The 1,103,594-nt window shown below is 44.1% G+C and overlaps 10 protein-coding genes and 12 long non-coding RNA genes across 88 annotated transcripts; 12 read left to right on the top strand and 10 right to left on the bottom strand.

Annotated features, from left to right (window-relative positions):
• Positions 1-13,928: 13,928 nt before the first annotated feature.
• On the bottom strand, positions 13,929-18,179 carry LOC106034335 (uncharacterized). The gene is made up of 3 exons (XR_001205935.3): positions 18,042-18,179; positions 17,701-17,777; positions 13,929-14,066 (listed from the first exon to the last, which is right to left on the bottom strand). It is a non-coding gene; the product is annotated as an uncharacterized lncRNA (long non-coding RNA).
• Positions 16,639-83,180, top strand: C14H5orf58 (chromosome 14 C5orf58 homolog). 9 transcript variants are annotated; one of them, XM_066977095.1, is made up of 9 exons: positions 18,328-18,454; positions 19,213-19,429; positions 20,419-20,563; positions 38,514-38,666; positions 67,571-67,617; positions 80,065-80,175; positions 80,623-80,705; positions 81,414-81,507; positions 81,943-83,180. In XM_066977095.1, exons 4-9 carry the CDS (start codon positions 38,635-38,637, stop codon positions 82,047-82,049), a joined length of 474 nt encoding a protein of 157 aa, XP_066833196.1. In that variant the 5' UTR covers positions 18,328-18,454; positions 19,213-19,429; positions 20,419-20,563; positions 38,514-38,634; the 3' UTR covers positions 82,050-83,180. The 9 variants fall into 9 exon arrangements, with proteins under 9 accessions (XP_066833198.1, XP_066833196.1, XP_066833197.1 ...); XM_066977097.1 differs by lacking the exons at positions 18,328-18,454; positions 19,213-19,429 and adding an exon at positions 16,639-17,045; XM_066977096.1 differs by lacking the exon at positions 19,213-19,429 and having other exon boundaries at positions 18,365-18,454.
• LOC125182889 (uncharacterized) lies at positions 43,655-47,031 on the bottom strand. Its single transcript, XR_007163576.2, has 3 exons — positions 46,755-47,031; positions 44,407-44,511; positions 43,655-44,328 (listed from the first exon to the last, which is right to left on the bottom strand). It is a non-coding gene; the product is annotated as an uncharacterized lncRNA (long non-coding RNA).
• LOC106034338 (uncharacterized) lies at positions 55,854-66,548 on the bottom strand. The gene is made up of 3 exons (XR_010824894.1): positions 65,844-66,548; positions 62,814-63,049; positions 55,854-58,651 (listed from the first exon to the last, which is right to left on the bottom strand). It is a non-coding gene; the product is annotated as an uncharacterized lncRNA (long non-coding RNA).
• Positions 83,181-83,981: 801 nt separating the features above from the next.
• Positions 83,982-116,609, bottom strand: LCP2 (lymphocyte cytosolic protein 2). Its single transcript, XM_013178387.3, has 21 exons — positions 115,837-116,609; positions 112,784-112,846; positions 109,808-109,854; positions 100,034-100,099; positions 99,081-99,112; positions 98,189-98,223; positions 96,879-97,077; positions 96,107-96,207; positions 94,749-94,818; positions 94,450-94,533; positions 93,651-93,676; positions 93,545-93,564; positions 93,333-93,437; positions 92,403-92,433; positions 91,804-91,816; positions 90,688-90,808; positions 88,591-88,640; positions 87,697-87,800; positions 86,663-86,740; positions 85,415-85,570; positions 83,982-84,710 (listed from the first exon to the last, which is right to left on the bottom strand). Exons 1-21 carry the CDS (start codon positions 115,912-115,914, stop codon positions 84,588-84,590), a joined length of 1,602 nt encoding a protein of 533 aa, XP_013033841.2. The 5' UTR covers positions 115,915-116,609; the 3' UTR covers positions 83,982-84,587.
• Positions 116,610-155,513: 38,904 nt separating this feature from the next.
• Positions 155,514-531,456, top strand: KCNIP1 (potassium voltage-gated channel interacting protein 1). Of its 10 annotated transcripts, XM_066977093.1 has the most exons (9): positions 290,083-290,734; positions 503,881-503,913; positions 512,551-512,675; positions 519,854-519,923; positions 522,110-522,180; positions 524,345-524,452; positions 525,428-525,532; positions 526,075-526,137; positions 528,006-531,456. In XM_066977093.1, exons 1-9 carry the CDS (start codon positions 290,674-290,676, stop codon positions 528,051-528,053), a joined length of 684 nt encoding a protein of 227 aa, XP_066833194.1. In that variant the 5' UTR covers positions 290,083-290,673; the 3' UTR covers positions 528,054-531,456. The 10 variants fall into 10 exon arrangements, with proteins under 10 accessions (XP_047920722.1, XP_066833194.1, XP_013033853.1 ...); XM_048064765.2 differs by lacking the exons at positions 290,083-290,734; positions 503,881-503,913 and adding an exon at positions 155,514-156,701; XM_013178399.3 differs by lacking the exon at positions 503,881-503,913 and having other exon boundaries at positions 290,085-290,734.
• On the bottom strand, positions 185,642-192,132 carry KCNMB1 (potassium calcium-activated channel subfamily M regulatory beta subunit 1). Its single transcript, XM_013178405.3, has 4 exons — positions 191,975-192,132; positions 186,969-187,140; positions 186,288-186,483; positions 185,642-185,954 (listed from the first exon to the last, which is right to left on the bottom strand). Exons 2-4 carry the CDS (start codon positions 187,103-187,105, stop codon positions 185,685-185,687), a joined length of 603 nt encoding a protein of 200 aa, XP_013033859.1. The 5' UTR covers positions 187,106-187,140; positions 191,975-192,132; the 3' UTR covers positions 185,642-185,684.
• On the top strand, positions 267,617-279,765 carry LOC106034334 (uncharacterized). Of its 2 annotated transcripts, none has more exons than XR_001205933.3 (3): positions 267,617-272,476; positions 272,960-273,149; positions 277,500-279,765. It is a non-coding gene; the product is annotated as an uncharacterized lncRNA (long non-coding RNA). The 2 variants fall into 2 exon arrangements; XR_010824898.1 differs by lacking the exon at positions 277,500-279,765 and adding an exon at positions 274,113-276,947.
• On the bottom strand, positions 343,693-346,859 carry LOC125182896 (uncharacterized). The gene is made up of 3 exons (XR_007163667.2): positions 346,373-346,859; positions 345,051-345,193; positions 343,693-344,365 (listed from the first exon to the last, which is right to left on the bottom strand). It is a non-coding gene; the product is annotated as an uncharacterized lncRNA (long non-coding RNA).
• Positions 354,075-358,339, bottom strand: LOC136786376 (uncharacterized). Of its 2 annotated transcripts, none has more exons than XR_010824896.1 (3): positions 358,214-358,339; positions 357,482-357,639; positions 354,075-354,290 (listed from the first exon to the last, which is right to left on the bottom strand). It is a non-coding gene; the product is annotated as an uncharacterized lncRNA (long non-coding RNA). The 2 variants fall into 2 exon arrangements; XR_010824895.1 differs by lacking the exon at positions 354,075-354,290 and adding an exon at positions 355,217-356,968.
• On the top strand, positions 388,116-390,455 carry LOC136786378 (uncharacterized). The gene is made up of 3 exons (XR_010824899.1): positions 388,116-388,204; positions 388,443-388,505; positions 388,613-390,455. It is a non-coding gene; the product is annotated as an uncharacterized lncRNA (long non-coding RNA).
• On the bottom strand, positions 432,247-435,132 carry LOC136786377 (uncharacterized). Its single transcript, XR_010824897.1, has 4 exons — positions 435,006-435,132; positions 432,917-432,992; positions 432,492-432,619; positions 432,247-432,380 (listed from the first exon to the last, which is right to left on the bottom strand). It is a non-coding gene; the product is annotated as an uncharacterized lncRNA (long non-coding RNA).
• A 672-nt stretch (positions 531,457-532,128) lies between the features above and the next one.
• On the top strand, positions 532,129-570,213 carry GABRP (gamma-aminobutyric acid type A receptor subunit pi). 3 transcript variants are annotated; one of them, XM_066977087.1, is made up of 16 exons: positions 532,129-532,815; positions 533,148-533,261; positions 540,009-540,199; positions 540,751-540,889; positions 541,537-541,735; positions 542,060-544,976; positions 550,392-550,446; positions 556,531-556,620; positions 557,796-557,908; positions 560,158-560,225; positions 561,730-561,947; positions 562,830-562,912; positions 565,157-565,294; positions 566,598-566,750; positions 567,295-567,488; positions 568,132-570,213. In XM_066977087.1, exons 8-16 carry the CDS (start codon positions 556,565-556,567, stop codon positions 568,444-568,446), a joined length of 1,338 nt encoding a protein of 445 aa, XP_066833188.1. In that variant the 5' UTR covers positions 532,129-532,815; positions 533,148-533,261; positions 540,009-540,199; positions 540,751-540,889; positions 541,537-541,735; positions 542,060-544,976; positions 550,392-550,446; positions 556,531-556,564; the 3' UTR covers positions 568,447-570,213. The 3 variants fall into 3 exon arrangements, with proteins under 3 accessions (XP_066833188.1, XP_066833189.1, XP_047920716.2); XM_066977088.1 differs by lacking the exon at positions 550,392-550,446; XM_048064759.2 differs by lacking the exons at positions 532,129-532,815; positions 533,148-533,261; positions 540,009-540,199; ... (4 more) ...; positions 556,531-556,620; positions 557,796-557,908 and having other exon boundaries at positions 558,548-560,225.
• On the bottom strand, positions 551,464-587,468 carry LOC125182895 (uncharacterized). Of its 14 annotated transcripts, XR_010824885.1 has the most exons (8): positions 587,334-587,468; positions 582,759-582,896; positions 578,755-578,908; positions 561,246-561,381; positions 558,453-558,548; positions 558,059-558,127; positions 554,054-554,094; positions 551,973-553,152 (listed from the first exon to the last, which is right to left on the bottom strand). It is a non-coding gene; the product is annotated as an uncharacterized lncRNA (long non-coding RNA). The 14 variants fall into 14 exon arrangements; XR_010824884.1 differs by having other exon boundaries at positions 551,464-553,152; positions 558,059-558,548; XR_010824890.1 differs by lacking the exons at positions 551,973-553,152; positions 554,054-554,094 and adding an exon at positions 551,464-551,870.
• Positions 581,066-592,265, top strand: LOC106034326 (kazal-type serine protease inhibitor domain-containing protein 1-like). Of its 3 annotated transcripts, XM_013178393.3 has the most exons (5): positions 581,066-581,084; positions 581,649-582,137; positions 587,400-587,560; positions 589,163-589,307; positions 590,164-592,262. In XM_013178393.3, exons 2-5 carry the CDS (start codon positions 581,681-581,683, stop codon positions 590,292-590,294), a joined length of 894 nt encoding a protein of 297 aa, XP_013033847.3. In that variant the 5' UTR covers positions 581,066-581,084; positions 581,649-581,680; the 3' UTR covers positions 590,295-592,262. The 3 variants fall into 3 exon arrangements, with proteins under 3 accessions (XP_013033847.3, XP_047920721.2, XP_066833191.1); XM_066977090.1 differs by lacking the exon at positions 581,066-581,084 and having other exon boundaries at positions 581,446-582,137; XM_048064764.2 differs by lacking the exons at positions 581,066-581,084; positions 589,163-589,307 and having other exon boundaries at positions 581,438-582,137; positions 590,164-592,265.
• A 4,155-nt stretch (positions 592,266-596,420) lies between these two features.
• RANBP17 (RAN binding protein 17) lies at positions 596,421-755,670 on the top strand. 7 transcript variants are annotated; one of them, XM_048064754.2, is made up of 28 exons: positions 596,421-596,572; positions 600,135-600,281; positions 602,075-602,165; positions 603,408-603,574; positions 607,588-607,653; positions 608,188-608,292; positions 610,408-610,573; positions 612,683-612,792; positions 613,215-613,334; positions 613,596-613,742; positions 614,887-615,059; positions 618,759-618,952; positions 623,040-623,145; positions 624,634-624,769; positions 679,781-679,854; positions 687,858-687,938; positions 694,051-694,114; positions 694,202-694,310; positions 699,206-699,309; positions 705,478-705,566; positions 711,662-711,769; positions 714,264-714,346; positions 724,234-724,448; positions 725,588-725,726; positions 732,121-732,287; positions 748,301-748,399; positions 752,169-752,296; positions 755,274-755,670. In XM_048064754.2, the coding sequence occupies exons 1-28, from the start codon at positions 596,555-596,557 to the stop codon at positions 755,368-755,370; spliced, it is 3,303 nt and encodes a 1,100-aa protein (XP_047920711.2). In that variant the 5' UTR covers positions 596,421-596,554; the 3' UTR covers positions 755,371-755,670. The 7 variants fall into 7 exon arrangements, with proteins under 7 accessions (XP_047920711.2, XP_047920712.2, XP_066833183.1 ...); XM_048064755.2 differs by having other exon boundaries at positions 596,445-596,572; positions 612,683-612,756; XM_066977080.1 differs by lacking the exon at positions 596,421-596,572 and adding an exon at positions 596,608-596,737.
• Positions 755,671-763,732: 8,062 nt separating this feature from the next.
• Positions 763,733-766,622, top strand: TLX3 (T cell leukemia homeobox 3). Its single transcript, XM_067005593.1, has 3 exons — positions 763,733-764,425; positions 764,659-764,902; positions 765,620-766,622. The coding sequence occupies exons 1-3, from the start codon at positions 764,014-764,016 to the stop codon at positions 765,828-765,830; spliced, it is 867 nt and encodes a 288-aa protein (XP_066861694.1). The 5' UTR covers positions 763,733-764,013; the 3' UTR covers positions 765,831-766,622.
• Positions 766,623-789,352: 22,730 nt separating this feature from the next.
• Positions 789,353-793,662, top strand: LOC106034312 (uncharacterized). Its single transcript, XR_007163634.2, has 4 exons — positions 789,353-789,818; positions 790,197-790,298; positions 790,806-791,446; positions 792,610-793,662. It is a non-coding gene; the product is annotated as an uncharacterized lncRNA (long non-coding RNA).
• A 3,041-nt stretch (positions 793,663-796,703) lies between these two features.
• NPM1 (nucleophosmin 1) lies at positions 796,704-809,283 on the top strand. Its single transcript, XM_048064752.2, has 11 exons — positions 796,704-796,861; positions 797,415-797,494; positions 800,163-800,282; positions 801,097-801,190; positions 802,041-802,144; positions 802,505-802,566; positions 802,953-803,007; positions 804,248-804,337; positions 805,268-805,369; positions 807,895-807,969; positions 808,927-809,283. The coding sequence occupies exons 1-11, from the start codon at positions 796,798-796,800 to the stop codon at positions 808,963-808,965; spliced, it is 885 nt and encodes a 294-aa protein (XP_047920709.1). The 5' UTR covers positions 796,704-796,797; the 3' UTR covers positions 808,966-809,283.
• A 10,133-nt stretch (positions 809,284-819,416) lies between these two features.
• On the top strand, positions 819,417-890,386 carry FGF18 (fibroblast growth factor 18). 2 transcript variants are annotated; one of them, XM_066977023.1, is made up of 6 exons: positions 819,417-819,725; positions 820,038-820,074; positions 838,021-838,158; positions 844,909-845,089; positions 870,798-870,904; positions 889,283-890,386. In XM_066977023.1, exons 1-6 carry the CDS (start codon positions 819,694-819,696, stop codon positions 889,547-889,549), a joined length of 762 nt encoding a protein of 253 aa, XP_066833124.1. In that variant the 5' UTR covers positions 819,417-819,693; the 3' UTR covers positions 889,550-890,386. The 2 variants fall into 2 exon arrangements, with proteins under 2 accessions (XP_066833124.1, XP_066833125.1); XM_066977024.1 differs by lacking the exon at positions 838,021-838,158 and having other exon boundaries at positions 819,420-819,725; positions 889,283-890,385.
• Positions 890,387-921,749: 31,363 nt separating this feature from the next.
• Positions 921,750-932,184, top strand: LOC106034434 (uncharacterized). Of its 8 annotated transcripts, XR_010834983.1 has the most exons (6): positions 921,750-925,047; positions 925,864-926,116; positions 927,515-927,560; positions 927,659-927,781; positions 930,409-930,603; positions 932,047-932,184. It is a non-coding gene; the product is annotated as an uncharacterized lncRNA (long non-coding RNA). The 8 variants fall into 8 exon arrangements; XR_001206069.3 differs by lacking the exon at positions 927,515-927,560; XR_010834982.1 differs by having other exon boundaries at positions 925,864-927,560.
• Positions 932,040-989,743, bottom strand: LOC106034388 (uncharacterized). Of its 17 annotated transcripts, none has more exons than XR_001206000.3 (18): positions 981,474-989,743; positions 978,375-978,540; positions 977,655-977,848; positions 977,143-977,247; positions 970,428-971,497; positions 970,046-970,148; positions 964,238-964,371; positions 963,001-963,130; positions 958,945-959,099; positions 954,982-955,079; positions 954,536-954,657; positions 952,000-952,138; positions 946,913-947,024; positions 945,441-945,576; positions 939,843-940,022; positions 939,206-939,464; positions 938,441-938,577; positions 937,556-937,844 (listed from the first exon to the last, which is right to left on the bottom strand). It is a non-coding gene; the product is annotated as an uncharacterized lncRNA (long non-coding RNA). The 17 variants fall into 17 exon arrangements; XR_001205996.3 differs by lacking the exon at positions 964,238-964,371 and adding an exon at positions 978,584-978,831 and having other exon boundaries at positions 978,375-978,490; positions 981,474-989,741; XR_001206005.3 differs by lacking the exon at positions 964,238-964,371 and having other exon boundaries at positions 970,428-970,546; positions 970,965-971,497; positions 981,474-989,740.
• Between the last annotated feature and the right edge of the window lie 113,851 nt (positions 989,744-1,103,594).

The following is a 1,103,594-nucleotide window of genomic DNA, read 5'->3' as shown; positions in this document are numbered from 1 at the left end:
CCAGTTCTTCATAGGCACAGGTATGTTTCCAGTGGGTGCCCTGACCGCAGGGGTTAGTTAGCTCCCCTGTGACCCTCTAGCTGGCTTGGCACACACAAACTATGCCGATGAACCTGCTGTTCAAGGAGGAGGGTAAAGATGTCTGCATGGGATTCTTGAACAATTGCTCCTACAAAGAGAAATGCTTTGCAACAAGCCAAGATAATTTACAAGTAGTTTCTTTATTTTTATTTTTATTTTTATTTTTATTTTTATTTTTATTTTATTTTTTATTTTCAGAAGGAAATGACTTTGATAACCACCCATGCTGATATGTTCCTGTAGCTACTGCACATCAGTCTAGGACCTGCAAGGGAACTATCTACTATGCTTCTGTGAGTGGCCCCACTGCTCTGTTGTAGGTAATGCTCCTATTCATGTATTTTGCCAATACGGTAAATACATGGGTGTTGGAATGAAAAGTATCTTTTCTGTTGTTGGTGGGTTTGTCTGTTTTTTAAGGTTTGTTTGTTTTTTTTTGGCTTTGTTGTTAACTATGTTATTAAAAAAAATACTAATCTAGGAGCTGTATCTGTTATATATTTTAAACACTGGTGATCTTTACAGAACTATAGTCTATTTTACAAACATTTACCAATTGGTGCTGCTTGAAAAGAGAATCAGAGCTCCAACAATTCTCACTTGTTTCGTCTGTGAAGATTCTTATTGATTGTCACTTTCTTGGTGTGTTTTGTTTTGAGAGGCAGCTTTTTTCAGACACCACTGTGGTTACTGTGCTCCATGACTCTGCAATTATTTGTTCCGGGTTTACATGTAAAGTTAGATGTCAAAAGCTGTTCCCATCTCACCAAAAACATGACCAGCAGTAAAGTGATTAGAATAGGTCACTACTTGCCCTTCCTCTGCCATAATAAAACTTCGGCAAAGATTAGAAGCTTCCAGTGGCAGACAGCATGCTTTGAGTAATGAGAAATGAGTAATGAGTTCCTCAATATGTTTGAGGTATACCAAAGATTAGCTACTCAATCCCTGGGGCAGCTTCACTGTTACTGACCTCAGCAGAAACACCTTCCCTGGTTTCTTATCCCACAGTTTACTGGTTCTGTGTCCTGCAGCTGCAACAAGTGAATCTGTGACTCTTTAGCTCTGGCTCTAGTACTAGTTCTCAACTTCCTATCTTTTCGTTGTAGGTTTGAGACCAAATCAAGTTAAAGATTTGAGATTTCACAGCAGAGGTCTGGGCAGCCAGCTGTCCCCTGTACCACAGACAGGCACAGATTCTTCACCTTGTCATGGGTTCAACCACAAACCCTAAAGTCCTGCAAGACAAGGTGCTTCCATAGCTGAGAATATGGAAAGCTCGAGGTCCTTCATGCCCCAGCACTCCAGGTAGAGCCCCACCTACACAGTGTATGCAGCAGACAAAATGTTTTGTGTGGCAAAATCAAGCCACAGTAATGCAAATGAGAGACTCGCTCATCTGCCAAATCCAAACCAGGTCATTGATCAGATAATCAGGTAATTGTGGATAGCTTAGGGAAGGAGGCTCCTGAGGACAGAAGAGCAACATTAGATGCAAGTTTGCACTAATGACGAGGGTATAGTGGAGAGCCAAATCTGTTGTTTCTGTCAACATGCAGGAAATGTAATTAATCTGCACGGCAATTTATTTTGTACTTCATATTTGTTTTAAGGGCTGAGCTTATTGTGGAGCTTTCAGCTGGATTAGGCAAAATAGTGAAAGATCACTCTATACTGGCATTTATTAATGGTAATGGTTTGCATAGATGATGAATGCGGAGTTTAATATTCAGTTTGAAGCAACTGCTAGCACACAGGCTCTTCTGGCTGCATGTGAACTTTCAGCCACTCATCAGCCCTTCCTGTAGGTGGTTAGTGCCTTTCATCTGCTGGTAACTGTCTACCCAAATACTTAGGTAACTATTCCTTCCTTTCGGTCAGTCAAAATTAACCAGGCTTGAGAAGAATACTACTAATAATTCGTAGAATCATAGGATGGTTTTGGTTGGAAGGAACCCTAAAGATCATCCAGTTCTACACACACACACACACACCATGGGCAGGGACACCTCCCCCAGACCAGGCTGCCCAAGGCCCCATCCAACCTGGCCTTATGCACTGCCAGGGATGGGGCATCCACAGCTTCTCTGGGCAGCCTGGGCCAAGGCCTCACCGCCCTCTGAGTGAATAATTTCTTCCTTAAACCTAATCTAATACTACCCTCTTTCAGTTTAAATTCATTACCCCTTGTCCCATCACTACATGCTCTTGTAAAAAGTCCCTCCCCTGTAGGCCCCCCTTCAGGTACTGGAAGGACGCTGTAAGGTCTCCCTGGAGCCTTTTCTCCTCCAGGCTGAATGACCCCAACTCCCTCAGCCTGTCTTCACAGATGAGGTGCTCCAGCCCTTCACTCATCCTCATGACCCTCCTCTGGACTCACTCCAACAGGTCCATAATTGCTAACATTAACCTAAATAGCTCATGCTGCAATAGGTTTGGGGTGATTATGATGAGAGAATTTAGCAGGTAGATGCATCATATTTGTGACTGACTGCAAGGTTTGTGAACCTTCCTTTATTGAACCTTCCTTGTTTCATCAGTGGCAAGTGAAAGCCAGTTCACACTGCCGTATTCTGTACGAGAGGGGAAAATTTTGGTTTGACAGTTGCTAACCATGGTTGCTTTCTGTAAATAATGGGAGACTTCTAAAGCACACATCAAATAAATAAATAAATAAATAATCTGAAATGCTACAGCCTAGTGAACACTCTTTCAATGCTTGGTAAACAATTATCAAGACAAATGTCTGGTTACTGTTCACCTAGTTTTCCAAATGTAGTATGGCTTCTTAGTTCTTTGATCATGTATCAAAAAAATATTAGAAAAAGAAACTGCAGGACACTGCACAAAATATCACTAAATTTTTTGCAAATACCTTAGGTTTCACTTATGCCTGTCTTATAAAACAAGCATTTAAGACTGTACTATTCTTACAAAGTAGAAGAAAAGTTAAGCTATACCAGCTTAAGAAAATGTCTATCTCCATAAGCCTTACAGATTTGTATATAACTCTAGGGCTCGGGAACGACTCGGGACATTTCAATATTGCTAAACCAATGAGAAATTAAATGCTACTCCTTGTTCCCAGATGACTCCAAGAGGTGTGGTGTGGGTATCTGTAAAAGAAAGTCAAATTCCAGTGCTGCCAGTATTTACTTCTCCGGCAAATAGCAGTGGGGACTTTGCCAGGTATATTCTGAATTACAATGAACAAACCATTTTCTCATGGTGGGATACATTATGAAATTCTTCACTGTTTAGTAGTTTAGTCAATAGCTTCTTTGTTGTTTCATGAGAAAACATTCCCAGGTGAGTAAAATAATGAACCTCTTCCCAGTAGCATTGCCAATTCATGACACTGCCAGCTAATAGCACTTCACAGCAATCCTTACAACTCTTTCCAATGGAACTTGGAGGCAGCTGACCCAGAGCTATGCGTTTTTCTGCCTGTCTCCACATCTCAAGATCTGTAAAGTTTGAACAAGAGCATGCTGTTTGCTGCTAGTAACCTTTAGCTTTCTCAGATTTAAGTGCAGACAACTGCAAGACTCTGTACTGCTCTAGTCCTGGCAGTAAACTGCTAAGTACATCACAGCTGGTACTTGTCCCGTGCTAGAAGCCTGCAGAGCTGTGAGTACCTGGGCAGAAAGACACTTAAGTATTTCTTATCTATGTTGTAGGCCTAGTTGAAAGGTGGTAAGGAATTTCATCTGCCCAAAGAAACTTTCCTGAGTGGACTTGCACAATAAACAGTCACCTGATACCCTGTGTAATTAATTTACAGAATACCTCTCCAAAACCAATTTTTCCATGTCTTGTCCTTGCTGAATTGCAATACCAATTATACTTTACTCTTCAACTTGTTTTTGATCCTTTTTAAATCCTAAAACATTCCTTTCAAAACCTCTTTGCAGTAAACTATGGTTATAGTTCTGTGCAGATTTCCAGCTCGTGGTATCTGTTGTTCTTTAGGAAGAAAGACAGCCAATCATGCAAACTCTGGAAGTAGTCAGTCCTCATTTCTGACCTGCATGTTACTCATTCCCTATTCAAGTCAGTTGTAAAAAGCTATTATTTGTCCCTTTGAAAAAAGCTCCTGAAATGATCTCTCTCATGGAGTAGTCTTGCTAAGTAGCAAGAACCTCTACTTAAACAGAGGCAGAGGCAAGAATCTCTATTGAAATTTAAACTAGAGAACTCAGCTCCTTGTTGGTTTAAACCAATACTTACTGCTACACCTCATCCTGCAAAGTAAGCCAAAATGAGGGCATCAGAACCCCTCTAGATGCTCTTTGGCTTCAGATGACCTCTGCACATATCCAGTAGTTTGCTGGGTTTGGGTCTAAGGCAGTGATTAATTACTGGATTTTTTTTTTCCTGATTTTTCTTTTCCAAGGACGCTTTTATATACCACTCTATAATGCTTCCCCACTCACTGATTTTCCTCTCTATGCAGAGTGAGAAACAGTGGCTTTTGTCAGAAACGGCCTTTTTATGAGCAAAAATTGAACCTGTTGCCTACTAAGTCCTTACCAAAATCAAGTTGGAAATGGTACACAGAAATCAGAAACTTCATTTTCTGTTTGTACTGGTGATACCTAAATGAATGGAGAGATGAAGAATCTTTACAGGTCTCTACAGCACTTGCAGGGTGTGGATATTTATACCAGAGCATGTTCATAATCCTGTTTTCTGTTATTAAGATCTTATTTTCAACATTTTTTGCCCCTCCTTCTGCTCTTCCACCGCAGTTTTACAGCTTTTCAGCTCACTATTTTATGCCTTCGTAACAGCTGATGTTAGGAATTTGATATTTTTAACATGCCAACAAATCAAGCAGGCAATATAACTGCTGTAATTTAAAGTAGTAGCACAAAAATCAAGCCGGAGTGGATCTCATCTTTTGTCCTTTTATTTATTTATTTATTTTTAACAAAATAAAACCCAGTTCTTTAACCTGTTATCATTACTGGCACAATAAACAACACAGCTGAATAGCATGAGACTGAGTCAATTTTTAAGATCGGCACATGAGTAAATATAAACACATCAGGAAATAAAAATATAGTTGACAACATGCTAAATTATATTAGAATCTTTCTGGTTCATGCAGTGATTGTTATGCTTTTTCCAAAATAACTTGTATGTTCCTCTCATGTCCTCCTCTAATTGTTCTCCTTCTCTTACTGTTGATTTTTTGTCTAAGGTTTAACATAGGATGGAAGACAGTTGCTAACCTACTCATCTTAACTGAAAGCAGCAAAGTAGTTGCTGGCTCCTAAGTGGCATATAGGAAATGAGTGCTTTCTGTGCTGCACCACAGTTACAACTTCACTGCTAGAACAGATGTACCCATGTTATTTGCAGTCTCATGGATTCACATCTCTTGGACAGCCATGGTAAAGGAGGTATTATGTGTACTGTGCTTTTCTGAGTCAAAAAGGTTGGTGTGAGGAGGTAGTGGTATAATCCTAAACTACTAGAGTGCCATGTAATTATTATCCTTAACATTTTGGTCTCAGTTAAAACTTCACAATCCATATAATAGCATTCCCTAAACTGTCCTTGCCATATTTTAATTTACCTAATTGCATTCTAGCTCCCTAGCTAGGTTTTCACATTTAAACTGGGGAGATATGCTCATTAATATCATGTCCTGAATATGTAACGTGGCATTGTTTTCACCTGTTGAACAGCCATTTCAGAATGCAGATGCAGCTGCAGTCCAGTGGCAGATAAAATGATGAATGTGAATGATTTACGCGCTGCTGTGGGCACACAGGATTGCCGTAGTAGGCTGAACAGATCAGACCAAAACAGATTAGACCTACATTTAGTTGGGCAGCACATACACATGGCAGCCAGAGCCAGAAGTCACAAAGGAAGGTAGAGGAGCCAATGCAAAATCAGCTACCTCAGCTCATACAGTCATAGAGCTGGGCGGCTAGGAAATTCTACATTCATGTGTTTTGCTCATAGCAAAATAAATAACTGATGCAGTGTAAGCAGGGTGCATTTTTATATGGAAATGGTTACCAAAACAAACGGTGGAGTCTGTCTGCTGCAGTTTCTTAATACTGCAAGCAGGCCTTTGTTCCTGCTAAATATTTCAGAGGCAACTGGAAGGAAGCATTCTAAACCTAGGATGAGAGAAACTTTCTGCACTTAACATCATTTTGTTGTTTGTTTTTTTAATGTGCTTTCACTCTGGAATACATGAGACACAACAAAGCCTTTCAGCAATATCCTTCAAACGTTAGACATGATTAGGTTAGGAATCTGCCCCCAGACTGTTACTACTGCTCCCATTTAATCCTTTCCAGCCCCAAATCTCTCCTGCCACTTCCTAGCTACTAGTTCTCCCCAGTAATTTGTTCCTCTTGCTTCTGGTCCTCTGACAAATTCCAGAAGTAAGGTGAGCAAGCACTATGCAGGTGTTATAATCAAACTCTGCATGTGTAGTTCCAAGAGGTAAACAAAGGCATGCTGGTAGTTTCCATGAAAAGTTGTCAGAAGCTCTGATGTAACTACATGCCATGTCAGGAGAGGTTTTTCTCCATGGTTGATATATTGCCTAGGTAACATATGATATCAGTGTGTCTGGTTGGACTTGTAATACACTTGTACTCCTGCATGCCACCAGATGCAGGAGCAATGTGCTTGGCAATGTACTGCCAAAAGTTTCATGGCAATATTACATGGACAGTAGCTAATTATATCATGTATAATAAGTGAAATGATGTGTGTTTCCAGGCAGCACATTGAAGGGGAGGAATAACATCTGTATCATCAGGGAAGGCTTTTTATCCATTCTGCATACAGTCTGATTTGGATGCAGAATTGTCCTCTTGTCCGGATGTCCCCCAGAACTATGGAGTTATTTGGACTCCAGCTCAATGAGAGGTATAAAGCCACTGGGTTTATTTTTCTTTGTTGCCTTTGGAGGTGTGGATTTGTTATGGCACAGGATCAGTACCACACAGCAGTGGGTAATACTGATGTGCCTTGTATCTCAGTAGTGTGTTCTGATGTGAACAGCCTATTGTTTGCTAGTTCATGCCAAGAGCTTTGTGTATGCAAACTTGCATGCAAATCAGATTAATTTATTATGTTTTCCTCCAATGGCAGAGTGGAGTGAGGGAAAAAAAGAAAACAAAAACACATTTAGCTTCAGCTATACATTTTCCTATGAATACAGCAGCTATTACATGATTTATGGAAAGAATGCTAAGAATGCAAGAAGTTCAAAGAAAATGGCACATTATCTTTTTTTTCCCTGTCAGCTGGGAACCTGGTTATTTAGTGTTAATAGTGCCATCATCTAACTAGACTCAAACCATCATTGGCCCACAAGGTATACGTGCACTTCACTTGTTGCTACAAGTGGGCAGATCACAAATTATAGACTTTACTACAACTCTAAGAAATAATAACAACAAAAGAAAAGTCTAGCACAGTTCTTACAAGGAAGGAGAGGAGAAAGGATGTGGGGTTTGATGTTTACTCATGCTCCCTGTTTATTGCTCTGTTGGTGACAGTGTGGTTTCACCTAAAAACAAGAATGTTGTGAGAACTTTCCCTACCCTAGGCTGGCCACAGCTGTGAATAGCACTGCTTGGCTCAGGTCTGAGGAATTTCCCTGGACCTGATTTTTAATTTTAACACTGTAAACAAACGTTCCTTAGCCAGATAGGGGACGTCTTTGGGATGCTCAAACCTCTATAACCGTTTACTTGTACCATGATTTCTCTTCTTCAGGGAAATAGGTAACATTTCCACAAAGGTAATGTTCTTGGGGCCTTTTTTGTGTTCAGATGATGTTGCATCATGTTATAAAAAATCATATCTTAACTACAAGATTCTATAGGATGAGTTAAAATCAATACTAATAAGCTGGCCTTATCACAGATCTCACTTCTTGTTTAATGGGTAGACCTACTTTAATGGCCAAAAAAACAAAAAAAAAAGGTATTATTAGATCCCCTGCAGGATCCGCAGGATGATAGTATGCCACTCAGATCATTTAAGCTTCTATAACATTTCTGTCAAAGTGCTAGTGTACTTCAGTATACTTAAGTATACAAAGTGCGAGTATACTTCAACTGCCCAGTCTTCACTATCTGACGTTGCTTCAAAAGTAAAGCTTCAAAGCAACTAGGGTGCTTTGTTTTCAACTTTAAAGCCAAATTACTTGTAGTCTCACTCCTCATACAAAGATCAGCAACATTTGGTTGACATCTGACTTATTCATATACATCTATAGTGTTTCATGTACGACACACTGGAGACTTTTTTCATTTAATTTTATTGGGTTCATTCTTATTCAATTCTATCAATTGGCAATATAGTTACAAACATCCATGCTAAAGCAGAAATGTCTCTTTAAATGGACTGAATCACACTTGTAAAAGATGGTGAGCAAACCCCCATCCTGCATTCAAATGCAAATAATGAAAACTACCAGCTTCTGGGATGCTATGTGATCCTTAATATTCTCCATCAATTATTTAATCTGCCTCTCTCTCTTTAACAGGAAAACTTTAGATTAAGATTTATCTGAAACTTTCTTTGTAATCTGTTGATGCTAAAGTGTTCATCTTGTGTGTTCTAAAATCCCAGGATCTTTGAAAGGGCTAGCATGCCTATTTAACTGTTTCTCTGGAAAAGTTTTTCACTTTGCACCACCAGCAGTCTCTGTTCATAGTTCCCTGACAGACAGTGTACAGAGCTAGAGCTCTGTTTAAAAAGCCTGAGCTTTTTTCCAGGACCACAAAAGCATCTTGTTTTGCTTGGAGCTCACAAAAAATGAGCTAACTGGCTAGTTATGGAGCGAGATACTCCTCGCATTTGTATTTATCTAATTCTGTCTCCATGTACCATTCTGAGGTATGTGATAAGATAAGCAAGTATGCAGACCAGGTATTGTTTTCCTGCTATACCATGTCTATCCTGCAGTATTTTTAACATTTTGATATAAAACGGATGCAGTCAAATAGCATGTAACCTAAAAATCTTCACCCCACAAGCAAGGATAGGACAGTGTAGGTCACCAGCAGGTTTGCTGGCAGTATGCAATTTCTATTTTTTAATACTGAATGCTTGTTATTTAAAGCAATTATTGAAAACGTATGCATATTTTTGATTTTATTTATGCAAATAAACATGCAAAGAGGCATGGTCTTTTATCCCCTGGCAAGAGGTAAAGCAGCCCTTAAAGGTTGAAAGCCCACAGAATACTCTAAATCAAGACTTTTTTTCCTCCATCAAAGTGTATTTAACATTCCTAACCCTAAGTAGCAGGGGAAAAAATAAGGTCATAGCTGTGGAAAAACCTGTTGATGGTAACTGATAATATGAAAATGAAGCAGTCAAGCAGGCTGTGAATAACATAGGCCAGATCTACTTAAACAAAAGCAAAGCAAGAAATACAGTGGCAGACACGTGAAAACTGTCTGGAACATAAGTGAAACAGAAGCTGTCAGTTGCAGTCAGATTAATCCTTTAACACAGCTGTTATGTCCTTGTTGCCATGTGGGACAGATGATGGATGGATTGGCCTGTTATTCCAAATAACTGCTATGGGGAGAAATAATAGCAACAAACACAACAGTCAAAGGACCAGCCTAAACCCTAGGATGCGAATTCAGAGCACTGTAAGCAAAAAGTGTGCAATTTGTGAATTTTCCAAGTTTCTGTTTGATGTCAGACACACAAAACAGACACATGAATGACAGCAGAGGTATTAACTACCTCCTGTAGTTACTGAATGTTAATGTTACAGTGCCTTGTAGAGTTTCTCAGATGCATGTGTGTTTGGCTGGGGAGATTCGGGGGGGTGGTGTCATTATTCTTAACTATGTGATCAACGGTAAAGATGTTTATTGCATTACTACATTTTACAGTATATTTATTGAGATTATTCATCTGCTAATTAGTTTAGATTTGCAGACTACATTGGAAAAGAACATTTTTCACCTAAAATTTGTTGAAAGGTTTAATATTAGATTTCAGTGGACAATTGTATATACAAAATACACAGGTCAGTGAACTACATGTAACGAATTCTACACACATATGCAGGCTGGATTTGAATACATCAGGTAAAGCAGTTAAGCAAGGGCTAAGCTATAAGTACTCCTGAAATTATAGGAAAGTTAACTTTTAAGCAACAATATACTGTGTCCAAGTTGTGTACGGCAACTTCAGCATTTTCCTGGTAAGGAGAAGGAAAACAAAACAGAACAAAAAACAAGGCTGGTGTGTACTTTACCCTGACTCCACACAGTACTTCTTAGGTTCCTGTAATGAATTGGGGATTTAATAACAGGAGCAGTACTTTGTGGAGAAAGTGAGGACTGAATAGGCAAGGGCTGGGAAATGAATAGTTTTTCATGAATATCTGACAAAATTTTTTGTATTTTTCCTTCTCTAGAGGTACCTGCCTAGCTGGTATTGAAGGGGACTGAAGCAGGAGATGGACCTAAACTTGGCAGCACAGCTCAGTTAAGGTAAGTGAACCCACACAAGTCCATTTGCCTGGAAAACTTCAATGCAAACAATTTCTCACAGCAATTATGTAATTACTTGTATTGGCTTTCTTGGTGCTTTGTCTCTTTTATTCTTAGATTTGAACTCTTCTGTGAAAGAATAATTATATATGTATTAAGTGCAGTCTGATATTTTCCTGTGCATGTCCAGTGTATGTGTCTATTTCCAAAGGAAAGAAAATGCTTTATAGAATTTTTGTCATTAGGCTTCCCTGTAAAATATCACTTTCCTGTAAGCTGTGCATTTATTTGCATTTTGTTGATTCCAAAACCGAGGTTTGGAATGAATGCACTTATCCGAGGTGAGACAGTAAGTTGGCATGGCCTGCACGGATGAAGTTCTTTGAAACTTAATGTGGGAATTAACGGTTTGTTCTTTTTTCTTGTGCTATGGGCATTTATTTAAAGATCCAGATTGAACTTCTCTTGCCTCTTCAGTGGAGCAACATGGAAAAGTACAGGGGAAAACATTTTTCTGTTACTTTCCTTTTAGAAATATTTAGGGTCATCAACAGCAGAAGGCTAAGGCTGTACAGTCATCAGCCTAGGTTATAACAACCATTGCAATTCATATTAGTGTTCCAGTAGATATATAAAAAATAATAATAGAAATTTAAAGAGGAGTGAAATATGAGATTTTGTTCTGAATATCACATAATTCGAAACAGAACAGTTCTGGGTCAAACTCACTTTCTTTTAGCAGTACATAATAGTGTGGTCTATATTGGTGGTATGTCAGGTTTCCTAAGGCATCATTGGAAGCAGTAGGATCTCAGGAGAATGATTTGCTAATATGCAAGTACTGTTTCTGTTTTGCTCATGATGACTCAAAATACGTGTTGAATAAAAATGAGACTGGAAGCAATTTACAGATGAGACATCTAAATTTGAAACGTAATATTAGCAGTCATCTAAACAGTAAGCGTTCCCTTATAGGAAAGGCAAAGACATGCTGTGATTTTACTAACACCCTTCTGAAGGATTATTTCAATTTCAAAAGATATCACAAAAACAATTCACTAATGCTATGGAATAATAGCATCAACTTCTGAATAATAGAGGCTATGTATTAGCTTACATAATCCTATTCTAAAAATTTTAAATTAATTTATTAAGCCTACTAGCTTTAATAGGAACCCAGTATCCAAACACACTACAGTTTAACAAAGTAGAAGTAAGAAAATTCTCAATGATTTTTCCAATTTCCAAAGCTGTGGCTAGGAATCTTGAAGAGATTTCAACATTCCCATGCCCACGTCTCATTGTGAGATTACATTATCAGAAAATAGCTCCTGCCTGCAAGGCCTACCTGCTTATTTCTCCTGTTTTAGGGATGTTGAAATCCCTTCCTTTATAGTCTGTACAACATTGTTACCATGACAGCTGGCAGTCACAAAGAGGACAAGAAAGACATAGCATATTAACAGTTTGGGTTTACTGGGTTATTACGTGCTCAGTTAAAAACTGTAACACAATGCAGTTCCCTATACTGCAGTCAAAGGTACTAGTAGAAGCATCATCATCCTGCTTTGCCCTAGACCCCTTATCCACGTTATTATATCTTAGGGCATGTAATTATCTTCTTGGTGCAGCCCCCTAGAGAAACAGTAATCCCTCCTTACCTTTTTTGCATAAAGGAGTCAATACACTTCCAGTGAACAGATATACTTAAACTGAATTGTCTCCTTAAAGAATTACAACCTTAGACTTCTAATTATATATATATATATTCACACACATATATATTAACCTCACTAAACAGATTCTTATATTTAACAGGAGCTTTCTCTTCTTTAACCTCCTGTATCTGTCATGATTTTCTTAGAAAACAGTCTTACAATGGAACGGAGTTTAAACAGCACTGATCATTCTGCATTTATTTTTGATTAGCAGCGGTAAACAGGTGCACACTCCATTGCTCATGTTACCCAGAATATTCCACCCTTCCTTTCAAGAATGCACAATTTTACAAGAAATGTAGTCCTTAATTCGGCATGTTTCATGTGATAGCTCTTCTGCTTTTATCTTACAACTATGGAAAAGTTCAACGCTGCTAGGACATTCCTTACATGTTGATGATGCACATTTATAAAGAGGCTTTCCACTGGCTGAGTTTGTGAGACAAAGCGAAATGCATTAGCAGTTTCCTAGTGCCTATGGCATATAGTTGGGGACTGCATTAATTCTGTTATCATGCAATTTTTAGCACTTCTCTAATAGAAGATCTCAAGTAATAACAAGTGAAGACACTGTACATGTAGATAAAATAACCTTTTATACCACTATAAACATAAACAGCACATGAAACCTAAGAAACAAAACACAGAAAGATATGATCATGCATATTAATTACCTTAGAATGTAGAAAACTATTGAAGCATGCAGAAATAAAAACTTTTAGTTATGCAAGATTTTCATCATGAAAATGTCTTTATAAATCTATAAAGCTGTTTTCTGAAAGAATTTATTTCTATTTAGATTATTTCTATCAGCTTAATATTGATTGAACAACCTAAAACCATTATGAAGTCAGTATTTTTAGTGTTCAGATTTACTATTTGTTTCCTTTCTTGAAATGGATTCTTCAGAAGACATATTTGAATTGAAATTATTGTATGCCTTAAAGCCTCTGACCTTCTGTTCATAATAGTACATGAATAAGCACAATATCCCATCCTCCTATGTAGCATTAATGCATTAATACATTTCCATTAAATGTAGCATTATGCATTAATACATTAATACATTTCCATTAAAAGGAAATGTATGAAAAGGGGGTTCTTGGTGTCCAGAGATAAAAACACAAGAGCAAATCCTTGCCCACCACTGCAACTGTAATATTGTTAGATTTTGCAGCTAAACTGGAAACAAAAACTGAAAGCCACTCAGGAAAGAGATGAAACTCATCAGTGCAATAACGGTTCAGATTCTTATGCAGTTTAAGGTTGAAATCAAATCCAAATGTGTCTCATAAGCTTGCTATCCCCATTTGCATATGATTTTTTTTCTTTTTCTCTAGAAAGACCAAAAAGACATTCAAATTCAAGACTTCATTGGTACTTTGGGAGCAATTAATCCAACTTATGTTAAAACAGGTATGCTTTTTTTTCTGGCTAAATAGGTCAAAAATTTCCCCCTAAGACTTTCAGTTTTCATTCCAAAAGAAGAGCTTCTAGTGTATGATTTATTTCATTTTACAATTTAAGAAATTATGTAAATGAATAAAAAATGTGATGAATAAGAAAACACAGTCACATATTTGGGTTATTTAGTTTTCAAGTCTGATGTAACAGTATTGAAATAATCTTGTCAAATCCTGTTTTACATACCAGGAATGTCCAGAGAAATACAGCTGCAGAGGATTATTACAGGACACCTTCAGACAATGTAAAGGATCCATGCAGCAATAGCAGCTCTCTGCAGTGATAAATTATGAATCTGTAAAAGGAAAAATAATGGGGAGAAATATCTATGCTAATAGCCATTTAGATAGAGACTTTTTCAGGAAAAACACAACCCAGTACAGAATAGAGAAACACAGAAATAGTTGTTCCTGTCACATTGTCAAAACAAATATCATGTTCATTATACAGTATGGATAGATAATAAGGCACTAAATGGAACATTGTAGAAATAAATATAGTACGTGAATCATGTATGTTTTCATCTTGCTGAAAAATGATCTGATTTTTAAAATTTGTTTTAAAAAAATGTATAACACACACAAGTAGTATCAATGTTATTGAAAAGCGAACCAGAATTTTATTCTAACTTCATGCGTACGTAAGTCACAAGTTTCTGCTACATCCACCTAAAATTGCAAACAGCAAGATCAGAATCAGGCCCAAAACCCAATTAGAGGGGGAAAAAACATATATCTGTGTTTATATTATTTAGCAATAAAATTTATAGTCCTGTTATCTCCTAGTTATGCAAAAACAAACACACTTGTACAGGTGGAGTGTGCCACCTGTTTATATGTAAACAAATGGCCTAATCATGCCTTAGGGCATTGCAATGTTATAGCACACAAAGCTCCAGTGAGATAGCCCTGGCTTTAGAGAAACCAGCCAGCACAGGGGAAAGTTAATTTGTCTAAACCACCTGGAGGCAATGGAAGGTGAAGTTCCAGTCAAAGCTAAAGTTCACGTACATAACCAAACTGTTGAGTAGGCGTAGATCTGAGCTGAGGGAATAAGTAAAGCAGAAATCTGATCTTGCCCAAATCATCTACATGAGCACTCTGTTTCAGCAGAGCTGCATGATGCTTGCATGACCTGCCACCAGCATGTCAGTGCACAACAATGCTTGCTCCATGTGTCTTCAGGTGTCTTGCTGTTTTTAGTGACTTCTTTGCACCAGTTCCCAGTATTTAGGGAAGAGTGTGCCTCTTCAGGCATGCTACTTTAGTCTAGGAAAAATGCTCTGGGATCTCCTGGATAATACAGAGAAGTGAGGGTGGTAGAAGGTTCAGTGTTTCTCATACTCTTCTGGAAATTGTTTCAGGTCGTTCATTAAACATGGAACATAATTTATACAGCACATAGCATCCTCAGTCTGCATTTTAAATACAATAGGTAATGCTTCCAGTTACCTCTTCCAGTCAGAGCAGATGAGTTTGATAATGAAATGTAAATGTTTACTGGCATTCAGACTGCTTTTCTTGATATGGCTCATCTGATACAGAGGCAACTAAGTCAAAGAAATTGTCAGTTCTGTGAAAGCCAGTTTGTGAAATCTTGTCAAGTAAAAGCATGTCAAGTAAAAGCATGTCAAGTAAAAACAAGCATGTTCAGTTTTGTCTTCACTGGAAAGAAAGTTGTCTTTCTGCCATGAATTTTCAGATTGGTGTTGGTCAGGCGTCAATTTTGCTACACAGCAAGCCGTAAGGAAATGGCTTTCTTTCACTAGGGAACACAACAATAGAGAACTATGAAGTTGCATTCTTTTTGCAGAGTGGACTAGTTCCCTGCAGAAATGAAAGTGGTTTATGACCTTACTCTGCACGCCGGAGGCACCTAGTAAGCCCCAGAAAGTTTATTATAAGAAGTTTTTCCGTGGGCTTATTATAAGAAGTTTTTTACATGGGAGGTAAACTAAAAAAGGGGAGATTTATATTAGAGATTAGAAGGAAATTCTTCACTCAAAGGGTGGTGAGGGACTGGAATAGGTTGTCCAGAGAGGCTGTGGATGCCCCGCCCCTGGAGGTGTTCAAGACCAGGTTAGATGTGACCCTGAACAACCTGATCTAGTGGGTGGCATCCCTGCCTATGGCAGGGGGTTGGAACTAGATGATCTTTGAGGTCCCTTCTAACCCATGCCATTCTATGATTTTATGATTAAAAGCCCATATTTATTGTGAAAATTAGCCCTTTGATAGAAGTTATCTGACAGGCCAAAGTAGTCTATGCCTCTATCAAAATAAAAAAAATTGTTACATGAGGTACCTCAAGCCTCTCTTTGCTGCTGTAAGGAAGGCTCTATGAGTTGTCAAGTATGTAAGATGTGTCAGATGTGTCCCTTTTTTTTTTTTATGTCCAGAATTTTTTTTTCCAATAGTACCACGAGGGACCTCTACCCAAAAGCAGTACTGAAGAGAAGAAACGGGTCACAAATTGGGTTTACAAACAGGTTTGCTGAACTTATTGTTTAAGGCAATGGCTTTACTTAAAATGAAGTCATGATGTCAGTTGCTTAGTATATTGTTAAATTTTATGTGAAAAAAAAGATGTTTTTTTCTTTTAAATTGGGCTTCTGTTTGTAGGATTGATTTCTTCTGATGCTGTTCAGCAGGCATGCTTTTGTATTAGAATTACCATGTAGCTGTAATGCTGACTTCTTCAAGGCAAATCAAAACTAGCCTAATATATATCCAAGTTTCCAGAGTATTGATTGCTCTCTGCTAGTTTTAGCCCAGCTAGTCTTCAGAACTCCCTTTCCATCACCATCATTTACAATAAGGCGCAGAGTCAAACCTATGGTTCTGGAATGGCACTTAAACAAGAACACACCAGGAGTATGCGTCCTGTGGTGGGGTGGGAGAGAAGGGTCAGCATCACCTTTGGCAGCAATTCACTATTATCTAAGCTTACCTGTGTTGTCAAGCCACATCATGAAAGTATTTAATATATTGACCTCTTAATCAGCTTCTGAAATCATGTGTCTGGAAGGATTAATTTAGGGCAAATCACTTTTTATTTTTCAGTATAAATTATACTGTGAAGCTCTGTTTACCTCCTACATGAGTCAAGGCATCACAGGCTGTATGTTTTTCAGGGGCCTGTAGTTTGGTGTTAAGTGGCTTCCTTAGGATGGTGAATCAGCTGACAAGATCAGAGATTCAGCAAATGGCAAGTTATCAGCAAGTCTGCAGATAAACAGACATGCACAGCACTGCAAAGGCCCAGGGCCACACAGGTAAGAACAGGTCCACAACAACAGTATAGTCATACAAGACTAGAAAGACAGGCCCAAATACTTGATGGGGGCTTGACCCAAGAGCTGCTGATTTCAAACATACGACTTCCTACAGTCCTCAGCAGATTTTGGATGAGTCACTATTTAGGTAGAAAATACCAGAATTGTGAACCAATAATAATCAAATCATAAGGCATTAATAAAATCTGGGCTGCAGAAAAGGAAAAACTCAGGCCAAACTGAATAAAGAGTAAGCAAGGTTTTACTAAGATGAATCATTAAATTAATAAAACCTGATGCAGTTCATTCTAGGCTAGAACAGAAAATGGCTGAAGTATTGCAAAGGCTCAAAAGTACACAATTTTTCCTTTTTTTTTTTTTAATATATATTTTTTGAAGAGGGAAGGGAAGGAGAAATCTTTCATATTAGCTAAGCTAAATTCCAGGAAAAATCCCTTGACCATGCTAGCAAACACGTATCTTTCAAGTGCCAAGAATGATAACAGCCAGCCTGAATTTGCCATGAAAAAGCTCATGCCAAATGGTCTAACTGCCTGGTTTTTTTGTTTGTTTGTTTATTTGTTTGTTTGTTTGTTTTTGACAGGCTACCCTGTATCATGGTAAGGGGAATGAAAGCAGAGAGTTAAGACCTCACCTGCAACACTATGACAATCTTTAGCCCCTATTCTGCAGAAAGCAGTGACAGGAAGTGCTGAATCCTCAAAATGGGACCTAGAAGGAGAAAATGAAAATTTATTTATTCAAGGGAAGAAAGAAAGGAAAAATATATATATTTAAAATAGGGAAGAGAAGCCTGCAGGAAGACCTTATATATGAGCGTAAGCTGCAAGGTGGGAGAACTCTGGGTGGAGGAAAAAAAAAAATACCCAGGAAGTGAGATGTAGAAGGGGAAAGAAAACACAACAAACAAACATATACACAAAATAAATAAATCAAATCAAATCAAATCAAATAAATGTAGATTGAAAAAAAGACCTAGAACGGATTATGAATTTCTAGGAAGGTTGTAGTATCTCTGTCACTGTAGTTTCCAGGAAAAGTTAGACCAAGGTATGTCAGCAGTGACCCTGGCGCAGCCCCCTGTCCTCAGAGCTGGAGGCTCACTGAGGTAACTGAGGCCAGGCCAGGGCCCACTCTGGGCACAGCTCCGCAGCCTCTCATCGGGCATTAACAGCTCCCAACACCCCCTCACACCCGCGTCCCCTCACGCCCGCCCCCTCAAGCCAATCGCCTCACGCCAGTTCCCCGTGCCCAGTCCCCTCAGGCGGCCCACACAAAAGCGGCACCTCAGGCAGCACCTCGGCCGTGCCCCCTCCTGCCCCAGAACCCCCTTGTGCCCCACAAACACTCATTTCGGTCCAGAAGCGAAGCCAGCTCTGCGTGGTGAGGTACAGAACCAGCCCTGCCCCTTCAGCGGGGCCTGGCATGAGCCCCTCATGGTGCCCCTGTGGCCTGCACCTCAGAAAGCGTGGCTTGTGTGCAGGGTGTCACGGTGTGGTTGTGTAATGTGGCAGATCTGGCTGGAGGGGGAACCGAGCGAGTTGGGGAAAGGAAAAGAAAATGGGATTTGTGCCCCTGGCTGGGTGACGAGTGGCACAACACTGGGCAGATTGTTCTGAATGTCCCTGAGCTGTATCTTCCTGCTTCTGCGGCTGCGCCTTTGCTGCAGGTGTTTCCTCACAGGTGGAGGGAAGCTTTCTTCAGGCACTGTCGTCCCCATCCCAAAACCGGGCCCTGGCAGCTCCTGTCCTCCCAGGTGTAAGGAGCCAGGCTGGAGAGGTGAAATTCAGCCTCAGCCAAGCCCAGTCAGTATTGCACCTGCATCATGTGCTTTAGGCTATGGGCTCATCCTGTTTCAACTTTACATTGTGCCTCTGGAATTAATGGAATAATCGAATTGTTGCTTGTTCACTTTTACAGTGCAAGTGCGAGCAAAAGCTGGGCTTTAAGGGTGTTTAAGTGGACTTGAGTTGTGCTTTGCAGGTGTGGCTATTGCTGCTGGGCTCTTCTTAAAGCTGCCTATCTATAGTTTTTTAGAGCTCCAGGTTCGAATTTAGATTGAAAATCTTGTGACACAAGATTTACAGGCTGCAGAGACAGCTCTTAGAGCTGAGGAACCAGAAATAATTGAACACTTATTACACAGGAATCTCATCGCTCTCGGTCTGCGCAAGCCAGACATTTTGAAAACCTGGTGTTGGAAATCTGACTGCACCTAAGGCTTTTGAAATATTGTAGATATTAGTAAGGAATGTTTGCTGCCCTGAAAAAAAAGGAACAATTACTCGTATTTTACCACAACGACACCTACAGAACTGTGGAAGCTGTAGCTTGTCCCAAAACTGCAGTCAGTAATGGCAAGGGTAAGATTGGAAAATAGAATCCTGTATTTTATAATATGGTAAAAAATATTAAACAGCATTTTTGTCTCTTGTATAGTTTGTCTGTTTCAATATTAATTGCTAGCATCCCAATAAGAGTCATTATCTCAGCTATGTGATTAGATCTTACTATATCTACTGGAAAAAGTTTAGTACATTACACTTAGCCATTTCTCAGTTTGGTATGAGAAACAACTGACATTTCTTGAAATGCTATCCTATCACAACGTAAAGGGATTTCTTAGATAGGAAAGATCATGTCAGTGCCTGTATAAGGACAGTACTGCAAACCATCTTCTACTGTGACAATAAGCAGCAAGTACCAATGTGTTCCTCTGTGTCTTAAACCAAGCAGAGATATAATATCTAACACGACTGAGGTATTTCAGCTTTCTTATTTGTTGCCAGGGCCAGTTTCTGAGGCTCTGCAAGGATGATCCCCTGATCAAAAAAAAAAAAAAAAAAGCACCTTTTAATTTAATCAAACCTTTCTAAATCTTTTCATTGTAAATTAGGACATGATGTCCAAAACCTGGAAGCCTGCTCTGTTTCATTTCAGATTGGTTTTTAAATGAAGTGCAGTTTCTGAGCTGCAGGTTTAGTTAATTCCCAAAGTTTTTTCCTTCTCTGAAGTCTTAAAGCTAAATGTGCTTGGAGTATCCTTAAGTACTGGAGTAATCCACAGAACTGAAGATCTCATATGTGACTGTACTTATCAATTTGTATTTTCCTTACAGCTCTCCCTTCTATTGAGATAGGCCTAATATTTGTGTATTGCTCCAAAAAGCAGTGATACATGTATCCAAACAATACTACAGGAGACATTTGTGTTTTAGAGATCAATGGACTTTGACATTTTATTTGATTTGGGTGGGGGTAACTGGACTGTGCATGCATATTGGAAGTGAGATGGAAATGCTCTATGTATGTCAAATCACCCCTGCCCCTAAACCCAGTTTCTTTGTTTCCAGGGACCAGGCGTGTAGTGCAGCTGCCAAAATGCCACAACAGACAGCAGGCTATGCGTGTTCACAGGTGCTGTGAGGCAGGCTTTTCCAATTACAAACCCAGTTCCAGCTGATCTGCCGGGCAAGCTTCCTTCCTTTAGGTGTAAAGGTAAGAGTCAGTAAATAATACTTTGAAGAGCTATTATGTAGATAATAAGGCAGTGCTGTTCAAAAGCATGTTCAAAGCAAAACAATACAAGAAAAGCACGTGATCTTAGGGGGTTTCTTTGAATCTTACTGCTTTACAGCTACATTTGTACGTGATGGAAGAGACAGTAGACTATGAGAAGAAAAGCAGCAGCTTCTGAGCATAGTGGACTTCTGAGCTATTTTATTTCCCTGTGTTCAGGGAAATGGGGCTTTATGACACAGAGATTTTCCCCCCAGAGTTAACAATGAAGTAAGGCTTACATTTCTGAAGCTAAGAGACAGGATTCCAGAAATATTTACAGTATAGATGTGATAATCATGCTTTGTTTCTCAGGGAAAATGCAGCAGCATTTTAAGTAGCCAAAAGACTTTTAAAACTTCCTGCCAGTCCTGGGGCTTTAAGCAGAATTCCAGTTCAGAGTCTTGATATGTGACAGCTCATGGGAAAAAAATCTGAGTGGCAGTTTCCCTCTGTTTGTCCAGAAAAATGGCAAACTACAGAAATAGAGAAATAGAAAACTACAGAAATAGAAAATATGTAAACTTCAAGAAGGTGAAGTGTTTGGGGGCTATGTTTTATTTTTTTTCAGTTGTTTTTTCTAATTTTTTCAGACACTTTTGTCTTTCCTTGCCCCAAGCAAAAGTAAATTTGAGCAATTTGTTCCCTCCCTTACACCCTTTACTTCTTTCTTTCCTTTTCTTTTTCTGTCCCCTGTAGTGAAGACAGGTAAAGCCACAGACTAAAAGCAGCCAAGCAAGAAGAGAACAAATTCTTGAGACCAAAACATGAAAACAGGGACTTATAAATTATGAAAGAATAATAATAAACGAGAAGCCAACCTTAAGATTTTGGTGGAGCAATTATTCAACATGGAATGCAAAGGCAAAAGAAAGGCTGATACTAGCTGGAAAAGAGAAAGCTTTAATATTGTGACTTTAAAAGGAGTTTCTGTGTGTAAGACTTGAAATTTGCTATGGAATTCTTTCAGAACAAGTATTTAGTTTTAATTAGCAGGGTGGTATCTTGGTTAATGGCATTCTTTGAATTCTTCAGTGGCCATGAAATGCTGAGGCCTTATTAAAGATGAACATAGGGGAAAAAAAAGGAGCCACAAGAGAAGAATATACTTTCCCCATTTCCTAAATTGAATGTTCTAAGCTACATGTCATAGCTTTCAACTTTAAAATATATTGTTAATTGAAAGAACACTATGAATGTTTATGGAAATGCAGTGGAGCATTCAGGGGTGTAGCCCATCTTCTCAGGTTGTGGATACGCTGCAACCAGCATTGCTCTGAGCTTTGAGCTTTGTTACAGCGGTGCAGCTCCTGCACACAGTACCCAGCTGACCTGAGAGTGCTTTTTACAGAAATATCTTGGCTAGAACTACTTCATGCTTTTGTGAGTTTATCAAATAAATAGCTAGAAAATACTTCTAAGCCAACATAAATAGTGCTGTGCAACACTGTTTCACCTTCTATTTTCAACTAATGTAGCTACATAACAATACTCGTATGACCTCAATCTTATTTTAGAAAAGGAAGAATATTTGGTATGAAGCAGACCTGCTACTACATTGTGTAAATACCTTGCAGGGTCTTTATACATGAAATACATGTACAATGTATAATAGGTACAATGACTTAGACTGATGGTCCAGATAGCTCAGTATACTGACTCTAAGAGCGGCCATAAGCAGTCAAGAGAAGAATAGAAAGTCAGCAGTCTCCTTAGAGATCCTAGAGGAGTCTACATTCAATATGCAAAATACTAAACACTCTCTGGTAGCCCTCCACAAAGCTGAAGCAAACACATGCTTAGGTTACTCCCAATTCCCGCTAATGCAAATATCAATATAATTCAAAGCTTCTGTCTTCTGGAATTAACAGATTAATTTGATTAAATGAATAAGAAAGCATCTCATGTTACCCCTAACTGTAACACATTTAGTATTTGCATATGGTTTGAATGAAGGTTGTCAAAGTCATGCAAACTAGAAGTTGAGAAATCAAGTTTCTGAACAGATAGAGATCTTGAAATATAAAAGGTGATACAGACTTGGTCTCTGCTGAAATTTATATGTTTTTCTGTTTAGAGCTTCCATAATTCCATCAGGAAAACTTTTCTGACAGTTCAAAGAGAACTTCCAGTAACACATTCCCGTAGTCCTCAGAAATTGAAACAAACTTGTATCACCCATGAGATCTAGTTCTTATGTTATGTATACACTCAAAATACACATAGTAAACTGAATAAATAGCTCTATAATAGTCTAAGTGGTTACAGATGGCACTGCAGTCTTAAAAGGGGTTATGTCTACTGTTTTGTGTGTGGTTGGGTTTTTTGTTTGGTTAGTTTTTGTTAGATAAATATCATATTCTATAGTTTATAATTTCAGGACATTTCAAAAGTAGTTATACACAGTGAATTCCAGGGAGAGATGACAGCCCCAGTGCTTAAAAATACCCATTTTACAGTTACATTTTCCCCCTTCAGTGCTGTTTGTCACAACTGTGTTGGAAGTCTCTATAATATACTCCTTTTGGACTCTGGTCCAAGAAACAATCTTTAAAATTAATTTTAATACTTGAAAAACTCCATGACTTTCTATTAGGGAAAGTAGCATAAACACAGAAATAAAAAAGAAAAAATACAGAGAGAAGTTGAACTTGTATGTCTAAAGGCTTCTTTATATCTCCCCACCTAGACAGGTAAGCCTGATAAGCACTCTGTTCTCCTACTGCCCATCTCCCCTCCTCTACTTCCTTAAACATTTGCAGTTACAAAAACAGTGAATTAACAAAATTATTTAAACTTAACAATGGGTTAATTAGCATCCATATAGAATCTTAAAACTGGAGGTAAAAAATAATGAAATATATAAATAATAAAACGACTATTCCTTTATCCTTATAGTCAAATAAATCTTGTTCTTCTATACACCTGAATCAAGCCAATTCTATGCTATGGATGGATTCTTTGTATGAGGACCTAAGGGTAACTAACTTGTAGCTAGCTGGGATTTTAGATGCATCAACTATTTAAAACCCATAGCAGTTTGCGAAAACAATACATTTCAAATCTGATTGTTGTGTTTTAAATGATAAACTAAAAAGATATTTATACCCTATTGAAATAGTCTAAATTCTTGTGGACAGAATTTGAAACATGCTTTTAGATTTAAGATACTCAGAGTTCTGAACAGAACAAATTCATACATTTACTGTTAGTGTGAAAACATGCCAGTTAAAAGATCAGTCTTTTCTTTGATCCCAGAGTCCATTTTCACTAGCAGATATTCTCAGAGTACTCTCCTCAGGAGAAGGGGCCCTCTTATTATCATTTCTTGCTATAACCACTACACAGGAAAAAAGAAAACAAACAAACAAACAAAAAATGCTTTCTTCTTTTAGTCCTTCGAACTGTTAGGCTAGACTTACAAGTGTTGAACGGTTACTGCAGAGCATTAGCTCAGCAAAGCCAAGAAGCTGTTATTTGACTATTGCAGCCCTCTTTCAACACAATATAAAATATTCCCTTACTATTACATGAATATCTCCTGTTTTAGAGCACAGGTTCAGACTTTGAGCAAGTTGCTCCCACAAGACTGCTGGGAAAGGTTCTCTCTGCTGACACTCAGAAGTTTCACTAGCTTCCTTTGTTTCTCTAAGGGATTTTATTTTGTTTTGTTTTGGACAGAGCTCCTGGCTTAGCAGATCTACTTCCTGAAAGACTCTAACCCAGTAACTGTACTTCCTTGTCCTGTCCATCTCTCAGGAAATGACTGCGTTTCAGGAGCTGTTAACCCCCTGTTTCCAGGGTCTTGTGTGTGATCTCTGCTTTCCTATCCAATGGTTCTGCTACTTATTTTCAGGCACCTGTGTTTTAGTTATGCTGTGCTTTCACCAGAAAACTTCTGCAAAAGCATTAACTTTTTTTTTTTGATACAAGTTGAGATAATATCCAGGGAACGCTGAACGATGTGCTGAATACTCCAGCTCAAGAATAGAACATTGTTAGGGGAAAAACCAGCACAGGTTTTTATATTTAGACTAAGTACAAACAACGAAAGGAGCTCTTTTGACACTTGGCTCTCTAGATATGATTTTAGGATGGATAGCTCTGGTACACTGCTTTTCTCGTGAAAACGCCACATTCATGAGTCCCATTGAGGAATTGTTTCAGTTTGTGAGTTCTGCTAGTAATTTTCCAATATCGCGTCAGTAAAAATCTGCAAGAATGACCCTTGGCTTAGTAGGGTTAATGCTTTCCTTTATACCTGTGCCTTCTGTCTTTAAATGTGATTCAACCTCAGAGGTTTTACAGAAGTCTTCTTTTTTACGAGAAAGGCATTAAAAAAAAAATCTATGGGTGTGGTAAGGTGGCCAGGGAGAAAGCATGCACTGAGTAAATCCTGATATAAAACATAGACTTGAGTTCCTTTTGATTTTAGGGGTTTTGCTAGTTTATTGATTCTATTTAAAGCTACAGCAGCTAAATAGAACCTGCTCTGGGCTGGGTTCCTGAGCTACCTCATCTTCCATGAGTAAAGTCTATTCTGGTTGCTTGGTTTATGTTGTCATCTAATTATCTTGTAGATTTTGAGAGCAAGAGTTTCTGATCAGCAAGACTAAAGAGCCATTAAACACTGAGAAAGTAACTTTCATACTAACATAGTTTGCTATTGTCCATTTTTTTGGGTAGCACTTGAACCTGTTTTTCTTCACTGTAATTCAAAATCATGATTAAGCTGCTGAAAATACCCCTCTCACATGTAAATTTTGCTTTTGGACCGGTGCATTAATTCAACAGAATCTGTTGTCTGAAGACCTTAAACTCCTTCCCCCCCCGGCCCCAGGCTGTTAATATCTGAATTTCGGACTGAAACAAGGAGCTTAATAATTGCATCCTACACCCGCTGGAATCAGTAGAACTTTTCATAAAGATCCCGCTGCTTGCAGAGCTGCATAGTAACTCATTCAGCATATCCCTGATATTTAGCAGCAGAGGTCAAAACTTCATCCCAGTCTTAATTCTGCCCACAGGGGGTTTTTCTCCAGTTGTTTCACGGCGCTTGCCTGGTGCACAGGTAGCACAAGATCTAGAAGTTCACGATGAAGCCTTTTATTCAGATTGCTTGGAGTTGAGTCTTTCAAAGTAAAGCCATCTCCCTGTGTTTTTGCAAGCAATTCTTGGTTAATTTTACAGTCCAGTGAGGCTTAGTTTTTCATCTGTATGTTTTGCTTGTTTGTTTGTTGTTAAGGAGGACAAGCTGTAGAATCTCTTTTATTATGGGAGAAATTATGGTCTGATCTTCTAGAAGAGCAACCTTTATTAATATGTCATATTTGATTTGTATTGTCCAAACCTGTGTTTAAAACATGTAGGGGTATTGGTTTTTTTAACTGTTATACATAAATTTTCACTCATTTTTATGATACTTCGAGAGCTTTGACCCACAGCCCACCAGAGGAATCTCACCTAAAAGAGAGATCTCCCTGTGTTCAGTGGGATGTCCAAAACACTTAAGATGGGTCCTATGATTCAGAGCAGTATAATGGAAAAAAATTATATTGAAGTACGTATGCTTTTCTGCAAGTGCTTTATTGCAAGCCAACAAAATATTAACAATACCCATATTTTATTGATACATACGTTCTGTATCTTTTTAATGTCATGTGAGAATGCATGGACCGCGAGGCATACATTACAGCATCTGTATCAATACTGACATGACATATTTTATGTTGCCATGCATAATATTAGAATGAAACTACTGACTGCCAACTCCATGCAAATTATGGATTTTTGGAGAGGAGGGGTCTTGTGTGAATTATGGGCATTATGTTTCTTGTTTTAGAGGTGCTGCTTATTGTTCTATTATTGCCTAAGTGACAATGCTGTTTATGTAGTTTGTACACCATAGCACCTGCAAAGAGTGCCTCTGATGAAGACAAATACAACTGATGTAGGTAGTAAATACAGCCTTGTATAGGGTATTTACTGCAGTGTTAAAATTTGTGAATACAGTGCAGTGTGCTTTTCTCAGAGAGGAGAGCAGAAAGGTGGGAAGGTTTGGAAACTTCTGTGATTTGATGATAGTAAGGGAATAAGGAGAAAATAGAATCTATCTAAAGCGGAAAATGAGGAGGGATGGACTTTCCAAAGACACTGAGTGGGTAGTTGAAACACACCTGCTAGGTGAAGGCATCTGCACTTTTTCCTTCTGTTGGTAGCAAGGCTGCATTAAGTCTTTCTCACTGAGGCAGAAGACAGCTTTGCGAGAAAAGCAGGCTACTGCATTCTTCAGTTTTCACCTGTGTGTAAAACTACTGCGGTGCCCGACATTTTGCTGAGGGCTAATGACTCAAGGAGCAATCTGTCTAAAAAACAGTGTGTCTGGAAGGGCCCGTGTGTTTGTGGTCTCAGCTTTGAGAAGGGTTTGCTGCTGATTACATCACTCTTTTGTCAAATTCCAGAAGGTGTGTTATGGCTCAGATGTCTGGAGCAGGAAAACAGAAATGGACATCAGAAAGTTGCTTTAATTAATAAAGTTCTTGCTAAGTTTCCTATAAGAAATGAAGAAATGCAGGGAAAGAAAGCTTTCCTTATTCAGAGCTCAGTAATTTAGACACAAATTCAAATTCGCTTGTCTAAACTTCAGGGGTACAGCACTAAAACGTTCTAGGAGATAAGGACACATTTGGGAAGATAGAGGGGTTCACAGGCTTGGGCATTAGCAGGAAAGTCAGAAAATTTGCTCTCTGCTTCTTGACTTTGTAGTTGATTTTTTTCTGCAAGTCACTTCATGTCTCTGTTAGGGCTGGGCACTCTTTTCATCACCTGCTTGCTATGTGTCTGTCTCAAGAGGATCCTGGTATTTTTCATAGATGGTGAACACATATGAAATAAATGAATAGAACCAGAATCAGGCCAAACGTTTGGCACCAAAGTATAAAGTCAGGCTGTTTGGACTGCTGTGTGAACATACTTATGAATTAGGTTTCAGGATGAATGAATCTATTCATTTATCTCAGGTTTTTAGATTCTACTTGCCAATGGAACTTTCCAGTATCGTCTGAGACTTGCGGGATGTTGTTGTTAAAAAAGAATATCTTTTTGGAAAATACTTGTGCAGGCAGCATATGTTTTTAGTGTATGTTAAATATTGCAATGGTTAAATTGAAATGAGGAACAGGCATGCAGCACCATATTGTTATTTGCTGTGAAGTGATTTAACAAATGTTTGAACAGCTGTTGCTGAGTAGACCCTGTTGATGTAAGTAGTGTAATCAGGAAAGCTGGTGTTTTGGTTGTTTACAGTAGACAAAGATTAATCAAATAATTCACTGCTTGGATATGGGACTCTATATAAATGCAATATAGAGTTAATGTAATTTATGATAAAGTCTGTCAAGTCCAGCATTGCGTCTGTAGTGATTTTTGTTGAAGATACATGTTTCTCATGTTCCAGAAAAGATGAGAGGGTTTTGGCTAATCCAGCAGTCAAGCAAGTGAAATTGCCTCAGAGAGCATCAGGACAGTTGCTGACCTTTATATTACTTATCAAAATTCTTCAGGTTCCAGAAATGGACTGTCCCTCAACCATAATTCTAGGGACCAACAAAGTGGCTGCCAGACAGATTGATCATTTGTAGCAGAAAAATACAATTTCTGTAGATAGCACCATTTGCTGTGGAAATACTCTGTTCTGCACAAATATTTGTATACCCATAAGTTCTTTGTAGTAATGTTGTAGGGGAAAGAATATGCAGTTTATATACAGTAAGGAATGCAGTGAATCCATCCTCATTCCTTTGGTATGTTCCTATGTACTGCTTTCTCACCGGGAAAGACAAGTGTAGAAGAGTCTTAGGAAATTAATTGCTTTCTAATGGGCTTCACAGTCACTTCTTATGGACTTCATTGAAGGGAGAGCTGAGGTGTGATGCCAGGGAGACACTAGTGTTTATGCTGTACAGCTTTGGATCATAAAGGCATTTAACATCTGCAATGAAACACTTTTGTGGTGTTTTTTTTTTTTGTTGTTGTTGTTGTCTTTACACTACATTGCATTGCCTTAGCCTCTCAGAAGTTCTTCAGGCTTTTTACAAAGAAGAAAATACTTAGTGGAACATAAAAAGGACTTTCTTATATTAAGGAAAAAGGCATAGTGAGGTATGCTTATTGCCAGACTGATTTTAAAAGAAAAAAAAATCCTTTCCAGGAGAGTTAGAAGTGACTAAGATGCCTTTATTGCAAGGAATGCTATGTAACAATAAAATATTCAATAAAATTTATATTGCTGCTACAATAACTAAGGCATGATATTTAAATAAAATATCACTACTTTTATGATTGAACACTGTGATACGAGTTAACAACCAAAAGGAAGGATTTAACTGGATTTCATCTCTTCTGAAGGATAAAAGCTGTCAGGTTGTGTATGGACAGCTGTGAGGGCATTCCAGGTAGCTGATTACTTGAGAGTAAGGTGAAGCAGTGGCTGTAGGTGTGAGGCATTGTGCTGCAGCTCCTCTAATGACATGCAATGTGTCTTCATAGTTACTCTGCTGTGAAGGGCAAGCCATCAGAAATTCATACTTTGAATTAGCTTTGTTTAGCTTGATGGGTGAAAAAGTGCCTAGAAAGAGACTTAGTCAAGGGATCTTGCAAGGCAACGGAGGATGTCAAGGTGGGCTTGAATACAGTCGGGGAGGAAGCCTGTGCTGCAAGTCTCTTGTTGGTATCCACTTGGCTAGTTTAAAAACACCTCTGTGTGTTCTTTTTGTTCCTTTTTTGTAGCGTAAGTAAATTCCAAGTTGGAAACCTAGTGAGATTTGTTCTTTGACTTTGTGACTTTGGTCATTGGCATTTTCAATCTGTGTTAAAGATTTTTGTAATTTTCTTTTAATGTTCCCAGTACAACCTTTTCTATTTCACCTTTTCCCTTGATGACTGCATTTAAGAATATAAGTTGTTTTAATTAACACTTGGTCTTAATAATAAGCCACAAAACTGGTCACCTAGACAATCAGTGGGCAAATAGCAATATTAGGGTAAGTGATGATGTGTTTGTCTTGATGAACTTTAATGGTAGCAATTTCAATAATTCATTCAGTGATAGGTACAAGCTACCCTGAAGATAATGAATCTGCTTTCAGCAAGAAATGGGAATAGACTGAAAAAAAGCAGTTGTCTTAATTATGATAATTATGTGAATTTAGGCTTTAAGTAGTAGCAGACTTGCACTTTATATGTTTAATACTTCAGTTAACTACAGAGATTAAGGAAAATGAGACATCTCAGAGATTCAATCTACCATTTGATGTAAGAAATGCTAAAAAGCTTTCTGGGAAAAAAAGCAATATGAAGAAATCAAATGCTGTGGGAAATGGGTTGTTATAGCCATCTCTCTCACAGACTTACAATATCTTAACCAGGGGAAGAAGGATCATATTTGCAGATAAAGCACTGGAGCCCATTTGTTTAGAGTAGCTGAGGACCTGAGCCATTAGTTCACTGGAGGCTGCATCTTCCACTGATCCAACCTTCTGAACAGTTGTTTTAGCTACTATCTTATGAAGTGGTGAGAGTCTGAGTCTTATTGTGTTGAATCTCCTTTGAAGGATTAGGGCAAGCTCAAGGCTATTTCCTTTCAAATCAAACTATAGACAGACCTTTCTTTGCAGTGAAGTGTCAAGTCTTAATGGATTCAGAAAGAATATCATCATCATCCTTTGTGACTCTATATGTCCAATTGTGCCTAAATACATTGGAAATTGTTTTGCTCCATCGTATGGAGTAATAGTATTTTCTTAGCATTTGTATGATTTCCAAAGCTTTGTTTTCAAAGCAAAAGAATCTTCACATTCACATTTCTTTCCTGCACAAAACAGAATGAATGTTTAACCATGATCTGTGAATTGACGGGACACCTGACTCTTAAACATAATAGATTATACCCAGAAATCTTTATTTCCTTAGTGCAAATACAGCCTTACTCTGTAATTATAAAATAGACTTATAGATAGATAATAATGCCCCAGAGACGTATAGCCATAATCTCCTAGGGAAAAAGAGAAAAAAAAAAAAAAGCAGTTACTTGTTTATGCAGTGTCTAGTTCTATAGAATGAGAACTATGGTATGGTTGCAGATCACTCACGGAAAACCTCACTCATTACTTATAGGCAAAAAATAAACCCGTTCGTTCGTTCGTTTGTTTCATTTTTAACCTAGTCAAGCAGCTGTCTTCCAAGCACCAACCTTACATAAGATGCTTCCTGCATACAATATTAAAAGATGGCAATTCTTAGTATAATACTATCACTTAAACCATAGTAGGTAGTTCCTCAGCTCTTAAAAGTATGAAAGTCAGGGGCTATAGCGAATGTTGTAGCTATCAAAAAGTGAAAACCAATTATCAGTGTCCATCTAAGCGATTTCTGACCTGAATTTCATTTTGGATGCCTTGACTGACCAGTATATTCTATCTGACCCTGAATATGAAAGAAAATTCTTGTTATGGGAATGCCAAAATGAAGCAAAAGAAAGTTGACCCGTCTTTGCCACTCTTTTACTGAGATCAGACCATGTTTGGGGTTATTACTGTACAGGAATTTAAACTCAGAGTGACTCAATTGCTTTCAAAAGCCTTATGCCTGGAGGAAGTGACTATGATGGGACAACATATACAGACTCAAGAAAAGAGTGCCTTGTGTCTCAAGTGTCATATGAAATACAAAGAAAATGAGTTTAAAAACAGTTTGTATTTCAAGTCTTGCAAGGTACACCAACCAATTCACTCAGAAATTTTACAATGCAGGAAAAATATGAGTGCTGGGCAATTTTATCCAGAAAAAAAAAATAATGGAAAAACTATATGCCATTATTCTCTGAAACATTTACAATAACCTTCACAAGAAGGACAACAAAAACACTGAGTCTGTGGCTGAATTAAGCAGGTACTTCATTTTAGATATCTTGATATTTGCTGGTACATGAACCAGAAACATCAGGTAATGAAAGAAAAGAGGAAATATATAAATTGCAACACTAGTTATTTCAGGTTTGAGAGGCTATAACTTTTATGAAGTTCTATAATAACCACAGTAAAAAGTATGAATTGGTATTTGCTGGAATATACCCCAGATTCATACATCTTTTAATCTGTCTAGCTATTTAGAAGGCCCTCTGCACCACTACAGTTGAATTTCTCAGAAACATTAATTGATTTTATCTTCTCAACCCTCCCGTGAGGTAAGAAAATATAATCTCCATTTTGCAAATGATGAACTAAGAAAGTATGTGACCTAAATGACTGAAGTCAGAAAGGAAATCTAGGTTTAAGGCAAAAATTGATCCAGGCAATCTGAGACCATCCTCCAGCAAGAGGACATGCTGTACAGGACATGTCCTACACCTGCAGTGTCACTATCCCCCACGTCTCCATTTAGGCTGGGTCATCTCTTCAGGGCAGCCTTAGAACTGCCCTGCCTTTTCACTGACTTGCCTGGAACTGTATTTCACATTGCTCCTTGGAGTCAAATTGGCTTGGGTCAGGCTGTTTCCATGTGTAGGCAGGAGGTATTACATGCTGCCATTTGTGCAGGCTTCTCCAGCTGTCTTTAACTAGCTCGTTCTAACACCCAGAGCCATGTAGCCACACTACCATGGAATGCCAACGGATGGAGACTGCTTTGAAATACACCCCTAGTAGTGCCTGTATTAATGAACTGCAGTTATGGTAGCATATATGCCCTCAAAAATCATTTTTAGGGAGGGAGATGAAACTGTAGTGATTGAGGCTTAGATGCATTATCAACTGTGCAACAAATCGGTAAGGAAGGTTTGTGCAGTGAATGGGCAGTTCCACAGCTGTGATGGTGGCAGAGGATGTCGTTAATTTAATTCTCTACCCTTACTACACCCCTCAGCTACCACACCATGACCAGTATTGCTTTACATCACTCTGTGTCAACTGCAGCCTGATTCTCTGGCATGTTCTTCCCCAAGTAAACCCTGCAGTTCCCCTCAGAGGGCTTTTCCAACACAGCCAGCTGCTATCTATCTTGGTCTCTAATCTGTGCTATAATGCAGGCCCATTTTCCAGGCAGTGTTTACTGAAAACACAGGAGCGTGCCTGGCTCCCTTAGCCATACCTCCTCCGACCCTCCCACTCCCTGGCAGGCAGCACGGCTATGGAGGTCAGGCTGCAGGACTCTCCTCCTGCCTTTGAGAGAGCAGGGAGTAAAATCAGCAACCCATAAGCCCATTAATCCTGACAGGTTTGTGGTTGCTCCGTGTGAGGTTCAGAGAGTTCATTGTGCTTACAGCTAGTCAAAGTGGCAGATAATAAAGCAAACAGTAACACAAGTGAAATCCTCATTAGAGATTAAAGTGTTACACTGCAGGAAAGATTCAGGATAGGAGAACACAGGGCAAGATCAAGGCTTTCACTGCGATTAGTCATTTTAAAATAACATTTCTAAAAAGAGCAGAAAAGAGATAATGAACAAGGTCAAAAACAATAAGGGATAATTATGAGGTTGATGTTACTAACAAATGATAGTGGAGAGCAGAAAGGAAAAAACTGACTCTTACTGTAGTCCTTTGTACTAGGAAATGTACAAACCTTTAATGAGAATGCACATAAGAAATGTAAACTTCCTTGTGTTTGCTGCTGTAGCTTAATCATAGTTAAGACCCATACATTCTGTGATCACTTACACTCATGATTCTGTAAGGAAGCACTAAAGTTTGGGGAGTGAAAACCATCTGGTGCTGCCTACATCAATAGTTTTATCCCTGTTTCCTAACAACCAAGATCATGGCAAGTTAATTAGGGACTTTGAATAATTTTTTTCTAAATTTCTTTGCAGCTTGTTCTGAACCAATCTACCCCTTCCTATCCTTCTTAGGTGACCTGTCTTATTTTAGGGACATGAAGAGCTACATTATTGTTTTTTCCTTACTGTATGATTAAACCATCATCTGGTATGACAAATCCCAGCTGGCACCCATCATCAGCATATGTCCCACTGACTGTACTTGGCCACCCTTTTCTCTGGGAATTGAAGGGAGCAGAAAGGAAGCAGGTGGAATGATTTTTTTCTCAACCTGTGAAATGTAGGCTGAACATTCACGCTTTAAAAGAGGGCTTTTAGGAGCCTACTCTACTCTTGTTAGAGCCAGTGGGAACTCTTTTGTGTCAGTGGAAGCAAGACAAGATTTCAAGTTGCATCTTGTGTTCTGCATATTTCCTGTCTCCAGAAATTTGTTACCATTTATTAGAGATCATGATAGCTGTTAGACTTTTTAGTCAAATAAGACAAATACACCTCCATTCTCTCAGAATAAGATTACTGAATAAGCTACATACTTATTCAGTAATCAGCACAATTTTAAAGTTCATAAGCTTTGTTTCTTTAAACATTTGGTGTAAAGGTTAGGAGCAGTGGTCTCAAAAGGAGACAAAGAAGTCAGAGTGGACAGGAGCCACTCCACAGTCACACATGAATGCCAAGGCTCTTTTACTGTACAGACCTGTTTAATGTCTGGTGTCAATATGCTGGGGCACTAGCAGGATATTTTTGCATACGGTACTGCGTGTGTTTTTTCTACTAAATCTGTCTGGTAACAACTTAGGAGACAACATATTTTCCTCTTAGCATTTTGTTTTCTTGTCAGCAATTGAGCACAAGGAAAAATATTTGTTCCAGAAACAAACAAACAAAAACACCTTAAAATATACGGAATTATTTTCTGACTGTCACAACTTTACTCCTCTTTGTTGTGTTTCTTGGGTCGCAGTTAGAAAACAGACTAGTTTCTTGTCGGGGTTTCAGCTCTACATTGCTTCAGTGAGGGAGTATCACAGCTTTTAGATGTTTTTCTGGCAACAAAGGAAAAAAAAAGTGCCCTACTGCATGGCTAAAGGAAAAAAATGATACTCTGTTCTCATTTGCTACAGGTGCTAACAGAAGGCTGTGAGGAATCTGAATGACAGCAACAGTGAAACTTGATATGAAACTCAAGAATATGGGCACTTTTACTTAGAGCAAGTGAAATCATTAAATATTGATCAATATTTGTATAAGGAGAACTAAGAAGCTCAGATTAATGTAGTGATCTATTGACTAAGATGCATTTTGAAGTGATACTGAGAAAAGTTATTTTAAAACACAGTTACCTACAAAACCGTATCACTGCTCTGGAAATAAACTGGTTGTTCTCAACTCAAAAGCAGTTGCAAAGAGGTTTATTACATGAGAAATGTGTGCAATATAACTAAATAGTTAGTTCCTTTGTTGACAGGAGTTCTGGTAATAAATGCCAAGAACTTGGACATGTGTTTTTTTCAACCTCCCTAAGGGGATTTTCAGAATTAAGAACTTGTAGCAACTACTTTCTTTTCTGTTTGAAGCATCTTTAGAAGGATGAAATGGTATTCACGTAAGTATTTCACTTAAGGAACAAAATCTCTAGACTTGATTTAAATAGATAAATAGATAAATAAATAGATAGTGATAAGATTATCACTAAAACACTTAGATCTTGAACAAGGTAGTGGGAGAAAATCCTTTTGGCTTTTTTGTCAGCCTTGATAATATTCACTTTTCTTGCTGTTCTCTTCCATTTCTTCTTCCTCCTACAGTGTAATGAACAACATCTATTTTAGAAGAAATTTGCAGCATGATAGGCAGAACAACCTTCAAACTACCCCACACCTCTGAAGATCAATGGACTGAGTAAATGGTCCAGTATTTGTTATTTTGATTTGGCTCAGTTGAACATTGCCCTTAATATCTGTCAATTTCTTGGAAATGAAGAAAACTTGTTATTCAGAACAGGAAATCATAGATACCATCCCAGGAAATGAGGTTATCTTCCACTTAACTCTCAGCATTTCTTATTCAAGTGGAGCATGAATCATTTGCTGTAGGATGATGAAAATACAGGAAAATACTGAGTGAAGTTGAAAGCAATTTGTAAGAGAGGCTTGAAGTTTTATGGCACTGGAAATGTTAAATGTCTGTGCTTGCTCATTTGAGATCACTACATGTAATGAAACTTTTCTGAAACCCTAAAAGCATGTGGAACACAGAAGTCCACAGTGATGGTGCTCACACCCACACCTGGCTGCTCGCTCAGTGTGGGCCCGGTCAAGGCGCAGTAGCAAACTCTACCTGGAGAATCCTGCTAGGCCCTACTTCTGTCCCCCCTCCACTTAGTAACAACTTCCCCTAACTTACAGAGTGTAAGAGTTGGATTTTTTTTTTCTTTTCTGAAATCAGTTCTCAGAGAAATGTTTATTCTTCTGAGTAGTGTACCTGATGCAAAGGCGCGTGATATACTGATACTGATGCATGTACAGCGTTTATTAGCGCAGGTAGGTGAGGAAGAGTTAAAGGTTTTCATTTCATTTTCTTTGTCTGAAAAGAGCATTAAATGAGGATACTCATATCTTTTGTATATATATTTTATGATACAGTTTGTGTTTCCCCCATTATTTCAATTTCAAGCTTCAAGATAAACACCAGGGAGAGAGTGATTTTAGAGGGGTGAAAAAGGCAGATGAATTGGATTTATATCTTTGCTGTAAAATTTGGTACTTAAAAAAAATCAAACTGTGAAAAATGCCAACAATAGACAGTCTGTTCTGTTATTCAGAGGTAAAAGATAAAAGATAAGCCTCTTGGCAACCAGAAATCCATTTCAGCAGCTTCTGAAGTGTCACAGACTAGTCTGTGAAGACATTTCGTAATAACACTGATAAAGATCATGTAGTATTGAACTGATCTGCAAACATGCAAACACAGACTGAACTTATGTGTGTCATTGTGCATGTGTATTCATGAGGATTTGTGAACAAGTGGAAGGACAGCATTTCAAAAATTCTGTAGTAAAGTAAGAGGAGTTTATTGCTCATTAACTTTCTTCCTTTTTTTTTTCTGCATGTGAAGATAAATGAGATCTTAGCAAAAAAATTTCTGATTCATCAATATAGCCATTACAGGGAAAAAAAGCAAATAAGTAACGTTTTGAGCTTTGAGGTCTAAGACTTTATAAAGGGAAGGGTACAAAAGACAGTGCAGCAGTCAAGTCAGGAAAATGGCAATGAATTTTCAATGGTGTGCTTGACTTCCTTTTTCATTGTCAGTGTCTTATTCTGGAATCCATATCTTATTACTGACTGCTGATTAAATTATTCAGTGGTTATTTGAAAGTTAGCAAACAGATTTTCTCTAAATCTAAATACAATTATCACAAACATAGGAGTGGATAGGATGGTGATACGAGATGCTTTCTCATTTAAGCAGTAGCTCCAGTCTACCAGACCTCATACTTTTAAGTTACTGGCTATTCTGCCCTGTTAGAAACATGGTGATTTCACGTGTTAATAGTACCTTGGATGTAAGATGTAAATCTACTACTTAAACTGTGTGGATGTAGGCATTTTTGACAATGCTTCCTATTTGTTAGGGCAGAATAGGCTTTCACAAGAGAGAAAAGTTTGCTCATAAGGAATAAAACAGCCAATAAATGAATGGTTTGCTAATAAAGTCTACATTAATTTGTAATGTCTGAAAATGTCATTTTTTTTCCTGGTAACTTTGTAAGGGCCCTGTCAACTATGCCTTTTAGGCTGTGACTAGCAGTGAAATCTATGTGATCATCAACAAGAATAACAAACTACTTGGGCTAGTTTTAATTGAATATTTGTGGCATGTCATAAAATACAGGATAATTAGGATGCTGTTGGCTGGGCAGAATTGAGTAATTTTGGCAACACTTGATTAAGCTTTGCAGAGGAGACGAAGGGCTATTGCCACTTAGCGCATGTGATGGCAGTGTGATTAATGGAAATAGGAACCCTGGTATGGAAGGAGCGTCTTGGGCACTGTTTCTGTTGTGAGCTCAGAAGCAGGGACTGCTTAATAGTGATGGCAGGGTGATAACTTCTACAGCTTAAGGGAAGGAAATCTTTTCTCTGCTTTTCCAGTGTCTTGCATAGGTCCTCTCTGTTTCTGTGTCTTCAGCCCTGGCATCAAATTCAACTGCTAGGTCTTCTTTCAAAAAAACGGTTAGTGGAACCAATAATAGCTAAGTGACCCTGTTGAAGTCAGGTCTGTGATGTTATATATATCTGTCAGAATTTTCCTGGAAGAATGCAAATTTACAGTAAATGCAGCACTGAAAGCAAAAATATTGTTCTGTAATACATTTCTGCACAGGTCAGCATATTAAGTCAGTACATTATGAAAGCCTGGCAGCAGAGGTAGTCTTTCTCAGTCTCTTAGTCATTTTCCAGGAACATAAATGAAGATGATTTCATGTTGAGTAAAGAATAAAACATTTTTATTCTCATTTCTAGACTCTAAATAATTATTAAGTGCAATACAAAGACTGTAAGGTAATTAGCTTTTCAACCCAGTATTGACCAATAACAGATTCTACTAATGGTGGGAATTGTGTTAATGAGAAGTTTGCAAGAGAAAGATTTATATGCATTCATCATATGCAGATTTCATAACATGAGATTTTGTGTTATGAATAGAAGCTTTGAGCCAGTTACTAAGAAAATAACGAGGCTACAGTATGCAAGAATTTAGCCATGGAGGAATGAAGATTATATTCTAGGTCTCAATTTTGAGTTTCTTCTGAATGGCTTATCATGTTGTTCTTGCATGCAAGCTGTAAATTCAGGTGATCATATCTATTCAACACATTCTAACTCATCTTCATAGTTCCACGGTCCCAAGCTACAAAGCACTTTTTTTTTTTTTTTTGCTGTACATTGTTCTTTTTGTTTGTTTGGTTTGTTGTTTGTTTTTTTTTTCCCTTGCTCTGGGTGTCAGCTTGAAATCGTCTAGTTAGCTTGATCCCTGTTCTGTCATTGTATAGGAAAAGGAGGAAGGGGAATGTAAAGAAGGCATAATGCTCTGCTGCCTCATGGAGCACACCTCCCACAGAATCCTAATCTCCGAAGACAAAAGCTGAGAGCATCAAGCCACGCCAAGCTAACATGCTTGGCAGTCCTCCTCCATCAGCCATCAGGTAACATGTTTGTATATAGCTATCTGTGATTTAACACATGGGTATGCCTACTCTGCTTAACTTTATCATGTGGCCCATCGATAATGGGGTGGGTGTCTTGTTCAGATAAAGAATACTTTTTCTGTTTTACATCAGTGGGGACTACTCATTGTCCTGGCTAGTGGGAGGAATAACAGAGATCATTTGCCATGCAATGCATGCAAAGATAGGCAGGACAGGAACTAGGATCCCATTAAATTCTTCAAAGGCTGCCACAGAGCTCTACAGTTTCCAGTTTGAAGCAGCTGTGCTTCAGATCACTCAAAGACACAGTACTGTATCTAAGAAGCTATAAGGCTTGTGGTTATACTTGGATTCTCCAGAATTCTAGCTAAGAATTTACTAAAATCAGGAAGGATAAGGACTTTATAAATTATTAGCTCGTGCCTTGCTGTTGTCAGACAGTCAAGTTTCTAATAGGTATTGTTAGATGAATCTCTACCTCTCAGGTTCACAGAAGGTTGCTGTACTTCAAACTGAACAATGTTTCTGTCTGGCTTGGCTGTCATTCTGTTTCTTCATAATCTTTAACAAATCCCTGATTACCTATGATATTACCACCTCTCATCAAGAAAGGGCTCCTTTTATAGTTAGAATCTCCCCATAAAACTAATCCCCAGAAGAAACAGTAGTTTCCCTCTATATTCTAGATTCCAGTGGTAAGTTAAGGAGGTAAAAACTGGTCTGCAAAGCAAAACATATTCAGGCAAAGTATCTGCAGTATTATTTCACAGTGTGGCCACTTTTGATGACCTACCTTATACCTGTGTCTCCTTTAAAAGAATATTCCATTGACATTGCCAACACTGGCTCATTAAGGTAAGAGGAGATTAATTTCATTTAAAATGAAATTGTTATGAAACCTCAAGGTGAGCTTTATAAAGACAGTATTGTCAGTACATCCTGGGAAGATGACTGTATCTGCTTTACTTGATGGGAAATAAAAAAATAGAGAAGTCTCTCCTCAGACTTAACACAGTGCGTTTGGCTTCCTGAATTTTAAGCAAAGCCATATTGCAAGAAAAAATGCAGGCAGCAACTGGAACAGAATCAGTGACTTAGCTAAATCACATAGAGCAGTATCTCTTTCATGTTAGAGCAAAACAATATTAGTGCTTGTGTCATAATACATTGCTGCTTAATAAAGGCAGAAATAACTCATCTCTTTTCAGCTAATTCCTGTTCAGCTTCCCCAGGTATAAAACACTTATTAAAGAAAGTTTAGCAGCTGTACTGTTCTCTGAGGCATGAAAAATCTTGATTAAGGTCTCTATACTGGAGTCAATGAAGCTTGAACCTTGATATACTGGGACACATGGAAGGGACAACCTAGCTTTCTGCTCCACAGTGCCCTGCTGGCTAGTCCTCAGAGGAGGACTGTTTGTTTTGGGCTTTGAAAAGCAGTTTGCCAGACCTCCTGCCTATAAGACAGGCATCATTTTATGTCTGCCTATCTATCTGCAAGGATAAGAGCAGCAAACAAAAAGCTGTGGCTATGGAGGAAAAAGACAGGATAGTTTAAGCAGCATTTGAGGCTGGCATTCCTGCTTTGGACAAAGAAGAGGGTGGATGTTTGGGGGAAAAAATCACATTAATTTTTTTATACTAAGATGTTAGATTTGAGGAAGACCTTTTAGCTGTCCATTATAGTTGTCATAACTATGTGCCTCAAACTATAATGTAAGCCACCACCTGAACTATACTTGAGTATGACTGGATTAAAAGTGTTAATGATAGGTAATTAGTGACTGATGCAAGTTGGTTGTGTCAATGATTCAAGTTCTCTGAAAGAAACTGGTGAAAATCTTAATAAATTATCCTACATTGTTAGCTCTTTCATCTGTGTAACAGGGCAAAGTTTAGACTACATAATTTTTGAGATGGTTTCGTCTCAAGATGAAACATGTTGAGAGTGTTTCTTCAGCTGTCATGGTGTTAGTGACTTGAATGACTTTTCCAGGGAGCTGCAAGGAAGTAGTTCAGATACATGAAGTACCTGATGCTGATTGTCTTCAGCAGTGCTCTTGAGATCTCTATTTTCCTGGGGCTGAAGCCTTTTCATTTGTCTGGGTGGAGGAACATAAGGCTGAGGAAGGAAGATCTGACAGATGCTCTTATAATTATTCTTTCCATTTGATTTTTGCTTTTATATGTTTCGGCAAAGAAACATAGATATAATGAGGTTTGAATAGCATTATGTGTCCAAGAGGCATAAAACGTACCATAGAGATGGAGTGTTAGCTGCTACACGTACAAGGGTATTTCAGTCACAGGATTAACTGAGTTTTGATTCCTGCATTCTTTTAATGTTTTCCCTGTATTCCTGGGTATGTTCTACAGGACTTTCATCTAGATCTGAAAAGTGGGAGAAAAGCTTTATGTAGTGTTTGGTTTTTGCATTTGCTCAGTTTTGTTTGTCAGCCCGTGAAGTAAATGAAAGATACTTAATTGCTTTTTCATTTGTTTTCACTGATTATGAAATGTAAGATTAAAAAAATAATAATAATAATCCAGATTTCCCTGGAAGAGATTTCATCTGTGCTGTAAACCTGGAGCCCCTTTTTGTAACTCCTACTCATCGGCTGCTATTGCAAAATACCTTAGCAAGGAAGGAAAGGATAGCAGGTGGAACGAGGCCACCTGAGCAAAACAGTGATTGGGAGATTACGGTTATAGAATCCAGAATCGTGAAAAAAAAACAACATTTTTTATGATTAATGAAGATTAGTTAATGAGTAACTAGCAAAGAACAGTTCACACCTCTGCACCATCGTTATTTAGATGTAATTGGCTTTACTGAGATCACATGGCTATCGCATTTTATTTGTATAACCTTGTCTGATTTACTAAAAATCACTGGGGTGTTTTTACAAGTGTTTTTTTTTTTATTATTATTATTAAAGCAGAGAGGCTGACTCATTGTTCTTAATCCATCTGTATACAGACAGTCTCTGATATGCTTGCCACCATCCATATTTAGGGAAATATCCAGAAACAGTGAGACTACATACTTCTGTGAGTGTAAATGGCAGCAAATTCAGGCCTTTGGTCTGGTCATCATCTTTTCCATTCTGCCTTCTCTCCATGTAGTTTGCTGTTGTTTTTTGCTATACCAGTTGTTTAATGTCTTGCAAAATCATTGGAATTGAAACATTTACACTGAAAAGTACTGCAACACTATTGCTCCCATATAGACAGGTAGTAATATTAAATATACTTGGTAATAGGTAGATACAATTGGAAATACACGCCACTGTGTTGAAGTGCTCTGTTATGAAGTAATTCACATCCTCTCTGGATAAAAGTTTTTTTCTGAAAGACTGTAAAGTTTTAGAAGAACCTCGTACCACCTTTTTTATAGTCACCAATATATGAGGGTGTGTTTTTCCAGGGATGCATCCAGAAAATGTAGATGGAAAACCAAAAGTTAATAGTTTGCACTAAAAAAAGCAGCTGTAAAAAGCAGTAGCTTCTTATTTGACACTTCTTTTTCTTCAGTGTCAACAATTCATATCTATTTAGGTGAGAAAAACAAGTTATTACTTCAGAAAATGTTATTCAAAGATGCAGCGCCTGGAGGTGAGCTGGACTTAGTGTTTAACTATTTATCACATACTTTTCAGCTCCATTCTGAATTTCATGGTCTCTGCAGATATCTGACAAACAGAAATAAAAATTTAAAACTCAAATTACCCAAGGAGCTATGGCAATAGTATAGTAACATTGTGAGAATCAGCAAAATACTGAGGTCACAACTTTGAATATTGAAAAATACAATATAACTATAGAGAAAGATAAATGCCATGATTTTGAACTTCTTGCTTAAGGCACTTGGTGATTGATTTTCCAACTATAAGACTCATAAAGCATGTCAAATTGTGCATCAAAATTCTTTATGTGGGCAGAATAATCAAATACTTTTAAGTTTTACTACTTAGAGGTACACTAATATTTACTAGTACCAGGGAAAATAGATTTACCTGCTTTAGACAAGCAAATTGAAGCTACAGCAGGCATAGTGATATAATTGCATTAGGGCTTTGCAATGTTTTTGTTAGTCTAAGATCTAACTCACTGACCCTTTTCCACAGGCATATTAAAGCTTTTTTAGGTTACAAACTGGGAACAGAATAGTAGAATTTTTGTGACCTCATATGAAGGAATTTCTTTGGTAAAAATCCATCTGGAATAGTTTGCTTTCAGTGGGAAATGCCACAAAATTAGTTTTAAAATTGTTAAGGGATTGCTTTCTAATCACTCAACTATTGTCCTGTGCTAGAGACTGTAAGAACTAAAAAACAAAGACATTCGGTATTCTATCATTTGCATTCATCTGGTATATTTTGTTTGCAACCATACAGATCTTAACTCATTCATTTAGAAAGAAGAAAAAAAAAATAAAAAATATTTACTAGTATTCTAACAGCCGCAGCTGTTACTGTCTTTAATTTAATAAATACTGTTGACAATAAACTTACACCCTTTGGGTGAACCTACAGGATGGAGAAAAAGTGAAAGATATAATGGGAAGGATAATGAATGTAGAGACTGCACACAAATTCATGTTAACACCCATCCAAGCTGGACTAGTCCAGTTCTCCCTAGAAAACTCCTGTTTCAGGCTGGAGAATGCAGTATTCACTGGAGAGATACCAACTTAGTTACCAGGCACAATTACCACGTCCTGAAGAATTTCCCATATATCAGGAAATCTGTTGCCAGGATGTCTAAAATGAGAAACTGAAATATGTCCTCACTCTAAGTGCTGCAGGAACTGCACGGTGCCTGTTAGCACTGTTCTGTTTCGGTGACATCCCACCATGGTTTTCCAGCCCATACCATTCTCTGCTACTGTATTCACCTGTGGGCAAAGGAGGATATGCAAACAAAACTAGATATAGCTAAGCAACCTGTTCCCAAATACAGCGGAGTAAAATGAATTTACCTGGTATATTTATAACTTGTACTGAATTGATTACAGAGACAAACGGAGACATGTACATTTCTCCTTGGGCTGATTTAACCAAAGAATTCAGAAGCTAGGCTTAGAGGAAAAAGTAATGCTTAATTCATTAGAGCATATAAAGTATTCTGTAAAGTATGCTGTATTACAGTGTTTTCCATGGCAATTTGTTCTCTGTAGACGAGTACATGCAGACCACCCCTGGGGACAACTTGTCATCTCTTTTGTTATACTCAGCTCTTAGAATAATTTTCCGTAATTCTGAACCACAAATGATTTGGTCATCAGAGGGGTAAATGCTCCTGTGTAACCATGAGTATAGAATAAGAGTGGCACAAGGATGATCACATTTTTCATTGGTGCCTCCACTGAGTTAAAAAGATCAACCTCAGGGATTATTTTTTTCTCCAATCCAGAAGATAAAGAAGCTATATATGAATAAAGATAGTTTTTATTTATTTATTTATTTATTTTTATCAGTAAAATATTTTGAAGTAGCTTGTACTTTAAGGCTCATTTGGTCTTGGATTGGTACCTCCACAGCTCTATGAACTGCACTTCTCTGATTCACCTTCCTTCCTCAGAATCAGGTTGAAGCTTTATATGGGAGGATGAGAGAATATGGAGGTAATGATTGTCATCTACAGTGGTGCAGCTTTGCTGAAGAGAACAAACCATATTTGTTAATAGCTTAAGACCTGTTAGCCCATCTAAATAGTGCCACTCTTGCCATCCTACCTTCTGGACGGGTCCTCACAGGCAGGGTCCTGTAACTGCTGCATGGCACAAGGTAGCGGAAAGGTAATGAATCCAAGTGTTTGGAGCTGTAGGTGCAGTCTTGAGCTGTAGGGTATTTCTATCAGAGCAGCGTGTGCAGGGTTGCTTATTCTCAAAGAGAAAGTTACCCCCCGATAGCCACTAATAATATAACTCCTAAATGAGTAGTGGGGAAAAGCAAAGGCCTGCTTAAGGGCTGATTAGATCACTGGTAGCTTGTGCATTTACACACACCCCTTGTTACCTTATCATAAGATGAGCAAATATTTGTGCTAGCGGCCACAAATTTATGAAGAGTATATACAGCATATGCACCTGGAATTCCCTAATGCCTTACAGGCATTCAGCGCATACTGTTTACATTAGTGCTATGATACAGCTATGAATGACAGGAATCGGTAGTGTTGCTGTTCTTACTACTGTTCTGTGAAAGCCAGCAACCGGATCAAGGCTGCATTCTTATTTCTTAAAAGCATCCAAGCACCTGTCACATATTTCTTGTACTTATTGCCACAAGTTGAATTTCGAATCAGAAGCCAAATGGATGGTTTCAGATCTTACTTCAATCCACACTTAAGCATCCAATCTCACAGCAGAAATATACTGTAGCAAAAAAATCCCCATGCTCCAGGGGATTCTACATTATGTACAGGGTTAACAGGAAAGAGCAGGCCTGATTACTTGTAGTACAGGAGTTGCAGAGCAGCAGAAATATTGTTTTCTTTCAATGATTAATGTGCTCAATAAAAGTGTAGCATCTGCTGCCAGTTTTCATTAACAAATAAATGAAAAACAAACCCGCGTGGTAGGCAGTGTGTCTGGGGACAGCTTAAACAGGACTGAGCTGCTTTAGATTTCAGCTATTTTCTTTAGGACAACAGTGTGGAGCACTTTCTTGTTTATAGGATAAACACAAGGGATTGAAGCGATCTGTGTTAGCACACAGGAGTGGTTGCCAACCCATAACATTGTGCAGAATGCAAAAATTCCACAGCTTGCTCCCCTGGGAGTCATAGGCTATAATCTTTTTGCAAGTCGGTTTCAGTGTAAATAACAGTTAAATCATCGGAACAGACAAGTTGCCAGTAAAACTTTGAATAAAGTTATTAGTTAGTTCATTTTCCTTCCTTCATAATACAAGTTCGGCAAGCTCTGAGCTCAGTCCCTTTATTGGTTCAGGGGAAATGTGGTATTCCACACCACATTACTACAGGTAATACACAAATGTCAGGCTGAAAACGTCTGCTTTTTTAGCTTCCTCACAACCGAGTAGAGACTCTGGAAAGCAACGCGTCACTTTATTTTTAGCCTTATTTCCTGTGGAAACGGGGTTTATTTGATCATGGTGTCTTTCTCTTCCACCTTTTATCTTTATAACTTTTTAACCATATTGGTCAGTTCCACCTTCAGCAGGACAAGGAACCGTGTCTCAACACAGGGGAAGGTCACAGTGCCTCCAAAGAGACATCACAGAACCCACCCTGCAGAGAACCCTTGTGAGGACATCATTCCCATGGAAGTTTTGATCAACAACTGCTGACTGAGGTCAGTTCGTGAAACTGTAAGAAGCTGATCTGTCTCAGCTCTGATATCACTCAAACTGTCTTCCTTCTTGGAAGTTTGATGTCACTCAAGGGGATATCAGACTGGGCCTGGCTTTGCATCTATGACAAGATCTAAACTGAATCAGTCTCAAGATTTGTAACAATTGGATTATTGCTTCCAGCATTTCCAGATAGTTTCAGGCTCCTTTTTAATGAGGTTGTGTTCTTTTAAACAAATACGCAGAGAATATTTCCTGCAATAATATTCTTCAGACACATGGAAGGCTAACAATCTCCAGAGATAAGTGCTTGCATATTTGTAAACATATGACTTATTAATTCATAGAGAAAATACACCACAGAGTAGCAAAAATATTTTAGTACTACAAACAAAAGATGCATAACTGTCACAAACTGACAGTGATAGTAATAGGTAATAGAGCAATCCCTTGCAGCTTATGTGATGAGGAACAGCAATGGCTTGGGAACTTAATGTATTTGTTCTAAAACCTAGTGAGTACTCTGAGCTTAATGGCAATTCAGAGAAACTAGCTGTACCTTCGACTGTACCTGTGATCTATGCTGAAACCAAGGAAACCTTCCCTATAAATGTTAGATAGGAGACCAATTCATCTGTATTGCTGTTCCCATAAAAACAGCCTCTCCCAATTATTCTCTCTGCAAAGAGCAGTATGTCTCCAGATAGAACAGAATAAGCTAGATTTCACAAGGGCTAAGCTGACATGCATCAAAAAACATACTTACCAAATACTTAGGATTGGTTTTACAGTTTTCCAGCACAGGCCTTTAGTGCTTAGTACAAATTTGTTACTCATGTTACTTGTTTGGTCACATACTGAAGAGGATTTCATGTTACCAACAGGATCTAGTCCTCAGACATGATGTAATGTATCATCAATATGCAAATGTGATTATTTGCTAATGAACAGACATCCCTCTATACTTCAGTTGCATCACAATTTTTGAGCTTGTATTCTTTCTGTGGTGATTATGTTCCCTGTCTAGCATGAGTCATCAGACTCCTCAGGTATGTACAGAGTGTGCTGTGCAGAATGATGCATGGAGCAGGTGTGGCGAAGGACAGGGCAGTTCAACTAAAAGGAAATTGAAATGTATTTTAAAAGAGAATGTACAAATACTTTAGTGTTTGATTTCCAGGGTGGTGATTAATTGTGAACTGTGAGATAAGAACATACAGGGCAAATAAGAGCAACAGCCGTTTGTTATATCATGTAGTAGATTCACCTCTGGTTTAAGCTGGCTTTTGGTGGTATGAACCAGAAAGCATGGACTCTGGCAGTGTAAAGAGAAGTGAAAGCCTGAATGCCCCCTCTCTCGTGAATTCTTGGGGCTGGCAAGCTGGTCATAGAGGCCACTGATCTCAGCAGCCTGTGCTGGCTGAGATTTTCTGGTTCTCTGTGAGTCATTACAAATGCTACCCCTATCGGGTGTGATGGTGAAAAATTAAAATGTGGCCTATCCACATGTAAGCACAAACTGTAACCATGCTAAAGCTGTTCCTACTCATTTACTTGTACTTGCTTGTGGTAGAGAACAAATCTTGGCTTGCATGTGCATTCTGAGTTCAGGCAATATGGAATGACTGGATTTAAACTGTGTACTCTAATGTTGGCAATGTGATTTGCAGGCTCAGGTGGTGCTGTGTCTCATCAGATTTTGTCCAGCTTACACCTGAGCTAGCTTAAAGAGCAAAAGAACTTTGGAGCTTTTACCTCTTTCCCTTGGATTTATAAAATCGTTGTACACATTGGTACAACTTGCAGTCCCAGCTAAAAGCCGTAAAATTTGCTATGTTCCAGGTCATAAATTGGGGTGAGATGGCAGCACTGTGTGATGAGGCTTGCACAATAACCACCCAGCTTATACCTGACTCAAGGCTTTGCTATTAATTCCTCACTTCCACAAACAAAATTCACATCCTGTTCTTTTTCCACTCTCTGCTCTAAAAAGAATACCTCCTATTACCTGCCACAAACAGAAATCTCTTTCTAGACAGTATAAAATTCCTCAAGATGTAATGCAGTGAAGCAAGATCATCTCTGAAATGCGGTTATGCATTTCCCCATTGCCCAGTGCCTCACACCACTGGAAAATGAAATGGGTTCCTGGCATGAGCATTTCTGCTGTTATCTAACTCTCACTGTATTTCATGTCAATTATTAACATCAGAATGATGATAGAAATCTTAACACATGTTAACAAACTGGACTCCTACATCATTTTTCTTACTCTATTATTTTGCCCTGTGATCTTTGTTTTGCAGCCTACCTTTCTCCATCTCCCTTTCCAACGTGTTCTCACAACCTGAGTGCTTGGGGCTAAGATATTATTTTCAGATCTAGGAGGACAGGTTGCAAATGCTGTTTGCTATCTTTTCCAGACGAAGATGTTGTTCATCATATATATCTTCTGTTTATGACTTAATTTTACCCAGTTCTACCACAAGGATTTTAACAGAATTTAGCAGATACCAGAAAATCACTAAGCTGAACCCTCAGATCAGAGCATATTTGGATATATTAAGGAAGAAATGTAATATCTACGTAAGTGCAAAATTTTTTTTCTCGTTGGGTCAATTATGTAATGCTTTTCCAGTGAATTTAAGACCCAGTGATGCTCCTTTTCTTTTTCTGAAGGTAATAAATAATTTCGTGGAAAACCCACTAAATGCTAACGAAGTGAACACTCCAGTTATGTAAAGCTCAGGGTTAGGGCGAGGGATGTACGTTCCAGGCACTTGGAATGAAGCATGAATACAAGGTGCTGATTTTGCTCTGCTCTGCTCCCAGTGTGGGTTAGAAACAGTACAAGTTGACCATACAACACTTAGGGCTCTCCAGCTGAGATGGCTCAATGTGTATCCAGTCCCCAGAAAACTAATTGTGGTGCAGCATATGCATTGGGGATGGAGAAGAATGTAACTAGAGCTGTGTCTTTCTGCTATTTCTTTTCAGAGGATGCAGTTTTAAGCTTTGCCGTCTGGCAAGTGTCAAAGCAGATCTCCATCTTCTTTAGCATTCTGTAGGGTTGGGTCTTAGGGAAGAGATTCAGGGAGCCAAAACCTGCCTCTTGACAACCTCACTAACCCTGCCTCGTCAAACAGAAAGTGGATATGTACCCTGAATCTGACTAAAGAGGAGGTGGGGGAGTCAAAGAATAGCAGGACTAAGCTCATGGTATGCAGACTTCCCAACAGGATAAATACAAACAGTATCCAGTACTGAGTGTCTCACCCCTATGCTTTTTTACTACCATAATGTAATTGCATGTGTGCAAAAGGCATCCTGTCTGTGTCCTTTCTTTTTGTTATTGACTATTGCCAGGTACCTGAGCAGATGAATGTATCGGGTTTATGTGGCAAGGTTTTGGGAGCAGGGGGGCTGCAGGGGTGGCCTCTGTGAGCAGAGCCCAGCAACAGCCCCATGTCAGAGCAGAGCCAGCTCCAGCTGCTCCAAAGGGAATTGCCACTGGCCAGAGCCAAGCTGGTGAGTGATGCTGAGTGGGCCTCTGGGAGAGCACATTTAAGAAAGGAAAAATGCAACAGCAGCTGGGAGAGGGGAGTGAAAGCGTGGTTGTTGTGGAGTTAAACTGTCTATCAGGGTGAAACCACCACAACAAAATACAGAAATCAGCCAAAAAAAAAAAAAGATAGTGGAAACATTCTTTACAGTTGAATCTTCCCCAGCTTCATGTAGTCATACCAGAGGAGCTGTTCTAGCACTGAATGTGTGACCTAGTGATTTATTCCCAAGAGTCACAGTCTGTTACTTTTTCTCTTTTTCTTTCTCAACAAGAAAAAAGTTGCCAGGGCTAATCTTTACATGCAAGTGCACTCATCTTTGAAAGAGAATGGATCTCTGAATCAGAATTCTGTGAGAAGACAGGGTGCTAAATGACAACAAGGCTGTAGGTTGCTTCTGTACAGGCCATCCATTAGAAAAAGCAGTATATTAAACATTATCAGAAAGAATCAGTGATCCAGGCATCTAGACTTCCTACTTTTAAATTCATAGAAAACATGCCATTGCAGAGCCCCCTTGGATTACAGAGCAGCGTAGGTCAGTCATGAAAGTATAGCTCCTATTTTCAATCATTGGTATGTTTTCTCTTTTTGCCTGTAAGGTGATTCAGTCTGGAAGGGTTTTGTTTGTTTGTTTGTTTTTGCTTAATTTCACATCAAACCATCTATTAATTGTAGAAACCTTGTAAAATCAGGAGCATCTAATCAGGTCTGTTACTGTAAATGCTGAAGTCCTGTAACAGATTCCCCCGATAAACCTTAGGAAAGCAGGACAAATTCCTACTTAGAAAGAGAAGAGGTAGTGATAGGTTCTGATAGACAAAATGAGTCTGCAATCCATCCATCTGTTCAGCAAAGTACATCAGAAGAGTCCCTTGCTATTCCATTTTCTTTTGTGTTAACTGTGGCTAGCTGCTATATTACATAGAACGATGGAGATATTATATCTGCCACCACTTTTTTGAACCCTTTTTCATATTCTGTGGTTTGTGGAACTCCCTGTGTTTCACTATGGATGGAATTGGTATCCAGCTTCACTGTGCCAAGGTCAAGGACTAAATGAAACTTACTGTGTTTAGGATGCTGTGCAATCCCAGATAATGCAAACCCTTGATAATGTGTTGTTTCACAATGTATTATTTCATGTTCACAGGCAGTGGGAAAACTGAATGCTAGATCTGAGCGTATGGCCAACAAATGTGGCAGCTCTCCTTCCCCTGGAGCAAAGCTCATCCCCAACCCAGCCACAAAATGGCTCTGAATGAGTAATGTACGTTATTCTGAAATATACACACATGCAGCAATGTGGAAAATCAAAGTTATATCCATAGAATTTACCCAGTTTAGTCAGACTGGTATCTCTCTCCTTTCAGAAACTCAAAGAAAACAATCTGACTTTTTCTTTTTTTCATTTAGATGATTTTAAAGATCATTATTTTATGTACACAAGGATATTTAAAAATATTGACAACCACATCACTTTTAAATGTGGTTTAAAAATGTCTGTGAAGATAGGAATAGTGAAGATTTTCAGCTGATCTCTTTGAGATTGTACCATTTCAAACTGTTTTTCAGCCAGGGTAATATACAAGTATGCATTTGGCTTATGTGCAGAGCAGATGATGAGAGTAAAAGAAAAGAGCAAATAAGAAGTCTGATTAAGCAGAGACTGTTCTAGAACTGGCTACAGAATCCTTTGTATTGTTCCTTAACAAAATAAACACAGAATATAATCTATTATTTGCTTGCTGTGTTGTTCTCCTAGCTGGTAGAATGAAAGACAAATGGCAGAACCCAGATCCATAGACGTGCCTTTGATTTGAAGGGAAATATATTTTCCCAATTAAATTGGCTCAGGAAAAAAAAAAATATATATATATATATAAAAAACGCTAGTAAGTGGCCCATTCACCAGTCGCCCATTCACCACTAGAAAACTGGCATATTTGAAGTGTAAGTAATGGATTAGATGAAAATTAACTGTATTTGCAAGACAAATTGCTCAAGTCTTGGGGAGGGTAACAGGGCACTGCTTTCTTCTATCCCACAAGTCTTCCGTTGTTTTCAGCATTTGTTCATCCATTGAATCATTGACTGATCGGTTTACATGGTGCAGCAGTGGGACAGGGGTAAACATCTTAAATTATTAGGAGTTAGATAAATGCAGAATGTTTTTTGTGTATACTATTTATCATTCTACTTGCTCACTGAAGCCAATCCATGAAAAGAATTTTAAACCTGTTCAATACTTTTCCCCATCTTTGATTCTGGGGAATGTTATTAAATTTTTGCTGGATTACTTGAGTCCATAGTCTCGCTAGAATTCTTATAGATCAAAAAAAAAAAAATCTGTAGTCTATGACTGCCATGTTTAAAGTGCAGGGTATTCATTCACTACTGCTGTTGAGTTCAATAGGAGCCAAATGTTTCTGAATTTCTCTGGCTTGCAGCCTGCAATGGTTGTTTGCACCACCTGCAGAGGGAGGGGTGTTTTAATGCACCCCAAAATCTAACTGCAATCTGCTGCTGCAAAGAAGGTGTCTGCCTTCCTGCTGAGCACTCCAGATGCTTCCCTCACATTGGCAAAGTGCTTGTCTAAGTCCACATATAGCCAGACAGTTGAAGCTGTAGAAAGCCCACCAAGTAACTAGCTGGTTATTTAACCAGCTGGCAAAATTGTTTTTTGCCAGATTAACTCCACAAACTGGCTCACTGTGGTGTTAAATGAGTGCCAGGGCAAGATTCAAAGGAGAAGCAGAAACATAGGATGAGGAATCCACAGTTAACCCACCTGGACCACATTTAAAAACACATCTGAAGTGTGAATCTTGTATTAACAAAAAGGATGTAGGAGCAGATACTGCCTTTACAATGCATTTAATTTCTGCAGAACAGAACTATCCAGCGTGTCTCATGTGGTTTCTTCCTATGTTTCTCCTGTGGATGCTGGTAATACCTAATTGTGAGAGAGCTAATTATGCATTTCGGCCAAATTGACGGTTATGAAAGGCTTGGTTGTTTTTTAAAAAGTGTTTTTGTTTTTTACCTGAGTAGAAATTCAGCTTTTTAGTTGTTCAAAGTTCTGATTTTTGCAGGGTCTAGCAACCTGACAGGTTTAAAGTATCGGATGTTAGCTGGTGCAAAAAAGTGTCCTTTGTTTTGAGAATAACATTGGTGTTAGAAAAGAGTATTTATTTTGCAATATACCGCGATTGTGAAAAAGATGTTGAGAAGCAGAGGTCATAAACATGCTGTTAGAAAAGGTTCTCTTCAGTAAACAGGATTTATGATGAGATTTATTATACTGATTTCAAGAACAATTCCAGAAGGAATTCTTTTGGAGTTGTTGTGGTTTAACCAAAACCAGGACAGGAGTGAGAGAGGATTTATTTTAGGAAATGTAATAGAAATAATAAATTATCATAATACATGAAGCACTGAGTTATACAGTGATATACCAGTATACGGAATCTCCATCCCTAGAGCTATTCAGAAGTTGTCTGGATACAGTTCTTGGCAACCTGCTCTAGGTGGCCCTGCCTGAGCAGGGGAGCTGGACTAGATGACCTCCAGAGGTCCCTTCCAACCTAAACCATTCTGTGATACCAGTAATATATAAAGAAATGGTGAAAACACAATAATAGTATCAGCATTAAAATCCATTAATTGTTGAAAGAATTTTACGCTTCCTAATAGAAGCATGTTCTGAAAGTCACATTCTATGAAAAACGAATTTCATAGGAACTTCATGATTTTTTCCCCCCAGTTTGGTTTTATAATTATTATGAGTATTTAATATACACAGTATTAGTTGGAATGGAAATATCACCAATATCACCAATGAGGCCAAACAGGGAGGTAGAACTTGATGTGGCAACCTAATGTTACCTCATGAAATGAAAATGAAGAAAATGATGCAGTGGTTTCTAGGACAGCCCACTGTTTTTAATATGTAGAATCTGAGTCAAGATCAGAGATGATGGTAGTCTTCATTGCATAAATAAATGATGATCAAGGTTGTTGTACTTTTTTTATTGTTTTTCTAATAATACATTTTCTATTCACAATTGTGATAAGTCAAAATGCAGTATCTGCCTGGCAGCAGGTAATGTATTGTCAGTAATCCCTGTTCAAGTAATTTTGCTTAACCGAACCTCTTAGTTATCCTTGGACGTGTCACTGTGAGACTTACAGCAGATAGACTACTTCAGTGAGCTGAAGAATGTGCTATTATGGCATGTGGTTTCTGTTCTATATCATTTTGTAGCTGTAGTATGGGTTATATAGTTGCATGGGTGAGTATCATAACCCATAATTCTTTTCTAAAATGGGTTACCTGAGACAGAGTCCTTTTTGATTTGGCCATTGATGCACTGCAATGGCAGAATTGGAGATTGTACTTGCACCTAACTGCTCAGTTTTATTCTTTCTCCAAGTCTCCAGAATACACATTAATGTTGCCATCCCTAACCCATCGGTGTATAAAAGGCACATGGTGCCATGATGGATTTCCAGTAGGCATGTAGAAGTTTTAAGGCCAGTGATCTGGGGATTTCTCATTTGGACTGTAATTATTATGTATCATCAGTGTTCAAGGAGGGAGATTAAAAGGTGAACAGGCAGAGAAAAGTGCTACTAAGATGATCAAGGAATTGTAGGCTTTGGTCATAGCATAAAAGACAACAACATGTTTAATTAAGCAAAACAGAGGCAATGTTGCAGCTAGCAGATAGTGTTGGCACAGGAACCGAAACATAAATTGGCTAAGAATAAATCTGCAGTGCAATTTCACGTAAGGTTCATTAGAGCTAAGAAAGTCTGAAATACTCTTCCGAGAGAAGTAGTAAAAGGGAAAAAATTATCTAATTTCAAGTCGGAATATAATACTTTTATGAAAGGATGATATAATGCAGTGCCATAAAAGGCAACTGTATTCAAATAATCATGAGATCACTCTGCACTCAGTGTTGCTATAATCCTAAACTCCTATGTACCATTTGAAAGCCTGAGCAGAATTATTACCAATTGCGGGCAACAAATTCATTATCACAGACCAAGGCTATCCTTTGCACTAAAACCAGTGTTATCACAGTTTTTAACAGGTTGCTTATAGTGGGTATTGGTTAAGCAAGGACAGGCAGGGAAGGCTATGCTGTTGTAACTGGTACAGCACAGAGGACAAACATCTGCAAACTGCAACCCTGCGTCATCTGCTACTGAGAGTCATGCATGGACATACATGGACAGAAGCAACACAGGTGAGCTAGTGTTACTGCCATGGGCTTCTCTCTTTTCATGCCTATTTATTTATTTATAATTACAGTTTACAATAATCTTAATTATTCAATGCTGTCATTACAGCCTGCTATTAAGGCATTACTACCTTTGTGTTAAGGTGATTCTTGAAATACCATGCTGCCCTCTTGAGGTTGCATAATATATGTTTTGATTTTTTTTTTTTTTTTTAGGCTGTTACTGGGGAGAAAAAGACATTTTAATGAAAATCTGTTTCTTATGGAAATAAGTAGATTAGACATGTCCACTTCAAAGCCTTTTCTGTGTTTTGGATGTCCAAAAGGAACTGGGCATGCAAGTCCTTGCAGAAGTCTGTCTTAATTTCTCCACCCTAACTTTGAATATTTAGAGGATCATGAGCAGAAGTGCTAGTGATTGGGAGTAAAGCCTGATAGGGTTGTTCAGTTAGAAATTTTTTTCTATTTAGATTTGAACACAGAAGCGACAAATGCGAGGAATCATGTTTCTAGTACTCTGGCATTGTCCAGCACTCCTGCAAGAATTTGGTCTTGTTACTGTCATACAGTGACTAATGTCCACTACTGCAGAGGTTTTGCACCCTGATTTATTTGTTATTTTTTTTTACAGTTTCTTCCAACTGTGTTGTCTCATTAGAAATGATTGCTTAAGAGAACTAAATGTGCCTAGATCGGCTGAATAAGGGCTGCAAGTGGTTACAAGAAGCGTTGTAATGCATGTGCAAAGTATAAGCACAGAGGAGGAAGACTGTATGACAGAAATCACTTTTGATAGTTGGCTTTTTTTAACACTTTAAAAAAAGGAAAGCTGCTACAGATGTTCTGTGTAATATGTAATAGTCGCTCTTTAATTGCATAACGTGAGACTAGATGGACAATGGTGGGAATGCCATGCAGTGAAGTAGGTTGCCTAATTTCTTGTTTTTCATTTATTGGTCTGGGAATCAATTTATAGTACAGTGTGTTCAGCAGAGACAAACAGAATGGAACAAAAGGTCCCACGTGTTCCTACAGAACTGAAAGGCTTGGATTTGGCAGGGTATGAAGAGATGTTTTAGCCATCTGTCTTCTCTCCTTCTGCTCCACAGTGCCTATGCCATTGCAAGGGGTTCCCAGAGAAGATGAATGATAGCAGCTAGAACAAGCAGAAGCAAGCAGGCAGCAATTTCTAGCAACAGAAAGTTTCACAGAACTCCTACTGCCTTAACTAAAGGCAAAGGTTTCCTTCTGTCCATCTAGTTTTAGAATATTTGCTGCATCTCCCTAAAGGTTCATTTCAAGCCTTGGTTGAGTCAGTATGATTGGGACTTGGTCAGTGCAAGGTGTGGTGAAACTTGTTTCAGACTGGCTGCCATGCTTGCAGACAATAATTTGTTGGCAATGAGGGTGGGAATTACTGGCAGTTGTAAGAGCATGCCAAAATGAATTTGCATTATAAAATTTCCATTCCAGCTCCTCAAAAAGGAATCATAGGTCAATGTACTCCATCTCCATTCTACCTGTGTTGACTAGAAATTAGTAGTTGTACTTCACTGAGCAAATACACTTAGAATGCGTAATGCCAGCGCACCTCAGAACCACCACCATTCCAGACACTAGTGCTACTAAGCATAGGAGAAGTACTTATTTTTAATATCATATAAAGCTCCTTTTGCTGTCTTACATGGGAAAACCAATGTCCTTCTCTGGCCTCTTCTAAAATCCCTGAAAATAGGCAACGGTCAATGTATTTATTTGTTCAAGGGTAGATACAGATGCTTCAAAGCCAGTATTTTTATATGCAAAACTTCCAGGCCCCAAGTACTGTGCTTCCTCATACATATTGTCAAGTATTCTTCTATTCTCTCTGTAATGATTGGCACATTTGATGAATAAACATCACTACAAATTAGAAGAATATGAATAAAAAGTGAGCTGGAAGTGTTTACAGTTGACTATGAAAAAGAAGTTCTTTTTTCACAGTTTGCCTGGTTGAAAACCAAACATTTACATTCACTTTTTCCAATTATTAAGTACATACTTCCAGATCAGGAAATACATGAACACCATGGCTAGCAACCATGGAAGGAAAAAAAAAAAAATTTATTTCATGTATGGAATAATGTAATTAGAAATAATTTGAGAAGCAGGACTGATGACACACACACACACACACACACAAAAAAAAGTAAGTTTCTTTTTGAAAATGAATCCTATTTACTGACACGGTCATTTCTGACAAATGAAACTGTCTTTATGTGGAGAGAGCTTAACTGAGTATAATCTCTTTCCTTTCTGTAAGGAAGAATAGATATGCTTTCTTCCTCAAGGCATTATGCCTCTTCAGCTTCTTTCCTGCCTGATACAGTATTCCTTTTCATTTGTGTTGTACGTAATTTCATAGAGACTTGCAAACTGAAAATACTATCATGTCCTCATGCCCTAGGATATCAACGCACAAGTACAGCCAAAAAATACCGAATAGGGAAAAGACTTTTGTTCAGCTGCCTCACATTCTCTTTTGTGATGTTTTCCTGTGCTCCCTTTTTAAAGGTCTGTTTACTGGAGAGGGGAGTAATAGATAAAAAGGAAAGGAAGTTAAGGGGCATTAGAGCTGTGAGTCCCTTTTTCTTTATAGCACTGACATCACTTTCAAGAGGAGAATACGGGACACAGTGGGCATAAAAATGCACCCTGAACCTTTTATTAGTTCCACTTCTGTTGCATAATTTTAGCAGGACGGTCTACCCTTCCCCATTACATTTGGGCTACATCTGTCCCACTGTAAACTGCAGAAGTTTTGGGGGTAGGATTTGACTTTCTGCCTGATTCTGCAGCATTTAACATAAGACTAGGGCTACATAAATTATGTTCAACACATCTTGCTACACACTATTAAAAATATACTCAACAGGATACGTCAAAACCTGGAACTAAATTCCCACTGCTACGTAAGTAAAAGGCAAAAAGCAAAATGTCACACAGAAACCAAGAAACAAACCCTCCAAGTTTTGTGATGGGCATTCATACTTGTGAGCACAGAGCAGTACTGAGGTACGTAGAGCACCAAGTGGTACCTTAGATAGGTAATGATATTGCTCATAAAATGTGCGTTGGCAAGCTTTATTTAAGACCAAGACTATGAGGAGTTGTAAAACACTGTGCATATCACACAGCTTTCATCTAGCTACACATGGAAAATTCAAATGCATGGTGATGAATGGTGCTGAGTCACCTGGCCAAAGTGCGCCTGTGAGGCTGTGTACCCATATGAGGATGCCAAATTGAGAAGAGGGGTTTCTGAAAAGAAGCCCCGAACTGTTAAATGGGGGTGCAGAGGAGGTGTCCCAGGCCCTAAAAGGCCATCCTACAGTCCTGATGTTCCAGGTGCACAGCTTGCCTACCTCTGAGATTCAAGCAGTGTCAGATCACTTTAATGGGCCCTGTCTAGCCCCACTCTACAGCAGCCAGCCACATCATGCTCAGGCTCCATCTTAAAGCTGGTAAGATCTTCACCCACCCTATATCTGCTAGAGTCCTTAGCCCTTTGTTTGAATTTCACATACCTTCTTCTAATTTCCAGTTTAAATGCATGACCTTATTATGCCCTATTACTTTTAAGCAAACATTCTCCTTAGGTTTATATGGCTCTTCCTCCTACCTGCTGGATATATAAATATACTTCTGTTTGTTTCAACCTTTGCTTGCCAGGTTAAACATGGAAAGATCTTCCAGCTCATCAGAATTTTCCCTAGTGGTGCTTCTCTATTGTTGTCCCAACGTCGACTGTGGTTGTCTGGAATCATCCACAGCTACGTAGTTACCTATTTTTCATGGAAGGTCCTTCCCTGAAACAAAAAATGGTGTTATGTACTATCACAGAAGCTGGACTCCCACTATTAGGGTCTCTTTCAGGACTGGAGACCTCAGTGTCTGTCAGAAGAGAAAAAGCTCAACAGGGACCGTGTACTACCATAGTTTATCCAAACACAGTGACATTTGTGCTGCTAATTATCAAAAGAGAATCTTGTACTTTTCATAGGATAATATCTATCATCTGAAACAATTCCTGTAGAAACTGCCACTTATAACAAAATAAAAAAAAGGGGGGGGGGTGGATGGAGAAAGGGATAGGGCAGGTGAGACACTAAGAGCAGAAGTGGTAGGAATGTTGTGGTAAGGGTCCGTGCCTGACAGGGAGCATTTAAACCAAAGATACAAAATTGGATCCCTTTCTCTTTATACCTTGTTTTAGGGCTTACTCCTTTCTGTCCTGCAGGAGGACATGATGATTTATTTATTTATTTTCATTCTTTTTTATTCTAAATTATATTAGAAACAACTGTGGACAGCATCACTCCTTGTATGCAAATATGGTATCTACAAGAATATAGCTGTCACAACCCAGACTGTACAAACATACCTAACATCTAGGGTAAATACTCAGGAGCCAGAGACCTTTCCAGCTGCAATATTCTGCTTTTCATAATACAGATATATGAGTTATTTTCAAAGGAATAGACTGTGACACATCCACGGTTCTGAGACAAATTTTAATACTATTGCAAACATACATAGCTACATTATGAGCAAAATTTCTGAAAGAACTCTCAGAACTAGGGACATGATAAGAACTGATAACAAATGGGTAGATATTTTTTCAAAAATACCTTATAGTCTGTCTCTTTGGCAGATTGGTTCTTCAGAAATTTGTTTATTTGAGATAATGTATACACAGACAGAACAATGTATAACTTTATAAGCCAAGTATGCTCCTGATTACATTTTCCTTATAACCTCTAGAGAAGAGTTTTTTGGCCTTTCTGTGCATCACAAGATATTCCAAGTGTAAACTTGATAACACATCTCACATGCAAAAAACATCATAGAGCTGATGTTGAGATTTATGTACTTTTCATTCTTTTTTTTTAGCTTCTAGAAGTAAATGGAAAATGCTATCATACATTTCCTAGTTTTCCATTCATTGCCGTGAAATTAACATTAAATGGGGATAATGCTCGTGCATACTTCTTTTTAATTTCTGCTGTTATCCTGGTGAAACATCTGAGTTCTGAAACCTAAGCACCTGCATGCATTTAAGTAGGAGCTTTGTTTCTGTGTGTTACATTTCATCCATTATCTCCTGCTGACCTCTGTCAGTGTCTTATTTCCCTGATATAACATGTTACAGCCTTAACTATTATCAGGAACACTCAAGCTTTTGTATGTGGTACAAATATGCATCAGTAAACAAAAGCAGCAGCTGTAAACTCTGCATCTATGACCTATCCTGTTTTATATACTACTCTTTTTTTTAAAAAAAAATAAAACAAAATAAAAAAAATTATACATAACATGCAGCTCAACAACTAGCTCAAGTTTATTTTGCCTGAAGCCATGTGACCTTGAACTCTGACACTGTCTGATTTCAGGCTAAACAAGGTAGGTCTGGAAAATTGCAAAGAAACGGGAAATAACTTTGGTGATTCAGTAAGGACACTTGCAGGTGGTTCAGAGAGGACACACGATCATTCAGTAAGGACACACTTTCTCCTGAGTTGGTACTGAACATGATGAGAGGCACAGTTTTATTATTAAAGATGATGGCCAAAGTGAAATTTCATCCAAGACTTGCATATTCTCTCGTTACAATTTATAAATAATATCTTTCTATCTTTGCACACTTTATGTCCAAACTAGAGGAATGGATCAGAGTATGAAACAAATCAAATGTAAAGCATTACTTATTATTAACTAGTAGTAAGTTGTTTCTGTCTCAGAATTAGAGAGATGTAAACAAGAAGAAATTTGATCTCAACAGAGCCAAATACAATTTTTGATGAAATCTTATACAGAGGTTCTGTGAGAACAAAATTCACTTTCAGCACCAGTTCTTGTAGAAGTGTACATTTGCGAAGCTGTGTGCACCTGAAATGAAAACATAGTACAACTTAAGCAGATTTAACAAAGATTACTTGGGCTTGTCACAGGTTTTGGAGGTCTTAGTAATAGCAGGTGTCCATAGACATTACGGGCTTTTTAGCAGCCAGTATTACTTTAGTAAAATTTCTTATGCAAATGTTTTTATGGCTTTAAGATAACATATTTTACATTGCTACAGTAATCCTTGGATAACTGTAATTAATAAGAATATTAAGGTACACAATTTGTCATCTCAAATTCTGTTTCTTGGCAGCGGATCATTTTGTTTCGCTTGGTTTCATTCTGCTACTGTATATTGTTTCTTCTGAAGTGGCACAACTCCAGCTCCTTCAGATACCAGATATGGGGTTTAGTTCTGTTGGTTTATACATTGACCTGGACCATCTACTTTTTAGATAGCTGAGACAAAAATGATGAAAGATGACATATATAGTGAATAGAAATTGTTTTATGTTCTCCCTTAATCGTTTATGCACATACTGCTAGTAAAGTAAGGAAGGAAGTACCCCAGGACTTTAATTCCATGCCTTAACCACAAGCAAAAATATTAAGAACCAAAGAAAATATCTGCACAATTCAGAAAAACTGTCTTGGAAAGAATTTTCTATGGAGGTAGTTTGAAAAATAGCTGAGAAGATCTGGCATGGAGTACTTTCCACATGCTTCTTATTTGTTCTTACTGCACTGAGGCATGAGAGGAGTAGTTGTGGATTTCTTTATAATATTCAGTGTGTATATAACACTGATGAATTTGAAGTGTAGCTTTCTCTGAAAATGACTGCAAATTGTACTTGCTTATCAATCAGGTCTTCTTGCTGTGCGTATTCAGTTACAGCTTCTAACTTTAATTGAAGAAAAAGGATTACAGAAACATTTCTTCTAACATTAGTCCTAACATTAGTCCCACTGATCTAACTCAGCTAAAACTTACGGAGCTGGATGCACTTTCCTTTACATCAGCTGTATTTCTTATGAGGTTGTAGATGGTGACATGTAAGCAAAGAACCCCTCGTTGTCAAAGAGGTGCTATAGGAATCACTGTAGCCTGCAAATCTGTTCTGGTGCCAGTAATGTCAGATTAGAAAGAACTAATTTGAACTGGCAGTTCCCAAGATTGGAAATTAGAGGGGAAGCATGCGTGGCATCACAGTAGTGTCTTTTTAAAGACACTGTTTCAAACAGAAAATGCATGAAGTGTTAAAAGAGTACCGGCGAACCTAATGCTTTTTCACAATCTTTAAGAAATATATTGTATGGACTGCGTATTTTTTTCCTCTTTTCTTCTAATTGCCTCTCCATATAATGTTCCCTCTGTGTTTGAGTCAGCCTCGGCTCAGGTGTGCTGGAGTAAGATTTTCCTTAAGTAAACAAGTAAAGATGTCTATCTAATCTTAATTTTAAATAAGCCTTTACAGTCACATAGATAATGCACCATGCAACTTGGCATATTCATTATTTGGACAAAACAGAGCCTGTTCAAATTAAGATCAGATTATCAGTTAAAAGCTTTCTGCAGTGTAAAGTTGTTCAAGCTTCATTGTAAGTAATATTTAAAGTCTTAAATCTAGGAGAATGTTTTTACATTTTAAACACATTTTTCAAATATTAGATTATGATGAAATATCATTTGTAGGTGACCTTCTGAAGGTCATGGTGAAGAAAAGACTTTTGGGTTGTTTTGGTAACAAGCGTATCACCAACAATGGCAAAACAGGACAGATTGAACTTATAAACATTGCATCAGACCTGTTGCTAGAGATAACATGTTTGCTAAACTTCTCAAAATGAGCTGATACCACAAGTCATCTCCTTGTGATCAGCACTAGGACTATTTCCTGCTAAGACTGGATGGTGGCCTGGTAAACTACTGCTTGCCCAAAATATTGAACTTACGAAGTGAGGCTATCTTTATTTTGTGTAAATAAGTACTAGCTTTCTTTGCTGGAAGGACAAAAAAGGTTGCTAGCAAATGCAAATAATGGAAAATACCAGTATGCTAATGATAAAGACATTTAAAATGCATCTATTATTAAGGAAATATTATATTGACAAGTGCAAAATTCATACCTTTCAGTCTTTTCAGACAACATAATGTGTATATTTTGAATTCAGCAAAACTGGGCTTTGATATTTAGATAGGTTCTCTTGTTATGGAACAGGATGCATCTTCTTGAATTTTGGAAGCTAAAAACATAGTAGACTTAGTACTCCAAGAAATAAGGTAGAAGCTTGTTCGGGTTTTGCTGTGTCCCGTTCATCATCTTCTCAGAGATCGATTCATGAAGTTATGGAATCTTGCAAAACTAGAGAAAACAGTGAAAAAATTCACTTAATTAGGAAGGCAGGGATAAAAAGAATGTGGAAAATTAAATACATAAAACTAGGCAAGAGCACTTGCCTGCATTTCCAGAAAGAAGTAACTTGAATTGGTAATGATATTCTCACAAAAGTTCCTATTAAAATTATTCCTTAGATCTTCAGACTAATTTTCAATGGACTGTAAAGCCAGATTGTATTGTCATGACCCTGTCTAGACCAATGATGAGTCTGTGGGAACCAACATAAACAGGCAAAAAAACCCAGCAAGCATGCTACAAAAGTTGTTCTAGTGGCAGAACAAAAAAGGATGAATATTTGGTATGAAGAAAAGTGACCCCCATGCTTTTGATGAAGAAAATAGCACACAACTTAAATGCTCTCACTGTCTGAAACTTACTTGAAAACCCACTAAGGAAGTACGGACTACTTTACTTTGCTGAGAATGCAAGATAAAATTAGCTTTGCTCTCTGTGCTCTGTACCTCAGACACTTCTGCGTTAAAACAAGCGACACTTTCGGTATGCCTTTGACTCAGTTTTGTTTCATAACTTGGAAGTTTTCTTAGCAAAACAAAATGTCATTGAATTTGCACTTAAATGCAAATATGTGGTTCTCTTCAGATTGGAGGAGAGCAGAATTCAGTCGTGACCTGTTACTGTGTATTCTGAATATGCTGAACAATTAAATTTTTGTCTGCAATTGTTATGAGACTGTGACAAAATCTGTGCCGTAGGAATGCATTCACCGCCAGCTCGTCTGCTTCCAATTACCTTAATTTACCTTCAGTGAAGCATGTGGATTAATACAGAAGAAACACGTTGCCTCATGTTCTTACTTCCTAGTTGCTAGAAATGGTTCATTTAAGAGAAGTAACTACTTCACATTGTGCTTCCTGATAAAGATTATATGCAGCATTATGTTACCAAAATCTTCATAAACTAGAAAGTTCTTTGGCATAACTGAAATAGAACACTTATTTCCCTGGCATACATTTTCCATATTTATGAGATGTATGTACAATCCTCTTGTCTGGGTACAAAGCAGTATTTTCTGCCATAAGCCCTCCTCCTATTAAAATAATATGAAAATAGCACCACCATTTTTTTCCCCTACAACTAAAAGTAATCGATGAGCAGATATCTAGTCATACCTATGGTTCACTATTTTTAGAGTCACAAACAACATTTGAGTATTTGTGTTGATATATTTTAAAAAATAAAAACACTACTGGACCTGCAAAAAGGACATATTTCTCATAAGTTTCCTCCAAAATACCCTTTAGCCAAAAGTGAGTTAAAATGATTACAAAGGCACCAGCGTTTGACCTCAATGTTGTGTTCATGGTGCACACGCCCTATTAGTCTCTTGCTTCAGCTACAAATGCTATCTTGAATTTTCCTGTCCTTACAATTATGCATCACCATTATTTAACTAAACTTTATGGTCAGTTTTAACTTTAAGGACGCGGTATTTGCATTCTAAATCCTATGATACTTGATATTCTCATTCTAGATTTGTATTTAATTCAGGTTTTGAGTTACACTCAACCTCATTGTTCCAAGTAATAAGAGTTGATTAGGATGGATATGCACAATACTGCACATAATGAAAAAGTGAGAGACAAAGCTAAATTGCTAAATTGCAAAGCCAAGAGTGGAGGTAAAAGACCAGCAATTTGGGATGATTCCGTTTTGGATGACCAACGTGTATGTTTGTATGTTTGTATGGCCTTGTTTTCAGAAAATTTCACACAGTGCCAAGGACATGTATGATCACTTCTTGCTAAGCAGGCTAAGTCTGAAAAACACATAGCGTTGTACATTTACAAAGGTGGTGTCATCCTCCTTGCCTAGTTGAAAAGAAAGTGAAAATCTTCCATTCTCAGAAATGTGGTGGTTTTCTTTTCATACTGCCTCCACCAAGATAAGACAAAGTGTCCTAGAACTTATGTTTTGCTACCATCACCATTTGGATTGCCCCCCACATTAATACAACTGTAATAAACCTTATGAGACTGCCTTTACAATTGCTTAGATGTGTAAAAGATTTTTCCCTTTTGGTGTTATAAATAGACTTTATAAAGTATGAAGAGCAAGAAAAATATTTTAAAATTATCTAGAAATTGATTCCTTCATTTACAGAAAAATGATAATGAGAAAAATGAAGCAAATGAGCTCGTAAGGTATTCTTAAAGGAATGTACTTTTATCAACAATTCAAATAACTGCGGCAGACATGGTTCAGTATTTCTCCAAATAATAATTAACTTATCAATTAAAGATACAGGGTTTAAGATTAAAGCAAATTTCCAGCTACCTATCTTATGCATCACTAAAATCTAAACATAAGTAAAAACAACTTAATTACATGCATCTCTTCATGCATTAGGAACATTGATTAGCTAGAGCACAAAACGTGCAACAACCTTCCTAAAAATAAATGCTTCCTAATCATTTCTTATTCTGTCCCTCCAATGCCACAGTGGCGTTGCTAAATCCCACAATTACAAGTAGCAACAGAATTATTTTCTTACTACTCCCTTCCCATTGATCCCCTTATCTAGTAGATTTAAAGCACTAATTAGACTGAATATCCTAAGATTACTTTGCATTAGGAATATTCACCCTTGAAAACTATTTGTATGGAATAATCCGATTTTTAAAAGTCACTTAAAATTAACCTTCCTGACTTTTACTCCCAACACATATCCACGAATCTTGTTGAAAATACTTTCCCATAGATTCAGCCAGTATACCATAATGAAATGCTATATGATCACCTGTGTCATTGCATGATGCTATCCCAAGAAAGAGGGCTTTCTCAAAGTGAGCTTAGTGGATCCCTGCTCTGGGATTTATACAATGCAATAAAAAATGACAAAAAATGCAAATGCAAATATATTTTAAAATATAATATTAGCATTGTCAACATGTAAGACGTTATTTACTGCCCAGAAAAAAAAAAATATATTCAGAATAGTGTCATTTGTTTCGGGGAATGCACAAAAAAGTTTCAACAACTAACACACAGTGTTTCTTTGCAAAATAGCCCTTTGCATGATGCTGAAGCTGAAATGGTTTTCACTCAGTGGTATCTACATTCTTGTAAAAGAAGGTCATTCGTCTCTATTGTGACTACTCCTTTTGGATTACCTGTCTTTGTCTTTACACAAGTCAAACAGTAAATAAAGGTTGTCTGTTAATATAGATTAGAGGTTAAACTGTTATTGATTGTCACATTTTATAGAGAGATTCTGTCTGTTACTGACCTTCTCAGAATTCCTTGCCTACAAAGTAAAAGTCACGTATTTGTTCCAGGCAAACCATTTGCAATGAAAAAGAAATTACACTCTTCCTGAAAAGGTACAGACATCCATACAGAAACTGAGGTACAGTGAGAAGTCCTGATGAAGAGCAGTTGCTCAGTTAGTGTGTCACACATTGACATCATGGCATGTCTCTAAGCATATTAGGTAAGGAAATCATTGAGAAACAACAAATTTTCTCCTGCAAGTTTTGAGGTTGTCTTTTGAACATACTCTGGAATTTGGATGTCGCTAAGTATTAAAATATATATATATATGGCGTATTTTCTTTTGAGTCTTTCTAGAAAATAGAGCTATATAAACAAAAAAATAATAATATTCTTTCATTTGTTCATTTAAGTAGACATATCTGAATAAAAATCCTCAGTGTAACAACCACTCACTGTAATGTGCCTTAACTGCATTAACAGCATGCCCTCACGCTGGTTTGTGGCAGTACTTCTGCAACGTACCCTACATTAGAACACACCTCAGAAACAGGTTTGTATGGGTTGCCATAACTTTGAAACCAGGAAAGTACTCTCTGAGTGCATATGTTGTGGAGGCTTCTTGTTAAAGTGGATGAAACTTCTAGTCTGAACATCCTAAATTGTGAGGATGTGAGAAATCCAGGCTGCTTCCCCCATGATGCTAAAAATGTACAGCAGAGAAGAGAAGGAAGGAAGGGAAAGGAAAAAAAAGAGAGAAAGAACCCCTTAAAAATGTAATTCTCTCTTGTGTAAATAGCCACAGTCTTGTTTCCTCACCCAGATCTAGGTCTTTCAGGCCCAGACCAGACCAAATTCTGGCCATTCGAGAAGCTTTAAAAGCCACTTCCTCTTGTAGCCCCTCCAGACTGCTGAGTTGTCACTTCACCTGTGCACACAATACAGAAGTAAATGAACCGTTATGCCTCATGAAGAAGAAATGATACCTATCCAAGACTTGGCCTTCTTTCCTAGCCAATCTTGCTTGTCCAACAGTAGGACAAAGTGGTCATAGGAAGCAGGAAAGGTCTTAAAGGCAGCGGGATAACTATAGCGGTATGGCCCTACGTAAAAACAAAAGCAGATTAGGGAAGAGAGTGCTCTAGAGCACACTATGAGGTAGATTAGAACTGGTTAGCAAAGAAACTATCTAACATTGCTTCTGCATTATGTCTTTGCAAAGGATTACATGATTCCATCATTCTTGTCTTCCAGAACAAAACGGTCTGCAGGATCCTGGTTGACTGCTCAGACTAGCAGAGGTAAGAGGACAATGGCTTTACTTATTGTACCTTTCTTGTTTCAAAAGCAAAAATGCTTAGAAATACTAAAATATTTTGAACCATGAACTAAGGTCAGGGTTCATTTCCCTACTCCTGCCTGGGCAAGTACCTCTGAAGTCTGCTTTACCTACTGGAGAAGCGCTCTGATTAGTTTAACATGTTCATTTATTCTTCTTCAGAGTAAACCCCAAATTCTCAAATTCATTCATTAAAAAAACAAAAAAAATAGAGAAGTAGGCCTTTATACAGTGATATCTTACAAATTTCTTCATAAAAATATATGAAAAACAACCATGAAACATCATAAAGAAAGAAAGAAATTGTAGCATAAAAATAAGACAAACATTTTCCAGAAACTTCTCAAGTCCTCTGGAGGATGTTTATCTGGAAACAAATACTGCTGTAAAGGAGAATAGGCTGGATCTGACTGTACTAGCCACAACACTAGAGACAATATAAGGTAAGAAAAATGTGACATAAGACTTCAGTTCCTCAACAGCATTTTCATTGCTTGCTTCTGATAACAACTTTCTTCTACCTAAAATATTGTTGAATACAATTATGTTGTCCTCCTTGAATCATATGTTCTAATTTGGAAAGAATGTTTACAGGTTTGCAAAGTTTTGGTAGTCATATACTTTTTAGACAAATCATACCAAATCTTGTACTGGTCTATGAGAATGGATTGGTTTGAAATATGCCTTGCTTCTCGTTTTTGTAACTGCTTGCTTTGATAATACGTCACTTTAATGACCAGAGTTTTCCTTTCTCCAGTCTCAGTGCTGGAAAACACCAAAATCCTCAAATCAATCCTTTTTTTTTTTTTTTTTGGCAGCATACTGGTTCAGAAGTGTGCTTACTCTTGTTTTTTGACTGCCCAAAGCAGATGAATACCTCCTAATTTTTGTTCAGCTTACGAGGAGTTTGTTATTTCCTTGCATTTGTTATTTCCTTGCACTTCTACTTTAAATTGAATCTTGTCTCTAAACACCTGCAAATGTTCCCGGCAAATTTCTTGACAGTTAATCCTTTCTACAGTTCCTCCTTTGCATATGCTTCTATTTCTCTCTGAAGCATCCAAGCATTTACATGAAAAGTAAATTACACCTATTTTTTTTAAAAAAAAGTATATCTTAATTTAGTCAAACTACAAGTCCTATACTTGATAAGGTGGTGACTGAGGAATAGAAGACACTTTAATGAAAATAATTGCCTTCATATAGAAGTAACAAAAGGGTCAACCTTTTTGTGATGTATGTGTGATTACGTTTCATATTAAATGAATGAGTTGTACAAAAACATTTTCTATTAGTATAAAATAAATGGTGAGGGATGCTTAGCAAAACAGTGCCCTTTGCTGGGAGTTCTGTGCTGTTTTTCCTGATTATATTGGTTTTGAAAGCTCACATGCAGAAATTTTATTTCAGTTTCCCTTTTTAATGAGTTAATTCCTGGAGGGAATATTTAATATATTACCCCTAAGAATAAGAAGTGTCTTCCTTATGTCCTGAATTACCTTTAGTACTGGCTAAAGAAAGAGATGGATAAGATTGCGAATGAAAGGAAATAACATTTTCCGTGACATTTTGATATTCACAAGTGTGTATGTTAGATCTCTCAAAGTGCACATCTATAAAACTAATACTCAAATAGCAGTATGGGTATCCTCAGCTGTGCACTGGGGATCTGGACTGCTTGCTTCACCAGCTCTCAAACAAGACCGTCATGTGCATGACAGCTTGAGATTTAAGAGCTAGAGTGAGCTCCTCTCAGTTCATAAAACATGAATAATAGAGACACTACAGTACAAATGTTTTCTTAAAGTAATTAATCCTATTAATGATGCACAAGCTGAGACAGAATCCAGTTTACATGCTGGTTTTGCAGAGGAAAAAATAGGAAAAAATTACATTAATGAATAAAGTGGTCTGACAATTCTGAATTTAAGGCAAGGAACAAATTGTTGGGTAGGAAGGGGTGCTATTTATTTATTTCCTTTTCAGATGGTAGCCATGCTTTAAAAGAGCTTTCATTTTGGCTTTGGTAGCTTGGATTCACTGATGTCTTCTTTCTTGAAGACATGGAGGAAATAATCACTGTTGTGAGAATGCTTTGAGAAATACAGGCTACTAGAATAAATGAATTCCCTTTCTTACATAGGAGCAAAATCCCTGAAAATAGTTTAAATCCTAAACCAAATTAAACCTCTTTCTTTCCTGTGTGAGGGTCACAGTGGCAGTATGGCACAGTTAGACTGCCATACTTACTGTTTCTGTCCCATAATTTCATTGCTTGCATTGCTACCCACATTGGAATATTAGAGCAGACAGTTTCAGATGCAGGGAAGTTAACATTCAAACAGTTCAGTCCACAGTGCTTCCACTTGCTGCTTATACCATTAAGGCTTAGACAATAACAATCAAATTGCTAATTGTTGATGAGTCATATATCCTGGCAGATGTGTTAATGTGCATTGAATGATACACAGTTCCAGTATCAGGTGCAGGGAAAGACTAAGGTGAGAGCTTTCTCAGTGTGCCTGGATTTATAGGACAAGTCAGCTGTCAGTAACTCTTGACAGCCTCATTCCATATTCTACTTTGCTCACTTTATATATGGTGCTATTTCTTTTTCATACAATTTTCAAATGTTAGGACTGACTTCCTTTATTTTTAGCTAAAGTCAGCTCCTGCGTTACTTCTGGGAAGTGGAAGCACCTACCATTTCTTTAGACTGCAATGCTGTTGAAGTGTGAGTCTGTAGCATGCATCAATCCAGTACCAAATTACACTAATCCTTTTTATGATTTATATAGCTTCCAACATTCTTGAGAAATTAGCATAATAAAGAAGGTTTGTGAGACGTTTCTGTAGTTAAATGTCAGCACTAATATATCACAACACACAGAAAAGCGTATTACGTGTAACTATAGATACTGTGCTGTGATTAAATGTCTGATTCATCATAAAATACTTTGTCTGTGGTTCTGAATGAATCCAGTAACGTCGTAAGAGATTTCACCCATTTATAGTTTACAAGAAGAATTATCAACTGTCAGACTGGTTCCTGGAATGGTCTTCCAAAATCTTGTTTGTATGTTTTTTTATTGTTGTTGCTGTTTTTTGTTTTGTTTTCTTATGTAGTTTGTTGGTATATTTTAAATTACTTTATTACAGAAAAAAATGAAAGCAACAGTATTTATGTAATAATGATCTGAAAGGAAAAGCCCTGAAGTGAAGCATAACTTTAGCATTAATTTTTACCTAATTATTTCTTAGTTATAAACTAAGTGTCGTGAAGGAATGGAGAGAAAGACCTCATTACCTACTTTTGGTAACATGATCAATAATAATGCGGAGAGGTACTGTAATTGTTGTCTTTACAGTTCAGTTTGCATAGGAATCTCAAGAGAAACCTTAACTTTGACATGTAGAATTATTTGTTAAATAATCTGTTAACTAATTTGTTAACTAATCTGTTGATTAGTGCTCACCAGTGGAGTCTAGCATACTTGGAGGATGGTATTATCATCACTTAGTTGGCCTATGAGCCAGCTAATTCTGAGATGTTAACGAGTCCATTTATCCTTTGCAGACTTGATGTTTGATTAGACATATATTTAAAGGTCTCTTGTGTCTTATTTCATCTTATTTTCACATTGAATTCCTTGTGAACCCAAACAATAATATGGCATCTTTCATTTTTCATGATACGTGCAACAGAGAAGTCAATTTGTTCATCCTTATTCCCATTTGGATTTGCCAAGTCTTTCACATTTTGTGTGAAGCTCACTCGGTTGGTCCCCACCTCACACTCCCTTGCTGTGGCAACTGCAGCTCACTAATATTAATCACAATCTCTCTATTGCTTAATGATCCTAGCTGCCAAATGCAAGAGGGAGGCAGAGGCCATTGTTGTATTTCTTTTCCATGTCCCCTCCTCTGCTAAGTGACCCAACACGCAGGTGCAACCCCTGCAGTATGTGATTCACCTTATAGTTTCAGACCCTTACTGGGTCAGAAGAATGTTGAGAGTTATACCTACTGCATTTGTACACTTTCTTCTCCACTTGTCACATATCCAATTCCTCTGCCTCACTGATAGTATTTTTAACATAAATATTGACTTTTATTTCTGTTAATAAGTTCTATTTTTCATGCTCTGTTTTGCATATTTTTTTTCAAGTTAACATTCACATTTGTACCTGCTCTAAATCATTTAACACAATGTGGCTGTTATCATGCTGTGAGAAATCCAAGACAGGACATGCAGTGTGGTGAGATGAGGTCTTAGCCTTTGATGCTAAGTAGTTGTCACAAAATGACCACAGTTATCAAGTTATTAACTTACGGTCACGGTTATTTCAGACCAGTCTTGTTCATATTTGAAAGACTGTTAAACTCAAGTTCAAGGAGCTGATTTCAAATGTCCTATCTTCTGAAAAAAAAGAACCTGAACAAAATGCTAGTATTTCAGTTTGGTTATTTGTTTCAGAAGATAATACAGCCTCACCCATGTCTGCATGTATGGCATGAACCAGGCAGCTCATCCAAGTAGACACATGATGTATATATACCTCACCAAGGCTCCTACAAATGAATTTAAATCTTCATGAAGCTTAATAACATTGCTGTCTGTCTCCAAGGATAGATTTCTGTGCAGACAGACATAGACAGCATATTTAAATATGAGATTTTCCACAAGATAGAGACAAAAGCCCAAGTCAATTTACAATTTGTTAGAATCCACACCCCTCAATACCACTTCTATTTCTAAACTTGGTATTATTTCCTGGGTTCAATATAGAAAGCAATCTCAATGATTTATTTATTTATTTTACTGTGTAACAGCAGGTAAACCACAGCAAAGCACATTTGCATGTGAGATTAGACCTTGAAGAGTTATTCCCCAGTAGAAGCTAACTTCAGCAGGGGAATGTCCAACCCTCTCAACTGCTACTGTAGTCAATAGAAAAAAGAATTCCTTTCAGGTTATTAGAAGACTGAATTAGCTAATCCAGATGGCACCATGGAGGATAGTCATTTGGATAGTTCAAGGAGAGCCTAGTGTGAGTAGCTTCCTTCAGGGTCTTCCTTCCTCCTGGTATATTCTTCCCCCTAGGATCACAATCACTTGAGTAGGAAGCTAATACAGTAACACTATTAAGACAGTGCTATTAATTATCTGACATCTATTACATACTTGTCATTTCACATTTGGAGTAAGTCACCGAACTATTCAGACAAGCATATTGCTGTTTTCAATTTACTGTTGTTTAATGCATTTTGGCTATGGGAAGAAGGGCCTCTAGTGGCTTCTCTTCAGTTGCTCTGCAGTTCTACCATTCCAATTTTCAGACATTGTACTACTGAGAGTGCATTATGTGGATTTCGTGACATATTATGTTTATACAACATGGACATCATTGAAAAAATTAAGTCCCCAGTGTTTTGTTTTGTTTTCATTATTATTTCAGAAAGACATTTTATGAAAAGCCTGAGTTAAAGGGAGATGCCCTAGTCAAACAGCTGAGGCAAGAATTGTTTCAGAATCTTTTGCTGTACTTCCTACTGGCCATTTCATAAGTTAATAATAATTAAAAAAATAATAATCTGATAAAGGAACTAAAGCAATCAAATCTGTAATTTCAAATTAATCTAGAATCTCCCAGAACAGATTATTATGCTTTTGTTCATCTTAATACTTGTTTTCATACTTTTAATGCTTATAGAGGATTTCAGGTGGTAAATGTATGCAGGTTGGCAAATGAAAAAAAATGAGAATTACAATAGAAATAACTAACAGAAACTGCAATATCCACCTTGTGTCACTAACCCTTACAATTTATAGTATTAAACGCATTTAAGTGAAAAAGGGATCATTTGCAGTGTACCAAATGATAAATCTCTTTTGCTGATACTGGCGCAGTTGCTTACTTTTCTCTGCATTATTTCAGGCATGATGCTGTTATTGTTACAAAAAAACAGGGAAGGTAAAATAGCATTGTGGTAAGATATCTGTAATAACTGAGCTATTAAGCAATGCACTATGCCTTTGTGAAGTCATCTCAGTCAAAAGAGCTCAGCATTTTCCAACAGGAAGCACAGGATCATTGGTTTTTTAGGAGCTGGAGACAATTTCACAGTTCCTTGCTTTATAAACTTACTTCCCCCATGTACATGGGAAAATCTTATTGAATGGCATTTTGTTATGCGAAAGGATATACAGAAATGCATGTTGAGTGTTTTTGAGAACTAGGAGCAGATCTACTTCTATTACTTGATAGCTACATATAATAAGTAAAGACTCACAGTTGCTGGAAAGTCCTGCATCATTTCAATGGTCTCACTATAGGTGAGAGAAATATATGATAACATCAGAAATCACTTCCAAATTGAAAAAAACATGATGAATTTCTTAATGCGTCTTCAGAATGTTTATCATCCAACCAACTCCCAAATGTATCTTGAGTTTCACTTTATAAAGCCCCACAGGACTAGTTTTGCTTTCAGATTCCATTGGCTCAGACTCTGTTTTCAGAAGTCTACTGCTACAGCCTGTCACAGAAAAGGGACAAGACAGGGTTGTAACCTCGTAACTTTAAAAAGTATTGTTATTCTCTGAAGAAGAATTCTGCCAACCAGTGTTACTTTCATTCTAATTTCACAATCAGAACCCTAAGTATGATCAACAGTGAGGCTTACAGCTTTAATTTGTATATGCAAAACTACTTGGTGTTTATAGAAATCATTGTAAACTTGGCAGAGAATTTTGATAAGCCCATCTCCTTGTGCCTGATCCACACACTTCTTGAGTTGATACAACCCATAGCTTCAAAGGCTAGTTTCTTTATATATGGATATATTGTCCACGAAGAAGCAATAGTATTTTTGAATCTCGCAAAGTTCCATTAAGCATAACATTTATGATTAACACTTATGATTAATCCCCAAAGTACTCCTCCAGAACTTAATTTATATTTGCCATTTATATGTTGAAACATTCACCAAATAATTCTCTGACTTTAATAAAAATCTGAATAGGACAATTGTTATATATCAAAGAGTGGCAGGAAATACACCTTTGTTTTTACATTAGTTATTCAAACCAACTAAGAAGTTTCAGCAGACAATTCTGTCTGCATTAGCATCATACATGGACTTGTCTTCAGTCACTGAATATTCACATCTTTAGCATTCCATATCATTAAATTAATATTAAATTTATGAACTACTTAAAAGCTACTGTTTAAAAATTATTACCAGATAATATGCTGCCCAAAACACCAAGTCAGGACTTTCCAGCATATCTTAAAAGCATACCCTTATGCTGTTTATTGTTGTAAATTTTTTTCTTTTAGGAAAAGGAGCAACAGGCAGCACCTCGTAGATTTAATGTTATAGTTTAAACTGTCCATGCAAGCAAACTGAAGATAAGGATTTCTGAGATATTAAAACCTGATATGCTATGAGCTTTAAAAAAATAAATAAATAAAATAGCACTTGCCAAAATAATAATAATAATAATAATATATTGGTCAAGCAATAGAAGGATACAGGGCTCTCTATAGTCATGTCCATCTTTTACCAAGCTGCCACAGTGTATTTTATTAGTGCCTTGCCCACTGTCAAGAAGGTAATAAAGCAGATGCTCAGGTAGGCATCCTCATGTACCACCTCCAATAATCTGTAGCCATTCAGGGTATCCTTAAATGAAAATTAAGATCTAAAATGGAAGGGAATGACATGTGCCTCTGAGTCTGGTAATGATATGCATACAGCAGTCAGCAAACTTAAGTATGCACACAGGCACTTCCAATTCAATGCAGGATTTTGTATGGACTGAACAGAGAGGGTTTTTTTGTTTTGTTTTGTTTTTTGGTTGTTTTAAATGAGGGCATTTAATATAATCAATTTCTTAGAGAAACTTAATTATAGTGCTGTAGAGAAATGGTGTAATGTTTTTCATTCTGTAAGTGGATTTTTAGTATTTTTAATATTTTCTTAACTGAATCTTAAAACATTCTCAGAAAAGTGTATTATGTGTTATATAATCAGTTGAAGTTTTCTGGCCAAAAACTCCACAAGCAAAGAAGTTTCACAACTCAGTATCTTTTGTCACAAATGTATATTTTAACTCAAGCCTTAGTTCCTCCCAGTTCATGAGCATGTATTAAAAGCAAGTCAGTTCACTTTGCATTCTTCTACCTGCCACTCTGCTTCATCTAATTGAATTGTAAACTTTTCAGTACACAGCCTGGCTTTTGCTTCACTGTCTTGTACCATGATCTAGTCAGGCATTTTTTGCCTTCAGCATTTACAAGTTTTCATCAGTGAAAATCACACGTGCTCTAAACGTTATGAAATAACATATTATTTCATCAGAAACAACTGTCACGTGTTCACGTGGCGTGATTTTTTCTCTGTGTGTGTGTTGGTTTGGTTTCTATTTGACTTCCCATGAAATCTTGATTAATATTTCTTATATTCGTGCAGTGGTAAAAAAAAAATGCAGTTCCTCTTTTGTTAGAGCTTTTTGTGTAAACGTTTAATGACATACATTTAAATTTCAGCTTCCCGATTAGATCCACTAGGAAATTTGTATGAGAACTAAGGCTTTAAATGTAACAGGAAATGGTTGTATTCTTAGTAAAAGTTTATCTCCTTGCATCTTATCTCCTATGCGTTGCAGTGTTTGAAAATATGTTTCCTTAAGAGACGGATGCTGTTAATGTTTGCCAAGCCACTCACTAAAATATTGTCGTTGAAGTGAATAGATTTCTTCCACTCCCCATTAGAACAATTTCTTTAAAATATTTCTGTAACCATGAGATAGAACATGAGATCTAGGTTTCTTTCTTTATTTCTCCTTAATCTATGATTATACAGGAAAATAACTGTGCATATCCTTTATTCTGAAATCCTCCTGTTCAGTGGTTGTGTATTTAATTATTTCATTTCTGCCTGAAATGATATTCAAGGTAATTTTACTCCAGAGGTGAGGAAGGCAGTGATTCCGTAAAGTAATCTGTAATATTTTATTTGCCTGCAGTGCTTGCTGATTCACATCATAATCCTAAATTCATTCCCTCAAAGAGATTTCTAGTCTTCCTGATCTTTTTTCTTCCTTAGAGAAGTGGTTTGGCAGTGATTCTGTCTTTACCTGAGATTGGCTGAGTGGTTTCAGCTTTCATAACTGAACGTGTTCTCAGAAAGACTCCAGGGAAACAGCTGTTTCATGTGTTAAAGTAGCATCCACAGCCCAATCAACCCATGATTAAAAAGAGTTTCAGTCAGTTTCAACTGCATGTATCTCTGCCCATAAATCTATATGTTTATTTCAGGCAAAATTGAAACTGTGGCTCATAAACTGGCATGCTGATATTCAATTGTTAGCAACACTTGTGCAAACGCTCCTTTTACAGAGGTGTAACAGAAATTGATAATTCAAATCATTAATTTCAAAATTTCACTTTGAAATATTACCTTAAAAGGAAATCCAGAAAGTATTTCAGTAAAGTTCTAAGTAAATTTAATTGCACAAATTCAATATTTCTTACTCTCTCTTTTTCTTCTTAAAAGAAAATGCCTCAGCTTCCTGCAGTGTTGGTCATCTTGTTTGTTAACATCTCAAATTATTTAAGATTACTTTTAAAAAAGCCTTGACTTTAGGAACCACTCTACATCATTTCTCCAATTAGTTCTGTCAACTTGCTATATTGTTCTTGTTTTGAACCCAAGTTTTCTGGTGGTTACAGTATTTATTTTTCTTTCTTCAGTTAGCACAGAATAATTTAAGTATAATGTGACAGGTTATTTATATGATGTGAAAAAAAGAAAAACTCTTACCAAATTCAGAAAGTAAATTAAAATAAACTCTTTGAACAGAAGTCAACGTGGAACTGCCTACAACATATCTCAAAAAATCCCCCATTACTCAATGATTCGCTTCTCTTGAGGTCAGCTGTCTCTCTCCCTTTCCCTGCTACCACACTAGGATACTACACCTGTTTTTCCTAGCAGTTTCTACAGTGAAGCAGGTAGCTTTTATGTTTATTATAGCTTCATCTGCTAACCCATTCCTGGCAGCAATTTGAGCATTCTCCTTTATTGAAGAAGAAAACTTCTGCTTATATTATCACATATGCTTTCAGCAACTTGCTAAGCAACTGTGGTACGCAACTATGGTACCTTTTTTTTTTTTTTTTGTACATATATTTCTACATACACTTTTATATATTCTTTTATTGTTAGTAGATATCTAAAAACACCATGTTGTTTGTCTTCTCTGTACACAGATACACTCCAGTATTCTGCCAGCAAAATCACCAGCTTCTGCAAACCACAGAAGACCTTTACCTTAGAGGTGTACAGCTAACTTGTTTACACCGGGGTCTTTGCGAGACCTTGTAAGCTGAAAGACTGTAGTACAGGAATTAGTGCAGGTGTAAAGTGTTTCCTGCTCTGCATTTCTCATCTTCAGAAAGCCCCACAATCTAAGCAGCATATCATGTTCTCTCTTTGAATCACAGTTTAATTGCTCCTTAGCAGAATATGCTGTTCTGAATTTCATTTTAGCTTCACCTGCAGTCACAAAACAATAAATTTTGAATGCTTTATTTTAAAGAACATTTTTGTGAAGGCACACCACTGAAAGAGACAGAGAATGGAAGAGAGTAAACGGGAGGCAGCTGCCATCTCTGTCTATCTGTCCTCTACAGCACATCCAAGCAATTCTGCCCTCCCCTGAGGTACCAGCCGCCCTCCTCCAGTGGTGCCACGCAGGAAGTCTGAAATACAGCCTGGGCACTGAGCAGCAGGAGAAGTGGTTGCAATAAATTAAATGAAAGTGCTGACGGCCATTCCCTTGCTTGGTGTCCCTGGCTTTAGGGACTACAGGGCACAGACTGAGGAAGAAATGAACAGTTCCCAACTCCTGGTCATTATTTAGCAGTTTTTGTTGATTTCAACTGAAGTCAGATATTACCTCTAAGGGCAGCGACCATTTGTTGTAGTCTAAATTGATGAACTGGTATAACAAAGTGCCTTTCTTGTCCTCCTTGAGGTTCATTATTTGATCTTCACTCACAATATTTTTAGTCTATCTGAATTACAGTTGATGACAAAAAGAAATGGATTGCTTATAAATGAGTTGCAACACCATGCAGTAAGATTCAGCACTCCACAGGCAAGGCCGCAAAAGCTGACAGGAAATCGCCATTCACCACTCTCCCCATGCCACCCCAGCCTCTCTTCCCCATTTCTTCTTCAGCTCTTGCACCATTTGTGGTTAGCTTTTAACTCATACTCCCAAAATCACAAACCCTGGGAGCTGCAACCTACCAGCATTTCACATGCTGGAAGGAGGGACACTTCATGGGGCTTTCCTTACTGAGCAAAGCAGAAGGCAGCGAAGTACCGATGGCTGCCTGTGCATGGGGCAGTTGAGCTCTGTCCTGCCTGCATGGGCACTGCTGCCTGCACCCAGCAGGGAGCCGCTGGCAATGCCCCTGGTATCACAGCCTCCCATGGCTGCTCAGAGCACCCAGTTTGCCCTGCCGTGCATGGGGAGGAAGGCATGGCCCAGCCAGGCCATGGTAATGGCTGGCTCCTTGCCCTTGGTGGAGAGGGCCGTGTTGTGGCCTGCCTTCAGTGCTGGGGCACAGCCAGGCTATGGGTCCCTCAGGAGCTGCCCTGCTTGCCTTTGTGGCAGCAGGGGAGGAAGAGAAAAATTACCCTGGGGTGTCTGGTAGGTGGGTGTTTTGTGACTAGCACCCACAGCACGCATGCTGAAGGAAGCGGTGTTCAGGAGGCCTGGCTGTGCTGCCAAACAGCCCTTTAAGAGCAGAGGCATAACCCTCCAGGCTCCACCTGGAGGCTGGGCCTTGGGCACCAGCACCCCGGGAGTTGGGAGGTTTCAACCAGGGGCTGGTCTGGAGACCTTCCCACTGTCAGCATGAAAACCTGTTCCTGAGGCACCCCAGGCATAGGAAGGTGCTGGCACCATGGCCATTTCCACAGCCTCTCAGTGAGGGAGATGCCATCACTGTGCTTCTCACTTTTTGCCGTCCTGTGAGGAAGCCAGGCCCTTTCTGTGCTTCTGCTCCTTCAGGGCAGCCTCTGCTGACAGGGAAATCCTTGTGGGGCCCCCTCATCACATATTTCATGGTGGCCCATGCGAACATGAGAGCTGAGGCACCCATGGGTGCCACTTCAGGCTTGCCAGCTCAGGAAAAGGCTTTGCTATCACTAAGGGACGTTTCTGTGGGGGGGATTAAAAGGGGCATGCTTTTTTCTGGCTGCCATTTTAGGTTAGGGTAGGGTTCTTTTCCTTTGATTGCACTCCTTCTGAACACATGCACTACTAGGGTGAAATAAGCTTTTTTTTTTCTTCTTTTTTTTTCTTTCTTTTTTTTTTGCCCCTCAGTGTTGAAACAGCTTTCCAGTGATGTCATACAGAGACATTTTCCTGAGTGTTTCCTAATGTCTAGAGAGAGAAGAGCAGAGAGAATGGGGGAAGAAAAAGTCCAGGGATTTGGTATTTAATCTCATCTCTTTTACTGACAAGCAGATATTTAAGTTTTGCATGTGTGTACTTTAGATTTTCCTTCCTTAATTTCATCATAGAAATTGTTTGCAATGCCTCTCTAGATTTTTGATAAAGTTTCAATCAAAGACACTATTTTAGATTTTTTTGTGGATTTTTTTTGTCACTGTTATAAACATGCTCATTTAACTCAAAATATGAAATGCCTCTAAAATAATATAAATATAAAAAATCCATAATTTAAACAAAAAAGATTATTTCCTCAATAAGAAATAAAACCACTTAACTCATTAAACTCTGTTTTCAAATGATACGACTTTAAAACTGTCTAGTCGTTATTTTTTCTCAAATGTGTAATTTGACACGTAATAGATACGTACACACAGCAATATATAATATGTATATAACTCCATAATAATTTGAGATTTGTCTTTGTAGGATCCTTGGCCCAGACAGATGATCTTCATTCAGAGCCACTATCTGAAGGGAAGAGAGACGAATCTAAAGAATCTATGTCAAATGTATGTTCCATGTTTTGTCATACTTCTCAATGTGTTGAGGTGTTCTACAAAGTGAACATTAATTTTGAATCACTCAGAGTTCTTCCAGATTTTTTTTAGAATTTCTGAGTAATAATTAGAGAGATGATAACTATGCCAAATAAAAGATGTATGCAATTTATTTTGTATTTTTCCTAAAAAAAAAAAATAGTGTAACTATATGCAGAATATAGTATAAATTTCGAAATTGAAATTTTATTTCATTTCTAATAGTTTATAGTCTTAATTGTCTCTAGACTTCTGATTGATGGGGTTTTTTAATTATGTTTTAAAGGAAGATATTATAGTCTCCAAAATAAGCTCTGAGATATTGTTTATAAAACAATTGCGCCTATAGATGTAAACTTTTATATTCAAGTATTAGCACGTTCGTTAACATTCAGTGCTTAACTAAGCCCTAATTTCTTTCATGCATTCTTTCTTCACAATAGCTCCATCTCGTGGTTGGCTAAATATTACCTGAGTATATGAGCTTTCAGTATATGTTTCACAAGAACAGTAGGGTTGAAAACAGAAGTACATATATATATATATGTATATAAAAATACTGATGAGGGGGGAAAATATTATTTATAAAAATAAAAAATCATAAAGATTATGATTAGCTCTATTACCACATTTGTAGTAATATATACACTTAGAGTTATGTTTTGTTTCTATTTCATACAGGTGTTCAGAAATGATGCAGCTGATCAGCAGTTTAACCTTGAAGCTGCAATTAAAAATGTTGACAGAATGTCCAATGAGCTGAAGAAACTAAATGGTAATTCTGAGTTCATCATCTAGCTATACAGAAAGCTGTTGAAGGCATTGTTTTAGAAAGCATGTTTGAGAATGGCTCGTGTTTTCTGTATCATACAATTATTTTTTTAATCTAATGAAAAAAATGTTTTGTTTTGAACAATTAATGAAACACTAGTTACATAGGAATGGAACTATGTTAGCTAAGCATGGACAAAAACTGTTAGTCAAATGCATTCCTTTTTAGGGACAAAAATAGTTTGACAATGACAATATTACAAATATGCTAATATCAAACTTTATTTAACTGCTTTGAGGTAAACAAAACAAGGCAATCCTTTGCATTTTTGAAAGAGTTGACAATTGTACTTCAAAAACATGCTCTATTAAATTGTCTTTCGCTTAGCATTTACTATTCAGTAAGTGCTGTGAAATTACATTTCCCTTTGTCTTTCAGTGGAAAGCCAGCTGTTGCTTTGTGACCTTATTTTGAATTTCAACCATCCCATGAAGGCCAAAGATTTAAGAGAAGCTGAAGAAAAAACTTGGAGTTTGACAGATTAAGTAATACCATCCATTTTCATATATTGTCTTCTATTAATAGTGATTGAGTTTCAACTGTAAAGTGACAATATGGTTTCCTGCACTTGGATTATTTTTATTTTAAATTGGAAATGTAGAATGGAAAACGTTACTGATTCTGAGAGAGATTTTTAACCCAAATTTCTCAAATTAAATATACTAGGTCTGGAAAGAGTAGCAAAATTAACTAGAAAGGTCAGGAAATGGGGCATGAAGTTCTTCACGTGTTTGTCTCCTTTTAAATGAAGACATATTGGAAGAGTAACAAAAGATTAAAAATTACTTCACGTCAAGTTATTGCTCTTGTCTCAGTCGTGTTCCGGGAAATGGGATGAGAAATGTTCAATAAAAGAGGAACTGCGAGTCATCATTTGATATGCCTTCCTTATTCTAAAAATGTTGCTGTGGAAGGAGGCCACAGAGCAAATTACTTCTGGGAAATCAAAAGTACTTTGATCCTAGTTTCTATAGTGACTTTCTAATGCATATAGATTCAAAAGAAAGCAAAAGTTAGTAGTTTAAATACTCCACTATGAAGTCTTGTCAGCCCAAAATTTGTGTAGCCAGTGTATTCATATATTTTAAGTAGAATTCATATTCAGTCATACTTTACTTGTGAAAATGTTTGAATGTTGAGGTAGGTTTTAATCATACAAAACATGTTTATCTGAATAATCAAATCCAGATTTACTTTGTAGAAAAAGAATATGTAGAGCAATAATTTGTTATGTAGGTTTACATTTTATTGCTCTTTCCAGAAGTGGAAAAAAAAATGGTGATTTAAAACCAATGAAATAATTCCATAGGAGGCATTTCAGGGTTGTCAGAATTTTCAAGACAGTGTAATAAAATGACAACCTCCAGCTTACACAGTCAATGGTAATATTGTGGGATTGATCTTAATTTTAGCATTTTTGGAAAGACATAAAAACTGACTTTTCTTTCACAAGACTAGTAGCAGGTATTTTAAAAAAATACAGTAGTAGAGATAGGCTTTGTCAGCTGAAGTGGTTTTATTTATTTATATACTTATTTGCTCATAGTTGCATGGAAATGAAATTCTCTAACTTTGAATTCCAGCTCCTAGACAAATATAATGTAAATAAAAATAACATTTACAACATACATATTTAAAGTTGTAAAACTCTTCATGAAATCTGATTTTCTTAACATAGAAGCTATATAAATGATATGGACGATATCCTCCCTTGAATTATGATTCAACACAGAAATGGCTTTAGAGGAGAAAAGTGACAATGTCCAAGGTAATTCTTTTTATTTATTTAAATTTTTTTTGGTCAGAAAACAGAAGTTCCTAAAAAACAGGGCAAAAAATTGGATAAATCCCACTTAACAAAGGAGAGGGAAAAAACTCATGACATAGTATTCTTCAGTGGTCCTCAGCTGCAGCTTATATTTTAGAACTGAGAATGTTATTGTTTTTTCTTGAAAGAACACAGTAAAAACAGAAAGCATTTGTATAAGAGGAACCAACTTTATCCAAATTATATCTGTATGCTTTCTAAGGGACTTGGGTGTGGTCTTGCAATTAATAATCACATGATGATAATCTTTTTGATGTGTCTCCTATAAAAGAATGGTGGCTTATTTTAGAGTCAGAGATACAGTTAAAGAGATGTGCTAATAGAGAAAACCTTGTTGCTAAGTGAGTTTAGAGGATCCTAGGAGATAATTCCAATTCATGGGCTAAGATGCCATCCATGAATCATCAGTTGTATGGCAGGTAGAAGATATTATCTGTAGATATTTTATTTTTCTAGAAAACTGTGAACAGAGACAGTTGTATAGCTGAATAACACAAACACAGGTATTGACAGGCAGGGGGATTAGAGGGGAAAAATCAAGGGAAAAAATCGAGCAAATCACGAAATTTTTGTGTCTTGCTGAAAGGTAGGTGTCTTTAGGGTCCAGGTTGGCAGGTTGGAGTCCAAGTCTTTTCACAGAAATGCCCATAGTTAGATGATTTATTGATTTATTGGGAGGTGGATTGCAGGGGGGAAAAAAAAGAAAAACAGAAGAAAAAAACTATTGCTTTTGGTTTACTTCTCAACTTTGTTTTGGTTCTTGGTTCTGTGGTATGTACTACTTTAAATAATAGAATTGCTGCTGCAATTCTGATCTGAAAAATAGGTTACATTTTTTTTTCTCCTCTGAAAGCAGAGACTTGTATTGGTGTATCTTTCATGGGTCCTCTTAACGTGGTTTGGAAATCGTTTCAGGAAGATACACGTTTGTTGGAAGATAGTTTTCCTCACCTAATGAATTCTTGTGTACTCTATGGTTACTGGACAGTAATAAATATATTGTAGGAAAATCATATTTATAGAGTACTACATTTAAAGCATGACTTAAAAATAACAACATTGTCCTTTTTTATTAAAATTAAAAGTATTTTTAATGATTTCTTCATGGTTTTAGTTCACTGAAAAAGGAAGTATCCTTAGGTTTACAGACTTTAGTAGACTTTGATCCTTTATGTGATCTTCATTAGGGTCTCATTTAAATATGTCCTGCAGCGTATGTTAACATGCACTGGTTTCTTGAACCCCTGTCTTTTCCATCAATCAGAAGAAGAGGTGTTCTTTGGAAGTAATCAATGATGTCTGCTACAGATGAAAAATCCTGTGGGATGGAAAAATAAGAAGGTAATGGAAAAAGTGTCAGAATTCTTAGCAATTAGTAAACTCAATTTAGAAACCTTTTTTCTTTATAAGAGGTGTCTTATAAGGTCCAGTAAATATAATCAGATCAGCTGTCTTTCTTCCTGCCCTAATGTGTAGCTATGTTGATGTATGTGTATGATCTACTGAAGATGTGTTGTATAATGAATTTATGCAGATTCAACATGTTTAATACACGGTGGTGTTGTTTCCGTTTGACATGATGAAGCTGACTCATAAATTCAGAGAGTTTAGACTCAATCAGTATATGTGCTGACCAGTGTGTCTGACGCCAGCAGATCCCGTGCAGTACTACAGGATGTGAGTAAGCTAACCATCTGAAGCAAAGCAGTAAAGTTGGCAGATATGGATTTGCTCTCAGTGGTGTATTTCCATTATCTGGTGTCTTAGTGGTAAACAAACACTCCCTAACAAATTGTATTGATTTCTAATAGCTGTACGCTAAGGCTATCAATTCACTCCATGAGTACAAACAGGAGAATCTGATTTTCCTTTCAGAAGTAACAATTGTAGGAATATCTGTAAGACAATAAGCAGAATTTCAATGGATTAAAATAGCTGCTAGATTAAGTAGCCTGACACTTAGAGAATGAGACAGGAGGCACTTTAAGATGAAGGGAAGTAGCGTGAAAAAATGCACAGTACCTCTTTTCCTTTTAAGCCAGTTCCTAACAAATATATCTGATTTTGCTCCTGGTAACGAATCTGGATGTTGTATACTTTATCTCTGTACAACACCATCAGTACATATGGATGAGTAGCAGTTTTTCTTGAGCTGTCTCTTACCAAGAAGGTTCCATCCTGAAAGATGAAAAGATGAAAGATGACAAATAAATGCTGCTTCTGGTTTTGATCTGCACAACAGCCTTAAGTAGATCACTCATGCTTTTAAGGAATTTTTCTTTGTGAAATCTGCTATTTTCTCTTTCTCCCTCACAAGAGAAACTGAGCTATTTATAAGGAAAAACATTTAGGTCATTCCTCAAATATTGTGTCTTTCAATCTGCTATTTAAAGTATTCACTCTCTGATACAAAATGCAGATATTTAGGGAAGAGATGGCTGGTGTCGTATGAGGGAGAGATGCCACTAAAGGAGGAGGTAAAATATGAAAGGCCTAACTCCACTTCAGCCAGAAGAGAATTTAATTCCTGGTAAATTTCAATCAAGATTCCTCTGTGATCTGTTTACAGGCAGCCTAAAATAATGATTGTGGCTGTGTCGTTTTGGTAGAGCCAGTGATATTCTCTTTTTCTTTCTCTCCTTCTGCTTTTCTTCATTTCAGATTTTAAAAATCTTCCATTAAAATACCCTGTCTGAAAGGCACTGGATGTGGTCCCATAAGCTAGACCTTAGCACAAGTCATTGAAATGCTGTACATGGCAACTTCAAACCATTGCATGTGCTGTGAGGCATCACAGATTAAACAGTTTTCTCACAATGATTAATGAGATATAATTTGTTTTATCTCTGCACACACAGTTAAGCCTGGGCTTCACGTGCTTGAATCTGTACTTCATTTTCCTGGTAACTATGGCCTAGAAAAGGGTAGGACTCAACTCACCTAATTCAAGCTAAAATTTGGAATTTGTGACAAACTCTGTAATAGTGACAAAGAAATCTTTCCAGAGAACAAGTCATTCCTCTTAAGATAGGTAAGATGAAACTGCTCTCTTGGGCTATGAAAAACAACAACAGCCTTCATGGCTGGTTTAATCTAGCTGCCTAACTTTTATGTGGGTAAAGATATGCAAGATGAACCCCCCAGTGTAAATGTCTATATTGGAGCTTAACCTTACGGTGCAATTTACCTTCACTCTTCCTATATGACTGCAGGGACATCTAGCTAGGCTATTAAGGAGGTGCTGAGAACCCCCAACAGTTTAAAGAGTACCTTGTTTATTTTTCGAAGAGCTGCTTCTGCTTCTGGCCGGCTAATATAAGCAACATACCATTCATCATTTAATGAATCCTATATTTTTTGTGGGAGAGAAGAAAGGAGAAAGTCAACTGTCGATGAATTAATTTATTATGTTAACAACATACTAATAAGTAGAGAGAAAACTGAACGTGAGGGATATTGGAATTTATGTGCAGAAGGTATGAGCTTCAGGGATCATACTAGCATATACGAGTATATGGTAAGTGACACTGAAAGATTTTAGTGATTTAATCACTTTGAAAATTATGGAAGTATTACAGACCTACCTGTTAAATATCTGCAAGTAAGGTAGGAAAACTGGTATTTCCAGATATTTTCAGTAAAAAATAGATTTCAAATCATGGCATCATAGAATGGTTTGGGTTGGAAGGGACTTTAAAGATCATCTACTTACAACCCCTCTGCCTGGGACGCTACCGTGCTAACATCAACGTGCAAACGTGCTAACGTTTGCCTTTCTCTCTCTCTCTGTCTTTCTCTCCCCCCTCCCGCCACCCCCCCCCCCCCCTTTGTTTTTTTAACAATCATCTGAGACAATAGCACAGACTTCCTGTGAACTTAACAGTACTGGGCAACCATACATGGTCTCATCAGGAGTGGTTTGCTCTATACTTGCCATATTTAAAGAAATGTGAAACAAAAATGCACTTAAGTGGTTAAAGTATATGAATTGTCTACTTACCAAGGTCTTGTGGAAAGAGAAATGAATATGTAATGCTATTTGAAGACAATTGTTTAAAACCAAGTAATCCAGCAAACAAGTATTTCTCTTATTTTGTTCTACTGCATTTTGCTATTGTTTTACTTGGCGGAGGCAGAAAAAAAAAGGCACTAAATATTGACACAGAAAAGGAAACTGAAAACACCTACTAACATCCTGACAATGGCTACTAACTAGAAAAACAACGTTGAAAACAGTTCTCTCTTGAAATCAGATTATTTGCTGTATTTAGCAGTTATAGTTAATACTTGTGATGTTTCTGTACCTCATCTTCCTCCGTGTTTGTGAGCTGAGCAGTCTGTCTGCTAGGAATGGGCAATGGAGGTCTTACATCAGCTGTCCCTCTTGAAGGAGATCTGCTGTTGTTGCCTTTGAAGTTGTCATACAAGAACAGAAAAAATATTGAAATGAGGAAATAATTTCATCTGGGAAATGCATACTGGTATATGGTATAGAATCTTGATTTTGTGAGGCATGAAGAATTTGTATCACTCTGGTACCGAGGCATTTTGAATTGATTTGAAATCAGATTTATTGTATGAATGTTGTATGTAGGCTGATGTATGAAATCTAAGTTCCTTATATAAATTCTTCCTTGGTGCAAAGGGACGCTAACTGAACTCTCGTAGTTCATAGTACCTTAAAATCAGATGAGCTTGAAATATAGGTTGCATCTTTTTAGCTTCTGTACCACAGTTACTCAGTTGAAAGCATCTCCAATTTCTTTAGAGACAGATTTAATATTGTCTCTTCAGATTCCTTGCCTTCTTAGCAAGTAGAAACTAAAAAAGGTCACTGTAAGACATTGGTAGGTGTTACCATATGCAAAAATCAATTTTCAAAACAATTGCTTTATAAGCTTCCTTTATTTTTGACTTCCTTTTACAAGATGCAGTATATTTTATATGGAAAGTGTTTTCTCCCTTTTTCGAGACTGTTAGTATACCACAATGATTTCTAGGTAGTGTTATTTGGCTTTCAACAGTGTTAGTTATATTTAAAAAGGTACTTATATGAAGTTTTGGCAATGATTTAACTAGACTGTTAAGCCCAAACTTCATGGGAGAAGATCATCCTAGATTCAGACTAATGCACTCAAACTGCCTTGCAACCTTCAGTCATTGTTTGTACATAAAATCAAGGAGTGAAGGATACAAACCTAGAGGGAAGCGAGGTGGTAGAGAGCCACTTGCAGACAGGCTTCTAGCACTGTTATAGAAACAACAACAACAACAAAAATAGTAAGTACAATATGACATTGCTATACAAGATTTCTGTGTTGTAAAATACTGATCTGAACTGTGAGCCTGTTTTACAGAATGTGACATCCTCTTGAGTCCTATGAAGGATGAGGACAACTTTCTCTTCCTTCGTTGCATTTTTCTTTCCTTCCTTTTTTGTAAGTAGATCCACCATTAAAATTACTTGGAGCTCAGTATCTGGGAATGAGGTAGCCAGAGTCACTAACAGGCTATCAAGATTTCTGTGTCAGGATTAATGAAGAAAACGACTTCATCTTCTTGACTTTTCACAGGGACTGGCAACATTATTCCCCTAAAGCAGGAAGCAGAGGCAACAGCTTGATAGATGTTTGTTTCTTTGGAGTCCCAGTTACAGAGTCATTTTACTTGTAGCTTTTTTAACTTTATTGAGGAAAGAGCAGTTTCTCATCATTAATGTTGCGGCTGTGGATATGGAGCTACAGGAGAGTCCAGTGAAGGGTCACTAACATGATAAGGGACTGGAGCATCTCACGTGTGAGGAAAGGCTGTTAGAACTGGGACTGGTTTGTCTAGAAAAGAGAAGGCTCGGGGGGATCTTCTCCATGCATATAAAAACCTGAAGGGAGGATGCAAAAAGGATGGAGCCGGGCTCTTTTCAGTGGTGCCCAGAGACAGGACAAGAGGCAGTGGGCACAAACTGAAACACAGGAGGTTCCGTCTGAGCATCAGGAAACACATCATTAATCTGAGGGTGACTGGGCACTGGAATAAGTTGTCCAAAGAGCTTGTGAGGTCTTCCTCCTTGGAGATATTCAAAAGCTGTATGGGCATGGTCCTGGGCAACCAACTCTAGGTGGCCATGCTTGACCAGAGGCATTAGACCAGATAGCTCCAGATAGCCATTGCAGCCTCTCTGTGAATGTGTAAGATATTATCTGACAGTGGCACTGAGCTCATACCCACAGCACCATAACACTTCCATGTGCCTATGCTTGGTTTACTTTCCTTCTTCTGCTTCATTTTTCTGCTATTGGTTAGAAAATCTACAATTCCTTTTTATGGCCTTTTTTATGATCCAGAGGTCTTTATTTTTATTTTTAATTGCTTCACCCAACTGGTTATAAATCGCCTGTAGTCTTTTCCTTTACGAACCATATTTCTATTCTGCTTTAGTGAACTGCACAAAAAGCTCTGGGATTAATATATTAATTATACCTGCGGAACAGGGGCACCCTATCACAACTTGTGATTCATGGGAAAGAATCAGCTGAATGTGAGCTTCTGCTATAGAAAACTACACGACACTGTTTGAATATAAGCAGAAGTGTTCATCATGGAAACAGTTCATATGACCTTGCTATTGCTACTGCAATATTATTTCTACTTGGGTGTCAGCAGTTCCAGACGATGTTGGTAAATGGCAGGGATTCATCAAAGAACCATTACAAAAAAACAGAGATTAAACCATGTACTTCACACTTAGACTCAAGGAGCCCACTCTTAGTCATCAAAGGCTGTTGCACACTTCATCAGAAATCAAAATTTAATTAAAGGAACTTCCATTCTGGAAATGAAGACATAATCTAATATGTGGAAGTTGTAGGTAGGAAAAGTTGTATTTGCAGCAAAGTCCACAATTTTAAATAAGAATTAACCATTAAACTAACATTTAATGAATGGGTCCTGCAGGCAGCGGGAGTAATGCCTTACAAATGGAAGTATTCTACTATGTAGGCCCTGAAATATTCCTTGACTTAAAACTGAGAGTGTGCATTACGTCTTGGTTGTCTGGTATACACTGTTCTGCTGAACACAGAACTTAATTCTATTCCTTAATCCTTAATCCTTAATTCTATTAAGGATTCTTCTTGATTGTAGGAACACCACAAATTAGCATGTAGTTGAGGCAAGGGTGCAGCTTCAAAAATGATTTCTTAAAGTAGTTACCTTGTGTTCCCCAGAGCACCCTGTAGCCATATATATATATAAAGAGATTAAAATTCCAGAGGAGTGATACAATGAATGATACAAACCTTTCTGCACCAGGCATGCTGTTGGATCCTGGCTTAGGTGGAGGCTTGATAGATTTTGATGGGAATGTATTGGAGCTGTATGGGGGCAAAGATAGCTGTGGCACTGCTCTTTGGGGTGCGGCTGTGGAGAAGAGGAGAAGAAAACTTAAAACCTATCTGAGACATTCTTAAATGAGTTAAAGAAATCCTGGCACATTACTGCTGTCTAATTAGATAAACGTAATGGAGGAAAATGTTTTCTAAAAAGTCTTTGATATGCTAGTCACGGGTTGTAACGTCATATGGTCAACTGAGAGCTTAAGATTAAATGAAAAATAATTTGGAGTAGACTTGAGCATTTAGTTTTTTTAAGTTCTGTTTTTTAAAGCTACAAGTCAAACAGCTTAACTGTAATAAAGCTGAAGGTGAAGCATGACAGTGTGTCCTCTCTGTTGTGCTGCTTCTGAATAGTGGATTTGAGGTCACCTCTTTAAACTTCTTTCCTTTATGAGATTTCTCCCATATAATCATAACATCATCAAACTGAAACATTTTTTTACACTTCAGATCTTCACAACTGGTAAAAAGAGAACAGGTTAACTGTGCTCTGTGCTCGATTCTTAATGCAATCTTACAGGAAATGGCAGGTTGTAAAGACTTGGCCGAATATTCTGCTTCTGCTATGAATTCACTTTGCAAACTTTATTTTAGGAACCAGGCTTGTTAAGTAATTTATAAATAGTACTATTAAATGAAACAAGTTCTGGTTCTGTTCCTTAGAGTAAGTACCATTACACAGAAGACTAGTACTAGCAGGGTTTTACTGAACATTTTGTTGAAAACTGAAAACACGCCTAGCTGTTTGATGCTGTGTGCAGATTACAAGTCTCTAAAATATAAGGTGTTTCAAAGTAAGAAATTCTGCTGTCTTGTAACTGACTGACTGGGGAAAGCTATTAGCTATTGATTTCCTGTGTTTTGTGGCTTTGCTATATAAATCTGCACAAGATACATTGTAGGCATTCTACAGCCTGTCAAGATACCACCGAACTTTTTTACATGGCTCTAAAGAAAGAACTCTGGAAACTATTTTTGTAGTGCTAAGACAAAGAAAGACTTCACAGCAGAAATACTTACTGTCTTCTTCTTCCTGGGGAACCAAGAGAAAACAAATGTTAGCAACTTATAGCAGAGTTCTTAGTAATATTTATCTTTTACGATACAAAGACCTGGAAGTTTGTGAATTTTGAGCATACTAAGGATCCTAAGAATCTAGTATGTAGACTGTCACTTTCATCTAAAATGCTGAGGTTTCTGTCTTCATGCAACACCAAATAACGCTTACAGTTCTTGTGTTAATGTGCAACTATTATTTACAATTAAGTAAAAATCACAAATTCTTAGGTCAGCATATGCTAAATCAAAAAATAATAATGTATTAAAAAATCCCAAATCAAAAACTCAAACCTGATGTAAACAAAATCACCTTTCCTATGTCATTAAAAAAATGTTGGCCTTATTCTTCCTATTATCTAAGATAAAGTATTTAGGGAATAATCTGAGCTTGAACTAGAGGAAATTATTAAACAGAAACTGTGTGCAATGAAAGATCCATCCTCATTCACTACAAAGCATAAAGAAACAAGTTTACTTTTTCCAGAATTATTAGCTTATACAGGTACTTCATTTTATTGTAGCACATATAATTTACAAATTTGTTTTGATACTATACTTACTTCAGGTCTCTTTTGTTGTGGCCAACCCTGCCTGAAATGAAACAGAGAGAACAAAACATTAATCATAGATGGAATATTATCCATTCATTTGGTGTGCATAAGGCTATATATTCAACTAAGACATGAATTTGTACTAAATTCTACAGTCCTATATGACTGCAGAAGCAACTTTTTCTCCTTGTAACAGTACCTAAAATTCTGATTTTCAGACATAATTTAAGATGGTATACTAGTCCTTAGCCAATCTTGATTATATGAACAAGCAAAATTCTGAATGATTTATCATAAGATTAAAGCTTAAAACGAGTTCCTACACTGATGAAATCTGTTTCAAGTCTGAAACACATTTTATAATACTCAGCAACATTGCTGGAGCACATCATGAGCATTCCAGTCTGTTTCTCTGATGAATTATCTTGGCTGACTACCAGATCTCAATTACTTTCTTATTTTGTTTTAAATTCAGTCACACTATTCAGCCCGTAAGTTATCTAGAAAATGCTGTTTATGCTATAGATAATATTTGCTATGAGTTTTGCAGACTAGTAAAATCAGTAATAGGAAAGTAAGCCTTTCTTTTTCTTATGTCCTACACAAAATAGATATGGGATTCATAAAAGAATGTTTCTTAGAGCGAGAGCTTGATCTGGTGGAAACAAACATGGATCATAGGTTTCTTTGTGCCACTAGGAAGTGAGTCATGCCATATGTAATGGCCATTTGAGATAGGAATTGATAGACAGTTTCTACCACATTCACACTTTTCTGTAGCATGCAGCACATTCCGTACATATTGTTGAAACAAAACTTTGATGTCTGCAGCTACTGTTGGCACTGTTAGCAGTAATTTTCCCATCCCATGTTGCTTATCCATATTTTTGTTAAATTTAATATATGCTTTTATTAAATTTCAGTTAAATGAACTCTTACTTGACAGGAGTTTGCTTCCTTAGAGGATTTGGATTGCCTCTTTCATATCTGTCGCTTGGTGGGACAGGAGGTTTTGGCATCATTGCTAGCTGTTCTCCCAGGGATCTAAGGGAGGAGAAAGATGACGAAATAAAGATAAAAAAATGGCATAATGTGAAGTAACTGATTAATATGGGCATCAAGAGTCCCGTTTCAGGAGACAAAACTCTTACCTTAGCTGTGGGGTCAGAGGCTGTAAAACAACAAGGAATAATTAAGAGTTAAGGGTATCAAAACAGGTGAAAAACATTTATAAGCACCAAAGTAGCAAGGCCTTACCTTCTCAGGATAGCCTGGCTTCCTCCCTGAAAATACATTTAGAAAAAATGTAACTGCAGATAATTAAACTTTCTATGAAACACGCAGTTTTGAATATTATTGAAAGAAAATTTTGCAGATTGAATCACTAGGTCTCCTGAGATAAAAGCCAGAAATAGATTTTGGCTGTATAAGAGGTGGCAAAACTGCAATTTTTTCAAAGTGGCACATTTTACAAAAATATTCTCTATGATTCAGCTTTCAATTACTGAAAAATTCTATGCCAGTATGTGCCAAATAAAAGAGTTTAGTTAGTAAATAAAAATCAGAGTAGTCACATAGTCTCCTTAGCTTTTTTGTAGAATACAGTTTTCAGGTCTAAAATGCCTTTTTTTTTTTCTGTCTTTTTTCAGTTCTCAGCATTCTTTTAAGTCTGGATAATAAATTACATACAGTAGCCTATACAGAGTTTCATTAGCTTAGTATGCAAAAGTTGTTTCCTCTTTTAACCTGCTAAATATTCCTTTGTTCACTCACTTAAATTTTGTAATTTTGTATTAAATCTTTTTTTTTTCTTTTTTTCCATGATGATCTCATAATGTCTTTCTGTTCAGTTAGTCCTGATCTACTTTCTAGATATGATTTCTCTCTCTTTGTAAGTACTGGTCACATTATTTATTCCTAAGCAGATCACCTTATACGTGACTGGATTAAGGTATGTTTGGTTGAGCCTTGCTCTTTTGCATGAATGATATTCAATCTCATAATTTTGAATAATAAAAAAAAGCAGCCATTGGTGTTACCATAAGCAAATACTGACCTGATACTGGGGCTTCTCTTTCAAATGGTGGAGCAAGGCGATCCAGTGGGGGTTTCGTGCTTCTGTCTATAGAAGGAGCTGGGGCTAAACACAAAAACTGTGTAAGACAATGCGCTGGTACAGGTCAATATAATTTTATTTTGCGTAGCCATGAATTGGTTTTACTTCTGAGAATAACAAGTGAGCCTTCTGACTAAATAGTAGAAGGTGGAGCTGGGGAGATAAGAGATACAGGCAAAAGTGAAGTGCTATGTAGCCCATGGTAAAAGCTTTACAAAGAGAAAAACAGCTGTACATACGTTTTGAAGGTTTGATATTTCTGTCTCTAGTCAAGTCATTGTTGCTTGGAAGAGGAGGAAAAGGTGGCAGCTGAAAAATATTTTACATGTGGTTAAAGTCACCATCTTCTTTCTATTTTAATTTTAGTGTATTAAACCCACCACACCACATCTGCCAATCTTTGCATGTGATGCAGCACAAAGAATAGGTCTCCTCACAATATAGGAAGGAGTCATTAATAGTCCTGAAGAGTTACCTACGTGCATGGTGGTGTTTTGTTTTGTGTGTGTGTGTATGTTTTCCAGGTGCAGAATTACCTCTGTTTAGTCTCACAGGCAATATTTTAGTGGGATGCTGACTTTGGGGAGAACATGGGTATGTCAAAGGAAAGAAAAGAGAGCTTCAACGATGCTGTTGTAGCTTTCCCCCTTGGTGCAGCAGGTTTTTAATTTTGAAATCTGGTGTTGAAATTACTGGATGTAAATTTGAAGTTGAGAAGTATGTATGAACCCTGTGATAATGATTGTTGCTGAGTGAAGCAGGGCAAAAAGGACTATGCTTTCTTATTGTGAGATCTGGGTCAAATAGAATTATGTTGCCAGAAGCAGCAAAAACGGTGACGAAGTTTTGATATCTAAACTTAGATTTCTTCAGACAAACACCTGCCTATGTTCTTTCTTATTCTGATGAATAGTGCAGCAATTTAGGACACCAGTCTTGAGAATTCATGACATTTAAACGAGTCCTGTGTGTGCTATATATGTGAACTATAACAGTGGGTCAAACCAAAGATCCCTCTATCGCATCCTAAAATTACCTTTACATGTGTACATCAGTAGGTGTATGTACATCTGTGCTGGCATACATTGGCCCTGCAGTGCAAGTTGTGAACAGCACAATAGCTTCCAATTTCAAGGGTTTAAAAGGAAGAAAAAATGGAAAAATATGTGCATGTCATCAGAGTTCTCAATATACAGTCCCTTATATGTAGTCTTAATTCAATTAGAAAGATTTGGAAAGATTTATCCTTTTTCTTTTTTTTTTTTAACAAATATAATTAAAAAAACAAAGTAGGATCTATTAAGAATCTCTGATTTAAATGGGAGAGGCATTCACAAGTTGATACAAATTTCCAGTGTAAGAAACAGCAAAGTAATGTGGATCAATTTAATATTTAACCCACCAAATTTTATTGTTTCCTGGAAAAAAAAAACAAACTATAAGAGTTCAACTTTTTTGACAGCTAAAAGACTTTCTTCTTCCTCTCCGTACACTCTCTGAATAACAATAGCATTGCACTTGAATTTCTGCTTAGGTACTGGCAAAGAAAATATATTAAATATTTCATTTTCTATGAAATACCAAGAGAGAAACATACAGAAGCACCTCTTCCCCCAAATGAGGCTGGTACTGTGGACGGGCCAGGTCGCTGGGGTGGTACTGGAGGCTGATGTGATGATCTGGCTGTTGAAGGTCTGTCTGAAGAAAAAATCCCAAACTAAACAACTATGCAAACAGTTCTGTTATTTTATTCTTATTAGATCTTTACGAAAAAGAGCCCTTGCAATAAGTTGCATACTTTAAGTTAATATGTCATAAAAGCATTAATTTAGAGCAAAATAGTTGCTTTATGATCAATGTTCTTTTGGGAGTTAGAGGCTCATCTGGCCCTTTGGTGGTGGTGACTGCATCTTCTGGGCTGTTAGCTCACACTATTTATTTGTATTTCCTGCATGCATACAGTGTCTGTGTGAAACACGAGCCCATCTAAATGACAGTGTTTTGTAGTCCTGTATTTTACTCCACAGCTGCGGGCTACTGAATAATCAGTTACAAAAAAAAAAAAAAGACAAGCAAAGAAAGCTGATCTCTTTCTTTTCCCAATTTTCACTCTAGTTTTTTGCTGCTATTATGATAGCTTGCTGTGTTCAAGGAACTGCTACTAAAGCTAAATTGGTATGTATATATTTTTAACTTCAGGCAGCTTCCAAACCATAGGCCAAAGTCACAAAGACACTAACCTGCAGTAAGTCTGTACCACCTTAATGTAAAACCTTCTATATTCCATTACCAGCCACTTAAAATGCGGTTGATAATATGTGAAAACATCACTTATGACTTATTATTAGCACTTAATTTTTAGTAATTACCTATATAATCTGTGTTGTTTGCAAGGGATTTGGCAGGAAATATGACGTTGTGGTGCGCTTCATCATTATTGGATGGAGGTGGCTCATAGCCATCGCTGTCATGTTCTGCTTCCTCAGGCTCTCCTGTTGGTGATTCATAGTCAGCCTCATCTTCCTTTTCCTGGTCATCATCAGGGCTTTCATAGTCATCATCTTCATCCTGACAAATGTATATAAAAGATGTATATTATTACTTCCGTGAAAAGCCACAAGGAAATTGCACTAAGATTCTTTTCACCCAGGAGGATATCAAGTTTTTAAAACCATTTTGAATGTCTTTGTTTTAGATAGCAGACAAGTTAAGGCAGCAGCAAACAATTCAGTGCTTCCTAAAAGAACACTGGAGCAGCAGTTCTTGTCTGTTGATACTCATTCTTACTTAATAGTATGTATTCTGCAACCTGGAACTCAACTTGAAAAACAATTCAGAAAAAAATGAGGTTTATGATACAGATCTTGCTCCTCTCCTCTGACCAGACCTAGCAAGATCACAGTCAAAACGTAGTAGTGGTCACTGCACACATCTTCTGTGCAATCTACCCTGACTTACAAGAAAATTATTATTTAAATTTTCACTGATATCTAGGCTGAAATTTCCAGACTAGCTCACATCAGCCTAGCCCAGATGCATTACAGGTGGTTAGTTTGCTCTCTCGTGTTCCTGAAATAGCAGTAAATCTCCTGTTTTCCAAAAAAACATTGGCACTGGTTTATGAGCAGTCTTCATAGACATGGACTGTAGATCAGTCAGCTTATTAATTTTTCTTGCTGGTTTGTATATGCTTCATCTAAAGACACTTACCAAAACATTTTCTATGCTGAATGGCAAAAAGTATTCTTGCAGTCAGATGGCTGCAAAAAACTGGATTTTTCAAAAAGCAAACTTTGTAGAGAACAAAATGGCAAGATTTTGCCATTGAATAATACAGCAATCTTTCCTTTACTAGCCACCTCTTTTAAGAGCTTGAAATAGGAATATAAACTGCTGCTAAGGTTCTGTGGGGAGCTGGTCATAGGCTGTGAGCCTGAATGACTGGTACAAGTCTGCTGTTCTGAAGCTCTGCCGTATATTACTGGTCAAAGGCCCTTTTCTCAGTCAAGAAATTTGCATGCAGCTACTCCAATCATTCATGTTCCTGCTTCCCTCCTTCCTTAGCATAACACCAGCCTGCCATTATCCACCCCATCCATGCTGCCTGAAGTAGGTAATGCAGGAAGTGATAGAACAGGGAATCTGTTGAGCCAATAGGTTTTGTTAGTCTGATACTCACAAATGAAGACCAGCCACCATCTTCTTGACTATATCCTGCATAAGGAAGTATAACCACAGATTTCTTAGCATGTACAATTTTAAAATATCAAGACATAACTTGACAAAAAGGACGCAACAGATCCCACATCCATTCTGAACATATTATAACATGTCACAGGAACAAGGTAGACATTTTAAAGGCAGGCAGACATACATGTGTAGCTCATATATCATGGAAGATACTACAGATAACATTCTTACTCAAAACTAAGCGTATAGTTTTCCTTGTATGACATATGTGCTTTCATTTCAAGTTTGTAGAACTCTTGTTGTAAACATTCTTTGAAGCAGAATGCTTTCAGAATGAGCATAAACTTCTTATCTCTTTAATACCATTATAGCTTTCATATCAAAAGTTGTGTGTTTGTGTTTTTTTTTAATTTCAGTAGGACTAGGGAGCATGGTATCTTGCAGAAGTATTAAGTGCTTTTGGCCTATGAGAAAATTTAAATGAAAATTCAGAGCATGGCAGACACCTGAAAGCTTGCCTCTTTTCTGTAGGATGCTGCTAGGAGTGGGGGCAGGGGACAGAAGTGTTGGAACAAATGTATATATAAGTACTGATGCTATGTATTGGGTTACAGAAAGACAATTTGTAAGTGTTCATCTAAATTTCTCTGCTCTCCTCTTTCATCACCACCTTTTCTCTTAAAAAATATTTTCTTAGTTGTTCTACAATTACTGTCATTGTTGGTAGAGTGCACCAACAATTTCCTGCTTCTTCATGCTCTCTTTTCCTTTTCTGTTTTGTATTGTTTCATTTCACTTATTCTGCTCTGCAAGGATTAACTTAATATTTCAATATTTTTATACAATATTTGTAGACAGAGACTACCTGTTATCACACTTACCTGGATTTTCAGGACACTTTTGTGTTTGGCCCCTATAACAAAGATGCGAACAAATAAGTTCTTTCCAATTGCAATTCTTAAATGTTTTAAGTATACTGAAATCTATTCTAATAAAGCTAATGGTTAGGTTTAACAGTAAAATGAAATTTAGATATGTGAGTTTAACTCTGCACAAAATGCCTATTTCACACACAGGATCCTAGTGTTGGCTAAACTGTCTTGAAAAAGGTTCAAGTCAGTGAGGTGGAGTGTTTGGAAACAAGTGGACTCAGTAAATAAATTTACTAAGAGCATCAGTCCTTGAAATGGAAACTTAAATAATTCCACTGGAGCTGCTGAAAGTCAAGTTCATAAATGTTTGTAGCACTGATAAATATTTTTATGGTTTTTGATTCAAGTTTTAAACTCTAGCTAATGCAAAGATACAAAATCATGCCATCAGATGATTGAAAACCATGTCACGTAGACCAAACCAGACTTAGATTTTCGTGATATATGAATAGAAATTCTTCTTTTCTCATGACTCCTCCACCCAAAGAATCAACATCATTGCATTTTTTTGCTCTTTTCCTATTGCCAGAATGTCATATTCATTAAGTCATAAAGCATTTTACAGTACAATGATATATGAGTCTTTGAAATGTGTTAATGATGACTCATTGATGTAATGATATGTGCCCAAGCTTTATAGAATTCCTAAAGATTAATTTACTCAGATGTAAAATTATATTAAATTTATGTTATTTGGTTTCAGACATTGCAGAAGTATCTACACTGTTCATTGGCTCAGGCTTTGCTAATTTTAACAAATAACATTAACAAAACTGAGTTTTATTTTGCTACTTCCCAGGTGGTCCCTCCAACACACAGGTATTATTGATCAAACAGAAAACAGTACAGAAAAGATATAGCTGAAAACTTTGAAAAAGAAAGTCCTATGACTTTTCACTTACCATTTTGGAAAGAAAGACATCCTTCCTTCATTTCTGTTTATTTCTTGACTTAATTTACTTACAATTCTGTTGAAAAGAGACACAAAAACAGTGTGTTTTTTTTAAATCCTTGAAACTTGTCAGTCACTTTCTTAGCTGCTTTCCTCCCATTTCCCCTTATTTTTTACAAAGTGAAATCTTTTAATTCCTAAGTATTGTTTAGTATGTGGTAAGAATACTTAATTTCTCTTCTTATTGCAAAATTGTGCTATAGCACATCCACCTAAAAGCTGAACTTTTTTTATAGAGAAAAAAAAAAAAAAAGTTGGGTCAAATTTAAAAATCAACATTAAACTCAGCAAGCCATAGAAACATTGGGTGTGGTAGACATCACACACTAGAACACTGCTTTAAATAGTAGTGATTGCATTTGTATTATTTTGCATGGAAAAAGCAGATAATGTTTGAGGAAACAGCTTTTTCCAAGCCTATGGTTGCAGAAGCAGAAATAAAAAGCAGTTTTGTGACTACTCTATTCTTTTTGTCTCCCTCCCTGCACAGCCAGGATGTACCTAATAAGGAATCCCTCCAGGAAAGGTGGTGAAAAGGCTGATTCAGTTTCATGTTATAACACATTTGCAGGGCAGGGCAGAAATATTTATGAAGCGTATAAAGGGTACAGCTTTATGTCTAGAGAGATTTTTCCAAGTTGATGTGTTTGTGTGAAACTCATGCACAGTTTATGTACAGCAGTAGGGTGAATAACAACCAGTGAAATACAGTCTTCAAAGACGTTTTGGTCAGGAACATGCATTTATGCTCCTCTTATTGCTGGCATCAATCCTTTCACTTGGGAGCGAAGGTTTTTATACTCACTGAGTCCCCAAGAACAACTCTGGGGTTACAGGATTCTGTCATTAATGAGAAACAGAATTAAGGCCACTGAGAGCAACACAACTCTGCTCTGTTAGTAATGAAGTTTGCCTTGCCGATTACTTCGTTTCAAAGAAAGTTTTTATTTCAAAGAAAGCTTACTATGAGTCATAGTCTGATTCTTAATTCTCATTATTTCTTTTTTAGGAAAGTCCCACTCAGAAAGTCCTGTCACAGCCAAAGCAAAAGGGTTACACACATCTGGTTGAAAATACCCCATTTTATTTCTAGCTGATATTATTCAAGTCTCTCAGATTGTGAAAAAATCAGGAAACAAACATATCTGTTTATGTCAGATTCTACATTCTGTAAAACCATAACTTTATTGTTTGCTAGTACAGGTTATTTTTTTCTGTAGATCTTAGATCTTGTCAATCAAACTTTATATTAGTATTATAAAATCGTTGTTTGTTTGCAACTGCCAGGCAGTTACCAGTCTATTTTGTTTTTCTTCTTGTTTCATGTCTTTTTTTTCTGCTGCTTACCAACCTTAACCCCTACATTTTTCCAAATGAGCTTGTTTGTGCATCTCTCATGTCTAACTGCTTTTCTGGGGTGGGACTTCAGTAAGGCAAGCTTTCAAGCACTCTAATGTTTTTTAAAAAAACAACAAAAACATACTATTCTTTTAAACCTCAACCATGCGAAAATTCTTTCTTTTATTTTGAATATCTGCTCTCTTGCCCTTGCTGCTTTCCTGATATGCACCTTACTGAAATTCAGGTTGTGGAAAGTGCTGTGAAGGCAGATCAAGCTGCAACAAGTATCAGGTAACAAGCAATTTCCAATAATTACGACGATCATACTGTCTGAAAACGATAAAAATCAGCTATTTGATGTTAGGGATAGGGACTCAAGGATAAGTACGAAAATAGAAAGGCAGAGGAAGAATATTTTTTGGTTTTCTAAGACAGTACTTTGCAGTTTTCTGATTTTAAACAAATTTTGTCGTACTTGCTCCTTTTGAAACAAATACATGCACAAATGTTAACAATCTAAGAATGATTACAGTATTACAGCTTTTTAAATCTGATACCCAAACAAATTGGTTATTAATCTCATGCCCAAACAAATTGTTTGGTTACCCAAACAAATTGTATAGAGGAATAAAATTGCCAAGTACTATGCCAAGGCTCCTCTCTCTTTTCTTTTCTTTTTTTCTTTTTTTTTTCCAATGCAGTCCACACTCTTCTGCACAAGTAATCTCCTGCTGCTGCAGATGATAAGGAAGTTGCTATGTGAATAATAGATTCCGGGTGAAACATCAGGAAATGTTTTGGTGTGAACTGTGCACTATGTGGACGTCTACTTTTGTAGAGAAGTGGATTACAGAACTTGTGTGTGGCTAATTTGCTATTGTTGGAGAGGTTGAGGAAGGATCTTTCATAATATTGTGCTTAGTTTCTGCTAAAGAAGTAAATACTACAGGTTTTAGAACTGGTAATTCTTTTAGCTCAGACTTCCACACGTATGAATGAGACTTGAGTGTATGAAAGCTTTCTGGACTGAACCCGGGCTGGCTGCTATGAGGATTTAGACCAACCAGTTCCGAGGAAGAACTGAAAGGGAAAGTTGCTTGTTAGAATAATTTGCTACTTAAAGTACAGCATGTAGTCTTCAATTCAAGTTTATTTAAAATAGTTCAAACCAATGTCTCAGCGAGGTTACTAGAAGAAAGCAAAGTTTAGAATGGTAACTTTTTAAAAGCAGCTTTATTACAGAAAATACGTGCACTGAGCAGCTGAGTCTGTAGCCATGTGAGGAAGGAAGTACCAAAACCACACTGCTTTCTGAGTTGTGGGAGTGGATGATAAGACAGGATAAGGCAACAGTACTTGCAGAAAATGTTACTCAGACTTCTCTTTCTCTTTTTACCTCCTCCAACAGGCACTTAGCTTAAAACTGGCAGGAAGTTTAAAAAATAAAATAAAATCTAAATTAAAAAAAAAAAAAACAGTACTCCAAAAAAGGCTTTTGTTTGTATACTGTAGATGTTGTTGCCATGAGCAGAATCCATCCTACCGGTATTAAGACACTGGCTTAAGACAGATGAGACAGAAGGAGGGCAAAGTCCTCTGAGACCAGGAAGTTGCATATACTGAACACTCTCAAGAGCATAGCTTGTGATTAAGTCTTTGTTTTGGCCTTTGAGTGAAGTGTGTTGGGCAGATACAACACTATTATGTTGGCTTCAAAACAGACTGAGTGCCAGTTAACTTGTAAACCGTTCAACAGCCTTTAGCATCCCAGCCAAGAGAGCGTGTGCACAAACATTCACCTCTACTCAAGGTGTACCAGGTGTACCTTTTTAAAAGAGAAGGGCATTGTGTAGATTTCTTAATGTTTAGGATTGCAACTTTTACTCTCCTGAAAGCAGCGTAACCTTCAGACTGTGCCATATTTGTAGGCTCTGAATGTATCCCATTCAGAACTCCACACACTTACCATGTTTGAACTGGCAGATGCAATTACATGTGTTAGTGCAGTGGTGCTCTTTTTTGTTACTGGACATTTCCAGAAGTACTACAGGATATGTCATAAGCTTTCTGACCAAGGCTGAAAATCTCAAATCTCAGGTTTGTCATCAGCCTGCCACTGTGGACAGCCAAACGGACCAATAGCCTGCATTAATACCTTGACTTACTGAAAATTTGTAAGTGTTTTGGCTCAAGGTAGTAAACAATAAGAGTGGCAAAGATTAACTTCAGTGTATAGATCGTGGTTCAGGTATTGAACAACCACCAACATTACTTTGAGTGAGATCTTTGCTTTTCCTTGCTTATTAATTCTGATCACATCAAGTAAGGCATGTTCTGTCTCTAAAATATCAGGCAAGACTCACATTTGTTATCCAAAAGTATAAACTTCATGACCTTCTGTGACTGCCAATAGTGATTATAAGCAATAAGAAAGCTCCTTGTGTTCCTTAAGTTGTATCTTGACCTTTTGTTTCATTAGATTTATTATCAAAATGTTGATTACACCCTCATAATTAGGTCTGAGTTTCACTTAGTGTATGAGTTTCATATATTGCTTAAGACAGCTAGTCAATGTCTGCTCCATGTGAAATATTTCCTGTTTTACTAGTGTACCACTTACTCTTTCAGGATGCAATGTGTTGTTTGTGAAGCTTCACTTATGTATATTAACATAGTGCTATTAAAATTAAGTTAAATGGGTCTTTCGTAAAATGTAGAAAGTACAAGAGTAGTATGAATGAGCTTGAGAAGAAACAACACTACAGTTTTTAGGTTTTTCACATTGTTACAAAAATGCCAAGTGTTAACCATACTGTATATTTGAAGAAAACAGGTTGCAAATGAGCTGAGATGCTAATAACCAAAGTAACTGTTAGGTTAACTGCTGTGCTATTTCTTATTTAGGATGACAGCTACGTTCATGATAACCCAATCTCTAAAGCTAATGCTCATGTCATGATTATTTATTTCAGTTTCTCAGTGGGAAAAGGAAGAGAAAAGTATGTTAGGTGTTCTTACCAGTAAGTTACTTGGCCCAAATTTTGCTGCTGCTTAAAGGTTTGCAGCAGTGTGGCAGCTTTGGGGATAATGGATGGACATATCCTGGGGCATAGATTTCCACTGAATCTGTTCTGTGGAGAACTGAAATAGGGAAAATCCTCTGTGGTCTGGAACCTGCAGACTGGATTCTACCACGTGCAATCATGCACTATCAGGTCTTTAAGGATAGTTCATCAGTGCTATTGCATATCTATGTAGATCACCTGAATAGATATACATAGGTCTTTTGATAGAATAGCAACTACACCTAAACTGTTATGATATGGTCTGTATTCGTAGAATCATAGAATAGAATCATAGAATATCCGGAGTTGGAAGGGACCCACAAGGATCATCGTGTCCAACTCCTGGCTCCACACAGGTCTACCCAAAAATTCAGACCGTGTGACTAAGAGCACAGTCCAAGCGCTTCTTAAACTCCGACAGGCTTGGTGCTGTGACTATGTCCCTGGGGAGCCTGTTCCAGTGTGCGACCACCCTCTCAGTGAAGAACCTCTTCCTAATATCCAACCTGAACCTCCCCTGTCACAGCTTGACACCATTCCCTTGGGTCCTATCGCTGGTCACTAAAGAGAACAGATCAGCACCTGCCCCTCCACTCCCCCTCATGAGGAAGCTGTAGACCTTGATTAGGTCTCCCCTCAGCCTCCTCTTTTCCAGGCTGAACAAACCAAGCGACGTCAGCCGCTCCTCATGCGTCTTCCCCTCTAGGCATTCTTAAAAGGTTTTTGTGTTTTTGTTTTGTTTGTTTGTTTTTGGTTACCAAGCGATTTAAAGCTGATATTCTGCATCTTAAAATAGAAATGTATATATTCAAATAGAAATATTCTGGGGTGGCATTTTCTACTGAGCTAGAGTTCAAGCACTACTTTCTTATTAACTTTTTTTTTCAATGAAAATAATTTGCATACAGAATATGTCTTATGATAGCCTTAAGGATGATGGTATAGTTTTGTACAAAGATTTACAAAATCGTTATTAAATACTAAAAAAAAAAAAAGACAATCTTAAAACTGAGTTACTGTTATAAATAAGCAATTAGCTATAGAAAAGTTACCAGACAGCCTTTAATCTCTCTTGTATCACCTGCTCTGGAAGGGGCATGTGGAACACCATAAGCTTTTCTTAAAATCAGTTCAAACCCTTCTGGTACATCAGACACCTAAAAACTTCTAATCCTAATGTGATACTATCCAATGTGACTTTGAGTTAAATCATTTCAGGTATGATCAAGGTCACTTGGATGCTGTAATTGGCTACTTCCTATCTGAATATGTGGTTTCTGATTTGTTTATATTAATTCTTAAAACTGAACATCAAGTTAATAGAATGGTTAATTATTTAAAACAGAACAACAAAACATTTATCACCCTCTTGTCTGTACACCACTGTTACAAATATTATCAATATACAGTGTCACCATTTATTCTATTTCTTTGCATGATATTTTTCAAATGTTTATGCAATTACAGTATCAAACTGATCATATGAGATCTTCATTATGGCTCCAGCTCACCAAGCTACTTGAAGCAGACACCTGAATTTCAGCATGTGTCGAAGTGCTCCCTTTTGAACTGGAGCCTTAAGCCAGTTCAAGAACCTCCCTTTACTCCCTCTTCCCTCTGTCCACTCAGAGCAATTCAATGACAACATTCAATTGGGAAGAACCGTGTGGCTTTATCCACCTCCCTCTCCTAAGGGAAAGGATAAACATAAAGTGATGAGTGAAACTGAACTCTGCCTGTGGACCTAAGGACCTTGTGCCTGAGCTAGACCTTTGGATCTACTGTGTAAGTGGGAACAAAGGATGGATTTGCACATGAAATCAAAATATAGCATTAAGCAAAGTTAATTTTCTGAACTTCTCCCTAAGATTTTTTTAATAGCAACAAAATTGCAAGAGGTCTCAGGGTTCAAACACTGACAGCATCATCAACGTATATATTCTGAATGGGAGTGAAAATTCAGTATTTATCAGAAAAGCCACAAATGGGATAATAGTTTCAGATTTGTGTGTTCTGTTTTGTTTTGCTTTGTTTTGGTTTTAGGGCCCACATGCTGCAAGGAAAGAAGGGCATTTAGGTTTCCAGTTGCATAAAGCTCTGTTTGGCATAATTGGACGCATCATTCAAATGTGAGGACAACTCTAAGTTTTGATCCTCTCAAATAGTCCCTGACAAAATCAGTCTTCATTCAGTTTTAATTTTCCATCCTCCACAAGATTTAATGCCCCAATACACTTAGACAGACACTTGGGATAGATTTCCTTATCCAGGCCAGTCAAGATCGCTTTGTGTATGAGTCTTCAGTATCTCTGGCAGACATACAAAAAGCTTGGTGGTGACCACAGATGAGAATGGGAATCATTACAACGGTAAATGGACTCTAGAGTTGGTTAAGATCCCTCAAAAAATCCATGTGTGACCTATACTGGAGCAGTGAATCCCGTGCAGACTTACTGTCCACTAAAATCTTCTCCCTGCAAAACAATAGCCAGAATAAAATCTGGCTAAACCACCATAATTGTCTGGATGTATCACATACACATGTATGTGGCCTGTACATGTATATATACATGCATATATATATTTAGCAGAGTTTTCAATAAAGAGTTCAGGCCTTTTAATGGAGAGTTCTAAAGATTTTATGAAGTATTTTAATTTTCAAAATAATATTTACATTCTTTTTGGTATTTAAGAATAAGACACCAGCCCGTAACATGACTGCTGAAGATTAACCTTTTAAATAACAATTCTTTAAATAATAAGAGAAAATAGTGGAGGAGTTTATTAGTTTCTGAAAGTGGCCCATCATACTTTGTAATGGCAATTGTTATCTACCTAGACACTGAAAGATTCCTTTAAAAGTCACAGAATCATCTCCAAGTAATGGCACAGTTACATTCAAAACTTGATCAGTAGATTTGTTCACATGTATCTATTTCGTAAAACCACATACTCAGCTCAGGAGGTCTGCATCGATGTATGCTGTGGTTTGCAAACCTTGTACAGTTGCAAGTGCTGGGTTGTATTCTCAGTACATGTAGGTCAGCATAACACTGGTAAAGTTACCGGAGATCGATCTCTCTTTTATACATGCTGTTTATTTATTCCACAGGCCCATGCTGTAAGTGCAACACTTGCTATTTATATTGAGACATTTTTGCAGAATATGCTCGGATTTCAGCACTGCCATTAAGTAGATCAAGTTCTGGAATTAAAATATGCTCATGTGCATTTCAGATTGTATAAAAACTTTTCCTACTAGATGATTTTTCCATTATGGTATAAAAATAAGGAGTGAATGTTTTCTACAAGTCAATAGGAAGCACTTTCCATTTTGCTGAGAATAAGGAGGTACTGAAGAACTGAAATGAATTAAAAGAATTAACCAGATCCTCTACCCATCAATTTTATTCTGATTTGTTTGTTTCTTTCTTTCAAATGGCAACCATTTCTTTTCCCTGTTGAAGCTCTAAATTCTTGTTTTAAACAGTGGCATACGTGAAGGATTGCATATCAAAGTATCCTTTCTCCATGTATATTCACAATATTCTAGTGAATTGTTTCCGTGTTGGTAAGTGTGGAAAAAGCTGAGAACAAGTGTATTCAGATTTATTAATCTACATATTCATTCAGTTTTTCAGGTTGTGAACTGAGCTTCACTGCCCTTCTAAAGCTCTTGATTTCAGGTTCTCTTCTTGTTGAGAAACCCAAGAGATCTGACTAGAAGGGCTGTTGGCTTTCTGCTAGAGTGTTACATAGTATGAGGACTATGGAAATAGAATTTGCAGAGTACTTTTGATATATCAGTAATTAGAAGAGGAGCTATGAGCAACTCCATATTATTAAAATTTAACTATTCACCCATGACATTAAAATATCTCATGTCTTTGTAAGACATTACATTGACCACTTTAGACTTATGAATTTGAAAGGAAATCACCAAAAGTTGTGTAATTAGAAGTTAGAACAAGGAGAACACAAGGAAATTTTGCCAAAGGACTGTAAAAGAGGGAAAAATTATCAGGGAATTACAAGCAATGCGTTTTACAGTATAGTGATAGGAGTTTTCCCACCGACAATCTGGTTTAACTCTGTTCCCTTAGTCTCACCAGCCATAGTTAAATATTGCTATTAGTTGGCAGTTCAGAAATGCCAAAACATCTGGGCATCTTTTTTATAACATCAGGGCTCACTTACTAGCACATCATAGCCAACCAGTCCCTATTATCAGGAAATTTATTCTGTGAAAACATAGATACGATCTTAAGAAACACATCATGTTGGAGGCTTTCAAGTTCAAGTCCTTGCATATCTGATCTGAACAGAGGTAACTTTTTGCTGTCAGATCTGGCAACCAGCTTAACTGTGAGCACATGAATGTGATAGACCACATTGGTTTTCAAATTTTTTCAGTATTTTTAGCTTCACCAAAACATTTTACACTAGCTGTGATGCTTCAGAAAAAAAGTGAAGTAGACTGTGTCTCCCCTAGCAAGATTAAAATATGCAGAGAGGGGAAGGAGTCTGGGAAATGAGCAAAGCACAAGTAGCCATTTTGGAACAACTGCAGTTTCTTCTCTCTTACTTTGTTTAGAAGACCATGAAGAGCTCCATGTTAGGAAGAGCTCATTGTTAGGAACCTTCTAACTTCCAGATTAAATATGTGCTTGAGAACTCACAGCAAAATAATGTCCTTCATCCATCATGAAATACTAAAAGTTAGCACCTCTGTTACTTGGTATTGACTTAACGGGAATATTGTTCTTTAGTAACTTCTATGAAATTATGAAAGCTATTGAGATGAGTTCAAAACTTTTTGAAGGCCTAACTCACAGGAGCAAAGGAAAACTATATAACACTAAATTAAATGTTCCAGTCTGATTTATTTTTAATGTCTACCGAAAGGGAAAAGCACATGATGAAAAATACTTTAACTCCTCAGATCTTGTGTACATATCTGAATTTTTTATTTTTCTTTGATTAAGAGTCAACAGTTAAGCAGTGAACAGTTAAATCATACTTTCAAGGTAATACTCAAAAAAAAAAAAAAAGCTTCTGTGTAACTGCTATGAAAAAAATCATGGATGAGTTCTTTTGAACATCCCACAGACAATCTTTTTATATTGTTTCATTGTGCTTGAGCTATCACGACAACACTCCTTTATTTTTATGTTGGAACATTCTTCTTTTTCTCCTAGTACAGTATATTTACAAGGCTCTAACTAATCACTTCAGATCATTTTCCTGATGTTTGCTATGAGTTTTCACTGCACATCAGTTAAGATGTTTTTTATGTTAAATGGTATAGTTTTACTTACGGCACTCTGAGTTTGGGAAATTTCTGAATATCATTTTCAGACATGTTCTGCAAAGGAAACATATGGTATATATCACAGACTTGTCCACAGAACACCCTGTGACTTAGAGAAGCTAGCATATTCAAAAATGTGGCATGAATTTTCAACTGATATATAAATAAAGTACATAGAAAAGTAATGCAAGATAACAGTCTGCCAACCCAACAGCTCACTATTAAGTAAAGTTTAAATAAGAGAAGTGAATTCATTTTAATGAAAAATCCCCTCTATATTTTTTCTTAGTTTTTCTGGATGTTGGTTTTTATTTTATGTTGCCATCAATTGTATCGAACTAGATAGGAGTTTAATAAACACCACATGTATCTGTTTGCACACAAATGACTTCAACAAACTAATTCATCACATGTCTAGTAAGAAGTGTTTCTGTATCTAGAATGTTTTAAAGATAGCTGGAAAAAAAGAGATTCCTAATGAGAAGTAATATCTTAAAACAGGGCTTACAAGATGAGCTATTCTTTTAGGGATCAATCTCAAATTAATGGGACTGTGCAAAGTTAAAAATCAAGTAATTTGCTTTTCTGATTTGGGTTCTGATCCAGTCCTTTATGGGTGTTCAATGGTAACACTGACTCACAGGCCAGGTAAAAATCCATCCTTGCTTTGCTTCTCAAAAGAACTGGGACTAAAACATTCCTCGGCATAGCACATTTCAAAGGCTTATTAAAACACTTGTAGTTTGAAAGCAACATGCAAGTAAACTGTCCTTTGGAAAGAACAGTTCCTGGTAGGGAAGGCAGACGCCTAACATAGATCCTGATTTTAGGCTCTTTTGCTTCACATCTTTTTAGTATAGCTAAAATATGTCAAAATAATACAGAAAAATTTAAGTGACTTCATAAGCTAGACATTGAATTTCTTCATGTCTGCATGGTAAAATCAGACAAAATTGTGCATGATTGCAAAATTTGAGGGTAAAACTCTACATCTTAAAACTGAGCATGATTTGCTAGAGTAGATGAGAACTTTGAGCTATGAACCTATCTGTAACATCACAGTGTATGTATAGTCACATGCTATAATGGAGATAAAATCACGTCATAGTGGAGATGTAGCTGGAGGACTGCTTGGACTTAAGAGCAGCCTTAACAGCCTAACAAAGCTCACATACTTTTTACTTTTTAACAAGTCTTTCTAAAAACTGTGGGGTGGCGGAGGGCATTCACCCTTCTGCCATAATGAAGCAATTAGATTGCAGGTTACTCCTGACCTGAACTGAGATGTGCCAAGTGCTGACAGCTTTACCGATGCTCCTGCAGAGAGATTTGGCCCCTATCTTCGTTCATCATGTTTTGCCACTCCAAGTGTAGGACAGATGAGTGCGCTATGAAAATTTTTGAGGAAGTGTTTTGCTTAATTAATGAAAAGCTTTGCAAACCCTCTTTGGAACAGGGATGATAGACTGCTTCTTTCTGTCTGTCTTACTGCCGGCAATAAGTAGTTTCTAATTACACATTGGTTTACAATGCTATCTGCACTTTACAGGACACAACAAATCCTAGCTGTGCTTTCCAGAACTATTTTGCATCTGGGTGTATTCACAGGAGTAAAACACAGCAAAAATGTACTCCCTTTATGGAAATGTCCTGCAGGATTTACTAAAGCATCTTCATTTTTCTAAAGACTTTTTAAGTTTCTCTCTGGAACTCTATTCTGGCAATAAACCTGACAAATGTTGTGGGGTAAAAATCTCATAAAGGGCCATGTTGCCCTTCTAAATCTTAGAGAATTTTATTAAAGTGAGTTATGTGGAATCCCTGTGGTTTTATTCCTACTACATCTCAACTGGAATTTTCTTGTGGTAACCAGTAGATACTTAATAGAAAAGCACCCCTTGAATCTACAAGGAGTTTCTGAAGAAATGCTGCACTCTGAGCTATTTACTTACAGAAGCACCTTGGAAATAATACATAATTACAAAAAGTACTTTAGGAACTGCACAATTATTGTTCTTGTTATTTTCAACTCAAACTTCCAGTATTTCAGAATGTTTCTGGAGCAAGAACTCCCTCTCCAGTGCTTGAGCTAAGGAGAATCTCTTAGGGGTTGGTAGAATAAATCCTTTGCCATACATCTGAATAATTGTGACTCCACCCAGTAGGAGGGAGGTGTAATATCCTGTTCCTAAAAGAGGTGTTTAACATTTTTATGTTGTAGTTCAATGCAGTGTCAGAAAGGTTGGTACATTAGTACAAGAAAATAAAAAATAAGAAGGTTTTAAAAGAAATCTGCATTGATTTCTTCACTATGACTAATAATACAGGTGATCAAAATGCCTACCTTTGGGAAAAATAGAATAAGCAATATTTGGAAATAAAATAGAAATGAAGGAATGATAAAAAGCTGTTACATATCTTCATGGATATGTATTTAAGACCTGAAAAACAACAGCTATGTAAATGGGAGTTGTCAGCTTTTCTAAAGTTAGGCCAAGTCATTGGTACGGCCTGGACCAAAGCTGATATAGACCCAATGGGACTTTGCTTATTAGTTTTGATGCTCTTATAGTTCATTGATCATGCATATTGCTGCAGGAAAAAAAGAAGAAAAAGAAAAAAAAAATCTTAATTATAGAGTCTGCATCTTCTTTAGTAGGAAAGGACAGTTAATAAATGTGAGTTTTCTGTAGTTAGTATTTGAAAACAAGCATTTCCTATAAAGGAAGAGATGAATTCAAGACAAGACTGTGGCTTTATAACTTTCTTGTCTGTTTAAAATATGCTTAAATACTTGCATATTAAACAACATGTTTGGGTTCCCAGCATTCCATATTTAAAGCAAAATGTCTGGCTGATTTTACCAAAGGTGTCTACTTCTCATATTTATACCTAAGTAACCATCTGCAAGCTAACTGTCAGTGCAAAGTAAGGAGGAGTCAAAACAATCATTTTAATCAAGGAATTTTACAACTCTACTTACCAAAAACCTTTGTCCACTTATGCTGTGCTTTCTCACAACTTTCTCACAGTCCTTATACTTTAACTGTCAATAAAAAAGAAGATGATTATTGCACCCTTAATTATAAGAATGGATTAAGGTATTTAGACATACAGCTAGCTTTGAATAGGTGCTTCAAGTTACCCTTTTGTATGCTACAGCCTATTATGTCTTGTCTGCCCTAGGAATCTCAGTAGCTAACAATATGCTTTGTACTCTTTATCAGTATAAAGCCATTAAAAAAATATGCAGCTCACGATCCTGCTTAGATTTTATTAATTTTTTTCAAAACTGTACTGTATAAATGGCTCATTTTCTTCTGTAACTGTTTATTTGTTGTGTTTTGTTTTGTTTTGTTTTGTTTTGACAAAGATCCTTCAGTGGAATTGAGTATTTTCATCCCTTTAGGAACAGTCAGTTCCTCACATTGAAAAGCCACCTTGCAATTTCCTGGTCCAAATAAATATTTGGAAAATGGATAACTGTGGTACTGGCTAGGATGAACAGTTGTGAAAAAAAAAACAGGAAATGAAAAACTGTTGTGAAAAACACCAAAGCCTTAGTATCTAGTATGGAATCATGAAGCTCTGATCCCAGTCCCAGTCCCCATTATTGAAAAGCTGCTTCTTCTGAACTGAAACATTGCTTGTTAATCCTGCAAATTACCCATAATATTTGGAAAGCTTTTCTACAATATTATGTTTTATAGTAGCAGCTGGGGCAAGGACATGCATTTCAGAAGCTTAATTTATTTGTTTTATTTGAACAAAAAGCCTGAATGCAGTAGTGAGCAACTGCTACACTTGGTAGTCACTTCAGTGTGTTTGAAGCCTAATCTCTTTTTCTTAAAATAACTGATGAAAAACATTGTTTAGCTGTTATATATAACCCCCAGGATATTACAAATTTTAAATCTTTGCTTTTGCTCAAAAAAAAAAAGTCTTTAGAAATTATTTGAAGTTTTGTTTCTTTACTGTTCCTTTCCTAATTTGAATGCATTATTTACATTAACATCAGCTCTAAGTTAACACATCTAGAATCATAAATTAGATGTTATTACCATTAAGGATGAAAAATTCTTGTTTGACAGAAACTGAGGTCTTCATACCAGGAATACATTGTAGTATTGATACATAAATCACTGACTTGTGCTGGCTAGCTTTTGCTAATACAAACATGTAAGCTGACAATGAATTGACTAAAATCTTACTATTGCTCTGTGTCATAACCAATCACTTCAGGTGAGAGAAATTTGAATGTGATCGTCACCTTTGAAAACCATCCCTCAATTACCTCAGATTAATTAGAAAAAAATTGCTCATTCCTCTTGGACTTGAACTTGGACTTTAACACAAGGCTGCAAACCAAATATATTTGGATGAAAATAAAGCATTCCGAACATTAGACCCTTCGATTATATGTGTGAGGGAAGTTGTTTGGGTTAATTTCGGGAGAAGGATCTGGTCACTTATAGCAGTAGCCCAGAGCTGGCTGACACCACTGTCTGACACAGACTTGCTAGACAATTTTAAGCAGCTTTTCTTTGCTCTGACTCACCTCTCCAAAAGCAGAATGCCAACATTTATCTGTCCGGGAGAGGAGGGGGAGGGGGGGGGGGGGAGAGGGGCACTACACACAACCAAATCAGTAGAGGGGAGGTACTCAGAAATTATCAGCTCTTTCAGGAAGCTATTTCCCTTGTGAGCCTTGTGAGTCTCTTGGAAATGGTGTCGCAAACCACCATGCACCAGTGTCATAATCTTTTTCTTACTTGTCTGAAGCTGACTATTGATAATGATCGCCTCTGCTCATCTCCGATTCTGTTTCATTTCACTGTGCCACCAAGCCCTGCACCCTAGCAGTAGAGGTTTGCAGGTAGTTGGCAGTTTCACTTCTCTGGAGATTTTGTAGACATGGACTTTGCATTTGATCTGCTTGTCTTTATTAGCTAGATTTTCAGTCTAGTTTCAAACTTGCCTTAACTCCTTAAAAAAAAATCCATGAAAACTTCTGAAACAAAGAATTTTCCATGATTTCAAAACCAAGCCCAAAACTGCTCCAGCTTTTTACAAGACTGGTCTGACAGCACACTTGAAAATGAACCAGATATGCTGGTATGGCTTGCAAATGTTCCCAGTGTTGAACATTTTCAAGCAATGTTTCCCACTGCTTGAAATTTTTGCTTTTGCTTGATCTGAATGTTAGATTATCTCAGGTGAACTGGAAAATGAGGCATTTTCAGAGAACACATAGAAATGAAATTTCAGTAAAAATGACTGTTACACGTTCTTGGGCAATTATAAATGTGTCAGCATTGCTGTGCAGAGGTTATACATCATCAGGGAATTGCTGTATCGCCTTGCAAACTATTTCATCACTGAGGAAAATTCTCCACATTGTAAAATGAAGTTTATAGATGGTCACCAGTGAAAGAGATGTCAAAATAAACAGCAGTTCCTAGCTAGTCACACAAAATAGCTTTGGAAAAAGTAATAGTAACAGGACAAAAGGGATGGCTAATAATCTTGAGCCATGAGCTTTATCCAGGAAGTTTTAGAGCAGGGAACGCAAAAGGTTTTCCAACTGAGCCTAAAAAAAATTAGGAGCACATTTATCTACTACTGTTAAATTCCTGTATGGGTTCTCATGGATGCAAAGACATTCAGAAGATCATTTGCAAACAACAAGCAATTTGAAAAAAATCTCATTTCTGAAAATCAGTGAAGACAACGTAGGAAGCTTGTAGTTTTTACACAATAATGTTTTTCACTGCTCTTAGTAGATGTTATATCAGGAATTGTTGTAGTAAAGTGTACATTATCACTGAAAAGCCACCATTTTCTCTTATACCCAATTTAAAATATACTTTCAAGATTCATCTGCAAGTTTCACCCACCCAGCTTCTTAACTGTCAGTGGTTTTGCTTTTATTTTTGCATCAAGCTTTGCCCAACATAAGCCATGTCAATTTTGAACAAACATTGTCACAGTAGTTTGTTCCCCCATTATACAAAGATGAAGCACAGTTAAACTTACCGTCTTAAAATATTCTGCTAATTCATCTGGGTTCCACGTAGCCACCTCTGAACGGTAGGGAATGCTTCGCGGATCCATGGTAAGTTTGCTCCTCCAGGCAGTTAGAGAATGCTCATGCCAGTGCTGTCGATGAAGCAGCCATATATTCCGTGTGTATGATCACCTCCAGCAAGCCGAGTAAGTCCTTGCCTAATATCCAGCTCTTTCCAAGTTCTGTTTTTAATTAATTTATTTATTTATTTGTTTTATTTCAGAACAACGTTGTTAGCACATCCAAGAGAGATACAGCTTCCTCTAGTACAAAATGGTCTCTTCTTAGAAAAGTTGTCAGCTAGACAGCCTTACCACTTCCTTTGTCTGAATATAAATAAGTAAATAAGGAAGCGCAGCAACACGTTGAAAATGCTCTGCCTCCTACATATAAGTAAGCTCCTACAGACCCTATTTGCTTGTAATTGCATACATAAATATTTGCATATTTACACACTCTATACAGTATAAAAATATTGGCAAAATAGCTGCACAGATCGTCACGGCTTCTGTGCAAGCCTAGCCCTGGCAAGACCCCCAAAACAAGGAAATGTTCACTTCTTCAGTGTATCTCAGTACCTGAAGTGTTGCGTTGGCTTTCTCTGATTTGTACAACCATAAAAGGTTATTGTTGGAGTTGACCATGAATTGGGAGTGGAATTAAAGTCAGCATTTTTCAGTCCCTCAAGTTTGGGATGATTATTTCTCATTGAAACTAAAGATTGGACAAACTTAGATGAAAAATTATTATATTGTCGTCATTTCTCCCTCCAGCTCTGTTTTTCAGCTACCTCTACTGAGGACTTTGTGTCTGAAAAAGAATCCATATAACTGTAATATCACCAGAGGGACATTATATACACCGCATGTGTAGCCAATTCATGTATCATCTATTCAGTAAGTTGGTGAGACTTCACTTAGCAATTCCCAATGTACCTGTTTGTTTGAGGTGGTAGTTTTTTGTTTGTTTGTTTGTTTTTAAAAAAAAAAAAAAAAGGAAAAGAGGCAGCCTGTCCATTCTCTCTTTTCTTGATGTGGAGCTTCCTGCCAATGTTGTGCTGATGTGAATACTTGGGATCACTATTCACAGCTGCTCCAGTAGACTGGACAAAAGATGGTATTTAGTGAACTTTCTGTATTGGAAAGAATATGTTTATAGTTCTGAAGTTCAGAAGCAGCGGAAAAGGAAATTTCTCTCTTTCTAATGAAATTATTACTCCTGCTATTTTTAGTCCTTCTAATATTGCATCTAATATTGCATAAAATTTGCAAGTTCATTACATACAGCTTCAAGTCTCTATAGTATTATACTAAGTGTTTTTTTCTTTTGAAATTCATAGTCTGCTTTAAAGTAGCTTACTTTTTTTCAGGACAATTATTTTGGGAAATTATGGCAGCAAGTTATTTAAAACTCTCCACAGGTAAACCACTGCAACAGCTGTTCTAAATGGTGTAGTATTTATCAAATACATGATATAGCTGTGTTTTGTTGATTCTTACTTTAGTAACTGACCTGTATAAATCATCTGAGGCATATACATACATTATCACGGAAATAACGTCATCGCTTCATTTTAAATCTAGATCTGGGGAAGAAATATGATTAAATTAACATGTGACAAAAGATCTGCAAACAAAAAGTAGTTTTGATGGTGTATCTTCAGCAGTAGTAAAGGAAAGATTAAATAGTGTACATCTCAGACTCCGTATCACACACCATGTCATTTAACAGAGAAACAAGTTTCTTTTACTGCAGTGACAGGAAGAAGACGGTGCTATAATTTCTAAGCATTTGTTCTATTACAGCTTTTTGTTATCTTCCATGTGGTTCTGGAATCCAATTTCCATCCCAAATCCAGCATAATAGCTAATGTCAATTATGTTATTCCTTATTTGTACTATTATAAAACTAATTAGCCCGGTCAAAAATTATTTCATGTTGTTGAAGAAACACAGCATCATTTATTCCGATGCTGAGAGAAGAGAAAATCAGTCGTCTTTAAGGTCAAACTCCTGGCTTTGAGAGCCACATTTATCTCATCATTGTTATTTGCTCAGATCCCTTGTATGTCACTGTAAGTACATTATGCATGCATATTTCATGCATTTTGCAAAACCCAACTGTACATATAACTGACCTTTCTCTTTGTCTAGAACTTCTTTTTTGTAACGTGATAAAAACATAGGATGTGGTGGCCATGTCAGGCTTGCTGAGGAAACATAACTTTGAATTTTCTGCATTTGAATTTTCAGATATATTGCTAGATTAATGTAACAATTTTAAATTGTATTTCCAACTTATGTATGTATTTGAACATTTTGATGGAAAATGTTGCCCAGCTCCCAAATAAGCATGGGTAAGTCATGGCCCCCTATCCCAACCAAGTGCCTGCGAGTTGTTGTTTTAAGGGATGCTTTTAAATGCCTTTCTCTTTGGCCCAGAAATGCAACATGGCAAATCCCACTTTTCACAAAGTGAAATCTTGATCCTGGAAAAAAAATACTTCATTTCCTCACTCTTACAATTCTTCCTGTATTTACTTTTCTAGTATTTCTCCACTTGTTTATTATTTCTCTTTCTCTCTTCAGAGTCACAGCTGTTACCTCTAGAATTGGGACTTCCTAGGAGTGCCCCTGTTGCCTCCATTGTCCTCTGCACAGAGAGAGGCAATTCCAAAACTGGTGACCACTGAGAGAGGAAACTGAAAGAAAACATTGGATGTCCACATTTGTGGAAGTGTACGTGCTAGAATCTGTAGTCAGATCTGGGTAGGAGCGCAAGGAAGGATGTCAGGGAAGCAACCACATCTGATTTTTATGGAGGAAGACAGAATGTCTGCAGGGATAGCATAAGTGTTGTTGAGTATATAACCAACTGGCAAGGCCACAGAGAGCTCCTAGGAAAGTATCCCATGCTTTACAGGCTACATGCAGAAATTTTGATTGATAACTACATTTCAGAGGTGACAATCTTCACTGTCTGCTGGAAGTGATCACATTTGAATCTTAGTCGTTAAATCTTATATTGCAAGAGAAGACAGAAATGAAGACACAATTAAGTGGTAGTAAAAGATACATCTGTTCCATAATTTGTATACTTTGTTGTATGTTTCAGATGGCAATCTTACATGAAATGGATTTTAAGCTCTTAGATTTTCAAATGCTGAGAAATACTGTTGTTACAGCTGTTATCAGGTGCATACCTATTCCATTTTGACCTTTTTTCACTCTTTTTAAAGACTAAGGTCTTTTATAGTTAACGCCTGCGGTGACACAACCTTCACACAAAAAAAAATGTGCCTCTTCAAATAAGAGCTGTCAATGGAACACTTCTTTCAGATGTAGCGATAGTCTGGTAACTTACATTTGAAAATGTGAGAATCTAACCATTGCAAGCAGCGCAGGAGGGAAATTCACACTGCCCACATTCTGCTGCCTTCAAAGAGCTTAAATATTTTCCATTTCTCTCATCTCTGGTGGTGTTCTGTCCCACAGCAGCTTGCTTTAAGTGGAATCAAGGACTTACTTTGAACAGTTTTCAGAATGGTTTGTTTTTCTAGAAAAACTCAGTTTACTTGTCAATCTTCCTACCACCAAGCAAAATAAAGTTCAAATTTCATATGGATTTGGTCCTCATGTTCCCAAAGCAAAGTGGATCTTTATAATGTTTTTCTTTTGTCCTGCCCAATTTTACTTTTAAAAGTATACTTTCTAAAATAAATAAATAAATAAATAAATAAATAAAAGCTTTTCTGTAAGCTACATTCTTTTATCCTAAGAATATTTACCATTGCCAGCCTAAATTTCCTCTTTAACATTGCAAAATCATACTCCCAAGCTGTATACCTGTCTAACACGGAAAAATGCTTTCGGTTTTATACCCTTTAAAAATCACCGCTGTATTGTTATATATTCCCTGCTGTCTTTAATGATCACCGAGTTGCACTTTTTACTCCTCAAATCTCCTCATCCATTATTTCCTTAAATCTTAGAGTCAAGTTTTAACCCTGAGTTCCCTATATCCCTGCATTCATAGGAGACCCAACCCGAGTCTTTCCAAATTAACAAAACCCAGCTCTTTTGTAAGAATGGAACGATGAGCCTTCCTCCCCACCTAGTGGTTAAATCTGAGACCAACACAAAACACGAGTAAGTAGTAACTGCAGTTCTCGAGCACAGGAACGAATGGCACAGTGAACTGCTGACACTGTAAAATGTGATGTTTGGGTTATAAATATGACACCTCAGTGGGGATGGCAGTCGAGGGGGATACTAACCCACCTGCTTGCATCGAAAGTGTAAGGTTTGAATAAAACTATGTCTGAGATTGCCAGTGAATTGTGTTAATTTGAGTAGGTGGAAATTTGCATTCAGGCAATTCAGAAATGCCTGAAATCCTAAAATACAACCACTAGAGTGCAGCTAAACTCTATTCGGAAGACAGAAGATACACACAAATGCATACTAAGGTGGTGGAAGAAAAAAAAAAGAAAAGTAATTTGAGATATTGCAGCAATACTGTGTTTTGTTTCATTTTGTTTTGTTTTGCCAGGTAAATATTGTGTTCCACTATGTTAGGGTCATAAGTGGCATAATGTATCTAATTTTTCAAAAAAAAAAAAAAAAAAAAAGGAAACAAATGCAGAGGAGAACAACTAACAGACCTTAGGAAATATCTATTGAAAAAAAAGAAGGAAAAAAAATAATCTTTTGCTTAGTCTGGGAAAGGAAATTTGGATAAAAGGGGAGGAAAAAGGGGCAAACATAGGGACTTTGGGCGATAGCAATCAGCTGTCCTCATGACCTTTGGATGTGAAAGGTTCTGCTAACAAGAAAACCAGCTGCAAGCTTGAAAAGTAGGTTTTCCAGATGGAAGAGCTCTCCTGCCCTGTATTTGGACTGTACAATATAATTCATAAACTGCCCAAAAACGCCAGCTGTGCTCGGACTCAGAAGAAAACTAAGTGGGTCAAAAGAATAACTGGAAATGAGTTTAGCAATGTGTCTTTTGGGTACAGATCTGTACCAGCAAACAAACAGGTTTTCTAATTGAAAATGCAGCTTTGACACTGACATTGGAGTTATTTGCCCACATGCCCTGGCATCCCCCTGAAGAGCTGAAGCAAAGTGGAAGGTGCTGTGACATGAGCAGCAGTGTACAGAAGATGTTGCAGCGGCCACCAGTGGAGTGGCAAATGAAAAGTGTCCACCTCAGAAGCTACTCAGAATGGTGCAGAAAAAAAAAAAAAAAAAAATGAGTTCAGGACTAAGGTATGCCTTACAGGATGATAGTTTTGCCTACTACTGGGCTTACGCAATTGATTTTTTTTTTTTTTTTTTTTTTAGTTTATGGCTTTGAAAAGAGCTTCCAGCAGTAGTGCAAATGCAATAGAAGAGACCTGTACAAACCATGACAAGGTGCTCACATTGTCTGGGACTGGAAATCAGCATCCAGGGGTTATCCTTAGGTGGCGCCGAAGCCCGAGGTGTTCACATTCAGCACTTGTGTAGGAGACTTCCATCCTTCTTCCTTTCCTTCTTCTTTCTTCCTTCCTTCCTTCCTTCCTTCCTTCCTTCCTTCCTTCCTTCCTTCCTTCCTTCCTTCCTTCCTTCCTTCCTTCCTTTCTTTTTCTTTCTTTTTTCTTTCTTTCTTTCTCCCTCTCTCTCTCTCCTTTCTCTCTCTTTCTTTCTTTCTCTTTCTCTTCTCTCTCTTCTTTTTGTTACATGATTGTTTTTAAAAATTGAAAAAACCTTTTCTGTCAAAGATGACTGAACAGTATAAAAAAGTAATTTTATTTTATCAAAGATTTTTTTTAACATATTTCAATTTATCCAATTATTCTAACAGCTAAATATATGATGATTAACTCAGCCCATTTGGTATTTATATAAGATAAACTATTGGCACCAATGGAGATTATTGGCTCCAGACAAGAAGTTGTTTTCTTGCCCTAAACAAAGCTAACTTTACAGAACATGCAGAGTTTCCACTGCTTTCAGCTCAGCTCAGTTCAATTCAGTATTGAATTCTGGCCATTGTACCCATCACAAGAAAGGCTTGACAACCCAATTAAGAAGCAAAGAATTGCAGTTAAATTCAAAGTCAAAATCTGAAGTGAATGTTGCAATTGCAGAACATCCCATCCATACACAGACTCAAAACTGGATTCCAATCCTGGAATATGTAAAATCCTATAAATATTTAAGCAGCTCACTGAAGTAGTGATTTTGCAATGCTGAAAAAAGAAAAAAGATTCATGTGCTGATATGCTGATATGTGTTTATTTCAGACTGTTATGGGAACATTTTTGTAGATCCTAAAAGTTTCCTGAGAGTTGATTTCATACCAGATAAGAAAATATTGTACTTGTGAGACCATTTTGATGAAAATGATATTTCAGCTTCTTGGTTACATCTGCAGTGCAATGGGGCTATTCAGACATTCCTTCACCCCTGCAGTGTCCCTAGCAGACAGAGCAATAAGCTGGGACTCACAAGAAATGTGCATCATTCTGATCTTTGCTGCACACATTTTGTCCTTACAAGGCTGAGAAGACACCATTTCATGGATGCTAGAACATTTCTTCGTCTACAGATTTCCTGAAGGCTTTTGAACCAGAAGTTTAGATGCATCTAGACCAGCATGGTCTGGAGGCACAGATGCCTAGGAGAAACAAAGAGCTGTTGCTAACCAATATAGTCTTGCGTATAATTTTGATTTTAGTGTTACTTCCGTTTTCAGTATTTATATTCGTTTCTATGAGTGGCTCAGAGTTTCCAAACAGCTGAATTCTTGAACACCCCATGCTTTTCAGCTTTTGAGTGTCACCTTATATTCAAAATAAGGTATGTTCAAAATAAGAGATTTTTTTTTTCTCTGATGAATCATTTTGCACGTATTCTAGTCTGTACTCATGTATATGTTACTACAAATGGACTTAGAAGCTGTTCTAAAAAGAACCCTTTGAGAATCCTCTGGCTCATTATGAAGGAAAATCAGCACAGATCAAAAGTAATTATTTGGGGCAATCCTGATCAGTTGTGTGTCTCATCCCAGATACAGTATAAAGAAACAGCAATGTTTCTTCCAGATCTCACCTTGCTGCTTTTTGGTGCAAGGCAAATACATACTGTCACTGGGGTCAGGACTGTCCATTGCCCAGAGCAGCGTAGGGATGGGATTTGGGCTTCCTTCACTGAAACTGTGGCTACATTGAAGTAAAGCTCTAAACCTCAGAAGGAAGACCCATGACTGCTGAACTTTCACACACACTTCAGGACAGCTTAGCTGGTGCTACAGCTGCAAGACATGGTCCAGTCCCAGGCCTCTGGGTTCCGTATTTGTGCTGCTTCTGTTTTTGCTGGCATAAGCATTGTTGCGACCTCATGTGGAAGCAGGATCAAGGATTCGGTTGTGTCAGCTAATCTAACAAAAATAGTCATTAAATGGTTAGTTTCAGACTGTAGCTCTTCCCTGATATGGCTTTGCTGTACGGCTATGCAACTCATGCCTGCACAGAGTAGGAGGGGTAGCATAGCAGGAAAAATGTTTGGTGTGGGTCTTTGGGTTGTCTGTGCTGAAACTTTAGGCAGCAATGCCAGTTCAAACTGTACATTAAATTACAACATAGGTAAAACGTATCATCCAGAAAAAAAATTGAAAACTTCTTCATTTTAATTGTGTAGTTAATCTCATTTCACTATCTTCATCTGGCTGATGGGGCATGCTCTATTTCTTGTGTAGGGCTTAAAATTACAGAATCAAAATCCTATTTTCAGTAGAAAGTTGAGCACTTATTTAGGTGTTTTTCACTATTTCACTGTTAACCTTTGTTTAACACTGTTAGTTTAACAGGTTGCAGAATTTAGACTTTAGTTTCAGGTAGTTTTATCATAAATGACTTATAAATAATATGATCTGTGAAAGTGAAAGAGAGCTGAAGGCAGACACCAAAGTGTTTGAACTGTCTGCTACTTTAACAGTAAGTGCTGAAAGTTTCATACAACTGTCTATTTTTAACTATTCAACAAGCTCCCGTGTGTTTCTCATCCCATATCACTTTTAAGTTATTCAGGTTCAGTAGAGAATATTCTACTCAGTAGAGAATATTCTGCATGACTGCTGGAACTGGCTCTATGATACTAATCCTATGAAATATTAGAACTGCTCTTTATACATATATACATATACAATATATACATATATTTGTTGTTATTATTATTATTATTATTGTTTGCTATAGAAAGGCAATTTGTCACTGATCTTAGATTATGTGAACAGATTTGCTTTCTTAGTGTCCATATTACCATCCTACTGGGTATTCTGCTCACCAAAATGGACCGTGATTAAGTTCTCATGATTCCAAAAGTCTCATATTTATTTCTGGCCTACGTGCTCTTGGCTTGCAGGAGTTCAGACACAAGAAGCTGTTTTGCCTTCAGTGGTAGCAGCTCTTCATCCTAAGCCCTTCTTACTGGTTATATAATATAGGTTTGACTGTCTTCTGCTTTCACTCCATGCTACTGTATTCAGACTGTCCACTAGCACAAAAGTTAAAGAGAAGGCAAACAAGCCCCTTGTGCTTGCAGTTTTCTGTACAGGGAGCTGCTGTTATGATATAGTATACATGAGCACGTAGATTTTCCAGACCATTATATCACTCACAAATTGACCTTGCTTATGAAGTAGGGTGTCTGGATGAGGAAGTGGAGTATACCAGGAGACTGCAAGCACCTGCTCTGCTAGCAGAAATCTCCCTGGTATACTTTATACAAAAGGCTTAGCTCTACTTTTCAACTGGTTCTCACTTAGAGAAATTCTGTCCTGGTATCACTTAAAAATGTTTGTCTGCATCATACTTCCCTGTGTGTCAGAGTGCTGAGGGCACTGACAGGCAGTAACAAGCACTAATGGCCCTGACCAGCTTCACCTGGGGCCTCCACTCATGCCCTGCCCATGGCTGGGGACTGTATTTAAGTTCAGCTCCGGAGCCCTTTGAGCTATTTGTTACTGAAGCTTCTAAGGGGATGTGAAGAGGTCTGTTTATATAAAGTAACTTTTGCTTTTTAGGAGAATTTTGTTTTTGAGGTTCAATTTGTGCTTTCTGTTCTGTATCGCACCAAGTCAGAGGCTTAATACAGTGCTTAAGTGGGGTTGATGAATGTGGGGATTGCTTTGCTTATTTTCATTTAAAGAGAAAGGGTGCTCTGTGCTCTTATTTAGGTCACCATTTTACTTTAGGATGGTCTTGAATAGTAATGACTCTTCCCAATAACGGTGGCTTCTGGAGGATGAGCTTGAGGGTAAGTTCCCTGATGCTGTTTTAACTGTATGTGGGACTACTGGGTGCTTGGTCTTCCTCAGAATTTGCTCTGATTTCACACAATCACAGAATTGTAGGGGTTGGAAGGGAACTTAAGAGATCATCGGGTCCAACACCCTTGCCAAAGCAGGTTCCCTAGATCAGGTTGCCCAGGTAGGCGTCCAGACAGACCTTGAATACCTCCAGAGAAGGAGACTCCACAACCTCCCTGGGCAGCCTGTTCTAGTGCTCCGTCACCCTCACTGTGAAGTTCTTTCGCATGTTGGTGCAGAACTTCCTGTGTTCCATGTTGTGGCCATTGCCCCTTGTCCTGTCCCCACAAACCACTGAAAAGAGGTTGGACAAATCCCACTGTCTGCCACACTTAAGATATTTGTAAACATTGATAAGATCCCCTCTCACTCTTCTTTTCTTGAGGCTGAACAGACCCAGGTCTCTCAGCCTTTCCTCATAGGGGAGATGCTCCAGGCCACGTATCATCTTTGTGGCCCTCTGCTGGACTATTTCCAGAAGAAAATTTAATGCTGTGGCGATGAATTCCTTTGGAGTTAAGATAGAGTGGGAAGATAGAGGGAAGATAGCTAAGAAACTATATGAATTTGGTTCCTTGCAGTGCAAAATGCATAAAAACCATATAGGAGAGCAACAACAAAGCTGAACTGTGCATCTTACACAGTTAAGTGTGTGCAGGGGCATGATGGCAGTGGGACTCCAAGGGTAAATCTAAAACTGTTCCTAAAACATAAGTAAAACTTCTGAACTGCTGATGTCCTGTTAAGTGTAACTTGGACCACATTTGGGGCCCTCTCTGCCTTTCTATGTAGCTAATATAGAGATTTTTTTCCCCATTGTTGTGTACTTCTACAGCACCAGACTTGCTTTTGTGCTTTAATATATTCTGAGTTATTTGCTGAAAAAAAATAATTGCTGTTGATCACCATCAAGTTCTGTAAGGAGAGGAACATTGTGCTAAGCCTCCTGGAGGTGATCTGGATTGGAATCTTGAATTTACTTGGCTCAGATGTCATTTCTAAAATAAAATTGTTACTATTTATGTGGAGATATGTATCTATAAATAGGAGGAAAGAGGGGATAACTTCCCTGGCATGTATCCCATGTGAACAACTTGTTAAGCTATGTGACTGTACTGCTCAAATAAATAACAGCCACTTGCTGCCTGCTTTTGCATGATGTTGAGAATCTCGTGGACAATGTAGCTCCCGAATGAGCTTTGGCTGCCTGTGTTAGTGGCTGGATGGGTTAACCAGAAAAGCAATTTGTACAAAGGGACCTTAGGTTCCTGTTGGGTGCTCATCACCAATTGTAGCTGTATCAATACTACATCTTTTTTGATGAAGCTTCATGTACAATTGTATTTGCTTTGGAGAAAAGTATGTATTAATTATATATTAATAAAAATCAGTGCTCTCTAGTTATTTAAGCTTTGGGCTTAAATAAAAATGGGGGCATGAAAGGCTCCTCTTGTCTGCCCCTAGGATCTACTGTGGGATGAGATGGTCCAGCCTAAAGTCATGTGCAAAGCAGAAGGTTGGGTGAAGTCCAGAAAAATGCAATTTGTTGGAACCTTGACAACATTGGGAATACTTGATTTAGAAAACACTGTGAAACTTTACATGCAAGCTTCTTAAAGGTAATATAAAAACATAAAAAATTTAAAAGTGTAGTTGGAGTCACAGGTTGCAAGGATAAGAAAATCAAAGCAATTCTGAGACAAATGTCTGCAGAATCATGAGCAGAAAGAAAAATGAGCATTAACTGTTTTCTCAGGTGGTGCGCGTCAGTCCCAGGTGGGAATCTAGAAAGGGAAGGCTGGAGGGGAAGGGGAAAAAAGTTGATTATAGGCATTCATCTTACTGCAGTACTTGTTGGATGAGATGCAAGGCAATTTTGTAATATTTCAAATGGGTTCAGGCTCTGGGAGAAGGTATTGCTTACAATGAGATGATACCTGTGATTTTTCCGGAAAGAAAGCCCAACTGGTAGCTGTTAATCCTGTAATTTCAGCTATGGGAGCAATTTTACCATGGTTACAATGTGTTTTAAGGTAAATATTTTTATTTATGAAATAATAGTAGGCAAGCTAAAACCGTGGGTAGGGCTGGGAAAGAATTCAAATCATGCTTTAGAGCACAGTGCTTTCTGAGGCAGAGTTAGTTATATATGTGTCATGAGCTGTGGTATTTCTATTTCCCAGTGTTTATTGTAACAGAATTATTCATGAATTTAGATCAGGTCTGAACACAGATTTTTTGACAGAATGATTGTTTTCCCTCTCCCAACCAGGCATATCACCATTTTCCAAACCAAACCCTTGGAAAAAAGGCATATGTAGTATAGCATTTCATAACTTAATTATTTCTAAAGATTTTTTTCTGAAAAGCAGTAAGTCTCATTCTCTGGTGTTTGTAACAAGAAAGCTAATTTACTGAATAAGCTACTGGTCAGAGATCAGGTGATGGGGAATCTTGCATGGGGAATGTAAATGTCAGTCTAACTGATGTTCTTCATTATACTTTGCCCCTCCAAACTGTGTGTGTGAGTAGGCCACATGTCTAAACTGCAGCAGCAAAGAAAATTGTGCCTATTTCCACCTAGACCACAGTAAGCATTTGAATCTTCATTACAACTTTTTCTGACAGTGCTGTTTTGCTGCTACTGAGATATGGGTGTTAGTGTAGCAACTACTTCCTAAAGGTATGGTTCTTACCTCCATGTAACTTGTGGAAAGATTGTTCAAGAGTAATAGAAACTTCTCAGGATCCGAAGATCTACAAAAGCCACTACCTAATATATAAGTGTTTCAGCCTGCTTTAGCCATGTTTACATTTTTACTGAAGTACCTTGCATTCATATGAAGCACTGTTGTGCTTGGGCTGGCTGGGATGTCATAAATTTGCATTCCTCACAGAGCTGCCTAGTGCCAAGTGTGGTGACACTAAGCACATAATGCTAAATCCTTTTATAGTCCTTGTAATATGTATGAGTAAGTAGGGTGAGAAGAGAAATAAGGCTTTACACTTCACAAATGAGGGGACAAAACTTCATCAAAATTTAACGTTCAGGAAATGACTGGCTATCATCTGTATGAGGTGTACATGGCTAAGTTTTGGTAGTGGCTGCAGGTGTGGTTTCGTGAGGCGAGTCCAGAAACTGCCCCATGTTAGAGAAGAGCCAATTCCAGCTGGCTGCAAAAGGGACCTGCCACTGCCTGGGGCTGAGCTGGTGAGTAATGCTGGCTGTGCCTCTGGGAGCATATTTAAGAAAGAGAGAACTGCTGTGCAACAGCAGCTGGGAGAGGCGGGGGGAGAACCAGCCCTGCAGCCCTGAAGGTCAGTGCAGAAGGAAGGCAGGAGGTGCTCCATGCACTGGAGCAGAAGTTCCCCTGCAGCCTGTGGGGTACCACAGAGGAGCAGAGCAGATTTCCATGGTGCAGCCTGTGGAGGAGGCCGTGGTGGGGTAAGTGATTTGGTGGGAGCTGTCACCTGTGGGGGGACCCATGTGCTCCTGAAGGATGGACCCTGTGGTATGGACCCATATGGGAGCAGTTCCTGAAGAGCTGCGTCCTGCGGGAAGCCCACATAGGATCAGTGTGGGAGGGACCCCATACTGGAGCAGGGGAAGCAGTGACCGTGAAGGAGCAGCAGGGATGCAGTGTTATGGACTGAGTGCAGCCTCTTCTCCCCTGTGCTGCTTGAGGGGAGGAGGTAGAAAAGGGTGAATTGGAGGAAGGTGTTTTTAGCTTCTGTTTAGTTTCTCACTGCTCTAGTCTGTTTGTAATGGGTAATAGGTTATATTAATCTCCCCATGTTGAGTCCGTTTTGCCCATGACGGTAATTGGTGAGGGATCTCCCTGTCCTTATCTCAGCCCTTTAGCCCTTTTCCATCATATTTTCTCCCCCCTCTTCCTTTGCGTAGGAAGAGTGAGAGAGCGGTTGTGGTGGAGTTTAGCTGCCCAGCAGGGTGAAACCACCACATCATCCTACCTTTCTGTATGAGTGCAAGATCTATTCCTTTGACCTTTCCACTTTGCTGATGGAAACGTGCAGATGTGGATGAGCTGGAAGATACTTGGATGCTAGAGGGATGAGCATGGCATAAGAGCCTGTATAACACAGAGTATCACCAAGGTCACACAGTATATAGCAGGGCAGAACCGTTAATCCATGTAGTCTGAGTACCAGTCCTGTGCATTGACTGCAAAGCATCATTCTCTCAGGGAATAAATAAGTACTATAGTCAAATACATCCATGCTAGGCAGAAATAGATGCCTTATTGTGGCTTTGTGCCCAAATTAATGTGTATCGCTCTATCACAGAGCTAAATAGCTTTAGTACAGAGTCACTACTTCTCCTGTGCTGCAGCAACGCACAGCATAAACTGTTTTTACCTGCAACTAGCAAGAAATTTCATCTGGTAATGTTATTCCTTATGGGAATTTTGATTTTGTTTTGATTTTGTTTTGAAATTGTCGTTCTAATGTATGTTGAACTCTTCTGTGAGAGACTAGGCACATCCCAGTGCTTGTGGAGTCAAAGTTAAAAGAAAGAAAAAAAAAAACACCTGAAGATCAAATGTATACAGGAGTAAAGAAGGGATGAGAACACAGAACAGTGACATCTGATATTTGCTTGATTCTGGCATGTAGTTCTGCACTGCTTCACAGCTTTCTGGGCCTTCCCTCATACTCATTATTAAAGTCAACTAATGTTAGGTACAACAGTAAGAGAAGTGAGGTTACTTTCTCTGTTTTTGTTGAATGTCTTCCAAAATTAGTCATCCCTTGGCATAAATCTGAACAATTTTTATCTTTACATCAGCTCAGAAGTTGTTCTGCGATGCAGAGGTGTTACTTAGTTAAGCCTGTTATTTCCTGCACTGTGATATTGTCCAAAGCATATTAAGTCAGAAAGTCCTTTTGCTTATCCTTTAGTAGGAAGGATTCCTTGTATGGTTGCTGTGCATCCTTTTAGCCCCCCCTGGTGCCTGACTTATGAGGGCACAAGTAACAGCAGTCTGGCTGTTTCGCTTTGTGTGAAGATACTGGTGTGCCCAGAACAACTAGTACAGTTGGAGAATATTAAAATGACTCAAAGCCAGCTTTGCATAGCCATGATTTTCTTTTGCTTAAGAGAACCTTTCTCTTCCTCTAACTCCTATTCTTGTGTTTTACACTTTGCTAGGATCTACAAAGGAGAGCTTGCTTTGAGTGGATATGAATTCAATGTCAACTTAGGTGGTTCTGAGCCAGTAGCCTCCGTTAGGCCAAATGCAGTAGGATAGGCCCACTTCAGATGTATTTTGGACCTGTTTTATAGGTTCAAAATCATCTGATGAGCTGTGTCTAAAAAGCTGCAAATGACAAACAGTTAATCTAAATTTAACTTCACCCCTCACAAAAGAACTATCCTGAAAAGATGCTAAGAAATTGGATTAGGTTTCCCACTGTTGAAAGCTTGTGAACAGCAGCCTAATGCAGTAAGCCTGATAATGAGGATGGAGTGTGGTGTTAGTGAGGCCTTGACGTTAAAGGGGAAAAACAGATGATTCGGAGACAGCTCGTGTTGCAAACAAATGATCTGTATTCAAAAGAAGGCATACAGCAAGCATTAAAATTTAATGGAATAATCTCAGGAGGGAGGTTATTTTCATGCTGCTGAACGTTTTTCTTATTAGCATAACACATGGTCACTTTTGCAACAAGCATAATAATGCTGTTAATCATCCAGTTCTGTGTAAAGGTTAAGTCTCCTTGGAAGTGTAGTCAAATAAGCTAGTTTACTCTCTATTTTGAAAAGCAGCTACCTTTGCAAAGAGGGCTTATTTGAGTTCTAGCCACTACTTTGCTGCTACTGGAACCTATGCTTTAAATATTCAGAAGAAAAAGGTAATGCTAATGTTTTGTCTTCTCTATTTTTGGAGATCACGCTTCTTTATGAATTACCTGTATTTACTCATCTTAATGTGTTCCTTGTGAGACAAGTGGCATTCTTGTTCTGCATGAAATGTGTAGAGGGATTTGGTCCTAAAATCTCAGGGAGGTGCCAGATTCCTTAGTTTCTAGGAATTCTTATGTTCTGGGGTGATCAGTGGTTGCAGGCATGGGATTCTTAAAGATGTCTACAAGTTGGGACTTCTGAATGTTTTTAAGCCTCAGTGGTTGCGGATGTTGCATTGACTGGTTATAACTTCACTGGGAACAGGTCGTGGATTGTGCTGGGTGGTGAGCTAATGGGAGCATCAAGTAATGAGCAGAAAGGACAGTTACCTCTGGGAGCTTTTTCCCTGTCTGTGCTGCCTCAGCTGTGCTGCCATGCTCATTTTTGAGACAGGTTTGGAAGGCTTAGTGTGGACTGCCATATGGATGGTTTGCATCACAGAACTGGAATGCTGCTGTTAGTAAGTTCTGTAAGGAACTGGTGAGCACTGAAGCTGTAATTACCGCAGGCCGAAAATTGCTGAAGATCCGTAATACGTGCTAGCTGTTATCTGGGTCCTAGATGAAACCTCTATACGTTCATTATGTACTGCAGTGAAGAATAGTCTTTGCCCACTCTATGATCCTTCCCTATTTTCTTCTGGGTTTTTAGAAGAATTTGATATGATAGCTAGAGGCAGTGAGTTGCTGCAGTCTATGCTTTGTACTTGGTCCAGCATTTGCTTTTTATCTATTCATATGCTTGCTGTTGCAAACAGCACGTTTGTTTTCATACAGGACTTGTGCCTAGCTCTACTTCCCTCACTCCTGCACTAGTAAATACTTTTTAGTAACTATTAGAACAAAGTACAGTTCTACAAACATGGATGTATACACAATAGTCACAAACTGTATGCAATTATAAGCTTCATTTCCTGCTCATTTTCTTAATGCAAACATTGGGTTGTTTTTAAAGAAACAAGTACTTTAATGGTGATCTCAGGTTTGCAGTGAGATCATTGTTTTCTCATATTAGTGTCTGTTGTTCAAGCCTGCCATAGGCTTATTCCAAAAATGTGTGAAGACTTACTGCAGCAGGAAGCTGGGCACTCTAGTGATAAGAACAGCAGCTTAAACAGTTTCTAGGGGCTGTTGCAGATCTTGGATGAAATCAGACAAATGTGTTGAGCCTCTGATCTGTGAAATGGTTTCGATGTCCTCATCATGGAAGGATGGAATTTCCAGGACTGATCCTGTCAGGTCTTGATTTCTTCAGCTCCTGCTGAGTTTCCTCACTCTGAAACACTTGGTCACTCAAGGAATCACAGAATCATCTAGGTTGGAAGAGACCTCCAAGATCCCCTAGTCTGACCTCTGACCTACCACTACCAAGTCCTCCACTAAACCATATCACTAAGCTCTACATCTAAATGTCTTTTAAAGACCTCCAGGGATGGTGACTCAAGCCCTTGCCTGGGCAGCCTATTCCAATGCCTAACAACCCTTTCGGTAACGAAGTACTTCCTAACATCCAACCTAAACCTCCCCTGGTGCAGCTTTAGCCCATTCCCCCTCGTCCTGTCACCAGGCACGTGGGAGAATAGACCAACCCCCACCTCGCTACAGCCTCCTTTAAGGTACCTGTAGAGTGCGATGAGGTCTCCCCTGAGCCTCCTCTTCTCCAGGCTGAACAAGCCCAGCTCCCTCAGCCGCTCCTCGTAAGACTTGTCCTCCAGACCCGTCGCCAGCTTCGTTGCCCTTCTCTGAACTCTCCCGAGCACCTCCATGTCCTTCTTGTAGCAAGGCGCCCAAAACTGAACACAGTACTTGAGGGAGAAGCCTAGGACCTCAGTGGTCGATAATCAGCAGGAAGTCATGTACAGAACACGCCATTCCTATTGAGTATTTTGCAAACATTAACATACATGTGTTTGCTGTGAATGTAGGCCATGACTATATTTATGGATGAGTTGATTTATGAATTCCCTGAAATATGGCTGGTTGTATTGTATTAGGAGTTCAGGTTTTGCATGTAGAAAAGAACCCGATGATTTTTCAAATATGCATCAGTAGAACCTATGCTCCTAACTTCAGAGTTTTCATAAACTCTATGCAGGAAGTCTATTTTCCATCCTCCCCTCAACACTAAATCAAGGTTAAACTCTCAGTGTACAGGGTTGTATCCTGAAGTGGTAAAAACTGTATGGTCAAAATGTTGCAATTTTCTAATGAACCTTACTATGGTAAGTTTTATCCTTTAAAGCTCTAGTATTTGGACTATTTGGAGTGTTTAAATTATTTATAAGAAATTAATTTCTACTCTTAATTTGCAGTAGAGATGCAAGGTCTTGCATAACAGAACCTGAGTGCACACTTGAAACGAGTTTTTACATTTATAAGTACATTTTTGTAGCTAACACTGTGATGGACTAAAATCTTGCCAGTAATGCAGAGTCACTTTGAGGACTTGGGACTTGAGGCCAAAAATCTGTCATGGTATGTATAATCCACATTGAACATGCAAGTGCAGAGTGCTTAGCGTCTAGAACAGGAAAGTCTTTTGTTTCTGTGTAAAACCTCAGGCTTAAAACACTGAAAATGCTAAGTAATGTCAGTGTTCAGTGTTTTCCTCAGTTATTATAGTATCTCTTTTATTGGTAGGTATGAACTGAAGCTGTTGAAAGCTATGGAACACTTTATATCAATCATTTCAATGGAGCCATTCAGAACAGTGGAAGCAAATTATGAATATAATAGCTAAAGATTTCTGAAATGTGAACCCTGCAGTTTGTCATTCATAGAAGTTAAATTTATATTCACTCCACCCTTAGCTACTCGCAAACTGATTGTGATGAGCTAAATATCTTCTTAGCTTAAGACCAAGCATCTCTAGTTGTAAAGATTAGATGTTTTGTACTGTTAACACTTAAGCTCTTTCTAAGAAAGAGATGATTACTAGACCTTGGTTCCTTGCTCAGTTTACTTCTGTTATTCCTGCTCAGGCCTTGAGCAATTGTTGTTTATTGTGTCATTAAAGACTCAGTAAAAATAGAACGGAGATAAAAATAAATCTCTATAGACTATAGGGAGATGACTAACAATGCTTAGACTTTTGATTTTTAATTGGAGACAATGCCAAACATTACTTGCAGTGTGCAAAGTCTGTTTTGTTACAAATGTCAGCTAGCATAGAAAAAATTTAAAACATTTACAAGCAGTAAGAGTATCATCAAAAATCACCTACTCTATCAAGTATGTAGTCTAAAAAAGTGAATGTATGTCAGCCAATCTTGACTTCAATGGTGTGTATTTTTCTGCCAATCTTTCAATGGCTCTCCTGATGGAAACAGGTGAGTCTTTGCAATTTGTCTTTCCAAATTAAGATAGGCAAAGCATTTATCTAATCCTGTTTTGTTTGTATTCTAGGACTCAGCAGGACTGCATAATTTCACAGGACTTTTTTCTAGTTTTTTGATTTATGTGCTGATCCTCCAGATCACTAATTTGTCTGATGTCAGTAGTGGAGGTAATTACGATGTGTGTTACCTGTGTAGCCTATGGGAAACATGCTGAGCGACTCACAGTTGACTTTCATTTATATGCATATTGACCTTTTTGTAAGAAAGGAAATAACCTGTCTAGGGTTGTACTATGTATTGTAGTGATATCAGCTCAAACAAAACCCAAAGGTTGTTGCCTGAGTACCTGTTTGATTACTGTAGCTACCAATCTATAAACATTAAAATATGGATATGTGAAGGAGGTGTTTGAAATTGGTTTTCATGGTTCAAGATGTCAGATGTAAAAGAATTGGCCTTCCATAGTGGCTTTGCACACTACTCAAATATATACTTTAGCTCAATAATATGTTACCATTGTAATATTTTTGTAGAGTAATTACAGGTAGCAAAAAAAAGTTACCATCTATCCAAGATTCAAGGCTTTTCATTATTGGAACAAGTTTCAGTGCATTTTCCTGGATTAGAATACTGAACCCCCTTGCAGGTAAGCTCTGTATTACTATGCTATGTCATCTTAGCTCTTTATCCTCCCACTAGATAACTTCTGGACATACCTTGTTGTTAACAGGTTCTTGAAGCTATAAACAGGGGATGATTTATCTTGTAATGAATCCAGTACAAGGGCTCTCAGTGTTGAGTGGGGATTACAAAAATCATACCATGTTTGTTCTTTTGTTCACCATTAGTCCACTAATTAGATAGTGAATGTATCACAACTAATGTTAGTGAGATTCTGAATTTATATGTACCAGGCATTTCTTACCACTGTTCAATTAATTTTCAGCTATTTTGAAGATGAAAATGCTGATTAAAATGTCATCTAGTGTATGTCTTTGATTAATGAACATTTCTACCTTTGTCCTGGTTCTTACACATCAGCAAAAAAACTGAGAACTTTTAATTCAGAACTGGACTGAGCCTATATATTTTTCTTTAATAATACTTAATATTTATACTTCACTTAGAACATAAGGTAAAATTATATAAGCTTTTTATTCGCTCAAATATTGCTAACAAAATTAAGTACATTTTGGCACTTGGAAATGGTAGGCAAGTTTGTCCAAATTGCACTTTTATTGGAATAAGCCATTACTTGTGTTAAAAGTATGGTTGAAATATAACAGCTCTTTTTCCAGGAATTATCTAGCATTATCTAAATGTCTGTTATACAATGTTTTCTATTGCATGAAATGATCCCGGTTATCACAGGTGAATATTTTAATTGCTTCTAACTTAGAGGTATGGTTCAGTTTTTAAGTCAGCTGTAAAACTGCAATTAATTTCAAAGGGGTTCTGAAACAAGTAAGTCAAGTCAGCCTATCTGGCTGACTTATGGCTGTCTCTGGTCAGTAATACCACAGTAAAAAAGACAGCTATGTACCACTTATAGCTAAGTTCATTTTCCCTTGACATTATGAATGCAAATGCATGACACGTTGGGGTGTGTAGTGATAATCTTTGCCTATTTATTCTACAGCAACTGCTGAGTAAAGGAAACAGAAGAGGGAGTAGGCAAACATTTATTTCAGACCTCAGTCCTGAACCGATTTCCTTGTTAAATAGTTATTGTTATGACTAAGGAATAGAGTCCTAACATGGAGTGGAGAGAAATCAAGTGTTGTACTCCTGTATGGAAGGCACTAGTTCAAACAGCTAGGGATAAAAGTTACAAAAGAAGTAGAAAGGCCAAGAGAAGGACTTGCTAAGGCAAAAATTGATGAAAAGGTGATAAAGATCTTCAGAATAAATATTTCAAACTACAATCCCTATAGATTTTAGGGAGCCTGTGAGTTAAGGGACAGTAGTACTTGACAGATGCACACTCCCTGTTTAGGAAAGAAACAGGCCACAAGTGATTGAAATGTATAACTCCCCCTGTAGTTATATCTCTTACAATAATGCATGTGAATGTGTAACTTTTCAAGGGAGTTTGGGGGTAATGGGTTCATCAGTAACTCTTTCTGACTAATGGATAAATCTAGAACTGGTTTTGTATTGTGAGGTGAGTCCCTGCACCCTGTTTATAGTGCAAGTTGCCTAATTAGCAGTCAGGAAGAAAGAGTCCTGGCTGGTGCAAGGCAACAGTTCAGTTTTCCAGGTCTGGTGTGTAGGTAACTTGTGGGTTAAGAATGAGCACACATGCTATTACACCACTGTATTGACACATGTTGCTTACTGTTTTCCTGGCTTCCTGTGCTTCTTAGTTGTAGTCTAGATCACCTTGATCTGAATTAAATGTGATAAAAAGTTATTCCAGAGCATGACTGGGTCAGCAAAAGACAGCAGAGAAAGAGTTCAAGTCCATCTCTTGTATTCTCATTACTGCTGAAAAAGGGCTTTGTGTAGCTGTTAGTCATGGGATTCTTACAGTACAGTAGGATTGGCCCTGCAGTGATTGCAGAGGATTGTGCTGATGGGGACCATCCAAGACTTTGGCTAGAATTGTAATAGTTTCCGTCCATTCTCTTGAAGTATTCCCATATTTTCTGTTGTAATTTTCCTTACCAGACATGAAAGTTTAGGCAAGAGTCCTCTCAAGCTTAGTATGTTCTGTAATTCCAAGCAAGCTGATTCTCTCTGGCTCAGTTTATCTGGTAGTTAAAATGGATTTGTTAATGCCTACAAAACATTTGGTGATTATTAGGATTAATTACATTATTATTAGTCTTGCTTTTCTGTCAGGTTAGGGAGTGAGCTTCCCTGAAGCTCCCAATTGCAATGCTGATTTTTTTGCTGATTGGCAAAAACTGTTCTACTTCAGGAGAGTTGGCTTTAGAGCCAATTCCCTGATGCAATCTTAATTATTTTTATGATGCACTTAGTTCCTGGTACACTGCAGGACTCAGACAGCAGCAGAGGATGTCCCTGTGTTCGTTCTCATACTCCCTCTGCACTTTGCTTTGAGATCCTCTGCTTTGGCTCTTCTAAGGATGAGTGACACCATGTGTAATATGTTATCTTCTTGAGGGTCTCTTGCAACTTCTGACAAGCTTCATTCAAACTTCTAAATACAACCAGCATCTTGTGTAGCTTTTGCCTAAGGCAGACATGTTTACCCATGCTTAGGTTTCCTTCTGCTGTTTCTGCTATACCATTTTGTGGGGATGTGTAATTCTTTCCTACAGGTAACAGCCAAAATATAAGACAGCGTTTACGTTGTTTCCTTTTTTCCTTGTTTTTATTAATGCCACTTATAGTTTTACAAATGAAATTGCATAAAGAATGTAAGCTACATCTCACTGGTCTCTTTTTTTATTAATATTACAAAATGTGCTGAGAACTGTTAAATTCTGGAGGAAAAGCAATGCCCTGCTTGCTTGTCGGTCTATCCTCAATTTTGTTAAAATGATACGACTTTCAAGAATTGCAGGAAGAACCTGCATATAGGACTACTACATTTTACAGTGTAAAATAGTTTGGTCTCAGTTGTCCTGGCCACTAATTCTATTGTCTCTGTACATACTACTGAAACCTTCAAAGGCGTTTAGTTTTTTACTATTTACTATTTTTATATAAATTCTAACAATCATACATTTGATTCTTTTTGATTGATATTGCACTTAGTTCTGGGAAATTTCTTTCATGCAGTGATATCTTTTTAACTGAATAAATAGGAAATCGGATCATGTGAGCTGAATGTGGGATTGCCTAAATACTGGTGCATATTATTGTTATGACTTGGGAATGTGCAGCAGAGTATGTAAAGACCAGCTGGTATCACAGCTGCTAGATTTAATTTTCTATTTATTCATGACACCTGCAAATCAAGGTGAGACACATAATGAAGTGACAACATTCCAAAACTGTTTTTGTCTCTGCAGATCAACTCCTAGACAACCCTCTGGGACTTACCATACCAGTACTTTAGCATTGCTTGAAAGCTTCTATGATATCATGGTATTCCCAGAATATGCAGTGGATTCTTGAATATAAATACGCTGTTCATCCTCAAACATCTTCCCCCCTCAGATCTGTTGTGATTGAGCTGTGTTGTCTAAGAGCCAAATGGGAGATGGAACAAAGGAAATAATTGTCTTTTTATAAATCTCTATAGAACTACTAAAAAGCCTTTGTAGCTTTTCTGTTACTCTGTGATCTTATTCATGACACTTGGAAAACAATGATAGATTATAAATTCATACATAGGTTAAAACCGGAAGCGTTTGGACAGACTTGACAAATCCCTTCTATATGTCCTGCATAAGCATATACAGCTGAAAACAAAATGAGAAAATCTGAAGTTTACAACACTTGATATGGGTATGCTTATCTTTACATGGAAAATCACCTTATCTGTAGTGAATTGAAGTTGAATGTGCTCTAGTATCAAAACAAGGGATTGCTTGGTACTGCTTCTTAAAAGGGCAGAAAGTTCTTCATTGAAACAGGAGACTGACAGTGAGTTCAAGGCAGTACTTATCTCCTTTCCTGCATCATCTGAAAACACAACTTATATCTTCAGTGCTGTGGTTGAACTCAAAAGGCTTCTTCAGAAAATAGTCTTCCCTTGGATGTCAGCAGGAAAGCATCAGAGCCTTATCTACCAGAATTCTAGATGCAATGTTTGCCCTGATGTACATGAGCTCTTTGACAGGAAATCACCTGGCAGCATTAAAAATGTTAGGTGTATCCACTTTTCTCTATTGCTCTAATGCAGTTCCTTGCTGTAACAGTATGCATTGTAACATACACAAAGGAGGACACATTTTCTACATTGAGCACAATAATGTACAGGGTCTGGCTGGGATGGAGTGAACTTGCCCTGCAGCAGCCCATACAGTGCTGTGCTCTGCACTTGCAGGTAGAACAGCAGTGGTATCGGTACTGGCAAAGCACCAAGCCCCCCTTCAATCCACTCCAGAGCCAGCAGGCTGGGGGTGGGCAAGAGGTGGGGAGGGGACATCATCAGGGAAGCTGACCTAAATCAACCAAAGGGATATCCCATGCCATGTGGTGTCACACTCAGCAATAAAAGGTGGGGGGGAAAGGGGAATCTCGTTATGAAGAATCTGTCCTTTCAAACTGCTATGCATATTGAGGCCCTGCTTCCTAAGAGGTGGCCAGACATTGCTTGTTGATGGGAAGTAGAGAATTTTTTCCTGTGCTTCTGTATGGCCTTTGCTTGCTTTTTCTCCCTCTTCCTTTTTCCCTTTAATTAAATTATCCTTATCTCAACCTGTGAGCCTTTATTCTTTCCAGAATACTCTTTTCTTCCCCTCTTTGATGGAGGAGGAGGACCTAGAGAGTGGTTGTAGTGTTTAGTGGCCCAGCAAGGTAAAACCACCACGAAGAGGAAGGATTGCATTCGATACAAGTGAATTGCCTACATGACCTCTAATAAAGACATCGGTGTTAGGGTTCTGCTCTAGGTTCTTACAGGATTGTCACAGGATTATCTGCAACCACCAGTTGTATTAAGATGCATATAAACACAGACTAAACACAAGCCGTTCTAAACCACAGCTTAGATGGGAACTGCTGATTTGGGTTGAAAAGCTGAATTCATTTGCAGATTGTCATTTCTGTGCCCACTTCAGACTAAAGAGTGTTTAGAGCTGAGTCTTTCCTTTGAAGTGTTGAGAATAAAAATCAAATGCAGAAACTGCAATATATGATGATGAGATACAGCTCTAATAACATAGTCTAAGAGCTATCATGGTAGAAGAGGTGATACGTTTTAATGAAAGGCTTCAATTTATAGAACAAAAACCAAGAACAGCTCTTCTCTTAGACAACTGAAGTTCAATATTTAAAAAATACAGCATTAGCTAGGGTGATGTACTCAAATGCTGCAGCTCCTGTTTATTTAAATGTATAGGATTAGGGTGATAATTTAGATATGTCTGCTATATTGATAGGCCTTTACAGGTAATGCTTAATGTATCATGTCTGAACCTGTGAAATCTGCCCGCTAGGGTAGGTGCTAAGAACTGCAAAATCTGGTTATGAGTGTTTGAAAAATATTGCCAGGTTTTTAAATTTAAAATAAATGTTTGGAAAGCCTGGTCTAAAGGTGGCTTACTGTTAACTGGAACTACATCTTAATGCCTTGAGTGAAAAAATAATCAGGTTCAATGGGTAAAGCAATAAGCTTAAAGCAGATTTACCAGAAGCCTTAGATAAGGAACTTGCTGTCAGTAAGTGTAAGCAAACATTCATTTCTGAGGGTATGGAAGCACGTAACAGGGGTAGAAGTCACCTCATGTTTTACATTTGTTTCTAAATACTTCGTACTCTGTAGAAGGGCAGCATTTAGTTTCCTCTGAAATTGAGACTATGTTATCTTATTTCTAATATAAACAAGAGTTAGGCCTGGATTTACAGCTTTCAGTCTGTATTAACAGAAGAGGTAACTGAAGAAATGTATATTTTTTAAAGACAGGTAATTGAGATTGATTTTCTTACAATTTTCTCTTATCCTGTTGCAGCCTTGCCTATTTAGATTCCTTGCTCCTTGTGGCAGGGACAGTTTTGTGTTGTTCACAGACCCCCATGCACAGTTGAGTGCCATACTGGAAAGATGCAAGCAAGGCTGAGAAGCACAGATTTACTGACTACTGCTCTAATGACTCAGTCACAAGAACAAGAATTCTTGCATAACATCCCAATGTGATATTGTGCTTTGCAAGCACTGTTTTCTAGTGATCTTTTGAAATTAGAAAGAATGATGTGGTAGACTCTTGGGAAACTTCCAATTATGGAGCTGTAACTCTAAGACTGAACACATGAATCAGACCAACGTATTTGACAGTTCTTGCACTTTTATAAAGGACCCAAGACCTGGAATGGTGACCAAAATATAGTTCTGTAGTCCCAAAGCTGGGAAACTGTGTGCTTATTGGTGTGGTGCACCGGGCACGAACCTAGGGACAAGTTCTCTAACGCTTTCATTGCAGTTTTGTTTGGCAATTTATCTGTTTTTTTTTTCTTTTCTCAGACTTTTGGATTTGATGCCAGCATCTGCCACTGATTGTTCTGTGTGGAGGACAGAGGCTCTGGAATTGTTCAGGCAGTCCCTTATCATGGTACAGAAAGCAGAGGGAGGTCTGTGGGCTTTGGGCTGTCCTGATTCATCCTGAGGAAAACCTGGCACAGAAGAGAGTCCTCTTACAGAAAACTGCCTGCTGCCACAAGTGGGGAGCCTAGCAATAACAGAGGCTTCTAAAACTCAATTCTGATAAGATCACTTGCAGGAAAACATACTTTTCTTGGCTTCAGTGCAAGATTCATGTTAGAACCTTGTAATCTGAAGTTTAGAAATCAATAGGTATTTTAGAAGAAATAATACAGCCTTCCTTAGAGACAACTGTATCTATATATTGGTGTATATATATCTATATCTATATATTGGTCTACTATTTCGTGCTTAAACCAGAATGCTACAGTGTTTTCTACTATACTCTAAGGAGACTTACGCTGTGTTTACTGTATTTATAATTCTTTTTTTCTGGACTGTACTTCTAAAATGTTGTTCCAGATTAGCTGGTTCCTACAGCCTCAATATTATGTGTTGTCAATTGGCAATGAGATGCATTTCCTGGAAAGTAGCAGTTTTAGCTGATAAGTAATATAGGCTGTATTTGCAAGATGTCTTAAACCACTACTGTCCAAACAATATACCCACATCAAAATCTTTATTTTAGACTGTTTAGTTAGTTGCAAACTGTAATACACTAAGTTTATGATGTTACTTTCTTAGGTCCTTGTGCTAGTGCTTGCTCTTCAGTATGGGGTTTCAGTGATGCGGGTCAGTAAACACATCACTGTTTCGTTGGGACTGAGTACTTGTGAGGTGCCATACAAAAAATGTTCAGCTACAGATGCACTGAAATCTAAGGCTGTAGTTAACAGTGTATTGCATGTTCAGGCATGGAGGACACTCATTCCCTGCAATTTTCAGCTAGGAAAAGACAAAGTATTTCAAAGCACGTCCAATGCAGTTAGTATGTCTAAGGCATAATATCAATCCAAGAGGACTGCAGAGGACTTCACAAGCTGATGTACTTACTATACAGAAGATAGTATATCAAAATAGTAACTCTTTATGTAGAAATGAAAATGTCCTTCATGATTAGCACATGGAGAAGATATCTTTCCTTCTGAAGAGATCTGAAGCAGGATAAAAAGTACAGGAGTTTCACTACTACAGCCAATTTAATTTGTAGTGACATTCATATTTAACAAATGATGATAGTTGGAATAATTTGATAGATTTACATTGGTATGAGTAATTCCTGTACTCGGAAAGTTTTCTTGGATACAGTGCTTTAACTTAAGCACACTCGGCCACTGTAATTGTGTTGTAATAATTAAAGTAGCAAAACTGAAGTTAAGTACTTGAGCACTTAAAGCTAATTGGAAATTTCCTTTTGATTCTGTTGGAAACAATTTTACTTTTTTAATCACTTGACCTGAATTTTCCAATTGGAAGTCCTGGCAGCTGCAGTTAATTGCAGCCCTTGGGTTGGTACACACTGGGGGGCTCACACAGGCTTCAGAGGCAGAAACTGGTAAGAATTGCTGGGTTTTGACTTGCATTGGTACAGAGAAGTGGATGGTATTTCTGGGTGTTATTGGTGTACAAATAATAATCCATTCTGAAATTAAATGCATTGCCTGAGTTGTAGAGTTCTTAACACCAGGTTTTGGGCAAAAGGTATACTTACTGATGGAAGAAGAAATGTTGGAGTGACTTGACAGAGGGAGGTTCTGTTTGGTGAAGTTGATTGGTTTAAAAAATAAAAAATAAAAGGCAAAGATAGCCACTGGCAAAGGAAAAAAAAAAAAAAAACAAAACAACTTGAGGCTGGTATGTTTTACTGAGCACAAGCAGGTATGTAAAGAAGTTTGAAAACTACAGTCTTGGTTTAAACAGCTCTCATGGAGAGACCCACAGGGTAAGGAAAATGAAGCAATTAACTGCTGAAAGTACAGGATTAATGAGGTAGGCACACAGACTGAAGTAATATAACTGAGGGTCTCATCTACTCCATGAATGTACAGGAGGGAGTGTTCAGGAATACTTCAAAAGCTGTTCCAGAGCATACAGTTGATTCATAATCCTTTCTTACAAGTATTTGTACCATATCCTGTATCAGGCTTGCTCAGAATCATTCATTTCTGGGACAGAAGTTTGTCCTGTATCAGATTAAAATGGCATATTTTAGCTAGCTTCCTTATTTCAAAATATATCAGGATCACAAAAGAGCAGGAGTTCCTCTGTTTATACTCACTGACTCTTCTCTCTTGCCCTTGCAGAGTGGTATTTTTATGGCTTGATTTCTACCAAAAATGCTCTTCAAATGTGCAGCCATCTCTTTTTCTGCTCAATAGCCAACCGGTTTGCTAGAGCTAACAAACACTAGGCTTCCCACACCAGTCTCACTTTTTCTGCCTTGGTAAACTTGTGATCTTGCATGGAAATTCAGTCAGAAATTCATCTGACCTGAAAGCTTTGTTATTGAATTAAGATGACCACAAATGCAAATGTCTGTGGATCCAAACTAATTTGGTTTTGTAGTGAAATATTGACATCTTAATGTATTTTCCATACCTTTTAATGAAAGGATAGCAGACATCTGTCTGACTCAACACAGATCAGAGTCAGGTTGCTATATAATTTATAGTAAGCATATGCATTGTTCAGGTACGCTCCTGACAGTATGATGCCTCAGGCTCAGTCAGTATAGATACTAGAAGTCATTAATACTAAGGCAAATCCTTTGATTTGTCATTGCACAGTCACCTGTATAAATAATATAATGGGATTTTTGACTAGCTAGTGAGAAAGACCAAAGCAAATCTTTGAGTGGTGAGATTTTTTTATGGTTTCTTTTTGCTTTGGATTTTGAAAGTCACCCAGTGATTCATGAGCATCACCGATTGCTGAATTTCGAAAAGCGCTATTACTTTTTTTGCATGTAATGGCTCCATAAACCATCACACTTTCCTTAATCCTGTTAGGTGTAAGAGCAAGGAGTGATCTGTTGTATATTTGCATACAATGTTATGTATTATATAGAAAACTATGCTGTAGTTGCTTCAACTGGTCTTGTCTGGGAATGCATCTGTGCTATTCTGCAACAGTGACAATACTGAAACAAATGGGGCCTTAAGGGCCTGCTGCAGGCACAGTCTCAGAGGATGTAAGAAGGTGGAAGATGCTCTTTATTGACACTATTAGAATGCCAAACTGGGAAAACAGATGCCTTTGTGAAGCAGCTGTCTGACCAGCTCCAGGATTTAAATGCAGACTCAGAAAGCATGCAAAGGCTTGAAAGGGGATTTGTAAAGGATACAGAAAATCAAATGAGAACAATTAAAAATAATAATAATACACACAACATAACAAGATAATACTAAAGTTGACTGATGATACTAAAATAAGTGGCCTGCAGAGGCTCGTTCATCCATTTTAGAACCAAAAAAATAAAACCATCTTCTTTCTCTTTTCAACCTGTCCTTTTCATCAGCCTCTAAAACTTTCTGAGCTCTTTTCATAATACATGAGAGAAGTTCTGCTGAGCAGGTCTGTTCTCTGGCAGTTCTTTTAGCCTACGTTGAAGCTGATTGCACAGCTGTAATAGCAGTAGGTTTTCTATCAGTCTTCTCCTGCTGCTAGAGAGTGTGTCATTTTATTGCCTCTTTGATGAATCTCAACAACTTTAATTGATTTTTAAAAATAGAAGTGACAAAAATAGGATAAAAACAAACATATTCCCCATGACTGTTCCTGTATAGCATATCATAATTGACTTTCAGAGCAGCCAGCACCAATGATGATAGAAGCAGTTCCAACAGCACATTCTGTGTTGGAGCCCACTTTTGCAGCATGAGCAGTTTAATAAACGGTGAGATGCTCTTTGTTATTCAGCCACAAAGAGCTTGACCTGGTGAGGGAAATGGGTTTGCAGTTGGTAAAATCTGGAAGATCGATTTTCATTTCTTCTTTTAACTGCTGAAACTACTGCGGTCCTTACAAATCAGAGTGTGTTTCAGTCTGAGGGGGCTGTAGGTGGACTTTAAATTTCTGAGTTTCCTAGCCAAAAGTGATGTAGAATCATGGTTGAGGGTTAAGACTGGTCAGCCTTTTTGCTATCAGCAAAAGAAATAGCTGATAAATGGCTTTCTAGCCTTTCTCTAGCATGGGTCACTTGGATGGTACATGCATAGTGAGAAGTGGTACCGCAGGACAGTGGATTTGATGGTATGAGACACAATGGGAGCAGCACATAATACCTATAAACAAATCTGAAAGACTGAGTTTGTCTTAATGGGAGAAGGCCAAAGAAAAACATTGGTCATGTCACTTTTAATTGTCTAGGTAAGTTGCTGTGCTTATCAATAAAACACTTAGGCACAGGAGGATGTGTTTTATTGCTCCAGTAATTGCTGCTTTGGGTGTGTTGAGAAATAACCTTGGACCAACACTTTCTCTTAGGTGATGATTAACTAGGAGAATCAGTAGAGCTTACGTTAAATTTACCAGCCTCAGAAAGCCTTGCAAATAACAAATGTGGGGTTGGAAAAGACACAAGTACTCATGAGATGAGGTGGCCTTCTGCAGAGGATACTGGACTGGGAGGTAAGAGACCCAATTTTTAAAGCAGCCTCAGGTACAAATTTTTGGTTTTGCTGGTCTGCCACTTTTAAGTTTAGGTACGCCCCCCTCTCCTTCTAGTCATTTTTGTTAGCTTCTTATACCTTTGTCTTGCCCCATAGTAAATCTAACCTGATAGACAGTCCTGCTTGAGATGTCAGCAAATAAATACTTCTAGTGTAATCCGTGAGGAATGGAGGATGATTAAAGTGTATCTGTCATGAGTTATTAGATGGAAATAATATTCAGGAAAACATTGCTCACTTTCCATGTATACTTTGGGGGTCTGGTAAAGGCTCGGAATTGTAAAACCGTGCAGAAAACTTTCCCTGTTTTTCCATAAGCTTTTATATAAATAAAATAATGAAGAAATCTGGGACATGCTGGGAGATACAGGTATTATTTCTGGTCCCCAAGTTTTTTTGCTATTTTGGCTAAACTCTCTTTTGCTGGTGTAGTTCAAAACAGTGCTGATAAGCCTGTGCAACACAGTTTATACTTCATTTCAGATGACTTCCCTTGGTTAGCTTTGAGACAGAATAAAACAGCAGCAAAAAAAAAAAAATCCACACAAGGAACAGCAATGTTCAGAATTCTTAACAGCTTTTCCTCAGCATGCTGCTCTGATTCACAATGTCCTTAAGCAAAAAAGCTGTCTTGTTCTGATTCCTGACCCACTGTAATCTAATTTAGTTGTCTTTGGTCAAGTGTGCAAAATTCAAATTATGAGGAGGAGCACAGCTCTTAACTCAGACCACTGTTGCTGAGCATCCTCAGAGAAACCTAGCCAAGCATCCTTCTCCCTCTTTTGCTTTAGCTCCTGCTGGGGGAGAACTATTTTGCAGATTATGCAGGAATTCATGGAAGTAAGTAGTTACTTCTTGTATAGATGACTTTCAAACTCTCACAAAAGCACTTAAATGTGCTGGTGTTCCTTAAAGTGCACATGTAAAAAAAAGTAGCACAAAGAGAAGTGGAGGAAAATTATTCTCCAGCTGACATACCACATTACAGGGCTGTGTGGAAAGGGATGCCGGTTCTCAGCCAGCTGTTTCTACTGCTTGACCAGTTTTCCAGTTTCTAGATCTAGCAGATACAGCAGCAGACTGATACAGGTTCTGTCGCTGCTGCAAGAAACAGCATGTCAGGCAGCCTGTTGGCGCCAGTGCTCTTCATCTGTCAGCTAGCAAAACACACCATCTCTTTTGGCACTAATTGTTTCCAAACTAGTCTGCAATTCAATGATCAGAGTTCATGGGTTTAAAAAATAACATTTAAACTTAAAAAACAGTACTTTTTTTTTTTAGAAAAAAAAAAGGTAGCAAGGCTGATGAACTAAGTCAGATGAGCACAGGGTACCTGTTATGTGGGCTTTATAAATGAAGGCTACTGATGGTTAGATGGTCTTTTGTATCATGTAGGTGGAAAAATGAATTTCAGTGAGTAGAAAACAGCACACTTGCTATTTTACTATTTAAATACCAAAAAGAAAACCTTAAGTTCACTCAAGACAACATATTATCCTTCCATTAGCTGAGTTGGGGTTTCTTGCCTTGATGCTGTATTTTCCTAGAAACTGCAGTTAAGAACATATAGTTCAAAAGTACCATGGGTGAAGCAGATTAATTAATATTTATTATCAATCTACACTTTTAATTTGATTGTATTTTAGAATGTCTCTCAACTTCCAAATGCTGACTATCTGTAAACACTTGTGAATGTGTCTGACGAGATTTCACCTGAGAGTAGTACACAGACTTTGTTTTGATTGTACTGTGGTTGTACACATATGGTTAACCTGCTAATTCCAGAATATTTTGTCTATGCTGTTCTACTGATTGATTTTGAACATGAATATAGGTAATTTTTTAGTGGACTTTTCAAGTCTAATGGAACTTAAAAAAATAAAGAAACCTTACAGGTATGTAAAAATTCAATGTTATAATCAAATTATTTTATCTTATATTGTATTTTATTACACTGTAACATAAATCTCATGAGTCTTTTTCACAGGACATCTATGGCACTTCTTCAAATGGCAGTCTATTAATATGAAGTTTTTGGAAAGCCATTTATAGCTTTCCATTTATTAGAGATTTGTCCTTTAGTCTCTATCAGAATCAGGCAGTTAACAAACATGTTTGTGCACGTGCATACACTTACCTGCTAAAAATAAACTGAGAGGGGTATAAACCTATTCACAAAAACATGGATACTGCAGTTTTCAAATTTAAAAAAAAAAATATGTAGGAGTTCAGATATCTTTCTTTAGCTCAAATGAAATGTTTCAATTTCTTACTCTGAAACTATTTGCTAAATTGCCAAAATAAGTTGTTTCTTAAAGGAAAACAATAATGAAAGCTTAAGAGTTGGAACAAATATTTGGGGTCAATTGTTCTGGGTTGAAGTAAACAGTCTTTCTTCATTTGTGCTTTTTTTTAGCCAACTAATTGGAACATTAATGCTACATATCTATTCCCTGCATTTAACTGAAGAATGATAACTTCAAAATTGTAGGTAACTCTGCTTTGATCGGGAAATGAGTTAACTGTTTGCTCAAAAGTTTCAGCTTCTATTTTGTGCCTAAAGAATAAAAAAAAAAATAGTGAAAGCAAAAGGACATCAGTCAGCAAGTATGTCCTGTACCTCCCTATCTTAATTGACTTCACTTATGTATGTCTTAATGCCTTCACCCAATTTATTTATTTATTTTTTTTTTCTGAACTGGAACAAGTTATTACAGCTTTTCAAAAATGAATAAGTACATAATCTCTCCTGCTGCTATTTGAGAAGTTCAGTCTATGTTCCATAAATTAATTTACCTACACATCAAGAATGGAGAGGATGCAAAGGTAGGACAAGATTGACTTTAGAGAGCAGATGATTGGAGGTGCTTTGCTTCATCATAACGTCTGCACCAAGCTAAAGATAGCTTGTCATAAAATAGCCACTCGCCAAGTCATTAAAACTTATTTTGAGGCAAGTAGATCCTTGGCATGCCAAAAATAAGTATGAGGTACGTACATGTTATTAGATCTATTTCATAACAAGATAAAAGAAATGGAAAGAATCTTTTCAATCAATTGTCTGTGATATTTACTGCAATGTAAGGGAAGAAAATGCTTTGTCTAGTCAAGGTATATACCAAGTCTGGATCAATGAATGCATCAGTGAGCTAAAGGCTGAGTGAATATCTAGAGTGTGAGGAATGAAGAGGGTGGGGTGTAGATATAGTAGTTTTCATTTTCCCTAGAATCGAAATGTTGAGGAATTTTCATTATGGAAATGCCATGACAGTGCCTCTGAAAGGCTCTACGCTCTCCTTAAAGCTGCAGTTGCTCTTACAGTTGATGTTCAGTTTTTTCATTTTTCTGACCTACTCTACTGAGCCATTGAAGCACAGCTAACGTATTAGCCTTCCTCCTTCTTCATTCAGGGACAGCTAAGCTGTCATGCATGTTCTGTTGATATAAATTAAAAATGTGTGCATACTTCCATATCATTGGAGCCGGGAGACTTAACAGCAAACATTGATTCAGCACAAATACTCCCAGTCCCCAAGTCTGGAGACCCCTTTGACAAACTATTGCCACTGAAGTGAAGGGAAGTATAGCTTTGTGGGTTTCTTTGTTGTTTTGTCTATCTTGGTCCTCTGTAGTCATCTCTGCCAAGACTGACTTATCTATGGACCAAAGTTATGTTCAGAATATTGTTTCCTTTCTGAAGAGCTTCGTATTTGCCAAGTAGCATCTCTGTCCTTAACTATATTTAAGCAAAATGTGATTTGTTTGAATGACAGATCAAACGAAGAATCTGTCTAAACCCTTTCCATAGAACAACTATCCTGAAAATATGGGGCTAAGGTGAAAGTTCAGCAGGACCTCAAAAAATACTGGCATCACCTCACCACTAGAAGCATGCTTAACATTTCATATGTTAAACAGCTGAGTTTCTATCTACCGAGGCAGAATTCAGTTCTGTGTGGAATATTTATTTAGTCTGTATGGTTCTGCTTGCCCTACTGTTTTCATTTCCTACTGACAAACATGCATGTGTTTAGGCCAGACATAATGAAAGCTAAGATATTACTAGGTTAATTACTAGAGTATTTCCTGAGCTCCCATAGCCAAAAGCTGTGATGCTGTGAGTAATGTTTGGCTAGTTTTTTGTTTTTTTTTTTTTATAGAAGCTCTGTAATTTTCAGAAGCATGCTGTAGTAACCTTTTTAGTTGCATACAGCATGAATGTGATTAAATCTATTCAAATGTCTGAAAAAGTACCTAGTCTCATCCCAGTCTAAGTTATGTTACCAGCAATATTTTAGTATGATTTGCGAGCTTACCTCAAGGGAAGTCCAGGGCTGGAATATCAAGAGTGTTGGACACTTGAACTTTGGCCAATTTCTTTGCAGGAAGCTTGCATGGCAAGTACTGAACTACCTTCTTGAAGTGCCTTCTGAGGCCAACAAGATACCAGGCTGCTCCTGAAAAAATCAGAATTGTTAGTTCAATTTATGTGCACTTTGTATGTGTATGCCTGTACTGCAGACAAAAGGTTTTGTACCCAAGCCTTGATTCTCTTAATTTCTTATATGAACATTTAAAAGCCCATTTTAATGTACATGCTCTTTCATAAGCACCCTTTCTTTCTTTAGACTTTTGTATGAATTAGTCAGGTCTGACAGATGGGATATTAAATAAACAGATGATCCAATTGAGCGAACAGTGTGTGGAAAATACTGATGTGTAGCTATGTATACACTCCAGTGAAGAATGCTGTCCGAGTCGAGAGATAACTATTGTGCCATAAAAGAAAAGTTCTGTAATGATGAGGAAATCTCCATGCAATGTTCCTGAGGCCCTGATTGATAATACTGAGTGGAATTACAGAGTGAATGAAAATGCAGTGTGGCCATTATCTGCTTGGCAGCAATGCTAGAGACCAGTGGAGAAGATAATATCAGGGCTGGGCTGCTGCTGCTGTAGTGCTAGACTGGTACAAATGAGATGTTGATTCTAATCTTGCCGCTGCTTTGTTCTTGCTAATAATAGGGAAGTGAGTTAATTTGGTTGTATGTCAGCTTACCACATTCTAAAAACAGGTAGTAGTAGTAGTAGTAGTACAAACTTCCTTGGCAGTCCAATGTATTTGGATTTCTGTATGTGAAACTTCACGATTAATGGTGGTATTGTTGCAAATAATGACACTGGAGGTGGCATGATCAGAGCTCTACCCACACAGGCCACACACGTCGGTAGTACAGTGTCAATTCTTCATTTCAAGTAGATCAATTTTCCAAGCTACTCCTTGAAGCTATACATCCTGTTTTAGGAGCCAATAAAACTCAAATTCTTGTATTGCTAATTACCTCTAGATTTGAGGTAATCAAGGATGTAGCTAGCAGAAACAATTGCCTGTAATTGTTAGATTTGCTTCCAAACAGATCAATAAAATCTTATTTATGGTCTATGCTGAGACAGCTGTGCCTTTGGGAGTGTAATGAAGATGATACAGTACATCTTGTGCCGATGTTTCTGGAACTAAGAGCATGCCCAGCCACATGTCTACTTGTATACCTGGGTGAGACCCAGTGCATACAGTCTGTTCTCAAGCCTCTTTTCTGTGGAGGGTGCACAGGTGGTCAGGAGTTTGTGGCATGCTCCAGCCAAGTCTCCAGCTTTTATTTGCACATCAGGACCTACCAGCCTCATGATTCTACTCTTTTATACCTGATTAATGTAATAGTGTATCATATCAATTTGGAGAAACTTGAGGGGAAAAAATATGGGAAGGAGTTAGAGGGGAGGTTGTTTTCAAAATTACATCCTTCCCTAAACCACAGGGAAAATGAATGACTTGGATTTTCATTTTCAGGGTGGGAGCTTTCTATCTTCAGTGCAAAACTCCTTATTCTCTGACAGTACTCAGGATCTATGATGGATCCCAGTCATCATCCCTTTTGTGTTTTTGGCCTTCACAGCATGAGTGTCTGTGGCATAAACTGGGTAATATGAATGCGTTGCACTGACACCCTTGGCAGTAGGTAGCCATGGAATAGCTCTTCGCAAATCTCATGCACAGACAGAAAAATGGGGATACTTCCTCTGTGGGAGAGGCTGTAAGAAATCAGTGCATCCAAGTTCACAGTTTGTTTGTACCTACCCTGGAGATTATTTTCAAGTGTGTGCTGTGTGGTTTCAAGTTAATGGATCAAACCACCTCCTAAAGTAAATAGGTTTAACTGCCTTTGATAGTAGAAACTGTATTGGTTGAACCCCTGGCTGAACTGAGTTCATGGGAGTCTTATATATCCACAGAATACTTTCACCTCTAACCCACCCACACTGTGATCATGAATAGCAAATTAGGAAAGAACAACTTCCTACAATGCACTTGCTTTTGCATCCCTTTGGGATGACAGTTAACTTATATAGTGCTCTTAGAATTTGCATACAGAAAATTAAGCTAGTGCATGAGTTACAGTTAAATTCCTGAATACTCTATACCTACCATCGTTCCTTGCTAAGCATGCTGAAAATCCACATAAAATAATCTAGAGGATATATGCTCTATTATTTGGGGGTTGATTACATGAAAGCCTTCAAGGAAAAATACTCTCCCCTACAATACAATGTTCCTTTTGTGTAACCTTACTTTTTTGTGCTTTTCAAGCTTTGATCTCCTTAGACTCCTAGTCAAATATAGAAATGTGCAGTATCTGTCGATTCCATTTGTAGTCTGAAATAGCACTTATAAAAAAAAGCTTGATCAGGGATGTAACACCTTGTTTCGAATGCAAGTTCTCAGTCAGTCACTAAAGGCCATTATATTTGCCTTGAACCAGAATCAGCTGTCTTTGTGATCTTCCACACAAAATACCAGTGAGGAATTTGAGGCCCTTCATGATCATTCCCTTGCACTCACTGTGCCTTGATTCCTGCTCCAAAACAACTACTATAGCCAGCCTTCATTTTCTAACACATTGAACTTTAAGTAAACTGTGCTTTCTCTTATACTGGCCCTTGCAGTTGAGACATCAAAACCCATCATTATCCTCCTGTCTTCAAGACTCTTCCCTGTTTTGGGCACAGGACACTGCAGGTAGCAAGTGTCACTGCTAACCATGGACATAATGAGAGGTTTGTCTTATTTTCCTGTCCTTCCTCATCCATCTGGCTGCGTCCCAGTTTTCTCTTGCTTTGTCTCTAATATTTTTGAAAAAGAACTATCCTTGTTGCTTTATGTTTGTGCTGCACCTAGCACAATAGGCTGTTAGGACTTCAGGAGTCACTGTATTAAAAATACTAAATTCCTTTAGCAATAAACACTACACTTTGGACAGAGCAGTTTGGTGCCTCTGAATTCCCATTCACCCATTCTGTCTATGGCAGAGAGTAATGTGTCCAGCATATCTTTGAGAGTTTTTTAGGATTGTCAGCTTTGGGGACTACTTTTAGAGGGCCTTTCAACGACTGAAACTTCTGCTGGAAGCGTGGTTAACTCTCCGCTTTCCCTAAGCTCTATAGGGCTGCTAAACTCTACTGAACCTGCAGCAGCTTTTATGCAACCTTGTGGTTAAGTGACCCACTCCTATTAATGTACATTTTGTTTTCTTTTGACCCATTTTCCTGTGTAGTATGGCCAAAAGTGGCAAACAGATCTCTAAGATGAAATCCGTTTCTTTGTGGTAAATTATGATGCCGGATAGGCTGAAAGTGCTGTCTGGGTTATGACACTGTTTCCTTTCTCCCATCTCCCACTATGTAAGAGCTCTCAGTTTCTATAGCTTACATGTGTCCGTTATACTGTACTTCCCCCTCCCAAGTTATTTTGCGTATATATAAATGCAATTAAACATGCTGCAAAACTTTGATAGAGATATAATAATTAACAACCTGCTGATTGCTTGATTTCCCAGTTGACTTTTAATGTCTTTTTTTTTTTTCCTTTTGAACAATCACATGTCCAATTTTGAATTAGATTTCTGGGAATTAAGGGTAGGCTTGGAGATGGTTTCATGAAGGAGTTACTTAGCTCTGTATTTCCTCAAGTCTACCACGCATTTTGTGTGGTCAGCTGAGGTTGTTGAGCCAACAAAGGTCCAGAGAAGTGGCGTTCAGCTTTTCTCACTCAGGCCGTGCTACTGCTGCCTTTTATTTTAATTCTCCTTTCCCATCCTCTATCCTTGTGTTCCTCTGTGCTGCTTACGTTACTGTTTGGGAATCTGCGGTGTAGAGGGCAGAATTATTATTTTACACTAGAAACTTATGCACTATTCTATTTAACCATATGTTTCTGACAGTGTTCAGGAAGGTATTTTATCTCTGCCTCAGCTTCCCCTATGAAACCTGGGGCTGGAGACCCACGTGCATGTAACTATGAAACTGGTAAGCCATATTCTATATAATAAAGACTCGGGATGGTGTGGAGGTGATGGTGGCAGGAACCAGACGAACTGACATGGAGGTGCTGGGGCTATGCAGAAAGCAGGGAGGGGGCTCCTCTTCTCTGCTCATAGCACCTTGAGGAAAGGGCCTGCTCTCCATGCTGTCTCCAAATTGTAGCTCTGGGTGCTCAGCTGCCTTTGACTTTTACCTTGCGGAGCATAATAAAGGAAAGAGCAAAGACCTTTTTTGAAAAGTACATAAAAAATTACCTGAAAGTTTGTGCGTAGGGAAAACCCTCGGAGGCCATAGCTATGGGTGATGTCACCAGCTGGGCAAGGGTCAAATATCTTTGTGAGCTTGTGGCAGCTCTTCACAGAACACCTCTTTTGATGTTTATGTGGAAGATTTTGGCTTGGGTCTGCTAAATCTTAAATAGATAAATAAATAAACGAAGCTGTGCTTTTGTCAATACTAGAGCCAACTGCGTGGAAGTCAGCAGGTGCCAAAACAGCCTGTGCCTGACGGGTCGGCTCAGGGATGCTGGTTAGCGAAGTCACCCGGTCTGTAATCGCATTTTACGCCGCGCAGGCCGTTTTCCTGAGGTAAATCGGGGCGGCACGAAGCCGTTGAGCGCCTGAGGGGTGGCGGGCATGGCCGGGCCGGGCCGGGCGTTGGGCGGGAAGGGGCCGGCTCCTCACAGCGGGTGACCGGGGCGGCACAGCTCTGCCCCGGGGCTGGGAGCGACACCGAACGGCGAAGGAGATCCCGTTCGATCCCTGAAGCGGATAGCTGTACGTTCCCTGAGGAGGAAAGCTGTTTGTTCGCAGTTTTTTTCTCGGGAAAGACGCGGCGCACAGCTGCTGCTGCCCACAGGTGCCGGCTGGCGCCAGGTGGCTTTGTTGAAGTCGTCAGGGGGTGTGAGCACAGCCCTGAGGCGATCTGCCTCGTAACCCGCCCAGGGACACGCAACCGTTGCGTTTTGGGGTTGCTTTTAAGCATCTGAGAGGAATTCAGCACGAATTAAAGTCTAGAGATGCCTGACTCTGAGGGGGACAGGTGTTCTGAGGCCCCTCAGCTGCGTGCTGGCTGCTGTACCCGTCGGGTCCCTGCTCTGAAATTATTTACTCCAAGCAGGCAAAAGGAAGCTGGACTATGGCTGCTGCTCGGGGGTGAGCTCCCTGCACAGGCAGCAGGAGCCCTGCCAGCATCAGACACCCGTACCTGACGTACCTGAGGTGGTGTGCACAAAGTGAGGGTCCTGGGGGCCAAGTGGCCCAGCTCCGGTGCTGGTCAACCAACCACCTGAGCAGCATTCACGCTGGTAAGATGGAAAGAGACTTTTCCTGGGTGCAGCCCTGCTTTCTTATTTGCATCAGGTTTTGCAAAGCCTGCAGCCTTCTGCGTGCAAGGTGTGAGCACGGCATCGGTGGAATGAAGAAAGTACTGTTTGCTGGCTTCCGTCGGCCTGACGAGAGTGAAATTGGCAACATAGCTGTGAAATCGTCTGGGGAAGGAGACCGAGAGAAGAGACTTGAAGCAGCCACCGATGTTTGCAGCAGTCACCCCCCGTGACTCTAGCGTTAGCTGCTGCATTGGCACTGCCCGCCGAGGCAGCCTGCAAAGCCTGGGGAAGCAAGCCGCTGCTGCTCCTCCTCCTCTTCGTCCTCCTCCTCCTCCCCTGCCCGGCTGAGGTGTTCCCTGCGCTGAGCAACTTCCAGCAGGGCATCGCAGCATCCGTGCGGTCTGGGCAGAGCCGTGCCTTTAACGCCAGGGGGATGCGCGGCTCGCCTCTGCAATCCTCCCTCGGAGCCTCCGCGAAGCGAGCCCCAGCTCCGCGCTGAGGCTCGGTGCGTGAGAGCGGAGTTCTGTGCATCGCTCCAACTGCCGCCTGAACTTTGTCAAGGGCTCTCTTTTGTTTGTTTGTTTTGTTCTGTTATTTCTGGACCTTGTGAGAAGGAAGATCTTTCTCCACGCTTCAACCATGAGCGGCTGCTCGAAGAGATGCAAGCATGGGATCGTCAAATTCGCCCAGACGATTTTTAAGCTTATCACAGGCACTCTCAGCAAAGGTAAGAGAAAAGATTTTGATTCATGTTGTTCTACTGTGCTCTCAGCTCTGCGGGAGTTTTGTAGCCTCTAAGGAAGCTTGTGGAAGTTTATTATCGCTGCTTCAGAGGTGCTGTGGTTTAATTCAGGGAATTGGCTGCTCTCGAGAAGTTCCTGAGTGTGGCCAGGCTTGGAGCCGTGCTGTGAAGCCTTATGTAATTGTTTCGAAGTTGTGTAGTTTGTAACCTCTGGTTGCCGACTTGTTATAGCTTGTGTCTGTACCAGGTTATTTCAGTGTGCTGGGAGATGCTTCTGGGGGAGCTGGTGTGCAGCTTCAAAATTGTGAAGAGTTCATAATTGCTGGTGGATCAGTACTTCTCCTGGGTGTCTTTTTTTAAACTTTACTGTTTCTATTAGTTGTTTGAAGCATGTGTGTATGTTGGTTCAAAATCTAGGTCACTGCTTATTACGTGCTCCTGAGTATCTTTGGTTTATCTACAGTTTGCTTTTCACCTACACCTTGTGTACCTTTACCATGTGCAGGTGGAACAATACCAATCCTAATTATGCTGCTCTCTTAATTGAAATCAAAAATAAAGGATAGAAATCTTTTATACTTCTCTGTATTCATATAATTTCAGTGGCGGTGTACTGAGGTAAGTTATCACACTGCTATTTTTGTTGGTCTCTAATCATAGTGATGCTTCTCAGCATCCTGTACTGGATAAATGACTGTTGGTGGTTTGCTAGGGTATTTCGGGTAATAGTGATGTTACGCTCAACTGCTGCTTCACCGTTGAAATGTGGAGAGCATTTAGGTCAGGGGCAGACTTGTACAAGTTCTTTCTGTGTGTTTGACTGGGGGTAATTTTTAGAGTTTATAATAAGATTCAGACTAAGTTATCAGAGGGGAGACTTCTGTAAGGCTGAGGAGTCCTTCTTATGCATTTTTTTTCATATAAATGCCAAGTTTGTTTATTTTCTTAAAATGTTTTTGTAGTCAAAAAGCAAAAAAGAAGCATGTACTTTCCAGGTAATGTTAGTCTTCTGTGGTGTTGTGTGGCTGTCTGGAGTGCACGTGCTCCTGCACAAATTTTAGTGTTTGAGTTGTTTCTTAGGGTAAACTATAACCAGGCAGAGGTGACTTTTAAAATAGATAATGTGTAAGTATCAAGAATGGAAATATAATTATGGAATCATGGAATGGTTTGGGTTGGAAGGGACCTTAAAGATCATCAGGTTCCAACCCACCCCTGGCACCTTCTTTCTGTAGGAACTAGGGAAACTATTCAATCCGTTCTTTACCGATCTGGAAAAAATACAATTATAAGGCAACTTTCTCATATAAATCTGAAAATGTTGTATTTCACATCAAGAATACTGGACAGGCTGGTTGTTCTTAAAATCATGATTGGTTTAAAATTGTATCTTGTATGTATTTGATTTTTCTCTTCCCCCTTTTTCTCCTGTCATCCATAGACTGTCAAACATCAGCAGAAGAAAGATTAAATATTTGTTCAAGTCTGTCAAAGAAAGGGAGGAGCTGTCAGGTGTTGGTTATAATTCATGATTAACACCAAGATATCTCCTTATCATTATAAGCAAAGGAGAAATTCAAGTAAATGTAGGAAAAGAAATAACTTTATTACTATGGCTAGAGAAGAGAAGTAATGGTAGGATACTAACTGCAAGACCTTATCTTCTCCATTGAAATTAGCATGTCAGTAGGGTATACTTGCTGTACTGTGTGTGTATTTTTTTAATGTATGGTGTATCCTGCTATATTTGCTAGTGATGGACAACAAACTGTGCTCTTTGCTTGTGCTCACCTTCAAAAAAAGGGGGAAAATCTGTGTTCGTGTGGTGCTTCTCGAAGTGTTCAGGTAGGGCAATTCACCTAATGGGGCATTATCAAGCAGTCCTTGTGTCCTTACTGCTTGTCTCCCTTTTGCAAAGGGCTACATCAATATTGGAGTTGGACAGTAGAACAGCACTCTGCAGTGAGCTAGAAATCACAGTGGAAAATGTCCAAGGCTTTTTTCATTTCTTCTGAAAGATGCCAGAATTGTGCTATCATTGTCTCCCTCCTTGGCAGCCCATGCAATAGTATCACACAGTTCTACCCCCATTTTCCTATGACAATGTCTCATTTCAGGCTGCTTGGACTAGATAAGAGTGGTGTTCTGGGACTCAAAGTATTTAAAACTCTGATAAACTATTTTTTCCCCCTCTTCATCTGCTTTTGTGTTATACTGGAAGAATCAGATTCAGGAAGGAACAAACCATGGGAATGAGTTTGATTCATAAGTATTAGAGAGCTGCTGCAGTGAAAATCAACATTTTGATAACAATATCTGTGAAACTCCTAACTAGAAAGAAAATAACTGGAAATCTCAGTTAGGAGTTCTGATTGTAAAAATAAAAAAATTTAAAAAAATGTTAGTTTATACTTTTATCCCAGTGCTTATTGTTTTGCATTTCTTCTAGTGAAACTTCTGCAGGTAATCAAAAAATAGAAACAGCTGTGCATTGTCATTTTGTGTTCTTTAACTTAGGCAATCTATATGCTAGTGAATATTCAAGTTGTCTTCTGTGTTCTTTACCCCATTGCTGCCTCATTGCCTTCATATTGTTTAATGCCTTTTTTTTTTATTATTTTTAAACACATTTGACAGGACAAATCCTTTGTGAAGCACACAATTCATTCTCTTCTCCATACTTCCACCATTTTGATTTTTATTGGAGTGGGATATATTCTGCAATTCAATCAGGTGCAATCCTTAGCATCACTCAGTGGTTTCTTCTTGTCTCAACAGCAGAAGTTTTTTCCCCTTGATTATTTTCAGTAATAAAAGGAGGCTGTCTGAGCTGCAGCTATTAAGTCCTTCCTTCTGCAACAGGGTGTGATGAGACAGCAGCCGCCTCCTGGTGTGGGCAGTGAGGGAGAAGGCACACCTGGTCTCACTGTGTGGTCACCAGCCTGTTGGGTATGTCCGGACTTAAATCTACAGCTGCAGCAAATCTACGAGGCTTTAAGCCAAGGATTTCATAGCTGGTACCTTTGCAGAGCTGGATTAGCAATTTTTGCCTGCATCCCAAGTTCATTCTTGCTTGGAAGGGCTTAGTGAGCAGAATGATTGAGCAAGTCTCCTCTGTATGTATATGAAGGTACTGCTGATGCCTCTGAAAACGTAGCCTTGCTCAGTGACCAAAACTGAAGCTGAAATGAAACCGCTTGGTCTCTGTTAATGTATTCTGATTATCAATGCGTGAAAAGCAAGATTATTTTAGGGATCGACTCCTTCAAAATGTTCCTTTGCAGGAGTAGATAAGCTTTTGCAAATTAACTACCCTTTCACCTTCGTTCCTGAGCTGCCCCTCTTTTAGTTAAATGCTTGCCAAAGGCTCTCATTTCTGATTTCTTGCTTTTCCCATTTCTGTTCTGCAAAGCAATTCATCTGGAACTGGTAATTTGTCCACTTTTCATAGTTTTAATTGCCTAATTATCTGTTCCAGTGCAACGATAAAGTCTTCAAACATTTTGCTCTCCCCACAGCCTTCCCCAGCATGAAAGAAAAGTTTCTGAGTGTTTTATTGCACTTGCCCTGTTTTGCTGCTGCTTTATGAATCCAAATTACAGCTCTTCTTCGGAGATGTTATATGAGATGGGAAGGAAAGTGCATGGTCCCCTTTAGTCATACACGGGTTCTGTCTTCTCTCAGTGGAAGCTAATCTTGTTCCTTTGGAATATACGGGCATCACATTAGGTTTGGCTTGGTTTCTCCAGCCTCTGAAAATATAAGGATAAATGTTGCTAGATGCCCTAAAGACATAGGAAGGTTCACTGCAGTCATTCCAATGATGCCAGGAATCCTGCACCTGCATGCCATTTGAAGACATTTCATTCTCCTGTTGCTGTGTAGCCCACTTTCACCCCTGAATTCTGCCTACTGCCCTCAAACTTAGAGAAGCTGTTATTCAGAGGGCTCTTGTAAAGGCTTTTATGCACATTCCTTCTTTATAAAACTTTCTGGGCTTTGTAATCCTTCCTTAGTAAGGAAGGTGGTTACAGAGGCCACGCAAATAACGTACTTTTACACTGAGTTGCGTTAGATCTTGTCCATGTTGTTTTTTTATGACCATCTGGAGTAAATGCAAGCATACATAAAACGCTGCTGTAAACCCTCATTGAGAGAGAGGCTGCTAGTATGACTAGCAGAATAATTGTCTTGACCATGTGTATTGCAGAGAAGAATCTGCAACTAGTGAAGCTTCAAGGTTCAGTACCTGATCCCAGCTCCACCTGATGAAGATCTCCAGCGTAATTGCCTCTTGCCTGAGGCATGTGTGTGGCACCTGTGTTTTGGTTTTAGGAAAACTAGTTCATTTTTTTTTCCATAGTTACAAACCCTTGCAACTGTATGAGTTAATAAGTAAAAGACACTTCTGTTTGACATGTTACACATACTTGCATGTCTATGAAAAAGCACTACAAGCAAATCCATCTTTTCTACAAATGCTACAAACCTTAAGTAGCCTGAATATATGTACATGTATGTGTCGTTTGTCTTTCATTTGGAGCAAGACAGATTTGAGAACTAAGAGAGAGGAGAAGTGGAAATACCATAGCCTTCCTTTTTAAACTTTTGCAAACTTACACTCGTAGAAACTAGCATCTCTGCAAAGACAGGGTTGAATGTGTACTAGAAATTTATTAAGAACTTAATTGTCTGCAATGGTATAGCCCCAAAGAGTGAACATGTAATATCATTTATCTGAATATAATGTGAAAATGTGTTCTTGTCTTCTGGGAAACTATGCGAAAAGTTTTTGTAATGGTATTTTGCAATACGCTTGTGTCTGTGGTTTCTAAGAGCCATGAAGGTTGTTAAATCTTGTCACTAGGTAGGTAACCTATCAGTGGGAAAACCAGCATCTCTTCTGGATTCTGCACTAATGACATTGATTATAACAACTAGGATGCTTTTATGCATAACTAATGAATTGATATATAGATTCTTTAATTAAAAAAGATAGGGCAATAAAGCAATGCTTAAATTCCATAGTGTTGAAAAATGTATGGGAACTTGGTGTCTAAACTTGTGGGGTTTTTTGTTTGGCTGTTTTTGGTGGTGTTTTTTTGTTTTTATAACCAGTGGACTAGATGAGAGATATGCTGTTGGCAAATGGACTAGGGAATTCAGACCATGCTGTAGCTTATTGATATACTAATTTACTGTGTCTGTTTTGTCACTTAAAGTGGAGTAAAATGAATATTCCACAGTATATTTTGACCTATCTGACCCTATTATTGCCCACTTAATGAATGGATATAAGCATAAATGGGTAACTTCTGAAGGTAGCTCGACATAAGTGGATAGTGACATTTTAAATCATCCTAAAATTAGGTTAAATTAGCACATGAAGTGCAATTTCAAGACATACCTTTCTTTTATCTCCAGTAAGTTCTCTCTAACAGCACAATGCTAAAAGGTGAAAATAAGGCAAAACTTGTCAGTTTGTTTGGTGCTCGCAGCCAGCCTTGAACTGCAAGTCAGCTCTCTTTTGGGGCAATATCCTGTATGTATTCTCATGAATTATCGCTGTTTTGTGTGATGTTTTCATATGCTGACTGCTTGACTGCTGGCAACAGAAATTTGCGTGGTGTTTCTGGTCCATGCTGGGTGCCTGGTAAACCTGATGGGAACCAAGCAGGAGTCCCACGATTAGGGATGCAAATAAAATTCTGGCCTGTCTTGACTTTATGGTGGTATTTGTGGGGTTCCTGTTCATGTAACTTTGTTTTTGTTGTTTTAGCATGATTAGTAAAGCTAATGAATGGAAATGTAATTGTAAGCAGACACTGAAAGGTTTTAACTATGGTAGCACTTAAGCTCATGATGTAATGGGATGAATATTCATAGCCAACTTCTTCCAAGCTTGTACAGCTTTACTACAAACCCAATATAATTTGACTTGCACTTCTCAGCTGGTTCTAACTTCTAATGTAATTCTTAGTAATGCCTGTTTCACAATGTTTGGTTTGCAGGGCACGTGGGTGGAGTGTATTAATGCTGATAACTGAAAGTTAAGTAGTCTGGGGTTTAAAATAAGAGTGATTAATGCTGTCCTTTATAAAAGTGAGACCTGGTGAAACAGCCTTACGCTGCAGAATGAAAGGGAGAAATTGCTTCCCCAGACTTGATGAGGTGCTCATCTTGTGAAGGTGAGAGTTTTGAGAATTTAAAAATGCAGTCTTGTTACAGAACCTAAATAACTGCACCTAGCAAAAGTTAATACAGTTTTGCATTTGTTGCAACCTGAAAAATGTCACTAACATTTAAAAGGCTAGTAAAGAGCAACTGTGTAATGTGCTTGCCTTTGAAAATTTTGAGTGACACGTTCACCTGTTAGGGAAGTTTCTTTCAGATGTGCAGTAATGGCAAGATGCTTTCTTAATGCTTTCTTTACGTTATCTGAAATGAGGGTGTTTTGTCACTTGTAAATTTTTTATAGGTAGAAGTTGAGATGTTTGCATTATTTCAGTAAGACTGATGTTTAAACTGAGCCATGGAAGAAGTAAAGAACAAACGTATCCTTTGTGAAAGACGTACAGGGTGTTTGACTTGGTTGATCAGCAGCCATTTTAGGCTGAAACTGCTAACTCAGGCTGTGAACTGCCCCTCTTCCTTATGGGCTTCTGAGAGTCACGTATTGTAAAATATCAACTCATTTGCTTGGTATGGGGTGACTAGCAGAAGTCAAAACTGGACTTCACAGTAAGGATCCAGAAGTGCATTGCCTGTGTCTTTCTGGATCCAGCTTTACTCGCACAGAAACTCACCTGACGCGTTGTAAGTAATGGCCAGGCTGAAATCGTTGTGACATTTTCAGACCTTGTACTAAGGTTCTGGTCTTCATCAATCAAATAAAGTTTTATAAATATATTTGGATTAGCTATGGTTTTGTATGATCTGCTTTTGATATCACTGGGGGTGACATTTTATGGTTTTGTTTAGTTTTTGCCTGCACCCTCCTAGTTTTGGTATAAATGCCTTTTAGTCTTTGTATATTGCCTTATCTGTTGATTTTTATTACCAAAAATTGTATGTCTCTGGATGTGTTCCATAATGTTCTGTGACTAAGGCAAATATTCACCCTAGCGTCACTTACTCTGTCCATTTGAAATTGGAAATGTGTGTTGGCTATAAATGAAATCGATAATAGACATATGGGAAACCACATGACTGGGAATATCATTCTCTCTTCTAAGTGCTTTTTGTACGTTGAGTTGGAAGGGTAGTGATGGAGGAGGAGGAGGATGGTGGTTATCCCAATTAAATGAAGTGCTTTTAATGCATGTGTGTGTTTCACTCTTCCCGCTAGGTCACAAATAGGCAGCGTTTCTCATGGTCTGTAGGCAGCGCTGGTGGAGCATCACTCAGGTGTCCTGGGAAGTGGAGGGGGAACTTCGTAAGCTTTGTGATTGCCTAAGTAACAAATTCCTGCTCTTAACTCCCAGTGTTACCCTGTGGCTTTGGTACCTGTCGGAAAAAATAAGTAGATTCAAGTCTTGAGACCTGGATAGGTTGTGTTGAAATATGCTCACTTTAACATAGCATCTCTTGTTTGTGAAGAGTTATTTAGCAGTTTGGAATGTTCAGTGTCTCCATTAGCGATGATAAACAAAGTAAATGATAAATATAATGGATCATCTGTCTTTCAAGGAGTAATGAAATGATAAATAGCAGTGTTTAGAGGTGCAGTCTAAGTTTTGTGAATGTAAAAGGCAAAACCACTGGCAGCTGCCCATGAAAAAGCACTGTAGTACTGCATGGTAACGAGTTCTTGAAATAAGCTTCCAGTGTTAAAAGAGGATGAGCAATTTTATCAGGTACATTTTGGTACAGACAAACATCTTACTTCAGAGAAATAAGCATTGACATCTTCTACATCAAAATGCTTAGCCTAATATGAATAAATATGGTTCTTGTCACACCATCCTTAAGGAGTAAAAAGGCAGCTGTTGATTGGAAAAATTGAATAAAAACCATCCGGATTCAGTCTAAGAGGAGGCTGACACAAATAAAAACCTCATTTCCAAACATAAAACCGAGGGAAGCTAAGTAAGTTTTAAGGTAATAAAAGACAAAAAGTGAAATAGAGTTCTTGAATTCCTTCTGCTTGCTGTGATGTATTGACTGTTGTCCCCTAGCTGTTGCACCTTATTCAGGGAGCAGCAGTTGGTTGGGTTGTGTGTTTTGGGGAAACTCGTAACTGTCAGGAAGCTTTTGTCTTCGCTCTGAAAATGTTTACAAGCTTTGTGACTGATGAATTGTGTGTTTATGTTGATGCTCTGAAAGGGATATTATCTCTTGCTTCATGAGAAGCAATTTGAGATTCAGTGAATAAAAGCATCGTACGAACGTAATCCATGCTGCAGACACGGGCGGTAACTCAGGATGCTGCCGTGATTGCCATCGGCAGCATGGTGAGTGGTGATAACTCGAGTCCTTTCACTTTTCAAAAGGCCTCACTCCTGCAGCCTTGGGGATGCTAATCACTGCTTCAGAAACTGAAAAGTGCAATTTGCATCAAGGGCTGGTGTTTGAATTTGTGAATTCATACCTTGTCCTGTGTTCATCTTGAAAACAATTCTGCTCATTGTGAGTTTTCTGTCTCCTCATAAATAGAGGAAAACATGAGAAACATTTGCTTGATGAACATTACCCCTACAAAATCATCACTATAAGCCTAACACATTTGCAGTATTTCATGGAGATGTAAAACATCAAGACCACATTAAGGCTGTCTTGTGAAGGCAGCTTGTGGTGAACTGAGTGTGCATTTGTCACTGTGTTTTTAGGAGATGGCACTGCGAGGAAATCTTAACCTACAGTACAAAATATACTTCATCAAGGCAGGAAAAAGGGAGCACATAGCGAAGCTTCTTAGCATCACTATTTTTTTTAGGAAGTTGGTGGAGAGGGGAATTAAGACTTAAATGCTTATTTAAATATTACTGTCTGCCGTGAAGCTCCTAGCACAAACAAGGAAACGTTACTTAAACCAAGAGCTGCTTGAGAGGGAGTGTGACAAATCCAGCAAAACGGTGGTGGGGACGTGCTGCTGTAGCTCTGAGGGATGTCGCCCTGCATAGCGAGGGGATGGGTGTGGAGAGCTGGAGCCTGCTTCTGTGCATCTTGCTCATGTTTGTGGTTCTTTGTTGGTTTCAGAGAACCTCAGTGTGGCACCAGTCTTATAGAGCATAAGTTAGCCTTTTTTTAAGTGCTTTTTTAGTAGCTTAATTATTTTAGTTCATTTTAAGACTTACCTGGCTTTGCTGCACACTAGGGTCATGACAAAGATAGATGTAGGTATAAAAACTCATGCAATATATGCAAAGCAGCGGGGACAGCATGAACTGGATGTCGTCTGACATGGTTTGTTTTCTCCATAGCATGTCATCTGCAGGTCTGGTAAGCTCAAGTAACTGAAGAAACACCATGTGGTTTTGCTTTACTTGCAAGGATGATGCTCTGGATCAGCTTCTGTAGAGCAAAATCTTATGCAAAAGCTCTTCTTGTGGTTTGTTTGTTTGCAGCTGATGCCCTGGAAGTGCCTCGCCACACACAGAACTGTAAAGACAGAGCATGTTCATTTCAGGAGCTGTGTGTTTTGACACAGACTTTTTAATTCCTATTGAATTTTACATGTTGGGGGTAAATCCCTTTACAAGGAATTGAAAACAGAAGAGAGTGAGTTTTATGACAAGGCAATCTTTTCCTGACATGTGGAAATACTTGCTTTGCACTTAATGGCTCAATGCCAGAGGCAGCAGTATGATCTATGGCATGTACGGTAAGCCTTAACCCCACCCCAGTACGTGAATGATAACCAATTTTCAAAATACCTTTTGACCGAGTTGTTGTCTTAAAATCTATAGAGAACTTTAATGAAACTTGCATACAGTTCTGAGCAGTATTTATTTTTAAATGACTGAGGCTTAGCAAACAACTTGTCCCATAAGAGAGCTTATCTTCAGAAGAGTTAGCCCCATAACGGATTTGATGCCCAGTGTCTCTTGCTTGCTCTGTTGATCTGCCTTCCAAGAAAGATCTTCCATGTAAGTGCAATGTTTTACACAAATAGCTGTAACAAGTGGTGCAAAATGCCTGGTCAATAGCTGTAGCAACAACCAGACCTCGCGGCAGAGCCTGCTGTCTCTAGCACGTCTGCATTATTTCCTTGAACAAAGCCAAAGGCTAAAATCAGCCTTTAGCTAGTTAAAGGTTATGTATGTTATTAAAAAAAAAAAACAAAAAACAAACAAACAAAAAAAAAAACAAAAAAACAAAAAAAAACTTTTCTGAGAATAACCTGATCAATGCATTTTTCTGTGTTGAAGAAACTAGCCTAAATACAGACTGCTTGAAAACTTGAGTGCCATAGAAAGCAGTGGTTTGATGGTAATTGTGAACATATTCTTGGGCTATGTGGTTTTTGATGTTGTCCATCGTGACAGCTGCACTCAACGATACTGCTTTCTGTTGAGTCTGTTCCAGCAAGAAATGCTTAATATTAGGGATCCATAGACGCAGAGATGCTTCTTGGAGGCCCATTTTCCTTCTGTTTGGGAGCACCATGAGTATTGAAGCATTCAGCTATTGTGCACGGAGCTCTAAACTTAAACCGCTGTGGTCTGGTCTCCAGCACGTTTGAAGTGGCATTGCTCTGTGCAGCACTTCCAGATCTGTCCATTTGTTCTGGTACGTGATGTCCTGCTGGAGAACAAACGCTGTCATCAGCATTTCTGGGTGGTGAGGCTTTGTAAATGCTATCCCAGAAAAAGCGTAATATTCTTGCTAAGTGTATATATATTTGCCAAGTACAAGACGACTTGGTTTGCATTTGAATAGTACAGTGTAACGTCTTTGTTCCTTGGAGCTATTTCAGTAATTTCTGTCTACTGTGGGTATATTCTAAGGGACAAGTGTCAGACAACATTTGAAAAACTGGTTTCTCTTTAATTTGATGCATATAAACTGCAGGTTGTTCCTGAAATATTTGAGGATTAAAAGGAATAAGGTATTTCGGAGGAATTTCTAGATTATTTTGAGTACAACTTTGATTCCTTCTGACTTCTGTTTGGCTCAAATTTCTGTCCCTCTACATGTGCGAAGATATAAAGCATTAAAAAAAAAGCAACTAAAACAACAACAAAAAAACACATTTGCATGGTAATGTAGCAATCATATGTGCACTTAATGCCAACTGTAGAACCCAATGAGTTCTATCAGTGAAGAAAATAAATTAAAAAACTAGCATTGTGTTTCAAAAAAACTAGTATGTTCTCTATAGTTGTTGAATATTGCTGTTTGAAGTAGTGTTTCTTGAGATGAATTAAGCTAGTCAATAGCACTTTGAAATTATAAAACTCAAGGGAGTTTCTTGTGATAAATTTGTGACCATTTGGATTGGTTGAGATGTTCCAAAAGAGCTAAAAATAGTCCCAGAAGCCTGGTGAGGAGCTGCAGAAGAGGATGCAGGGAACAGTGTTTGTGCTGGGTAAGACATTTGTTAATTTATATGTAGGTTTTTGGTTTTTAATAAAACCTTTGTTTTCTGGTTTGAAGGGGAAGGGAAAAAAAACTTCTGGCACACTTCAAGTAACATCACAAGTACTGAAGTGCAGCTAGAAGGTGTGTAAATGCTTGTTTTAATAAAGAGCAGCTTGATGAAGTGCCGCAAACACCCTTTACCTTTTAAGAAGTAAGCGTGGTGTAGGGTTTGGCATGTGGCTCTCCTAGCAGTAGTATAAAATGAGCTTTAGAAGTGCAGCTCTTATTCCCGCTCATTAGATGAAAGCGGGAGGTACCCAGCTCCTGGATGGAGGGGATCTGCAGGAGAGCGTGCACAAAAATGCTTCTGTTGAGCAGAGCTTAAGTATTAAATTCCTTTGGCCTTGCTCTTGAACTTGACTGATGCTACTTTGTAGGGCCATATCTGACAGATGAAGAGTTGAGTCCAACCTCTGTTCTCTGCCTTCTAGCCAGGGTAACTGAAGTTGTGTGAAGCAGTGAGCTGGCCAGAGGTCTCTGCCTGCCACTTACCGTTAGTTCTGCTGCATGCAGTAAATCCTGTTTTCCTGTAAACTGAAACGCTTCCCTCCAGTACTCCAAAAGTGTGTAACTGTACCTTTTTCATCTCTTAACTCTCTTTCACCTTTTTTCTGCTCCATTTGTTGATTAAGCCTCCTTCTTGCCTTTACAGACTACCTGGCAAAATGAGAATAAATCTAAAGCCTGAGAAACGGCTCATGGAAAAAAATGCATTTGTTTCCCTCCTTGCAGAACACAAAAATGACAACTTCCATTCAACTTGTGTCAAATAGTCCTCTATGCACGAAAACTAAGATGAAAGATAATAGTTCTGAAAGAAAATGGAATAAACTAGGCCATAAATAACTCAACTGTGTGTTTTTCCACTTCAAACACCTCAGCTATTCCAGAGGTTCCAGTGTGCGCTTCAGGTCAAGATAGTCAAGAAAAAAACTGCGAAACATCTGTTTGCAAAATGTTGTATCCCATCTAAACATGATTACTACATGAAGGGTTCACTTCTGACACCCCCTCTAAGGTAGAACATTCCTTGTTCATAGACAGTCTGCTACCTTGTGCTTTTTTTGCACTCTGTAACTTCTCCATCACAAGCCATTTGCTGTGTGAGCAACTTGAGTAAGAGCCGTGTCTGCGTACCGAACTGCTGGGGCTGCCTGGTGCCCTTCTGGCATCAAACAACTGCTGCCCCTGGAAGTCTGACTGCTGGGGGAGTGAGATTGACTGCAAGTGAACTTCAAAATGTGGCATTGTTGAGGTTGTCTTCCTATTAACAATTTTGTTCACTTCTGTACATATCTTTAGTTTTGTTTCTAAACTTTTCTCTATGAGTTGGATGTAACTTCTGTAACTGACAGATTTTTATTGCGGCTGTGCAAATTAAGTTCTTCAAGGGTTTTCTTGCTGTTGCCTCTGTATATTTGTGCAGTCAGTATCTTGCCTGTGCCCACTGTCTTTTTGCACGGCTGCAGTTGTGCTGTGATGTAGTCCACACTTTCATCTCCTGTCAAGATAGGATGTCCAACTGACTGAAGTATTTCCTGCTGAATGAAAAGATTCTTCTAAGAAGGTTAAATATGTATTACGTCGTTGTGCTCTCTATGGCAAACAGTCATAGTAACCTCTTGACAACAAATATATGGATATAGTACTAGTGCATCTATAAAGCACTCGATAGCTGGCAGTCAGATGAATTGAAAACCAATTAAACTAGTAGTGTATGTGCACGAATACTACTTGCAAGCTGAGCCATTCCTCTTTAGGAATTAAACTCTAGGTGGAATTAAACTTGTTCCTGTTGCTATAGGAATGCCTTGCTGTGTAAACCAAGAAGCAAACTCTGAGTTCCCTTGTGATGGTTTTCTGGTCTAAGAGGGCATAAGGCAGTGACTGTCAAGCATCAGATTGTAGGCCCTTATCTTGATGCCACAAGCACAAAGGACTAAGGGAGATGTACAGGCTCACGGCTCATTCAGCTGCTGGTTGAAATCTTTAAAATTAGAAAAATGTATGTGGCTCTAAAACATCCTCTCATAAGTGAACCTAGATTAAAAACACTGTGGAAGAACTTTGTCATTAATAGACAGCTGTAAATTCAGACAATTAGACTAAATTGAATTCCATTACCGCAATGATATATGGAGTCCAGTAACAAATGCTTCCTTCTTTGTAAATACTGGCTTTTGTCAGCAGCCTTAAACCTCTTAGAACAAGTCCTGTAGACTTATCAAAGTAGTTAAACAAGTTTTTGAAAATGGCATTTACACTCTAAACCTATTCTGGCATGTTTTAAAACGGGTAGCTTCAACAAAACTGGTATCAGTGCGTCCTACCGCTGGAGATGTACTGGCCAAGTCCTATGGGCTCCAACTGATGGTGTGCGCTGTGGATGACCCTGTAAGATTGGAAAGTAAACAATGAAGGTGTGTAAGGGACACAGGAGGAGGAAGGATGGTTAGCTTGACAAGGCACAATAAAGCCAGCCAAAGAAATATTCTATGCAAGCAGTTGTCGTGGTTCAACCTTACTGATGTGCGTCTTTGCTGCAATGCTACACTAATATTAAACAATGCATTACAGAGATGGCAGCGCTCCCTAACGTATTTCCTGAAAAAATAAACAAAAAAATCCACCCAAGACAAATAATATGTAGCGGCTTTTAGATAGTTTTTTATCCACTGGAAGAAAGTTTGTTGGTCCATGTTCGTGAGGTAAATGCAGTTTCCATAGGCCAACAATCAACAAGAGTTGTTTCCAGCAGACTCTAGGAGCCCTAGTACAGCTATCAGGGTAAGCTACTTTTAATTTACTCTTCTAAAGTCCTCTGAGCAAAACCTGTTTTTGAGCTTAAATCAACTTTCTTTTCTGTATGGAAGCTATTCTGTTTCCTGTGCAGGAATTCAAGTTGGCATTTTTTGTAACAAGGGCAGCAACAGCCCTTTGAAAACATGGTGTGGAATCTCAAAACAGAGGGTTTGCTATTTTTTTAATAGTTTTGTTGTTCCTGGTTTCAGGGAATTGACGGCAAAGGATGATTTTTTTTCTGCCTTGTTTGCTGCAGTGTGTTATCACACATAAGAAACTGCATTGTATTCTCAGTTTTTCAGCTTGCACAATATTTGTTTTTTGTTTTCAATATTAATGTTACCATTGCACGAGAAGTTCCTGTTGCCAACATCATAAAACTGGTATTTCAGTTTGGAGATGTTGAAGAAGGAGGCAAGGAAATTAAATAATTTAGGTGTCAGTGTCTACATTTTAATGGAGATGACCCTGTCATAACTAAAGAATGTCTTCAATTTACACTCAGTTCCAAGTCCTCTGTGTTCAAAATTGTCTTGGTTGCTATCTCCCCTCCAGGTAAAATGTGAACAAGAACTTCAACTTGTTTGTTGTTCTCTATGCTTGGTCATAAAATGGGCAAGCCTTATCTTTTACCTGTAACTTAAATTTTACATCTACCTACGTGTATGTTTTCTTCCTACGTTGATTAGTTCATTTACTTCTGCCCTTGCTTCTTGTTGAATTTCCAGTAATATAACGTAAGAAAGTGAAGAAAACTGTTTGCTGCAGACATTTGTTTCAACGATTTTATGTTAGTGCTCCCGAGCCCCTGCATAGAATTAATTCAGTAAAAAGCCTTTATAGGCAAACCTGTCTCATGCCACTTGGCAGGGAGGACAGAATGCTTAATTGCGATGAGCATCAGTTGGTTTTAATTTGTTTGCTGAACATTAAGAACCAACTTTCTTATATTGGTGAAGGAAGATATATGCAAGTTGTGACCCCCATTCTCCTACCTGGGACTCTCCTTTTTGGAGCCGTGCAGAACATGAGCGTGCAGGGTGGCTCTTGGGTGGAAGCTCAGGCAGGCAAGAAGAGACCCGTTGGCTCAGGGCATCACACTGCAGCAAACTTATGTGGATCCCCTAACGGGATGCTTCTACACACGAGCTGTGGTTTGAGAGGAGGAGGGAGACTGATTTGGCATTGAAGCAAAACTTGGTGTGCGCTCTCTCCTGGTTCCAGAGTCACAGTCCTTTCTAGAGTTCTGCTTTCACAATTAAGTATCTACAGGTTTGTTTTTTTCTTCCATGTGGCTCCCATTAGTCCATGAACAAGTACTGTATGATCTACTCTTTTTTTTTTTTCACTTTTAGTTATGACTACAAGTGGTTTGCATGGGAATTCTTGCTTCTGTGCTGTTCACCCAACTACCAGATTTTAAATAAGTCTAAGAGAACTTCAGCCATTCTTTCTGATGTTTTCTTCCAGGAAGAGTTAGGTCTAAGGTGTCTTTAAAAAAAAATAAAAATAACCGGGCTGTTTGCAGTCTTGATTTGGTGTTGGCTGCACATCTGAAGCAGCTTAACTGTTGCAGCAATTCCATTACAGGTGCAGAATAAATTATACATGGAGAAATTTTGTAGCACACTTGCTGGATTCACCCAGTTGTACACTGGGCTAGTGCTGGCTGATTGTGTTGTAGCTGGGATCCTCACCTGAGGTCTGTCGTTGCATATGCATAGCAATCAGCTGCAGCCCTGTGCCATTTTCAGATCAAAGTAACATGGTTTATAATGCCTTTGTAATGCTTCTAATGCCGTTTCAAACTGCTACACTGGGGTATTCATGTTTGCAGCACTGCATGTTTCTTTTGGGACTGCCAGAGAGCAGGGTGCTGGTCATGGAGCCCCCTAGCATCCTGTCAGTCTCATCAGTGAGCAGAGACAACTCTGAGCAGGTTGAGGCAAGCAATAAAAGAACTCTAAACACTCATACTAAGCGTGAAAAGCCACTTGCTCAGTGTATTATTTTTTAAAAAATGTTATGCTAATCTTTCCATTGGGGGACTTTTTGGTCTCTGCATGATGTTCCTCTGCTCTGTTGCAGCAGGAAGATTTGAACAGCTAATGAAATCAAGGAACAAAAAGTTAATGACTTCTTATCAAATTCATTAAACTTGGAAATAATCTTTTAGACCATCTTCGCTCATCCAAAATGAAATGTCGTAAATGCAAGTCTTTTGTAAACACCCTAGTATCCTCAGTGGTTTTAATCAAAACATGATGCTTCTGTAATCATGCCTGCTGGGGGTATGGGAAGGCAGCATCACTGCCCAAGCTGCTCTCAGCACTGCGTTGTTACCAAGCCCTGCTTTTCTCACCGCTGGGCAGCTGCAGAGCATGGGACAGATTGTGTTCCTGTGCCTGTGGCCTTCCTGCAGCACGCTAACAGGAGATGGAAGAGCGGAGAAGCATGCTTCTTCCTGACACCCCAACTACTGACTGGGGCCCTTTCCTGCAGCTTAAGGTATTGGGGATCTGCCTTTTTTCAGGAAACTCTTTTTAACCATTAGCTAGTATTTGGTGCATCTCTGGCTATCCCCAAATGATCCAGTGGAAGAACTCTTGTTCTAGACCTGCCTTTTGGGCAGGATGGAGCCGTGTGTGTTGATGGATTCTCACTGCTGGTCCAGCAAGTGCAAAGCAGAGGATGTGATGTGCTTATATGTGTGGTGGTGTTTCCCTGTTATGCAAATGCTGCAAGTTATGCAGGCCAAAGAAATTGAGTCCACCTCAGAATACGCTTTGTTCTTTATTTTGGTGTTGTATGCAGTTAGTTATATTCATAATTTTAACAAGTCCTATTTCCATATGGTTCTGTTTTGAAAATGCTTAAATTGGTGTGAGAATGTGTCCTAAACCTGAGTCTGCAGCAACACATTTTCTACCAAATTTACCTTGTATCACAACAAGACTATGTTGCACTGTACATGTAATGTACATTGTACAGACATAGAGATGAGAGCTGAAGACTTTGAACTCAGTGCAGGATGGAAATACTTGATGGTGAGAAGTTTGGTGTGTAGCAAGCAATTTAACAGCACTCGTGCTGTGACAAGCACCCAATAAATACATGTCAGGACAGCTTGTTACATGCTGCTTTTCAGAATGAATTAAGTAGTAAATTGCACAAGATAGCCGCCAGCAGGAGCTGATTTGAGAAATGAGGGTTAATGGCTGCCTGTTTAGTACGGGGCTTTGTAAAGCACCCGTGTCTATCTGAGGGAGCCTTCTGCTGGAGCGCAGCCTTGGGAAGGCAGCTGACTCATGTCTGAATCAAGCCTTGGCTCCTCCAAAGGGCTAGATTGATTACCTCTCCTAGTCATCTATTTGATTAATAATAAATGATGTCTTCTGCTAATTTAAACTAATTGAGATTTTGGCGATTGGGAAGGAGAGATCAGCAGGTCCTTACTTCCCTAATGAAGCCACCTCTGGGGCAGAGGTGATGGCCTGTCTGAAAGCAGGAGCCCCAGCTATTTGGAACATACCTGGTTGGTACTGGCAGTAGGTGTGTAAAATCCATGCCCAAATCTGCTCATTTACTTCCTTATCACTTGATAAGGAAACACTGCCGATGCCGGCAAGGGCCAGAGGCTGCATCAGAGGGGATTGTTGCTGGCAGAGGGGTGGCGTGGGTATGTCCCCTCAGGACAAGGTGCTGGGTCACATTGCTGCAGCCAGCAGAGCACTCCAGCCATCAGGCCTTCAGGTGCTTGGGGTAGGTAACTGAGCCTGCTGAGATACTTGAGCGTTTTAAGGGTTTTTTCACGACTGGGGGTGACTCGGCAGCCTGACAGAGCACCAATGTGCTTACTGACTCCTCGCTTTGGGTTAGGTAAGAAATGACTCTCAGGCCAAGACCTCTCAATTTCCAAGAGCAGTATATGCTCAAGTGACAGTTGTCTGGCAGTGTTTAAGAAATACAAGTCGCAAAGTGGTCAAGCAGTTGATTGTTCATGGAGTAGCTTTGATTTCTTGAGTGGAGGACCAGTAGGATATCTGTGAGTTCAATGGGATTGAAAAATAGATGGTGAAAATGTTATGTTATGCCTTACATTATGGAGGAAGAGGTTTATCATCACTTTTCTACCCAGACATAAAGTATGTCTAGTATTTGCTTAGAAAAGCCAAGTTTGGGATACTTCGTGTCTATTTTTGCATGTTGTTTAATCCCTCTTTGCCCTGATGGTATTGCATAGGATTTTCATTCTTTGTTTCCATGATCCTTGTCTATAAATACTTGTCAGAAGATGTATTACACTGAAGAATTAAACCCACGCAGCAATACCATGTTTCAAATGACACTACAGCAACAATACAGAGAAGATTAGAGACTGAAGTTGAGATTTAACATGCAAATAGCCATGATTAATGACAGGTATCCAAGCTGGCTTAAATGAGAAGTGAATTTTAATTTGATGGGTTGATTAGTCTCATTATAGATGGAGCAGGTACAGTACCTGTGTTCTTTTGGGGTGGGGGGAGAGAGCAAGGGAAATGGCCAGAGTTGCAGTAGAAAGCCAATCCTACAAGTATGCCCGGGGGCTGCGTTGGTATGCTGACACACAGTTGACTGCTCTTCCTATCGAGTAAGGTCTTAGAGGGTCTTTTTGCTGGGATTCAGTAGTGCTATATTCAAAAGTGAATTGAAGCAAGGTGCTTCTCTTCTTAAAATGGTAGCGTGTGGTGATAGCTATAAAAACAGACTTGTATTTCTCATTCTCTGAATTCAGTACAAAAGGGACTTTAACTTGAATTTGGACTCACGTTTTTCAGGACAGACTTCAGACTGTCATATCAAAACAAAATATTTTTGATGAAGAATGAAAGGTCAGAGAGGCAAAGCTGCAGTAGATTTGGTAAGGAATAAATTTCTACCAAGTTCCACAAAGAATGGTCATACGAAACAAACTTCTGTCATAGTACTTTTTCTTTGCATAGAGCCTTTGTTGAACTATTCTCTCAGCATATAGTTGAATGTCATTGTAGATATCTTCCTTTGGAATTTAAAGGCTGAGCTTCCTTATGAAAGCGGTTGTGCAGGAGGGAAGTCATTGAAGTGAGAAAATAAGTTTCCAGCAAGTGGAGAACAGAAAAAGAAATCACTACAAAAGCAAACCCCACGGAAGGGGAAGATAAATTGGAGCAGAAAGAAGAAAATAAGTGCAGCAGAAAAGATATGCCCAGTGCTGCATCCCTGCTTAGGCAAGGTGAGACGCCCATTTGTTTCTGCCACAGCTGCACACAAACAGCAAAGAGAAATCCCACCATTTCCTGATTAAAAAGAAGTATTGATATGCAGGCTATACTCTCCAATCTGAAATGAAAACTCGGCGTACCTTCTGCTTATCTCTTCAGCCACGTTCATGCTTTTAATGGTACTGGAGATCAAATTAATATTACTTAAATCAAATTTGTTTTATGGCCTGCTTGTAACTTCTGCCAGAAAAGCTGTTTGTTTTTTTTTTCCTTGTTGCTTGTAGCTGCACAGTGAGAAGTGCAGAGACATTTGGGAGGTAAGTGCGTGTGGATTGTACATAATCTGTGTGAACACGCTGGTATGGTGGAGGATTGTTGCTGGAAAAATTCAGTGGCAATATTCAAACGCTCTTTTACCATATTCAAACTCCAGATATTGTATTTATTAATGTGTGTACAGGCAAGGGAGTCAAAAGTTGCTGTCGTAGTTGAACACTAGCTGGATCTTGAGGGCTGGGGATCAGTCTGCAGAGCAGTCCTCTGTTATCAGCTGAATAGGCAGTTCATAGGGATTTCCTCATTAAGAAAAGACTTTCTTTTGCCAGATTGCAGTGTCTGTAGCTCCTTTTGATCTCCCTGAAAGATGTGGTTTGTGGTGTTTTTTTTCCCTGTTTTTATCTTCATCAAATGTCAATGTTTGTGCTGGCCATAAACAGATTAAGGGCAATAAATAGCTTGTTATAATTATATCAGTTATGCAGTGGATTAAATATTATGGTATGCTTGATAATACTATGTACAGGTAAAACAAAGGTAAAGAATTTATTAACGAACTGAATTTTGTTTTTTCTTTATTCAGAGCTGCATAATCTCAGAGTGGACTGAGGAAAGGTGGCAGTTTCAGGTGAAGGCAGTTAAATGACAGGAATCACAGTTGTATGTGAAGAAAGGGGAGAACAGCAGGTTGGGGACAGTGGGCATCAAGAAGAGATTGCAGCAGGTCTGGGAAGCTGGTCTGCAGAGCCTCCCGGGAAGATGATATAAGAAAGCTGCTTGCTGCTGGAAAGGGCAGGCGATGATCCTGATTGTACAAGAAGATAAGTACTATAAGGGACGAATACAGATAGAGCAGTGGAAGCATGTAGGGATAAAATCAGAAAGGCCAAGGAGCAAAATGGGTTATTACAACTAACAAGGGACTTAAGAGATGGCAATAAAAGATTCTAAAAATATGCTGCAAATGAGACAGATGGCAGGCAAGGAAGATAAACACTGAGTGGTTCAGGGCTGAACTGATGGCTGATGCTTCCTTTAGCCTTCACAACCCAGCTAATTGTGACTGGTTGCTTCCCACCGTTAATTGCCATGAGGAAAGAGAAGCAAGATGGGAACAAGGGCTAAAAATATTAGCTAAGTCAGACAACTTAATTTTGATGAAAATCACTATGGAGGACAAAATCTGTGTGATCTTATAGCTGTTAGAAAATACTTCTGACAATGGGTAGAGAACAGGGGAAATTGAGGAAAATCAACTGTATGTATGATGCGGGGCAGAGAAAAGAGCTTTGAAAGTTAAAAACCATTTGTGCTTTCATTAGCAAAACTTCCCTGGTGGGGATGTTGGAAGCAGTCAGTGCGGTGCTTCTTTATTAGTGAGGTTTTGTTTTGAATCTACTGTACCTGACGCTTTATAACCAAAGTTAGGATATACCATACTGTTGACATTGCTGTTAAAAATCCATTTAAAAATTCCATTTTCCATGTGTCACCCAGTACTAATAGAAACTGGATCTGGTGATTTACTGCTCTGGTCAGGTATGTGCAGCTGGAGACACTGCTTTCTTACAGTTGGCAAGGTAAACTGATAGAAATTGGCATTCAGAATATCATAGCTCTGTACACTTTCATAGAATAAGTGCTAATATTTCATGCAGTTGTGTATAAAAATTATCAGCATTACAGGAGAGGGGTTACACTTTGTCTTTCCTTTGGCTGGTGATGTCCGAGCTCTTACCCTTAGCTTCCCAAAGTGCTTTTATCTAATTAGTTGAATAGAGATAAATTTAGTCTTATGATTTTTATCCCTTTCTTAATGTTCTTCCTGCCTTGGCAGTGGTCATGTAGAGCATTTGGTGAGGTGTGTGGTGTATTTTAGTGTTTGTTTTGTTTTGGTAGGGCTTTTGTTTTTTCCTTAAACTGTGCCACTTCCAATGAAGTCAGGAGCCAGTGGCTGATTTTGACGTGGAATTGAGTTGGGTTGGGAAGACGGGCAACAGAACTACACTTGAGCTGTTTTTGATTTCTTCTTTGAATTCTTTTTTGTCCTGTGAGAAATACTTTTTCCTAATCTTTATGTACAGCAATATACTTATGCGTATTAATTTAGGATCATGAAGTGTCATCAGCTTGTCTTTACATTTAATTTTTTTATGCCACCTTTGCATAGTCCTGATATTTTAAAGCTGTAGAAGATGCATGCTCTGAATGCTGTCTGAGGGTCTTTAAATGTCACCTGGTTGGATGATTTGCTGCATTTCCATATAGATAAATTCTGTACAAATGTGAACCTAAGCAGTGCTGATCTTCAGAATATAAAGTAATGGAACAAGCATGTTGTTAATCTTGTTCTAAAACAGCTACTGTAGTTTTTTATTCATAACTTTAAAAAAAAAAAAAAAAGAATAACAACAAATTGTGCTTTTCCATTTAAGAACCAGCTGGGCCTCAGACTTCCTGGAAGGAGCTCCTCAATTATTAGTTTGTGGTTTGTTTTGAAATGTCTGGGTACCACAAGAGCCTCAGTTCTGAGGTGCCCAGTGCTGACAGCCCCACATGCGGCTGTCACAAGCTGGGATTTGGATCCCCTGGTGCGTAAGGCATGGAGCTTGCAGCCGCCGTCGGCAATGCCTCGCTTGCAGTGGTCCACAGGCACCCTGGCAGCCGGCTGCGGCTCCCTCCAGGTGGCCTGCAGATCGCTTTTACCACGCGGGGCTGGGAATGTCTAGGATGTGACAAGAGGTGTGTATTTAGGGTTTACCTTGCCTGGAAGGCTCCCTTTTTTCCCCTTGGGGGGAAAAGGGGGAGAACACCAGCAACTTGCTTTAAGAACCAACTTGCTTTAAACTTTCCAAGCTTATCTATTCCTAAAGCAGTCACCTACAAATAGCTGCAAAGTAGTAGCAGGATTTTTTGGGGTTGTTTTCTTACCTTTTTTTTTAAAGGCTCTTCTATTGTGACAGCTTTATGCAGTACTTCTTTATGTCCATGTGGGTGGATTTCTGAGGTTGGAGTGCAGCGGTGGAAGTGCTGCATTACCTTCACCTCCTACCTTAACCCTCCCTGGTGAGACTACTGGTGTGATATTGTCCCAACAGTTCTTTGACTATAGCTTTAAATCCTGTTCTCAGTATTGGTCTGCCACACGCGTTCAATGTAATCTGTGTGTTTCTGTCATCTCCCTTGTGTTTGCAGGCTTCTCTGTGCCCTGGCCAAGCAACCTCTTTTAGCTACTAAAAAGACAATAGTTTTTGTGGCTTTTTGAATGCAATTTACTATGTGACTTCTGAGAGGCGGTGTGACAGACTGGAGTTTGATCATCTGCATGCAGTGCCTGCTTGGACTAAGGTAAAAATGAGGTGTCGTTCAGCAGCCCTGGCCTGAAGCTGCTGCTGTGTTTAACAGCTGAGTCAATTAAACATCTGACGCTTCTGCTGAAATCAGCACTAACGGCACCATTGGCACTTATTTCTCATCACTGTGTTGGAAATGGGATGGCTTGTCCTGAGCTGGTGCCTCAGGAAGCTGCCTGCAGAGCCCCAGCCTTGAGCAGCTTATGTACGTGCACAGCCAAGTCAATTCACTTCTTTCCTCATCTGCAGAGGCAGAGCCTCTCTGCTAACACATGTGGCTACGCCAAGACCAAGCCAACGGGTCCTGCACTTAACATGCAGACAGTAGGACACACTTAAAGAACTGTCACCTCAGGAAATGCAGAAGTACCTCACCGGATGGCAACTTTAGGGGAGCACACCTTGGATAAATCGATTCTTAAGCCTGTGCTGAGCATTTACCTGAGGGATGGTGGCAGTGTATTCTGCTCTGGAGAAGACTGGAGTGCAGTCCTGCTGGGACTTTCCAGGACAGAAGCTGCCAGGAGTGGTTGCAGCAGGGCGAGCAGTGGTACTTTGTTCTCTGGCCAGCCCTGCAGCACACAGCAAGAACACTGGGGAGCTGGGAACGCTTCTGGGATGCAGGCAAGGGCACAGCAACATAGGCTGACAAACCCATTTCTGCCAGGATGACTTGATTCTTCCAGTCTAAATCATCTGCTTGCCTGGTGTTCTTTGGGCAAGAATCCAAAGGTAGGCAGTGCTTTTACCAGGTCATAAAGAGCCGCCAACTGTTTTCCTGAGGTGTGGGGAAGTACCTGAATGTGCTTTCAGAGTGACGAGGCTCCATGTTAACGTGGCATTTCTGAAGAGGGAATCAAAAGGTATTCCAGTTCAGGTAACTTGTTTGACCGTAACTTATTTAAACACCTTCAAATGTTCTGTACGTTAGTGCCACCTCGTTGCTCTGCTGAAAGCCATCAGGAAAGCAATGAATTATTTCCTGTCCACTAGTGAGGCATGAAGAACTATTTTGGTGGCTATAGAGGGAAAGAAACATCAGTAGCTATAAAAGGAACTATGGAGACTTCTCAAATCAATATCTGCAGAAAGGCAGGCTAAGACTTCTGGTGGCAGTGTAGGACATCTCCCCCTACCCTGCTTCAGTGTAGTGTCCTACCTGTAGGTGGAGCTGGGAAACCCACAGTGTCGTAGCCTGTTGGCAGAGTGGAGCAGCCCCTGGTGTGCCGTTTTGCTTTCTGCAGCAGTCACCTCATGTTTTGGTTTTTACTTAGTAGAAACACTTAGAGAACACCTTTGAAACTTGGAAGCTACGTGAGTGTCTAATTGATTTGCATTTATACTCGTGTATTTGTTCTGCATCTGACAATCTGCCTAGAATAACTGAAAGACCTGCTTTTTGTGGATTATAACATTCCTTATGGAAATAATTGCTGTCTTTGATACAAAGAACATTTGTCACCTTAGGCTATGAGGGATAATGGTGGTCCTTGCCAGAGAACGAGACTTGGGCTAATATTGGTTGTTTAGCATTACTAGTGATTGATTTAGCCTATAATTGCTGAATTAAATACATGCATTCTGTTTTGACTTGGCTGTGGACAGTCTGGAGCCCCCAGGTCTGTTGTATTTTTGAACAGGACTTTGCTGCCTAGTTGCTGTTGCACCTTGTGTACCACAGGTATGGCATACGGTCATCTCCAGAAACCAGCAGGATGAGTATAAAACTTGTAAAGGGCAGTCCAGTTGCATAGACAAAAATAGTGTGCTAACTTAAACTATGGTTCCTCAGGCTGATGCTTCCCTCCTTCTGTGCCCTCTGAGAAATTGCGGATGCCCTGGTGTTCTGTTCAGCTGTTCAGCCGTGTTCATATTTCTTGTTGATGGAGGTCTAAAACTGTACTGCCACAAACTTTGCGTGGGGAAGAGGACAGGCAAGGTTTGAGCTGAGGAGCTCTCTGCAGATAGTCCCACGCATCCTGAGGCACAGCAACAGCCAGCCTAGAGAGGACCTCACTCCGGAAGCATCTCGGAAGCAGGGGGAGACCCTCTGGAAGCAGGCAGGTGTGTTACAGCTCGGCTCCAGGACCTTAGCCCATGCTACGACAGCCACTCCATCACCTGCACGAGCCCTGAGGGATCTAAAAGGCCTTCATAACTTTTGTGTTGTGGCTTTGAACCACCTTGCTGTGTAGAATTGTAATATTTATGTTCCTTTGGAGATAAAATAATCAAAATCTTTTTGACTGATTCTTGTTTCGTAGATTTGAGTAATTATTTTTATTTTATTGATGGATGTTCTGGGCAGTGTTCTGAGCTTCTCTCAAAACCCGTTTCAACAAGCAAAATTAGCGTTAGGTGACCAGTAGTCTGTGTTAATCAGTGTGCTCAGTCCTTCTGGTCCTTCTTTTTTGAGATATACTGACACAGGCATGTAGATACACCAATATAAAATATAACAGTATTAATCCCATTTTATATATGTCTTACTGTTATTTTATTTATATGTTTATAATATTACTGCTTTAAAGCTTCTCCTAATGTATATCTTCAGGCACATAATGCTTCACAGGAGAAGTGTTTCTGCTTTTGTGTGAGGGGTGTACAAATAAAACATGAGATCTTTGGGTTGATTATAGGTAGAGGCATGTGATCAAAGGGAAAAGGGAACATACCTGTGCTGGTTTGGGTATGGCAGCGTGTGAATGTTTTTGCCTGTATGACAGCTTAATTTCTCTGCAAGTGTCATAAGACACCTCTAGGGACTGAAGCGTTGGGTGTAATGAGACTACTTGTATCTGTTTAAGAGGTATATAGATATTTTTAGGAAGCTTTGAAAGAACAGCTTGTCAGTCCTTCAACTTTGACAAGATTTTTTTTCATTGCTACTTGTTCAAGTAGAGCACAATAATAAATTGCCACTTCATTTAATTTGTGTTTCCTTGGCTCCTCTAGAAGGAAGTTGAGTAGTCACCTCTCTTTATCTGTTTTTTCACTAGCTTTTTTTTTTTTTCCTTTTATTAATGCTCTTGAGGGTTTGGAGATCTGGGGACAACAAGGAGAAAAAACATCTAATTTAGCAACTCCCCAGTATAAGTTGTATTTATCAAAGCTGACATTTAAGTCTTACAGAGGTGCTGTAAAAGAAAACTTGCTCCAGGAGAACTAAAAACACCCCCACGAAACCCACAAGTGCTTTCACAGCATTTTTACAGTTCACAATTACTTTAGGGGGGTAAAAAGAAAACTGCTGTTAGCTCAGCAGCTCCTTTCATGTCCCCGTTGTGCTCCTGAGTTTCTGAAGAACGTCAGAGATAATTCCCAATTACCATGGTGGTTCAGGTGCTGTGAGCCTCCATTGGAAACAGTATTTGCACGGTGGACTAAGGGGCAGTAAGCAGGTCTGTGGAGGTTTTGTGGTGCACAGCCATCCCTTGGGACCAGGCCCTGCTCCCACCTTGGATTGAAGCACTTGATAGGAAGTGTTTTGTTGCCTCGCAGAATAGCTTTTTATTTTTTTCCATCAGATCTATTGCAGACTCGGCAGTGTAATCCAATAACATTAAAGCAAAGCAAAACCTAAAGGGTTTAGAGCTTCCTTGCGTGCTGCTGTAGGAGGCTTATAGAGTTCTCTCAAAATTCACTCTAGTGAGTTACAACTCAGCAGATGGATAACGAATAGGAAGATGCTTACAAAAAATCCAGAGTAATTCAGTAACCTGGCACACTGCTAAAATACTTTTCTACTCTGAGACCACGTGAAGGCAAAGGCTCTGTGACTGCTGCTCATCAAGCAGAGCTATGCATGGGTGATGTGTTAAAAATAAGAGGAGGCTTCTGTAGTGCCTGTATGCCTATATATCTTGCTTGCTTTCTGCATTAGAGTTTTTGCCTTCCTGCATCGAAATTCCTCCTTTTCGTATGGATTTGGAGTTTCCAAATTGGTGTGTGTTTTTCCCCTGCACAGCTGTTCTCAGTTAGAGCATCTCCTGCCCAGACAGGAGCTGGCACCTGACTGAAGGAAGAAGTGAGGGTGGTTCTTTGTGTGATATTTTTCATCATGTACTTGCAGTGTGTACACGTAGGAGGGAAATGTTTTCATGTAATAGTTTTATTTTTGGTAGAGGTAGATCTGGAAACATGGGTTGCACTCCGGATTTGCCCCTGGTGCTGTCAGGGGCGGCCATGGGCAGGGAGGGGAGGAGGACAGGGCTCCCAGGTGGGAGCCACAGCAGGAGCTCTGTGCCGTTGTGCTTCCCACTGAGCTCAGCAAGATCAGGAGCACCAACTGCTCAGAGACAAGTCACAACCTCCTGAGCATCATAGAGTCACCCGGACGCTGGGGACAGGGACCACTGCCGGGAACAGCAGCATCCAGCCTTCATTCTGCAGCACCCAGCGGAGAGGGCAACAAGCTGGGGAGGGGCTGTGCTGAGTGAGTGTAGAGGAGACATGAGCACCTTCTAGTTTGCAGATGGAGGAGACTTTTTAGCTGCTGAAAAGGAGTTTTGGAGTAAAGCTGTGGAAGAACCTGTTACATAAATCTCTCCGTCTTTTTACAGTGAGTTTGTTCACCTCCAGATGTACCAGAACAGCACATTAGCTTTAACACCTATCTGCCCTGTTTGCTTGCTAGATTTTAAGCATTTGCCATACTCTTGCCTCAGCTTCAGGTGGACTGACAGGGCAGGATCTCTTCTTCTTCCCACCTCACTGGCGAACACTTTTGGTGACTCAAAACACATGTATGTGTGTAAGTTGCTCTGCCGCTTTCCCAAATGAGGAAGATCAGAGTTGTATACACACAGTGCTTCAGATGCATTTCACCATAGTGTTGTATGAGGATGCAAGTGCTTTCCTCCTTGTTGTGGAGATAATTTTCCTCCTCTATATGATGTTTTTACAATGCATACTCCCCCTTTTACAATTTGATGTTTTTACAATGCACTCTCCCACTCCTTAAGTCTCAGTCTTAAAGAGCAGGTCATTTTTCCCTGTGGAGATTTCTGGTAGATAACCATCCAGATTCCAAGTGTTGAATGAGCATTGCTGATGCTAATTGCTCTTTTGTACCATCCTGGTCTAATTTTGAACTGCTCATCACAATGAAAAGCGAGTTCTGATAATACAGAACCCAGTTCCCATAATAATGTTGTAAAATGCACATAATGGGTTAACATCAGCCCTCATGTGTGTTGTTTCTTTACGATAAGCAATAGAGAAATTGGAGCACATTAATGAGTTACTTTTTTTTTTCCAACCTCAGTTTCATGAATTTAAATTTGTATCTGTGCCTGAAGTGTTCGTGTGTATGATAGCTACTGCCTAGTTCATGAACTGTCTGATCCCAAAGCTTGTGTTAGTGGTGACCCAAGTGCCAGGCAAATACAGCAGGCAGGATGCCGCTTGTGTTCCTCCTGTGTCTGGCAGCAATTCAGAAATTGGCTGGAAGTTATTTTCCGAGAGGAGGAAACATGTCTATATGTGCATCAGAGCATTACTAAGAGTCTGGGTGCTAGAAACAAACACATCTTTAACATAAAATATAATTGTGCTAGGCAGGCATCCACAGTGAGCATCGTTCAGTTTTTGGAGGCTGCCTGCCCTTCTATTGACACCTGCTATATTGAAAAGTCACAAATTGCAAGTAGAGACAGACAGAACAAAGGCACTTTAATATCTAGCAGCAGTCTGAGCTAGATATTTATTTTCTACTGCCAAGCAGAAAGAACAGAAACATACTGGCTTAACTTTACCAGGATTATAATCAGACATCCACCAGTGAACATGAGTGTAGGCCAAAGGAAAGTGAAGAGGAGACCTCTGGGGGGGTAAATTCTGCTCAAAATGACATTGGTCTGTGTTCCTCCGGGGTCATAGTAGCACGGGAAAGTCTGGTATTTTTTGAAATTGTTTGCAATGGTTTCTATTCGTGCTTGAACCTCTTTGGGGTTCTCAGAGTTGCCTGGCACGTAGGAGCACTGGAATAAGAAATCAGAATGCTTTGTTGTAATGGATGCTCTGACACAGGATTTGTAGTAAAGTCACATGGAGTAAAACAAGCATGCTAGTGCTGACAAAATCTTCTGTGGCTTGGCTAGCATCCCCAAAGGTGGTCTTGGCCTGCCCGTGTCCATAACCCGTTTGCCCTGCTTCCCTGTAGTCTGCCAGTGTGCATATATCCCAAACCTGCAGACTTGCAGGTTTGAGTAATGTTAGTGGAAACCAACACTGCATATGTGCTCAAAATTAAACTGCAGCTATGGGAGGTGCTGGATAGTAGCTGGGAGTGATAAGGGAACGTGCTCCAGTACCTTAGTGTTTCTTTCCAGCGTATCTTCAGTCTGATAGAGCATGACCTCCTGTCCCGAGGCTGTCAGATTAACCCACACCTGGAGACAAGGATAGTGACAGACACCCTCGTCCTCTGAGCCCTTGCTGTTTGGGCAGAGGACTTTGTCCTCGATGGTGGCTCTGAGCACCTTGCACACGGTTTCTGTTGTCCAAACACTACAAAGACAAAACAAAAGGTATTGCTTTGAAATGCTATGGCAGCACCTATTGTGGGTCTGGTGCTGGAGGTGTGTCTGGAGGGGCCAGCCGTGAGTTGGTACCGGCAGAGTTTGGGGCTGCTCAGCACCAGTGTGGTGAGTTCTGCCCGCCCTAAACTGATGGCTGCCCTGGAGAAGGGCTGCCACAGGGTGGCTGAGCAGGAGTCCTTACGGTTGTTGGTCGGGCATTCTGTGTTAGAAAGTGAGGTTCTGAGAGTAAGAAAGGTTCTGAAAGTAGGAAAGGGTCATGCCTCGTTTATTGGCTCACTCTGCTCTTCTCTTCTATCTTCCATTTTTGTGAGCTCATCAGGAACATAATGTTTATTCATTGTAGAGTGTTCTAAGAAACTCTTCTGACACTCTTTTAATAATTCTATCTGCAGACAGCAAAAAAAAAAAAAACAAAAAAAACAGCCTTGTACTCACAATCAAGTGACTTACTACCTTTTAGTGTAGAAGGGCACAATGGTGATCCCAATGAAGAAGTACATCATCATGGAGCACGCGACCATTCCCAGCCCCAGGCACAGGGCTCTCGTCTCCCCTCGCTTCTGGGCGGTCACCAACTTTTTTCCCAACATGACTTACTGTTCTGAAACCTGAAATGTCTCCAATCCTGGTTTTTAAGAAAAGAAAAGAAGAAAGGGCAAATCGTTATTAGGATTGGCTACAGGTAATGCAGTTGAATAATAACTTTCTGAAATATCCCTGACATATTCCATTTTTGCACAACCCAGAACTTAAAAAATGCTTCTTTTGTTGTTGTTAGAAGTAGATTTTTTTTATTTTATTTTTTTTACTTTCTGATATTTATCATATGCTGTTTAATAAAGCAGGGGATTAAGGAGCAGGGAGGGAAGGCTAGAAGGTGGGGCTGGAAAACCCCATTACTTTCGGGGAAGAGTTTTAACAGCTCAATTGTCCTCAGCCTTAATTTGGTCTGGTTTATGCTGCTGTTCATCTGAAGTAAGAGGCGCTGTGTTGTGTATTGGTGGAGGCTGCATGAAGGGAAAATCCTCCCACAGTTGAATCCTTTTTATACTCTGTCTTCAGTATTAGTCCGAAACATGGTTTGCATATTCCGAGAGAGCTGAAGTAGTTAAAAACTTCTTTCTCATATCTGTTGTTTGGCCTGCTTAAAACATGCTATCCAACCAAATAGTGGAGAAAAGCTTCGTTTTTCCTGACACAAGTGGTGTGATGGCACTGCGCAGGTGCCCAGGATCAGAGCACACAGCATTACAAGTGCTGCTGTCCACCACAGGCATGGGGGCACGGCTGCTGCCGTTCGTGGACGTGTGTAAACCCTGCAGCGGTGGTGGTGAGCACGGAGCTCCTGGGCTGCTCCCTTGATAAAACATCAAAGCATCAACAAGGTCATTTTTACATTGCTGGAGAGGTCCTGAAAATACTTGCTGTGAATCCGTATCCTATTAAATCACTACAACTGATGTATAGGACTTACAAATAGGTAGGACATAACAATCCTAGAGTTCAGCCCATCTCCAGGACTTATGTCACGCTGACAGCTGTAACTAAAGGTTTGTGGCTTTTGGTTTTTTAATAAAAACACTTTGCAAGCCGTAGGTAGGGAAAATGAAAGAAACTGAAAAGATGAGTGTGTGAGGTTTTTTGTTTTGTTTTGTTTTTTGGGGGGATGAAGAAGTGAAATAGCAGGAGGAGAAAGAGAAAGTGTTACACATATTCCACAACAGGTTTCAGTCCTGTTCTCGTGTGCAGGACCGTGGTGCACAGCTTCATGCAGTAACTGGTGCACTTTCAGGATTTCAGTTCCAGGGGTGGTTTTTATATATCAAGTTGCTAGTACATAATATCAAAATGACAAGGTTGTCCTGAGGTGTCACTGGGAACGAAAAATGTTGTTAGTGGAATAGTGAGTTTGGGCCCAGTCCATATTTAATTCTGCTGTAAGTAAAATCTCAAGGTCGACTGTGAATTTTCAGAGTATTTACTATATTGGACCGTTGTACAACACAGCATCTTCTTGGTGTTGAGCCACAGTGCATGCCCTTGCCTCCTGTGCAGCTTGGGCAGGGGCAGGACGGAGGGGAGGAATGTCACGGGCTATGATACCAGACAATATCCGAGCTCCGGTTCCTCCCGCCACAGCGGGGAGTGGGAGCTGGTGATAGACACCTGACAACCTGCTGTGTTAGCAGGAAATCCTTCCATGCAGTGAGGATGATTAATTGTTAATCAGTCCTGTTGGAAAAGGAACAAGTGAAGAATTGGTACTGCCAGTATGCCTTGAGGAGAACTTGACGTGCTCTGGCGCTGCTAATATCCAAGTTTTAGCTGAGCCACAATGTTTGCATAGGCATAGCTGTCCCACTTATGGTGAGAAATATGGGATCATCAGCCCCCTTGTTACATGGCAAATAAGAACTATGGGACTACCAGCCAAAGAATTAATAAGAGGTGTAATTGCCCCATTGGTCTGCAGACACATATGTAGCTGATGTACCATTAAGCTTGTCCTTCCTAATCATTTTAAACTACCAGACCACCTCTTTAAGATGAGAGAGCCCCCTGGATGTGAAAATGGGTGTGTTTCAGAAGAGGGGAAGGTGTTTGCCCAGCATGAGGCGCAGTGGCGTTCCCTGTCCCAGCGCCGGGTGCTCCTGTGGCCTCTCTTGCCCAGCTCCTGAGATGCCTGCTCTGCCCCAAGAGAATAAGGACACATGAATTATGCAGAGAATGTTAACAAAGATTGCTCTAAAAATATCCGAGTGCTTCTATAAACACCAAAACGAATAGGCTGGGTCTCAAGGCAGTGTAAATCAGAGGTGCTTGCATCGCTGTGGTGCCCTTGGACCAGGTGAACTGCGAACGTGGTCCTGAGAACCGAGGTATGTGCTGCCCGCTGAGCTTTCGGTGCTGTAAAGTGCAGTGAGGAAACCAGCAGAATCTGTAGTGCTACCCTGCCTGTGTGCAGAGCTATTTCAGAGGAAAATCATGGAATAAAACATGGGAAAGTTACTGAAGTAAACCTGGTGTGTGTTTTTACCTCCTTTGGGGTACAGATATTCTTATGTTGTGCTGAAAGCCCGGCTTGTTTTGGTTCTAAAGACACTCGACTCCTGCACGCACATACATGGTGTGTATGTGGAGTTGCCTCAGTGTTCAAAAGGTGATTTTTTTGGACTAAAAATTATTCTCTTCTGCCTCCGAGCCCCATCACTGTATGTTAGGAGGAGTGTTGAAAGAGCTCACTGTTTCCTCAAACAAAATCATCAAGTGTTTGAGAACTGAAGCACTGCAGAAGCCTCAATAGGCCCATGACGTCTGTGAGTGTATTTGAATTAGAAGATGTTGGAGCACGTAACGGGGATTTCAGTCTGTCTTTCAAGAGCAAATATAAATGTATCTTTTGCACTGAAGATTGCAGGGTGCCTCCATAATTATTGGGAAGATAGAAGCTCCAGATCTTTTCAGAACGTGCCTTCTCCCTAGTCTTCTTCCCTCAGTCTCGTTAAATTATACAGTACATTAGCTGTGCAATTCCAGTGTATAATCACGGCATTGACAGCTGCTGGTGCTGATCCGAAGGATGCCATCTGCTCAGGTTTGGAGCCGAGGCCCCTGCTCGGATTAGCAGCTGTGTGGGAGGCTCAGGGGGAAGCCCCTGCCTCCTTCCAGCTCCAGAGGAGTTGCTGGTGCTGTGGCCTCCGGGTGGGACCTCTGGGCTGCCCCAGGCTGCCCTGCACCTGAGTGTAGAGGTGGCCAGGGGATTGTGGCTCTGAATGCCTGCCTCTCGCCTGCCTCTCCCTCAAGCAGAAGGAAGTGCTGAACCCTTCTCTCAAATGTAAGGTGGGAATAAATATTAACAGGGAGACAGTCATTTGTTTGAGCTGCTTTATCCTACACCATCTGGTGAGTTGCCAGTGAGCACTTCTCCGCTTTCAGTTGAGCAGCGAGCGATGCCCCATCACGCTCTGAACAGCAGTGCAAGTCGTCTGCCTCTAAAGCAAGAGGAGGTTTTGAACAGGCTCAAACCCTTTGGCCTCCACTGCCTCCGAACACAAAATTGCCATTTGCCTTCTGGTATCGTGCCCACTCCATGGTCATCTGATTTGTTCTCCAAGCACCTCGTGCAGACAAGACAAGAGCTGCTGGTGTTGCTGGCTGTGTAAGAAGAACAGCGTGTGCTTTGCCAGTGTATTGGCCAAGTACCTCATGTGGAAACCAGAAGGCAACTGCAGTTTTTAGGCCTAAAAGTAAAAGCTCTTTACTGGTTATTCTGCCGTGGCAGAGCTGTACAGTTAATGTTTTTACTAGTGTCTCTTAATAGAATTAGTCTTATCAGCTGCATGTGCTTATTTGTTTCTATGGCTGTTTTTAGCAGTTTGGATTCTTCTTTTTTTCAGTCCTGTCCTTACCCTTTTGTCTTCTGCCCCACTATTTACACCCTAAAAAACACTTCTTACATCCCAGAAATGAAGTCAGAACTGCATTCACACTGGCACTTGGTTCTTCCTTCCCTGCCCCATCTCCTGTTTTTAGCATTTACAACTATTTCTTGCTGCTAACAGGTTCATTTTCCTCAGTGATGCTGGGGCCTGAGAGCACCGATTTTGCTCACTGCGAAGTAAGAGACCCATTACTTAAGGTGTGTTCTGCACCTCTGGGACCACCAATATTGCATGCAGAGTAAGGTGATGCTGAGCCTCAGTGGAAGTGTGCACAGAAAAGCTGATTCTACAGCGCACTCGTGCAGCTGTCTTGGAAACCTGAAGAACCAGTATTATGCCTGCATAACATGATACAATTACATCCATTTTATGAAATATGCAGTATCCGTTTGCTTTATTTAAGAGCTGTTTGCCTGATGTGACACCAGTGTGAATTAAGTTAGCTTTTTGTTTAAAAAAATTTTGCAGTTTAAGATTATATGAATGGTAGCTTTTAAATCCGGTGGTTCTTTTAAAAAAATAAAAAGCTCAGTTTAGTACTTCTGAACTCTTTCTGGGCACCTCTCTGAGTTTCTGTGTAGTACAGGACTGTACAAAATTATTCAGTTTGAGGGGGTTTCAAAGAAGGCAGCACCGAGTTCAGGTGGTTCCTCTCTCACTTGCCCTAGAGGTGAGGTGAGCGCTCCGCAGCACTCCCTTAGGGGCTGTGCTGCGCACCCGAAGCCACGAAACTCCTGGGAGTGGAGATCCCCTGCGGCTGCGGACTCCTAAGACCCTGGGGTATGCGAAAATACCACCATTACCTTTGTTACCTTTGCAAGTAATTGTGGAGAGTTATCAAATCGCATGCAGTTACAGAAGAGAGAACAATGTAGCTTGTGTGCTACAGAAAAGTTGTGTGGGTTTCCTCTGCAGTGCTGGGGGTTTAGGACTGTTGCTTCCAAAACCATTGCTTTTTGAAAACCAAAGCTATTGCATGCTCAGAAGGAAAAAGAGTTGTTTTAAAAGTATACTTACTGTTTCTGATGAAATGCTGCTTTCTGTGATGAAAAAGCCTTCTGTTACATGACAGTGGGTATAAGGCCTTTTCTGGGTGAGATAAAGCCGTGCAGCTTCGGGCTGAAAGGGATTTTGTGGTGGGGTTGCTGGTTTGGTTTTTTTCCTGTACTTCTCTGGGTTTGCATTGCTGTGGCTGAACTCGGCACTCAGTTCCCCTATTGTGAGGCTTGCTGTAACCATACATGGTAAGGTATGAAAGTGCTGTCCTTTTTCAGATTAATTGCTGAAACCAGGAAGCTACAATGCTAAGACCAACCACAGCTGAAGGGACCGAGCTTTCTCGTGCACCAGGACCCTTTACCACACATCCCACGTCCCCGTGGGTTTGTCTTAAGCTGCTCTCCTACTCTTTTTGTTCAGCCTTTTAGTTTAGAAATCCATTGGGTCCTTTGGGTAAGATTGGAATAATTGACTTAAAACTGACTAGAAGTGTTAGGAAATGTTTTAAAGAAGTTCCAAACTGATGCTCTATAGCAATCTTCCCCTCCTTGGGTCCCTGGGGAGGTGGCAGGAGGGCAGGGCAAGGGCTGGGGGGTCCTGCAGGACGAGGGCAGCGGGGAGTTGGGGCAGCAGGAACTGGGAAGTGTGGGGCATGGGAGTGGAAAAGCAGATCGGGGCCTTGTGTGAATGTTCATGTGCTTATGTGCGTGGGTGGGTATGTGTGTGTGCAAGCGTATATCACATTCTTCTCCTGGAGGCTATCTGGCTCCTTGTTCTGAAGCTGTATGAGACCTGCAGCAGGGATGCAATGAGCACAAATCCCCAGCGAGCTTCAGGGCTTGGCTTATTCCTTCCCGTAGGGCCTTGAGAGTTCACCCCTGGGGTTCGGTTGTGTTCCCAAAGGTGCAGGTTGCTTGCTGGAAGTATTGGTGATTAACACAGAGAAAGGTGAGAAGTGCTGGGGCGGGCTGGTGGATGGATGCTGCGAAGCAGTGCACGTGTCACTGTGTCACCCATGCCCAAGGAAGGGCCCCTGCAGGGTGGCTTCCAATGGAGCATTGCTGCAGCAGCCTAAGCTCCTCTCAGCTGCGAAATCCAGCAAGGAAGTTAAAATGCACGATCAGTTTGGGGCTTTTTTAGTTCATCAGGAAGCAACAAATGGACATACTGATATCTCCTGTGTCCAGAATAAATAATGAGCATCAGTGAACCTTTTTGACCTTTCCCCAGTATTCCTTAACTTTCACCTGGGAAGACAGAGAAAACTTGGGCAGCAGCAGGAGATGATTTCCGTGCACCCCAAACCTGAGCAGTTGGTCACTAAAGCTGTTTCAGCGTAAGCTGGTCTTTCAGGCTTGCTTTTGATAAAAAAAAAATTGGAAGCTGGCATGTTCAGAGAGTTCAAGCTGTCTGAAGTTTACAGATGAATCTCCCCCCAAATTACCTTTTTTTATTACTGATGCAGAAGAGAGCACACAGAGCTAACTTGGATTGAGATGACTGAGTTAGACATTTACAGCTAAGTAAGATGAAGCCTGCTCGCATCATTTAGATTGGAAAGATTTATGATTGTAGTCACTTTTTAATATTTGAGAAATGATGTAGCAAAATCTGAAGAATGGCATTTGAAGTTTGGAAAAAAGCCCTGTGAACAAAAGTTATTTCCAGCTAAAACGTGATCTGGTTTGGTGGACTTCTCTGTCCTTGTTTGATACTTGGAAAACCAGCCTGGGTATTTCCAAGATGCTTGCTCTGGCTCAAGCAGAAGCCATGCTTTTAATGAGAAGTTGTAGGAGTGATTTTTGGGCTGCCTGATTCAGGAGTCAAGGCAGAAAGCAGGGTAACCCCTGCTGCCTGCATTCCTGAGTCCAGGTCTGGCTGTCTCCTCCTGCTGTCCTTAATTCAGCTGACAGATCTACGCGGTACAGTAGTGGGCTGCACTAAGGAGTTTCACCACAAAATTAACACGGACCGTTCCACAGGCAAAGCACAGATTCAGTTTGTGAAGTTCGTCGGTGACCGAAGGAGGTGGTGTTAGTGCTCCGGCTTGGTGTGAAGACCTCTGGTGCTCCATTTGAACGGAGCGAAGCAGCGCTCCAGGTGTGGCGCTGCACCTCGCCTCTTGTGCTGCTTTTGCTCTCGGGGATCCCTGCAAACTAACCCCCAAACCCAAAGTGTGTGGGCTAAAGGGAGGTGCTGTGCTGATACCCGCTGCTGGCACTTGGACATCTGGCAGGCTGCTGTCCTGTGCTGGGCGATGTGTGTGTGTGACATCTGTATCAATGCAAGCCAAACGTTTGGTGTAACATGAACTGTAATTCTGTGCTAGTCTAAAATAAGCCTTGTCGAGTTAGAAGCACATCGAATATTTTATTTTTTTTTTGCTACTTGAGGAGGTGAGGAGCAATCCTGGTGACCAAAACCCTTTTGCCCTGGTGCTCCCTGGCCGTGCAGATGCTGCGGGGCACCCCGAACGGGCTCTCCTGTGTGCTGCTGGCAGAGTTTCCCTGGTCTCAAGGAGCAAGGGACGAGTTGCAGCCCTGGGTGAGGATCTGCTGCTGGAGCAGCACCTCTGCTGCTCATTTTCAAGCCGTGTGTCTGGCACTGCCCAGTTCCTCCTGGCCATGCGCTGCCCAGGAGCGGGGATGTGGGGTGCTGCCAGGAGGGCACAGCTCCCGAGCGGGCTCCCAGTGCGGGCGGCAGAAGGAACCGAGGCTGCTTAGGGCCAGCTGGAATGGACCCTGCTGGCCTAAGAGCCTTTTCTAAGTCCTGTTTCCTAACCAAGATGAAAAAAAAAAAAAAAAAAGAAAAAAAAAAAACCACTGAAGAGGCCTTCCCAAGCTTTGCTTGGGGTGCTGTTTTAGTGTTCAGTCCCTGAGTATAACTTGGGAAGAAAAAGGAAGAGAAACACTATCCCAAGTAGGCTTTCTGGAACTGCCAATGCTCAATTTTGAACGCGAACAAGTTTCTTGTCTATGTCTTGCATCCCACTTACTGTATTTTAATGTATTAAACCCTTGGGCTAAAGCAAAAATAAACAAAACTTGAGGGCTGATTTCCTGTGTTTCTTTTTAAAAATAAGCAGTACATCGACTTGAAAAAACTGCGGTGACTGTGAGTTAGTGAAGCATCTGCGTTTAAAATAGAGCTCCAGAACTGCGAGAAGCTGTCAGACCAAGAGGATTAAGATAGATATTCCTGAGGAATTATTTTCTTTGCAAGTGCTAGTGGAAGAAAAAACGTGAGACAAGGCATGAGTTTGCAGCTCTGAAAGAGAAATTGTGCAAACGTTAGCATACAAGGACTGAACTTCTTAATAAAAAATAGAAAAATAAAATATAAAATTTAATATAGAAATAAAAATATAAGGGGTCTTCAGACCTTACAGCAGTGGCAGGGAAAACAGCTTCTGGCTTTTATTTGTTGTACTACTCTGCAATGGGTACTCACATCTTTGTCCTTTGTGCACTCTCTTTATTGCCGAATGATTTATTCCATCTCTTTTTTTGTGTCTGTTAGGGCCCAGCCATCCCGGCTGTGTTTCAGGGCAGAGGGCTGTTAATCCTCCTAAGGGGCTGGACTGACTCTGCTGTGAGCCTGAAGCTTTGAGGAAATTCAAGAGAGCCTAGATCGACTGCACGTGCTGCTGAACAAAACAGTTTGTTGGTGCGGTGTTTCATAAATTGCTTTGTGTCTGCAGGTGACCTGTCACACGGGGCTGTCATACGCAGCAGGTAGACTCGCAGGTAGGTCTGCCTGCAAGTCCTAGGCACAACTTATAAATAGTGCCTATAGGCAGGAACAAGGGACGTGAGTTTGCAACCTGTAAGCTCCCTTTTAGCTCTAACACAGAGCAGCTCAGGAGTTAAATAGAAAACAAATTTCTTTCAGTTGGTCAGATCTGCTCATTTTGAGCTGATCATCCACATGGGTTGTTTTCATGTTGGAGAATAAGGAAAATTTAATGGCTGTAAGGCAGAGCCAGTTTAATCAGTTTTGCCATTTTATTTCCAGGACTTTCTGTTGCTTCTAAAGAATCAGTGAGCTGTGAAATGAGAACAGGTGTTTGGACCTTCAGAAAGCACTGCAAAGTTATTAACTTCCCCCTTCCTAATTGAAACATATTCATAGGGTAGTACGTTGTCATTTTTAATGGACATCATAAAGAGAAGCCGTGGCTCTTGAACAAGGAACAGACACATCTTGAAAACGATGTGAGCGAGAAGGGGCGAGATGTCCCAAGCATTGGCACGTCTCCGTCAGATGCAGGCCAAGTTCCTAAACTTGGCTGCTCCTGTTAAATAACTAAATTAACAGACTGCCGGTCAGACTTGCTGGTAACTCACCACTTTCAGAGCAGTACTCAAACTTGTCTGTAAATATTTAAGCAGGGATTTTGACTCATTTGTTCGACATCCCACTTCTGTGTCGTGGCTGTGTGCTGGGGGTGAATCAGCGAGTGGAAGGCAGCTGTGCCCTGGTGGGTGCCTTGCGCAGTGCTGTGCCTGTTGTAAAGCTGGGGGGGATGGCGTTTCGCTTTCAAGTTCTGAAACTCTACTACTGTCTCAAAACTGAAGCCAGAGAAGATGCTTAACTGGTTCCTGAATGGATGCTGACTGATTTCAGAGAATAAATGCATGGATTTTATTCAGGGAGTAAGTGCATATGCTTTTGTCTCAGTTTGGATCTTGCATGTGTAATCAGTTCTTAATAGCATTACTCCTGATAGAGGAGCTTCAATAGCAAGAAACAAAGAAAAACAATCCAATTCTGCAACCCCACCCCCCCCCCCAAAAAAAAGTTATTGATGAAGGAAAGTCAGGATGGACCCACTGTACTGTACCTGGCTGCAGTGACAGTCATGAGCAAATCTGAATAACATGTTCTCAGCATGGTCTGAGACCTGGCGTTGCTGTTGTTTGAAAGTGTGTCACAGGCACGTAACGCCTGTGGTTAGCATACTAGGTGCTGATGGGAGCTTTCCGTGAAGACAGACCAGAATCTGCCTCCAGGGAAAGAGAAGCAGCTGGGAGCACAGGCTCATGACCAGCTCCTCGTGCTCAAGTTAACTGACGTGGCACAAGTGTGAGACCTTTCCTGAACTTGTGAACTTCTTGCAGCAACTCTCCGGTACCATAAAGCATGGTGCATAGGGTACATGATGTTCCTCTGAGGTGGGATGGAGCGCTGACTGGCAGTTGGTGCTAATGGTCTCTGCTGCCAGCTCTGAAGCTGGTTGCTGCAGTAAAATGGGAAACTTGTGGTTATTTTTTCTGTTCAGTGTTGGTACTGTATCTGAAAGAAGGGCTTTAAACTCCTTATCTATAGAATGGCAACGATATAGCCGTTCTTACTGTCCTAAGGCCAAATAGATTAATGAAATGTAATTCCTTAATGGAATAATGGAAGGTACTCACCATATTAGCTGCATATAATTCAGTATGTAGTGGCCCAATGAAAGGAAAATTGTTTTTTTCCCATGTATTTTATAGTGCTCCAAGTGACAAAAACACAAGTGGAAAAGAGGAAAACTGTAAAGAACCTTTAACAGAAGAAGATACTTAGACACAACAGTTTGTGGTGTTAAGTTAGCCGATGACAATGTCATTTCTGAACAGAATTGCATGGTACTGCATAGCAGAAGAGATCAGAAGGTGGCTGTTATGACTTCTTTCTTTTCACTATTCATACTGAAGCAGAGGTCTGGTACTTCTGTCCAACACAACCCAGAGAACACCACAGCTATGTGCAGTCCAACAGGCTCTGGAAATTGCACATGCAATTTAGAAACAACTGCCCTAAGTTAATCAAATTTAGTGTCATTTGAACAATTTAATTTGCTGCTTAAGTTCTGGACATCAGGCAATCTTGTTATAGCGGGTTGTAAAGAATTTTTTTTTTTCTTCTGGCTTGGGGGATAACCCCTGGGTTTTGGGGAGTCTGGATATCGGTAACTTTTGTACAAGCATATGCCATACTTAAATGGTGTACTGTGTTGTTTGTTGTTGCCTATCAAATAATACTTTGAATCAGCTGGTAGGGTTCACATGAGATGCCTGTTGAAATCCCCCAGTTTGAAGAGCCTCGCGTTGCATGTCCAAACCCCGAAGCTGTTCCCTTGCTGGAAGCTTGGCTCCCCAGTGTGCTGCTGCCGCCTTGGGCTGCCTGGGGCAAGGTGGGTCCTGCCTCCCTGCTGTGCCCACACAGGGACACCACTTGCAAGCTCACCTGCATTGGGAATGGGAGGTTGAGAGGTGAGGCACTCGCTTTTGGCTGCCCGTGCTCTCCAAACCCAGTCCTGTAAGGGTATCAAGCCCTTGCTGCTGTCAGTTACTCTCCCTCCAGAAAGAAGATGCAAAACACAGCATTGGAAAGGGCAGTGTTGCTTCTTTTTTCCAGAATTAAATTGCTTAAAGGCAGGATTATTAAAAAAAAAAAAAAAAAGAAATGTAATATGAAATGCCCTTTGTTTCTACATCACACCTGTTCTATGGGGAAAAGTTCACAATGTTTTCTTTCTTTTGCCAAAGTTCAGACTGATATCAGGAAAGCTTCCTTTCCTTAATATTATTCTTTTGTTGCAGAGGGTTACTGTAAGGAAGATTGTCATCTATAAATAATAGCATTGATCTTGTGTTCCCTAAAGCGGTTAAATTTTCTGTTGGAGCACAGTCCCAATATCTAGGCATTTTATGTGCTTTGCTGTACACTTTTCATGAAAGTAACACAATTACTTTTAGCTTTTCCTATACCTGGGGAATTTTATTCCATTTCCAAGTAGCGCTGCCCCTAGAAGCTAACTGCAGATACATTGCGGGCTTGTGGAACTGCTTCTGCTGTGATTACAAACTCACCGAGTGGCAGAGGCCGTCGGGTTTGCCTGTGCAGGGGAGGAGGCGTGCAGGATGCTGCCGCAGCACCTCGGCTGTGGGCGCCAGCTGAAGGGTGCCTGTGTGGGGTTTGGCAGCTGCGCTGGCTGAAGCTTGCTGGGCCACATGGAAATAAAAGCCTCAGCTGCTGTGTGTGTGGAGTACAGGAGGGGAGAGCTGGAGGGAGAAGTGGCAGGAATTTGGGGAGGAGAATTGATGGGCAATGGTCTTTTTCAGACATCAGAAGCCCTAACTTCCTATCTGGACAGAACAGAGGCAGAAATTGAGGTTATTTCCCACCTTCCCCAACTTTTCCTGCTGGTCACACTACTGGGTTGGAAGCCTTTTTATTCTGTAATCTTGGTCTTTATGATTCTGGTACAATTTTATTACTTTTTTTTTTTTTTTAATTGATAACTAAAGACTAAGGTTATCAGGTCTTAAGGCCCAGACACTGGGCAAGAGGAGCAGTTCTTTGGGGCAGGCAAAGAGGAAAGCTGCTGTGATGCTTGGTCACTTCAGGGCCGTTTCTGCCCCTACTTGGGCCACAGGGCTGTTTCTGTTGGAGCAGCATCTTGGCAGTGTGGCGTCCTGGTGGCATGCAACTGGCAATGCAAGTAGCTCTGGTGCCACGGGGACATGTTTGCGTCTTGGACAAGGGAAAAATGAGCTGATGGAAATACCTAACACTCTCACACTCTGCTAAAGAGAGCCTACTAGCAGAGTTGTGTGTGCATATTTAAGTTTCGCGAAGAGAAAAGAGGAAGAAAACCTAAAAATAAAATGTTCTTGGCCCTTAGGATGTGTACTCTACTGGAAATATATAAATAAGCTATATTTGTACACAAACAGCTGACACCTGGAGTTCTTACCCAGCTTGTTCCTAAAAGGGAGGTTTGAGTATATACCAGCATAGGTTTGATTTAGGTTGCACAGGTTCAGTTAGAATACATTGGCTTCTTTTTCACCAATAAAAAGGTGCTTCAGTGGGAAAATTACTTCTCCTGTCAACGATTACATGTAAATGTAGAGAAAATCAATTGATGTTGGATTTATTTTTTCCAATCATCTTGGTCCGAGTTTGCCACACTTCAAAGATGAGGACAGCAATGTTGCTGCTAGAGGAAATAGCACTGATTAGCTTTGCAGAGAGAAGAAACCAGCAGACCTCACTCTGTAATCGTCAGCTTTCCTTACTTTAACTGTATGTTTCTCCCCTGGCCCACGTGGCTATCACTTCTGGTTTCTAGTTTCTTGGTTTCTGTGTTATTGCTGCTGACCTTGCACTGCTGCAAGAAGGAAAGGATGATGAACCAAGACAGAAACCTGTGATCATCCACAGAAATTGATGTTTGTGCATCCTGCTATCCGCAGGAACTGGCACTAGTACAGGAGAAGGTTCTGCAATACCAGGAGGCTTTGCTAGGAGGGAAAGGAATGAGTGCTCTGTTTAGGAGGTACGATTTGGCTTTCTGCTTGATTTTAAAGTGAGAGAATTACTGAATGGTCACAGCCTAAATGTTCTGGCGTGTCTGTTCCTTCAGGAAGGGATGTTCTGCTCTCCTAAGGGCAGCTGGAGGGCTGGGCATGTTCAACAAGCCTCTCTGAGAAGGATGTCTGACCCAAGGCCCGGTGGGATTTCTTCTCTCTGATTTACCATTCTTAACCATGAATGCAAGTGTGACTACAGTAAGGATATTGCTTCTATTCTGCTAAATCCAGGTAGATTTTTTTTTTCCCTGATCTGAAATGCAGCGTGTGCTGATGCTCACAGTTTGTAGCCTCCTTTTATAGATCCATTTGCTCACTACAGCGGCTTGCAGGAGGGAACCTTTGCAGCTGAGCAGAGACCTGTCCAGAGCAAGACGTTTGTTGCATTAAAAATAAGTACTTGAAGAATTGGATCCCGATAGTCTGTATTTCCTTTTGCTTGCAGGGCAAAGGAGCTGAACACTAAAAATTTACTCTTGGTCTTCTCAGTCTCTTTTGGCACTGTAATTGGGGAAGAGTAAGCAGAAATATATGATGAACAGCTTTAAGCCAAAGCTCTGATTTGCTAGAAAATGTTGGAACCAAAACTTTAGAACACTTTCCTTGCCTTTGTGCTATAGAATCTGCTGGAATATCTTACCCCTTCCAGAGTTCCTAGGGGAGCTTTTTTGTTATATAAAGTAGAGATGCCTTCGAGAAGGGACTAGAGACTGCCCGTCCCCAGCCTCAAATCTGGGCTCAGAATACGGATACTTTCCTCTTTCCTGAGAGCGAATTGTTTTCTCTCATGGGTTTATTTGTGTGTGAAGTAGAAAAGCTCCAGCACGAATGAGAAATTCAGAGGTGCTTGTCTGTCATGTTGTAAAACTGAAGGGAATAGGAGGATGTGTGTGGACTTGGGAGGTGAACCTGCAAGGCCTCTGTCCAAAACTTTGCTTTGAATTAAGAGAAATATTCTTTTTTTGTTTGGGCTTGGGAAATAAATCCAAATCAAATATATTTTTTCAGCCTGCACACTAAATTATCAAGTGCTTGTACATGGCTAATTATCAATGGAGCCTAACAATGACTTAGGAAAACACAAGATTTTATGTCAAGTTTTTACTGGTCTTATTTTGGGTGGAAACTGAGCTTATAAACTCTAGCCCTTCATTAGTGAGCTTCATTAACAGTGCTATGCACTTTACTGGGAACTTCTGAAACATTTTACAGGATTCGAAAGCCTCTTGATGAAATGTTATGGCTCGCTACTTTAGGGCACAAACAGTGGCGAGGTTTAATCTTTGTTATCTCCCTTTGTACTTGCTCAGCAGTTCTGCGTTCCCCTTGGATTTCATTGTTCTAAGCGAAATTATTTTATCTCCCTCAGGTTCTTTCAGTCTGCTGCTTTTCTCATTCGATTTTCAAGTGAAAGAGCTTCTTTTCAAAAAAGGGTAAAAACTGCTGCCTGAACTGTGTGTGCGACCAGTTAAGAAGCACCGCAGTATCCGTGGGGAAAGCGTGTGAATGGGGGCGCTGCTGTGGTAAGCTTTGAACCAACCCTCAAGACGGTGCTCCTGATTTTTATTTTGGTGGGTGGTGGTGTCTCTAATGATAGTTGGATTGTTTTTAAGCATTCATCTATAAGGGTGGATGAATACTACGTGTAGAGCAGGATGTTAGTCTCCCTAGACTCAACCAACTGGAACTTTCACAACTTGGCTTCAGTGGCAGCAGGAGTTGTGCTGACAGCCTGCGCAGACCTTCAGCGGGATTATTTGAAACTCGGTGTGATCAGCTAAAGCGGGATTCTGACAAAAAGAATAATCTGTAGCTGCAATATTTCTTGCAGTGCCTGGTTTGCTGAAAAGTGGCTAAGAGAAACTGGGGGAACCAAGCCAGTGCTCCAGTAGATCAGTGTCTGCAGCGTCTTTTCTCCAGCTGAGTACAGGTAACTTTGTGACTTACAGAGAAGCTCAAAGGGTAGTGAATGGGAGGGGACGGACCAAGTGCATCTGGTGTACCATGAGATAATCCTCATATGTGGTTAGAATTTGGCCCCAGTGCCCAGGTTCCCCCTGACAAGATAAAAGAAGGCTGCTGTCTGTTTCTCTGTGGGAGGCAATGAGGTTCTCGTACTGAAAATCATCATCAAGTATTACTGATACAGTAATTGTTGGAGGCTAATCAGGCTCGTTATGGAAATGAGAGCCAATAATATATTTATGTTACTTCCCCCACCCTGCCTGTGATGCCGATGCTCTCCAAAAAGCTTACGTATGGATTGCTAGCGCTGACGTGGTAGGTGCAAGAAGGAGTGTGAGCTTCCTGTGTATGATTGTCCTTTTTGGCACATACAAAATAGCTGTGTGTATAAGGTGCCCTTTGCATCGAGTGTTTTATGTCTTGCAGTTGGATTCACAAGATCAGTTTCTGCAAAGGTAATTATGCCAGGGTAACAGCTGCATATGGGAACATCTCCATAGTTTCTTCAGTAAAATATTTTGGAAATAACTACGGACATGCTAGCCAAAAACTCTTCAAAGTCTGGGCATACTGGCAGGTGTCTATCCTTGGGAACAGGCGAGAGACTTTTAGCAGAGATTTTGCAGGGTTTGCAAACTTCTTGTAGGATTTTAGAGCCAAGTGCAAGATGGCAAAATGATCCATAAATGAATATAATTGAAACTTGGATAAAAAGACAGTTACAATTTGTGCTCGTAGTTCAGAGCCTGCAGCACCTGTCTGCATGTTGTTCACCTGGTGAGACCTCTTTGATGCCTAGAATAAGAAAATGGCATGAGTTTCTCATATGATGCCCCACAGCTTTCTTTCACAGACCAAAAAGCAAATGTATCTAAACTGTTAAAAAGCTGGACTCTGGCTGTGTTCCTTGGCTTGGTGTTCGGGAGGTGAAATGGCACAAGGACCAGAACCCCGTGCGTGCGAAGGCCTCGTGATGCTGCGGCATCCTGCTGCCCTGACATATTGCCTCGTTGGCCTGCGTTATGTCACCACGGGATGCATCAGAGCCCCTTCCAGTTCCCTCATGTTCTACTGAGAGCGTGGGTGCTGAGAAAATAGCGTGTGCCCTCAGCAGGTGCTCTGAAAGAGGAGTGTTTTCTAATTCCTCCTATTTTTCTCTTTGCGTGTACAAAGTAAGGCTTCTTCAAAGCGTTGGCAAGCAGACAGATGCAGTTAACTGCTTCAGCTTTAAATTCACCAATACTAGGCTTACAAGCTCAAAGAGAGGTCTCTGCCAGACATATCTGTGGGGCAAAACAGGTGGTGTGCTTTGCACTAAAAATCCTGGCTTCCTGTAGTCTTCTCTCATGTTTTTTACATTGCAGCCTTCTGGAGATTCACACTGAGCCTTTTGGACTTGCTTCTAAGACTGAAGTCAGTCTTTTGAGTCCCTCCGGCAGAGCCTTCCCCCACTTACCACCTCAGGAGTCAAGGTTGCTGTTTACTGTCAGCTGGCTGGCTCTTCCTGACGTCCTTTATCATCAGGCCTTGCCCATGTGACACGCGTAATGACTTTGAACTGCTGTCGTTTTGCTGCAGTTCTGAAGAGTGGTCAGTTTTTAAAAAGGGAAGAAGTGGAGGAAAGAGTGATGCTTTTCCTGGCGACAGCAGCCCAAGTGAAAATAGACCAAGGCTTGTGATGCTTCTTGAAATTATCTTGACTGAAAACAGTGTGAGATCTCCAGCACCCACTGCTTCATACAGCATTTTAGGGGGATTCTGAAAACACCAGAAACAGGCTTGTGAGAGACAGCAAGAATTGGTGCTTTTGGCGTAGAGTAATAAGGCCTAGAGAATTTTGAGAAGCAACACCCTTTGTAGACAAAAGATATCAGCATGTGGAAGATGCTCTTACATTTAGCATAGTAGTTCAACAAAAACATACATGTGCTCAAGTTGTAAAAGAGGTGATGGCTCCAGGGCAGGCCTGAGATGTTGCTGGTGCGTGCTATGCCCTCTGAGCCTGCCGGTGGTCTTATGTGAAGGCTTCCAAGTAAATGTGCTGCGATGCCTTTCTCTAATATCAAATGTCTTAAACCCAAAGAGCATTAGTCTGCAGAATCTAAACCCGAGAGGTGAAGGATGGCTTCCATACTGGAATAATGTATGTGTGGGGGCTGCTGCAGCCGCCTCCTCTCTCTGATGAGAACAGGCTTCAGACTAGGGCACATGGTTGCTGTCTTCTGCTGGCAGCCATGTTTAGGGGCTTTTTTTTTTTCTTTCCTTTGTGGATTGTGGTGTCTCTAATGATAGTCGGATTGTTTTTAAGCATTTATCTGTGAGGGTGGATGAACACTTGCTGTGCTGAATTTAACTGCTAGGACTTGTTGCTATAGGGGAGCTGGAATGGCCAAAGCATGTTTCTGATGCAAGTGTTTTTCTGCTATGTCATTACAACCACTATCTATTCTACCAAGAAACAGAAAGAAGACCAATGGAAAAAGAACAACAGGAAAAAAGAAAAATTATGAGAAAAGAGTTTACTTGGAGAGGGAAATAGAGGATGATAAGGAAGATCAGAAGAAATGAACAACAGTATTCGTGCTTCCTTTTTCATGCCTGTGACAGCTGTGGAGCGCAGTAATCAGGACTCTGTGGGGATGATATCTGGCTAGGAAGATTAGTAACAGGAACCAAAATTTGTCATAAGACACTGTTGAAAGCCGATGTTTCCGTAAGTATGTGTTCGGATCACACCCCTCACTGAGCTTTGCTTATCTCTAAGCCTGTGAACGGCTTTTGGAAATGGATGCTTTTTTGATTTTTATTCCCCAGTATACTGCAAAGAGGTAGATAAGGAGCTGAAATACTTAAAAACTTCTTTGTCATCCATCACTCCATCTGGTCCAGGGCTTAGCGCGCGTACCTGATCCTTCTCTGCTTCTGCTGTGCCACAGAGCTAAACCTTCTGGGACATGTTGGGCCTGTCGGGTTTATCTGGAGTCTGGAATGGGGGCAGCAGTGTGAAATCGGGAATTGTCTTGATTTGTTGAACCTTTTGAATTTGGCTTCTCTCATTAATTGCTTCAATTGCAAAGCACACTGCCTGCTAAGTAAGCTGGTGGAAAGTCTGTCTGTTACCCATGTGGCCTCCGTAACGGCAGGATAAGCACAGCTATTGCCAGGTACGCTCAGCTGAACAAGGGAACCCAGTTTCGAGGATAACCTGTGGTTAACTGGAGATAAAATCTTTGTTTACAGTCAATGGGACTGGTCTCTTGTACAGATGTCTGCTAGTAGCAAATCCTAACTGATATTTGGGTTTACACTGTCTGCTTAAAAGATCTGTATTATTTTTGAGGAAATAGTAAAGCTGCATGTTTAAAACCTATTTAGGACAAAAATCTGAGTTTTGTGAGTACTCTGTGTGTTTGTTTCCAAAGTGCAAATAGCAAAACACTACTTTATGAAAATCTTTTTTCTTTTTTTCCACACTTACTGTTTCAAATTCTTTCCTGAGAAACTGTGACCCCAGTTTTGAATTCCTCCTGTTTTGTAGGCATATTCTTGACTTGCAGGTTGAAATTTACTGGGCCAAAATAGCTTCTTTCATGAGGATGAAGCAGGAAGTCAAAATGCTAGGTTTGCTGAGGGATGTTGATGGTATTTTATCAATGATTAAGAAGGGCACATCCTAAGTGGCTTAAAAAGTAAGGTAGGATGAGGAAAACACACAGACACTGGCAACCACTATAGGAAAATTAGGATATCTACTTATATTTGGTATTTTGTATTTAGAGTAGCACAGAACCTTTTGGATTTGGGAAGCACAGTATGTTTCTGTGAACACAGCCAAGACTTCAGGTATCTTATCTGTATTACACTGATATTTGCTGTCCCTTAAAAATGGGTTTAAATATGGGGAAAACAAACAACCAAACAAAAAAAACCAGAAATTGTTCTTTGTCCCTTGCCACCTGGGCTGCTAAATGAATCTGTGCCACTAGGATTATAAATTACTGTCACGGTCACTTGAGTTGGTTATGGGGTCTTTAAAGCTGGTTGGCTCCTATCACTGGGGTGAATGCGTTTGCCTTGATGTCAGGGATTAGCGGCTCTGGTCCTCAGCTGAAAGGGGGGATTTACCAGCGGTGAAGGATTCCAGGTACTTGGTGACAGCTTGTACTGCAGAAGATCAGAGTCCATGGTGCTTGTATTCTTTTTTCTTTTTTTTTTTTAATAAAAGTATTCCTTAATCTTTGAAAACTTATTACATAAAGGATGTTACAGAAGAAAGCGTACAAGAGGATGGATTGGTTTGGCTGGAGCTGTATGAGTTCTAGCATAGTACAGATACCTCCTTACTTTCCTTTTGTAAATACATTGATTGGGAGGAAGGGAAGATGGTGTAAATGTTGTATAAATATGATTTGCAGTGAACAGGATTAGTCGGTAGCTGTGACTTTTTGTGCTGAGGATGCTAAGCTATGAGGTTGTGCTGGCAGGGAAAATTCCCCAGAAACCCTTATATAACAAAAATTGCATTCGTCCCAGGCTCTCAGATGCTCCAGGAATGTCTAATGAGCTGGAGGTGGTGCGATCCCGCTGAAGGCTGCTCAGAGTCTTGGCTTGCCTTGATGACCTGTTGCAGTTTTAGGCAGTGGGGACGTTAGCACTCGTTGGGGTGGTAGGTGGTATTCCTCCTGGCCTCCAGCACAGAAAGGGCTGCCCACGCGGGCTGTGGTCAGCCAAAAGTGTCTCTTCTGGTTTCTTCTGAGATGGTGGTGGTGGTTGGAAAGAGCCTTTAGGATTCAGCAGGATCCGTGAAACAGCTCCACAAAACTGGGAACGTTTTTTCATGATTGAGTTTTTAACCCATTTGTTGTGCTTAAGTTATTAGCCTCAGTGCAGGGCAGCTGTACTTCTGAAACTTGTACTTGTGAAACTCCTTTTTGCTGAAATGCAGCAGATGAGCATGCATACAATTTTTATTCTCTGCCATTGCTCTCTTCAGAAATGAAGGAAAAAAGGGGACTCTGAAGTTCTTTACATTAAACTGGTTTTAAAGATCTTTGGTCCGTCAGTGCGAAATGGAGTCTGCAGAGACTTGGCCCATAATTTGTTTTACTATTTATTTATGGTCACTAATTGATGTTAATTTGAAGAAGCTGCCTTCAAATTTCAGCAGTTTTCAGGAAGTGATATATAGACCTTTTTATTATAAGATGAATTTGCCTGTCAGTTAAGCTCAAGAAGCTTGCTCGTGAAAGTTGCATGTTTAATATTAATCAGAATTATTGTCTGGTATTGCAGCTACCTTTTCCATAAGAATGCCGACAGAGAACTTAGTGTTGTTTCTGTTGGCATTGTTTTCCTTCTTTCCCCCTGCCTCCCCTTCTCTTGCGTTTTTTCTTCCTCTTCTGAAATCAGCAAACGTTTCTTCGCACTGCCTGGAGATTGTTTTCTGGTAACACATCCTCCGCAAAGAGCACCGTGCCTCTTTTTAATGGATACCAATGACACAAAATCAGTCTTAGATGTGTAAACACCTGCTGCACTCTGCAGATCTCACATTAGTTTATTCTGTTTTGTTCTTGGTTTTCTTATTACACTACTCATGTTTCCACGTGGGAGACGTTCTTTGTCATATTGTTTTGAGACTGCGCCTCCCTAAGCAGGCTGCTCCATGTAGCATTTGTGTGAAATTCTTATTTCTTTAATCCCCACAATTTGGACTTTTATGTGACAATTTGCATTCGGTGTAGATATAAGTAAGGAGCCAAGTTATTCTGTGAAAGCACCAGGTCGTTTCAGCACAAAGGAGATGCAAAAATTGTTCACTCTCTCAAATCTTGGGAATCTTGTTACAGCCTCTCTGACAAGGCGTTTCAAACCAAAAACATCTTAAAGAGGAAAAACCTGCACAGTTTCTTGTAGTCAGGATGTTGCTCACTGATCTGGAACTGCAAAATTTACAGCTTTTAAAACCTGAAGCTAGGTTAGCCTCTGAATTGAATAGATAATACTTACCTGTATAACAAAGTTGTTGAATATTTTGGACTTGCATTTTTTAAGCTTGAGCTCTCTAATTTGGTTCACACAAATTTAATTGGTGTTATTTTAACTGCCTGTGTTACTTGAGAAAGATTTTTCAGTAAAGTAGCCCACACTTCCAAAATTAGTCTCATCTAATTACATTGGCACTTTATTTCTAAGAACAATTTACCTACTGAGGATCAGAAGGAGCAAAAATAGATCTTTCTGCGGCGAGGTGTATTTGTCAGTATCTACGTATAGGAAAACATGCTTAGCTTTCTTCTGTCCTTCTTAAGCAAGCAGAGAGAAAAGTCAGCAGATGAGATGGTAGAAAGGAAGCATAATGCTAAGCGATGAGCGGGGCTGAGGGAGTTGAGCAGGACACGGAGGGGTCCCAGCTGCAGAGGGTGGTGAGGGCGACCAGTGTGTGCCTGCGCGCAGCGGCCGAGCTCTCAGCGTGGTGGGGTGTCCATCCTGTTGTCTTTTGTTTTGGAGTTGAACTTGGCTGATTTTGCTTCATACAACCAATGCTATTCTTTATGCCAAGATATGGTTCTCTGTGTTTCAGAAATAGTAGTATTTAATGATTGCAGGCCACCCATCTGTGGTCTTCCATTTTACCCAACAAGCTGTATGGTCTGGGCAGCATTAGATTTTACTTCAGCTGGCCTTCAGTTTTTAAATTTCATTGACTGTTACAAATACTGGAGATCACTGAATGGCAATGGATTGCCCACAAGCAAGGAGCTGTTTCTCCCGACCTGAGATGCCCCCGGTGCAGAGGGGCAGCTGCAAAACCCCTGTGTCAGCTGTAGCTTGCTTTGCCTCACAACTGGAACAGCACAGCGGCATCAGGGAGGTGCTGTGCCCAGTCGCTTAGCTCTGGGGTTGCAGGGCTTTTTAATCAGGAAAGAAGACAATGGCTAACGTGGCAGTGCTGTTGCCTGGTTTCTCAGGAAGCAGACCTCCAAAGGCTGTGCCATGCCGTGCCTGCTGCAGCTGCTGGCAGGGCAGGAAGAGCAGCGAGCAACACGAAATCCAAATATCTGCGGTGGTGGCAGTGTGCTGTGGGACTGAACGTCCTAAGAAAGTGTCATAGTTTCGTTGGGGATTTGGGTTGAGAAACCCAGTCACCAGTTAAAAGAAGTGAAGGAAATAATGATGAGTCTTTATTAAAGGAAAAAAATCTGGATGTCAGAATTGGTAAAGGATGAGTGTCTTTTCCACGTGCACACAGATAATATTGAGAGGATTATGAGCTTACTCAAGAGTTCCCAGGACTCCAAGCAAGGACAATGCTTCACAAAGATGATGATAATAAAGTTTCATTTATTCCCTTTTTTTCTAATATTAGTATTCTAGTAAGCACATGGACATCCAAGTATGTTATGTATGATGTAGAGTTATTTTCTTATTCAGGTACTTTCAACAGGATCAATTTGAGATTCTGTGTATGTTGGGAAAATTTACTGTCCTAAGCAATATTAAAGCATGTGCTGTTAGAAATGAAAGTTATGAAATAAAACATAAATTTAGTATATATCCACCTTCAAAAGTTATAAAATAATGAGAACAAGGCTGTTGTTGTCTCCTGGGGTAGTTGTACAGGAGTTGGTAGGAACAAAGGTAACTTGCGGCAGGCTTGACACAGCGATGTGACCAGCCGAGTGTGTAAGACACAAACATGTCTTTCAGCTGGGTGTCCTGGCAGGTGATGGAACCAGGTAGAACCTCCACTCATGCTTCAAAAGAGGCAAAACAGTGGTTTTTTGTTTTGTTTTGTTTTGTTTTTGTGTGTGTGTTTTGTGTTTGGTTGGTTGTTCCCCCACCCAGTTTTCCAGCAATGAAGGATGTCACAAGGTTATGAGGTCCAGCAGTCTGGCTGGTTAAGTGTTGGAAAAATAAACAGAGAACTGGCAGAATGTATTATCTGCGCCATCAACACGGTGCTGGAGACAGAAAGGATAGTGTAAATGTATTGGGCTGTTCTTACATAGAAGATGTGGCATTAATCTGTCAAAATTGTCCAGATAAATTCATCCTCTGTTGTGTGAGAGTTCCAGTGAGATGTCAGAACCACTCTGCTTGTCTTACATTGCAGAATGTGTGCATACCCCTCACCTGACTGGGTAACAAAAACCTCCGTCTTGCTCAGGCCCCGACAAACAGGAATCCAGGCCTGCTCTGAAGCCAGGCTTCCTGGTAGCAGGATTAACCTCTGTAGAAAGGAAAAGGAATATTATCCTGGCTTTCATCTGCCTTCATGTGCTTGGATCGGAGACTCTTCAGCACCCAGCACTGCTCTGGGAACCAAGCTGTGCATGTGTTTTGTCATCTTTAGGAGATGAAGGACAAACCAGCTCCTGGGTCTGTCTGGTGTTGGCTTTCTCCGTAGCATGTCTAGCAACAGCCCCACAGCCCCTCCTTGTAGGAGGAAATTGCTGTCGGTAAAACGTGTTGAAACACCACTGTGAAGATGTAGAGGCACCAGGAGCGTGTGGCCTGCGGCTCCAGGGCCTCCTCGGCGAGTCGGGCCCAGCGGCACGGCCTGGTATGAATGCCTGCCATTAGGGGCAGAGCTGGGGAGGCCTTTGGGCAAAATCTGTCTTGCTCTTCTGCACCCATTTCAGCTAGTCTGCCTTAATTGGTGAGAAATGCACAGATGTGGGCTCCTACAGGCACAAAACATGAGGCTGGCCTTGCCAGGCCTTTGCATGGGGAGCCTGGTGGGCGCCAAGGTATCATGGTGTCTGGGACAGGGGCGGTGCGAACGGACACCACTTCGGGAGTCAGGCACGGTGACCGAAAATAAAGCCAGGAAGAATACGTACAGCCTCATCTGAAAAATAGACAAGATTTTTGTGTTTATTCTGTCATAAAAATAAAAAATGCCAGCTTTTTTTGATCAAAAATTGTAGAATAATTTTTGTGTCCTAAGTAATAATTTTGAAGCGTTTGCCTTTGAGTCTTTATTCTATTAGAGTTCAAGAAGTGTTTGGACAATGATCTCAGACACACGGTCTGATTTTTTGGGGTGATACTTTGGGGACCCAGGACCTGGACTCAATGACCCTCGTGGGTCCCTTCCCACTCGGAGATTCAGTGGTTCTGTGATGTGTCTGCATCGTGTTCGAACCAACAACTTGGCCGGATTGCCCAGATGTGCTCCTGCTCCTTTGCACATTTCAAAGAATTGAAAAGGAGGCACCATCTACTGCTCTCGTGCTGAGTGACTGAAGTCCAGAATTAATGCTTTCAGGCTTAATACAGTTTTTACAACAATTAGTTTTTGTGTATGAATTTTTTATATTTACAAATTGCATTTTATATTGGTGCAAGGAAACAAGCCAAATGTAAAATAAATAGATTAACTCTGCTTCTAAAACAAGTGTCGAAGGTAAAAATTTATTAAAGCACTGAGCCTGTTTTTTGCTGATCAGCCTCACGCTGAGCGGAAAAATCAGCAACATGAGTTTTTTTTAAGTATTTTCTTGTGGGAATGTACTCATTCCTCAGTGGGCACAAACCTCCATTAAAGTGTGTTGTTCTGAAGCTCTGATGTACATAATTGAGCAGCGAGCCTCATAAATATCCTTTTAAATATTTACTCAATTATAATTTAATTTTAATCTTATTGGTGTGTACCATTATGTTTGAGCGTCTTTTAAATCAGTATCTCAGTTCTGTAAAAAGGAAGTGTTCAGGTTTTAGTATTACATCAGTGGTATAATGCAGGCTAAATTAGTTTACATCTCTGTGTTCAGAGGCTTTAAAACACTGTCTCTGCTGAAATATGCGTGCAGTAATTGAGATGGATAAAAAAATACTTTGAATAAAAATTAGAGAGGTGAATGGAAGCCTAAGTGTGATTGTACTGCCTTGAACTAAATGAATTATTTCCAGCAGTTCAGATGAAATCTTGATATTATGGAATAGTACTGTGCATGGCAACTGGGGAGTAAAGCTAGGTGTCAACGGAAGGAAAAACTGAAGCCACAAGGAAATGTTGCTGCTTGGATGCAAGAAAATGCAAATAACCAGGAAACAAGCTTTAAAATGCAAGCGTTTTTTTGTCTCGGTCTCAGATTGCAGCATTCTTAACCATTTGGAGAGTCTGTTGCCCAGACTCGAAGTTTCTATTGAAATTTTGCATTTGATGCTATAAATTGACTTCTTACTTAATGTTAAACCAAGGAGTTGTTGAACAGCAGCTATAATTGAAGGTGTAATTTTGTAAGCATTAAGAGTTATGTGTAGGAAAGCATGCAAATCTGGAGGATGCTGTAAATGACTTCAGTGGTACTGCTTTATGGAGATGTGTTTACCCATTACAATGTGACTACTTTTTACCTGACAGTGAAAGCATTAAAAAAAAACTTGTGTATGCTCTTGTGCTTTTCAAAAACTTGGCTTTAGTGTGCATTAAAACACTGAGTAGTAACTTAAAACAGTAAATCTCAAATGATATTTGAAAGGGTTGCCTGCTTTTTTAGTTTATTACAGAGAAGCGCCAAGTGAGTGCTCAGCTACAGGTCTGTGTTAGTACCCTGAGACATTGTTTGCAAATTTTATCATTGCTTATTTACACTTCTGTCTGCTCATATCTAAGGCATGTGAAGATAATCTTTCTTTTGCACTTCAAATATTTTTCTTTCGAAATGTCACCAAACCACATGCCTTTGCATGCGGCAGTATATCTGTATTAGTAGCAAACAGATCAATGCCTTCAAGTAAAACATCAAAAGGGCGTTCACTTAATGTATTTAACTTCATTTCTTTTTGAGCTTTCTAGCTATTTTTATTACATTGCTTCGGCTTGTTCTGTATAACTGCATTTGTTTGCAGCAGAAGGCACAAGCACAGCATGCTAGGGGTACCAGCCAGGACGATTAGTGGAGAAGATGCTGTTACGTGGGCTTCAGTGACCCAGGGCTAGGTTCCTTGAGGAAGTGGCACAGTCTTCGTGAGCCCATCTCCAGTTGTCCTTTGTCTCTGTGCTGTTGTTGCAGGGCCAATGTGGAGTGCAGGTTGCTCCGGTAAGCCTGCGTGCACTGTGTTCACTGCTGCCACCTCTGCTGCTGCTGCTCAGGTGCATGTGTGGTCAGCGTGTGGGAGCAAGTGACTCATGCCAGGTCGTTTGCTGGGGCCAGCAGTGAGGTGAGCTCATGTCCGGGTGCTTGGTCCCAGCTCTGTTGGGTAGCACAGCAAAAATCTTCTCCACAGGGTTCTGTGGCCAGGAAGGCCAACAGCATCCTGGCTTGCATAAGAAACAGTGTGGGCAGCAGGGCTAGGGAAGTGATTGTCCCCCTGTACTCTGCTCTGGTGAGGCTGCACCTCGAGTTCTGTGTTCAGTTTTGGGCCCCTCGCTACAAGAAGGACATGGAGGTGCTCGGGAGAGTTCAGAGAAGGGCAACGAAGCTGGCGACGGGTCTGGAGAACAAGTCTTACGAGGAGCGGCTGAGGGAGCTGGGGTTGTTTAGTCTGGAGAAGAGGAGGCTCAGGGGCGACCTTATCGCACTCTACAGGTACCTTAAAGGAGGCTGTAGAGAGGTGGGGGTTGGTCTATTCTCCCACGTGCCTGGTGACAGGACGAGGGGGAATGGGCTAAAGCTGCACCAGGGGAGGTTTAGGTTGGATATTAGGAAGAACTTCGTTACCGAAACGGTTGTTAGGCATTGGAATAGGCTGCCCAGGCAAGGGGTTGAGTCACCATCCCTGGAGGTCTTTAAAAGACATTTAGATGCAGAGCTTAGTGATATGGCTTAGTGGAGGACTTGGTAGTGTTAGGTCAGAGGTCGGACTAGGGGATCTTGGAGGTCTCTTCCAACCTAGATGATTCTGTGATTCTTGCTTCAGTCAGGAAACCAGGGGGACAGTGTGCTCTGCTTAATAACACCCACTGATGGGTAACAGGGTGATCAGTCACAATGCTGCTTGTGGTGGTTTTCTTTCTTTAAACACGCTCTACATGGAAGACGTGGTTGTACCAGGTTGTACATCCTGTGGGTGGCTTGCGGGTGAGGGAGGAGAAGCAGTGCAGCCCTGCCTTCTCCCTGCCCTCCTGGAAGGTGATGCTGGGGTCTGTCCCCTCCAGACCTGCAGCGACTGCTGCTGAACCTGCTACTGGCTCTGCTCAGGCTGAAATCCCCCTGGAATTTGGGGTTCTTGGGAACAGGATCTGTAAGACAGGGGGTGCAGAGAAAAATACATGGAAACGCTCCCTTACCTTCAGTTACGGTGGTCTGCCTAAATGCATCTATAGCTCAGACTGGTGGAAAATGAGTCGCAATCACCACTCATCAGGCTGCTCAGTTGCTTTTTTTGGTGCTTTCCTAAGCCCTTTAGGAAGGAGGTGGCTAGCAACCCTGCTCCTCTTGCTGGCTGACACAAGGAGACCAGGAAGGGAAAGTGGAGAGGAAGCTGAATGTGAGCCCTGCCTCAGGGACTCTGTGCACTAGGTCCTTCTCCACCCTGAGTTTTTTTCCCCACCAAGAGGCAGTGCTCCCTGTTAGGTCGGGGAATCGTCCTGGCACCTTGCACACCAGTTGGGAAATGGGAATTTACTTTGTCTTTCAGGTACTCGGGTAAAGCTTTTTTATGCCAAGTCTGTGTAGGTAGATGTGAGAGAATAGACCTGTGTGTCAGGCAGCAATAACAGGAATCCTTTAATTAATAAATGAGTAGCTTTTATCTGTCTGAATAACAATTATAAGGGAGGAAATGACCAGCTCTAAAACCCACAGCTGCAGCATGCCAGCAGGACTGCTCAGTCTGTAGTTTTGATGCTGCTCACCCAAAGTCATGCGATTTTCTGTTATCCTAGAACAGCTGCAATCCAAGCAGCATGCCCTGTTCGGCTGATCCCATCTTGGGATCTCTTGGCTTCAGCAGGGATCCCCGGCCCAGCCGGGTGCTCGCAGGACAGCCGCAGTAGTGCCGGGCCCTGCGGTCGCCCCGAGCAGAGCCGGGCTCGGGTTCCCTGGGCAGTGGGCGTACTCTGAGTTATGCCTTTCTGAGTCGCTTTGTGCGCCTTCCTGCTGGTAGAAGCAGTCTTTTCCTTCATTTTCCTTGCCCCCCGACCCACTTTATGTGCCATGAGTAGACACCTGAAAAACCTTTATTTCCAGAGCTGGATGGAGGCTGCTGCAGAAGGGAAGGCTGCATCTCCAGCAAACACAGCAAGGCTCAGGCTGTTCCACCAGGGGTGAACGTGTTGAATTTGCAGTGCTGCTTGCAGAAGTATTTGCTGTGAGGAAATATTTCCTGATGGGAGCTATGTTGTTGGAGAGCCCAGCTGCATGCAGACCCCTGGAAAGTGCTTAGGAACCCGCCGGGCATCCAGCTTGGTGTTAGCAGTGCACCTGTTTCTCCTGGCCCTTGCCAAGGGAGGACACCATTGCATCACACACATCTGTATTTTATCTGAACGTTAGCAAGCAAATGCAGGAGTTGTGAGCTTCGGTCTCTCTATTTTTTTTTCCTTTAATGAATTCTACTGTGTGAAAAGTTTATCAGGGGAAAAAATGGTTAGGTGTTCTTGGATCACCATAGGCTAGCTGTAGGATCCTTTCTCACCTGCACAAAGAGGGCAGCAGCTCCCCTGAGCTACGTGTTGCTGTGCTATGTCATTTGCTGGTGAATGATGCGATTTGGCTGAGGCAGGACAGAGGCTGATGCCACCGAGGTGCCGGTTGCCTCGTCCAGATCCACCCTGTGGCTTGCTATGAGAGAGGGAGCTTAAGTCTGCCAAATATTATTCTGTGCTCGCAGCAGCAGTCTGCCTCTTTCAAATGAAGATTTATGTTTTAGCCTGCGTTAGCTGCTGAGGTTTCTAAAGAACTTGTTATTGAAGGCTGTGGAACTCACTAAGATTGTCACTTTTCTTTTTCTGGGTTATATTGGCTTGGGTATTTGAAGCAAGTACTTTTATCATAAGTTTCCAGTTTGGTCCCAGGAGAAAGAATGTGGGCTGTAATGCGTTCATGGGGGAAAAAAACAGCAAACTCTTTTAACCTTTGAGTGGATGCCCTTGACTACTCAGTGCTAATTTTCATTAATATTGATAACTGTAGATGACGCTCTGTCAATGCTACAACTCCAGAGTGAGATATCACATGTTTTATTAAAGCATTTTCTTTCCCGAATATTTAGCTACCATGTCATTCAAGATCCTTTTACTGGTAGAGAGAAATTCTTCTGTGTGTTTGTAGATCTTTAATACCATAGTTTTAAAACATCACCTAGTAAAACAATTGTTTGTAATAGTACAAGTCATCTGAAGTATTTTACAAGTTATGCAAATGTGGATAAACTTTCAGGATTCATGGCTATGCTTTTGGCATGTCATGGTAAAATGCTGTAGCTTTCAAGTACAGGTTTGGGGCTGCTGCGTGAAACTTTCCTGTGACCATGGACCTGGTGCTATGTCAGTGTGCAAATTGGGGCAGCAAGTAAGGTAAATTGGGGCAGTGAGTAAGAAGCTGCTCTGCCTCCCACAAGAGTGCAATTGGATTAGCTACCGAGCCGTTCCTCAGAGCTCCTCGTCTGTGCTGAGCCCAGCAGGACGGGGGAAGCACCGCGCTGTGCTGCCAGCTTGCTCGGGCTGCCCGTGAACACACTGGGTCTTTCGTTGTGCCTACAGCAGTTAGAGCAGCCCTGGGCTTTGCGTTAGGCAATTAACCTGCTTCTCAGCCGCTGTGTACTGCACATGCGCTGCAGACACGGCTCATTCATGCGTATACTGGGGTAGTCCCACTGTTGCAGACAATGGCATGCTGGATGTTTACAGTTTTCAGAACATAAATCTCAGAAGACAGCAGATGGGAAAGTGGAAGCATTATTAGATTTACTACAGGAGCTGAAATGCAGAGAGAATGAATGCCTTCTGTACAGCAGGTTTGTATGCTGAGCTCGTGGCCAACTTCTTTGGCTGCAGAACATCGCTTCTGTCTGTAGTTTTGTACAGGCAAACCTTAGAGGAAAACCACTGGCTTCCTGGTTGGGGGAAAAAACAAACAGGAGAGAGACTATATGCTTAGAGAGAGCTACTATACACTTTTCAATACACATCAGTTTACAGCATCTTGGAAAACCCAGATAAATATATGTTTGAATAATTTATTGGAGTCAAGAATTAGAGGTTTCTGTAGTTATGTAGGAGAAAGTGATTTCCAAGAGAGAAATTACATGTTGCATTGTCAAAATGACAGGTTTTGCTATTGCATCTTACAAAAACTGCTTACCTGTGTGTGCCAGAAATCAGTGGTCGGCACCTCATTAAATATTTCAGTGCTGCCAAAATTGTGCTTTAAATGAGACAGGCTACTATTGAGCGCCCTCGAGAACTCTGCTTGAGGAAGGAACAGCTACCTTCTGCTCAAACTTGAGAAATCTCCAGTTGTTGCAGATGGAGACACCGGGGGCTTGTAAGGAGCGTTTTGGCTTCCAAATGCCAGCCAGTCTTTGTTCTCCAAGGTTAGAAGAGTATATTTTTCCTAGATATTGTCATCTTTCCTCCAGCAGTGGCTGGGTTTTTAGTACTGGGATTCTTCTTTAACCCAGGAAGTTGGAGCATCCTGAGGTATTGCTGCAGTCAGGTGTGAGGAAGACAAGGAAACATGGGAAAAATGAATAAAGCTGTGCTGGTTCAAATAGATGCAGTGAATTCACTGCAAGCATCTTTGATGTCAATTGAATAGCAGGTGCAAAATTTGTAAGTGGTTAATACTAAGTTAGTTCAGTTGGAGTGGCCATTGAAGAAACCAGAGCTACCTGTGAACAAATCGTTTTGGAAAGTATTTGAAAACTGAATTTCACTTTGGGCCTTCAGAGGATGTCAGTAATCCTAGTCGAGCAGTTTTCATGCCTTTTGTTCTCTGGGCAGTATTTATTTCACTGCAAATTTGAAGAAACTGTGTTATTACAAATAAAATGAGTCATGCTTAAATATTTCAAGTGGAACAATTCTATATGTAGTTTAATTTCATGCACTAATACTTTTCCTTAGAGAAAGTCTTGAGTTTTCAAAACCCTTAAACCTGCGGGACTTTTCACTTTACTGACATTATGCTAGAAATGATATATGAAAACCAAGCCATTCTTGCAAGTAGGGTTCTCAGATTAGATACCCTAATTATGTCCTTTTATGCCTATTGTAAGTCAAAAGGAATTTGTAGAACACAGAGAAGAAAACAATGCAAACCACCCTTATTTAAATGTATATGTATGTATGTATTGTGGAACACTGACTATTTTCATTAACGATTTGGGGTGAGAACAAGATTTTGCCCTTCTAATATCACATTTCATGGTGAAAGTTGGAAGTCATCTCCTGTGTTCGGAGCATTTTTTTCAATTAGTTACTTAATGGAAGGATTTAAGTGGAAAAAAATGTATTGGGCTTTTGGTCTCTCCAGGGTTATTGTTCTGTTTTTCAGGTTTTTTTAACAGCTCTATTTCTCAGTGCCAAACACTTGAAAAACATTGAAGGGTCTGTGGAACTAAATGTGGACAACCTGGGCTCTCTATGGATTTAGATTGGACTGAAGTTTGGAGATCTTCATTAACAAAAAGCAGGGGATCTTAAGAGTGCCTGACGAGCTTTTGACACCTGGGAGCTCTGAACCCAAAGCATCTTGGTACCTTCTGTTTCTAATTGCCTTCCAAATTCACTCTTCACCTGGTTCCCCAAGCTGATGTGAGCTCTGCAACCAGGCAAGAACAAGGGACAAGTGTCCCCTTGGGTCCAGTGACAGGGCTGCAGGACATCCTGCCACGGTCCTCAGTGCTGGAGCAAAGGATCCCTTGAGCACATTGCCAGTCCGGTGACTTGTTATATTGCAGATCTAACTTTCAGTCAGGTCAGCAAACTAGGGGATTCGTTGCCTGCTGCCTGTGACCTCTGGGTTGGCAGAAGGCAAGGCGTGGGCTGGTTGAGGGTCCCTTCATGACCACCCCTGAAGAGATCTGCCAAGCCCCAGTTGTTTTGGCTGCTGCTAACTCCCTGCTTCGTGTGCTGCTGAATAGAAAGGGGTACAGAAGGAGATTGCTTCGTTGGTACTGAGGAAACTTAATACTTCATAATGTTCTGCGGTGTTGCTTGTTTTCTGATGCGTGACATTTTTTTGATTCACTGAAGGGTGCCCGTACGGCTGCAGACAGCTTTTTATCTTTGTTAAATCATGATTACATTTTTGTTCCATTTGGGTTCCATTTTTGGAATACATAAGGTCATTTTGGTACAGTAGGAGCTATTAAAAATCTTAATATTGATTGCTTGTTGAAGTTAAATTGACTGTAGTTCTGAAAGTATTCCCCGAGCACACAGTGCCACAAATAACCAAGGTTCAGCACATGAGCGTCAGAGTACTTCTTGCTGGGTAAAATGCTTGGAGAAGGATGTAAATTGCTACTGTGTTTAACTCTGTGCAGTCGTGATCTAGGGTTGAGAGATGCTGAAAAAGCCTCTTTTGTAGCTGTTTGATAGCTTAACTTCTATTGCAAAAATAGGAAATAACACTGGAGAGCGAAATGAGCATTACTGTGAGAATGCATGGGGATGGCTGGAATCGGATTTCTTACCTTTTTGTTTAGGTTTTCTGTACAACTCCATTGCATTGGATTATACCCTGATAACACCTGTCAGGTTATTTCTTTTCCTGTTAGTGTCTCGGCTGCTGCCTTTCCAGATGCAAACAGGCCCAGCTGGGATAGAACGGAGCACAGAGGCCAAAGGAGCCAAGTCAGACCAGTACGCCTGCGTGTTCCCGAGGCATTGCGGGGGTAAGAGTTCAGAGATGATTCGGGTTTTCAAAGGCTTTAACTGTGAGTGAGCTTTAGAAAAGACATCTCAGGATGAAAAACATAGTGGTTTGAAAAGATGCTTTTCTGCTTTTGTATTTTGAGCGACCTAAGTGAGGGAAGGAAAGTGACTACCAGGACAATAAAGGTAAAATTAAATTTTGAAGCAGTCTGTAATGAATTCTTGTATCAGGTAGCTTCAAGCAGGAATAGTTTAGAGGAGGTTAGTGAGGATAGCAAACAGGAGTATACATGCAGAGCATTAACTGGCTGATTCCTTGAAAGTAAAGCAGATCCCGAAATTACTGCCAAAGTAGTACAGGGTGTTGGGCGCAGGAGACTGGCTACATAACAGCCCTGGTTCAGCAAGTGCACCCTGTCCTGTTCCCCCACCCCTCAGAGTTCCCACATCTCTGCTCTGCCTTCCTCTGGAATTTTCCCAAGCCCCTTCCCTGTCCTTGTCCTCCTCCCTCCTGAGCTCGGTCTCTCTTCTTCCACCTTCCGTTACCTTTCCCAGGCTGTTGGACAGTCTTGCCTCTAGGCTTATTTTCAGCTATCTTCTGTATTTTTTTTAATATATAAATGTGTGCATGCACCCACACACATCAAAATGTGTGAGGTGTCTACCAACAGGCAGATGTGTATTAAGTGGAACAGGGAGTGCAAGACATAACAGCTTTCTTCTTCCATCCCTTAAGGTTTAAACATGAGCTCAGAAGAACACGTGCTCTGTGCTCTAGGTAGGAGTCCCAGGAAAATAGAAAGTTCAGTTGTCTGATCACTGCTGGGGATCACCTACATCCTAGCTCCCCACAGGCAGTTTCCCTTTTTATTCCACTTTCTGCAGTGGCAAGGAAAGGAGAGCACTGCCTAAAAACAGGCCTGAACACTAGATACCTGGAAAAGCTAATGTCAGTTTGTTGTTGTTGCAAACACCTGATGTTCTGTGAGGCCCTGTAGGTTTACTAATCCTCACCAGCAGCCTAACGCATTCCCCTCTGCCAGTTCCCTGTTTTTGTGTTTTTTTTAATAGTCTTCAGCAGCTGAGGAATTCCTAATTGTGTTTATAACAGCGGTCCATCTAACCCAGTAACCTTCCATACGCAGCACTGAGTTCAGCACTGAGAAATTGCTGTGTCTTTTAGCATTTTTTGACTTCTCGGTGTCAGAGGATGTCGACGAGGTCTCCTGATTGCCTCCTGCACCTCCTACTGCCGTTTCCAGACATGTTTTGGCTCCTAACAAAGGGCTACTAAGAAATAAAAATGTTTTTTTTTTCCTATTGAGCTCTAGTTAAGAGGTTCATGTCCGATGGGACCCATGGCACACCTCTCTGCATTGTGGTCACAATTTAGTATGGGAGCTGCAGATCTCATCGCTAGCAGTCAGCTGTGTGTTATTCTTGGGCCAGTGGGCATTCAGCTTCTAATTGCGGCATGTTTTGTTGTTCAGCTCAATTATTTCTGCTGCTTTCAATAATGTAAGCCTGCTGAAAGCAAGTTCTGTATTCATTATGCCTAATTAATAGTTGCCTTTTCCAAAGAGTTTTATATGAGGCTTTGCCCAGAGCCTCACATTCAGCATTGTCCAGCTGCAGACCTCGTGGTGAACTCGGCCAAGGGAGCCAGATGTTACCTAGAAGCGGTTCTGCACACCCCAGCACTTTCTGTGCCTTTAATGCTCTTCCAAATGGCCATTGTTACGGCCATTCTCTTTTCAGACCAGCACAACTTGTTAAGTCTGGTGGGTTGGATCCTGCTGCTCTGGAAATCAGGGAAAAGAGCAGCTGAAAATGGTCCTACATCTTAAAAGTGATCCTCACAATGTATTTCCTGAGGAAATTCTGTGCTGGGGTTGCTTTGGCCGAAGGTGATAAATATTAGTAGCTGTGTCAATCTCAGCAGCTTGCTGAAATACTGTCTGTATTACAACTTTTAGGTGCTGAGAGAAGAGACAGAGAGGAGTCAATTAGCTTTGCTCTGCTCTTTCACGTCTCACACAGCTTTATGCCTTTTCATTGCTATAACTTTCTGTAAAGTTCAGTGATAGTGGATTTTTTTATGTATATTTACACTAAAACACTTGTTTATATGTTCCTGTTAAGCATTGACTATGAACTCAGCCCTCCAAAAGTCATGTAGGATGAGGGGGAGCTTGAATTTGTCCTGGTACTTCTCTTTGATCTGACTAATCGTGTCTGAGTAAGAGAAATCACAGCAAGGAGAAGTTCTGCGTGCTGCGTCCTTTCTGCTTGCCACTGCTGCCACTGAGATGCTCCCTGTTGCCCCATTTTTCCCGAGTGATGCCTGCATCTGCACACAGGTCCTTGGAAAGCACCAGGACCGTGGGGCAGGGCATCACTTGCAGCTTTGTGGCGTCACTGCATGTGCTTTGCTTACGTGCTCCACCTCTACCAGGATCAAGAGAGGAGCAGGGCCAGGTCCTGTGCCTTTCAGTGCCTTTGAATTCCCGAAACAAGGGGCTATTTGATTTTCAAGTTTGTAGTCTCCAGCTCAAGAGAGAGCCCATTTTGTAAGATTAATGGCTCTCAGGGAAATGGTACAGGGAGAATGGCAGTTTAAAGGGGGGGGGGGAGAAGCCAATATCAAGCTTTTTTTCTTAATCTGGGATCTTTTCCAACTGAAAAGTCTCTCCTGAGCATTGCTGAAGTGTGCTTCGACCCTATTTCCAACCTCCTTGTATCATATTAACCATTTCTGACAAATGCATGACCCCAAATGAGAGAAGAGGATATTGCATCTAAGCTTGCCGGTTCCCAAAATTACTGAACTATCCCAAAGTAAAGAAAACAATTACTGCCCTTGTTGCTCACTGGGTTGATTCTGGGATGCAGTTCTGGTTTTGGTCCCAACTCCACCATGATTTTGGAAATGCCGTGATCAGGGCTGGGAAGGGCCTTTCAGTTTTGCAGCTGTGTACCCAGTGTTGGCAAATGGGGAATCATTTTAGACTGGAATAAACATATAATTTTTTGGTATTTTACTTGCCAGATATAATGCTGGAGAATTTTCTACATTTAAAGGAGATCTCCCATTCTTTCCAAATGATGAGTTTTACTGTGGACACATGTAGAATAAATGACAGAAATAAAAGGAAGCATTTGGAAAGGGTGGATACCAACTACTGCAGGACTGAACAGCGTTCAGTGAGGGTGCAGAGATCCAAGTGCGGGGGGACGTGTGTTGGAATACACCCAAACCCTCCTCTTCTACCTTCTAGAAAAGCCGAGAGCCAAAGTTTGTTGGACAGGAAGGTGGGAGGCTGTGTTCCTTGTGCATCCTCAGTTACTAAATGCACTTGGGTGGGAAGAAGTCAGCCTCTGTTGGAACGGGCACTGGGACCCAGGGATGCCCCCGGGCGGTTACTGCCATGCAGACGGGGGCGATGCACCGCCAGGTGCTTGGCTGTGTCTCTTGGGGTTGTTCCTGGTGGTCGAGGCGGTGCTTTGGCTGAAACTTGGTGTTCAATTTGACTTCAGTTTGCCAAAGCCGATCACAACGATCACAAATTTCAGTTGCATTTCTGTGGTGAACCTAACAGTTACAGGAAAAAGATTCCTTGGGTGTGACCCAGCTGGCCAGGTTATTACTGCTGTAGTAACACGAAATGAGAGAAGTGTTGTTTCTATGGTCGTCTCTTTACTGGGAAACAAACTTCTTGTCATCTGTAACCGTAAGGAAAAAGCCCGAATCAGCAAATGGGCAAATTTGGAATCTGTGCTTGCCTAAAGTAATTACGTTACAACTTTATAATATGGAAAAATAAGTGGTATCTATTTTTGAGATGGTGAACAAAACCACCACATGGGTCCCTGTTAGCATATTCTCTCTGGTAAATCTTTGAAGACTGCTTCCCGCAGCAGAAGGAGGCTATGCAGAGCCATTATCCAGTCTGCTCCATGCTATAATTGTGTAGTCTGTAGAAGTTTACTTGAATTTGGACTCTTTTATGCCTTGTTTTCAGTACCCCATCAGGAAAACGTGAATAACAGTGCTGTAAACAGGAGGAAAAAAAAAAAGGAAAAAAAAAAACATATACCAGCTGGTGCCTGGATTGTGGCCCTTGACCTAGTATGGCTTTGAAACACTGCCAGGCTTGAGTAGGAACGCCACGTGGCGGTGGCACAGCACTGGCACAGGTGCCCCATGCCACACTGCAGCTTTTCCTTGGGCGTAGCACAGAGCGTGGCTCCCCGGTGCCATCCCCGGCCTTCCCCCAGAGCATTTCAGCCCCGCTCGCTGTGGGCTCTGGGTGCCCTCTGCCTGGAGGCTCGGGCCTCCCGGCCTCCTCCCTGCTGCGGCACAGAGCCAGCAGCCCCAGCTCCTCTGTCACAAAGGCCGGTGCTTCCACGCTGCCTGGTAGCAGGGATCTCCTGCTTTCAGCTGGTGTCGCCTCTCGTGTTGGGGTTGGATAGGGTCTAGCTGGTGAGAGAAGTTGGTGACTGAAGTCTTCGTTCCTTTGCTCAGTTGTGTGGATTTTCTGCTTGATGGTATCGACCAAACCTTGCCCTTCATGGAGGCATTAAGAACGTGGGATCTCACCTCTATCTGTCTCATTTGTTCTCTTGACTTTGGGAGGTGGTTTTTGTTCGGGGGGGGGGTCGCTTCTGCTCTGTCAGAATGAGTTGAAACTTTCAAGCCGGGGTGAGAGAGATGGGATGAGACAGCGAAACGAGCTGTAAGAAACTTGGCCAAATAGCACTGCAAAGGCTTGCTTCTCCTTGCAAGCAGCTGTAAGTGCAGTTCACTACAAATTCAAGTCGGAGGCCTGAGCAGCCACGTTTCTGCCTTCCCCTGGTGCTCTCCGAGGGAAGGCTGTGAACCAGGAGGAAGCAGGACAGCTCTGCGGCTTCTGCTCCCTGCTCAGCTCCGCAAGCCTTCCCTGTGGGGGGCAACATCCGCAGCAGGGTCTTGTCTTGCTTAGCCCTGCTCCAGTGCTGTTGGCTGAAGTGGAGCAGCTAACCTGTGCCAGGAAGCTGCAGGTCCCAGTGGGCTGTAAAGAAGCCGAATGTCTCCTGTAGCAGCATTGCCCGAGCCTCCAAGTCCCGAGCCTGCTTTGGAGGCCGGCAGTAGTGCTTCTGCCCATCCCCTTGGCTACTGAATTTTCCCTGAGCACCAACCTTGATTTCCTCTGACCCTCTGTGTTTTTAGCCAGCTCATCTCACCCACCCAATAGGAATATGTTTAGTAGTAATCAATAGGCTCTAGTAGAGATCAGATCGGGGGGTCAATTCCAAAGGGCTTTTTTCCAGGTTCATTGACCCTGTTCCTTAGGAATCACACCCTATCCTAACACAGATACCTGACAATTCCCTCTCTTTTCTCAGGATAAATCCAGCTCCTAAATAAGCAGCCTGATCATTTCAACCACCAAAGGGCCTCTGTACTGAAACACAAATAGCTTGACAAATGTTTATACTCCAATTATAAATAAGAAGAATAAACAGTCAAGTTGAATATCTCTCTGAAAAGAATATCAGTGTATGTTGTATCATTTTCAGGAATTGGAGCCCTCTGGAGAGGGCTGGAGCTCTGGAGACTGGGACATCCAAGTGTCAGAACATTGTTAGCAACAGCGTGGAAATAATTTTCATGTTCTTAAAATAACTACACCTCCGGACTTCTAATAGGTAGCTCGTAGTAAGTAGTGGTGATTCCCCCACTCCTTACCAAGGATTAGCTTTGGAGTGGTGCCTTTCAACACATCCTCTAAAGAAACTCAGTACTTAGAAGATACCTTAATGTGAACACAACAGCAAGCTGCAGCCTGTAATACAAAGGGTGCTGTGTTACAGTGAATGGATTTTATATTTAATACAGCCGTGGGGAAATTCTCCCCCTTTTGGGTATTTCTAAAGCTTGCAGTAATGTATCAGTGCAGAAAGAAATTGGTGATTATTAATCTGCTAAAATAATGTATTCCTTCGGCTACACTAGGGAATTTGAATGTTTAATTTCAATATTTGTTTGGGGAGAACCAGGAACAGTGCTGAGGCTGCAGCACTTGGTGCTGGCTGAGGATGCTTCCCCAGCTCCCGGCAGTGGCTAAGGCTCTGGCTGCACAGGCTCGGAGTAACTCAACCGTGGCTGTATTTTGTCTGCTGCCACACTTTTTATTTATTTTAATTCATCTGCATGGTGGTTTATCAACAGAGAGGACTAGAACTAAGAAACAGAACCTGAATATCCCTTTTGTGCTTTCTGTCTGGCTCGTCTGTGCTGTTACTTAGATTCGACGTCCGTGTAGGAACCCCAGCTGGGAGAGGTGCAGAACTGCAGTGACTCGAGATTGGGGTGAGAAGATGCTTTGCTTCTCTCTGCTTGCTGTCGTGCACACGCTAAAACAGCTCTTTGAGTATTAGCTTTGTCAGCAGCTGGCTTTACGAGAAGCTGCACTTCTCGTACATCTCGCACATCCAGCTGCTAAACCTGTATGGGAAAATGCAGATTTTCAGAGGCCCAAAGAGTTTTGTGCTTTGTGCCCCAACAGTCAGTGAAGCTGCTAGTTAGTAAGCCTTAGGGTACAGTCACACACCAAATCTCTGTGTGGTGATTGTTGTATTCCCTTTTCATGTTCCCCAGGAGGGCGGCGGCAGATGCTCGCAGCACAGCCAGTGCTCCTTTTCAGGGCGATGCTGGACACTTGGCTCTGGAGCAAGCTGACTTTGCTGGCCTCGGCTGTTGGACAGATGGCAGCAGGGATTATCCAGCACTGCCGTGCCATTAAACGTGTGAAACAGCTATGGCACGAGCCCTGCCATTAGCGTGTGAGCTACGCCTGACTTGAGAATCGCAGGAGAGCTGCTCCCGGCGGTTGGGCTGGCCTGGGCCAGAGGAAGCACCTGGCCTGATGCGTGCAGATCACTTCGTGTTCCTCATGTCCTCCTGTTGTCCAGCGCTTGCCATGGCGGTCTCTGGGCTAAAACTCTCCTTAAAACCTTTGGCATCCTATGGGATGCGAAAGTTGGTTCTGCAGTGAGAGACAGATACATATGGTACGGTGTGCCAAGGATGACGGTCAGCAGAAATGTCCGTGCACCATGTATTGCTGGGCTTGGTTCTGCCTCGAATTGTCTACGTGGTGCCCGGAGCAGGAATGCCCCTTCTCAGTGGACAGGAAGTGCAAATTCAGCCTGACATGGCCAATGCATCCCCTTTTTATTTACTTTTTACATGAATGTCTCCCTCCTTTGTTGGTGTTCTCAGACAGAGCTGTGTGTATGATGGATATTCATGTTGTGGAGGATTACAGAGCATAAATTGCTATCCCCCTCTGTCTCTTCTTTCAGTTCTGCGTTTCAGGAGTGCAGAGATCCTAACGATAGCTCACAGCGGCCGTATTACAGAGCTGCTTCATCTTCCCTGGGTGCACAGCACAGCAGTAGGAAGGCTTCTGCTCCACCTGTTTCTTCAGAGCATGCAGGGACCGCAGGGAGGTGTGCGTGATCCATAGCTGTGCCTGGCGCTACAGCAGCCCCGTGCCGTTTACACTGGCATGAAGATGAAAATGTAGTCCTTGTCCCCACGTGTCAGGGACCTGCTCCTGACCTCATCGACCCAGGCTTTCAGCGGGCAATCTGTGGTGGCCATCCTGATGTACGCAAGAAGCACGTTTTCTTTGTGATGCGCCAGACTCTTAAGCAGGGTCATTGAGACACTTGTGTTCGTAGTCGCAGTAGCTTTTGGCACAGCACAGTATTTAATGCCTTCTTTAATGTTTTATTGGATGGCAGCATTAGTTTGTGGTGAGGCACCTAGATTGTTGGAGGGAATAGAGCCATAAAAACAAGGAAGCGCTATCATTATGACAGCAACAGCCGTTGCTGCCAGCCATTATTAGCAAGCTAACTTCATCTCAGAAACAAATCGTACCCTCCTGTGGGCCGGGGCAGTAGATTGTTTTCATTATGTATGCACTATATACAGTGCAGTAAAAACTGATGGCAGTCACTTTGTTTTATAGCCACATGGCACACTGCTTGGGTAATCTTAAGGAAGAAGCTCAAGTCTTGGCATCGTTATTGAATTTGTTCAAGTAAAACCGACTGTGCTCTCCCGTAGTGTGGCTGCAACATGTCATCACCTGCAGGGTGGTGGTTGTGCCCTGCACAAGGGGTCGGAGCCCCCTTCTCGTCCCATCCCATCCCGTTATCCCCGGCCATGGGGATGCAGCCACCCCCCTGGTGGCTCAGCAGTGCTGCTGTGGTGGGCTCTGGTGCCCAGGGCAGGCGTTTGCCTTCAGACCTGGGTGCTACGCTGCGTGCCGTGCCTGCCCTCGTGCCGGGGAGGGCCAGCAAAGTGGCTGCTGTGTCGGAGGGCAGGTTGGGGCTCTTGGATGGGCAGCGTGGCTTGGTTATTGGCCAGTGTGAGGCTGAGTGGGTACGTGATTGAAGAAGCGTGAGGATGAAGTAGGTAAAAGAAGATGAGCAGAGTTTGAATAAATTCATATCTATATCTTCACTGGATTGCTGCTCCACTTCATAATTTATCATTCAAAAATGCTTTAAGTGTTTTGCTGAAAGCCTTGGGCTTCCTTGACTACTTTTCTCATTTCTCATTGGAAATAAATGAAGAGGAGAGCTCGCACCTGATCTTTCTCTATCCCGCTATGCAAGGTCTTTTTGGTTCTCTCCTTTTACCTTGTAATTTCCAAGTGAAAATCTTCTGAGACTTCACTGAGACTATTCTGGCCTTGCTTTAGCATCCTGGCTACTGCAGCAGCTGTTGAAGCTTGAACCCAAGTGCCTTTTCCTCTGTAAGTCTCTTAAAAGGATGCCCCCAAGTCACAGGAGACGTGGTTTGCAAGTTAATGACTGTGGTTCCTTTTCTTCCTGATGCTTGCCAGATGTATGACGATGTGTTACCAGGAAAAGTTAAAGCACGAGGAAGGTGGTTGTTAATAATTCACATTTAAGCTAGGACAAAATTCTCCTTAAGTGCTCTGCTACTATACAGACCAGTTCGTGTTAACGTGAGATACAAAGAGGGATGAGAAAGCTCAGGTATCCAGCTCAAGCCCTTTCTTCTTTCCTCTGATTGACCCTGTCCTGTGTGAGCAGGCACTGAACTTCGGCTCCCCAGGGTCACGGTGTCAAGTGGGGTAAACCTGGGCTGGCTTCACTGCATCAGGACCAGCTCGCCCCGTTGGAGGTCTGGATCTCAACACTTGCTGTGGAAGGCCAAGTTACTTGAGCACAAAATATCAAAGCACAAAGGATCACAAACTTGTATGCAGAACGTTGGCAATGCTTATGTGTTACCTGGCTTGCCAAAAGGATGCACCAATCATGCAAGGAAATCAGCAAAAAATACACATTTGCAGTCTTGAAAATAATGCAGCCCAGTTAATTTAGTTCCGAGTAATCTGTATAGTTACAGGTTGTAAATGGAACTCACCAAATAATAAAATGCAAGTACAAAAGAGTAAGAGACTCTTCTGGTTGAGAGGAAATCTGGACACAAGCATGGCTGTGAGATGGCATTTTTGCCTGTTCTCTCGCTCCATCTGTGGCTTGGTTTTCAGAAGGCCTGGGTTACCTCTGGGCACAGCACTGGTTCTTCCTCACAAATAATCTTTTTCTGAGACTCTCATACACTTGGCCGTGTCGTGCTGTGCCCTGCTGCATGCGTGCTCGCTTGCCAGGGTGCAGCTTGTGCTTTCAGTGGATCCGAACGAGCCTAAGCTTCCATGGAAAGTGCTGAGTACCAAGCTGCCGGTCTTGATTCCAGAGAGGGGCACAGTGTAGTCTGGCTAAATCACCCTCTCTTTAGTGTGCAGCCGCTTAAATAAATGTTTCATGTTGGCTGCATGACGCTTCGAAAATACAGCAGTTGTCTCTGTAACCACTGCACAGGAAATAAATAATTGATGGCATTTATAGCAATCAAAGTGTAATTTCTGCTTGCATTTTCATGATGGAGCATTTCATAAAAATAATTTATTTCCCACACTTGTGCTCAGAAAAGAGCTCTAGGCTCTGTGGAGTGAGAAATCCTACAATGTTATGAATTGTGTGAAGTTCATTCCCAGAAATGGTCAGGATGCTTGGGAGTACTTAATGAGTAATTGTGAATTATTACGGGCGCCCCATGTGAATGTCGAGTCTTTTGTTTGTTTGTCTGGGGACTCTTTTTGCTTCTGTTTTGCTGCTTGCAGTAGTTCACTTTAATGAAGCAAATCTAGCTAATAGTAAACAAATATTTTATTTATTTATTTATTTATTTTAATACTTAAGGCATTAGGCCAAGTTCCAGCATCTTTGTTTAGTGTTGCCTTAGCGGGCTAAGGACCTAACCAAGTTAAGCAGAGCAATGGCCAGGCGTGACTGCAGATGTGTTTCACAGCCCCCAGTGGCCCAGGTTCGGATCCTGCAGACGATGTGAGCGTGGGGACGTGACAGGAGCAGGAGGCGGCATGGTTGCTGCCCCGGGCTGTGTGCAGTCCAACACCAGGAGCAGGTGATGCTGTGGCACTGGTGCCAGCCTTGCTGGTGGCTCCCTGAGAACTTTTTGGTCCCTTGTGTCTTTTTGCTCCATCTGTAAGCAGAACGTGGGGCTTGCTTTCTTCTGTATGAGTGCAAAGCAGTGCGTAGGATTAGGGGGTTTCCTCTGTGCTGGCAGTCTCACTCCGGTTTACTTGAAGAAGGAAAAAAAGACATGTAGGGAATTCTTTCTTGATTCTCAGTAAGGCTGTCATTATTCCTTCATCAGAAGAGAAATCCACACCTTTCAGTCTGCAGGGCCTTGCTCTGGAGTTCCCAGTCCTTGGCTGTTCCTGCCCCGGGACTGCGTAGGACCGCCACGCTGCATGCGTGCCACCAGGAGCAAACCCCCAGGACTGCTTGTGTGTTGACTTCATCCTGGGTCCCAGACCTGAGACCACAGGGTAAAGGGATCCCAGTACTACGCCCTCCGCTCCTGCAGAGCTGCAGACGAGGGCAGTTGGGCGGTAAGGCCCCAGCTGGGATCAAACGGGCAAACAACTCGGTGCCTACAGCGAGAGGGTGCCAGGGAAAGGAGGGAGCAGGAAGCCTGTGTCTGGGCACCAGCACGCCTGACGCAGAGGCCAGCGCCTGGGGGGTTATGAGCAATAAATACAAATAGGCAGCATCTGGACGTGGCAGGGTTAGGTGTGGAGTCTGAGGGACAGAGCAAAGGAAATGAGCCCATGGCCAGGAAGTGCATCTTGAGCAAAGCCCGGTGTAGATCTCTGCCAAAATCGCCCCAACCCCACAGCCAGGTGAAGTGTTCAATGCCCTCTGCTTGGCCCTTGCTGGGCAGGGCTGGGCAGGAGACCTGCGCACTGCACTGCCGTGTGTTAATTACAATGAGCATTACAGTAATCATTAGAGGAATTGTTTCAATAAATTCAAGGTTTGATTTTTAAGATTTTGAGCTTTGCAATTGAACATATTACTCAGAAAATACCGCCGGTCTCGCCTCTTATCTCATTTGCTTGCAGCAATGTATGAAGCGAACACAAGCAGTTATTTATCTGCGTGGGATTTGTTTATTATCTTTTCCCATTGATTGCTTTTCTTCCCCCTATTCCCTCAATAACAAAAGTCCCATAGGCAGATACAGCAACCACGTCAGGGTGTTAGTGGTTTATGGCTTTGTCGCGAGCAGAAGGGCTGGAGCAGCGTCTGTGGAGTGCCACGTACTGAAGGGGTGCACCGTGTGGCCAGGGGAGTTGTTGGCCTCTTGATGAAGACGAGAGCAGCCAGGCGAGCAGTAGGTGTGCACACGTGTGTCAGAACTGCTGCACTGGGACATCCCTGCCCTCCTGTTGCAAGAGCTGCCTGTCTGCAGATCCCTTGCTTGAGTGTGAACAGTGATTTTCAGAGCCGTTCGGTTAGCCTGTCATTCACCTGGAGGCTGCAAAGTTCCCAAACCCCAGGTAAAGGTTTACCTAAGCTATTTGAGATCTTTGTGGCCACTGTGTTTGAGCCTCTCAGTCTCTAACAGGCTTATTTGTGTGGAAGCTTTGTGATGAAAGGAAATGCTGCCATTTCTGCATTATAAATGGAACATGGAAATGGTCACCCAGGGATTGCGGTACTGAGAAGGTCCCCCAAGGGGCCTCTGTCCTGTCCCCTGAGCCATTCCCCATTCATGTAATTCCTCAGGCTCCAAAGCAGCCCTTTTCCTCATCTTTGCCTTGGTTTCCTATCCGAGGTCACTCTGTTTGTGACATGCTGTGTCACCAACGGGTGCATTTAGTTGGTCTGTTCCTGTGCTTCAAATTCTAGAGCAGATACTCTGCCTCAGAATTGAGGTGCCCTTAACCTTTCTTCTTTTACTTCACTTTCAAACTAAAATAAAATTAATGCAATGACGGGTGCTTTAATTTTGGCTCAGGACTGTCAGCATTAGGAACAACTGGGTATAACATATGGTAACTAATCCACTTCTGAATGCAGTTCAGATGTCGTTTCCTGGCTGTTCCTGTGTAGATAAAACTTTGGAAAATCCCTGCCTCTTTTCACAGAATCCTTGCAGCTACACCATTTTCTTCATTTCCTTTTAACTGTGTGGTCCCCAAAATGTTTTTCTCATCCACAGGTGCTGCCATACTGGGTTAGACCAAAAACCTCTAGAGCTCGGTGGCCCATTTTAGGTGGTGCAGGCACTGGGTTTATTTCCCTAAATAAACTCTCAGGCTCTAGAGGGCAGCAGTCCAGCAGCTCACTGAACTCTAGGGGTGTGAATTAATGAGACTTCATGGATTGCTTTTGTCCATGATTTTTTTTTGTCCCCCCACCCCTTTAAAAAAACAAACAAAAAAAACCAATAATTTAAGTCTTGTAACAGCTGTGGGAAGCATTCCCCAGCCCAGCTGCATATTACCCAGTGAAATACCTTCCCCGTGCTCAGCCTCCACTCTCAGCAGTTTCACCTGATGCCTCTTTCTAGCTGCCAGTGTTTCTCTGGGTAACATCTGTACTCTGGGGCTTGCTCTTCCTCTCAGAGCACGGCAGGCTCGGACCCATGCTCTGGGCTGCAGCAGGGACATGCTGCTGCTCTTTGCAAGCTGCTGGATGGATATGGACAGAAGCTCGCAGCTTCTGCGGGCTTTTGCTGTAGGGCAGAGTGGTGGGAGGATGGCTGCTTCCACATGGAGAGGGCTTTGGGTAAGCAGGATCAGTAGACGCATACATGTGACTTTGTTGAAGGAGTTCCTAGACTGTGTCCACCACCTCTTTCACCCACAAAAAGATTTGGTGCCATCTGGTTTTGCACAGACCTGTGTAAATGTGTGAGATGTTAAATGCCTGCAGTGCAGGAGCTGCTAGAGAACCAGACTACTAAATAACGTGTTTTTACACTGTACGTGTGACTTCAGGTACACTTCAGCCACCTCAGCTCCTGCTCCAGAGCTCGCTCTCACACCCGTAATCTCACCTCCCACGTTTTCATTCCCCACGGGCACGTACCTGCTGCCAGGGCGCTCCCTGCGGGTGTTGTGCTGGCACCCCTACAGCTCGGCAGCATGAATGGTGTTGGTGTGCTGCAGGGAAGCCCTGTGTCCACAGAGCTGTGCCTTGAACGGCTTGAGTTGTTACTGCTCTCATCTGTTCTTAGCAAGACAGAAGCTGAAGTTGTACTGATGCAGTTTGAGCCATGTTTAAGTCTGTCTTCTTGGGCTTGAACCCCTCCCTGCAGCCCAGCTGTGCTGGGGAGCTCAGCTATGGGTGCTGACCCCTGCCACTGCCCTTGTAACACCTCTGACACGTCTAAAACCAAAAGCATCATCCCTCCGTCCATACAGCTGTCCTCAGCGCTTCTGGCTCTTTTCTTTCTCAAAACTGGCAGCGGCAGTACCTGGGGCACGGTAGCTGAATACTCAGAGTTAGTGGGCTGAAAGCCAGCTCCAACCCTTCTCCGTTTTGCCCCTTTTCAGCAAATCCTGCCCGGGACTGAGCTGCGCTCGCCCTGCGGAGGTTCGGGGAGGGAGCAGGTGCTGCTTGCTCAGTCGGGTCTGTAAGGCAGCTAAGAGTGCTCTCTGCTGTCTGCGTGCTGTAAAGGTACGCCATGCGTATGGAAAGAAGAGGGTGGCCGAGGGGCCGGGAGACCCCTGTCTGCACCAGCTGAGGGGCCTTGGGAGCGGAGATGCTTTGGCAGCCCTGGCCCTGCTCCATGGGGTCGAGCCTGAGCTGTGAGCTCGGGGTTCCCCGGGCTGGCGATGGCAACAGAAGGACCGTGCTGCTGTTCTGCCTCCTAGGAACAAAATACTGGGGTCACATCACTCACGATTTGGGGAGGAAATGATGTGGTGTGTGGGGAAAGGTTAACAAGGCTGAATGTAACTCAGAAATTATTTATGTAGAATATAAATTATAGATGGATATAAAGAAGAACAAAAGCCTGAGTATATATTACATTAGAGAGATGTTTGAAAACGTGTAATTCAGTGCACGCACTTCCACTGAATTCCTGATGCTCCTTAGGGAATCCCAGCTTTGTTCCTTAGGGAATCTGAGCCTTGCTCCCACTGCTTTGAGCCCGAGCAGGTGGCAGCGGGGCCGGCTGGGGCATGGCATGCACCAGACACCTGGGACCTCGCAGCTCCCCACTGCCAGCCCAGCCCGGGGCAGCAGCCAGGATGGCCGGGGGCATCTCTCCAGATAAGCAGCCGAGCCCTGGGCCTGGGCAAGGAGGAGACGGGGACCAGAGGCTTCCCCTGGGCCGGTGGCAGTGCTGGCAGCAGCAGTCCAGGCAGGCACTTCGTGGTTTCCTACAGCAGAGGGTAGTGTTAGCTCTGCCTCTGCTGCTGGAAACCCGGATCAGTTCAGAAGGATCAGCGTGCCTCTAGTCTTGGTGTTCCCAACTGCCGGGAGCTGTAAATATTTATAGCAGGTGTACGTATGCATCTTTGCCACTTTACTGGCAATATTTTTTCCGTGAAACAAATGTAATCTATTAGCTCTCTAACTGTACCGCAGTGCAAACATTTAGCCTGCGAGGCTTACCAGGCTCCTGATTGCCTGACAGCTTTCTTGTACCACCTGTAACAGCCTCCTTACTTGCACTTTGTCTTCATTCTGGGTAAAACTGTCACACCTTTTGCAGAAATACATATCCTCTGATGATGCCGCCTCCCAGATGTATGAGATCAGATATGCAAGATCCATAAGGCAAAATCTAATTAATGACAACCACATAATTACTGCTCCCATAGCTCTTGCCACTGGCAGGCACATCTGGGATTTCCCCCGGCATGGAGCAGTGGGCAGGAGCCCCCCACCTGCATGTCCCCCTGTCCTGCAGTGCTGCACCGGGGTGCCACAGGTGGTCAGAAGCGGTGCAAGAGCTGGCAGAGCAGTCTGTGTCAGTTCTCGGCCTTTGGAGACACAGCAATTGCTCCCAGCCAGCCGGAGGTTCAAATCTTTGAGCAGCACCATGTGCTGCATCCCCGGGGCACCCTGTGTGCCTGCCATGCTCAGAGGGGTATTAGCAAAAAAGAAATAGCAAAATTGTAAGCCTTTTTTTTTTTTTCCCCCGGTAGCATAAAAGCAGTGTCCAGCTTGATGTTTCACCTAGAGATGAGGTGTTTGCTCTTACATATTGAGATTTGCTAGAGAGGAGGAATAAAGCCCACTGACACAGCTGAATTTTTACACTTTAAGATGTTTCCTTTTTCCTAGAGAGATGCTTGGGCTCTGGGTGTGTGGCATCACGTCAGCCCCTGTAGGGAGTTCAGGTGCTGCTGGGGTCGGTGTGCGGCTGTATCGCGGGGCTATGCAGCGACTTGCTCCTGGTGAGCGGGGTGCATCCGCTGCGCTGCGTTGCTCTGTTTCCACGTAGCTGTAAGGATGTTTCCCTGCTAAAATACCATTGCTGTTTCTGGCACCTGTTTCTTTCCTGGCTCTTGCCTTAGAACCCAGTGTTTCTCTTCCCCAATCCCTCTATTTTTGTTTTAAATTATTATTATTATATTTTTCAACTCCTGTTTGCTCCTGTCAGGCTCCTCATCTGGTTTGTCTTCTGCTGGCCATTGCTGCTGGCTGCATGGCGAGCTGCAGGCCACGTGCTGGCCCTGGGGTACACAGCTGATCTCCCAGGTAGGCTGTAGAAACGTGGTGTTCAGCGCTGCCAGGAATCACATTTTTCATGCACCTTTGACTTCCACCTACGCTCTGTGCTCCCTTGTCCATTCCTACAGGGACTGGTACCAGCCGTTCTGAAGCTGTAAGCACATTCCTACAGCTGTTCATTTAGGGGAGAAAGGAAGGAAAAAAAAAAAAAGAAGAAAAAAAAATCTGAAAAACCTACTTACTAGAAAACTGATTTGATCACTTCCCTGAAGGTAAGCCTTTCCACACAGAAACAGCCTGGTCTTGAATGCTGGGCGAGGGAATGCTCAGTGCTGAACAAAGAACAGGTTTAGGGCCTGACTGCTTTCCTTCCCCTAAAGGGCTCTGACCCCCTGAGCTGGAGCAGCCGGACTGTACGTCGCTTTCTGCTGCGGCAACGTGTGATCTTCTTTTTGGGGTGAATGCAGAACCTCTGTCACTTTGCATATCTTTTTAATTCTCTTGAGAAAACTTCGAGATCTCTGCATTTATTAGTTTAGCTTCAGTGCTGTCAGCATGTACTGCCTGCTTTCGTAGAATCATTCAGGTTGGAAAAGACCTCCTATATCATCCAGTCCAACCTTAACCTAGTACTGAAGTCCACCACCAAACCATGCCACTGAGCTCTACATCGCCACATTTCTTGAAGACCTGCATGGATGGTGACAACCACTTCCCTGGGTGGCCTCTTCAAATGCCACACAACCCGTCCAGTAAGGAAATTTCTCCTAATATCCAATTTCCTGGTATCTTTTGCTGAACTTCCTTGTAGATACTTCTATACTTAGAAATGCAAAGGTGCCCTGAATATGAAAATCAGGGCTGGAAGTTGCACATGTGGGCCCAGGAGTCAAAGCCTCTCTTCTTAAGAAAGAGTTGTTCTTGTAACGGAGAAGGAAAAAAGATCCTTTCCCAAAATACCGTAGTCTGAAATCACCACAGAATTCCATATGAATTATTGTGAGCAAGAAAGATGAAGTATTTAACAGTATTTGCCACAGAAGATTAAACCTATGGGATTTGATGTGACGAGTGAATTACAATGCTGAAAATAAATCCTGGGCTGAATTCCGTGACTTTGGTATTTCCAACTGACTGTGTTCAAGCTACAGCAAATATGAGTTGTGTTATATAAAAGCTGATGATCTTCTGAGTGGTAAAGACTATACATCACCAGTTGTCATTGAATTTACCACAGTCGATTAGCATATAACAGCTCTGCCAGGTTAAAAACAAACACGTATTTTTGTATGTATTTACTTGTGTGAAAACAAATATTACTTGTTTTCTGTATAAAAATGTTTTCAGTGGGACTGCATTCAGAGGAAAAAAAAAATCCTTCTTAGCAGGAACTATACCCTGCAGTGCCTGTTGCTGCCTTAGAGTTGTTTTCCTAAATGTGACAGCTGTTTTCCTGCAGAAAAGCGGTGTGCCAGGCACGTTGCAGGTGGTGCTGCATGGAGGGGAAGGCAGCAAGGGCTGTGCCGCAGGAGCATCCCTCGGGTGCGCGGGTGGAGGAGATGACCAGGAGCCGTGTCAGGCCGTTGAGACATTCACCACGGGGCTCTGCTGGCAGTTTGCAGGTTGTGTGACGGGGTGGGGAGGCTGAGCAGGGACGATCACGTTTCTGTAGGCTTGCAGGGAATTCAGCGAGGGCGTCTCTCCTTGTAGGTGTCAGAGCCATGATCTCCATGGGCCTGTTCCGTGCAGGGCATGGAGCACTTGTCTGCCGTGACAAGGTCTTGTACGTAAAATGTGCCTTTTTCTTTGGGAGGATACTTTTGTTGTTGGGTTAAAAATGGGGAAACCCATATGGCTGTGCTTTCCTTTGTTTGCCGTCCAAACTCCAGTTTGGTCAGGACTTATAAATATTACCCTGTTAGCTTTAGGGACTGAAGCTGTTGTGCTATGGCTCAGAGTAACACCCCGTCTGAGGTATACATATGTATGCATTTCTGGATTCTATTATGCAGACTCACCAGTCACAGGCTTATGCAAAAGAGTATTTTTTCAGGTTTACACTGAAACCTGCGTGCAGTCACCTCTTTGCAAGACTGGGCAATGGGCCTGGAGCAGGGTGGGAGGCTGGGCTGACCAGGGCGGGCCCATCAAATTGTACAGTTCCTGGGCCACCGCCCTCCCTGAGCATCACTTTTGGGGAAAGAGGAATGTCAGCAAGTGAGAGCCGGGCTGCTTGGCTTCCGGAAACAAACCATTTTGAGTCATCTGAACAGAGAAGCAAAATTCTTCAATTCAAACGTTATCCTGGTCCATACCGTTTGCCAGTGATGGAGCTGTGTTTTTAGAAGTCCTGCTTTCTGTTTTTCTGTTTTCCCTCCTGTTCTTCCAGCTGCCGGTTTCTCTGAGGCTTCATGCAGAGCTGGGTGTTCAGATTCACGACTAGTTCATACGAGGTATTTTGTTTAGTATATGTCTCCATTAAGCTGTGAAGAAGCACCCACATTCAGGACGGATGGAGGTGCAAGTACGCTGTCACCTCGTCTGTTGGCAGCAGTGAGGCCGTGCCGTGTGCTCAGGTGGCACAGCAGATGGGCGGCTGGGCCCCCGCAGCTCTCTGGGGCCCATTAGCTGTGAATGCTGCTGCACACAGCCTTCAGCAGGGGTTGGTTCTGCGGGTTTTTAACTTTATTGGTTGTTTCTGTTCCATTGACAAGTGCCATAAAAATGCCTGCTCCATTGGCAGCAGTATATGTGGCCTGGTTTGCTGGGGTTTCTTTTTCTGTTTTCTAAACAGCAGCTAAGAGTTGGAAATCTCTGGGCGTGCAAATAATACTCGTCTGCACCTGTCGTGCGGTCATCCGTAGATCTGTGTGTGTTTACCTAAAGCAAATCCGACAGCCAGCCCTGCGGGTTTCACGTCACCCTGGGACAGGTGAGGTGGCTCAGGGTCAGCCCCCGGCCCACAGGTACCGAGCTCCTGGTCCCGGCTGGGGGCAGGGGGAGCTGCTGTGCCCTGCAGCCAGCGGGCACCCGGTGCAGCACCACAGCCACGATATCTCCTGGTGTTCCTAGAGCATAAAAACTGGTCTGAACAATGAGTTCTGTGCAAAATCGCTGATGGAAAATCTTCGTGGTCCCCTCCTGCCAGAACAGCAGGGAGAAGATTGCCCTGCTTGCACAAGAAAGTAGCGACGTGCCTACCTGCATTCACGGTGTGCATCTGCTTTGCTCCTCGGGTGATTTCTTGATGACTTCCTGCATTTGTTCTGTGCCTTACTGCCTTCTGCGCAGCTTGGGCATGGTGCAGAAGAGGACTGTTCCACTGCGAAGTAAGAAACCAAACTTCTTATCTTCCAAGGTTTGAGCACGTTGCTAAATATTGCCAGGAGAGGTCAGAAAGCTCACCTGAGAGGCTGAACGACCTGGCTGCCCAGAGGAGGCCCTGGAAAAACCTGCTTCTTGTGAACCATCCCCAGGGATGTCCCTGCCTGCTTCTCCCGGTGACTGCTGTCAGTCTCTGATCGCACCTGTCTGTGCTCAGCTGTCAGGCAGGACATGTTATTTTTCCAGTTCATTTGTCACTTTGCACTTGATGAATACATAATTTCTTCCACTTGGTTCCAGCAATCACCCTCTGCAGTTCTGCTATAAAGAAGAGGGATGCCACATGCCACACGACCCAGGAGCTTCTTTCACAAAGAAGGCATAAACACATGGCAAAAGGTGGTAAGGGAGGTGGTCAGTCCAGTTTGACACGGCGAGAGGCAGTTACCCCACCATCTACATCATTTCAACAACCCCCTCCAGTCTTACACTTCCTGAAATCCAGGGTACTTCTTTCTGAGTGCCGTGCTCTCATTGTGCTTCTGTTTGCCCACAACACTGATGAAGCTCACAACCTGTATTAATACTTGTGCTCACTGAAATTCATTAATGGTTTGTGTGAAGCTCACAGCATTTTCCAACAATTTTTGCTGACTTTTATATCAGCTTCATGAGTCTCTTTTTGTCATATAAAAATCATTATTTCAGTGGAGTTTTGTTTCAAAGTTTGGGGTTCGTTCACACCTGTGATAGAAAGCAGGGTAAAAGCCAACAGCAATTCAAACCACTGAAAGGTGCATTTTTGCCTAACTGCGTGGTGAAGTCCTTTTGCAGGCCATCTACAGGCAGCTACAAGAAGTGTCATTTCTTCCCGTAGTACCATGGCCATGTTTGCAAGGGTTACATCCCAAACTTGCATGTATAAACATCATCTTCAAGTGGTAAATGAGACCATGAATAGGCTTGCTCTTCCTACGAGCCCTGGAGAGGTGTGCGGAGTAGGAATTGCCATCTCTTCCCGGTCAATTTGAAATATCCCTATTTAGGCCAAGGAAATTATAACCTGGTACGTTCAAAACTCCTTGAGGAGTTTTGAGGCTATGTTCCTTTTCAAACAAATGGCATCAAGCCTCTTAGCTGTCAGAAACGCAGTGGCACACGAATGGCACTGACTCGTGGTCCATGAGTTTCACAGCACCTGCAAACACTGACCTGCCTACCTTCATGACTTTCAGCAGGGTTCTTTTTTTTTTTTTCCTGTGACTTTGTCATGTATTCCACATTGTTTTGAGGACTGAGTAATTGTTTTCTGTCTCACAGTGTCTGTTCACTGAATCAAGCCCAAAGCTAGGCATGCTTTTAATCTTAATATTGCCAGTAATTATACCAAACTGCACATCTTTCTTTTTCCTCTGCAGCTTGTATTGAATTCAGTCTTTCAGTGGGAACTGTGCTTTCCTTAAATTTTCAGTTTCACCAGTTCATGGGCATTTTCATTCAGACATCCACAACAGTTTCAAGTTGAACCTTTACAGGAGCATTGACAGGTAATTCCAAGAGTGTTGTCAGAGAGATTTGTGTTGTATCATCCTCTGCTGAGAGCACCCAGGCATCACTTGGGCAGTCCCCCTGCCTGCAGCCTGGGCTGCCCAGCCAGAGCTCTCGGTGCCCTTCATGGCTTTCTCCTCTCCTTCTGCTGCTCCTGGGCTCCATTTTACTTGGAAGTTATTTTTGTAGTTTTGGTACAACGTCTTGGAAATGCTGGAGATTATTCAGAGCTGTGCTTTTCCTGTCTGTTGCACAGTTTCTTTTACATTTCTCTTGTTACTTGATCTGTGAAATCATTTCTGAATTCTTACTCTTATGACCTGCTGTTTTTCAGTTTTCTTCTAAATCCAAGTCTTTAGTCTAGTTGTACCTTGCTTTCATTGTAACACTTTCACACAATGTGATTTTTCTGAAGGCAGACGCAGCCTCGCCTATAGGTCTGTATTTGTCAGCAGCCTCTTCTGTGAGCACAGCCGCTGTCTTATAAGAAAAGCTGCCAAAGTATCTCGGTTCTGTCTGGCTCATTAATTTCAGAGCAGTCCAAAATGCTTCAGCAGGCTCTCTCTGCTTCTGCAGGCATCTTTAATATTTGTCTGTCTCCTAACAGGTGTGTTTCAGATTGGCGATATTCTTCAGACTTGCAAACTGCAGGTTAATAGCTTGCCCTCTCATCCTGGTTTACTTCAAAGATATTTAGGAGATCAATATCTTCAGGGCTTCGGGGCAACATTAAGAAAGAAATCTGTCTTCTGTGTGTCTCCACTGTGCTGGAGTCCAGCTCCTTGGTGTGGACACCAAGGCTGTGTGTAAATGTTCCAGGGTCTTCACGTTTCCCCAGTGAGTGTCACCTAGGTGGGGAGCTTCGGTTGTTCCACCTCTTGTCTCTTTTCTTTCTGCCTGGTGACAACTTCCCCAGCGACAGCTTTGGGAAACTCCCTCAGCCACCCAGAGCAGGTGCCGGGAAGTGTCTTTGGCCAGAAGGATGGAGGTGTTGATGTAAGTTTTAAGCCTGTGAAGTGCTTGAGGGGTTTGGAAGGCGCCGAGGACTGATTGCACCCCGGGGGAGTGCTGCAGTACCCTGCAAGAGCTTGTCCTCTGAGCTCCTCTCCCAGACGTGTCCGTGGCGGTCACTCGGGCTGTTTGTGGGCTTTCTGTTGCTGTGTGGGTTTTCTCACCGGGTCTCTCTCCGGCGCCCAGTCCCAACCAAATCAGCACAGAGCAGGTTCACGTGCTGCCTCACGTGCGCCTTTGTTCCGGGAGGCGATGGATGGCAGAGGGCCTTGTCTTCACGTACCTGGAGCGTATTCCAGCTGAGGAGGTAACTGAGGAGGGAGGCGATGCCTCAGTGCCTGGAGATGTCCATGCTCCTGGGGTCTAGTGGCCTTTTAGCTGGATCCAGCAATCACAAGCATCTCCGTCACGCGTAATTCAGCTATTTATATGCCAAGAGAGCCGTGTATGAGGTGGATGCTACAAAAGGAAATGAACCCAAGGACCCGTTTCAGTGCTGTTTCCTTAGTGGAAGGGTATTAACTCCTTCTAAAAGAAGGGAGTTTTCACCTGCCACAAAGCTCATAAATTATTTTTCAGGTGAAGCCGGAAGGCTGGAGAATAAAAAATGTGATGAAGGACTACAGCCTAGTGGGGTGGTAGTTCCTGGAGGCTGGAAGTGCTGACGGATGTTCACTGTGTGCCAGGGAAGCATTATTTACTTCAGAATGTGCCTTAGAAAAGAAAATCACGTCTGTTTTTTGCCGAGATGCAATGCTTTTCCTGGCTCTTTATGTATGTATGCGTGCATTGGGGGGAACTGAATTCATGGTGTCTGGAGGCGCAGGCTGCCTTCCTCGCTCCTGGAGTTTCTGTTCTGCTCCTCCAGCCCCTGGCACCCCGTTGGATCCCGCTCCTTGCCCTGCTCTGCCCAGGCTGCTGGTCTGGGACGTCCCCGTGGTGCCCAGGCTGGGGCTTGCTGCCCGTGCCCAGCCCGAAGCAGCTCCGAGCTCCTCTCCCAGCTGGCAGAGCGCGGTCCCAGCCGTCCTGACGGGATAATTGCGTTCAGAGCGGCCCGGTAACTTTGCAGCTGCACAGCGGGAGCTGTCTTCTCTGTGCTTGTTTTACTGCTGTTTGGATTCCTTTAACATTAGGGCTCCCTTTGAGGTTTGTTTTCGTTCAGCAAGCTGTGCAGGTGGCAGATGTGACTTGAGAAACGAAGAACTTCCCCTGGCTGCCCACTGTCTGCAGCCCGAGTCAATCGCAGTTAACCCAGCACAACTGGAGAGGGCTCGGGCAGCTCTGCGGCCAGTTAGGCTTTACCTGCCTCTATTTTTGGGGGTACTGGCTGTGTAAGCTGACTTGATTTTACCTGCGAGCTTGTGGTGTGCTTGTAGGGAACGAGGCGAGAAAGCTGCCGGCCCCAGCAGCCCCCCAGGGGTCCTGCTGGTGGGGGCAGCGAGCACAGCACCAAGGTGGCAACGCCGAGGAGGTGAGACCCAGGGTTGGGGGGGTGCTCCTGGGCCACCTGCAGCCACCAGGCAGCCTCCGGCTGCTCTGCAACAGGAAAATGGGACGAGATCTTCTCCTTTGGCAGGCACCGGGCTGTCTGCATCGGTTGGAGGGCGTCTGTGCACTTGAGGTTTCTGAGAGCTGAAGTCAGTCTTCGCTGCCATGTTACGAAACTGTCCCTCTCCTGTAATTGTGCTCTTACCAGCCGTTCTTTAGATGACACCAGAGGATGCTGTTCTTCGTTTTGCATCTGCAGAAGGACACGGATACTTCAGGTTTGCTGTTCTAATTATAAGCAGGGCTATTTGAGTGTCTGGTTTTGAAACAGAGATCTGTTGCAAAGCCTATGAGTTTTTCCATGCTATTTGTTGGAATAACACGTCCAATATCATTCTAATATTGGAATAATCAAGTCCTCCTCATACCATTGTTACAAACCTGGAAGGGAGGTTGTGTTAAATACATTTTTTCTTTGCCACAATTCACTCCATGCCCAGTGGGTAGGCTTCAAACAGTGAGTTACTTTTTGGACTTTAGAAAATCAAGCTGGAACACGTAGCCACTAGTCTGAAACACCTCAGTGTGAAATAAAAGCACATCTTTCTGTTTTTAATATGTCTTAATAATGCAGAAGAATATTTTAGAATCCAAAATTGTTTCTGAATGGACACAGGTGAGGTTTCACTTTATTACAGTAAAGGTGGTATAGAAAACACTCTGGCTTTTTAAAATATTTCCTTCTGTTTATTGTTTCCTTTTCTAACTTAAATGCTTTAGAAGAAACAAAAAGACACTGATCTATTTTAATGTTGTCCAAGTCTGTATTTTTTAGGTAAATAATCCGGCAATTCTTTTCTGTCCGTGGTGGCAACACAGATAAGACATTTCCCATTTCCTGGACCCGCTAGTCTGAGTGTTTCAGCAACGTGCAAGAGCTCAGGTGTCACTCCTCCCTGTAGCGGATGGCTAGCTGGGAGCGCGTCGGGTTTGTGATCGATGCCTTTCTGATTTGGCGATCACAGCTATAGCCTTGAAACAGCTAACGTGAAACACTGGCAATGACTTCAAACACTCTATTTGTGGTTCCTGCTTTGTCTCTTGCTTCTTGAACGTGCTGTGTATGATACCCCCAAACTGAGCTCTGACGAGGCAAGTGTTAGCAGAAAGCTCAGCTAGGGCCCTGAGCAGCAGGGCTGGCTCCAGGGGGCCCCTCCGGCTCCAGCCCCATGCTCTACATGGGGAATGGGCTGGGAGCTGTGCTGCGGGGTGTCCCGTTGTCGGTGCTGAAACCAGGGGTGGCTCCGGGAGTGGTGAAACCAGGGCAGTCCTGTGTGAAGAGCCGGCTCTCAGCACGGAGGTCTCTTTGTGTGTGGAGGTCTCTTTCACAGGTGTTCGGAAACAGCAGGGGCGGCCCTCTGCTTGTGTTCAGCAAGGGCCAGATCCACCTATAGCTAAATTTAACCGAGGGTCCCTCTAACTTCACGGGAAGTTGCATGAAGTAACTGTGACTGTTCCTTTCCCTGCTCCTGATATGCAAAAACATCCAGGGTGATCGCTTAGCAGCTCCCCTGTGGCCTCTGCTGAATGCCAAGCAGCATATATAAATGTGTGGGATAGGATAGAAATAAGTAGATGTTCCCAGCTTAAAGATGAAAGGGAAAATATAAGGCTGCAAGAAACCTCCAAAATGGATGGCTTTGAACCAAATTCCTCGCTTTAATTCTTGACCATTTTCGAGACGTATTTGCATAAATAGCTATTTTTCCCCCTGACATAGACTTTCCTGCAGAGTTTTCTGCAGAAAAATTATGGAGCTCTGACTTTTTGACAGTTCAATCTTCTGCCCTATTTTACCTTTATGTGCTCTCCAAGTTTAGCTGTTATTCACCTCTGCTAGGAGCATTTTAAAGGCTTAATATAAATCTTGGTATGTGCCATTTAATCCGTGAAATGTATGCCTAATTTTCCTGCGGAATATCCAGAAGACACATGCCCAGGTGATTTTTCCCTTCCAGTTGTAGTTTGATCTAAACCCAGAATATTCATTCGCGATGGCAGCCTGCTGGATTTCCATGGAAATGGCTCCTGCTGGGGGGAAGCAGCAGACTCGGAGTTACAGGTAAGCAGCGAGCCAGAGCCCGTTTGTGCCTTTTTGTTACGCTCCCTAAGCTGGTGTATCGAGGCAGAAGCACGTTTCCTGGAGCAGAATAACAGCTGAGCCTGTCAGCCGTATTTAGTCATTGCTCAGAGCAGCACCAAGCCGATGCCAAACTGCCAGCGGTGTCCGGGCCTCGGAAGGGACTTGCCAAAACCCGTTCTGCTTGGGAGCGCTTGGAGAGCTCACCCAGCCATCTGGTGGGGAAGGAGACGCAAACATGGGAATTAATTAACTGTAACTAGTCTCTGCTGAGCTCCAGCAAGATGAGTTGTTTGGTTTTTTTCTGAAGGTTGGTAACATGGGCGAAAACTACCTGGTTGTGGGTTTGTAACTCCCTCTAACAAAGCACAGGGCTGCGAGACCGCCGCAGAGCAGATGTAAAGGTTCGCCCAGTGCTGCCGGAGAGATGCAGCCTTCCCCGTCCCTGTCTCAGGAGTGGCTGGATGGTTTGTCTGAGGGGCTGCCAAGAAAATATTCTGTGGGAAAACAGGTGTCTGGCGTGGTAACTTACACCTCAAATTTTATCATGTTTTGAGTTTTATAATGGCGGTATTGAAAATCCTTCTCCTGCCTGTTACCGCAGACTCGTAAAGGCAGAATGGAGTAACCCAGCCTGCTTGAATGCCCCTTTATTACAGCTTCGCTCCTATAAAATAAAAAGTGATGAGCTTTTTTTTTTTTTTTCAGTGACTAAACTATCAGAGGTAGATATTTATTGTGTTGGGAAGTTCCGTCGGTGTCTAATGGCAGACCCACGCACCTGTTTTGTCCCCCTGACAGAAACGGGACCTCTTTCTCTCCGGGAGGTGTCCGCTGGAACCACCAGCCGCGGGGGACTGCTGCTCTCTGCGGTGATTTCCACTGCTGCGAAATGCGGCCTAAGCTCGCATCATGGCAGGAGCGTGTATGTTTGAGGCTGTGTGGTTACAAAGAACAGGGTTAGCAACAGAAAGGAGTCTAGTCAACACTGAAGACACTTCTGGGGAGTCTTCTGGGTCATCTTTTTTCTCTTTTTGTAGCCCATGATGGGCTATTGCTAGCCCATGACACTGTTCACATGTAAAAGTATTCATTATGGTGGTATATTAGCAACCTCAGCTCCAAAAGATTCCAAAATTCAGAGCTTGATTTTTCCTTCAGGTTTTGTTATATATATCTTTTAAAAAAGGTGATTTGAAGTTTCAAATTAAAATCCAAGTGCATATGTATGTAGGCAAAAATTGAAATTTTCTGATTCAAGACCATTTCTGTGTATCTTATAGCTGTGCTTTTGTGACTGTCATAATATTCGTGTCTTGAGCGACTGATAATTGCTTTGAATCTTTGTTATAAATTATATTGAAATGCTTTGCTGCATCTATACTGGTCCTGGCCGAAGTGTTGTACCAAGGTACTTTTAAATTTGATTTTGTAGCTGGCAAAATGTAGAGGAAGACTGATATTTTCACACACACATGCACACAAAAAAAAAAAAAAAGAGAAAAAAAAATCTGAAAAAAAAATTGAACTTCATTAATTGAAGAGAAACTAATATTTTGTTTTGACTTGGGACAGTCTAGAGGTGGATTTTTCTGTTGAAGTATCTTTTAGGAAATGATGGAAAATCAAGCAAGCATTCAATTCCTATATAACCTACCCTTGCCTTCCTTTCAGGGAAAAAACAAAACATAGAAGCATTGAAATTGAAGTATTTCTGCTTAACAAGTGAAAGTTAGACCCTGGGTTCGCAGCAGTACCTCTGAGACCTGCCCTGTGCCCCTTCCAGATGTTGAGCCTCAGTCCTGCAGGTCCCTGCAGCGGATCCCGTGCTGGTACCCGTGGGGTCGTGGGCAGGTGCCGTGGCCATGTGCCGAAGGCAGAGCCAGGCAGATTTCTTTGTGCTCGTAACTCAAGTCATGAGTCTGGTTCAGCCTACCAGGGCTTTGCCTGGGCTGGGCAGCGTTCGGTCAGCGATGTGTGTACCGCTTGAATTCCCTGTGCGTCATCACACATCGTCACGTAGTGGCTGCTTGGTCCTTCCTGGGCTGAAGGTTTGGAGCTGCTCATGCACAGGCTGCCTGGCAGTGGTCCCTGAACGTGTCCGCTGGGGCTCCTCGGGGAGGGCTCGAGCCTCCCCGCTCAGCAGGGGCTGGCAGAGGTGTCCCAAGGGGGGATGACTGCATCACGGAGGGATGCTGGAGGCTGCAGCACGGACGGGCAGAGCGGTAGGGTCAGAGAAATGGGGGCGGTGGAGGCATGGATGGTGAGGATCCTGTGAGCGAGGAGCCAAACATCCCCTGTACCAGCAGAAGTGTTGCTGAAAGGCGTTATCTGTAGGGCTGAGGGCTCTCCGTGCAGCAACTGGAGGCGCGGTTTGAGAAGCAGAGCATGTTCCAGCAGCAGTTTACAGCGTGCATTTGAATGAGCACAATTAAGGCAGCTGCCCGCAGAGTGTGCGTGGCTCTGACTAGCAGCGCTATTTACTGTGCAGTAATTTATTTTAGCCTCCTGAGTGCAGCACACCAAACCTGGAGACCCACAGGGATTTTTCAAAGAATACAGGATCGTTAAAATACTGGGAGAAGCGGCTTATGCAGACATGGGGGATAAGCCTTCAGAGGGTTTGAAGCAAATCAAATAATATATTTTTGAGAATTGCCAGGATGAAATAATGGGCATGGGCCAGTGAATGTGGTGGGGAAGGCACAGTAACATGGGCTGCTTGTACTTCTGTTCACAAAGCTAAGAAAAGGAGCCATGCAAAAGTAGAAATTGAAGGGATACAGGCTGAGCCTCTGCCTCACGCCAGTAGGCTGCTCCCTAAGTAGACTTCCATTTGGAGAAGGCGTTCTGCCACCTACAGCTGTTTGGTTATTCTTTCCCTTTGTGCACTTTCACAGCCTAAACTTTTCTACACTGGAAGCAAATTTCCCCAGGGTTCCCATTCTACCTTGCAGTGTTCGTTGTGTGGGAGTTAGACCTGTTAGAGCAATTTTAAGTATAATCTGCTATTAGCAGTATTTGGGGCTTAAGTGACAAACGGGTAATTATAAATAATAACTCTTTGAGGCCTGGATGGAATTAGGGAAATCGCAGTGAAATGCCTGGGTTTGGTGACTGCTCCCTTGGGTTGGGGTCCTTGAAGCAGCCGTGCTGGACCTGGAGTGCCACATCTGTACTTGTGCACAGTAAAGCACACGGTGTTGCACTGGAGGAGCTGCTGCTGCAAAAATCCCCATGAATTCAGATTAATATGGAGGCACAGTCCCCAGTGAACCGCCTTTATTTACCCAATGGGGCAAACACAGGTGCGTTCTCACAAATGTAATGCCATGTATAAGAAAACAGCTCTTCTGTCCGTTTATAATCAGCTCAGTTTTGAAAGCTACCCTCTGTATTAAATATTTCCATTGAAGTTTCAGACCAAGAAACCAGGGATTTGTTATATTTTTATACTTTTATCTTGTTACCAGCTATAGAAGTCCTACTGCTTTTTCCTTTTTTTTTTTTTTTTTCCTTATTGTAAGCACACTTTAGGATCAACCTGTCTGCCTGACTGGAAGCTCATGTATGCAAAAAGAGCTGTTTTTGTGTTTGAATCCTCATTTTGGTGTCTTCCTATCAGATTTGGTATTGCATTTGAAACCAGTTTTATACGATTAGACTCTCAAAATGCATTTTTCTACAGCTGGAGGTTTGCTGGCTGTCTAGGAGTGGAGGGTACTGAAATTGTTGCTGACACCTGCGCTGTTCTGAATGCATATCCACTGCTGGGGAGCTGAATCCAGGCTGTCGATGAAGGTGCTGGTGCTCAGCTGATCCTGCTGTAGATGAGGGAAAGGCGAGAGGGTTTGGTGAGAAAGGTGAGGGTGAGGGTTTGGTGAGAAATAAAGAGATATAGATGAGCAGTGACCTAGCCACCTTCTGTCTCCACGAGTCTCATTTATATTTTGATAGCAGACTTCTCTTCCAGTCACGTCTGACTGAGCACCAGCCTGGAGGCAGGGTCTGTGTCAGCATCCCCGGGGAGGACGGAAGGAGAAGGGATCGGTGCGAGATCTGCTTTCAGTCAAGTTCACCCTGGGCAAAACTCTGCCTTTCGGAGCTCCCAGCACAGGAGCAGCCCCCAGGGTGTGCAGCTCACAGGCAAGCCCACGTCCCGTCCCTTCCCTCTGGTCGTGGGCGTCCCTCCATCGCCACCCGCTTGTCCCTACGGTGGATTGCTGGGCGAGTCAGGTTCCTTGGGTCTTGTCCTTCCCGGGAACCTGCTTGCAGCAGGACCTGGAGGTGGGGACCGGAGCTGCTGCCATCGAGCCCAAGGACAGTGAGGCTCCAACCCTTTGAGAAACACCTGTTTTCGGAGAGCTGGAAACAGGAGCAAAGTTCCTGAGGTACACATGAAAGGGCCATTGGCATTTGCTCCGAGGTGCAGTGGCACTTCCATTCATGTTGCCCCAAACGGGTCGATAGTTATCATTGAGATAATGGCAGCCCCCCCGTGGCTTTGGGGTGATGAGCAGTGCTGCGAGGCCTGGGGCTGGCTCCTGCTCTGCCCTGCTGCGAGCGCTCAGCTGCTTTTCCCGGTAGTTGCTGGTTTCTCGTGCAGCACGTCTGGGCCTCCAGGTTCTTGCTGCGCCGCTTTCAGCTCTGCCAACTTCACAGCTGCTGGGAAGCTTCTGCATCACCATCTCTTTTCCATCACCATCCCTTCTGCATCACCACCCCTTCTCCATCACCACCCCTTTTCCTCCCAGGAGCTGGCATATTAAAAAGGCTTAGTCGGAAATCTGCAAATTCACGCAAAAGGCTCCCAAGATTTCGTTTATAATTTTGGGTTTTGGTTCTGTGGGAAGTAGAAGATGGATGTATCAGTAGTCTCGTAGAATGAGGAACTGGAGAGCATTTGTAGTTTCAATACTGGTTTCTGCTAATTTTCCTCTGGTCTGGGGAGTGCAGTCCGACCCCAGGTGTCTGAAAGCCTTGGGAAAAATTAGAGCTAACAGCAAATTGTTATTCATTAATTACTGTTATTCAATTGCACATATAATATCTGAATGCCTGTGCATATATTTAAAAGAACATTGCTGTCTCTTAGGAGAAGAATTAAATTCTCTTGTTCTTGAGTTAAAAACTAATTGCTTCTGCAGAATTAAATCTGGGGTCGTTGCTTTGCAAGTGCAGCATTTCCTTGCCTTCCATGTAAGAAAGCTTTGGACTTGCATAGAGCTTAAGGGATATATATATATACTATATGTATGTGTATATATATATATATATATATATATATATATACATAAGTCTTTCCCACTCCTGGAAAGTAGGGAATACCCAGAAATTTGGGACTGGTGGGATTTTACAGTGTTCTGCTCAGAAAGAAATGGATAATAAAATAAGGATCTCGGAGAGGTCACCCCTCTAGGTGAAAATCTAGACAAGTTCCTTTGATGTCAGTGGATTTCCAAGAGTATCGATAGGATTGGGATATGGCTTCAGCTCCTTAGCCACGTTTTCCAAGTGGCCTTAATGTAGGAAATGAATTTTAGCACCCAGTTCAAGTACGGTGGTCCTAATTCAGGATAGGATGCTTTTTAATGTGATAAACTTGGTAAGATCCCCGTGGTTTTATTTAGTTGTATGATTAAATATTTATTCTTGATTTATCAGGAGTTGCCTGGAGATAAATCATTTTTCTTTGTGTGTCAATTTCTGAGGATGTGAAAATGTAATTTATATGCGCACGCAGCGTTTGTGTGCTCTCATCCCGTGGAAGGAGACCTACTTGCCCAGTTTTTATGTGCAAATTAGTTTGGGGGATATGGACTGGAAGCTTAAAATACAAAGATGGACTGGTTGAAATTGAAGATCATCATGTCGGAGGAATAACAGGTAGAAACCAGGTTGTCTCATTTTATCTTTTTGGAGGGTTTGAGTGAGCGTGTTGCTGGGTGTTTGCAGCACTCCAGAGCCAGCCTTGTGCTCCCCAGACCTGTGGTGGGCTTGGGGTCGTGCTGAGCCCGCTCAGCTCCGTCCCTCTTCCAAACGAGGTCAGGGTCTGGATCGCTGCCTGCTCTTGAGAGTCCCGGGGCTGCCGGATCTATTGGAAATGCTTAAAAAGCATCTCGTGAGGCTTGCAGAAAGCCAGCTGGAGGGGGTGATGGATGCTAGCCTTTTATCTTGGGATCTCATGAGAGCACGGCAGAAAAGGAGGCATGGGACACGCTCTGAACCAAAACGACTCGCGAGCGAGATCAAAGCTGCCAGGCAGGGACGTGTCCTCCTACAGAAAGGCGGTTTCTGAGGTGCAGCGCGGGGGAATTGCGCTGCTGGTCGCATCGCCACGAGACGCAGCCGGAGGGGGAAGCCTCAGCCGGAGGGGGAAACCTGCACAAACGCTGCTCTCCCTGCACAGACGCAGAAATTGGGGGCAGGTCTAAGGCCACGGCATTGGTTCCACTTGCATGTAGTGTTCTGGGAGCCGCGGCCAAGGGTTCAATGGGAGAAAAACAAGTGGTGTAGCTCCGGTCTCACCGCGTGAGCCTTTCATCACAGCACCTTTAGCCTTATTCCGGGGGGAAGGCTGCTTTGAGCAGCGGGTATCGTCACGTGGCAGGCAAAGCATGCAGTGCTCCAGCATTTGTCGTCTCTTCTTCCTCTGAGGGTGCAGAAAGCTTTGATGTTTGAACATCTATTCTAGATTTTTGCAATAACTTTGTTTTTTTTTTACTTTATTTTTCAGAAAGTGTAGGAAACATTATGCTTTCAGTTATTTATCTGTGTAATTTTGTGAAGAAATTGCAAATATAATTGAATTTTTTTGGGAACCCATGAATTCGAATGAGGCAACAATAAAGGGAACAGGGTGATTAAGGAATTGTGATTCATTTGTTGTACATCATTACAGCTAAAGCTTTGTTGCTGGATTCCTTGCAGATGGAGTCACTGAACTATGATTATATTTCAGAAAATGAAAGGGGACAAAAATAAAAAGGCAATAAAACAAATTAGTAGATGTCTTGAGGGACGTGATTATTACTGACTATGTTTTATATCACAAATGTTCCAAAACTCCAGCACTTTAAATTATCCACCCATGAAGGCAAAACTCTTATTGGTATCAAAATCTTCATTTCGCTCTTGTTGCATTCTCTTTGAAGTTCCAAATTGGCAAGAAAAAAGTCAAATTGTCTTTTAGTGGTGTTTTAAAATGAAAGTAGTGTAAAACTGTGGAAATTCCTTCAATAACTTTTTTTAAAAAATAAGTGTCACCTGGGCATGTAAAACTTATTTACCTTAAGATGACTCCGTTCATGCAGTGGCTGATATCCTGGTCTGATATGATCATTATGATACTGTGTTGGATTTTGCTGTCAGGTTTGAAGCCGACTGGATAGATAGCTCGGTGGCTCACTGCACCACCGGCGTGGCACCGGGAGGGCTTCCCCTGCTTCCCACGTGCGCATACGATGGCACCGCTGCTGCTGCACTGGGGCCGCAAACAGGCTGGCGAGGGGGAACCCGTGCGGTAGTGCGGGGGATCCTCACGCAGCGATGGGATCTGGAGGCACCTTGCTGGGAGTGACTTGTGGCAGACTGCTGCCAGCTGGAGCCCGGTCTTGCTTTGTGTGCGTGATTTACCCTTTGATCAGTGATGGAACCAAACGTTCCCGTTGTCCAGTAAGTGCTAAAACCTCGTGTTTCTATCACTAAAATTTGTTACTGTAAAATGTCGTCGCCTGCTGTATTCACATCAGGAGTCTGCCTTGCCCGAGGTGGGCTCGCAGACAGCCCACAGCCCAAGGGTGAGCGCGCAGCCCCTTCTCCTGCAGGCAGGCAGTGACGGTCGCCGGGCACGAGCCCTGCACAGATCCACGGTGCTCAGTAGTAGCGGCACCGCTATGTGCTCGGGGGGCTGATCTTGGAGAGGTTGGATCTTAAGGCTTTTTGTTTGTCTATATAATATTATACAGCCATTAATCTGTCTATATAATATTATATAGATACACACAGTGAGGTTTTAGTGCTTTCTCCTTGTTGTAGTCTCTCTCCTGCATGCATTTTGCTGAAGGGCATCGCTATGTGCTTATGCAGGGTTGGCCTCTCTTCATTTCCTTGTGAGGGATTTGAAGGCAAGGTTGCCTCTTGCGGTGACAAGGCTGGAAGCCCATTTCTGAGGCCTGCTCGTTTCTCTTGGGCAGTTCCCAGAGGAGGAGGACGTGTGACAGGGGCTCGCTGGCCACCAACAGCGCTCAGAGCCCACTGCAGTGGGTGCAGTGCCGCCACCCCGGGACCAGGGCTGCCTTCCTGCAGCACCAGCAGCTGGCTGGGGAGCAGCCACCAACTGGACTGGAAGAGGAGAGGCTCTTGCCCCCATACTGCTGAAGCCCTGGAGCTCATACGGAGATGTTTCGTGATGTGTATCAGCTCCCTGCGAGCCCTGTAGGTGGCCAGGGTGAGCCAGAGCCCTGCTGCAGGAGCAGCGTCCTCCTCCTCGGCCATGGTAGGGCTGGGCTCTGCTGGGTGGCAGGAGCCACCTCCTCTGCTCACTGTGGCCAGAGCAGACCTGTAAAAAGGGAAGGATGCTGGGCTGAGGGAGAGGGGGGAGACACACAAACCAGAGCTGATAGCTTGGCAGTGGCAAGCCTGAGGTTTTGCTGGCAAAACGTAAACGATGTCAGCTGGGATGGGGATGGTGTCTCACATACCTGAGTGACACGCAGCACAGTAGGGCCGGGGCTGGTGCGCAGCGCTGGGCGCCTTCCCCGCCTGGCACTGGGAGGCAGGGCAGGAGCTGGACGAGGCCCAGGGGAGCGAGGACACTGTCTGGCATTCAGAACCAAGGTTAAGCCTCACGTTGACACAGGGCTTTGCACCTTCGTGTGAGCGTGGTGCTGGGAAGGGCTCTGCTTAGCTTATTTGGACATCAGGGGTCCTGTCCCAGGGGAGCAGCAGCGCCGCGAGCTGCGGGGGCTTTTCTGCCTGCAGAATTGCTGCTTGCTGGTAGCGCAGGTCAGAAATGCTGCTGCTGCTCTCCCTCATCTTTCCCCTCAAATGTGTTTCTCAAAGCTAATGGTCTTTCACAAAGAAACTCTGTGTTCTCTGACAAAACTGAGTTTTGACCTTTTTTGTTGTTGGTGGTGCTGTTTTCCTCTTTTCTACCTGCTTTTCCCTTGCTTCCTTGCTTTTTGCCACAGTGGAAGAAAGAAAGAGACAGAACAATAATAATAAAAACGAGACACAAATAATTGAGGGCTACAAAAGGTGCCCAGTTGTTTGGTGCTTTTGCTTTTGAAACACAAAGGCTGTTTTAATGGTCTTCATGGCAAGCCTTTATCATTTCGTCACCTGTTCTGGCACAGCAGGGCAGGGCTCTGCGTGGCTGCTGTGCTGCCTCCCCACATCCCTCGTGTCTGGGCAGCACTTCCCAGCCCCACGGCTGACTTACGGCCCCGCTGCTGGGCAGGCTGCAGCTAAGCAGGTAGTTTGGCTCGCTGTCATCTCTGCCATTTATTATCTGGGGTAAAATTGTTTCTTACATAGCTGCTTGCTCCAAGAAAGACATCTCTGACGAGGTATCAGGTCTGTGGGAAATGTAAAAATGGCACAAAAGCGTTGTGTCCTGACCAAAGCGTTCTCAGGCAAGGACTGTGGAAGGTCATAGCTGTGGTTAGTAAATCACGTGGAAGGGTGTGTGTCCGGGTGTATACATGTGCACAGTGTTCATATCCGCACCCACACAAATCACACCGCCCCAGACACGGCCGCAGCCCCACGGCAGCTCTGGTGGCCAAGGCACGCCTGGCTGCCACCCGCTGCCTTGCCAGGGCCGAGCTGTGACGGTGACAAGTGTCAGCATAGCCACGGAATCGCAAGGAGCAGGAAAGCTCCAAAAAATGTGCGTTAAGGAAGCTAAAAGGAAGCCTGAGGTGATACTTGGCAGCCCCTGGTGGGATGACCTAAAGCAGCTGCCTGGAGAGAAAAAAATAATCTAAAAGAACGCAGTTAAAGAAGAGTTGAACACTTCTGTATTGCAGCTTTTCCTTAACGAAGGAGCTCGCCACTTAGGGATCTGCTGCCCTGCCTGTGCGTTGTGCCTTGCACCCAGCGGGACTTAGTGGTTCCTGGACCCACAAGAGTAATGTGTGGGAGCAGCAAACTCTCATCCTTTCTCCTACAGAAGCCAGCATCTTCTGTCTCAGAGAGAGAAAGAAGTGTAGCCAGGTTTGCAAAGCTGTGCTCAGAGCGTCATTCCTTCCTGACCCCTCTAATGCACGCCGAAGCGCGATACTTCCCTGACCTCGTTACTGCATCTTGCATAACTCGCTGTGCTTGCCGTTATGCAAGTATCCAGTCCCTCTGAAATTCGGCATCTACGGGCCTGGTTTCAACAGCCATAATAATGGATCTGATAATCTTTTGGAGAAGAGCAAGGTTAGGAGATTAATGCAGAGTTTGGTGGTGAACTATTTTAATTCTCGGAAAGTCATATAGACAAGGGCGTAGAAATAAAAACCCCGCTCAGCTGTCTTGATTTTTAGAAGTGTTGGTTATTTCTTGAGTCCCGGTTCAGTTCTGCCCTTCTTGCCCTCTAACCTTTCTACGGTGATAGCACTATGATGTAACTTAATTTGTTATCCTCCAAAATGAAGGGCTGTTTTTGTATGGCATTGTTGCTGAGACCGAGATGGGAAACCCACTGCTCCCCAAAAACACCACCTCCACCTGCAGAGCGCGCACGGTGCTCAGGCAGCACGTGGGGCAGATGGAGACAGCGATGCCGTGGAAATCAGTTTTAGGAAGCAGTGCAAGCTGTGGTCACTCCTCGGGTGGAGAAATAGGTTCAGGACTCTGGGACAACTGTCAGCGGCGATGGATCAAGAAACGGGGAGAAGGCGCTGGCGATGGTTCTGCTCGTTGCAGGTCTGTGGTTGAGGCACAGAGGAAGCCTGGCCAGCCTTGTAACCTCTTGGGCTGGCAGTGGGAAGCAGAAGGGGAGCTCTGAGGGCATTCTGGCCTACCAGTGCCTGGCCAAGTGGAAAACAGTGCTATTTTCAGTATGTTTATAGGTAGAAATATAGAAAATTAGCAGATAGTTGGAGGTCATAACTCTCTGATCATATGGTCATGTTCTTAGCTGGAAAAGATTGGCTCTGAAAAGAGTGGTGGTGCGCCAATTCACAGCAGCCGAGAGAAGTGACTAATACAAAGTTACAGACCGAAAGGAGGTTTTTTGTTGTTTTTTTTTTTCTCCCTAATGTTAACTCCAGAACCTCTGATGCAGCTCTTCAGCTCTCTGCATAAGGTGTGCCTGACAGCGACAGCACAAAACACGGGGGCAGTGCTTTGTAGGCAGATAATCTTCTTCAGCCGAGCTTAAATACACGGTGATGTGTTCCTATAAGGTTGGCTCCTTAACGCACGGCCATTGTGCAAGGAGCCCTGCGATGCCGGTGTGCACCCTGCGTGCCCCAGGCACAGCAGCTCCTAGGGCAGGGCAGCGCCAGCACCAGCACCCCGTCTTATGGTGCCAGGGCACTTGTGGAAGCCTGGGAGGTTGGAAATAGTGAAGAACGCTGTTCTTGTGCAGCTTGCTTTGCAGCCCTGGTGGTCTAAAGCTTTCCTTCCTGCAAAAATATTTTTAGTCAAGGGTGCGCTTTGATTAAAATACAAGGAAGGATGGAAACAGTAGCTGCAGGGAAAGAAGTGTGGATATTTCACTAGAATATATCGAGGCAATCTTAATGTTTCAGAGTTATTTTTCACCCAGAATATCCCAGCAACCTAAGAGGAACTGATAAAATGCTGTTTTCTTGCATTTGCGTTTTGCCCCTGACAGTGTGGTGTTGGTTATCTTCTGCATCGTGGTTCCTGCAGGCTGAGGACAGATTTCAGGGCACATATACGCGGGGTGGTGCCCTTGTCCCCTTGCTGAGGCAGCCGTTCCTGGCTTGTATGCTATTTTCTTGTGCACCTGTGGTGGGTTCAGCTCTGAGCTAACGCACCGTGAGCTCGCACAGAGGGAAGCCACAGCCGTCCCCATCTGCACCATCCCGGGGCATCGTGCGCGCTGCCACTCGTCTTTTTGCCATTTCTGAGTCATCGCGGGGAGATCTGCCCCACTGTGCTGCCCTAAAACAGAAATAAAAGGAAGGAGATGCGCGAATGTGCGAGCAGCACAGGGATGCCAGGGTAGCCTGGTTACAGCAGCTGAGCAGTGAGAGCTGACGTCCATGTGGAGCTGGGAGGCAGCCCCACGGCAGGGACAGATGGGACACGGGGCTGCTGGCGGGGCTGGCACGGCCGCGCTGATGTGCCTGTGCTGGCAGGTGACAGCTGTCAGCAATCTCCTTTTGGTTTTGCTGAGCACGGCGCTAGCAAGAGGCTGCGATAGCCAAATGTCCCCGTGCTGCTCCTCATCGATCTGGGCACCAGCCGGGAAGAGGGAGGAGTGGCATGGGGAGGGCTGGCGGGAGGCAGGGGCTGCCCTTAAACTGCTGCTGCGAGCAAATGGGAGCGGAACGGAGCTCGAGGGCAAGGGGTGGGGGAAGGAAAAGCAGATTTTATCCATACCTGCTGCCAAAATGCTTGAGCTGCACTGTGCTCAGTGATCGAGGCCTCCATGCATGAAGCCAGCGGGGCAGGAGGCTGCTCAGTGGGCATACCTGGTGCTGCGTGATGGGAGGTGCTGGGGCCATGGCAGCTGAGCTGGGTTTTCTGCTCCAGAGATCCACGGAGCAGAATAAAATTTCTCCAGTTTGCTTTAACGGCGTTGGACCTGCTGTCTTCCCACAGCGTGCTAGGGGCTTGTTGAAGCATCCGCTCAGGTCAGCGAACACATGGAGGAGACGTGGGGAAACCCAACGGCTGGTTTATCAGCAGCTGTTGTCGGCTGATTTGTAGCTGCCAGGTTTGCAGGGGTGCTGGGTTTCGGCTGCCACCACGTGTCCGTAGGCATTGCACGATGGTGCTTGCCTAGCTGCAGGCGGAGAGCTGGGCGGTGGTGCAGGTTCCTCGGTTCAGAAGGCAGCTGGTGGCAGCCAGCTGAGGTCAGGCCAGCAGAGATGTTTGCAGCGCAGTGGATGTTGAACGGGCTGCTGATACCGCTGAGAGCGGCAGTAAAGTTCGGAAGGGTTAATCTCGACCTTCCCCAGCCTCAGCCATTGCCCCTGCTTGTCCCGCACCAGCGCAGCCTGGCCTGGCGGATCAGAACTGAGCTGCTTTGTTTTTAATGCTGCAGGACAGCCAAGTACCTCTGTGGCAGGAGCAAACGTTCGGTGGAGCCGTGTTTCTGTACCTAGAGCAGTTTGCACAGCTGCACCAGTATTGTGCTCGGCTGCCCCAGGGCGCACTTAGGCTGGGGCGGCTGTGTTTGCTGTTCACCTACCAGGTTTCCTTAGGAGAGGCTGCATTCCTCTTGTAATCGTGTTTTCTCACGTAGACCTGGCCTGAATAATCTGTCTTTTGGGATAGAAAATGGTATCAGTATAACAACAAGAATTTTTAGAGGCCAAATCCATCTTGTTTCAAAGCTAATATGAAAAGCGAGCTATGATTTCTCAAATGCTATATTCGGTTTTACATCGTACATCTCAGTTTGTTGAGTCTTGCCCCTTCTCTGGTGTTTTAATCTGTCTCCTAGCTTCTTCCCCCATCTTTGCTTTGCACCTGGGCACTGCAGCAATTCCCAGTCCGCCGGGACATTATCTGTCAGGGACACATATTAGAGGAAAAACAATTTTCATGTCCCCGTGTGGTCCCTGTTCTATCAGCTGGTCCCTGCTGCAGTGCTCTGCGTGAAGCGAGTCGTGCTCATGGCCCTAGGGATGCAGTGGGGAGGACAATAATAGGTGTCAGGAGTGGTGAGTATCAAAACATAGCCAAAAACTGGAAAGTAATACAGGTTCCCTTCAACGAGTACAGGGAGAGCCTGGGTCCTGTGCCAAACCAGCAGTTCTCAATGGAAATGGGAACTGCCCTCAAAATAGTAATTTTTCTTTCTGTGGCTTCTTAAGCCATTGGGAGTTGATTTGAGAATCAACCTAAACTTCAAAACAGAGCTTAGATGAAGCAGCTCTACTGAGCTGACTAGTTCCAATGCACATTTCTTATGGCTTAGATTTTTTAAAAAGAAAAGCTCTGGTCTCGCAGGATCTCTTGAAACTTGACAGTTTGTATACTTTGGGAATCTTTTCTGAAGGTTGGCTGAAGTAGCTGGTAAATACAAGTTTCTTCTATAGAAGTTGATGGATCTTCACTTTCATCGGCACAACTGCAAGCAGGTTTGGGAAAGTGCATGGATAACTTCTGGCGGAGCAGAAACAGCACCAGGATATTGGCTGTGCCCTGTCAGTAAGCGTGCTGCGCCCCGTGCAAGGCGTGCAGCAGTAACCAACGTGCAGGTTGGGCTCCCCAGTGCGGGGACTCCTGGCAGGAACGTCTTCTGGAGCAGTGTCACGCACAGAGCATCCCATCATGTCTTAGGGCAAGGAAAGATGTCCTGGCTCAGCGACTGCAGGCTCACATCACTGGCTCACATCTCGTGCAGTTAGGGTCTCATACTATCTCTGCTCAAACTCCTGGGCTACCGTGACCTTCTGGGCATGGTCCTTTCTGCAGAGCAGAGCCAGGCAGGGGAGAACGTTAATGGATGGCCGGGGAGTGACGCTGATGGCTTTCCTTGGCTTTGTACCATGGTCCGGCATGGTGGGAACACCACGATGTGGCTTGTTATGGGGGAAAATTGAAATATGTGTTGTGATACCCAGGCCCTACAGGAGGGCTTTTACCCCTGTATCAGAATCAATCCTGTCCAACTGTGTTTTGCCTGTTAGGCCAGTTTGTGGGGGCTCAGGGTCGTGTGAACAGATGCTGCAGGCTGGTCAGTGGAAAATGAGATTTGGCTGCGGGTGTGCTGTTGGTAGAGCGGTTTTGTCAGGTGGCCAAACCCATCTTCAGTCCCTGTGCCGCGTGTGAAGGCACCTCGCACCTGCACTCTTACAAATGTTCACATGGTTTTCTTTTTGCTCTGTAAATAAAACAAAAAAGGCTGTTCTAAGAGATGGCTGTATTTCAGCAATGGGTTATTATTCTATTTTACTCTTTATTTTAGTGTTCATCCATTAAAAATCGCATAATTGAACAAAAAGTTAAAGTGGATCATGTTTTCTGAGGACCATGCACGTGTTAACATGTTTACTGTGCATCAGAAGTTGTATCCAGTTGCTGATTTTTTGAGATTATTTGCATATGCAATTGCCCCAAACGAATAGCAGGACTGCTTGTGTTGGGACGAGTTGCAGGGATGCTCCAGCCTTTGCACAAACGTTGGGGTATGTTCTGAAATGTTTTTCCTGACTTTGTAAGGTGACTTTGGTTCTCCAGTGGGTTACATAAACCTGAGCTCTTATCATCTCAGCCCTCTGTTCCCAGCTCCAACCAAACTTTGGACTGGTTTCTCAGAAGTAACTTGTGAGAGGGACGTAGTAATTGAGGTCAGAGGAGCTGCACATTTGATGAATTGCATGCTAGGAACGGCGTTAAGTGGCCAACATCCAGCTGGAGATGAGTTTTTATCGCAAGCCTTTGTTGCTGAATAATTAACTGCGCGCTCGCCTCTGATGGCCGTTACTGCAGAGAAGTGGCTCCTGCCTTCACAATGGGCCTCCACAGTTTTTGCCTCTAAAAGCAAGATTGTGATGAGCTGCTTTTATGTCTCCTGAAGCCTTTTTTCCCATTCTATTGGAGCTAGCTAGCTTGGGGGGGGGAGGGCTGCGTTTTGATTAAAACCTCGGAGCCTGCACATTGCAGGAGGAGAGGTGGCCTCCTGCGAGCCGGTGCCGCTAACGAACCGATCGGTGCTGCTGGCGGAGGAGAAGCCCTGGGATTCCTCATCTTCATCTTGTGCTTCTGTGAGGGAGAGAGCCTGATGGTTTGTAGGTAAGGCGAGACTCTTTTGTCCCTTTGGTTGCAGCCGGGACGCTCTGGGGACATGAGAAGACACCCGCGTGTGTCCCAGGAGAAACTTTGTGCAGCCAAAGCCCAAACTTTGCCTTTCAGCTCGTCCTTATGGGCACACTGTGAGACGTGGAGATTTATCCCTCGTACAATTTGGTGTGTGATGTGACTCAAAACCAGAGAAAATCTGTTGCAGGAGCCTGAAGTGCTTTAAATGGTTCATTTGCCAGCGGTCATGGGTGGGTTTGCTGCTCTGATGGAACAAGTTTGTGTTGTTGCTGTGTGCTGTACGAGTTTGTGCGCAGGCCTGCTCGGTGTCCGGTCACCCTGGCCTTTCCTCTATCCGCTCACTGGTTTCTTCTCAGTCTTGCTTCTCAGTTTTAGTAGATTTTCTCAGTGATAAGATGACAAGTGCTCAGGTCACGTAGGGGGTTTCATACTCTGACATTACTTTTCACTGAGGTTTTTAATAGTCGGTAAGCAGGCGGTGTGGCAGGTTTACCTGTAACGAAGTCTTCGTCCAAGAAAAGTGCTCCTAAAAGTTTCCTCTTGAATGAAAGAGCTGGGCAACTGCTAATTGCAAATTATCATTAGAAATAAAGGAAAGAAACAAGCCGGTGAAGTGCATGTAGTGATAATTGAGCCAAGTTATGCCATGCGATGACATGCTGATGAGCTGTTGATAGCTTGGAGAAGTCACAATGAGGATACAAGTACAGAAAGGGAGATTCGGGATAGATCTCTCCTACAGTGACAGATTAAATTGTCCTACAAAATCCCCCAAGGGAATTTTCCTACTCGTTAATTCATGTGGCAGCAACCACAGGTGAATTTAGAAGAGCAGAAGTAAATTCCTTCTTTATTCTCCAGTCCAACCTATTTTTACTACTGCCGGTTCCTGGAACTCCTGCAGGAAGGGCTGGTGAAGGGCAGTCCGTGATCAGCCTGCCCTGGGGTGTCACCCCTGCCCTCTCCTTCCTGAACCAAACCATGCTTCAGGTGAGGGAGGAAGATGGATGCTGCCATAATTGGTGCCAACAGTCATGGCTGGGGCATGCAGGAACCGCAAAATTCCCAAACCGCCCCGTCGGAAGGGGCCGATCAGGGCGTGCAGGCAGGGCCTTGTTCAGCACAGCAGCGGGCCGGGAGCGAGGTGTGCTTCGCGGAGCTCCGGAGCCGTGCACAGCGCTTCGTGGCAACGTCGCTGGTCAAAGGGGACTACGGGCTGGGACCTGCAGGCAGCACTTGGGTAAGGTCACGGATCTGGGTGTTGCACAGCACAGCTACTTTACTTCATGCCTTCCAGCTGCTCGTTCGATACTAACGAGGCACTTGATCTACACAGGCATGGCACTGCTCCCGAGTCATTTAATTCTTTTGATTTAAGGGATGCTTTCTCTTTGCCTACAAATCCAGAATACATTTGCGTTGTTCTATCAGCATCCTCTGGCGTGGTTACCCTAGTTCTACCTGGGTGACAGCCCCAGAAGTGTGATGAGGCATCTCCTGCTGGGAGCTCTCCGCTCAGGTCTCTCCCTAACCCCCCCCAGGTTGTCACCTGCTGGCACTAGCTCAGTCTCCAAGGGCATCTCAAGGATCATCCTAAACTTCTGAAGGCCCAGGCTCCAGGCATCTATGCCCAGAGCTGGTCTCTAAAAGCCAGGCGGGGGACTCTGTCAGTGTTTCGTGTTGCTTCTTAGCCACGGCTGCTGAGCCAGCAGGCAGGGACTGCTACTTGCTCTGCTTGGGAACTCTTTGGGGCTGCTGTGTGATAAAGCGTACTTTGCTTCCTACCAGTAACGCAGGACTACAATATTTGTGTTTGAAATATGGATCCTGCTGCCAGTAATGGCACCACTCTGAATCTCTAAAAGCTGCTGGTGTGGGAAGGCAATAGGATTTTTAACAGTTCCCACTGCGTACAGAAAGATGTTTTGATTTCAGTGACTTGTTTGGGGCTGTACAAAGGAGCTGTTGCCTGTGAACTCTTACCATTTCCTAACGGCACGAATCGGTTGTGTGCTGTTTGCTTCCAGACGCAACTGGCTCTGTGGAGAGGACACTGAGCCATCTGTGGGAGCCAGCCCCGTCTCCCTGCCCAGCACTGCCCAGTCCTGCGGTGGGACGCTGCAGCTTCTGTCCTCCCCTCGCTGGCCCAGGTTTAATAGTACCTGGCTGCTGGTTTCCAGCACTGCTTGGGTTGGAGTGGGGAGGCCAAGGAAGAGGGGAAAAATCAGGCTGAGTGAATTGCAACCAACGTAGGAATGCAGGCGCGTGAAACAAGTGACAGATCTGGCTGCCTCGCTGCGCTGAGCGGACCCAGCCTCATGCAGACACCGTCTGCACGCTTCTTCTTGAGCTGCTGCTTCATTAGTCGCTGTCGGGCACCGGACCAGAAGGGGTTTCTATCCCTTGGCTGTGCTCTGATACAAAAATAACAAAGATCCCTGCTTCTGAGCTCTGGAGGCCTGCAAGCAGGGAATGCAGCTCTCACCTTTTCATAAAACTTAAAAGGAGGCAAGCTCAAAACCGAGGGCTGATAGGAGCATCATCGTGTCTGGGAAGACGGTTTTTATTGTCAAAAACTTGCAGTGAAGACCAGGAGTGTTTTGGTCAAAGCATCACCCACCTGCCTGCCCCAGGCTGGGAGCAGCTCAGGGCCGGAGCTGCCTGTGTCTGGGTGCCGTGCCGTAGCGAAGAACCGCTGGGATGAGGTTTATGGCCGAGCGTTTCTGCTGGTTGAGGAAAGGAATAAATCCACGTTCCCTGCTAGTGCAATGTGATAAAAATAATCCCTGTTGGCAGCAAACGCGGAGGTGGGTGTGAGCCTGTGCTGCTTAGATAGAGGCAGGTGCTCACAGAGGCCGGGCCCAGCGGGGTGAGGCTGATCCCTGGGGCCTCAGCACCCAGAGCAGAGGCGCAGCCCCTCCGCGGGACCGGGAGCAGGAGCCCTGCACAGCCACCCCAACCACCCCGCAGTGCCACGCTCCTGCTGGAGTCCCCCGGGCCTGGAAACGGAGCTGTTCCGTGTGTGAACTGAAGTTGCTCAAATACATTTAACCTGCTCTCAAATCATCTTCAGGGCGGCCGGTCCTCAGATTACAGCTGCCTGCCTCTCACAGCCTCGTCTATCGCCCGTCCGTCAGCCCGAGTGCTGGAGCTGTGCTGCGGGGCTGACGGCTCGGCGTGCAAATCCTCCTCTCATCAAACGCAGTGGGGTGTTTGCCTCTTTTAGGACAAGAGGAAATGATATGCAGCGTTGTGACTGATCACTCACTCCTTTTTTTTTTTTTTTTTTAAGCTGTCAAGTGCTGTGAAGTAAAGCAAGGAGAGAGTTAATAACGTTGGTGCAATTTTATTTTGCTCCCTAATGCGTCTGCCTTATGACAGCCTCAGTTACATGATCGCACCCTATTTTTTCCACAGGGCACCATCCAGTGAATGGCAGCTTGAGCTCGTTCAATATTTCTTTGTGCTCATCTCTCAACCCCTGCCTCCCCCCAGCTGGTTTCTGGGCCTCCTTGGGGGCTCCCTGTGTGCCCAGGAGGCTGCCTCGTGCCGCAGTGCCCGGGAGCTGTGCGAAAGGTGCTGGCACGTCCCAGGAATGGCAGGAGGCTTTCTCCATCAGCGAGCTGTGCTAAATAATCAATGACACTGCGTGTGTATTTGGGAATAGGAAGCGCTCAGCTGACAGTAATGTGCATTTGTGCAGTAGCTTAGTTCCATTGCAAAATCCTTTGTATACGTAGATGGTAATAGAAAATGTTATTTAACGGCTAGCATTGAGTATGTCATTTCCAAGCTTAGGTGCAATTAACTCAGACAACTTACTTTTGGCCTTTTATTTCTCACTCGTGACATACAAAATTCTTTGTCAAGTGCGAAGCCAGCGCTCAACTCTGCCCCGTGGCCTTGCCTGGAGGGGGGGGGCTGAGCTTCCTCCCCCGTTACCTGGGGTCAGGAGCTGGGCTGTTCCCCGCCACCAGCTGAGGATCCAGCTCGGCCCCTGCAGATTCAGCCAGGATGGCAAGGCTGCAGGGGCTCGGCAGCAGGAAGGCGTGAGCTCTTCTGTGCACCAAAGGGAATGTGCTTGTTCTTTTTACTGACCTTAGCTCTATTCCCCATAGCCCCAATGAGGTAAGTTGAATTACCTGTCCCATCCATCACTTGTCACCCTCCTGTATGATTCCCCTCCTGTAGCACTTACCCAAGTGCTGCTGAATTGAAGTTCTTCCTGTTTTCTAGGAGGTGCTGACAGAGGCACCTACCTCTAGGCTTCCATATACGCCCTGTCAGCCCCACTTCTTCCTTAAAATCCCCCCAAAGGGGCAGAATTTGGCAAACTGCATTATAAAGCGAGCATGCCCTACATGGGGAGCAGGGCAGGAGTTGCTCCTTTGCTTTTAGAAGAGGGTTCACTGAGTGCATTGGCAAGCTCTTGGCAGAGGGAGGCCACCAACCTCGCTTGCCCAGCCTGCGTGGGGCTGGCCCATGGCAGGGGTGTCCCAGCGACCAGTCCCTGGCCACGTGCCCTGCATGGCCACAGCTCCGGCACGGGCTGCTCTGCTTTCCAGAGCCAGGGTGCAGAAGAGCAGAGCAGACAGGGAGAATTCTGAGACCTCTAATTTTGGTCTTGCGTTATTTTCCAACTGTAATCCCAAGAAGAAAACCCAAGAAGAATCCCAAAAGAAAGTGGGCAGCCTTGTGGGATTTGTGGAAGAACATTTGTGGAGCTCAGTAGTGTCTGTCCTGGGGGATCCTTTGAGGGCAGAGGGTAGCACTCTGAGCACTCGCTGTCTTCTGTACTGCACAGCAGTGTACACATTCGCCTCTTGTCTTTTTTTGACCCTAACTGGCACCCTCAGCACTCAGGAGAATGGGCAGCCTCCCCGTGTCCTACAGCACACAGAGTCGAGACCACAGCAGCGCATGGTGGCGGTGCGACGCGGTGACTGCGCCTTTGTGCGCCCCCATCGCGGTGCCTCTGCGGCCTGCTGGGGGTGAGTGGCAGCCCGACTGGCAGTTCTGAGGCTGGCGGTGCTGGGGGAGAAGTGGCGAGCCCGGGCCTCCGCAGAGGCTGTGCCATAGCCTCCGGCAGGGAGACTGGGAGCAGCAGCTCCCTGCCAGCACGGATGCGCGCAGCAACCCATCACGTGTGAGCGAGGACAAACGCTGCTGTGGCAGGGCCTGAGGAAGAAGTGGGCAAAGTCAGGCTCAGCTGTCCCCTCAGCTGTCCCTTGTGGAGGCTGGCCGAGCCTCCTGGTGGTGCTGGGGGAGGCAAAGGGCAGGAACCCACAGAGGGGTCCTGAGGTGACCACCGGTGAGTCCCCTCCTGCAGCAAGATTGCTGCTCCGGCTGGGAGCAGCAGGCGTTTGCAACCATGGAGACTACTAGAGATGTGCCCCTGCCTTTAAAAAACTTTAAAAAAAATAAAAATAAAAAATTCCTCAGAGCATCTGGATAGTTTTCAGCTTTCAAATGTGATAGGTAGATCTAAAAAACGTTGCAGAACTATTTTCACATCAGGCACCTGACGTGCCTAATTCCTCTGTGTAGTAATGACTAATGGCTTGAAAACAATTGCTGTATTTTTTTAAGAATCCCTATATTGGTAAATTTGCACTTCTGTGATCGTAACACTTCACCGAACTATACAACTTTTACTTATGATATAAAGGAAGAATAAAATCAGTTTGTTTGGTTTTTTTCCCCCTTAAATTAAGATTATGACCCCTCCATTACTGCAGCCCGTCTCCTACAGCTTTTCAACAGGTGAGGAAACCATCATAAGAAAAACATAAAAACTTCTGGATATTCAACATCCTCTTTAAATGGACCAGAAAGATGGTGGAATGGAGGAAGGCCTTTGGGCTTTTTTTCCCTTCCCAGTTAAATGTGTTGGTATTGGAAACAAAACCCAAACCGCAGAGAAGGGAGCGGTCTGACTGCAGCAGGCGTGGCTCCGTCCTGCCAGCGGGGCTCTGGTCAAGGAGGGCTGGAGGTCGTGTGGGAGAGCAGCTGTGGCTTCTTGCAACAACGGGGTCTTCTGGGTAGGAGCTATTCCCTGTTTCTCTTTTCTTCTCTCTTAATTCCTGTCTCTCCTCCCACTTGCTTTTCCCTGGCCTTTCAAGACCTCCCGCATCTGAGCAGTAGCCACGAGGAGCGAGGTTTCACGGCCAGCGCGCGAGTCCGTCCTGCAGCGGGCAGAGCGCAGCGCAGGCAGGGGAGGGTTTGCATCCCCAGAGCACGCATCCTGTCATCTCCCGGCCGTAGAGCAGAAAGAAAGGAGTAAATCAGCTCTGCGAGGCAGGCAGTGTAAAACCTCAACTGCAGACCTTAAAAAACAAACGAGAGAAAACGTTTATAAGAAACATGTCTTAGGTTGTGGGGTTTTTTTTCCATTAGCTGTTGTTTTAAGTATGATGGCTATGGAAGGAAAGAGAATGAGCTGGCCCCATTGTATAATTAGTCCAAATTAATTAGGAACATAAACGATGGGAGGAAAGAAGCAGCGATGACTGGTTCTGCTCTGCAGAGAAGGGCGACGGCAGCCAAGCGCGGTGCACACCAGCTCCCAAGCAAGTCACATGCATCTCAGGGGGGTGCGTTTCCATGGAAATTTTTTTATTTCTGGGGAGACTGAAAGTCTCTGTAAGAAATGGGAAAAGTCATCCGAAAACTACCATTTGAGAACGCTGCTTTGGAATAATAATGTAAATACCCCAGAGCCACAGAGAGCCTGCTGCGGTGCAGGAGCCCAGCGCCATCTCCGAGCACATCTGAGGAGTTTAATTAGAGGAGAGTGAGACCGGAGAGAAGGGGACGTGCTCGGCTCCCCCCGCTGCCTGCCTGGAACATGAAACAGCTCTTTGAGGTCGATTCACATGCCTTGAGCCTGGCTTAGGGAGAAGAGTTTTCCCATGTTAATATTTTGATTTTCAACCGCGTAATGGTTTGGGGAAAGAAATATTGATAATTTTCTAAGCCTCTGCCTCACGCAGGATTTCAGCAGTGAGGTGTGTGCTTTTGAAAGGCACCTGTGTGCAGCACGCTCCCACTTCCCGATGTTTTCTGAAGCTTTTGTGGTGCACTTCTTCAGTGGCTGTTGGGTTTTATACGAGCTTTGGGTTCAATACTTTTATCCCTGGAGCAGTGTAAAAACAGCGATGTCTTGTAAACAACTTGAGAGCGCCAGCCTCTTTCTGCTTCAGATTAAAAACTGCTAAAACACACAGACACAGAAGACGCTCCATCTGTGCAACTGAAAATCAGCATTTTAATTGACGTTTAAGAAACCCCAGGCTGAGGGAGCAGAGCAGGGAAGCGAAGGGGAAAGGCGCGTTGGAAGGCTGTAGGAGCTGATCTCCGGTGACCCGGCTGCAGGGTCCCTGCAGGCAGTGGTGGTCCTGGGGCTTTGGACACGCTGGGGCTGTAAGAGCTGCGGCGGGGGGCTCAGCCCCCAGCTGCTCAGGGGCCATACGTGGTGCTCTGCTGTGATGGATTCCTTAAAGTCTTCAGTCGATGCTTTTGGTGCACAGATTAATTTTCTCGATAAGATTTCACGTGAGCATTGCTGAGGATAATTTTTATTACTGACTTCGATCCCATGATTTAGTCCAGCAAGGGATTCGTGCAAGGTTAACTGAGTGTGCTGCTGGTACTGGGAAAGGGAAGGAAGCCAGGGAGTCGAGGAGATCCTCGCTTCAGAGACCGGGCAGGGGCTGTGGGGTCGCTCACCCCCTGGTGAAGAACCCAGTCCTCCTCTGGCTGGAGAAGGACCTGGGAAGCCAGGGCTGGCAGCTCCCACTGCCACACCGGGGTCTTCTGTGGGTGCAAGGACTCGTGCCGGGTTCCTGCAGGCCTCTCCCGCAGCCCCGGCTCACCAGCAGCTGCCTGCCGGTGCTGCAAAGCAAAGAGCAGAGACGGAGCGTGTAGGTGAGATGCATGGGGAAAATAAGGTAGCAGATACCGATCAAAGCGAGGAAGAGAATATGTCAAGGTACAAAATGCTTTCTTGCTCCAGAATGAATGAGTTTTGAGGGACAGGATGGTTTTTGTGCAAAGAAAGAAAGAGATAAAAATCTAGCACTGGGACAAGTCCGTGCTGAGATGTCTGCAGGAGGAGGGAAGGCAATGGCAAGAGAGTGGAAGAACACAGCAGGTGAGGTCTGGGGAGAAATTTAGATGGGGAACACCAGAGAGAAAGTTATTTGAGGGTGAATCAGCAATTCAAAAGACTGTAGAAAAAAAGATATGGAAAAAAAAAGAGCAAAATGGACTTCAGTGAGATCCTGCAAGTTGTACTGCAAGGATGTGGATGTCAAATAGTGTGCGTGTGTAAGAGGACCGTGTTTACTGGGTTCTTTTGTTTGTTTGTGTTACGGTGGGTAGTAATTCATTCGAATGAGGTGAGATCGTGAGTCTGTTTGGAGATGGGGAGAAATTTGCTAGAAAATAAAGAAAGGACGAGTTGCTACACAGCTTCCTTGTGGTTTAGATGTCCACACCCAGAGTGGTCGCATCTCACCTGTGTAGGTAGAACTGATTTGCAGGAAGGTAACACGTGTCCTGTGACATCGGCTGAAAGGTCCTGCGTGACTTGGGAGTAAATTAGGTATGAGATGCTTGGAGCCTTACAACAGAAGTTAATGTCCACAGTACAGTAAGAAATGTTTAATTTACTGGGAAAAAAATATAACATTAAGTGGGTTTAGAACCAGACCTGTGAACCGTTTGTATTCTGCAGCCAGTTTAAACATCGTGAAGAACCTCACGGAGCTCTTCTCCTGAAGCTGGATTCAGAAAAATCGCCGCTTGGCCCAGAGGGTGTTTTTCATTCTTGATTTAAAATTAAAATTTCCAACAGGGTTTTGAAATGATTCTTTTGGGACAAAAATTCTCTCCGCTTCACTTCTGTGTTTCTATGGACACACCGAGCTTCTCACGGGCAGCTGAGTGTCCTGCCAGTATCCGAGCTGGTTGTTAGAGGTGGAGAGCTCCTTACTGAGGGATTCCTACCTGAAGTTTGCTTCCTTCCATCCATGAGAGCATCTGGGCTGGCCTGTGGGGGGACACGGCTGCCTACGCGGGAGCAGAGGCGCAGGCGAGGGGCAGCACCAGGGCCGTGCTGTCACGTTACGGGCGCTTGAACTCCGAGTGTCTTTGGTACTGCAGCCTCCTGGTCTTGATGCATATCTGAGCAGCGGAACATGAAGCTTGCCTGGCAGGCATTGCTCGAGCTGTCTCTACCCAAACACCGTACTTCAAAGAGAAGCCTTCTCACGCAGTCATTTCCCCTAATCTTTCCAGTGCTGCAAGGCAATATATGTCAGGAGATTTCCTTGTATTAATCTAAATAGAATTCTTAATTATTGAGACAAGCTAGTCAAGTCAAAATAAATTTAATGGTTCATATTTAATATTCTTGTTAGACTCATTATGAATCAGGCAGAAATGATAAAAAAAAAAAAAAGATTTCAACTAAGCATATGTCAGTAGTAAATAATAGAAGCCTGGATTGCGCCCAAGTCAGGCCCTAGAGTGAGTAATGCAGGCTGAAGTCTTCCCTGCGGTCTGATGCTTGTGCTCACACCACTGCAGGATGCGTGCTGCTGTGTTCCAGCAGCTCAGAGCAGCTCCCGGGGAAGGTGAGGTGAAATCAGAACTCGGTGGTGTATCTCGGCAGCCTGCGTGCTGCTCCCCTTCTGATACCGTCTGGTGATCAGCACTCGCTGCTTCTGGGGTCTTCCCAAAGTGCTGGCTGGGGGTGACAGCAGGCCGGGTTAGAGCAGGATGGGCTTTAAGTGCTGAAGAAAAAGCTGGGAGTTGTAAAATAACTTCTTAAGGGCTTGTTGCACAGCGGGGCAGTGCAGGAGGTGAGGGAGTTGAAGTCAGTGCCCCGAGCCAACCTGTTTGGCACAAGGGGGTTTCCTTCGCAGTGCCTTCAGGCTGGGAGCCTTGCTCGAGGGCTCCTTCGGTGTTTCCACCTCATGGTCTGGGATTCCCCGCATTTTGGGAAAGTCTTGTAAAGGTTTAGCGGTGTTGAAGAAGTATGGATACCCAGTCATGAGGAGCCAGCACGAGCTCCTTAAGGCTCCCCATGCTGCGCTGCTTGGACATCAGGCACAGCATCACAGGAACCCCCCGGGCCAGCTGTGAGCAGAGCTGTGGGGCTGCCCGGACACACGCTCACTTGCCTCCCTCTTACTTCTTCATTTGAAATGATGGTTAGTCTGGCAAGGCTGACTGTCTGATTGCCATCGAAGTGGTGTAGCTGGATTGCACTGCATTTTTTAAAATATTTCTTCTCTTCAGGTATCTGCTTTAACAGCTCCCCCGTGCTCTATTTGGAGTACGTATCTATAAATGGTCCTGACCAATTTACTTTCACTTAATTATTGCTGTAATTGCTTCAGTGGATTAAGAGAACGCAGCTCGTGATATATTTAGATTTTAATAACTCATTTGATACTTTCTCATTGAGTTTTCCATTATAAAAAACAAGCCCCAGTTGTTTGACTAGGACTACCCCCACGAGGACTGATGGCTGGCAGAAGGATCCTGAAGGCATTGCCTGGGGCTGGGGAAGGTTTCTGGCGGGGAGTCACCAGAATCCACTGCAGACATCCTGCAAGTTCACCGCTGATGGGGAAGTTGTGTTAGGCACTAAATTGGAAGCCATTGCAACACCAATGAAGAGAGAAATTCAAAAGGTATCGATGATCGTTACTCAAATGAGCAGAGCATGTGCTAAGAGGTGACTAATTTTAGAAAAAGCAAAGAGCAAGGGAGCGCTTCTGCAGGAAGCCTGCCACACCTGACGCTGACAGGGAGGAGAAAGCCTGGGGGCAGAAATGCTGCTGGTGGGTGTCTCGCTGCAGAGCAAATCCTCTTTATCTGCATTTGTGGCCATGGAAAAACCATTGTCGTGTGGGGCTCTGTGCCTGCAATATCCCTGTCTGCACTGGGCATTACTTCCCCTACGGAGGGCCCCGGCCTGTCCCAGCGCCGGGGTCAGCAGCACGGCGAAGGCAGGCGCTCGCTTGGGTTTGCGGCATTTCCCCTCTCCGAATCCGCACCGATCCGTGGCTCGGCAGAAGGGTGTGGGGTTCTGGCTTTGGGGTTTACGGCAAAGGTCTCCCTCACCTCCACAGCTGAGTGGCAAATTCAGACTAAGCTGATGTTCTCTGGACACATACATGCAGTAGTGCCGTGACACAGCCGACGACTGCAGGCTGGCAGTAGGTACTGCCCACGAGTCGTAGGGGATGTTGCTTACAGGTGCTGTGCTCAGAATGGCCCCGTTCTTTGTCCTTAAACTATTAAGTGGTTTTTCTTATTTCCAGTTCTTCCTTTCCCCATCGTCACGATAACAAACTTCCTTTTGCTCGACCTGGAGTCAATACCAGAGCATGTGTTAGTGCGCGCTGCCAGTAATCGTTACAGGATAGCCGTGCGTATTGAGGCATCGATTCGCTTTATTAACGTGAGGATCAACAGCATTGCGGATACCTAACACTGCCCCACAAGGACCTGGTGGGTATTGTTGTTTGCTGCTGGTGTCCATCAAAATTCAGATTTGTTTCTGGTCTGTTTTAAGGTTACTTTTCCCACAGTTTTTTAACTTGTGTTCAGTGAAGTGCTCGTGAAACTTTTCTGATCTGATACATGCAAGCTTATGTGGGAAACAGCTGATAAACCTTACCATGAACGTGGGACTGTGATCATGCTGTCCTGAAATACTTTAACCAAACCTGCTAATTGCAAAATAGAGGCTTCTGATAAAGGAAAGGAAAAAAAAAAAAAAAAGGCAATTAATCTGGATTTTTAAAATGTGTATAAGCAGCAATTTAAAAGAAAATCTCTTTTAAAAGAATATGGCAATACTGAAATCGTCAATTGTGAAACTTTGTGTTTCACACACAGGTATAAATGTTTAAATTTTGTTGTTGTTTTTATCATTCAGACTTCGTTAGTCACTCATTGTATAAAGCCAACTGAGAACCTGGGTTATCCCGTGTGACTCTCAGGTACTGCAAGGTAGGGCTTACACTCTGGAAGCTCATGCAAAAATCAGGAAAAAATTAAAACCTGTATTTTCATGGCAATCGGATGATTAAATCCGACATGATTCTGACCTTTCTCTGCTTCCTTCATGTGCTACTCATGTAGTTTGTGTTCTGGTTACTGAAGTTTGGAGATTAATTCAGTGGAAATAAGTAAATAGACAGTCGAAGTTAGGTACGTCCCAGTCCTTGTGCCCCGTGGTGTACGTGGGCAGAGGGTGAAATCTCCGTGTGTTCGCAGCAGCACGAGGTAACCTGCCCGCATCCAGACGTGACCGCGTCTGGCACTGGCTGCAGGTGCTGGGCACTGCCGAGCTGCTTTCCTGACTGCACGGAGCGGGTATTTGCCTTTCCCTTCAGTGGCTGCTGGTGATTAAACTTCTAATCAACCACAGCATTCCTGGAAGATTTTAATTACATTTGCTCTTTCTAGGCTGTTTTGATATCAAATGAACTTCTAAAAAGCCACAGTCGCCTTCCACGGAACTAAAACCAAATTGACATTCTGCCGTGCAGTCTCGAGCTGACATTTCCCCCTGCAGAGGAGCAGCTCCATCAGTGCAGTGCTCTGAGCCCCGGGCAGCACCTGAGCCCCAGAGCCGTCTGAGCATGGGGAGCGGTGCTGCGGGAGGCTGGAGGTGCTGCTGCCCTGCTGCTGCCCTCCTGAAGCATTGTGCAAAGCGCTGGGCGGCTCGCCTGAAGATCTCTGTCACGAGGACGGGGATGGTTAAGCAGAGATGAATTTGCACGCACGGTATGGGGGGTGAATAGCGTGGGTTTTCCTGCGGAGCTTTCACACTGGGTTATTGTACCAAACCCAGGTGCCTGCGATGCTGAAGCTGGTGATATTGTGCTGCTGGTTCTTGTGTGTTTTGATCCTCTATTGAATGATATTTGAGAGAAATCTTCCTGATTCTGTATAGTCCTGACCCTTGGCACTGTTCCTGGAGGAAAGTACAAACTGTGCGCAGCACTGCTGCACCTCGCAGCAGCGTGGCCTCAGGTCCCGAAATAAAAGAAGCCAACCGTGCAAGGATGTGTGTTAATAGGATGTTAGCAGCAGCACACCAAAGGAGCTGGGCTGGAGTAGTGTAGTTCCCAAACTGTGTTTATTTGCAAACACACCTGATTCAGAAGAGCCCTGGAGCAGGGGTGTAGCAGCGGTGTGCCTCACCGGAGTGCTGCCCTTCTGGGTTCTCGTCCTCTGCTCAAGCCAGTTGTATTGTCCAAGGGCTGTAACACAAATACATGGTCAGATTTGGATCGTCCACCTTTTCTGGCTACCAGAATTGTGGATTTCAGGGTTCCTCTGCTGAGGCAAAACGTCCTCTGCCCTTTGAGACCAGATAGGTTGTAGAAGGTGGTGGTGTCAGTCAGACCTCGTTGGCTTTGCAGTTTGCTTCCCCCTTCTATTTCACAAGTCCTGAAAACTGCCTGTCAGCAACACAGTTGTTCGGGGAGAAGAAACTTGCTGTAGGTCTGAGTGTTTGCTGAAGGGGTAAGTTCAGCCTCAGCTGGGTGTACGCACAGCCTGCCTTGCTGCTGAGGTGGATAAAATGCCAGAGCTGCACTGCGCCACCAGCAGCTTATTTAATCCTCTGCTTCTGCAAAGTCTTAAATAAATATTATTCTTTTTTTTTGTGAAGGTCTTAATATCTGTTTTTAAAGAGTTTTCAGCTGGATTGTAGTACGAAGCCCCCCGGCAAATGGTGGCTTTGTGGCATGTCGGCTCGAAGTGCAGGACGAGGAGGCTGCCGCGCACGAGGTGTCTGATCCTGCAGGCGCAGGACCAGGTGGCTGGGGAGGTCCTGGCCTCCTGCCCGCCTGCCACCCATGTGCTGGCAGCACCGGGGTTTGTCTGCACTGGCCGCGGGCAGCAGCCTCCTGTTGTCTCCCTTCCATGCCCCCGGGCTGCCAGAGCACAGGGACTGTGCATAAACGGCCCCATAAAAGCGGTGAGATGAAGTGTTTTACTTTGTGACGGGTGACCCAAGATTGTTTAGTTTTTGCAGACGCGGCAGGCTTTGTGCGTGTGCGGTGAGGAATGCGAGGTCCTGTCTGTCAGCTACTTGTTGATGTCAGCTTGGTCTGGGTACGTGCCGGGAGAAGTAACCCCACTGCTGCATTCAAAGCCAAGCTGCAGAAAACACAGGTGGCAGCTTGCAGACCAGGGGAGCAGAGCTCCCAGCCCACCTGCCGGAGCGGTCCTACCCTCCTTGATATGTTCATTCCAGCATCCCCACGCCTACAGCAGTTGTCAGCTCATAATCAACAAGTTTGGATATTTTGCAATTAAATCGCTAATAAGCTTTAATACTACAGGAAATAAAAGTTCTGTTGGTCTGCTTTACTGGTTTGCTCGATAGCTCACCAGTGGTGGAATAAACGTGGGCTGCAGCACTTAACTAAATTGGAGGAAAATGGCATTAGTGGCAAAATAATAAAAGGGAAGTGTTAATTGCAGGGAATAATTGCGCTACATCTGAAGTTGCTTTTTATCTTCCTCAAAGTAGAGATGGAGCCGTGATACAAGATCTAGTTTAAGTCTTTCCACCTCCTGAGGGAAACAATTAGAAAATATTACAACAAAAATAGCTCTTCGAATCGTTTGGCGTCACCACCATTAAATACAAAATGACAGTAAAGATTTGATTATGGGTGCAGTCGGGACTGCAGGGTCAGAACATCTCCTCCCCGGGAGGAGAAGTCCCACTCCTCTACCCAAAAAGGAGGGTTTTGCTCATCTCCTTTCCTGAAGCACGTCCGTGTAAATTGTCCTGTGGGCTATGTTTTCATTGCAGAGTTAACCTGAGCCATCCCCACTTGTATTAATTAGTACGGAATTAATTTAGCTTGTGTGCGAGTTGCTACACCACAAACTAATGTTTGAGTCACGCTGTGTAAATACATTAGCAGCTGGTGAGTTGTGTTAACTTGAGCTCCTGGTTGTAATCCCTGGCAGGCTAATAAAGCTCTGTTTCAGGCATGGAAATTAAAGGGGATTTTAGGTGTCCTTTAGAATTGAATTTGAAGTAGAGGTAATGGTGTTTGACCACGGGAATTCGAAAAGAAGCCCTGGGACACCTCGGTGCTCAGGATGCCCAGGTGAGGCGTGCAGGAGCCCAGGGCTGCGCACAGCCAAGGGGCCCCAGGGGAGCAGAGTCCATCAGGTGCTGGGGAAACCATTCTCAAATACTTGCTCTCTCAAATCAGTTGGCTCCAGATACCCACATCTCACTTCTTCAATAAAGACATCAGTTCAAATAGAATGGAGGGTTCTAAGAGGCATTTTCTTAACATCCATTAGATCTAAAATGAAGTTGCTATCTCTTTTGTATCTATACTAATAGTTGAAAAATGCTTTTATTTATTTTTACCCCAACAGTTCTTTAGTTTGTCTGTTTTAGAGGTGCTTGTCAGTAAATCCTTATTCTCTTGGCTCCAGAAGCACTGGCCAAGAACTCTCTTTGAAAGTACCAGGCTGATGGAATTGCAATTACCATGGCAGGGATAAATGCAGTTCAGTACAGAATCTGTTCAGGTTTCTACCCAGAATTGCTCTGTACCTTTGAGTTATAGGTAACCACACATTTAAAAGGATAGCTCACTAATCTCTGCAGTTTTTTTGAACCATCGTGAAGATTCAGACTCCAGTAACAGCTTCACAGAGGTTCGGGTGAGTGGAGGCATCAGGTGTAATTACAAAAGAAGGATCAGAGGACCAAAGAACAAAGCTGAGCACAATGTAGGAAAACAGTGCAAAGGAAAGCTGGGGTAAGAAAAGATTGCAGATGAAGTTAAATAACTTGCAATTTTTCAGGTACAAAAGGAACAAGAGGTCGCTAAAAAATTCAGCAGGGCTTCAAGAAGCAATTCATTGACACAAGCAGCAGCCGCTTCTAAGGATTTGATGAATTCTCAGCCTTGGTACTCACCTGGCAAGGTGGAGGACAGAAGCCAGCAGGATAGAAATCTTCCAGGAGGAGGGGAGAAAATGCTTGAGGACATGAAGCTCACCCAGGATGAGCCAGAAAGTGATGAGCCTGTGATTCCTGCCAGAACCAGGATAACAGCATCCAGAAGAGACAGCTGCATCCCCAGTACCTCCAAATTCACATCAAGTGATGCTTCATCAACCTCAAGTGGGCCAAAGGATCAAATCATTTCATTAAAAAAAAAAAAAAAAAGTATTTTTAATACTTCTCTGCTGGTTTTTGTTTCAGTCAGTATAAGCACTCTGTCTTATACTCCACAACAAAGAGCATATGAGCTCTTTGTGTAAAATAGTTTTCTCATCTGTAGTTAAAGTCTCTGCCCTCACTGCCCCTGAATTTCAGTAACTTGATCCAAAGGAGAGATTTTCTGCCCATCACTAAGGCAGCACGCCCCTTTTCAGGTGACTGCATAGCGTGGCTCAGCACATCTTACATGTGACGTCCCTGTCTGGAAGCTATTGCTGTTGGCTTGGGTTTACTGATGGCATAATTTCAAACACTTGTGCTGCTGGTGATGCCTCTTGATTCTGTCTGGACAAGCCATTTTCACCTGTAAATACTTATGTTATGCTAATCCACACCTTGTTAATATATTTAGTGTCAATTAGCATAAGCAAGGTTGCCGAATGCCATAATTTAAATGCTAGGCACAGCTATTTTGCCTGTGACAGGAAGGTATGAAAAACAATTTTCACAAATATTTGTAATCAAGAAACACTGGAGAAATTGCTTCTGAATGGCTATATAACAAGCAGAACACGAGTCCCAGCGTTTCAGATGGATGGCACATCGCTCCTCTAACTAGCGCGGGGCTGCAGACGGGAAGGTTTGCGTGTTCGCCAGCATGAAAAGAAATGAAGTTATGAGGAATGCTTTTCATTACTCATTTTTATTTTTTCCTTGCGCTATAAAATGCATCACGTTGTAGCTTTATAAGCTCCACGCTGCGGAGCTGCCGTGCAAAGTGGAGATGAGCAGAAAAGTCCCTTTGGGCTCGGCTCTTATCTCCAGCTGAGGATGCCAGCACCAGCCCCGGGCTCCGGGAGGAATCTGGGGGAGCTCTGGTTTGATAGAAGCACCCAAGTGCCCAAATACCATGCAGGAGGATTTGAAATCAGCACCGTGGGCAGGAGCACAGGCTGGCTCCTGTGGCCCTGGGCAGAGCTGAGCAGGAGGTGGCACAGGAGGGAAAGGGACGCAGGGTGCTGCTGATGGTCTCATAAGAAAGGAAGGGGAAGCAGCTTAGTGCTGAAGAGCTGTGGTTAGGATCTGTACGTCGTCCTGTTCCCGGTGTGGAGAAAGGTTAAACTTTTAACTCACCTTCACAGCACAGACAGCTCCTTCAGGTGTTTGGGGCCAGGAACTGACTGTGCCTACAGCACCGTGGATGTGCAGCCATGGAAATGGATCTGTGTGTTTGGGATCTGGTGACAGGAGCACTTGTGCAAGTACTCTGGTAGCTGGGGTCTGCCTGCAGCTGTGCCTATACATGCATTTTTCTACGTCCAGTTTCTAGAACAACGGTTACCCTTGTATTTGTGTCTGTCGGGTATTTGGCAAAGCGTAATCTAAATTTCAGATTGGAATCCAAGTCTTCAGCTTCATGTGCAGCAAGGAGAACTAAGAGCTTGTTTTGTTGCCCACAAATGCACGTTTTGAGTGTATGTTGAAAATTTGTGGCAAATATACATATATATATTATGCTTGACTTTTGTGTAGCATTTGTTCAAATTTCAGTGGTTTATGAAAACGTCATTGCGAATTCCCCCAAAATTTATTCTGGTAGAAAAGGGCCAGTCCTGGTGCACCAGAAATATTTTTTTTTTCCTCCTTCCCTTCCCATGTCATTAGAAATAATTCCTGGTTATTACATGACATTTCTTTGTTTAGATTGTCAGCCCCGTATTGGAAGGACAGGAAAGGTCAGCGCATCCTGGTAGGTGTTTTATTGTAAGTGGCCGGGTAAGCCTCCGATTTATGTTCCTGGAGCGCTCTGATATCCTGAGCAGGAACAAAGAATGACTTTATTTGAGTGGTTTGGGCTGCTGGATCTTGCAGCGATGAAGCCAGGGACTCCTCTAACATCAGAAGCGGCAGAACTATATTCCTTTTTTTTTTTTTTTCCTAAGTGCTGTTAGGTGAATTTAGATTTTTTTTGATCTTTACATGTGGAAGGCAGGCAAGTGTTAGACTTTGACATCTGGACTTATCAAAGAGAAGACAGTGTCTATTTCAGTTTTTTAAATGGTCCTGTAGTCTGGAAGTCGATGGGAGAATGGTATCCTCATCCACAACACCGTGCCGTGCTCGTCCGGGTTTGCATATTGCACCTGAAGCCAATGGTGCCCACCTCTCTCCCTGGTCATGCATGGTCACTGTCAGGGTGCTGTGCTCTGGGGGCTCCCCGAGGATGAAGTCTGCAAGGGTTAGGAGGCAGTGGTTGGGGCCTTGGCTCCCCTGAGGACCCCGCAGAGCTGGGACCATGCTCAGATTGTCCATGTCTGGGGGCTGCTTTATGCCAGGTGCTTTTTACCCTAGATGATTGAAATCTTGATGACAATCTTCACAGCTGAAAAAGAGGATTGCTGAAGATTTGTTTGCTATCAGATGGATTTTAATTTTTTTGCTGTCACTCCATTGGCAAGAATCTAATCAGAAACAAAGAATAAGTCTTCTGCAGAAGCCATGCTGAGGGGACCTGGAAAGAAAACCAAGGGCTGCCCGAAATTTAGTGTCCTGCTTCTGACAAGAAATCGTTCATCAGCTCCAGCAGCAAGTTGCCAAGGCCATAGTTGGCCAGGTTTGTAATCCACGCTCCCACCCCGCACAGATGGGCAGCAGGCATTTTGCTGAAAAGGGGATCTGGAGGAAAGTTCCTCACTTATCCCTTGTCCAGCACAGAAACCAAACATGGGCTTATTTGCAAGAACACAAATCAGGTCAGACGATAAAAGGCTGATAATGTGTTTGCTGCTCTGGATGCTTGGTTTGTTTAAAGACGAGTACCCGCTCCTGGGGGGTGTGCAGGCTGCGATCCTTTGTGTAGGGAGCCCCCCATAACAAATAGCCTGATTTTGTGCGCGAATTGCACTCCTCCAGTCTGGGTGAACCTCATGGGCTGCTCTGAGCTGCAGAAGCATGCTCCGGACACTGTCAGAGGGAGAAAAACAGCAAAAATAACCTTCCAGTTTCCTTCACATGCGAAACCCACTGGCAAAATAAAAATAAAATCCCCTCTGGCCTGAAGCTGAATTTGGGTCCGTTGGCTTTAGTCAGGGTTATCGCGTGCACCAGTGTGCTGCCAACAGCGGGACTCGGTGCTGTGTCCACCCTGCTACTGGTACCTCTTGAACTGGAATAGTTTTAATTAGTTAATGAGACCAGAGAGTATCTTGATTGCTGTATTGGACAGAATTTGAATGCAGCTATCACTGATGGTGTGATTTGGGAAGCACTTCAGCTTTCAAGACGCAAGTTGTTACAGACTTGTAATAACAATAACTCAGTCCAGCAGCCAGCACTACAGGACCGGCGTGCGTCCCTTTATTGGAAGCATTCTTCATCTGCTGCAACCTTAGTTCTCTTGCTTAAATGAAGTTCAGATGGAGTTATAGATGGCAATACACATCGGTACTGTGTGGAGAAACCCATTACGGGGACACTGCTGTTACTCCCCCAAAGCAGGGGAGAACTGCAAAATGCCGAGACCTCCTAACTTGTCGTGATAGTTGGAGTACCTTAACTGTATATTTTTCACATCATAATTTTGCATTGTAGTTCCACGTGATGATGCACCAGCATGCACATGAAAACTAGCTGCGTTTCTAAAGGCTGTTTCCCAACCAGGCTGCGCTTTCCCTTTGGCAGAGGAAGGTCGGCTGCTCCCTTACTGTGCACTGGCTGTGGGAACATGAAGTAGGGAGCATGAAGTTGCTGTTCCATAGGAGTGGGCCTGAACCCTTCCCTGGGCAGGTGTTGTCCCTGCTCCCGCAGGAGAGCAGTGGCAGTGGGTGGCCTGAGCAGCGTCGGAGGTCAGCCAGCATCCCCGGTCCTCAGGGAGCGCTGCGAACGCTGCTGCTGCTGGAGACCGCAGGGTTTGGCTTCCGTCGTGATTTCAGGATTTCATCAATCCTGGACACATTTACTGTAAGTGAAAAATATCAGTGATTTTAACTATTTGGGAACTATATGAAATAACCATTTTTTCCATCTGAACACCACTGTTTGAACCCTGTTTTGCCCCTGGGTCCCGTGGTAAGGAGGTTTCAGTCTAAAGACCCCCCACTATTAGACTGCATTCTCAGTCACCCCCAATCCTGCTTTATTTACATTTACTTGTAAATTTTACATTTACTTGTATATGTAAGCTGGAGTCTGATCCTTCTGGTGCAATTTAGGCTTCATTTTAATTTGGTAAATGACTTCAGTGTATTAACTGCTGGCAGTAATCACTGTGCATGTCACAGACCTTGAGGTTTCCATAGGGACGATGTGATTCCCCATGATTGCTTGCATAGATGCTGGTAAACCACTGCCCTGCTCGCATCTGAAATTTGTTACTAACCTTGCTTTCGTTGGGGGTTTGCTGGAGCTGTAGCAGGGTGTAGGACACAATCTGCCATTAGCTGCCTATTCGGCAGATGCCAGATCCCAGCTTCAAAACCCGTTTATGCCCAGTGCACATCAGAGCCTGCTCCATCTTGCACCAAACTCGTGCAGTTCAATACGTGTTAGCAGTGAATCAAAATATTCCCAGGCGATCTGCTAGACTGATGCTCGTGTACTGAGGGGCATCTTTATATCAAAGAGAAACTCGTTTTCCTGCAAGCAGCTTGTACAGGTGGAGGGAGCATCAGAAGATGTGTACTTAAGAGGATGGAAAAGGAACCAAGGCGTAAACCTGGCCGTTTGGTGCACAGGATGCTGTGAGTTTGGGAGGTGTTGCTGCTCACCTTATCTTAATGACATTTGCCAAGCTAATCTCCATTTTAATGGGTTGTTTTATCCGGCTTCAAACAGCAAACACTTCATGGGAATAGTCCTATTGTTTTTTTCTAGCAGGGAAGATTGCAACACAGAACATGAAATCCTGAATCTTCATTAAGGAAGCCGTGCTTCTAAAATCATGAAACGATGCGGCGAATGTTTTGTGTCCTCTTGGTTAAAGCGTGTTGTTGTTAATGATGAGAAAATGACAAGTTGTGACTTTGGGTGAGCCCAAGGTCACCAGGGAGCCCCCATGCCCGCTGTGCATCCCTGCCCGTTCGGTGCCAGGCGGTGCGGGTGCACAAAGCGACGGCCGCCTTATTGAGCTGGTTCTCCACTGACGTGATTTAACTCGACACAAGCTGAACTTACCTGGGGGTGTCTGATGGCTGCCCTTGCTCTCTTTTACAAGACTCTGTGGTGAGAAGTGAAATGTGAAACAGAAATAGATGGTTAGCTATCGCCGTTAGTTCCACGGTGGTATTATGGAATTCAGTGACCTGAATTACATGTGGGTAGTTTGGCACGTTTCCTTGAAGTGCTCTAAAGCAAATGGAAAGGAGAGATCTGAGATCATCTGAATGTTTGCTCTTCCCTCTTCTCCTCCCTAAAGCAAACTCGTTGACTGTAGAATTGTTTGGAGGCAATTTATCAGTCATCCGTGGAAATACAGAATAATTAAAATTTGCTTTTTTTCTTTCAACTAGGCCTCTTGGACCATTATCCTGAGAAAGAAACGAAACTGGCTGTTAACCCAGATTGACATTTATTGTTCACATTCTTTATACGGTTTTGACATATTCTCTTTAATGCTCCTGGGAACAAAACAGCCTTGAGTTCCCGTCTGTCACTCAGCCTGCTTATTTTGTACGTTTGCAGAGCGTGGGGACGATGCTGGGTGCACAGGGATGATGGAGCATGCACGTGCCCAGCACCGGCGTTGTCTGTCCCAGCTGCTGGAGAGGTGTCCTTGTCACCACATACATGGCTGGGCCACGGTTCCGCTTTGGTCACAACGTATGCATCTGTGAACAACATTCAGAGGCTGCCAATGTGATGAAAGCGCTTATATGTTACAGGAAAAGGGCTGTGTGAGCTCTGGTTCTGTGCGTGCACCTGGCAGCGGGTGCTGGCCGCTCGGTGTTGCAGAGTTTCTAGCAGCAGCAGCAGCGTTTGGTCACTGTCACTGCTGCCAGTGCCACGCGGGGACGGTGGCACGATGCTGCCTGGTGGCTGCGTTATCGTGGGCCCCTCATGTTGGCCCATCTTGATCGGCCTGGGAGGGACGCGGCAGGCTGCAGCTCCAGCACTGTGCCTTGGCCTCCCTCCTGCAGAGGGAAAAACTGGGGGGATTTTCTGTCACTGCCAACCACCAAAATTCCCTTCAGAAGCCCTCGTTGTCCTTGTGAGAGGTGCCGTGACACGGCAGGCTTACATCAGCACCCTGCTCTTCTTGGTGCGGCGCCCTGGGGCTCAGCCTCCCGCCGTGACCCCCGGGCCTTCCTCCCGCAGGCAGCACTGCAGTTTCTCCTGTGCGGATTTCATAATATTGAAAGGCAAGGCTTCACTTGGCACGGTGTTCAAACAGATTTCATGGGGTAACGGATGGTTTTCATCACTGAGATGTGAGCTGCTCCATCCTCAGGCATTATGGTAAGGGCAGCGTGCGAACAGAAGGCCGCAGTTCGGCCCCAGAGCGCCTCCCCCGGCCTCCTCCGGCTCCACAGCCCTGTGCCGGGCCTGACCCCGGGCCTTCCTCCCCTCCCGGTGGGTGCTTCTGTGAAACCCTCCCAGCAGCTGAGGTGTGGTGGCCACCCCCGCAGGGCTCAGCACCACTGCCTGCTGGCAGGGCCCTGCCCCACGCTCCCCTCGCTCCCCGCTGCCCCCCAGCTTTTCGCTCCTTCACGCTGGTTCATGTTGTACTGGGGATATTCTCTCCCTGTTTACAGAAGAAATAATCCAGCCAGAGGTACCAAACGGTATCTGCCTCGCGTTTCGTTGAAGTTGTCCCTGGGAACGTGAAGCATTCCCTTCCCCAGCTCTCTGTTTGCCAGGGTGACGTCCTTAGGGCAAGCAGTAGGTGTGCTCTGCGGAGTCCTGCTCCGTTTCATTACTAAACCCGAGACGAACCAGCAGACAATAATGGAGTTTTATTTCCAGCCCTCCTGTGCTGCCTCACCTAGGCAGAACAGCACCTCCGTCGTTTGTTCTGCTGCTCCTGGAGCACACACGCGGGCCTGGTTGTGCTCCTGCAGCCCCCAGCTCGCCCGGTGCTCTCCGGGAGCGGGACGGGGGCAGAGCAGGGGCGCCTGCCCTCTGCGTTTCGGGAAGGGCTTGGCTGCTTGCTCCGAGCAGCAGGGGGCAAAATGCCAGCCCCGCTCTCTGCTTTCCTTCTCAGGGCGCTAACGAAGAGGAGCAGCCCCGATTGCTCCAGCCTCGGTGCCCCGCTTTGTGTTCTCCGTTCGGTGGCATTAGGTGACAGTAGCATTTTTATTTTTTAAAAAAAATTTGGTTTTGCATAGCTTATTTGCTCTAGTCTGGAAAGCAGGTGGCTTTCTAACACTTCAGTTACTATTGTCAGTGCCGTATTTACATGGAAATCTAGATGATCCCCAAGCTTCAAGCCTCACCTATTCCATCTGATTTCTTGGCATTATCATTCACTGGCTTTCATGTCGTAAAAAATACATTTCCATCAAAATGAAAGGGAGGACCTCTACCTTTTGAGATCTGGCAAAACTAACTAGCAGGAGAATTTGCTTTGGGCCTGTGGAGGTGCAGTAATGAATCTTTTAATAGCTGTTCTGCTGCCTTGTCCTTACAGAGAGCAAAATGAGTTCTTTGAAAACATCCCCGTTTATTATAATGGCTCATGAGTGGAGGAGAAGAGGGTGAATTTAGACTCGTCTTGCATTGCTGCTGGTCTGGAAGAAACATTTTTTTAAAGAAATAAAAAATAGGTTTGGGGGAGAAAAAAAAATCCAACAACATGCATGGTAAATTCCTACTGAAAATCTAGAGTAGGAAGACCCAGTACATCCTTACATTGACAAAAAGGCAAGTGAAAGATCCCCAGAGGTCTCCAAATACATTTTACAAGTATAGACCAGCAAAAAATGACCCCATCTTGGTCTGTCTGTGATTGAGCTGGTTTCCCAGGGGCAGAGCAGCTCATCCCACACTGCTCCCAGGTTCCCCTCTTGGTCTTTGGGATGGCTGGGTTTGGTGGAAGAACGTCTCTTAGCTCTCTGTCTTTCTGCTTCAAGCTGGGACAACTTCAGGCAGCTAGTGATATGTATTTCTCGTTAACACACACTTTATACGTTCTGGTTAGTGGAATTGAAGCCTTAGCAGTCTAATCAAGGAAGTATTTTTAATAATTGCAGAGAAATAAAGATAAGGAAAAGAAAGACCACCACTGTAGCAGATGTGGTACACTCCCCCTTCTCCTGCTCCTCCGAGCCCTAAGGCATCCCTCGGGGGGGCTGCGTTATGGGGGCTGTCAGCATCCCACGCTCTGTGCACGTGGTCCCAGTGGCGGTGGTTTCTTCCTCCTCTCCAGGGTCCAGTGAAGTTCAGAGAGATGCTCAGCATTTGCACCTCTGGGCCATGTCCGAATTGCCCTGGGTTCTGGTCTGGGGAGCCCTGGGCTTGGGGTCAGGCGGCGCGCTCGGCAGAGGATGTGCTGGCACAGAAAGCCGAGGGCAGCAACTGGTTAAAAATTTGCTAAGCAACAGAAACTCTCATTTCATCCTCTTAGGAAAGGAACATTTTTCCTCTTGCTTTTGATTTTTTTTTTCCTCCCAGATAGCCAGTTCTCCACGTCTCATGTTTTAAAAACCAGAGAGAGCTGGAGGAGAGGGCAAAAGCCCCCGGGCAGTTCTCGCGGTGCGCGGGCAGCATCTGCAAGGGGGCTGCCAGACGGCTGCCCAGCCGATCGATGCACGATTCCCATCTCCTGCTCCCCCCAGCTGCCCAGCCTTGTGGAGGAACCCACAGGAGCGCCTGTGCTGCTGGAGACCCGTGCCTGGAGGAGGTTTTGGGCCAGAGGGGAAACTGGGCTTGTGTCAGGGGGTCCAAACTGTGAACATGTGTCCAAGCTCAGCTCAGTGGGCACCACTGAAAGCAGGAGTCCTGGCGTTTCTGTACCAGAGTTCGTGCGGCAGCCCGGCTCCCTGGCTGCTCCTCGCATGTTCTCTGCTGCTCGCCCAAAGGGCTCTGGCTGTGGATAGCCTAAAGCCAAATGGAGCTGCCCAGGCAGGCAGAAAATGCCCTCTGCTTTAGCTGAAGTACTCTTCATTGGTTAGATGTTAAACGTTTCCCTGGGACAAGTTCTAGTTACTGGGATATGAGAGGTGAAATTCCTGAAATTTTATATAGAAAGCAACTCCAGTCAGCGCTGCTTAGTTCTCATACCTAAAATACCCAGAAGGGAAAAGGAATTAGTAATGTCCATCTTTTTTAGGCTTTTTAAAGCAGAACTTACTTAAAGCAGACCACTCCAAGTGAAGAGCTGCAGAATGAAGGACAAGGGCTTGCCCTAAACAGGCACTTTGCTGATTTTGCATTGCTGTTAGACAAATGCACAGTGCTGTCCTTTGGGAGACCAAAAGAAAAAAAAAAGAAAAAAAAGAAAACCATCAGAACACATTTCACTGATGACAGGGGGTTTAAAACCTGGGTATTTCAGAAAAAGCAGTTGATAAGCCAAAGGATGTGGCCCTGGTACCGTGCTTAGAGAAGGTGGTTGATCCTGGTCCAAATTTCTGCCTGGTGGAAGAACCCCACCCTCTCCATCTTCACTGCTACACATACCGCAGAAACACCAGAGATGCATAGCCAGGACAGGTCTACCACAGGTGTGGCCCAGCTCCATCCTGCCCCAGTTCCTGTGGGGCCGAGCTGCAGCAGTGCCGTGCCGCTCCCTGCGGGGAGGTGCTACGCGTACCTGTATGGGAGCTGCTGAACGGTACTGTGCGGTATGCAGCAATGGTACAGTGAGGGAATGGGGTTTAATTGCTGGCAGCCAGTGGTGACAATTAGCAGTGTCCCGTGGGCCTTGGTTTGGGTTTGGCACAATGTGTATGGCCACGTCCTCAGCTGGCCCAGCGCCTGTCCACTGGGGTTGGGCCCCGGCCCTCTGGGAGGCTGTCCTGGGGAACCGTGGGTGGGTTTAGGCAGACGTAAAGCACGAAGTCAATGTGCATCCAGCTGTGCAGGCAGCTGCTGGAAGATTGCAGGCAGATTGGGCCAGGAGAGAGCCAAAACCCCTGCAGCCTTAGGTGTCAGCCTGCACTGACGGCGGAGCTCTGGAGCCTGGCTCCTGACTTCGAGCACTGGAAACAAACACCCGGGGTGCAGCCAGGCTCGGTGCAGTGCGTTATCTCCTTCCCCCAAGCTGCTTTTGATCCTACGATAGCAGCTCTTATGACGCTGGCGAAGCAACCCGCGCAGCCAGAACCGGGCATTTCAGCACCCCAGGTGGAGCTCAGTTGTCCTCTGACCTGTAGGGAAACACCGTGGAAGACATTCAGCTCCCGGTAGGGGTGGCCATCAGCATTTACTGCATCTCGAGCACGTGTTATCTCCTAGGTTGATAAATCTGGATGGTCACCTTTGGAGAAGAAAATTCCTGCTTGCTGTGTCACATACACTGATTCATTAGTGTTTATGATGCTTCTGTTTCCCAGGGATCCTGATTTTTGGCTGTGAGAGAGAAAACAGCAGCTTGTGAACTCGTGGTCTGGGACTCCACTCGCTTGCCCAGACACAGATACGGTCTCTCCTTTTGTCCCTGTTCTTGCATATTTTAGTCATACAACCAGAAATGCATGTAGTGGTTTATTCCCATGATTTCATAGGGATCTGTCAATATTGGTTTCTAGCCAAGACAAATCTTTTTTTTTCTTTTTCTCTCAAGTCTCAAAGAAAAGTGAATATCCATACTTGCCCTCCGCCTCCATATACCATGCTGCTTCAAGTAAACAACAGCACAGCATCAGGGCTGCAATTTTATCTTCCAAAATTACTTTTTCCTAGGTGTCTCACCATATGGGCAGCCAGATCTGTCGCTCCCAGTCCAAGCTCCCTCTGCGTGGCTGGGATCCAGTGGGATCCAACTCCTGAAGCCACTTTCCAGGTGGTTTTGCTGCATTATCTCCTCGTAACTCGAGTGGCAGCCATGCCCCTGGGGGTTCCCCCATGTCGGCCGCCTCCAGTCAGCCTCCAGCCTTGCCTGCCTGCAGGAACCCCAAGAACGGAGGTTTTCCACGTGTCCTGCAGCCCTTCAAATAGTTCATTGCGTAAACACAAACCATGAATGAACTAGGTGATGTGTGCGTTTAGATAAAAAGCAGCCTAGTCCCACGGAGGCGCTGGGCGCCCTGGGGAGGTGACGGCAGCCCGAGGCCCCCAGCCCAAGGGGCCAGGGAAGGCGGTCAGCCTGGGGGAGCCCTGGCGGGGACATAGCCCCATCCAGGCCACCCTGCCCTGTGGTGACCAAGGCGCTTTGCTACAAAGCTGCTGGGTTTCGGTTTTGGGCATCCAAGCGAGATGGATCCTCAGAAGAAGTCCGATTGCTGTACACTGAGTTGTAAAACAGGGAAACAAAATGCATCCTGTGCAATGCTGTAGTCTTTTGCAAGTGGAAACTACATGAAAGCTATTTGCTGGTATGCACAAGGGAGGTAAATGCACCCGTGCATGCCAGGAGAGCGTTGCTGGCCGTGTGAGAGCAGGAGGCAGCGCGAGGCTTCGCTCCGGGGAGAGTGGAGCTTTGCAGCTTCTGGTTTTGGGGCTCTGGAGGATGAATTTGATAAAATTGTCCTCTAAAGTTAGAGGAAACCTGTTGAGAGAGGTGCTTTGGTCTCTGGTGTGGGAACGAGGTTCTTCAGACAAATACACAGATGCTGCCTTAATCGAACTCACCGTGAGCAACGAGCAAATTAATTCTGGTTCTGACAGCTGCCTCGCTGCCTTTAACTCCTTCCCTACCCAAGCCCCTCCTGTCCCCACCGTCTGAGAAAACATAATGAGGTGTATAACAGGTGCGTTCAAATACCAACTGAATAAAACCCAGGGAATTGTCCAACCTCCTCTGAGCCACCAGTTGTTTGCAGGGCTTTGTTTCATCAGTTCACTGCTTTAAAATCCCTGAAAGGGATGTGTCTGTACTTCGCAGGGAAATAAGTTATTGACAACATTGTGCGTGCCTCTGGTGTGCGAGAAAGTGTGTGAAGCGAAGGGATAGTGGAGGAAGGCTCTATCCGTTTTCCCACGTAGCTCTTTATTTTTTTAATCCTCGACTCTAGCTCTGGAGACCATCGTTAGAGATCGCCAGCTCCTACCTTTCTGTCAGACTCTTAATTAGCAGAGCACGCAGCCCGGGCAGCTGGGGCTTTGACGGCTGGCTCGCCGGCGCTTCCCGCGCGGAAGGGTCCCATTCATTCAGAATTGGTGCTGAGCCCAAAGCCCTGGCTCCCCCCGCGCCCCTCACCATGTCTCCAGGACTCCGCTTTAGCATTCGCTGGAAGAGATGCATCGACGCTCTCCCCGTAGACCTCCAGGCTGCTGGTTGGAGCCATAAGGGAACGGGAGGAAGAATTAGCCTGTGTGTTTATGTGGCTGTGCTCCAGTAAATATTTTGATGCATCTGCTGCCAGCTCTGGTCTGAGGGAATCTACCTAGCATTTAAATTTTGATGGGGAGCTGTTTTGAATAATAACAGTGCAGCCGGCTGTGAGTCAGTGCATGTGTGTTGACTTAAAAAAAAAAAAAAAAAAAAAAAAAGCCCTCAAAGCTTAACGCTTGCTGAACGCCGAGCTGCAGTGCTTTGCTTTTTCCCTCCTCCTTTCTTCTTTTCTTTCTTCTCTTGACTTCCTCTGTTTTGTTTTGTTCTGGTGGGCATTTCACATAGATTTTGTTCGCTGGCAGTGGGAGAGGGGGGAGTGAGAAGAATCGGAAAAACCCCAGCCAAAATAAATCCTCCCCAAAAACTCACGAGTAGCTCTTGCGATGGGTGCTGTAATGGGTACGTTCTCCTCTCTACAAACAAAACAAAGAAGACCATCAAAAGGTAAGACCTCCGGTTTTGCTTTTCTTGCCTCTTCTGTATATTTGCTAGGAGAAAAATGTATATTGGGAAGGGAGAAGGAAATGAACATGTGCCACTTGCAAGTAGCCCAGCAGTGTTTATGTGAGGTGTAATTTGCAGAGGAGAGGCAAGTGGGATGTGAGGTGGTGGAGGAAATGAGTGGGTATGAGGATATTGCTGTGGAGGGGCTTTGGAGGTGAAAACCATCTGAAATCTGTAATTCTTCACCCAGGCATGTACAAGGAGGAGAAACTCAGTGGCTCCATATGCAGAGCACTTGCAGAAGAGACCTGTTTATTCCCAAATCCCAGGCTTTGTAAATCCACTGAGGAGGGAATAACATGTAGCCGCACGGCAAATCCTTCCCACTACCTTGTGGTTTCTTTCTGCGAAAGTATTGTTAGAGGCAATGTTGTATATTCAGTAATCCAACACCAAGTGTGCAGTGCTAATGATGTGTGTTTTATGAAGATTGTCAAGAGGAAAAAAATATTAGGATATATTAAGAAGGAAGGGGAGGAGAAGAAGCTCATGAAAAGCATGAGAAAGCAAGCAGCAATCGCAGGGATTTTAATCCCTAAATCCATAAATGCTGGCTGCAAAATACTGATTTTTCAAGAGGTCTGGTTTGTGTAGTATTTGCTTGAGCTCTGCTCCATTTCTTTCAGGGTTAATTCAGAAATTCCAGGGTGCTGCTGAGCAGAAAGTTGAAAGCACTGTGGGGGGCTCGTCTGTACAATACAGAATGAGTATTGTTTAGAAAGCAACAAAAAGGCAGACCCTGGAACTTTGGCAAGTCTTTCTGCTATTTGGAAATGTTGCCTGCCAGAGCGTCTGCATTTACCAGTCTGCCAGTATTTTTCGGGTAGGTCTCTATTTCCACTGGGTCCGTTGCTCAGCTGTACATACGCTTTTGAATTGAAAGTTGGTATGGATTTTCTATCAATTTAAAAGAAAAAAAGTCTGAGGAAATCTCAAACATCAAGTAATTGCTGTAAGGAGAAATGGAGAAGGGCTGTGCAAGGGGTTTGATCACCTAAGTTTGTGAGCAGGTGCAAAATTCCGTGTTCCTGGTGCGAGGCAGGCAGTTGACCTGGTAGGGTACAATTTACAGCAGTGCGTGTGTGCCTGCTTTACAGTTCATTTTTTTGTGCTATTTATAATGCAACCACAATTGTACAGCTGCCTGGGATGTTTGGTACTGTCTATGCTGCAAGCCAAGCAGTATGGTTGTCAATGCACCGCGTCGCACGTGTTGCCGCCGGGGTCGCGCTGAGGCACGGCGAGGTGGCTGAGCTCAGTGCCATGGGCATGTCGGCCGCCGTGACAGCACAGAGCATCCCATGCCCTTCTCAGAAATCTGCAGGCTGCGTCTGGTTTACGCTAAGCGTAGCTCATTTTTGGCTGAATGTATCCATTCCCTACTACTTTGTTGTCGTGAGATTGGCTCTACTCTCTAGTGGATGGAGGAAATTGGTTATTGTTGGAGTTCGTGAGTAGTAAAAACCCAGCATCTGGTCACACGTTTTACCATTTACAGGGGGATTCAATCTTGTTGATGCCTGCTGGCAGTGGTTGTTCAGCTATATTTATCAAAACCCGTGTTCCAGGAGTTATCTCCTCTTGGCTCTGATGTGGTATCTGTGTGTTGTTGCTGATTAGTAGGACACTCGGTTGGAGCGAGAAAGTTGGAAGAAATTCCTTTGATTTTCCAGGATACTTTCAAAGCCAGTAGAGAATTTCACACCTTTTAGTCACTATTTTCCTGGCCGACAGGAGCTTTACGGAGCAGCACTGCTGGTTTCAACCAACTTCAGCCACCTGCAGATGTTCCTCTAGACCCGGTACCCAGAGGAGGTCCTAGATCTCCAGGAGAGGCCGAGACGTGTGCTGCATGTGCCTCTGGGCTGCCTGGTATATTTTATGCTGGATGTGGGCACTTCAGCTTCTCGACAACCAAACAATAGCATGTGCTGGGTTTGAGTGCAGTTCTTTGCCTGTGAGCTCAACAGAAGAAGTCCATCACCACTATGCCTCTGGTTTCAGTTTAGGTATAGCGTGATGGATTCTGTAGTGTTGCCCACCTGTCCCTTCACTTGCAAAGGCTCCCTTCAAGAAAACCAGCCCCTTCCCCTGTTCAGATTGGTGGAAGTGGTTAAAATATGATCAGAATGAGTTTAGGCACTGGCTTTTCCAGAGACTCTTGTTTTCTGCAGACCACATAGGCTCAGAGAATGCGTCAGGTTGGAAGGGACCTCTGGAGGTCTGTAGACAACTTCTTTCAACCCCTGATCATCCTGGTGGCCCCGGCTGACCCGTGCTCCTATGTCCCCGTGTCCTTGCACTTGGGAGCCCCGGGCAGGCCGTGACACTTGGGATGTACTATCCCAAGTGCGAGCAGCAGGGCAGGCTTGCTCGTGCTGCCCACACTGCACCCTGCCTTCTCTGCCATGTCATGGTGCCAGCGGTGCCCACGTGTAACTGCTTCCTTGGATATCACTGTGTCTATCTTTTAGCAGGGGAAGTGTTTGTTAGCTATTCCACTGTTTGATTCCCTGTTATCTAGTGCTTGGTTTTAGTATGTTTCCCCATGTGTTTATTTGAATATTTCAGGATTTATCTAGGAACTAAATACTGCTGCAAAAATGAGAGCCTGAAGAAATCGTTGTAACAGGGCTAGATCCACACCTCTGCAAATACTCTGTAATCTTGGTAAATGTGTGCTCTTCTAAGTAGCTTGAAGACCATTTGTGTAGCCTTGTCTAGCTAAGCAGCTCACACGTGTGTCTTAGGCTGTTTTGGTGTGATACACTAAAAGCAAAACACATATGTGTGTCCTGGTTTAAGAACAGGTGAAAGAAGCAGGTGATGTCCAAAGCCCAGAGTTTTCCAAGAAGGGCTGATGTCCATGGGCAGGTGGTGGGTGCTGGCAAAGGGGGCTGAGGTGCTCTCTGCTGAGCCCATCAAATTTTGGCACAGGAGAAAACTTCACTTGAGCTGCTGCCCCTTGCACTTTGTTCAGGACTGTGGCTGTGGGACTGGTGGCTCATTTGGTCATTGCAGCTGGGAGCAGCAGGGGTGTTCATAGCACAGTTCAAAAGTACAAGATTTATTCCTTGCTTTAATGGAAATGGGGACTCTGAATCAGTAAAGGTGGTGGAAACTGCTTTCAGGTCAAGAGCAGTGGTCCTTCAAGCATAAGACCTTTTCTCCTGGAGTGGACAGTGTTGTTTGTAAAGGAGCTCGTGCCTTTGGCTTGAACATGACAAATTAATTCAATATAATGGGGTGTTTTGTGTAGACAGGTTATGAGCCACGTGGCCTTTCCTGTGGGATAAAGATTTCTGCTTCCAGGACTTGTGTTCCTATTAGCAGAGCTGCAGAAGCTTTCCCTGGTTGCTGGAGTGTCTCTAGATTATCTATGAGATTTGTGCCGTTTGCTTCGGTAGTGGCTCGCAGCAGTTCCATGGATTTGTACATTTCCTTAGAAGTTATTTCCTCTGATCTCCAAAATTGATGGCATTTTAATCTCATTCACTGTTGGGTTTCTTCTTGTCTGACTTTTCCAGCTTTTTGAGTTGGCCTAATAAAAGGTAACAGCTCTTTCTCCCAAGTCTTCTTGCTTCTCTTGTGTCATTGGATTGATGAAGCATCGCAGCCTTCGTGGGGCCCAGTGGGGCCAGGCTGAGGTCCTGGGGGACGAGTTGGCCATGAGCCACCAACATGTCCTCCCCACGCTGGCATTGCTGCCACCTTCCAAACCCCAAGGTGAAAGGTTTGGGGATGCTGGGGGTGGTAAGAGCCGCTGAGCTCAGTGTGCACCGAACCCTGGCGATGCCCGGAGGACTGCCCGGCCCGCTCCTAGTACATTGGCAGTTAGCACTAGATACAAGACTAAGATGGACTTGAGAATTTCAAGTTGCTTGTATATCCTCCAGCAAACATAAGTAATAAAACAGTAAATGAGTTAGGGAAAAAAAAAAAAGCACCAAACCAACAAGCAACACTAAAAAGCAGAGGGCCAGCACAGCAGATAATGCACCGCACAGATGCATTCTCTGTTTTCAGCTAGCTGCCGAAATAGAGGTTTCTCGTGTGTTTGTACAGTCTGCAGCCAATCGTAACCAAATTGGTGCCTAGAATCAGCCCTTTCCATATTTGTCATGGAAACGTTCGGATTAGCAGATTGTTCAAGCAGGGTGAATTTCTTGTTTTGACTGCCTGCCGTACTCCCCGTGTGCGGCGGGGATGTTTGCACTTCCACTTGTGGGCAAATTCAATTCCAAGAGAAGAGACCAGTCGAAGAGTAAGGGATTAGCTGTGTTTGCTCTTTCTTTTCTCACTCCCATCCCCAAAGAAAGTGAAATATAACTCATATTTCCCAGTACCTGAATCTTGTTGGCCATAGGCTGCTTACCCTGCTTACCCAGCTCTTACCCTGGCTACACCAGCAGAAAGCACCGGTGTTGCTGAATGCGAGTAACCTTATTTTGATCCTACACCAAGCTCTCAAGAGGATAACTGAGAGGATAGCTATAGGTGAGTTTTGCAAGAGCTAACAGCACGAATTCACTTCCTTAAGATGGCAGTTGAATAGATGAGCCATTTTTCTGGTGACCAATTTTGAATTAGTTTTGAAGTGAAGGTTGATTTGATATGGCTCACTGTCCAAAGGCATCAGAATCAGTGTCTCACCAGCCATATTTTTCTGTGCCTTACTTACCAGGAAACCATTAAATGTTGCTCAACAAGTCAGTTGAGAATATCTGACTTCAGTCCTTGGATTCCTGCCCATGGGGACGCTGTTTCAGGTCCCTGCATTAGACCAACCTGGTTCCTTGCCAGAGGGAGAACAGCGGGTTCAGTGGTGGTGTGGGGACTTGGTCCTGTGCAGCCCTATACCTGCAGCTGCCAAGTGGAGTGATGGATCTGGGTAGGGGAGCTGCCCTGACATTTACTTTGCCTGGTATGTACCATTATAAAGTAAGTTTTGGTAAGCTGTTTGCAGCAGCTTTATCCTCAATGGGCCTTTGAAATTTGTCTGGGAGCAGCGACAGGCTTGTCTTTATCCCTCGGTAGTCTGTTCAGGTTGGGCAGAAAGAAAAGCTTTGAAAGTTGCCTTTCTCTTGCTTCTGCTTCTGCAAGAAACTCGACAGCCTGCTGCTGCTGGGGTTGAAGGTGTGTGACCCAGAGACCTGGACCGAGCAGCCAAGGGTCCTGGGTGTTTTACTAATGGGGAAAGGTCTCCGTTTCCCTCCCGATTACCTCCTTGAGCAGGGGCAGCTCCGTTCTGTGCTCGGCAGCCCTGCGCTGCAGGTGCTGGAGGGAATGGAAGAACTGCCTGGTTTCGCTTCTCTTCGCTGTGCCCCAGGGCCAGTAAACTGTGCTGACACAGCATTTTGTCTCACCAGTCTTTTCTGGTCATCACCTGCTGCAGCCCGATGGGCAGCTCAGGTATGCAGTCATCGTGCTGAAAGCTGAGGGTTTGGTAGCAGCAGCTTTTTCCACCGAATTATCTTTGTAGCAAGTGTTTAAAGCAGCACTCAGTAACAAAACTGTGTGGTGTAAGCACTCAGAAACAATTTGGAAAAGTCCTGATGATCAATATGCATTCATCAGAGTACCCTGCTTCGCTGGGAGCTGCGGGACCCCAGCCTAGGTAGGGCGTGCGGACCTGCGACTGCTTCTTGGCTCTGCTCCCCCAGCGTGCAGCCCCCATTTCTTCAGCTCCGGTTCAGTGGCTTGCTCTAAGAGCCTTCTCTCACTGTTTCCTGTTTGCTTCCCTATAAACTCAGCTCCTGGCAGCCAGGGACAGTGATCCCAAATAGTTGGTATTAAGGGCGGATAGCCCTGATTACATTAAATTAAACTCTGCGTGTCCCTGATTGCTTCCCACAGGCGTCCAGTGCCTGCCTGCGATGCTGTAGTGTGCCCAGCTTGGAGGTATGGTGTAAAGAGCAGTGGGTGGAGGGAAGCACATGCTGTAGTGTGTTGTACAGTGCGGTGCGTTACACGCGTGTGCTTGTTCCCTGCCTTGGGGCACGGTTACTTTGGGCCGCCCAAATGCACTGCAGCCACGCAGAGCCATGAAAATCCCACTGCAAAAGAGCCGATTAGAGACAGTGGCTTTGCATGGCAGTAGACTGCAGCACTTTGAAGTTTTTTTGTTTCTTAGTAATCCAGAAGAGTAAAATAGGCAATATTTTCCAAGCTAAGATGTGCAGCCTTGGTGATCTTTATCCAATCTTTATCCTCACCAGTTCTTCCAGTGTGAATTACTGGGTGTCTCTGCGACAGCTGGAACGAGCAGTGAGAAGCACTTTGATTTTGAGTGAAAATATTTAACTGTGTAGATGTGAAAGCTTGGGACTTAACATTGAGCACAGGTTTTGGCCCAGTCTCAGCCTCACAGTGGCTAATGTCGACACATTTTTAAACTGGAGTCAGACAGGGTTCTGCAAATTCTTTGAGGAAAAACATGTAAAATGCAGATCTAGGTCAACCGAAGTAAGTTATAAGGTCATGCTAATGTTGGTCAAATAAGGAGAAAAAAGAAAAATGTTGCATTTCCCCACTTACAAACCTAGCATTCTTCCCCAATCACAATGTTTATTTTGATATTTAAACTTTAGTACAAACCTTGAAGATTTACAATAGTTTTCAGCAATGAAGTGAAATATTTTTCGAACTGCAATATTTCAGTAATCAAGATTTATATGAATTGTGGTCCCACCCCACGACTCTCAGAACACTTTGCTGGCTTGCGGCGCCTGGTGCTGTTAGAGAGGCTGCGAGCAGCAGAACCATTCACGCGCTTCCTTCATCGCGCCGGGAGAGCCCTGGGTGTTTGTGTGCCCTGGCTGTTTGTGTGCCGTGATTCCTATTAAAAAGCATTATGCAGAGGACGTGAAGGGACGGTGATGCAGAAAGCTCGGGTACCTGCTTGTTTGCCATCCTCAACTTGCGTCCGCATCCAGCCTCACCCCGTCCGAGGCGGAGCAGTGGGGAGCTGGGAGCTGGTGCAGCCAGCCCGTGGCGCGATGGGGTTTCGGGGCAGATGTGAGGGGGATGACAGACCCGTCCCCTACTAAGGGGGAGATCCTGCATAGCTCTGCTGCAGCTGTTTGGATTTCCTCAACGCAAACATTACTTTCTTGACATGCTCAACACCCGCCACTCTTCGCACACACCAGTGTTTGCTTTTCTCTTGCTCCAGGACAGCTCTCCTCCCCCCGGGCTTGTTCTTTGGGCAGCGAATGGGCAGCTGCCCCGAACTGCCGTAGCCAGGCAGGGCCGTGGTCTGTAGGAGGCAGAACGGAGGCACAGCACCTCTTCTGTGGTGGCTGAGAACAGCTCACGGAGAGTGCAATAGGGTGGTGCCCCGCAGGCTGCCAGGGAACCCCAGAGACGCCGTCAGGATGTGGCCGCACGCTTCTCGGTGGAAGCAGCGAGTGTCGCCTCCGAGCGGGGGAATGGCATTAAGGGAACAAGGCCAGTGCTGAGCACCGGGCTCCTAGTGCTCCAAAACCCATTTATCTGCCTGTCAATTTTTGGAGCAGGAAGACGTGGATGAAATAAGCCATGTTCACAACATTTAGCCGGTTAGATGTGGTGCCGTTTCAGAAGCTGAACTTGAACGCTTTGCACCTCACCTGTCTCCAGTATGGGGCCAGGCTCCCCGGTACCGGCTGTGCCAGCGATAACTCTGCGCTGCCCCAGGGGTTTGGGACCGTCAGCTGAGCACTGGCACGGCCCCTGCTGCAGCTTGCTCACCATGGGACTTGTGCTGTTAGCTTCCTAGCTGCAAAACGTCGGGAGCCACCAAACATCCATAGCGAAGGGCGATTTTTCCTCTGGGAAACCACTTCTTCCCATGCAGGTGAAGCTCGGGACGCAGCAGGGAGCAGCAGCCCCATGTGCTGTCTTCTTCTTCTCGGTTCAGGGCCCTCACCTGGTGTCCTCTGAACAGGGAGCGGTATGTGGGAAGTAAAAATTTGAAGCAGGAAACTTTTGTCAGTGCAGGAAGGATTCTGCCTGCTAATCCCAGTAAGGCCCAAGTGCATTGGCACAATCCTTTATGTGCTTCTCTGGGAGAGCCAGTTGTGACCCCAGGCTGTGGTGCGGGTGCCAGGGACTGGAAGCGTCCCCTTGCGAGGACCTGAGTCCCTTTAACGCGGCGCTCATTCTTGTCTGATATTTCACACGTGAGCTGACAGAGGGCCTGGTTCGCAGCACTGTGCGTACAGAACTAACCAGACTGCAGGCACCCAGACAGATAGCTGCACTGGGGCATGAGGAAAATCCCCCCGGGGGCGTGTATCTTGCCAGACTGACAGAGGCACAGCGATACAGCCCTGATCTCATGTGCCCCGTTCCCCTCCACGGGGCCAGCAGGTGAGTCTTTGCGCAGCAGGTTTGGAGCCGGGATGGAAGGCTGCTCCTCCATCCAGGTGCCTTTCCTTTCCATGGCTTCAAAGCCTCCCCAGGAGCTGCTCCAGCGGGGTGCTGAGCCATTGGGAACCCAACGGTGCAGGAGGGAGGAAGCTGCAGCGAGCAGCTGCCCCATCACCGGTAATGGCCCCAGCAGGGAGCGCTGCACTGCACGGGGCTCGCCACAGCCTGCCAGGAAACAAACAGTCCTGACCGGGTGTTCCTGGGCGATGCCATCAGCTGTAGCACTTCGCATGGCTTCCTTGGCCTTGTTTTCACCAGCCAGGTGATCGCTGGATGCTGCTGGCGTGTGAAGTTGGCAACTCGCCGCCCCGCTGCCCTTGGGGCCCTGCTGTCAGGCCCTCCAAGATCATCTCCTGCCCCAGCTGCGTCCTTCACCGCCGGGCTGCTGCTTTCGCCTCCCTTGCTGCTCAGCCTCCAGCGGTGCCGGAGCCGAGCGGCGCAGGTGCAGCTCTGTGTGCGTCTGCTCTGATGTGGGCACCTGTCGCTGCCGAGGGACGTGTTCCCGCTTGGAGACCGGTGCCATACAGCGCTCAGCGTGGTTTCTGGTCAGGCCCCATGTTTTCAGTTAAGATGCTTGAATTATATGTGTAAAGGTAACTAAAAATATAAGCAGTTAGAAGATGTTTTTGCATATCTGGTAATATTTTCCACCAGCAAGAACATTTCAAACTCTCCTGAATTTCTGAAGGAACAAACAGAGCAACCAGAGGGCCTCCCATCACCTTCCCGTGTTCCTGTGAAGAGGCGCCTCTCCACAGAGCACGCACAAGTAGTGCCCATTTCCTTAATGGCTGCATTTCTCTCCTATTAGCCGGGATGTAAAGCAATCTGTTTACAGAACTCCATTTCCCTATAAATCAGACCCCTGGGGAAGGCCGGGCCGGGCAGGAGAAGCGCTGCAGCCTGGGCTGGGTGAGGAAGGTGCCACTGCGGAGCTGCAGCGTGCCGGTGGCCGTCCTCAGCAGCGTGCTGTCCTGTGTGCAATAGCTCGCACCCATACAGTTCTGCTGTCTTAATTGCTCGTCGTCACCTGCTTGCTGGGATTTAGCTTTACCGTGTTTTGTTGAATGCTATGGGTCCCAAACCTGAGGGGGTTGAGGGGCCGGGAGGTCCAAGCCCTCCATTACAATCCCTGCTGGGGTGCCGTTTCCCGGCGGCTGTCCGACAGCACGGGGGCACCTGCGGAGCCCCCCCGGCTGAGCTGGGTCCCGTGGGTTTGCTGGGCCCGGGGTGTTTGGCTCGGGGTGCCCGTGGCTGCTGCCAGGGGCGAGGCTGACGCCAAGCAACGTTGGTGAGGCGTTCACCTGGAGCAGCTTTGTGATGCGGTGCTCGGGGCGGGCAGGGAAAGGTTTGCTTCCCATCCCGGGGCGGGAGGTCTGGCTCTTCCCAGCAGCTCGGGAGAGTTGATTTCCCCTGCACCCGTTGGGTTTAGGGAGTCTTTTACTGCCTACGTGGACAGCAGAGAATGAAGCAGTTTTATCCTTTGTGGTTGAAGGAGGTCAGGGCAGGGCCGCTCTTGCAATACCGGTAGGTTAAATAACATGGCAGTGAAACAGATGAGCTGTCTCCATCCCTACAAGACAGATGTGGAAGGGGCCTGTGCAGATCTCTACCAAGTCAGGAGGAATAAGGGAGACATCCTGAAGGATAGATGAGACACTTCCGCGGCACAGTGAGTAGCTGGAGAAGGGGCCTGGTGTGGGGATGGGGAGGGAAGGCTGGGAAGCTGCAGGGCTGGGCCACGTGTGCATGGAGGTCAGCATCGCCTTCCCGAGATCTGTTTGTTACCATGAAATACTCTGCAGAGTCAACAGGACTGAGCTGTAACTGCTCCAGTAATTGCAGTGCCTTAACAGCTCCGTGCGCTTTGATACGTCTCCTTAGTCCCATCCGGGGCAGCGCACCTAAGTCGAGGTGAAGTTGCCTCGAGCTAAGTGACAGGGAGAACTAATGCGAGCTTTTCTGTTCTCATTTTTCCTTGTCCCCTGATTCTCCAATTTCCAGTAAATATGCGTTGGGTTTTAACCCGTTTGCTGCTGCAGAAGGTGGTGCGAAGGAACCGCAGCAGAAAGGGAATAGCTCAGGGGGAGGGAAGCGGAGGTGCTGGTGTCTGTGCTGGGAAAGGCAGCAGGAAGCGGCTTAAATAATTCTAGCAAAGTGAATATTACGGCGGTTTCCAGGTCTGGTGCCCAGAGAATAATGCATTTGTTAACCGAATATTTATTGTACTAGTAAGAGAGCCTCAAGTCGATTTGCATTTTATGGTTCACATAAATGCGGGGAAGCTGCCAAAATTGTCTCTTCCCCTCCTCTGTTTTCATTGCAGGCATTCCAGAGAAGGGAGCAAAATGTTTTTCCCTTGCTATTTGGTTTTTAGTTTCATGCATATGCATTTCTGGGACAGACTCCTGGAGCACGCAGCAGATGCACATGCTTGGAGTCTCTGCAGGCCTTGGTAGCTTTGAAGCAGAGAACCTAAACCATGAGATACTTGCAGAATTAAGGAGAATTTAGTGCAACAACAGTAGAGGTTTCCAGTCCCTGTAAATAAGTTCAGTCTCAAGATCAGCGATGAGCTCTCACTGCCCTGCTGCTTCCATCTTAGTTACAGAGATGTGCATTGGACGGAAATAGGAGAGAAGGTGTTACAGAATGAAAATGCTCAGAAATGTGAGGGAAATCGCTTGCGATACTGCTTTCTGTTGGTGTTCAGCATAACGCAGCTCGCTGTTGACATGACAGGATGTCGCTGGCATGCTGACACAAGGGATATCGCTGTGAGCAGTCCTGGGTGCTAAACCTGCTGACACACGGCGGTGTCAGGGAACACTGCAAACAGGCTGGGTGGCTTTCTTTTTGCACTGCTCTCATTAGTCACCCTTAACACCTCCATTGAACAAAAATGCAGATTTGTGAAATCCAGCCCCCAAAATCTCCCTGCTTCCAGCTGGAGCGTATGTAGGATTCTCAATTCGAGCATCTCAAGCTGGCACGCATCTTGTTTTCCCTAAGCCTCGGCTTCTAGACTTCAGCAAGCAGATGAAGGATGTGAGCCTGCCTTTCACAGGGCCTCCCTCGTGCTGGGGGAAGCTCGAAGGCATGAGGAGATGGCCCAGGAGCTTCAGGTCTGGTGGAGCCGGGGTCAGTCCGGGAAGTTTGGGCATGTCTCTGCCGCAGCTGCCGCTCTCTCCAGTGAGTCCATTTCCATTTAGTCTGGAGTTCTGCACCTTGGTGTTGCAGGCAGGCAGAGCAACAATTAACGTGCAGGTTAATTCACGAGTTTTCAGGCTTTTGCTCCCCTTGGTGGCAATAACCTACTTGAAGGAGTGGAAGGGAGGCAGTCTGCAGCTTCCTCCATGTCGTTGAGGGCTGGGGGGATTTGCCAGCCCCGGTTTTGCGGGGGTGTTGCAGGAGCACTGTCTGGAAAGCAAGGAAGAGAATGTAAAGCAGCCAACGGTGCGGTCCTTGCTGGGGTGGGAGAAATATATTTGGGTTGAGAGCAGCCTCCACGAGGCCCGGGGCTCCTTCAAAGCCAGACAGGGCGTCCTCCTCCTGGGCAAGGGTGGCAGGCAAAAGTAGGGCAGGGTTTTGTCCTTTTTCAACTATTAATACAGATCAGAAAAATGTATCGAAAGAGATGAAAACTTTTAAAAGAAAGAAGAAATTTTTGGTAGTATCTCTTTGTTATTACAGCTAAGATTGTGTTTGGTGTAAAACACCAAGCGGGCTTTGGTGCGGTCCTTCCCTGGCAGAAAGGACAGCAAAAAGGAGAATCCAAATTTACTCCCCATTAAAACCTATTGATTCCTCTAAGTCTTTTTCTGTAATTAAACAATATTTTTTTCTTCCCAAAGTCCTCTTCCAAAGGACGTTTTTCATTTCCGAAGCCCAAAGACCAAGAGCAGCGGGGCCAGCCCAGCCGGGCACACGCTGCTGCTGCCTGCGGGAGCTCCCGGCAGTGCGCGGGCTGGCAAACGGCCCAGCAGCAGCCCTGTGCCGGGCTTCATCTGACGGAGCCGTCCCCTCCCTCGTCAGGCAGAAATCATCACATCAGCTATTTTAAAAGAGCATCTGCATGAACAGTGTCTGTGTGATTTAAGGGTTGATTTAAATACCCGTGGCTGCGGCTCTCGGAGGATTTCTGTCCGTTGCAGCTCGTGTTTTCTGCTGCAACCTGATCTGTAATTGTCAGCTTTCACTGAGCGATCCACAAAACTTAGCATATTTTCGGTAATTAATTGCAAATATTAGCTCTCTTGTCAGCAGCAACAGTTTGGATTATTTTATTGTAGGGAAGTGGGAGGGAGCCGGTGTTTTGGCAAGTGCCGAGCAAACAGTGCATGGTTACGAGCCAAGGGCTGCCTTGCAGCCGCTACCTGCACGCAGGAGGTGCTCAGTCGAGGTGTGCCTCCTGTCTCCCCCAGGACCCTGTGAAGCCCACGGACACCCAGTGCCCAGTTTCCCAAAGCACCTGGCAGCTGCTTTGTCTTCTGTGGGTAGGTTTGTGGTTGGTTTCCTGCATCACCCCGCATAGGCTTAGCCATTAGTCCGGGCCAGTTGTGTTAATGAACAGAGCTACCTCTAAGCAGAATCTAGCTCAGCTCTCCTAAATAGAAATAGCCGACAGCTCCGTGACCAGCGTGATGTAGGGAGAGCCTCCTGACTGGCAGGATGCACCAGCACAAATTTTCCCTTGTTCCTGGCCGAAGCAGGGCACATCGGTAACTTGGCCTGAAGCCCTGCCCCGCCGGAACCAGCGACCACCACCGCGGCTCCAAGGGCCTCGGGGCGCTGCCACGGCCAGCTCGGGTGGCTGCCGGTGGCAAGGTCACCGCACACATCTCAGGAAGCTGTTTGTGTGCTTCTCAGGAGCTGCACACGTTTTTTCTTACGGAGAAAGATTGCTGAAGTAAGGCTATAAATTTATAAAGGCAAAAGTAATTTGTTGTTGTTGTTTTAAAAACAAAATTCTATTGATTTCAAAGATCTTGCCTGTTTGTAATGCAGCCCTTATGAATAGGTGACAGCTTTGGGATCTTTGTCCTAGTTTGTAGCTGCCTTTTTTTTTTTTTTAATCAAGCATGGTAGGACTATGAGTGATTGCTGTGGAGAAATATCTGTAGCTAGCTTCCTTCACGAGTACACATCCTGTCTTTGTGAGTTGCACTTCTTCATTTCATCCTGTGGAAAAGCAGATTGGATTTTGCCTGGACTCGAGCCATTAAGCCTCTGGGCGTTGAAGGTTCAGTTTATTGAGCTCTCAAAGAGAAGTCCCGACTTTTGGGGCCTGAGGGACAAGGTAAGGCAGGAGGAAGGGGCTGGCAGGAAGGTCAGGGAGCTGCAGCCCTGCCTGCCCTCAGGGTAGCTCGGCAGTGGCTGGGACATGGGGCAGGAGACGGGGACCTCAGTGAGAAGGGGTGGGGAAAATCCCTTGTGAGATGGGGAACTGCATCTCTGAACACAAGGGTGCGAGCTGATGTCAGGATCCCAAGCATTTGGTTTTTGCATATGGCGTTAGTCTCTTGCTAGGACAGCCAGGTTTGCCTTACCAGGGTTTATGTACATTTATAAGCTAAAATACAATCTAACAGACAAACGTTGTACAAAGCCAGCTTAGTGTTTGTGTATGGATACATGAAAAATGGCTCTAAGAGAGGCAAGGGTCTCAAAAAAAAAAAAGTATAAATTTCTACTATCAACATCATTTCTGTTATTTTTTTCTATTCTCAGTTAATGGAAGAGCTATTTGGTATCAGTCTGTAAAAGGAAAATGTGGAAAGAAAAGGAGTAAGGACAGGAGGAAGGCAGGTAGCGTGCTCAGCATGCCACTGGGACCCAACGGGTGGCCGGGCTTGGAAACGTCCTGCGTGTGCTGGGGCAGCGAGGTGTGCAGAGCGGCCTGGGTGGGCAGGATCAGGCCCTCGCACTGCTCTGGGGCCACTCTGGGGTTCTGGTTTCAGCTGGGGACAGAAGTGACCCCTCCGATAGGTACCTTGCTTATTCTCGCCATTCCCTTTGGGTTATTCTTAGCGCTTTGTCTCATGCACCAGAAGTGAGGAGCTCTCTGGAGAGGCTGTGGCTGATGTAGCCTGGGCTATTGTATTACCCCGGATAAAGCGAGGGTTGGGTCACGGAGACCTTGAGATCTATTATTGTCCGAGAGGGGACAGGTGGGGACAGCAAGTGGCAGCAGCAGCTGGGCACGGGCAGCGCTGGTTTGCCGTGCGCGGGCGTGGGGGAGATGATCCCTCGCTGCGGCAAAGGCTCAGGGTCTTGCAGTTTTGGTGCAGGACTGGTGAGCTTGGATGTGCAGGAGGCATCTCTGGAGGCCTTTAACAAAGCACTGAAGTGCTTTCTGCTCTTCCACCTTCAAAACTGCTGCATTTTGAATAAAGAAAGGGCCCCGGTGAAGAAGTTACTCCTGACGCAGGTTCTGCCGGCGCTGTTCTGCTGCCAAACCTCTGGGCTGGTCTCCAGGCATTTCGGCACTGATTATTTTAATTGCTTCTTGATTTAAACATCCTGCTCTTTTCTAAACCTTTCTTTTTCATTTTCTACTTTTTTCCTGCCATGTGATTCCCCTTCATTTCTCCCCGGCTGTGTTCCCGATCGCTTCTTCCTCTGGATGTTTTTACCTCCTCCCACCTCTCCTGCTGCAGGAGGTAGCTGGTGACACTTTCCCATTGCAGTGGCTCTGCAGCTGCTCAGGACAGCAGGCGTTTCTTTCAGGGGTGGGGGTTTAGAGGAAAAACCATGGATGAGAGCTGTGAAAGAAAGAGTAAGCCCCCCAAACCCTCTCCCCAGCTACCATCACCCTCCTGGCTTTGCTGTTTGTGCTTTGCCCAAAGCAGCGATCATCAAAAGATATTGCAAAATTTTTTATTTTTTTATTTATTTTCCCCCTTGGTTGCCCCTGTGGTTCCCTCCGTGTGCTGCTATTGATTAGCCTGGGGGTTCGTGGCACGAAACCTGGCATGCGCTTACAAATGTCTGTGCTAACTGCACTCGCCTTGCACACCAAGCTCCCCCTCGTTGCTGCCTGCCTTTGTCCTCGCTTCCTTCCCCGCCCCTGCTCTTGCACGACGTTCAGGTGGCTCCTGCCCTCACCTCTGTGCAGATTTGGTTTCTTCCTCGCTGCAGGAGCTGTGCTTTTTAATGGGATTTAAAGTATCTAAGCAAACAAAAGCAGTAATGAAGTGGAGACCGATTCCTTCTGCACGGCCCTTCAGTGATAGCCCATTGACCAGCAATGTCTGCTGGCCTTTGGTCACGTAAACCTCCCAAAGGGCCTCATGTGGCTGGTGTCTGGGAGAGGAGCTTTGGGTCTCTGGGCTGGGTTTTATCCCCAGCGAGCAGTCCCTAACAGCCCCTTCTCCCCCAGTGCCGAGCCTTGGGGAGCAGCACGGTGTTCCTCCTTTGGATAGGATTGGACAAATTAATTCTCCATAAGTACAATATACTCGTGGCACTGTCATTCCCCATCCCAATGATTAATTCCTTAATTTTACAGTTTCTTAGATGCCTAACACGGCATTCTGAGTGTGAGAGACTTCTCCTTGCGCCTTGTCTTGCTGAGTTGCCTTACGATGATCGGAGATAACATTTACGCTCAGAGCTGTTCTGTGCTGCTCGTGTCCAGTTCGTGTGACGCGGGGACACTGAGTGACAGCTACTGAGAGCTGCAAGGGCACGGCGTGGCACTGCATGCCTTACTGCTCTCTAACGCCAGCTGCTGCTTCAGGAGAGCATTTTCCACTGTGGGATGAAACTGTGAGGTGTCTGCACGGGCTTTCTTCAATCCAAGACAGTGACTTCTAGGTCAAGAAGTCCCCGAGTCACAAATAGCTGACGGCTGGGAGGGCACATCTCTGTGTTTCCCTTGGTCTTGTGCTCTTTCCAGAGCATTCTCTATCTTTGCTTTGGTCTGATCTAGTATTTATTATATAAGGCTTTGCCTCCCCTCCCAAACACCGCTCATCCTAAACGCTGGGCACAGCAGCTCAGAGGAGACTCCTCAGGAATTTTGCCAGTGACAGCACGAGCTGGTGGAAAAAGAGATTCAGGTCATTTCCTGACCCACAGGTGCAAAGCAGAGCTTTGAGGCTTTGCCCAGCCTGACTGGAGTCATCCCCAGAGCTAAAAAGTCTTCACCTGCCGAGCTCCCACAGCCTCAGCTGCGGGGCACCGCTTCTGAGAAAGGGCACGGAGAACCTGAGCGGAGCAGGGCAAGGGTGGCGGCAGGAGATCTGGGAGGGCAGGGGGCTCCGGACCCACGGAGCCCGGCTGCCATGGTCCTGGGCGAGCAGGGAGATGCCGGCCGTGCCCCTGAGCAGCTGCCTGCTTTTAGTCCTGGATCTTAGCAGTAGCAGCGTGCTCCCAGAGATGCCCGCACGCTGGGCAGGTGAGAGGCGTGCGGTGGTGAGCCTGCTGGGCTGTCTCTTACTCCAGCTCCGAGAGAAGAGAGAAGCATGATGTGTCAAGATGATTTTTTTGCTTTATTGATATATGTTTCTTACCCAGATTCGGAGAAAGCGTGAAATCCATTTTTTTCAAACGCAGTAAGTGCGCTGCTCGCCCCGTGCTGTGGAGCTTTGATCCGCAGCCAGGGAGAGCCTGGCATGCTGTTGTGTGCTTGGGACAAGAACTGCTCAGCTCTGGGGGATGAGGCAGAGGATGCAGAAGACAGCGAGTAGCCCCCTGCTTGGCTGGGCTCGTGGCACGGGCTGGTGGGCACCAGGGGCTCGTGCTGCTGAAACGTAGCGGGTGCTCACAGATGCGGCATCCACTGCATGCAAACCCAGCTTTTAGTTAAAAGGATCACGGCTTGCACAGTGGAGCAGAGATGCTGTAAGGCATGCTGATCTGCTGGACGTGAGCTTCCTAAAAGAATCACTGATTTGTGCTGCAGAAGCCTCCCTGCCCTTAGCACTGCGCACCCCTGGGGGTGCCATGACAACAGGGCGCTCTCGGTGCTCACCGGGACTTCGGACGAGTGTATGATAGCTGCTGTGGCTGTATTTTAAATACAGGAGCAAAGCAAAGAAGTGGAAAAATATAGAGGGTGTTCTGGGAGGCCGGGAAGAGTGTTCCTGCTGCTCGAGTTTGGAGGAGCTGCCTACTGTGTGTCTGGGAAACATGCCTAGGGGACAGTTCCCAGGTCCTCACGTCGTGTCTGTACAGAAACAGACCCAGATGTGTTGGTAGTGGGGAGCATGCACTCTAATAATCTGCAAAATCTGGTTTAAAAAAAAAAAAAAGGTGAAATGCTTTGTGACACATTGGAAGGGAGCACATCACTCACGCAGCTCTCTCCCAGGTGAGCAGGTTCCCCCAGGGAGCGCAACCCTCCTGTCCCTCAGCCCCTTGCCTGTGTTGGTAGCGGCCGCTGCTAGTCCGGTGTCACCTACCAGTCAATTACAGCAGTAGTGTAAAAGCTTCATCTGTGTTAAAAACATGGGCAACCCTCTTTAGTTCCTCTGTGGCATAATCCCTTCTCAGCCCCTTAGGAGCGCGTCCCGGTTGTATTCACAGGGGAGGATTCCTGACTTTATTCGTTGCAGCGCGATGTTCACACCCACAAGTCAGGAAAGCTTCTGGTATGTGCAAGGTGCTGTCTCCGGCTTCAGCTTTTGTTGTTTACCTGGTGCAGGTGAGCACCAACCTGCAGACCCTGCGCAGGGGCAGGCGGGGTGGGAGAGGGATGCCATCTGCGTGTTGGACACACATCCTGTGCTCCGCACCGAGTCGAACGAGGTGACACGTTTCTGTCTCTCGGCTTCTCTATCACTGTCTGCAGTACCAAGTCTCTCTCAGCGGGTTCAAGGCTGTGCCACCATCACGGTTAATGCGATGTCAGGACGTTTTTCTGAGAGTTTTGTTCTAATAGGTCATGAGGAATCAGCATGTGTCCGAGAATGGGGTTTCTTCTTCTGCTCTGAGTGTTAACCTGGAGCAGTTCCAGAGACTGATGCTGATTCCTGTAGATCAGCAAACCCCCTGTGGCAGGTCTGTTACCTGTGCAGGACGTTGCGCTGTGCTGGGAGGTATATTGCTTGGTGATAAAAATCCCTGGTATGTTTAATGTGTGTGTCTGCAGCTCGGGGCATCTCTGGCACGGCCCCCAGTGGGGACGGTCAGTGCAAAGTCAACGCAGAAAAACATCTTCAGTAAGTGTGAGCAGGTAACTGGTGTGTGTGCCTTTCTGCGCCGCCCATACCTGCAGCACCGTGTGTGTTACAGCCCTGAGTGCACCAGCCCTGACAGCCCTGTGGCCAAGGCTGCGATCCCATTGACCATCAGCACACTTTGCTGTGCAGGGAAAATACCCCTGGCCTCATTTTTCAAGTTATTCCCAGTTTTGTAGGTGCTTTAGAGGATCAAAGCACAGTTTGCATCGACTTCTGCTGAAGCTGCCGAGCACTCAGCATTTTACAAATCAAGTCCCAGCCTCTCATGCTGAGCACAGAATGATGAACGTGCAATTAGTGAGTGTCTCTGCAATTAGTGCTTCAACAGCCCCGTAGCAGAGGGTAACCTGTTCCAGGAGAATAACATGACCTGCATTTTGAGACCACCCATTCCTCTCCCTTCCTCCCACCTTCAGCCCTGTACTGGCAGAGCCAGCGAGTTTTCCCCAAAGCTTTCCCATCCCTCAGTAGGGATAAAACCAGGGTCCTGCTTAAGAATAATGTATGATTACACCCTAAGGCATACGTGGATTTAAATAGTGTTGCACAGACACCTTTCTTCTGACATCTTTGGGGCTCATGACGAAATGAGCTTGGAATAGTAATTTTCTTGTCATACCTTTTTGTCCTGAACTACTAAAAGTCAGTTGAAAGGACAAAGTCTGGTGTCTGGCATTGCGTTGTCATTGGTATGGGCATCAACATGCATTTAAGATCACAACCTCGGCCTCTGCAAAGCGGTCAGGGAGGGGAACTGCTGGAGGAGGCCCTTCTGCCCCGGGTGGGCCACACCAGCGGAAGAAACAGGGCACCCCTCTCTCTGGTTGTGTGTGTTGTGAAGAAACGGCCAGGATGCGGGGCAGGGTGGCGGATCTGGAGCTGCCAAACCCGATGTTTTGGGCCCCAACCGCGTGCCGCAGCACAGCGTGTCGCCAGCAGGTCACGGCTGCCCTGGTAACACTGGTGGCTGGCGCACTGGGCCAGATTCCTGTCAGCTTTCTGTAAGCGAAGAACACATGGAAACGTTTTCGAATTTTCTTTGCTCTGTGAACCACGCTTTGGCTTGACGGGCTCGTAAAGATGTAATTCAGAGCAATGCGGCGGTGGTAATCGCACCTCTGGCCTGGGCTGGGGCCCATTTAACAGGCTGATTGGGCTGTGGAAACCCTTTGAAATGAAACAGGAGGCTGTGCTAAGGGAAGGTTCCCTGTTTCACAGACCCAACAAATGAGCAAAGGAATCCCTGCAACAGAAAACAGGATTCGGTCCCCCACGATTCTGCTGAAAGTCATCTGGCTTCATTTACTTTATTTGCTCAATCAAATTTATTTTAATCATATTCCAGGCAGTCTGTTTCCCACTCCTGCGTGTTGGTTTTTGATTCATTATTAAATGGTGCTACTACATATTTATTCAAGAGACTGGATCCAAGCCGCTGAAGCCCAAGTGGGTCCTTCTGTCAGCGGGTATGGACCGCGCCTTCCCTGCCCCCTAGGACAGCTTGCCTTCAAAGGCAGCACCAGAGTCCTTAAACAGATTTTTGAAAGGTTTTGAATTAAAAAAAAAAAAAAATCCCTAATTTTAGGGCTGTTTTTAAGGTTGGGATTCTGTGTTTCACTCTCTGGAACTTTTTAGAGGCTGCGACAGCATGGAGACCAAGCACTGGATTCACCCCCAGCAGTGCTCCTCCACGTGCCGCGTGGCTCAGTGGCCACGTGGGGCCAGGACCGAGCACGTCTCCCAGAATAACTTCCCATCCTGCTGCACTGCCGGGTGCTGCCTCTCCAACCCGCTGTGTGTGACATGACAGGGACGTGTGGGCTCAGAGCTGTGCTTTAAAACTAACACCAAATGGCAGACTTGTTCACAGAACAGGCCTAAAGATTAGGTCTTGAATGGGAGACTTGCAATCTGCTTTTTTAATTCTCTTTTACCGTATTCAAGTTTTTCCATGCTTCATCTTAAATAATATTGCTCTCAACATAGAGGCGATACAACAAGGTTCGCCCTAGCTGCAGCTTTAGGAGGAATTGTAATTATATTTAAATACCCAGGGCTAACAAATAGCTCGATTAGCATCAGCAGAGACCGCTTGCTGCTGATAGTTTGTTCGCGAGGTTATAAATAGTGCCGCCAGCGCTCCAACACGGGCTGGGCAGATATTTGATCTTTAACATTGACTGAGCTTGCAGGCCAGGAGAAGAATGATTTCCATCCAGGACTGACTGCGGAGCTCAGAATAACGACGCAGCCAGCAGCAGCACAAGTGCCTAAAGCAGCGCGCTGCTCGGGGCCGGCCCCGCCTGCAGGCACAGGGCAGCTGGCTGGGGCCAGGCTGCTGCTGCCGGAGCTGGGGGCTCGTTTCACGATGGCTCCTGTGTGTGTGTCACTGTCTCTACGCTAGTGGCTCTGCGCTCCAGGGTGTGTGGCTGTAACGTTCTCATGTGCCACCCTTAAACCCCTATGTGTATGCTTTGGTGCTAACATACTTCATACGCTGTGTACTTGGGTCACTTCAGGTTCTGAGTGCGGGCATGCGTTAGGTATTGAGGTCTCCTCCAACACCAAGCAGAGGGGCCATGCGTTCCTGGGTGCTGAGCTGCCTGGCCGTGGGGCTGGGGCCGGCCGTGGGGCTGGGGCCGGCCGTGGCGCTGTTGAGGACACCACTGTGTCGCTCCCAGCTCTTCCAAGTGCTGCCCCTGGCAGGCATCGTGTCTAAGACAGCAGAGGAGGAAGTATTCTGCTAAGAAAGAGGCAGACAAAGTACGGAGTCCTTTCTGCTGTCTCCTGACCCGCTCTCCCCCTCGCCCTCTGCTCGTAGCTGGCACCGTGCTCTGTGTCCCTCCACGGCCCAGGCAGGCAGGGCCCAGCTGAGCCTGGCCTGCTCCTGGCCGCAGGCTCAGCACAGTGTGGAGACCTTGCCCTTGGGCTGTTTTCGATTTCAGAGAGCTAGTCAGATGGTTGATATGAAATCCTGATGCTATGTTTGTACATTGGCTGCTTTGGGCAGAATTTTCAAAAGTTATCAAGTATTACTTTTACTAATTATTACTTTTACACTTCATCTTAGAGGGAAGAAACCTTATCCCATCCTGTATTAATTAAACCAGAAATTTATTTTCACCTATTTCCTCCTTCCCACTCAGCCATATATCCAGAAGACACTCAGGGGGAGGCCCTCGTGCATTTCCCGTGGCCTCCTTCCCCGGGGGATGCTGCTCGCGGTGTTTTGGGCCGGGTGCCTTTGCCTGGGGGCTGCTTCTCCCCTCCCCGGGCTGTTACCCATCTGCAGACAGGAGCTGCTGATGCCCGAGGTGCTCCAGAGCATCCTTCTAAAAATGTGTCTTCTAGCACGTGCCAGCAAGAAATCTTAGAATTAAAAATCTACCACGACTAGTGTTTTGGGAAGAACGCAGAATACAGTGACAGTGTTGGCAATTTTTCAGAAGGCTGCCGTCTTGCGGAGTTACTAATTAACTAGGGGGGGTTTGTGTTGGCACTGCGGAGGGGGCACCTCATAAGGAAAATTGTAACCGAAGCCAAGGGCTGGCTGCCTCAGATTCACGCTGTCAGTCACTGTTATTGCACAGTGCCAAGCCCGTGTGCTGCCACGCGCTCAAATAGCGTTTGGAGACGCTGACTGTAGCATCGGTGAAGGAAAGCATGTGGCAAGTCTTCATCTTCGTTAACTCATGGGGCTGTCTGGGGGACCTCCCAGGCTACATTTGAGTCTTGATCAAATGAAACTGCGTTTTCTGTCTCGTGTGTGTAACACATTCATCAGAAGGTGACAGGGGTTTCCTACGCGGCATTATGAGACAGCATGTGCACCCAGCCCCTCGCTTACAGCATTACATTCTCCAACGATAGACTTGGTGACTTTAGCATAGATAGATAGACTTTGGCATCCCTCCGTACCGTTTGGAGTATGTTTTCAGATGCTGGGCTTTGTTATTTTGACAATAGGAACAACCAGACATTTACAAAAGAGTTGTTTCTTGCACTTCCTTTCTTTATATGATTTGAACTTTCAGTCTGACCAGTAAAAAATATTTAATATCTCGAGTTCTTTTACATTTCAACTTTACACTTGGGTGAGAAAATAAAACACTATAACACTGTGAATGGAAGATACTCGTAATTTTAAATAAGGCTACAGTGCCCAGGGTTTGAACTCAGTGTTTTTGAACAACACATCAACCATTTTATACCTGCTGCTACAAAAGCATGGTTATCATCAAAGCACCCAGTACTTCAGAGATATCGGTTCTAACACTCCTGGGATATAGGTTATTTCTGACAAATCTGTGTACTTGCTAGAGTCGTGTGAACAGCTGCCATTTTAACTCTGTTACTTTTCCTTTATTTTCAAATAGTCTACAGACGACTGAAATATTTAAACACTGAAAGAACTATGTACAGAACCTTGTTCCTGTTTTTACCGTGTTGGCTGTGATTGCAGGATTACTGAAGTGAGAGCAGAGTCAGGATGTGACCTGTCATCAGACATGGACAGAAGGTAGTGCAGTTAAAACCTTGATTGATTTTTAGGCTAAGCGGTGACTTTGGGGTTTGTTGCCTAGCAAGAATGAAAGTTTGGGTCTTATAATGGTAAGAAGTGGTGAAATTTCAATTCTAGTGTTTCTGTTCTGTAGGTATTTATGATAAAAATGGAAATAGTTAAAGGGAAATATTTCAGAAGAGCTTACTAAAAGCTAATGGGAGATCTAAAAAGGCTCCACTCAGTTGTGCAGACCATTGCAGTAAGTCTGTCGTGGGCAGTCAGCACTCTGTATGTCTTTGCTGGCGGCTCTGTGGCTCTGTTCACCTTGCTGCTTTTTTGCAGCCGCTTGTTCCCTACCCCACGTGCTTCCCCAGCTGGCCAGGCACCTGTGCAGCGGGGATGGCAGCGCCCTGCTCTGAGTGCCCTCGGCCGCGGGATGCCACCAGCTGGATCCGCTCTGATCAGCCCTGTTGGTCGGTAGTATGATGTTCGCCTTCGTTTTTACTTCTGTTAGTCGTAGTGTTTTGCCTCAACAAACATAGTCTGGGGTGCTAAAGGGAGCAGGTTTCAGGAAGAGTTTTCCCAGGTTGTTTGCAGGCAGGGTGATGCTGGGCTGGAGGAGGAGGAGAAGGAGGTGGAGAGGCAGCTGCAGGGGGCACCACGCTGAAACCAGGCAGACAAGCACTCGGTGCTCCCGCTTGCTTCGCTGCAGGATTTCTCCCCGCTGTAATACAGTGATCTGACTTGGCTCACGGTTGGGTGAAAAATACGGGAGCACAAATGAGAGTTCTTACCACGGCTTTCTCTTAGGAGACAATTACCTCCCGACGGCCTGAGCGTTTTGTACAAGGATTTGTGATTCAGCCCCTATCCCCGTCCCCTCTGGTACATGCCAGACCTCCTCCTCTTCTCGCTGCCTGCACTGCTCGCTACTCGTGCAGAACCTCATCTCCAGGACGAGAGGCGCCCCGGGGCTGGCATCTTGCAGACCGCAGCCGGGCAGTTGGACGTGCTCGGCTGCTGAACTTAGAGCAGGTGATGCCAGAAGGACAGCCGTGGCTGGTGGTGGCTCCAGCCCTGCAGGGCTGGATGTTGTCAGACCGCAGCTTTGCCAGGTTGTCTTCAGGCAGGGCTTGAAGCAGGCAGGTAAGGTCCCATGGCGATGCTGCCAGCTTGCTGCTGCTGGCCAGGCTCGGTCCCCACGTCCTACAGTGTACAGTCATTGCCATGGCAATGCTACAAGTGTACTCCTGCCAGCTTGCTTTCCCCTCTTTGTATTTTTCTCAAGAAAAATAAAAGCTGAGACACGCTTTAGAGCAGTTTGGCTGCTTGTGGAAACTGTGATCGTAGTTTGCAGGTCCCCAAGGAGTTGTCCTTTTGTCTGCTCCCGGCTGCCTCTGCTCCTGAGTGGAGGCCCGCGATGCCTGAAGTGTTTGAGCAGTTTCAGTGCCTTTTATCTCCTTTAAACACCTGACCTGATCTGGGTTCTCTTAAAATCCAAGCAGGTGCCTGTCTGCATTTTCAGGTACCTAAATACATCTAAAAATTGGTCCACTCCTTTGTTTTCTTCTCTGTAAAATAGAATAGGGTGGTTCAGAAAGGATAATTCCTAATAGTGAGCACAGGAGAGGCACGAGGACTATTTGGAGATAAAAAAGGATCATGTATATGAAATCGTGGTGAAGCCTTTTACCCAAATAAGATGTTCAGCAATGACTGCTCCAGGCATCTTTCCATTGCCTGTGACTCCATTACCGGTACGGTCTGTGACTCCTGCTTAGGGAAACATAACCGATGCTAAAGGAAACCTTTATGGCAGGTCAGTGCTGTTGCACCAGAAGTATAACGACTGATGGATGGGCAGGCTCACAGTCAAATCCCGGAGGCTCTGGTATAATCTCAGCTCTGGTATAATTCATGGCTTTTCCTGCGGCAGCATCAAAGCTTAATATTTGGAGAACTATTTCCCAACAGTTCCCTGAAGCTGTTCAGTCACTCTTTTACTCTAATAAAAACAGCAAACCAGGTCTTTCCTTCCAGCTGTGTTACCCTCGTGCCTCCCTGCAGCTTTGTCATTTCAGAACACATCCATCCAAAGTCACCATATGCTCTCAGAACTATAAATAAGGCTGTCGACGCCGGAAAACTTTTTCCAAAGACTTCACTTTAAAGAAAAAAAAAAACTGTAAAGTAGTATTGCTTTTGACTTTGAGGTTTGTACTTTGTATATGAACAAAAACCTGCAGGATTTTTTTATATATTTGGATTTAGTTTGAAATTATGATAAACAGCCTTGCACTCCGTAGCTTTAGGGTATGTACATAGCACCTTCACATTTCTTTGTGTACAGCAAGGTAACCCTTCCCTTCACAGATCTCAGAGCACTTTCCTAGTAACTACACTGAATTTCAGAGCACACAGTGCTATCACGAACAATTTTGCCCTATCTATGTTGCACAGCATTTTTGGAAAAAACAGACCCCATCTTTATTTTATATCTGAGACCTTCAGAGGGGGCCACCCAAGCCCCACAGTACCACTGGCTGCTCAACCTGAGAGCAAAGCTCTAAATACCCATGTTGCTGTGCCTTGCAAGGGACAGTCTTGTGCTCGGGAGCACCCAGAAAAGCTAAACAAAAGCGTTCGCAGCAGGAGAAACATCAGCGTGCCAAAGTTATGCTCCTGTGTTTGGAGCACGCGGTCATGAGTGAGAAGCCACACTGAGAGCAGCCAGCGTGACAGCACCGGGCTCATGCCTCTGTCTGGAGCAGGGCTCGGAGGCTCCGGCTGGACTAGGAGACAGCAGGGTATATAAATACCTACACGTGTATATGCATGTGTATGTCCCAGAAGCTGGAGAAAGGCGGGCAGTTGAGGACTTGACATGAATTCTGGCTGAATGTGGCCACATCCGTGGTAGTCCCGGTAGTCTGAAGGAAGCTCTTAAGGAAATATTTTAAGGTGTTTTCAAGAAGAACATTTTTAATCCCTAAAATCTACTAGCTACAAAACTGAGTCAAGAAAGATACATTTTTGAGGCATCCTATGCTGCTAATCTAAAGCGTTTAAAATGTTTGTGTTAGAGTAACTGCATACTGAAGCACCCAGCAGTCGATGGCAATTTAAAAGGAAGGGTCATTTCATGGAGAGGTTCTGAACAAAAACCTGCATCAAGAGTTGCAGGTGCTTGACCTTTGCAGAGTGGTTCATGAGTGTGACAGGCACCAGGGATGTCCTGCCTCCCCTGCCAGCTCTGCCTGCTGGGGTTCGTTGTGCTGGAGTGTTAACCCGATGTGACCGGCTGCTGCTTGTCCCTGTCTCGACTTGTGATTCCCAGCGTCTGGGCAGGGATTTGCACAGCCCGCTTCCTTCTCCCTGTTCAGATGAGACGTGCTGGGTCTGCTCCGGGACTTGTTTGCCATTGCTGGTAAAGGTGACACAACCTGGCACTGCCTTGTTCCTGTCCCTAACTGGGCACTGTGTTTTGCAAGTGAGCTACAGGTGAAACCCTGCCTTATGTTGCTCCTTATACTGATACCTCTCTGTTCTGAAACATCTTCCTCTCGTTAGGGGCCGTGTTGGGGGAAGGCTGGGCAGTAATGAAACAGCGTCATAACAACTGTGTCACCAAGGAGAATCGGGTCACTCCTGAATGTCCCTTTTTTGTATGCTGTCAATCACTGAACTGCCCAGGGAATTATGGAGTGAGCTTGTAATCAGTGCAGAACAGACGCGAGTCGTGTTTAATCCCGTTTGACTTGTCATTTTAATGACTCGGGTTTGGGGTGAGCTGTTGCACAAGGCTCCCAGAGATGCTGCTGCTGCTTTTAAATTCCTGTAGTTTCACGTGGCGTGTGATTGATAAACAAGCTGTAGTCTGCAGGGCAGACTCGCTGTGAATTCTTTGGTTATTCCTCCTGTGCCTGAGTTACCACTCACATCGCTGCAAAACTCAGAAGCAATAACAGAATTTAGAAAATGAATTGAAGGGACCTTACCTGAATCAGATTCAGATCAAATCAAGCTTCCCACTCGTTTAAATGGGTTCTGCATCTGCATTCCTTCAAAGCAAAAAAATTTCCATTGCTTTTGTTTGTAGTAACTTTGTTTCCATCCCTTTTAAGCCTCTTTTTATCAGCTGGTGGTTACACATTGGAGCGGAGCACTGCACATGACTGACCCATTCCAGGCATGCTGCAGGTGCCCGGTGCCAGCAGCACAGGGGGGAAGTCCCCGAGCTCTGCCCGGCCCCACTCCCTCAGGCACAGGGCTCGTCCCTCTCGTGTACATGGTGAGACTTTTGTCGTTTAGATGCCAGCAAACCTGGGAATCTGTCTCTCTTAAAAAATACCAAATCCAACTGCAGTCGGCTGCACCCACCCCATTTCTGTCTTTCATATCAAGTGTCTTTTGCTGTAGACTTCAGGGCTTTCTGATCTCCTGACTATATTTGAACAAGGCTTTGGATACGAATTGCCCTTCTAGTTCAAACCCATCCTGTCTGTAGCATCTGGTAGGTATTATCCATCCAGACTTGTATTTGAATGTTAGGTACTAATTTCAGACAAGTGTCTATCACTTGAGCATAAAGTGTGCAGCTGCAGCAGCCCCCAAATGATTATTACCTCTAAGTGGCAGCCATTTGGTTCTTTCCTTTTTTTTTAATCCTGTAGTATTTGTACGAGTTCCCACACTGTGATTCACATCCCTGCTCCCAGCCACCTGAAAGGTAGGTGTTGAGATCAGCTTTTACTGTAGGGCCCAGTTGCAGTCCAAGGGGGCGATGCGTCTCTCCAGAGGACAATCTGTCCGTCAAAGAGAACCAGGACAGGTTGCTTATGGCTCTTCACTCGCTGTTCTTTAGATGCGATGCCTATATTTTTGATGGGCAGAATAGGAAAAATGAATCCCAAAGAAAACATACAAGTGATGGAGGATGTTCGTGGCCACAGTCTGTGCTGCGGGGTGGTTAGGAGTTGTGGTGGCAGGTCTCCCTGTACCTAAGGGAGCTGCTACACCTCGTACTGAGATGTGACCATTGCTTTTATTTTCCCGTTTTAAAGCAGCATCAACCATTAGGCTGCAGAGCCCTTCTTTTGCGGCCGGTACAAAAGCGATCTGTTTTAGAGCTCCTGAGGACATAATGATTCAAATCGAGAGAATTTCTCTTTGTCATCAGAAAGGTGAGGTGGGCTCCTGGTTAGGAACCGTGGCAACTCCAGCACTGTGTGCCGGGCTGGCAGGCGGCTCTCTTACGCCTGTGAAGGAAAATTAGCTCTTTCTGCAGGCAGTTTAGTCTCAATTATTTGTTCAACCGGTGATTGCTTGCTGACTCATTCAAAAATTGGCATTATTCAGCTGTGAGGTGTGCTCAGGTTGTAGCTCAAGCCACCGACTTCATTTGCAAAGCAAAATGAGCTGCAGACCGCTATGAATGTATGTAATCTCCGAAAGGCGTAGGGGAAAAAAATCATTATAATTTGACCTGTGTATCTTTAAAAAATAAACATAATAATTAAAAACATCAGTTAAGTGTGCAATTTTAGTAAAACATGTTTTTTCTTTCACTGGTAGTGAACACTGCCAGTAGTTCAATATAGTTTCTGCTCAGTACCACGCTTACCAGTCAGTGCCGTGATATTCTGCAGCTATCTAGACCACTCGTTCTCTTGTACGCGTTTCTTTATTTATCAACCATTTATCAAGGTGGGAAGTGGTTTCCCAGTGAGACATGCAGCACAAAGGCGCTTCACAAACACCCCCTTCTGACCAGAACCACTTCAGGTACCTGAGATGTCAGGCTCAGGGAACGGATTTGTCTTGCAGCTGGTGTGTAAGTGTTCAAACTGGTCTCAGTTCTCAAAACTGAAGAAAGCATGTTTTACTTGATCTGAACTTTAAGAAACGTCTGGTTTTAGTGAAAAAGATGCATTTGTCCCAAGGATCCTGCAACTCCTTTTTTTTGGAATTTGGCTCTGGGGACATTCCCTGGGTAACGTCAGTTTTACCTCTGTGATCAGTGCATTCCTGCGAGCAAAGCCCCTGCAAGTCCGTGATCCACAAACCCAGTAATGCTGTCAGCTGAACAAACTGCAGTGTTAAACGTCTTTAAAAGCAAAGACCAAAACATTCCCACCATCGCTGCAGCCGGATGTCCCCTGAGATTCCTGCATGTGCCTCAGGAGGAGCAAGTGGAAAGCCATGGCATGCATGGTAAGAAGGGGGAACGTAACGCATACCCGCGTGTATCTCTGCCTAAGTAAACGTCATTTTCAAATGCCAGCTTCTAGTTCACTAGAAGCTAGATTTTATTTTTACTAGATTTTATTTTTCTGAACATTTTACCTTGATTTCAACTGCGCACTCCTGTCGACTCGTGCTGTGGGTTGCACCACGGTGCCGGCAGCCAGCCGCGGTGCCGCGTTTGTGCTCCAAGTCACCTTTACAGGCAGCACAAGACAAGGCGCAGAAACAAGTGCTGCCTGTGCATGAGCAGCGGCTGCAGCACGGCCTCCTTCTCCCCGCTTTTGCTTTCAGCCCGGCTCTGCCATTTGCCCTCAGTGCCCGTACCCTGCTGGCCTGGGGCCCTGCTGCCCTGCGAGCGCACCCAGGCCGGGCTCCTCCCATGCTGTCACTGCTTTTCTGAACTCCACATCTCATCTGTGGGACTTGTGCGTGCAGAGGATGATGCTGTTGCTTCTCTCAGGCTGAGGTTCATCACTCTTCCTCATAATTTAGGAGCTCAGGGACTGGCAAAATGGGTGTAGGTACAGCCTGGCCGGGGCAAAGGCTGAACCTTGGCAAACAGCTGACGCTTGCCTTTGGTTTGGAAAAAAAGTTTTTCTAACCTTGCAACTCACTTTCAATAAATAAACTTAGATTTCTTGAAAGCATCTAAGCATCTCTTACAGTAAGACACGCATACAAATGCATGAAGCAACATTTCAGGTAGCCAGCTTTTAAACTGAATACAGAAGTGCCAAGTGTTTCTGTTCAGATGGGGATTTTCCTGCTGCTCCTTCATTTTGTCAGAGAGACATGGGTGTGGATTCATACTGGTGTAAACCTGTAAACTATAGTGAACCGCACTGATAACTGATTTTTCCTATTTGCATGTATCTGTCAGGGAAATACATTGAGACTTGGAGTTTTTCTGTTATATGTACAGCCCGAGACAAGGCTGTTGCAGGGAGCAGACTGGCTGGGTTGTGTGCTTGCTTTTGCTTTCATTGAAAAAACTCAAGAAGAGGGCTCGCTCATCTGAGCAACATCCTGCACCATCCTCTTTGAGATCAGTGCTGGGCACAGTAGGCATTCATTCCACCTGCAAGAGTGCGCCACAACATTTTTTTCCTGCTGGCACTGAATTGGTTTTCCAGTCGCGAGGGAGATGCGAGTGGTTTTGTTCCCTGAGTGATGATTGCTAACATAATGGAAGGAAGAGATGCAAGAGGAACACTCCTGCAGGTGTGCACCTCCGGAGGCGACGGGCAGCCGGGAGATGCTGTGGGCAGGAGGGAAGGGTCCTGGCACCAGGGAGTTGTTGTGGAGCCATGCTCACCCCCTCTGCCCCCACTCCATGGCTCATCCTGTCCCCTCTGCATGCTCTGGGGACATCTCGTGTCCCCAAAGCCAGGAGTCCAGAGGAAATCAGGGAGAGTGCAGCCCCCCAGGCAGCCTGAGGTGTTGTCAAACTGAACTGGTACAGAAGAAGACCTAACCACAAAGAGGGGTTGCTGCCATCGGCACGACAGAGGCACGTGCCCTGCCGGGGTGCTCTCGGTGTCCGGCAGCACGCTGCCACTTGTTTGCTCACCGAGTTAACTGCTTTCCCTGAGAGCGGCGTTAACACCGCAGCAAGGTGAAGCGTTTCCTGTGTAACTGTGACCTTTATCCAAACGTGTCATTGAGATGAAGTTTTGCCTGCAAAGAGGTCACTTTTCGATTTCTTCTGCCCGCTTCGAGCCTTCCCTTCCCATGCGTGCTGCCTGAAGCCCGCGGCACTGCTGCTCTGCTCTGACAGCGCCGCACGTTTGGAGAGGAGCAGATAAGGTGGCAGAAAGCTTCTAAAGATTTATGCTTTGCTGCCAGGCTTCCCAAGCTTCCCAGGGTTTTGGGGGCACTTCACCGACTGTGCTGCCTCTCCCCAGGGGGGTCTCGGTGGTGTTGCAGACCCCGTGGTGCAGCTCCCCCCAGCACCAAGCCCAGCCAACCTGGACCTGGCTTGGGGCAGCTTTCATGCTGGACACGTATTGAATGCTTTCCGTCATCCCTTGTGCTGGAATGACGTGGAGTTTGAAAGTTGATATTGAGCCCAGGACTCAAATTAGAGAGAAATTTCCTGAAAGTGGAGCATGTGCTCTCTTGCACCCTTGTGCTCTCTGTTCCACTGCTTTCGTTTGTCTACTCTCCTTCCTTCCTCTTCTTCTTGCTGTTGGTCAGAGACCACTTCCATCCTCCTCACCTGTGATTAGGCATAGAAATGACTGCCCAACTGGTGGCTGGTGCTCTACAAACACGTTGTGTTTTTCTGAAGTCATTTTGGAATCCTGGGCAGCAAAACAAATTTTTCTATCCGGAATGTTTGGAGAAAAATTGGTCAAAAAGATGGAAAAGCAACCCTGTTTGAGGAGTGATGATTTTCATATGCAGTCCCAACTGCAGCACGTGTTCCTTGAACCTAATCACATTTACAAATGTTACCTAGATACGAGCTGTTGTTTTCTGACCTGCAGCAGAATTTGTGGTAATGTCACTGTGCATGCTTCGTGCGTGAATTAAATGTCCGCAGCTTTACAGAGAGCCATTTGAGTATGATTTGGTGCAATTTCTTGTCCATTTTCAGGCTCTTCAAAGAGTTCCAGGCATGGCCACGTTTGCCTCGGGTCAGGTTTTCTGGCTGCCCTCCCTGCGGCTCCCCCAGCTGCTGCCAGCTATGCCAAGGAGTCGCCTCCTCTCTGTTTGTTGGGTCAGCTTCTCAGCCCTTAAACCTCCATGTTCATTCAGATGCCTTCCCTCCATCACATACTCCTGATGTGTGATGATTTTCTTCCCAATTATCTGGCATTTTCAGCCAGTTCCTTTCATATTAGAACAAACTCTGGAATAGGGGTACCCTAGTAGCATCAGTTCTCAAAATAGGAAAAAATCCTGCACACTCCAAGCATTTCTTTCTGGTATAGATTTTAGGTGAAGGAATGGGCTACATAGTTCCTTGTTACTGGCTGCAGCCCAGTTAACTGCTTTATTTTAAGAAATTATAGAAAGGTTCAAGAATGACATTCATCTTCTTGGAGTTGCTTCCCTGCCCTTCACTCTAATGTTTGCTTTGTAGGTAAGTGGTACCCCTCTCTCTGAAGGCTTGTTCAGCTCACCTTCCCTTGTCCTTCTTCCCTGACAGCTGCGTGCTTTTATTAATTTTTTGTTTGTCTCATGTTAGCCAGGAATCATGCTATTGCTTTTGATTAAGAATTGCACTTTCCCGTTTATTTTCATGCAGTTCTTCTAAAGATTATAAAGAGCTTTTGTAGTAGCCATTCATTCTTCTTAACCCATCCCCTGTATTTTACTGCGTGATTGCAGGGAGATGAATGTGCTTCGGTTCAGTGCTGATGCCATCTTTTCTGTTTTCTGTGCTGAAACACAGCTGATGTGTCAGATAATGCCACTGGTTCCAGCAGTTTCGTTCTGGTTTGGCAGGGAATTGCTGCATAAACCCTAATTGCTTACGCTGTTTTTAAGACCGGAAAGTAAGTTGCATTAATCACTTTTTGCAAATAGTCTCAAAGTTATAAACCATTGATCAATAAAGGTGAGCGAAAAGACTGGGGCCTTCAGGGAAAAAGTAATACATTCATTACTGTGAACAAATTCAATCCCAGGAATGAATCAATGTCATAACTTGCTGGGGATGTATTACACGCTGTCCCACGTAATCTACTGCAGAGCGGCCTGGTATTTCTTTCATGTGCTATCTGAAAAATGATTGTCCGGCCTCACGTGAGTTGCTGTTTGATATTTTCTGCAGAAGGGAGTGCGGAGCCATAAGGAGCGGGTGCGACGCTGCCCTTCCTTGGGTGGGAGTGTCTTGTTCAAACCCCCAGCCTGCCTGCGGCTCCTCTCCGCGTGCCCACCCGCCCCAGTGAGGCTCCAGATCATGGTACCAGTGAGAGCCCCAAGCCACGATAGCAGGAGAAGTGCCTTGCGTGTCGCAGGGAGGAGCGCATTGCTACCCATATATGTGGCAGTATGGCCATTAGGTAGGAAGCAAAGGGGCTGTGCTAGGGACTGCCTGCTAGGATGCGCACAGAGCCTTGCACCTTTTCTTCCCCTCTTCCCTCCTTAAGACTCGTAAGTCCTTTTTTTTGGTCCACCCTGTCTCAGTTAATCTGCCAATCTCTTATTCTGGAAACTCACCCTGCAGGATTTATGATGGCCTTTTTGGGTGCCGATGATCTAAGTCAAAGAACAAACCCAAACCAGAAAATTGATGGATTATGTTCTGAGCCTGCCATTACATTATGGAGCGTCTTCATGAGCCTCAGCTCTGTAGTATTATGTTTTCTCCCATAATGATAGGAAAGTCATTGAAAGTGTGCTGGAGAATACATCTGTGGGAAGGCTGGAGATTTTTCTCAAGGGTAGTGTAGGCACTGTGTACTGTTGAATGCAATCAAGTTTAAAAAACAAAGCAAAGAGCAAACAAAACAAACAGAAACCACTTTCACATCTGACATAAAAAAGTGCAAAACCAGGCAGCTTGTACGAAATTTGGCGTGTAGTCCAACCTACCGTGTGTTTCTGTTATTCCTTGGGTCCTATGTCTTCAGGGAAATGTAACTCAAGTTAGCCTAAGAGTATTATTAGAGAAGTAAGCATGGATATTTGGCATGGTTGAGAGGCTAAAATAAAAGTTTTCTCTTATCAGCTGTAAGAAACTATTCCCAAACAGTTACCAAACTGATTAAAAATATGTGACCATCCTACCTCTGTTTTTGCTCAGACAAGCTCCACGGGCTACTGTTTTCTGTGTTTTTCTGGTGAAAGTGTCACCTCATGGCCGCTGGTCCCCCTTCACCATCTCGTGCCCTTGGATACATCCAGACTTGTGATGGTAAGGGATCAAAATGCTTTGAAACATAATGGCACTGGGAGATCTGCTGAAAGGTGTGCAGTGAGGGGCAGTGGAACTGAGTACTGAAAAAGAAGGAAAAAATCATCCCACAAACACTTACTTGCTGCTGGTGGTAAACAGATTAATACATTCATTAAGCTGAAAAGCCAAACAGTGAAAAAGTGAGTGAAAAAATTATATTCTTTAATGTACATAATGAAAGTAATAGTCAGAAAACATTAGACTCCATCAGCAAAGAGCTGAGTGTCTTCTGTGCTGACTTCTCATTATTGATATTTTGCTTTCAGCCAGAATGCAAATTAAAAGCTAACCAAGTACTAAGATATGACAAAATAGTGCAGAACTTTGAAGCATTTAGCACAAGCTGGGCTTTGTTTCATGGTGTACAGACCATTTGGTCAGGCTCTGGCTTATTTTGGTGTTTCCTACTTCATCGTAGCACATCGTGGGATCCCCCTGGGGAGGTGGTGCAGCTGAGGCTTGCTCTCCTGTTATTTTACTGGATTTCCTATCCCTCGCCCCAGCTCTGCTAGGACCGAGGAGCATCGCGTGGGTCTGCCAGCAGCAGTGCCCGGCTTGGCACTGACTGCAGCTGATGGAGGATTCCTCGCAGAGTCTTTAAGCATTTTCTTCACGTTTCAATTCTCCTTGATATAATAGCAACATTATTTAGCTGCCATTTGCTGTCCTCGGCTTTATAAGGTACTGCTATCTTATTAGGTCAGGGAATTCAATAAGGAATAGAAAGATTAAATTAGATAAAATGAAGAGTATGCATCGTAGGAAGGAAGGTCTAACTGGGAGGAGATGTCAGAACATACAGAACAGTTTAATGCTTAGAAATATGTGGGGAAAGGCATAACTGTCTGATCTGAAACCCAAAAGGATTGACTCCAGTGACAGCAGGGATGCAGCGCGGGGCAGCGGGAGCCCTGCATAGCTCCTGCAGCATGCGGTGACACCTGGGGCCCTCCCATTGCTGTCATCCATCTGGGTCCCACCAGGCTAAGCTGGGGCAGGGATGTCCCAGGCACACCTGTGGCTCCCTGCAAAGCTCCATGAAAGCAGTTGGTCGTGCCACCGCGTCATCGCCGGGCTGTTCCTCGCTGTGCCCCAGCTGTGTGACACCTGGGCCACCAAGTGGCTCCGGGGCAGAACGAGGCCTCAGGGAAGCAGCAGTTTGTGGTGTGAGTGTGACAACCCCTCGATCTGTTCATCTGCTAATTGTTGTGCTAATACAACCCGAAAAAGGCAAATTATCCATCAGAAGGGAGCGATAGTTGGTCTCTCTCCCTCCTTTGGGTCTGTACCATGACCAGGGACCACCGAAACTCCCGTCTCGCATTGGGTAGCTGCTCCTGGAAGCACTCAGAGCCCCCCACCTATTCCTTGAGCTCTGTTGAGCATTTACCAGCAATCTCTGAGGGCAGTACGCCTTGCACGCCGTTGGGGTGGTTGTTGTTATGCTGGCTGTGCTCTGCAGTTAGGGTTTCAAAATTCAGAGCAGAGGCTGAAGAGGGAAGAAGGGGGTTTTAATCCCTCCTGCTGGTACACGTTCCCTGAATGGCCACACCAAAGTGATGAATTTAAGCTTCTGACAGGGTCTTCACTGCAATATTAATAGCAAAGGTTGCTGCAGCTGATAGCAAATTAGATAAGGCAGGGCCCCCCAAGCTTACTGCCTGCCGCTGAATTAGGTTCGGCTTTAATATTTCACTTGACTGAAGAGAGGTGCTTGAGATCTGTATAGTGCCCAACAGTTTTAACTTGCTCCAAGAAACAGAAAAACTTGGCTTGGGCTGTGGCTGGGCCATTGGCATTCATGTCAGCTGGGGAAGAATCGATAGTCGTGCCGGGGAGCAGTGGGGTCGGGAGTTAGCACCGCTGGGAACGGGGCAGAGGCTGGAATGGGGTGGGGAGAGGTCGCGGCAGCTCCTTGGGGTGAGGGCCCATGGCGGCCAGCCAGAAGGCGCTCAGCAGCAGCCACGGCAGCCAGGGTAGCAATAGGATTTCTTTGTAAAAAGCAGAGTTGACAAAAAACATCTAATGAGCACTTCAAAACACTTAATGAGGAGGCACAGCCATGTAAGCAGCTTCAGGAGTTCCCTTTGGCTGTACTGTACAGGATCGGGCCAAGCCGCCCTGGGCAGGGCAGGGACCCCCCAAAGGCATCGGGAGCTGCAGGGAATCTTGAGCCAAACGTCACACTTAGCAGCAATCGGTGTGAGTGAATTTATGGAAACCCTGCTCACTGTCTGTACAGGCCATTAGCTGTTCATTGCACCGTGTGTAAATTATGGTGCTGCAGAGGGAGAGCCTCGCGGGAAGGATCCAAAGCAGTTTTAAGCAGACGGGTCCGCTGCCGGGCTGCGGCACCGAGGCAGGACCCGAGCAACTGGGCATTTATTTTCCTGGTGGTTAAAAGCCACAGCAGCACTTTAGGTGCTTGTGTGACTGATTGGCTTCTGGACCCGTGCTGTGTTGTGCTGTAGGTATGTATACCCGAGGTGTAAGGATGAGCAGGATTTGGTCATTCCTACAGGACACGAGAGCGGTACCAGTGCTGTTCTGCTGGAGAAGCTCAGCTTGTCTTGTCTTGTCAGCAAGTCTTGTCTTGACTGCCACTGATGACAGGTGTATCCTGTAATCCCTGTTGTAGCATACCTGTTAATTTGATGAAAATTTCATTTTGAAGCTTGTTCTCACAACCTGACCTGGGCTAATTAACTGACAGCAGCCTCACGCTGCAGCACAGCTTGGTTAGGGAGGCCCTGCCGCAGGAAGAGGCGAGCGCCGTGGGTCTGAGTCCTTCGGGGCTGCTCGTGGGTTTGATTTTGTTGAGACATTGACTGCAGGCAGGAAAAAGTTAAAACCTCTGTCTCCCTCTCTGCCTCTTCTTTTCTTTTTTTTTTTTTTTTTTTTTGCTGATGCCTCACTTTACACAAAGGATTTAAATAATTGATTATTGTCTTAATGTAGAAAAGTCAGCATTATTTTGCCAGGAAAAGGCAGCACGTGATCCTGGACCAAAAGAGCAGAGAACGCCACTTTGTGCATCGTTTGTATATGATTTATGTGGGTTGGGCCACCCGCAGACACCAGCTGCCTCCTTACTTGGCACACACAGTTGCAGAGAAGGGCTCAGGTAAAACCAGGTATTGCCCTTCTTTGTGCTTTCCTGTAGAAAATGTTCTCACATTTGGGCTTGGAGAAGTACAGATGTTATGGGGGGAAAAAAAAATGTCCTTTGAATTATTATTGTTTTGGGAGAGATTTTATTGTTGCCCTCAGTCAACACCCGGTAGCTGCAAATAGCTCTGATTCACCACGAGCTCGCGTAGCATCGGAGGCGCAGCCGGCAGGAGGCACACAGCGACTGCCGTGGCACGTGGGACACCGGCTGTCTGGCATGGCACATGCAGCAGCGGGATCATGTCGGTGGGTTTGCATAGCCCTCACTGGACTGGTGACGTAGTGCAGCCGACTGGGTCAGGAAAACAAGTATTGGTGCCTTTGGCTGAAACTTGAAAGGAACCTAATCGAGGTTTCAGGGTTTTGGTGCTTGGAGAACAGGGGGGATTCTGTTCATTGCATTACCTAATTTATTCTGTTTTTTTTTCTTTTCTTTTCCTGGTAATTGTTGAAGGGTTAATTTGCATGTACATTTTCCCTGTTTGCCCATTTCCTTAAATACAGAAAGAACTGCAAAGACTTCTCTGGGCATAGCGAGGGCTGATGGATCCTTCTGTCCCTGTTACTAAATGCTGGGCGCTTTTGAACAGCTGACACGATTCTGCCTTGAGCTGGTGACAGCTGCAGACACCACGGGTTTCCTTACACCATGGCTTTCCTTACACCATGGCTTTCCTTACACCCACTGAACCAGAGGGGTGGCGTAGCCAGGCTCAGTCTGAGGCAGCCAACCCAATCGATACCCGGGTGACACAACGATGCATTGCACACTGCTCAGGTTGGTCACGTACTGCATGAAGCACGGCAGTCCCGCTGCCCACCCACCTGCCCTGCCAGACCCTGGCACGGCTGTGGCAATGCCGAGGGTCGGGCTGGAGTCAGGGGATGTCCCGCAGGGTCCCTGCCCTCCCAGCGCTGAAGTTGGCATCAAATGCAGCCCGTAGCTGCCACTTCTGTAAGCGTGCTCCAGCAGGGCAGCAGTCCGGGGAGACTCCCAGCTGATATATGCCCAAATATTGCTAAGCACAATGCAAATTTAAATTGTGTGTCCTCTATTAGCACGGGTCCTTCTGCGAAGCTTTCTGGCATTTAGCACCTGGCACCTGTGAAGGGGCTGTTTGAGGAGATGAGCCCATCTCTGCCGAACAAGTGCAGTAGCTCCTGTTTGACTGCAGGCCAGCCTGTCTTAGTCCCATTTGGGAGAAATTGTGCAAGAGTTGAAATCTGAATTAAAAAAAAAAAATCATGTAAATGCTGTGCTAATATATTTTCCTTGAGAAAAAATCTTTTTATCCATTTTTGTTCTCCTTACTGGGTGCTCTTCTGTTGCACGGTTTGCCCAGGCTGAGGGACACCAGCTGGCTGCTCCTTGATGTGGCTACAGAAAAACACATGAACGTCATTTCAGGGACTCCCTGGCCTCACGGTATTTTGGTGCTTTTTCAGAATCACTGCAGCTTATCCCTAACTCCACTGGGATCCATACGATCAGGTCTCATTGATTTGAGTGCCAGATGCACGAGTGCACCTGAGAAGTGAGTCAGAAACCAGGGGTTTTAGCTGCCGATGGAGGGGAGGTGCCCTCATCTCCCTGACGGCTTGATTTGCTTCTGCAGCTCATTCTTCCAAATGAGGGGGGAAGAAAGATCCTGCTCGTTACGGGAGCATATGCAGTGCTGTAACGAAACATCCTGTTCCAGACAGGACGTGTCAGCTACGGCTTAAGCCCCGGAGGTTTGCTATTGCGGCAAAATGAGCACCTGCCTTTGCCACACTCCATAAAGCGCCTGCTCTGTGGGTTGCTCTGGAGTAGCTGAGAGGAGAGGGATTTCTCAGCCTCATTTGTTTCACAGTCTCCAGGTGCATGAAAAGCTTGATTAGGAAACGTCAGGACAATATGGCTTGTGAAATGAGCTTGTGCGTGGAAAACACCTAATTCCACCTCCCGGCTGGGAGCTGGGTTTCCCAGTCAGAGGACAGCAGGTAATCTCACTCCATCTATCTCAGACCTTTAGGACAAACGGGGACGCCCTCACTCAGTGAGCGGTGCCACCTTTCGGGGAGCCCAGGTCAGCCCCCATCGCGCCTCCCCTTCGTTCAGAAGCAGCTTTCGTTACACCGAGCGGACTGCCTTCGGAGCACGGGCAGTTTCCCTAGCGTTGCTGTTTGTTCAACACCTCACCACAGCAACAACCACGCTGGCTTCCTGGCTTTTAAGAAATTCATGGCTTTGTTTGTCATGCTGTGTTCATCACTAGCAAACAAGATTTTAGTATAAACTCCTCCAGATGGTCTGTCTGAATTGTGGTGGCTGCCTCCTGACGCCAGGGGTTGTGCTGCTCGTTCCTTGAAATCCTTTACCTCTGGCTGCTTTCTGGGACCTCTGGCCTCAGTGCTATTTCCAGGAGGCACGAAGAGGATGTCCCCAGGCTGGTGCTGACAGCAGGAGGTTACACATCTCTGGTTTGCGACGTCCCCGCACCACTGGGCACCAAGGGCAAGGCGCCCAACACCGTACCCTTGACCTGTGCCCACTACGTCACCCAAACAGAAGGCAGCAGCTTCGTTAGCAAGACCCACAAAGTTGGAATATTTGTGAAGTTTTTTCCACTGTAGGTAGAGACATACATTCCAAGCCTTTCAAGTAAATAAATAATAAAAATTAGGTCATGACGGAGGGTTCACACAGACACTGCTGACACTGAGATCGTGGTAACAGCGTTGGTGCTCTGTGAGACCAAGATGCGCCAAAGGAAAGAAGAGGTGGACATGCTACGGTCAGAGGTTCGTAAATATTCATGTGGTTCACGTGAGATATTTACAGCCCCTGCCATGTTGTCCAAAGCGGGACCCTGCATCTGGAGGTTAGGTGACTGTGAGCGCAGAAAAGCAGCGATGCAGGCCAGGAGGGGACGGCGAAGGCGCAGAGCTGAGCACGCCGGACTCGTGCTGGGTCGCTGCGAGCAGCTCAGGAGGGAGACCTGAGGCTCGAGTAAACAGTCAAGCCGAATTGAGGTTTTGCACTTTATTTGTGCTTACTCATTCCTTCCCTAATAGAATAACTAAAGCAACCTTTACCTGAAATATTAAACCCTAAAGATTTGCTGCCACAGTAAATATTACACTTGAATTGATTAGGTGCACTTCAGAAATCAAGCCGCATTCTTAATAGAGGAGCAGTGCATATTTTCAATGTTTATCATACTGTATTAGGTGTTTAATTAAAAAGAGGTTCCCGGAGGATTAGCCAACTTCGTGTTGATGGCAGAAGCAGATCTGTTAGCAATTTTTGGCAGGTAATTATAATGTGGAACTGGATGGCTTGAGCTGAATATTTTATGACAGCAGTTCTAGTTGGAATGAAGGAAAATATAATCACTCCTTTTGCTTGGGGAAAAGCTAATCAAACAAGTACACACACCTGTTTGCTCCTGCAGGTTTGTTGGCTCGCTGAGCGGGGCAGGAATGAGTGTTGGTGATACCCCAGCCCCGGGCTGAGCTCCCCAGCAGGGCCCAGCTGGAAAAGAAGTCTTGTCCTCCTCCAGCGGTGCGCAGCCTGGCTCGAGGCATGCTTCTCAAGGGGCTTGTTGAGGTCAGAGTTGTTTAACCCAAAGCAGCCACCATCCACTGCTCTGTTTGACAACCCTAAGGCTGAGCAAACCTGTCCATGGCCAAAATTTGTTGTGAGAGGGGAAAAAGAACGTGAATAGCAGTCTCCAGCCACCAAGCTGTTCCTGCACCAGGGTTTCCATGGCAGATCTTTGGGACAGGTTGGTGCATGCCTATGCTGCCACATCCATTTGCTGCTGCTCATCTTGCTGGAAAAGCTGCAAATGAAGGGGCTGTAGTGGGTCAGAGCATTGGCCCTGTAAGTCCCGCAGCAGTCCTTGCTGGTGGCCAACACCTGCGGTCTCACAGAAGAGCAGAAGGAGCCTGCTCCGGCGCTGCTGCTGGGAATTATCTGCATGCCATCGGTCTTCCAGGCAAAGTATTTGCTTTGATGACTCTCGTAGGAGCGACTTCTGCAAGGCGCTCCTGAATGGGGCACTGACTTAATGTGGCTCGAAGCACTCAGCTCATGGAAATGAGGGAGATGAGAGACGGGAGGGAGAGCTGGACCCCATGCTGGCAGCTGTTAGCCTTGTCCCCGTGTCACCACGCGGGGAGCCACCCGTAAGCACTGACAGGAGCGCTCAGAGATGCCCTGGAACATCGGGCTCAGCGTTTTACAGGCATTGGGTTGAATGAGCTGATATAAGGAGAAAGAGAAAACAGATGGGAGCAAGCATTTATGAAGCAGCTGCCTGTTAACCAATAATTTGGTACATTTCCTTCAGTTCTTTTCATTAAGCCACAATATGTGGATGTCTCATTTTCCGTGAGATGCATTGAATGTTCAAAAGGCTCGGCTATAATTACGCAAATGCTGAAAGAGCAGAGACACGCACTGTGTCAAGAATAGTTCCCTCTCTTTGTGTTGGGGAGTACAACACCCAGCTACAGCCTCCTCCTCCTAAACTCATCCCTTCTTGCTGAATTCCTTCCCGCAATTAACAGGGTAATGAGGTGAAGTGATGATTTGCAGCAAATATTGGTTAAATCTGACAGCTCCATAGGGAAGGTTTGGTTACAGGTCTTGGAGCCGTTGGTGGCAGCTCAGTGGGGTATCCCTGAATTTATCCATGTTTATGGAACAAAATCTGCTTAATTGTCTGTAACCTGTTGTGGGAGAGAGTTGGAGCTTTCTCTCTGATAATAGCCAGATACAGTCAGTTTTTGTTTGTGCTACAAATCTGAGACCCCTCGAGCCTGCAGTTTAAAAAAATAGGAGTGAATTTTTGTAAAGAAAATGAAAAATAACACTGATTTTCATACATCGTGGCAGAGCTGGTTAACAGCATTATGTTAATGGCTCTGACTCTCCCTCACCAAGGTTCCTGCCATGGGGTTAGCGGGGAGAGCCGGGCGGTGTGGGGCCCTGCAGCAGGACAGGCAGTGCTCGCCTGGCTCCGGGAGCTGGCAGGGAGATGCTCTGATGCTCCCTGCTCTTGCATCTGCTCCTCCAGACCCGTCCATGGGCTCCTTGACTCATGTCTGCCCCAGGCAGCAGGAGGGAGTGTCCTTCCCAGGCTTGTGGCTCATGGACGCAGTTCCCTTGGTGACCGTCCCTGCGGAGCCTGGCGCTGAGTGGGCAGAGGCAGCGGTTCTGAGTGCGCTGTTAGAAGGGGAAGAAATCGTAAGGGATTGCAGGCAGATGGGGCTTTTGCATGATGAGACGTGCAACCCCAGCTTTCCCAATGCGGAGCGAGGTGCTCTGTTAGTGCTTGGGGTTTCTGTGTGTGAATTAAGGCCCTGGTTCCCAGGTCTGCGGCACGAAGCTCGCCTCGTCTTTAACTTGGGGTTGGAAGAAAACCAGGGCTCCGGCACATGGCGTGGGTGCTACCTGCTGCGGTGACCTGCCAGGCAGCCCAGCTTCTCAGAAGCTCTGCAACCAAATCTGAAGGAAGGCTTACATTTTTGTAACCTGTTTCCAACGCTCTTCCAGCAAAGTTCGCAGTGCTTCGTTCCTCCTGAGGCTTTTGAGTCCAGGGGAGAAATTCCCGAGGGCAGGTGGCTGTCAGAGCTTCCTTACGGGTGGTGCCGTCCCGCGGAGCTGTGACAGCTTCTGCCTCTGGAGCGTCTTCCTGGTGGGACACCAAGGACCTCTGTAACCTCCTAGCCCTGTCAGCTCAGAGGCTGATTTCCATTATTTTTGAAAGCTTTACAGGTGTTAATGTCAGATAACAGTAACGTTTTTGTGAGCTTCAAGTGGTGCCACGTGTAGATGTGGGAGCACGGCTGTGCAGTAAGTCAGGTCTCGTGCGGCCGTCTCAACAGGCAGGCCGCTTCGTCTTCTAGTGTAGCCTCAGATCTGGATGGTTGATGCCTCAGATTAATCATTAGCTTCTTACCAGCCTTGGCCATTAATCTTACTCATTTTGAGAGATCATTAGGGAGTCTGAGGCTACCTGAGGATGCTGCTGCCTTTTGTGGCAGCCGAGTCCCACGGGTACATAGCACTCGGGGAACCCAGGGGGCCTCCAGCTCACGGGCAGCCCTGCTTCCCGATGACCCACGCAGGCAGCTTTTACTGCCTGGGGTGCCCTCAGTCCCCAGACCCGCCTGTTTCAGCTCTGCTGTCGGTGTGGGCAGCCCCTGGTTTTGCTGCCAGCCCCTCCTGAGCCAGGAGCTGCTGCCTCGGTGCAGCACCAGGGCCAAGGGAGGCTTGGGCACGGGACCGGCTGCGGCTCCCCAGGACCGTGACTGGTGCTCAGCAGGCTGAAAGGGAAAAGCGGGCTTTGAGATGAGCTGCTCACACCAGCTTTGTTATCTCCTGAATTTATTAACGCCGCAGAGCAGCTCAGGGTTCTTTAAAAATTTCCATGGGATTTACTGAAAACCAAAGCCTAAGCGGAGATGAGTGTTATTTACCTGCAGTGCTTCTTAGAATTGTTAGTCTGGAGCTTAAGCAGCAGCAATTTCCCCTCCTCCTCTGGGTAATGGTCCTCTGCGTTAAAGCTGAGGCCGGCTGCGTGTCTGCGTGTCCGTGCAGACATCCAGGCTGGTCGGGCTGAGCCGGGAAGTGCAGAGCTGGTACAGAGGGTGCTGGGGAGGCATGCGTAGAGCCCCCAGAAGGCTTCCTTCTGGGAGAAGTCAGGACCATCTTCCCTTCTCTTGTTGGTCAGCTGCAAGGTCTGAAGGCTGGAAGGATGGACATTTCCCAGGTGGGATGCGCAGTCGGAGACCTGGGGCTCTCTGAGCCTCCTCGCAGCAGTTTCCCATCTCCAGCGTGCTGGAGGAAGGCTTGCAGCTGGACAGCGGCACCTGAGAGCTGCTGATGGAGGGCGCCTGCAGCGTGCCAGTAGGAAAATGGAGTAAAAATCAATTCTTCTCCTTTTTCTTGAATATCATCCATGCATCTAATGGGGCTTAGGCAGCGTGCCGAATCGTGCCCACTGCTCGCAGCCTCATCTTTCCCATTGCACTTGGAGATGCCTGAGGCAGTGACTTGGGGCCTGCACAGTGATGGGCCTTTCTGTTCCCTCCTGCGTGCTGTGCTCTAGTCTCGTGCTACCAGGAAATCACCGGTTGTGCAGAATCCAGATCAACTAATAGATAACTGGATTAACAGAGATAGCATACTGTGCAATCAATATTTTTTCTTCCCGTTTCTGGGGATGAAAATAAGTGAAATCGAACCAGGGGCAAGGTACTGTAGCTACAGCACTGGTGCTGGACTTACAGAGATAACTTAAACGTTTCCTACTCTAAGTACAAAGATAATGATTACTTCTCATTGTTGGCACCAGGAGGCTTTATGTCTGCGTCGGATGGGCTCTGTACAATTCATTTCAGTCATCATACTCCTTAAAGTTAGAAGGAAAAATTAGTTAGTGACATTTGAGGATAATAGAAAGTTCAAAATACTTATGGTCAAACTTTGAATAGCTTTAAGTACAGTTAGCAGGACTTGGGCATCGATGGCTTCAGCAGAACGTGTGGGCTTCCTACATCTGACGCTTGAGTGCCTACCGTGCTAGAGTTTCTATTTAACTGTTAATTAAAACATTCTGTTAAACTACTGAAATCATAATAGATATTCTGCAGTTGGTGTAATTGATTGTCACGTTTATCAAGCTGAAATTGTGGCTTTATGAGAGTAAAAATGTATTAGCAGCTTCATGTTATGCCTCTACACCACAGCCGTACTGCTGGATACGTACAGTTATTATCAAAGCCCGTCAGATGTACGCATTGCTGTAATCAAAGGTGAATAGCTTTTAGAAACTAAGAAAGATGAATGTATTCAGTACTGGAACTGATTTGTAGCTTATTTTTTTAAATATATACGCTAATGTTAAAGTAAACAGGGTCTAAAGAATTGCAAAGTGAAAAGAAACATAGCTTGCTTATCAAGCTTTGTTAGTCCTGAGTTAATTAGTCCTGAAGTAGTTCTGAATAGATAGACACAGGAAAAATGGGAGGGCTGGGCTTTTCTCTTGGGCTTCGGACAGGAATTTCAAATGCTGTGCAAAGGCATTCAGTCAAAAAGACAGGAGATTTCCAATAGCCAGTGGTAATTCAGTGCCAGGGCTGTCTGTAACAGCAGAATCATAATAAATAAAGTAGCCAGCAATAAACTATCTCTGTAGTGGCATTTTATTGGTGTGGAATACAATATAAAACGGCTGTCCATAAATAAGGCATCGACGTGGCCACACTGGAAGGCAGTTTGGGGAAATGGGAGTCTCAAAGTGCCGTTTAGGAGCAAACCTCTTTCTGCAAAAAGAAATAGGAGCACTGAAAGAGGTAAGAGAATTAGTGGGAAGAAAATTAGCCTGACCAAAGGAAAAGGAAGGTATTACTAACAGGAGCATGGCTGCATTTTCAACGAAGTTGATTACCAGGTGTGGCAAATACGTGCTTTGCAGCCGGTGTGTCCCACCAAGGCAGGGGGAGAGGAGGGGTGCTGTACGCCCCCGCCCCAGGCAGCCCGGTGCTCCTGCTGGAGATGCCAGGCACGGATCAGGGGGTGTTCCCTGCAGGCAGTATAACTGAGAACGGGGCTGGCCCACCTCCTTTTAAATACTTTTCTCCACCAAGATTTTAGAGAGAGGAACACGAATTATTGTGCAAAACCCAGGAAGGTGTCCTGCAGGCAGGGAAATTTGTGGCTCCCGCTGTGTTAGCTCTTTCTGTGCTACACTGAGCACAGATTTGAAACGTGCTGTGGTAATTTTAGTAGAAAGCCAGCTAAGAGCAAGAACTAGCAGTCATGGTATCAAAGGCTTACATACCGTAGTGACCCTAATCTGCCCCAAAATGAATCCCCCCCAGCTTGGTTGACACACAGGGCCTGCTCCTGTTGCTCTAGCTGCTGTAGCAGTTAGGGCTGCGTGCTGTGCTGTTCCGCAGGGCACAGTTTCCCTTCAAACTTTGTACATGTAAAGCAGCAAATGCTCTCCCCAGCAGACACCCGTGTTTGCTGTTCCCCCCCTGCCTATTTCAGGGGGAGGGACGACGGCACCCGTCCCCTGCCACCTCCCTGGGGGAGCAGCCCCAGCACCAAGCGGGCCAAGGGCTGGGTGGCTCCTGCTGAGTGGATGGAGCACCACGAGGAGCACCCTGCTCATGTCAATGGGGCTGACAGCCAGGGCTGGAAGGAGGCCGGAGCCATTGGTGCCGCTGCTTTGGTTAAAGACAAAGCCGGGGCATGAGGTGAGACTGCAGGAGTGCTGCGAGTGTTCATGCAGGGACTGCAGGTGAGCTTGTAGCAGAGACAAAATGACCATGGATAGCTTTCCATTTGGGGTAATTTCGTCAGAAAGCCAGGACGGAGAAAGCTAGTGGTGTGTTTGCATGGCTTACGTAAGTCTTCTGGGCTTTTCTGCTCAGTAATATCAACTGTAATCATTAAGATTACAGCTTAATTATCCACTTGGGCACAGGTACAAAATAATAATCCTGCCTCGCTTGTCAAAACCGAGCTGATGGCTGATGGCAGTTGTGGGATTCTGCCTGCCCCAGCCACGACTTTCATTAACTCTGTCAGTGTGACAACTGCCAGCTCCCGCTATTGACAGAAACTCCATGTTACATTTGCTAAATTTCTGGCTAGAGCTACAGGATCTGCTGTATGTGCTGCTGCTCAGCTGCATTGTGATGCAAGGATATTTTAACAAGGTGCAAAAGGAACCCCAGGAGCTGTGCTTATTGCCAAATGATCCCTACCATAAAGGTTCTTCCGTAATTTCTTAATCCTATACGAAATATAGAAATCAGTCATTGAGTTCCTGAAAGGAACAGAGCATGCATGGCGTTCACATCCCCAGCGAGGCATGGTTCAGCGCTCGTCATGATACGATCATTTATCAGTGACAATACTGGAGGCAATTTTTAAATCCAGCACCTCTGCCATGTCTGAGATGAGCATCACACGTTGCTTGGACAACTGTCAGCTGCTCGGTACCGAGTCATTTGTTACATCTTTTTATAATTCCTAGTTCAGCCCTTTCTCTAACAAGTCTAGCTCACTTCTTTAATCATGATGCAATCTTCACGTTGGCCCTCAGCCAGTAATGCACACATTTGTACCTCCTGGTAATTTGACAGGAATTGCATTTGCATAGCTCTGAAGATTGAAAAGATTACATGTCTTAATTATATTCAATATTTTCATTATTTTTTGTACTCCTAGTGATGGGCAGGAAAGCCAGCCTATCTTCTCAGGTAATATCCTATTCTTTGACATTTGTTACCATGTTTTGATGCAAGGCTTCAGGCCCGGTTGTGACTGCTAGTGTCAGAGAGGGAAATAAGGAAAGCAGGTTGGCACCGCATCCACGGCCCTTTGGGAATGTGTGTCCGGGCTGGCTGCAGACCTCGGCGTGTTTTGGGGAGCTCACCTCTCTCCTACCCCCCTCTCTTCATTTCTCAAGGTGAGGAGGCATACAGGAGGAGGTAGGGTCAGGCAGAAGGCATCGGAGGGTATCAGAGCAGCACAAACTGCTGGCGATGCTCATCCCCCTGCATCCCTCCCTGCTCCTGCCAGTCCCTCTCCACGGTGAGGCTGCAGCGCTGCCCTCCCCTGCACCGCCAGCCGCACACGGGCTGGTGTTTGGAAAGCCCAGGGCAGGGCTGCACCTCGAGGGGAGCTCAAGAAATGCGTAGTTTTGGCCAGCAGTTATCCTAGCGCATCTCTGACTAATGAAAATGAAAATTAGCGATTGGACATGCTACATTTACTCCCAGAAATGACTGTGCAATTTTAACAAATGCTAACAAATATTAGCAAATACTGTGCGTGTGATCGCTATTGTGGTGCCTCGTCTGACAGCCACGGCTGGCTCTCTGGGGAGAGGTTTGGGAATGCCAAACATCGATCTCAAATCTCTCATTACTGCCTTGGTGGCTGTGGTGTTTTACATCTCTTTTCAACACCTGACTCTTTTTTTTAGCCTACTTTTGTAGCTTTGAAAGACACCTTGTTGGGTGTGCGAAGCCTGACCTCTTCATGTTCTACCTTTTTAAGAACTTCTTGGACGGTGGTGTAGTAATGCGGGGAGGTTTTTGTTCATACCCTTTGGAATTACGTGTACTAGGCTGAAGGATCATTTCGGATAAATGCAGATTGCAAATGGAGCAGTGCCACTGACAGTCTCCTGGGCGAACACATGGCTGTGGACAATGAGTCACTGCTCTCCCGCAAGACAAATAAAGCAGATTTTCACTAGTTTTTGGTCCTTAAGGCTCAGTATTGTTATCGAGGATACCAGTAAGATAAGGGCAGGCTCACGGTGAGTAGAACAAAAAGAATCTCTGGGAAAAGGATTTTTTTTTTCTGAAAGAATGAACTCATTATCCTTGAAATAATTATTTTGATAGACTCCCTGTGGTCTACTGGAGATGTGTGTGGGTTTGCATTCGTGCAGCTGAATCAGGTGGATATCCATCAGCCCTGGTTAAACATGTCATCTGTAGTTGCCTTTCCAGGTGCCAAAGCCCATCAACATTTAATGTGGCTGATTATTAAGGAGCTTTTGATGTGTTCATGCTTCTCCGGGGCTGAGCAATGAAACGCCCGTAATACTCAGCATAGCAGTCTGACATTTAAATGTCAGTTAAAAGCCTTTTTGAGTTGGTACCATCTCCAGGGGGACGTGCGCTTTATTATTGGGATGGCCTCGCAAATACTCGGATAATGTGACTGCGATTTCAGGTCTTTGCCACAGTTTTGCTCTACAAAGAGAGGATTTAAAACTAATTATTCCCAGGACCTGCATAACTTAGGGAGTCGGTAATGAGTAGTACGGCAGCTGCTGTGTGCAGGGGGGCTGTGGGGACAGGCATGGGAAACTTTGAGCGAGAACCACGATGTTCTTATGAAATACGCCCAGGAATGCTTGTAAAAATGGCAAACATTTACGTTGCTATTGCATTGAAACCTTCTTGGCACATCCTCCTTGAAAACAGTAAATGACCACAGTAGGGCCAGCCTCCAGACCTGCTCCAGGTCCTTGCACATGAGCCTGCACTAGAAAGGGGCTTCCAGCAGGGCTTGAGGCATCCTCAGCCCCCGGTTTCACTCTGGGTGCTGCGTCCTGCCCCGCAGCAGCGTTCCTTAGTCCTCTTCTTCTCATCGTGCAATAAACCAGCCCTGGTCCCACTGCAGGGAAACACCAACAGAGCCAAGAGCAAAAGTGCCCTTCCTGCCTTTCAGCAGCATTCTCTTTAATTTTTAATGATTTCAAATTACCCTATTCACGAGGCTTCGGAATAATCCATAATGTATGCACGTTTGGTGGGGGACAAGTGATGTCATCCGTCTTTTTCAAGCCTGAGATTATCATGTTAAATGTGGTGCTGACAGTTTGAAATCCTTTATAAATGAATTAAATTGCTTTGTAACATCTAAAAAGCATCGTCTGCACTTGATCACAACTGTTCCTTTTTGAGGTAATAAATAAAGTAATAAAAGCATTTTTCATTTAATTGTTTGAGGCTTGGAATCAGATCCGGGAAGAAAAAATTGAATATAAGTATGAACTCATGTTTCTAACAGCTGTTTTATCTCAGGAGAATCATTGGCTCCCTTTCATTAAGAGGGCAGTTGTGCTGTATTGAGAAGCCTGAACCAAAATTCAAGCAAGAAAAGGGAAACCAAGGAAATCAACCCGTCCTTCTTCCTAAAATGACTCTGATTGAAAACAAGACTGGGTCGGCCTGATCAGTCATACACATTGAGCCACAGTACCGTGCTGGCACCAGTGCTGCCGGGCTGTTTCGGATGCATGCTGAGGGTACAGGCAGCCGTCCCTGAAAGGGACCTACAAAGACCAGAAGCACCTTAAAAGAAAGTTCCTTACTTTCAGTCTGTCCATCCAGAAATGCACATGAGCAGTAACTGGGAACTCTCCGCACCCCGAGTCAGAAATACCTGTACAGAGTACGTATGTATTTGTGTATTCTAGGGCCAGATAGTGGCTGTTCTTGTTCAGAAATTTTCTGTAAGGAAATCTGGGCATGCCATTGGCACGTGAGGGCAAGTTAGTGGCGTTGATGCGCCAGTGACCGACGAGTGTCAAATGCCCCGTTCGTGTTTGCAGCACAAGCAGACTGCACTGAACTCTCTGCTTATGTAGTCTCTCAGATACATTGCAAAGAAATAAAGGTAATTAGGAAATAATTAGGATCTATATTCATTCACTTGCAAAAATGATGCTTTATATTCTAGAGCTTCTCAGATTGATCACAGAAGGTAAAGGGGATCTCTCCTTCCATTCACAAATCTGTCCCTATATATATGACAGAATTAATTCAATATTAAGCTAAGACATACTGAATAAAACTGCCCTGAGATGTAAGGTATTGGCATGGAGGCAAGTGGGAAGGAGTGGGAGAAAGCTGGGAGACATCTGAATGTTTGAGCCCAAATCTGGAAAGGAAAAGCTTGAGTCTCTCTGTTTTAATTATTTCTTATTTATTCACCTGAGCAGTCATTTTTAACACTACGGCAGTTGCTGTTGGATGTGATCAGTATTCACCCTGCTCTCGGTGGCAGAGCAGGTGGGTGAGCTGCACACCATTCTTCTCCCTCGTTCTGTTTTGCATAAGCACTATTAAAATATAACTATTCACTCTGGTGCCATCTATGCTAAACAGAAATGCAAATCACTGTCCTAAAGGCAATTCAAAGGATTACTGAGCGCTGTATACTTTTTAATCATCATCTTGTTACTCTTATTACCACTAGCAACAACTGCGTGTTCTTTTAATCTGGCGATACCCGGTGCTGTGAGGGGCAGGGGCAGGGCACCGCGTTTAGAAGGGCAGGAATGCTTGCATGGAAAGAGAGTAATGAGGTTTTAGCCTTTGAATTAATTTTGTATTGGGATGAACTTGAGACCTCTTAAAATTCAGCTGGAGATGTTTACAAGATGCAGAGCAGGCCTGTGGGCAGAGCAAGTGGGTGCGGAGCTGGCTGGGCCTGATTCACCCCCACGTTTGTACCCTGGGGACCCCAGGTCCTGTGGAGGGCCCGGGTCCCTGTTGAGCCGTGAGCGGTAGCTCACAGGGACGCAGCTCAGGAGCAGAGCTGGTAATGCAGACCCGGGAGTTAATCCATCTGTGTTCCACTTTACAGAAGTAAAACAGGGAGCAAGAAAGCATTTAGCTGCCACTCCCTGCAGGATTGCAGAAGTTCAAAGAGACGTGCAGCATTTGCACCTCTGGGCCATGTCTGAATTACCTGTGGTTCTGAACCCGCCCCTCCTCAGGGAATAGCATCTTTTTCATATTTCTCTAGTGAAGCTTGAGGTTTGATCTCTTCCACCTGATTCAAAACCAGTCAAAACGCCAGGTGCTTCAAAGGCGATGCTGTGAAACCCAAGACCTGTGCCTGTCTCCCTTTGGCTGGCACCCGTTGCCCGCAGGTGCCAAGCGAAGTCCTCTGCTCAACTCCTTCCAGTTCCGCTCTGAAACATAGGTGAGTTTTTAATTGCCGTGTTCTTTGTTAGTTGATTATATTCCTGGTTCCTTGTTCTGTTCGATAATAATTTGCAAAGGCTAGAGTTAGCTGTATTAATTCATCGTGCATAATTAATCTTGCATAAATTAGCAGCGTAAGAGTTCCGTGCTGTGACTGGGCCCGTCAGCCAGGCTCGGTTCTGCCTGGAAGAGAGAGGCAGCTCCGAGCACGTCTCCGGCCCACCTCCTTTGGGCACCTATTTCAGTGCGGGATGAATCACATGCTTTCCTTCTCCTTGGAGGAGAAAGAGCCTGGATGACTCACAGACACCAGCAAAGTGTTTATAAATGTTAGATGTCCCCGTTAAGCTCACCTCCCTAAGCTCCTTCCGAAAACGCAGAAGAAAATAGGCATTTTCAGAGACAAGCTCAGTGGGCTTATTTTGGAGGCCTCATACCCAGATGACTGGCCCTGTGGAGACACGTGAGCTTTCCATGGGAAGAGTCCAGAGAGAGTGGAGCTCGTTGCAGATGCCTGTGTTAGGGCTTTGCTGGGCTGCGTGCGGTGTCAGGCTGGGGCTGTGCCCCACAGCGTTAGCTACGAGTCCAGGGGAACAGCTGCCATGCCTGCAGCTGTTACAGATGCTGCGAAGCACGACCCCAGAAGCTGAACCATAAAATCCTGTTCTAGTCCTTAGGAAGGCTCCCGAGTTCCTGCTGGGCTGCATAGGGTGGGCGGAAAACTTGTGTGGTGCTGCAGTATGGGATTTTCATTTTCTTCACTCTCATTGTATAAACTCTTCTTGAGGAGGGAGCAGAGACCTTTTTATTATTACTGTTGTTGCCTATGAATTACATTAATAAAGGAAATGCATGACTGTGGTTGCCACACTGGTACTGCTGATGGGTGTGGGTGGTGAAGCCCTGTTCCAGCAGAGCACTCAGCCATGCTTCGTGCCCTCGGGCTGCAGGTCCAGGACACGGGGTGGCTCCTTGTGGTGGCTCCTTGGCCAGTTTGGCGCTGGGCAGCAGTTAGCTGCCTGCCAAAGGATTGCTCCTAAAGTGGGTTGAGGTTGTGTTTCAATTGTGTTAGATGGCACGGATATCTTAACCTCTTTGAAAGCCCAAAATCACCCAAACGCATCAGTTCTTATTGCATATGTCCCTTTAGGTTTGGGTATATTCTGCTAAGCCTGCATGCTCTTTGATTTCTACTCTAGTACTTATTACGATAAATTTCTCTCCCTTATAAATATAGTTAAGATAATTGCTCCTTTTACAGCCTACACTTACCTTAAAGCTTTTAGCAGAGGGCTCTGGAGAAGCATTTCACCATCACCTCAGCCATGGGCTTGTTGCACAGCCCTGCTGCTGCTGTGCCCAAGCCCGAGTAAGGATCTGTTGAGGGCTCATCAGCTCCCTGAGAAGGATTCAACTCCTTCCCAGGCCTGAAATAATGTTCATCACAGGTGAACCGGCATACTTGCAAACTGCTATGTGGCTTGATGAGTGAGCTGCCATTTGCCATGGGAGGTTGCACGCTCTGTGCTTGGCTGCTTTGCGCTCATCGTTGCTGTTCCTCCGTTTGGCTGTGGAATAATCGGCCTTCTGCATGGGTAGCTCACTGCGGTCAGTGTCTGAAAGGGGGTTGTTGGAAGTCAGTTAAAATATAACAAAGGAATTTAAGAAACAGAAGAAATGATTTGCACTTCGCTGTAAAGACGGTCCCCTTTCAGCTATGCAAACGGCAGCACCAAGATACTACCAAACAAAGGCATATTTGGGAGAGCTGGCTGAGCATTTCCCATTTAAGCTATGTTCTTAAGAGAAAATGCAGCTCTCAGAAGAATAATTTCTGAGAAATTCATTTTTACTATTATATATTTTACCATCATTTTGACCTAAATCTTTTGCCAAGATGGCGCAAAGCATTTCATAGCACGTTGGTATTAGCTGGGACTGCCCCTACTGCTGTGCACTGAGCCGTAGCTCAGGACGCCCCGTGTTTAGCTGCTTGCAGGACGGCACCATCCTTGTCTGCAGGTTTCTTGCTGGCCAGAGCCTGCCACTGCTGTCAGAGGGCACACAGCAGGGCCAGGGCCCAGGCAGCCACAGGAGGACAAGAGCACCAGGGCCCTGGGGCTTTGAGCGCTGTCCCTGAGCACAGAGCCAGCGTGGCCGGGGAGTTGCACTGTAGGATGGGTGGAAAATCAGCAGGATCAGGCTCAAAGCCAAACTCATCGGATATTTAAACTCTACCAATGAGTCAAGTTACTAATATTTTCTTTTGCTGGAAGCAGTACCTTTGGAGGATTTACTCACCGCAGCACTAAATCTGTTGCAGCAGATTAGCAGCATCGTTACAAGGGAAAGCAGGCTTGGGAAGGGATGGCTGGCAGAGCGGGGAAGGCTGGAGTGAAAGCAATCCACAGCCTCTCAGGAGAACGAAGTTAAATCATTTCAGCCTGTAAAAAAAAAAAAAAAATCAATTCCCAAGTTGTTTTGCTTATTTTATCCTGGTTGCTGTACGTTTGCTTCTTCATTGCAACTCAGGATATGCTGCCTGTAATCTATCTGTCAAACCCATCGCGTTGATTTACACCCCTGCTGCTCACGTCCAGTTTATCTCCCTTGCAAGCAAGGCGGCAGTTCTCTTCCGATGTTGTGACTTTTTTATTATTGGAATTTATCTTGGGCTGTGACTACAGCACGGTGTGCTCGCCTCTTTTGGGGAAGGAAAAGCTTGTCGGGTCCAGAGGTGCCCTCTGCCCTGGGAGCACGGGGCGCATGCAGAGCGCGGCTATTGACTCCGTGCCTGCCGCAGAAGCTCTGCTCCCACTACGTTAATAGAGTTTAAGGAGGCAAACAGGAAGAAGAAAGCATTTTTCTTATCATGACAGATCAATTTAGGATGTTGTTTCCAACTTTGTAATGCTCTAGATGCCATTTCTAACAAAAATGTTTTAATCTCTGTGGCAGCCTAAATGCACCTGATAGACTATATGCTGTCTCTGGCTTGCGTAGATAAAATAATTTTACTGTTAACATCAATAATTCTCTCTGTTTCCACTAAAAGCTCTTCAGCATTATTCACGGGAATTGAAATATAGATCCAGAGGCAGCGCAAGGCGCTGTGAATGGCAACAGCCGTGGCTCTCTCCCGGCTCTGCGGGGACAGGTTTCTGCATCTAGGGGAGCAAGAGGGATTCCCGCAGGCAGGGTGAGAAGACGGGGGCACAAGTTACTCCTGTGCCCAGCTCCATGCCAAAGTCACCATTTGAGGAGGCACTGGAGTGTTGGCAGGGATGGAAAAGACACAGCTCAAGGAAAATGTGCCCCATAATGCTCTGAAAGGCTCCCGGCACTTCAAAATGCTGCCAAGTGACTCAGGCATTGCTATTTTTTGTAGTTACTTTGCCATCTGAAAAGCACAGAGCAATTGGAGAGGTTTCTAAGGTAAAAGGATGCCACCTGCATTTCACTGAAAATAGGGAGATTTAGTCAAGGCTGAAAATGTACTTGGTAGAGGCAGGAAAATGACCCCTGGAAGGGAAGGAGAGGAAAGAGCCCTGCCCTAGGCACACACCTGTGTCAGGACATGGCTACCCGGCCCTGTCTTCAGGCAGCCACATCCCATCACTGACCTGCCCGAGCTTCTTTGCAGAGGGGCACAAAGGATGCAGGAGGCTGTGTCCTCCTGAAGGCTGGTCCACACGTTGGGTACGGCACGGTGCTCAGGCGGGTCACGGGTCCCCAGCCTTCCATGCCGTGTGTCCCTATAGACCCAGAGAAAAACCCCTACGGAACAGGAGGTTAAGAGTGATGCTTTCTGCCTGCCTGCCTTTTGGGAAGTTCTTGTTCTGATTTCTCCTCCTTTTTTTTCCCCTTTTTTCGATGTGTCAGTGCACATTCCTACATGAGTCTTTGTGCTTGCATGGAGAGGGCTGCAAATCACGCATCAGGCTCAGCTGTTTCAAAAACCAATTACAGAAGATAAAAAAATAAAGTACAAAAAGGGAAGACCTAAATGAATACTGCAAAATGAATCAGGAGGGGGGAAAACTGGGTAAAAAGAGAAACATATTCGAGCTAATTATTGGAAAGCCTCTGGTTTTGAAAAAGGACATATTTGATGGGGGAAAAATACGTGTTGTTTGATATCGTTTGATTCAGTGCAATCCCAAGATGCTAATTAGCATGCAGCAATAGGACAGTGCTCCTCATAGCTTACCTACACCTCTAATTTCCTAATTTCTCTGTCAAGCTGTTTTGTGTAAATTAGTCTGTTTAGTTCAAGAGCTTGTGCCTCGTCATTATTGTCTGCGGTGCCTTATTAGACCGTCTCTCTGTAATGATCACTTCACAACTAATAATATCTTCAGTTTGGGATCTGTTCCTATTCCCTGATCTAAAGCAATGATCATTTTCTGTGCATAAGGAAATTTGCTATCTGTTTCACTTATGCTGGCTGATTTCTTTCTACACATAATAAGAGTTTTAGCACGGCCCATTTCTCTCCAAACAGCTTGACTTATTACAGAGATGCTTTGGAAGCCATGAACTTGGGTTTTAATTGGACATGAGATGGGAGCATATGGGATAGCACCTTCCTCGGGAGCTCAGCCCCGCGTTGGCTGGGAATGAGGGACCAACAAAGCCGTAGCGTATCATCTCTGCAAAGGGGTATTTTAAACATCATGTGCTTTTAGCTCCTGCCGTTGAATTGTTAGCTGCTAACACAAATCCTGTCATGGCTGGGAGCTGGGGCATGTAGGATGAGGGTGTCCATGCCCCCTGGCCCCACACCGTGCGGGGGGGCTCCAGTGGTCTTGGGCTGCTGCTGGGATCGCCACCTGGCTCAGCACCTGGGGAGGACGAGGCTTTGCTGGGAGATATAAGCTCAGAAGGGATTTTTCACGCTGAATGGACCTCTGCACACCAGAGCCTGCGGATCCCAGGTGAGTCAGTTTGTGCTGGTGAGAGGACACCAGGCGCCACAGACAACGCCCGTGTCGGCGTGTGGGCCTGTCTGACGCGGCCTGCATGGCCGCCCCTCAGTCCAGGCCTTCTGCTGCCTGGATGCTTTCCCTCAAAAGTCAGATCTGATGAGAGAAACCCATGTGTCAGCACGCCACAGTGACAGCTGCAGCTCCTCTCCCTCATCGAGCTGCCTCCTGCCGTTGTCTGTCGAGGTCGAAGCCCCAGCCCCTAGCTCCGGCCTGCGCCGCCAGCACCGGGCTCCCCGCTCCGGCCCTGGGCAGCACCTGCCCTCGCACCAGGCCCATGGCTCCCCCCAACCCTGTGTGTTGTAGGGGGAATGCGCTTGTAATCAGGCTGCTACCGCATCTTCCGCACCTCACAAACGCCTTTAAAAAGTGAAAGCAGTAACACCACAATGAGAGCAAGTTGCCAAAGCACTCACCAGTGTTTCCTATCATGGATTTAATATTTCTTTGAGGTATTTCAGCTCCTGTGAAGTAAAACACCATCTTCCCTTCCCTTCCCTGCCTGCTGCTATTCCTTTCCAAGAATGAGCCCATAATTCACTTATTGAATAATAACTGTCACGTTTCCTGAGAGCACCAACCTTATTTATGGCTTTGCCCCCGGGCAAGAGGAAGCGAGGAGCTGCTGACAAAGACCCAGCTAGCTATTTATGTCGAATTTCATTTTAGGGAAGGAGCATCTTGACCTGCTTTCGTGGTCTCTGAAGTGGTGCCAGCAGCGTAGGATACAGGGACTGAGGTCCTCAGGGGACTTCCATCATGCCAAGTGGAGCTGCAGTGTCAGCTCCTGCCTTTACCAAGACGAGGTGATCGGTGGGCTCCAGCACTTGAATTTAAGGATCCAGGCCATACTGGTATGGGGAATGGCACTTAGCTGGCGAGGGGCTTGTACAGGGGTCCTGCAGATGGAGGATGTCCTCAGATCTCCATCATGCACTTAGAGGTTTGGGCATGGCACCCTCTGCTTCATCAGCAAAGTGGTTGGAGGTTCATATCATCTCTTGTCTGTTTAGAGACTTACGCTAAACGTTGGAGATCTAAAGTGAGTTTAAATGTTTTAGTGGTTAATTATGAAACAGGGAGGAGCTGTAAGTGTTTTGGGCTAGTGGAACCATCTGCAAGAAGTAACCCGTCAGGGTCAGACTCTCTCTGTTTTTACAGAGGCTTCCTGAATAAACTCGGGTATTTATGGATGTGTTTGCCATTCACAGGCATTTGGAAGTGTCAAGGGCTTGATCTACCCTTGTGCTTAACGTTTTGCTGGTTTATCGTTGGGCACTGTGCAAGCCTGAGCTCCCTGTCAGGGATAAGAGAGGGCATGGAAGGGGTAAAGCAACAGGGGAAGTATATGGGCTGCAATGTAGCACAAAGCCCAAAGGGGCCTCGGAGCCCCACTGATGGGCTTCATCTCTCCGGGCAAGGACAGATCTTTGGCACCTCGATCTTCCCATCATCGGTGGGGCCCGCCTGTCCCCAGGGAGAGGCGCAGTAGCTGAAGGCAGCTCTCACACCTGGGCACAGGTAGCCTTCAGTCTGGTGTCCAGCTCTGTGCCCAGGGAGCCCCAGCAGTTCATTTATGTCCACTGCACCAAAAACCAATGTGATCGTAAAGACCCCATCTACTTTACAGGGCTTTAGAATAACTTACTTGGTATGTGGCTATCAAAACCTGTAGAAGTCTTCCTTTGGGGATGCCATAAGTAAGCATAATGATAAAGAGAAATATCTGATGTGAAAAGCCAGGACAAGTGCGCTGCAGTCTATGCTGAGGACTGCAGTGAGATGAAAATGTTCTGGAGAAAGAGCTTGCCCTCAAGAATAGTGGCAGGTGACCATTCCTGTAGCTCACAATGATTTCTCCACAGCTGATACATGTATTAAAAGCAATTCATCACTGACCGCTCTTGCTTAACGATGCCGTGGAGCAAAGAGATCCCTGCTGCCTAAAAGTGACTGGAGAGATGGCTCCAGTTCCTGTGTCCCTTGGGGAGAACATGACCAGTTAAGCAAAGCATCTATGAGGGACTTTAATAGTGTTAATACTCAAATGTTTGGATGAACAAGAACATATCTGTTTGCTTCTGCTTCTCCGGCATGGTGTGCTCAGTGGAGACACTGAAGTTGGTGAACCTGTAGCAGAGCTATAGGAGTTGGATGGTCCACGACTGCCATTTCCCACAGATGTTGTGCAAAATGTATGTAATTCTATTTCTTTCCCCGAGTGCTCTGAAATTGCGTGTTCCGTGTTTCAGACTGAGACTCATCATGGGAATTCTTTTTCTTGTCCAAGTATATGACTCTGTACTGCCACAACCACATTGCAGCTGATGTAAAATGTTTTTCATGATCTAAGAAGCTCAGAAATCTTTGTGAGCTGAGCTGGAGATGCCTCACTGAGATGTTTAACTTGATGAAGAATTTCTGAGAACTGGGAAAAGAAGCTGGACAAGAGTGTACAACATGTCCCTGGGGTTGGCCTTGATGCTCACACAGAGCAATACAAACTCAGGTATAGGATAGCATATTAAAACAGCTCCCCACAAACCAATTTAATAACAACGACATGTAAACAACAGCATGGCAGCAATAAGGCAATTAGCAGTAAACTGAGTTACACAGCGGAGGCTGAGATTGCTCCTGGTGCTGTTGCTTTGGAAGAGGAATGAACGGCCTGCCGAGCATGCAGGGAGCCGGGTGCTGTGAGCAAAAGCTCTGCTGCCTGCGGGAGCCTCCTTGGCCATGGCACCAGCCCCAGACCAGCACCATGCTGTGCTCCAAGCACCCAGGGGCTTCTGCTGTGGCTCTGGTAGCAGGGTGCTGGGGTTTGTGTTGTGCTGCACCTTACCCGGCCACCAGAGGCTCAGGGCAGAACTCCTCGCTATCAGTACTGCAGTGTCTTGCTCCTTGCATATCTCCTCTGCTTGAACACAGCAAAGGAGCACTGGGACTTGCTCTGCGTTGTAGTACTGGCCCTCATCAGGCTTAGATTTACCGCTGTCACTTTGGTCCTGGTTACTGGGAAGTGAGTGTGTAGGTGTGGTAAAAGCTGTGAGAGCAGGCAAGCAAAGTCTGCAGCTTCTGGGTAGGTTTGGTGATAGCAGCTAAACTGACAATGGTGACAGTAAGTGAACCAGCGTGAGTACCGGGAGGCAGGGCCAATGCACGGGCAGCGGGGCGATGGCACTGGGGCAACCCTTTTCCCAGCGGCTCAAAGAGTATTGGTGCCCGTGCCGGTGCGTGCTGGCAGCACGGCCTGTGGCCTTACCTGAGCCACAGCCTGAGCTGTGCAGCCAGATGAGGAATACAGCACGGCAGATGCCTGTGGCATAGGAGGAGATGTTCTCTACCAACCCATGGCCCTGCAGGCCAGCCCTGCTCCTCCAGCAGCTGGCAGGGTGATGGTGTGGGTGTGACGGCGCTGCCTGCTGAGCTGCCCGTGAGCAGAGAGACCTGGGCAGTGCTGGCGCTTCTGCAGAAACGTGGGTGCCTTTTTACCAGAGGAGGCTGGAGGGATCAGCAGTCCTGGCTGGAGACGAAGCCAGGCTCTGGAGAAGCGGTGATGTGCGTTTCTCATCCCTGTCATCTTTCCTTGGAGAAAAGAGGAGCAAGGGGAAGTGGCTTTGTCTTCGCTGGAAGCTGGTGTAGATGAAAAACCAGGCTCTTCTGCTCCCTAACCATGCTAGCTCTGATAGCCTAAACACTTCCAGTGAAAAACACTTGGAAAAAAAAAAAAAAAAAAGCACAGACATTTATTATCCTTTTTTAGAATAATTTTACTTTAAAATGAAGGTTGTCAAACAATACTGAAAGTGAAGGTAACATAAAAGAGAAGACTTTGCACCTTGGCAGGCTCTTTTGTCTTCGAAAGAAGATCTTTCAGGGGTAGCGGTGTAATATCCAAAGGACTCACGGCTACACACAACAAGATTAGTTTCTCTCATCTGAAGACAAATGAGATATTTGTGAGCAAATGCAGAGAAGCGTCTTCCTCCTGCCTCTTCCTTGAAAACAGAAAACCTGCTTCCAGAGCTGGCTGATTGACTGCATTAGACAGCAGCACAATTCAGATGAAAGATTATCTGACATTTTAAATATCTGTAAGTTTAATGTAACAGGTAAAGACTGTCTCGCAGGGATATTATATCTATGGAGTCACAGTTTTACGAGGTGATTATAACGCAAGCAATTGACTGCCATGTGGAGTATGTGCTAAATGATATCTTGAATAATGATGGTTCACTTGGCAGCCTGACAGGTCTCTGATCCATTTATAACGGCACAGAAACGGGGATGCGCGAGCAGCTGCCAGGTGGCACTGCCAATGCACTGGGATAAAGTGGCAAAACTCAGCACCATGCAGCAAGTCACCATGCAGCATTTGGTGGCCCGCAGGTGTATGAGGCTGTGAACGGTGGTCACAAACCCGGATTTCTGCTCCAGGCTTCCCAACATGATGCAGTGCCCGTCCTGCGAGGGGCTGGAGCCCCCAGGAGCAGTGCGGAAAATCTGCTTTTAATGCTTCCTGCAAGGAACCAGCTCAGAGTTGGGCCCAGGTTCTGCTATCTGAGCTTGAAGCCGTTCCTCTGTGGTTTTAGGGGTCTGATCCGTCTGCAATGCCTGCATGGAAACCATGCTGCACAATTTGGGCACTGGGGGAAAAAATAGTCTGATAAATTGTCTTTTACCCGCTGTAACTGTGTCACTGCTCCCTGCCTGACATCCCATTAGATGTGAGAATCCGAAAGCTAATGCATGGCACAGATCTTGAAAGCAAGCCTCGAGTGCTGCCCAGATGAAGTGGGGGGGGCATCACTAGCACCTGGCTACGCTTGGCTTCTGAGAGCCCCCTCCTCTCGCAGCAGGCCCATGACCTGCGCTCTGCCGCTTACAGGTTGCTGCTCCAGCCTGCGAAACTCGGCCTCGCCACTTCTCCCGTAATCAGGGACTCTGCTGAAAACAATGCCCCGATGCAGATAAAAGCCTGACGAATTACAGCTCCTCAAGTCTTGACAACAGGCAAATGTTATGCAAAGAAAAAGAGCAAGAGACCATTTCAGAGCCTTTTATGGTGATTCATCTGGGAAATTATCTGGGAGCAGATAATTTAATGCTAATGGCTTTTTTTTTTTTTTTTTTTTTTTGTCCAGCATCATTGTGAGATGATATTCCAGCATCCTCTCTCCATACAAAATGGGCTGGTTTTCTGCTTTGAAATTCATCAGCTGTGCAGCCAGTGAGGGGTGGGAGCACCGAGTCCCCAAGACCAGGACATATTTTCCTTAGGACTGCAGTACCTCCTGGGGACTGGAGGCTTTGCTGAATGCATCAGATATCTTCTGTAGAGCACTGGCATAGTCCAGGGCCTGACATCTCGGTTGGTGCCAGCTGAGTCGCCGCAGGAGTTAAGGACCCGAGCACCTGGCAGGCGTGCAAGACCCCAGCAAAGGCACTGCGTGCAGAACAGGGGAGAGCGCGTGACTGGGGAGGCAGAGGACAGGCAGAACAGGGGAATTGTTTGTTGATTCCTGTACTGAAAATACTGGAATTTTTTATCTATCTTGTAAACAATGTTTAGTTTTCAAGCCGCTCTGATAAATCAGCTTTAGCTCTGTTAGGATGTGGTGGCGGTAACAGCATGGGCAGCCTGTACCAGCCCTCTCCCTGCGCCGCCCTTCTCCAGGCCCGTGCCTTCCCCATCGGTCTCTGCACTCCGTTTTCTCTCCTTTCTTCCCCTCGACACTTCCATCTTGCAAGGAGAGCTTGCACAACTAGACTGCCCGAGCGGCCAGGCCTGCTCCCAGAGACACGGGAGAGCTTCCACCAAGAGGGTTGGCAAGGAACAATTTTCCATCCAGGTATGGAATGTGGTTTTGTTCCCCTCAAAGTTTTCACAAATCTTCCTGGAGGAAATTAGAAGCCAACCTCTGTATTTGTTGCTGCAGAAGCGCAGCTGGGAAGACTTGGCAAGTTTCCCTGTCAGGTGGCTCACACAGCGCTACACAGGAGTCGGTCCCCTGCAGTAACCCTTTAGGCTGGGCTGAGTTTTTTGACGTTGACCCCAGTTTTTGCTGGGCCATCATCTTCAGCATGCCCTTCTTCCCTCCCTTGCCTCCTTCACTTTGCCATTCCCCATGGCTGCTGAAGAGCTCGTGATTTCTGACGTTCCTCCTTGCAAAGAACCACCCTTTGGTTTAGGGAGTTCAAACCGAATGTTTTCCAGTGTTTTCCAGCACTGGCTCCACTACCCACTCTCGCTCCCTCCAGCCCTGGTGTTTTTTCAGGCAATAATTGAACCCAATGGTATTCCGAGATGTGGCATGTAACAGAAAATAGACTGAAACAAATTAGAAGAAAATGCATTTGCAATCAAAATGACCCCAAGGCGTAACACATGCTCTTTCCTCCATGTGTCATGATGAATGGTGATACAGGCACACCGCCGAGATGTGGAGACCACGCTGGCAAACCGTTTCCTTCAAGTGTGACAGCGATGCTAAATCACTGCTGCTGGTTTTGTGCCGGGTGGTCAGAAAAGCCTCCAGTGTGAGAGCTGTAGCTGAAGAATAGAGGGAACGTTCGAGCCAGCTAAATACAAATTCCATAAGATCATAACTTCTTTCTGCATGCACAAGGTAAAGGAAAATAGCTACAACTAATTTCATTTCAATTTTACATACCCCTTGATGCACCTGTAGAACTTGCCACTTAATGATATCTTAGGTGTGAAAACCTCTTGGTAGAGAGCTTTGTGAGTTTGAAACTCCATGTGTGTTTTCAACATAATATTTTGTGTTTTAGAAAACCTTTGAAACTCTTTTTTTCCACTATCCTTATTCTCTTGTGGTACAAAGGAGAAGCTGACATGATCATTTCATAGCAGAAAAGTAAATTATTTGATAATGAAATTCAGGGAAATATCTTTTTCTTTTTCCTTCATTTGCTGACTAACAGTGTTTAAACATTAGCTAGACAACAAGAGGGAGATGGGAAAAGACAGGAGAGCTGTTGTTTAATCAAGACTCCACTACCTGACCAGTCTTCAAAACAGCAGTAATCAATTCCATGGCAAAGCCTTTTGGTTTCTGCTACAGTCCTGGGAACCTTAACTATAAATAAAATATAAAATTGCAGATGTCAGAGCTTGCAGATTAATTAGCAGGATAAAAGGCTGGTTACAGATTTGATGCTGATCCAGGGATTTTCTGTGGATGGTTTTGCAAGCCTCAGTGATAACTTAAAACCAGAGTTCCTGGTATTTTGGATGGCCTCATAGGCATTGACTTGAAATGTGCTTTAGAAAGGACAGCGTCCTATGAATGCTTAAACAAGGACGGAGGATTTATGTGCTGCTCAGAGAGCATCTCGGCCTCCTGTGCCGTGCTGGCTTGCAGCAGGGGAGGCAGGGAACAGTCCCTGGCAGGTGGAGTGCTTGAAGCTGCGAGGAGCAGTGTGGCAGAGCTTCAGATTTCCTGGCACGCAGTGTTTCTGTATAACATCCCAGTGCTACTGCCGGTGGGTGTGTGGCTGGTTTTGCTCTGGGGGCAGATGAGCCCCGTGGGAAGGGGCTCTGCCAGTGGCCAGGGTCCATTTTGCTAAATCATTACTCCTGTAAAGCTCAACATCTAGAGATATAAAGTGTAAGAATAATAAAACACAAACATTACAGGTAGCATTAGCCAGAACAGAACTGCACAGCCCCAAACTGCTGCTGGGCAGTCCCAAAGGAAACCAAGATGGGAACCAGGCTCGATTCATCTTGCTGTGGAGCATTCCCCATCCATCTGCTCTGCATCTCATCTCACCGGTGTGGCTGGGGACTCTTGCTCAGGTTAACAACATTGAGTACTGTGCCTCCTACAGCCCTCAGAAGTTGTCTAAACGCTGCGTCCATCCAACACTTTGGCCCCGGCATGCTGCCACCGCAGGGTGCTGAGCTGCCTTGGGGGGTGCGGACGGACATGTACCGCCTGCAGGAACTTGCTCCTTTGAGGATTGTCTGTGGCTTGTGTTGTAAGCAGCAGCGTGTTAGTGGAATTTGGCAAAAATTAAGGAATTAGGCAGTATGTCCTGGCTTCGTGTATACAAAATGCCATGATAGTTCTTTTCCATTTATTTTGATTTGAAAGCAAATTTCAGTGAGTCACTCGCCTGTCAGTAGCGTGGTACAGGGATTTGCTGGAGATGCCCGTTGGCATCATTCGAGTCTGGGTGCACGGAGCATCTCAGCCCCATCTCCGGCCACAGCCTGGTGTCTACTGAGGGCCACAGATAGCGGAGCAGAGCATGCTGTTCGAGGGCTGCGTGATGCCTGGCGTGGTTATAACCAGCCCGTTGTCCTCACACCGCCATGCCTTGACTCGTGGGAGCTCCTCGGAGGAAATCCAGCAGCATTTTTTGTAACAGTGCATAAAGCAAAACATGAGATGGAATTTCTCCCTTTTCCCTGGCACTGTATAGCTGTCTGTTTGTCTTGCTGGGGCTGAAGCGATGCGTGTTTACCTATCGCCCAGGCACCAAATGTTCCTTCTGCCACCGACAGGGCACCCCCCCTGCTTAACTGCAGTGCAGCGGGCGGCTGCAGACGCAAAAAGTGTGAGTAGTGCAGGTCGGCACACACAGTGGTTTCCCCAGGCAGTCCTTTCTGGGGGCTACCAGGATCTGTAGAGAGATTCCTGTGACATTGCACTGAGCAGGGCTGCAGTGTGTGACGCTCGCTCGTGACCGACCGGACGCAGTTTACCAGCAGTAAGGAGCAGTCGGTGTTTGTGCTCCAAATAGCTGACTCAGCAACCTCCAGCCCTTGCTTACCCTTGGATTTATTGGAAAAGTGTTCTTCCTTCAGCATCGTGAGATGCACTTGAGCTGTTATAGCTGCATAAAAAGCATGATTTATGTTCCCTCTTCCACGACGGTTCTTCCAGCAGGGACGCTGGTTTCAAGTTGATCTTCCCTCACCTGCAGACAAGTCCTCCCCAGCAGCACATGAGTGGTGCCGAGTTGAGCACTCAGAAGATGGTGATGCCAGGATGAAAGTTTCCCATACACAATTAACTTGCTGTCTTGGTCACACATCCTGGAAAGGCAGCTCTAGCGAGGAGCAATGCGTCAGGAGTCCAAGGGAGAGCAAAGCCCAGCCTGAGTGGCCAAGCAACCAGATCGCCCAAATGTTTTGATAAAAGAAAAAGCAGGTGATTTTCTGTATCTTCACCTACAAAGTCAGCTGACTTGCTGGGGCTGGATTTAAAAAAAAAAAAAAAAGAAGAAGAAAAAAAAAATCCAATTATAAAAAGCTTTAACCTGAACCAGTGAGCGGAGGAGCTGTCCTGGGCAGCGTCAGGCAGCAGTGCCAGCGGACTGCTCCTGGCCCCATCTACGTTTCATAAATAAGTTCATTACAAAGATGTATTCCATAAAGTAGTGGAGTGTCTGTGTGATTTAGGCCCCAATTTGTATTTGCATGATATATGTCCTCTTGCATCTACTCTTCTTTTACTTACTGACTCCGTAGTCGATTCTGGGGATTTTATTTGAAGTTTGTTTGGCAAATAGAGGAGCTATTACCAGGTAGCGCTCATCACAGGGACTTTTCAAAATTGCTTTTCCAGTAGCAAAACATTAGATAATAAAATGACAGTACACAACCCATTTTAAGAATACCCTTCCTTGTTTTCTCTGCCGTAGTAGCTACAATTGATTTATTTCACAAAGTTCATCATGTTTTAAAGGATGGGAGCATCAATCACGTACCTCGGGCTGTCTCATAAGCAGAATTCAGTTGTGACAATCTGAATGAATACAAATGGGTTGCCAAAGTATCCATCCCTGCGCGTGCTTTCACAAAAGCCAAAGTAAGAATATTGTTCATTCGATCTGGGAGGGGATTGAGATCTCTGAAGATGTATTGTCTAGAAGAGAGCAGCAGAGAAATTAAGGCCTATCAATCAAATCCAGCCTCAGAATGTTAATTGATAGTTGCCAGGCATCAGATGAATGTAATAATCTATCAGCCAACCATAAAAGCAAACCATTGGCAAACTGGTACCAAATGTCTATTGAAGTCCATGGGGATTGAACATGAGAAGAATGCAAAGGCAATGCCTCCTCCCTCCTTATTTTCCTTCCTTTTTTTTCCCCCTAAAGGTCTCTGTTTATTTTTCCTATGCAGAGTGAATGGCTGTTAACTTCTTTCTTTGCAGCACTCCAACTTGTTAACTCCCATTCAGAAAAGAAAATCACAACAGAAAGAAAAAGCAAAAAGAATGAAAACAAAAACCTGCAGAAAGCCTTGTTTTCATTTCACAGACAAGGTGGTAACTCGGATATTTGCATTTAGAAGAGTATGAAAGGAGTATTGGAAGAGGAACAGATTTTATTTTTGTTTGTCTTCTCAGCTTTGCGCACATCCGTTCAACACGAGAAAGACTAAAACAGAAATGTTCTCCTGCAACCCGGCGTGGTCCAGGAAATGAAGTGCAGTACCTCTGGGGTGGTGGGGCTGCAGTGGGAGCCGCTGGTGGCTGCGGGCGGAGGAGCTGATCCCTCTGAGCCGGCCACATCGCCTTCCCCCCATCCGAGTCTCAGTGCTTTGTCTCACCCTGTAAAACGGGGGTGAGCTGAGCTAAAGCTTGGCACCTTGTGTATTAATGTATCACAGTTGATGGAGTTGCTCTCAAACATCCAATGGTTAAATTGCAGCCAAGCCTCCCTTGGGCTGGCTCCTTCTCCCCTGGGTACAGCCTTCTGCCTCAGCCAAGTCGATGTCATAAGGGGCACGTGCCCAAAGTTCACCATGGAGCCGTGATCTAGTGGCATTATGAAAACGTATGAGTAGCAGTGAGGGACTGCAGGAGCTCAACTGCCAGCACAGCCTGCTCTGAACAGGGGTCCGAGTGCTCAGGTACAGACAGGACTAATCAGAAAACATTTTCAATGTACCTGATCAGGAATCTGCAGTAGGGCAGATTTTTCCCTATCTCTTTTGCCAGATTTACACAGTCATTTAGGAACAATATAATTGAAAAATCTCTTTAGCTCAGGATAATATTTGACAGTAGAAAACAGAGGAAGCATTGGTAAACACACAGGATTTTTTTGCCGTGTGCTAGCAAAAATTGATTTGTTTGTCTTTGGGGCAGGAGATGTTAATATTGGCCGATTTCAATCATATTTCTTTGAGAAAGGCAGCTGAAAGATGCTCCATCAGCTGTCGGTCCTCACCTATAGCGCTGCATGTCAAGAGCCACCCGCCCAAGTGGAGCGTGCAAGTAGGGCAGCTCCTGCAGCTCCTGCAGGTGTGGGCTCATGCACCAGTGCGCAGGCTACTTAACTTCCTTATTGACGGTGGACTTTAATGTGCTTACTGATGGCTACCACGGTTAATATGTTGTGTGTAATGTAAATCAGTGGCAAGTTAGGATGCTGGGCTTGGTGCAGGACACCACAGATGCTCTGAATTCAGTACCCAGAGGATGACAGAATCAGGCTCCTCCTGAACCATTGGCATAGTCAGACCCATCTCTACTTGCGGGATTGTATGAGATCTCTCTGTTGTTTGCTGCCATTTCATTTACTTAAACAGTTTGGTAGAGATGAGAGCTTTCTCCTTCAGTGTGGGTGTTATGCATACATAAGCACTGGGAGCAGCTTACACCTTTCATTTCCATCCTGGCAGGCATAAACGCCCCTGGGCAGAGCTTTATGTGAAACCCAAAGGCAAGCGTTTACATGGAAATCTGTATAACCTCCTAAATAATTTTATTTGAGATGCAAAGTTTTTATCCAGACCTGACTTTTCAGAGCACAAAAAAAAAAAAGACAACATTTAGCACTAAATAAATGAGATGCACAGAGAACTAACTGAGTTTCATCTGCCAGAATTACTCAGCAGTAACGTTTCATTAACAATAAATGCTCATCAATAGCTTTACAAATTAAAGTGGTCTAGCAACTTTCCAGTGACTCCAGGCAACTGCCAAGCAGTAAGGAGAGCAACGAGACAACGCTGAAGCAAGATCTTGTTAGGCGTTGGGTCTCTTTTCTGGACAAAATAGTTTTCAGGTTAATGTGGTCCCGAGAATAAGTACGTATGTGTATGAATGTACATGCACATGGATTTATACACATATAAAAAGAACACGGAGATGTTCAGTTGTGTAGACTGAAGAACCGCCTTGATGATCTTGGCTGATGCTGATGGTCAGGTCACTCCATCATCAGCTTCCTGTGGCACGTGGCTCCCATGGGGGCTTTTGTGTCCTTACTGAGGATGAAATCCTGCTCACAGGTATTTCAGTCCCGGCATCGCCCTTAAAATATGTTTTGTTTCTTGTGATGATATCCTCGCATTAGCAGGGCACTCAGGCAGTAAAACAGGCTGTGAACTGAGAAGTGTCAAACTACAAATGTAATAGTGTGCCCTCCAACAGCTTCTTGGGAAAAGCCCATTTGTGCAGGATTTGATGGTTGTTTATTCCACGAGCTCCACCACCTCGAGCTGTCCTGCCTGAAAGACTGGTGGAGCAACCCCAGCGTTACTGAATACCGAGCTACAACTGGGTTCCACAAGGTACGGATTTGGGGCACCCTTAGGTGTAGGACATTTAAAAATAACTTCCCTTTTCAGAGGTGTACCAGGAAAACATCCAGGCAGCAACTTGTTGCAGTTGTAATGGCATTTATATGTCAATGTTCCTTGGCGTTAATATAATGGGCCAAGTATAGAAAATAGCTGGGGACATCAAGAAGAATGTGGCTTCATGAAAACAACATTTGGAGCTAATTACAAGACCTTCGGGTTAGAACAACACTAAGCTGCCAAAAATCCCTGGATAGTTACTTAGTCATACTGAAATGAAATGAAATCCAGCAATTGAGTGGGGAAATGTGGCCATAATAGAAATCATGCCTGGAATATTCATAGAGAAGTTTATCAAAGAGACTTCTGTGGAAAACACAGTATTAACATTTATAGGCCCTGAACATGTCCTTCAGGACACTCTCCTAATTTCACTTTGAGCTACCTCATCTTTATGCAGCATTAAGTTTAACTCAGCAGACCATGTTTATTAAAAAAAAAAAAAAGTATTTAAATGGAAATGTATGCAGTGAAATCTCAGGCCGGAGAAGGACAGATACCTGCTGTAGTGTTAACCATGTGTGGGACATGGTAGAGGTGTTTATATTCAGCTGTGTATGCAGCTAGGGTTAATCTTTGCTATTCCTGCTGTCACACCATAAAAAAAATATATTTTTTCCTTCAATGAGAAAATAGAGAACTTTGCCATTGTGCAAAGATTTAAGCATTGTACCTCTTCAAACAGTAATGTATTGTGTAGCCCTTTAACGACTTGTACAAAACTGAGTTACTCCAAGAGACTATTTATAGGGCTTTCCCTTATGTTGTGCTCTTGTAGGACTTTTTTTTTATATTGAAGATTCAGGCCTTGAGTCACACTAGTGCTGATGGAACTGCAGGATTGAGTGCAATGGAATTCATTCCCTAATTCTCTTTGCAAAAAAGCAGAGGAGCAGGTTGTAGAAGAGCAGTTGCTGGGCATTGTGTTTGTGTCCTGCAGCTGCAGTCATGGTGGGAAGTTTTATTAGCCTAAAAGAAAGGCAGCGTATGAGATTGCTCTGAAGCTAACCCACCGTTTTAAGTCCTGCTCAGCCAGGAGTTACAGCTGTGATGGAGCTTGGGGCTGCCGAGGAGCACGGGAGCAGTTGCAGGAGCTCAGCATCTGCTGTGCTTGGGGCATGCAGCACGGTCGAGCTGCCCTGCAGCAGGGTCAGGCACAGGCATGGCTTGGTGGTGTTGATTGTGCTCAGGGGAAAGGAACTCCAATGCAGTAATTGTACATACCTTTCAAAAGGACTGCTTCAGCATGCCTAAAAAGCTATTTTTTACCCAGTAAATATGAGAGAAAGATGTGAGTGATAATAGGGAATTAATTAGAAGTAGTTTAGAAGATGCTCCAATATGGCACCATCCCCACAACAACGAATAAGGCTGCTCTCGTTATAAATAACAATAACAACTGGGTTTAGAAAGGAAGTGGAAACATCTCTGAAAAATAATTAAAACAATTTGTTCCATGAGCAGAAGAACTAGAAAGACCACGTTCCTGCACATTTGCATCCTGTGTCCCCTCGCCACCCTCCCACTTCCACAGCCCACTTGATGGTAAATCCCCTGTCCCGTCCCGAGGTCATGCTGCTTCTCCTTCGCTGAGGTCTCCCAGAGCGGGCGGGACCTGAGTGCCAAGTGCTTCGCCATTGCTGGGGTGCAGCATGTCTGCCCCAGGCTGTTGGCAGTTTTCCAAAAACATGGAGGAACTTAATTAATTGAAAGCCTCTATCTCCTGGCAAAATTTGATTGACATCAGCCAAATTAAATCTCAGGAGGGACAGAAGAAGCATCGGGACTGATGGATGTGTGAAGGGGCAGACCATAAGAATGTGAATCTCATTTGTAGACTTTTTTCCTAAGAAAAAAGAGGAAATGAAGAAATGGGAACTCGAGCCTGTTGGCTACAGAGCCCCCCGCAGCACCTCCTCGCCTAGCCCTGCCAAAAGCAGGTATTGAACTGAAGGGATGGAGACGAACATGTTCATAGCAGAAAGTCCAGGTGATTATAATTCATACCAAGTACTTTTTTTTTTTTTTTTTAATAGTGGTCTGAAAGCTTTTGGTTTGGCTGAAAGATTTGGGAAATGCATTTGCTAAAGAGCTCGGATAGTTTATGGGGCTGTACCACAGGCTGCTTTCCCTCTTCATTTTACTAAATACCCATAAATTGAGAGCCCCATGCAATTTTGACTACGCTTAGTGTTGTTTCAAGTTGTATATCTCATGTCCTGCTGTAGAGAATTGGAAATAGTTGGCTACTTGATAGCATGAGGTTTTGCTAGCAGAAGGAGCAGTTGGAAAATGTTTCTGAACATTTTTTTTCCTTCTAGAAAATCTTGGTTTTGCGTAGAAAGCAAAGCAAAGAGGAATCCCCACCTTCTCGTCTGAAAATGGGGGATCTCATGTTTTGCTTGTACCTATGAAGAGTTATAGGAGATGGAGACACTCCATGGAAATTCCCTTTTCATTCACAAAAGTGTTTTTTTCTGACAAGTTAAAAACCACTTTCAGTCACACTGTAATGCATTGTGAGTGTAGGCGGTGCAACCCCCAAGTATCTCTGTACTGAACTTCGGAAAAGGCTTCAAGTGTAAATATTTCCTGTCAGCATCCACAGGGCTTTGGTCCTCCTTCACAACCCTAGCAGTACTTTCAGCATCGCTGTGGCCAGGCCTTGTAAGTGTTGGGACACACAGCATGTCCTTCTTGGTGATGTTCATCCATCCCTTTGCTTCTTTCCTCTATATCCCCTTCTGTCTCTTAATATCAGCAGCGCAAATAGCGGTCACAAGGGCTGTCTGTCTATGTTTTTATGGCAGACTTGTGTCTTTAAAGGATATATGAAAAAGGATTGTGTCGCCCACAGGTTCGTGCAGTGCACTGCCCCCTAAACAGCAAATTCAATGGGCGGTAGAGACTGAGGGTGGCTCAGAAGGATTATGGTGGCAGGCTGTGGCAGGGGGCCCTTGTATTCAGGCAACGCTCGGCCTGGAAGCGCAGGAGGATCCATCCTTCTCTGCCCTGCATCGAGTGCACTGTCAGGCTCGGGTACTGCCACGCACCCCGCTGCTGAACTTTGTTAACGAGTCAGCACACTGTCTGAGGCATGCGCACTTTCTCAAGACCTCAGCCCCTTTTCCTACGGCTTAAGCAAAAGCCCTTTTTCTTCCAGAGCTGGGGAAGCCCCAGGGGAGCGCAGAGACCCGCTGGGGACGGCAGCTCTCCTGGGAGCAGCTGCCGAGGCTCAGGCAGTGCCCACAGCAAGGGCAGCCAGCCCGCCCTGACAGAGGGCAGCCCCGTGGTCGGTCGGTTGGTCAGTCAGTGACACGCGGCCGATCGCCGTCACTCCACCACTTCAAATGGCAGCTGGCATCTGCTCGCAGGGAGCTTCCTCAGGGGTCCCCACCCGGCTGCAAGCTATGTCCTCCATGCCCCCAGGCACCGACACCCGATGTGGACAAAAGGCCCTCTATGTTGGAGGTGTTGCCAAGGGCAGGTCAGCCTACCCCCACGTCACAACCGCCTCTGTCACAAAGAAAAGAAGGGTTGTTGCCATCGGTGCCTCCCTCTTGAGGGGAGCAGCAGGCCCCATACACCGACCGGGCCCACCTCGCGGGGAAGCCCACTGCCTCACCGGGACCCAGGTAAAAGATGTTACAAGGAAACTTCCTAGCCTGGAACAGCCCCCAGGTTATTATCCATTATTGGTTTTGCACATGGGCAGTGATGAAGTTGTGAGAAGTCCAAGGCCAATCAGAAGAGGCTTCAGGGCCCTGGGACTATAGGTTAGAGGTTCAGGAGCACAGGCAGCGTTTTCCTCTATCCTTCCAGCTGCAGGGGATGATATTGGAAGAAGCAGGCAGACCCAGCTGGCTCTGAGGCTGGTGTCACCAGCATAATTTTGAGTTTTTAGGTCATGGGGTGGTCTACACAACACTGGGCCTGACAGGATGCACCTTCCTCAGAGACTTTTGCTCACAACTTAGCAGGGCTGACTGAAAGCACTTTAAACTAGATTTGAAGAGGGTAAGGCAGAAAATCAGGCTCGCTGGTGATCAGCTGTGTAACAGCACAGCAAAGGTGGAGTTCCTGCTCTGAGTGAACCCAAATGGCTGCCCCCTGCTTTGCTTGGAGCTTCCTACCTCTTTGCCAACCTGGTATTGTGGAAGGGGAGGGAAAGTGAGTCCAGCCACTGAAACGAGTCCTTTTGCTGTACGTACACCTGGCCGACTGAAATCTAAAGAAAAATTTGACTTCTGTTCTGTGCAAAAAATCTACAGAATTAATTATCCATTGTTATTATTTCTTTTAAAATACAGATTTTAACATCCTGGACAACCTTAACACTGAATTGTAAAAGAGTAGTCTCTACTGTTATTATCTGAGATGGCAAGATTTGATAAGAGTGGAGTCATATGTGTGTGTTTTTTTTAAGTCTGGCCAGTGTAACCAGCAAATAAGACAAAATCTGAATGCTCAAACACATCAAATCCCTTTGCTGTTTTAGGCTAATTATTTCAGTTAATCTAAGAAATTTTACCGCCTTTTCTTACAAATCTTGTCACCTTAACTACTGCTAACAGGTCATTATTTTTCACCTTCAGGAAAAAACACTTAAAGCACATCTTCTTTCAGTAAAATTATTTTTCTGTATAGGGAAAGCCCTTTCTCTATAGAGAGAGCCTCTTCTGTAATGATCTGGTAATAGAGAAGTTTAATTTTAATGTTTCATGCTGCTTTGGATTCTTTAATCCTCACTTAACCCCGATAAACCTTAATTTGTACTGCTGCTTATTGGACTGTACTAAAAGGAATGGTTTAAAATCTGTATTTATATAATTTACCTATATTTGTGGTATATGTTGTATCTTGTCTGTCTGGTTTAAAGGCATCAGAGGGGCTCCTCATGTTGTCTGAAGTCACTGATGCGGTCCTTGGAGAGCTGGGACTGTACAGATGGGGCAAGTCCCTGCAGTTTTGTTTCCTTTGTGCCTTTTTGAATATTCTTCATTTCAGTCTCTAAGGAAAAAAAAGAAAAACGCTGAAGCTTCTATCCTCCCATGCGCACCTGGCAGGTCTGGATTTGAATTAAATGAGAAAGCAAAGTATTTGTGACGGAACAGGACAGTCACATGCCAAATGATTACAGTGAAATGGAGCTGCTTCGATTATTCATTTCAAATTTAGCCTCTTCTTTTTGGTTTCTGTGCTATTTTGTGAATCAGTTCCGATTTTGGTGAAATTGGTTGTTTCTTGCTAAGTGTTCATAAGAAAGAAATTCTTAGTCTGTGCATGTTTTCTTTGGACTATTTGCTGCAGTGAAGGGTCATCTAATTACCTGGTGATGTCTGTGCTCAGTGCATGGGTCTCTGAAATCTTTAACTACAGAAGTGGAGAAGTGAATACAAAGCAGTTTTCAGTGAGAAGGTTGGGGAGGGATATTCATTTATATGTGATTTCAGTGCAAGGCTGAAATTCATGCGTGTTCTTCCGAATACACTTCAGGCTGCTTAACCCGTGACTAAGAGTCCTGTGAGTAAGAACACTTCTGTATTGATTTAGCAACCAATTATTACATTATTTCATCGTTGGCACAGTAATTACAAAGGATTTCTCGAAGTCTGAAATCTTGAGCTTCTATCTTGGAAACACAGTCAAAAGCTTTCACACTTCAGTTTGGCCTTTCTCTCCCCATGATAATACCCCCCCTGTGCATTTCTCTCCCTTACAAAGCCTTACAAGCAGTGGGATTTCACCAGTTCCCTGTGATGCCATGTCCCTAGTAGCTCTCAGCAGTCAAGTATTTGCAGTATTATTCTCCTGTTCTTACTCAAAATCCAACATTTCTCAGTCCTTGGTCTTCAGGCTTTCAGTTGTATTTGCTACCAGTGAAATCTTCTGTTGGTGCTGAACTAAAGGCAGGATTTTTCAAAGGGAAGGAGGTGCTTGTATAGCTTTAATGTTAGGCAACTTGGCACGGCATCCCACTGAGTACTGAGGACAGAAAATTCAAGCCTCTGTATGCAGGGCTTCTGGTGATTACTGACCTGTTGCTGTGTGAAGTGAATGGGCCCATTGTCTGCAGGTGTGTCCATGCCTGATACCAGGTTTCTTGTAAGTTTGGCTGGGGATACTGAGGCTCTAAATATCCTACCTAAGGTAAGATATTAATGAAGCTGTCTTAAACGTTGCATTGCAATTAGGCTGGAATTAACATAGATAAGAATGTGCCTGGATAAGTCAAGAGTGAGAGCCCTGTAAAAAGATGCGCTAGAGTCTCCTTGCCCTAACTAACAAGTCTTGTTTGGAGCTGCAAGGTGTGCTCCTGTGGTGACGCTCTCCGGGATGAACATCAGTAACCGTGATGTTCACAAATCCGGACTGGAGTATCAGTCCTTCTGCTTTCGCATGGTTTCTGTACACCTGAGATAATTTGTAGCACAGGTAATTGTATAAAGCCCTACATTTCTGCATCTCAGTTGAAGTATTCCTGTATTTGGTCATTCATTAACAGTACAGCAATTTCAGGATTGATGTTTAGCTTTACAATTGCCAGCAGAATTCAGATGGATCATGCTGGCATATGTAAAATCTGCTACTTTGGTAGCTAGCTCTTCACTTGCATCGGGCTGGGCTCCTGCTGGCTGCCTGGCCAGCTGCAACTCCTTGCCCAGATGAAGGAGATATGGGAGTATGCAGCTGGTGCCTAGCACTGGAATTTGCAGAGATACTGCTGTTTCCTGGGATTTCTCCTGCTCCGCAGCCCTGGAGAGCCAAACACAGCTTAGCCTGCAGCCCCTGAGCTGCCACAGGCACGGACGGGTGGCCTTTGGGAGAGCACAGAGTGCCCAGGGCCTCCTGTGTGCTGTTTCTCACACTGAATTCTGCTTTAAAACTTGGCAAAGTATTTCCGGTCTAACACTGTGTGAGCACAGGCAGCTGGTCCCCACTCCACATTAACAGTGCAGGGAACAACAGCTCCACCAAAGCAGATGGGGAAAAAATGTCCTGACCACCGTGTTGTGAGAAATCAGACAGCCCACAGCAAGCTATGGGAGGGATAAATTTAACCCCCTGCCTTTGTGACGGCCAAGTGGAGAGATGGAAAGCTGAGAAAACAGTCCTTGCAGGGCACTCACAGGGTAGCAGCTTGTTTTGTTGTGCTGCCACTCTCCTGCAGCAAGGTCGGGTGTTGTAGGGGCCTCCAGCATCTTTCCTCGGGCCACCCCTCTTCAGGGAGTTTGCAAATGTTTTGTATGTGCTTGAGCAGGGGCATTTCTGAAAAGCAAGCTGATAGGAAGTGACACCAGGAGGGAATTTTTAGCTCAGATGCAGCCTTTGGAAGCAGAATGTACAAGATAAAGCTACAAGCCTTGACATGCAATCCCTGAGACTGTGAAGCTTTAGGTGGTTTGTTGCATTGGGTCCTTGCTTTTGAAATGTAGGCTTAAACAAGGACTTCTGCCCAAAATACAACAGCAGAATGTCATATAAAAAATAATAATAATAATAATTCTAGCCCTCTTCTGCCTTTTACTACTAATATCACATATGTTAATCAAGATTATTTCATGTCAGTGAAGCTTCCTTAAGCTGTGGGAAGCAAACTGCATATTAGACAGAAATGATGGCTCTTGAGCAAATAATTAAAGTAGCATATGTTTTCCTATTCCTAAAATAGCAAAATGCAGCTTTATCTTGGTGTACCGCGATTCCTTACTCGCTTTTAATGCGCACGTGTGTTCCAGGAGGCTGTCGTACAGGGGAATTGGTGGGGTAGCTGCTGGAGGCAGGCGCTGTCAGCAGCAGTGCCCAGCTACAGGCACCAATTCAGACCTTATCACTAAACCAATTTCTTCAATCACTTCAATCGATCACTAAATCGATTTCTTCAGAATTTTCAGTTTCTGTGAACATCCCCCACAGTTATTCAGGAGCTCCCCAGGCGTTTGTCCTCCAGTAACTCCGATTGCATTAGGAGAAGCCAGAAGCCTGCCATTAGGGGTGATGCTGAGCATCTGGGTCACTGAATCCACGCCCGCTGCATGAGAACCGTCCTTATGAAGCCGCTCCTTCTCCAAGCAAAACTACTGAGGAAGCAGAATTGCTGACAGCACGGCTCCAGCCTGAGGGGTGAGAGGCCCAGGCTCCTGCTCAGGGCCAGGGCAGGAGGAGTCTCTTGCTTCCCTTCTGGAAAGGTGAAAAAGAATAATTGCAGTGCACACGCAGGAAGCAGGGTGCCAGTGCTGCACGGCTGGCTGCAGTGGGAACACCCAGCTATCGCCTGGCTCTCGTCAGTGGTTGTTGGGGCAAATTGTTCAGAAAAATATGTTCTCTGGCTTTTGCTATTTGTGTGCAACAACCCAAGGCTCTCATTTTGGCTCGCTTGTTCTGCAGTGCTCTCACTTGCCCTGTACTTGGAGGCAGATGTGCTGGCTTTCCCTAACAGGCCTTTTTGATAGCAGGGATTGGCGATCCGCCTCCCTGGTCTGGGAAGGGAGGAGAGCAAAAATACTCTGAAATGTGAGTTGTTTTTCCCTCTTTGTATAATTTTTTATGCTTTGTGCAGACTGCTGTTACTTATGGATCCTTCACACTTCTAGCAAATCTAGGACCCTCTCCCTCCCTAGGTGTTTGCCAAGACCAATGTCCACCCCCAGAAGGGCAGTAAGCGGTAGGTGTAAGTTCATCCTTCCCAGCTGCTCGTCTGTCCCCAGGATTTCCAGCACTGGGTGCTGCCTGGGCACCACCTCCCTGTACCCAGAGCCCCATCCCACTCCTGACCCGTTGCAGGGGATTTACCCTTCTTGCTCACATTTGGGCTGCGTCCCTCCCCATGTACTGCTGCGCACTCACGCACTGGTAAGGAGAAAAATGTAGGAAGACTCCAGAGCATTGAAAATATCTTTCCTTTAATATGGACCCGATGGGAAGTGAGAGCAGGTATTGAAATTCTACTGGCAGATACTGGATGTTTCAGCTTGCAGCCACATTAAAAATCCACGGTGTTAGAATAAATCTTTCAAATGAGAGATGTGAGGTTAGTATTAAACCTCGGTCTAAGCAGTCCTAAGGTTAGAAGTGTCACCTCGTCCAGCCCGACCATTTATTAATTTTAATCTTGAGCTAAATTCTCCAAATTGGACCAGGTCTGTAACTAAATTGAGCTCTTTCTGAAGCTGCAGCAGGCCTGACAGCGGTTTGCTGCTCTCCGACGGGGCTGTGACCTGCCACTGCTCACATTAAATTGGTAGTCTGGCTGCCTGCGTGCTGCAGCCTCTTCCTAGAGCAAACCTGTCCCATTTTATCACTGCAGTCTTTATGAAATGAACTTTGTGAGACAAAACGACCCCTTAGTGCATGCTACAATTATTTCTACTTTTCCATTTTACTTTTCTGACCTAAAAAGACCTTAAAAATCCCATTCAAACCTGTACTAGCTCTGTAAGCATGTGGGCTTTCTCCCTCAAGTGACAGATCATTCTGTCACGCAGAACAGTCGCCAGACAGGGGACAGCTGCCTGGAATAAAAATATTTTAATATTTGTTTTAACATCGTTCTGGTCAAATGGACCAATATATCTATTGTTGAACCCATCAGCTCTTAAGACGTTTACTCTGTGGAAAATGAAGGTAAATGTGGCTTAACCTGAAGGACAGCAGAGAGCTGTGACTCATCCCTCAGGAGGAGCTGTTCTTTTGAATCCTGAATTGATGCACCATAGGTCAACCAGGAAGGTAATTCAGAGAAGTACACAGCAAAAAGTCTCTAAACTTAAAAGAAAGTTCTTGCAGTGACAGCACAAATTATATAAGTGATTTGTTTGAAATTAGTACTTTCTCTAAAATAAGTCATGGCTCGGGAAATGTTCTTTGGTTAGAAGTTTTCCCATTTTATGAACAGATCTGCTTCTGTTAGCCAGTGAATCATGCTGCTCCCTCCAGCTAACACAGAATGATGCTTGTGATTATGGGAGCTATCAGCTCCTTAATGATAAGGATTTTAATTTGACTTCTTCTAAGACGCACCATGAATAGAAATCACAAGGGCCTCAATTCCTTCTGCACAGATCTTAATTGCAAGTGAAACTTCGGCAAGTGCTTCGCAGCACAACTCTTCTTTTAAGGTACTGCCAGCGTGGCTGTTTTCACCAGTGAGGTCTTGGGGAGGCCTGCAAGTCACTGTCTAGCAGTGGTAGAAAGCCCTGGAAATGAACTCTTCTGCCAAAATTTGGTGGTGAGCTGCACTTCTGAAACATCCGAACCGGCGGCACAGGCAGGGAGGGGACAGGGGGCTGAGGCCCCAGCGCTGCCTCCTGCTGCGGGCGCTGGGCTCCGGGCACCGCACTCAGCAGCCGAGCTGCTTCCAGCCGTGACTCATGTCAGCAGCTGCCCGCGGAGCCTTCCGCTCCGGCTTTTAGTCATGTGGTTGTGATGGAAAGGCACAAAAAGAGAAATAAAATCATCTGTCAGAAGATAATTTAAAACTTGAATCTGCAGATCAAGAACGGCTTGTTCTGATTCTTGTCTTACTGCTTTCACATTTTCCATCCTAGTTTGATTTAATTCTGAGCTGCTTACCTAGAAATACAAAGTGTTTTTTTTAAGGACCACTGTTCTTTTCTTTCTACAGCAGGACCAAAGATGTATCACGTAACTGCTAGGCTGCAGGGGACCCCAGTGTTACTGCGTACAGTAAATATTGTTAATGTAGTTCCATCTCTCTGCCCTCTCCGAAGCAGCTAAAGCCCTGTTTGGATGCTGAGCCATGCTCAGTATTAACATCCATCTCCTCATGAGAAAGGTTCGCTCACGTCAAGGGGGCGGGGAATAAATGACATTGACCCTCACAGGGGCTTTGTTTAGGAACGTCTTCAAAAGCACCAACCCCTATCAAAAGCTTCATTTTGTGTATGGCTCAAGGCTTTCCGGTTCTGCCAGCGACGGAGGCTCCGTGAGCAGCAGTGAATCACTCTGGCCCTGCTGGCTGCCACAATTAACGCGGGCACACGCTGCCTTCCCGTAATCACTGTGCACTCGGGGGGGACACGGAGCCATCCGTCAGCGCGCCCGGCTGCTGCAGCCACTCCGAGCAGCCAGGCTCTTGTGTTTCTTGTGCCTCTTGTCCTCTGGGTGTCACAGGCTAGTGAAACAGAAACCGATTTCTGTAAATAATTTAGATGCCCAGGGTTTCATTTTTTTTTTAGTCTTTTCAATTTGTTTTCACAGCAGGTGTCATGCTGGTTGCTTCATACTTGGGTTGCTGATAGCTGCACGTCTTGTAGATGGATAAGCAAGTTTTGCACTTTCAAGCAAATTCTCTAGATTTGGGGGGAAGGAAGAGGGGGCAGTGTTGATTGGTTTTAGTTGAGACAAACCAAACCCGCATTTTCACCAACCTGAAAGCCCCTGGGCACTCTTGGCATGAGCGTGAGTTTCGGTGAGGGTTACAGAACCCTCACCCAGACATCAGGGCTGCTCAGCAGCCGGTTGGAGGCTTGATAGACTGGCGTTGATTGCGGCCAGAGATTTCCTACCAGCCCTACTTCTAGCCGCAAGCCAATGCTCTGCATACAGTCACACATGGTGTTTACCTTGTCTTGAGAAAAATTGTCACCTTCGGTCACCTGCTGGAGTGTGTGACACTGTGTGCTCCCTGCCTGTGCTGCTGGAAGGTCCTTCCCTCGTATTATTCATTAGTGATTTACGAACATTTACTTGGCAGTGTATATCCAATGGCTGTTGGAAAATAAGTGTTCCCCTCATGCTTGGCATCCTTCTTGGCAGAGGTACTGGTGACAGAAGGGGGAGAATTCATCTCCTGGTTATGGCCTCCAAGCGCCAGCGGGGACTGAACAGGGGCTTGGTGCTCTGGAGAGCTGGAATAGGGCCATGCCTCAGGGGCAGGGGTTGAGAAGATTACAGCAGCACATCATTGATTTCTTCTAGAGAGATATAAAATATCTTATGGTTTAAGATATCAAATTGACATTTCAGACAGTTTCTGAATGTAATGGTCTTCTGCCAAAGGGTTTTTATTTAGAGAAGTGTGTCCCTTGGAGCTAGAGTCTCCTGGATCCTTCCCTTTTGTGCCTGGTGTGGTGTGACTCTTGCTGTAGCTGTGACTGCAAACAGCACTGATGTACTCGAGAGTTAAACATGGGAGGGGATGTAACTTCGCGTGGTGAGAGAAAACCTTCTGTTGATCTTTTGTTTGAAGAATCCAGGTGCTGCCTCATGACGGAGCCATCTCGAACCACAGCTCCTTGACTTCACAGATGAGCTTTTCAAAGCATTTACCTAAAATAGCTGTGTGCCCCGGGGAGTTTGCAGTTAAGGCAGCGTGGCCGTCCTGTGTGTTGCTGACTGATCCCCACCGCCCTGCGTTAGCTGCCACAAGCTCCGCTGCTCGCTCCTTCCCAGCGATGGGTGCTCCTGCCCCATTCCAGGTGGGAGGAGGAGGAAAAGCACGATGCGATGAGAGCTGTATGTCGCTGAGTTTTAGTGCTGGAAGTGGGTTTTATGCATGCTACACAGCTTGGTGTGCCCGTCCCAAAAGATGGAGAAAATGGGCTGAAACCTCCCTCTGCACATTTTATTTTCCTAAGAAGTTCCCTCCCTGAGGTTCCCGAGAGGGTTGGATCCACGTCCAGACTTTGGGAGAGGACTTAGAGCAAGCTGAGCTTTTAACATGTGAGTTACAGGAAGAGGCACCTGCAGTAAAACCAAGTAAACCCACATAACCCACCCACTGCTGCTGCGGGTGTGACGGGGATGGCCTCGGGGACTGCGGGCTGGTGGCAGGGAAGCTCCTGCCCCTGGTGGAGCAGCTCTGTGTGCTGCACAGCACCAACGAAACTGGTGCTGGGTCCTCACACCTCAGCACAACACCCCAGGCACAGCAACGGCCTCTGCCCTCTGTGGTTTCGTGTTTGCTATGAATTGGGTGCAGGGAGCATCAACACTTGGTATTTAGCAACATGCACAAATGCAGAGGTGGGAAACTGCATTTTGCTGTGGGGACTTCTGTGGGTGTGAAGGTGAATGAGGTGCTCCAAGCCAGCATCTGCTTAGTTCTTGGTACTGGGGAAACGCCTTTCCGTGGGGCTGAAAGCAGATCTTTCCTGTTGTGCTAGGAAACGTAACTCCATCTGTCTCAAAATCCCCTTCAGTTATGCCATTTTAAAAATAAAATAGTTCTAGCCCACCTCAAAACAGGCAGATTTGTTCTGCCTCTGTTCTGAGAGGAGCCAATTAAACATAATTATTTGTCGTGATCAAAGATCAGTGTAAGAGACACTCATGCTCGTACATTCCCTGTATCCAGGGAGGCCCAAGGAAAAAAAAAAGCCAATGTTAAAAGGAGACGTGCGAGGAACCGAGCTGAGCCACGAGCCTGTGGGGCTCCAGCCACAGGTCTGGCGGGGAAGACTGCAGCCACTTCCCCCACCAGGTGCTGCAAACCTTGCTTGCGACCCCCTGAAGTTTTCCACACACTGCTGTCCCATAAATCAGGTGGATAAACGGGGTTTTGCTGCCTCGCTGCTTGTGAAGAAGCTGCCGGGCTTGCGGCCCTCCAGCTCGCACCCTGGCTGGTGGCAGGGGGGGTGCCTGGTCCCAGGGGGCTGGGGTCAGCCTGCGCTGTAAGCTGCGGGCACCACAGATGCCAGAGGCTTCACAAAGGAATAAAAAAAAGGAATTCTGCACTTTTAACAGCATACTGAAGGATCGCTTTTAACTCCCTTTATCGGATGGGTTTCGCTTAGTCATTAGGCAAATCCCTTCTGAAAACCCCTTCGTTCTGAGGCTCACAAGTACTAATCTGCATACATCATGTCATTACCTTCGCAGTTTACAAGGACAGGGATTTACATCTCGCTCCAAGATCCCCTACTGTGTGGTTGTCTTCTCTGATTATTAATTTTTTGTGCTCTTTAGTTGGTAAGTTCGGGGAGGCAGAGCGCACTTCTCTCCTACAGCACCAGCCATGCTGCTGGTACAGCTGCCAGACCCCTTCCTACTTCACTCTTCCAGTGGCAATCCACAGCCTGAAGCCACTTGGTCTAGTTTTCCACTGGCTTTTCAATAGCTCTCTCTGCATTTTGGTATTTAATTCTTTGGCTGATGGTGCGAAAGAAAATCCCCAAGATGATGCCTCCCCCGGGAGGCAGCAGTCTGGCACCCTGTGCTCCGTGCCATTGCTGCTGCTACGTCCCGTGTCATCCGGTCTGAACGGCAGACAGCGGTGTCCTTCAAAAGCAGCTAGTCGCCTCTAACAAGGTTAAATCTATGTGCAGTGGAAAAAAATGTACTGTAAAAATAGTTTTTATTATTGGCAGGAGCATAAGCGAGAGTGCAGCTTCAGGGAACAGTGAGGAGCTTTGGCCTAATTACTGGAAATTTGTGTTTCAGAGTAAGATAAGAGGCTCAGCAGCACGGGCACAATGCACAGGTCGGTGAAGGACGCAATTACTGTGATGAGCAGTGCGGGGAAGCGCAGTGATTCACTCCGTCCCTTTCTGGTTTGTGCACCAGCAGTTCCTGGTGCGTTTGGTGACGGGCAGGGCAGCAGGGCTGGGAAGGGCTTGTGCTGGGGACGAGCCCGAGGCACCCCGCGAGGTGCTTGGACATGGAGAGAAAGCACGTGCAGAAAAACAAAGTTTTCCCTGTCTTTTGTAAGTAGTGTAGGCTATTTGAAATGTGTGTGTGAGTATAAATGCAGCTATTTGGATATGTGTGCATATGTATTTGTGTGTATATGCACATACATATCTGAAAACCCAGTAAGGAGCAGCATAAGCAAGCTGAAAGCTAAGCCAGCAGACAATTCCTGGGGCAATCATGTTCCAGAGGATGAGGCATCCTTTAATTTCAGCAGTAGCGTGGAGATCCATAATCTGTGTGTTGTAGCATCACCTGTATCATTTAAAAGCCACGTTAATGCTTTTTCATGGAAATCATCTGCGCGAGTTTCAGAGCGGCACCCAGTAGCTAATGAAAGCGGTCTTTGGGAGGGAATCTGCAGATTCCTCCGGTCTGGGCTTGGGACAGCAGAGCTGGAGGCTCCCCCTCCTCTGACTGCGGGGCTGCAGTCGCCCTGGAGGCCTGTCCCCTCCTCAGCAGCTGCCTGAGACTTCCAGCCCCTTCCCGGTGTTTGCAAGTGACTCTACCTCCCAGCTCAGGTGAGGCATTTTGGTGCTACCCCAAGGTGAGACCAAGCTGAAATCTGTTTTTTCTTCCCTGGTAGCAATCCAAGCATGAATTATTTGCACAGCTGGCCTGTAGAGTCACGCTGGCACGAGGGGAAATTCCTGTTACCTCTTTGGCTATTTCAGGATGCTCCAGCAGTATGTGTATGCTTGCATGCACAGAAAGAGGCAGAGCTAAAGAATTAAACTATTTAGGGCCATCCTGGAGCTGTGCCACACTTCTGCCCGGGGGACTGGCAGCTGTGGAGGGAGCTGCCTCACCGAACACCAAACCCGGCACTTCTGGTGGAAAGGGCTGCGGACAGAGAAGGAAGCCTCTAGGACGAGACCCAGGTAGGCCAGTTCCTCCCTGTGTGATGTGCCAGGGTGCCGCAGTGGTGCTTAAATTTAGGCTTGGTGGCCTTAACAGGTTTGTTTTAGGGAAATCTTTTTAGAAGAGAACTGCTATTTTAAAATCGTGGAAATAAGCATATTGAGTGAGTGCATTCCAGGTCAAGTGACAAGAAGCACTAGAAGATTTGCTAACAGGAGGAACAGTAGGTGGTAAATGGGAAAGGCTTTTAAGACTCTGCCTGATGGTATGAAACAATCAGCTTTGTAAGGCCCGGCGCAGGCTGCTCCGTCCCGCGCTCGGCTGTTGCAGTGTAAACACACTTGGCAATAATTGCCGCAGCTCCAGCGCGCTCTGCCACCCCTGTGCTTCCCCATACTGACAGCCCTGTGCCCACATAGGCCAGCGAACCGGCACTACAGCAGGATCGAAATCACCAAAAGAGATTCGGAATAAAATTTAACATTTTTAAGGGTGCTTAGATGTATGGCAATTGTTGCCCTTTAGCGTGGCTTGTTGCACAAAGCTGAACTGCAAAGCTCTGTGCGTCCTGAGGACGTGGCATTGCCAAGGCCTGCTGGCGTAACAGTGGGTTCAGGTGGGTGAGGTGAGCTGGGGAAGAAGCTTAGGGTCGCGTAGGTGCGCTGGAGCTGCTGCGAGGGATGGCGGCTGGAAACGGCGGCATAGCTGGGTGCTGCTGACCTCCTCTGGCAAAACGCAGGCAGACGCTGAGGGAAGCAGCTGCCCTCGCTGCGGGCGTCGGGATGGGGACAGGGTTTATCTCACCGCAGGAATTAACGTTGGCACCGGTGGAGCTGAGGCTGCTGGCTGCCATCAGGAACGTGAGGGTAGGAGCAGAGCCATCCGGCCCCACAGCTCCCGTGCCACGGGAAGGCAAGTCTATGAGGGGCAGGGCTGCCCCCCGCCTAAGTTAGAGCAGCCTCAGTTGTCGTGTCACTTTAAATGAAATGACAGGATTTCTGGTCCCTTTCAACTTATTTAAATCTATTATTTAGACTTCCCTGGGCAGCAGCTGTGTTTCATCACCATTCATGTATTCTAAGTACAGAAGAGTTCAAGGCCAAATTACCAGAACAGCTTCATAAAGTAGCATTTGTATGCCCCAATACTGCACCTTCCTATTTGCTACACCTCCCTTCCACACGCCAACAATATTCACGGCAGCTAAGTGAGTGCTTCTCTTTTTTCATGTGAAATGTGTTGTTTGGGCAGGCACCTCCTATGAATGCTTCCTTGTCCATAACTCAGCCTGTAGCCTAGAAAGTAGGCAAATAGTGGCTCTTCTGGTCCGTGTCCGCTTTGGGCTGACTTGACATCCATCTACTTAAAAGTTTAAGTGTCCATATAGTGCCCAGGATCTCTGCAGCACAGATTTTCTATCCCATGAAGGGCTACTCTCCAGGGAAGACAGTTTTCAGTTAAACAAGTTCTTGTATCTCTTTCTGAAGCTTTTGACTTGGCTGTAGTTTTTTGCACGTGCATAACATTATGAAAATAGTGATTGGGACCAAAAATACAGTTTTGAATGTCTGGGGTCTCAGCGTTACACTGATTGCGGAAGGGAGCAGGTCATTTGGCTCCGTTCGCACACAGTTTGCTCACTAATGGCTGTCGGTGAGTCTGCACAAATGATGTTTCCCATCCATATAGATACCCATACGTGTCTGTAATTTCTCTGAATACTTTTCACTGCAGTCGCACTACAGAGAATAAGAGGAAACCTCAAATTCAATACACAGACAACGTAAATAGATTTGTCACATAGAAAGCTGCTAATTCATTTGCAGACATTTCCCTTCTGGGGTTTAACCACCAAATTAAAAAAAAAAAAAGGGTATAATTAAATGCAAAGACCTTTAACTTATGTCCTTAACAAGTAAGACTCACTGGAATTTCTGTTTCTGCAGCGCAAGCACATTATCATCCATCATCAATAAATCTGTAATCATTTTAATAGCTCAAATTCAGTCAGCCCTACAAGCCTCGTTTTCCATAAGTTTCTGCTATAATGGAGCTAGTAATTTCATATTTAAAAGAAAGATCTTTTATCTCATGGGTAATGACTTTAAAATAACAGGAGAGCCATAACAGGATCAAAGGGCATAAGATACAAGGATTGCTTTGATATGCTGTGGGTTGTGCCAGACAGGGAGCAGCTAAACCTCCTAGCTCTTGGAGATGCTTTCTGAATTTTTCATGGGACACTGAGCACACCTTCTCTGCACCCCAGCTGCTTCACCTCTCACCAGAGAGGTCCCCAGCCCACGGTGACGTCCTCCTGATGCCCTCCAGCCCCGGGAGATGGCCTCTGTCCATGCCCTGGCTCCCACTAGGGCCCCGGGCGGTGCTCTGGTGCTGCTGGGTGAAAAATGTTCAGCTGTGAGTCGCTCCCAGAATCGCAGCCATGTTTTTGGGTAGCAGGGTGAATGTGGCTCACCACCAACAAAACATCTCTTCGGGGGTTAGATCATTGAGACATGGCTTATTGTGTGCTGCTGGGCACACAGAGAGTGGGCTTGACTGGGAAAATAAACATTAAAATCCTCAAGATATTTACTGTGCTGGCTGCAATCAATATGATGGTAATTAAACTTAAATGATTTGAGAATACATTACAGCATTGTGTGGTTTTGGTAGGTTTGTGGAAAACACTTCTGTTGAAAGAATTTCAAGTAAGATGACCAGCAACGCCTTCACCACAGGCATATATTCAATAGTTTGTACTGCTGCCATGTGTTCAGAGCCACTGTGGTGCTACGGTGGTGCTCAGTGAAGTTCAGGGTGGGCAAGGTTGAAATCCAAAGGGTTTGGGGCGAGTAAACGGGGTTGCCAATGGTGTCCTTGAGAAGTAAGTGTGCCTGCTGGAATTAATGCTGATGGTGATTTAAACCACTTTTGTTGCAAAATGACAGCTCTTTTACACTAGATTATGATCATAGGCTAATAATAGTAAGTAATCCTTCCCTGTGCTTCCTAAACCTTTCCAAACCTGCAAGCACGGCTGTCACAGCACTGCTGGCTCTGTGGGATTTTCCACGTGCCTTGGGGCTCCTGTTTGCAAGGACGTGGGGCAAAATTTTACCCTTCCAGACCAGCAGGGCCTCTGCACCCCCTGGGCAGAAGCAAGACGGTTTGGTCCCATCGAAACAACAACGTGGGTCAGTTTGGCATGCAAAATAGAACAAATTCATTGCTTTATATCTAAAACATGTTCTCCAGTGACATCGTCAGAACATCTGAGCTATTTTGTGTGTGTGATGCTTTTTAAATCAGTTCAATGAAATCTTCAGGACAATTTGCTAAACTTTTTGCAGTTCTCCCCAAGCTGTGCAGTAGGAGGTTGCATGTAGTTGTTGAACGTAAAACAATGGGAAGAACGCACAAAACAGCAGATGGTTTTTCCATCGTGCCATCCTCTTTCAGAAGGCATTCTCAAATTGTGAGAGCTCGGCACAGTGCGTTGGGCTCATTAGGCTGGTGTTGGACCTGCTGCTGTACCGATGCACAACATCTTCTCATCATCGAGGCTACTGGGGTTTTAAACACAGAGCCCTGCACAGCATCGCTGTTCTGCCGGTGAGACTTCACATCTCCAGCTGTGCAGAGCTGGCTATTTACATTGCAGGTGTCTCAAGGGACAGCAGAAGACTCTCACCTGGCAGAGGGACTGTTTAAAGCACAAAGAATCAGAATGGCAAAATGCATTGTGATCAAAATGACGTGTTTCAGGAGCAAGGCAGAAAGAAACACCTTTAAAAACAGATCCTCTTGGGCCCCGAACAGTGCGGCCACATCTACAGGCATGAACTTCCCAGATGTTTCTCTAGAGTTTACACATAGCAGCTCTTGGGCCACGCTGTTCCCGAGGCAGGGCCATACCCACAGCGGTCCTGCAACGCGCGGTGAGTGCTCCCGCGGGGCTCCCGGCAGTCCCCGTGCCCGGCTGTGCCGCCTGCTTCGGGCTGTGAATGGCACACGCAGGGAGGCTGCTGCCGAGCGGGACCCAGGGTGCAGGCTCTGGTGGTCTGGGCTGAGCCTTGGGGCCCGGTTTGAGTGTGAGATTCCCAGGGAAACGTGCGTCTTTAGAGAACAAAACCGTCGGTTCTTGGGACACTGAGGTTAAGCCTTGGGGGGCGTTGTGCTGTATGGAGAACAAATACCTCGTGCACATTAATCCTCCATTAAGTACTTCGGCTCCAGAGACCCCTTCCAACCTAAACTATTCTTTGATCAAGGAGACACTGAAATGGCTCATTGTAGCATTCACTCCAGTCCAATTCTGCCTTTTCAACCCGACATCCATAACGCGCACAGCCACTTACAGCCCGAAGCAGATGCACAGCCCTTAGGCTGAAGGTCTGGCCCGAAGGAGAGGTCCAGGTGCCCGCTGTGGCTCCTCGGGTGGCGATGCTGGCAGCAGGACCGGCACAGCCTGGGCACAGCCGGCTCTGCTGGAGCACCCAGGACTCGATCTCTCTGCTCAGTGCCTGAGCTTTGCAGCCCAGGGCTTTGGTTCACCTTATGGAACAGCACCCTGTGTTCTGGCAGTGTTAAAAGAGGGGTCGGGGTTGTTCACCGTGAATCTGCCATTTCTTGGTAGAATTCAGTGCAAATCACCCAGATTAGCTGCTTAACATAACTGTAAGCATGAATTATGGAAGGACAAGATATATGTCAAATGGTTTGAAACTTGGTGATGGTTTGCCTCGCAGTAATGTTGGCAGCAGTGCTGAAAGTTCAGGTTCTTACTGAGACAGGGAATGAGCTATTTGTGGTTCTGCTGGCCTTTGGGAAATGAGTTGAAGGACTGCTCCTAGTTTCTGCCAGACAGGTGTCCTGTTGCTTCCGCTGTTTTTCGTTCTCCTTGCCTGGCATCATACCAGCATCATACCATCTCTTTGCTTGGCATCATACCATCAAACCTCATCTTCATCAAAGCAAAGGCTGTTCTTCTTGTGTTAGCGGTATAAATGGCAGGCAACTGCTTACATAGTCACAGCTAATTGAGTTAAGAGACTTTTCCTGTTCATTCTTGAAAGAACTGGCTGTGAGAAGGCTCATACTCAAAAATCCCATGTATTAGTCTGGTGAAGTAGCCACAGTAATGCCTGTCCACTGTGGCAGCTGCCCAGGTAGTGCTACCGGGGAGTAACACTGCTCTCCTCCAGCCTATGTTATTACCACCCTGCCTATAAACACTCGTTTCAAAAAGGTGCTGTTAACTGGAAGCCAGATGTGCTGCCAGAGGAACTGAAACCTCTTCTGCTGTGCAAGGAGACTTGCCATCATGTGGCTGGTTTCTTTCTTTTGATACTTCACAGGTTGTTGCTGGGGGTCATCACTTCTCTGTTTATAGCCTCTGCAGTGTCTCTAAAGCGTGTTCTTAAGGCATGATTTGCCCTTAAAAAGAAAAAAAGCTGTGGTGATCTTCTGAGGCAAACCATTTGCCAGCAGTGATGCCAGGACCTGCTGCTGGGGCACCTCCGTGCAGCACAACCTGGCTATGTGCCTTTGGGTTCCAGCAGGGCGTTCCCTTTGGGGGTCCCTGCTCCTTTCCCAAAGGCACAACATTTGCTGAAATCAGCCCCGTGGTGGGGTTTAAGTCTGGCTGGAGCCAGGGGATGGACTTTTTCTGAACCAGCCCTGTCAGCAGCACCCCGCAGGACGATTTGGATGGCATTGTGGTTACAGGACTAATTCATTGCTTTTCTTTGGGATTGAGCACATTTCTCTGCCTGACCTTAATTGCTGTCAAGGCAATGATTCTTCTTGCTCAAACACTTGTCGAATTCCTGACATTAAAATTTTAAATTATAATTAAGCTGAAATAAAGAAATCACACGGCGCCTCTCACAGCCTCATTATTTCGTGCTGATTAATGTTGCTGCAAACCCGCCGAAGCTGGCGAGCTGCGAGGAGCCGAGGTTAGGTCCTAACCTTTAAAAGCCCTGCAGAGTTTAATCAGGGGCAGTCGCCTCTCAATAGGATTTTTGAGACCAATCTGTATTTTTCCTCGCAGGATAGAACTCTGCGTTTAATTGCATAGGAAGGTCTAAAGAGCCTGCAGAGAGGAAGCAACTTACTGTCAGGTTCTTTAATTTTTAAAAGCAGCATTTGAGAACACAGCTGCTGGGTTATGGGGTTGCTTTCCAGCTGTACGGGCTCCTCTTCAAACCACTGCGTGCAAGAACCACTTGGCTGAGGGTGATGCAAAGAATTTCATAGGCCCCATGCAGATTCATTTTGACATTTAAATAATGTAGGGAATGTTTTATATAATATTATAAACTGTGAGTCATCCTTGTGGTTGTAACCCAATGTGCCAGATAACACAGGAGCAAAAAGGTCTTTTAATTGCATGTGGAAGTGATATTTTTCATAGTGACCGTACTTCTGGGCTTGGAATAAATGCTCATTTCCACAGAGGCCCTTGCCACAAGTTGTACAGTGTTTAACCAAGTGGCAAGGTTAAAAAATACCTTGTTTAAAAGCAAGTTTTTAACTCTGATGCTTCTGGGTGACTTTATCCATGGGGATCCCCAGGTATCATCCAGCTCCCAGTGCTGGTTTATTGCACAGACTTTCCAGAAGTTAAACTGATGAGGCCATTCTGAAGAGATGCCCAAAGCTTTACAAGTCCTTTGTATGCTGTGTTCTGTCTAGTGAGGGCTTGGAACAGGAGGGGTCTAAGCTGGCTGAAGACAAAGCCCATTTCTGTTGTGTAATGACTGTTGAACTTTCAGTGCTTTGAACCCTATACGAAGCTAAAAGCAACTCTGGAAAGTTCCATAGGAAAGCAACATTATTCCATTTAGGAAAGAGATGTCTGCCCCATAAACCTGAGGCCAGCAGCACTGATAAAGGACGGCTGGCTTCATTTCCCTGCTCCTCCCCACTCCATGCAGAGGTTTTCATCTTTGATTTGGGCAAAAAGAAAAGATCAGAAGGAAAATGAACATCCCTCCCTCTTCCTCACTGGATTCAGGCAAACAGCTCGAAAAGCCTTAAGAACCGAAACCCCTCCGTGAGCTGCCCTCCTCTGCTCTGGAACACCACCTGAGGCCCAGCCTGTGCAACAAGGCCTCTCTGCTGCTGATTTTAATGCCACACAAGCCTGAGAAAGGACCGAAGTGTAGCACAAAGGCCTTGGTAGCTGTTCCAAAACCTTCTCCCAAAGAAAGTTGCTTGATGCCATCACTTTTGTAAGCTTCTCACTGTGGTAAGGGAAGTGCAAAGAGGACGGAGCCGGGCTCTGCTCAGTGTGCCTAGGGGCAGTGGGCACGACCCAGAGCACAGGAGGTCCCCTCAGACCCCAGGAGCTTCAAACACGAGGTGCCGGGCACCCTGCTCAGGGTGGCCCTGCCGGAGCGGGGCTGGGGCTGGATGGAGCCCGAGGCCCCTTCCCACCTCAGCCAGACGGCGATTCTGTGAAACAGCCTGAGAGGCAGAAACGTGCGCGTTCGTGTTCCTGCAGGCCACGGCTGAGCACACCCATAGTTTATAGCTCCACAGTGCAGCACAAGCAGCATTTACTCATCATTTTTTATCATCTGATTAAGAGGTGAAAACAAATTGTGGCTGTTGAGGTTTACCATGTAAACCTGAGGAACATGAGATGGGAGTTTAATGGGGTCTCGACTTTCCTTGCTAAACCTGATGATTAGGGCTATAAATTAAACGCTTAAGGAAATGAACTGTTCACTAATAAGTAGACTTAAAATAATGCAAGCATTGAAAAAGCTTGGTAGGAAAAGTGCTATCTGGTGTTACGCACAGCTGAAGTTACACTGGCTGGTTTTTAGTCTTGGAAGTAACCTGAGGTCTGGCTTATTTTTGACATCACTGTGGTGTCTGTTAGTGGGGGTGGCGTATTATGACAACACTTCATTTTTTTAATTGTTCACTTGAATTTACGTTTGTTTACTGAGATGCTAAAATGAACCTAGAGTAGTAATAAAAGCAGACTATAGCAGACTCAGTCAAAACAGCTGATTGGGGGAAACAGGTTTGTGCCAAATAACATCACTTAGATTAAAGCAAGATTTTTCTTTTCTTTTCTTTTCTTTTTTTATTAAACTGTATTGCTGTCTACAAAATATCCCATAATAATTCTTTCTTTTTTAAAAAGAAGAAATTGCTTTTACTTCACTTCTGCTCTGTGTCACTTGGAGATTCCTGCGCAGCATCACAGTGGAGGGGTCACAATTTTAAATACTGGGCAGATGCAGCTAACAGTCAACTTGTTTCATTGTACCACAGATAGGAAAAGCTTCTGTTTAAAAACAAATTGGGAAGAATATTCAGGTATCAGCTTTTGAACATGATAACAATGCTACTGTAATGTCTCAGGACTCTTTCTGCAGGAATTCAGTTTCAGCAATAAGCTCAGAAAATTCCCCTTACTTCCTTACATCCAATGCAGAGATTGGAAAACTGAGTGTAGATTGCTGATTCAGAGAATTTCAGTAAATTGATAGATTTTTGCTAGAGCAGATCTTTAAAAATCATAGTTATTGCTAGTCTTTGTGGTATACTGACTGTAGCCAGTACTGGCCACAGCAGTACTACAGGAGAGAGCTTCAGCCAGACACACTGCACCTGCATCGATTGTGAACCTTCTCAGCCCTTGCTGTGGTTTACTATTGCTGCTGTATCCTGCCAAGGCAGTCATTGGAAATAACATTTCTTAAATTGCTCTATAAATTTAAAATTAATATGGAGGTCGTGCATGTTCTTGTGGAAGCTAAGCCACTTTTAATTGATTCATGTTCTCCATAAATGAGCTTGCAGCTGAAGAGATCACTTCATTAGTGCCCCAATCACACATTTTTCAAGTGGGATGTTTTCAGTGTACATGTCACCAATTCACAGAGCTGTGTACTAGCAAGTTGGAGCAAAGCTCTTCAGTAAAATCACTGAAAGGTAGGTGCAGCCTTAAAGGCGGGCAGGGACACTGCTGGAAAGCCCCCTGCTTTCAGGTGCGAAGTGTTGCCCTCTCTTGTCCTACAGTCCCGGCATGCTGGTGGGTTGCACAGGGACTGCAGCCGCTGAGAGTCACTGCCTGAAACCCAGCAGGCAGTGCCCAGAGCGCGCCTTGTGTCACCAGCACCAGCCGTTGGGGCGTTCGGAAGCACAGGGGTGTCCTTGGAAGTCACACTATTAAAACAACAATTTGCCAGTGGTGTGAGGGACAGGTTGAGAGCTGGACGCCTGTAATATTCATCCCCTTCCTCCTTGCTGAGAACATTGCCATGTTCTGCCCCCAGGTACTGTCCTGGTAATCTCGCTGGAATGAGAACCACTGCTTTCACCTGATTAGTGGCCTGGGAACCTGGTCTCAGCATAGCTCCGATTGCCAGTAATAAAGGCAATTCGATTCTCCCCCTTGCCCGAGCTGCCTCGGAAATTCACTTTGGACAGATAACATCACCATTTTACAAAGGCATGCTTAAAAAATTGAAATGTTATTTCCCACAAGAAGATCAAACTGCCGAATATCCCCTTGTTTTAGATTTGAGACACTCGTCAGAGGACGCTAAGAGCTGGCTTAATGCTGCAGGCAGCTGGGCACGACTCTTTTTTTTCTCTTCTGGTTTTGCATGCAGCATCGAAATCAAATCTGAGCAGAATGGATCTGCTGTACAGGTAATGTGTGTGCTCCCACAGACATGCTTGGACTTTGTGCCCTGCTACACTGACATCAACAGCTCTGACCTTTTGTACTAATGAAGCATTGCAGCATTTGGTAGGACGTGAGTAAAGCCAGGCTCAAAATAACATGTGAATGTAGAAACACCACAGTACAACTTCAAGAGTCATTATTCTGTATTTATGTGGCAAATATTGAAATTTGATGTAGTGCAGTGGGGGAAGTTCCAGATTTTACTGATTACTTATGACCATTTGGAAGAGCTGCCTGCTGAAGTCAGCTGTCTCAGAAAAGAAGCAGAGTAATGGGAATCTAACATCAGCCCAAGAACTGCTATGATCCCGTGTGTTGCAGCCGGTTTAAGATTGCGGGCCCAGTAGGTTGGAGATGGAGGTGACAATTTTGCACAGATTGTGTTTTCCTCCCTATTAAATACAGTAGCACAGCTTTGCAGCCAAATTCAGCACCAATTGTGTGAGATATGTTTGAAAAGTCATACACACGTGCACTTGGAAACTTCAAGAAGTCAAATGAAAATACATTGCACATTACTGCGCTTTTTATCAGAAAAGAGTTTAACAGTATTCCTAGCTTTAAAAAGTCAAATCAATGGCATGTCAGGGAACAGGCTCCAGGGACTGAAGACCTTTTTGGTGGTTGCTAATGCAGTGATGATTTCCTGTCTAAAGCCAACAGGATCAATAACTCCAGTTAGCGAGAGAACCCTTCAGGGGAGAAAGAGCTGGTGTCAGAGGAGCTCATTGGGCTGTTTAAGTAACAATATTTTATAGATCCAACAAACAAGCTATTCCCAGCCCAGTAAGCAGCATTCCTCAGCTGCAGGTCAGTTACAGCAGAAATTAATTTAGTTCAAAAATGCATGTAGGTTGTAGTACCATCCACGGCATTGCAGAATTAATTTTCTGCACTCCCCATTCAAGCCTGGCTCTCCGTGAGGCAGCTCCCAAAGGTTGATCACAGGCTTGCCCTTAACTACACGGAGCGCTTTGGGAGATGCCGTGTGTAATTCATCCCGTGTGGTCGGATAGGTATTTCCCTTTGGCATCAACTGTAATAGGGAGGTTTTATCCATCCCAACAGATCAATGCCTGCTTGAAATATAGTCACAAATGAGCATCAGCTCTGCCAGATTAACAGGTCAGAGAATGCCTCCTAAAGCAGACCTTCAGAACAGTTTGAATTGGGAAAATGTTTGCTGATTAGGCTGTGTTTTGCATTCACATTTAAATGGTATGGAAGGACCCAGACAGGTCAGCTCCAATCCGTTCCCTCTTGGCGTGCTTGATTGCCATTGTCTGATCTCAATCAAGAGCTCGCGAGGAGCTGCATATATTAAAAGCCAGCTATGGTTTCAATTTACATGTTGATGCAAAGTATAAATCCAGTGTATGAAAAGGCTTTCTGCAGAGAAATGCACGTTAACTGGCTAGGGAAGGCACCCCACTGCCCTGCTGTTTGTTAACAGGGAAAGCCCTGTGGGTGACATGGTGCTTGGAGGCTGCCTTGGCCACAGCCGTCTCGAGATGATAAAGTTCTCGATCCTTGGGGAAGCAAGGGGGGTGCTCAGCAGAACTGCTGCTTTGGGTAGGGCTGATTTTGGTCTAGTTAGGGACTGCTTGATGGGATCCTTCGGGAGGCAGTTCCAAAGGGTAAAGGAGGCCAGGAAGGCTGGACATTCTTCAAGAATGCCTTTTTTTTTTCTTTATTGTGCATATTCTGTATGGTCTATATGCTTATTTTTTGTTTGTAAGGTAGCTGAGCCCAGCGCAGTGGCACATTGCTGCCAGGTACCCAGAGGGCAGCAGGATGGGTGCCCACCTGCCCACACGGGCTGCTTCAGGAGCTCTCAGTGTGAGAGTCTCCGAGGAAGGTGTCTGGCTAGGGAAGCCTCCTGGCATTTAGATGTTCAGGGACCTTCCTGCAGCCAGGGCGCTTTGTGGCAGAAGATTGTGGCTGGAAGCCTTGGATTTGAAGGTGTTTCTGTATGTGCTTCGGTGCAGTAGTCTGCCCAAAGTGGGCATTGCTAGCATTTAGCTTCATCTTAGACTGCCTCTGGGAACGATTCTCCTTAATTTGCTTTAGCCAAATATATTTCTAACCCTACAAAAATGGGTCATGTTGGTTTTTTGTGCTTTCTTTTTCCCTCTGTTCTCACAGATTCTTTTCTTGCCATGCAAATATTGATCTTGGATCAGTGTAGGTGTATCTCTGCTCCCACTGACCTTGCAGAATAATTTAGAGGGACTGCAGTTAAAATAATTCAGTGTTTTTGACTACCTCATCCTTAATATGAAGTGACAGCTCTTCTTAATGCGTGATATCAAATCAACAGTGTTGCTTAGACTATCTTAACCCTATGGAGGAATATCACTCTATGCTTAGCAACTGAAATAGGATTTTAAGTTTGAATGCTGTATCCAGATCCCTATATTTAGCTCTTCTTGTTTCAAAGGTATTCAACATGCAAATCCCTGTGCTTCTATTTTATATAAATCCTATTTCAGTTATTTGCATTTAAAAAATACCTCCCACTGAGAAGTAACGACCAGGAGTTCAGAGCTGTTCTTCAAAATGGGGCAGAGATGACGTGTCTGACAGTGCTGTTTTTTCCACGGTGAGTAATGCTGCCAGTCCAGCTCCCCATCTTTGTTGGTACAGACCACTGTCATTGATGCTTGGCGCTATACCCACAGACGGGAACGCCAAGAGCACTTAGTAGCCTATGATTCAATTCAGGAGACCAAGATCATGCATTCTGTACATAAAGAAAAATATGCTTTTGGTCTACTAGTAACCTTTTTCTTGGAAAGGAAAGGAATTATCTGAGCAGGGTGTCCTTTTTCTTTAAACAGCTCTGCAGAGGTGAAGTGCCTGTGTCTGTATACAGCCAGTCCTTGGGGGGAAATGTAGCTCAGGTAACAGGGGTTTATTTCTTGCCCCTACATGTGCCAAAGAGGCATCCGTTTTGCCAGTCCGTGGTCACTCCTTCTCCTTTAATCACATGCAGTGATCTTCCTTGCAGCATGGGCTGTTTCCAGCCTCTGATAGAGCAGGAGCACTTCCAACGTTGCTGAGAAGAAGGGAGTCATTGGGGTACTCCCCAGTGTTGTCATTGCAGAAGAGAGCATCTGACGCAACCCTTGCAAGTGGCTGGATTCTTGAGTGAAAGCTGCTGATCACTGACCAAGAGCTGTGTAAACATCTCCTTCTCTGGAGAAGAAAATTGATTCGCCTGGAGGTGAAATCCAAGGAGAGCCTGAGATAATTTATAGTTACGCTTTACAGAAATCAGCACCCAAATAATAGCTATCAGGCTCTGGGAGTTTGTGCTTCTGTAAGAACACCTCATGACATGGTTGAACATGCTGTGGGACAAGGAGCAAGAGAGGCAGGGTATCTCCTGCCAGCTGTCACACTGGATAAGGAAGGGAGCCAAGCTCTCTTCTTCCTACCACCCTGGTTAAGATGGGACTGTTGCCCTAGTTTGCACAGGACAGCTTTATTGGCGTTAAGAACACTCTGATGCTAACCTGAAGAGCAGCAGTGTCCCAGCATCTCTGTCAGAAGCCACAGGACCTATTCTAGTGGTAGGTTTTTTCTATTATTTCTCTCCATTGAGTTTATTTTTCTGAGATGGACAAGGAGAGGGCCAGTGGGCTAGATACACTTGGTGACCAGCCCTCTTTGGTCATGCAGCAGGTAGGCATCCAGGTCCATTAGACACTAGACTTCCCAGGGGCTCTCTGGAGAAAAAAAAATGGTTAAAGTTGGCTGTGATTTACTTCAATTACATTGGGAAAATGCAAGTTGGGCACTAGTGAAAGACATCTCGTTTCACTACGTTGAGATTTTGTTTCCGTCCTCTTGCTTGGAGGATGATTTTCAAATTAATGTGAAGGCAGCAGGCTTTCCTGTTGACAGTAACTTGTGACCTGTGTATTCAGTGACCCGTATTGAGGATAAAAAAAAAAAAAAAATCCAAACAAAAAGCAGCAGCAATAGATGCAATACCTGCTTTATGAAAAATGAACTCACAATGTAATAGAGTGCAGACGCCAGAAAAATCAGGGCTCTTGTACACAAGATGAGAGCTCTGTCTGTGAAACACCTAGCACGTGGCTTTTTCCTAAAGTAGGGCAAGGATTCAAAAGCCATATGGACACAGTTCTGGGCAAGGTATCCCTGCTTGAGCTGGGGACTTGCACCATGACCTCCAGCGGTTCCTTCCAACCTTAGCCATTTTGTAATTCTGTGAAATGCTGTTAATGGACTTTCAGCGTGCATGCACTGGTCTTTGGACAAATACTAAGAGGCAGATTGCTGTTAAAATACCAGCTTTGTAGAGGTGATATTGTGGTAGGAGATATCACAGATTCAAATTCTACTAGCCAAAGCAAACCATCAATAAATCAGATTTTGGTTTGACCAAAATTTCACAAAGGCCAGGGTAGGGGAGTCACTACTTTTGGGGAGAGAATTAAAATAAGATAAATGTGAGCCAGTTTGTCCTTCAACATCATTTCAAAATTGAAACCATTGGCACATCTTTATTTTTATTTTTAACTTGGAATTAGCGGCTGAATACAGTACCAATCAGAAACAGATGAGATTGCCCCCAAGCTATTAAACATGTATGTGTTTTTATGTCTTTTATTTTTCTGTGAGTTTTTTAGTGTTGGATATTTTGAGTGGGTTTGGAAAACGTAAAGCAATGCTGGCCCCATCCCTGCAGGGCAGAGAAGAACTTGAATTTCATGTTTTCATGACAGTGGGAGTAGCAAGTCCCTTCCCTCCAGAGTCAGCTTTGTGGGTGGACTGCTGTAATATGCTGGTAGGATATCCAAATTACTCCCCTTGTATTGTGCGCTTTGTCACTTGTAAAACCATGTTTCATTCTTGCTGTGAAATGTAATTCAGAATAGAGTGGAGAGGAAGAGAATCTTTGGCTCTTAATTTATGTACATAAGTTAAATGAAAGTGCTCAGGACCAGCTGCTTTGCTAATTTAGCTAGCCAGCTGCCTCTTGTTGTCTGTATCAGCCTGGTACTCGCCCATAGAGCTGGTGCCCATGTACCCATGGGCTGATGCTGTTGTATATCAACAGCCATCACCTCATCTGTAGGGATGGCTGCTTCTTCTGTAACGCATAACCCTGGTGATACTGCCCAGCGATCAAATGAAGCTGAACTTGTAAGTTCAATATTGCAAAATAACTTTGTCTTCATTTTATTTATGTCCTTGGGTTCTGCTGCACAAGTCTATGTCTGTACTCTCCTTCTGACGAGGTTATTGATCTTTCGGTGGAGTGATGTCTTCTGATAACCACCTGCCTGAATCAGCTCAAGCGTCAACCAAAGAGCCGTTCCTTGTACACAATGGTTCTGTCATCTCAGCTACCAACATCAGCAAGTTTGAGTACTCTGTGTGCTTGGTGCTGTGTGGATGTGTCTCCCTCCCTAAGGGAGCAAAGGGTTAGTTGTGGTCTTTTTAACACAGTAGGTTCTTAACTGAAAAACAAGCTAACAAAGCTGGGATGCGTAGAAGTGCACAAAAATGCTACCCTTTCCCCATTTATAAATGGTTTATCACGTATAGTAAGTGCTTCATCATACAACATACCATAAAGATTGAAGAGTATAATAAGATGTAGGAGCCATGACTTGCTTATGTGGAAACGGCCAATGCTCGTCTCTGCCAAGCTTCTGCCAGCGGGGGAATGGGCTTGAGCACTGATGCTTCTGGAGGGCTGGTGCCTCTCAGGAGCAAGGATCTCATCTCAAGATCTGGAATCCTGTCTTTTGTAAGGTATGCAGTTATTAAGTTTGCTCGTAGGCAAAAAGGATACATAGTAAGCAAGTAGTACATGTAATAGGCATACTGCCTGTCGTACCTGCAGTCTAATTTCTTACACTTTACCCCCAACCATGTATTAACTGTATAAAAGACCTCACTGACTTTTTGTAGCTGAAAATAAGGGACAGGATTTCCTACTGTGCTGTTGCGTGTTCTTCCCTATAGCTGCAGAATACACAGGCTGCTTCTGTTCTTACCCATCCAAATTGTACAGTGGTTGTTTTCCATGACGTGTCAGATACAAATCTTCTCAGGCTCCAGTGTCTCAGAAATAGGGTAGACTACGGGCAACGTGGCACAATGATAAAACCAGAGCATGAGATGGGGTCAAGTGGAGGGAAAGGAGGAAGAAGGTCAGGGAAGAAAGGCTGAAGCAACTGTAGTCAACTGTAGACTTGAAAGTCTAGTTATGGCTAAGAGACCTGCTCTGGCTGGCTGCACTCACACCTCCACACTCCATGCTGTGGGATGGCTGTTTTCTCTGCTCCCTCTCAGCAAGCTCAGAGCCATCAGCTGGAGGAGCCAACTCAGTGGCCTCCATGCCTTCATTTTCCAGAGGGGCCACCTTGGTGACCTCCACTTTGTCATTTTCCAAAGGGACAACCTCAGTGACCTCACTATCACTTTCCTGATTGTCCACAACCATGGCTGCAACATCATGTTCAAGATTATCCACTTCCACGGCCTTGATGCCATTGTCTGGAGGGGCCATTTTTGCAGCCTTAACACTGTCATCCAGAGGGGCTGCCTTGGCTCCTGCTGACATCAGGATAGGTCACAAGGATAGGTGCCTTTGACTCCATCATCTGGAGGGGCCACCTCTACACCCCCAGTGCTATCATTTTCCAGAGGAACCACCTTGGTGACCTCCACACCACCCTTTATAGGAGGGGCCACCTCTGCCTTGACATCATATTCAGATTGTCCCCAACCACAAGTTCGGTACCATTCACAAGAGTGTCCACCTCCATAGTCTCCACATAGCCATTTTCTGGGGAGTCTGCCTCCCTGGGCTCTTTGTTGTCATCTGGAGAATCCACCTCCCTGGGCTCAAAGTCATCATCTATAGGATCCACCTTCAGGGACTCTTGGTCTTCCTCTGGACAATCCACTTCTTGTGCTCTTGATGATCCTCTGGAGGATCCACCTCCATCACCTTGTCATCATCCTCTGGAGGATCTGCTTCCCTGGGCTCTTCATCATCATGTGCAGGATCCACCTCTGTCAGCTCTTCATTGTCAAACAGGGACAGGGCAGTTTGAAGGGCAGGGCACGTGAGAAGGTTGGGCACTCTGACACTGCTCCCACACGGCTCCATACCATGGGGTCCATCCCCCAGGAGCAAACTGCTCCAGCACGGGTCCCCCACGGGCCGCAGCTCCCCCCAGGCCCCCTGCTCCTGCGTGGGCTCCTCTCCACGGGCTGCAGCTCCGGCCCGGGGCCTGCTCCTGCGGGGGCTCTCCATGGGCTGCAGCCTCCTCCAGGCCACATCCACCTGCTCCACCGGGGGCTCCTCCACGGGCTGCAGCGTGGAGATCTGCTCCGTGTGGGACCCGTGGGCTGCAGGTGGACAGCCTGCTCCACCAGGGGCCTCTCCACGGGCCGCACGGGAACTTGTGCTGCGTGCCTGGAGCACCTCCTGCCCTCCTGCTGCACTGACCATGGTGGCTGCAGGGCTGGTTCTCACCCCTCACTCTCCCAGCTGCTGTTGCACGCATGTTGTGTTTTTTTTTTTTTCCCCTTTCTTAAATATACTCCCAGTGATGCCAACCAGCATCGCTTACTGGCTTGGCTCTGGCCAGCAGCAGGTCCTCTGTGACGTGGGGCAGCTGCTGGGCTCTGCTCACAGAGGCCACCCCTGCAGCACCCTGCTACCACACCCTTACCACGAAAACCCATTACATTAGGACATGTAGGAATGGCACAAAGGTGCACTGGAGGGGTTCAGACTGGACAGTAGGAAATGTTTCTTTGCCATGAGGGTGGTCAAACACTGGAACAGGCTTCCTAGGGAGGTGGCTGATGCCCCATGCCCATCGGTGTTCACGAGGCATTTGCATAATGCCCCCAATACTGTGCTTTAATTTTTGGTTGGCCCTGAAGAGGTCAGGCAGTTGGATTAGATGATCTTTGAAGGTCCCTTCCAACTGAACCGTTCTGTTCTGTTCTGTTCTATTCTAAATGTGGTTGTAATAAAACATTAGAAACTGGGGAATGATTTAGCTGGTGCACTGTAACTTGAAAAGAAAACCCCAGGAACTTCACATTTACTCCAAACTCCTGAACTTTAAGCAGCTCTGTACCGCAGAGGAGATTTAATACTTTTTCTCATTTTGATGCTATTGTGACAGAACACTTTTCATATCGTCTGAGCCACACAGGAGTGTGAAATGAAGATGGCCTTTGAGATTATAGAAAACTGGAAGTGGAAATGAATTCACTGGAGATAAGTTAGTTCCCGTGAGTCTTTTTATAAAAATGTTTCTCTCAGCCTGTTAAGATTATCGGCTGCTATGCCAATTGCCTGTGATAACACAGGAAATGAAAAAATCATCGTAAGAAATCTCCAGCTGCTTATGAAGCCTTTTTTTTTTTTTTTACCAGTCCTACACAAACCCAGGGAGCAATGTACTCCGAGGAGGATTGCTCAGTCTCTCGGCAGCACAAACATCACTGTGGGTTGTGCCGCACTTGGTACCTGGGTAAGGGAAACAGTTCTGTTTGTTATTTTTTTTAATGTTCCTAATCTGAGAGATGTTTTTAGTAACAACCCAAAAAAACATCAGGTAACAAGTTTACATCCCTAGTCTCTGTGGCTGGTGTCCTGTGTCCCCTCAGCTGCCTGTTGGCAAAAATATGTTTGGGAATGGTTAGCTGAAATTTACTTTCAGCTCTTTTTCTTACATCTCCAACAGAAAGTCACGTTGTTTGGGTCTTCTGTAAAAGCAGCTGTTACCATATGTTGTGAGGGAAGGACTAGAGTAACAGAAAAGCGTGTGTTTGAGCTTTGGCCTTTCTCCATCTACTCTTTGGTGCAGCCAAAAACTTGAGGGGCTTATCTCTGGAGCTCCCCAAACGCATCTTTGTGCTTTTGTAGAGAGTTTCATACTGTAATCTCTAGGTGTTTATACAAAAGTGGTGTTGCAAGCACGGTTCAGCTATATGGATTTCATGAGGCATATAGGGAACCTCCTTCGGTCTAGTTCCTCCTCCTTCGCCCCTGTCCACTGTCTCAGCACAATAATGAGGAGTTTCCCTAGAGATTGCCAGGGACTGCAGTCTTCAATTACTCGTTTCTGTACTGGTTGTAAATTATTGGCTGATAATGAAAACACTTGGCCTGTGCGTTGAGCTAGTTGAACGAAAGCAATACCAAGGAGAGCCTTTCATGCCATAAAACTAGGAGCTGTATGGCTTTGTTTGAAATGTGTTAGGTTACAGGTCAGTAGCCTGCAAAACGTTCTGACCTAGCAGCTACAAGGGGTGTAGCTCGTTCAACTTAGCCACTCACTTTTCAGAAGATTTTGCTTTCACTTAGGATTTTGTGCCATATCCATCACTGCAGTATCTTCAGACCTTTCTCGCATTGGTAATTAGACACGTGCTTAGGTCTCATCGACCAGAGAGCTAAGTATATCCTTGAGTGATCTGAATAGAGCTGGGAATACCCACATGCCTGAACGCTTTAATAAATGGGATTAACCACGTGGAATATAATCCATCCTATAGCATTTGCACTATGACAGTTCATCTTCGATGCAGTGGACTATCAGCAACGTTAAGATAAACTATGTTTTCGTGACACCATCTGTACCTTTTCTCCATTCCTGCAAGCCCTGAGAGTGCTCTTAAAACTGAGGCTGTTTGGTTCATTGGCTGTGTTAGAAGGCAGACATAATGGACAAAATTGTACTCATTTCCTACAAGTTTTGAGTGATACTTCCGAAGGAGTCGGGTAAGGAGGAAGCTGCTTTGCTGTGCTGCATAAGAGCTGGGGTTTGCTGGGGGTGATCCTTGCTGCCTTACTCTCAGCAGAGGGGCCCTGGGGGCCCTGACTTGTTAACCTGATGGTGCAGAAAGTGCCATGGGAGAGGATTTTGGGGGAACCTGCAGGAGACTGACTGACTGTAGCTCCATGTGTCTCTGCTGTGTCAAAAGGGTCAGCCCCTGGCCCCCTGGGATGGGCTGTTGGGCTGGGGTCTGCTTCCTTTCTCGCCTACCAAAACAGCTGATTCCCAGCCTTCAGTCTTTCTCACAGTGGCTGAACATGGTTTGCATTTACACATACAGGGTACTAAAATATCACTTCACCATGTTTGTCTAAATCTAAGGTAACAGCTTTACATCCTTAGCAGATGTAAGAGTGAAAGGAATAAGTCACAGGATAACAAGTTTTCTTGGGAAATGCAAAGAAAATGAAAGTGGGAATAGGAAGCACTGGCCAAATAGTTACTGTGTTTACTGCAGGTTGACTATTTCTTGTTCCTTTGTCTGGAGATCTGGTGCCTGCCTATGCCACTGCCAAAGTTTGGTAATTTACTCTGAAAGGTATGTTATATTGCTACAGGTTTTTTTTCATAAAGCAACCCTATAATGCAAAGCTGCTCTAGCTTCAGGGTCGTGATCTCCTCCATGAGATTGTTCGTTTGGTCATAAATGGAGAGAAGCTGTTAAGAAGCACCTGCACAGTGATTATGCTATGGAAGAAACCTTTCTTTGTACCTTGAAGAATATGTCTTAGCAGTCTATACAGCAAACTTTCCAATAACGAGGAGGTTTTGCTTTTCTTGCTTTCCTCCTAAGAAGTGTGAATTGCAGTGTGTGTGCACCCCAGAGCCGCTGTCAGAATGACCCATTGCGCGGTGACTTGAAGACGGCTCCTCTGTGCCAGGGAGGTGTGCGCCTGAGGAAGTGCTGCTTTTTGCATTGCTCTTCTAAACATGGATGCAAAACCAGAAAGAAGGCTGGAGTGTTACGGGTGAAATTTTACAAAGAGACAGTATTAAGCAATGCAGAGCCCATCATTTTTGACAGTTATCAGAGTCGCTGCTGACTCTGCGTGTATGCGTCATGCTATGTGAGAAGGTAAGATAAGTCACCTGCTGTAGCTGGTCCCAGCCAGAAGGCAACACACTACCGTACTTCGACTTCAGGTTCAGTGTCTGTTCCTTCTGCAGCAATTGGTCTGCAGGTAAGAGTGGTCCTTAAACACTTTGTCTTGTTCTTACCTCACATAATCTTCTGCTTTGCCATATAGAAAGAAAAATGGCATTTAGGATATTCCCTAGTAAGAGACCAGTGAATGTTTTTAATGGTCCTGACTTGGATGTCGCTCCAGTGCTGTGCTAGACAAAAGAGGACAAGGAGCAAAAGCTGTAAAGGACCTTGCGAGTGCTGCCAGCTGCTGGCACAAAGGGCCCCTTGGCACTTCTCTCTGTGCATTCTGCACTTCATATCTTCTTCCTATATCCTTTCACCTCCTCGCAGCCTGATCTAGAATACAGCCACATCAAACCAACACTTACTACATTTCATTGCACACTCCCCTGTTCCCTTCTAATCTTTTACCGCAGTCCTTTCTTCTCCGTGGCCATTGTCCTTCAGTCCTCACTGGAGGAGGCTGCATCTGGCTGAAATCCCTGCCAGGGGCAGGGACAGGGACGAGCGTGGCCCAGGAGGTGATCCAGGGCTGGGACAGGCACTGTGATGTTCTTATCGCCTCCCAGCACCCCGTTGCCAGTCGTTACTTTTAAGGGCAGAAATTCAATAATGCAAATAAGATGGAATGCTTATGACCATATTTGCATGTTTTAACATGCATTGACTTTGTTTGAATGAAAGTTATAAATGCTTTGACATTGAGCCTGGCAAGGTTGTGGCGTGAAACAAGCCGTAGAGGATGCTCTTGGCTGGAGCCAGCATCTCCCTGGGCTGCAGGCCAGCCAGCCTTGGCTGCTCCAGCTTGGTGGCACCCAGAGCTTCTCTGGGGCTGAGCTCTCTGCCGTGTACCCTTTGCCTGCCATTATCTGGGGTTGCTTTGCCTGAGGGATGGGGAAATAAAAAGAAATAAAACAGGCCCTACCTGCTGCTTCCGTGGCTCCTGCTTCTGCATTCCTTCCTCCGACTCCTACCTGTAGCTGGCTGTGCCTGTGCAGGGGCAGAGCGCCCTGTCGAGGGGCTTGGCAGGGTGCTGGCAGTGAATGTCCCCCTCTGCTCCTGCTGGGGCTGCCTCTACTCCTGCTCCGGCCAGCACGGAGCAGCACGCGTGCTGGAGCCCCTCTCATTCTTGTGCAAGCTCGCCATCATGCGCTGAGGCTTATTTGTTCTTGTGCATGTGTTGAGGGTTGGATGCAAATGTAAACTGCTGTAGGAAGACCAGATTTCTCAAGGACTGCACACAAGTATGAAAACCTATTTATACAGTGACGTAAGGTTATTGTAAGATTGCCCTGAGAGTCCTTTTGAAATTTTGGGCGTTAATGTGCAAAGTCAGTACAGCACAAAGTGGAGTCGTTTATTCACCAGGACAGGAAAATTCCTTGGAGGGATAAACCCAAATTTGTATCATTAGCACCTTTTTTTCTATTTTCTTGTGCAATGTGTTACTTTTACTCCTGGGCGGCAGGCTATGCAGGCCGGTTCCTGTTCGTGTGGCACAGGACAGCAGAGGGCAGCAGTATCCTACCATCTCCCCGCATTAAACCGGCTCCCAGCCGAGGAACAGGGCGGGCGGTGGGTGCTGCAGCAGTGCCGGAGAGGTGCCCGTGCAGCAAGGAAAGCTGCGGCGGTGCTCGTCTGTTTAACAGACTGAAAAGTCCTTCATTAAGTTTGGACCCCAGGAATCTGAGGGTGCTTGCACTGGGCCTGCAACGAATTGCCAGGGTTTGATAAATAGTGCATTTCCCTTCTGCTAACACTGAAATCCAGCTTGGAGAAAACGCTGTTTGCAGACTAAGGCTGACTGCTGGCTCTGCTGTTGTTTCTTGACAGTTATGACAAAGCCACCAGGTGGGGGTAAGATCCCTTTTAGTCCTGTCTTGGATTTTCCTTCCAGGGACTTCTTGGTCTGGGTCGCATCAGTGGCAAGTCCCTGCTAGGCCAGCCAGCAGGCAGGGCTCCGCACGCCGCGGGCCTTAGGTGGCTGCGAGAGGTTGGCCATTTCTGTTGGGTCCCCGCGGACACTGCGACCCCAAGCACATGGCGGTACTGGGCTGTAGGGTGTGGTGTTTGCATTGGAATAGCCTGGATTTGGCAGCTTCTAAGGGACGGATTATTTCAGACACTTCTGATAGCATATAATTATTTTTTTTTCAGATAATATGGAAATTCATGATTTTAATTTTCCAAAATCTCTATTATCAGCATTACATCTTTCTTAGAGTCTATCAGTAAGCTGTGTTTTAACCCAAAGTCCTTCTATATCTCTTTGAATAGAGCTAAATGCCCTAAATTGCACAAGGCTATTGCATTACATTAGGGAAGCATTTCCAGTGCTTTTTGAATTATCTCTAGATATATTTCACTTTTAATATGAGCTGATGCAGATGTCCTTTTCCATAATATTCATAATCAAATGTCCATCTGGTCAAAAGAGTATCGTGTCTCAATAAACATAACCTGCTGTGGTTATTACTCAGGGTTTGTCTAGACAACATTGGCAGAGCCTCCTTGTACCAGGTTCTGTTTAGTGGTGAATGAAGTTAGGTATTTTCCAGTCCATATTATTTATATATACATATATAGTATCTAGGTGAAGATTTCAACTCTTGTAATGGGAGAAACAATGAGTTATCACCAAGTGGAGGTGGAAGGCTTAGCCTGATATTATTCCATCTTATTTTTATTTCTTGAGCCTCTAGCAGAAAGGTATAAAACCATCATTTCCTATTTGCTTCTCCCTGTTTCTCAGAATCCTTCCAACCACAACGTCCTCCTTGAGCTTCTTTTGCTGGAATGATTTGCATATACTTATGCTTTTGCCCCATTCCCCAAGAAATCCTTTACTTCGTGAATTCTTGTGCAGATGTTGCTTTCTGTGTAAATATAAATGGAAATAACAGAAATGTGAATTGTGTAGCAGCTGCCAACCAGAATAGGGCCACACACACAGGCTGTGAAACAATGGTGAGAAGATGCACAGCAGGGACTTGGGAAGAAACTTGTTGTGCCATTAAATTCTTCTTGAGCTTATAGTGTTTACATTCTCCTTTTCAGAAGATGGCAGATAATACCTACTTTTGGTATTAAAAGCAAAATCACCAAATACCTCTTATTTAGTGTCAGCTGCCAAGTCCATGTATCTTGTCATTCCTGAAGAGTCTAATGAGGGAAAAATACTCTAGAAGTGCACAAAAGAATAATGTGAAACAAAGTGTTTAATGAAGATGGACGAAGTCATGTCAGATGTTATGGGCTTCTCTTACATTAAGTTGATCTCTTCTCAATAGAAGAATAGCACGTAGCCAAATATCAGCGTGGGTCTGATTGGCCATACTGTTCATAAATTCAGATCAGGGTTGGATTCTTTGCCTTAAAATCTTATATAAGAAATCATTTCGCTAGGCACGGTTTTGGGAGGCTCTCTGTGCAAAGTTAATAAAGGAAAAATAGAAAGTAGATTCTTACTGCAGTTGTTTCAGCAGCCCAGCGTTACGCCAAATGAGGAGGTCCCCACGTTTGCACTGCGATTCTAGCATGGAAAGGCAGTAGCTGAGATGCTTCACTTTAGGCCACCAACTTTTGACTTGGCTTTAGACCAACTCTTTTGAAATGCGTTGCTGGCTATAGCACAGCACAGAAATGTCCCTTAACTTTAAGATTCCCGGAGTTTGCCTTGCTCCTCCTCTCACAGCTCAGCAGGAGTTTGCTATTTGCAATAAGCTACGCGATGGAGCAGCCCGACATACCCTGTGCAGTGGAGGATGCGCTTCTCTGTCCCTGGGGTTCACTGGGTCTCTTCTCCGGGTTCCTGCAAGCAGTTATCCCAGAAAGCTGTGGTTTTGCTCCTGAGGAAAGCAGCTGTAGCAGCAGATCTTCCTTCTCACCACCTCCCTTATGACAGATGATGGCACATTTTCCACACTCGGCTAAAGCAGTGAAAACAAAAAAGCAGCGAGGAGTGAAAATGTCCTCGGGGTGCACAGCATCGCGTACCTGGCAAGCAGTGTCACTGCTGCTTTCCCACGTACCGAGCACCAGGTGTGTGGGGCCGTAATAAAATCTCAGGGGCAGAGTGCCGAGCCTGAAGGCATTTTGTTTCAGGACCTCTATCTGAGTCTGCGGCCGAGGAGCACTCCTCGGACTACCTGCCCCTTCCCGTTTCGGTGACAGGATTGCTGTCCCCTGCGTGGCAGCCCCTGTCACCTCCCACTGCCCACAGTGGGGCAGCGTCCCTGCTCACCGTTAATGGATGTGACAGGAGAAAATACTTCCCTCAGGCATTTTCTATCCAAGTCCCCTGAAAAGAAAACTGTCGGGAGACAGATACACTAGTATTGCTGTAGAAGCTCAGCTGACTCCGCTGCATGGTTTGAGGTCCAAACACTTGCTTCCACTGTAGGAACAGAAGTTGGCCATGTGGCTGGGGGCTCATTACCTTTCTTCTGTGTAACAGTTTGATTAATAGTGCACAAAAAAAATCTTTCCCAATCTGCTTGTCCCAGTCACGTTGTTTTAAGCAGTGCTGGAGTGCTGTGTTGCATAGTGAAGCAGCAGGGAAGGGAAGCTGAGGAAGGGAGCAAGACTATTAAGAGACAAAACAGTACTCTATAATCAAAAGAAAGTTAACATTTTATATTTTACGCTTTGACAGTGCAACTTTTTATAATTAAATTATCAGGATTATCAAGAAATTATCAAGGAAAAGCTATCTTAATGATCTAAAGGCGAGGAAAAAAGTAGTCAAATAATTCATCATACTGCAAAAAGTTATTTCAGCTGTAATGACTGTGACATTTTTCAGGGATCCATTATATATTTTCACTTCTTAGTGACAGATTTTTGCTAAGTTTCAAACTTAAACATTTGTATTCTGTTTTCTTGCAGGTAAGTCTGGACTGCTCTGTTTGAACTGTGCAGTTTGGGAATGTAACTGAACAAAGTAAGCCTTCTTCAAGCTGTCGCAGCCTGTTAACAAGGTCAGAGTGTTGTCTTTATTTCTGAGCTCTAATGCTGTAAATGAAAATGAAACTGGATTGGAGAACGTAACTGCAGATCCATATAGATATGCAGACACAAAGAAATCTTTCTTATGTCAGATGTGAATACCACATAACAAATGCATGTTTGTGAGAATTATGCATGCTGCTGCTTCTCCAGTTCATTCTTAAACCGAGAGTGGGTGGAGATAATATGAAATATTCAAGTTACTGATGCCAGAAAGGGTAATATAGCTTTTTATAATATTTTTTTTCAGTGATTTCTGATTCAGGCTTCTCTAGTTATGTCAGCTTAGATGGTACAAATTTCAGTCTCCTCTTGAACAGAGCCAAGTTAACAGGTCACGTGTTGAAAAGCTTACTTTGTGGATCGTTCAGAGCTGGTTGTCTTTTATTAATCAACTGGCAATAGGATCTTGCTTTAAGTCAGTAAGATGCAGCTGTTGAACTGGCATGCTTTGCTTCCTACCTAAACCTCGCTCTGTGACAACTCCTGCTAGCAGTAAGAAACCTTGACCTTGCAAGCTTCCTTGCATCGGAATGAGCGGACTTTGTTGAGATGTTGTTATGTTTATTGTGTTGGAGTTGAAAATGATTTTCTTTGAAATTTTCTTCCTTTCTCTTCTTCTCCCATTATCTCCAGGAATAGTTAAATTCATCTCTCATCAAATTCAGGTGTTGGCTTTCTTTTTGAAGTATTGTCTGGGTAAATCAAACTATGGCTTCTTTAGATGCTCAAACAGTGTTGTCCTAATCTTTGATTCCTATTTTGTATTCCAGCAACAAAAACCTTTTTGCAGCATTTAGGCACACTCATGCTGTAGTATCTGTTCATATCAGTGTCATCGCAATGCTAGTTAGCAGGGCAGTTCCTGATGGTCAATATACAGAAAACGGTACACAATGCAAGTTCTCTTGCAGTCATTTTTGAATCTTAAACGTGTTCACTTTCCAAATACAGATTTTTTAATATTTCAGCTGGACGCTTGTAAAAGCTTCTCACTGTCCTCAAGTTCATTGATTAGTTCTGCACCACTCTGGATTTTATGCGTTTGGTTATCTCATCTCAATTGCTGCTCAGATCAAACAGAAATATTCTATATGGACTTTTTTATGCTGGTCTTTTTTCCTTTCCTTTCCACTTCTGCTGACTGATGTTAAGATTTTTTTAAGATTTTTTTTTTATCAACTGATAAAAGGGGCCATATGTCCTTCTCAGATATATCACCACTACCATTTTAAGGATGAGATAACAAGGGAATATTTTCCCCTGCTAGTGAATGCCTCACTCCTGGAGTGAAGCCGAGATTTTATGTGGTGACAAAATGTGTCACTAGATTCGCATATGCTATATTTCTGTCTCTGAATGACCCATTGTTTTGTAGCAGCTACTGTATTTGTAATTTATTCTTCTGAAAGATTAGCATGGCTTTGGTTGTGCTCACCTGTTGCTTTAGATGTATTAGATGTAACTTCCTCAATATGCATTCACATCCAGTTTTGAACACCTTCTGGCTACCAGTGTCACACCTTAGCTTACTCTCTGCCCTTGGTATAGAATAAACGATTCACAAAGAAAGGTTTCACTTTGAGTTCAACTCTTTCCAAGCCTTTTGATTCCAACTTTCCATTTTTGGTTTAAGAAAAGGTTTCCAAAACCTGGGTTAGCAGATTCTTTTCCTCCGCAGCAGTTGATCAGCCTGTAAAGCACGTATGTACCACTGGTTCTGTCATTACAGGCGGAACCTTTCTGTGCCTTTTCTTACACAACATTCCGAACCCTACCTTTGGTACCCAACTGTACTGCCCCTCGGCACTCCTTAGATGCCCTTATCACTCTGCCCAGGGAGTTGTGCACAAGGAGCAGTCCCCACATACTTTAACCAATTTATTCATTGCCTCCAAGAGTGATAAGGATCACTATGAATCAGGCACATTGCACATTATCAATGGGAAAAAATATGCTGTAGTGTAACAAGGCCATGTAGTATTTCCTCATATTTTAAGGCGCTCTGGAACTATTAATGGGAGAGGGGTTAGATGTGAAAGAGCCATCCATCATGTCTCATTGCAATAAAAGGCAGGCTTGTATTTCAGCATTTCTGTTTGAAATGTATAAATGCCTCTTCCAAGGCTTTTTAGATGTAAGCATGTCAGAAGTTAATAGATGTGACTATGAATACTGATAAATCAAAAATAATGCCTTAAAAATAAACATCTGATGTAATCTAAGTTATAAGTGGCATTTTGGAAAGAAGCTCAGATTTAAAGAAGTGCACGAAAAAAAATAACCTTCTGTAGAGCCACTGGAGTCAAAATTAATATTCAGGTCACAGCATGCAATATGGTCCTTACATTGACTGCCAAAATGATGCTGAGGGGTTTAGGAGTTAAGGTAAAAATGACTGCTTTTGAAAATGCAGTCCAAATGTAGCTATTGTTTACCCCCGTATATCTCAGAAATCAGCACCATGGTAGAATTTAATAGGGTTTAGAATTTCATTTTAAAAAACATACCTCTTCTGTAAGCCTCTCAAGAAGAGCTGTATTCCTTTGCTGCCCTTGGGCTAACCTTTAGCATACAAACTAAAATATTCTGCCTTAAGCAAACTGAATCCTGAAAAACAGAAGACTGGGGTTGGCAGCCATCTTCAGCAGTAACTCCTTTGTGTGGTGTCAGTAGAAAGCTGCACTGTAGGTTTAGACCTTGACAGGCCTTGAAACAAGGAGCATTGGGAGTATGTGTACGTGGGATGCCTTTGTGGGAAAGCAAATTGTTATGGGAAGCCTTACCCCAGCTCAGCTGGTGGGCTGTGCTCTGAGGATCGATTGTGGTATTGCACTCTGAAATCTGCTGTGACAGCCTTTAGTTTGTCCTTTATACCTTTATGTTGATGGCAAAATCCTCATCGTCATTGTTTCAGTAAGAAGGGGAACAAGTCGGAACCTGCTGTTCCTGGATAAGTGTAGGCAGGAGAGGCTTGAGATGAGACTTGGTCCAGCAGGTTCTTGGGATATCAGCAGTGGGAAAGCAACAAGGCTGAATTTAGCGGAGAGAAGAGGTGAGGTGGATTCCTACTTTTGAGATAGTTGTAATTTTTGTATGAAAAATGAGTAAGTTTATTTCTTCTGTTTAATATCAAAACAGTATTTATAAAGGCTATATTTATTCATAAAGAGAATTTTGCTGCTCAGTGGTGGTTTAACCACTGTGTACTGCAAGTGTTGAGCGTTTTTCCTTTTACTACAGGTCTTCAGGTACCCACGGGTTTGGAGACCGTGCTTGCGTTCATGCCTATAGACTTCTCTGATTTTGAATCAAAGGAAATATGAGATAGAATTGTTCGCTCAGCTTTAGCCACAGAGTCAGGATTTCATGCTTTTCCTACTGTAGATTTATGTGTTTGGTAGGCTTGGTCTTGAAAGCACCGGTATGATGCAAGATGCTGAAGAACAGAGTACTTGAAATCTCTGAGCAGGCTCAGCCATTCCGGCCCTTGAAATGCCAGTCAACTCCCCGGGGCCTTTCTAGGTGGAGAACCGCACTGATACCCACTGAGGCAGTGCCTCAGCAGTAATGCGGCAGTGGAAATGCTTTGCCCTTTAACCTTCAGCTGAAATATAAAGTAACCAACTTTAGCAAAGAAAAAGAAAAAGAAAAAAAGAAAAAGAGAGAAAACCTCAGGCTACTTTTGGTTTTCAACTGCACTTCAGTAGCTGCTAAAGCAGCTTATCTCGCATGCAACAGAACTCCTATCTGGAACCAAATGCCTTTCCACACAAAGTAGAGATGCTTAGTGCTTCGGAGTTAAATGGCTTAAGTTTGGCGTGAAATAGACTGTGTAGGAGAAAAACAGGGCACTTTTTTGGTGGTAATGTTTTGTTTGGTTTTGTTTTCTGGAGACTTGTTCCTATCTTGCATTGCTTTGCATTATTTCTCAATGTTCCTTTTCCTGGGAGACTGTACAGCGGCCTTCCAGTACCCCCAGGGGCCTACAGGAGAGCTGGGGAGAGACTCTTTGTCAGGAGGGTGTAGAGAGAGAACAAATGGGAATGGCTTTAAACTGAAAGAGGGTAGGTTTAGATTAGATACAAGAAAGAAATTCTTTACTCTGAGGGCAGTGAGGCCCTGGCCCAGGGAGCTGGGGGTGCCCCATCCATGGCAGTGCCCAAGGCCAGGCTGGATGGGGCTGGGGGCAGCCTGGGCTGGGGGACGTGTCCCTGCCATGGCAGGGGGATGGAATTAGGTGGGCTTTAAGGTCCCCTCCAACCCAAACCATTCTGTGATTCTATGATAACAACGTGTTCCTTGTGTCACAAATAAAAAAAATAAATAGAAGCATCCTGACAAAAGAATTCTCCCTGAAATCACTTTTCTCTTTCTCTCTGTATGTTTCTACCGATGACGGACAGAGGTACGTACGTCAGGGTTCCCAGATAGCCACTGATTTATGAAGCCCACAACATGGATCTGGCAATAACAAGTGTCTGAAAGACAAAGCAAGTTATTCTTAAGATTTCTGTTAAGTAATTTATGTAAAAATTGGAACTTTCTGTTGGAACCCCATTTTACCATCTGTTCTTCAAACGTTTTCTTCCCTGAGGTGTAAGCTGAACGCTCAGCAGTCATTTCTGTATTGGGGGATACACAGGCTTTTAAAATAACTTCTTTCTCAGTGCACACACGTGTATTAAATGCCACGTCATGAAGACAGACACAGCTCAGTTCTTGCCAAACTCAGAAACAAATCTGGTTTGTTCTGATGTTTGTCATGAAGTACAGTTGTAAATACCTGTGTCCTTCTCAAGCACTGGACAGGTTTTACAGAACTTCAGTCCCATTCACAAGGGGACTAACGTTACACCAGAGTTTGTGAGGGGAAAAAGACTTCCTATACTGGGATGACATTTATTTAGTTCACAGCACCATTGCTAGTCTTCTGAGGAGAATGGATGGCACCTCATAGCCCTGGTGCAACACTATCCCCTGAAGTTAAGCCATAATAGGAATGCAAACCCTGCCAGCTAATTGTGACGGTGCCTTCCTTCCTGACAGCAAGTTTAGATTCCCTCCAGAAATACTAAATCAGGTAGTCCCTGGTTTGTTAGACCTCCTCATCCTGCTAGCTCAGCTTTGCTTCGGGTAGGTTCCTGTATTTCAGATCTCTTTCAGCATCTCTAAGTCTGAAATTATCCCTCTCTAAAAAGGTGGAAAATAGAGTATGTAAGACAAAAGATTTTGGTGCCACTGTCTCCTGCGTGGCAACATCCTTACAACCAATGGATATCGGCGACGTTTGGAAACGATCCCATTACTGCCCATCTGCTTTCTGGTTCGGTCACAGTGTCACTTCCAGTAAAAATGGAAAACACTGAGGCACAGCTGCACGTGCGCTCATGCCGCTCAAGCTGTTATCAGTGTCTGGATCACCAGTGGTGTGCTTGCAATAAATGCAATATTTTGCCATGGGGAAAATGTGTAGCAGTGTACAGACAAATGCTGCACACCGAGAAAAGTGTTGTGCCTTGCACCTGGAAAGCGTGGCCATAAGGCAGCCTGTCTGTGAAGCCTCGGGCAGCAGGTAGGTTGGCCACTTACCGACAGTCTCATACATGCAAAACATCAGCTTCGATCTCTTTAAAATTTGTCTTTTCTTGTGCAGAGGGGCCCTAAAAGACAATGCATCTGTTCTTTTCCATGGTGCAGCATATTGTCTTCCATGAGTTCAAGTACCCCATCAGTAACTCGTTTCTTCTGTAAGCATCTCCCTCTGGTACTGCAGTGTGCAGCTCTGCCTATAGCCCTGTCATGTTTGTCTCTCTTCCTTCGTTAGAGCCATTAACAGGTGAGTAAATTGCCACTGTGATCCAACATTGTGACAAAACATGATTTCCTTGGTCTTTACAGTTTTTCTAGATCCTCTGGTTGCCTGTATGTATCTGTTGGAGATCACTAGAAGTGATCTTCTATTGTTGGATTTGGTCTGAGATGAGAAGTGTCAACAAGCCTTGCACATTGACACACTTAGGTGCTTCAGAAAAGCTTGGTTGTTGATAAGTGTCTTAACTATAAGCACCGTGTATGGAAGCACTACACTTTGCCTCACCAAATGCAAAAGATTTTCACTCTGAGTTAACAGTTTGTCTGTAATTTAGCCAAGGCCAGGAAATGGCACTTGGCCTATCAGACAGGTATTAGTGCCGCTAGAGATGTGCCAACCACTGCTTTGGGAGGAGAAGGTGGGGTTTGTGTTAGAATTCAAGTTAATCAGTCCATGACAAAGCAGGGGAGCTTGAAGGTAAATGTGTCACCCACTGTGCGGCATAAAAGCAAGGCTGCAGAGTCCCTGCAGTTCCCTGTCCTGTGTCTAGCCCAGTGCTGTTAGGTTACACGAGGGTTGTGAGTCCATCGGCTCTCTGAAGCCTGTTGAGTTTGGTTTTAGAAATGAGAAAATCAGATTTAGTTCTCTTTCCTTTCCTGTCACCTTCATCCTGTCTGATTCTGGTGTCTGTTTTGAATTAAATAAATAATGTGTGTTTTTTCAGTGACAATTGCTGTGCTAAGGACAACTTTAGGAAAACGGGTGGTGTTACATGGTTCCCCCGTGGGAAGTGGGGAACCTGAAGCTGGGGCACCTTGGAGGTGCTGGGGCACCTTGGAGGTGCTGGGGCACCTTGGAGGTGCTGGGACACCTCGGTGGAGCTGGGGCCTGGCCCAGCAGCAGGCAGCAGCGTGTGCATCCCGAGCAGTGCCGGGTGGCCGAGGCAGCAGCACATGGCTGTGAGGAAGAAGAAATCTCCTTTCCTTGTGAACGGGTGTAGCAAAGAGATCCCAGCCTGCGGTGCTGTGACGGGGAAGGTTTGTCTAAGCCCTCAGGTGCTTGTGTTTGTGACAGGAGTTTGTGGCAATAATGAGGGTTTCAGTGCTTCCTCACATCTCCTTGTTCACTCCTGCGAGCTGCCTCCAAGCAGCAAATGTGGCTGCTCAGAGTAACCCCCAGGGAGAACGCGAGAGTGAGGAAACCCTGAATGATTTGCCTCTCTCGTGCCTTTAACTTAGAAGTTAATTCCTTGTCAACTTCTGAACTCTGAAGACATGATTTGCCTTCCGTGTGTTAAGAAATTGAACAGCTGTCATTAGAAAAAACAGAAACATTGTCTTCATAAGGAATTATTATTCAGTACAGAATATCTTAGTTATTTGCAGTCTCTTAGGACCTAAAAATAAGCTACCCTAGTTAGTGCATTCTTTCTGGGAGACTGATAGCCTCTTTTTCCCTGCAGCCCCGTACCAGCAGTTGGCACAGCAAACTATAGCCCAGTTCCTCTGTAAGATATGTGTAAAGCAGGGTTGCTGACAGTGTTTGCACACTTTTCATCTGATGTTCATAGAGAATGTTCTAGGGGCCCCGTGTCATTCACTGCTCTGTACCAAAAAAGATCAAACACTGCATTCAGGTTTCCCCCACGCTGGAGGGACGTGTGTTGAGCCTCGCTGCATGGAATTAGGTCTTTCGTTTCCCTGGGATTTTGTTCAGGCATCTGCAGCAGAGAGCCTCCATCGCACGCTCCCACATTTCAAAGCATGCCTCGCGCAGAGTGGCACAAGACAAGGAGAGGTGAGTCAGCCTTTCGAAAGCGCTCTCAGACAGTAAGTGATCTCAATGAAGTGCATTTTTGTGTCCCTCATCAGTGGGTGTAGACTTCATTGAATATTTCAGGAAATCTTCATTAGCTCAAATACAGAGTACTCTGGCAGTGTAATTCTGTGGGTCTAAGTTGGAGCCCTGCCTGTGTATGAAAACCAGGATCAGACCCCTGCCTTCCTTCGGCACTGCTTCACTGCATTTTTAGTTATGCACCGTAAACCCTTACAGCACTTTCTCTGCCTCCTTGCTATTTATGTCCTTTAAATATAAATGGGCAGTTAACACCTTTTCCTGAGTCAAGTTATAAATATTTATTTTTTTAATCTATCTCCATAAGTCATCTCTAGCAGCCTGGTGGGTGCAGCCTTGTCATTCCTGCAGAGGTACAGGACCATGCGCTCTGCTTCAGCCTTGCTTTGAGCAGTTGGAAAAAGCCCGGGGCCGTGGCGGTGCAATTACTGTGTGGTGTGCGAGCCTGGGATGTGAATTCCTGTGACCTGCTAAGCTGCAGAGGGCATACTTTAATATCTCCTGCACAGCTCAATTTACAGCTCTAATTTCTGCAAAGAGAAGGGAGAAAGCTGAAATGCACCACTGAGTCACTTTGAAAAGGTCTTCTTGCTAAGCAACCCTAATGGAAAATGCTGTAGAGAACTGAGTGCTTCCAACACTTAGGACAAGCTAGGAAGCTTTCTGCTAAGCCTGCTTGTCAAGCAGCAGGTTGCATCTTCATTTCTTAAATGTTCCGATCAGGGCTACGATAAAAGGGAAATGCTGCAAATATAACAGGCTGCCTTCAAATGTGAGACATCTTTCAGAACAGTGGCTCTAAACAAATCTGTTGTTTTCCTCCAGTAATGGATAACCTTTCTTGAGGTCTTAATGAGCATGGTCTGACATGGCATCAGCTGAAGTTGCTGTTTGAGTGAGCAGGGATTGAGTATAAGGTTTGATTCCCTCAAAAAGGAAGCAGTATTTTGGATTCGCTGGTAAAATTGAATCACCAGGAACTTGTGGCAGATCTGAAAGCATCACAAAGGCGGTGGTGCCCAGGATATTTCTGTGGCCCTGGTTTTGGTACCAGTTTAAAAGTACACCAAGACTGATATATTTGGTGAGACTTCCCAAACCAGAGGATTCTCAGCTCCTTGGTGGTTTATCCCCAGCACTAGCACGCCCCGAGTTCCCATCTCACGGGACAGACTTAGTTTCCCAGATTCTCTGGGCCAGGGCAGGGCCTCCCCTGTGAACAGTCCCACAGCTTCCAGCAGTCTTTGGACTTCTGCCATAAACTGGACAAACCTAAATCAAACGCCGAGTGCTTTGAACAACTAATTATCAGCTCTGGGGGAGCCGACCTACTTGTAGGCAATATTGGATGCTTTATGTTGTTTCTTTTGCATTAAGATTCACCCTAGGTGTTTGAAGCGTGAACTTCCACAATTTAAATAACAATATCTACCAGTCATACGTAAAGAACTATTTCCACCCTTAAACGTGTTTGCCTTTATCCTTTGGAAGGAAAGTGCAATTGCTTCACTCATTGTTGTGAAATGCTTTATTTCTTGCAGTTTCTTGCAGTGTTTTCTCTAATCAGAAAGCTGAAGTTGCATCTGTCTTCAAGCTATCGATCGACTATTAGGGCTGAATATATATTTTGAATATGCAGGTTAAATATTAAATTAACTAGCTGTCTGGGTGATAGCAGAGTGCTATCAGCAGCTCATCAGTAACGTTGGTGGGTAACTCAATTCTATGTCTGACACCAGCAGCTGTAGATACTGAATGGGTCAATAAAGTATGTGCAGAAGAGGCTTTTCAGTGGGTTTCTCAAGTTGCAAAGCTTTCTGAATGATGTAAAGAGAGCTAGATATGAAATTGTTATAGTTAGAAACAGAAAGTGAAGGCAATTGATGTACGAACGCTACCAGGCAGCTTTATAAATGAATGGCAGTAACCCCAGGTCCGGCATTGTGGCCGCACTGCACCCAGTCCTTGGGATGGGAGCGTGGCACCGTGCCTGGCTGCCGGCAGGGCCCAGCTGCCATCCAGGCACGGGATTTAGCCACTGTGACGTTGGTTTGCTGAAATAAAAGCAGGTAGGTGAGCGCTTCACATTACTTTAAGTTAAAGACTGAAAACAGATCCTGTTTTTTTTTTTTTTTTTTTTTTTTTTGACAATCTGTATCTTGTTGTGTGCAAAGATAGGGCTTTTTTGTTCAAAAAGGCGGTCGTGGTGTTTGCTGGTTTGGCTCTGGCCCGGCTCTCCTTGTCCTTTAGCTGAGGGAGCTGAGGCCCTTCGGAAGCCCTAGCAGGGTGCTGTACCCGGTTGCACTAAAGCTTCAGGAAGGAAGGGAGAACCCGTGAGCTCTTCTGCAACCAGCACGTACCAGCCTGTGGCAGCTGTCCGTCTTCACCTCGATTTCATGCTTCCTCTGGAACAGTGACAGGTTTTTACACAAGGAGGCTTCAAGGTCACCTTCACACATTAATTCATTTTAATGGGAGAGGTCGGGCTGCGTGCTGTGCCCGCTGTTATCTGCCCTCCGTGCCAGATCCATGAGAGCAGAAAGGCTTCGGGTGGGTGGGAGGCTGGGGAACGTCGCTGCGTGCTGCCAGCACAGCCTCAGGGACCTGAGCCGGGTCTCTCCATCGCACCGGGCAGCCCATTCCCTGCCTGCAGCCTGGGTGCAGGACACAGCAGTGCCCTCGGAAATGCTTGGTGGGGTGCCGGGTGCTGGGTGCTGCTGCCTCCCAGCGGCTGCAGCCCTTCTGCACCACTGATTTTGCACCCTCCTGCCATGGGTACACGCACCCAAAGTCATGGGATTTCACTTCTGAGGCAGGTTTAAACAGCATCTGTAGAAAATGCACCTTGCTGTAACCAGAAGTTCAGTGCTGATGTTAATTAACCGTTGCTCTGAAAGTAAATGTGGGTCTTGTAATCACTTTGGAGACCACTGGTATCATTGAACCCTAATCAAAGCATAATTTTTAAGTGACTTGAGCTGAAATTTCTCCTCAGGGTTCACCTGAATATTAATTCTCTACCCGAGATGTCCTAATTTAATATTTTATCATTTATTTAAACTGAGAAACCCACAGAGCTGCTGAGATCAGAACTGTAAAAATAAAGTATAAACGTGTGAGCTGCTAGCAGACCCTGGGGGTGGTAAAACTTTACAACACTTTGCAAGTGTTTCGCACTGCCTCTTATGGGATGGAGTACAACCAGAAGAGTGGCACTTGCTTGTATTAAAGGTGTAATTCAGCTTTCATACTGCTGGTTGGTCCTGGGTTAAAGCATTGAGCAGTGCTAATAATGTTTGTATTAAGGATGTGGTTAGTTCTCTGAGGAAAAAAAAAATGTGTGTGTGTGGCCAAGTGTACTGGCGAAACACTGAAAGGTGAAAATACTGCCCTGAAAACCTAACCAGTGCTCCCACACTGTTTCTTACATAGCAAATAAAGTAGGAAAATAACAACAGTCATTTTTTCAAAGACTTAATTCCCATCTGCCTTAAATTCTCACTGCATCTTTTTGTATGACTCCATTATAAAAGAAATGGATGTGGATTTTATTCACTGAATAAATTGGCCTGGAATTTAACATTATTAGCATTTGAGAAAATACTGAAAGCATTAAAGGAAATATTGAAAGAGCTGGAGCTGACACATTTGCCATAAGTTTTAACAGAGCTGTATTTAAAGAAGATGTGCATGCAAAGATACCGAGGCATAATGAAGCCTCCTACACACCACGGAATGAAATATTTATACTGTAATCATGCTATTAATAAAATGATGGATCAGCAGGAGTCTGCTGCAGCAGGACTACTGTCTAGAGAACTGGTTACTGTCTAGAGAAGCTGCGGGAGACCCGAGGAGCAGAAGCACAGGGATTGGTTTGGGAATCCCTGCCCCGAGGCAGCCGTGTGACGGGCTTTGCAAAAGGCTGCAGGATGTGCAGTGCTCTGCCCTGCTGGCGGGTGTTGGCAGATGTAATTCTGTTGGTTCCTACCCTGGCCAGAGTGCTGCTGTGCTGCTGAGCAGGTCTTCTCCTCCTCTTTGGATTTGGCCAAGTTCCCAAGGTTTAATAAATAAATAAATAAATGTTTGTGTAGGGGAGGACCACAGATGGAAATGAGAGGAACAGGGTATCTGGACTGCAAACCGGGACAGTGGGGTCAAACCTTAGACTTGCCCTTGAGGTTAGCTGCCCAGGAATATTTAACTAACAGATTAACTGACTGTCTTGGTGCTCTCCTGATAGATTTCCCATTCCCTGCTGTCCGAGGCATGTGAGAGTTAGCTTGGAGATCTGTCGGTGTTTACTGGGGCACAAGCGGGCAGCACCATGAGCCGTCCGTCCGTGCTGCCGGCCTTGCACCTCGCACACCGCATGCCAGCCCCCCTGGATGCCCGGTTCTGCACCAGTTCAAGCTTTTCCGACATCAGAGCAGGGTGTGGGAGCATCTCCAGGAGCATCTCCCAGGGAGCCCAGCCAGAGAAATGCTGTCAGTAGTTTGAATTGCTGAAGCTCAGACAAGAGTGATTGAGAATTATATTGAGAGTTTGTTACAGATGCAATATATTGCTGGGAGGAGGTAGCTAGCATGAAGCACACAGCCTGCAGCTTTGCTCTGTTGGCACGTCCAAGCTAAATCAGTTTTGATTGGAGTATATTTGAGTGGGCTCCTCTTCCCTCGGCCCCCAAAGGCACTTACTGGTGGCTCGGGCTGGCCAGACAACAGCAGAGAAGCACTCTGAGGTTTAAAAATTGCTGTGCATGAAAAAAGAGGAAACCTTTCAAAGAGCTTCTGAGCAGTGGGGTGCAGAGACACCAATAATTCGGTAAGGAAAGCTTCCCGAAAGGAAGGGAGAGCCTGTGGAAGTCCCTTCTCTGTGTTTTGGGGTGCAAGAGCTCCCTGCCAGAGCTCCTGCCCTGCCCGGGCCGATGTGGGGCTTGGGCTTTGCTCCCCAGCCCAGGCAGGGAGGGTGGCTGTCCCACCACACCAGGAGGCTGGGCAGCTCTGGAAGCACAGCCAAAGTCAAAAAAAATCCATTTCTGAGGAGCATTTTATTTTCTACAAAGTAGGTTTTTTGACAAGAAATATAAATTCCTAGTTGGTAATCAGTTACATTGGGAGCTCAGCTAACAGCAGCAGCAAACAGAACAGTACAAGCTCACTAGCCTGTGAGTTATCCCCTAGAACCAAAATTAATTTTGAATTCTTATTGGCATCACGTCCCCCAGTTCATCTCACTCTTACTTAGGAGCAGAGGTTTTAAACTTGGCCAAAATTAGGCTTAAGTCATTTCCTTCTTTTTCACTTCCATCCCAGTCCATTTCCATCAGGTGGTGTCTCCTTCTTTTCCCTTCTGCACTAAAACATTGTTTGTTGTTGTGCGTTATCATACCTTCCGTCTGGGCTGTCCCAGAGCTGGTTTCATTTCCGTGGTAATTGGATTTGATACCTCAGTAACTTCTGAACCTCCCCTGCGGGGTGTTCAGGCTCAGTGAGAAACTGGGGAGGGAGCTGCGAGGTCCTCAGATAAAGTTTGATGGAGAAGAGAAAAACGCAAGGTTTGTTTTTGCATGGGATACTGACGAAAGCTGTAGATGCTGAGGATGTTAATTGTATTAATAATGAAGGAGTACGTCTGAAATATTAATACATTGGAATAATCACACGGGTAACAGAGCTTCATTCAGGTCTTTAGCAAGACACCACAACACAGCAAAGTACTGCTGAAGGGAACAAGAAACCATGTAGGGCTTTCAGAAGGGTCTGTGGGCCGGGTTCTGCTGCACACAGCAGCACGGGGTCCATCTGGCAGGGCCGGCGGGGTGAGCCAGCACGCGTACAGATGGCCCCGGTGCGCAGCTCCCCGTAGTGATTTTAAACCCTAAAGACAACTTGACGGGGGCATCCCGGCGGTGGTAACGAGAACATCACTTGAAGATGGAAGCGCACAAATGGTTAAAAAGCAGCAGCTGAAAGCAGCCCGTCAGAGTTCAGGCTCCCGGGTGAGTCCGGCAGTAAGGTGACCTCAGCCTGCTTCCAAAGCCGGTGACCCCGGGGCGAGCTGAACAACGCCCGGTGCAGCCGCTGGCCGTGCCCCAGAGGTGCCCGCGGCAGGCCAAGTAATGAAGCCGCTGGAACACGGGGCCAGGGTTGCAGGAGCGGGTTGGGAGAGCCGAGTGCAGGCGTGCTCGCATCTGCTGTCAGGTTGCTCGGGTCCTTCAGAGAACCTGTCCCTAAGTGCCAGGGCCAGGGGCCTGGGAGCAATTTCAGTGGGAATGCTTCCTGCGGCGCGGCGCCAAGTGCTCGCAGTGCTGGCCCCGGGCGCAGCGTCCCCGCTCTCCTCCCTGCCCTCCCCTCGTCCTGAAAGCGCCCTGGGAGCCGCAGCTGACCTCCAGCAAGGGTCCTTTGTCTCCCACACATCCCCAAAACTTCAAAATGCATTTCCCCCTAACAAGTCTCCCCGTACCCTGTTTACTGTTGTACCAGGTGCCTGGATTTGCTGTAAAATGTGTCTGCAGTGGGGGAAAACAAGCTAATCGAGTGTGTTGCTAACAGTCTGTAACTGAACCCAGATGGACGTCCCTCAACGGGGAAATGCAGCAGTGGGTCATTTCCTAAATGAAATGATTTTGCTTTGAGTTTGCTCAAGTTCACTGTAGGATCAAGCAAAGATTGTGTTTGCACTTTTCCCCGTGTGTTGTTTCAGCACGGGATCTCTCTAAACCTGTAATTCAGTGTGGAAAAAGCAGCATCAGGCTTTACCAGATACCAGGCAGATTTGGTGAATTTTGGCTGTGACTGAGAGGAAATGCAAAACAAAGTGGTTACTGTATGTTCTGTTGCCTTAGAGACTGAAACATCTGTATCCAGGCAGGCAAGTGATGCAGACATGGTAAGATTTGACTTCCTTACATTCCTGTGTTCATCTTGCTGTCAATAGAAATGTTTTATGGTGGGAATATGCTGGGCTTCCTTGGCATTGTATTTATCTGGTCGTGTGGCATGTCTTGGGCTAGGAGGGCTTTTTAATTAAAGTCTAACTCTGAAGTCAGGACGCTCCCTGAGAAAAGATGCTTTTACGTGAATAATTTTTCAAGATGAACTTGGAGGGACTTGAAATGATTGTTGTACTGGTGATCATTGTTGGATTTGTGAAGGCTCTTGAGCATCTGGGTCTCCTAGAAGGCAATTATGAAGGTAGGATGTTAAGAAATAGAAAATATTTTTTTCTGAAAGCCATTTGCTGCAGAGCATTATACTTTAATCTGTGCATGTGCAGTGTTTGAGTATGAGAGGAGCTCAGATAACTTTCAGATGCTTTCTTTAGACAAATGCACTGTATTTTCTATGTCAGTATAGTATTGTAGCTTTCACTGCAGCTCTGAAAACAAATGTGATATAATCTTAAGTGATTCTTTGCCTGTTTGAGATTGTTTCAAGAACTTCAGTACGGATCCGTATGCTTTAGTAAACAGCAGCTTGCGTCCTGGAGCTCTGGATGAAAGAAGGCTTTGCATTTTAGTAAGTTTATCATTGCAGCTTCTCAGTTTGTTCTAATTGCTGGAAAAGTCGTGGCTGATTCTTAGCTTTTGGCTGTTATTAACAGAAAATCCAAAAATCTTACTGAGCTTATTTGGGTGAATGTTTCTATCAGGATTTTCCAGAATATTTATCAGTAACAAATCTGCCCGGTCTTCCTCTCTAGTCTCAGGAATGCTTTACAAAAACACTGCTGATAGAAATGTAAATATGCTTTGCTGAAGATAGTTTGAGGGAGCTGACTGCCGAAGATGCTTTAATTCTCGTTACCTCTCTGTTTTTATAAACAATGTAATTCATGTAGAAACGTGGAGATGTTACATAGAGGCAGAAGGGATGAATTTTAGACAGCGAGCTCCATAAATCAAAACATGTCTGTGCAGATAGACTCACTGTTTAATAGGAAGAGTAGATTTACAATGTAGTCTAAATGTTCCTGAATGTGATATACATCAAACAGCTGCTTTTTATGGAAACTGGAGGGTCGTTTTTCATGGCGAGCGAGTAATACGCAGGTATTAAAGTAACCTTCAGCTCCCCACAGATGCCGAACAATTACTCCTTTCTGCTTCAAAGCTCATGACAGCCTGCTCGTCTCATATTAATTACTTGACAAAATTTAGAACAAGGTTCAAAGAACCTTGGAGACTAGCAGCAAGTATTTACTGGAGGAAAAAAAAAGTTATAAAACTTTCGGTCCCTTGGTTGTTTGCTTTAGTTTTTAGTTCTCGCGCATGTGTGTGTTTCTCTTACTTCCTGCTGCTTTGATTATTTTTCCTTAACCTCTTAGATGTTTGGACTAATTAAGAGATGCCTGGTGATAATTGTTGCACGGCATCGTGAAATGGCATTTTGAAGCTAGGGCAATAGATTCGTGATTGCTGTATTTACCAGCTCTAGCTTTGCAAGGTCTGTGGAAATGATGAAACTGTTCAAGCAAGACACAGGATGGCTACAGAAAAATGCATTTATTTTTGCTTTCATGAGTCTTCGGGAATCTGGGTGCTCCTGGTACAGAGAAGTGTTTTGTGGTGCCTCATGTCCAGTTAATTTCCTGTCGGCAGCTCCAGCAAGGTCCATACTGAATCTGTCCATCTGAGCACCTGTTTTTTTAGGATCCTTTTGTTGTCTGCCTGCATGCATTTGAAGGGCAGATGCTATTTATAAACTTGGTTTAAAGAAAAAGAGAGAGAGGGAGCATTGGAGAAGGAAGCCTTAGGAGAGAGAGCTGCTTGTGTTTGGGTGGCTGCATCCGCCTGGTGTCACGTCCCCTCGCAGACCTGGGAGCTGTATTCGTGTCCCGAGGGAGGAACTGCTCGTTTGGTACCGTTAGCCCCTAGGGAGGGGGGCAGTTTGGGATATTGGAGTAATTCAGAGCAAATCATAATGATGTCTGGTTGTTTTCTGATGGAGTTTAGATTAAAATACAGAGCACAAGGTTGGAGCTACTTTGTGGTTTATGCTGAAAAAGATAAATTTTGTGGATTATGCTGAATAAGATAAGTTTTACTTATTTACTAGGACTTCAGGTGAAGTTGGCATATTCATCCTCCATAGTTTGAACATATACATAATTATAGCTTCATCCCCGTTGCTTCTGCAGTGCCAACCCTGTGTAAGAACGTGCAGCACATACATACTTTAATGAAGTTCTTGTCCTTGTGGAGGCTGCTGCTTGCCTTATTTTAATCTTAAGGTGGCTTAAATCAGGTTGACACGTTATTTTTCAGCAGAGACTACTGACTGTTTGATACAATAATTTTTATTACTTGCATGCTAGTTGTTATACAAAGAAATTATACTTAATATTCTACTAGGAAAAAGTTCTAACTGGTGTTAGCTTTTATTAATGTTAGTAGCCCAGCTTGACCCCCTAAGACTCACAGAGTGTGCTACTACTGAGGAATCTGCACTGCCAGTACAGTGTAAATGCCTCAAGGCCGGCTTATCCTAGCACAAAACCAAAATTCTGTGGTCCCACTTTGTTATGCAAAGAGAAAATATGTGTGGGGTACATACAGCAGTGCGTTCTACGCCTCGAGCAGAGCACATGGACTGCTAGCAAACAGCTGAAGAGGCTGGAAGGTGCCTTTGTCCCACGTCGCTCATCGCTGCAGTTCGTAGCTCTTGCAATGGCTGTGGGCCTCGTTTATGCTGCAAAAGTGCCTTGATACCATGCTGCCTGTGTGTTGAAACACTGATTGTTATTTATGTTCATCAGTACTACCTGTATAGAGGTTTTCCACGTGACTTTTACAAGTATGAGTGCTAAAATCTGTAATTTATTTAATGGAGGAGAAGGACCAGAATGACCACAGGCAGAAACAGGCTCAACTTCGTGAAACACCCTTCCAGGCAGTGATGAATTTGTTCTTCTGAAGGTCGGTTACTGAACGGAGATGCTAACCTTGGGGTTTGAGTTCTCAGATCTAGCAGTCCTTTTGCTCTATCTAACGCTCGTAGGCATCTGGAGAGCAGAGCAAGCTGAGCAGACGTTGTGCTGCTGAGCAGACGTTGTGCTGCTGAGCAGACGTTGTGCTGCTGAGCATCTTGTGGAGCGCTCAGACTTGTAAACTGCTTTGCAAAAGCATTAGCCCAAACCACCTGTCATGTAACTGAGCAAACGGGAGGACTTCAGAGTTTTCCTGAGCTTTTGTCTGCATCAAAAAATGGTTTGGAAACAGTATTAAAAAGTTTGCAAAAAAAAAAACCAACAAATCCTCCCAAGCCATTCCCCATCTGCTCCATTTGTATTAAAATGTAGCGGAGAACAGTTTTCGTAGCAGCTGCTCAACAACTAGATGTTCGTGGGGAAAATTACTGTCTTTCAGCTTCAGCCTGTGGTTTCTGGGATGCCAGGATTTGTTCTGGGGCAAAGGGAAGGAGTGAAGTTTCCCCTGGCAGAGCAGGCAGCAGCTTCCCTGTTACATGAGGTTTGCTGTCTCTTGGTGACGAGGACCCACAGCTCCCGTTCAAAAACCCCTGCTCTCTGGCCACGGCTTAGCAGGGAGCATCAAACTGAAATTTCATTCTGGGCTGTCAAAATCCAAACTTGTACTTTTTTACTGAGCATGATGCCCATCTCTTCGAAGGGCGAAGTGCTGTGTGATGTGCTCCTAGCTGCTCTGGGGAGGGCAGCGTGTCTGCCCCTGCCTGGTGACAGGTCACGTCATGGAGCTGGTGCTCCTGGGCACAAGTAGGAGCCACTGCCGGTGTGCACAGACCCCGCTGGCTGTTGCTCGGCTCTCAGCTCCTTTTCATTTTCCTCCTTTACTCACTTTAGGAAGGTGCCTCTGTAAGTCTAGGCCAAGGCTCGCTTCCCGTACGTTGCTCGCGCTGGCCTGGCCGTAGGGCAGCCCCTGGCTGTTGGATCGGAGTTTTGCACCAACGCCAGCTGCTGAGCTCTTGAGGCAGGGGCCCAAATGACACAGCTGCGCACGCTGGGCTCCTGGGTGGCCAGCTGGGGCCCGTGATCGTGAGCAGGACACCTCGGGCTGCACCAGATTGTTTATGCAACAGAAGGGGAGCACTAGAAATACATGGCCACAGAATGGACTGAAAGCTCTGGTTTTCTGTTGCCCATACTCAAGGTTCTCCCTTTCAGGCCCATCTGTGACTGTTCTTCCTCTTAAAAAAAAATAAAATAAAATAGAAAGCAAGCAAAAATCCATCACGGCAATGTCCCTGACTGAGCTCAGAGGGCTGTCCTTGTGCTGGAACAGGACTGCCCGTGGGCAGGCTGAGCCCAAGCAGCATCTTCCAGAATAACAGCCACGGCAGCCCTGTGTCTGCGTGTGCCTTTGCGAGCGGTGAGATGCACGCTGCAGAGCTGGCCAGCTGTCACACGCTCCCTGGCTGAAAGAAAATCATTATCAGGGCTGTGATATTTTCGTTCTGTTACCGTGGCAGTTACAGCACAGTTGTCTGCTGCCTCTCCTCTCGTCCTTGGTGGTACACACCTGGGGCCCGTGCCTCCTGTGCCCACAGCACGCCACCCAACCTGCCTTCCTGCTCCTGGTCGGCACAAAGTTGTCACAAATGATCTAAAGGAGGGTGGCTGGAGTGGTGTGACTCGGTGTCCTGAATGAAAATGTTTTGGGGGTTAAGCCTGAGTGGTGCAGTCGGTGTGAGCTGTTTGTAGCAAGCATCCAGTTCTCTGTTCCAGCTTTGGGATTTTTGCCTGTTGCCTGTTCTTGGCTTTCCTGAGGAAAGCATTTATATTCACAGAGAGAAGGGCTCGGGCCTGCAAACCACCTGTGCACACCTAGGTGAGCTAACAGGACTGTGCCCCTCTATGTGAGCACAGAATAAGCAAGGAACGAGGACTTTCTGAATGGAAACGAGCCATGCTGCAGGCTGCCAGGGCTTCCTACATCCTAACCATGGCAGGGCTGTCAGAGTTTTTATTCTTACTTCTCCAAGTTGATGCTGGGACAGACAAAATGTCTTTTTCTCTGCGTATTTGATTTATTTATATGTAAAATGGATTTAAAAGTAATGACCAGATTCAGTTTCCTACAAGGTTAACCTTGAACATAAAATACATGGAACTTTTAAATGGAAAGGTACCAAATCAGTAGAGATTAAACCCTAGGAATCTGCTAACAGTGCACGCTATTAGGTACTGCTGTGCACATTATAAACCTCTCTCTTCGCTCTGCCACCACTGACAGACTCATCGTAGTGATCATCTAATTCACTCCTTAGAAGTTGGCTGAAAGATCGTCACAGGGGACTTGATGGGTTTCATGCAGAATCAGGATCCTAACTTTTTCCCACTAATCTTACGTCGCTCTTGGTTTGTAACATCAGCAGGATATTTTACATCTCTGCTCATCTCTTGCAATTGCAAATTTTTTCCAAAGAAAGTGCGCAAGTTTCCCAGGTAAATATAGAGCCCCACCTTTCCCAGATTCAGTGTATTCTTCGGGCATGCTCATTTCCTTCAGGTGCAGAAAGTATCAAAATAAGATCTCTCTTAGTGTGTAATTGCTAATAAGCTGTCAAGACGAAGAAAGCAGCAAAGCAGGCTAGGGCAGAAGAATGTACCTCTTCTCTTCGGTGGGGAGGAGCCTGCACTACAGACAGAGCAGAATGGGCAAGAATTAAGTCTTTCTCTGACTCCTACTACTCCCTAAGTTCTAAAGACATTACAAAAATTGTCTCCTAAATGCATTTTTCAGTGTTGTCTTGTACCACAGTGACTGAGCGGAGTTGATTTCCCTCACCGGCACAGTGCTGTCGCTCCTGGTCTTCCTCTCCATCAAGCAAAAAGGTGATTTTTATTCTGGCAGGCAGTCTGTTTGTGTCAGCTGCTATTTCGATTTACCAAACATCCTAGATAGGGGACATCAGCAAGGAGGGTGAGAGGCTCCGACGTTTCTGATAGGAGTGGGATTGACTTCTGGGGAGAGATAAGATCTGTTTCTCGCACACTGCCTGGATGTTCCTGATGTCTTCTCATTGGGCAGCTCAGGGCTGGAGGGAGAAAAGGTGGAAGGGAGACTAACCTTCTGCAGGTACCAGGGGAGACCAAAGGGTAAGCACTTTGTAACTGAAGGCCAGATGGCTCTTGGCAGCACAAACAACAAGGATGCATTTAACCAGCAGTGAGCATCATTTCCTTCTTTCCTCCCAAGAGGCGACGCTAAAAACACTTTGTGTCAGCTCTGTGGCTTCTTCCTCTGGCTCCTTCAGTTTGAAAGGTTTTGTTTAATTCCTTGGAAGAGCCTCCACCACCGAGGGCATTTTTAAATGGAAAGCTACATAGCTTAGTCTCTTGGAAATAAAGTGAGACATGTCAGCTTTGGGACATGTCAGCTGGAGCCTCGGGTCGATCAGTGTGACTGCCTCTCGGGAAGCATCCTCGCCTCGCCCTGCTTGGCAGCCCACCTTACCCAAGCACTTGCCAGCATCAGGCCGTGAGATGGAGTCCGAAGGATCTCGGACTCCTTTTTGTTCCCATTCATCCGGGCTCCTTTTTAAACAGAACTCCAAGCCAATTTCCTTCATTTTTCACAGCTCTGTCCCATGCTGAGGACTTCAGTCCAGCGGGGAGGTACAGCACCATGCGCTGGTGGTGCTCTGGGTAACTCAGGTCAGGTTTCCTCTCGTCTCTCAGAGAAGTCAGGGCAGAATTAGCACGTCTAGTATCCTGTGCAAAAGCAGGGAAACGAACAGCCATCCAGAATTGTTGCACAAATAATGCACAGCTCTCACACTGTTCCTCACACAGGTTTTCTCCTGCAACTGGAAATGCCATATTAAGGCAGTGGTTGTTGTGAGCGTATCTGCACAGCTTCCAGACAGTGTGCACATGGCTTTTTTCTCACTTTGATTTGGGGATCTCTGCCTTCATTTCAGCTGTCGTCTGGTCACTGTTTTTGTCAGGAAATTGGTGTGTGTACATAGACAAGGAGGCTGCATGTAAACATAGCTATTTTCTCAAAAGCAGACGCAGCTTTTGGGCAACATAAGATTAACTTATGGGCCCTTAACATAATACTTTACAGAGTTTCTACAGCCATTAAAAATCCCACTTAATATAGGTATTATCAAACCACTCTATATTCTTATTTTGTGAGATAACAAAACGGTTTGTATAACACATATCTTCTGTATAATATACCTTTTGGTGTCGGAGAAGCCAGAAGCCCGTACAAGCCATTGTTATGCTCTGTGGCTGCTACGTTCCTGTCTTGTGACTGTCCCTTCTAGTGCATGCAGGGTGGCTTCTTTGCCTAAGCACCAAACAGAGGCATTAAAAATAATAGTAATAATACAAAACTCCTTACAAATAGCAAAAACATCATGTTCCAGTTGTAGAAACTTCTGCCCCAGAGCCCAAGATCCTTGAGCTAGGGGTTAGGGAGCAGCTAGGTGGTGTTGAGCTGCAGCTAACACACCGTGAGTGCAGCCAGGCTGGGTGCTGCAGGCTCTGAGGCTCACCAGTGATGCCTGCTCTCGTCCTATCTACATTAACTTACTCGTATTTACCTGGTGATACACGATACCACCAAGCACAAGCAGGCATCTTGGGACACATTGTCCTAGCAGGCTCTGCAGGAACACTTTAAAGCTTAAGAGGAGCTGGGAAAACTTAAAGAAGAAGCTCACAGCTGCAACAGCCTGGGTTTTGTCATCCTGGTCCATCTCCAGACATCATGAGACCGTTCTTTTTTCAGGCAGGAACTGCTAGTACATGTGTATCCCTGGGGGCAATGGTGTCAGCATAAGAAGGGATGAGATCTGAGTGTCACCACAAGCTGTCACAGTGCCGGAGCTGCTGTGAACATGTCGGTAATGGTGCATGGCTCCATGTCAGCTTGTACCTCCACTCACATACATTCGTACCGCTGAAAAATCCTGCCACAGGACAAGGCAGGCAGAAATTGCATGCAAGATGCAGAGAGCCGACAGGAAAGCCTGTCTTCATCAGTTCAGATCTCTCTGAGAGGCCAGGGGAGCTTCTGTGCCCCACAGTTCCCAGGAGCCCACCGTGACAGACGTCATCTCTCTGGGGCGCTCGCTGGACTCCCCTAACCAGCTAGTGCAGAGTTTGTATCGACTGAATGTCAATTTCATTTCTGTATCTCAAAAACCTCTAGCTTTGGGCTTGCTATTCAATCCAAGATTGCTGTACTGTGAAGTGGAAAAAACCTTTTTGCTTTAGTCTGTGCTTTTCCATTAAACACCTGACCCACTTCTGTCCTAACTGGATGCTTCTGTGCTTAAAATTGCTTCGGAGATCAGTTCTCCTGGATTCAAAGGATTTTACCAGTCATCAAAATTGTCCCCTTTTTTGCCTTTTGTCCTGACCTCTGTATTGTTGCTATTCTTAAAGAATTTATTCTCTTGTGTCATTTGATGAGGTGGAAAAATATGAATTCAATAAACATCCCAACAATGCTGAGATGCCCTAATTCTGACATCTTCAGAAAGTTGTGTGTTTTTTTTTTCCTGGCTCATTCTTGTGAAAATTTTACTGTACAGTATGCATAGACTTTATGGTGGGAAAATGCTACAGTAGTAGGAAAAAAAAGGAAGTCTTTCTTCTATAGTTCTGTCGGATTGTCCCAGTGCTATGTGCTGTATGAGAATCAGAACTGTCTTTCAAGGGTGGTCTAGGACAGCAAGCAAGCTGCTCAGCCAGTCTAATATAACTCAAAAACTTGCCAGGATAACAAAAAAAGCAAAGCACAGCACAGTACTGCAGCCTGGGAGGCCTCAATCTGCTGCCCATGCTTTACCATACCCTGTGACAACTTTTCTCCCTTTTAAGCAAGGCTAGCTGCAGTGATTGCTTTGTCTGCTTTCCTTTCCCAAGAGCATGCAGGTCACTTGCTTCCCATTGACCTAGGCTTATTTCCTAGCAGGACTGAGGACTGTCTGGCTGACTGCAGTTAGTGCTGTCTACCTACAGTTGTTGCCAGGAGGATTGCTGGCTGCTGGAACTGCTGCACACCCTCTGCTGCTCCTCACCGCCTCCTGGACACTCACTGCCCTCAGTTTTTCCCTTCGTATTTGTAAAACTCGAGGTCCCTACCCTGGGAGTCCCCGCAGACCACACGGTTTAATGACGAGTAGGGAATGCAGCGAGGAACAAGTTCCTGCCACCAGCTGGCCTCTGCGAAGCTGGCGGGAGAAGCCTGTGGTCGGCCCTGCTGGGAGCAGGCTGCCGGCATCGCCGTGCAGACGCGGGCACTGCTGCCTGCTTTGCTTCCTGGACAAGAGCAGTGGCTGGGCAGCCTGCACCGGGGCGTCTGTGCTCCTTTCCACCTTCTGAAGGTTGCACTATCGCTCCCTGCAGCTGTTTGCACTTCTGCTTCTTAATTGTAAAAGCATCTTTTTGAGCTCGGCTGCTTAGAAATCACGGCTGGGTGTTTTAAATACAAAAGGAAAAGGTTGAAAGCAGCTCCAGTGAGTACTGAGCACAACTGACAACACCAAATAGAGCATGCGTGTATTTGGGGAGAGAAGAAGAAAGAAAACAAATGTGCTAGGACTTGTATGAGAAACTTGAGGACCACCAATGCAAGCGCCATAGACGAATTAAAAGGTATGCCCTGTGTGTGATTTCCTGAAGTTATGTCTTTTAACCTGGCGTTACTCCTGGCCTCTCTCCTGCCTTCATCTCTGCAGCTCCAAATAGACATGTGTAAGGTACCAGCAACGCTGGCACAAGTAAAGAGCCTGCTTGCTTAGTTAGGGGCTGGCAGTCCTCCTCACCCTGGTAGGAACAGTCTCCCCCTTGCTCTCAGCAGGTCGCAGTGCTTGCTGAGGAGATTGTTTCTCTAGATTTCAGTTTTACCGGCAGAGGACTATAACGAGGCATCGGATGTCATACAGGTCTCACCTTCTCACAGCTTTTCTTTTCTGCAGTCCTAGACCAGCTTCATGGCTCTAAGTTCCTTGGGACACTGGCTGTGTCCCTGCAGGAGGTTTTGGAGGTCTCCCCAGCACCGTATCTTTGGATTTCTCACATTGCCTTCACAGGGAGGCCAGTTCTGCCTGTGAATGGGCTTTAGATGGTTCCTGTAAGCAAAATTATTCTTCCTGGTCTCTGCTTGGACACCCAGGACCTGGCCCACTGTCAATACGTTAGATAGCTGTGCATCTGACCATACAATGAGCTAATAATGTTGTGCTGTGTGCCCACAGCCACTCTTGTAAAGAAGAGCTTTCATTTAATGTAGTGTTCAGACTATATTATGTGTACATTAACACCCCATGTAAAAAGGATTTTGAATTGCCTGAAAACTAACACTGTAGGTTTCAGCAAAAACTTGCATGGCAGGTTATTGTAGGCTCTGGCAAAAGCTTTAGTAGTCCCTGGCTAAAAAAGCATCATTTACCATAGGTCATAAAAGTAAACACAAATGCGGCAAATCCAATTACTGTGGAAAATCAAACATCTGAGTGTGAGATGAAGGAAGTCGTACATGAATGCCTGACAAGAAATCTATTGAACATATTAAATTATATACCTCTCCCAGAATAGCTGGAGTTTTAAAAGGAATACAGTGCAGCAGTACTCAATCAAGAACAAAAATACAAGCCTGGTGCACATCAGACTTGGGACAGCTTACACGCAAGGACTACTTTCAAAGTGAGAAAACAGCTTTGAACTCCCCAGCATGCCATTACGCAAACACACACGCATGCAAATTATAAAGAAATCTCTCAGAAAAGTGAAGTGATGTGACAGCCACCCTCCACCATAAACCAGGACACGGGCGATGCAAGTGGGAGAGGGGGGTAGGAGGAGCAGAAAGCACAGTCAGCACCCAGGGGCTCTGCCAGCTGACTCCAGACCGAGCTAGGAGCTCATCTCCTACAGGGACCTGGGACAGGACGATGCTCATGTCAAAGCCCAGCCTTTCTAGTCACAGCCCCCAGGTACCCGCTTGTGAAAGATTCCCAGCATACCTTTTTTTCTGTTTACTGGGCTGGGAAGTGAGTGCTGATTCCAGCAGAGGGGATTCAGGATGGGCATGTCTCAAACTGGCAACTCGCTGCTACAGAGCTAGCAATTCTGTAGCATCTGACTTGATTGCCTGGACTCTGATAATTAACAATTTACTGTCCAGAAAATTAAACTCATTCTAAATTTATGCATGAGAACAAGATACCAATAACTTTCTGAGCAGCTCGGGAAAGTGGACATGGAATTTAGCTTTCTGGTCTGGTGAGAAGGTTAATGAACGTTGTACATCTGTACGAAAACAGCGGAGGGGAGGGCGAGCAGCTGGCAACAGCAAGGGTGTCTGAGCCAGAGGACACTGCTCTGTGTTCTGTCGCTGACTTTCTGTGTGACCTTGCACATTCTTGCTGGGAATTTTATCCATGCCACTTCCCTATGCCTCAGTATTTATAGGTGCCTATAGAGCTTTAGCACTTAGGGCGCTGTAGACGTGCAAGGTATCAAGGTGTTGAAGGGCTTCAGAAGGGAAGCAGAAGCTACCCTTTCAGATGAAGTTTCCATACCAAATGCAGAGTATCTGCTTGTGATGAGCTCTCCATTTCGGTATGACAGTGAGCTGGCGGACTGCAGAGCGGGCATGAGGCAGCAGAGGCACTGCGATAGCAGAGACCCCTCTGGACCCAATTTGATCCACCCGTCTGCCCCAAGGCAGCTTCCTGGCAGCTGCTCTCTGACTCGTTCATAAAACCCTCCCAACACAGACTGTCCACTGTCTCTCTAGGCAATTTATTTCAGTGCTTTGTTACCTTCTGTAGTGGAAAGCTTTTTCCTCACACCAAATTGATTCTTCCCTGCAAAACCTGAAGCTCGTTCCTTCTGTCCACTGAGGACATGCAGAACAGATTAGCCTCTTCCTCGGCACGGTCTTTTGTGTACTTGTCGTCTCTTTTCAGTCTGTCCTTTCCTGAGCAACCTCAGTTTGTTTAGGTCTTGTTTATTAGACTATTGATCATTCTCTCTGCTTTGGACTTTCTTTAATTGGCTCATATCTTTCTGGGTGTGCATGACCCAAAATTGGATGTTGTACTCCAGCTGAGGTCTTCACAGCGTGGAAAAGAGTAGAGGGGCTATTTCATTTGTCTTGCAAGCTATCTCCATGGCTGTACTTCTAGAAGAGTATTTGCCTGGTTTTTGTAACATACTGTTTTTGATGCTTAACATAGCTCCCAATTTTTAATGGAGATTTAATACCAGTAAGATTTCTCTCCCCTACATTTGTGCAGATGATTATTACAGCATAGGTACAGAGTTCTGCTTTTTTTTTTTTTTTTTTTTTTTTCCTTTCGAATAGAGTCCTGGTATTTATTTTAGGACTTCAACCATTTTGAAGTCCATATTTGATCTTCAACCTATTTGCCCCTTTACCAGCTTGGTATTATTTGCAAATCTAGCAAGTACACTCATTCATCTGCCATTCATAATGATTGATGACAGACCTAAGACAGCCACCATGAAGCTCAGGTTTTTTATTTCTTCTGTTTTGTGAATGAACCTTTGACACTGCTCTGAGTAGTTTTTCAAGCAGGTCTGCATTCCCCCCCTCCCCCTCCCTTTTGTTTTCTTAGCTCACATACAAGAAACTGATATGAAACCCTGTGAAAAGCTTTAGAGAAATCAAGATGTGGCACAAAATCTATTATCTTCCTATTGAAGGAAATGAGATTGGTTTGACACCAATTACTCTGAACAGATCCAATCGAGCAGCCACTCATTTTCTTTGTGATTTTCTCTCTGCTTACCCATTGTTTGGTTTTATTTGTTTCTAGGAACTGAAGCTAAGCTGATAGGTATCTAATTCCCCATCTCCCCATCCTCTGCCTTTTGTAAAGGCAGGAAGTGTGTTTATCCAGTTTCAGCCTTCTGCACCTCATCCCTGTACTTCACTATTGCCAATATCTGCTAAGAGCCCTGAGATTTCATCAGCAGAGCATGAATTGTATCAGGCGCAGCCAATTTCAAAACCTAAGCATCTTCTAACCTGTTCCTTCCCTATTAAAAAATCCAGTCCCATGTCATTGATTTTTATCACTTTCCATACTTTTGGGTAGAATCCGGTCCGGATGACTCCTTTTCTAGCTGGGTTTTCCACATCCTATGTGAAAAAATAATATTGAAATTGACAACCTTGCTGGCAATATCATTTTTTTTTCCCTGGGATGTGTGTATATTATCACTTCCTAGGTGCAGCTGTTGTTGTTGTTAAAGGTCACCTTTTCAGCTGCTTACAAAACAGAAAACCTCATTCCTCATTCCCAGGATCTGGCAGTTCTAATTAGTAAACTTTCTACTCTAATGAGGAGCCCTGCTCTCTTTTTTCTCAGCTAGCACCTTTTTCTCCAGCATGGATTTCAGATGTGCATCTTTCAGATAATCTTCCTGTTGATTTTGGAAGCAAGATACTTTCAGCAACCAAGTCATTGCCCTCCTTACAGCTCTCATGGCAGCAGTCCCGAGCACCTTCTTCAGGGCACTTGGAAAAGTTGCCTGCAAACAGCGTGCTGCTCAGCCCTGGCTGCAAGCTTGCTCTGTTCCTGCAGTTCTTCCGAAGGCACCGATGCAGCCAGTTATAGTCGTTTCTTGTTTCTCCTCAGTAACCTAGTGACTTACAGTGAATGCTACAGAGGCACGAGCAGGAAACCTTGGAAGTGTTAGGGTTAAAAAAAAAAAAAAAAGTGACCCCTCTCCCCAGCAGCTGTGAGTTAGCCATCTGGGAGGTGCTCTCCGAACCCTGCACAGCTTACTGTTGGTTAACAACCTAAAGCTGGTTTGCTTCCAGCAATGTATTTCAGCAAGCATGGTGTAATCATATGTCTTCCTTTTGCATGCTTTTGCAGGGTGATGGAGGAGAAAGGGGTGCTGCATTTATTTGGAGCACAGGTGTGTTTGGAGCCCCTTCTTGCCCCACAGAGGTGTTATGGTCGTGGGGCTGTATGAGCTGTACGCAGCATTGTTTCTTTTTAAATGGCCTGCCTCTGAATTTCAGTGCATCTCCACCTGCAGACTTTCGTTAAATCATGATGAAGAGGGAAGAGGCACTGGCAAGTTGTGTCCTGGTTGCTTATATCTCCTCACCCATATGTTCATTCTCTTTTAACTAGCTCTAGACCATCCGATCTCTCCTCACGTAGAAATCTTCCCGTGCCTTAGCTGTTTCTATTGCCAGCGTTTGGACCTTTTCAGTTTCCTTCAGGGATCTTGATGTTACACCCATGTTTCTACGCCTTATTAAGGGTTAAGCACAAAATGCCTTGAAAAAATGTACATTAATTTTCTGTGCAATGTTTTATCTATTGGTAGAGTAAGGATGATAATGTGCACCCCTAGAAGTTGCTGAAGATCAATGAAATACGTTCGTAAAGCACTTTAAAAGCTTGGCATGGTGTGTTACTCCTTGAAGTGCAGATTACTGAACGCTGTTTAAAGAAAGAACTAACAAACCAAGTGCTACCATATGCAGTATTAATTGCATATGCAAATACAGCAGACTTCATTATAGGATTTGCTGACATTTACTGTGAACTCTGTGATACTTTTCTATAACAGCGTGCTTTTATTTGAAGTGACAGCAAACAAATGAACCAAAACTACTTTGGGATATCTTTAGCAAATCTTTCCTTTACTCTGAGCTAGTCAGTTAGCCACCATTCAATTTTTTTTTATCTGTCTAACTAGCTATCCTATACCAGAAAATGCTAGAAGTTAATACCTGCAAAGATGTTTCTGGCAAAACTTTTTGTTGTAACAGATGACACCAAACTGAAAAGGGTGGGATACATCACCAGCTGCAGTCTGCAGTTGTAAAGAAGAGCTTGGGCAGCTGTCTGCAGCATGAAAGGCGTAAGCAGAAGGAAAACCTCAGTGAAGACCTACAGCAACAAGGAAACCAGAAGAGAAGAGGCTCAGTTAGGGGAGAATTGTCTGGAAATGTAAATAAATAAATAAATAAATAAAGGAATAAATAAATAAATAAATAAATAAATAAAGGAATAAATAAATAAATGGAAGGGCTTTTGAGGATGTGTGAAGGGAAATGAAACCTGGCAGGAACTGGAAGTACCATGAGATTCTAGGGAGTACGAAGGAAAGTGGCTAACTGATGCTGAAGGAGAAAATGAAGTGACCTTGAGTTAATCTGGGAAGGTTAATTCAAAAGGGCAACTGTGATGTTTCAGCTGCAAATGGGGTACTTTGGGACAGTGGCTGGAATTAGTGCTGTGATGACAAATTTCTGCTGCAAAGCAAACCTTTCTAAATAGAGAAGGTCATGGCACAGAAGTAGCAACCTCTCTGCTTAGTCTGTTTTCTACAGGAACCAAGTTGCTGTATTTGCAGAGCAAACTTGCTGGTCAAAAGAAGAACATAGTAAATGGCATATTTTAATTTTTTAGAAGCTTGTAATAGATGCAGCTTTGCAGTTGTGCTAATTAATGACAGAGGATGAGATGCAGATTCAGTGGAAGTTTGTGACAGCTCTTCACTTTGAATATTTCCTATTAAGCAATGCGACAAAATTATATAGAAGCAGAAACAGCTTGTATGATTTAGATCTGTATATTATCACAATTTTTGTATGTTTTTATTTGTTTGTTTACATTGAAAACTAAAAGCGTGCTTTCTGCTTTGGGATTATTTGTTCTCCCAACTATATCAATTGTAATTGCTTCTTCGAACCGTGAGATAGTGCAGTACTTCAGAGCCACCATTCTTTGTAAACCCTGTCAGTCATTTTAGTCGCTGAGAATTGATATACTTTGGGTTAGTATTCTAGAAATGAAGCCAGGTAGCAAACCCAGTTTGAAAAACTTTATGCCACTTAAACCTTTCAGAATTGAAGGGCCATATTTTTAGACAAAGTCATCATCACCTTTGAATGTGGATTATCTTGGGGGTTTGTGACCTGAAGTGCCTCACACCTGTATTTCAGACACACTGAGGGCACCCCAAGATGCTTCTTGCTCTGGAAGCTGCACTGGACTGAAGTCTTGTGACAGAGATGAGGGTTGGCTCCAGCAGTTCAGGGAGCAGCTGGAGATGCAGCAAAATGCGTAGATGCAGGGCCAGGACTGGGCCGAAGGGAAGCCTGCATGATGGACAAGAGAAAAAGAGGTTTCCTGGCTTGAGGGGCTCCCAGAGTCGTGAGGGCGAGGGGAGAGTGGAGGTAGAGTGAGGGTTTAAATGGATGAGATCTTACCAGCAGTTAAATTCAGGAGCTATACTGGAGGAAGTATCGGTACAAATGTGGAAAAAGGAGCCCCCAGGTGGGATGACCTGCTAGAGAAAAGTCTGGTGGGGGAGCCAGAAGGCATTGCTGTGCAGAGTCTGCAGGGACAAACCACTGTGAGAGGGAAAGGAAGGGGAAGCAGGGGACCTGCTGGGGGTGGGCACAGGGAAGCCCACGCCATCCAGCAGCGACAGGCTCCGTAGCTACAAGACAGGAGACAGGAGGGTATCATGCCCTCAGAAGGGTGTTTGGTTTCTGAATGTTGCTAATGACAGCCCGTAACGTTTGTGTGAGCATGTGCTGTGTGGCACAGTGCAGAAGTCCCAGAAATTGTAAAAACAGGCTCTCAGAATGTTAGAAAATACAATAATTAAATTTACCAATTGATCTCTTACCCATGCAGTCCTGTGGTTTTGGTTTTGTTTTGTAATTGCACAGCAAGTTGTTGCCTCCTTAATCTTCTCAGACTTTCTACAGAGAAAACAATGTGGTTTACTCCTACCCATGATCAAACGCACAGGAGCTTGTTTTGACTTGAGATTTTTTATTTTTTTCTTTCATTTTCTGTTTTCTGTGGCATCCTGATGCAGGTAGATATCCTTAAAAATTCCAGCTACAAGCAATTACAAGCAAAGTGTGATAAGGGAGAGGGTCAGATAAATCGAAGGATGCAGGTCACAAACGTAATATGGCCTTCTTCTAAAATATAATTGATTGACAGATACTACTGATAAAGAACTACAGTCCTGCAGCTGAAGGTCTCACTGTTAAATCATTAACATTGCGCTAATATATTTCAACGGTGAAGAGCTTATTTAAATTAAAATATTCCCTCAAATGTAAGTTGCATGCAAATATGAAAATCAATTATCAACCTTAATTGTGTCTTAAGGAAGAAGTTGTGCATAACATAATTAATTGGTTCCACAAAAGTCTAGATTTTTTTTTCTTTAAACACCATTTTGAACAAATTATTACCAAGAATTGCACATGACTGTTGAGCTCACACATCATTTGCACAGATTCAACTGATGTGGTCCATAAGCCAGTGCAAGTCCTGTGCAGATATTGCTAAAGTAACTGGTCAGATTTCATATAAGATAGATAAACATTTTAGACACTCAGATAAGATATTGCTGAGTTTTAAACTGACTTTAAGATGCCACGAAATGGGCACTCAACACTCAATTTAGTTCCCAGTTTTTAACATTTGGTTACACATATCGGCTGGGACAAGAACCTTCTATTTCCACGGATGATTTCAATTCCACACTAGACCTTCTGGGGGCCCTCTTAAAGGTAAGTTTTTATTTAATGTTGTTTCCAGCTGATTAGCAATTTAACTGTAGGGTAATTAAATGTTTGTCATTGAAGCCGAAGATACGTTCCAGTAGCTTTTTTTTTTTTCCCTTGTATGAAATTTCTTGGTCAGATGTTTGGGGAGAACATGGCCTGTGGTGTCCTCTGCAGCACATGTTATGTTCTGTTTGAGCAGTTCAGTTTTCCCCCACACATAACTGGATCTCTTTTTTCTATGAGCCAACATGAAATTGGTGAGAAAAAGGCATTTAACAGCAAACTCGTTCTTGCCATGAGCAAAGACCTACAGCTACTGGCCGTGCAGATATTCATCTTGCTGTCGCCAGCTGGTGAGAGGAAGCAGAGCAGAGAGGACTCAGGTTGGAAGACCACACAGTGTGCTTCCAGACAGGAACGTTTCTATTTACTGAAACACCGCTTGTCATAAAAATGGTTTGAAGTGTCACTCTCCACTCTGCTGCAGGCTTTGCCAACCTGCCTACCTGTCACATCTCTCCTAGTGCCTATGGAAGGAGGCAGCAGAGGCTGCCTTGACCTTTCCAGTGTTCTGCAGTGTGACGGGCATTTCCTGCTCTCCCTGGTTTACAGTCTTGGCAATATTTGTGTAAGAAAGATGAGCCAACTAATCACTTGTTTAAAATTTTTTAAATTACAAATTTTTTAATTTTAGAAAGGGTAAGGTCCAGCTGGCTGGCTGGGCTGAGGTGGTACATTTCCAATTGCTGATTCATGAGAAAGTTTTGAACAAGACCAGAAGCCATGCCTGAGCATGTCCTGACTGGGAAGAACTCACCTGGAAAAGCAAATGCTTGTCTACAGGGAGTTTTGATTTTTTTATGTTTTAAGAGAGTCTTGTGACAGGAGATAATGACTGACGGTATCCAAATGGATGCCAACGCCAGGAGAACATTGGCTTCCTTTTCATTCCTCTGGTGAAATGGGATGTTAATACAAACCATGATGTGTTACTGGAAATATATTGTTTTTCTGAATGTGTATGTAAAGAGGATCCCTCCTCTGCTGTTCTTAAATACGCCAATAGTTTTAGCTCTGCTGAACACTGAGAAAAATGAAACAAGATACTGAATTTTCATCCTAAAACGCCTCATTTCTGTGATTGCAGTGGGTTTGCCTTGGCCAGCAGCCACTGTTGCATGGGTGTACCTCACGCTGTTTTCCTCAGCCCTCACCCCCTGGCAGGCTGTTGCCCTTTCTTATATACGCCTTCCCTCAGGAGCCCCCAGCCCGGCTGCTGGGCTCAGCTGGGCCCTCCCAGAACCCTCTGGAACGTTTCAGAACCCTCTAGAACCATGCAGAATGTTCCTGAACCTGCTTGAACTTCCTGGAACCCTCTGGAATGTTCCAGAACCTGCTGGGACCCTCGGGTTCCATCTGGAACCTTCTGCATCCCTTTGGAACTTTCCAGAACTGTCCGAGGGAGGCAGGGGCAGCCTCTGTCTGTCCTCACAGAGGCACTGCCACATGCGGGCATGGTCAGGCAGGACACTGACAGACATTTTAGTTTCTCTGTGTCCCACTGCGTTCAAAAATGATTTGTTTTAGTCAAGGGAAAAATTCAGGCCCATGGTAGGCTGGAACGGGAAGGGTGGGAGAGCAAAACCTCACTGCCCAAAATCTGTTTGGGAACAGACAGGTCAGAGGGGCATTGGAGCATGAGGTGGCCCAGCCTGGAAGAAAGCTGTGAAAATACGGCGAAGGAAGCTTTGCTGTAGAAGAAGGTAAGTTGGTTTTCAGTTGTTTCTGGATAGCACTGGCTTTTCTCATGTTAAGGTAATACAAAGGCTTTTGCAGGATATTAGTGGCCATCAGAAACTCAAATACGTAAACATAAAATGACGTGAAACTCATGACGCTGTAAAGAAAATTCAGTTCCGTTTTTTCCAAACGAATCGTTGAAATTCCCAATTGAAAAGTTCCCGCAGCAAGAAGGCAGTTTTCAGAACCTGGGTGAGTTTTTAACCAGAGGAGTTTTTCTTGAAATTGTAATGAGATATTGATTGTATTGTAATAATTTCTAAGCGAGCGATTTTACCATTGCTGGTGAACACCCCCCAGCCACGTTTGTGTCTCCGAGGATGGAAGAGAGGACTGGAGCCCCCCAGGGGACGAGGTCCACCCACGGGGGAGGCTGTCGCACTGGCAGCAGGCTGACTGGCTTGCTGTCTTTATCAAGTTTTAAATGAAACTCTTCGAGTGGCATAAACAAACAGAATGATGCTATTTGTGACTTTTGCCTTTAAAAAAAAAGTACAGAGAAGATAATTCGTTTCCCTTGTCATCTCTGAAGATTAGTGCTGATGTGGGGCTATATGTAGTCACAGCATGGACCTGTAAAATCCGAGGGGCTATCTCAATTAAACATATGTTTGAGTGCTTTTTCAGTAAAAGCCTTCAAAGGGTTTTCACCAGATACACTAGGCTTAAATTTTCTTCAATAGTGTGAATAAAACATCTGTTGTCTGTAATTACAACTTTCTCCTGAAAGTTCTGGTGCCCATTGTCCTTTCTAAACGAGTAAAATAAATTACTCATTAATCCAAGAATTAATTCAAACAAAACAGTGGATCTTAGAACGAAATTGATTCCGGCTACTCATCCTGCCATCCATAATAAACGGAGTGTTGGTGATAAAATCTGATCCTAAGTGAAGAACAAAATGTTTAAAAACTCATCTCCCTGGATGTCTGTTGAGTCATGCATTAAAGTTGTGTAGCATAAACATGAAAGCTGGGACTTTGAAAGCAGACAAGGATATTCACCCATGTCAATTCTATGTATTTTAATGAGTTAGTAACTAAACACTAACTCACATTGGCTTTGCAGACTCTAATCTCTGTGTTCAGAGTACTCAGAGGATTAGGTAGTCACAGCTATAAGCACCGTAAATTAACACTTTGGGGAAGTTAGCTCATTAACTAGTTTTAATGCAAGTCCTCAATCATTCAGTTGGATTTACGTTTTAGATTTGTGAGTTTTGCTTTTGTTTGGTATTACAGCAAGTACTTTGAAAACTCAGTGTTGCTTTTAAGACCAGTGGGGGAATGTAACAATTATCTCTGTTATCGTTGCCTGCAAGTGAGGAGGCTTCCCCTGAAATGTGAAGGGGAAATGGTCAATACTGGACATGCTCTGATCCCCAGGCTGGGACCAGTACGGTGCTCTGTGCTCTCCCTTCCTGCTCTGGTTTCCATACCCAGGAGTCTGGTAAGGGTTTCATGGTTTGACACAGAGATATTCCTTGGACATTTCAGAAGCAGAAGAAATAATAATTTGTAAATGGCTGTGCTTTTTTGTTAGATAGAAGTATCTAAGAAAACCTCATTATTAACGAATATTGCCCAGTACCCGAAGGAACAAGTAGTTTTAGGCAACACAAGTATTTATAATGCAGAGAATACACAGATGTGTCTTTTTGGATCTGTTTTACAACAGCCTAATTTGTAAATGAGGTTTCTATGTATTCACAACACTCCTGGTAATTTGGCTCACACACCCAAGGAAATGCAGTCATCAAGCTGTGAATAGTTTCTGGCACTTTCATGCTTCGTTTCCAGGGAAAGGATCATGTCTGAGTTACTTAAGGGGAAAGAGCTGCTGAGCCATACAAATAGATCTATAATAAACCCTGCTTCTTAGAAGAGTGCCTGCGTCTTACTGAAATTTTGCTGTGAGCAGTAGTGGTTTCTGCAGAAAGGAAATCTAAAGGAGTCATACAAAGGTCTGCAGATGGGAGCAGAGCCTGCTGTGTGGAGCGAGGGTTGCACATGAGCAGGGGTATGGTACCTGTGTGTACTCGCCTTATGTGATTAGAAATAACAAATGCTACTAAAGGTTCCATCTGTGGGATTTGTAAATGCCCTACAGAAATGTCCATGTGTGAATCTGTGTGATCCATGCAGAGTTGGGTTGGTGCATTGAGCTGCTGTTTAATGACTGTAGCTCTGGGTAGCTGTGGATCTATTAATACAATAATGCATCGATGAGTAATCATCTGCTGTTGTGATCCATTAACACACTGATGTCTTCTCCCCCTGCACTCTTTCTCTCTCAGATTACTTTGTTTCAGGGCTGAACAGCCATAAATAGGAAAATAATGCATTGGTTTGGGAATGCAGCGACAGATTCAGCTGTGGAATTGGTGTCCATTTTTTTCTGTTGAAATATCTGTGAATCAGAACTGTCAAAATTATACAGAAATTTGACACCTTTCACTAGTCCTAGCCAAAAAGAAATTACCGAAGTTAAGTACATGTAATATTTCATTTGAGCTTGTTTTAGAACTTAAGGTAGTTCACAGAATAGTAAGACTTGAGTCTAGGCTGGTGTAAGGAAACCCCAAGCTAAATTTGTAGAGTCTGAGGAGGAAATTCCTTTCACAAGAGGCTGGAGCTCTTATCTGTCTTCAGTGTGAAGTTCCTTCTGTATGAACGTAGCTTTGAGCAGGTGTCCTCCCTTCCTAGAATATGTGTCTCGCCCCGAGAGGTGTTCTAGTCCAGGTCTCTTCCAGACTCTTTAGTTGGGGCTTGCCATGGAATAGACAGTTTTAATATTCATTGAGTTTCAGATGCCATGAATTCACTTCATGGCAGTGGATACCCATCATGGAGAAGGGCCCGGTTCCCGTGGCACAGGATCAGTCCTCCTCTTTGCCTTTCCCAGGACATTCTTGCTGCCTCTCAAAAGCCTCAGAGGAGCCTCTCACCCTGCACAATGACAGGCACACCCACGCTTAGGTTGGAAGTTCCTCCAGGTATAGCAGCTTACTGGAAACTTCAGTAGTGCTGAAGTGCTTTATCCTGCTCCTTGGTGTCACTAAGATGATGTTTAAAAAAACACTTTGCATCAGGATTTTGCTGCGTTTGAGCTATTTTGCATGAAAGGCAGTGAATACAGAATGATAATGTTTTGACACAGTGATAGAAGCCAGGAAATTCACCATTAGTAGTGGTGTTTCTCTCTCTCTTGCCTCTAATGTATGACAGCTTTAGTGTAGGCTGTAACTGAGTAGAAATGACAATAGCAATTAACTTATAACCTTCTGCTTCAGTACACATTTTAGCATTCATTTGAAGGAAAATGTCCATTGAGAAAGTAAATATTTGTATGTGAAAGTTCCGTGATAAAACTTAATACAGCTTGCAAAAAATTGCTGTTCGTATTCATGAACATCAATATAAGTTAGAATACAATTTTCAATTTCCCTTGCAGGTTTTACCATTAAAAATATTATGAATCTCTTTCCTCCTTTTTTTATTCTTAGTTTCATGCCTTCCACATAACAGCAATTAGTCAGAAAACTGAAGTTTATGTTATGTTTTTTATGTTGTTACTATCAACTGACTAAATAGGCCACTTGGGTGTTTTGTTTTGTTTTTTTTTTTTCCAATAAGATTTTTTTTTCTGTTTGTTTTGTTGTTGTTGTTGTTGTTTTGGGTTTTTTTGGTCCATGGTTTATTACTGCTTGTTATTAGCTGGGTGGGAAAAGAAATGGAAAATGGTGATTTATGTTTCATGAATAACAGTTTCCTATTTCTGGTTGCTCTTTATCTGTGGTTTAAAGCCTGGATTATTAATTAGTAAGTAGAATTTCTCTGCATCTTTGATCATTGATAGTATCACACAGAATACTGAATATTTAAAAGTAGTTTCCAGTTAATTTCTGGCACACGTACTGTATCAGAAGACAGAACATCACCTTACAAGAGCTGTCTCAGTGATTAAATAAAAGAGATGCTCACTTTCCAATTTGGAGCAACTGTATTGTTGGTGAAAGTGATAGGTTTAACACTGATTTGAATCGATCAAGTGCCAGATAGACTATGGAATGTCTCCTTAAAATAGCTGCTGAAGAAACTCAAACAAGTTTTAAAAAAAATAAACAGTTCCTGTTAATAGCAACACCTGAAAGGAATAATCTGCTTTTCTGAAGTCCTTAACCTTTCAGAGACATTATGGGTTTCGCTACCTCTAAAAGTCAAATTATTTCATTAAAAGCAACAAGTTTGACTGCTGCTTTGGAAAAATAAACCTTCAACAGCAGACAGCACCAGCTCCTGCTGTTTTACCACTGGTTTGTGAGGACCAGCTCAGTATGGAAACTGCTCATGAAGCCATGAGACTCATGGCCTGTCAGAAGGCAGCACTTGCTACCAGCTCAGACAAAGCAGGTGAATTTTAAGAGGAGTCTTTGTGCGTGGTAGCAAACGGCAGTTGTCATCTCTGTAAAGCTTTCCTTTCTGTGCAGGCGGCTGGCTGGAGCCTGTTCTGCCCTCTGCTCTGGCACATCTGCTGGTGAGAAGGTGCCCAGAGAGGGGGTCTGGGCTGGGGCACAGCACAGCTTCCCCGGCTGCTGCCCGGGCCTGGGGGCTCACCCCGTGGCAAAATGAAGCAACCTGCTTGCCTGGACACACTCTCTGTCTCTCTCTCCTTCTCATGTTCTAAATGCATGTAACACACTGCCACCGTGCAAGCCAAAACCAGATGGAAAAGGTATTCTGTACTCGGGAAGACAGTCCCTGGGTGAGACATGGGGCATTAGGGTCACCCACACTGAGAGTCAGTGCTTGCTGAGGGGCTGCCCCATCTCTGTGCCCAAAGCTCAGGCTCTGATCAGCTCCAGCTGCAGTGAGCAGAGCCTGGCTCAGGTGAGGGCTTGGCTGCTAAGGAGCAAACCTCCGAAACTCAGCCCACCTGCTGGTAGTTTATCTGCAGCTGCTCCCGTTCAACCTGAGGTACTTATTCCAGGTTAATAGAGGGTATTGTGCTCTATTATGAGCACAATATCTGGTAGTGTATTAGTCTTCTGTTAAATGTTACTTACGTTTGTTGCTGTAGTGTTAGCCTTATTATTTAGATTCATTTGTTGTGTGATACCTGTGCTTGAAAAAAAAAAAAAAATCTGTGTGAAATACGGCCTCTTATTAGGAGAAATTCCTGCTGCGGGGTGAGTACCTGAGCTGAGCCCTAATGTAAGGGAGGCTGGATGCTGAGAAAAAGCTCCAAGGGGTAAGTGTAATGTCCATTTACTGTGGCACTCCTGAATGGCTTGGAGGAATGTTTAGATGTGCACTGTTTTAAGTATGTTGGTCTTAGTTATTTTCTGTTAGGACCATACATCTCGTAGTCGATTTATTTCTTCAGGTGTCTTTAAGCTAGAATTTCTCATGTGCATGTCTCAAAAGGTGGGTGTTTCTGAAACCTTATCGTGTACTGCTTTCTCCTTACTCTGTTACTTGTCTGTGAGTAGACTTGCTAATTGGTTTAGTCTAGGAGGAAATTCGGGTTGTTTGCCATAGCTGTGCATGTGGATCAGGTTGTAGAGAGCAGGAGTGTTCTGAAGCAGAACTCAATGTCCTGCTTAGGTTTGGTTTCCTGCTAAACTTCAGTTTGGTATCCATTCCAGGTGGAATGGGGATGTTACTTCAGAAAAAAAAAAAAAAAGGTGTAAGGTTGTGAAGTTGTTTTAGACCTGTATGTTTTAAGCTCTGAGTTCTTAATCCAAACCCTTGATAGTTCTCAAGGGAACTAAAAGGGCTTTAAGTAACCACTTTGTAAATTCCTTGCTAACTTTAAAGAAAAAAAAAAGGCACAAAAATTTTACTTTGTTTTGTTTTAGTGGAGGTAGAAGCTCAGTGTGAAGGACCCAAGTACAACGTTTGAGCTGCTGGCCTGGGGGCGTACAGGGAAGCAGAAAGTGGCCTGGCTCCCTAGGGAGCCTGGTAGGGGCTCTGAAAGCAACAAATTCTGGGAGAGGGTGGGGTGTCCTGCTGTACCTGCCTGTCCTGCAGGTCTTCCCAGCGTGTAGAAATCCAGTTAGAAAACGGACGATCGGGTTCAAAAAGTCGGATCTGATTTGTCTCCTTGCTGTGGGAAAAGCCACATTTTGTTATTGCAGGGCTACTATGTTTAATAAGTAGAAACTTGTGTGGCCAGCTGGAGTTTAGAGGAGGGAATCCTGGGGGTGATGGAAGAGCTGGGGCGCGGGGCCATATTGACAAGGTACCTTCAGGCTTGTTTTGCCCTCTGCTGGTCGTGATTTTGGTGTACTCGTGTGTGTTTATGTAGTTGTTTACATCCAGTCAGTTTTCCCAGCTCTCTGAAGCAAATGCAGATGGTTGTTTGGTCTGGGTGTGCTCTTCCCACCTCTCTTTCCCCCAGAACAACCCTGCTGGCAGCTGAGGAAGGAAAAGAAAGGGAGGCAGGAGCCAAGAGCAGGCGTGGGGATGAGAGGAGTAGAACTGGCAGAAACAGTGTGGAGCCAACCGCCTCTGTCTGCAGCTCCTGTTCCTCCACAGGGAAGAGGTGAGGGGAACAGCCAGGGGCTGCCCCGTGCAAACCGAGCACCCTGCCTGGCCTGGGTGTGAAGCACGGCAGGGCTCCTGTACCCTGTGTGACGCTCCAGGATTTGGTCCTTTTTGCCCTGCTAGCAGGAACTGCTGCTCTGTCTACGGCTCTGGCACCTGTCTCATCCCATACCTTCCTTTTGTTTCCCAATGTTCCTCATGGAGGCATCACAACCTCACAGCCAGTAGTCATCCTGGGCAGGCTTGAGGGACTTGCACTCCCCTTTGTGTGAACAGTGTGATGGTACCCAAACCAGGTGTTAACAACACCTGCGATTTTTTTTTTTTCTTCAAGCAATATGTTTCCTTGTTCAGAGGTACCTTACTCATCAGCAGCACTTGGCCACTGGTGTAGTGACATGTAGCAGCTTTTTCGCAGTTGGTTTAGGACATGAAACAAATGCTGTGTCTTACTAAGAAGCATTTTGGCAGTGTGAATGGCCAGAAAGTAATTAAACACTTGGAATGCCACCATTACACAAACTGACTGTAGAAAAAAAGCACTCTTCTTGAGAGTGAGAAGCAGTTCAGGGACACCCAGCTTTTCTGCTAGGCTAGAAAAGAAATTTAGCTTTTGTCCTGTTCAGTTATTGGAGTGAATTGGCTCTCCAAGGCATCAGACGAGCACCATAGCTGATGCGAAGCAGGGGGTGGGAGCATGGGGACAGCAGCCGAGGAGGGAAGAAAGAGGACTGTCCTTTCTGGCAGTGTTTGTTAGTGTATATGCGAGTCTCCCACTCAGATACTGAGTGGGACTGAACGGTGTAAAAGCACGATGTAATCAAAACCACAGCATGAGCTGTAGGAGTGTCTGCACTAGTGAGGAAAAGCCTTTCTGTTTTTCTCCTGCACTTGGCATAGAAAGCAGGGGATGTATTACCTACCTCTGAGTCTACATCAGCAACTCATTTGTCAAAGAGCAAGGGAGAAAGTGAGTAATGAAAGTTTATGGAGTATATTTTCTTCTCAATGTGCTATTAGCATTAATGTGAAATGTACTCAGAGCGAAGAGAATATGCCCCCTTGTGTGTTTAATGATCGAGCTCCCAGGTCACTGCTAAATCTCACATGCTTTATGTGGTCCTCTGTGCAATGTTTCTGCACAGTAATTTAAAAATGGGTAAATTATATTGCTGCCCTTAGTTAATTGCTGTCAGTGAAGCAATATCATAGCCAAGATCAGGCTTCATCAAAATGACCTGAGTTCAAACTGTAATTTTCTAAAAACACGGCTATAGAATATTGCCAATGATATTAAGCATATAGTCATTTTGGATGTGATATTTTGATGAAAGCAGATAATATTTGGTCAGAGGGTCACAGAAACTAGCTTTGGGTCATGTATGTTTTCTCCTGAAGGCAGGAGACTTGGTCACTGCTTCCACTTGCAGGCAGAAGGAGAGCTTGCAAGTGCGGGAAGCCTTGTACCTGCTCTGTGAAAGGCTGTCAGGCCCTGCTGAGGGTGTTGAAGGACAGCGGAGTGTTCCTGTTTTGTTATGTTAGCTGAGGTAATGCCCTGTTCTGTCTTTGGGGGGAAGAGAAGGGAAACCTCAGGTGCAGTCATGAGGTGGCTGCTGTCCGCAGGGCAGCATGTATTTAAAAACCACCTTGTCCTGTTCAACCTCCACCAAGTAACCTTTGAGAACGGTGAAACGTGCTGCAGGTCTGTGAGCACTTCCAAGCAGGGTTTTGTTCCCCAGGGCACTGTTTTCTGGGGGCTGCATGTGCAAGCAGTGTGGTGCTGCCAGCAGGAGAGTTTGCTGCTCTGCTCCTGGGGTACAAAGCCAAGCCTCCCCATTAAAAAGGGAGTCACAACATTTTCATCCTTCTTGGGCAGTGTGTGAGGACCTCATCCTACATTCCAAATGCTCGTGAATAGTGCATGGCTTTGCTCTTATAATGCAGCACATCCAAAACGAATTAGTAATAATTAACAATAAACACTTAGATGCATATAGCTGAGGTTTGTTTTTTAAAAAATCAAAGGGATAATTGCTTTCTACACCTACTCTGTTTGCAAGCACCAGCTCCTTTTTCTGCTGTGGAGCACAGAGGAGGGACCTCGGTGCCACAGCTCTCTGTGGGCTGGGGCCGATCACCAGGGGAGCTGTGACTATGGGCAGGCATCGGCGTGGCTGTGCAGTGTGGCACGGGGCTCCTGGGCACGAGCCATAGTAAAACTCATCTGTTGTGTACAATAGGCTCCTGTCGGTTATGCACATCCTGAGGCCCTGATAAGCTATTTGGAGGCTGCTTGAATCACAGGATTGGGGCTGGTGCTGAGCCAGATGAGTAAGAGGATTTTTACCAAGTGACTTTATAGGAGCTGCTGTAAGGCTTCTCCTCTTCCCTGGCAGCACAGAAGGAAGAGTTCCTTCTGCAACCCCAACAGCTCCCAGGGCGCTACCTTCTGGAAAAAGGAGGCAATCATTTAAGAAAAAGGGAGAAGTGTACTTAGGCAAAAGCTCTCAGATTAACATTAGTTACATCAGTGTTGAATCACCATAGTTGAAATACTACTGAAATTATATTAAAAAAAAAAGTGGAGGGAATTTCACTTACACAACTGGTTAAAATGCTGTGTGTCTAAATGCTTGTCTGTATTATCCTTCCTCCATCCTTCATCCATGTTTTAAAATAATTAAGCCTCAGCATTTGCATCCAGATCTAGTTAGAGAAGATTTCACACAGCACTGTGTGAATCTGTCAGAACCGCAGGCTGAGAAAAGCTCCACCTATTGCCACTCATGTTCACATAAATCTCTTCCTTAGTCTCCCCTGATACCTGGATTTATTTCAGTTTCTGTTAAGCAAGCTATGGGAAAAGAAGTTTGCAAATGGAAAATAGTCTGACCCAACCTTACTGTATTTGCATATCCTAATGTGTTCCTAGCTCTTGCTGGATTTCTGAGATGCTCAGGTATTGGAGTCCAGGCTGGAGAAATGTATCATAAGTCTGATACCTTCTTGTGTGGATTCAGAGCTAGATGTCTGTCCTGGTGCCTCAGCGCTGCTAACAAACCCTCCTTTGGTGTTTTGCTGTGGTCGGGGAATGGGGCCGTCGCTTGGTGTCACTAGAGAAATTGTGACTAAATCAGGGGTGCGTAACCACAATTCCTGCGAGGTTTAAGTGCTCTGTGGTTGTAGTAGAAGTAAGATAATGCTGTAGAATGTGTTTTGAATCAACTGGGTGACCAGGAACATCATCTGAAGCTTTATTGTGGCTCTGCATGTCTGGTCTAAAAAGTTAATTATTCTGTCAGCTCCTGGACACTTGGTGGCTTTAATTGTGGGAGGGGGAGTGACAGAGCATCCAGGAAGCCACTAATCAGTCCTTTCAGCTGCCTCGCCTCTGCTGAATGCAGTGTTCATAAGCTAGTTCCTATCAATCTGTCGTATATAAAACTGCTAATTGCTTGCCTTCTATATGAAACAGATCGTGTTTTCAACCTAGAAATGTGGTTTATGGGGCTGGGGGAAGAGCCCTTGCTCCAAGAGGGGGCCTGAAGGGGAGCACTCATCGCCTCTGGAGCGAGAGCTGGGGAAATCCCCTTGGAAGGGTGGCCATCCTGCTGCGGGTGTGCCACCTGCGAAGGGGCGAGCAGCTGGCCATGGCTGTGGGAGAGCTCCCTGGAAAGAGCAGCCACTGCACGGGCCTGATGCTGGTGTGGCCAAAGCTGCGATGAGGTTGTGATGTGCCAGTGGTGAGCAGCTGATGGCAGACGGCAGTAGTTAAGGTAACCGTGAGCTCAGGCCATGCGGCTGCTCCAAGGCTGAGCCTTTGTGCAGATCAGCCCGTGCAGGGCAAACCCAGTCCTGGTGCTGAAATCCAGAGCTTTCAAAGCATGTAAGTCTGCACTGCTGCAGGAGCTCCTTACAGGGAGCACTGAATGAGGCTTCGTTCTGAATTTTTGCTTCTGAGTAGTTATTTTAAAAAAATAAATAAATTCATGGGGAAGCTTCAACAAAGAGAGGCTTCAGAATGCAAAACTGAAAACAGGGAAGTGTAAAGGTTGATAACAGAAACATGCTTCTGTGATAAAACAGTCCACAGGAACAGATGTCTGCTAGCATCTCCTCTCTGAAGTGGGAGGCGGCAAGGAGTACAGCTTTTGGTGGAAACAGGTATTGAATACTTTGCTCTTTAAGTTTTTTTTCCTTAAAGACTTTCTTCGGGGGGGGGGGTGGGGTGGAGGACTTCCATGTGTTTAGTTGGAGGGAAGGGGAAATTGATACCCGTGAAAGGTGAAGAAGCTTCATAAACTGACGTACAAATTCGATTCCATGTCTACTATGTGTGCAAACCAGGCCTGCTGGCAGAAATACTGCATAATAGTATTTAGGTGAATAATGCAATACAGAGAGATTGTATGGAAGAAAACAAGAGGTGTGTGATCTTAGCCTCCATGAGGTGTGCTGAAGAGGAGGTATGTTCTTAAAATAAAGATTTAGCTAAATAAGAGAGCTTAAATTTGATGCACTGAAGTTTGTTAGTTGTGGACAGAACAAGTACTTTGGCTGGCCCTGGGCACGAGGTAAAAGGTCTGTTGGCCCTTGCAGAGGACTTTAATGCCCTGAAAAAAGCAGTGTTATTCTTTGAGCTTGGGAGGCTTTAACTTGTGATGCAGAAATAACCAGTGTCCTGGCTTAGCTTTGTGAGCCTTAGCCTAGAAGCAGACAGAGCGGACCTGCGTGCTTTCCTCCTTGATGCTGCCCTGAACCAGCAGAGGCCTCTGGGCTTGGGGGCAGCATGGGTCAAGCGTGGGCTTGGCCTAGGTCCCTGGTGCTGCTCAGGTGGGGACAGGGCTAGGGGCTGCCGGGTGCACATCACCCCAGGAGGAAATCATCACCCGAACAACATAAGATCTCTCCTCTTCAGTGCTTGTTTACAAGCTTAACTTCTGCTGGAGTTTTCAAAACACTGCAAAGAAACCAGTATTTTAGTATTGTCCATTGTTATCCAGGAACCTGAAAAAGCCATTTCTAACAAAAATGTGTTTTTATTTATTTATTAGCTAAGATTCTTGTAGCATCTGACTTTTTTTTCTAGTAATCATCTCTGCGGCGCTCTTTCAGCAAAAGTGCTCAGGTTCTACACCAACACCACCTGCTTTTTTTTGTTTCATTTTCCAACTTTATATCTGTTTTGTTGCTTGTTCTGTTATGTGAAGTGCACTAGAACAAAAATCATGACTTGTTTTAGTAGAGAAACTAGCAATTTTATTTGCTCAGCAAGGTGCTTCAGTTATTGGAGCCCCTGGGAAGTTCAAACAAAATGTACAGATAGATGAGGGTATTTGCCACTTCTTGTCTTCCAGTGCTTTGCCATCATTAACCAATTATTCAGGGTTTATGCTGTGAATATCCACATGGATCTCTGAGTTGTTTGTATTGAATTATGCTTAGAAGATCATGCAAATTGAACGTGATATTTCACTCATAGGGAAATCAGTGATTTCTTAATTAACTATTTAAGTAAAACAAAAAATCTACGTGTTGCAGAGAGAAGCCGTTTGGAAAATGCTCCTTAACTCAAGAGCCTTTGCAAGAAGCTCAGTTTTTACCAGGGATAAGAAGCAATGCTGCAGAAGTCACTCTGTAAGCCAGCAGACTGTTCTGAGCACTGATACTGAGTCTGCTTGTTGATTCTGTTCATGAAGGATATAGCAGGGATATAAAGGAAAGGGACCAAAGCAATATAAGTTCTAAAGTTAGTAGCACAGTCATCTATTGCAAAACTAAACAACCCTTTTTTAGGAAAATTGAAAAGGTAAGTAATAAAAATAAGTTTTCCTTAAAATGTTTTCTTAATCGCCTAGAACCCACTGCTTTTGTAAAATTCCCTATATGCATATATAACTACTTCCTCAGAGAAGGGAAGAAATAGATAAATACTAAAGAGATATCTGATCAATAGCCAACCACTGAATACACTTCTTGTCTATATCTAACTTGTAGCAGATGAGTTTAATCCTTGCTCTGTCAAACCCCTGGAAGAGCAGGCTTTGAAGCAGATGATGCAGGCCCAGGTTCTTGGTGTGTCAGATGCTTCCCTGCATCTGCCTCGGTTCCAGTCTCCTCCTCCTCATCAGACAGCTACCCGCATCTTTTAAATCATCACTTCTGCTTGCGCAGTGCACAGGAGAAAACTGAACATGTTGTGGTGTTCATCATATAGGTGAACATGAGGAGAACAAAAAAAAAACTCCTGCAACATTATATAAGATTGAGGAGTAGAATAAGAGAAAGTCCTCGCTCTGTTTGTGTCTGTAAGATCTTGAAATTGTCCCTCTTCTCTTGAAAATCCAGGCCTTGCCTTTATTACATTTTCTAACAGGTGGACTTATAATGTGCCTTACCACGATCTCTGCCTTACACCGAGTCATTTAGCTTAATTAAACCACAGCCAAAATGGTAATGCAGCTGATAGATGCAGCTCCAGAAAGAGAAGTCTTAATTAAAGATGGCCACATGTGGCTGGTTAATTTAAATTAAAATAGCAGTGAAGATGGGATGACTTGGATTTTTATCGGCTTTAGCAGCTTAAACACCTCTACCTTGAACCTAAGCTTTTGTCCCCAGCTAATTCACCTTGCCCTCACCACACAAGGGGTCCCGGTGCAGCTGGGCTGCCTGCAGCACAGCCATCGTGCCAACCAGGCCAGGGCCAGCCCCGCGTGCTGCTCCGCTCTCCTCCCTGCACAGCGCCCTGCACCAGTTGAAAGCAAACTGCGCGCGTTTCGTTCGGCCCGACGGTCTGCAGCTTCAAAAGATAAGAAGCGCTTCTCAGCGTGACTCAACCATGAAATGTGTTTGAGAATGGAGCTTTTGATGAGAATTTGCATTTAAAAAAAAAATCCATTTCAAATGCACCGCACTACTTATTCCTGTAGAGAAGTCTTATCTTCTGAATTTCAGACAGCTGTACTGAGCCGGGCTTTCTGAAGTAGTTTTCATGGCAGTTGGCCACTGGGGGTGGCCATGGCAGCTGGGGGGGGGGTATTCTTGGCTTTTCCTTTCTGCAGGTATAATATCCCTCGAGTATTTCAGGTCAGATGTCCTTCCAGAACTACACAAGCAGAGCTTTTGGCTCTGAAATGGTCAGCTGTCCTGTAAATAGCATTGCAAACATTACAGCAGAGTTATCTCCAAGCAAATTTTCTTTCTTGGTGACCTAAAGATAAATTCTGACCATGAGCATGTTTAGAGATAACATCAGAATTGCTTTTCTACACACGTACAAACTAAGAGCTGTAGCTAGATGGCTCACTACTGCCTATGTGTGTTCGCATGAGTTCCTGAGAAGTACTTGGTCTAGTGAGTGTGTGAAACAACTCCTAGCAGGAAACTCTGTCAAGTTGTGATATGGTCTAAGCAGACGTATTTGAGAAGAGTTGCCTTGGAGCACTGGTTTCCTATTCTTAGATGGCAATTTTAGCGTTTAAAGAGTGATAAAATTCAATTGACATCAAGCTTGAAAAGTAAGTTGTCAGCTCTAATACCTTTCACAAGCTCTAGTACTGTTACAAACATTAACAAATTCTACTTTTCTAAATGTGTGGTAAAACTCTTCTGAATTTACTGTGGTCCATGTGCATTTGCAAGTATCATTTTTTAAAAATAATTATTTTGTGGTTTATATTTTGCATCTATCAGTGCATTCCAGAGAGAAGAATCGATGCTGGAGCTTTCCTCATGACACTTCTTGCAGGTGCCCGAGGGGTAGGTGCCAGCACCGCCTCCCCTCTCCATGCACTGATGACCTGTCTTCCCTCTTGCACTAAGCCTCTATCAGACAAGTAGCATGTAAATGTTCCAGCTCTAGCATACCCAGAATAACAGAGGCACCATCAGGAGGAAGCACTGTTACATCCTACAGAAGGAAAAATCTTTTGCAGCCCCTCATCCCATGATGCCTATTGCTATGCTTTCATTTCTCAAATCTCCCTGTGCCCCTAGGAGATGCCAATAACTCCCTGACTTGATCCATGTTCATCTGCCACAAGTGCTTGGCAGCACCACGCGGCTCTCCTGGCATCTCCTGGCTCACGGACACTGGTGTGCTGTGTCCCCCCGTCGTGGTGCCTGTGCATGCCTAATACTGACAGTGCTGTGCTGTCAATAGCAGAACTTGTGTTAGATGTGAATGAGGCTTTTAAGGTGATAATTCCTCAGGGCTGGCGGTTGGAAGGGATTAGGATGTCTGTCAGGGAGTGAATTGTAGAGCTGCGCTTGAAATTCTGCTGACCAGGTAGATGTTATTGAAAAGAGATTTATGCCTCTGTTGGGGGGAGGAAAGGAAAAGGGGGGGCAACAGGTGGGTGTTCTGTATGTGGGTTTGCTTGTCGGGGAACAAACAGGCGGAAGCAGGGGCAGCTCAGGCAGGCTGACTGCTGTGGCCCTGGTGCAAGGGGCAGGCCGGAGCAGTGAGCTACGGGAGCCAGAGGCTGGCTGCTCTCACCACAGGCGTGCTGGCAGGGTCAGTCTTTCTCCCTGGTCGCACCTTGTCATGGGTCCTGCTGGCGATGGAGGCAGCAGCACTGGTCACTTATTGCAGTGCGAGTATTCCTGCCTCAGCTTCATGACCTGCAGGGTGCCCCTCAAAGCACGCTTCTGAGGCAGGGGAGGCAACTGCAACCAGTTCTCTTTTTTTTAATATATATATGAAGCTGGGCATTTTAGTATTTGAAGTATCACAGGTTTTGGTCAATCAGTTGAGCTGTCAGCGTGGCAACCTGTGCAAAGAGCAGAACCTGTGGCCCATCATGGCGGAGGTGCTGGCTCTAGAGCAGTACTATCTGTCTGCTGGCACAAGTGTCACTGAGACTGTGTGGCTGGGGGTAGCAGGAGGAGATCCTTCTCTGAAATGGTCTTCTGCATTTAAAGCTGTGCGGATGTTTCATGAAACTTATTATGCACTTTGTAAGGTGATAGTTCTTGATAGTCCTTAGCACTGAAAGGAGCAATGGAACCAGTGCCAAGCAGCAGCTTCAGGGGGACCAAGCTCAGAGCTGCAAAAGATAAGAGCTTTGTTTGATTCCAGAGACCTGAGCATAAAATAAACAGTCAGCTGCTTGTTTCTCTGTTTAGAATGGAAAAGGAAGCACTTTCCAAGATCAGAATGGATCAGAGAAGTGCAATCACAGGCAGTTCTGTAGGGCATTAGCAGGGATTACTTAAGGCCTGGAAGCATAGTTGGTGTTCACCAATGTAAGTTGATCGCTGTCTAAAAGATGGCATTTCTTGAGGGCTGTAGTGAACATGCTTGCATGGAGCCTGGCTCAGAGTTGCTAAGTGTTAGCTGGTGGTCGTGCAGCGGCCCACAGGAATTGCTCTTTTCCTCTTGGGACAGCAACTGGAGGGGGAAAAACTAGTGATACAGCCATATAGCATCAGAAGGGCTGTGAAGGAAAACACTAGGAGATTTCAGTGCGTGAAGGGAGGAAGGCAAGTGACTTAATCCTGTATGTGTTCTGTGCAGTGGGAAGGGGGAAAAACAATCAGTGACCTGACTGCTGTCTTTAAAGTCTGTCCTGCTCTGTGGGTTTAGTGACTAGATTTCCTTTTTTTTCTTTTTTTAATGTAAGGGCTGTATCCAAATGAAGGTAGCTGGGAAGTCTTCCCCAGAGCATGCAGCAGATTGCTCGGAGACAGCAGATACAGAAATCTCCTGATGGGCCCCACAGAGCAGGGCTGGTGCAGGTCGTGGCTGCGGGTGGGGTGCAGCGCAGACATGCTGCTGTGCCTGTGCTGAGGACAGATGAAAGACCTTTAATCCCCAGTCTTTGCTTTCCTCTTACCATTTCATGTGCATTCTCTCAAAAATGCAAGCTCCTTTTGTTCAGCATATGTTTTGTGCAGACTTGTTCAGAAAGCAAGTTGGAGCTTATTCTGTTTGCAGCAATGGATGGAAACCATTTCTAATTCTGAAATCTCAGTTCAGCTGTCGCCAAAAGTGCCAAACTACCTAATAATTTAAACTCTCTCATTTCAGTGCCGTCAAATAATTCTGTATTCAGATTAACCACAGACCTCAGGAAAATCAGTAATGCAATTCTCCTTGAAACAAAGCATGGCTTTCTTCAACAGAACCTACTCATTTCCAGTGTATTCTGATTCAGCAAATCTTTTAATGTGCAATCAGTCTGCTTGATAACAGATTTATTTTTATTCTGTGGGAGCAGATAGCTCAGCACTCTGATACTGGGGTATAGCATTTTCATATGCGAGTCCTTCTGGTCAAGGATGCGTTAGGCTGTTTGTTTCCTTCCCACAGTGCGGGGGGAGGACGTGTTCCCAAAAGGTATGAAATAGAGGTTAACTCCTAGTTATCAGTGGGAGTGGGGTGAGTGCAGCTTTGCTTTGGCTTTAGGGGAAGTTCGGTGTAGCATCCATTTGAACAGGTGGAGCTAGGAGCCTCTCCCACTGAGTTTCATAGTCTTTCTGAAGATTAAGGATTAAATTGAAAACGTTGTGTTCCTTTTTAATTTTTTTTAGAGTATCAACCTTTAAAAAGCATTAAAATGTAACCTTTAAAACAGGAGGTTAATTCATCGCCCATAGACGTTGCTCACAGTGATGCATTGTAGCACTGATGTCCTGCTGTGTCCTTCCTAGGCTTTGCCTTCCTTTGTGTAGGTGATGAAGAGCTGCATAAGGAGCTTCTATGTTCAGGTCTGAGATCTGCTGAGAGAAACGTCAAGTTTCTGTTCCCTCAGTTTGGGCCTGGAGCTGTGGTTGTTTATCCCTGAAAAATCAGGTATAGATCAACTTTAGAAGGTGAAGAGTCAGAAAAGAGATATTGCTCAAACTCTGTCTTCAGAGTTTCATTATATTTGCTGTGACCATAGTAGCTAGTACTTACATTAAAGCAGTAACCTGCTTTTATTGTATTTGTATGCTCGTGCTTGGGTGTCATTGTGTCTTGGCTCATTTGGGCTTTTGTGGCTTTCTTGTGACAACCACAAGCTTTTATCTATTTGGTGAAGGCTTTAGCAGAAGATCTGTATAGTACTGAAATTGGCCTATGAGTACTGTTTTTGTTGTTAAGTGGTTGTCGGAATCTAAGTTTTAGCTCCTTGGGGACATAAATGACTTGTCCAAGGTTGCTTGTGAGGTGTGTAGGAGTATCTATCTAACTTCTAGGTATTTGGATCAATCTCTTTCTCATTTTGTCTCATTTCTTTTTCTGTCAGCGAAAATAGAACCGAATCCTTTCAATCCAATCCAATTAAGAAATCCAATTAGCACTACAACTTGCCGGGCACTATTATCATGGTGACTTTTAATCACACTACTATGCATGTGTTTCTTTTCTGAGCCCTGACTGTTATGGAATAATTAACTGGAATGTGCTGAGGCAGAACACTTTAAAAAAAAAAAAAACTGTGTATTTATTAGGCACTTAAACAATGTGTTAAGAAATATAAAATGGCTATCCAGACTGAAAAAATGAGCTTAATATCAACTTTGCAGCAGTCTTCCATGAGTGAAACAGGCTGCCCTGTGTAAGGAAATGTGTGTTGAATAATAGAAGCTGCTAGAGGACTCCAAGCTTGAGCCTCCCTGCTCTAAGAGCTGACCACAACTTCTGCTGTCTCTGAAGGCTTGTATAATTGCATTTCATGGTTGAGTCTTAGTTATGAAATGTTTTCTTCTTAATTAAAGCATCAGCCCTGTAGTAAACACCATTTTAATTTGGTTTGTAATTATGGAGAGAACTAATGTTATGCATTGTTTAGCATTTACAGGACGCCAAGAGAATAATAAAGAGCTGTACAAACAGACTGTCAGATCTTTTTGGTATCCCCCCCCTAAATCTTGTTCCTACATACGGATTTTATCCATGCTGTAGTTTTCTTGGTCATGAGGTCTATTAACCCTGCTATGATAAAAATAGACAACTAAGAAGTTTTGTCAAAAAAAAAAATCTCTCTAAAATAGGAATTGGAAAAAAATATAATGTATTTGATAATGTAGGTTTGGAAAAGCCCTTCCTTGCAGTATGGATGTGTTTGCCTTGCAAATATGGCAAGTGCAAGGGATGACAGCACGCCGTTTCTTGCCATGCTGTATCCACACTGATATCCAACTTAATGCACTTCTACCTTTGACGAGCCTAACAAAAAGGGAACCAGCTTAATGTGGTGGAGAATTTTCTTTAAACCTTCTAAGTCACGTGTTTTGTTCCACAATAGTTCCTTTCCAGTAAAGATAGTGGTGTTTATTCTTCACTTAAAGTTTAGAGAATAGAATGAATAACTTGCATCAACAGGAAGTTGAAATGGTTGCTTGAGGCTTCTGGACTCATTGGCCAGAATCAGGGGCTAGCAGTGTCTTATGCTCATCTGAAGTCTGTCAACAGGGCAGAAGGACACAAAGCCACTTCTGCTCCAAGAGAACTCACTTCTCTGTCCAGGCTGTTTAGATTTAGCCACAAAATGTTAGCTTTTTCTTTTAATGTCGTGCCTGTTATAGATCTAGTTACCTAAACGTGGAGTGGCAGGTGAGAAAATCTTGTTGCTCTGTAAAATTTGTTGGCTCCTTAGTTACAAATTTTTCTTGACTTTCTTATTTGTATTGTCTTTTCCATAAAAGTGGTGCCTTTCTAATACAAAACTCTCCTCCAGGCTTTGGTTCTGTATGATGGAGAGCTGATGGGTTTTTTTAAAGAGTTAGCTGAAAGTGTTCCAGTTTTCTGAAAACATTGTTTTTGTGATAAGGTTATAGGAATTCTGTAACCTTTTTGCTGTTTTTTTGTTTGATTCAATTAGTGAACTACTACAATGATATTTAATTAAGTCATAAGTCAAGGTCTTTTTATTTGATGTTATTACAAGACCTTAAAGTCAAAGCATCTAGATAAATTCAGTAAAAGACAGAAAGCAGGTTCTGCACTTCTTAAATTGTGAATTATGAGAGCATATTTGAGAGATTTACATAGGTTTTGGCCTTCAAATTAGATGTGGAGAATGATAAATACACAGTTGACTCCAACTTGTGCTGAATGATTAATGTACTGTTCCCATACCACTGAATCAAACTGTCTTATGAAGTAGAGTGCAAGAACATTTCAGAAAGCATCTATGATCTTTTTACAGTATTTATGAGCCTAAATAGCAAAAGGGGTTATGCAAGATAACCAGGCAGCTGTTGAGTTCAGCAGAAGGTTCGTTGTTGACCCCAGTGGTTTTGAGGTCCTAGCAGTTGGCACACCATGGGCCATGCTGATCAAGTAGAAACACTGACAAGCTGAAATACCTATACTGATGCATGAAAATGCAGAAACATGGTTATAGTGCTGTAAAAACATAGTTTAAAGTCTATGTATATCATGGATTCAGAAACCTCAGCCATCCCCTTGGGTCTGTATCCAGGTGCTGTGGTGTGGTACTTTCCTTTCTTCTGGGGAGGCAGACTTTGGGAAGCAAAGTTGTCTGACTTCTTTGCGTTATTATGAGCATCCCTTCCAGAACATCAGTCTTTTCTGTCTTACCATTTTGCAGAATAGAACTATAAAAACTGATAAATATCCTTTGCAGTTATTAGGCCACCTTCCAAAAAACACTTCTTACCTGTGCTTGGTCTGTCCCTGCGGGACTTGCAGATGAATGCCCTGTGGCTGCTGGTTACAATATACTGCTGTAAGTGCGCTGCTCAGTGCTCTCTAGGTGCTTAACCTTCTTATAGAAAACTTAGGATTATGAATTCAGGTAAGACTGGCTGTGCAGTTTGAGACAGCAAGACATCCATGGTGTGTCATCTACTTCTCTCTAGGAAACTCAACCTCTAAAACACAGTCTCCAGTCATTTTTCAGTCTCCATTCTTGGAAGTAGTCAAAACCTGACAGTAAGCTACTCTGAGCAACCTGCTGTGGTTAGCCCTGCTCTGAGCAGTGCCTGCCAGCCTCAGCTGTTTTGGCAGTGTCAGCAAGACCAAAACAAACCAAGTTTCAATCTTCCACGAGAAGATTGAGGTGGTGAAGTTGCAAAATGGAATATTTAATAGAATTTGGGTCTTTTAAAGTGAATACTGTATTTATCATGGAATAAGTTAGGCTTTCCTGGCTTATTCTAATGAAATGAAATGACTTCAGGAACATTCCAGCAGGGGTAAAGAAAGCTTACAGACTATTATACTGTGTGCTGCATATAATGGGGAATGAGATCTGCCCTCTGTGTAATTCTGGTTTCCACTGGGCATGTAGTAGAGACAGGCATTGTGGCTTTAATTGTCCTTGTAGGTGATAAATTAAATGTTGGTTCTGTCATTAACAGATAACTGTTGGATTTACCATCTGTGAAATAAGTTGGTCTTACTCCAGTTGTCACTGGCCAGGGGATTTCTTCTCTCCCTGCTTCCATAGCTGGATATAATACATGCTCATGCTGATAATGTCAGCAAAGAGACCACATGTGGAAATATCTAGGCTTGTGTTTTGCTAGGCATTTCAGCAAGGGTCTTCAACAAGATGTAACAGTGTCAGCATGGTAGATTCGTGCTCAATGCCATAAACCTTGTAAAGTCAGACTTAAGCTGAAGTGTACATGTGGTTTATGGTCCCCTCAGCTCTTGCATGAGATCAGCAAAGTTGAAGTAATTCTGTATTTGAATAGCAGAACTGCTACCTTGAAGGTGAAATTGTATATTACAGCTCCTCTCTGGAAAGAAAAAATTATGTGATCGAGGGGCAGGTGGATGCCCATCTCTGAGAGGACAGGCAAATTAGCCCTGCAATTGTGAGCTGAGAAGTTTTCGAGGCCAAAGAGTTGTGTCCTTCGGTGATCACTTGGAGCCCTAGCATCTTGCGGAGGTTTCCTTCTCAGCATCGTGTTTCAAGAGCCTACGCACGCAGCAGCTACTTCGGAATACTCTAAAGAGTGCAGCTCATCAAGGTTCCCTTCCCCAGCCAACACGGTAATTAAAACTGCAGTTGTTAATGTAGTGCAGAATTTCAAATGCATACAGAATTTTCTGATTTAAATCCAGTCACATTCAGCTAGTCTTTGTCATGCCCTCCTCTCGTGCATGGGTTTGCAGGAACCAAGTCTTGTTCTCATCTGTGCCAAGTCCATTGACCCTCTTCTGTGCCCTGTCTTCGGTTCAGTCTTCCTATCCTGACTCTTTGGTGGTGGTGGTTTTCACCTACTCTAAGAGGATAGGAGCAGGTCTTTGACTCCTCTTTGTATATTACAGACACCATTGTTTGTCCCCTCATAATCAGTATGTAGTTGTGGTTCCAGCTTTGGGGGACCTTGGTGCAACCTCTTTGACACCACTCCTCATTTTTAGTGCTGTTCTGCACCACAGAGGCGTAGCATATTGCTCGAGAAGTGCTGTCAGCTCTGTTCTGTGCCCACCGCTTGCTTTGCAGTGTCTCCCACATCTGCAGTGACTCTGGCATCAGTTTTCAGCAGTTCCTGTTGCGATTCTGTTGTCAGCAGCATGTATCTTGTACTTCATCCTCTAGGACTCTCCAGGGGCTTTGAAACCCACTGGGGCATGCATGGCCAGTGCTGTGCTGGCCAGGCATGGCTGTGTGACTAGTGCCGTCATCACTAGCAGTGTGTGTGTGCCCTGAGACACCGGGCTGCAGGGAGATGCTGCGGGGGGGGGAAATCTCACCTTCACCTGCAAGGGGACGATCATTTGGACTCTGAGATGTGTACCCAGCCTGTTAGGATGGGTTACTGGTGGAAAGCAGTATGGGACGCTTGTACTGTGCTGCTGATGGGCTGAGCCCGTCGCTTGGGATAGAGGGAGCAGCCCAACTCGCTAGGAAGTGTTTATACTGGTATTTTCCCTCAGTCCCTTGTTAGTGAGATTGCTTTCTGCATGAACTCATATCTAGCAGGAAAATGTACATAACATCTTTTCTGCCTTTTCTAATGCTGACAGACTGTCTTAACCTGCAAAAATGGGATAGAAATCAAAAAACTGGGACCTAGATCAAGTTAGGGTGCCCTGTGAATTGGTGCAAGGTCTGTTGCTGGTTCTTACATGTCATTTTGGCTACAGGTGGGACTGAGGCTCCCCAGAGCAAGCTCAGCACCAGGTACAGAATTTGGCAGTCCTACTCAGGGAAATAGGGCTGTCTGAGGCACGTGTCCACTCCCTGCTGCATTCAGGTGTCTACAGACAGCTTGGTTCCCCAGGACTGCTCTGGGCACATCCTTTAGTTCTGCCTGGCCAGCCACAGCACAAGTGCAGGGCAGCTCCTGGTGCACAGAGATCGAGGGCAGGGATCTGTGTGTGTGTATGTTGCACCCAAATTTGAGCAGGTTTAGGATAGTTAGCTGGTCAGTTAAGCAGCTGGATTTCTGCACAGGCCCAACTGCACTTCCAAAAGCACTGGGTTTATTTTGTTTTGAAGATTCCCCGTCCCCCCTCTGCCATGTCATGGGCAAATTAGTCCTTCGGAGAATCATTTGAGAATGGGGGCTTGTGTGACAAGAACATATGATGTGAAATGTGTGGTACTTTTGTTTTCTGTTAATTAGAAATTTGAGATCTCCTCTTACTAATAGAGCTTCAGGTTTCTGTTCTTTGAAGCAGACAATTTTCCAATCAGATGTAATTACTGAGAAAAGCTCTTTGGCAGGATCCATTAACTTCCCCTCCCATTTTTTCACCTCTCCTTTTCTTCACATCTTGGCTGGGAGACAGCAAAAGATATGGCAAGCCTCCAATAATTACCTGAATGGCAGACATTTAATAGCTTTATAATGCATCTGAGTGAAGGCTATTAAATCTGCTATACTGGGCTTTCCGGCTACAGCTATTTTATTCTCTCTACACAGGACTTCAAAAATTCTCCGTGCAAAAGGAAAAGTATTGCTTTTCAAATATGCGTTAATTAATTGTGCATTTATACTGATGCTGAAATGCCACTTAGTTACAGACTGCCTACTTCTGTCAATTAAACTGTTGCTTTCTCTGGCACAGTGAGAAATTATGTATTTCCAATTACTTCCTTGGAGCTCGTCACTCCACAGACATTAGCACCATTGTCTAGTTGTAACCTGCTCTATTTTATGATGTTCTCGATTATAACTCAAGAGTCCTGGTTTTAAGGGCTGGTGTTAAAGCCAATTTTATTTGTTTATTTTCTTAGGCTAGTTAAAAAATGACAGAAATAACTTGTGATAAGACCTGCAATGAGAAATGCAGGCACAGCTGTTGTTGCGGACAGCGCTTACAAATGACCTTAGAATTATACTGGGCCACTTCTCTGAGAAGCACGGAGCGGAGAAGTCTTCTGGTGTGTTACTGAGCAAATCCTGGTGACATGATATCCATGCATCTGAGGCATGGCTTTTTAAGGCCTTTAGGCTTGTAGCAGCACAAAGTATTGTTGTAAAGGGACTTAAAATATCTTTGCGCACCCACAGAGTGCATAGCTGTGGTAGGCAAGGGCCCAGCTTACTGTGAAATTGGCTTCAAATTCCTACGGCTGGGGCATTAGTATGTTTTAAAATCACCAACTTACAGGTATGCATTTAATTTTACAGCATGCTTCTAAAGCTGCAGTGTTAGTGGGGTGCTGAAAACTGCAGGACTATGGAATAGATTGCTCTGACCATCCAGGCCTCTGGCAGAGGGTAGCTCTGACTTGCTTTAGGAAACTGAACATCATTAGACCTTTTTTAAAGTTGTAACTTGACCTGTCCAAATGTACTTCTTTACTGGGTGTACCCAAAAATACATGTGAGTTGAGGAACAACTGAGTGAGTTGTGTTCTTCTGTCACAAAAGCAACTTTCTCTGTTTTGAATGTGATACGGACCTTCTGCGTTGAATGGGTGCATATAACTGTTCAATCCTGATGTTTGAAAAACTGAGAGTTTTGGAGACAGGCAGTTCCATATTGGTATGAACCAAGTGACCAATTTTTAGACACTATTGTAACGTCGCTGAGAATGTGCAATTGGATTATCTTTATAAGTAAACTTAAATACCTCCTGATGTGTGTTCTCTCCCTTTCTAATACTCTCATTTAATAAAAAGCGAAGGACAGTAACCTTGCTGATGTGCCTAACAAGAACACTTTGGTTTTTTTCAAGTTTCTCCGGTTCAAATACATTGTCTTAAACTCTGCAGGTGGGACTGGTTGGTACACTTGATACGAAGGATGACAGCTCTCTTAAACACGAACTTAATGGTACAAAACACTCAGGTTGTTGGAAATGGGAAACCTCCCTCAGCCTGCATGCATGCACCTTGTGCTGCCGCAGGGTGCTTCTACCCGGCATGTGCTTCCAAGGAGGAGAAGAAAACAACCAATGCAGACATACCTAGTCATGTTTGTATTTTAGGACAACCTTTTTCTTTTGCTGAAGTGACTGCTGCCTCAGTCATCTTCTAAAATGAGGTGAGCTTGCTCGCCGCTCTCTGGGAGATGCGTTGGTACAGCTCTTGGCACAAGTTTGTCCTTAGAGCTGAAGGAATCATTATTGCTAATCCACTTATCATGTGCTTCCCTGTATTGTACCAGAACTCACTCCAAAAATCTTCTAAAGAGAAAACAGAACTTGCAAATTCTCTTTATTTCACTCCAACAAGTAGCTTCCCAATGAAGTTAAAGCCTTCTATTGTTCAGAGAAGGATTTGTGGGTTTTGCATAAGCTCAACACAACTCAGTCCTGAGATAAAACTATAATACTACTTTCTCCTGTAGTGTTTATTCCCCTTTCAGCAGTCTCCAGGGTTGCAGTGTTGGTGGTTGTTTTTTGTTTGTGTTTTTCCCCATAATTGTCTTGTTTGTTGTTGGTTTTTTTTCCCCTAACTTTAGAGAGTCAGAATGACTTCGTAGGTAGCTGAGGAACAGCCAAGGACCTTAAGAAATGCCCTGTAAGCCTTAGCGAGCTCCAGCCTGCCTGTCTTGCTCAAGAGTTGTGAGCAACTGCAATCTTTGTTCATTGGGATTGCAAAATTACCCCTTGAAATGAGATCCTGCAGGGAGAGCCACGTGCTGACCTTTGTTTTGTCACTGTCTGTCCCCCAGTAACACGCACAGGGAGGGGTAATGACAGCTTTTGTTGGGTAACTGTGGATTTAAACCAGGAGTGCCTGACATTTGGTTGTGCTCCTACCTCTGAAATGATTTGGATGTAGATAAATGCTTTGCATCTCTCCTGATTTTTTTTAAAGCTGTGGTTTTACTGCAGCTGTAGTAGGTGATTTCCCTATTTCTAACTTTCCTTCTTCTGACTTTGAAAGGCATTTTTTCCTCAAGGCTGGCTCTGTAAATTGACATGCTTCTCCTAACAAAGGCAGGCATCTCGAGGGTTAGAAGAATAATCGACACGAGTTTGGCTGGCACATATGGCATGGGTAAACTGGCTTTTTTTCTGATGCTTCTCTTTGCTTTTCAGTCTTGATTGATTATTCAATTTTCACTGGTTCCTCCTGTCCTTAGTCTCACCCCCACCCTGCATATTGTTCTCTTCTGTTTCGAAGCTTTCCAGAGGATTAGACTTCCTTGGCAGTCAAGGAATAGCGAAGCTTTCAAATTGGTGGTTTTGAATGGCTTAAGGAACAAAAGAGTAGACTTCAGTGGACAAGTCACTCCAAGTAAAATCAAAGTTAAGAGCGAACAAAATGAGGGCAGGGTCATGTGTAAACCTGACCAATTTCAGTTACGGGGTTCAGGTGAGACAGAGGGAAGAGGGCAGTGTGCTGCACTAAGCTGCTTCAGCACTCAGGGATCCTCACCGCTGCTCCTGGCTGCTTTCCCACAGGGCTCTGGGCAAAGTTCTCTTACTGTCTCTGTCTCCCTACTAGGATTTTCTCTGTAAAGCATGCCAAAGCTATAGGCGGAAGCTCTGTAATAGCAGTGGGAATTCTCTCTTGGTTGACATTAACATAAGATGAATTTCTAACTGAAGCATTAGCCCACTTTTTTCTTTTGCCCCTATTAATGTATTTCTTATGAGTGTCCACGCAACACCTCTTAGTCATTTGCTAAATTTTTATGCACTGTGTATTTAAAGCCCGTTTAGGCAACATCATCTACAAACTGTCTCACCTGTAAGAGGAAAAGATATCCATGGACTTACTGTGGAGGGGAGGTTCTTTGGAATTATTTCCATTTAATTATAGCTGGGAAATGGGGACCTTTGTGTCAGTTTGCCTCTCATGAAGTAATCCTAAAAGAACACCGAATTGCAGTGCCTGTTCAGAGTACAGCCAGTGAATGCTTTCCTAGTTAACAGAGGCTAAGACAGCCTTTGTGGCTTGATTTACAAGCAGAAATGAAATCAAACCCAGCATTTTGCGTTTTTCCTTTTCTTTGATGCTAAGAAAGGAGGCAGAGAGCTTGAGCTGATCACTCAGAACATTTGCTGTGAGAGGGAATTCTCTCTGTTGGTGACTTTCAGGCAGGGCTAAATCGCTGCTATCCTTACAATCTTTGAAAACCTTCAGCTCTAATATTTGAGCCCGGATCTGACAATACCCAGACAAAGGTGCGTGTCTTGCAGCTCCCTGTACCTGTTCCTTTCTTTTTGATTTTTGTAAGTATTGAATGTATGTGGGGTCGGCAGATAGGGCCCTGGGGAAGCTCTTTAAGACACCCCTAGGTGTTGCAGCCTGGATGTGTTGATACCCAAGTGGGTTTCCCTGCACAGAAGCGTGTGCCATCAGGTGCTGCCTTGTTCTGGGCTGGTTCCTGGATGGCTAACACCATGTTCAGGCTACTGAGTCCTCCACACCATGTGTAATGGCAGCTGGCTCCAGCAAACCTGCCAGCAGCAGGGTTCCTCCAGTTTCCATGGAGCAGGGATGACCGTGCGGTGCGGGTCAGCTTCAGAGCGTGCCTGGGGGCTGCAGCAGCCGAGCTCAATGTCTGCTGCTGGGCCTCACCTCTCCTACCTTCTCTGCCATCAGTCTTGGCTGGAAAGCAGAAAGTGGGAGGAGAAATAAATGAAATGAGGATGTGCAACTTCTTCTTGAATTAGATTCAAGATAACTAATTGGCTAATTACAGGGACTTGTTAATTCCCCATTACTGCAAGTACTTTCCCTCAGTGGCACCTTTTGTAACTGATGTCTTTATTAAAATGGAAATGTTGGTCTGTCTCTCCCCTGAAGTCACAGCAGACCCATATCACAACATGCCTGGCAGCTGGTTTCTTACTGGGCAGTCTCTGAAATGCACTGAACAAAAAACATTTATTTCTGACCTGCTGGTAAAACAACAGGATTGTGCGTGTACACGGGCAAAACTATTCTGCAAGAAGTCTTTTTCAAAGTTATGCCAAGGAGACTTGGGTAAGGGAGCTCATCTAATCCCAAGGGACTTTCTGGAAGACAAGTGCCCTTGGCTGCTTGTGCACAAGTCAGCAATGATTTGCCAAGCTCTGCGATGCTGGAGTTCACCTAAAGGGTTTACTAAGTTTTTGTGACACAGTTACTTTCTTGAACTAAGGCTGGGTTGATAACAGTGATTGTTTAATGGCTGCAATTTGTTGTATTGTGCATTTAACATCACTTCATCTGCCCAGGTACTGCCTTGCTAGTCCTGCTTCAAGACGAAGTGCCCCCACAGCGCCACCTCCTAGTGTTTCGCAGCAGGCAGCACACTTGTGCTGTAAGAGCCCTCTGAGGCCGTGCCTCACAAAAGGGGGAGCCAGGCCCAGAGCTCAGGGTGGACACACAGCTCCTCGCTGGGGCATCTTGGTCTCCATGCCCTGGCCGTGGTTTCACTGCACCCCAGCAGAGCAAGGTTTCCAGAGTCCCAGGCTAGCACCCCTCTTTTCTGTCTCATTGTAACTCGGTGTGGGCTGCTAGGAGCAGGCACGTGCAGACACTGACCTCTTATCAGTGTTCATGGGGTAACTGAAGAGTGCCAACAGGGTGGTGATGCAGAGCAGCATTTCAGACGTGCGAGCTTAGAACATCAAGGAGAAAATATCTATTTGTTATCAAAATGGTGCTGACGCAGATGTACCCAAGAGAAAAATAAAGGGGGCAGAGATACAGCACTATAACTGAACGAAACCATTACTTCAGAAGTTGTAAGGCCATCCAGGCAGAATATGGGCGTGCAGATGAGGACCTTGTGTTCCTCACATCCAGGTCTTATTGCTGGTTCTGGTGGACCTGTGACCAGTCCCCACCTAATCCCAGCGGGGCCTCAGATAACTGAATTGTTTTGATATGAAATGTGAAGGGTTTAGCCCACTCCTCTGTGGCTGTGCATGTGGGAGTCTGCATCCTTGCCTTCCTCCTCACTGAGGGAGAGGTATTGAAGAAATTTCTCCTGCAAAGGCTCAAACTCAGGTTCAATGCATTGCAATGCAAGTTGCGGTCCTTCACCTGTGCATGGGGTGGCTTTCCCTTCGAGTAAAGCTCTTGCCTAAGATTTGCCAGCTCCGTTTTTGTGATGCAGTTAATTCCACTGTCTCTGTGCTTTGGAGTCATAGCAAAGAGACCAAAAGCAAAGCCTAAAATGATGTTGTGCTATTAGTCAATTGAGTGCCTGTGCAGTTAGCGCTCCCATAAACAAGAGATAATCAGCATCCTCAGCTGACGCTTCATTCCAGGCTGGTGTAGGGCACTTCCAAGTCTGCGCTGCCTAATGCCCCCTCCGAGCGCAATTACTGCATAAACTGAACCGACTGTATTGAGTAAATATGCTAACTTCACCTTCTCTTTCTAGAGTTATAACAGTGAAATTTTTAGTAGGTTTGAGACTAGGTACTGAGAAGATGCTCTTTCTCTTTTAACTGACTCTCCAGACACTCTTCTCTTGTTCAGGAAGATGTATATGTTTCCCACTGGTAACAAGTTTATGTCTGGGTCTGAATAAACCTAAATATTAATGCTTGCTAGTGGTTGGATGTGTGTGTGAGCTTATTTCCCAACAGCTACAGACTACCTACTTGGTATTCAGGAGAAGTACGCAGGGAGGCGTATTTCTGTGCACGTTAGCACAAAAGGTTGTAGCTCTGCAATCTGTGCAGCAAACTAGACGCTAGAAAATTCCTTCCTGTGCAGATCAATTATTTAGCAGTGTCCATGAAATTTTTCCGATGTGCTTATGTGAAATCAAGTGCTTTTCCGTGTTTCTGCCTTGATAGTACTGGAGCCAGCAACTGAAATGGGATTAGTGCACTTGTGGAACTGGGCGATTTGCAACCTTGCAAACTGTTTTCAGGCTCACAAAGCTTCATATATTCAAATGTATATATTTGTGGGTTTTTCCTTCCAAAAGGATGTATGATGTATGGGTTCCTCCATGATGAATGCCTTAAGATTCAAATGCTCATAACATAATCTAAAACCCATCCTCCCTGTAAGAAGGGCATGCAGCTAAAATGGCAAAGCGAGGCAGGAAGATGGTAACTAGGCAAGCCGCACCTCTGCAGCTGCGTTGTAGGCCCTCCCCAGCCTGAGGCCCACCTTTTCTTGTAACTGAATAGTTTAAAAACAAACAAGTGGGAATGGAGGGTGGAAAAAAAGGTATGTTCTTAGCATGGTTTATCTCAAGCAAACTAAACCTCTGCAGCTGCTTAAATGGTTGAATTCCCATCACCGAAGAGCTCTAGACCTCCCCTGAGCTTACACTAGCAGAATGACTTTGTGGTCTGCCAGAGCTGAAGAACTTCTGCGTTCCTTTTTTTGCCAAATGGCTTTCTTGCATGCTTGTGTTTTTTGCAAGCTGAGAAGTGTCCTTCAGTTTTCCAGGCCAGCTGGAACAGGGATACTGCCCAGTACTTGCTTGTTGGGGCAACAGTTAAGTGCTGTGGTGTTTTGCCATCTTTTTTTCTGCTCTGGAAATGGCAGAAGTGTGATTGTATCTCTAGCATTCATATCGATACTTGAAATTTTGTAAGCTCTAGCCGGAAGTTAGATCTTGTATCAAAACAAACTTCTTGTAGTACATGGCTTGACAATGGTTAACAAATTAATTATAACTAGCTACTCACTGTGCATGTAAAATGCTGAAGGATAGAGAAGGCTCTAGACAAGGATTTTTTCAATGTACTGAAGGGTGTTTTGCATTTTAGATTAAATGAGCATCTCCAATACCTCCAGACTTAGTTTGGCATCATTGCTAGATTTGGGGGAAGGGGGTGTGGTTGAGCGGCAGTGAAGCATTCACTGATTTGTCCAAACGGGTATCTACTTTAATAATAGTGATTAAATATTGTAATTTTTTTTTCCACAAGAGCATACCTTGCAATTAATAAGCTGCAGTCAAAATTGAGGGGAGAGAGGGAGGGCTAAGTAGTGTCTGCTATCGTATTCCTCTCCCTTGGGAAGAATATGTTCCAGTCAGCAAACTGACAGGAGTGTATTTAGGTAGAGGCAGAGGTTTATTAAAATCTCTGCAGAATACTATGGACCACCATGGAAATATGTGGTTACTTGATATGGGCATCTTTCAAACTTTTCCATTAAAAGCTCTTGGATACTCAGTAATACGTTCCAAAATGCAATGATCTTCTTGTGGTAGAAGTGAACAGAACTTAGGTGGACCTTGGAACTGGACCAGCACCATTCTGAATGGACTTGGGCCTTTCATCTTAGTTCCTTGCATGCTGTGTATGATTGTTTTTTCATGAAGAATTGGCATAGTATGGCTGATGTATGTAGATCATCATGCAATAACTCTGTATGTATACAGGTGGGCAGAAGGGTAAGCCGTCTGATTCGCAGCACCCATGTTGGTGTTGGGGCTGCTGCAGTGCTCTGGCAAGGGCTGTGCCCTGGCTGCTGCTCCCCAGGTGCTGGCAGAGACCCTCTGGTGCTGAGGGGCAGTGCTCCTGGAGCTCCTCAGCTGTGTGTGATGGAGCTTGCGCCCGTCCCACCTGATGCTGCTGGTAGCCCAAGGGATGAGCAACTCTCGCTCCAAAGTGTAGGCACCTCTGCGATAAGCCCTTCCTGTGCTGATGGATGTTTCTTTGAGTAAGAGCTAGCACAAGTGTATTACGCTCCCAGAGAAAAAACACTAGTGCTGGAGTTGTGTGTGTGTGGAGGACTTTGAGGAAACAAACCCATGCCCTCCCCCCTCCCCCGCCCCCCCCTCCCCGTACTTCTGCTGTAACCTTCGACTAGAAATGTGATGGGTGCATGGTGCTACTCGGGAGGAATGTGGGTTACTGGAGGGGTGTTGTAACTGCTGGAGCATGTATGATCTGTAATGCACCTCCAAATATGAATATTTACAGGCCTGGGATGAGCTGTGTACAAATCATTCTTCTGCCTGTGCTGCCCTTTCCCCGATGTGACATAGTCATAAATTTCCTTTGGTTTGCTTTTGCCCTTGAATTTCAACTTAATTTCTGAGTTTAAATCTGCTTGCAGGGGTTTGCTCGTGGCTTTTTTCCCCCTTGTCTGTGCTGGGGAACTGCAAATACAAGTATGTGCTGGTGGCTTGTTGCTTTCCTTTGCTCTTCTGCTGTGCAACTGGTGGCAGTGAGTAGGAAGCTGGCTCCATTGCCAGTGTCCAGTCTGCTTGGTCACCGAGTATTTTAAATACACGGAAGTGCAGAGGCTTGAAGGAGGTCATTTATCCCAGGCTACCATTTAGCTTTAGCATCACATCCTTTCTGTAGTTTCTGTTGCATGCACTTGTGTTACTGCCTTTATTTCAAGCTCTTTGTTGGTCAAGAGCATTTTCCATCTGTGCTGCACCCAGAAGCAGAACTTAACCAGTGGGGCCACTAGAGGAGCAGAACAGCCGGAGCTGTGCTTGCAGGAGCCAAGCCATTTCCCCTCTCGGAGTCCTCCAAAAGTTCTCTTAGTTTCTATGCATTTAGAGAAACAGCATAAACTGCTTTTTTAGTTTTTGTTGTCTGTTATACTTTACAAACTTGATATTATTTCTTTAGAAAACATAACTTCAGAGAGACATTGACTTTATAGACTGACCACTTTGTTCTTGGTTTCTGTTGCGTTGCGAGGCATTAAGTGCTGAGAATTTTGCTGCTTTGCCTGGGTTTTCAAATGCTTCAGGGATGATGTGATTTGCAACGATGCTGTGTACCTAAAATACAGTTTTTGTCTGTTTTGTAATTCCTTCATGAATACAGTACTCTGATCTCCTATTAGCCATTTTTGTAGTGCTTTCTTTTTCAGAATAATTATGCAAATAACCAATTAAACTAAGCTTTCTTTCAAGCTGGGGGGAAAATGGAAATACAAATTACAGATGATAAAAAGAAAACTTAAATGCAAGTAATGTGTAGATAATGCAGTGAAGATGAGATCCTAGCGAAGAGTCAATGAGTGTTTAAAGGTATTTCCTCTTGCAGCACATCGCTAAGTGAAAAATTTGGGTTATTTAGAAAGCCATATGCAAGTGTTCATTGCTTGAGGCTATTTAAAAATAAGTGCAGAACATTATGAAAAGTGATGAGAGAACATGGTTTAATAGATAAAGGAGCAGCATTCTACAAGTGGAGAGTGTTCAGTGCTTAAGCTTGTAATACATGTTTAACTAGGGCAGAATCTATGATGTGATCTTTACGGGGCAGTGTTTCACCTTACTCTAATGTGAAAATAAGATAGTTTAATATTCCCCTGGAGCATCATTGGAGAAATGTACCAAATGGACTGCCTGTTCAGTTCACTACTTGAAAATAAGGGGTTGAGAAGCAGATACCTCAGCTGGAGTTGCTGGTCAGTGCTAGCTTGGCACTGGTGTCCCCAGGAGAGCTGTATCTTGCGGCACTCGGGGTAGGTGGGTGGATTTTCAAAGGGATACTAACTGCTTGTGACAGCCAGGCTTCCTGGTTTTCTTCTTAGTTCTCCAAATCTGCAGCTGTTCCGACAAAGCTCTCAGAATTCCAAACTTGAATTTCTCTGCTGTCCTTTCATGATTATTTGGGTTCTCTTTCCCTAAAGACAGATGCAAAATGCTGTTAGTCTTAAAGGTGCCAAAATCCACCCCTCCTGGCACTGTGTGCCCTTGTGGGCTGCACCACGTTTCAAGTCTGAGTAGCCAGGACATGCGTGAAACACTCCAAAAGTGTTTTCCCAGCTCCTGATGTTTCTAATGCTATTCTGCAGTCAGACATCTGTACATATCAACTTTTAGAGCTACAATCCAAACCAGAACCTTCCTTGCTTGCTGCCTGGAAGACTGCCTCAATGCTTCCTCTCTGAAAATGTCCCTTCTACGTGTTTTGCAGTCTGAACTTTGGCGGGGGGAAGGTACGCCAGGTAACGGAGCTCCCTGCATCTTAGTAGAAAATGCTTTGGTGAGGTAGGGAAGGAGAGCCTGTGCTGTTGGCTGGTAGTCCAGCCCTTCTTAGGATAATGAAAAGGCTTTGGCAGCAATGTCAGCAGCAAAATGGCTTGTCCCAGGTTCAGGAGCTTTCTCTAAAGAATACTCTCAAATGTATTAGCCTTAAATGCTGCCTTTCAAAGAGCAGCGTGTATATTTCATGGGTAGAAGCTGGACAGCTTGGAGGAAGGCTGTGTGGCTTGCAGGTGACCATATGCGTGCACTGTTGAAAGATACCTAGCTTCGTAACAGAGGGGCTAGCGGCTGTACGTGACAGCTTCAGAGGCTTAGATTGGGTGTTAGGAGAAACCTCCCGCTTAGGAAAGCGATGTGGTGCTGGGGTTACCATCCCTGGGGAGCTTCAAGCGTTGCCTCACCTGGCGAGTGGTGTGCTGGCAGTGAGGCAGCTCCTGCTCCAGGTGCTAGCTGGACTAGAGTGTACCTGGTGTTCCTTCCAGCGACATTCCTGCGGCATTACGGGTGTCTCCAGGCACGTCATACATGAACAGAATTGTAGTAGAAACCCCAGTAACTGTCTGCCTCTTCTCTTACTGTAACTGATGCCAAGAGAAGATCCATCAGGGAGATGAATGAGAGAGTAAAGCATATGTAGTGCTGCATCCTTTCACTTTTTTTTTTTCCTTCTTCCTTAAGATGTAATAAGCAAAAGACCTGGTCGGAAGGAATATATTAGCAGTTATCAGCAAGCTGGCATGCATTGGAAAAGTAAGATACTCGCTATTGCAGAAACTGCAAACAGGTGCAGCTGTATCAAATAACTCGGTATAGTTTATGCTAAGAAATTCTTATTTTGTGGGGTTCATCCTGCATCAGTTTTCTTGTGGTAAAAAAATCCTGATCTTCTGAGCCCTTGTGGGGGGGGGAAAAGACTAGACTAGCTGTTCTTTGTTATTCTCATGCGCTTAAGTCAATATGAATCTGGAAAAACGCAGCCCATTAGAAAATAGTCTGAGAACAAAGGTTCTGTGTTATTAATCATCACTTTTATTAAAAATGAGATAGAAGTTGTGGCAATCTGATGGGAAATAAATAATATGGGGGGAAATCCACCTGTGATGAGAGAATCACTGCAGCCAGACTTGACAGCAGAGGCTTCAATCTTTATGCCTCGGGACCGCTTCGAGACCCTACAGAGCAATTGCCAGTGTCACAAATGAGGGGTCACATCTCCTCTCGCTTGTGCAGAAATCCAGTAAGCAAAAACTGCCACTGCAGGGCATGTACGTCTTGTGGCAGGCACGGCTTTCAAGTTTCTTGGCTCCCGGCAGTGACGTGCACCTGCTGCTGAGGAGAGTGCTCACCTCCGAGCGTGGGCTCTGGGGAAAGGGCTCAGCTGGAATGGGGCCTGGCACGGGTCAGCCGGATGGGAAATCAACCCCTGGTTGAATTGACATCAGGTTTTTCATTTTTGTGTCCAGTTTCAGATTGTGTAAAGCCCTGTCCTTCCTGGATCAGATCTTCATGTCACATCACCTTAGTGTTCCTTATTTCAGGCCTGAAATACCCTCTTGTGCTATTCCTCCTTTTAACTTTCCACTTCCTCTCCCCTACCCTCCTTTTCCTCCCAGCAGGTGTCCTCAACTTCTGTTGCCAGTCAGAAAAGTAGGACACCAGTGCGGAAGCCTTTCCCTGGCTCCCTCGTGGTGCAGCAGGCATTGCTACTCAGTCACTGGTGCTTCATCCAACCTGAGCCAACAGCCCTGCAAAGGGCAGGTCCGGAGCTGGAGAACTTGTGGGGCAGCTGTTGAAAGCAGCTGGTGCCCCCCGCAAGGCTGTTGGTGAGCTGCCACCTTGAGAGGCACCAGGCTTTGGGTGTGCTGCTGGGGTTCCTGCAGCCGTGTGGGTTAATGTATAAAGGTCTAGAGAAACAGATAGAGAGTAGTAAATAAAAGGAGAAAAGCACAGCGCAGCCTCTCTGAATTCCTGCCAGTGGAATAGACGATGGAATCACTAAAGGTGGCTGTTACCCTTACATTAATTATTCCTTGCTCTAATAATACGCACCCAATTTCAGGTAGCGTGCATGTAAACTGCAGTTCAGGTTAGTCCTCTGAGGTTGCACAGTTTCTATATTCATTGCTGGTCTACTCACCATTTACAGCTCGATGGGAGGCTATGTGTGCATCATTAGCACCCGCCGGCTTCTGCTGTAGTGGGGTACATACAGGGTGAAGCTGAGTCCTCCATTCAGCGGTGTGCAGAACCTTCAAGGCCGGATATTCTTGTCTGTGCTTCCCGCTGTGGCCTAGAAAAAGTCAACAATGAGGTATTTGATTTCTGGAGCCTTTCTCTGAAATGTATTCCTGTGGTTTCTGAAGCTGTTGAGGCCAATTGGGATAGTAAGCTGGGAATCCCAAGGTCAATCCCTCTTAAGGGAAGAAGTGTGGGGTCCTCCTGCTTCTCTGCGTAAACCCTGTGGGTCCTCAGACCTGCCGGCTTCATTCCATGGCCAGCAAGCAGGGAAGCATGCACAGAGCAAAGAGTGGCTCCTTCACATGGCTAAGAGGTGAACCAAGGGGATGGGATTATAGCTGCCTTTGTTAGGGCAGAAAAATGTGTGCTATGTCAGGCAAGGGTTTGTCTGCTTGTTGCTTCCTTGAGCTCACACAGCAAGATGGCAGGCTGAGGCACTGAGCTCCTTGCTCCCAGCTCCCTGTGCAGCACTAACAGAAAAGCATCCACGCTTCTGCATTACCCAAACCAAACTGAGACATCAGTGGTTCACCTATCGTTACGCAGAATGCATCTCCAGTGACAAAAATAACTGGTAATTAGCCAGCACTTCCAAAAACACTCTGGCCTGGTGAGTAACTGCTGGAAAACACAAATGTGATATGAAGCCCAAGTAATTTGTGGGCAGAGGGGTCAGGGTGAGATTGTGGTGGTGCAAATGGGTCAGGACCTGAGCCTGTTGTCAGGGAGCAGCTGTTAGTTTGGCTGACGATGGCTCACGGTTTAGGTTGGGACCCTAAACCATTAGTTACTTGGGTGCTAGACTTGTTAAATTGACTCATAGCATATTTTTTTTCAATCATAGTCTGTAGTTCTCTCTCCACATAATTTGCAGAAGGTACAAATTCCTTAGGGATAGTCAGAGCCAGAGAAATATGAGAAAACCCAAATCACGTGGGGTAAAGGGGGCAGATGAATAACTGTTGACCAAGGCAGGCTGATAAAATACTGAAATTTAAACAATATCATTTGCTTGGGTCTAGGTGACTTAAAATCACTCAGACACCTGGTTCTCGCTTTGGTTTGCCTGGTTGAAAATGAAAACAGCAATAAAACCCCCAACTTTATGCGCACACAAATTATATTGGATAAGTATGTATGGAATAGTAATTTAATATTTTTGGTGTTACAGCTACCTGCAGTATTGTGAATGATCTCATTATGCCATTTCTAAAATACAACAGAAGGGGAAGAGCCTCAGAGCTCTGCAGTGAAAATAGATTTATGGGCAGTGGCCATGTGGGAAGAGTGTTCAGGACTGCCAGGTATGGGAAGAAGATCCATAAACAAAGGTGTTCTGGAGATATTTGAAATAATGAGCTGCACAGGAAGAATCAATCAGATGTTCCTGTTTATTCTTTATCACAACACGAGAACAAAGGAGTAGTCGATCAAAATGACAAATTTAATATTTTGTTTTATAACAGGCTAATCATACAATAACACTGGAGGCTTTTTACAGGTGTGGGTAATGAGAACCTGTCGTGCTGTATTTGTTTTAAAATGAAGCAAGGAGATGAATCCTCCTTGAAAGTACAAATGTGGTCCAAATTGCTTGGCTGCTGGGAGAAGCTTCTGCGATGGGAAGGTTATTCTCCATTTTGCTGTGATTGTTGCACCTTCGTATGATGTATTTTTCCCCAACTGATTTAAAGAGCCTTTTATACATCACATAAGTCATTGATATGATTCATCATTGCAATTCTTTTATTACCACAAAATCCTTTTCATTATATGTTATTTTGATTGATCTTGATGAAGTTCTTACTCGTGTTCCCAGAGGGCACACACAGTGCATACCTAGCGCAAACCTTCCAGAGTTAATTGAGCCATTCAACCCCTTTTGCTGTGTGCAAGAGATACTTAGGCTAGGCATTAGCAAGACCATCTATCTCTATTATCAAGACATCTGGTATTTTAAACAGACCTGCTTACATTCCTCTTTTTTAGCAGTTTGCAAAAATAAAGCTATTACTGCTTCACTAGGAAGCTTAACCTTGCCCATATATAACGGAAAAAAAAAAGCCCTTGTTCTTCTAGTTGTTGTTCTGCAAAGTTTGTTTTTGTTGGCTATAGTAGAAAACTGGGCACTCAAGTTTGTGCTGCTAGTTTTGTGTGTGATTTTAGCTGGAAACATTTAGTCCCTGGGGTTACCCTCTGCGAGAATAACAGTATATATTATACGGCAGGTATACCAATGTTTGGGAAAAATCGATCCAAAGGCTGCTGCAGCTCTGCAGAATGTTTTCTAGCCTGTAGAATATTTACTCCAAAGAACTCCCAACTTTGAATCCAGCTATATATTTGGCGTTGACTCAGTTTGGGTTTTTCTTTGATCCAGGCGTGATTCAAATAAAACAGCTAAATAGCTCTTAGTTAATATTTCTGCCTCTTGTCCAGAGTTGGTGGTGCTCTGTTTCGGTACTGAGGATTCACTCTTGGGCTTAAAGCACAGAAGCAGTTTCTTGCATTAGCTCAATGCTGTAGCAGAGAACAGGTGCTGCGGTACCTGATGGGCCAAGCTGGGAGCTGAGCTTTGCTGCGATGTGCTCCTAATTAAATTATTTCTTAAAAGGGAAGCACAGATCTGGGTCTGCAGGGTTTGCCACCCGATTATGCATCTGTAGACAACTCCCTAATCAGTTGTGTTTATTTAAATGACTAAATAGCAGCAGCAAACTGGTTTGGTTTAACTAAACACCATAGTGATAGGTCAGTTTAGGGCTTAAAGCTGGAGGGATGGAGGAACTTTGTCTGGTGTCTGTCAGCCAACCAGCAGCTCTTCCACAGAAGGGAAGCACAACGTGGGGCTTCTGTGTCCCTGCACCAGGGAGTCCCAGTGCCTGGGGTGGTAACAGCCCCATGCCAGCACAGAGGGGAGCTCTGGTTAGGTAGCTGCTGGTGGCAGGAAATCCTCATCACCCTTGCAAATGCATTATCCTGCTGTTTGATCTGTTCATTGGTCACCTGCGCATGGAAGCAAAGCTCCAACTCAATTCAAGTGTTCTTTTCTTGGTGACTTGATGACTCAAGCATGTACGAGCACTCTGCACCTCCACCTGGCTTCCATAGCAACATCTGTACGATCAGAGGGCACCCCTTGGTTAGCATGATGTACGAAATCCCGTTGAGGTCCTGCTCCCGGGCATGGCTGCACAGTGGCAGTAGGCCCAGCTCCTCTGGGCCCAGGGCTGCTGCTCACCCCAGGGCTGGCAGCATGGGGCGGGGAAGGGCCTTGCCTCTCGGCACTCCCCTGAACATCACAGCATCTTGCACTAACGGCGTGGTTGAAAAATCTGGCTTTAATTGTGTTGCAGCTTCGCATCTGCCACTCTGATAGAACACCCAACCTGCCAAGTGTTCGCTCCTCCGTAGTGCTTATGGAGAAACACATCGTTGACTAAAGCTGAGAACATCCCGCAGCACTACCCCAAGCAAGCAGCCTGGTGACACGTTGCCCTGGTTTGTCCTCCTGTGCGCTGTGCCCATGGGCATACTCTGGGCTTCCTTGCACAAAGAACGGCCACGCGGGTCCTGGGCTCCGTGTGGGCATCCATGTGCACACAGGGAGTGTCTGTGTGTATCCCAGTGTGCTGGGGGCACTAAGTGCCTTGCTGCCTCAGTGTCCTGGGGTAATGTGGAGGACGGGGATTAGGAAAGGGAAGGATACTTCCTTTCCTCCCTTACAACGTGCTGTAGTCTCCTATGCAGTACAGAAGAGGCATTGACAAAAAGCATCCAAATTGGTAGGATTACCAAGAAAATCCCCAAAGCAAAAGATGACTGGTATCACAGATACTTTAAAAAAAAAAAAAAGTATATAATGAAAGCTATGCAAGATGTTGCTGAGGTTAGGAGCCCTGCAGTAAGTTGTTCAGGGGCAGAGTAAACTCTTGAGAGAATTACACTAAAGAAAATAAAACCTGAGATTACTGCTAAATGCTGAAATTGCTTGGATGTTTTTTAATTAAAAAAAAAAAAGGGCGGGGGGGGGGAGAGAAGAAGAGAAGCAGAAGTAGGGGGAGAGCCTGAGAAAGAGAGGGAGTGCGAAGCCGGGGGAGGGAGAGGGAAGGGGCTGCACACTCAGCTGAGCAGCGGGGAGGAAAGCCTCCAACGGAGGAGTTTGCAGCTTTCGATGTCTGCCAGCCGGGTGCCGGCACGCCAGCAGGTACTGCCTGGTGCCTCGGAGGATGTGGACTAAAGGCGAGTCGGAGGGACTGCAGACTCTAGGCATTGTGGTGGTGGTGTGCTCCTCTCTGAAACTTTTGCACTACCTCGGGCTAATTGACTTGTCAGATGGTAAGAGAACTTGCAAGTTTTCCAGCTCCTGTTTACTTGTGCTTAAATCTGTTTCAGGGAAGTAAGTGGCAGGCAGGCAGCAGGAAGGGCAGCACTGTCTGTCAGTGCACTGGTTTCTCAATGTTGTCTTCGTCTTTATTAAGGCTGATACAGGCTGCAAGGAGGGAATAAGGCTTGATGTTTTATTGAGGACCTTTGTTTGCTTTCAGTATATTACCGTAGCCAGCGAGGATCTGAAGCTGTGATTTTTTTTTGACCTTATCTAATTTTCTTGATTTTTTTTTGTATTTATTAAACCTTCTTTTTTCTCTTGAAAATAAAATTTAATGCCAGCATGGAAAAAGGAAAGTCTCTCTTGGGGTAACAGAAATACAGCTGATAATTAGGTGCATGATTTCATATGGATACCAAGACAAAGAAAACAAACAAGAAAACCTGCTGTGACGTTTGTAAATTTAAGACAAGATGGAAATAAAGATTCTGAATGTCAATAGAACAGAAAACTTTTCTGTGTTTGGTGCTGCAGACACTTCAGTAAAGTTAACCAGAAGCAAAATAACCTGGAGAGAAACGTTTCTGTTTTCAAGTACTGAATTGAAAGGTTTGGTCTCTTCACCTTAGCAGTGTGAAACTTTTTTCTTAAAGGCTGTTTCCAGGTGAGGAAAGCATATGTATTTCAACAGTTAAGCAAACTGTGGTGATCATATTATCTAATCATAAGGGGATGTATGCATCTCTGTGAATTTCAAAAGAAAAGACTTCTTATTACTTCTTAATGAACCAAATGAGACAAAAAAAAAAGTCACACACCCCAAGTCACTGAGTGTATTCTTGCTTAGATCACTGATAGTGCCAAGTTTGTCTACAAAGCACAAGCAATGATAAAATACTAGCATAAGCTCCCACGATAGTTTGCGTGGCTATCTTTAAAATATGGGTTAGCTAAGGCTGACATAAGATTGAATAAGAGTAGAGGACATTTATATATTAAGTATATTTTGCTGGATAATGGCGAAAGCAAGGAACACACATGGATTTTTTTATCTTGCCACTGCAAAAACCAGTACTGTCACGTAATCCTAGCAACCCTCCTGCAGGATTAAGAAAAATAGGAAAAGTGGCCTGAATAGGAGTTATTTTATTTAGACTAAGAGGAGATATAAATTGTCATGTATTTTTTGTTACACGTGTTGGTATTCCACAGAGCGTTTAGTTTACTCCTAGAGTGACACTGGAGTTCAATTATATAATTACAAATAAATTAAAATATCTGACAAAGACAGCTATTTTCAAATAATAGCAGCAGAACAGCTCAGCTTAAAAATGAGCTGTCAAGTCAAATGCTGAAAGCAATTGCATTGCTACCTGTTTTAACAGCATGAACACTTTTATCCCTTCTTTCTAGATCTAATTACTGTAATTCCAATGTCTGCTCTTTTCAAAGCAATTTTTTTCCCCAGAAGACTCTGCACAGTTTCTCCAGCAAAGTCAAATACATGACAGGTGAGAAAGTTGTCTGTTCACGGATGAAATGAGCAAAAGTGAGCAAACAGTCCTGAAATATATTCACTGAACAGCTCTGGATGTGCATGTTTGCAGTCACCAGTCAATAATCACTCAACCCATTCAAGCGTAGAACGGTATATAGTATTTTCTTTCAACTCTGTTTGAGGGAGTACCATAATAATTTCTGATACCCATAATACCTGATTTCTGATGGATTATCTGACAGATAGAAGCATGATTTTATAAACCTTGCCAGCTCTGATTTTTTTTTGCTGTAGTTCTTCTTGTTTGAAAAATAGCTCATTTGGAGATCCAGTTATATTTATTTGGTATTTGTTAAATTATATGATTTTGGTCTTTTCCCCCTTCTGCCTCTTTACTTGTACTGAGTATTAATTACATCTAAGTAGTAAGGTTAATGTAATGTAAGTGCTTGTTAATGCAGTGCGATGCAAATTTCAATCATCTGAAAATCTCTAAAGGTAGTATTAAATTCTCTTCTTTGGTGTGCTGTGATTGGGAAGGTACAGTGGGTGTTTATATTATGCCATAAATATTTCTTATGTCTTTATATTCAATAGAAGCGCTCACTGCTTTTATTTATAGAGATCCAGAAATTCCAGGGGCTTTCTTACGCCTGTGTGCAATAGCACTTGAAAGGAGCTGTTGGAATTGGCTATATTCCTCTTGCTTTTTAGAACCAGTATTATTTTATCTCCTGTAGCCAGAACAGACCTCCTCAAGCATTGTTCCTTTGTATAGCAAGGAGAGGGGAAAAAAAAGCTGAGTGCTGATTCTTCATTCATATAACATAAGCAGCAAGGCTTAAGGAGAAGAAAATAGTGTAGATGATAATTCAGGGGATGTGGAATTTTAGAAGTGGCCACAGCTGAATGCGTGTTTGTTCAGCTCTTTCTCTGACAGTTATGTTCCAGATGTAAGGTTTGGTTCTTGCAAATAGTTAGTTCAGGTGATTAACAATGGCTGAAACCAGAGACATTAGTGGTAGTTTTAATTCCAGAGAACAACCCAGAGCTGTGTGCAGCATTTTAAGTATTAATCCAAGTGAACAGGATCTTTTTTCTTATTTTTTCCCCCTTCAATTCTTTTGTCCCACCTGAAATGCAGGTGGAGTGAATCTATTTGAAATTATCCCATAAAACTCAGCCAAACAGAGGAGCCCCAATAAGATCAGACCTTGGCTTGTTGTAAATGTTAATGTTTTCCAGAATTCTTCATTAATGTGTTCCTATTTGCTTACAACCAAACGTTGAAGGCTGGAATCTAGATACAGTTCTAAAGCCAAATTTGTTTGACTAAACAGAGAAGTTGCGCAAAGCATGGGGCATTTTTTTGTGATCCAAATAGGTAAAGAAGCATTAAAGATAAATTGTTTTATGCTTATCTGTCACTATTTTATCTTTTGTGGGCTTTGTTTCTTGGCTGTGTTCTTGCTGCTATCCTGTGCTGGGACTGGGAGCTGCTGCAGTCTCATGAGGTCAGGTCCAAGCTCCTGATGAGTACACACAGTCACATCCAAAACGGTGGGCCGTGAGTCCAAGATATGTGTTCTAAAGTGCAGCAAGACATCGGCCAATACTTAAAGGTATTACATGCCACCTGGGGTACATCTAGCGACATTTTGTATTGAATCGTGCTTGGAGACCAATAACCCTCTCTGTAAAGCAAGAGTAAATTCTGGCTGTACATCTGTTTTGCGAGTTTGGCTTTAACCCAGCTTCTTTGCTGACCATACATCTATCCTCGATACTCTTGAAGCATTAATAAATTATATTTCTTCAAATTAGAAGGATTCAGAGCAAATGTGTGGTGCTTTTGGACTAGTTCAGTATTGATTCAGTGACACCCACAGCAAGGTACAAAATCCTGCAAATAAGTGGAGTAAAAGATACCACTGAGTGTATTTGTCCTCATAGTGCGTTTATTTGTCAAGAGCTGTGTTCACAACAAAAACAGCTGAATCCTGCGGCAGGAACTGTGGAGTTCAGATCCAAAACAACCACAAAGTAAAACTGACAACATGCTAACCAGTCACCTCTGAATCGCATTGGTTTTACCTGTGGTACTGTTGCAAGTGTTGGGACTGGGAATAGCCCAAGACAAATCATACCTGTTTCTCGAGGTACTGCGTGGTTTAACTGTATATAAAGGATAAAGCTGCTGTCAGGCAGATCGGTTGGGCATGTGGAGCACACCAGGGTTCCTGCTCCAGCTCCTTGGGCCCAGCCCTACAGAGATCCTCATTGTCCAGCTGCTACAGGTGCTTGCCAGTCTGCAGTGAGATGTATCATGTGAAGTAGGAATATTCTTTTGTAAGAGCTCTTGTGAGAGCACGTTCTTTCCTACAGCTTCAGGTGGGGACTTCAGTTATGCTTTAAAGAGAGGGAAATAGTGAAGCGATTTGAGCAGGTTAAAAGCTGGAGTCCTTTCGACTCCAAGGCATCCCAAGGAGGTAATGAGCTATGGGGGGGGGGAGAGAGGACCAAACCCATCACCTTCAGCATGTTACAGCCTCCACACTGTGTGATGTTATGTTGCAGCTGAATCAGTGTATTTCTGTACGTCATCCCCAGTGATTCCTTTCCAGTTGTCCTGACCCATACTGGTGTGCAGGGCCTGGTGCTGGGGGACACTTCTGAAACCCCAAATATGTGTCAGTGCGGGCAGAGCTCGAGCAGCACACCACTGCAAAAGTCTGGTTCCTTTTGCTACTAGGCCAGTTCCTCCGTTTCATGCAATTATTTTTACTTCAGAGGGAAATTATTTGCAAACTATTCAAAGGGCTGAAGTGAGAGGGATTATAAAAATGCCGTTTATTGTCACATCTTCTGGTGTGCAGGGTAGCAGGTACCTGAGTTTCTGCACAGCATCCTCTAGCCCCAGTTACTCGTGCTGCGGGATCCTGTTCCTGTTGGCCTCCCGGATGCAGCTGCTGCCCTGTCCCTGCCCACCAATGTTAATTGCTGGGTTTCCCTAAATAGGGCACTTGATGACAGTGCTGGCTGGATCATGCTTCTTACAAATTTTGTATCTCACGTTTTTCTGTACTGTGTTCTACTATAGCACTTTCTTACCTCAACTGTTTTGTTTTTGTTTTCTTTTTTTTTTCAGTTATAGAAGTTACAACACAAATTCAAAACTTTTACCTTTGAATACAAGAGAGCAGAAACTCAATGAAAACTTTCCCGGAAGTTCCTGAGAAATGACCTGCATTACTTTGTGTACCTGCCTTCCTGGCAGGGTCCTGCAGTATGTTTTTATAGGCAAAACAGAAACCTATCAAACTTCTAAACATATTGCTACTTGTATTTTAAGGAAAAAATGGTTAGCCTTGAGGATTGCTCTGGTCACGCTCCTGAATACCCTAGTTAGTTGTGTAATAAAACATAATATGTTGTGATGTACCACTGAAGTGAGACTCTTCCCCTGCCTGCTCAGGTGGGGTTGGCCCTACAGGATCCCTGCCCTTAATTGAAATTCTGTATTTTTAAGGACTGCTCTTTGCATAGTGAAGTGGCAATTTTGTGCATGGTTCTCTACTGACTCTGATAGAAAGCACGTGTAGTTTGATCTGGGATAGAGATGTTGGTTTTATTACTTGGTAAAATTTCACCTTGCTCTCACATATGTGGTCATCCACGTGCCAAGTGGTATGTCCTTTAGTGGTATACATGAAGTCATATAAGTAGCCACGTCACAGGACTCTGTAGCTCTGCCATGAGACATCTGTTGACGAGGCCACCCTGGGTCGTTTCCCACCCATATGAAGAGTGTTGAGGGTGCAGCAGATCCCTCTCAGTCCCATCCACTTCCATGTCTTGCAGCAGTATGAATTTGAATGTTTTTACATGAGCCCTGCATGAGCTGTGGTAGTGTACGTAAGCATAAGCAGGCCCTTGTCTTCATGACTCATTTTTTTTCCATGTTCATGACAATGTAGGGAAGTGAATCAGTCTAGTAGATCAGAATTTTGGGCTACAGATCTTATTGCAAATATTAAATTGCAGTATCTCCACTGGGTCTCAGGGTTTGGTTTTTTTATATGTTGGTCTGAGTTAATGTAATGATTCACTGTTCAGTTGGTAAAAATGAGACCCTGGTTCTGAGGTATAGCAGTAAAATACCTTTATTTTTTTATTTTTTTTGGGGGGGGGGGAAGTAGAGTGGATTATCCATTTCAGAACCTCAGTTTTCCATTGTCAGGGATATATTATGATAGCATTGCTTGTCTTTGCATAGTTGTACTGTGTTTGCAGACAGTCAGCTAACTTTCCTTTGTTGATAACTGGCAGGACAAAGTCCCACGGCATGAAGCGGAGAAGTCAGCAGATAAACAAATGCCCCAAGTGCCGCTGCTGAGCTTTAGTGCTTTTGGGCATGGTCTTGCCTCATGAGGTTATTACTCAGGTCTGTATGGGGGAATGACATACACCCAAGAGAGGACAGAGCCGGGGTGTGCAGCCAAAATTAACCTCACGATTCCTGGTTTTCTGATGTTTTGTGTTCTTGTGTAGGATTATGCCCATGTAAATCTGGGGAAGCGTATATGTGCATTTATAATCAATGAGTTTTTAAAAAGTTATCTTGACTAATCATTATGTTTCCTATAGTGAAATCTCTGAATTTATTGCAACACTTCCAGCTTTCAAGGTTTCATCTCTCACATAATTAGCTGGCCCTGAGACTTCATTATCTAGTCTGTGGCAGGAGCTCTCCTGAAGGCTGGGAGCTTTGTGTACAGCCTGAGCCGTTGGCTCCCAGTTGGAGACGGAGTGAACTTTGTTTGCTCCATGTTGTCTTCTGATTTCACTTCAGCACCTGCTAGTGCCGAAGGAGCCTCTCCAGATCAACTCCTGACACTTGCCTCTGATGTTCTGGGGCTTTCCTCCCAGCTTCAGCTCTGCTAAGGAGAAGGTTTGACGTGGTGGATTAATTGCAGTCATTGCACTCCCTGAGGAACTTGAGTTGTTCATGCCATTTCTGTGTTAACACCGAGGCAATTAGTGTCTGGTACTCCTTCAGACAGGCAATTCAAGTATTTTAACTCCGAAGGATTTGTTCTAGCAGCAGTGATTCTGCCTCAACCATCAGGATCCATGGAGTGATGCAGTTAATAGCTGTAATTACTTATGGCTGTATTTGGAAGAGCATATTGTCCTACTCCGCTGTTTGTGCTCTGATGTTTGTTGTAGTTGCCCTACTGATAACCTTTCTGTTGAAATAGAAATTTCTTAATCATTTATATTCATGTTATAGTAGTGCTTCACATTTCCCTGCTCGCCATCCTGTTTACTGTCGGGTCTGTGAGTAAACCCGCTGTGTGTTTGTATATTTGTAAGCTGTGGCTTAACAGCTCCCCTCTGCTCTGCGTGCAGCGCTCCTCCAGCTTTGCATCTAGGTTAGGCACGTATATTTCCTGTTGCTCCTGCAGCTGCTGTTTCATCTGGTTTCTTGCCCTTGCAGGGTTTTGTCTGCCGGCACCCTTGCAGTGTGCTGGGGTTGTGGAGCTCTCTATTGACTGTCTGTGTCCCCTTGAAATACAGCATTGCCTTAAAGAAAACAATCTTGTGTCCCTGTCCCTCTGCTTTTTGTGAGAAGGCTGTAAGTGTCACTGCTATACAGAGCCTGTGACCGGACCTGAGGTTCTGCTCTTCTGGTCTCTCCACCCTGGGGTAGTGCCACCCTCCCAGCTTAGCCCTGAAGCCTTGCTTACTAGATTTCTGTGTTCAAGCGAGACTGCCAGACTGCCACGGCCTCTGCCCACCGAACTGGTGGCCCTGAAGTCACTCAGTGCTCGTCTTTCCATGTAGGCTTCCTTGATCGTTTTCTTTGTCTTTAGAATGTAGTCTGGTTCAGAGACTTCCCTGCAGGTGTTTGGTGTCTCCTTGCTTATTTTGGTTAGTGAGGAAAAAAACAATTAATTCACTTACTTAATCACTTACTTTGCAAATTAAAGGTTTGCATCAGTAGGTATAAATATAGCACAAGCACCCCATAACTTGCACAGGCACAGAAGCTGAAACTCTCTTTGAAGCACTGTACCTACCAGGTCAGAAGTGTGTTCCTGTTTGCACTTCTAGTGAGGTTGTCGTCATCTTTGCAGCAACGTGGAACTATTTGTTTATGTTCAGCTGCTTACCCACAGTTATCTGCAGATCTTCAGCCTGGACTGCTATTCCTCATCTTCTGTTTGTGCATTTGTTTCTCTGCTCTGCCCTGTAGCCTTTAGCGTTTGCCTTTATCAAACTCCATCTAGATATTTTCAGGCCTTTTCTCACACTGCTGATCTGTTTGAATTTTTTTGCAGTCCTGTCCAACATGATGATATCTGCTCTGTCTGACCAACCAGGTTGGTAATAAACAAGTTGGCCCAGGAAGGACCTCAGCGGATTCCCACTTTGGTGCCTTCCGTTCTCCTGATGCTGAACCACAGAGGCTGCCCTCTGAGCAGCTGCCCAGCCAGCTCCCATCTGTGTCATTGGCAGCTCCATAGACTGTTCTTCCCTCAGCTGTCAAAGGAGAATGTAGTGTGAGACAGGATCAAAACTATTATTCAGATCAAGATGTAATCCATTCACTGCTTCTCTCCTGCACAAGGATGTGCTATATTTGTTCAGTTTTGTTTCTCTCTGTTGCATTTTTTGGCAAATCCGTGACCTCTGCTTGTAAGCATACATCATTAGCTGTTCCAGTATAGCCTGACAACTGAAGTGAAAGATGGAAAAAAAAATTTACATGGTACTATAATCGTTCACTCTCCTTTAGCCATGTGTCCCTTCTAGGACAAAACAGAAGATCCTGCCTTTGGTCTTCCAGTTCTTTGAAGATAGGGAAAACGCAGAAATCAGCAATCCTGGGAAGTTAGGAGCAGGAATTCCTCATCTTTTATGCAACAAAAATACACCACCTATGTTTTACAGTTCCTGCTGAAGTAATCACCTACCTATGTAGGCGTTCAGCCTGAGATCTTTGAAGTTTTGTGGGGCTCCCACAGGGTTGTAATTCAGTCAGCCTTCCTGTAGGAAGTATCGTTTGTGATCTTCCGCTTCAGCAGTTCTGAATGAATAGATGAGGATTGTATTTCTAGTCCATTGGTGCAATAGTTGTTCTGTGTGCAGCGTGGCAAGCCTTCCACTTCAGAAAGCATTTCAGCGTCACCAGACCCGTCTTCAGCAGAAAGCATTGCAGAGCCAAGTGGTGTTTGCATCATACTTACCCGGGGCAGCAGAGAGGCTAACAACTGTTGTTTTAATCTTTATTTCTGCTCTGGTAAAAAGAATGCATTAGGGTGTAGTGGTGAAAGATACAGAAATGAATTAAGACTGTAGAAATACAGCAATAACAACCTCTGTCTGAAAGCACAAATCCCATGTTTCAATAAATGTTACAGTTGTGTCATCAACACAAAGCCTGAGCACAGCCGGCTGCGTGCATGTTTGTTGGAGGACTGCACATGGCTGAACTGTATGGAGGGAGCTTCTGTGCTTTATGTAGCAGGTGGCTGAGAGAAAGGGATCTGTTTTCAGTGGGATGAAGTTCTGGGGGCGGGATAGAAAGTGAAATTAAGTGCTTATTGCTTTACGCATTAGTGTTTGAAGGACTTAGGCATTGAGCTGACTTAGGAGTTTGTTAATGGTTTGGAAAGTGCAGACCTTTGTGATAGTGATGAATCAGCAAGCTAACTGTCTTAATTAGCTATTTTGGTAAGCATGACTTCACAGGGGACAACTTGGGTCTTTTATATTGTTATTTTTTTAAATACATTTTTAGGCATACAAAAAGAATATATCAATATACCACAGCAAAACTGGTAGCATTTCTCACGCTGTCATTCCCTGATTTGTGTGTTTTTGTTCACTCCCCAAATATACAGAAATGCACTAGCCCGTGACTCCTGTACCTACTTACAGTCTTTCCCCTCCGGTTGGCTGCTCTTCATTCAGACTGCCTCCCTAAATTAATCAGTTTTTCTGCTGGGTGGAAGGATGTGGGAAGAGACTGATATCTGTGCATTTTAAAGGAAGTTAAATAGAATTGAACAAAGCTTGATGGATATCCTTATTTTTTGCAAGGATTTTTGTTTGGTTTTATGTGTTTTTTGGAAGGTAAGATGCATAGAGGACAAGCCACTCTATCAGATTTCTAAAGGGTAGGATCTTATGCTTTACCTGTTCTCTAGAGCTGCAAGAAAGACTGGGCTGCAACATGCTGCATCAGTTCTGCCCTTGCAAAATAGCAGTCTCCAGGTGGCCTCCCAGCTTCAGAAACACAACAGGTATGAGATGAGACATGATGCTGTGTGATGCACTCGTGCGTGTACCCCCACATCGTGTCAAATGACCACCGTGACAGTGGGGTAGGCATGTTCAATGCAAAGACCTCAGTGGATGTAGAGCTTGCAAAGCAAATCCTTGGTTTAAGGAAAAGCTAATGTGGGTTACGAAAAATAAACGTATGGCATTTTCTAAACTGAATGGTGATGTCATTGAAGATCTGTTTGCCCTTGTGCAAACTTTATTTCTGAGACGTTCTCAAAGCTGCTTGTAACTTGTGAAAGCACTGGCTATGGAAGCTGGAGGCTCCCCAGTGCTGCCGAACTGGGCATCGGGCTGCTTGGCTGATGTTAGTGTCTGTGATGGATCGGTACTGGTCTAACTGGGTATATTTGATAACCTTGGCCTTCTGTTCTCTCATCATTTATTGCCCTTCCACTTGGAGACCTTTCTCTGATGTGTTATGGGATAAGGAGCCGCTGGGTGATGGGGGATTCAGGCAGGAATGTGCTCCAGTCCCATGCAGGTTACTTTGTGTTACAGGGATGGTGTTTCCAGAACAATGTAATCAAAAGCAAACAAGTGCTCCTGAAGGTTCAGGCAGGAGATTGTAAACATAATCTGGATTTCATTTCCTCAAGAAGGTTTTTTTCTTCCAAATATATCTCAGCATTAAAATTGCATAGCGTCAACTGATGTGAGGGGTTCAGTCTAACCTCTAATTGTCCTCATCTACTAATCCTCAGGAGTGTAGATAAAATCTTCTGTAAAGCACATCCTTGCCAGTAAATTCAATTAAAAAGTATCAGCAAGTTAGAGATGTGAGCTGAAGAAGTATGAAATGGAAAGCTAAGTCTATCTTGATGCTCACAAGTTTCATTTCCTTGCAGTAAGAGCTTGTCACATTGCAGGGGGCTAGAAATGGGTGTCTAAGTTTTGAGCTGTTCCTGAATGCCGCTGTCCTTTGGCGAAGGTGATGAGAGAGGCTGGGGGCTGTCGCTGGAGCAGATGGAGAGCACCAGCACAAGGACAAGCTTTTTAAGGAAGCCATCTCGTGACATGATATCTGTCCAAATATCCTCTTCTTTGGGTAGAATTGGCTTTGGAGATGGGTTCAGAATCTTTCTGAAGGAGGTGAAATGTCAGCTGGTTTTGTCTGGAAGGAGTTCAGATCTCTTCAGTCCTTCCTGCTCGCTCAGCTACTCATGATGCCTTCAGGTTCTCAGATGTGTAGACCCTAGCAGGGTGCTGTCATTGCTCCTTTACTGCCAGCTGGGTAACTGCTTGGATGCCGTAGGGCCCTGTAACAAGACACTGACCTTATTAAGGTGCATTTCTGAGGTAACTTGGTGTGTGTACTGATGGTACAATATTGTATTCCGTCGGTTTTAATATATTTAATGTCTGAATTCTTCCTGTGCAGCAGGTGCTGGAGTAGCGCATGATTGTATTAGTGGGGGAGCGCTAAAATAGGTCTTATAAGATCTGGAAATCCAAACCAAGTAGCAGAATATATCTGCTCTGGTTATTATGGTGTTTACTGTACTACCTAGTGGGGCGTATAACTTGAACTACCACCTGATAGGTGAAAGTCAGGCTGAGGCTTGAAAAGATCTCGATTTTAATCCAGTCTGGCTACTGCCGTGCTGGGTGACTTGCCATGAGGTCAGTCCCATCAGGAAGATTTGGGTAGCAAAGATGAGTTTCTAATGTAACTTCTCCACCTGCTAAAAGTGTCTAGGGAGTTACTTGTCTGAAGCCAGAAAGGAGCTGACTGACTTTCTTTTCATCCTATTCTGGAAGTACAATGCTTACATAATGGCCATTAGTTTGATTGTTTTATTTGGCATCAGTTAAGTTCTCTTCTCAGAACACTGTTTACGTGCCTATTTATTTCCATTATATCAACACTTCTGTAGAAGTAACAGTAAAAATAAAAACCGTATCTGTGCAAGGCCAGCAATGAATAATACTTTTCAGACAGAAGTTCTTAAATTCTGTTGCTGTCAAATTTTTACACTTACCCTGAGCTTCAAGATGCTGATCAAGGCTTCTTGGGGCAATTGAAGCATAATGGAATTTGGCTGAAGTGTGGCAGCTATGCAGATGGGAGTACAGCACAAAGAGAGTTAGTGTTTTGTTGCAGGTTATACAAATGATTGAAAATGTTTATGATCTTTATTTTTTTTAGCAGGCTGTAATAACACTATCAGACTACGTGTAGCCAAACATATATATCTGTTCTTCCAGACCCCTCCCGCATTTCAGTCTGGTTTTGCTGAAAGCTTAATTAATATTCTCACAACTCCATAATGATTTAAATAATTTATATATACCAATTAGCTGTCTGGAAGATGCCAAAAGCCATTCATTTCATCAACCCTGAAATTGTACCTTCTTCAGAATTAAATCAAAGCACTCTGTGGTATTAAAGCTATTATGAACTTTGTAAGATAGTTAATAGCATAGAAAATGGATTAGGCATGTGTTGCTCTGCATTTACGGACTGCAGCATCACTTGGAGACACGGAGTACATAGAGGCTTTGTTCCCCTTGAGTTCCCTGCGACTTCTCCATTCAGGTGCATCTGTCTGTGGTCAGAGCACCGCCGAGCACAGGGGATTCCTGCACAGCAAGACCTGCGTGTCATCTTGCTGCCTTGCTGTCAGCAGCGATAGGAATTGCCATGTCGCTGGCTAAGTACAAGGAAATGCTGCCTGGTATGAAAAGCTGCTTTGTGTTTCACTGACGTTGGTTGCACTCCTCTGACTTGTACTTGTTTCTGGATTACACCAGTGGGAAGGGAACCTGTCCCCTTCAGCTCTGTGCGTGCCCCGTAAATTCTCATTTTCTGTTGAGAGGGGCCCCAGAGCGCATCAGCTGGGGTAATGCTGATCATAACCGAGCTGCATCCGACGCTGTAGTGAAGTTTGGACTAAGATACCCAGTTGGTTCTCATTCCATGGCTTTCTCCACCATGAAACCTCCCCACGTATTATTGAGATACAAAATAACAGGATCAGTTTTATAAAATAATCAGGAGGGCTGAAAATCAGGGCACCGTGGGCAGAGTGAGTGTGTGGGTAAGAGGGAGGAGAACAAACCAAGCACAATACTGTTTGCAAGTACTCTTCACCTGGGAAGGTTTTCATCTTGAGGATTTCTTCACTTGAAGGTGTGCTTTATGGAGTCACCCTCAATGCGTTTCTCTTTCCTCATTGTACGAGAGCACAGTCCTTCCATCAAAGAAGAGAGCAGCTTGGCTTGGCCTCCTGAGGGAGAGCAGAAGCGAACACCACGTAATTAGCAGTGTGACCAGGGTAAGTGCTGCTGCGGGTTCTGCCCGCCTTCGCTTCAGGTGTTGGCGAGATCCCAGTGCACAGCACAAAGCTAAGTGGAGCTCAGTACTACTATTAGGAGCTGTAAAAGTTGAAAGAACATGGAAGTAGTTGACTGGAGCATAAATATATCTTTTTGAATGCTATTTAATGAAGTTTTGTATTAAACCTTTTGTTTAATGAAAAATTTTGGAGGAAGCGTTTGGCTCAGTTCATTCGAGGCCATGGGATACAGAGAAAGCTGGATGAGAGGTGCTCTCATGACATTTCCAGCTATATGGTTCGGTTGCTTTTTTTCTACACATTTCTAACAAAATCTCAAGTCCTTGTTTTGTGTTTCATCTCTTTACATCATGGGGAAAAAGATCTAACCAAAACATGATGTTTACTCCTTTCTTATAGACTTGTTTTGTATCTGGCTTTGGCAAAAAAGTGTATTAATTCCTACTGGCACTGTGGGACAGGTTTGTGCAATTTGTCTGTTGCAGTGGTCACATCTGGGCTGTGTGGTTAACTAAATGCAAATATCTAATTATAATAAAGAGGGAGGAAATGAAATGCCGTCTGTCTTGGTGAACAATAGGATCCAAGCTGGTTGGAGTGATTAATGAATGTCATTGCAACAATAATTTATACACAGTTCTGCTTGCCACACAGTAACTACGTTGCCCTGTGGTATCATGCACTAAGAGTCATCGCAAGTAGGTTTTTTCAAGCCCACCTGTACATTGATTATTGCACTGCAAGCTTTATCAGTAGGGATGTTGCTGGAATTCATACGCAGGGCCCATATTTTGTTTTTTATCTGCTGTGAACCTGAGCAGTGTCCCATAGGGAAAGGAGAAAGAAGCAGAAAGATTATTTCAGGAACAAAAATGTGAAAGCACAGAGATCCTGTGTAGGGAATGTTGGTTATTAATTTATTACTCAGCTGCGCAGGGTTATGTCAGTGTGAAGTTTGGCAGCTTGTCTTGCAGTCTCAGGTGGTCCTGTAGACGAGCTCGGTAACACAGAGCTCTGGCTAGGTGCTGGGTAGCCAAACAAGAGACTAGCAGTTTGCTGACTCTGAGTCGCATCCTGTATTAATAGTGGGGTTTGGCTTCTATAATGTCAGAGGATTGCTGTGACCCAAACGTTGTACAGCAAAAGGTCAAGGTGAACACACTTGTGTCATTTCTCCCCTGCTCCTTGAGGTTGGCTGCGGGGCAGAAGCTGCTGGCAGAGCCTGGTGGGGTGATTGGAGCTGTGAGCTTGTGGAGCATCTACCATGGATCGGTTTCCAGTCAAGATCAGTTCAGCTGGTCAAATGAATCCTTCTTCCTTGATGAAGGGCAAAACTTTCTTTTAGAATGTAGCTGAATCCAAGTGCTGTAAACATCTCTCCAATTTTGCATGATTATCTAGCTGTTGAACTGAGAACTTCCAGTGCGTGTGTAAGGTGGGACTTGCACCAAAGTTGTTTACCAAATGCTGATGTTCAGAGGACCAAAGCGCCCACACAAGCTAAATACAGCCAGACATCTGAGATGACAAAAGATGCGGTAAGAACCTGTAATGCCATGTTAAGTGAAACGGCCCCTCTGACCGTTGTCTCTGCTGGGCGAGGGAAGCACCCTGTTGTTGGGGTGGGTACCAAAGTAGTAGCCCAGTCTTCCAGTAAATTAATTTCTCAATGTGTGTTTTTTGTTCTTTCTTTTTTTCTGGTTCTGTCAACACACTGCAAACAGAAATAATTCAGTTTCTAGATATTACTGGAATTGTTTTCCTGAGTGGAGCTTGGTGAGCTGGGCTCCTTGTATCTCCAAGTATCAAGTAGCAGGGAGGCTGGTTTTGCTCAAAGTGCTGACCTCTCGCCTGTGTGATGACCAGCAGGCGCTGCTAAAGGAGGAAGGAAAAATCTGCCACTCACAAAGAAATCATCATCAAACTTGCTGCTGGTTAAAGGTGCAATATTAGCGTATGTGGGAAGAAAAGGTTCCATATACAACCTAAAGGGAAAGATGAGAAGACAATTTGCCTTTTGTTTTCATACAATAAATTAACAGAAAGAACAGATAATGTTTTGTGAATTATAGAAAATTTTCTTCCTCCCTTTGCCTCTGCTTTCTTCTCGGTATTTTTAAAGTGATGATATGAGGCTCTTTAAACCAGTTTCATTACAGTTAATTCTCCCTCTCCTCGGGCAGATGCAGCTTTATGTAGCAAATTTTTATTATACCCATGAGCTTTTTGCTTGCTTGGTAATAAATAATGGTGTTAGATTTTTTTTTAGTGAAATAAATATGGTCTTTCATTGCAGCGGAAAGGAAAATAATTCTTTTTTTCTCCATGCATCTCTAAATTATAGAAATTAAATAATGTGAAAACTGCATTCATTTTAAAGACGCATGGCTAGGTTACAGAAAGAAGGTTAAAGTTCCTTGACTCGTGCTGGTAATGATAACTTAGATCATCGTTACACAAAAGGTGTTTGAAATTTCATTTGTTTGGAATCTTGTAAATGGGTGTTTTATTTTTTTAATTGTATACAGTTGGTGCAGAGCAGCCAGTTGCGCCTTCTGCTCGGGGTCTTATTCCTGAAGTGGGTGTCCATGAGCAGTGCCTGAGAACAGGTGAGCGGTCCCGAGGCACCGCCTGCAGCCACGGCAGCAGATTTGCCTTCAGCAACAGCAGGAGTGAAGGAGGGAAAGAGGCAGCAAGGTGGGAGAACAAGGGTATGACCTGAGGCTGAGAAACTGAACTTTTTAAGGGCTTACCTGGGTTTAGAGGCTGCGTCCTTGCACTGGCCCCTAGGGAAGCCTTTGGAAATTACTTTGCTCTTCTGGGATTAGCTGTTCTTTTTCACTTATTTGCCCAATTATTGTGGACTCTCTGTTACTAGTAAGCCTCAAAATGAAAGTCGTGGTCTAGCTTCTTGTGTTGCTGACAGGAACCATCACTCTAAGTGCGAACCCCCCTGCGGCTGCCTGCTCATCTCCTTGCTTTCAAAAACTTGCAAGAACCCCAGGAGAGCTCTTCTGAACTAACACGCTGTGTTTTGAAATCTAGAATCATTTCACTTGGCTTGAATAAATTTACGGCTGTACAGGGAGACATTTCTTTTGGCTGAAGAACATCCTTGAGAATTTCAGGGTAAGGATGCTTTTCTTCAAGAAATTGAGTTGGAGAGGCTCATAATTGGAAGGGGATAGCTATTTAAATAGTCAATAAAAATGGAACATAATTAACATTACCTTAATCCCTCTCCCATGGTTCTTAAATCCACACATGGGAAGCTCAAATTGAGGATGCATGTCCAAATGTATCTTAATTAAGTCCTAATTAATTTAACTGCTCAAACAGTTAATCCTTTCCCTTGTAAAAGGAGGTATCACACTGTGGTAAGAGCACAAACTTTCATTTGTCCATTTTCTGTCTGCCACGCTTCCTGACAGAGAAGCAGTGAGGGTCTGTGATCCCACTGGGCAGCGAGCGATGGGGGCGGTGGCTGGACACACAGCGCCCATCTTTGCCCTGTGCTTGCTCCAGCTGCTGCAGCTCAGCACCCTGGTGGCATTTTGGGTGTCTGTTAGGCACCGGTGACCGGAGGGACAGGTGAGGGTGCCCAGCCTGTGACTGAGGCCAGGAGGGGCAGCGGTGCCCTGTGCCCTGCCCCGGGGTGTGAGGGTGTGCAGTGGCTGGAGCAGGGCTGGCAGCACGTGCTGGCTCCAGCTGCAGCCGCCCTCTGTGTGAGCTCAGCTCTAGCTCTCCGATTTTCTGTTGTTCTGGGAATATGCCTAAGCTTTATTACACTTCTTGTAGATGATTAAAAGGGGAATTGAAATTATAAAAGGAAATGTGAAGCATTCAGAAAGGGAAATTTTCCTCCTTTAGTCTTCGCTCCCTCCAACTAAATTATTTCAAGCTAATAAATGTCTCTTTTTACCCAAAACAAAAAGCAGTGAGCACCTGCACAGACAGGTCAGAGCCTGATCAGCTGCCATCAGCACTCCCATCTTGGTTACCTCTTCCCTTTGCCAGTGGTCTTGTGGCACACAGATGGTGGAGCCCAGAGCAAATGGGAAAGAGCCAAAGGGCTGATGTGCATGAGCAGCTCTGTATTTGGGGTGTTCCTAGGCTAATGATGGGATGAGCTTATCCATGATGGCACGTCCATCAAAATCTGTTTCTTTTGCATCTTGCTCTTACAGAGTTCTGCTCATACAAAATAGATTAGAGCTGCTCAGCGTTTACATTTCAGACAAAATATCCCAATTTAATCTTGTTGGTGTATGTTAGGTTTTTTAATTCCTTGTTGTTGTTTTCAGCGGTTCTTAGCAATGCTTTCCTATCTCTTGCTCATTTGTGGACTAATATGTGACTCCATTAAAACAGAATGGAAGAAACCAAATTATGAAATCTAATATATTAAAATGTTCTCATGGCTTCTTTAAAATCAAGTCACCGGTAAGGGCTGATAAGTGTACATGTAAGCACTATTAGATCTAAGTGACTGGTTTCCAAATCTTGCTTGTATTGCTAGCTATTTCCCAGTACTCGCAGGCACTATAGCTCCCAGTCCTGGTTGCACATCTGTGTTGCTAAACGAAAGTAATCAGAGTCAGCATGAAAATTTAATAAGCCGTGTTCTGGCGTTGGTCATGTTCTCAACTGCGTATTTGTTTTCTAGCCTCACAAGTCCTCAGGCGGTGTCAACCAGAATAGCTCCGGTGTTTACAAGCACTGATGTTTGTTAGCCTCAGATTGCTCTGTTGGTGGTATTCCAAATACAGACCAGAGCTCTGAATCTGCCAGTGTTTTTAGGGGTTTTTATAAAAGGCAGGAGCCAACCTGGGAAGCCATAAACCTCATGGCCTTCCCCTTCCAGTCTGGAAATGGCTGTTTCGGAAGCAGAAAGCACTGCAGACAAATCAGTGAAATTTAAAGTTTGTAACTTTAGAACAGCGAAGTCAAATAATTATGTAGTTTGACTTCATGGCAACTCATCGAGTTGGTTGCGTGCTGCATCCTGGGCAGGGAGTGTGCCAAGAAATTGCGCCTAACAATCCTGAGCCTTAGTGCGGTCTCTGTTGCCCTTCAAGGAGAAGCAGAATAAAAACAGAAAGGAGTAAGAACTGGGTTTTCGTGTATTCCATTAACCTTTTGCCACAGGAGTGGAACGAACTTTCAAGGTTCCCAGCACTGCTAGCTGGGCCAAATTTTGGAAATGATCAGGCTATTGCCAGTCTCCTGAAACTTTCCGACCTTGTCTGCAGGGGTTTTGCCTCCACCTGCTTGAGTTGCTGCTGGGCTGGAGCTGCTGTGGGTTGGCTCCCGCCGGCTCCTGTGCCTGGTTGGGTCCGGGGTGTGGGTAGCAGCACAATACCGGCAGTGACTGGAGCTCTGAGGGTCGCTATTGACTGCAGCAGAGCATTACCCTGCTTGTTCTGCCACTGCATTGCTGCGGCTGGCTTGGTTTTTCACTTCCATTGTATGTGGTTGTTTGTTGCTTGAGACCAGTGTTCCGGTCTCTTGGCTTCCCCCTCTCCCCCCAGCTGTTTGTGCTGTGCCTTGTTGTGATATCCAACTTCTCAATGGGGCATAGAAGCCTTTGTAAAACATCTTTCCTTCTTCACAGCATGTACGCATTTCCATTTGTTTGTCCCATGAAAGGCACAAGGAGAGATGCTGGTGTGGCTAAGGGCACTCCAGGAAGGGTCTCCTCACTGTTGAACCCCTCAGTGGGTACCGCAGGATTTTGGCAAGCTGCTGCAGCCGGGTTGAGCAAAGGGAGGGAGATCTGAAGTGCTGACTTGAAAGGCTTAGCTGGAAGCCATTTGCTTCCCTTAGTGCCTCTGCATCACCTCTCAATGAAAAAAATCCCCTTTTTAGCAATGCTTAGTAAATCTCACCCTACAATCCTGGGAGAGATGATTTTCGTGATCTTTTACTAATTCCCCAAACACTTCAGACTGGAAAAAAAATGCTCCAGTGAGATGGGTTCTGGCCCCCATGTCAAATGTCAAGCCCCCGCTGTACAGGGGCTGTGGTGCAGGTAGGTAAGGAGCTCAGCACAGCAGTCCGGCACATGCCTGCCATTTCCTGGAGCATGCAGTGGGACAAGACGATGCCCTGGATCGCTGCCTTTCCATGGAGAGGCTCAAAGCCGATGGAAGCAAGGAGCGGCCTCCCCTGGGCACGCAGGAGGCTCGTGCCTCTCCTAGCAGGTAGGAGCACAGGGAACGGCAAGGGGCCAGGAGCAGCAAGGACATCGGGGGGGGGGGAGGGGGAGGGCTTAATGTCCAGTCCTGGGAGTGTCACTGTGAGCCAGGTAAAAAGGGACAAAGTGCTTCTCAGGAAATACAGTCTGTTTGGTGTCTTGAAACAAATTGCTGCTGTCACACTGTGCTTGTGCAAAAGGCCTCTTACAGGAGCAGTGTGCTCCAGTAAGTTTATCATGTCCCTTTTGAAAAACCTGGGTATGTGTAGAAACAATATTTTCTGAGCAGTTTCTTGTGTGCAAATAGAGCTTAATTGGTACTTATCTTCTGCTTAATTGCACTTCAAAATGTGAAGCAATCTGCTTAAGTTAAGCAACAGTTTTTGCAAGATGGAAAGAAGAATTCTTTTGGGTGATGCTGTCTCGTTTGGATGTGATCTGTAGCGTGCTTATTTAGTATCAGTGTTTCACTCCTCGATTCTGCATTCTCCTGCTGTGAAGGGGTCCTGTGAAGGTGCAGGCAACTTCACTGTTTCTCTTCATTCCTCTAGGCTGCCCTCTGTATCACGGACTACACTATAGTGCAGTGTTAGCCATCAAGGTGTCAAGCCCAAAGGGAGCCCCCTGCAGTTCTCTAGGACCACCTTCCCAAGGTCCTAAGGAACTAAGCCGTAAACGGACGGGGCAATGCCTGTGTACATTCAGATTTCTAAAGCAGCTCTGCACATTACCACTCGCAGTGCTTCCACTCGTCCTTGTTGGCTATTCACAGGGCAGCTGAGGCTGCCAGCGTGCCCTGGAGGTGCAGCTCTCCAAGTGCCCAGGAAGCTCCTGGTCACTTCCCAGCAATGAAGGCTCTGCCCATGTACCCCTGCTGGTGCTCAGCAGCGGCTTTAATCCTGGCTGGCAACCAGAGAGGAAGAGAAGGGTTTTGGGTCTTGGCTTTAAGCATTGACCTGCTGGACACGTGCGCAGAGCTCCAGCCTTCACGTGGGGTCATGGTCCCCATGAACGGTCGGTATTTTGCTTCCAAAGCACCTGCCACTGGTGAAATCAGTCATCGGAAAAAGGGCTGTGGGTGACAGCTCTAAGGGAAGTCTGTACTCCGATCAGTATCAAGCATGCTTGGTGTCTAGCAAATAACAAAGAAGGAACAGCAGAGTGGACTGAAACAATTTGTACTGCTCCTAGTCCTTACAGAGGTGAATTGCCATAATGTGGTGGAGAGCAGTCCTGCCTCCTGATAGAGGAGGGATCTGCTTGGGGATGCCAGCATTGCCTTTAGTTACATAGAAAATCCTGCTCTTTGCTGCTGCTGTTCCCAAAGAGGGTAAGATGTATGTTAGTAAACGCAAGAACACTTTTTTTGTTTGTTCGGTGAGAACAAAACCATGCCTACAGTTTCACCTTAGGAAAATCAATATTTTATTTAAAAAAAAAATGCAGAAACTTCATTTAAAAAACAAATTCACTTTAAGAAATAGGAACTCAAGAAGTATATATTAATCTAGAGAACCGTTCAGTATGCGATCCGTTGTGTGGAGTTCCTGTGCGGGTGGCTGGCTATGAGCGTTGTATTGCAGCTCTCCTCGTTCAGCGTGCACTTCCCCAGTAAGTGAGAACCTGGGGAGCCGGGCACCCCGACGCACAGCTGCTGCACTGCAAATGGAAGGAGACGAGCTGACTGCAAGCACGGCGTGGGGGGAGATTCTGCCTGTATTGCTATGAAATGTCGACGTTTATGAGAAATAAAACTTGATAGGCTTTCCAAAATGTGGTTTCTACATTGTAATCAAAACTAACGTCTTGTGGAAAATGGGTTTTGTTTTTTCTTCTTTCCTTTATTTCTTTTTTTTTCTTGTCGCAGTCTGGAACATAACTTTGGAAATGACATCTCCTACAAAACAGTCTGAATTCCGAGCAGTGTCAGTACCTAGTCTGGGAGCTCGGCTCTGGCTGCCCGTGCTCCCCAGGGTGTCCTTGTTGCACCGTCTGTTCACCTTCAGCTTCCTCACATCTGCTTGGGGCTCCTCTTTAAGGCCGTGTGTGGGCAGCACCAAGTGTATGTGGTCAAAAAACTCCCCTCTGAGGCGGAAACAGCTCAGTTCTTAGGCTGCAGTTAAAAATGGCCTGAATGCGCAAATATAAAATTGTGTTTTTCTACAATAACCCAAGGATAATATGTCCTTGGATTAGGCACTGAACTAATTACTATTTGATTGCTTGATTCTCCCACATTATATATTCATTGATTATTGTTCTTCCAAAAGCCTTTTTCTAACTGAAAGCTGGAGCAAACCAGCACTCATGGAAATCAGCGCAGTCATAAATCAGGGACTTGAAGTGTCTGATTTGCTTTTCAATGAGGAAAAAAACAGTGGCAGCAATAATTCTTTTCAGGGAGAATAAGTCCATTTGTAATGCATTGTCTTGACTCATCAGAGGTTTTTGATGAATAACCTATTCCAAAAAAGAAATTTTTAAGTTCAGTTACTTCATTTATAATTCAGAACTCTCCTATGACTATTTCATTTACTAAGTGCCCTCCAAAGAGCTTCTGATACTTCTTCTGAAAACATCATGCTTTGACCTAACATATTCTTGCTACTTTCCTCTTCCCTTGCTGCTTTGGGATCAAAGCTGTGCCTTGGGCCCAGCTCACACTCTGGTTCCTGTCCCACGAGGCCCCTGTTAAGACCAGCACTCACTGCTGGCCGCTGCCTTCTGAGGGGGCTGCAGCCACTTTCTCCTTTGTTTCCCAGCTCTGCCCCTTGCCAAAACACCTGCAGGAGGCTCCCCTACTCTTTTTCCAAGCTGTGATTACTGATCTGAACTTGACTCTAGTAAGTGCATAGTAATGTGTTTAAGCTATTAGGTTAATGCTGTGAGTAGCTGTGGCAGGCATTTTCTGCTGGGCTAGTTACCCACTGATGAGAAATGGCTTTTCTGCCAAAGTGGTGGCTAGGGGGAGCTTGTGCCCTCCCTGGAGGCTGGGGCTGCTGCTGCTCACTGTGTCCCCAGCCACTGGGCTGCCCAGCCGAAGGGAGGGTTCATTGCAGCCAGCCAGAAAATACTTTTTCAGAAAATAAGTTTTGCGTGAATGACCTTACATCTTGTGATCTTCATCTCTATACACAAGCAATTTAAAAAAATAGATGTATATTAATGATGACCTTCAACAGCTGACCTCCTTCCTCTAAGCAAGTGCCCCATACCTAAAGAAAGCCTGACTTTGCAGCACAGAAACAACTCAAATCTGAGAAATCTGAGCTGTGTTACAGAGCCCCTGCAAAAGAGCAAGCCTAGCCACAGAACTCAGACACCCCTACCATGAGTGTTACCTCGTTTTTGGAAGTCGCCCTGGGTTGCTCAGCTTGCCCTGTGAAAACAGTACAGGCACCTAGGGCCCGCTGGTGGCATTGCCTTTGGAGAGATGTGACCAGGTTACACACTGCCCTGCAGCTGTTCCCTGCGCTTCACCACATCTTTCTTGGCTGGTAAGGTAGACTAAATGCTCTCTCCCCTGGGCTGGCCGGGTGTTCCCCTGTTTACCAGCCCTAAGTCTCGGTTGTTTCTGCGACCGGGTTCTTCCACGTGGCTCTTGCTGTACAGCGTTGTGATGGAGTGAGGCAGGGAGATGTCTGCTTCCCTGCTCGGGAGGTGCTGCCCCACTGTCGTGTGCCAGGTGGCTCTTTTCTGAGTAGGGGAATGGATGTACAGATGTGTTCATACAACCCCAACCTTGTTATACTAGTGGTGGAGTCGAAAAAAAGCTGGGCAGCCAGCATGTGCTGCAAGTAGCTCTGGGCGAAAGAATCTGGTGCACCTTCTTCTCAGCAGTTGCTGTTTATTTTAATTTAATCGAATCCATGCTTGCCATCAGCTTTCTCTGTTGGTCATCTTTTTTGGTCTTGTCACCTGCTACTCTTGGCTGCAATGCTTAGATTGCTCTTTTCAATGCTTGGATTATTTTTGCCAGAGTTCCTGTACTTCAAGCACTGCCTAAGTTTCAGGTTAGAAAAACTGAAGTTTTGGGGCAGTCTTTGCTGTAACTGGAACGGAGCTGTGTCTTACGAGAGCATTGAGCCAAGGTAAGAACCTGCAGCCCTGGGTAACGAGGTGAGACGCCTTAGGTGACTGCTGGGGGAGGTGGGGGGACTGGGGAGCACTGGGGATGCGGTCTGGGTGCATGAGTTTTATTATTCCTGGTTTACTGTTAAGGCTTTATAAATCACTCAAACTCCTTCCTCCTCTGCTGGTGAGCTGCTTGAGCTGTAGTTCATTTCTGCAGCAAGGCTGGAAAGAGGTTCATAAGCAGCTGAATGCTGTGAAGCGGCACTGTCTGGCTGTAATGCATTATGTTGAGCAGATAACGTTTCTGACACTGGTGTTGATGACTGGGAGGCTGAGGGATTCTCTCAGTGCTAACAAGAAAGCTGGTTTGGGGTGACGGTGCAAGCTCAGCGCTAGGTGTTGCACCTCTCCAGTTCCTGCACTCCACAGTTGAAGTCCTGCTAAGGATGTACAAACTGCATGTGTTTTCTGTGAAATACTGCTGGTTCTGCAAATCTCCCTTTTGGGGGATCAGTGTTCGAATGTCTGTTTCTTTGATCCCTTTAAGGGAAGTGGCTTATTGTGAATTCTGCCGTGAGGCCATTTGTGTGCTGGGAAGTCTTCTCACAGGGCTTGAGGTTTCCTGCTGCAGGGCATTATAAGGAAAAGCACAGTGGGGTTTGGGGTTATTTTTTGGGGGTGGGAGGAGGAAGCTTCATCAGTTTCACACCCCTTTACAGTTCCTTCAATGTAATTGTAGCCATGGCTTGCAAAGTGCTATGTGTAGTTTTTGGAAAGGATTGATTGTGGATGTTTGTCCTGGGAGTAATTCTTCAGATCAATTCAGCAGCCCTGGCCACGGGCTGGAGGGAGCTGACCAGAGCCTGCCAAGGGCAGAGGTGCGCCTGTTGTAGGCTTCTACTTGCCTCCTTGGTAACAGAGATAACTGCAGGACGGTAGTTTTTCCACTGACTCTGCCCTCAGGGAGAAACATTTCTTTCATAAGCAGGGAGGCTGTGGTGGGGCTGCTGTACCAGAGAAACCAACGGAGCTGGCTGAAAACAAGCCTGGAGGTAAGGCCCCATCCCCATGGTATGTTTGGCAGTGAGGGATTTGCACATATCTCATTTTATATCTATTCTGTTGAGTTCCTTTATTCTATTAAAAAGCCAATTACTCTTGTTTAGAGTCTAAAAAGCTGCCTTCTGATTTTGAAAACCTTCTTGATAAGGAAGAGATGTAGGCAGAGGTGCCTCCGGCCTTCTCATTGTCCATTGCACCCTGTTACACTGAATGGCTCTGGTTCCTGAAAGTCAGACAAAAAGGAAAATATCCTCTTTTTCCCTTGTACCAGGATTGCTCAGAAGTTGCTCTTATTTCCACTGCCCAGAGAGTAATCTGTAACATGGATATAATTTTAGGGAAGAAGAAAAAAATCATAAGGCACTTACTGGGAGAGATGACAAACAATCAAGGCCTCGGTGACTGTGTTTGCATGTTTTAGGAAGAGCTTTTCTAAGTGTTGGTAGCAATGTTGTAGTTTGTTTTATTTGTACTACTCAATCAGCAAAGCAGATGTAAGCACATGAACTTGGGATGCTGATTAAGCATTCTGTTGAGCTTAGTGAAAAGGGCAGTTTTCCAAAAAGTAATTCACTGGTAAATAAAAAAAAAAAAAATACAGACTGAATCAAAATCTTAGTTCAGGAAGGGAATTAATTTTCAATTAATTCATTGAATCTTGACTTTGTGAAGTTTTTCATCCAGTGAAGAAAAATGTATTGTTATACAAAGCTTTTTTCTTCTCCCCTTTGTTTAAGAGCTTTGTTTCCCATCTCTGCAGAAAGACAATGTTGTTTATACCCAGAAGGTATTACCTACAGTCTAAGGTTTTGATAATCCACAAGATTTCCCGCTACAGAAAAACGGATTGTGCTGAGGGGAGGGAGAGAAGGCATCTATTGTCTTTTTGCTATTTATTAATCATCTCTGGTCGATCTTCATATTTTCAAACCCACTGTTACACTGGAACCTCTCCACGTACTCTAGCTCTTTTCATGCATTGATTTCACCCACAGTGAATCAGGACACTATCATTATGCTTTCTGTAATGGCTACATTTACATTTCTTTGTTCTCATCGATGGAAATTAGTTTCCAGCTAGTGTTAAAATGCAAATTTAAAACTATGCTCATTAGACTTGGAAGTGGGAAATTTTTCTTTCCTGTCCTTGGGTTACCCGGCAAAGCAGGATTGCCCGAACAGCGGGTGGTTTCATGGCTAGTGGCTCAACCCCTCTTGCTTCAGCACAGGTTCAGGAGCTCCTTAAGCAACCTGCTCGTTCCTTCTTTATTGCAGACCTATCTTGGTGGTTCAAGGAGGTTGGAATGTCTTCTGATAACAGTGCAGGTGGTACAATAGAGTGTATTAAACCTTGATAATTGCTTTTATATGCTTTTGGTAAAGCTCCTAATGTGTACTGATCTCTTTAGCATGTGTTGTGATCTATGTCTGTGGTTTATGTCCATGGTTTATTGTAGGTGCTTTGACACCAGCTTCTCTCAGAAGTATTCTTGAAGCTTCAGTTCAAAAGGGGGAAATATGGAGGTGTCAGTAGTTGTTAATCTATCAGCGCTGTTCCTGGGCAAGTAGTTGGTCATACAGCATTCACTTCTGCTATTGGTCATTTAGCATTCATTTCTGCTACTGGTTGTCTCGTGTGAGTGTCTTCTGTGCCGGCTTTTTTTTTTTTTTGCACTGCAGCAGCCCACTGGAGTGCCTGCTGTGCCCTCCTTGTGTTGGTCTCATCCTCTTGAACAGTTCCTCCGCCGGGCCGAGCGCAGCAGAGGCAGAGCTGGCAAGGCTGGGTGCTGAGGCTCGGCAGTGCTGCCTGACCGGGCCTTCACCCGCCGCGGAGGTGGTGCTGGTGGGAGGCCTTCTGGTGGCTTCCCAACACTTCTGCTGGCTTTATCTGTTGCCAGATACTAAATTCCTCCTTTTTTGCACTACTTGAACATCTGCTCCCAAAGACACGTGATCCAGCTTTGCCTCCATTGAGGGCAAGCTGAATTTCCAGCAGTGAAAGCTCGGTGAGAATTGGAGCCCCTCCAGCAGCCTCGTGCTGTTGTAGCGTGTGGGGCGGTGTAGGCCATGCTCTGCGTGCCCCCTTCAGAACACGGTTATCTTGATGTAGGGGGAAAACACTGAGCATGAGGGTTGTTTAAATGGCTTTAGAAAATCATGGTGGAATTTCTTAGCCTTGAGATTCCAGGCACAGGCCCTGAGTTGGTCACAGCTTGCTCGGGGACACCCTGGGGCTTTGCAGAGGTGGGGTGCTGCAAGATTTAGCAGGAGAATGCGGTCTTGGGTTCTCTGTCTACCCAGAGAAAAGCAGTGGCTGGTGCAGCGTGAGCCCAGGCAGCCTTCATATGCTGCTTTGCCCGTAACCCTTGGGACAGGGAAGCACACGGCAGTGGGAACTGCTCTGCTTTGGTGCCTGCCCGATCCTCGTGTCTGCTGGGTCATGGTGATGTGCCAGCTGGGGGACAAAACACGTGGGCTGCTGTGTGAGAGGAGACCAGGCGTGCTCACCGGTGCCTCCCGTCAGCACCAGAAGGTGAGAGCACTTGACTGAGAGCTTGTTTGGGAAGGCCTGGGGAGCGTGGCGGCACCAGCTACATGGCAAGGGAGGAAATGGTGGGTGCCAGACTGACCGAGGGCAGGAGCTGCCCCTGATGGAGGTAGGGTCAGAGAGCCACAGGCAGTAGTACTGTGACCAGAACTCTGTGCATTGTGAAGGTTATTGTTTATCATACTGCACGCCAAATTCTTTGGCAAAAAGAAACTGATATCACAAGAAAGCATACGCATATCTTTAAAATATATTTTAGTTACTTTTAACTTAATTTGTTAATGAAACTTTCTCCTAGGGGATGCGAGGCTAGTAGGAAGTGACCGTGTTACACGTGCAGTGACTGCAGAGAGCACCAGTTACGCAGCCATCCAGACGACTTGAGAGTTCTTCACCCTTACTAACCATTTTATTACTTCTCCATACTTTAGCTCTTTGACAACTGTAGAGGAAGCAGAAGGCTGGAGCTCCTCTTATTGCTTGTTAGCAGGCTTCAGAAACCGCATGCCAAGTCCTCCTTGCCCCTTACCAGAGCTGCTAGGATGACTGCTGCATTGCTGCCTTGTTGCATGCATGGGTGCTTGCACGGGTGCATGACTGCATGCTTCCCTTCACATGCTGCCTGAATTTCATGGTCATGCAGGGGACGGCGAGCTCTGACTTCCTTTTCCTGCCCCTTGGGGTAAGGGGAAGAGGCAGTTCAGCAAAAAACCCTGTAAAATACACATGGAAAAACCCTACAGTCACTGGGAAAGGGGACCCCGCAGCACTTTTGCAGAACCCCTCCGATGTCACCTTAAAATTAAGAAATGACTAAGTTGTGTGTGGTTGTCACTTTCTTTTTGTTTAATTTTTTTCTTTTTCCTAGACCCTGCCCGATGGTTTTACGTGTATCAGAGAGGTAACATTTAAACCAGTTTGACTATATCGGTCATATAATTTTTGTAGCAAAAGTTTTCTTTAGCCAGGAAAACAGATCCCCCCTTCCCTCCAGGCTCAGTTTGTTTTCCCTTTCCACGCTGGCAGCAAACAAAATTCAAGGTGCTTAAAATCTGTCTGGATCCCAGCCCGGGGAGCAGCCAAGTCCCCTCTGGTGAAGGCAGTCCCAGCTTTCACCCACCCGCCGAGTCCTTCTGTGTGCCCACTGCATCACTTGACGGGCGAAGTCACATTCTTACCAGTTCAATTACTCTCCATCTGAAGTTTTGACAAGGTATGAATAGGAATTTTCCAAAAATCATCAGAGTGAAGTGATTTTCTAACCCTCCTAGTGACGTTTATTTGCAAATTCATCTCTGAGCAGCTGCTTGGAGGAAAGCACGTGCCCAAAGAAACGTTTTCTGCAGTATCCCCATGGAAGAACAGCAAAGCACCTGGCAAGCTTTCAGTAGATCTCCACCCATTTCCAGAAGTTGTTTCCCTTATGTTTCACTTATAAATGTTGCTATATTTAGGTGGGTATAAGCTAGAGGTGGGAAAACTAGAACGACTGGTGTCCCAAGTAAGGTCCAGTGCAGTGGAAGATCATCCTGCTGTCACTTAACCAAGGGAACGGCCGAGGCAGTGTTATTTCCAAAGATAAGTAATTAATGCAGTGTCTGCAGAAACACTGAAGTGTAGCACGTTGTGTAGCTTATGTTCAAATCACTCTGCCTGGTGTTAGTTGTGTGCCAGAAAGACATTTTGGACGTACCTGTGGCCTCGGAGCACCTCCTTTTTCAGAGTTTAACACTGTTCTAGCTTCCCTGGATGTATCAGTGGAAGAAATTAAAGGAGTAGACATAGAGGAAATCATTTATACCTGACATTTTGCATAGATCATTGGAAGGATTAGCCAAGAAGTGCTAAAATTCTGTTTTTTTTTTGTTGTTGCCTTTTTTCCTCAGTCTCAGGACTGTGTTCAACTTTTGGTTCTTAATGTAGCTTTCCCTGCAGCTGGTGGTGGCCCAGGTTCATGTGGGCAGAACAGCCCAGTCGGGCCTGGCTGTGTGTGCAGCGAGTTGGGCATTGCTGCTTTAGTGGGGAAAATGGAGCTGAAGGTCTAAGGAGTTTCAGGAAAAGGGAGCTCCATTAATTCCCTTCTGCTGTTTTATTGGCTGGAGAGTCCCTTTGGCTTGGAAATTAATCTTTCCAGCCAAGACAATAATAATAATAATTTATTAATAAAGACTGTTAAAGTTTAATTAAATGCATTTAATATTTGATACTTCAGTAGGTATCTTAGTGCCATTTTTATTGATCTAGTCATGAGCAGATTTTACCGAACCCTTTTTTTTAGGGTTTGCAGATGTTCAGGCACGTGTTTGTTCATTATCTGAGCTGTTGTTCTGGGATCCTCAGGAGGAACAAGCCTGTGGCTTCCTCTCCAATCTGCCCCATTGGTCTTATGGATTCATGTTAGCCTGATTGGGTTGCATACAGCCTAATCCTTAGCTTCTGTTTGGGTGGAAATACACAAGTGCCAGGAATTCTGCACCCGTCCCAGGTAGCGAAGCCATACAGGTACCAGCCATTTGTTTCCCTCTGGCAGGATCTGTTTCCTACAAGGTCTGTCTAGGCAGGAATTCTGTCTGGAGATGGATTTTAAAGATATTGTGGATAAATTGCAGTTAATTTTTTCTGCAGGTCCTTGCTACTCACGCATAGCTAATCTTTTTTTAATAAAAATAAGAGGCAGTCTAATAATTCTTGCACATAATTTAATGCCGTTCTGCTGTATTTGTAAAATTACCGGTTTCATCTAATACTTGTCAGTTTTACAATTAACACTGGACACATTAGCTGTGGTTTACATTCTTGGAATTTTTTGTTTAACTAAACATGAATTTATTATAAGCAGAATATTTTCGAAGTCCTCCCCCATTCTTGTGCAGCCTGGCGTTGCGTGGCTTCACCTCACAGCCTTCAGAAGCCGCGGACGGGGTCATTTGCAGTTTTATTAAATCATTTACAGTTTCCATTTAAATTCTTTTAGTCCCTGGGTTATCCTTGGCCAGCCCTAGGGATGCAGGGAGGCATCACTGCTGCTTGGGCACCAGCCTCTGGGAGTGCTGTGGTGTCTTTAGGCACTTCACCAGGGCGGCTGGCTTTGGTGCAAGGGCTGCTTGTGGAGAGGCAGCTGCCGGCCAGAGGATGGATGGGCAGGTTAATAAATTTGGGCCCAAGGGTCATTCAAAGCCACAGCCGAAAAAGCAGCTGGTAAATAGCATGCAATTGTTTCCTATGTTATAGTACACAACTTGAGCGTCGTCTGTGATTAATTTGTTTCCCTTATGCAAAAAGGATTGCTGGATCTCGACAACATTGGTTAGATGTTTTTGTATGGAAATCAGGAGCTGAAGTGACTGCTAGATGGTGTCCTATCAGCAGAGGGCTTTACAAGGACTCGAGTTGTGCCCTGCCCCATCGCCCGCCCCTGCTGGTAATGGTGCTGCTTTTTGCCAGGCAGCTCTGGGCAGTGCCCACCTTTGGGTAGTTGTCTTGGTTATGCCTTACAGTTCTGATGTTGTTTTAGGATCAACTGCCAATGAAACAACTTTTTCTGTACCATGGCAGATAAATGTACCCGTGTCCATTGGAATGGAAAGATCTGGGAAAGTGAAATAGTGGAGCAGGTCATCTTTCTTCAAATTAAGTAGATTCACTGTCTTTAACGTGGGACTGAGTCCCTCTGCCTGGTTCTGTGATATAAAGCAGTAGGCAGATGTGGCTGAAAATCTGTTTTCCTCAGTGGTGAAACTGTTTTGTCAAGAAGCACGTAGCTGTACAAGACAGCTTTTATATGAATGGGCTTAAATTACTCTGGTTTATCACTTGGAGAAATGCAAATTGTGTTCAGCAGAGCTTACAGCAGTGAAAGACAGGCACGTTTGCAGACAGTCTAAGTGTGGAAATCTTCAAATTGTAAAGATAGCAAAAGTTAAAATTAGAACAGATATCAAAGGATGTACAAACCAAGCCTTGTCAAGTAATTTCCAAAGTGTATTCAGTTAAAATATTGACCTACTCTAATGAAAATTCATTCTCTGCTGTTGAGCAAGCAGAAGAGAAATGAAATGCAATATCTTTCATTAGCAGCAATCCATAAAATATGCATGTGCATGAAAGTACGTCAGGAGTATTTTTCTTTGTAAAGTGAAGCCACTATTTATTTTGTTTGATACACAAAATGTGCCTATCCGATGGCCTTAAGCAAATAGAGATGATTTTTTGCCCCCAAAATGTAAACTTAAGCAATTATTCTAACCCGGACCTACTTTGTAGTAAGATCACCACGGGTGCTTCTGCCAGCCCCAGGAATTCATACCCTGCTATTAAAGCAGCCATAAAAATATGCCTGGGGCAAACTCTAAACCTGAAAGCGCTATTTCCCCTTCCTCCAGCTCTAAACAAATCCCAAGCTCACCAGCGTGAGTGAGTGCCCGAGCAAGTGGTGCCCCTGCCAAGCTGTGCGTGCTGCCTTCAGTCACGGGCACGGCTCGCTGCAGCCATCTGGCACGGAAAGGATCCCGCCTGGGTGCGTTTCTACCAGGGCTGGGGTGCAGAGGAAAAGCTCAGCAGGGTGCTGTAAGCACCAGGAGTATCTGATCTCTGCTGTGCTGGTCATGGGTGGCTCCTGGGCAGTACAGGGACCGTGCACATCCCTTGTGTTATCCACACTCATCTGGGTCTGTGCACTTTTGAATTGAAAGAGAAGAAGGTGAGAATTGTTTAAACCGTAAACTGCCGTGCCTGTTTCCCCCATTCAGATCTCAGGAGGTTAGTCAAGCTTTAAACAGGACGAAAGCAAGGAAGAACAGGACATTAGATAAAATATCTTAACATCGTGCTTTCCTGGTGAAACTGTACATTTCCACGTATCGTTGTACAGCCACTTGTGCTCATCACTATAAAGTGAGTGTCATCTGAAGAAAAGAGGAATGTTTTTAAGTGCGATGGCTTGTATTTCATCCAGCGCCATCCTGGAGAGCTGGGAGGGCCTGAGCCAGTGTGCTAATGAAAATGTAAATAAGGGGTAATACAATGTGCATGATGAAAGGCAGTGGTAGATGGGGAAGTGACAGTCTCCTTTTTTGCTATTGAGATTGCTGTGGGTGTCAAGAGAGCAGAAGATAAAGGTTTATAAAAGCTGACTTAAAACATGAGACAGAAGCAAATAACGACAGAAACCTGCTTGGGGGGGAACAGTTGAGTTGGAAGGGATGGATTTGCCCTTAGGGCTCTTGCAGGCAGGTCTTCCTGGCCTGTGGGTTGGCGCCAGAGCCAGGCGTGTTCGCTGGTAGGGAGCAGGGATGGAAGAAGATGGAGCTGGGGAAGGTGGTGAGTATTGGGTGGCAGCTGCAAAGTTTAAATGTAAGCACCTGACAGACACGTGGGAGGGAAGGTTTGATCTGTGAGACCTATTAATGTGAAGTTAATCCTAAAAGAAGAGTTTTATCTTTTAAAACAGATCAGTATGATCATGAAAAAACACAGAAAACAGCTTTTTGTTAGGAAGTGATAAAAGGACCTAAAAATTCTGTCGTGTTTATTTTCCCCACTGAGGTGCTGAGAAATGCCCAGGACTGCTCTGTTGCATCGGGGCATGTTCCACTGTAGGAACAATTTCCCCTGTTTCCAAAGTGTAAATACTGGAAATTTGCTGTTCTGGTATTGTTTTGAGTGCCCTCTTGGCCAGATCTAAAGCTTCTCATTTATTTATTTATTTATTTTTAAGGTAAGCTGCATGATATTTCCTGGGGGAAAGGAGAAAGGAGCAGAATGCAAGGGTTAACCTGCAGGCAACCATCAGACACTCTTCAGAGACAGAGATTAATGCTGGTTCTGGAAGAGAAAACACAGAAAAAATAGAGCATCCTTTTAAAAGGGATGAATTTTTCATAACTTCTGTTTTGTGTTCTGTTACAAAGAAAAGCAACGCATTTATCAGTATGGAAAAAGGAAGGGACCTGCAACAGTAATGTGGGTTAGAAATACCTGCTCTGTGGGACCAAAGCCCGTGAACCAACTGTAGGAACGACTCGCAGGGCAAGCTGAAGGAGATGAGTTGCACTCTTTTGGAGTAATGATTCATTGGATGAGGCTAGTATTATCAAAGACAATATGTCCTTATTAAATTAAATATTCATCAAATAATATATATATTTTTTAATGTTTGGGGAAAAAAATTCAAGTTCCTAATTTTCAGTCTACTCATATACAGGACATCTGGGTAAGTCAAAAGAATGAGCTTTGAGCTGTAGTTCCATAGATTTTATTTTTTTTAAACTACATAGAGCTATTGAGCAAGTTTTCTGTGAGTGAGACCTTTCTTTAATTATTTGGCTTTAGAATACAAACAGAAATTCCAGTAAGTGCTTTGGAAAACTGGTTGCTTAAGAAGGAGGTGGTGGAAAATAAATGGCAAATATACTCATAAAAATTAGTTGTCTTGAAATACTTTTTGTTAGGAGTGTGACTTTTCCCAGATGGACCTTTCCTGCCTCTATAGAAACAATGTGGCTGACCACATCTTGGGGGGTGCAAATAAAATGAGATTAATCCCCCAGGCTAGCTCCCCTTACTGGCCTTGCTGCTTATGTGAGCATGCTTAGGTTTTTCTCTTTGAATTATATTATAGGATATCAAAACTAAATAGCCAGCATTTTAGTCTTACGTTTTACATTGAAATTGTAAAGAACTTCAGAGGAACTCAATAGCAAATGTCAGTGGAAGGCTGGACATCCTTAGCTGGTTACAGAGCAGAGGAAGGCTCAGAGCCCAGCCTGCACATATACTGCCAGCATGGCTTCCGACAGAATAAAGAAACATGGGTCAGGGGCCCGTGTAAAGTGCTTATTGCATTGCATTGGGGGACAGTAGGGAAACACAGGGGAAGGAGTCTGGGTTTGTGCGCACCTTGTGAAGGACTTTGGGTAGCTCACAGTGAACCAACAGTTAAATAAAAAGGTGTTTGCCATGCAATGTATGCATTAGCGGTGACTCTCCCTAACCTGGCTCCTTTCTAAATGGTTTTGTTCTCTTCCTTTTTCTACTGCTCATTTCCCTTCCCTCATTCTAAGGATTTTCTTCTCCACTGTGTTTTTCTCCACAGCTTTTTTTTCCGCATTCTTTCATTTTGTGACATCCGTTCTTGTTCAAAGAAAATGGCCCTTTCGCCTTATTTCACGTTATCTGTTCTTCCTCTGTCAGACATCCTTCTCCATCTCCTTTCTCTAACAGCAGTGAGAATTCCTAGACTCTGTGTTCCATTTGCAAGGAGAAGGTGCCTCCTTCAGGTCTCTTCATGCCCCTTGCTGCTTTGCAGTCACTTTTTCTGCATCATAAATGGTCATGATACTCTCGTTCTATGCCATGCTATTACAAAGTCTCTTACCTTTATTCTCCTCTGGTTTTCCCTAAGACCTCCAACAAGACACATCTCCTGCATATATATATATATATATATATAAATAAAATAATCTCTTCTGTCATGTACATAGGAATTATTGAAAGTCAATCTCCACAAGTTTCCATGAGGTACCTCATGGAGCTGTATGCACTCTCCTGACTTGAACCTATACAGTTCCACAGGAAAATTTGAAACCAGAATGAACAGCTTGAAGCTTCTCATGCTGAACATGCCGATGACTGCAGCATGTTTAATACTGCGATAGGATTGTGTGCTTAAAATCCACAAGGCTTCAAATTAGTGTGCACTGTTTGACACACACTGTGACATTTGTTGTGAACTGGACGAGCACAAGGAGGATTTCTCTTCCTCCCCACCTTTTCCAGTCAACAAGGGAGCAAGTTCCATTGCGTATCTTAACTATATGTAGCAAATAGGCTGTGGTTTATCTCATGTCAGTTACCAGATTTCTGCTCTGTCTTTTGAGAGCTGTGCAGAGTTATTCATCTCCATCGCTTCTCTTTGGTGCTGACTTCATTGTTCTCATCGATGGGATAGCCTCTAACTACAGAAAGGGCTGAAATAAGCTATGGCTGCAAACCCCAGATTTCATCCCAAGCCCATTTGGATTTTATATATTTCATGCATAATTAAGCTGTTCTGTCTGTGTGCTCTGACCCCTGTGGTGAGACGTGAGCTATAACTCCAAGCAGGACTGCGGGTTAGAAGAACCAGCTGCAGTGGCGTTACCTTACCTGACATGAAAGAGCAGGCAGGGGCACGGCAAAAGACTTCCTGGTGCTGTACGAGGGGCCTTCGCTGTTTGAGCCCCACACATGCTGACTTTGAAACCCCAGACCCTGGGGACAGGAGGACCGATTATAACCCAACCTGATCTCACCAATATTTGATTTGATTTCTTAATCCAGAAATAATGAACCAAGATTAATTAACCATGATGACTCACTTGTGTGTGTCCTCACATAATAATGTTCACTTGTAAGTACAGAATTTATTAATTTACAAAAGAATAGGTTTGTTATGGTCTGTTGATTCCCTGAGCCAATCTGCTCAGAATTCATGCCTTGCCTTTTTTCAGAGCGACTCCATTTTCTTGCACATTCCTAGAGCAATCCTTGTCTTTTAGCAAGAACTACTGTATTACACTTGAACCCAATAACCTAACATGTTTTCACAAGGCAGATATTGAGTTGTTTTGATGATAATGTGTGTTGTGTGGTCCATGATAGTGAAGCAGTCGATGACCACTTTAATGAAAACAATTTGAAGGCAAGTACTAGTTTTTATGCCAAATGATGTGTGGATATAGTTGGGGTTTTTATGTCAGTTGAAAACTGCATCTGGTTTTTGAAGTTTAGGTAATCTTAAATTGACATATGCTAAGCACCTCTATGTTTTTGGGCATTACCTGTACTGCTGGGGAAAGGGACTTGACAGGTAAAAAGGCAACTCAGAAAAGAGGTGAGGTTAAGATATCATAGGATGTGATGTCACAAGAGTTTTTCTTACTTGTGGGAGAGTGATCTCTTGAAGAAAATACACATATGTATTTTTCACTGCTTCTCAGTTTCCCTAAAAAGCCCATATAGATGCAGGCTGGTGTTATTCCAGATTCAGCAGCTGTGGATGTGATTTGAATTTCTCCTAGGATGAATGTGACCTTTAGTGTTTCCTCTAGTAAGCATTTGGGTTAGTATACAGAAGAGTTTCCCTTAGTGTAAGGTCATTGTCTAATATGCTTAAGCATGTCTGCTCTCTTATATTTGTACAGCTTTCTTTAAAGCAAGTACTTTGAAAGGCCTATTTCTCAGTGTTGTTTCAATATTTAGATAAGAGATATCTGGTGTTGCCTTTTGGAGCAACGTATCTGCTGCCTACCCTTCTGTTCTCACCATCGGTTTTGGCTCTGTGAATGGGGTGCCAATTGGCAGCCCCAATAACAAACATGAGCTACTGCTTTACTCATATGGCTTTTATTTTGCTTTCGAGAGGTTGAATACAGTTATCAGTTCCATTGATGGTTTCTTTTTTTTCTCTGTTGCTCTTGAAATCCAATCTGTCCTGTCCATCATTATAACAGAGTAAAGGCAACAACCAAAATAAATATTTTCCTGTCTTCTCTTTCAGATAAAATTGAAGATGAATTAGAAATGACTACAGTGTGCCATAGACCCGAAGGACTGGAACAGCTTGAAGCACAAACCAATTTCACTAAGAGAGAACTTCAAGTGCTTTACAGAGGATTTAAAAATGTAAGAACAATACTGCAGTGAACTAAGTCTAATATGTATGTATCCCTACCAGCCTGAACTGCTCAGCTGCGTATTGTATCATTCCCCCACTAAATATCAGGAGGTTTGCACTATATCTCCACTGCCACAGCAAAATGAGCTCATGATCTACCTCATCATTTAGTAATTAAGTCACCATAGTCTGCCTAAAACTGGTTTTGGATGAACATTCAGCACACGATACTCATTAAGTTTGTTCCCTGTCAGTAAACACACTTGCAGTTTCCTCAACTGTGTCCGTAGTTCACGATAATCTGAAAATGTTTTCATGTTTTTTTATTTAATTCTTGTCAGTTCCCAATGCTCAAATATGAGTTACACTGTTCGCTTGTGATTAGATGCTCAGGATTTTGTCCCCTCGTCCCCTTTTCCTAGCTTGTAGAGTTCTTGCTCTTCTAGTAGGATGTTATCGGAGCATATGAGGACTACCAAGTCCAGTGTAAGTAGTGAACAAAGCTGGAGTGGCAGGAGCCAAACAGACATCAAAAAGTAAATGGATATCAAGACCGAGGGGATAGAGAGCAGGTTTAGGTGAAAGCAGCGAGCGTGCCAGCTGGAACAACTACATGCATAGAACAGCGCTGTGCTGGTCTTTGTGAACCTCAACCGCAGCCAAATTCTCCCTGACAGGGTCTCTGCAGATCTGTGAACCTCAACTTTTAGGTCACCTGCTGGTGCCCCTTAGGGACAAATCATCATAAATAGAAATAGGAATTTTGAGGCTATGTGGAGCAGATGTTTTGTGGACCTTGAAGACTGAATGCTTGTTACATGATTGCCTGAGGGTCTGGATTTAGTCACACAGGTGTTTTGTACCAGGTGATGACTTATGATGATTAATAGATCAGTATTGAGCTAGCCCAGTAAACGCAATGTCATTTTTAAGTTGCCCTATAGGACAGTTGCACTAAGACAGTAGCTGAAATATTGAAATGCTGCTTTTTTTTTTTTGGAAAGTCAAATTTATTGGTTGGAACCTTGCCAAAATAAAGCTGAGATACGTTAAATGGGTTTCCCCAGAGGGAAACCTGCTGGACGCTGAGAGGAGCCTTTTGTTTGTTTTGACACATTCTTGGAATTGATTGAAACCCATCTCCCATACATACTTGACTTTTCCAGCCAAGGCACAGCACAGCTCTCTGTGTTTTTCTGTTTGGTTCGTGTGTTGTGTTTCTGCAGCCTTGGCTGGATGTAGGAAGTCATCATTTCATGTGCAAAGTTCAGTCTGACTACTGAAGACTGCCATTCTGAAACCTCTTCGTGCTTTGACCAGTCAGTAATAAAACACGTGGCTTTTAACACAGAGTTCAAAAGGTTAATAGATGGTGTAACGCGATATGACCACCTACAGTGGGGACAGAACTCAGTGCTTTCTTAACCAGTGTTTTGCTAGGATCTCTGAAACACCTTCCTTGCTGTGCTGGCTGGGAATCCTCCCCAGGAGAGCACTGCTCTGTGCTGAGAGGAGGAGCTGGCTGTACCAGCAGCCAGGATGCAAAACAGACAGCTTCAGCCTTGCAGCTCTCAGCAGGTCTGATGTTTATCCCTTGCCTCTCCTAATTTTGCTGTCATTTTGCAGTACCAGAGGCATTACCTCCCAGGGTAAGAACGACGATAAACAAGTGCGTTTAACTTGTGACCTAAACTCTTTCGAAAGACCTCACCAAAGGTCTTAATATTAATTGGGAGTGATGGTGAGGTGCTGTTTTATGTCAAGTTGTTAGGAAAAGCAGTTTGTTTTCTTACAGCTGCTAGGCACACAATATGCATGAAGCTTTAATATTTAAGATTTAAATTGAAAGGGCAGCTTTAGCTTTTGTAGCCTATAAATCATGGTTTCAATGGAATGAGTAATTATGCACAGTAGTCAAATTGTCTCAGCTGTTACCATATTTCCTATTGTACCAAACCATCTGCTTTTTGGGATGATGTTACAGTGCCATCTGGAGATTCAGAATCCCTATGGGAATATAGTCATTTTTTTCTCTCTAGCTTGTACTTTCTGCTTGCTCTCAGGGATCACCCAGGTCCTGTTTAATCACAAGGCAACACCTGGGTTACCATAGGGCCTTTTACAGGCACATGGAATGGACACGGGGAGAACAAGGTCCCTCTCAGCCCAGCTGCAGTCTGGAGCTACGGAGCCTGGTGTAGCCTCCAGACTGCTGCCTGGTCTGACCAGGGTCCTAATTCTCAATGCTTTTCCTTCCTAGCGTTCTTTTGTTTCCAAAATCAATTTCCTTGTGCCCCACAAGCCTGGGACCATGCCAGGCAGTGTGGCCACAAGGTGTGTTGGCTCAGGGAGGTGCCGGCATGCAGGAAGCAAATCCCTTTTCACCTGGAGTGCTGCAAAGCACCTGAGGGAGGTTCTGGTCTAATATTGCTGGCAGCACTAACTGATCAGGTTACAGCAGTTGTCAGTTGCTTGAGCAGAAGCAAGTCCTAAAAATATGTGATTCCTAGGGTAGAAAAGATGTCGAAAAGATGCTTCAGAGTTTTAGAAAGAGTCAAATTATTCTAATCATTCGAAGTGCTGATAGGCTTTTCTATATTCAGTTGGTTTCTGCAGCCAGTAAAGCTGCTCAGCAAAGAACTGAAATGTCGTTAAGCCTATTCTTTCTCACCTGGTCTTTCTCTGTCATTAAAAATAAATGCTGGCCATTCACACTGCTCTGAGAGAGCAAATCCTGAGAGACAAAACGTATCTCTCCTTACATCCTGATGTGCAGCGTGCCCTGGGAGCTGACCCCCCAGGGTCTCCAGGCTGAGTGAGAGCTGCCGCAGGAAGGCGGTGGGAAGGAGAGGAGGGCAGAATGTCGTCTTTGGTGGCAGCCAGGGCTTCTGCTGGAATGAACCGTGGCCTCGGTCTCTTCCCAGTGTGTCACTGGTTGGTCTGATGTTTCTGCACTGGGCTGATGGAGGCTTTCACCAAATTCAGATTCATAGCCGCTCCTCCAAAGCAGAGCATGCTAACCTGGCTGGCTGGCCAAATGTCCCCTCTGTCTGTGCCTTCCCTTTTCTTTTCCAGTTATGTAAGGGTGCTGTCTTCCAGTATCTCCTGATGCCGGAACCAAAAGGATTCATTTATTTTGGCAGATCTCTCCTCCCCAAGGTGTGTTACACAGAACAGCGTGTTTTGCACCTCAGAGTTAGCTGCTGCCAGGCTGAAGCCAGCTTGACACGAGGCGTTGGGGCTGAGTGCTTTGGCTGTCGGTCTGTAAGAGCAAGATAACTGAAATGGCAAAAAGCAGAGCCCTGGGTGGATCCTGCCTTGGTTTAGCTTAACAAAATAAAATGTGATTGTTTCTGTCTGTAAATCCATCAGAAGAGAGAATTGTTTGAGCTAAAAAGCAAAATCGGCATGAGCTGGAGCTAGAAGAGTTTCTGCTCCCCAGAGGAGTGAAGTTTGGCATCAGCTGTGGAATAGGAGGGAGGAGAGTGAGAAACTATTTTTAAGATTAAAATTGGTAAATGTGCGATGAATCAAGTGACCACCAACAACAGAGGTTTGGATTCAGTGATTCAATACATCCTCTCTAGACTGTTTCTCATGACATATGCTATTTGGATTCAAAGCATAAATGTAAAAGGGTTGGGATCTTTCTGGAGTTTTCTGCTTGTTTCAGGAGAGTGTGTGCTGTTAGAGGAAATGGCTGCCAGGGATACTTTTCTAATACTAAATCAGAAAACAGCAAACCAGAACAACTGAGGGACTGTTAGAGATGTTCTGACTTTCAGTGCAAATATTTTAGCAAATCTGCAGTGGGTGAATGAGCATAGTGTGAGATGTAATCATCCGGAACAAATCAGGTTTTCGGAGGTCAAGCAGTGTGAGCAAGGTAGGGGTTCTGATATTTTCATAATTCCCCAAGTATACGCATGGCTCTGGGAGAACATGGGAAGGTGAATAAATATATGGGATGTTTATTTGCTTAGAGATGCAAATCTGGGTTCTGAAGCCTGAACACAGCAAAGTCTGTGGGCAGGTAACTGGTGCTTCGAGTTCAGTAAAACCTGTCCCTCTGAGCATTCCTTGTCCCATGCTGGCTGAGTTAGCCAGCAGCAGTCCCGATGGGCTGGTTATGTTATGCATAGCCCCCTTTCAGTTCTGCTGATAATCCCTGCTTGGCTGCATTGCACATCTTTGGAAACAATCAATGAAGTTAATTTCTGATTTCAACAGAAGAAAGTACAGCAAGTACATTTTTCTTTGATTTTTTTCCTCATGATGTGGTTTCAGCTCCTTTGTGGTTTTAAAAGAAGTCTAAGAAGGTAGATTCATATATGTGGCTCATGCTGTCAGTACCAATGCTCGATAGTTAGGTTTTGGAAAATGCAGGGGTTTTCTGCACTTGACGATATAAGGAAAAAAAAGCATTCACATCTTGTGCTAGGCATTTTGATAGAATTCATAGGTTAAAGAAATGAGAGAGATCTGAAATCTAACCCACTGCTGATGAAGGAAGGCTTTTGCTGTATGCTAGAGTGAAGGATTGTGCTTTTTCGTACTGCCAAGAAATTTTTCTTGAATGAGTAAACCTCTGCTGTCTGCAGTGGAATTTAGACTGGCACGGAGCTTACCTGCTCCTTCTCACAAGAGAGATTTCCTTTGAGTCAGCTGTATTAAGTTGTGCTGTAGCACTAATGAGGCCTCTTGAGCATTATTTGACTCTTACAAAACAAAATTGTGATCAGTTAAGTGCAAATGAATTGGTACTAGCATATGTGTCTGAAAGCAATCCAGTTACACAGAGCTAAGCAGGGTGATCAATGCCAGCGCTGCCTCTCCCCAGCACTCCTGGAGGCTTGATGCAAGCGTTTGTTTGGCTTCCAGATGGAGCATCAGGAGCAATAAGGATCAGGTGGAAATCCAGAAACGGTAATCGGGCCCAATGACAACTGCTACAAGAGGCCTCGCCGCTGTGAGGAGAAGGCCCGCAGCAGCCTGCCGGCACTCCTCAGGCTTGGGCTCACAGGTCACTGGTGGTTGGCTGTGGTTCTTGGCAATTTCTTGGCGATTTCTATATTCGTATTACCCAGACGAAAGGAAGGAATGCCTCTTTGTGTCGTGTGCAGGCCTCTGAAGTTTGGCAGAGGCCCAGAATGGGCCGTGGGTGGTTCAGCGTTGCCGTGGTCAGAAAGAAAACTTCTACCCGTGACTGGATGCTGTCTCATGACAACAAAACTAGAAGGTTTTGTTAGTTTTCTGTGCAAAAGACAAGCTGAGGTCTGGTCCTGCAGCCCCTGGTGGTGGATGCCCCAGTCGATCTTTTCAGCCCCTTGCTCTGGAGCAAGCCCTGAATGCTGGTGCTGGAGGAGGGTGGGGTCTTGCCGAGGGAGGGCAAGATCTCAGTGTCTGGGTGTTCATTGCATGGTTAAACCAAGCTGATGGAAGGGCAGCGAGTGAAGGATAACTTCAGGGCTTTTCAAGCAACAAATTCACCTTTATTTAGCTAAAATCAATCCCAAATCAGTAATGGCTTTCTACCAAAATGGCAGGTCAAAGACATCAGGATCTCTTCTGAACTGGGGGAAGGAACCCGATCTAATTGCCCTAATTCAAACAGGCATTGATTGTGTGTGGTTAAGGAGTTGCCTCTGGTGTTGCCTAAGGTACCCCTCCTTGCTCCTCTTCTGGGACTGTGCAGGATAAAGCCATTTCTCTCCTTCATTCTGTCCTTTTCCTTGGTTAGTGAATGCACATCAGCAGCAGGTGATGCTGACAGATCAGAGGCTTGAAAAAAAAGCATTTTTCCCTTTATTTTCCCTTTATAGGCTTTTTGTGGCGGAAGAATTTCTTGTCAAAGTTCTTTTTGTTCTTAAAAGATAGTCAAAAGAACTCATGAATAAGTAGTCAGAGGCTTGAATCTTCTTCCAGCTTTCTGTGCCACCGATTCAAAGGGATTTTCTTAAACTCCCTAAGTTTGCTCATCCTGTGTAGAATCACTTGTAAGGCTACCAGAGTAAGTACTTATCTGCCTCTGGTCTGCAGTGCAGGATGCTGTGTGTCCGTGCTCTTTGGGGCACGTGTTGGCTATGGCTGAGCAGCGGCACTTGCTGTGAATGGGATCGGACACCTGCAGATGGGGACAGAGCCTGGGTGTCTGTGCCAAGTGGTATTTCTGAATGTCGGAGAAAGCTGTCTTTTTTTTGTGCTCATCAGCCTGTGCTCTGCAAAGGATCGGTGCTATAGTTAGGTGGTGTTCTGCTCTGGTTCAGTTTTCAAAACTGGTTGATGGGTAAAAGTTTGAGGAATGGCTCAAGGTGGCCGAACAAGGGAGGAAGCAGCTGTGTTCGTAACCACAGAGCTGGAAACTTCCCTCTCTGTTTTGGCACGGTTTTCTTTGACTGCTGGAAAAAAAAAAAAAAAAGGCAGGGTTGATCAGGCCAGCTCCCAAAGGTCAGCTGAGGTTCCAGACCTTCCTCTGGGTTTAGCCGGGGCAGGCTCAGAGCTGCATTTTGGAGGAGTGGAGTCCCTTGCCCCGGGCGAGACGTGGAGCTGGCACCAGCGCAGCAGGGGGGTCAGGAATTGAGCTGGGTTCCCAAGCTGCAGTTGTCTTCTTCACTTGCACGTAACTAAGGTAAACTTGTTCCTGAATTTACTTGAGTTGCCCAGATAAACAGGTTAAAATGTCATGTTCTGAAGCCTTATACTTGTAAGCTTTTTTGCAAGAACTTGCTGGTATGTGCTGTTAGCTTCCATGGAGCTGGTGTCAGGGTATCTGGCTACAGTCTTATGCTGAAGATTAATGAATTAATATATGTGGAGGCATAGGATGGGGATGGGGAAGTGTTAGCTGGCAGTAGCATCACTTAGAATTATTAGATGAGGGCTTCGTGTGACAGAAGGCGTGAGCTACCTTTCCAGGTTGCCTTGTAAAACAGGAATTAAACACTGCTGAAAACACTGTTAAAAATGTTGGTAATGGTGAACCAAGTCTATGAGATGCTTAAGATGAAATGGCAGTCTGAATTATTTTAATTTCTTCAGCTGCACAGCTTGTGCATCCAGAACACTGTGGGAACAGGGATGCGATTTGTGTAATTGCTCTCTTTGGGCTTGTAGAGTTTTGCAAATGAACCTTTACAGAGCTGGGGTGGTTTTTTGATTATTTTTTCTTGTTTTGGTTTTTCAACAGGAATGTCCTAGTGGGGTTGTTAATGAAGAGACATTCAAACAGATCTATGCACAGTTTTTTCCTCATGGAGGTAAGCAGAATACTTTGTGAGGTTTATTGAAGCATGCCTTAACATTCATTATGGCCAACTGGCTGCAAAACTACTATTTTGTGCTAGAAATAAAACTACTTCAGATAATCTGTACTAGAAAAGTTAATTGAGCTTAAGGTCTGCAGGATCTTAAACAAAACCACAAACAGCAGTGGAAGAAAATTATTTTAGGCCCTTTGAACAGTTATTTCACAAGAGTATAGACAAACCTACTGTAGAGATTGCTAGTTGTTGTCAGCTCTTTATTCTCCACTAAACTGCTCTACTCTGAGATACAAACTGGGGATTGAGTCTGTTTTCTGTACTGACTTTCTGGGCAGCAGAAAGGTAAATGACTTCCCCTCAGTGTGCTTGTGCTTCCCTGCTGTTGGACTGCTGTGCGTGTACTAGGTAGCACAGAAGGATTTCAGACCTCATTTTGGCTTGCAAATTAATAAAAACTTCCCTGAAATTTTTGGTGCAGTTCTTAGTTGATGTGTGAACACCTAACTACTTGAAATGGTTATTTCTGATGTTAGTGTGACTAAAGTAAGGTCACTTGATACACTTGGAATATTGAAGTATCGCGTTAAAACTCACAGATAATGTATGTTCTTGCCTTTTAAAACTGTCAAGAATCTGTATGTTCTTCTAACTGGTTACGTCCTGTGGGGATATTGTTCTCCGATTGAATGAAATAAGTGATGGGTGTGCAGCCTCCCCACTCCTCCCTTATGGTTTGTGTAACCTTAGTGTTATAAATTCAGAGGTATCAGATTTCTCAAAGACTATCTTTCACTTTTATGGCTTGCATGGATTAACTTGTGCATCCCAGAGATAGTGAAGTACCTCTGACTTACCAGAAAGTGTCATCCTGGCTGTGATGTTTCTGTTACACCCTGCTCCTCTCCTTGACAGGTTTTTGGTTTTGCAAATCTGTCACCAGATGTTACCAGCGGTCTGGTATTTCTTTATGTGTGTTATATGCTATTGAAAAGCACAAAACAAAAACCTTCTTGTTTAGCATTTTAGATAATCAATTTATCTTAATAAAACTTATTTTGTAGGAGTGTCCCACTAATAATTCTGTGTTTTTTTTCTTGTAGAGCTATTTTATTTCTGAACCCTTCTCTTAAAAATGAAGTAGCTAGTTGTTTTTTTTCCTCATGTCCAAGGTATTCCATCTTTATGGATGACAGTAACTTAAGTATTTAAGTTTTCTGCACACTTTACAGTTCCCCAGATTTGAATAATGTGGAAATATTTAATGATTTCATAGAGATCGGAGCAAGGAGGTGCTGGGTCATTCCACCTGTCTGCGGGCATAGCACAAGGCACCAGGCTTCCCCCAAGCACCCATACACAGCCTGTGAAGACTCAGGCTTGACTAATGCTGTGCTCTAGAGGCAAAGAATAGGGGAGACGAGAGCATGGCTGTTCAAATAGCAATGAAATAATTATGTGGATTTAATGTCAGCTACTTCTCTCTTCAAAAGGTGGTCTATAGTAACCCAGAGAGTGCTGTGAGTTGCGGAGAACAGGCCAGTAAAGGTCTTCAGGTCACACAATGGTTTTATTTTTCTGCATACCATCAGTGCTTTCCCTGGGTAGCAGCTGGCCTTCATGTGGCCATAGGAGCTGTTCTGCTCAATAGGAAAGATTTTTTGAAACCACCACCTTAAGAATGGAAAGGATGAAGAAGTCTCAGATGAGATTGTTCTCTAACAGCCGTGGGCCAAACTCGTGTTACTGGAACTAGATCCCACTGGGGCTGGACAGTCCCTGGGGACCTCTGCTGTATTTTACACAAAGCAGAAGGCAGAGGAAGGAAGCACACACGATTCAGTCCCCCTTCTGGTGCTGCTCCTGCTTTTCCTGCTGAAGCTTGTACTACATTTGCCTCAAGATGCACTTACATGCTGGTTTTGCTGATCCTTTCAAGCACAGCTTCATAACCCAGATCATGTCTACCATAATATAAGATTTTGCATCCAAGGCTGTTTTTTAAGTGGGGTGGTGCAGGGTGTACGCTAGTCCGTATTAATACTTACCAGCTCATAGAATATCTGGTGATGCTATACAGTTTGTTTTTATCCTGAAAGAAAATGAGGTCATGAAGATTGCTTAGAGTATTAGAGTATAACGAATGAACTGTTGTACTGATCAATGCCCTTTGTGTTTTTCAGATGCTAGCATGTATGCCCATTATCTCTTCAATGCATTTGACACTGCACAAAATGGCTCAGTGAAGTTTGAGGTGATTGTTTTGCATGTTGTTTTGATGCCTCTTCTCTCCGTCTTGTGTTTTAGCTTCTCCATCCATTTTTCATTGTAGACTGGTAGGATTTCCTGGGTTATGCGCCAGAGGTCTGGCTAAAACCAGCTGATGTTTTAAAATCTCACTCAGTTCAGTAAAGGCTTTTAATGCAGAGGGTGTTACATGCTTCCATTTACTGAAGAAACATACAGGTCATGTTAGTTAGTGCCACAGGAAATGTTAATCCTGTAGGGAGAAAATGCAGAGATTTATGTGGGAGAAAACAAAGGTCAGGAATGGTCCTGTATGGAGAGAGACCAGTGAGTGGCACAGATAACGTGGATGTCAAAGAAAAGCCGGTAAGTCTTGTGCTTTCTGCAGCTACCATACATTGCAGGGTTACATTGGTATGTTCCTGGAATATACTACATATTTTTTTAAGCTTATTTGAGATGTTGAACAAGGCTTTCAGCTAGCTGGTTCCTAAGGAAAGCCTAATCCACCCCGTAACTAAAAGGCCTGTGGCTACAAATAGCTGTCCTTAGAGCTCACACACCTAGTGGTAGGGGTGCAGGTGGCAACAGAGGAAGATGCTAAGTCATCGACTGGTGAAAAATGAGCTTCATGGTTTTGAAGGCAGTTTACTGAGGTGATAAAACTGGAAATCATCGGCAGTCCTGCTTTTGCCACCAAACAGCCAAGATCTCCATTAGTTTCCAGGTGCAACTGAGGAAATTATTTCATTTATCAAATGTAAAGTGGGAATGTTGCCACATGCATATGTGCATCTCTGTAGTGATTGCTGTGGTGAGAGTTTTGCATATGGCAGCTGCTCAGGAGAACAGTAAGAGACTTCCAGAAACCTAAATAGACTAAGACACAGCAGAATTCTTAGGCAAGTATTAAAAAAAAAAAAAAGTGCTGAGCTTTCCTTCCTGGCAAACCTGTCTCTTTAGTGATTGTCAAATACAAGCATTTTGTCCCCTTTTTTGTATTGTTAAGCAAATCTTAATTCCTCTGAGCCTTGGTAAAAAGGAACAAAGTGGTGCACTGCCCCATGCAGAGCCAACAGAGGTAACATAGGGAGGACTAGGTATGTTAAATGAGGTACCAGGAGTGGTACAGTCGTTTTAGTTTGAAAACTGCCTCCTGGACTAATAAATAAATCCCTATAGCGATGCTGCTTATGGTGCCTGAGCCATTGTGCAGTAGAAACAATAAATCAACGTTATTGGAAGCAATAACTTCACTGTAAACGAAAAATACAATTAAAATGCTGTGTCCCAGACTGAGTAATTAGTGGTGGGAATCGCATCTGGTCACATCTGTTGTATTTTGCCAGAGGACAAAACCTGAGGCAACCTGCCTTACAGAGGAGCCTGGAACCTTTCCATCCTTCTCAAGGTGGGCACAGAGAAGCTGCTGGATCTTCCTCCTCCTTTGTCCCACCCACACTGCTAGCATGCTTGGGCTGGGGGGTAGAAAGCATCAGCTCCTGTAGCTGCAGTTGAAATCCAGCTGTGTTTAACCAGGAGGCAGCAGTCTGCATGGCTGCTTCCTGCAGCAGCCCATTGCTAGGAGGGGCATTGCACTGGAGCATCTAATGATGCTCTTAAAAACCATACATGTTCTTTGCCATGCTTACATCTGTGCAGAATTTAGAGTTTGAAGCATGATAAATGTGGACGGGTAGCAAGGAAGTGGTCCCAGCTCCTGGCCTCATGCACCTCGTGCTGCTCCTGGCAAGTCTGAGCAGCCACTGCTGTAATCGACCTTGGAATCTAAGCCTGACTGGGACTGGGTCTTCTGTTAAGCCTGTGCTGTTTTCAGACCCCTCACCCCAACGTTTGGGGGATTTAAGGCTGCAGCGCCTCTTAGGTCTTCCTGCCCTCTGAGCCTTGCTCAGCTGCCTGATCCATTTTATAAACTCAGCCTTTACAGTGGCTGCGGTTGAATAACTGAGGACTCTTGGGGTTTTCCTAGACCCCTCAGACACCTTTATTAACACTGCTCTAGTCATCTTATGGGTGGTGCTATGTCCATTGAGTTCAGTCAGAGAATACATCTATCCTAAAAAGATCCATCTTTTGACTGTCATTATGAAGAAGGTGAGTTAGAAAAGGATGTTAAGAAAATTTCTAATTTCTCTTCTGCCTCGAACCAGGATTTTGTGATGGCACTGTCCATTCTGTTGAGGGGAACAGTTCATGAAAAGCTAAGGTGGACGTTTAATCTGTATGACATAAATAAGGATGGCTATATAAACAAGGAGGTAAGGCTGCTTCTGACACGTGCGGTTGATTTCTGAAGAGCTGATTTCTGTTGCATAGCACATTTAATTTTACATGCAGTTAATTAAATGCATACGAGACTGGACTTGAGTATCTGTGCCTAAGTAAAAGCAGTGATCTTGCTTTGCATGATTTTTAGATGTTTTTTTCTGTATTATACTGCCTTAATTAAGGCGAAATCTTGCTTACATCTATGAGCAATGCAACCTTTCTGAAGGGGGGAGGGTGATGGTGACAGCAGGTACCTGAGGCATGAGGAGCTTCTGGCTGTGCTGGGAGGATGGTGTGGGCTCTCCCAAAGCACTACAACTCCCCAGTACTGCTTCAAAATCCTGTGTTATCTGGTCTTATCTTCTTGTCTTGTATTGCTTGTTCCCACTGTGGGAAGCCTTGTTTTTGAGCATGGAAACCTGAATGTTTTGCAAATACATCTTGGTCTATTTCCTCAAAACTATTTTGTGTGCCTGGAGCGTTTGCAGTTCCTGCTGCTGGTCACTGAGTCATGCCACAGTTGGGGTAAAGTGTGGAGAAGGGCCAGTGTCCCAGTGACTGCCACGAAGGTCCCTGGCCTTCTGTGAGGCTTTGGGACAGGGTTGGTGCTGCAGTGCTTAGGACCAAGCATGCAGCTCGCAGCTGAGGACCATCCCCAGGAGCTCCTATGTCACAGCACACATCTTGCGGTGCTGCCCAACCAGAGGAGGAAACTGGGCACTGTAGGAGCCTCCGCCACAGCTGTGGCAAAGCTGCAGCGCTTGGTTTTGGGGTTAACTCATATCTGATGATGCATGTGTCTGCATGCACATGTATAGGCCTTGGGAGTGACAGCAGGTATGAGCATGAGGTCTGTGCTGTTCCATAATAGGAGAGGTTGAAGAAAAGGGCAGTAAAAGAAATAAATGTGCTATCATTTCAACTAATTTCCCTGTTGTGCTTTTGCTGTCATGTCACTGCTACAGGAAATGATGGATATAGTAAAGGCAATTTATGATATGATGGGAAAGTACACGTATCCAGTGCTCAAGGAAGATGCTCCGAGGCAGCATGTGGAAATGTTCTTCCAGGTACTTACTTGATTTCTGATGATGATTTGTTAACTCTTGAGCTATTCATTGATATTTGTTCCCTGCTATGCATCCCAAAACAAACCCTAGCAGCTGTCCAGCCTAATTCAGTGTCTGCTGAATTCCTGAGTCCAAGGTGCTCCAGTTGTCTTAACTCAGCCCTTTGCAATGGGATATAATGAATGCAGCAAGTCTGGAGCCTCTGGACATGTCATAGTCCTTTTGTGATTCTTCTCTCAACTGCACATAAAGAGAGACAGGAATACGGGTGCTGGTTAGCAAGGCTGTGAAGAAATAAATGATGTAATATGGGCAGAGGTTGCTGTATATGTTAAGGAGGGAATAGGTGGAGATGACCTCAAAAGTTCTCCAAATACCAGAGTAAACAAGCCCTTAGCTGTCAGCAAATTTAACCAGTGACACTGAGTCTGTAATCTAGGCTTGTCAAGGGCCCTAGATTTATTCCAGTTGCATCAAATGTTATTGTATTATAACTGCAGTGTTATCTGTGGAAACAAAAAATGTTTGTTCTTATTTTGCAGAAGATGGATAAAAACAAAGATGGTGTTGTAACTTTAGATGAGTTTATTGAATCGTGTCAGGAGGTAAGGACAAAATTCTAACTGCAATGAAAGGTCTAGCTCATGCCAGAGTATTTGTTTTCACTTTGGACAAACTCCATTTGAAGGAGATGCTGCTCAAGATCTCAGGTTTCCTTTGCTCTCTGGGAAAAATAAAAAACAGCTTTAAGATTGGTGGTGCCTTGTGAAGCAAGCAATCGATCAGGGAAGTAGGGTTGGACTGATCACAAGAGAGGTCCCCTTCGTTTCCAGTATTGGTAGCCAGTGCAATTCACTCGGGGAAATAAAAGCAGTACCTGATTCTGTGACAAGTACATAACTCTTGAGAAAGCTCATGGTGCCCTTAACCTTCCTCAGTATTTTTTTATTTATTTATTTATTTATAAGAGCCTGGCATAGTCTCAGCATGCTGCCCCTGGACGTTGTTACCAGGTACTCTGTTGCTGGAACTGTAGAGAGCCCAAGGTTACAAAAACCTTGTAATTATAGCACTGACTTACGAAACTAGTTGATGCTTTTAATGTTTGACCTCAAAAATAAATGCTATCATCACAGCAGTAGGGTTTTTTTTTTCTGTTTTGGGAATGAGCTTTCTCTTGCAAAATTCCTCTTGCAAATTCCATACATTAAGCTGGCTATGATAAATATTGGCTGGTATTTTTAGCACTGGCACAAAGACAAGCATCTGCATTAACATGCAATTGCCCAAGTGTCTGTTGTTTTAGACTGTAATTAACTGCGTGAAAGTTTGATCAGAGATATATCTTCTATTTAATGAGTACAATAATGGTCTCTGCATTTTAGAAAGTTTACATTGGTGCAAGTAATTGCATACCAGCCCTCCTGTGCATTTTACTTTCACAGAATTTTTCTTGTTCTGCAGTCAGACGTGAGCTCTGTACCTGAGCAATGTGAATGCTCACCCCAGGTTGCTAGACTGGCTTCCCACCCGTCCTGCGTTAAGTCTGGCTCTGGCAACATGCAGGGCTCTCTCAGGAAGGGATTTCAGGGGTCAGATCCTTGGTAGCAGATGCATAATGCAAGTCTAATTTTGGGGGGGGTTGTTTAGTTTATTTTTGACCTCATCTTTAATTTGAGCATTTGTGTTGTAGTTTGTTCTTCATATTCATTATTTGTCTTCACTGTGTGATTAGTGGTCTTAGTGTCGAAGCACCTTCACTTTGCCTTGAGCAGTTAGAGTTTGGGAAATTATTTTTGTGGTACAGGCAAACAGTTATTCTAACTTTTGGAATAACAGTTCCCGGGGAAAAAAGTCGTCATTGTTTTTGAATATTACTCTGGTTGTTACCTCAAAGTAGAATTTCAGGGCTCCATGAAAAGAAATCTGGTATTTCCCTAGTGTGTCTCCAGCTCTCTCATTTGGATCTACAAACCTCAGAGAGGCTGGGATTTCCTGTGCTCTGATTTTGAGCTGGTGGCATTTCTGGGAGGAAGCGGTCCTTCAGGGCAGCTTACTTAGCAGTTCAAAAACTGCAATTTCACTTGGGCTTTCAAAGCATATTAAGCTAAGTACACATCTTCATATTCGGGATTGGTGCAGTGCAGTGGGCACCAATGTCTGAGGGCTCTGTACAGTCACCAGCTTTGATGCTGGTGTCTGGCTCTCTTCAGTAAAGCACAGCCCATGCTGAAAGCCAAGCTTGTGAGAAAAGTCTGTGCCTGCATGCCTCAAACCAGCTAAGGTGCCAAAATAAGAGAGGACTGTTCTGCTGAATGAGGACCCAACTACTGACTCAATTTAAGCTCATCGAGGATGCAAAGTGCTGCAGAAGCAAGCCTTGCTGCAGTAGCACCCGCAGAGCCCCTCCTGTGCCATGCCCAGGTAGGAGTTGTGCTCATCAGTGCTGAAAATGTCTTCTCATTGCTTTCAGGATGACAATATCATGCGATCCTTACAGCTCTTTGAGAACGTGATGTAGCCATGTCTGGAGAGCGCTGGAGGAGTCAGAGACTGTGTGTAACAAAGACCTCCTTTCCGAGTGAAAGCTTTTTACAGTTCAGCCATAGTCGATTCAGCCAGTGTGTGAGGATTTTGTATGACAACTCCAACCAAATGGCAACCAATTGCAACTGATCCCATCTCTCCTCCCCAAGAGACGTCGGTGGACCTTTATTTCATTTTGGAAGCATGCAAATACTGTAATAAAACCTGACAAGAGAGAGCTGCTGCTCGAAGTTCTATGAGTAATATACACCCTTCTGTTTGCTAGCCACAAGTCCTGCTTTAATCTAGCAAGCTTGATTACATATGATAGCACATGTTGATAGCTTACTCAGTCATCTATTACAAGTGAAAAGCTCAGTCCATACTACCACACGGCAAAATGTTGTATGAATGCCTTGCCGTTAATCTGCTTTGACAAAAAAAAAAATCAAATCTACCAGGGCAATCTGTAGAAATGAACAGTAAATGTACATAGGACGTTAACAGACAGCCCATGTAGCCAATATCCCCATTTCTGCAGAGATCCTGCTTCTCTTCTCACATGCACTGGTGCCACCATGCTGAGTTTGGTGGTTATGCCTGAACACTTTAACTAGAGGAACTTCATGCCAGGGTTAGCCGGAAAGGAGCAAAATGTGTTGTACGTAAATTTCAAACTACAGAACAAATCCTGTTCAGTGATGGTAAGTTCTTGCAAGATCAGGCAGGTTTAAAAGGGCTGGTACAGGAAGACAAATACCTGCTCTGGTCCCAGCCACCCTCTGCAGTCCCAGCACGTAGTCGGACACCAAGTGATTCTTCAGTGTGCGTCTCAGCAGCACCGTGCGATGGTCCTTTGGCTGTACTTAGGTGCATGCTTCCTAGATGCCTCATTTGAATGCTTGTATTTTTACATTGGATGTTAAAGAAAAGTGTTCTTCACTCTATGGATTTATTTAAGCTTTCCAGTTTTACTTAGGGTAGAAGAAAGCCTAGGTGAGGCAGCTGTGTTTTCACTTAAGGACCTTGGCATCCACAAAGTGCCCTGTAAGATTAATTGGGGTTACTTGGTTGACATTAGTGTCAGAATCATCTGCCCGGCCCACGTGTCCCTGTGGGTAATTTAATACCTTCTTTATCAAAATATTTTTTATCTTACAAGGCAATTGCATGACTTGTAAGGAAATAGGACTTGTACTAATGCCATGTAGAGCATTCTGTTGGGGGGTTGTTGGTTTGTTTGTTTTTCCAATAGTAAAACGGAAAAGATCAAGTAATGGATATATACCAAGGTTGGATTGTGCCCGGTAGATCCTCAGCTGAGGAACATGTCAGAGCCTGATTTGCAAAGGACTCTAAGAAAGGTAACACACCACAGTGCTGTCGCAGTTTCCAGGCGGCTGATGGTTGAGAAATGAAGGGAAGGAGCGAACATCTTTGCCAGCTGCTCGAACCACACACAAAAGAGAATCCCCTGCCATAGTCCAACATCGCTCCTGTCCCGTAAGCATATATTTTTATTATATCAGATACTATATTACAATTATACTGTTGGCACTGAAGATATATTTTAAATATTATGTAAGTGGAAGCTTTTTATAACACAATATATAGAATGCCTAATTTCTGTAGCCCTATGTTTTATAAAAATTTAATCTATTGAAATATTCCTGATTATAGAAGTAGGGCCTGATAAGTACTAGTGTAATACTATGCTTATTCTTCAAGATGGGACATTTTCCCCTTTTACTGTGCTTCTGCATATGCTTCTATGTGGTCCTTCGCTATATTCCGTTGAGTTGACCAGTGGTCATCAAAAGTGGTGTTCAGCTGGGAGAAGCTACGTGCACACAGGAATATGGCACCTCCGTCTGTCGTGTTTATTGCCTTCACGCAAATACCATCCATTCCTTCTAGCAAGGGTATGGAGTGTAGCAGCTCCAGTAGTGTGCTGGGATTCACGTAAGTGATGCAGTGCTGTGAGAGTAGCCTTGTCCTCTGGTTGTCCAGTGTTTTCCATTTGGTTTTTATTTAATAGGCACTTGATAAAGACATCGGTTATAGCTGAAGTAGTGCACAACGCTTACACTGTTTCTTCACGATTCTTCTTGCAATCACTTTAGCAAGTGACACGATTTGATCTAATAAGTAACCTGCTTTTTTCCTCCATCCCTAAAGACCATCTGTCTGTTGTCAGTCTAAGCAGGTAACTTCATTGGTTAAAAAAAAAAAGACAAAACATTTGTATTGAGCTAGTACAGTGCCTTTCTCCTCTCACAGTGATGCTCTAGATGTGCTCATGAGATGGCATGTGTAGCCTGAAACATTTTCAGAATTTGACCATGCCCTTTTCAAAAGAACAAAAACATGGTTAGTGGTGTGATACTGTGGTCCCTTGGGGTTAAACTAATTTCTGGAGTCACTCTGAGTTTGCTGAATCCAGGCTACTGGTAGTGACCATTGGTCATGGTATCTCCTCTTCTGCTCAGCTGTGGCTGTCTGCAGTTCCCAGTAATGATGGGGCTGTGCTAGGCAGAGGGAGATGCTAAAAGCCACGCTGGCCCTGATTGTGCCCCTGGGGCATAACCAGCTTCAGTTGTGGTCCTGCAGGAGCCCAGGGCCTGCCCGCACATACCTGGTGTTGGGGCCTAGATTGCTACCTCTCTGCTCCCCTTGGAGTCTGCTGTAGCTGAGATGGAAGGATTTGCCAAGTACCACACAGTAGCAGTATTTCGCATAGCTCTAATTGTAAATTCTGGCCGTGACAGTCATTGCCTTTGTGAAACCAGTTATTATCCTGTGTTTGTCTATGATCCCACTCATTCCAGCCAGAGACTTGTGTGCATCAGTGCCCAGAAAGCCTCTGGGTTTTCCGTGAGCAGCATCTATGTACATGGCACGTGTGCTCCAGCCAGCAGATGACAGAGATCCAGTGACTGTGAGAGAGTCGTACTCTGCATGGAAATGTCTTTGGGTTTGCTTTTTATGTTCTCGGTGAACGTTAGTTTGTAAACTTGCAAAGCCTCCTGTCACTCATAAATGGGGCTTGCAATGTTTATGGCAAATACTTAGTACTACAGCTTTCTAAATAAAACATAGTACGCTATTCTAATCTCATGCCATCATAAATCCTACTGCCAGCACGTGGAAGGTAGTTGCTATGCTGGCTTCTAAGTTACAGTTAGACTATCTGTCAGTGCTATCAGCTGTGCAAATTTTCTCAAAATTGTGAATGTTTAAATAATGTCTGAATTTTAAGTCTGACTGTTTCACTAGTTATAAGCATTAATCCACATTTTCATGCCAGCGTTTTCTAGAAAAGCCTTTCTCACATGCATTTTTGGCAACAATCTGTTGAAAATAGGAATGTGATTAATGATAATGCAAAAAAAACCAAACCAATGTAACATGTCTGTTATTGTCAGTGTTCGTTTTCTTGTTACTTTGAATGCATTGCAATGTTGTGCACAACTGTGAGTCGAGCTATAGACCTGCGGGTGCGGATATCCCAAGGTTCAGGCAGTGTGGGCAGAACTTTGGCATAGCCTGGCTACGACACACCGAGAACAAACATCTTCGTGTCCACGTGTGGTCTCTGGTAAGACGGTAGCAGCAGCCTCATGACCTTTTTTCTTTTTCATGGAAGTGCCGTGAAAGACTTAAGGAAAAGTGCAGATAATACAATTTGTGCTAACTAAAGCCATGTTAATGGAGCAGCAGTGCATAGCTTCACTCTTACAAATGCTGTTATCTGATGGCAGTTTGTATTAAATTTTGTTGAATGGTTTTAAAAATGTTGCTTTTAATAATAAAAAGAAAATATCTGTAGGAGGGTGTCCTTTTGTAAGCCCAGTATGTATTTTTCTCTTAAGGGACACTGTCAGGTTAAAAATGTACAGCCAAATCTTTAAAAGCAAGACTCTGTTGTAAACATATCTAGCTGCACAGAGGCTGTTAAACTGCTGAGCTCTGCTGTGACATTTACATGCTACTGATTTATTTCCATTACGCGTTCGGGGACACACTTATATTTGGTGCAGTGGCATACACCTATCTGATCGTCTGGCCCTTGTAAATAAGAGTTCAAAAATGTTCTACCTGCATCACTGATAATATTTTGGAGTAGTAAAAATGGAAATCTTATAGACATCTCTTTTCTCTTCAGCATTTTTTCTTAAGTACATACAGATGACAGGTAATTAAGCTGAAGAAAACACAAGCACTGTTTTAGAGATGAGAAAAGATAAAACCTGTCAGTGTCCCTTTATCTCTGGTTTGTTGAAAACATCCATTCTGGCACACGGAGAAATGCAGAAGAAATTTTGCTAGACTATATATATGTGTATATATATACATATATAAAAACTTGCAACACTCCATTATATAGGGTACAGTATATCCACCAGCACATCCCAAGACAAAGAACATTGTCTTGCGTACATGCGAAAATGTGAAAATAAAGCTGTCTGTGTGAAACGTGGTCTTGGTGTCACTCCAGTGCCTGAACAGGTTGGCGTCAGCATTGCCCCACCAGCCACTCGCACCAGCCAGCTCTTGGCCATGCAGGCAGGGAGCAGCCTGGGGACAGCCACTGCTGCCCTTGGAGGCACCCTCGGAGGAGGCATCAGCCTGCTGGAGGAGACAGCCATTCCTGTGGGAAATGACAAACCTGACTTCGTGCTGTTGAAGCTCTAATTCAGCACCTCTCCCTAGCATCCAGCTGCTGCTAGACCAAGCATGGTTTGGCTCCAAGGCATGTGCGTATGCTTTTCATTTATTTTTCAGCATCAGATTTGCTCAAGTGGATATGCGTTGGCCACGAGCACGGTCCCCACGGCATCTCTGGGAACTTCCCTCGGGGTGTGGTAGGGTGAGGCTGAGGCATGTGCTGCATCTCAGCCTATGAAAATAGTTACTTTTGAAGTCGATGTGAGCTTTTTCTTATTATGAGATTAATTCTGTAATCTTTGCTCATCTGTGCAGGCCCAGCAGAGGTGGAAAGGGAGGAGGCCTGTCCATGTTGGTGCATTAAGACCTACTTCTCTGCACAAGCAGAAGTCAGTGGCCACCTGGTCCTCTTGTGTTTCAGGCCAGAAACCGCATCTGAGGCAGGAAAGCATAGAGAAACCACGCGGCGTGCTGGAGAGAGTGAGGCTTGTCCCTGTGCTGGAGTGCGAAGTGACTGGCAGCGCTGAGATAGCAGGTACCTGTTGGTCTGCACCTAGATTTAATTGAACAAGTTGCCTTGAGGGAAATAATCCCAGAACATCATCATCACTAAAGCCAAATATCTGGGATGAAGTGTGAGAGCTCCAAGCCTAAGTGGTGCTGAGCACTCCCGCTGGAAAGAGGGCAGCTTGTTAACTTTCTGCCTGAAGGGAGCACATAAGAAAGTCTTTAAGTAAATGTTACTAAAAACAAGCGGAAATGACTAGACAAATTTGAAGACAAAGCTACTACTTGTCTTTGTGACACTAATCAAAGAGAAATAAACTGCAGTTAAAGTAGAAACAAATTGGTACGGTAGCAGTAATAGTGATATTAGATCTTGAATGGATTTAAATCATTGGGTTAACACGGCAGGTTTCAACCACAACAGGTCTGCCAAGGATGGACATGTTTATAAATCACTGCTGTAGTACAGCGAAATGAGGGGTCAGCCAAAGCCTCGTGTTTGCTCGTTTCCAGATGACAACGTTGAGGCCAGCTGCAGTGGCACGTCCTTACGTGGCCCCGTGGTGGTCAGCTTGGTCTGTGCAGCATGGGTACAGCGCGTGTGGGTTTCCAGCTGGCAGCTTCCCTTTGGATTTTGTCCCCTAATTTTGCTGCTTGCAATCAGAAGTGCGAGCTGGGTAATTTAGGTGGAGGGGACCAGGCGCAGTCACCCCCCTATGGGGCTCTTCTGTTCACATAAACCATTTGCTATCGAAGAACTGTCAGCCACAAATTCAGCCCCTGAAATAACCAAGTTGTGAAATAGCTCTCAAAAAAAAAAAATTTAAAAAGGTGGTGGTGGGGTGGAAGGCAGGTTAAGAGAACTTTGTACATCCATGAGGTCTAGATCCTTCCCCTGCATTCATATTTAACAAATCCAAGTATATTATGTCTGTATATTTGTTTACTACTCTAAATTTTAATTTGAAAAAAAGAATATTAAGACTGTTATGGAACTGAGAAAGCCTATAGTTTGCTCTAAATCATCTACCACTTTTCTTTTTCAATATTACCATTACAATTTTTAATACTGCTTATGGCTTATCATAGCATAGACCCTGGTGCCAGCTTAGCTAACCAGAGACATCCCAGTAACCGTTCTGGCCCTTCTCAGCATTAACACGTTAGGTGCTCTGTCAGTGGTTCTTGGTCCGTGCGCTGTCGGGTTTGGTTTCTGTAAAAGTGAATTGCCTTCATCATAATTTACAGCTCTGCTTAAATAACTGTACTTAAGCAGCAAATAAATAACATCTCTATTTCAGGAGATAGGGCCTGACCTTAGCGAGGAGGCTGTCTGTGTGCGCAGTGGCATTTGCTGGCAGCTGAGCTCAGGGGAACGCTAGGTGTCACTGGGTCCCTCCCAGTGCGCGTGGCTGACACACGCAGGGGTTCCAGCGTGGGTTGCGTTAGTTGTGTGGGTGGTGGGAGATGGCAGGTGTCACAGTGCTGCATTAACCACTTCCGTACATAAACTCCTTTTGATAACTGGCCTTGGGAACTAATTAAAAGAAAGTGACAGGTCTGTGTAATACGCTGGGGTGGTTAGTTTGTGGTGTGTTTTTTGTTTAATAAAAGTGGTCCTTAGCTCTATCTGCATTTTAGTCCCATCTTTAAGATCTCCCTGGAGGCAGCTCTGAAACACACTGACAGTATCCAAATCCAACGTGAGCTGAAGGAGTCATTCCGCTATGCTGCAGTAGCTCCAGCGGGTGTTTGTTCTACTGTGTTTTGCAGGTAGCTCTTTGGGGGTGTAAGTGTGGGGAACAGGAGGCGTTTGAGTAGCAGTGCCAAGAAGTGTGAAGGAGGTTTGTTGTTCCCTTGGGAGAAGGGGAGGAGACAAAGTGAGTCCCCCTCTTCCATTTCCATTACGCTTTACTAACTGTAGGCATTACAGTCCCATTGGGTTATTTTTGTACCCAGAAGCCATGTGTTCAAGACCTTTTCTTTGGTTTATACCTTGGCTACAGTGGGACCAAACTGCCTGTTGTATGTGAGATCCTCAAGTCCCGTGCAGATGGTGTTTGACATGGGGTAGGCTTGAAATCCCACGTGGCTTTGTGTTTTGACACTGACCCTCCCAACTATTTGCAGCGCCACGTTGCGCGGTGGGACAGCTTGGTGCTGGCGTTACTGAAGCCCTGCTGGGGTCACTGTGCTGGTGGCTGGGCTGGAGCCCTCCTGTGCTGAGGGGCTGGCACAGCCAGCACCTGCCTGTATGTCAGAGCCCTGCGGGGAGCTTCAGCCATCCACACGTCCGTTTCCCAAGGCCCCAAAAATAAAATGATGGAAGCAGGTAGACTCGCTGGCCCTCAGTCACCTCAGCACCGTATTTCCTCACCCCCTCGGGAGGCCTTGATGTTGCAGGGGGCTGCTGGGCTCTGCCCCGGACTTGGCACAGAGGCAGCAGATGGAGACCATCAGCTTCCAGGCAGGTGTCTCAGCAGCCATGCAGGGGTGTCAGTCTTGCCCTTCGTCTTATACTTAACCACTGGAGCTCAAACTATTTTTTATGGAAAGTGACAGGGCTTTAACAGAAAGAGTCAGGATTCCATTCCTTCCTCTGAATGGCTCCAAGCCTGTGGGCAGAGCACCCCCAGGAGGTAGAAAATGAACTGAGGTTCTCCAGATTCTCACTGGATGCCATTATTCCCAGCCTGTTCTGTTTAACATTTTTGTCTAGTAGAAGTCTGTCCTGCGCCATCCGTTAGTGCAGGAGCTATGGTAGGGGCCTCTGGCAGGAAATATCCCATGGGGGAAGGTACCTCCTGGCCCCACAGAAAAAATTGCCATATTTGAGTGTGAACCCCCCCTCCCCCGGGAAGTCCTGTGATGCCCTGTTCTCAGGGCTGCATTTAACAAGTAGCCAGCTCCACGTGCTGCGTGTGGAGGTCTGCGGAAGAGCCGAGGCAGTAGCGGGGTACTGCACGCTCCCAGCTCAGGATGAGAGCTGCTGTCCTCAGAAGCCCAGCTCAGCAGGGCAAAAGGAGATCACTGCAGAAATCCATGTGACATTGCAGGGACCTGTAGGTAATTTTAGGTAAAGTAAAAGCGTTGTTCAAAATGTTAATAGACAAAGAGAAATGTTCTAAAGGAACAGAGTACTGTTCCTTTACTGTCACTTTACTGTGAGTTTGGTACAGTATTTGTAGTACTCGTCTGACCTCTATGGTAACACCTCGCTGTCTCCCTTGTGCACCTCTGGAGCCCTGGATAAGGCTGGGAAGTGCTGCCTCGTGCCAGCATTTGTGCAGGAGCTGAGAACAGCCATGCGGCTGGGGAGGTAATTTGGACAGAGCTGGGAGGTGAGCGTATATTTCGCATAGCTGTTCCTTCACCTAGGGACAAGCCCCTGGAGCAGGAGATGCCCTAAAAGCGAATGGCAGGGGGCTAAAGACTGCCCAGGGCAGGGGCTGGAGGTGCCTCACGGTGCTGACAAAGTCTGGAAGGGGTAAACAAAACCCCTTCTATATGTTAGAGAGCAGGGAGAGCCCAGCAATGTGGCAAAGCTGGTCCAACCTGTTCCTGGGCTGGGATTTTTCTCCTTTGTCTTTTCTTAACACTTGGCAAAGGGGAGAAATAGATGTTGTCTGGCTGGTCTCCTATGGTTTCACTCTGGAGGTATTTTTAGTGCACTGATACATGGGCACCTGGGCCCTGGCTCTGCGGGTTTCTTCCTTGTTTGCAAGGAGAGGCAGCCCGGCAGCTCCCCCACAGCCCCTGTGCAGGCAGGAGTTAAGCCCCAGTCCGGCTGGCATTCAGGTACGGGGTAGAGCCTTCATAGCACAGGAACAAGCAAATGGCCTGAGACCTCTGTGGGGAATGGGCTGTCCCCATCCCATGGTTTGAGGCACCTCTGAGTACGCTCCCTGCCCAGAGCTGCCCCAAATATCCAATTTTATCATTTTTGTGATGATGCGGTAGATTTTATAGTCACCAGCATTGTCCAGGAAATGTTACCACACATCAGTACAGTCTGAATTTCCTGGTACAATGCTTGTTGTTTGTTTGTTTTATCTTAACACCAAAATGTCATTCAATAAAATAAAACAGCCTTCAAAGGCTCCTTTGCTTACACTGCTCGTGTTGAATTCACAGAACAGCCATCTGGTATCTGCAGCTGAGTTGCCCAGCACTCAGGGAGATTTTGGAATATTGTTGGTGCTCGATGGTCAGGTGAAGGAGCAGAGGAGGCATGCTACTGCACTGGTGGCTTCAGTGGCTCTCCGGCAGTTAGGGAGACAAATTTTAGATGTTAGTGTAGCAGATGGGGGAGGATCTAAAGAACAAAGGCAAAATGGTGTGAGAAGAAATAAAGATTTGGCTGGAAGGTTGTTGTTGATTTAAGATCATGAGAATCAGAAGTAAGTCCGTCTGCTCTGGTCTTTGACAGGATCCTTCCCTTCTACATAATGCTTTTTCCCTTGGCAGTGCTTAGTTCATGGTGGGTGGGGAAGTGTTTTGCCTTCTGTATTCTGTGCTCATCCTTAGCTGTAAGATGTGAGAGCAGGCTCCCGTCGGGTCTGTCTGTCCCTACAGCTGGTATAATTCCCTTGTTTGATGCACTTAACACCTATGAAACTTAAAACAGTCAGGACTAATTTTCTCAACTGTGCAGTTCTTCTAAAGATCTGGTGTTTGATATGCTAGGAGAGAATTGGCTGGAAGATGAGAGCTCCTCCATCTCCTTAGCTTTTAAACTACCCACAGGCTAAATCCCTGGTTTCTGGAAGAGCTGCCAAAGGCTTGAGCTCCTGGCTAATGAAATCCTGCTGCCTTGCCTCAAATAGGCAAACCCTGTGGCATCTTAGATCGCTTTACAAAGCAAGTCTCACCATTTCCTGCGTTTTGCCACCTGAGGCCAGTAACAGTGGCGTAGCTGGAGCCAGCTGATCCCAGCACAGTGTTCCTTAGAGACATTGCCAGATGCGTGATATAACGTGTCCCTCACAGGAGGGGAAGTGGGGAGGCTTTCTGCAGAGCCTCAGTCTCTTTGGGGATTCCTTCCTTCCCAATCGTAAGATTGGAAGATGACCTTGGGTAAGATGCTGTGATGGCGGCACACGAGGCTGACCCCGGTGCTGAGCCCCCCACAGCAGCTCCCAGGGTGCTGTGCCGGTGGCCCCAGTGCAGGCAGGTGCTCGCAGGGGAGGAGGATCCCCTTCCAGCCACAAATAGCTCACACTGCACTGCTCCAATTTTGCAAAGAAATTTTTCCTCTAGGCAGAGGCTGTTGCAGGACATTTTGGAATCAAAGAGCTTGGAGTATCAGAGTCGTCAGTACGTTTTGCTTTTATAGAGCGAGAGCTGGCTAGGTCTTGTGCAGCCCCTGGTTGGCAAAAACAGGAAGGAAAAAAAAAGGCCGTGTTGTTTTGTTTGAGATTGCTGAGAATGGTAATGAAAGGCAATTAGAAAAAATGTGGTGGTGAGTCCCCGTGTATTAATCTTTATTAGAGTTAAATTTTCCCTTGCAAATGTGACATGTCATTGGGTTTCTGTCTCCAGAGTACGCTTTCTGGGATATTACAGGGTGGAGTGCTCAGGGTTCCCAAAGTAGCTATTAATTTCCCGAAAGTGCTTTTAGCAGACGAGATGTGCAGAGAGCCAGTTAAGCTGAGCCAGGGTGGCACCTGAGCCACCGGCAGGAGCGGCTGGGGGCAGTGCTGCCAGTCTGTCGTTCATACCCTTAATGCAGTCCTGCAGCTCTGAGTGATGATTGCAGCTCACCGGGGTTCCCAGGATAAAAGAAGAACAGCAGAGTGTATTTTGGGGATGGTGGGGGTGCTGGTGTAGCTTCTCTCAGCAGCCATTTCTTTTTGAGTGGTACCAAGGAGGTGGTGGGCATGCACATGCATACATGGCTTGGTTATCTCACAGATTTAACCCGGTGATTTGGAACTGGGGTGGGACTGGTGTGTTTGTGATTTTTTTTCTTTTTTTTAAAATCTGGCCCCCACTGAAAAAAGGTGGGGGAGGCGCAGGATGACAGCAGTAGCTATGCAGGCATGGTGATGCCATGTCAGTTGTCATGTCTTCATTTCCTTGGAGGCTGGGGGTCAGGCTGAGAAGCTGATTCCCTGGTCAAGAGCACGGGCTCTGTAGCAGTTGGTGCAGATAGGAGTTTCTGGGTCAGTATCTGGCCGTCCCTCGACATGCTCTGGGGCTGCAGCTTCTGCTAAGAGCTCCTGCAGGCACTCCTCTTTGTGGCCAGAGCCAGGAGGATGAGCACGTTGTCCCTGCTTTGTTCTACTCCTGTACTGAAGTTCAAATACCAGGACAGAACTTCAGTGTTTAGGTTTCTGGAACAGATCCAGATTTTTCCTTGCCCTCATTGGAAAATACATCGTTTAAGCTCAGATTTAAATTGCAAATAGCCTGCGATGGAGTGATGCAGCAAAGGCAGTGATTTCAGGTCTTCATGTGCTGTTGGGATTTGCTGAGCAATCTGATACACCATTGAAGTATTAACATTTCCTTCTCTTAAAGCATGCTGTCACGAAAGGACAGCTTCCTGGCTCCTCTTTCTTCTGTTTTTCAACTACTCCATACAGACTTTTTTTTTAATGGGTGTGATTTTACCCTTACTGATATATATAGCTGAGAAAGCAACAGCCGGGATAGGGATGCCTGCAGTCTGGGCCTGCAGGGCCCAGACTGCAGGGATCAGAAAACACTATGCCACCCCTGGTATCACCTTGCATGATTGATGGAATTAATTACAATGTTTTGTCTTGCTCAGGCCTCGTCTACCTGGCAGCTGCAGACACCCCCAGCCAGGCTCTCCCCGTGCTCCCTGGAAGGACACAATAACAGTGTACCTGAGCTGGCTGCAGAAGCCCAGGGTGGCTCTGCAGGAACAGCACTGCGTGTGCCTGGGCTGCCAGGATTTGCCCTGTGCGTGGGCAGGTTTGCAGGGACTCACCAAATCAGGTACGCTTATTTTTCAAGTGTCTGACAAGCTCTGAGGTCTCAACATTGCAGGCCACAGTGTGGTGGAGGTGTTCTGTGAAGGGGGGCACCAGATACTGATTCCTGCCAGAGAGCAGTGCTCTGCTGGTTAAAACTTGATACTGAGAAAAACAGGCTTAGATCTCTGTGCTATCCATGAGAGAGATGCTTCCATTCAGATCAAATTTTTGGCTATAAAACTTTATCTCACTGGCTTTGTAAGGATAAAAATGGTATTTTTCAAGCATGCTTATTCAACTAAAATTTAGTAAGACCTTATATGTGGAAATGATTGGTCCTGTGCACAGGTTCCAGCATTACAAATGATCCCTTTGATCATCCATTAAGGCACTACTAACGTACTAGTACTAAAGTACATCGCATACCATAGCACTGCGTTTCAGTGCTGTGCCAAAAGCTTGGCATCTGATGTGAGGTAGCAATACATTCATTTAAAGTACTTTAATGTGGTAATAGAATTGAATTGTAAATAATCGTAGGAGTAACAGTGTTGGTTCTTTTCCTTCTCTTAGCAGGCTCCCTTTTGATACAGTGCATGCGTTCCCTGGCAGGCAGATGTGTGGCCCTATCATAAGCCAATTCCCTTCGAATGTGCTGAGGCTGCGGCAGGGCACCTGGGTGCCGACGGTCCCGTGGGGACATGACATACTGGTCAGTACTTTTCCAGTCGCCACATAACTTCTTCAGGTGTGTGTGATGATGTGCCCTGACTGTAGGCGCAGCAGTAAATAGGCTATAGGGCCTTTCAGGACACCGGGCATTTTCTCTTAGTCAGATAGTTATCAGTATCACACAGAAGTAAGGTCAGCTCGTGTTTCAAAGATTTTTGGTAGCAGAGCGTGTTATTTTATTTGTGCCAGGCCTCGGAGGTACTTTAATACAGTAACAAAACTGAACTGTAAATAATTGTGAGTGAAAATGTCGTTATTTTTTTTTCCTCTTTATGATTTCCTTTTGGTTTGGTGTGGGCATTCCCTGGCACATGGATAATATGGCCCTGACACATTTAAAATAATCATGAAAGACCCTGACAAGGAGCGGCCTGGAGGAGGATGCACAAGGAGCATCAGTCTGGCTCCAACCTAGAGCTCCATGACATGTAGAAGTGGGAAAGGAACCCTGCAGGTAGCACGTTCTGAACTATGTAGATGCTGTTAAGACTTCTAATTTTTTGAGATGCAAAACTTGAAGGAAAGCCTGCTATTTTATTTATTTTTTTAATCCCTTTAAAACATGTTCATATGCGTCTGGGAAACCTCCATCATATACATCTTTTCTCCTTTTCCTTGTTTCCACAGTGCTCAAAATCATCTCCTCCAAAGGTAAACGTTTCAGTGAACACTGGAATAAAACGGAAAGTCTGTGTTGTGCTGCCGTTCAGACTTGGCTTTGAAGAGTCTTAAGCTCACATCCTCAAAAGAAAGCCCACGATTTTTTGGGGCTGTTTTATATCCCATCAGAATTCAAAGCAAAGTTCATGTTTCACCTCAAGCCCCAGTAAGTTAGCTAGAGCAATATTTCCTGATTCATAGGGTAACACTTAGCCTTTTACATTGTCCTCACTGCCATGTTGTGCTGTTAAGGGCAAAAAGCATTGCTTAATACTTTCTAACAACAATCGAGGCTATTTTTAAACACAAATACGTTTCTGTTCTGCACTGTCCATTGCCGGGGCATTTTCAGACTGCATAAGACTCTTCTAGCTTATGAGCTGTCTTTCTCATGGCAAACCTACCACAACTACTTCATAAGCTAAACATAATGGTGAACCCATGCAAACATCAGGGTAATTTTTCTATCTCATTTTGTTTCTCCCCAAAGCAGAAAATGCTTGTTGCTTGGAAATTGATCTTGGAAATTATTCAAGTGCTCTCTGAGGTTTCCAGAGATGTCTGTTCTGAGGAGATACCAAATGTGCACACATGGGCCCAACCCAGCTGACAAATGTGTACCTGATGACTTCCCGTGCTTGCTGCGCTAGAGTTGAGCAGCTGTAGGACTGAGACTTGGGGTGTAATGGTGAGCAAAAGCTTCAGGTAAGACATTTATCAGCTTTTACTTATCTTCCGGTAGCGCATATTGCTACTTTCATATCCCACATGAATAACCTGGATCTAATGTCTTCCACTCTCTGTAACTCCTCAGCTCAAAAGTAACAGAGCAAGAATTATTATTTTTGAATGGTGAAAATAGTACAAAAAGTCTGCATATAACCAACATCCAGCCACTTTAGCAGCACAACACTGGATCTGTGCGTATCACTTCTCTGTGAGTGTTCAGGCTGAAATGAAATACAGAAAGGTTTCCAATTGGCTACATCGCTGCGGTGCTGTGTGAGACACGTAGAGGTACTGGGGGGTCCCTGCTGCATCCGCGCCTCCCCCAGGGCTTCAGGGCTGCTTCAGCAGAAACACTGTGTGGGATGAATGCCCCTGGGAAGTGCAGTCTTTGGAGAGAGGAAACATAAAGCATCTGTGCAGTGTGTTCATTTAATGTGTTCATCCAAGTATTTCAGCAGTCTGGTTTCTTCTTGAAGCTCTCTTTCCCACCTTGGAAGAAAAGGTGCTTTGTGGGGAAAGGTCTTCATTTAAAAATTAAATAAAGTTAAGCCTTCGCTGCAGCTTTTATGTTTAAGGTGTTCAAAACAGTTCCAAAAAACATGTACCACCAGTGGAGGTAACTTTACTTTTCATGAACGTGCAAACCAGAATCTAGTGCTTACTACAGATATCTAATTAAGTACATCTTAATCTCATCTGCTGTGAGTGTATTTCGAACTATCAAAGAAAAAATAAGCAATTCTTTCCAACAGATCTTAATCTAGTGTCAGTTAAAATATCTGCCCAGCTTTTGATAGCTGTAGGCACTTGTTACGGACCAGATACATATCTAATAAGTGAGTGAGGAGGAAGGAATGGCATCGTGTCATGTAAGAGTTTTGGCCAAAGATTAAACCACAGTTGTGCATTAATTTGAGATAATAACAAAATAGTGTGTGCCTGAAATTGTGCCCAATTAGTTGCCTGCTCCCAAACTGATTCTTGTATCTGACAAGAGGTTACGCTGACCTTTTTTTTTTAAAGCATATTCTTTATGTTTAAAATGAAGTTGGAAAGATGTGCAAGAATCTAGGTATGAACATTGGGTGCTGATGTGCACACAGATTAAAATCATGTTTTCAGGTTGCAACAGGCAGTATCATAAGGGAAATAATTAAATGAGGCTTGGGAAAAAAAAAAAACCAAACATGCCTGGTACCAGTCCAGAACTTTTTTGTTCCTATGTGAAACGTTTGTTTGGTTCCACTACCAGCGGTGTTGGCATGTTAGACTTGTTAAGAACAAGACATTGTTGGTGACGAGGAGTTTGTTGTTGGCACCAATTGCTTCTCAAGGAGCAGCTGGAACCTGGTCGGTGTTTTACAGCAAATAGCTGCCTCACCGCAAATAATGTGCAGTGCTGGGTAAGATTTAGCAGAGCGCTGGGCACGGGCTGCCGTGAGGTTGGCTCAGGACTGCCCCGGGGTCTGGCTGCTCTTGCGGACACATCGGCTGAGGCAATGTCACTGACAGGCAGCCGTCCCGCAGCCCTGCTCCCCGGTGCCTTGCATCTCCATTCATTCTCTGTTCATAGTGTCCGTACGTTATAAGGGTTTTAAATACTGGTTGCAAGGCAAGATGTGGCCTGTTGCTTGTCACGCGTGAGCTGGTTTCTGGAGTCGGACACCGTGCTGCTGGGGGCAGCATCTGCAGGCAGCTGGACTCGCACCAAAGCTGGATGGGGAGCCTGTCCTGCCTGAGTGTGCCAGAGGGAAGAACAACAAATCCTGGAGAGGCTGCAAGTCAAAGTAAGAGAAGCTCAGCAGTAAAGCGTGTTTCTGTGCATCCTTGTCTTTAAAGGTCGCTGACAGATAGAATGAACAGTTATTTCCATTTTTCACATTTTGGGTAGCTAAGGCACAGAGCAGGAAGGAATTTTTCAGGCAGGAGTCCGGTTTGAGGTTGTGTTGCTTTATCACTTCACCCAAGAAGAGTATACTGGTTACGATTCAGTGTTTTATTTTCTTTGTTGCTGTAGACACCGTTGTCAAGTCCCAGAGTTTGCTGTAAATAAGTCTACAGTATAAAATGATATTTGTTTTTCACAATATCAGTTTTCTGCCTCCTCTCTCTATCCTGTATTTCCAGCACTTACTTTAGAAAAGCTAGAAAGATAAGTTATGCAGTGGGTCTGACTTGACGCTTAAATGCTGAGATGGGGCAGAAATACCACCGATGTGCTGCTGCCTGGCTCCATGTCGCTGCTGTGGCCATGCTGCTGCCTTGCCCCGCCGGCACGCTGGGCAGCCACCGCTCTCGGCAGGTGGACTTTGGCAGAAGTTCGACCTTCACCTCTCTTCACAGCAAGAGTGGGTGTCTCTGTTTTGAAGCTGCCGGGAGCCCAGTGCATAGCTACCGAAAATAAACGTGGTATGAGCCGATTGATTTATCTGCGTGTTCTAGCCCAGCAATTAATTCTGCTTTTGGGAGGCAGAACCAAAACAGCAAACATGTCGTAATGCCAGATTGGAGCTGATAATGGATTCCTCCCTTCCTCAGCCCTTCGCTAGCGCAGAGATCAGCCTATTAAGGAATAATCTCCCAGAGCATCGGGGCCGGCTCCAGCAAGGATCACCACCGGCTGCACCGTGGCAGCGTGAAGCCCAGCCGACGGCTGGAGATGGAGCCAGAACCTACAGGTGCTGGGGATGGGAGGGAGGAGGCAGCAGGGGCTCAGAGGGGTGTCTGCCCGCCCACCATGTTCCCGAGGGGCCGCGGGGCTGCACAGAGCAGGGAAGTCACTGCTCTAACTGTACTTTTTGCCACATTGTTTTGAAACTTATTATCACGTATTATTTTACCCCGTGCTGTTTGCTGATGGTATCTGCATGGGTTGGCCCCAGCCTGGTGAGCTGGGCAGCGGGGCCAGCACACAGCATGCCTCCTCACATTGGAGGCAGCTGAAGCTGATGGTTGCGTACAACTGCTAAATGTGAGCTTTGTGGGGAAGCTGAGGCCACCAGGATGGTTCTGGTCTGGGAGCAGTGGATGGGATGTACTGCCCACGGGCACTGGTGGATGTCTGAGGGCCCCGGGGTAGCACAGGTGCAGCAGTGGGCACCCGTCCTGGTGGCGCAGGAGCAGGGGAGAGGAGGGAGCGGGCTGCACGCCCTCGCCCTGCCCACACACTCGTGTGAGCTGGGGTTACGTTTGTCCAAACCATTCAGGGTGCTAAGGAGCCGACTGAGATGCTGTCGTTGGGAGCTGCAGCACGTAGCCCTCCCCAGCAGGAAGGCTTGCTTTCCTGTCAGCAGCACAGCAGCTCGCTGATGCATCAGCTACGAGTACAAAGTCAGTGTCTCAAAGAGGAAGCGCTAAGGAGAAGGCTGCTGCCAAGGCGATCTCTCTGATCCTCCTGTAAAATTTCCGGTGTGTAAAGTGACTCTGGAGCTGGCTTCTGATAGAATTTCTCTTTAGCTAAGGCAAAAGAAATAAGTTGACTCTATGGTCTCTTTCACAAATTTTTCTGATTCAGTCAGGTAGAATCAATGTGGCTATTTTTTCATCCTGACTTGTCTTTTATGTGCATATTGCAGTGTGGGACTGAACTTTTGTTGTATTTTAACATGTACAAATTGAAATGTAAGAGCTGAAAATGTTGCATCCATTTTCAAGAGATGCCCTGGTCCTGTTAAGCCAAGACCAAGAAACAGTCCTGTGAGCTCTTAACCACGAAACAACAGGGCTCTGGTTTTCAAAGCACACAGTCTCGTTAAACGGATACCTGAGAACAGAGAAAAGGTAAATATTACAGGGAAGATAAAGTTTCAGATTGTTTTCTGCAGAATATGTTTACCTGCATTGTCACAGGAATATGCATGTCTGCACACTGCGTTCAGAGCTAAGGCAAATCCTTTTGGGAGGTGGTGTCGTGATTGTCTTTCACTGTAGCACCCATCGAGATATGCCTTTTTCTGCTGCAGGACGTGGCTTTGGACATCCCGCAGGCAGGCAGTGACGCCCAGTAGCTGACAGCAGGCAGATAACCAAGCGATGGGGTACTCCTCACATCGCAGACTACCTGTCCTGGGCTGTCCTGTCCCTAAGGACAGTACAGACAGAGCAAAGCAGGTGGTGCTCGTCTGAGAAAATCAGTTTCTGAAGTGATGTGTTTATAGCAGTACAGTTGTGGAGAGAAAAGGCAACGTGTTTGGGGGTGAAACTTCTATGAAAACTCTGTGGCCAGAGATCCAAATGGTGTGAGTATGTGTAACAGGCAGCCAAGACGTTACTCTGCTGTTGCTCTGGATTCATCTCACCAGCTCCAGAATCTGTAGAAGGATGCAGAGCTGGAAAACTCTTCTTGAAACATCAGGGGCCGTTGGTGTGAAATACGGCTCTAATGAAATGTGACAATGTGGCTTTCGTGTTGCTGCAGTCAATTCATCAATATGAAGAGGGCAAATGCTTTGACAGGAGGCGTGGGATGATTAATGGGCTGCTACATGCTTTGTGTTTTGTTGAAATCAACACCACCTGCTAAGGCTGGAGCTTTATTAATTGTAAAGGTTGTTAACAGTCACCCTGTGAACTCTGCGGGGTTTTTCAGGCATATGTATGTAGTAGCCATTTGGGGGCTGTAGGCTGACAGACTCACACTGAGCTAACCACCGCTGCATTGGGCCGCGTGTTTTTTGTGTGCTCTGGCCTTGGCTGAAGCTTAGGTGACCTAAGGCCGGGTGAGAAAACAGTAGCCCAGCAGTCCAACCGGGTGCCTACTTTTGGCATGAAGGGCAAAGTTACACTTGGTGTTCCTTGGGTTATCTAACCCCCAGTAAGTAACAACCGGGTTACTTGCAGGAGTTGAGAAAAGCAGTTTAAAGGCTTTGCAAGGCTGCTGCTGCGCCCTGGGAAAGCTCTGGGCCTGCCGCAGTGCAGGCAGTGCCGCGCTGCGTTTCTTTGCCAAGTTCTGGCCCCCAGGTGAGCTGCTGCCGGACACCGTTCTGCTTCTGCCTCGGCTCCCACTGCGCAGAGTCCTGGTGCCCTCCTGACAGCGGGAGGACCTCACGGCTGCAGGAAGCCAGCGGGGCTCCTTCCTGCCAAACCTTAGCCTTGGGGCCAAGCCTCGCCTTCACGATCCGGATTGCTCGTGGAGGCAGGCGCTGCCTTTGGGGTTGAGCACAGGTCTGTACGTTTGCAGAACTGAAAGCATAAAGCACAGCCTAAGAAAAATGTAGCAAATTAATTTTCCAGAGACTTCCCCCTCCCTTCTGAAAGGGATGCCTTCAGTTGGGGGGAAAAAATGTCAATTTAAAACAAAAGACCAATGAATATGGTGGCACTTCTTCTTTTGCAAGTTTAAACACCTCATCTTTCCTTAGAGAACAGCTCTAAATCATTTTATTTGCAAACCCTAAGCAGGAATTTGTATTCATGGTAAGACATTTATTGAGTTAATTTATTTAAGGCTGGGGCATAATTTCTAATAATGGAAGAGTCTCTAGGCCCAGTGAAATTGTCTCCCTGATAGGACATTAATATTTTAAGGGATTATAATGCTCTGTCAATTGATCTGTGTCTTTAAGGGAGTAGGTTAGCAGTTATTGATGAACACTCATATGAAGGATTATCTTAAATAAATCTGGTGCTCTGTAGACCGATGCCTGCCACAGGGCTGCTTTGCCGTGCTGACTGCGAGGTGGCTTCAGGGTCTGGGCAAATGGGAATGAAGGAAATAAGGAGGAAAAATAACGCGATGCAAGTCTGCAGGGTCTCTTGGTGGCTAAATTTCCCCATTCTTAGCAGTGGGGACCATTTACGCTGTTTGAATGATTTAAAAAGAGGAAAAAATGAACTAAAACCATTGTTTGTTTTATTGCTGTATTGAATGGGATGTTGCACTATTAAAGATGGCATTGAACGGCCTTTAAAGAGAGGTTAACAAAGGCACCGTGACCAGACCGTTTTAGGGGCAGCATGCCCGCGGGAAGGGATGGCAGCACCCACTGCTTGGTGGCGGCGCCCTCACCCCAGGTCACGGCGGCAGCGTGAGCAAAGTGCTGGCAAGAGGCAGAAACCTGGAAGGGCGCCGAGGCGCTGTCACAGGCTGTCACCTCGCGGTGTGTTGGCTGGGGTAGCTTCTGAGGGGCCTCATTCCAGGGAAGCACTGAATTCAGTCCTTGCAGCCAGGTGATCCCACCGTGCTGAGGCGTTACGGTAACTTTGCAGTGCAGAGACACTTTGCAGAGACAGCTGGAGGGTTCCTGCTATGCTGCGGAGCTCTGCTGAGGGGGTGTGCACTGGGCTCCAGTGAAAGGTTTTATTTACTCATGTATGAGTTAGTCCTCTTCATGCAATAGGCAATGTATTTATCTATTAAAAAAAGTGAAATTCTGCTCCAAGTGAAATGTTGGCAGTCTGTTTCTGCGTCCGTGGCAGCATTGTGGACATTGAACATTTATTGAGGAAAACTGAACTTCAGCATGGAAGGAAACGCAGTCACAAGGCAGCTTTGACTGTGCTGCCTGCAACAGCAAAATAAATGTGTTAGGAAAAAATGGGCCATGGAGGTCTTCAAGACATTACATGTCTGTTTTTTCCCTGAAACTTACTGTGGAGAGGAGTATTTCACTGCCCTACAGAAATTCAGACTGATACGTACGTAAGATGAATGCTTAAGTCTGAACTGTGCTCCTTGGGGCCCCATCCAATATTTTTTTTCCTACATGCCTGTTCATCAACGTGTTGTCAAGCCCTCAATTAATGAGCTGCTGGCAGCTCTGTTTGTCCTCACTCCCCTCCTTTGACCACGCTGGGTCCTTTCCCCGCAGCAAGGTGCTGCTCAGCTTGGCACATGGTGACACACGTCTGCTTGCAGGAGCCAGATGCTCAGCAAGGACAAATAAAAAAGAAAGCGAGTCCTTCTCATGCTCCTTTTGTCCTCTGAGAGGTCAACGAGTCCCTCCTGCTTTTCCTTCTGGAGGGATGGGCCAAGGCAGGTAGCACTCGCTCACCTAAATCACGTCGTTGCTTAATTGCCCTATGGGCCTGCTGCAGTGCACGCTTCAGGAGACAGTACGGGCAGCTCCGCCATGGAGACTGGCCAAGGAAGTGCTGTAAGCAAAGCTGTTCCCCTTTGTCCTGGCTGTCGAAAATGACTGAGGAAAGCAATCTCAAAACCACCCAGAACATCTGGCGATTTCTAGTTTTACATTTACCTGTTCAGTGTTTTTGGATTCCTGTTAGCTTGGAAGAAAAAGCTCCACGTGTTGACTGTGGACGTTGTGGCTGTGTTTCTGCTGTAGCATTCTGGTAAACTGACCATGCTGACCATGCCCTTGGTCTGATATAATGGGAGAATAATTAGAAATGAAGTGTCTGATGCATTTCCTCTCCATTCATTTATCATTATGGCCATCTAGTTCCTTTCTGTCTAAATGGCACCATCTCATTATTTTCAAATTCTGCTCACGTGTGAATCTTTCCATAATCACCTTTTGTTTCCCATTTTGCTTTATTTACTGTTAGTGTAAGAAGATCCTCTGACCTTTATCCACTTCTTTACATGTACAGTTTGGAAGGGTGTATTATTTTGTGTCCCATGAGGGAGTTAATCCTGTGCGTGCTTGTCTCAGCTGATAGGAACAAGAATAATTATGTCTCACATCAAATACCTGCACATACACAATGGAGGAGACTGAGCGAGCAGAAGTGCTGAGGTGGGAGGGACAGTATATATAGGGTTACTATTACAGGGTTGGCAAGTAGAGAGCGAAATCATAGAAAGCAATGTTGCTTGGCTTGTGATCTCTGTGCCTGTTAAGAGGAGGGAAGATGAACTTTCTGCACCCAGCCCTGGATCCCTGCCTGCAGTGAGGGGCAGGTTTGCCGAATGAATGAAACCTGTGCTCTGAAATAATTGCCCAGTGTGACTGAGCACAGACAGCTGTGAGCTTTCAGATCTGCAGCCACAGGAGACTGAAAATTGCAGGCAAGTTTAGATTATAGCTTGAGTTAAGCTATCCATTGTAGGAGAAAAAGGTGCCTCAAGCATGCTAAGTTACCGTATAAAATGTTAATGACTTTGAAGTTTTACATCCATTGTATTTGTTTAGAGTAAATGAATTGACCAGACAGAAGGCAAACAACATTTTGGAGGAAGAATTTCACGTAAGTAAATCTCAGTAACCTTCATTTTGATATGATTTAAGACTTTCTGCATGTATTTAAAGAACTCAGCCCTGCCAGCTGCAGGCAAACCCGTGTACCATGCTGGGTGGGCAGATGTGAGCATAAGCTGCCACTTCTCAGAGCAGCTTGAAGGATCAGAGTTTACATCTTGAGAACATAAATGCATTACCTGGGTGTAGTTTTAACACTCTTACAAAAGGACTGAATCTAATTTTATGTAAACTCTACTTGCATCTTGGAGTTACTCATTCCAATGAAGATCAGAAATAAGGCAGGAATCAGGCCTGTAGCGTATTGGGGGGGGGGGGGGGGGGGGGGGGGAATGTGTCATATAAATGATAGGACTGATTCCCCTCTCTCATACTGCCGTAAACTAAAAGGAGTACTACAGATGAGGTCAAAGCATATAAATGTGTGTGCTACTCACAGTACCAGCACATAGGAGTGGGCTCTCTATTTTTAAATTACCCTGGTTGGTGTGTGTGTCATGCAGCCTGGGACTCTGGGGGCAGTTGCTGTTGGCCTGTCGGTGCAGGTGCTGCTACCCATTGCCCTGTGAGACCCGTACGTGGGTGCTGAGGGTCTGCCTTGCGCTGAAGCACAGCAAGGACTGCCTTGAACACGTGTAGGTATGCATTACAGCCTCAGTTAGTCACCTCGGCAGTGCCTGCTTTTTCTGGAGCTGAGGTCATTTTTCATGTGATGTAATGACAGTGACATGGATGGAAAGAATCTACTTTTTTTTTTTTACCAAGAGCAAAAGTTCACAGAAGTTCTTGAAGGATTTCTGTAGGTACCATAAAGTTGCCTGTTTACCTGCCCGTGACTCCAGATAACCACTCAAGGCAAGTGAAAAGCAAAAAGCAGATTACAGCGGTCGGCATCTGGCCCTGAGCAGCCAGCTCTCCGTGCCAGGGTCACTCCCTGCCCCAGCCAGCACGTGCCTTGCTGGGCCTGGGCTACCGCATCCGCTTCAAAGCCTACCTCCTGCTCTTCCAGGCAGACAACGGGCCAGTAGTGATTTCCTGGACTTGGTCCAGTTATCAGCAAAGTGGCTGAAATTAGAGTTCTTCAAACACAGAAATCAGCAGGACAAAAAAAGTTCAGATCAGGAAAAAGAAAAACTCAGATTTTGACAGAATATTGAAACATGAAAGGCTTAAGTCAATATTCTTTTTTCTACTTTCTCTTGCTTAACACACTTAAACTCTTTTCTCAATGCCTTGTTTTAGTTAGAAAATACTAAAAGCAAAAAGATTTTAAAGCTAAAACATCAGAAAGTTCATTTTGGTATTATCCACTTGCCAGTACTGGTGCTGTTTCCAGGTCCTCCAACCCCCTTTTTCTTGCATCCACCTCTTGTCTCCTTTTGTCCTGGCCAGCTGAGGTCTGAGCTCCTGTATCTGTTGGCACGTGACAGGATCCCACTAACTTTTTAGTTCTGTAACAGTAGGATTGTTTTTGCATAATTTGATTTTAGTGTCAAATAACTAAGAGTTTCCAATAAGAGTGGCCTGCAGAAAAATACAACATACAATTGTTTTCCTGTTAACTCTGCTCTCTTCTTTGTAGCAGCTCCACATTTTCTCCTGGACTCCCAAAATAGATTTTTAACATGAAAAATTTAAAAAATTAAAACTTTGTTTTGGGAAGAACAAAATTTGAAATTAAAAACAACAAAAACAACAAGCAGAAACAATTATTTCACGTTAAACTTTAAATCTGAGGAAACTGAGAGGTAAATCACTTTGAATGAACTGAAACTGAAAGCTTTTCATGATTTGTTTGGTCAGTAAGTTAAAATTTGAACAGCTCTCAATCATGAGAATGCACAACTCTCCTGCAGCAGCTGTGCAGAGAGCAGGTCATGCCATGGACCTTTCCTTACAAAAGCCCCTGCCCACCCACATCCCCAAAGTAGTCATCTCTCAGGATCAGACAGCTGCTCATAACTCAGACTGGGCAGGGCAAAGAAGGAAATAAATAAATTTGGCTTCAGTCACTCAAAACCATGCCTAGATAAACATGCTGACCTTGATGTGAATTCTTGGTTTCTACAAAGCCAGTTAAATCTGATCCCAGGGTACGTGATGCTGTTTGCTTCGTTCATCAGATTGTAATTGTGTTTAGGAACTACTGCGTTTGTGCCAGTGGCCAAAGAAAGCTCAGTACAGGATGGTGCAGCCACGTGGCAGTCATGAAGCTGGAAACTCCCAGTGGTGGTACAGTGATGCCTTTCCCTGGAACATTAATCCCTTGAGAGAATACAGGGAACAAAAAGGGAGTCGCTGTCTGTCCGGCCTTTGTGTGCAGCACAGTTCCCATCTGCTGGCTGCGTTGACCACAGATGGGCAGAAGAGGTGGTGAAACTGCTGCCTGGGTTGCACTCTGGGGTTTTCTCCAGGACAGCAAAGGCAAAGCCAAACGATCCACATCTCTGTATGTCCAAAGACAGAAGAGTCCTGACAGGATGTCCCTCAAACCTTGACCCGGGAATGAAAACATGGGAGTGAAAATGGCTGCCCTAACATTTCAGATGTGGTCTCGCTTGTGTTTGGTTCTGGCAGGCTGAGGTTTCGGGTGCGAGGGTGTCCGGGTGCTGCAGGGTCTGTCTGGGGAGCACAGGAGAAGGACACGGGGTGTCCTCGGGCTGCCAGCAGCACGAGCCGCTTGTCACGGTGTTTCCTGCAGAGTGAAGGAAATGCAACAGGCAGGTTATGCCCAAGTTCATCAGGAAAATTTTTCCTTTGTGTTATAAAGAGGCAGCACTTAAATGGGCAAAGTAAATGCAATCTTTTTATTTCTTCATTTACTTTTTCTGTCTTCCCTCAACAGCTTTTATTCTCTGATGCACGTGTGCTTGTGTGGCAGCTTCTGCAGTTTGTAGCAGTGTGGCTCGAGGAAACCTTGTGAATTACTACCTGACTCTTAGCAGCTTATCACAGGGGTCTACTTTTCTGGGTGGCTTTTTAGATCCTTGCAACAGCTCCTTTTGCCTGGCATTGGGATGCCATTTGCCACGAGGATATCAGAGAACATGCTAATCTCCTGCTCTGCGGTGAGACGCAGGCGGCACTCTCAGATGTGAGGTGAGAGGTGACGCGGGACTGCGGTGCCTGCTGCTGGCTCCTCTCACGTTCGTTGCTGCTGGATGTGAAGGAGCCTGTCACTAAGGGTTACGTGGGCAGCAGTGCAGAGGAGCCTGAATACCACTTGGGGCCCCATCAGGTGACGGCGTACATCTCTGTTACCTCTCACTCTGTTCCCTATAAACAGAATTATTGCAGCTGCCGGTGACTTTCCTGCTCTTGTGTTTTCACTCCTCTCCGCCCTTCAAAGTTAGGGGATGTAGCACATAGGCTGTCATTCTTGGGCTTCAACAAAAAACACAGTCTCACAGTTTTGGCACTCCTCTGTCTCTCTCTATTTCAATAAATAGCTAAGAAATGCTTTGGTTATATTCAGTTCTGGGTGCTGGTGTCACCTTTTCCTTGCCAATGAGCACTTCAGTATGCTGAGTTTCTAGCTCTCAGGTACTTACTTACAGAGCACCCTTTCACTGCCTCCCAACCTTTGATATACTTACCTTCACAGCCGTGCTCTGAAGGAGAAAAGATTTTCCTTGTTCTGTGGAGAATTAGCAGAGGCACAGAGAAATCGAGATTTAGTTCAGGTCTGTGGCGGCAGCAGCAGCTATAAATTTATCCAAGTTGCTTTGTTTCCACTCTTTGCTAGATAGCACATTGCAGCATGTTTCATTTTGGCTAACTGATGGCACAACAGGGTCGTAAGACAACTTTTTACTACATATGAGGTCCCCACCCACTAGTCATCAAAATAAATAGAGTTTGGCTTGCTTTCTTCAAAATAAGGTCTTAGTAACTAGGATCAGATGCAATAAAATTGTTCAGAAACCAATGCACAAAAATGCTAGCAACCACAGCTCCTTTGTGAAATGGATGTTAATGAAGGGTCCCTCAGCTGAAATTCATAAATTTTCATACTTTAACCAAATGCTACTTTATAGCATTATCCTTTCTGTCTTAAGTTCTTCTTTTATATGGGTCAAGCAGCTCGGTATCTCCAGCTCAAACCAATGATGGCCAAGTAGCAATCTTTCCTTGGCAGCTGTGGCAGTGTTGTCCTCACCAGCCCATTCCTGCAGCAGCTTACTGTGGGAACACCAACAGGCAAGTGGCAGAGTTGTTCATGCCCCCAGTAGAGATGTGTGACTGCAGCATTTCAGGCAGGGCACCGATGCTGAGCGGAGCAGAGTTTGGGTAGTGTTCCCCATCATGGTGCCAGCTCCAAGGCTAGCACGAGCCTTTGTGCTCGGGGCTTGGACTGGCGTACGCTTCGCTGGGTTAGAAACTGGCTGGATGGCCGGGCCCAGAGAGTTGTGGTGAATGGAGTCAAATCTGGTTGGAGGCCGGTCACTAGTGGAGTCCCCCAGGGCTCGGTACTGGGGCCGGTCCTCTTTAATATCTTTATCGATGATCTGGATGAGGGCGTCCAGTGCACCCTCAGTAAGTTTGCAGATGACACCAAGCTAAGTGCGTGTGTCGATCTGCTCGAGGGCAGGAAGGCTTTGCAGGAGGATCTGGATAGGCTGGAGCGATGGGCTGAGGTCAACTGCATGAAGTTCAACAAGGCCAAGTGCCGGGTCCTGCACCTGGGCTGCAACAACCCCAAGCAGAGCTACAGGCTGGGAGATGAGTGGCTGGAAAGCTGCCTGGCCGAGAAGGACCTGGGAGTATTGGTGGATAGTCGGCTGAATATGAGCCAGCAGTGTGCTCAGGTGGCCAAGAAGGCCAACGGCATCCTGGCTTGTATAAGAAGCAGTGTGGCCAGCAGGTCGAGGGAAGTGATTGTGCCCCTGTACTCGGCTCTGGTGAGGCCGCACCTCGAGTACTGTGTTCAGTTTTGGGCCCCTCGCTACAGGAAGGACATGGACGTGCTCGAGCGAGTCCAGAGAAGGGCGACCAAGCTGGTGAGGGGTCTGGAGAACAAGTCTTATGAGGAGCGGCTGAGGGAGCTGGGGTTGTTCAGCCTGGAGAAGAGGAGGCTCAGGGGCGACCTTATCGCACTCTATAGGTACCTTAAAGGAGGCTGTAGAGAGGTGGGGGTTGGTCTATTCTCCCACGTGCCTAGTGACAGGACGAGGGGGAATGGGCTAAAGTTGCGACAGGGGAGTTTTAGGTTGGATGTTAGGAAGTACTTCTTTACCGAACGGGTTATTAAGCATTGGAACGGGCTGCCCAGGGAGGTGGTGGAGTCACCATCCCTGGAGGTCTTTAAAAGACGTTTAGATGTAGAACTTAGGGATATGGTTTAGTGGAGTACTTAGTGTTAGGTCGGAGGTTGGACTCGATGATCTTGAGGTCTCTTCCAACCTAGAGAAATCTGTGAATCTGTGAATCTGAGCCTGTGGGAGTCTCAGGCCAGAAGCCAGGATTCGGTTCCACTCCCAGAAAAGTCAACGAAACCCATTTGAAGTAGAATGATTTCATCCTGTACTGCATGCTGAGTGACTTGCCAACATTACTATTAATAGTGTGGGTTTATCCCAGGTACAAGCTAATGGAGTGCAAAGCTACAACATTTCTGTGTAGATGATTAGCGGAGCATGCAACCATGAGATGCTGAATCTGTCATGTGGGAAGGATTTCGCATGGCTTCAGAGTGTGATTAGCTTTAGGAACTTCCTAAATACTTCTCTATTTAATAAATCTTTTCTCTGTGGTGTTACTCTCAACATTAGCTAATCCCCAACCCACACTGAAAGAAAATCCCCATCTAAAACAAAGCGGTAGCTAAAATCTGGTCACCCTGTAAAGGACCTTAGGAACTGAGCTGTCACTAGCGTCTTTTACCTGGTAAGTATTTAAGATAGCAAGGAGCTGAAAAATGATACAAGCTAGAAAGAAAGGGCAGGTGTCACGATGTGCTGAGAAAGTTAAATGTCATTGTGGGGTTCTGTCTCTGTGCAGCGTTTCTTTTCCCTGTCCTCTTCCCTTAATTTGTTTTCCTTAAACCACAAAACTTTAATTTTTTATTTCACAGAAGAGCAGCGCAAATACTGAAATAATCTCTAGAGATGTTTTGCAGATACTTTTGCTTCTTCAGTCTGTGGCTTTTCCTCCCAACCCAAAGGTAACTGGAGTGTTTATTTTGCTGTACAGGTCATCTGAATTATGTTTAAATAATGTTGCCGAAAATGAAATTATGCATCCAATTTTCCAGCCCTTCCAAAGAAAGCTGGGTGCTCAAACAGCAACCTGCACAGGTCCCCAAAATACAATCTATGCGTTGACAGCGCAACCCCTCTTTCCCTGTTCAAGAGCAGGAACGTCAGCTGTTTTTGCTGGAAACACCTCCCCCCATGCCTCCCAGCTGAGTTATTGCCATCCCTGGACTGTGTCAGCTTTAAAGCACCGCTTGAGACTGGGGAGAGAGACAGCACCTCCTTCAGCCCTTCGCAGAGCACTAACAAACTGAACGGTTCACTCATGTTTTCATTACGTGAGCACGTGAACACAGTGCCTGGGGACACTGCACCATAAAACGTACCTTTTTACGGTCCCCAAATCCTGTTTCTCTAGCTGTCTGTTTATATGATGGTACAGCTCTGTGAACCTCACAATGCCAGGTACTAGCTGTGTTGTCTGTCCACAAAATGTTAATTTTGACCTTGTTATAGTAAATTGGGGTTGAACCCTCTGTGTGCACAGCAGTTGGGGAAGTCAAGATCACAAAACTTTCCTCATGTCTATGAAGTGCTCACTGCCTTACCTCTCTCCTTCCAACGTACTCGGGGATTTTACTCCTGATGGTAGCTGTAGAGATGCTTCCTGACACTAACAAATGAGGATGAAAGCTTGTTTAGGGTAACAGTGATTAGGAGGGAGGAGCTGTTGGGCAGTAAGATTTGTCTCAGGCTGTCATAAGCAGGAGGATAAAAAGAGATGTTCTGTATATACCTTTTATGAGGGGGAATGGGAAGGAGATTACAGGTTATTATTAACTCTGTGATATACTGACCTTGCTTGACTTGTATGGGACATTTAAAGAATGACCTTAAGCCATGGTGTCTGCAAACCTGTGGTTACTTGTTGAGGTAATTTGCTATATTCCCATCCCTTTAAGGTTTTAATTATTCAGCTAAGTTAAGTAATGTGAGTAAGTGCTCATGATTTCAATTATTTACTTATTTTTAGTAAGCATTTCATGTAGTTTGGTTGTTTGAGCACAAGCTGGGAAAGCAGCTGCACACCTGGTGCGCCCAGTGCGGTTGGCCCCATGTAACAGGACGTTATTTGTGTCCCCAGGAGGTGCTCGCTGGGTCATGTATCCAACCTGGGCGGCAGCGACACGACATCCCTCCCTGGATTTGAGAACCTCACTGTGGGATACAACAAATACCTCAGGCCCTACTTTGGTGGTATGTTGGCTCTCTGCATTTCACTGTTTGAAGAATGGTCTGTTATGCTTGTGTGGAGGGGTGAGCGTGCTCTCAGCTTTCATTAGCATGCCCCAGTTTAAAAGGTTGTGTCCCTTTTAAAGTAGCTCGTAGCCAAAGCTGCCCTCCTACCTGTGCATCCAGTGTTGTCTTGAATACGTTGTGCACACATGCACGTACAGGGCATGAGAATGTGTCCATCTGTGAAGAACGTGGAATTTATAAAAACAAAAAAAAAAAAAACACTTTAGCAACCCCATGAAAGATCTGACAGTAATTAAATTCTGCACTAATTGTGCATGCTTTTGTTTAGGGCCTACCCCTTGTGATTTTCTGCTTTATTTTTGTGCATGTAAATTTACTTAGTAGACAGTGGGCGTAGAGGAATAAGTCATTCTTCTTTCCAGAAATAATGACTTTTTGACAAGTGCTTTCACTTCACACTGGGACACAAACTAAACCTGATTTAAACCCTTGTGAAACTCCAGAGAGTGAGCACCTGAAGGACAGTCATTTAGGAACTCACCCGAGGCTGTTGTCTGCCTTAGGTGTCAGGTCTCCCACCTCCCAGGTAAATGCTGTAACCACTTGGAGGAACGAGTTTCAGAATGGCATTCAGCACCTGAAAAATATTGATTAAAGCTTAAAAATCTATGAAAACTTTGATAAATTCTGCTTGTCTGCCAGAACCTGTTACTGAAACAAAGCTCAGCAGAAAAATTCCCCATCAGCTTCCTCCGGGAGCTGCATGTTTTTCCGCTGTAGCTCCTGCAGACTGACCTTCTGCTGCTGGCAGCTTTGAGCCCCTTCCTTTTTTCTGACCATGGTGATAAATTTCTGGGACAAGACAGAATTTAGCAGCTTGTTATGCCCAAAATGTCTCATGCAGGAATAGAAAAGCTCTATTAGAGCCTGTCATATAAGTGAGCAGATGCTTCTGAATTGCTTAACAGCCATCTATGCCAGACTATGCCTACTATAACCATTAAACAAAAGTGGTTGTAACTCAGGGTTGACCTCCTCCAGAGTCCCCAAGTCCTCACAGTTCCGCCCTCTGGTCATTAATTTTAGTGGCAAGTGTCTAAATATCTAAAAACAAGATGGAAGAATGTAAATGACAGCTACTTGAAAAAATATGTATCCTAAGTAAATGAAATACATTTTGGAGTTTGGAACACTTCAAAAAACAACAAAAACACAAACCCTTCTAACCTGGAAAGAGATTTAGAAAGTGTCCCATAGACTTTCCTACACGTGACTTAGAGATGATGAAAAGGAGTTTCAGCAAGTCCCACGAAGATGGCACTGCTGTGTTACCACCTGGGCAGAGGGCAGTCTTGGAAAGCACCAAGCCCCACTGCTAGCAGGTCTGTGCGCAGCAGCGCAACAGTGACGTTGTGGTCCAGGGGACAGGCTCAGATCTTTGGGCCCCAAAGTCATGCTGGAGCCACTGGGATTAAACAAATGGGGCCCAACCTAAGGGAAAGCCTGTGTTTTTCTGCTTGTTAATAATGACCCTCTTTCAGAGCCACCTGTTCACCCACCCCATTGCAGGACCTGGTGAGTGCTCTTCAGTCATTTCCTGGGGAGCAGCTGCCCTCTTGTGGTGGATTTTAAGAGTTAATAATAGAAAATAGGGGAGTAAGTACCAAGATTCGGGACTTGAATGCTGAAAATTTGCTTGTAAATAAAACAGCGATATAATAAAAAGGCCAAGGCTGTTGCATTTCTCGTTTGTAACCCAGTACGTGGTCTCAGCAATCACTGAATTTTTCTGACTCTTAGTTTTCCTCTCTGAGGAACAGGGTTGCTGGTGGACACCTGCTTGTGGAGAGTCCTCAGAGAGCTGCATGTGTGAAACAAATCGTGCAGTGCTTGCTGTTCCTCCCACTGTGCAAACATTGTGGACTGGATAACAAGGAATAAACTGGCTTTGGCTTCCCGTTGGCAAATGCCACTGAAATGCTCATTTAAATGGCTAATGGACATGGATATTTGCTGTCTGGTACCATCACCAAATACAGAACTCCAGTTCCCTAACAGCAACAACTTCATTTTGGATGATAAAGTCATTTGTGAGCCTAGTGCTTTGAAACTGTGTCTAGCCCTTTGGGCTTCTGCAGTTTTAGAGATAAAGTTGCGTGTGGGGGAAGCTGGGAGCAGCGCCCATGCTGTACGGCATCCTGACCGGTTCTGTTCTTCTCTGCTTAAGCTTTCCTTTCCCTCCACAGGAGAACCTGTTCAAATTGCAATGAGCCTGGACATTGCCAGTATTTCTAGCATATCTGAGAGTGACATGGTAAGCGAAATAATTTGTGTTTTGTAAGAGAGGAGAATGGGATCTGCCTGAGAGACTCATCATGTTACCATATGTTCAGCACAGAAACTGTCATATTCCAGCTGCTTTGCTTTCCTGTGTCTGACCACTTTCAGGGGTGTGAGGAAAAGAAGGCTCACTTATGGTTGCAGACTACATAGACACCATAGTAATGTGGGCTTGTAAGTAAAAAGCGATGACCCCAGAAGTCCTACTGGCTTATAAAAATCAAAAAACAAAACAAACAAACAAAAAAAACACCTGAGTGCCTCTTGGAAATTTCCTCTCCCTTCCTTTTCCTCCGTGTAGCAGCCCTCTGTGTGGGGTAGGACTGGCCTCGGTTGGACGTGGTGGGGCTGTATGAAGACAGCCAGTGTCTCTCCTCAGGGAGGAGAAATGAGGTTTTGAGCTGAGACAGTCTGAGGCTCAATGGACTGGTCATCCCCCCCGGAAAAAAAGTAATGACAATTTTCAAATGTACAGAGACCATCTTCCCACCACTGAGTCTGGTTCCCTCCGCTTCTGATTACAGCTTGATTTCAAACATTGCTGAGAATTCCTCGTTCAGGTCAAAGCTCCTTTTCTGTTAAACCATCCTACAAATTACAGATTAAATGAAACAGAACTGCAGCGTCCACCACAAACAAGCAATGTATCTGTGGTATAATACAGCAAATTCATGCTGTTACACAAATGTCAGGTCTTTTGAAATTAAAAGGCATTACTGGTTGTGTTTACTGCATCTGTAAGGAGGGAAGCAAAATAATACAACAGAGTCCTGTCTCTGTCCAGGAGGCTCTTTAGAGCTGAGCATTGCATGTTCTTTTATGGTGAGGCAATATACAAATACTTCAGACACTGCAGATACATCTTGGCAGGCTAAATTCAAGCCAAATTAATCACTTCAATTCAAAGTCCTGTTAAAAAAAACATGCTACAAGTTTTGTGTTTTTGGGGGGTTTTTTGACCTTACTGATGAAATAACAGGTTGGAATTGTTTACCTCTATTTCTTCCAGATGTGTCTCTCATCATGTATGTAATACACGTATAATTTTCCATCTCTAGTCCATGGTTGGTTTTTAATATCAGTGACTTTCTGAGTGGCCTCAAATCTGTACTTCCCATCTGTTTTCTTACCTGCAAAGCAGACACAAAAATATCAATTACAATAACTGCTCATTTCAAAATAAAAATAATTTAAAAAAACACAATAAAATAAAACTGAAGCACTGTGGATATAATCTCTAGTTCTCATACAGAACATGTTAGAGTTCTTATATATACTTATTTTCCATAAGTATATGGGAAATGTAGTACAATAAATAAAACTACGATGAAGATCTGTTGGTTTTACTGCAATGCATTTGGTGCTGAGCTTTGATGGGTTGAACAACTGTGAGTTCTGCATCTTGTCACACATGGCATACAGTTTATTCCATGCAGGTGTTCTGGATGCTCAGCCTCAGTTTCTTCTCTCTTCCCCAGGATTATACAGCTACTATATATTTGCGGCAGCGCTGGACAGATCCCCGGTTAGTCTTTCATGGCAACAAGAGCTTCACGCTGGATGCCCGTCTAGTGGAATTGCTCTGGGTACCAGACACGTACATCGTGGAGTCAAAAAGGTCCTTCCTGCATGATGTCACTGTGGGCAACCGCCTCATAAGATTGTTCTCTAACGGCACCATCCTGTATGCCTTAAGGTAAATCAACCTTTGCCTTCGCTTATGACAGTGGTTCAGAATAGATTTCCAGAATTATGCTAGACAGGAGCAGACAGCAACTGTCAGAGGTAATGATGAGCTTGGAGCCAACAAGCCAACTGTGACAGTACTCTACTGATCCGTTACCCACAGTCCTGGCCACCTGGAAACTCCTGCCAAGGATCAGGCAGGATTCCACAACATGACACGGGCTGTGTACAGAGCAGTGTCTGCTCAGAAAGCTCACAGTTTTGGATGTTACGTGGGACAAGTCAAGTAGAGTCAGATGGAGGCTGGAGAGGAAGGGAGAGAGGACATCTTTACAGTAAAAGTTTAACTGATGGTGGGGAATTATTTCCTTATCCAGTGCCACGCGGCCATAATTTCTTCTCTTTAGCAAAAAGTGCATGTGTATGTGCACTGCAGAAATGTGCACAGTAATGTGTTAGCAAGCCTTAGGTCTTCCTAGGTAGATGTAACGGAGCGTGTCTCAGTTACCTTCAATGCAAGCAAACTGCTATAAGCAGACTTGTTCACCCTCCCCATCAAAGCAAGCCAAGGTTTATGCACCGTTAGTTGCTGTGCCTCAGGTGACAAGGGGTAACTTCCAAGTGCTAACAGTAGCACTGGAAAACGTGTTAATCTACACTAAGGCTCCCACCACAGCAAGGCAAAAATCCTCCTTCAGTTACACTTTCATCAGTATGGCTGTAGAGAATGTGTCTTAAGGAGGGTTCTCTCTGACTGCAGCATTCCTTTCATTTTATAGGTCAAAATTTTCTAAATGGAGCAGGATCCTTGTGGTCTAGTCTGCTATGAGAAGTAGAAATATTCCATTACCATGCTTTTATTGCAACTTTAGAATTCTTTCTCCTCTTACAGAATCACTACTACTGTTGCTTGTAACATGGACCTGTCAAAATATCCTATGGACACACAAACATGCAAACTGCAGCTAGAGAGCTGTAAGTATAACACTCCAGAAAAAAAAAAAAAAAAAAAAAACTGACTTTAAATTTGTTTATTCAAAGTCTAATGTATGTAAGTATGCATCTTGAATATTTGCATTCATCATGGTGGCCTCCTGAAGCAGTAAATAATAATGGTCAAAAGAAAACAACTTTATTTGATCATTGTTCAAATGCTTGTGTTGTAATCCACAGTTCAGAGTTTTTTTCTGTCACTATGCAATTTATATTTAGAAAAAAAAGTGGTAATAAATAGTATCTTCATCAAAGAGTAAATTAAATAGTTCAGTTCTGTACAGAAAGGGTTAAGTAGTAACTGCTAGGTTTCCAAATTTGGTCCTTTTTGTACACAACTTCAAAAGCAACTTGTGGGGATGAGCGCATGGGATGGAGTACAGAACAACCTCACACATATTACCTTAAACCTGTTGTATCTCCCAAACCAATCCAACCCTGTCTGTGAGAGCTGGTTGTTACAATAATGGAGATGGAGGGACCCTCATCAACAGGAGGAGTCTCAGGCTTGGAAGCCTCAAAAAAAATGAACAATCAGGGAATCCTGCTCTTAAATTAAACGTTCGTCTACAGCAAACTTGGCTGAGAACTGGTAACAGGTAAATCAGACCCTAAAAAAAGCTAGGGTACTACGTGGCTTTTACACAGGAGCTCAGCAAGAACAGTGCTGCTGTTACGTCTCTGTGAAGCTCCCCAACAAGCAAGCTCCCTTCTCCTGCTTTGCGTCACAAAAAGAAACATCTACAATCTCAGTGCTGAAAAGACCAGATTAAACTTCTGGGGTTGCAGCATGAAGCACCTAAGGAAGCACATATTATTTTCACATTAAAATCATATTAGTTCACCATGGTTAACTTTATTACAAAGAATAGCTCCTGAAATAATAATGATTGGCCTCTTCTGCTAAAGCATAGCTTGTTTGGGCCTGCTTTAAAAGTGATTGGGTCCTACATCATGCTCAGTTGCTGTATAATTCCAATGAAATTACATGCACATTGCCCACTGGAGGTTTCATTAGGATAAGTGCCCAGAAATAATGCTATTTAAATATATGCCAGATGAATTAACAACAATCTATCATTTATTATAAAATTTTCCTGAGTAACCACGATTTATAAAACTGTTTAGAAACTTCGAAAAGTCACATGCTTAGGATTCTGCGCAGGGATTCATACCCTGGACACCTAATTTACGAGTTCATCATACTCAAACTCTGGTAATTTGTGTCTAATAAGAAAACACAATTAGATAAAAATAGAGCTGCAACTGCATCTGATTCTTTCTACCAGGATGAACAGGTCATTATCAGCATAAACGTGTCCCTGCTCATTTTCTCAAAGAATGGCACTTAATAAAAGGATCAAATTAGTGAGATCGATGGGCTTATTTACTAAATTAAGTGAAATTTTTGAAGTGAATGGCTAGCTGGTGACACAGTACGAGATTTATCCCTCACATTGAGGTACCCTTTAGTCCAACCTGAGGTCACGGAGTGCCATCATTTACATTCCTGGTGGCAATTTCTCAGCTAGCACATGTGGAGTTTACTGATAACTGCTTGAGCTGTTGATCTCATCTGTCCCATTGTTTTGGGGCAGGAATTCAGTGTCGCCTAAACATTGGATATGTTTGTGTGTCAACAGTCCTGGGCAACATGTATATGGTCAGAAGAGCCTGGTATGTAACTGCAGAGCAGTCTCAGCTCCAAGCTCTCAAGTAACTGTAGACACCTTTTCTGATCTTATTGAGCACTAGAATAGATGGTCCAGTGCCATATGCTTCTGCTAGCTGATAAGGGCTCAGCGAGATCTGCCCTCTCTTCTTTTTAATCAGTGCATTCTTGCTCACCTTGCATGACTGAAGAATATGTTCAAGGGTTGAGCACTGCGGTAGTTTTATCCTGCAGTGTATAACTGATCTGGGGATGGCAGGAGTATTAAATTACCTTTAAAAATGTGAAAACATTTTAAAATTGGAATACCCAATATAAATGATTGAAACGGGTTCTTTGCATCACTCGCAGTGATACATGTTCCCAGCCAAATCTGAACCAGCAGACTGAAAATATAGCAATGAAAATTCCACTGATGGTCTGACATGGAAAGAGGGTTTTTGTCCAGCCCAGGTTGCAGAGGTGCCATTTTTGCTCCTAGCCAGGAGGCAGGGCAGAGCAACACCTGGCATTTATTGGCTCACCACAGTAACACGGGTCTCTGTTCTCCTTAGGGGGATATGATGAAAATGATGTCATCTTTACATGGCTGAGAGGAAACGACTCTGTCCATGGCATAGAAAGGCTGCGGCTCTCTCAGTACACGGTGGAACGTTACTACACCCTGGTCTCGAAGTCACAGCAGGAGACAGGTAAAGCAGTGAAAGAGAAAAGCAGGTAAAGCTCTCTTAAGGATCTCCCCTCCCACCTCCTTCCTTCTATGGACCTATATCTTTTGACTCAAGAAGCCTGAATCAAGGAACTCTTGAGCAAATCTTACAAAGAGAGACAGACAGATAGTAAAATCTAACTTGCAATCAGGGCATTCTGTAGGATGGGAGGCCATGGAAAGATGGATCTTTTAATATACTACATTCACTTAATCTGTTGATTTTTTTTCCTTAAATGCTCAATTTTTCTCTACACACACCTGAACATACTCCCTCCCCTCCTCACAGGTCTGCAGTCTATAAATACTGCAAGGAGCCATGTTTACAGTGACTGGGAGTAAAATTAACTTTCTAAATATACTTTTTTTTTCTAAATGACAGTTCTGTCATGTTTTTGATGGATTAATATCCCTCTGTTCATCAGAATTCAACATCTTTTTAATTTTCAGCATAAATACTCTTCTATCACTATGGAAAGGGACAAATCTTCCTTAGAATGACCAGGTTTTAGAAATAATCATGTTTTGTTGTTTACTGTAGTGTACACAGCCCAAGAACAACATGGTTTTTGTTTCTACACTTCAAAGGGAACTATTGTTTAAGCAGCAGAAATATCTCCTGAAAATACTTGCAATCCAGCCCCTGAACGCTTATGTCACTATAATGACAAGCTGATTTTAAAAAATGGACTGAATTGTTTTGGAGTATACAAAGACACAGTTACCAAAGATCACAAATTACTAATGAATACAGGGAATATAAATCCCTGTGACGATAAGATGCTGGGATGCTTTGGGACATGAGCCAAAGCCTGCTGAAATCAAAAGAAAATCTTGTGTTTATTTCTCAGCCATCAGATAAGAATGAATTTGGCAATGCCTCTTCAAAGTGGTTCTTGGGAAAAAATGTGTTTGCTGAAAAAGAGAATCGAAGAAAGTATCAGCCCGTCCCCACCCTGAGCTACAATGCTAGAATAAAATATTCCCACTGTGGATTAAGTTCAGGAGCCCCACTGCAAGACACACGTTGTATCTCCTGCCAGCCAATTCTGTGTATGTGTACAGACATACAGGTGTTTGTTTATACATCCTTTGTCTAGGATATGTTAGATACGAAAGGTTTCTGAGGCAAGAAGTCATGCTTTTGTAAGTAACTCATCTGCCATGATCTCAGTGAGGCTCTGCTGATGTCCATCAGCTGAAGGTCTGGTGCTGGGGGGTCCCGATTTCAGTTTGAAGGTCCTTGGGAATCTCACATTCACTGTGTTTCTCCCTTTGGTGAACAGGCAGTTACCCACGACTGATCCTGCAGTTTGAGCTGAGGAGAAACATCCTTTATTTCATTTTGGAGACCTATGTGCCATCTACTCTGCTTGTCATGTTGTCCTGGGTTTCTTTTTGGATCACCCTGGATTCAGTACCTGCCCGGACCTGCATTGGTGAGTTGCTGCCTGAGGGAGGGAGAAGAGTTCGGCAGGGAAGGGGAGCCTCCGATGGCAGGGTAGATGGTAGCTTTCTTGAGTTCTCTGCCGCTGTTCACGTTCTGCTTTTACTGGTGGTAGGGCTAGGTTAGCAGCAGGAAGCGTGGAAGAGATTCTGTGCCTGGTGTACTTGCCCCCCCCCCCCCCCCCCCCCCCCCCGAGCTGTGTACAGCCAAGGCTCCTGTTAGCCTCACAGTAGAGGACAGAGCAAGCATTCCTTGTTCCGGGCTTTGGTGGAGGGAGATTATTTACTTTTAATTGAAAGTATGAAAAGTGGGAGCCAGTTGTTAAAGGCATGGAGAGCCTCTGCAAAGCCAGTAGTTAGTGCTACAACAGCAATTCAGCTGATGGATGACTTGGATGTGCTAAATGGTGCTGCGCTGTTTTTGTATAGCAGTAGAGGGTGGCACCATGTACCTTCTATTGGGTATGCGGACAGAGGATAGGCCAAGTCTTTTCCTAAGTGTCTGTAAGAGAAGGTCTTTCCTTTTTGCTTTCCAAGGTGTAACGACAGTGCTTTCCATGACAACTCTGATGATCGGCTCACGAAGTTCACTCTCAAAAACCAACTGCTTCATTAAGGCCATTGATGTTTACCTTGGCATCTGCTTCAGCTTCATCTTTGGTGCCCTCGTGGAATATGCAGTGGCTCACTACAGCTCCTCGCAGAAATGTACAGCTAAAACACCTCAGGAGGTAATGTCTGATCTACCTTCATAAAACTAGTTATCTCAGATCAACACTAATTAGTCCTTCATTAACTGAATAAGACCAGTAGTCTTCCTGCTATGGGTACAGCTAACATCTGCTTCTCCTAATTGTCTCTAAATGTAAGGGTTTTTTGTGCTACAGATGCAATAGCAGTGATCACAAATAGCCCTAGATCCACAGTGAATTGTTCAAAGTGATCTGCTTTAGTGGCAGAAATTAAATATTCCAGTATGACTGTAGCTTGGTCGTTATCAAGGGTCCAAATCCTGTCAGGAGGAGAAGAGCTATCCCACATCCCTGGTGAGTTCCTCACCTCTTACCGTGTAGACGTGAAGGCAGACTGATGTCTTGCAGAAGATGAACAGTGGGTTGCTCAGTGACATCAAGAATGAGACTTGTTCAAAGAACTCAAGATCTCTTTGAACACAGTATGGAAACAGGCATCTCTGGGACTCCGAGCACTTTCAAAATTAGGCAGCAGCGGGAAGGCTGGTTTGCACATTGGTTTTTTGGTGAACATGTATGAAGCTGTGTGCTTGTATCTTCATCCATACGGTCTCTTAATGGATGAGCACTCTTCTTCTACAGGAGAGGCCAAACCCTGTAACTGAATACTCTTGTTTCTTAGGGGCCTGCAAATGAACTTACTAAAGAAATGGAAGAAGTCAACATCACTAACATCTTCAACAGCTCCATTGCCAGCTACAAACGGAAAATCAGTTTTACAAGTATTGAGATTTCGAGTGACAATATTAACTGCAGTGACTTGACCATGAAAACTCATGAGAAAATCAAACGTGTCTTGAGAAACAAAATGCACAAAATTATCGGTTATTTCACAATTCAGAACCCCAGCAATGTAGACCACTACTCCAAATTGCTTTTTCCATTGTTTTTTATGTTGGTCAATGTGTTTTATTGGGCTTATTATTTATATTTTTAGTAGAAACAGATTGCGTTGTTCTCCCACTCCGGTAGGAGAGGGATCCTGCCAGCGAGCCTCTAGGTATCTGACCTCAGTGAATCCGCCGTGGACAAAATGCTCTGTTGTGATTCCTGAGGTATGGAGCAGAACAGCGTGTGGGGTACGTTAGATGCAAAGCCTTTGTGCTTCAGCAGTAGTGACATTGACTCTGGACACTTGCTTGTTCAGCTGAGTGGCTCTGCTGGGCCCTTGTGCTTGTACTGGCTCTCTGTTCCAGCATGCAGCCTCTCCTCTGGCCAGGGATGGGTGCACAGGACTGCATGTGGCAGGCCACGGACTACTAGAGGCAGCAAAATTATCCTGGTAACCTGGAGTAGGTTGGAACCTTCTAGTTTCTAAGAGGATGTAGAATTATAGATGATGTTCTTTGTTTGCAGGAGATAACAGCAACAGAGGGACCATGACGGCTGACTCAATAGCTCCTCTGTTCAAGGAAGTGAACCCAAAGGCATCAGTGTGCTGTGCATAGAGGAAGGGCTCCCGTGCGTGGCGCTTCCTTGTCCTGGGGATGCTGCGATGCCAGAGCAGTGATTTCAGTGCTGCTGGCAGCGGCGCGGTTGTGTGCCTCGCTGTTTGTAATGCCTGGCTGACTCACTGAAGTAATCCTCGCTTGCTGAAGTTACCCATCCCTGAGACAGGTGGAGGGGCTCTTTGTTGGTAGAGCTGTGTTTTTTCAGAGATTTGGGAGCAGGAAATACAGGCAGCAGAACTGTTTTGTAATCCCTCTACTACTCTTACTGTTGTGCTGTTTGCTGTTGTGCTGGAGTTGAGCAGATTCTGCTATCTCCCTGTCTTCCTCACAAATAGATTCCTCTTCACCCTGGAGAGTGCCTTATGAGCAGCTCTTGTTCCTTGCCAGCCGTAAACAAGAGCGGCCAATTTCTTGTCCCCTGTTTGTATGGCTCTGCAGCTGCGATGAGTCAGCAGTGCTGCTGGGGAAAAAAACCATGCATGGGGAGCCAGGGTACGATGATCCAAATCAATCTTTTACTCTCTATTTAAGGCTGAAAAAAACACTAAGTTTCTGCAGCAATTCATGTTCTAAGTGGGCTATGGAGACTGCCAGTTGGCTTTACTCATTCGGCAACTAGCAGGACTGAGAGCTCCGTTACAGACGTAAGTTAAATACATGGTGCACGCTTCAAACACTGAATCTTTGGGAACCAAATGGCATTTGGTGCTATGTATCTTTAGGCTACTGGATTTTAAAATGAATGTTTTATGGCAGATTTTTTTTCCCTCTTTTTAGTCTATGCAACTTTCATAAATTTGAGGGTGTAATCCCGCAGTTCCGTAGGCAAAACCATAATTGCCTGCACTGGCTGCTAGTCAGCAGGAGTTTTGGCTGAGTGAGGCCTCTCAGCATGTAGTTCATGTTACAGCCTCACACATGCAGTGGGACTTGCTATAGAAGGTGGGCAAAGCACATCAAACTATAGATTTTTTTTTTTACTTTAATAACTTTTTATTGAACCACTCCAACACTATATTGTGAAGGATCTGAGCCACATATTCATAAATCATAGATTTTACAAAGAGCAGCACAAAAAGACAAAGGGGAACGAACTGACAATGGCAAGTGAATAAACACAAACTCCAATAATGAAATGTTGGCTTGTATATACTGGCATTTAAACTCCATTCCATAAAATGTAATAAAGTGAATATTGGTGATATGAACACAAACCCCCCAGAGAGATCCTCTATTAAAAAAATCATTGCCTTATTTCTGTGTCAATTTCTTTCTTTAAAACCCAACTAAAATGCCCTTGTGCGTTCTGCACCGGCTGCCAAATATTAATGTTAACAAAAGGATTTTTTTTTTGTAGCAGAACAGGTGGGAGTTGCCACTCTCAATGCTTGCTTTCATTAGGTGCTGCTTTATTTATTCATTCATTCCTCAGTGGCTTTGAGGTTGCTCAGGACTTGATCTGACTTACACCTCTGTGCAACAAAATGTTGCCCTGGAAAGTGACACCTCAGTCTGCTGCTGTTGAAGGAAGGGAGAGAGAGAGAAAAGGGTTTGGGAAGGAAATTTTTTTCAGATAGCTTAGGGTATTATTATTAAAGAACAGTTGGGGTGGCCAGAGGAAGATATTTTGATCTAACATCAGAAACCTTTAATATCTAGAAAGTGTTGGCTCCTGATTTATTTGCTTTTACAGACCTTTTTTGCTGCTAGTGATGGACTTCACCACTTTGTAAGTAATACACTTTACATGACTGTCTCCCTAACATAGTCCTGCTGTAACACAAGATCTTCACTTGGTGGTCCTGAGACCACGTCAGTGGTCAAATCAATTCTCAGTGAGGATCAGATACCAAAAATAAAAGACAAACTAAGCAAGCCTCCATCCTACTGCAGGTACATCAGGCATGTCAGAGGGACCAAAGTTAAGTTTAGCTATTACACGTTCTTAAGTGAACCAAGTCTGCTTAGCCTCACTGGTGTCCTGGAGCAGCCCACTGCCCTGACTGCTGTTGCTGTGGTCCCACACATGCCTGGCAGAGGGCAGTGACAGATGAGCATCACAAGCCCACATACGTTCTTCAAAGGGGTCAGGATGATGCGCTGCATAATCCTGTCCCTTTCAGGTGTTGTCTAGCACCACTAAATTCAAGAAAAGGTATTTTCGTGTTCTGAAAGGTGTGGAGCACAGAGCAGCTTCTGTGTTGCTGGTGTGCAAAGATAAGAGCCGGTACCTTGACAGGCATTGAACTGGAAATCCTCCACAAAGGACTGGCATGTAACAGGTACGCTGCAGGTGAGAGCAAAGCTGCAGGTAAGTGCTGCACACAGGCTCTGGTTTGCCTCAGGCATCAGTCTTGTGTATGCTGTGTAAGGAGCAGGAAGGATTTCTGAGCAGCAGCCCACGCTCTGAAAGAGCTCTGGGCTCGAGGCTGATCATTCCTCAGCTGAGAGATGTTTCACCTCCCCCTGACCACATCTGCCCTACAGCACTGAGGGAACTTGACAGTACAGCTCTGGAAGAGCCACAAGACCCAAGAGTCACCCTTTATGTTTACTATTCCACCATGGTGCCAGTTTGTTTGTGCTCTTAACCAAATGCACATGTATGGAGGAAAAGACTGACCTGATTTTTAGAGATGATTCTGCTTCACTGTGATGGCCTGGTTTGCTGTAACCTTTCCTTGCATGCGTTTCCCACAGCTGCAACTTCTAGAATCTTTGTAAGAACATGTGTGCACTCTAAGTCTTTGCAGAGAAATGTTTGTGTATTACCACGGATGGATAGTGAGCAGCAGTCAGGCAATGTGGGTAACGTGAGGAGCTTTCAAGTGATGCAAATACCTGTATCTGGTGCAACCCAGAGGAACATAAAGCCTTGTAATATGCTACGTAGAGTTGCCCTACCTAGCACGGACCAAAAGCAGTCTAGCCATGGCAGCATAAAACAATTTGGTAATTCATTTACTAGTTTAAAATATAAAGCTGCTGCACTACAGAGGAGAGGGCTAACCCAGGCTATCACAGACTGTGCAGTCCTTCTCTAGAGCTAACACAAGGATGTCTGAGTGTAACAGCGAGTGACAGATATGCAGTGCCTTTTAGCACATCCCAACATCATCCTGCTTCCTTCCGTGTCCCCCAGCCTTGTTTTTTCCCCTGACACTTGTACCCACTTCATCCCAGCGCAAGCAGGTCCTGTGCTGCAGCAGCCACCAGCTTGAGCTCAGAGGGTGTTATTTCTCATTTTTAGGAAGATGAAGGGTTCAGCTCAGGAATCCTATTGTTTCAGAGCATGTGGTTTACATTATGATTTCTAAAAGGTATTTATTTGTGTATGCAAACACTACCATCTGCTGCAAGGAATACTTTGCGTTTTTAAAATGTTAATTCCATCTCAAATCTACACATTGAACTGGTAGCAGAAATCACTCTTACTTGCTTATAGCATTTAGTATTACAGCACAGAGCAAGCCAGAAAGTCCTGCCTTGTAAAGACTGTTTAGTGTTGGTAATTATCACAGGTGTTCTCTAAGTTCTCACCGAAGTAACTTTTCTGTTCATTGATGACTAAAAGCATTTTTAAATTATGATCTGTTATTACACTTGGGATCAGACAATGGGCTTCTTGTTAATCTGAGGTGAGTACTCAATCAATAATAAATAATTTTATATATTTTTCCTTTCTCCTTTTCCTTTTGAGATCTGTGTCCTAAACTATAGTTTTTCTGAAAGTTTCTATGCTTTGGAACTTTTTAATTGTCTTACTTGCTCAGGTCAGCACTTCAACAAAAGAATTCAATATTGAACTGCAAGTTGCTTTGTTTGGGCACGTGAGTCTGTGTTACATCTAATTTTCTTGGCTGGATTAATACAGATACATATAAGTACAAACAAAAAATCCTTATTTTCAGAGTATTCACGCAGCTAGCATTTGGGTGATCATCTCTGCTGATGAACTAAATGAACAGATAAGTTATGATTTGTGAGCTGAGAAAAAGAAAGCAAAATTAATTCTAGGTATGAATGGCCTTTTCCTCCCCTTTTTCCCCCAAAAGGAAGGCCTTTGTGTGACACCAGCGTACTGCACAGAGAGATCCCAGATCCCAAGCAAAGGTGTGCTGAGGTCCTGACTCCTTCCTTTGCAGGGACAGCACTTCAGCTGGGTCCCTGTGCAGCTGTGTCTGCTGAGCACTGCGCTGTCTGGAGGCAGCACTGGGACCGCGCCCCGCTGGAGGTGCATGAAGCAGCCCTTCCCTCTTTATTTCCCAGCATGTTGTGGGCTCGTATTGCCAGTCGTGCTGTCAGTAGTGTCAGTCACGCTGCACAGGCCCTCTGCTTACGCGCACCTCTACCTGAGGAGGGGTTTGGAGGGAAGTGGCCTGCACTTGTTTCCATGTTGTTTTTAGTTCCATTATATTATAAAACATGGTGATTTTTAATAATTTAGTGTTCTATTATGTTTTATTCCATTGAGAGACCCAGAAAACAAATCCCAAACTTCAGAGAACATGGAATTAAAGCTCTGAAGGTAGGGTCAGACCATGCAGGTGGCTCTGATCATGGCTGTAGGACCCAGTTTACCCACCTGAAATGTCTTTTAAAAAAAAAAAATATCGGGATTTATTTTTTTTCTTCCCCCCAGGGAGAAAATAAGTTTGGTTTTGCACTACCAGTTCAGCTTTCCCAGGAGATATCCTGCTGTTTTCATTTGACTTTCCCTGCAGTCCACAAAGCCTAGCTCTAAAGCCTGCAAAGGAGCAGGTCTGCCTTCCCATCGTGCTGTGGTATAGGAGAGGAGTCAGTCACAATTATGCAGTCATGTCTTACAAGACATTGTCCTTTTCACTCTACTGATACAATGAGCAATCCCCTTCTGCAGCATCAGTGGATGCTGTAAACTGGCATTTTCTATAAGCTCCAGTGTTCACCTGTAGGAAGGCCTCTTCAATGCAGATTTAGATTCATGTCCGTTATCATCAAATGTAATCACAAATGTAAGACCAGACCAGCTGTTCAAGACAGAGCTTGTGCTCTCAGACATCTCCTTTAGCACAAGTAGGTCAGCATTTCATGCAAAAGCATTATGGCTTTCAGTGCCTGCAAGATGTTTGCGCTCAGTATCTCTAGCTGCTCTGCGGCTAGAACAAACTGAGACTTCTAGGAGTGTTTCATCAGCCTCAACTAAAAAAAAAATATCTGACATACGCCCCGCTGGACAGGGACAAAGACCATTTGCCCTGCCAACTCAAACAGGAAGCCAGCTAAGTAAAAAGGGCTGGGTAAAATCCTGAGCCCATTTAGGTTAATGAGAGTCTGGCTATTGATTTAAATGGACTCGGGCTTTTATGCATGCTTCTTAATTCATGCATGTTTTTCACTCCTATTCCCTCACTTAACACTCTGTCCAGCTTTCATACCTTTTGTTAGGAACAGGCATGCAAAGCTAAGAGCTACCATGGATGAACTACCCACCTTATTGCAACCCCCAGAGGTAAAGGGGCCAGGACTATCCCTGGACTACTAAGAGTTGGCAAATCCAGCTCAGAGCCCTGCTCCAGCCTGGCCCTGAGGCTGTAAGCATTAATGAAGGGCCCTTTGTGGGGCTGTGCTGGTGCAGAACCTCTGAGGTGAGTGTCCCTGAGGCCTGCGTGGCTGAGGCAGATGCAGCAGGGTGCAATATTTCCCCAGGTACTCCTGAGGAGTGAGAAGCAGCAGGAAGGAAGGGCCTTGCTAGAAAGGTTGAGACCAAATTCTTCCCATCTGCACTTCCCTTCTTGGGTTTACAACACACGTGAGCTTTATCTGGCTGCTGTTCAGATGCTGGGGAAGGGAGGCCTTCGGTTTGGCCCTGGCTCTGAGCATTAGTGCTTTGTTTGTGGCTCCCAGCACTACTGATCTCCATGTAATGACTCCCCGAGGGGGTCTTGCTTTCTAGGAACTCACTATGCAGCAGTCCAGGAGAGAAACTAGACGAGGACTCATCTGTGGAAGAAGGGAGAAGAGTAAGCCAGCCATACAGTACATCAGACCTGTGGGTCAGTAGACAATGCAGAGTCCTGAGCACAGCAGGAATCGAGCAGCAAGGGGCAATGCCTGTGCTCCCAGACCTTCTTCCCAGTGGTAAGTGCTGCCCCTTCTGAGTTCGTCGCAGGCTTTGCTTTCTGTGCTTACTCACACCAAAGCCTCCTCTTGTCATCTCCCACACCTTCTTACCTTCTGCTGCTGCCTGCCGACCTCACAGGTGCCCACGCTGCCCCAGATCAAAGCCCCAGCAAAGCATCCCCTTGTCACACACAACCTGCACCATCCCTTCTGAAGCTGAAAGAAAATCCCTGAAGTTCCCTCTCTGTGCCTGATTTCCTGGCTGCTTTTAGGGACAGGTAGTTTTTGCTAATGAGACTTTCCATTATAAAGTTTCCATTTCTTTGGAAAATATTAACTTTGCTGGGCAGATCAAACAGGCCCTGCAGTTATAGTTAGAATATCCTAAAGATTTAGTTCCCGGTAATAACAGTGCTAAACCACAGCATCGCCAGAGGCAAAAGCTGTATTATTTGAAATGAAACTTCTCATAAATATCCAGCTATAAAGTAATTTTGTATCAGCTGCTCTTATATAAACTGGACAAGGCAAACTGTTCTATCCATCAACATTAAGGCTGCCAAGCAAAATAACTCTGTATTCACTTCTGCAAGTTCCAGAGAGCTCCCTCTCTATTAGACTTTCCCAGCAAACACTGTGGCTTTCTCTTTTAAAGAGCTTTTCTGGCACAGGCAACTTAGCATCACCAGTGTCATCTTCGGGCTTCAAGCTTCCTGTGCATCCCCTCACTGCCTCTCTGATGGGAAACAGATGGACAGGTATGCACAAACACAGCTGGCCCTCAGTGGCCACTGGCCACAGCTAATACTACCTTCCTAGTCTTTGTTAGGACAAAGCACCTCAAAATATTGCCTAGGGCCAACACCATGTTTGTTTGTTTTTTCCTTCCAGTCCCTCTCCAACTGCCTGGAGCACGTTCATTGCAGGTCAGTGATGAGCACCACGCTAGTCTTCAAACACCCTGCTGAAGGTAGGAGCTGCAGCCGAGGCAGGTGAGAAGAGCAGAGGGCTCACACAGACGCCACCTTTCCCAGGTGACAGGCGTAAGTCCTGGGACAGGCTGGGCGTACCAGGGCCGCATCTCTACCTCCCACCCTCCCTGCTCACTGCCTCAAGGGCCCCCTGCCCATTGCCCCACTGCTGTCCCCGGGCCTGCAGCTGGCAGGATGTGTAAGATGTGCCTTTCCTGTGCTCTTCCGTTTTGTCTGCTTTTGTGTGGGGAGGGTTGGTAGGTTTTCTGGTGTTTCTGAAGCTCCGCTGTACCTGATAGCCCTACTGTCTCACTGTTGATGTCAACAGCACCTGCCTTTGATGCACGAGTTGAACTCCGTACTGAACTGCAGCATCTGCTGCAATAAAACTTGACACCTGAAAACAGTGAAAACACTGAGGTCTGTACAAAACGTGAAGGCTTTCTTTTAGCCCTAAGATTAAGGTGGGCAAACCTTTGTGCCTGCCACTCTCCCTCAAGAGGGAGAGGAATGGCACTGGCTATAGCTTCTATCTTTTATTTGTGATTAAAGCATCTGGAGAAAGATTAAAACAAACAACTAAGATTTGCAGGGCTGGAAATGTGGGCAAGAAACATGGGGAAATGCTCTTATGATACTTCATGTGCAGATTTCCTCACTACAACTCACTTTTCAAAAGAATGGCTTTAGAAAAATGCTTGATTGCCTACTGCTGATTCCCTAAATGTTTCCCTATCCCTTTCCTGTTATAGGGCAGGAGGTTCGGCTGTTTCTGAGCAAACCTGCAAAGCTTTCAGAAGTTTGGTTTTCTTAAAACATAGCAGAGAAGTGAGGTAGACCTGAACCCTTGAAATATCTGGAAGGAAAATTAACTTGTGTAAAGGATTTTTCAGACTTATTTGTGTGAAAAGGAGTCAATGAGGCTATATTAATCAAACCCGAGCATTTTGTACTAGAGCAGTGCTAGCAGGTTTCTTTTTGTCACTGCAAGTTGAACTTTGAATGCCTACAGTCACCAACAATGATGATGCTAAAACATGAAACAGCAAAGAATCTGTAGGCAGCTACTGCTACAGATAGGTCTAGGATGAGTCAACAAAAGCCTAGCCAAAGCCTTCGATGAAAATAATCAGCCTTCAGGAAGGAGACGTTCATTTTCTTTCTTTTTTGGTAACTGAGATGTAAGAATTAAAAAAAAATAAATTAAAATAAACAAAAATAATGATTCCCATTTTAACCTTGCAAAGAAAATAATTAAAATATATACGTTACATTATTAAAATATGCAAAATCTATAATTTAATTATACAATTACACAGCCTTATAGTCTAATAGCCCCACTGTATTTTGCATATTAGTGAACAATTGCTTTCTTAAAGCTCACAGTAGAATCATTTACTTGATGCTGGAGAATAAGTTAATTACGGATCTCCTGCTCTTGATTAATGGATTTAATAATGATGTTACAGTAGAATTAACCTATACTTCATGTGCTTACAGCACTAATGATGAGATTCATGAAAGCAATGTGTCAGCAAATACGATTGGCACCAAAAAAGAACATACTTGGAGATTCCAGGATTGCCCACACCACTGCTGGTCAGCACTTCTGATGCAAACCCACAAATGGCATCCAAACACTTCTGCCTCATTGGTCATTAGTTTCCACTATTTGCCCCTTATTTTTACAAAAATAAACAATGAAGCTCAATTCTTGATACTGTGGGAGAAAAATTATCCTAAGAGGTTGGTATAGTATCAGGTAATGCTTTATAGGGCTTATACACAATGGGCTTGGCTACCTGCTCTCTGCCATTACCCAGCAGAATGGGCTGAACATCAGTTTTCTTTAATGTTTCTTTTGTGTGCATGTGTATGTAATAGAATATAAGGTTTCTTGGATGGAAACATGTTGAGTCAGCTAAGATTTACTCTCTAAATGAACCTCAAGAATAGGTACTTAGTACAACCTAAGAGACTCAACACTAATGTTTCTTAACTCCACCCACTCGACAAAACAAACCATTGCAGGACTGAGGAGATAGAAGGGAAACTTCAAAACTTCTTGTTTTGTCATTACTCCTTGCAGAGCTCTTGTGTATCTGTGCGGAAACCAGGTCTGAGCCTGATAGGAGCCGGATTCAGAAAACCTTACTTAAGTAAAACTTCTCCTGACACAAATAAATACAGAATGAAGACCTGAAACATATTTCATCTGAAAAAGCAGTACCTCAGGAATCACTAGCAACAGGATTTCAAATTGCATCAGCCACGTACCTTATCTATTACCATGCAAATCAGAATAATGCAATACAACTCAGCAGCTTAGCCTAACACCGGCCCCAAGAAGAAAGCAGGAAATGAATAGGAATACAATTTCCTTAACAATTCACTTACAGGAATTATTTTGCAAGACCTTTCCCATGTCCTGGTAGAAGATGAAATCTGAGGGTATGGAAAGAGTTGGGCTGTTTTACTAGGCCTCTTCACTGCCCATTGCCTTTTCCATAGGGGGAAGGTAGAACTTCTACTTACTATGCCACACAGAAACACCAGGAAAAGGGCCAGAAAAAGTATGTTGCATGCTCAGCACTACCCTGCCTGTTGAGACTGAGGGAACAGTAATTTTGTTCAACCTGCTGTTAACAAAGTTGTTCACCAAACCATTCTTATTTCACAGCTGATCGTAGAGAGCTCCCCTCATGCACCGCAGCTGCTCACCTCCTCCCCTCACCAGAGGGGTCGTGCCGGTGCACTGCTCGTCAGCTCTCCAGGCAGCATTTGGGGGATGGTGTCCAAAAAGGAGATGGTGTGCTTCTGTGCTTGTTTTGCTGTTCCACCAGCAATGTTAATCTATTGCCGCTTGTGTTTCTTTCTGGAGCCAGGGAGTAATTTAGAGTGAAAATAAATCAGGATTTGTGGGGAAAAAAATCAACGCTTTTTTCACCTAACCCACCAAAGAAAGCTTCAGGGAATACAAAGATACTGAAATAATGCATCTTATTACTGAACCAGATGGAAATGTCCCTTCAGATATGCCTCTTCAAACCCAGTTGCACTCTTCTTCCTTGCTCTCACCTTTTCCTGTGCTGCCACATATCCATCCTATATAGAGAGTTACAGAAATGTTCTTTTCAGCTCATCACAACTGCCACTGCCAATGGAAGACATTTGGGGCAGGTGTCCATTGTCTCTGTTGCGCACACGCACACCCACACACACACACACACACCCAACTTGTTCCAGGTGAGCTCAGTTATCACTGGCCAAAATAACCTTCAGCTGTAGATCACCTACCAAGTGGCAGCTGTTCAAATGAGACCACACCTATGCCCAGTTCTTAATTTGTAGGCTAAATCCATCAAGAACTCAGATTACATTACCCAGATAAATGTAAAAAATGTTTTCTAGGAAATTTATGATGGGTTTCCTTAATGTCAGGATGCAGGAAGTAGTTCCTAGTACCCTTGTTTTACAGCCCTCAAATCACATTTCCTGGAAGAAGGGTAAAGTTCAGCCTTGACAAGGGCAGTGCTGGCCTGAAGCCCCTCCTAGCGTTGGCTCTGTTTTGTATATATGTTTTCACCACTACAAACATTTTTTTACTTCATATGGGCCTCAGCAAATCTTTATCCTTTAGATACTCAACCCCTACAGCTGTAGACACAATAAAATAGGTAGTGCTGAGTAGATTCTATAATGAAAAACTAAATGATTAGAATTTGATGAGGAAGTGTGAAATAAAACACATTAAAAAGCATAAGAAGGTGAGACAAGAAATCGATCTCCCATTAAATTCATTGGTTACTTTTTGTCTGACTCTGAATGTTAAAAGCATCAATTACACACATAATGTACTCCTTTGGAGTCTGATTCTCTGTTCAAAGCCAGCATGCAGTACAGAAAATGAATTAGTCCAGCCATCACTCAGCAATGAGAAAGGCCCTGTAGGTCTCTCTAGGATGGCTTTAAGAAGTGCTCCACCAATGGAGGTCAGAGGGAAATTGCATTATATGCAGTTCAGTAGGAGGAAGTGATCTTGAACCAGCCTATTTCACTTCAGGCAAGCTCACTTGGTGCAGAAGATATGAAGCTAAACTTGGGAAAAGCCATAAATATGTTCAGGATGGAAAGTAAACACATGTTCCCATGAGATTTGTCTTAATGGATGTGACCAGAGGATGTAAGTGGGGTACAACAAAATGCATCCTTCACGGTGCTTCAGTAAACCGTGGATACAAAAGGAGCAGAAAAAGCTACTTGTGTATATTTAGGACAAGTAGGTACACATGTGATTTCTCTTAGTCTTTTTTCACTAAATGTCTTAGTCATATGTGTGTATCTTGAAAATGTGATTTTAGATAACAAGCATACAAAGATGGCACATTTGTAGGGAGGGGCCATTCTTGACCTGTGCTCTATAGCCGTGTTTGCAGGTTCCATAAGTCTGGTATGCTTCACCTCTACCTCTGACAGTAAGATGCATCTGCACTGAACTCACATAGTCTGAACAATGGTAACTGAGGGCTCTGGTCTGTTGATAAGCCATCTCTCAGGACCAGGAGGGAGGGAAGCTTTCTGGTAAGAGACAAGCACAACACCTGGCTAGAAACGGCTCTGCGAGTCTCTATCCCTAAACTGACAGAAATTTAGGCAAGGAAAAAATGGAGCAAATGTAACTGTCACTTCTTTCATCCTCCTTTGTAATTCAGTGTAAGCACATCTTAAGAAACAGAGGTAGAAAAGTGCTCTGAAAAGATAAATGATGCATCTAACTTCAGCAAAGCCTCCTTCTGGTGTGTCTGAAGATGCTGCAGTGGCTTGTTTATGTTGGCGTATGTTCTAAATCGTTCGCACTTTGTTTTGAGAGCCAAACATGTGGCCCACATTATTTTGGGTTGCAAACCACAGGCACCCATAAATGCTCAAAAGAAGCTAAATGGACAGAGAACAATGAGTTCTTTAATGGATCTAGACACCCCTCCTCTTAAATCCAAGACTTCAAAGTCAGTTTCAGCTGTCCTGGATTGTCCCTTGCTTGTAAAGAGCCTGTAAGTAAATTGTTAATTCAGAAACTCCTAGGTAAGATCAATAATGGATGAAATTTGGTTTTAAACCTTGTTCCAGTACTAGCTCAGCTCTAGAGTGCTGGTAAATTAGGTGTTACTATCTACCCATGTTTATCTTTTTTTTTTGTGACCTCCGTCAACTGATGAGCAAAATGATAATTAAAAAATCCTCTTATCAGTTAATTTGTTCATTTTGCACTAACTTTCTCTGTTCCCCTTTGTACAATAGCTGCAATATAATGTTGTTTCAGTAGAGCAACGCTTTGCAAATTTGGCTTAAGGAGACACTGAGCAAACAGCTTTTCAGAGAGCTGTCAGAAGGGGCAGTTTGGTTTCTGTGCAAGCAATACTCACATTCCAAACTGCATTAGAGAAAAGCTGGTGGGTTTGTATGCATTTTTATTATCAGTTCCAGATTAGGAATCTGATGCTAATTTCTTCTTAAAGCCTGTGTTTGCAGTAGAATTTATATTCTACAACAAAAAAGGATTGTGACGTTTTTCTCTCACGAGCTCTTTTTTTTTTTTTTCCTGGCTTTACTCCAAGGACCTTTTCTGCTTGTTTGTTACATTCTCAAGATGAAGCCCCCGGTGGTTACAGCAGTGCTGGTAGTACTGGTGCAGGTTTCTCACGGTTTCCCTGCCTTGTACCATCGAGGCTGGTGGAGGCTCTTAAGGGAAGGAGATGATTGCGGAAAATGTGAGTTGGCACTTTGCTCTGAGCCTAAAGACTGTCCAGCCGGGACTGTACTGGACCGTTGTGGCTGCTGTCCTGAATGTGGAAACGTGGAAGGTCAGATCTGTGACTTGGACCAGGGTAATCATTTTTATGGGCAATGCGGGGACAACCTCGAGTGCAGGTTGGATGCTGATGAAGCCAGGTTTGGGGAAGTCCCTGAACCCCAGTGTGTGTGCAAGTCTCAAGAGAGCATCTGCGGACCCGAAGGGAAAACCTATGAGAACATCTGTCAATTCAACAAGGCTTATGCAGCTAAGAGAAATATCAGCATGAAACATAAAGGACCCTGTGAATCAGGTAACCTGTACGGAGTCACTTTCAAACTAAAAAACCTCATTCCAATTTTTAGATATGTTACTGGATGCTCTAGCCTTAACTTCATTGAGCAAATGCTACATTTTTGTTCTAATTATTTTGTTGCAGTACTACTTTGTGGAAAATGTGGGTCAGTAGCTAATACTTGTAAGTTATAAGCCTCTGTATTAACCCAGTGGATTTTATATCACATGGCAACCAGTAAGATACAAAGAGACTAAATCTGCTTTAAAAGAGCAGAGAATATTTTTTACAAAAATTGTGTGTGTAGTTGGGAGTGGATGAACAGTTGGAACGTCTGGGAGTACTGGACAAATAATTACTATTATATGAAGACTGATCTGATATTAAAGTGGTGATTGCAAAGCAGACCTTACTCATGTGCATATGTGTACACGCATGCATGTATGTACCTATCTGTATATATATCTAGTAATTAGTGAAGTAGAGGAAAAGGAAGATAGGGCTTAATTAGTAGGTCTATTGTTTTAACAAAAATGTCCAAAATAATCTAATTAAGGAATCATCATAAAATCTAGGTTCCTATGAAATGGAAATCCATATATTAGAACAAAATCAAACAATTTCCCTAAAGACACTTACAGAGCATGAATATTTCTCTACGATGACTGCTAGTGGAAGGACTCTTAGCCAGGTTGTAGAGGGGAATGCTGTCTGCTGCTCATATGCTGTTCTCATTCTTCACATTATTACAGGTCCTTACTCCTAGGCACCTTTCACCTAAGTCAGATAAATATAAAATGAAAAGGAAAAAGTGAACAGTTTAGTGACTGTTTGTTTTTCAAATGAGAAATGTTTTTTCTTTTAAAAAGAAAAAAAGGAAGTTCATGAAATATTTTCTCATATGAAATCAGTAGAAGAGGTTTCTGAGTCACAAATGGCTCACAGTTGTGGGAATCCAAACTTGCATCTCTGGCAAAGGTCCATGTATGAGAGTAACTCAGGTCCATTTCACTCTCTCCTTGCTAGCAGTCTGTTGCCTCCAATTTAGACCATATGCTGTGCTTTTATATTGAATGAACGCTGGACATTGAATACTTAAGAGGAAGAGTGATGAGCAGCTAATACCAGACTTCTTTCCTCTTTTTCTAGTTGCAAAAGAAACATCCATTGAAGAATCCCATATTTGCCATTAGGGCATTAAGCTGGGAAGTGAGGCTTGTCAGTAAAGACATTCAGAAAACTCACTGCACACCAGCTCGTGGTATGATTGAAAGCCTGTTTGCCCTTGGGTAATTTCTCTTATTTGGCATGAAAATAGCACTAGTTCTTGCAAGGTAACCCTTTCAGGGAGATTTCAGTTGGAAGTGCCATTCAAGTAGCAGCTGATGTTACCTTTGCAGCAGAGAAGGTTGCTGTTCTGGCTCACAGGCTTAAAGCAATGGTTTGCTCTAATTAATTAAACAGACCTGGCCAAAAAGCATTAATTTGGCCTTGGAGCTACCTCTGAGGTGCGTAACACTGCTCATCAAGGAAGAGGAACAAGCTCAGCTCTTCTGCATGCAGGCATCACCCTCAGTGTTTTCCCACTGCTTCCCTTGGTTCCCAGAAAGGCTGGCCCCTCTCTCCAGGAACACAGAGGAATTTCTTGGTATGACTCAGCTTGCTGAATTGTACAGAGGCCTGAGGATAAGCTCACAGCCATCCCACTGCTGTGCAGAGTTTACTGAAGAAAAATGGGGGCCTGTCACCTTGGCTGTTGCAGAGAAGAGCACGCAGATGGTGCGTGAGCCCAGCTGCAGCAGCACATTTGAGCCTGAGGTGGGTGCTGGGCTTGCTGGGGTCAGGGAGAAGCGTCCCTCTTCTCAACTTCTCTGAGCAGCTGCTGACCACGTTTTGTAGGCTCTGTTTTAGACCCAGAAGGAGACATAGAGCTGCTACCATGGGGGCACGATGCCTTGGTCCCCTGCAGGAGTCTACCAGTAAGCCCCTCCTTCACGGCAGCTCTCTGAAGCAGCAGTGGGCATGTGAGAGTGCGCTGTGATTCAGACTCTCTTTTTTCATGGCTGCAGCTGATGACAAAAGGCAACAGGGAGTCTGGCTCCAAGACCAGCAACCTCACCATGGCACTCGCTTTCCACTGACTCCGATTTGCATGAGAAACAAACACCAAACACTGTGGGGTTTTGGTACCAATCTATAAATATAACCTTCAGTCAACTCCAAGTACTTTGTTTTGCTATTTCTCCTTCAAAGCATCTGCTGTTTCCTATTGATGCCAAAAGGATTAATTGTATACAGCAACCAATGAATAAATAAATAACAATAAACTCCTTTCATCAGAAGAGCACAGCCTTTTATCTTTCGTCTATTGCCAGAAAAAAAGGGAAGAAAAAGGCCTAGCTCCCTAAAGTAACCCTGAAAAAAGCCCTTCCCTTCCTAAATGTTAGTTTTGATCAGTTTATCTAATAATTTACCAAGGTTACTAAGTACAGTGAGTATAAACAGATTCTCCACGCATAGTCTATCCCCATTCAAAGCTTTACTGCTGATGATTTAATGAAGTAACAGAACTAGCGGTGCTGCTCTTTGAAATTAAATATAATTATTTAAAGTTTAGATAGAGTAAAAAAAAAACAACAAAAAACCCAAATCTGCCAAATTTCCTGCCATTTTCATCAAATCAGACATAGATTAGCAAAAATGAATGAGTTAAGAAACAAAAAATTGGTACTATATAATGATTTATTCTGTGATGGTATTGGGTTAAAGTCAATTATGAAAGGTGAAACAGAATTTTGATTTTTCCTGGCTTCTGGTTTATGTTTTCTGTAACACAGGAGGGCAGTTCATGAACAGAATTTTAAAAGGCAAGGCACAACTACAGCACATTCACCTCCAGACACTGAAGCATCAGAATGCTGTCTATAATTATCAAGAAAAGATTATCTGCTCCAGGAATCAAAATGACTGGTTAATCATTCCAGTAAAGACCTGTTTTTAAAGAGACAATTTTAAAAAACAAAACCAACCAAACAAACAAACAAACAAAAAAAAAAAAACCACACAGATATGCATGGGAGAATCTGGCTGAACACAAATTCTGAAATGTTCATAAATGAAGTTTGTACATTGCTGTTAAAATATTAAATCGTGACTTCATTTTTCTGCTTTGACATACAGCAAAATGGTGTTGTAAGATAATATTTTTTATTTCTGGAGGCACTTCAAGTTTGAGTAGATAATGCAAGTATTCATTGTGCATTCAGATTCAGAAAAGGCAGTTTAGTTTGATCAAAATTGTGGTCTTTCCTACTTGCTGCAGGTTTGATCTTAGGTGAAGCCAGTCCTTGTGAGCCCAGGTCCTGGAAAGCCTTAAGTACTTGTATAGAGGTACGCAGCTGGGTGAGACCTGGGCCGTATTTAGACGTTTCCATCCGAGCTACCAAATGGACTCTGCTCACAGTTAATGAAGAAATGGCTGTTTCTAGCATGGAAGTAGTATCTGTGCACGGTAAACGGTGCTAGTCAAATTTCTCATATGTCTGTAAGATAGATTTGTAATTGAGATCCTCGTGTCCTGGAGGCTAAGGATGTGTTTATGTGGTGTCATGAAGGCAGAGCCCGCAGCCTCACGTGGCTGAGCCCTGCCTGGCACACAGGCGGGGCTCTGCTCTTGGGAATACCTCGGTCTTGTCAGTATTGTCACAGGACACCGGCCTTTGTGCCAGAACAAAGGTACTAACCAGTCAACACCTGCCTGTGAGCAAGTTTGTATGCTGCCTCTGTACAGAAACAATTTAAAGAACTAATGTGAGTCAATGTAACGTTTGGCTTTCTTTCTTACACCTGAAGCTTAACTACAGTGGACACATCATTAAAAGCAGTGCCGTTGCACTGAGTTTTAATATTTCAAAGTGTGTTCTGATGTCAGACCCTGTGTTCATAGGCAAAAAAATTCTCATCCAAGATACTCAGGCAATCCTGATTTGAACATGAGATTTTTGCAATGATATAGAGGTTCTGAATGTACCGTTCTCATGAAAGAACAAGCATTTAAGGGCTAATAAATTTGAAAACCTTACTTTTGAAGAGTACTGGCAGTGTTTAATGAGGAATTAACAAATGGGGAAATTGATATTTTCCTTTATAATTGCTTTTCAAGTAATTTTGGTAGAATATATTTGATACTTTCTGCACAGTTATCAATTCTTAAAAACTGACACAGATACAAGAAACATTGCTTGAAAACCTGGAACAGGATGTTACAATTTCAGATGCTGAAGCATAAATACTGTACACATTGATTCAAATATTTTGAGTCAAAGTATATTAATTTTTACTTGAATTTTCTATTTCTAATTATTTGGGATATGTACAAAAATAAAAGCAATAATTAAATAAAAGTCCGAGTGCATCAGATGATAGGTTTTTTTATTTAGTGTCTGCAAATCCCTGATTTGGCTCCCTCTCGTGGTTAATGTCAGCTTTTTATTTGAGAAAAAGTGGAAGAGAATCATTCAGAGACAATAAATAAATGGAGAAGGAGGTTGAAGGTAAAAGAATAACAGGAAAAAAGTACATGGTAATCTGATAATTATAATAAGCATAAAAACTTATAAAGTAACTGGATTACTACTGTTGCTCATGTCTCCTAACACAAGAACATCAGACAAAATTGATAGCAAGTGAGGATAAATGTGAAACCTATTAACGCTGTTATTCTGTAACTTGCTGCGATGCGCTCCATAGGTTATGGAAAGAAACAAGACTTTAGCAAGTTGAAGGCAATGAGGAAGACAATTTTTGATAAGCTAGCGATCTCAGCATTTTAGCTTTTAAGCTAATCAAAACGTAACAGAAATGAAGTACTACTGTCCGTGATCAAGTTATTCTGTGACGGTCTGCTACAGAACTTCTTGTACTTTCCTCTGAAGGTCTGGCAGCTAAAGTACTGGCTGCTAAAACGATGGGCCTAGCCCACGATGACAGCACATGGGACACAAACTACACTTAAGTTCAGCTTAAGTTTCATGATCGTGTGCATAGAGAAAGGACAGGCATGTACTTTGAAATACGTGTCTTTAAAATACCTGTTCGCCCTTAATGGGACACAGTTTTCTGAGTTTTAAAAGCTGCTCAGAATCATGTGGCTCCTCATAATGCGCAAGACTAAAAACATGAGAATTAGTTTTATCAAGTAAAACAAGAACTCACGTTATACGCTTTTGTGTTTATGCTCTTCACTGTCTTCTAAACCAGTACTCTGTTGGGTCTTTGCAGCTCCTGTGATTTCTATGCCACCCCAGGACGTCCAGAATTTCACAGGCAATGATGTCATTTTTGGCTGTGAGGTGTCAGCCTATCCTATGCCACACCTTGAATGGAAAAAAAAGGGGAATAAAATGTTTCTGCCAGGAGATGATGCCCATATCTCAGTACAGGTAAAACTTGCATTTACCGTGTCTTATGGTTTGGAATGAGGAGTAGGGGTGCTAAGCAGTGAATTTCTCCTACAGGATACAGTACTGTTGTAATAAATAGAAATCCTACAGGGGCCCTATGATTATGTAAAGAATTCTGACTTTGGTGAGTGCAGGGATCATTGCTGTGGCAGTCCAAGCAGAAGGAATAACAGGAGGGCCACCATCCATCCATCTTCAGGGAAAGAAAAGATGCAAGATTCTCCTTACATAGGAATCGTTCTGGAAAAAAATGAATTGATATAAAAATAGAAATGTTTAAGCTACTACCTAAAAGAAGGTGCATTGTGGGAAGGATGGCTGTTGGCAACTGTTTTTCTATTCTTGATGCCGAAGCATAATTCTGGCAGATACCTCAACTTCTCCTCTGCAAGATGCTGTTTCTGGAGACCTGCCATTTGGGTTCAGTCCTTGACGTGTTCAAAAAGCAAACAAAGAAATGTGCTCATTTTATGGAGGATGCTGTGTTTTAATCTGAGGGGAAGTAGTAGAATGGCATTAGATAGGGCTTTGAGCAAATGCAGAGATAGGCTGAAAGTTTGAGCTAAAATTAAATCAAAATGCTAATTTTTTTAAATGGAAATAACATTCTGAGGAGAAAAGCTAACAAAGCCAGATGTACTGGCAGACTGCAGTAAGGCTGAAGGCTGTATCAGCATGCCTCCGCTGGTGGGCAAAAGAACACGAGCAGACTGTGTCCCAGGGAAGTGAATGGCAAATCTAGCTTTCTGGATACACAACTGAAAAGCTAAAAGATCCAATGGACATGGGACACAACCTGAAAAAAAACATAGAAAAAGCACAGAAATACCTTATTATAGTACTAAGTATCTAAATTATTTAGAAACGTATCCAGATCCATGCAAACAGAACATGAATATATGTGGAATTAGTGGACTTAGAAACAACTGTGCATGGAGCCCCATTCGAACACTGGTCAATTCAGAGCCTAAACCGAACCTTGTTAACTTGTCTCATTAGGTTAGAGTGAGCACGACAGCATCTCCATCAACACTTATCTGTTTTGTATTTGTATTATTTGTTTGGAAAACAAAGCTCCCCCCATTAAGAGGCTTTGGCACAAGCCAGTTGAAACTGATTGTCACAAACTGTGAAAACTCATGCTCTGTCTGTTAAAACTTGGATGCTGAGTGTCAGCTTGGTCAGGCCCCTTGGCTCAGGCTCAAACGCCACTCTCATCCTGAAGAAATTAATGAGCTCCAGAACAAGTGGCAGTGCTTTGAAGCAGCAGCAAGAAGTGGTGCCAGGACAAGAAGCATGAGGACTGCTGGGAAGCAGAAGCATCAAAAGGACCAGGAATTAGAGCCCTGTGAACGGCACTAAAGTTTAAAGATCTGAGCAGGGGAAGCATGAACTGAGAGTCACAGAGAAAACAGGAAATTAAAATATATGGCAGCAGAATTAAACAGAGAATCAAAGCATGATAGCAGTGCATGTTAAACAAAAGCAAAGTTTGGAACAATGTTTAAATCTGGACACAATTATTTTGAAAACTATTATCACGTCTCCTAGCTACTTCACTATTTCTTTCTCTTCTAAAAGGCAAGAGGTGGACCTCAGAAGTATGGTGTGACAGGCTGGCTGCAGATTCAAGGCCTCAAAAAATCAGATGAAGGCATCTACATCTGCCATACCAAAAATAAGTATGGTGCAACATATGCCTCTGCAAGATTGAAAGTCATTGATGGTATATTGTGTTTTGTTTTTTTATTTGGATGTGAAGAATATAAAATGTTTAAGAAAGACGAGCAGCCTGCAAAGGGTATGGGTTTGTCAGAATGCAAATGCAAATTACGGATATGAGAAATGACCTAGAGATTTCCGTATTTTAACTTTTCTGTCTGCTTTTCTTTTATGTCATCCTTTGGAAGAGATTCAGTTCTAGGTATTTTTAATTCAGAAGTGCCTATGAATTCTGGAAGAGAAAAATACTGACATGTTAATATCATAATATTTTGCTGCAAATGACACCATCTTCCAGAAAAATAGCTGAGGATTATAGCCACAGATCTGAAACATATTATTCTGTCTTCCTCCTAAAGAAGCCCTTTGATGTTATTAGGAACTCTGCACCCAGAACAACTGCTGGATCTGAGGCAGTCTTCAAACTACGGCAGTTCTGTTTATCTGCTTATTTTTCCAAAAGTTAGGATGGCAACAGCCGTTGTTCCTTACCAACAGCATTCGGAAAGATATAAGAAACAGCTTTACATTGTTTGCATTGGGCCCAGTCCCACAGGCTAACATCTTTCTGATGCCAGTGAGAACTGGGTTTGCTGGCAAATGCAGGATACAGATGCTGTCTGTATTTGCCTCCCAAGTTAAGGCTTTTTCATTTGTCACTGACCCTGCCAGTGGTTTTCAAAGCTTTATTAGCTCTGCTCGTATTTTTGGGTCTGTAGGATTTGCAGATGATTGAAGGCATAATTCTTAACAAGGACTCAGAAATATTGAGCTTGCTGTACTTATCTAAAACTGTACTCTCCTCTTCATTCCTGTTTACAGCTAATTTAATCTGGATTCAATTATGTCTTGCTGTGCAGGTTCACCTTCCGCATTTGCATTTACTGCTGGCAGTAGAAGTGCAAGCTATGACACTGACTACGGGGACTACTATGACTATTCGGATGATGAGGATGAAGAAGAATATGAATCTGGGGACTATGAAAATTGAAACGACTCTGAATAATAATTTTTATACAGATATTGTCCAATACTTTTCACAATGTTATATTTACTAGTATTCTCTGTGCTGGCAATGGCTCCTCTGATAACACACACTCACTCGTGTATCCCACCTGCCTGGAGTTCAGCTTTGGCTGAAGTGTATCATGTTACTTACTAGAAATAAGAACAGTTGTAAGTTCATACATTTAAACTGTTAAATAAAATTCTCAAATGTGTACTTGTCTATTGAGTATCCTGAAATGACCAAAATTTATATTATTTTTTAAATGTCTATCATTCTACAATTTCTTTAAATCATTCTAATTTGCCTACCAAAAATGTCATTAGTCAAACAAAATTTTCACTGTGTATCAATTTCTATTTTTTTTAATGTACTAAGAAATATCAAGAGGTTGTTCACACGGCAACAAGCCTAGGTCTGAAGGTTGAAAAGAGTCATTAATCTTCTTAGTTCTTATTTTCTCACAAGTTGCAGCAAGATTTTTCTTCTCATTTGAAGTTTTCCTTATTTAGTCTCACCATGGGTGAATTACTTATCTTTTGGGGGGCTATTTTGTTTACTTTTAATAGAAACTTGAATCACAATCTTAAGCAAGTGAATGCTGTTTTACTTGCAATACCCAGAAAAGATTTCTTGTGCATCCAAGCAGACAAGCACACCCTTTGACTTCTTTTTATAACAGTTCTTGAGCTACTCCTACCAGCATCAGCTCCCTCCCACTGGCCTAGGCAACAGTTTAAGATTTGGGATTGCTATTTATGTTCTGAAGAGGGAGGAATGACTGCAGTTTATGGAAGATGGCTGTTCCATAGCTCGGTGCATACCTTTCAAACACACGGAAAGCCAGTATTTGTCCTTTGTCTTGTTCCACTTTGTCCTTGTCTGTTCTGAGACTTGCTCCAGTGTCTGTACTTTGTTCAACTGAAGTGCTACAGCATTGCCACAGTTCTGGAAATGCCAAGCAGGAGAACAGGCTTTTCTTTCTGCAAACCACCGGAACACACACACATTTTTCAAATTGTCCCAGACACTTCTTGATCAGCATGAGCCAGAAGAGCGAATCAAATGCAATTCAAAAACACAAGAATGCAGAATGTCAAGTGATCACCCTGAAAAATGTCTGTAATTGCTTTTGTTAATTATATACATGAAGGCTGGCTCTGCACGAATGGGCGATGGAAGACACCCAACTATGAAAACCACTTCTGGAGGGCCTTTACACCTGGTGGTTCCCAGTGGCCGAGGACAGATGAATAGCAGTAAGTTACTGAAGTCTCTCATTAACAAGGAAGCAAAAGTTCAGGCATCTTTATTTTAAGCCTCAGTATTTGTAATCTTTATTAAGATTAATCAATGCACAAAAACATGCAGTGATTACTGTATATTTTTTTAATGTATATACAGTGCCTCACAAACTCCTCCAATAATTTTATGTTGTTGTGTGCTTTTTTTCCATTATGCATATTTTTTCCTGCAATTTGAATAAGAGATTGGCTATAGAGTGTGTTTGCCCTGAGGTGTTATTGATCTTTGTACAGGTAACAAACAAACATGGAATAGATTCTTTTGTTTTAGAGTTCCTGGAATATTGTCAACTCATGAATACAAACCACACCACTACATAACTGAAAAGATTAATAAGCTATAATTAGGAATATGAAATGACTACAGATTCAACCACTGATTTTGCTGCTTTGGGCTCTTCCTGGTCTTAGTGTTATGTATAATAAGGTTTTGTGTTTGTTCGCTATCTATTACTTTGAACATAAAATTGTCTGGTAGGAATCGTATTTTTAAGTGGGTGTTTTTTGTTGTAACTATTTAATCTACAGTCATACATTCAAGAACAATTGCAACCTGTGTTGCAAATGAATGAACTGGATTACTAAACCACTCACTAAATTGTGGCAATGTATATTGGCATAGACTTGAACGTGGCACAGAAAATAATCTTGAAATCATTAGCCATAGAAATAAATTAGAGTTCTTCAGGGCCTTCTGCAATTGCTAATGTAATGTGAAAAAACAGAAAGAAAACAATAGTTGAATGAGAAAATGTGTACCGAAACTGTATCAAATACTAGACTACGACTGTTTGGCCTGATGAACTATGTCTATGTAAAAAAAACAAAACAACAAACTAACATTTATAGAAAAAAAGGTTCTAAATTAAACATATTAGATTTGTCTATGTTTTTTCTTATGTATTTAATAATTTCTTGTCAATTATCAGCTATTCTTTTCAGTAAGAAAACTACATGTTAGGGTCAATCCCAATGTAATACAAAAAAAGAAGGCACATTGATACCCAGAACGTTTGCTAGTTCTGGGTTTGGGGGGGGGGGGGGGGGAATGTCTGGTTTTGTTTATATGTTTTAATCAACTCACTTAAACATAAAAAGTATGGAGAAGATTCAGCCCTCTCTAAGCAGTGTGGCAAAAGAACGGATCTAATTGTGAATGCATTGCCTGTAGCAACAGCCCTATTCACATAATCCAAAGTAACAGCAAATTCAGGAAATGGGTGTTATTCCACCTAGCAGAAAATGAGACGCAGACTTGAGCTGGAAACCATAGGGGAGGGAAAGCTGCAGGGAGGTCTTGGAACTGTATCTTGTGAGGCACATTTAAAACATTTCAATTCAACTTCCATTGAACAAGCAAGAATTTTGTTTTTATCTTCCATAGAAGCAAGATTGAATTTCATGACACAACCTCCTCCTTCTCAAGCATCTTCACCGTGTCATTTCCACCTCCCAAGTAAAGATAAATGAATTGTATAAAAACTCCTTAATAAATTACACTCCTTAACACAGATTTGCCCTTTGTGCCAGGACTCTGACATAGTGTGAAGTAGTTCCACAATCTGACGTTCTTACTTGCTATGTTAAATCTCAGGAGTTAGGTATTAGCCTAGGAATCCGTTAATTCTGTAGCTAGACCACTTTATTTTTCCCGTAAACATAATAAGGCTATAGTTAACAAACTGGATACAGAAGTGTAATTGCCTGCATCTGAGAGATTTAAATGATTAAATCAATGATTAAACTACAGTATATGCTCATCTGTCAACACAGAACCAAGACCAAGGCTAGAGAGGAATGTGTGTGTGTTTCTCACTAAGAGAAAACATGCTCGCTCTACACCAGCTGGAGACTGGCTCAGTGCTGCAGAAGTCACTGCTGCAGAAGCCACAAGCACTCACTCATGCTTAGCTACCTGTGGTGTCCTTAGATTATGCACAGCTCTTCAACTGTTTAACTTATTAAATGCATTTCTCCATGTCTTTGCATAGCTTAGTGGCACAGGCTAGGTAATGGCCAATCACTTGGAGCAGCAGTCACAGTCATTGCTAGAACTGCAATTAATCACAGGGTCATGGTCTTTAAAGGACTTCCTCTTACCTGTTTGACCAGAGCTGCTTCTGGTTCTCTGGACAGTTTAAAAATTGCATAGCGTGTGAAAGTTTCCCACAACTACTGCATCATAATTTATGGCTGACTTTTCTCACCCCCTGTGTCACCGTTTCATTCCATATCCCTCAGTCCTGGACATTCCTCTGTTTAGATCTGCCCCTCTGCTTTCCTTTGAAATCCTGTCTGTCCTCTTTCTTCTGTGTGTACCACAAGCCCTTTGTCTCTGATTCTCTAGCATGCTTTTTGACCTTTCCTTTCCTGCAGCCTATGGCTAAGGATAAATAGTTCTATTTCTTCACAGGATAGAGGATGAAAAATTGGGCTAAGGCATTGGACAGGACCGAGGCTCAACAATTAGGGGACTGAGTAATCTCAGCCATTTGACTTTTGAAAATGCCATCCTCCAGCGTCAGTTCTGAGAGTGTGAGAACAAGAAACTGTTTAAAACCATCTTCCATTTTGATTTTGCTTCATTCTCCAATAATTAATGATAGTCTTTTGTACAGAAGCATATGATTCAGGAGTGATATCATCATTTGACTGTGATAGTTCATGTACAAAGAAACTACTATTCCTGCCTCCATTAGATTGTCCTAGCTTTCTTTACCCAGCTAAGAATACATCAAATTCTTTTTTGGTCTAAAGCAGCTTCCATTTTCAAAGGAACTCTACCAGTTTGGCCCTCATCTACGGGGCTACCAGGCTTCACGAGAATTTTTGTCATGTGAGTGATGTAGCAGGAAGGAAATGCTAATAATGCTACATAAACTTTCAGGCCCCATGTCTTCTGTCAACCACAATTAAAATGCCATGGACTACAAATCACTGTGGAGTTCAGAGCAAGGGAGATTGAAGCGAAAGTTCTTCCAAACTATGTTAAATTATCAAAAAACAATGTGCCCAATAAGAATTTCAGATTTTTATTTTTTTTTGCATTATTCGTAAAATCTGTCAGTTAACTACAGCAATAGTCCTTGGATTTTCCGTGGCTAGGTTTTTTAGGTTTCACTGCTCCTAACTTGCCCCAGCTTGTGTTGGTAACAGTTCCAGTGTTTGCACATTCAACCTTTTTTGCTGCTTACTCTGACACTTCATTTGCTGTTACCTGAGCCTCCTTCCTCCCTTTGCCACTGATACCAACAGCATCTTATGATGCCAAAAATAATACACTTTGTTGAGTTTTACCCTGGGCCCTGTTTGGCGCTCCACACTGCACAGGACCACTGCTCACCTTTAGCAGGACAGGGAATACACAAATGCTTCTCTTATTTTGGCTTTTCTCATATTTCTTCATTAGTGTCAAAAACATGTTGCTCTGTGACTGCAGATGGCACAACGTTGTACATACATGCAGTCTGTAACAACCTCTGTAACCCAGGCCATACACTTCACCAACTTCCGCTCCAAGACATGCACCTACCATGTCATCTTTTAGGAAAACGACCAGTCTTAATCCAATGACAAGGAGTACACCATTCTTTGGTGTAAGTCCTTCTTACAGGCAACTGGCAGCATGGCTTATTTTGGTTCCAAATTTGTCCAGCTTCAGCTTATAGTGGTTCAAATCAATTACACCTTTTTCTCCCAAATTAAGTAGCCGTCTGCATCAAAACACATTTTTCCTATGATGATACCTGTAGACATTGTTGAAGTCACTTCATGTCCTTATGTTGGGTAATGTCAGTATTGGTCTTCTGTCTCATTTATGTACAGTGTTTTCCTCACCAACTTTGAATTATTCCTTTAAAGAGAATTTCAGATAAAATGCTGTCTTTGTAGTACTTTAACTTAAGAAGCAAAATATCTATATTTATTTAAGAGTTCTTGATGTTGCAGATGTCACCTGTTACCTGAACCACTGGTTAGCACAAGTGGGATTCAACCCTACCTGAAAACTGAGGCAACTATATTCTGTGTAGTTTAGTTTCATTTCTTCACATCTTCGTAGGCAGTTGTAGAGGGGGATTAACCCTCTTCAAGGGTACCTGAGCCATCTGTCTATTCAAATGCATCTGTAACCATCTGTGCGCTGTCTCTTTTGCCTTCTGGATTTAAGCAGATATTTTTTTCCCTCTCAGCACCCTCCTCGGGCTCAGCCTCCTGACCTCAACCTTCCAGCACTTTCCTAAGTGGAACGGAGCAACCTGCTGCTGCCTTGGTCTGAAAACTGCCTCAGCCTTGGGTTTGTACACCTTGACAGGCACTGATATGGCTGCACAACAGTGGCCGGGCCACTGACTGGGTGGTCATGGTCTATGACTACTGGACTTACAGATGTATGAACCCAGTGTTACATTGACTTACACCCCCTGTGAACGGGGATATTCTTGTCCCTCCTGGGGGCTGTCACCCCCAGCTCCCATATTCATTGAGAAAAGCCTTCCTTTCGCCGCTGTTATTACAAGAATTGTCAAAATATGAGGGAGTTCTACCTTAACCTTCATCACTCGAGGCAAAACAGCGGCCTTAACTCACTTCCAGCCGCACTTGAACGCAGCACCTCCTCTCAACGACGCCCTTTCCAGTCAGGACTGCGCCATTTCCCCGCCCGCCCGCTAGGACCGACCGCGGCGGCCGCAAGGACAAGATGGCGCCTCCCGCCCGAGGCGCCCACCTGCCACCTGCCAACCCCCGGTCCCCGCGGGCCGGCGGCGGTCCCCAGCCATCCCCCGGCCGCCACCTCCCGGTTGCCACCTCCCGGCCGTTACCGGCCGCCCGCTCCGCCCCAACGGCCGCTCCCCCCCACCTCCGCTCCGCCCCAACGGGCGGCCCCGCAGCGGCTCTGCTCTGCCCCCTACCCCCGGCCCCTCCCCGGCGCCGCTCGGGAAGATGGCGCTGCGCGGCCAGGTCGGTGCAGCGGGGGCTGCGGACGCGGCAGGCGGAGCGGGGCTCGGGGACATGGCCAGGCGGGCAGGGGGCGGCACGGGGCTGCGGTCGCGTTGGCCGGTGGGCTGCGGAGCGTCTCCCCGCTGGGCAGCGAGGGGTGTCCGCGGAGCCGTGGTGGCCGCGGAGGTGGGAGCGGCGTGGGCACGGTGGTCTCGGGTGGGCTGCGGGCTGGCAGCGCTGTTGGTGGCTGTGGTGGGAGTTGGGGCAGCGGTTGGGCGATGTCGGCGGCGGGTCGGGAGGGCTCGGTGCTGGGGCTGCGTGAGGGTGGCGGCGTGGTGTGTGTGCATCCCGTGCTGTGCGGGTGCTCGCCCGGCTCCGTGTTCGCTTCACCTTGGGTCTGCCCCACGGCCGTGTGCGCTGTCAGCGCCTGCCTGAAGGCGTTGGGGGGTTCCCCGCTCAACTTCAGCTCTGGAAGCCAGAGGCAGCCTCGCTCCGCTACTGTCCGAGGTGGGCGGCAGCGGCTGGCAGCAGGGCAGTGATGTCTCCAACAACAGAGGAAGAAGGGGGGGACGTGGGGGAAGGCAAGGGGCCTCGCAAGACTCTTGTTGAGCTTTCCTCCAGAGTCCCTCATGGCTTCGCTGGGTTGGTAGCAGCAGGCTTTGGAAGATGAAGGAGGCCATCTTAAGCATTTCTTTAAATATTTGGGTATCAGACATGCTGCATAAAAAAGGGAGCACGAAAATAGCTCCTACCACCACATTCTACCTGCAGGGCTGCCTTTTTGACTGGCGTCTCGGCCGCTGGGCCTGTCCTGTTGCTCCTACCTAGAGCTGGTGGAACTTTCTTAATAGAACATTTTCAGTTAGAAAATGCTGATGAAAATCAAAATGTTTGTGGGAATTTGTCAGTGTCAGCAAAACTTTAATCAGGAACCTACCTGGTTTGCTGCCAGTTTGCTTGGCTCCTTGGCTGCCTGCCCGGTGGGTTGCTGTGGAGCCGGGCCCCCAGCATTTCTGGCCCTTGGCTCCTTCGCAGGCTAGTAGGAGAGCTGCCAGGGACTCCTGGGAGATGGGGACAGAAGTATCTGGATAATTTTATTTAGGTTATTCTAGAATTTTATGAAAGTGTGATGACCAGAAAAAAATTAACGTCTTACTTCTCTCATTAGGATGTGAATCTCTTGCTTGGAAAATGTAACACTTCCTTGTGATCAAAAGTGCCACTTCTTGTGGCAGTCCACTTCTGACGCATGTAAAGCAGTTGTCATTCAAGTGCTACATGCTCTTCATTGGTGCTGTTATGGTTTTCTTAGGAGTCATCATTGGGCTGTTGATAAGGATTTGAATATAGGAGGTATCTGAAGGCGTCAGTTTCACATTCTACCTCACAGTAAAAAAAAAAAAAAAAAAGGGGGGGGGGGACAATGTCAGTCTTCTGTTTTCTTGAAGAAAGTATGTATGAATTTTATAGAGCTAGTGTAGACTTCTTGACACTCTCTTGACTTCTCATTGATTTCTCTTTTTTTTTTCTTGTTGAATAATACCTCTGTTGCTTTGCTGAAATTCTGTCATAGAGAAGATTGTTTTACTTGCTGGATTTCACGTTGTGTTTGTTGGTGTCACTGTCAGAATCAAGGAGAATCAGCCCGTCTCCTCGGTCTCACACAGAGCCTAACCCAGAGGACAAGCTCCTCGTCAGTCTGAGAGTTGCGGGCAGTTTCTGGCCATACCTCCAGCCTACCCATGAGGGACGTTATCATAACGTTCTTTTGTGACTGGATGTATCCAGATAGAGCATTTCAGAGATCTGAAGATCGTCAGTTTCAATTTCCAACAAGCCAACTTTTCTTTGAAAATTGTCTAGTTTTTGTTCAGGGATGCTTTAAAAAAAATCATTGTCCTTTGGATCAAGTGTGATACTTCACAGTTTTAACATGTCAACAAGACATTAATTCTTATATTTGGCCTAAATTTCAGTGTAACCCTAATATACTAACAGGGTGCATTAAAGCATATAAGTTCTTGAAATCCACTTTTAGTTCTTCTTGTAGAAATTATTGCTTAGTGAGCTTATAAATAGTTGACTATTTTAATGTAAGTTAGTATACTGATGGTTTCAGCCTCGATGGTTGGGCTTACATCCTAGTTTTCTACTGAGCTTTTCCTGAACTTCTTGCTAAGTTACCTTTGACCAGATCCAAAAGTCAAATTTCAGATCAAATGTGGAGGGTCTTTAACTTTTCCTCATAATGATACAATAATTTGAATCATGCTTCTCAAGTTGTGTAGGAATTGTTCCATTTCAGAAAGATTCGTTGTAATTTATGCCTGAAAACTGTCTTTGTTAGATGTTCTTATTCCCACATTATACCCCCATAATGTGTTTTTGTGTTGTATTATGTTTTCCTTAATGTGAATGCTTGCATTTTATGAGCCTTAGGTTTCACTTTGATTCAAAATTCAGAAAATTCAGAAAAAGATCAACAAAACCAAGGAATCTATATATGCAAAAACAAAAAGAAGAAAAATAGCAGAATGCCCCTTTAATGATAAGAAACATGTTTCTAAGGAATGACATGCTTGGGTTAACAAAACTGAATGTGTTTTGGTTGCCAAAGACACTATTATGGTCTTGGATTTTTAAAAGGCGTTTGAGCTATGATAGAAGTGATGCTAGATTGTGCTAAACCAGATCTTTTATTTCAAGTACAAAACATCTTTTCAGAAGAGCTGGTGAACAGGATTTGGGTTCAAACTTTTAAATGAGGCTGGTCAAATACTGCATTAGGCTTATTGGTGTTCTTTTTTCCCCACCTCTTTCTAGGCCTTGCTCAAATCATGAAATATTCACTAAGCACCTTCGAATGACAGGGCCAGTTCTTGATGAGGGTTTCACAGGCTTTGGAAAGCTGATGGATGCTCAAGTTTCTGTTTGTGTAGCAGTTTCCAAAACCTGGCCAAAAGGTTCATCTCTCCTGTGAAACTGTCACTAGTAGATGTAAACCGTATTCTTGACAGTGGAGATACTTTTTTTTTTCTTTTCCTTTACCAAAATGCACTTTTCAACTTTGAAGTGGAGAGGAATTTTAGCTCCTCTGTTGGTACTATTGCTTCTGAATTGTCCTATCTTTCACTGATATTTGCATCCACAGATAAAGACTCTGCTAATTTTTTCTAGGTGTAGTACTTTGATGAGCAGTTAAAGCTTTTAAAATTAAGCTTACCAGAAGTTTTCCAAACAGCGTAACTCAAACTGTTCACTATTCTCCATCTTTTTTTATTTTTTGGAAAAGATGTGGATTTCCCATATGAAGACTCAAAGTAACAGATGGATTGAACCATATTATAAAACACTTTGATCGCTGAGAAAATAAGATATACAAGGTTGATTTTCAGAGTTCTTTTGATTTTATTGTCACAGAAAGCCTCTTCTCTTTTAGTAATTAAAATGCGAGTCGACTGGAAAGTTTAGCACAGGTAACAGTTCATATTACTGGTATGTAGCTAGTTTTATAAGCATTCAGAGGAATCCTTTGTGGTTGAATAATCTCCACAGAAATTTAAATTGTGTTCTTTTCTAACAGAGTCTGGCAGAACTAGAAGTACTATGTAACCACCTATATGAAGGAACTGATCTAGCACAGCGACTGCAAGCAGAGAAGGTACTCTTGGAGCTAATTAATAGCCCAGAATGTCTTAGCCAGTGCCAACTTTTATTAGAACAAGGAACAGTAAGTATCTGAAATACGTGTTATCCGTATATGTAATTGGAAGCTCACATAGGTTTCCCAGTGATGGGCCATTACTGTGTCAGTACAATACCATCAAAACAGTTTTCCCTTTTTTATACATACTCTGTTTTGTAAATTTTTCTAGCAAGTTTCACATTTGGAGGTGGTCTTTGTAAGACTGACAACATGTTGCATTAGAGATGACATGGACAAAGGGGAAGAGCATCTTAGCTTTCAGTTTCAGTACTTTCAGAAGGTTGTAATCAGGTGGTGTGTTACCTCTAGAGCAGTGTTGGGACACAGTCTGGTATAACCTGGTATTTGAACATCACCTGCTCCTGTTTCCAGCTATCAGCTGCGATGGAAAAAAATTGTATAAAACACCCCACACCTTTAAACTGCTTACCTGTTGTCTGCTGATTTAAACCATTCTCTTCTCATCACTCAGTTCCATTTTTGGTCTTTAATTTCATGATTAAGTCTAGCTAAAGTGATAGGGGAGTTGATTCTGATTTGATAGTCCAAGGTGACCCCAGTATAGTTCTCATTGTTTTTCAAATCATTCAGAGACTGCTTTTAAGATGCTCTGGATGTTTGGGAGATAGCGGTAATACCTTGGAAGAACTTGCCAAATCCATTAGGTTCTAGCACATACTTAAGTAGTTTATTGAGCTCTAACATAATTTAGTTGTTAAAAAAAATGTTACACCTACAGAATTCATTATAGACAAGTATTTAAATATTTACATTTATCGGGGTATATTATGCCTGATCCTGTAATTTGTACAGTAAAAATTGTTTCTGAGGAATCTGTTTTGGGTCAGTCATTGAGCTCTGGATTGATTGTTTGACTGATGGATCCTTTGAACTGGGCAGCTGAATGAGAACAGTGAAGCTGTGCCCACGTTCTCAAGTCCGTGGTGTGGCAGCTGCTGTGCCTCGGTCTAGTTTCTTGTGAAGCACTCCACTACACCTCGATTCATGGCCTGGATGCTGGAGACCATCATATGAGAAATTCTGTAGTGCCCAACATCTACTCATTTTAGAAACAGTCTTCATGTACCTCTCATTTCTTCTTTTCATGTGATGTGTAGACAACTTAAGCACTTCGTTAAGAAAGTGTGTAAGGCATTTCAGGACTCACACAATTTCAGGTACTGAATTACTACATATAAGTGAAAAAAACTGTTCTATGGTAAATTGGAAGTCAGGCTGAACAAACTCTGAATGTTAAAAAAAAAAATGACAGCTTTATTCAACAGTTTGTATCATTTAGAATTACTTCAACAAAAATTATGATTTCCTGGAGTTGTCTGGTGTTTTAAACTATTAGCCGTATCTATAATCTTACGGCTTTTAATGGAACAAAGAGAACTTTCTACTGTGGTTTAGAAATCCTCAAATTTTAAAGGTGTTGTACATTTCTTTTAAAAAGAAAAAAAGAGGAAACGAATATCTTTCATGCAGGACTGGACCAACCATCTCGTGGTTCTAAACTATTAAGTAGAATAAAAGCACAGGTTTCAAAACTAAAAGAACTCTGCATATAATAAAAGAACTTATTGACAAGTAGTTACCATCAAAAGGGGTAATGTTTTTAGGACTCCACCTCTGGTATTGGTTCAGTTGTGTTTTATGATTATTCATAATTAAGCAAAAATAATACTAAAATACATCGTATATAAACTTTTGGGATACATAAATGTAACCAAAACCTGATAACCACTGATATGACGTTGTCCCTGCTTTTAATTATCCTACATTTAAATAATATTTTTTGATGTTTTTTGTAGACATCATATGCTCAGCTTCTAGCAGCAACATGCCTGTCTAAGCTTGTAAGCAGGGCATCTCCATTACCCATTGAACAAAGGATTGACATCCGTAAGTACAGTTTGTGGTTAAAATTTCCTTACGTCAGTTGTATCTAAAACTTCATATTACCACTGAAACCATCCAATGGCTAATCTGTTTTTTTCTCTAGGTCTACGTTTACCAAACCTGTTATTCGTTAGGGAGTCTTTGTGAGAGTGTGAACATAAAGATCATTACAAGTTCTTTAATCGCTTCTCTGCAAATAATCTACATATAACATTTCTGAGTTTCAAAATTTAAATAAATAAATATGTTGGCTCAGATAACTTCACATTTTAACAAAAGTTCATTTTTGTGGACATATTTTGTCTTTATCCCACAATATGATCAAGAGATTTAGTTCATATTTGTAAAGGATAAAAGTTGCAGATACTGCTAGTACACCTGCCAGTCTCTTACATGTAACATTCCTCATGATCAGCTCTTAAGATCTGCATTAACATTTGTGAAGTGTTAACATTTGTGAAAAGCATGCCAGGGCAGGTTCTTACTTGCAGGATTGAGATGTTACAGATTTTTCCATACTTTTAAGGATCTACGTTAATTTTCATAACCTAAAAAAGCAAGCAAGTATGTGTTGGGTTGAATAGTGAAAGGCTTTGCATGAGGAACATGAGAGTTGTTACAGATTTTTAGAAAGTCTGCGCTGTCGTATCAGTTCTGTGGATAGTAGTACTCTGAAATGCATGTCAGAGAATCCACTTCTGAGACAAGCTTTTTCGGTGTTCTTTTAGGTAAAAATCAGCTTTAATCAACTTCAATTACATAAATTTTAACAGCTTTTGGAACAGGTTATTCTGCTAGTTAGAGAGGAATTTCTGTAGCTGAAATGTATATTGCTCAAGGAAATACTCTAGGCTGAACTGAGAACATTCAGTAGGGTCTCTTGTCTGAGAAGACTTCTGTGTACCTTGAGCTGGTTGTGAGAGCTACGGTTACATACTGAATTAATCAGTGCCACATGTATAAGACCATAATGAAAAAATTACAGTTTTTTACCTTCCATCATTCCTTGAATTCACTGACTGTTGTCATGTGTGTCCTAGGATAGTGATCGTGTATGTAATTTGCTTTGTGTTACTAGATGTTTAGCTGTATTGAATGTTTTAACATAACTTATTGTATTAAACATAAGAATGTACCTTTTTTCAAATCCATGCCTTAGTTTTCTATTAGAACTGTATATTTTTTTAATTATTTTTTTATTTAACAGAAGACTAATGTTACTGATTTAAAAATGCTTCTTTACAGGAAATTACATTCTGAACTATGTAGCTTCTCAACCCAAACTGGCTCCTTTTGTCATCCAAGCTCTTGTTCAAGTCATTGCTAAAATTACAAAATTAGGATGGTTTGAGGTACTGAAAGATCAACTTATCTTCAGAGATATTACTGCTGATGTAAAAAAATTTTTGCAGGTAGGAAACAATTGTTCATTTACGTATTTTTATGTTTAGAACTCTTCATTTTTTCATTGGCATGTTTTGTCATTAGGTTGTTTTTACTCTTGAGTGGAAAAGACGTGAAGAGAATTACTTAAAACAGAAGATGGTTCTACGATGAAGATCAAGACTGGTGTTCATACTTGTGTATTGATGCCACGCACTATTCATAGTTCTGTTGAGTTTTTTTGTTGATTTTCTTTTTCCAAAAACACTTCTTCATACTGTGATTATAAACATCACCCCCTATTATCGAGCCATGCTATTCAATGCCTTCATTTTTTTTCAACTGTTGTGGAGATGTATTTCTGATAAGCTATTAGCTCCAGCTATTAGAAGACCTGATTAGAAGCAGTGCTACTGCACCATCTGAAGAATAAGACTGTCAGATGTTTTAAGCATTAATCTCAATTGTGCCTAACTGTTCAGTTCTAGAACTAATTTAAATGGTTGGTCAAAAAGATAGATTTTTAACATTTTTGGAGCATTTTTTGTTGTGATTTTTGTTACTGTTCTGTATAAGCAGTGGGAATTGACTAGCACTTCAATTTTTATCAGAAATCACTAGCTACCCCTGTGTCTGAGGCTACTGAGGAAAGCTTGTGTAAAGATAGAATTGCAGTATGCAAAACTGCGGGACAGTGTATATTTGTTTTGTGGTTAATCACAGAATCACCTAGGTTGAAAGAGGCCTCCAAGATCCCCTAGTCCAACCTCTGACCTAACACTGCCAAGTCCTCTACTAAACCGTATCACTAAACTCTACATCTAAATGTCTTTTAAAGACCTCCAGGGATGGTGACTCAACCGCTTCCCTGGGCAGCCTATTCCAATGCCTAACAACCCTTTTGGTAATGAAGTTCTTCCTAATATCCAACCTAAACCTCCCCTGGTGCAGCTTTAGCCCATTCTCCCTCATCCTGTCACCAGGCACGTGGGAGAATAGACCAACCCCCACCTCGCTACAGCCTCCTTTAAGGTACCTGTAGAGTGCGGTAAGGTCTCCCCTGAGCCTCCTCTTCTCCAGGCTGAACAATCCCAGCTCCCTCAGCCGCTCCTCGTAAGACTTGTTCTCCAGACCCCTCACCAGCTTCGTTGCCCTTCTCTGGACTCTCCCGAGCACCTCGATGTCCTTGTAGCGAGGGGCCCAAAACTAAACACAGTACTCGAGGTGCGGCCTCACCAGAGCCGAGTACAGGGGCACAATCACTTCCCTAGCCCTGCTGCCCACACTGTTTCTTATACAAGCCAGGATGCTGTTGGCCTTCTTGGCCACCTGGGCACACTGCTGGCTCATATTCAGCCGACTATCAACCAATACTCCCAGGTCCTTCTCGGCCAGGCAGCTTTCCAGCCACTCATCTCCCAGCCTGTAGCTCTGCTTGGGGTTGTTGCGCCCCAGGTGCAGGACCCGGCACTTGGCCATGTTGAATGTCATACGGTTGGCCTCAGCCCATCGGTCCAGCCTATCCAGATTGGCTTGATGATTCATATTTGTGTGCATAGGTACTTCGCTACCTCTCTCTGTACATGTAAAGAGGAGTGAAAGAAAAAAAAAAACAAAACTCTTCTGTCTCTCCTAGGATTATGGTGTACAATATAGGGAGATAAGTAATCAGTCTAGAGTGCTTTTTGTAACCATTTTGGCATTTGTATTTAACCTATCACAAAAATTATCCATTCTAGAAAGGGATATGGGGAAACTGGGGAGGAAAGATAATTAGTTTTCCCTCTCCAGTAATTGAGTGAGGCAGGAATGTTCTTGTTTTACATTTCTTTCCACATTATTTCCTGTTCCCCTCTGTGCTCGTCATTGGAGCAAAGAAGATGAGTTACAGGATAGAGAGGTGATCTTTATACATAGTATTTGAGAATTGGAAAGAAAAGGGTGCAGTCATTCATTCACTGTTCACTAGGCAAACTTACCAGTCAAATCTAGGGTAAGTACAATCAGACATAGTAGCTAATGATATAGGATATACAGCATCTTCTGTGAAGTAGGTTCATGGAAAGTGATCATATGGCTTATTAGCCAGACTTAATTATTTTGTATGTTTAATATTTATATAAATGTTCCTTTAAAAAAAATGCTGGGAGATAGCTAATCTGCATTGAAAGTTATTTCTGATGATTTTTTCTGAAGGTCTATGTAGGCATTAAGCCTAATACTTATCTTAAGGAAAAAAAAGTATCAGAAAACGTAAAGTATTTGGAGATTTACTTCCAAAACTATCCATTATTTGTGTATGTCTTGGTGATCCTGGCAACGCAGCAAGAAAATAAGGAGTTAGTTTGTCTTTTTTGCCACTGAGCTTGTCTTACTTGTATTGCAGTCTGATTTTGTTCATAGTACTATTCAAATTAATGTAGGTTTTGAGTTATATTGGGAATGTCTAATAAAAGATAAGCTGCAGTATCTTGTTTATTAAAAACAAACTCAAGTATACTGCTCCACTGTTTTGCAGTTATTTTTATGAATGTACTGTAATTGGATTTTGCATTTATTATTAAAATGATTGCAGTGTGACTCTTCGGTGTGTAGTTCATTAAAAATGGAGATTTAAATACAAAATTTAGCTTCTTAAGAGATTTCTTTAGTTAAATTAAGAATTCCCATGGAAAAGGAAATTAAGCCATATATCTACTAGCGAATTAAATTTTATATAAAAATTGAAAAATAATCCCTAAATAATACTGATACATATTGATAATTAGCAAATGGTAGCTTCAGATAGTTCCACATTAACATTCGAGATTCAAGATCATCCAGTGTGAATTTGAGTGTGATTTAATATAGTAAAAGGGATTATAGCCTCTAGATCTCTAATTCTGTTCGCAGTTCCTCCATAATTCATCACAACAGCTTTCCACACCAGTGAAAAAAGGGAGGTTGCGTTTTCCATTTTTACGGATTTATGTCATCAAAGGAACATTCATACAAAATGTAAAAGAAACTTCAGTGTTCAAATTACAAGGTGTTTAATCTTACTGAAAAGGCAGATAGGGCAACAGTACAAATTTTGCCTGAGGGCTCTGCAAAGTTTTTCCTTTTGGTTTGATTTGGTGTAAGTGATAACACAGAATAGATGACTGTGAAAAGTTAGTCCAGTGAATAGTATTAGCCAGATTCTTCATTAATTGAACTTTGGTTGCTCTTAACAGTTGCCAAAATGATGAGTTTGGCTGTGACAAATTGAATTTTTGGACACCGAGGGAGCTGAGGCTGCAGACTTCAGCTATGAAAGTAGACATAGGTCTTCACAATTAAATCAGTGGCAAGGCCTAATTGCAGTTGATCTTAATTATTTTTAACAAAGCAGATTGTCTTAATAAATGCTTTGTATTGGCTCAGTAAGGACAACTAAATGTAAAATTCTACCTTCTATTTGATTTTCAAAGCATTCCAAGGGCCTTAACTATTATTGATCAGATCACACCCTTAGATGCAAGTAGTTGATATCTACTGCCTCACTTTCTACACACGTTTTTGGAGATGGAATATATCACTTAATTCAAGGCAGTGCATTGCAGAGTACTGTGGAGAGAAGGGAATGAAGTTTTGGTTATCTACATCTCGTAACTATATTATTTTTCTGAGATTGCCATGTGATTGTTTTCATCCATGCATGGCTTAATTTTTTTAATGGTTTGAATTTCATGCAGCTCACCGTATCAGTTCTGGAAGACTGAACAAACCTTTTAGAAATGTGTAATAGTGAATTTCTAGGCTGTGGTTGCTTAGACTGTTTTCAGGCAGATTTTTTTTATCATACGATTCTTAAGTTTTATGATGAGATTTTTTTTTCAGAGTTAATTAAGGAGCTTAACATCCAATTTTATTAATGTGATAGAAATTGTCACAAAAGACTTCTAAACATCTTAGCATATCTCAGCCTAATAATTTCTCTTGATTCTGTGTTGATAAATTTTAAGTGCAAGCAGTGGTATTTGAGCAATCATATTTATATATTTATTTTTTTCCTCTGTAGGGCACCGTGGACCATTATATAATAGGAGTAATGATTCTCTCAGAACTGACTCAGGAAATGAATCTAGTAAGCATGCTTTTTTGTTTTTTCTTTCTGCAAGGGATGTATGTATTACCAATGCAGCAGTGTGTCACATGTGTCTGCCTTTCATAAAAATGTTAGGAGAAACACTGCTTAGACATAAACTGATTAACACCCCTTCTACCCTCTACCAAAATATATAGAGAGAGATTCGTAATGTGCAGACTGTACCTGTACCAGATATGTGCCGTATCTGCTACAGGGTAGTGTTTCTCATCCCTGTCACTAGAACTAGTAAACAGAATTGAATAATCAACTCTTTTAAATTTATTTCTGCTAATGATCCTGTTTTGTGATCTTGACCTGAGGAAGTGCTTCAGACCTTTCCATCCAGAGAATGGCAACTTTGAAGGGGAAATAGAAGCAGGCACTTTAGGAAGCTGCCAAGTTCTATCTTTACTGTTGGACTGTGGTGTTTTTTTTCTTTTCTAGTGTAAAATAATTTACCTGCCAAATGCACATATCATTTAGTTTTAGCAGAGCAGGGAGCATTGTTGATTATGTTGTAACTTTTCTTAGGTTGATTATTCAAGACCTTCAGCAAAACATCGTAAAATAGCTACCTCATTCCGTGACACCTCTTTAAAGGACATACTGATGCTTGCGTGCTCTCTTTTAAAAGAGGTGAGGCTCTTTACAGTTAAATTTAAATCGTTGTCTTCATAATTGTTCCAGTTTGAATCACCAATATTTTCCGAGTCACTGAATTATGTACTTTAGTGGATTATGTGGCACCCAATTAAGGTCAAGACCAAACAATATTCAAAGATAAAAATTTTAGTCTTCTTCCCTTCCTCTGTCTCTCTTGCTCTTGTTCTCTCAGTGTTTCTGTCTGTGCTACCTCCCTCTCTCTCTTTATACCTTGCCATAAAAGATGAACTATCTAAATTCTGAGTGATGTTTCAATGTTTTCCCTTCCTTCATTTTCAGTGTTTTCTTTAATTTAATTTTATCTTTGTTTGCTGGGCCTACCATCTCGATATTTGCTGAAAGAATTATTTATTGAACTATGAGCCACCAAGAAGAAAGACAATTCTCCATCTTGTGGTATGGCTTAAGGTGGTTTCCTCCTTTGCTAGTTCCCTCATCTTCTCTGTAACATTTGAGATAATTGAAGGTTCAGCCTTCTCAGAGCCTAGACAGGAGGCTCTGAGAAGCCTATATATATTGTTATATATAACAATTAAATAAAGGGTAAGCCCTTGCTTCTGAAGAGGGATTGTTCTGCTAATTTACAGGGCTGTTCTAAATCTGTGTTGGAATTCCACGTTAATGGAGAAATCAAATATTTAAAAGATGAATTAAATATTTTTGGAAGAATGTGTAATCTTACTAGATATACTAAACCCCATTACACACGAAGATAATAAATGTGTTTATGAGACCTTCCTAGCTTTATTCAAGTTCAGCTGGTCTACAGGTATTTTTTCAGTCTTTCATATGTTGCAAGGTTTGTCAGATTCACATCACACAGATATCTGGACAGATGTGTACGAAAATTTTAATTGGCATTTTTGTAATGCCAACTTCAGTATAGGAAGCCAATTTTAGAAATACTTATCAGCATCTATAGTACACTGAAAAATACACTCAACTGCTAATTATGGAGTCACTAAAATAATTCCAACCTATTGCATGCAAGAGTATGAAAGTTAGGAGAGGATTGGTAGCAAAACAGGTAATTTTCATTCCTATCATCTGAATTTTAAAACTTTTTTGTTGATAAACTTTAGAAATGTGATTTGAATATAAATAGGGAGCAGATGATCTAGATAAAAAGTTGTTGCATTTACTTAATTTTATGTTTTTAAAACAAAATTATGATAATTTTCTTTTTTAATGTTCAAGAACTGCATCAGTGACTAATGAATTGGAGGCTTCTTTTTAGTGCCTTTATATTGTGCTTGTAATTTTGAGGCAGTAACTTTCTTTAAGATAAAATGTTACTTAAATCGTTGTAAGTACAGAAGCAGATCAGTAAAAAGGTGTTCTTACAGTATGCTCAGCATAGATTTCCAAATCCCAAGAGCTCATTTTGCTTACAAAATACGTTTTTATTCTGACACTACAGCGGTTATAATGCAATGGAGACCGACAGCTGTGTTCATGCAGAAGTTGTAAATAGCTATATTCAGATTACATACAGACTATTCATTTTGTTTGTTTTTTTTTATTTGTTTTGTGTGTTTTGTTTGTTTTTTTTCTTTTAATGTGGGGTTTTCCTAGACATACCAAAGGAATTAGCAGCGTGGACAATCCCAGGCATTGAACTAAAACAACCACCACCAACAAAAACCCACAGTTGTTGCAATAATTCTTAGCCATATGATATACATGACATATACACCATGCTGGTCTGAAGTAACTGAAAAACATGAAATATTACCGTTTAATTTTTGCAATGAACATTAACAGTATTTTACCAGGCTGTATCAATGACATGCTGCATTTTGCCTATAAGTACTTTATATCAAAGAGTTATTTCACTAGTCTTTTAAAAAATATTTATAAGGCCTGGAGTTTTAGCTTGATGTGGATGATATCTCTTAGCTGGTAATAATTTTTCCCTGCGTCTATAAGGAGGACTGTATGTTTTATAGTTGAAGGATGTAGTTTTTTCTTAGTATGTGTTCTCTTGCTGTGAACTTTGAAGTTTTATGTCCAAACAATTTCCTTTTCAAAATTGTTTATAAAACATGTTCTGTGCAGGTGACCTGACAAAATGTTTTTTCTCCTTAGCTCTTGGCAAAACCTTTAACCGTACAGGACCGACAGCAAGAAAGTCTAGCAATGCATCTTCTGAAGCTTGTGTTAAACTGTCTTAATTTTGATTTCATTGGAAATTCAGCTGATGAATCTGCAGATGACCTATGCACCGTGCAGATTCCAACAAACTGGAGAACAAGTAAGAAAGGATCATAACTGTTAGTAGTCTGAAGCATTCTACACTCACTGTTTAACTACTTTTGTCACAGTACTTGCAAATATAAAATCCTTTTTTATGTGGAGTAGAGTTTTTTGCTGGTGAGTTATTGGGAAACCTCTTCTGCTATTTCTCTCACACTTTTCCTATTGTTATCTTTACAGACAGAGATAATGAATGTGGTCTATAACATAGGTATTCACAGTAAATCAAATTACTCTAACTAGACACACTGAACCCTATTCTCATCCCTGAGATAAGAACACCTTGAAGAGGTACAGCATTTATAGCATGTCTGCTTTCTTTCCTCTTCTTCCTGATAAGAAAACCGTGTGTGTGTGTTTATTTGTTTATTTAAGTCTGCTTGTTTTCTTTAGAATGTGAATTTGTTAATGAAGGCAGCAGAAGGGCTGCATCTTGGTTCTTGGGCTCTAGAGTTTTGACTTCCTGGACTTGCACAGTGCAGATGGCAGTGTAGCATAAATACATGCAAGCTAGCTTTAATGAAATTACCTTGGGTAATGGAAGCAGTATATACCAGCAGTATGGAGTTCCTTGTAGACTAATTTATCCTGCTTCTTGGCAAAATAATTTAGCCAGCTTGGAAGTCTGTTACTTCTAACTAAAGCAGCTACACAGATTAATTTAACCAAGATTGGAGTTTAAACCTGGCTTACTTAGAGTCATGGAATCATAGAATATCCTGAGTTGGAAGGGACCCTCAAGGATCATTGGGTCCAACTCCTGGCTTCACACAGGACTACCTATAAATTAAACCATGTCCGAGAGCCTTGTCCAAACATTTCTTGACCTCTAGCAGGCTCGGTGAGGTGACCACTGCCCTGGGGAGCCTGTCCCAGTGCCCAACCACCCTCTCAGTGCAAAACCTTTCCCTGACCCCCAGCCTGACCCTCCCCTGTCCCAGCTCCATGCTGTTCCCTCGGGTCCTGTCGCTGTCCCCAGAGAGCAGAGCTCAGCGCCTGCCCCTCCGCTCCCCTCGTGAGGGAGCTGCAGGCTGCCATGAGGCCTCCCCTCAGCCTGCTCTGCTCTGGGCTGAACAAACCAAGGGACCTCAGCCTCATACATCTTGCCCTCCAGACCTTTCACCATCTTTGTTGCCCTACTTGAATAAAATGGCACTGTAGTGTTTGATACTGCTTTTGATTTCAACTGTATTATTTTTCATCAGTTTCCATGAGTAACTTCATTCTTTCTCCCCTAATATATGAAAGCCTCTAATTACAGTGTGAGGTATATCAAAGGATACGGCAAGTGGGGGAATACTGATGAAAGTCTGAATTTGCCCAAGTGATTTACCAAGACAACCTGGAGAGGAGAAGAGGAGAGGTTTTTCTAAGATTTTAGTTTAGATGCTTTAAATCCTCCATGGAGGGATCTCCTTTTCTTCATTAAACTCTAAGAGTGTGTTAGGAAATTAACATTTTTTATGTTACATTATTTTACACAAGTCTCCATAAAAATAATGTTTATAAATTGAACAACTTTGAAAGGTTTCATGATTTGTGGGATTATATGATTATGAATTATCAGTGAATTTTTTCTACCCTGTTGTTGCTTCTTCATGAAGAAGAGTATTGCTATAGTTCATTTGATGTGCTTCCATGGTGAATGGATAACAGAGTCTTTAAAGTATTTTCTGTTTATGTGCCTATAGACTCTAGGGTAGTCTGGGGATCTTTAAGGACTTGCCTTTGCTTACATATACACTAACCTAATTCTTATTATCTGGTACCTGTCGTAGTGTCCTACTGTAGTAACCTGAAGAAATCAGTTACCTATGTCTATTACAGAATAGCATTCTGTAGACAACATACAGAGTATTGTAATGTGCAGTTTAAGGAAGGTGTTCCTTATGAGCTATAAAATAGATGTGATAAAAAGAGAATAGTGTTATAATGTACAATGGGCTGATTAATGCATCTATCCATAGTTTATTCTCAACTACAGTGATATCTCATTCTTGGGCGTTGTGTATTTTTTTGTTGTTAAAAAGGAGATAATTCTGTTGAAATAAAGATACATAATTATTGCTGGCAGAATGTGGTAAAACCAACTTATCTTTTTCCTTAGTTTTCCTGGAGCCAGGGACCTTGGACCTGTTTTTTGATTTGTATCATTCCCTTCCACCAATGCTGTCTCAGTTAGTAAGTGACACAGTGATTTACACTCAAATAATGATGGTAAATAGTCTTTTTTTTTTACGTCTGTACTTTCTCCAGAAGACCCTGTTTCGTTCTGTGTATTAGCATATTATGAGTCCCACAACTATTAACTCACTGGTTCAGTGCCCAGTCACAATGTCTTCTCTTCAGCCTTAGTTTTCATTTCTGAATCTGAAAGCATTCAAACCCTTCCAGTTTCAGTACTACTATGCCACACAGAAAGTATCCTCCTAATTACTTTGAAGTCATAAACTGTTGTAAACGAGAATTTTAAAACTGAGCCATAGTTATGTACAATGATCTTACAGACATTGCTGGAAAAATAATCTCCAGTCACTGAACGTAATACAGACATCAGTAGATTGGATTGCTCCAAGCAATAAGAGATCATTATTCTGAAAATTTAATTTTTTTAATCTTACAGTTGTTTTATTCTTTAGGCACTTTCTTGTTTAGTTCAGTTTGCTTCTACGAGGAGATCCTTATTCAGCAATCCAGAACGTGCCAAGTATCTTGGCAATCTAATCAAAGGAGTGAAACAAATACTTGAAAATCCGCAGGTATGTATCTTTTTATTTTTGATTATGTTTATTGGAAATGCTGAAACAGATGTGGATTTGTTTTTCCAGTCACAATTGTCATTAATTTATTGAATCTATTAAAACCACTCTCAGCCAGCCATCTGTTTGATTTCCTATTCAAAACAAAGAGGGAAAAAAAGAAACTATGTAAATAAAGTTGTCAGCTGATCAGCCATAGTGTTGTGAAATTTCTACTAGATTAAGCTGTTAACTTTTAAACATTTGCTTCTTCAAATTTAGGGTTTATCTGATCCGGGTACTTACCATGAATTCTGTCGTTTTTTGGCTCGGCTAAAGACAAATTATCAACTGGGAGAGCTAGTAATGGTGACAGATTACCCAGAAGTTATCCGTCTCATAGCAAATTTTACTATTACTAGCTTACAGGTAAGGGTGTATACTGAAGTTTTCTGTTTTCTTCAACTCTCGAAAGACAGAGTGTCAGTCCTGGTTCTCTGCATTGGTGTGGCTTTTTTTTTTTCAGGACTTGGTAAAGCTTGCCTTTACATAAAAATGTATTTTCATAGTGGTGTAACTTATAAATTCTTTGCAGCTGATTCCCACTCTTCCTTTGGAGTTTTGTTATGGGAGCAGATTTAAAGAAAGACAATGGAAATAGGTCATAGACATTAATCCTCAAGCTTTAGTCTTTACTGTCAAAAAAATCCAACAAACTAGACCCTCTGTCCAACCCTAAAATGCTCACACCTGTGCTCCCATTTAACCTTTGAAATGCCTACACTGACTAGATTCCTGGAATTCTGCTTTTGCATCTATATATCTCGATGTATCACACACATAAATGTATACAAACATACACACAGTTGTTTATATGCTGAGCTACTGAGTTGGATTCAGAAGCTAGGTGGAATGGTATTCAAATTTTTGAGGGCTCTACATGAGAAAGACAGAGGGAGGACATGATCGTGAAAGACAGGGTCGAGATTCTCAGTGTTAAAAAAAAAAATTAAGAGATTTATTTTTGAAACGCATCAAGCGAAATGCATGCTCACTGAGTAATACTGCAATTGCTATTTTTACATTTCCTCCAGAGTCTTTCTCTAATCTTCAGAACAGCAGTAGCAGATAACCACCTTTAGGAGAAGATTTTGGCCTCTGAATTCCTGAATGGCCATTTGCAGCTCTATAAACTTGGAAGAAAAGAGAAAGTTGAGATGCATTTCTGTACTTTACATTCCCTACTGGGTCGCTCTAGACAGTTCCCTACTCAATGGTTAGGATTTTTGAATGGCCCTTTTACAGCAATTAAATCTCACCATGTACCAAGGATCTAGGCCTCACTCTGAGCTTCCTGTTGTGGATTTCACCTGAGGGAGGTGGGAGACCCTGCAAGTACCATGCTGCAATTACTATGTAGTCTGTGATGTGTGCCATTATATATTTCAGTTCTGACTGGGTTCTTCAACAGTTGTGTGAATGAATAAGACTGCTAAAGATAAAAACATTGAGTTTCACAACTAAAATTTCACACTGGGATGCTTTAACAGAAGTGTGTTTTGTTTTCTTATAGCACTGGGAGTTTGCTCCAAACAGTGTTCATTATTTGCTAACTCTGTGGCAAAGAATGGTGGCATCTGTACCTTTTGTGAAAACGGCAGAACCCCACCTCTTAGACACATACGCACCTGAGATAACAAAAGCTTATATTACTTCTAGACTGGATTGTGTTCCTGTAGTTATAAGGTAAACTCGTAATTGCAGTTTTTTAATAGAGAATGTTATGTTTTCTGATTTATTGGTGTATTGTATTTTGGTTATGTTTAAAATCTATGTACACAATACTGCAGTGATTTCTTTAGATTATCTTAATTGGTGGATACTGTTTTATTCCTTTTGCCTATTATTTGTGCCAAAATCAACTGTAAGTTCTAGTTGGTTTTCTTCTCAAAGTCCTTGTATTTTGAAAAAGCCTTTCCTTTCTTTCTTTTTTTGAAGACTATCTAAATTAACTCTTTCACCTGTGACCTGTTTATGTGTACTGCTACATAAGTCACTTTCTAGGCCTGTGGAGTGTAAAGTAATGAGGGAAAGCAGAAGAAACTCCATGCATAGGAAAGCGTCAGGCCAAGTAGAACAAGCTCGAGTGGCAAGATTGAAATTGTCTAACTTAATGTCTTAGCTCATATCTGTTTCTATACGTTAAGCGTATCATGTAATCCACACTATAATAAATAAATAATAAAAAAGTGTCTAGATTGCTGAAAGGATTTAGTTTTCTCTGAGGGCTTTTATGAATTCCTACTACAGAGATATTGTGTCAGACTGCGGGACTGCAGAACAAGCCACATCTGCTTTTCCTTCTCAGTTTTCAGTTGCTGAAATGATGTCATTTATTCTGTTTGTGTGAGGAAGTACATTTAGCTTCACCATTGTTATCCTTTTGTCTCAGCTTAGCCAAAATCTTCTGTCTGCAATTTATGTCACCTGTCATCTCACTTCTTAGTGACAAAGCTATAGTTGGTGTTACTTGCCTGAGGTTATCACCATAGTTGTGTTAAAGGCTGACTTCCTAATGGTTCAAAATTGTGAGCTTCCACTGTTCCAGTGCTAGGACATGGAAGAGCAAGCAACTTATTGCATGTACAGTTAGTTTTATCCGGTCTTTTCTCAACCAGACTAAACTTCTTTGGCATTTTAAAGTTATCTTCTCGGTTCTGCTTTTCTGTGATGTATTCTCAAGGTGAAACTTCTTGGCTCAGCTTTCTCCCCTACTGAGTGGTGTGCTCCATATCGGCTTTCAGACATGAAGCAGTCAGGTCTGAGCTTCTGGATTGCACCATCTTGCATGAGCAGCTCCATCAAAGTATGTTACTGTCTTCAACAGCACTGAAAGTTCAGTTTCTTTCAGTTTGGCACTGACAAGGGATTCTTCTGGATGTTCTTGTTACTTGGTTCTTTGGAGGAGTAAACTTTCTAATCTGTGAAAAAAGCCAACAGGAAAAAAGACGAGGAGAGTACTGATCTTAGACCAGTTTGTGTCGTTCATAAAGCAGTCTTAATAATTCTGTGTGTAACCATTCTCAGCTGTAAGTAATTTGTTTATCTTCCTAGTATTGTCATACTCTCTTCTGTGATTAAGGTCCTCTGTTGTGGTATTTCTGTAGACAGTAATATCTAGTCCACACTTTAATGTCAAATGTCTAGGCCATTCTTGAGAAACATGGGACATCTGGGAGCTGATTCCACAAGACTCCTTCTCTTTGCTCAAAGGACATTAATTGGTATCTTTGCAAACAAGTCCTGTTTTCTGGAATGACCGTTTTCTGTACACACCAGTATGGTTGAAAACATTACCCCGTGTTCAGGGGCCATCCAGCTGGTTCTTAAGACAGAGAAGGATTCTCAGCTGTTTTACATCTTTCAGTGTTTGGGTATTAGCACTGGGGCACATTAATCCATGTGTATGCAGAGGGGACCAGTCTGAATAAGTCTGGTGGGTGCTAGATCAAAGAAAAGATACCTCCATCCTCATTATGACTTAACATTTTAATATCAAGGAGACACATCTTATTGGAAAGAAGTAGTTCCCAACTACTGAAACGTTGTGAATGTGAAAATGTGAGACGTTGCAAGGTCAGTGAGTTCATTAACTTCACAGCCTTTATACTTGTAAAGTGTTGCCTAAGTATTGAGATTTCAGCTTTTTTGTTTGTTTTTGTTTGTTTTTAAGATACAGTGTAGATCTTTATTTTCACAGCCTGCGTGACTGATTTTCTCTTGAGCGCTGTGTTCACCCTGCAAAGTCACGCTTACATTCCTTTATGTGAAGATGGGATCCAACAATCATAGAATGGTTTGGGCTGAAGAGACATTAGAGATCATCTTGTTCCAACCCCTCTGCCACAGGCAGGGACACCTCACATTAAATCAGGTTGCTCAAAGCCGCATCCAACCTGGCCTTGAACACTTCCAGGGATGGGGAACCCACAGCTTCTCTGGGCAGCCTGTTCCAGTGCCTCACTGCCCTCTGAGTGAAGAATTTCTTCCTTACATCTCTTCTAAGTCTACCGTCTTTTAGTTAAAGCTGTTACCCCTTGTCCTGTCGCTACACTGCTTGACAAGGAGTCCCTCCTCAGCTTTCCTGGAGCCCTCCCTTAGATACTGGAAGGCAGTTGTAAGGTCTTCCTGGAGCCTTCTCTTCTCCAGGCTGAACAACTCCAGCTCCCTCAACGTGTTTGCATAGGAGAGGTGCTCCAACCCCTTGATCATCTTTGTGGCCTCCTCTGGGCTCATTCTAATACATCCATGTCCTTGTGCTGGGGCCCCAGAGCTGAACGCAGGGCTCCAGGCGGGGTCTCATGAGAGCAGAGGGGCAGAATCCCCTCCCTCACCCTGCTGGCCACACTGCTTTTAGTGCAGCCCAGGGTACGGGGGGGCTTTCTGGACTGCAAGCGCACACTGCTGGCTCAGGTCAAGCTTCTCATCCACCAACACCCCCAGGTCCTTCTCAGGGCTGCTCTCAATCCATTCTCGGCCCAGCCTGTGTCTGTGCTTGGCATTGCCCCGGCCCAGCTGCAGGACCTTGCACTTGGCCTTGCTGAACCCCATGAGGTTCACACAGGCCCACTCTCAGGCCTGCCCAGGTCCCTCTGGCTGGCATCCCTTCCCTCGTGCATGCTGACTGCACTGCACAGCTCGGTGTCATTGGCAAATGTGCTGAGTGTGCACTCAATTGTACTGTCCATGTCACCAACAAAGATGTTAAACAGCGCCAGTCCCAGATGCTTTATATCCAGTAGAGCATTTCTGAAGACTACAAAAGAGTAACTTTCTAATGAATAAACCTTTCTTACGGTGATTTGTGTAAAGAGTATAGGTACACTTTAGGGCAAGAACTATTGGTCTTCTTGTTCCAGGCATTCTGTAGGGTCACAGCTTGCTTGCGGCAGAACCTGTAATAAAGCAGCTGCATGGAACTTTACTGAAGCTTGCTCCTTGGCTTTGGTATCATGGTCTTGTGCTTAATTTGATGAATATGCAAAATCCATTTCTGCCATGTATTCCATTCTTTCCCATCATCATCCTCTGAAAAATGTGCTGCTTGTTAGTATTCAGACAGGCACAGAAGACCTCAGGTCTTCAGGATTTACCTTTCTGTGTTTATACTGCCAGTTTCATCTCCTCTCTGCCTTGTAGTTCTTTGCATTTTGAACTATACATTAAGAGGAAGGTGCAAATAGAATATTGTTGTGGTGTAGATGTGTATGGGTGTGTATATAAAGCAAATGAGATCTTGTGTCTGTCTGCTGTGTGTGCCAGCTGCGAAGGTTTTCACAGATAGTTCAGCAGTTGGGTGACAGTGGTGCAAGGTCTGGATGGGAAAGCAAAGAATCAGCTTTCAAGCAATAGCAGCTAAGTGGTTACTTTTTGTCTCTATTCCAGAGATGGTTTAGAAGATCCACTGGATGATACAGCAACAGTTTTCCAACAACTGGAGCAACTGTGCACAGTTAGCAGGTGTGAATATGAAAAGACCTGTACACTTCTTGTACAGTTGTTTGACCAAAATGCACAAAACTACCAAAAACTATTGCACTCTTCTAGTAGGAATCCATTAGAAATCACAGTCCAGGAAGGTTAGTATTTAATTTAATTTTTAGACTGTGTTTTATGTGCTAATAAAAATATCCTTGCATATGAAGCAGCAGTAATCATATGGCAGATGTCCCTACATCTTTTTTGGAACGAGAAATTCATGTTCCAAGTAACCTTGCACCACATTTCCACCGGTTGTCTTTATGTTAAATAGATGTATTGGCAGTTGATGTATTTAATATCTTGTTACATCTTTAGAATATAGACATGAGAGCTGTAAAAACTTTTAATTTCTGAAAATCAACATTTTAGTGCCCCAGGTGTCCTCATGGGAACCAGCTGCAACTTGATGAACAGTTTTTGAAACTGAAGATCTTAACTTCTGTTCTTTTTGCATTTATCCTTCTGTGAACTAAAGTTACTTAAAAATCCCTTAATTTACTTTAAATAGCTCTGATTTTTGAGAAACTCGAGTATTATATTGTAGTGGAAGTTGTAAAAATAAGTAGCACTTCTAACATTTTTTCATGCCTATTTTGGTCCGCTGTGTGTCACTTAAATTGTCTTTATAACTACTGGATCTTTCCTAATATAGTTATCTTATGGCTGTGGCATCTTTACATGGATAAGTGGTGTTGTTTTGAGAAGGTGAGACAGGTTACTGCACAATACAGCTGTTTCTCTGCATGCTGTTAAATGTGATTTATTTTGCTGTTCTTCTGTTGACAATCTGAATATACAGATTTTCTTCTGTGTAGGAGCTCATTTTTCACTAGTTTATGTAAAACCTCCTACTTAACTGATTTTATGTATATCCCTTTCTTCCATGTCTCTAGCAACTTTGTGGGAGAACTTTCACTGAATAACCTGGTTTTATTGACTAGCTGCAGTCTGAATTTATACTCTATTACCCAGTAAGGGGGGGCAAAAGGAAGGAATTGGTTGGAATCTCTCAGTATCAGAGCTCTGGAGACTCTGCCTTTATGCATTAGAAAACGTTTGACGCAGTTTAAATTTTGTTTCTTTGCTGCAAACTAAACATTTGTGCTCATAATGAATGATAACTGCTACATCCTCTAGATATACTTGGTTAAATTCAGATGTTTAATGGCTTTTAATGTTGCAAAATATGTTAATATAATATTAAGATCCCATTTTATTATACCGACTTGTACTTGGTATCGGTAGTGATGTGGTCATGGTTTACTAAAACAATAATCACCAAGAAATGGGTCATTAACAGTAGTTAATGATTACTTGTGATCTATGGTAATGACTGATTTCTTTGGGATTATTGCTGTTATAAACCATAATTACAGATTATTACTGCAATAATTATTTTCTGAAAGAAAAGACATCCTCTGTCTAAGTAGCTGCAAAAGCAAATGCATTGAAAATTTTAAACAGTGAAAGTCTAAAAGAGGGAAGGAAGTTATATCTTTTAATTGGTATTGTGCTAAGAGAGGAGGGAACAGTGATGCATCAGAAAATCATCAAGTGTCATCGTATAATTACACGTGAGCTACTGCAATTTGTAAAACGGAAGACAGGATTTTATTTATAAAGAAGTTATTGGCCAAAGTGATTGTTCTGCTCTTTAAACTAGCCAGCACCACTTCATAGTTGCTTTTTGATACCATCTCCAAATGGCCATTCTTTGGCAGCTGTTAATGCTAAATTCATGTGAGTACCAATTGTTCTCTTAGTTCAGCTCCTCAGTCTTTAGCTAGTGATGATGCTAGTCTCCGTGTGCTAAATTAACAGTTGTTGGTACTGCAGTCTGTGGTGTGTCTGATGAGGTTTTTCTTGGAACTGTTGTCCTGTTGGTGATGAAGCAAAGGTCTTGATATCAACAGGCAAATATGTTTGTTGTAGGACAGTATCAACTGCCCCTTCAGATTATTATTATTTGCAAATGGAACAGCAACAATGTATGAAGATATTCAGAAGTCTTCCTCGTTTAGAAGTCTCATCTCAAAAGTCAACATTTGTTCCTTGTCACAGTGTTTTCTGCTTCAGAACTCATTGCATACCTATTTGTGTGGAAATATTTTAAAATAGGACTGAGATTTAAGATAAACCTGAATACTTCCCAATACTTGTCTTGAAATCATCTGCATGTTATTCCATGTTCTTCATTATCATTTAGTTTAGATTTGATCATACCATCTTTGTTTTGTAGTGGCTTTTTTCCTACCTACAGAACTTATATGTGTAGAATACACTGTCCTATATACCTGTGACAGAAACAGGATGTCTTAGTTTTGTAGTATATGTAAATATATGTAATAAACCAGATTCAGGCCGTAACGATGCTGGAACATCTCAGAACTATTAATGGTTCCTAATTTAAGGAGCTTAGGACTTAGCGCATTCATTTTTATCTCATTTCTGGGGTTTCCAAAAAAAAGCAATGCAAAACCTGAAGAAATTGAGTGCCATTTAATGTTATGTGAATGGAGAGTAGGTTGATTATCAGAGAATGTGAAACAAACATGATGTAAAACCTCCAAGATTTTGGCAAATGCTCTGCATGTAGCAGTCCCCATATATGCATAGAAATACTCAGAATGTTTTAAAGTTGTAATGAGACCACATTTGCTTATCTGTAGTCTTTTCTTTATGTTAAATTTCAAAATGTGTTCTGAAGACACTTCATTCATCTGTGTGTACTGGCTTCACTCTTGTAAGTTATGCTGTCATCACTTGGTAAAATCCTAGTAATGAGGGTAAGACATCTTCTAGCTTATGTAAATCTCCCAGTTATTGCAAACCCTTGTTTGTAACTTGATTTAACTTGCATGGAAGCTGTTTCGTTTTACTTGTCTTCACTATTGTTATTTTCAATTTCAATTGAATTTATTACAAAGTACTTTTTGCCAAATGAAGGTTGAGCCTAAAAGTGGCTTTACTGTTCTGTAGTCTCCGTGTGTTTTAGTTGAGGAAGGAACCTTTAGGGGAATCCTGCAGTTTGCGCAGGTCTATATGCTACGTTGGTATTTGAGTCTTAGTTCTGACACTACTTTAGGAGAAATACTGCATCTTTGCTGAGAAACTATACCATTACTTACTGGATTCACAGCTTAGAAAGCTGAGGCAGGAATCTGCATGGCTCGATTAGGTATTGGTAGGTCAAAGATGAAAGGTATTACACCATAATGTGCCAAAGAGGTTAAAATAATCCAGGTTTGCAGTGGGGTGGTGAGCAGAGAGAGTGTCTAGCAGAGAGAGGCCAAACTGATTCTGAGTTCAGTGTTTGTAAACTTGAGTTCCGTATTTTATAAAGCTGGATTTCAGTATTTAAAAGTCTGCACAAAATACATGAGATATAAATAACTCCTTGAGTTTGCAGGAGCTAAGCTTTACAGACATGACCCTTACATTGTACTGTACCCTTAAGGTACCCTGCTGGGATCCATTGGTGCTTTAGTGGAAAGTGACAACTAAATAATCTGCAAGATAAGAAGGAATGATGACATAGCTTGAAATGTATGACCTCTGTCTTTCAAACTTTTTTAGGAAACAGCCCACTGAGACTTCCAAAACTAATGGTGGTTTACAGATTCTCTTCTTGAAGAATATGTCTGACTTAGAAAAAAAAATCTTTTGTGCAAACTGTTTTTCAATTTCAAAATTGGAGTTATTAGTTGAATATTACAATAAATTCTTTATTTGAAATACAAATAAGAAACTAAGCAAACTGTAGAAAGTCTCAACCAGTTCCTAATGCCATGAGCAGATGCTATTGCACCACTGTAGATACAAGTGTTCTGTCCTGTGAAATAATTTGTAGCAGGCAAGTGAAGATACTGGATTAATTGCATGTCTAATCCTTACCAGGCTGGGTTTGCTTAATTTCTGTTTTGACTTAGGTCTTCGGCGTTTTGTTTATAAATGCATCCAGTTTAACAGGCTGTTCTAGTTGATCTGTCAGTTCTCTTCAGAACTTTTTGTTAATTAATTTGTCTGGATAGGTTTTAAATCAGTGGAAGGGAGAAACTTAACCGTTTTCTTGACAGTATTCCACAGTCTGATACCTCATAAAAGTGCTGATACCTTACGGAAGTGTATTGTGCTAGCATAATGGTTTATCATCAGTAACTGTTCTTTTTTTCTTTTTAACATTAGGGCGTCTGGCATGGCTTGTCTATTTTGTGGGTACTTTTGTGGGGGGACGATTGACATACACTAGTACTGATGAACATGATGCCATGGATGGAGAATTGTCCTGTCGGTAAGTGTTGCTGATTATTTTTTTTTGGTGATGTTTCAGTATCAGCTGATATTTTGTCCAGTTTTTAGATGGTGGGTGTTCAAGGACTGTATGACTTTCTGTGGACTGAGACCGTTACAATTGCCTTCATCTTCCCTCTGTCATCATCCTGAGTAATGAAGACGTCATTAAGGCCATCATTTCAAAATGATGCTTCAGAGAAATGGAAGAGGTTTAAAGGCAAATACATCTCTTACTACTATAAACAGTGTTTAGATATGCCTGGGTAGCTAACTGTTCTCATTTTTGTGCTGTGCTTGTACACAAACATTTATTGTAATTGTGAGGTATGGTTATTTATTATTTTCTGCACTATTTCCTCATGTTAATGAGGAGTCTTGCAAGTGAAGGAGTGCAAAGGAACTGCTGGTCAACCACTGAAAACTTGGGCTAACTTTAATACTAGAATTTGGAATAAAAAATGAGGCTCTGGATTTAAAAAATGTGGGTGCTGTAGTCCCCATCATGCAAACTTTAATGTAAGGCGTGTGCTAGGGATTACTGTAAATTACATATATTCTTTGAGGTAAACACCACGAATGTACCAAACACTTCCTTAATCCTTGTTTATGCCCAGAAGCATGTGAAAAAGGGCATGCATCTTTGATCCTGGTATTTACATCCACTAGCTAATACATGAAAAAGGGCACACAGTTTAGAATTGGATAAAAAGCTTTACATTTTCTCCTTTGCTTCTTGCCTTCCTAATCTACCCTGGGGCTGTGTGGTGTTAGCAGTCTTCTACTATGTTTTTATTAATAGTGAGAGGTTTTAATATACAGGCTTAGAGATGAAGTAGCTGTTGACTTCTAATCGAGTTACTATATATTTCAGCATTGGGAAAAGGTGAGAATAATTTTATGACTTAAAAAAAATAAATTAAAAAAGCTGAAATACTCTTAGCTGATAAAAGCTGAAGTCAATTCTTTGAAATCAGTCCTAGTAAGGAGACATGTACTGTGTAAGGATTTCGATCAGAAAATACATGTTTGTCCTGATGTTTTAAGAGAGACTGAAGTAGGAAGAATTGATGCAGACAGTGTGTTACATACTGCATGTATAAATTTATTTCTAAATACAATACAAAATTCAGCTTCCAGGGAACTTGAACAACTCTTGTCTAGCATTTGCAGTTTGTGACCTGTGCTTCTCAATATTTTTCTTTCAGCTTGGAATTAATGCTCTAAGAAATTAAATATTTTACAAACTCTCCACAGAATAACGTATGCATCTGAGAAAATTTAAGCGACAAAGTAATTAGAAAAGCATTATGTTTATGTTTATATTTAATAGTGGTCAATTAGCATAATTAGCATCTAAACAGAACACAATCCTAGAAGATACTTAGGCAAACAAAAAGTGCGTGATGGTTTCCTAAAGAAATTAGCTGTTACAATATCATTTAACCTGAGAGTTTTTCCTGAAAATTTCTTTTTTCTGTCATTAAAGAGTTTTTCAGCTCATATCTTTGATGGATGCCCAGTTACCACAGTCTAGTAATGAAAAAGTAGAACTGGCAATTCTGTGGTTCTTGGATCAGTTTCGCAAGACCTATGTGGGGGACCAGCTTCAGCACACCTCAAAGGTAAACATTTACTGTAAACCATGCAAATTGAAATAGAAAAGCCTGTGCAGCAATGGACCTGCCAATATATCCTACATTTATAAACTGTGGAGCTTAGCTGGCGGTTGATTGGACAGGTGGATAGGTAGGTAACTTACTGGTGTGATGTTCATCTGAGCAAGCTTCCTTATCATGTATGCTCTTGAGTTTCAGCATGCAAGGAGTTAATATTTTAACAGCTATGTTCATTAAACAATTTTAGGTTACTTTGCATTTCAATTTTTTATTTCAAACATTTAGCTGGGTTCTGCTATATTGTGTTATATTTCACAGCTGGGTACACAAGATTTATTCTTTTAATAGTTCTGTTCTTTTGACAGTTACTCATTTATGTGGTTTCCACTGTATTTCTCTCATTACTTGGCTTTTCTGCATTTTAAATAGGGAAGAGGAAAAAGTAAGATGCATTTTTGAAGAAGCAGCAGTTAATTCACCTTAACTGTAGGGGACAGTCATAATATAGATGTTATAAAGAGAATGTCAGTAAGATGAGATCAATTGATCTTGAGAAAAACCGAGAGAATTGGGTTGGAGCCCCAAGCAAATCTTTAGCAAGAATTGTGACAGTGACTGAGATCTGTTTTTACTTCTGTATTACAGTCCCAATCTCAAGAATTCTTTTATTCCTTCAGGTTTGAACTGTACTTTAACTTTATTGAATGGTTTCTCACTTAAAATTAAAAATAAAGTTTTGCACTATACTGAATTACTTTTTCATAAAAGCAGTGTGTTCCTTTCAATTGTCAGAGCTGATTTGTTGTTTTTAAACATGGTGCAGTGTTGTAATGCTAAGTAACAGAAGGTACAGAGTGCAAATGTACGCATGCTCCTGGTATTTTCACTAGGAAAACTCCTACTGATGGCAATTCAGAGGCAAAGTAGTTGTTATTCTCATCTCTAATTCCCAGATGATTTTGTCATTCTGTCCAGTTTTGATCGGTTTTGAGGGTTTTGATTTAATCTTTTTGTAGTCTGACTGCCTGGGATGCTAACTGTGTGGAGAAGTCAAGTCAATGTATAGCATGCTATAACAGATTGTTAGAGGAGATTGAATACCTAGGCATCACATCCTTCATTAGGCAAGGCTGGAAGAAGAATTGGAGTGTGGGTGAAGCATTGCACACCTGGAGCTCCCTTCTCAAGAGGAAAAACAAAAAAGCAATACTTGATTGTTTGCCAGACACACCAGAGTTCTGTACATACGAATTTACGTGTTTTGAATGACCGTAAGACTACCTCTGTGGCTGCATTGTGTGTGGAAGGTTAAATGCTGAGTAATTATTAAGTTAAATGCTGAGAAAATAATTGAGTAAAATGCTAACTAATGTTTCCATTTGATTTACTGACGAGCACTTAGATCAGAAAGAATTAACTCTTAACTGACATGGGGGAAAACAAGGTTGAATTTAAGAAAACATTTTTTGGTGGTAGTTCTGTTGGTTTTTTCCCCATTCCATAAGTGGACATGAATCAAACTGGCAATGTATTATGTTCTGTTTTCTGCCTTTGGTTATGATTTACGTCTTGCATGTGACCGGCCTGGGAAAGTGAAAAATTCGCAAAGATGCATAATAGTTCAAGGGGTGTTTCTAAATAGATCTAGTCTAGCAACTCTGCTTAGTTCATACAAATGCATTTTCAAAATGTGTTTTTTTGCAGTTTGATTACAGTATCTACCAGCATAATTTATTTTGCAGTCAAATTACACTTTCTTTTTTTTGTTTTGCTCTAGTAGGTCTGATAAAACAGCTTCTCATTTGCATTCATAGAATCCTGTGGTTCACATCGCATGATTTTTAACTGATCATACAACAAAAACTGTGTAAATGTTGTGGGGTTTTTGTTTAATTTTTAGTAAAACAAAAAGAGATGTTTGTCTATATTTTATGGCTAAGAAAGCAACAGAAGGCAGCACTTGTATGATGATTCTTCTGGTTTTATCCTGCTGTAACAGCAAGTGTAGCAGCAGATGGCATTCTACCCTCACAGTTGTAAATCCTCTGATACTCTGTCTTGCTGGCAGGTATCTACAAATATGCAATAAAAAGGCTCGCACTTGGAAGCAGAAAAATTAGACGTATATCAAATGACTAAGTTAATACACATTTATATAAATATTCAGGATTGCTTGAATGGCTTTATTTACAGAATGGGTAATGGAAATTTTGCTTGCTTCAGCCATGTTGAAATAATTTTTAGAAGTATTTCTCTGTTTGATCGTATGCTTGCATACAGAAAAGCACACAATGGTTACAGAAGGTTGAATGAAATTGTAGAACAAGTCATATGAATATATTAATTTTGTTCATTAATTAACTCATTTTTAAATGTGTGCATATTATAAAAGCAAACTCATTATAGAAGGAAAATGGCTAGGTAAATAAATGCTTTCTTACTAAACAGTCCACTGGGGCTTGCCGTCTATGGAAGAATAGAAAAACCTTGGAGATATCTTCTGTGATATTGTAATATCCTTTAGGTACCATTATATTTCCAATACAAAAATAATACATCAAGATACCATCTTTTGAATTAGATAGAGCAGTGAATGAATATATATCTTATATTTATGTTAAATACGAGACAGGATTGTTTGGTACTGTATAGCACTATTGATATTTGTCTGTCTACCAATATATATTTTGTTTTAATGCTGATGTAGAATGATCTTTTTGTGGCATATTGCTGATTTAGATGTTGGCAGGGTAGTAGAAAATAAGTTGGCTGGAAAAGCACTTTGTTGTGCTGTATTGAAATTGTAGTTTTAATCTTCTAGTAGTTACCTACAAAACAATGGCAGCTCTGTCATGAGCGTGCCACTGTAAGCCACTAGGATAAGTCGTGTAATACTGCACTGAAATCTGCCTCCTGACATCCAACACATTACTAATTAAAGAAAACATGATTTTGAGCGACTCTTCTTTTGTGATATGATTAACACATGAACAACTGTACAATTATTTATTTACATTTGCAAGTGACACTAGACTGGGAAGAAATATAATCACAAAGGACGGGATTGGGATTCAGAAGGATCTTTGGAAGCTGCAGAAATAGCCTGAAAGTTGAAAACACTGATCAAACGCCACACTTCGGAATGAAAATTTAGGCTTACGACTAGCAATGGCAAATCTCTGACCGGGCATCATTATTTCATAGAATGCTGTGGAGATGAGTGTTTTACAGGCAGGGTTACTCAGCAGTATGTGTTGCTTTTGCACAGAAGAAAATATCTCGTTGTGGATGTAGTAGTAGGAGTGTTATGTCAGGAGCTGGAGGTTCTTAACTCAGTTCTGTTTGATTCTGCTGGGGCTTCACCTGCAATGTGTCCAGTTGTGGGCACCATGCCTTTGATAAAAATGTAGACAAATGGGAGAGTATGACAACACAAATAAGTTATATAAATATATCTTCTTATCTGTATAGAACCAGCTGCCTTGGTTTCCTTTAGCAAAGAATTTTGGGGTAGGACACAAATCAAGGATATGAAGGGTTATTTTCTAAATCCTAGTGAATCCTAGTGGATAGATGCTTACAGTGTCCTCTAAGGGAAAGGTGATGTAGTAGGCTTAATTTTTAGCAAGGAAGACTTCAGGAAAGCTTTTTAATTATATCAATAGCAGGGTGTTGATGAAAGCTACCCAAAATGATTTGGGGACTTTTGATTTAGTCTAGGTGTACTTAATTCATTCTTCCATGAAGAACAGAATAAATGAGAAGTCCTGCTTTGGTCTAATCTCATGTTCTGTGATAAGACTATTATAAATGGCCATGGTAGTGTGCTGTGGCTTAGCTAATAAAGCATGCTTAGGGGGAAAATGAGTCCTCCCGTGTATTGTGCATTATGTTGATCAACCACTGATACACATTTTTTTTCTATCATGTCAGGTTTTTATTTTAGCCCAGTATGTTCCCAGTAATTCATTATAGTCTATTTGAATGGAGAAATAATATGAGTAATAAGGGTGACAGGTATTACAGTACCTTTGAACATGGAGAACCTGCCTCCTTTTCCACCAAGAGAGACAAGCACTGGGAGGGGTCCATAACCTTCCCTAGAGTGGTTGAAACTGCATCTATTGGGAACCCCCTCCTGGGGAGAGGCTGCAGCGGCGGTTCATGGCACCGGGGGTCACGTTTGGTGCTCTGACCAACTGGTAGTGTGCCATTGCCAAGAGCAGATCCAAGTGTAACTTGATGGATAAGCTTTGCTGGTTAATATTTCACAGGAAATTCACCTTATTGAAGATAATTACTAAAATTTCTTAACTTGAAGTTTAGTTTAATGCTAAGGGGTCTGCATAATCTGGAGTCCTGGGTCTAGGAGTCATGACTTCTAGCAGCGCGTCTTTCAGCTTTTTGTATCTGTGCAGCTTATAATAACGTTATTCCAAAGATTGTTCTGGTTGAAGAACTCTTTCAAGGTACAATTAAGAGTTGCTCTTACAGTGTGCTCTTGAAAAATATATACAGAAATAACGTTCTTACTGCTAGTTCCTTTGCATCTTCAGGTTTGGTGTGAATGCTTTCAGATGGTAAAAAATAAAATGTTTAGATTATTATAGTGATTCTACATAACAAATTTGTTTATTATTTGTATAATAAATATTACATAGGCTTTAGAATTAGGGTGTAGAACTGCAGATCATCTCACACTGTTTTTTTTCTTTACATTCTAACAGACTAAGAATTTTATCTTCCTTAATTTTGCACTTGTCATGTGTGCTTTCTACAGCATGTGGCGCTATTTAACTAGATTTATCCCTTTAGTTTACTGTTGCCATTCCTGAAATGTAGAGGTCAAAACTGGAACGTGTGAAAATAACGTTAGTACTAGCAAATGTTTTAGACTGAGCTGTGCTCTTCAGCAGAGCCCGATTACAGATGATTGCTGGAGTTCTGTTTTCAGCTTTTATAAGCAAAGCAGTTTGTTGAAAATCTCACCCATGATACTAATCAGAATAGTTAAGCTTGCAAGTTTGGGGTTTGTTTTGTATGTGAAAAATAACTTACTGGTATTTCTTTAAATAGTTTAAAACTTAAATTTAAATGTATTCAGGTAACATTTTTGCTCCACCACAAAGCAATTATTTTTTTGTTGTTGTTCTGCTCATTCTAATCAAACAGTAGCCCTACTGTGTTTTGAGTATTCTGGAGGTAATTTTAACCTACCAGTTGGCAGTAGTTTGAGGGCTGCCTGTAGAAGTGAAGATCACTGGGTGTTCCAGCAAGCCATGCTTTTGCTTTGCTCCAGCCTTAAATAAAAGTGAAAGGGACCCAAGGCAGAAAAGTAGGAGTTATAGTTCTGACTCTGCTACTTCCGGGAAACAACCCCATGTACAGATGAAGAGAGGTGGATGTCGTCATCTTCAGGTGCATCAGATGAGCAATCTGTGGAAACAGGTCTGTTTTTTACACTAGGGCAGGTAAGAGTAAACAAGGACAGGAAAGTGGATTAATGTTTCATAAGGAACCTTTACAAATACAAGCTGAAGCATGATTTTAAAGTAGAATGGGGGATGCAAATAGAATTTGTTGCGCTATCCTGTACTTTTTTTTTTTTTTTGCTTATGTGGTTAGTATAAATATGTTACTGGATTAATATTTAGGATCACATCTGGATGTGTTTTTAAAGCTTTTAAATTATAGACTTGACATGTGAGGTAAATCTGCATTATGATTAAAAAAAATATCTGGAGGGTTTAGAATTTAGGCTACAGTGTGTTTAGAGGAGAGGAAAAATATCATTTCCTTGCTATGTTATTTGCAGTAGCTAAAAGCAAAAAACACATGTAACCACATATCATCTAAGCTCTGAACAGGGGTTTGTCTTCTAATGTGTAACATGTATTCTGTTGACTTATGTTAGTTTGCTATTTCTTCAGTATATGTATATTTGATTACATTGCCTGCAGCCACAGAAGCATGACCTAGCCAAAAAAAGAAAAAAGAAAAAAAAAGAAAAAGCCACCAAACAACAAGAAAAAAAATAAACCAAAACCAAAAAAAATCATCGCTAGAAGCCTTTGACTACTTTCACCCTGCACATGCTAAGACTCAGAGATCTGCAGGAGTCCCACTGATTTTAGTGGGGACCTTTGCAAGTGAAGGTGTTGGATCGTGGTGCATCTCATAAAAGATTCTGGGTCCTAGTGTCTTCATGATTAATGATATCTTAACACTTATGAATGATTATCCTCTTCTGAGCTGTAAAATATATATACTGTTTTATTTCATTACAATGAGGTGAAGATCACAACACTGACAGGTGGTGGAAATTAGCAGGCAGTTTTGAAATTGTTCTGTGCACTAGAAATTAGATCTCATTTTAATTCAGCTTTTCCAAACTAGTAAATGAGGTTAATGCCATACATATTCAGCTGATATGGATGAAGAAATTGATATAAAGTAGATCAACATAGCTACAGGGCTACTTTAATTTATAGGTAAAGAGGCAGTGATAAATGAAAGTAATGTAGTAGTGGTCACTAAACTCCTCAGCCATCAGGGATTCAATAGTGTTAGCTGCTCATTAAAGGCGTTGTTGGGGTACATCAAATAGGAATTTGAAAAGAAATAGCCAACTAACCCTTAATTATCAAAATATAGAAAATACTAATTATGCCTTAATTAGCTTTTCTTTTAATGTACTGAAATTGTTACTTTTTGTGTAGCACAAATGGATAGTTATATCAACAATAAATAGGTTGTTTTAATAACTTTCTTTTACCTCTGGGAAAACCACACTCCAATTTTTAATATGCAATAATGCTTCTCTCTAGCCTGTAGGAGATGAAAATTATTAAGTAGCTTTATTTTTTGAAGATTTTACAGCAGCTTTGGGAAGAATTATTTCACCATGCATCAATTATTTTTAATTGAACTGAATATTTTTCAGATTGCATGAAATGCCTCTCATTTAAGTTTAACATTTAGAGTTTGTTAAGGAAGCATTGTAGTGAGAATTGGGTACAACTTATTTCCGTGGCATATTTTAAGAAGAATACAGAATGGTTGTTTCAGAAGAAAAGTATTGTCACTAATGTTTTTCATGACATTGGGCCAAACCTCATGTTCTTGTTCCATAGCTACCCTGCTGTTTGTGGGGCAGCGTGATCCTCTTCCTCTAGTGTTGGATCCAATCTCCTTGCAGGTCCTACAGGAAAGCAAAGTGGGAATTGGCTTCAGTGGAGATTGGATCTATCTGGTACTGATGAAAAACTTTAACATCTGCTGCAAATTCCTTTTTCTTTTGAGGCAGCATGTAGCCGTAAAGCTATATGTACAACAGGAACGTCACAAGTAGGACTTGGTTGGTTTTATCAGACACAATGGGGATGGTGGGTATTTTTTTTTATTATTTTTTTTCAGATAAATGATGTGAAGGAAATGCTACATGGTGCTGGTCATAAAAGCCTCCAAATTCAGGTAGCACTCCTTGCAGAATGAAATAGAACATAACTGCTGCTACAGGAACCAAACTAGATGGCATGGTGGTGGGTGATCAGAATATTGCAGGATTTTTCAAAATCGGTAGAACGGGTACAAACATCCCACCTAAGAAATTTTGTTACTGACTTTTTTTGTAAACGTTTTCTTCTAAACAATGTTAACTTTAAAGTTGACCAACTAAAATATTAGGTTTCTGCATAGACCGCGTCCTTCCATGAGTGGAAAGAACTTTCAACCAATATTCCTGGACTAATATTTCAACTTACTTAATTGCCCAAAGATGGGACAAGCTAAGTAAATTGGGTCATTGCTTATAAAAATACACAGTTATTTTGGGTTGTGTCTTGCACTGACAACCTTCTTGCTTCATGTGAAAAATAATTGGATTTCCATTGAAGAAATCTAATACTTTGAAAGATTGTTTAAATACTTATTGCCGAATTGTTTGCTCTTCTGTTTATTAAAATAAAAATAAGAAAAAGAAAAAAGGACTAAACCATAATCTGAGACATTTTAATTTATGTGACTAAGCAGCAGTTTTTATTTATAACTCCTTGGCAGACTTTAAGTCACAATATACTGTCCCTGTTGTTCAGGGACATTGAATTTCTTCATTGAATTTCTTTATAATTTGGAAATTCTGTTTAGGAAAAAATCAGGACATAAAGACAAACATTAAGAACTTTGCAGAGTCATAAACTCTGAGTTTCCTCATCAGGTTAAGTAGTAAAGTATTCTTTATTTACATATCTTCAGTTGTGTCATTTTCTTTTTACTTGGTTGTTTTATGCAGGAGTCAATATGTTTTTCTTCTTGGACTACACTACACTTTCTCCTCGATGTTTGCTTGTTATCTTAATGTTTTGTTGTCTATTTTCCCAAATTAATATATATATATATATACTCCTAGTCTTCCTCCTCCTTTTGTGAGGAATATTTGTGAGAATATTAATGTATTTAAATTCTTAACATTTTTTTTTTTAACTGCTGTGTACTTGCTGTTTGGTTACCTATGCCTTTATTTTACTAACTTGTTAGCTTTTAGCTCGTTGCTCATGACATCTTACAACCTGAATGAACCTTTAGGTAGTCATTAGTTAATCACATACTTGCAATTAAAGGGTTGGTTTCAGTAAAGTGCTATGCTTTTTTATTTTATAATTTTGTAACACAAATCAGGCAATCTTAAAAATAAATAATTAGCACAGTTGAGTTCTGCAGTTGGCTGTAACTGAGCTTTATTTTGTAGCTGCTAATAAAGGCACATTATCATGTTCAGGCATCGCAATTATCATTGAAATGTGTATGTCCATTAACTGCAACATTAGGCTGAGGATATAATTACTGTCTAGAGCCAATATCTTTGTGAAGTTACATCTATGATGCTATTAAGCTATAAGCAATATTTGTAAACTAATATTTAAACGATTCAGAATTGATACCATCACTTGAGGACTTAAAAACTAATCCTCATTCCACTACAAATTATGGACTTCTTATGTATTTGGCAAATACATTATTGGGTTGTTTGGATGCAATTATAACTTATGATTTGAGAGAGACTGCTACTTTTTAAATAGCAAGTGCCCAGACTAAATTAAATGGGTGGCAGGAGAAGGGAGAAGTTGTGATAACAGCAAAATGCTGATAAAACAATTGTACAGTATGTTGCAAAGAGTTGTAGGTATGTTTTTTGGTTTGGTTTTGTCTTCCTGTAGTAGTTACATTAGGCAATTGGGGGGAATGCAACACAAAAAAAGCGTGCTAAGTATGCATGGCAGTAGCTGACTATTCAGGAATTAATTTTTTGTTCTAACCCCCTGGCATGTGAGTGATAGCCCTAAGTTTGCTTACCTGTCTCATACATTGAAATTTAGGAAATGCAGGTGGAGGGATACAGGTTAAACAGAATCCATCTTACTGCATTTTTTTTTTAACTTATTTTGAGTACAAGTGTATTTTAAATATTTCTAGCACAGTGGAACTATTGCATTGTTTAGCAACTTTCACCTGATGTTGTCTAGTATAATTCCTTTTCCTATTTTAGAAAAGTACTTTCAAATTTTGCTTTCATGTACCTCTACTTTTTGGCTTACTTGGCTGTGTATTGTCTTTATGATTGGACTTAGTTGTAATGATACTGCCTGTTTTCTCACCACATCACTACTGTTTTTTGTTTGATAATTCAGTTCACCTCAGCCAGACTCTGAGCAACTTCTGACTGCTGGACCTTTTCACTTGTGCTGTATATCCCATACCAGTGTAGCAAGAAGGAATAAGCAGGAGACAGGGCATCTGAAACAGGCTATCTCGTGACTTATTCATCTAAAATCTATTGAGCTTGTAGCTGTAAGTTGACCTCTTACCCTCATTATTTAAGTAGCTTAATGAATTAATTTCACAGACCTTGCAGTAAGTAAATTAGCCATCAGAGTTCAGATCGGAGTGAATAATTCTTTAATATTAGGCTACTGGAATTTTTATGACTCAAGTTAAACTTAATTATGAAATTGCATATTTCTTTAATTCAGAGAGGAGGAAATCTGCAAAATACCATGATAAGTATATCTGTCAAAAAAAAAAAAAGGCAAAATCCTAGGAGGTTTGATTGCTCTTGTTGATACTGGTGAATAATACCTAATTCTGGTTAGGTACTGTGTTCGTAGTCTGCACTGGTCAGCAATGCTAAAAGGGTTTTTTCTGTTTGTGTTTTAGTTGATCAGCTGGTTAGCATCTCCTTAAAATTGCTTAAGAACTTAATGTAGTTATTAGTGATTTCAGTATATTACTGAAACCATCTCCTAGAATTGTGTTGTCCTTTTAGGTTTATATGGGGGGTAGCAGTGTTCTTAAATTGGAATTGTTCTAGAGTACTAACTTTAGTTCATTATCAAGATTTCTTTCTGAAGGTAATATTTTACCCAAGTAACAATCTTTCCAAGTCGGTTTATGCACTGATATTTTCCGCGCTTTCATGTGAAGCAAATGGGATAATTAAGTGGATAAAGTACAAGATTCTGTTCTTTGTGACCTCAAGGTCAATTGTTTTTGACCTTATGAAAAAAAAAAAAACACCACAGTTGTTTCTGACCTGTGTTAAGTGTTGTATGTGAACTGTCAGTCTCAGGTTATTTTCTGCTTGTTTTGTGAGGCACAAGTTCTAGTACAATCCAGAATTGCAAAAAACATTCTGTTTCTCCTTTTACCTTCTCCGCTCATATCACCGCATTTTTTTTTTCCCTTAAACAAGATTAGATGGCTTGCATGCCTATTATGATGGTTTATTCATATATTTTCCTCATGCTTTTTAGACTTAATAGCAAGTGTTTGTATTGAAAGATGAATGCTGATCCTTTAAAAATGAAGAAGGGAAACAAGCATTGCAGAGCAGCATGTACAGACAACTGTCTCTTTTTATCAAGCTGTTGTCACCTAACTATCCAGCCTAGCCAGGAATACATCACTTGCACTCCAGAAGAGATAAAGGCAATGGAGCTGAATTGTGAAGAACTATTTCCTGCAGAGCAGCAGCAGTCAAACCCAGGATATAGTATAAGAAACCTTTTGGGGTTTGAGATATGAATGAGGCTTCAGCTGCTTCCTCTATCTTGCACTTCCTTTCATCTGGAAACTTTCCAGGATGATGAAGTCATCAGATTTCTGAATCAGGATTTTAATTTGGAATACACTTGGCTTTACATGCCATATGCAAATATAAAAGTAGAGATGGCTTGATACGCTGGCTGAGTTTAGCATAGTAAGGAAAATATCCCTATCAATGTAAAAAGTTACAAGTGAGTTGGTGAAGGATTTCCTCTGAGTCACCTGTGGTTTTCTTCCTATGTCCTCCGTTTAGCGTCTGTATGAAAATAACTTTACCAAGAAAGATTTGCTCAGAAACCTCTGCCGAAAGTGTATTTTGATCATTCAAGGAAAGGGTTTCCAGCATGCACTCCTGTTCTTACCGGTATGTCAATTCATGGCTCATCTTAGCATTTTGATAGTGCCTGCACAGTCCTTCCAGTGCTTTCATAATTATAGGTATTCTCTAGTGAGTTAAGATGTTCCAGGCAAAACTGGATTCAATCTTAAGTTGCTACCAAATATTAATAAATAAATGAGGTAGGTATTCCTTGATGATGTATCTTCTGTTGGTGTTAGGGGGTTTTATCTTGCTCCTGCCATAATCTGTTAATGGAAATATTTCCATTAAGTCCAGTATTTTTCCTTGTTAATTACCTAGGTTATTTATACTGTTACTAAGATCAAATAATGGAATGTTTCATTTCAGTCGGTTGCTTTGGTGAGTTTCTTCTCATTTACTACCCCAAGCTTTACTTTCTGTGCTAGGCCTAGGGAGTTCAGAAACTGAATTTCTTCTGTTTCTGTCATTAAAAGTAATCAATGAAATAATGGGGAAACGAAAAGCAACAGATCAGTGTGGAGAAGCTGTGTGAGTGACTTTTATGGGCACCTGAATTTTGACTGGGTATTTTAAACCTATCTTTCTCATCTGTTTTAGGCATGTTCTTTCTTCAGTGCTCATTGGAAATAAGTGTAGAGCTTCCACAGCACAGTCATTCACAAAAAAAAAAAAGTTGTTGTGGGCTTCTTAGCAGCCTTAACTGTCATAAAAGTGGGGATGAAAGGGGATTCATTCTTAACTAAGATTTTTTTTTTCCTTATGATAATTTTGAGTGTAGAAAATGTGTAGAATGATTATTGATTACAATTGAACTATTTATTTTTTGGGTGATCCTTACCTGTGTACTCAAATGATCTTTTCTTCTGCAAATGTATTTTCTTACAACTACACAGGAAGAATTGCAGAATGGTTTGGTTTTGAAGGGACCTTAGAGATCATCTCATTTCAACCCTCTGCCATGGGCCGGGACCCCTCCAGTTAAATTAGGTTGCTCAAAGCCCCATCCAACCTGGCCTTGAATACTTCCAGGGATGGGGCATCCACAGCTTTTCTGGGCAGCCTGTTTCAGTGCCTCGCCACCCTCATAGTGAAGGATTTCTTCGTAATATCTAAATCTACTCTCTTTTAATTTTAAACCACTACCCCTTGTCCCTTCACTAAACTCCCTGATATGGAGTCCCTCCCCAGCTTTCCTGTAGGCCCCCTTTAGGTACTGAAAGGTTGCTATAAGGTCTCTGGAGCCTTGTCTTTTCCAGGCTGAATGAATCAGAGAATCATAAAATGGTTTGGGTTGGAAGGGACCATAATGATCATCTAATTCTTCCCCCCTGCCATGGGTAGGGACACCTTCTGCTAGACCAGCTTGCTCAAAGCCCTATCCAGCCTGACCTTATACATTTCCAGTCCATGACCTCAGCTCTCTCAGCCTGTCTTCATAGGAGATGTGCTGCAGCCCTCTTGATGATCTTCATGACATTATTTTAGCATTTTATCAATCGTGAGAAGTTTGGTCAACTTTCTGAGTTACTGCTTAAGGTCTTGTTTTCTATTCAGTGAGACCCATTGAGTTCAGAAGCTGAGGCAGCAAGGGTTTTCTGAAGTTTTAATGTTAGGGCTCTAGGTATGGAGGTTTGAGAGATTGACTGCATGTCCTTGAAAATTTGGAGTAAGAACTAAAGGCAAAAGGTTACTTAACTTAGAGACTGTGAAAGCCCAAGACAATTAAATGGAGTTGATATGAGTGTAGCAGCATTCTGAAATTTTATTCAGAAGTGAGTTGGTGAAGGTGGGCAGGCTGACGGGGTGATGAAATCTGATTTTTTTTTTTTTTCAGCTTTCCACTAAATGTATGGATCGTGTGCACCCCAGTGTATTGTAGGAAAAATGGTATTCTCAGATATACCAAATGTCTTTGTGGTCTTTACGTTTCCAAGTTTGAGTGGGAAAATAGTGCTTAAAAATAATAAATATGGAGACATTTTCCTTTGATGTGATTGGATTTGGTGGTCACAATCCAAAGAGTGTACAAGACATGGTACCAGAGGCTACCTAATAGTATTAGGTGTATATGATTATTTTTTTCTCCAGTAAAAAGAAAAATGAACCCATTACTACTTTATTTCCTTCTTTGTGTTGCATAGAAGACTGGCGTCTGGGAAGTCTTGTGGCAAACCAGCCTACCCGGGGTCATTCTCTGCCCTAGGGAGGGTTTGGTTTGCCACTTGCAGATCTAGAGAATCTGTATGAGATAAAGGTCTGGGTGACAAGTCAGTGTCTCTAAGTGTGCTTTCCATCCAAGCAAAGTAAGCCAGTGAGTTTGTTTTTTTGTAACCAATAAGAGATGAGCAATTTCAGTTTAGGTGGCTGTAGTAGTGTTGGTAGACAAACCTTTTTGAAGAAGCAAGCTTCTTTAAACTTTTCAAGGCATCGATATAAGCTTATTTTTGCAAGTCCACAGTGCTCAGGTTGGAAATCATTTCACACGCATCTTACTGACTGTTTTGAATACTGTTACAATATGAACATGTTGAACTTTAGGAATTCCCGTGGTATAATGTCGTTCTTAAATAGTCTTTTGTTCTTCCTTCAAACAAAATATTGAATTCTGTAACTTTGACTAATGAGGCTCTTCTGAAAGTGTTTTTAACATGCTATGAAATAAATGATTTCAGCTGAGATCAGGACTGAGAATCCCAGCTGCTTTTTCTGGTTGTGTGGTTCCTGATCTTAGATATACAGTGCAGTAGATAATTTTCCAAGCAGGATATATGACAATTTCTGATTTTCTTTCAGAAAGCAAGTTCACCAATAAGTTTCCATGAACTGAAGATTCTGACACTTGCAGTAGCTGCAGTGCACATACACGATTCTTTTTTCACATATGCTACTGCCCATGTTCAGCTACATATCCAGCTGAGGCTCTTCAGAAACTAGGGTCATTCCAAATCTACTGTGAGTGAGAATAAGATGCACTGTTTCCTATTGCTATTATAAAATTGTTATCTTCTATTAGAGAGACATAAATTCTAGAAGTGCAGTTTCTAATGGTCTAATGTGGATCTGAGGAGATCGTATGTATCTATGTTATTCAGACTTCCACGTTTTCTTAAAAGTTGTTATAAAAAATGTCAAACTAATAACACGTTTAAATAAATACACACATCCTTTGAATTAGAACACTGCTTTAGCCTACAGTTATCTAAAATAAGTCATCACCTACCAACTCACTGAAGTCAATTAGTTGTTTGTAGGTCAAGGGGAGGGATTATGGAATTTTGACTAATCAGCAGGCACAGAGAAAATTCACTGGTAGTTCTGCTTCCTTCCACTTACCTGTTGCATAGATACAGGTATCTCTGTCTTTCCTTGCTGTAATAGTATATTATTTTCTATAGTTTTTTGGGAGATTCATTAACTCACCATCCTTCAAATTACAAAGAACTAATCACAGTAACACCTTCATACTACCAACTTGAATACATGTAGATTGTAAAATATATAGTGTTGTTTCCAGAGGCACGTAGGGCTGTCACGTAGAACTGAGCAATGATACGTAGGTGTGTTTCGTGAACCTTAAATAAAGGAGTGAGCATAGTTGCATTACTTTTAGCAGCTGATTATGAGGCAGTGTGACTTTGTTATAGTTTACCTTTTGCTTTCTTCATTGCCCAGTAAGGAAGTACATTGTGGGGATATCTACCTTCCATTCATCTCTGGAGGGCCAGGGGGAAGGAAAGCAGGTGGGTGGAGGCTGATCGCTCTGCGGTGTCTTCACCTCCAGGTTGGTGGCGTTGAGCTTCCTACGTCCTTTGATGCTACTTGGGTCCAAAACAAGTGAGAAAGTACTTAGAGGAAAACATGTTTCATTTTTAAGCATGCTTAACCTTAATAGTTATGACAAGTTTTTAAAAATCTGTGCATCTGAGATGGCATTAATAATTCATGTGTGTTTCATTAAAAAAAGAACAAACTGTCTGTAGGGTCATTAAATTCTTACTTGGCTAAGATCATCAAAGTTTAGATGACCTAATATGGTACATGGCTGGGGTCGTAATATGCTGCTTGAAAAAAAAATACCTTGTGATTTAGTTTTGATTCTGACAATACTCAAAAGGATTTGTTATGTCTTACAGACCTTTCTGCAAACTACTAATGGGATGAACACAATATATCACTTTTATAATAGTGAGCTATTAAAGGCAAACATAAAGCAGTCTGAAGCCCATAAGTGCTGCCAACAGCTCCTGCTTTAATGAATTCCCTTTTAGATGTCCATTAAATGCTCATGGCAAATGTACTCATAATGGAAATGGCAAATCTAAATGGGTAGATATGAATAATCCATGGAGTTTAAATTCTGTTTATGATCATCTTCACATTTAGTTTTCAAGACAACGCAGTTTAGTTTTCATTACAGTTTGGAATAAAGAGGACAGGGAGTAATTGATTGCTTCAAGCAGATTAAAATCAATGGGTTGCTTTTCAAAGAACCCGTTCAATGCAGTAATTTCAACTTTATACATTGATTTAGGAAACTCTACACAAAATGTTTTGTGCTGTGTGAACTTTTATGTGGAAAGACTAATACTAATTTTATTTCTATATATCTGTATATAGAAATATATAGAGGTTGTTATCAGTATGTGCATGAGTAAATAGTGATCTATATTAAGTCATTTTGATATTATTGCACTCATATAATGAATCAATGAGATTCCCGTCATCATTGTAATACTGTTTGTAACCTATTAGCACACAGAAATTACAGCCCATCATACATCATTACTGTGATTGAGGCTTTATTACCATATTCTCAAATTGCTTGCTTGCTATAAAACTAAATAGACACCAGACAACTATAGGTAGACGATAGACTGTGCATTATTGTACTGGAATAATGAAGGATTATTGTAGCATAATGGGGCACAACTTATGAGGAAAATAAACTTGGCAGCAAAGGAGAACTTGAGTGTTTTTAATGTTTGTTGTTAGTACTTTAAAGGTCAAATATATTTGTTATGATCAAGTTACTGTTTCCTTATTTCATGAATCATACCCTTTTCATATTTCAAATAGGCCTTATTTTATATTTAAGTATTTAAAACCTAGGAACTGCACTGCAACATTCACCTCCAGAGACAGATTGATGGCTTTCGAAGTACTGGGATGGCTGTGGAGGTGGTGAGGGTGATACAGCATCCATAGCAATGCGCAATTGTATTGTGTTGTGCTAAAAAGAAACTGAAGAAAAACTACTTCAGCTGATAAGAATTGATTGAGTTCTCCAAAGGCAAAATACACACCAGGAATTTTAGGAGCTGTAGAGAAAGATCTTAAAAGAGGAAAAAACAGAATTTGGACTTCGGGGAACTTAACAATCCCTTGTGAAAGAACTGGAGACTTTTACTTTACAACAGGAGGACTCTTGGGATGCTCTCAAGGTAACTTCTGTTGCCATGTTCTTGCTTTCTTCTCTCTGTTTGCTTACACACTCTTTTTCTCCTTAATTGCCTTCCTTTTTGCTTCTTTCACAATGAATTCCTTCTGTGTTAAATCTCTTCAGTGAATTTGAAATATCACTTGAGCTAATTCATTCATAAACCTAGAGCTTTTATTATGTAGAATTTAGAGTGTTCCGTAACTGAATGTGTTCCTACTAGGCCAGGTATGCACCATTCTGCTGAGAAGTAAAGGAAACGTTCAGAGGTTCTGTAGCCGTTCCAGGTTATTACAGTGATCAATTACTTGTGTTTCAGGAGGAGCTACAAGCCTTGGTTATGTTCAAGTACTAAGCTATTAGTGTCCATATATGTCAGCCCTATTTTAAGAGGGTATGTAGTAAATGGATGTTATCAACCATAGTGAAAATGGAATTATTGTTTCTGGAAGCTTGTATTCAAGTGGACAGTGAGAAACAACAGGTCCTCACGACAAACAGAAAGGAAAATAGGAATGTGACTGTGTACCCTTATGTCTGTCTGGAACAATTATTTTGTTTCAAGACTTGAATGATTGGCTACCAAGAGGTGGTAAATCTTCAAGGTTATCTTGCTGTAGCTTGGCTGGGATCCCAAGGATTCAGCTGTCTGCTCCTGACTCCTGTTTTTATTCTTGAGTAACAGTAATTGTGTTGATTCTAGTAAGTGTCACTAAAAATGGCCATCTAACCTATTTCTTTTGGAGGAATCATCTAAATACAGGGGTAAGATTAACTTCACTGGCCAGTACTAATACTTTCTGTCATCCAAGAGCTTTGTTATCATCTATCCGACTAGATAAATGCAACTGAATAAGTGGGGAGACAAAGAGAATAAAGCAAAGTTCACTTTTAAACACTCTACTGCTGCTATAATATCATAAACATATAAAGTGTGTGTGAGAATAAATACAAGTAATTATTTTGAATTTTCTTGGGTTGCATATTGTAAAATAGTCCAGCTTTTTAGTCAGACGGTTTAGTTATAAGTATTTACTTCTTTTTTTCCCATAGGTATTTTTTTTAACATAAAAAATACAGGTCTGAATAGCTGAGAGTATGTAAATGTTAATTCAGTTGTTCCCGTAGATGGTCAATCATTTCAAAGTGTACTCTAGCTTTGCCAACCCCTTAGTTGAGCAGGAAGGCAAAGTCAGATTAGTAAGTAGATAAATATCCTAGTCAAAAATACCTTAACTCTGAGCTTTCTCACCACACACAGCTGTTTGATTTCTCCTTTGTCAAGCATATTTCTGATTTTAACATTGTCAACCCAGCAGGTTTTCTAACCGTCAAGCTCAGATGGGTACATTTGAAGGTAAATGAGTTTTCTTAAGGCTTTCAGCTAAGCTTCTTAAAATAAAGTTACACATAACTGCCTGTATAAGCAAGTATTTTTAGATAAATAAAGATTCTTTTTCTTTTCAATTAAGGAATTTTGTTGTCCAAGAGGGAAAATACAAGTAGCCCTTTAACTTCTTGCCTTTCTACATGTATTGTTATCCTGCAAACAAATGCTACTTTCTCACTAGAAAGTTGTGCAACGGTATCTCTGCTGTTACAATCAAACATGAGTGTATGTGTTCTCACAACCTGTTCCCTGTCACATCCCTATTAAATGAGTATGAATGTAAAGGCAAAACACTCCTAGCTGTACTTTTATTTTTATCTTTTTTAATAACAAAGCTTTTCTTCATGTATTCTTTCAATTCCTGCTCTGTCCTTCCATGTCGTTAAAGTATTTCCAGTTTCGTCACCTCTCCTGAACAGGCAATCCAACTGAAGGCAGTTTTTGTTTGCCTGGTTTGTGGGAGGCAAAACCCTTGAAATGTAAGTGCATCTTCTTTACTAATTTAATATCTGCATGTCCTTTAAGCCACATGCTTGTTGTCAGCAGGAAGGGAATCTTTAGGACTTTCTTCTTAAACAAGTGTTGATATTCTTTACTAGAGCTGTGTGGAAAAAAAGAGGTTACCTTTGTACTCTATAGAAAGCTCAAATGATTCTTAATCTTCTTGTGCAATAACAACTGCTGATCTCATACAGAAAAAGATCTTGCTGTTTTCTAGGAGACTTCTACCCCATCAGCACTACAGTGAAAGAATCAGATTCAGCACTGTCCTAATGGTAGCATGGATGTGGTTCTGCACTCTTGAGATCTCTCTTCATGTGTGTGCTTATTTGTAACACATCTGGCGTGGGCATCCAGGTCTTGAACTTGTATTCCTTTGGTTTCTCTCTCAGGTGACAGGTACCAGCAAAGAATTTTTCTCCCCTGTCTTTAAAAAGGAATGTCTGGCAGTCTGAGACCTAAAGTTTGAAGTATCCTGCTGCTTTTCCTAAAAGCTCATGTCAGGGGTAGTTCGTCAATGCCAGTTTGGGAGTATTGTTTTTAATAGGTGTTTTAGGATGGAGATGGATGTGTTTTCACCTATCTGGCTTTGTGTGACAAGGTCAAAAAACAAGATAAATTTCCGTCCTCCTTATTTACTGCTGACTGATACTTAGGCCTTCCAGCCATGAGACGTTCAGCGCCAAGATTCTCTTTGTAGTCCCCATTTGTTACCATCAGATTTCAAAGATAGGTTCTGAAAGAAAAAGACGAAATAGTCTGTTATGGTGACAAGAAGTTATTCATCTTTCAGCAGTGTTGTAACATCCTTTTTACTAGCCTCCTCAGAAGGATCCAAATCTTCACACCCTTCTAAATTTGTGCAATATTCTATGCCGTCTTTCATCAATATTCAATTCTTCGCTCCTAGACCTTCTTAGAATATTATAGCAAAATGCATTATCTGTTTCTTTGCTTGGGAAGGTGGATCTTGCTTCTGAAAACTGAGTAGCTGAATTTTCGCATGGTCAAATGTTATAAGCACTTCTTGATGGCTAACAAGGAGTCAGGGAGAAGACTTCTTAGGGCTTGGTTATCTCAGTTGCAGAGATTGTTGAAAAGGGTAATAGCCAGTGTTCAAACTTCTCAGGAGCTATCAAAATGGAGCCATGTCCATTTATCCCAGTGCCTTCCTCCAGAGATAAAGCTACATTTATACCCACACTGAAAAGTTTATTCATTTCACATTTGCTGAGAGGTTATAAATAGGAATTTCTATGTTATTACCTGTTTTTTCTCAGTGTATGAATAGCCATCTGAATTACTATTCTTTAAAAAAAAATTGCTTACAAGTAAAAGGAATCTTCGAGATGCATAATCCATATACACTTATACTTCCTGTCTCTTCCCCTTCTAAGCTTGCTTATCTCTAGTGCTCAGTGAAGTGGTGCTGGATGTGGTTTGTATTAAATAGTCACATCAAGCATGCAGTAGTCAGAGCTTTAGTCTAATCTTTTATCTACTCCATATTTACCAAAAGGGGGGGGCACCACTATTTGTAAGTAATAGGCTGTATTTACAATTGCAATATGACATATAAGTGGACCTTACACTGCAGGGAGTTCTGGATACTGGTAAGATGCCTCATTTGACTAAAAAGCAGATTTTGTGCTTGAAATTCACATATGGTAGAAATAGGATCTGTTGGAAGGGGAATCGGTGTAGATGTCACAGCTCCAGGAATCACATTTAATGAAGTTTGACAGCACGGTTTCATGGTCCATTTAAGTTGATATAAAACCACTCTACGGCTGGAAAGGTAATTCTGCCCTTTTCCTGTCTTCCTTGTGTTGTCATTACAATTTGTATGGCCATGTAGTTAAGGTTTCTTTTATTTAGAATTGGTTTTTAGTCATGACAACGTAATTGGTAATGTCCAGGCAAGAAAGCAAGTGGAAGCTGCTGTAGATCTGCCCGTCTGGGAAGCAAGTCAGTTTGGAGGTCCATTGTGAAAAGCAGGCTGATTAATCATTGTTCATTACTATTTACTGATACCCTAGTATTATTCTAAGGCACATGTGCAGATGTCAGAAAGGAGTTCTTAAAATACAGTCAGTCACTTGTGGTTTTTTTTTTTAACTTCCTTTCCATTTTTACTGGTAAGTTCTCAATTAAAGCAACAGATCTTGAGAGGTTTTTTTTTTTTTTTTAACTTTTATTGAAGCAAAAGCCTAAAAGTAAATTAACTCTTGTTGAGCTCTGTAAGATGGTACAATTGCTGTGAGGTAATGTACTGCAACATACTTGACAATTGAAGTTTTCATAGAGTCAAAGAATACCCTGAGTTGGAAGGGACCCATGAGGATCATAAGTCCAACTCCTGGCTCCACACAGGACCACTCCAAAATCAGCCCCTGTGTCTGAGAGCATTGTCCAAATGCTTCTTGAATTCCAGCAGTCTGGGGCTGTGACCATGTCCCTGGGGAGCCTGTCCCAGTGCCCGACCACCTCTGGGTGCAGAACCTTTCCCTAACCCCCAGCCTGACCCTCCCCTGTCCCAGCTTCATGCCGTTCCCTCGGGTCGTGTCACTGTCCCCAGACCCCTGTCCCAGCTCCATGCCGTTCCCTCGGGTTGTGTCGCTGTCCCCAGAGAGCAGAGCTCAGCGCCTGTCCCTCCGCTCCCCCTCTTTTTAGATCATAAAGTAATGGTACCAGGCCCTGTTGGTGCGTGACAGCTTCTGGACTTCCTAGCAGATACCACTGAAAAAATAGAGTTTTTGAGAGGCAGCAAGTGACTTGATGTGAAATCAATTTTGTCATGGTTTTGGGAAATACATGATTTTTAACAAAGTCCATCTGAACATTCATTTGCTTCCATTTGGCATAAATTAAGACTGTCATCTCAGTTCTCGAAGAAGCAGATGCAATGTCTGTTAACCACAATGCATTACTGTATACCAGTTCAAATAGGAGGGGGTAGGGAGAGGGAGGAAATGATGGTTTTGTTGTTTATGGTCTGTAAAGTACTTGTATTTGATATATTTAATTCACATACGTACGATAAGAGCATTCCATGTTAAGAAAGGGTCACAACATACTAATAATACAGGATCTACGAACAAAAGCATATTTGAGTTTTACAACTAGAATGTGTTAGGCGTGGAAGACCTGAGGAAGAGATTTTGTCTGAGATGGTTATGAACACCCCTTTAATTCACTGTTAAGCATTTTTTACTGTTCATATTGCTGAAATGTGTGGTCTGTTATCCTTATGTGGACGTTTACCTCCCTGATGTTCAGGTGCAGTACTTCTCTTTTGCAGCTGTAAGCCTACTTACAGCCCCCTTCACTATAAAAGCAACTTCCTTGTCTCAAGCAAAAGAAGACTTTGAAGTAATGGCGATGTTCTAATATATTGATAGAAGTTTGCGTAATTCCATTATCTCTTTAATGCACATTAGTTTTGATGGAGCTTTTCCATTGTCCTCTGGTCCTTTCATCATGAATTGGTTAGCTCGGTTCTAAATGAGTCAGTATCTTATTTCTTCCGAGAGATGTCTGTCAAGAGGTTTGAATGGTCGGGGAGTAATCTTTGTTAGGTAATATTATTTTCTTGACTTTAAGACAGCCGTAATTACAAATACCTCACAAATTGTTTGTTGTTTTTTTTTATAGTCACGATCCCTAACATCAAATATCTTCATATTAAGTTTAGAGGATCTTATTTCTATTAACATTTAGGCAATTCTTTTTTATAGTTGCAGAGAGTATCCAACTTTTTTTGGTAATGCCATTTTTACAAAATAGTGCCTTTTGTCTTATAGTATGGTAAATAAAGCCTTGTATTTTTTATCTATCTTCATACTTATTTAGTAATCTTCTTCTGAATGTGTTTTCGTTCAGGCAGTTAGTGTACATCAAATACCTTGCATGCTTTTTTCTCAAATTCTGAGGTACATTTGTGTTTTTTTTTTTTTTAATAGTTTGAATTATTTTGGTTTAAAATATTTTTTAAAACATCCCATTTGTGAAATATCACTCAGGTTTTGACTATTTAGATTTAACACATTATTGCATTTAGTTTTGCCCATCAAAAATGGAGAACATTTAATATTTATTCATAACAAAAGTATTAGAGAAGCTGTCAATAAATTTTCTGTCATAATTGAATCATACGATATCTAAATTGTTGATAATATGATCTGCTTGTTAAACAAAAGTGTCTGGAGAAAATGATGGATTAATTGACTGATGGCTAAGGTTTCTCTCAAATATAATGGTTTACCCAGTTTGATTTGATTTGTGTAAAATAACTTTCTCTAATAAACAATTTGCTCAGAGGCAATAGAAGAAATGAATGGTTATCAAACCAAACTTAATTAGTCTATCCTAGATTGATATTACTTGGGGAGTCTTCGTTTTAATTGTGGAGGGCTGGATACAAAGAGTTTGGTTCATTATATTTTTCCTGTATAAACACTATTGTGTAACTACCTATGGAATATAACATGTGAATTCATTTTAATAAATGCTTGTAAAGTGAATTAGCTAATTATGCCAAGCTAAAAATGATTCCTTTAATTATTTTAGATATTTAACTAGTACTTCAATTTTATTATTGTTAGTGTGTAAACGTAATTTGTATTAGCTCTGCCAAACTAATTAGAATATATAACTTCAACAATTTCAACAGTTTTGTAGTGCTCATAATGGAGTCTTCTCTGAAAAACACATTTCTATTTTCAAAACATTCAAATGACTTAAATATATTATAAAAATTATGAAGAAATTCTTGTCATAGCATGTTTTTTTGAAGAAAAACTTTTTCAAAGAGAAATTCAATTTCAGGAAAGTTCATAGGGCTCAGGATTCTTGATTTTTTTGTCAACTGAAGCAAAAAATCACATTTGGGGCCAAACTAAACAAAAGTCATTAGAAAACGTAATTCCCTGAGGTTCATAGATTATCCATGTGTAATATGAAACACATACTGTTAAATTCCACGGTTTTCAAAGGTTAAGCACATGTTTAATGGCATTAGTATATGAAAATCTCCACGTTCAAACTAAGAGTTGGTCTTAAAGGCTTCCAGTTAATTTAGCCTAAATGTTTTCCTCTTTCCTTTAAATAATGTAACAAAACTATCCAGAAAATTTTCAAAACATATGTAGAAGATTTACAAGATTTTAATATAAAATGTACATGAGTGGGCTGTTGTTAGAAGCTGAGTATGTGTAGAAAGCAAAACATTATTAGTGAAGAGTAATTTAGGTGTTCTTAATAGTATTCCTTTTTGATTAATCTAGGGCTTATAAAAGCAGAAATTAATCTATTGTTTCTTCTTGCACATGAATTTTTTGTTTTGGCAGTCTCTTTTTGTAGTTTTCTTTAAATAGCATGGCAACTTAGTTTTGTAGATAACTGAAAATCCAGTGAGAAAATAAGGATCTTTTTTGTTGGTGTTTTGCCTATGTATAGTCACCGATTATCGCTTTGTGCTCTGACTTTGAAAAGTAAAGATTTATGTGCATAAATTTCTGCTATGAAGATGACTGTCCTGTCTCATCTGTTTGAGTGACAGAAAACTGCTAGAAAATGGCAAGTTAGGCATATCTTCAGAGACGGTATCAAACAAAATCGTTGGTATTATCAATTAACATATTTTCTTGAATTCTTTCTGAGATGTGGCGACTTTACACTTCTTTATTTTCTGATTATCCAGTCATCTGAAGAACAGCTCTTTAGCACGTATATGTACACTCATTAGTGTGACTCATTCAGAGACTCAAAGAGTTTTTATGAGCAAGATACTGAGAATATGTAGTAGTCTTTGGAGTATTGTAGATTGATGAAAATGAACTTAAAAAGTAAAGTCTAGCAAGTCTCTGGACACTACATATCAAACTTTATCAGTTAAATGTTATTAAACTCAGTGAGTCTCCCAACTGCCTTGAGGTTGAGCCAACATTTTCACTCCCAGGATTTTGGGAGGTTGCTGTATGGCATGTCTCCTTGTTCACAATGGCAGGAGGATTTGTCGTGCCCCAGGAACTACAGGAATTCCCTGCTAGTTTGGGAGGTCTAGGACTGACCCCTTGTTGTTCAGCTCAAATAATAGAAAATCTACTTCTAGCTTTGGAAAAAAATCACCCTTGTATTTTTCAAATTTTGGTTCGTTTTGATTTCTTCGTAATATTAACATTTCATAATATTTCATCATGTTCAGGTAGTATCTACTAATTAAGAAGGACCAAACATTGTTGCTTTCACCCACTGACGAACCTCCTTCTTCAACTTAGCAGTACAGCAGAGAGACCATGTGGCCACTCAATGAAGTCCAAGAGACAAATTCTTGAATATGTGGCATACTCTTTAATTTAACACGTTGTACATCTTTCTGCCAAAAATACTACTTTAAGTTTACCTGTCCTGCCGAGCCATTAAGTCTTCTGTTAGAAAACTTGACCAGAAGCTTGAGTCTTCACAGCCTACAATAGCAGAAGATCTGCAAATCTCAAGGACTCTGAGAGCTGGAAAAAGGAAATGTGCTGCCTTACTGAGCAGCACTTTATTTTTATAACGAGTGAGTAGTGTAGAAATTAAGGTTGAAATGTAGATACCTTTATCCATCCTTAGATATTTGCTGGACCTTTTCTTTTGCCCAGGAATCCATGTAATGCTAATATCTTTCAGAGCCTTGCAGCATGTACTGTACTTCGTCTTTTGTATGGCAGGTGAGCAGTTAGAATAGTTCTCCCAGGAAGTGGGATGCTGGTATTTAGTTTCTGTGAAGTTTGTGGGAGTGCAGGTCTGCATCTCTTATCTGTGGAGTAGTACCCTAACTGCTAAAATGGGAGTTGGTCTGTATTGAAGTGTCCTCCTTGGTCAATCAATGCCATTATGCAAGCAAGAATGATGGATTAGAAGGAGAGCAAGAAAGCACCGCTCTGCATAGTGGTTATCTTGTTTGGATTGAAGGGAGGTCGTCCTTGCACTGCAGATCATTTATGCATCTATATTTAAAACTCATTGATTTACAAATAAAATAAAATGATCCTGAGATAGAGATCAGACCCAACGTGCTTGCCAGTCATGGAAGGCAACAAGGTAAAGAGGGTAGGAAGATTTATAGGAGTTCCAACTACTATTTGCCATTCAACAAAATTCTTAGCATTAATTTCTTTTATTTGGTGTACTATAACATTTTCCTATACACATCATTATGTCATCAGGCAATTTAACTCATTTTAAAATAAATAAAAAGCTTGTATTATAAATGTGTGTCTCACAGGCAGGAAGTAAAGACTTTAAGGTATAGGAAAATTAATGATTTTTATTTTTTAAAAAAAAAAGGATCAAGTATAAATCATAAAAAAGTTTTAGTTGGATCGCAAATGGAAGGTTTTCCTGAAGCATCTAAATACTGATATCTGAAATCATCTTTTAAGAAATATTAAACAAAATACACATTACAATAGGAAGCGCTCTTGAAAAAAACTGTTTTCTATAAGAAAAAGCATGAAAATGTTAAATATGAAAATGTGGTAGTTACTAAACTTGATGTTTAATCTTTAAGCAAGGGTAAATAGCATTTGCAGGTCAAATTTTGGAGTTGAAATAAGAGATATTTGTGATATGCTCAACTCTGCTTATACCTTGTTCATTACAATAGTCAATATTCTGAAGAAGTATGTTTCCCTTCATTGACTGACAAACTCTGAAGCTGTGATGCACTCTAAGTATGTGTAATCTCAGTTTATCTAACTGTACTGTATAATAGCTAGATAACCGTATATAAATTTCGCATTCTATTGGTGTTTTGCAGTTAACATACTATCCATAATGTGTAACAAAAGCTATGGTGATGGTGGATTATTATTTTTTTTTAATTCAAATAGTTCCAGCTACAGCATTTCAACACATAAGAGCAACAACTCTGGTTTTACTGTGCTTAGAGCTTTTTAATGAAATGGGGTGAAAACTGATTGCATTTTTAATCATGATCCTATCTTGATACTATAGCCTTTATCCTTCTTTTTCTCCACTATGACTTCTGTCATACCTCCTATCCTGTGTCTGTACAGGGGAGTTGTGGGCTTGTCTTCAACTAGTTATTCTTGCTGATGTTAAGTGAACTGACTCTTCTCAGAGTTAAGTAAATCCATACTGCTTATAAAAGAACAGGTGATACTCATAATTTCTTCTTCAATTCCTAGGCACCTGCTTAAAACACATGCACAGTTATGTAGACCAAAATGTGCATAAACCAATTGAGATACTTCCACTACAGACTGTGAATATGGTGTAGGTGCTTGGTAGGCCAACTCTAAGACAAGATTGAACAGTCCATTGTCACTTCTACAGAACATTACAAAAGTTAAAAAACGGATGAAGTCTTGTCATTTAGAACCCACTGAGATTCTTTCCTCACCTTATCACCTGTGAATAGCTCGTTTACATTGCTGTATTCGAAACTGGAGCAGTCTTTTGTAGTTAGCTTGTCAAGCTGGACCAAAACTTTAAAGTTATCTGCTTAAATAAACTCACAGTTAGTTATACAAAACTGGTATTTTCACCCTTGGCTATCTTTGTACCTTATTTAAGATTTACCTTCACAGTTTATTATATGGTTACTTGCAGGCTTCCAATCACCCTGGAAGTTTGGCTCTACACATGTTGGTTTCATGCTTTTCCTCAGGATACGAGTAACCGTTTAAAAGGTTGAAGAAAGTAATTAGTTTTAGGATTGAACGTGATAAGTTTATGAATGAAGTAATATTGTCTGGTTGCCTGAAGTAGCAATGGCCTGGATAAAATCCATAGGAAGCCTCTTACAGGGCTGTGTTCTGTAACCATCTTTTCATGTATGTATATATTCAAGTATACAGTGGTTTCTAGTTTAAAATACTATATAGATGATTAGCAATTCATTTGCTTTTGTTGTAGGGGGGTCCTTTGGATGTCTTTTTGTTACCTGTATTACTGACTTCGTATTCAACAGCAGCTGTAAAAACAATACTTCCTTCCTGGATGAAGTTCAGAATAAAATAAAAACAATCCTTATAATACTTCAGTCATAGTAAATGGCATTTCGGGATAAATAGAGGAGATGACTGCAAGCTTTAATGGAAAAAGGATTTTTAAAAGGATTGTGTCAAACATAGTACAATAACTCTAAAATAAGAAAGGGGGTTAAAGATGCAAAAGTGAAAGAATGTGCTCTTACCTGTTGCCAAATGTTTTTTCATGTATGCATTATAGCTCTGTTTTGTAATGGTCAGTATTGCCCTTGTTGTGTACTGTTTACATGTCTGACTTCTTGTTTGGATTTTACTTGGTGATTTGGTATTAATTTTTAATGTGAAAGCACTTAGCATTAGGAGTTTGACATTTTGTCTGACCTTAATCACCAAGAGGATCATGAGAGGTTTATTCAGTGGGAAGAGAACTGTTACAGCTCTGACAAAAATGATGGGAAATAAGTAAACAGCCTTTTAAATCTTCACCAGAAATCAATAGAGTTTAAAGATGATGGACGTTGGTGTTTTTTGCTGCTTAAGGACTTCAACCTTTTACGGGAAAATATCTTCTCAAAGTGTCAGCATTTTTTCCCCTAGCACAATGAATCACGGCTGCAAATAGAACACTCTGCATAGAGCACTTCATCATTATTACAGAGATGATGTTAGATGTGTCTTTCCATGATAATGCAGCTGGTTTGTATTTTTATGTGTAGACATGTGGTGCTGCTTCATAATCTTGCTAATTAATGGGTGGTGTAGGTCAACAAAATAATTTTATGTGTAGTTGATAGTATTTAAACTATGAACTCATGTCTTTCTTCTGTCATAATGGCTGCTGTTTATAACCTTTCAGTTTTAGCTGTTTACCCCATGTCAGTAGAAATAGCTTTATTTAAGTGAGAGTTCTCAACTTCTTTTAATAACTGAGAATAAAAGCTACTCGGAAGTCATTGAATCAGCAGTCATTTAGAAGTGATGCAGGTTTTGAGCAGTTGCACAACAAATTGTGTAGTTTTGCTTTTCATGAATGATTTATTAGATGCTAGGATGGTACAGTATTTAGCAATATATCCAGAAACAGCACTGTTCAGACCCAAGTATTCATACATTTGCATCATCATCAATCATTTGTTGTGCTATTTGTTTTTTTTTTTATTATACAGTATTGGATTCCATTTTAAAACAGCTAAGTATATAGTAAATTATATTCAAATGTACTAAAGTTGCTGTTAAATAGTAATTGAGAACTTGACTTTCAAGCTTTCAGTTAATTTGTTTGCATCCTTATGCAGCCATTTACTCTGAATAAAGTGAAGGGGATTTAATTTTGATTTGTAGACAACCTTTTATATTGAAAATAACTGTAGCAACTGTAGTTTTATGCTAATATCTAAGTATGTCACATACAGTGTTAGACAAAATCGTCCCTTAAGACCTCCTGATATGAAGTGATCTTTGATTTAAGGTTGCAGTACTTTGGCTACAACTGTGTTCAATGATTATTAAACTGGAGTTACTGCATACAAGCCGATGGAATATTTTCAGTAGTTTATCTCAATTGATTAGCCGTATTGAGCACAGAGCGGTGAAAAACATTTAAAGCAGTTCCTCCTTGTTTTTCGTGAAGCAGCCTGTCTCTGCCTGTATTGCGTTTGCCTTTGTGCTTTCCCTTGTATTGCATAGTGGTGGAGCTGTAATATAGCTGAATCAGATTAACGTAGTGTTTCTGCAGGGTGCTGAGAAATCTGCCCTCTGTCAGCAAATCGCTTAAGCACGAGCTTACTCTTAAGCACAGCTGGAGTCCTGCTGAAGTCTGTAGAATCATTTACCTGCTTGATGAGTGGGTGGGTGCTTGATGATGCTTGTACAATGCGGTTTTGTGCAGTATGTGTGTGTATGTTTTGTTTCAGTGAAGTCATTGCCAAGTATGCAAATTTGATAACAAGGCATGGAAGATAAAGAAAATCTCCTCTACAGGCCAGCTCTGTTGGCATTTTTCTACGTATGTTCTAGTGTGTGGATTCTGGTGGCAGTAGGTAGTCTGGCTTTCATTTATTGGAAAACCGATCTGTTAACTAACAGAAGTAGCAGCGATGTTTAAGGACTGGAACGTTATTTTTGGATGACTTTGAATATAAATATAATAATACAAAGCAAAGGAACATAGACAATGGAAATATACATATAACATGCCAGCTCTTTAGCTCACGTTAAGTAGATTAACCTGACAGTGTCCTAGATTTCATGTCATTAAGTAGATAATTTTGCTAACTTTGTAGCAGATCTTTATACGTTCAGGGATTTCTTACTCTTTGGTGACAGGCTGAAGTCCTGCCTTCAGTTCCTTTTCATCATTTTAAGAAGAAAGGCTTGGATACTTGACTCTGCTGCTTTATTGGTTCATCTGCTTTCTTCTAAAATAAGTAGATAATGATGATACTTCATTAGAATACTTTAATGTGTGTTTTTTAAAGTAATGGACACTGTTTTAATTTTAGTTAAATAATGAACATGGTGATGATCACACTTGATTCCATATTTAGCAGATAGATCAACGTTTGCTTTTTGAAATTCCAATTTTAATTTTCAATACTGTGTGTAAACACTTTAATGCATACATCATTCCAGTTAAAAAGCTTTATAACCCTTTTTATTTCCAGTAAGTAGAGATGCAGTCAGTCTTATGACGTGATAGAGGGGACATTAGAACCAAGATTAATACACAAATTTTGGAGTAGTAAGTATGTTTAGATCAGAAGGACTGCAGCTCCTATAAAACAGATGTTCCCAAATACAGTATGCTTGGTTGTAATACGACTTAGTTACTGTATGGAAGTATGTACTGTGGTACTTGTTATGAGCTGCTCATGTATTAAGTTCCACCCTCTTCCTTCAAAGAGAGGCAGCAGTTGTTCCAGGTTTAGTCCAGAGCTACTTAAGCACACAAGGAAGCATTTGCTATTTGAGCAGAATATGACAGACTGTGTTTGCTGTCTGCACTGAGAAATTACTTTGAATTTTTTTTGCATATGCTGTTTGAGATATTTTGCATATGTGAAGTAGATAAAGCAATTTGGAAGGCTTGTGTATATCATGTTTTCTTACATTTTCATTAGATTTTGTTGCATTCCACTTAAATAAATAAATAAAAACATTTTGGTAGATAATTTGGAATTGCAGAAAACTGAATAGCAGCAATACTGGTTTAAAGTCTGGTATGTTTTTCAAAAAATGCTGTTTAATAATAAATAAATAAGTTAATAAATAAGTTAATAATAAGTAAGTAATTTCTATTTATTTATTTTGGGGCCAGCAGTTTGGGCTTCTGGCCAAAGGCCTGCAGGTTTCCCCAGCACAGCAAGACCTTCTTGCAATTCTTTTGAGCCACGTACATCTTAACATACTGCCAGTATTAAAATGCTAATGTTGAATACTGGTTTTATTTACTAGCCTTTTTTGTTGATTTCGTGTAGCTTTACCTAACTTTATTAAAGTTTCTGTGGATCAATTAACCACTGAATGTGTTAATACCAAGGTGCAAATCTACTGTTTCTTAGATTTTTTTCATTTTTATATCCACTTATCAAGATTGTGTTACATTAAAAAAAAATCACCTTCTCTGGCCCGAAGGTTCAGAATTTTTATTTGGCTTATCTTTATGACAGTGGTAAGGTGAGATGATGACAAAAGATTGTGTTATAATGGCTTAATTGCCCAGCACCTGAGGTACAGCAATTTATTATCTGAGAATTTCTGTCCCATTGCAAATATAAAGTAAAAAACGTATGAATGTTAGCCATCTTTGCATGGAATCTCAGAGAGATTTTGTCATAATTGCAGTTACATCTGCTTGAGAGATCCATTCAAAATAGAATGAGCGCGGAGAAGGGCCATAAACTTGAAATGGAGAGCTCGTCGCACTGCTTTGATTCGCTCCGTAAATGAGTGCAGAGATAGGATGTGATTGATCGCCATAAATATGCATGGGGGAAGGGAAAGGACAGGGCTAAAAATGCTAGGGAGGTAAAAGAGCTTTTTAAACTAAGGATGCTGTTGGCACAAGAACAAATGGATATGGCTATCAATAACCTTTGGCTAGAAATTCAAAAATAGTTTCTCCTCATCAGAAGACAGAGGTTCCAGAAGAACCTCCCAGAGGGGAACTTGTGGAGGGAAAATTATTAACAGATTTTAAAATGAAGTTTGAGCAATTTATAAAAGGATTAAGTGACGTGGTTGCCTGTATTGGTAAGAAACTGTACTCAGCATCCTCAGGGTCCCTTTTATATATTTTAGGTCTCTTTATATACTTGAACTTCGTTTAACATCATTAAATCATATAGAAAAGAATTCTAGAGTTTTCTTTCTAAAACCCTTTCTTAATGCTTGTGAATCTATGAATATAAAGTTGAAAGAATGCAACTTTTAGTGTTTGTGTCCTTTTTCTATCTTAAAATGAAACTTGAAAATAAACTCTAAATCAAAGGTTTACAAGTTGGAGAGGAAAAGAAGGGAGGATTTCTTCAGAAGGCAGTCATGTTTCTGCAGCTCAAACATCCTCACTGACTTACTGAGATAAAATGGAACTGGTTGGCATTATTTTTTCACTGTCTGTTTTATTTTCTAAGCTACTGTCAGTGACTGCATTTTGTATAAGAAGTGCAAAACAGTAGGTCAAAAGAGGATTTTATTAATCTGTGGTCTCTAATATAAGTCGCGTTAAGTTTGAAAATACTAGTACTGTTCTCCAGTGCACCCAGACAGGTAATCATGATGCTCAGCATCTCCATGAGATTGCTGTAGTGCCTCATCTTCAGTTTGTGAGCAAAGGAAGAATAAAAAAGCACACTATGCATCTGCAGGAAACTTCTGCTTGCCTTTTTTTTTTTTTCCTTGAGTAATAGAATTGTGTGCAGGGCTAAAGTTCCTGTAGTGCGAAGTGCTGTGTTTGATCGAGGGATTTTTTTCTGCTCCTTGACCTTGGACGTAGTTTGTTAAATTGTAAACCCCTTTCTTCTGCACTAGGAAGTGTGTGGTATGCGTGTTAGAGGGTCCTGTTTCCAGGCTGAAACCTTTCTGGATGAAATGAATTAACTCCTCGTTCAGAATGCAAAGCTTGTTCCCTCATCTCTGGCCTTTTAAGGGGTTTGTTATGTTAATTTCCGTACATCTTTAAAATGCATAGCTTTTCTGGATGGGTTTATATGTATTTAAATACAGTGGGATGACTTTGTGTGGCTAAATGCAGTGTTCCCGAGGAAGGTGACTGCAGAAGTAGCCAAGTGTTGACCCTTCCTCTTGTTAAGTTTGTTGGATATTAATAGGTAACACATTTTGGATTGACACACTATTAGTGACCCCTGGATGTAATAGAATAAAAAAGTGAAGCAAAAGGTATCTGAGAGGACTAAAAGAGCAATATATTTTCTGAATTAAAGAGTGGCAGGGTTGTAAATATGACGTTGACAGTTAAACTGACAGAGTGGATGTTAATGCTTGTTGCAGTGATGTTAGAGGTCCTGATCATTTGTCAGTGAGCTCCTGTAATACATGCAGTACATCTTCATTAAATAGGCATACAGCAATCAGCTTCATGTTTCCGGATGAGCTGTGGCCAGGCCATAATTAACCTTTTGAACCTGGATTTGTAACAGAATGTAAAATCAGCTTAGGTTATCAATTACAGTCACACTCAATTGATAGTTGCCCAAAGAGGGTTTCTTGTGAAGAGATAGACATAATAATTTGCTCATTTCCTCAGAAAGTGTTTTTTTTAAAAAGTGCTTATGATTCATTAAATAATAAATATATGTAATACCTAATTCACAGCTTCAACAACACCTTACTTTGGTGCATTATACACAGAAGGTTATTGGCAGTGCTGTGTCTGTTGATAACAGGATTCACAAATAGATACAAACCTGTAGTAGGAAATGTTTTATAAAGAGAAATCCACATTGTTTTAAATGAGATAGTTCTGTCAGTGTTTTGAAATTTTTATTTGTACTGCAAATGCGTAAGTTTTCTTAACTCCTCCTTAGCTGCTAAAGGTATTTTAACATTCTTTAGGGCCTTCAGAGTCCATATATTTGTTACAGCTTTTAAACAAAATCTTGAGTTAAAAACAGTATTTGAGATTATGGTCCTTCAAGTCTACTGTTCTCATATAAATTGAATTTATGTATTCATTTATATTGATACTCAGTGACAATGCTGAATAGCTACTTCCTTGGTTATATCAAACATACCTAACAAGCAAATGATATTCCACTTAAATTTATTTATTTTTTGCTTGTTACACATTACTGCATGAATATGCACAGTGTTTTTAAACAAACTTTTTGTATTTGTTTTCCTTTAATATACTTCATTCATCATAAAAATGAATGAGGCTATCAGTCAAGGACTGACTGCTTTTTCTTAGGTTGATTGCTGCTGTCACCAGTGCTATACAGAGCTGGAAGGATTTCCCTTAAAGAGTAGTTTTTCATTATTATTCTATGAATATAGACAGTAATTTATCTGTCCACCCCTGCAATATCTTATGATAGAGAAAAAAAATCCTATTACATGTCTATAATATATAGAAGATTTTTAGCATGCACTTCAATAATTCTTATTTGCTCTTTTCTCTTGTTAGTACTGAAAATTTGATTTTAAAACCCACTTAAACAAATAAACATGGAATTACTAGAATATGTCATCTTTGAAAGGCAATAAATTTTATTTTCTTGAGAAGACTTATAATGTACTTTGGGTCTTTCACATATTGTCCTCACCTAGTATAATACTTTGTAATACTTTGCAGACTTTTTTTTTCTTTTTTATGTTCCATTATCTTCTTCCTTGCTCCATCTTCTGTAAGTATGGATTTGTCACTGGTTAAGAGATAATTGGGCCATATTTTTAATTAAGGCTCTCAATCAGCAGATAAGTGAGGGACTGTTAGGAGACAATTGGTTCTTACAACAAAGGAGCCTCATGAAGTTATGTTTGTTTGTTTATACCAGTCCACAATTTTGTTTAAAAATTAGTATGAACCAGAGTATGTGAATTAAAAATGTTACATTTCTTTCTTATCCTTACTTGTTAGATCTTGAAAAAAGGTAATTGTATTTATTTTTTAATTATTGATTCCTGTATAGAACATAGGGAAGAAACACTTGATCTATAAAATACAAGTAACATAATGTTTGACATAAAAGAACAGAACATTATTTAAGTTTGGTTTTGATCAGGATTTAATGATATAAATATTGTTATCTATACAAAGGTCACTGCCCACTCTGTGTTATCTCTCTAACTAGCTCTGTCCTTTCTATCTTTCAGAAAAGTATTTTACAATTTGCATAAGGTACTGTAGGATTTCATGAGCAAACAAAGGGAGGTATTGGGAATGAGATGACTGGTAAATTCGGGGGGGGGGGTGGGATTTACTTTATCTTTTTTAAACCCATGACCACGTTACATCTTATAACTGCTGTTTCTAAAGTCAGTTGACTGAAATCAGTATTTGTTACTGATTTGTTAGTAGATTTTATATGTCCACCAAGAATTCTTAAGAGCTATATGCATGCATTTACAGAAGATTACCATTGCCAATTACCAGTGCAAAAAAGGTCACCCAAATTCAGTACTGAATCTTTGAAACCAGTTCAAAAATATTTTATTACCTGGAAGTATCAGATTGCTTTCTCAATCTTTCCTTTCTGTGTCATCTTGTTTCTGGGGAACGAATGACTTAATAATATCTTTTAGTAAATAGATGATGAATGGTTGCTTGAATAATACAAGATGCTGTGTTAAAATAATTCTCCCTCTCAAACACATTTGCACATGGGTGGTATCTGCATAATACAAACAAAAACTTTCCACTTTCTGTTTGAGCCTGTGCAATACAAAAGTCTCATGTAAACGAGATACCTTAATGTGCTGCTTTTTTCTCCAACATCTGAATTAAGAAGGGGGAAGAGTTTTCCCCACAAGTATAAATGTAGAAAATTATAATTAGGTTTTCAGATCTGAACAATATTTTCTGTATCATGCTTCTGCTACAGTATTTAACACACATAAATGGAAAAGCCTGTTGGCCTGATTTTGGACATGATCAGTATTATTAATGCCATGGAAATCGGTAGGAATTTAACACACCTGAAGATCAGATCACTTAATAGTAAGATCTCTTCTTGTGTATTTGAGAACCTAAATATTCTTTAATTCTCAGATTTATCATTTCAAGCTCTTAAAGTTCGTTTCTCCCCTCAATCTGAGGGTGATTTATGATTGCTCTGTTATAGATCAAATAGTTTCATCTTTCAAACTTGCTGCACCTTCCCTAGCATTTCTATCACTTATGACTTTGATGCTCAAAATAAAGGTGAGATAAGATGAATGTGTGTGTATATAAGAACTCTCGATTGGACCCACCCACAGGTATCAGAAACTTCACAGCTCTCAAAGTTTAATGAATGTTTATTGTACTCAGCATAGCAAATCTGAAAGGTCAAATGAAAAACAGAAATATTATTGCAGTCCCCTTTTCCACTGATTTTCATCACTGTGCCACAACAGCTGAAAAAAAAATAAAAAATCCTTGCGCCCAAAGATTTGTGACTGATACTGAGGTTGTGTTTTCTAAATGATATGAAGCAATGTTTCTCAAAAGTGGCATTATCTGATTAAGTGAAAAAAGAAAAAAAAAGAAAAAAAAAAAAGCTATGAACTTTAAACTCAAGTATCTACAATATCAATAAGAATTTATTCAGCACCTGTAATTCTGTACAGTCAATAGACTTTGTCCATAATTCATATAGGTTTTACTGTGCTGAGAACTGTACAAACACCTAATCAGTGCTGGCCCCTATCACCCAACGGTTTATGCTTTGCAAAACATGCATGACCAGTATTTTGTGTAATGTACATCCGTTCACCTAGCAGTGCTCTATACTATCTTTTCTTCTTTATTTGCTCTTTTACAATTATTTTTTCAATTCTAAGTCATAATTTTGAAGACACTTGAAGTGTACTTGCTAGGTTAAGAAAAAAAAACTGTTTTGTTGTAGAAGATAGCTGTAGAAAAGTCAAAAAGAGAGTTTTATGTTCATAAATTGTCCCGTTCGCCTAGTATGCCTGACTTCTGTGGTGCATTTAGTTAGAGGAACACAAACTTAATGTAACCTAAGCAAAACTTAGCATAGAAGTAAACAATTGTTGAGGGTTCAGTTAGTTCCAGAGATGAGGTAGAACACCATGGCTGAGAAGCTTTTGACTGAATGCCCAAGTTTCTCTGCTTCCCAGGTCTGCTTTTTAGTGTTTTAATGTGCCATGCATGTCTTCAAATGCTCTACAGAAGGACTTAAAAATTCTTTCACTCTGATTCTGCTGCTAGCAAAGGTACAGGATTTTAGGTGCAAGGTGACCGTAAGTTCTCTCACTACTGTCTTCTGTTCATATGTCCCATAACTGGTGTCTGAGGTTACGAAAGTGTTGTTTAGTGACATGCTCAGTGTACTTCCTTCTCCAAAAAGGCCCCCACTTAGTAGAATCATCTCTATTAACGTACATTTTGGGCCATGAATATTCTACATCTGCACATCTATGAGTAAAAAAAGAAGATCCTAAAGCATATTTTAACTTATATATGCTCAAATATCAATAGCCCTAGGTAATGTTAATCTCCTAGTTTTTCAAATGAGGGCTGAGTGTGTTTTGAGGTGTTTGGCTGTGCCCTAGATGATGGTTTTAGTGGATGGTTTGGCTAATGAGAGTCATGGATGTTCTTAATTGTCTTGCTGAATTTTAGACTTAGGTGTCAGTCAGTTGGCATGAAATGTAGTATGGAGTATGTGTGGGAAAAATAAACATGTACCTTTATGTTTCATGGTTTCATACTTCCATTATATTCCCCAGAGCATGTAAGGGAGGAAAAACTGTATTTTGCAAGAAAACGAGCGTGACGTTTGCTACATTCACATAGTGGGCACATCAGGGTAAAGCATGCAGGCAGGGCTCACGAACCTGCGTGCTTGGGTGCGTCATTCTGGCTGGAGCACGTTTGTTTCCTGATGTGTTTGTTGCTTTAAAGATTTCAAGGTGCAAATACATGCAAGTAATTATTTTAATTGTAAAGTGGCTGCGTAAATAGGAGAAACCATGCTTTTCTTTTGTGGTACTTTGATGTTCGTAATTTGTTGTAAGCAAAAGGCAGGAATCTGCAGTAAGATCGTTTTGTCCATCATTATGAAACTGAGTCTAAAGGCACAGGTAGATCCTGGATACTTTAGCACGCAGACTATCGAAGTGTTCCCTTCCTTGCTGAAGGACGCCAAAAGCAGGTATACGTTAGGGTGTTATATGAGGGGACTGTTTCTTTCCTGGCTGTACCGAATTGTGCTGAGAACCATGTATAAGAAAGCTGTGGTAATGAGCAGTACAGTAGAGAGAGGTGATTTATGATACCTGTTTCTGACAGCTATAGTGCTGAGATTCCCAGGGTATCTGATCACTGCATTAGCATGCTGACAGCTCAGCATTTAGGACATTATGGTAATTTATCCTGCATATGCTGTCACCTGCACTGTCAGAGTTTCTTTTTAATGATGGTATAACTATTTTGTTTGTTTGTACTGCATTCTTTTCATTTGGCTAATGCCTTCTCATTAGATTGCACCTAGTAAATGAGAGTAATTAAGTGTTTCCTATAGCTCAGATGCAATGATTAAGTTGCAGAGTTGGTGCTGATTATGTTTTGTCATTTATCTCTATTAATCTGAGAATAATCCAGATGATAAACACATGTAATTTTTTAGCTAATGTTCAATAGATGAAATTTATAGCTTCTCAATGGAGCCAAACAGTAAGCATGTATTTATATATGAATAGTAAGTTATTGTACTTGTATTCTTGTTAAATAAACATAGAATTATCTGCGCAACTAAGGAAAATACAGAACATCTACTGAATATAGAGGTTTTCACCTTTTAAAAATGCATTTTCATACAGGAAACTACTATTCATAATTCACAATTAAGTGAGTGTTTATTCTGCTTTCTCAACTAACTACAGAGAAGCCTGTGGTGATACTTTGAGGGTTTTTCCTGTAGTTGTATGTGTTTGTTGCTATTAATTCTGCAATACAACTCATCTAGTAGCAAACTGTAGTTTCTGTAGTTTCCATATAAGTACTTCTAAATTCAAGTACTCAGTTTAAAAGCAAAAAAAAGAAAAAAAAAAAAAAAGAGAAAATAGTAATGCATCAGAGTAAGCACTTCACAACAATTTGGAAATGTTTATTTAACTACAGAAAGAGATCGAAGAAAAAACTCTTGAGCTTTTTTCTACATACGGAGCTGTAATAATAAAATGTTGATAGGAATATTAACAGCAACACTAAATTTCAGGAGCTGAGATGTATGATCATGTTCCTTAGTTCCCTGGTTCCATAAGCTTGTTAGTATATTACACTACTTATTTGGTTGTTTTTTTTTCCTAAATATAAAATTCAAGCAAGGTAGGCAGTATAGCCCCATAACTGGGTTTTACATGTTAAAATCCTGATCAGTTTCAAAAGTAGCAGTGTCTGTGTCACCAGGTAATAACCTTTAAAAGACACACCTTTCCATTGTAGATGGAAACACCTAGATAGTGTGAGGGTTTGTGCCATTACATTTAATGATATATAAATAATTGTGAGCCCAACTATTTTTTAACATATGTATAGTGCACTATAACACAGCCTCATATAAGAATGTTTTCTTTATCATGTCTGTGTCCGCATGGCATATGAGGCTGTTATTTAATGGCACTTGTCAGAATAGCATCTGGAGCTGCTAACAGTGGCTATTCGTTTCCTGCCTCATAGAGTTTTGTGCGTTAAAGTAGGATTGCCAAATGTCATTACATTTTGATTTGGAGGAGTTTCTCTGAATACCAGTTCCTCTGTTTGTTCCTAGTTGTTTTTCATGGCAATAATTCCAGACCTTTTCCAGGGAAAGACCTCCCAGCCCCCTGCAGTTGAGGTGTTGTACAATATTGCTTTCTTTTTGGTTATGTAAGCTTGGGAACAACCCCGACCCTCAGCCCCCAAATTGCGCTCAGGCTGCTTTGCTCTCCTGGACACGCTACGAGGCACCACCGGGACGTTGCAGCTGCATTTCAGACCTTTGCTGTTGCAGAGCTAGGTCTGGAGGAGTTGCTTTCTGTCCAGAAGGACTCTGCTCAGCGGTGTGAAGGCTGGTCAGTGAAGTGGTCCAGCTCTGCCACTCATCCCTAGCTTGAGGTGGTGCCTCCCGCACCGGTCCCAGAGAACCGGGGAAGGTGGGTTTGGAATCACAGGGAGGAAGTGGGCATAGAGTGAGTTGGATGTGGAAAGTTATGATGAGACTGAGCATAGTTGGAAAGATAGCTGAAAATGTGCTGGGGCAGGAGAGGTGAGGGGTCTGACGTGGACAGTCCAGCATCCACATAAGCGTGAGGGTTTTTTTCAGTCTGCATATTTGTTAAAGTCTTGCACAGTTTTTCTGTTTCTAGATGAGTACATAATTTTGTAAGGATTCAATTTTTTTTTTTCAGTACATAGAAATATATTATTCGTACTACTGAATGGTCTGGTAGATTGAAATATGTTAATCAGCTGAAATTGTTCATTAGCTGTTTGTTTTCCGGGAACATAAATTTCGGTGCATCTGCATTCTTTCTGGAAAAGCAAATACTCTGTTCTGTTTATGTGGGTCAGTTCTAGAGTAGCTGCTTTAAATCCCATGTACTGAATTCTGTTATCTTTTCTCTTGGGTGGATCAGGAAAACAGTTGAAGCAGCCAGTGATGGCTGCTGGGCTTTCATTTCTTTGTGACTGGTAAATGAAACACATGCAGCCTCACCAAACTACATGACTAATGACAACCTCCAGTGGCTCCTGCAATCAAAGATTAATTTGCTTTATCAAGTTTAAAGAATAGTAGGCGATAAATCATGTCAAAAAGAAATAATCAGTGGCAGGCTGATGTTCTTTCGCACAGTGGAGGACAGGTGCAATAGAGGATTCATCTGCCATAGACCGTTAATTTTGTTCTCACACTGTTGTGTTAATCTTAATATTTATTTAGTTGATTTTTTTAAAGTCAGACAGATTGCAGTCAACTAATATTTTTGTCTAAAATGTATACTACTGGTATTTAGCTCTAAAATTAAATACTTGTTTAGAATCTATCATTTAGCATCAAAATGTTTTCAACCTAATTCCTTTCATAATTGATGGATATATTTCAATCCCATCTTTTTGCTGTCTTCTTGGAGTGCAGTTTAATGTGGACAGGAATAAAAACGTGTTGTACGATCTAGACCATACATATAATATTATATTTTTTTTCCTTTTTGTTGATTCCTGTCCAGCTAGATCCTGCCTCTTATTCTGTTTGTGGGAGAAGTATAACAGTAGTCCTAAACGCTGCAGTTTTGTGTGTTGGCCTCTTATGTGGAAAGCTAATGATACTGGGCAGTTACGGCCTGACCTGCCATGGCACTCGATACCATCTGCTCTTCCCAGAGTAAATAGCACAGCATAGGAAATGACCATCATGGTGCAGGGTACAGTTCTTCATGGTTCCTACTTAATGAAGTGATTCAGAGACAGCATCTCTGTTACATTTGTATTTGGTGAATACAATCATTCCAATAAAACCTGGATTTAAAATTAAAAAAAAAAAATCACTGTTAAATGTGAAAGGCTATCTATAGTATGTCATCATAGTATTACGTTACGTAATGTGACACTGACTGTGACCTGCGTTTAGTGGTGATTTGTGTTGTACAGAAAGCAAGGATTTCAACTGCTTGTTTTGTGTAGAAAGTACAGATACCTTCTTCTGACTTGACATCCACCTACCCAACTGACTGTTGACCATTCTGAGTATGTTGTCAGTTAAATTGCAATCCAATAGTACATTCGGCAGTGCTGTTTTTTTCCTGTGCATAGAAGAATTTTAATAATGGAATAATGCAGATTTCTGTAAACTTTGGTAAGCATAGAAACGATGTGATATCTTTATAATAATGTGAGCCCTCTAGTGGCATTTTCTGTGATCTAAGTTTAGATAGCTAATTGTTTACAAGAGTGTAGAACAGTGTACGTGTTCAGATTGGAGATCTGACAGGAGAACAGGCTTAATCTCCTGTGAAAAGGAGTCTAACGGAAAGACCAGCCTGTTAACCTAGGCTTCTGGTTTAGTTCCTGGATAATTGAGATATTTGCATGGAGTGTTTTAATAATGATGGAGTTGTATTTTGCAAGGGGAAACATTGCAGAACTTCTAATCAGATAGCTAGGTCTTGCATATACAGTAAATGGACTTACTAGGACCTATCTGTCCCAGTTCAATCATCGTTAGATTAAAAGATGCAACACTTACCATGCAGATATTAAAAATTGAATTGCATAAAGATTAAAAGAATTTTAAAAATAATAATCTTGAGAAGTAAAAGAAAAAAAATCTCAAAGACTGAGCTTGACAGAAGTACATTTTAAGCAAGCCATTTAATTTAATGCTTTTGGGTGTACGTAGGCTACAGGCAGTACTGTTAAATGTAGGTTATTAGAGTGTCAGAGTTAACTACTTTCCTTCCTTCACTTACACTGAATTTGAATGCTGTTATTCTGTTGGTCATAAAGACTTAATAGTATGGGGAAGAATACTAGGACAGGTTATGTGTCATTTGTATTAATAGGCTGTCTTTTCACCGTGCTGTTTGAAGGTGTGTGCCTACATTCTGGCTTGGGCACTGTTGCCAACTGTAATACTGATTGCCTCCTCCTGCTAACAGCGCTGGAAGAATCAAACCAGGGACACAGGGCAAGTCCTGAAAGTGCAGCTCTGTGAAAACTGAATAACTGGGCTCCCTCACCTTCATTTTATTTCATTTTGTTCTTAGTAACACTGGTTTCTGCAATGATGCAGCAACGCTGCTTCAGTTCCTTTGTGCCATTCTGGTGGTGCGGAAAATGCAGGCTAATCCTCCAGGAAAATCTTGCTACTTGTGAGTCTACATTTAAAGAAAATGTGCATTTAAAAAAACTTGATTTAAAGAAAGACAAAAGGTTTATTATATGTATCTTCAGTTATGTTAAAAAAATCTGGATTTCTTATTTTTTAATGTAAAAGTTTAACATGTAAATTAATGAGCTGATTAAAGTAATTCTCAGAGCAAAAACTCAAAATAGAGTAAAATTTAAGTTAACATTAGTCATTTAAAGTTAAAATTTATAGTGGTTGAAATAGAACTACCGTAAAAGCAAGTATTATAAGAAAATGCAAAGGTATCACCAGATCACAGAGCAGGTGAGGCCGGGAGGGACCTCTGGAGGTTGTCTGGTCCAGGCCTCATGCTCGGAGCTGTCAGCTGGAGTGCTCAGGGCTGGGTTGGTTTTGGGGATCTCCCAGGCACGGGGACACCACAGCCGGTCTGGGCAACCTGTGCCAGCGTTCGGCTACAAGCCCCATGGTTTTTTGTTTTTTTTTTTGAAATGAAATTTCTTACATTTTCATTTGTGCCTCTTTCCCCATGTCCTGCCACCAGGCAGCTTGGTTCCCTTTTCTTTACTGCCTCTATCAGACACACACCCTGCTAAGATCACCCTGAGCCTTCTCTGCTCCAGGGCAGGACAGTCCCAGCTCTCTCAGCATCTCCTCCTGTGTCAGATACTCTAATCCCTTGTGGCCCTTTGCTGGACTTGTTGCAGGACATCCACGTCTCCTGTCCTGGGGAGCCCAGCACGGGGCCCAGCACTGGGCTTGTCCCGCCAGCACTGAGCAGAGGCCTGCCAGGGGCAGCCCAGCACACTGTGCGTCCTGTATGGGATGTGGCGTGATACCGGTGTTTGTTTCCGCTGCTTTATATTCCATAACTTGGTATCTTTTCTTACTCTGGGGCTTTCAAGTGCAGTGCAGTCTCGAATTGGAGCGCATAAGGCTATAATCGAGGAATACATTTTTGAAGCATTCTGCTCAGCGTTGAATGCGCTTTTGTTAAACATCGCAGCAGGGCAAACACTTGTCTGTCTTCTGTCACCTGCCATTCTTCTGAGGCGTGGAGAGAAAAAAAAACACGTTTCAGTTACCTGTTCCACATAGGTTTTGTCTTATCTTCTTTGTTGGAGCAGTCAGTAGTTGGCATCAATTTGGACGAAAAGAACTGCAGTTAGGGAGGCCACGAGAAAGGCTCCATATTATTTCTCCAGAGCATTCTCACCACTGACGAGTTGTTTCTTGAGGCGTGTAGCTCTATTGAGAAAGCAGTCTTATGGGAACAAAAGTTTTATTTCTGAAGCAGGATTTTTATATCAATTTAAGTATTAAATGATTTGTATAGATGTCAAATACACAATAACAGCTTATCAGAAAATATGTAGAAACGTGTATAGTTGATTTTTAAATATCATTTTAGATTTCGTAAAAAAATAAGCACAGGAGCTGATGATTTAAGTAGCATTAAAATAATGGCCCATACTGGTTGTGCTCTTATCAGCACAGTTACATTTGAGTTTATGCATTTGTATTTTTTTTAACAACCAATTTCATTCTAATTTACTGAATACCAGTAACAGTGAGAATATTATTAATTTTTGCTTTTTGCATAATCATCTAAATGAATGTGCTTTTAGAGTTAAATTAATTTTGCAATATCTGTTCTTAAGCTAAATGTGAGTCAGCACCTCATAGTACGTAGCCTTACCAGACTGCTTTGCTTCTCAAGCATTGCAGATTGTTTGGTGGTAGAGTGTAGGCATATCTGACAGTGTTCTGTTACCTGGTATGTTTGTACAGATTTGGTTATCTTGTTTGCTTAAGAAGTTAGCGAAATGTACCAAAATATTGCTCTGTATATTACTACAGACCATTACTATCAGTCATACTATAAAAAGATGGCATTACATGAAAAAGTGCATGCAGAACGTAGATGATGAGGCCACACTTCCAAGTCGTTCAGGACCCAAAGATGTGCATGGATGAAATTTGGCTGTTCTGGGTGTTGCCTGTTAGGTTGTCTGGTGTCGCTTCTTGATTCTGGAACATGAACCATGGTGTTCTTTACTGTCTGCACTCTAGCGTGACTAATTCAAGTGTTGGATGTGATGGTCTTTTATGAATTCTTCTGTCTTTTTCCCTCTTAGCCTGGATGATGGTCTGTTTTTCCAGCCAAAGCCAAGACAGTTTATGCTGTATGTTTTTCAGTGTTCAGTGTCACTCCCTCTTTTTAACATTAGAGGCTGAAGTTTGAAACTTCTCGCATTGCTGAGAATAGTTATTGATCAAGATTCTTCACCAATTTTGATTGATCACTTTCATTAGTTTTTTGTTAGTTTTGTAAGCTTTTCAATAAATGTAACTATATTTCTATTCCCTGATGGTGAACCAGAGTAGGCTCTATTTTTACACTTATCTGTATGGTACATTCATGTTTGGAAGTCCTTAACTTATAGTATGCTGTGTCAAGTTGTGGCTACATTTATGATCGATAATTTAACAAAAGCTTGGTATAGACAACTGTCTCCATATAATAATATAGCTCTCAAACCCTTTGTGTGCATAGGTGAGACTGTGCCATTCCTTTCTGCTAAGCTCTTGCTTGATTCCAGTGTCCTCTGTATCAACTTACATTTGCCGATACGTTCAAAAGTTGAATTTTCAATGTTTGAATATCACTGTTGTTGCATTTATACATATGAACCATACTCTTGTTTGTAAGCCCTGTTAAATTCCCTCTCCACTTTTTGAGGTTTTTTTCTAAGCATCCAGTTATGCACAGGGCACCTTCCTGGTATAGCTATGCCAGGTGCCATTCACTCTTTATTTTGTACCATAGTAAAATTACACCTGTATTTCATCCTCACAAGTAGACTAACCTGAATTAAGTAACCAGGGACATTGCATTGCTCTTTCAGCTGTCTGTTTGGTTGGTTTAACTGCCTTGGTTAAACCTCCATTTTGTCTGGCTTTATGTAATGAATGTCATTGTCTTAATATTCTTGTTATTACATGTATAAAACACTAGAAAATACATATTACCAAAGTAGACCTTTGGTTACCATAGGAAAAAGTGGTCTGAGGATTAAGGGAGCGGGAAGTGTCTGAAAACTATTTCCCATCTCATTTTGCATTAAGCAGTGCTCAGTCAGACTGAAAGATCTGCCCCACAGCATCTCCATTCAAAATGATTGATAGTCATGTTGGTGGTGTGCCTGGTGAGGAATTTAGAATCGTGCAGCATCTTTACTAACGTGTTGTGGGCTGTTCTCTTAAATTGAGTAGCTGTATTTTAAGTGCTTTTAATTATTAGTAGGTAGTTAAGGTTTGTTTTCATGCTCAATCATAGAACTGCCATTTTGGAACTACAGCAATGAGGAAAGTTGTGAGGAAAGCAGTACCAAAGTCACAGATGTTATAGAAATAACACTGAGTGAAGGAAATGAATTAATAGAACTACCCATCTTAAATAGATACATGATGATATGGAGACAATTAAAAAGAATGTGATGCTTTGTTTAATGATTTGTGAGGCAGTCACATTGTAAGAAACAAATGTCTGAAAATAGTTTAGCACATCAGCCTAAAAATACTGCAATACAAAACCAAAAGACAATGCATCTCAGCATTCTGTGCAGATTAACTCTAATTAGTAGGTAGGCTGTAAAGAAAAAACATTAAGAGCAGCTTAATGAGTTCAGTAGATACATATAGATTTAAAACGTATCCTAAAGAAATTAGACTGCAGGGCTTTTTTGTTTCAAATCTGTTTTAACCAAAAAATGCTTTCCCAAAGCTCTGATATTGACTTTAATTAAAAATACAAATCTTGGTTTTCATGGTATGTGATGGAAAATTATTGTTTTATATTGCAGTAATATGTTGCTATTATTATTGAAAACTTTATGCAATTTTTAGATTTAGAGGTAAACGTTTGTTATCGTGCAATAGTTGGAAAAATGTGTGATCACTTTTTTTTCCTGAAGGTAGTTTGAAGGTCATACTTAAAAATGGATTTAATTTTTAAAATAGCTTGCACCTGAACTGTTTAGGCCAATTTTCAGTTGCATTTTACGTTTAATTATGTAAATCCGTAGGAGAGCCTTAAAAAGTTACCCTTTGTTTAATCTCATGTGTAACCTGTGCTTCGAAGTTGGCAGTTTAATAAAGGGTCAGATTTTACTTATGTGGTTAAATAGAACATAAATGTAGACATTTCACACGATGTACCATGTAAATGTAAGCCTTTGTAGTTACAAGTTTTTGTAGCTGGAGAATTGTTTTAAAAGGCATGTAATTTATTAGCTATCAGTAGCTGCTTTATTGCCTTGCCGCGCTGCAGTAATAAATAAAAGAAAGTGAGCTGATTTTACAAATGGCACACAAGGTGCACATTTTGTGAAAAAAGTCTTTTTTTAAAGAATTGGCATTAAATCCTTTTTTTGTGATGACAAAGAGGCTAAGAGTGCAAACTGTATTTTCTGTTTATCGAAAACAGAGTCTCTTTTTCTCGAGGGCATTTTTTCCTATGATCATCAAGGGATTTCAAAAGCAATAAAGTGTGGAATCATTGTTCGACTTGAACAGTATTAAAACTTAGGTTTTAATTTCAGTGAAGTAATAAGATTTGAACCTGTCTCACATTACAGCACTGTAAGGCATTTAGCAATTGTATTTTAAAGGAGGTTTTTAAAATGCAGCTCACTTGTAAGCTAACTGTCTGTCTAGTAATTAATAGTTTCTCTTCAGCAGAGGCTGTTGTGAATCATACTAAGAAATCACAGTTTTGTTAATAACAAATTATGATAATTGTAAGGATGTTAATTCCTAATTAGTTTAAACCTACAATCTTTTTTTGCCCCTTTCCGAGATTGATTTTCAAATGAAGACAAAAAAAGTAGAGATTGAGGGTTTCAGCATGCTCTTCACCTTAAAATTAAAATGAAATGATCCACATTTATCTGTGAATTTCAAGAAACTTTATTCCTTGGCCAAGAGTGTAATTTAGCTTCCTGCTAAGAGCTGATGAAGTATCTAATCCATAAACATATTTTATATGATTAATACTAATTCCTTTTTCAAAGTTGGGTGTTAAAGATAATTCTGCAAAACACCAACCATTTTCTGTACTGACCTGGTGAACCCCAGGACACTGGAACTTAATGGTATGTCCAGCAAACTGTGTGCATTTTTCCAAAGATAATTCCAGGTGCTCAAAATGTAAATATTTCCTCAAGTTGTTTGATGAAGTGTTGGCTGATAAGAGAAGAGCAATCAGTGTAAATTGTAGTTGGAAATGATCATGTATGATTTTGGAGGAGGGAGGAGGGAAGTTTATACACAGGTGCATGTTCAAAACAGCCATCAGTGTTTAACATTTGTGTGGTGAGCTATGACCTTTCGTGATGATTTTGAACGGTAACTGCCTCCATTAGCCATAAGGTTTGTTTCTTTATTTTAGTAGATGGCCTAGACTGTAAATATTAGAGGATCTAAAATAAATCAACATATTATCCTAAGGATACAAAACGTAAGAGCTATTTGTGGTTAGGAACCTTTGACAGATAGTTTGGATGAGGCAGATGATTGCCCGCCTCTCGTATCTGGCTTCCATTGCTATGCCTGCAGGCAGTTTAGTGTTATAGTTGTATATTGATGTCAGGGTTACTACTGAGTGGCTAGCAATGACAGATGTCTATAATTACAGGCAATGCTTCCAGTATTTCAGAAGAGCCAGCCTATGTTGAACAATTATCTTATTTCTGGCTTGCCAAAGAGGGTTGTTCAAATTGCTAGTATTAGCTGTGGTGGCTGTAACACCTCTCCTTATGCCGTGGGATAAATGTGCAAAAAGCACTGATGTACAGCTCCGGTGCAAAACCTTTTTAAAATACGTGATATCACTAAATTTGGTATGCTTAGGGCTTGATCCTGAGAGATGCATAACACCTGCAGCTATGCTCAAGTCAGTACAATGAAATAGTTTTAGAAATAGAAATTTTAAATAAATAGCTATGATTTTTATTACTTGTCTTTAAGTGCCAAACTAATGTTGATGTTAAAGGATATCAAACGGTCAAGTTGCTTGCACGTAAGCATGCTGAGTGGGCCACTTGTTTAGATGCAATTAAGCAGCTGGATAAAATTAAGCTGGACAGGGGCAAGTAAGAATGTAGATTACTGCTACTTCAGGTTTGGGAGTTTTCTGACTCCAGTACAAGAACAAATCTATTCTTGTATTGTAATCTATATGGTATTGTTTCATTTCGATCATTTAGAGGATTTTTAAAGCAGCATTTTACTTTCTTATTAAAACAAATAGATGACTGCCTAGATGGCTTGAATCTCTGCAGTGTCTGTGTTTTCCATCAAAGCTGTACACTGCTAGAACTGTGCCTTGAAAACTAAAAATCAACGGGATGGTGTTCAAAAGTAACATCTATTAATACAAAAAGAGGCTGTGGAATTAGAAATCTCTAACAGTGCTTTACAAGAATGATAGTCTAAAGACTTTCAAAGCTAAACACCTTTTTAACAATTGGCTAAGACCTAGCAGGTAAACTGATTTCTTTTTAGAGAATGGTCCTCATGCTGCATTGGTGGTAACAGCAGTTAGTTGGTAGTACAGCTCCCGTAGCAAGTCCACCAGAATTATAGGTCTTTCTCAAGATTTTCAGAAAATAGAGGAATTGGAAAATGAATAAATAACTAAAACCAAAAGCTGAGAGGAAGTCATTGAAATGAAAAGACCAATTTCCACTTAAGAAAAGGTTTATTGCTGGCGTTGCTCGGGCACTCAATGGAGCAAGAGGCAGGGAGCGAATGACACCCACACCCTGTGAATCCTCTGCTCCACGCAGCTGAGAGAGCAGGGGCCTGGAACACATCCCGTGAGGGAGCTGCTCGTTCCTCGTACTGTCTGGACTCGAGGGGACACAGTATTTCAGCAGACTACCAAGGAAATAGCATCTGTAACTATGACTGAGCCACTCAGTGTACTTATTCTACAACATTCCACCTGGTTGCAATAACAATACCCTAATTTTTAAATGTTGTTTTATGGTAGGTCTCTTGTCAACTGAGGAATAACTTCATGCAGTATTTTGATTAAGCTGGCTGTGTAGGTAAGGCAGTAGATGGCGTATCATTTATGTAACTGACGTATTTCCTCTGGTTGCTTACAAACACATGCAGCACCGAGTGGGAGGACAGCCTACTTTTTGTATAGTGCAGTGCCCAACTTCATGTGCTCTTCAGAGATCCCATCTGAAACTATTTGAGGCAAGTTCTTAAGGCCTATTAAAGATTTTTTTCTTGTAGGGAGCTAACTATATAACAACAGATTATCCTCTGGGCTTAGACTCTGAGTTAGGAGTGTTTGCAGATGTTACCTTTTTAAGACAGCTGGTCAGGAGTGGAGGCTTTATGACGACCAAGGTTTCCTCTGCTGTGAACGAGATAAAAAAGTGAAGGTTTTTTAAGCCCTTAATTTGGTTCGAAGGCAAAAGTTGTTGATCTGGCACTCTGATCCATTAATTAGGGGACTAAGTTCAGTTTCTCATAGATCGTGCAATTTGGAAGCTAGATTTCTGCTGCATGTAATGGAGCTTCCTTGTGTTAAAATTTAAAATACCAGATTTCAGTTTGAAAAATCGGTGAAAATTCTGCCTGGAAAGAAACTCTTGATTAGCATGGAGCTGAGTGGGTTTTGTGCAGAGGTATTAGAGAGGTGGGGTGGCACCCCCAGGAAGCTGCTGTGGTAGCCCAGACACTGGGTGAGTTGCCTGCAGAATTGGGGTAGGCTCTGTGTGGGGAGCTGCTCTCCAGCCCAGCCACGCCAGCCTCTTCGGCAGCAGCTGTCCCCATGCAGTTGCTATCAGTTTTGGAGCAAATACGGTTAAGGTCTGGTTTTGCCCTCAGTACTCATGACAAAATACTTTAATGTTACACTGATAGTTCTCTGCAGCAAGGCCTGCAGAGCTTCAAGGAAGTTATAATATCTTAAGCATTTACGCTGTGCCTACGGGTAATAACTTTACTGTAATTTTCTGAAGATTCATTATCCAAAATCTTAATTCATTATAATAGCCCTTATGAAACATATAGAAACCAACATTTTCTTGTGTTTTCTTATTTGCACAGTGTGAGAGATTCATTGCTCTGGTTTAATTTGTTTCATGGGGTGCGTTTGAGTACATTCCATACAGTGCTGTTATTGAATTTCTGTGACTGTCATTATATAGCCATACAACCTTTAGGAACTCATATTCTGAGCTTCCCAGTTCTGTAATCTGCTTCACATTTAAGAATTGACATAATTAGCTTCTTCAGAGTTATAACGAGAGCACCAAAAAGAGAAGACCTTAAAGACAAAGCAAAGTTAAACATATCTAGGGCCAAAGAGTAGAGAAGTCAGAGAAATAAAGTTTTAGTGTAATTACCACATTATTTCTCTGTTTGAAGTTGTATTTACATGCGAATGTTTTGCTCTATAAAGTGTTGCTTCCACAATTTTATTTTCTCTTTCTTTTTGAAATGCAGCAGGCAGGGTTCAAGTAGTTGGGAAGTGTAAGGTTATGTGATTTGGATAACTGGTAAAGCTGCTAGGTGGTAAAAGATTCACTGGCTCCAGAGCTGGTGAACCTGCTGGATCCCTTAAACGCCCCAATTCAACTGAGGTGCCTTTCATTTTACAAATCTATTCACAAATCTATTTCACTATTCTGTGAAATGGAGCAAAGAGCAAGGAAGCTGGTGGATGGGATAGAAAACAAGACTTAGGAAAAGCGACTGAGGGAGGGCATTGGGGTCGTTTAGTCTGGAAAAGAGGAGGTTTAGGGAGACCCCGTTGCTCTCTACAACTACGTGAAAGGAGGCTGCAGCAAGGAGGCTGTTGGTCCCTTCCCCCAGGTGACAAGTGGCAGGATGTGAGGAACTGGCCTCAGGTTGCACCAGGGGAGGCCCAGAGCGGGCCTCAGGCAGAATTTGGTCCCGCAGAGGGTGGCCGAGCACTGGAACGGGCTGCCCAGGGCACTGGTGGGGTCCCCACCCCAGAGGTGTGTAAGGGACGTGTGGACATGGTGCTTGGGGACACGGCTTAGTGGGGGCATGCGGTCGGTCGGGGGTAGCTGGGCCTAGTGAGCCCAAAGGTCTCCTCCAGCCTGAGCAATTCCATGAATTTTTGATTTAATATGTTTGAAATTGTTGTTGTTGAAGGTGTTTTGCTGGTCTCTTCTTTATTGTCACTCCCATGACTATTGCCGTCACCTGTGAGTGTTGCAACCAGTGCTATTGCTTTTGGGTTGGCGTGGTGGTATCAGCCCAGCTTGCTTTAAGGGCTTTGATTATGTGCTTGTACCCGTGAAGCTTACCTAACGTTGTAGCCTCATGTTACCACTTCTGTGGATTTCTCACTTTAATTCATAACCGATGTACATTGAGATGATGATAGTGATGTGATATTTGACGGTTCAGAAGCTCACATTTTGTGGCGATACCACGGCGTGCTCACCCAGCATTGTGTGTCGATGCAGGGTTTGTATTGGAGGTTACAAATCCCACAGTTGTAAGGATTTGGGAATAATTGTGTAAAGGCTTTACAGAAGTCTTAAACTGGTTGTTTCCTACTGAAAGTTAATTATCCTGCTCCTTACTCGAAGTCTCCAGGGGGAACTGCAAACATAGCCTTGTTTCTTTCTCGCTGCCAGGAGGAAGGAGGAGGCCTGGGCTGGAGGCGAGCCAGCAGGTGGGCGCCTGGGCACGTCCCGGTCCCGCAGGCGCAGCCTCCCCAGCTCCGCCGCTGCGCTCACCTTCGTGGCTCCGTGATGCGAACAAGGATGAGATCACTTCCACATGCAATTCCACATCCTTTTATGACCCCTTTCAACGGTGTTTTCCTCCTCCTTTTGAATACATAGCACGGTCTTTGTTGCTGAAGTGTTTTTTATTATTATCTGTCCAAAATGCTTTATCATTAATTTTTTATAGCGCTTAAAAGTCTAAGGGCATTTCATTGTTGTGGTTGGGGGCTGTTTGCTCTTCTATTTTTACATCCTAAGAGCGTGTTTCGGTTTGAAAATGATTTTGAAGAAGGTGTTTAAAATATCACGTTTATTTTAGCTTGCAATTTGTCACATTACAGACCGGGTAGTAGTTTTTATTACCAGCACTGTATTCATGCTGACTTGAAATGACCCTGTCACATGTGAAAACAAATCAGATTGTTGCTGTTAATGAGCTTTTCAATTTACTATTCAGTGGATCAGATAAGTGGATTTAAGAGGTAATGATCCTGCTTAGCACTCAAGCTTGGCTGTCAGATCCTAGTAGTTGTGGGAAATCCCCAGGGACAAAAGCGTTGACACAGTTCTTGATGGGATAATGGGAATCAAAGCTAATGGATGATAAAAGGAGTAGTAAGAGTTACAAGGATAATTGTGGATTAAAGCACTGCTCTTTGTCAACACTGACTGCTGGTTTAGTATTTATTTGTTAAACTCAGCCGTGGCTGAGAGCCCCGTTTGCCAACAGAGCGAGTGCTCCCGTCGCACTCGCCCGGCTGCTTTCCCTCCTCCTTCCCCCTTCTCCTTCCCCTTCTCCTTCCCCTTCCCGAGGAAGGGAATTTGGAGATGTCGCTAAAATTGCAGCTGCTCCATTTCAGCAGTGTGCTGTTTAGGGATGCTTTTTTTTTTTTTGTTCTTAGATTGGAAGATACGACTTTTATACTTGAATATGTTATCGTAGCTGCGGTTTACTGCAAATCATAGCTTTGCATTTACAGTGTGATAATTGATATTTTGCAAGGTTTGAAAAATAGTATGTGCCTTCTTTTCATATTTTGATTGTCCTTTCGCTACTGACTTCTGTCACAGCACATTGCATTCATGCAATTACAAAAGGTGATATTTTAGCTTACAAGTTAGGTAAATAAATCCTTGATGTTGATGCAATTTCTGGTTACAGCTGCAAGTTTATTTGCTCATGCCTTCATTATGCTCCAATTTAAAACTGAAGTTTTGGGGACATGAAGATACAATTATTATTTTTTTGTTGGCTTCCTCAGCGGTAGAATACTGCTGGTTTGGTTTTTAACCAAAGTTGTAGCATTGCATCAGTAGCAGAACTGAAGTTGGTACAAGCAAATTTAGATACAGTTACATAGGTATTAAGTTATCTAACGTTCATTGGTATTTGTGTAGAATATATAATATCGGCGAACAAAATTGACAGCTAGATGGCACCAGGCTTTCACTGCTGGGGAGCTGAGGCTGCCTGTGCTGGGCTCGGTGCTGCGTTTCAGACCTTGGTGATACTTGACTCGATCACGTAATATGGAAGAATTACATGTAACCCATAATACTTGTTTTAGTATCACTAAAGGTTGAAATGACTGAAATGAAATGTACCGACCTGCATTTAGCCTAGTCATAAGCAAATAGCAGTGCTACTAGAGCTCAGGCTCGAGTGAGTTGCAGAGCATTGTGAAGTTTTGCAGTGCTCATTTCCCTTTTATTTCTCAAGTTGATTTAATCCAAATAAACATTTTTATCTGAACTAAATGTTTGGCTACTAAAACTACTAAAAAAACTGCATGAAGATTACACAGTAAGTAAAAAATTACACTTGGTGTGTACTGTGTCTTTGTTATTGCATCAAAACAGCAGTGTGATCTGGTAGCTGGGGTGCTGGGAAAACTCGGCTGGTAATTTCTCATGGATCTGAAGTAGAGGGAGAAAGTATACAACTAGAAGTTACTTGGCTGCCCCAGGAAGGGAGAACACAAAACTGAATGCCTGAGGAGTACCTGATTTTCTAGAGTTTGTGACTGCTAGTGCAGCAACATGAAAGTGGAAGCTAAGGGACAGTGCTGAATCGTATCCCACTGAGGACAGAGACCAACAAAAGAATGTTTTCTCCGTCCCTTTGCAACTTTGGTAATAAAACACTTTTTTGAAAAGAGGCAGGTTTGTTCTGTGAACTGTAAAGTGAGTTTAATGTGAAAATTTTCTCTCTCTTTTGTGGGAAGAAATGTTTGCAAGGGCGCTTAAAAGCTGATTGGCTCCAAAATTCACAAAACACATTTTACAGTGTGTAAGTGATCTCTTACAAATGCTTTAGCTAGATTGGAACAGCAGGCGTGTGTGCCTGTACTTTTCTCCTGCAAAAATAGGGAAAGGTTTTAGAATAAATTAAACTGCTGGTTCTTGTAAATGTCTATAATATGTTACTGTTGAAATGTTTATTTCCAGGTATATGCCCGAATGACAGAAGTCTTAGGAATAACAGATGACAACCAGGTTCTAGAAACATTTATGACAAAAATGTGAGTTTATCCTTGGGTTCTATTCTGTATGTATTTTGTCTTTAGTGTTTACTTTAAATCCGTGTTTTATTTTATGTTGTTAAGTTTGCCCTTTGCTAGAATAATGTCTTCTGTAAATTTTAAATATTTCAAGTAAGGAATAGCTATTTTTAAAAGCACCCTTATTTTCTGAAAGTACCGCAGGCCTCTAAATAAACACTTAGAGATAGATAGGTACTTCAGAGTGCCTGCATCACTTCTAGAAATGGCTTATGGGAGGATGAAGCTGAAATTTCATAGACGCTTGTTCAGGGACAGTCCTGGAATAAGCAGTTCCCTCCCTTCCCCACTTCTCGTTCCTGCACCCTCAGATGCCAGTAGAATTACCTGTAAAGCTTCAGCATGATTCACGGCAGAGAGCTGACCAAGTTAAGCTAATCTTTCTTTGTTTTGGGGAGGTTTGTTTGATTTGCTTTTTGGCAAGATCTGGCAAACTTTGCTCTTAGAAGTATGGATTCACATGGAAAGATTTTAAGGACTCATACTGAAGGATAAAAGGGGCATTATTGTCTGCCGTTCTCATCTCAGAGATAAGATGGTGTGTTTTTCTGTCAGACAAGTATTGCAGTACTTCTGAAGAATAAACCTAGAGAATTGCTCTTTTTCTTGTGCTTCTGTTGCAGTCTATAGGTCCAACAAAACTTCTAGGATTTTGTGTTTTATTACGTATGTCCTTAGTGAGACCTGAGAATTTCTCCTGACTGAAAAGTTCCATCTAAATCATTTTTTCTCTCTATTCAAAACAAAACGGTCTCTCCAAACAATTATGAATACCCACTAAAAAATCTGGGAAGTTCCAGGAGACAATGAGTTGTGTGTGTGCCCAGAGAAAGAGAAACAAGTACTTTAGGTCTTCATTCTATGGTGAGGAAAACATTGCATTCTGTCATTAAGTTCATGTCCCCTAAATCTGACCTATATGACCATTAAATACTTTCTGTGGACTTAGACCTACTAGGGAAGCATCTCTTCTGGCATTGCCAGGTTAGCCACGATCTGTTCGGACAGTATTGAACATGAACTTGTCTTTTGCTGCCATGACTACCAACCTTGAGAAACAATAGCAATTAAGACAAAGTCATTTGCTAACGGGGTTTAACTTCTATATGGAAAATAAGGCATACATGTTTTGCTTCCTCTAAACCAGAAGCTGAGTGTTGCATCCCGCCCTAGGATAACGATAGTAGCCATCAAACCTTGAGATTTATCTGGAGAATGCTTTGTAGACAGGTAAATGAGGGTGATGAATGGAAAAATACTGATAGATACTTACTGCAGAGTTTCTGGAAGCATTTCATGTCATGGAATTAGCTAGGCTTCACTTTGTTGTTTCAAAATACAGTGAAACTTGAACGAATGAGGAAAAAGAGGGAAGAGGACTTCTGTATGGAGACCAGATGAATCAGTTTGTTCCCTCTTTCTACTCTTTCATACCATTGCAAGGAAATCCATGTTGCACTTGCTAATTGAGGAAATAGCAGTATATCATGTAACAAGTGTGATAACTACTACATGTGTTTAGCTTGGATGTGGCTGGTTTTGCACAAGCACAGTAAATCAAGAGAAGATGGTGTTTTAATGTTGCATGGAGGTTTTTACAAGGAAAACCAGGTAAATAAAAAGCAAAACTCAGTGCTGCTTTTTAGATTACGCATTCTGTGTTTGTATTTTCTCTTACTCTGTGGCTTACTGTATTTTTTTCAAAACATGCAGTTTATGAATTGTTCATTGATCAGATTGCAGATCATTTTCGTTTTGCAGAATGAATGTTACAGCTTGAATTGGACAATTCAGTCAGTATCTTTAAGAACTGACTGTGATGCTGTTGTCCAAACACACTCATGTTTGTGCTAATTAATAAACTAGCTTCTTCCCAGTTATAGCATGTCGATAGGAAAATCTGGGTGTGAAACCCAAACATGCTGATGCATAATCCGACAAGTAGTGTCTGATGGGGCAATCCAGTCTGGCAGCATTTTTGATGATTTGTTACTGACACTAATCTTAACACGTTTGAAGAGCAGTGGACAGGATACATGAGTGATTAAATCATTCACCTTTTTCTCTTAAAATACACTTTTAATAAAACATTAAGATGTTAACTCACCCTCATCGAATTCTGTCATTAATAGAAAACAATTTGAAATGCTTTTTGCTGTAGCTACTAGTAGCTGCAGTAGCCACTGATCAGTTTATGGTTTAGAGGTTGCATTAAATAGGTATTCTCCAAAGTACAGAAATATTTTGAGATACATCAATGTAATAGCTGTCCTTTAGATCTGTTGACAATAGTTTAAAGTGCTGCTGTCACATCAGGTCCTAGACTTCTTATCACACTTCCAGTGGAAGTTAATGAATGTACCTTTTACTGAGTTCATCTTAAATTGTTTCTGGAGGAGTGAAGTTCTATGCAGGCAGATTATCTGTTAATGGCTGTATTTTCATCATAGTCTTAGCAGAAATTTATTGAGTACCTCTTTTAACATCACTGCCCTTGCTTGCTTTGACCATCATCTTAAAAGGTATACATGTGACAGGGGAAAAGTCAGCTGAAAAAATACCTAGCCTCAAACCAAGTTTTTTCTAATATGCAAGGCACCTTGAGCCTTCTTAGCCATGTTCAGCAACTCTGTAGCAAGAGCAGAGCAGGTTCAAGGAGGGTTAAGCTGGGAGGAGGAAGGTGCGGGTGAAGACAGGTAAGGGGGAAGCAAGGGCTTTTGAAGGGGGCAGTAGGGCTGCAGGGGATGATGAGAATCTAGAGGGCTATGACTTAAGGTCCCAGTCTGGCTCCTTAAACTTCCTCTTGCCTAGCCTGTTCACCCAGGGTACTGGTTTTCAAAGCCACATGCTGTTCTTCTGTCTGTCTCGAGCTCTATCCTTTTTACTCCTGCTTCCTCCCAGAACAGCCATGTCACGTATTCCTCTTGGCCTGCTGGGAAGTGGCTCGAGGCCAGGACTCTTTTGGCAAGGAGTGAGGCACTGTACCCAGAAACGACAGCAGTTCTTTTCTTCTGTGGGTCCTCTTTTTGAGCAGTAGCTACCCACCTGTTTTGATCCTTCCTTGTATAGGTAAGAGGCAAGGAGACATTTAGACTGGGGTAGTTTTAGTTCCATCTGCTCCTTGAATGTCTCCTGGGCATCTGGTCCTAATTGTCTTTTATTTATTTTGGCAGCAAGCACCTTTCCTTTCCGTCATGAATTCTTTGTAAGCCTCTTAGGGTTCCTTTCAGTTATTATCAAATACATGTGGACATGATTTATCGTGAGGTAGATTAACAGAATGTTCACCCAAATGCTTAGTATTTTTGGTATAACATGATAAAATAACCGAAACATGAATGAAAGATGCGCATCCAACACTGCTGTCGGATTTTTTTTTTAACTGCTGTTACGATTTCACTGTGGTGGATACACACACACATACATATAAATAGAGAGATTTTTCCATGTAGTGTTTAAATTCTAGATAAGCGTAAAAAGTCTGGATCTCTGCATATTTTTCTGAACACTCAGAACTTACACGACTCCATGAATCACAGCAAACTAAAACTTGACACTTTTATTCATAACAGTATGTGTATATTTTTTAACTATTCACCTTTGTCCGGCTCTAACGAAAAGTATATATCCAATCACTGTCATTGAGCCACAGAGAGCTTTTATTGTAAATGATGATAATGTACAAGAAATAATTAAAACATGACTGTACGGAGCCTTCTTCCCAACAAATTGCTGTCTTCATTATTACTGAAACACAATTATCACGCAAGGAAGATATTTTCAAAGTTCTTTTAGGGGATTTGGATGATTGTTTCTGCTACTTTTTAATGGCAGTTTGGTAGCAGACACCTTAAGCAACTTTGAAAGTTTAGTTTAAATTGTATGATTCTTTTTGTCTTTTTGATTTCTATAACACAAGTATATCTGTATTCTTGAGACAAAGGCTATTCCTAAATTTACATGATTCAGGCTTTCTAATTCACTCTAATTCTGCTCTAATTGTTCATTTGTTTTTATTATTTAAAAAGAAATCTCCAAATGTGCTGGTTTACAGCAAATGTCATCTCTTCCGGCTGGGTAGCAAAATATCTTTGACAAGATAAAAATCTTTGACCATCCATGTGGCCAGATGGATTTTCTCTTTGTATAGTACATACTAACTCTTCAGTGGTCCCTATTCTTTGCTGACTTCACACTTTTATTAAAAAAAAAAAAAACAACTTTTTGCTTATTTATCTTCTATCCCTGATTCTCTTGTTTTCTTCCAAAACTTTCTTTTTAAAATTGTATTGTACATTTTTCAGTTCTGTCTTCTAAGCTGGGCATCCCATTCCTGTACTCCACCAGTATTATTTCCAGTCCTCAACTTCCATAAGAGCTATTACATCTTTTATGAAGGGGACTGTCCTTCGGTGTGCATCCTTTTAATAGGAGTGATACAGTCCATGTGTTTGAAAAGATCCTTCTGTATACAGTAAGGATAGGGCAGGAAATTAAGGACAGTAAAATGGGTTAGAAAACAAAAATGTCACAAAATGGATTTAAGGGGCTGGAAGTGGATGTCGGTGTTTTTTTTGTTGTTTTTTTTTTTGTTGTTTTGTTTTTTTCAACTATCATAAAGACTTGGAATGTGCAAAGAATTTTGATTCTTCTGTGGGTGGATGAAACTTTTCCCAGAGAATTGTAAATTGGCATATCTAATCACTATTTGCCTTCCCATTCTATATTTTAGATTTAAAAAACAAAAACCTCTAAAGTTGTACTTTTAAGTCACAAGGGCAGAGGTGTTTGGTACGCTGATAGAACTGCACTAGTAAGCAGTGATGGTGACAGGAGGTCTCAGAGCAAACTGGAGGGTTCTAAGGGGAAAAAGCTGGGAAGTTTCACCTTCTTTGGTATAGCTTTTAGAAGCTAGGCTTTTATTCTTGTCCTTTTACAAAAAGGTGAACTAAAAGCAAATATTTGAAAGTATACTGGATTCTTAATGGTGTTTAATTTAATATTTTTTAAATTCTCATAGCTCTATTCATTTTTCTGCACCTAGTTCAGTATTTTAATGCTGTGTAGTTATCAAAATTGCAAATATTTTGCCATTTTTTATTACCACTTTTCTTGTATTTGCCTTTAAAACGTGTTCAGTGCTGCTTATAACCATAACCATTTCTGTTAATTTGGATTGGTGTAGCTTTTGATGAAACTCTGACTTTCTGTGACTCATTTGAAACTTTATGATAGGTTGCTCTGACTCAGTTTCACTTAGTTCATATTTTAAGTCAATAAGCCACTTGAGAAAGAAAGAGACAAGGACACCAGCACTTGGATTTAAGAGCTGTCTTGCCATGATTTCTGTGAGAGCTGTAAATTTTTTCTCTTCTTTCATTCCTTGGTTTCTCTTCCTTTAATGGTGGAAAATCGCTTTTTGTATTCTGAGATTCCTCTATGGATCTTTACAAATTTTCTCAGATACTTAAAATCCTTCACAGGTGTTTCTTAAAGTATTACATTTTATGTGCCTTTCATATTGTCTGATATTGATAAGACAAAAACAAAAATGGGAACTGCTAAGATTATAATGGATTTTTTTCAGCCTCTCTTCACTCTTGAGTACTTCTCTAGCTTTTATATTGTTACTCTATCTTTCAGCATCCAAATACAGACATGAGAAGATATACAATTTTTAAAAAAAGTCATGAAATGTTGAAGAGCCTTCCTTATATAGTTTTAATTTTCTCTTCAAGCTGTTGCTGTGACTTCTTGTTTTTCTTTAAATGTCTTACATTTAGCTACTGAAGGACAAGGGTTTTGCTCTTTTGCAAAGTAGCCTTTTTATGATTTTGATATTGATGTCACATCTGGATAGTCCAAATTCATTTTTATTGCATTGTATGGTATATACTTGTTAAGGATTTAGTGCAACTATAAACATCTCCAGAACTCCCCATAGTAGAGATAAACTATGAATTATGGACTTGCTAGAATGGGCTATTTCTTTAAGGCAATTTGAACCTCTGTAGCTCTTCATAGAGATTTTGTTAAGTAAATCAATGTTTGTTTGCAAATATAAATTGAGGAATACTGCTTTGGTAATTGCATTGTTATTTGCCTTTTCCTGAGCAAATAATACTAAACATTCAGATGCCTTAAACTGCATTCTTGAAACTTCCTGAAAAAGAGGTTTAGTGTATGTGGTGTAGTGCATTCCTTAGCCTGTGTATATGTAAAAGATGGCAATAATCAACGCTGATTTTAAGGCACTGAACATCTGATCTTCAGGTCCTCCATTCCCAAAATTTCAATCCTACTGCTTCACTGTGTAAATAGCTGGTGCTGATTATGCCTCTTAGATGGTCAGCTTTCATCAATAGGTCTGACAGCTTAAAGTCAGAATTGTTACGCTTATTCTGTGGACAAGGAAACAGAGGCATACAAATGTAAATTTACTTATTCTTCATCACCTGGGAGTTTGAGATAGACCCTAGGAATTTGTTGTCTTTATCAGGAATAGGTTTTCTATTTCTCCAGATGAATCCAATATCAGAAACTGTGCTTGCATTCTCTCTTATACAGCATTCTCTCTCCATCTGAAGGAAGGGGGATATTCAACTTTCTTATGGCTTTCTGATAAGGTGGGAGTGAATGTTCCCAGAAGAGCAGGGCTCAGTACTTGCCTTCAAAAAAGGGAGCGAGGAGCAAGCAACCTGTTCTAAGCCAGGCAGCCCAAATGTGATTCTCAGAGGAGTACTAGAAAAAGTTTTACGTTTTAAAAAAGTTCTACTGGTAGTTAGTCTATAACTGTGATCAGTGTGTTTCGGCTACTTTTTTTGTGTTAATTTTTTCTTGGACTTGCTGGCAGGAATGTACAACCAAAACATGAAGTATCAAACATTTGGGCTTCAGTAAGATTCTTGACACTGACCTGCGTGACATTCCCTTAAGAAAGCTAGCAGATGCCCGACTACAGGATCAGCGACTTAACTTACTGTTGTAACCACTTCTCACTTGAGAAAAATGCCATTCCTCCACTTTATAGGCTTCAGTTTCCCTGTTTCATTTGAAGGCTCCTGACACCGTTTCACCTCCTAACTACGTCTAGTAGCTGAACAAACAGCAGATGCCATCCCAGGTCACTTAGGTGTCTTTGTGCTGCCCTGCACACGGTATAGAAGAAGCTGTAGAAGCCCTTAGCTGTAGGTTTCAAGTCTCACAGTTAACCTGTTGGAAGGCAGTAGAGCAAGTCATTGTCACCAAAAATGGGAAGATGTTGTACATGGTTGGTGGTCCCCAGGGACTGGTAATATGTCTAATGTTACCCTATATCATAATTTGTGTTGGCTCATTAATAAGAGAATACTCTTCCAAAATGCCAGTGTCTGATACGGGTTGCAATTAGGGAAATGCAGTATCCCCTGAGTATCTTCACTGTTAGTTAAGTGCTTGGTATTGGAAAGAGGGAAGAGGTAAATAGGGATTAGTATAAGAACCATAACGCAGAATTTCACCGGGAGTTGGGTGCAGCGAATCCAGCTCATTGAATCTGTCCCTCTAGTTTTTCTGTACCCTATTTCTCCTATGCTGAAGGGGAATTATAGCAATTTGGTTTTATCGCATGGAGAACTAGGCTGATAGATACTGCAGAAGTTAAGTGGCCAGATTTTATGTAGAAAAATGAGATAGATATAAGTCGGGGTAAGCTTCATTTAATTATTAGATATAATAAAGGAATATTGTTTTTTTTTTTTTTTTAATTAGGATATTTGTTACAGGATTATAAAATGTTTGGATCACTTGTTCAGGATAAAAACATTGGGCATACTTTTATAACATTATCTTATAAATGGAAAATCCTAAGACTTATCACAGGAATATATTCATAGTATAATGCTCTACTAGTTTGAGCTTTTGTATGGCAATTCTCAGAAAGAGAAAATTGTGTTATAAAATCACATTTTTTTTATTTATTCTAGTGTTACAAATCTTAAATACCGGGGAAGATGTGAGCCTGTGATTTTAAGAACTCTTCAGTTTCTAAATGACCTTTCAGTTGGATATCCTTTTTGTTGTATATGACACTATTTGCAAATAATAAGGTAAAATTTAATAAGATTGTTGTTGTTGTTTTATGTGCCACATTTTAAAACCAATTAGGATGTTAATGTTTATTTGTTTTGGTTTATCTTTTCCTCTGCATGGTTACTGGTTTTTAAAAGGCAGGGTTATTTTCACGTAATTCTTAGCAGCAAATGAAAAATATAACTAGTTGCTTATGGTTATCTATCCCATTCGGAATCTTCTTGAAGTCAATACTGGTGATGAGTTCAACAGTACTGAGAACAGGATTGATTCTTTAAGCAGCTGGGAACAGGATTGGTTCTACTTTGAGGATGAGTTAACTAAGAAAAGAAGCACGAGTCAAATTTTAAACACAAGCCTCTTCATATGTTTTATTTTTGCCTCACTGGAAGTTCCTCACTCTGTCAGTGTCATCATTAACACTGAAGAAAGCCACAATTTTGCATAAGGATGTTTGTCTGGCTTCTAGTATGTGAAATTTTTTCCCAAGTCATTGATGCTGAGTTGCTATTTGTTACAAACCTTTTGTAACTTGTGCTAATATTCACTTGTGTATCCTTAGTTGGAGAAGAATACGGTATGTGGCCTTCCAGTACCTAAAAGGGGCCTACAGAAAAGATGGGGATGGACCCATTGTCAGGGTGTGTAGTGATAGGACAAGGGGAAATAGCTTTAAGCTAAAGGAGGGTAGGTTTAGATTAGGTAGAAGGAGGAAATTATTTACACAGAGGATGGTGAGGCCCTGGAACAGGTTGCCCAGAGAAGCTGTGTGTGCCCCATCCCTGGAGGTGTTCAAGGCCAGGTTGGATGGGGCCCTGGGCAACCTGATCTAGTAGGAGGTGTCACTGCCCATGGCAGGGGGGTTGGAACTGGGGGATCTTTTCTAGACAGGAGTACAGACTGGGAGAAGAGCACACTGAGAGCAGCCCTGCGGAGAGAGACTTGGGCGTTCTGGTGGACAAAAAGCTTGACACAAGCCAGCAGTGTGCGTCTGCAGCCCAGCAGGCCAACTGCACCCTGGGCTGCATCACCAGAGAGGTGGGCAGCAGGGGAGGGAGGGGATTGTCCCCCTCTGCTCTGGCCTCGTGAGGCCCCACCTGGAGTCCTGCATCCAGGTCTGGGGCTGCCAGCACAAGAAGGATGTGGACCTGTTCGTGCAAGTCCAGAGGAGGGCCACAAAGATGCTCAGAGGGCTAAAGCACCTCTCTTGTGAAGAAAGGCTGAGAGAGCTGGAGATACTCAGCCTAGAGAAGAGAAGCCTCCGAGGAGACCCCATTGTGGCTTTTCAGTACTTAGAGTCTTATAAAAAGGATGGAGGGGGACTCTTTACTCAGGTCGATAACGATAGGACGAGGGGAATTGGTCTTAATTTAAAACCATTCTATGATTCTAAAAGGTGATAGATTTAGACTGTGTGTTAGGAAGAAATTCTTCACTGTAAAGGGTAGTGAGGCACTGGCACAGGTTGCCCAGAGAAGCTGTGGATGCCCCATTCCTGGAGGTGTTCAAGGCCAGGCTGGATGGGGCTTTGGCCAACCTGATCTGGTGGGTGGCACCCCTAGAATGACAGGGGGGCTGGAACTTTAAGTCCCTTTCCAGCCCAAGCCATTCTGTGATTCTAAGAACGATCATTCTTCATTCTTTGAATTTTCAGTGAATTGAGCAAGAAGATTTTTTTTTAAAAGTGGTAGTTATTTTTGCTGTGACAAAATATGTATAGGTATACAACAGATAATAAACCACCAGAGCTCATGAAAACACTCAATAGTGAAATCCTTTGCTGTTTTAAAATAAAAACAACTTTTCAGTAGTTTTCTAGAGAAGATTAATTGTTAGACAAGCAGAGGGGTAGGCAGGTGGAATATGACGACTGGAATCATTTTATTTCTCCATAGAATTCTAATCATATAAGAAGAATTTTAATATATTTCCTTGGGTTGAAAGATGATTGTAGCTTTCCACATTCTGTAAGTGAATTTTGTTCAGTGAAAATCAAACAATGTGTACGTTGACATACCATTAAACAGCTAACTCGAGATATTCTTAAATGTGAATGTTTATGTTCTCATGGCATCACAGAAATAGGACTGGAAAGGACTTGAAAGTGAAACTTTACTAAAAATTTTTACAAAAACAGAAGGGAATTTATTTCATTAATAAGATTTATGAAGAGACTAATGAGCTGTCTCTTTTTTATGGGATATACTTACGGCTTCAGTAGGGTTCAAAATGTAAAAGTAACCAAGAAATTTAACATGGTGCCCCTAACTTACAATGCTTGCTTATTTATTCATACATGTATACTTGCTGAAATAATCAGTCTGATGTTATTGTTAAAGCCAACAAGCATCTAGCATTTCATATTGTATTATGGAGGCTTTCAAAGGCATTTATTCACATGCTAGCTCCCAAGAATGGGGGGTCAGTATAAACTACTGACGTAAATAATACTTTTTCCAAGGCTGAAATGTCTTGATAGTTTTAGTTTTCAAATTACTCAAATTATATTTGCAGTAAATGAGTTTGTGCGCATGAAATAGACATAATAATATCAGGACCTAGAAAGGATGAAAAAATAGATGTTTAATAACCCAAGCTCTCCTGAAGAATAAAATTGTGATGAAATTGTATTTTTCTTCGCAGAAACTTGCTAACTGTTGCAAGAGCAGTTTCAGACCCCTATGCATAGTCAGGATGTAAAGCAGCACTGCCTCCATAAATATACATCTTAAACCTCATTGGAAATGTTTAAAGACTAGTAAAAAGTGAGATTAACTGAAAACATAAATACCAAAAATGTATTCAATTATTTTTCAGTGGAAATACTTCAAATTCTGAGAACAGTAGCTTTTCTGCTTAGATGGGTGGGGTTGTACAAAGACAGCTTTAATGCTGGTTCACTTCACTGTGATGTTGTATTAGTTAAGTTTAAAATTGTGTTCCATGGCAAACCATAAAAGATTTCAAAAGTATTAGACACCCACTTTTGTGCTGGAATTTAATATGCAACTTTTTATTGGAAAATAATCGTCCTTGTCTGGCAAAATCCACCATGCAATATTTCTGTTAGTAGGCATAATGCAATAAAGACAGGGAGGGCTATTTATCACTACAAATTTTGAGGATTTCAGGATTCTTTTTATTATTTTAATATATTTCTTTGGTATTAAATCAGAAAAATGATAAATTACACCTGTCGAGGCTGTTTTTCCTTTTTCCCAGAAAATGATGTACAACCCAATTTCACTGGTCATTTTGGCTTTTAAAGATATGTATTTTTTTCCTATAAAAAACTCTACCAATAGTTTTTTTTAATAATAATACTGAAGTACTTTTTATTTCAAACATATGAAGTAGTTTATAACTACTTCCTGGCATTGCAAACTTTGGCCTTTTCACATTATATTAGTTTTTTTTTTAAAGGTATTAGGTATATATTGCTTTGAAAGAAACAGAGTATTGTTAAGATGCTGGATCCAGTGGATCAATTTTCGGTATTTGATATAGATTAAATTGTGGCTAGCCTGAAAGGTTAAAATAGTAATTTATTTAATTTCAGTACTTGTCCTGTAAGTCAATCAGCTTCTAGACAGTCTTCAAAATTGGTATTTTTTTGTGTGTTTAATACTCTCTTTTTTCTAAAGGATAATCTAGAATTAAAAGCAAATAATAATCCCAGTAGCTGTACTGTATAGTAGAGGAGGAAAAAAATGAAAAAAACATAGGACATTATTAACAACAAAGGCAACAAATGATTGGAGCTGGTGTCATGGTTTACATTACTTTCACAATTATTCCAGGTTTGCATATTTCGAAATATATTAGCCCAATTTGATTTCAAAGCTCAGTTATTTGAATTATAAATCATTATGTCCCTCCTAGCTGATCAGTCCTGAAATATCTTTGAATTCATTTACATAATGGAATATGTTACTCATTCCTTTATGTCTTTGAAGCCATAGTGCTCCCTCATGCGTGTTTAGTTTTTTCTAATAATTAACTTTTTCACTGTATATTTTTGTATCAAAATAACTACGGTTTCATTGTTACTTTGTACAATAACTTGAGTTAAAATATTTATGGTCTCTCAAAAATTCTTTATCTGTGTCTTTGTTAGTCTTCCAGTGTTATGAAAGATTCTCTCTTTTAACGGGGAAAAAAGAATGTAGCTTCGCGGTATAAAAACAGGCAATGATATGTAAAATGCTGTAAGTTGACAAAAGAATCATCTTAAAACTAGATTAGGAGATTTTCTAGTAGCAGCTATAAAACCTATTGGTATGTTTTTACCTGTTAAAAAAAATCCATTTAAAATGAAAAAGGAAATTGTTTGTTCCTATAAAAGTAATCCAACAGAACACTTGCACCAATTATTTGCAGGGATGACAGAGTGAAGTACTTGGAGAGGGAGGAAAAAAATAACAACCAGCGATAATAAGAGTTACGGGTATTTGTAAAATCTTCTACGTCTGTACAGGAGCATATGCACTCCTGTAACATTATGCAATCACATACTGATTATTTCCTAAAGAACTTCATGAATGCCAGTGATGAACTGTGTTCAGCAAACAAATGAGTCCTATTTTTATAATACTTGTCATAGAATGTACAAGCCCATAAGTCTCTTCTTTCATTTCATGCCTTCATTGCCTGTGAATGTTGATGCTTTTTGAATATTTCTATGGCATTTCTGAAAAAGTATATTAGTATACTTGGATATGTCAATGCAGAACTGAGACACTGGAATTTAACTGACTTGCTGAAAGTCATAGAGCAATTTTACTTCAAATGAAGGAGAAGCAGGAGTAAGAAAATCCAGGCCATCGCTTTGCCCATGTCCTCTCCTCACTTGCAGACATCCCTGGTGGCAGCAGTTACCTGCTGAACAAAAGCTCACAGAGGCGTTGTCATGGCGTTTATTGGAATGGCCAGTGTTATCTCCTTCCCCCGAGCCCAAGTTCATTTGAGCTGGGGAATTAGCATGTCTTCATGTGGTTAAAGATGCTTGTAATTTGCAGCTAGGAAAGGATTCAACTTGTGAAACAAGTCTTGAGCTTTTGACCTTTAAGGCCTTCTCTAACTTAATTTTTGCAAGTTCAGCTTTTGATTTAATACAGAATAGGTTACTTTTATGCTACTTAGTGTGCATCTCCCTGGGAGCCGTTGTGTACAAGAAGGTGCAGTCGGACTGAGGGTTACCATGCCAGGACGGGGCCAGGCAGCTCCTGTGGAGAAGTCGGGAGCTCTGCTAGTGTGGCGCAGAGGCCCAGGTGGCGGCCAGGGCCTGGCTCCGTACTGTGGTGGTTACTTGGCATCTGCACCGTCACTGCCTTCAATTTGGCCAGTCTGTGGAATGGAGGAAGTCAGTTAATGCCTAGCAGTGGTCAGTTAGGTTGGCTTTATGTGTACAAGGTTGAAAAATTGGCGTTACTGTGGAAGTATCCATAGATACGTCTAAAATTCCCTGCTGTACTACCTTGTGTTTGGCTTTGCTTCTGAGCCTTTGTATGCTCCTAAGAAATTTCCATTTGCTTCTTAAACATCTGAAAATTCTTTGGTTTAGTGGTTAACATAGTTGAATGTGGATGAGATACACTTTTATTTGTAACTGAAATAATGACAGGCCTGTAAGATCACATCCATGATTTTGAGGCCATGACTTCAGTGCTGCTCAGGGCTGCTGCCCATCCCATTGCCAAGGCCAGTCTTCAACACAGGCAGTTGCAGAAATACTTCTTTTCTACCATGCTGATAACATGGGGCTGTCTGGGGAAAACACACTACCATTTATTATCGGAAACTCTCTGTTTAATTATAAAAGTCATTTAGTTCATTTGTCTCTTTTGTGACTAGAATATATGCCATGAAAAGTAATTGCTTTAATTAATAATAGATTAGGTCTTTAATGTACTAAAGAATATCTCCATGACATATTTCTAGATGAATTTCAAGATTTTTTTTTTAATTTACGTTTGTTGTTGTTTCAGTTAGGTTTTTTTTTTTCTGACTAAAAATTCCTGAAAGTTTGTACAACCTGATAATGTAGTCATAATATTGCAAGGCTGATATTTCCTTAACACCTGCTACTTATAGTCTCCTAAAAAAGCTTGTGAAAATAGAGGCTGTGAAGTTCATGCTTCAGAACCACACAGTAAGTTTTCTTAGAACGTTAAAAAATGTTAAGTTTGTAGTAAATTTTGTAGAATGCTAAACTTTTCACACACTTGTGTTTCAACAGAGTAAACACTTCCCTTTCTTGGGCATCAGTGATAATTACAGCCTCAGTGACCTTAGGTGCCGGACAATGTTCTACACTGCTCTCACTCGTCTTCTCATGGTAGATTTAGGTAAGGTCCTCCTCAGACATCCCTGAGATGCCTTGCTGTCTTGTTAAGAGTTAGTAATGCTATGGATTTTTAAGTTTATTTAACTAATTAAAAAGCAGTTTAATTGTACAATAAATATTTATTTATAGTGGTATTTAAATCACTGCCTATTAACTTTAGAGATTTATGGCATTAAGCAATGACAGCCTATTTGTTGCCTTCTGTTGGAGAAATAAGCAAGACAAGTTGATACTTGTTTTTTTTTGTGTTTTTTTTTTTTACATAGAAGCACTTCTTTTATCAGATACGAGGTATTTACAAAATACATGATGAAATAAGTGCTTTGAGATTCTCGGTAAAGTACTGATTATGCCAGAACTTTCCAGCTTCTAGTAAAAGTATTGTTGTTGGTTTTTTTTAATTCATTTATTCATGCAAGTTCCTAATATACAAAAACCTTCAGTTTAGTAAGAACAGTAGCCAGAATTCTGCAGTTCAACCAGCAGTACTTGAGCATGCACTTGGTATTACATCTTGAGACGTTTTTCGGAAATCAGAGCAGTTAGATGCATGTAAAACTCAATGTAATAGCTCAATGTAATAAAGGATTCAGTCACTTGGAATCCAGGCACAACCTTTAGCCACCAGACTAAAAGGCAGAGCTCCATCTGCATTGCCTACCTCTTTCTTGTGTAGATGGGGGAAGGCTGGGCTTGCCGAAATGAACACTGAAACAAATCATGCGTTAGAGAAGCTGATGAAGAATGCAGCGTGTCTCAAATTGCCATAGTTCTGATAAGAGGCCCAATTCAGAGTTGTGGACCTGCGTCAGCTAAGGATCTGCCTTACAGAATGCTTTCGTGAGTGCAGACACCTGTAGATGTTCTTAGAGTGGGCCACTGACAAGGGCTTCCAAAAATAAGGTGGCAAGTCTTTTGTATGCTGATTTCTAATCCTCATACAAGGACTTGACTAGACAGCATATGGGCAGAAGATTGGCACAACATTGTAAGTCAACAGTAGCTGAGATTCCCTTTGATGATAATGGGTTCCTGTAGTGTCTGCCACTGAATGCTGCTGAAAACAGTTGAGTTGGAGATGAGACCAAACTATGTTCATCAGTTTCTGTTTTTTTTAAGAATGGCAATTGTGAGCTGGACCTGTGATTACTTGCAGTTAAAAAGGCTTTCAATACTGGCTAAGTGTCTTATTTACATAAGCAGTACATATATTTTTCTAAAGCAAAGTAGGTTACACATGTAGTTTCAGTAGCTTCTCCTGTGGGGGAGAAAAAAAAAGATTTGGTAAAAACAAGATTGCAAGTATTAAAAATTACATCTTAGAGTACAGGTTGTGTAAAGATACACCAGACAAACAAAATGCAAGCTTGTTACTTATGACTGGCTTCAAGCTAATAGATCATTGTGATTCTTCTGGATTGACAACTCTACGAGATCTGAAATGATCAGGAGTATCTGAAGAAAATGTATGTCGGTCTTTTGGCTATTGTCCTTTTTGTTCCTACTGGAATAAATTTGGATTTGAACTGGTAAAAAAAAAAAAAAAAAAAAAGGCACATCTATAGAAACAAACAAGTGTGAGCTTCATGTTAGGATCCAAATTAAAAAAGTAAAGGATACACGTATTGTGCTTTCTATGTGTTAGTGCAAGCATTAAGTGACAGTACTCTTGTGAATCAAAAGATTTTTCAAACTGTGCATAGCAGCATTTTTAGACCAAAAAGCATAGTACCGATTGCATTCTTCAGCTTTTTCAAATTACAAGAAGAACTTATATATAATCTTCTCATGATATATCTAAATTATTTACATGGGAATAGCATGAAGATGAATTATCATTAATGGGGCTGTTCTGAGTAATAGTTTGATGTAGAAATATTTTGGGGGGATGAATGAAATACAATAAATTCAGAGTATTTACATTTTAAACAAGGTGCTCTTAGAGTAAATAGCAAAATCAAACTATATTAGGAAAAATCAGTAGTATTTTATTCAGTATTATTTAGTATTTGCTTCAAAATGCACTTGGGTTTCTGCTGAATAATTTCAGCCTTGTATTGATATAAATATACTTTGATATCTGTGTGCCCCTGGTTGTGTTTTTAATAATTTTGGGGGGCATTTAGAATTGCACCATTTTGTCCAACTGGTTCTTGGTCCAAGATTTCTAAAGTAAACTGAATATTCTTTTGTGTGAATTACATAGTTACCAAAACTAATAGAAGAACACCAGAAAAAGTTGTGTTTAAATAAAAGTTTTTATAAGGATTAATAAATTTTTATCACTTCTTTCGTTTTCTTCTGCACTACCAAAAGCAGTAGATCTAAACTGTAGAAAATACCTTCAGGAGCTATTCTGTGTGATTTGTCAGTGTCCTGTACTTACAGGCATATGCAGTCATGCTCAGTGCCAAACCTCTCCAAGTAAAGCAGGTTTAAAACACTATTGCCTTAAGCCACACACAGACCTACTATAATGAACAAGTGATGCAATTTTTTTCCTCCCCAAAGGACATAGCGAGGATATGTATGTGTAGTTTGAATTATAGCAAATGAACAATTTACCATAGTAGGTTTGTTTAGCATCGTTTCTTCCTTTCCTCATTAATACTGTGCTGCTCATGGGATGTGAATGTGGCTCATGTGAGAATGTGGAAGAAATGTTTAGGTAGTAATTGGATATGTAATTAAGAGGAAAAGCATCAGGATATACAATACATAAAGAAATAGGAAATAATATGATCAGTAACTGTTTAACTTCTAGGAGCGTGAGAGGAAGCTTTGGTTGAGCAAAAATTAGGAGCACAAACTAATACTGTATTGGAATTGACTGAGGAGCTAGAGCTGGCTAAGGAAGGATAGAAAAAGCTGGATGAATGGTCTGAGATTACCATGAACGAGGGGGAGTTCACAAAGGTTCCAGAAATGGTAAATAAAAAGACTGACTTGGGTTGAAAGGAATGGAGAGAAGATGGCAGAGGAGACAGGCAAAGATGGATGGGATTAGAGTCCAGTTCCCCAAAGTCCACCAAATCCTATTGCTGCCAGCAGGGGCTTTGAAAGCTGCCACGAAGTGTCTGAGCCTCCCTAGTTCTGCATGTGCAGGATGCATAGTTTGCTTGAACATAGTTTGCTATTTGAAGGTTCTGATACTGTTCTGGACCAATGCAGCACACTTAAGTTATCGGAAGTGTTTCTTTTGCTTTTAAAAAAAAAAATCTGGAAAGCTGGACATGGAAGTCCTACGTGAAAAGGAAGCAGTTTAGGTCACAAAGCCAAGTATTCAGAATTGAGAAAATGCCATAATTGGGTTTGACTATGAAACTTCCATTTCCTCTCCATTGGAAATATATATGTTGTTATGAGACAGCTTTAGTTGTAGGATCACAGTTACTTCTGTCAGAGGATATTTGCCTCTTTCAGTTCAGATGTGTCTTCCTAGCTTAATGAGTAACTAGTGAGTAGTTTTTTTCTGGGTTGTCACCTGGATTTGTATGTTAGTCAGTATGTTCTGTTTTGAAGACAGAAGTTTTCTTCCTGGCCTCTTCTGGGTGAGTGCTTTGATCTTTGCAGTATCCCTGTGAAATAGGAAGCTGGAATTAAACCCATTTTGCAGATGAGTATATGAAGAATAGAAACAAATTTGTAAAGCTTATGTTAGGTTTGGCAGTGGTCTGTAGGTTTAGTGGGTGGGATCCCTGCCTATGGCGGGGGGATTGGGTTTATGTGATCTTTAAGATCCCTTTGAACACGAGCCATTCTATGATTTGTGCAACTAATTTGATGCGCAAAAGACTCAGCTAACTTCAGTTGCAACTTAGAGTATGTCTGTTTTATCTATCAGTTGCCCAGGAAGTAAGAATCTATAATTAATGGTATTGTTGGGAAGCAGAGAATGAAAAAGGTCCTAGTGTTGGTTCAAGGAGTAGTCTGGACCAAGTGCTGTGTTTGACACTGACCATTTATAGATGCCCTAGGCAAAGATTACACAACTATTTCCTCTCTATCTTGATTTCCCCAGGCTTGATTAGCCAATGAAAAGAGAAGGGAGAGAAGCCCTATAGCAAAGAACTCTTTAAAAAGCATAAGTTAGTTCCTACTCTGCATTGCTCTAGAGAGGAATTAGCATGCAAGAGGCAAGACACCCTCGTTAAACACCTAAAGATAAGTAGCACGAGTACCACTTCCCATGCAAATTGCCATTTATAAAAACTTTTTGTTGTTGTTTATAATTACATGTTCAGCATCATGACAAGGCAAAGAAACAGTCCAGTCTTCCAGCTGTCTAGCCAAGATGATCACTTTTTTTTTCCATTCCCACAACATCTTGCTCATTTACTCCAAATTCACACCTCTGAAACAAATGAGACAATGATGTGATACAAATAACCCCAGCATAGTCCGGATTTATTTCCATGGCAGATTCATCCTATATAAATAGATAGGAAGTAGAAAAAATAGCATGTCATCATAAAACATTGTGATTTAAACATTGTGCTGTGAAGCATACACAGGGAACGGTCTAATTTACTATTGCAACTTTAAATCCAATGTCTTCTAACTGTTGAGTCTCATCTATATTTTGTGTTTTTTCTAATGTATTGAGCAAATGCTGTCAGATTAACAGAGAAAACAGAAATATGGAAAGGATAAAGGTGTGAAATGTGGAGACATGCTAGTCTCAGATACAAGTCGTTTGTGATCAACAGTTTGTCTTTTGTTTATAGCTCAGTAAAAAATGTCAAACCTCAAATTGTTGTTCCTGTAGTTCTTCTGAAAATTCTGATGATGTCAGTGAGATTTTTCTATAAAAGCTTAAGAGACTGACCCTTATGAACAATGGTGTGAATATGATCTGATGCTTTTGCTGTTTGTTTTGTTTTGTTTTTCCTGTAGGTGAAGACGAGGATGAATTTGAGAATTTCATGCTGCCTCTCACAGTTTCATTTGAAAGTGTGACTCAGATATTCAACAGTAGTTTTGAACAAGAAGAGGCAAAGGTAGGTTTATTTCAATTACAGGGAAATAAGTTATTGGTGTAAAAAACTGATAGTTGGGCGGGCATTTAGCAACAGATTGTCATCTTTCTTTTGTCTGTCTCTGTTGAAATGCATATATGTGTATGCTTATATGTATGTTAATACCTGTATAAATATATATAATTAAGAATGTAGACAATAGGGATACAAAAATCATGAATGGCTATCCGAAAAGAAACCTTGTACAAATATCTGATAAAAGCTTTGGGATTTTTCAGTGCTTACAGATCAAGTGACCCCCATTTGAGCACCGTTTATAATCAGAAAGATACATTTTTCTTCAGTGATAGTTTATCTGTTTTGTATGTAACATTTCCCTTTTCCATGCTAGTATCCTGTTTGTGTATATTAACATATTTATTTGGGGGTATAAGGAGACATGTTGTAACACACTTGATAAAACACTGCTGCTTTAAAGTATTTTTTTCAAACAAGAATTTATTATATAAATCAAGACTTTATTAAATGGCTGGGCATATATGTATAAATAGGAACTGGTCTTGAAGTATTGCACCCTTAAACTGAACAAAGTGATTAGGATAACTGATAGCTAAATAAGGTTTTTATGTGCCTGTGGGAGCCATATTAGGATTGATTTGACAAGTCAGTTCAGCTGTGGCAACAGTCATAATATCTAACACAACATTATGTTTTATTAGTAAAATCCTTAAGTGTAGCAAGCTGTTTGTGTCAAAACAACAGTATATTTTAGGGAAGAAAAAGATTTGCTAGATACAAGCCGCATCATCAGGAATGATAATACTTAAAACACTATTGCATTAAAGAGAGCCCCTTCTACTGTCACTGAATAAATAGTTAACAATGCACACCGGAGTGCTTGCTCTAGCTACGCAGGGTAATTTTGAAGACACCCTAACAGTAATTTCTAATTCACTATTTTAAAAATTTTCACGAGATAATGGAAAGTTAAATGTACGTCACCACTTTTATCTACTTCTTTTCATAAGAAAATAAATACGCTAGAAATATTTAATAAATAATTTATATGCAATATATCTCACGTTACAAGAAGATGCACAATGCACAATAATCACTGGAGTTGAGCTATTATTTTTTTAAGTAGTACCTGATACTATTTCAATATTTACCTAATTCTAGTTTCCTCATTTGTTGTTTACGTATTTGATTTTAATAACTTTTCATTTGTTAAATACAGTTAAACTATTTTGGAATCATCTTTTATATTTTAAAGTTTAAAATTCTAAAAATTCAAACAAAGTGGTCATTGGATAGCATTATCCTTCTGTAGGAAACTGCATTTACCTCGTGAGGGTTCAGTTTATTAAAATAATTTTGCTGTTGTCCTGTCTGGTTTGCTTGAAACCATCTTAGTAGAGAAATTTTAATGGAGTGCCAGTGATATATTCCTAAACTAGCAAGTTCTTAACGACCCTGGAAAGTGACTGCTTGATTACACTTTAACGGTATTTGCAAATAAAATCACAAGTAATTAAGGGGAAATCTCCAGGCTTTTGAGCAAGTTTGATGCATGATAACTGCCTGATTCAGCTTCATCTAGAGTAATGCTGTGTAGACAAGAGCTACTGAGATCAATAGCAACATAATGATAGTGGCAGAATTAAGTGAGTAACCTGAGAACTGTGTCTTCAAAATGCATGCAGCTGCCACAAGCCAGGGCCACACAGTGCACTCCGTGCTTCCGTCCTAAATGTTCATCAAAAGACGCCCTGCAGGAAAATGGAGTTAGATGCTCTTTATTGCTGATCGTGTCTCTTGCCACATTTATCAGGGAAATTGGATTAGCAGTTGGCAGCTGCAGGTAGACAAGGTTCTGCAGTGATTAAATATGCAGCTTGGCTGCATTTGTTGTGACAGACCTTTAGTAAATTCTACTGTAAGCACCATCTGTCTAATTTGTATAAAGAAAACTTGGTGCTTTAAGCTACTGATAAAGAACTAAATCTGTTGCTTTATCATAAACAAAACTTTTGCTCTAAATTCTCTTAAACATAATTTATTAGGTTAAAGCTATTTTTCTATCATGATGAATAAATAATACATGCAAAAGTGCTTTCAGGTACTTCATTTTGCAAGTACTGAAAACAAAAACAGTTCAGTTCTTCAATAAAATGCTTAGTATTCCAATCCACAGGGAGATGACACTGTTAAAATATCACTATGAAAATGGTCCAGGACTGCCAAATTCATTTAATTTGTGGTTTTTACTAGGACTTTCTAACTGGCTAGGGTTTTTGTTTAATATTTCTGAAATACACCATTGAAAAACAATCACAGCAAGGGAGCTCTTTCTTTTTAAAATACATTTGTAATCATTAAATCTGCATATAAAACATATGTTTAGGCTTCTTTTCCAGTGAGATCAAATATAATTGAAGATGGCTTAAGTAATTACGTACTTTCCTTTTTGCCTTTTTTTTTTCCCGTTGCTGGTTCTTTCTTCACAGTTTTATATTAATAGGAAAGATGTCCAATATTAAAACAGTGGCTAATTTTCTCCTAAGAATTTCAAAGGCTCCTGTTGACAATCCGGTTAAGTAATATATCGACTGGGTAGCCGGAATCTCTGTCGTACCTTGTTTATGGTCGTGACATCATCAGGTTTGATAGAAACGCATGAAAAAAAGTATCTGAGGAAAAAGCAGTTAAATAGCAACATGCTATCTTTAGCTGGTTTGTAGAAACTCCATGCTGTTAAATTATTTAAAATCCTTGATTTTCAGCTTGCACACATTAAAAGTTTTCACACTAAGTGCCAAATGTTGCAAACAGCACTTTAACAGAATGATTTTGCTTTGATCCCTGTAGCAGTTCCTGAATAATTTATCACAGGTTATTGCCTTAATTCTGGAGAGGGATAGAGCAATAAAGGCAGATGAAAACACTCCAGTTGAAACACCTTGGGGCCTGCTCATTCCTCTGACACGGCTCTTTTGTTGGAACTATTTAGAGGTTATTAAGACGTGTCTCCAGAATTAAGAGTATGCTGTAAGGATGAAGACAGCCATCTTAATTCTAAAGACAAAGCGCAATGACCCTTCACCTTTTTTTTCCTTTGTTGTTATTATATAGTAGAATTATGAGGGTAATATTATAGCTGCACCCAGTAGTGCCACTATAGTTAAGGGTCTGTCAGACTTTCCATTACAAACCCCATTTTGGGGGTGGGTGGCGTGAGTAGTCTCGTCTGTGTTAAATTGTGTTAGTCAGACACTTGGTACATGTTGGCAAGTCATAGTTTTTTTTTTTTTCCTGCAAATATTTAAATGATCCTCTCTTTTCCTTTAAAAATCCATTGAAAAATCTTATTCAGGACTTTGAACCAACACACAAGAATTCTTAAAAATTGGTTTGTTTTAATTAATCTTAAGGAGACCCATCTCTTTGGTGCTCAGGGAAGAGTACTTTGAAACTGAAATTTAAACAAAATTTTCCTTAGTAAGAAAATCAATGTGTAAGCCCACATACCACTGACAAGCTGTTGTTACTACGTGTTTTTTATTTACTGTGCTTCACTTCTCATCTTACTCGTTTTGCAGTTGCTGGTGTTGTTATCAGCTGTCACTTTGGCACAGAAATGGCTGGTGTTCAGTTCTGAATGAAGCAGTGTCTTAATGTATTCTTCAGATTGTACTGTTAAGTTTGCAGGGCTCTTTCAATCCTGCAGCATGACATCCTAAAAGTAGATGTACAAGTGTGTAATATTGTTTGTCACTAATAAATCTTGTGCATACGGATGCTCTTTGAAAACTTGCAATGGACTAATAAACTCAAATGTCTCAGAAGTTTTGTAGGTTTGGTGGTTGGTTGGTTGGTTTGTTTTTCCTCTTTTTAAGTGTGACTTAAGCAAATGTGGAATTTAGGATTATTTTTGTTCCAGATTAAGCTTAAAGATATTTTTGCCAGTCACTTAAGTGGAGCAGGATTTATCTCAGGATTCAGGCTGCCCTGATACTGCTAACTATTGACATTATTTCGTAAAGTTGAGTTCCAATGGATAACTAAACCACCGAGTTCACTGGTATTTTATAGCATAAGAATATTATGGTGCTTTGTACATTGAGATAATTTATTAAGAATATTGTGGTTAGTGGCATGGACTTCTAATAGCAATATCTGAAGTCAAAGAATAGAAAGCCAAGAAATGTAGCATGTGTAGTAGGTTTTTTCCTTTCTTTAGAATCGAAGGTCAAATGTTGTTTGAAATTACCTGGTATTTGTATAGGCTCTCACAAATCTGGAACTGTAGTTTAAAGTATGTTGCACGTTGAGTTGTATTAACAGTTTATAACGCTCACAAACAATTTGTTTTCTAAATACATTTGCAAAAGAGTGTTTTCTTACAACCAGTTGTTTTTATAAAGACAGAATAAGCCTGTTACGGGAATATGTGTTTGGCTGGTTGTGTTTATCTAGTCCATGTTCCAGAGACCACAGTAAGATGGCGAGTTCTTTCCCTCTGAGTGCATCTTCAAACAAAGGCAAGTTCATGTCTTGCCAGGGGCTGTAGCTCCCCTTCTTCCTTGCATCAGCCTTTTCTTTGTGCAGTCTTGCTTACATCATTTTCCGTGGCTAGAATGGGCAAAAGATCCAAAATCACTCAAAGGTTTCCACTTCCTTGTATATGCTGTTGTATCTCTGTATCCCTTTGGAAAGAAGTATAAAGTGTTGCTGCCTAGTTCTTTTCATTCTTGACGTTTTGGCAACCATATCTGCTAAATACTTATTTTCTGTGTGGACAAAACAATGCACCAAGTATGAAAATACGATGAATATAAGGATAAAGTTACAATTTTGCGTCATATCTTCTCAGTATTGAACACTTCCTCTCTAGTGATTTCAGAGTTCCATTAAAGTTAATGAGAGTTGAGACCTCTGAGCATCTTGCAAGTTCAGGCCATTACAATGCACAACAGAAAGGAAACACAAATATTAAAATACTCCCAGCAACCTTACCAGCATTTCATAGGGAACTCAATTTATCCTCAGATAAATCTACGTGTGTGCCATCCAAGTCAATTGAACTAATGTGACTGTATATGAAAAGTAGAAATTAGCCCTTGTGTAAGATTACATTTAGCAGTTTAACAAGGCATCAGCCGTAATTTGCTTTTTATGTGACCATTTAGAATTAATATGTGAATCTTACCTTTTGCATTTCTCAGTGCTATAAATATTACAATATTATCATCAAGTGCTGCATTATTGAAAACTCTGTTTTTAAAAAGCAAGCTCCTTACTTTTTTGTTGCCATGCTTCTGTGATTTTTTTTTTTTTTTACTAAGCTTTGCAGTGCTGTGGTCTTTCATAATGAAAAGCCCTAGAAACCCCACCTTGCAACACATGGATAAAATTTATTATTACTAGTTCATTATCAAAAAGAGAATAGTTGTTTACATTTGAAAGTTGGTTTATATTGTGAAAATATTTTTTCATTCACTGGTATTCTTTTTAATGATTTCTATTAATTATCCTGAAAACAGCCCTTTAGTAGGGGCTAATTATCTACACAGTGTTGTCTGCTTTTGAGCTGAAAGGGTTCTGAAGCCACTGTTCAGTCACTAAAGGGGGAAAAAAATCATCTCGGAACTAACATTAATACAGATAGATGTTAACTTGGTCTTCTGTAAACAAAGACTTTTTGAAGAAACCTAACTTGGAAGATGACTTAAAAAAAAAAAATTAAAATAACAATACAATGAGAATCTCAGTGTAACCTTAATTGTAGCTTGTTATGAGTACCAATTAGTCTTACACCTCATTTAAAATATTACAAGCTTAAATGAACGCTTTATTGTTATTGTTACTTTAAATATATTAACGCAGGAAGCACTCTTAAACTTTAATACACTCTGTTCATGTATTATGTTTTAATTTGCATTATTCATTAGTATAGGATATTGAATAATCAAAAGCATTTTCTAAGCATTTTGCTAGTGTTAGCACTATAAAACTTGTGGAAATCTTGTTTGTTGAAAGAATCTTTGTGCTTTTTATAAAAAAGGATTTGAGCGAGACATTTAAACTAATGAATCAAAATCAGATATGTGGTCATTATTGGCTGATTATTACTCCATCTGCTCTGTGCTAACGTGAAAATCAATTACTGTGTCTCTTTCCCACTGACAGCGTATGTTGATCGGGCTGGCAAGAGATCTTCGAGGGATTGCCTTTGCACTAAACACAAAGACCAGCTACACCATGCTGTTTGACTGGATGTATCCTTATTACACTATGACAATACCAACTCTGTGCACAGAGGGATACCAGGCCCCTTGCATTAGTTTAATAGTATGGCACAGTGGGGAAGAGGAAACAAAGCTAAATGAACTAATGTGTAATCAGCTAAAATTACAGCACAATGGCAACCATGCAGTTAACTGGGAAGGACCACAGAGAGGTCACTTTTTTGTTATGTCACGCTACTAATCTAGAAAACATATCCAAATGGCTTCTGTCCTTTCATAAATCCATAATGTTTTCATAAAGAGAAAGCTGTGTCTTTAACTCAAAGCACAATGTACCTACATTTGGTTTAACATCAAAAGTGCTTAAAAAAATACTATACGAGTGCTATCTGGGGAGATTTCTCTCTCTGGTATGAATCATGTCTTTAATTTAGTCAGTTACTTTCTATTTATGTCAACTCTATTAATATCACAACACCTGCAGTCTTCTTGATCAGAAGAAAATGGACATCTGAAAACAAAGTCAAAATCTTTAGGCTCTAGCTTTCTTCAATAAATAATGATAATGCAGCTCTATTTGCTTTCAATATTGTATACATTTTTATGCCAAGAAATATGATAATACTCATGGGTATTTTCTTAATACTTAGCGAAATGTTTTGTATTTTCATAAATACAGTAGCTGTAATTCTTTTTAGGCACACAGTCATATTAGTAACAAAATACTGCAATATGTAGTGAAGTAACTGAAATTATTGGTTTTATAATTTAGTTCTCAAAGCTGTGGAAGTGAATTATGCATTTGTTTATTTTACGGACAGAAAAAAAATGTTAAAGTATAATTGCATGTTTTATTAGAAATCAAGCTTTTAAAAATACTTTTGAGTACATAATGAAAATCTGCTGTTCACTCATTTTTGGGGGAGTATAAAAGAGGAATGCATTATCAGAAATTGTGGCTAGGAAGTTAGCCTGAGAGGACTTAAAGGCTGTCCAGAAGAGCCTGCTAGGATCTGATAGATGTCCTTATGTGGTGGGTGGTAGAATTCTTATGACCACAGAATTCAGATAAGCCCTTTTTAAGACCTTCACAAGCCAGCAATGATTCTGTTCATGTGCAGGCTCTGCTTGCATGACACAGCTTGCAGAAAGAAAATCCAAAACAGAAGGCAGTATAATCTTCATTTCCCTGAAAAATCAGTGGAAAGCATTACTTAATTTCAGTTTTAGAGGACTGGAGAAAAAAAAAATCTACCGAAGCCAGACTGTGAATTAGCATCTCATTTTCTAGTGGGCACCATTGGGGTACGTTTAACTTCATTAGTACTGTTTGTGCTTATGTTACCCTAAAACTTAATAATAGAACGTGGACGATGTATGAAAGTAGATCAGTAATGCATCAATTTCAAATTTTTTACTTTGTTTTTCCTAGTACAGTATGAGTATCGTGCTGTTCTGTGCAGAAGTACAAATCTCCAGCTGTAGAGGGAGGTATAAGAGAGACTTACCTCCTCTCCATCTGAAAAAAAAAAAAAAAAAAAGAAAAGATTCATATCATACATGGACGAGGTTTTTTTATGCAAGGATTTAGGATATGTAATCCTCAGGACCCTTTTCTGAGTGTTTTTTTTAATATTTTATTAATTCTATTTAATGAATTAAACTAATTTCAAAAAAATAAAAACAGCCTAAATTTGGGGGATTTCATTAATCTGTATTAACAGTATAAACAGACTAAAACACATCTTTGTGGCGTTCAAAGCCCAGGCTTTCTCAGTTAGCTTTCTCTTGCACAGGTTTAAAAATTCTTTTCTTCCCACCTTTGGCTATAAATGGTAAATGCATGCTTCTATTCAGTGGATTTCACCTCATTTGGCTTAGTCCAGCTTCATCCAAATATTGATCCAGAGAATTACAGCAGAATAAGCTGCTGTTATCTCAGCTCTTATTTACTGTATATAAGGACAGAAAGGGAAATAGGAAGAGAAGGAATGGTCAGATGCTGATTTTATCATATTAAGTTTAAATATCCGTTGATTAATATATTTCTTTCGTAGTTTCAAATATAGCATCAGAAAATTAAAAATTGGTTTTAATATACCAAGTACAAGCTGTTTTGCAAACAGATCTTATTCTGTAATATTTTAAGCCCTAGTCTTTCGGTATTAAAAACAGCAGATATAGAATATTAGCCAAAATAAATCTGATTTTCTTGCATTTGTTCGGTAAATAAATAATACAGTTAGGCAAGGGATAAAAGCCTGGGCTTTTAATACCATAAGATGACGATAATTCTGTACTGAAGACATGCAGAAATAATTGTTTGTAAATCACTGGCAGAAGGCAGCATCGATAAACTTTCCAAGTGATTGCAGGAGATACTTTGGTTCTGATCCCTGTCCATAACTAAACAAATTACACTTAGTATTCTCTCAGGTGAGCGATTCTTCTTTTTTTTTTTTCCCGAGTGTTGTTTCCTAAGTGTTTAGGATTTAACTTTTGTCCAGTAGATGGCAAAAATGAGCAGAAATAATCTCTTTTAAGTCCTTTGGTCTTGCAGAGAGCGGGGGAGGACAACAGCATTGTATGCTCTCTTTTGCCATTGTGATTGAGTTATTAGATCGTGCTTTAGAGGTGAATCGTCAGGTATGCTGAAGCTGCACTAGATTGCCAAATAGGGCTGTTTTGTAGCAGGCTTGCTTATACTAATTGAGTTTCTCTAGCAAATCAGGCTCCTTGGAAAAAGGCCAAAGGCTTTTCATAATTGTATTGACAAGAAAATGAATATGATAAATGGTGTTCATTCAGCTGAGACAAGATTTATAGTTTTCCTCTGGCAAGGGATGAAGAGAAAATACTGATAATAATAGTAAAATTTGTTTTAAAGTTGCATTAGGTGATCTCTCAAAAGACTTCATTAAAATATTTCCAAATATTTTAAGCAGTTTTAGGTGTTAAGTATAGCATCTGCCCGAAGAGTTCCAGTAATGAAAGATGAAGGAAAACATACAAACAAACAAACAAAAAGAAGGGGGGGGAAAAAAGGATATGAAAGTCATTTATTCTTCCTGAAACATTGATATGTCAAGCTGTCAATGATGATTCCAGTACCTTGGCTTTGGAAAGTTTATTTGCCTTTTGTAATCATAACATCTGGTATCTGTAATTTGTAGGTCAGTCCTCATCATGCAGGTGTTCAGGCCTCAGAAAACCCCCATGCCAATTTGAGTAGAATCAAAGTCTGATTTTCTTAATGGTATGTTTCATTCTGTTATTTACTTCAAGAGAGCCTGGATGAGATTTTGAATGTTTAATCTGTTTTATTCCATACTAATGTGAGGCTGTAGTTTAAGGGTCCTGGGTCTTGCAGTCAGGTAAGTCCATGGAGATTCAGTTGCGAGTTGAGAGTAATATCCACTTTTTTGTTACTTTCATTTAGTGGTTCTTAAAGTTAGGTGGTAACCCAAAGGCATTTTTTTTCCTCCGTTACTCCCAGTTGATTTTCAGTATTTAATGACTTAGTTGTTTGTAAAAGAAAAGGGTTGCAATAAGAAAATGGGTTGCAAGAATTAAATTACTAGGTTGGCTCAGAGTTGCAGTCTGCTAGATAGCACGGGATGTATATGTGTGAGTGCATGACATTGTTGAAGTATTGCCTTTTTAATGAAGATCTCTGTATAGGGAGAGATACCATAACCATTACCTTTAGACAATTCATCCGTCCTGGAGATGCTTTATCTAGTGGATGGTCATTTAAAAGTTGCAGTTGACCTTGATATTCGGATGTTTGAGCATATGCTTCTTCAGATGTGGATCACTAGAAAAAAAAAATCAAACTACCATTAATACTTATTTATCCAAATTTGTATGATATTTCTTAACAAAATAAAACCATGTGTAACAGTAAGATGGCTTGATCAAAAAGTTCTTCAAAAATAGAATCAGAAATATTAAGTTTGTATGTTTTAAGGGTTCAGAATTACAAACTTGAAAGAGCCCAACAAACAACTGTAGAGATGGATGTTTCCTTAAACACCTTTTCGAATGAGATTAGGCTACCTGATCGCTAATGTGTTTCTAATAGCTGCTACTGCCAGTTGTGTAGATTCAAAATTTAGCATCGTTTCTTCCCATTTGCATTCTTTTCAGCTTGACCAGTAAAGCTGACTGGTCAGTTTACGTTCCTGAATTAGCCAGATCTCTTGAAGCTTGTGGTTGAAAACACTTACAAATAATGTTGTTTTCAAAGCTAATTTATCGTTTGTTTGGTTTCTTATCTAGCAAATTGCTGAAGCCTTTCTGTTGACCCCTAACATTTATAAAACTCGACTATGACTTCAGTCTTTGCTTGACAGTGAATGTGGGCTTAATGCTCAAACTTTTGAATTAAGATAACCAATCATACTGGATATATTAGCAGCCTTTGATATGGCTGGCTTATGTTTTGGCTGTGGATTTGGCTGTCAAGTTACTCTGTTCTCTCTGAAATCTGAAAAGGCAATTGTTTTTTACCCCACAAAATTACAAAATGGGGCTTTGGTGCATTCCACCAAGGAAGAAGCGTGACTTTAGAGAATCAGCAGCTCAGCTCAGTTCAGTTCTGTACCCTACATGACATCTGCTGTATTGTGAGTATTTTGACCATCCTCTAGTTGAGAGTGAGCCCATTGGAAGTCCACCTCAGATAAAAATTGAACTGGCATTAGTGAATTTATAAAGGTATGAGGTGACGTGGGTCATCTGTGCCCTTTGAGGATGTTTTAGGCAAATGGGACTTGAATTTAAATCCATGTATATTACAGAGTAACTGTCCATAGAATGTTTAGCTCTAGTTTGTCTAATTTAAAATGTAAAGAACTCCCTTAAGGAGAGAGAGACAAGGTCTAGAAGTGTATTTCGCATCAACCTTTTCCGCTATATATAGTTTATGCCTACAATGCCTCAAGCAGCTGGCAGCGAAAATGCACAAGTCTTTAGATACCTCAGACAGACAGCAGTAGCCAGAATGCCTTCCATCTGTCTGCACAGCACTGTCATTCATCAGTAGTGCTACGTGTGAGGGCTTTGCCTTCACCGAAGAGCTGTATTGAACTGGGACATGGCTGTCTGCATATCCTAGAAGCAAGTAAACCTTTGCACATTCCAGACTTCTATTTCACAATCCAGTGTTGAGTGCTTGGCCTGTATTCTACTTGGTAAGATTCACAGTAGTTGCCTTTATGCTCTGAATAGGCAATAGCATTTTCCTAAGAATAGTCACTATTTCTAGTGCGGTCGGTTAAATAAAGCAGAATTATATGAGATGAAACAAAGTTAAAAATGAAAAATAAATTTAATATTAAATAAAACCATTGACTATATTGGCTTGATCATATTTTAATAGCAAATTGCATAGTTAGAATCTCTTGGTTCAGTATCATAAAAACTGTTTAGTTCTTTGCCAGTCAAGCTGTGCTTCCTCACTTCCATTTACCAGTCTGCATTCTTATCCAAACCCTTTTTTCAGCATGTTGGGAAAACTAGGGGTCAGCTATGTATCAAATCATCATATCAAATATTTTGATACAGGCAGTAACTCATAACATTTTTTTAAGCTACATTGCAGAGTCTGTGAGACTCTATTCCTATATTGCATTCTTTCAAATCCTGCTTTAGAGGAACTGATATCTCTTGGGTACTGACAAGCAAACAGCCCTCCTGAAAGAGTTCTTAGAAATCTAACTCCTGGCCTCCCCCGCATAGTTTATCTGAATTCTTTTTCTTGAATACTCTGGAAACAAACTTCACGCAAGGAAGCTATTCACAACCGCTGTATAGCAAATACAATACATAGGAAGTGGCACTGAAATTGTGGACCCTAGGATTTGCTGATATGTAAATTTTTCTAGTTTTAAATGCAATTAAATTCTGTCATTCATTAAAAGTCAAACTCATATCTATACTGGTGAGTTAGCTTCACGTGTACAAAATGCTTTCCTTTTCCTTTGTTACAGCTCTGGTAGTCTCCTTGTCAGAAGGAGCTGTCAGGGTCTGTATCTGGCCCACCCATCTAACAACAGAGTTTAGATTTAGGGGAAGTTTTGGAAGACATTGTTTTGTCAGTACAATCTTTAATTTTGGTGAAGATACCCTGCATACATTTCTGTTCTGCAAAGAGCTATTGAATTGTGGTACCAGGAACCTGCATGTACAACTCCTATCTTGAAGCTGATGGCAGAATTCATGCAAAACAGGTAAGAATCACGTGAGAATCATGTAAGTGATGAATACTGCAATGGTATGCATTCTGCATCCTGTCTTTCTGTGTTTTGCTGATCCTTATGATGTCTGGCTTTGTCTTTAACACTGCTACTTTTTTATTTTGGAGCAAAGTTAACGAACAGAGCTCAGCTTTCAGTGTCAATGTATTGTTTTACCAACAGGAATGTGTGAGAGACTGCTGTGATTTTTATATTACAAGTTAGTGGAATTGTATGCTTTAACTAGCAAAAAAAAAAATTGTTAAATTCTGACTTTATAATTAAATACTTGAAAATAGTCTACTGTCAAGATTTGCTGCAGGCTGAATTTTTGCCTTAAGCCAAGCACAAGTGTACATATGTACTTCTTAAACTGCAACTGCCTTTACAGTTCCTTTCCTTAGCTCAACTCTTCTAGCCAAAATAGGAAAGAATATTATCCAATACAGCAATATTTATAACCGACTTGTAGGTAACTTCTCCCAGGTCTAATTTCTTCTCCATAGGCTCGCTGAAGAGACCTCAGAATGATTCCGGGAGGTGGTGTCAATACTTTACATTGCAGGTGTTAGAACAAAATTTTTGTTTTACCACAATTAACAGAACAATTTATTTGGGGAAATTATCATTACACTCGGAAATATTTAGTGCATTGCCCAAAGGAAAAAAAAGACTTTGAAATGAAAAATTGATAGTTAATGTCTCTGTACTGGTTATCTTCATGACCAAAATAATTAGGGTTTTCAGCAGAAAAGTATGTGTTCTCACCACTTTTCATTTTGCCTTGCAAATCGAACTTACAAAGAAAAAAAGTTGCAATATTTGAAGTTTGAAAAAATATTCAGTTTAATCTAGTGATAGGAAATCCGTGCTTTGTTCCGACCTGGCTCCCAGTCAAGCACGAGTGTGTACGATGTACTCCTAATCCCTCAATGGCTACGCAGACCTCGAGGCAGAGCTCCCTGCTTCTCATTTGTGTTGACTTGCTCACTGTGACTTCCTCTTTGGTTTGTGTAGGTTCATTATGTCTTCTGTCCTGGTTGTAGTATAATAAAGGCTGGAGAAGTTGAACCTATTTTTATTCATGACGCAACGCACAAGCAGTATGCTCTAATGGGGCTGCAATGCATTTCAAGGAGGAGATTGTTAAAACCTAAATACAGAACTCTAATAATAGTAAACGAAAGCAAAGAGGAACTGGAACAATAAATCTTATGCAAAAGATGGCTCTTCAAGCTACTTTGCATATTCATGTTATTCTTCTGCCTATTGGTATTCAGAAAATCTGCCTTGTTCCCTTTAGAAAACATCATCTGGGATGGAGTTCTTCATGAGTTGTGTACTGCATTAGCTTTTACAGGTTAGAATGCATTATACAATATACTTTGACATGGTTAAAATATGTTACAGAGTATCAGATTGTGCATTATGCCACTCCGACATTGAGAAGATGTGCTGTTTTTGTTGTGTTTTTTTTTTGCCTCTGCAAGCCATTATCATTTCGTGCATATGGAATACACAAATGTTTTATACAAGGCACGTTTTATTTATTTATAAACACCCAGATTTACTCCAGAATTTGCAGCGCAGGACCCTGCAGATACGGGCTTAGAAAACAAAAAAAAAAATTGGACTTAAAGGAATGAAAGATGCCTGCCCCTATCTCTGTGACAAGGGTTGTACAAGTACTACACATATCATCAGAAGTGAGGACTACCGAATAGGTCACCAGGGGATTTTCTGTTTTACATCACTCAGTGATGTATCCTTTCCCTTTCAGTCTAAATAAACACTAAGGGTAAGTTTTCAAGTTACTCAGAAGCTTAAGATCTGTGTTGAAAATTAATTTTAAGTACTTAATGGTTTTCATTTAGGCATAAACTAGAAGTTAGGCTTCTTTATCACAAAAAATAGAAAGATACAACAGGGACATTGGCAGGAGCTCTGCTGTTTCCAAATTGGGAACAAAATGGTTCTTGTTGGCTTTGGTAAAGCATCAGGGGAGATGACATGGTTCAGTCTTCTTCAGGTCTGAATGTGCATGGAAAGTGCATACTGCAATTTACACTTGGAGAACTGTCTCATGATTGCCACGGATTTTATGTAGCAGAATAACCAGTGGGGTTTAGCTGATTTTAAAAACTAAACAGAAGTAAGGTGTTAGCCTAACTACTTGGATCGTGGAAAATCTGCAGCATTCTTCTGGACTGTATAAAGGCACAAGATACTCACCAGTCACTGCATAAGGAAATACACATTGTCTGGTCACTATTTTTGGTTAATTTTTTTATATATTTTATCACATGATGAGCTATCTAAATCTGTTGCCTAAGAAACAGTGCACATCTTTGGACTCAAAGCTAGAAATAATTTATCAAGGAAGTGTACTTTGTAATCAGCAAATATGTTTTTTTTTGTCTTAGGGAATGAATCCATTGCAGTTTTCTGCTTTGATGACCATCTGAATATTTTTGCTGTTATTTTTTAGATCACAACGTTTAAATTTTGATGTATCATCTCCAAATGGAATTCTTCTCTTCAGAGAAGCTAGTAAAATGATTTGTACGTACGGTAGGTATTCATTAACATTTCCTCTGCAGTGTAGTTCTTTGCCTGTCTTGTAATATAAAAATCCTGTTAGTTCATATTCCTGAGCACTGCTTGATTTTTGGAGTGTGTATCAGGACTGCAATTTAGTACAGCTGATATCAGCCCTTTGAAAGGTACAGGGTTTACATGGCAGACCTTTGGAGCTCATTTACTTTCGTAGATCAGCGTCCATTCATGTAAAATTGTTGCTTCTATCACTTTAACTTGAACGCCTGTCTTTTAGCAGCTCTAACTGGATTTCAGCAAAGATACAAATACTCGTGAGGTGTTTGATCTGGGCTACTGATTGATAGGTGTGGGTTGATTTTATGTATTCAAATTATATTCCAGCAGTTCCAAAACATAATAGGACCATAACTGCTTTACCCTAGAGCGCTGTTAAAACTGTTCGTAATAAGTTGCTTCATTTTACTGCTCCCACTCAAGTATTCAGTTGCAACAGGTCTTCGACACCAACTGTTTATGTTAGACTCCAACTAACTTTGTAGCTTACGATCGCTTTTTAAATATTTTGAAAGGAATATCACCAAGTTGTTGTAGGTTTGTAGTTTCTCTGAAAAGGAATAGCTGTAAGTGTCCTGTTACTTTTAATGAAAGAAAATTTACGCATTGAATTTGCTTTTACTGTGTTCAGGTTGCATTTTAGATCTGGAAATTGTTTGTTACATGGCTGCCTGTATAAAAAAAAAAACATTCAAGTGTAATTTTGATTTTGATCTGCAGGGTATGGGAACAGTATATGCAGAATGCGTAAAGCAAATACTTATGACAGAAAAAATTACAACCATGTAACTCTCTCTCCTTGCAAAATCATTTCTCTGTTTTCTTTTTCAAATATACCGTGTTGTTAGCCGGCGCTAGTTTTTAAGATACGTTTTTTGGTTAATTTGTTAGAATGAATAAACAAAAAAAAATCGGGTTTTCCTTATATGAGGAGATAAGAGGTAAAGTTTTAGAATTTACTGTTAAACTTCTATTATCCATGTACTTAATTTGTACTTAACTGCTTTAAACTTTCTTTTAACGATATAGAAAAATATGAATGTAATTATGGTGGTGCTTCAAGCCCACTTGTCTTACGGTACCTGATCCCTTTTTTTCCTTTTAATTTCAGTCAGCCTTTACCATCCTTTCTGCCCTTCCGAGAAAGCTACCTTATCATTGGTCATCCATTTATCTCAGCTGTTGGCATCCAGTTTCTAATCCTTGCTTAGTCAGCCACAATGGTTGGTTTCAACCTGCTTCATTCCAAAGTAAGGTCTACAAAACGCTTTATTAAGAAACCTTTAGCTTTCAGATGCAGCTTTTATGGTGTGTTTATGAAAATCATAAAATTCTCAGCCCTAAAGTAATGAGGAGCCCTAAAGTTCTTGCACATACAGACCAGACAGCATCTTCTGGCTCATGCGAGAAGTTAATTAGGCATTGTAAAAGGAAATTTCAGGACAGTGCAAATTTAAGGTGTAAATTAAGCAGTGGAGTCACAGGGTCTGTTGAAACCTGTGTCCGAACACCTGTTGCCTTCTTAGTTAAATGATGCTTATTGTGAAAAGTAGTTGGGGATATGTGGTATCATCTATTTGGAGATGTGTGGCATAGAAAGAAATGAAACAATGATAAGAGCTTTCTCTCACAATTTCCTTTCCTGTCCTCCTTAACTGTTTTGCTATGGAAAGATGTTTTACTCACAACAGATGTAAGTAGCAAGAGGAAAAGTGTCCTTGATTTCCTTCAAAATAATAACTTTAAATCACCTATCAACTAAAATTGGAAGAAAGGTGTGGAGGTTACCTATGAACTAAAATTGGAAGAAAGATGTGGAGGTGGGAGAAAACCTCCAAACAATGTGTATGTGTATAATTATATATATTTATTTAAATATTTAATATTTTATTTCCAATTTGCTTTTAAAACACATCCATATTGTCATCAGTGTCTGAAAGGGTCACAGCAGTATCCTTCCACTATTTTGGTGAGAAATTTAAAGAAACTGTTCAAGTTTTCTGTGAGTGATTGTCAGTATTTATTCCAGGATTGGACTCGCCACAAAATGAACATGAAAGAGCCCCTAGCGCAGTCAGCTGAATCAGCCTCTTAAAGCAGGGATTTCAAATAATCCAGCTGGCTCTGTGCTGGCACAGATGGGCAGCACTGTTCTGACCAGCACGGCTCAGCTGTGGGCCTTGTGATAAATGTCCTAGGTTAGCACTATTTCAGATTGCTACAGCTATTTCTGAAGTGGTCGCTGGTTTACACTCTGGGAAGGTTTTACTGACCACTATAAGTATTTCACAATTAGTCACCTTTGAATAACTGCTATTAACACTTTCAGCATTTATCACCATTTACCACCAGTTCATGAAATTACTGTGCCAGTGGATAGAATAGATGCAGCTCCTGGAGGTGTGTTGCAAGGATTCATTAATTCAGTTCTGTATGATGCTTTGAACATACAAATCCCTACAAAAATACTGATATTCAGAGATTTTTCATTAATTTCAAGTGCCTTTCTGAAAATCTTAAAACCTATGTTGTGCTTTAAAGGAAAACTTTAATCCATAATACTCTGGCTTTTTAAAATCTATGTTTCTCTTCTAAGCATATGTAATCTTGGCAGACGTATGACGAAGGGTAAACAAGTAAACCAGGTGACAATCATAAAATTCAGTACAGTGTTCGTGAGCAGTATTTCCAGCCCCACGTTCAGAAAAGTGTGATTCTGCGGTACCGTAAGTGCAAGTAACATAAAATTTTCAAAGCGATAGTTGAGATTCTCACATTCAGCATGATTTTATGGTGGAAGCATTAGTGAACAAGCAGAAGATGCACAGTAAATGTCAAGAGATGACAACAGAAAGCGTTTGCTATTTATCTTATCAAGTCAGCCAAACCTCTTGTATGCGCCTGCAGGTCATAAGGAGTTCCTCAAAGTTGATCAAAAAGACTTTTGAAACTCAGGGTAGATTTGATTGTAATCTAAACTACAATAATTACCTTTTTTTTAACTAAGAGAAGCACAAAGTGACTAGATGAGACAGAGGGGAAAAACCAGAAGCAAACATATTTCTTTCATCACACTGTCCTTGTGGAAAGCTCCTTCCTTTCCGTCTCCCTTTCAGTTAATCCACTGACGTAGCAGGTTGCCACAAAGTCTGCCCAGCCTCCTCTTATCACTGGGAAGGTCTTTCCGTCACCTGGAGGCCTGTCTGTGTTTGCTAATCTTGGCAATGCCTGCCTGAACACCGGGCTTGTTACCTCTTTGCTCATTACCTCTCACTTCTCCTGCTCACCCTGCCCTGGGTGGTGAGAGCTCCTCTCCCGTAGCTTAGCAGCTCTTCAGGGTGAGATTTGGCCCTCGCCTTCAGAGAGTGATTCCTAGCCTGGTTGCTCTGCTTTCTTAAAAGAATCTGATGTACAAACCGTAAATGAAAATATGGCGTAATTGTATTGTGCTTCCGTGGGTCAGCAAAATTAAAGTTCATTTTAGAACTGGAATTTTTCTTCTCCCTCGCTTCTGGTGTTGTACAGAAAGTGCTAGTAAAAGTATTTAGAATGATAGAATATCCCAAGTCAGAAGGGACCCACAAGGATCATCAAGTCCAACTCCTGACTCCACACAGGTCAACCCAAAAATCAGAATTCAGGCCGTATGACTGAGAGCATAGACCAAGATACTTAACAACTATGTTCAGAAATTTCACTAGCACCAAACTAAACAAGAAGAAACTTTCCAGTTATGGGTTAGGTATGGTGGGAGTCTTCTTGCTATATAAACCTATAGACACATAAAAAGTTGGTGTGAAATACGTACTGCCAACACTTGGGCAAGGAATTAGTAACTGAAGTAGGGTGGCATCAGATGATTTTACTCACCAGCATCAGAGCACAGTGCACTGGTGGATATTGATTTTTCCTAAGTCTGGACTACACTGATCAAAGCAGTTTTGGATAATGTAAATGTGACCTTTTTAAGGTTATGAAAATGTAGAATTTATGTATGGATTTGTTCTGTTCAAACACAGGGTTGTTGTTTAAATTGGAATAACTTTCTTAAACATCTTGTAGCATGTCACTTTCTGTCCATCTTAAATTTTGCCAAATTTTGCAATGTCTGTTTATGTACACCTAGCACCTCCATTTACCTCATTTATCTTCTGTAAGATAGGTGCTTGGGCTGAAAATAAAGGGGAGAGGAGCAGGATAGAACTGTTTCTGGGGCGTGCATGAATGCATGTGAGCATGGCTGCTGAAATCTATTTCTAATTCTCGTCCAAAGCACACGCATTTTTTTCTCCTGTAGACATGTGTACAATGAGCTCATTTTTGAATGGAGAGCAGCAAAAATCTAAAATGCCTATTTTAAAAATATACTAACCATTGTCAGTTGCCACTGAATAAAAGTATGAAATCTTTGTATTTCTGAAAATTTACCCAGCAACGATACAGTGCAGAAGACAATTCTAAGATGTCTTCACAAATGCTATATGTTCAAAAGATGTAAACCCTGGCATAGGATGCAAAAGGCACTTAGGTAGTCAATTAGCCTCGTTAGGGCTCTGCAGCTGCTTGGCAAAGGGTGTTGTGTGTTGTCCATTATGGCTACAGCCAGGCCGACTGAGTGATTTAAAATAAACAACTGAGGGAAGGAAATTGAAAGGAGTAGGAAGAGTGTAGTCCACCATTCTTCATCCCCAATATATTTCACTTTTAATTCTGTATGTACAAGTCCCCTTACTATGTGTTTTTGAACTCCCAGTGGTGGTATAGGAATGATGTTTCAGTACATCTTGGGACCATCTATTTTTGTTTTGTGGTTTCCTTACATTTTAGTAAACCTCTTGACTTTCATTATAGGAGACCAACATAAAAATAATATTTTCAATATGCTGTTTTTATTTATCTACATTCTGTCATGATATACTTTGATGTAAGTTTTTAATTTTGCTTCAGCTTTCAGCTGTTGTAGCAGTTACTGCTCAAGGTCAGCAATGAGGTTAGCCACAGTAGCACAAAACAATTTCCTGTTCTCGCAGCCCAGGTAGCATTTGGATGTGGATTAAATTTTACCACATTTTCCAGTAGCCAGACACGATTATTTCTAATGAGCTTTAAATTGCTTCTAGAACATGTATTTCAGAACTTAGCGTGGTAATCCATTCAGTGCTAGCAACTTCATAAGGTAGCAGTTCTTCTTCAAAATTTTGCTTAAACTGATCGGTGCTTTATAACAGGTATTTTTAATCAGTAGATTTGCTTAAAAGTGAAGTGCTCACTGTTCTCAGTGGCTGTTCCTCTGCTGTCCTCCCTTCTGCATGGTTCCATAATATATTGCTCTTCATTACTGACTCAGATTTCATAATCTGTTTCTTTTGGCAAATTTATCTTGGCACAATTCATGCTTGTTGTGCTGATTTGAGAGGTTTTATGCATGTTTTGTTGTTGTGGAAGCCTTAACAAATTAGTTTTTGAAGCTTGCTCTCATCTTTGTGATTCATGTTTTCCTTTAGTTTTCTATATGTGGCCACTCCTTTATACTGCCCTAGCATTCTGAATGCCTGGGAAGCATCCATTCAAAACCCATCTTTATGGGACAGTAATGAATAATAGTAAGTATGAAAGGGGAAAAAACAAAACAACAACAACTAAAAAAACAATGCCTTTCCTCTATAAATATGGTAAGTTTTCACAACCTTTATTTAGTCTTACCAGTGTTGTGGTTTTTTTTTTTTAACTTAATCGAATTCACACTTTAAAACATTATTTAGTTGTATTATTACAAATACTGCTTATTGGACTGAATTCTAGAACAAACCCTGCTTAAATGGAACTCAGCCATAAGGAAATCATATCTGTATTATAGCTCCTACTGTAAAAGCAATTAAGCAAGAGAACTGAAAGGGAAGCTGCCTGTCCTGACATGCTCCCACATCTAGGAGGGAGTGAGGGAATGAGCTGTGCAAAGAGCTCTGGTGCATATTGCCTGTGGGATTCTGAGGCATGGTGATGTTATCTTTGGTCAGAGCATCCCAAGATGTTGTTTTAGCTGCCTTTGTATTCCTTCTATGCATGCACTCCCTTTTTCCTACAGCTCCTTTGTTTATTTACTGAGGATTCTTTCAGTAATGTGTAAATTATCAGCCAAATTCAAACCCTTATTTCCTATCTGCCAGTTTTACCCAATATCTTTAAAAATCCTTTTCTTATTCCTGCAGGAATTTAGTATCACCTTAGAGGCTGAAATAGTTTATAATTTTTTGTCAGTGACGTATTGCTGTCAAATGCAGGACAAAAGGTTAAATTAGAAGAGATTCTTAATAATTCTGAAAGTTGGGTTATTTTTAAGAATCTGTAAGATTCAGTTTCTCCTATATAAAAAACAATTTGGTGTAATTTGGATTTATTTGTTTTTTAATACTCAGTCATAACACTGAAACTTTACTAATTAGTCTCTGCAGAGATCTACATTTTGACAGGTGCCATGAATTTCAAATACAATTTAAAAGTTCTGCATATCAAAGGTCATTTTTATGTTGATTTAGTTTCTTTAAATCATTTTTTTTAACAATAGGAGTTTATAAAATTGTATTCCAGTCCTCCACTACGAAGATTATAAATGTAAACGTATCCTCAGTAGCAGAGGAGTTGTTCTTGACCTGATTCCAAGTACCTCCGTAAATTAGTTTATGTTCAGTAGTGTCTATGGTGCGTGAAAATATTCCCCTGAAGCTCCTGCTAAATGTTACAAGTAGACCATTCTTCCTTTTTATCTGGTCAGGCATAGCACTGTACTTCATATTTTTTTCAATAACTAATGCTAAAACACTCGTCTTTGTTGCAGCACAGTATCCATTGACTCACAGGCTGATGGCTTGGGGCACTGGTAACAGGGACCGCGAGGTCTTTCACCTCTGCTGCTAATTTAAAATCAGCTGTTCCTACTCTTAGGCCCTTTTAAAATCAGTCCATGAACACAGAACAGTTCTCTGTGGACTCTGTCCACTTGCACAAAACAGCTTTTAATCTTGGACTAGTCACAAATTCTTCTCAGTGTTTTCATTAGAGGGGATGGGCACTGAATTCCTCCCTGCCATGGCTCCCCAGGGTGAGGCAGTGTGAGGGGCTGGGGTTTGTGCCTTCCTAAATTGAATGTATTATGCTGAGAAATGGATTTAAGATTATAATTATAAGGTGATTTTTTTCTGGTCAAGTAATAAAAACGCTAGAAGATCAGCAGTAGAGTGTAACTCCCAGAATTCATGTTCCCAGGCTAAGGGATTCCTAGTTTTTTTCAACTTCTTTTTTCATCATTCCATTTTTTCCATTGGCTTCCAATTAATTTCCATATTAAGTACATAATTGCCTTGTTGACAACTACTAAGCTCTTTCCATCTGTTGCATATTACACTGAGCACTTGAAGGAGCTGTGATTTCATGGTGTCGTGCTTGGAGAGCACAGCTATTAACTCTGGGCTGGTACCTTCTTGGATGGAGAACTTCTGCGCTTCGGTGTTACTAAAGTAAAGCTTTTCAACAGAAAGTTTAATAGTGGAGAAAACCAGATAAGGTAGCTTACAGCATGCTTACTTTTTTGACTTTTGTCGCAATAATTGTACTCTATTTATATGTAGTGGCTTTCAAAAATAGTGTGTACCTTTCCACTTCATCTCACAGGCCGGTTGATTCATTGGTTGATTTTATAGAATCTGAAATTCACTGATATTCTCAGTAACTAGACTAGGTCATGTCAAAAAGAGTAATGCTAATTAAGATGACCTGGCTGGGATACCTTAAACTGGGCACTAGTGGGAAGCTAAATGCATTTTATTTTCATTTTATATAGGTGTAATCAGTAATGTAAAGTATTACAATAAGTGAATATGCAAGTACACTAAAAGACATTCTTCTTTCCTGCTGTGTCTTATTTTTCAAAAGGGATCGTTTGGATACATGTCATTTGTACTATAACAGAGATTTAACACTGTCTGGAAGGAATTTCTATCCAGTAGCAGTCACTGGAATTGCAGCTTCGTCCCCACTTGCATCATATTCATGTCTGTAACTTTCAGGGTAGTAGAGATGCTTATATATGACCATTTAAAGTATCAAAAACAGTCCGTATTTTCATGCATAAATATTAATTGTTTTTAAATTGAGGCCTCAATTTTGATTGCAAGTGACCATCTTTCCTAGCAAAATATTTGATTCTTCTCCTACCTTCCATAATTCTGTGATGCCATTCCTACTTCTTCGACACCCCAGCTACTACTTCAAAGTAATCCCCGATTGTACTCCCAGTCTTTTAAGTCTGCTCTTCCTTCACAACCTGATGGATAAAATGCTTTGTACTTGCTGAAGTGGTGAAGAACATTAATGTCTTAAATGGTATCATGTTACTTTCTCTTCCTATTTGCGTGAACAATAGCAAACACATGATGCTTTGATCTGCTGTGTTTAGAAACAAGGCTTCTCCCCTCATTTTTCTAATTATATGAGGTAAATTTCTAATTGGCACTAATCCATAATATTAAGAAAAATAATTAAAATAAGGCAGGTAAGTAGAGGTGAAAATCACTATGGGTATCTATGGGGAGAGGCAGTTAAGTATCGAGCCTTAGTATGTATTAACAGTGCTAGGCAACCTGAGATGTGCATCGTGTGATGTCAGGCAAGTTTTCAGGGGTGTATTTGATTTGCCTATGACAGAAGAAAAACTGAGTCATCACAAGTACCTCCCTCATCTGGCAATGTTTGGAATTCTGAACAATTAATGGTGCAGGTCACCTGTGTGCTCCTTGTTCCGAGGTGTCCTAATAGCCGTGACAGCTAGGTCAGATGCTGAAAGCAGGTGAGTTGAGCATCTGATCTGCAGAGTTGTGTGCATTCATTTGTAGGAATGCTTTTAAAAATGCAAGGTTTTGTGTTATTTTCATCTGGTTAAAACTTAACAAGAATCATCTCCTGTTGAGTAGTAACAGAGTGAAGACCAGGTTGGTTTTTTTTGCCTGCTGGGCTTGTCAGGGTTAACGTCAGATGGGGTCAACCTAGCAAGACTATTTAATGATAGAACTGAAGCACTTAATCTTTCCTGTGTTCATTCTACTATTGCAGCTCTGTTTCATTAATTTCCTAATGTTTTTTAAAATAATAATAATACATTTTTGTCATGAAGACAGCCTAACTCTAGGGTGCTGTGAAGATAAGTATTAAATTATTACAAGATCCTTTAAAAAAACTTGGTAATGAGGCCTTGTACAGAGGATTGCAGCGGGACCTGCTGCGCTGCTGCAGAGTGGATCCAAAAGTCACTATTGCCTGGTAATAGCAACAGCAAATATTTACAGTTAGCTGTTATTTTTACAGTATAAACATGGATTTTAATTAAAAAATCATTCCCATCTGTGACTGGTAAAATAGAGGCTTTTGTAATGGACATATTTGTTTTCTGAGGGATGTATTTAGTGTGTGTATACATCAGCAACTATCCCAAGAGATCATCATGCTAATGGATCAAAAACAGGCTTTGTTGCAGCATGAGAAACTATAAAACCATGTGTTGCAACTCTGTTCAGATTAAGGAATTCATGCTGATAGACTCAGTCACGGTCTGGATGTAAATCAACGATGGCAATTCCACGGCTTATATTTTAATTTTTGCATACTAATTCCTTGGTGGCTTTTAAGCTCTAGTCACGCTTATTTAAGAGATCTTTTACGCCAAATGAAGAAACCAATATACTTCTGAATAGTAATGAAAATAAAGACAAAAAATGAGTTTAGATAGTGCCATCAAAATATTTTATATTTGCAGCTGCTTATTTAAGTTTCTCTCTTTCTTTTTATGAAAACAGGTAATCAGATCCTCTCTCTTGGGACTTTGTCAAAAGATCAGGTTTATCCGTTGAAACTCAAGGGCATTTCCATCTGTTACTCTGCACTCAAATCTGCCTTATGTGGAAATTATGTCAGCTTTGGCGTCTTCAAGTTGTACGGGGACAACCACTTTGACAATGTACTTCAGGCCTTTGTCAAAATGCTGCTTTCAGTATCCCACAGTGACTTGCTAGTAAGCAATTACTCATCTTGGGAGTCTTTACGTAAAATATGAAATAACACCACCACAGGCTTTGTATTGTTATAATGAGACAGAGGGATCTAGAACAGCTCAAATGCAGTTTTCAGTTCAATTACTTGGATCTATTTATATAGCGACATCCAAAATACAGGTGTGATAGAACTGCCGTATGAAATTGGAGCTTTTCCAGAATTTTCGTTAAGCTTTTATTGAAAAAGGAGAAATGTAAAATTTTGTTCCTTTCTATACTTCAAAACCTATTTAGGTTGCCGGCGTGCATTGCAACACGTCCTCACGTATTCAGCCGCTCTGCAATTAGTTTCAATCTGTAAATTGTCACTGTATTTTCCATAGAATTTAAAACTTTAAAGTACACCATGTTCCCACATCTCTGTGGGAAGACAGCAGATCTTGTGCAATATCAGCCTTAATTTGAATTGAGGCATTTTTGTTCAGAACTGTCATTTTCCTGCAGGAAGGGACAAATTCTGGATAGTTAATAACCCAAACTTGTGCCTGTCACAAAAAGTCCTTAGAACTGGAAAAGTTTCTCTCAGTGAAAACCAGTTTTTTGGTTGTATAGTAAAGACTACGTATTTGGCACGTTCCTAGCCATCCAAAAATACATGCTTTTAAATAAGGGTCCCTAAGAGTAAGTTATCTAGTTGTGCCAGTCAGGCAAGTGCCTTTTCCTGTGCAAAGCCTGTTACAGGAAATAATTTAAGCACAAAATGTGCATCTCTGAGATGATTTGGGGAAATCTGTGATAAACCTCAGTAAGATTTCCTGCAGAAAGTAAGATACAGGCACCAATCCTGTCTAACTGACCTTCTAAACAGGATGTTACACTACTTTTACTAGACTGAATGCTGTGTAGAGTGTTAAAGTATGACAGTATTATTCAGAACTTGTTTTAAACTAATAGAGTTTATATCCTATGGTAAATTTGAAAAGTTAAAAACTACCAAAGACAAGAAAACATCTTGTTTCTCTAAACGTTCTGATTTAACGGATAAATTAGAATTTATCACATCATAAAAATACGATCATCTTCTGTCATCTGTTAACGTAATTAACATTAGTTAACCATAATATCCATATCAATGTATATCTTTTTTTTTTCCCCCCAGCAATATCGAAAACTAAGCCAGTCTTATTACCCACTTTTGGAATGTGTGACCCAGGATCACATGAGTTTCATTACCAGTTTAGAGCCTCGTGTCCTAATCTATATCCTTACTTCAATATCTGAAGGACTTACTGCAATAGGTAAGCGTTGCTTGCATACAGCTGAAGAAGGAACTGAATATGTAGTTGAAGTTTATTTGTAATTTTTAAAGTGAATGGGGAGATTTTCGAAGCTCAGACCTTTCTAGGACACTCATTCATACTTTAAAAAATGAAAATCAAGTGACAGTGGAAGATGCTGGGTTTTGAACATTTTAAGACTCTTCAGTTAAGGGAGCTAAGTTCTTTTGAACATCTAACCTGTAGGTTTGTGCAGGTAATATTTTAAAATGATCTTTTCTTACAAACCAGAACTAGTAAAATTATTCACTTGCTCCATTAGAATTGTACTGGAAAATCATGCATTTGTTCCTCAGAAGTAAAATATATTAGTATGTCTACAGGAATCTGCCAGGTTTTGTTTTATTTGCTCGAAATAGCTGTTGTATGTTAACAACAAGCTGTTGTATGTTGTACATGCGTATTCTGCACAGCTGTGATATGATTGGAGAAATTTCAGGATACCTTTATAAGTAGAAAAAAGAAACTAGATTTTTAATTATTCAGTACTTCCTGAATGCAATTTAGAGTGGAATCAGTGTAACAGAAGCATACCTGGAGTAACAATGAAAATGCAGCGCTTTGATTGCAGTTCATTTTATTCTCTTGCACAATTTAATATACAATTTTTAACTAGATGACTGTTTAAACATTTGGGGGGTTGATGGGTTTTCTTTTTTGATAGCTTAAATTCATTTGGAATATGGAAGAGGAGACGGCATTTGGGAGAAAAAAAAATAAAACATGCAGTTATATCCTGATGACCTTGGAATACCATGCAGTTATATGGTTTTTGACTGAGAAGCTGTTTAAAACCCTACAGTAGTATGTATTGATTAGGGTGGTTATTAAGGAAAAAAAATAGGAATGTATAACATTAGTGTGTATGGATGTTATTCCATAATAGCTGGTGTTTCTCATTACTGCCAAGTGTCAGTCAGGCCCCACAGGAATGCATGAATGCACCAAGGTTCACAAAGCATTTGCTATGTTAAACACATTCAGCAGTTTTTGCTGCAAGATGGAAACCGCTCTTAGAAAGAGAATGGGTAGTAAATAGCTAAGCAACAGTAGTAAAGTAGTATTCAGGTCACTTTATTATATAATGCTGAAATCCATCTTCTCCCAGATATTTTGAGTGCTTTGTCACCTGTAATGATGGTACAGCAGTTTCTGCCTATCGGCTGGCTCTGCTGCGAGCCTGCCTGTTGATTGTTTGCAAATGGATATGTTGTACTCAATGCTAGCTTGACTGACAGCTACTAGTTTAGTAAGCTCTGTTCCTGATCTCTGGTATTATTCCACATTACATCTCTTCCATTTGAGGTATTGGATATATTCATTTTAATAATTCACTAGCATACCAAGTTTACTTTAACCATCTCTTTGAAACCCAATTTGAATTCATGTAAAAGAGAGAGAAGAAAATTTAAAAGCTATATAAGCTTCAGCTTTCATGTGTTATGTTTATTTTCCACTCTCAAAAAGTGTTGAGGAGGAGTAGGAAAAGTGTGTATTTCCAATTGTAATTTACAAGTCTTGTGTTTTAGGTATTTGGGAGTTGTGTCATGAGGAATTACTAAGTTTTAGGAAAGAAAATGTTTTCTTGTGAGACTTCTATTTGATGAAATCCCTTATTTTCTAATCAGAAGAGTATCAACAAAAAAACCTCACTTTTTATAAACCATATACTTGCTTAGCCAATAAGATTTTTTCATCTTAAGTACCTAAAAACAAGTGCAAATGTACAAGACCAAAATAAAGTGTTTAGGTTTTTTTTTTTTAACTTCACTGACAGCTTGATGCAGTCCATCAAAAGCTATTATGCTTACTTTTTCTTTTTTTTCTACATTTACTCTGATTCCTCCAAAGTCATTTTTTAGTCTTTGAGACTTGCGAGATCTGTCTAAGACCAGGCCGTTTCCATATTGCCCAGAGAGGATGTGGAATCTCCATCCTTGAAAATATTCTAAGATAATCAGCAGGGCTCTGAGCAACCTGTGTGATGTTGACCCTGTTTTGAGCAGGAGCTTGGGCTGGAGGGTTGGTTCTGTTTGGTTTCTGCCACCACCTGTAGGATCCCACTGGTATTTTCCCTAGATTTTCTACTTTCATTCTCTAGCTTTCTAAAATATTTTTTTTCTGTCTAAATGCCTATGCAGCCCTTAATCTCTGTGAACATTTCTTGCACATTAAAAGTAATAAGTACTTACCGTAGTTAGTCAGCTAGAAAATGCTTTTTTATTTTTTTTTTACTTTTTATGTTGAAGTAATAGTGATAATTTTTCCTCAATACCACATTTCTTAATTCTGCAGATATCAAAAAATGATACCAATGTAGGCCTTTATATTCCTCATTTATGTTCTAAAAGTTTTATTTATGTATTGAATAATTTTCCACACTCTTATAATGCCATGTCCAGATGAACTACTTTTTGCTGAGTGTGTAGCTCTTAACTTACAGGTCTTTTAATCATCTCTGGAGTTCGTTACCTCTCAGTGCATTTTCTTAAACTGGTTCTTCTAAATCTTTTATCCCTTCTAAAGTTTTGGTATTTGGGCATTACCAATTGTCAGGCAGTGAAACAAAAATTTGTTTCTTCTGTGTTAGTTGGTCACATGCATCCTTCTGCCCTTAGTAAATGGGTAAGTATACCCAAGTGTTGCCTCTTTCACTGAATTACATCAGTGCCACAAGAACACTGTCAGAATAATAGGGCTCAGGGCTGTGAACCATCTGAGGGGGAATTGTGTTTTAAACTGATTAGAACATATAAGTCATTTTCAGAAATGTTTATAAAAATGAAATAGCTGGCTTTTTATTTTAAAAATTAAATACTGGGAGATCACTTCTGTTTGACAGAAAAAAAGCATCTGTTTTTTCTCTATTCCCTTCACGTGTGTGAAACGTTTGAGATTTTCATTGTTGTCAGCTGTAAGATAAACATTCCCCAAATCCTTATTTCTTAGGAGTGTTCATTCTGAGTAAATACCTTGCTTGATTCCACACTTTATAAATACCATGGAAGAATATGTATTCCTTTGGAAGCCCCTAGCTGTAAATCAGCTGTAATGGAAGCCCTCATCTAAGCTTTTATTGTGAGGATAAACACTCCAATAGTTCTCTTCTAAAGTGTTTACCTGGCTTTTTCACAGCTGACTCAGTGGATCAGAGCCTTTTAATGTAGTCTGCCTGGCATGTTGTCACTAATCTCTGCAAAGCTTTTCTAATTCTCGTATGATTAATAGTGTACTATGCTATTCATTGAGGAAAAACTAAAACATTTTTTCTGTCTTGCTGCCTAATTTAGATGTTAAATTGCTAAATCGTTTTACTTTCTAGGTTTAGTCTCAAAGGCAAATAATGCTGGTATTGAACTGTAAGCGATTGATGGACAGGGAAAATACCACTTAACTCCCTCTCCTTACCTTTATGTGGAAAACAAAACAAAATCTTTTAATTTGCAGAGATTCAGGAAGGTCATTAAACCGTTCAGAAATAATTCCCCTCCAGCATGCCGTTGTCATATTGTTTAGACCAAAAGTTGTTTGGTTTCTTTGTTGGCTTTTTCGTAATAATATAACTCGTTCTAACATACAAGCTCTACTGCCACTTATTTGAGCTAATGGCTAATTGGAATTGCATACGTAATGCGAAAACATGGAGATGGAAAAAAAAGTTCAGATAAAGTCAGCACTGAACACATTAAATGAATGCAAGCTGGCAAAGAAGAAATGAAATAATTAAAAGAGGCAGCTGAACATGATGGTGACTGGCACCAGGGCTGTCGCCCTTGTCCCCTCCCCGCCACCAGCACCTATCCAGCCCTGGGAGCTCAGTTCTGCTGGGCAGAGCTGCGGACCTGCTGCTGGATTCCTACTGCTGGATCCCTGCTGCCCACCCAGAGCTGCTCCTGGCTTCTGCTGCAGCCACGGCCTGCTTGCTTCACAGTCCAGATGATTAGTTCACAGGTGGTGGAGCTGAGCTGACCAGAAATGAGAAGTGTGGTTTGACTGCATTTTTCCTGATTATCCCAAGCTTTTACCTCCATGTCTTTTATTATTCTATCTTATTATGTCTTCTCCATCCATTTCTTCTGTTCACAGCCCAGAAATGGTAGCTCCTTGTTGCACTTGTTCATTCTATTTATTTGGTTGCCTGGCTTGTCTCACTAAGATTTAGTGAGCACGCTAGCCTGCTCCAGCATGAGGTTCCTCATGCCCAGAAGAGTCATTCAAGGGAGTTTGCTTGACGCTCCCTGTCTGTTATATCCTTGCAATCAAAAGGAAAAATGAGTATAGGGAAGCATATTTGATATATAGTTATGGGCAAATTTAAGTAGCTCTTAACACTCATATCAGATTCTCATGAGCAAATGATAGCATAGACCTGTCTGCTGTCCTGCTAAAATCACTTACTGTCGAATGTAAAATATCTACTTGTACAGTATCAGCATGTTTAGAACTACTGCTGTTTTGTAAACTGATGATAGTGATTTACTTTGTATTATTCAATTTAAAAAGAAATAGAGTTAAGCACTGGTTTAGAAATACAGCAGAGCCCTCCTATGAAATATGTATTTTCAAATCTCTCACTTGTTGTTATTGATGGTGATTCAATTCCACTATGAATTGCATTTCTAGTTTATATGCAGGACTGTTTTGGTTGAGAACATGATGAGTGCCAGGTTCTGCAGTCTTTACTTTGGCAAGACTCATAACTTTGAACTCAGCTTTCTGCAGGCAACATTTCTTAGGACTCGGCTCTGCTGAATGCAGTCCTGGGATGCCCAGGGTCAGTCTGAGACTCAGTCGGGACGCTGCAGCTTGTTCCTGGGATCTGATGGACCACGTTCAGCTCCTGCTGCTAAGTCATCTGGCACCTCTGGAAGATCAAGTCTTAGGAGACCTTTTGAGGCTTCTTCAGTAGCAACTGCTTCTTCAGCATTTATTTCAAACTGCTAGCAAAATACAATTAGTTTTTAGATCGCAAAGAGTTAATAATGCTGGCACAGAGCTTAAGGAGTTAAAACAGACACAGATCAAAATACTTCAGTGTCTAGAGGGATGTGTTTAAATGAACACTGCAAGGTTGGCAGGCCTCCAAATTAGCATAGTTTAAAGAATTCAAGGTACATTTAATTGGATCCTTCTAATCCCTTTTCCCTCAGAATGAGCATTTTAACAGTCTAATTCCTTTTGCAACCCCCACACATCTCTTACTCCAGTGGCCCATCTAAAATAAATGCTGTGAACTATAAAAGGCCTAGACAACTACTAGCTGAAGTCATTGGAAGCTGGATGGGGGCCGAAATCCACACGTTTGGATTTGGTTTTGCAGTTGCAGGGAATGTCAGTTCCAGCTAAACCTTGCACCCAGCATGTCAAACCCCTGCAAGTATGCAAAGAGCTTCAGCTCGTGGTGGTGTGGTGAGGAGCTGGTGGCTCATTAACACCGTGGCTCTCATCAGGAGAGATGGAGTGGGGAGGTAAGGTGGCAGCCCCCCTTCTTAGGGCCTGGGAGCATCTCGGGGTCAGGGCAGGAGGAGACAGCAGCTGGACAGGAGAAGGGGCTCACCACTGTTTTGAGGAGTAAGATGAGAGGAGAGTGCGTGAGAAACCAGGACCAGTGCACCGTTGCCATCATGCTGATGCACACAAGTGAACAGAATCCTCTTTCACAGCAGCAGCACAGCAGGCAACACCTAGCAACAAAATAACTTACATAAATCAGGCAGACATATTTACTTTGCAAATAGGTTTAAGCTTTTAATCTCCCTTACTTATAGAAACAGTAACTAAAGATATGAAGTGGCTTTTGCTTATGCTTTTCAGCAATATCCTTCCTTGCTGTCATGACTTTCCGTGTCGGGGACATTCATTAAGTGTTGGTCAGTGACTGCAGTTGCGTTGTTGCCAGCCAGATTTAATATATTTTAACCTACTTGAATTATTAGTTGTTACCCAAAGGGACCACCAGGCTGCTCTATGGTCACCCTCTTACTACCTGGCATGGCTCTTGTCCATTGTGTGCCATCTGACATTGCCAGTGGGCTGTTTGGGGCAGAGAAGCATTGTGAAATGCTGCTTGGGAAAAAGACTGGGCGATGACTCTACTTATTTAACCTCACTTTTTTGGTAAATGGATCAAAACAGAATTTTAGTTTTCAGGAATCTGAAAGGTTTAATACCACTGTGTGCTAATAAAGACAGTCTTCAAAGCAGGTCCATTCATACATCAAAAACAGTCTTGTTGATGTATTGATTAGGCTAATGTCAAGCAGATTATTAAAGTTGAGCTCTGAGTACTATAAAATGTCATTATTAGTTATTCTTTTATGGAAACAATTTCAGAACTGTTTCATTTTTTATGCAGATACAATCGTCTCCTCCAGCTGTTGCGCTAGCTTAGACTACATTGTCACATACCTCTTCAAGCACATAGCTAAAGAAGGCAAGAAGACTCTACGATGTAGAGAAGTTTCACAGGATGGACAAAGATTGTTTAATTTCATGCAGCAGAACCCGGAAGTACTACAGCAGGTGAATTGTCAGTCTTTTCTATGGGATATTATTAATTTTATAATTTTTTCTGATTTGTGGACTTTGCGGTACTGAATGCCAGGGTAGCATAGGCTGTTTAGTAACAGAACAAATCTCCCTGGGCTGGTATGCAACCCAGAGTAGGTTCAGCTGTGTTCTCATGACAACCAAAGATTGAAGATATTTTTTGTCATACTGGAAAGCGTAGATACTGAACTTGGCTGTACAGTATCTTAAAACTTTGGTTTCCATTTTTGCTCAAAAAATGCGGTATGCAACATCATCAATACATTCCTATAGAAAAACGGTGAGGAACGTTCTCTATTGTAGAAGAACAATTTATGGCATTGAACCACAGACTTTGGTAATGAAATGTCTAAATTGAATGGTTGTATGCTATTGAGTGTGAATGTTTACTTTGCAGTAGGTGACTCACAGTTGGATTTTTCAGTTAAAGGTGAATACGATAGAAATTAAATCTCACTTCTGAAAAGGAAGCGGTCGCTGCAGTACTTAGGAAAGATTTCCCCTTCCCAGCTCAGCCAAGTTTATTGTAGCCTGAGTACATTAAGAGGAGATTAGGATGATCTTAGCTACGTTTCTCCACATTTGCTCCATGCCACATTCCCTTAAAATCTCATTAAGCTATTTGAAGATGCATATTTACTAGACTCCTTGGATTCCTAATGCAGTTGCAAAGATGCCATTTCAGGAGACGCGTTCCGCAGGTCTGGAGGCTTTTAATGAAAACGGAAGTTATTAACAAAATGCAAATGATGAGTGTGGTCGTCGTTCTGCTTCCCTAATAGATACGCTGTCATTTGGAAAAAAGCTGGCATACAGTCACCTTCATCACGTGATTATTGTTGTCATTCGTTTACTGGTCTAATTGAAGGTGAAAAGTAACTAATATATTCTTGGCAGTATATTGCATATTGGGAGAATATTAACGATGTTTATTATTGGCATCATTATCAGAATAGGACGATTCCCTTGTCATATTACAAGTGCTCATGTTTTCTCCCCAGTAGGGGTTTCACGGACACTAGCAGTGAAGTCAGCGTTTGGATATGTCAAATTACTCAGCACTGCGCCGTGTGCACTGTGATTTGGGCAGAAAGGACAGAGCAGCAGCCCAGGCGCAGGACTTGGCTGCATCTGTGGCGACCCTAACGTAATACTTTGTGTGTTAATATGCAGTAATCTTTCACTTTACAGCATATGACCGGGCAGTGATCTGTCTTTATTAACTTCAGATTCTGTGGAATATGTTATATTTATTTTGAATGCAGGCTTTCACGTACTCTTTTAAATATTAATGGCTGGTCTCCAGTAGTCAGCATAAATATGATTTGCATTAGCACTAGTCATATCATATTGAGTGCCTCTGATGTCAACTGCTCAGCGGACTAATATCTGACATCATCTCCCGGGGTCACTGACAACTTTGACCTTTATTCTCATGCACAGTTTCTGTAGTCTCAGAAGCTCTTTTGAATTGATTTGAAATTTTGACTCTTCCCTTTATGAGGCAGTAAAATTGATAATTATTCAGATGGGAACTGAGCACTGAGTGAAAAATCAATTCCACCCGCTCTCTGCTGCGTATAAAATTACTTCTGAGTCTGCCGGACTGAACGGATGGCCAAGGTAAAAGCAGCAGGCAGAAATAGTAGAGAGGATTAGCTGGACGAAACTAATAGCCTAAAGGGATGGCTTTTGAGATGAGGGAGTGGGCCGGTTGGGGGTTATTATCAGCAATGATGGGACTCATTGATCATATGTTTACATCAGGTTTCCATTGGGTTATAAATCAGCCCTGAATAGAAACGGAACCCAAGGCCTTGCTTTCTACCAGAGGGACGATGTATTAGATTATTCTCATTTTCACACTCAGATGAAAAGTGAGACATTGATTATTCATCGGCTGGCCATTAAACACTGGTTTTATAGATGATTTGACTATCATGGAAGCTAATGAACAAGGTTGCTGCTTCATAACCAGCGGTTTCAGTTTTCAAGACATCTGTGTCGGTTAAGTAATGCATAACCCTATTAAAAGCAATGGGTTACAAATTGCTTAACAGTGCTGAAAAACTAGACCCTAATGACTAATTGTGCTTAGAGTTTAGAGGGGTTTGTCAGCTCTTTAGACTAAACTGATGCAATGATAACTGCAATTATTTACTAGTTAGAACATGGGGTTTTTCCACCTTGGATCTGTAAAAGTAGTTGGATGATGAAAATTTCCAAGGGCGCTCCAGGAATTGCCCTTCTCAGGTCATCCCGGTAGCTGAGGAGCTGCAGCACGGCTCAGCCCTGCCAGTTTTGCTCCTTGCAAGCAGCAGCAACCTCCGAGCTTGCCTGTGAGCGGCCACTGGGGCCTTTCCCCGGGATGTTTCACACCCTGCGGGCCGGGGGCTCCACGCTGCCCCTGCCCCGAGCCCCTCTGCGAGGGCGTGCGGGGCCGTGCTGCTGGAGGCCCTGCGGGACACGGGGGAACCTGTTGGTTCCCAGCGGTGCCGCGGCCGTTCTGCCTGTAGGTTACAGCCCAGCCTTCGCTCATTGGCAAACGAGGCAATTCGGCATCGGGATACGGCTCAGTAAATAGGTGTATATCCGTGGCTGATGCTCGCATCTTTCTTAGCCCCTGGAGTAGTGCAGTTGTATAATTAAAGCCTATTAATTGATATTTTGTTTGCTTAGGTACATCCCACAGCAGCTCTGTGATTTTTATTTTTTATTTTTTGAAAGAGTAGGTGTGACAGCACAAAGACAGGAGTAATAGGAAGCACAGAAGTGAAACAACTTTAAGGTTTAGGTGTGAGTAGCGGTGTCCTTCCAAAGCCAACAGGGGCTGCTGACTGTGGCCCTGCTTTCTGCTTTGCTCCCTAGGGCGGGCTGTTTAGTCCAAGCTTAATCTGCGAACAACTGCTTTGTGATGATGTCTTACAACTAAACTGAATTAACATGTGTAAAGTAATTTGAGATATATGGGTAGAAAGCAGTATTAAATGTATTACAGTCAGCTATTGCTGTTGCATTGGGTTGTGTTATAAGCACTTTCATAAATAATTTTAAAAGGCTCCCACTGTCATCTCCTGTTATTTCAGGAGCGACTTCCTGATGTCATCTAAAACAGTTCGAGCAAGTGTTTGCTCCACTGTATGAATGAAAGTGTAATTTGGGGGTTTAAAACACTGCCTTTATCTTCCACTGATGCTCATCTTGTAGAGTTGTACACATCAGACTCTTAGTTTTGGTATGGAGAAGTACTGGATAAGCCCATGGACTTTTTTTCTTCAGTAAATTCAAATGCTGTACAAACATTTGGATTAGATCTGACCGGTGATATTCCCAGCCCAGGTGGGCCCACAGCTGGGGGCGGTTGTGCTGAGCAGTTATTTTAGGGCTGTTGGTATGGGGCTGTGCCTGCGCTGAGCCCTTCTGGGGGCTGTAGGTGAGGAGAACTGCAGCAGAGGAAAAGTGGCAGGGATTTGGGCAAGGATCAGGCAGGCAGTAGTGCAGGAAGAGGAGGATGTGCAGCAGCTTAATGCAGGCTGCTCACTGGATCTGAGCACTCATGACTTCCAACTTCAGCAAGTGACAAAGGTGCACTAAATGAAGCAGCCCGGCAGCACTGCGTAGCAAGTGTAAAACAGAAGGTAAAGATGCCAGTTGCAATGAAAAATCAAGCATTACTAGTAAAATAAAAACATATTGTAAAGTGCCACCTTCCTTTTTTCCCTCTTATGCAGTAAAATCAGTTAGGGTTTTGTATTTCAGATAAACCTTGGTGCCATATACAGCTAGTGTAGAGCTATGCACAGTAATTGAAATAAAAACATCCAGAGGAGATGTGTTCATAATGCATGCTTCCTGGCCCTATGCAGGGAAACGTGCAGAAGCACTTGCACATGAGCACATCACAGAAAGAAATCTGCATTGCACTGACAGAGGGCAGTTGTGCAAGGCGCTGAGTGCCTGAGCACCTTAAGCCACATGTTTGAGCATATGCTTAGTTTTAAGAGCAGATCAAACCCGCGGGTACAACTGTTCCTTTGCTTAAAATTAAATGTGTTAAAAGGCTCTGCTTATCAGGACCAGAGTGCTCAGCTTTTGCAGGCTTGAAAGGTATGATATGGCAGTGAAAGGGATTTTCCCTGGGACATCTGTTTTCAACCTCTTAGCACAATTTAGAAATATTATCCAATACTATCATAACTTTCTTTATTAATTGAAAGGGATGGAGATATACCAGCTGTAGCCTAAGCCAGCAGAGACTTGGGTGGCTAAGCAACAGAAAAGGCACCATATTGAGTGAGCCAAAATTCAGTCTCAGAGTCATTTATTTTAACCAGTGACAATACGTTGAGACTCTAGTGTTTCGATTTGATTGATGGTTTAATATCATATATAATTTTTTTAATGAAGGAAACCCATTTAAATATGTTAACATTTGCACTAGTAGTCTCCCATGTACATAACTGCATTTAATCATTACTCTGATTGTTTTTGTGGTTGTGTAATTTGTATCAGCAAAATAACTATGTCAAAGTCATCTTATCTTCATGAAAAATAGGTTACTCTTCTTGTACGTGCTTCTCACTGCACACGTGTAAAGGCGGCAGCGGCCTCAGTCTCCAGAATATTGCTAAACGTATAGCTTTCACTACATGAGTGCTGTCAATTAAGAAATCAAACAATATTAATGAGCTTAGTGTCTTTTCTGATACTGCTTTGTTTAAAGCCCTGTTGTGATTCGTTGTCATGTGAATCGAGTAATTTGATTTTAAGACTTTTAATGTTAAAATGCATCATCATTAGTGATGTATCTGAAGATTTCACGCTCTTAATAATGGTGCTAAATCAAATTGGGCATCTCCTCTTAATCATTCAAGCTGTGCTATAGTTTACACAAACAGTTTTGGGGATGGAGAGAAGTTTAGGGCCACAAAGTAACAAGTATTGTACAGAATTCATGCATGGAAACAAAAAGCTGCAATTCGGCTTGCAGCACAAACTGCTAGAGGTGTCAGTGTTGGATGTGCACCCTCGGGCTAGGCAGCTGGTGTATGTATGCTTTTGTTTATCAGTTACTGGTTTATGTAGCCTTTAGGCCAGCACATGAAACAATCGTTCCTACAGGGTCAGCTGCTGGTCAGAAGCAAAGTAAGAAAAGACCTTGCGTTAAAATGCGTCAGCCATCATTTTAGTGCAGCTGGCACCTGCTACTGGTGCACAGCGGGAGGGTTAAGGGTCAAAGAGGCAGTTGTTCTAAACTCAGTGATGGCTTAAAGGGACTTGTAGATTAATCTGCTTTATTAACTTCTGTATATTAGATAACTATTGCAGTGAATGACAGTCCGTCTTTCTGAATAAGTCCCTTCACCTCTTTCTCTTTTAAATTGGCTTTTGAGTAATGAATATTAAATAGAATACATTTCAGGGTAATTAAATGAAAACATTAGGATGATGTTGTTTTACAATCATATCTATAAGTTTCTTGTATATTTATCTCACATTATTACTGTTCATTGCTTTTTGTTAGCAGAACAGAAAACATAAATGTTTCAATTAAAGAAGAGGAACTGGCTGTATTTCTCAATAACCTCATGCCTTCTGCACTGCATAAATATTTTCAAAAAGCAAATAAGTTTAAGGAGAAGTATAAAAATGTTTTATTCCTTGTTTACTCGGTGCAATGTAATACTTTACATTACTTGGAAATGTTCGATTTCTGCTGGCCGTGGTGGTTTTATATAAAACACTAAGAGGTGCTGGTTAGGGGAAGGGCAAAAAATATTGCCATTCCATAGAATCTAACTAGCGATATGAATAGCACCAATAATTTTGTAAAGTTCACATTATAATTCAAAATCCAGTTAGAAGTGATGCTTGCAGTCTGGAAGAAAGCAATATCTTTACAAAATGGATAGGGAAAGGTAACAATCCATTCCATGGTCTGCTACTGGCAGATTTGCCATGTGAGTAATGAAACTCACTCTCGGTGAACAAACACCCTCCCCTTCCCCCATTTAAAAAAAAATCAAATTTAAAATTCTAGAATAGCAGTGGCTTACAAAGATGTTTAATTGCTGCTGGATACGATAGCAGCGGCCCACCAAAGCTTATAGCAAATGAGATGATGCTTGCATAGAGATCCGGTGCTCGATGAGGCGTTTCGACCTCGTTGGTGTTCGTTTTGAGCAGATGAAAAGGTAGGCGGCAGGTGATGGGGGCTGTTTCGTTGCAGAAAACTTTCTAGTTGGCTGGTGTACACTAAATACCTGTTCTGCTTAACCTTGTTGTAACCCTTTAACCTAGTTCTCAGGACTCTGGGATTGTACCTCAAAATCCATGTTTTTTTTCCAGGCTAATAAATGGTTGCTGTCTTTGGTTTGTGGGGGTTTATTTGTTTGTTTTGTTCCGTTTTGGTTTTTGTGATCCTCAGAGATACTTGGGTTTTCAGGAAGTCCTCTGAGATCATGAAACCCCAAATCTTTTGGGTTTTGTCCTTGTGTTTACTTGTTTGTGGCTCTTTTCACTGAAAATTGAGATTATTTTGTATTTATGTATCTCCAGGAACAGGCATAGTTTTAAAAAATAAAAATAAAAAATCTCAACAGTTTGATGCAATTTGGGAATACTGTTAGCTTAGCTCAGTATAGTTTAGGTTAGCGTAGTGTTACTTCAGCAGGTCTTTGCGATGCTTTGCTGGGCACACGAGGGACAAGAGGCAGCTAGCTATTGCAGGAGCGATACACACAAAGGACTCCTGCACAACACAGTATCTGACCTTTCAGTATAACTGTGTTTCTCGATTCGTGATTCATTTCCCTTTAAAAAAAAAATTAAAAATGAAGTGTGTGCAGCCATCCTTTAAAATCTTTTTAGTGTGACAAGTAAAGTAATCTTCCATTGATACTTAAAAGTCCATCTGCAGAAATTCAGGGAGAATGTTGAGAGAGACGCAATATCTATTGAAATGTTGAGTGTCAAACTGCCAGGGTAATGTATTTAGTATGAAATATAATATTCAGTGCATTTTGTTTTGATGACTGCATGAAATAGCCTTGTGCTCTTATCCTTTGTTGTTGTTGTGAAAGATGATATTCACTAAGAAGTGTTGGTGACTATTCAAGACACAGTAGCAATATGCTTATTACCATCTTTATCATCTGTCTTTTATGTTTATTCGCAACAGCTTTGGTTACAGTTCAGTTCTCCAGGATAACGAAAACACTTTTAATTGTTCCACAGTAGAAATTAGGATCGGTTTATGAACAATTTGAAAACAGAAAAGGCTTGAAGTGTGTTAGGCAATCGGTAATTAATACTGTGATTAGCCTTTTCAAGTTCTGTGCAATTAGGCTGCTCAAATTGAGCAGGTCATGTTGCTTTATGGAGGGTCTTTGAATAATGGTTAGAGCCACGCTTGTGGGTTTCTTAAAACCCAGTTGCCTTCATGGTGTGGTTTAAAAGGCCAGGCTGCCTCCCTGTCCCTGCTGATTATATCCATATCTGTGCTAAACTAAGGTAAATATGGGTAAAATGATTACCCTGGTTCTAATTTTCTCTGTACTACTGGTTACTGTTGCTGTGTGGGGGACGCCTCCAGGTCTGCTGCTGGCAGACGTCCACACAGTTTGAGCCCATACTTGATCTGCCTGCAAATCCCAGCTGCCTTGTGGCAAGCAACATCAGGGCTCTTGTAAAAGATGTGCACGCCGTGGCGCTGCTGCAAGGCCAGGTGGATTACGTGAGAGATGCCCGGCGGGACTTGGCTTGCAGGTGAGTGCGAGCTTCATCGCGGGTTAACGGCTGCTCCTCGGCGCGTGGGGTTTGTGTCCCCAGGGGCTGCGATGGGCACACTTCCCCACAGCATCAGCATGCTCAGATGCAGGGATTAATGCATGCCCAGTGCGAGATACCTTCAAGTTCCTTGGAAGAAGGATTTGGAGATGATCTCGTGCTCTGCCTTTTCTTCCATATGCAGCTTTTTACAGATCCAGAATGTTTCTGTAGTTAAGTTTGAGGTTAGCTTCAAATTGGTTTTAGACTAATAATTCTGTTTTTCCAGTACTAGCATTTTCTGATCTTATCTTCCCTCCCCAGCTGACTGGCATTTTGGTAGGTCTTCCTGTAATAGAGATTTCAGAAACCTCATCATCCTGCAGGTAAAGATCCCAATTCCTATGCTGAAATGCTGCTGCAACATGGAAAATGCCCTGCTGCTTTTGTGCACCGTCAGCATTCAGTGTAAAGGAACCCACCAGTGAATTGTTCAGAAGCTCAGTCGTACAGGACTGAAGGGTGACAGCAGCTCATGTTTGAGGAATTTAACTAATGTACACACCGTAAGCCCTACTAGTAGTTGAGAGGAAGACTAGAAGATGTAGATGTAGGACCATTTGCATTCCTAAAGAGAGAGACTCGCTGGAAGGCATTGGTGTAGGTGAAACTGCTGTTCTCTCCTCCCAAGAGGATTAAATAATCTGTAATGAGTCATTTTTTCAGAGGTGCTGGTAGTGGACACGGACTTCTTCCTTTGTCACCTCTCAGACGAGTACTGGCTGAACAAGAAGGGAGAGGCTCTTACCCTGAGGGCTGGAAAGGGACGCTAAGGGTGATCTTCTGAGATGAGACTGTTTCACAAAGATCTGGACCTAGCTTCCTCTTTATTGATAAAAGCAGAGAGATGAATGTGTATTATTTTTTTACAAGGATTTTAAAGAGCTCAGCCATTACACCAAACCAACCTGAAGTTTAAATTGCAAAGTTGACAAGTTGTACATTCCAAAAGCCCTAATTAATCACAGTTCTTTTGTCTCTAAAAACAGCTGCAGTGCTACATATTCATGGCTACTTGTTCAGAAATAGCTGAATCTTAAATAAACAGCTCAGGTTAATTTAGAATGACCACTATAGTATCTAACTAAAAATCTATGAATACTGCCACCTAAGAATGCAGAATAAGAGTTGATGCTACAATCATAAGTTATTCCAGCCTGAGGTAGAATAATTTTCTGTCTATCAGGGAGCACAGATGGATAGGCAGAAAGAAGCTGTGCAGATACATGAGTTTGTAAACATCTGTCAGCTGCACCAGATATCCAAATACAAAATCTAGCACTTCAGGCAGCATATGAGTATGTGACATTCAACAGAGGGTTTACATGAAATTCAGCACAGACAGAAGCAAGTCAGCATACCCTGGAAGGTAATAATTAATGAAACGTATCCCCTCCTCCCTGCAGAAAGAGGAGGTATTTCATTCATCAGGCGTCTTCTGTGTTGCCGCAGTTAACTGTTCTGCTTCCAGTGCGAGATGTAGCCACCCCTGGGCTAGGCAAATCTGCTCTGTCACACGAGACTCACTGCTTTACTGTCAGTGAGGCTGTAACAGTCAGCTGGCATCTCTTTTTCACCCCTGATGGATGCCAGCTCACCCAGCAGCAGGGTCTCCCTTAGGATACAGGGACCTGCTTCTGATAGGTGAGAATGGCCCCCGTACCGTAGATCTTCACATAAACAGATGCAACTGGAAAAGAACATGGTCTGTCATGTTACAATATGTCCTCAAATTAGTGGGAAGGGTTTAAAATTTCTGTTTGAAAACCAGTGAGTATAGGACCAAGTGTTTCACCGTGACCAGCTTGTGTGCAGGATGCAGCTGCTGCCCATGCTCCAGCTCTGCGGTGGTTACCTCCTAGCGTAGCGCAGGCAGCTGCTTTGTCATCCTGTCGACTGCTTGAAAGGCACGTCACTACCGACTAAAGGTAGGAAATGCTGAAAGTAAGCCTTAGTTTTGAAAAGTCTACTTTGCTCTATTGGTCTACGTTATTGTGCCAGTTTCATTTTAGCAGTGAAGAAATAGAAAGCTGCTTGCAGTGGCTCTGGTATAGCAAATTTATTGGGCGTGTTGCAGGTGCTTGTCATTAGCCTTAAGCTATCATCCTAAATGTTTCTTTCTGAGTATGTGCTTATGTTTCTTTTTCAGATACAAAGTCAGGTTTGACATAAGTTAGTACAATCTTATTGTATGATTATTTCTTCTGGCTCATGATTTGGACCTACTTCAAGTGAGCACTCCCATACTTGCAACCCTTTGGCCAGTTCTAAAGACATACTCAGGGAAATGACAAGCTCCATGCTCTGTAACCGTTCCTTTTTTCACATCTATTACCATCTTTTCCATCCCTTCTGAATGTTGGTTTAAAAAAAAAAAAAAAAAAGACCCTCCCAGCACAACATAACATCTAAGTGGTACGAATAGCCTGTGAAAGATACAGACACTTACACTGTATTTCAGTCCACCAGCTGCACATATATACTAGTTTTCGGGATGCAGTGTGTCACACAAATGTCCTGCCCTGATGTTTTCAACCATTTATACCCTACCTTTTGCCATTTAAAAAAAAAAAAAAGTCCAGAACCAATTGAACTATTCCAAATTGAGATATAAGATTGGGTCCTGCACAATCTTATTCTTAGACTTAATATTTCCTGAAAGCTTCTTGAAGCTTCTGTTGTTGAATCATGAAATTTTAGTTATTAATGTTTAATTTAGTTATACATATATATATAGGAAGTATGTATAAATAGGGTAGAATACCATATTCTGTGAATAGAAATCTGGGGGAATGTTGCCTGTATAAGCTGAAAGAAAAGCTTGGTCTGAGGGTAGCCTAAAAGGCTCAGAGTACAAAAGCTGTTGCAAGGAGTACAGTGGTTGCACCAGCCTGGGTTCATGGTTTGTCTGGATTTTCTGTCTGCTGCCCTCTTTCCTCTCTCTCTCTTTCCATAAGTCCTCCCTTCTTCCTATACTTGAAAAAAAAAATAGCCACAGAACAGGAGAAAGTTGTGGGGTGTCCAGAAAGCACGATGCTGGGGCCGCATCCTGTGGCAGGCCAGTGGTCCTGACAGTAGCACGCGTGTATGCCCATGACAGCCTTTGTCGCATCTGCTACATGTAAGCAACTTACTTAAAGATCTTTGTTGATCTAATGTCATTTCACAAAGTAATCATGACAAGGCACGTGCTTCTTAAACTCCTACATATTTGAAATTCCAGCCAACTTGCTATTTCTGACAATTTAAAAGTTTTTTAGTTCAGAAATAATGGACTGGTTCTTACTTTCATGATAAATACAAGGTTTAGTTTTCTTACATCCACTGGAAATTTTAGCTTGAACAAAGGCTGAACATCAAAAATATCAGTCTGAAAGTTAGGTTTTCTAGTAAAATAAATATTTTAAAACAACAGATTAAAATTTAAGGTATTTAATAATCTTGGAGCATTTAAATCTTCCTAGTATTATTAGTAAATGATGATCCGTTTATTGATATAGAAAGAATTGATGTTGAAAGAACTGAGAACTCTAAAGGACATTTAAATTAATAATCACAGCTCCTAAACTAAGAGCAGACTGCCTGAAGCTAGAGACATAATCCTACCAAGTTTTGTATGCTAAACAACGAAAACCTGAATCTTCTTCAGATCTGAGTGGAAAAAACATGTTCTTAGCAGCCAAGGGTCTGGTTAAAAGCTGTGTATGTTTTTAGACTGTTCTAAATCTTTTGTCAAGGATTACATGCTGCTGTCTCTGGTGTTAACATAATGTTCTTTATGTTAAAAATGTGATTAGCTGCAGCAGAATAAAATATTCATCCCGACATATGGGAGAGAGAAATGAGTTATGGGACCTGCTATGATGCAAGTTCCACACTATTGATAACATGAAGCAGCAAAAAAAAAAAAAAAACAAAAAAACTTTTTAATGGAAAGGCAGTTTCTTTTCCAGGTTCTTTAGAAAAAGTTTTCAGAATAAGCGGTGTCTTGAGCAACATTTTCCTCCACCACCCAAGAAAGAAAGAGGCTCTGAAGGAAAAGAGGCTCTGAAGAATTAATTTATTGGAAGAACGGTTCTTTACTCTTGCCTCTTCTGTCAATAGTTTCTTTTGTATGGAACAAATGTGTCAGGAGAAACATTATTGAACCAGATAAAGTGATGCCTTATGTTTAAGATAAGAGAACAGAGGCAAGGTTGCCAATTTGAACTAAGTAGAAAATAGATTATCTGCTCCCACACCCCCTGCCTTTTTAGTGCCTCTTTCCCCACCTTGAGAGCTTGTTTTCTGCTGGAGTCAGCATGCTGCATCGAGCCTGCCCCGCACCTGCCGGGGCAGGATCTGAGAAGTCATTTTCCTTTCAGTTTCAGCCAGTAAGGTATTTTCCACCTAGGATAATACCCTACCTAGGGCTGATAAACTGGGCTCTTGCTTGGTTTTGCCATCGAACTGCTTTGTGATCTCCAATCAGCCAACACTTCCGTAAAATGCAGTGGTAACACCGATGTATCTCACTGGCCCACTTTGAAGCTGACTAACGTCCAAAAAATGCTCAGCAGTTCTCAAAAGAACTGAAATAAGAATGCAAACAGCACTGCCACTGCTGGGCACTTGCTCACGTAACTGATCTGGCTGCCGGCCGGGGACCGAGCAGGGCAGCTCTGGGCAGTGCTGCTGGCCTGGGAACTGCCTTCACCTCCTCGTTTTTGTTTTATTGGGCAAGCTTTCATCTTCGTAACATTGTGGTTATTATTTCTGTGTGGTTTGCATCATAAATGCAAATACATGTAAACGTGCATCAGCAAATAAAATACAAAGAGGGAGGCACATTATTTCAGAGGCTCCTTCAGAAGGCCCAAGAGTTTCAGTTTTTGTAATCCAAACAACACAGAGGAACAACAAAAATGGACATACAGATAGAGCTGTGTGTCAGATATCTAGAAATTTTCCTGCGTGGGTTGACCTGTTTCTCCTGATGACTCAAGATAGCAGGAACAGAGCCAAATAATGATTATGTGAGGTCTGAAGGAGGACACTGAGGATGTCACTTGTCAACACAGGAAGAGGCTGTTCTCTGTTATGTGAAAAAGGTTGAGAGCTAGGGGTGGGACAATTAGTGAAATTCAGTGAAAGCCTGGTACTTCTACCTGAGAGAGAGTTAGTCTGGTACATCATCAATAAATGTGCTGTCTGCTGAGGCAAAGTTTCTTTATAAGGTACCGCAAGCCTCGTCTAGACTAGCTCTGTTGTCTTGCAGATGAATTTGTGCGGGCTGCATCACTTAGACTTAAGTTTTTTACAGCAGGGGCAATCTACTGCTTGTTCACAGGCACAGTCTCTTTTGGCGTGTGTCAGCAGTACTGTAAAGTGAAGGATCTGGAATGCAAACAGCTTGCTGTAGGCTCATGCAGAAATAGCACAGGAAACCAAACCTATGCAGTAAAACAAAGCACCAGCAATCGTTGTGATGGAGAAACGTGGAAAACAGGAAAAGGAAGTTTAAGGCTGTTACCTGGATTTTGGTGCCCTTCGTCGTGGAGGAATTAGGCACAGTAATTGCTGATCGGGTTGTGCTCTAATGCACTCCTGACAGCCTCAGACAGAGGTCTGGATATGATAGATTGGATTGCCTCAATTTTATGCTTGCATCTCCTCATGCTGACCTGTACACCTAATGGATTTGTTTCACCCTTGCTAGAAGACGTCTGCAGAGGCGATACAATCGAACTGCAAATTGTCCACCTCCGAAAGTAGTAAACTTACATCACTTCAAGAAGGGCATTAATCTGCCCTGGAGAGCTCATGGGCAGGTGCTACGGCCTTGTTTGTGTTAGTGAGGCGGTACCACTCGTCCCAGAAGTTCCTTTAAACAGAGATAACTTGGTGTGGAGCACATCAGCAGTGGCAGTGTGGTGACTGTGGCTGGTTGAGGCGGCAGGTTGACCCCCATGGGACCAGCCATCCTTGTGCCCAGGCACGAGGCCTAGCTGACTGGAATGCCGCGGAGCTCCCTACACTGCTTCTGATTTCTGAAAGGGTTCTCTCACTAATCCTGAGAAGTGAAACTAAAAATGTTCCACGGTGGGATTGTGTCAGAGGAAAAGCTTGGAGCTGGGAGGGAAGTTTTTGCTGTTCTCCTGGTTGGCCAGTACTAAGGCACACCTTTGGTAGTTACCATTATGCAGATTGCTTTGTGCTGGATTTGTTCTTACGTGTTGTAACATTCATCCCATTCCATGCTTATTTCCATGGTGTCTCTTCTGCTTATGCATAGAGACAAATGTTTCCTTGGTGAATCTGGGTGCACAGTGGTCTCTCTTCCTTACATAGGCCAAAAACTTTCCCAGGACATTCACTTTGCAGTTCATTTTAAATTTCGTAGCAATTCTGGGCTAGAGACCCAAAAGACACCTAAGCTGTTTGGTGATGCTGGAGTTTGAAGAAATGGCACTTCTCCCTCTGGGTCACTTGTGAACTTGTTCACTGAACATGCCCTTTTTAGATTAAGCATCACACTGAAAGTCTTTGCACATGCATTTTTATAAGAAACACAGATACGTCAGTCTTGGTGCTCTGACTGAATTACAGCCTGGGGGATTTTGTTTCAATACTTAAAAAACGCTTCTGTCCTAACAGCTGGCTCTGGTGCCACGGAGGAAAATCTGGAGGTGAATGAATTATAAGGAGTTGTAATTATTGTTCATGTCTGGATGGTAAGCACCTATTGATGCCTGCATGGAGACATTTGAATTGTTTGCATTAGTTGCAAAGAGCTGGTTTTGTTCTATGAGTAATGGAAAATATTTTGCCTGATCTATAGACTGTGGAGTCAGGAGAAAAATCAGCCTTTCCCACGCCAGACTGTATGTTCCTAACTTGAAAGCTCAAATAATTTGTGGATATCTCTGTTGCAGGTGATTTGTAGTGCTAGGATTCATCTTTTTCATTTAGTGAAACATGCTGTTTGACTTAGCCTTGGTCAGTTATTACAGGCTAGTTTGCAGTGTGGCAGCTCTCTGGAGACCCTGCTCATAGCTACTCATTGGCCTAGAAGAAAGGATTTAATGATTTTCTACTAACTCTCTGTTTGGTTTTAGGGTGTAGATATTTTATAAATGTGAGTCAAACTATTTACTGGTGACATTTTACAAATTTTCACTCTGTTTAATCTCTGAGTAATGTTTTTAGGTTCGTATATGTTATGGCCCTTGGCATTTCGGACTAACGTATCTCCAGGATGTCTTTGAGGATTTTATCTTTAAATGGATTCTATAGTAACTTTGTAATTTATTTTTACAAAAGTTGTGCAAATCCCTAAAATAATTCCTACCCTTCCTAGCTATGCACACTGGCAGTAAAGATGCAGAGCAATACCAGCAGAGGCCTCCGAGGGAGAATACCCCGTGTGGTGGTAGCTGAGGGCTCTGGTTACAGCCAGCCAGCAAGCAAACCAATTATTTGTCTTCTGCTTGTGTGCCAAAAGAACTTAAATGTACGAGTTGATAGGTCGCCGTGCTTTATAAAGTTGATCAAGTGGCTTTATCCCGACTGCAGAGCTCCATAAATTAAGTCACAGAAGTATGTCCAAATTAAGTCACAGAAACGTCCAAAATCACAGGCTGGATTTGTAACTTCTGTGGAAGTGGCATAGAGATTTACAGACTCCTTGCTGTAATAAGGATTGCCTTCATCACAACAGGGATTCCCTTTAAATACCTTGCAGTATTGTACAAGAAGGAAGATGGACGTGATAAAAACAGAATCTTTAATAGCACCTAGAAATTAATGCACGACTACTAGAGATTACTGGTCACGTATGTATTACTGTCCCAGAAGTCATGTGACAAAGCAGCAGATCGCTGTAGTAAAGTCCAAGTCTGTACCTTGAATTAACACAACTCTAAGTCTTAATTCCTGTTCGTTTTGACTGCTCTAACTACAACTTCGGAGCTGAGCTTTGACATTTGTTTTCTGTAAGTTTCTTCACTTGGTAGTTTTGGTCATGGAAATAAGTGTTTGGAGGAATGATTTCTGTGATACCATTGCTTATCTATGAAATTTCAGCACAGTTATTAAAGGTTTCATGTATTTTTCCCTCTCACCAAGTTACACGATATAGCAACAGTATCCATACTCACGTAAACTGACTTTTCTTTCAGATGATGTCAATCCTAATGAACACCATCATTTTTGAAGACTGCAGAAACCAATGGTCTGTGTCAAGACCACTGCTCGGGCTTATACTTCTCAATGAGAAAGTGAGTATTTAAGGAATTCTACCAGGTTTGCTCTTCATGTGCCCAAGTAGTTGAAATCATTATTTCATGTAAAACAAAGTTGCCCATTGCCCTTTCAAATTCCCCATCTCTTTCCTTGGGATCCAGCTTACACTAGTAACAGAAAGTAGAAATCAGTTCATCTGCTGTACAGGTATTTTACAGATTTGTTCACAGAAGCTGAGTGGCTTAATTAGGATGAGAAAATCCTCTCAAACTTCACCCCAACTTTTACACCCAACCTTATATCATGCAAATATAGAGAACATTTTTTAATAGATTTTACATCTTTGCTGTTTCAGAATTAAGCAGAAATAATAGGCAAGCACATTTGGCTTTTAGATAGAAATTTGAAACAAGAACGCTGTGGAAATCACATCAGAAAAATAGCTTCCTAGAAAAAGAGTTAACCAATTTCTTTTTCTGAAAGGTTTCACAGGAACAACTAGCTTTGAGGGTATTATCTGAGCTCTTACACTTAAGTACCAGCATTGATTGCAATTTGGATTATGTTCATCTGCGGCAGATTCTGTAAACCAGGAAATACTCTGCAATTTGCCCTTTCAATAAAATCTGAAACTATGAATTTGGATATACCCATCATGTTTCCCTTGTGGCTTAATAGAGACAATATTGTCTGAAATGGAAACCATCTGAGTAAATGAATGCGAGTTGATCTAAATGTGTGCATTTTTTGTATAGCAAGGCATTGTTTCTGAAGATATTGACCTGTTGTATTCTCCATAGTTCAGAGCTAGCTCTAACTTTATTCTGAATTGCTTTATCTCTTGGGCAGTCACAAGCCTCAGTGTATTACTGCTTTGGAGAATGAATTGTCTATACAATAAGAGGGTGCTGGAAAAAAATAAGACACTAAGATTAGCAGCAACCGCATACATTAAAATTCAAACTGAAATCCCAGCTATGGAAGGAAACTAATAGAAGAAGAAAATATATCAAGAAGAGAAGCGCTGTCTCATCATTCACCTGTGCTGAAGGATCCAATTTTAGCCATATCCAATAGCACTGTCATTCATCTTCTTGGTGTGTTATTGTGATTTAAATCCGAGCTCTATAAGAGAGAGCAGTTCTTTTAAAATGATTGAGAGGGAATAAGGGCAAATTCAGTGTTTAGGAAAACTTTATGACATCACAATATTATACTTTACAGATGGAAGCAATATTTCCTACTTTGGAAGGAAAACTAATCATTTTCTATCTGCTCTGAGTCACTGCATCATTATAAAAGTGGGAAATAAGTAGTTTTGTGCATTCCCAATCTTGTTCAAGACGACACTTTTGTTTATATAATGCTTCTGATTTATAGTGTTTAAGTATTAGCCTGACTACATATTAATTATGTGTTTTTTGATGTTAGCTGCTTCAGTATAAGAAGAAATTAAATATTTCACTTGAAGATAAAACCATGGAGCTGTAAATCATAAGAAATAAATTTGTGACTGGCGGAATATTCTTCTTTCTGAAATTAGACTAGTTCTAATGATTATGTGTTTTGCTTAGCAGACATGGATATGTACAAGCACCTTTACTTATGAACAAGTCTTGCATTTCTTTTGGAAGGGTGGAGAACGGGAAATATAATTTACAATATTTGTATTGCCCATTTTGCATCAAGCATATTATTTTGTGTTCAGAAAAGAGGAGGTAATGTACTTATATATGGCTGTAACAGTCGTCTTTCCTTGGCTCATTTCAGTACACTGCTGGTTTATTTATTGAAAATAGATTCCTTTATTTCAGGTAGGGTCTCTGTCTCTACAGTTCCTGAGATAGCAAGCACACATTAACCACGTTTTACTGCTTGTTCTCTTCTACTTTTGTTTTAATGATATCTTCTTTGCCAATAATTCATCTCAAAGGGAAGGAAGCAGGTTTACTTAGGGACTCAAAAAAATTGGGATTCATGCCTGCTTGTCCCAGTAGGCTTAGTTATGCCAAAAAGGGAATTTTGCTTAGAGTCCACCCTAAAACAACGCTAAATCTTTTGAGACAGCATCAGCTTAGTATGAAATGGGATGGTTGCTGGTGGCTCCTGACATCATTCCCATACTGAAGTGCAGCAGCAAGTTTAATTTAAATCCTAGTGGGAAGGAATTGGCAGGGAGAGCCCTTTATATCTTGATAACGTAGCAACTGTGTCATCTCCTTGCTGTTGTCCCTCAGCCAGAGAAGACAACCACAGGCATTTGAGTGTATGGGCAAAAGTGATGTTATTGCAGAGAAGCCCTAGAAACCCCAGTGCTCGGAGCAGCTCCGTAGTGTTGGAGCAGTGAGGCCATGGGAGGGTCCTACGGGGGAGGCTGCAATCACTGATGTTAGGCAAAGGTCTAATTCCTTGCTGTTAGCTGAGGGTGCTGGCAATGTTGTGGGGCTGACTGAAGGCGTTCTTGGAACACCTCTGTTCTAAAAACGACTTGTGGGCACCAGAGAAGATCTCAGGGTTGTGGCCTTCTCTAAATTGAACTCTGTGTTTGTCACCTTGAGACAAGGCTTCGGGGAACGTGTTTGTTGCAGGCAGATATTTCATCTTTTACACCAGCTCCCGTGTGATTTTAAAATTTGAGTTTCTAAGTAGTTTGGGACCCAGCTATTTGATCTGCTGCTGCCTTCACTTGCAGTGCTGCTGTAGTGGCCAACAGAGATGTGTAACATGGGATGTTTCTGGTTTGAAAGGAACTGGATTGAGGGCAGGTAATTTGCCAAGCAGACATTAAAGGGATTTGTACTTCTGTAATCCCGTTGAGTTGTCAGGGGCTTGGAGTTAGTGTTACAGTTTTACTACCTTGTCTTTTGTTATCCCATGTTTTTTTCATGTGTACAGGAAAGCTGCATTTTTGATGGAAAACTTGGTTTAACTTGAGAGTTGTTTAACATGTTTTACAAAGATCCAGTTCCTTCCGCCTCTTGAATGATTAGGCGTGGAAGAGGTACTGTAAAACAGGGTAGAGTACCGGCAATATCCTTCTCGACTGCAGTATCAGACTGCTGTGAATCTCTGCCAGATACTTGGGCACAGGTTCATCAGAATGGTTCCTTCTCCTCTGAATAAATGCCTGTATCAGTGTTCATACCATGGATGTGCTTATGCCCAAGGCCATAAAACTTTGAGTGACATAGCCAATATAATAAAAAATAAACAGGGTTATATGATTTCCTTGGCTATAGTAGTAGGGTAGCTGATAACCCTGGAGGTCCCCTCCTATTCCATATTTCTAGACTAAACCAAAATTTGTCCTAAGGTGGTAAAAAGTTCTATTTTAACTAGTCTGTAGATCTGCCAGAATATAATGGGAATAGTAATATAGAAAATGATACAGATTACCTAGCTTCTAAAGAAGCAAAGATGATTCTGTCTCATCACAGCACTAAAGTGGATTAGATCCCACAGTGAGGTGCACAAATTTGCACCATTCTAAAAAAGCCTTAAAAAGTAGTCAGAGAACATGTATGTCACCTCTCTTAGGTGGCTTTGTGTGTTGGAACCTTTGTGTGTTGGACCCACAGCCACTGTTGATGTGGCCCATCACTGAACTTTAGTCATGACAGAGGATTGAAGCTGGTGCAGTTCAGGAAGGCAGCATCTGAAACCCAATTCTTGCTGTTTGCCAGGCTCCTATCACAGAGGGCAACATGTGAAGCATTTGTTCCAGAATGCTCCAGGCGTAGGTGAGTAACTCCAATTTCAAATTTCCAAATCACATTTCTAATGTTTTCTGTTTTGTTATCATAGTACTTCAGTGAGCTAAGGGCAACCTTGATAAACAGCCAGCCTGACAGCAAACGAGAAGTCCTTGACCAGTGCTTCAGGAACCTCATGGAAGGAGTCGAGCAAAACCTTTTGGTAAAGAACAGAGACAGGTAAGTTCATAACATATAAGCCGCTGAAAAATATAAAAAGACAAATGGAAACTGGAAAAAGTTACAATATAAGGAAGTATTCCAGATAGCCGTGAACCGCATCTCCTTTTGAAAGAAGGATCGTACCCTATCAAAGGACTCATCCCTAGACTTAACAGTTAGAGTCTGAACATTTGATAATTATGTATATTCTTGGTCCAAAATGTATTTCTGGATTTCATCCCAAAGTCACATTTTGCCGGGCTGCAGCTGCTGCTTTTTTCACTTGGGCAAAACTGCCTCATTTCAGCAGGTAAGCCTCAGAGCTCCCCTTCTCCAACCCTAAATCCCTCTGACAAAACATTTGCTTCAGTCTTCAGTGGTTCTGCTGTCCTGACATAGCTTTTTATTGCTGGTGCTGGGGTTAAACAGCTGTTTGTGAAATGACAGAATAAGAAGGGGACACTTACACATTGTAGATAAACATGGCAAGGATTTTTTTTAATATGAATCAAATTCACCCGATTTTGCCCTCATTTGAAAAACAGAATGGAAGCTTCACAAAAGAAGCAGTGAGTCTGTCAGCATTTAATGTGCATGCTAGCTTTTTGTTACCAGCTAGCTCTTCTCTCATATTCCATGTGCATTATAAAACCAAAACAAACCTTGAAAGTAGAGAGAGGCAATCAAAGCCCAGACTGTCGGGCTTCCTGGAAAGCCTGAAACAAACTGGAAAATGTGTTGAAGAGAAAAGAAGACAAAAACCTTTTGGTGACACTTTTCCTATGACTTCTTCTCTATTTTTCGTTGTAAAAATTGTCGATTTTTTTAAATTCTTGTATAGTTTTGCCTTAGTTGTGGTCATCTTTATTTTGTTTCGTTTTCCTGTTGAATTCCAGTAGTAAAATAAGTTCTTTAAGGCTTGACTGTGGATGGTAGTCAGAGAAAGAGGGATTTGGAAGTGAACCCAGAAAAGTACAGATCGCATCCTTGTCAACGATAAATTTGGCAGACTCTGTGTGTGACTTCTTATGTATTATGGACCAGGAGAAAAAATGGCAAAAAGACAGAAACCGCAAGGAAGGAGAAGAATGCCTGTTAGAACAAATTAAATCCAAGCTGATAGTGGTGGGCTGTAGGACATAGTCTGACCTCGCAGCTGTAAATTCCAGGGAGATTCATTTGACTGAAAAGTCCTTCCGGATTAAAAAGAAAAAAAAGAGAAACTGAGTAAAACTTGCTTTTAGAACTAGGTAGTTTCTTAGTTGAATAACTATTTATATTTATTGAAGGCAGGAACTCCTTAAGATAACATTGTTTTCTGAGAAAAGCAGACTTTGATGTGCAGTTTCTCTGAGCTGCCGTATTCCCAGAACAACAGCCGTTAAGGACAGAAGGGGGATCACTGGATGTTCTAGTCGAGGCTGAGGGAAGGAGTATGATGGAGAGGAGGCTGAGGTCCCCTGTTGTCACCTCCAGGCAGGCACCTGGGGGTGTTGGACAGCGCTGGGGATCCAGCTCTCCCCTGTGCTCCCCCTGTTCAGGGAACGGACAGAGGCTGCTGGCAGATACTAGATTTGGCAAACCTTAGATTGGAATATACATAGATTTAATACAGATTTTCATCTCTAAGCTCGTTGGAGTGTTCTCAGGCAGCGGCGCTGAAGCTCTCAGGGAGCTTTTGTGGAAGTGCAGGCAGGGAGGGACGGGTGCAGGTGTGAGGGGGTTAGGGATAATTTGGTCGAACGAGCAGCTCGTCTGTCTCAGTAGCATCCGCCTGTCTAACTTAGGAAGACTTTTAAGCCATCACTTCCCTAACAAGCAGCATGAGTTAATACGATGGCTTTTCTGTTTTCAGCCCGTGATTTGTAATCCTTTTCAGAGTTCTGCTGGGGAACAGGAGGCTTCTTTTAACTGTGATTGTTTAAATTTGAGCAGAAATCAATTTCCATTAGTAAGGAAATAAACTCAAAAGTAAAAAATTATGAATAGAATAAAGAATGAACTCATAATTGCATCCTGTATTTCCACACACAGTGAGCCCCCGTTTACCACACTGCTGCTACACATACCCATGAAGTACAGTACAGTGGAGGCAAGCAGGAAGGGAAGGGTTATTACCCCAGTCCTGCAAAGAGAGCTTTCCTGAGATCCCATCAGTTCTGCAAGCACCTGTCTGCACAGCTCTTCACAGGAAGGAGCCCTAAGGAGCTGTTCTTTGGGAAACTTTATTAGCTTCACTATAATGAGCCAGCAACGTCTAACACAATCAAAGCAAAGAGCACTGAGGCAACAAACAAAAGAACACCTAAAGATCCTAAATGCAGGGTGCAATGTACTTTTCTGGCATTTTAAATATTTTTTTATTTTTAAAATGTGTACACAGTATGTGATAAATGGCAATCAAATGCTTCATTTCAGGTAAAGATAGCCCAGGGAAGTAGATCAGATTTGGGCCGTCATAAAAGCTGAGTCAGAATTCTCCTTGTCTCATGTCTGATGCCACTGGACAGGTTTCCCATCCAACACATGCCAGTAGAGAACTATTGGGAAATACTTTTGTGAATCATTCTGTGCCAGATAGGTGATGGTACCACATTTCACAGAGACTGGTTGTACTCAGACTTTGAGGGGGGAAAGTAGGTCTGAGATAGCCTGGACTTGATCACCCTCTGGACACGTCCCAGAGAGCCCTTTGCTGGAGGCTGGGAGAGAGGGGACATGTTCCGAGTCACATGAGAGGAAAAGGTTTCTCGATGCGTTTGTTTCCCAGCTGACTTCTGAAATGAGTTTATAACGCTTTCCGTATATGCCAAGAAGTTCATTATTATTTTATACAACTGTTTTTTGAGGGCACCTGGTGATTTTGTTTCTGCATTTTCCTTTGTTCTTTTTTCAGTTAAATTTAGATTTTAGTTATTCTTTTTACCAATTATTGAAACCAATACCTCAGTATCAGGTCTCATTTAACGAAATGTTTGGGTTGTCTTTTTCCCAGGTTCACTCAGAATATGTCAGTCTTTCGAAGAGACATGGCTGAAGCTCTGCGCAGCGAAGGGGCCTCAGATCCTGGCAGTTTGGACATGATGAGTTGACATCGACTTAGGAAACCAGAGCACTGGCTAATAAAACTACTTTGAAAGTTTTGAGACTCTGTTATATTGTTAGATTTTGTCCCTTATGAAAACTATTTTTTTAAGATAACTTCTGCCTTTTTATATCTCTGGCATAAACATAAGGATTTGTGATAGTGAAAACAATGTAAAATCAGCCTTAGCTTTTGAACATTTTCAGCCTTTCTTACCAATAAATATTATCTTGTTCTTTTATCTTTACAAAATGGTGTAGAAACAGTACTTAACCAAAGAACAAAATAAATATGCGTTCCTTCTGAACTTGCATTAGTTAATGATTCTCAGTTCTGCATATAGTATTAAATAACATCTCTTACCGATAAAAAACCCTGAGCTCATTCTGACTGAGCTCATACTTGTTGGAAAATGAGTTGAAAACCAGTGCAAATTTTATATGACATCTTTTTGAAATAATAAAATTGCTATTTTTCTACAAAATGTTATACATTTCTTTTCAACACAGGAGGTTTATGACAACATGGATAACAATGTGGAAGAAGAGTAAAAATGATCATTTTAGGCTATGAATATGACAAGGAAATTAAGCATGTTGCACATAATAAAAAATGTGCAACGTAATGGTTGATGGAGCAACCATTAATGAAATACCGATAGTTGTTTGAATTTTACAAGTACAAATTTTCCAGGTCCTTGGAAATGGAGAGGGGGAAAAAATGCAAAATGTTATGACACTGTTTAAAAGGGATTTAATTCATCCACCGCTACAAAAAAGCAAGCAGATAGTTACAGAGACTTATCACCCATATTTAAATGGCTTGTGGCACAATGAAGATGAACACATGCATCTAAACCAGCAAATTCAGCAAATTTATCTTCACCTGTCAGAGAACATAAAGAGTTCAGTGTGCACCAAAACAAAATCCCTCCTCCAGTCTGAAGCTCACGTGTAAGCTCGCCACGCTGATTTTCTGTGGAACAATTAATGTCATTATTCTGTGGCGGGTACGAGGCACTGTGTGGGCTGATGAAATACACAAATGAATTGAAGCAAAATCTAACAAAAATTAGAACTATTTAAGCAGTAAGTCAATTAGTTCATAATGTACAAATGCTATTATGTGCAATTAGAAGCTATCGGTATTGGGTTGGGTTTTTCTTCTTTTTATGTAAATAATTGATCTCATGTGCTTTTCACGCTTGCTTACATTGTTGTATTTAGGAGCATTTCACCATTGTTTAGATCAGAATATGATTTTTTTATTGTGGCCATCAGGGAGCAAAAGTTCATACCAATATTTCCTATAGATTTTTGCATTTTTTTCTTTGCAACTCTTATTTTTCTGCACATGTTTAAACTGCAGGAACTGGATCTGAAAGGAAGTCATTTTGTTAAGCAGCTTTTTGTTTTCATTTAAGCTTAGCTGGAGAAATTATTTAATGTGCAGCCAAAGGGTCTGATTTCCAGGAGTGCTGTGTACCTGAGAAAAGAATCGATGGAGTTAGTAAAGAGCCGTGTTTTTTTTGGTATTGCTAAGTGCCAAGGTTTGAAAACTTCACACTAAGTGGGTGATCATTATCAACACCTGAAACAAATAGGAATTAGTACAGCTGTTCACCTTCCATTTCAGTCCTTGAAGGAAACTAGAATCATTGCTCCTAAGTCAAATTTTACAAGCTGCAGTACTTGTGAACTGGTTCACGCTCACGTGTGCGCATGTGCATGTGAATGTGTGTGTGTGGGGAGCGGGATTTGGGGAAAGGTCTCTCCATTTTACCTTGCAAATGGTTGCAGGGCTCAGTGCTGAGCTGTGCTGCTGCCTCTCTGGCAGGTTTGCTATACGCACCCTTCCATAACCTTACAACTCAAAATTGGCATTAAAAGGCTCGGTTGAAAGCTAATGGGTTCTGTGATTCCGGTTTTCCTTGTCATAGGGTGGAAATAAATATCGGTTGCATACAAGCTGCTTGTGCTCACAAAGCAGTCAGTTTGCTGGTTAAATTAGCTGCTCTGCTGAAAGCCGAAGTTTGGCATACTGAAAAGGAGAGCACCGTGTGCCCTCGTAACTTGGCACTCAGACTTTAGGGCTTGCTTTAATATAAGGCTACTGACTCCCTGGAGCGCTGGAGTGCGTTTTTGAAACTTCCCTTCTAACGCATCCCTTGTTACAACTTACAAGTAAGATCTAAAGAACACCTTATAAACTGGGCAAACGATGCGTGTATTTGAACAGCGTTCCAACCTTGGTTAACAATTGACAACAAACTTATTTAGAGTAGCTGGCCATATAAATACTCTTGCTTTTAGGTTGAAAATGTATAGCGTAGCAAATAATGTATTTTATGACTACAGATTCTTTGTCGAGAGTCTTTAGTGTCAGCCTTTAAAAGGGTACTGACAAAGTGGGTACAGCACAGAATTTCCTCATATGTTTACAAAGGATGTGTAATTCCTTTTTGGTTTGTGTGCGTTTTTTTTTTTTCTTTTTTTAACACATAATTGCCTTAAGAGGTTTGGATTTTTTTTCTTTAAAAAAAAAGTGGAAAAAATGGAATGGGAAAACAAAAATCAGAAAGGAAGACTGTACTTGGCCCCGAGTGTTTTCCTCTCCAGAGCCCGATGTGAGTCTGTCTGGTTATGCAAACCAATTGGGGCTGCAAAATAGTTCTGATTCTCCCCCAGCTGTGTTCTCTGCTGTCCCAGCGAGAGGCACCAACAAACAAATCTCAGGTAAGCAACCGTCCTCCTGAGAGGGGAGAATAAAGCAGCCCCTAGAGCAGCCTCACTCTGCTTGCACAGGCAAAGGCAGCTTTCTAAGGAAAACACAAAGTTTTAATATCTTGTCCTGCTTGCATAAGGAGGCTTTGAAGAAACTCAGCTGTGAGTATATGCACACTTTATAAAATAATTCCTTGGACTTGTTAATGTTTTATTGTAGTATGAGTTTATGATGACAGCAAACCTTTCAAACTGTAGAGGGATAACATGCTTCCTTGCTGTATTAAAAAATAATGTTAGTGTAGATTTTATGTACCATAGTTTAGATTGCTGTTAAGAGCGCTTCTTTGACAACATTCTTTTTGAGGCTTACAGAAAGCGCAATAAAATATGTAAGTTACATTTCTACAAACAAAAGCCATAACATAAGTTATTTATAAGTGTGAGATCCAAACAGTATCACGATAAATAAACCTTAATGGATACCTGCGGCATCCATCCTAATGTAATTTGCCCAACAAAAGTCATATTTAGTAGAAAAATCTGGCAGCAACCGCATGTTGGTATATAAAATAAGAAGAGGAGAAGGAAGGCACCGGCTGCTCTCCGGGTTTATGCAGCAAGCACCCGCACCTCCACGCAGCCCCTTCGCGATGCGTGCGGGGGACCCGACGGCTGCCTCTTGCAGGGTTTGCCCTGTTACCGGGACGTTCCCCTCAGCTCCGCCACAGCCTGAGGTTGTCAGAGGTGGCTGAAAGAAACGGCCCCGTCTGCCCGGCGTCCCCCTGCCGCTCTCCTTCCAGCCCCGGCTCCTTCTCTTGCGCTCTCCCCACGTAACCGAGTGTCACGCTTTTGTGTGGAGCGATGCATGGATTTTGAACCAAAACAAAGTTCAGGCTTTTCTAATAAGACCCGTAAGGCTACCAACTGGATAAAAACGCACTCTGTGAAACGTGACTTGAAGCCACTAAGGTACGTTCGGTGTCTGAGGCTGCAAGCCACCTCTACCTGTTTGCTCTGAGTAGCATTTAACCCTTCCGACCCCTCCGCAGGGACGCACAGGGTTTATTTACCTCCCTGCTCTGCGTTTTGGGGGCTGGTGCCTCACGGTGAGCACAGACCCCGGCTCACACAGCCTGTGCTGGTGGGGGGCTCGGCCCCCGCTGTGCCAGGAGAGGTGCGGGAAGGTTAAAGGGGGGCAGAGCTGGGTGGCGACCTCTCCACGGGCTCTGCCTGGAAGGGACGCACGGGCACAGCCTGGCAGGGCCCGCAGGAGCAGGCCTGAGGGACAGGACAGCGGCAGGGGACAGCTGAGAGCTGTGAGCTGCTCAGGTGGGGGCTGCTTCCCAGCCGCCCGTCCTCCTTCCCCTGCCCGCGCCCGCTCCAGCCTCACCCTGCCGGCCTGCGAGGCCACTGCCTCAGGGGAGGCCTGGCAAAAGCCTCTGCAGAGTGTACATAAGTAGTGACAGGTGTTATGTGTTCAAGAACACGTTTGGGGGTTACACAAGTGATTTTATTTATTAGTAAGTCTCACCCCATTATCTCCATATAGAACAGGCTGTAGAGAGCCGGCCCGGCCTTGCCTGCTACCGGTGCCAGGCGCTGCAGCAGAAACCTCTCCGCACTCACCGCTGCTTCCAGGCCCTGTGTGGGGAGAGACAAAACCCGAAGCAGCATCAGGGGCTGCTTTTGGGGTGTTGTGTCCCCGCCTGCAGCTGGCTGTGATGCGAGGTCCTGTGAGCTGGAACGGGAGCTGCCCTGCAGCGGCTGAATTCCTGCATTAAAGCACGGCCTCGGGGTAACAGAGGGTGATAGGTGAGAGGAGACGCTGCCCTGAGCATCCTTTAAAGGAGGAGGATTTATTTGTAGCAGTGAGACCGCCAGAGAGGCGGCACGAAGACGCTGCTGAAGACCGGTGCTAAGTCAGAGGCGTGAGCACGCAACCTTCACAACACCTCTTTCTTTCTACCTTGTTTCAGACTCGAGCAGGGCCTTGGTGAGGGTCGTGCAGCCACTGCCAGCCCAGGCCCTGGCAGCAGGAGCCTTTGGAGCGGGGGCGGGAGGCAGGGACGGGGCAGGAGGCGCTGGACGTGCAGGATCACAGCTGGACGGGGCAGGAGGGGGGGCTGCATCGCTCGTACATCCACCTGCGTGACACAGGTGGGCTGTACAGCCTCTTCAGGGCTCGGGGTGGATGTTTTCCCCAGCTCTGGGGTCGCTTCTCTTCTCCAGCCGGCTGCAGCAGCACTGCTCAAGCCCGGCCGGGCCTCCCGGCCTCAGGTCTCCTGCGCGAGCATCGATCTCGCTGCGGCCCTGCGCTCCCGCTCCGTAGGAACTGCGCAGCAATGTGCCATCAATTAACGGCCCATTATTATAAAACGCTGCCTCCTGGTTTTAAAAGGTTGGAGGAGTCCCGCAGTGGTTTCTCTTGGTCTCATTCCCAGAGATCTGTCCCTCTCACCTTAGAAACAAAATGCCTCGTTTTAAAAATAATTAATGGTAAATATGATTTAAAAAAAAAAAAGTGTAATGGATCATTTGGCCCACGCTAAATTTTGTCAATAAACATTTAACCAAGGCTACTTAGGAACAGAGCTGTGTGGAGGAATACTGCCTTGGGGTGCAGATGGATTTAAAGCCAGGGGCTGCCCTGGGTCCCCCCAGAGCCACCCATGGGTGGTCTCAGGGTGGCGGCAGGACCAGGGGGTGGGTGGGGATGCTCGAGCTGGCAGCGCCAGCCTCCTTCTGACAGGGATTTCGTTTTCGCTGGCACTGGATATGTCCAGGAGAGGGGACCATCCCCATCTTGCCTCTGCTTTCCAGGAATTGCTGCTTCTTTCTGCCGTGGCCCATGGGGTGCAGGAGCACACGTGGGCAGCACGGCTGGGGCTGCTGCCAGCAAACCTGCCCCAAACGCAGGAACCGAAATGTCTGGGGCCGCAATGGAAGAGGGGAGCAGGAGCTGACTTGTTTAAAAGGCGTTTGGGACTGGGGCAGTGCCTATTTCATCACGGTTTTATTCTCCCAGCCTACAGGAAGCTCCTTGCAGATGGACGGTGGCATCAGCTGCTGCCTGGCACGTGGCAGGGCCTGCGAGGATGCCCTCTCTGATCTGAGCCCACGGACGTGGCAGGGGCTGAGGGGTTCACATGCACCCCACAACTGAACCCAGTCCCCCCGGGCTGTCACACATCCCCCTCCGCACCCCACAGCCACGGGGCCGGGCACAGCTCTGGGTTTCAGGGCAGGCAAGGGGGTTTCTGCTTGGCCGCCCCCAGATCCTCCTGCTGGCAGACTCCGGGAGCTGGGGAGCCGGTTGGTTATTCCTCTTGCGTGCGATTATTTTCCTCTGTCCCCTTCGATTTCCTCCTCTCCCCGGTGCCTCTGCAGGTGGCACAGCACAGCTCCCCAGGGTGCAGCTCCCCAGGGTGCAGCACCCCAGGGCGCAGCTCCCCAGGGCGCAGCTCCCCAGGCCCCCTCCGCCGGCCCCGGCGGTGCTTTGGCAGGGCGCAGCGCGACTTTTCCCGGGACGGAAACCTTGGCAGCCTACCGCGGGTGCCCGCTGCCTGCCCCCGGCCCGGCTCCGGCTCCCGACGGCCCCCAGCAGCCCCCGCCGGGGTCCCGGGGCCGGCCGCGGAGCCGCAGCGCTGCGCGGGGGCTGCGCGCCCCCGGCCCGCGGAGGGGCGAGGGAGAGGAGGCGGCAGCGGGGGAGCCGCATTTAAGGATACCATACGTCCCGGGTTATTAATTATAAAACGTAATTAAAGTAAAACTGCAGAACGTCAACATATTAAATTTAAAAGCTAATATTAAAATAGAGTTAATATTTAATAAGGTAGCCGAGCGTTACAAAGCTCTACTCTATATTTAACTGTGTAAAACCGGGAGAGTTTTCCCAAAGAAAAATGTATTGTTTAGCTGATTATCAAAGACTCTGTGATATATTATCCATTTCACAAAAATAATATAGATATCTTTTTAAATATAGTAATAAAAACATACTAGCGCCTTTTAAATATACTATTACTTACCACCCCTTTTCATATTGTACTATCACAGACACTTTGGAATTGGTTTAAAAGCACATCATTCATTATTCAAAGCTCATCTTTGCATATTATTCCAGCTCAAGTCTGCCAGGCTCCCTGTGAAATCGTTCACAAAATTGATAACAGCAGACACACATGCAATAAAAAGATAGCCTTGGGCAGCCAGAGTTCCCATTATGCAGATCAAGCTGCAATTTTCTCTAACAAAGCCTGCCCTGATTCAGGACCGGGTGTCACTTTATTTATTTATTTACCCTCCCCCGGGTTGCTTTTATTTTTGTCGCCCCCCCCCTCCCACTCCCCGTGTCCCCCCCCCTCCCCGCCGCCCCCCGCCCGCAGCCCGGCTCTCCCCGTCGGCGCTGCCCGGCCGGAGGGGGGGTCCCCGCGGGCTGCCCCCCGCCGCCCCCCGGCCCCGCACCATCTTGCCGGGCTCGGGGAAATCCGATTAGCGCCGCTCCGGGGCCGGGGGGGAGCCGCGGCGGCCGCTGCGGGCGGCACCGAGCGGGGACGGCCCCGTCGGGCTGCCCGCGGCCGGGGGTGGCACCGGGCGGCCCCGGGGGACGGGAGGGGACGAGGGGGGGGCGGCCGGTAACGGCGGAGCTGAAGGACCGCGGGGCACGGGGAGTCTCCCCCCCGACGGCCGCGGGCAGCGCCGCGCTCCGTGGGCAAGAGGCGGCGGCTCCGGGGCTCGGCTTCAGCCGGGGCCGGGGGGGACACGAGGGAGCCCCCATAGGCCCCTATAACCCCGCCATAGCCCCCTACAGCCCCCCATAGCCCTATAAGCCGTAGTCCCCCATAGCCCTCCATAGCTCCCCGTAACCCCCCCGGGCCGTCGGGGCGGGGGCTGGGGGCCGGGGGCCGCCCGCGCTCGGCGCTGCCGTAGGAATTGTTGGGCGCGTTGGGGTAATTGAATCCCGGGCTGTACAAACTAATAAACTGCCGCCTTGTCACCGCTCCTGCGAGCACGGGATCGCCCTACCAGGTGCTGATCAAATACCATTACATTCTATTAAAAGGAAAATTCTATTCCCTGTTTTCATTTCCCTTTATAAGAGGGGAACTAAGTAAATGCGGCTGAGCGTTATTTAATTTTTAACGCCTTTAGTCCAATTTGGACGTCAGGGAGCGTCTGCAAACTCGCTTAGCGGCCGCCTCCCGCTCCGCCGCCGCCAATTAACCGGGGCCGGGGCCGCTCCGGGAGCCCCCCCAAAAAACCCCAGACCCGCTCCCCGGCTCCCCGCTGCCGTCGGGGCGGGCGCCGGGGCTCGATCGCCGCCGTTGGGTGCCGCGGGGCCGGGCAGGGCCGGGCGGGGCCGGGCGGAGCCGGGCGGGGCCGGGCGGGGCCGGGCCCGACGGGGCGGCCGGGGGGACCGGAGGGGTCCGGGGGGTTCCGGGGGGGCTCCGCGCCCCGCGCTCCCCCCGCGGGCGCGCCCCGACGGCGGCGCCGCCCCCCCGCCCCGCCCCGCGCGCGCCCATTGTCCTCCCGCCCCGAGTGACGTCACCGCGGGTCCGGCGGTTCGGGGCGGGGGGGGGGGGCTCTCCCCCGGTGGCGGGGCGGCGGGAGCCAATGGGAGCGCAGAGGCCGGGCGGCGGCGGCCAATGGCGGCGGCGGGGGCGCACGCGGCGCGGGGCGCGCGGCGGCCCCGCGGAGATGCCGGGCGGGCTGGCGGGGCGGCGCGCGCTCCGCAAAGTTCCCGCGCGGCGCTCGCCGGGGCCGGCCGGGCCCGCGGTGCCGAGCGGTGCCGAGCGGTGCCGGGCCGTGCCGGGCCGTCCCGGGCCGTGCCGGGCTGTCCCGGGCCGTGCCGCGCCGCGCCGCGCCGGGCGGTGCCAGCGGCTCCTTTATAGCGGGCGCGGGCGGCGGCGGGGCGGCGCGGGAGGATGGAGCCGGCGGCGGGCGCGCAGCCCCAGCCGCAGCCGCAGCACGAGCCCATCAGCTTCGGCATCGACCAGATCCTGAGCGGCGCCGAGCCGGACGCCGCTCCCCCGCCGCCGCCGCCGCCCCCCCGGGGCCCCGACGGCGCGGCCTTCCTGGGCGGGCGCGGCGGAGCGCCCTACCCGGCGCTGCCCGCGCCCTTCCCCGCCATCGCGGCGCCCTTCGAGGACTCGGGCTCGTACGGCGTCAACCTGAGCCTGGCCCCGGGAGGCGTGATCCGGGTGCCGGCGCACAGGCCCATCCCCGGGGCCGTGCCGCCGCCCATCCCCAGCGCCATCCCCGCCGTGCCCGGCCTGGGCGGCCTCAACTTCCCGTGGATGGAGAGCAGCCGCCGCTTCGTCAAGGACCGCTTCACGGGTAAGGCGGCGCCGGGCCGCGGCTAACGGGAAAAAAAAAAAAAAAAGAAGAAAAAAAAAAAACGAAAAATCCAAAAAAATTTAAAAACCGTAAAAAATACCGGTGGCGGCGGGGGAAAGGAGCGGGCGGCGGCGCGGCCCCGGCCCCCCCGGCACGGAGCCGCCGTCGGGGGGCGGCGGGCGCGGGGCCGCCGTCGGGCCGGGGCCGACCCCTGTTGCTTCCCCCCCGGGCAGCGGCGGCGGCGCTGACGCCGTTCACGGTGACGCGGCGGATCGGGCACCCCTACCAGAACCGGACCCCGCCGAAGCGCAAGAAGCCGCGCACGTCCTTCTCCCGGGTGCAGATCTGCGAGCTGGAGAAGCGCTTCCACCGCCAGAAGTACCTGGCGTCGGCCGAGCGCGCCGCCCTCGCCAAGTCCCTCAAGATGACGGACGCCCAGGTGAAGACCTGGTTCCAGAACCGGCGCACCAAGTGGCGGTGAGTCCCGCGCCCCCGGGGCCGCCCCGTCCGCGCCCGGCACCGCCCGGAGCCCCGGGAGCGCCGCTGCCGCCCTGCCCCGGGCCGGCGGCCGAGGGGCCGGGCCGGGAGCCGGGGGCTCGGCGGCGGGCTGCCGTCCCTCCTTCCCTTGGTTCTCCGTAGTTATTTTGGGTTGGGTTGGGTTTTTTTGTTCGGTTTGGTTTGGGATTTTTGGGGGTTTGGTTTGGGATTCTTTTTTCTTTATTTTTTTGGTTTGGGTTGGGTTGTGGTTTTTTTTGTTCGTTTGGTTTGGTTTTTCTTTTCGGTTTGTGTTTGTTTTATTATTATTATTATTATTGTTATTATTTTCGTTTTTATTTTTACATAGTGTTCTATTCGGAAAGAATGAAAAAAATGGGGGAAGGGAATTATTGGGAAAATTCGCGGGAATTATTGGAAAAATCGGGGGAATTATTGGGAAAACGAGGGGTTGCTCGGATAGACGGGGGGTTGTCCGGCAAACGGCTGATTCCGAAAAGGGGAGATATTCCGCAAAATAATGGGGGGGGCTCGCCGCAGCTCGGGGGGCTCCGCCGCCCGCAGCGCCTCCGCCGGGGCTGCCCCGCTGCCGGTGCCCGTCCCGGTGCCCGTCCCGGTGGTCCCGGTGGTCCCGGTCCCTGTCCCCGCGGTGCCGGTGCCCGTCCCCGGGGCGGCCGGGCTGAACGTGTCCCCTGGCAGGCGGCAGACGGCGGAGGAGCGGGAGGCCGAGCGGCAGCAGGCGAGCCGGCTGATGCTGCAGCTGCAGCACGACGCCTTCCAGAAGTCCCTGAACGAGTCGATCCAGCCCGACCCGCTGTGCCTGCACAACTCGTCGCTGTTCGCCCTGCAGAACCTGCAGCCCTGGGAGGAGGAGAGCGCCAAGATCCCCCCGGTCACCTCCCTCGTCTGAGCCCCGGCCACCGCCGGGCACGCAGCGGACTCGGCCCCGCTCCCGGTCCCGGCACGAGCAGGGGGGGAGAGGCGGCGGCGAGCGGAGCCCCCGGGACCGGGACCGGCCCCGGGACCAGCACCAGGACCGGGCCCCCCGCGCCGCTTCCCCGGGGCCAAGGCAGCGGCAGCGGGGCCCCGCGCTCCGCTTGTATCTTCGTGTCGATGTTCCACTAGGAGGGGAGATATGTCACTTTTTGTAAGAAGTGTTAATAATTTAATTTATTTATGCATCGAGATTTTGGGCACTATTAATATGGAATTATATAAAACCTCGATTATTTATATCGAAATCCGGACATAGGGATTTTGTGTTGGCTTTGGAACAAAAGGCTATTTTTTTTTTCCCGTTCTGAGGATAGTCTAAAGAAAAAAAAAACGCACCTACCTATCACTTAGCGGAGGGGACTAAGTGGAGCCGGTGATGACTCATTAGCTTAGGAAACCCTATTAAGCTGAAAAGCGGTAGCTTCCATCTGTCCCAGGTGAAGTTAATGTCAGCTGTAATTTATTCACCGTAGTAATAAGGGCTCCTTTCAGGCGACACACACACTTTATTTCGTCCTCACCTTCTCCTGCCGACGAGCTTAGCGCACCGAAACAGCACCCGCACCCTCTCCTTTCGCCACCGACTCTAGAGAAAGCGCCTTATGTTTCATAATAAAGAAGATTTGGGGTTGACACAGACCATGTATAATACTTTGTACTTGCCGAGACGTGTAAATAAACGTTTTCTTTAAAAACGCCTCTCCGCTCCCTGCGTGCCTCGGGGCGCCGCCGCCGCACCGGGACCGGGACGGGGACCGGGACGGGGACCGGGGCCGAGCCGGGCCGGAGGCGGCTGGAAACGGCGGGGCCCAGCCGGAGGTGAGCGGGCGGCGGAGCGGGGACGGCACCGGGGTGGTACCGGGAGGGCACCGGGACCGGCACCGGCGGCTCCGGGCGGTGCCGGCGGCTTCGGGAGCCGCTGCCGCGACCCCGCCGCCGGCCCGGGGGGCTGCGGCCGTCGCCTTTCGTTTGCCGCTTTATTTTGTATTTCCGTTATTTGGTATCGAAGGCCGGGCCGCTGCGGGGCTGCGGGGCCGGCCGGGGGCGGCGGGCGGCGGAGCGGGGCCGGGCGCCGCGAACGGGGCCGCCGGGGGTCGCCCGCTCCTGGGCTGGCCCCGACCCCCGGCAAGGGGCAGGGTCGGGGCCGGAGCCCGTCCCCGGGGGGGGGATGCGGCACCGCATCTCCTGCGAGCCCAGCTCCTGGGGGCGGCTGGGCTCGGGCTCGCCCTGCCGCAGGGCTTTGGGTTGGATTTGGGTTGGGTTGGGTTCGCCCGGGGGGGGGCTGCGGCGGTGCGAAGGCAGGGCCCGATCCTGCCCCCGGGGCTGGGCTGCGGCTGCTCGGCCGGCGCCGTTCAGCAGCCGGGGATGTGCGGGCTGAGCTGGGCAGCGGCGGCCGAGGGGAGGTGTCTGAGAGGAACGGAGGATTTAAAATCAAAAATAATAATAAATAATAATAATAAAAAAAAGCAACGAGGCGGTCTGTCCCTGGCCACGGGTTCTCGGGAATGCCGCTTGCCCGCAGCTTTTGGCCGTCCCCGTTCCCGTCCCTGTCCTTGTCCCTATCCCCGTCCCCGCCGCCGTCGGGGCCGGGGCCGGGCAGCGCCAGGAACGGCTGCGGGCCGGGCCGGGCCGGGCCGGGGCCGAGCCGAGCTGCGCCGGGGCCGAGCCGAGCTCAGCACCACGCGAGGGGGCCGCAATAAGCGGGTCCCCGCTTTCACGTGCGTTCCTTGTTGTGTTTTGTCGGTGCCCCCTGCCACCTACAAACCGCCCGCGTTTCTTTTTATTTATTTGTTTCCAACACCTCCTTATTCTTTAGCTGTCGGAGCACCTCACGGCCCCACGCCGCTGTATTTTCCCGATTTCCCTGCATATTTTTTTTTCCCCTGCGCGTTGTCAGAGAGCTCAGCACCGCCGCGATCGGCTCTGCGGCAGGCGCGGAGCTCGGCAAAGCCACCGAGCGCCGCCAGCCCCGGTACCGGCGCAGCACCGCTGGGGCCGGCCCGGTGCTGCCAGCCCCGGCAGGGCTCCGCTCTCCTCCCCGGGACGTGCTGGGGGCACGACGGCAGGATGAGGCCTGGGGGGGGCCCCCAACTTTCCGAAGGACTTCAGAAACCGGTGGCTTCCATTTCGGCTGCGTGAATAGCCGTGGTAGCAGGGTGCTGGCACAGGGAGCTGGTGTGCTGGGGCTCGCCGTGGTGTCTTTGTTCCGGAGGAGAGGGTCTCGGGGTTTGGAGATGTGCAGAGCACAGGGGCCAGGCTGCTTCTTGCATCCGCAGTTTTGTGGATGAGACGGCGCGGGGGCACTGATGTGGCCCTGCGTGGAAGGCGGTGGAAGTGGGGAGAGCTCCAGCCCCTGCCTGGGTGATGTGCACCTGCGTTCGTGGGAGCGCCAGGGAAATGCCAGTGGGAACGCATACGCTGCATTTCCCTCCCCGTGGGTGACAGCAGCGATCCCTGGCAGCCCGATTCGGGGGTGGCAGGGCTGCCCGACGCTCCCTGCTGCGCGTTTCTGGACGTCCATCAATAGGTGAAGCCAGCCACGGGGCTTGCGGGGACCTTTGGTGCTCCCAGCGTGAGCCTGTCCGTCCCAGGGGCTGCGGCCCTGGGGGTGCAGATGCCTGGGGAGCAGAAGGCTCCTTTTTGGGGTGGGCTGCTTGGCTGTGCCGATCCCGGTGGCAGTGCTGCCCATGTGCTGCCCCCGGGCTGTGCGCGGTGCCTCGGACACCTCGATCCGGACTGCTGTCTGCGGGCAGTGGTTTGACTTGCAGGTTCCTGACACAGACTGGTTTGCCCCCACCCTCCCACCCCTGCCAAATGCCCCCTTCCCTCCATGGGAGCCTCCTGCAGACACCCAGAGAAGGGGGGAGAGGGAGCGAGGGCAGCAGCTCCGACAGCCGTACTGCGGCACGGCCGCTCTCCTACGGGCCCGGCTCACTCTGGGGGTGCGTTTTGAGCAGAGGCAGCGTGAGCCTTGTGATAAAGATGCGGCCTGAGAGCTTTGGAGGGGCTACACATCCCCCTGAGCTGTTTTAATATGTTGATGTTTGATGCTGTTAGGAAATTGATAATTCTTAGCATGTGGATGATCTTTCCTAAGCAGCCTGAACGGCCGCGTCTCCGTGCGCGGGCACCTTGGGAAGCACAGGCTGCGTGCTTACCTTCCCTCCTCTCGGAGCTTCAAGCCCAGGAAAACTCCTGTTCAAACACATGGGGATGGAAAATGAGGGTGAGTGTTTTGAATTATCAGTGGGACTCAACGCTGGGCAGATCGCTTTCTGAACTTTGCTTAATCAGGTGTGCAAGTGATTTTCTGAGCAGGGCCAAGCAGCTGAGTGCATGAGTGCACAGTGCAGGGCTCAGGGCAACCAGGGCCATGCGAAACACTCACCCCTTCCTCAGGGTCCCTCCTGACTTTGCTTCCAGCCAAAACCCAAAGCAGCCCCTTAGCACACTCGCATGCACGGGCGCAACCCCTCTCGGTATAAAAATGGCTGCAGAATTTGCATCTCTCAGCATTATTTTGTGCCCAGGGTATTAGATGTTACGAAGTAATGCACGGTGATCAGATCTGCATAGGCAATCCTTTTCCTAAATGGGCCTTAAAATCAATGGGTTATTAGCTCTCCTTCTCCACTCTGTGATGAAAGCACGGTCCTGGTAAACATGTGCAAACTGCACAATATTCAGAGCCTCGGTTTACGAAAGTGTTTCACTCAGCTAGGTCATAATTTAACTTATTTATAGCTAACATAAATAATACTGAGATTTACACCTCCCTCACACAGAGGAATTTTCCTTGAAGCGTGTATTTCTGCACTGCAACCATCACTACCACTGATGAGGAATAATTTGGGGGCCGTGGCTAACCCGGGTGAGCACTTCTCCTGTAGCTGCTGCTCCTGAACTGGTAGAAGCCACCCCAATGCGTTGCTCGAGCCAGCTGGACTGGGGTGACAGCGTTCTGCAGGTGTGCATTTTGGGGAGGAGGGGTACGTGCACCCTGTGCTGTTGTCTGCTGGGGGTGTTTCCCTTCATGCTGTGTTTCCCTTGCCCACTCTCTGGGGGCCACAAAGCTCTGAACTTTGCTGACTCGCAGCAGCATTAAGGTTAGAGCAATAATGGCATTTAGATATCTTACTCCCATGAATTTTGTTTGAGGCTACGAGATAAAATACTCTCTTGAAGTCACTGTGGAAAGTAGGAGCTGGCTGCCTAAAGGCGCCTCTGCGCTGTGCATTCAGAGATGTCCACGTGTCCATGGAGCTGAGGCACCCGACAGCTTTCCTGTGCTCTCTGGGTGGCACAGGTGAAGGTTCCCGCATCTGTTCTGGAGCTGGGCACAATGTGCTGCTGTGCCCCATGCCATTCTTCAAAATACCTTGATTAATTACATTTTTTAAAGTGAAATCTGGCCCTGAATAGGGGACTCATGCAGCACATCTCCCAGTAACATTTACAGAGCATCCGTGCAAGGATCGGCGTGCCTGCCGTGTGGACCTTGGTGACCTCACTGAAGTTTTCAGCCAGAGCCCCTGAGCCTGGCCAAGTGTTGCTGCTGGGCTGTGGAGTACCCAGCAAGCTCCCATGGATGAGGCTGTGGGATCGGGACCTTCGTTGCAACTAGGTGGCTGCACTGCAGGGATCGGGGCCGGGTGGTTCTGTTCCCCTTGCATCCCGCTCTGCACAGCCGTGCCTGGCCGGCTGGGGAGCTGTGCCACGGCCCCAGGAGCTGCTCCTTCCTCCCCTGGCCCTGTTTGTCAGGGTTTGGGAGCAGGGAATGGGGAGGGGAATGGCATCTCCAGCTCCGTCACTAGCCTGAGCTGCTAGGGCAAACCTCTGCACCTCTCGGTGATGCTGTTAGCAGGCAGGGGCATTCCTCTCTGTATTGGGATCAGTTTTCTTCAGGATTTAATCCAGGCTGGAAGCAAACACAGTGTAAATGGGTGTGAGCCCACGGCCCGATGCAGATCGTCAGGCTCTGCAGGCATGACCTGGTCTGTCACCTGTGCACCTGACCGCGGCTCCCCGTCCAGGTCAACCTGCACTTTTGTCTGTTTGTTGTATTAGGGGCACGAGGCACGGGTGCATTGTCTTAGTTTCATCATCTTTCTGCTTTGGAGTAAATAGCAGCTGGACAGAGTGGGTAAAATTCATGGTCATGTTTTGCCTACAATGTTACAAGGCTTCCGCAGGCTTTGGAAAACGGAAGGTCATCAACCCTTGCCAGGCTCCTTAGATGACTTAAGCTCGATGCCACAAGTGTTCCAGAATGCCCAAATGATCCCATTAATTTGGCATCCAGCATGTGCTGCATTATACATACTGACTTCCATTGGCACATGCCACATCCAATCCATTAGTTGTGCACAAATGCACTTAAGTTTTTTATTGCTCTTAGTTTTGTGTCATCAGCAAAGAAAGGTAAAGTTGATCTTCATCAAAATCACTGACATGGATTATTGCAATTGATTACAACGAAGAAAGAGCTTTTCAAGTTTCAAAGTTATGTTGTCTTTTATTTCCCCAAGTAGTAATCTGCACTGTTTAAGTTATTGCACGAGAACTGTGTCTGTAAGAGCTGTCCATATTACGTTCCTTGTTCAGAACGTTTGTGTTAGTAGGCTGTTGTGATTTTTTTTTATTTTTTTTTCCTCCCCAGCTCTGTACAGCATGCTGCTTTTATTCCTTGTTGTGGCAGAAATACACTAAACGTTCCTTATTCAATTCAGTGACAGAAGGGGAAAAAAAGAGCAATCCGTGTGCCTGCTGAAGCTCACGTATGCTGGAAGTTGTGTTTTAACATGCGAGGAAATTATCTATGTTTGCAAAAATAGTCTTCTAATTGCAATTTAATCCAGCATTCATCACACGCTTAGCTCCTGAGCTAGTGTTTTAAGGTGCCTTAGTATTTGACTGGGAAAAAAATGACTAGGGGAGCCTGTGGCAAGTCCTTCCAAATGTCCCTGCGTGCTCAGGTGGTGTGTTGCAGGTAGTACTGAGGTGCCCAGCTCCTGCCACGGGGAGCTGGGTGCTGGTGGGTGGGTGGAGAGACCCCCTCTGGGGTGCACCTGCAGGGGTTTAAGCACCCGGAGCCTGGCCAAGACTCTCCTCTGCTTTCTTCCCACTGCTTCAAGTCGCTTCCAAATTCCCCACCTGACGTAAGGGCAACAGCTTCTTAAAATACAACAGTGAAACTTAACTTGAAAAACTAATTATTAGTTAATAAAGCTTGTGGTTTATGGACTGGAGTGGTAGGAAAGGCTGGCTGGAGCGCGGGGCTGTTAAACACAAAGGCTGCTGGAAGGGCTGAGATGTTTTAATAGGAGCCAGAGAGGGCCAGCTCCTCGTTCGGAGTAAACCAGCAGAGATCCATTAAGCTCAGTGGATCTCATCTACTTTACATCAGCTGAGGACATGACCCTGAGTACTTAATTGGTGGTATAATATAAAGACATTAGGCTCCCCTCCCTCGCTCACCGGCGCATGCTGCTCCCATTAATGGTAATGGAGCCGCCTGCGAGGGACCCCGCTGTGGGACGTCCCGGTCCCACCAGGGCGGGCGCTCCACTGGGGAGGGGACAAAGCCCACGGTTAATAATCAAAGCAGCCTGCAGGTCCTTCCCTTGGCCAGGAGGCAGAGCAAGGGTGCCTGCACTGGGCCTTGGTGGTGCCAGGAGGGGATGGGGATGGGGACGTCCCCGCTGATGGGGGCAGCATCCCTTCCCCTCCACCCAGTACCGCTGCCGGTAGTGGTGGTACAATCCATACCTGAGTTCTTGTTTTCCTCAAAATTTGGAAAATGGGGAGTTTTACCACAACGGGAAGTGTTTCTAACACTTCCACTGCATCCAGACAAAGGCCATGCAGGAGCAGCAGCTCGGGGGCCTCCACTCTGCAGCCCCTTGTGGTCTCCACTTGCACCCCTGGCTCCTCGAGGTGTCCGCAGGGCTGCCGCTGCTGTGGGAGCTGGGTCCTCCGTCAGTGGGGACCCGCTGGTAGCCCAGCATGCTGTGGTTCTGGCACCCAAAAACAGGGCAGGGGAGGCACAGTCCTGCAGCCTGGTTCATAGTTTCTTTTCACCCTGTGCTCCTGAACAAAGTACTGCATGGCGGTGCTTCTGCTGGGAGTTCTTGGTTTTCTTCCTTCTCCACACGGCACTTGTGTCTACTGCAAGTGTCCCCTTTCCACATGGCCTCTGCTGCTGCCTGCAGCCCCTGCCACCCCCAGGTCACAGCCAGAGCCTTTCTGGTCCCCAGCAGTTCCTCAGCCCTCATTTTCGGGCAGCCCTTTGGTGGTCGCTGGGCGCTTTGCTCCCGGTGCCGCCGTTTTCTCTCCAAATGGAGCCAAGCCCTCCCGTAGCCAGTCCTTCTAGTGCTAGAGCGGTATCCTAGTGCTGCTATACCCCCTTTTTGTGGAGTTGCAGAAGGAAGCAGGATTTTGCCTCTCGCCCAAAGAGGCCGGGACGGGTAATTGATTCTGAAAGCAGTTTGCACAGTTGGGGACCCGGTTGCTGAGGCTGCCGCCTTGCACTGGGGAGCTCTGCGGTTTCGGCGCTCCAGCAGAGCAGCTGTTGTGCATGGCACCGACGCCAGCTTGCCGGGAGCTGCGGAGGTTCCCGTGTCCTCAGGGTGTTCGCCAGGAATGCTTTGAACTTGAATTTGACCTCCTCGGTCAGCAGGAGGCCAACGGAGAGTGTGGGGGTGGTGGGCGAGGAGGCTTTTCTGTGCCTGGCTTGGCACGTCAGGGTTAGGACTTTCACCTTGAAACGCCGAGTTAGAGCTATCAAACCTGGTGCCTACGTACCCTGCGTGGCATGAGATCACTCCTGAGAGCCCAAACAGGAAAAACACCTTTGCCTCCCTTCCCAGGCTGAAATATTTGGGAGTACCTGGAATGAGTGAAGGGTTCAGGAAAAAAACATACACAGGACCTGTTTGGAGAGCTGCAGCATGGTCCTCCTCTGAGCTTACCAAGTGTAGAAATGGTAGGGTTTTAGATGTTTTTGTTTTGTTTGTTTGTTTTGTTTTTTTCCCCTGCCTTGTCATGCTATGGCTTTCTGACATCAGTCTACGGAGTTGCCCTTCTCCATTTATACCTTGGCTGAGTGCTTAGAGGGGAAAGGATACGGTTCTGCTGTACAGGGGTTGGAGCAAAACCACTCCGCTCTTCTTGTTTTCTTCCCCCGCTACCAGATGGGAAAATACAGCAGCCTGTGCCCTTCCTCATGTCAGGGCTCTGTTTCAAACACTGCAGATGTGGTTATCTAAACAGCTTTTAGGTGAAGCTTCCAGCCTTCCCTGTGTGATCCACTCCTAAATTGCTCCCAGTGAAAAGCAGCTCCTGTCTGACCTAAGCCTTCTGTTCAAAATTCATGAGGACAGCCACCATTTCCCTGTCCGCTCTGCCAGGTGCTCTCGCACATCTGAGAAGACAGATGTCTTCTCTTCTTCCCACTACCCGGAGCAGGGTTTTGGAGTCCTTCATCTGGGTGTGAGATGCGGTCCTGCATCTCAAGCGGCACGTCCACAAGTGGAGAATAAACCTGGGGACTCTGGGTGGACGCACGCAGCACAAATTACTTTTTGCCATTTTGAATGGGGAAAAATATCGAACCGGCCTTTTTTGTCTGCCTCAGTTTGCTGCTATCTCCTTGCCCACTCTTGATGCTGCTCTGTGGCTTTTCTGCCCAAACTGAATGCCTCTGGGAGCCTCTGCCCCGTGTGTGGGGGCGAGCTGGTGAGGGAGCGCTGGGTGCGTGGCACGAGCAAGAACTGCAAGGCAGGATCAGCAGGAGGAGACCTCCCAGAGCCCTGATGGAAAATACATCTTTGTGATTGCAACCCCAGCGCAGCAGGGCTGGGCATGAGCAAGCAGCCAGGTATCACCTCAGGAACCCAAATAATTTGGGGTGAGGCCATGCAGAGGGGCAGGAAGGGGGTACTTCTGTGCGCAGTGCCCTGGGGGTCCCATCCGGATGGCAAGTGCTGTGACAGCAATGTGCTGAAGCCCCCAAGCCAGCAAGCAAGCAAGAAGGCAGCAAATGCACCCAGACATGGTACGAGCCACTGACAAATCCTACAGAGCAGAGAAAGCTGCGTTACACGAGTGGCAGGGGGAAAGATGTCGCGTGCGAGGAAGCCGAGACAACCCCCCTATGACAGGATGCTCCAAAAAAAAAACCAAAAAAGGCCCCGCCAGCAGCTCGCAGCCAGCTGCTGGAGCGCACCCGGGCAGCGCGTGGCACGGTGCTGGCTGCCCGGCCGACATCTGCGCTCGGTGACGATGGCGCGGCCTGACAGGCCCGGCGGGGCGGCGGGTGGGGAGGCTGCCCGCGCTGCCACCTGCTCGGCTGCATGTGTGCCCGGGCCCCTCGTGCTCCCCGTGGCCCCAGGGGAGGGTTGGCCATGGGCAGCCCTCAGGTAGGCCTTCCGTGGTGTGCTTGGTTACAGAGAAATGCATTTTTATTTTTTTTTCCCATTCATTTTTTAGTGAATAAATCTGTTTTGAGGCGATTTCTGTGCCCCGGCTGGAGTGTAGGCTGCACCGCACATGGAAATAGATGAGGACAAAATGAAGCAGCCAAGCCAAGTCCCACACCTGTAACTCTTCCTGAGCCCACCAGGCAGGAGGAGAGCTCAGCTGCTCCCAGCTCTTGGCTCGTGCCGCCCGCATGTCGTTAGTGCACAGCGGGGGCCGAGCCGAGCGGGCGCAGCTTCTGCCAGGAGGCGAGCGCACGCGGGGCCATCGAGGCGGTGCAGGACGCGGCCCCACTCGACACTCGAGCAATGGCCAGGGCTGGGTTAGAGGCCAAAGCCAGCTCAGACAAGCCCCGGCAGCCGCTCCCATTCCTGCAGTGGTTCTGGGGGAGCCCACGTGGAATGATTTCCTCCTGCCCAGTGCCAGCGGTGAGTGCGGGGCCTGCGCTGGGGTGGCACGAGGAGCGCGCCGCGGCCTGCGCTTGCTGCACAAGTGTTTCCTGGGCTCTCTGATACTACTTGTAGGCTGGGACGGAGCCTTCGCAGAGCTCTTCTGATTTACTGAAAATCTGGCTCGTGGGGACAATTTAACAATCTCGCTCGTTGCCAAATGCTTCTGCACACGTTTTTTGTTTGGAGTTTTAATCTTCATAACTGCACGCGTTTAGTTTTCCTGATGGCATGTACGAAGGCTTGTCTAGACTGACAGGCAAGCGTGTGCAGCCCGTGACAGGCAGCAGGAGCTCGGATGGAGCTGAGATCCAGCTCCGCTTTCTGGCTGAGCGGGCTCATGCCCTGCACCTTCTTGCACACCTTGGCTGGGTGCTGCAGGGGCTTCTCCCATGGGGCTGCACATCTGCAGGCACAGCTGGAGCTGGACATACCGCTGCTGGGGGTGCACAGACACTGCAGGTTTGCTTTGGTCGTGGGAGGCTTTTCCCGGCTCGTGGAGCACAGCACTGGAGTTCTCTGGGTAAAGCTGCACGGCCAGGTTTCCACGAATCTGTGCTAGAAGTTGTTCTGGGACCGCCCCGCGGTGTTTGAGGATGTCCACTTGGAATCACAGTAAGATTTACATGAGTGCTTGAAAAAAATCACCCTAAGATTTTTAGAGATTTGCTTTCTGTTAAGAAGAGTAAATTAAAAAATAGTTGTTCCATGACAAGTTTGTCCTAATTCAGTGTCTAATAACAAAGGCATTGCCTTCCTCCTGAATAAACCCTGATTTGAGCTAAGATCTGTTATTTAACAAGCTATCGAATCTTGAATGAAACACTCCTCGTGCTGGAGAAGCAATTCTCAGCTGAAGTGCCAAATCACAGTCAGGGTAAAAATAGATCTCTTGCTCCCATTTTTGTTGCCCGATTTTGCATAATTTTCGCTTCCAGCCATTGGAATCAGTGGCACACTTGTTTGCTCGATATGGTTTTGTTTGCATTGCGGATTCCCGCGTCGGAAGCTGCGATTTGCTTCACCTCTGGGTTTTCCCTTTGTTCAGCTTAGCCAGCAGAAGTGCTGGCATCCTCTGCCTCTGCTCCATGAGGTGGCCATCCCTCTGGCGCTGGGCTCCGCTGGAGGCTGAGCCGAGGTCCCGGAGAGGAGGCCGCGCTCACGAGTCAGCGTGACGCCGCCTCCCTCCTTACACACTTTGTTGCACAGCATCGGTGACCGCGTCGAGGCTCTGATTTTTAGTGGTTGAATTAATCTTCCCGACATCGACACGAAATCAGCAGCCATCTGGTACCAGCACGGCTCGAATTTGTTTCCCCGGGAAATAACGTGAGCGACCTTGCTCGTTTTTGTCTGAGGGCTGGTGCGTGACTGTGCCACGCCGCAGAAATTATTGGGGGGCCAAGCGGGGGGGTGAGGCTGTCAGAGCATGGAGGAGCTGGGTGGGCAGCGTAGGGTAAAGGCTGTTATTAGGTTTTGTTTGTGCTAAAGTGGCCAGGAGCAAAATAATTAAAATATAGAAAAAATACAGTCATTTCTCCTGAGCTACAGAGCAAGTACCCATGTGGCTGCACGCCCAAAGAGCATGGAAATGCGTCGGTGTGAGGGGCGCAGCTCCGAGAGGCACAATGTGGGGTCCCTGCCTGTAGGAAGGAGGCAGCGCTGGTGGAGGAAACGCTGTGATCCTTGGCTGGCTCGTCAGTGGTGAGAAGTCAGCAAGGAAAAGCCGTGTTCCTCCGGTGGCCGCCTGGATTTATGGCCCCCGCTCGGAAGCGCCGCGACGTTCCCCAGTAAATAGGGATCTATGAGCCAGGCCCTCTCTCTCTCTCCTCTTTCTCCTCTGATCCGCTTTTCCCAAATATGTAAACTCTGAAGGAGCTTTATTCTTCTTAAATGATCATTCAATTGTCCTCGGACTGTATCTTTGAGTAAATTTATTGCTGTCTATTTAAAAAAAAAAACAAAAACAAAAAAACTGAAATGCATTTTGCATATTAACACGTAACTCTTGTTCCTGTCTGCTCAGTTTGGAAATGGTTGGATTGCTTTTATAAAGAAAAAAATGGCTAATAAAATTGGCCTCAGCACTGTTGCTTTGCAATTCTTATGAACAGTAAAGTGCTACTTACAGTCATTGATGTTAAAAGCTATTTCTAAATTATGGTGCCATTTATTATCTCTAGTGTCCAAAGTAAGTTTAAATGATGCTTATAATTCATGTTTTACCAAATTTCCTTTTCCCCCCGAGGATACCTCTGATTAACTTATGCACATTTAAGCGCTTTTTAAATTCTTCTTTTATTGCCATTATGCTCTGAAAATCTCAGCGATTCTCAAAAATGGGTAATAAACTTGAGATAAAATGCTGCAGTTTTAGATCAATGCTGACATATCACAGTGGTGATTTCTTCAGAGCTAAAGTGATAATGCTTCATATTTACAGAATATATACTAGGTTATTACTACAGTATTACCATTTTGTTCTAAGATGAAATGAGTAATTTACCAATTTATTAAACAGTTACATTTAAGTATTGCTTAGGACATTACCACACCAATCTGTTTACTTAGCTTGAAGAGTTACCATTAAGAAACCCTGTTTATTTAGGTAAAATTTGTAATGATCGTGCCCTCCATTAAGAAACTTATTTTTCTGCAAGCCTAATTGCCTGGAAATGAGTTTCTCCTTATTTACTATGGTGCATTCTGCTAAGCCAGCTAAAAATGTCACCCTCGCAAGAAGTGCTGGAGAAATTAATAATACATATATGGAACAGTTTTAATTAGTATAATACCAAACGTTAATAAAAGATTTATGATCCGGTTAAAAGTTCTAACGATCACAACAGGAAAAGGTCTGAAACGCAGCAGCAGCAATCTGTTAAAAATAAACAAATGCTGCCAGACTCCCCAGGTCTGGGCTGGAGGAGATACTGTTTGGGTTTTGTTTTGTTTTGTTTTTCCTGTCCCTGTCCTTATGTGAGTCCAGGCTCAGTCACCTGCGAGGCCAAGCCCTGACCCCACAGAAACCTGAGTAAATCCGGTGTGGCAGAAGAACACCCTGGGGGGCCCAGCGGAGGGACGAGGGGGCTGGACGAGGAAAAGGCTGCATCTAATTCAGTCTGGGCAGCCACAGCTGGCCTGAGGTGGGTCTAGCAGGAACTCAGCGTTTCTGGGCCAAACCCTTCAGCCCAGCCCTAGAAGTGCACATCCTGAGGAGCTCGGGAGGTGAAGGATGGAGGCAGAACCCATCTGGCTGTGCCGAAGGTAGAAGTAATGAGCAGCAGCTGAATTTCCAGAGGTTCATCCCCCTCGACGGGTGGCACTCAGCTGGCGTGAAGCCCTCGCTCTCCAGAGGAGCTCCCCACGCAGCATCTGAGGTCACAGACAGCCCAGCTCGGCCCCCGCTAGCAGAGGGAACGGCCTCTGCTGAAGGCCCGCAGTGAGGATGGCCAGGCCCGAGGTCCTTGTGGGGCTGGGTGACTCCAGCCGAGGAATAAGGCGTTGGGAGGAGCAGCCCTCAGCTGCCTGCTGCGGCTGGGTGGGCTCTGGGGGGGTAAAAGAGGTGGCTGGGTGACATGGAGGGACACCGGTCACTGCTATGAGTGGCTTCAGCCAGAGGACGTGATTTAAGATCCCGTCTTAAACTCCCTGGAGTGCACCTTGGCTGGGAGTCTCACCGGGGTCTTCAAGGCAAAGTGGTGTTGGAAGCATTAGCTCTAAAAGTTGGCTCTCGAGCCATCATCAGTGCCATTAGAGGAGGCAGAACTGCAAGCCGCTTTCCAGCTTTATTTCTTTAGACCAACATTGCTCTGCATCGAACTCATTACATCCAGGAGAATGAGTGGTAAATAGCAGTAAATACTCTGCTTTCACCCAGAAGTGCTGTCCTTCCTGGGAGTGCCACCAGCAATGCATATCACGGACTTGGATCTGGGGTCTGGGGGCACGAGCAAGCACTGTGGTTTTGGTTTTGTTCGTTTTCTCCTCAAATGCTACCTGGATTTATCCTCCAGCAGTACTGCCAGGAGTGAGCCTCTCTCTGCTGCGATGGTTTGGGGATATCCGAAGGCCTCGTGAGAAGCCAGCCTTGCCTTCTTCCCACTCAGGGTGCTCAAGGGCAGCTTGCACGTGCTGGATCTTGCTCCCTCTGCCTGTCCAAGGGGAGCAAGGGGACGTGGCATTGCTCCATGCTGGTAACCGAGCCCCTGGGGTAGGAACTGGCATCCCCGATGGGTACCCGAGGAGGGGCCAGGAGCATAACTCCGACTCAGGGGCAGAGAGGAGCTGGGGACAGGCTTCCCCAGTGGGTTCGCTCCAGCCAAAGGCTGGCTGCTGTGGGGAGAACATGTAGGACATGCAGGATGAACCTCTTGCTGGTGGGGCAGGCTTCTCTCGTGTGCTGGCTGGGTCAGTGCCCCTCCTGTAAGGTCTGTTCCTGATATTGAGAGGGCAACAGGCAAGCGTTTGCTGCTTTCCACTTTAACGTTTATGCAGAGGGTGTCTTCTGCATGGAACAAGTAATTGATGGAAAAGCTTCTGTCCGTGATAACAATGGATGTTCCATGACTAGTTTTGGCAGCAGCGGATGGAGTCCGATGCATCACATCAGGAGCACTGCCCCATCCCCTCCTGTTAGGGAGCTGGCAGGGTGCAGCAGGAGCTTGGGGGTGATGTGAGCTGCGGGCTCCTCGTCTTCTTCAGTGGTAGAGCCAAAAGTGGATGTAGGCTCTGTGCTGGGGCCTGTCTCCTTTTCTAAGTTCCTCTTAGGGGTGTGTTGGGAGCAGCTTGAAGCAGGGGCACAAGCTGAGCCTCCTGGCACCGCTGCCCAGGGATGTACTTGCTCCGTGCTGGAGAACAAATGAATGTCAGAGATTTCCTGAATTGCCTGCGAAATTATCTGAGATTTTATTCATCCCTAAACTTCGCGATGTGACTTTCCTTATTTGTTCCTTCCAAGGCCAGAAAAGGAAACACCATATTTATTCTTGCTAATGTAGCTATATTGATTAAGTCATAAAGCACATATAAATACATATTGACTCATATTACATTAAAGTATCTATCATTTACTACTTGCTCCTCAATAATACTACAGTTATGTAAAAAAAAACAACAAACAACAAACAAAAAACACTGCATTAAAATTGGTATTACCTCAAGGAAAATAGGACCTGCCATCATTATTCATATTAGGTTTTGGCAAATAAAAGCTTTAAAAAGGATACAAGTGTTAAAAATGGAAAACCACCTCCCTCCTCCCCCAGCAGGGAGCAGGTATTTCTGGCTGGAGCAGTCATTCAGGCAGGGGTCCTGTCCTCTGCTGGCTTCAGCAAAACTTGGGGTGTGTTGGGTGGCTTTCTCGTGGGTGATGTCCTGATGGATGAGAGGGCTCTGGGCAGCCCTGTGCCTGCCTCCAAGGTCTCTTGAGTGCCAAAATTTGTGCAGGTTTCAGGCTTGGTTGCTGCTGGTGGCGAATTTCCTTGCCCCAACAGCGTTCCTGGGTGGTAGTTTGGGACCCGATGGTGTCCCTGCAAGGCTACCCGGGTCTCCGAGGTCTGCAGCAGAGGTTGGCACACAGCGAGGGCTTCCAGCAGTCCCTGTGACTGGCTCTACAAGTCAGCAAGCGCTTGGGGCATCGCTGCCTCGCTCCGGCAGCCCCAGCACTGCTGCACGGGTGCGAGGATTTCCAGCAGGTTCTAGGCACTCCTCGGTCCTCGCCGGGTTTTGGCTTTGCATGGTGTGGGAGCCTGCGTGTGTCCACACCGCCTTGGTGCAGGCGGTGCTAAATCAATAACGCCAGAGGAGGAATTTTTTAATACTTAAATTTCTCTTTTGCAGAATGCACTTAGGCTTTTCCACGCAAAGAAAAAATCCAGCAAAATGCTGTGCACATGGCTATTTTATGCTTCTGCTTGTCTTTTCTTCTCTTTATAATTAGCCTAATGTGATATCTGATCCCTGCTCTTTTTAGTGTTTGTGTGCCAGTCTGACAGGGCTAGCGCTGTTATTTCTTAGATAAGCTAATCACTTCTTAATGACTGGACAAGGTATCTTTATTTAACTGCATAAAGAGATTTAACTTTTCCCGTTAAGATATGCCCGCTGGTTTGTGTTTTGTTAATGACACGCAACATTTGTGCAAAGCTCGTGTGGTGCACGTGTGCAGGCAAGCTTGGGCTGCTGCTGTTGGGAAAGCCGTGAAAGGGGCTGGGACAGGAGGAACTCATTCACTATTAATCAGAATTTATTAAGGAAGCCCTTTGTAAGCCCGGCTGGCTGCTGCTGCTGCTTCAAAGCCCCGTGAGTGGCCACGAGGCTGATCCTGCAGAAATCCAGCACCGCCCTCACCCTCGTGGTGCAGCACCTACAGCAGTGCTTATTGCAAGATTATTCTAAGGGCTTATTTTCACGATAAACGCATCCCTAAAATCTGCAAGCACAAAGAGCGGGGCTTATTTAAGTCCTATGTGAGCAGCAGCCCGTTGTTCCTCCTCCTGTAGCTCTATGAGCCTGCAGCCTTTGGGAGGAGCTGGCAGCTGCGCTGCGTGAATCCATCAGCGCCTGGTGCACGTGTGCTTGCAAGGTTTGGATGCTGCCACGAGCTCTTGGTGGTGCTCCGAGGCTTGCTTTCCCCAGCATCATCTGGACTAACATTGTTGGAAGGAAGCACCGGCACCAGGCTCTTCTTACCCGAGTCCAAAGCTGCTGGCACCTCCTGGGGCTGGGGCAAGTGCCAGACCCCTGAGAGCATCTCACGCTGCTCCACCCAAGCTGGAGGCAGCTAAAATCCTGCTCTTGGTTTTATTTTATTTTATTTTTTTTATTTTTTTTTAAGTTTTGTCCCTAACATTTATGAGTACCTTAAAGTGTTAGTTTGGCAGGGAGTCTGTATTCCTTGCTGACAAGAAAAGGGCCAGGCTGGTCCTTAAGGTTTTAATTTTACTGGCTGACTCTAATGTCAGTCTTATCAATGATATCTTTTCTTTCCCAGTAGCATGTTCTAATAAGAAACTAAATCACGAAGACAGAAAGCTTCTGGCATCTCCATCTCGTTGGCTCCTACCTCCATCTATGGCATGTTTACAAGAAAACATTTATCGCCGGAGCGCTTGCCGGCAATAAGAGAGGAGATGAGAGCAACAGCTTTTAAGCGGCGGCCTCTACGCTTGACCATGAAAGGAAACCCGGGGTAGCCCCAAAAATTCCTGCCTGGCCACAGCGAGCTCAGAGCGAGGCTGAGAAGCAGAGCGGTGAGTCGCCTTGGAGGAGCTGGGCTCGCTGGCTGCAACTTTGCAAGCGGTTTGTGCAAGGATGGAGCAAAAAGGAGTTTGCTTCGTGAGCCTTGCAAGGGCATCGTGCCCGCAGCAGTGTGGGTGGTGGAGGTGTCATCCCGAAACACAAACCTGGATTGTGGCTGACCCCTTCCGAGGGCGAAGGAAAGGGAAAAAAGCATTTGGGAGCGCTCTCTCTGAACGCTGCGTAATGCTTGGGGCATCTCACGGCGTGCTGCTGCAGGTGCAGCCCCAGCCCTGCCAGCCCTCGCCGAGCCCACCCGTGCCCCCCATGCTGTCGGCAGCACTGACGTCCCCTGCTGCAGACAGGAGGAGGGGCAAGGGGTTAAGTGCCTTCATGGGGCCCCAGAGGATTTCGCTGCGAGAGCTGAAAGATGGAGCGTGGCGAGCGCTCTGTCCTGCTCTGAGCTTGCGTTTACACTTGCTGCTCCATTTCCCTTTGCCATTTTGGCACGAGGAAGGGGTTGGGATGTGGGGCAGCTCTGGGGGGGTCCCCTGGGAGGGAGGTGGCACGGGTGGCAGCGGGAACCGTGCCTTCCCAAATCCCATGGGGAGGGGAGCAGCAAAGGGGCAGCTCCGGGCATCTCTGGCAGCAATGCACTACTCCTAACAATTAGCAATTAGGCAGAGTTACACGCCTTTGGTGCCTATTACGGGCATCAAGGAGGAGTTCTGGTTCTGCTTTCTACTCGTAGCCTGGCCTGACGCTCGCATTTTGATAGCAGATGCTGGAGGATAATTAGAGCCGCTGCAGATAACGCCGTGGGCCATTTGCTGCGGCGTGGCACGGCCGGGAAGGCTGACACCGTGTGTGCCGAGGTCCTCGGTGGCTGAAAGCCACGTGCTGTGCTTTTGGGAGGCGGAGGAGAGGGGATGGGGAGTGGTGAGTGGGCTGGGACCTGTCCCTGGGTGATGGATGGGCTGGGTTGGGTGCCCATCGGGCCGGTCCTGTGGGCCAGGCAGGGGTCGATGCTGATGTCCCCCAACCTGGTGTGTTCCCTGCGGCCGGTGCTGCTGCAAACTGGCCTTGAGAGGAGGCTGCGAGGCTGGGGAGGCCGCAGAGGCTCCCGCCAGCCTCCACAGCGTGCCCGCCCCGCCGGCGCCGGGGAGCTGAAATGCAGAGCTGAGCTTCGGCTCCCCCTCAGTTCCTCCAATTCCCCTCGAAAAAAAAAAAAGAAAAAAAAAAAAAACGAAAAAACGAAAACCACGGTTAATGTAATATTACATCGGATTGTACTCCGAGGAGCAGAAAGCCAATTTTGGGGGAATGTGAGCCAACCTACATTTAACTGGAGTGCTGATATTTACTGTTGCAGCGATTCGGGCCCGTAGCATGGGTGAAGTCACCGGCTGGGGATTCAAAGTCCAATTAGGTAGTGCTAATAGAGGAGGCGGCGATGCTTCATTGAGAGAAATTACTAAAATTGTACTTTTAGGACAGTCAATTAGCTGTGTTTTGACAAAGCAACAAAAAGATGAAACTGAAGCCCTTGAAAAAAGAATGAGAGAATTCAGAAGGAACATGTCTGTTTGGGGAATCCTAATATTTTTTGTTGAAATCATTAAGTGAAATTAAATACTATTTTAAACCAAAGGGATAGAATATCTAATTAAGCTAGAAAAAAGGTTTGGGGAAGGGTATTGTTGAGGGGATTAGAGAGATGGTTTACAATTCGTGTTGACTGAGGCGGGGCCCCAGAATATATTAGGTATATTAGTAACGGGGATGGGAAAAATCCCCCGGCAAGCTGGGCTGAAGCCTAGCGAGGATTTCTTTAGGGTGACTCCTGGGCTCTGATGCTTGCATTTCTCCCAGGACCAAAATCCCTGCTTTCCGACTATGTTCTGGTCCTAGACCAGCATGCTCCTCCCGAACCGAGGCCAGGGTGATGGGCTGGGGTCTCTCCCAGCCTCTTCTGGGAGGGTGTGTGAGACCTTCACCACCAGCAGCTCCCCACAAAGAGGGGGGAGCCTGTCTGGGAAGGGCCAGGGGCTTCCTTGGAATTTCTAAGTAACTTCAGATGATTATCCATTTTTTTGCATCTGGTGCTCCACGGGCTCCTGCTCTTAACACACATCTCCAGCAAAGCCCTTCAGCCTGGAGGCCTCTCCTAAAGAACTCGGTTTTTGACCTATATCATCGCATTGTTTAATTCACTTGATATACAGAGACAGTTAGTGAAATATGCATGCTATATTATATTAAAGAGAAATGTAACCTTCAATTGGTATCTGATGTGCACTTTGCAATAACTGCTATTAGTTGTCTATAAAACTCCTAGACATCATTTGATTTTATTACCATTGTATTATTTTACTTGGGAACATATAGAAGGAGTGGTGATTGCAGGTCTTCAAGTGCTTACTGGGAAATATTTAACGCAGAATGTTTTATTTATTAGCATAAAGAGACACAATGGATTGTTGGTGATTAAAGTGATGATACTGCTGCCATACTTGTCAAAAATATAGACCTAATTCAATAGAAAGGCGACAGTCAGTCTCCATGTTGATCTATGCTGAAGCAAACTGCCTCTGAAAGCAGTACAAAGCCTGAATTGGCCTCTTAATTTTATGCTCTAGGGCATAGTATAAAAAAGGGAATTCTTTCTAAGTGCCTGTAATTGCATGTTACCAGAACCTAAAATATAAGCCAAATTTTTGAAATTATAAGTGTTAAGCTTTCCATTTCAATTCCTTCCCCTCCTCCAAAAAATCATCAAAACAAAAGAGACCTTTAAAATGCCTTGCTATCCCACATCATTAATAAAATATACTGCATACTTAGCCTTTAATTGCAAATGTACATTTTGAAAGAAAATACTTTTTTGTTGTTGGTTTTGTTTCTTTTAAGTAAATCTGTTTCCTTCTCTCCGAGCTGGCCAGCTCAGGACCCGGCACCCTCTTGCCCCATCTGGATGTCGTGGCCGCCCACCTTGAAGCGGTGTGCTTCAAACAGCCAACGTTTCCTGCCTGGTGGCCTGATGGTGAGCATGAAATATTGCTTGTAGGGCTTTGAAACAACTTGGTGAGTTGTGCAAGTTGTGCTGGCCCCGTGTACGGACGGTGTGATGGAGCCCAGCGTCCCTGCAGCTGGCTTTGGGGTTGGGAGGGCAGCACGGGATGTTTCTGCTGCTGCTGCACCCCACAGTGTCCTGCAAAATGCCCTGCAAACCTCGAGCGTGGCAGGGTCTGGCCTTGTCCCATCTCCTGCCCTGCCTGCTCCCGGAGCTTGAGGCAGTATGGCGATGCCCGTGGGGTTTGTAAGCAAGCCCCAGGCGCTCATGGAGCAGCTTGTCAGTGGGAGGGAAGGGCTTGTGTCCTTCCCCTGCCCCGTGCTGAGATGGGATGAGCTTTGCACGCAAGCTGTAGCATCTGCCTTGAAAGTCAGATATCCCCCCCCCCCCCCCCCCCCCCCGCCACTTGCATGGATTAGTGTTTACAGCTTCACTCCTCTGAGAAGACAGCAGGAAAAAAAAAATATAAGATTAACCATTTTGTACACTCCACAGCTTCATTGGACAGGCAATAAATCAATACAATTGAATTGGAGAAGATAGTGTTCAAATGCTATTATCTGGCTCTCAGTTATTGAGCTGGGATCCTCGGACTGACTTGCAGAGGTGCCTGCACCTCCCGGGTCCCCTCCTCGGGCTCCCCGTGGACTCGACCAGCTGCAGCGGGCTGTTCTGCGTGCTCCTGCAGCCCGCCTCCCTTGGGGTCGGGGTGCTGGCTTGGCTGGGTTGTTGGGGTGCCAGCAGGAGATCACCAGCAAGCAGGCCAGCGCTGGTGAAGGATGCTGCGCTCGCAGTGATAGAGGAGAAATCTGTCCACAGAGCCAAGAGTGGCGATGTGATGTGTCCCCGGGGAGCGTTTCGGGCTTTCCAGGGCTGATCTGCTCCTGTGCAGAGCTGCTCGTGCCGTCTAGCGGCGACGTTGCCAGCCGGGGTCCGGGTGTCGCAGCCCCTGCACTTTTGGGATTTGGTTGTTCAGGGCTGCTTGGAGGCCACGGGGCTTTCACCCGAAGGAATCCCCTGTGAGGTTCGCGTGCCTGTGTTTCCACATCTTTCCAGGAAATCGATGGCACTGTGAAGTTCGGGGTTTGCAGGGACGTGTAGGAAGACTCCGCAGCAGTTCAGGATACGCTGAAGTCAGATTTCATGCTGATTAAATGGTTTTGACCCCTGCAAAGCTGCTCTTAAATTACACCTTCATAAAGGAAAGGTAAATCAAGCCCAAACTTAAACACTGCAAGGAGTGATGCTGGTTTTAAGACTTAAAAAAAAAAAAAAAAAAAAAGGCAAAACAATCTGTTTCTCAGTATAGTCTCTTATTTACAAGTTTTAATATTTCATAGTGATCCTTACGTGGTGGCGTGAAGGTTCAAACTCCTTGTTTACAGCTTCAGACCCCACTCCCTCCTCCTGCCAGCCGAGGTCTTTTCCCAGCCCCGGTACGATAAATTTTCCTTTCGGCATATGTAATTTCACAGTGCCCTCTGGTGCACAGGCACCTCCAGTGCATCGGGCTCGCTCACCCCGCAGACAAACCCGATCCTGTGTCAGTTGGCGTGTACCCACCCCTGGTCCACTGAGGGGGCTCCAAATCCAAGTGCAAGTCCTGACCTGGTGACTGCACTGCCATGGCCTTACCTTGAGTACCCCAAGACTTCCCATCAGTTAGCTGAGGTCCTGCCCATCCGATGGCCCCAAACTGCAACAAAAATGCACGCGTGTTGTCACTGACGAGATCAATAACTGGAGCACAGGTCCTTAGTGGGGCAGTGGTCTTGGTGGTGGGACCTCGGCATGGTGCCATGAGCCTCGCCGTGCAAATGTGGTGGCAGAATTCATCTGTGCTTTCACGTGTAGTAACAAGAAAAAAGTGAGACAAAATAGTCTTTGCTCTGTCTGCATCGACTTAGTGGATGTGACATACCTGGAGGATGAGGGTGTGACACTGAGGACACTTATATCAGCTGAGAACGTGACCCCCTTTGTCACTGCATGCAGTGACATATTTTTTTATTTTTTATTTTAAGATCCGTTAGTTTTGGAAACATAAGCCTACCGTGATGTGGCATCTTATGAAACGAGAACTGTGGAGCCCCTGTGAAGCAGAGGCTAGGCACCCTCAGCGCTATGGGGAGGAGCAGCAGAGATCCTGTGGCTCTGCAGGGACCTCAGATGCTGGCGGCGGGTGACAACTGAGGCACATCACCCCTCAGCTGGCTGTGTGCTCCCCTGCAGCTAACGTAGAGTGTAGGCTGTGGTTGCTTCCCTTTAGATTGGAGCTGATGCAGCCTGCTGGTGGACGCCACGATGACCGTGACAGAGGGATGCCACTGTGGACCTCGTGGCCCCTGCAGAGCTCATCCACCTGGTCTCCTGCTCAGCTCCAGCACTGCCACGTGCTGCTTGCTCTGAGCAGTGCCTGAGCACACGGGAGGCGTCCCTGCCCCATGCCAGGCGTGTTTGCTAGGCAGGAATGGGCGAGTGACAAACCTTCCCGCAAGCGGGCAGCACGCGGGCGATGCTAACGTCAGGAGTGCCAAGGGCTAATTGATCTGTCAACAGCTAGCTATTAACGATGTACCTGGGACAGACCTTCCCACCTCAAAACCCCGCTGGTAAAGAAGCTGGAGAGATTCTGGGCTCTTGCTGAGGTGACAGAAATGGCAGATGATCAGTAAAAGTGACTGAGGAGTGCTGCTTGGTAATTAAGTGTTAAAAGGCGCCACAACAAAAGTGAATGAAATGGACGGGACCTACCTGGCAGCTGCAGGAAGCTGCTCAGATGTGTGCAGTACGGCTGGTTGTGTCAGGTCACATTTGTAGTTAACAAAACAAAGCAGGGATGGCAAAGAGGTCAGCAGCAACTCGCTAGGAATGTGCAAGCAGAGAGCCAGGCCTGAAAAGTGCTGTACAAGACAGAGGGGAGCTCTTGCTTTGGGGTTGTTATCTGTGCTCTGGCTTTCAAATTCTGGAAGAGATTGGTAGAAGTACTGAAAAATAATCATGTCTTTTATTTATTTATTTCCTGAGCAAGGTGGAAATCCTCTTTCTTGGAAAGGAAGTTCTCCATTCTTTTGAGAGCTAACATCCCGTGGGACTCCCACCACTGACAAACCCTCGTCAGCTTTTTAAAAGCCTGGATCACACGAGCTTGCACCGTTCTTGACTGGAGTATCCAACTGGTATGGGAAGTGCAGAGAACTAAATGGGAGGGCCACGCCATTTCCCTTTGTGGCAAGGGACTTGGGTAACTGCCGCTGTATGTGTCTGCTCTGGGAAGTAGTTTTCCCCTCTGTGAGGGAGCCGTGAGGTGAGCATCAAGATGACCATGTGAATATTTTGCCACCTTTCCGTCTTGACCTATCTGCTGCAAATTCCCACCAGCAGCAATAACGACAGATTCTTTTGAGGCAGGTTTCCCATTTCGGTGATCATACAAGCGTGTAGGAGTCTCTGCCATAAAGGAAGGAGAAAAGCGAACAGACTTCCACGTGTGGGAGCGTCAGGTGGCTGCGCCTGGAGGGACACGGCCAGCCCAAATATTCTAAGCCTCTGCTGCTCGCCCTGGAACCCACTGAGCAGAGCATGGTCAGCCTCAGAACTGAACTCGAGTCTGGACCTGAGTCTTTTAACCAGCATGGTGGTGCATATTAGGCTGAAGGCGAATGTGAGTCAAAGGGGTCATATTTTCCCCAGGATATCTTCCCAAGCAGTTCAAGGGCTTTTTGATCCAGTCTGTTGTCTACTCTCCCTCAAATGAGTTTTCTTTTCCCATGAGTATACATACAGTTCCCATACATTCTCCAAACATATGTTAAATTCCCATGTCTTCAACATCCTGTGGCAGTGACTTCCTCTGCCCTGCTACATGTTAGGTGAAGATCTGCCTCCTTATTTATTTATTTATTTTTAATCTGCCACCTACATGTTTCGTTTTATGCCCTTCTGTCTCTTCTGTTAGGTGAGACAGCAGACAGTTGTTTCTCAGTCTCCGTGCTTCTTGTCGTTGAATAGTCCTTTCTTTTGTCTTTTTTTCTCTTGACAGGACACCTGCTCCCTGTAGAAGTCAAGATGTGGCTGTACCCTGCACTCACACAGTGACTTAATGATATCTCCTGTTTCTTGCAGTGGTGCAGGGGCTGGGATGGTAAGGAAACGGGGGCCTCTCCATGTTTGTGTGCAGATCCTGGAAGTTTTCCGTGGGTTTCTTTTTTTAGGGGGGTGGGTAGTGGTGGGGCTGATAGGGAGAGGAGCAGAAGGGCTCATTGCATGCTGGACATGGGGAGCTGCCTGTTGCTGTAAGCCGAGAGTAGAAATAAAGCTGCCCATGCTTTTGATTCTTTTGACATCTGTATTATCAGGTACACACGCACTGTGAACTTGGGGACAAAACATGACCTTTGATTGGTGTGTTTGAGGTCCTTGCTTTACATGGCTTAAACAACATGTGGCAAGGTCAAGCACAGCAGAGAACCAACGGATGAATAAGGATGGATTATTTATTTCCCTGAAGAGATTTATTTTGAATGTAGAAGCTGTGACTTGTGCCCAGGAAGGCAGAAAAGGCTTGCACTGAGCCAGATGGGGTCTGGTACATGACACAGAGATGTTTGTTGGTCTGCAAGTTAATTTGGATCATCTCATTCCTGCTCAGGGGGCTGTGGCTGAGTGCTCTCAGCCTGCACCATGCAAGACCTTCAGCTGAATAACCTCTAGCTGTAATGCTGCGGGTAGGAAGAGACAGACAACACCCTTCTGGGAGACCTGGAGGAACAGATGAAATGTGGGAGAGGAAGCAGACAGGTATCAGGAGCTGGTCTGGGGTCACTAGATGGTGCTGTTGATCTTGAAATGAGAACAGACAGCTCAGAGGATGGCATCTCCTGAAGATTGCACCCAGAGCACCTGCCCAAAATTATGTCTGACTGACAGCATCTCACCTGCTTCCCAAACACCACATGAACTTGCCCTTCGTGCTCTGACACTGAAGCCATAGAAATGAACTACATCAAATGTGGGAAGTTCAGAAATTGGACGAGTGTCTGCTGTGGTCCCACCTCACAGCCTTAGCTCTGCCCTTCCAGAGCCTGCAGGAACAGCGCATGGGGGAGGATATTTTAAAGCCTGGACCGCAGAACAAATACATGTGAAAAGTGACCACCAGAACAGGCTACTTTATGTGGAGTACCACGTATTATCTCCCGTCTCCATGCCTTTGGTTGTGACTGAGCCACGGTTGCCTGTAGACAGCCAGGAGAGCTCATGCACTGATGCAGAACATCATTGCGGGATCAGGTTCGTTGGGTTTAACAAGCAGAAGGTTGTTGTGAGCTGGCAGCAGGTATAGCAGTGGTGCAGGGCAGCGAATGATATCCTGCTGGGAGGTGGTCTCACCCTTGGGACTAGCAGGGCACAGAAAGTGTCAAAGTGCGTAAAGTTTTAAGGGCAATGTTTTCCAGGCAAAAATTCCCAAAGACAGTGCAGGTGGAGAAGCCATGCATAAGGCATGTCCCGGAGTCATGGTTCCTGGGCAGGAAACAGCAGCTGGGAGTGCTGGTGGCAACCTGGGTCTGAAATGCTGCTGCAAAGCAGGCAGATGTGCACAATGTACAAAGTTGTTAGAATTCAGTTTATCTGAATAGTTGATAGAATATCAGTGTGTCTCTGTTTCAGGACCAGAGAGTCTTATTTGGTAAGGATGGGCCTGAATATTGGTAAGAGCTGGTGAAAAAGTTCAGGGCACCATGTCCTTTTGAACTGTATCCCGTACACAGCTTTTCTCTGTTGTTCCCTTTCGAGGTGTGGCTTTTACTCATACCCAGCACGAAGGCAGGCGACCAAAGACAGCTCTTGCTGCTCATCCCTGCATCAGGCCATATAACTCAACGGAAAAAGCAGATTTTTAACACTCTTCCCCAAAGCGTGGCCCCGCTAACCCAGGTACTCCACTATCTAGCTTCTGTGTCACTCAGAGCCCTGATCCCAGAACGTATGAAGGTCTCTATATTGCTGGTATGGCCCAAGTCACCCCAAGAATCCAACTTTTACTTTTCAGTATTACAAACTACCAGCTGAAACCTAGGGCCATGCCATCCATTTGGGCATGAGTAGAGCCATATCTGAGCCTAAGCTGTACACACACAATAAAAGAACTGTACAGTTTTTATGTCTTTTTATTTAAAGGGACCTTAATTTAGGTGCTGGACGTGTTATTTTTAAATTAGAGCTAATCATCACATACTCAAGGCTTGGTCATTCATACCAAATATTTAGACCCTGCATCTGTTGTTACAGCTTTTAGAGTACTTAATAAAGAAATAAATAAGGAGGAAGTTCAGCCTAGCTCATGTTCTACTGTTGTGATGCTAGCACCCAGTGTAATCTATCTGTGCGAGTTTGTGCCACCTGAGAGCCTTCCTCGTGGACATCCTGGCTTGTCTGTCATTCCTCCCTCATAGGGGTGAATCTCTGGAATAGGGCCCTACGTAAGAAGGATCCTTTGAAAGCTTCTGTAAGAACACAGAAGAGATGGAGCAACACCAGCACACCCCGTCATTAGCAAGCCGACCTGGTCACCAGCCGCTCTTGGCTTCAGTCCCAGAGTGCAGCATTCTCCAGAGCTGAAGGATCTTCTGACGCAAACCTTCAGGCTGCTCTGCATAAATAATGAGATACCGGAGAAGCTGGGGCTGGGGCGGCAGACAGTACATTAAAGAAGGAGGATGAAGAAAACTTCTGGTGCTACCCACGGCAGGCTCAGAGGTAAAATGAAGACTGCAGGTAAGAAGGAAGACAGCCAGGTAAGGCTGAGAGGCACCGAGATGATCTGCAGCTACAGGACAGCTCTGTCCTCACTGCTGCTGCAGTGCTGGAACATGTCCTGCTGCCAGGTATTGCTTGCGCTCCCCCTGTGCCACCCGGTCTGATTACTGCAGTTACTCCGGGTTCACTGGAACCACAGGGATTTTCAGGTTTGAAAGCCAAACCTTTTGATGTCAAGGAGGGGTAAGTGTTTCGATGCCTTTTAAGAATTTCCTTTGGAGTTCTCTGGGCTAGGAATTATTGACCGCTGAAAGGAGGAGGAGCTCTGTGGAGGGTTTATGTGTCAGCAAGGGAGCTGACGGTTGTATCATCATGGCAGAGTGTAAATTAAGATTGCATAGAAAACTTTTATCATGTCTGTAGCTTCTGATTGCTTGAATGCAACCGTGCTATGGCTTTAACAATGTTTAAAATGCAATTTCCTAAGTTTTGTAAAAGCTTACTAAAAAGAGAATTCCATTAAGGGAAACCATGTTGACTCCGATTTCTTCCTCAGTTCTCCCTGTGCAGCTATTTCTAAATCACTTGTAAGCTTTTTCAGCTATGTGAGTATTAGATGGCGTAGAGTTGAGCAGAGTAAAATGATCGATATTGTAATGGACTTCTCATCCTAGTACATGGCAGAAATAATAAATGTCATGATATATGACAGCCCTTCTAAAGCCCGGTGGAGCCAAACGAGATGCAGTAAGCATATATCTCCTACTTGCTACCCGTGTTTTGCTTCTCTGTGTCTGTCCTTTGTTTCCTCCCACATTTATTTCCTCGGTAATGGAAGACTGTAATTGAATTAAAAGCGACTCTGTACGAAGAGGAACATGCTGTGGCTGCACCGCTTCCCTTCGGCAGGACTGGGTGGACTTCTGCAAGCACAGCCTGTGTTGTGAGCTGCTGAGTGCTGCATGGAGCAAGTTGTGGAGTGGTTTTGACAAGCAGCCAGGTACTCGCATTGGCTTTACATCAGGTAAGTGTTCGTGCAAACAGCTGCAGCCTCTTTCACTATGACCACGTAGAATTCCCCTTCCCACTCCAGTCTGCTTGTCATTAGGGTTGTGCCAAAACTTCATTTTAGATTTTGATACTAGTTCCTATTTTTGAGCCAAATCAAACAAATGTCTTATCTGTATCTGTACAGCTCCCCTTGGCTGAAATGCCTGATCAATTAGCGATGCCTTTGTTCTGCCAGTGACGCTGGCCACCATACTCAATGGGTTTTCCTTCCTCTGCTGCTTCACAGATCCCTGTGCCCATCTTCCCTGTCCTGCACTGCCAAGCTGCCACTCTTTACCTACATTTTAAAGGTCACCCTTCAAAGGAATTGCTTCTTAAAGATCATGAGAAATGAACAAAGCCAGAAGTTAGAAAATGAAACACTTCTCTGGTGTCCTAGGGAGATTTTGAGTGCAGTAAATTGGAAAGGATGTTCATGCTGCTTGTGTGATCACTCTGCCCTTACACCAAGAAGTGACTGCAGATGAATTTCAGACATGCTTAGCAGAGGGCTCAAAGTACTGTTACATGTGTGTAAGACTGGCTGGGGAGGACAGGAGACTTTTTTTCCCTGCCTCCCCTGGTTCCTGCCCACCCAAAAAATGTGAACTCATCCTTAGACACCAGAGGAACCACACAGAATAATTTTCAGTACTCTGATGATGAAGGAAGTTTGTGGGGGAGCTGCCACCTTGTCAGACACAAGCTATGGACACCCACTCGAAGGAAGCCAGCCTTCCTCAGCTCAGCTGGTCGCAGGCTGCTTGTTTCCTCTCTGATACTTGAGTCTCCTAAGATTGAAGTTTTTCTGCACAGTTATGAGGGCTAGAAGTTCTCTTTGTTCTGAGTTCACTTCCTGGCTTTAATCTCAGGTTGCTGATAATCGAAGCTTTACCCGAAAAATTGTTACTCAGAGGAAAAGGAGTGGCACCACGGCATCTTTGGTGTGGCAGTTCTGTCTGCAAAATCATGAAGAAGACTACTGTGGTCTAGCACCGGGGCAGGAGCTTAGGAGACGTAGAAAAGCCTGTACTGTCCTTGAAAACTTCCTCCATCTCCTGACAACTTCTGGTCCTTCCAGAGCAATCAGGCTTTGTTACCAGTTTAAAGAAACTACACACTCCTCTCAGTTTTTGTTTGGCATCTATCTGCCAATGGACAATTAATGAAATGATAAGGTTAGACACTACTCTTGTCTTACATTTACTTGGAGCAAAGCATATGCTTTGAAACACCCATCTTTATTCTTTTTCTCTTGAAGTTAATGTCTTTTATCAAGCTCTTAGATTTAGCATTATAATGGAAAACAGATGCAGATCTTCTTACATGCAGACCTACTAGTTAATTTTTATTTGTACCAGATTTGTGGTATTTTAGGTAGTTCTGCATTTCCAGGTTCACAGAATGAGCTATTACATACTCAGGATCCCTTATGTTCTCTTAATTGTGACCTCCAGTTTCCTTATGGGCATTCATGGTTTGTCACATCCAGAGGCAAAAACTGTTCTGCATAGAAAATGTGACTGTAGGGTATGAATGAGCAGTGTTAGGAAACAAAGGCACAGCAGGTGGGAAAATACTGCTTCTAACAAAGAATGTGTGAAGGGAAGTACAGAATATGGGCTGAAGCAAAATGCAGTGCCCCGTACCCACTGTAACAGCACAAGTCTCCATGCCCCTCAATGTTCCCAGCACAAGCCCAGCATCTGGCTTAATGTCTTTGCCCCGATGCAGTTACTTTTTTTCCTGACATGAACGTATTTTCCAGAGAGCTGATTGTGGTCCCTAACCCGCAGTGCCCCCATATGTGTCCACTGGAGTAACAGAGCTGGTGCGCAGCACACAGTGCTTACAGAGCTTCCACAGGAGCTGAGACCAGGTTCAAAATGAAGAAGTGCAAAACTCCTCTTTTTTGACGTGACATCCATCAAGGTGTTATGTCTGTACAAGGGTGCAAGTCCCCCACCCTCACTCACATAGCAAGCCACACTATTTATTCCTCTACCTTGTTTTCACACACAAGTCAATTTTACTATTATTGTATTTGAGTCAGCCTGTGGCAATCCACCTGACAAAACCTCAGCAGACAATCTGCTTTAATGTTAACAGGATTGTAGGGGGATGTATCCTGGTAAACCCAGGGCTCAAGGAACCTCATCTTTGGAAAACTAATTGAGTTTTGCACTAAAATATGAGACTTCACTCTAGAAAATAAGCTAAACATATTGTAAAACTGCATTTACTCTTTTTGAAAGAGGGGGTGAGCTCTGTGGGGGAGCAAGGTGAATGGTGCATTTTGGTGGGTTAGACTCAGTTTGCCACTGTGTCACTTGTTTTTCTCATTTTGGTAATAGAATTAAATTTCCTACTCTATGAATGTGAATACAGATATTATGGATGTGAATTACACATTTCAAATTAATGGAGGGGCTTGTGCTCTGAGGCTGTATGTTCAGAGTTTGAGAGGGGGGTGCTCAGGTAAGGTGTATTTATCTTTATTAGCTTTAAACCATCTAGTTTGCAGCGCCGAAGCCTCCCCACCGTCCGCATCAGCCCCTGTTCGATGACCGCCAGACCCCCTCAGCGCCTCCTCCATTTTGAGGCCGCCCCACGGCCACGCTCGCGACCCCCCCCCCCCAACACCGTTAGGCCGGGGATCGAGAGTGCGCACGCGCGGTATCGCCCGGCGGGGGCGTGGCCGCGGCGCGGCTCTCGCGAGATCTCGCGAGCTATATCTGGGAGGGGGGCGGGCGCGCGGCTTCCTTTAGTGCGCGTCTGCCCGCCGCGCCGCACGCATCGCTCCGCTCCGCTCCCCCCGCCTGCAGGCCGACAAGATGGAGGACAGCGCCATGGACATGGAGAGCATGGGCCCGCTGCGCCCCCAGACTTTTCTCTTCGGTAACGGCTGCCCGCCGGGATCCGGCCCTCCGCCGCCGGGCTCCTCCGCTCGTCCGGGCCGCGCGGGGCCTGCTGCGGGCCGCGGCCTGGGGGCGCCTCAGTGTGGGGGAGGAGAGTGAGGGAGGGGAGAGCTGGGAGAGGAGGGGGGGGAAGTAAGGGGAGGGAGGGGGCGCGTGGCGCTGTTCCCGCCACTCGCGCGCGCTCGCCACCGCCGCGCGCACCCCACGTGGCGGGCACGTGGCGGCTTTGTTCCGCGCCCGGCCCGGCCCGGCCCGGCCGCGCGTGGGGAGCACATGGGGGGGGGGCAAGGCTCTGCGCTGCTCTGCCCCGGGGGGGATCGGGGCTGCCGCGGGGCGCTCCCGGGGTCGGGTCGGTGCTCGGCGCCAGGCCGCGGCCTTCGCCGCCGCACGTGGTGGGGGTGGGGGGGGCGGTCCGTGGAGAGGGGGAGCCTTGGAGCGGCGGGATGCGGGGTAATGGGCGGCGGGTACCTGCCCGTGAATAGCACACCGTGCTCATATCGCACCGTGCTCATCGCTCGGTGGTTTCTTCGCAGGTTGCGAGCTTAAAGCAGATAAGGAGTACAAGTTCAAAGTAGATGATGAAGAAAACGAGCATCAGCTGTCTTTGAGAACGGCAAGTACTATGTGTTCTTTAAGCTAAAGTACTGGTGGGTGATCTTGTGAGAAGTGCGTTTAACATATAAATTCGTTCCCTTTTGTGATAAGCGTAACAAAAACGTCCACTGATATTGTATGCTTTATAGTAAGTGATATAAGGCTGATAAAGCTTAAAAATTAATTCACAGTAGGTTAGTTTGCTGAAAAGCATTAAAGGCTGGAGTATACACACTGACAAATCTAAGGTAGTAGTTCAGATGCTGCAGGAGCACAAGGGGAGAATTATTTTAATCATAGGTGGACATTCTTCAGTAGACTATGGAAACTTTATTTTGAAAAGCTTTTCTGTACGTTTCCAAGATAAAACTCTAGTGCTTTTTTTCCTTCCTGCAAACAGCAAATAATGTGTCCTTAAATCTTTTACTGCCCCAGCAAGCAAGACACAGCATGTCAAGGCCTTTGCCCTAGGCTGAGCATGTTTTGTTATGGTTAGTGTAAGCACAAGATGCCACGACTTAACAGGCAGGGAGTTTGAGTTGTAGTGTTTCTGTGCTTTATCGTTTATTTAAGCACAAAGATATATCCTGATGCCAGAAGAGCTTTAGAATTGGGAATTGCTTCCTGTGGGAGACTTGGGTGCTAGCCTTGTCCAAGGCACAACTTAAAACAATGCTTACAATGTTTTCATTTACACATTAGTCTTGTAAATTACATGTCTTCAGTCTTTGCATTTTATGAAAATTGCAGCCTTGACAATGACTAATTTGTACTTAATTGGTAACCTTTTAAAGTTTATTTTGAGGGAAGGATAATTAGTAAAGTATAGGCAGGGCAAGTTCATGTGGCAGTTCTCACACCTGAAGGTTCCTAATGCAGATTAAGTGTGTCAGTGTGAGTGACAGTTAATTGTAGAGTGACAGTTAATTGTATGGCTTTGTCCACAGATTCTGGTCTGGGAAGTTATTGATAGCATCTCCTGATTTGAGTGTACATCCTTCAGTGAGGATGATCCAGACTGAATGTTCATCAGTACTTAGTTTTTTAGGGTTGTCTGGAAAGAAGTCTCCTTCAAAAACCTGTCTTTTAAAGACGAGATTGTCCACAGGAGTTATGGGGGTTGAAATAAGAAGCAACAAAGTGGAAATACCTTACGAAGTTTGGAAGCTCTAAGAAGCATCTGACAACAAAAAATACCATGGCAAGCAGAGTAAGAAGTTACTGGGAGATGAAACATGAAGCTAGTGAGCCCTGTGCCTGTGATCTGTGCACATGATAACAGACTAGGTGAACAAGGGCTGACACATATCATGCAAGGGATGTAGGTAGGAGATGCAGTAAAGTGAGGAGAAAAAAGAGTAAAAGTGAAACGGGAAGCGGGACTGATGATGCATGTAGAGGTAGAAAGTGGTATGGGGACAGATTCACATGTTTGCTTTTATTAATGAAAGCTGAGATAAAGCAGGGTGGCCACCACTTCATTGCCTACTTACTGCAGTTGTGTGTCTCTCCAGTGCAGAAGGCAAAGCCCAAGAAAAGCTACTTGCCAGCCACTCAGTAAGCAAACAGGTGCCACAGTATTACTTGAGCTGTGCAAATGGCAAGGGTAACTGGGGGCTGGGGGCAAGTTCTTAAATGAAACTCGTCACGGTGGGTTAACCCACCAGCGGAGTGATTCATTTTGGTACTAACCCATTTGAGAGATGACATCAGAGCACCAATTTCCCCTGTTCAAATTTACAGTAACAAAACTTGCCAGGATTAGTGACTTCTGTATCCTATTTCTCAGTCTTCAGCCTGATAAGCCTTCTCTGGATCGTGATAACTTGACTAAAACACAGCTCTTAGAGAATGGGAACTTGAGTGTGCCCCTGTCAGCCTGAAGTGTCTACACCCACATCTTCTATGGGGGGGTGGGAAGCTTTCTTTTCATTCCCATTGGAAAAGGGCACAGAGAGAGCCTTGTTAACTTGTCTCAGGAATAATGGTAGTACTTGAGAGAATTCTTGGTTTTCAGAGCTCTTGCACGTAATGCTGACTCAGAGGTTAAGATGGAAGTTTAGGCATGTCCCATGTCGTGTCATTTGTTTGCCTCCCTTCAGCTATGATTTTGAGTCTTCAGAACGTGACATTGTTGTAGTTGGTGTAAGGAATAGAGGAGCTTGAGTTTTGAAATATGCTGGGACAGCAGCTCTGTCCTTAATAAATGAATACAGAAGGCTCCTGCCTAAAAAATAGCATTGAGCTCAGCAGCTATATAAAACTTAACTCCTCCTCAGAGTTGAAGTGCATAGTGTAGGTGATGCGGTGAAAGATGTGGCAGATGAAACATGGCAGGAAAAAGGTAAGGTTTGAGGCTGTGATACTCTGGGAATGAAAGTAGTTGATTATCTTTCTCTAGTCATGTATTTGTGCTTCTTCCTATGGACCGGCTCCAGTGCTGGCTGGACTTAGCACTGACCCCCCAGAAAGCTTTACTGTGTTTTCATCAAAGCAATTGTCTGCAATCACACCCTGTAAGCACCAGTGTTATGGGGAAAGAGGTTATTGGCTGGGGGAGGAGTGCAACTCAGTCATTAGCATTCAGAATCACAGACATCAGTCTTGAGTCACAGAACAGTGAATGCACTCTAAGAGTCTTTGAGTATTTGAGATTCTCAGAATGTGTACTGTTCTTTGCTTCACAGGTTACTTTAGGGGCTGGAGCCAAAGACGAATTACACGTTGTAGAAGCAGAAGCATTGGACTATGAAGGCAACCCTATTAAAGTAGTACTGGCGTCTCTGAAAATGTCTGTGCAGCCTACGGTAAGTAAATGAGCAAGGAAACGTCTGTTACAAATGGGGTCTCAGGTGAGAAGGACAAGTTAGTAAAGGTTTAGGTTGTCTGGATTGCAATGATCTGCAAGTGATGTAGTGAGGCATAGTCAGTGGGTTCAGAGAAGTGTCAAATTTGGCACGTGCCATGAATACAAGCTAAATGGATATATATCTTTTTGCACCTAGCAGACTTGTTCTAGTCACCTGGAGATGATAGACTTCGGTTCAAATTGCGCATTTTTAAAGAAGCTATATTAATTGTGCATGTCATCTCCGTGTATACAAATGTATGTATTTGCAAGTGGGTGCATCTCTAGTCCCTGTTGCTTTCTTGGAGCCTGGGATGAGAAAATCTACCTTTTCCTTCAGATCAGAAATTCTTATAAGATTGTAAAGATGATTGCTACCTTCTGTGGAATTAAAAGCACCTTCCTTTGATTCTTGCCATCTGGAATGTAATTTGAATCGGGGTTGTTGATGTTGTGCAAGTGGAACTGCACAATGCTGGGGACAGGTGTGATGGTTGATCTTAAAATTATCGTTGCTGCAGTGATGTACAGAAACATGGATTGGTCTGGTTTTGAAAAGCGTGATTTAATTATGATACGCCATGACTGTTGTAAATCCAACCCTGTCGTGGCACTTAGACTCAACACTTCTGGAATATTCTGCCAGTTTGAAACTTGTAATTGCTGTATTACCATTGGAATCTCCAGATGTTGGTGCTGCTGGTTTTGTTTGAATGGATTGCCTGTTACACACACCTCGCCTTCCATAGGTAATGCTTTTTTTGTTTACCTAGGTTTCACTAGGTGGCTTTGAGATCACGCCACCAGTCACCTTGAGGTTGAAATGTGGTTCCGGGCCTGTTTATGTCAGCGGTCAACATCTTGTAGGTATGTATTGTTCTGGTTGCTAATCTTCAAAACTAGTGTTTATTAATTTGCAAAACAAAGGCTTTCTACATGTTCAACATGCATGTTACAGCTTGTCAGCATGCTATGTTGTAGCGGTGTCATGTGCATAAGGCATTGCTGTTGGAAAGTTCCCATGCTTGAGCCTGAATTGCATTGGGGCAGAGCCCTGGGACCTTACTGTCAGCACCACCAGAACTTCAGAGGTGTATCTGGTATCTCGAGCAATGCATTGACTGTCTTCAGAAGCCTGAAGTAACTGAGGGCAAAGGAGTTCAGAGAAATGCTTCTATATACTTTCTTGCCTCCTTTTTGTATGGATAAGGGGAGTTTGTCAGCCTCTCAATTCGGGTTCTAATTGCTCCCCTTAAAAATGGGCGCTGCTGTTCCCCATATGGGAGCTTTCTCCTTTACTTAGAGTTTGAGAAGGCTCTCTGTGAATTATTTCTGTTTTTTTTTCCAGTAAAGGGTAAACCAAGCCTTTTGCTTTATAGAACTGTCTTGAAACTGATCTTTCTAGAAATTCTTAAATATGTCCTGGATATGGAGAAGTACTTGCTCTTACCGTCCTATGGCTTTTTTTGAGATGAGTGTTGCAGCATATGGGTATCTTTTATCCATTCTTGGATTTTGGTGTAGTACTATCTGCACCCAGTCAGCTGGAAAAGCTTCTGGCCTTAGTGGTTAGTGCTGATGGGAAGCTTGCTCAATTGTTTCCAGCATCCCAAGAAGGCCTTACTTAGTTGTGGGTGATAATCTGTTCTACTAGTAATCTTGTTTTTGCTATTGTTAAATGAGGTGGGTATTTTACATGTTGCCATCATTTTATCAGCATTAGAGGAAGAACCAGAATCAGAGGATGAGGAGGAAGATACAAAAATTGTGAATGCCTCAACAAAGAGACCAGCAAGTGGAGGAGGAGCTAAAACACCACAGGTATACTTCTAATTTGTTGGTCTGCAAAATTTTCTTTCGGTTTGGTATTTATTCTGCCTAGGAGTGAGTGGTTAGATTATTTGCAGTGATTTACTTAATAGATGGTCTGACATTTCTGGGGGGCGCGGTTATTTTGCACTTAGATCTTGAGAAGTATTAAGTTACAGGATGTATTAGCCACAGATTGTTTTCAAAGCTTTGCTGAATAGGCTAATATGAAGGCTACTTCTGCAGAAACTTTGACCACTGAAGTAACTCGATATGTGCAGGTTTTGGAATAAACACTAGTGTGCTGCAAGAGTTTGAACTTCTGTTGAAACACTGTAATGTAAATCCTTAAAATCCTTTTTTTTTTTTAAGAAAAAAGCAAAACTATCAGAAGATGATGAAGATGATGATGAAGATGATGATGAGGAGGATGAGTACGTATATTTGTTTTGATCATGTATTTTGAAATACAGGGATATCTTTAAGAATGAGTTGAGTGACATAACTAGATGTTAAGTGAGGAAGCTACTTCTTGGTCTTAGCTACCAAAAATGAGCTCAAATTTATCTCCACAATGTAACCTGAATCAGTGTTATTCAAATATGTAATACTGGGTTCGGAAACTTCGTTTAACCTTGCTCAGTAACTTCGAGTAAATTTAGAATTTCTTTAGTACTACTGCAAAGTCCTAAGATTCACACATTGAGTACTAAAACAAAGGGAGTACCTTTAAATACTTGAACAGGACAAAGATTATTTGGCCTAACACCTTGTCACGTGTTAAAACAAGTTATGGTGAGTGACCACTTTCTAATTCTAGTGATGAGGACGACTTGGATGATGATGAGGAAGAGATCAAAACACCAATGAAGAAAGTAAGTGGCATGTTTGTGTGTATCTGTTGAATGTAGACGTAGTGACTCCTCTTTATGTGCTAATGCCAGATGGACAGTTCATCCGGACAGGAGGGACACGTACTCGCACCTTTTTAATAGGTGTTAATTAAGTCTTAGGAATTTGATGTGAATAGGCATCTGATTTCTTACTTTGTTACAGAGGGGTGGCTGGGTGCTTCTTAACTGTCCGTGTATACCCACGTGCAATAGTCAGGCTGTTGTGGTTTTATGTATAAAACCCTGTTGATACATGTGGATTGTGCTTTGCCATTTCAATTAGTCCTGCATGCTGTGAGAAAGGTCTTAGTGACTTTTTCTCAATTAAAAAAAGTTCTGAGCTGTTGTGAGCCTATAGGAAAAGACTTGCTTCAGGCAGCCCAGTGCTTGAATGTGAAATTACATCAGCCCTTGAGTGCCATCTGGTGGTAAAACAAAGTAAGACAATTTGGCAGTTGTGGAGTTGAAAGATGGTAATTTTTTTTAAGACTTACATTTGCATATTGACATTCTTAGAAACAAACATTTAATGTTTTATTTCACTAAATGCTTCTTTCTCCTGATGAATTTCTTTAGGTAATAGTGCAGGGTAGCTTAAGGTCTGAAGATTGTGTTTGACTGCAAGTTTCCGGCTATATAATCAAGTCTAGCGTGACTGAAGGAAATGGTCCCTTGATTATATAGGAGTACAAGAATCCCATTCTTAAATCCGTGTATGGCATTGCCTTTGCACATCCTGGACAAGATTTCTGTATAACATACCAGAGAAGAGCTAATGATTGTGTTACAAATAACAAGTAGTGCTGGTCAGATCTTAGGCTTGCAGTGACATCTAGAATTTATTTAAAAAAAAAAAAAAAAGGACTCAAGCCTTGCACCATCTCTGCCCAGAAAACTCTATGGTCTTACATACCCCCTTAGATAATTATATAAATGTATGGAAAATGAAGTCCCACATAGTTGTATGGCATCATAACAAAATTGCCTTGACTATGTTCTGTATTGTGTTGGACCAGCGGTTTGTCACTTGAGTTCTGTTGCGTAAGCTGTTTATGCTCAAGTAGGAGGCACTGATCATACTGCAGTGGAAACAAGGGTGCCTTTTTGCTTGAGGTTAAATAGTATGTAAATAGTATGTGTTTGTCATAGAGTCTTTAGTATTATGTTAACAAGCATAACAGCAGTTTTTCGTGACAAATAAGCTTAAATGCTTTCTTTTCAGCCTGTCCGTGAGCCTTCAGGAAAAAATATGCAGAAAGCAAAGCAAAATGGAAAAGACTCTAAGCCGTCCACACCAGCATCCAAAACAAAAGTGAGTGAAGGCAAATGAGTCAAATGCTTGTTCTACTGTGGAAGCTGGTTTCCTTGCTTACCAGAAACAAAATGTACTAATCCTAAGTTTTTGAATGAATAGGAACCATGCTGTTGCTTCATTGCATTGTGTTGCCTTGTGAAACTCTTCAGTAAAACTGCCTATACAACTACAACAGCTGATGCTTGTAATCAGCTGTGCTGTCCCTCATGAATGTTAGCAATCCAATTGTTTAAATGGCTAGTGTATATTTTTTGGGGTACATACTCCTACAAGAGTGTTGCTCCAATGCTCAGCTGCAGTACAACAGGAGACCCTTGCTATTAAGGAGTCTCACTTTTGGTTCTAGTTTGCTGCCTACCTTGTCCCAGCAGTGCTGCTTTTGTGGCTTAATAATATCTTAGGTTCGGAAACTGATCCATGTGAGAGCTGAAAGTTTTCTTCAGTTCTGTAGTTGTCAAGCTTCCTTATGCAGCTTTTCCTTCCTGTGTGTACTCAAATAACTTTACAGGGAAGGTCAGTACAGAAATTAGTACGGGATGGACAGCAGCATAGCACCTGGAAAGCACTGTGGCTATGTACCTTTTTTAAAGTATGAATCGAATCTGGCTGCAGTTGTGGAGCAAACCTGAAATCACTGAATGTTTGGCCTGTTTTCAGTTTCATTTGTGTTGGGAGAAACAGCTGTGTTGATGTGTGCCCAGAAGCATAAGATGATAACTGCAGTTAAATTCCTAACTTAGCATACTTTACATTTTCTTTGAGGAATGTTTTGGAAACACAACTTTTTCTGTGACTTGTTGAAAACAATCTGAAATGTCTGTGATAGCTAGTTCTTGTATTAAAAATAAATTAAGATTTTTGTTTTCAGAAAAATTGATTTTGTGTACTAAGCAGCTTAATAAGCAATTTTCTAACAATACCTTTCAGACTCCAGATTCCAAGAAAGATAAATCTCTAACTCCAAAAACACCAAAAGTCCCTCTGTCGTTAGAGGAGATTAAAGCAAAAATGCAAGCCTCCATAGACAAGGTGAGTTTTCTAAAACTTCAGGTTTTGTCAGCTTTACTTATAATACTTGAGCAGCAGAAGAATGTCATTAAGAAATGTTTGCGTGTCACTGCTTGCAATCTTGTTAGCAGAGTATATTGATGTTGAAGCTCAGAAATGAAAACTCACTTAGGACAAAGATGAGCATTGGTACTCACAAGGAAAGGAACAAATAACAAATTGTTATTCTACCAGTAGGTGAAGTTAGCGAACTGTCCTAGTTTCTGGTGATGGGGGGGATGACATGACTAAACTGTGCAGCCTGTAAGGCTTTGTAACTTCCAGAAGGGGGAGATAGGTGCTTGTGATTAAAAGAACTGCATTTTAGTAGAAGTGCTCTGTCCGTAGGTTGGCTGAGTAAAAGTGTAGAGGGTAATAGCAATTCTTTCCTCATTAGCCAAATTTGGATATGTGTGCTGTCTAGGTGTGCAGTACAGGACAAACAAAGCCTTACTGCAGAATAGGTGGCAGTGGGGATCTGACATGTACACTGTGCTACTGTTGTGTTTTTTCTTCATTGACTGAGAATTGCAGAAAGAGCATGTGACTGATCCAAACTCTTTGCTGGAAATTTATTTTTTGGACAAAGCTAAAGCCTGTGCTGATGTCAGTGCTACAAAGAGTTCTGGTTTTAGTTTGGTCTGAGAAGAACTGTTTTTTCCTTATGCAGGCGTTCAAGTCATCTAAAGAATTAGAATCACAGAATGGTTTTGGTTGTCAGGTACCCTAAAGATCAGCCAGTTCCAACACCCCTGCCATGGGCAGGGACATCTTCATCCAACCTGGCCTGGGGCATCCACAGCTTTTCTGGGCAACCTTGTTCCAGTGCCTCATCACCCTCTGAGCGTAAAGAGTTTCTTCCTAATAGCTCATCTAAATCTACACTCTTGGTTAAAGCCATTACATCTTGTCCTGTCACTAGACTCCCTGACAAAGAGTTGCTCCCCAGCTTTCCTATAGCCCCCTTCAGGCACTGGAATGCCGCTGTAAGGTCTCCCTGGAGCCTTCTCTTCTCCTGGCCAAACAGCTCCAGCTCTCTCAGCCCGTCTTCAGAGGAGAGGTGCTTCAGCCCTCTGATCGTGGAAGCATTAGCTTTATCTTGGGTTTAGATTCTTAAAGCTCTAAGGCAGTTTTGTCCTGCAAGGGTTTAGGTGTATATAGTAGGTGCAGAGTGATATATGACGACACTGATGTATGACATTTAAGCAACGACTGATATATGACACTTAATTGGGATAGAAGTGCCTATCCCTAAATTGTGAACCTGATGGTGATGGATGGTATCATTCTGCTAGGTCAAACTAACCTCTTGGATCAGATGGGCGTTAGGGTGGTTTTCGTGCATGACTCACGGAGGAGCAATGATCAGTGTTTCTGCAGTGTAGGCAGAAGGGGCTTAGCTATTCACGGTAGGCAGAGGTGTCCCTTTGGAAGGAAGGGTATACACAAGTTAACTGGCAGGTGGCTGTAGGTTACACTTCTCATTGCTGAAAAGTTTTTACTGGGAAGTGTTGTGTAGGCACAAATACCATAGAAGCAATAGCAGGCAGCTTTAAGGCTTTCCAAGATGCTGTTAGTTGGCCGTAGTAAGGCAAAAGGTTTGTGTGGCTTTTTGCTGTAACAGCCAGCAAGTTAACAGCTTCAAAAATAGCTTTTATTAATTTAATTCAGGGGGTCTGCTCCAGTAAGTAGATATCAGCAAGCTAATAGAAAAGTGTCAGTACTTGGTAGGTAAGCCTTTGTCCAAATACAAGCTTTTTGTTTGTAGTATCTCATTTTCACATAATCTTAGAGTAGCTTTGTATCCCTTGAACATAAAATTGCCATCTTCTGCAACCTGCTAAGTGTACTGTCATAGTTAGCTAGATACTTGAACTGATGTACCTGAAGAATTGCTCATGAGGCATGTGAGAAGATACTTACGCTGTGCTGTATCTTCCCTGGAGATGGGAGGTGTAAGGATGAACCTAGATCATGAGTTACTCAATCTGTTTTGTATGTTTGAGTACATACAGTTTCAGAGGTGAAAAGAAAATGTCTCAAATAGTTCATTAAATTCTTAGAACTGTTGTATCAGAATGAGACTTAAGGGGTTTGGTGGAGGGAATGTAGGTAGGAGATGACTTAAATTTTTGCTTCGGAGAAGAGCTAAAGCAGATATGTGTTGCAAGTTGCACCCTGCAGTAGGAATCCTTAAATGTGGAATTAGTTCTAGTTGATCTGAAAAGCACAGGAATGTTGACTACAACCAGCTTGCTGTTGTGTTTTGGAGCATGAGCAACGATGCTTGTACGGGCATTTCAGTGTGTAGGCACATGCTGCTTTGAGAAATACCTGGGTACTGTAGAAAAGCAAGCTTTTAAAAAATGGTTTGATTGGTTTTGGATGTTGCAAGTGGAGTTTGGTAAAATTCCACTTGTATTGCAAAGGATTTAAGCTTTGTCGGAGTTGTTTGTTGGAATGATGAAATGGCCTGCATACGCTAAAGTTTATTTTTTTCAAAATAGGGTTCTTCCCTTCCTAAGCTGGAACCCAAATTCGCCAACTATGTTAAGAATTGTTTCAGGACGGAGGACCAGAAGGTAACTAAATTTATTGAAACTTGATAAAATCCAAAAACTTTTATAACCTGACTTTTCCACTTCTTAATCTTTACAAGCTTTGGACTGTTTCAAAGGGTTACAAACCACTAACAATACTTCAAATTAAATAAATGGGAACGGTTTTAAGGGTTTAGTTGGCTAAGATGAGAAAGCTAATATTTTATTACATTTTTCCAGCTTTTATATGGTTGGTAAATTATCTCTTGCTTACTAAACCCACAGAATTTTCCTTTTGGCACCATATTGGCTAAGGAAATGAGCTGTGGTTTTCCTTGCTGCTGAAGTTGGCCACCTAGGCCAGTCTGCTGTTCAGCCTTTTGTTGGGGAGGGTGTCTGGGAGGGGGAACTGTTTTGCAATTGATATTATGGCTTTCTTGCTGCGTTTTCTCCCAAAGTCAACTGAACTCTTGTAAGAGGGCAAGCCAAAAGGTGGTATCAGGAAGCAAGTTTCTGAATTAGTTATTACTCAACATGTACTAGGTTAAAATGTGTCTTAGATTTCCCTATCAAAATTCCTGTAAGTCAAGACTTTCTTCCAGTGACAGAATTCCTTATGCTTTCCTGCTTCCTTCAGTGGTTCAGAGTAAACTTGTCTGATAGACAAATTGATAGGTTCTCGAAAGAATGTTTAAAAGCAGTTAGCCTCAGCTACTGGAGTTGGTCTGACATGAGCCAGGGTAGGCAGAGTTCAGCCAATATTTGCCTAGCTGGTCCACACCCATCCTCTTACCTTCACTGAATTCTTACTATTGCAACTGAGTGAATAACAGTCTTTTAGCAGAAGGAGCTAGTGTGTTGCTTTCAACATAATTTTCTCTGAAATAAATGCTTTTTTTTTGTAATTTAATGTTAGTATTTTATAGAGTAAGTGGAGATAGTAAACTGAAAATAATAAAAATAGATTTCAATTACTAACTTTTTTGTGTACGCTTCCAGGTCATTCAAGCTCTCTGGCAGTGGAGACAGACTCTGTAAGAAAAGAAAACAGTTTAAACAGTTCATTAAAATCTGCAGTCTTACTTCTGTAACCATTATTTGGCTGTCCTTTTTACAAATGCTGAAAGAGCTTTCCCTACAGTGTCTGATAAATGTCATCCAGATAACCTTGCCAAGAATGTGTTGTCCAAAATGCCTGTTTAGTTTTTAAAGATGGGACTCCACCCTCAGCTTCGTTTTAAGTATGTATGGAATGTTTTGATAAGGCATGGTGGTGGTGGTGGTCAGACAAATGGAAATGGTGGAAAGACTAAATGTACGTGGAAAAAAAATAAAATTTAGTATTTTAATAAAGTACTATCGTTTCTTTTTTATGGGTTGGGGTAGTCTGCATACTCAGTGCGGAAGATAACAGGGTTTTAAAGTTCTTGTAGGAACTACGAAGTATTTTAGCTACTTCTCTTTAGCAAGTACGCATCAGTCAACTTTGTCATCAATGTTGTCAACTTCAAAAACAACTATCCCAATTGCATGAGTTTTACAGCTACTGAGCATTCGGCTTGGTGAGAAGACTAGGTGGTAAGCGGGACTTTATTCTTGTCTGGAAGTGACCACTAATTATATAATTGCATAAAACAGCCCTTCCTGCATCTCAGTTTCTGACCTGCTTCATTGCTCTTTGGTTTATGGTTTTTCTCTAACAACTAAATTTGTAGGGCTTGTGATTCCTCTTGTAAAATGTAATGCTTTTGATTTGGGAATTGCTGGCAGTGCTGTTCCTCTGAGGGGCTACAGTCTCTGAGGTTGTCTCACTTAATGACTGGGGTAAGGGTTTTGTGGAGGAGAAAGCTTCAGTGCTGCAGGGTGTGCCTAGAGAACTCACACTGAGGGAGATCAGTGACCAGTGGATAAATTCCTGGGAATGGGGAGGGCTAATCTCCAGTCTTTGAAGACTGCAAATCCCAAAAGCTCAGATGGGCAGGTAGGCTGCATCAGTTACCACTCAGATCATTTTCCGAGGTACTCCGGATAATGGCTGTCCATGTTCAAGCTTAATTCTTCAGTTTAAGTGGGGCAATTTCAGTACAACTTCTAACACTGGCCTTTGGGGGAAAATAATTCTCAGAGTAAACATCATGATGAAACTTTCTAAGCAGGAAACATCCTTTAAAGTGGCTGAGATAGCAAAATGGAGCCTTACTTGGTATTTTTGGTTTTGATCCGAAGGATACTATGAGGTTGATTTAAAATTATTTGTTGGGCGTTCTTACTGTCATACAAAGTAGAAATGCCAAGGTATAAAGGTACTTCTGCGTGAAGGGAGGAAGGAAAGCATGGATGATACGCCTGGCATTGTGAACTTGTCCTCAAAGCTTGTGTCTAAATGCTGTATTGCTTCAGGTGCTTGAATGCTTTATCTCTGTAGTAACTGCAGTAATGGTATGAAGATCTAAATGATACTTAATAAACAAACAGTTGTAACTATTAAGCTTGATTTAATCCTTGCTATGTGTGAGAATTAATGCAACTTCTTATTTTTCCCAGCAGAAATCTTATATTTGAGAACTGAAAGGCATTAAAGCAGGTCTTAGCAGGTTGAGGATTTTTTCTGCCTGAAGGACTTGAACAGTTGGGGTCCTACAGAGGTTGCCTTTGTACCACATGGTTGAAACAAAATGTTGGGTTGTGCTAGCTGGGCATGGGATCTCTTACAGGGTGTTCAAGTTGTTCTAGAAGCAGAATATATCGTTTAATTTGTAAAATTGTCCATGAAAACGTTTAGTTTGCTATTACAAAAACTCATTTCTATAGTGGAGATTCTGGGTGTGATGGAAGCAGATGCAACTGTCTGGAAGCAAACGCTTCCTTTGGGAAAAATGAAGCCAAGCACTGTGCATGGTAGGGAAGCTAAACCACAGTGCAAGTCTAGTGTCAAAGATGCATTTAAGCTTGACTATAATTGCAGCATGTGAAATGGCAGAGCATGAGCATTTGAAATGCCTCTTTTGGTGGGGTTATGTCAATAGATGATGTCATATGCACAAGTGAGCGCAAATTTCCCTAGTGAAATAGAGCTAATGGCACGGACAGGCTCATTTAAGCAAAATTGCCCTCAATTTTGGCTGAAACATATGAAAATTGTACAGTAATTTTAGCAAGAAGTTATCCAGCCAATAAAATATTCTGAATATTAAATGTTTAAGAAAAGCCAGGGTGTTTTCTGCCTGCAGGTCACTGACCAAAGCAGGACAGTGGGGTGCAGCCATGTTTGGCACGAGGATTGTAGGGGGAAGATGGAGCCTATACGGGCAGTTCTAGTGAGAAAATGTGTTCTTAAAGTATGTAAAACCACATCTTTGTCAGGCTGCCATTACGCATCATGAGGCATCTTAGAGGCATCTACATCGTGGCATGAAAATGATAACTTTAATTAGCTCCAGCTAGTTGGCTTACTCTGTCAATTTACGGTCTTGCAGCTCCAGCTGCGAGGAGCAGTTGGTGGCTCTCTGCTGCCTGCTCCCTGCCTGGCTCCGTGCTGCGTGGCACTGCCTCAGCCCTCCCAGGGCCAGGCTCTGCCTGCTCCTGCCAGTCACGTCTCCAAATGCTTCAGTCCTGTTGGGACTGGCCGGCTGATGACTGCTGTGGGCTTCCTGGGCTGTGCAGCTGTGTCCTCCAGGTAGGATTTCACAGGCAGCTGCCAGTTCTTTCAATTAAAGTTCTTTTGACTGGAGCCTAAAAGGTTGAATTAAAAAATCCGTTTAAGCTTAGATTTGAAGAGAAGATACCAAATAGTAGATGGGTTGCTGAAGTATTGTTAAGTATTGTTCTTGACTTTCTGCAGAGTGTTTCCCTTGAACATGTTAATGGCATGACTGCAATAAAAATGGAATGTTTCGTCAGAAATAGTTGCATCCAATGTTGGAGACTACAAAAGCCTGTATGGTTCTGGTCCTTGAGGACGGCTTATTTGAGAGCACAGAGGTAGAGAAAGAGTAAAGAGTGGTGATGCAAGCACAGGCGTTCTCATGTGCCATGGCAAAGCAACGTGCTCTGCCTTTACTGTGGGGTCGATGCTTCTTCAGGTGGCTGCTCCTCAACCTCTGCTGCATGGTGTTGGCTGCAGCCTCAGCTGCTCCTGATACGTGTTTTGTCTCCAGGTCTGCTGCCTTGAGTCTGGACATCTCATTTCTGAGGAGGTGATAAAAGGTCCTGCAGTGAAACAGCCTTTCTCAGCTTCAGGAGGCCTTGGTCTGTGTCTTCTTTCCTGTGCTCAAGAAAAGTGCTTGTGGCTTCCTTAACTCTGCCTTGGGGCTCTGTTTGCTGCTCCCGTACGATTAGGACATCTCGGAGCCTAAGACAAGCGTGGGCCTCGGCTGCTTCACCTGTGCTTAGCAGCACTTTGGAGCCTTTGGAGAAGCACAGCCCCAGCATGGCTGGCAGGAGGGTGGAAGGGAGCGTGTGTGGGCTGAGGTAATGGAAAGCAGGGCCAGGATGGGTGGTGGTTCTGGGCTCCTTGCCACCCAGACAGTCCCTCGAGGCTAAGTTCATGCTGGAACATGCTCTGTCCTCCCCTCCTCTAGTAACGTTACCAAGTGCCCCAGGCCATGTCCTGTCTCCTTCCAACGTGCCATTACTGACTTGCAGCCAACCTCTCCCAACTTCTCCTTTCCTCGTTCCCTGTGGAACAAGCCGATCCCTATTCCTCTTGCTGCTTCCCCAAAGGGGAATTAAAGGCTGTATCCTGCTTGTGAAATGTCATAGACAAAGCGCCAAACGATTTTGGTGGTTTGGAGCTGAGCATTCGATGGAGTGCCTTTATTCCCTGTCCCGGTCTAATGGGCAGTAGGTCCTGGCAAGTGGCACCAAGTGCAACTGGTTGTGTTGAGTGAGGTTTGGAGGCTTTGTGATCTGGTATTTATTAAGGGTTGCTTTGTCTGAGCACTGACTCCTCCATCTGATTGAAAGGGCAGAGCAGAGCCTGCGTGGCCAGGCACAGGAGAACGGGGTGCTGAGGTGCCTGCGAGCGCTGATCTTGTCCTTCCTTTCTCAGACAGCAGAGGGAATCCCCCAGCCTCTCTCTACTTGCTGCTTGCTTTTTACCTACACTTAGGTTTTTGGAAGCAATTTGGTGTGTTGTGTTGGATCAGCTCTTCAGTGTCTGGCTGTTGGTTGTCTGTTATGCAAGTGGCTCTTTTAAGAGGGGATTTGAAGCTGTGCTTTATTTGGACCAAATCAGTCAATCAAAAATATATTGTGTGTTAATTAAGATGTTATAAAAGTGCAACGTGGAGACCACTTGACTCTTCTAATTGCGTGCATGCGCTGTGGTCAGCTGTTTTGGGATGACTTTTGTGCTGCTGCTTACTTCAGAAACTTTCTTCTCCCCTTGCACCACATCTATCAGCTCTCCCAAATGCAGCCAGAAGGGCCTTTGTGGGAAAAGGATCCCAGGAGAAAACAAAGAATCAGAAAGGGTAATGAGTCAAAAAAGAGCAAGTGGGGTTGAGGGTCAAAATGAGAGCAGGAAGAGCGGAGACCCTGCAGGGGATGGTCACCATCTGATGGTGCCTGTGGCTTGCAGAGGTGTCCTGGCAGGCAGCGTCATGCTGCCTGTGGGCTTGTTAAGCCGAGGGAATCGGGATGGTGAACTTGTTTTCCCATGAGTGTCCTTGCCAAGAGGCTTCCACTGACACAAGCCATTACTGAGGGCAGTAACACGGCACGGGGTCACCAGGACAAAGGAAACTGAGCCTTGTGATCCCAAGACTGCAGAACGACACCAAAGCTGGAGGATTTTGGCTTTTTTAGGGTCTCAGACTAAGGTGAGATGCCTCTGCTTCTTTCCTCTAGCTTTGTGGCTCAGAACAGTCCCTGCCAACTCGTTCCCACTTACAGCACTGTTTTTCTGGTCCCTCTTGCTCTCACAGTATTTAGACAACATTTGAACACTGATGTGAACCCCGTGTCCCTGCATGAATCCATTCTGTGCTGCGTGGCTGTAGCTTGGAGTGTCCCTGAGAGGGCGAAGAGCTGCAGAGGTAAATGGGTCCAGCCCTGCCCTGCTGCTAGACAGTGGGACTTCCAGGGGGTCTTTTTGCAGAGCTGTGGTGGATTTTCCAGGGAAGGGTCGCGTTTGGGTGTATTTTGTGGAAACAGCAAGACGACCCCTCCATCCGTTATATTTCAAGTTCTGGCTCTGAAGCCAGGTGCTCTTCAGTAGAAATGTACTTTTTTCAGCCTCGTTTTTAGAAAGAACTGAGGTCTTTTGACTTTTTTGAAAGGTACCTGATGCAGGTACATGGAAAGGAAAAAAAATCATCCTGCCCAACTTTGTTTTGCAAAGCTAAGAAAAGGCGCTAGCAGGATGTGCCGAGTGGCCTCTGCTTGGTCTTTGGTGGCAGTCTGAGGGCGCAGTTACCTCTGTAAGTCTTCCTCCTGCTATGTTAGGGGGGATGCATAAAGCCCGAGGAGCATCTCCTAGCGAGCAGCCTGCCTTACGTATCGGATCCCAGCAGGAGCATACCCAGGGCTGTCCCTGCAGCTGTGTGCAGGAGCACAACGCACCTTCACTGCTGGTGCTTGCTACCACACCGAATCCTGCACAGGTACATCTGCTTCTGACTTCTTACAGGTCTGATGCTCTCTGACAGAAGGTCAGGACAAGCAGCTGAGGCTGCTACTAACACAAACACCTTGGAGATCCAAGAGGGATGCTGAACCAAAAGCCCTCGCCCAGGGCTGCACGTTGCTCCGAATCGCATCAGCCCCAAACTGCCCCGGGGTGGCACACGTCAGCTGCGGGGCCACATGTGGTCGTGCAGCCTCCATGTGAGGTCCTGCCCGTGGGACAGTCCCTGCGGCAGCGCGTGGGAGCCTGTGGTGGTGGCGTGGGCAGGGACCTGTCCTCCCAGGGAGAAAGGCTCCACAGGCTGGGCTTGAGGTGGGGACTTGCTGGAGACAGCTTAATTCAGGAGACTTCAGTTAAAGAGGTTTATGTTTAAGAGCTGTTGAGCTGAAAAGCTCCGAGTTAAGGAAATATTAAGTTTTGAAGCTTAACAGCTTGCAACTTTTTTTTAGGGAAAAATGAAACCGTGGAGGAATATAAATCCAAGGAGCCAAGCTCTAGGATTTAATGCAGTGTGAAGGCTGGAATTTCCCACTGGTTTGTGTAGGGTCTTCTGCAGAGGTTTGTCTGTTCTTCTTCCCTCCAGGAGCACTCGAGCAGCTGCCGCGTGCTCTCCCAGGGGACCTGTGATGCTTGTGGGTGGTGGGACCAGAGAAAGCCCAAGGTAAAGCAGTGATGCCATTGCCTCCGTTCCCAAGAAGCCCAGGAAGCTCCTGGGAGCAGCCTTGCTCTCCCTGGGCCGGCAGCACTGGGTGGGCTGGGGGGTCCTGGCCAGCTCCCTCCTCGTGGGGCTCGGTGCTGTCCCAGCTGGTTGTCCCTCCCATTCGTATTGCTAAATGAAAGCTGCCGAGGTTGATATTCCATTATTTGCAATGATTTGTTCTTCTGTGATTCCGTTGTACATTATTCCACTGTTCCCTGACTGCCCAGGGACTTCAGGGCGTTCTTCACAGCTCTCTGCTCAGTGCTGCTCGGTGGATTTGTTTTCTTCACCCAGGCTCCAGGCAGAGACCTTCCTCTCTCTCCAGCTGGGCTTCCCAGCAGCTATGACGTGGTCAACGCTTCCCTTGCTTCGGGGGGTCATGGCACACCTGAGATCGGTGGTGCCAGTCGTTGGGTCCCTTGATGGAGACAGAAGGCCGGGACTGCAGGGGCTTTGCGGCCCTGCTGGGGAAGCAATGGGACTCGTGCTGTGGGCTGTGTCCCAGGCTAGACCCTCTCCCAGCTCTGGTCTCCTGCAGGGCTCAGTGTCCCCATGGATGAGTTTCTGTTAGAAATTACAGCTTTGCTTGTTAACCTTTTCTGTGGCCTAGATATCCATATCTATATGTCCAAAAATTGCAGTGTGGCTCTGTGCTTTGTGCTTCCAGGCTCCACCCCGGAGCATGCGGCCAAAGCTGCATCCTGCCTTTGCTCATTGCTGCGACTGAATGTCTTGGTGCTGAGGCTTACCTCTGTCCTCCTGGGCATCAATTCATTTTTTCTTTGTGCTCTTCTGTCAAATGAGAGCAGTTGTAAAGTATCCATCCCCTGCACGGCCCATCTGTGGGGCAGAAGAGTTCCCAAAATCCGTTATCTTGGGCTGAAGTTGTTTCTTTGTGTGCATGCTGGGTATGGACGGAATATGCACCGCATCCCTTCCAAAAGTTGGCTGTCCTTTTTCAAAGAGGTTAAAATGTAAAAGTCCTCCATAAGTTGGTTTTCAGAAAGAGTCGCTCATGGATGCGACCCAAGGGCAGCGATTCAGAATCTGATGGGGCAAAACCAGCGTAGGCACACTGGCGGGGCTGAGCTGCGTTGCTGAACTGTTTGCAAAACGTGAGCCTGGGGTTTTCTTTGTGCCTTTAAACCCTGGCTGCAAGGGAGGAAGGGCCCTGGCAGCGCAGGGTGCCAGGATCCTGCACTGCCCTTCTTGTCCCAATTCTCAGTTCCAGACACAAGGGCATCCTGCAGGTGGGAGGGTTTCCCACTCCCTTAAGTGTGCAGCCTTATTGAAGGCGTTGTGCCCCGTGAAGCTCCCGCTGCCTCGCTGACATGAGCAGGGGAGGGGATGCCCTGACAGCCTGGCCGGCGTGCCGCTGAGTGAGGAGTGGTGAACGTCCAGCTCTCCGTAACCGCTGTGCCAGCCTTCGCACCTGAGTTGTGCTGCACAACAAGAAAAAATTGTGATCACATAGGGAGTATTTTCAGGATGACCCCCCCCAAACCCAGCATGTCCTCTTTAAAAGCCACCAGCCCTATGTCCGGTGGGGATCCAGCAGCGCGAAGTGCCAGCTCCACAGCTTGTGAGTGGTGCTCAGGTGGCTTCCCGGTGTCACCACAGCCCTCGTGGGTGACAGGTCCCAGCCTGGGCTGGCTCAGGAGATGCTCTTCTCAGTGAGGTGCTGCTGGCGTCAAAGGTGGTGCATCCCCACCGCGTGGTCTGGAGATTGGCGTGGATTTGGGGTGTTGAGCTTGGTTACGTGTCCTGAGCACTCCCCAAACCCTCTGCCAGCAGCTGTAGGGCCAGCCAAGAGCTGGTGTCACGCTGCTGATGCTGAGCTGATGCTGCAGGAATGACGATGGGCCAGTGGGTCCATCTTAGGTCAATAGGTCGTAGGACCCAAAGTCTGGGGCCGTGTCCCTGAGCCAGATGTGCTCTGATGGGGTGGGATAAGTGCTCACGGCTGAGTTAGGGACTTTGCCCCTTCACAGTGGGTTGCTAGTGGTGGTGCTCCAAACCTGGCAAGTCCCCTCAGCTGCTCCCTAGAGAGGCTGGGTAGGGAGAGCAGCTTTGGTGTGCCTCACGTTAGCCATTTGGGGTTCTCTGGTCTAGGAGAAGGAGTGAATTTAGCAGTTGCCAGCACTTTGCTCAGCAAGAGCCCTGCAGAGCTGCGGGTGGTGCTGGCCAGGTCTCAGCAGCCGGGGGAGCTTTTGGGGTCCTGCTTCAGAGAGGTGCAGGGCAGCAGGGGGGGCTGCCCTCCGCAGTGGGGGTTCGCAGGTGCCAGGCGTTGGTGGGTGCAGGGAGCAGCTAAAGTGCTGGCAGCGGCGAGGGGCAGGCTGTGGGGGGGACTGTGGCTGGGAAAAGGTGACGGCGGAATCCTGGTGTCTGCGCTGTTGCTGCTTGGGGGCTTCTGTCCTCATGGGTGGAGGAAAATATGGTGCTTTCAATGGGTCCTATGGCTTCAGGTATAACTTGGGGGGTTGGAAGTGGGAAAGGTGGCGAGGGCTGTTGGTGGAGCAGGGGAAGTCTGGTTTCATCCAAGGATGGAATTGGAGGCAGCCTGTGGCACGTTGGCCATCTGCAGGGAGCTGGTGGCCACGTCTGCAGCTTCTCCTGGGGGCTTCAGGCTCTGCTGGGCAGGGCTGTGCCAGCTTCCCATGGCCAGCCCCTGCCGCCGGGGTGTTCCCTACACGGGGTGTGAGGTGGCTCTGCATTTCTGATGGGTGTTACAGCTCGGCACTTGTGCCTACGGTAGAGTCAAAGGGGAGATTACGTCCTGAGGATGCCCAAAGCAACACATCAGGGCCTGACTCATGTCCTGAGGCTGGTCTGGGGAGAGTTCAGATTAATTTTCCGATTGCTCTGAGGTTTGGTGTGTGGGAAAGCTGGGGTGGAGCAGTCAAAGCTCAGGTTTGAAGGGTATGGGGGCTGTGAGAGGGTCTGAGCAAAAGAGTAATAGGGATAATTAGGAATATATTGAATACTTTCCTGACTAAGCTAAGAGCTTTGAATTTGGGAGGTTTTTGACAAACTTAATGCTTTCTGTTACTCCTGGGCCTGAAACTATGAGCTGAAAACCACCGAGTGGTTGTCCAAAGGGTCCCTGCTGACAAGCTCCAGGGATGAGGAGGCCGCTTGGTTAGTGGCAGAAAACTGGGGTGCAGCGCGGGGTGCCCTGATCGGGGGGGAGCAGGAGGGGGGGTGCTCCTGCGCGCCTCTATCCGAGGGTTTGGAAAGCCCGCAGTTATGAGCTATGGTTATGTTCTCACTTAATAAGGTGTTAACTGACGCTAGGCTCTCTTCTGAGAGTTCCAACGCGCGTGGAGGTTAACGGCTCCTGGCGTTTCGTCTGCCCGAAAGGAGCCCTCGGAGCCGCCCGGGCACTCACCGCGCGCTCTCAACGTGGGAACATTTTTTATTTTTTTTTTTCCTCGATGGAGAAAAAAAACAAAAGGAAAGGAAAGAGAAAGGGGACCCGGGGGGCTGAGGGGGGGGGGGGCCGGCGGGGCTCCTTGGCGCGGCTGCGGTGCTGCCGTGCGGCCGCTGGAGGGCAGGGGCGAGCCGTGCCGGAGCGCGCCGGGCAGCGCGGCCGCGGGCAGGGCGCTCCGCGGGGACACCCCCGGGGGATGCTCGGGGGGCCGGGGGGAGCCGGGGGGGGATGCCCCTGCCCGGTATGGGTGGTGATGGGGGGCCCGGGGGGGGCCGGGGGCTGCCGCCGCCCCGGGGCTCGCCGAGGACGCGCCGCGCTCCCGGCCGCGCCGAGGTAAGACCCCCCCGGCCCCCCCAAACCGGTGCGCAGCGGGCTGCCACCCCCCCACCCCGTTATTTAATTTTTTTCGGGGTTTTCCTCGCGGCTCGGGCTCTGCCCGCTCCGTCGGGCCCCGTTCCCTTTTTCCTTTCTTTTATTTTTTTTTTCCTTATTTTTTTAAATACTTTTCACGCTTTCCCAGCCCTCCCAGCCGGGCTGTGCCCCCCCACCCCCCCGATCCCCCCCCCCTTTATTTTTCACCGCAGCGGCCGTGCCGAGCGCTCCTCGCGGGGCTCCCCGGCCGGGCACCGCCTCCGCACCCCGCTCCGCACCATGCCCGGGGAGGGGGCGCGGAGCCGCGGGGAGGCTTCATCCGGCTCGGGGCGGGGGGGGAGCGGCGGGGGGGCACGGGCTGATGATCGGAAGTTCCTGACAATAAGCACCTTCATCCCCCCCAAAGGCGGAGAGAGAGAGGGAGAGGAGGAGGAGAGACAGGGGGAGAGGAGAGCTGATGCCTAAGCGAGTCACTCGGCGGAGGCAAGGCGGGCGGTACCACAACTTCCCGGCGGCGCGGAGCGGTGCGGAGCGGAGCGGAGCCTGCCGGCCGGATCGCTCCCATGTCAGGGCGGCGGTGGGGGTCTGCACTCCGCTAGCGGCAAGCCACCGACCTCCCCCTCTCCTCGCCCAGCGATGTATTCACTGCTCTCCGCCTGCACTTGCCTGTAAGGATTACGGCATCTTTTTTTTTTTTTTTTTTTGTTCTCCTCGTTTTTTTTTTTTCTTTATATACATAAAAAATATTTTTTTTTTTTTTTATTGCTTTTCTTTTTCAAACTTTCATTTTGGAGGCTCCGGTTGCGTTTTCCTCGCGATCAGGTGGGAATGGGGAGCCGAGCCTTTTCATGCGCAGAGCATCGAGCTGCGCCGTTTAAAAAAAAAAAATCGCAAAGAAAAACAAAGCAAAAAAAAAAATCCGACTTTAACCATTTTACCGCATCATTTGATCTTTTGTTGCTTTTTTTTCTCCTCTCCAGATGTTTACATTTCCTGCTGCTGTGCTTTCAGGTACAGGTACGTGTCCTTTCTGTCCTCTTTCGCTTTTGGTTGTAAAAAAGAAACAAAGGCGGCGTGCTGACCTCGGAGTGCCAGGCAGTTTTGGCTAGGGCTTTCACTTTTCTTCCCCCTCTAGTTTTTATAGCCGCATTAAAATGATCCCCACGCCAGATGCTGGAGTGGCACTTGCCCTGGGAGCTGAGCCGCTTTCCAGTGGCCACTCGGTGCCTCGGCGGGCTGGGGCGCAGCCGGGCGCCGGTAGCCTGCGTTAGCGGGATCCTCTGGAGTGCATTAGCCTGGCTAATGATGTGAGAGGCAGTGTTGGACTCTCCTCCTCGCACAACGTTGATTGATGCACTTGCCTTGGAATAGCAGGCGCTCTCCTGCTCGCCCTATTTTTTCTTTTTTTTTTTTCTTCATAGGGAACTTACTCCCAAAAACTGATACTTTGAAAAACACGACTTTCCCTAGCCAGGAGAAGCAGGCTGCGCGCTCCCTCCCCATTATTCAGGAGAACGCAATCCAAGTCCGATCCCGCTTTTGATCCTGCCTCGGCAGGAACGCAGCCGCTGGAGGAGCACCCGTGGGACGGGGACGGGTGGTTGCTGCCCCCCGACAGCACTGGGGCTCCCCAGGGTGCTGCTTCGAGCCGGGTATCCCGGGGGACACCCACCTGCGGGGTGGGCAGGGCAGGTGCCGTGTCCCCATCACCTCCCAGCCGGTGTCCCTTGGGCTGGGGGCTGCTCGTGCCACCCCTGGCCCTGCACCGAGTTTTGGCTAGGGTTGCACCTGCTCGTCCTCCCGCAGTGAGGCAGGGTCTGGGCAAAGCGTGGACATGGGTTTGGGAAGGGGCTCCATCCCCCTGGCCAAGCCTAAACCCAACCAGCCCCTTCCCTGCTCCCTTCCTCTGAAAAAAAAAAAAAATCAGATTATTTTTTTCCCCCTCATTCCCCCTGAAAATTGTGGCTCGAACATAAAACCAGCGGAGCAGCCTCCTTGTCGGGAGGGGTTCCACAGCTGTAAATTACCCTGTGGTTGGGAGGCGTTCGTTGCGTTGCTCCAGTGCATTTTTTTGTTGTTGTTTCTCTTTTTTTTTTTCCTTCTTTTTTTTTTTTTTTCCAAACCCGAGGAATAACAGGCTGTGCAGGGCTCTCAGCGATGGCACCCTTTGCAGCAGGGAGACATTTTTTGCAATTGTGTGGTAACTGAAGTTAATCAGCCCTCCAGCCCCCTCCCTCTCCCCTTCCCTTCGGTGCTTTTAGTGAATCAGGAAAAGTTTGGCTCGCTGCCTGGAAAGCACTTGCTAAAATCTGATCTCTTACTTCAGCAGCCTTAAAACTTGGGAAGTTATTGGCATTTATACAGTTGGAGCTTGCAGGCTTCCAAAGCAATAAAATAATATAAAAAAAAAAAAAGTCAGTCCGCGCTCTCGTGCTATTAGAACCATACTTTCTCGATTTTTTTTTTTTCTTTTTAGTGCTGATTTTGCAGCATTTTGCGGGATTTGCCGCTCGGCTTCGCCCCGGCTGGGCGCTGCGGGGCCGGGGGGCGGCGGGTCCCGGCGGGTACCGCGGCGCGAGGCGAGCTCTTACGGCGCTGAGCGTGGGGAGCCAAAACACGAGATTAGTCATACTCAAGGGCCTTCGAGTGAGTGTTTACAGTATTAATGGTAGATGAAAAGATGTGAACGCTGTAAGTTTTTATTGCCCATTCTGTTACACTTTCTTTCTGGATTTATTCACGGGATTACATGTTTTGAGCCTGAATGGGAGCGAGGGATTATAGGATTTCTTTTATAATGATCAGTTTGGGTAGGAGTTAGCCTTTGGTGAACTGGAGCAAATTAATGCATCGCTTAGGTTTAATATTTATTTAGGCTGGAGGAAGTTGTTTGGTTTTGCTTAAAGGGCTCTGCGTTGTGTTGGGGAGGTTTAGGAGCGGATTATATCCTCAGGGTGGATGGATGTATTTGAAGGCCGGCTCTCGCCTCCCCTCATTGCCACGAGCAGCAGGTCGTCCTGCCTGCTGGCTCTGGCACTGCGCTCCCGGGCTGCTGAGCATTGCCCCGTGGCTCTGCACGGGAGGGTGACAGGACCAAGGCAGCGCCAGGGGTTTTGTGCCCGCTGTTCCTCGTGCAGGAGGATTTGTGCAAGGTGGCATCGCCGCTCGCCTGCGGGCTGGAAGCATTCCCGAAGGCACCAAGGCCCCTGCCTGACCCGCGCTGGCGTTTCTTTGTGGGGAAGCATCACCTGTGGGTGGGTCGTGGGGTGGTGAGAGGGCATGGGGGGCTTTGGGAGCAGGGTTTGGACTTGTCGGAGGAGCTGGGCTCCTCCAGGGCATCACCGCTGGGTATCAGAGGGGGATCCCAGCTCTGGGCACAGCAGCGAGCATCCCTGCGCTGCGTCCCCTCCAGGCAGGGCTGCAAGGAGCATGGCTCCTTCTCCATCCCTGACATGTGGAAGCAGTGTCCCCGTCTCTCTCATTTCCTTCTCTCGCATCTTGGGCAGTTCCTCTGCTGCCTGGGGATGCTGCAGTCCTGAAAGCCGCTCTAGGCAGGAGGGACAGTGGGTGTCCTCGGGGACACTGGAGAGATCAGTTGATTCATGCAGCTTTCTCTCAGGGATGACCCCATGCAGGTCACTGACTGCTGGCACTTACCCTTGGCGTTCTCCAGTTGAGTTCTGCTGCTGCTGTCTCATGCTTTCAGGTGTGATTTGTTCTCCCTGCACTCATCTCCCTGCGCATCCTGGTGCAGTTTTGGGTTTGGTTTTGGGGTCAGCACAGGCAAGGAGCCCCAGATGCACCCTGTGCCTCTGAGCACCTTGGGGACATGTTACTGTCCACGTGGCTGATGGGTCACCACGTTGTGCTGGCTCTGGCAGCCCCGAGGACGATGGCATTGGGACAGTGTCACCTTTGGGAGCTCCTCACCTTGAATGAGGCTGGCTGAGCCACAGGGGGCCAGGGCTGGGAGCTGCCAGCTCTCCTGGCCCCGCGCTGCCTCCAGCGCAGCTGCAGCAGCAGTGCCAGCACGGGCTGCCCAGCCGTGCCGCTCCCCTGCCCCGGTAAACCTCGGCGTGTTCTTCTACACGACGTGCATCTGTCTTAGATTATGGAGAGGTCCCCGATAGGGCCAAATCCTTTGCTTTTACGGCTCTTGTAGGTTAAGATCCAGCTTTGGAATCTGATCCAGAAGCAAACAGGAGGTCAGAGGAGTGCACAAGGCAGCACCGTGCTATTTTCACATCTGCTGTTGTTGTGTAAGAGGAAGGCTGCTGCGTGCTATGCCAATAGTAACTTATGTTTCTCCTAAGCTCCTGTGCAGCTACAGACAGTTATTGTTTGGGGCTTTGTAAAGTGAGACATGGAGAAGCGTTGCTTCCACACGTTCAGCGAGCCAGATCCTGCGGTCTGGCCGGGCTGCGCGCAGCACATGTCAGAGGCATGAGTCTGCTGAGCGGCAGCGACGGGGCTGCTTCTCCCCCGGCTCCGCGCCAGTCCCTGGGGGCCGCCAGTACCACGAGAACAAAGCAGCCATGGGGACAGGCTCCAGGGGCTGGGGAGAGGTGAGGTGCCATGGTTGTCATCTCTGCTCAGCTGGGGCCGTGAGCGTCACCAGCAGCTTCAGCACCGAGCTGTCCTGCTGTGCTGCGTTACCCCATGAGCTCCTCCATGGGGGTGCTGACAGGTAGGTTTAGTGGTGCTGGTGTGAAGGACAAAATGTGCTAACAGTGGTCTTGGAAAGGCTGAGAAGGGGCTGAGCTCGAGCAGGAAAATCTTCTTTTGAGTTTTCTGATCACAGCAACTCTCAGTTATTAGGCAGCGAGAGCTCAGGAGGAACTGCGCGAGCAAAACCTGCTGGAGCTGGAAGCGGAGGAGCTCGGTGGTGGGGAGCGAATGGCCCCAGCAGGGGATGGAGCTGATGGTGCCGTGTGCGCGGCTCCATACTCGGGGCTGGGTGCTTGGGGTGGACAAAATACCCACTTGCATGGCTCCCTGGCTGTCCCGCAGCTAGCCTGCAGCCCGAGCAGGCAGGGGCTGGCCGCATACTGAATCGCAGGTTCCTGTTTTAAATCCCTTGCTCTCAAGGAAACGACCATGCTTGCTTGCCACGGGTGATTTTTTTATTTCATTATTTTTCCTGCTGACTCACCGCTCTGCTCTAGGAAACGCGGCATCCTGAACCTGCCCCTCGTGCCCTGCTTCTGTCTCAGTCTTTGGAGATGCTCGGGCTCTGGAGAAATGGGAGGCAGCATGGAGCAGGCAGAGACAAGCATGCACACTTCAGTATTTTGGGGCTTGATGTTTTCTCTGTGTGTTGTGGCAATGTGGCAAAGCAGAGCTGCTGCTCGGATGCTTCCATCTCCAAACATATATTGCAGCTTGCATTGAGCTTTCAACGCTCTGGAGATGTGCAGGGTGGTTCAAGGAAATGAGGAAGGGCTTGGCCGTTGTTGAGGTGAGCGTGCAGGAGAGAACAGTATTTGGGGGGGGGGGGGTGTCCAATTTCCCTGTCCATGATAGCTGGACACACTGCGAGGGTTGTATTTGATCTGTATTTTATCTTCTATATCGCAGCTGGCATGAGCAAGACTGGATGGAGGTGAACGATGCTGGGGTTTGGAGGGATGCTTGCTTAAAGACTACTTGTTATCTGCTTGTGCAGCAGCTTGGCTATAAGGTAGCAAATAAGGAAAGAAAAGAGTGGAAGGGGAAGGGCTGATGCTTCCCGAGCCCTGTGGGTGCATTTTTGGATGCGGGGATGCTGCTGAAGGCAGGGCTGGCAGTCAAGGGTCTGTCAGAGCTCAGGTACGATCACCAGCATCGCCAGGACTCAACAGCACCAGCAATGACCCGGGATGTTTTATTTTGACGTAGGCCGATAATGCCAGGTTGGCCCCTGGCTTTCTGTAGGCTGCGATGTGAACACAGCTGAGCAAGCGGCTATCTCGCTCCATGAAGGAGTCTGAATTTGAGAGAAAGGCTCCCTTGGGGTTAAAAGTCCTTCTTCTGGATCCACGACCTACTTCCCGGACCCTCAGAGCATTTTTATGGGTCTCTTCCTTTCCTCAGAAGCTGGGAAAACCCCTACTGCGTGCTCTCCTCTCCTCCCTACCAGCGATATCTTCCTGTGCTTCGACTTCTCCCAGATTTGGACGCTTTCGATATCAGTTTTGATAAGAGCGGGTGAAAAAATGTTTTCAGGGAACTGCGATATTTCGGAAAGAGCTGTGTGCCTTCTTGTGGTGCCTGTGTGCAGGCGTGTGAGGGCAGACGCCAGCCTGGCTCCATCGAGGCCCTTTATGCATCGCTTGTAGCGGAGGACGTGGCTTCCGTGGGCATCCTGACTGCTGCTTGTCACGGGAGGCAGGGAGCGATGAGGCTCATGGCAGCGGCTCAGCTCCCTCGGGGAGCCACCGACCAGCCACCGGGACCAGCAGGGTTTTCCTGTGGGTGTCTGAGCCCCCTGCACCTTTTTGTGGTGGTGGTGGGGCTGGGTTTTGGCCCTCCCCTGGCTTTTTGTGGCTTGGTCCCGCAGGTGGGAGCGGGCATTGCGCAGAGCCGCACGTTTCCCTGCCCACCTGGGGTGTCTCGCCTGCTCGCAGCATCTCTCAGGACGCCCACTGAGGATTAGGCATCCAGAGAAGTAGCTGCAGGGGAAATAAAAAAAAATAAAATAGAAAAGACCGTCTGAGTCTGCCAAAGTATTTTCTTATTGGCATTCAGCAGCCTCGCCATAGCATGAAGAGAGAAAGAAAGGAGAACAGAGAGAGGAAGGAGGAGGCTTAGCCTGTCATGGTCTGCGTGCTTTCTTTTGTGAGAGCTCCTCTCCTCGCCGCGCCGGTGTCTGCGGTGGGTGGGAGCGGATGTGCCGATCCCCCCCGGGGGGGCTGCGGGGCCGGGCCCCCGCTCCTGCCAGCTCCCTTGGAGGGCAGCTTCCCCATGGCCTCCCCACGGCCTCCTCCCTGCCTCTCCTGCCCGGGGCCGACAGCTGGATTTCGAGCTAAAACGCGCGGCAGCGCTTCCCCCTTAGCGGAGGCACGTCCTCCCGGGTGGGCATCGTTACGCTCTGCTCGCTGCACACAGTTGTGTTCCCATGAGCACGCCTGCCTCCTTCTGTGGCTCGCTGGAGAAGGGTTCACGTGGTGAAATAAGAAATGCATTGCTCTGCTCCAACGCCTTGGCCTGCTTCCTTACGGTATCCTCTGTAGATAGGTGCTGTTTGCTAGCCTGGTTCGCAGCTGTAGGTGGTGCTCGCCCTGTCCAGGGCGATGCTGGCAGAGGTGAGCCTTGCTCTGGAGCTAGTGGGGAGGAAAGGGGCAGATCTGAAGGTGCTTAAAATGGGATAGAAAGTGCTCAGTGGGGAGGGTGCAGTGGGTCCTGCTGCTGTGCTGCCTGGGAATTAAAGGAAATGAGGCAGAGCCCAGCCCTGGGGCTCGCACCACTAAGATTAAAGGTGAGGAAGTGCTTTCCTGGGCTGGGCTAATTGGGGCAGATTTGGCTGGCCCTGGGCATCCTAAAATCCTGCAGGAGAGCTCCGGACGCAGGGACAAAATGAGGCAGGTGGAAGCATGGCTCGTTGTCCAGCAGCTTTGGCTGAATGTGCAGTTTGGAGGGGCTGGATTCAGCAAACAGCAGGGGGACGGCACCAAAGGGGAGCAAAGTGGGACATGGCGTGCCCCATGAGCCTCCTGGTAACATTTTATACCACAGGTCACATCAAGATTGATCGCTAGATCTTGGTGAATTTCCCAGGGTGCTGCATGTTGCATCTGTACAAATACCAGAGTGCAGCAATTAATTAATAGTGGATTGCTCGCCCTGCAAGGTATTTCCAGCACTGCTTCTTCCTCCCAGCTCCTCTTTTTCCTCCTGTGTATTTCTCAGCCTCCTGTCTTTCCTGCTAAAATACCATCTTTGGCGTCATTTGCAAGGACAGCTTGTTAAAAAGCTGGTGTATCTTTTGCAATATCCTGAGCTACCCTCTTGCAGCAAAACAGAATTAACACAACTGCAGGAGGCAATGGAGAGCCCATTGAATAAAGAGGTTTGCGGCGTGTGCCCTGGGCATGGCTGGTGGGATGTGTTTCCCCAAACCCTGGGATTACAAATTAGAAAATAGGGTGGAAGTCAATGTTGGTAGAAGGGCTTTTTGCTAATTCTCTGTTGCTATTAATCCATTTGAAGAGAGTCTGTGGTTGCTGATGAGAATTTGCTCAGACGGTGAGGAATGGCGTCTTGGTTTGGTTCCTCCCTGCCACCCACACCTGGCACTGAAGTGCTGTGATTTTATTCCCTCAGAATGGGGTTGACCCCATTTCTGAGCTGAGAACCCCTCCTTCCATGCATGCCTTGGGCAATATGTTAACCAAGCCTCTCTTTGGGCTTGTCCTGTTGAATTATCTCAGCGACAGAGATGATGCTGAACAGATGCTAATACTGTCTGGATTCAAACCATAAGCAGAACGTTACCCAGTTGTATGAAAGTACCAACCCATATCTGGGGGGGTGTGCACTCGGTTTCCAGCCACGATTTACAACTGTAAAATGAAAGCTGATTTTCACCCTGTAAGCTGCCAGGCCTTAAGGTTACAATACTGCACGAGCAGCATCAGCCCCTAACTGTGACACCGCACTGTAAGGCTGCACGGCGCGGTTCTGTATTGATTATCTGTAAAATAAATTATGATGTATGTAGTGCAGGTTTCTGACCCCGTGGTCGTGACCTTACAGCGATTGGTGAGACTTCCGACCAGCTGAGATCAGAACGGCAAGCGGCCCCCCAGCAATCAATAGGAAAACCAGTGGGGCTGGCTGGGGGGGCCTTTTCCAGGAATACTGTGCTGCATATGCGTGGTGCTGTTATCCAGGCGATTCTTTTGCAAACTTTGTCTCGAATTCCATGGGAAGCCCTGTCGGATTTTCCTGCTGCATGACAAGCTGGCGTAACTGCAGGGAAAGACAATATCATCAGCAAAGCTGATGGGCTTGGGGCTGGGCAGGGAGGTGTGGGGCTGTTGGGGTGATTTGTGTGGGGTCGTCCTCGCTCCTGATCCCGCAGTGTGAGCATCGCGGTGATGCCTCTGCTGCTGCACCCCTGTGATCTGCAGGGGAAGCAAATAGATGGGAATAGTCTGCCAGAGAGGCAGAGGAGTTTCTTTCTGGCTGTTTATATTGAAAGAGTAGATAATATGAATTTAATTGCCCTTTGAATTTAGCAAACAAGAAAATGGAATTTACTTGTGTGGTTCTTGTTTCTGTCTGGGAGCCTGATTTCCCCGGTGCATGCCGTAGCGGTGCGTGCCAAGAGGCTGAGTAACGCCGGGTCAAGCAGCGGGTTTTTCTAACAAAACCTGCGCTAGCTCTGGCTGAGCTCACAGAGCTGTGACCTTAGCTGGGTGGCAGCCCAGGAAGGGGGGAATCTATAGGCATTCCCAGCCCGAATGGGGGGCTGTTGGTGCTTTTTCATTGCCACTGCCCACGTGCCGGTGCCTGCAGGGCTCCCACCCATCCCGCAGGTCCCCTTGCAGAAGGATGCTCGGTGAGCACAGGGATGGGGACATCTGGGATGAGGCACGGGGCTTTATGGCATCCTGGTGACACAGGCACAAATGCTGGGGTTTTGGAGGAAGGAACCACGGGGGAACCTCAGGCTTCATGGTAGAAGGTCCCTTTCTGGAGGCTGGTGGCGGATGCAGCGAAGTATGTTGGGTCTCCTTGGAATAGGCAGGCTGTGCGGGGCTGCAGCAGCCCAAACTTTTGGTGCCTAATGATTATAATACCTCTTCCCCCCCCCCCCCCCCCCCCATTTAAAATGTTTCAAAAAGGATTTATATTCAGAAACTGTTGAGAATTGTTCCCTGAAAACAGGAAACCTGCAATGCAAGGTTGATTAGAAACAAACAAAACTTTTCCCCGCTCACCAAAGCAGAAAGGTAAGAAATTGTGTTTTTCCGGCATTTGCAGTGTCAAGATTTCCATGCAGGAGTACAGCTAATAGAGATCAGTACAAATCTTGTATTAGAAAACAAACCATGCTTTCATTTCTGGCCCTAGGCTCACATGTTTGTTATATCTGATCCCGAAGGCAGATTGACAGTTTGGTTTGGATTAAATTCAACACATGGTTTGTACTGTACGTTTGATAAGGCTCAATATTAATCTGATTTTTTTAATGCCATCTTTAGTATATTAGCAGCAGAATTGTCCATCCGAGGAATATTTTTGCAGTGTAACCGTTGAGGAATTCATTTCTGGAGGGAAGATGAAATTACTGATTTTAAAAACTCTCAAGGTCCTATGTAAAGTTGAAACTCATTAACTCCGCTGAGCTTGACATGACCTGGTCAGGTTTCCAGCTATTTTATTAACTGATAGAGAGTGAGTTTCCTTTAAATATATTTGGAAAGGCAGCAGAGGGGGTGGCCGGCTCATTGGGAGGCATCAGAGCAGGTTTCTGTACTTTTCCCCCCATGCCAAGCACCGGCTCGTTGCTGTGCTCAGCTGGGAATGGAGATCCTTCCCATTTGCACCTGTAGGCTTGCGAGCTCAGGTTCTTTCTACTGCAAAGCCTTTTAAGCCCAAGTCATTCGTCATTGCTCAGCTCACTAGAAAGAAAGTGGGGGAAGGAAACATCCAAGATTTGGGAACGAGGAGGACTGAACGAGAAGAGAAAAAAGGCAGGGGAGGAATTGCTTGTGGCCTTTGAAATCCGCAGTCAGCAGCTGTTGGTCTGGGAAGGCGGCTGCGAAGCTCTGCGCTCGCCCTCGCTGCAGGAAGCAGGAGCCCACTGCGGCTAGTCCTGGGGCGAGCTCAGTCCCGCAGCTCGTGCTTGCAGTGGGGATGGAGGCTGGCCTTGTCTGCGTTCGTTTCAGCGAGTCGTGCCCGGCGAGGAGCCAAGGCCAGCCCCCATGGGTGCCCTCGTTTGGCAGCGGGGTGCTGTGTGCTGCCCGCAGCCGTCGGCACTGGTGAGCCCGAGGTCCCCAGCCTGATGCGGAGCGTGTCGGGCTCGTGTCCGCACAATCAGCGTGGCCCCTTCCTTCCCTGGCAGCCGAATGGTTTATTGATTTCTTTGGCCCTCTCGCCCCCACCTATTCAGAAATAATGACCCTTCCACCCCAACTCTAAATCATCCCAGTCTGGCTCACCCGTAAGCCCTCTAATCTTTTTGGGTTGTTGTTGGTATTTATGCTTGTGGAGGTTTATGATCTGTCGGTGCTGGCTGCTGAAATGCTTTATTTATCCATACTCTGGGCCACACAGGGAGCGTCCTTATTCTGGTATCATGTTCAGGATGCTGTAGTTAAGGTTTGTGTCAGCACTTCCATGCACAAACCTTGTTATTCAGGGGTTTTGCAACTCTGTGGAAAAGAAAACCAGCAACCTGGCAGAGGGAATGAAGGCTCAAAGGCGCAGATGAAAACCCAACAACCCACTGCCCATTTAGGGATTATTAGATGGGCAACCTCTTTCCTCGAGGAAAATAGCCAAAAACATCCTCCTCTTTTGGTTGGATTTTTTGAAAAGAAAACCCTCTTTTGTGTGCTTGTATTTGTGTCAGATGGGGAAAACACAGCGAGGTGAGGCGCAGACTGGAATCCTCCCCAGATACTTAAAAATAAACGTCCAGCCCATTCAGAACAAAACCAGCACACTCTGAACAAGTCGTCTGAGCGCTGCTGAAGGTGGAGCACTTGGAAGAGCACATCAGCTGTGTGTGCCTTGTCTCATTTGTCTCATCCAAGGACTGGGTTCGTCAGGCAGAGTTGTAAAGATGCAGTACTCAGGGCTGCCTAGCTAGGTATCAGCCTGAAAAAATAGGAAGAAAAAATGAAAAAATAGGAAGAAAAAAGCCACTCCACTTTCAGCCGGAGCTTCCCTTTGCAGCCTCTTGGATTTCTAAGACACGGTTTACATCCCACCTCCGCACGGTGCCGTCCAGGAGCAGGATGTGGGGCAGTTAGCCAGGTTCCCATCTGATCTGCATGGGGCTGGTGGCCACAGAGGATGTGGCATGGCTGCTGCTGCGTGCCTTCACCCGGCCGCGTCCTGCCCGCTGCTCCCAACAGTAGGCAACACGCTGCGTAAGCCTGATTTATTGCCACGTTAGCGCGGGAGCTGGTGGGCTTATAAATTACTTGGAGATCTCTTGATAACAGAGGGAGCGTGGTATAAACAGGGGAGATAATAGAGCTTGAAAATAACTTTTGGGGAAAGCAAACTTTCTGTGCTGTTAGCAGATACGTGGTGCTGGCTGTGCTGGAGGAAGAGTGCAGAGTAGCCCAGGCAGGGTATTTTTTATTGCTCTCTCTTTATGGCTGATGGGTTTTGCAGGCAGAGCAGAGTTGATAACTCCGAGTAAAAAATGCCTGCATAGCCTGTTATCCCGAGGCAGCAGGCTCGGGTTTGCGTCGGGGGTGATTTGTTTAAGCAGACTTGCAAGCGGGAGCAGGCAGCGATAAATACCCTCGGGGTTCATCAGAAAGGAGACGCTGTGGCCGCAGGGCTTTAAAGGGAAGCCGGGAGCACCAAATACATGCTCAGTGCTGCTGTTAGCAGGTACTGAGCTGGCGTGATGGGCAGCACTAAGGTAGTGCTGCAGAGCCGCTTGTCTCACCTCTGGGACGGTGCCGGCAGGTTTTCGGTGTGCTTTGAGATGGCCTGGCCCTGGAGAAATGCTCTTAAATGGAAAAGGCGCTTGTTAGTGAAAAATCAATTAAACTCCTTAAATAGAACTGGGTCTTCCCAGGTAGATTTGAAGAGATTTACTTAAAAGTAGTAACACATCTTCAAATGGAAACTGGATCTGTCCATCTCCTGCTTCAGCAGGGTTCCTGCAGGGATGTCTTTGGGGTTCAGAAAGCTCCGCTGTGCAGCACAGTTCATGGAATTGCTTTGTTTGACTTGCGAAACCTTACAGCAAGATCAAGGTAAAATATCTCCCATACAAAGACGATGGAAACTTTGCATCTTATGTTTCAAATAAGTGAATTACTGATCAAAATCATCTCTGGAAAGCCCTGTTCCAGAAATAACTGGCAAGATTTTTGTAGATAAAGGTATTTCTCATGTACGGGGGCAGAGGGTTATGCGGGACAGACCCTAACATTGCAGGTGCTTGGTCATGGTAATGTGGGGAAAGGAAAAGGAAACTCGTTGGCAAGGTGTGTGGCTGAAACGGGTGCTCAGCTCCATGGCTGTGACTTCATAAATTGCAATTTATTTTTAGGTGAATTGCTGGCCTGCTCCACTTTTCACCCTGATTGTTCTTCCTTCAGTGTTGTCACCACAGGACCTTGCTTCATCCAAGTCCCTGGTGGTTGCATAGAGCTCCAGGGGCTGGTTCCTGCAGTGCTGTGCGGGGTCAGGCTGAAGAGGCTGCCCCCAGGCTGGGCATCCCCATCGGGCATTGACTTGTCTCTGAAAGAAATCAGCCCAGAGAGACAGGGCTTCTCTCCCTCAGTAACTAGCATCAGCCGGCTGGTATTCAGGAAACACACTGGGGCTGCTGTGCATTAACAGTTTCCAGTGATGCTTTGATGCTTTGGTAGTTTCCATAAAATGGATTTGATCCTTGCCTCAAACCTGCAGACACCTCCATTCAGAGTGGAGACAGCAGGAGTGGAGGTGATCCTCAGCTGCAGGCGCCTGTAGGTCCCAAATGATAGACAACAGAAACTTGAAATGTACTGAGGGAAGGAGACAAGTTATGCGAAGGCTTTGGCATCTCAAACAGCTAATGTCAGCCAGTCCAAAAAGTAGGCATGAAAAAATAAAAACCGCATGCAGGCTGGCAGAGATGAAGGTAAGGCAGAACGGAGGTATCGGCAGCACAAATATTAATTAGCTTCCCAGTGAAATGGCTCCTGCAATTCCAGAAAATCTCCTGATTGTCCTCCAGGTACTGTTAGATGAATTAACTCTCCCGTCCTTGCCCACAGCCATTTTCTTATATCCCAGCTCTGTGCAGATGCTGCCGAATCATGGGGTGACACCTGAGCAGGTCCCTTTCCACTTGGCACCTGTCCCATGTCAGGTCACTGTTATCTTGCCAGAATAAGCAGGAGTGGGACTGTCTGCAGCTTCGTAAAAGGTTTCCAGAGGAAATGCGATAGAGGAAAAGTGGCACAGGATAATTCGATAGGGTCTCCAGCATCCTCACTGCTGAATCAGCAGAGAAATGGGAGCTGTGTGCTTCTGGAGAAGCCACCTTTCATGTGAGATAGGTGCTGGTGGCTAACAGCAGTCTCCTTGGGCAGTAGCTCCCATCTCTGTTTCCTTTGTAAATTCAGTAGAAAAAGGAGTTCTGGAAATGCTGCCCTAAACTCGTGTGTGCTGTCGGCAGTTGCCATGCTTTACCCTAGAGGGAGTTGCTTTTCTGCAGTGGGAGCAGGGACCTGTGTGTTCCTTGGACGATGTCAAGGGACTGGGATGAAAGGAGCTACCTGGGTAAACACCAGATCCCTGCTGCTGTGCTGCCACTGCAAATATTTATTTCTTTTCTGGGGAGATCGGTCTCTGGTGATCGTCTGTCTCCTCCTGACAGTGGTGTTTTACTGAGCATCACTTGGATTTCCCATGTCTTGGGCTTTTGCTGCTGTTTTCGTGGAGGTCCCAGTGGGGCTGGCATTGAGCAGAAGAGCCAGAGATGTTACTTCGGACCCGACAGGCTTGTGCTTTAAAGAGTCACTGTAACTCCTACGGGGGGATGACTGCCTTTTTCCAGGGTGATCTGACCTGTTTCAGGGTAGTGTGTTTGGGGTTTCTTCTCTTTACTGCTGCAGAACAGCAGGCCGCACAGGTTTGTGGCTGGAGCATCTGCCCCAGAAAGACGTGCCTGCTGATGGAGGGAAGGAGAGAAAAGGTCAGGACTGTTTCGAATTCGGCATTTTTTTCAGGCTACATGGGTATCATTTGAAGAGATGAACAAATTGCTTTTAAGTATTTTTAGCGGGGTGTGTGCATAGCTTTTGTCCCAGAGCACCCTGCAGGGAGGACTGCCCTGGTTTCCACCTCAGCCTGCTGGTGTGGCCAGCCCGGGCTCCTCCGCTGCTGTGTGCCAAAAGGGGCGCAGCAGCTGCTCGAGCCAGGCACGTATTTGGGGCCATGCGGCCAGCAGCACCCTGGGATGGGCAGCAGGGCAAGGGCAGCCCTGTTGTTGTTGTTTTTGCCTTTTGTAGAGATGCCCACACTTTTCGCAAAGGCACTCCCTGTTGTTTGGGGGCAGTCATTTGCTGCTTCTGGGTCTGCTTCAAAATCGCCTCCTTCGTGGCTCCTGGTGCAGGTGATGTGTGCTTGGGCTCAGGGGTTTCTGTGCTGCTGCCGTGCTGGGGACCAGGTTTGCTTTTTGAGTGCGTTTTGGGCTGCAGAGACTTTGCACTTTATTCTCCAGGTTTTGTTTTCTGAATGCACGTTTCAACTGTTCAGAAATGCTAAGAGACAACTACTTGCAGCAGTCTGAATTGCTGGATAGTTTTCATTCCTGCATATCAGGGCAGTTTATTTCAGCTTGAGTATTTTCTCCCTAATGAAAAGAATTTTTTTGTTGTTGTTAAGTTAGCAGTTAGGTAGTTGTAGTATGGCAAGCTCCCCGAATCCAACTGCTAGCGTTGCGGATCCAGGATTTCAGAGGTTGACTGAGGCTGTTTTGCAAAGCCTCATTACTGTTTTCTTTGAAGCAGTAACCATGCCATGAAGGAGGGCTGCTCTGGTGATGGCAGGGGGACACAAGCATGAATGTACTTCCAAAAAATACATCCTGGTGCTAGCAGCAAGGAGCGGTGGCAGTAGCACAGAGCCATGGGTCACTCATGGCCCCTGCAGAGCCTGAAGCATGTTGCCACTGATCAGCCAGGAGCTTCAGCTCGCCGAAGTGGCAGTGCTTCTGTTGTCTCCCCTGGCTAAGGTGACAGTGTCATACTGTGTCTTGCTCACAAGTCCCACGGGACCCACTTGCAGTGATGTCCCTGGCGCTCTGAAAGCCAATGCAGTTGGTCTGAGCTGGGAATGCAGAGTGTGTGGTGAATTAATGAATACCGAAACTTCCTCCTGAGTAGAGAGTGCACCCTGTGGAAGGCACGGTGGGAAGGTGGGAAATTGTTTTGGGTTTTGTTTTGCCCTCATTGAACTTGCAGGTGTCGGAAATAACTGTGGTGAAGCTGCAACAATGGGAGCTTAGCTATTCCCCAGCAAAACCATCTGGGGAATAATTAAAGCAGGAGATTTCAATGCTAAAGGGGAGCACTTTGGAAAGCTCAGGCTTGTGAAAGCAGTGATTTTTGCAGATCAGTACTGTTGGGAAACCTGTTGTAATGTAACGCGTCCTCTAGAGCCGATCCTGTCTTCTCCCCAAGGGCTACATGGCAGAGGCTGGGTTTAATCTGCATTGTGGGAAGCATCCAGAGCAATGTAAGTGCAGTGAGGTCATGGTCCTGGTGACATTTAAGGGCTTCAGCTGGCACCAGAATTTGGGTTGCCATGATCACACCCTCTTCAGAATGAAGAACTAGAGTCACTTAACAAATTCGTATTTCAGGCTTCCACCTGCAATGTGGTGAATCTATTTTTTTTCCTAGAGAACCTAATTGCTATGAACGATGCTCTGAGCTGCAGAGCTGAGCCCCTGCAGATCCACCTGGGTGCACAGAGTCCTGCAGTGACTCCTCAGAGCCAGCCCTTTCCTGTGACATCTCGGGGAGAGGCGATGCCAGAGGGAGAACAGCGCAGGCGGACTTGGTTTTAACGTCCCTCGCTGAGATCTTCCTTGTGCTCCGTTTTCATGAAGCAGCCCGGCTGCCACGAGCTTGTGCAGCGTCAGGTCGGACCTGTCGCTGCTGACCTTCCAGCAGGGAAGGCTCCCTCACAAATGCTGGGCAGCAGCTGCTGGAAGGCAACTTTCTGCCAGTAACAGTGGAAGTCAGGAGGACCACCCAGTTCTGATAAGGGCAATTTAGAAAGGAAGGAGAAGATTGTGAAAAGAGGGGCAAAGGGGCACAAAGGAGGGGGGGGGGAAAGAACAAAATGAAGATCAAGACCGCTGTTAAACACACTGCCTGCGAGGGAGGTCTCGATCGTGCCTTTTCTAATCTAGAGCCAGCAAGGATTGTATTAACAGCTTCAACGCCATGGAACAAATTAATCCCTGATGTAATTGAAATCGGTGAGGTCTCACAATAGGTGAGTTTGACCCAGTGGGATAGAAATAGAACAAGTATTGGAATGAAGTAGTGAAATGAAGTCACACTGTTAAGACACTGGTATTTCATTCCTAGAAACAAAGGCCAGACAAATGCAGAGAATACACGGCTCTGCTGGGCATGGTTGAAAGCTGCTCAATAATATCAAGCTTTGAAGGGATATTTCTGTGCAGGGAGGAAGTACATAGGAGAGATATAACAAGCATTAGAAAGAAAGACAAAGAAAGAAAGGAAGAAAGAAAAAGCCCTGCTTGCTCATTGACTGATTGATAGCTGTAGTAAAATTAAGACCAGTCCTGAATTTGAAGAAGAAGAAAAAATTACAACTGGAGAAAAATAAAAAGTTAAGGACTGAATTGTGTTTCCAGAGAATCTAGTTATGGTAAAAGGCAGTGTCCTGCGGATAGCCATGTGGTTGAGATATACGGGAATGGTTTGCTTTGGTTAATGGAGGTAATGGGAACTGGTCCCATGGGGAAGGAGGTTCCTTATGGTCCTGGTAGCTCAGTGAGCAGGAAGCTGTCTTGATCCCTACGGCACTGCCACTCTGTGGCACAATGCAGGCTACTGTGGACGGAAGGGTGGATGCTGGAGGGGTGGGCTTACCCTTGCATATGGTTGAGCTGCTGCTCTCGGTAATTGTATTAATAATGTCACTCGCGTTGCGGGCAGTGACCTGGTTTTGAATTGGTGAGAACAGGCAGATGGAGGTAGGGATGTGGAGGATGCTGCTGGTGGTGTCTGTCTGACAGAACTGCACTGCAGCATAACTTGGATGCTGAGCTTTGCTCCGGTGGCAGCACTGGCTGGAGAGGCCTGGTCCTGCAAGCCTTCCCAACCCTTCCCTTTCCTGGTTTTACACAGTGTGGCTGTTCCTTTACATCATTAATCAAGGCTGAAACCCTGTTCTTCCCCAGACCGAACCATTTCCCTGGGTGGAACAAGTTTAAAATGTCACCATCTAGCAAACGGTGCGTTTTCACAGTCCTGGCTGAGATTCAGCCCATCATCAAAAGGAGAAGCTTGGTTTTCTCGAAGGCATCATCATCTTTCTCTAGAAAGCGGCCAAGTACTCAGTGATAGGCCATAAAACATTTGCTTCCTCAGGCCCTCTCAGGTTCCATTTTTTTGGCACTTCCTCATGGTTTTGTGCTGCACTCAGCAATATTGCCATCCGTCATTGGGTCGATGGGCACTTTGCTTTCAGACGGGCAGAGGACACCGAGGAGGGGCAGCCGGGCGGTTTGGCCGAGCCATGGATGTCTCCCCTAGGAGCTGTGTGGCTAGGAGGGATGAAGGCCCAAGGAGATTTAACATACAGCCTCTCCCATTGTGGCAGGCAGCTCTCTGGAGACAGCGAGGCTAAAACTGCAGAGCAGCTTTTGGACCCACATATGTGGCACCCTGCCGGGCCGCGCGTCCCCCCTTCCAGGCCTCAGCCATTCTCCTCATGTTGTGGTCAGGGCCTTGGGGGGGGGGGGCGGGGCAGGCAGGAATAGAAAGGTGGAGGGGACCCATGCATATGGCAGGTCACTGCCACAAACCACCGACACGATGCAGCTGTGCAAACGGCCAGGGTAGGCCAGGCGTGTGCAGTGGAGAGGGCCTGTGACTGCGCTGGATGGTGGCGAGAGCGCGGTGCCGAGCACCAGGCCCTGCTGCGGGCGGGAGCTGCTCTGGGGCGGGGGTTGGCGTGGGGTGTGGGCCTGGGGCGGTCGGCAAGGAGAGCGGGCGAACACGGCCGTACTTGGCTTTCTTCCTTCCCCAGCATGGCGAAATGAAGGCTGGGAGGAGAGCGGAGAAAGGGAGCAGCCTGAATGCATCACAAGGAGAAGCGCAAGGGGGAAAAGTGTTGTTCAAGCTCAAGGACGCTGTTGGTACAAGAATAAATAGACGTAAACTGGACGTAAGTACACAAGTTAGAGAATTATGACATAGAGCATTAGGAAAGTCTGTTTCTGAAATAGCCTTATAAGGAAACAACCTCCCCCCCCCCCCAATGGTTTATAACTCAATTTGTGAATGGGCTATGCAGTGATGTGGCTCTTGTGAATTTAGATCATTTGGCATTTGGGTTTTAAATAGGACATTCATGTTTTCACCAAAGAACAACAACCCCCCCACAAAAAACACCACCACAAAAAAAAAAAAAAAGTCAAGTACTTTGTAAGCATCATGGGTCTTTTGTGGAGTTTGGGAGTCTTGTGTCTGTGTTGTTTGAACAACCAATTCCTTGGTGCACCACGTTGCCCTTTCTTACTGGGCATCCTGTAGGGTACATGGGCATCGTTCAAGGTGACATCTGCCAAGACTGAGAGTGACTTAGCTTTTTCGAGATTTATTTTCCAAGGAAAAGTTACTGTTCTGTGAATAGCAGAAAGAAGTCACTTTGTAAAACAACAATGAAACAAAAGTCTAAATTATTGTGTTATTGTGAAAGGTTTACATAACATTTGTGCAATCCTGGCAGTGTTGTGTCATAGCCTCTCTCCTGTTGGATGCACAGAGATTTGCTCTGAAGTGCCCTCTCCCTTTGCTTAGGGTTCCTGCATGGGGCAGTTTGTTAGATTAATTTCCAAATGTGCTTCAAAGCACAAAGAAGTGAGTACGTCAAAGCAGTCCACATCCGCTTATGTCTTGCTTCGAACCGGGCTGTATAATGTGAATGTAACAACATCCTGGCTGTGGATTGACTTTGCAGTTAAGAAGAAGAAAAAGCAGCAAATAAGGAGGGCATTATGTTTCGCTGTATGTCAAAGAATGACTGTCGTGGTGAGCTAGCAAATCTCGTAATTGGCATAGAGGAATTTTGCCAAAGTCATGGAAGCAAAGCGGTTTATTACTTGCCTTTGCAGACTTGAGAGAGATCTGTCTTGGATATCCTCCTGTTGACCTTATTAAGTTAACTTTCATGTGTTTAGAAGGTCACGGAGAAAATCATTAATATTAGGTTGATTTGATGGCTGAAAGGTAATAAGTATTTCCTGCTTATCAGATTGGGTTTTGAAAGGACTTTGAGTTGCTTGATTTGTTTATCTTCTGAAATCAGTAAGGCCCTCAGTGAGAGGGATTTTGTATTTCTAGTTCAGTTTGGGGAATGACATATGGTTTGCTCTCTGATGAGGCTTGGAGACTCTGTACGATAGAAAGCAAAAAATCAGGAAATTCTGAAGTCCAGCTCCCAGCTAATTTGGCCATGCTGTGGGCCTTGGACTTCTAACGCTGTAACGCTTTATGACATGAACAATAACATATTAACATTCCCTTTTACCGGAAAGCTAAAAATAGAAAATGAGGAGTGTGCAGAGGTTGGTTGAATGGAAAGCCAAATCCTGTAAACATGGTTTGGCACTGTAAGGATTTCATTGACCTTGGCAGGGCTTTGATTGCTTGCAGCTCAAAACAACGTGGTGGTGTTTTCAGAATTGTGGCATGAGCTTGTGTAGGACTAACATCACGGTGCTGCTGTCAGAGGCTTTTGTGATTCTTGACTGTTTCTTGGATTACTTAATGCTGAAACTCTAGGCAGCATCAGCAAAATTGTCTTTCCCTGCCCTCCATCTGGGATTTAACAAATATGATAGTCATTCTTTAAGCTGATGGATCGTTGTAAAGTTATTTAAAATGAAATTCAGTCATTGTTTGAAAGCCATTCCACAAAAAAGCACTGAAAATTTCCCACTGTAGTCTGTCAGAAGACGGATTCGACGTTACTTCTAGTTTCTGTGACTGAGTAGGAGTTAAGACTAAACGGACCTACCTTGAATGCTTGGGTAAGTAAAACAAGAAGCAAAGAGAAGGGAGAGCTGCTTATTTTCAGAAGTGCACGTGTTTCTGGTGAGGCATTTTAGATGCATCAGTTGCTTGAAGTGATGCTTTTTTTTGAAAGGACTGCTATTTATTCCCTTGCATAAACTTCTGTTTTGCCAACTGTATTTCTGGTATGCTGTTGTAGCTGTGTATTATTGCTGAAAAATGTAGTGATAAATAAATGGATGAACTGTTTGGAAAGGAAAATAAAAGAAGAATACAAATGAAAATGAATGTGATGCTGTTAGATTTTGCAGACTATAAGCAGCAGGCAGAGAACTAGATGGAGCTAAATGACACCTGCTATTTGGAGATGCTGAAGTTGTCCTCCATAGGCAGTGAAGGTCCATACCTGTTGAATAGATTTGCAGAATAGACCACAATACAATGCCAAATAGCAACAAAATGCTGGAGGAGATAAAGTAATGTAAGAAATCATTTTCTGTTCCAAGAGAATGTAAGTCATGTTCCTGGTCTGGAGCTAGAAGATGCAGTCAGCTGTTGATTTTGGGGACCTGTTGTGCTGAACTTTGGATCTGTAGGTTTGCTACTGCGGGCAGTAAGGGTATTTCAGCAGTTCTGATCTGGTGTTGCAAATTTACTTTCCTGCTGGCATGTAACACTGCTGGGTGCCCCCCAGACGGCTCACATGCAGGTGCTTGGCCCAGGGCCTCATCTATGGTTTGTTGAAGCAAACGGAAAAGCAATGGTAATTTCCAGGGAGTTGGGTTATATGCTTTTTGCAGGATCTGCAGTTACAAGGTGGTTAGTGCGGATGATCAGATTAAAAGGCAAAAGTGGTCATTTTGTGTATAATGTTTTCTGTGCAGTAATAACACATTAATGGTTTTTAAAAAAAGATTTCATTTTGCTTGGGTGAATACAACTCAAAGCCCTAAAATTTTAAAGTGAGGCTAGGACTTGAAGACATTATTTGTTTTTGTGTGGTTGTGATTGTTACAAAAAATATATTTGGGGGTGAATGGACTTGGTTTTAGGTGACTTTCTTGAGTGAGTGCTGGCGATCAGTTACTGAAGGAGGCATATGTTACTAATTTTTTTGAGATTTATGAAGGAGAACCACTCTTATGGTATATATAAATGGACCTTCTTATCTCAGTAAAGTTAGCTGCTTGAGGGAGTATACTCTTTAGGGCAGGGAAACTGTGAGAATGGATTGCAGCAATGATCAAACTGGTTTTATCTCATGAAATCAACACTGCATGAAATTTTATTTTAGAATATTGATACTCTTTGCTGTGGGCCAGATGCAGCCCAGGCTGGCACAGCTAATTCACTTTGGCTATGCTCCAGCAGAGCATCCTGTTTCAACAAAGTGATTAAGCATGTGCTTATCTTTAAGCACACAGCTAAATCCCAGCGATTCACTGCTTCTCTGCGTCAGGGCTTCTTGACCAGGGGGACAGGTCAGCCACAAGGAGAGAACTTGCATCTCCACCTTCCTTTTTCAGGATTTCTTCCCCTGCTTTAGAGCTAGGCCTGTTACTAGAGAGGCAGAGTGATGCAGGCCTGGGCGGCCCTGCTGGCGGGCCTGGTGTCCCCAGCTGATCCCTGCCAGGCCAGCTGGCCCTGCTTCAGGCCACTGCCGTACTTGGATGAGCTGCTGGGTGCTGGAGTTAAGCTGCACGGCCAGCTAGGCCTTCAGTCAGGGGGAGCCCTGTTCTGGGGAGAAAGAGTTGACTTCATCCCACTGCATAAAAGCTTACCCTTCTTGTGCTGGGAGGAAGCGCTGTATTATCTGGTCGTTGTGCTGTACCATGCAGGAAAGTTGTGACAAACGTGTTTGGAGCTGTTTGCAGCACAAGGTGGCTCCACGGATGGCCCAGAGGCCACGTGTGCACTTTGGCTACAGGCTGGGGCCTTCATGGTGCAAGTGCTTGAGCTCTCAGGTGAACGCAGCTCATCTCTTCTAGCGAGAAACCTCTTAATAAGGTTGCTTTGGCAAGTTAAAATCTGTCTTTCACTGAAAGACATTGTGTTAAATGTGGGGACTTGGTCGGACTGGTGACACGGGTACGGTCAGGGATGATCAGGACCTTTGATGCTGGTCCTGGGCCTTGTCTTGAGCAGGCCCCAGAGCTTCATCCTCGTGAATTTGTGGGAAAGAGCTTAGGGACGAAAGCTGTTAGGTATGGATGGGGAGACCAGACACAGCAAAGGAAAAGTGTGGGGATGATGGTCCACCCCGAAGGTGTTTCAGTGCAAAGAGACAATTAAAACATGTTTTGGAAAATAGATCGCCTTTTCTATTTGAAGTTTCCAAGAAAGCAAAACAACCATCCCTTCCCCCTACTTCAAATCCCACCTGTTTTGTTTTTTCCTAGAAAAAATGTGAAATTCATTAACATGTGGTGAAAGCAATGTAGCGACGTCATCTTGATTTAAAATCTGTTTTAAATCTTAGAATGGCGAAGCCAGAATCTTAACTGCAAATAGCCTTGCTTTTGTGGGTACGAGGCAGACTGTTGACATTATTTGTACATCTCTATTTTTAGTAGGTCAGCATCCTTTGTAACAATATTATTTGAAAAGAAAGCAAGAAGAAATGTAGGAAGAAAAAAAATAAATTAATATTATTCATGTTAAAAGCCAAATCCTGCTTGCTTTACTCAGAGGTAGCTCTGGTGACTCTAGAGAGGAAAGTGAGCAGAGCTTGGCTCAAGCAAAGGCTGAGAGCTCTGCTAGCCTCATGCCATGTCCTCTTGGCAGGTGCAAGGGCTAGGCATGCTCTTGCTTCTTGTTGTGCTGTTTTCTGGGAGTGGGAAATGTTGCTACTATTAATTGTGTGATTCTTGCCCATCACTTCTGTCATCCTGCTGAATGTCTGTTTAGACACAGCATCACCTTGAATCTTCTCTCTGCAGCCTATGTGTCCAGCTCCTGCAGTCTCCTTTTGACTTCTGACAGTAAAATAAGAGAGTTAAATAGGTTTCTCTCCTAGGACTTGGGATTCAAATAGCATAATCCCAGCATTTAATAAGGGCAGCAAAGGCAATCCTGTAACATCCCTGTGAACCTCATTGCTGTTGCCACCGTATTGAATATAATGTTTTTGTTTGGGTTGCTTAGTGAAGGTCTGGTGCTAAGCAGCACGGCCAGCCTGAAGTTTTCCTCCTGCTGCTGATCTGTGTGTCTACTTGCTAATTGGAAAAGCTAAAAAGTTCTTTTGAGGTTTTGACTTTTAGGGAGTATTTGACTATTTGGCTCCGAAGTACTTGCTGGTATGAGATGACAGATGTAGGAGGCTTAAGAGGGACTATTTTCTGTGCTTTGACCACTTGCTCTTATGTGTTTTAGCCCAGAACGGACCTGTACAAGGATTTATTGACCCCTTTTCATTTGCATCGCCAGCTCCATCCACCCACTAATATATCAGAACATTGTTGCTTCCAGGCCAGAAGGACAAGCATGCTGTAGCTGGAATGTGTTAGGAGTAGAAGTAGTAAGTCCTGCTAGGAACAAGTGTCATTCCTTTGCCAACCTAGGTAACATTAAATTCCCGCATGATTCTTACATTCTTGTGGATTTCATCTCTTACGTGCAAGTGGTACATAGCATTAGAACTCATCAACAATGAGTAAGCTTTGAACATTATTTGTCACGGTCAAATTAAAAATTGCCTGCTGTGTGGTAGTGTTCTTGTGTGCTTCTCAGTAATATTTTGCTGTTTTTGGTTTCTGAATGATTTATTATACTGTGAAGGGAGTCTGTCACCAAAATATTGTCTGTTTGTTGGATTTGTATGGGCAGCATGGTCACAGTGGTGCAAAAGCTCTCAGGGCAGATCGTGGAGTGATTTCTGGTCTTTTGTGTTGTTTGGGTGTGAAGTGCTTTTGGGTGTGTGCTGCTGAGCCTCCCAGTCGGGAGGGCCTTCTTGAGAGCATCTTGGTTGCCTGGTCCCCTGACCTTGGGCAAGCTGGGATGGGTCTAAAGCAAAAGCAGGAATCCTGTTTCAGTGTTTCTTGGGAACCGTAAGTTGAGATTGGAAACAATATCTCCAGAGAAGGGCAGATGTGGCTGAGAAAGTTTCTTGTAATATTTTAAGGCTGTAGTTAACTAAGGTTAATTTAATCTATTGGCCAGAAAAAACACAGGAAGAGGCTCAAGTGCCCAGAACCCCGCTGGTAATGACCTCTCTGCTGGACGTGTCAGTTGTGCTTTTGCTGGTCCAAATGATCTCTCCCTGACTTGGAGTGGACAAAAGATGCAGCAATCGACCTTCAGCAGTGATCAGGCTTCACTAAAGCAAAGCTGGCAACAAACTTATGCTGAAGAGGGCCCACAAACAAATGGCACTTTTATCATACTAGATTTTATGCCTGTGTGTAGCTAGAATCCAGTCTACTAACTTCAGCATAAATAGGTTTTTCCCTTGACTTCTTCCCTGCCATTAATCCACGCAGCTGCTAAAGGTGAAGCACAAATTTTCTGAAATGGAATTGTCAGTCCCCTTTCTCCCATACATGTCTGCGTAACTTGGTAGAGTCTATGCATATGCAAAAGCGAGCCTAATTTATGGTCAGTGTGGCTGACCAGGATTAAATCAAAGCAAGACCGAGCAGAAGTTTTTACTCAGAAAACCCCCCACAGTTTGATTGTAAAAATCCAGGTTTGGTTTACTGTCTAGAGCCAGCTCTGGATAGAATTACATTTTGAGTGCCTGATACCACGGCCTCGACTGTCAAGTGAAGGCCAGCCAAATCTAAGTCGTCTTGCGCCATGTGCCCTTTGGCAGGTTGATGTGTAATCTTTCTATCCAAGATGCTTATTTTGTTTCATAGTTTATTCTGTTCTCTTTCTCCCCCACCCTCCCTCCCACTTTCAGATGTTTGTTGCCGAGGAGAATGTAGATTTTCGGATACATGTGGAGAACCAAACGCGAGCAAGGGACGATGTGAGCAGGAAGCAGCTCCGGCTCTATCAGCTCTACAGCAGGACAAGCGGGAAACACATCCAAGTGCTGGGCAGGAGGATCAGTGCCAAAGGAGAAGACGGAGATAAATATGGTAAGAATATTTACTGGGATCCCCCAGACTCCAGTTCAAAAGCTTTAATTCACTATGTTGGCCTGAGAACCTCATGGGAGAAAAATGAGAAGAGCAATAAAATGCAGAGGATCACAGGGAAAAACAAAACAAACAAACAAAAAACAACAACAAAAAACCTTTTCAGATTAAGAACATGGAATTTGCAGTGCAAGAGCAGCTGTCAGCTCAGTTCCCAGCTGCAGGCAGTTCCCACAGTACCATAATGCCCCAGTTTATGAGTGTGTGATGGTGCTTGAAGACAAAATTCTTTTTCTGCCTATCAGATGAGCTTACAGTTTGTCCAGTGTAATTCATAAATGATACTGAGGTTGGCGACTTGGAATGTTTTTTCCCAATGAACTCAGGCCCTGGGCTTAGCAACCTGGGAGCTGTGGTTATGACCTGGGCTTGAGTTTGGATGAATCCCATTGCATGAATGAAGCGTCCTCTCATCTTTCTGGGTGTGTGTGATTGCTTTGAGCTGAAATTAAGCAGACTTTTGAGCTTTGAGTGCTTAAGTTGAATTTTGGGGCATGTAGATCCTGCAGAAATGCAACTAACTTGCACAGGCTAGCAGTATGTTCAACTATTTTTGTCTTGATTTGCACATAAGCATTATGATAGAAATGCCTCCAGGAGAGTGTACTATGCAAAAAAAAAACACAGCTCTCTAATGCTGGTACATTTGGAGATGGCTTTGGCAGAGGTATTTTGCTCTAGTTGTTTTAGGCCTGAATGACTGTTGTTGGAAGGGTTTCAGGGCTGTTTTGAGAAACGGTCCTTTTTCTCTTACGGACATACAGTCTGTATGTGTCACTGCAGATGTGTTCGTATGTGTTGGCCGGTGTGCACATGTCACGTGAGGTTGACTTCATGTGCAGTGCTGGTGAGGTGGAAATGGGGTACGATGAAGGGCAGGTCAAAATATGGGAATTGTTATTCCCTCAGGGAACTTTGGACAGGATGACATACGGTCCGTGCCTATCAGCGGGGTAACTACTGCCATGCCAACATGTGCAGAGCTGTGCCACTGGAGGTGTCAACTAGAAAGTACTTGACTGCTGCGAAATGAGCCCCCAAAGCTGTTCTGCAAACTCACCCAGTCTCAGGAAAAGCCCTGCCATGAGGGATCTTCAACCTTGTCTTTTGTCATTCCAAAATTTTCAGAGAAAACAGGAGTGCAAAGTGCCACTTGGCTGCTAATTATTGTGTCATTTTATTACATTCATTCTCTTAAGGTTTGATATGTAAACTAGTTGCTGTGTGCTAGCTGCTAGCTTCCCAGGAAGCGCTCCTGCCCGCAGTGAATGTCAGGTAACGTGATGCAGTTTGCTTCTCCATGAAAGAAGGCAGCATTTACAGTGGGGTGCAGCAGGGAAGTGTGCCCGTGAGCAGCTGACAAGTGCTAATTTATGTGTCAAAGCCCATCTTGTCCCCTTCATACATATGCAATCATGTCTGAACAACAAATCCTAGCGCAGGGGAGTGCTTGTGACCAGTGGAGAAGCCACACAATTGTAGAGCCTTACATTTCCAGTCTGAGGAGCTCTGCAGTGTGCACATTGCTGCTCGCCACCAAATCCTCTCTGCTCCTGGTTGCTGGCATCCTTCTAAAAACCTGATGTGTGCTGACTGACCGCTGAGGCCATTTGCTAACACCCCTGCCTGCTCCCTCCCCCTCTCCTACTAATAAAACTCCTTGATGTGTCAAGCTGCAAAGCCTCCCCATTTCTAGCCATGCTGAAAGGTTATGGAAATCTGTTCATCATCTTGCTTGGCACAGGAACACTTAGAGCATGATAATCGGGGAGACAGTGAGGTGGGGCATGGAGGTCCAGGATGTGACCATGCAGAGCTCCTAGCTGTGATAATGAAGGGGGGAGAGATGTCGGAGTTACTGAAGTGAGAACCATCTGTGTTACAGCCAAAACTGGATACAAAGGCAATGACACAGGATTCATTATGTGCTGGGAACCCCTCCCCCAGAGGCATTATTATGGAGTAACCTTTGATCAAGACCAGAGAGAGGCTTAAACCAGGTCTGGGGATCTGAACAGTTGCGAACTTTTGATCCAAATCTGTGTTGCTGGTCAGAACGGCCTCTGTAGGACGACACCTTTCCTCTTAAGCAGCAGATGGCTGTTTTTCCTATTGCCCTTTTTCTCTTCTTTCTTCCATTCCTGCCTTTAAGTTGGCACAGTGAGTCAGAGCTAGGCTTAGCATTTGGGAGTGCCCAGTTCCCACTCCTTTTCTTGGCTGCGCTGCCCTTGCAGGCGATGCAGTCTCCCACAGCTTTTCCCCTGTCTTAACCCTGTCCCCACGGAAAGGCGAGATCATGGTGGAGGTGATGTGAATTGATGTTGGAAGGATTTCAGAGACTAAGTGTCAGCCTGGGGAAGGCTTTGAGAGGACGAGCAGGAGCCAACATCTGAGAAAAAGCAACAGATGTGGGAAAAGGTGCCTGCGGAGGTGGAACGTGAGCTGGCTCCAGCCCTGAGTTCTCCTGCCTACTCCTTCCTGAGCCGCGTTACAAACCCAGGCAGGGCTATCTTGAAACGCCTGTGCTGGGCTCCAGCTCTGCAGTGGTGGGGGACAGTTGTATCTGCTCGGACACAAGCACAGGCAATGCAGAAAGGTGCCAAACTGGAAAGCTGTGAGATGCAAGTGTTACTGAGCACGCTTCCAGCTCCAAGTCTCACTGCTGCAGGGTCCAGGCTGTGAGCAGGAGGCTCAGCAGAGGTTAGGGGATGGAGTGTGTTAAGAGTCTCTGTACTGGGGGCAAGATGCTGTTTTCTTGGCTTTTCAAAGTGACGCTGTGTCCTTCCAAGAGCTCAGCCCAATTAAGAGAAGGTAATATTAAACAAGGGCAGTGCAGACTCGGACTTAGTGTGGGAAGTACTGCTGAGAGAGTGAGCATGGCTATGGTCCATAGTGCTCATCGTGAACAATAAGCACTAGCCAGGTTTAAGGATGGGGAGCTAATAATATTTTAGCACCTTTCTCCTCCCATACATTCACAACTGGATAAAGAACAGTGTGTCCAAGTGAAGAGATGCCTTTTATTTTTTTGCACATACAGAGCTTCCAAATGGCTGGCGTGTAAGGGTTATTCTGCCTTTGAAGGAGGGAGAGTTGGTTAGTTTTATTGCGAGGTTTTATTGACTTCTGTAAAACTTCTCACCTCTTGGTTGAAGAGAATGCCCAGAAAAGAGGGGAAGTGACAAATCTCAGGCAGTGAATTGCTCGTTTCCAGGCAGCCATCACAAGTACGGCAAAATGACCGAGCAGTCGTGGCTCAGTGAGAGAGCATTCTGCAGGGCCAGGAGAAGTCCAGCGGGAGGAAGCCCCCCTGAATGTTTTATCTGGGCCTGCATGTCCCATGTGCAAGGAAAAATGCAACTCTGTAATGCATAGTTTTACTGGCATAATAATTCTGGTATGTGATGTTTGGCTTGTGCATTGTTCAGGGCCAAGATCTGGCCCCATGTGTGGAATTATTAAATGGCAAATTAAGTCAGTTAATAGAATTAATTGAGTCGATGTAATCCTTTTAATCAGATGGATTTGATCCCTTCTCAGATGAATTAGAATCCATTAACAGATAAGTCAATTATTGGACTAAATTAAATCTAATAATAATGCCTGCTGCTCACAGCTACACTAATTAATCTAAATACACTTACCTATCTCCCAAGGTTGTTTTCTTTTAAGGCTTAATTGATGTTCCTAAAGTGCTCTGAGATCTTTAGATAACAGACGGATCTATGTGAGCAAAATATTATCTCTTAACAGACTATAAACTAATTAAATGACTGATCTATTTACAGATTGCATTTTTACTTTAATCTCCTCAACCTATTCAGAAGAGTTTGCACTGGCCCAGAAAAACAATATTCCTGTTATAAGCTTATTATTACTTTACAGGTTCCTAAGTGGTCCTTTCATTCAGAAAATGAAAGGGGGAAGGAGAAAAAACAACCATTAAAGTGCTGACAAAAAAAGAAAAGGACCTGGAACCTTTATATTCTACCTCCGATAAATGGTACAGATAGGGAAGAGAGGGATCAGTGACCTGAAACCTTAGATCCTTTCATTTATTTTCATTTCACAAAAGGCAGAAGACATTCTATCCTGTTTGTTCACTATCTTTGTATCCGGTGCAGTTGGTGAGACAGAGCTCTCTTGGTTGGGTGAAGGCATTTTTTGCCTCATTTGTATTTCACAGCCATGTAATTTTTTGTTTTAAAGTGTCTGCTGTTGTCCTGAGGCACAATGTGAAGTGACAGACGTGAGGGGGATGAGCTCACCCTTTCCTTTGAGTTAACTTTTATTTAGGGCAAATACTTGGCTATCCTTAAGGTGAGGGCATGGTGTACATAGGTTATTAGCTAGTGTGCTACAGGTTATCACCCACTGCTATTTTGTCCATTGACCTGGTCTATTCCAGTTAAATAAATAAAATCTCATTTATGGGAGGCTTTGTCTGAAGATGCCCCACACGAGGGGCACAGCACACAGGTGCGGTCTCTCTCATCCTCAGCAGCCCTTCAGCTACTGGTGTTTTTGGCTGCTGGATGGACTGACCCCAAGCCAGTGAGGTGCTCTCAAGGACTCCCTCCGGGTACAGGGGCTTTTAGCTCAGGACTCAACAAAATGAACGGGAAGTCCACGGAGCTGGACAAGGCACGTGTCTGCTAAGTGTCAGCACATCTGGCATCAGGTGGGCCATGAAGGGAAGCAAAAGCATTGTGCGTGCACGATGAACCTTCATGTATCGCAGGTGGCGTACGCATCACTGCACCCTGTACTTTCTTTTTTGGGCAGGTCTCAAGCTCTGAAGGCTGCAACCAGCATCCTCACGTGTGCAGGGGAAGCACAGAGCTTGGGGAGATGGGTGCCTCCTCCCTGGGGCCACCCCAGGCTGGGTGATGTGCCCTGCAGCTGGCAGTCCCGCCGGCTCTTCTGCTGCAGCTTCCCAGAGATGCCAGTGGACAAGCCCATGGAGAGCGCATTACAGCTGTCTAGACATCAGCCACACTCCATCCTGCCAGAGATTTCATTTGTGGTAGAAGTGGGCTCTGTTCCATGAGGAGGTGTAATATGTGCGGAAAATATTATTATAGCAAAATAGCCTCCTTTAATTGACTCGAAATTTTGCAGGATTCCTTCCTAGGTTTGGGTAATCCTGCGCTCTCCAGAATTAATGAGCTGACATAGCACTTCTTTGGGTTTGGCAGCCTGACAGCTAATTTAGAACTCCCTAAACTCATTTCACTAATGACTCCCATTTGTTCTATCTCAAAGCCTGGAAACAAATGCAAAATACCAGTGCCATTGTCCCATCTTTAGCAAGTCATTCTTTCCCCTCAGTATTTCTGGCACCTTAACAGCAAGCTGCCTTGGGAAAACTGATTAACCCTTTCCCTCCCCAGAATAGTTAAAATCAATTTTGATCCCCCTGGGAAGATCAGGAAGGAAAACTAGACTCGTGGCTGGAAGGCACAGAATTAAGCTGCAAGGAAGATGGGAGATGTAGCCCAAGTAGTGGCTGAGGCTAGTTAATAGCCGTATTTCCACAAGCTCGGCATTCAGAAACCTGCTTTTCTTACCAGGAATCAGGTATGTGCAAAAGGGCCTGTCTGGCCCAGGGTAGATGAGCCAGATAGCCTGAAAGCACTGTGATTTGCCTTGTAATTTATTCAGCTGAAACATCAGGATGGCTGTTTCCTATTTAAACTACGTATTGCTGCCTCCAGTCTCTTCCCATTACAGTTTTGACATGACAACAAGACAAATAATTTTTTTAAAAGACCTTTTATCTTCTAAACCATTTATTTTCACTTACTTAGCCCGGGGGCAGAGCTGACCTCAGCGTAAGCGATGATCATTCACCATGGCAGCTGTACAGTCATATGGGTCCTGGTGATTGGCCTAAGCCCGAGAAGCCTTCGCTGTCCAGCTGCTGTGTTGTGTCTCGTTTTTTTCCTCTTGCCCAACATCCCCTGATTGCTTTTTTTTTTTTTTTTTTCCCTTAAAATGTCTCCCCTTCTCATCTGGGTGGTGCAGTCAGCCAGTGGCAAAGTTCTCCTTTGAAAGCAGGCGCGGGGATGCGGGGAGCGAGGGGCGGCGGGATGAATTGAAGCATTGCAGCCGACTCGCGGCTTTGTTGAGCCACGAACAGTGGGGCTGGAGCTGGACCTCCCAGGCTTCCCCGTGCGGCGAGGAGGCTCGGTTGCCGTCACCTTAGAGTTGACTCTGAAAGGTTCAGCAGCCATGCGAATATGTTGTAATCATCTTATACGAACCATCTGTACGTTTCAGATTTTTTTTTTCTGCTCTATTCTGTGTCTGTGCCAGAAAGCTCTGCTTAGGCAAGACGAAAAGTTTTTTGGGGAAAAAAGTAGAAACCTTTTGCTTTTTGATTTATGACAAGCCTATTTCAAACAATGCACGTTTTTGCTGGTTTCTTAAACTTTTGCTTTTCATAGCTGCTACCCCAAACTCCCACTGTGGCCTGTTTCACACCTGAAGTTCAGCTGCCTCTGTAGTCCCTGTTTGGTGTAAGTACCTGTAGTAGCCCTTACAGCAGAAGCTGCTGTTTGTTTTTCCTCTGACACTAAAGTGATCTTTAATTTCCCGACTTTTGGGCCTTGAGTTGTCTTAAAGAGCCTTTACTTTCAGGGAAGAAAGAGTCACCTTTTAGCTCTGTCTGAACTTAAAGCCCCTATAATCACTGCTTGGTGTTTGGAAAACCTAGGCCTGTCTGACAGTAAATATTAGGTGCCCAGAAATAATGAAGAGAAGTGATATAAAGGTCTGCTGATAATTTGTCATTTTTAATTTCTTTGCAGAGTGGAAAGTGAGCTACAAAATGAAAAATCTTTATTTTCATGCAAGTCGTAAAAGAGTTTTTGTTAACAGTTTGTGTATATAATTCTATGCTGTGATTTAAGTGTTCCCATTAGAAATGCAGAATAGGAAATAGGATCCCATCTGTGAGCAATTTAAGAGGAAGTGAGACAATGGAGTCGATTGCTGCTTCAGTTTAGATAATCAATACAAATATTATTAGTATAGTGATTTATCTTCCTAGGCACTTTATGAAAATGTGAATGCCAGACCCTGAAGACAGGTCAATATGATATTATCTGTTCCTGCTTTGCTGTGATTATGTTTTTTCCCATGAAGCTTGAGCAGCTGCTTTGCTAAATGCTCTTCTCTGTGATGAAATAACACAAAAACAAAGTTGGGGCTTCCCTTTCTCTTTAGTAATTCTAAATAGGCACTAGGCATATTCATGTAAAAATTACTTCTGTCCAAAATTTATACATGGGGACTGTCATGCTGTTATTGGGAGATAAATTTCTAGAAGACGTTAGCATAATTTTAAGTATTTCTAGGCCATGAGTGATTGTACACAAAAGTGCTAACAGAAGTCGTCTTGAGTTGATTTTAGTTGTTTTATTTTAATGTCTGTTATCAAGCACTGTATTGTGGTTTCTGAGGTTTTCCAGTATGTAAGCATCCAGACTATCATGAATTCAAGTTGGTTATTGGGACACAATTAAAAGTACACAGAGAATGGGCTAGTCGCTGCAATGTTTCTGAAGGGCTTTTTAAATTGCTTTTACTTTGCAGGGAGGAGGAAAACCTTGTAAAAAATAAAAATAAATTGACTTCTAGTAATTTTTGGCTTCCCTGTAGATGACTATGCGTGTTGTCAAGAGGCTGGTGAGATTTGTCCTTTGTAAGAAATGTTTGGGGGAAAGGAATAATGTTGATAACCTTCATGCCTATTTAAAGAGAGGATGGGAAATTGAAAACTTGGAGCGTGAAGAGCACAGTTCTGCTTTCGAAGATAAGATGGTGTGTCACTAGGGTGCAGTTTGCAGACCGATATTCTGCCGCTTGCTTTGCCGGAGACTTAATATCAATGGTGGGGAGCAGTGTTCCTCAACTGGAGAACCTCCATTTGACCTCCATTCTGACCAGGTTAGGTGATGGGGTAAAGACCTTTGCTCCTCACCTGAGAGGAAATGGCATGAATTTCATCCTCTGTCTCAACATCCTTGGGTTGTTCCTCCCTCATCTCCAACACGAGAGTTGCAATAAACCCTTGTAGGTTTCCAAAAGATAACAGCATTATGAGTGGAGACATGCTAACGAGACAGTGGTAATGGAGAATATATCAGCAGTCTGGTTAAAACTAATTATTTTGGTATTTTCAGAAGCTGTGAGGACATTGCTGTTTTCAGGTTTGGGTTTCTTCAAGAAAGGTGTTAGGCTTTATAAAAACTAAGGCACTTTAATTGCTCAGATTTTACCTCAACTTTTTAAAAAACCAGATAGGAATTTCCGCAGTCGCGAGGTGGAGCACAGCAAACATTCACGATGCCAGTAGCATTGCGTGGCCGTCTGGAAGAGGAGAGAAGAGCCCTGTCCCCTCCGAATCTGCACAGAGCCTCAGGCTGAGCAGAAAGGCGAAGAGTATCAATCTCTGAAGATGAGAAATTGCTGATGCATGACGCTTGGAAATCTGGAATAGTCCAAAAAGGGAGCTGAAAATACCCCCCAAAAGTGACTATCTGTGGCTTGAACGAAATAGTGTCCGATCAGCATTCAGAAACCGCTGAATTCAGGCCGTTCCAATACTGGCATTTTCCAGACTGCCTGCCAGTCGGATGCAGAGGAGAACACGTGTAGAGCGTCTGCGGTCTCCTCAGCGCTCGCAAGAAGGGGAAGGCAAGCTGGAAGTAAAGGGAGAGAGAAGGCCCAGTAAAAAAAAAAAATCATAGTTTTTTCTTACTCTGAGGAAGAGAGGAGTATTGGGGTTGGAGGGAGATGGTTGCGTGGCTGCACTGTGTGAGCATCTTTCTTAATGAGCCGTGCCAGCAATAAATAGTGCATACTTTTGTCCCTAATGAATTTTAAGTATTTTCAGAATGCCCATAAGAGACGATTCAGGCTTTTATGGTGACAAAGAAGCTGAGAGCTTCTAAATGTCTCCTGAGCTTTGTGTCCCTGATGTTGTAGTCTCTTTAGAAACATGCCTATCTTTTGCATATGCTACCTGGTGTGACTAAGTTTGAAGAAGCACTCAGTAGTACTCAAATTTATTTTCCTCTTGTGTCTGAGAACTGAAATGACTGCCTGTAAGGCCTTCTCCTTTGCATTTACTGCTGCTAAAAAGGGTGCCTTTCTAACCAAAGCAGTAAGAGAAAACCCAGCCATCTGCTGTGACCCAGCCTTCTTGTAACAGTAATGAGTGTTGGGTCTTCTCCAACGAGCAGCTTCCCAGAGATCACAACTGGATGGCAGCTGTGTTGGCTGGAAGGATCTGGCCCCAGGTAGTGTGGTGGAGAGGAGCCCTCATCCTCAGCTGCTTCTGTTCCTCATCAAAGAACTGTGCTCGTGCGACGGAGGAGGAGTGGATGTTGTGCCTGGATGGTGGTGACGCAAGCTGAAACATATTCTGGTTGGTGTTGCAGCATATGGTAGGCGAAATGCACTTGGGATCCACGCTTCTAGCTGGCGTGGCTGGTATGGTTTGGTTTATACCCTTTGTTCTGAAGTGCTTTTTCCAAGAATAAGCAGGAGAGGAAACAGACAACCAAATATGAAGAGGGAACTGTAGCAGCAGGAGAAGATCACCCACAGCCACTGCAAGAGATGAAGACCCTGTGATGTGGAGAAGCAGCAGGGAAGAGCTAAGAATCAGATGGCATATATACACCAGATAAGTCTAAAAAGTGGAAAAGCAATGTCCAAATGGCTTCCAGTGCTTGGCCAGGGATGATCATGAGCCACTGTGTCCGTGGCTCCCCCTGTGGGGGATTATGTGGGGGATATCCTTCCCACAGCCCCCCCTGTTTACCACTCTAGGAGATTTTGGGGTTCCTTGTTTGAAATTACATGTGTCAAAGCAGTGGGTGAACTCAGCTGCTGAAAGCTGGTCTTGTCTCATTGGCATCAGTCTTGTTGTCTCTGGTTCCAGAAGCTTGGATCTTGCCTACAGGTAACTTCAGTATAAATCCTAAACAGAATTTCTGCTTGTTGTGTGGAGCTGGAGGGGTCACAGTGTTGGATCTCTTTTATGACTGAGCCCTGAGTTTCTTCTTGCCTGTGGTCATGAAACTCCGGACTTCAGCAGAGCCATTCCCAAGGCGACTGTGTGAGACTGAAAGGAGATTAAGTGCCCAGCAGTGCCTCCTGTTCCTCTTGTGTCTTGCACCTTTGTTAAGACCTTGCATTTCAAGCCATTTTAGCCAGTGGGAGGCAAATCAAAGCAGTTAGGTTTTAGCCCGTGACAATAGTACGGTGCTGCGTGGCCAGGCTAGCCCCTTGTCTTTGTGTGACGCATGATCAGCAGCAATTCTTACCTTTATTACATTTACTTCTGCATCTGCATTCTTGACTCTTTTTTCAAGTTAAAGTTTTGACTGGTGACTCGTTAGGAGCAAATAGGCAAAAGGATATTGACTTTACACCTACTAATTTGGGGGTGCTAACAAGTAAACATAAGAGCTGTATGGTCACTGGGTAAATTGAGCCACCTGGAAGGATTGGAGGAGGGGAGCTCAAAAGCATAGCAAAGAAACTGCATTTTAGTTTCTAGACAGTCACCTTGGTTGTTCTTGCAGTTGTAATGAGTTTGGGTGAACATTTGACTGTCACCAGTGCTGAAACCTCTTTTGGGCTTTGCCAGGGTTTTCTAGTGCCGGAACTATTAAACCTACGTGGGCATAAGATGAAGCTAAGATCCTAATTAGGAGATGCTAAATATGTTTGCTCAGAAATGAGGTGCCCTTTACTTCGGCTGGTGGAACAAAGCCTTCTTCCTTCAGCATATGTGTGCGCAGCATGGTGCATGAGTCAGGATCCGTGTAGCTCTGGGGCTGGCATGCTGTGTATACTGCAGGCAGAAGGGAAGTTACTGAGACGTGTAGTAGCTCTAATATACCTTGAATAAGTACTGACAGCAGCAAAAATCAGCAGTGTGGGAGCACACCAGACATCGGTCCTCCAGCTGCAGTGTGGACGCACAGAGTGAGTGGGGAGATGTGTGGTAGGGGACTGGAGAGGAAACTTCAACCTCCAGAGTGAAAAACTGGGGACAGTAGGAGCTGTGTGGCTGGTGGTTTGGAGTGGATGTTAATACCTTCCTGATGCCCAATAAGTAAATGTGAATCAGTGCAGCTCCATGTACGTTGGCTGCAGGCATCGTGGGGGCAGTCATGGGCATGGCCATGGGCAGGTGATTCCTGTTTGGGTCTGTTCTCTGTTTCACTGCTGCTGGGGCCCAGGCCTGTTCGTCTGCAGCCGTATCTCTGACACAATAACCATGCACCCTGAGGTATTCTTAATCCAAGACAAGGATGTCAGCGTTCTCGAGGAGAGCAGACTATTGCAGGGGAGCTGGAGGGCAGCTGAGGAATGGTGAGTCTAATCCTGAGGGTCCTGCTGTGGGCAGAGGGTTGAGCCAGGTGACCTCCAGAGACCCTTTCCAGCTTAAATTATTCTGTGATTTGGTGTCTTTCAACAGTGATTATCAGAACAGACCTGGTTGATCAAGTTGTCAATGATCAGTTACTTTGAAGACAGTGGTTCTCCATCAGAGGCAGTGGGACCCTTAGGAAGCATCTTGTGGTGGTCTGTCCCTCCCTTTCCTCCTTGTGATTTTGAAGAATTTGTAGCCTGTAAAAATTTGAATCAGGCAAAATTTTCCATACTGCCATGCCAGTGCTTCTGCCCTTTCCCTCAGTTTGACGTGATTTGTGTTTGTAAAGATGATACCTTTCTGCACCAAGGGTGTAACCTGTAGTTTGTTACAAGGTGTGCTCTGTGTAGTGGAGGGTCATGCTTTGCACCAGTGCCGTAACCCATACCTGTCATCTCTACTTCTTTCTGGACATTAAACCAGTTTACTGTGTACTTTGAATGGGGAGGAAAGGCAGAGAAGGAAATCCCTTGGCCTGAGTCTGTCTCTCCAGATTGCTTCCCAGACTCCAGACTGGAGTTCCCAGTCCTGCTGTATCCGCTCCAGGCTTCCCTTCACCGAGCCCCGCTTTGCTGTTGTGATTTTCAGCCTCAGCCCTTCTCCTCAGTGCCTGACCTGGCTGAAACCAATATCAGTCTCTCAGCAGGAGGAACCTGAGGAAACGCAGCAAATTTCAGCTCCTGGGGCTAAATTGTTGTGCTCTTTAACAGCAAACTGTGTTGAACTAATTGACAACCAGCTTTAAACATACCCTGATCAAGCAAATACATTGATTTATTTTTTCCTCTCTTACCAAGTGTTAAGCAGCTTCCAGCTTGGTTTCCTCCCCAAGAATTGGATAACTCATCCATTGTGTAGTAAAACTGTTTTTACTGATTTCAAGTCCAGGAGTTGGACTTGATGATCCTTATGGGTCCCTTCCAGCTCGGGATGTTCTATGATTCTATGATGGGCAGTTTTGACCTGTATACAATCCTTTCGATATGTTGAGGGAGGAAAGCTTTCTTATACTATACTTGTGTGACTCTTTGACCACTTAAAAACAAAACAAAACAAAAAAGCCCAACCCAAAACCACACACAACAACAAAAGATGATCCATTTTCTCTGGATGTCTTCGAAAGAAGCTCAGTTTAGAGACAGACTGGAGAGAAAGGCTATTGATTTTGTTTGACCTCCAAACAGACTGCGGTCAGTATATTTTCCCTGTTGGAAGTGGTTCTGGGCTCTGAATTTCAGTGTCAGCGTTTGTATTCTAAAGTGCGCTGGAGCTTTTGCTGCTTCTTCAATAAATAGCAAGCTTTAAGGAGAGGAAAGGTAGATACGTGTTTCCCTCTGGATCTGCCCTTCCTTTCTTTTTCTATCCTGTAAAACTTGGTTGTGCTGCTGATCAAGCATTCACAATTCCTTTTCACCAGACATCCTGCAGGTTAGTGGCTTAGGCTAGGACTCAAAAGCAACAGTTTTGTGATTCCTATCTTGCTTTTTCGAGTGCTGAGCCAGATCTTTTACCAGCCTGCTACTTTCTTACGTGCACTCGCGCCCATTGCCGTACCTGGCATTAGGAGAGAGATGCGGCTTTTTCTGCACTGACGCAGTCTCAGTTTGTCCCTCCAGCAGAGCTTTCCTGGCTTGCACCATCTAGCAGGTCTTGTGCATTTTTTTTTTTACCCCTTCCTGTACACAATAACAAACCTTCTAAAAAGTACTATCCCCATCTTATACCTCGAATATCAACTTTTACATAGGAAAGCTTGCTTTTTTTGTACTTGGTCTCCCACAGTGAAACCAGGTATTCTGTTTGGAGACTGCTGTAGTCCTGGAAATGCAGTGACTGCTCTGTTTGCTGCAGGTTGGGGTGGCTTGTAAATGTTCTTGTAACACAGCTTGTGCCAACTGCTGTGCCCTTTCTCTGGCGATTGCCTATCAAGGAGTGGTTCAAGGGCTGGAAGGACGTGCAGGACGTGTGAAGGCCACAGAGCTTTTGATTGTCAGGTTTCAAATGAACTTCTCAGAGCTCCTTTGAGATGAGCAGTACCAATCAGCATCTCTCCATGCCAAGGTGTTGATTGCATTATCTCCTCATAATTTAACAATAACGCTTTTCACAGCATGTATTTGGTTTGTGTACTTCCTCCTGCTTTGTGGCAAATTCAACACAGCAAGTTAGCTACTTTTGCACATCAAAGGGCAGCCAGACAAACCTGGGAAGATTTAATCAAGTGGTGGGCAGAGGCAGGTGACATTAGATACCAGCTGCTGAGCTCTGCTGGCCCTGGTAGCACATGCTTCATTTCTAGCTCAAATGGGTGGACATTCCTAGTATCCTCTATAGAAAAATAGTTGGTCTTCAGTGCCACTGCCAGCCCCACACGTGATTCTAGCTGTGTTTCAGGTCAGGGTGAAAGCTGCTGAAACAGATGCGTGAGAGCCTGCTGTGTAACTGCCTGTAGCATATGTGGTCTGCTGACAATTTCGCAGCACCAGTTTCTAACTTAAGCGCTTCATTTCCCGGAGTAATAGTCCACTGCATCCCTAAAAAATAATGTCTGGCGCAATACGTATGTGCGTAGCCTGTGCCAAGTCAGGCTGAGGGTGCAGCCTGTGTTGTGTGTGTAGCTGTGGTGACTCCCCAGGGCAGGACTTCAAGGTTCCCCAGAACTTTTTTTGCCATCTTCAACCCAACCCCCCCGTGTCTGAATATTCAATTACATTAACCCTTTGTAAATGGCTTGGCAGACACCTCTGGGAGGGGTGAGGAAGAGAACTGTAACTGTTAAACCTCTGCACAAACATGAAAGAAAAGAGCCGACAGAGGCAGATTAGGTGAGGGGATTGACGTGCTCCTAGGAAGGAAGCCCCCAGCCCCACGCAGGGTGTGAGCCTGCCCAAATCTGTGCCTCTTCCCAGTCTTCCCAGTCTTCCCAGAGCGGCAGGTGACATACCAGGAAAATGTGTTGTTGGAAATGTAGGTAATCCCTGGGAAAGCAGCAGGGCAATATGTCAATGTGCTGCGACCGTTTTCATAGGCATTTTCCAGTACATTTTAATGGTGGATTATGAATACGACAATTTCTTTTTAATGATCTCAATCAACAATGAAGCACACGTAGAAAAAGCTAAGCTGTCCTTGTGTTCTAAGTGCCTGTAATCTGTTTCTAAGAGCTGGGTACCAAAATATCCCTTTGATTCTCAGAGGTAATTGTACCTCTTAATTAGCTGGAGAAAAAAAAACACAGCCTGAGATCTTGCTATATAAATTATAATTAACCCCTTGGCACTGGAAGTTGAGATTTCCTGCCCCCAAGCACAAATGCAAAACGCATTAGCAGCACTTAATGTCAGGCACTCTCGCCCACCGCAGCCGAGGGGTCAGTTCGCTACCCAATAAATACTGCCGCGCTTGGAAGTCCAGTACGAAAATGGCAGGGAAGCCACGGAAACCCGAGGGGAAGCACTAAATACCCCATTTGAGGATGTTTGACCTGCTTTTTTCTGAGAGCTGCAAATGCCGCAGCGGGAAGGGCAACACAGAAAAACCCAGTGGGGAGATGCGAGCGAGGAGAGGGACGTTTCACGGTGAGCGGTTTTGTTCGCCGACATGGCTGGTTGGTTTGCCGTGAGAATGGCTCTTAGAGCTCCCGGTTCACACACCTCGAGCAAAATAATTGTCTATTGCCAGACACACTTGGCTGTGCCTGTTGTATGCAGAGTGCACCAGCCACGGGCAACTGGCCACCCACTGTTATCATTCACCAGCATCCTGCTTTTTTGTCTCCTCCTTGTTCTTGCCAGTTGGGGATGAATTTTAACTCTTCACACTGGAGGTGGACCTGAAGCAGACCGCTGAGTTGGGAAGCTGGAGACAGAGGCGAGGGCAAGCACCACAGCTGTTGTGGGGAGGCTGGAGGCTGTGCGCAGCCTGCTCACACCTGCAGCGTTTCCCTTCCCTCTCCCTGCCTACCCTGGTCTACAAAGGGTCTCTGCTCATTTCACGCCTTTGCTCTGACCCTCCCTGGTGAAGGGCCAGGCCTGGCGGGTTCCTGGGTTAGGGAATGTCCCCTTTCCCTGCCAGGAGCTTGCACAGAGGCTCCTTCACTCAGAGCAGCTGGTTCCTTTGCTCCTTCTGAGGTTTCAGGTGGAGGAACTCCTCTTCCCCTGTGTATCAACCCTAAGGTGGCTGCAACCCTGCAGGGGGCTACAAAGCTTTCAGACAGGCTGTTGTTTCCCAAGGGCTGTCTCTAGTTGTGTGGCATGGCCTCGGGCCCCCACACGCCTGTGGCTCTACCCGTGAGGGAAGTCATGGTCCCCAGCAGCTCCTCTTGCAGCAGCGGTGGCCATCTGAGAGCTCGGGGTGGCAGCAGCCATGGGGCAACTTGGCCGCCTTGGCCAGGTTCCTAAGGTGGCTTCGTCTGCCACAGAGGTGAATGGTGGTCCCGCTCCTTCGCCTGGCCATAGAGGCTAAAGATGTGGCCATCAGGGCTGCCTTTAAATATTTCAACTCCACTGTTTGTAAATAACCAAGGGGAAACTTGTTCTGTGTACTCTGTTCTGCTTAAAGATTGTAGGAGATAAGAGGAGAGTAACGAGGTGTCTAGCTAGGGAGGAGCGATGTGCTCATGGACATAGGGTACTGAGGGTTGGGAGGAGGGTTTTTCATTTGCGTTTTTCCTTTGTCCCTATGTCTGAAGTTTTTTAAAGTGAATTATATGCTGATTAAAGAGCCCTCCAAGTTAAATAAGCTGTGTTCCTCTGTGCTAGGACAGGTATAGGCTGGACACCTACAGCAGCAACGTCCCTGCCAGTGTGTCACCCACCACGTTGAGGGACTGTCCCCTGCACGGATCCACAGGGTCACCCCTGTTAGTGTGGGAAGAGGAGAAATGTGGGCAGCTGGGACAAGGGTCTGGAGTAGGACAAGGTCGTGTTCTGTTTGAGCTTGGCTTCTATGCATTGAGGCTTTTTGCAATACGGTGATATGGGTGATAAATCAAGACAGAAATTGGGCTTTTATTAGAAGATCCTATGGGCACACAGACAAGCAGAGCCTAAAGTATTTGGGAAACTGGAGTATTTTGGGATCAAAATTTGGATGTAAATATGGGACCAAATCTGAGCTTTACAGAAGACGTGTCTCTAGGTAAATTGAAACTAGAATAAGTAACAATAATATGGATTTTTATGCTATCAACACTGGTTCTTTAAACACAGAATAACAACAAGTAAGCTGTTAGAGATATTGCCTCTTTGCTGCTCCTGTTCGTAATGCCACAGAAGAGAACTGGCTTAGTTCTGTACTCAATTTATTTTTTATATTGAAATTTAACTTGGAATCTCCTTTTCTAAATCTGAACAGTTGGGCTCTGAATACAGAATTGCATTAGAGCTTTTAAAATACATTTATTAAAACGTAAAACTAATTTTACAGTTCTGACAGGTCTTATTTAAATATCCAATGCCAGATGCCTTTTGTCCCAAGTGACTATAGAAATGCAAAGAAAAAAAAACCACACCAACTTTTGAAACTTTTCATGCAATTTAAAATGAAGTAAAAGGCAGGTAAATAGTCCTACCTATGCTGTCTACCAAAGCCAATAGTTAAGAAAAAAACATGTTTCCAGAAATAGATATGAAACCAAAGGTGCTAAAGGCAGAGTTAATTTGTTATCAGATTTTTATTATTTCTGTTGCTGCTGCTCTGAGAATAGCTGGAAGAACTGTGCTATGTCTGTAGGGAGAGGTCTTTTTTAAGGGATTGATATAGAAAACCCTCCTCTGAGGGACACCTTGGCTGCAGTCAGTTTCAGAGCGTGTGCATCCCTGGAATGGAAGGACCAGGCTCTGTAGCTGATCAGCTCTTGCTCCCCTATTTCAGCCTTTACTGGAAGTCATGTTGGCATTTGACAATTGTACACTTCACTTAAGAGTACATTGTATTCTGTATGGCAGAAGTGAGTGTCAGCAGCATTAACATTAAAAAATCAGTTGTATTTCTTTGAAATTGCATTTGCATCCATTTGTAACACTGATCCCTGTTTAAAATCTTAAAACATATGGGAAGATTTCCTCTATGCCAGAACATTTTCTTCAGGTAGGTTGTGCTGCTGCCTCTGCTCTTCTGGGTTCCAGAGCCACAAGAATCCCATTGAAAATACCGTAGCATCGTGCAACTTTATTTTCAACATATTTTAACTTGTTGGAAGAAGGGGGAGTTACAATGAGCCCCTTTGAGAAAATGCACAAGCACGCTTATGTTCCTATCTGTAAAATTAATTGTCATAATTTCAACTTTTACTGGGCAGCACAGAATAATAAAACCTGCATGGTATACAGAGAATGTAACATTCATTTTTGTGCCAGATGTGGCTGATAACTTAATTCAACTAACACCGCAAATACCTTATGCATTGCTCCTGATTCGACACCAATTTGGAGTATGCACAAATACAACATGAGGACCTGGATGGGGCTAACTTTTGGAGTGTGTGAAACCATCACGGTGTTGGCACAGGGGAGAGATTTATGTGCTTGGGACTCCTCAGTGAGGGGATGTGGTGGTGCTAACATCACACCTACTTCATTGCCGAGGATGAGCAGCCAACCACCACGCTGCCCAAGATGGATGAATGCTTCGGGGTGAATACAGTCTGTCCTACGCCTCTGGCCACGAAGAGCAGCTTTGAAGAAGCAAGAGTACATGGGGTTCCCATAGTTGTCATTCTCTACTTATTGTTATTTTTGTGTACATCAGTATTTTTTTTGGGTTCAGCTGAGACTGGGAACAAGAGAGTCAAAATAACTTCAGCAAAGTTTGTTCTTGTGGTAATTCTAACCCTCCGTAGGACGGGGAAGGTTCACGTTATTTCCAGACCCAAGAGACTCCAATACTTTGGATGTGTTTCAGCTGCACACTCAGGGCCAGGTTCTGAGGTCCTTGTCTGTTGGTCTTTACTATGTCAGTAGGAGTTTATTCAAATGAGAATGATCAAAGACATCAGGGTTTGGCCCTTTATTTTTCATTTTAGGTGCTTTTTCAAGCATAACAGAGCTTCTGAACTTTTTGAGGCTCATCCTTCACTAATTCCAGACTTGGAGCCTGGCAGCTTTTCAAGCAGTTTTCCTGCCTCTGTAGAAATACTGTCCACTTGAGCTGTGTTTGGAGACAGCAAGACACCCTGGTGAGATAGAGGAATTTCTGTGCTAACATTTTTAACGTTTCTCTTTCCAGGCCTACGTCTTAGTCATTGCAAGCTCGCAGGTGGTAAAGTTCAGTTCAGAATTTGTACACTGCCGCTCCCCGCCCAGACGTTTTTAAAGCACACAACCTATTGCCTGCAGTTTTACTGAATCTTGTCTAAATAAGCTTATTCACCATAATTAAAGCTACTGCCAAAGTATTTTTAGTGTCTCTTATGGTGAATTATGTATAAAACATCTGCAAGAGGCCAAGTCTTATTCTCCACTGCTTAGTCCTGTTTTCTCATATCTACGAATGGGTGCAAATGGCTCTGTGTCAGAATGACAATATTTTACACCCACTTTTCATGTGGGTAAATGATGATGAGACTCTGGGTAGTGCAGCTTTGTGTCAGTATCATGGTACTTATGGTCTTAATGTTGTCCTCATATATATATATATTTGTTTTATTTAAGTTGGGTAAAACCTGTAAGACCTACCTGAGTAATTATTCTGGTCTTATGTCAACTAAACTGTCAAAAAATGTTCATACGTATGGACTAGTTAAAGACCTCAAAGTTCAGTGAATATTTTCATTTAGGCTTCTCTCAAGACGAACATTGTTATTAATAGAGTTAGCTTATAGGGATTGTGTCTGAAAGCTCCTTTAGGAGCCAGAGTGGGCAATCCTGAGAAGAGTACTTCTTTGTTTCAGACTCATTTTTTTTCCCCGTGGTATTGCCGTTCTGGCAGAAGCAGTGCACCTTCTGCAGAGCTGTGAGGCAGGCTCACCTGAGATGATCCCTGAGATGCTCGGGGAGCGCTGGCAGCTCCAAGTCATTCCTTGGGCATCTTTGGTTAGCCGCTGCTGAACTGGCAGGGGATTTTTGGGTGGGCGTCCCTGAAGGTGCAGCCACTAGCAGTGTGACAGGCTTAAAGAATGGATGCTTCAGCAGTGTGTGTGTGACATTGTAGTACCCAAATGCCTTTAGTAGCTGAATATCTTGTCCCGTGCACCCTGCAGCTTTAACTGCCCGTGGCAGGGTGTCGTGCTTGCACATCTGTATTGGGTTGGGTACATGGGCTGGTGTGGTTGGCACCAGCACGGATATTTCCACATGTCTTGGCCTCCTGTCACGTAGACGTGCCCAGCAAACACCGAGTGGGTAGCTCAGGATCCTGGAAACAGGACAGGACATCTTTTTGCTGTTAGATTGTTGGTTGCAGATGAGAGTGCCTGGAAGCGTTTCCCAGAGGCTGAAGCCCTTATCAGCTACTTCAGAGGTAAAAACCTCAGGAAGATGCACCAGTGTGTGCTAGGAAGGGAATTTTAGCTCATTTCTCTGTTGAAGCTGCTGGGATCCTGGGCTTTTCTGTCTCATCAAGCCCTTGGGGTGGTTGCAGGCAGCAGAGTGAGGAGACAGCCCTTTGGAGGGCTGGGAGGGGAAAGCTCCTACCTCCTGTGTCCACCCACCCAGGGACAGGACCCTGAGGCCATGCAGCGGTCTTTATCAGCACTCCAGGGACTTCCGAGGTGTGCAAAGTCCTTTGTGTGGAAGTATGTGCAGGATCAAGTAGCTGCAGTGTAAGTGCCTTTGAGGTCTTTGCTGCATTATAGATTTTCTTCTGATGTCTCCCATGCAAATATTTAACCTGCCTGGTTCCTGAGAGCTGCTAGCGCTGGCGTGTGCTGTTACGGGAGGGACAGGTTGTCTCTGAGCTTTCCTCTGTTCCCATGGAGCCCTCTGCCCTGCTCCCCTTCCAGCCCCGAAAGCAGGCACGCAGGAGTGCTGTGGGGGAGAAGAATGGGCTGATGCTCCAAGGGGCTTACGTGCCTGAAATCCTGTCTTTTTCCCTAACTCCATCAGCTGACTGAATAAGAGGTGGTGGTTGTCCCTTCAAACCTGGGTGCTTAGAGGCGTTTAGAAGAAAACACCTGGGGCCTGAACCTTGGAGCGGTTGTTACTCCACCTCCCCGTGACCACCCCTTTTTGTGATCTGACATACGTAGCCTGTGTTCAGTCACGACAGAGGGGATGAGCTTATGGTACTGGGAGGTGGGTCAGAGCTCTGCCCTCCCGAGCACCAGCCTCACTGATGTCAGTAGTTACTCCTGATTTGCACCTGAGCAATGGAGAAGGGGATCGGGTTGTATGGGCTATAACTATTTTAAATGATCCAATTTGGAGGAACATAAAAGTGAGAAAATAAAAATTATGGATGCAGCATAGACTCCCTCACTTGTCCTTAGTCTACAGACTTTGTTAGACTCTACAGATTTTATGTAATTTTGGCATTATTTCTTCTTCGTTATGTCATGAATGTGAAGTGGAGACAGGATCATTCTCTCTGATGTAGTGGTCATATAAAGGATTCATGTTTTTTGGTAGGGGTAGGCAGTGTTCAAACTAGTTCCAACTATTTTAAGCATGGATGTGCAGAAGAGTTTGCCCTTGGCCAGCTTGGGGTTCTCATTGGGAGGTACAGTCCTACAAGAGAATAAATCTTTGTCTCCTGAACTCTCAGGGGATGAGTTGGATGTGATACATGCTTTGAACTATGGAAAAGCTGTTCTCCATTGCAGGAGCTGTGGCCACAGCATCAGTTCATCTATATATCCTTTCTTTTAATTAACTGGAAATAGTTTCAGATACTGAGAATAGTTTCCCAGCTTGTAATTGTGTGAGACTGTAATGACAAAAAAAACGACAAAAGCCTGGGATCTTGGTCCCTCTGAGGTCCTTTTCTCCAGAAAGCCCCCTTTAGCTGGCCTGTTGAAGATGCAGACTATTGTAGACTGGCCTCAAAGCTTTTAAAAATTGTTAGTTCAGGATGTGCAAGTACAGCATAGGAGTACTTGGTTAGATGGGCTCCCGTGCTGACCGTCAGCAGACGGACTCCTCCAGCCTGTGGGCTCTGTCTCATCCAGCTTTCCTTGAAGGCAAAACCAGAGTGAGAAAAAGCAAATTGGTCTACTCTGATTATGGCCAGTGCTTCTTCAGAAACATTTGTAATTATCCAGTCCTTCTGCACCTTGCTTGCATATTCCTTTTTACTGTCCTTTTCACCTGAAACTAGCTGGCACTTAGGATTCTGTGATACTGTATAAACCTTGTGCTTACTGTGCCCTCTTTCTCTTCTCTTTCTGTGTGCTTTTCTGGCTCCCATCCTTGCACTCCCAGAAAATATTTGAAAGATAATTCGGCATATTTTCTGCCACCTTCACATATCTCCCTGACTTGGTGTTTTTTTAGCTGGAAGATAGCTTTTCAACATATATATGTAATCCTTTTCACCTAGACATTTGAGGAATTCCAGTCTCTTCCAGTGGGAGTTTTCAGGAAGGTTTAGGTTAAATGGGCCAATAAGGCAAAAGCATGTAGCAGAAGATCTTACCCTCTAAAGACATCTTTTTTTTCCCTTTCTTTCTCTCTCTGTCTCTCTCTCTCTTTTTTCTTTTTTTCCTGGAAAATATGTCAGAATATCTAGTTGTCAAAGAATTTAAACAATAATACCTGATCTGAAGGCTAGAGTGCAGGGCTTTTGAAAATAAAGATTGTAATCTCTTCACAGTGTATCCAGGGACAAACGGAGCTCAAAGTAAGGAGTGCAGTGGGGTGAGCAGCGTGCTGCCATGGGGACACTGCCCCTGCCTGGTGTGGCTGATTTCCATTGAGAACTCACGTAAAGTTCCCTTGTTTTTACAGGGCTGGGATTCACCCCAGCTGATTTTAGCTGTCTGGAAGCTAGATGTGTTTTTCATGGACATTGACTGGGCTGTTGAGAGAATTTAGGTAGAGACAGGTAAATCCTCCCTCATTTAGGTGACTGTTTTTAAAAGGAGAATCTAAAGGGTGCCTTAGACTAGAAACCAGCTGGGTTATGAACCCTAGGCCAAGGCCAGACTCACCTCTCTTGCAGGAAAGTAGGACAAGGATCCCTAAAAGTAAGAACATGTTTCCAGCATCTGAAGACTCAGGTTCTCCAGAAGTGGTACCCATGGGTTGCCTCAGCCCATGCTCTAGCAGCCAGGATCACAGCTTCTGCTGAGCCTCCTTCCCTCTGCTCCCTGTTCCTAGACTTTAGGTGCAGGGGCCGACGCGCCTTGTTGGAACAGGGGGTGTGTGGGTGCCTTTACTGGTGTGGGTGCTGCACTGGATGTTTGCCCATCCACTGCTGCTCGGTCCATGCAGTGGCACTCATCCGGGAGGGACTTTGGTGCCGGTGTAACCTCTGCAGCCTGCAGGAAAGGTGAGTCCCATTTCGTTCTAAATTATAATGTTATTTTATTAGATCTTTAAACTTTATTTAAATTCTTTATTTAAAAAGGGGGAGGAAGGTATCATATTTTAATTAGTAGCGGTGTCAAAGGAGACCTAGATTAATTATTTGAAATCACTCCATCCAGATGGTTTTAATTTTCACAGCAGGGAACCGGCATCTTTTTAAGGTGATATTTTTCAAATTAAAATCAGCTTGGATATTACTCATACTGGCTGCAGCGCAAGGGGGTAGGGGAAGCAGACGGTGTGCCCCGTGTTTGTTCATTGGAGCGTGGACTCGCACAGGGGGCACCCAGCGCTGGAGGTGTGCAGGTCGCTGACCGACTGGCAGGACAGCAGCCTGAGCAGAGGAATGGAGAGTCTGTCAACATTTGCTTCTACTTTGGCTGGACAAGACCCATATCTGATATTCAGGGTTATTCTTAGCAGTTCTGGTAGCAGTGCTGAGGCCTGGGGGGACAGGGGTTGCGTTGCAGCTGAGATGTGTTTCTGAGCAGGGGCTAGCAGGAGCTGGGCAGGTGGTACGGGCAAACTTGCAGCGTCCTGTTTTTGCCTGCGTGCAAGCTGTCAAGCCCTGGCTGGACAGCCCTTTGGTGGCCCCGCTTGCATCACTGGGTGGATTTGGCACTGTAGGTCTGCAGGCAACTCCTCAGAGCTCTGGGTGTTGACGGTGGTTCTTGAGCCAGTCTTTGGCATCTCTTGTGCTGGCTCTGTAACTGCCTCTTGCATTCAGGCTGCTGTTCTCCCACTCTCAGATTGACCATTTAGTGCTCAGGTCCTTCCTCATGTGAGGAGTCAATCTTTCAGTCAGTTCTTTACAGATAAATGGCTATTGCGTGATCCACTTGTGCAGCACCGTATTTGAGCAGACCCCTGAGCTTCTTGTAGTGGTGGGCGTTCTCCAAAGGACATACCAGCTGGCTCAGCCTCCCCTGTAGACCTGTCTTTGATCTGTGACATGCTCTGTTATCCTGGCTTTGCTTGTCTTTATATCCTTACTATGGTGGAACATTTCTGGTTTGTGTGGCCCTTCCTCACTTAAGCGTGCAGGTGATCGCTGGTTTGGTGCCTCCTTGGCAGGTGGGGAGACAAAGCCTGCAGCCCTCCGCTGTTGCTGGCAAGCTGGTGTCCATCCCAAAACATGTTACATTTCTGAAAGATTTAGAGATAAATGTCCATATTTATGTGTGTTTGCAAGTAGTATATTGGTATAAATCAGGCGTTATCCCATTTGCTGTCTGAAAGAAGTTATTCTTTAGATATCCCCTGTGATAAAGGTTTAATATATCTAAATAAATGTAAACAGCTGGTAACTGGCAAACCTTGAACTTGCATATGCGACTGAGCTGCAAAGGGAAAACTCCATTTAGGGCCCTTGTGAGTTAAAGGTTTGTGATATTTGCTCTGCTGCAGAAGCCAAAAGCTGACTTTACAAGTGGGAAAAATATTAATGTGTTTAAATGAAACAAACTCCTATTTCTATCCCCATGGTAAATCCTTACAGTGAACATATTTGCTCTTAGAGGGTTTTAAAGTTTGAAATATGAATGCCAAAAAGAATGTGACTTTTTGCAGCACAGATCAAACATTCTCCAGAGTTTGGCAAAAACTGTGTTTCTACGGTAAGACTCAGTTCTTACAAACGTGAGAATTTCCAGAGCAGGACCGTGGATTTGCACTTGCTGACACTTACACATTCTTGCATTGTGTTTCTACCATGTCTACTTTCTCCCCTGCATATCGGAGATGGAGCTGAACCAAAATGTCCAGTCTGCATGTTCCTGCCTCTCCAGGGAAATTCTTGGAATCTGAACCTCGAGCATGACTGGAATTCATGTTTAGATCAGAGACAGAATGAAATGCTGAATTTGAACATGTATAGGTTTTAGTGATGATGATAGCATGCTATGCATCTGGGTGACAGCTTGACCCAATTCTGCAAATAAAATTGTGTCAGGGCATTATAAAGATGCAGCAGAAATCTAGCCCCTGCAATGACTGCTGGAAATGCTCCAAAGTAGCATTGTAGCCTTAATAATAGGCATGCAAAGTATTATGAGATTGGCCATATTTCTCCTAGCTAGAGCATGAGTCACGGACTCGGCAGAAGTGGATTGCCACAAAGAAATCAGAGACCTCCTGGGAACATATCTAGATGCTCTGAGGACTTCTGAGCGTGGGTGTTCATCATACAGAACAAGCAGTGCTGAATTTCTCCCGTACTAGCTGCCACAGTGATCTTCAGGAGGTCGCTGTGATGTTTGCGCCGCGAGCGTGTGGCTGGGATGCTTCTGTGAAGCGTTTGAGGGCTGCTGACTGTGGGGAAAGGAATTTGATTCTAGTCGTGCTAGTCTTGTACCTTGCATGAGAATTAAATCCACTTTCTTACTGAGAACCCTCCTGCAGTGTGCAGGAGAGCATCTAGTGTTGTATTCCTGACGGGATAGCACGGACATATGGAGCGCACATGTGTGCATGCATGTTCTGTGCTAAACTGGCATTAAATCTGGAGCATCTGCACAGGAGTCAGTGGAGAGGTGTGAGACTTGCACCTGTAACAAGTCTGAAGCCCAGCCCATGGATGGTTCTTTGAGTTGTTCCCTTGCAGAGCATCCAAGCAGCGTGGTGTGGTTCAGGGGGAGGCAGTGAGACGATATGCTGCTCAGCTTTGCACACTCTGACTTAATGTGGCCACGTTGGTAAATGCTTTTTTTTCTTCTTCCTTTACAAGCCCAGCTTCTAGTGGAAACGGACACTTTTGGCAGTCAAGTCCGGATCAAAGGGAAGGAGACAGACTTCTACCTTTGCATGAACAGGAAAGGCAAGCTAGTGGGGAAGGTAAGTGTTTCCAATTAGTTCATTTGTAAAGTGACTGTTACCTTCAGCAGCCTCCTCAAAGCTGTAATGCTGTGTACGAGCTTTGTCTGTCAGCCTCAAATGAAAAGCAGGAAGGTGGCATTTTGAGGCAGTCTGTAACTTCACCAAGCCTCCTCCACATCCATAAAACCAAATCTGCAGCCAGCCACCGTGTTTCTGTGGCAATGATTTGGGTGCATATGGGTTTACATTTCACGGTTGAGTAAAATGACAAAAGAAGTCATTTCTGCATGACAGCGTTACAAACATCTCCACGATAACTTCATGACTTGATTCAATTCTGACTTTAGAGTGAAATTGGAAGAAAGGAAACATAGGGATGTGCTAGAAAGGGTAGCAATAGAGTACTCGTTTCAATGGTGAGTCAGGATGTAGGGTGGCAAAGCTAATACTGGAATCTGAACATCTTATTAGGGCTGGGTCTTCTGGTTCTAGCATTACAGGAATATTTTATTACTTTGGATCCCTGCTCGATGGAAGCATGTAGCAAATTACAGCATATTCATCCATGCAGCTTAACTTCTTTGCTGAAGTCATATTTTTACGTATTAACTTGTTTTTGTAACTTAGGCGGTTTTTCTGTATTGTTGGCGAACCTAGAAGCTTGCTAAGCAGGCAGGAGGTTGTTCAAAGCTAAAATATCACCAAACACCCCAAAAAGCTCCCTCCCCCTCTGCCAATGCTGTGCACCGCCAGGAATTAAAATCTGGCATCTTTGTGGCTGTGAAAAAGGGAAGCAGAGTTTTGTTTTGAGTCAACAAAGGCAGAGCAGTGAAAGCCACACTCCCAAACAGAAACCAGAAACCAATTGCTCTGATGAAACATTATTTACTTTTGTGGTCCCAAGAGTGACACTTGCGGGACAAGTGCCTTCCCCAGAGGATTCTTCCTGCCACTTTTGTTTTCCTCACAAGCACTACAGATGCTTCTTTCGAGACTGAGCCCAGATCTCTCAGAGGCAGCCACTAGCTGTGGCACCCTGCCTAGACTGCTGAAGATCCGCTCTTGGGACGCTGGGAGCATCCAGGATGCTGTTCAAAATCAGTGGGGACTTGGGAATGCGTGGTGCTCTGGGAGAGCTGGACCAAAGCAGGCACTGCTCTCTGCTTCCTGCGCCTCTGTGGTGTAATTACCTGCTCTGAATGGGACACCATTGCTTGATCTTGGATAAGAGATGTGTTTTTTGACTGGGCATAGACGTCTTTGGATACACGCTGATGCTTTTGAACATTGCACTGAACGCAAACCCAACCGCTGATTTTTTTACACCTTAGTTTTCTATCCTTTATATGTGATAATAGCATTTTTCCCCTTGTCTTAGAAATGTTGTAAGGATAAATATGTTAATATTTATGAGGTGCTGGTAGCACAGTAATAGAGACCTTAGAAGCATCCAAATTCGATGGGGCTAAAATGAACATGAAATATTACCATTTTATTTAATGGATTTTACCCCAGTGTGGGTCACTAATGGTACACATTGCCACCCACATTCTTTCCCGGTATGTGCTGAGTGTCCAGAAGCATCCTGGCAAAGTCAGAGGCTGTTTTTCAAAATGTATAGTATATTTTGGCAACATCAGTCCCTTTATTTGGCCCACTGGGCAAGAAGGCAGGACATTTCTTTAGCTTGTCACCTTTCATGCAGCATAAAGCTTTTGTTTTTTCTTGATGTGCTTTTTATAACATTAAGTTGGCAAACAGCTTGTTATTAAAAAAAAAAAATAAATCTATTCTTGTAAATATGCCATCTGAGCCTTCCCACCCCAGACTGCTGACAAGTTCATAAACCAGCCGACCTGAGCAGGAGGGGGTACTGAGCATTGCGTTTGGAAGGAAAATGTTCCAGACGCATTGCCCATATTAACAGCTTCTCATGAGCAAAAAAGAAAATAATAGCATGTCTTCTTGATACCAAAGAGTGTGGTTTTAATTAGTATCATAGTTTCAGCTCTTTTTGTGGCAAGAGTTTGAGGGAATGCTTTTTACACTGAATGCTCTAAACAGCTAGTAAACCCCAAGGAAAACATTAGATAAAAGTTACGCCTCGGCTTATACAAATATTTAAGTTCAGTCTGGGGGTGGAGGGGAATGAAACCCATGAACTGATTGTTTCACGGTTGCCCCGGTATGTTCATTTGGCAGCAGAGGAGCCATGGGATGAAATTGGTTCTTTTTCTCTGCTCATTTCCTATTGCCTTACACTGCATAATCCCTAACAATACCAGCATATGCCATCTGGCTTTGTTCTCCTTCTCAGTCAGCATTTTTGGATCCCCCCCAGTTGAAAACCTGCTTTGAATTTAGTCCTTCTTGTTTCCCATAATCACCTACAATGGGCATTACAAATGGGAGCAGGTTGTTGTTGTTCTCAGCTGGAACTTGTGATGAAGCACTCCAGAAACTGGGCTTGCTCCCCACTTTGGAGCTGGTTACGTTGCAGGCAAACAGATTAATCCACTGGGTTCAGAAGAGCAGACTTTGGCTTTTTTATTTATGTATTGGAAGTTGCACCCATGCCAGCTTTTTTGAGTGTAGGCCATCTGATGGAGCTTTCTCAGGAGCCCAAAGCCTCGTGTTTTCTCACTCATTTGTTACTGCATGCGTATTCACAGCTAACGTTGGCCAAACGGCTCAGAGGTGGTAGGGGCAGGCTTCTGACAGTATTTATTGTCACAGCTCACACTTCCTGAGGTCACCAATGTTCTTATGTGCTGCTTACGAAAACTGGACGGGTTGTACAAGGAGTGACTTCTCTGTTGAAGGTGGCCTGCACCAGGGGAAAACAAACTGGATAGTGTTTCTTGGTTGGTTCTTAGTGTTATGTTAAGGAAGGGCCAAGAAAGATTTCTTTTTATTTTTTTTCATATTTTTTGCCTGTGGGTATTTGGTGTCTCTATTTTAGCACATGTAGGAATACTAGCTTCTTTCATGTGTAGGAGTTCATAGCAAAAGGCACGAGGTGACTTTTCACTTACAATGCAGGAACTCTGAATATTTGCAATAATTCAATTTGGGGGGTAGGAAGAGCTGATGGTCACTTTGGAGGGGCTCTGAGCTGCTGACTGTGGTTCTCCCAGTGAGTCCTTTAGTGTTTTTTCTCTCTGCCTCCACTTCTGTTATCTCATGTATTGAGATAATGATGTCAGTGAAGTGGGGACTTGATGCTTTTCAAAGATAAGTCTTTTAAAGCTCCACAGCAAGGAATGGCAGACCAGGATGTGAGCAGGTGGCTGTTAATTAGCTTGGCCACCTCTAACTGCTCTTGCTGTGTCTGTCCTTACTGCAAATTTGTGCTATCTAGAGTTGCAGGACGTTGCAGAGATTTCCTTTCCCTGTCTCTGCCCAGTCCCCTCATCAGGAGAGTCTTTGCAAGAGGTCAGTGATCTGTTGGAAGCTTAAAGTGGATCTGTTGGCACCATTACCAGATTACCAAAGCTCTGCCCCTTCCTTTAGGCACTGATCTGATTTCCCCACTGCCTCACATAACACACAGACTTTGAAGATCCATCAGTGTCTTCTGGAAGGTGGCAGAGCAGACGCAGTGTTATTTCAGGGGTCGATACCGCCCTACACCACTTATTCTGAAGGGTGCCTGAGATTGGAGCCACAAGAGGCCCAGATTTGCATCGGGCACAGCTGGTGCCAGTGGCTGGTCCTTGGGATTGGAGCACCTTCTGATCCCCGGGGAGTGCTGCAGGGAATTTCCTGTGGTCCTGCAGCAGTCACCCATTGGATCACACAGCGTGGTCTGCACGAGTGCTGGTATCCATACCAGGAGTATTCTGCTCTCCCAGTTATAAAGGGAGAGGAGGGAACGAACAGGCCTGTTTTTTGGACTGACCAAGGGCAGAGGAGCAAGGACCTTGGCTTCTTGCAAAGTTGCGAAGGAGGAGTAGAGGCTGCTTCTTGTAGACCATGGCAAGGGAGACATGTTTTTTCAGAACAATATGTAGGAGAAGGGAAGGTAAGTAATGACTAGAAGGAATCCAAATGATTTGAGAAGAATGGGGAAAGGGCTGAGCATGTCTTAGGTTTGATCCAGAAATTTCTTCAGAAGATGCTCCAAGCACTCCTACTGATGTTCTTCCATGGTTGGTTCGCCTTAGCTGGGTTGTGTATTTTCTGGATCCAACAGCAATATTGTTCCTCACTCTTTGTTGGTTGCATTTTGAGCACAGCTCCATCTGTCAGTGCTTGGAGACACTTCTTGAACCCTTCCAGGAAGGAGAAGCAGGGGGCAGGTGCTGGAGCCCTCTCTCCAGGGTGGGATGGGGCTCTGAGCACAGGAGCTGTCGGGACAACGTGGTTACTGTCACTGGTCAGTTGTGTGGTGCTGCTCCATGCAATGCTGCTGTGCTCATGACACTGTGAGCCTGCAGGAGATCCAGTGCTGCTGTAAATGAGGGTGAGCCCTTGTTCTGGGGCAGGACGTGGCTACGGAGAAAACTCCAGAAATAGGGGCAGAGTTAGAAAAGCAATAGAAGGGGGTCTATCCCAAGTATCATCCCCTGCCAGTTTATTTATATTAAGGGAAAGCAGGGAGTGGTTGTGGTTGTGAAAAGCATGAGAAAAGCTGCAGCTCTTTTTCCTAGATGGCTATGATGACCGAGTATTTCTGGTTGATGATTTCCTCGACACAACTGCCAGACAGAAAAGCGCACTGCATGTCAAATCTGGAAACGAGTTGTGTCCCCAGAAGCCTCTTCTCATTTATATCAGTTCAGCTCCTTCTAAGAATTGAAGCCAAAGTTTATGGGATGCTATAAAATGGGCAGTTTCCCACTAAAACCACATGCTGACTTGCACCATCTCTGTTTTGGTTTTCTTTCAAAAATCCTCAGTAACCCCATATACAAACATCCTCAGAAAATCATTACAATATTTATGTGTTATTTGGGAAAAAAATAACAATTTAATGAGTTTGCTTTTATTTCCGCTTTCCCTTTGTTTAATTTGAATGGTGGGAAAGAGCTGCTCGTGGCAAGGTAGGAACCCCGCTGGCTGTTTGGGGTGGCTGGAGCGTTGCTTCTGCGCAATGACAGGTAATGCGGGGGCTTTCTGGGGACAAATTTGCTGCTCCTGTGCCTGCCATGCTGAAACCCTTGTGGCATTCACCAAGCACAGATGAGCACCGCAGTGCAGCTCCTCTCGGCCCCGCAGCAAGGCAGTGCCAGGGGATGTGCAGCCGTGCCAGGGTCCGGTTATCAGCTCTGGGGCCGGAGGTGGCACAGCTCTGCCTCTCCTCCCTCCCCTGACCGCCACGGCCACGCTGATGCTGCTTACAGCATAGACCTGCCTCAGAAACGTAAGGCTTTCTCTGGTGTGATAACTGCTTTCCAAGCCAGTATATTTCTTAATGTTACCAGAAAGTTGCTAATACCATATGGCAAGGCTCTCTGTATTTTTGCAGGACAACAAACAAATTGTTGCTAGATGCCAGACTGCTCTGGCAGAGCTTTATCACTGATTCCTGCCAGCAGTAGCCTTTAGGGGATAGTAATAACTCGGGGTTGTTTACATTACAGCTTTAAAATAGGGGTTTTCTTGAAGCATGTGTGTGTTTAGTCAGGAAAGTTGGCTAAAAAAGCCTCTGACAGCATCAAAGAGTGAAGGCGCTTGTTACGGCCTTTGCATGCAGTCTTGGCCCTTTATAATACCCCTGGCCTTGCAGGAAGAGGAGTGTGTTGGGTTACAAGGGCTCAGGGTTATTCTCTGGGAGCCACGCTTTGTAGGACAGGGGACTTACCTGGCTGGGAGACACCAGGTGGATTCTCCAAAGCCTTATTAGTGTGTTTGGATCCACTTTTTCACCAGTTGACTTTGGTGGACACAAGGTCAAGACTGAGGGTGAGCTTTCTTGAAAAGCCACCTTTGAAACACCAGTGGTGGGAAAACATTTCGTTTCTGTAAAGCCAGGGGTCTGCACGAGCCTGAGAACAAGGACAGTCACGGATGGGCTCAGAGACTGGGGCCATTTGCCTACCTGAGGATGTCCTTCGTGGTGCTGGGTCCTGGGTCTTCCCCGGTCCCTCCCTGTGCCAGAGCTTGTCACAGCTGCCAAGATGGGCTGAGCTGCTCTGGAGGTGTGTGGTGTGGTGGGGGGGCACTCTGCCAGCTGTGATCTTTGTTACTTAGCAGTTTCGTATATCCAGGGGTTAGCGGTTTGGTCCTCTGATCCAGCAGATGAGGTGCTTGCGCTCCCCAGCTTGTATATTTAAAACCGTGCCTAACTGCATCTTGGATTTGGGGCAGGACTCCGAGTTTCATACAGCTTTGATGCTTATCCGGAATTTTTCCCAGAGTCGCACAGTGTTCGGGTTGCTTGAAAAAGGGACTTATAAAACCTAATGATTTCTAGGGCTGAATGCTGAACTGGCAACAAAAACACAAGCAGGAACAGTGGAGTGTCAGGTTTAATAACAGGCGTTTTGCAGATCTCTTTGTGATGTGTTCAATCATAAACTGTTCTGACTTGGCATCTCACTTGCAAACAAAACTTGACATGGCTTTTGCTGGATCTCACTCAGATCTCATTTTGGACTGCGATCTGGTTCTTCATATAGGGTGGAATAGGTTCTTTTTAAAAATGAGTCGTTCCCAAGCTTTTATTCCCCTTTGAGTTTTAGTTTTAGTCATCTAAACAAACACCCCAGCAGAACCTGGAGCCAACCAACCTCGAACCCTCTCGTACTTGGAATATGGACCTGATCTGAAACCAACCTCAAGTGTCCAAAAATCCTGACTCAGAGCCTCCAGGACTGCAAAGGTCTTGAAACCATTGAGAAGACAATGCCAGTTTTCCTCCCATTGAGCGATTAGTCTTCTGCATTTGCCTAAGCAGACTTTTTTTTTCTGCGACCATTGGAGAAAATTTTGATTTTTTTTTTTTGCGTGTTCTGAAAACTTAGAAGCTGAGATTCTCATAAAATTAAAAGCAGAAGTGGAAGCTAAAATCACCCTCCTCTGTTCTCAGCCCCCAGACCATGAAGCTTTTGGTAACACTGCAGCCTTTCACAGCTGTTCCTTTCCTATCGCTGGGTGAACTGAAACATCGCATTCAAACTTTTGTGGATGCTGGAGGTATTTGCATCTGGTTCGCTTGTTGCAGTTTCACATCTCTGCAGTACTGGAGAGGTGTTGGAGGGGTTGCTGAGGAGGGGTTGCTAGACATTGTGACAGGGACGTTGTTGTTATACAGTTTCAAGTTATGCGGACACACGACAATTTTGTTGTGTAACTTCTCTGTGGGTTTAACATGCTAAAAGCTGGCCAGACTTCATTACGCACCTTCCCTAATAGGCTGTGGTGATTTTTACCCTCCATTCTGAAGCTGTAGGTGGCACGGGGATGGAGCATCTCAGCTTGAGGGTTGCTCTGGGTTTGCACACCCAGCGGGCAGGAGCCATGCTGGAACAACTCCTGTCCTTGAGGGCCGCTTGGGGCAGCCTTCAGATGCCGAGCGTCGCCCGGCTTTTCCAGGAATCCCTGCTCTGAATGGCACGACCGTGTAATGGTTCCCAAGAAGCCATTTATGGCTGAGCCCAGTGAAACTACTTTCCAGTGTTTATTACACTGAGGCTGCCTTGGCACAAAAGCAAATAGACGTAGGTGCTCAGTGGTTCCTTCAAAGTGGTCAGGGTTTGTGTGAGTTAACTGGACCTTTGCGGCGTTAATGTTTGCTGTTAGCAATGGGCCTTGTCCTGGGTCTGTGTTTCTGGCAATTTGTTTACAGCAGTGTGTTACATAAAAGTTTCTCTGGAGGTGAAAAAGAAAGGGGAAAATGATGCGGGGAATGAATTCTGTGGAAGGAATTTAGATGTTCTGTGGCGTTGTGGGGTGGTAAGCAGCATGTCTGGGTGACGCAGGGAGAGCAGAGGTCATTTTGAAGCTCCGTGTATTCAGAAGCAGGAGAGCAGTTTTGTGGATGGTGATGAATATTGAACAGCCATGAAGCTTGGAAAGTTTGCGCAGAGGATGGGGATAGCTACGAGTTGCTGGAGGTGTTTGAGCTCACTCAGTGCAGGAGACGTTGAAGAGATGGAATAAACTTGCTTATGTGGAGAAGATGCCTTTATTTCATAAATGGTGAAAAACTGCATCAATTCTTAACAGATTCTGGCCTCGGGGTGTGTTTGTGTATGTATGCTTGGATGCCAAACCTCTGAAGGCTGTTTGAGCTAGAGGGTTGTGGTATTCGTGGCACTGCATGGACAGAGCTTTATGCCACCACATAGGCAGCTTACCAATGTCTTCCATTTGCTGCTCAGTTGTCAGAGATTTCAAAGCAGTGGCTGCTGAGTGTTCATTTTACCTGCATGGTCTGATGGATTTAGCTCACAGGTTTCATAGACTGAGGTTATTAAGCATATTTAAGCATGCACAATGCTGCTGGGCTTGGATTCCGATCTAGCTGCTCTGCCTGGCAGAGAATTCACATTTTTTGGGTTGGGCATCTAGCATCTTAAAATAATAATGTGGGTATTAAGGTGTGTGCTAAGTCCTTCTGTGTTACCTTCACTTGATGCAATCTTCTAAGCACCTCAGGTGGATGCTGATCCTCTTAGGCTAACCAAAGACAGGTTTTGCTTTAACCAAACTGTGACATCTGTTGTGCGCCCTGCGGGACAGGGCTTCCTTGGCTGGCAGTGGGAACATCCAGGATGGGACTGGTGCTCGATACATCATTTCACGGGTCAGGCCAGGTGGTCAAGAGGCCATTGTAGTCATGTTGTAGGCATGTGCCAGCATCTCCCGATAACTGAGGCTTCTCAGTAATGCCACACTACTTTAAGTCAGGTGTTTGCTCAAAAAAAAAGCAAAAGGTAGGTCCCTTTTGACAACCACTTGTCCTTTTCTTTTAAAAATATATTTTTTTCTGGTTTTATGGTAAGGAGTCCCAGTTGTCTGTCTGGTCACCAGAGAGCTGCGTAATAAGTTCACGGATTTCTTGCAATTCCTCTTTATCAAACCTCATGTTTCCCTTTAGAAAACCTTACGTATTTTATATCTTAAGTACTACCAATTCTGTCTCTCAGACTGGAGTTTTGCAAAGTCAGGGTTCGTGTTGCAGACCAGGCTTGCGAGCTTGACATCTAAAGCTTTTTCTTATCCTGTGCAGAAAGCTGTATATCCCCTTCAGGACAAAAAATGCCACCTTCCTGAAAGCTATGTGATAATTTAATTTAATCCTTTCTGTGTTCAAGGAGCAAGTGTCACCATAAAGCTGCTAACATCCTGTCCTCTGTGTTTCTTGGTGATTGCAGCTGTGTGTCACATTGGAGTATTTCAGTTCCCTAGGGTTAAACATTAATTAAAATTATTGAGAGGGGGTGATCATCCCTGGTGAGCCCTGGTCATGCCTCACCCTGTTTGGGTGGAGAGGGTGTGCTGCATGCGCCTTGTGCAGACACTTGTATCAAATTGCATTTAATTGCTTTCCTTAGATCATCTTGTGTCCCACATGCAATTTTTTTGGTCTTGAGAGCCTTTAAGATGGGGGTGATATTTCTTCTAAATGTTACTTTGCAAATACGCTGATGTATTTAACAAGGAACAAAGCAGTGTGGTCTTGTCTTTCCTAAGGGGATGCAGTTGAGATGTGCAGTCAGGTGGATCCAGCTGCTCAAGGACTGTTTCTGCTCAACTCTCAAGTGGTTTTTCGATGTGAAGTGAGCACAGAGTCTAATTCTTTAGTGGAGAATAAAAAGCTATGCTCCAACAGCAGCAAAAAACAGTCCATTTGATGTGGCCATGACAATACCATTGTTAAGTCAATGAAAAGAATATCTTGCTTAAGTATGTTTTTGTCCCTGACGTGTTCTTATGCTGTCTTTTGGGTGCTTAAAGAAAGGTATTAGGTTTTCCTAAAGGAGGACAAGTCTTAAAAGCCTTTCATGCGTTGTTTGCAGTTACAGTTTTTTACATTTGTTGTTTACAGTTTGTCATTCACAGGCTGGAGCAAGTCTCAATGGTTTATGGATAGCACTTGATTTGAATGTGGGTTTTTCTTTTTTCTTAGCAATGTAACTTGGTGTGAACAGAACCAATGCCATCCTGCAGATAATCAATGGCCTTTCTTGGTCCCATATTCCACTGATTTAACTTGCCCCAGGGAAACTGGTGTCACTACCAGAATGTCAGCTGACTGGAATTGTGCCTGTTTGAAATGGTAACTTAGAAAGTCAGTACATATGTTTGTTTAATGTGTGTAAATGTAGGATATAGCAGGCCTGCTATGAGGTCAGCAGCTGTTCTGGTCTGGTTTTCTTGCTCTAGTTATTGTCTAGACCTGATGTTTTAATCAAAAGTATTTAAGTTTTCCTGTGGTGGCACAGGTCACCATATAATGAATGGTGGCCTGTGCTGCTTTTACATACCTTGTACAGAAAGTTCAGGACTAGCCTGTGGGTCTCAGTGGAGGCTGCTCTAAAATGAAGCCCAGCAAAGCCCAGCATTGCATATAGCCAAACAGGTGGTGCTTTGTATGGATGGGTAGCAATACCTTCCCAGGTCCTCCTTCAGTTAGCACCTAGGAGCATAAATTCAGCTGGATCAGGTAGGTGCAGGGAATGGTAGATGTCACAGATCTGCTCAGAAGTCACGTCTGAAACCTGCCTGTGGTTTCACATCTCCTGAAGCCTAGCTTCCTATTGCAGGAGACCCAAAGTACTCACTTAAATTACATCCTCCTAAGTTTTCATAAAATTCATTTAAAGAGTGATTGACATTTTTCGTCATTAATAGTAAGTACACACAGTTCTCTGAGATGCAGTTAGGAATTTCTATTAACCAAATGTGCATCTTTCCAGATGAAGCCATCCTAATTTGCTCCAATTATGGATATGTGCCTCCCTGCCATGCTGTTAGCAATAAATTTGCCTGTGACAGAAGCAGCAGGTTAGGAGGCATGTCCTGACACAGCCACAGCCTTGCTGGGTTCACCCCTACAAGTACTTATTTCATCTCCATATCCTTCTGTTTCTCCTGTGACAAAATGCTCTTCAAGGGTAGTACGAGGGTTGCTCAGCAGATACCAGTTAGAAAAATGGAGTTTTTGAGTGAAATGTAGAAGGAAAGAAAAACTTTTAAACCTTCTCCTCCTTCCTTGGTTCTTGTATTTTGTGCTGTGTCTGGCAGCTGGGCAGGACAGGGCTCTGCAAAGCCTGCAGGTCCCATCCCTCACAAGCAAGACGGTGCCCATATTTGCGTTTATTTGCCCATATTTGCTTTCGGGAGTGCCCGCAGTGTATGGGCAGGTATGGGCAAAACTAGTTTGAACCTGGGCCTACGAATGCAGATGCACCTTCTTTGGAGAATTGCCTCTGCGGAGATTTTTGCATTACTTCCCCTGCTTTATGCATGCACTTAGATGTCCAGCGTACGTAATTAACCTCTCCGGTGCTCTGGCAGACACTTTTATTGAACTGCCCATCATGACTCCTAAGTATTTTCCTCAGAGGATTGTGCAGGTTCAGAGGCCAGAGAGCTCGAGGAAACGCGCATGGAGCTGAGTAACTCTTGGCAGTTATAGATGCAGCTTCCCTGATTTACAGCCCGGTCTAGGAGCAAGAATGCATTTGGGTCAAGAGGTGTCTCTGTGGTCAGGAGTCCTTGCCATAAATCCTGGATGCTGCGCATCAGGATGCTTTTGACAGATCTGTCCCGATAATGCCTATAAAGTGCACGAGTGTGGCTGTGCCCAGTTTACCGGCAGCTGGAGCACTGGGATCTGCCGTGCTGCAGGGGGGAATTTCTCCTACAGCATTGCCGGAGTTGTGGCTGCCAGCTGCTGCGCCCGCCTCGTTTGTCACGCTTTCTGACCTGCGTTTAAAAGGTGTACGTGTGAACTGGGAGAGGTGGGAGTGCTAAAAGCTGCTACATTAACATAGCTCCTGCCTTACCTTCCTCCTCTCGGGATTTTCCGAGCCATGTGGGGTGAGTCTGGAGGCTCTGTGCGCTGCCCATCTGTTTGACTTTGAGCTGAGCTGGTGCAAAAACACTGAAGTAATATGCTTGCTGAAAATCACACGCCACTATGTACTTGCTGTGTAAACTGCTCTGGGATTTTATAGGGGGGTATCAGTGATGCTGGGTGCGCTGGCCTTCGGTCCTCAGCCGAGGATGGTTCAGGAGAGGCTCTGTGAGACTCCCGAGCCGGACATTTCCTGAAAACGTAAGACTTCCATGCTGTCACTGCTCTGAAATTTAGAAAACAAAGGGCAGGATTTCTTCTGTATAATGCGGCGCGCGAATATAACAGTGCCAGCATTAGAAGGAAATTCTCTTCAAGCCTTTGAAATAATTGTTGTGCTCCGTGGGGGGACCTCTCACCTGGGGTGGTGTGAGAACCTAGCGCCGTGGGGTAGCGCTGCTTGGGAAACGTCTGTCTGTCTGTCTGTCTGCAGAGGGGGAGGGAGGGATGCAGAAAAGGTCCATTTTCAGGGATTTTCCTTGAAAAAAGAAGGTAGGCAAGTATCCCACTTGGAAACCTTTTGCCTGAGCAGCAGCTTTCCCTCCTCCTGGGTCCTGGCTCTGCATGGGGGGCTCGTGTCTCCAGGATTTCACTTAGAGCCTGGAGGGGCTGAACTTGCAGGAAGGTGATAATTAGGGGAGTCATCCCTGTCTCTCTTGAAACATTGAGTGTCACAGTGTCCTGTGCCAAGCCTGCATTCCTGGGTCCTAACAGGCACGTTTCATACGGCTGTTTGTTTGTCATTATTTGCAGCCCATCACCAGTGCTTTCAGTCACCCCAGCCTTACTCCATGAGCTCCTAATTTCGGCGTGGTTTGGTGGGGTGGGGAGGGAGGTGTTTTAACATAAGCTGAGCTAACAACAGCTTAACACAGCATTACTCACAGGGCTTAATTTGCACCCTGATCTCTGCGAACAGAGAAACCTTTCAGTTTTTGGAGGCATCTCTCACTGCTCCGTGTCGTTATCCGAGCCGTTTGTGCAAGCTTATTGTTGCCGTAAAAGCCAAGGAAGTTTGGATTTGCCGGTGCCCACTGAGCCAGATTTGTGAAGCATAAATGAGAAAACCTGCCCTGGCCTCCCTTTCCCATAAAAAGCTGCTCAGGTGGCTTAGTGTTGCGGGCTAATAGGGAGGAGGAGGAGGCGGCTGCTGCACCTGCTAATGCTTTGGCTCAGGCTGGTGGCACAGAGGCTCCCGCGAATTCCCCCTGAGCAGCAAGCTGTTAGTGGCAGTAATGCCTCGCTCAGAGCCGCGCTCCTGCTACAACAACAAAGAGCCCTTTGATCCTTTCCATTTGGAGAACTTAAAACAAGAAAGCAAAACTACAATAAGACCAAGTTGGGTCATAAAAAAGGAGAGCGGGAGAGAAGGAGCACCACAGCGCTCTGGAGTGTAATTGTAGAAGCAGCAAATGCTTTGGCACTTAATTCTGCTTTAGTGTCAGTTCAACATGTTTCACGTTTAATACTGGGGAGGCCGTCGCCAAATGCTCTGCACAAACAATCCAGTGCTCCTCGTTGGTAAGTTCGTGGCACTCAGAGAGACCCTGGCTCACATGCAGCTCCCTTAACTCCACGGCCTTCCGCTGCATGCGGGATGAAGCTGGCCAGGGGTGTATAAACAGTTCCACGGCAGAGAGATCCCTTTCTGGACTTGGAGCGGCTGCCGCTGCCCAAGCCCTGCTTGATAAAGAGATTGCAACAGCTCCAGCTCACTGCCATGCCGCTGGGAGCATCCAGAGCTGGTGCCCGGCTGTGAATTCCTGGAGATGCCCCGCTGAAGCCACGGCTGCACGCTGCCCGCCTCACTGGGTCTGTCCGTGTTTCACCCTCACAGCTGTGCTCTCTGTCACCCCTTTGCAGGCCTGCCTAGTACTTGAGAGTTTTCTGTGGAGGGTGGATTTTAGGTCAGGCATTTTGTAAGAAGTTTATTTCAAGTCCGGCTAACAGCTCCCAATCCTTCTCACAGGTATTAGGAGTGTGTTTAAAAAAGAAAAATTTGTTTCTCTGGAAAGAGCTGAGGTATCAGGAGCTGAGCATCGGTGTTGGTGCAAGACCGAGGCTCAGTCCCGCAGCCCTTTCTGCGAGGCAGCTGTGGGCTGTGTCACAGCCACTGGTCCTGAGGGAGCTGGGGCACAGCACCCGCGTGGGGCTGGCGGTCCTGCTGGGTAGGGATGCTTCCTGCGGGGAAGGGATTCTGTACACACACTGCTTTCAGTAAAAAAGGGGGAGAATGGCCTAAGCCATTATGCTGTATTGAGCTTTTCTCTTTAAAACTTCATTTATTCACATAACTGCCTGCAGTTCCAGGCAGGCAGGTGCCAGCAGGCTGCAGAGGCAAAAGGGACTGAGCGCTGCGGGCTGAGCTAGCCTTGCTCCTCCTGGCTACCCCAGCACCCGCTGGTGGTGGCTGGGAAGGTGTTTCAGTGTTAGTGGATGTGCTGCATCGTGGAGGCGATGCTTTTACGTGTGCCACCAAAAGCCAGCACCCCCAGTATGTGCTGGGCTAGCTTGGGGAACAGCCTGAATCCGCTTTCCTTGGCTGGTGCTGTCAGCAGTGCGAAGGTGCCACTACAAGAAATAGATCTATAAATGCTGTGCTGGGGAGGGTGTGTGTGTGTGTGTGTGTGTTTGGCAAAAGCACGTGCTGCTCCAGGAGCAGTGTAGTGCAGGGTGTCCGATCCACAGGGTCATGCTGGTGCCAGGCAGAGGCTCCAGCGTGTGCTGGGCACTGGGGTGCTGCACATGGACCCTGTCCTGCACCTGTGGAGAGTAAAAGACAGGAGCAGCCTCAGTGCTGCTGAGGTCTGTGTCCTCCTGGGGCAGGGTCTCAGCTGGGAGCTCTGCAGGTGGATTCCTCTCCCTGCGTTTTGTCTGTCTGCGTCCCTCATGCCAGCCCTGCTCCGAGGGGCTGCCAGGGCACTGGGGCTGGGTGCAGGTCCTCCCCCGCCACTCAGCAGCCCCTGCCCAGCTCCGAGGCTCTCAAGAAGTCCTGTTTATTTTAAAGAATCAGTTCAAAAGATAAAACTCTGTGTTTTGAAGGGTGAGTGCTCTGCAAGGTGCATCCTGACAGCAAAGTATGTATGAAATGCAGCTTGGCAGCATCTCCCTGCTGACGTCGCAGGAGAGGTTGCAGCCCCATATTGGTGGCAAACAACTGCATTGAGAGCTCTCAGAGAAGGGCAGGCTGTCTTGGCCTGAAAGCCACTCACACGTGGTGAGAGCCATCTCCCTTTTCTCTTCCATTCTTCTCTCCCATGGAGGAGAGAAGGACTGAGGCAGCAGTCTCCATGAGCGTTGGGCTACTGTTTTAACAGGGACCTGATTAAATGATTGGCATCCGATAAAAACAAGGTGAGAGAAAATATTGAAAACCCTTATAAATTGTTATTTTGCCCTAATAGATTATTGTGGGTCCAGCTCTCCATGGTGTAGGTAACGTGTGTGAGTGATTTATGTTCTATTGGGGATTATAACAGATGCTGTAAAATCATCTTGTAAGTATTTGAAAATCATTTGTCTGTCTCTGACATGTTTTAGCACGTACAGGAATGCTCTGTTTGGGGAAGAGCAAGGTCCTTATCCTGATTTATCTTGAAGTACTTGTAAATGTTGCTGTAATTTCATGTTATCAAATCATTTAGCTCTTCCTCTTCCAGAACGAAGTTATTTTATCTCGTGTACCTTGTTTACTTCAAATTAGCCCTGAGGTTGGCCTGAAGTTGCACCTTGTTATTCCTACACCTCCTGTCTCCGTCTTAGCCTCTGTCGGCAAATTTGAAGGTATAAGTAAATACTTCTCTGTTATGAATAGAATAACTTCCCCCTCCTACACACACGTTTTCTTTTAATTCCAGTCTTCGTTTTCCATGAGAAACTGACATTGCAGTGCAAGCGGAAACCTCCCAAATTGCATGAAAACGCCTCAATTCTCCTAGCAACAAGGTCAGGGCTCAAAGCCAGGACCTTTCTGCAAGCACGAGGGAAACAGCCGTTCCAATTACCTGCTGCCCCTGCAGTACAAATTTGGTCGGTTCATCAGCACCTGGTTTTGGGTGGATTTGAAAGCCAGCCATGGTATTGTTTAAAAGTTCTCCATTCATTGGTGAAAGGTTTCTAGTGGGCTGAGCCCTGAGAAACCTGGGGCTGGTTTTATGGCCTCACATTGAAACCTGGTGGAACCCTGTGGTGTCAACTGATTTCCCCCTTCCCCACTCATGTGGCTTTGATCAAACCCAGGGCTCAGAGAATGACCCCCCCAGGAACTGAAACCACAGTGCTTCGCCCAGTTCTGCCATTCATTAAAGCATTTGCAACCTTCAGATTGCAGATGATGAAATTAGGACCTTTGTGCCTGGCCCAGGATGGAGTTTGCTGTTGTATGGCAGAGTTGGCTCTGTCCCCGTAGGCGTGCAGACCCCGGGTTAGCTGTTTGATGCCAGAGGAAGTCATCCAGCACCATTTTTCAAACCTTCTGCCTGTTACCATCCTGTTCTGTTGTTGCAGAACTTGCCGTGATCTCTCCTGCCCTCTTAATGAGATCTACATGTGGTAATGAACCCCCTCAGACAGGATGGTGCACGAATGGTTCTGGGTTAACACCACACGTTGCTGCTCATACTGTTGATGCTTCTCTCCCGCCCCTGCACACCGGCTCCCCCAGACTGCACCAAGCTGTTGTGGGTGTGCAGGGCTTTTAGGAAGGCTTTCAGGATGCAGCAGCAGCCTGGCCCCACGGAGCTGGCTGTGGGGAAGGGGCTCGTTCCCCCAGCATCGTGCCCACAGCAGCCCTGTGAGGAGGGGCCAGGCACTATTGCTTCTCTGTTCCCCCAGGGACAGAAAGGTCTGACACCGGGGTGTTTGTGTGGAGAGGGATGAGTTTAATCGTAAGCATGGGCCTGCAGTACCCAAAGCCCCTTACTTGACTTCAGTGGGGGGTTGGCTCGGACTGCTGCCGTGCTGGGAATCTTTCCTTTGGCTTCGCTAAGCATTAGATTAAATCTTGTAGGATGTTCTGTACTGTGTTTGTCACTGTCCAGAGTCTGTAAAACACACAGGGCTGGTACAATATCCAGGGCTGAAGTAAGCCTATATCTACATAATATCTTCTGATGCCTAAAACAAAGTGCTGGTGCAGGAGGCACTCAGTGTGTGATGTGGTCTAGGTGCACACCAGTAAATCAGCAGTTAAAGGACAAAACGTCTTTTGGCAGAGGACTGTAGGTGAGAAGAATTTCCACTGTGCATAACAACTTAAATGTGCTGTTGGGCAATGCTGGAATCCCCTCCAGTGCTGCGAGTGCTGTGCAGATTGGAGTCCCGAATCCAACCTGAGACTGATATGTTGTCACACTCCAAATCTAGTTCTGGGACTGGCAGAAAGCCTCCAAGCTGAAGTGAACCCGTCTTGCCAAAATCTCAAACCAGTGAGCGGTTTGAGGTCTGGGTGCTGTCCCATCACAGGCCCGTGGCAGTGATGGGGAGGTGTGTTTGCATTAGGCTGTGTCTGAACAGTCCTGGCACTGCGGGCGTTTTGCTCCCAGGTGGCCAGGGAACAGCACTCACACTCAGGAGCATCTGACCTCCAGTGCTGCATTCAGTCCTGGCTCCCTCTGTGAAGAGGAAAACTATTTAGGGGCGTGCTGTGGGGTGGATGTGGTGCTTCAGGACCCTGCTGCCCCGTAGTCCCTAAGCTGTCCCCAAGCTGCGTTGGCATTGGGGCGCAGGAGGCGTGTGAGATGCCGACCCATCCTGAAGGGGCTGCTCCAACATGGGAATCCAAGTGGGGTCGGCTCATCCCAGGGGTCCCATGCGCCGTTTATTTGCCTGCTGTCATGCCTGGGAGGCTGGGGGAGTGTTCAAAGCACTCAGAAGGCTTAGAACAAGGCTTATAATAATTTTAGAGGGATTTGGGTAGTTGTGGACACAGCTTATAAGGTATTTTTGAAAATATATCAAATATAGCAGTAGAAGTGGAAGCACTGTTGTTTGGCCCATGTGAAATTCTCTTTTTTTTTATTTTCCTGATCTTGTATGAGGTTTCCCTGGAACAGGTTCAATTCATCCTCCTTGCTAGTGGAAAACGCAAAGCAAAATGTCTTGCTTTGCTTGCAGTTGAAGGAGCTGGACTGGATAAACTGTTGTCTTTGAAAAATCTCCCCTTGGATGGAAGTGCTTAAAAAAAAGCACATAATGGATGATCTTATGTTTTTTAATCATTTCTATTTGAGCTGATGTTTGTTACTGCTCCTATTATCAATGTCGAACCAAAACCAGAGTCCAGATGCGATGATTTTATTTATGCCAAATTGGGTTTTGGTCACTGTGCTTGCATTTGGATAATGATTTTTTTTTTCCTTTTTCAGCCTGATGGCACCAGCAAGGAGTGTGTCTTCATTGAAAAAGTCCTAGAAAACAACTATACGGCACTGATGTCAGCAAAATATTCAGGCTGGTATGTTGGATTCACCAAAAAAGGGAGGCCACGAAAAGGGCCCAAGACCCGGGAGAACCAGCAAGATGTACATTTTATGAAGAGGTACCCAAAGGGGCAAGTGGAGATACAGAAACCTTTCAAGTACACAACAGTCACCAAGAGGACTAAGAGAATACGACCCACCAACCCCAGTTAAAAATAGACAAAACAGTGTCACAATAATAAACCACAAAAAAAACTGCACCAGAGGAATATTTTTACATTAAAAATAAGGAAGAAGCTCTATTTTTGTACATTGTGTTTAAAAAAAATAAAAATAAAAAAAATTAATAAAAGACTAGGTGGCAAACGCTGGGGAAAAGCTGTTAGGGATTTATTGTGACTTGAAAAACAAAATGAACTGCTCTATTTAAATTGACTTCTTGTTGTTGATGACACACAGGTGCTTATTTCTCTTTTTGGAAAGGACAACTTTTCAAGCATATCCCCAGAGGAAAAAGTAATTATTAAAAATAAATAAATAAAACCAAAGAAAACCAAAGTTCTTTCCCAAAGTTACTGAGACCCTGCCCTGAAAATTGCCAGTTTTGCAGTAATCTATTTATTGTCTGCTGCAAGCTGGACCGAGACAAGATGGTGTGTGCCGCAGTGACTGAGTTTCCGTGGAGTTCTCGACGCATCGATCTTCTGTAACCTTTCTGACGACATAAGGTGTCACGGCTCCGTGATCCTGCATTATGCTCAGTTCTGGAGAATGCTGCTAAATACATTCAAGTGACTACAAAATGACCTAGTACACCAATGATAAGGGAATATTTTAAAACCAGCTATATTATATATATTATATATATATAAGCTATTTATTTCACCTCTCTGTATATTGCAGTTCCATGAACCAAGTATTACTGCCTCAACAATTAAAAAAAATTATTTAAAACACATGTATATATTTTTGCTGTTCATGCTTCTTTCCCTTTGCTGAATAGCGTTGGTTTTGTTTGTTGTTGCTTTTTTTTTGATGAACATTTACCTTTTATGTGAGGACTACGCAGTATGTTTGAGATGGTTTCTCCTCTATAAACATCATTGCTAAGTCTGTGATTCCTCCTTTTCCTCTACATTGTCTTCTTTCTTTTCCCTCATTTCCAAAAGGGAGAAATCTTATGTGGGGTGATGGGCTGATGTGCTGGAGTTTTTCAAGAGCAAGGCTTAAATTTGATACTTTTCAGTACACCAAATATTTCCTAAAGCTTTGGCCAAGGAGAAGGTAAACTGGAAAATTAGCATATGACTCAATTAACATGTTCTTACGTGTAGCTCGTGTTTCCTTCACAGGAGTTTTTGAGAGGGTCTATTTGTTTCCATGGAGTTGACGTGTTTCAGTATTCTTCTATCTTTTAAAACTCTCCCTAGACCTAGCAAAGCCCCAAACGGACCCATTCCCTCCTTGCCCTGTTCCCCCAGCCTCTCGCTGATTTGCTTTCCTCCTCAATACAGCCAATTTTCCTCGCAAGTGTTTTGCAGAGAATTTGGATGCTGTAAAGCCACGTGTAAACACAAAGTGCTGCTCCGTGTTTGCCAGCAGCGTGTACTGACCCACCTGGTGAGGTGGGTGAGACGATGTTAAATGGAGAGCAGCAAGAAGGTGGAATGGTCGACCTTAAATTATAGCTGAAACGACAACTGAGCCCCAGCCAAGCTTTAAGGAAAAGTTCGCTTGACTTTCTTCTTGCTGTGTGCTCACGTTTCTGCACTCCCCGATTCCAGGCAGGGCTCCGACTGCTCAGAGCCACTCGGAAAGCTTTTTCTTGTTAATCAGAGGAACGGCTCTCCCAAGAGCAAGCTTTCTCAAGATAGCTTTGAGAGCTGCAGCCAAATCCTGCAGATCAAAGCCATTTGGGGAGATGGTGCAGATAAGCATGCAAACTTGAGGATGCTTATCTGAGCAAATCTCCAAACCTCGCAAGCCTGGAGAAAAATGAACAATGCTGAGCGGGGTCACTCCAAGCTGCCCAGAGAGAGGCTGGGCAGCCTTGCTGGTGATGCCCTACTCATGTCTGAGTGGGAGAAGTGGCTTGGGCAGCCCATTTTCCAGTGGGAGCCACTCCTGACCCACCTGGGGACCAGCACCGAAGCGGGACCTTGCTGTCTGATGGCACGGTGGTGGATATGGTTGGTGGGGGCTGGAAGGCTTTGCCAGCTTTGCCTTCAGATTGATTCACGTGGGAGAGATTTGGGGAGAGTTCAGAGAAGCTCTGGGGGTGGGCGATGGGGAGCGGCTGTACATTTGCTGTGTGAGTTCCTCCAAGAGGAGAAACCCAGATGCTTTCCAGAGCAAGAAAGGGTTTATGGATGCCTTTCTTTTCCTTGAAATACAGCCATGGCCCATAGCACTGAGGATCACTGTCAGCATGACAGGGTTTGTTTGCCGTTGGGGAAATCAGAAGGGGTGGAGGCAGTCAGTGATGGAGAAGGGCTGTGCAGAAGGAGTCTCCTGTGAGGCCAAGACCAACTGGGGGAGATCTGCTCCCTGTCCCGCAATGCCCACAGGAAGGGGTTTGGAGTCTGGCAAGTGCAAACTAGGGGCTGTGCATTGGCAACAGGGGCCTCTGACAGTTGTGGTTTGCAGAAGTAGTTGGTGGATGGCAGTGAGGTGGGCTCCTCAGGCTGTGAAAAGTCACTGTGGTGAGAAGATGGCGTTGCTCCCCTGGGTTAGGTGCCTTCAGAGAGCTCTGTTGGCTGAGGATGGTGTATGCTGTGTGTGTTTGAACATCCGCTCCTCATGCTTCGTTAAAACAACAACAACAAAAAGCAGCAGAATAGATGAGATGATTGCATCACCGGGTTGCCTTCAGAGCACCTTCAGGAAGGGCAAATGGGTGCTCGGGAGCAGAGACACTCAAGAAAGGAGAAGAAATAGGGGAAATCCATCACATGCCAAGAGCTGGACAGGCCGATGCTGACGGCCACTGGGCACATGGTGGTTCTAGGCCTGGGTCATGCCCCATGGTTAGGCTGGAGGTTGCCAGTGGCCACCAGCAGCCCCACTCTCTGTAGAGAAGAAGCTTTTCTGCATTTATTTCTTCCTTTCAGAAATTCTTCAGGCTCCCTGGATATGATCTACGGTTCCCTTTGTAGGCTATTACCTTTCATTTACTTTATAATTGAAAACTGTTAATGAGGATTTAATTACTATTGTGGAAACAACCTCAATAGCAAGGGGTGTAGCGCCAGGCGATTGCTTGAAGCAACTGATGGCATGAATGCGTGTGGAGCTCTGGGTGGGCACATTTTAAACAAATACACTGCTTAATTGAAGTTCATAATAGCAGATTGTAGCTATGGCTTGAGGAATACAGCTGGATTTGTAGTGATGTCTCCATAGCTGGGATCAGATCATGGCATGCTCTGGGAACGCCGTGGTTGGGTTGGTCATGGAGCTGGGTGCAGATGCTGCAGGGCCCATGGGCATGCCAGAATGTGAGTCCATCCAAGGGGGGACACTTTGTAGGTCCAGATAAGAGTTTTTTGTCAATACGTTGAGTGATTGGCACAAACTGGACTGCTGGCTGGGGAGATCTTCTGTGCGGTGGCTCTCCTGGTGGTTCTCCTGTGCTGGTCCCATGACAGTGATGGGTCAGTGGTCCATGCCCAGCTGGGCTCTGAGGCTGTCCTGAGCAGAGCCCAAGCCCCAGGTGAAGCACTGGAGCTCTGCAAAAATCTGGATCCTGGTCCAGATCTGAACTTTGCACTGGTGTGCTTCCCGTAGCACCTCTTGTCTGAGGGGCAATGAGGAGGGAAAGAGTCTGGATAGAAATAGGTCCAGCTGTCATCGGGGCAGATACAGCCTAACTAAAGGGTCTCGTGAACTGCTGTCTGTGCTGTGCTAAGATCAGCCCTTCCCTTTTCAACCTTGCCTTCCATGGAGCTCTGGGCAGAGGAGGGTGCAGCAAACCTTCACCACAGTATTGTCACACCCTGCCTGGGGCTCAGCACTGGTCAAGAGGCCAAGGAGTGTCCTGATCCCCACGCAAGGTGCCCAGGTGAGCTCAGCTAACCCAAGCAGAAGCTGGTTTGGTGTTTCCTGCTCAACAATGGCGTATTTTCGTTTTGCCTCTGCCTTGTTGAACAAACGCAGCTGTCATTGCAGGCCTGGCCCCACCAGGCCGGGCTGTAGAAGATGGTCGATTGATTTGTCTCCCCGAGGAGACTTTGTCCACCAGCAAAGCTCTGACACTGAGTAGGCTCTAGGTGGGATAGGTTGGCTAACACAAAACACATGTGAACTTGGCTGGAAGAGCACGCTGTGTTACCATACCTAGCCTTGGAAAATAAGGTTGTGTTATGTGAAGAAGCGCATGTGTGTGGAGCAGTGCTTGTTCTTTCTTTAATCTCCAAGGCAGGTACCTGCCTATGAAGAAGGAGGAGGTGTGTGGATGCCGGTGAGGCTGTGAACAGTCCCTGCAAAGCCCTTTGCCTACCCCGGTCCCCCTCGCCCAGCCCTTGGCAGTAGCAGGAAGGGAGGGACGAAGCCTGGGTGACCCTGGGGAAAAACTTTTCTCCCCCATTCCCTCTCAAGGCATTAAACATTGCAATTTTTGTCTGCTCCGAGGGAAAGCAGGTATATTCCTATGCATAATTTCCTGATTTACTGCCAAAGGGTGGAAGTTTACACTTAAGATTCACAACAGCTGTTTAAAGTGCTGCTGTCTCGTGCCAGCCATACCACCTGAATGGCCAAGGGATATATATAAAACTTCAATTATTTTTTGAATGTTTGTTGTTATTCATTTGGAGACGGATGAGAGGAGATTCCTCACGAATGATGTAACCTACGTAGACTCTGTTATTTCCAACGGTGTGAGCTGAAAATTTAGGGAGGAAAAATCAGGTCAAACTGAAACTTTTCTTTTTTAAGTGAGACAAAGTACTGGGTGGAGAGATTTGGGTTTACCAAAAACATTTAATTCAACCTATTTAACAATTTGCTTCTTAAGTGTAGATGATTTTAAAGGGAAAAAAAGAAAGAGACAAATCAGAAACTTCACTTTGAAAACAAAAAAAACCACAATATTTGGTGTTGAAAGAAATTTCCCCTGCTTATTTTTCAGTGGAAACTGATTTCAAAATATCCAAAGAGGTTTGAACCCCCCCCCCCCCGCTCTAAAATGCTGTTCCTGTGGCAGTTTGTCTCTTCAGCAAATGCGACCCCACTCCAACCACTGGTGTGCCCCGTGTGATGACACCCAGAGATATTCCTTGGAGCCTGTGGACATCCCCACGTCCCCAGCCCTCCTGGGTTAGCCATGCCTTGCCCGTTCCTGCTGTTCCTCCACCACCACCCCCTTGTCTCCAGGACATGAATCCCAGGTGACGAGGCTTCTCCAGCAATTGTAACCAGAGGAAAAGAGCTCATAGCATGGTTTACTTTACCCCATGGCATTTTAACCAGCTTCATGCAGGAGGACACAATACCTGTGTGAGGGTATGGCTTCAAAAGACCATGGATCATACCAGGCTGGAAGCCCCATGGCAGAGCACATGGGTGGTGGGGGTCCCGGTGCAACCAAAGGGATGGGGCCACGGAAGGGCATGGAGACCCCAGGAGCCCCTCTCCTAGCCCAGCATCCCAAACCTGCTCACCCCGGCTGCATTTGCACCTGCTAGAGCAAGGGACGTCCTTTTGCTGTCAGAGCAGGCAATTCCGAAACTGCATCCTGAGTAAGCTGGAGGACTTGTGGGAATCTTGGGAGAAAACTGTAATTCGGAGATTTCATCCCAAAACTTTCCAGCTAAGGAATCTTGAGGAACGCGGCTCTGTTGTGGTGTTGCTGTCCCTTGTCACCATGAGTAGCCGGGACGAAATCTGCCTTCAGCAACCTTGGCATGGGAGAAGAAGAAAGGGAGAAGGCAATGGCTTTTGGGGCATTTTGTGATGCTTCCCAGCTTGAAGCAAGCCCTATTCCAGGCTGGCTGTCTACTTGGGGGATGTTGTGTGCAAAGACAGGAGGAAGCAGTGTCAGGAACCACGGAGCAAAGCGAAGGTGTGAGATAGGCCATGGCCCAGGGCACATAAGTGATTAGTGCATTAGTTTCTGGGAGGTAGCACATGTTACTTTGATCATATGACCGTATTTGCATGAATCAGAATGTAAAAATCTTGGCTGGAGTTTACAAAGGAGCCTAAAGGAATTAGCTGCCTATCTATCCATGTATCTGACACAGGCAAATAGTGAAAACCCTTCCACTCCTTCATGGCACTATTATTTCCCAAGGAGAGTCAGCTACGTGGAGCTTAAATGTTGTTTACAGCAATGGCAGGCTTTAGGGCTGTGATCATCTCTGCTCGGGAGTTTTCAAAAGGATAAAATGAGCCTCCTATTATAAGGGCTGAAAATGATCCTAAATGAATAACACACATGCAGCTTTTGCAGGCACACATTTCTGAGACATTGGAAATGTTGGCACATGCAAACAAACAAAAACACATGTCTCAGGTCTCTGGTTTTCATAGATTTCTGCATGCCATGACATTTCGGGGTGGTGGCATTGCCAAGAGCTAATGAACCAGATTCCCCAGCTTGGCTCACAGAGCTGGCTCGGGGACATGGGGACCATGAGGGGAAGCTTTGGGCTGGGAGGGGAGCACCCAGCAGAGCCCTCGATGGGTGCTGCTGCCTCTGGGGGAGGCAGCAGGAGGGAGGCCATCCTCTTTGCCTCCCTCATGAGCAAGGTTTGCAGCGAGGAGGCTCTCAGGAGGCACCTGAGACTGGGTCTTACACCCACCTCTGCTCAAATGCCAAGGGGGGATGGAGCCTGCTTGCTCTGGTGTGGCTCTGAAACCCCAAAATACTGCCCACGGCTTTAGGCAAAAGGTTTTGGCAAGTTATGGGGCTGTGACAGCCGTGACGTTGGTGAGTGCCATCAGAGCCAGTGGTGGGGACCTGTCTCCTTGTCCAGGCTACGTCCCTGTGCACCAGCAGTTTCCATCCCATCTGTCCTTCTGAACTGCTAGGGAAAGGCAAAATACCATTTCCTCTGGGGTCAGATATTTTGGAGAGGGAAGAAAGTAATTTGCGGCTGTGTTGTCTGCTTGATCAAAAGTGTTACCGGACTCTGCTACACAATGTGCGCTCCTTAAACCAGTCCCAATTAGCCCTTCTTGCTAATGCTGCGTTTCATTCCTGGGAGACTGCACTGGGAGAGCTGTTATGACTTTGTGATTGTGCACATACCTTTATGTGCTTTCATTCTTAATCCCCTTTTTGCAGAAGCCAAAAGGTCTTCCAGCCAAAAAGGAAATCAAAACCTTTTGTTGGCTGCTTCATAAGAATTAAGGGTGGGATGAAGGTTGTAGCAGGATCTTAATTAGCCATTGTAAATAACGAGAGCGGCAGTGCCTGCAACCATATACCACCTTGGGTTGAGATATTGTCAGACCACACAAAGCTAGGAGAATGGGCAGCACAATGGCAGCTAAAATTCACCACCGGCAACCGCGGGGCATGGCACTCTGTGAGGAATAGCTCGAGCTCTGCGCACACCTCCGTGGGCTCCAAATTAATTGCAATTGCTCGCACTTTTCTTGAACCATCCTCGACGACTCCGAGGTATTTTTCCTTTTTGCTGTCAGAAAAGTAAGACAAAATATGGGGATGGTTAAAGAGAGGGACGAAAAGTATTCCTGAAAGGCTGCCTGCTCATGTCGGGAATCCCGAGGAGACCTGTGCTGAAGTGCTGGGCTCTGGGCTGGATATCTGATCTTGGAGGGGATGTAGGGGGAATAATAAGTGCTCAGAGGCTGACAATGCAAACGATTAGAGGCCTTGCGAGGGAACGCTTTATGAAGAGGTATTGAAAGGACTGCGCCCGCCTCATTTAGAGACAGGAAAGTAATGAATAGTCTAGACTGCAGGCGAAGTGAATGGGGATTGCCCGCTCACCTGCTCCCAAAACGCAGGCGGGGAAATTCCATGAAAGGCAGCGGGCTTCAAACCTGGTAAAAGAGATCAGTTCTGGGCTTGAGGAAAATTAACACAGGGGCTGTAGACTGACCACTGGGACTCACTGCGAGGCGGGTGTGGGGCATGGCTGGTGGGACATGGCTCAGGACTGGGTTTTGTCCCTTGGGGCTCGGGCTCTGGGGGCGCACCCGTGCTGGTGATAGCTCTGATCTGGGAAGGGGGACCAGGATGCAAAATTAAGACCTGCTCCTCGTCAATGGAGGACTTCCATGTTGTGAGAGACCTGCCTTGGACAAGGAGGGCACTCAGCACCTTATCATTATGGACGGGCGGTTCTCCCCTTCCACATGGTGAAAGCTGTGGTGGCTCATCCCTGCTTTATTCATGCTAAACTGCTCTGCACGAGACACCTCCCGTTGTGCTTTGGAGCCTTTTCCCTTTCTAGCACACAGCCCTGTCATCTCTCACACTCCTGTGCTGGCTGGAGGAGCAGCCAAGGGGCTCCGTGATGCCCTCCTAGGGTCCTTCCTCCCTCTGTTACCATTCCACCCCTACACGAAGATCCAGAGCCACGTTTCCCCAAGGAGCCACACTGCCTGCAAATACCATTCTGCATTTCCTCATGGTGGATCCTGAAGTACGTCCCATGAGGTACAGGCCTGCCTGCTCACATGGCAGCTGTGTGAGCCTGTCCTTGCCTGGTTGGAACTGGAGAGGGCAACCGGCTCTGCCTCCATGGAACCACCTGGCTTCCTCCAGCATAGTCCCAGAAAAGCAATTAAGTGCAGATGGTCCTGCTCTGGGGGGTCGAGAAGCAGTGTGGGTGCAGAGCAGGGCTGTGCAGGGATCGGGATGTCCTGGGCGGCTGAACCTCACTGCTGCTGCTGCCAGCTGTCCCCGTAGGTGGTCTGAACCTGGTCCGGAGTGCCCTAATCTCCGATCTGCTGTAGGAGCCAGGTGATTCAGGGCTGGATGTTTGCTTCGTACCTGCACGAGGTGTGACCTGGGACCATGTCACGCGCTGGGAAGAAGGCAACACCACCAGAACCTCGCCCTGCCCGGCCAGCTGCTCCAAGCAAGAGGCTCAGGTGGTGGGACACATGCTTGGGGGTGCTGCTGTCCCTCCACCTGCTTGGCCACGGGCCCTGCAGAAGCCCTTCTGTCTCCCTGGAGCATCCACAGCCTCCCCTTGCAAATTTACAGGTGGCTCATGCGTGGCGCTGTTTGGTGCGGGAGCCAGGATGCGGGCATGGTGACGGGGTGCATGCCTTTGCATTATGCACTTCGTCCACCCGAGCCAAGTGGTTCAGGCACCAGGATGGAAACCAAACCCTTTTTTGGCTGCTTCACAGCCAAAGGCAGGGCCGTGCTGGCCTCTGCTCGGTGGCGAGGCAGCGCCACGGAGGCTGAGACAGGAGCGGAGGCTCAGCCCCAGCACCTGGAGCTGCCCCGGGTCCCAGCGCACACAGAGCTCCAGGATGGATAACCACAAGGCATCGGAAACAGCACCAATGGGGGAAGAAAAATCGCATCAAAGGGACAGGCAGGGATGAGCAGAAGCGGTTTGGTCTGGAAGCTTCCAGAGAAGAGGTTGTGGGTGAGAGCGAGAGCGGGGCTCTGGCTGGGCTTGGAGGCTGGAGAGCCAGGGAGGGCTGCGCCCACGCCTCCTGGCACAGACCCTGCTGCGAGTGTTTTGGATCATTATCTGCTTCTGGGGTTTTATTATCGACTTCACATCCGTCCCGCAATTTCTCCTCCACTGTTTGGAGAGCGTGGCTGCTTCCAGACCAGAAACATCCGCATCTTTCTGGAGGGCAGGGACACCTGCTAAGGAGGCTGAGTCCCTGCACCCACGTGGACTGGGGTAAATTGAGTCAATTATCTCCCTGCATCTCTGTTGAAAGTGGTACTTAATCCTTTCCTCTAAACCTTTTATCTGACATTAAATGGTCATTAGTTTAAAAGAAAAAAGTTAAGCTGACTCTCTTTCCAGCTGGAAAAACCTTCATAATTGCAGTATAAATGCACCGTGGGCATGTACTGATAACATTGTTTTAGGGAACAAACAAAATCCACCATCAGTTTTGCATTAATTATTTTTCTGGGCAAATGAATTAAACAAACAGGACTGCTGATTTGTTACTTGTGGGCACATTATTGTGTTTACTATTAGACCTTCCTGGAAATTTCCCGAGTTAGAAGAAACATTTAAATTATAACCAGCCACACGTTCCTAGTGGGAACCATTCCCAGTCATAAATAATAAAGCAGGCTGATGAGAAGGAATTCAGATCCATCTCCCTAACGTTTCCAGTCCAAACCAGGAACCCACAGCCCTGCCGCTCGGTGCCACGGGGTCCCGCAGAGATGCTCAGGCAGGCGCAGGGCACGGGGCTCGTCCTCCTGTCCTGCGCCAGGGCTCGTTAGCTGATTAAGCCCAAATGGGAGCCCAGCCCACCCCCTGCACTACAGCAGGGCAGGATGGGTCTGTCTTTGCTCCTTGTGGCCAACGTTGACCTTGAGGAGCTCAGTGCACTGAAAGCTCTCCCAGTCCTGTGCAGGAGGAATGGGCCTGATCCTGCCATGTCCCAAGCACCCTCTGAGCCAAGCTTCAGTTTTCTACCAGGGCTTCTCCGTCAGGGCTCTGTCCTGGTGCTCTGATACTCCTGGACTCCCTAGCCCTCTGCTCAGGGTGTGAAGGGGACCACTGCTACCTGAGGATGTTTTATTAATGAGACAAGTGATGTGGCTGCCCCATTAATGCCAGGGGCTTAAGGTAAGTGTTGTTTGCAGCTGTTGGACCGTTTTGGTTCTGCTGGCACCCAGCTGGTCGTTGCAGTGCCCTCGGCTGCTGCCTGCTCTGCATGCAGAGGGCACAGGGATGTGGCCGGGGAGCTGGCATGACCACGGGTTGCATTTGTGGGTTGGTGCAGCACTCAGTACAGCAGGGCCTTTGCATGAGAAATGTCAGGGTAAGGGCAGCATGGGGCAAAGCAGGGACGAAATGCCTTGCAGCAGAAGCCCCTTCTCGGTGCAGCCAGGGCTGCTGCGAGTGGCTCCTGTTTGCATAACGAAGCAGCTCGGTGCTTGCTGTCTGCCCGCCTCATTTATGCTTTTCGACAGTTCCTCGCCCCAATCCAGCCAGACTTGACATTAGCAGATGCCAGATGAATATTTGCACAAATGTTCACCAGCGAGTTTTCGTGCCGCTCCCTCCCTCAAGGTGGCAAGTGTGGGTGTGGCGAGCGCTGCCGTGTTTGCGAACATGTCCCTTTGAACTCCCCGGCAGGGAGGGTGAAAGAGAGGGGAAAAGGTTTTCCAAGCAAGAAAGAAAGAAAAAAAAAAAAAAACACACCACCATCTGAACAGGTTCCAGCATGTGTTATTTTGTTGTTAACCCAGAAACCTGTGGATACTAGAATCTGGGAAAGGAGAGGAAGGATCAAAATGGACTCGGTGAGAGCAGCAACGTGGAGAGAAATAAAGCAAACCTAAAAAGCCCCTGATCACGCCTTCGATATTGTTGATATGAAAATTAGACACATACAAATTAGCTAGGAAATATCCTGTTTCTTTTGGGGGGCGGGGGCGGAGAAGGTATTAACCTTATAAAGGGAACTCTCCGGCCACCCCGGGGAGGGTGTGAAGTAAGTGTTGGGTGATGTGTTGACTTTAATGCGGGAAAGAAGTCTGCTGCTGAGAGCAGCATTAATCCCGCGTCTGCGTTTGCTCTGCAGTTGTTAGCATCCTCCCTCGTCTCCCAAATGCCAGCGCCCGATTTAAAGCGGCACACGGAGGATGCTGCTCTGGATGGGGTCGGGGCACGGAGGGGGTTTGTGGCTGGGAAACCCAAACCTGCTCATCCAGCGGTGGGTACTTTGGGTGACTCCGAGCCTCGCCTTTGGTCCCCATGGGACCCTTCCCACTGTGGCATCCCTCAGCGAGGAGATGTCTGAGGAAGGAAGAGTTAAGCGCAGGCTGGCAGAGCTCCCCTGCCTCGCCTCCCCAGCTCATCTAGTAGATGGGGCAGGCACTAATTATCCCCCCAGCCGGTAGCTGTGCGGTGAGGGCGATGCCATGCTGGAGCTGTGCCACGCCGGCCACGCCATCCCGCTGGGGAGGGTGCGTGCGGTGCCCGGGGGAAGTGGTGTGAGGGCCAGGCTGGGCAAGGGACACCTCGGGTCAGGAGTAGGGGCAAGGTGCTGGGGGCCAGGGGGGATCTCGCCTCTCCTCCTAGCCTTGTGTTGGGCACACTGATATCCCTAATTCCTCAAGGCAGTTCCCAGAATAACAAGCGGCTTTTAACCGCTGTGACGCATCATAGCAGGTAACTGGAAAGCCGCTTCAGCAGACGCTCTTTCCTTCAAAACAAATGAACAAACAACCACAAATCCATGTATTTAGCATGCCCAAGAGAAGCACGGCGTTTGGTCAGGACTGGAGGGACTGGTCCAGTGCCGCCTTTCCGAGGGATGCTCTGCGTGAGCCTCCCTGGGCATTGCTGCCTCTCCCCCTTGCAGCATCCAGGGTGTCAGCGCTCAGCACCCCGACACCCCGTTGGTATTTGCACATGAAAGATGCGTTAGGAACAAAGCATTATTGATTATTATCCCCTCTAGTTTCAGAGCAGGCTATAGCATTTTATGTGCACGACACAGTCCATGGGCTTGCTGGAATAAATAACACATGTGAGCTTGTTCATATGCCGAGTCAATAGGGAGCTGTTGGCTTACATGTGATTTCACACATTTTTTCAGCTAGCTCAGCAATCCAAATGCAAAATCCTGCAAACAGGGACATCGTGTTTATTTCTGACAATCCCCGGAGAGGGCTGTATCCGTAAACCAATGAATGGATTACACTCATCCATAGATGATTTTTTTTTCCCATCTGTGACAGATATACGGAAAATCTCCATTTAATATGTGATCCAAGAATAATTCAATACAAGTGAGTAATATAAGTTTAAAATATTGTAAATCCCTCTTAACTCTTTCAGGGTAGTGTGTGCTGGAGGAAAGCAGAAGCTTGTGGAAATCATTTGTGAAATGGGGGGGGTGATGCTTTGCAGTTTGTGTCTCCACCCCGAGACCTAACACTCATACAGCTCTTGGGCTTGGGGGGTGGGATGGGTCGGCCAGGCTTGGTCCTTCTGAGGGTCAGGAAGAGGGGTCTGAAGTGCGGAGATCATGGGCACATCTGGGGCAATGCCTTCAACAGCTGCTGGAAAGCTACTCCTCTGCCTGAGTCCTCTGCTGAAGCCTGGATTGAGCACCCAGGGTTTGGGCCAGCAGCTGCACAACTGGGATCATTCATTGCTATGTGGTCACTAGTGCCGAGTAGATGCTCATGGGTGGCAGCGTGGGCTGTGCGACGTCTGGGGCTTTGTCCCTTCTTTGCAGCACAGCTGACAGTGTGGTGATGCCAAGGCCAGCCTGAGGACCACAAAGGGGTGATGAGGCAGCCGAGCGGCATTGGGCAACGCCTAGAGAAGCACCTGAGCAGAGAGAGGTGATAGTTCTAGCTAAAGGTTATAAACAGTTTGGTCTTGGGCTCTGTGCACCAGCCCTTGATTTCTGGACCTTCTGAAAGACAGTTTCTGTAATTCCTGGCCTGGTGTGGGTTGGGTAAAAGAGGCAGTCCAAGAGTAAGAGGCTCCAAACACTCTCCTGAGCTTGCCCCAGAAACAGAGTGTGTCACTGAGACATGAGCTGGGAGATAGAAATGAAGGGAACTGGCTTCTGCTTTCTGCTCTTCTACCCTGGCATCTTAAAAAAAATGATGTAGTACATACCTGCCCCACTCCCCTGTCCATCTCATGCTGGAAGGAGGAGCAGATGGTGTACAACAGTGTCCACACACCTGGTCTCTCCAGCCTAGCCTTTCCTTAGCATGAGGCACTGAAAGAGATGTTGGTAGGTATTCACAGCAAAAATCCAGAATGTTGAAACATTTAACCAACAAACTTTGAGAAATTCCACTGTGGAAACATCATCTTGTGTTACATCAGATTAGGGTGATGTTCTTCACCGTGTTTTCTGAGCAGTCCAGTGTGTCCTAGACCTGTAGCTCCAGGTCCCCTCATCCCCAGGCTCTTTTCAGAGCCCTTCTCATCCAGCTTTGTCCCCTGATGTTCACCGTGGCCCTCCTTCTGCGCTGCCCCAGGCTCCATGGAGGTGCCTGGCTGTGGCGCTCCATGATGGCCCAGGCAGATATGAGATTTCCTGTGGGTCTGGCATGAAAGGAAACACTTTGATTTTCCTGCTGGACAAAGCAGCTCAAAGAGATCTCACTCTGCAGACATTTAGATGTCAGCCAAATCCCATTTTCTAATGGGATTATTTCCTTATTTTCCCCACCCAGCCAGCAGAAATGAGGCACTGACTGACAAAGGCTGCCCCCTCCCCCCCCAAATAGATACAGATGTATGTGTAGGTGTAGGCATAGGTATAGATATAGATATATAGGCACAGGTGTAGTTATAGGTACAGGTATAGGAATAGGAACAGAATTACAGATCAAGATATCTACACATATGTATACTGATACATGCACGCACATACACATAGATGTGTGTCTCCCTCTCTGCTGCTGCCACCCTAGCACCCCACAGCTTTTGTCCCCGACCTGTGCCCTTGCAGCATCACTGCTCTGAACCCCAGCACGAGCCTGCAGGCAGCAGATGGGTGCAGACAGAGAGCGAGCGCGGGAGGACGATGAGCCAATATTGCTCAGTATGATAGACAGTGGTCTTAGCACACCAGCAGCCTAATTCATTTTTTTGCTGTCAATTTTTTTGGTAGATATGCTGGCAAAGGATGGATTTAAGGAGGAATGTGATGGAGAGCAGGGCTGCTGCTGTTTTCAGAGATGCTCCAGGTGCCAAGGGAGGACTGGAGGATGGCAGCGGGGACCTTTGGCTGCCGTGTGCTCAGCAGACCCTTGCCAATGCCTAACTTGCAATGGGAATGGGTCTCTGGGGATTCTGGAGTTCAACAGAATCCATGGCGAAAGCCAGGAGGGGGACAGCTTTTGCTGTCACATGCTGGGGATGTACCAGCATTGTGGGGGTGGAGGTCCAGCTGAAATCTATGTGCATTTCACCTGGATTCCTTTGGGATAAAATAGGGATGATGTCTGTGGGGAAAAGCAAGAAGAGAGGGAAAATGGTAAGGTTTCTGTATAATGATGGAATTCATGTAGATTAGGCTTACTTTAATCTAAAAAGAGCATGGTCAGAGCATCAGAACAGTTATGTATCTATAAATACAGAATACGTTGGCATAGTTCAGCATTCAGAAATCAGGATGCAGGAGGATTTGCTCCCGGGACAGCACCCATCCCTTTCTCTTAGGCTTCAGCCCTCAGGACCTTCTAGCTCCCTCTGGCTCTATCCCCTGCTCTTACTCCAGGGAATGGAGCAAGTCAGGAATATTTTTGCAGAGGTGTTCTCCCACCTCTCAAGGCCCAAATCTTTCATTTTGCTTTAAATATTGCTGAGGAATTAATCAAGTAACGTGTTCATTACTCATTTCTGGTACAGTGCAATCAAGATATCTTAAGTATAATCCATGCTTTTTGTGGGAAGTGGGGTACAAACCTACATTAAGAGCCCTGCAACACTCATTGCAGCATCGCACATAGTATTTGAGAAAGGAATGCAATTTTGTGTCTTCCTGGTAAGCAAAAATTACATCATCACTTCTGCCAGGGAGACTTGTATAAGCCAAGATGCTCGTTTAAGGTTAGAGCCCTGCGAACTCTTGCAAGGCTTGTATCGTGGTTTATAGTGCAGTATAATATTTGTGTGTGTCCTTATACTTTTACCGCTCAATCAGTGAGAAAAGAAAGAGGAAATAAGATTTGTTAGCAATAAAGCAGTATACAATAGCTATTAAAATGGGGTAATTACATAATTAGCACGGTAGTGGTAACTCACCCAGCATGAACAACAGTAAAACAGGCCCCTGTTTCCCTTGGTCTGACTCAAGCCGGGACCCTAACAAAACCTCCAAAATGGTTATTTAGTTGAAACACACACGAAAAACTTAAAAGCCGTCGTAAAACTGAGAAGGGAGGCCCAAAAAACCACAGGGAAGCCAAACACTTTCAAAGAAACAATAGTAAATTAGGTGTTAAAGATATAAAAGCCTGTTCCCTAACAATTTAATTAGGTAGCATGTCTGTTACAGACATTATGCTGCTAGTTCTGGAGCCCACGGCAGGGCCTCACAGCTCTCAATTCACACTAGCCCCCAAGAGAGGAGTTTGTTATGAAGGACTGATGTTTTTGCTCTACAGAAAAGTGTGATGGTAATCAAGTGAAAATGGCAGGTAGCACAAGGAATTACTATTTTTCTTCCCTTTTGCAACTTTCCTTGACATATTTTTACAGTAATTAAAAGCCCAGTTTGAAGAATAGCCCTGTTTTTAATTAGCACCTGCTTCGGTTTCATCTGAGCTCATTCCCTCGAAGAAAGACCAAAACAACAGAACTGGCTGCGAACGGGCTTGAGTCGGATCGGCGGCAGAGAAGCCTGCCTGCAGCTCCTGTCCTGGGCACAGAAGCACGCAGCAGCTGCACGCGGGGCAGCCGCAAGCACCGCTTTTCTGAGCGCTGCTTAGTTTAACGCCTCCTGCCACCACGGGGCGTCTCTTCTGCTTGGAACTGAGACTCTTTGTGCCCATCCAACCTCTGTTTGGTGGGCTTTGGGTGCCAAGAGGAAAGCCCTGGTGGCTCTGCCTGGGCTGTGAGTCTTTTAAGATCAAACCTGCGATGTGAAATGGGGCAAGGATGCCTGGGGAGGCACTGTGTGTTAAGAGGCTGTCATTAATTGAAGGGAGAGTTGAGGGGCCTCTCTGCTTCTCCAGGAGTCATGCCATCGCTAGCTACCAGGTTAATCCTCTCTGGGAAGGATGGCTGTTACCGCCCAAACTATTTTTTCTCTTTGCAGCAAAGGTGACTGCGGTCAGTGTCTGTTACAGAAGGAAATATTGTGGGACAACCACTTGACCTCAGAGGCAGGGCGCGGAGCTGTACTGAGCAGGGACATTTCCAGGGTTAAGGTTTCCATTGGCGTGTTGCTTGGCAGTTTGTCCTTCCATCACCTCCCAGCAATATGTATAGCCATGAGCTGGGAGTCCATCATGAGCAGAGAGATCACTTTCTTGGTGGAATTTTGTTCTGCAAGAATGACGGCTCATCCCTGCTGGAAACAAAGCAAGTGGAGAGGTGCTGATATAACTTCTCTGTCGGTCTGCAGTCTCTGCCTGGTTGTAACCACCTAGTGGTAACTGTGCCGTGCGGAGCCATGTGCTACCCTGCAAGTCGCACAACGCTGCCCCGAGTCGGAGCTGCCATGTGGGGCTGCCCCCACCCAGCAGATCCCAGCCCAGCAGCGTGGACTCACCCTTGGAACAAGACCAAGCCCACTGGGGAACCAGCCCTGCTCCCTCCAGCAGTGTGGATCCTCTCCTTCAGTGAGAAGTTTGTCCAAGCCTCAGGATGCAGGAGCGTGCAGGTCTACTCCAGCATCGCCAGCTGGAGCAGGAACCAGAGTTTTTCACTTCCAGCGATGCATAGAGATGTGTCCAAAGTTTCCTCCCCAAGCCACCGAGATTCCACTTCTCCTCCCAAAGTAGCTGGCAGCAGCTCCCCTCCCCAGGGTGTGCAGGCTCCTGCATTTCCATGCTTGTGTGCATTGTTTGTGAAGGGCTTTGGAGTGAAATCTTTCTCACGAGGCATTTTTTTTTTTTTTATTAGCGCTTCATTGTTTTTTCAGGGCTGGAAACATAAGCTCAGCCATCCCGATGCTATTTTGGACCTCACACCTCTACTTGACCTAAGAGAACTAAGGACAGCTGCAAAAATACAAACAAACAAATAACTTCGAGCATTGGATATGCTTTAACTGCTAATGAGCTAAGCCTAACAACCCCCCTAGGAGGCACATGTTAATTTATGTTTTCATTAAGTCCAGCCTGCAGCCTCTTGAGCTGTCCATGCAGGCAGGATGGGCCCTGGCTGATCTGAGGGACAGAGGTTGCACCATGGCTTTGGCAAGATTTCGCTGGTGAGCGTGGTGCCATCAGGGCTAATTTCTAGTATTGAATTTTCCTGCTCCTGAGGGAGAACAAGGGCAGTGAGAAGAGACATCCTAGTCACCATGCATGCAGATGCAGGGAGTGAGGCTGCAAAGGGCTGAAATAATTCATGAAATATTGACTAGCAGCAAGAGGAGGGCATGGATCTGCCTCAATACGCCCCAGCTTTGTACTGGGGTTTCCACCACCCATCCCTTTGCAGGATTGCCAGCCAGGGGCTCCTTTTGCCAGACCTGCACCCCCTGCCCATCCCACCGCACCCCTTGTCCATCCCACCGCACCATCTGCACTCAGATTCTCCACACCCGGGCACTGAAACAGGAGGAAAAGAAACTGCTCGGGGACTGGACGACACGATTCTCCGCTCTCGCTTTTCGGTGTTACTCGATGTCAGGCAGTTCTGGCATAAACAGCCCGTTCCCCCCTCGCAGCTCTGTTTTCCAGCTTGTTCCCGTGAAGCTGCAGCTTTTCGTGACTTCACTCCAGATCTGTCGTCCTGGGACCGGGGAAGTGCCGCCACTCCCTGCCGGGGGCCGGGAGGGAGGGGGCCGGGAGCAACCAGCTCTGTCACCTTGTGATGGAGCCACGGCCCCTGGGGGGGAGAGACGGGGCCTGAGGCCTGCCCATGCTGTGGGCAGGGGCTGCAGGAGCTGTAAGAAGCCCTGAGTATAAGCAGTACCACAAACTAGCCACAGAGCAAAGCTCTGGATGAGGCCACCCCTCCTCTGGAAGGACTTGAGGCTGAGGCTGTGCTCTGGGCCTCACGTGTGAGGAGCAGGGGAGCAGCCAGGCCACGCAGCAGGCTGCCTCCCGCCCTGATCTGGCCTCTTGTTGTCACCACAGGGTGCTGGGCCCATGGGAGCTCTTTCACTCCCCGTGTACACACAGGGTGTTTTGGCCTGTTGAGGCCATGCTGATGACCAGAGCTTCCCCAGCTCTTTGCCCTGCCTGCAGCAGGCCAGGAGACACCTCAGCGTGTTGGTGCTGGAGCGATGCACAGCGGAGCAGAGCCCATGGGCTTCAAGCATCTCCTTGGTCAGAGAAGCAAAATGTGTAAAAATAGCAGCTTACTGTTGAGGAAAACTGCTTCCTGTCTGGGCCTTATTTCATCACCCAAGGCCAGAGCCGTGCAGCTGTGAAACCACAGCCTGGATGTGGTTCTCTGCTCCCTGCCGGTGCATGGCCAACGTGCTGCTGGCCGCAGCACCTCAGGGTGACTGCGGGGCCTCAAGGCTCTGTTCGAGGGTAGCTGGCCTCAAATACTTCGGGCTCCACATCAGTCATGTTTGAAATACATGGTTATTATTTGTTTTCTTGCACTGAAATTACCCTAAGAGGCTTCCTCGCTCTGCTAGGAAGTCCCCACCCTGTTTTACTTATGATCTAACCTTGTAGTTCGTAACCTTTTGGCTGGGGGTGGGCATCTGTGGGCTGAGTAACTCGGTACCCCACTCTTGTGATGGGATGTGGTCATTCTGTTTGCATGCTGGTTTTGACTCCAGTTGGATGACAAGTGGCAAAGGACCCTCAGGAAATTGGACCAAAAAGCAGCTCTCAGACTGGATAAATTCTTCTTAAGTCTGATCCCAAGGCTGTAGCTTATGTACAGTTGACTGAGTGGGCACAACAGCAAAGGCTGATGGAAGTGGGACAATTTGGTCCAGATAAGCCTGGAATTACCTGATTTTGTAAGTTCTCTTACCAATAGTCGACAAGGTTCTTCAGCTCCTAGGACTACAACACTACCCTTGGTTTGCATTGCAGAGGTGAAATCATTTCATGGATGAGCTTAGAAACAACACTATTCGCTAAAACAACTCCAAAGATTTATTTTATTTTTATTTTTTTCTAAGACAGACACTCCCTGAGTACTACTGGGCTTCTGAGTCCAGCAGAGGCTCCTGAGAAGCGTGAAACCTGCAAAGAAAGCAAAGGGGGAAATAGTGGTTGATTTGCCAACATGGTTTTGGATCAGATCTCATCCTGGCAACTGATGCTTCCTCTGTCCTTCTGCAGATGACTTTCACTCAGTGTTGTACCAACCTACATAGCCAAGTACCCTCATCTTCACTATGCTCTCAGGTGATCACTAAATAAACAGGAGGGCGTTGCATCATGTGAAACTACTAAACGCTAGCAAATGCAGTAAGTCGCAGCAGTCCAGAAGGTCGCTTCAGAAAGGAAGGAGCATCCCCGTCCCCAGGAGCATGTCTCTGGCGGCACTGCAGACAGAAGAGGAGAGGCTGGCTGTAGCTCGCTCAGCAGCACTGCGGTGTACGCAGGGCAGTCTCGTGTTTCACCAGCACTCGTAATGTGACTCACCCCAGGAAGGGATCCCTCTGCTTGTGGTGGGACCTGGCATGGGCTCTAGATCCTCAACCAAAGCCTGTGGGGTGGGGTGGCCGCATGTCCATCATCACGTGGCATTATTACTGCAGTGGCCTGAATTTTGGAGCTTCACATTCCTGTCTCTCTCTTGGTTTTGGTCAAGGTACATTCAGATTTTTTTTGTGCCCATCTTAGCAGTAAAATAACTATGCGAATTTGTTCCACTACAATTCCTCTTCCCAGAAGAGCAGTAGATAAATATTTCAAGCTGCATCTGATTTGATTTAAGATCTTATTTCTGTTGCTGAGGTACATTTTCCTTGTGAGGATGGCAGTCTGCATCAAAGCCATGGTGATTCACGGAGTTTTGCAAAGGGACAGTTTGCCAGTTGTGTTCTCCCAGACTGTTGCTAGGCTTGTGAATCAGATCTACCTTATACATTCCCACAGAGCCAAGGATTTCAGCTGGAGCTGCGGCTGGGTGAGGACTGAGTGGTAATGAGAGCTGGTTAGGAGGTGGAATTTCCACTCCAGGAGAAGCCCTGACACTCCCCAGCTCTTTTTGTTATGAATTGAGATGAAAAAGTGAAATTTGGAAATTTCTCATGAAATGTATATTTAGAAACTACTCAGGGAAAAAAAAAGTCTTATTTAAATGACGTTGGTTTTGTTTCTACTTTCCTATTGTATAAAAACGGAAAAACTAAGACACTAGGCAGTACAAAATATAAAATCTGTATAGCATTTGTGTTAATATTCAAATATGTGCAGCCATGGAAGCAAAAAGACCATAATGAAATGGAACACGTCAATGCCACTGAAAAGAACCACTGTGGCGGTGATGAAACACCATGTTTTGACATTCTCCTGTTGTAAAATTTCATTGAAATTGACAAACTGCCGAGAAATATTTTGATTTTGAATAGACTGTACTGGATGAGAAATTGCTCTGTTGAAAATTTTTCAGCTGGCTCTATTGCAAACTGAGTAAACAGCTGACGAGCAGGGCATCGTCACTGCTGGAGACAGCGAGACAAACACACGAGGGTCAAATCCTGAGCATTTTAGCAGTCACTCATCAAAATACCATTTGACTTGAGCAGGAAGCTGGACTAAATACGAACGACAGTGTTTGGCACTTCGTGGGTGTCCAGATGGCCTAGCATTAGGCACTGGCTCCTAAGGGTGGATACAACCCAAGTTATTATCAAGGCTTCTTGCAACAGCCAGGGGAGAGATTGACAAGTCAGAACGCCTTCATTAGGAGCCAAATTCAGGTCTGCTAAATTGTCCTCTAAATTTCAAGCAGATGAAAGATGCAGAAGGAGGAGGAAGATGGCAAGAAGAGTTGTTCACTGGAATGCATGTACTGGAACGTGCACTTGCGTCTTCTGCTGGAGGGACCTCTGCCAAGGGAGAACATCAGTTCTGGGGAGCTGCTGGTTCAAATTGCCATTTAATCTCTTCAAACTGGCTGTCATGTACACCCATGGCACACAGATCTCAACCGTCTGGTAAGTCTGAAAATCCACATTGTTCTGTTGTCTGCTTCAGAGAAAGAAAAAAAATGATGAAGTCCACAGTTGCCTCATTTCCAGTAATTCCTTTCAAACTAGTTAAAGTATGTACTTGAAGTGCTAGAAAATAATATCCATTTAACACTTAAAAGGAGCTGTCAGTTAGAAAAAATGTGCGCCCTGTTTTTGAAGATGTACTGAAGTGCTGCTTTGTCTATGTGCTGAGCACAGCGTGGCGCAGCCTGAGGAGCTGCAGTGGCCACATACACTGTAACGCTGACCCAGGCTGCACCAAAACAGTGTGACAGATGCAGGAAAATGCCTGACACCATGATTTCCTCAACTGTTCTGCATTAGGACTGCTACAGGACAGGAGGATTTGTCTTAGGAATTTTATAGTTGGAAGAAGTGAGTGGTAGGTTTATGGGAGTAAATAAGGCTTCTGGATGCACAAAGAAGGAAGGATACAACTCTGAAATTATTCAAGCCATATTTGATGTAGAACCCTAATGAGGGGTAATGCTGTGACCTGGAGGAGGGATGTATTTGTGCTGAAGCTTTGGGATGCCTCATTTCATTGATGGAACACAACTTGGTTCATTGGGACTGGGAGGTGGACATTGCTGCATGCCAGTGTGCAGCCTGGCTGCTGCCTTCAGGACAAGGGACACCTCATGGACGTCCCTGTGAGGGCTGTATTTGTCTTCTATTATGATTTTGGCATTGACAATGAACAATGGTATTCTACTTAATGCTAGCTGCCTGCAGATAACCTACATCTCAGGGAGGGAAATCCTACAAAGCCTTGCTCTGTTCTGCAGTAAAGTCCTATTGTTTTGCTTCCCCTGATCTACCCTCTGGAAGCTCTCAATAAATAAGTGTTTTGTCACCTGGTTTACTGCTATCTGCTCTTTCTTTTTTCCTTTCTATGACAATGTGCTTGGAGCATGTTGGATGGTTGCCTCTTGATGCAAACTGAAGGTTAGCGGTGGGAAGGCAAACCACTTTTGGGCAAAAGGGGAGACTTTTGATGCACAGCAACGTGTTGTAGACCTACTAAATAAGGCATCTGTGTATGAACATACAAACACATAATTTAACACAGGATATCTTCCCATTTCTGCTGTGACTTCAGCAGCACTCTGTGCTTTCTCCGTAAGTTTCTCCAGAGGCAGCAGATCAGCACTGTGAGCTCGTGTTCTGCCAGTGGGAGCTGCTGGACAAGGGACTTTGGCAGAGGGGGCAGCGAGGATGTCTCCACCCTGGGTCCCAAAGATACCTTCATCTCTGTACCCATGCAGCCCCAGCCTGTTGCTGCTCTGTGGCCATCCTGACGGTGCGATGTCGGTGAGGCATTTCGCCACAAACTTGTGCAACGTCTTTAGATCCTCCTTGCAGCCCGTGTTGTGAGTTTTGATTTATCATTTGTTTCAGTTGCACCTGTGTGTCCCAAAGCAGATGGAAAGCTCTGAAGAAGCAGTACTGGCTCCCTGATCTTGGAGTGAACTCTCCTGGGCTGCTGGCTTTTCTGGAGAGATTAGAACACATATTGCAAAAGATGGGCTTGCTGGTTTTGTTAATGTTGCAAAATAGCTAGCTTCAAGAAGCAGCCAAGAGCAGAGCTAGTCCCTTTTCCAGCCGCAGGTTCTCTCGTGTTGAACCCTTCTCTCACTACTTGGCAGTGCAGTGCAAATGTGAGAACTGTGCCTTCTCCTGCCAGGGCTCTCACGTTACGCCTGGTCTCCACCAAGCCATCCAGCCCAGCTTAGCTGAACGCGGAAGTTGCCTCCCTACTGTAGCCAGCTCTGCTTACCCAGGTGTGCCCAGGAGGATGAGGGGCAAGGTGGATCAAGCACCCTGGTGTCAAACAGGTCCCCATGGCAAACACCGCATCATGTCAGGAGATCCCACAAGCAGCTCAGGCCGGCTGAGTGTCCCAAAGCTGGTTAAAACAACGTGTCCCCTCTCTCCAAAGGGACATAGCTTGGCCCTTCTACAGCTCCAGGTAGAGGAAAAGCACCACTGTCTGCGAGAACTGGGTGAGTAATTTGTAATGAATAATTTATATCAGTAATGTTGCTTTTTTTCTGGTATGTGAGCTGTCTGTAGGAAATGGCTGGATTTTTCCCAGAGAAACTTGTTATTTGGAAACGTTTATTGAATAATCTCTGAAAAAAGAAAATCTCAGTCTGCAGCTTATTAGTGAGTTGTTTGTTGTGAGTGTTTGATAGTCCAAATCCAGACTGCCTTGCATGCATGCACACAGCTCACATGGACTTGATTAAAGTCCGTCTAAAGTCAGAGGGAGCCTTTCCGCTGCCACCACTGGGCCCCGGGGTGGCCTGTGCATCGTGTGTCTGATTTGAAGGCTGTAAGCTATTCTCAGGAACAGGTTTCTCCCACACTTGCACCAGCTGTAGTTATCCATCCTGCGTCAATATTGGCTCAGAATCTGACAATTCAGAAAACAAATCCATTTATCAGCTCAGCCGCCAGCATCCTCCGGTACCAAGCACAAGCAAGCTTCAGGCAGCATCCTCATCAATTCAGAATTTAGCAAGAGAGTTTTAGACAAATTTTGTGAAATCAACTTCTTGGGCAGAAGAGACAGGACAGGCAGGTAGGTACAGGACTATAATCATGTGGAATAAATTTTTTGAAAGCATTTTTCCAATTTCAAAGTACAATCCAGGCTATCTTTCAATTCTCCTACATCAGTTCTGCCCGTTCCCAATTTTATTGTACCTGTTGGCTTTCTTGTTGACTCCAAATCCTTGGAAGTGTCGCACTGCCCCTGGCGCTGTCAGAAGGAACTGAGCACCTGCACATCTGAGAGGACCTGGGCCACAGGTCCCACCCAGGACAGTGAGAGGTACGTGGGACTGGCTGGGAATGCAGCTCCTGGGCCATCCAGCCCCGTGTGTGCCATCACTAGCAAGCTGCAGTAGTGTCCCGCAGTCCCATTTGTGGTCATTTTTGAGACCACCACTAGTTTTTTTTCCTGATGGGCTTGCTGTTTTGGGCCTTGGCTGGGCGGGCATGTCAGACTGCTTGCTGCCCACAGCCTTGCTTCAGTAACATTTTGCAGCTCTTGCGAGGAGGCTGTAACTACACATGGGATGCAGCAGACCTCGGCTAGCCTGGTCAAGGTTACCCCGTCTTATGCACCACATGTTCACATATGTGGTGAGAACCATGGAGGGGAGATGGTCCCCATGATCTCATGGGCACTGCATCATTGTTCACTTTCCAGACAGTAAATCATCCTCAGACAAATGAGAGCAGTCATTTCTGAGAGCAGGAATACAGAGATGCTGAGAACCAGCCTTAAGATGGTTTTCATCCAGCCTGACTCCGCCAGGACCCTCAAGTACTGTTTTTGCTGCAATAGAGTTAATTTTCTTTATAGTAACTTGTATGGTGGTCTGTTTTGGATTTGTGACCCCAACAGTGTTGATAACAGACCAGTGTTTTAGCTGTTGCTGAGCAGTGCTTGCACAGAGAGGAGGCTGGGGTGCACAAGGAGCTGGGAAGGGACACAGCTGGGCAGGAGGAAGGGAGGATGTTCAGAGTGATGGCATTTGTCTTCCCAATCATGATGTGTGACAGAACCCAGCTTTCCTGGTAATGTCTGCTGATGGGAGGAGAGGAATGAATTCCTTATTTTGTTTTGCTTGCATGCACAGCTTCTGCTTTACCTATTAAACTGTCTTTATCTTAATTCACGATGTTTTGGAATTTTACCTTTCTGATTCTCACCCACATCCCAGTGGGGAATATTCAGCCCATGTCTATAATGTGGGTCTGAGCATGGCGAACATGTTCCAGCCTTGTCTCCCAGTGGACTGAGGTCCTGCAGCACGCCTTGGAGCTCAAACCCCAACCATCCATGCAGTCTCGTTGTCAAGCCCTTCCAAATCCAGGCTTTTGTCTCCTTCCAGGCTTGTCTGCAAGTAGAGAGTGATGTCCTTAAAAAAAGAAAGAGCTGAGAACTTTTTGGTGGAGTTAATGGATGCACATCCAAGGAGGGACTGAAAAACAGAGAGGGAACAAGCCCTGCCTACATAGCTGCGCGGATAGCCGTGGCTCAGCCAGCATGCTCCAGCCACGGAGCACGAGCACTAAGCCATGACAGGAGGCTGGCGCGGGATCATCGCAGATTATTAGTGCCTCTTGCTTTATAAGCAAAGTTCTGGGGGAGGAAATATGTAGTGAAGTGAAACTGGTGATTGTACAGGCACGCCGGCGATTAAGGTTGAAGTGGGTGGGCAGTCTGTGGGGGCTGGTGTGTTAACTCCAGCCAAGGAGAGGCACAGGCTTTCCAATCTCTGCTATCTCAGTTTCAGCGCTGCAGACAACCCATCAGGGTGTCATTAACAAGCAGTTACTTCGTTCTCGTTGCTGCGCTTTAAGGAAATATGTCAAAGGCATTTCTGGTGAGCGAGGGCTCGGTGCGATCAGATTGCTCGAGCCTTCTCACAGCATTCCATTCAGATTATAATACACAATAGTTCAGACCCTGCTGTGTCCCATTACTCAATTATGAAATTGCTTAGAAGTTGGGAGCTTACTGATTGGCTCCGAATGATTTCATACCCATCATATTTCTGTGTGTTTGTGCTCTTGGACTGATTGCTCCATCTAGTTGGTTCAAGCCATTTCACCCTTCGGTTTCATGCACGAGAATGTATTTTATACTTCCCCCTATCACTAAAAAAATACCACTCGCAGTGCTTTGCCCCTTCGAGTCAGGTGGCGGAGGCGCACATTACCTTTGAGGTCGGCTGCTGTGGGTTCAGATCCTTACTCTAATTGTGTAGGAGCTGGGAGCATCGGGAAGTTGTGGTGAGCCAAATTACAGGCACACAGAGCCCAGCTCTTCTGCCTTACCCACCAGCTGGCTGGGACCCTGCTGCGCCCTGTGAGTGCGCGGAGCTGCAGCCGGGTCTCTTTGTGCAGCTCCTGCCCTCAGACTGATTCCTGAAGCTTTTATCCACTGAGCATCAGGACCGTTTGATCCACTAACCATAATCAGCCTCTAGAAAATTTAACTTTGTTCAGCAATTGTATGAAAGAGGCAAGGAAAAAAGGTATCGATTGCTTGTGCAGATATGACTTGCTTTTGTGTATCAGATCTTTATGCACCCGTCTGCCTTCCTGCCTCTTTTGTTGTGGGGTAAACACCTCTTGGTGATGGCAGACTTCGTGGAGAGAGGCACGACTGCTTCATGGGGATTTTACACCTGTTTAAACTAAGCCCCATGAAACCTGACTGTATGTGTTTCGGTTCTTCTGAGTAACCCAGTTTGTCGGTATCCTCTGTGAAAGGGGAGGTGAACAAGAATGAAGTCTGTGGGACTCAGCTCAAGTATCTTCAGGACGTTCAGTCCCATTCGTATCCACCCATGGAGAACTGAAACAAGGTCCTGTTCTAAATTAAAATAACGTTACATGTTCTAGTTTGGCAAGCCAAAATAAACTCAGTCTTTGAACTTCTCTAAGACTTACTGCAGGTGATCGCTTTGGGCACCCATTGCTAATAGCAGTGTCAATTTTCGGGAACATTTTGTACCACCCAAAATAAAAAAAGCTGAGGCTGATGAACTGAGGGCACACAGCATTGCCAGAGCCTATTAGAATGAAACCACTGATGTCTTCTAAGGCGATGCTGAGCTTATCAACAGTTTCTGTGTAAAAATGTCCTTGGTATGCAATTAAAAGTTCTCTCCCTTATTCATCAATAAAGGAATGTGATTTGGAGTCAGAATAAACTGCTCAGGGGGTTGGATGTGTTTAGGAGCCCGTGGATATGGCCAAGCAACTGGATGCCATTGACCTTGTGCTCAAGCCCTCCATCCGCTGTTCAAAGGGGAGCGATTTCTTAATAAAAGCCTGTGCTGTGGCAGTCCCTGAAGAGTTTCTCTTGGGCCAAATCCTGAAATCCTCTCTAGGTTAATTCCTCACTCGAGACATTTAGACACTTGCAGAAATCAGAATGAAATGAAGACACTGGCCTGTTTTTAGGTAGTAATCTCTTTCCCAGAATCAGCATTCAGTATTTTTTTTTTTTCAGCTCAGATCAGACCACCAGCAGGTTTGTTTCACCCTCTAGGTGTTGTCAGGGAATTACTGGAAAGCAGCATGACTTTCTGTACCTTTGATGCTGTTAAAATAATAGCCCCTTTTGCCTATACAGGGATGTAGCTAGAAGGTCTGTGAAAGGTTTTAGCTCATGTTTCCAAGAAGAACCACTGATTTTCTGATGAGTTAAGGCTTTGGCAACGAGAGCAGGATTCTCTCACCTGCCAGCAGATAAGAATCATTGTAAATGTTCACCATTCTGGGCTATGCTATTTAGCCAATTGAATACTCAAAAGAAAAGCCAGTATTGTGCCATCTGAATTTTCCCCTTTCAGAGTTTCCATTGAACGTGGTTGTTCTGACAATCTGCCATGCCACTAGCACAGAGAGGTGCTTATCTTGCAAAGTTATTTCATGTATTTATTAACTCATTGTGTTTACTTATTTAAATATTCTCTGCAGATGAGACATATGGCAAACGCTGGCCAGCTTAGTCTCAGCTGCTTCTCAGATCCAGATGCTAATATCATTTCATAACTTGGCTCGTGCAGTTCAGATCTGTACCAAAAGATTCTGTTTTGAATTACTATTATATTTGATATTAATACTAAGCATACTCACAGCTGTCCTACATTGCTATTTCCACCCTCCCTGGGATTCGGGTCTCAGACAGAGGACATAACACTCTTGTCTGCCTGCCTCTCAGGCTTTTAGATCTGTCTTGGGCTCGCAGCGCATTGTCTACAGCAGAGAAGATGTGCTAATTGCCATTGCATCATTCCCAACTTATGAGCTTGAAGGCTTTTTCACGGTCAGGCCTAACCCGGATGGCTTTTCCAGCATCATCACAGTGGCCTTTAACAGGGCAGCCCAGGAAAGAGTTATATGCTGATGGTCCAAAGTCTCTGAGGGCATTTGGGACTGGATTTTGGGAGTCCTTTGTCACCTGAAGATAAGGACTGGTATCCAACACGATATTCCAAACCACATTGGTCCCAGATCCTCAGTGGTATTAAATGTCTTTGTCTCAGTGAAGTCGATGGGAGTTAAGTAGCTGAGCGTTCTGCGGGTGTAGATCTCCATGCCCCATTCTCTTGGATGTCATCTGCATCTGTGGGACCAACAACACCTTCACGAGGCTGGTGACATCCAGGATGCCCAGCACAAGACTTCCTCAGGCTTGTAGGGAATGGGCTCATGTCTGGACCTCAGTCTTGCAGATGTACAGAGGCAAAATGCCTCCAGCTTGTGCGAGGTTGGCTGCTTTGTAGGGAGCCCACGGCACTCACTGAGGGTGTGGAGGGTGCAAATTAATGTCTGCAGCCTGCTAAGGGCCGTGCTCTACCAGCTGAGCCTTGGTAAACATCCCCGTCACCAGGAATGACACTTCAGTCACTTCTATGACTCAAGTATTTTCTTTTTCCCACAGCCAGTGTTGTTAGGGAGAGGAAAAACAACAACTTGATTTCTTGTGCCCTCTGAATCCTGGCTGTACAACGGGCAGAGCCACCTTTTTGTCCATGGCCAGAAATGTGCCCTGGGCACTGTTTCTTTAGCACAATAGCAAGATGCAGTCCTCTGCTTGTTGGCAGGTCAGCAGTAACTCTTTTTAGAGAGGCGGTCTTGTGCCTGTAATCCCTAAATCTAAATATTTCTGCTGGTGACAACCTAACCTATCACCTTTTATAGAAGAAAACAGGAGAAAAGCTGTAAATCCAATGCATCCTCTCCAAGTCCCTCGGGATTTTGCCCAGAACTCTAGGACAAGTGCTCGGGAGCGTCCAGGGTGATGTTCAGGTTTTGAGCAGGTCAGTGTCCTTGGCACAAACCCATTCAAATCCACGGTATTGCAGTGGGCACAGGTCTGGCCCCAGCAGTGACACGTCCTGGCCAGGCATGGGTTTGAGAAGCACCTCGCCTGGGTGTTTTCCAAGGTACACCAAGACGCATGCTGTGCAGCGGAGAGTCAGCGCCTCTCCTTCCATCTTCTGCTTTCTCCTCGGAGAGGATTTGAGTTTATTTAATCTCAGATTTCTTGCTGAAAAACGCTCAGTGAGCATGAAATGCCTTTGAACTCTGGGAGCATTGCTACTGCCTGTAATGAGGCTGGGTAGCAGGAGACAGCCGCTTCCGTAGCTATTCCAAACACATCTGCGCGACGCGACTCAGGAAGCATCGAAATGCCTCCGCAGCCTCGGCCCCGTTTGTAGGTGCGGGACGGATGAAGGGCACAGCGTGCCACCCGCACACCCCACTCACAGCACGCAACGGTGGCAAATGGCTGAGCCGAATATAAAAGCCTTTCCAGCCCAGACAACAATCAGCTGCAAGGAACTTGGAATACATCAGAAAGCGGATAGCCAGGAAACCCTTTCCATGAAGTGCAGAGAGGATTTAGTTGCTGAGAGCTGCAAAGATGCATACATTTTCCTAAAAAAACATTCGTGGTGCCAACATGAAGATTCAGTGCATTGTCAAAACAAGCCAAGATTCTTATTAAAACCAATTGCTTTGGTTTGTTAGGCTACTTTACTATGGTGCCTCTAAGCCAACATATGTATTTGGGTTTAGAAGAGCTGTTGCAGCCAAACCTTAGGTGGCTAGAAATGAATGTGAGCTGAGCAGATGCAGGGTATCATTTGCCCACTGCTGTCCTTCTGAGGCTGTTTGATGGTACGTGGTATGTCAGACGTTGGCTTTCTCCTCTGTGAGAGCAGATGGCTTCACGATGACGCTGTGCAATACAACTTTGTATGAGGTAGAGGCAAGGCTGCGGGAACTCTGTGTGCACCTTGTTTGCACAAACAGTAACGTAACAGAAGAAAATAAGACAAAACACACAGAATATTTCTTGTAATCCAGATTTCTCTTGGTGGAGTGTTGTGAATAAGAAAGACCATTTTGAAGAAAGAGGTGATACCTTTCATTAGGCTGTTATGATCCCAAAACAAACTAAAAACCCCAAACAAACAGAAGAAGCCCTTGTGTGCTTGAAAGTTAGTCTCTCTCTCTCTCGCTCTCTTTTTTTTTTTTTCCTGGCTAATAAAAGATACCATCTCTCTATAACCTTACTTGTTTCCTTTGCACATCATGTCTACAGCAATCCTGCTGCTGGAGTAAGAAGTCAATGGTGTGTGCTTCTGCAGCACAGGTGCTGCTCTTTATGGCCTCATCATGGAGGGAGAGTCCTTCCACCCGTGCCAACGACAACAGGTGGGGTACATGAAACTGGCACCAGGCCTGATGCGTCCCTGGTGGATGTGCTAACACAAGTATTCAACTACTATCTAAGCAAACAAAACAAAAAAAAAACAAACAAACAAACAAACAAACTGAAGATCTTCTGAATGTGTATTTGAAGCCAGAATTACTCATCTCTACTTTATTCTGAATACGGCACCAGAAGCTTGATTCTGTTTTAGCAGCATGAGGCAAAAAAAAAAGGTGAAGTCTTTAAGAGGTGTGATAGAGAAGGCAATTCCATGCAGCGCAATGCATCCAAAATCAGGAAGCTGAGAAATAGGGAATTTTCTTTTCCTATTTCTTTACTGAGCCTTTTAGCTCCTCTCGGCTCCCATGCTAACATGTTCCTGCGGACACTGTTTCGGTGGCCCTGCTATTTCCATTGCTGCCTTCAGCAGGCACAGAAGGAACCTGAAAGGCCCTGTCTGGGGAAAAGCTGCTGAAAGTGCTTTGATTTTTCAACAGGATGAGAGCCAGAAGGTGCAGTTAAAAAATACACAGTCTCATCCTTCACAGACCTCCGTCTCTGCAGCCTCCTGACTTATCCATGAACACACTTTGTGACCTCAGCACATCACTGATTTCCTAAATGCATTTAATAAAAATTGACAACGATCTTGCAACGTGTTGCTAACAACACATCATCTGCACCGGATAGCAGGAAGAGCTGCTGCTGCCGCCCCCATGGCACCTCGTTTTTGGGTGCTCTGAAGAAGATCTGGCAGCCTCAATGGGGAAATGGGCTTCACGTTGGGAAGCACCGGGGTGCTGGCACCTGCTGTCCCCAGGGGCTGCCCACCATCTACAAGAAAAGACAAGGTCCCCATGCTCAGAGCAAAAACACATTCCGCCTGCCTTCAGTGAGCTGTTCTTGTACATCTGAGCCTCAAGGCAAGCTCCCAGCCCAGCTATCAGACTCTTGGCAGCAATTTCCACACGGGTTTGTTGTATTTGGACTCGAGATTCCCCCTTGACCCCAAAAGTCACACTAAAAGGCTAAAAGTATTTTCTTTACTTGCTAAAGAAAACACGGAGGACTTTATTTAGTTATTCAGAACTCCTCAGCCATTCTTCGGTCACTTCATGATTTCCTGAGATTGTATCTGTGCCGTTGTCTGCCGGCTCGGGTCACTCTGTGCAGCTCGGAGGGGAAGAAAAGCTGTTACATTTCATTGTCCTCAAAAGAGGGGAGAAAAATCCGACTCACGCTCCCAATCCAAACAACGCCGCTGCCTCGTGCATTCTTGACAGCTAGCGAGGCTTCATTGAAAACCATTTGTAGCCTTTAGCTCCCTTCTAACAAGTTGGCCATTGCCATAGAGGAGATTTTTTTCTCCACTGATTTATGAGCTTTAATTTATATGCGAGCCTGGAATACTTGCTTTGGGAAGAGCTCTGCCACAGGCCAAGCTTGCACGGAGATACACAGCAGTTTGCATGGTATGCTCTGCATTTTCATCATCCAGCCGCAGCAGGATGAAAAACTCCAGGTGAGGAGCACACGTGGTCGTAGGTGGTGCTGAGCACTCACTTCCCAGCGGGTCTGCCAGCTTGGGCTAAAGCGGCGCACTTACCAGGTGAATTTAACAGGTTTGGAAAGCCTCCACATGACCCAGCAGACATGCTTTGGAAGTGTGAAAGCGCTGCTGAAGCCTGGGCTCCCGTGCAGACTATGCGTGATCACGTGGAGCGGCTGGGAAATTGTTTAACGGTGTCTCAATGGGTGGTAATGGGATTTTCCAACCCCGAGCCGCCTCGGCGGAGTCCGGGTGTAGGTAGGATTGTGCTGACTCCGCTGTTTCCTTTGGAAGGGAGGGAGAGCATTTGGCACTTCTTTGCATCAGGCCAGGAGCTCCTGACTCCGGGCTCCTTGGCCAAGACGTGCGAGTGGCGATGCGCACCCTGAGTGGGCTGCGCCCTGCGCCTGCACCTGACAGCAGCATGCAGGCTGCTGCTGCTGCACCTCGGCTGAAGGCAGGCCTCCTCTAGCCCAAGGGCAGCAGATGTCATCTATACTGCATTAATTTCCTTGCTTGCAACGTGGGAGGAACAAGCGTCTCGCCCCTCCCCTTTCTCTGCTGTTTGTTGTGACCTTTTGTTGCATGCGGATGACCAAACCGCCCTCTGTGTGCTGGAAGTCCGAGGAGCTGTGTTAAAATCATTGGAGTTTGGTGGAGCAGGGAGCATGCTCATTATACCCAGCCCTTCCAAATATAGGTTGCAATGCCCAGGAAAAGCACCCCACAGGCAGTGCTGTTGCTTCCCCGAGGGATTTCATGCTGGGTCTGCAGGAGTAGGGGCTTGGATGCTGCTGGCGTGGCTGAGACACCCATGGGCAGCCCTTGTCACCGAGCCAATGGGTTTGGTTTTGCCAAGCAAAATGAAATTTTGCAATTTTTGCTGCAACATCTTTGGGGAACACCAGACGAGCTGGGTGAGGCAAGGTGTGGTTGCAAGCCCCTGGGTTGCTTCAAAGTGGCTGAAGAAGTGACATCCCCAGGACACCCGTAAGGTCCCATCTGGTGCCGCAGCAGCCAGGAGCGTCACCCTAGGGTGGAGGCATGTGGCAGCAGACACCAGCTGGAAGCGCGGCCCCCTGGGGTGTCAGCTCATCCCTTGGGGACGCAATTTGCACCAGGGAGCATGGGTTTGCCTCGGAGGGTACCCTGTTTGCTGCCACAGCAGGATGACAGCTGAGCCCCAGGGCTTGGTACCACAGCACAGCCAGAAGTGGTGCAGAAAAGCCCCCCCGTCCTCTGGGTAAGTCCCTCCACGCAGGAAAACACCAACACACTGACAGTGAAGCACATGTTCAAATGTTTTTCTAAACTCCGTGGCCTCAGGCCAGGATCTTCAAGGATATTGAGCTCCCTGATTCCCACTGATTGCACTAAACAGCTTCAAAGGCTCAGGTCTCAGCGTGGATGGTAATGAGGCCGGGTGGGTTGGATTCTCTGACTTAGCACTGGGTCGTGATGCTGACACATCCTGGAGCTAGTGAGACCTGTTGGCCCGGGGGGTCACCTACGCAGAGCTGTGAGCTAGCAGCAGCAGCCTGTTTACACGGCTGCGGTTGTCTAATCTCAACTGTTATCATTCATCTACACAACTTCTTCGCAAGCCTCAAGATGCTTTATCTTGCACTGTGAGCTTGAGGTCTTGTTCCTGACTGCTGATGAGCCTCTGCTGTTGTGCAGGAATAACGAGACACTGCTCGAACGTGCTTGGCTCTCAGCAGAGCCTAGAAGGGTCTGGGTAGATGAGGACAGCTCTTGCCTTCACATTGAGGAGTTCAGGCAACATCACCTGCAGTGCATGGCTCTTCACAGCATCTTTGTTCTGCTCAGTGCCTGGCAAATGGCTGGGTCACCTCCACCCCTTGGTGATATTTAATCATTAATTGCATCTGAGTTTGGAAAGAACCTGCTACATTTGTAAACTTCCCTTCATCTGATAGATGGCTTTTCTGACTGTGGAGTTCACTGGAGCCCACTGGGTTACCCCTGGCTGTGGGAGGACAACTAGAAGGTGTCCTATGGAAAATGGTGGGGGGTTATGGAGCAGCCTAGCGGGGGCACATTCAGGTCCTGAGGATGCGTGCAGATCTGAACAGGATAGCGTGATGGGCATCCCAGGAGGCTGGGAGTGTGAATTTGGATCCAAGCACGAGGGCTTACTCACACCCGTGCGATAAGAAGGCTGGGGGGGGAGAGGCACAGGGTTATTTATCCATTTGTTTGGCAGTAGACAAGGCAATAAAAGGTGCTCTTTTAAAAAGTTCGAAATAAGGAAACCTGAGTCAGAGACAGCCTCAGCCTCCCGAGCTGTGCTGCGCCGAACAGAATAACTCCTCGCTCTCCGACTTCTTTACGAATTGCACTCTTGGACTTGTCCTCCCCCCGGGACGCACTCCACCCACCAGTACCTCTCTGACCTCATCTCCCCTCGCCCGTCCCCACCCGCGGACTTGCTCCTGCACTTCTGGCCTCCAGCGGGCAGCTCCTCACAGCTCCTCCACGTCCTCTTGCACCGCTTTGCTCTCGCTTGGTTTTCCATCCAGTCCCCTCCCCAGGCGGGCTCTCACCTCCCGCCTGCCTCCCAGCTCTCTGGCTTGGCAGCTTCCTGATTCTGCCTCTAAAAATAGTCTCCGTGGCTGGGGAGTTTCCAAACAAACAAACAAACAAGCAAAACACGGGAAGGCTGTGGTTTCCGCTGCTTGTCTTTTGCTTACCTGGAGCTAGAACACACCTTAGGTGCAGAAACATCACAATGCGCCACACGGAACAGAAGTGGTGAAGCGTGCTTGGCGTGGCCGGGCAGCCACCAGGCTCATGTCCCCTGAGATGGTCCCAGCAGGAGCAGGAACACTGTCCTCAGCACCAGCCCTGCTGGAGGCCCTTCAGAGCTGCAGCGATACCTGGCTGCTGTGTTACTGGCAAGGAAAACAAAGCACGGAGGTGGGTGCTGGAGCAGCTTGTTCAGCACACGAGGAACATTGATCTCCCTGGCTTAAGTGACGTGATGAATGCATGTGCTGCTGGGAAGCTGATAAAATATTCATTGTGATGCCCAGGAATTAAAATTTTCTTTAGGTGGGACACCTACACTGTTAGACCAGCAGTTGGGTAACTGGGCAAAAAGGTCTCAGAAGCCACAGAAATAGAAATGAATCTAAACGTGTAAGTATGTGTATAAATGCACATGCATTATATCTCAGGAATATAACTTATTTGATAGCAAAACGCCATAGTTAGGGCCTGGCAGGGTCTCTCCCAGCAGCTCTCCAGCGATGTGTGACTGTCAGAGTCGCAGGGACTCCACTGGTGCCACCGCAACTGCGCTGGGTATCCGTGCAGGGGGATATCCCTTCACAGACCAAATGCTGCTCACCTTATCCACGCTAGCAACGAGTGAAAAAAAAAATCGGCCAAATACACTGTTTTGAAGCTACTGTCTGATCATGATTACCTGCCTTACTGTTCTTCACAAGTTCTACAGCACTTCAGTTTCTTTTAGTCTTCTGCTTTGGGCTGGTGTTTGGCAGGGATGGATCCAGCTGTGTAGTGGCTGTGCCTGTGTGTCCTTGGTCAGGCCATTCAGCTAGTGCTCTTGTGCCATTTCCTAATGCCGAGTGGTTTTTGTGTAATGGAAAGGGGTAAGAAAAAGCCCTGTGCTAAAGCACAAGCAGTTGTGTTCCCACTCCAATGGGCTGAGGGAGTAAAAGAGACAAAGTTTTCAGAAAAAAAGTAATATCTTATGTATTTGTCCTGCAGGCCTAAGGGATTGGTGGGCATTCCTCATCTGCATCAGCCTGTCTGATAAACCCCACTACCTTTCTCCCCACAAAACTTCCTCTCCAGACAGAAATATGGCACGATTCCCATAGCTCCTACGGATTACGAGATTAATGGAGCAATCCCCAACCTTTGATGTGTGGGAAAACAGCAAGGAATTGCAACATCTGCTGCTGAGTTCTTTGCGTCCAAGGGATGACCATTGCTGTACAACCTATACATCCTTCTCCACGTACGTACTCCTCCTTTGCACCTCCTGAAGTCAAAGAGCTGTATGTGCTAGATTGGCAGCATTTGGTGGCATGAAGAAACAAACAAACAAACACCAGACAGCTCCATTTGAGAATCCCTTCCCATCACCTTTCCATCGGGGGCTGTTCCCTCATGCTCCCACTGACCTGCGTTTTGCCTGCAGCTGAAGCGTTTCTGTGCAGCACTGGTTAATGGAGTATTTACAGTGCACTTCACAGTAGAAGGTGAAAAGAAAGGAATTAGGGAAAGAGAGGAGCCAGGTCAGGACTTTTATTATTTTATTTTATTTTATTTATTTTATTTTATTTTATTTTATTTTATTTTATTTTATTTTATTTTATTTTATTTTATTTTATTTTATTTTATTTTATTTTATTTTATTTTATTTTATTTTATTATTTCATTTCATTTCATTTCATTTCATTTCATTTCATTTCATTTCATTTATTATTTTATTTTATTTTTGTTCCACAAGCTTGTGGTTAGCTAGCATTTTATTTTTTTAGAGAGTCTTTCATTGAGATGAGGAAAATACAAGCCAGGCTTGTCTCTGGACTAAATTTTGACTCCTAGAACTTAAATAACAGAAATAACCTTAGATGAGTCTACCAACATTCAAAACCTTATCAAATTCTAAACCATATTGGGCTTATTTCCTACCTTATGAAATATATTCATAAACTAGATGAAAAGATGAAAATCAGCTACTTTTTCACCAAACAGGAACACACCTGAGCATCCACACCATGCTGATAGCTGTCTCATATTGGAATGTCCTGAATGTTTTGTGGCTTTGAGGAGCTCGTTTGCATACCTGTTTAAAGCAAACTTGGTTTATTTCCTGTGATACGTTGTTAATGTTTTTAGCCAGTTAGATGTGATGTTCTGTTTCAGAGCAGGCTGCAGTGATGGCTGTATGGCTATAACTGTGTAAGTACAATAGACTGAAAAACATAAAAAGAAACCTTTTGTGCTTCAGAAAGCTGAAACATAAAATGAAAATGTAAAGAGAAATGGGAAAGAAAAGGGTTAACCATTTAAAGGCTGAGTGAAACAAAACGTATCTGTGCAAGGGCCTCCCCAAGGAAGTGGCTGAGACCACATCGCTTGGATCATTTAAAATTGGACTGTACAAAGCAATAGAGAAAATTCTGCAGGGAACAATCCTTCACTGGCAGGTGGGATGGACTCAATGACCTAATAAGTCTTTTCCATCTCTAAGTCTATGAGATGAGCCTATAACTAGTGCAATATGGCTTTGCCCAGAGTTCCCATGTGCTGGCTATGAGCGGAGCCAAGTTGCACCAAACTGTGTCTTGTTTAAGTTAACTGTTTATGTGGTTCTTTTGCCCCACACTGGTTCCTTTTTTTTCATCAGATTCCCTCTCCAAACAGATGATTCTTTTATGCTCACTTCATTTTTGGTATGTAAAGCATGTTAAATCACGTAACGTGCCATATATTTTCCTTGAAATAGAACAGGAGTGCAGGAAACACCCCCTTTCTCCTCTGTTTCTGCTAGTGGCCATCTGACTGTTGTCTTGGGAAGGATTTGGACTGCACAGCTCCTTGCCGCAGTTGTCCATCAGGCTGGTCCCAGCATCTCATCAACCATATGGCAGAAGAAAGGTCTCTTCTCTTACAGGTGTGGCATGGCACCAGCCAGAGCCCCACAGGTCCCTTGTGGCATGTGCTCCCCTGCCTGGGTACTGACATTTTTGTGTCTCAGAGCTCAAAGCGCATTTGCTTTTACTCCCAAGTGGCTTAGTCCAGATGGGCTCAGAGTCCACGCTGTCTATTCTCCGCACCGAAACTCGAATTCACAAAGGAAAAAGCACCGGGGATGCACAAATGGCAAATCTGGGGCTTGTCACCAGGCGTGCAGGCAGGGGACTCAGCCGTGCCTGGAGCCAGGGGAGCTGTGGGGGATCTCTGCCTCTCCAAGATCTTGCGAGGAAGCCCACGGCCCCAGCCAGGCCTGCTGGCTGAGGGCCTGCTCCTAATCCCACCGGAGAGCAAGGGTTCCAGACTTTGTGTTTGGCTTCAGATGTTGTTTTTTCCCCTCCACCTCAGAAGCGCATTGGCAGAAGGCAGGCAGTGAGTTTGGATGGGCTGCTGGATGACGGGACTGACAGGAATGAGCACGGGGGTGTTGGGCAGGACCCGGGGCTGTGTCAAGCTTCCTGCTGCCCTGTGTGCCGACCCAGGCTGGAGGCAGTCTGGGCACTGGTGGCCAACCCTCATGTTCTTCCCTGGCAGGAAGGTGTCCCACCAGAGGCTTCCAGAAACTGGTGGTAGGCAGAGAAAGCAAGATAAGCTGTGACAGAACAGGGCAGCTTACCTGGTGCTCACCAGAAGGAGGGGTGGGTGTGGAGCTCACTGAGGTAGGTGTGGAGCTCACTGAGCTAGACCTGCACTCCTATCTCCTGAAAATCTCCGTTTCTCTAAGTCTCACCCCATCCCCAGGAGATAAAACTCCTGCTGAGCTAGGTGGCAGTCCTGTGGAAGAGAAAGGAAGTGCCGCCTAAGCCCCTGTGCCTGTGGCTGGTGAAGGTTTCTCTTACAGGTGAGAGCCAGCCAAAAGGAAATACTGAAGTGAAACGTTAAGTGGCTCGCAGGATAGGTGCCTAAACATGTTGGAGAAGTCAGCTCCAACCGCTGGGTGCGCGGACACCCCGGCACTCCCTGGTGGAGCAGAGAATGGACATCCATTCCTTGCGGCCTGCGTGAGGACCAACCAAGCTGTCCCCAGAGGCTGCGGCCCAGAGCCCCGAGAAGGAGGGCGGAAATGCAGAGCCCCAGGAGATCTCCTGGAGATGCTGCTGCAGCCTGAGCCCTGAGCCCTCCTTCCTCCTCCTTGCCCCGAGGCGAGAGTAGCTGAGTTAGACCAACAGCAAAGCGTGACGTGCTTAGACGCGGCAGGAAATGGAAGCGGGAGATAACCCAAAACCTCCTCAAATTCCCCACTCCTACTCACCCACCTGACTTGAAGAAGTAAATCAGGACGTAACATGCAGTTGCTTCTTGTCGAGACCTAGCGTCCAGATAGCTTGCACGGGGGGCGAGTGCGTGTGTGGTAATTCGGTGCTTGTGCAGGCATGAACCCAAGTCCCCTCCTCATCTGCCGGGTTCAGCGAGGTCGCAGGAGGAGGAGGAATTTGCCCCGGCATGAAGTGCTGCGCAGGAGCCCACTTGCTGCTTTCCAGAGACCTGGATTTTCCTGGTCCTGCGGCGGGACCCCGCAGCTCACTGCCCTGAAGGAGACGCTTCCCATGGACGCGGTGGTGCACAGCCTTTTGGTCACCTGCTGCGTCTCCCCCTCTGCTCTGCTGGGATCATGGAAGATCTTCCACTGCTGCTTTGTTCAAAGCTACATCCTCACTGCCTGCACTGATGTCCCAACCCACTGCAGACCTGAGTCTCTACTGGGACAGGAGCTCCTGGAGGGTTTCCACAGCAGTAGGATGGGTGGGAGGATGCAGGGGGCAAGCAATGAACGGGGCTCACTGATGGCCCCTGCACAGGGACACTGTGTGTTTAGGGTGTGATTAGCTGAAGGTGCCCTGTGGCTCCTCGAAGAAGAGGTGCCCATGAATGCAGGAACCAAGCCAGGCCTGGCCTTGGCACCCACACAGTACCTCCACACTAGTCGTTGACCCTATGCAGAGGAGAATGATGCATGGCAAGGTGATGGTGTGGCCTCGGTGGGACCTGAGAGCCAGCTCGCACAAAGGGGTAGAGCCCAGCGACACAGCAGGGCTTGGGCTGCTGCGATTCAGGGCAACAAAACCTCCCACATCACTTACACAACGCTGTGGGTGCCCCAAGCTCATGGCCAGTGCCGCAGCCTGCTGCTTGCTGTTGCTGTTTTTCAGGTTTCGTCTTATTGGAGAAAAAAAAATTCTCCTGTTTGGAGGCAGAGCTGAGGGAGCACAGGGTGCGAACCACACGGAGCCACCTAGCACTGGGCTAGTGGCTGGGAAGGGCACAGCAACAGGGCAAGGAAATTCTCCTTTGTACCCAAACCTCCACCTCCTCCATGGTCACAAAACCCCAGAGTTGTGTGAAGTTTCCCCAAATTGAGTCACTGATGGCAGAGCGCCGCTGAGCACGGCGCGCACGAGGCACAGGAAAGCAAATTTCCCTTCGTGGCTTCTTAGACCTTTTAAATATTTGTTGTGATTGCGCTACTAATTAAATTCAGCTGTTGCAGGTAATATAACTCCTAACGGCTTTTTTTTTTTTTTTAATATATTTTTGTCTCCCTTTTAGGGGGCAAGTGAGCAGCACTTAAAGGTACATGCTCCATCTGTTGGGGTGGCTGCTGGTGGCAATGCAGAGCTTGGATTGAGCTCTGAAGTCACCATGTTCCCTGTGCCAGTTTGCCTTAGGAAAGGAGGCACACTGCTGCAGTGGGTAGGCTCAGACCATCACCCCATAGCCCTCTGAATCTCGCTGGAGCTAATGGTAGGTGCATCCACCACCGGAGCTCTTCCCTCGCTTGTCTTGTGCCTGCCTGACTCTCAGCACCATCACTTCCCCTCTCACCTCCACTCCTTTATAAGGCTTATCCACATCTAACTCTCTCAGCAACATGATTCAGATCTGAGGGCAAATTGGGTGGAAGAGAAGTCGGTATAGTATGAGAAAATTGCATTTTTGTGCTCCAGTGCTGTGCTGCACTGTGCGTGTGGCTCAGGGCTTGCTGGTGCTCACCTTTTGGGCTGTCAAGGAGAATTTCTCTGTGTCAAAAATGGTGTGGAACGCCCTCTCCATGTGTCCTCCAATGTTTTGAATTTTAAAGTATAGCCCCAGGGCAGTATATTTAAAACATGATCTCAGGGAAGCTGGCTCATTGCATTTGTAAGCTGAAAGAGAGAGCTCGGAATGATGACGGTAAATAGACACGAGGGCTCGTGGAGTCACACCGAGGTCAGGCATCCCCCCCTGCATCTCCCCCCAGGATTTGGGCCAACGTTGCACTTCCTAATTCAAACCCAAGCCCCTTTCTCTGTGCTCATCCCATCAGCTCCTCTACCACGGGTGCTGTGGCCTCCTGACATGGGCACTCCTCATGCAGAGGTGAGCGCCGGTGCTTTGAAACCCGGGCACCCCGAATTAAGGCACAGAGCTATATTTAGACATCCGCACAAAGCGCCTTGATCTTCAGAGGGCTGGAGCACCTGCAAGCCCCAGCGCTGCCAGTGGGACCTGCAAGCACGCCGAGCCTTTGAAAAAACCCAACCACGGAGTTAAGAGAATAGATGGGGCTGATAGCGGGTGATTGAGTTATTGCAGCTTAACGAGTTGCCGCGCATCTGCCAAGCCACAGCAACTGTGTGTGTGTGTGTGTGTGCGCGTGCATGCACACCCCTATTCACCTAAGCTGTAGGATTTAACCTAAAATAGTTCCTGTGGCCTTGCACTGGTTTGGCAGCAGTCCTGAGGCCAGCTACCCGGCTCTGCTGATAAGCCCTAGTGAGGGGAGCTGAGAGCACACGGGCTGCAGCAGCCCCGCGCAGAACTCGGCGGGAGATGGTGCCCCTGGGGCGGCCCCCATGAGGTGACCTGGCCCCTGGCCTCTTCTGGCTGTTGGAAGAAAGCAAGAGGCTAGGAAAGAGTCAGAGCCTGACTGGAAATGGGAGCTTGCATTTAGGGCCGTGCCAAGCTGTCCCAGCGAGCATCGCTGCGTGCTGAGCCTGAGCTGAGGCTGGGGCTGCTGTCAGGTGCTCCCAGCGCTTCGGTCTGGCCTCGGGGCTTTAGTGCCGCTGGTGAAGAGCGAGAGGCCCTTTGTAAGAACTGGTCCTGGCGCCTTATTATAATTTTCCTTCAGCATGGCTCTGAGCTTTTGGTTGAAGTCCATCCACTAGTGAAACAGGCAGGAAAAAAGCCTTCTGCTCTTCCTTTCAGGTCCCTGCAGCGCTTGGCTTTCCAGCCCCAGTTAACCGTCACACGGAGTCGCGGAAAGCAGGACCTGTCTGGATGAGAAGCCATCATTTTGTCCCATGCTTAAAAGAAGCCTTCTGTGCTTTGAACAGGCCAAACAGCATTCTCCCCCATAATTTTTTAACTTTGGGCACCTTTGCAAATTACTCTCCTGGCTGGGAGGGAGACCAGGAGTGCCAGAACACCATGGGAAGAGGCTGCTCTGTGATACTGCCAACCTGCGAAGGAGGAGGAAATGCTGGAAATCCCCTAAGCACGCCTGTTTTCTTGAGATTCCCAACTCGATTTTGCAAACTCAGAAGATTTTATATAATTTGGTTTAGTCGGTTCAGAGGTTTAAGGCACTTGGCTATGCATCTGGATTGCATCTTTGGGGTGAGTTATCCAAAAAAGAACTCAGACAGAACAGTTTGAAATTCATCCTTTGCTAGCAAAGCTAAAGGAAAACAAGAGCACAGGAAGGGAGTTTCGACTCTGCTACTTGGTGTGCTGGGCACTGGGTTTAATCCCATGGCCTGTGCCTCTACCTGCCTGGGCCATCAGGGCAGCAGCCACCAGCCACCATCCCTAACCTGACACCCAGCTCCCTGCCAGCGAAGGAAACCTCAGCTCCCCCTCTAACCACTGGCCTCCATCACCTGAAGGTCTCTAGAGTAAGAAACAAAGAAAAGAGCATTTCTAAACATGCAAATAAATCTCATCCGATGTGCAAGTTCAGCAAGCACAGCTCTGTGACATGACGGCTGCTGCACACAAGCCAAACGGTTTTATTCAGGCTTCCCAGTCTGAAAATGTTGGCCTTAGAAAGCCCTTAAATGAAACATTTTGAGTTGAAAAGTCCAAGTCAATTCAAAATAGAAACAAAGAAAGTTAATTTTAAGAGCCCTTTAAGTTTTCAATCGTAAAAGCCAAGAAAGTTGCGTATTGATGAGACGGAGCCCCAAGACACCCGCAAGGCAGCCAGCACCCCGCTGCTGGTGTTGACTGCCCCGAGGCCGCTGTCTTCGAGCGCCGATAGCGATCAGCACCTCGTGGGGCCGAACCTTTCACCATTTGCCATGTTTTGCCTCACAGGCAGCTGTGTTTCAGCAGTGGGTGAAATGATTCCTGTTTTGAAGGGCAAATTCTTCCCTTTAGATGTTTGTACTCACCTCCCATTAACTTTGGTATGAGCTGAGCTCATGCTTCCAAGAGCAAAATTTGGCTTATAATTTCTGCATGCTTCGGGATCCTTTGGGTACCATATAAATGTAAGATACTGTGATTCAGTGTTAAAGAGCAGAGAAAATGCAAACCCCCAGGAGAAAAAGTAAGAGAAAATCATATACAGCCTTTGTTTAAAAATAAAAAATAATAAAAAAAAGCAAAGCAAAAGAGAAAGATTAAGAAAAACAATTCAGCCTCATTCCAAAGCTGATTTCATTGCATGCAAGGACAGAGTGCACACCTCTTACCTAGCGATAGCTTCTCTGACACCAGTGAGTTACGGGCCATTAGACCAGGCCCCAGTTTCGAAGGCATTATTGGAAATGTCTTACCTCCCATATTTCCTGTTTTTTAATCAAACTCACCGCACTGCCAGAGGTGTTTCATTTACTGTGCGAGGGGGCGGCGAGGCAACCTCGAGCCACAGGAAATAGGAATCGCAGAGCAGCTCCTCCACGCCGGGCGCTCCCAGGGGCACGCAGCGTGCGGACACCCGCTGCCCCCTGCCCCGCGGCACCGCTGCCCGGCCCCAGCATCCTGCAACCACTGCTGGGTTCAGGGCTTTCGGTGTCTCCTCGTTTCGCTCCGTGCCCCCACTCTAGCAAGAGCTAATGGTGCATACACTTTATAAGCTTATTTTCTATCAGCTGCCATTTTATAGTTTCTTGGCTTGTTGTGACTGTCATAAAATTACTTTATTGTATTTTCCCATCTGTTACATTTTTGCTTCTTTACAGGGGGACACTGCAAGATGCACATAGTCTAATTTAGCTTTGAAATCATTGTCTGAATGTTGTGTAAGGAAGATGAACATTGTGTTTACAGTGTGGCCTCTCTGTAGCACTGAGGCGAATGAATGATGCCCACAAGCCCCAGTGTCAGCAGGTGGACGTGGCTGCCCCCTCCTCCCCTACCCTGCTCCTTTGCTTTGAGTTTTGCACTTGGCTACACCTGCTAGAGCTGTAATTGCTCCTTAATTTAGTTATCCACACACTGGGGCTTTAACAAGGCCTTCTGAAACTTTTTTTTTTTGCTTTTTTTCAATTTGTACCACCACTGAATATTAAAGACTTTGTCTTGTTAAACTACTGAGATTATTAGACAAAATCCAATATTTAATCTGGTGGTTTGGCGACACCAAAGGATTTCTGAATATAAAAAATCCTGTTTTAAGAAAAAAACAGTGGTTTGACAGTCCTGTTTAAGTACTCCTTCATCTCTCCTTCCTGCCCCCAGTGTACTACACCGTACTTTTCAAACATAATTTTATCGCCAAGAAAGGAAGCCTTAACTATTCTTATCAGTGGGCCAGATCCTGTTCCCACCAGAAAACCTACATAATAGACAGGACACGAGGCAAAGGAATCCCATGCACCTGCAACTGGCAGTCACTTCAACAGAAACAGAAGCAGCGAGAGCACGTAGGGAAGGAACTGAGCTGAAGGACTTCCAGCAATTATCTCTGTGCTGTCTCTATTATGATTTGTCAATAACAAGGAATATTTTGTGTGTGATTTCAAAATATAATTGTAAAATTTATGGACGTAGGTAATTAGTTGGTTTTTGATTGCTGCAGTCTACCTGGAAAGTCTGGGTGAATTTTCAGTTTTTACAATTCTCCAGCTATTTAATGCAAACAGTTTTAGAAAAGGGACTCCAGTTTTGCTATACAAAAGGCTTGTTCCTATCTGTTGATTGTAGTAAAAATGGTGAAAGAGGAATCCAAGGTGGGATGTCAAACTTATGTGTGAGTAGAGCAGTGCGAGATCACTTCTGTGCCACTTCTCTCTTGGTTTCCATCTCTTTGGCAATACGTACTCCTCCAGTGGGTGCTGTCCTTCAGGATTAAGAAGGAATAAACAGAATCACACAAAAAATTATGGCTTGTACTGGAATTTAGCTGGATGAAGACCTCAGAATGAACTGGCGAGTAGGTTGTGTCTGAACTCTGCAGCCCCTGCGTTCAGTTCTTTATTAACTTTTTCAGTATGTTCTATTACGGTCAGGCAACAATATGAGAGCTATCTTGCAGCTAATTTAACACCTGTAAATTCCCATGGCTGGTAATGAAACCTTGTAGAGGCTAGTGGATGAAGCATTTGCTTCATATATCAAAGGTCGTCAGTTCAGTATTTGTTAATGCTGTAGCTTTTATTAAATTTTTTTTCAGCTTTTTTGCATCACTTATAGCCTGATTAAGACTTCTCCTCGCCAAGAGGAGCTGACACAGCAAGCTCCCAGCCATGAAGCTGGTTTTTCTGGATGTTTCGTATCTAAACTGACCCCTTCTCAACCCTGTCATGGGCTGGGTCCACCACAGTAGCCAACTTTTCAAAACACATCCAGCACAAAGCAACACTATAATGAAACTAAGCAGCTCCTGAAGATGAAATCACATGAGCTGTGCATCCAAATGTGATGCTGCAGCTTCTGGGAAATGCTGAGTGTGCGCTTCTTCACCTTGAAAGGTCTTGGCATGTATGCTGTTTATCAAAATAACAAGTCATTGAAATACAGCTGAAAGGATTGCCAGGAAGGTTGAATGAAGCACTGTTGTTTCCAGTGTACCATGGTCTCCACTGTTTTTTCCAGAGGAGGGAAATGAGTGGGCTCCAAGAACGAACCCCGCGCACAGAGCCCATCTATTTCTGGCCGGGCTGCTCTTTGACCTTCGGCGAGTGCAACACAGCAGGTCTTGAGCAGAGCTCGGCTGTGTGGAGCTCGCTGCCAGCAGGACCTTCACCTTCACATAGCCCAGCACCGATCCTAAACATTATTTTTATTTGTAAGGTGCCACTCATCAGGAATCTCCCCTGGGATATGATTCTGGTTGCCTGCAGAGAAAAGAAGTTCTGGATGTATTCCTGAGACTATTAATTTAATCTGTAAATAAGCTATGCTTTGCATTAACATCTTTATGCTGTAGAATTTTATAGGATATTTGGTTCTCTGTAAGACACACGTGCTGTTTTGTATTCATATCTGCACCTGTCTTATAGCTGGCTTCGTGATGCTACTCATTAATTCAAGACTGCAATGTCTTTCTCACTCTATGATATTTAGATGTCAGATATTTTCTACAAAGCTTATTAAAACTCAGATTTGTACTTCATTGTTCACTGTACTACCAGGTAGTCCCATCAATGCGCTCCTGTGACTTGCCTGGTCCACTGGAGAAGTCTGACTGAGTTTTCAGGGTAAGACAAACATACCCCGAGGCACCCATCTTTCTTGGACAAACGAAAAAACAATCATTAGTACCACAGGTGTTCCAATGGCTTCTGTCTGAATTCTGAATCTGCAATAGCATATACACGTGAGTAACACCAAACAATTCACCTGTTCTCAAACAACAAGCACCCTTCCAGAAACACACGGCTTTCACGCCCAACAGCAGCGAAGCCTGTCTGTGTTACGGGCCCATTTTTTTTGGTGATGGGGGCAACCAAACCTACGGCCTGTGGAAGAATTGGCACCACCGTGCTCATGGTGCCTCTCACCAGGGCCGGCTGTGTCTCCACTGCTGTGGTGGCAGCGGCCAAGCAGGGACCTGGCTGCTCCTCCTCCTCCCAGCACACGGTGCAGCACAGCCACGTGCTTGGAGAACCAGGACGGAGGCAAGTGCCGGCCAGCCAGGAATGAGTCTCACGGCATTCGGTGTCAGCCTCCATTTTCCCACTGCTGGGGCGGGGAGATGCTGCTGGGGCCAGCTCCGGTTAGCACAACATTGTTAGCTGCCCGATACAAATGACCTTTGTACAAAAAATTAACAGTGACTTTCAGTGAGGGGCAGCTCAGCTCCTCCGGGGGTCCTTGTGGGTCTGGGTTCCCACTCACTGAGGCCACCACAACATCCCAGCGCCAGCAGCTCAGCCACCACAAGGGCAGGGACAGCAAATGAGGTTCCCCTTACTGAGCTAACGCTGGTTCTGTCGCAGCTCCCCCCTCCTGATGTGGTGTAACAGTCCCAAAACATCACAGGCCAGCGCTGCCACCCCCAAGGGGCAAGGCCTGTGGGGACGGGTGCTGCTTCCGCACAAAAACTCCTATTAGAACACGTCGCCACATGTTTGACTGAACTTCTCAAATCTCCCTGTTTCTCCTCAGACACACAGAGACCATGAGCTAAAAGCCAAGCTTTTTCCACAGCTTATGTTCTTGTAAAAACAACTCCAAGTACACACATTCTGCTCCTCGCTCCAGTCGGGGCTCTGCATGCCAAGCCCAGTATTTATTTTCATTACTTTTGAGACCACCAAAATTAATGTATCTTTCAGACAGGAAGAATTTTATTTATTATGGTGGATTTGAATCCAAGAGATGAAAGAAGAGCGGTGTGCATCTTGAAAGCGAGCGAGGCTGGGAGCAGTGAAGGACGGCCTGGTCCACAGGTTGCCGGCCCTCACCCCGCAGCGTGGCCACTGGGCCCGGCCACCACCACCCTCCGGGCTCATGGCCACTGCGGCCACAAGGGCAAGCTCCACTCCTTCAGTGACCTCCCTCTCTTCCCAAGCCACTGGTGTATTCACGGGGCGATGGGAGGCTGCTGTTTGTTCCTGGGGAACGACATCCAGAACACAAAACTAATCGTTTTTTTCACATTTTGTGTGCTGATCACTGAACTTCACCTCATCAGCTTTTCCCCTAGTTGTGTCTTCCAGTCAAACTCCGCTCCCCCTCAGGGACCTCAGGGATTGCCATGACCCCTGCAACCCACCCCGTCTTCCCCTTGCTGTCACCTGCAGACAGCGCCAAGAGCGTGAATTGGGACCGAGGAACGTGAGGGGCCCCAAGGCTGTTCCCAGCCTGACCCATTCACCAGGCCTGGCACTGGAGCCGGGCCCCAGGGTGGCTGCGGCCGGGGGCAGTGTGTGCTGCTGCTGGGCCTCTGTTGTGCTTTGTTTGAGCTTGCAGGAGGAACACAGCGCTTTATCCCCTTCGTACCATTCTGTTTTATAAACATGTAAATAAATTCTACAAACCGCAGACTTTGGGCTCTCTCAGGCATTTCAGCCCAGGGTTTGAAGGCAAACCGGGACATGTCCCTGCCACCTCCCGCTGCCCGGCTGGCACTGCCATGCCAGGTAAGCCCGGGCACCTGCCATGCCCTCAAGGTTTTGGTGCACTTTGACGACCCGACCGCAGTGCTCACCCAGCCAGGAGATGGGACCAAGAGCTCTTGTTCACTTAAAGACTTCACCACTGGGTAACATGGGAAGTGCTGTGCCTGCAGCTGGTGCCCCCGCTGCACCAGCTTTTCAGTGCACTCACAGTGCAGCAGCCATGCACCTGAAAAGCAGCATTTGGGGCTTCATTTGGTGCAATCACACTCAGTTTAGTGGGGTTTGAGGAGTGCTGTGCACTCCTGTGGAGGGATGCAGGAATTTGGACTCAGCAAAGTCACGTTTGCAGGAAAAGGGATCAACTGTGTCACCGCAGTCACCTGATGCTCAAGGGCAACCAACGCCTCATGCTTTACGTAGCGGTAAATGAACAAATCAAATTGCAGTGCCCCAACGTTTTCTAGCCCGAAGCTTCCCCGTCCCCTGTTACTCGCTGAAGGGTTGTTAGCTGCATTATGTAGGTGCCACCCAGTGCTCCGTGCTGTTTGGGGCAGGTCTGCCTCTTGTGCTCCCCTGGCACCCACCTGTCCCGAGAGCCCAGCAGTGGTGGCAGGGCCAGGGCTCAGCCACCTGCAGGTGGATGAGGATGCCTGCAGGTGGATGGACAACTGGTCGTAGTTAATGAGCAGCTCTAACGAAGCTTCTAATTGCACCTGCAGTGACATCGCTCACTGAGGCATGCCCAGGCCCTGTAGAGGCCATGAGACAGCTCCTATCAAATGAAATGTATGATTAATTAAATACACCACTAAATTAGGGGCACGCCTGGCTTTCGCAGCAGTCTCCACACTAACCTTTCTTTTCTGCGGAGCTCAATTCAGGCACCTCAGGCCACCACATGAGACGGTGAGAAAGACCAGCTGTGTCCTTGGAAATCCAGACCTGGCAGTGGTTAAGATTTTCCCTACATTTCTTAATTCTCTTGCTATGGATCCCATCACAGTCTTCTTTTGAAAGCGCAGAAATGAAATTCTAGTTCACTGAAGAAAAAAACACTGTTGCTGTTGCTTTCAAGCATGCCTGGAGTTCCACCAAAATGTTGCCAAAGTCATCCTGCCCATTGGGAAGAAGAGAAAATGGATTACTTTTCTGTAACAACATTTTAGAAAACATAATTTCATGTCTAGACCGGAACCAGTCCAAAGATGGACTGGGTTGGTTATTGGCATGGTCATTTTTTGGTAAAAATATCCCACCGAGAAACCTCCTTGATGCAATTACACTTGAGGTTCTCCCACAGAGGAAGGCAGCTGGGTTGTGTGATAGACAGGAAGGTGGGGAGACACCAAAAGAAAGACAAAATCCAAGAGAAACCAGGCCTGAAAGTTCAACACCTGACACAACAACTTGTTCCTGCTTCCACGCAGCTCAAGGAAGCTTTGGACAGGGCCAAGCAGTGCTAACAAGGCACCTGCCCCCCCACATGCTTACCTGCAATAAAGTCAGTTGGGATGTTCTGGAGATGCAAGATCTCAAAAACTTCCAATGACAGTTGTGGATCCTTTCCAGGCTGTATTTGGTATCACTTCTCATTGCAAAACAGGAAGTGGAACTGTAATTTTTAGTTGCTTTCATCACCTCTGATAATGCCTCAAGCCTGGGTCCCAGTTCCTAAGGAGCGCACAGAAAAAAGCTGCGTTGGACACCCCATAAAAGCCAATTTGTGCTATCCACAGTTAGCTTGGATTCAGCTTAATTGTTTATTACTCTGAGGTCTCTGAAGGATAAAAAATATGAAATAAAATATTTCTACCACCTCAGCCTTTGTAAAAACATTCACAACCTGTTAAACGCTAGGGTCAGTAACTTTGAAATGATCTCACAATTTGATTTCATTAGATTTTAATTGCAAATGATGCATTCCAGGGCTGACGGAGTGTGAGAGGCTGGGACGAAGGGAAAATTAAACCTCTGCTTGCTCTAATTCTCCCACCAGCTGTATTCAGGCAGGTGCAACACAAACTCCCCAACACCCCGCTAACATAACGCAACCCTGACCTAGAGGGACCAATGTGAACGGGCTTTTCAGCCTGCATGCTTATTCAATTCACTCTGCGGAAAGGCTGCCAACCGGGAGACGCGGTGCCAGAAGCGTGGTGGTTTTTTTAATGCAAAGTTGCAAAACCACAAAACTCATTTTTACTAGTGACCTTTTACCACTAATTGTCGGGGTACTTTAAAAAAAAAAAAAAAAAAGTGACTTTGGTCAGGGCTGAAACGACATCCCAGAAATGCTCATCCGCAGCTACTCCCTAAGCCCACTCTGTATCCAAACTGACTGGGTCCTGCTTGGATGAGTCAGGCGGCTTTTTGGGTCTTATTTTGTGTATATTTTTTTTTTGCAAAGCAGCTTTTGATTGTGAAATAAGTCACCGTAAAATAGCTGGGCTGTTGGAAAGAGGGAGAAAGAAGTACACAAGATGTACAGTGGTGGGGGTACCAAAAAGGAGAGGCTCCAGGGCTGTGCCTGCCCTGAATGCTGCATGAAGGTGGTTGTTTTTTTCCCCTTGCTTTCGCTGTTTTTTCCCTCTAAGAACACATAGGTCTATTTTACTTCATTTCTACAGCTTTTTTCAGACACCGACTAGGCAGCAGCTACAGCTGGACTCTCTTTCCCTATGAGAGTTCAACCAAGTTTTGATCTCCTTTGCCCAGGTTCTAACACTGATTCATTCCCTAATTTCATTAGAATTGGCGGCATGTAAGTGGTGCGTTTGTGAGCAGAGCCTGACCTACTTTTTCCACCTCCTCTGCCGAATGCTTCCCGAGGAGACCTCGCCGGGGCTCGGCCGGGGGCAGCAGCAGCCCCAGCCCCGCGACCTCCCGGCCCCTCCACGTGCCTCCTCCGAGAATCTCGGTCCCGAGTGGAACAAGGCCAAGAGCCTATCCCAATCCCAACGAACCTCGATACATTAGAACAGCTCAATGTTCGTGGGCTACTTTGCTTTTGCCATGTTGCAAAAAAAAGACAGTTGGCTTAACGTTTTTCTATGCACCAAAATACTTCCATACACCAGACTCAGGAAATGCCTGGAAATGTGGGCAGTATTTACACGTAAATGGCTAGCAGAAAGCTGAGCAGCAGCAGCCTGTACTAGCAGGTGTCTCACGAGGAGAGCGCACTTCTTCAACTAGCCCCAACCCCAAATTACGAAAGAAATGGACTCAGCACCCAGCCTCCCACCACGCTCCATGGCCCTAAAATGCCAAAAGTCAAACCGTGGGTGCAAGCTCGAGCCTGTTTGACATTTATGGTGACACTCCCACCACCATCAGTGGGCCCAGATTGTCTCCACTGGTTTCTGCTTCTTTTATGGAGAGCAAATTGAAAAACGTCCAGCCTCAATTAGGAAGAACCACAATTTGTAACAAAGCATCTGATGACTAGCAGCTTAGGGACTGCACTCAGTCCCATCCGTAGCTCCCCATGTTGGAGGAAATGTTCCTTCTGCTGAGGAATTTTGTCATTTGCTGGGCTTGTTTATTATTTTCAGCCTTTGTCTCCAAAAATTTTAGTGCGGTCCAAAAGTCCTAAGGTGATTTCCTCTCCCATTCCAAAGCTGTGTCTTTGCTAAGCCCAGTAACCGCTGCGAGACTGCTTGTTTGTAAACAGGGGGTGAAAACACTTTGTTCTGGTTTTGCTTTCTGTCAGCACATCCCAATTTTCTCATTTTCTCTCTCTTTTTTTTTTTTTTTCCTCGCTTTCCAGTATTTATAATTATCTCCGGAAAACATTCTTGGCCTCTAGCTTGTCTGGGCTGCTTTACAGCAGCGTTTAACATTCGAAACCGGCCCTGGGGATTGGCTGGTGGCTGGGTCACATGCAAGAAACTGGTGCCAGCGTGGGCTTCGGTGATGGCTGAGCAAGTGGGCTGGTGCTGAGCCACCTCTGATCCGGATGTGGGTAATGGGTGCGGGACAGGCGCGATGCGCGTGCACCAAGGAGTTCCCACCACGGCCAGAGCCAAGCCTCCCAATGCGGGGCTTGTTTGCGTCTCCCCCAAATCATGTCATGTCTTCTATGCTCCTTCTCGAAAGCTTTTGGAAACATGCTTTTAGCGGTAAACAGTTCGCTGGGTTATTTACAGCTCAATTTCCAAGCATCCTACCAGAACAATGAAGAAATGCTGCAGCATATGGTGCCTACTGAGTGCAGCCGGCGGGACAGAAACCTTCTGATTGTTTTAGTGCATCATGAACCCTCCCCTTCCTCCACTCCACAACCATCTAACCAGCTACAACGCAAGTCTTACATGCAGGAAAACTGAATGAAGAAAATGACAGGAACCCAGAAATGCAAAGAGAAGGCAAAAATGGGCAACCAATAATTAACTTTTTTTTTTTCTCATTTTTGTTATCCCAAAGGATCTATACTTGAGCTCTGTCAGAAGCCTGGGTAGATGGACAATGTGTCAGGAGAAAAAAGCAACATGTCACCACTACTGTGTTCAGAGGGAGATGCTAACAGGATGGGCTCCTCAGCCCACACCAACCTCTGCCTTTGCTTGGGCTGGCTTTTGAATTTCACTTGTATTATCTTTGAGCCTGGGATTTTTCCAAGAAGTCCTTCCAGATCTTTCAAATTTTGCTCCCATCTGAAGTCAGGGAAAGTTTTACCCTCAATTTAAGTGAGTACAGAAACGAGAGAGCCCAAGGCAGTTTGGAAGCTTGGAGCTGAGAAGGTCTCCTACAGTCTCCATCACAGGATGGGGCTGCTCAGCATTTCCCTGACAACCCTGTTGCTCTGAGGCTTAACTTGTTAGCTTGTAGTGCACGGAGCTCCTTAACTGAAAGCATCTAGAAAAATGCAAGTGGGCTTTGCCGTAACAAAATACCAATTAAATAAGATACAAAGGGATGTGGAGGTTGCTTCTTGAGAAGCAGCTTTAAAAACGAATTCTCCAAAGCTGCAGCAGTACCATGGTGCCACGTGGGGCCGCGGGCTCCTCTAGGTGCACACACAGCAGTGACAGTATATGTGCCCCTGGAAGAGGGACTATCTCCCCATGAAGAGCTGAGGCACAGCACTGCCTGTCCAAATCACTGCTGAGATTTCTCAAACCTGATTTCCTGAGTTCATCTCTTCTTCTTCTCCCAGCAGAGGATTTGGGTTCTCCTCAGCTGTGGCTTGAGCACAATGTGGGACAGGGGATTTGCAACCCCTCGTCCCCTCCTGCAGTCAGCGTGATGAACCCAGATGACAGGGCATGAGCCTCTGAGCACCCTGGTGCTGGGACATCAGACCTGACGGTGTGACGGGCACCCCAGACCACATTCCAGGGAGAATGGTGGGGAATTTGCAAAGGATGGTCATTTGGGCAGGACCAAAGCCCAGTGATGGTTGCAGACATGTTAGGGCCATCCCATCTCTGTGCTCCATCCACCTGCACAGCTCGAGGCAAGCGAGAGGCTGCAGCCCAGCGATAGCAGGCTCTGGGTGCTGTCACAGCAGTGGAGGAGCAGGAACCGCCGCCAAATGGATGAGGTCTTCAAGCATGCTGCAGCTGCAGCCGTCCAGGCTTTGCCGGCTTTCCCTGCCCTAGGAGGGGACGTGGTTGCATTCAGCTTCTCTGTCTGCTGCACATCGCTCAGATCAGCTCAGGCAACTCGTGAACTCCGGTTCCCTTTAAAACCCATCTCGTCATGGTCCCGTGGTGCTTTCGGAGACGAGCACTTGTTCATCATGAGCACTCACACTCTCCCGGGTGAGCACATCGGCGTGACAGAGCCACGCAGAAACACCAGCCCCTCCTTGGCTGGGTGAGGGCCGTGCATCGCTGACAGGAACAGGGTTGCATCAGATTTTGCCAGCTGCGAATCCCTCCCACAGCTGCTGTCTGTGACCTCTCCTCCCCACGCCATCTGAATGTGCTGGGCTCGGAGAAAGCATGTGCTGGTATAAACAAAACCAGAAACGGGAGGAGAGGAACCTGCTGAAGATCCGAGATGACAATCCTGCCCTCACTTACACTTTCTTGAACAAGAGCAGGCTTGGTTAGTAACAAGATACAGACCTAATTCTGATGATTTTTACACCAGCAAAGCCAATGACTCTTGGATAGTGAGAAGTGCTTTACACTGGCACCAGTGCAGCACCAACCACCGTCACTGCTCAGTGCCCTGGACATTTTCTCTGCAATATGGTTTCCAATGCTTGCGAGAGCTGAAAACAAAGAAATGAAATACCAACGTCGTGCAGACTTTAGAAATGAAAAATAAAATGTCCAGGAAATCCCTGCAAGGTTTTGGACTGAACAGGAAGATACATTACAGAACTTTTTCAACTTTTTTTTTTCAACTTCCAAACAGCAAAATGCCAAAATGCTAACAGGCGGGGCAAATTGAGCAAAAATAAAATATTCTGTGGACTGAGTTAGAAATTAAGTCAATGTTTATTTTTTTATGCTTTACACTTTGGCCAGCATTTATCCCGAATGAAGGCAGCAAATGTTATTAGATTTCATGGAATGTAAATAAACAGTTATTGGTAAATACATTTTGGTGGTCTGCTTGTTACACTGCATGTCAGGAAAACTATAGGGAACTGGCAGGAGTTCAGACGTCTTCAAGGGACACAGAAAACAGACATATTTTACTAATTATAGCTAACAAAAACACTCTGAGATTACAGTTAAATTACATTAAAACATAACTTGTTGGCAAAGGCTGTGAGCATAATGCTTTGCCTGTATCTTTCTGTATAATGTTTCATCCGAACAGAGCGGTAACATCGGGAAACTCTGGCACAGCCCAAGGCAATGTGGCCCATCGTGGCTCGTCCAGCCACCGGGCTTCCTGCAGTGGTTTCTGCAGTCTCATGTCCTCGCTGGGAGGGCAGAGACCTGTGTCTGCACGCAGCAGGTTTTGCACAGTGGTGACCTGATGTTGTTGTTTGAGAGCACGCAAATGAGAAGGGAAAGGGAATGGAGGCACCTGCTAACCCCTGGGAGGGCCCCATGCAGCAGCCCTGCTCCAGCTTCTAACAGAAGCTTCAGAAAATAAATAGCTTTTGTACCCACAGCACATCACCTGGATGGACCTGGGGGGACTGATGCACCATCGGCCGAATCCGGGCTGGGCGGCGTGCTGGGCACTGCAGCTGCACCACCTCTGTGCGTCCACTGCACTTCTCAGTTCTGTCTTCCACGTCTTCTCCACAGCATGGCTATGGGATGGAGAGAAAGAGGTGATGGCCCTAGACTGGAGAGAGCCATCATTCTCTGAAAGAGCAGACCCTTTTCAGCAAGAGGAGGAACATGAGGACTTCTGGAAGAAATCATCCTGACTATGTCCTGAGCTTTCACGACAAACGAGCTGCAGAGAGGGCTGTCCTCAAGCCCTGCCCACCCACATCTGCACCCGCATTGTGCTGCACACTAACTGTAGGGTATGCATGAAAACAAGATGCAGAAGTGCTGACATTGCACTAAGATTACAGACCACTACTTTTTAAAAAAATCACAGTTAATTCAAAGCAACTTTATAGAATTAATGCTCAAACATATTGTATTTGAGCAAAACTCTGGCAACACAAAAAGCAGGTGCAAGGTGATTCTGTTCTTGTGTGCCTGCAAGACAGGACAACAGCACTATCACTTTACAGAAAGTCTCAGACCTAAGCTAGGCCAGTTTCTTCCCTTGTGCTGGTGGGATGTTACCACCAAGCACTGCATGCTCGCGCTGGCAGTGCAGCAGCTCCACGGGCTGTGCTGGCCACCAGCTCCAAGACCAGGCAAATCAGCATGGTTTAATCTGACCTTTAAATCCAAACACAATTTGAACTACAAGAAAGGCACACACTATTCCATTTGCCAAGTAAATGCAAGGGGATATACAGGCAGATCTCCCCAGAATGTCAGTAACAACCATGCCTGGCCCCTGCCCTATGGCAATGCACCATTCCTGGGGCTGTGAATGCTTGTGTCCATGCCTGTATGTAAAGAAACACTCTAATAAAACTCTGCTTCATAACTACCCATGTAATCTCTTCACTTGGACTGTCTTTGTGTCACATTTATTGCCCATTCTTTGCTGGGAAGATTTTTACACAGGATCTGAAGTTTAAAAGAAGACAGATGACAAGCTGTGATCACGAGGAGGAGAGGCTCACCATATGGAAATAGAAAGCCCTGGCTCCCTCCTTTATTCCTCCTCCCCCCTCCCCTGCAGAGTTTCTCTACTTCACATGGTGCTATTGGGATTTGAAGATCAGAATACAAATTAAATTATTAAACAAGGAACAAAAAAACTCAGGCCTTTCCTCTCCATCCTCCCATGTGATCAGCAATTATAAATCAAAGTAGGGAAAATAACCCCGCTGGAAGCTGGCACTTGGGCTGCAGCCCAGTTGCCTACAGGATACAATGCTCAGGCGACACGTATGTGTCTTTGCATGCTATGGAGGGTTCACATGTGAATCAGGTCTGCAGCTAAGAAATCATTTTGATGGCAGAGACTAACTGGTGGGCCTCCTTATATTTGTTGTGTCGTTTATTGCTTACCTGTGGGCACGTCTGGGAAGAGCAGAAGCACCACTCCTCGATCCACTGCTCTCCTCCAACATCAGACTCCTGGTTAGCAAACCACACGGTAAAGCATGACCCATGCAGTGTCCTGCAAAACAGCACAGCCAAACCCTGTCTGATGCCATTTAGCACTAAGCTCTGTGACCTTCATGTGTGGTAGCCACCGCTCCAAGCCTTCGCAATCAAAGGGAAAAGAACAAGTCCATTTCAGCAGGGCAGAGCTTGAGATGTGCTAGTCTGGGGGTTTGCTTTGGTGCAGCTGGTTTCAGACACTGGGGACCTGGCCAGTTTCTGGCCCTCGAGATGAGGGTGACCACCCCAGATGACCGCAGCCAGGGCAGCGGGCACCGTGCAGGCAGTACGCCACGGGGAAGGGAAGGTGCCGCCAGCCCCTTGCACCCACACCACCAGGCTGCGTCACCTGGAAGCTGCAGGGTATTTTGCACTTTTGAAAGACTCAAAGACTCCTTCAGGTGGAGAAACACACACTGCAGGTCCCTGCCTTTGAAAAAAAATCGGCCCCATTTTTGATATTGGCTTTGCAAGGCTTGGGTTGAGCCGCTGACCTCGGTAGCCAGACTTAAAAAACAAGCACTTAGACCCCGTAATGCAGATTTGGACAAGTGGCATCCCATTAAGGCACCCATGGTTGAAAACCAACTCCTTGTAGCCAAGATAAATAGCTGAATCAATGCTACACAGAGCTTAATTTAAACACGTAATGTAGTCTAACCCAGATATACACTGTACTCCATCCACAGGTCCTGGAGATGGCAAACTGAAGCCTGCTTTTATAGTGTGCCAGCTCAGGGACCTGTTCCCAATTTGCAGATTTGGCCTGTTGCATTCTAAAAGATGTTTAATATACTTGATGCCTGTTTGTGTTAATGTTTACCATTGAAGTTTTTCATTATTTGATGTTATATTTGGCTATAGCATTGAAATTCCATTGGACCGACCAGAATCTAGTGTCAAATCAAAGCCAAAGAAGCGTCTTTGTGACAGACCTTCAGTTCCCATCCAGCCACCTTAAAAAACAAAACAAAACAAAACAAAACTATTGTAGGTGTTTCCTTTGTAGCTGTTCTCTTTGCCAAAGAAATAGCAAACACTTTATCTATTAACTGCTTTTATATTTGCAGCTCTGGAAGATCATATTTGCTCCCTGGAGCACTGGGCAAAGCCACAGTGGGCTAGCAGGGAGGTGCCAGGTGGGCACAGGTCCCTCTGGCCAGGGGCAAGCAGGGGATGGCTGAGACCTCCCAGGCCCTTCTCCAGGTTTTGTCATCTGGGACACAGGTAGTTACCTCTAGACCTTTGTACTGCACCTCTGGGGACAGCAGATGGACTTCTGCTGCTTGCAAATTGCTTCTTGTTATTAGGATCGTGCTCAGCCTTTGACGCCTGACCAAGAAACATTTTCCCACTGTGTTCGACCCTGGCAGGCTTTCCCAGAGTGGGGAGAGTAGTCCTTGTCCTGAGAAACCCAAAGCCTTGATTCACAAAACTACCTAAGCACGTGCCTAAAACAAGCCAGCTGCAACAGGACTTGCTTAAAACAAACCGCTTGGATTAGCTCAGCCCCTAAGAGGGGAGCCTGCCCATACCGTGGGTCTGGCTCTGTTCCCCCCTTTCCAAATGCTTGCATCGATTCCCAGTCTTAGGGTGGAAATTTTTCATGGAAACCCAGTGCTGCAGGATCAGGCGCAGATCCCCCAGCGCTGCGGGAAGTCACGGATCCCGGGGGCTGCGGAAGGTGCTCGGCACTTGCAGCCTCAGACCCTGCAAATCATGCACACGCTCACAGAAAGTGCTGGCATGGCTCAGCAAGTGCAGAGCGAAAATAAATGAAGGAGGCTTGCCTAAGTCCAGATGTGTCTGAATTCAAAGGGACCTGGAAAATATGATGGCCTGGATGAAAAACTGGGAAAGAGCATTGAAACATAAAGCCGTGAGCGCAGCTTTGAAAAACAGTCAACAGATATTCTCCCAGCTAGCTGAACAGGGGAGCTGGGAGTAACCCATTTTTCAGTTCAACAAAGAAATTGTTTCAAATTGTTTCCCCTCCCCAGCATATTTTCTCCAATTTTCTCATCAAAGTTAATACTGGGTATTTTTTTATTTTAGTGAACTATATATTTTTTTTCAGGATGGTGTTTTTCACTCTTAAAGATTATAAATTAAATTATCTAAATGTCATCTCAGTACATAAAAGCATTTACTTGACAGTATTAAAGTGAAATGTTTTGATTAATGAAGAGTTCCCACTTAGATCCAAACTGGATTCCTTTCTGAAGGAAAAAAAAAAATCTCTGCAGGCAAAACTTGGTTCAGCTTTAGTTAAATGCTGAGACACTACAAAAAGGATCTACAGAGTTACTCTGAAGCAAAGGTTTCATACTTAATGTACAACAGCAGTTCTGAAAAGCACGCCTAACCCTGGTCTTAAAACTGTCTCTTTAAATGGTATGGGAGAAGTCTGATATTTTGGGGAGCATTCTTAAGAAGTCCCCAGGGTCACAGGCCTCTCTGATGACCCTGGTTAGGGTCGGATTGAGATTTTAGTATTTAGCCCTTTGGCAGGGCTTACTGGACTGGATGTTTCTCTATATGGATATGCTAATCCTGAATACTGGCATTTCCATACATCACTCCTGAAGGAATTGGTTTATTAAAAGCTAATGTTATTGCTTGAGATGTTATACATCACTGGTGCAAAAGTGAAGTAAAACAACTCTCCCAGCATTGGTAGCACTTGATTGTAGTCATCAGCTTAGAATGGTTTGCCGGAGCATCCCAAATCTGCCTCCAATCCTTTACTCTTTCTGCTAAAAATATCCTGTCCAAATGGGTGAATAGGTAAGGTTTGTTTTGTGATTTGTTGCTGCTGGTTGGCCATGCACAGCAAAATGTATCTGCTAATATCTGAAAATATGATAATTTGTACCCCATTGAAAAAAAATCTTTGAGAACGTGCTTGATGAAGTGTGCAAAGCTGCTGCACTGTTGCTGGACGTGGCACCAGGTCTCCCTTCTCACACCAGGGCTGCCTCCTCCTCTCGCCAGGTTGCGGCATGGGGCCGGAGCCCAGCCCTGCTCCTGGCATCACCTCCTGGGTCTGGCATGGGCCAACTCAAAACCACACAGGCTGAGCATCACTTTCTCTTCCTGATTCCTTGTTTATCCAGCGCTGGTTTCATGAAAGGACAACTTGCCTACGTAGGTCATCCATTGTCCCCTTTCTATGAAGCTCTGCGAAAATACAGCGATGGGATGCGGAGCAATGAGATGTCTTTACACTTTGCTAATTTAAAACCACTTTGTAAAGCCAGACGCATGCTCTGCGCTCCATGGTAGGTAGGCCGGGGCTCACCAGACATCTTTGGTGCAAGAAAGACAAACCAGCAAGCAGCCTGGCCACCACGGCCCTGTTCACCCCGTGCTCTAGCACCTCTCGAGCTGAGGAGCTTGTTCCACTCAGGGCTGGCCCCCGGGAGGCTGCTCCTGGCTTGATGGGCAAGAAGAGCAGGGCAAGCACTTCTCTACAGGTGGCAGGCACCACACACCCCTCCTCTGCCAGCAGACTCACTCCTGCCCTTAGACAGAAAGGGCTTGAAGCAGCTCGTCGCTTAAGTCAACAGAAAGACTTACAGACTCGGCTCTGGCCATTACACAGCAGAAGCATAATTTCTGGGCCAGGCTCTTACGCATAACTTGGATTGCTCTGTTGGCTCCACTGACTTCAGCAGGGCAGACCCACTTGTTTATTAGCAGAGGACCTAGTCCGCATTGTCTTAGAGCTCGCTGTGGCAATCCTGATTATGATCGGCTACGAATCCGGCCTCCAGGCACAGTTGTCACATTTGTCACTTCCAAATAAAACGGGCTCGTAGTATCAATGAAATGGCATCAGAGAAAGCTTATAGCAAATGTAAGATGTTAAACATTAACCACAATGCTCACAGTCCTAGAAAGGTCTGATAAGCCACGATTAAACTTAATTATGGATTATTTTATATTACCTACCTCCAAGCACTGAGGAAAATTGCTTCCTTTTAAGTGCCTTGGCTGGCTTGCTCTGACCACACACATACTGGGGGATATTTTCCCATGATTGATGTATTTGTTTACTGAGCTCCTTGCTCAGATACAGGCCGATTCTCCCTTTAATCAGAGGTGTGAATACCTTAATAGTTGTCGGAGCCCATGTTAACCTCCTGATTAAAAGCCATCCTCATGCTTACCATTAAAGAAATCCATGCAACAAAGTAAATTCATATTCTTACAATAAAAATCACAATGGGCCAAATGCATCTCTTATTATATGTTATTGTACTTGGCTCACTGGCATGTCATCAAGAAGTTTCATACAACGGACATGTTTTTTCTGTTTTGTTTTTCCTTCTTTTTTCCTCTTCCTTTGCTTGAGGGCAAAAAGTTCCACAAACATCAGTTTTCACTAGACTTCTTTTGACTGCTTACCTACACTGGCTATTATGCTCCTTCACTATAGCAATATCACCAATAAAATAAACATGTCAAAATTCAGAAGCACAAACAAGTTCATCTGTGACACTAATTTTGCCTGGCAAATAATTCTTCTTGTTTCTGCAAGGTCTTCAATTTCTTGTGGATTCAGAGCAAATTCATCTTTAATTTGATGCCTCAGTCTTATTTTTCTTTCCCAATCTCATTAGAGTAAAAATAGCAAGGATATCCATATGATTAAAGACTTCATGTGCAAGAAAGCAATCTGGTCATAGTGCTCCTTAGCTTTATGTACTTCTTTCTATTTGACAACATTAATTTGCCATCTGTCAGCTCAGTTACATAGTTTACTTGCTGCTTGCTTGGCGTTCACCTCCCCCTTTTTTGTTGTCAGCTGTTTTTAATAGTTGGGCCTCCTTGAGTGGGCCATTTATGCAGATTTGAAACAGAAGAAATCCTAAAAACTGACCATATGGGAAGCCACTTTGTACTCCCCAGGTTGACATAGCCATGCACAGTCCTCCAACCCACCCCACACACCCTAGCACTTTAAAAGAAAGCACATTTTTTCATACCTCTGTAGCACCTTTCATCTGGGGGACTCCACAGCACCACACAACAAATACAAACAGCCCAAGTTTGCTTTCCCAGGCAGCTCTGCTGAAGTCAGCTGAATTGTACAAGACTTGCTGGCAGTTAAATCTAGCCCCAGAACTGCAACGAAACAAATGGAAGAGATTGTAAAAATAACACAAGAATGGCCAAGCAACTGCTAGCACTGTCCTCTGACACCGAGGGTATCCTATAGGGCCACATGTACTACATGCATGCATACTGATGGTATTTATCTCACACAGATGTCTGCAGTTATGAGCTGAAAATATTCCGTAATTGACTTCATCGGTCTTTTGTGAAAACTGTCTGATTTCCTCAACATGTCTCTTTTTTATCTATAAGCCTTAATTCCAGGAAAAATAACTGGGAGATGGTCAGGAGAACTGGAAGATGTTGTACTACCAAAACATTTTGTGTTCCAGAGACAAATGGACCCATCCAGTTCCCAACTTCCATTTCCCATCAGGAACCCAGTGCAGTGGTGGAATAAAAGCAGGCCCTCATCAGGAAAGCCCAATTTTTAAAAAAATTCTCCCCAAAACTCTGAAAATTTCAGAATAATCTGTCACTGCTAATACTTTATCATTACTACTGTTCATTCAGTATATGCTGTTTCTGAAAACCATTGTATAATATTTTTAGTGAACTTGCAAATACTTAAGCACATCTATAAAACTTCTGTTGTTAAAATTAATATATTCTGTCTTCCAAAATCCACTGCTGAGTGTAGTCCAGAAGTCAGTGACTTGGTCTTTGTGTGAAAAACCCCATTTCCTAGCTGATGAAGCTGAGAAGGTAGAAACTGAACATGTTTCCTTTTCTTGGAAACATGTTCCCTTTTTTTTTTTTTTTTAGCACAGGAGGCATTTACAGCAGCATCTCTAAGGCGTCTGGGACGGGGATTGAGCCTAGCTCTCAGATTGACCAGATTCCATCAGTAAGGGCATTTTATCCAGACCTCAAACACTTAACCATCCAAAGTAATCTCTGATGTTAAGTATTACACTTATAAAAGGAGATACATTAGCTTAAATAACTTAAAATTATAGTAATATATGTGAACATAGAGCAAAGACAATTCTACCCATTTTTTCCACATCATTTCTTGGCCAGTTGAAGAATTTTGGGATATTGGGAGGCACTGAAATGACAGGGTGAACTTTGCTCCTGAGCAGAAAGCCAGTGTAAAGGCTCATTACTGCTTAATTCATAGGGGAAACAGAGCTGTGCACTGCCAGTGCTCTGGCCAGGGGTTTCATTGCTCACCAGTGAAGGTGAGCACCCAGGCTGCGAAGCACTGTCCTTTGCTCTTCCTTCCCCACATGAACTGTGCATGGGGAAGCATACTTAAAAGGGTTTTCATCCTCAGGAGTACCCAAATTACCTGCAGAGTGAATTAAGTGTTTCATAGCAATGCGAAAATCCACCAGTTAGTTGGGCTAACTATAAAGCCCCATAAAGGGCTTGCTCTGTTCTCACAACTGCACAGGGAGGGCAGGAGGATGCAAAAGGCTGCTGTTCTGGGTGATCTGCCCTCCTTCCAGCCTCTTTGCTAAGCGTGGCCCAGCGCAAAGGTTCTACAACGTCAGCAGAAGGTGTCTGAACTCAGACTGCACATTACTTGGATTAGAACTGAATACGATTTCCCTGGGTTTGATCCTCACACTAGGAGGAAAAGAAGCCACTGTTGGGGCAGCTCCTTTTTTAAGGAATCCAGAAGACAGCTGCTGGTGATGGGGACACAAGGGTGATCCCTCTTGGGACAAGCTGGTCAGTAAGCTCAACGCAGGCAAGAAGCCAGGCATGCAAGCTAAGAACACTTTCTATCATGATTATGATGTCCAGAAAAGAGAGAAATGACTTCCCAGCTCTCATAGCTCAAGAACCCTAACCCTGGTATAACCAGACCCGAGACGATCACCCCACTGAAGGGAAGTCCGACTGCGAGACAGAGCCAAGCAAATACCTCCAGCACTGCTCCCCCGATGGGAGCGTGGCCAGATGTGTGCCTGCCTCTGGGGCTAGAGCCATCCTGTAATTTATAACAGTCTCTGTGCTGCTCTAATTTATGCTGGGGGCCAATGCACAGCTCGCTTCAGACAGAGTTCAAAGACTGCCTGGACACCAGCAGCCCCAAGCTGCTCTGCACGTGGTCTGTCCGCAGCCTGCACCCTGCTCAGCAGCTGCCGTGGTCCTGTGGTGAGATTCACCCTCAAACCCAGAGCTGAGCTACCTCACACCAACAGGGCTGCTGTCAAGCTGGCTACTCTACGAGGCTACCGAGTGGTCCCTTCAAACTTTTCGAGGTCCCCAGAGAAGTACTGTTTTGCTTCACTTGTCTGTAATGTACAGCCCAGTTGTGCAAAACTGTAATCCCACAGAGATATCCGAACATGCTTTTTGCTTGACAGGGCTCTTTCCATCGGTGTGCAGCAAAGAAACTTAACTTAAGCTTGGTAGCTAAGGCAGCATTTCATAATTTCAAAACATACTCACCACTCCACACATTTCCAGCGTGGGTTGGATCCGGATATCCAAATATTTTGTATTATCTTTTGGGGCTGTAAGTTTGGCTCCACTGCCTTGTATAGGAAACATGCTGGTATAGATGACAGAAGCTATAAAGGTAAAATAAATCCATCAACGCTTTGACCAAAACAACAATAGTGGAAAAAAAAAGAACACCAACATGATGCTGCTGGCAAAACTTGGCAAAAAAAAATCAGTTTAAGACAACTGAGCCATTTATATTTACAATGAGGGCTGACGGCTTTTGGGACACACAGTCTTCAAAGAGACTGGATTTGTTTTAGAAGCTCATTCATTTGCACGGGGCTCAGTGAACCAGCCAGTCCTCCTCCTCTCTGGGAAGACTCATTAGCTACAGGGAAACTCAGTGTGAACGGGAGGTGTGTGTGGGGTATGGGTAATTACATAGGCACCTTAGAAATAAATCATGATCCTACTGTTGATATGATTGGAAACCTGGAACTGATCCTCATTTTAGCCTGGGAGAAGTTCTTCAGCAACACTCTATAAACTACAAAGAAAAGAAAAGGAAATTGACTTTAAAAACAACATTTTAATAATGCTAAGGTGTTGACAAAAATCTCAGCAAGCAAAGGAGCTCTGCACCGGGACGGGACCACTGCAGGGAAGTAGGCTACAGCATCTGCCTGCGGCATTGCTTGGGCCAGCTTTCTGTGAGCTCAGCGACTACAGCTGTTATCACGTGCCTGGAGAGGATGCTGTGGTGGAAAATGGACTACAGGAATATACGAGTATTGGTGATCACATTGACTATCCTCAAATGCTGCCCCGCAAGCAGGAGTGATGGTAGGAAGCGGGGAAGCCTCAGAGCCACGATGCACCGCAGCATCATGAGCCTCAAAATGGAAATTCAGAGCTGCTGTATTTCTGAACAGGGAATCCCATATGGATGAGGGGTACACGCTCCCGGAGCATGTGTGCCGTTAGGCCCACGTGCCTGAGATGGAAACTGGAGTGCAAACTGCAAATCTGTCTAGCACATCGACCTTGAGTCTGTAACATCCCAGCTGCACTAGCCTTGCGGTGCACGCACTGCACAGCCAAACGCATGCATGCTGCAATTATTTACCCTGGAAATATCTAACCCAGGCTCCTGGTCTCACTGTGCATCCCAAAATACACTCCGAGTCCTCTTTCTGGGTTTCAGACATCCAGACATCCTACAAAGATGTGATGCAGTGTCAGTGCTAACTGGGACACAGTGATGCTGGTGGAAAGGATGGAGATGTGAAACTCCTCCTGGTTACACCAGGAAAATTCAGAGCTGGGTGGTTCGGGATGCTCTTCAGAGAGCCTGCTTACACTAATTCAATGCACTATATTCAAATTCAAATAATTTTGACTACCTTTACGGCAAAGACTGTCTCCTACACTGAAGACATACAATGTCCCAGACAGCAGATCTGTAACCTTTACTGAAGCCAAGTTGACAGTAATGTAATAAAAATCATATTGATCCTGTGTGAGACTACGGTACAGAGTGCTCACACTGATGACGTGCTCTCTGCAGCAATGCATGCTGCTAGATCCAAAACCACGAGGGAAAGGCATTACAATCCTTAAGTGAAAAACTGTGTAATGCAATAAAATAAGCCACAGAAAAAATCACAAGAACACAGTGGCCCAGATTCTCCAATGATGCACCCTGCTACCTCTTGACTGGTTTTGATAAAATTATGCTGTTTCCAGTCAGCTGAGAGTCTTGCTCTGGTCTGTGGATTAAGCAAAGGTTTTAAAAAAGCACAGTAACCCCAGTCATTTACAAAGAGGTGCTGCAGAGCTGAACATGCTGAGCTGGGAGGCCGGGCAGTGACAGCTCCAGGTAGCCTCTTCACCATTTGTCATGTCAGTCATGCCTAAGTGGCTTAAAGGAATTAGTTTTCCATTTAATTTGGGAAATTTTCCCAGAAAGTCTTGAATCCTGAATACAAATAAGAGTTGCTTAGAATATACTTGACTGCACTTGGCTACCTTTCAGTTAGCCGAGTAACTCCTGCACAGATCAGCCCGGTTTACTAGTGCTGTGAGCACTCATCTGGATTTAGGCTCCACTTGTCGAGGAGCCAAACTGACTAGAGGTCTTTTGCAGGTATCTGCTAATTAGTATCACATTTCCTAAACCCAATCCATTTTCTTGGTGTCAGACTCTTTGAATGTTGGATAGCAGGTACTTACAAGAAGGTGTTGGTATTATTCCGAGAAGAAATCACTGCAGAGGCAACTCTCACAACTCCTTGCCTCTCGCCCAGGCAGGCTTCTGCCAGAGTGCCCTGCTGCACTCTGCAGCCCCCGCGCAGTTCAACGCACACAGGCAGTGCAGACCTTCCCACCAGCTGAAATGAGCCTTCAGGTCTCACGTGTAACAGCACAGATCATAACCTAGCAGGTAGGGTGATGTTTAAACCTAATTCCCATAGTCACTGGACATGCAGCCCATGACCATAAAGCAATTTATTAACTGCAAATACACCAGGCCGCTCAATGGACATATGCTATTGATAACAAATTATCTCATGTGGGTGACGAGCATGTAGGTGCTGCTGCAGCCTTTGTGGTTCATAGCTATACTGGTTTATGGCAAATAAATGCGCCGATCCCTTCAGGCTATTAAACATAGTCCATCACACTATCAGCATTCCACGTTTCCATGCCTGTATAGCCCAGGTAAGCCCAAAGGTGCCCCTGCCCACTCCTCTCCATCTGCAGCATAGCCAGCAGGTAGAGCAAAGGTGGGCATCACCCTCCGCCACCTCCCACCCCTCTTACACCCACAGCACCAGGGCCTGTGCTGTTTTCACCAGAGGGCCGGTTGTGAAGTTACACCTACATGTATTTTGGTCATGCCCTGCTATTTCAACCTGCCACAAGGGAACTCAAAATCTGAAATTAAGAATCATAAGGACCTCCCTGTCCTTAATGCACGCTGCTTTGCTGGGTCCCCTGCCCAGTGGGGTGCTGGCTGGGAGGCAGGCAGCAAACCCCGGCACTGCTCCCGTGCTCTGCTCCTTGCTGTCTGACTTCCCTCCACGCTTCTTCCTCTCAGCTTTCCTTTCCTTAAACACTTTGAAGTTTCTTTTGCATTGTGGTTGGTTTTCAGATGCACCATAAAAATCCGTGTACTGGGAATACTGTGGTTAAGACATGGGAATGCAAACATTGTGGAAATAACTTGGGTTTTGTTTTTCTTTTCCTTCCCCGTTTTTCCCTTCTATAAACTAACTTTTCCACTTCTTCAGTATGTTGGCACTTAGAACTTGTTTAGCCTGTTAATAGAAACAAGGACTGAAGGGGTCACATATACGGTCTGTTTTGAAAAAGGAGTGGAAGTCTGCTGCAAGCTCTCAGCCAGGGTTCGAGCAGGTAGCTGCTGGTGCAAGGCCCGTGCCCCTCAGCAGCCAGCTGCTGGAAATTCGGCGGCTGCGACTCATGACCCTGCACCCCAGCCCCTGTCTCCCACCCTCTGCCCCAGCATCCTGCCCTCACTTGTCCCTCACCTCTCCATGGCTTTTTGCTGTCCCAGGGCCCTCTCCAGGGCCATCCCATGCCATCTCCATGGCCCAGCTTCAAGAAGACGACCTTTAGCTCCTGCCATTGGCCTCAGTCTTACTCTCCAGAGGCCTCACTGCTCTCTCCCTGCGTGGCTGGTGCATGCATGTTTGTGCCTCCTAGATGAGCAGTATGTTTTAAAGACCACATCACTACATGGGTCAAGGCATCACACAGTCACCACAGTGAGACACAAACCTCCCTCTCTTAAACTGAAGACTTCTGGTAGATTGAGCAAGCTCACTATTCTGGGTCCATGGTAGTAGGCATTCAAGAGCTGGAGCAGCGTGCTCTCTGCTCTTTAAAAGACAAAATACTTCAATGGCAGTAGCGTTTGGGTATCTTTCAGTGGTTCTTACAGGTCTGTCCTAGACCACATCACAGACCAATTTGCTCTTTAAAGAGCCTGTTGTTGGGATTAAAGAATAAACAGACAAAAAGTATTTTGTTAGAACTGCAGTTTTTCTCTCACTGACTTCCATTAGCGCATCTTTATCCCACCACACCCTGCCTTTATTTTCATATACCTTGAGTAATAAGGTGCTAATAGACCCATCCTACCACCTGGAGAACTAAGACACAGGGAGGCTGAAGAGGATCAGAAAGGCCCTGTAGGCGAGATGTGCTGCTATGCCAGCTCTTGGGCTGCCTGGCTTCTCCCAGAGACTCAGCCTGCTGCCTAGGAAATAGCCTTTTGGGAAAGTGGTACTTTGTTTTGTAGCTTTTTCAAAAAGAACACATTTACATAGTTTTTCAGAAAGGACTCAAGATGTGTTACCGTTAGAAAAGACAAATTAAAAAAATCTCACAGTTTTTACAGTCTTGACCTGTATCTCCTGAATGTTTTGGTCTTGGTGTACGGCATTGCTCCTCATTTTTTCACTCTTCATCAATCTTTCGGAGATGTCTGCATACAGCATGCTTCTAATGGGCTTTGGACACTGATGTCTGTTCCAAAACACTTCTAGAAAATACAATAACACAAGGGTGATTTGAGCTCCTAGTCTCTGGCCTATCTGCAAAGTGCCTGCTGAAGTGCTGTTGTAGGCAGATCATAATTAATAATTATTGTTATTTATAGTGGGGCCTGCAGAACAGAATTGAAAGTGTCATCAGATTTTACATCCAAAATATTGTCTAAGTTAGTGCTTTCTAATTCCCAGGCATTGCTGTGGGAAGATACAATTGCACATGTAAATACTTTCCCATGCCTCCTCACCATGTGCTTATTTTGCATGTGTAAAGCATATGGGAATGTACGTAGGGCCTCGTTGGAAATGTAGTGTGTGTGTAAATTGTTGCTTGTCTACATCTGTGTATCTAATTGCATGTGAAAATCACTACTTTAGTTGCATCAATGAAATACAACTTTTTGAAAATATAGCCTGCATGTGTTTCTCATTCATTTTAGTGAGGCACAAGATGATCCAGTTGAAAAACAGTAGCTAGGACCAGATGTTCTTCTGTTCCTCCAGCGTGAGAGAAGCAGCTCAGCCTTAAGAAACTCAGAGCTGCTCAGCTCAGGATGCTTGCTCTATCATGGGACAGAAAGCTCATCTGCTTCAGTGGCCTCCCTTTCCAAGGACTCAGACCTACTACCAAACAATTTAATGGGCAGAAATTCACTTTTGTTTCCAGTAATTTAGAATCAAGCACCAAGTTGTCCTCAAGTGCTGATGAGCAATGGGTAGAAATACTGTTGTGTGGTCATTTGGTGTGTTTTGAGCCAACCATGGGACACTCCTGGGTGTTGGCCATCTAAGACTGGCCATACAGCAGAGGTTTAATGTAATATATGATGGGAAGGGTAAGTCACCCAGCTTTGCCAAAACGTCATTTTTAAACTAAGTGCCTAATTTCTAAACAATTGCGTTTTAAAGATTTTAATAACTCCTTGAATTTTTCCAGAGCTCTGCTGCTGCTGTGGTCATATTTCCAAATTCAATGTACCTCTTACTCCTCCACTTAAAACATTCACTTTTCATTTAAACCTGCAGGAAAAACAAAATCTGGATTACTTTCAAATTATTGGCCAAACTCAAAGAGACATCCCAGCCCTTTATGGGGTGCAGATAAAAGAGCTTACAGTCCCTGCTCTGCCAGGAAAAACGTTCACTTTCTGTGAAAGACATTAAGAAATCAAATGAAGAGCTTATTAAAATTTTAGATGCAAGAATTTGCAAATTGGACAGCGATGCATACATATGTCAGACCCTTGAGATGAGATGGTGCCCGTCATAAACTGCTGCTGGATGCGTAAATAAGACTCACTGTTCTCTCCCACAACCGTCGTGTATTGAAGTAGGAGCTCGGGCTGAAAGCACTCTTTGTGAGGATCAGCTCCAAAGATTTATGTGGAAGAACCTTTTCTTTATTTACCAGCTTGCTGAATCTGACAAAGTATTTGATAGCTTTGAGCCTCCAGCCCGAGCACCTGGTTTGTAAGAGCTTTTGTCAGTGATTGTACCTGCTTTGCTATTTATTTTTCAGTACCCCAACCTGCAATTGCCCTCCTGTTGCCTTGACAAAGGACCTAAAATGAAAGCAACCCACTCCATACTCTTCCCTTCCATCTCTTCCAACAGCCTCAAAACTGCTGAAGATGGCTTTGATCCTTCAGGTGCTTTAATCTAGGACACGTGAACCTAATCCTCAACTTTCCAAAGAAGTATTAGTTATTCTAATCGTTATTCTAAAGTATTAGTTATTCTTCTGAAGAGAGGTGTTTTAGTTGGCAGAGGTGTTCGCTAGACATTGCAGGTGTTGGAAGTGTAGCTGTACCCAAGGGAGTGATGACTATTAAAAACTGCTCCTTCTTACCCATCAGCTCTGTAAGGCTACTTGCATGACTAACTGTAGGCTGTATGGGGAAGACAAGAAGTCTCTATGCTTATCAACCTGATGGACCTTTATTGCTACTATTAATAAATGCTTAAGAAGCTTTGACTTGCAGAACCCACTCGAAGCTTGCAGAGTTAGCAGCTACAAAAAGCTTTTCACTTTTTACTAGTAAACTTGCTGCATTTGATCTGTAAATTCAGACACATCAACATCTTAATTTATAAATGCAAATATGTGAACAGGGCTGCTGCAAATAAGGGTGTGCATTACCCCAGGTTTGTATCCAAAGATGCTGCAGACATCTGCCAAGTTACACTCGGAGTTGGGTGAGAAAAGCAGTTTGCATTTTCTCCTTGATCACATAAAAACAGTAAGTGAACAGCTAGAGGATATTAAAAATAAATAAACATATTTGTAAGCCCTCCTAAATGCCCACATTAAATAGAGATCTGGGCTACAGTTTTGAACGATAGCTCATATTATTCATTGTCAAAGATAGGTGCATGGGTAAGAGTTTGTTTGACGGACGGAGAGACCACCTGTCTCGGAAAATGCTCTGCATGATGCCGCATGTTTTATTTTTCCTTTCTCCTAACCAGGTCATATCCAGTTTACTAATACATTCTGTTTCGAATACAACTTCCATAAAGTATTTGAAACGTCTGGAAACCTTATCTGCATTTCTGTGCATATATTTTTGCTCCTATATAGAATCTTATGTAGCACACAGACAGTGAGACTATGAGCAGGTAAGATACTAAAATGACTGAGTCAGACCAAAAGGGTTCTCAACTACTCCACGACCATATGATATACAGCCTAATACATCACAGATCATCTGTTTCACTCACACCTGCCTCATGAATTTGTAGGTATAGGCTCTTTTCAGCCCGCTTGGCCCTGTAGCATAACTGACTGCTCTCGGAGCTCCTGCAGACCCACTGGAGCAAGCTGCTGGCGTCCTCATCTTGAACACCCTGACTTCATCAAGGCACGGTTCCCATCCTGCACAGTCCTGCTTGACAAGATGACCAAGGACAAGAGTATCGTCTTTGCTATCCTTCTGACACATTCCTCGAGGCTGTCCCACATCCTGAAGCCTGCAACCTGCGCCCTGCTTGCTAGGTTAGGAAGCAGAGTCCCAGCGAAGAGCCAGCTTGCACCACAGCTTTGCCCAGAGCAGTCCTGGTAAGACGTCTCCTTTAATAAAAGAGACCTGTTCAGGGACCTTGATGTATCCTCTGGTAACACAAAAAAGATCTCAAAGCACCTTTTAAACTCCAGGCAGAAATATTTTAGAGAGATGCCTGGTTAGGCTCTCTCATCACTCTTAACAGAAGAGTGGCACCTCGATCAAAAAGAAAGGAGTCTGGATGAAGGACAGCATCTGTAAGAGCATTCCCTGTCAAGTTTCCATGTTTCCACATCTTATCTGAGTGGAAAAGAGGCTTATTTTGCCACGTCTGTCTTTTCCCAGATATACATGGCAGTTCCCATTACCTAAAATCATCTTTAAATGTCCTGGGAGATATTTCATCTACTGTGTCTGACTCAGCTCTAAGACAACATATATGATGAGAAAAAAAAAAACATCTTAAAATCAGATTTCTTTGGACATCCACCTGGCTGACTTTCCCTCTCTAGTGTTCGTAGTGATAGAGTGCAAACCTGACGATGCCACGTGCTTCAAAACAGTTCATTAATTTATCTCAGAGTGATTTCCTAAGACTTAGCAGCCTTCAACCAAGCATCAAGTAAGCTCAGGCAGAATGGTGGTCGGAGTCTCCCTGCGCTCATTCAGAACATGTTATTGCTGGTGTGGGAAGCAAATACAGCCGACCAGTAATGTCTGCTTCCAAAGAAAACACTCACTTTACTGTATCTGGTGTTTTGAAATGTACAAAAATAAATTATTTATTATCATGACTTTTGGGCTGAACCTATTTATATGGGCTTGCATCTGTCTGATCTGAAGACTGAGTCACTGACTGACAGACACCCTGTTGGCTGGTCCAGTTACTTACATTATGTCCATACTGTTCCAACAGTTTAAATAAAAATAGCAAGCTTGAAACTTCTCCTCTGTTGGCATTTCTTCATAGGGACGGGGTGTTGCTTGAAGAAACATCAAATCACTCTTAAAAGAGGTCAGATCTGCAGGGTGAAATGGTAAAATTACTGGTGAGACTCACTGGCTGCACATTTCCAGCACAGCTTCAGACCCCTAAGCAGCTCTGCTAGATGCCAAAAGAATGGGCAAAGAGGTCTGGAGGACATGTGAACTGCTTCAGCGTGTCCCTCGAACTATCAGTCAATGAGAATTAAAAGTCTGCTGAAGCCCAAAGCTCGCAGCCCTTCTGCCACTGCCAGCCACTTCCAGCCAGGGCCAAATCCACGAGCAGCTTTTCCACAGAAACCAAATTTATTCCAATTTTTTCCTCCTGTTTCATCTAATCGTTACATCAGTAATGTTACTTGAAATAACCCAACACCCACACAGATCCTCAGGCGTGACGTAAAGAAAGGCTCCCCAGGGCCTGGATGGGCAGAGAGGGATCACATCCTGGGGGAACAGGTGAAATGCTGGCCTTTCTCCTCACTTGCTGAATTAGGCAGGAGCAGGAAAGGACTGACAGTATATTTTTTGTCCCCCAAACAAGCAATAAGTTATGGCACAGCCTGCAGAGAGCATTCCCACTGGGCCTGTGCCCCAAAATGGCTTTTCTGGGGTATGCTGTAGCCATAAATGCAGCCAAATCCTACTAGTGCCTCAGCTAGGAGCGCGTAAACAAGAAGAGCCTGATATTCTGAAGGTCAGAGGCAATACTGCCTGCAGTGCAGGTATTACAGAGGTGTTTTCCAGCTTTCCATCTCACAGCCTCTTCCTGGAGACTTTAGTACAGATACTAATGATACCATGATAAGAAAGGGATGCCCTAGGGCTCTAGGCAGCCTTCTACCTCTCTCAGTGCTGTGAATGCTACAATTCCTTACCTGGCACATCCTACTGATACCTACTTTCCAATATCTTGAGAGCACGAAGAATTGACCACACTTATTAATGCTGTAATACAAAGCTGAGTGTCTATCACCCAGGAACAAAGAAAAAAAAAAAGAAAGAAAAAATCACAGTCATGCCTCACTAATGTTAATTTGAATTATACAGTATTTTCATGCCAAACACTCTGATCAGGCCACAGTTTCGGGCAGAGAAAGATGCAGATCCTCCCCTGTAAGGTGTAGAGGCACTGATGTACTCACAGCTTCATCAAGCATAACCAGATGGCTCACAGCAAACACCGCAACTCGCCTTTTGTCCAGGAGGAGCCCTTAGTTCAGTGAGTACACCCACCTGTGGGTTAGGTCTGTGTGCGATCTCACAGCTTTTTTCCCACCTGAAGGTGAAAATCATTTTTATGTAACAAAATGTTATGCAACAGGTGTCTAATCACAGTTTCTCACTTTATTTCACAGATTACTTTGTTTCGTAAAAGACGAAGCAATTCAGTACAGCCTGGACTGGTGTGGCCGAGGAGAACCGGCAGTGATGAGGAGGATCTCCTGCTTAACACACACACACCTTGGGGCAGTGGCCAACACCTAAGTGAAGTATAATATTCTCTACTTGCCGTGTGCTCGCAAGCATGGAAGACTATGAGTAGGATGTGTGTTTGTGGTCGAGGAGGTATGCAAGCTATGCTCTGTGTGGACGGAATACGCCTGGTGCTGAAAGCTGTGGGATGGAAGAATGAATGCAGTTGTATTGGGAGAAGGAGGAATGCTTACAGTATTTTGTGTCCTCAAATGTGGATTAGCTTGGACAGGGATGTAAGGTGGGAAAGACATATCCTGAACACCTGTTTCTACATCTGTATTTTTTTTCCCGATTTTGGAGGCAGCATGCCTTGCTTCACGCACCCTGTCCTCATTCTGCACTCGGGTCCTTTCCACTTCATGCAAAAACAGCTTCTCCTCCCATAAAAGTCGGTTGTGTTTCTAAGCGGGGCGCGGTGCCTGCCTGCACGTGGTATGGCAGGAGGACGCGGCACACATCTGCCTGCCCACGTCCTGGGGAAGCCAGGAGGCAGAGAAGGTTTTCTGCTGGGACTGAGCCTCCTGTGCAGCAGGGAGCGCGCCCTGTGCCTGCAAACTTTCCTCCTGCGTGGTGTTCCCCACTGCTTTCCTTCCACAGCTCAAGCTGCCACTCAAGGAAGAGGGAATTTGGTCAAGCCAAGGTACTCAGGACAGACTCTGGGGAATGGGATTAAGGCGGCCACATTCTCAAAGTCCCGTGCAAAATGTGCGTGCCATGAGCTGGCGAACAGCGCTATTCTCGTTTTTGTCAGCAAAAGGAAGTTTAATTGATTTATCAAGAAACTAAGGCTAAAATATCTCTCCAGAGGCAATGGAGATACATGCACTTTCACTGACCTCTGAAAATACATGATTTATGGGAATACCCACTTATTTACCTAAATTCCCACAAACTGACCTGAAAAAATTAGCCCTTGATCTCAGATGGCAAGGGACTCCACAGAGGTAAACTCTGAAGGATTGAAAAGCAAAGCAGAATCTAAAGAAAACGTATTCTTTAAAACTAGAAATACATTGAAGGGATAGAAAATAATTTGTACTAAGTAGTGTAACAGAATATCGCTTGGCAATGCTGTCAGGCTGTGGATGGACAGAGAGTTAGGGCTTCGAGCTAGTTTGGTTTGGCTGTTGGTAATTAGGCACTTGAAAGGAAATTTGAAAACATAGTAATAAGAATTTCAACTCGGAAATGCTAAGATTCCACAGTCCTATAGCCACATCCCTGACCTGCCTTCACAGGGAACCTCCGCACGCACCCTTCTGCAGAACTGCTTGGCTTGATGAAGTCACACTGCTTCGGAAATTACATTTTTACAGGATGGCTACCACCCTCCTGCGCTATGCTGGGTGTCTGGTTGCCAGTGCTTTGGATCCCGGAAACATTAGGACTGCAGACTCAAAGACAAAGCCCTTTGTGAAAAGCACTATGATCTCTTAGAGCATTTCTACAAAGAAGACAGGATCTCGGCTCCCAGGATGTCCCACAAAATAATTTAATGTATTAGGCTGCCCAGCGTGTAGTGTTTCTGGCTTGGAATGATGGGTTTTGTTCGTTGTGTTAGGTTTGAACCTGACATTCAGAGGGTGAAAATAAGATGCACTGGCCTGCTTATCAGCCCCCACAGCAAATGCTAGTTTTTAAGCTTTCTTTAAAAAAATGCTTGACGAAATTTAACCTTTTCCTTTGTATTCCCAGCACAGCCAGTTCTCCTGAAATCAGTCAACAAATATGAAGAGAAACAGCTACTTTGGATGTCAGATCCAAAATGCATGCTGCTTGACATGTAAAGAAACCATTGTGAAATTAGGGTGGGTCAACATCAGTTCTGATGTGCAATGCTTGAATTGATCTAGGATCTTGCATGGAGCTGGGAACTGAGGAAGTGGAAAGTAAAACCCCTGAAGTCATCAAAAATAGATCAAATCAGAACAAAACCTGTAAATTCGTTTGTCCGGAGGATGAGAAGTTGGTTAGGTCATATTCCATGGTGGCTCTGAACCAGGACTGGATGTGCCGTCATGTCTCAGAGGTCTAATTTGAAGTTACTCTTTGATCTCCTCACGGTGTTTTATGTAAAGAAGCCATAGAGTCCATCCGGATCAGACCTTGAGAGCCTCAAGCCAGGTTTGGATCTGGACTCTGTGGGTTTGGCTCATTTCTAGGCTTAAGTGCGAATGCGTTTGGTGGTCTGATTCAAGTCTCCAGCAAACAGGTGAGTTGGCTTTGTTCAAAACCACTGCATAATTCTGTGTGATTGGCACCTTTCACTTAAAAGAAGCCTGAGCTGTGTTAGCCAGCAATGACTTAAATTGGCAAAGGCTTGGGGAGGTTTGTATAGCAGTTGGCTCTGTTCAAGGCTTATATTCTCTGATTTTCGTGAACCCGAACCCACACTGGAATAGGGAGCAAGAGAATAAACTCCCTACCAAGCATCCGACACTAAGAACAATGCCATTCTTCTTAAACAAACAAAAATCCATCTTAATGTGATAATCTTACAATAACCAATTATTTCAATGAACAAATGACACCAAGACAAGAAGTATCCCGGAGTCAGAGGCATGAACTTTTAGCTGTTAGGTCAACGGTAACATATCTTGTTTGAACAAGCCTGACAAAGATCTGCTGAGCAATATCCATTGGGGCCAACAGCGCTTGGCTGTCTGCACTGTGGTGGAGAGATAGACTTGGATAACAGTGTCACTCACTCCTCTGCTGACACCGGCCAAGCATAATGAAGCGTGGCCAAAGCCTTCTTCGGCCTGATGGCAAGAGTGAAATGCTGAAAAGACCTAAAAATGGCTGATACGGATGAATTAGAATGAAATGGTTGCCGTAACGATGATCTGAGACAGCACGTCCAGCGCTAAAGCCAACACGACCCCGTTCTAACCCCCTCCTTCCTCTCCAATGGCCTACATGCTGCATTTTCCTGTATGCTGCAAAAACTCAGGGAAGTACATCCAGCCCACAGCGGTGTCAAGGGATGTCTGCACCGCAGACTACAGCATAACACAGAGGTATCTGGATTAGCTGCAAAAGAGCTAATGTGAGTGCCTCTGGCCATGTAACTGCAGCCTCAGGATTTGCTTTGCATAACTGGTTCCTATTGTTGTTATTTATTACTGGTAACAGCAGTAGCACTGTAACAGACTCAAGGTAGACACTAAGACCAGGGACCTGCTGACATAAACACAGTATACACTTGCCCCCAAAACTTCTGCAGTAAGATCAGACACAGCAGGTGGAGATGGAGAGACAAAGAGGCTGGGCACAAAGAAACCAATGGAAGAGTTAAGTTAACTAAGTTAGTTCTCTTAGGAAATGCATGTTGCTATTAAATGCTAATATTAGCCAAAAATGAAGATAAAAGGCAGAAAAGAAAATTACTTTTTTTTTTTTTCCCTGTTTTGAGGGAGAGTTTTTCCTGGCTCTGATCTGAAAATGGAGAATGAAGGTTTCACTGGATGCATGAACCTAAACTATGATGAGGTGTTTTCCTGTGCTTAAAACCCAGCTTCAGCTTTTCAGGAGCAATTGCTATTTCAGTTGTCTCACAAACCTGACCCAGAGTGTATGACTTCTTGGCAGTAAAAGAGAGACCCAGGATATCACTTAGAACATCCAAATCCATTTTCAGAGAAAGATCAGATCACCAGGTCAGCATCGAATCTCTGGGAGTAGACTCTCTTCTGGGCTGTATTCTTCCTGCAAACCCACTAACAACAAATCTGTGCAAGGCAACAAATCATATTGTCCCCAGAAAGCTCTGTGTTGAACTGGGAAGTACAGATTCAGCCCTGGGAACATCTGGTTCACCCACAGACCAGCAGGTATCTTTTAAACCAGTTAAGAACATCACCTTCTCCATCATTAGAAAGAGATCAAAAAAAAGCAACAGAGTTTTTATTTTTTTTTGAGCTAATTGAGAAAATGTCACGCTATAACCGCCAGGGCCCAGCACAAGGGGGATGCAATGGCTAAGGATGACTCCTAGATTTAACTAAAGAAAAGGGATGCTGTGTGGCACAGCTCAATGATGGTAACATACTAGTGCAGATTAACACACTTCGCAGTTCCTAGGTATTGGTTTGGCACCATGAATGACCCAAGAAAGAAATCTTAGTGTGTTGTGCATGTGGAATGTATTCAGAAGCCAAAGGGAGCCACAAAAAATAGTCTGATACATCTCTATTTGTAACACTAGCTGATGGCAGTTTCCAGTCCTCTTTCTCCAAAGCATCTTAGAAAATAGCTTTTAAATTCATCAGATCTTGGACATGCAGCATGGGTAACGTTCCAGCAAGTAGCCGTTTATTTTATAAGGGGATTTAAATATTGTAAAACTGAATAAAATGCAGGTGTTTGCATTACAGACAAGCAAGCCTTGCCTAAACTCTACAAAGACGTGACTTCCAGATTAAAAGGGCTTTGCACACTTTGTGCTGCCTCAGTGGGGGGGGGTGGATTTTTGGATCAGGTAGTGCAGCACCTTCCTTGGGATGATGAGCTCCCCGATTCCAATCTCTGCTCTGTGCACGTCAGGGAAACGCATACAGCAGGACAGATGGCGGCCATATTTACATCTGCACAGTTCTGTAAACTTTGAAATTTGGCTGAGGGAGTGCAGCAGCCAGATTCCCCAAACCTGAACAATTGCCATCTAGTGTCTGCAGCTGCCATATATTCTGAAAAGGATGGACTTCAATGCTGGAAACCCAATATTAATGCTACTATTCAGAAGACCCAGCTCAGGCTGCTGTCAAGGGATTAACCAACACAGGAGCACAAAAACACATGAAAAATAGATCCACTGGTTTTCACAATGGATTTTGGTAGCAAGGAAAGAATTACAGCTGCCTCTTGGAAAGCTCCTCCAATGACCAAACCCAAACCTTCTGGCCCATACACAATCAACCTCCTCAAGAAGAGCGAGTATGTGGAAAACTTTACAACAAGGTTTAATGATGGTGAAACTCTACTGCTATCAGTGCTTTACTCCTGATTTACACCGGTAAAAGTGAACAGATAGCCAAGGTAATACTAGTTAATTATTAAATATATAATCAGTGTAACCATGCCCTCTAGAGGACTAAGCTTACCTTCATAGAGTCAAAACCAGCCCTTGGGTCTCTACGCTCTTACAATGTGGGGGAAATGCACTTTGGAGGTTCTCACTTTCCTTCCCCACCTGAATCTAGATGTGAATCACCACTTCCTCACTGGCACCACAACCTACAGTGGGTTGAACCAACCCCCCCAAATGGCACCGATGGCTGGGTTTTAAGGTTTGTACCCACTGGTGCCACTGCCAAACAGCTCATTGAGCTAATCCCCACCCAGACACTGAAGGACTGATCTGAGGTCCTACTCTGTACAAAACGGGAGGTCGCTTCCATAGATGTTTGACAGTTTTGCAAAGCTTGACCCAAATGAAAATGTTAGGTGTTAAAAAACAGCATTCATTTTCTTACCTTGTGCTTTCCACATCTTCCTTCCTTTCCTTTTTTCTGCATTTGCTGGCAACTTCCCCAACTTTGCTTGGTCAGTGCGGTTTACATTCCCCGTTGGCCTGAGCTGCAAAAATGAGAGTGAAATCAATCTATGTGCAGTTTGTTGGCCGTGGCTGGGATCACCCGAGTCTGCCAGGATGCTGGCAGCTGTGGCAGCTGCTAGCTGCACTCCTGGGTACTTGGTGCAGGCGGTGAAACCATCCGGAAGGAGCGGATAAATGCTCATGGAGCTGGGCTGTCTTGAGCCTGTACACCTATGCTGAGAAAGAAAATCCAGTAATGAACAGGGAAAGGGTCAAAGCTATGAGCTAAAAGGTGGAAACAAAAGGAAATTCTCCCTTACCTGCTTCAGTAGGTTTTTGCTGGTCCAGCTGCTCCACGGGGAACTCCAGATACTCCTTTAAAAGTCCTGCGCACCAGCCTGGGGACACTGGTCTGGGGTGGTGGCCTCCTTCCAAGCTCCTGACGGACAAGTCCACAAAAGGTAGGACACCCCATTGCTTTCAGTATTTTGACATCTTTTTCACAGCATCTTAGCTTGTGTCTCAAAATGAGACTGTTCTCCCAGTAAGAGAAGCATACACAAAGCACAGCGATATTCTAGTAGCTCTGGTGAGTAAACTCAAAATAGCTAGGATGTGGGATTTTCAGAGCCCGTATCATTAGCTTTGCTTTTTCATTGAAGCTGCTGGGATGTTACACACTGAAGGTAATACAGCTGTCAGATGTTGGTTTTGAAATACACACCATGGATATTTTCATTTGATTTTTTTGTTGTTTGTTTTGATTTTTTACTCCCACTTTCCTCTGTTTACTTTTCCCCTTTTCTCCCAGTATAAGAATACGTGTTTTTTCCCTTGGTTAATTCCACTCTGCTGACCTGGTTTCTTGCCTCCCTTTGGAAGCATTTGGGTGTCTCAGGAAGGGAGAGGATGAATCAGTGAACACGCAGCAGATCTGGGAATACCCCGACAGCCTGTGGGGAGCAGAGGATTGCAGAGCCTTCGGAAACTGCTCAGCAGTCAGGGGTGCTAACGTTTTCCTTTTCTCCTTAAATTCTCATTAGCAGACAGTATGGCTGCTTTGAGCTGACGCTGCCCTTGCTCTTAGATCAGAAAGACCTTTGTGGCGAGTTTAGAAGACAAAACTCTATATATTTTAGTGGCAAACAAAAATACATAACTTAGTGCAAATTCTCCAGCAGAAGGAAGGTTCTGGCCTATCAGAAATGGAAGGATTATTTGTTGGGAAGGCTGCACTAGCCCTAACAGATTGCTAAGCACAGAGGCTCTCAGGTTGTATTTCACTCGCAGGAACACCAAGTGCCTCCCCGTAGGATTGTGTCTCCGTGGCTCAGGGCTTGTTCCCAGTCTACCGGAGATGCTCCATCTGCTTCACTAGCGATAACCACACCTAGGAAACAGGCAGAGATTTATCGAGAGTTCAGTAACAGAACAACAGGCCACCTCTGTCATGTAAATTACTTAATACGACATTGAAAATTTGACACAGAAGTATTGGATAAATGTAGAGCAATGCAACGTGACGATCTAACCACTGAATTTTTAAACTAAAATTCAGACGTGACCTTTAAGCATTCTCCCTACCAAAAGTCTGGAGCAGTATTCTGTTGGACTTGTTATTCTTCCTTTTAAAACATCGTCTAGAAAATAGAGTGAACAAACTGCAATTTAGCAAAAACCGTTCCCCCGGCATTAAGCGTCCTGCATCTTGGCCCTGGGGCAGGGATGCACATCATTTTAAGCATTTTGAGTCATCCCATTGATTTCAGCCAGATTACTCATATGATCAGTGTAAGCACAGCCCGAAGTACCATGTGGGATCAGCCTTTCTTATTTCCGAGAAAAAAGAAGAGATGGTTCCTCCTCAGATTTACCAAAGCTCCCTCCATTAAAACAATGGCACGTGCCTGTACCTCAAGCATTTGAAAACTGGCTCATGAAAATGCATGTAGACTTATTGCAAACAAGTCATTTTTTTCACCTAGAATCAGCTGAATCTGAATCAAACGAATGGGTGTGTTGAAATGAAGACGGAAAAACAAGAGTGAGTTGCGTAAACTGATAATACTACCATTAGGATTGAGTAACATGTCAGACCTTTTTACAAAAGTGGCAAATATTTTTCGAATTCTGGATGTTTGATACAGTTACAAGGAAAGACATTCTGGTTTATAGCACAACTAAATCACATCATAAATGAAATTTAAAGGTAGTTAACAAAATAATCTTTATGTCAAATGGGTGAAATGTGGGTTTGCCATTTGAAAATGTCATTCTTTGGTTTTGTAGTGTCCCTTAAAGGCTAATCTAAAAGAAAATTAAATTAATCTCATGCTCACCACCTTTAAATTGCAGAAGTGAAAACCTTTCAGGACTTGCCAATTACTAAGGAAACTTCATAGCTGGATTATTCCCAAATTGCACACCCTTTATTTTAACCACTAAAGGCAAACACATGGTTTTGATGGGTCGTAAAAGAACAGGTTGCTTTTTCAGTACTGAAAGAAGCTGTAATTACTTCCCTTGTTCAGTGACTTCCTGATTTACTTAGGTTGTTATGAGTGATACTATTCTGCTAAGGTAATTGGAGCTGCCTGAGTGAAGCTGATGACCTGAGGGAATGACCAGTGGCTTTTGAGTCTAGGTGTCTTGCACCTAATAAGTAGAGTCCTGCTTCCCAGGAAAAGAGGACACTAAAACTTCCTTAAGTGCTCAGCATGTGTACTTTAAAGGCTTAAGTTTCACAGCCCAAGCAAATTATATCTCTGCATGATATTCAGAAAGCCACCTAAGTCAGTTCCAGATACAGATAAAATAGAGGTATTTTCTACAGACAAATGTAGGAAATACATCATCCAAGGAAGGTGAGCTTCAGATAGTTCTCTGAACAGTCAAATGCCAAAATACTAACACAAGGAGGTAACCAACAGTTCCTGAAATCAATTCTTGTCTACAATATAATATATAATAAAATATGGTAGCAACATGTTGCAGTGGGTTATGTTCTTCTATGAATTAACTATTTAAGAGTTAACTATTAAATTAAAAAAAAAATAAAAACTAATTCTATGAATTAACTATTTAAGTTACAAATGAGACCACAGAAGTTTTCAAGGGCTAGCACTGCCTTAAGGAGGGCACCAATTCTGAACCAGCCTTAGAGAAGACAGAGAAAGCTGCATGAAGTCAGGCACTTGAGGTGACTAGCCACCCCCTAAACAAACGAGACAGGCAGACATCCAATTTCTTAGCAGTGTTCCCCAGAAAAGGCATTTTTCTCAGCTTGCAAAGGGAGTGTCTAGGCTTAGCTGTAACTCCTTTGATTTTTTGCACATTTTTTCAGACATGTCTTATATTACCTTTCTATTCAGAAGTACAAACTTTGACTTGCTGCACATTGTCTGAAGGTGAGATACATGATTTAAATCTGTGGTTCTTGATTCAAAGATCCAAGATGTTTTGAAACTAGTGCTGGCTTGGCTCATTGTGCAATAGGCTAGTTGCAGAGTGGCTCCAAGTAAACTGATGGGAGGAGGTTAAATCAGAAAACTCTGAGCACAGAAGTCCTGTATCATGAATCATACAAAGCTTTTCTCTTCATGTCCCCTGTACAGTCTGGTGGATCCATCCAACGTATGCAATCTTGCAAGGGGTGTGGACATATAGAGGAGTTTCAGTGAGATAAACACAATTTATACCATTGTGTAAACGGAATTTACAGATCTTTATAGCTGTCTGTTACTCCAAGAACAAAAGCTGATGTACTTTTACTCCAGGGTAAAAGCATGCATGGGCAAATATTGAGGAGTAGCTGAGATGCTGACGGTTAACACCGAAGTTAATCTCATGGTGACTAAGCCATGTCCACAGATTCACAGTCTCTGCTAGAAGATAACGGATAAAGATGTGCAAAGACAGCCCAAACCTAGGTCTCTAACACACTCACCAGCGATGGACTGATGTCAAAACTCTGACCAGTAAAGAGTTCGGCTATGTCACTTCTTTCAAGTGGCAAGAATACGCTAACACTTAAAACTCCCCAAATCATACAGCATCTTAATTTCAAAAGTTATTGCAAGGGACATCTTGCCCCTTAATGCAAGAGTCTGCAGACAAGCGCATTTACAGCTAAGATTCTTCAGCACCTGCAGGCACCAACAGAAAGTCTGACATACGGTATCCAGATGTCCTGCACGGCTGGAAAAGGCATAGAAAGCTCAGCATCCTACAGCAGTCGCCATGGAGGGTGCTCCTTAGAGAGGCAGGTGGCCAGTTAATCTCTGCGAAGGCTCACTCCCCCATCTTCTCTTTCCTAAAGTTCAACTGAAAACCTATTTGAAGTATTAGAAAACCTGGCCACTTACGTAATGTTTCTTAACAGTATAAGCCTTCCTTGTGAAAAAGAACCAAATTACATTTCCAGTGGCTGGTATACAAATTGGACGCCACAGTAGCATTATGCAGCCTTTTACCTGAACCCCAGACCAAAATTAACGATTGAGGCGAGGTCTCATAATATAGGGAGTTGCAGGAGTCTTAGTTAACCTCATCAACTGAATAACATCATCATCAAGGACTTAAAGATGACCTGAAGAACAAATTATTTAAACACAGAATAGATTCGGAAACAGGGGAAACAGAGCTACTACTGATGGTATTGAAATAACATTTATGGAAGGTGGGAGTTAGAGCCAGAAACCTGAGCCTGAGCTTGGGAGGGCACACGTGCCTCCGAACACACGCAGTTGAATGGAAGGGAAATCTAGAAAAGTGATAATGCAGAGACAGGTAATAAATTATAGCTTGCAATGCTGTATGTCAGGAAAAAGAATCCTATCTATCAGTTGGAACAGACACTATTTCCTTCTGGCACCAAGTAAAAAGGCACGTCCAACACACCGTGCTGTGTTGCTCCGGACAGCCAGCACGGCCAGGAGCAGGACAACACCCAAAACCCAGTGTGAGCCAACAAGTGGGAGGTCAGTCCGTAGAGACAAGATGCCACCTGTTTTCTCGAGTGTTTTAAAACCAGCGATCTTCAACATCTCATGCAAGTCAGGCTCCCAGAGCATATTCTCATCAAGGCTCCCAGCCTGGCCGAGTTTCCCCTTCTCCCATGTCAATAGCTTCCTGAAACAGCAATTTCAGAACAGAATCTGCTGAGGACAGAAACATCAACCACATGTGAGTATTCTGAGATACCCACACTTTGTCACTGTGTCCTCTTCCCTTTTCCAAACCTCCCCAAATGAAAAGGCAATGACCTGCAGAATCCCTTGGGAGTTCACAAGTGAGGGAATGGATGCTCTCTGCTTCCCTGCCCATCTCCCCTCCAAAATGATCTGACATGCCCAGAAAGATGGGAGATGATGACTTAATGGCTTTGTTTACTCTTTTCCAATATGTCATAACAGGCAAGGAGATAACATTTGTTGAAAAGTAGATCTGTCGTAAAAATAAGCAACCAAAAGTACAAGTAAAACAGAACAGTCTTTACATCTTAACTTTCCAGATGTAGGTTTCTGAGTTCCCAGTTGGGTTGTTATTATTATTATTACTACTATTACTGTAATAATAGGATTCCCAGTCATGGAGCAGAACCAGCACACATATAGAGAAGTAAGAATGGAGACAAGAGGTGAGCAGAGCCAGCCGGGGGAGGAGACTTTGCTTGGCCTGCTTTCCTCTATGTGCTGAGCACTCATAACCACCGCGTCCACTGGGGAGGCTCAGCAGGGCAGGAACACTTCTGAGAGACCTCACCTAACAAACGGGGCTCCAAATCCTCTTCTATTCCAAGATTATGAAAGAATCAGCCATGGTAGTTAGAAAGGAGGAGGAGGAGGTTCAGGAGAAGTCTCAAACTTCTTTAAGTTAAGCCCGTCCCTCGACTGCTGGACCTTCAAAGATGGGTTGAAACTGCACAGACTGGAACCAGGCTCAGCTCCAACTTTGCCCCAAACCCTGGGTCAGTTTGGATTTAGGGATGTGGCCTTCATTGGTGAAGGAGAGGAGGGTGAGCTGCAAATTTTGAATCCAAATTCAACCTTTTCCGAACTTATGCAAGAATGCTCAGACCCATCTCTATTTGTCTTGGGTAGGGGATTTGCTGTGATGCTATCTGCAGTGGAACTTTCCATTAGCAACAACATGAGAGACAAAGAGCTCATGCTTTGACCTTTATAAAACTATTCCTTAACAAAATTTACTCAAGTAAAGAATCCACAATCCTCTTTGGTTTTACTCATTTAATTGATATGGGCATAAAATATTTTGCGTTGTTTTAATAATAGTTTGGTTTTCTGCTATTTAAAAAAAAAAAGTTCATTTCTCCGAACATATTTTTAGCAAAAATATTTTGCTTGAACTTTTTTCCTCTGCCTTCAAAGGCTGCTGCACAGTTCTGGGGTGCTAAATACTAAACTCACATTCTACCACTCCATCTCCTCCCATTTGGATGGTAATCACAGGATCTTGATGCCAAACTCTGGAAGATATTTTTTCCAGCAGCAGCATCTGGCTTCTTGGCAGACCCCGCGAGCAGTTGTGTTGGCAGCGGTGGGAGCTGCTTGAGTCTGTCATGTGTTTAGGCTGCTGCAGAGCTGTCTGAACCGCCTCGCTGCCTTAGACAGTATGTTCTCTCGACTTCCATTTAATTTTGATAAATTTGTGCTTTCTGTTGTCCCCCTGCTAATGCAACTCTGTAGATCCCGAAAGGAGCTATGAATAGTTTCTCTAACTGAGAATCGTGAGGGAGGTTTGTGGAGGACTTTTCAGCCCAGCAGACCCCAGCTCCTGCCCTGCAGCTGAGCGTTGCTCTGCAACCTCCGCAGCGGGATCATTTTGCACGCCGCCGAGCAGCAGCCACCTCGAGAAGGGATGGCGCGAGGCGCTGGACTCGCCGGAGACCTGCGGGGTTCAGGCTCCTGCCACATGCCAGGAACACTCTGACTAATACTCGTCACGAAAAGTCTCCAGCCTGCAAACTGAGTCATGCAACTCTGCAGAGAAGCCCCTTTCTGCTCCCCTGAGTACCTTAGGCTTTGGGTCCTGGGGAGGGCACACCAGGAGGGATGTGCTGCTCCGGCTTCACAGGCTGGCAGTGCAACGGCTTGGAACTTCATTTCCCCTAGGGCCAGGCTAAATGAAGACAGAAAAGAACAGATTTATTTCCTACAATGCAAGTATTTAAACTTAATGCCTGGTTCTGGAGAAAGATATATGCAAAAAAAAGAAAGCTTTGCTTAGCTATATAGTCCCTCGTTAAGCTTGAATTTCTCTCTCTTTGTTTCATCCACTGAAAAACCCACCAGGGTGCTCATACAGCTCCCCTGGCCATGGCTCAGTACAAGACTTTGCCCTCCTCTTCCCACTGCTGGAAATCACTGTTTCAGGAGACATGTTTCTTTGATAGGCACTTTTCTTCCTGAGGCACCACTTGGACTCAAAATCTCCCCCAGCATATTGCTGTGATTCAGAAGATCAGTATTTCTCAGTTAATGCATTTCAACACATATTCCAGAAGATTACCAGCCTTCCTTGCTTACCTCCAGAAATGTAGATGTCTCTTAGGTAAGATCCTGGCCATGACAACAAACAGAGATTGCTAAAGATGTCCCAAGAAGGAGAAAGAAGGCTGTCCTGGGCTGCAAGGGTGGGGGGTCAGGCCTCAGCCCCCACCTCCCCATTTCCTGACACTCGCAGTCCATCCAAAGCTACAAACTGATAAGCCTCATTTTATCTGAAAATAAGGAAATAACAACGTGTGGGGTTCGTTATGCCAGCTCTTGGCTAAGACTATAGCAGGATCTCTGAGAATCCCCAAGGATCTCCGAGGATCTAGCGGTCCGCACTCCGGGATGCCAACTGTTAGGACAGGAAGTGCAGAGGGCTGCATGCTGCTGAAATGGGACTGGAACTTGTAATTTAGATGTTCTTCCTTAAGGTTATGGCTTGTCGAAAGCATCCAAGTCCCCGCAATCTTCAGAAACATACTCCTTAATGTAGTTTAGAGGAAAGGCCTGAAGTCGGAGCAGGGCTTCTGAGAGCCTGGGGCGCCCCTCAAACTCTGCCCTCATAGGAGCGCATTACAGCTGCTGCGCTGTCTTCTGTCACACCTGTCCAACTCTCAGCCCCTCCTACAGCTGCCAAGGAGTAAGGGCCACAACCTGAAAGCATCAAGCATATCCCAAACCCTCTGGTTCCTCAGCGAGGACTTGACCTGGGAGCCACCCCAGCTCTGCGTACACGCAGTGCACAGCACCCACCTGGCTCGGGTTTCTTGCTCCCTCCTGCTCCCCTTGCCAGGCTGGATGAGCTTCTTCCCAACAGAAGGCTTCTGCAAGGACCACAGTGACCACCTGGCTGTCTGCCTCAGAAAATACTGAGTGAGGGTGAAGGAGCATTTCAGTATTTCATAGCTTTAATGAACCACTGCAATCAGAGACATAAAACAACTTTTGTAAATCTTTTTCACCTTTTTCTTTCAGGCGTCCCCATGAGCAGTGGTCTACAAAGGTAAAAATAAAACTAACATCCCTGGCAATGGTTTGAAATCATTTCCACAGCATGGAGAACATTCGATCATGGAGATTGTCTCTTGGATCATGTACATACAGGGACACTTAGATGCCTTCTGACAAAACAGCCGAACCCTTGGCAGCTTACACCCACATTTCCTGAGATATATCTGCAGGCCCTCCGATGTTGAGGTCAATTGAGAAGCTGAAATTACAAGGTCAGAGCTGTGAGAGTGCTGTCTGGTCAACGACTGTACCAGGAAGATCTTTGGCTTCTTGCTCCTCAGGAGAAAGACTGTGCCCAGCACATGCTGCGAATATCCATCCCAAAAATGTTCTTGCAATGTCTAAATAATATCATGCTACTCCAACTCCAAAGCTTATTTCTATAGAGAGACATTTGAAAAGCTACTTGTGGTTTGACAAAGTGCTTAAAAAGAAAACAAAACAAAAGTTTGGAAACAACCTGCATTGTTTATTTATTAAGTCTGAATCGGGAACTAATTTTGTTTCCCTGGCTTTTATATTCCTTTCTGCAGCTTTGGCACGGTTCTGGGATTTGTGTGACTATCTCCAAAAGATCACAATCACATTAAATTTAGGAACAAGTTTGTTCTTGTTTCTTCACCAGTTTAATTCACCATCCCTAATTTCTTAGCACTTGCTGAGATATGACTATATCCAGCCTTATAAATCTGAACATTTAAGTATGTCTGAATGAGAATCCTGACTTGGACTTACTTCCAGGCAGTTTTGCTGACATACAGATTCAGAGAGACCTGATCGGGTTTCAAACTTTTTCAGTTCTTTTTCTAAGATCAATACACATGCCAGACGTTTTGTGATTCACTCATCACTAATAAACAACCATTTTACTATTGCAAAACCTCATTCGGCTGCTATTTCCAATCCCTATCAGAAATGCTCCTTTAATAAACTCAATTCATGCATTTCGTCTGAATTCACAGGAGCTACCCCAGGGGTGATTTTGGACCAATGTATTTAATTTGTTTTGTGGGACAGAGGAACATTCCTTTCTCATATATGTGGTTTATTTGTGTCTATGCATTTTGCAAAGGAGAACTTAAGTCATTTAAGGAGCTAGCTCAGGGAATGTAAGGAACAACAAGAGGAAATTAGGGAAATTGATTATTTGGAGGGGCTGCTTTAAGCCCCAACAGAAGCTATTTTTTCTGAAAACTTTGTGAAGATCTTGCCCGTGCAGCATCTCAATGTATTCCCAGAAATTCCAGAAATGTTTAATCAGATATTTAGAATTTCCAGTATTAACCAGAAGTGCTGCCAGTGGAAAGTTGGACTTCTATCAACAAGACTTTTGTCTTATTAAGGCAGGTTTGCTGGTTGTTAAAAGGTGTTATTTCCCAGAATTTTATTAGGGAAGGGATGGAGAAGTGACAGCTCGTGGCACTTGTGTATTTTATAGGTATCCAGTAGTCACGAGCAAATCCCAAGTGAAATCTTCACTCCACTGACATTAATCGATAAACTCCTGGGCCTTCAATATGATCAAGGTTTTGTGCAAGTATCTCTGTATTTCACAGCCTCACAAACTGCCTGAGCTCATTTTGTGCAGTTGACACAGACTCAAGGCTAAAGGTCTCTGATTTAGCTGGGCAGGTTCACTCCTTCCTACTCAGTCAGTACTTCAGGTCACTGTATATTCATTGCAAATTGAGGGAAAAGTCTTTATGGATATTTCTAAGAATCCCATCGTCTTTTTAAGTGGGCCTGAATTGTTTTGGCAATGTAGCTTTCCATATGTATGTTCAAAAAAGCCTCAGAGCAATAAATTCAGGGTGAATATAGGATAGGCAGGCATTTGCTACCCAAGTACCAGCAATGTACCTGCTCTCTCTCGCTGTACTGTAATAAGACAGCATTACAGCTTTGCTATGAAGATTTGCTGACATATGAAATAGATCATGGCTGAGGGATGAGACTCAAAGCCAAAAGCATGCTGGAAAAGTAAAAAGGCACAGCATGCTCTAATGCAGGCAAGCCAAGGTGATGTTGGCTAACAGGAGTGCTTCCAGGTATCAAAACCCAGGAGCGAGCATCCCAGGGCAGGCAAGGTGAGAGTATCCAGTGCAGGAAGAGCTGCAAGCATTCATTCCAGGAGTTTTGCAAAAACCAAGGAGCTGCCTGTGCAGGGACTGATCATAGCATTCAACGAACAACAGGTTTTGACTCTTCCTGCAACTTCCATGCTCCATCCTGTCATGAAACAACAGAATGAGGCAACTGATAAACTCTCAGAGGCCAGCCTGAAGTTCTACATGCCCTTCCCAACCTGGAGACCTTGGGAATCAAGCAGTCCTACACGCATTAGTTCAACTAGATTGCTCGGGTGGCTTCCACAGAGGACAATGTGGCCATTCAGAGATGCTCTGCATTCTCTTCATTAAATAAAAGGGAGAATTTAAATAAAATTTAAATTAAATTAAATAAAAGGGAGAATCCTCCAGCAGGATTCTGAAGGCCTGAAACTCATTTAGTGGTTAACTGATTTCACTGTTTGATTGGAGAATAAAGAGTGTAAAGTGAATGAATCACTGCTGTGTTTGCTGCAGTGATTTTTATGGGCTACACAAATACACTGCAGTTGCAGCTTGTACATATGCACGATGCAGACAAGTGGTGAGCAGCCGAGCTTACAGCTGAGCAGCAGCACAAACTGTGTCACGTAGTTCCCTGGTGCCTTCTCTGGCCTCTCCTTACTGCCAAGAGGAGCTGGGCTTGGTGGCCACAGTTAAACCCCCAGACACAGTAGCTACACTGCTCCTTTACAAGCTGCTCTATCTTCAGGCTACCTTGTGATTTACCCACCTTAGGTAATGTATCTTCCTGTACTCCCTGGAGAATCTGTCCTGGAAGGCGCTGTGACAAGCTGGTAGCCAAACAGTGCAGCTCCAGGTGGCCAGGTCAAACAGCACCATCCCATGCTAGGCCAGCACTGGCGTGAGGTTCAGGGCTGCATCCAACGTAGGAAGTTTCATCATGAACAGGAACTCATTAAAGCCTTTCCATACTGAAACTTCATAAAATACAGGGTTGAGGGAGGTTTGGTTAGTTAATGATGGATTTGACCCAAGACCCAGATTATCTGGATAAAGGAAAATAAGCATTACAAAATGTATCTGCACTTTTACGAACTACAGCTTCCATCGCTAAGGGCCAAAAATCTTGTTAGGGGATAGATAGGAGTCACTGGCTTGTTATAACTGTAAATTATTCTCTGGTCAAGTGCTGTGTTTGCTGTGCCTAGCCCACGTGTGCAGAAAGGTGCCTATAACTTGGTGCTTGGCTGCAAAGACTGTGCAGAAAGGTACGGAGCTAGTTTGCTGATTTATTTCGCAGCTAAACCCTTAGGTCTCCAGGGTCCCAAATTATGGGCATGAAAAGCTGTGTGATAAAAGGCCTGAGAGACAGGGACAGGACACCTGCTTGGAATCTCGAGGGGCAGTACTCCCTTCTGGCTTTCTTAAGAAAAGAGGAATGTTTGGTCAATATATAATGGAGCATATTTGAAAGAGATCTGGCCTCTTGCAAGCCAACGTGGCTGCTCATCTGGGCAAGAGCCCTGGGATATGCTTTCAGTTTGCTCTAAGTTCTCTGGTGTTTGCCATTCACTTTTGGCCATCCCCAGACACCAGATCGAAGCAAAGAGCTCTTCAGTGTGGGGCCACAGTGACAAACAGGCATCAAGGGGTGACAGATGGCACTGGGGTAGAGGAGGCACACGATCCCCAGAGGTAGAAGAGCTGCAGCTTTTGCAAAAGGACATGGGCATACATGCAGAAATTAAGATGTCACTCTTTTTAAATAATTTAGTTGGAAGTAGGGAAAAATATTCTTGCAGTAACCTGTTCATAGGCACTGGCTAATTTAGCATTAAATCACATACTCTCCCTGGCACTGGCGCAGAGGAAGGTATTTCCTGAACAGCTCGTTTCAAGTTTCATTCATAGGTACTGTCTAAAATTAGATCCGCCACTTTCATTCAGGTCCAACTCCTTTGCCTAGTGTAACATTTTTTAGAAACAGAAACTCAGTTAAATGTGCTCCATCATCTGCACTATTCCCCAGGGTCTGCTGCATGCTGCATGTTGCACCAAGTGGAGCATCAGAGCTAAGCTGGCAGCAGAGGCTCACAAACCTGGGGCTCAACGCAAAGTACCTGCTTTTATGGTGACTGCAACTCAAAAAAGAAATGCTCCCTTTGACTCTGGGCAAAGCACATCCTGTGCCACAAAAATAAAGACTCAGAGGCCAAAGTCTCACCCGACAGACCGACTGTGGAGCCCTGACGTGCGGCCAGAGGATGCTCTTGCCTTGACAACATGGAGCTGGGAGCTTCAGGAGGCGTCAAACTACACGTCCCAAAATGCCTTACTACATATATGACTGGTTGAAGCCAACAGTGGGTTTCCACACCCCACTTGGTGTCTCCATCTACCATAGCACAGAAATGAAGAGCTAAAACCTGAGTTTAAAGGTATTTTGGTACTCACGCAGATTTAAGCCCCCCAAACCCCTTTGATAGTGGAGCTTTAATGGCTCCTGCCCTCATCATCCCAACATGGATGGGGGGCAGTGAAACCCAACCACCGAATGAAACAGTGTGAAGCACACCTCTCACCCAGAATTACAACAGCAATACCAGTGATGCAAAAAGTAATACCGAGCAGTTTAAACTCTTTCCTGTGTGTGAACACCCACCTACCCAGGGCACTTTTATCCCGATGCACTGCAGCCTACATTCAGTCAGGGGCCCAGCCGTGGCTGAAGCCCCCAGTGACTGTGGCGAGCACGAGGCCTCTGCTGCTCCCTCAGCATAAATTGCTGGCGAGCAAACAGCAAACAGCCGCTTTCTGGCAAAATTCACGAGACAGAGAGAGCTGCCTATTTTTAGCGCTTCTTAATTGTTTGAAAATCCATCTGGCAATGGCTGCTAAATAATTTAGCGTTTTGACCCATATGTCTGAGGCAGCAAGTAACATAATCCCCTGCTACAGCCTCACGAGCACAGCCATTTCAGCGAGCTCGATGCAGACCCCGAGCTTCAGAGGCCGCACCCTCCTGGCCGCGCAGGCCTGGTGTCCCCGGTCACCTGGGAGGGAGGTGGCTGGTTGGGGTCCTTCCAAAGCACGCAGAGAGAGGTTCCTCCGGCGGAGGACTTATCCTGCCTCGTGTGCAGGCACCTCTCTGAGGATGGGGCGCTTGCCCTTGACACACCTGCTTCATAGGTAGGCCAAAATTACAGCACAGATTGGAAGCTTAACCTTTAAGTCAAAGTCAGTTGAGGTTTTTGACCCCCATATCAGGTCAAGCCCCTCAGAGTCAGATCCAGACTGGGAAGTCACTGGGGAAGCTGCAGAGCTGGAACAGACGGAGCACACAGGGCTACGATGTAAAGCACCATTTCAGTTTATACACTCATAGACCTTCTGAACCATGCGTTTGGGAAAGTGCCACCTGCAGCGCAGCCCGCCTTCGGAGCCGCGCCGTGTGGCACACCAGGGCTCCCGCCCTGGCTTTGTCCTGGTATTCACACACCAATTGGACACAGTCGAGTGTCTGCTTTTGGGGGAATGTGTTTCTCTCGCATTTAACTTCAGATCTGAAAAGCATTCGCTTCCCTCCTCCCTTCCTCCTGGAGGTTCATGAATCACAGAGCCGCCAGACGAATGAGTCACCCGGCCAGTTTTTGGTCAAGCGTGCCAGTCTGGGAGGCTCTTCTGTGATCAAATGTGAGCGGGGCTGGCTTTGTTGGTGACTGGCCATGTGTTGAGTAGCGCAAACCTCTCTTCGGGGTCATCCCCACTCTCTTTGTAAGTTGTCTCCATAAGGTTGTAATTGCTCTTTTGTCAGGAAAATTTGTGAACGCATTAAGAGAGGGAGGCAGGGGAGAGGGTGAGGGGTTTCTGAGGACGGAGAGCTTCAGAGGGCTGCTCAGGAAGGCGGTGGCAGCCGGAGGAATTGTTCTCCGAGGTCTCAGTTCAGTGAGCTTGAACTTCCAAGCAGACCCGGCCCATCCCTCGCGCCTGTGAACCGTCCTGCAGGCCTGGGCCCACGGACCCTCTGGGGATCCCAGCAAAGGCAGCGCCCCGTCCCTCAAGCGTGCACATCCCTCCCAGATGGGAGCTAGGGGCTCCCCGCTGCTGGCCCATCTTCAGGGCCACTGCGGATCACGCACATTTTATTAAATGGAAATATGGCATGCTAAGAAACAGTTGCTTCGATTTATTCCCGAGAAGGAGATTTGAAATCTGCCACTCACTTGTCAAAATCTTTTTTTAGAAAGAGTAAATAGCTGAGGCTCCAGTCCTCCTGTGTTAAAATGCATAGCGGGGTCCTTTCCTGGCATTCAAAGTGAGTTTGATCTCCCTGGGAATCACGTACTTCATTATTGCTGCATTAGGCACGGGCTGTGCTCCCAGGAAGGCGGCGGGCAGGCGTCCCACCTGAGCGACCCGGCTCCCTTCTGCCTTTAATCTGCTCACTCAGGTCTGCTGGTGGAGGAGGCCTCCGGGAAGCAGCGGAACTGGTGAGGACTGGCAGCTCTTACTGCCCGTCTGGCCTGGCACAAGGGTGGTGCATTTAGTGCCGGCTCTGGAGGAAGCGCTGGAGTGTGCAGTAGCAGCTTGCTTTCAGCAGAAGGAGAGCAATACAAAGAGGGATGTGGGAAATGGGAAGAGGCGAAGGATCTTCGGCTAGATCACAAGGTGAGATCTGTGGCCTCACTTCATGCAACAATCTGCACCTTTCCCAAAAGTCATTTGCGGCCAAACTTCCCAAAGCTGCCAGAGATTCAAGCCCTATCCTCAAACAATTTGGGATATCTGAAACTGTGGCCTCTCTGGCACTTGGTCCCCGACCGATGGGCACAGGCTGATATCCAGCCCTTGGGCTCCCACCCCTAAGTCCAGCTTAGCTGGGAACAGCACAGCTCCTGCCTCAGATCCCCAACCTCCTTGTTCAGTGCTTTCAGAGGAACTCAGGAAGCACGGCTGTTCTAGCACTACCAAGGTAGCTCGACCAAGTATTTGAAATACTGAATTTGCTTAGTGTGAAAAACAAGGAGAGTTTATACTAGCAAGTGCAAAGATTACATTCTTGGTTGAAACCTTGAAAATACTCCTACAAAAGCAGAGTTTAACTAAATAACACCAAACGACTACACTGAACTTCTTTGCCAGCTATCACTTGCGATATTTTAGACACCACTCAGGTACAGGAGCCAAGGGTAGACTCAGCTTCTCTTCACATCCTGAACTTGGCCGTTCAGTTGTACCTCGAGGTTTAATCGTCAGACCTCTTCCCCTGCCCATCCCTTCTCCTCATTGACCCTCACTTCCCCACCAGAGCCCTTCTGAGCAACTCCTTGTACCCTCTGCTCAACACAGCTCCTCTTTTCTTTCCTCTTCTCATACTGCACTTGACTCTGCTGCCATTCCTGGGCTTTCTCCTTCCTCCTCTCTGAGGGTTGCCCAAGTTTTTATTTCTTAGCACATTCCTTCTAGCGTAAGTGGTCTTTTTTACTGCAACATTGTAAAGACTTCATAAATCATATGTCCTAACAATCACTCTGTATACATTTTATCTAGCCCACAATCTCTAGTTTGCCTTTAGCACATCCCATAGACCGCAGATAACACACTACTCATCTAGGCAAGAGATCTGATAGCAGGAGTGCTTAGCCTACATCCTCTTGCTCTTTGTCCCTTCCTGCCACCTTTTCTTAGCTGTACGATCTTTGGCCATCACCTAGACCTGGAATAACTTGGAATGGATTTTTCAAAACTGTTCATATGCTGATTATCAGTGTTTCTACCTACTCCAAAAATTTGGGGCAGTTATCCCATGTTTCCCACAACCAAGTCTGCTCTTCTCCTTACCACCCTTTATACCCCTTCTCTATCTACCAGACATGCTCACTTATTCAAGACAGAAATTAAACATACATATATAAAAGTATATATGAATAAAATGAGCAAATATTCCCCAATCTGCATATTTTACACTCTTGGGACCAGGCAGAACTAGTACGATAGCACTGATTGTATTTTTCACAGGCCCCCAGAAGACTCCAAGGCTCTCCTCCAGCATGCAACAGTGCCAAGTGCATTTTCAGTAATATCCAGGTAGTACTGAAGAAATAAAAATCCCTCTCCCTTCCTGACCTTCCCTGGAATATCTACTGAGATGGGAGTCCTGCCTGCCTGCCTCTTCCGCTCCAAACGCGAGCTCCTTATCAGTCTGCCAGTCCATTTATCTAATGCTGTTATCTCACTGTGATGGCGTACGAACTTTGTACAAGCTTAGCAGCAATACTGGAGTGCCTACAGGACTCGTGAACAAACTAGATCTTTTCCATGTTTTGTCTAGAATTGAATGAAATACTAAAGAAAATGATGAAAACTAAATACCTGAACATTGTTCACTGCCCAGAAAGAAGGATGAAGTACCAATGGGCTAATAACACTTAAGTATGTAACCACAAAAAATGATGCACCTTTTTGCATTTGTTTTTTGACAACAATAAGGTGAGTTTCACTGGCAAAACTACTTGTAAAAAGATTACTTAAAATCATACATAGGAGTAATCACCAAGTATGGATTGTAAATTGCATACACAGAATTAATCATACAAGTAGGAGTACATATCCTCCAAGATAAAGGACATTTTGTGATTGACTTGGCCAATCACCATAAAACAACATAGCAAAGATATTCATGAATAATCCACCTGGATTAATTCAAGGACATGTCTGCCAAATACTTTATGGAAATCAAAAGATACTTGTAGACATTTAATGAGCAGAAAAGAAAGACCACATTCCCTCAATAGACTAATTCTGCACATCACATGATCCTCTCTCTTCTGTGAACTGGTGGTGTCTCCTTGTGTTACGCATCAGAAGTTTCCTGGTCACCATTCAAAGAAGTCAAAAGGTTGGTCCCTATTTCAGTAACCTCACAGGCATCATTTTTTACCACCCACTCTATGGCAGCCGGCAAAAATGAAAGATGCTGCAAAAGCAGTATCACTGAATATTCTCCTGAGCAAAAATCTAACTTCTGAGTCTTAGAAATTAAAATAAGAAGATAAGCCATTTTTCAAAATGGTTTCTGTCATTTCTCTATGAATACTGGCAGAAGGATCAAGCCCTGTGTCCTGGCACAGATACCATACCACTGATTATTTCTGCCTATTGCTGCTTAGCATTCACAATTATTTTCCCCTCACCTACTCATTCAAAACAAACATTTAAAATGCAAAGACTAGACATCACACGAACAGGAGAGAGACTCGAAATTACTGATTTGTAATGAGTGCTAATGAAGGCTAAAGGGATGGCAACTTGGGGTGCCTGAGAACCAACAGTGAGTTTGGGAGCAGCACAGCAAGCCCATGTAGACAGTCTGGGGAATCCAGCTGCAGAGAAGGTTGGAAGACCAAGCCAGATGTTTCACCACTTCCTTATATCACATTCATGTGCAAAGTATGAGAAGAAGAAAAACAAACAAACAATCAAAACCACATTGTAATGAACTGATTTGCCTAAGGAACTATTCTGCGCTGAACGCAACGCAAACGTCTTGCCCGTGCGACAAGCACCTCACAGCCATGCCTCCAGTGCTGCGCCACTTCCTCTGTCCTCTCCTTTCACCCTGTACTGCAGAGGCCACTCAGGACTCTCCGGGAGATCCTGGGTTTGCAGTACTTCATTATTTTCTCAAGTCTTTGGCTTTAGAGATTCAGGAGCGATCCAGAAAAGCTTCCCTTGAATCAATTTCAATTAGTTACTAAAAGGACACCACAAGATTTTCACCTTGAACTACATTCTCTAAGCTCACTTTTCTACAGAAGAGCATCTTTGTCATTGTTTTTTTCTATTTACTGTAAAACTCCAGGTGAAAGGCAGTTTGACAACTCTGAGATTAAAAGTTTATGAAGACAGAGCTCTGCACACGAGCCAAATAAAACTTGCTTTAAGAAATACTACCTACACCAGGGAAACTTTTAGTACTGCCTGCCTCCTGTCTAGTGATTATCTGCTTCTTTTTTTTTTTTTAAATTGCATTTCATTGTTTTATCACTATTTACACACACACACACACAAAAAAAAAACTATGGCAAGAGTGAAATACAATAGTTGTTGTATGAATGTATTCATATGAATGTCAGCCTTCTTTACATTTACCTTTTCTTTCGGAAAAGGAAATACTCAGAGCTTCATCTGAGAGTAAGAGAAAATCATACTTAATGGTGTTTAATGGCATCTCTGGCTTGAAGCATCTTCCATCATTTACTCAGAAATATTTAGGGATGTTCACTGACACAAGCTGTACATTCCTGATATCTTCCTTCTTAAAAAAAATCCTAGAAATGTACACTAATACAAAATTACAAAGATGTGCCCTCGCTTCCCAAGGATCACAACACAATTCCATCTCTAACACCTCTTCTGGGCTGACATTTGGCAGCAAAGATTTCAGCCTTTGATTACTGATCCACGTGGCTCTGTGCAGGGAAGATTATGCAAGTGCCAAATGACATCAGCTCAGCTGAAGGCCCCAGATTTTAGCCGCTTTCCAAAAAAATCTCCATTGTCCCAGTTCAGGCAAGACTGAAATGATGATCAGCATCTACAGCTTCTACTGAGCACAAAATTGAGCTCCTAACTCTGTGAGGAGGGGGTCTTTCTAATTTTCAATCCAAATCAGCTGGCATTGCTAGGTGGACAAAATAGTTTGCTTCATTTTCAGTTTGCAGCTCTCTCACTCCACAGCTTTCAAACATGACTGTTGTTTTTGTTCTCCAAGCAGGAATACTTAGAACAAAACACCACCAGTCATATTCCCTAATATACAAAATTAAAAAGTATCTTCCAATGGGAAAATAAGGGAAAAAAGCTACTTATCTGTGAATGTCACATGGATCAAATATCTTCCTTATTTTATGACTGAGCTCAGAGTTGGCAAACCATCTCAGAAGCTTTGGACATGAAAGTGAAGCAGGATGTTCTGGGGGAAGAGAAGACAGAAAATATTTAGCAATTGTCAACTGATCTCCTTATTGCAACTGTTAACTGATGCACTGCAATTGTTGACTGCTAGGAGATACAGAGAGACCTTTATGAAAGAAAGTGCTATTGCTGACTAGAAACTGAATCTCCTTAAGAGGTAACAGAAACACCTCCAGAATGCATTCATAGATATTAAGGTCACAAACAAGCTCTTGACTGCTTATTGTTAATGAGTCAGACAGATGAAAATATGCAAAATAATTGTTGCCAGTGTACAGCCTTTCTTCTGTCACCAAAAATTTTACTGCATCCAGACTGTGCTCAAAAGCACTCATGAGACGAACCTCACCATCCAACAGACGGTCATGAAAGTCACTTCTAGTAAATTCATTTTCAAATCCTTGGTCTTTACCTTTCTCTAAAGTCTTTACCTGACTGTGGAAGACGATTACAACATTTGAGCTAACAGCAGGGTAAATCCTGAAGTTCCTCAAGTGATTTATTCAGTAGCTGTTTCAGTAAAACTAAAATGTATTTCTGGATCTTTGTTGTTGGAAGGCTGCTTGCAATAATGCATAAACTACACATCCTTTCTTCTTACCTCCTGCTCAGGCTGGACAAGCATTTTAGAAATGCAATCATTCTTGACCAGAGGATCTCAGTATGGACTGTAATTCACAGGGCAGATGAAATTGAGCTAGAAGGGGCCACAAAAGTTCTCAACGGATGCATTGTCCTTTCCAGCTTTGATGCCTAAACCCAACCCTAAAAAGCTGCCTAGCAGAATTCTTTATACTCAGAATTTGTCTTCCTTTGTTGTTCCTTTTCTAGCTCACTTTTAGAGTGGGGAAAAAAATGGATCATTCTTATTAGAATCTTAAATACTGCAATTAAATAATCTTCCAGTCTCAATACACAAAGCATAAAATCCTGGCCTCAGGGGAATTATGCCTTGGATTTTAGTGAGTTTTTTTTTTCTTTCTTAGCCTTTATAATCCTCGCAGGGTGTATAATGTTAAGAAAAGGAAAGACCTGACTGCATGTTTGTGACAAACTGTTCAAATGCACACCTCTTACCAAGTGAATTTTGCTGAACAATTCTATTGTTCTCTGTGTTGCTTTATTCCGAGCTAAGATGTGAAGACACAAGAAAAAGAAAGCATTTCATATGAGAATGCATCAGTGCTTGACAGAAGTTTCCTGTACATATATGTATAGAAATAATTTGCATGAGGGATTTTTTTACTCTCGATAATATTTCCAGGTACTTTATCTTATGATATGTCAACTCTAGAAACTAGAGCATCTCCATACACCTAAGTCAGAGGTGAATTTTATGAAGGTCTGGATTTGAAATGCTGAACCCTTTCTTGCCATTTCCACAAACTGTCAAAAATTTAATTATATGGCCAATGTGAAATGTATGCTAGCTAGCAGGGACAACAAGAAAAACAAGACTCCCAGAAAGCAGCAAGCAATTTTTCGGGGAGAAAGACACCTACTCACACCTCTAAACTCTCAGATGTTATGCTCCTAAGGAGCCTTGCCCTAACAAAGTCAATCACTGAGGAACTGCCTTGAAGTAGTGCTAATGGAAATAAATTGTAAATAGTGGCATCCACCCGTGACGCCGGACTGGTGAAGCTGCATTACAAACATTACACGCAGAGCTTAAAATAAGAGACTCCTTGAATGGCCGTCAAGGGTTGAAATAGGAAGAGGCGTTTCTTCTATCATTAGCTGTTGAGAAAAAAATGAAGAGGCTGGATGAAAAATGATAAAAAATGAGACAGCCATTCTGGTTCATGACTGAAGGTCAGCCCAGCCCACACTCCTGTTTCAAGAGCAGCAAAAAGCAGGTACAGACAGAAAAGTACAAGAAGGGGTGCATGTATTAATGCCTCATTCTGAAACAAGACGATTTACTGCTGATGTGCCAGCCATGCAACGCAAAGTCATCTTACAGTGCAACCCCCCCCCCCTTTTTTTTTTTCAGTCTGCAACAGTTGAAATATCTGCCCTCCCCTATTTCATACTAAACATTCTACTGGTTCGACAATTAAAGTAATTGAAAAAGAAAAAAAATCTAGCAGCAAACATCACTTCAGTATAAAATAGCTGTGGATATAGGTAAGTCTTCATGTTTCTTCCTGCTTCTCACACATTATAAACACAACCACCTAGAATTAAACGTATATGAAAAGTGCTGGGCTATGAATTCTGGAGCTTTGGGCATGCCACAAAGGTACGTATATTTGGTTTCACTTACGGTTCCCTTCACTTGGAAAACAGGTGAGGGTACGGTATTAGATGAAACATTATTTCTGATGAAATGGCCATCAGTGCAAAGCCTTGGATGGCGTTCAGGAACCAGTGAGAGATCACCAGTCCAGCTTGCACAGGGAAGCCCTCTAGATAACATCTGCCAAACAAGCAGAGTTCACGAGACCTTACGGGAATGGAAAACTTCCTCGTCTTTTTTGTCTGTGAAGGTTTCATCAACAGCCTAGCAGCCCAGGAGTCCAAGGTGCAGTTTTGGCCAGTTCCATCAGTTCTGCTGGTAGTCACAGAGCTCAGCAAGTCCCCTGCAGAAGCTGATTTAACCCACGTGCCCTGAGACAGGCTGAATTACCTCCTGGACGAGCCAGCTCTGGAGTGAAGCCAAACGACGAGTTCAGACCAGTCTGTTAGCTTACAGATTTCTGAAGTTAGGGGAGGTGAATCCCAGCCTTTTTATCTTTCTTCATTGAAAACTGGAAATGGATACAAACAAAACATGCTCCAGGAGGAAAGGGTGTGAGTGAAGAACTGGCGTAGAAGGCACAACACCTGGGCTTTGTTTCTGGCTCTGCCACAGCTGCCTTTCAACGTGTTGCGCTCTCCTGGTGCCTAAGCATTATGTAAGTGGAATAAAGAGAATTGTCCTGTGTTTTTGGATTATAACGCCTTCCCTGTAACAATACATACAACGCCTTGGAAGTCTTGAGTCTCACTAAAACACAAAAAACCAAACCATTCATGGCTACGGGAATCACAAGGATTGAACAGATAAGGAAAAAAAAGGAAATAAAGAAAAATGACAGTCAAGGTCTCGACCTAAATCAGCAGTTCACAAACTGCTGGCAAAAGGAAAAGAAACGAAGCCAGTAACCCTTCCACCTTTTAACCCATACAAGCTCTGTATGCCCAGCATTTGTAAGCTGTACGCTAACACTCACAGACTTCTTTTAAGTCCACAATCTCATTTGTAGCTAATAAGTTGTTTTTAGTTAAGATCTCCGTTGTCTTGGGCATCTCTACACAGGTTTTGAAAATAACCCATGAGTACAAGGTCAGAAGAGCACATGTGAGAAAAGTACAAGCGAGACGCTTGACAGTGGAGGACTTGGGACCATCAGATGCACCACGGACAGCCAAGCACCATGTGCCGGCTGCACAAGTACTTCTACCAGGTAAGCAGGATTTAAAAAGTCTTATGAAACCAGAGATTTTTGCTTGTAAAAGCTGTTGTAATGGGCAAATGGTTTAAATTAAAGAGTGAGCCAATCCAAATTTCTCTTTGAGAAAAAGGAAAGGGATGAAACCCAGCTACCCGAGAGCAGCGTTTGGGATTACTGGACCCAAAACAAAGCACTTGCAGGTGCCTGAGTGAGGGATATTATGCACTGTGCTGACTTATCATACCGCATGAATTACAGGGATGTGGCCCAGACACTTCTCAAGCCATCTCAAGTTTAAATGGGCTGGGCCCATCCCTTTTATCTTCTGCACAAACTCTAGCTCGGAGTTTCATTCCTTACCAGACATGACTTACACCCTGTGGAAAAAAAAGAACGGATCCTGTCTGTTCCACTCGAGCTTGCTCATAGCCGTAATTTTAGTCAACCAGATGCCTCTGGCTATGCTGGGATAGAGCCTGGTTCTGGAAACAGGTGGGGGACCGACAGAGTATGATTAAGAAAAGGGATTGGAGAAATGGAAAGAGAAGAGGATTCAAGGCAGAAGTTCAGCCTCCATGAATCATGGCACAGAGAAAGGTAGGCAGGGAGGATGCACACAGTCCCTAAAAAGAAACCTGATGCGGTAGGTAACCTAAGATTTCAGTACCCTAGTCATATTTTGCCCTTTTATTAGGATAGGTGTTTCCCAAACAGTTTCCACACTGGGAAAACACATGCCTTTTTTGCACATCAGCCAAACGGGTGGTGGTGACTGCAGTGTGACTCCTCTCCAAGATGCCTAGTAGCACTGCAGGCTTTCTATTTGTTATCGTCTCAGCTGCTACCGGCCAAACCCTCCAGTTGATAACGACATGCACAGTTTTTCTAACTTCATGTTCCCAGCTCGGACTGGGCTCTCGAGGCCGTGCTGACTGCTTGCTTGTTTGCTGTTCTCCCCACACCTAAGGCCGTACGTTTCCTATTGTTTCGGTTCAGGCTCTTTGGCCTTACTGACTGGGGTGTAGATTCTGGTACTGCACAAATGAGAGCAGCACTACTTTGATTTGGGAATTCTACTGCATCTGAAAGGACGAAGGAAAAACAGCAACTGCCCATTCCTGTCAACAGCCGCACTAGATAGGAAAACCTGACCCTAAAACACAACACTCGTTGAGGAAATTCTGTTGTCATTCTGCTGTCTGCAACTATACTTTCAGCAAACATCTATTGGGGTAACCCAAACGTAATTCAACTTCCCACATTACTCCTCTAACTTTGGCCTACACCCACGTTTGTGTGTAAACCACTGCACTTTCCACATTTTGCTTGTCTTGATCTCCACTCAGCTACTGAACCGATGTCTGATGACCTCTGGTTACCCTCCACTGAGTCATCACCATGTTCTCCGTGCTGCTCAGAAACTGGGTGGGATATTGTTTAAGTTGGAACTAAATAACACAAACGTTATGTATAGAGAAGTTGGGCTACATCCATTTCTGCTTCTTTTACTGGATTTTCACAGGAGATCAAATGGATTGGCAATAGTTAATTTTCAAAGCTAGCACGAATTCTCTTCTGGATTTCCAAGCCCCATGAACCAACGGTTACACGTCCTCGCTTCATGGCCAACAGCTAGAGCACAAAGGTTTCTTACTGCCTATTGCTGGAGATCCGAACTTTTTAGCTCTTCCTTCCCAGGTTTGATCTGAAGTCAGCCAGTCAAAAAGCCAACCTGCGTGGGAGTTTGTACTGAATTCAAAACACAGGGGCCTCAGACTTTTGGAATAATCCAGTGGGAAAAGCCAATGCTAGCATGAAAGTTGCCATCAAGCCTGCTACTTAATGGATTACGCATTTGTTTCCTTTAATTATTTTTTTAGATACGAAAAAGATTTTGGGTGCAATTTTGTGTTAGTCAGTGATACTCACTGTTCTCTTGTCCCATTTTCCATGCTGTTGCTATTTTAGAACAGTGAAGGAGAATGGTTTATAAAGGATGTATCTCCACTCAGAAGTTGACATCTCAGTTTGGTTCTTTCCAAGGAAAATTAAGATCCAGGGAGCAAAACCCTAGTTTCTTTGACATGTAGGCTTATTAGAGACAGGGCTTCTATTCTGACCTGTTTCTAATGAACCTGGAGCTGAAACCAACAGCTTTAGCAAAGCCTACGTCTTCCAAAGGTGATGTCTCTGCCGGCAACCTGGCAGTGCTAGGACACGTGCTTGGCCAGAGCCCACAGTGCTGAACTGGATCCAGAGTGCACCAAGCAGAGAGTCAGTGTGAGCAAACCCTTAACAAAAAGATCAGTGCTTAAAATCTGTTCCACTTTTCTCCTCTGATGCTAATTAAGCTCCCTACAGATTTTGAAAGCTGTTGCTACAAGTTTTGTGGAATTTCTTGAAGATAATAATGAAGATGTGGGTGGAGATTGCCTGCTGCTTACACCGAGACTAAAACATTTTGAAATCAAACTGGCAGCCACTAGCAGAGACTAAAACACAAGAAAGAGGAATTCCCTGAGTTAAAGCAGCGGGGAGCAGAAGCTGCAGGGTGAAGCTCACCTTCACAGTGGTTTTGCTTAGCTATTAAAAAATTGACTTTTCAGAAAGAAGGATTTTCAGGATTTCAGTTTCAAAGAGCAAAATGAACTTCCAGACTGAAATCATCATTGCACAAGCAGAATACTCTGACTTGCATTGCTCAGTTTATTTTTAGAAAAAAAGGCTATCTTCCTGGTTCAATCTTTATAAAACCACTGAGGAATTCTGCTTTCCCCATGGAGTACACCTTTCACAAAATCTTATGGTAAATCTAAATATTCTTGTTACCTCTGCAACTTTGCAAAGCCAAGATTTCACTCACCATTTCTCCAGAAAATACTGTCTAGGTGGGGCAAAGCTCTTTTCTGTAGACCGGAATTTTTAAAAACCTCCCATCTTTTATCTCTTGAAAAACAAAGAAGCCAAAAACTAAATAAGTGAAGCAGGTAAATACTTTTCTGAACACTTTTAACACTGCTGTTGAAAAAGGGAGGGTGTTGCACATGTTCAGCAACAGGAAGAGGAGACACGAAACTTTGCCTCAAAGAACAATTTTATATAGTGTGACCAATTAGAATGACATGGTAATAGCAGGACAGATGCCTCGAACTCCTCAGCCCTGTCACTGGGATGGAAACGTTAGCAGCTGAGTGCCCCGAGTCACTCCGAGATGCACAATGGCAGTTCTGCCTCGTCAACAGTATTTGTCCATTAAAACTACCTGCTAGAAATTCGTCACAATATTTAGACTGGATTCGAAAACACAATTACAATTCCCACAAAATCCTGTATTAACTAGAATAACACTCCCTGTGCCAGTCAAAAACTAAGCATACATTATAAATATGTATTATTCAAATCACCTAGCAGTGCCGTGTAAGTACAAATACAGGAGAGCTCCATTAAGTGAAAACAAGGTTAGATTCTTCTTTGGGAAGATCAATCTATAACGAGTATCCTGAGGTTTGTTTTATCTCAATGTTTTTCCACTCATTATTTCATTCTCTTTGAATGAAACAAAGTTGACAAATTGGCCTGCTCATATCCAAACCACACGCTGCCTGACTTCATGGCACTTGTGGTTTTAGGGGATTCATTGTTTGCAAAGAGAATATCTTTTGCCGGGAAGATCAGACTTCTGATGCAATCCCATGAAACCCACAAACCACCTCCCTGTTCAAAACTCCAGAGTTGGGGTATTTTTCCTTTTTCTGCCGAATTCTTGGCAAATGTTTCAGATCGCAGGCCACGACTAGAATCCTGAAGAAATCTGAAAAATTTGTTTGGCAAAACCTCTGGAGATTGTTCTGCTTAATCTGCAGAACACTCATTTCAGATCCTTTGCTACTGTGGAAAATGGCTTTCCTCTTAATTGATGTCCCCACCCCTCTCACCAGGGATACGTTTATGAGGAATGAAAATACATGTGTGCCCAGAATATCTGAGGGCTCCAAGAATAATGCTTACCACCTGTATCAAGTACATTCCTCTTCAGATCATTTGAAAGTCAAAGAGGCACCTAACTCCCATTCCAACGTGCCAAACTGAGATTAAAATTCAACAAGTTTTATACTCTCCAGAAGTGCTGCTTGTAGCTGCTCAACGATCACCAGGATCCACCCCGACGCTCGCACCGACTGCAAAGGGTGCTACACTGGTACCCGAGCAATTGGAGTGCTCTCTGAAGGTAATGGATATCAAATTAGATATCCATCATATAATTAGATACCGAAATTGTTTAACCTACCTTAGAGCATCCCTGGTCTTTAGATGACAGTTCGCCTCTGAATGTAAAGCTGACATACAGGACATAGTTTTGCTTTTAATTGGTGCCTTTAATCAGCAGCCAGCACTGTGCAGACCCACAAAAGCAGTGATTTTTTGCATCCTTAAGATGAGACACTGTGGCACTGTTCACACATAATTTTGGAGAAAGGCTGCAGATACTGGTAAGTGCAGCCATCAAGGGAAATTTTTCCTATGAATTTGGTTATTTTCTCTGCGTAAACAAAGTGCTCATATTTTGATTCCCTTGTCATTAAAGGAGCTCATTTCTCTAGTTGGGAAGCAGGAACGAATCCTGTATTGTTTAAGAAATCAGTCATATGCAATAGATAACAAATAACGAATGTCAGAGTGCACCCTTAATGAACAACTGCTAGCATGAAATGCATTTGCATACACTCTCTTGATAAATGTCACTACAGCAGGAAATATGAAAATCTGTTCACAAACGATACACTACACAGAAAACAGAAATGATAAATCTGCATCTAAACCATTTCAGGAAATAACCCGACACTAAGTGAAATCTCCCCAAAACCCTATTCTCTCCACCAAAATTTTCAATTCCCAAACCCTACCTGACATTTATTGTAATAAACAGCATCAAAATGTGGGTAAATGAATGAAAGCAGAATAATGGCATGTGAGAAAAATTCCCCTCACGGAATGGCATTGTTCCAAAAGTACATATGGAAATTAATATCCTAATTAATAAGGGTTCATGAAGCACAAAATATTAATGGCAGACAGAAATAGCTGGAGTGCTTCTATGTCACGACACGCTCGGGGCACACAAATTGGCAAAGATGTGTTAGATTTACAAAAATATTTGGAAATTTTTCCAGCCTTTCTAGTCCAATCCTCTGTGCGAGGACTGCATGCAAGTGTCTCGCAGCACTCAAAGCCAATTTACAACGATGTGATAAACCAACTACCAAAGCCACTCTGTCTCTCCATCTCCAGCATTCTTAGACGCTGATGAAGCAACAAAATTAAAGGGAAATAAACTGATAAATATGCCAGAAAAAAAAAAAAAAAGAGGGCTAATAATTCAGAGCTAGTGAAAAAATTCATTTTCATCCTTGTTTCTTAGTTTCCACCGAGAGATAAAACACCCAGCTGGTTTGAACAAAGTCAACTGTGGAACTCTTGAGCTGGGCAAATGCTGTCCTTCCATGGGAACCCTCTGAACAAGTTACTGGAGATTTCAGCTTCTTATGTACCCCTGTTCCTGTTGTTTTTCCACTTAGAAGGAACAAGGCCAGTTTTTGCCACAGGAGGATTTAGCTCAGACCACTCAAAAATGAAAGATATAGCCAGATTATTTGTTTTTTTGTTTGTTTTGGTGTTGAATTTATCACAGACTGACCATGGAAGATGTTAATCCTGATATACTTTGGGAAAACTATAAATAGTTACATAAAGATATTCTGGCTGCAACTGCATTTCTGTCCTATGGCTGCTCCCAACAGTTAAACCAAAGAACCAGAACTATCCTTCAACAGCAGCTCTAGTATCCACCCAATAAAAATTATATGAGACAAGCCAAAATCATGACTAACAAGAGGCTGAATTCACAAACATGTCATATATACAAATATTAATCCCATGGCACAATCTGTCTTCCAAATTAAGATGTGCTTTGACAAAGTGCCTCGGGGCAGGAAAGGCTTTGGAGCAGTTTCCCATTTGAGCCTCCCACCCAGCTCTCTGACCACTGCAAAGAAGATGTATGACCACAGGTGGAGAAGGCAGTAATAGGAAATATGCAGTACGCTGATCACAACCCACAATTTTTAAAAACCTCTGGGATGGAAGACGAGGAGCTGTGAATAACAATAATACTTGAGCTAACAGTAACTGAAAGGGAAAGGAATCAGACCTGTGACCAACTAGCAGTTTTTCAGTTGCTGGCACCAAGCCTGAATGAAGGAGACGTTTTGAAGATGGGCAGAAAACCTGATGTCAGAAATGCTGAGCAATGTACCTTGCTGTCAATGACTCTCTCCGAGCTGGATGGTGAAACCAGCAGCTCAATGCCTTGGTCTTCAGGAGGCCCATGAGACTAGAAAAGTTTCTGGTGAGATCTGTGAGACAGGCAGGCATCAACATGTAGACTTTGCTGTATCAGCTGGACAAGCTAGCGATGCCAGCTCTGAACTGGCTGGGAAGTGCTCCCTGCTCTCCTGTTCGGTGGACTGAATGCCACAGACTCCTGGTAGGAGTCACCAAGCCTCGCAGAACTTGCTTCCCATAGCCGACACTAGTCAAGCCTCGTTTTAAGCAACTTTTTATTTTCTATAGGAGTTAAATTATTTCCTAGACGGATTCCACAACAAAATTCTTCTTGAACCTCTTTTCATGCCAACTGCTTCGTGCTCTTAGTCATTCATCAGTCCTGAGATCTCTACAGCACGTCCCACAGCATCAGTGTCCTCCCTTGCCAAAACCTACTCGCTGCTCCTCTGAGATGACAGGGCTAGGGGAGCCGAGTGTCTCCCTTCTCTCTCAGAGACCTTCAGAAGAGAGAGTTAAAAGTTTATGTGAGCTCGAGGAGAGACTGGGCTTATTTATGGAAGAGAAACCTACGGGTAGCGAGTGCATATGAAGAAACCCTGTGCAGTCCTGGAAGCAAGTGCAGCTGGATGAGCGCCAGGAGGAAGGCACACGTGCACTCACCCTGTCCCAACATTCCTGGGAGGGCGAAGCCTTCCTAACAGCCAGGTTTGGAGAAAGAACCTTGGTCTGATGCACAATGGGTGGAAGAACATGTTCTTAAGCTAAAGCTTGTCATCAGCACAGAATCATTCCGGTTGGAAAAGACCTCTAAGATCATCAAGTCCCACCATTAACCTAGCACTGCCAAGTCTACCACTAAACCATGTCCCTAAGCCCCACATCTACAACAGCTTTTGAAAACCTCCAGGGATAGTGACCCAAGCACTTCCCTGGACAGCCTGTTCCAGTGCCTCACAACCCTTTTGGTGAAGAATTTTTTCCTTATATCCAACCTAAACCTCCCCTGGTACAATTTGAGGCTATTTCCTCTTGTCCTATTGCTTGTAGGATGGGAGAAGAGACCGATCCCCACCCTGCTACAGCCTCCTTTGGGGTAGGTGTAGAGAGCAATAGGTCTCCCCTGAGCCTCCTCTTCTCCAGGCTGAACAACCCCAGCTCCCTCAGCCGCTCCTCATAAGACTTGTTCTCCAGACCCCTCACCAGCTTCGTTGCCCTTCTCTGGACTCTCTCGAGCACCTCCATGTCCTTGCAGTGAGGGGCCCAAAACTGAACATGGTACTTGAGGTGCGGCCTCACCAGAGCCGAGCAGAGAGGGACAATCACTTCCGTAGTCCCGCTGGCGACACTGTTTCTGATACAAGCCAGGATGCCGTTGGCCTTCTTGGCCACCTGAGCACTCTGCTGGCTCATGTTCATGTTCGTGTACAGTCATGTTCCCTGACTGTAGCGCTGCATGGGGTTATTGTGCCCCAAGTGCAGGACCAGGCCCTTGGCCTTGCTGAACTTCATACAGTTGGCCTCAGCCCATCAGTCCAGCCCGACCAGATCTCTCCACAGAGCCCTCCTACCATCAAGCAGATCAACGCATGCACCTAACTTGGTGTCACCTGCAAGCTTACTGAGAGTGGACTCGGTCCCCCCCATCCAGATCGTTGATAAAGATGCTGAAGAGAACGATGTTATGAGGCTACGATGTGCATAGCTGGGCTTCTCCTAGGCTACTCAAGACAACTCAGCTGTGCACAGGCAGCAGCCATTAGCCTGCCAGCATCTTATTTGATGGATGAGGCACAGCAGCCACCAAGCCATCAGAAAATGCCACCAACAGGCCTCTGGGGGAGGAGAAGGGGCACTCGTTGGGGGCAGGAGAGCAGGGAACTGTGCTAGCCCTTAGATGCCAAGTGCAGGACAGTCAGCAGACAGCGCTGGTGTCTGAGCCTCAGCTGACAGATCTGTCGGGTTGGAGTGAAGAGGTGGTGATGTAAGGCCAGAATGGCAAAGCAAAATAGAAAAAAAATAAATTGTCACATACAGCTATAAACAAAGCAAGCAGCTGCTGCAATAAAGCGTGTCAGATTATATTGCCTCTACTCCAGGACTCCTATTTTCTTTTGAAACCGCTAGTTTTCAGAAAACAGTTTTTAAAGGTTTACTGAGCTCACATAGTATCAGACTGTAAAATGTCCTATTCACCTGAAACAATCTTGTAATATTACTTTACGCTGGAAGAAAATCTGGCTTATGCTTTAAACCTCTGGAAAACTTGACACCTGTCATTACAATACATTGCACACTGGATACTTGAGCAAGTGATGGGTGAACTGCAGAAGACTGAAGCTTATCTGATGTTGTTTTTTTTTTTTACTTCAGAAATCAAGCAAAAACCCTGGGAGTGTCAGATTTGTGACATTTCTGGTGCTTCCTCCTTCTGGTGGGGCACAGAATCCCTTCCTGGGATTTCTAGTCTTGGTTTCATGAAAGGGACTGAAAAAGGGAACTAGATGAAGGTACCTTACCAACCCACACCGACATCGTGAGACTGGATCAAACCCACCTGCAACCCACAAGAACAGTGCAATGAAAATCGCCTGCGGGATATTTTAAACAAATCAAACAGCTCTGACAAAATATACAGAAAGTGAAATCAGAAGCAGGCAATTTGAGTATTTCCATCACCAAACCAAAGCCTTGAAGAGCAAATTCTCATCATTACATAAACAGCAACTCGGAGCCAGGCTGTTCATAGCACTTCGTGAGGCAGACCTAGAGCAGATTTCAGAGAAGACTGAGTATAATTTCCCAGAAAACTCCCCAGCAGAACTGCGATCACTGCTGACACACTACGGCCTTACTAGGACACGAACTAGTAGAGGCAGATGGACAAATCATTCTACAAAACAGTACAGCTCCAGTGTAGCACCACTGCCGTATCTCAGCTAAGAATATGATCTGTGGGTCCCAGCAGACACACACCAAAACACAGCACTGCGAGCTCAATGCAACTCAGCCAGGAGGAACCTATATTTAAGGTTTACAGCGTTATTACTGTGTCCAGCAAAACTTTCCCAGTAATAATCAAGCCCAATACATTTAAATATAATAACAACAACAATAATAATAATAATGATATAGAAATGATTTCAGATCAGAGCATCATACTAATTATTGAATAAAGCTTGGCTAAAACAGCTTTTACAGTCCATGATGGAAGAATTTAATAAAACTTTTCCAAAAACAACTGCAAGGTCAGTTCAGATTTTTCAGGCTTAAACTGAAGTAAGGGGGATGGAAGATTGTTTAAAACCCAAACCAGTGTCTTCATTTCCTTCCCAGTATGAATTCTGCAGAATGGCTGTTCACTCAGGAATGCTAACCTGGATGCACCGAGTGCTTCAGGGCTTTTAAACTACTGTATACGGCTGGGTAATGCTATGGATTTAACTGAGTTTCATGCTAGCTATTACAGTGTCAAACCAAATTCAAATACTTTCATTCATGGTCTACAGACCAATTTACAAAGACTGTTAAATAATGCCTGGAACCCTGGAACTTCATCCATATGAAATGCTGTAATGTGTTTGCATTTGAAAGACATTTTCCTCCTAGAGCTCAAAACTGGCCAGCCCTGGGCCCAGCCTGGTGAGCCAAATTTCCTGACCCACTCATCCTTAATTATTCTGATGGCCCCACAGTAAAGTAGACTGCAGCATTTTTGTAAGCAAATGTACTTAGCAGACTCTTTCAAGCTTCTCACTCTGCAGCTGCATTTTTTTTTTTTACTTCAATGTTAAAGCTTAACAGGTCCGACGTTCCTGGATAAAAATTCCAGATAAAGTCCAAGTATCAGGTAGAGCTCAAATATTTTACCAGCTACTAAGAGCAGAACAGGAGACATCAACCAGAAGGGGACAGAGGTGCAATTTGCTGGGCAAAAGAGCCCAATTTTCCCTCTTCTCCCCTAACAACTTAATGAACAATAATAATAACCATTGTGCAACACAAAATCCCAGAAAAAAAAACAACTTGTTTTCATAAACAGTGAACAAGTTAGCATTTGAGCTGCTTCTCAGTTCTGGGTTGGACATTTCTTGCTGCTAGCAAGTTGTTTTCTTGTTTTCCAACTGATCAGTGTGAAGAATGTCAAAACAGATTGCGGATGAGACGTGAGACTTGTTTTCTGTTTAAGGAACAAAACATCTTTTGTTCCTGTAATTCTCTTTGTTTAACACTAAGTAGTTGTTTGCTGCTTAAAATCAAAATGTATTCTAAACTTATCCAGAGAAGATTCCCCCCCTCCAATCCTGCTCCGTCGAGACAATGGCATTTAGGAAGACTACTTACAGCTGAAGGGAGACGGGGAGTGGAGGCACAGAAGAAATGGAAAACAGCAGCCTTCCCAAGACTTCTGAAGTGCTCTGCTTCTCCCATTTCATCGTCTCAGGGTCCCTCTCCTCTTCAGAAGCAGACCCAGCCCCGTGTTTACTTGCTTACTTAATGTGCCACCACTCAGATCATGGACCTATTCAAAATAGAATAGGCTGTCCTTCCTTCTCGTCAAGGATGCTAGTGAGCAGGGAAAATGGCAACAGGGAGCAAACAGTGTGGCCATTGTGCTGGGAACTGTGTTTCGACCTTCACAGCACTTGCCAGCCATGTGTGTTGATATATTTTTAAGTATCACCGCATGTGAGTAAGGGCGTATGACATAAGACACAAAAATCTCACCTCTTCCTGAAATATTTAAGGTCTAGTGTTTCATGCAGAGCCTCAGGTGACAGACCTTGGCTAGGCTTGACTCATGTTCTGCTGGACATAGCCCCTGGAGACCTGGCACACGTTCGAGGACACAAACCTACATGTTTCCGAGCTGAGAGAAAGTTTTTGTTGCTTTTTTGGACTTGTTTTCTAAATTTCGTTTGGGAGGCAATGCAAGTCTCCAGAGGAGACACAGAAAGCAGCTAGCAAGCAAGCAAGCAAGAAACACTGGCAGGCAGCATGTGAACATTGTGCAAGAGAATCTATAGTTGGAGATGGTTTGTAGCACAGACACCAAGCACCCCGTAAAATGTTTCAGATCTCCCGAGCAGTGCTCCAATAGGCTTTGAAGTGTTGACATCACATAAAATAAAATGCATCGCAGTCCAAATTATCGCATTGGTTTTTCCCCCTCTCCTCACTTTGATGGCTTCTACAAAGCATTTTATATGGTTGAATAAATTTGAGTAACTCTTTACAAGTAAATCAAACCAAAATGGTTTAAAAAAAAATATTGGATGCTTGCTACTAGCCTCCTTTGAAAAAATAAAGTGTGTTTCCAAATACACTGCATACAAGATGGTGTGAGGCAGTCTGATTGGTAAACAGCAAGGAAGACGAATACCTCTCCAATGCACTGCAATTTTTCATCCTCAGACAATCGCCGTTTCCCAAATTAATGACCAGTTTGTTGATTAATTGACAGCCTGTATCCAAAATCAATTGTCTTTTCTCTCGCTTACATTCTGCCTCTTTGTGCAAGTTGCTGCGTGAGGTTTGTAAAAATAAAATTTGCAAATTAAGATTAATTTATAACGCGATCCTTGGCCAGATCTCCCTCTATGTTGCAGCAGATGGACTTTTGTGTGAAATATTTTTCCTTAGTTGCTATAGAAACATGCCAACATATTTCTGCTTAAGTGATTTGCTGGAGAGCTGTTTGTTGTGTTGCCCAGTGCTGACAGGAGTGAATCATTTTTAGTCTTCAGTCAAGGCTGATTAAAACCTGGTCTCTGGGTGTCTCACCACTGCTAACTGCTACTTACACGAGGGAGACACTGGTAAAGCAATTATGTCTGGGACATTTCAAGCATGCCTTGAAGTAAACCAGGCAGGTGGAAGGTTAAAGTTACCAAAATGACTAAAAGCTGAGAAAAACCCAAGGCTTACAAGCAACGGTATGTAAAGAAAAGGCAGAAAAGTTGTGATGCCCTTTAAAAAAAAGGATTTAGAAGATATTTGGTTCTGATGGAAACAACCCCAATCGGTGCTGAAGTCCTTTGCTGTTCAGCCTCCACCGAACCTGAACACATCAGAATCAAGCTGAAGATGCTGGAGGCAGGTGGCTCAAGCTACCCTTGCCCGTGCTGCTGGTAGGGGCAGCGCTCAGCTGGGGTAAGACCCTGCCTGCATCTGAGTTTCCCCACCTGAAGCCCTTCTTACCCCCAGCTGCAGCCACTGGGTCTGGGTCTCGCAGCAGCTGGGCTCTCTAGTGATGCCCCTGGGTACCAGTCAGGGCACGGACTGCAACCGGCACCAGACCTGGGAGCTGGGATGCCAAGGGAAAGTCAACATGGAAGTAATGTGAATGATCAAAGACCTTGACTTTCTCTGAATCTCTGTTCCAGAGTAAGCTGGCAAAGTAAATATTGCCTCAGAAAGTGAAAAGACAAAGCTTGCTAGAGAGCTGACAAGTCCACCCCGTTTCTAGGGAGCTTGCACTGAAAACCATTTCACCCCTTCTTGGTCTTCCTGCCCTGTGCCTCAGTTCTTCCTCTTGTAAAACACAGCAAAGGACACTGACCACACACCAATGCTCTGGGATCTACTGATGGAAGCTTTCTGTAAGAAGCAGATCGGATTACAAAGCAAGGGGAGGCTCGCAGAGATTTCAGGAGCTGCATGAAAAGAAGTAAACCCTGTGATTAGACTTGAGGAAACAATTCCCAATTCCCTCAGAAGCAAAACTGCAGATATGTCCATGTTATTAAATCGCTTGTTAAACCTAGAGATAAACTTCTCTGTTTTGGAAACAATATGATGTAATTGAATGTTAAAAGGTATGTTTCTTCATAACCTTTCATCCAGAGCTGGCTGCCAAACCTCCCTCCTTTTGTTAGCCAGCCGTGAGATCTGCTGCTCAGTATTAGCACTCGAGCCTTACATTAGCAAGCCTTCAGAGGTGTTTATAACAGGCTCTTTAACTGGCATTTTCTCTCCATTTTAACATTTTCCTCATTTCTGTCCCTATTTTTTGAAGTACACTCCCACAGTGGCAGCTCTCCAATCCTTCCTACCTCCAAGTGAAGGGCAGGCTACCAGCTACCTTTATAGTTAAAGCCAATTCTTCTGCTTGGCCAGCTTGCAGGGGATCTTAGTCCATGGAATAGTTGATTCCCTGCCCATGGCAAGTATATGAGTCATCCCTCCAAAAACTATAACCTTTGCTGTCCCTCACCGAGCCGTCCAGGAGGCCTGAAAGGCGAAAAGGCTCTCTGGATATGGCTGATGCTATTTCAGGATGCCCAGAGCTGTCTGATTTACAGATAACTTGCAAGAGCTGGAGGAACAGGAAAGCTGACCTAGAAAGCAGTTTGGTTCTTGGTCCCATGAGTACAAATTTTGAGAAAAACATGGAATTTACTCTGTATATGCTCTAGAGAAGAATCTTGCCTCAGTCCCAGAAGCAGACATGGGTGCATTCAGGGCATTGCCATGAACTTGGTGCTGATCCAAACTCTGGAGTGGAGCAGGAGCCGGTGAGGCTCACAGAAAGCTGCATGTGCCCTGAGGAATCCCTCTGCATCTGAAACAGAAGCTGAAGCAAGCAAGCACTGTGATAACGGGTTCCTTCACTGCCCAGCTTGGAGCCACAAAGAGTTATGTGGATTTTCATCATCTGATGCCTCCATCCACCGCTGGAACATTTTCTGCATGCCCCAAGGCTGCTGCTGAGCCCTGCCAGACTGCCTCCTGCCTCCAGCATGCGCGGACTCAGCCCCCCACCCTCTGTGCTGATGGGGAACGTACGCTCGTGTACCTGAGACACCGGAGCCTGGCATCGGAAAGCAGTCTCTTGTAAATAAGTGATTTGAGGTGCCCGTCACCGTCTTGCTGAGACTGTATGTCTGGAAGAGGATGCATTCCTGTAGGCGATAACTTCATCCCACAGCAGAGTTGGTACAATTACAGCAGGGCTTCAAACTCGGGGATTCAAGTTCCCTTTGCCTCCGGGAAGAGGCAAGTTTTGGGACGTTTCACATCCATTAAATCTATTCTCCAGGTGCTTCTAAAATAGCAACAGCAAAGAAGTCAAAATTCCCTTCCAGCCATATGATCTCCGTAGTTGTGGAGCATGAACTTTTCTGGAGGCTCTAATACTGGAAAGTGTTATGCCTCTTGATTTGGACAGATAGATAGTCCTCTTGAATTCAGTTAGACATCTTGCAAATTGATGGAAAACACTGCTCTGCTTTTTTTTTTCTTTTCTTTTCTTTTTTTTTTCTTTTTTTTTTTTTAAGCAGTGGGCAAAAGTTTGGAAGGATAATTCAACAACTTTTTAAAAAAAAAGTAATTTGGCTGAGTGCGAAAATAATGGCTATGTGTGAAAAGAAATGAAACTTCAAATGTTGTTCCTCACCTAAGACTCCCTCTCTGTTACAGACGGGGACAGGGGCTAGATAATCCCTTGGACTGACCCAGGACAGGATTCTCATGTTCCTGGGTTCTTAATTTTGCTACAAAGCAATCTTCTCCCAAAAGTTCCAGGAAACACTTGCACGAATAGAAGCACAGCTCAGTTTTCATGCTGTTTTCACTGGTGTAGACATGGATGACTGAAGACAGATAAGGGGTGGGTACATAGCACCAAGCTCCAAATTTCCTATGTATTTTACAGGAGAACATTTGGAAGGGCTACAGTGCTCCTGCCTCACAACACAACGCATGGAATAGGTTTCATTTAAATTACAACAGGATTCAGTTTTCTTTTAAAGGCCCTGCTTGTCTCGTCATGAGGAAGACAGAAAACACCAAACAGAAACACTTGCTGCAAGCTCCAAGGTTTCCCCTTGGCGACAGGTGATAGTAACCCTTGTGGAGTCAAGTTCTTCTTGATCCTTTTAACTCGGGTTGCTGGGCTCTGTCTATCATAGCTGCAGGTTGCCACGAACTTCCAGGAAAGCACTAACAATTTACATCTCCAGCCCCAACGTATATGAAACTGTTCCCAATCCTATGAGAAAGGCAAAAGTTTTCCTTCATCCTTGCTCCTGCCAGTTCCTCCCTGACTCTCCAAAAAAAAGGACTCATCGGACCAACCCAGTAAGAGCACATTGCCTACAATCCAGGTACTAGGTGGAAGAGGAAGGCACTCACCTACAACAGAAAATGCAATATCCCAAGCAACTGTTTCAGTTCTTAAGTCTGCAAGGTGAAGAACCTCTTCTCCAACATCCCAGAAGTCTTTTGCCCACGATCTGCAGGCCCTTCCTTACTGGGTTTGTGTGGAAGCCATCCACCTCCCGGAATGCCATCTGCCTGCCAAGAAGCAAGCCCTCTCTTTAGACACAAGGTCTCTGTGAAGCAGCGATGGCTGTCTCTTGTCCAGGAATATTTTTGATGTAGGCAAATAGGAAGCACACTTCGAGACTTTCCATGTTTGTGTCTATCACAGCAAAATTTCACTGTGAAAGTGGCAGTGGAAACTTAGTTTGAGAGAAATCCACAAACAAGGATGACCTTAGCCAGGGCAGAATTACCTAAGTTGTGACATGCTTTGGAGGTAACCCGGTGGCTCTTTTCACCTGTGACTTCTCGAAGGGTGTGGGAACGCTGTCCCACCACTGCACAGCGTGCCCAGGAAGGCTCCCTGCCCTAGGTACAGGAGCTTGGCAGTAACCAGCAGAAGAGAAACCGTGTTTTGATTTGGGTGGGAGGCTCTGCCTCCAGAGAGTCACCGAATGTGCTGCCATGCTTTTATCTTACCTTTTAGGGCCAGCACTGTGTGACAGACTACTGAGACTACACTACAGAACCCCACCGAATCCCAGCAACTGCGGGGATTTCGGATGGCCTTCTGGAAGCAGAACCACCAAAGAAATGCATACAATGGTGTACAAAAATCTTTTGAAAACTCCTGCTGAAAACAGATAATAGTCTTTAAAATGCCAGCTCGCTTGGAGTCGAGCAAACCACTGTATGTGCTGCCACATGCCAAAGCATCATGTAGGCATGTGGATTATTACAAAAAAAAAAAAAAACGTGCTGCAGTGACACTGGCCCAGGTATGGCACAACCTGGGAAAGGAAAGCCAGCTACCTGTCTGCAGAGCTGGCAGGTCCTCTTTGCTTCTCCTCGTGGCGGGCTTCGAAACAGATGTGCAGATAGGTGTTTTTGCAATCAAGCAGTGCACGACACTTGGCCATGACTCTCCAACTGATTTTGATGCATTTAGATGCAGGTTGCCACTACGTTTCACATATGTCATCAAAATGAACATCTGACAATCACGGGAAGAACTGCAAATACTAACTACTTCCCTCTCCCCTGCCCTGATTTACGAATTCATTTTCACTGTGATTATGCTTCTATTGGGTTTACTTTTATATTCACCCAAATGCTCATTAAAAGCATATTTTAGTCTTATGTGCTAATAGTCACATGAAAAATGCTACACGAGATGCAACACCAGGTTTCACAAAACCTCCTGCCAGACTCTGACACAGAGGCAATTAAAGGATCCAAAGAGGGATTTATCCAGAGCTTTCCCAACAAGAACCACGTACATACACGCAATTACATTGAGTGAAAGCAAAAAAACACAACATTCCTTTAAGCTTTGCTCCAGCCAACACAATTTATGTTATTAGCCTAATTTTCCTGGATCCTTCTGGGGAAGACAGCCTACTTCTTTGCCAGTGTCTTCTTCCTGGTCATAACAATTATGCTTTATCCATTCTGGGAGCAATGACCCACTGTTCGCACTAATCACAGCTAACCAACATATGTGAAATTTCAGACATGTAGTATGAATCCAAGCTGCTATCCTGTCAGAAAAATATTTCCCAGCGGGACGTATAAAACATGCTGTTATTCACCACGTGCTTATAGAGCATTAGCAGAATAGGCCACACAGGGTTATAAAAGGGATTTGATCAGTCAGACATTGGGGCGGACGCTGCACCAGGGTATGCAGATGAGGCCATCAGCGTTGCTTTAGATTCAAGAGGTCACCTCCTGAATGCGGACTGGGTAATTGTTCCCAGTCTGGCAAAGGCAGCCCATGCTCCTGATGGTTAGGGAAAAAAGTCAGCACCTGATCAATTGTGGTAATTAAGAACACCTGTGACAACAAAAACTTAAGAGCTCTACTGAGTATCTTGGCTCAGGTTTTGTCTTTGGTACCTTGGGCAACCGTACAACATTCAGCTGTATCCTCATGGCGGGTCCTGCTCCAGATGTAATCCTTCCCAGCCCGAACTGCTGGGAACCGCTCTTGTGTCAGGCTGAAAGGCGGTGGTCCCGCTCCTCTGTTTGTACAACCAACGCACCCCGCGGCTCAGGTGGACGCGCAGCTGAGCGGCTCCGACCGGCTGGAGAGCAGCCGCGGCGCGGCGGGCACGGCGCAGGCCGCAGCACCAGATGCACGACGCGGGGCAGGAGCCACACCGCACATTTGCCCCCCATTTGTCCCCCATTCCCTTTCTGTTTCTTAATCTTCATTAACTTATTGACCCTTGCTGCTAGGAGGTTAATACCAAGACCCTGAACGTATCTGCTCCGTATGCTTTCAACGCCTCGGCACATCCTACGCTTCACGTAAGACAACTTGGCTCTGACAGCACATGCTGCTACATGCTTCAAAGTCCAGTTACAACAAACTGAAAAACACTTCAGGAATCTGAACACCTTAGCAATCAGTTTTCCTGTTTCTATACTAAGATAACACTGTCCTTTTGTGGCAACCATATTTTAAAAAAAAGGTAGCTCGACACTGGTGGCCACTGGTGCATACAAATACCCACTAAGGAACGAAGACGGAGATGAGGACACTTGTATCCTAAAAGGCTCAAGAAAAATAAATAAATAAATAAATAAAACAACCCTCCCCCCCTTTTGGAGGTAAACTAAGTGAGTTCATGGTGGTGCTCCCTCTAGAAAGAGAAGCAAAACCACCCAAAGGAGGACACTGCTGACCTGCCTCACACCCAGCTCCACCTTGGAAGCAGCAGCTCCACAAACAAGACTGGTGTCTTCACGCACAGCAAGCTTTTCACCACGACAGGTACTGTTTGGAGGCTGCTCCTGTGCTAGGAAATGGGGCTGAGAGTCCCTGCACGTGCCGGACACCAACCATTGGGGCCTGCTGCAGCGCTCCAGGGATGTGCCGAGAGCCCTGGTGTCCTTCCCAGGCCACCAGTCCCAAGGTCTCTAGGACATCAAGCTGTGCCCCATCAAATTCTGCTTTTCCTCATTCTCACAGGAGTTTTGTCTGGGCTTTTCAAAAGGGCTTAACAATTATTTGGTAAGAAGGCAGCATTGTATTGCCTTCGGCTCTCATGAAAAACTCCACTCTTTATCCAAGAGGAGGACAGAACCAGATGATCCCTAAGGGTCCCTTTCGACCCAAACTGTTCTATGGCTAGAAGTCTAAGACGTTTAGAAAAATTGATTGTTTCCCTCTTAAATCTCTCACTTCCAGCACCAGCAGAGGAAACCGAGCAGAACAGCCTCACAGCATCAGGTGTCCCCAGACAGGTGCCCCTCTGGGCACGGTAGAAGGGACACCTCCGTGCCACAAGATGAACTTGGGCTTATCTGAGGGGATCTTGGTTTCCTACCAAGAGAAGCTGGGCTTTTAGTATTTTCCTCCATTAAAGGATGATATGTAATGTGGTTTATATTAAACATGGAGGATGAGTTTGAGTCAAACCCTCAGCTTGTGCAAGTGACTACAGCTCTCCTGACTACAGCTCTCCTGACTCTGCTTGAATTGACCTGCTGGCCGCAGGGCCACCTGCGGTTTGGAGAGCATGGGAGCCCCACCAGCACCACAGGGGCCAGCTGATGGGCAGCAGGACTTCTACGGGCAGAAATCTGTTTGCTTTTCATTCACATCTCTCACTCGTGTTACCTGTGTTACTGAGAATTGAAGCTCAGAGTGTCCCAAGGTGCGAGAGACAAAGCTTAAGTAATAAAAAATCTGAGGTTTTAACCACATACTGGCATGATACACTGTATGTATTAGTACCTGAAACCATAATCTTTTACTGATTTACAAAGGGCAGTGAATTAAAGACAGTGATGGTACAAATTTGCTTCAGTCTGGTCCTCAAAATTCTCATTCCATCCTTGGAAACCTTGAATGAAATATTATTTATGAGGTTCTGCAGTAAAAACATAGTCCTGGTGCAATAAATTACTAGCAGCAAGCTAATGTTTTAATTTTTTTTCCAAACACAGGATCTGCTCCCTCCCGTTAACTCTCTCTTCCCTCTGGCTCTGCCAGAGAGGGCTGCGTGCCGGGTGCTGCGCTCCCCCCGGCTGCCAGCTGCAGATGCCAGGAGCCAGGAGCAGGGGAGCACCTCCCGCAGGAGGATCACGAAAACCACTGCCCAGCAGGCAGGCTGCAAAGCAGTGAGGGAGCAGGCAGCGGAGAGGAGGGGAGACACCATCCCCACTAGGAAAAATGTTCTCATACGATGGCTCAATACCTATCTGAATGCGACACAGAAGCAAAATTCAGAGGTTACAAACAGCTACAGAACGGATTTTGGTGGGCACGGCCAGTCTGACAGCTGAAGCAACTGCATTTCTTGAAAGCAGCTTGTACTTTCTGCAATCGGTTTATACAATAAGAAGAAGTAAAGTGCCAGATCAGTACGTGCCAGCACTTCCCCCCACTGTCACCAACAAAGTTATGCCAGTTTATATTCACTGAGGATCTGGATATCAATTCAAAACAAATGTTAATATTAATAATATTTCGCATTCAACACAAATATGGAGCTCTTGTTTGAGAAGCAAAACAAAATTAAGGCCATAAATAATAATTGCATGTAACACTGCAAAAGCACCCCCACTTCTCAAGAAAAGTTCCCACCAAAGACTTAGCACGAGATGAAAACTGAAGCTGTTGTTTGTTTTACTATGACTGCAGGAAGAACAATTCACCACAACAAGCATTCAGAACCATGGGCTACTGCCACCTCTGAACTCATCTCGAGATTCATTTTTCCGCTTTTCATAACCCGTAAGTTTCATCTGCTCTGCGGCCGAGACATAGTTTTCTTGCCTAACTAAAAAAGGACCGCTAACTAACAATATATAGGGTTTTTGTATTTGTTTTTTGCTATTTTAAGATGGTTAGTATGTTACCTCTGTATGAACTAGGAATCCAGGTAAGAAAACTAGGAAACTTTCCAAACACAGACATACTTCATATTTTATTTATTCAATGTGGTTACGAAGTGGGATTCAGTGGAAACTGTATGGGAACAGAAATGAGAACACATATTCTGGACTGATGTAATTGAGAATACGTAGGATTGGAAAAGGACAAATCAGACCTATGATGTTTACATGTTCTCATAACACAACTTTGTCTAGAGACTATAGAGTTGCACAGTTAAGTTCTCAAGAAGTCAGCTTAAATTCATTAAGCTACAACACAGCTGTATTGCAGGGCGACAGACTCCTAAAATACCATTTTTCCCTTCCCCATAATGATGAGAGACTCAAAGTAACAAACTCATTATAATTCAATAAGTAACTGGCATAACTTCTTGCATGAAAAGAATCAGTTTCTATCCCTTGAATTATGCAAGAATTTCACTCGATACAGCTTAACTGGCACAAGAGATTATAAATGTGCCCTGTGTGTGGCATGGGACAACATCCATCGAAGCAGGAGAGTTTACAGGTGAAACCATCTGCCCTCATTGAGCCTGATTCTTCGTCAGCAGCGTGAATGGCTGCAGTGCTGGACTGTACTGGTGCGAAACTCAGAGGCAGAGAGTCAACCCCCCTATTACTGCAGAGTTTAAAAAAACAACTCTTTCCTTAAGAGAAAAAAGTGTTTTTCCAGGCAGTAGCCTTTACTCAGACACTATCACAACCCCAGACTGGTCAAAAAAAAGCTAAACACAGGAATTACCTGACTCCTGCTTGTGCATAATTTGGAAGACACAAAGAAACAAGACATTATTAGTAAGACCTATGACGTGACACTGTAGACTGAGTATGCCCATAAGCCAAGGTCTCAGGTTCCCTCTGCGAGTTATCTTTTCTTTTTCCCCTTGAAAGGTGCTGAGCAAAGAGCACCAGCTACCTTGCAGGAAGACTGGAGTCTCCCAAGGACAAACGGACCCTGCTTGTGGAAGGGAAAGACAGAATGATGCCCTCTGGTTTCAGCAAGACTCCCTTGGTCCTTGTTGCAGTGTCAAGAAGCACCCCCAGGTCAGAGCCAGAAGGCACCGACTGTCCCCCTGCAGGCATCACACCTGGAAGCAGTGTGTGTGTGTGTGTGCCAAGTTGCCTCCCTGGCGTAACAGCTTCCTCCAGAAGCCAGCTGCTCACAGACACGTAGCTTGGTATAGAGACATTCTTAAAAAGAAGTCCCCAGTGCAATCCCTGATATTACTAAGCTTAGTTAGGTATCTAACATCCCACCTCTACCAAAGGAGATTTCATCTCCGAGGGCAAAATCTTCATTTAAATGCAACTGCTTTGGTCCCAGAGACCAGGAGCTTCTCTGGGAATTAATCTTTTCCCTTGCGTTGACTGGGAACCACAGCAGAGGCTCTCCAGGCATGAAATACCACAAACCTGAAAACCTCCCAGCACACCCCGAGCCACCTCCAGGCAGCTGGGCTGGGGCCAGGGCCCTCCTGCAGCCTCCGAAGGGACATGGTGGGAGCAGGGGCGACCCGTGGCTCAGCGATGCTCCTCTCTGCCTGGCAATTCGTGTCTTGGTGGGCTCTGGAGAGGGTGGAAACGGATCCCAACTTTCTATTAGGCTGCTTGTTGCTATACAAGATACCCATCCATTAGAAGCAGGAACACTGCAGGTCCTCTTATCCCCTTCCAGACACATTTGAAATAGGTGGAGGTTTAAATACCACAAGTGAAAGCTACAGACATAAATTACATATTTGTTTGTGTGAATCTGCACATGGCTAACCTTGCAGAATGTAAACCAAACCCTAATAATGGGACCCAGATTGAAATGGAAACCAGCCCTGCACAATGAGATACAGATTCTCATGTCTGAAAAGTTTGCAGTCAGCTACAATAAAAATCAAGAGCTAGAGCCCGGCCAGCCCCCAAGTCTCCATAAATATCAATTTTCCTTTTTTTATTGTTAGCAGAAGAAGCTTGGCAGTGGCATGCCACCACACTATTAGTAAACACACGTTATTATAAACACAGAACAGAGATCATAATAACCATCAAGAAGAAAGAAGGAAGAAATTACACAACTAACCGACTTCTAAGAAAGCGGTCTCGGGGCCACAGGCGGCTCTAGCCGGCCGTGCCGCTGCGGGACCCCACGCCACCAGCACTGCCTCACCTGGCCCTCCCTGCCGCCCGGCGCGGAGCTACGGAGCTCCCTGTGGAGCCACAAGAGGAGCAATGAGAAGGACCTGCAGGGTTTCGGTATTCTCTGAAAATGACTCCAGGTCCAGAGGCAACTTCTTAACTGGCAGACACTATCTGGTTGACGAGAATCAGGCTGTGATCTTCCTGCTTTTTAACTACTGCTGCTAATAACAAGATGCGTTATGAGAAATATAAAATAAAATAAAATAAAATAAAATAAAATAAAATAAAATAAAATAAAATAAAATAAAATAAAATAAAATAAAATAAAATAAAATAAAACAAAACAAAACAAAACAAAACAAAACAGTGCCTATATGGGATCCATCCACGTAGGAGACGAGAAGCTCTTGACTACCCAGGCACATGACAAAGGCTGATGCTTCCTGCAGAACAGGAATTCAGTTCAGGACCCCAGAATTCCCCCAAATGTATATGGGTTAAAATTGTGCCCTTCTGATCCTCCCAGCCGTCATGAAGGCACTGCTGTGAGAGGAAGCTCTGGGCAGCCAGAAGCAGCAGCAGTGCCACAACAACTGAACCCATCCCTCCCCTGCAAGAACATCTCCTCCCCACGTATGTGGGGCACTGGGAGCCTTGAGCACAGAAGTGCCAAGGGAACAACGCAGAACCGTCACCTTCTGCAATCCTGTATCCCAGGGCTGTCCTCATCGTGGGTGAAGGCTGCGTTGCACCTTGCCAATACTGAAGGAAAGGAGAGCTTCCAAACCTTGGGTTGACTTACATTAGGAAGGACTACATGGAGGACTCCAGACAAAAAGATAAGAAAAAAACACGGAAAAAACATGAATTATATTAGTTGTCGCAATAAGCTGTTGTACAGTGCACTACCAGAGCAAGCACTGTTAGGATTTTTGCAAAGTCCCACAGAAAAGGGATTTCTAAGGGACTTGCTGCAATCAGAGCAGGCTGCAGTGTCCTTGTCTAGAGAAGGCGGGAAGGACACATCTGTAGAGTGCAATTTGGATGCATGGAAGTTCAGATGTATAGATGATGGGAATATCTCTACCATGTAGAGAGAAGCCACGTGACTTAGATGTAAATATGGAGGCCTAGAGTGAGAACAGAGAAAAAGAGATCCAGGACAGAGACCAGTGATAGGTCAGGAAGGGTATTGATGGATCTCTGATTCTGAGTTTCAGCTAGAAAGTGACCCTTGAAGATCTGAGATTGTACGGCAAGAAGCTGGAACTGACCAGAGAAGATCTAGGACAAAAAGGAACTAAAAATATGTAAGGAGCCCTGAATTTAAATACCTAGAGAAAACTGAAAGGTTATGAAAAAAGAAGCACAGGAGACAGTAATCTCTCTCCTTGCCCAAGGAGATCGAGAAACAAGACCATGAAGGCACAAGAAAGGCTTAGAAGAGAGCAATAAATAGATGGAAGCTTCTATTTCTGAGGGGAAAGAAGCAGACTTGGAGTAGGAGAAGGAAAGATACACCAAAGGGAGGGTGAGAGCATACCGCAACTTTTCAGTCTTGGAATATATCGGCAAGATCATGGATAAGAAGGGGAGGGTACAAGCAGCAAGTAGTAAATATCTAGGAAGTGTCTGGGATAATGCAGATGGAAGATGCGGAAGGACATGCTCTGGGCAAAACCTACCATGACTTTCAGTTCGATAGTTACAATTTTTCTTAATAAGAATAAATTAGTTCTAAGGCATATACAGCTGGTAAAGTAACTTGCTCTGATTTGGCACCTGACGAGCAAGCAGAACAAGAGTGTTTCACATAGTAAAACTGTGGGCTAAATGGGAGTGTAACAGGATGGGCACGCGATTCATACTCATGGTATTGTTTAAAGAAGTTTATTCTTACCTACACTTCGCAAAGTCCTTTTGGATCTGTTTTAAATAGATGGCCTTGCACAAATGTAAGTCAATGTCTGTCTTCATTTCTACAGAAAAAGAGAGGAAAATATGCCTGAAAATCCTCTCTTCTCTCTGCCTGGGGGGAAAAAAATATTCCACGACTTGTTAAAGTTCTCAATATTGGATGCAGATGACCAAAATTGCTCAGCAATTTTAGCAACATCCCTATGGAATCTGGAAAAATGGTTAGAAGTGGTAGTTCACAGGAGGAATTGCTGGAGACAGCTTGTAAAGCCGGCATCTGCAGTTCAAAAAGAATACCACTACTGGACTCGGCTGCGCTGGCCCAGCGTCTTACCTCTGTCCTGCTGCTGGACCGTGCCGCCAGCAGCAATTTCCTCTGGAATGTCCACTCCGGTGGGAGGAACATCTGGTATGTCCATCTGGGGCTGGACAACAAGTGCATTTGTTGGACATACTGTAGCAGGAGAGGTTAACACTAAGCCTCTAAGTGGTCACAAGCAGACTTTGAAGTTAACAGTCTATTAAGATGAATGGGGAAAATTCACACCTCTTGGTGCTATTGTTTTAGTTGGTCTCCAGACTGGGTAAGACAGCAGTGGATTGATTTACATTAAGAAGCCTACAGTAATGTTGGCAACCAAGTGAGCTATGGAACTGAAAAATAAGTTAGAATCTGGGAAATAGAGCAAGATCTGCAGAAAAATGCTAAATCCACAGGATCCATAACCTTTCCAGCAGAGCAAAACTGGACATCCTCAGTCTCTAATAAAAATAGAGGCTAAATAAAGTATATGGCTGTTCAATACACAATTTCCCATTGATATAATGCACGCAATGAAGTGGCCATGGCAGTGTCTAGCTGAGTGGGCTGGAGTAATAAAGGCAGATGGCAACAGATTAGCAAACGGTACTTTACTACTTAGCAAATGGTATCGATTCCTCTGACCAGATCAAGAACACCCAACATTTTTTCAGTTCCACGTCATTTTCTTCTTTTACTCCTTTTGCTGAAAAAGAAGTATTGTATTGTTGGGGACGGGATACATTAGGAGTGCAATGCTTACTCTGAATTGGGACAAAAATCTCAGCCAGACCCTGACGGACCACACTGAGCCTCAATTAACTATTTGCTGTTTCGCGGCATATTGATGGCTGTTCTTAATGTGACTCTGATAGCACAACTGGCTGTTTATCATTAAATCTGAATTCCAACAGCCAGATTTTTTTCACAAGTTTGCAGGGATTTAGCTACAGCTGTTTGCAATGGACTCAGAGCAGAATTCAAGTGATGGTGTGAACAGAGAACAAATCCCCATAAGATTTCTTATAAGGGTGGGTGCATAAGGGGGAAGAAGGACAGCAATCAACACGCACATGCAGCTGGCTCCCCAAACAGGGTGCACAGTCAGAACACCAAGCATGAAAATCCTGGGGCAAATCATGGTAATGATTTGGTGATAGGCAGCATAGGAAGATAAGGGGAAACTCTCTCTGATACAGAGTTAAGTTGAACTTGTCTGCATTGCATTATTTAAGTCAACATATCAATTTTCACAATAAGTTGTGATTTAAAATGCACATTCGGCACACATTTCCCATTTGAAAGAAAATAATAGAGCAACCACATTGAATACCTTTGCCTATACTAAAGATCCCTTCCCAATATTTTCATATTCTTTTGGCTACCACAAATAGTGTCAAGAGCTGGAAAAATTACTTCTGGAACATGAATGTTCTGCCCTTTTGCAGTAAAGTCCAGATTTCCCAAACACAGCTTTTACCAGCAATGCCTCAGCAGCTGGGAGAAGGTGCCTCAGGACAGCACGCCCAGGAGAAACGTTCCCAGATGCCAGACCCACAGAATATCCCGAGTGAAGGGACCCACAAGGATCACCGCGTCCAGAGGAGCTCAGGGAAGTTCCACTTCCATGAGCAATGCTCTGTCAAGTGCAGCCGAGCACAGGCCCAGCCAGACCTGCACCCTTCTACTACACTGCCCCTTCCTCTCTGAGGGTCATTTCTGAACACGTTCACCTCTGTCACAGAAACAGAACAGCCTCAGATGTCGGAAAGTTTAGAATAGAATAGTTCAGTTGGAAGGGTCCTACAAAGACCACCAAGTCCAACTGCAATACCTGAAGACAGTTCATTACTGAATTCCACTGAAGGTCTACCGATGATCTGCTTTTAAGCATTCTCGAAAAGGACTCTCAATGTCTGTAGAAACACCAAACGCAATTCAGCAGTGTGAAGGTGAAGGAGCGGCGTGGGGCCCCAACCCAGCACACAGCAGATGCCCGGGGTGCCCTCCAGCTCCTGTTCCATCCCGACCAGCGGCTGCTGGCCCCAGGGGGCGGCTGCTGGCCCCAGGGGGCAGCTCCTGGCCCCACCACCCCACGTGCTGGAACCACCCCAAGTAGAGCACCCATCAGTTTTTGGTGTTCAATTAAAAAGGCAAGGTGTGCTCACGACTATGGGCTTTCAGTAAAGTTATTCAGACCTTTACTTATCCATTGGCATTAATCTATTTACTTTTTCTGCTATATCAGCTGAGATACTAGCAGAAAGCTACGTTTCTCCTAAGAAAAAAGGAAAAAAGAGAGGATGTTTGTGAATTTGGGGTTAGGAAAAGCCTGGCAGAGGCAGATTATCTCTAATGTCATAATGAAGATAAGCACATGAAAAGGGCCACTGCGGGCTGCCATTGGCTCACAGTTAAGTGGTGGGTTTGTAAAATAATTCCTTCTGATTCATTTTCTGGTTACATTATGGTTCTTCAGTCAATTATATTACCACATAGGGTTTTAAACCAGATTCCTGAGTAAACAGCGAACAGCAGACAAATTAGCTTAAAAATCCAAGTAATGCTATTTATCACAGAAGTTTTGATGAGCATTACGACTTCCCACCAGCTCCTACTCAACGCTCACTCTGCTCTCTGCGAGTGCCCTCCGAGTCACAAATGCAGAGCCTAGTTACAACTTTTTTGCAAGTATTCCCAAAGAGCTTCTAAACTCACCCCTCCCCCCAAATACCCCCAAAATAAAATAAATCAGTGAAATAAATGACTAAGTAAGTAAGCAAATAAGACCAGAAGCTTTTGGTTTTGCTGTGAACCTCCCAGGCTGTGGGAAAGGGGAATCCCACAGGCATCAGCGTGTCCAAATCTGCTTTGGCATGGCAGGAGCTGGGCTGAGCAGCCCTTTGGGACAGGGCTCCGAGAGCTCCCTCCGGCTTTTCCCCTGTGAGCCCGGGTGTCTGCACCGCTGCGGCTTCTTGCTGGGTGCTTGGGAGCACTCGCTGCAGAGGCACTTTTTCAGAAAGACAACCGATCCCATTAACACACCTCGCTTTCTGTGCAGCACTTTCTCTCCACTGTAATTAGGACACCTCACCTGCCTGGTCTTGCCCCATGCAGGCTTGGCGGAGCTGCAGGAGCAAGCCAGGGCTGGCAGCGAGGCCAGGGGCTCGCTTTTGTTCCTGGCTGGGGCTGCGAGCCCAGAGCTACGTCCTGCTGGGCACCGGCCAGCCCTGAGCTCCTGCGTCCCCCTGGGTTCAGACAGGAGAGGACCCCACAGCACCCTACAGTGCCCATCCCAATGCTCGTGGGACGGGGGACTCGCTCTCGCCAAAACTTGCAAACACGATGCAGCTAACCTAGAGCTCCCATGCAACATACCTGCAGCACTTCCAGATCAGAGAGTCTGGTGTTTGCTCTGAAATGCTCATTTTCAACTGAAAAAATGAGAAGTTTAGGCTTTCATGGATTTGTGTATAAATAAAAGAAGCTCTAGAAGGCAGACAGGCTAAGTGTCTGTATTATTCCATTGCCTAACAAGAAAGCAGGCTGACAAATGAAGGTCTACCTGGGAGCTGCTGCTTCTCGCAAAGCCTTTGTAGAGCTGCAAGGCCCACGGTTCGTGCTCAGAGCTGATCTCTGTTTGTAAGACAAATCAGGCCAAAAAAAAGGGGGGGGGGGGGGGGGGGGAAGAAAAGAAAAAGAAAAAAAGCAAAAAAGCACTATCCAAGAAATACCCCAAGGCACTATATCCCCTGGGCGCTGCAGCACCCGCATCGGGCATCCTGCTGCCCACCACCTTCCAAGACAGATCGCATGCAGTTTGAGTTCACGTGTCGGAAAATCATTTAAGGAACCAGAATTACCCCATGACAGCAGCCAGGGAGCGAGGTAGCTGCCTGCCCCAGCGCCGTGAGCCTCTGTAAGTAATTTGCACTGGAAAATATGGATGAATCAAAACAGAAGCAGATAATCACAAGTTTTAATATGCTTTTTCAGATCCAATGTGAAATTTCTGGTTATTGACAAACCAAGACAGTTCCTAGAATAACCACCTGCTCAGCGGTTGCAGTTGTCACCTGGGCCCAGTTGTGAATTGATTCACTGCTGAGCACTCAGCCACCAGGACGCAGCTCTGCTGACATCCGGGCCTGGTGCTCCCCCCCTCAGTGAACACACCTGAAAATCCCGACACCAACCTGTCTGTGCAGATCAGGGGACGGGAAGAGCTCAGAAACAACCGCAGACGGTGCTCTCCCTCTCGAGATGCTAAAAGGGACTCCCAGAGCCCCACGCTCAACATCTCTCTCAAGCCACATCCTTCCTTGGTTCACTCGCACATGTATAAATAATATACAGCAGCAACCATGGCACCGAGGCCTCCCAGAGGGCTCTAAGCAGTGCGTTTCCTCAGGAAAAAAATTAAAGATGCAAAATCACCTCTTTTCTTAGGAAAATAAATGCTTGTGCTATTGAGCTGACCTCTTCTCCCCCCCGTCCAGCTTCTCCATCAGGCACCCAAGGGCAAAGGCTCTGAAAAGAGGGGCTGCTCTGCCCCACTCACAAGCTACACTCCTGGGGAAACAAAGCAGGGGGAAAGAAATGTGATTTCCAGAAAGATTTTTGCAACAAATGGAATAAAGACCTCGGATATCTTGAATACTGGTTCAGAAATAATAAGCTTGCATTTCTGCCTGGGGACATTCATTCCAGCCCTTAAGAGTAGCAAGCAGACACTCTAGGTGGGTAACACAGCCCCAGCATGGACCTGCAACACTGGCATCAGCTCAGCCAAGAAAAAACCTCTACAAACAAATCAAGGTGCCAGCAGTCCTACAGCAGACACCGGCCAGGCAGAGCCCTGTGCTTGGTCTACCGGTGATAGGATGCCTTGGTACTTGCCCCCGCTCACATCCAAAGAGGCTGGGGCACAGAAGGACGCAGGCACATGGGGACAACCACCTTATTTCCAAGTTGGCAGATGGTGGGGGCCACTCTTTAGTCTGCAGTCCCTGCCAATGTTTTACAGTCTGAGCTATCTGCATGCTCACATCAACTGTATTTCAGAACCATCTTTGATAAACAGCCCATCTTCCTTCCAGATCTTTTAATGCTTAGGATGGTAGTAAAGAAACACAGAGATATGTGCATTCATGTAAATTATTACCGCTATTTTTCCCCCTTGCGGCAATAACTCACAACAACCTCCCAGTCAAGACATGGCTCTGGTTTTGTCATTTTCCTCACTGAGAGATGGGCCAGGTGGGTAAGAAAGCCAAAACCAGCACACACAGCCGGGCACAGCAGCAGCTCACAGCATGAGAATACACCCCACATCTTGCTCACGCACGTCGTGCCATGGCTATTTGTATAGATTTACATGTAATAAGCACATTTATTTAGATATATATTTATACCTGTGCTGCTGTGCCTGCACAAAGGTGCTGCTTTTGTGACCTGCTGGCTCTGGCTGGCACCAGCCCCGTTGGGGTCCATGGCCTCACAGGGACCTTCCCTGTCCTTGCAGCCCAATTTACACGTGCTTTGCACTAGCCTGGATGAAGCAACCACGCAGACATTCCCCAGCCACTGCTCCTGGTAGCAGCCCCTCTCGGGTGCCCCAGAGCCGCTGCTTTGTGCGCCAGGGCAGCCCTACAGCACTGGCAGACGCCCATCGCCGTGCCCATCTGACAGCCGCGTGGCTTCAGCACGCCACGGCCAAGCTCTCCACGGCTGCCCTGGTGCACGCATCCTCTGTGCGAGCACACAGGTTTCAAACTAGAGCACAACGGCTCCAAAACATGTTAACAAATGGAATCGTGTCCATCCGCCAGGGATTTGGACTCCTCAAAACTTACAACACATGCCCACCGCAAACGCGGGCAATACGGGGATCATGGAGGAGCCTTTGTGAAGCACAAGGTGGAGACAGAAACCATTTTTTAAGAGGGGAAGTGTAACACACCAACTTTGTGCTCCCAGGAGCCTGTCCTCGCAGCCACCACCCGCCTTCCTACTCAGCTACCCTAAATGCACCAACTGCTCCTGGCTTATGGAAGAAACAAGAAATATTGCAAGACATGCAGCAGAAAAACAAACAAACAAACAAAAAAACATTGCAGTAACATTGCCCCCATCTCCCATCTCAGACCTCTACTTCCCTGAATCAGCACAGATCCTTTGAAAAAAGTGTTTGAAGTTACTGCAAAGTTTCATCCCTCTCCTTGGGACAATATCTGAGATTCTGAGGCTCTTTTCTCACCCCAAACTAGTATTAAAAGGTCTAATCCCATAAAAAGATCACAAGTTGATAATCAAATAAATAAATGTGAGGCAGGCCAAGATCAATTTGTTCAGAAAATTCTGCAACGCTTAAATTAGATTCCAATCTACTTTATAGACCTTTCCTTGGTATAAAGGTATTTTTCAAAAAAACAATTTAAAAAACACTGTGGGAGGGTACTGTGGTGGTGTGAAAACTCTAAGTCAGGAGTTGAAGAATCTATATTCTTCTGCAAAAACTGTGGTCTCAGCAGGCCGACACTGATGGAGCAATGCCTTTTCAAGCACAGGTACTGGCTTGGCATTGATGAAGTCAGTTCTTTACTGGAGACCATTGGGAGCATCCAGAGCCAACTCTTAGTCATTGTAGAGACTAAAACGCTGGACAGAATTTGGAAAAAAGTCTCCTTTACTCTGTCTTGCATCTGCAGCAAGTACCTTGCATCCTCCCGCACATCAAGCAACTCTGGCTTCCCTGAAACAATAATTCACCTTTGTGATCTCACCTACTCCTCCCCTCGCCTTTCAACGCCCTTGCCACAAGTGGTTCCCAGGCACCTGAACCAGACATAATCCCCCTGGCCGCCCTAGAGATGCCTTTGAGATAACAAGAACTCCCAAGTAGCACACGAGGGATTTCCAACTGGGCTCGACGGCACTGTCCCCAAACTACAGGCAGGCAAATTACTCACTGCCAATTTTCCGAGTCAACGATTCGCAGCCCCATGGTCGCTCCATCCTTTCAAACAGCTCCACTATAAAATACACTGACAGTTCTCACTTCTGTTTTTCATCACAGCTGTATAGTTGCAAAACAACCAAAATACTTGAAAACTGAGGGAGACTCAGTACGGTTAGGACTGCTGTTAACCAAACATTCACGCATTTTGGGCTCGCAGATCCAGCTTGGCACTAGGAAAGAGGCAATCCTGATGAACTTCCTATAGCACTGCATTTTAATCCAGGTGCATTCAGCAGAAATACTGTGATCAGAAAAGCTGATAAAGTCTTTTAGAAGGTTAAATGATAACTTAGAAACACCTTTTTTTTCTGCACCTGGAAATATTTTTTTTTTCTTTTTACAAACCTTGCCTAGATTCCCTTTCCGCTCCGTGTTCGAAGCCTTTTACTGACGGCTCCTTATTACTGGGGGCTTACAAAACAGCGGTAATCTCAATGCACAGGTGGCAGAGGTCGAACACAGAGCCTGTGACTAACTTTTCCAGTGTCGCAGTGGCAAAGAGGCAGTCAGCACTGGGTCCCAGGCATGCTGCTCAATAAGAAGCCACTAAATCATGCACCCTTTATTGTAATAAAGTCAGATTTTTGTCTTTAATTAAAACATCGTGTCTACTTCAGCTATGTATTAATATTTGTTTCCACTGCTTGTCCAGAGAGAGGGTGTGGAGATTTTCCACCTCCCAACAAGGACGAACCCTGCATCCAGGACTTCCCATCTTGTCTTTGCTGCTGGAGACAGCAGTCAGATGACAACTGCAGTAAGCATCAAATGAAACACAGACACACATGACCTCAACGTCCTTTCAACTATGCTATTGATTCTTCAAACACACTGGAGATTTTGACTCATCTCTGTTAAGTATCTGGAGGAATAATTAGAACAATAAGAAGGGTGGGTGAATCTTAGGACAAGAAGCCGATGAAGTACAGGCTGGTGTGTATCTTCCTTTATTCTGCCACAGCGCTGTCCTGCTAATAGCTGCATTTTGGTTTTTCTGTTGATCACTGAATTGGAGGAAGAGTTGGGAATATACTCAGGAAAATTCAATGGTTGAACTTTGTTTAGAGGAAGGTTGGGGCAAATGTATTGAGGGGGATTTGCCTTTTAGGGTTTTTGAACCTACCTAGTAATAAGGCCTATGGGCACAAAGAGCTGGTGCAGAGAATCACAATCTTTTTTCAAGGTTACTTGAATTTTTATTTCCATAGAATGATAGAATTGTTAAGGTTGGAAAAGACCTTCAAGATCATCTGGTCCAACCATCCCCCTACGACTAAAGTCACCCACTAGACCATGTCCCTAAGCACCACATCCAACCTTTCCTTGAACACCCACAGGGACGGTGACTGCACCACCTCCCTGGGCAATGCATTCCAATGTCTGACTGCTCTTTCTGAGAAGAAATGTCTCCTGATTTCCAACCTAAACCTCCCCTGGCACAACCTGAGGCCATTTTATTTTTGATACTTTTCTGGACAGTTAGCTATCCAGAATGCCAGCATCCCAGATATGTGGCGAGCATTAAAGTAGCACACATTCATGATCTCAATAAGCATTATTTTAATGGAGAAATGGTCACTGCAACGGGACAAACCAGCAAGGTGGAGATTTATGGGTGAAAATGCCTAAGTACTTTGGATGGTCCAATTCGTCTGAAATTACTGTTGGCTAATGCTTGCACTCAGCCTGTGTCAGGGAGTTCTGACACCTGGTTAAGCTAGCTATTTCATTAAACAAATAACCCCTCCCCTCCAGGTTTATAGGATTGGACTGGTTAGAAATGAAAACTCGTTTCTTATAAAATACTGAAGTGGGTCTGACAATGTTTTTCTGATGGCTGGTAGCTTGTGATAGTCCTACAAGTGAAGGCAAGCAGATTGGGACTGACTTTGTGGCCTCATCTGTCCTTGTTCTGGCTGGATCATGATTTTTTTGATGGTTTTGAGCCCATCACATCAAAATCCCTAAGCTTCTTTCAGACAAGAAAATTCTAGGCAGTATTTTTGTTAAGCAAATACTGTCCTTTCTTTGTAGAATCAATATTCCTTTCTCATTTTAAGATTTTGTGACTTGTCCGTATTAGCCTTTTCACCAAGCCAAAGCATTTTATACCCTTAAGGTTTTATCTGAATCCTCCAACAACCGTATATGTAATGACATAAAGGCAGCAGGAATTGCTCGGTCATTACTACTCTGGCAAAGTGACTCTAAAAGACCATCAACCAGCCCAGCCTTGTGCCTAGAAATATAATTTAACCACCTGGAATAATTTGGCATCCTTAACTACACGTTCCTGCTCTAAAGTATTCCGTGCAGAACTTGTCCCTGTGCAAGGAATGTACCTGACAGAGACGCTCTCAGCTGCAGAGGGAAAGGACGCGTTACAGCAAGATAATCTAAGCCTCACTAAATGCTGCAGTCACGGAGCTTGGGACTACTGTCAGCTGCATTTCAGTGTATAAATGGAGAGCAAAAATGATGGCTTTTGTCTCTTGTACCCACTCACATTTTCAGAAAGCTTTTCTTGTTTTTACAAGGGGCCACTTGAAGCCAAAGAGGGGATAGGGGAGAGACACGCTGTGATAATCAGATATGGGTGAGACATTTTAATTGCAATTGCCTTTTGATAAATATGAGTTACTCCTATATACATAGTTTATTTTCCCATGGCCCACACTTTTCTGGCAAACTGGCTGATGCTGAGGGTAAGCCGGGAGAGATGAGGCCAGGGATTCGTTGGCTTTAATGCACAAATGAAAGATGCTTTCAGTCAGCTGCAGCCTGTGCGCCAGGTTTTATTTTTTTAGTGCTCCCACTTTGGGGCAGAGAGGGCTGGCCCTCTCCTTCCTCATTGCTTCCTTTGCTCTCGCACAATCTTTGTGGAGCTGCAGAAAAGAATTTTCCCATAAATAAACAAAATATTGAGTTACACACCATGTAAGTGACGACAGAAGAGAGCCCCAAGTCATCTTCTTCATTTCTATGCACAACATACGTGCCAACTCTCAGATAAAAGATGCATGAAAGAAAATTACATCGCTTCCAAGTCCACATAGTTTTGAACTAAAATCACCAACTCGTCATTTTCCACGTACTCACGTGCACGCTGGGGTCCAGGGTTCAGCCATCCGACTGCCTACCTTCACCGGCGCGCTCCCAGTGGTTTGGCGTGCCCTCGTCTCCTTTGCTCCCCCACGCTGGGTGTTGCTCGGAGGTTGCAGTAGCTCAAGAGCCTGCACAGCTTGGTATTTTAACTGCTTAACTTGGCTGTGGGTTAGCAGGTGACTTTTCAAAGGTCATAAGGCAAAAGTGCAAAGCACTAACTCGAGACCTTATGTAGGCAACATCCGCGTCTGCCAAAATTAAAGAAACGTCTTCCTTTCATTTGACTGGAAACCAGAATTTGGCCACAGAAGCTTTAATTGGGGGTTAATTGTTGCAGAGGTCTTTGTAAAGCCCTTTTGCACAGAGGTGGGTTTTTCAGAGTCTCTGGGGGAATTTACAGTTAGCGCTACTGGCAGAGACAGACATTTTGCTGCGTAATTTTAAGGTTTGCTACAGTTATTATTCATGAGAAATCAATTCAAAATGTTCAAGACAGAAATATCACCTGGTCCTGGTGCATTCGTCTGTCTACACTGGCCATGCTGTGTTGCTGCTTGGCTCTGATGGGAAGTGGGACTCTCATAATTGAGCTGTAAGAGAGCATGCCAAAGGTCAGCATCTTTTTCTAGTCAATATTCTTCTATACAAGCCTTTTGTGGCGGGAGGTGTTGGGGTAACGCTTCATTCAGCATTAAGCAAATGCCGCAGGGATACCTCCAGCCCCTGGCTCGCCACGTGCTGAACCAGCCCGGCACAAGGTGTGATGAGGACGTCACCGCATTGGCACTTCAGTCACATCCAGTCTGAGAAGCAAAGTGGGGAGAGAAAAAAAAAAAAAAAAGCCATTTTCAAGTGTTCACAGACAGCCTCCGGAAAGGCCAAGAACTGAACCTCTGGGGCCTCCAGTCCAGAACTGCATTTCAAAACCATGCCCTGCTTTCCACCAAAGCACCCCTCACTACATTATACCTAAAATTACAAAGATAACAATATTGTAAGAGCTTTATAAAAGCAGCCTTGGCCAGGAAGCTCTCACATTACTTACGAAATATTGAATACCATTTTGCTCTCTCCTCCACAGACAACTCACCTCTGTCAAGCACTCTGCCTGTTCTGAATGAGCAGCTGGGCAGCTCTGCTGTGGTTACACCCTGCCGAGGGCAGTGTACCCTCATTGCATGCATGGTTTTACGAGGGAGACAAAAGCACGCCCCCATGCAGGCCAAGATATTTATCCAGCCTCACAAGGCTCCACTGCAGGATTTCCAAAGCATTTTCTGCACCACGGCGCCAGGAGCATGGTCTAGAAGTGACTGCAGAAATGCATCAAGTAGGAACAGGAGCAGGGTTTCCTTAGCTGAAAGTGCCTGGGATCGGCATTTCATGCACTTCTCAGAACAGAGACGAAGACGAACTTTTGACCAAACAGAGAGAAATGTATGTGGCTTATTATCCTCGATGTTTACCAGCATGTAACTTGCTCCAGGCCTGGTTGCTTTATTAACTTTTTGGCTTACTGGCTGAGTTCAGCAACATTTACTTGTGCAACCCCCTACACACCACAGGACTATTTGAGAAATACAACAGCCATGTCCCACCTCCAAAGGACCACAGGAACACCCAGGGTGGCACCAGCGGCCACCAGAGGGGACAGCAGCACCTGCCAATGCCCCGGCACCGCCAAGCCGGTGCCTGCCGCCAGCTTCGAGCGCGTGGGAGCCGTGCTGCAGGGAGCACGACTGATGAACCACAGGAAAGGGAAAGGAGTAAACTGAACATTTCCATTGTGATTTGTTGGCTTCTGTGCTGTCAAGACCTAGCTGTCAGACTATTGCTGTTTTCTTTATGGCAGTGAAGAACGGGAATGTGCATGCTAGGGAAAAAAAAAAAGGAGAAGAAAACATGAGAGAAGACACATGAATCCAGGAAGTAAGGATGCATGCACAGAACTTCTGATGAAATGATGTATTTTGTGAAAATAATGCCTTTCTGAACTGTTATTAGGGTAACAGCACAACTCACTCATTTTTAAGGACCTTTTACAGTCAGTCAAGTATCAAGAAGAGCACAGTGTAAACACAGAGCAGTCTCACTCTGTCCTTTTTTGACTGATGATTCCTGACTGGGAAGGGGGGATCTCTGGGCCCAGAAGAGCAGATTCACAAGAAAAGCTTAAATAACAAAAGAGTTGGGCTAAAATGGTGACCAAAGACCTCTATTAAGCAAGCTGGGGGGATTTCAGTTGTACAGCCAGCAGGGATAGAAGCGGAATTGTTTCAGATGGTTCAAGGAATCGCAAGCAGCAGTCACTGGACTCAACTGAGTCTGAATTTCCTACCCAGGAGGTCTATTAGACACTGAAATGGTTTTTCCAAGTGGAAGGTTGCAGAAGTGCTATGACTTGAATTATTTAAAAGTAGACAGGATCAGGCTCTGGTGAGAGCATGGCACTGGGAATAATTCTGTCAAGAGCCAACAAAATGAATGACCTAATAGGTCTCTTTTCCACTTCTGATTTCTAGGGCATGAAATGCAGTACCATGGCTTTTGCATCACACAGCACTGTGGACATGGGCTCCAAGACCAAAAAAAAAGACCCCTGTTTAACAATACAAGCATTGCTTAGTAATGGTCTCCATCACTGTAGCAATACTGCAGTGAGCTGCCTAATTGTGGGTTATTACTATTTCTTTTGTCTAGATTGTATAATTGAGATCAAAGCCTCATTGTACAAAGTACCATGCAAGTGCATATTGAGATATTTCCTGCTGCAGGCAAACCGTAGAGATAAAAGAAAGAAAATGACTTCTTATACAAGCTATTAATTGCAAAGCCTGAGAGCGAGCCCAAGCCCAGCTGCACAACCAGCCCACCAGGCTGCCTCTCACCACGCCACACGTTTCCCCACAAGGGCATCCAGGCCGTGCTCTGACACCCCCAGCATCTCTGAATGCCACAAGGTTTCTGCAGTCACATCCACACGGGGCTGCCAAGCACACTTACTAGAAATACTGGCCTTTAAAAAATAATTACGTATTTTCAGAAGTGGACTTGTTTCTGAACAACAGTCTTCAGGGCATTTCTCAACAGCTTTCCAATGGCCGTTCCTTCCAGGTACGTGCATATGAGCCCTGATAACACACCAAATGTGCTGTGTGCTCCCATATAGACATTGCCCGTGGAGGCACAGCCGTGGCCGTGCCCGTGGGCTGCCTTCCCAGCCTGGACGGATTGCTGCCACCTCCACATGGCCCAGCAAGCTGTGCCAAGCCCTGTCACCATCGCCAGGCCTGATCCTGACTCACATTCCTGGCTTTGCTTTAGATTTATTGCTATAGATACACCCAACCACACAGGTGCACCACAAGCAGCAGCCGAGTGATAGCAAGATGCTTCTAGCTCCAGACAACAGCAACACTATCCTCAGCTGAAAAGAGCTGGGAACAAATAAACTGAGCTGGGCAAGGCGTCTGTGAAGCCTCAGCGCATTTGGAGTGCGCTGTGGCCATCGCTGTTATCACCGTAGAGCACAGCCATAGAGATAACCAGGTGGCTGCACTCAAATAACTTGCTTAAAGGCTTTTCAATATTCAGGCCAACCTTTTGTTCTTTTTTAACGCGGAAGACAAAGTTCTAAAAGATGCGAAGTCTTTCAGCAGAACATGGGTAATTGTTGGACAAAAAATGATAGGCAAATTCTTACACTTAAAAGAAAGCTGAAAACAAGATTGAACATATATAATATACATACAATGTTTTTCCACCCACTCTTGGATGAAAGGTAAAACTTTTCTAAAAGTTCTTACTACACAGATAGCCCATGTATCAACAAATAGGCTCACTAACATCAAAGCACTGTAAAGATTTGAAACATTTCAGAACCCGTGGGTAATAATTACATACCAAAAGCATTCACCCACGTTTAGAGATAGGAAAATTAAGATATATAGGGCCATACACTTCCTCATTTACTATATCAAATAGAATTACAGGAGCAATGAATCTGGCTCAGAGAAGTTCAAATGATTTGCTTAAGGTCACAGAAAAGGGCCAAAGACGGAGCCAGAACAAGAACTCAGGAGTTTCCAGTCCTATTTTTAATCCACTTGATCATACTGGCTTTGTAATTTGTCAGAGGGACGAATGTTCAGTGCTCCTGTTAGTACTCAGAAAAACTTTTGACACACATTTCCTTTGAAAGAGTTGACACTAGCACCAACCAGAAACCAAACTTAGCCGACCTGCGGTCTCATCTGGTTGAGTCAATCTCACTCAGAATTTGTATTTAAAGAAAACTCCCTTGTCTCTCTTAAACTGTCATGGTTTCTTAGCATGTTCGTCCAGTCTTGGCATTTTCTTATTCAGAAATACACATTCTCACAAACTATCTGCAAAGGAAGGTTATGGTTGCAAAAATGCTTCATAATTAACAGTCCAGCAAGCCGACACTCAAAGATCATTAACCAAATCAGCCCCTCGCCTAGAAAATTAATGTACCAGCCTTGACAGCTGTATTCCATGTCTGATGATGCCCTCATTACAAATGCTGAATATTCAACCACTTTTTCCTGGCAATAAAACCTTGACACAAGCTTAGGAAATCTACTGTACTTGTGAGAAAAGTGAGGTAAGAATATGTTTCCATTTACTCTCTGAAAGAAAACAAAAACAAATGACCTGCTACTGAATGTCCTTTTTATTCAGAAAAATAAATCAGCAGCAGTCGTTCTAATTTATGTTTCGCTAACTTTTCCTTGAGATTATTTAAAAGTAAAAAAAAATGGCTGTTTCTATGCTTAGCTGGGAGAACATGAAGGATTTTCTGGTCCTGTTTGTTCTCGTCAGGGGCCATAAAGTTCTGCTTCTTGCTGAGTTCCAGTCACTGCAAGTCCTTCCAAATTGCAATGATATTTCATAAATTAAATTTAAAAAGAATATAGTACAGTATTAGTGATAACTTCACAGGAGAGAAGAGGGGCAGGGAGTTAGCTTCATCCGTGCTGCTGACTCCTACTAAATCAATAGACTTCAGCTTCCTTTTTCAATTAAGGCAATAACAGAATTATTTTTCCTCTCTTTAAGAAAGGAAGATAGAGAAAACTGTAAGAGGGGATAGGATCAAGAAAAGCACCCCTGCCACTGAGCTGCAGATGCACTGCAAAGGCCCAAGGGGCACTGTGAGCACCTCAGTGGAGCCCCAGAGCCCTGCCCGAGGCGAGCCCTAGGGCCAGCTGCTCCAGGAACGGGTGGGCCTGCAGCCTAAGCACAGGAATAGATCATGCTTGTCAACTGAAAATTTCAGTCTAATTGGTAAAATAAAAGACGTGCAGAAAATTAAGAAGCTGCTTCTTCCAGTCAATGGTCTCATCTGACCCCTAGCTCACAAGAAGCCCTTCCTGCCACGTACCAATGGGAACAACTGGAAGACAACTGTGAATTTTGTAAAACTGGTTAAAATGGCCAAAGTGACAGTGGAAATCTTGATCCCACAAGGATCCCGGCAGAGCTGGCCGAGCGGGGACACCGGCAGGCTGCAGGGACTCGTCTCCCCACAGGCAGGTGAAGGTGACCCCGAGTCCCACCGTGGCTGTACGGTCCTGCGGCAGCTCCAGGGCTCGGCTCCGCGCCTCATGGCACTGCCGCGGCCTGCTGGGCTCGGGCTGAAGGCCTGACAGGGTGCCAGAGCCCAGCCAGGCCTGTCCCTGACTCGGGAGTAATGGGAGAGCCCAGCGTAGAGCTTTCATGAGAACTAATTATCATTATTCGTTGTGAGGGCTCTTTAAACACACCGTGCTGCTGGACAATCATTACAAACATTGAACTGCTCCACCTTTGATGGAACCCAGTGCCTGACTCCTTACAGACCTAGCTACGAGCCTTCTGGTTCATGCTCTGTGCATCCACAACATCCCTGTGCTACGGGCATGACCTAAACATGGCTGAGGTAGGAGAAACCTCTGGGACTTACTGTGGCCACTTCTTCTGGCATTCTGCTGCTAAAAGATGAAATAACACGAATAAAACCTTTCAGCTCGAGAGCAACTTGGTAAGAACATTTGAAGCAACAGAATTAGTCCATTTGCAACTATATGCATATTTGATTATCAACCTTTTTTTTTTCCTCCTTTCTTTATGGGTTAAGCTTTTTTAAATATATATATATATTTATATATTTATCTATGTATTTACAGGAAAATAAATTCTGTAGCATGCAGTGTGCAAATTTTGGATAACTAAACCTAATTGTGTGAATACAGCTTGCATCTTGACCATTGCATCAAACTTCAGGGTTCACATGCCAGGCTTTTCTGCATTGCTGTGTGATGCCACGTTCTGCTTCTTGGTTTCAAAACTCGAACACAGCATCTACATCTGCCCTTATATATAGTGGGGCTGAATCAGGCCACAGCAGATGTTTGACAGGGCAGACAATAAATCTGTATATGAACTTTTCATAAAGGAAACAGAAGACTGTTTTAGTGTTCTACACAATGAGCTAGGCCATTCACAAGACAGCAGACAACAGAAAACCAGCATCACATTGAAAAATACCTGTCAGGTGTTACATCCAACTATCTTAAATATTCAAATGTATTTTTTTTTAAATCTGAAAATGTTAGCTTAATTAAAATGGAACATTTTCCTTTAGAAAAAAAAATCCCTAACATTAACGACACAAAAATACTGCTCTCTTCTGCATTTTTTATATAAGAAAAAAACTATTTCCTTATCAGTTCAATTTACCAATTAACTCATTACTTGGAAATATTCAGTGCAGAACTGGATGAACAGCCTCAGCACTGCTGGGGAATGCTGGTGGGGTGATGGAGTACCCCAGGAACCTTCCTTGCCTTGCAGGAAGGATGGGTGCCCAGCCCAGTTTCCCACCTCTCAGCCAGCCAGTAAGTCTCATTCTCGGACCTCAGCTTTGCTTAGGCTTTTAGGGAAAGCTAAAATGAAGCAGAGCCCTACCTATAGCTGCTGAAAGAAATGCTAGCTTGCCTGGTGGATCAGGAAATAGGAACAGCCCAAAGGTGGAGGATCTCCTCGTCACAATGCCTTGGGGCCCAGCGAGCTTTGGAGCACAGGCAAAGCTTTCCCAGGAGGAACACACTTTGCCTCAGGGCACCCTGACTCTGCTAGCAGTGCCCCCTCCTGCAGCATGGGTCCCAGCCTGCTCACACACCTACCAGGGCCAGATGGCCTCTGTTTTAATTAACATAATGTTGTGCAACGCCTTCTGACAGCAATGAATGTAAAAAAGGTATAAAGGAAAAACCAACCATCAAAATGAAGAGGATTCCCTGAATTTTAGATCTGTTAGCTGCATCTAAATCCGTCAGAAAATCAATCCCCAGTATCTTGACTTGGGCACTAATGACACCCAAGAGAGCCAGTGCTGGAGCAGCAAGTTTTGCTGTGCTTTTCAGATATATGCATCAGCTTCGTGCTGATGAGGTGAGATAAGCATCAGCTGGCACCAGGAACACGAGCTACTATCACCTGCACTAACTTCCTACAGCAGCAATTTTCCAAAGCAGCTTTGGCTTGCTTGGAGCAGCACGGTGCAGTGCAGCACCTGACTCGCACAGCCACACAACCCACACAAGCAAGTGTGCCCGATGTCCCCTTGCCACGGGATGTCAGCTGGCCACCTGCCCCACTGCTGGCTGCTTCCAGGGGAAAGCACTGCAGGGAAATGGCAAGGCTGACTTCATTTGTTTTTGTACACGAGAACAGATGATTTTTGGGAAACGGCGGTTTAGAAATGTTTTGAGCGAACATTAATGAGTCCACCGTGGTGATGTACAACGTGAGATGCAGACCCTTGATTGTACGTGCAGTGCTGTTTATGATCTTGCGGCATTTACCTCTCCTTTCTTTCCTCACCTTTGTCTTCAGCATATTTTCAAGCAGAATGCCAAGAAACGCCCCGTCCCCCAGGCCCCTGACCTTTAAATTGAGCTCTCAGCAGCATTCCACCATCACAGCTCCAAGGAACATTGCATTTCCGCTTTGAAGGGGTAGATTTGAAAAACAGAAAATATATTAAATGGAAAACACAACTGGTCAGAAAAGCCATTCTATAAATTATGGGCCTGGGCAACAGAGATATTTTTCTTTGGGAATCAGTCACTCACGGTCTCCAGGCTACACTATGTGTAAGAAACAAAAAAGCCAAACAAAGAGAAAAAGTGGAGGATTTTTAAGCTGGCTCAGGAAAGGAATTTTTTTCAGAATCAGGGAAAGGAAACTTAAAATGCAATTGAAAGACCTACAGCAGTCGGGACAATGTAAGGACTGCGGAACGGCCACGAAGGCACGTAGCCCTGTGGCTTGTGGGGGACATAGGGAACCTCCATCCCGACTCTGTTTCTTCAGTAGAGATCCCTGTAACTGCAACCCGGTGAACTCTTCTTCTTCAGCTGTACTTCTGGTGCTGAGGATGACCACCAGGCCTGCCAGCATTACCTCTGCTCCACGCTGGCCATGACCGCTGCTTGTAGGCGTGTACATCAGCTCCTTGGAGTCTTCAGGTGCATAAAACAGCTGGAGTTTACAGCAAAACAGTCCTTTTTTTTTTATTTGAATAGTGACAAAACTGATGAGCTCTGCCACTAGCAAAAGCTTCTTATTTTGCATATAACCCTGTATGAATACAACTGGGCAGTTCTGGATGGGCACAAACTCACGGAGAGCCTCTTGGTGCCTCTGTACGTATGGTGCAGGCAGCCTCATATGTATATAGCAGAGATTTTCAAATGACTTAATGGCAATCAGACATTTTACTTCCATTATATTTTGGTGTTATTAGGATATTCAGCCCCTCAGGCTTCTCTGAAACGGTTAGCTTAATATTTGGCTCCTGGAGGCCACAGCGTCATAACCAACTGTCAGGTGTTTGAGAGCATCTCAAGACACACGTTACTCTTCAGCCTTTCTGCAGGAATTCACTCATGCCCGTTTACTACAGCTGCCTGCACTGTTCAGCAGTGAGTAACCCAGCCCAGGGATGAAGACGAACCAAAGAGCAAAGGCAGTGCATTCTGGCTGTGTCGATGCTCTCCGGAGATGCCCAAGGCAGCTTTGAGTCCCTAGGAGAGGAAGCAAAGAGGATGAGGATGTCCCGCAGCACTTACAGCGGCAGCCACAGCTACCTGCCGCTCCCTGGCAGCTGCTAATGCCATCCTCCACCTATGGTGTCCTCTCACTCCGGGTTAGGTCACTCCATAAAGCCACCGGCATCAGCAGGTGATGAGGAACAACCCCACAAGACTGACACCTATCTAAAAAGAGCTCCTCACAGGACCACTTCTGAACCCTCTCAGGAGCCTCGACTATAAACACTTTACCCCAACGGGCACTGCTTTGAACATTTTTTAACTAAAACTCCTTCAACAGAGGCAAGAATTACTGCTTGAGTTTGTTCTATCTGGGCTTGAAAATGGAGCTGAAAAAATCAAATGTTTTCAAGCCTCTGTAACCCGCCTCCGTGTAACTGTCATTATCCCAGTGCAACAGTGAGAGCAAATGCTTTGCAAGAGGGAAGTTCAAAAGGCTCTGAATTATTTACCTGCCCTGAAGTCACACAGCAATGCAGCGCCAGAACAAGAGCCCAAACCCATATCTGTTGATTTCCACTCTAGAAAATCCTCTGCAAGACCGCACAGCCTGACCCTACTGCTTTGTAGCACCTGCAGCATTTCGGGTTCTGAGCAACAGGAGAGCTTTGTTAGCAGAAGTCTGAACATTTAGGGGCCTGAGCATCGGCTCTTCTGATCTAGTGATGGGTTTCCATTGTGCCAAATGACCCGTGGGCACAGCCAATGCTTCCTCTCCTTTTCCTGGCCTTGATTCCTTCTGCTGCCAAGATCTGTGATTTATCACTGCTCTGACTGACAGCAGTCACCGGGCTTTGGCTTTGGGAGCTCTGTTCAGCCGCTGTGGGTAAATGCTCACCCCACCGCTGGACTCCGCTCTGCAGCTCTTGGCTGGAATATCTGAGCAGGCTCGGACGCTTTCCTCCAAGTGCTGCTCAGAGAATTGCACTTTGGAAATGCTCAACAGCTTCACTCGAGTCTTGTGATGAAAACACATGAATTTGTTGACAAGAAACACAAAATGCCCAGTGGAAGATGGTATTACAGTGGATCTGTGCACAGGGACAGCTTCAGTCTCCACCTGAACTGCAGTTCCAGGTGCAGAGAAATTATTTCTGAACAATTTCTTAATACTTCTAAAGCACTTTTCAATATTTTTTTAAATCAGATTTTTAAAAACTCATCTCTGATTTGTCATTTCCTAGGTACTAAGATAATGACAGTGCTGAAGAAAGGCTTGACCTGCTGACTCGATACTCCCGGCTCTCCCGAGGAGAGCAGTTCTCACCAGCGAGGCTGGCTGTGCTGCCAGCGCTCGACATCCCAGCCAGTGAAGAGAAACTACAGCTTTATCGGTCAGGGACCTCGAGAAGCCACTCACTTGAAGCCAGCCGAAAGGTGGAATGTCGCTTTTACCCCCCCATCCATCAGCAGCACTACTATGAAACTGCCTTCCCACCGCTGTCTCGCTGGACATGTTCATAAGCAGGACGTAAAGAAAGAGCTGAGGCGGTAGACACTTTGGGTTGGGTTCTCTTCCCCGTGACAGACTAGCTCCTCAGGAATTAATGCTGGCACGAAACTGGAGTAACACAGTAAAAGCGGGGATCCCTTGAGCTGTAGGTTGTGTCAGCTACCCCCATGGAACCTCATTAACTTCACCGAAGCTGCAGAAAAATAACGTATTGCAGAATTTGGCCTTATTTAGTTTTTGCAAATGCATCTTTTAAAATTGCGCATCTGGAATTTAAGTTCCCTTCCAAATGCTGTGTGTGATTTGTTCTTGCCAGAGAAGCACACCTGGGACTAGGACGGGGGTTTAGATAAGTGCCTTTCCATATGGCCCACTGATAAATGATTCATTCTGCACTGCTTAACTTTGAAAATAAATTCAGTATCGTTAAGATATTAAGATACCAGCTTCATATTTCACCTCATAATTGCACTTCACATATCACAAAAAGGGCCTGTCTGTTGTTTCTGCTGCTGCCGTTTGCAGATGCAGCCTGCAGACCCAGAGCGGAGCTCCTGGGTATTGCATCACAGGCCAGCTTGCTCTTTCCCTTGCATTCCAGCACACATTTTGCTCTTCTTCAGAGGCTAATTTTTATGTGGATTAATACCAAAAAACCAAACAACCATCTTCTTCTCATACATGAAGTTACAGATTCTGTATCCGTAAAGAAACTGATGAATGGAACTCTTAGGACAGTGCTTAATTAAACACGCTGATGGGATTACAGATTGCTGAGGATGAAACCAAGATGAAACAAAAGAAAACACTGCCTGGAGGGATAAGGAGTGCAGTGCTCCTCAGCCCACCCTCTGGCACTGATGGTGGCAGCGACATGCCCGCGAAACCGCTCCTCTGTTGGTTGCTGATGCTCAGTGCAGGGCCGCTGTCTGCATCCTCATGGCTCTTTCCCCCAGAGCCGCCACCAGCACGATACAGTGCCCTGAGAGAAGGGGGAACTGCTCAGAAGGTTTCCCAGGTGAAATCCGGACATCACTGTGTTCTGTATTTGACCCCCTAGGCCCTGAGTAACCGGCACAGGCAGCCCTACCCGGGTCCGACCGAAGCACGGCTGGCAAAGCACACCACGACACAGAGGCCGATGCTTGTGTCCCCCTCTGCAAGGGAACCAGAAGGGGAAGAAGTGCACTCAGAGCGAGACGTGGAGCAATTTCAGCAAGCCAGAGGCAGGAACCTGTGTCTTGTCCTAGTCCAGCCCCACAAGCAGCAGAGCAGCCCTTCCTGCGGACAGCTCACTGCAGTCTGGGCAGGACAGAGCATCACGAAATCCTGCACGCACAGCAGATGGCCTTCGTCAGGCAGCACCTCTGTGCCACCCCGGGTATGACCACAAGAAGCACGGTATGAAACCACGAGCGCTGCATTTGATGCAGGGGCGCAGGGGCCTGCTGGTCTCGAGCCATTACCTGGGTCTCCCCAAGCAGAATTACCGGTCGTGCAAGGACCAACAACAGACCCCCAATGCACACAAAAGGACCCCGATGTAAATCAGCACAGCCCAATTCCCATCAGGGGAATTAACCTCTCCAAGACCCACTTCCGCACAGAATAAAGCAGGGGCAGGATCCAGGAGATGCACCGAGTCGCTGCAGCGCAGCCCAGGGACTTGTGCTGCCTCGCCAGGTCCAGGAGCCAGAGGAGGGGAGCTCCAGCACAGAAGAGCCAGTCCCCACGTCCTGGTGGGTGGCAGTTCCACCCGAGGGACTTGGTGAGCTCCTTCAGCCATTAGTTCTTTTCAGAACCACTGAAAATATTTCCTTTGGTCCTACCAGCCTGTAACACTTTTGCTTAAATGCATCTTAGCTGAAAAACATACTCAAAGCAACTGGGTACAGCTAGGAGGAGAGGGAAGGAATTCAGCACAGGCCAATTTAGGCTGCACATCTGGAAAATATTCCTAATGGTAAGATCTGCTGGAGTACGGAAGGGGCTCCCCCGGGGAGCGAGAGATGACCCACGGCTTGAGTCACTGTCAACTGGACAAGGCCAGGCCCGGGAGGAGCATGGAGCCATGGCAGAAGCAGGAGGTATTATATATAAATATATATATTTATTTGATATACTAGGTGCTGCCTCCAGCTTTGCTCGGGGATTAGAAAGCTGCCCACAGCATTTTTCTTGCATGGTACACAGGGAAGTGTACAGTTACCCGGGTAAGAAGGATCATCTGAAAGACGTTCAGGAACAAAAGAACACGTGCTGAACGCGGGATCAGGTCCTGGCGCGGGGTGCAAGGGGGGTGGCTCAGCTCACCAGTTCAGCTGGCGCCAATTAGCGCAGCCTCATGCACGTGGATTGGTGCTGGTTTGCACCCACAGACGATGCATTCTGGGTTGTGAGACAAAAGAGAGAAATGGGTATTCCATGCATATTCCAACTGTTTACTATAAACAAGATGCTAAATATTGTGTTCACTGCGAACAAAAGACAAGGGAAATAAAAATATCACAGGCCAAAGGTTGATCCTGAGAGCTCCTTTCAGGGACAGACAACTGAGAAATACGACTGGAGCAGAAATCTCCTTTCAATTCCAGGTGCAGTCTATAGACATTTAGGCACATGATTTTTTTTTTTCGATATAAAAGCAGTCCCAGGTGAGAGTTCATACATGATATATCTAGAAAAAAAAAAAGGCACCAAAAAAGTCTTGCTCTGTGTTCCAAAAAGCTGTCTTCCTTCTTAATTCTATCCATTTAAATTTATTGCTGCTGAAATTCCCAAAGTCTGCCAAAATGTAAGGAAAGCTGCATACAGACGAGTGTTACCAGCACAACAGGGAGAAGTGTTCAGAAAGAACTAGGGAAAGAAATACTGACAGGGACAGATCAGTCATTTTCGGCAATTACAGCAATTCTAGAGAAGCTCCTTTTTGAATTACCGGTTAACAAACAACAAAAGACAAACGGCGAGACAACTTGCCCTCTATTTCAACATGCATCAAGGACAAACTGAGAAGGGAAACAGAGTGGAGAAGCAATGCATCCCCGGTGAAGACTTTTTTCTCCAAAGCCCAGCCCTGTGCCAAGCTGCCACGGCCGTGCTCTTCTCTCGCTCCCCCCATCTCCATGGGCTCTTTGGTGTCTCACCTCCAGCTGGGACCTGTTTTGATGAACCTGGAAGCTGTCTCCATGACTTCTGCTCCTCTGTCCAACTTGGCTGGAATCAGCCGAATGGTTCAAAGGTCAACGGGAGAAGGGTAAAATGACTGGGGATACTTTGAAATGGTTGGCAGTTTTCAACAGCAGAGTGGCCTGGTGAGTCTGCAGTTTTCGTTTACCAAAGAAGTCTAGCTGAAAGAAACCCAAAATGTTAAAAAAAAAAAAAAAAAAAAAAAGAAAGAACCCCCCCCCCCAAAAAAAACTTTTTAAAGATTTGAAGTACTTTAACCCTATAAGCATTTTCTAAAAATCCCAGATGCTTTGCTAAAAAAGGAAAAACTTCAAACAGGAGATTTCTGCAAGTAATTGAAGATCAAAATTTTTCAGAAAAGCTATGTTAGAAACATATCCACCAGCTCAACTGTCCTCTAAGAAATCGTGTCTGCTATCTGGCTTTTTACATAAGTAACACAGAAGGTCATTCTGCAGCGCTGGATCCCAACTGACTGCATTTATTAAGTGTATGCTAAAAGCAGCGAGTATCTCCACGCACTTACTTCTTTAGCTCGTTTTGCATGGCTTTTCAACCACAGAATTTAGTGAGAGCTCCTTAAAGTGCTATTTTCCTGATGCTGCAGTTCCAGGAATAAATGGGCATCCATGCAGGTGAGTGAAAGACAGCACAGGCAGAGGCCCCAGTTGAGGCCATTAACGAGGACTCAGCATCCATTTCTAGGAAAGCCACGCTAGCAGGAAACGGGGGGGTTAGAAATAACTTTTGTAGCGGTCTTAGACTCTAATGCAGATGCATCTGTATTTTTCCATTATATTGAGAGCTTTGCCCATATTTACTGCTTGGGGACTGTTTTTCTCACTGCTGTTGTCCTGCCAGCAATATGTACTTGCGGTCAGAGCCTCTGCGGTGCATTGGCACGGCCGTTTGGACCTCGTAGTTGGACGTCCCTCTACTGCGCTTGGGCTCCACGCCGCGCCGAGCCTCACGTCACCTCGAATGCTGACGCGCGTCGCCGGCTGGGAAGTTGGTGCTTTAGCGCATAGGGCTGGACCTGCCCTGACGCTGCTCCTAATTCCACTCAGCTCAGCCAGTCGGTTTAGTGGGAACGGAAGAAATCCCACATGCTCTGCAAACCCCAGAGCTAACAGCTCTTAAAGAGCATTGCTCCGCGTTCCTCAGGGCTGCAGACCTTAGTACAAGGTAGCAGAAGGGCACTGACGTTTTGCTGGAGGTGCTCAAATAACAGGGAAAAAGGAAAGTCTGGCTGAAAGAGAAACTACCAGGCAGGATGATGCAGGCTGCTCCCAAGCAGCAGAGCCTGGCTGGCTGGACCTGCAGGTGCACAGGAGCTAAACGCTGGGTACCAGGGTGAAAGAGCTGCTGCTGCTCCCAGGTTTTGCACTGACGTCTTTTCCCGATTGTTATTTAGGTAATTCATGAGATGTTTTGCCTTAGCTGCAAACACAGTAGGGTTTTTGTCACATAAAACCCGAGAAATACACATCAAATTGATTCCAGAACATCAGGAAGGGGTCAAGCTGTAAGGCCAGTGGTCCCTGGTGGCCCTCAGATGTGTGAATCAGTGAAAATCAGAAAAGTATCGCAGCACTAAAGCAAAAACCCATTCATAAAAGTGACAGAACAAGCTCTGAGACAAGGAAAGTTACCCAAGAGCAAAACTCAACGGACTCTGGAAATAGCCTCCCCCAGGAAAGCCGCATAAGCCATGTGACTGAAATCATTTTATAACTAGACTCATTCATATTCACAGGAAGATACCTTAGGAAAGTCCCTTGCTGGCAGCAGGGTGGACAAGATGACCCAGCAGGTATTTTCCATCTCTCAGTTCCATGAGCCGTCTCCATTTACACCAAAGAACAACTCAGTTTTCTGTTGAAGACAAGAAAACTCAGCCTCGACGTTTGTCTCCTTGGTGAGATGCTCAGCACTACTGGCCCCCAGAGAAACCTTTCACTATGCAAGAAATTTTGGAAACTGATTCTGCACAAGGTTAAATGGAAGAATTGCTCAAGCAAACCCACAGAAGAGCTCGCTAGAGCTTTATATACAAAAGAGATGAAGGCCAGACCAAAACGCACACCTTCCTCAGAAGAGGCATGGGGAGGCACAGCTCACCCAGGACGGAAAGACCCAGACACGATGAACCTCTGCAGCGAAGACCTCAGCATTCCCATGAGGAGATGTGCCAGAAGCTGCTAATAACACCCCGCATCTCCCGCTTGTTAACCTCTTAGAGAAGCACGAGGGCTCCAAAACCTGGGACCAGGCCATTATCTGCATCCAGCAGAGGCCAAGGCCCACAGAGGTACGGGGGGAAGCTGTGACGGAAGCTCCGGGCTTCCAGCAGCGATGAGGCCCTTGCTCTTGGGCACCCCAGCCCCCGTGCCACCCCCAGCGCCAGGGCAGACGCTGAGAAGACACAGGTACCTCGGACTGCTCGAGTCCCCCTCTGGAGCCAACCCAGCCGATCATCCAGCTGGCTTTTAAATGCCACTTGGCCAACCCTAGGCTAAAGCAGAGCTTCCGAGGGGCTCCGGGCTCAATCCGACCGCCTCGTGGGCTGGGGAAGCCATCGCTCACTTTCCTGATTCTGCAGAGTCAGCAGCTCTTGTCCTACACAGACAGCCTGAGTGTTATTCAGCTTCTTGCCATCCAAAGCAGCCAGGGGCACTTAGTAATTTGCACGGTTTGGCTCATACAAGGACTCCAGCTGTTGCGCTAGTAATATAACTTGAGTATTTTCCTTCCCCAGACTTTGCTATTTAATCTGAGTAAGAGCCTTGCGAGAAAGTGCTGCCAGGTATAATTATGCCAGGAAAGATAAGCAGGCTCGTCTGACTGTCAATGCCATTCTTTGCATACACTGTCATACAGTTTAATACTTCTGCTGCACGGCACAAAAGGGAGTGAAAAAACGTAGAGAAGAACAATCAAAATACCATTTCACCCTTTCTCACCACATGTCATTTCTGCCATCTGTTTATAAAATACTTCTGAAGTAAATATTTGATATTGTTATCTGCTATGCTCTGAAAGTATTGGTGGAATCTTTTAAGCCTCGGTTTGTAGATTAACACTGAGCAGGAATGTCTTTTATGCCTGAAAACTAAATCTACCAAGCACCCAGGCACTGTATCTTTCTCTGAAACACACATATTTTCTCTCCCACCTCAATGACTCTGAAAGGTTTGCACTTGCTTCTGCAATTAAAGGAGTTTACAATGACAGTTTTATTGTCATTGGAGGAAAAGAAGGTGACGCTGCCAGAATACAGCGTGGAATTCAGTCATGACCCTGGTGATTTGCTGACTAATGCAAATCCCTGCTTGAAGTCTACCAGAAAACACTGGAAAACTTCTGATCAAATCCTCTGGGGCCCCTTCTTCCACTGCTGTAACGTTGTAGAGCATGAGCAGGGGCAGGAAGGCGGAGGTGGCCTTCCCAAGAAGTCCAGCAAAGCTCTGAAGCTCTTAATTAGTTCTCCAGCACCAAAGACGAGAATGATTCTCTCTCCTCTTTTTCCCTCTGCATTTGAAGTAAGTTCTGCAATGATCCACTGGACACTTGATCTTTTTACAAAGTACTGACCGCTGCACGCTGACTAATATGATATCTGCAAAGGTTATAGGGCTGCCACCACCACCCGACCAAATGTGAGTTCACAGAGCTGTCCACTGACTCAGGTATCAGTAAAAACCTTACTCGGTATAGTAAATACTACTCTCCATGTTCAAAGCCTCTATCAGTACGGCCACACAAAAGCAGAGTCTGCCCCCAAAGTGTACACTTTGAGGGTGAGACTCCCCAGAACACTGTCACGACACTGTGCCGGAACAGCACGAACCAGGCCTTGGAAGCCTCTCTTTTAGGGAAAAGACTTCTTTTCCTACAGATAGGACCTGACTGATTGCTGTGGGTTAGCCTTGGCCATCAGCCTGCCCCTACCCAGCTGCTCTCAGTCTCCCCCCCCCAGCTTGGGACAGGGAGAAAACAGGATGAGAAAGCCCATGGGGCACGACATGGACAGGGCCATTTACCAAGTCCCATCACACGAAAAGAGACTTGACTTGGGGGGGGGGGAAATGAAATGACTGCCTGTGAACCAGGCAATCATTTTTCCCTCCTCCTCTGCCTTGTCAGTGTTTTTTGCCCCTTGTTAAGCACGTTTTCCCCAGCAGCACCATCAGCTTCACCGCCGGGATCCATTGTGCCCTGCTGTGGGGCCGCTGTGGGTTTGCTGGCACCAGTAGCGCCTGGCACGGGGCAGCCCCGGCCTCGTCTACCAGGGACCCCCACGGTCAAATCCAGGACGCGTTCACCCTGCTACCTGGTCTGCTAGTCCGTCTGCGCCGTGGTTCAGCAACAGCGAGGGAGAACAAAAGGAGAACATCATCCTCCTTCCTACACACAAACTACCCAACAGAGAAACCTTCAGAATTTCACCTGAATTACAAGCAACTGAAATGTCATTTTTATGAGAGTGAGACGACTTGAATGCAATTCCACGTATTATAAAGACTCTGTAATTGATACTTTTCTTGCTTGAGTGACTTGCAAGTATCTTTCTGCTGTGTCCTCTTTGCAGCAGCATTCGATGGCCAAGAGTTTTCCTAAAACTGAGTTTTCCTGACCTTTCTGCAGCAAGAAATCACTGGCTTCTTCTTGCTGTGTGTTCGCACGGGGGATGCTTTTAAGCCAGCAGACATTTTAGTTGTGTCCAGCACCGCATCCTCAGCTGAGAGGTTAGTGCTGCCGGAGCTCCGTAAGCTAGGCTGTGCATAATGCTTTACAATCTGGAAATTAAAACTTTGTGTATTTTGCTTTTATTTTGGTATTCCCTATCCTTTTGTAACTAAATTCACAGATGTCATCACCTTTAAATGGGACTCTTCAAACATTTGGTGGGGCAGGAGGAGGACTTGGAGGACCAAGTGCCACAACTATCAGACCCCTGACACTGACTCCTCCGAATAAAGCCTCACCAGGATAATCCTGCTCTCACCTCCTGCAGCGGTGCAAGGACAGGCACGTGTAGCACTGACAGACGTGCCCAGCACGACTTGCTAACCTCCTTCCCCAAACTGGTCCGCCCTTTGCTTTCTAGCTTTTTTTGGAACCAAACCACGCTGCAGTAATTTGTTGCAGCTTTTGTCATTTAGGAACGGCCATTTGCATGTTTTGTTCATTATTACAGTCTCTGAGTCATGCACTGCTCTAGTCACTTCTAATCTTTTCTATACTAAACATTCAACCGCTTAAAAGCACAATCCAGCCCCGCGTGAAGCGCTCGCTGGTGAGCAGAGCCATAAATCACCTTGGCCGTCTTCTTAGAAGTGGCTGGGCAAAGAGAAGTTTCCTAGCCATAAATGCCCCCCCACCTTTTCGCAGACTCTTGGACTTTTGATAAACATGAGCAATTAGCACCTTCGCAGACATCATTTTCCTTCCCCACTGGTGGAACATTGGATACCCAGAAGGAAACTGTGCCTCGGAGAGAGGATCCAGGAAGGTCCTTAGGGCTGCGCTTGGGATGATTAACACTGCTTCGAGTCGCCCAAAGGGCGGTGTGCTAGCACGCTCCTCTCACCCACACCTCCTCTCCCCTAGAGTGCCATGTGCTGTCACAAGCCCATTTCTGTCTGATGGGAAGGAAAACAAACATTACGGTGGATAACCAAACAAATGCGGGCTCTTTGGTTCTTGGATGGGAATTCGCTCTTAGCTCATGTCATAAAACATGGGAAGAATGCTCTATAATTAAATGCTTCTCTGGAAATATTTGACTAGGTTTGGGATGAGCTACAGGAACAACACTGAAGTCAGCAGCAGCGGGAAAGGTTGCATGAGACTGGGACTGAGGGATTTTAATCAAAATATATACCAGGGAGAAGCCTGAGGTAAGATGCTGCTACATTAAGCAGAGGTGTGTAGCGAGGCATTACACACACCCCAACAAACCCCTGTTCCTCCTGGTTACACCACTGCAACCTCCACTCGGGGGGAGCTGTATCTGCAGAGACGAGCCAAGTTTACACCTGAACTGTCACTGTCACACAGTCTTCATCCTGCTGATGCAGGGTACGGACCCAGATCCTGCTTTCATGCTTCCCCAGGACTTTTTCTAGCTGTGACAGTAGCTGAGCTATTTTCCAGAAAGCCACGAGCTGGTTTAACTGATGCCTTGGCAGATTTAGAGCACAGAAAACAGCAGCTCTGACTTGGGAACTGCAGCAGCTATAACAGAGTGAGCCCAGGCTGGAGATCTACAGCTAACGACACGGACATTCACATTGCTAATTAAACCACTCACCACCAAAAAATGCTAGCAAGAAGAGGGACAAGTTGTGAATCTTAATGGGGCATGGAAATACAGAAAGGAAAACCTCAGGCTCTCGAAGTTCTGGATCCCAGGAACACCTGAGCAGTGCCCCAGAAGCACAAGGTGTAAACCCCATCGTATTTTGAATTTCTGCACCACCAGAGCAGTGTCCTGTGTGGGTAGTGCTCGTTCTGCCTACTGCACATCCAGGATCTGGACCGTGACCTCCCCTTCTCCCCAGCCCGATCCTTTCCTCTATTTACCACCTCCACGTCCTTTCCTCTATTTACCAGCCATTCTCTCCCTCGCTGTACGACTGAGAAACAGGCAGTTTCCCACCCTTTGCAGGTATTCGTCCTCCTGAACGCAGATGGATCCCATCTCACAAGAGCCCCAAGGGCTCAGCCTACAAAGCTCTGCTCGCCCAGGGCCGGCTGCTCCAGGTCCCTCGTGCCTCTCAGTCCCAGGGCACCACGACAGGCTGACACACACGTCCAGCAGTGATCGGACTGCACTGCACCACGTGTCGGAGACACTGACATATTAAGCCAAGATTTATAGCAACAGGATGCTGAAAATAACGCTCTGAAATCAATACCGGAGCTGCACGGCCAGCTTTTTGTAAAGTCCCAAAGACCACACTGAAAACTCAGGGGGGGCATCGGTGCATGACAATTCCTGAAAAACATTTCCCTTTTTTTCCAACCATTTCCCTATTTCCAAAAACATTAAGTATTCACACTGAGCTGAAAGCCTAAGAACAAACTACTTTTTGAAAACCTTTAGTTTCATTGAAAAGCAATATAAACAGAGGGGAAAGCAACTGCCACAGATGTTCGTAAGAGCTGGGAAGAAGTGTCACCGATCGGTAAAAAGAAAGAAACGTGAGCACTGAGCCTCCTGAGTGCAGAGCTCCGTTCTAGGTTACAGTTCCTACAGTCTTGAACAAAAGCAGCTGCACTAAGCCTTCTGAGCCTCAATTTGCTTTATGTTGAGACTGTGAGCATTAATTAAATTTGCAGAATGCCATGAGGCCTTTGCCATAAATGCACAGGAGAGGACAGTCACAAATTTCGAACGATGACCTCTGCAGTCAGTGCTCAGCTGAAGCTTCAAAGGCAGTGCAGAGAGGATGCTGCCAGCAGAGCAGGCAGAACAGGGGGAGCTAGAGCTTCAGCGGCCACCAAACCCAGCCAAGATCATGAAGCTCAAAACTCCTTTTAAAAAGAAGAGGCACATTAAAGAACAGTCTCTTCCTGCTGGAGCGATTGGGTGAGCATCCAAAGGAGGTCTCAGAAAGTTAAGTTATTTGCACAACTTTACGGTTCATCAAAAAAAAAAAAAAGACGAACTTGGTCTATTGAGATGATTTTCCAACTCAATGGCATAACAGTCAAAACAACAGAAACAATATGAAAAAGTTGATGCAGTGACCAACCCCCATGCTCCTCGTTTTTGAAACATGAATCCAGTTTGCAAACTAAGTGTCAAATGCCATCATCAAAAGGCGGAATCCTTACAGCTGTTTGTCTGCAGGAGAACGACTCAAGTACTTGACAAAAGAGGAATTCCGCATGCATTGGCAATACTTCTCTTGCATATTTCAAAGGAAAAATTGAAACCACATTTCTAGACAGCCGAGTTGGATTCCCGGAAGGGCATCAGCGTACATCAGGCTACGGACCCCTCTGCCTGCCCACCTCTTCATCCTGAGCCTGCCCTTCCCATGCGAGCCACAAACCCCTTTGGCATCACAGCAAGGCAAGGCAGCATTCGTGCACCACTGCAAGGGAGAACGTACCTATGCTACCGAAGGGTTAAGGAGGACAACAGAACACAGCAGGTGCAAGCACACGAGAAAGAAATAAAGCGAAATTCTCTCCTTATGGGAGCAATAGAAATGATTGAGAGTGTGGACTCTGTAATCTGCAGAAACTGGGGCGACACCATTGAGTCAAATTAAATGCACAGAGTGGAAAAATCCTAGCCCGACAATATATCCGCGTCATGTGTCTGTATGTAATTTACAGCCACAGTTGGAGTCTGCCTGAGATAGATTCAGGGTGGAGAATTAATGTGTGGGGCTTGTTTCCTTGTGAAGCATGGACATGTGCGTATGTCTGCAACCACGCTGCAGAGTGATAAACAGGACAGTAAATTTTTTGCACTCCCCAAGCCCCACCATCACAGTTAAGAGCTGTCTCCACCCTGTCACTCCCCGTGTTATCAGAAGGCAGAGGGAAGCACAGGCGGGGTGAAGCCTTGCCGCGGCTCCTCCGTCGGGGCGAGGACGGGTGATTGCTCAGGGGGCAGAGAGGCACGGGAGCCCCTAAGGGGATGTCCCCTGCTGCATCCCTCCCTTTGCTGCCAGCAGTGCTGCCGGACCCCCTCTCCCCAGCACGTTCCTACAAAAGCAGCCTGCAGTGCCGTCACACAGATCATTTTGACCATGTCCTGAAAATGTACATCCAGGAACGCCGAGAGAGCGGAGGCAGTGGCAACCTGCAGTGCCCACAGTGCTCCCGTCTCCGTCCCGAGCAGCACCTTGTGCTGCGTGTGAACCCACCTCCTCCAGAGGCAGAGCCGGCACAACTTCCCTCCTGGCTACGGCAGCTTCACATGCCCAAAGAGAGGGAGATTCCCTCCCAGGAGATGCATAAAGGCCGGGAGTGACTGAAGCACCAGCACCTCCCCATATTCCTGCCTCTCACCAGAGTCTCAGCCAAAGCCCTAGGTGGAAACAACCCGAGGAGACAGGTCCGTATTACTCACAGCACACTTTTCAGCGGAGTCCTCCTTCCCTACCAGTCATTTTTTCTACCACCCGTTGGGCTTTACTTAGCTGCCAGGGCTGGATTTCAGCTCAGAGATTTGCACTGCAGCAGCTGGCCAGGTTCGGCTCCTTGTGTTCAGCTCTAGGAAACTTTCAGGATGAAACACAAACCTGGGGAGTTTTGGTGCATTACCAGCAACACTCCGGCATGACTTCTGTATGTTCAGTACTGCCAGGCCGGTTTCAAGTGTCCCAGAGCTAGTGTTTTCTACTGAATAGGTGCGAACCAAGAATCACAGTTTGTCTCCTTTTTCTTATACACACACAAAACCTAGATTGCAAAACAAAGCTTAAGGGGCTTGATTATCTCTCTTTCACTGGTGCAAACTGTAAATAGCTTCAAGAAAGACAAGGAGCCACAAGCATGTGAGGGGAAAGGCTAAACCACAGCAGTACGCAGCTCGTTTTCAGGTAGATAAATACCCTCTTGACACTAAAAGTGCCCCAAAGCATGCACAGCTCCGCTGCTCCTGCAGTGCATCCCATGCCACAGGTGCCACGGTCCCCTTGCTCCATGCAGCACACCTCCCTCACCTCACAGGATTGGGTTACATGCCCAAAACCGAGTGCTTCAAATTCCTCTGGCTTCCAAGCCTTTCTTTCACATCCCTTGTTCTGTTGAACTGTAATCAATTTGAAGAGAGAACAGCAGACATGCCTTTTTTTCCTGGTAGTAATTATTGGATTTAGTTACCTGCCAGCAGCAATCCATGCAGCAGTGGGAGGGGTACATAAATATTCCCTGGCTCCTTTCCAGCACTGAAGTATTATTTCATACTCTAGTAATCATACAGAAGCCAATTAGGTATCTAAATAGGTTGGGATTATTTATTCTATAATGTAATGGCCTGACAGTTGTCACAGGACATTTGTTTGATGCTGCTTATTTCATTTTACCGTCCTCCGACAGCAAACGGCAGCGCTCTGCTGCTGCTCTCAGGGTTAGCAAGGGCCCAGGAGAGCCGAGGAGCCAGGTACGCTTTGCACCAGCTTTAGCTGATGCAAGGCAGCGTTGGGAAGGGCAGGAGGGCTGCCCTCCTGCAAGCCCACTCTCTGATTGCACCCCCAGGGGACGGCAGGACTGGGGTGGCTGCGCTGAGGAGCTGAAGCAGAAACTCCTGAAAAACTGCTTTCTCAAAACACAAGCTTGCTAATGTAGAGGGTTAAAAAAAAAAAAAAAGAGAGAGAGAGAGAGAGAGGGAGAGAGAGAGAGAATTCCTGAAGCCCTTCCTTACATTTATCTAAGAAAAATATTCAGAGCGGAATGCAAATGCAACTATGTTTTTCCTAAGAATAAGCAATCATTTTGTTCACTGTTTGCAATATCAAAGCACTATCAAAATAAAGGGAGACTTCGTTAACAAGTTTAAAAAGCTCAGAAACATCTTTTAAAGGTTTAGTTTCATTTAGCAAAATGGAATTTCAAAGTATGCATGTACAGAAGCCTAACACAAGAGAACTCAGCTGGCTGGCTGGCATTCAGTAACAGTCATTCAGGAAGGGAAAAATACTGTAAAAGAATTATTATTAAAAGTATTTACAGGAATTTGGAAAATCTGAATGCATACAAAGCCACTTCTCCAGACAGGAGGCTACATCTCTGCAGAGACTACAGGAACTTCTCTCCCCTCTGCCTCATCACCGCTGCCCAGCAGCCAGGGCAAGCGCGGGACCTCGGCGAGATGGGTCTGCGTGCCAGAGCTACGTGTCTTTGGCTGTCTCGAAAACCATGAGCACAAGCTCAGCAGAGTAAGGCACTACTTAATGTAGATGATTTATGCATCTCATGATATATAACACATCTTACAGGCTATATAAGACACACTGCACACAGCCTGGACTCTGCATTCCCATAGCAATAAAACCTCCCCAGGTGACGGGGGAAGATGTGCTTTATCAGATGCAAGAAGAGTTCAAGCATCCAGACAATGGGAGGATCCTGCGGCTTTAGAAGTGTATTGGAGAACACCTCCACAGACTAGCAGTCAATTAGCTTGTAACTAATGACTGTCTTGTGCCATCCATGCTATGGAAAGAAAACAGTGAGAGAAGGCCGTGACCCTAAGCGTAATAGAGCGACGTGGACGGTCCCACAAGATGAAGTGTGCACAGACCCAGGGCCTGGATCAGCTAAAGAACTGATACCAGGATGAACAGTGTTTGCTTGGACAAGAGCCCTTTGTTGTGAAGCCCATTGAGGGGTTTTAGTTTCCAACCTAAATAGGTGTCTGATTACTCTCCCGTTTGGAGATAAGGTACCTGAATGTCTTGTGCAAACACCGAGAGGCCAGAGGGAGAACAAAACTTTGTAGAAAAGGCTCTCGGTTGCATGTTGTCAAAAGGAAGAATGTTCTAGGAAAAACCCAAACAATTCCCTCTGACTTTTGTTAGCGCTGATGGAAAGTGGCAACGTATAAAAATGAGCTTTACGGCTTGCCAGAGCGTTGCTGGGAGTGGAACAGATGGCCAATTCATCTCCACCAAACTTGGCACTTTTAACAAAAGAAACAATATGTGTTTTGCTACCCTAATTTTTCCCCCAGGTATCCCAGCAGGTGACTGGGATGTCTGATGACAAGAATGACTTGACTTGTGCTCCCCAAGAGCATGAGTTGCTTGTTTCTGTGGCCTTGCCATTGTTTTGCCCGATTACCTACTTCTACGCAGCGCTCCAGGGAGGTTTCTCGAGATCCAGAAGACACCAGCAAACCCGGATGACACGCAAAGTCACATACACAAACATCATCGCTAACAGGGGCCACATTTTTTCATATGGAGACTCATTTCAGTATCCTAATGACTATTCTGAAAACTTCTGTTTTCTTGTACTGAAGTTGCACGCAGCTCATTGCAAAGATGCTTCACAGAACACAACCAGTTGTAAAAATTCCACGATTAGACTGAGGGATCCAAAACTCAGTTGGCTAACAAAGTACGTTCTCACATTTAATATTAATTCCCAGATGTAACCAAAAAGGATAAGCTGCTTCATTTTCCCACGGACAAAGGGTCTGTGGCTCCATCAGGATGGCTTTCCTATCAGAACGAAGACAAAGACACAACAGGATCTTCATCGCAGCGTGCAGGACCCTGCAGGGCACACGTGAGTGCCTGAAGGACACAAGGGGAATGCACACAGACCGGACAGTGTCGCCGGATAAAACACATCTTCCCCCAGCTCCCCCTCCTTATAGATGTTTTGCCACAGCAGAACCATAGATATACACCAAGAGCCCTAAAATCTGCATGTCTCCAAAAAACTAAAGGGAGCTTTGGATGCCTGTCCTATTCCTGAGCACAGGCAACATATGTCCGTCAGCTACCAGGATCACTCTCAGGCTTGAAAAATGTACTTTCCTAGTAGGTGGAATTACCAGCCAGGTCCAGAGGCACCAGAGGTGGCCAGCAGGTGGCCAGAGGTGGCCAGCACATTCAGGAGCAGAGGATGGGTGTTCACATCATCTCTGGGTTCGAAAAACACGGATGCTACAGCTCTGCAGGGAGTCCCTGCTCTAACTGGAATTTGTCTGGCCGTGTGAGCGATGCTCTATCGCATTACTGAAGTGGCCAGATCAGATGATTTAAATCACCTTAATGATTTAAAAATCAATGATAATGATTGAAGAATCGTTCACTGACGAATAAAAATAATTCCTTGGAAAATTTCTAGAGAAAATTATAATAGTAGATCCAATTTAAAAAAAAATGATACTGGAAGGAAAACTGAATTTCCGTTTTATTAGTGACACATTAGAAGGACTTCTAATGGGTTAACTAAACATTCTGCCCATGAGCTATTACATTAGGAAATACAATGTTAAATTCCCCATAGAGCAAAAAGTTGTTTTGTCATTGCTAGTAAATATTGACTAAAAAACACTAATTAAATTAGTGTTCCAGTCCTGCTGACTCAACTACAGCAGTATTTGTTCCCTTAAGAGAGCATTACATGCACTGAATATGCATACAGAGGAATCAATCATTGGACATATGTTTAGGATATTATCTTTTCCAACAGAAAACCTAGGCTTTTGGTGAGAAACCAAAACCCAAGACAGGTTGTTAGACAGAGCAGCTTATCTCGTGGAAGCCCAGCAGAATAGCTCACACTCCAGCCTTGCAGAAAAGCACTGCCATATTCATACTTTTTAAGGAATTCCTAAGAACAATCATCTCTTTTTTTTTTTTTCTTCTCATTATTTTGTTTTGTGGCCATCTACGGGGAAACACAATAGTCCTGCAATAAAAACACAAGTCTGGGTCTAGACATCCTGTCTGACTAGGCAAATAACCTCCAGCCTGATTTTTACAGAACTTGAAGGCACTGAAGATGCAGAACCGGGCTATTTTAGAGCATGCCACAGTGTCTCCTTGCCACCGGTTTCACAGGAATTTAAACACTATCACCTGTCTCACTTAAGTCTTACAATAGTGGAGCAAGGCCTAAATATCTTTAAAATGCTTGACTTGGACAGGTTTTCAACATAGCACAGCTCAAATTTCTCCTGCTTCAGCGCAAGTCAGGGGGACTGGTCAGACCCAATTGCATGTGGGTCTGCGAACAGGAGGGACAGAAGGCTGCCTGGTGTTTTGGGGAATCTCATCCCTTTTTTGTGTTCCCAAGAGAAAGATGAGCTGCTGTACACCTCTAGCTTTCATTTCGGTAAAGTAGGACAGCAGCACACTGCTGATTCGCACAGGCTTGGGAAAGCAGTAATTGTAAAGAGCACAGGCATTTCAGTGGTGCTTAATGTACGGCAACAAGGTCAGTCGGTCCAGGTATAATTCCTATTTCACCCTGTCACCTTCTGTACTCCTTATTTCACAAAGGTACTGCCTTTGCTAGGTTTTTACACATCGGCTTCTAAAACAATTTAAATGAAAATTTGTAAAACTACTGAGGAAGAAAAGTGCCTTCCAGGTGCCCTGATGGGAGCTGTCAGGGAGATCCTCGGTTCACAACCCTACGGTAAGCTATTTCAGGTGATGGTAGCAATAGGATCATCTAAAAGGTCCCTGCTCTGCTCCCAGTTTTGCACAGTTGTGGAAGAACCGTTTGAGGAAGCCAGACTGGATTTTTCTAGTCTAAAATTTCTCTGCGTGATCCCAATGCTGTAGTTCCAAGCAGGCTTTTCAGAAAGGGGGGAAAAAGTACTGAAAGTAGGTATAAGCTAAGAATTATATTCTTGGTTCTGAAAAATTTATGGCCTTAATTTTTAATTTTTGAGGCTTGTCACATGTGATGGACCAAAACCAAACTTCAGAATGGATCTCAGGTGAATTTTGCTAAAAAATGATGTTCTGAAGGGAAAGCTCATGTCTGCAGTTACCAGAGGCGTAGCAGAAAAGCAAATACCACCACTGTAACATTCAACTGAATGAGCAAAGCAAAGGCTGCGTGCTTCTGCTGTGCCTTCAGTCTGTGCACCAGCAGGACTTCGCTTAGTGACACTGCTCCCCTGTATGACCTCGAGGAGGCTGAGACACCTGGAATGCATCTTGAGTGAAACTGAGGCCCAAAAACCCCCAAGGACAACGATAGGAGGGTCCGAGCTTATAGGTAGCAGGTATTCACGGGATCGGGGGGGATCAGAGTGCACACAGGGCTCACCTTAAACCCGTCTGGTGTAAGCACATCACAGCCATGTGGCATCTTTCACGCTGCACCGTGTCTTTGGGAGGGGAAGCAAAGCGCGGCCCCAGCAGCGCAGGAGAGCTATGGGCTCACAGAGACAATAACCGCGTCACATTGGGTCAGAAAAGGCTATCAGGAGAGAGCAGGATGGGACAGAAGCTCTGTAGGCACTGTGTTTTATAAAAATAGCTCAGCAGAAAGCAGCAAACAATATAATAATTATAGCGTATAAAGGAAAACTGCTCCAGACAGTTCCTGTGTTCCCCCCCTGGACTTTTGCAACACAGCTTGTAGGGGAGGGAAAACCTGTCTGGCCTTTGAACTGCTTTCAGGTCAACAAGCTAAGGGAATCCTCTGCCTCAGAGACCACCTGGTGCCCCGGGCAGACACCAAGTGAGGCCAAGGCTAATGGGATGGAGATGGACAGAGCTGAGCTCTGCCCCATCCCAACAGCTCATGCATCAAGGAGCAGCGAAACCGCCAGACTGGATCAGAGCAGTGGTCTACCTCGTTCAATATTGTGTCTCATGAAGTTGCCAGTACAAGTCTCAAAGGCCGTAAAAACTATACGGTGTATTTTGTTAGAATGATTGTTCTGTCATCGCCCAGACATTGTTGTTATAGGTGCTACACGGGGTAATAAATAAAATGAAATTAGACAGTGTCATGCAATGAAATAGGCAATCCGTGCTGGCAGCTGTCCCAGTCAGATTGTACCCGAGCTCATTAGATATAGCACATATTATTTCACTGATGAAAACACAACTCATCACATATGTGCCTGTCTGCTGGCTTTGCTCAGCGAGACCTACCCGCAGACCGGAGCGATCGCCCGAGCTCCATGCTCCTGAACCAGCTCCAGGCACTCACCACGCGCTCGATTCCTTCTCGATTCTCGCCTGAGCAAGGAAGTCCGGCGCTAGCAGATCCAGACAGCTCCAAACCCCCTGTAAGAGCAGCATCGGTCCTTGGAATCAGAAGTGCCACAGAACTGCTTTGGGAAACATCTTAGCGGGAAGTTCAAGCGGCTTCTACAAACACCACATTTTAAAAGGTATTTAAAAGGAAATCCCAGGGTCTGCAAAATCTCAGAATAACTTTATGGTGCTGCTTTGTTTCATTATTTAACAACCTTCCGCTGGTCAGTAAGCAAACTCCAGCCCTTCGCCTGGCCTGAGATGTTTCCTGAAGAGCTCACGCAGAACCCTCAGGTCCTGTCCCACCTCTGCAAACCCCAGCCCAGTGACAAGGCAAAGCTGTTTCCTTGCCATGCAAAATCCTGTGGCTGCAGGCTCCTCTTGTGCACCGAACACCATCAGGACTTCACGAGCTTTTCACAGGAGCTGCAGGAGGCACCGAACTCTCTACCTGCAGGCCGGTGGAAGGCCACACACCTGCGCCACAGGACCAGGCAGCTCGGGACACTGTCCTACCCTGCGCAGAGCAGGGATATTAAAAAAATGAAGTCCCCCTGACATGCAGCTATCTTAGCAGGCTGCGTCGACACGCTTACGAGCAAGCAGATTGCTTGTATCACCGAAAGGGGTTCCCAACAGGCCAGCTTTTCAGCTAGCTTGCTCTGCCACAGAAGCAAGAGATGAATAAACCACACCTTGTGGCCCCGTTGCAGTGAGCCCTGCGACAGCCACAGCCCCGCAGCCGCGGTCAGCGTTGGACCGGAGGTACGAGCGCGGCTGCCCGAGTGCCCCTAACGCAGCTCAGTGCTGCTTCAACGTGCTCATTACTAACCTCACGCGTAATTACGGGAACCCTGGAAACGTGAAGGAAGTGACATGTACAATCCTCCGTGAAATATGTCCCAGCTGGAGCATGACTTCATGGCAATAGATCAGCTTTTCAACTATCTGGAGTCCCCATCTCTCCTCTCATTAAGACTGATCAGTAGAAGGAAACTGGTTCTACCCCAAGCTGCCATAGGAAAAGCACTTCCAAGAATTTTGTGTTGATTTGGGAGATTATCAAGTCTCCCAAGTACTCTTCCATAAAAAAATAATAGAGCAGCTTCTCCCCATGGATCCTGACATGCTTTACGCCCATCAGTTTGCTAATTCTGGGGTAGTTCATAGCTAGGATTCTGCTTTTACGGGTAGGCAAACTGAGCTAACGAATGGCTGACGTCTGACACGTGAATCAAATATCGGAATCAAATACCCTGATGCAGAGGTTTTTTCAGTTTATCCAACATATAAGGAGTATAAGCAACAAGACGAATAAGCACATATAACCATGTCTTAAGGGCAGCAAATACGTAGTGGAAAATAGATTATAAAAGCTATTCTAGTACAGACCCAGAACAGAAAAAATGCCATTCGACTAATTGCACCTAAGCGGTAGCTTGGAAGTTTGCAAATTCAGACAGCAAGCCATAAAGCAAATGAAACACACAAAAACTGTAGTGTTTAGAAAACAAACAAAGTTTAGACCATGGAGATTTCCTGAGCTAAAGTGGGGTTAGAAAACATTGTAATGCGTTTGGCAGTGATTAAACAAAATGACAGTATCTCACCATCGTTTTGAAATACTTTTATTTGATACATGAGAATATTAGGAGGTGGGTCTAGAACTGCAGAACTTTTTGCCCACATCAGAATCGCCCCCATTACAGAGATAACCCCCAAATTCTCAGGCAGTTTATCCTTACTCTTTTTGCATTTTTTTCCGTAGAGCTTCCCAGCCTCTGGGGAGCAGCTTGGATGTGTGCCTGTTTGTGCCTGCACACCATGGGTAGGTGCACAACCTCCTCCTGCACCGGGATGCATAAATCCACATTTCAAGATCCTCCACAACACTCGTTTTGGATGGGACAGAAAACCCTGTGCTCTGTAAACTCTCTCAGTCGTCAGCAGCCTCACCTCCATGCTCTCGCCCACAGGCTGAGATGAGCTGGGACCAGATGCCAGCCCCAAGATCCTTGCACCTATGGGAGCAATCGGAGCTCTTCCCATTGCTGAGCCGGGGCTGGCTAGCCCATGACCCGCTCCAGCCCTGCAGGGACCAAGTTTCGTGACCTCCCCTGCAGGGACCAACTTTTGTTACCTTCCAGTAACAACCACAAAGTGAGATCCAGCATTTTTTGCAGTCCTCACTTCCTGATCCACTTTAGTGGGACAGCAGTTGGAGTGGGATTTGGGAGCAAGACTTTAAGTTTAAGTAAGCTTGTTATTTAGGGTATAGAGTTATGGTGTTTTGCAGGACACACGGAGGAGGTTGGATCTAATATGAAAACTGCGTAAAATAACCCCCCGAAGTGTTGCACGCCCAAATATGGCTATCTATGTATGGGAGCTGGAATGTAAAAATCTGTCATAATTCAGACTCGGTTAGAGGCCTTTTACAAATCTGTCCCCTCACTTCAGCACGTGTAGCCTCACGCTGCATTCCAGTCAATTGACAGAAATTCCCCTGCTCCCCTGCTCCCCTACTAGATGTTCTCCCTCCCATGCTGGGTTAGTTACAAGCCCCGTGTACTGCAGTAGGCACTGACAGACAGCAGTAGATGATGTAGAGGTGCAATCATATCAGACTATTGAGAGTACAAATCTATACGTCGCATAATATGAGTCTTCTATTGCATATATCAGAGCTTTGAAACATTTTCTATTTAAATATATAGTTCAAGAACTTTGAGCATATATCATATCATCGGAACAACAGACTTCCATTGTTCCCATGGCATAAATCTATCATAGTCTCGTAACAGCATATGATTTCCACTAGCTACAGGCTTATATATTGTCACACTAGTAGCGAAGGTTTTGTACATGGAAATCGACTTACACAGTAAGAACAAATTTTGCATTGTTCTGTACCTTAAAGTCACACGTTGCCCTGATGACCAATGAACTCTAGCACAGATTGCTGGAGAGGGTAAATCACGCTGAATAATCTGGGACCTGCTCGAGTGGTCCCAGGCTCAGCACTACTGCAGCAAGGGAGCCACAACCGAGCAGCCCCGCCTGCTCCTCTGGCACAACCACACCGTGGTGGCAGCAGCCCAGTGCTGTCTCCGCTCCCTGAGATCCGTGATGCTCTTGGGGATGCTCCTGGGGATGCTCCCACCGCACAGGCATCACTGCTCAGCTGAGCTCGTGCTTGTTCCACATCCATCCCATGCCATGCTCCACACACATAATAACCCTCACACACCTTGAGGCTCACCAACCCCCAAATGGCTTCACTAGCATTCTCTCTGTTGGTGACACGAGGCCACCCCGCTAGAGGAATCATTTGCAGGATCATTTACAACCTACGGGCCTGTGGCAGGGTGAGCGGCAAGCACAAATAGGCGTTTAGCGGCTTGCTCCTCGGTGGAAGACACCCAACGGCCTGGCTGGAGGACAGCTGGGGAACAGGGGCCCAGAAAAGCCGGGTGTCAGCGAGTCCCCTAAGCCAAGAGTGCTCCTGGGGCTGAAGACCTCTGTGTTTTCCTCCCAGCAGGTGATGAGATGCACATCCCCACTCTGCCGTAAGAACACGCTCCTGCATCACAGCAGGCTATAGGTGGCTTCCTTGTTGCTTCTTGGCTTCCTAGCCTATGCTAGATGCAAGTAGTTTTGTCCTAAAGTAAAACAGGTTCATCCTCAGCCTTCTTCCCCATCACGCAGCTTTGTTTCCACTCCCATACCTATCCCTGCACTCAACTCTGCAGCCGTCTTATGATGATGGCACCACGACTGTCTACACCTCCTCTGGATGAAGACAGGTATAATTTTCTCAGAGCTATTCCGGCAGCTCTCAAAAGCATGCAGGAGCCATACTGCAGCGCTTTGCTGGGAACATTTGGGAAGGGCACCCCTGGATGAGAGCTCTCTGCTCTGGAGGCAGCCTCCAAGGCAGCCTCCGAGGCTGGGGAGCTGCTGGTTGGCCACTTGGGCCAGGTGCTGATCTCCTTGCCTGGAGTGCCCCCAAGAGCGGGTCTCGCACATCACACGCAGAGGTGTCCGGAGGTCACGCTAAGGGCAGGATGCTCTCGGATTTCCCCTGAGGATGTAACAGATGGAGTGCTATCGAGATGCTCTCCAGGGCACTCCTGCAGCAAGACAGTGCAAGCAATTGACAAATTTGGCCTCAAAGGCATGCCCAGAGATGAGGTGGATGCAGCCATAAAGTCTATTCGTGTAAGGGAGATAACACACACTGTGAAAACACTGCCTTCCGCAGCTACTAGGGGAGGGGATTATAGTCTTTCTGCACTTAAAGTTGAACCGTGTCCTGATATCGTAGTGGCCATATGTAAGGGGTTTCCCATAATGCACAGAGCATAATTCTGAAGGACGGTAGGAAATGACTCACTTACTAGCGTGCTGTCTGAGAGCTACATCATAAAATACTGGCTGTGGTCTCGCATCATACCACACAGGCAGGAGAATTCCTATCAGCACACAGAGGCTATAGAGTTACATTTTCTAATCAAACCCCAGACATACACCATAGATTACAGGCACTCTACTGGCAACACGCTTAGCTGAAACAGGCTTGCAACGCGAGTGCAGGAAGAGATTGGCTTGCAACGTACACTTCTTATGTTTTGCTGTCACCATGCCATAGTTTCTGAAGTTAGAAAACAAGAGGTCATGAACTGCAGCCGAAGCAGGAGCCGGCGTATAATCAGCATCTTCTTGGCCCATAAGCAGTTTGGGATGAGGAGCAAACTGCAAATATATTCAACAGCGGCAGGAGGACTGCGTGTGTTCAGCAGTCATCAGCAGGTAATACAGTAGCCTTAAGTCAGAGGTTTCCACATCCTGTGACACTTAGCGCCGGGACTGTTGTCTGGAAGCTGAAACTCCATCCCTGTAAGAACTACCTATCAGCGAGGACAAATAATTATTTAGATCATGATAATACAACCCAAACAACCAGCGTGTGTTACAGGTCTCACCCTGGAACACTCTGCTAAGATTGGGTTTATAACGATGCCAACTTGAGAGTCTGGGCTCTTTCATGCAAGATGCAGCCATGCAATCCCTGGCTTGTCCAAGGTAGTAGCTGGCGCATTAGTTACAGCTGTCTGGGATTTCTCTAGTAAATTTTTTTTAACCTGGAAACCCCAGAACTGAAACTAAGACTTCCATCTGGAAAAGGCTGGATGGGACAAAGGTTTCTACTTTTAAAAACCTTTATGTGGTTGAATCACTTTGCATTCTTGCAACCATTTCAAGTGTAAAAGCCCATTAACGTTATTTTTGCTTAATAACATCAGTAAATATGTTGCACAAGTTTATAAATGTTCATGAAGTATTTTTACTGCTCTGAATAACGTTTGCTTAATGAACAGCTTTTAGATCTAGTTTTCAGTAGATTTAGGTTTCAGTGAGTGTCTTCAGTGAAAACCCTGCAAATGTTCCTGGGAAAGGAAACAATTCCTTGCCTAGCTCAGGCGAGACTTTTCCACAAAGTCCTAAAGAAATGTACAAGAGTCACTGTCTGGACAACAAGACTTCTGTCTTTGTGAACCGAACAAGGGTAGAGGAGGAAGCCCTCGAAACTGGAACCCAGCAGTACTAGAAATGCAACCTCGTTCATTCCCTGCATCCAAATGCATCAAGCTTGAGGCACTAATCCTGCACTACTACAGATTTGCTATGGTATTAGCGTTTTTCATATATGACAGTTTACTTCTTTTGGTTGTAATCACCACTGCTGCCATTTAAACCATTTTTAACGTTGCTAATTCATTACTGTCTGTGTTCCAGCTGGAATCTTATACCATGGTAGCAAAGTTTGTCACAAGTGCTATTAAAACCTGCATTTTGTAACATGTTTTGCAACAAATTTGGTGGGTTATAGGAAAGTTCACTAATTTACAGTTCTTTCACATATGTAACAAGGATGATAATACAAATTTAGCACAAAAAGGGGCAGCGAGATTAAATTCACTATCTGAAAGTACATCAAGATCCTGAAGAGACGGTACTAGAGATAGGAGATGCAAAGCATTATTACCCAGCAACTGTCATATGATAAGGTCAGTATGTTATTAGCTAATGAAATACAGACTTAATATATTCCCAACTGGATATGGAACAGGCAGGATCTCAGTGTATTTTATTAGAATAATGCTAATTCGAAAATCTGGATTTAAGTAAGAGGTGATGGGCAGACCAAGCAACTTTAATGCTTTTTAACTAACCCAATAGGGATAATCTGCATGCCTGACATCCCGGTTCCAGACACCAGCACTGCCAGTGCTAGGATAAATTTCACAGGCTTGGGCACCCTTCTTTTAATTACTAATACCTAAAGAATGCTCAAATATTTAATATAGTTAGGTATATCATTACATTAAACATACAATAGGCACCACTGTGCACAAATTTTACACTCCCCTGGGTCCGTGAAGCCCCAACTAGACAATCCCGTCAGAAAGGATGCAGAAAAGCTGGGAGAAGGTCTGTCACCATGGTTTTGATCCATGTTTCCAGAATAGACCCTAGCTGATACTGTGTCTTCATTTGAATGAAAAATTGAGTCTTGTAAAAATGTGCATCTTGAACATTGAAAGGAAATAAAGCTCTCTTAAACATGACTCATTAGAAGGAAAAAAAAATCCTCTCATTTGGTTTATTTAGCTCTCATTTGCTCTCTTGCTACTGGCTAACTATTTCTTACTGCTGTTTTCTCCGTATTTGTGTATCTGGTCTTCACACTTACAGCCCAGCAGCCTAACATTCCCCAGGGGCTTCCCAAGACCACTGACATTCATTATTACCTTCTGCTATGAGCTAAACATCACTTTTATGTACTCCCAGGTCATCCCTTTGATTTTGACGCAGCTCCTAAGTGTAACTGAGGGCAAGAAAAATGACAAACAGTCAAATATTTCTGCCTTCATATTCCTTTCTTCCTTCTCTTATTTGTGTCTCTTGCTCCTAACATCCCCCAGTTTTCCCACTTTCGCTCTGTCCTGGGAGCTAGAGACGTACATATTTTCCTTCTCAATGTTGAAATCAAAGGTTCTTTTCCAGCACATTCTCCCTGTAGACCAACATGGATATCAAAGAGCAGTGTTTGCACGCAGACTGTGAACCAAACACAAAAGACCCCCAGCCTTTTTATGATACTTACAGGTGAGATTACTGACTGCAAGACTATCTATTCTGTATATGCTCTACAGTGTGTTGATTCCCAAAGAGTATATGTCCCTTAAGACTGAAGCTCTCTCGAAACACATATTTTTTCTCCACTGATTACAGAAGGCGTTTACACAATACCGCAAGACGATACAGATACTGAGGTATTTCACTGAGCCAGGAGAAATGCCAGCGTAAGTACCTGACCCAGCTAAAATTCTCTATTGACAAAATACTCATTGAATCAACTAATCCCTTACCTGGGTCAACTGAGTCACTGCTTTTGAGGAAGGGTAGAACACTGGGATTAACTAACCTCTTGAACAACACAGGCCAACAGCAGCTTACCCAACACTGCTACAGTAAACCGAAAACATCTGTTTGAGCTAGTAAATATTTTTAACTCTGATTCAGAGAATTCAAGGGATGAAGCCTCTACTGTGAGAGAGGGAAAAATAATCAGTTTAACCTGCCTAGACTCCTTGGTGGACAGATCCCTCACACATTTCACAGCAGCAGTGAAAGCTTCACCGGGAACTCTACCTTCTAGACAGCAAAATCAATCAGCGTCATGGCACAAATCCACTGGAAACTGGGCTCTCCTCACTCCAGCTCTACGGAGCTACTGGAACCGCACCACTCCCCGCTCCCCGGCTGGAGGGCTCGTCGTGGCTGGACAGACGGATCCTCATGCAGTCCCGCCGGGCCCCCGGCCAGGCTCCCCGGCGTCTGCAGAAAGAGCACGTGCAGAACTCCATCAGGGTAAGTAATGAGATGCAAATGTATTCCTTCAGAGGTTGATCCAAAGCCCACTGAAGTCAATTATTATTAATGTAATTAGTACTGTATAAGCTGTTCAAGACGTAATTCAAGTCAGGTCTCCATCAAGCCAGACTGTGTGTATATGCAGAGCAGATTTAAAGGGTTTACAATCTCAATAGGTGTGATAGAAAAAATGAAATGTAGGAAGAGGATGTGAGGAGATATAAAAAGAGCAGATAATTTGCCACAGAACACAAATCTCAGTCCTATGTTTTGTCTGTCAAATCATGTACCCTTCAGAGGGAATTTTCAGGAAATGTTAAATCAACATTGTGCTCATTAAACAGTATTTTAGACCTTTATTTCCACGGAATTTTACCTCATCTTAAATTTTCCTTGATTTTCCCTTGCCCTCATCAAACGTAAGCACACCTCTTATTTCTCCAGCAGTGGATATATATTCAGGGTCATTCAAGCCAAGGCAAAGGAATGACCCTGCAGTTACCAGACTGAATGAAGAGCTGAACAAAAGCCACCATGAGCTTCGCTTTCTTCTGTATCGGTAATTTAAAAGGACTGAGTCACATTGTGCACTTTCTGCACTCCTACACAGCCTCCTCCAAGGTAACTGGTTTGCTCCAGTGTCACGGCCAGATGCCAATCCACAATAACATCTCTGCACGCTGGCACCAGCCCAAAGTCATCTTTTTTTTTCTTTTTTTTTTTTTTCAGTACAGAAGGGAGAGTTTGCATTTGCAGAGGGAGGGGCGAGCAGCAAGCAGCGGGAAGGGCGCGCGGCTCAGCTCGGTGCGAGGAGCGTTGGCTTCGCACAACACCCTCTCCCCCAGCTCCCGGCTGCCGCGGCGAGAGCACCCTCTGCTGCTTCGCTCCCTCCTGCCAAAAGGCCCAGGCAAGGCCACGGCGTCTTCGAGCCCTTCCCAAACATGCACCGCAGGACGTGCCTGGTCCCCGAGCTTCCCACATCCCACCGAGGCCGGCATCCATCCCGCTCTCTGGCCTCTGTGAGTGCCCGCTCCAGTTTTACGGGTGGCAAGGTGGGAATTACTCACGCCTCCATCCCCAGTTCTGCAAACCTGCCGGCTTCCAAGCCAAGAGATTGAAGAAACATGGCAGGAAACTCTCCTTGTTCTTTAATTCCGGCGAGGGGGCTTCTCCCCTGCGGCACGCCGCGTGGGTGTAGCTGAGGATACGGACTGCATGGCAGCCCTCAGCCCCGGCACGGGCTGTATGTGGAAATTTTCCTAACTGCCATTGCTATTAGGCCATATGAATGCAATTATAATATTCCAATAGAAATCATTCAAGTATGTGGTAAACCAAGGGAACATACAAGGGAATGTGTGTAAGATAATCTCTCTATCGTGCGCTGCAAGGACACCGGGATTCCTTCCAGAATCCAAGAGCTCCCCACACCTCCCCGCTGCTCCCGGGGGAGGCCGGCGGCGGCTGGGCGAAGCGGGGCTGACGGGACGGGCACTGCTGGGTCGCCCCCGAGCCGGAAAGCCAGGCGGCCCCGCCGGTGCGGACGAGAGAAAGGAGCGGTAGGAAGGTATTTTGTAGCTGGAAAAGGCAAGTCAACATGTAAATCCTAGTTAAAATATCTTTATTAGCAGCATTTTAATCACTTGCAAAATCTGGAACGGGATCAAACCAAACATAAGGCAGCAGCTGCTGTAAACAGCCGTTGTTGAAATGGAAAAATGATTAGCGCTGAGGGAAGGATGTCAGGCATAATGAGCCTGCCTCGAGCGCTGCTGGAGCCGAGCACCGGGCACTACCGGGCACTGCAGCCATGCACCTCGGGTCCTCCAGCCTCAAGCGGAGGTCCCCAGGCCTAGCCTCTGTTTGCACATGGGGATCACCAGCCCCTGTCCACACCCACCGTGTTAAAAGGTGCATTTCAGCCTCCGCTTTCAGGGGAGGGAACGAGAAGGCTGAGGCAGGAGCCTCCCTCCTTCCATCCCACGCCAGACTAATGGTGATAGTCCTCCAAACTACTGCAAAATGGGAGAAGAGTGATTATCCACCAAAACCTGAAGCGAATCCCAGCCTCACGTTGGCTGTGTGCTGGCTCGGGTTGTAGGACACTGTCTTCCCCTCCTCCTGGAAAGGCGGATCTGGGCCACCTGTGGGTGCTGCTGGCCGCAGGCTGCTCTGTGCCCAGGTGCCCATCAAGTGCACAAAGCCCGTCATGCTTCAGCTCCACCTGAGAAAAACAATATATTCTGAAATGCCAGTAAAGAGCAAGTAAACAGCGTATCACCCTGACAGCAAAATGTTCTCAGAACAGGAAGAAGTTTTCTATGTGTATTTAAATAAACGCAACCAAGTTAATAAAATGGGAAAACTGGCCTTGAGAAGTGGTCATGCAAAGCAGTCAGAAGGCCAGGGGCTTTCCTTCTCCTCGCATAGGAAACAAGTGGCAAATCTTAAGCAAATTCATAAATGCTTTAGTGTCAAAATCACAGAATTAAAAGAACTGATTAGAAGCCATGTACAAATGTCTCTTCTCGCTCTCCTCTCACCTTTACCTACAGGTACTGCAACAGCTGCTCTTTTCCTGGACACCTTTTAACTAGGTGTCACCTCCAGACAGTTAAAACCAGCTCCCATTATTGTTCCTGGCATTTCTGAAGCAACCAGAGCTGTACTTGCCTACTTTCAGTGGTTACTGGTGCAAGCCATGGAGGTCTCAGCACCAGCGATGGGTTCAGGCGAGCACCACAGACTGCCCGCGGTTGCACGGCCTCTCGGCAGGTCAGGCCTCAGCAATAGTTGGCGGTCACTCCCTCGTTTCACTCCCTCGTTCAAGGCATTTTCCCTGGTGTGGACAGGTGGATTCCTTAGCAAAGTGACCATGAAAACTGGGAATATTCGCTTTTTTTCCCAGGAGGGACAACTCTGCCAGGGAAAGCACAGCAGTGGGATCAGACCCCAAGGGAGCGCTGCTGCTCGCTGCGAACAAAACCACCCTGACCACAAAGGAGTGGGAAGCATGCATTTTGGTGGGTGTTTTTTATGGTTGGTGTTAGTATCTCTTTTTGATATTTGGCAAGCAAAATGGAGCTCAGGCAATGGGTGAGAAAGCTACAACACAGCCAGCACGGATGTGAATTTTTCATCATTTTAATAAAAAACACTCAATCTGCTTTCACTGCACATGCCACTGTAGCTATAGGAAAGGTGCAAAATGAACTTTTAACCTAATTTTCAGGTTGAACTAGTCTACTTAACAACATTATATATTCGAGTCACCCTGAAGAGAAGTTCAGATATATCTGCTGCTCTTTAATGTTGCAGTCTCAGCAATGTCCCTCCTACACCAGCAGGGCTTATTATGATGTCTTTGATTTTCATGTTGTGCTGATGCACGAGTTACATGCTTAAAAACAACTGGCCTGTCTTTCCCAGTCAATCAAAATTATCGAGCATGGCTCGTGCCACTGCAGAGCGTGCTGGCTGCCAGGACAGGGGCCAGAGCATCCAACAAGAAGAGCCAACCAGTCTCCATGACTTTGTTGGACACATTTCCTGGCACTTCTGCCCGCCCTTCAACTCCTCTAAGAAGTCTACAAGATGGGCAACGAGGAATGCACCACGCTATCTTCTGCTGGCCCTGAGTACCACAAAAAAAATCTTCTCTCCTGTCTACTTCTCCCATAGTTTCCTCCCTCACCGTCGTCAATACATTTTAAATATCTTAATACTAATACTACAAAAATACCAATTCTGTTTGATATTACTAATAATATTTTTAATGGTATTTAAAATGTTTGAGCAGTCTCCCTGCTCCAACAACCCGTGAAAGATGATTAACCAAACCCAGACGTTTGGGTCCAGCACCGCATCCTGCACAGTGCTGAAGCCATGTGATTTTCAGTGATGCTTGGAGGCCAGGTGGACCATTCAGGCATTGTTTGAACCAGACCCATTTACACAGCTTAAGCCAACTGATAAATGGTTTTGCAAGAACAAGAACTGCTCTGTCACCAGAACTCAGACAAGCCATCAGAGCCTCTCACCAAAGCCCAGAACATCGGCAGGATGATGCTCACCACCAGCTCAAGCTGCAGCTCTTTGTGATGCCAAACATCCAGCAATTACAGCTGTCCCACTGAGCCACTGCAAAGGCCCTTGTAGCCTAGGTCATCATGCATGCATGCTAATTGGAGAGTATCAGAACAGGGTGAGCACAGAACCACAATTGCTCTCACACAGGTTTCACAACACTGGTAACCACCTTTCATGAAAAGAAGTGACAATGCAAGAGCGCATCTGCCTAACATCGGAGCCTACAGACAGCATCTCCCACATGAACAACTTGAAACTTGTTACTAGTTAAGGGAACAACTTGGAATTTCTTATTAGTTAAGGGAAAAATTTCATGTCTTCCATTATTACTTCTTCAGTGAGGCTGATCCATCAGCAGGATCCAACCCTAAATATCCTTTGTAGGGTGTCTTAAAGAATAATTATTCCAAAACTAAATTATTTGTTCCCTATGACCTGCTTTTGTTGCTCATAAAACAGAGGAGGCTACAGCTACAACTGGCACTGTAGCATCGTGGTTCCTTTCACCATCTGAAGAGCTCCTCTCCCCTCCCTCATTGCCAGGATGTCACAACAAATTCCAACTTCAGAAGCAGCTCGAATCATTTAGGGTATGAACACAGACAAGTGCCATCATCATTCATATGTGTCATGACGAGTGTGCACCTATTCCTTTATCATCCGAATTCAAAACGTTGAGTCTGAAAACACTACTGTAGGCTTGAGAAGTGCCTTCATACTCCTAAGCTATTAGTCTTACCTGAAGCTGGAGAAAAAAAAGCATTGTTTAGTATTTTTCATTTCCATAAGGGGGAGCCTGTGCATAGAGGATTACTGGCTGGTGACTCTCCAGCCCCAGAGAATTTACAATCACAGCTCACTGAGACCCGCTCTGGTGTCAGTCCCCCGGCCTGGGACAGGGCACGGCAGTTCAGCATGGGCACTGGGGCCGCCGCACGTGGGAGCTGCCACCTTGTAGGAACAAGACGGGGCACGCTGCTGCGTTAACCAAAGCGATGCGACCCCTCCGCTAGCGCGAATTCTGTTTATATAGTTGCATAAGTGGGAGGTTAACGTTTCTGTTCAGCTAACGTGCAAGTCATACCACCACCAGCACAAATGACTCTGCAGTGTGGACACTGACTCCTAGTAAATATTGACATTTGTGGGATGAAAAATAATCGTGAGGGTTATGAGTCAAGATCTGCGTACGGGTTATGTGGTAACAGGCTATTGACTGCTCATGGTTAGGCTTGAAATTAAAGGTTTTGCTGTAATCTGTCTTTAGGAAACACCTCCTGGCTCAAAGGGGAAGCAAGCCTTCCTACGCTGTATGGCAGTGGTCCCGCAAGGTAATGGCTGGTTAAAAAGTCAGTGGAGAGGCAGCAAAAATGTCATATGCAAATTATCATGTGTGATTTGCAATTTTTCATACACAAGCCAGGTGATAAGTTACAAACATACTCAATTTCCTACACACAACGTATAAAAGTTGTTGAGTAAGAAGTTAGGAATGAAAAATCTAATGCTCTGAACAGTTCTGAGGCAACAGGTTAGAGCTCCACTTCAAGTTCTCTTGGAAAAACATCGGCCTTTGTGCTTAAACCTGAACTACTTTTTTGAAAAGAGTGCTGGCCACCACTCAGTGCTGCAGAAACAAGTTGTCTCAGCTTCAAGGTCTTCCAAGGTTTCTTTCATGGGGTAAAACCAAACTCCCATACAGAGCTCAAGGCCTCCTGCCTAAATTCTCAGAGCCAGCTCTGAAGAGCCACGAGCAGTTTTCCTTTCCTTTTCAAAGCTTTTGCCTAGTTTTATGCTCAATTTTTCATTTATTTTCTGTCATTGTCATGAATAACAAGGGCATTAAGACAAAATTCCCCAGTTCCCGTGTGTGTGTGTGCAGGTTTGCCTGTTCAATATTTGATCAGTTATTGCATTTCATCTGCATAACAAGATTTATGTTTCTCAGGCATTACATTCACATATATTCTATTTTTGTTATACTTCACATATTCTGGGTTACATTCCAGTACGTCTACAGACTCAAAACCTACATAAATAACAAACACAAAGCCCAAGCATTCCCCTCTAGCCGTCCTGTCCAGTAGAGTAGAGACGAACTACTCTAGCTTTAGGTTAACAAGACAAGTGCCCTACTGGTTCTGCCTTGTACAACCACCATCCCTCACCTCCTCAAAAAGGCAGCTGCTTCAGCCCCCTGATTGCCATTTTCCCCTTCTCCTTACCATAATCACTCTCGACTCCCTAATATTCTTCTTAAAATACAGGGATTAGAACTGTATCCACAACACAAGCGGTGGGCATGCAAAGGTTTTATAGTTTGTTGGGTTTTTTTTTGCTGGTGCTCTTCAAATTCTTCTTAATTTCCTTTTTATACTTGACCTCGTAGCCGAATCGCCTCACATTTCCATTGAACTCCTGCACGACAGGGAGCAGTTTGCAACATTTCACTCATGCACACAAATCAAACGCACCATGAGAGAAATGTTTTGAGACTCTTAGTTTCTTTGTTCAGTATTGAAAACCATTCAGATTAAGAGGTGTTATACAGCTTTCTTCCACAGCCTGAAATAACCTGCACTGAGCAAGCCTCTTGCACCTACCACAGAACGAACTGCACGGAAGTAGGGCTGCCTGGGCTGAGAGCGGGCAGGGGGAAGCCATCCCATTCCCACCCTGTGGAAGGACGGATTTCCAGAAATCCAAAGAGCCCATTCTACACAAACTCAAGACGGCAAGAAAACCAGGCCACTTAAATGCCTACAATCCAATTCCAGTGTATAATTCATCATATCAGCCAACAGATTTCTGTGGGATCCAGAACAAGTTCAGCAAATTTGGGGTCTCTTTTCCTCATGTGCAAACCCACAAGGATACTGCTTGCTTCCTGCAAGGTTTTTCCTGCCTCATATAAACAAAATTCTCCTGATGCTTGTCTCTCAGCAGGGTGCCAGTTTCAGATGAGGCCATTTTACAAATAACAAAGTGCATATAAAGTCAACGACTCCAATGACATGAAGCTTAGGTGAGAGGCATCAAAGAATGAATTATATTAATTTTTAAATAGCTATGGAAATGGTGAAATTCATCTCCTGAAAGCTTCCAGCTGAGCCTTACTAAAGTAAACGCTCTAGTCCCACAGAGCAGCATAGGCTTCACAGAGGAATTGCGCTGGCACCCCTTGGCTTTACACACTTCTGGATCTCGGGTGAGTTATTTGACTAAATGGGTTGCCATGAAATAAAGTCGCTTTTTAATTTACAATAAAACATATCCACATCTACAGTTTGGGGGGACAGATAGTGAGGAGATATCAGATCACAGTAATGTTTCTTCTGGTACAAGACTAGGGGAGAATCAGTCCAAAGAAAACTACTTAGCAGATTGAAGCAGTCGAAAAAAAAGTACATTTACTTGTTAATAGCTAATAGTCTCAGATGTCTACGGTACAAAGGAAAGTATTTGAACAGCTTAAAAGTTTTATGGTTAGAATAACATTCAATAAAAAATACATTTTTGCAGGACTGGTTAAGAAACCACATGCAGGCGGGAATTCCCGGAAACCCCAGGGGCAGGCACGTTCCTCCGGAGAGGAGCAGGGTGGGGAGAAGGGAGAGGCCTTGCCGGGCTGCCTGCCTATGCCAGGGATGAAGGGAAGGGACTTTTTTTCCCTAAAATACCACAACTTTTCTCCCTCGGGCAGGTCTCGGAGACTGTACGGACCAGACATGCAGGAAGGGCTGGACACTCACGGGCGGGCGGTCACAGTACTCGTACCTCTCCCCTTTCACTGTGCTACACCAAGTTTTAGGTCCCTGCTGTAGACTCCAGCCTATTACTCAGCCACGGCCACAGTGGGTGAATGCTAACATCCAGGACAGACGGAAGTATTTCTGAGGCTCCCAAAAGGTCACCAACTCTGCTTCAAAGGAACAAGCCCCGAGATCTACGGTCATGAACCTACCACAATCTGAATCGCCTCCCAGCTCACGCCAGCTTTATGCCAGGAAAATTCCAAATATGAAAGCTGGGTGATGTCTTTGCCATCTCCTCAGAAATCTGCCATGTTACGCTGTACGTTTCACTGAAATACCACATTCGTCAGCTTGTTTAATGAAGAAGTCATGAACTTTCAGAGCAACGCTTGCCTCTGGACGGAGAGGTGCTGGGCCAAGCTTCAAATATGCTGACGTGATGATTTACAGATTTGTATCAAAACCAGAGCAGGAGAGTTACCGCTTCTCACTATTTGGAGAGCTGAAACCAGGTGAGATGCAGTGTTTTCTAATAAGTTTGACCTAGAAGTTTATAATGCCTTTGATTCCAAAATTCAAAGTGGAAGTCAGGGAAATGAACCTATATGAACCAAACCCAAAAATGCATCTCTGCAAAGTGCTGTGAAGTGAAAGCACAGCTTTGCAAAAGCTTTAGTTGACGTCTTCCCTTCCAGGAGGCTTCTAAAACAGTTACTAACTTCTGACTGACCAAATGCAAAATGCCTTCACTGTACTATTCTCAAATGGCTTTAAAAACAACAAATAACAAGTTATAGATTACGTGTGCATTAGAAAATGCCTTCATCTGGCACAAGCATCTTACGCGGTTTCCAGGAATTACCTTGTTTCACCGTAATTGCAACTGATGTCAGTGTGATCTAAAGGAGTGTTAAGCTGGAGAAGAGAGAGAAATGCAAAAAATACCCTAACAGAACCAGCACGCTTGCATAACGTTTACCAGTGTTTGCCTGACAGATGTCTACCCACACTTGAGAACACCAAAACTGTGGAACGCCAGCACAAGGAATGCTTCACAAAGTGCCACATAAGCACATCACGACAACAGGTTCCTGATACATATATGTATATGCACAGAGACACATACAAGATGTACCTTTTCATCAGATAAAGCACATCTTGCTGTCACCAATATTCTGTGAAATGCTCGTATACTCCTCACAGCACCTGGGCTGGTTTTTCATTCCAAAATTCCTCTTTTTCCTGCTCCAAACAGCCTTAGGAAAACCACAGCACTCTGCAAACGAAGCGCTGAGAGAGCAGAAGCCTAGTCTGCCCAACCTGCAGGAGTCCTTTGGTGTCGGACTCACGCCCAGGCCTTGTGTTCCAATATCTGTCCTTTCTGCCAGTCAGGACTGCACATGCATCACTCGGTTTGATGTAAAAATCAATCGGTCGTGCTCAGCTTGGACAGGTTCAGCATCGAACTGCAATACCTTAAGGATAATCCATTCTTTCGACAGTCCTTGCGAGTCCTGGCTCAGTCGATCCGTAACGAGCCCCGCAGTAAGGTGGGCTGGGGCTGCTGCCCCTTGCATCAACCACCACGGAAAAACAAAACAAAAACAAACAAAGAAAAAAAAACCACCGCATTTTCTCTACTACATCCACCTGCATTCAGTTGATACACTTAAATTTGTGCTCAACTCTGAAGGAACAGGTGCATTATGGCAATACGGATAACTGCACCGAACAGATGTACATGCACATTATACGAGAGGGCAGATCAGTGTCCTCATGCCTGCAAGTGCAAATACTCGAGTGAAACTGCTGACCAAACAGCCAGGCAGCTGCACAGTTACAGCAGTTTCTGAACCGCTGCCCACTGACACTTCCCACCACTCCTCCAGCCCAAAGAACGTGAAAGCTATCTTTATCCTCCTACTCTTCCAAGCCTTGGTTTACATGCACGTACCCATTTTTTTTCTCGCAAAGTGTTGATGTAAAGAGCTGCTGGTCAGCGAGGCACGTAGCAGCCACCCTGGGGATACAGCTCGTTCTGGACGAGAGCCAGAGCTGCCTGCAGGTATCTGCACAAGCATGTTTTGCACACACCGTCCTCGCAGCCACAGATGCTTTAGCTTCCTGGCTCGCAGTGAAGGGACTTCATCCCTAGAACAGATGCCAGCAGACAGATTTCCTTTGATGTGTTAAGAAGCCATGAAATCTCTTTGTTCTGTAAGTAAAATCATGTACCACTTCCCATACAGGGGGAATTTTGCTACCTACATAAAACATTATTGTGATCTTTAACCTTGCAGGGGAACCACGCTGCATGCAATACTGAGGAAAAATAACAAGGGAACAGGCAAACACACATGGAAAGATAGTTTTGTTACTCTCCAGCGTTCCAGCTGTGTCCCTTTAAACGTGCTCAGCACGTAGCCTGCTTTTCTGTCTGTATCCCCACTGTGCTCTCTTCTGCCTTTAATGCAGTTTTCCCTCTCATACCTCCTGCTATCCTCTCCTTCGTAGTTTCACAGCACCCTGCCTAGCAGGCACGATGCTGGTGCAGGAAGAAAAGATGACTGTGGCAGCGAGCAGGAAGAAGAGAGCCTCTCCATTGGAGAAACGAGCTCCGTCCCTTCTCTCACTCCATGCAACGTGACCACGCTCTGTTCCCATTTGCTTTCCTCGAGGCAGCTAGGCAGGGACCCTGATGGAAAGGAAACGGGTCTGGAGCAGCTCGCTGGGAGGGAATAACACACCAATTTTGAACAGAATTATCAAAGAACAGGTCCAACTGATTCAATGGGTTCGGCTGAGCAATTGCAAGAAGCGCCACCTCTCCACAGTATTTTCTAGCTGCAAATAGCAGCGCAGCAGCTGCCAGCAGCGTGAGCTTTGGAAGGCCATGACAGGCTCCTCGGGGCCCCTTCCAGGCTGTGCATGGATCCACACTCCCTGTTCCCCCCGATTCAGTTACGTCCTGGCTTCCACGCCACTGCCAGCCAGCCCTGGCCACAACACACACCCTGCTCTGAAGCAGAGATATTGAATTGCTACTGCCTGGCCACAATTGCCATCTTCTTGCTTTCGCACTGGGTTTGTTACGGGGTTTCAGTACCCAGTGACCCAGGCACGTGGCTTTGCGAGTGCTAAAGCCAAGGAAACCTGCTTTGCTGCACACTTCTAACAACAGCAAGAGCAAACTTTCCTTGAAGCTTTTCTTGCAGCTGGGGCAATCACAGCATTTCTCCTTCTGTGGGGTCTTATTGCTCCCTGCAAGAAACGCTGCCCATGACAGCAAGCATCAACCACTCCTGCAGCCGCAGCACTTGCTGGGTCTCCGCCTCACACGTGGTGTCAAAAGTGCTCACCATTCTTCTCCATCAAACCTGGCTGAAACCAGCCAACAGCTTCACAAGCAGCCCGAGAACAACCCAGCTCCACCCAGGCAGCAGGAGAGCATCTCCATCGCTCATGCTGGAAAAAAGCTATAAAACTATAAGGTTCCAGTGTCACCTAAGGAGGCGCAATGCAGGAGGCAGGGCTCCTTGTGCCAGCGGTGCATGGGGAGGAGCAGTTTGCAAGGCAGTGAGCTTACCCCTGAGCTGACAAGAGAGGCGAAGGCAGGGAAAGGAAAAGCAGGAAAACACCACGGGCTGGGGTCGCACCCTGGCTGGGTGACACTGGCTCAGGAGCCCCATCCAAGTGAGGGCAGGGCAGCTCCACATAGGGCATCACCAGCTAGCGCAAAAGGAAAGCACCTATGGGAGGTTTCAGGACATCACTTTCCTGGGGAAAATTTAAAAAAAAAAAAAAAAAAAAAAGGCTTGGGGGTGGGTTATTTGAGAATTAATTTTCCAAACAGAAATTTCATTTTCTTACTCAAAACTTCTCTCTGCAGCTGTAAATTCTAAAATTCACATGTTAAAATATTTGAAAATTTTATGAAGTCTCATTCAAGACAAGTGTTCTGAGACAATCGTTTTTTTCCTGCACCCTTTTTTTTTCTTTGAAAAGTGGGAGAGCAAGCAAATTAGATGCTTCTGTTGCAACAGACCACCAGGCTTAGCAAGGACTCATCGCTGGTGTTAAGCAATATAAAACTACTGGCTCCAGGTTTTGTTTGTGCACAGCATTGGGTCTTTTGAAAAAAAAGTCAATGGGCTTCAGGCAGCAGCTGTGACAGGGAGACCCTACGAGAAATTTGCTTTTATTCATGCTCCCAAGGCATCTATACTAAACGAAGGGCTATAGGTGCTGACAAGCTTCAGCACTACAGATTAAGCCAAGACAGGAAAAGTAATTGAGGGAGAAAAATAAACAAAGGAATATTTTAGTTATCTTGGGGATGAAAGGTTCTTTTGACTGGCTTTGCTAGTCCTCTAACACAACTTTAGCTTTGCTTGGAAGAATACTAGATTCTCTACGGGATGCCAAGTCATGAATCCATCAGAAAAATCTATTTTTGAAATCTTTCTATCACACTACGCAAGGAAAAAGTTGTGTTGACAAAAGTGCCCACTGCGTCTGACATTGCCTTTCCTTGTTCGTTGCTTTGAAAAACACGCAGGAGGTTGGGACTATGGGATTTATAAATGTGTAGCAAACCCTGTCCCTTTAATCTGAAATCTGTCTTGCTTTGCCCTTAGGTTGACATTTATTGTTTAAAATCCTTGAGAAAATGTACTGAGGAATTGCCCATTCCCATCAGTTTGAGTATGAAATGTTTAAAGTGCACATATTTCATCTAGTGCCAGGTCCAGGATCACAGCCAGGTCTTGTTTGACAACCAGATGACTAACACAAAGGGGTTCCCCTTATGAAAACGTTTAGATATGTGAATTGGCACACGCGAGCAGATCACAACATACCCTTTTGGGAGCCAGATCACAGGCATGTGCGGGGCATATGGGCAGCCACATGAAAAGCGTGTTGCCACACCGAGCTGGGAGCGATCGCGTTGAATAATCAGGCAGCCAATTTGGGGGGCATTTTCTATTTCTCTGTAATGCATAGAGCTGCTTAAGGGCATTACATGGAAACAATTTTAAGAGTGAAAATGAAAACTGACCGCACGTTGCCGGGAGGCTAAGGAACGCTGATAGGCGAGTTTGGGATTACTCCATGCACACATAGCCCATGCCTTCGGCATGGCAGGACATTTTCCCCATAAACCTCTGGACATGAGGCATCAGCTGAAGAGAGGAGTGGCACTTTCCTAGGGTCTTCCTTCCTTTAAATCCTAAATTTCACTTTCAATTCTCAAATAATTTATTCCAATTAAACAGAAGTATTTTCACACTGTCCATGCATTTGTCTCCCTGCCATATAAATTACTGAATCAAAAATGGGAGAAGAATCCCTGTGATGTGTCGGGTCACACTTCCACAGCTGCCCCTCCCAGCAAATGGAAACAAAAATCCCCCTCCCAAAAAAGTTTTAAACTCAAGAGATTGCTATGGGCATTTGGGTGTTCAGAAAGGCTTTTCAACCCATGGAATTCCATTTTCGAGCAAGTAATTGAAACTTTTTACAATTACCAGAAGTTGTGCTTCTGCAATTATTTGACTCTAGGAGATTAAAGAAAAAAAAAAAGTAATCTTAAAATAGCTGATGCTGTAAGACATGGTGAAATGCAGGGATATGCAGACGAGCGGAGCAGCTGTGCAGTGTCATCAACAATTTTCACATGTAAGTACTCATCGTTTCCCTACCAAAAGGCAAACACACCCGGGTAATTCAGCAATCAGCCTGCAGGAGGTCGCTGTATCGCGCTAACGTCAGGCAAGCACGACCTGCTCTGCTGCATGCCACCCCAGACTCGTTCCGAGCTAACATTCAAGCAACCGAGAAGTCCCCAAACCGCGTACTGTGGCTTACCGAGGGCATCTCACTGCTGCTGCTGCTCTCACGTGCTGGCTCTGTGCCTTCTCTCAGGACCGCTGGGTATCCCAGGACGTAGGGATGCAGCTGCCATCCCTCAGTTATCCCCAAGAGGAACCTAAGCAGGCCCCAGAGCCGTCCCTGGCTGGATCTCTGCCACCACTCCAGGGTGACCACCATGCTCCAGGAGCATCCCTGTGTCCACCGGGCTGCCGGACCTTTTGGGCTAAGGCCATGTACGGGCTGTTGTACTTCAGAGAAAACACGGACCTTGCAACGACACAACTGTGCTGTTATCTGTGCATCTGTATTTATGGAGAAACCTTCAATGGGCTATCCGAAGGTTCTTAATAACAGCAAATATTTTCCTGGGTGCAGCAAACATGGCAAATTTAAACTTATAGTGATATAACATGCATCTATTTAATAATGTTTATTAACATGAGGTTCGTATTTTAAATTCTGAATTTTAAAGAAAAGGTCTGGAAATTCAGAGCAGCCGCTAAAATGGTGATACCATCAATACCAAAGAGTCAACATGAGCAATAGATGATGTGAAATGTATTTCATTTAAAGGTTTTTAGCAGGCTTTCAAATACTGGTATTTTCAACTCAATTCAGAATTCTGACATTTCAAAAAAAATAGGAAAGTTTTCATAAAGGAGGTTTTAAAATTCGAAATGGAAGTAAATTTGAGAATGAAGTGTAGAAATATTTGTAAAAATGCCTCTTCCCTCTTTTTTTCTGTTCCTTTTTGGCACAGCCTCCTCCATGCCACCAACCTCCCACCTGTGCACCAGCAGCGATGCCTGCTCACTGGCAGCTCTGGGAGGGAAACCCCAACTTCGGGCATTATCTCCTGGATTTCCGTCGGCCTCTCAGTGCGGCCACACCAGCTCAGCCTTTCCTTCTGTGCCCTGGCTCGACGCTGGCCAGGATGAGGTGTCTGCCGGAGGCACCCTGCTCCGGGCCACCCCACTGTCCCTGAGGCAAGGCTGGGACGTGCCAGCCGTCTGTGGCTTCTCTCGAAGTCGCTGTGCAATGACCGCACTGTTCCGGTAAATTAAATCGCGGGATTTGACTCAGTAAATATTTTGCATGAGGAGGAGGTAATGCGATCACAAGGAATTTCTTGGCACGGGCCGCTCTCCCAATTAATATTTACCAGTCATCTCCCTGTCATTCCACCACATCATTTCCAAAATCCTAACAGCTATGCACATATGGCTTTCCAAGGACATATTTCAGTTGAGGAATCTTCTTTTGCAGATCTTATGAGGTCCAGCTGTTCCTCCAGCACCAGCTGAAGCTTTGATTCCCCTTCACTACCACCTGCAGATAACGTGCGGCAGCAATGGGCGTAACAGTGCCGCAGACCTGCAGATGTCCTTAACAAAGCCAGTCACCAATTTTTCTTTTGAGTTTCTTGCAGTAAGATATTTCTAGGATATGGGTTAAGATCTGACAGAACGACAACGAACAACACAGAAGTTTAGGAGAACACACTGATGCAAAGCCCACCACAACCTCTCCATTAAAGCTATCTGGATGTAGGATCAGAGGACACGTCACCCTCATTTGGGCTATTTGAGCCATCAGGAATTAAATTATGAAATTCTCAAGGAGAATCCCTGCCTGTTACACCTTATGCTCAACACCAGCAAAGAGGCAGTGCAGGGCTGTGGTGGAATAGCTGCCTTTACCCACTACGTTCAGGAACTTACTGTATTCCTCCAGCAATTAGGAACTGACCTGAAGTCCTCTGATTATAGTCCAAAACACTACTGAATCAAGAAGCAAGCTTCACAGTAAGACACTTGGAAAATGCAAGTTGGGAGTGAACTGGTGGCATTCATTCACTCAAACTTATTTTCTTCTATTTCTGAGAAAAAAAAACTTTTTAAACACAGTGAAAGACAGGATTGTCAACTGGCCTTAAAAAAATTATAACTAACATCTTTGATTATTAATTTCTCCGTTTTCTCCTGAGTTCCTGAAGACTGGACTGCTCCAGCTATCGTAGTTTGCAGCCAATCTGGTGCCATCCCTACAGACAGCAGCTGAAGGCAATGCAAGAGTTTTGGGAGGGCCACAGAAACGGGGGGAAGCCTGAGGTGCGCCCTCACCTGCACGGGGCTGCTGGTGTCGCCCTGACACAGCCTGCACCGCGAGGGTCCCACAGCCGGCACCTGCAGGGCTTCTGCCTGCGAGCTGATGTAGCAGGGTGTGGGACCAGGTCAGATGGGACCTCACTTCTATGTCATAATTTGCTTTTGTGGCTTATCACCTATGCGTTAGGTGACAAAACACAGTCCTATCAGATACAGAAACCGTTGTAGCCATCAGCAATCACCTAGAAGTGCCCCACAGATACAAATTCAGGGTTTTTGCTCTCTGCTCTTCAACTATTTACTGTTAATACACACTAGGTTGCAAGGGCCTGTGAGTGAAGAGGAGATCAAACAGGCAACCACGACACATATCTGTCACTGGAGAGCTTGCCAGTGTCCTGGTGGATGGGGGAGCTGGAGGTAAGTACCGAGCAGCTATGTCCTCTGCTGCTGAGGCAGCACAACTTCACCCCTACAGGAGCTGAGAACCCCAAGTGGGGACTTCAGCAGCTTCAACGCAAGGTGTGTTAGGGTTTCCTTGGTCATACCCGTGGCGGGGATGCATACCCAGGGTGAACTCCTCACGGCAGTACAAGTGACTTCATGTTGACTCAAAGGAAGGAGCGGGCTTCCTACAACATCCTCTCCCAGCTGCTCCTCCAACAAATCCCTCCGAGCAAAGCAGAGCCTACTCTGCAGCTTATCACAGCATCATTTGGGTTGGAAATGACCTCACGAGGTCCTCTGGTCCAACCTCCTGCTCAGAGCAGGTCAGCTATGAGACCAGAGCAGGTTGCTCCGGACTTCGACCACTCTGGTCTTGAAAACCTCCCAGGGATGGAGGCCGAACAGCCTCCCCGGAGAATCTTGTTCCACTGCCAGTCAACTGGCACGAAACCAAGGCTATTTCAATGCGTCTCCCGCACAGCCCCAGCAGATTACTCCTGGAAATCTGCCAGCTGCCTATGAAATCCTTGGTGAAGACGAATTTTCAAGTGCCTGTCTTACTGTCAGCAGTCTCCATGAGTACGGAGTCACTGCGCCTCACCGTAGTACAGGGATTGTGTTCAGAGCTGACAGTGAAATATCCTCCTGCCTACACACAAAAGCCACACATTTTGCTTCTGTTTCAGATACCTTCAGTACATCTCCCATTTCACTGTACAACTATTATGATACGTATCAACGCTGTTACAGCAGCTGACAGCAGCTAGTAATTTCTAAGTAATTCAAGTTAAGATTGCAAATGACCTTCAGATAGCTTTGCGTTCTTACAACTTTCTGAAGTACCGTAGGGACTGGAGTCTGATAAAACTGCTTCCAATGATAACAGCGAGCACAGAGAACACACAACCATGATATAAGTAATTTATGTGCTTAGCTGAAGAAACTGGCAGGCTGTTTCATATGCTTACAAATCAAATGAGCAAACTCAGTGTTCAATACACTCCCCCCCCCCCTTTTTATTTAGTGTAGCATAACACATTTCTTCTCTTTAATCATCATTCAGAACATGATCCTGAGCTGAATGCAACTGGGGCTGCTGCATTTGCTTTAGAGATTTCAGCACTGAATCAGATGAACATGCAAAAATAGAATAAATCTATTTTTACTCGCCAAAAAGCTGTACATGAAGTAATCTCCACTTCCAAGAGGAGAGTACTCATCTCTCCCTCCTGAAGTGCAAGTACATGTATAAATCCATGTTAATTTCTTGCACAAACAACTAAATATAATTTAATTTCAGAGATGTATTAGAAACACTGCAAGTGAATGGCACAGAGCCTGTACCAAGGACTACGCACAATGCCGTCTTTCTATTTATATGGTTTGAAGGATTTACCATTATTAATCATTGAAGCTCTGAGCTGGCAGTCAGCACAGTTATTCTCACCTCTAGTCCCCTTCCGATAGGAAGCCACTTACAAATGGTGAGATCTGCTTCTGGTTTATATCATTTGGGGATACAAATGAGTTGTTACTGCCTTATCTTCGGGTAGCATTGCAGAGCCAGTAGTTGAATCCACATGACTGAGGTTCACATCAGCTGGGAAATGCTGAACATGGAAAGAGGCAGGTTATCTTCCTGGGCTCCTTTCTTAGCTGCAGGATTTGCACCACACTGAGGAAAAGCTCCCTGAACGTTCCTGTCTGAAATACCTGACAAATATTCAACGCTGGCAGAACAACTGGTAAACTGGGACCTGCATTCCTTACAGCCATTGATATACACTAGACAATCATCTTGCCTTCGCTCTGTGAACCTGCACACATCCAAAGAAAAAAAGGGAATAATAGTAGCAAACTGCGTGATTAACTCATCATGGCCAAACCTGCAATGTGAGGAATTTAGAGTTTGGCTACGTGGCTCAGGTGTGACCCCTTCCTACACTGCTGCATGGCCCACCTGGCTAGAGAGCATAATCACCAAATGCTGTGACAAAGGAGTCGAGTAAACAGCACCGTGTTTCAACAAGGCACCCAGTCTGCTATCGGGCCAGGGAGCAGGACAGGACATTTTTGCTTCATTTTGTGTTAATTGCTCATACAGCCGAGCTGGCTGCCAAATAAACGTAGCTGTCAGTGATCAGCGACCTTATCGGTTTTAAAACATCAGTTATCATCATTATACTAGTAAAACCAGCAACATGCCTGGAATTACACCAGTATGAAGGTGCTCTGTGACCAAACAACTTCTTGCCGTACGGAGAAAACCACATCAGGCCATAGCACACACACGCTAATTTAAGGGCTGTATGACACAGCTAGTACTGGTGTAATGGTAACAGCTCACCCTACGCTGGGGAGGACCGGGAGGGAGTTAAGACACTAAAAACCTCACATTTCTTGATTTTATAGTATGGCAAATATCACATTGCTTCCAAATTCAAATACTCATCCTTAGGGCAGCTGAGTTCAAACCCGCACACTGAGACCAATGCACATGCCTTGCTCATAGGACCCCCGCAACGCCTCATTTTTACATAATGCTCACCATCCCGAAGGAGCCAAGGGTATCTTTGGGAGTTCCTGCTCAGAACTACGGCCAGCCTGGGGGCCCAGCAGTTACCGTTCAGCATCAAACAACGGGCCTTTTGGCTCGGCTGCCAGAGTCAATGCCTGTGCTTCAAGAAGCTGTCACCTTTCCGTGAATCCTACACAGCTACCGTTACATCTCAGCGTTATTTTAGGCATCGATCATTAATGCAAAAACGTGTTTCAGTCTGGCAGGCAATTTCCATCTTCCTTGAAAACCTGGCTGTATTAGGACTGATTTTTAAGTCCAAAGACAGGGAGAACTTCATTGTTGCTTGTTTTTCTTTAGTTGGTCTTAGAAGTGACACATCATCTATATGATTTTTTGCTCCCAGTATTATATTTTAAAGCAATTAAAGGCTAAGACTTACAGATGTGCCTGTGAGGAAACTGGCATCCAAGATGTTAAATGCCTGCGCAGCGCTGCAGAGTACAGTTCATATTCACAGGAGGTTTCCACTAACTTGTTTGGACAAACTGAGTAAATGTCAGTGGGAATTCTGACCCCGTGCATTACATTAATCTTCATAACTACTCGTCCAGATGTGTACATGTTCCTCGGATGGAGATGGATTTTTCTCAAGTTAATTTCTGCAGCCGAATGCTATTTGGAAGAAGAAATTGAGGCTCTGGCATCCAGAGCTACTCCTGTGCCTTGGCTCTGACAGGGACAGAGAGAGCTCGGGGCGGTGATGCCCACCTCCAGCACCAAGGAGCAGCAGGGGACAGAAGGCAGGACACGGGGCTGCCGGCTGCCAGCCAGCTCCTGCCCTGCCCAGCGCTCCTCCTACAGTGAAGTCGACACAGCTACACAAAGATACAGCAGCCGTAGGGGCACAGATGAGTGTGATTAACCTGACGAGCACCAACCACCACCGCAGTACGGACACAAAATCACAGGGAGCCCACATGTGCAAGCACCCTGTTAGTGTGTGCAGTCCCCGCAGTGGTTTGGCACCTCGGCTAGCCTGCGTGCCCTGAAGGGTCTGTGTCACCTCCCTCCCCTGCCACACACCCCCTCGCAACGTTTGTGACCGGGTTAGAGGCGGTTCTGTCTACCAAGCAGCCTCCTAAGCTATGTTTCAAGTCAGATGCACTTGTAGTTTGTTTTGTGCTGTCCAAAAATAATGACCTATTTAAAAATATAATGGCCTGGAACACGAAGTAGCAGTGACACTCCCAAACTACACAAAGAACACAAAGGCCCCGTCATGTGACATGTTCCCCCACCTTATTTCAGTCCGCGTGGGGAGCCTCTGCCGAGTTTTCATGACAGCAGCGTCGACCAGGGTAGGTGGCACCGTGGAAGCCAGAGCCGGTTCCTACTGCTTGCTCCAGCACACGGCTCTATCAGCTGGGAGCATCGCCGCCAATACGAGGCACTGAGGCTTCATTAGCTACTTCTGTAAGACTAAATAGCAAAGCGTTGGTTTTATTAGTCAGTCAGCAAGCAAGAAGGCAGCCTTGGGTGCGGAGCCCCTCACGCAGCCTTCGCTCCCCACAGCCCAGCCCTATTTTCCCAGGGTAGCACTTCTGCTTAAGCCCAACTGACATTAACAGAACAAGCTGCTACCCCAGTAACTAGTGTAACCCAGACTCAGTTGGACTCTTACAGCTTTTCCCCTTACTGCCTCTGCTGATATGAGGTTGGCCTAGGGGATAACAACTGCCCTGAGTTACCAGAAAGGAAGCCCTAAGGGGAAGTCCCACTATGAACATCCAAGTCCCCAAGCAGAAGCTGGTTACGTAGGATCACTGTAAGGTTTTTAGCTCTGATAGGGTTTTTTAAGTGCCACTACATAGGCAGAAGATTCATTTGAGTCTTGGATGGAAGAAGTCCGGGGTGTGTACCCTTGTGCTGGACTCAAGGGAAGGGGAGCATTGCTGTGCCGCGTGCTTCTGCTTCCATCTGCCATCGCCTGGGGCAGCGGTGCAGACGAGGAGCCTGAAGACGCTGGTGCCTTCCAGGGCTTCCATGATCAATCAAATGGAGCGCACACACATCGAGAAGAGTCTTCACTTCATCGGAACAATATGCCGAGCTTCTTTTGTTTCTGTTTTGTTTTGTTTTGAATCTCAAAGTGCCCCTATCAGCAAGTTTCTGAGACAAACTGAAGGTACTGACATAAACAAATGTGCTAGGTTATCTGGAACTAATCGCCCTCCATTTCAACATGTGTCCTTCAAAGGGATGACACATGCTCAGTTTGCTATTTCAAAGATACTACTATTTGTTAGCACAGTCATCACTTTCCCAAACAGAAAATGCAATGCTGCTCCCCCAGAAGCCAAGAGTAACTGGTGGTTTCTAGGCAGGCTTCTTACAGCTTTGGTTTTTGCTGGCCACGTTGAACAATGCTGCCTGTAATCCAGCACATGAGATTTAAAATTTGCCGTTTAGTGTGCTTCAATCATGCCTGACAAGTGCTTGGCATTTATTAGGTAGGATCCAGGCACCGGCCCTTCTACCATAAGTACACCTTCTTCTCTGCTTGTGGCTCGTGAAACCAACAGGTTGCAATTTTTGATTGATTAAAGTGCAATGTTTCAGAAATGGGAATAAGTAATTAGATTATTCAATGCCGAATTATACAGGATTTTTTTTTCTCACAGCTTTCTCAGGTCTGCTCTTTCCAAGGTATAAAACCGCACAACTTTCAATAATGTTGTGTCACTGTACCAGCTGCTTCTCCCTCCACTCTCACTTGAAAGTCTCCAAATTCTCCTCTTTGCCACAACAGTCTTGGGTTGAAAAAGGGGGGACAGGCTCTTTTGGGGAGGTGCAACCCAGAATGGAACTGCAAGGAAGGAGAGCTTCTGCGTAACCTAAGTGGGCTCTAAGAGTCACTGAGGGCAGGAAGATTTTCACCAACAGCTTTCACGCAAAATACTTGGTAAAATAAAAATAATAATAATCACTGTATTTGAGTTCTTTTTGCCAAAAAATGGTAGAAATACCCTTTTACCAGTCCAGTATTTTCCTTGAACTCATGACTCTACTTCTGGCCTCCCTTCTGCAGGGGGGTTGATGGGGATTCCTGCTCAGGCCCCTGTCCTTGTGCCAACACCAGTACCGCAGGGAGGCTGTGCTGAGACATATTTCAAGGTGGCAATGCAGGGGAAACAATGCATATTTCTGTTGGATTCATTTTCTACCAGCAAAATGTGACAGAGCAGCTCTGCCCAGGCCACTGAATCCATTAATGACAATCCTGGCCCATTTTCTTTTTTTCCAGACCTGATCAGACAAGTGAAGAGGTAACTGGCAAAAAAAAAAAAAGTAGATAAGCATGTATTTAACTTGCCTCGATGAAAGAAATGGAAATTACCCTACCTGACAGAATCAATAAAGACTCATTAACCGCAGTGAAGATTAATGGGCTATGAGAAGAGCTGGATATACAGCCATTAATCTTTCCTGAGATCTTGCATAAGTAACGATCCTTGTGACTCCCCTTCATTAGCAAATCTATACTGTGCAAACTAACATAAGACACACAGGCAGGCTCGACCTAGTATTTCAGCTTCTTAGCTTTTGGTTACTGTTGCAGGAATTAAAAGTGGATCATCCAAGGAACAGTGGTGCTCAAGACTTTCTCCAGACACCTATCTGCAAAACACTTGCTCTTTTAACTCCTTGTTCTATATGCAAACAAACAAACAAACAAAAAAAAAACCAAATCAACTCCACTACACACACCCCCGGCTGCACATCTGGTGGTGGTACTGCACTGGCCACCGTGTCCTCATACAAGCTGACAGCAAAGGCAGGAATTCAATGAAAACTCCTCTCTATTTTTTTAATTACTGCCGAGTCAAGAAGCCCTTACCAGCAAAAGGGCTGCAAACCCCTTCCCCAAGTGCAGGTCAACAAAGATTGCGACTGCAATCTGTTCTCAGAAGGCAAGCTCCTAACGGAGCGGAGGACAAGCAGACACAGAACAGCTTCCACCCTCACCCTCAGGTTGGCATGTTTCATCTCTTCTGCACAAGGGAGCGGTGAGAGCTGCACGCACACCCTGGCACCAGCCGGCACAGCGCTGGGGTCAGGAGCAGATCCGCGCAGCACCCAGAGCCATCCCGAAAGGCTCCAAGGCATTTTTTTTGAGAGACAATTTCTCATCCTTGCTCTCCAGGTCAGTAATTCACTTCTCACATGCCCACCTCATGGACTGAGCTTCTCCGGGCACGCTGCCCCCTTCCTGCCCATGCCCACTGCGTGCAGTCACAGCATTGTGCAGGGCTCCAGCGCCCACCGTCTGTACTGCTGCACTGCTTGCAGTTGTGCACTAGAAAACATTCAATGGGCTGCGTCTCCATTCCTGGATATGTTCAGATAGAGGGAAGGGGAACACAAATAGTAATTTCAAATTCTAAAGAAAATGATTTCTCTTCGCAGTGTAACGAGGGAGAGGTCTGAGCTGCATGTCCTTAGCAATAAACAGAAAGGACCGAGTATTACGACTGCCAAGACCGTATCTCTGCATACATTCAAAGGTTGAAACAGATCTTGTAAGTACTTAACATTGAATGATATCATCCGTAACACTATATGAGAAGCTTTAAAAGCAGATTCGTACAGAAAATAATAAATCATCCGCTGAAATGGCTAGCAGCCAGAGTGACGTTACTCAAATACCATCTCCGCTGCGGCTCTTGCAGCTGACCGGGGCATTCCCCAGAGGCATGTTTGTGTTTTGGAAGAGCTGCTGCTGCAGCCGTACCCCGAGCGCAGGCGGCCCCGCGCCAAGCCCTGGCACCCAGCCCGGGGAGCTGGAGCCCGGCACCGGGGCGCGCGGATCCCCCGGGAGAGCGGGGAAGAGCTGGAGCGCTGCCACCCTGCTCCGGACGGGAGGGAGGAATAGCACTGACCTGGAATTACTCTGTCTTGAAGAGCTCATCGGGGGCATGAGGTAGAAACTCAGCTATGCAAACTCTGGAAACTTGGAGTTTGAGTCCTGCTCAGGCTGCGGCTCAGCGCCTGCGGGTATGCGGGCAGAAGGGGACTGCAGGTGCCCTGCCGAAGGGAGCACTGCCAGCACCTTCTGCCAGGGGGGCTGCAGGAAGATGCTCTGCTATTCCACATGTGGAGATGGCCACAACCTGCAAAATGCCTGTGTCTCTGCGCCTCCAACACCTTTCCTTGCACCATATCTGTTTACTTTGTATACCCCCAGATTAGCCCATTTTGTTTTGAAATATATTAAATATGTCATAGCAAATCAAACTTTTCAAGTCCACATTTTGGGGAGAACAAATGGATACAACTGCTGGGTTAGCAGTAAAACCCTCTTCTTTTCCAAGAGCAGTAATTCACAGAAGCCCACAATTTATAAGTTAGTAGTAATACTCTATTATGCCAACATTATTTGGTTTAATTACCTTTTTACTCATTGTCCACATCCTATTTTGCTGGCGTCCCGAAGAGGCTAGTCCCACCAATGTATTTGTTTTTCAACTTGGTATTGTATCTAGAGAAACTTCTGCATACAGTGTAATCCTCTATACTCAGAAACGTTAATTCCACAGATTCTACAGCATCTTTGGGGGATTTTGCCACTTCTTCTACAGCCTAAGCTGTCTTCCCTGTACAGTTATTACAGTTAAACTTTCATGGCCAGAACACCACTTAACCTAAACCCCCTAGTCATCTGCAGGGCTCTGTTTTGCAGATTTCCCAGGGACCTGGTTATATGAAGGTCAGATGTGTTCCCCAAGGTTTTATTCCACAAAGTTCTTTATGCGCTCAAGTCAGGTTTCAGTGCACAGAGATTTACACGTGAACCATGAGCCCATCTGCCCCAAGACAGACTTCGGTGCAAAATGTCATGTGCCGAAGCCTCGCTGAGCAGGTTTGCCTTCGGGAAGCCGCCAGGCTGCAGGTTATTATGGGAACCAGCCGCCTGCCTTCAAATCTCCATCTGAGGTTGAGAGACCCCAAACAATGATTGCTCAATGACCGAGTTAAATTATCCAGCTAAGCGGTTTTGACTCGGTCAATGGCTGCAACAACAAAAATCACTGGTTCTGCTGAAAATTATCTTGGTTACTACTAAAAACCTTAAATGCTTCTAAACAAGTCCTTTTCTATTTTCAACAACGGAGGCAGGGATTGGTTACAAAACCCCATCCAAAAATTATGTTCAAATTCTTGGGCTTTCTTGAATTGTGTACTACATGGTAAGAAGTGTAACTTGCTTATAGACACATCAGCCTAAACAGAAATCCCTTGTAGCTGTTCTTCTGAAACCACTAAATAAGTACTGGCCATCTTTCTCAAGATACGAATTTCAGAAAGCCACCTCGCTTCCAACAGCCTTAATTAGAAGAGCCACTCAACTCGCCTTTCAGGAAGAAATACTCGGAAGGATTTGAGCTCTCTTTCTGCAGATATGACTGTTTGCAAAAATGTGGTTTCAATCACTTTCCTCTTATCCTTCAATTGGGACAAATAATTTGGTAAGGAAACTTAAGCACGTGACATCTATTAGCTTCATTTGTAAGGTCACAACCACTTGATCACAGGCACGGAGCTGCCTGCATGACTTGCACGGCCCCACGTGTCTCAGCGAAGGGCCGTCCGTGCAGAAACACAGCATACAGCACTGAGAGCCGCAGCGAGCAGCGCGGGGGTCTGAGGCCCTGCGTCCTTGTGCTCTCAGCCACTGCAACTGCGCAAACATTCACAAAGAAGGTTCTACTCACAGAAGGATGCTCGAGCCATTTCCACTGAGGAGTTTTCCCATAACAGAAAAAAATATGGTTTCATTTCAGTTTTGTATTTGTAACGAGAAATGTGCATAATTTAAGCAGAAAACCCACTGCTAAATAAACCTTCTAGTGCACAAGCAGTGTCTGAATTGCACAGACTTTTTTGTTGTGACTTTTTTGTGCTGGGCATCCTCTGCCCCTCTGTCTCAATGACCTATGGGCTTCCCCGCTCTCATCGCACACCACGAATTTCACCAGCTCTTTCAGCTCCTGTTCCCCAGGTGTTTCCAGCAACCATATCCAACTTTTCCCCCAAATACCACTCACTCAACACAAGATGGCACCGCTGACCATCTTAGGGGCTGAACACGAAGCCAGGTACACTGGGCAGGTTTGTTCCACTCCTTTCATGAGTCAAGTTCCCCTTGGTGCCTTCCTCTCCATCGCTCGCTCTGCTTTGCTGGACGCACAACCCGTTCTCCAGCTTTGTCTTGCTTGATAGACACTTGGCCGAACCACACACAAACTGCCCCCAAGGTGAAGGACATGTACAAACTCTCCTCCCCGTACAGAATGCACCCAGGCTCCTGCAGATCTCTACCTGCTCTCCAGCATCCTGAGCAAGGTTCCTGCCAGCACGGCATTTCTTCCCCCGTGGCTGGGAACAGCAGGGAAAAGCCACTACCATCAGCTTTTTGGGATGTCCCTCAAAGCAGCTAGGCATCACAGAAAATACACAGGTTTTATTGGTAACTGAGGGTGCAGCCTAAAGGTTTCTTTTCTCCTTACCACAAAAAGTTTTCTGTGGCAGCAACGTTATCAAGTACAAAGTCAAAAAGCCAAGGCGCAAGCTAAAGGCTAACGCTGGAAAGGAGGAGCCATAATAAATTAATAAGCATAACTCAGCACAGTAATACATCTCTCCTAATTTGCCCAAGAAGCCTACAAGTTTTGCCCCCGTAAGAGGGGAATAACGTGCCACGAACCGAGAACCACGGCACAAGCTTAAACTCCAGCCTCTTCAGGGGGTGCCCCGGGCTGCCAGCCTGGTGCAGACATACCCCATGGGAACCAACCTGACAGCCACCGGCCCCTTCGGCCCCATCACACAAAGCCCTCTGCCGGTCCCTCTTTCAGCCACTGCCAATCTGGACCCGATTACTAACAGGGAAAAAGGTCGGCTTGTTATTGCCAGTTTTGTTGAGTCCCTGGAAAGCAGAAAATCTGGGGGAGGGGTGAATTCCTTCCTTACACAATGGGGAATTACATCCCTTCTCTGGAATGTTTAAGTTAATTTGGAGAATTTAACAGATATTAATGTTCTCGCTGCACAAACCTACACACCAGTCCGCAGCCTTAGATGAATGACTTGTGAATCTTGTTGCATTTCCATAGCTCTCTCCTGAAACAAAGGAAGTTTTATAGCACTTGATACTTTTTAACAGTAGATTCCCCAAATTGCTGACTTTATGTGAAGTTCATGGCATTTCTTAAACTCTTTTATAACCTGACAGGAATGAATTCTCTAGCTCTTCCTCAAGGATAAACTCTCACGGTGTCTCATTTCTCGAAGTAACACAGGCAGAGCCTGCCCTGAAGGCATTCACAAGGCTCACGCTTTTCCTTATCTTACCCTTAACGCTTCCAAGTGGTCCTGCCCTTACCAATCCCACAGGACAAGCTTCATAGCTCGCACTAAACATGCCTTGAATACAGACAGACAACCTTTAGGGGGTTTAAACCCCCCCCAACCAGCTGCAGCACGGTTCCTTGGCTTTCAACTTTGCGATGGCCACGGTGCCGCCGATCGCCCGCTGGATGACTGCCACCAGGCTTCGAGCCTGGTCCCTGGCTCTCAGCAAAGAAAGCTTCTGTGCACAATGACCAGTCCCTCTCTGAAATACGACACTTGTTCAGTACTTCAGATAGAAGCAGATGATTGTGTACGTGAGGGTGACCTACCACGGGAAGTCTTGAGCCTACCCCTCAGCCAGGGCGTTCAGCAGTCCCAGAGGCTCACATGCACTACTTCAATGCCCTCACATAATGCCAGTTATTTACATGGCTCAAAATCGGCTCAAGACCAAACGGCTGTATCATACAAAATCAGCAGTCCGCTTTGCAATTGGTCTTTCTCCGTCTGTATCGGTACTCCCTGCTTCACAGCACGGAGTAAGCGATCCCACCACGGGCACTAAGGCTGCCCAGCACAACACGCTCCATCACACTACCTTGGGCGTCTCTGCTTCCAACAGGCACTTTAAATCCAGCCCAACCCAGACGTCCTCCCGTGCCCGTGCACTCCCTCGGGGGCTGAGCCCCTTCCAGCAGGAGCACGCAGCACGAACCAGAGCAGGGCCCGGTTTCCCCTCTCACCCTGCACGCTCCCTGGCCGAACTCTCCAGCCCAGGCTCTTGGAGATAAATCCTGATGCCACACAACGACTCGTTCTCAAAGCCTGCATCACCTGCACTGGCCTGACAAAAGGAAACTGAAACACCGCCGTTGTTTTCCTCCTTGCCTCCTCTTCCCATTCATATTAGATGCTGCAGCTCGCTGGCAATTTTACAGCGCTTCTGCCACTGTGAAGACACAGAAAATACCAGGGGGCTGATTACAACCTGCCAAAACCTCCGTAGGGAAGATAGAATATTAGTCAGCACGCTTGTTTTTTTGGCTTGATCTTTGTTCCCTTAAGAGAAATAATCATCCTGTTATGTAAACGTTCTCATTTTCTCCAATAAAATTCCCTCACTGAATAGTTTTGCTGTTATTCTTAGCATTTCTTACACTTGCAACTTTTCTACGCATAAATCCCTTTCTTTCCTGCCTTGTGCATATTTCTCTTGCTAAGCTTTGTACTTTTACTCACTGATGAATGGGTTTACTAGCCCATGTATCTCTTTCTCTATACTTGTTTCACCTTTCCCCATTATTTACACACTTTACCCCCCCTCACTCTGTAACTTCAGTCCTGGTTAATCCAAACCTTGTAGTTTTAGATTCAGGCTGGAAGAAACCTCTCTTCTGTGCTGGGGCTAGAACTGGTGACTGTAGCTCCTTTCCCTTGGTAGAATCGCACTATCATCACAACTAACCATTGGGAACTTTGAAAATTAAACCTCTTTTCTCCTAGTAGCACATGAACTCATTGAAGTTATAATTCTGATGCAAACCAGTTTTACAAATTGCAAAACTTACCCAACAACAACTGGTTTATGTCATTTTCTATTAGATACAACAGAATGCTGATATCAAGGTAGATCCAACACAGAAACCTACAGTCCTCATCTCCAGTATTTTTCACATGCTGGTGCTGAAGACCAGCAAACACTGCCAGGTCCAGAAGGCCCACGTACCCAGTTTAAGCACGTGCTTTGCAACCTGCCTATACATCCTAAGAGAGCACACATCTTGTGGCAACTCTCTGATACATCCTCTTCCCTTGCAAATGAAGATGCAACAAATAAGAATATAAACTGCCTGGTCTAGAATTTGACCAAGATCTGAGTGAACTATTGCAAAAGTGGCTATTTTCTAACCTTGTCACAGTATTCTGGATTAAATCTGGCTTGTAAACTTCAGAGCAACCTTATTTACAAGAGAATAACACTGGAAGCAAATTTATTAAAGCTGAAGGTTTTGTACCAGTGGAAGGGAAGGCCTGCGAGAACACAGAGTGTAAGGTTTGTGATTAAAATACAACCAAAGATCCTCTGAAAGTGCATTTAGCCTCAAAACCAGACTTAGTCTCTTTTCCAATGAGCATTTTCAGGATGCTTTCATCTCAACAGGAACCCCACTGAGTAAAAAGCTTTTTTTCTATTTAAAAAATATTAGGTGTAACCCCAAATTGCCTATTTATCCAGAATCCAACCTCTTTGATTCCATTCGGTCCAACTTTTCTACTTGCAGCTATAACTCCTCAGTTTGCAGGCTCCGGTACGGATGGCCTGCTCTTTGGCAGGACACGCTGTTATGTTTCCATCACAATACATAAGTTCTGCTTCAAGAGGGTAAGCAGGCAACGGGCCAAGAGCAGAATACCTCTGCTTCACGTTCATTCCTGAGCCAAGATATTATTTTTACTTTTCAAAAGCATGAGTGGTCAAAAAGCACTGCTTGGAAATTGAAACCATCCTCCATGCACCTCTGCTTCTCTCAAATTAAGCTTGAAAAGCGTTGTGGATTACATGACTCATGCAGCGTGGGGACTGCATTTTCCCAATCAATAATGGTCTCAGTTTATATTTCTCATTTGCACTTCAGCGTTTTTCCTGTTTGCAGCTGAAGTGAAGAGCCGAGGCTGCGGACCCCTGCGAGGGGTCGTGCTGTGTCAGAGGAGCTGGCTGCGCTGTACGTCTTCATCGCTCTCCTCCACCTGGCCCTTATCCATCTTCCCGGTGAAGGGTCCTGCGCACCCACGCTGGAAACTCTGAGGCAGCATTTGGAGCTCGTTGAACAGCCCCAGTCCATCTTCCCTCGCAACGCACCGTGACACGCTTTGATTTGCCTGACAGTTATATAGCTATCTGGGGCTTGCTTTAATCTCAGTAGCAGGCTAAAATATTTTTCAGGCTGTTTAGCGTTTCTGTTTTATGGCTGGCCAAATACTGCAACATTCTGCTGGTATTACCAGACAAATCCAGAGGAAAAAACTTAAGTCGAATTAGTTCCGGGCAGATGGCAACTCTCCGCGGGTCGACTCGAGTCCCGGCGCTGACTCCACCACACGGGGCCCATTCTGCCTGCAGGCGCTGGGCTCCGGCTCCAGGCACCAGCTCCGAGCCTTAGCCAGGTTCTGCCTGGGGGCGATGCCTGATGCTGCTTTTGAAAGTCCAGTTTTGAAGCTTACCGTATGGATCAACAAGCCAACGCTGGTGGATTCAGCTCGCGATGGTAGGAACCACCAACAGCAGCAAAGCCCAAGGGATCACACGCAGACTGCGGCGCTGTGACCGACCTGCCTGGAGGCCGAACCTGGGTGGAAATGTGATGAAAGCTGCCGCGGGACTGAGGAGCCGGCTGGGTGTGCTCCTCCTGCCCAGGGCCCCAAGGTCCCAGCATCTCCTCACCTCTGCCCCAGCCCCAGCCAAACCGTGCCTGCCAGCCCCGATCAAGCCCTTGCTGTGAACAGCTTCAGAGGGCCCCGGGCAGTCCTCACGCACTGCACGGAGCCCTTCACTGCCGCAAGCACCGGCACCAAATCGCACGGACCTTGACAGGTACAGGTCGGTACATCCCACTCCAGCAGGTAGGCTAAAGGAAAGGAAGCTGCAGAGGGCCCGAAAATCCACGGAATAAGAAGGGGCTGTTTTCATACATTCACAGAGCTGTTTCTGAGGTGGCACAGGCAGAATTATTACAGCCAGGCCAACTCCAAAGCTACACGGCCTTTCTTACCAAAAACCAAGGGAATCGGCACATAAAAACTGATGACAGAACTGGTAATTCAAACAAGCCAATAAGATATTTGCTGTTACAGCTGAATCCTAAAACATGTTTCAGTTGGAAAAAAGTACCGAGATGCCCACCTAGCAAGTTTGGACCATCTGCTCCTAAACGCACGGCCACAACATTGCCAGCTGCAAACAAACTCAGATTAAGAGCTGCGTGATGTATTCTCAGGTAAGTTTTAAACTGTGTTTACTCGAGACAACTGCCCTCCCATCAAATTCTGGAGATTCCCTGCAGAAGTACATCCTTTCACACACTGTCAATGCTCGTAAAACAGCTCTGAAACAAGAGGAAATAGGCATGTGAGACTGTGCTGCTACTTGCAGGCTTTAACAAGAAATGTAACCCTAACACCTGAACGCTAGTAATGGCAAAGTTTGAAGGCAACTGGCAGAAGTATTGTTTAATCACCTTCTCTGAAATGCATTTTTACTTTAACAAAAAAAAAAAAAACTCTTTCATCACTTGTCTGTCAACCCTTTGAAATTCAGAAAGAATAGCTTAGAAGAACAATCTTGTTTTCAGCAGATGAAGATAAGAGCAACAGCCTGACCAAGGATCATCTCCCCCCGGAAGGATTCGCTACTGCAGCATCTATAGGGGCGAGGATAAGAACAAGGCAAACACCTACCACTGCTTTCCTGATGTACTCTTGCTACTTCCCAAAACGTGTGGCTGTGGGACTGCATGTTCAGAGTGCCCCACTGGATTTTTCTCACCTAAATATGCTGACACGAAGCCCACGGACATACCTGGCACCCACAACACCTCGTGGCAGTGAAGACGGCGACCCCAGCTAGCTGTCCGTGTTGGGGCGAAGGACTCAGTGCTCCATTTGAAGCACACTGGGATCAAGCACAGGAATATCTATTCACAGGTACCAAGAGGCACGCTGGGTTTGATTGTTTCAAGCCATGCACTCAGAAGGCTGAACAGATAAAATATGCTTTGCATCCAAAAACTTAGCGCTTGGCGAGGGGTAAAAAAAAAAAAAAAAAAAAGTATTTGAAGTCCTAAAGAAACCTGGTTTTACAGCAGGTAAATGCCATGTTAGTCCAGCTTTTTTTCTAACTTCCTGTGTAAAATCTCATTAAATTAAATTTCTGGCACACCTTGGTCCTCTGAGTTTTAATGGCTTACGCTGCATTTGAAGGTAGCTTTCAAATGTCTACGGGGGCTTACTACCATACGTACTGGCACCGTAAAAGCACAGAACAAGACCCAGGTACTTGCACTGAAATGTTTACGATAAGAAGAGACAAAACAGTTGTAACTACTTACCGACACGTGTAGAAATACAGTAATAAAGCACACTTCCCAAACCATGGGCACTGCAAGCTGGAATAACCCACTGGCCTTCCTATGCAATTACCTCTAGTTTTGATTTTGAAAGTAATGGGAAGAGACAATAAAAAATTATAGTAAATGATGGTAAAACATTGTTTTAAGACTGAATTAGGAGGCCCTGCCTTAGAAATAATAGACAGCTACATATCCTTTTCTACTGCATGAACAGCAAATGATGGGATGAGCAGAGCAGAGCCCAGTACACAAGGCAAAGCCAGGAAGAGCCAAACAAGGGCAAGGGGCAACAGGTAAGAAAGAGGAATATTCTCTCTCAATTCTATTGCCAGCATTACTCCCTTTATAACACAAAACTACAATGCTTGAGGCACATCGTCAGCTGGCATCTGCCTCCTTCAGTGGCGAACAGAAAGAGTACAGGCGATCTGAATTTGAGAAATGGTGTTCCTGGAGTCCTGGTCAGTGCAGCCTACCACAAGCGCTTGTGCTGCCGAGTCTTGGTGAGGAGCTAAAACACAAATAAGGAGCTAGAACACGAACACAGTCATAAGGCTCTTTTCACATCACGTTTTTCACAGTATTGCCTCTAATTCAGAATTTGGAAATATTAAATTGCTCAGCAACTTCTAGCTCTTACTGCAGCCAAAGAGATGGCAGATAAAGAACCGAGAGCAGGTGACTCCGTGTGCCACGCTGGTGGTGACAGAGATCCCAAAGGACAGCTCAGGATGTGGAACACCTGGGAGGAAGACCTACCAAAATTTACCTTTCTGGAAAATGTAAGTTCGGTGCTTTATCCTCCCCATTCCCACTCTGCTCCAAACCCCTACAAAACAACTACTGCCACAAAACAAGTTTCGGCTCTGGGTCTGAAAGCAGCTCTCTGTTTTGAACAATGTTGCATCTTTTTGTTTTGCCAAATAACCCAACACAAACTTACTTAATGCCCCAAAATGCCAACAATGGCAAAACAAGACATAATATTTTGTATTTTAGTATCTCGGCTTCACCACCAGTATTTACTGACAGACTAAAATATGAAGTCAGTAGAGATTCTGTCTCCCAGTCTCCAGGAATGGCAGGAAAGTTTTTTTGTTTGTTTGTTTGTTTTTAATATATAAAATAAGAACATATGGTGACAATAGTTAGCATTTCTAAAAAGCCCCTTTAATGTCTGCATCATGTCATTAAACATTTTTTTCTGTTGATAGGAAGTCTCTACTGCGGAAAGATATGCTTTGTAGGCTCTCAAGACCACAGCACAGAACACATCTCCTGATTACGGGACAACTCCATGAGTTTCAGGAACTGCTGACATTATCCAAGAGACAAAAGCTTCATTTAAAACAACAGCAACAAAGTGGTAGACAAAAAAAATGTTCAAGGCTAATTCTTGTACTTATATTTCTGCAGCATCCACGGGAACACCTTCCTTTAAGGGCATTTTAAGGAATTCTAAAGGTGCTTTGCCTGGTGGGTGGCTTTCTCACGATTCACTGATAACAGACACTGAAAGCCACCTGCTTAGAAAGCATGGAAGCACGTCTCTCTTTGCTCTGTATTACCAATGAACCAGTGAGGATACAGCCAGCAACTCCTGCCACGACCCACAGCTGCATCATTCCCTGGGCACCGTGGTCAGCTGCCAAAATCCAGGCAGGTCTCCATGCAAAGCCAGCTCGTGGCGCCCTGCCCCACGGAGAGCGGGGCCCCCAGGGGACATCACGGCACGCTACTGTCACGCTGCGGGGGCTGCTTCTGTGGTCGGGAAGAGATGAACCTAGGACTGCGAACACTAAAAACACAAACTGTTGGGACTGATGTGAAAACATACACTGCTACAGCAAAAATAGCAGTGCCTTCCCCTAAGGTATGGATGCTCCACCTCGATGTACAACAGCCATGGTCTGCAGACACTGTGCCAACACACAGCACTCAAGAAGAGCTACGCGACCACAAGGCTGTATATATATATATATAGATATAGATATATATACACACCCAGCTTTACGCCACGTTAAAGCGCATCCCCTTAGTGCAAGGCCCTGTCAGCCCCGCAGGCTGCAGGCGGCGCACAGCGGTACCTGTGCTGGGGGTGCTGGCGAGGGAGCGACCCGGCAGCGCCAGCGCGGCCTCTGCTGCTCTCTCCGTGCCTGCCAGGGATGGGGATGCGCGTGTGCACCCACGTGTAATGTACTTCACTCCACAATGGATTCTGGAATTACGCAGATATTGGTTCATCACCTGCCACCAGTGCTGGACTACCAGGTTACAGGGAACCTACCTGAGTACATTCAGGATAGCTCAGAGGTGAGGAACTTTTGCTGCTGCTGTGCACGACCGCAGGTGGTGGCAGTGCCTCCAGTTCTCCGCTCTCTGCTTTGTGCACCTACAGGCATTAGCTGACAGGGGAGGCTCCAGCCCCTGCTGTGTGCACACACTTAGCATCACGGAGCACCACACCTGAGCCAAGCCCCCAGAAGCAGGCATGCAAGCTATTATTCACATTTTCAAAACGCTGCTCTTCTCTTTAACCATGCTGAATCGCATTACGATTTCTTCTAGAGCAGACGAGGTGCCTGTTTCTCTGCCACTGAGAAGTGAGAGCAAGATCTGAACTCGCTCCTGCCGGGCTGAAAGGCAAGGTGTGCTACCGGCAGCAGCCCCCACGACAAGCTTCAGATGCTCAGAAGAGCCAGCAGCTGCTTTGCAAGGCATGTAATCGGCCCTACGCGCTACTGCTAATGAAATAATCTGAGGTCAAACCAGTATTTGTGTAGAACAACTGTGTTTATCTCCATACTTAGAGATAATACACACAAACATTTATCTTCCTTGAAACGATTTTAAATGGCCTTCCAGCTCATTGGAGGGTTTTGCTGAAATATGAAACAGTCGCTTCCTGGAGAACCCTACAACTTTCAGTACAATTTCCCTCTATTGAGAACCGAATAAATCATTAGAGCAGGTCTCGTTCCTCACCACAGAAGCACAATCCCTGTTCCCGTCTGCTTCAAGACCGGCTTTCAGCACATATTGTATTGTTATTACCAGAGATGCCAAGTCCACAGACCTGCTTTGAATTTAAGTTTCTCTGCTGCAGCATTACAAAGGTTTCCACTGGAATGTCACTCTGATTTCCAGGCTTTGATGACGGTTCAACAGCACATCGAAAGGCAGGTCCTTGCCACAACAAAAGACAAAATATCATGTTTGAATACATGGAATTCTTTGGCCCAGCAGAACATGTGTCATTCTGGATGTTTTTTCCAAAGATTCAGATCTTTGTTGGAGTTTCGTACCGTTACGGATCAGTAACAGTACTTGCTGTCATGCATAAGACCACTACATGAACAGAGCTAAAAACAACAGACCTAACTACACAATCAGGTACAAACGTGGTAAATGAAAAACAGTAAGCTTATGAGTAGCTCCAACAACTGACACAATCACTTGTTCGCACCCCAGAACATGCATCCCTCTTCCCAAAACTACAGCTGCCCGCAGTGATGCTCCTAAGAACACCCTTCCGGCTATAAAATCAATATTCTGTATATATTTTCAAGATATTATCAGACTTTTTGTTTCAAAGTATGCAAAGGTGTTCCATGAACATAGGCAAGCGTGTTTTAATAGGGTACTTTTATACAAGCATATATACCATCTATACAGTCTATATGTAGTGCACATACCCCTTGGTAGGGGTTTTTAGTGCACCCAAGCAAAGCTGGTTTTGATGACAAAGGAACAGAGTAGGAAGGGTTTTCTCCATAAGTGGCAACAGTATTACAGTACACGGGAATGGCCACACAACATCATCACGTTGCCAGAGAACTGGCAGCAGCAGCAGCATTTTCCTTCACACCTCCTGGAGCTCCCCAGGCTACCCCCTGCAAATGTACCCCCCCCGTCCTCCCTCTTTGGAGCTCCCTTGCTTCTCTCTGAAATTCCCGCCCACCCGCAACCTCCTCACCTGCTCAACCACAGCTTCTGCAAGGAATCCCACTCCCTGGGGAGGCAGCACTCAGCCAGGCCCCGTAAAGGGGCGTTCGTGTGGCTGGAGCAGCTCCCCAGGACTTCCAGCGAGGTACACCTTTTCCCAGCAGCCGGACTGTCAGCCTCGTTACGGAGGATGCGTCGGCCACAGGGACTTCCCATGGCAAGGCTGAAAGGGGCCTTGCCAAAGAGTCAAAACTAAGCCTACAGATCCAAGTGGAAAGCAGCACTAAAAGCAATCGGTTCATCTCCTGGGGGACAACGTAGCCGAGAGGTACGGCAATAAGCCACGGGATAGAGCATGGCACAAGGAGACCTTCTGATGCTCAGGTGCTGCTCAGTCTCTTAACATCACACGCAAACCCCAAATATACAACAGAGCAGAAAGGAAATACCCATAAAAACTCCTGAATAAGGCTCTTTCGAGAAAGCACCAATTTTGCAAGTACTTTCAAATAATACTCTGTTCCTGCTGCAGCTTCCTTCCATGGGAAATCCTGCAAGCATCCGTGACTCCGGCCACAGCAGCGAGGCCAAATCGCACCGACCCCACTGGCGGGCCCTGAGGAAGGCTGCCAGCAGGGAGCGGCACGGGGACGAAATCGCTGCCAGGAGATGCTCTCGCTGCTGCATGCAGCCCATGTCCCACTCTCCCCAACAGTACCTGCTCCATCCACGCAGCCACAGCCACGGGGAGCATCCGGGGGCTTCTCACCCACCCGGTGGGTGCCTCAGCACCGGTCCAGGACCCAGAGGAGAGGTGACCCCCCTGCTTCATGCTACATGCCAAGCAGAGGTGAGCATACAGACCTTTCCTTGCTCTATTTTCATTTCAGCATTTCCCCAGAAGGAAGGCATGCTTTGATTTTAATAATAAAAAATAAAAGTTTCCAACTGAAAGCAGTTGTGCAGTCTATCTGGGATCACACAGCCCTGGTTGCCTCGCTGGGACAAGCGGCAAGTAGATAAAACCCCGTTCCGCCGGGCTCGCTTTGCTCAAGGGGAGAAACATCGCTCTGGGCACTGATAAATGCCTCCCAGGGTGGACGTGGTGGCCACGAAAGGGAAGGGAAAGAAATCTTATGGGATGACCCCCTTCTTCCTAAGCAATACCTGCACAGCAAAGAGCAGGGAAAAAGCTGAAGCAGAGCAAACTGCCTCCGTAGCATCAAAAGGCCGAACCATTTGAGCTCACAGGACATGTGGGGAAGCTGCTACATGGGGGGCAGGAGGTGGGACCCCCGAGAAGCGCCCAGCCCACGGCCCCAGCTCAGGAACACCAGCTTGCCTTTAAGAGGTTGCTTCTGCAGCACTGGTGGTACTCACCTCCGAGTATACCTCGCCTGCAAAACATCCTGAGGATGTTTTATGTACCACAAGTTGTATTTATCCTCTCCTGTTATTTCACCACATACATTTTTCCCCCTCGTTTGATCTCTCTCTCTCTTTAAACAATCTCTTTTTGAGCTACCAAACTGAAAATCTGTTTGCAGATGCCTGTGGACTACGCCTGCTGTCAGATACCAGCAGCCAGCCTTCACCAAGTGGAGACAAAAAGTCCGCTCGCTGCCCGTGTGCCCAGAGACCCCTCAGCCGCCAGCAGTAGCCAGGCTGCTCTGTCCTGCAGCAGCGCCCAGGGAAGAGCCCCCTGCCCAGCAGCCCACGGACACCCCCCCAGCACGTCCCCCCAACCGATTCAGGCATAGGAAAGCTCCTGGGGTCGGCAGCCCATCTTCAGGC

Source organism: Anser cygnoides, chromosome 14 (assembly GCF_040182565.1).
Source record: "Anser cygnoides isolate HZ-2024a breed goose chromosome 14, Taihu_goose_T2T_genome, whole genome shotgun sequence".
In the NCBI taxonomy this organism is placed as follows: Eukaryota; Metazoa; Chordata; class Aves; order Anseriformes; family Anatidae; genus Anser; species Anser cygnoides.
Note: the sequence above shows the minus strand (reverse complement) of the source record. Positions and strands in the feature narration are given on the sequence as shown.

What these genes read in the sequence shown, in the direction of transcription:
- C14H5orf58 (XM_048064727.2), top strand. Translation starts at nt 79,102, where the DNA reads ATGGGCACTGCTGCCTGCACCCAGCAGGGAGCCGCTGGCAATGCCCCT. An exon ending in CATGGCCCAGCCAGGCCATG is followed by an intron (nt 79,235 to 80,064) that starts GTAATGGCTGGC and finishes TTTGCCCCTCAG; the next exon opens with TGTTGAAACAGCTTTCCAGT. An exon ending in CTAAAGAATCTATGTCAAAT is followed by an intron (nt 80,706 to 81,413) that starts GTATGTTCCATG and finishes TATTTCATACAG; the next exon opens with GTGTTCAGAAATGATGCAGC.
- LCP2 (XM_013178387.3), bottom strand. Translation starts at nt 115,914, where the DNA reads ATGGATCCGCGAAGCATTCCCTACCGTTCAGAGGTGGCTACGTGGAAC. An exon ending in ATGGTGGCTGGTCTTCATTT is followed by an intron (nt 97,078 to 98,188) that starts GTGAGTATCAGA and finishes TACATTTGTCAG; the next exon opens with GATGAAGATGATGACTATGA. An exon ending in AAGAGAAGCCCCAGTATCAG is followed by an intron (nt 93,677 to 94,449) that starts GTCAGTATTTGC and finishes ATGTATTTTCAG; the next exon opens with GGAGGAAGCCAGGCTATCCT.
- KCNMB1 (XM_013178405.3), bottom strand. Translation starts at nt 187,105, where the DNA reads ATGTTGGGAAAAAAGTTGGTGACCGCCCAGAAGCGAGGGGAGACGAGA. An exon ending in GTGCCCTTCTACACTAAAAG is followed by an intron (nt 186,484 to 186,968) that starts GTAGTAAGTCAC and finishes TTGTCTTTGTAG; the next exon opens with TGTTTGGACAACAGAAACCG. An exon ending in CGCTGGAAAGAAACACTAAG is followed by an intron (nt 185,955 to 186,287) that starts GTACTGGAGCAC and finishes TTCTTATTCCAG; the next exon opens with TGCTCCTACGTGCCAGGCAA.
- KCNIP1 (XM_013178394.3), top strand. Translation starts at nt 475,883, where the DNA reads ATGTGGACTAAAGGCGAGTCGGAGGGACTGCAGACTCTAGGCATTGTG. An exon ending in ATGGCTCAGTGAAGTTTGAG is followed by an intron (nt 522,181 to 524,344) that starts GTGATTGTTTTG and finishes GCCTCGAACCAG; the next exon opens with GATTTTGTGATGGCACTGTC. An exon ending in TTATTGAATCGTGTCAGGAG is followed by an intron (nt 526,138 to 528,005) that starts GTAAGGACAAAA and finishes CATTGCTTTCAG; the next exon opens with GATGACAATATCATGCGATC.
- GABRP (XM_048064759.2), top strand. Translation starts at nt 559,878, where the DNA reads ATGCCACTGAAATGCTCATTTAAATGGCTAATGGACATGGATATTTGC. An exon ending in GCATATCTGAGAGTGACATG is followed by an intron (nt 560,226 to 561,729) that starts GTAAGCGAAATA and finishes TCTCTTCCCCAG; the next exon opens with GATTATACAGCTACTATATA. An exon ending in ACCTGCCCGGACCTGCATTG is followed by an intron (nt 566,751 to 567,294) that starts GTGAGTTGCTGC and finishes TTGCTTTCCAAG; the next exon opens with GTGTAACGACAGTGCTTTCC.
- LOC106034326 (XM_013178393.3), top strand. Translation starts at nt 581,681, where the DNA reads ATGAAGCCCCCGGTGGTTACAGCAGTGCTGGTAGTACTGGTGCAGGTT. An exon ending in TAAAGGACCCTGTGAATCAG is followed by an intron (nt 582,138 to 587,399) that starts GTAACCTGTACG and finishes GGGTCTTTGCAG; the next exon opens with CTCCTGTGATTTCTATGCCA. An exon ending in AAGATTGAAAGTCATTGATG is followed by an intron (nt 589,308 to 590,163) that starts GTATATTGTGTT and finishes CTTGCTGTGCAG; the next exon opens with GTTCACCTTCCGCATTTGCA.
- RANBP17 (XM_066977080.1), top strand. Translation starts at nt 596,624, where the DNA reads ATGGCCAGGCGGGCAGGGGGCGGCACGGGGCTGCGGTCGCGTTGGCCG. An exon ending in TTTTATTAGAACAAGGAACA is followed by an intron (nt 600,282 to 602,074) that starts GTAAGTATCTGA and finishes TGTTTTTTGTAG; the next exon opens with ACATCATATGCTCAGCTTCT. An exon ending in ACCATGCTGTTTGACTGGAT is followed by an intron (nt 705,567 to 711,661) that starts GTATCCTTATTA and finishes ATTTTGGTGAAG; the next exon opens with ATACCCTGCATACATTTCTG.
- TLX3 (XM_067005593.1), top strand. Translation starts at nt 764,014, where the DNA reads ATGGAGCCGGCGGCGGGCGCGCAGCCCCAGCCGCAGCCGCAGCACGAG. An exon ending in CGTCAAGGACCGCTTCACGG is followed by an intron (nt 764,426 to 764,658) that starts GTAAGGCGGCGC and finishes CCCCCCGGGCAG; the next exon opens with CGGCGGCGGCGCTGACGCCG. An exon ending in AACCGGCGCACCAAGTGGCG is followed by an intron (nt 764,903 to 765,619) that starts GTGAGTCCCGCG and finishes GTCCCCTGGCAG; the next exon opens with GCGGCAGACGGCGGAGGAGC.
- NPM1 (XM_048064752.2), top strand. Translation starts at nt 796,798, where the DNA reads ATGGAGGACAGCGCCATGGACATGGAGAGCATGGGCCCGCTGCGCCCC. An exon ending in CCCCCAGACTTTTCTCTTCG is followed by an intron (nt 796,862 to 797,414) that starts GTAACGGCTGCC and finishes GTTTCTTCGCAG; the next exon opens with GTTGCGAGCTTAAAGCAGAT. An exon ending in TCAGGACGGAGGACCAGAAG is followed by an intron (nt 807,970 to 808,926) that starts GTAACTAAATTT and finishes GTACGCTTCCAG; the next exon opens with GTCATTCAAGCTCTCTGGCA.
- FGF18 (XM_066977023.1), top strand. Translation starts at nt 819,694, where the DNA reads ATGTATTCACTGCTCTCCGCCTGCACTTGCCT. An exon ending in TGCTGTGCTTTCAGGTACAG is followed by an intron (nt 820,075 to 838,020) that starts GTACGTGTCCTT and finishes TTCCTTCCCCAG; the next exon opens with CATGGCGAAATGAAGGCTGG. An exon ending in AGAAGACGGAGATAAATATG is followed by an intron (nt 845,090 to 870,797) that starts GTAAGAATATTT and finishes TTCCTTTACAAG; the next exon opens with CCCAGCTTCTAGTGGAAACG.